Below are 1,153,433 nucleotides of genomic sequence, written 5' to 3' on the forward strand. Positions count from 1 at the left end.
TAAATATCTTGATATATCTCGAGAACTACGCATCTGATCAAAAAATATCATAGAACATGAAAAGTAGGAAACTTAATTCTCTACAAAAAAGGTCTCTTAACATTTTGCCATAGCTCGCTTCGTTTCCGAGATATTTGCAGATTTATCTCAAGGGAAGGGGCCTGACGGACATATTTCGAGATATTTCTTCTTCTTGTTGTTCTTCTTCTGCACAGCTTAGCTGGAAGTGGCATTTGCAGCTCGCAATAGTGCAGAGTTATCTCAAAGAAAGGGGCCACGGTGTTTCTGTATCTCTATTATGTTAGTGCGGCTTCGGAACTTTTAAATATCTTGATATATCTCGAGAACTACGCGTCTGATCAAAAAATATCATAGAACATAAAAAGTAGGAAACTTAATTCCCTACAAAAACGGTCTCTTAACATTTTGCCATAGCTCGCTTCCTTTCCGAGATATTTGCAGATATATCTCAAGGGAAGGGGCCTGACGGACATATTTCGAGATATTTCTTCTTCTTGTTGTTCTTCTTCTGCACAGCTAAGCTGGAAGTGGCATTTGCGGCTCGCACTAGTGCACAGTTATCTCAAAGAAAGGGGCCACGGTGTTTCTGTATCTCTATTATGTTGGTGCGGATTCGGAACTTTTAAATATCTTGATATATCTCGAGAACTACGCATCTGATCAAAAAATATCATAGAACGTAAATTGTAGGAAACATTATTCTCTACAAAAAAGGTCTCTTAACATTTTGCCATAGCTCGCTTCGTTTCCGAGATATTTGCAGATTCATCTCAAGGAAGGGGTCTGACGGACATATTTCGAGATATTTCTTCTTCTTGTTGTTCTTCTTCTGCACAGCTAAGCTCGAAGTGGCATTTGCAGCTCGCAATAGTGCAGAGTTATCTCAAAGAAAGAGGCCACGGTGTTTCTGTACCTCTATTATGTTGGTGCAGCTTCGGAACTTTTAAATATCTTGATATATCTCGAGAACTACGCATCTGCTCAAAAAATATCATCGAACATAAAAAGTAGGAAACTTAATTCTCTACAAAAAAGGTCTCTTAACATTTTGCCATAGCTCGCTTCGTTTCCGAGATATTTGCAGATTTATCTCAAGGGAAGGGTCCTGATGGACATATTTCGAGATATTTCTTCTTCTTGTTGTTCTTCTTCTGCACAGCTAAACTGGAAGTGGCATTTCCAGCTCGCAATCGTGCAGAGTTATCTCAAAGAAAGGGGCCACGGTGTTTCTGTATCTCTATTATGTTGGTGCGGCTTCGGAACTTTTAAATATCTTGATCTATCTCGAGAACTACGCATCTGATCAAAAAATATCATAGAACATGAAAAGTAGGAAACTTAATTCTCTACAAAAAAGGTCTCTTAACATTTTGCCATAGCTCGCTTCGTTTCCGAGATATTTGCAGATTCAGCTCAAAGGAACGGGCCTGACGGACATATTTCGAGATACTTCTTCTTCTTGTTGTTCTTCTTCTGCACAGCTAAGCTGGAAGTGGCATTTGCAGCTCGCAATAGTGCAGAGTTATCTCAAAGAAAGGGGCCACGGTGTTTCTGTATCTCTATTATGTTGGTGCGGCTTCGGAACTTTTAAATATCTTGATATATCTCGAGAACTACGCATCTGATCAAAAAATATCATAGAACATAAAAAGTAGGAAACTTAATTCTCTACAAAAAAGGTCTCTTAACATTTTGCCATAGCTCGCTTCGTTTCCGAGATATATGCACATATATCTCAAGGGAAGGGGCCTAACGGACATATTTCGAGATATTTCTTCTTCTTGTTGTTCTTCTTCTGCACAGCTAAACTGGAAGTGGCATTTCCAGCTCGCAATAGTGCAGAGTTATCTCAAAGAGAGGGGCCACGGTGTTTCTGTATATCTATTATGTTGGTGCGGCTTCGGAACTTTTAAATATCTCGATATATCTCGAAAACTACGCTTCTGATCAAAAAATATCATAGAACATAAATTGTAGGAAACATAATTCTCTACAAAAAAGGTCTCTTAACATTTTGCCATAGCTCGCTTCGTTTCCGAGATATTTGCAGATTCATCTCAAGGGAAGGGGCCTGACGGACATATTTCGAGATATTTCTTCTTCTTGTTGTTCTTCTTCTGCACAGCTAAGCTGGAAGTGGCATTTGCGGCTCGCACTAGTGCAGAGTTATCTCAAAGAAAGGGGCCACGGTGTTTCTGTATCTCTATTATGCTGGTGCGGCTTCGGAACTTTTAAATATCTTGATATATCTCGAGAACTACGCTTCTGATCAAAAAATATCATAGAACGTAAATTGTAGGAAACATTATTCTCTACAAAAAAGGTCTCTTAACATTTTGCCATAGCTCGCTTCGTTTCCGAGATATTTGCAGATTCAACTCAAAGGAACTGGCCTGACGGACATATTTCGAGATATTTCTTCTTCTTGTTGTTCTTCCTCTGCAAAGCTAAGCTGGAAGTGGCATTTGCAGCTCTCAATAGTGCAGTGTTATCTCAAAGAAAGGGGCCACGGTGTTTCTGTATCTCTATTATGTTGGTGCGGCTTCGGAACTTTTAAATATCTTGATATATCTCGAGAACTACGCATCTGCTCAAAAAATATCATCGAACATAAAAAGTAGGAAACTTAATTCTCTACAAAAAAGGTCTCTTAACATTTTGCCATAGCTCGCTTCGTTTCCGAGATATTTGCAGATTTATCTCAAGGGAAGGGTCCTGATGGACATATTTCGAGATATTTCTTCTTCTTGTTGTTCTTCTTCTGCACAGCTAAACTGGAAGTGGCATTTCCAGCTCGCAATCGTGCAGAGTTATCTCAAAGAAAGGGGCCACGGTGTTTCTGTATCTCTATTATGTTGGTGCGGCTTCGGAACTTTTAAATATCTTGATCTATCTCGAGAACTACGCATCTGATCAAAAAATATCATAGAACATGAAAAGTAGGAAACTTAATTCTCTACAAAAAAGGTCTCTTAACATTTTGCCATAGCTCGCTTCGTTTCCGAGATATTTGCAGATTCAGCTCAAAGGAACGGGCCTGACGGACATATTTCGAGATACTTCTTCTTCTTGTTGTTCTTCTTCTGCACAGCTAAGCTGGAAGTGGCATTTGCAGCTCGCAATAGTGCAGAGTTATCTCAAAGAAAGGGGCCACGGTGTTTCTGTATCTCTATTATGTTGGTGCGGCTTCGGAACTTTTAAATATCTTGATATATCTCGAGAACTACGCATCTGATCAAAAAATATCATAGAACATAAAAAGTAGGAAACTTAATTCTCTACAAAAAAGGTCTCTTAACATTTTGCCATAGCTCGCTTCGTTTCCGAGATATTTGCACATTTATCTCAAGGGAAGGGGCCTAACGGACATATTTCGAGATATTTCTTCTTCTTGTTGTTCTTCTTCTGCACAGCTAAACTGGAAGTGGCATTTCCAGCTCGCAATAGTGCAGAGTTATCTCAAAGAGAGGGGCCACGGTGTTTCTGTATATCGATTATGTTGGTGCGGCTTCGGAACTTTTAAATATCTCGATATATCTCGAAAACTACGCTTCTGATCAAAAAATATCTTAGAACATAAATTGTAGGAAACATAATTCTCTACAAAAAAGGTCTCTTAACATTTTGCCATAGCTCGCTTCGTTTCCGAGATATTTGCAGATTCATCTCAAGGGAAGGGGCCTGACGGACATATTTCGAGATATTTCTTCTTCTTGTTGTTCTTCTTCTGCACAGCTAAGCTGGAAGTGGCATTTGCGGCTCGCACTAGTGCAGAGTTATCTCAAAGAAAGGGGCCACGGTGTTTCTGTATCTCTATTATGCTGGTGCGGCTTCGGAACTTTTAAATATCTTGATATATCTCGAGAACTACGCTTCTGATCAAAAAATATCATAGAACGTAAATTGTAGGAAACATTATTCTCTACAAAAAAGGTCTCTTAACATTTTGCCATAGCTCGCTTCGTTTCCGAGATATTTGCAGATTCAACTCAAAGGAACTGGCCTGACGGACATATTTCGAGATATTTCTTCTTCTTGTTGTTCTTCCTCTGCAAAGCTAAGCTGGAAGTGGCATTTGCAGCTCGCAATAGTGCAGTGTTATCTCAAAGAAGGGGGCCACGGTGTTTCTGTATCTCTATTATGTTGGTGCGGCTTCGGAACTTTTAAATATCTTGATATATCTCGAGAACTACGCATCTGATCAAAAAATATCATAGAACATAAAAAGTAGGAAACTTAATTCTCTACAAAAAAGGTCTCCTAACATTTTGCCATAGCTCGCTTCGTTTCCGAGATATTTGCATATTTATCTCAAGGGAAGGGGCCTGACGGACATATTTCGAGATATTTCTTCTTCTTGTTGTTCTTCTTCTGCACAGCTAAGCGGGAAGTGGCATTTGCGGCTCGCCCTAGTGCAGAGTTATCTCAAAGAAAGGGGCCACGGTGTTTCTGTATCTCTATTATGTTGGTGCGGCTTCGGAACTTTTAAATATCTCGATATATCTCGAAAACTACGCTTCTGATCAAAAAATATCATAGAACATAAAAAGTAGGAAACTTAATTCTCTACAAAGAAGGTCTCTTAACATTTTGCCATAGCTCGCTTGGTTTCCGAGATATTTGCAGATTTATCTCAAGGGAAGGGGCCTGACGGACATATTTCGAGATATTTCTTCTTCTTGTTGTTCTTCTTCTGCACAGCTAAGCTGGAAGTGGCATTTACAGCTCGCAATAGTGCAGAGTTATCTCAAAGAAAGGGGCCACGGTGTTTCTGTATCTCTATTATGTTGGTGCGGCTTCGGAACTTTTAAATATCTTGATATATCTCGAGAACTACGCATCTGATCAAAAAATATCATAGAACATAAATAGTAGGAAACTTAATTTCCTACAAAAAAGATCTCTTACTATTTTGCCATAGCTCGCATTTCCGAGATATTTGTAGATTTAGCTCAAGGGAAGGGGCCTGACGGACATATTTCGAGATATTTCTTCTTCTTGTTGTTCTTCTTCTGCACAGCTAAGCTGGAAGTGGCATTTGCAGCTCGCAATAGTGCAGAGTTTTCTCAAAGAAAGGGGCCACGGTGTTTCTGTATCTCTATTATGTTGGTGCGGCTTCGGAACTTTTAAATATCTCGATATATCTCGAGAACTACGCATCTGATCAAAAAATATCATAGAACATAAAAAGTAGGAAACTTAATTCTCTACAAATAAGGTCTCTTAACATTTTGCCATAGCTCGCTTCGTTTCCGAGATATTTGCAGATTTATCTCAAGGGAAGGGGCCTGACGGACATATTTCGAGATATTTCTTCTTCTTGTTGTTCTTCTTCTGCACAGCTAAGCTGGAAGTGGCATTTGCAGCTCGCAATAGTGCAGAGTTATCTCAAAGAAAGGGGCCACGTGTTTCCGTATCTCTATTATGTTGGTGCGGCTTCGGAACTTTTAAATATCTCGATATATCTCGAAAACTACGCTTCTGATCAAAAAATACCATAGAACATAGCTTGTAGGAAACATAATTCTCTACAAAAAAGGTCTCTTAACATTTTGCCATAGCTCGCTTCGTTTCCGAGATAGTTGCAGATTTATCTCAAGGGAAGGGGCCTGACGGACATATTTCGAGATATTTCTTCTTCTTGTTGTTCTCCTTCTGCACAGCTAAGCTGGAAGAGGCATTTGCAGCTCGCAATAGTGCAGAGTTATCTCAAAGAAAGGGGCCACGGTGTTTCTGTATCTCTATTATGTTGGTGCGGCTTCGGAACTTTTAAATATCTCGATATATCTCGAGAACTACGCATCTGATCAAAAAATATCATAGAACATAAAAAGTAGGAAACTTAATTCTCTACAAATAAGGTCTCTTAACATTTTGCCATAGCTCGCTTCGTTTCCGAGATATTTGCAGATTTATCTCAAGGGAAGGGGCCTGACGGACATATTTCGAGATATTTCTTCTTCTTGTTGTTCTTCTTCTGCACAGCTAAGCTGGAAGTGGCATTTGCAGCTCGCAATAGTGCAGAGTTATCGCAAAGAAAGGGGCCACGGTGTTTCTGTATCTCTATTATGTTTGTGCGGCTTCGGAACTTTTAAATATCTTGATATATCTCGAGAACTACGCATCTGATCAAAAAATATCATAGAACATAAAAAGTAGGAAACCTAATTTTCTACAAAAAAGGTCTCTTAACATTTTGCCGTAGCTCGCTTCGTTTCCGAGATATTTGCAGATTTATCTCAAGGGAAGGGGCCTGACGGACATATTTCGAAATATTTCTTATTCTTGTTGTTCTTCTTCTGCACAGCTAAGCTGGAAGTGGCATTTGCAGCTCGCAATAGTGCAGAGTTATCTCAAAGAAAGGGGCCACGGTGTTTCTGTACCTCTATTACGTTGGTGCAGCTTCGGAGCTTTTAAATATCTTGATATATCTCGAGAACTACGCATCTGATCAAAAAATATCATAGAACATAAATTGTAGGAAACATAATTCTCTACAAAAGAGGTCTCTTAACATTTTGCCATAGCTCGCTTCGTTTCCGAGATATTTGCAGATTTATCTCAAGGGAAGGGGCCTGACGGACATATTTCGAGATATTTCTTCTTCTTGTTGTTCTTCTTCTGCACAGCTAAACTGGAAGTGGCATTTCCAGCTCGCAATAGTGCAGAGTTATCTCAAAGAAAGGGGCCACGGTGTTTCTGTATCTCTATTATGTTGGTGCGGCTTCGGAACTTTTAAATATCTTGATATATCTCGAGAACTACGCATCTGATCAAAAAATATCATAGAACATAAAAAGTAGGAAACTTAATTCTCTACGAAAAAGGTCTCTTAACATTTTGCCATAGCTCGCTTCGTTTCCGAGATATTTGCAGATTTATCTCAAGGGAAGGGGCCTGACGGACATATTTCGAGATATTTCTTCTTCTTGTTGTTCTTCTTCTGCACAGCTAAGCTGGAAGTGGCATTTGCAGCTCGCAATAGTGCAGAGTTATCTCAAAGAAAGGGGCCACGGTGTTTCTGTATCTCTATTATGTTGGTGCGGCTTCGGAACTTTTAAATATCTTGATATATCTCGAGAACTACGCATCTGATCAAAAAATATCATAGAACATAAAAAGTAGGAAACTTAATTCTCTACAAAAAAGGTCTCTTAACATTTTGCCATAGCTCGCTTCGTTTCCGAGATATTTGCAGATATATCTCAAGGGAAGGGGCCTGACGGACATATTTCGAGATATTTCTTCTTCTTGTTGTTCTTCTTCTGCACAGCTAAGCTGGAAGTGGCATTTGCAGCTCGCAATAGTGCAGAGTTATCTCAAAGAAAGGGGCCACGGTGTTTCTGTATCTCTATTATGGTGGTGCGGCTTCGGAACTTTTAAATATCTTGATATATCTCGAGAACTACGCATCTGATCAAAAATATCATACAACATAAAAAGTAGGAAACTTAATTCTCTACAAAAAAGGTCTCTTAACATTTTGCCATACCTCGCTTCGTTTCCGAGATATTTGCAGATTTATCTCAAGGGAAGGGGCCTGACGGACATATTTCGAGATATTTCTTCTTCTTGTTGTTCTTCTTCTGCACAGCTAAGCTGGAAGTGGCATTTACAGCTCGCAATAGTGCAGAGTTATCTCAAAGAAAGGGGCAAGGGTGTTTCTGTATCTCTATTATGTTGGTGCAGCTTCGGAGCTTTTAAATATCTTGATATATCTCGAGAACTACGCATCTGATCAAAAAATATCATAGAACATAAAAAGTAGGAAACTTAATTCTCTACAAATAAGGTCTCTTAACATTTTGCCATACCTCGCTTCGTTTCCGAGATATTTGCAGATTTATCTCAAGGGAAGGGGCCTGACCGACATATTTCGAGATATTTCTTATTCTTGTTGTTCTTCTTCTGCACAGCTAAGCTGGAAGTGGCATTTGCAGCTCGCAATAGTGCAGAGTTATCTCAAAGAAAGGGGCCACGGTGTTTCTGTACCTCTATTACGTTGGTGCAGCTTCGGAGCTTTTAAATATCTTGATATATCTCGAGAACTACGCATCTGATCAAAAAATATCATAGAACATAAATTGTAGGAAACATAATTCTCTACAAAAGAGGTCTCTTAACATTTTGCCATAGCTCGCTTCGTTTCCGAGATATTTGCAGATTTATCTCAAGGGAAGGGGCCTGACGGACATATTTCGAGATATTTCTTCTTCTTGTTGTTCTTCTTCTGCACAGCTAAACTGGAAGTGGCATTTCCAGCTCGCAATAGTGCAGAGTTATCTCAAAGAAAGGGGCCACGGTGTTTCTGTATCTCTATTATGTTGGTGCGGCTTCGGAACTTTTAAATATCTTGATATATCTCGAGAACTACGCATCTGATCAAAAAATATCATAGAACATAAAAAGTAGGAAACTTAATTCTCTACGAAAAAGGTCTCTTAACATTTTGCCATAGCTCGCTTCGTTTCCGAGATATTTGCAGATTTATCTCAAGGGAAGGGGCCTGACGGACATATTTCGAGATATTTCTTCTTCTTGTTGTTCTTCTTCTGCACAGCTAAGCTGGAAGTGGCATTTGCAGCTCGCAATAGTGCAGAGTTATCTCAAAGAAAGGGGCCACGGTGTTTCTGTATCTCTATTATGTTGGTGCGGCTTCGGAACTTTTAAATATCTTGATATATCTCGAGAACTACGCATCTGATCAAAAAATATCATAGAACATAAAAAGTAGGAAACTTAATTCTCTACAAAAAAGGTCTCTTAACATTTTGCCATAGCTCGCTTCGTTTCCGAGATATTTGCAGATATATCTCAAGGGAAGGGGCCTGACGGACATATTTCGAGATATTTCTTCTTCTTGTTGTTCTTCTTCTGCACAGCTAAGCTGGAAGTGGCATTTGCAGCTCGCAATAGTGCAGAGTTATCTCAAAGAAAGGGGCCACGGTGTTTCTGTATCTCTATTATGGTGGTGCGGCTTCGGAACTTTTAAATATCTTGATATATCTCGAGAACTACGCATCTGATCAAAAATATCATACAACATAAAAAGTAGGAAACTTAATTCTCTACAAAAAAGGTCTCTTAACATTTTGCCATACCTCGCTTCGTTTCCGAGATATTTGCAGATTTATCTCAAGGGAAGGGGCCTGACGGACATATTTCGAGATATTTCTTCTTCTTGTTGTTCTTCTTCTGCACAGCTAAGCTGGAAGTGGCATTTACAGCTCGCAATAGTGCAGAGTTATCTCAAAGAAAGGGGCAAGGGTGTTTCTGTATCTCTATTATGTTGGTGCAGCTTCGGAGCTTTTAAATATCTTGATATATCTCGAGAACTACGCATCTGATCAAAAAATATCATAGAACATAAAAAGTAGGAAACTTAATTCTCTACAAATAAGGTCTCTTAACATTTTGCCATACCTCGCTTCGTTTCCGAGATATTTGCAGATTTATCTCAAGGGAAGGGGCCTGACCGACATATTTCGAGATATTTCTTCTTCTTGTTGTTCTTCTTCTGCACAGCTAAGCTGGAAGTGGCATTTGCAGCTCGCAATAGTGCAGAGTTATCGCAAAGAAAGGGGCCACGGTGTTTCTGTATCTCTATTATGTTTGTGCGGCTTCGGAACTTTTAAATATCTTGATATATCTCGAGAACTACGCATCTGATCAAAAAATATCATAGAACATAAAAAGTAGGAAACCTAATTTTCTACAAAAAAGGTCTCTTAACATTTTGCCGTAGCTCGCTTCGTTTCCGAGATATTTGCAGATTTATCTCAAGGGAAGGGGCCTGACGGACATATTTCGAGATATTTCTTCTTCTTGTTGTTCTTCTTCTGCACAGCTAAGCTGGAAGTGGCATTTGCAGCTCGCAATAGTGCAGAGTTATCTCAAAGAAAGGGGCCACGGTGTTTCTGTATCTCTATTATGTTGGTGCGGCTTCGGAACTTTTAAATATCTTGATATATCTCGAAAACTACGCATCTGATCAAAAAATATCATACAACATAAAAAGTAGGAAACTTAATTCTCTACAGAAAAGGTCTCTTAACATTTTGCCATAGCTCGCTTCGTTTCCGAGATATTTGCAGATTTATCTCAACGGAAGGGTCCTGATGGACATATTTCGAGATATTTCTTCTTCTTGTTGTTCTTCTTCTGCACAGCTAAACTGGAAGTGGCATTTCCAGCTCGCAATCGTGCAGAGTTATCTCAAAGAAAGGGGCCACGGTGTTTCTGTATCTCTATTATGTTGGTGCGGCTTCGGAACTTTTAAATATCTCGATATATCTCGAAAACTACGCTTCTGATCAAAAAATATCATAGAACATAAATTGTAGGAAACATAATTCTCTACAAAAAACGTCTCTTAACATTTTGCCATAGCTCGCTTCGTTTCCGAGATATTTGCAGATTCAGCTCAAAGGAACGGGCCTGACGGACATATTTCGAGATACTTCTTCTTCTTGTTGTTCTTCTTCTGCACAGCTAAGCTGGAAGTGGCATTTGCGGCTCGCACTAGTGCAGAGTTATCTCAAAGAAAGGGGCCACGGTGTTTCTGTATCTCTATTATGTTGGTGCGGCTTCGGAACTTTTAAATATCTCGATATATCTCGAAAACTACGCTTCTGATCAAAAAATATCATAGAACATAAATTGTAGGAAACATAATTCTCTACAAAAAAGGTCTCTTAACATTTTGCCATAGCTCACTTCGTTTCCGAGATATTTGCAGATATATCTCAAGGGAAGGGGCCTGACTGACATATTTCGAGATATTTCTTCTTCTTGTTGTTCTTCTTCTGCACAGCTAAGCTGGAAGTGGCATTTACAGCTCGCAATAGTGCAGAGTTATCTCAAAGAAAGGGGCCACGGTGTTTCTGTATCTCTATTATGTTGGTGCGGCTTCGGAACTTTTAAATATCTTGATATATCTCGAGAACTACGCATCTGATCAAAAAATATCATAGAACATGAAAAGTAGGAAACTTAATTCTCTACAAAAAAGGTCTCTTAACATTTTGCAATAGCTCCCTTCGTTTCCGAGATATTTGCAGATTTATCTCAAGGGAAGGGGCCTGACGGACATATTTCGAGATACTTCTTCTTCTTGTTGTTCTTCTTCTGCACAGCTAAGCTGGAAGTGGCATTTGCGGCTCGCACTAGTGCAGAGTTATCTCAAAGAAAGGGGCCACGGTGTTTCTGTATCTCTATTATGTTGGTGCGGCTTCGGAACTTTTAAATATCTCGATATATCTCGAAAACTACGCTTCTGATCAAAAAATATCATATAACATAAATTGTAGGAAACATAATTCTCTACAAAAAAGGTCTCTTAACATTTTGCCATAGCTCACTTCGTTTCCGAGATATTTGCAGATATATCTCAAGGGAAGGGGCCTGACGGACATATTTCGAGATATTTCTTCTTCTTGTTGTTCTTCTTCTGCACAGCTAAGCTGGAAGTGGCATTTACAGCTCGCAATAGTGCAGAGTTATCTCAAAGAAAGGGGCCACGGTGTTTCTGTATCTCTATTATGTTGGTGCGGCTTCGGAACTTTTAAATATCTTGATATATCTCGAGAACTACGCATCTGATCAAAAAATATCATAGAACATGAAAAGTAGGAAACTTAATTCTCTCCAAAAAGGTCTCTTAACATTTTGCCATAGCTCGCTTCGTTTCCGAGATATTTGCAGATTCAGCTCAAAGGAACGGGCCTGACGGACATATTTCGAGATACTTCTTCTTCTTGTTGTTCTTCTTCTGCACAGCTAAGCTGGAAGTGGCATTTGCGGCTCGCACTAGTGCAGAGTTATCTCAAAGAAAGGGGCCACGGTGTTTCTGTATCTCTATTATGTTGGTGCGGCTTCGGAACTTTTAAATATCTCGATATATCTCGAAAACTACGCTTCTGATCAAAAAATATCAAAGAACATAAATTGTAGGAAACATAATTCTCTACAAAAAAGGTCTCTTAACATTTTGCCATAGCTCACTTCGTTTCCGAGATATTTGCAGATATATCTCAAGGGAAGGGGCCTGACGGACATATTTCGAGATATTTCTTCTTCTTGTTGTTCTTCTTCTGCACAGCTAAGCTGGAAGTGGCATTTACAGCTCGCAATAGTGCAGAGTTATCTCAAAGAAAGGGGCCACGGTGTTTCTGTATCTCTATTATGTTGGTGCGGCTTCGGAACTTTTAAATATCTTGATATATCTCGAGAACTACGCATCTGATCAAAAAATATCATAGAACATGAAAAGTAGGAAACTTAATTCTCTACAAAAAAGGTCTCTTAACATTTTGCCATAGCTCCCTTCGTTTCCGAGATATTTGCAGATTTATCTCAAGGGAAGGGGCCTGACGGACATATTTCGAGATACTTCTTCTTCTTGTTGTTCTTCTTCTGCACAGCTAAGCTGGAAGTGGCATTTGCGGCTCGCACTAGTGCAGAGTTATCTCAAAGAAAGGGGCCACGGTGTTTCTGTATCTCTATTATGTTGGTGCGGCTTCGGAACTTTTAAATATCTCGATATATCTCGAAAACTACGCTTCTGATCAAAAAATATCATAGAACATAAATTGTAGGAAACATAATTCTCTACAAAAAAGGTCTCTTAACATTTTGCCATAGCTCACTTCGTTTCCGAGATATTTGCAGATATATCTCAAGGGAAGGGGCCTGACGGACATATTTCGAGATATTTCTTCTTCTTGTTGTTCTTCTTCTGCACAGCTAAGCTGGAAGTGGCATTTGCAGCTCGCAATAGTGCAGAGTTATCTCAAAGAAAGGGGCCACGGTGTTTCTGTATCTCTATTATGTTGGTGCGGCTTCGGAACTTTTAAATATCTCGATATATCTCGAAAACTACGCATCTGATCAAAAAATATCATCGAACATAAAAAGTAGGAAACTTAATTCTCTACAAAAAAGGTCTCTTAACATTTTGCCATAGCTCGCTTCGTTTCCGAGATATTTGCAGATTCAACTCAAAGGAACTGGCCTGACGGACATATTTCGAGATATTTCTTCTTCTTGTTGTTCTTCCTCTGCACAGCTAAGCTGGAAGTGGCATTTGCAGCTCGCAATAGTGCAGTGTTATCTCAAAGAAAGGGGCCACGGTGTTTCTGTATCTCTATTATGTTGGTGCGGCTTCGGAACTTTTAAATATCTTGATATATCTCGAAAACTACGCATCTGATCAAAAAATATCATACAACATAAAAAGTAGGAAACTTAATTCTCTACAGAAAAGGTCTCTTAACATTTTGCCATAGCTCGCTTCGTTTCCGAGATATTTGCAGATTTATCTCAACGGAAGGGTCCTGATGGACATATTTCGAGATATTTCTTCTTCTTGTTGTTCTTCTTCTGCACAGCTAAACTGGAAGTGGCATTTCCAGCTCGCAATCGTGCAGAGTTATCTCAAAGAAAGGGGCCACGGTGTTTCTGTATCTCTATTATGTTGGTGCGGCTTCGGAACTTTTAAATATCTCGATATATCTCGAAAACTACGCTTCTGATCAAAAAATATCATAGAACATAAATTGTAGGAAACATAATTCTCTACAAAAAACGTCTCTTAACATTTTGCCATAGCTCGCTTCGTTTCCGAGATATTTGCAGATTCAGCTCAAAGGAACGGGCCTGACGGACATATTTCGAGATACTTCTTCTTCTTGTTGTTCTTCTTCTGCACAGCTAAGCTGGAAGTGGCATTTGCGGCTCGCACTAGTGCAGAGTTATCTCAAAGAAAGGGGCCACGGTGTTTCTGTATCTCTATTATGTTGGTGCGGCTTCGGAACTTTTAAATATCTCGATATATCTCGAAAACTACGCTTCTGATCAAAAAATATCATAGAACATAAATTGTAGGAAACATAATTCTCTACAAAAAAGGTCTCTTAACATTTTGCCATAGCTCACTTCGTTTCCGAGATATTTGCAGATATATCTCAAGGGAAGGGGCCTGACTGACATATTTCGAGATATTTCTTCTTCTTGTTGTTCTTCTTCTGCACAGCTAAGCTGGAAGTGGCATTTACAGCTCGCAATAGTGCAGAGTTATCTCAAAGAAAGGGGCCACGGTGTTTCTGTATCTCTATTATGTTGGTGCGGCTTCGGAACTTTTAAATATCTTGATATATCTCGAGAACTACGCATCTGATCAAAAAATATCATAGAACATGAAAAGTAGGAAACTTAATTCTCTACAAAAAAGGTCTCTTAACATTTTGCAATAGCTCCCTTCGTTTCCGAGATATTTGCAGATTTATCTCAAGGGAAGGGGCCTGACGGACATATTTCGAGATACTTCTTCTTCTTGTTGTTCTTCTTCTGCACAGCTAAGCTGGAAGTGGCATTTGCGGCTCGCACTAGTGCAGAGTTATCTCAAAGAAAGGGGCCACGGTGTTTCTGTATCTCTATTATGTTGGTGCGGCTTCGGAACTTTTAAATATCTCGATATATCTCGAAAACTACGCTTCTGATCAAAAAATATCATATAACATAAATTGTAGGAAACATAATTCTCTACAAAAAAGGTCTCTTAACATTTTGCCATAGCTCACTTCGTTTCCGAGATATTTGCAGATATATCTCAAGGGAAGGGGCCTGACGGACATATTTCGAGATATTTCTTCTTCTTGTTGTTCTTCTTCTGCACAGCTAAGCTGGAAGTGGCATTTACAGCTCGCAATAGTGCAGAGTTATCTCAAAGAAAGGGGCCACGGTGTTTCTGTATCTCTATTATGTTGGTGCGGCTTCGGAACTTTTAAATATCTTGATATATCTCGAGAACTACGCATCTGATCAAAAAATATCATAGAACATGAAAAGTAGGAAACTTAATTCTCTCCAAAAAGGTCTCTTAACATTTTGCCATAGCTCGCTTCGTTTCCGAGATATTTGCAGATTCAGCTCAAAGGAACGGGCCTGACGGACATATTTCGAGATACTTCTTCTTCTTGTTGTTCTTCTTCTGCACAGCTAAGCTGGAAGTGGCATTTGCGGCTCGCACTAGTGCAGAGTTATCTCAAAGAAAGGGGCCACGGTGTTTCTGTATCTCTATTATGTTGGTGCGGCTTCGGAACTTTTAAATATCTCGATATATCTCGAAAACTACGCTTCTGATCAAAAAATATCAAAGAACATAAATTGTAGGAAACATAATTCTCTACAAAAAAGGTCTCTTAACATTTTGCCATAGCTCACTTCGTTTCCGAGATATTTGCAGATATATCTCAAGGGAAGGGGCCTGACGGACATATTTCGAGATATTTCTTCTTCTTGTTGTTCTTCTTCTGCACAGCTAAGCTGGAAGTGGCATTTACAGCTCGCAATAGTGCAGAGTTATCTCAAAGAAAGGGGCCACGGTGTTTCTGTATCTCTATTATGTTGGTGCGGCTTCGGAACTTTTAAATATCTTGATATATCTCGAGAACTACGCATCTGATCAAAAAATATCATAGAACATGAAAAGTAGGAAACTTAATTCTCTACAAAAAAGGTCTCTTAACATTTTGCCATAGCTCCCTTCGTTTCCGAGATATTTGCAGATTTATCTCAAGGGAAGGGGCCTGACGGACATATTTCGAGATACTTCTTCTTCTTGTTGTTCTTCTTCTGCACAGCTAAGCTGGAAGTGGCATTTGCGGCTCGCACTAGTGCAGAGTTATCTCAAAGAAAGGGGCCACGGTGTTTCTGTATCTCTATTATGTTGGTGCGGCTTCGGAACTTTTAAATATCTCGATATATCTCGAAAACTACGCTTCTGATCAAAAAATATCATAGAACATAAATTGTAGGAAACATAATTCTCTACAAAAAAGGTCTCTTAACATTTTGCCATAGCTCACTTCGTTTCCGAGATATTTGCAGATATATCTCAAGGGAAGGGGCCTGACGGACATATTTCGAGATATTTCTTCTTCTTGTTGTTCTTCTTCTGCACAGCTAAGCTGGAAGTGGCATTTGCAGCTCGCAATAGTGCAGAGTTATCTCAAAGAAAGGGGCCACGGTGTTTCTGTATCTCTATTATGTTGGTGCTGCTTCGGAACTTTTAAATATCTCGATATATCTCGAGAACTACGCATCTGATCAAAAAATATCATAGAACATAAAAAGTAGGAAACTTAATTCTCTACAAATAAGGTCTCTTAACATTTTGCCATAGCTCGCTTCGTTTCCGAGATATTTGCATATTTATCTCAAGGGAAGGGGCCTGACGGACATATTTCGAGATATTTCTTCTTCTTGTTGTTCTTCTTCTGCACAGCTAAGCTGGAAGTGGTATTTGCGGCTCGCACTAGTGCAGAGTTATCTCAAAGAAAGGGGCCACGGTGTTTCTGTATCTCTATTATGTTGGTGCGGCTTCGGAACTTTTAAATATCTTGATATATCTCGAGAACTACGCATCTGATCAAAAAATATCATCGAACATAAAAAGTAGGAAACTTAATTCTCTACAAAAAAGGTCTCTTAACATTTTGCCATAGCTCGCTTCGTTTCCGAGATATTTGCAGATTCAACTCAAAGGAACTGGCCTGACGGACATATTTCGAGATATTTCTTCTTCTTGTTGTTCTTCCTCTGCACAGCTAAGCTGGAAGTGGCATTTGCAGCTCGCAATAGTGCAGTGTTATCTCAAAGAAAGGGGCCACGGTGTTTCTGTATCTCTATTATGTTGGTGCGGCTTCGGAACTTTTAAATATCTTGATATATCTCGAGAACTACGCATCTGATCAAAAAATATCATAGAACATAAAAAGTAGCAAACTTAATTCTCTACAAAAAAGGTCTCTTAACATTTTGCGATAGCTCGCTTCGTTTCCGAGATATTTGCATATTTATCTCAAGGGAAGGGGCCTGACGGACATATTTCGAGATATTTCTTCTTCTTGTTGTTCTTCTTCTGCACAGCTAAGCGGGAAGTGGCATTTGCGGCTCGCACTAGTGCAGAGTTATCTCAAAGAAAGGGGCCACGGTGTTTCTGTATCTCTAATATGTTGGTGCGGCTTCGGAACTTTTAAATATCTCGATATATCTCGAAAACTACGCTTCTGATCAAAAAATATCATAGAACATAAAAAGTAGGAAACTTAATTCTCTACAAAGAAGGTCTCTCAACATTTTGCCATAGCTCGCTTGGTTTCCGAGATATTTGCAGATTTATCTCAAGGGAAGGGGCCTGACGGACATATTTCGAGATATTTCTTCTTCTTGTTGTTCTTCTTCTGCACAGCTAAGCTGGAAGTGGCATTTACAGCTCGCAATAGTGCAGAGTTATCTCAAAGAAAGGGGCCACGGTGTTTCTGTATCTCTATTATGTTGGTGCGGCTTCGGAACTTTTAAATATCTTGATATATCTCGAGAACTACGCATCTGATCAAAAAATATCATAGAACATAAATAGTAGGAAACTTAATTTCCTACAAAAAAGATCTCTTACTATTTTGCCATAGCTCGCATTGTTTCCGAGATATTTGCAGATTTAGCTCAAGGGAAGGGGCCTGACGGACATATTTCGAGATATTTCTTCTTCTTGTTGTTCTTCTTCTGCACAGCTAAGCTGGAAGTGGCATTTGCAGCTCGCAATAGTGCAGAGTTATCTCAAAGAAAGGGGCCACGGTGTTTCTGTATCTCTATTATGTTGGTGCGGCTTCGGAACTTTTAAATATCTCGATATATCTCGAGAACTACGCATCTGATCAAAAAATATCATAGAACATAAAAAGTAGGAAACTTAATTCTCTACAAATAAGGTCTCTTAACATTTTGCCATAGCTCGCTTCGTTTCCGAGATATTTGCAGATTTATCTCAAGGGAAGGGGCCTGACGGACATATTTCGAGATATTTCTTCTTCTTGTTGTTCTTCTTCTGCACAGCTAAGCTGGAAGTGGCATTTGCAGCTCGCAATAGTGCAGAGTTATCGCAAAGAAAGGGGCCACGGTGTTTCTGTATCTCTATTATGTTTGTGCGGCTTCGGAACTTTTAAATATCTTGATATATCTCGAGAACTACGCATCTGATCAAAAAATATCATAGAACATAAAAAGTAGGAAACCTAATTTTCTACAAAAAAGGTCTCTTAACATTTTGCCGTAGCTCGCTTCCTTTCCGAGATATTTGCAGATTTATCTCAAGGGAAGGGGCCTGACAGACATATTTCGAAATATTTCTTATTCTTGTTGTTCTTCTTCTGCACAGCTAAACTGGAAGTGGCATTTCCAGCTCGCAATCGTGCAGAGTTATCTCCAAGAAAGGGGCCACGGTGTTTCTGTATCTATATTATGTTGGTGCGGCTTCGGAACTTTTAAATATCTTGATATATCTCGAGAACTGCGCATCTGATCAAAAAATATCATAGAACATAAAAAGTAGGAAACTTAATTCTCTACAAAAAAGGTCTCTTAACATTTTGCCATAGCTCTCTTCGTTTCCGAGATATTTGCAGATTTATCTCAAGGGAAGGGTCCTGACGGACATATTTCGAGATATTTCTTCTTCTTGTTGTTCTTCTTCTGCACAGCTAAACTGGAAGTGGCATTTCCAGCTCGCAATAGTGCAGAGTTATCCCAAAGAAAGGGGCCACGGTGTTTCTGTATCTCTATTATGTTGGTGCGGCTTCGCAACTTTTAAATATCTCGATATATCTCGAAAACTACGCTTCTGATCAAAACATATCATAGAACATAAATTGTAGGAAACATAATTCTCTACAAAAAAGGTCTCTTAACATTTTGCCATAGCTTGCTTCGTTTCCGAGATATTTGCAGATATATCTCAAGGGAAGGGGCCTGACGGACATATTTCGAGATATTTCTTCTTCTTGTTGTTCTTCTTCTGCACAGCTAAGCTGGAAGTGGCATTTACAGCTCGCAGTAGTGCAGAGTTATCTCAAAGAAAGGGGCCACAGTGTTTCTGTATCTCTATTATGTTGGTGCGGCTTCGGAACTTTTAAATATCTCGATATATCTCGAGAACTACGCATCTGATCAAAAAATATCATAGAACATAAAAAGTAGGAAACTTAATTCTCTACAAATAAGGTCTCTTAACATTTTGCCATAGCTCGCTTCGTTTCCGAGATATTTGCAGATTTATCTCAAGGGAAGGGGCCTGACGGACATATTTCGAGATATTTCTTCTTCTTGTTGTTCTTCTTCTGCACAGCTAAGCTGGAAGTGGCATTTGCAGCTCGCAATAGTGCAGAGTTATCGCAAAGAAAGGGGCCACGGTGTTTCTGTATCTCTATTATGTTTGTGCGGCTTCGGAACTTTTAAATATCTTGATATATCTCGAGAACTACGCATCTGATCAAAAAATATCATAGAACATAAAAAGTAGGAAACCTAATTTTCTACAAAAAAGGTCTCTTAACATTTTGCCGTAGCTCGCTTCGTTTCCGAGATATTTGCAGATTTATCTCAAGGGAAGGGGCCTGACGGACATATTTCGAAATATTTCTTATTCTTGTTGTTCTTCTTCTGCACAGCTAAGCTGGAAGTCGCATTTGCAGCTCGCAATAGTGCAGAGTTATCTCAAAGAAAGGGGCCACGGTGTTTCTGTACCTCTATTATGTTGGTGCAGCTTCGGGGCTTTTAAATATCTTGATATATCTCGAGAACTACGCATCTGATCAAAAAATATCATAGAACATAAATTGTAGGAAACATAATTCTCTACAAAAGAGGTCTCTTAACATTTTGCCATAGCTCGCTTCGTCTCCGAGATATTTGCAGATTTATCTCAAGGGAAGGGGCCTGACGGACATATTTCGAGATATTTCTTCTTCTTGTTGTTCTTCTTCTGCACAGCTAAACTGGAAGTGGCATTTCCAGCTAGCAATAGTGCAGAGTTATCTCAAAGAAAGGGGCCACGGTGTTTCTGTATCTCTATTATGTTGGTGCGGCTTCGGAACTTTTAAATATCTTGATATATCTCGAGAACTACGCATCTGATCAAAAAATATCATAGAACATAAAAAGTAGGAAACTTAATTCTCTACAAAAAAGGTCTCTTAACATTTTGCCATAGCTCGCTTCGTTTCCGAGATATTTGCAGATTTATCTCAAGGGAAGGGGCCTGACGGACATATTTCGAAATATTTCTTATTCTTGTTGTTCTTCTTCTGCACAGCTAAGCTGGAAGTGGCATTTGCAGCTCGCAATAGTGCAGAGTTATCTCAAAGAAAGGGGCCACGGTGTTTCTGTACCTCTATTATGTTGGTGCAGCTTCGGAGCTTTTAAATATCTTGATATATCTCGAGAACTACGCATCTGATCAAAAAATTTCATAGAACATAAATTGTAGGAAACATAATTCTCTACAAAAGAGGTCTCTTAACATTTTGCCATAGCTCGCTTCGTTTCCGAGATATTTGCAGATTTATTTCAAATGAAGGGGCCTGACGGACATATTTCGAGATATTTCCTCTTCTTGTTGTTCTTCTTCTGCACAGCTAAGCTGTAAGTGGCATTTACAGCTCGCAATAGTGCAGAGTTATCTCAAAGAAAGGGGCCACGGTGTTTCTGTATCTCTATTATGTTGGTTGCGGCTTCGGAACTTTTAAATATCTTGATATATCTCGAGAACTACGCTTCTGATCAAAAAATATCATAGAACATAAAAAGTAGGAAACTTAATTCTCTACAAAAAAGGTCTCTTAACATTTTGCCATAGCTTGCTTCGTTTCCGAGATATTTGCAGATTTATCTCAAGGGAAGGGGCCTGACGGACATATTTCGAGATATTTCTTCTTCTTGTTGTTCTTCTTCTGCACAGCTCAGCTGGAAGTGGCATTTACAGCTCGCAATAGTGGAAAGTTATCTCAAAGAAAGGGGCCACGGTGTTTCTGTATCTCTATTATGTTGGTGCGGCTTCGGAACTTTTAAATATCTTGATATATCTCGAGAACTGCGCATGTGATCAAAAAATATCATAGAACATAATAAGTAGGAAACTTAATTCTCTACAAAAAAGGTCTCTTAACGTTTTGCCGTAGCTCGCTTCGTTTCCGAGATATTAGCAGATTTATCTCAAGGGAAGGGTCCTGACGGACATATTTCGAGATATTTCTTCTTCTTGTTGTTCTTATTCTGCACAGCTAAACTGGAAGTGGCATTTCCAGCTCGCAATAGTGCAGAGTTACCCCAAAGAAAGGGGCCACGGTGTTTCTGTATCTCTATTATGTTGGTGCGGCTTCGCAACTTTTAAATATCTCGATATATCTCGAAAACTACACTTCTGATCAAAAAATATCATAGAACATAAAAAGTAGGAAACTCAATTCTCTACAAATAAGGTCTCTTAACATTTTGCCATGGCTCTCTTCGTTTCCGAGATATTTGCAGATTTATCTCAAGGGAAGGGGCCTGACGGACATATTTCGAGATATTTCTTCTTCTTGTTGTTCTTCTTCTGCACAGCTGAGCTGGAAGTGGCATTTGCAGCTCGCAATAGTGCAGAGTTATCTCAAAGAAAGTGGCCACGGTGTTTCTGTATCTCTATTATGTTGCTGCGGCTTCGGAACTTTTAAATATCTTGATATATCTCGAGAACTGCGCATCTGATCAAAAAATATCATAGAACATAAATTGTAGGAAACATAATTCTCTACAAAAAAGGTCTCTTAACGTTTTGCCGTAGCTCGCTTCGTTTCCGAGATATTTGCAGATTTATCTCAAGGGAAGGGTCCTGACGGACATATTTCGAGATATTTCTTCTTCTTGTTGTTCTTCTTCTGCACAGCTAAACTGGAAGTGGCATTTCCAGCTCGCAATAGTGCAGAGTTATACCAAAGAAAGGGGCCACGGTGTTTCTGTATCTCTATTATGTTGGTGCGGCTTCGGAACTTTTAAATATCTTGATATATCTCGAAAACTACGCTTCTGATCAAAAAATATCATAGAACATAAATTGTAGGAAACATAATTCTCTACAAAGAAGGTCTCTTAACATTTTGCCATAGCTCGCTTCGTTTCCGAGATATTTGCAGATATATCTCAAGGGGAGGGGCCTGACGGACATATTTCGAGATATTTCTTCTTCTTGTTGTTCTTCTTCTGCACAGCTCAGCTGGAAGTGGCATTTACAGCTCGCAATAGTGGAAATTTATCTCAAAGAAAGGGGCCACGGTGTTTCTGTATCTCTATTATGTTGGTGCGGCTTCGGAACTTTTAAATATCTTGATATATCTCGAGAACTACGCATCTGATCAAAAAATATCATAGAACATAAAAAGTAGGAAACTTAATTCTCTACAAAAAAGGTCTCTTAACATTTTGCCATAGCTCGCTTCGTTTCCGAGATATTTGCAGATTTATCTCAAGGGAAGGGGCCTTACGGACATATTTCGAGATATTTGTTCTTCTTTTTGTTCTTCTTCTGCACAGCTAAGCTGGAAGTGGCCTTTGCAGCTCGCAATAGTGCAGAGTTATCTCGAAGAAAGGGGCCACGGTGTTTCTGTACCTCTATTATGTTGGTGCAGCTTCGAAGCTTTTAAATATCTTGATATATCTCGAGAACTACGCATCTGATCAAAAAATATCATAGAACATAAAAAGTAGGAAACTTAATTCTCTACAAATAAGGTCTCTTAACATTTTGCCATGGCTCTCTTCGTTTCCGAGATATTTGCAGATTTATCTCAAGGGAAGGGGCCTGACGGACATATTTCGAGATATTTCTTCTTCTTGTTGTTCTTCTTCTGCACAGCTAAACTGGAAGTGGCATTTCCAGCTCGCAATAGTGCAGAGTTATCCCAAAGAAAGGGGCCACGGTGTTTCTGTATCTCTATTATGTTGGTGCGGCTTCGGAACTTTTAAATATCTTGATATATCTCGAGAACTACGCATCTGATCAAAAAATATCATAGAACATAAAAAGTAGGAAACTTAATTCTCTACAAAAAAGGTCTGTTAACATTTTGCCATAGCTCGCTTCGTTTCCGAGATATTAGCAGATTTATCTCAAGGGAAGGGTCCTGACGGACATATTTCGAGATATTTCTTCTTCTTGTTGTTCTTATTCTGCACAGCTAAACTGGAAGTGGCATTTCCAGCTCGCAATAGTGCAGAGTTATCCCAAAGAAAGGGGCCACGGTGTTTCTGTATCTCTATTATGTTGGTGCGGCTTCGCAACTTTTAAATATCTCGATATATCTCGAAAACTACACTTCTGATCAAAAAATATGATAGAACATAAAAAGTAGGAAACTTAATTCTCTACAAATAAGGTCTCTTAACATTTTGCCATGGCTCTCTTCGTTTCCGAGATATTTGCAGATTTATCTCAAGGGAAGGGGCCTGACGGACATATTTCGAGATATTTCTTCTTCTTGTTGTTCTTCTTCTGCACAGCTGAGCTGGAAGTGGCATTTGCAGCTCGCAATAGTGCAGAGTTATCTCAAAGAAAGTGGCCACGGTGTTTCTGTATCTCTATTATGTTGCTGCGGCTTCGGAACTTTTAAATATCTTGATATATCTCGAGAACTGCGCATCTGATCAAAAAATATCATAGAACATAAATTGTAGGAAACATAATTCTCTACAAAAAAGGTCTCTTAACGTTTTGCCGTAGCTCGCTTCGTTTCCGAGATATTTGCAGATTTATCTCAAGGGAAGGGTCCTGACGGACATATTTCGAGATATTTCTTCTTCTTGTTGTTCTTCTTCTGCACAGCTAAACTGGAAGTGGCATTTCCAGCTCGCAATAGTGCAGAGTTATACCAAAGAAAGGGGCCACGGTGTTTCTGTATCTCTATTATGTTGGTGCGGCTTCGGAACTTTTAAATATCTTGATATATCTCGAAAACTACGCTTCTGATCAAAAAATATCATAGAACATAAATTGTAGGAAACATAATTCTCTACAAAAAAGGTCTCTTAACATTTTGCCATAGCTCGCTTCGTTTCCGAGATATTTGCAGATATATCTCAAGGGGAGGGGCCTGACGGACATATTTCGAGATATTTCTTCTTCTTGTTGTTCTTCTTCTGCACAGCTCAGCTGGAAGTGGCATTTACAGCTCGCAATAGTGGAAATTTATCTCAAAGAAAGGGGCCACGGTGTTTCTGTATCTCTATTATGTTGGTGCGGCTTCGGAACTTTTAAATATCTTGATATATCTCGAGAACTACGCATCTGATCAAAAAATATCATAGAACATAAAAAGTAGGAAACTTAATTCTCTACAAAAAAGGTCTCTTAACATTTTGCCATAGCTCGCTTCGTTTCCGAGATATTTGCAGATTTATCTCAAGGGAAGGGGCCTTACGGACATATTTCGAGATATTTGTTCTTCTTTTTGTTCTTCTTCTGCACAGCTAAGCTGGAAGTGGCCTTTGCAGCTCGCAATAGTGCAGAGTTATCTCGAAGAAAGGGGCCACGGTGTTTCTGTACCTCTATTATGTTGGTGCAGCTTCGAAGCTTTTAAATATCTTGATATATCTCGAGAACTACGCATCTGATCAAAAAATATCATAGAACATAAAAAGTAGGAAACTTAATTCTCTACAAATAAGGTCTCTTAACATTTTGCCATGGCTCTCTTCGTTTCCGAGATATTTGCAGATTTATCTCAAGGGAAGGGGCCTGACGGACATATTTCGAGATATTTCTTCTTCTTGTTGTTCTTCTTCTGCACAGCTGAGCTGGAAGTGGCATTTGCAGCTCGCAATAGTGCAGAGTTATCTCAAAGAAAGTGGCCACGGTGTTTCTGTATCTCTATTATGTTGCTGCGGCTTCGGAACTTTTAAATATCTTGATATATCTCGAGAACTGCGCATCTGATCAAAAAATATCATAGAACATAAATTGTAGGAAACATAATTCTCTACAAAAAAGGTCTCTTAACGTTTTGCCGTAGCTCGCTTGGTTTCCGAGATATTTGCAGATTTATCTCAAGGGAAGGGTCCTGACGGACATATTTCGAGATATTTCTTCTTCTTGTTGTTCTTCTTCTGCACAGCTAAACTGGAAGTGGCATTTCCAGCTCGCAATAGTGCAGAGTTATCCCAAAGAAAGGGGCCACGGTGTTTCTGTATCTCTATTATGTTGGTGCGGCTTCGGAACTTTTAAATATCTTGATATATCTCGAGAACTACGCATCTGATCAAAAAATATCATAGAACATAAAAAGTAGGAAACTTAATTCTCTACAAAAAAGGTCTGTTAACATTTTGCCATAGCTCGCTTCGTTTCCGAGATATTAGCAGATTTATCTCAAGGGAAGGGTCCTGACGGACATATTTCGAGATATTTCTTCTTCTTGTTGTTCTTATTCTGCACAGCTAAACTGGAAGTGGCATTTCCAGCTCGCAATAGTGCAGAGTTATCCCAAAGAAAGGGGCCACGGTGTTTCTGTATCTCTATTATGTTGGTGCGGCTTCGCAACTTTTAAATATCTCGATATATCTCGAAAACTACACTTCTGATCAAAAAATATGATAGAACATAAAAAGTAGGAAACTTAATTCTCTACAAATAAGGTCTCTTAACATTTTGCCATGGCTCTCTTCGTTTCCGAGATATTTGCAGATTTATCTCAAGGGAAGGGGCCTGACGGACATATTTCGAGATATTTCTTCTTCTTGTTGTTCTTCTTCTGCACAGCTGAGCTGGAAGTGGCATTTGCAGCTCGCAATAGTGCAGAGTTATCTCAAAGAAAGTGGCCACGGTGTTTCTGTATCTCTATTATGTTGCTGCGGCTTCGGAACTTTTAAATATCTTGATATATCTCGAGAACTGCGCATCTGATCAAAAAATATCATAGAACATAAATTGTAGGAAACATAATTCTCTACAAAAAAGGTCTCTTAACGTTTTGCCGTAGCTCGCTTCGTTTCCGAGAGATTTGCAGATTTATCTCAAGGAAAGGTCCTGACGGACATATTTCGAGATATTTCTTCTTCTTGTTGTTCTTCTTCTGCACAGCTAAACTGGAAGTGGCATTTCCAGCTCGCAATAGTGCAGAGTTATCCCAAAGAAAGGGGCCACGGTGTTTCTGTATCTCTATTATGTTGGTGCGGCTTCGGAACTTTTAAATATCTTGATATATCTCGAAAACTACGCTTCTGATCAAAAAATATCATAGATCATAAATTGTAGGAAACATAATTCTCTACAAAAAAGGTCTCTTAACATTTTGCCATAGCTCGCTTCGTTTCCGAGATATTTGCAGATATATCTCAAGGGAAGGGGCCTGACGGACATATTTCGAGATATTTCTTCTTCTTGTTGTTCTTCTTCTGCACAGCTCAGCTGGAAGTGGCATTTACAGCTCGCAATAGTGGAAAGTTATCTCAAAGAAAGGGGCCACGGTGTTTCTGTATCTCTATTATGTTGGTGCGGCTTCGGAACTTTTAAATATCTTGATATATCTCGAGAACTGCGCATGTGATCAAAAAATATCATAGAACATAATAAGTAGGAAACTTAATTCTCTACAAAAAAGGTCTGTTAACATTTTGCCATAGCTCTCTTCGTTTCCGAGATATTTGCAGATTTATCTCAAGGGAAGGGGCCTGACGGACATATTTCGAGATATTTCTTCTTCTTGTTGTTCTTCTTCTGCACAGCTAAGCTGGAAGTGGCATTTGCAGCTCGCAATAGTGCAGAGTTATCTCAAAGAAAGGGGCCACGGTGTTTCTGTATCTCTATTATGTTGGTGCGGCTTCGGAACTTTTAAATATCTTGATATATCTCGAAAACTACGCTTCTGATCAAAAAATATCATAGAACATAAATTGTAGGAAACATAATTCTCTACAAAAAAGGTCTCTTAACATTTTGCCATAGCTCGCTTCGTTTCCGAGATATTTGCAGATATATCTCAAGGGAAGGGGCCTGACGGACATATTTCGAGATATTTCTTCTTCTTGTTGTTCTTCTTCTGCACAGCTCAGCTGGAAGTGGCATTTACAGCTTGCAATAGTGGAAAGTTATCTCAAAGAAAGGGGCCACCGTGTTTCTGTATCTCTATTATGTTGGTGCGGCTTCGGAACTTTTAAATATCTTGATATATCTCGAGAACTGCGCATGTGATCAAAAAATATCATAGAACATAATAAGTAGGAAACTTAATTCTCTACAAAAAAGGTCTCTTAACATTTTGCCATAGCTCTCTTCGTTTCCGAGATATTTGCAGATTTATCTCAAGGGAAGGGGCCTGACGGACATATTTCGAGATATTTCTTCTTCTTGTTGTTCTTCTTCTGCACAGCTAAGCTGGAAGTGGCATTTGCAGCTCGCAATAGTGCAGAGTTATCTCAAAGAAAGGGGCCACGGTGTTTCTGTATCTCTATTATGTTGCTGCGGCTTCGGAACTTTTAAATATCTCGATATATCTCGAGAACTACGCATCTGATCAAAAAATATCATAGAACATAAAAAGTAGGAAACTTAATTCTCTACAAATAAGGTCTCTTAACATTTTGCCATAGCTCGCTTCGTTTCCGAGATATTTGCAGACTTATCTCAAGGGAAGGGGCCTGACGGACATATTTCGAGATATTTCTTCTTCTTGTTGTTCTTCTTCTGCACAGCTCAGCTGGAAGTGGCATTTACAGCTCGCAATAGTGGAAAGTTATCTCAAAGAAAGGGGCCACGGTGTTTTTGTATCTCTATTATGTTGGTGCGGCTTCGGAACTTTTAAATATCTTGATATATCACGAGAACTGCGCATCTGATCAAAAAATATCATAGAACATAAAAAGTAGGAAACTTAATTCTCTACAAAAAAGGTCTCTTAACATTTTGCCATAGCTCTCTTCGTTTCCGAGATATTTGCAGATTTATCTCAAGGGAAGGGGCCTGACGGACATATTTCGAGATATTTCTTCTTCTTGTTGTTCTTCTTCTGCACAGCTGAGCTGGAAGTGGCATTTGCAGCTCGCAATAGTCCAGAGTTATCTCAAAGAAAGGGGCCACGGTGTTTCTGTATCTCTATTATGTTGCTGCGGCTTCGGAACTTTTAAATATCTTGATATATCTCGAGAACTACGCATCTGATCAAAAAATATTATAGAACATAAAAAGTAGGAAACTTAATTCTCTACAAAAAAGGTCTCTTAACATTTTGCCATAGCTCGCTTCGTTTCCGAGATATTTGCAGATTTATCTCAAGGGAAGGGGCCTGACGGACATATTTCGAGATATTTCTTCTTCTTGTTGTTCTTCTTCTGCACAGCTAAGCTGGAAGTGGCATTTACAGCTCGCAATAGTGCAGAGTTATCTCAAAGAAAGGGGCCACGGTGTTTCTGTACCTCTATTATGTTCGTGCAGCTTCGAAGCTTTTAAATATCTTGATATATCTCGAGAACTACGCATCTGATCAAAAATTATCATAGAACATAAATTGTAGGAAACATAATTCTCTACAAAAAAGGTCTCTTAACGTTTTGCCATAGCTCGCTTCGTTTCCGAGATATTTGCAGATTTATCTCAAGGGAAGGGTCCTGACGGACATATTTCGAGATATTTCTTCTTCTTGTTGTTCTTGTTCTGCACAGCTAAACTGGAAGTGGCATCTCCAGCTCGCAATAGTCCAGAGTTATCTCAAAGAAAGGGGCCACGGTGTTTCTGTATCTCTATTATGTTGCTGCGGCTTCGGAACTTTTAAATATGTTGATATATCTCGAGAACTGCGCATCTGATCAAAAAATATCATAGAACACAAAAAGTAGGAAACATAATTCTCTACAAAAAAGGTCTCTTAACATTTTGCCATAGCTCGCTTCGTTTCCGAGATATTTGCAGATTTATCTCAAGGGAAGGGGCCTGACGGACATATTTCGATATTTCTTCTTCTTGTTGTTCTTCTTCTGCACAGCTGAGCTGGAAGTGGCATTTGCAGCTCGCAATAGTCCAGAGTTATCTCAAAGAAAGGGGCCACGGTGTTTCTGTATCTCTATTATGTTGCTGCGGCTTCGGAACTTTTAAATATCTTGATATATCTCGAGAACTACGCATCTGATCAAAAAATATTATAGAACATAAAAAGTAGGGAACTTAATTCTCTACAAAAAAGGTCTCTTAACATTTTGCCATAGCTCGCTTCGTTTCCGAGATATTTGCAGATTTATCTCAAGGGAAGGGGCCTGACGGACATATTTCGAGATATTTCTTCTTCTTGTTGTTCTTCTTCTGCACAGCTAAGCTGGAAGTGGCATTTACAGCTCGCAATAGTGCAGAGTTATCTCAAAGAAAGGGGCCACGGTGTTTCTGTACCTCTATTATGTTCGTGCAGCTTCGAAGCTTTTAAATATCTTGATATATCTCGAGAACTACGCATCTGATCAAAAATTATCATAGAACATAAATTGTAGGAAACATAATTCTCTACAAAAAAGGTCTCTTAACGTTTTGCCATAGCTCGCTTCGTTTCCGAGATATTTGCAGATTTATCTCAAGGGAAGGGTCCTGACGGACATATTTCGACATATTTCTTCTTCTTGTTGTTCTTGTTCTGCATAGCTAAACTGGAAGTGGCATCTCCAGCTCGCAATAGTCCAGAGTTATCTCAAAGAAAGGGGCCACGGTGTTTCTGTATCTCTATTATGTTGCTGCGGCTTCGGAACTTTTAAATATGTTGATATATCTCGAGAACTGCGCATCTGATCAAAAAATATCATAGAACATAAAAAGTAGGAAACTTAATTCTCTACAAAAAAGGTCTCTTAACATTTTGCCATAGCTCGCTTCGTTTCCGAGATATTTGCAGATTTATCTCAAGGGAAGGGGCCTGACGGACATATTTCGAGATATTTCTTCTTCTTGTTGTTCTTCCTCTGCACAGCTAAGCTGGAAGTGGCATTTGCAGCTCGCAATAGTGCAGAGTTATCTCAAAGAATGGGGCCACGGTGTTTCTGTATCTCTATTATGTTGGTGCGGCTTCGGAACTTTTAAATATCTTGATATATCTCGAGAACTACGCATCTGATCAAAAAATATCATACAACATAAAAAGTAGGGAACTTAATTCTCTACAAAAAAGGTCTCTTAACATTTTGCCATAGCTCGCTTCGTTTCCGAGATATTTGCAGATTTATCTCAAGGGAAGGGGCCTGACGGACATATTTCGAGATATTTCTTCTTCTTGTTGTTCTTCTTCTGCACAGCTAAGCTGGAAGTGGCATTTACAGCTCGCAATAGTGCAGAGTTATCTCAAAGAAAGGGGCCACGGTGTTTCTGTACCTCTATTATGTTCGTGCAGCTTCGAAGCTTTTAAATATCTTGATATATCTCGAGAACTACGCATCTGATCAAAAATTATCATAGAACATAAATTGTAGGAAACATAATTCTCTACAAAAAAGGTCTCTTAACGTTTTGCCATAGCTCGCTTCGTTTCCGAGATATTTGCAGATTTATCTCAAGGGAAGGGTCCTGACGGACATATTTCGAGATATTTCTTCTTCTTGTTGTTCTTGTTCTGCACAGCTAAACTGGAAGTGGCATCTCCAGCTCGCAATAGTCCAGAGTTATCTCAAAGAAAGGGGCCACGGTGTTTCTGTATCTCTATTATGTTGCTGCGGCTTCGGAACTTTTAAATATGTTGATATATCTCGAGAACTGCGCATCTGATCAAAAAATATCATAGAACACAAAAAGTAGGAAACATAATTCTCTACAAAAAAGGTCTCTTAACATTTTGCCATAGCTCGCTTCGTTTCCGAGATATTTGCAGATTTATCTCAAGGGAAGGGGCCTGACGGACATATTTCGATATTTCTTCTTCTTGTTGTTCTTCTTCTGCACAGCTGAGCTGGAAGTGGCATTTGCAGCTCGCAATAGTCCAGAGTTATCTCAAAGAAAGGGGCCACGGTGTTTCTGTATCTCTATTATGTTGCTGCGGCTTCGGAACTTTTAAATATCTTGATATATCTCGAGAACTACGCATCTGATCAAAAAATATTATAGAACATAAAAAGTAGGGAACTTAATTCTCTACAAAAAAGGTCTCTTAACATTTTGCCATAGCTCGCTTCGTTTCCGAGATATTTGCAGATTTATCTCAAGGGAAGGGGCCTGACGGACATATTTCGAGATATTTCTTCTTCTTGTTGTTCTTCTTCTGCACAGCTAAGCTGGAAGTGGCATTTACAGCTCGCAATAGTGCAGAGTTATCTCAAAGAAAGGGGCCACGGTGTTTCTGTACCTCTATTATGTTCGTGCAGCTTCGAAGCTTTTAAATATCTTGATATATCTCGAGAACTACGCATCTGATCAAAAATTATCATAGAACATAAATTGTAGGAAACATAATTCTCTACAAAAAAGGTCTCTTAACGTTTTGCCATAGCTCGCTTCGTTTCCGAGATATTTGCAGATTTATCTCAAGGGAAGGGTCCTGACGGACATATTTCGACATATTTCTTCTTCTTGTTGTTCTTGTTCTGCATAGCTAAACTGGAAGTGGCATCTCCAGCTCGCAATAGTCCAGAGTTATCTCAAAGAAAGGGGCCACGGTGTTTCTGTATCTCTATTATGTTGCTGCGGCTTCGGAACTTTTAAATATGTTGATATATCTCGAGAACTGCGCATCTGATCAAAAAATATCATAGAACATAAAAAGTAGGAAACTTAATTCTCTACAAAAAAGGTCTCTTAACATTTTGCCATAGCTCGCTTCGTTTCCGAGATATTTGCAGATTTATCTCAAGGGAAGGGGCCTGACGGACATATTTCGAGATATTTCTTCTTCTTGTTGTTCTTCCTCTGCACAGCTAAGCTGGAAGTGGCATTTGCAGCTCGCAATAGTGCAGAGTTATCTCAAAGAATGGGGCCACGGTGTTTCTGTATCTCTATTATGTTGGTGCGGCTTCGGAACTTTTAAATATCTTGATATATCTCGAGAACTACGCATCTGATCAAAAAATATCATACAACATAAAAAGTAGGGAACTTAATTCTCTACAAAAAAGGTCTCTTAACATTTTGCCATAGCTCGCTTCGTTTCCGAGATATTTGCAGATTTATCTCAAGGGAAGGGGCCTGACGGACATATTTCGAGATATTTCTTCTTCTTGTTGTTCTTCTTCTGCACAGCTAAGCTGGAAGTGGCATTTACAGCTCGCAATAGTGCAGAGTTATCTCAAAGAAAGGGGCCACGGTGTTTCTGTACCTCTATTATGTTCGTGCAGCTTCGAAGCTTTTAAATATCTTGATATATCTCGAGAACTACGCATCTGATCAAAAATTATCATAGAACATAAATTGTAGGAAACATAATTCTCTACAAAAAAGGTCTCTTAACGTTTTGCCATAGCTCGCTTCGTTTCCGAGATATTTGCAGATTTATCTCAAGGGAAGGGTCCTGACGGACATATTTCGACATATTTCTTCTTCTTGTTGTTCTTGTTCTGCATAGCTAAACTGGAAGTGGCAGCTCCAGCTCGCAATAGTCCAGAGTTATCTCAAAGAAAGGGGCCACGGTGTTTCTGTATCTCTATTATGTTGCTGCGGCTTCGGAACTTTTAAATATGTTGATATATCTCGAGAACTGCGCATCTGATCAAAAAATATCATAGAACATAAAAAGTAGGAAACTTAATTCTCTACAAAAAAGGTCTCTTAACATTTTGCCATAGCTCGCGTCGTTTCCGAGATATTTGCAGATTTATCTCAAGGGAAGGGGCCTGACGGACATATTTCGAGATATTTCTTCTTCTTGTTGTTCTTCCTCTGCACAGCTAAGCTGGAAGTGGCATTTGCAGCTCGCAATAGTGCAGAGTTATCTCAAAGAATGGGGCCACGGTGTTTCTGTATCTCTATTATGTTGGTGCGGCTTCGGAACTTTTAAATATCTTGATATATCTCGAGAACTACGCATCTGATCAAAAAATATCATACAACATAAAAAGTAGGAAACTTAATTCTCTACAAAAAAGGTCTCTTAACATTTTGCCATAGCTCGCTTCGTTTCCGAGATATTTGCAGATTTATCTCAAGGGAAGGGGCCTGACGGACATATTTCGAGATATTTCTTCTTCTTGTTGTTCTTCCTCTGCACAGCTAAGCTGGAAGTGGCATTTGCAGCTCGCAATAGTGCAGAGTTATCTCAAAGAAAGGGGCCACGGTGTTTCTGTATCTCTATTATGTTGGTGCGGCTTCGGAACTTTTAAATATCTTGATATATCTCGAGAACAACGCATCTGATCAAAAAATATTATAGAACATAAAAAGTAGGAAACTTAATTCTCTACAAAAAAGGTCTCTTAACATTTTGTCATAGCTCGCTTCGTTTCCGAGATATTTGCAGATTTATCTCAAGGGAAGGGGCCTGACGGACATATTTCGAGATATTTCTTCTTCTTGTTGTTCTTCTTCTGCACAGCTAAGCTGGAAGTGGCATTTACAGCTCGCAATAGTGCAGAGTTATCTCAAAGAAAGGGGCCACGGTGTTTCTGTACCTCTATTATGTTCGTGCAGCTTTGAAGCTTTTAAATATCTTGATATATCTCGAGAACTACGCATCTGATCAAAAATTATCATAGAACATAAATTGTAGGAAACATAATTCTCTACAAAAAAGGTCTCTTAACGTTTTGCCATAGCTCGCTTCGTTTCCGAGATATTTGCAGATTTATCTCAAGGGAAGGGTCCTGACGGACATATTTCGAGATATTTCTTCTTCTTGTTGTTCTTGTTCTGCATAGCTAAACTGGAAGTGGCATCTCCAGCTCGCAATAGTCCAGAGTTATCTCAAAGAAAGGGGCCACGGTGTTTCTGTATCTCTATTATGTTGCTGCGGCTTCGGAACTTTTAAATATGTTGATATATCTCGAGAACTGCGCATCTGATCAAAAAATATCATAGAACATAAAAAGTAGGAAACTTAATTCTCTACAAAAAAGGTCTCTTAACATTTTGCCATAGCTCGCTTCGTTTCCGAGATATTTGCAGATTTATCTCAAGGGAAGGGGCCTGACGGACATATTTCGAGATATTTCTTCTTCTTGTTGTTCTTCCTCTGCACAGCTAAGCTGGAAGTGGCATTTGCAGCTCGCAATAGTGCAGAGTTATCTCAAAGAATGGGGCCACGGTGTTTCTGTATCTCTATTATGTTGGTGCGGCTTCGGAACTTTTAAATATCTTGATATATCTCGAGAACTACGCATCTGATCAAAAAATATCATACAACATAAAAAGTAGGAAACTTAATTCTCTACAAAAAAGGTCTCTTACCATTTTGCCATAGCTCGCTTCGTTTCCGAGATATTTGCAGATTTATCTCAAGGGAAGGGGCCTGACGGACATATTTCGAGATATTTCTTCTTCTTGTTGTTCTTCCTCTGCACAGCTAAGCTGGAAGTGGCATTTGCAGCTCGCAATAGTGCAGAGTTATCTCAAAGAAAGGGGCCACGGTGTTTCTGTATCTCTATTATGTTGGTGCGGCTTCGGAACTTTTAAATATCTTGATATATCTCGAGAACAACGCATCTGATCAAAAAATATTATAGAACATAAAAAGTAGGAAACTTAATTCTCTACAAAAAAGGTCTCTTAACATTTTGTCATAGCTCGCTTCGTTTCCGAGATATTTGCAGATTTATCTCAAGGGAAGGGGCCTGACGGACATATTTCGAGATATTTCTTCTTCTTGTTGTTCTTCTTCTGCACAGCTAAGCTGGAAGTGGCATTTACAGCTCGCAATAGTGCAAAGTTATCTCAAAGAAAGGGGCCACGGTGTTTCTGTATCTCTATTATGTTGGTGCGGCCTCGGAACTTTTAAATATCTTGATATATCTCGAGAACTGCGCATCTGATCAAAAAATATCATAGAACATAAAAAGTAGGAAACTTAATTCTCTACAAAAAAGGTCTCTTAACATTTTGCCATAGCTCTCTTCGTTTCCGAGATATTTGCAGATTTATCTCAAGGGAAGGGGCCTGACGGACATATTTCGAGATATTTCTTCTTCTTGTTGTTCTTCTTCTGCACAGCGAAGCTGGAAGTGGCATTTGCAGCTCGCAATAGTGCAGAGTTATCTCAAAGAAAGGGGCCACGGTGTTTCTGTACCTCTATTATGTTGGTGCGGCTTCCGAACTTTTAAATATCTTGATATATCTGGAGAACTACGCATCTGATCAAAAAATATCATAGAACATAAAAAGTAGGAAACTTAATTCTCTACAAAAAAGGTCTCTTAACATTTTGCCATAGCTCTCTTCGTTTCCGAGATATTTGCAGATTTATCTCAAGGGAAGGGGCCTGACGGACATATTTCGAGATATTTCTTCTTCTTGTTGTTCTTCTTCTGCACAGCTAAGCTGGAAGTGGCATTTGCAGCTCGCAATAGTGCAGAGTTATCTCAAAGAAAGGGGCCACGGTGTTTCTGTATCTCTATTATGTTGGTGCGGCTTCGGAACTTTTAAATATCTCGATATATCTCGAAAACTACGCTTCTGATCAAAAAATATCATAGAACATAAATTGTAGGAAACATAATTCTCTACAAAAAAGGTCTCTTAAGATTTTGCCATAGCTCGCTTCGTTTCCGAGATATTTGCAGATATATCTCAAGGGAAGGGGCCTGACGGACATATTTCGAGATATTTCTTCTTCTTGTTGTTCTTCTTCTGCACAGCTAAGCTGGAAGTGGCATTTGCAGCTCGCAATAGTGCAGAGTTATCTCAAAGAAAGGGGCCACGGTGTTTCTGTACCTCTATTATGTTGGTGCGGCTTCGGAACTTTTAAATATCTTGATATATCTCGAGCACTGCGCATCTGATCAAAAAATATCATAGAACATAAAAAGTAGGAAACTTAATTCTCTACAAAAAAGGTCTCTTAACATTTTGCCATAGCTCGCTTCGTTTCCGAGATATTTGCAGATTTATCTCAAGGGAAGGGGCCTGACGGACATATTTCGAGATATTTCTTCTTCTTGTTGTTCTTCTTCTGCACAGCTAAACTGGAAGTGGCATTTCCAGCTCGCAATAGTGCAGAGTTATCTCAAAGAAAGGAGCCACGGTGTTTCTGTATCTCTATTCTGTTGGTGCGGCTTCGGAACTTTTAAATATCTTGATATATCTCGAGAACTACGCATCTGATCCAAAAATATCATAGAACATAAAAAGTAGGAAACTTAATTCTCCACAAAAAAGGTCTCTTAACATTTTGCCATAGCTCGCTTCGTTTCCGAGATATTTGCAGATTTATCTCAAGGGAAGGGGCATGACGGACATATTTCGAGATATTTCTTCTTCTTGTTGTTCTTCTTCTGCACAGCTAAGCTGGAAGTGGCATTTGCGGCTCGCACTAGTGCAGAGTTATCTCAAAGAAAGGGGCCACGGTGTTTCCGTATCTCTATTATGTTGGTGCGGCTTCGGAACTTTTAAATATCTCGATATATCTCGAAAACTACGCTTCTGATCAAAAAATATCATAGAACATAAATTGTAGGAAACATAATTCTCTACAAAAAAGGTCTCTTAAGATTTTGCCATAGCTCGCTTCGTTTCCGAGATATTTGCAGATATATCTCAAGGGAAGGGGCCTGACGGACATATTTCGAGATATTTCTTCTTCTTGTTGTTCTTCTTCTGCACAGCGAAGCTGGAAGTGGCATTTGCAGCTCGCAATAGTGCAGAGTTGTCTCAAAGACAGGGGCCACGGTGTTTCTGCACCTCTATTATGTTGGTGCGGCTTCCGAACTTTTAAATATCTTGATATATCTGGAGAACTACGCATCTGATCAAAAAATATCATAGAACATAAAAAGTAGGAAACTTAATTCTCTACAAAAAAGGTCTCTTAACATTTTGCCATAGCTCTCTTCGTTTCCGAGATATTTGCAGGTTTATCTCAAGGGAAGGGGCCTGACGGACATATTTCGAGATATTTCTTCTTCTTGTTGTTCTTCTTCTGCACAGCTAAGCTGGAAGTGGCATTTGCAGCTCGCAATAGTGCAGAGTTATCTCAAAGAAAGGGGCCACGGTGTTTCTGTATCTCTATTATGTTGGTGCGGCTTCGGAACTTTTAAATATCTTGATATATCTCGAGAACTGCGCATCTGATCAAAAAATATCATAGAACATAAAAAGTAGGAAACTTAATTCTCTACAAAAAAGGTCTCTTAACATTTTGCCATAGCTCGCTTCGTTTCCGAGATATTTGCAGATTTATCTCAAGGGAAGGGGCCTGACGGACATATTTCGCGATATTTCTTCTTCTTGTTGTTCTTCTTCTGCACAGCTAAACTGGAAGTGGCATTTCCAGCTCGCAATAGTGCAGAGTTATCTCAAAGAAAGGAGCCACGGTGTTTCTGTATCTCTATTCTGTTGGTGCGGCTTCGGAACTTTTAAGTATCTTGATATATCTCGAGAACTACGCATCTGATCAAAAAATATCATAGAACATAAAAAGTAGGAAACTTAATTTTCTACAAAAAAGGTCTCTTAACATTTTGCCATAGCTCGCTTCGTTTCCGAGATATTTGCAGATTTATCTCAAGGGAAGGGGCCTGACGGACATATTTCGAGATATTTCTTCTTCTTGTTGTTCTTCTTCTGCACAGCTAAGCTGGAAGTGGCATTTGCGGCTCGCACTAGTGCAGCGTTATCTCAAAGAAAGGGGCCACGGTGTTTCTGTATCTCTATTATGTTGGTGCGGCTTCGGAACTTTTAAATATCTTGACATATCTCGAGCACTACGCATCTGATCAAAAAATATCATAGAACATAAAAAGTAGGAAACTTAATTCTCTACAAAAAAGGTCTCTTACCATTTTGCCATAGCTCGCTTCGTTTCCGAGATATTTGCAGATTTATCTCAAGGGAAGGGGCATGACGGACATATTTCGAGATATTTCTTCTTCTTGTTGTTCTTCTTCTGCACAGCTAAGCTGGAAGTGGCATTTGCGGCTCGCACTAGTGCAGAGTTATCTCAAAGAAAGGGGCCACGGTGTTTCTGTATCTCTATTATGTTGGTGCGGCCTCGGAACTTTTAAATATCTTGATATATCTCGAGAACTGCGCATCTGATCAAAAAATATCATAGAACATAAAAAGTAGGAAACTTAATTCTCTACAAAAAAGGTCTCTTAACATTTTGCCATAGCTCTCTTCGTTTCCGAGATATTTGCAGATTTATCTCAAGGGAAGGGGCCTGACGGACATATTTCGAGATATTTCTTCTTCTTGTTGTTCTTCTTCTGCACAGCGAAGCTGGAAGTGGCATTTGCAGCTCGCAATAGTGCAGAGTTATCTCAAAGAAAGGGGCCACGGTGTTTCTGCACCTCTATTATGTTGGTGCGGCTTCCGAACTTTTAAATATCTTGATATATCTGGAGAACTACGCATCTGATCAAAAAATATCATAGAACATAAAAAGTAGGAAACTTAATTCTCTACAAAAAAGGTCTCTTAACATTTTGCCATAGCTCTCTTCGTTTCCGAGATATTTGCAGGTTTATCTCAAGGGAAGGGGCCTGACGGACATATTTCGAGATATTTCTTCTTCTTGTTGTTCTTCTTCTGCACAGCTAAGCTGGAAGTGGCATTTGCAGCTCGCAATAGTGCAGAGTTATCTCAAAGAAAGGGGCCACGGTGTTTCTGTATCTCTATTATGTTGGTGCGGCTTCGGAACTTTTAAATATCTTGATATATCTCGAGAACTGCGCATCTGATCAAAAAATATCATAGAACGTAAAAAGTAGGAAACTTAATTCTCTACAAAAAAGGTCTCTTAACATTTTGCCATAGCTCGCTTCGTTTCCGAGATATTTGCAGATTTATCTCAAGGGAAGGGGCCTGACGGACATATTTCGCGATATTTCTTCTTCTTGTTGTTCTTCTTCTGCACAGCTAAACTGGAAGTGGCATTTCCAGCTCGCAATAGTGCAGAGTTATCTCAAAGAAAGGAGCCACGGTGTTTCTGTATCCCTATTCTGTTGGTGCGGCTTCGGAACTTTTAAGTATCTTGATATATCTCGAGAACTACGCATCTGATCAAAAAATATCATAGAACATAAAAAGTAGGAAACTTAATTTTCTACAAAAAAGGTCTCTTAACATTTTGCCATAGCTCGCTTCGTTTCCGAGATATTTGCAGATTTATCTCAAGGGAAGGGGCCTGACGGACATATTTCGAGATATTTCTTCTTCTTGTTGTTCTTCTTCTGCACAGCTAAGCTGGAAGTGGCATTTGCGGCTCGCACTAGTGCAGCGTTATCTCAAAGAAAGGGGCCACGGTGTTTCTGTATCTCTATTATGTTGGTGCGGCTTCGGAACTTTTAAATATCTTGACATATCTCGAGCACTACGCATCTGATCAAAAAATATCATAGAACATAAAAAGTAGGAAACTTAATTCTCTACAAAAAAGGTCTCTTACCATTTTGCCATAGCTCGCTTCGTTTCCGAGATATTTGCAGATTTATCTCAAGGGAAGGGGCATGACGGACATATTTCGAGATATTTCTTCTTCTTGTTGTTCTTCTTCTGCACAGCTAAGCTGGAAGTGGCATTTGCGGCTCGCACTAGTGCAAAGTTATCTCAAAGAAAGGGGCCACGGTGTTTCTGTATCTCTATTATGTTGGTGCGGCTTCGGAACTTTTAAATATCTCGATATATCTCGAAAACTACGCTTCTGATCAAAAAATATCATAGAACATAAATTGTAGGAAACATAATTCTCTACAAAAAAGGTCTCTTAAGATTTTGCCATAGCTCGCTTCGTTTCCGAGATATTTGCAGATATATCTCAAGGGAAGGGGCCTAACGGACATATTTCGAGATATTTCTTCTTCTTGTTGTTCTTCTTCTGCACAGCTAAACTGGAAGTGGCATTTCCAGCTCGCAATAGTGCAGAGTTATCTCAAAGAAAGGAGCCACGGTGTTTCTGTATCTCTATTCTGTTGGTGCGGCTTCGGAACTTTTAAATATCTTGATATATCTCGAGAACTACGCATCTGATCAAAAAATATCATAGAACTTTAAAGTAGGAAACTTAATTCTCTACAAAAAAGGTCTCTTAACATTTTGCCATAGCTCGCTTCGTTTCCGAGATATTTGCAGATTTATCTCAAGGGAAGGGGCCTGACGGACATATTTCGAGATATTTCTTCTTCTTGTTCTTCTTCTTCTGCACAGCTAAGCTGGAAGTGGCATTTGCGGCTCGCACTAGTGCAGCGTTATCTCAAAGAAAGGGGCCACGGTGTTTCTGTATCTCTATTATGTTGGTGCGGCTTCGGAACTTTTAAGTATCTTGATATATCTCGAGAACTACGCATCTGATCAAAAAATATCATAGAACATAAAAAGTAGGAAACTTAATTCTCTACAAAAAAGGTCTCTTAACATTTTGCCATAGCTCGCTTCGTTTCCGAGATATTTGCAGATTTATCTCAAGGGAAGGGGCCTGACGGACATATTTCGCGATATTTCTTCTTCTTGTTGTTCTTCTTCTGCACAGCTAAACTGGAAGTGGCATTTCCAGCTCGCAATAGTGCAGAGTTATCTCAAAGAAAGGAGCCACGGTGTTTCTGTATCTCTATTCTGTTGGTGCGGCTTCGGAACTTTTAAGTATCTTGATATATCTCGAGAACTACGCATCTGATCAAAAAATATCATAGAACATAAAAAGTAGGAAACTTAATTCTCTACAAAAAAGGTCTCTTAACATTTTGCCATAGCTCGCTTCGTTTCCGAGATATTTGCAGATTTATCTCAAGGGAAGGGGCCTGACGGACATATTTCGAGATATTTCTTCTTCTTGTTGTTCTTCTTCTGCACAGCTAAGCTGGAAGTGGCATTTGCGGCTCGCACTAGTGCAGCGTTATCTCAAAGAAAGGGGCCACGGTGTTTCTGTATCTCTATTATGTTGGTGCGGCTTCGGAACTTTTAAATATCTTGACATATCTCGAGCACTACGCATCTGATCAAAAAATATCATAGAACATAAAAAGTAGGAAACTTAATTCTCTACAAAAAAGGTCTCTTACCATTTTGCCATAGCTCGCTTCGTTTCCGAGATATTTGCAGATTTATCTCAAGGGAAGGGGCATGACGGACATATTTCGAGATATTTCTTCTTCTTGTTGTTCTTCTTCTGCACAGCTAAGCTGGAAGTGGCATTTGCGGCTCGCACTAGTGCAGAGTTATCTCAAAGAAAGGGGCCACGGTGTTTCTGTATCTCTATTATGTTGGTGCGGCTTCGGAACTTTTAAATATCTCGATATATCTCGAAAACTACGCTTCTGATCAAAAAATATCATAGAACATAAATTGTAGGAAACATAATTCTCTACAAAAAAGGTCTCTTAAGATTTTGCCATAGCTCGCTTCGTTTCCGAGATATTTGCAGATATATCTCAAGGGAAGGGGCCTAACGGACATATTTCGGGATATTTCTTCTTCTTGTTGTTCTTCTTCTGCACAGCTAAACTGGAAGTGGCATTTCCAGCTCGCAATAGTGCAGAGTTATCTCAAAGAAAGGAGCCACGGTGTTTCTGTATCTCTATTCTGTTGGTGCGGCTTCGGAACTTTTAAATATCTTGATATATCTCGAGAACTACGCATCTGATCAAAAAATATCATAGAACTTTAAAGTAGGAAACTTAATTCTCTACAAAAAAGGTCTCTTAACATTTTGCCATAGCTCGCTTCGTTTCCGAGATATTTGCAGATTTATCTCAAGGAAGGGGCCTGACGGACATATTTCGAGATATTTCTTCATCTTGTTCTTCTTCTTCTGCACAGCTAAGCTGGAAGTGGCATTTGCGGCTCGCACTAGTGCAGCGTTATCTCAAAGAAAGGGGCCACGGTGTTTCTGTATCTCTATTATGTTGGTGCGGCTTCGGAACTTTTAAATATCTTGATATATCTCGAGAACTACGCATCTGATCAAAAAATATCATAGAACATAAAAAGTAGGAAACTTAATTCTCTACAAAAAAGGTCTCTTAACATTTTGCCATAGCTCGCTTCGTTTCCGAGATATTTGCAGATTTATCTCAAGGGAAGGGGCCTGACGGACATATTTCGCGATATTTCTTCTTCTTGTTGTTCTTCTTCTGCACAGCTAAACTGGAAGTGGCATTTCCAGCTCGCAATAGTGCAGAGTTATCTCAAAGAAAGGAGCCACGGTGTTTCTGTATCTCTATTCTGTTGGTGCGGCTTCGGAACTTTTAAGTATCTTGATATATCTCGAGAACTACGCATCTGATCAAAAAATATCATAGAACATAAAAAGTAGGAAACTTAATTCTCTACAAAAAAGGTCTCTTAACATTTTGCCATAGCTCGCTTCGTTTCCGAGATATTTGCAGATTTATCTCAAGGGAAGGGGCCTGACGGACATATTTCGAGATATTTCTTCTTCTTGTTGTTCTTCTTCTGCACAGCTAAGCTGGAAGTGGCATTTGCGGCTCGCACTAGTGCAGCGTTATCTCAAAGAAAGGGGCCACGGTGTTTCTGTATCTCTATTATGTTGGTGCGGCTTCGGAACTTTTAAATATCTTGACATATCTCGAGCACTACGCATCTGATCAAAAAATATCATAGAACATAAAAAGTAGGAAACTTAATTCTCTACAAAAAAGGTCTCTTACCATTTTGCCATAGCTCGCTTCGTTTCCGAGATATTTGCAGATTTATCTCAAGGGAAGGGGCATGACGGACATATTTCGAGATATTTCTTCTTCTTGTTGTTCTTCTTCTGCACAGCTAAGCTGGAAGTGGCATTTGCGGCTCGCACTAGTGCAGAGTTATCTCAAAGAAAGGGGCCACGGTGTTTCTGTATCTCTATTATGTTGGTGCGGCTTCGGAACTTTTAAATATCTCGATATATCTCGAAAACTACGCTTCTGATCAAAAAATATCATAGAACATAAATTGTAGGAAACATAATTCTCTACAAAAAAGGTCTCTTAAGATTTTGCCATAGCTCGCTTCGTTTCCGAGATATTTGCAGATATATCTCAAGGGAAGGGGCCTAACGGACATATTTCGAGATATTTCTTCTTCTTGTTGTTCTTCTTCTGCACAGCTAAACTGGAAGTGGCATTTCCAGCTCGCAATAGTGCAGAGTTATCTCAAAGAAAGGAGCCACGGTGTTTCTGTATCTCTATTCTGTTGGTGCGGCTTCGGAACTTTTAAATATCTTGATATATCTCGAGAACTACGCATCTGATCAAAAAATATCATAGAACTTTAAAGTAGGAAACTTAATTCTCTACAAAAAAGGTCTCTTAACATTTTGCCATAGCTCGCTTCGTTTCCGAGATATTTGCAGATTTATCTCAAGGAAGGGGCCTGACGGACATATTTCGAGATATTTCTTCATCTTGTTCTTCTTCTTCTGCACAGCTAAGCTGGAAGTGGCATTTGCGGCTCGCACTAGTGCAGCGTTATCTCAAAGAAAGGGGCCACGGTGTTTCTGTATCTCTATTATGTTGGTGCGGCTTCGGAACTTTTAAATATCTTGATATATCTCGAGAACTACGCATCTGATCAAAAAATATCATAGAACATAAAAAGTAGGAAACTTAATTCTCTACAAAAAAGGTCTCTTAACATTTTGCCATAGCTCGCTTCGTTTCCGAGATATTTGCAGATTTATCTCAAGGGAAGGGGCATGACGGACATATTTCGAGATATTTCTTCTTCTTGTTGTTCTTCTTCTGCACAGCTAAGCTGGAAGTGGTATTTGCGGCTCGCACTAGTGCAGAGTTATCTCAAAGAAAGGGGCCACGGTGTTTCTGTATCTATATTATGTTGGTGCGGCTTCGGAACTTTTAAATATCTCGATATATCTCGAAAACTACGCTTCTGATCAAAAAATATCATAGAACATAAATTGTAGGAAACATAATTCTCTACAAAAAAGGTCTCTTAACATTTTGCCATAGCTCTCTTCGTTTCCGAGATATTTGCAGGTTTATCTCAAGGGAAGGGGCCTGACGGACATATTTCGAGATATTTCTTCTTCTTGTTGTTCTTCTTCTGCACAGCTAAGCTGGAAGTGGCATTTGCAGCTCGCAATAGTGCAGAGTTATCTCAAAGAAAGGGGCCACGGTGTTTCTGTATCTCTATTATGTTGGTGCGGCTTCGGAACTTTTAAATATCTTGATATATCTCGAGAACTGCGCATCTGATCAAAAAATATCATAGAACATAAAAAGTAGGAAACTTAATTCTCTACAAAAAAGGTCTCTTAACATTTTGCCATAGCTCGCTTCGTTTCCGAGATATTTGCAGATTTATCTCAAGGGAAGGGGCCTGACGGACATATTTCGCGATATTTCTTCTTCTTGTTGTTCTTCTTCTGCACAGCTAAACTGGAAGTGGCATTTCCAGCTCGCAATAGTGCAGAGTTATCTCAAAGAAAGGAGCCACGGTGTTTCTGTATCTCTATTCTGTTGGTGCGGCTTCGGAACTTTTAAGTATCTTGATATATCTCGAGAACTACGCATCTGATCAAAAAATATCATAGAACATAAAAAGTAGGAAACTTAATTCTCTACAAAAAAGGTCTCTTAACATTTTGCCATAGCTCGCTTCGTTTCCGAGATATTTGCAGATTTATCTCAAGGGAAGGGGCCTGACGGACATATTTCGAGATATTTCTTCTTCTTGTTGTTCTTCTTCTGCACAGCTAAGCTGGAAGTGGCATTTGCGGCTCGCACTAGTGCAGCGTTATCTCAAAGAAAGGGGCCACGGTGTTTCTGTATCTCTATTATGTTGGTGCGGCTTCGGAACTTTTAAATATCTTGACATATCTCGAGCACTACGCATCTGATCAAAAAATATCATAGAACATAAAAAGTAGGAAACTTAATTCTCTACAAAAAAGGTCTCTTAACATTTTGCCATAGCTCGCTTCGTTTCCGAGATATTTGCAGATTTATCTCAAGGGAAGGGGCATGACGGACATATTTCGAGATATTTCTTCTTCTTGTTGTTCTTCTTCTGCACAGCTAAGCTGGAAGTGGCATTTGCGGCTCGCACTAGTGCAGAGTTATCTCAAAGAAAGGGGCCACGGTGTTTCTGTATCTCTATTATGTTGGTGCGGCTTCGGAACTTTTAAATATCTCGATATATCTCGAAAACTACGCTTCTGATCAAAAAATATCATAGAACATAAATTGTAGGAAACATAATTCTCTACAAAAAAGGTCTCTTAAGATTTTGCCATAGCTCGCTTCGTTTCCGAGATATTTGCAGATATATCTCAAGGGAAGGGGCCTAACGGACATATTTCGAGATATTTCTTCTTCTTGTTGTTCTTCTTCTGCACAGCTAAACTGGAAGTGGCATTTCCAGCTCGCAATAGTGCAGAGTTATCTCAAAGAAAGGAGCCACGGTGTTTCTGTATCTCTATTCTGTTGGTGCGGCTTCGGAACTTTTAAATATCTTGATATATCTCGAGAACTACGCATCTGATCAAAAAATATCATAGAACTTTAAAGTAGGAAACTTAATTCTCTACAAAAAAGGTCTCTTAACATTTTGCCATAGCTCGCTTCGTTTCCGAGATATTTGCAGATTTATCTCAAGGGAAGGGGCCTGACGGACATATTTCGAGATATTTCTTCTTCTTGTTCTTCTTCTTCTGCACAGCTAAGCTGGAAGTGGCATTTGCGGCTCGCACTAGTGCAGCGTTATCTCAAAGAAAGGGGCCACGGTGTTTCTGTATCTCTATTATGTTGGTGCGGCTTCGGAACTTTTAAGTATCTTGATATATCTCGAGAACTACGCATCTGATCAAAAAATATCATAGAACATAAAAAGTAGGAAACTTAATTCTCTACAAAAAAGGTCTCTTAACATTTTGCCATAGCTCGCTTCGTTTCCGAGATATTTGCAGATTTATCTCAAGGGAAGGGGCCTGACGGACATATTTCGAGATATTTCTTCTTCTTGTTGTTCTTCTTCTGCACAGCTAAGCTGGAAGTGGCATTTGCGGCTCGCACTAGTGCAGCGTTATCTCAAAGAAAGGGGCCACGGTGTTTCTGTATCTCTATTATGTTGGTGCGGCTTCGGAACTTTTAAATATCTTGACATATCTCGAGCACTACGCATCTGATCAAAAAATATCATAGAACATAAAAAGTAGGAAACTTAATTCTCTACAAAAAAGGTCTCTTAACATTTTGCCATAGCTCGCTTCGTTTCCGAGATATTTGCAGATTTATCTCAAGGGAAGGGGCATGACGGACATATTTCGAGATATTTCTTCTTCTTGTTGTTCTTCTTCTGCACAGCTAAGCTGGAAGTGGCATTTGCGGCTCGCACTAGTGCAGAGTTATCTCAAAGAAAGGGGCCACGGTGTTTCTGTATCTCTATTATGTTGGTGCGGCTTCGGAACTTTTAAATATCTCGATATATCTCGAAAACTACGCTTCTGATCAAAAAATATCATAGAACATAAATTGTAGGAAACATAATTCTCTACAAAAAAGGTCTCTTAAGATTTTGCCATAGCTCGCTTCGTTTCCGAGATATTTGCAGATATATCTCAAGGGAAGGGGCCTAACGGACATATTTCGAGATATTTCTTCTTCTTGTTGTTCTTCTTCTGCACAGCTAAACTGGAAGTGGCATTTCCAGCTCGCAATAGTGCAGAGTTATCTCAAAGAAAGGAGCCACGGTGTTTCTGTATCTCTATTCTGTTGGTGCGGCTTCGGAACTTTTAAATATCTTGATATATCTCGAGAACTACGCATCTGATCAAAAAATATCATAGAACTTTAAAGTAGGAAACTTAATTCTCTACAAAAAAGGTCTCTTAACATTTTGCCATAGCTCGCTTCGTTTCCGAGATATTTGCAGATTTATCTCAAGGGAAGGGGCCTGACGGACATATTTCGAGATATTTCTTCTTCTTGTTCTTCTTCTTCTGCACAGCTAAGCTGGAAGTGGCATTTGCGGCTCGCACTAGTGCAGCGTTATCTCAAAGAAAGGGGCCACGGTGTTTCTGTATCTCTATTATGTTGGTGCGGCTTCGGAACTTTTAAATATCTTGATATATCTCGAGAACTACGCATCTGATCAAAAAATATCATAGAACATAAAAAGTAGGAAACTTAATTCTCTACAAAAAAGGTCTCTTAACATTTTGCCATAGCTCGCTTCGTTTCCGAGATATTTGCAGATTTATCTCAAGGGAAGGGGCATGACGGACATATTTCGAGATATTTCTTCTTCTTGTTGTTCTTCTTCTGCACAGCTAAGCTGGAAGTGGTATTTGCGGCTCGCACTAGTGCAGAGTTATCTCAAAGAAAGGGGCCACGGTGTTTCTGTATCTCTATTATGTTGGTGCGGCTTCGGAACTTTTAAATATCTCGATATATCTCGAAAACTACGCTTCTGATCAAAAAATATCATAGAACATAAATTGTAGGAAACATAATTCTCTACAAAAAAGGTCTCTTAACATTTTGCCATAGCTCGCTTCGTTTCCGAGATATTTGCAGATATATCTCAAGGGAAGGGGCCTGACGGACATATTTCGAGATATTTCTTCTTCTTGTTGTTCTTCTTCTGCACAGCTAAGCTGGAAGTGGCATTTACAGCTCGCAATAGTGCAAAGTTATCTCAAAGAAAGGGGCCACGGTGTTTCTGTATCTCTATTATGTTGGTGCGGCCTCGGAACTTTTAAATATCTTGATATATCTCGAGAACTGCGCATCTGATCAAAAAATATCATAGAACATAAAAAGTAGGAAACTTAATTCTCTACAAAAAAGGTCTCTTAACATTTTGCCATAGCTCTCTTCGTTTCCGAGATATTTGCAGATTTATCTCAAGGGAAGGGGCCTGACGGACATATTTCGAGATATTTCTTCTTCTTGTTGTTCTTCTTCTGCACAGCGAAGCTGGAAGTGGCATTTGCAGCTCGCAATAGTGCAGAGTTATCTCAAAGAAAGGGGCCACGGTGTTTCTGTACCTCTATTATGTTGGTGCGGCTTCCGAACTTTTAAATATCTTGATATATCTGGAGGACTACGCATCTGATCAAAAAATATCATAGAACATAAAAAGTAGGAAACTTAATTCTCTACAAAAAAGGTCTCTTAACATTTTGCCATAGCTCTCTTCGTTTCCGAGATATTTGCAGATTTATCTCAAGGGAAGGGGCCTGACGGACATATTTCGAGATATTTCTTCTTCTTGTTGTTCTTCTTCTGCACAGCTAAGCTGGAAGTGGCATTTGCAGCTCGCAATAGTGCAGAGTTATCTCAAAGAAAGGGGCCACGGTGTTTCTGTATCTCTATTATGTTGGTGCGGCTTCGGAACTTTTAAATATCTTGATATATCTCGAGAACTGCACATCTGATCAAAAAATATCATAGAACATAAAAAGTAGGAAACTTAATTCTCTACAAAAAAGGTCTCTTAACATTTTGCCATAGCTCGCTTCGTTTCCGAGATATTTGCAGATTTATCTCAAGGGAAGGGGCCTGACGGACATATTTCGAGATATTTCTTCTTCTTGTTGTTCTTCTTCTGCACAGCTAAACTGGAAGTGGCATTTCCAGCTCGCAATAGTGCAGAGTTATCTCAAAGAAAGGAGCCACGGTGTTTCTATATCTCTATTCTGTTGGTGCGGCTTCGGAACTTTTAATTATCTTGATATATCTCGAGAACTACGCATCTGATCAAAAAATATCATAGAACATAAAAAGTAGGAAACTTAATTCTCTACAAAAAAGGTCTCTTAACATTTTGCCATAGCTCGCTTCGTTTCCGAGATATTTGCAGATTTATCTCAAGGGAAGGGGCCTGACGGACATATTTCGAGATATTTCTTCTTCTTGTTGTTCTTCTTCTGCACAGCTAAGCTGGAAATGGCATTTGCGGCTCGCACTAGTGCAGCGTTATCTCAAAGAAAGGGGCCACGGTGTTTCTGTATCTCTATTATGTTGGTGCGGCTTCGGAACTTTTAAATATCTTGATATATCTCGAGAACTACGCATCTGATCAAAAAATATCGTAGAACATAAAAAGTAGGAAACTTAATTCTCTACAAAAAAGGTCTCTTAACATTTTGCCATAGCTCGCTTCGTTTCCGAGATATTTGCAGATTTATCTCAAGGGAAGGGGCATGACGGACATATATCGAGATATTTCTTCTTCTTGTTGTTCTTCTTCTGCACAGCTAAGCTGGAAGTGGCATTTGCGGCTCGCACTAGTGCAGAGTTATCTCAAAGAAAGGGGCCACGGTGTTTCTGTATCTCTATTATGTTGGTGCGGCTTCGGAACTTTTAAATATCTCGATATATCTCGAAAACTACGCTTCTGATCAAAAAATATCATAGAACATAAATTGTAGGAAACATAATTCTCTACAAAAAAGGTCTCTTAACATTTTGCCATAGCTCGCTCCGTTTCCGAGATATTTGCAGATATATCTCAAGGGAAGGGGCCTGACGGACATATTTCGAGATATTTCTTCTTCTTGTTGTTCTTCTTCTGCACAGCTAAGCTGGAAGTGGCATTTGCGGCTCGCACTAGTGCAGCGTTATCTCAAAGAAAGGGGCCACGGTGTTTCTGTATCTCTATTATGTTGGTGCGGCTTCGGAACTTTTAAATATCTTGATATATCTCGAGAACTACGCATCTGATCAAAAAATATCATAGAACATAAAAAGTAGGAAACTTAATTCTCTACAAAAAAGGTCTCTTAACATTTTGCCATAGCTCGCTTCGTTTCCGAGATATTTGCAGATTTATCTCAAGGGAAGGGGCATGACGGACATATTTCGAGATATTTCTTCTTCTTGTTGTTCTTCTTCTGCACAGCTAAGCTGGAAGTGGCATTTGCGGCTCGCACTAGTGCAGAGTTATCTCAAAGAAAGGGGCCACGGTGTTTCTGTATCTCTATTATGTTGGTGCGGCTTCGGAACTTTTAAATATCTTGATATATCTCGAGCACTGCGCATCTGATCAAAAAATATCATAGAACATAAAAAGTAGGAAACTTAATTCTCTACAAAAAAGGTCTCTTAACATTTTGCCATAGCTCGCTTCGTTTCCGAGATATTTGCAGATTTATCTCAAGGGAAGGGGCCTGACGGACATATTTCGAGATATTTCTTCTTCTTGTTGTTCTTCTTCTGCACAGCTAAACTGGAAGTGGCATTTCCAGCTCGCAATAGTGCAGAGTTATCTCAAAGAAAGGAGCCACGGTGTTTCTGTATCTCTATTCTGTTGGTGCGGCTTCGGAACTTTTAAATATCTTGATATATCTCGAGAACTACGCATCTGATCAAAAAATATCATAGAACATAAAAAGTAGGAAACTTACTTCTCTACAAAAAAGGTCTCTTAACATTTTGCCATAGCTCGCTTCGTTTCCGAGATATTTGCAGATTTATCTCAAGGGAAGGGGCATGACGGACATATTTCGAGATATTTCTTCTTCTTGTTGTTCTTCTTCTGCACATCTAAGCTGGAAGTGGCATTTACAGCTCGCAATAGTGCAAAGTTATCTCAAAGAAAGGGGCCACGGTGTTTCTGTATCTCTATTATGTTGGTGCGGCCTCGGAACTTTTAAATATCTTGATATATCTCGAGAACTGCGCATCTGATCAATAAATATCATAGAACATAAAAAGTAGGAAACTTAATTCTCTACGAAAAAGGTCTCTTAACATTTTGCCATAGCTCTCTTCGTTTCCGAGATATTTGCAGATTTATCTCAAGGGAAGGGGCCTGACGGACATATTTCGAGATATTTCTTCTTCTTGTTGTTCTTCTTCTGCACAGCGAAGCTGGAAGTGGTATTTGCAGCTCGCAATAGTGCAGAGTTATCTCAAAGAAAGGGGCCACGGTGTTTCTGTACCTCTATTATGTTGGTGCGGCTTCCGAACTTTTAAATATCTTGATATATCTGGAGAACTACGCATCTGATCAAAAAATATCATAGAACATAAAAAGTAGGAAACTTAATTCTCCACAAAAAAGGTCTCTTAACATTTTGCCATAGCTCTCTTCGTTTCCGAGATATTTGCAGATTTATCTCAAGGGAAGGGGCCTGACGGACATATTTCGAGATATTTCTTCTTCTTGTTGTTCTTCTTCTGCACAGCTAAGCTGGAAGTGGCATTTGCAGCTCGCAATAGTGCAGAGTTATCTCAAAGAAAGGGGCCACGGTGTTTCTGTATCTCTATTCTGTTGGTGCGGCTTCGGAACTTTTAAATATCTTGATATATCTCGAGAACTACGCATCTGATCAAAAAATATCATAGAACATAAAAAGTAGGAAACTTAATTCTCTACAAAAAAGGTCTCTTAACATTTTGCCATAGCTCGCTTCGTTTCCGAGATATTTGCAGATTTATCTCAAGGGAAGGGGCATGACGGACATATTTCGAGATATTTCTTCTTCTTGTTGTTCTTCTTCTGCACAGCTAAGCAGGAAGTGGCATTTGAGGCTCGCACTAGTGCAGAGTTATCTCAAAGAAACGAGCCACGGTGTTTCTGTATCTCTATTATGTTGGTGCGGCTTCGGAACTTTTAAATATCTCGATATATCTCGACATCTACGCTTCTGATCAAAAAATATCATAGAACATAAATTGTAGGAAACATAATTCTCTACAAAAAAGGTCTCTTAAGATTTTGCCATAGCTCGCTTCGTTTCCGAGATATTTGCAGATATATCTCAAGGGAAGGGGCCTGACGGACATATTTCGAGATATTTCTTCTTCTTGTTGTTCTTCTTCTGCACAGCTAAGCTGGAAGTGGCATTTACAGCTCGCAATAGTGCAAAGTTATCTCAAAGAAAGGGGCCACGGTGTTTCTGTATCTCTATTATGTTGGTGCGGCCTCGGAACTTTTAAATATCTTGATATATCTCGAGAACTGCGCATCTGATCAAAAAATATCATAGAACATAAAAAGTAGGAAACTTAATTCTCTACAAAAAAGGTCTCTTAACATTTTGCCATAGCTCTCTTCGTTTCCGAGATATTTGCAGATTTATCTCAAGGGAAGGGGCCTGACGGACATATTTCGAGATATTTCTTCTTCTTGTTGTTCTTCTTCTGCACAGCGAAGCTGGAAGTGGCATTTGCAGCTCGCAATAGTGCAGAGTTATCTCAAAGAAAGGGGCCACGGTGTTTCTGCACCTCTATTATGTTGGTGCGGCTTCCGAACTTTTAAATATCTTGATATATCTGGAGAACTACGCATCTGATCAAAAAATATCATAGAACATAAAAAGTAGGAAACTTAATTCTCTACAAAAAAGGTCTCTTAACATTTTGCCATAGCTCTCTTCGTTTCCGAGATATTTGCAGATTTATCTCAAGGGAAGGGGCCTGACGGACATATTTCGAGATATTTCTTCTTCTTGTTGTTCTTCTTCTGCACAGCTAAGCTGGAAGTGGCATTTCCAGCTCGCAATAGTGCAGAGTTATCTCAAAGAAAGGAGCCACGGTGTTTCTGTATCTCTATTCTGTTGGTGCGGCTTCGGAACTTTTAAATATCTTGATATATCTCGAGAACTACGCATCTGATCAAAAAATATCATAGAACATAAAAAGTAGGAAACTTAATTCTCTACAAAAAAGGTCTCTTAACATTTTGCCATAGCTCGCTTCGTTTCCGAGATATTTGCAGATTTATCTCAAGGGAAGGGGCATGACGGACATATTTCGAGATATTTCTTCTTCTTGTTGTTCTTCTTCTGCACAGCGAAGCTGGAAGTGGTATTTGCAGCTCGCAATAGTGCAGAGTTATCTCAAAGAAAGGGGCCACGGTGTTTCTGTACCTCTATTATGTTGGTGCGGCTTCGGAACTTTTAAATATCTTGATATATCTGGAGAACTACGCATCTGATCAAAAAATATCATAGAACATAAAAAGTAGGAAACTTAATTCTCCACAAAAAAGGTCTCTTAACATTTTGCCATAGCTCTCTTCGTTTCCGAGATATTTGCAGATATATCTCAAGGGAAGGGGCCTGACGGACATATTTCGAGATATTTCTTCTTCTTGTTGTTCTTCTTCTGCACAGCTAAGCTGGAAGTGGCATTTGCAGCTCGCAATAGTGCAGAGTTATCTCAAAGAAAGGGGCCACGGTGTTTCTGTACCTCTATTATGTTGGTGCGGCTTCGGAACTTTTAAATATCTTGATATATCTGGAGAACTACGCATCTGATCAAAAAATATCATAGAACATAAAAAGTAGGAAACTTAATTCTCTACAAAAAAGGTCTCTTAACATTTTGCCATAGCTCGCTTCGTTTCCGAGATATTTGCAGATTTATCTCAAGGGAAGGGGCATGACGGACATATTTCGAGATATTTCTTCTTCTTGTTGTTCTTCTTCTGCACAGCTAAGCTGGAAGTGGCATTTGCGGCTCGCACTAGTGCAGAGTTATCTCAAAGAAAGGGGCCACGGTGTTTCTGTATCTCTATTATGTTGGTGCGGCTTCGGAACTTTTACATATCTCGATATATCTCGAAAACTACGCTTCTGATCAAAAAATATCATAGAACATAAATTGTAGGAAACATAATTCTCTACAAAAAAGGTCTCTTAAGATTTTGCCATAGCTCGCTTCGTTTCCGAGATATTTGCAGATATATCTCAAGGGAAGGGGCCTGACGGACATATTTCGAGATATTTCTTCTTCTTGTTGTTCTTCTTCTGCACAGCTAAGCTGGAAGTGGCATTTACAGCTCGCAATAGTGCAAAGTTATCTCAAAGAAAGGGGCCACGGTGTTTCTGTATCTCTATTATGTTGGTGCGGCCTCGGAACTTTTAAATATCTTGATATATCTCGAGAACTGCGCATCTGATCAAAAAATATCATAGAACATAAAAAGTAGGAAACTTAATTCTCTACAAAAAAGGTCTCTTAACATTTTGCCATAGCTCTCTTCGTTTCCGAGATATTTGCAGATTTATCTCAAGGGAAGGGGCCTGACGGACATATTTCGAGATATTTCTTCTTCTTGTTGTTCTTCTTCTGCACAGCGAAGCTGGAAGTGGCATTTGCAGCTCGCAATAGTGCAGAGTTATCTCAAAGAAAGGGGCCACGGTGTTTCTGCACCTCTATTATGTTGGTGCGGCTTCCGAACTTTTAAATATCTTGATATATCTGGAGAACTACGCATCTGATAAAAAAATATCATAGAACATAAAAAGTAGGAAACTTAATTCTCTACAAAAAAGGTCTCTTAACATTTTGCCATAGCTCTCTTCGTTTCCGAGATATTTGCAGATTTATCTCAAGGGAAGGGGCCTGACGGACATATTTCGAGATATTTCTTCTTCTTGTTGTTCTTCTTCTGCACAGCTAAGCTGGAAGTGGCATTTGCAGCTCGCAATAGTGCAGAGTTATCTCAAAGAAAGGGGCCACGGTGTTTCTGTATCTCTATTATGTTGGTGCGGCTTCGGAACTTTTAAATATCTCGATATATCTCGAAAACTACGCTTCTGATCAAAAAATATCATAGAACATAAACTGTAGGAAACATAATTCTCTACAAAAAAGGTCTCTTAACATTTTGCCATAGCTCGCTTCGTTTCCGAGATATTTGCAGATTTATCTCAAGGGAAGGGGCCTGACGGACATATTTCGAGATATTTCTTCTTCTTGTTGTTCTTCTTCTGCACAGCTAAGCTGGAAGTGGCATTTGCAGCTCGCAATAGTGCAGAGTTATCTCAAAGAAAGGGGCCACGGTGTTTCTGTATCTCTATTATGTTGGTGCGGCTTCGGAACTTTTAAATATCTTGATATATCTCGAGAACTGCGCATCTGATCAAAAAATATCATAGAACATAAAAAGTAGGAAACTTAATTCTCTACAAAAAAGGTCTCTTAACATTTTGCCATAGCTCGCTTCGTTTCCGAGATATTTGCAGATTTATCTCAAGGGAAGGGGCCTGACGGACATATTTCGAGATATTTCTTCTTCTTGTTGTTCTTCTTCTGCACAGCGAAGCTGGAAGTGGCATTTGCAGCTCGCAATAGTGCAGAGTTATCTCAAAGAAAGGGGCCACGGTGTTTCTGTACCTCTATTATGTTGGTGCGGCTTCCGAACTTTTAAATATCTTGATATATCTGGAGAACTACGCATCTGATCAAAATATATCATAGAACATAAAAAGTAGGAAACTTAATTCTCTACAAAAAAGGTCTCTTAACATTTTGCCATAGCTCTCTTCGTTTCCGAGATATTTGCAGATATATCTCAAGGGAAGGGGCCTGACGGACATATTTCGAGATATTTCTTCTTCTTGTTGTTCTTCCTCTGCACAGCTAAGCTGGAAGTGGCATTTGCAGCTCGCAATAGTGCAGAGTTATCTCAAAGAAAGGGGCCACGGTGTTTCTGTACCTCTATTATGTTGGTGCGGCTTCGGAACTTTTAAATATCTTGATATATCTCGAGAACTGCGCATCTGATCAAAAAATATCATAGAACATAAAAAGTAGGAAACTTAATTCTCTACAAAAAAGGTCTCTTAACATTTTGCCATAGCTCGCTTCGTTTCCGAGATATTTGCAGATTTATCTCAAGGGAAGGGGCCTGACGGACATATTTCGAGATATTTCTTCTTCTTGTTGTTCTTCTTCTGCACAGCTAAACTGGAAGTGGCATTTGCGGCTCGCACTAGTGCAGAGTTATCTCAAAGAAAGGGGCCACGGTGTTTCTGTATCTCTATTATGTTGGTGCGGCCTCGGAACTTTTAAATATCTTGATATATCTCGAGAACTGCGCATCTGATCAAAAAATATCATAGAACATAAAAAGTAGGAAACTTAATTCTCTACAAAAAAGGTCTCTTAACATTTTGCCATAGCTCTCTTCGTTTCCGAGATATTTGCAGATTTATCTCAAGGGAAGGGGCCTGACGGACATATTTCGAGATATTTCTTCTTCTTGTTGTTCTTCTTCTGCACAGCGAAGCTGGAAGTGGCATTTGCAGCTCGCAATAGCGCAGAGTTATCTCAAAGAAAGGGGCCACGGTGTTTCTGTACCTCTATTATGTTGGTGCGGCTTCGGAACTTTTAAATATCTCGATATATCTCGAAAACTACGCTTCTGATCAAAAAATATCATAGAACATAAATTGTAGGAAACATAATTCTCTACAAAAAAGGTCTCTTAAGATTTTGCCATAGCTCGCTTCGTTTCCGAGATATTTGCAGATATATCTCAAGGGAAGGGGCCTGACGGACATATTTCGAGATATTTCTTCTTCTTGTTGTTCTTCTTCTGCACAGCTAAGCTGGAAGTGGCATTTGCGGCTCGCACTAGTGCAGCGTTATCTCAAAGAAAGGGGCCACGGTGTTTCTGTATCTCTATTATGTTGGTGCGGCTTCGGAACTTTTAAATATCTTGATATATCTCGAGAACTGCGCATCTGATCAAAAAATATCATAGAACATAAAAAGTAGGAAACTTAATTCTCTATAAAAAAGGAATCTTAACATTTTGCCATAGCTCTCTTCGTTTCCGAGATATTTGCAGATTTATCTCAAGGGAAGGGGCCTGACGGACATATTTCGAGATATTTCTTCTTCTTGTTGTTCTTCTTCTGCACAGCGAAGCTGGAAGTGGCATTTGCAGCTCGCAATAGTGCAGAGTTATCTCAAAGAAAGGGGCCACGGTGTTTCTGTACCTCTATTATGTTGGTGCGGCTTCCGAACTTTTAAATATCTTGATATATCTGGAGAACTACGCATCTGATCAAAAAATATCATAGAACATAAAAAGTAGGAAACTTAATTCTCTACAAAAAAGGTCTCTTGACATTTTGCCATAGCTCTCTTCGTTTCCGAGATATTTGCAGATTTATCTCAAGGGAAGGGGCCTGACGGACATATTTCGAGATATTTCTTCTTCTTGTTGTTCTTCTTCTGCACAGCTAAGCTGGAAGTGGCATTTGCAGCTGGCAATAGTGCAGAGTTATCTCAAAGAAAGGGGCCACGGTGTTTCTGTATCTCTATTCTGTTGGTGCGGCTTCGGAACTTTTAAATATCTTGATATATCTCGAGAACTACGCATCTGATCAAAAAATATCATAGAACATAAAAAGTAGGAAACTTGATTCGCTACAAAAAAGGTCTCTTAACATTTTGCCATAGCTCGCTTCGTTTCCGAGATATTTGCAGATTTATCTCAAGGGAAGGGGCATGACGGACATATTTCGAGATATTTCTTCTTCTTGTTGTTCTCCTTCTGCACAGCTAAACTGGAAGTGGCATTTCCAGCTCGCAATAGTGCAGAGTTATCTCAAAGAAAGGAGCCACGGTGTTTCTGTATCTCTATTCTGTTGGTGCGGCTTCGGAACTTTTAAATATCTTGATATATCTCGAGAACTACGCATCTGATCAAAAAATATCATAGAACATAAAAAGTAGGAAACTTAATTCTCTACAAAAAAGGTCTCTTAACATTTTGCCATAGCTCGCTTCGTTTCCGAGATATTTGCAGATTTATCTCAAGGGAAGGGGCCTGACGGACATATTTCGAGATATTTCTTCTTCTTGTTGTTCTTCTTCTGCACAGCTAAGCTGGAAGTGGCATTTGCGGCTCGCACTAGTGCAGCGTTATCTCAAAGAAAGGGGCCACGGTGTTTCTGTATCTCTATTATGTTGGTGCGGCTTCGGAACTTTTAAATATCTTGATATATCTCGAGAACTACGCATCTGATCAAAAAATATCATAGAACATAAAAAGTAGGAAACTTAATTCTCTACAAAAAAGGTCTCTTAACATTTTGCCATAGCTCGCTTCGTTTCCGAGATATTTGCAGATTTATCTCAAGGGAAGGGGCATGACGGACATATTTCGAGATATTTCTTCTTCTTGTTGTTCTTCTTCTGCACAGCTAAGCTGGAAGTGGCATTTGCGGCTCGCACTAGTGCAGAGTTATCTCAAAGAAAGGGGCCACGGTGTTTCTGTATCTCTATTATGTTGGTGCGGCTTCGGAACTTTTAAATATCTTGATATATCTCGAGAACTGCGCATCTGATCAAAAAATATCATAGAACATAAAAAGTAGGAAACTTAATTCTCTACAAAAAAGGTCTCTTAACATTTTGCCATAGCTCTCTTCGTTTCCGAGATATTTGCAGATTTATCTCAAGGGAAGGGGCCTGACGGACATATTTCGAGATATTTCTTCTTCTTGTTGTTCTTCTTCTGCACAGCGAAGCTGGAAGTGGCATTTGCAGCTCGCAATAGTGCAGAGTTATCTCAAAGAAAGGGGCCACGGTGTTTCTGTACCTCTATTATGTTGGTGCGGCTTCCGAACTTTTAAATATCTTGATATATCTGGAGAACTACGCATCTGATCAAAAAATATCATAGAACATAAAAAGTAGGAAACTTAATTCTCTACAAAAAAGGTCTCTTAACATTTTGCCATAGCTCTCTTCGTTTCCGAGATATTTGCAGATATATCTCAAGGGAAGGGGCCTGACGGACATATTTCGAGATATTTCTTCTTCTTGTTGTTCTTCCTCTGCACAGCTAAGCTGGAAGTGGCATTTGCAGCTCGCAATAGTGCAGAGTTATCTCAAAGAAAGGGGCCACGGTGTTTCTGTACCTCTATTATGTTGGTGCGGCTTCGGAACTTTTAAATATCTTGATATATCTCGAGAACTGCGCATCTGATCAAAAAATATCATAGAACATAAAAAGTAGGAAACTTAATTCTCTACAGAAAAGGTCTCTTAACATTTTGCCATAGCTCTCTTCGTTTCCGAGATATTTGCAGATTTATCTCAAGGGAAGGGGCCTGACGGACATATTTCGAGATATTTCTTCTTCTTGTTGTTCTTCTTCTGCACAGCTAAACTGGAAGTGGCATTTCCAGCTCGCAATAGTGCAGAGTTATCTCAAAGAAAGGAGCCACGGTGTTTCTGTATCTCTATTCTGTTGGTGCGGCCTCGGAACTTTTAAATATCTTGATATATCTGGAGAACTACGCATCTGATCAAAAAATATCATAGAACATTAAAAGTAGGAAACTTAATTCTCTACAAAAAAGGTCTCTTAACATTTTGCCATAGCTCGCTTCGTTTCCGAGATATTTGCAGATTCATCTCAAGGGAAGGGGCCTGACGGACATATTTCGAGATATTTCTTCTTCTTGTTGTTCTTCTTCTGCACAGCTAAGCTGGAAGTGGCATTTGCGGCTCGCACTAGTGCAGCGTTATCTCAAAGAAAGGGGCCACGGTGTTTCTGTATCTCTATTATGTTGGTGCGGCTTCGGAACTTTTAAATATCTTGATATATCTCGAGAACTACGCATCTGATCAAAAAATATCATAGAACATAAAAAGTAGGAAACTTAATTCTCTACAAAAAAGGTCTCTTAACATTTTGCCATAGCTCGCTTCGTTTCCGAGATATTTGCAGATTTATCTCAAGGGAAGGGGCATGACGGACATATTTCGAGATATTTCTTCTTCTTGTTGTTCTTCTTCTGCACAGCTAAGCTGGAAGTGGCATTTGCGGCTCGCACTAGTGCAGAGTTATCTCAAAGAAAGGGGCCACGGTGTTTCTGTATCTCTATTATGTTGGTGCGGCTTCGGAACTTTTACATATCTCGATATATCTCGAAAACTACGCTTCTGATCAAAAAATATCATAGAACATAAATTGTAGGAAACATAATTCTCTACAAAAAAGGTCTCTTAAGATTTTGCCATAGCTCGCTTCGTTTCCGAGATATTTGCAGATATATCTCAAGGGAAGGGGCCTGACGGACATATTTCGAGATATTTCTTCTTCTTGTTGTTCTTCTTCTGCACAGCTAAGCTGGAAGTGGCATTTACAGCTCGCAATAGTGCAAAGTTATCTCAAGGAAAGGGGCCACGGTGTTTCTGTATCTCTATTATGTTGGTGCGGCCTCGGAACTTTTAAATATCTTGATATATCTCGAGAACTGCGCATCTGATCAAAAAATATCATAGAACATAAAAAGTAGGAAACTTAATTCTCTACAAAAAAGGTCTCTTAACATTTTGCCATAGCTCTCTTCGTTTCCGAGATATTTGCAGATTTATCTCAAGGGAAGGGGCCTGACGGACATATTTCGAGATATTTCTTCTTCTTGTTGTTCTTCTTCTGCACAGCGAAGCTGGAAGTGGCATTTGCAGCTCGCAATAGTGCAGAGTTATCTCAAAGAAAGGGGCCACCGTGTTTCTGCACCTCTATTATGTTGGTGCGGCTTCCGAACTTTTAAATATCTTGATATATCTGGAGAACTACGCATCTGATCAAAAAATATCATAGAACATAAAAAGTAGGAAACTTAATTCTCTACAAAAAAGGTCTCTTAACATTTTGCCATAGCTCTCTTCGTTTCCGAGATATTTGCAGATTTATCTCAAGGGAAGGGGCCTGACGGACATATTTCGAGATATTTCTTCTTCTTGTTGTTCTTCTTCTGCACAGCTAAGCTGGAAGTGGCATTTGCAGCTCGCAATAGTGCAGAGTTATCTCAAAGAAAGGGGCCACGGTGTTTCTGTATCTCTATTATGTTGGTGCGGCTTCGGAACTTTTAAATATCTTGATATATCTCGAGAACTGCGCATCTGATCAAAAAATATCATAGAACATAAAAAGTAGGAAACTTAATTCTCTACAAAAAAGGTCTCTTAACATTTTGCCATAGCTCGCTTCGTTTCCGAGATATTTGCAGATTTATCTCAAGGGAAGGGGCCTGACGGACATATTTCGAGATATTTCTTCTTCTTGTTGTTCTTCTTCTGCACAGCGAAGCTGGAAGTGGCATTTGCAGCTCGCAATAGTGCAGAGTTATCTCAAAGAAAGGGGCCACGGTGTTTCTGTACCTCTATTATGTTGGTGCGGCTTCCGAACTTTTAAATATCTTGATATATCTGGAGAACTACGCATCTGATCAAAAAATATCATAGAACATAAAAAGTAGGAAACTTAATTCTCTACAAAAAAGGTCTCTTAACATTTTGCCATAGCTCTCTTCGTTTCCGAGATATTTGCAGATATATCTCAAGGGAAGGGGCCTGACGGACATATTTCGAGATATTTCTTCTTCTTGTTGTTCTTCCTCTGCACAGCTAAGCTGGAAGTGGCATTTGCAGCTCGCAATAGTGCAGAGTTATCTCAAAGAAAGGGGCCACGGTGTTTCTGTACCTCTATTATGTTGGTGCGGCTTCGGAACTTTTAAATATCTTGATATATCTCGAGAACTGCGCATCTGATCAAAAAATATCATAGAACATAAAAAGTAGGAAACTTAATTCTCTACAAAAAAGGTCTCTTAACATTTTGCCATAGCTCGCTTCGTTTCCGAGATATTTGCAGATTTATCTCAAGGGAAGGGGCCTGACGGACATATTTCGAGATATTTCTTCTTCTTGTTGTTCTTCTTCTGCACAGCTAAACTGGAAGTGGCATTTGCGGCTCGCACTAGTGCAGAGTTATCTCAAAGAAAGGGGCCACGGTGTTTCTGTATCTCTATTATGTTGGTGCGGCTTCGGAACTTTTAAATATCTCGATATATCTCGAAAACTACGCTTCTGATCAAAAAATATCATAGAACATAAATTGTAGGAAACATAATTCTCTACAAAAAAGGTCTCTTAATATTTTGCCATAGCTCGCTTCGTTTCCGAGATATTTGCAGATATATCTCAAGGGAAGGGGCCTGACGGACATATTTCGAGATATTTCTTCTTCTTGTTGTTCTTCTTCTGCACAGCTAAGCTGGAAGTGGCATTTACAGCTCGCAATAGTGCAAAGTTATCTCAAAGAAAGGGGCCACGGTGTTTCTGTATCTCTATTATGTTGGTGCGGCCTCGGAACTTTTAAATATCTTGATATATCTCGAGAACTGCGCATCTGATCAAAAAATATCATAGAACATAAAAAGTAGGAAACTTAATTCTCTACAAAAAAGGTCTCTTAACATTTTGCCATAGCTCTCTTCGTTTCCGAGATATTTGCAGATTTATCTCAAGGGAAGGGGCCTGACGGACATATTTCGAGATATTTCTTCTTCTTGTTGTTCTTCTTCTGCACAGCGAAGCTGGAAGTGGCATTTGCAGCTCGCAATAGTGCAGAGTTATCTCAAAGAAAGGGGCCACGGTGTTTCTGTACCTCTATTATGTTGGTGCGGCTTCGGAACTTTTAAATATCTCGATATATCTCGAAAACTACGCTTCTGATCAAAAAATATCATAGAACATAAATTGTAGGAAACATAATTCTCTACAAAAAAGGTCTCTTAAGATTTTGCCATAGCTCGCTTCGTTTCCGAGATATTTGCAGATATATCTCAAGGGAAGGGGCCTGACGGACATATTTCGAGATATTTCTTCTTCTTGTTGTTCTTCTTCTGCACAGCTAAGCTGGAAGTGGCATTTGCGGCTCGCACTAGTGCAGCGTTATCTCAAAGAAAGGGGCCACGGTGTTTCTGTATCTCTATTATGTTGGTGCGGCTTCGGAACTTTTAAATATCTTGATATATCTCGAGAACTGCGCATCTGATCAAAAAATATCATAGAACATAAAAAGTAGGAAACTTAATTCTCTACAAAAAAGGAATCTTAACATTTTGCCATAGCTCTCTTCGTTTCCGAGATATTTGCAGATTTATCTCAAGGGAAGGGGCCTGACGGACATATTTCGAGATATTTCTTCTTCTTGTTGTTCTTCTTCTGCACAGCGAAGCTGGAAGTGGCATTTGCAGCTCGCAATAGTGCAGAGTTATCTCAAAGAAAGGGGCCACGGTGTTTCTGTACCTCTATTATGTTGGTGCGGCTTCCGAACTTTTAAATATCTTGATATATCTGGAGAACTACGCATCTGATCAAAAAATATCATAGAACATAAAAAGTAGGAAACTTAATTCTCTACAAAAAAGGTCTCTTGACATTTTGCCATAGCTCTCTTCGTTTCCGAGATATTTGCAGATTTATCTCAAGGGAAGGGGCCTGACGGACATATTTCGAGATATTTCTTCTTCTTGTTGTTCTTCTTCTGCACAGCTAAGCTGGAAGTGGCATTTGCAGCTCGCAATAGTGCAGAGTTATCTCAAAGAAAGGGGCCACGGTGTTTCTGTATCTCTATTCTGTTGGTGCGGCTTCGGAACTTTTAAATATCTTGATATATCTCGAGAACTACGCATCTGATCAAAAAATATCATAGAACATAAAAAGTAGGAAACTTGATTCGCTACAAAAAAGGTCTCTTAACATTTTGCCATAGCTCGCTTCGTTTCCGAGATATTTGCAGATTTATCTCAAGGGAAGGGGCATGACGGACATATTTCGAGATATTTCTTCTTCTTGTTGTTCTCCTTCTGCACAGCTAAACTGGAAGTGGCATTTCCAGCTCGCAATAGTGCAGAGTTATCTCAAAGAAAGGAGCCACGGTGTTTCTGTATCTCTATTCTGTTGGTGCGGCTTCGGAACTTTTAAATATCTTGATATATCTCGAGAACTACGCATCTGATCAAAAAATATCATAGAACATAAAAAGTAGGAAACTTAATTCTCTACAAAAAAGGTCTCTTAACATTTTGCCATAGCTCGCTTCGTTTCCGAGATATTTGCAGATTTATCTCAAGGGAAGGGGCCTGACGGACATATTTCGAGATATTTCTTCTTCTTGTTGTTCTTCTTCTGCACAGCTAAGCTGGAAGTGGCATTTGCGGCTCGCACTAGTGCAGCGTTATCTCAAAGAAAGGGGCCACGGTGTTTCTGTATCTCTATTATGTTGGTGCGGCTTCGGAACTTTTAAATATCTTGATATATCTCGAGAACTACGCATCTGATCAAAAAATATCATAGAACATAAAAAGTAGGAAACTTAATTCTCTACAAAAAAGGTCTCTTAACATTTTGCCATAGCTCGCTTCGTTTCCGAGATATTTGCAGATTTATCTCAAGGGAAGGGGCATGACGGACATATTTCGAGATATTTCTTCTTCTTGTTGTTCTTCTTCTGCACAGCTAAGCTGGAAGTGGCATTTGCGGCTCGCACTAGTGCAGAGTTATCTCAAAGAAAGGGGCCACGGTGTTTCTGTATCTCTATTATGTTGGTGCGGCTTCGGAACTTTTAAATATCTTGATATATCTCGAGAACTGCGCATCTGATCAAAAAATATCATAGAACGTAAAATGTAGGAAACTTAATTCTCTACAAAAAAGCTCTCTTAACATTTTGCCATAGCTCTCTTCGTTTCCGAGATATTTGCAGATTTATCTCAAGGGAAGGGGCCTGACGGACATATTTCGAGATATTTCTTCTTCTTGTTGTTCTTCTTCTGCACAGCGAAGCTGGAAGTGGCATTTGCAGCTCGCAATAGTGCAGAGTTATCTCAAAGAAAGGGGCCACGGTGTTTCTGTACCTCTATTATGTTGGTGCGGCTTCCGAACTTTTAAATATCTTGATATATCTGGAGAACTACGCATCTGATCAAAAAATATCATAGAACATAAAAAGTAGGAAACTTAATTCTCTACAAAAAAGGTCTCTTAACATTTTGCCATAGCTCTCTTCGTTTCCGAGATATTTGCAGATATATCTCAAGGGAAGGGGCCTGACGGACATATTTCGAGATATTTCTTCTTCTTGTTGTTCTTCCTCTGCACAGCTAAGCTGGAAGTGGCATTTGCAGCTCGCAATAGTGCAGAGTTATCTCAAAGAAAGGGGCCACGGTGTTTCTGTACCTCTATTATGTTGGTGCGGCTTCGGAACTTTTAAATATCTTGATATATCTCGAGAACTGCGCATCTGATCAAAAAATATCATAGAACATAAAAAGTAGGAAACTTAATTCTCTACAAAAAAGGTCTCTTAACATTTTGCCATAGCTCTCTTCGTTTCCGAGATATTTGCAGATTTATCTCAAGGGAAGGGGCCTGACGGACATATTTCGAGATATTTCTTCTTCTTGTTGTTCTTCTTCTGCACAGCTAAACTGGAAGTGGCATTTCCAGCTCGCAATAGTGCAGAGTTATCTCAAAGAAAGGAGCCACGGTGTTTCTGTATCTCTATTCTGTTGGTGCGGCCTCGGAACTTTTAAATATCTTGATATATCTGGAGAACTACGCATCTGATCAAAAAATATCATAGAACATTAAAAGTAGGAAACTTAATTCTATACAAAAAAGGTCTCTTAACATTTTGCCATAGCTCTCTTCGTTTCCGAGATATTTGCAGATTTATCTCAAGGGAAGGGGCCTGACGGACATATTTCGAGATATTTCTTCTTCTTGTTGTTCTTCTTCTGCACAGCTAAGCTGGAAGTGGCATTTGCAGCTCGCAATAGTGCAGAGTTATCTCAAAGAAAGGGGCCACGGTGTTTCTGTATCTCTATTCTGTTGGTGCGGCTTCGGAACTTTTAAATATCTTGATATATCTCGAGAACTACGCATCTGATCAAAAAATATCATAGAACATAAAAAGTAGGAAACTTAATTCGCTACAAAAAAGGTCTCTTAACATTTTGCCATAGCTCGCTTCGTTTCCGAGATATTTGCAGATTTATCTCAAGGGAAGGGGCATGACGGACATATTTCGAGATATTTCTTCTTCTTGTTGTTCTTCTTCTGCACAGCTAAGCTGGAAGTGGCATTTGCGGCTCGCACTAGTGCAGAGTTATCACAAAGAAAGGGGCCACGGTGTTTCTGTATCTCTATTATGTTGGTGCGGCTTCGGAACTTTTAAATATCTCGATATATCTCGAAAACTACGCTTCTGATCAAAAAATATCATAGAACATAAATTGTAGGAAACATAATTCTCTACAAAAAAGGTCTCTTAAGATTTTGCCATAGCTCGCTTCGTTTCCGAGATATTTGCAGATATATCTCAAGGGAAGGGGCCTGACGGACATATTTCGAGATATTTCTTCTTCTTGTTGTTCTTCTTCTGCACAGCTAAGCTGGAAGTGGCATTTGCGGCTCGCACTAGTGCAGCGTTATCTCAAAGAAAGGGGCCACGGTGTTTCTGTATCTCTATTATGTTGGTGCGGCTTCGGAACTTTTAAATATCTTGATATATCTCGAGAACTGCGCATCTGATCAAAAAATATCATAGAACATAAAAAGTAGGAAACTTAATTCTCTACAAAAAAGGAATCTTAACATTTTGCCATAGCTCTCTTCGTTTCCGAGATATTTGCAGATTTATCTCAAGGGAAGGGGCCTGACGGACATATTTCGAGATATTTCTTCTTCTTGTTGTTCTTCTTCTGCACAGCGAAGCTGGAAGTGGCATTTGCAGCTCGCAATAGTGCAGAGTTATCTCAAAGAAAGGGGCCACGGTGTTTCTGTACCTCTATTATGTTGGTGCGGCTTCCGAACTTTTAAATATCTTGATATATCTGGAGAACTACGCATCTGATCAAAAAATATCATAGAACATAAAAAGTAGGAAACTTAATTCTCTACAAAAAAGGTCTCTTGACATTTTGCCATAGCTCTCTTCGTTTCCGAGATATTTGCAGATTTATCTCAAGGGAAGGGGCCTGACGGACATATTTCGAGATATTTCTTCTTCTTGTTGTTCTTCTTCTGCACAGCTAAGCTGGAAGTGGCATTTGCAGCTCGCAATAGTGCAGAGTTATCTCAAAGAAAGGGGCCACGGTGTTTCTGTATCTCTATTCTGTTGGTGCGGCTTCGGAACTTTTAAATATCTTGATATATCTCGAGAACTACGCATCTGATCAAAAAATATCATAGAACATAAAAAGTAGGAAACTTGATTCGCTACAAAAAAGGTCTCTTAACATTTTGCCATAGCTCGCTTCGTTTCCGAGATATTTGCAGATTTATCTCAAGGGAAGGGGCATGACGGACATATTTCGAGATATTTCTTCTTCTTGTTGTTCTCCTTCTGCACAGCTAAACTGGAAGTGGCATTTCCAGCTCGCAATAGTGCAGAGTTATCTCAAAGAAAGGAGCCACGGTGTTTCTGTATCTCTATTCTGTTGGTGCGGCTTCGGAACTTTTAAATATCTTGATATATCTCGAGAACTACGCATCTGATCAAAAAATATCATAGAACATAAAAAGTAGGAAACTTAATTCTCTACAAAAAAGGTCTCTTAACATTTTGCCATAGCTCGCTTCGTTTCCGAGATATTTGCAGATTTATCTCAAGGGAAGGGGCCTGACGGACATATTTCGAGATATTTCTTCTTCTTGTTGTTCTTCTTCTGCACAGCTAAGCTGGAAGTGGCATTTGCGGCTCGCACTAGTGCAGCGTTATCTCAAAGAAAGGGGCCACGGTGTTTCTGTATCTCTATTATGTTGGTGCGGCTTCGGAACTTTTAAATATCTTGATATATCTCGAGAACTACGCATCTGATCAAAAAATATCATAGAACATAAAAAGTAGGAAACTTAATTCTCTACAAAAAAGGTCTCTTAACATTTTGCCATAGCTCGCTTCGTTTCCGAGATATTTGCAGATTTATCTCAAGGGAAGGGGCATGACGGACATATTTCGAGATATTTCTTCTTCTTGTTGTTCTTCTTCTGCACAGCTAAGCTGGAAGTGGCATTTGCGGCTCGCACTAGTGCAGAGTTATCTCAAAGAAAGGGGCCACGGTGTTTCTGTATCTCTATTATGTTGGTGCGGCTTCGGAACTTTTAAATATCTTGATATATCTCGAGAACTGCGCATCTGATCAAAAAATATCATAGAACGTAAAATGTAGGAAACTTAATTCTCTACAAAAAAGCTCTCTTAACATTTTGCCATAGCTCTCTTCGTTTCCGAGATATTTGCAGATTTATCTCAAGGGAAGGGGCCTGACGGACATATTTCGAGATATTTCTTCTTCTTGTTGTTCTTCTTCTGCACAGCGAAGCTGGAAGTGGCATTTGCAGCTCGCAATAGTGCAGAGTTATCTCAAAGAAAGGGGCCACGGTGTTTCTGTACCTCTATTATGTTGGTGCGGCTTCCGAACTTTTAAATATCTTGATATATCTGGAGAACTACGCATCTGATCAAAAAATATCATAGAACATAAAAAGTAGGAAACTTAATTCTCTACAAAAAAGGTCTCTTAACATTTTGCCATAGCTCTCTTCGTTTCCGAGATATTTGCAGATATATCTCAAGGGAAGGGGCCTGACGGACATATTTCGAGATATTTCTTCTTCTTGTTGTTCTTCCTCTGCACAGCTAAGCTGGAAGTGGCATTTGCAGCTCGCAATAGTGCAGAGTTATCTCAAAGAAAGGGGCCACGGTGTTTCTGTACCTCTATTATGTTGGTGCGGCTTCGGAACTTTTAAATATCTTGATATATCTCGAGAACTGCGCATCTGATCAAAAAATATCATAGAACATAAAAAGTAGGAAACTTAATTCTCTACAAAAAAGGTCTCTTAACATTTTGCCATAGCTCTCTTCGTTTCCGAGATATTTGCAGATTTATCTCAAGGGAAGGGGCCTGACGGACATATTTCGAGATATTTCTTCTTCTTGTTGTTCTTCTTCTGCACAGCTAAACTGGAAGTGGCATTTCCAGCTCGCAATAGTGCAGAGTTATCTCAAAGAAAGGAGCCACGGTGTTTCTGTATCTCTATTCTGTTGGTGCGGCCTCGGAACTTTTAAATATCTTGATATATCTGGAGAACTACGCATCTGATCAAAAAATATCATAGAACATTAAAAGTAGGAAACTTAATTCTATACAAAAAAGGTCTCTTAACATTTTGCCATAGCTCTCTTCGTTTCCGAGATATTTGCAGATTTATCTCAAGGGAAGGGGCCTGACGGACATATTTCGAGATATTTCTTCTTCTTGTTGTTCTTCTTCTGCACAGCTAAGCTGGAAGTGGCATTTGCAGCTCGCAATAGTGCAGAGTTATCTCAAAGAAAGGGGCCACGGTGTTTCTGTATCTCTATTCTGTTGGTGCGGCTTCGGAACTTTTAAATATCTTGATATATCTCGAGAACTACGCATCTGATCAAAAAATATCATAGAACATAAAAAGTAGGAAACTTAATTCGCTACAAAAAAGGTCTCTTAACATTTTGCCATAGCTCGCTTCGTTTCCGAGATATTTGCAGATTTATCTCAAGGGAAGGGGCATGACGGACATATTTCGAGATATTTCTTCTTCTTGTTGTTCTTCTTCTGCACAGCTAAGCTGGAAGTGGCATTTGCGGCTCGCACTAGTGCAGAGTTATCACAAAGAAAGGGGCCACGGTGTTTCTGTATCTCTATTATGTTGGTGCGGCTTCGGAACTTTTAAATATCTCGATATATCTCGAAAACTACGCTTCTGATCAAAAAATATCATAGAACATAAATTGTAGGAAACATAATTCTCTACAAAAAAGGTCTCTTAACATTTTGCCATAGCTCGCTTCGTTTCCGAGATATTTGCAGATATATCTCAAGGGAAGGGGCCTGACGGACATATTTCGAGATATTTCTTCTTCTTGTTGTTCTTCTTCTGCACAGCTAAGCTGGAAGTGGCATTTGCGGCTCGCACTAGTGCAGCGTTATCTCAAAGAAAGGGGCCACGGTGTTTCTGTATCTCTATTATGTTGGTGCGGCTTCGGAACTTTTAAATATCTTGATATATCTCGAGAACTGCGCATCTGATCAAAAAATATCATAGAACATAAAAAGTAGGAAACTTAATTCTCTACAAAAAAGGTCTCTTAACATTTTGCCATAGCTCTCTTCGTTTCCGAGATATTTGCAGATTTATCTCTAGGGAAGGGGCCTGACGGACATATTTCGAGATATTTCTTCTTCTTGTTGTTCTTCTTCTGCACAGCGAAGCTGGAAGTGGCATTTGCAGCTCGCAATAGTGCAGAGTTATCTCAAAGAAAGGGGCCACGGTGTTTCTGTACCTCTATTATGTTGGTGCGGCTTCCGAACTTTTAAATATCTTGATATATCTGGAGAACTACGCATCTGATCAAAAAATATCATAGAACATAAAAAGTAGGAAACTTAATTCTCAACAAAAAAGGTCTCTTAACATTTTGCCATAGCTCTCTTCGTTTCCGAGATATTTGCAGATATATCTCAAGGGAAGGGGCCTGACGGACATATTTCGAGATATTTCTTCTTCTTGTTGTTCTTCTTCTGCACAGCTAAGCTGGAAGTGGCATTTGCAGCTCGCAATAGTGCAGAGTTATCTCAAAGAAAGGGGCCACGGTGTTTCTGTACCTCTATTATGTTGGTGCGGCTTCGGAACTTTTAAATATCTTGATATATCTCGAGAACTGCGCATCTGATCAAAAAATATCATAGAACATAAAAAGTAGGAAACTTAATTCTCTACAAAAAAGGTCTCTTAACATTTTGCCATAGCTCTCTTCGTTTCCGAGATATTTGCAGATTTATCTCAAGGGAAGGGGCCTGACGGACATATTTCGAGATATTTCTTCTTCTTGTTGTTCTTCTTCTGCACAGCGAAGCTGGAAGTGGCATTTGCAGCTCGCAATAGTGCAGAGTTATCTCAAAGAAAGGGGCCACGGTGTTTCTGTACCTCTATTATGTTGGTGCGGCTTCCGAACTTTTAAATATCTTGATATATCTGGAGAACTACGCATCTGATCAAAAAATATCATAGAACATAAAAAGTAGGAAACTTAATTCTCTACAAAAAAGGTCTCTTAACATTTTGCCATAGCTCTCTTCGTTTCCGAGATATTTGCAGATTTATCTCAAGGGAAGGGGCCTGACGGACATATTTCGAGATATTTCTTCTTCTTGTTGTTCTTCTTCTGCACAGCTAAGCTGGAAGTGGCATTTGCAGCTCGCAATAGTGCAGAGTTATCTCAAAGAAAGGGGCCACGGTGTTTCTGTATCCCTATTCTGTTGGTGCGGCTTCGGAACTTTTAAATATCTTGATATATCTCGAGAACTACGCATCTGATCAAAAAATATCATAGAACATAAAAAGTAGGAAACTTAATTCTCTACAAAAAAGGTCTCTTAACATTTTGCCATAGCTCGCTTCGTTTCCGAGATATTTGCAGATTTATCTCAAGGGAAGGGGCCTGACGGACATATTTCGAGATATTTCTTCTTCTTGTTGTTCTTCTTCTGCACAGCTAAGCTGGAAGTGGCATTTGCGGCTCGCACTAGTGCAGCGTTATCTCAAAGAAAGGGGCCACGGTGTTTCTGTATCTCTATTATGTTGGTGCGGCTTCGGAACTTTTAAATATCTTGATATATCTCGAGAACTACGCATCTGATCAAAAAATATCATAGAACATAAAAAGTAGGAAACTTAATTCTCTACAAAAAAGGTCTCTTAACATTTTGCCATAGCTCGCTTCGTTTCCGAGATATTTGCAGATTTATCTCAAGGGAAGGGGCATGACGGACATATTTCGAGATATTTCTTCTTCTTGTTGTTCTTCTTCTGCACAGCTAAGCTGGAAGTGGCATTTGCGGCTCGCACTAGTGCAGAGTTATCTCAAAGAAAGGGGCCACGGTGTTTCTGTATCTCTATTATGTTGGTGCGGCTTCGGAACTTTTAAATATCTCGATATATCTCGAAAACTACGCTTCTGATCAAAAAATATCATAGAACATAAATTGTAGGAAACATAATTCTCTACAAAAAAGGTCTCTTAACATTTTGCCATAGCTCGCTTCGTTTCCGAGATATTTGCAGATATATCTCAAGGGAAGGGGCCTGACGGACATATTTCGAGATATTTCTTCTTCTTGTTGTTCTTCTTCTGCACAGCTAAGCTGGAAGTGGCATTTACAGCTCGCAATAGTGCAAAGTTATCTCAAAGAAAGGGGCCACGGTGTTTCTGTATCTCTATTATGTTGGTGCGGCCTCGGAACTTTTAAATATCTTGATATATCTCGAGAACTACGCATCTGATCAAAAAATATCATAGAACATAAAAAGTAGGAAACTTAATTCTCTACAAAAAAGGTCTCTTAACATTTTGCCATAGCTCTCTTCGTTTCCGAGATATTTGCAGATTTATCTCAAGGGAAGGGGCCTGACGGACATATTTCGAGATATTTCTTCTTCTTGTTGTTCTTCTTCTGCACAGCTAAGCTGGAAGTGGCATTTGCAGCTCGCAATAGTGCAGAGTTATCTCAAAGAAAGGGGCCACGGTGTTTCTGTATCTCTATTCTGTTGGTGCGGCTTCGGAACTTTTAAATATCTTGATATATCTCGAGAACTACGCATCTGATCAAAAAATATCATAGAACATAAAAAGTAGGAAACTTAATTCGCTACAAAAAAGGTCTCTTAACATTTTGCCATAGCTCGCTTCGTTTCCGAGATATTTGCAGATTTATCTCAAGGGAAGGGGCATGACGGACATATTTCGAGATATTTCTTCTTCTTGTTGTTCTTCTTCTGCACAGCTAAGCTGGAAGTGGCATTTGCGGCTCGCACTAGTGCAGAGTTATCACAAAGAAAGGGGCCACGGTGTTTCTGTATCTCTATTATGTTGGTGCGGCTTCGGAACTTTTAAATATCTCGATATATCTCGAAAACTACGCTTCTGATCAAAAAATATCATAGAACATAAATTGTAGGAAACATAATTCTCTACAAAAAAGGTCTCTTAACATTTTGCCATAGCTCGCTTCGTTTCCGAGATATTTGCAGATATATCTCAAGGGAAGGGGCCTGACGGACATATTTCGAGATATTTCTTCTTCTTGTTGTTCTTCTTCTGCACAGCTAAGCTGGAAGTGGCATTTGCGGCTCGCACTAGTGCAGCGTTATCTCAAAGAAAGGGGCCACGGTGTTTCTGTATCTCTATTATGTTGGTGCGGCTTCGGAACTTTTAAATATCTTGATATATCTCGAGAACTGCGCATCTGATCAAAAAATATCATAGAACATAAAAAGTAGGAAACTTAATTCTCTACAAAAAAGGTCTCTTAACATTTTGCCATAGCTCTCTTCGTTTCCGAGATATTTGCAGATTTATCTCAAGGGAAGGGGCCTGACGGACATATTTCGAGATATTTCTTCTTCTTGTTGTTCTTCTTCTGCACAGCGAAGCTGGAAGTGGCATTTGCAGCTCGCAATAGTGCAGAGTTATCTCAAAGAAAGGGGCCACGGTGTTTCTGTACCTCTATTATGTTGGTGCGGCTTCCGAACTTTTAAATATCTTGATATATCTGGAGAACTACGCATCTGATCAAAAAATATCATAGAACATAAAAAGTAGGAAACTTAATTCTCTACAAAAAAGGTCTCTTAACATTTTGCCATAGCTCTCTTCGTTTCCGAGATATTTGCAGATTTATCTCAAGGGAAGGGGCCTGACGGACATATTTCGAGATATTTCTTCTTCTTGTTGTTCTTCTTCTGCACAGCTAAGCTGGAAGTGGCATTTGCAGCTCGCAATAGTGCAGAGTTATCTCAAAGAAAGGGGCCACGGTGTTTCTGTATCCCTATTCTGTTGGTGCGGCTTCGGAACTTTTAAATATCTTGATATATCTCGAGAACTACGCATCTGATCAAAAAATATCATAGAACATAAAAAGTAGGAAACTTAATTCTCTACAAAAAAGGTCTCTTAACATTTTGCCATAGCTCGCTTCGTTTCCGAGATATTTGCAGATTTATCTCAAGGGAAGGGGCCTGACGGACATATTTCGAGATATTTCTTCTTCTTGTTGTTCTTCTTCTGCACAGCTAAGCTGGAAGTGGCATTTGCGGCTCGCACTAGTGCAGCGTTATCTCAAAGAAAGGGGCCACGGTGTTTCTGTATCTCTATTATGTTGGTGCGGCTTCGGAACTTTTAAATATCTTGATATATCTCGAGAACTACGCATCTGATCAAAAAATATCATAGAACATAAAAAGTAGGAAACTTAATTCTCTACAAAAAAGGTCTCTTAACATTTTGCCATAGCTCGCTTCGTTTCCGAGATATTTGCAGATTTATCTCAAGGGAAGGGGCATGACGGACATATTTCGAGATATTTCTTCTTCTTGTTGTTCTTCTTCTGCACAGCTAAGCTGGAAGTGGCATTTGCGGCTCGCACTAGTGCAGAGTTATCTCAAAGAAAGGGGCCACGGTGTTTCTGTATCTCTATTATGTTGGTGCGGCTTCGGAACTTTTAAATATCTCGATATATCTCGAAAACTACGCTTCTGATCAAAAAATATCATAGAACATAAATTGTAGGAAACATAATTCTCTACAAAAAAGGTCTCTTAACATTTTGCCATAGCTCGCTTCGTTTCCGAGATATTTGCAGATATATCTCAAGGGAAGGGGCCTGACGGACATATTTCGAGATATTTCTTCTTCTTGTTGTTCTTCTTCTGCACAGCTAAGCTGGAAGTGGCATTTACAGCTCGCAATAGTGCAAAGTTATCTCAAAGAAAGGGGCCACGGTGTTTCTGTATCTCTATTATGTTGGTGCGGCCTCGGAACTTTTAAATATCTTGATATATCTCGAGAACTACGCATCTGATCAAAAAATATCATAGAACATAAAAAGTAGGAAACTTAATTCTCTACAAAAAAGGTCTCTTAAGATTTTGCCATAGCTCTCTTCGTTTCCGAGATATTTGCAGATTTATCTCAAGGGAAGGGGCCTGACGGACATATTTCGAGATATTTCTTCTTCTTGTTGTTCTTCTTCTGCACAGCTAAGCTGGAAGTGGCATTTGCGGCTCGCACTAGTGCAGAGTTATCTCAAAGAAAGGGGCCACGGTGTTTCTGTATCTCTATTATGTTGGTGCGGCTTCGGAACTTTTAAATATCTCGATATATCTCGAAAACTACGCTTCTGATCAAAAAATATCATAGAACATAAATTGTAGGAAACATAATTCTCTACAAAAAAGGTCTCTTAACATTTTGCCATAGCTCGCTTCGTTTCCGAGATATTTGCAGATATATCTCAAGGGAAGGGGCCTGACGGACATATTTCGAGATATTTCTTCTTCTTGTTGTTCTTCTTCTGCACAGCTAAGCTGGAAGTGGCATTTACAGCTCGCAATAGTGCAAAGTTATCTCAAAGAAAGGGGCCACGGTGTTTCTGTATCTCTATTATGTTGGTGCGGCCTCGGAACTTTTAAATATCTTGATATATCTCGAGAACTGCGCATCTGATCTAAAAATATCATAGAACATAAAAAGTAGGAAACTTAATTCTCTACAAAAAAGGTCTCTTAACATTTTGCCATAGCTCTCTTCGTTTCCGAGATATTTGCAGATTTATCTCAAGGGAAGGGGCCTGACGGACATATTTCGAGATATTTCTTCTTCTTGTTGTTCTTCTTCTGCACAGCTAAGCTGGAAGTGGCATTTGCAGCTCGCAATAGTGCAGAGTTATCTCAAAGAAAGGGGCCACGGTGTTTCTGTATCTCTATTATGTTGGTGCGGCTTCGGAACTTTTAAATATCTTGATATATCTCGAGAACTGCGCATCTGATCAAAAAATATCATAGAACATAAAAAGTAGGAAACTTAATTCTCTACAAAAAAGGTCTCTTAACATTTTGCCATAGCTCGCTTCGTTTCCGAGATATTTGCAGATTTATCTCAAGGGAAGGGGCCTGACGGACATACTTCGAGATATTTCTTCTTCTTGTTGTTCTTCTTCTGCACAGCTAAACTGGAAGTGGCATTTCCAGCTCGAATAGTGCAGAGTTATCTCAAAGAAAGGAGCCACGGTGTTTCTGTATCTCTATTCTGTTGGTGCGGCTTCGGAACTTTTAAATATCTTGATATATCTCGAGAACTACGCATCTGATCAAAAAATATCATAGAACATAAAAAGTAGGAAACTTAATTCTCTACAAAAAAGGTCTCTTAACATTTTGCCATAGCTCGCTTCGTTTCCGAGATATTTGCAGATTTATCTCAAGGGAAGGGGCCTGACGGACATATTTCGAGATATTTCTTCTTCTTGTTGTTCTTCTTCTGCACAGCTAAGCTGGAAGTGGCATTTACAGCTCGCAATAGTGCAAAGTTATCTCAAAGAAAGGGGCCACGGTGTTTCTGTATCTCTATTATGTTGGTGCGGCCTCGGAACTTTTAAATATCTTGATATATCTCGAGAACTACGCATCTGATCAAAAAATATCATAGAACATAAAAAGTAGGAAACTTAATTCTCTACAAAAAAGGTCTCTTAACATTTTGCCATAGCTCTCTTCGTTTCCGAGATATTTGCAGATTTATCTCAAGGGAAGGGGCCTGACGGACATATTTCGAGATATTTCTTCTTCTTGTTGTTCTTCTTCTGCACAGCTAAGCTGGAAGTGGCATTTGCGGCTCGCACTAGTGCAGCGTTATCTCAAAGAAAGGGGCCACGGTGTTTCTGTATCCCTATTCTGTTGGTGCGGCTTCGGAACTTTTAAATATCTTGATATATCTCGAGAACTACGCATCTGATCAAAAAATATCATAGAACATAAAAAGTAGGAAACTTAATTCTCTACAAAAAAGGTCTCTTAACATTTTGCCATAGCTCGCTTCGTTTCCGAGATATTTGCAGATTTATCTCAAGGGAAGGGGCCTGACGGACATATTTCGAGATATTTCTTCTTCTTGTTGTTCTTCTTCTGCACAGCTAAGCTGGAAGTGGCATTTGCGGCTCGCACTAGTGCAGCGTTATCTCAAAGAAAGGGGCCACGGTGTTTCTGTATCTCTATTATGTTGGTGCGGCTTCGGAACTTTTAAATATCTTGATATATCTCGAGAACTACGCATCTGATCAAAAAATATCATAGAACATAAAAAGTAGGAAACTTAATTCTCTACAAAAAAGGTCTCTTAACATTTTGCCATAGCTCGCTTCGTTTCCGAGATATTTGCAGATTTATCTCAAGGGAAGGGGCATGACGGACATATTTCGAGATATTTCTTCTTCTTGTTGTTCTTCTTCTGCACAGCTAAGCTGGAAGTGGCATTTGCGGCTCGCACTAGTGCAGAGTTATCTCAAAGAAAGGGGCCACGGTGTTTCTGTATCTCTATTATGTTGGTGCGGCTTCGGAACTTTTAAATATCTCGATATATCTCGAAAACTACGCTTCTGATCAAAAAATATCATAGAACATAAATTGTAGGAAACATAATTCTCTACAAAAAAGGTCTCTTAACATTTTGCCATAGCTCGCTTCGTTTCCGAGATATTTGCAGATATATCTCAAGGGAAGGGGCCTGACGGACATATTTCGAGATATTTCTTCTTCTTGTTGTTCTTCTTCTGCACAGCTAAGCTGGAAGTGGCATTTACAGCTCGCAATAGTGCAAAGTTATCTCAAAGAAAGGGGCCACGGTGTTTCTGTATCTCTATTATGTTGGTGCGGCCTCGGAACTTTTAAATATCTTGATATATCTCGAGAACTGCGCATCTGATCTAAAAATATCATAGAACATAAAAAGTAGGAAACTTAATTCTCTACAAAAAAGGTCTCTTAACATTTTGCCATAGCTCTCTTCGTTTCCGAGATATTTGCAGATTTATCTCAAGGGAAGGGGCCTGGCGGACATATTTCGAGATATTTCTTCTTCTTGTTGTTCTTCTTCTGCACAGCGAAGCTGGAAGTGGCATTTGCAGCTCGCAATAGTGCAGAGTTATCTCAAAGAAAGGGGCCACGGTGTTTCTGTACCTCTATTATGTTGGTGCGGCTTCCGAACTTTTCAATATCTTCATATATCTGGAGAACTACGCATCTGATCAAAAAATATCATACAACATAAAAAGTAGGAAACTTAATTCTCTACAAAAAAGGTCTCTTAACATTTTGCCATAGCTCTCTTCGTTTCCGAGATATTTGCAGATTTATCTCAAGGGAAGGGGCCTGACGGACATATTTCGAGATATTTCTTCTTCTTGTTGTTCTTCTTCTGCACAGCTAAGCTGGAAGTGGCATTTGCAGCTCGCAATAGTGCAGAGTTATCTCAAAGAAAGGGGCCACGGTGTTTCTGTATCTCTATTATGTTGGTGCGGCTTCGGAACTTTTAAATATCTTGATATATCTCGAGAACTGCGCATCTGATCAAAAAATATCATAGAACATAAAAAGTAGGAAACTTAATTCTCTACAAAAAAGGTCTCTTAACATTTTGCCATAGCTCGCTTCGTTTCCGAGATATTTGCAGATTTATCTCAAGGGAAGGGGCCTGACGGACATACTTCGAGATATTTCTTCTTCTTGTTGTTCTTCTTCTGCACAGCTAAACTGGAAGTGGCATTTCCAGCTCGAATAGTGCAGAGTTATCTCAAAGAAAGGAGCCACGGTGTTTCTGTATCTCTATTCTGTTGGTGCGGCTTCGGAACTTTTAAATATCTTGATATATCTCGAGAACTACGCATCTGATCAAAAAATATCATAGAACATAAAAAGTAGGAAACTTAATTCTCTACAAAAAAGGTCTCTTAACATTTTGCCATAGCTCGCTTCGTTTCCGAGATATTTGCAGATTTATCTCAAGGGAAGGGGCCTGACGGACATATTTCGAGATATTTCTTCTTCTTGTTGTTCTTCTTCTGCACAGCTAAGCTGGAAGTGGCATTTACAGCTCGCAATAGTGCAAAGTTATCTCAAAGAAAGGGGCCACGGTGTTTCTGTATCTCTATTATGTTGGTGCGGCCTCGGAACTTTTAAATATCTTGATATATCTCGAGAACTACGCATCTGATCAAAAAATATCATAGAACATAAAAAGTAGGAAACTTAATTCTCTACAAAAAAGGTCTCTTAACATTTTGCCATAGCTCTCTTCGTTTCCGAGATATTTGCAGATTTATCTCAAGGGAAGGGGCCTGACGGACATATTTCGAGATATTTCTTCTTCTTGTTGTTCTTCTTCTGCACAGCTAAGCTGGAAGTGGCATTTGCGGCTCGCACTAGTGCAGCGTTATCTCAAAGAAAGGGGCCACGGTGTTTCTGTATCTCTATTATGTTGGTGCGGCTTCGGAACTTTTAAATATCTTGATATATCTCGAGAACTACGCATCTGATCAAAAAATATCATAGAACATAAAAAGTAGGAAACTTAATTCTCTACAAAAAAGGTCTCTTAACATTTTGCCATAGCTCGCTTCGTTTCCGAGATATTTGCAGATTTATCTCAAGGGAAGGGGCATGACGGACATATTTCGAGATATTTCTTCTTCTTGTTGTTCTTCTTCTGCACAGCTAAGCTGGAAGTGGCATTTGCGGCTCGCACTAGTGCAGAGTTATCTCAAAGAAAGGGGCCACGGTGTTTCTGTATCTCTATTATGTTGGTGCGGCTTCGGAACTTTTAAATATCTTGATATATCTCGAGAACTGCGCATCTGATCAAAAAATATCATAGAACATAAAAAGTAGGAAACTTAATTCTCTACAAAAAAGGTCTCTTAACATTTTGCCATAGCTCTCTTCGTTTCCGAGATATTTGCAGATTTATCTCAAGGGAAGGGGCCTGACGGACATATTTCGAGATATTTCTTCTTCTTGTTGTTCTTCTTCTGCACAGCGAGGCTGGAAGTGGCATTTGCAGCTCGCAATAGTGCAGAGTTATCTCAAAGAAAGGGGCCACGGTGTTTCTGTACCTCTATTATGTTGGTGCGGCTTCCGAACTTTTAAATATCTTGATATATCTGGAGAACTACGCATCTGATCAAAAAATATCATAGAACATAAAAAGTAGGAAACTTAATTCTCTACAAAAAAGGTCTCTTAACATTTTGCCATAGCTTTCTTCGTTTCCGAGATATTTGCAGATATATCTCAAGGGAAGGGGCCTGACGGACATATTTCGAGATATTTCTTCTTCTTGTTGTTCTTCTTCTGCACAGCTAAGCTGGAAGTGGCATTTGCAGCTCGCAATAGTGCAGAGTTATCTCAAAGAAAGGGGCCACGGTGTTTCTGTACCTCTATTATGTTGGTGCGGCTTCGGAACTTTTAAATATCTTGATATATCTCGAGAACTGCGCATCTGATCAAAAAATATCATAGAACATAAAAAGTAGGAAACTTAATTCTCTACAAAAAAGGTCTCTTAACATTTTGCCATAGCTCGCTTCGTTTCCGAGATATTTGCAGATTTATCTCAAGGGAAGGGGCCTGACGGACATATTTCGAGATATTTCTTCTTCTTGTTGTTCTTCTTCTGCACAGCTAAACTGGAAGTGGCATTTCCAGCTCGCACTAGTGCAGAGTTATCTCAAAGAAAGGGGCCACGGTGTTTCTGTATCTCTATTATGTTGGTGCGGCTTCGGAACTTTTAAATATCTCGATATATCTCGAAAACTACGCTTCTGATCAAAAAATATCATGGAACATAAAAAGTAGGAAACTTAATTCTCTACAAAAAAGGTCTCTTAACATTTTGCCATAGCTCGCTTCGTTTCCGAGATATTTGCAGATTTATCTCAAGGGAAGGGGCCTGACGGACATATTTCGAGATATTTCTTCTTCTTGTTGTTCTTCTTCTGCACAGCTAAGCTGGAAATGGCATTTGCGGCTCGCACTAGTGCAGCGTTATCTCAAAGAAAGGGGCCACGGTGTTTCTGTATCTCTATTATGTTGGTGCGGCTTCGGAACTTTTAAATATCTTGATATATCTCGAGAACTACGCATCTGATCAAAAAATATCATAGAACATAAAAAGTAGGAAACTTAATTCTCTACAAAAAAGGTCTCTTAACATTTTGCCATAGCTCGCTTCGTTTCCGAGATATTTGCAGATTTATCTCAAGGGAAGGGGCATGACGGACATATTTCGAGATATTTCTTCTTCTTGTTGTTCTTCTTCTGCACAGCTAAGCTGGAAGTGGCATTTGCGGCTCGCACTAGTGCAGAGTTATCTCAAAGAAAGGGGCCACGGTGTTTCTGTATCTCTATTATGTTGGTGCGGCTTCGGAACTTTTAAATATCTCGATATATCTCGAAAACTACGCTTCTGATCAAAAAATATCATAGAACATAAATTGTAGGAAACATAATTCTCTACAAAAAAGGTCTCTTAACATTTTGCCATAGCTCGCTTCGTTTCCGAGATATTTGCAGATATATCTCAAGGGAAGGGGCCTGACGGACATATTTCGAGATATTTCTTCTTCTTGTTGTTCTTCTTCTGCACAGCTAAGCTGGAAGTGGCATTTGCGGCTCGCACTAGTGCAGCGTTATCTCAAAGAAAGGGGCCACGGTGTTTCTGTATCTCTATTATGTTGGTGCGGCTTCGGAACTTTTAAATATCTTGATATATCTCGAGAACTACGCATCTGATGAAAAAATATCATAGAACATAAAAAGTAGGAAACTTAATTCTCTACAAAAAAGGTCTCTTAACATTTTGCCATAGCTCGCTTCGTTTCCGAGATATTTGCAGATTTATCTCAAGGGAAGGGGCATGACGGACATATTTCGAGATATTTCTTCTTCTTGTTGTTCTTCTTCTGCACAGCTAAGCTGGAAGTGGCATTTGCGGCTCGCACTAGTGCAGAGTTATCTCAAAGAAAGGGGCCACGGTGTTTCTGTATCTCTATTATGTTGGTGCGGCTTCGGAACTTTTAAATATCTTGATATATCTCGAGCACTGCGCATCTGATCAAAAAATATCATAGAACATAAAAAGTAGGAAACTTAATTCTCTACAAAAAAGGTCTCTTAACATTTTGCCATAGCTCGCTTCGTTTCCGAGATATTTGCAGATTTATCTCAAGGGAAGGGGCCTGACGGACATATTTCGAGATATTTCTTCTTCTTGTTGTTCTTCTTCTGCACAGCTAAACTGGAAGTGGCATTTCCAGCTCGCAATAGTGCAGAGTTATCTCAAAGAAAGGAGCCACGGTGTTTCTGTATCTCTATTCTGTTGGTGCGGCTTCGGAACTTTTAAATATCTTGATATATCTCGAGAACTACGCATCTGATCAAAAAATATCATAGAACATAAAAAGTAGGAAACTTACTTCTCTACAAAAAAGGTCTCTTAACATTTTGCCATAGCTCGCTTCGTTTCCGAGATATTTGCAGATTTATCTCAAGGGAAGGGGCATGACGGACATATTTCGAGATATTTCTTCTTCTTGTTGTTCTTCTTCTGCACAGCTAAGCTGGAAGTGGCATTTGCGGCTCGCACTAGTGCAGAGTTATCTCAAAGAAAGGGGCCACGGTGTTTCTGTATCTCTATTATGTTGGTGCGGCTTCGGAACTTTTAAATATCTCGATATATCTCGAAAACTACGCTTCTGATCAAAAAATATCATAGAACATAAAAAGTAGGAAACATAATTCTCTACAAAAAAGGTCTCTTAACATTTTGCCATAGCTCTCTTCGTTTCCGAGATATTTGCAGGTTTATCTCAAGGGAAGGGGCCTAACGGACATATTTCGAGATATTTCTTCTTCTTGTTGTTCTTCTTCTGCACAGCTAAACTGGAAGTGGCATTTCCAGCTCGCAATAGTGCAGAGTTATCTCAACGAAAGGAGCCACGGTGTTTCTGTATCTCTATTCTGTTGGTGCGGCTTCGGAACTTTTAAATATCTTGATATATCTCGAGAACTACGCATCTGATCAAAAAATATCATAGATCATAAAAAGTAGGAAACTTAATTCTCTACATAAAAGGTCTCTTAACATTTTGCCATAGCTCTCTTCGTTTACGAGATATTTGCAGATTTATCTCAAGGGAAGGGGCCTGACGGACATATTTCGAGATATTTCTTCTTCTTGTTGTTCTTCTTCTGCACAGCTAAACTGGAAGTGGCATTTCCAGCTCGCAATAGTGCAGAGTTATCTCAAAGAAAGGGGCCACGGTGTTTCTGTATCTCTATTATGTTGGTGCGGCTTCGGAACTTTTAAATATCTTGATATATCTCGAGAACTACGCATCTGATCAAAAAACATTATAGAACATAAAAAGTAGGAAACCTAATTCTCTACAAAAAAGGTCTCCTAACATTTTGCCATAGCTCGCTTCGTTTCCGAGATATTTGCAGATTTATCTCAAGGGAAGGGGCCTGACGGACATATTTCGAGATATTTCTTCTTCTTGTTGTTCTTCTTCTGCACAGCTAAACTGGAAGTGGCATTTCCAGCTCGCAATAGTGCAGAGTTATTTCAAAGAAAGGAGCCACGGTATTTCTGTATCTCTATTATGTTGGTGCGGCTTCGGAACTTTTAAATATCTTGATATATCTCGAGAACTACGCATCTGATCAAAAAATATCGTAGAACATAAAAAGTAGGAAACTTAATTCTCTACACATAAAGTCTCTTAACATTTTGCCATAGCTCGCTTCGTTTCCGAGATATTTGCAGATTTATCTCAAGGGAAGTGGCCTGACGGACATATTTCGAGATATTTCTTCTTCTTGTTGTTCTTCTTCTGCACAGCTAAGCTGGAAGTGGCATTTGCAGCTCGCAATAGTGCAGAGTTATCTCAAAGAAAGGGGCCACGGTGTTTCTGTATCTCTATTATGTTGGTGCGGCTTCGGAACTTTTAAATATCTTGATATATCTCGAGAACTGCGACTCTGATCAAAAAATATCATAGAACATAAAAAGTAGGAAACATAATTCTCTACAAAAAAGGTCTCTTAACATTTTGCCATAGCTCGCTTCGTTTCCGAGATATTTGCAGATTTATCTCAAGGGAAGGGGCCTAACGGACATATTTCGAGATATTTCTTCTTCTTGTTGTTCTTCTTCTGCACAGCTAAACTGGAAGTGGCATTTCCAGCTCGCAATAGTGCAGAGTTATCTCAAAGAAAGGGGCCACGGTGTTTCTGTATCTCTATTATGTTGGTGCGGCTTCGGAACTTTTAAATATCTTGATATATCTCGAGAACTACGCATCTGATCAAAAAATATCATAGAACATAAAAAGTAGGAAACTTAATTCTCTACAAAAAAGGTCTCTTAACATTTTGCCATAGCTCTCTTCGTTTCCGAGATATTTGCAGGTTTATCTCAAGGGAAGGGGCCTAACGGACATATTTCGAGATATTTCTTCTTCTTGTTGTTCTTCTTCTGCACAGCTAAACTGGAAGTGGCATTTCCAGCTCGCAATAGTGCAGAGTTATCTCAAAGGAAGGAGCCACGGTGTTTCTGTATCTCTATTCTGTTGGTGCGGCTTCGGAACTTTTAAATATCTTGATATATCTCGAGAACTACGCATCTGATCAAAAAATATCATAGAACATAAAAAGTAGGAAACTTAATTCTCTACAAAAAAGGTCTCTTAACATTTTGCCATAGCTCGCTTCGTTTCCGAGATATTTGCAGATTTATCTCAAGGGAAGGGGCCTGACGGACATATTTCGAGATATTTCTTCTTCTTGTTGTTCTTCTTCTGCACAGCTAAGCTGGAAGTGGCATTTGTGGCTCGCACTAGTGCAGCGTTATCTCAAAGGAAGGGGCCACGGTGTTTCTGTATCTCTATTATGTTGGTGCGGCTTCGGAACTTTTAAATATCTTGATATATCTCGAGAACTACGCATCTGATCAAAAAATATCATAGAACATAAAAAGTAGGAAACTTAATTCTCTACAAAAAAGGTCTCTTAACATTTTGCCATAGCTCGCTTCGTTTCCGAGATATTTGCAGATTTATCTCAAGGGAAGGGGCCTGACGGACATATTTCGAGATATTTCTTCTTCTTGTTGTTCTTCTTCTGCACAGCGAAGCTGGAAGTGGCATTTGCAGCTCGCAATAGTGCAGAGTTATCTCAAAGAAAGGGGCCACGGTGTTTCTGTACCTCTATTATGTTGGTGCGGCTTCCGAACTTTTAAATATCTTGATATATCTCGAGAACTACGCATCTGATCAAAAAATATCATAGAACATAAAAAGTAGCAAACTTAATTCTCTACAAAAAAGGTCTCTTAACATTTTGCCATAGCTCGCTTCGTTTCCGAGATATTTGCAGATTTATCTCAAGGGAAGGGGCATGACGGACATATTTCGAGATATTTCTTCTTCTTGTTGTTCTTCTTCTGCACAGCTAAGCTGGAAGTGGCATTTGCGGCTCGCACTAGTGCAGAGTTATCTCAAAGAAAGGGGCCACGGTGTTTCTGTATCTCTATTATGTTGGTGCGGCTTGGGAACTTTTAAATATCTCGATATATCTCGAAAACTACGCTTCTGATCAAAAAATATCATAGAACATAAATTGTAGGAAACATAATTCTCTACAAAAAAGGTCTCTTAACATTTTGCCATAGCTCGCTTCGTTTCCGAGATATTTGCAGATATATCTCAAGGGAAGGGGCCTGACGGACATATTTCGAGATATTTCTTCTTCTTGTTGTTCTTCTTCTGCACAGCTAAGCTGGAAGTGGCATTTACAGCTCGCAATAGTGCAAAGTTATCTCAAAGAAAGGGGCCACGGTGTTTCTGTATCTCTATTATGTTGGTGCGGCTTCGGAACTTTTAAATATCTTGATATATCTCGAGAACTGCGCATCTGATCAAAAAATATCATAGAACATAAAAAGTAGGAAACTTAATTCTCTACAAAAATGGTCTCTTAACATTTTGCCATAGCTCTCTTCGTTTCCGAGATATTTGCAGATTTATCTCAAGGGAAGGGGCCTGACGGACATATTTCGAGATATTTCTTCTTCTTGTTGTTCTTCTTCTGCACAGCTAAGCTGGAAGTGGCATTTGCAGCTCGCAATAGTGCAGAGTTATCTCAAAGAAAGGGGCCACGGTGTTTCTGTACCTCTATTATGTTGGTGCGGCTTCCGAACTTTTAAATATCTTGATATATCTGGAGAACTACGCATCTGATCAAAAAATATCATAGAACATAAAAAGTAGGAAACTTAATTGTCTACAAAAAAGGTCTCTTAACATTTTGCCATAGCTCTCTTCGTTTCCGAGATATTTGCAGATTTATCTCAACGGAAGGGGCCTGACGGACATATTTCGGGATATTTCTTCTTCTTGTTGTTCTTCTTCTGCACAGCTAAACTGGAAGTGGCATTTCCAGCTCGCAATAGTGCAGAGTTATCTCAAAGAGAGGGGCCACGGTGTTTCTGTATCTCTATTATGTTGGTGCGGCTTCGGAACTTTTAAATATCTTGATATATCTCGAGAACTACGCATCTGATCAAAAAATATCATAGAACATAAAAAGTAGGAAACTTAATTCTCTACAAAAAAGGTCTCTTAACATTTTGCCATAGCTCTCTTCGTTTCCGAGATATTTGCAGATTTATCTCAAGGGAAGGGGCCTGACGGACATATTTCGAGATATTTCTTCTTCTTGTTGTTCTTCTTCTGCACAGCTAAACTGGAAGTGGCATTTCCAGCTCGCAATAGTGCAGAGTTATCTCAAAGAAAGGGGCCACGGTGTTTCTGTATCTCTATTATGTTGGTGCGGCTTCGGAACTTTTAAATATCTTGATATATCTCGAGAACTACGCATCTGATCAAAAAATATCATAGAACATAAAAAGTAGGAAACTTAATTCTCTACAAAAACGGTCTCTTAACATTTTGCCATAGCTCGCTTCGTTTCCGAGATATTTGCAGATATATCTCAAGGGAAGGGGCCTGACGGACATATTTCGAGATATTTCTTCTTCTTGTTGTTCTTCTTCTGCACAGCTAAGCTGGAAGTGGCATTTGCAGCTCGCAATAGTGCAGAGTTATCTCAAAGAAAGGGGCCACGGTGTTTCTGTATCTCTATTATGTTGGTGCGGCTTCGGAACTTTTAAATATCTTGGTATATCTCGAGAACTACGCATCTGATCAAAAAATATCATAGAACATAAAAAGTAGGAAACTTAATTCTCTACAAAAAACGTCTCTTAACATTTTGCCATAGCTCGCTTCGTTTCCGAGATATTTGCAGATATATCCCAAGGGAAGGGGCCTGACGGACATATTTCGAGATATTTCTTCTTCTTGTTGTTCTTCTTCTGCACAGCTAAGCTGGAAGTGGCATTTGCAGGTCGCAATAGTGCAGAGTTATCTCAAAGAAAGGGGCCACGGTGTTTCTGTATCTCTATTATGTTGGTGCGGCTTCGGAACTTTTAAATATCTCGATATATCTCCAAAACTACGCTTCTGATCAAAAAATATCATAGAACGTAAATTGTAGGAAACATTATTCTCTACAAAAAAGGTCTCTTAACATTTTGCCATAGCTCGCTTCGTTTCCGAGATATTTGCAGATTTATCTCAAGGGAAGGGTCCTGATGGACATATTTCGAGATATTTCTTCTTCTTGTTGTTCTTCTTCTGCACAGCTAAGCTGGAAGTGGCATTTGCAGCTCGCAATCGTGCAGAGTTATCTCGAAGAATGGGGCCACGGTGTTTCTGTATCTCTATTACGTTGGTGCGGCTTCGGAACTTTTAAATATCTTGATATATCTCGAGAACTACGCCTCTGATCGAAAAATATCATAGAACATAAAAAGTAGGAAACTTAATTCTCTACAAAAAAGGTCTCTCAACATTTTGCCATTGCTCGCTTCGTTTCCGAGATATTTGCAGATTTATCTCAAGGGAAGGGGCCTAACGGACATATTTCGAGATATTTCTTCTTCTTGTTGTTCTTCTTCTGCACAGCTAAACTGGAAGTGGCATTTCCAGCTCGCAATAGTGCAGAGTTATCTCAAAGAAAGGAGCCACGGTGTTTCTGTATCTCTATTCTGTTGGTGCGGCTTCGGAACTTTTAAATATCTTGATATATCTCGAGAACTACGCATCTGATCAAAAAATATCATAGAACATAAAAAGTAGGAAACTTAATTCTCTACAAAAAAGGTCTCTTAACATTTTGCCATAGCTCTCTTCGTTTCCGAGATATTTGCAGATTTATCTCAAGGGAAGGGGCCTGACGGACATATTTCGAGATATTTCTTCTTCTTGTTGTTCTTCTTCTGCACAGCTAAGCTGGAAGTGGCATTTGCAGCTCGCAATAGTGCAGAGTTATCTCAAAGAAAGGGGACACGGTGTTTCTGTATCTCTATTATGTTGGTGCGGCTTCGGAACTTTTAAATATCTTGATATATCTCGAGAACTACGCATCTGATCAAAAAATATCATAGAACATAAATTGTAGGAAGCATAATTCTCTACAAAAAACGTCTCTTAACATTTTGCCATAGCTCGCTTCGTTTCCGAGATATTTGCAGATTCAGCTCAAAGGAACGGGCCTGACGGACATATTTCGAGATACTTCTTCTTCTTGTTGTTCTTCTTCTGCACAGCTAAGCTGGAAGTGGCATTTGCGGCTCGCACTAGTGCAGAGTTATCTCAAAGAAAGGGGCCACGGTGTTTCTGTATCTCTATTATGTTGGTGCGGCTTCGGAACTTTTAAATATCTCGATATATCTCGAAAACTACGCTTCTGACCAAAAAATATCATAGAACATAAATTGTAGGAAACATAATTCGCTACAAAAAAGGTCTCTTAACATTTTGCCATAGCTCTCTTCGTTTCCGAGATATTTGCAGATTTATCTCAAGGGAAGGGGCCTGATGGACATATTTCGAGATATTTCTTCTTCTTGTTGTTCTTCTTCTGCACAGCTAAGCTGGAAGTGGCATTTGCAGCTCGCAATAGTGCAGAGTTATCTCAAAGAAAGGGGCCACGGTGTTTCTGTATCTCTATTCTGTTGGTGCGGCTTCGGAACTTTTAAATATCTTGATATATCTCGAGAACTACGCATCTGATCAAAAAATATCATAGAACATAAAAAGTAGGAAACTTAATTCTCTACAAAAAAGGTCTCTTAACATTTTGCCATAGCTCTCTTCGTTTCCGAGATATTTGCAGATTTATCTCAAGGGAAGGGGCCTGACGGACATATTTCGAGATATTTCTTCTTCTTGTTGTTCTTCTTCTGCACAGCTAAGCTGGAAGTGGCATTTGCAGCTCGCAATAGTGCAGAGTTATCTCAAAGAAAGGGGACACGGTGTTTCTGTATCTCTATTATGTTGGTGCGGCTCCGGAACTTTTAAATATCTTGATATATCTCGAGAACTACGCATCTGATCAAAAAATATCATAGAACATAAATTGTAGGAAGCATAATTCTCTACAAAAAACGTCTCTTAACATTTTGCCATAGCTCGCTTCGTTTCCGAGATATTTGCAGATTCAGCTCAAAGGAACGGGCCTGACGGACATATTTCGAGATACTTCTTCTTCTTGTTGTTCTTCTTCTGCACAGCTAAGCTGGAAGTGGCATTTGCGGCTCGCACTAGTGCAGAGTTATCTCAAAGAAAGGGGCCACGGTGTTTCTGTATCTCTATTATGTTGGTGCGGCTTCGGAACTTTTAAATATCTCGATATATCTCGAAAACTACGCTTCTGACCAAAAAATATCATAGAACATAAATTGTAGGAAACATAATTCGCTACAAAAAAGGTCTCTTAACATTTTGCCATAGCTCTCTTCGTTTCCGAGATATTTGCAGATTTATCTCAAGGGAAGGGGCCTGATGGACATATTTCGAGATATTTCTTCTTCTTGTTGTTCTTCTTCTGCACAGCTAAGCTGGAAGTGGCATTTGCAGCTCGCAATAGTGCAGAGTTATCTCAAAGAAAGGGGCCACGGTGTTTCTGTATCTCTATTATGTTGGTGCGGCTTCGGAACTTTTAAATATCTTGATATATCTCGAGAACTACGCATCTGATCAAAAAATATCATAGAACATAAAAAGTAGGAAACTTAATTCTCTACAAAAAAGGTCTCTTAAGATTTTGCCATAGCTCGCTTCGTTTCCGAGATATTTTCAGGTTTATCTCAAGGGAAGGGGCCTAACGGACATATTTCGAGATATTTCTTCTTCTTGTTGTTCTTCTTCTGCACAGCTAAGCTGGAAGTGGCATTTGCAGCTCGCAATAGTGCAGAGTTATCTCAAAGAAAGGGGCCACGGTGTTTCTGTATCTCTATTATGTTGGTGCGGCTTCGGAACTTTTAAATATCTCGATATATCTCGAAAACTACGCTTCTGATCAAAAAATATCATAGAACATAAATTGTAGGAAACATAATTCTCTACAAAAAACCTCTCTTAACATTTTGCCATAGCTCGCTTCGTTTCCGAGATATTTGCAGATTCAACTCAAAGGAACTGGCCTGACGGACATATATCGAGATATTTCTTCTTCTTGTTGTTCTTCCTCTGCACAGCTAAGCTGGAAGTGGCATTTGCAGCTCGCAATAGTGCAGAGTTATCTCAAAGAAAGGGGCCACGGTGTTTCTGTATCTCTATTATGTTGGTGCGGCTTCGGAACTTTTAAATATCTTGATATATCTCGAGAACTACGCATCTGATCAAAAAATATCATAGGACATAAAAAGTAGGAAACTTAATTCTCTACAAAAAAGGTCTCTTAACATTTTGCCATAGCTCGCATCGTTTCCGAGATATTTGCATATTTATCTCAAGGGAAGGGGCCTGACGGACATATTTCGAGATATTTCTTCTTCTTGTTGTTCTTCTTCTGCACAGCTAAGCTGGAAGTGGCATTTGCGGCTCGCACTAGTGCAGAGTTATCTCAAAGAAAGGGGCCACGGTGTTTCTGTATCTCTATTATGTTGGTGCGGCTTCGGAACTTTTAAATATCTTGATATATCTCGAGAACTACGCATCTGATCAAAAAATATCATAGGACATAAAAAGTAGGAAACTTAATTCTCTACAAAAAAGGTCTCTTAACATTTTGCCATAGCTCGCTTCGTTTCCGAGATATTTGGAGATTCATCTCAAGGGAAGGGGTCTGACGGACATATTTCGAGATATTTCTTCTTCTTGTTGTTCTTCTTCTGCACAGCTAAGCTCAAAGTGGCATTTGCAGCTCGCAATAGTGCAGAGTTATCTCAAAGAAAGAGGCCACGGTGTTTCTGTACCTCTATTATGTTGGTGCAGCTTCGGAACTTTTAAATATCTTGATATATCTCGAGAACTACGCATCTGATCAAAAAATATCATCGAACATAAAAAGTAGGAAACTTAATTCTCTACAAAAAAGGTCTCTTAACATTTTGCCATAGCTCGCTTCGTTTCCGAGATATTTGCAGATTTATCTCAAGGGAAGGGTCCTGATGGACATATTTCGAGATATTTCTTCTTCTTGTGGTTCTTCTTCTGCACAGCTAAACTGGAAGTGGCATTTCCAGCTCGCAATCGTGCAGAGTTATCTCAAAGAAAGGGGCCACGGTGTTTCTGTATCTCTATTATGTTGGTGCGGCTTCGGAACTTTTAAATATCTCGATATATCTCGAAAACTACGCTTCTGATCAAAAAATATCATACAACATAAATTGTAGGAAGCATAATTCTCTACAAAAAACGTCTCTTAACATTTTGCCATAGCTCGCTTCGTTTCCGAGATATTTGCAGATTCAGCTCAAAGGAACGGGCCTGACGGACATATTTCGAGATACATCTTCTTCTTGTTGTTCTTCTTCTGCACAGCTAAGCTGGAAGTGGCATTTTCGGCTCGCACTAGTGCAGAGTTATCTCAAAGAAAGGGGCCACGGTGTTTCTGTATCTCTATTATGTTGATGCGGCTTCGGAACTTTTAAATATCTCGATATATCTCGAAAACTACGCTTGTGATCAAAAAATATCATAGAACATAAATTGTAGGAAACATAATTCTCTACAAAAAAGGTCTCTTAACATTTTGCCATAGCTCACTTCGTTTCCGAGATATTTGCAGATATATCTCAAGGGAAGGGGCCTGACGGACATATTTCGAGATATTTCTTCTTCTTGTTGTTCTTCTTCTGCACAGCTAAGCTGGAAGTGGCATTTGCAGCTCGCAATAGTGCAGAGTTATCCCAAAGAAAGGGGCCACGGTGTTTCTGTATCTCTATTATGTTGGTGCGGCTTCGGAACTTTTAAATATCTCGATATATCTCGAAAACTACGCTTCTGATCAAAAAATATCATAGAACATAAATTGCAGGAAACATAATTCTCTACAAAAAAGGTCTCTTAACATTTTGCCATAACTCGCTTCGTTTCCGAGATATTTGCAGATTTATCTCAAGGGAAGGGTCCTGATGGACATATTTCGAGATATTCCTTCTTCTTGTTGTTCTTCTTCTGCACAGCTAACCTGGAAGTGGCATTTCCAGCTCGCAATCGTGCAGAGTTATCTCAAAGAAAGGGGCCACGGTGTTTCTGTATCTCTATTATGTTGGTGCGGCTTCGGAACTTTTAAATATCTCGATATATCTCGAAAACTACGCTTCTGATCAAAAAATATCATAGAACATAAATTGTAGGAAACATAATTCTCTACGAAAAACGTCTCTTAACATTTTGCCATAGCTCGCTTCGTTTCCGAGATATTTGCAGATTCAGCTCAAAGGAACTGGCCTGACGGACATATTTCGAGATATTTTTTCTTCTTGTTGTTCTTCCTCTGCACAGCTAAGCTGGAAGTGGCATCTGCAGCTCGCAATAGTGCAGAGTTATCTCAAAGAAAGGGGCCACGGTGTTTCTGTATCTCTATTATGTTGGTGCGGCTTCGGAACTTTTAAATATCTCGATATATCTCGAAAACTACGCTTCTGATCAAAAAATATCATAGAACATAAAAAGTAGGAAACTTAATTCTCTACAAAAAAGGTCTCTTAACATTTTGCCATAGCTCGCTTCGTTTCCGAGATATTTGCAGATATATCTCAAGGGAAGGGGCCTGACGGACATATTTCGAGATATTTCTTCTTCTTGTTGTTCTTCTTCTGCACAGCTAAGCTGGAAGTGGCATTTACAGCTCGCAATAGTGCAGAGTTATCTCAAAGAAAGGGGCCACGGTGTTTCTGTATCTCTATTATGTTGGTGCGGCTTCGGAACTTTTAAATATCTCGATATATCTCGAGAACTACGCATCTGATCAAAAAATATCATCGAACATAAAAAGTAGGAAACTTAATTCTCTACAAAAAAGGTCTCTTAACATTTTGCCATAGCTCGCTTCGTTTCCGAGATATTTGCAGATTTATCTCAAGGGAAGTGGCCTGACGGACATATTTCGAGATATTTCTTCTTCTTGTTGTTCTTCTTCTGCACAGCTAAGCTGGAAGTGGCATTTGCAGCTCGCAATAGTGCAGAGTTATCCCAAAGAAAGGGGCCACGGTGTTTCTGTATCTCTATTATGTTGGTGCGGCTTCGGAACTTTTAAATATCTCGATATATCTCGAAAACTACGCTTCTGATCAAAAAATATCATAGAACATAAATTGTAGGAAACATAATTCTCTACAAAAAAGGTCTCTTAACATTTTGCCATAGCTCGCTTCGTTTCCGAGATATTTGCAGATTTATCTCAAGGGAAGGGTCCTGATGGACATATTTCGAGATATTTCTTCTTCTTGTTGTTCTTCTTCTGCACAGCTAAACTGGAAGTGGCATTTCCAGCTCGCAATCGTGCAGAGTTATCTCAAAGAAAGGGACCACGGTGTTTCTGTATCTCTATTATGTTGGTGCGGCTTCGGAACTTTTAAATATCTTGATATATCTCGAGAACTACGCCTCTGATCGAAAAATATCATAGTACATAAAAAGTAGGAAACTTAATTCTCTACAAAAAAGGTCTCTTAACATTTTGCCATAGCTCGCTTCGTTTCCGAGATATTTGCCGATTTATCTCAAGGGAAGGGGCCTGACGGACATATTTCGAGATATTTCTTCTTCTTGTTGTTCTTCTTCTGCACAGCTAAGCTGGAAGTGGCATTTGCAGCGCGCAAGAGTGCAGAGTTATCTCAAAGAAAGGGGCCACGGTGTTTCTGTATCTCTATTATGTTGGTGCGGCTTCAGAACTTTTAAATATCTTGATATATCTCGAGAACTACGCATCTGATCAAAAAATATCATACTACATAAAAAGTAGGAAACTTAATTCTCTACAAGAAAGGTCTCTAAACATTTTGCCATAGCTCGCTTCGTTTCCGAGATATTTGCAGATTTATCTCAAGGGAAGGGGCGTGACGGACATATTTCGAGATATTTCTTCTTCTTGTTGTTCTTCTTCTGCACAGCTAAGCTGGAAGTGGCATTTGCAGCTCGCAATAGTGCAGAGTTATCTCAAAGAGAGGGGCCACGGTGTTTCTGTATCTCTATTATGTTGGTGCGGCTTCGGAACTTTTAAATATCTTGATATATCTCGAGAACTACGCATCTGATCAAAAAATATCATAGAGCATAAATTGTAGGAAACATAATTCTCTACAAAAAACTTCTCTTAACATTTTGCCATAGCTCGCTTCGTTTCCGACATATTTGCAGATTCAGCTCAAAGGAACGGGCCTGACGGACATATTTCGAGATACTTCTTCTTCTTGTTGTTCTTCCTCTGCACAGCTAAGCTGGAAGTGGCATTTGCAGCTCGCAATAGTGCAGAGTTATCTCAAAGAAAGGGGCCACGGTGTTTCTGTATCTCTATTATGTTGGTGCGGCTTCGGAACTTTTAAATATCTTGATATATCTCGAGAACTACGCATCTGATCAAAAAATATCATAGAACATAAAAAGTAGGAAACTTAATTCTCTACAAAAAAGGTCTCTTAACATTTTGCCATATCTCGCTTCGTTTCCGAGATATTTGCAGATTTATCTCAAGGGAAGGGGCCTGACGGACATATTTCGAGATATTTCTTCTTCTTGTTGTTCTTCTTCTGCACAGCTAAGCTGGAAGTGGCATTTGCAGCTCGCACTAGTGCAGAGTTATCTCAAAGAAAGGGGCCACGGTGTTTCTGTATCTCTATTATGTTGGTGCGGCTTCGGAACTTTTAAATATCTTGATATATCTCGAGAACTACGCATCTGATCAAAAAATATCATAGGACATAAAAAGTAGGAAACTTAATTCTCTACAAAAAAGGTCTCTTAACATTTTGCCATAGCTCGCTTCGTTTCCGAGATATTTGCATATTTATCTCAAGGGAAGGGGCCTGACGGACATATTTCGAGATATTTCTTCTTCTTGTTGTTCTTCTTCTGCACAGCTAAGCTGGAAGTGGCATTTGCGGCTCGCACTAGTGCAGAGTTATCTCAAAGAAAGGGGCCACGGTGTTTCTGTATCTCTAATATGTTGGTGCGGCTTCGGAACTTTTAAATATCTTGATATATCTCGAGAACTACGCTTCTGATCAAAAAATATCATAGAACGTAAATTGTAGGAAACATTATTCTCTACAAAAAAGGTCTCTTAACATTTTGCCATAGCTCGCTTCGTTTCCGAGATATTTGGAGATTCATCTCAAGGGAAGGGGTCTGACGGACATATTTCGAGATATTTCTTCTTCTTGTTGTTCTTCTTCTGCACAGCTAAGCTCAAAGTGGCATTTGCAGCTCGCAATAGTGCAGAGTTATCTCAAAGAAAGAGGCCACGGTGTTTCTGTACCTCTATTATGTTGGTGCAGCTTCGGAACTTTTAAATATCTTGATATATCTCGAGAACTACGCATCTGATCAAAAAATATCATCGAACATAAAAAGTAGGAAACTTAATTCTCTACAAAAAAGGTCTCTTAACATTTTGCCATAGCTCGCTTCGTTTCCGAGATATTTGCAGATTTATCTCAAGGGAAGGGTCCTGATGGACATATTTCGAGATATTTCTTCTTCTTGTTGTTCTTCTTCTGCACAGCTAAACTGGAAGTGGCATTTCCAGCTCGCAATCGTGCAGAGTTATCTCAAAGAAAGGGGCCACGGTGTTTCTGTATCTCTATTATGTTGGTGCGGCTTCGGAACTTTTAAATATCTCGATATATCTCGAAAACTACGCTTCTGATCAAAAAATATCATACAACATAAATTGTAGGAAGCATAATTCTCTACAAAAAACGTCTCTTAACATTTTGCCATAGCTCGCTTCGTTTCCGAGATATTTGCAGATTCAGCTCAAAGGAACGGGCCTGACGGACATATTTCGAGATACATCTTCTTCTTGTTGTTCTTCTTCTGCACAGCTAACCTGGAAGTGGCATTTCCAGCTCGCAATCGTGCAGAGTTATCTCAAAGAAAGGGGCCACGGTGTTTCTGTATCTCTATTATGTTGGTGCGGCTTCGGAACTTTTAAATATCTCGATATATCTCGAAAACTACGCTTCTGATCAAAAAATATCATAGAACATAAATTGTAGGAAACATAATTCTCTACGAAAAACGTCTCTTAACATTTTGCCATAGCTCGCTTCGTTTCCGAGATATTTGCAGATTCAGCTCAAAGGAACTGGCCTGACGGACATATTTCGAGATATTTTTTCTTCTTGTTGTTCTTCTTCTGCACAGCTAAGCTGGAAGTGGCATTTGCAGCTCGCAATAGTGCAGAGTTACCCCAAAGAAAGGGGCCACGGTGTTTCTGTATCTCTATTATGTTGGTGCGGCTTCGGAACTTTTAAATATCTCGATATATCTCGAGAACTACGCATCTGATCAAAAAATATCATAGGACATAAAAAGTAGGAAACTTAATTCTCTACAAAAAAGGTCTCTTAACATTTTGCCATAGCTCGCTTCGTTTCCGAGATATTTGCAGATTTATCTCAAGGGAAGGGTCCTGATGGACATATTTCGAGATATTTCTTCTTCTTGTTGTTCTTCTTCTGCACAGCTAAGCTGGAAGTGGCATTTGCGGCTCGCACTAGTGCAGAGTTATCTCAAAGAAAGGGGCCACGGTGTTTCTGTATCTCTATTATGTTGGTGCGGCTTCGGAACTTTTAAATATCTTGATATATCTCGAGAACTACGCATCTGATCAAAAAATATCATAGGACATAAAAAGTAGGAAACTTAATTCTCTACAAAAAAGGTCTCTTAACATTTTGCCATAGCTCGCTTCGTTTCCGAGATATTTGGAGATTCATCTCAAGGGAAGGGGTCTGACGGACATATTTCGAGATATTTCTTCTTCTTGTTGTTCTTCTTCTGCACAGCTAAGCTCAAAGTGGCATTTGCAGCTCGCAATAGTGCAGAGTTATCTCAAAGAAAGAGGCCACGGTGTTTCTGTACCTCTATTATGTTGGTGCAGCTTCGGAACTTTTAAATATCTTGATATATCTCGAGAACTACGCATCTGATCAAAAAATATCATCGAACATAAAAAGTAGGAAACTTAATTCTCTACAAAAAAGGTCTCTTAACATTTTGCCATAGCTCGCTTCGTTTCCGAGATATTTGCAGATTTATCTCAAGGGAAGGGTCCTGATGGACATATTTCGAGATATTTCTTCTTCTTGTTGTTCTTCTTCTGCACAGCTAAACTGGAAGTGGCATTTCCAGCTCGCAATCGTGCAGAGTTATCTCAAAGAAAGGGGCCACGGTGTTTCTGTATCTCTATTATGTTGGTGCGGCTTCGGAACTTTTAAATATCTCGATATATCTCGAAAACTACGCTTCTGATCAAAAAATATCATACAACATAAATTGTAGGAAGCATAATTCTCTACAAAAAACGTCTCTTAACATTTTGCCATAGCTCGCTTCGTTTCCGAGATATTTGCAGATTCAGCTCAAAGGAACGGGCCTGACGGACATATTTCGAGATACATCTTCTTCTTGTTGTTCTTCTTCTGCACAGCTAAGCTGGAAGTGGCATTTTCGGCTCGCACTAGTGCAGAGTTATCTCAAAGAAAGGGGCCACGGTGTTTCTGTATCTCTATTATGTTGATGCGGCTTCGGAACTTTTAAATATCTCGATATATCTCGAAAACTACGCTTGTGATCAAAAAATATCATAGAACATAAATTGTAGGAAACATAATTCTCTACAAAAAAGGTCTCTTAACATTTTGCCATAGCTCACTTCGTTTCCGAGATATTTGCAGATATATCTCAAGGGAAGGGGCCTGACGGACATATTTCGAGATATTTCTTCTTCTTGTTGTTCTTCTTCTGCACAGCTAAGCTGGAAGTGGCATTTGCAGCTCGCAATAGTGCAGAGTTATCCCAAAGAAAGGGGCCACGGTGTTTCTGTATCTCTATTATGTTGGTGCGGCTTCGGAACTTTTAAATATCTCGATATATCTCGAAAACTACGCTTCTGATCAAAAAATATCATAGAACATAAATTGCAGGAAACATAATTCTCTACAAAAAAGGTCTCTCAACATTTTGCCATAACTCGCTTCGTTTCCGAGATATTTGCAGATTTATCTCAAGGGAAGGGTCCTGATGGACATATTTCGAGATATTCCTTCTTCTTGTTGTTCTTCTTCTGCACAGCTAACCTGGAAGTGGCATTTCCAGCTCGCAATCGTGCAGAGTTATCTCAAAGAAAGGGGCCACGGTGTTTCTGTATCTCTATTATGTTGGTGCGGCTTCGGAACTTTTAAATATCTCGATATATCTCGAAAACTACGCTTCTGATCAAAAAATATCATAGAACATAAATTGTAGGAAACATAATTCTCTACGAAAAACGTCTCTTAACATTTTGCCATAGCTCGCTTCGTTTCCGAGATATTTGCAGATTCAGCTCAAAGGAACTGGCCTGACGGACATATTTCGAGATATTTTTTCTTCTTGTTGTTCTTCCTCTGCACAGCTAAGCTGGAAGTGGCATCTGCAGCTCGCAATAGTGCAGAGTTATCTCAAAGAAAGGGGCCACGGTGTTTCTGTATCTCTATTATGTTGGTGCGGCTTCGGAACTTTTAAATATCTCGATATATCTCGAAAACTACGCTTCTGATCAAAAAATATCATAGAACATAAATTGTAGGAAACATAATTCTCTACAAAAAAGGTCTCTTAACATTTTGCCATAGCTCGCTTCGTTTCCGAGATATTTGCAGATATATCTCAAGGGAAGGGGCCTGACGGACATATTTCGAGATATTTCTTCTTCTTGTTGTTCTTCTTCTGCACAGCTAAGCTGGAAGTGGCATTTACAGCTCGCAATAGTGCAGAGTTATCTCAAAGAAAGGGGCCACGGTGTTTCTGTATCTCTATTATGTTGGTGCGGCTTCGGAACTTTTAAATATCTCGATATATCTCGAGAACTACGCATCTGATCAAAAAATATCATCGAACATAAAAAGTAGGAAACTTAATTCTCTACAAAAAAGGTCTCTTAACATTTTGCCATAGCTCGCTTCGTTTCCGAGATATTTGCAGATTTATCTCAAGGGAAGTGGCCTGACGGACATATTTCGAGATATTTCTTCTTCTTGTTGTTCTTCTTCTGCACAGCTAAGCTGGAAGTGGCATTTGCAGCTCGCAATAGTGCAGAGTTATCCCAAAGAAAGGGGCCACGGTGTTTCTGTATCTCTATTATGTTGGTGCGGCTTCGGAACTTTTAAATATCTCGATATATCTCGAAAACTACGCTTCTGATCAAAAAATATCATAGAACATAAATTGTAGGAAACATAATTCTCTACAAAAAAGGTCTCTTAACATTTTGCCATAGCTCGCTTCGTTTCCGAGATATTTGCAGATTTATCTCAAGGGAAGGGTCCTGATGGACATATTTCGAGATATTTCTTCTTCTTGTTGTTCTTCTTCTGCACAGCTAAACTGGAAGTGGCATTTCCAGCTCGCAATCGTGCAGAGTTATCTCAAAGAAAGGGACCACGGTGTTTCTGTATCTCTATTATGTTGGTGCGGCTTCGGAACTTTTAAATATCTTGATATATCTCGAGAACTACGCCTCTGATCGAAAAATATCATAGTACATAAAAAGTAGGAAACTTAATTCTCTACAAAAAAGGTCTCTTAACATTTTGCCATAGCTCGCTTCGTTTCCGAGATATTTGCAGATTTATCTCAAGGGAAGGGGCCTGACGGACATATTTCGAGATATTTCTTCTTCTTGTTGTTCTTCTTCTGCACAGCTAAGCTGGAAGTGGCATTTGCAGCGCGCAAGAGTGCAGAGTTATCTCAAAGAAAGGGGCCACGGTGTTTCTGTATCTCTATTATGTTGGTGCGGCTTCAGAACTTTTAAATATCTTGATATATCTCGAGAACTACGCATCTGATCAAAAAATATCATACTACATAAAAAGTAGGAAACTTAATTCTCTACAAGAAAGGTCTCTAAACATTTTGCCATAGCTCGCTTCGTTTCCGAGATATTTGCAGATTTATCTCAAGGGAAGGGGCGTGACGGACATATTTCGAGATATTTCTTCTTCTTGTTGTTCTTCTTCTGCACAGCTAAGCTGGAAGTGGCATTTGCAGCTCGCAATAGTGCAGAGTTATCTCAAAGAGAGGGGCCACGGTGTTTCTGTATCTCTATTATGTTGGTGCGGCTTCGGAACTTTTAAATATCTTGATATATCTCGAGAACTACGCATCTGATCAAAAAATATCATAGAGCATAAATTGTAGGAAACATAATTCTCTACAAAAAACTTCTCTTAACATTTTGCCATAGCTCGCTTCGTTTCCGACATATTTGCAGATTCAGCTCAAAGGAACGGGCCTGACGGACATATTTCGAGATACTTCTTCTTCTTGTTGTTCTTCCTCTGCACAGCTAAGCTGGAAGTGGCATTTGCAGCTCGCAATAGTGCAGAGTTATCTCAAAGAAAGGGGCCACGGTGTTTCTGTATCTCTATTATGTTGGTGCGGCTTCGGAACTTTTAAATATCTTGATATATCTCGAGAACTACGCATCTGATCAAAAAATATCATAGAACATAAAAAGTAGGAAACTTAATTCTCTACAAAAAAGGTCTCTTAACATTTTGCCATATCTCGCTTCGTTTCCGAGATATTTGCAGATTTATCTCAAGGGAAGGGGCCTGACGGACATATTTCGAGATATTTCTTCTTCTTGTTGTTCTTCTTCTGCACAGCTAAGCTGGAAGTGGCATTTGCAGCTCGCACTAGTGCAGAGTTATCTCAAAGAAAGGGGCCACGGTGTTTCTGTATCTCTATTATGTTGGTGCGGCTTCGGAACTTTTAAATATCTCGATATATCTCGAAAACTACGCTTCTCATCAAAAAATATCATAGAACATAAATTGTAGGAAACATAATTCTCTACAAAAAAGGTCTCTTAACATTTTGCCATAGCTCGCTTCGTTTCCGAGATATTTGCAGATTTATCTCAAGGGAAGGGGCCTGACGGACACATTTCGAGATATTTCTTCTTCTTGTTGTTCTTCCTCTGCACAGCTAAGCTGGAAGTGGCATTTGCAGCTCGCAATAGTGCAGAGTTATCTCAAAGAAAGGGGCCACGGTGTTTCTGTATCTCTATTATGTTGGTGCGGCTTCGGAACTTTTAAATATCTTGATATATCTCGAGAACTACGCATCTGATCAAAAAATATCATAGGACATAAAAAGTAGGAAACTTAATTCTCTACAAAAAAGGTCTCTTAACATTTTGCCATAGCTCGCATCGTTTCCGAGATATTTGCATATTTATCTCAAGGGAAGGGGCCTGACGGACATATTTCGAGATATTTCTTCTTCTAGTTGTTCTTCTTCTGCACAGCTAAGCTGGAAGTGGCATTTGCGGCTCGCACTAGTGCAGAGTTATCTCAAAGAAAGGGGCCACGGTGTTTCTGTATCTCTATTATGTTGGTGCGGCTTCGGAACTTTTAAATATCTTGATATATCTCGAGAACTACGCATCTGATCAAAAAATATCATAGGACATAAAAAGTAGGAAACTTAATTCTCTACAAAAAAGGTCTCTTAACATTTTGCCATAGCTCGCTTCGTTTCCGAGATATTTGCATATTTATCTCAAGGGAAGGGGCCTGACGGACATATTTCGAGATATTTCTTCTTCTTGTTGTTCTTCTTCTGCACAGCTAAGCTGGAAGTGGCATTTGCGGCTCGCACTAGTGCAGAGTTATCTCAAAGAAAGGGGCCACGGTGTTTCTGTATCTCTAATATGTTGGTGCGGCTTCGGAACTTTTAAATATCTTGATATATCTCGAGAACTACGCTTCTGATCAAAAAATATCATAGAACGTAAATTGTAGGAAACATTATTCTCTACAAAAAAGGTCTCTTAACATTTTGCCATAGCTCGCTTCGTTTCCGAGATATTTGGAGATTCATCTCAAGGGAAGGGGTCTGACGGACATATTTCGAGATATTTCTTCTTCTTGTTGTTCTTCTTCTGCACAGCTAAGCTCAAAGTGGCATTTGCAGCTCGCAATAGTGCAGAGTTATCTCAAAGAAAGAGGCCACGGTGTTTCTGTACCTCTATTATGTTGGTGCAGCTTCGGAACTTTTAAATATCTTGATATATCTCGAGAACTACGCATCTGATCAAAAAATATCATCGAACATAAAAAGTAGGAAACTTAATTCTCTACAAAAAAGGTCTCTTAACATTTTGCCATAGCTCGCTTCGTTTCCGAGATATTTGCAGATTTATCTCAAGGGAAGGGTCCTGATGGACATATTTCGAGATATTTCTTCTTCTTGTTGTTCTTCTTCTGCACAGCTAAACTGGAAGTGGCATTTCCAGCTCGCAATCGTGCAGAGTTATCTCAAAGAAAGGGGCCACGGTGTTTCTGTATCTCTATTATGTTGGTGCGGCTTCGGAACTTTTAAATATCTCGATATATCTCGAAAACTACGCTTCTGATCAAAAAATATCATACAACATAAATTGTAGGAAGCATAATTCTCTACAAAAAACGTCTCTTAACATTTTGCCATAGCTCGCTTCGTTTCCGAGATATTTGCAGATTCAGCTCAAAGGAACGGGCCTGACGGACATATTTCGAGATACATCTTCTTCTTGTTGTTCTTCTTCTGCACAGCTAACCTGGAAGTGGCATTTCCAGCTCGCAATCGTGCAGAGTTATCTCAAAGAAAGGGGCCACGGTGTTTCTGTATCTCTATTATGTTGGTGCGGCTTCGGAACTTTTAAATATCTCGATATATCTCGAAAACTACGCTTCTGATCAAAAAATATCATAGAACATAAATTGTAGGAAACATAATTCTCTACGAAAAACGTCTCTTAACATTTTGCCATAGCTCGCTTCGTTTCCGAGATATTTGCAGATTCAGCTCAAAGGAACTGGCCTGACGGACATATTTCGAGATATTTTTTCTTCTTGTTGTTCTTCTTCTGCACAGCTAAGCTGGAAGTGGCATTTGCAGCTCGCAATAGTGCAGAGTTATCCCAAAGAAAGGGGCCACGGTGTTTCTGTATCTCTATTATGTTGGTGCGGCTTCGGAACTTTTAAATATCTCGATATATCTCGAAAACTACGCTTCTGATCAAAAAATATCATAGAACATAAATTGTAGGAAACATAATTCTCTACAAAAAAGGTCTCTTAACATTTTGCCATAGCTCGCTTCGTTTCCGAGATATTTGCAGATTTATCTCAAGGGAAGGGTCCTGATGGACATATTTCGAGATATTTCTTCTTCTTGTTGTTCTTCTTCTGCACAGCTAAACTGGAAGTGGCATTTCCAGCTCGCAATCGTGCAGAGTTATCTCAAAGAAAGGGACCACGGTGTTTCTGTATCTCTATTATGTTGGTGCGGCTTCGGAACTTTTAAATATCTTGATATATCTCGAGAACTACGCCTCTGATCGAAAAATATCATAGTACATAAAAAGTAGGAAACTTAATTCTCTACAAAAAAGGTCTCTTAACATTTTGCCATAGCTCGCTTCGTTTCCGAGATATTTGCAGATTTATCTCAAGGGAAGGGGCCTGACGGACATATTTCGAGATATTTCTTCTTCTTGTTGTTCTTCTTCTGCACAGCTAAGCTGGAAGTGGCATTTGCAGCGCGCAAGAGTGCAGAGTTATCTCAAAGAAAGGGGCCACGGTGTTTCTGTATCTCTTATTATGTTGGTGCGGCTTCAGAACTTTTAAATATCTTGATATATCTCGAGAACTACGCATCTGGTCAAAAAATATCATACTACATAAAAAGTAGGAAACTTAATTCTCTACAAGAAAGGTCTCTAAACATTTTGCCATAGCTCGCTTCGTTTCCGAGATATTTGCAGATTTATCTCAAGGGAAGGGGCGTGACGGACATATTTCGAGATATTTCTTCTTCTTGTTGTTCTTCTTCTGCACAGCTAAGCTGGAAGTGGCATTTGCAGCTCGCAATAGTGCAGAGTTATCTCAAAGAGAGGGGCCACGGTGTTTCTGTATCTCTATTATGTTGGTGCGGCTTCGGAACTTTTAAATATCTTGATATATCTCGAGAACTACGCATCTGATCAAAAAATATCATAGAGCATAAATTGTAGGAAACATAATTCTCTACAAAAAACGTCTCTTAACATTTTGCCATAGCTCGCTTCGTTTCCGAGATATTTGCAGATTCAGCTCAAAGGAACGGGCCTGACGGACATATTTCGAGATACTTCTTCTTCTTGTTGTTCTTCCTCTGCACAGCTAAGCTGGAAGTGGCATTTGCAGCTCGCAATAGTGCAGAGTTATCTCAAAGAAAGGGGCCACGGTGTTTCTGTATCTCTATTATGTTGGTGCGGCTTCGGAACTTTTAAATATCTTGATATATCTCGAGAACTACGCATCTGATCAAAAAATATCATAGAACATAAAAAGTAGGAAACTTAATTCTCTACAAAAAAGGTCTCTTAGCATTTTGCCATAGCTCGCTTCGTTTCCGAGATATTTGCAGATTTATCTCAAGGGAAGGGGCCTGACGGACATATTTCGAGATATTTCTTCTTCTTGTTGTTCTTCTTCTGCACAGCTAAGCTGGAAGTGGCATTTGCAGCTCGCACTAGTGCAGAGTTATTTCAAAGAAAGGGGCCACGGTGTTTCTGTATCTCTATTATGTTGGTGCGGCTTCGGAACTTTTAAATATCTCGATATATCTCGAAAACTACGCTTCTGATCAAAAAATATCATAGAACATAAATTGTAGGAAACATAATTCTCTACAAAAAAGGTCTCTTAATATTTTGCCATAGCTCGCTTCGTTTCCGAGATATTTGCAGATTTATCTCAAGGGAAGGGGCCTGACGGACACATTTCGAGATATTTCTTCTTCTTGTTGTTCTTCTTCTGCACAGCTAAGCTGGAAGTGGCATTTGCGGCTCGCAATAGTGCAGAGTTATCTCAAAGAGAGGGGCCACGGTGTTTCTGTATCTCTATTATGTTGGTGCGGCTTCGGAACTTTTAAATATCTTGATATATCTCGAGATCTACGCATCTGATCGAAAAATATCATAGAACATAAAAAGTAGGAAACTTAATTCTCTACAAAAAAGGTCTCTTAACGTTTTGCCATAGCTCGCTTCGTTTCCGAGATATTTGCAGATTTATCTCAAGGGAAGGGGCCTGACGGACATATTTCGAGATATTTCTTCTTCTTGTTGTTCTTCTTCTGCACAGCTAAGCTGGAAGTGGCATTTGCAGCTCGCAATAGTGCAGAGTTATCTCAAGGAAAGGGGCCACGGTGTTTCTGTATCTCTATTATGTTGGTGCGGCTTCGGAATTTTTAAATATCTCGATATATCTCGAAAACTACGCTTCTGATCAAAAAATATCATAGAACATAAATTGTAGTAAACATAATTCTCTACAAAAAAGGTCTCTTAACATTTTGCCATAGCTCGCTTCGTTTCCGAGATATTTGCAGATTTATCTCAAGGGAAGGGGCCTGACGGACATATTTCGAGATATTTCTTCTTCTTGTTGTTCTTCTTCTGCACAGCTAAACTGGAAGTGGCATTTCCAGCTCGCAATAGTGCAGAGTTATCTCAAAGAAAGGGGCCACGGTGTTTCTGTATCTCTATTATGTTGGTGCGGCTTCGGAACTTTTAAATATCTTGATATATCTCGAGAACTACGCATCTGATTAAAAAATATCATAGAACATAAAAAGTAGGAAACTTAATTCTCTACAAAAAAGGTCTCTTAACATTTTGCCATAGCTCGCTTCGTTTCCGAGATATTTGCAGATTTATCTCAAGGGAAGGGGCCTGACGGACATATTTCGAGATATTTCTTCTTCTTGTTGTTCTTCTTCTGCACAGCTAAGCTGGAAGTGGCATTTGCAGCTCGCAATAGTGCAGAGTTATCTCAAAGAAAGGGGCCACGGTGTTTCTGTATCTCTATTATGGTGGTGCGGCTTCGGAACTTTTAAATATCTTGATATATCTCGAGAACTACGCATCTGATCAAAAAATATCATAGAACATAAAAAGTAGGAAACTTAATTCTCTACAAAAAAGGTCTCTTAACATTTTGCCATAGCTCGCTTCGTTTCCGAGATATTTGCAGATTTATCTCAAGGGAAGGGGCCTGACGGACATATTTCGAGATATTTCTTCTTCTTGTTGTTCTTCTCCTGCACAGCTAAGCTGGAAGTGGCATTTGCAGCTCGCAATAGTGAAGAGTTATCTCAAAGAATGGGGCCACGGTGTTTCTGTATCTCTATTATGTTGGTGCGGCTTCGGAACTTTTAAATATCTTGATATATCTCGAGATCTACGCATCTGATCAAGAAATATCATAGAACATAAAAAGTAGGAAACTTAATTCTCTACAAAAAAGGTCTCTTAACATTTTGCCATAGCTCGCTTCGTTTCCGAGATATTTGCAGATTTATCTCAAGGGAAGGGTCCTGATGGACATATTTCGAGATATTTCTTCTTCTTGTTGTTCTTCTTCTGCACAGCTAAACTGGAAGTGGCATTTCCAGCTCGCAATCGTGCAGAGTTATCTCAAAGAAAGGGGCCACGGTGTTTCTGTATCTCTATTATGTTGGTGCGGCTTCGGAACTTTTAAATATCTCGATATATCTCGAAAACTACGCTTCTGATCAAAAAATATCATACAACATAAATTGTAGGAAGCATAATTGTCTACAAAAAACGTCTCTTAACATTTTGCCATAGCTCGCTTCGTTTCCGAGATATTTGCAGATTCAGCTCAAAGGAACGGGCCTGACGGACATATTTCGAGATACATCTTCTTCTTGTTGTTCTTCTTCTGCACAGCTAAGCTGGAAGTGGCATTTGCGGCTCGCACTAGTGCAGAGTTATCTCAAAGAAAGGGGCCACGGTGTTTCTGTATCTCTATTATGTTGATGCGGCTTCGGAACTTTTAAATATCTCGATATATCTCGAAAACTACGCTTGTGATCAAAAAATATGATAGAACAGAAATTGTAGGAAACATAATTCTCTACAAAAAAGGTCTCTTAACATTTTGCCATAGCTCACTTCGTTTCCGAGATATTTGCAGATATATCTCAAGGGAAGGGGCCTGACGGACATATTTCGAGATATTTCTTCTTCTTGTTGTTCTTCTTCTGCACAGCTAAGCTGGAAGTGGCATTTGCAGCTCGCAATAGTGCAGAGTTATCCCAAAGAAAGGGGCCACGGTGTTTCTGTATCTCTATTATGTTGGTGCGGCTTCGGAACTTTTAAATATCTCGATATATCTCGAAAACTACGCTTCTGATCAAAAAATATCATAGAACATAAATTGCAGGAAACATAATTCTCTACAAAAAAGGTCTCTTAACATTTTGCCATAACTCGCTTCGTTTCCGAGATATTTGCAGATTTATCTCAAGGGAAGGGTCCTGATGGACATATTTCGAGATATTTCTTCTTCTTGTTGTTCTTCTTCTGCACAGCTAACCTGGAAGTGGCATTTCCAGCTCGCAATCGTGCAGAGTTATCTCAAAGAAAGGGGCCACGGTGTTTCTGTATCTCTATTATGTTGGTGCGGCTTCGGAACTTTTAAATATCTCGATATATCTCGAAAACTACGCTTCTGATCAAAAAATATCATAGAACATAAATTGTAGGAAACATAATTCTCTACGAAAAACGTCTCTTAACATTTTGCCATAGCTCGCTTCGTTTCCGAGATATTTGCAGATTCAGCTCAAAGGAACTGGCCTGACGGACATATTTCGAGATATTTTTTCTTCTTGTTGTTCTTCCTCTGCACAGCTAAGCTGGAAGTGGCATCTGCAGCTCGCAATAGTGCAGAGTTATCTCAAAGAAAGGGGCCACGGTGTTTCTGTATCTCTATTATGTTGGTGCGGCTTCGGAACTATTAAATATCTCGATATATCTCGAAAACTACGCTTCTGATCAAAAAATATCATAGAACATAAATTGTAGGAAACATAATTCTCTACAAAAAAGGTCTCTTAACATTTTGCCATAGCTCGCTTCGTTTCCGAGATATTTGCAGATATATCTCAAGGGAAGGGGCCTGACGGACATATTTCGAGATATTTCTTCTTCTTGTTGTTCTTCTTCTGCACAGCTAAGCTGGAAGTGGCATTTACAGCTCGCAATAGTGCAGAGTTATCTCAAAGAAAGGGGCCACGGTGTTTCTGTATCTCTATTATGTTGGTGCGGCTTCGGAACTTTTAAATATCTTGATATATCTCGAGAACTACGCATCTGATCAAAAAATATCATAGAACATAAATTGTAGGAAACATAATTCTCTACAAAAAACGTCTCTTAACATTTTGCCATAGCTCGCTTCGTTTCCGAGATATTTGCAGATTCAGCTCAAAGGAACGGGCCTGACGGACATATTTCGAGATACTTCTTCTTCTTGTTGTTCTTCCTCTGCACAGCTAAGCTGGAAGTGGCATTTGCAGCTCGCAATAGTGCAGAGTTATCTCAAAGAAAGGGGCCACGGTGTTTCTGTATCTCTATTATGTTGGTGCGGCTTCGGAACTTTTAAATATCTTGATATATCTCGAGAACTACGCATCTGATCAAAAAATATCATAGAACATAAAAAGTAGGAAACTTAATTCTCTACAAAAAAGGTCTCTTAGCATTTTGCCATAGCTCGCTTCGTTTCCGAGATATTTGCAGATTTATCTCAAGGGAAGGGGCCTGACGGACATATTTCGAGATATTTCTTCTTCTTGTTGTTCTTCTTCTGCACAGCTAAGCTGGAAGTGGCATTTGCAGCTCGCACTAGTGCAGAGTTATTTCAAAGAAAGGGGCCACGGTGTTTCTGTATCTCTATTATGTTGGTGCGGCTTCGGAACTTTTAAATATCTCGATATATCTCGAAAACTACGCTTCTGATCAAAAAATATCATAGAACATAAATTGTAGGAAACATAATTCTCTACAAAAAAGGTCTCTTAATATTTTGCCATAGCTCGCTTCGTTTCCGAGATATTTGCAGATTTATCTCAAGGGAAGGGGCCTGACGGACACATTTCGAGATATTTCTTCTTCTTGTTGTTCTTCTTCTGCACAGCTAAGCTGGAAGTGGCATTTGCGGCTCGCACTAGTGCAGAGTTATCTCAAAGAAAGGGGCCACGGTGTTTCTGTATCTCTATTATGTCGGTGCGGCTTCGGAACTTTTAAATATCTCGATATATCTCGAAAACTACGCTTCTGATCAAAAAATATCATAGAACATAAATTGTAGGAAACATAATTCTCTACAAAAAAGGTCTCTTAACATTTTGCCATAGCTCGCTTCGTTTCCGTGATATTTGCAGATTTATCTCAAGGGAAGGGTCCTGACGGACATATTTCGAGATATTTTTTCTTCTTGTTGTTCTTCTTCTGCACAGCTAAGCTGGAAGTGGCATTTGCAGCTCGCAATAGTGCAGAGTTATCCCAAAGAAAGGGGCCACGGTGTTTCTGTATCTCTATTATGTTGGTGCGGCTTCGGAACTTTTAAATATCTCGATATATCTCGAAAACTACGCTTCTGATCAAAAAATATCATAGAACATAAATTGTAGGAAACATAATTCTCTACAAAAAAGGTCTCTTAACATTTTGCCATAGCTCGCTTCGTTTCCGAGATATTTGCAGATTTATCTCAAGGGAAGGGTCCTGATGGACATATTTCGAGATATTTCTTCTTCTTGTTGTTCTTCTTCTGCACAGCTAAACTGGAAGTGGCATTTCCAGCTCGCAATCGTGCAGAGTTATCTCAAAGAAAGGGACCACGGTGTTTCTGTATCTCTATTATGTTGGTGCGGCTTCGGAACTTTTAAATATCTTGATATATCTCGAGAACTACGCCTCTGATCGAAAAATATCATAGTACATAAAAAGTAGGAAACTTAATTCTCAACAAAAAAGGTCTCTTAACATTTTGCCATAGCTCGCTTCGTTTCCGAGATATTTGCAGATTTATCTCAAGGGAAGGGGCCTGACGGACATATTTCGAGATATTTCTTCTTCTTGTTGTTCTTCTTCTGCACAGCTAAGCTGGAAGTGGCATTTGCAGCGCGCAAGAGTGCAGAGTTATCTCAAAGAAAGGGGCCACGGTGTTTCTGTATCTCTATTATGTTGGTGCGGCTTCAGAACTTTTAAATATCTTGATATATCTCGAGAACTACGCATCTGATCAAAAAATATCATACTACATAAAAAGTAGGAAACTTAATTCTCTACAAGAAAGGTCTCTAAACATTTTGCCATAGCTCGCTTCGTTTCCGAGATATTTGCAGATTTATCTCAAGGGAAGGGGCGTGACGGACATATTTCGAGATATTTCTTCTTCTTGTTGTTCTTCTTCTGCACAGCTAAGCTGGAAGTGGCATTTGCAGCTCGCAATAGTGCAGAGTTATCTCAAAGAGAGGGGCCACGGTGTTTCTGTATCTCTATTATGTTGGTGCGGCTTCGGAACTTTTAAATATCTTGATATATCTCGAGAACTACGCATCTGATCAAAAAATATCATAGAGCATAAATTGTAGGAAACATAATTCTCTACAAAAAACGTCTCTTAACATTTTGCCATAGCTCGCTTCGTTTCCGAGATATTTGCAGATTCAGCTCAAAGGAACGGGCCTGACGGACATATTTCGAGATACTTCTTCTTCTTGTTGTTCTTCCTCTGCACAGCTAAGCTGGAAGTGGCATTTGCAGCTCGCAATAGTGCAGAGTTATCTCAAAGAAAGGGGCCACGGTGTTTCTGTATCTCTATTATGTTGGTGCGGCTTCGGAACTTTTAAATATCTTGATATATCTCGAGAACTACGCATCTGATCAAAAAATATCATAGAACATAAAAAGTAGGAAACTTAATTCTCTACAAAAAAGGTCTCTTAGCATTTTGCCATAGCTCGCTTCGTTTCCGAGATATTTGCAGATTTATCTCAAGGGAAGGGGCCTGACGGACATATTTCGAGATATTTCTTCTTCTTGTTGTTCTTCTTCTGCACAGCTAAGCTGGAAGTGGCATTTGCAGCTCGCACTAGTGCAGAGTTATTTCAAAGAAAGGGGCCACGGTGTTTCTGTATCTCTATTATGTTGGTGCGGCTTCGGAACTTTTAAATATCTCGATATATCTCGAAAACTACGCTTCTGATCAAAAAATATCATAGAACATAAATTGTAGGAAACATAATTCTCTACAAAAAAGGTCTCTTAATATTTTGCCATAGCTCGCTTCGTTTCCGAGATATTTGCAGATTTATCTCAAGGGAAGGGGCCTGACGGACACATTTCGAGATATTTCTTCTTCTTGTTGTTCTTCTTCTGCACAGCTAAGCTGGAAGTGGCATTTGCGGCTCGCAATAGTGCAGAGTTATCTCAAAGAGAGGGGCCACGGTGTTTCTGTATCTCTATTATGTTGGTGCGGCTTCGGAACTTTTAAATATCTTGATATATCTCGAGATCTACGCATCTGATCGAAAAATATCATAGAACATAAAAAGTAGGAAACTTAATTCTCTACAAAAAAGGTCTCTTAACGTTTTGCCATAGCTCGCTTCGTTTCCGAGATATTTGCAGATTTATCTCAAGGGAAGGGGCCTGACGGACATATTTCGAGATATTTCTTCTTCTTGTTGTTCTTCTTCTGCACAGCTAAGCTGGAAGTGGCATTTGCAGCTCGCAATAGTGCAGAGTTATCTCAAAGAAAGGGGCCACGGTGTTTCTGTATCTCTATTATGTTGGTGCGGCTTCGGAATTTTTAAATATCTCGATATATCTCGAAAACTACGCTTCTGATCAAAAAATATCATAGAACATAAATTGTAGTAAACATAATTCTCTACAAAAAAGGTCTCTTAACATTTTGCCATAGCTCGCTTCGTTTCCGAGATATTTGCAGATTTATCTCAAGGGAAGGGGCCTGACGGACATATTTCGAGATATTTCTTCTTCTTGTTGTTCTTCTTCTGCACAGCTAAACTGGAAGTGGCATTTCCAGCTCGCAATAGTGCAGAGTTATCTCAAAGAAAGGGGCCACGGTGTTTCTGTATCTCTATTATGTTGGTGCGGCTTCGGAACTTTTAAATATCTTGATATATCTCGAGAACTACGCATCTGATTAAAAAATATCATAGAACATAAAAAGTAGGAAACTTAATTCTCTACAAAAAAAGGTCTCTTAACATTTTGCCATAGCTCGCTTCGTTTCCGAGATATTTGCAGATTTATCTCAAGGGAAGGGGCCTGACGGACATATTTCGAGATATTTCTTCTTCTTGTTGTTCTTCTTCTGCACAGCTAAGCTGGAAGTGGCATTTGCAGCTCGCAATAGTGCAGAGTTATCTCAAAGAAAGGGGCCACGGTGTTTCTGTATCTCTATTATGGTGGTGCGGCTTCGGAACTTTTAAATATCTTGATATATCTCGAGAACTACGCATCTGATCAAAAAATATCATAGAACATAAAAAGTAGGAAACTTAATTCTCTACAAAAAAGGTCTCTTAACATTTTGCCATAGCTCGCTTCGTTTCCGAGATATTTGCAGATTTATCTCAAGGGAAGGGGCCTGACGGACATATTTCGAGATATTTCTTCTTCTTGTTGTTCTTCTCCTGCACAGCTAAGATGGAAGTGGCATTTGCAGCTCGCAATAGTGAAGAGTTATCTCAAAGAATGGGGCCACGGTGTTTCTGTATCTCTATTATGTTGGTGCGGCTTCGGAACTTTTAAATATCTTGATATATCTCGAGATCTACGCATCTGATCAAGAAATATCATAGAACATAAAAAGTAGGAAACTTAATTCTCTACAAAAAAGGTCTCTTAACATTTTGCCATAGCTCGCTTCGTTTCCGAGATATTTGCAGATTTATCTCAAGGGAAGGGTCCTGATGGACATATTTCGAGATATTTCTTCTTCTTGTTGTTCTTCTTCTGCACAGCTAAACTGGAAGTGGCATTTCCAGCTCGCAATCGTGCAGAGTTATCTCAAAGAAAGGGGCCACGGTGTTTCTGTATCTCTATTATGTTGGTGCGGCTTCGGAACTTTTAAATATCTCGATATATCTCGAAAACTACGCTTCTGATCAAAAAATATCATACAACATAAATTGTAGGAAGCATAATTGTCTACAAAAAACGTCTCTTAACATTTTGCCATAGCTCGCTTCGTTTCCGAGATATTTGCAGATTCAGCTCAAAGGAACGGGCCTGACGGACATATTTCGAGATACATCTTCTTCTTGTTGTTCTTCTTCTGCACAGCTAAGCTGGAAGTGGCATTTGCGGCTCGCACTAGTGCAGAGTTATCTCAAAGAAAGGGGCCACGGTGTTTCTGTATCTCTATTATGTTGGTGCGGCTTCGGAACTTTTAAATATCTCGATATATCTCGAAAACTACGCTTCTGATCAAAAAATATCATAGAACATAAATTGCAGGAAACATAATTCTCTACAAAAAAGGTCTCTTAACATTTTGCCATAACTCGCTTCGTTTCCGAGATATTTGCAGATTTATCTCAAGGGAAGGGTCCTGATGGACATATTTCGAGATATTTCTTCTTCTTGTTGTTCTTCTTCTGCACAGCTAACCTGGAAGTGGCATTTCCAGCTCGCAATCGTGCAGAGTTATCTCAAAGAAAGGGGCCACGGTGTTTCTGTATCTCTATTATGTTGGTGCGGCTTCGGAACTTTTAAATATCTCGATATATCTCGAAAACTACGGTTCTGATCAAAAAATATCATAGAACATAAATTGTAGGAAACATAATTCTCTACGAAAAACGTCTCTTAACATTTTGCCATAGCTCGCTTCGTTTCCGAGATATTTGCAGATTCAGCTCAAAGGAACTGGCCTGACGGACATATTTCGAGATATTTTTTCTTCTTGTTGTTCTTCCTCTGCACAGCTAAGCTGGAAGTGGCATCTGCAGCTCGCAATAGTGCAGAGTTATCTCAAAGAAAGGGGCCACGGTGTTTCTGTATCTCTATTATGTTGGTGCGGCTTCGGAACTTTTAAATATCTCGATATATCTCGAAAACTACGCTTCTGATCAAAAAATATCATAGAACATAAATTGTAGGAAACATAATTCTCTACAAAAAAGGTCTCTTAACATTTTGCCATAGCTCGCTTCGTTTCCGAGATATTTGCAGATATATCTCAAGGGAAGGGGCCTGACGGACATATTTCGAGATATTTCTTCTTCTTGTTGTTCTTCTTCTGCACAGCTAAGCTGGAAGTGGCATTTACAGCTCGCAATAGTGCAGAGTTATCTCAAAGAAAGGGGCCACGGTGTTTCTGTATCTCTATTATGTTGGTGCGGCTTCGGAACTTTTAAATATCTTGATATATCTCGAGAACTACGCATCTGATCAAAAAATATCATAGAACATAAATTGTAGGAAACATAATTCTCTACAAAAAACGTCTCTTAAGATTTTGCCATAGCTCGCTTCGTTTCCGAGATATTTGCAGATTCAGCTCAAAGGAACGGGCCTGACGGACATATTTCGAGATACTTCTTCTTCTTGTTGTTCTTCCTCTGCACAGCTAAGCTGGAAGTGGCATTTGCAGCTCGCAATAGTGCAGAGTTATCTCAAAGAAAGGGGCCACGGTGTTTCTGTATCTCTATTATGTTGGTGCGGCTTCGGAACTTTTAAATATCTTGATATATCTCGAGAACTACGCATCTGATCAAAAAATATCATAGAACATAAAAAGTAGGAAACTTAATTCTCTACAAAAAAGGTCTCTTAGCATTTTGCCATAGCTCGCTTCGTTTCCGAGATATTTGCAGATTTATCTCAAGGGAAGGGGCCTGACGGACATATTTCGAGATATTTCTTCTTCTTGTTGTTCTTCTTCTGCACAGCTAAGCTGGAAGTGGCATTTGCAGCTCGCACTAGTGCAGAGTTATTTCAAAGAAAGGGGCCACGGTGTTTCTGTATCTCTATTATGTTGGTGCGGCTTCGGAACTTTTAAATATCTCGATATATCTCGAAAACTACGCTTCTGATCAAAAAATATCATAGAACATAAATTGTAGGAAACATAATTCTCTACAAAAAAGGTCTCTTAATATTTTGCCATAGCTCGCTTCGTTTCCGAGATATTTGCAGATTTATCTCAAGGGAAGGGGCCTGACGGACACATTTCGAGATATTTCTTCTTCTTGTTGTTCTTCTTCTGCACAGCTAAGCTGGAAGTGGCATTTGCGGCTCGCACTAGTGCAGAGTTATCTCAAAGAAAGGGGCCACGGTGTTTCTGTATCTCTATTATGTCGGTGCGGCTTCGGAACTTTTAAATATCTCGATATATCTCGAAAACTACGCTTCTGATCAAAAAATATCATAGAACATAAATTGTAGGAAACATAATTCTCTACAAAAAAGGTCTCTTAACATTTTGCCATAGCTCGCTTCGTTTCCGTGATATTTGCAGATTTATCTCAAGGGAAGGGTCCTGACGGACATATTTCGAGATATTTCTTCTTCTTGTTGTTCTTCTTCTGCACAGCTAAGCTGGAAGTGGCATTTCCAGCTCGCAATAGTGCAGAGTTATCTCAAAGAGAGGGGCCACGGTGTTTCTGTATCTCTATTATGTTGGTGCGGCTTCGGAACTTTTAAATATCTTGATATATCTCGAGATCTACGCATCTGATCGAAAAATATCATAGAACATAAAAAGTAGGAAACTTAATTCTCTACAAAAAAGGTCTCTTAACGTTTTGCCATAGCTCGCTTCGTTTCCGAGATATTTGCAGATTTATCTCAAGGGAAGGGGCCTGACGGACATATTTCGAGATATTTCTTCTTCTTGTTGTTCTTCTTCTGCACAGCTAAGCTGGAAGTGGCATTTGCAGCTCGCAATAGTGCAGAGTTATCTCAAAGAAAGGGGCCACGGTGTTTCTGTATCTCTATTATGTTGGTGCGGCTTCGGAATTTTTAAATATCTCGATATATCTCGAAAACTACGCTTCTGATCAAAAAATATCATAGAACATAAATTGTAGTAAACATAATTCTCTACAAAAAAGGTCTCTTAACATTTTGCCATAGCTCGCTTCGTTTCCGAGATATTTGCAGATTTATCTCAAGGGAAGGGGCCTGACGGACATATTTCGAGATATTTCTTCTTCTTGTTGTTCTTCTTCTGCACAGCTAAACTGGAAGTGGCATTTCCAGCTCGCAATAGTGCAGAGTTATCTCAAAGAAAGGGGCCACGGTGTTTCTGTATCTCTATTATGTTGGTGCGGCTTCGGAACTTTTAAATATCTTGATATATCTCGAGAACTACGCATCTGATTAAAAAATATCATAGAACATAAAAAGTAGGAAACTTAATTCTCTACAAAAAAGGTCTCTTAACATTTTGCCATAGCTCGCTTCGTTTCCGAGATATTTGCAGATTTATCTCAAGCGAAGGGGCCTGACGGACATATTTCGAGATATTTCTTCTTCTTGTTGTTCTTCTTCTGCACAGCTAAGCTGCAAGTGGCATTTGCAGCTCGCAATAGTGCAGAGTTATCTCAAAGAAAGGGGCCACGGTGTTTCTGTATCTCTATTATGGTGGTGCGGCTTCGGAACTTTTAAATATCTTGATATATCTCGAGAACTACGCATCTGATCAAAAAATATCATAGAACATAAAAAGTAGGAAACTTAATTCTCTACAAAAAAGGTCTCTTAACATTTTGCCATAGCTCGCTTCGTTTCCGAGATATTTGCAGATTTATCTCAAGGGAAGGGGCCTGACGGACATATTTCGAGATATTTCTTCTTCTTGTTGTTCTTCTCCTGCACAGCTAAGCTGGAAGTGGCATTTGCAGCTCGCAATAGTGAAGAGTTATCTCAAAGAATGGGGCCACGGTGTTTCTGTATCTCTATTATGTTGGTGCGGCTTCGGAACTTTTAAATATCTTGATATATCTCGAGATCTACGCATCTGATCAAGAAATATCATAGAACATAAAAAGTAGGAAACTTAATTCTCTACAAAAAAGGTCTCTTAACATTTTGCCATAGCTCGCTTCGTTTCCGAGATATTTGCAGATTTATCTCAAGGGAAGGGTCCTGATGGACATATTTCGAGATATTTCTTCTTCTTGTTGTTCTTCTTCTGCACAGCTAAACTGGAAGTGGCATTTGCAGCTCGCAATAGTGCAGAGTTATCCCAAAGAAAGGGGCCACGGTGTTTCTGTATCTCTATTATGTTGGTGCGGCTTCGGAACTTTTAAATATCTCGATATATCTCGAAAACTACGCTTCTGATCAAAAAATATCATAGAACATAAATTGCAGGAAACATAATTCTCTACAAAAAAGGTCTCTTAACATTTTGCCATAACTCGCTTCGTTTCCGAGATATTTGCAGATTTATCTCAAGGGAAGGGTCCTGATGGACATATTTCGAGATATTTCTTCTTCTTGTTGTTCTTCTTCTGCACAGCTAACCTGGAAGTGGCATTTCCAGCTCGCAATCGTGCAGAGTTATCTCAAAGAAAGGGGCCACGGTGTTTCTGTATCTCTATTATGTTGGTGCGGCTTCGGAACTTTTAAATATCTCGATACATCTCGAAAACTACGCTTCTGATCAAAAAATATCATAGAACATAAATTGTAGGAAACATAATTCTCTACGAAAAACGTCTCTTAACATTTTGCCATAGCTCGCTTCGTTTCCGAGATATTTGCAGATTCAGCTCAAAGGAACTGGCCTGACGGACATATTTCGAGATATTTTTTCTTCTTGTTGTTCTTCCTCTGCACAGCTAAGCTGGAAGTGGCATCTGCAGCTCGCAATAGTGCAGAGTTATCTCAAAGAAAGGGGCCACGGTGTTTCTGTATCTCTATTATGTTGGTGCGGCTTCGGAACTTTTAAATATCTCGATATATCTCGAAAACTACGCTTCTGATCAAAAAATATCATAGAACATAAATTGTAGGAAACATAATTCTCTACAAAAAAGGTCTCTTAACATTTTGCCATAGCTCGCTTCGTTTCCGAGATATTTGCAGATATATCTCAAGGGAAGGGGCCTGACGGACATATTTCGAGATATTTCTTCTTCTTGTTGTTCTTCTTCTGCACAGCTAAGCTGGAAGTGGCATTTACAGCTCGCAATAGTGCAGAGTTATCTCAAAGAAAGGGGCCACGGTGTTTCTGTATCTCTATTATGTTGGTGCGGCTTCCGAACTTTTAAATATCTCGATATATCTCGAGAACTACGCATCTGATCAAAAAATATCATCGAACATAAAAAGTAGGAAACTTAATTCTCTACAAAAAAGGTCTCTTAACATTTTGCCATAGCTCGCTTCGTTTCCGAGATATTTGCAGATTTATCTCAAGGGAAGTGGCCTGACGGACATATTTCGAGATATTTCTTCTTCTTGTTGTTCTTCTTCTGCACAGCTAAGCTGGAAGTGGCATTTGCAGCTCGCAATAGTGCAGAGTTATCCCAAAGAAAGGGGCCACGGTGTTTCTGTATCTCTATTATGTTGGTGCGGCTTCGGAACTTTTAAATATCTCGATATATCTCGAAAACTACGCTTCTGATCGAAAAATATCATAGAACATAAATTGTAGGAAACATAATTCTCTACAAAAAAGGTCTCTTAACATTTTGCCATAGCTCGCTTCGTTTCCGAGATATTTGCAGATTTATCTCAAGGGAAGGGTCCTGATGGACATATTTCGAGATATTTCTTCTTCTTGTTGTTCTTCTTCTGCACAGCTAAACTGGAAGTGGCATTTCCAGCTCGCAATCGTGCAGAGTTATCTCAAAGAAAGGGACCACGGTGTTTCTGTATCTCTATTATGTTGGTGCGGCTTCGGAACTTTTAAATATCTTGATATATCTCGAGAACTACGCCTCTGATCGAAAAATATCATAGTACATAAAAAGTAGGAAACTTAATTCTCTACAAAAAAGGTCTCTTAACATTTTGCCATAGCTCGCTTCGTTTCCGAGATATTTGCAGATTTATCTCAAGGGAAGGGGCCTGACGGACATATTTCGAGATATTTCTTCTTCTTGTTGTTCTTCTTCTGCACAGCTAAGCTGGAAGTGGCATTTGCAGCGCGCAAGAGTGCAGAGTTATCTCAAAGAAAGGGGCCACGGTGTTTCTGTATCTCTATTATGTTGGTGCGGCTTCAGAACTTTTAAATATCTTGATATATCTCGAGAACTACGCATCTGATCAAAAAATATCATACTACATAAAAAGTAGGAAACTTAATTCTCTACAAGAAAGGTCTCTAAACATTTTGCCATAGCTCGCTTCGTTTCCGAGATATTTGCAGATTTATCTCAAGGGAAGGGGCCTGACGGACATATTTCGAGATATTTCTTCTTCTTGTTGTTCTTCTCCTGCACAGCTAAGCTGGAAGTGGCATTTGCAGCTCGCAATAGTGAAGAGTTATCTCAAAGAATGGGGCCACGGTGTTTCTGTATCTCTATTATGTTGGTGCGGCTTCGGAACTTTTAAATATCTTGATATATCTCGAGATCTACGCATCTGATCAAGAAATATCATAGAACATAAAAAGTAGGAAACTTAATTCTCTACAAAAAAGGTCTCTTAACATTTTGCCATAGCTCGCTTCGTTTCCGAGATATTTGCAGATTTATCTCAAGGGAAGGGGCCTGACGGACATATTTCGAGATATTTCTTCTTCTTGTTGTTCTTCTTCTGCACAGCTAAGCTGGAAGTGGCATTTGCAGCTCGCAATAGTGCAGAGTTATCTCAAAGAAAGGGGCCACGGTGTTTCTGTATCTCTATTATGTTGGTGCGGCTTCGGAACTTTTAAATATCTTGATATATCTCGAGAACTACGCATCTGATCAAAAAATATCATAGAACATAAAAAGTAGGAAACTTAATTCTCTACAAAAAAGGTCTCTTAACATTTTGCCATAGCTCTCTTCGTTTCCGAGATATTTGCAGATTTATCTCAAGGGAAGGGGCCTGACGGACATATTTCGAGATATTTCTTCTTCTTGTTGTTCTTCTCCTGCACAGCTAAGCTGGAAGTGGCATTTGCAGCTCGCAATAGTGAAGAGTTATCTCAAAGAATGGGGCCACGGTGTTTCTGTATCTCTATTATGTTGGTGCGGCTTCGGAACTTTTAAATATCTCGATATATCTCGAAAACTACGCTTCTGATCAAAAAATATCATAGAACATAAATTGTAGTAAACATAATTCTCTACAAAAAAGGTCTCTTAACATTTTGCCATAGCTCGCTTCGTTTCCGAGATATTTGCAGATTTATCTCAAGGGAAGGGGCCTGACGGACATATTTCGAGATATTTCTTCTTCTTGTTGTTCTTCTTCTGCACAGCTAAACTGGAAGTGGCATTTCCAGCTCGCAATAGTGCAGAGTTATCTCAAAGAAAGGGGCCACGGTGTTTCTGTATCTCTATTATGTTGGTGCGGCTTCGGAACTTTTAAATATCTTGATATATCTCGAGAACTACGCATCTGATCAAAAAATATCATAGAACATAAAAAGTAGGAAACTTAATTCTCTACAAAAAAGGTCTCTTAACATTTTGCCATAGCTCGCTTCGTTTCCGAGATATTTGCAGATTTATCTCAAGGGAAGGGGCCTGACGGACATATTTCGAGATATTTCTTCTTCTTGTTGTTCTTCTTCTGCACAGCTAAACTGGAAGTGGCATTTCCAGCTCGCAATAGTGCAGAGTTATCTCAAAGAAAGGGGCCACGGTGTTTCTGTATCTCTATTATGTTGGTGCGGCTTCGGAACTTTTAAATATCTTGATATATCTCGAGAACTACGCATCTGATCAAAAAATATCATAGAACATAAAAAGTAGGAAACTTAATTCTCTACAAAAAAGGTCTCTTAACATTTTGCCATAGCTCGCTTCGTTTCCGAGATATTTGCAGATTTATCTCAAGGGAAGGGGCCTGACGGACATATTTCGAGATATTTCTTCTTCTTGTTGTTCTTCTTCTGCACAGCTAAGCTGGAAGTGGCATTTGCAGCTCGCAATAGTGCAGAGTTATCTCAAAGAAAGGGGCCACGGTGTTTCTGTATCTCTATTATGGTGGTGCGGCTTCGGAACTTTTAAATATCTTGATATATCTCGAGAACTACGCATCTGATCAAAAAATATCATAGAACATAAAAAGTAGGAAACTTAATTCTCTACAAAAAAGGTCTCTTAACATTTTGCCATAGCTCGCTTCGTTTCCGAGATATTTGCAGATTTATCTCAAGGGAAGGGGCCTGACGGACATATTTCGAGATATTTCTTCTTCTTGTTGTTCTTCTCCTGCACAGCTAAGCTGGAAGTGACATTTGCAGCTCGCAATAGTGAAGAGTTATCTCAAAGAATGGGGCCACGGTGTTTCTGTATCTCTATTATGTTGGTGCGGCGTCGGAACTTTTAAATATCTTGATATATCTCGAGATCTACGCATCTGATCAAAAAATATCATAGAACATAAAAAGTAGGAAACTTAATTCTCTACAAAAAAGGTCTCTTAACATTTTGCCATAGCTCGCTTCGTTTCCGAGATATTTGCAGATTTATGTCAAGGGAAGCGGCCTGACGGACATATTTCGAGATATTTCTTCTTCTTGTTGTTCTTCTTCTGCACAGCGAAGCTGGAAGTGGCATTTGCAGCTCGCAAGAGTGCAGAGTTATCTCAAAGAAAGGGGCCACGGTGTTTCTGTATCTCTATTATGTTGGTGCGGCTTCGGAATTTTTAAATATCTCGATATATCTCGAAAACTACGCTTCTGATCAAAAAATATCATATAACATAAATTGTAGCAAACATAATTCTCTACAAAAAAGGTCTCTCAACATTTTGCCATAGCTCGCTTCGTTTCCGAGATATTTGCAGATTTATCTCAAGGGAAGGGGCCTGACGGACATATTTCGAGATATTTCTTCTTCTTGTTGTTCTTCTTCTGCACAGCTAAACTGGAAGTGGCATTTCCAGCTCGCAATAGTGCAGAGTTATCTCAAAGAAAGGGGCCACGGTGTTTCTGTATCTCTATTATGTTGGTGCGGCTTCGGAACTTTTAAATATCTTGATATATCTCGAGAACTACGCATCTGATCAAAGAATATCATAGAACATAAAAAGTAGGAAACTTAATTCTCTACAAAAAAGGTCTCTTAACATTTTGCCATAGCTCGCTTCGTTTCCGAGATATTTGCAGATTTATCTCAAGGGAAGGGGCCTGACGGACATATTTCGAGATATTTCTTCTTCTTGTTGTTCTTCTTCTGCACAGCTAAGCAGGAAGTGGCATTTACAGCTCGCAATAGTGCAGAGTTATCTCAAAGAAAGGGGCCACGGTGTTTCTGTATCTCTATTATGTTGGTGCGGCTTCGGAACTGTTAAATATCTTGATATATCTCGAGAACTACGCACCTGATCGAAAAATATCATAGAACATAAAGAGTAGGAAACTTAATTCTCTACAAAAAAGGTCTCTTAACATTTTGCCATAGCTCGCTTCGTTTCCGAGATATTTGCAGATTTATCTCAAGGGAAGGGGCCTGACGGACATATTTCGAGATATTTCTTCTTCTTGTTGTTCTTCTTCTGCACAGCTAAGCTGGAAGTGGCATTTGCAGCTCGCAATAGTGCAGAGTTATCTCAAAGAAAGGGCCCACGGTGTTTCCGTATCTCTATTATGTTGGTGCGGCTTCGGAATTTTTAAATATCTCGATGTATCTCGAAAACTACGCTTCTGATCAAAAAATATCATAGAACATAAATAGTAGGAAACTTAATTTCCTACAAAAAAGATCTCTTACTATTATGCCATAGCTCGCATTGTTTCCGAGCTATTTGCAGATTTAGCTCAAGGGAAGGGGCCTGACGGACATATTTCGAGATATTTCTTCTTCTTGTTGTTCTTCTTCTGCACAGCTAAGCTGGAAGTGGCATTTGCAGCTCGCAATAGTGCAGAGTTATCTCAAAGAAAGGGGCCACGGTGTTTCTGTATCTCTATTATGTTGGTGCGGCTTCGGAACTTTTAAATATCTTGATATATCTCGAAAACTACGCATCTGATCAAAAAATATCATACAACATAAAAAGTAGGAAACTTAATCCTCTACAAAAAAGGTCTCTTAACATTTTGCCATAGCTCTCTTCGTTTCCGAGATATTTGCAGATTTATCTCAAGGGAAGGGACCTGACGGACATATTTCGAGATATTTCTTCTTCTTGTTGTTCTTCTTCTGCACAGCTAAGCTGGAAGTGGCATTTGCAGCTCGCAATAGTGCAGAGTTATCTCAAAGAAAGGGGCCACGGTGTTTCTGTATCTCTATTATGTTGGTGCGGCTTCGGAACTTTTAAATATCTTGATATATCTCGAGAACTACGCATCTGATCAAAAAATATCATAGAACATAAAAAGTAGGAAACTTAATTCTCTACAAAAAAGGTCTCTTAACATTTTGCCATAGCTCGCTTCTTTTCCGAGATATTTGCAGATTTATCTCAAGGGAAGGGGCCTGACGGACATATTTCGAGATATTTCTTCTTCTTGTTGTTCTCCTTCTGCACAGCTAAGCTGGAAGTGGCATTTGCAGCTCGCAATAGTGCAGAGTTATCTCAAAGAAAGGGGCCACGGTGTTTCTGTATCTCTATTATGGTGGTGCGGCTTCGGAACTTTTAAATATCTTGATATATCTCGAGAACTACGCATCTGATCAAAAAATATCATAGAACATAAAAAGTAGGAAACTTAATTCTCTACAAAAAAGGTCTCTTAACATTTTGCCATAGCTCGCTTCGTTTCCGAGATATTTGCAGATTTATCTCAAGGGAAGGGGCCTGACGGACATATTTCGACATATTTCTTCTTCTTGTTGTTCTTCTTCTGCACAGCTAAGCTGGAAGTGGCATTTACAGCTCGCAATAGTGCAGAGTTATCTCAAAGAAAGGGGCCACGGTGTTTCTGTATCTCTATTATGTTGGTGCGGCTTCGGAACTTTTAAATATCTTGATATATCTCGAGAACTACGCATCTGATCAAAAAATATCATAGAACATAAATAGTAGGAAACTTAATTTCCTACAAAAAAGATCTCTTACTATTTTGCCATAGCTCGCATTGTTTCCGAGCTATTTGCAGATTTAGCTCAAGGGAAGGGGCCTGACGGACATATTTCGAGATATTTCTTCTTCTTGTTGTTCTTCTTCTGCACAGCTAAGCTGGAAGTGGCATTTGCAGCTCGCAATAGTGCAGAGTTACCTCAAAGAAAGGGGCCACGGTGTTTCTGTATCTCTATTATGTTGGTGCGGCTTCGGAACTTTTAAATATCTTGATATATCTCGAAAACTACGCATCTGATCAAAAAATATCATACAACATAAAAAGTAGGAAACTTAATCCTCTACAAAAAAGGTCGCTTAACATTTTGCCATAGCTCGCTTCGTTTCCGAGATATCTGCAGATTTATCTCAAGGGAAGGGGCCTAACGGACATATTTCGAGATATTTCTTCTTCTTGTTGTTCTTCTTCTGCACAGCTAAGCTGGAAGTGGCATTTGCAGCTCGCAATAGTGCAGAGTTATCTCAAAGAAAGGGGCCACGGTGTTTCTGTATCTCTATTATGTTGGTGCGGCTTCGGAACTTTTAAATATCTTGATATATCTCGAAAACTACGCTTCTGATCAAAAAATATCATAGAACATAACTTGTAGGAAACATAATTCTCTACAAAAAAGGTCTCTTAACGTTTTGCCATAGCTCGCTTCGTTTCCGAGATAGTTGCAGATTTATCTCAAGGGAAGGGGCCTGACGGACATATTTCGAGATATTTCTTCTTCTTGTTGTTCTTCTTCTGCACAGCTAAGCTGGAAGTGGCATTTGCAGCTCGCAATAGTGCAGAGTTATCTCAAAGAAAGGGGCCACGGTGTTTCTGTATCTCTATTATGTTGGTGCGGCTTCGGAACTTTTAAATATCTCGATATATCTCGAGAACTACGCATCTGATCAAAAAATATCATAGAACATAAAAAGTAGGAAACTTAATTCTCTACAAATAAGGTCTCTTAACATTTTGCCATAGCTCGCTTCGTTTCCGAGATATTTGCAGATTTATCTCAAGGGAAAGGGCCTGACGGACATATTTCGAGATATTTCTTCTTCTTGTTGTTCTTCTTCTGCACAGCTAAGCTGGAAGTGGCATTTGCAGCTCGCAATAGTGGAAAGTTATCCCAAAGAAAGGGGCCACGGTGTTTCTGTATCTCTATTATGTTGGTGCGGCTTCGGAACTTTTAAATATCTTGATATATCTCGAAAACTACGCTTCTGATCAAAAAATATCATAGAACATAAATTGTAGGAAACATAATTCTCTACAAAAAAGGTCTCTTAACATTTTGCCATAGCTCGCTTCGTTTCCGAGATATTTGCAGATTTATCTCAAGGGAAGGGGCCTAACGGACATATTTCGAGATATTTCTTCTTCTTGTTGTTCTTCTTCTGCACAGCTAAACTGGAAGTGGCATGTTCAGCTCGCAATAGTGCAGAGTTATCTCAAAGAAAGGGGCCACGGTGTTTCTGTATCTCTATTATGTTGGTGCGGCTTCGGAACTTTTAAATATCTTGATATATCTCGAAAACTACGCATCTGATCAAAAAATATCATACAACATAAAAAGTAGGAAACTTAATCCTCTACAAAAAAGGTCTCTTAACATTTTGCCATAGCTCGCTTCGTTTCCGAGATATTTGCAGATTTATCTCAAGGGAAGGGACCTGACGGACATATTTCGAGATATTTCTTCTTCTTGTTGTTCTTCTTCTGCACAGCTAAGCTGGAAGTGGCATTTGCAGCTCGCAATAGTGCAGAGTTATCTCAAAGAAAGGGGCCACGGTGTTTCTGTGTCTCTATTATGTTGGTGCGGCTTCGGAACTTTTAAATATCTTGATATATCTCGAGAACTACGCATCTGATCAAAAAATATCATAGAACATAAAAAGTAGGAAACTTAATTCTCTACAAAAAAGGTCTCTTAACATTTTGCCATAGCTCGCTTCGTTTCCGAGATATTTGCAGATTTATCTCAAGGGAAGGGGCCTGACGGACATATTTCGAGATATTTCTTCTTCTTGTTGTTCTCCTTCTGCACAGCTAAGCTGGAAGTGGCATTTGCAGCTCGCAATAGTGCAGAGTTATCTCAAAGAAAGGGGCCACGGTGTTTCTGTATCTCTATTATGGTGGTGCGGCTTCGGAACTTTTAAATATCTTGATATCTCTCGAGAACTACGCATCTGATCAAAAAATATCATAGAACATAAAAAGTAGGAAACTTAATTCTCTACAAAAAAGGTCTCTTAACATTTTGCCATAGCTCGCTTCGTTTCCGAGATATTTGCAGATTTATCTCAAGGGAAGGGACCTGACGGACATATTTCGAGATATTTCTTCTTCTTGTTGTTCTTCTTCTGCACAGCTAAGCTGGAAGTGGCATTTGCAGCTCGCAATAGTGCAGAGTTATCTCAAAGAAAGGGGCCACGGTGTTTCTGTATCTCTATTATGTTGGTGCGGCTTCGGAACTTTTAAATATCTTGATATATCTCGAGAACTACGCATCTGATCAAAAAATATCATAGAACATAAAAAGTAGGAAACTTAATTCTCTACAAAAAAGGTCTCTTAACATTTTGCCATAGCTCGCTTCGTTTCCGAGATATTTGCAGATTTATCTCAAGGGAAGGGGCCTGACGGACATATTTCGAGATATTTCTTCTTCTTGTTGTTCTCCTTCTGCACAGCTAAGCTGGAAGTGGCATTTGCAGCTCGCAATAGTGCAGAGTTATCTCAAAGAAAGGGGCCACGGTGTTTCTGTATCTCTATTATGGTGGTGCGGCTTCGGAACTTTTAAATATCTTGATATCTCTCGAGAACTACGCATCTGATCAAAAAATATCATAGAACATAAAAAGTAGGAAACTTAATTCTCTACAAAAAAGGTCTCTTAACATTTTGCCATAGCTCGCTTCGTTTCCGAGATATTTGCAGATTTATCTCAAGGGAAGGGGCCTGACGGACATATTTCGACATATTTCTTCTTCTTGTTGTTCTTCTTCTGCACAGCTAAGCTGGAAGTGGCATTTACAGCTCGCAATAGTGCAGAGTTATCTCAAAGAAAGGGGCCACGGTGTTTCTGTATCTCTATTATGTTGGTGCGGCTTCGGAACTTTTAAATATCTTGATATATCTCGAGAACTACGCATCTGATCAAAAAATATCATAGAACATAAATAGTAGGAAACTTAATTTCCTACAAAAAAGATCTCTTACTATTTTGCCATAGCTCGCATTGTTTCCGAGCTATTTGCAGATTTAGCTCAAGGGAAGGGGCCTGACGGACATATTTCGAGATATTTCTTCTTCTTGTTGTTCTTCTTCTGCACAGCTAAGCTGGAAGTGGCATTTGCAGCTCGCAATAGTGCAGAGTTATCTCAAAGAAAGGGGCCACGGTGTTTCTGTATCTCTATTATGTTGGTGCGGCTTCGGAACTTTTAAATATCTTGATATATCTCGAAAACTACGCATCTGATCAAAAAATATCATACAACATAAAAAGTAGGAAACTTAATCCTCTACAAAAAAGGTCGCTTAACATTTTGCCATAGCTCGCTTCGTTTCCGAGATATCTGCAGATTTATCTCAAGGGAAGGGGCCTAACGGACATATTTCGAGATATTTCTTCTTCTTGTTGTTCTTCTTCTGCACAGCTAAGCTGGAAGTGGCATTTGCAGCTCGCAATAGTGCAGAGTTATCTCAAAGAAAGGGGCCACGGTGTTTCTGTATCTCTATTATGTTGGTGCGGCTTCGGAACTTTTAAATATCTTGATATATCTCGAAAACTACGCTTCTGATCAAAAAATATCATAGAACATAACTTGTAGGAAACATAATTCTCTACAAAAAAGGTCTCTTAACGTTTTGCCATAGCTCGCTTCGTTTCCGAGATAGTTGCAGATTTATCTCAAGGGAAGGGGCCTGACGGACATATTTCGAGATATTTCTTCTTCTTGTTGTTCTTCTTCTGCACAGCTAAGCTGGAAGTGGCATTTGCAGCTCGCAATAGTGCAGAGTTATCTCAAAGAAAGGGGCCACGGTGTTTCTGTATCTCTATTATGTTGGTGCGGCTTCGGAACTTTTAAATATCTCGATATATCTCGAGAACTACGCATCTGATCAAAAAATATCATAGAACATAAAAAGTAGGAAACTTAATTCTCTACAAATAAGGTCTCTTAACATTTTGCCATAGCTCGCTTCGTTTCCGAGATATTTGCAGATTTATCTCAAGGGAAGGGGCCTGACGGACATATTTCGAGATATTTCTTCTTCTTGTTGTTCTTCTTCTGCACAGCTAAGCTGGAAGTGGCATTTGCAGCTCGCAATAGTGGAAAGTTATCCCAAAGAAAGGGGCCACGGTGTTTCTGTATCTCTATTATGTTGGTGCGGCTTCGGAACTTTTAAATATCTTGATATATCTCGAAAACTACGCTTCTGATCAAAAAATATCATAGAACATAAATTGTAGGAAACATAATTCTCTACAAAAAAGGTCTCTTAACATTTTGCCATAGCTCGCTTCGTTTCCGAGATATTTGCAGATTTATCTCAAGGGAAGGGGCCTAACGGACATATTTCGAGATATTTCTTCTTCTTGTTGTTCTTCTTCTGCACAGCTAAACTGGAAGTGGCATGTTCAGCTCGCAATAGTGCAGAGTTATCTCAAAGAAAGGGGCCACGGTGTTTCTGTATCTCTATTATGTTGGTGCGGCTTCGGAACTTTTAAATATCTTGATATATCTCGAAAACTACGCATCTGATCAAAAAATATCATACAACATAAAAAGTAGGAAACTTAATCCTCTACAAAAAAGGTCTCTTAACATTTTGCCATAGCTCGCTTCGTTTCCGAGATATTTGCAGATTTATCTCAAGGGAAGGGACCTGACGGACATATTTCGAGATATTTCTTCTTCTTGTTGTTCTTCTTCTGCACAGCTAAGCTGGAAGTGGCATTTGCAGCTCGCAATAGTGCAGAGTTATCTCAAAGAAAGGGGCCACGGTGTTTCTGTGTCTCTATTATGTTGGTGCGGCTTCGGAACTTTTAAATATCTTGATATATCTCGAGAACTACGCATCTGATCAAAAAATATCATAGAACATAAAAAGTAGGAAACTTAATTCTCTACAAAAAAGGTCTCTTAACATTTTGCCATAGCTCGCTTCGTTTCCGAGATATTTGCAGATTTATCTCAAGGGAAGGGGCCTGACGGACATATTTCGAGATATTTCTTCTTCTTGTTGTTCTCCTTCTGCACAGCTAAGCTGGAAGTGGCATTTGCAGCTCGCAATAGTGCAGAGTTATCTCAAAGAAAGGGGCCACGGTGTTTCTGTATCTCTATTATGGTGGTGCGGCTTCGGAACTTTTAAATATCTTGATATCTCTCGAGAACTACGCATCTGATCAAAAAATATCATAGAACATAAAAAGTAGGAAACTTAATTCTCTACAAAAAAGGTCTCTTAACATTTTGCCATAGCTCGCTTCGTTTCCGAGATATTTGCAGATTTATCTCAAGGGAAGGGACCTGACGGACATATTTCGAGATATTTCTTCTTCTTGTTGTTCTTCTTCTGCACAGCTAAGCTGGAAGTGGCATTTGCAGCTCGCAATAGTGCAGAGTTATCTCAAAGAAAGGGGCCACGGTGTTTCTGTATCTCTATTATGTTGGTGCGGCTTCGGAACTTTTAAATATCTTGATATATCTCGAGAACTACGCATCTGATCAAAAAATATCATAGAACATAAAAAGTAGGAAACTTAATTCTCTACAAAAAAGGTCTCTTAACATTTTGCCATAGCTCGCTTCGTTTCCGAGATATTTGCAGATTTATCTCAAGGGAAGGGGCCTGACGGACATATTTCGAGATATTTCTTCTTCTTGTTGTTCTCCTTCTGCACAGCTAAGCTGGAAGTGGCATTTGCAGCTCGCAATAGTGCAGAGTTATCTCAAAGAAAGGGGCCACGGTGTTTCTGTATCTCTATTATGGTGGTGCGGCTTCGGAACTTTTAAATATCTTGATATCTCTCGAGAACTACGCATCTGATCAAAAAATATCATAGAACATAAAAAGTAGGAAACTTAATTCTCTACAAAAAAGGTCTCTTAACATTTTGCCATAGCTCGCTTCGTTTCCGAGATATTTGCAGATTTATCTCAAGGGAAGGGGCCTGACGGACATATTTCGACATATTTCTTCTTCTTGTTGTTCTTCTTCTGCACAGCTAAGCTGGAAGTGGCATTTACAGCTCGCAATAGTGCAGAGTTATCTCAAAGAAAGGGGCCACGGTGTTTCTGTATCTCTATTATGTTGGTGCGGCTTCGGAACTTTTAAATATCTTGATATATCTCGAGAACTACGCATCTGATCAAAAAATATCATAGAACATAAATAGTAGGAAACTTAATTTCCTACAAAAAAGATCTCTTACTATTTTGCCATAGCTCGCATTGTTTCCGAGCTATTTGCAGATTTAGCTCAAGGGAAGGGGCCTGACGGACATATTTCGAGATATTTCTTCTTCTTGTTGTTCTTCTTCTGCACAGCTAAGCTGGAAGTGGCATTTGCAGCTCGCAATAGTGCAGAGTTATCTCAAAGAAAGGGGCCACGGTGTTTCTGTATCTCTATTATGTTGGTGCGGCTTCGGAACTTTTAAATATCTTGATATATCTCGAAAACTACGCATCTGATCAAAAAATATCATACAACATAAAAAGTAGGAAACTTAATCCTCTACAAAAAAGGTCGCTTAACATTTTGCCATAGCTCGCTTCGTTTCCGAGATATTTGCAGATTTATCTCAAGGGAAGGGGCCTAACGGACATATTTCGAGATATTTCTTCTTCTTGTTGTTCTTCTTCTGCACAGCTAAGCTGGAAGTGGCATTTGCAGCTCGCAATAGTGCAGAGTTATCTCAAAGAAAGGGGCCACGGTGTTTCTGTATCTCTATTATGTTGGTGCGGCTTCGGAACTTTTAAATATCTTGATATATCTCGAAAACTACGCTTCTGATCAAGAAATATCATAGAACATAACTTGTAGGAAACATAATTCTCTACAAAAAAGGTCTCTTAACATTTTGCCATAGCTCGCTTCGTTTCCGAGATATTTGCAGATTTATGTCAAGGGAAGGGGCCTGACGGACATATTTCGAGATATTTCTTCTTCTTGTTGTTCTTCCTCTGCACAGCTAAGCTGGAAGTGGCATTTGCAGCTCGCAATAGTGCAGAGTTATCTCAAAGAAAGGGGCCACGTTGTTTCTGTATCTCTATTATGTTGGTGCGGCTTCGGAACTTTTAAATATCTTGATATATCTCGAGAACTACGCATCTGATAAAAAAATATCATACAACATAAAAAGTAGGAAACTTAATTCTCTACAAAAAAGGTCTCTTAACATTTTGCCATAGCTCGCTTCGTTTCCGAGATATTTGCAGATTTATCTCAAGGGAAGGGGCCTGACGGACATATTTCGAGATATTTCTTCTTCTTGTTGTTCTTCTTCTGCACAGCTAAGCTGGAAGTGGCATTTGCAGCTCGCAATAGTGCAGAGTTATCTCAAAGAAAGGGGCCACGGTGTTTCTGTATCTCTATTATGGTGGTGCGGCTTCGGAACTTTTAAATATCTTGATATATCTCGAGAACTACGCATCTGATCAAAAAATATCATAGAACATAAAAAGTAGGAAACTTAATTCTCTACAAAAAAGGTCTCTTAACATTTTGCCATAGCTCGCTTCGTTTCCGAGATATTTGCAGATTTATCTCAAGGGAAGGGGCCTGACGGACATATTTCGAGATATTTCTTCTTCTTGTTGTTCTTCCTCTGCACAGCTAAGCTGGAAGTGGCATTTGCAGCTCGCAATAGTGCAGAGTTATCTCAAAGAAAGGGGCCACGGTGTTTCTGTATCTCTATTATGTTGGTGCGGCTTCGGAACTTTTAAATATCTTGATATATCTCGAGAACTACGCATCTGATCAAAAAATATCATAGAACGTAAATTGTAGGAAACATAATTCTCTACAAGAAAGGTCTCTTAATATTTTGCCATAGCTCGCTTCGTTTCCGAGATATTTGCAGATATATCTCAAGGGAAGGGGCCTGACGGACATATTTCGAGATATTTCTTCTTCTTGTTGTTCTTCGTCTGCACAGCTAAGCTGGAAGTGGCATTTACAGCTCGCAATAGTGCAGAGTTATCTCAAAGAAAGGGGCCACGGTGTTTCTGTATCTCTATTATGTTGGTGCGGCTTCGGAACTTTTAAATATCTTGATATATCTCGAGAACTGCGCATCTGATCAAAAAATATCATGGAACATAAAAAGTAGGAAACTTAATTCTCTACAAAAAAGGTCTCTTAACATTTTGCCATAGCTCGCTTCGTTTCCGAGATATTTGCAGATTTATCTCAAGGGAAGGGGCCTAACGGACATATTTCGAGATATTTCTTCTTCTTGTTGTTCTTCTTCTGCACAGCTAAACTGGAAGTGGCATGTCCAGCTCGCAATAGTGCAGAGTTATCTCAAAGAAAGGGGCCACGGTGTTTCTGTATCTCTATTATGTTGGTGCGGCTTCGGAACTTTTAAATATCTTGATATATCTCGAGAACTGCGCATCTGATCAAAAAATATCATAGAACATAAAAAGTAGGAAACTTAATTCTCTACAAAAAAGGTCTCTTAACATTTTGCCATAGCTCGCTTCGTTTCCGAGATATTTGCAGATTTATCTCAAGGGAAGGGGCCTGACGGACATATTTCGAGATATTTCTTCTTCTTATTGTTCTTCTTCTGCACAGCTAAACTGGAAGTGGCATTTCCAGCTCGCAATAGTGCAGAGTTGTCTCAAAGAAAGGGGCCACGGTGTTTCTGTATCTCTATTATGTTGGTGCGGCTTCGGAACTTTTAAATATCTTGATATATCTCGAGAACTACGCATCTGATCAAAAAATATCATAGAACATAAAAAGTAGGAAACTTAATTCTCTACAAAAAAGGTCTCTTAACATTTTGCCATAGCTCGCTTCGTTTCCGAGATATTTGCAGATATATCTCAAGGGAAGGGGCCTGACGGACATATTTCGAGATATTTCTTCTTCTTGTTGTTCTTCTTCTGCACAGCTAAGCTGGAAGTGGCATTTACAGCTCGCAATAGTGCAAAGTTATCTCAAAGAAAGGGGCCACGGTGTTTCTGTATCTCTATTATGTTGGTGCGGCTTCGGAACTTTTAAATATCTTGATATATCTCGAGAACTGCGCATCTGATCAAAAAATATCATAGAACATAAAAAGTAGGAAACTTAATTCTCAACAAAAAAGGTCTCTCAACATTTTGCCATAGCTCTCTTCGTTTCCGAGATATTTGCAGATTTATCTCAAGGGAAGGGGCCTGACGGACATATTTCGAGATATTTCTTCTTCTTGTTGTTCTTCTTCTGCACAGCTAAGCTGGAAGTGGCATTTGCAGCTCGCAATAGTGCAGAGTTATCTCAAAGAAAGGGGCCACGGTGTTTCTGTATCTCTATTATGTTGGTGCGGCTTCCGAACTTTTAAATATCTTGATATATCTGGAGAACTACGCATCTGATCAAAAAATATCATGAAACATAAAAAGTAGGAAACTTAATTCTCTACAAAAAAGGTCTCTTAACATTTTGCCATAGCTCTCTTCGTTTCCGAGATATTTGCAGATTTATCTCAAGGGAAGGGGCCTGACGGACATATTTCGAGATATTTCTTCTTCTTGTTGTTCTTCTTCTGCACAGCTAAACTGGAAGTGGCATTTCCAGCTCGCAATAGTGCAGAGTTATCTCAAAGAAAGGGGCCACGGTGTTTCTGTACCTCTATTATGTTGGTGCAGCTTCGAAGCTTTTAAATATCTTGATATATCTCGAGAACTACGCATCTGATCAAAAAATATCATAGAACATAAAAAGTTGGAAACTTAATTCTCTACAAATAAGGTCTCAACATTTTGCCATAGCTCGCTTCGTTTCCGAGATATTTGCAGATTTATCTCAAGGGAAGGGGCCTGACGGACATATTTCGAGATATTTCTTCTTCTTGTTGTTCTTCTTCTGCACAGCTAAACTGGAAGTGGCATTTCCAGCTCGCAATAGTGGAGAGTTATCTCAAAGGAAGGGGCCACGATGTTTCTGTATCTCTATTATGTTGGTGCGTCTTCGGAACTTTTAAATATCTTGATATATCTCGAGAACTACGCATCTGATCAAAAAATATTATAGAACATAAAAAGTAGGAAACTTAATTCTCCACAAAAAAGGTCTCTTAACATTTTGCCATAGCTCGCTTCGTTTCCGAGATATTTGCAGATTTATCTCAAGGGAAGGGGCCTGACGGACATATTTCGAGATATTTCTTCTTCTTGTTGTTCTTCTTCTGCACAGCTAAACTGGAAGTGGCATTTCCAGCTCGCAATAGTGCAGAGTTATCTCAAAGAAAGGAGCCACGGTGTTTCTGTATCTCTATTATGTTGGTGCGGCTTCGGAACTTTTAAATATCTTGATATATCTCGAGAACTACGCATCTGATCAAAAAATATCATAGAACATAAAAAGTAGGAAACTTAATTCTCTACAAAAAAGGTCTCTTAACATTTTGCCATAGCTCGCTTCGTTTCCGAGATATTTGCAGATTTATCTCAAGGGAAGGGGCCTGACGGACATATTTCGAGATATTTCTTCTTCTTGTTGTTCTTCTTCTGCACAGCTAAGCTGGAAGTGGCATTTGCGGCTCGCACTAGTGCAGAGTTATCTCAAAGAAAGGGGCCACGGTGTTTCTGTATCTCTATTATGTTGGTGCGGCTTCGGAACTTTTAAATATCTCGATATATCTCGAAAACTACGCCTCTGATCAAAAAATATCATAGAACGTAAATTGTAGGAAACATAATTCTCTACAAGAAAGGTCTCTTAATATTTTGCCATAGCTCGCTTCGTTTCCGAGATATTTGCAGATATATCTCAAGGGAAGGGGCCTGACGGACATATTTCGAGATATTTCTTCTTCTTGTTGTTCTTCTTCTGCACAGCTAAACTGGAAGTGGCATGTCCAGCTCGCAATAGTGCAGAGTTATCTCAAAGAAAGGGGCCACGGTGTTTCTGTATCTCTATTATGTTGGTGCGGCTTCGGAACTTTTAAATATCTTGATATATCTCGAGAACTGCGCATCTGATCAAAAAATATCATAGAACATAAAAAGTAGGAAACTTAATTCTCTACAAAAAAGGTCTCTTAACATTTTGCCATAGCTCGCTTCGTTTCCGAGATATTTGCAGATTTATCTCAAGGGAAGGGGCCTGACGGACATATTTCGAGATATTTCTTCTTCTTATTGTTCTTCTTCTGCACAGCTAAACTGGAAGTGGCATTTCCAGCTCGCAATAGTGCAGAGTTATCTCAAAGAAAGGGGCCACGGTGTTTCTGTATCTCTATTATGTTGGTGCGGCTTCGGAACTTTTAAATATCTTGATATATCTCGAGAACTACGCATCTGATCAAAAAATATCATAGAACATAAAAAGTAGGAAACTTAATTCTCTACAAAAAAGGTCTCTCAACATTTTGCCATAGCTCGCTTCGTTTCCGAGATATTTGCAGATATATCTCAAGGGAAGGGGCCTGACGGACATATTTCGAGATATTTCTTCTTCTTGTTGTTCTTCTTCTGCACAGCTAAGCTGGAAGTGGCATTTACAGCTCGCAATAGTGCAAAGTTATCTCAAAGAAAGGGGCCACGGTGTTTCTGTATCTCTATTATGTTGGTGCGGCTTCGGAACTTTTAAATATCTTGATATATCTCGAGAACTGCGCATCTGATCAAAAAATATCATAGAACATAAAAAGTAGGAAACTTAATTCTCAACAAAAAAGGTCTCTTAACATTTTGCCATAGCTCTCTTCGTTTCCGAGATATTTGCAGATTTATCTCAAGGGAAGGGGCCTGACGGACATATTTCGAGATATTTCTTCTTCTTGTTGTTCTTCTTCTGCACAGCTAAGCTGGAAGTGGCATTTGCAGCTCGCAATAGTGCAGAGTTATCTCAAAGAAAGGGGCCACGGTGTTTCTGTATCTCTATTATGTTGGTGCGGCTTCCGAACTTTTAAATATCTTGATATATCTGGAGAACTACGCATCTGATCAAAAAATATCATAAAACATAAAAAGTAGGAAACTTAATTCTCTACAAAAAAGGTCTCTTAACATTTTGCCATAGCTCTCTTCGTTTCGGAGATATTTGCAGATTTATCTCAAGGGAAGGGGCCTGACGGACATATTTCGAGATATTTCTTCTTCTTGTTGTTCTTCTTCTGCACAGCTAAACTGGAAGTGGCATTTCCAGCTCGCAATAGTGGAGAGTTATCTCAAAGGAAGGGGCCACGATGTTTCTGTATCTCTATTATGTTGGTGCGTCTTCGGAACTTTTAAATATCTTGATATATCTCGAGAACTACGCATCTGATCAAAAAATATTATAGAACATAAAAAGTAGGAAACTTAATTCTCCACAAAAAAGGTCTCTTAACATTTTGCCATAGCTCGCTTCGTTTCCGAGATATTTGCAGATTTATCTCAAGGGAAGGGGCCTGACGGACATATTTCGAGATATTTCTTCTTCTTGTTGTTCTTCTTCTGCACAGCTAAACTGGAAGTGGCATTTCCAGCTCGCAATAGTGCAGAGTTATCTCAAAGAAAGGAGCCACGGTGTTTCTGTATCTCTATTATGTTGGTGCGGCTTCGGAACTTTTAAATATCTTGATATATCTCGAGAACTACGCATCTGATCAAAAAATATCGTAGAACATAAAAAGTAGGAAACTTAATTCTCTACAAATAAAGTCTCTTAACATTTTGCCATAGCTCGCTTCGTTTCCGAGATATTTGCAGATTTATCTTAAGGGAAGGGGCCTGACGGACATATTTCGAGATATTTCTTCTTCTTGTTGTTCTTCTTCTGCACAGCTAAGCTGGAAGTGGCATTTGCGGCTCGCACTAGTGCAGCGTTATCTCAAAGAAAGGGGCCACGGTGTTTCTGAATCTCTATTATGTTGGTGCGGCTTCGGAACTTTTAAATATCTTGATATATCTCGAGAACTACGCATCTGATCAAAAAATATCATAGAACATAAAAAGTAGGAAACTTAATTCTCTACAAAAAAGGTCTCTTAACATTTTGCCATAGCTCGCTTCGTTTCCGAGATATTTGCAGATTTATCTCAAGGGAAGGGGCCTGACGGACATATTTCGAGATATTTCTTCTTCTTGTTGTTCTTCTTCTGCACAGCTAAACTGGAAGTGGCATTTCCAGCTCGCAATAGTGCAGAGTTATCTCAAAGAAAGGAGCCACGGTGTTTCTGTATCTCTATTCTGTTGGTGCGGCTTCGGAACTTTTAAATATCTTGATATATCTCGAGAACTACGCATCTGATCAAAAAATATCATAGAACATAAAAAGTAGGAAACTTAATTCTCTACAAAAAAGGTCTCTTAACATTTTGCCATAGCTCGCTTCGTTTCCGAGATATTTGCAGATTTATCTCAAAGGGAAGGGGCCTGACGGACATATTTCGAGATATTTCTTCTTCTTGTTGTTCTTCTTCTGCACAGCTAAGCTGGAAGTGGCATTTGCAGCTCGCAATAGTGCAGAGTTATCTCAAAGAAAGGGGCCACGGTGTTTCTGTATCTCTATTATGTTGGTGCGGCTTCGCAACTTTTAAATATCTCGATATATCTCGAAAACTTCGCTTCTGATCAAAAAATATCATAGAACATAAATTGTAGGAAACATAATTCTCTACAAAAGAGGTCTCTTAACATTTTGCCATAGCTCGCTTCGTTTCCGAGATATTTGCAGATTTATCTCAAGGGAAGGGGCCTGACGGACATATTTCGAGATATTTCTTCTTCTTGTTGTTCTTCTTCTACACAGCTAAGCTGGAAGTGGCATTTGCAGCTCGCAATAGTGCAGAGTTATCTCAAAGAAAGGGGCCACGGTGTTTCTGTACCTCTATTATGTTCGTGCAGCTTCGAAGCTTTTAAATATCTTGATATATCTCGAGAACTACGCATCTGATCAAAAAATATCATAGAACATAAAAAGTAGGAAACTTAATTCTCTACAAAAAAGGTCTCTTAACATTTTGCCATAGCTCGCTTCGTTTCCGAGATATTTGCAGATTTATCTCAAAGGGAAGGGGCCTGACGGACATATTTCGAGATATTTCTTCTTCTTGTTGTTCTTCTTCTGCACAGCTAAGCTGGAAGTGGCATTTGCAGCTCGCAATAGTGCAGAGTTATCTCAAAGAAAGGGGCCACGGTGTTTCTGTATCTCTATTATGTTGGTGCGGCTTCGGAACTTTTAAATATCTTGAGATATCTCGAGAACTACGCATCTGATCAAAAAATATCATAGAACATAAAAAGTAGGAAACTTAATTCTCTACAAAAAAGGTCTCTTAACATTTTGCCATAGCTCGCTTCGTTTCCGAGATATTTGCAGATTTATCTCAAGGGAAGGGGCCTTACGGACATATTTAGAGATATTTCTTCTTCTTGTTGTTCTTCTTCTGCACAGCTAAGCTGGAAGTGGCATTTGCGGCTCGCACTAGTGCAGCGTTATCTCAAAGAAAGGGGCCACGGTGTTTCTGTATCTCTATTATGTTGGTGCGGCTTCGGAACTTTTAAATATCTTGAGATATCTCGAGAACTACGCATCTGATCAAAAAATATCATAGAACATAAAAAGTAGGAAACTTAATTCTCTACAAAAAAGGTCTCTTAACATTTTGCCATAGCTCGCTTCGTTTCCGAGATATTTGCAGATTTATCTCAAGGGAAGGGGCCTTACGGACATATTTAGAGATATTTCTTCTTCTTGTTGTTCTTCTTCTGCACAGCTAAGCTGGAAGTGGCATTTGCGGCTCGCACTAGTGCAGCGTTATCTCAAAGAAAGGGGCCACGGTGTTTCTGTATCTCTATTATGTTGGTGCGGCTTCGGAACTTTTAAATATCTTGATATATCTCGAGAACTACGCATCTGATCAAAAAATATCATAGAGCATAAAAAGTAGGAAACTTAATTCTCTACAAAAAACGTCTCTTAACATTTTGCCATAGCTCGCTTCGTTTCCGAGATATTTGCAGATTTATCTCAAGGGAAGGGGCCTGACGGACATATTTCGAGATATTTCTTCTTCTTGTTGTTCTTCTTCTGCACAGCTAAACTGGAAGTGGCATTTCCAGCTCGCAATAGTGCAGAGTTATCTCAAAGAAAGGAGCCACGGTGTTTCTGTATCTCTATTCTGTTGGTGCGGCTTCGGAACTTTTAAATATCTTGATATATCTCGAGAACTACGCATCTGATCAAAAAATATCATAGAACATAAAAAGTAGGAAACTTAATTCTCTACAAAAAAGGTCTCTTAACATTTTGCCATAGCTGGCTTCGTTTCCGAGATATTTGCAGATTTATCTCAAGGGAAGGGGCCTGACGGACATATTTCGAAATATTTCTTCTTCTTGTTGTTCTTCTTCTGCACAGCTAAGCTGGAAGTGGCATTTCCAGCTCGCAATAGTGCAGAGTTATCTCAAAGAAAGGGGCCACGGTGTTTCTGTACCTCTATTATGTTCGTGCAGCTTCGAAGCTTTTAAATATCTTGATATATCTCGAGAACTACGCATCTGATCAAAAATATCATACAACATAAATTGTAGGAAACATAATTCTCTACAAAAAAGGTCTCTTAACATTTTGCCATAGCTCGCTTCGTTTCCGAGATATTTGCAGATTTATCTCAAGCGAAGGGGCCTGACGGACATATTTCGAGATATTTCTTCTTCTTGTTGTTCTTCTTCTGCACAGCTAAGCTGGAAGTGGCATTTGCAGCTCGCAATAGTGCAGAGTTATCTCAAAGAAAGGGGCCACGGTGTTTCTGTACCTCTATTATGTTGGTGCAGCTTCGAAGCTTTTAAATATCTTGATATATCTCGAGAACTACGCATCTGATCAAAAAATATCATAGAACATAAAAAGTAGGAAACTTAATTCTCTACAAATAAGGTCTCTTAACATTTTGCCATAGCTCGCTTCGTTTCCGAGATATTTGCAGATTTATCTCAAGGGAAGGGGCCTGACGGACATATTTCGAAATATTTCTTCTTCTTGTTGTTCTTCTTCTGCACAGCTAACCTGGAAGTGGCATTTGCAGCCCGCAATAGTGCAGAGTTATCTCAAAGAAAGGGGCCACGGTGTTTCTGTACCTCTATTATGTTCGTGCAGCTTCGAAGCTTTTAAATATCTTGATATATCTCGAGAACTACGCATCTGATCAAAAAATATCATAGAACATAAATTGTAGGGAACATAATTCTCTACAAAAAAGGTCTCTTAACGTTTTGCCATAGCTCGCGTCGTTTCCGAGATATTTGCAGAATTATCTCAAGGGAAGGGGCCTGACGGACATATTTCGAGATATTTCTTCTTCTTGTCGTTCTTCTTCTGCACAGCTAAGCTGGAAGTGGCATTTGCAGCTCGCAATAGTGCAGAGTTATCTCAAAGAAAGGGGCCACGGTGTTTCTGTATCTCTATTATGTTGGTGCGGCTCCGGAACTTTTAAATATCTTGATATATCTCGAGAACTGCGCATCTGATCAAAAAATATCATAGAACATAAAAAGTAGCAAACTTAATTCTCTACAAAAAAGGTCTCTTAACATTTTGCCATAGCTCGCTTCGTTTCCGAGATATTTGCAGATTTATCTCAAGGGAAGGGGCCTGACGGACATATTTCGAGATATTTCTTCTTCTTGTTGTTCTTCTTCTGCACAGCTAAGCTGGAAGTGGCATTTGCGGCTCGCACTAGTGCAGAGTTATCTCAAAGAAAGGGGCCACGGTGTTTCTGTATCTCTATTATGTTGGTGCGGCTTCGGAACTTTTAAATATCTCGATATATCTCGAAAACTACGCTTCTGATCAAAAAATATCATAGAACATAAATTGTAGGAAACATAATTCTCTACAAAAAAGGTCTCTTAGTATTTTGCCATAGCTCGCTTCGTTTCCGAGATATTTGCAGATATATCTCAAGGGAAGGGGCCTGAGGGACATATTTCGAGATATTTCTTCTTCTTGTTGTTCTCCTTCTGCACAGCTAAGCTGGAAGTGGCATTTACAGCTCGCAATAGTGCAGAGTTATCTCAAAGAAAGGGGCCACGGTGTTTCTGTATCTCTATTATGTTGGTGCGGCTTCGGAACTTTTAAATATCTTGATATATCTCGAGAACTGCGCATCTGATCAAAAAATATCATAGAACGTAAAAAGTAGGAAACTTAATTCTCTACAAAAAAGGTCTCTTAACATTTTGCCATAGCTCGCTTCGTTTCCGAGATATTTGCAGATTTATCTCAAGGGAAGGGGCCTAACGGACATATTTCGAGATATTTCTTCTTCTTGTTGTTCTTCTTCTGCACAGCTAAACTGGAAGTGGCATTTCCAGCTCGCAATAGTGCAGAGTTATCTCAAAGAAAGGGGCCACGGTGTTTCTGTACCTCTATTATGTTCGTGCAGCTTCGAAGCTTTTAAATATCTTGATATATCTCGAGAACTACGCATCTGATCAAAAATATCATACAACATAAATTGTAGGAAACATAATTCTCTACAAAAAAGGTCTCTTAACATTTTGCCATAGCTCGCTTCGTTTCCGAGATATTTGCAGATTTATCTCAAGCGAAGGGGCCTGACGGACATATTTCGAGATATTTCTTCTTCTTGTTGTTCTTCTTCTGCACAGCTAAGCTGGAAGTGGCATTTGCAGCTCGCAATAGTGCAGAGTTATCTCAAAGAAAGGGGCCACGGTGTTTCTGTACCTCTATTATGTTGGTGCAGCTTCGAAGCTTTTAAATATCTTGATATATCTCGAGAACTACGCATCTGATCAAAAAATATCATAGAACATAAAAAGTAGGAAACTTAATTCTCTACAAATAAGGTCTCTTAACATTTTGCCATAGCTCGCTTCGTTTCCGAGATATTTGCAGATTTATCTCAAGGGAAGGGGCCTGACGGACATATTTCGAAATATTTCTTCTTCTTGTTGTTCTTCTTCTGCACAGCTAACCTGGAAGTGGCATTTGCAGCCCGCAATAGTGCAGAGTTATCTCAAAGAAAGGGGCCACGGTGTTTCTGTACCTCTATTATGTTCGTGCAGCTTCGAAGCTTTTAAATATCTTGATATATCTCGAGAACTACGCATCTGATCAAAAAATATCATAGAACATAAATTGTAGGGAACATAATTCTCTACAAAAAAGGTCTCTTAACGTTTTGCCATAGCTCGCGTCGTTTCCGAGATATTTGCAGAATTATCTCAAGGGAAGGGGCCTGACGGACATATTTCGAGATATTTCTTCTTCTTGTCGTTCTTCTTCTGCACAGCTAAGCTGGAAGTGGCATTTGCAGCTCGCAATAGTGCAGAGTTATCTCAAAGAAAGGGGCCACGGTGTTTCTGTATCTCTATTATGTTGGTGCGGCTCCGGAACTTTTAAATATCTTGATATATCTCGAGAACTGCGCATCTGATCAAAAAATATCATAGAACATAAAAAGTAGCAAACTTAATTCTCTACAAAAAAGGTCTCTTAACATTTTGCCATAGCTCGCTTCGTTTCCGAGATATTTGCAGATTTATCTCAAGGGAAGGGGCCTGACGGACATATTTCGAGATATTTCTTCTTCTTGTTGTTCTTCTTCTGCACAGCTAAGCTGGAAGTGGCATTTGCGGCTCGCACTAGTGCAGAGTTATCTCAAAGAAAGGGGCCACGGTGTTTCTGTATCTCTATTATGTTGGTGCGGCTTCGGAACTTTTAAATATCTCGATATATCTCGAAAACTACGCTTCTGATCAAAAAATATCATAGAACATAAATTGTAGGAAACATAATTCTCTACAAAAAAGGTCTCTTAGTATTTTGCCATAGCTCGCTTCGTTTCCGAGATATTTGCAGATATATCTCAAGGGAAGGGGCCTGAGGGACATATTTCGAGATATTTCTTCTTCTTGTTGTTCTTCTTCTGCACAGCTAAGCTGGAAGTGGCATTTACAGCTCGCAATAGTGCAGAGTTATCTCAAAGAAAGGGGCCACGGTGTTTCTGTATCTCTATTATGTTGGTGCGGCTTCGGAACTTTTAAATATCTTGATATATCTCGAGAACTGCGCATCTGATCAAAAAATATCATAGAACGTAAAAAGTAGGAAACTTAATTCTCTACAAAAAAGGTCTCTTAACATTTTGCCATAGCTCGCTTCGTTTCCGAGATATTTGCAGATTTATCTCAAGGGAAGGGGCCTAACGGACATATTTCGAGATATTTCTTCTTCTTGTTGTTCTTCTTCTGCACAGCTAAACTGGAAGTGGCATTTCCAGCTCGCAATAGTGCAGAGTTATCTCAAAGAAAGGAGCCACGGTGTTTCTGTATCTCTATTCTGTTGGTGCGGCTTCGGAACTTTTAAATATCTTGATATATCTCGAGAACTACGCATCTGATCAAAAAATATCATAGAACATAAAAAGTAGGAAACTTAATTCTATACAAAAAAGGTCTCTTAACATTTTGCCATAGCTCGCTTCGTTTCCGAGGTATTTGCAGATTTATCTCAAGGGAAGGGGCCTGACGGACATATTTCGAGATATTTCTTCTTCTTGTTGTTCTTCTTCTGCACAGCTAAGCTGGAAGTGGCATTTGCAGCTCGCAATAGTGCAGAGTTATCTCAAAGAAAGGGGCCACGGTGTTTCTGTATCTCTATTATGTTGGTGCGGCTCCGGAACTTTTAAATATCTTGATATATCTCGAGAACTGCGCATCTGATAAAAAAATATCATAGAACATAAAAAGTAGCAAACTTAATTCTCTACAAAAAGGGTCTCTTAACATTTTGCCATAGCTCGCTTCGTTTCCGAGATATTTGCAGATTTATCTCAAGGGAAGGGGCCTAACGGACATATTTCGAGATATTTCTTCTTCTTGTTGTTCTTCTTCTGCACAGCTAAACTGGAAGTGGCATTTCCAGCTCGCAATAGTGCAGAGTTATCTCAAAGAAAGGGGCCACGGTGTTTCTGTATCTCTATTATGTTGGTGCGGCTTCGGAACTTTTAAATATCTTGATATATCTCGAGAACTGCGCATCTGATCAAAAAATATCATAGAACGTAAAAAGTAGGAAACTTAATTCTCTACAAAAAAGGTCTCTTAACATTTTGCCATAGCTCGCTTCGTTTCCGAGATATTTGCAGATTTATCTCAAGGGAAGGGGCCTAACGGACATATTTCGAGATATTTCTTCTTCTTGTTGTTCTTCTTCTGCACAGCTAAACTGGAAGTGGCATTTCCAGCTCGCAATAGTGCAGAGTTATCTCAAAGAAAGGAGCCACGGTGTTTCTGTATCTCTATTCTGTTGGTGCGGCTTCGGAACTTTTAAATATCTTGATATATCTCGAGAACTACGCATCTGATCAAAAAATATCATAGAACATAAAAAGTAGGAAACTTAATTCTATACAAAAAAGGTCTCTTAACATTTTGCCATAGCTCGCTTCGTTTCCGAGGTATTTGCAGATTTATCTCAAGGGAAGGGGCCTGACGGACATATTTCGAGATATTTCTTCTTCTTGTTGTTCTTCTTCTGCACAGCTAAACTGGAAGTGGCATTTCCAGCTCGCAATAGTGCAGAGTTATCTCAAAGAAAGGGGCCACGGTGTTTCTGTATCTCTATTATGTTGGTGCGGCTTCGGAACTTTTAAATATCTTGATATATCTCGAGAACTACGCATCTGATCAAAAAACATTATAGAACATAAAAAGTAGGAAACTTAATTCTCTACAAAAAAGGTCTCTTAACATTTTGCCATAGCTCGCTTCGTTTCCGAGATATTTGCAGATTTATCTCAAGGGAAGGGGCCTGACGGACATATTTCGAGATATTTCTTCTTCTTGTTGTTCTTCTTCTGCACAGCTAAACTGGAAGTGGCATTTCCAGCTCGCAATAGTGCAGAGTTATCTCAAAGAAAGGAGCCACGGTGTTTCTGTATCTCTATTATGTTGGTGCGGCTTCGGAACTTTTAAATATCTTGATATATCTCGAGAACTACGCATCTGATCAAAAAATATCGTAGAACATAAAAAGTAGGAAACTTAATTCTCTACAAATAAAGTCTCTTAACATTTTGCCATAGCTCGCTTCGTTTCCGAGATATTTGCAGAATTATCTCAAGGGAAGGGGCCTGACGGACATATTTCGAGATATTTCTTCTTCTTGTTGTTCTTCTTCTGCACAGCTAAGCTGGAAGTGGCATTTGCAGCTCGCAATAGTGCAGAGTTATCTCAAAGAAAGGGGCCACGGTGTTTCTGTATCTCTATTATGTTGGTGCGGCTCCGGAACTTTTAAATATCTTGATATATCTCGAGAACTGCGCATCTGATCAAAAAATATCATAGAACATAAAAAGTAGCAAACTTAATTCTCTACAAAAAAGGTCTCTTAACATTTTGCCATAGCTCGCTTCGTTTCCGAGATATTTGCAGATTTATCTCAAGGGAAGGGGCCTAACGGACATATTTCGAGATATTTCTTCTTCTTGTTGTTCTTCTTCTGCACAGCTAAACTGGAAGTGGCATTTCCAGCTCGCAATAGTGCAGAGTTATCTCAAAGAAAGGGGCCACGGTGTTTCTGTATCTCTATTATGTTGGTGCGGCTTCGGAACTTTTAAATATCTTGATATATCTCGAGAACTACGCATCTGATCAAAAAATATCATAGAACATAAAAAGTAGGAAACTTAATTCTCTACAAAAAAGGTCTCTTAACATTTTGCCATAGCTCTCTTCGTTTCCGAGATATTTGCAGATTTATCTCAAGGGAAGGGGCCTGACGGACATATTTCGAGATATTTCTTCTTCTTGTTGTTCTTCTTCTGCACAGCTAAGCTGGAAGTGGCATTTGCAGCTCGCAATAGTGCAGAGTTATCTCAAAGAAAGGGGCCACGGTGTTTCTGTATCTCTATTATGTTGGTGCGGCTTCGGAACTTTTAAATATCTTGATATATCTCGAGAACTGCGCATCTGATCAAAAAATATCATAGAACATAAAAAGTAGGAAACTTAATTCTCTACAAAAAAGGTCTCTTAACATTTTGCCATAGCTCGCTTCGTTTCCGAGATATTTGCAGATTTATCTCAAGGGAAGGGGCCTGACGGACATATTTCGAGATATTTCTTCTTCTTGTTGTTCTTCTTCTGCACAGCTAAGCTGGAAGTGGCATTTGCAGCTCGCAATAGTGCAGAGTTATCTCAAAGAAAGGGGCCACTGTGTTTCTGTATCTCTATTATGTTGGTGCGGCTTCGGAAGTTTTAAATATCTTGATATATCTCGAGAACTGCGCATCTGATCAAAAAATATCATACAACATAAAAAGTAGGAAACTTAATTCTCTACAAAAAAGGTCTCTTAACATTTTGCCATAGCTCGCTTCGTTTCCGAGATGTTTGCAGATTTATCTCAAGGGAAGGGGCCTGACGGACATATTTCGAGATATTTCTTCTTCTTGTTGTTCTTCTTCTGCACAGCTAAACTGGAAGTGGCATTTCCAGCTCGCAATAGTGCAGAGTTATCTCAAAGAAAGGAGCCACGGTGTTTCTGTATCTCTATTATGTTGGTGCGGCTTCGGAACTTTTAAATATCTTGATATATCTCGAGAACTACGCATCTGATCAAAAAATATCGTAGAACATAAAAAGTAGGAAACTTAATTCTCTACAAATAAAGTCTCTTAACATTTTGCCATAGCTCTCTTCGTTTCCGAGATATTTGCAGATTTATCTCAAGGGAAGGGGCCTGACGGACATATTTCGAGATATTTCTTCTTCTTGTTGTTCTTCTTCTGCACAGCTAAGCTGGAAGTGGCATTTGCAGCTCGCAATAGTGCAGAGTTATCTCAAAGAAAGGGGCCACGGTGTTTCTGTATCTCTATTATGTTGGTGCGGCTTCGGAACTTTTAAATATCTTGATATATCTCGAGAACTGCGCATCTGATCAAAAAATATCATAGAACATAAAAAGTAGGAAACTTAATTCTCTACAAAAAAGGTCTCTTAACATTTTGCCATAGCTCGCTTCGTTTCCGAGATATTTGCAGATTTATCTCAAGGGAAGGGGCCTGACGGACATATTTCGAGATATTTCTTCTTCTTGTTGTTCTTCTTCTGCACAGCTAAACTGGAAGTGGCATTTCCAGCTCGCAATAGTGCAGAGTTATCTCAAAGAAAGGAGCCACGGTGTTTCTGTATCTCTATTATGTTGGTGCGGCTTCGGAACTTTTAAATATCTTGATATATCTCGAGAACTACGCATCTGATCAAAAAATATCGTAGAACATAAAAAGTAGGAAACTTAATTCTCTACAAATAAAGTCTCCTAACATTTTGCCATAGCTCGCTTCGTTTGCGAGATATTTGCAGATTTATCTCAAGGGAAGGGGCCTGACGGACATATTTCGAGATATTTCTTCTTCTTGTTGTTCTTCTTCTGCACAGCTAAACTGGAAGTGGCATTTCCAGCTCGCAATAGTGCAGAGTTATCTCAAAGAAAGGAGCTACGGTGTTTCTGTATCTCTATTATGTTGGTGCGGCTTCGGAACTTTTAAATATCTTGATATATCTCGAGAACTACGCATCCGATCAAAAAATATCGTAGAACATAAAAAGTAGGAAACTTAATTCTCTACAAATAAAGTCTCTTAACATTTTGCCATAGCTCGCTTCGTTTCCGAGATATTTGCAGAATTATCTCAAGGGAAGGGGCCTGACGGACATATTTCGAGATATTTCTTCTTCTTGTTGTTCTTCTTCTGCACAGCTAAGCTGGAAGTGGCATTTGCAGCTCGCAATAGTGCAGAGTTATCTCAAAGAAAGGGGCCACGGTGTTTCTGTATCTCTATTATGTTGGTGCGGCTTCGGAACTTTTAAATATCTTGATATATCTCGAGAACTACGCATCTGATCAAAAAATATCGTAGAACATAAAAAGTAGGAAACTTAATTCTCTACAAATAAAGTCTCTTAACATTTTGCCATAGCTCGCTTCGTTTCCGAGATATTTGCAGAATTATCTCAAGGGAAGGGGCCTGACGGACATATTTCGAGATATTTCTTCTTCTTGTTGTTCTTCTTCTGCACAGCTAAGCTGGAAGTGGCATTTGCAGCTCGCAATAGTGCAGAGTTATCTCAAAGAAAGGGGCCACGGTGTTTCTGTATCTCTATTATGTTGGTGCGGCTTCGGAACTTTTAAATATCTTGATATATCTCGAGAACTACGCATCTGATCAAAAAATATCATGGAACATAAAAAGTAGGAAACTTAATTCTCTACAAAAAAGGTCTCTTAACATTTTGCCATAGCTCGCTTCGTTTCCGAGATATTTGCAGGTTTATCTCAAGGGAAGGGGCCTAACGGACATATTTCGAGATATTTCTTCTTCTTGTTGTTCTTCTTCTGCACAGCTAAACTGGAAGTGGCATTTCCAGCTCGCAATAGTGCAGAGTTATCTCAAAGAAAGGAGCCACGGTGTTTCTGTATCTCTATTCTGTTGGTGCGGCTTCGGAACTTTTAAATATCTTGATATATCTCGAGAACTACGCATCTGATCAAAAAATATCATAGAACATAAAAAGTAGGAAACTTAATTCTATACAAAAAAGGTCTCTCAACATTTTGCCATAGCTCGCTTCGTTTCCGAGATATTTGCAGATTTATCTCAAGGGAAGGGGCCTGACGGACATATTTCGAGATATTTCTTCTTCTTGTTGTTCTTCTTCTGCACAGCTAAACTGGAAGTGGCATTTCCAGCTCGCAATAATGCAGAGTTATCTCAAAGAAAGGAGCCACGGTGTTTCTGTATCTCTATTATGTTGGTGCGGCTTCGGAACTTTTAAATATCTTGATATATCTCGAGAACTACGCATCTGATCAAAAAATATCGTAGAACATAAAAAGTAGGAAACTTAATTCTCTACAAATAAAGTCTCTTAACATTTTGCCATAGCTCGCTTCGTTTCCGAGATATTTGCAGAATTATCTCAAGTGAAGGAGCCTGACGGACATATTTCGAGATATTTCTTCTTCTTGTTGTTCTTCTTCTGCACAGCTAAGCTGGAAGTGGCATTTGCAGCTCGCAATAGTGCAGAGTTATCTCAAAGAAAGGGGCCACGGTGTTTCTGTATCTCTATTATGTTGGTGCGGCTTCGGAACTTTTAAATATCTTGATATATCTCGAGAACTGCGCATCTGATCAAAAAATATCATAGAACATAAAAAGTAGGAAACTTAATTCTCTACAAAAAAGGTCTCTTAACATTTTGCCATAGCTCGCTTCGTTTCCGAGATATTTGCAGATTTATCTCAAGGGAAGGGGCCTAACGGACATATTTCGAGATATTTCTTCCTCTTGTTGTTCTTCTTCTGCACAGCTAACCTGGAAGTGGCATTTCCAGCTCGCAATAGTGCAGAGTTATCTCAAAGAAAGGGGCCACGGTGTTTCTGTATCTCTAATATGTTGGTGCGGCTTCGGAACTATTAAATATCTCGATATATCTCGAAAACTACGCTTCTGATCAAAAAATATCATAGAACATAAATTGTAGGAAACATAATTCTCTACAAAAAAGGTGTCTTAGAATTTTGCCATAGCTCGCTTCGTTTCCGAGATATTTGCAGATTTATCTCAAGGGAAGGGGCCTGACGGACATATTTCGAGATATTTCTTCTTCTTGTTGTTCTTCTTCTGCACAGCTAAGCTGGAAGTGGCATTTGCAGCTCGCAATAGTGCAGAGTTATCTCAAAGAAAGGGGCCACTGTGTTTCTGTATCTCTATTATGTTGGTGCGGCTTCGGAACTTTTAAATATCTTGATATATCTCGAGAACTGCGCATCTGGTCAAAAAATATCATAGAACATAAAAAGTAGGAAACTTAATTCTCTACAAAAAAGGTCTCTTAACATTTTGCCATAGCTCGCTTCGTTTCCGAGATATTTGCAGGTTTATCTCAAGGGAAGGGGCCTAACGGACATATTTCGAGATATTTCTTCTTCTTGTTGTTCTTCTTCTGCACAGCTAAACTGGAAGTGGCATTTCCAGCTCGCAATAGTGCAGAGTTATCTCAAAGAAAGGAGCCACGGTGTTTCTGTATCTCTATTCTGTTGGTGCGGCTTCGGAACTTTTAAATATCTTGATATATCTCGAGAACTACGCATCTGATCAAAAAATATCATAGAACATAAAAAGTAGGAAACTTAATTCTATACAAAAAAGGTCTCTTAACATTTTGCCATAGCTCGCTTCGTTTCCGAGATATTTGCAGATTTATCTCAAGGGAAGGGGCCTGACGGACATATTTCGAGATATTTCTTCTTCTTGTTGTTCTTCTTCTGCACAGCTAAGCTGGAAGTGGCATTTGCGGCTCGCACTAGTGCAGCGTTATCTCAAAGAAAGGGGCCATGGTGTTTCTGTATCTCTATTATGTTGGTGCGGCTTCGGAACTTTTAAATATCTTGATATATCTCGAGAACTACGCATCTGATCAAAAAATATCATGGAACATAAAAAGTAGGAAACTTAATTCTCTACAAAAAAGGTCTCTTAACATTTTGCCATAGCTCGCTTCGTTTCCGAGATATTTGCAGATTTATCTTAAGGGAAGGGGCCTGACGGACATATTTCGAGATATTTCTTCTTCTTGTTGTTCTTCTTCTGCACAGCTAAGCTGGAAGTGGGATTTACAGCTCGCAATAGTGCAGAGTTATCTCAAAGAAAGGGGCCACGGTGTTTCTGTATCTCTATTATGTTGGTGCGGCTTCGGAACTTTTAAATATCTTGATATATCTCGAGAACTGCGCATCTGATCAAAAAATATCATAGAACATGAAAAGTAGGAAACTTAATTCTCTACAAAAAAGGTCTCTTAACACTTTGCCATAGCTCGCTTCGTTTCCGAGATATTTGCAGATTTATCTCAAGGGAAGGGGCCTGACGGACATATTTCGAGGTATTTCTTCTTCTTGTTGTTCTTCTTCTGCACAGCTAAACTGGAAGTGGCATTTCCAGCTCGCAATAGTGCAGAGTTATCTCAAAGAAAGGAGCCACGGTGTTTCTGTATCTCTATTATGTTGGTGCGGCTTCGGAACTTTTAAATATCTTGATATATCTCGAGAACTACGCATCTGATCAAAAAATATCGTAGAACACAAAAAGTAGGAAACTTAATTCTCTACAAATAAAGTCTCCTAACATTTTGCCATAGCTCGCTTCGTTTCCGAGATATTTGCAGATTTATCTCAAGGGAAGGGGCCTGACGGACATATTTCGAGATATTTCTTCTTCTTGTTGTTCTTCTTCTGCACAGCTAAACTGGAAGTGGCATTTCCAGCTCGCAATAGTGCAGAGTTATCTCAAAGAAAGGGGCCACGGTGTTTCTGTATCTCTATTATGTTGGTGCGGCTTCGGAACTTTTAAATATCTTGATATATCTCGAGAACTACGCATCTGATCAAAAAACATTATAGAAAATAAAAAGTAGGAAACTTAATTCTCTACAAAAAAGGTCTCTTAACATTTTGCCATAGCTCGCTTCGTTTCCGAGATATTTGCAGATTTATCTCAAGGGAAGGGGCCTGACGGACATATTTCGAGATATTTCTTCTTCTTGTTGTTCTTCTTCTGCACAGCTAAGCTGGAAGTGGCATTTGCAGCTCGCAATAGTGCAGAGTTATCTCAAAAAAAGGGGCCACGGTGTTTCTGTATCTCTATTATGTTGGTGCGGCTTCGGAACTTTTAAATATCTTGATATATCTCGAGAACTACGCATCTGATCAAAAAATATCATAGAACATAAAAAGTAGGAAACTTAATTCTATACAAAAAAGGTCTCTCAACATTTTGCCATAGCTCGCTTCGTTTCCGAGATATTTGCAGATTTATCTCAAGGGAAGGGGCCTGACGGACATATTTCGAGATATTTCTTCTTCTTGTTGTTCTTCTTCTGCACAGCTAAACTGGAAGTGGCATTTCCAGCTCGCAATAGTGCAGAGTTATCTCAAAGAAAGGGGCCACGGTGTTTCTGTATCTCTATTATGTTGGTGCGGCTTCGGAACTTTTAAATATCTTGATATATCTCGAGAACTACGCATCTGATCAAAAAACATTATAGAACATAAAAAGTAGGAAACTTAATTCTCTACAAAAAAGGTCTCTTAACATTTTGCCATAGCTCGCTTCGTTTCCGAGATATTTGCAGATTTATCTCAAGGGAAGGGGCCTGACGGACATATTTCGAGATATTTCTTCTTCTTGTTGTTCTTCTTCTGCACAGCTAAGCTGGAAGTGGCATTTGCAGCTCGCAATAGTGCAGAGTTATCTCAAAAAAAGGGGCCACGGTGTTTCTGTATCTCTATTATGTTGGTGCGGCTTCGGAACTTTTAAATATCTTGATATATCTCGAGAACTACGCATCTGATCAAAAAATATCATAGAACATAAAAAGTAGGAAACTTAATTCTATACAAAAAAGGTCTCTCAACATTTTGCCATAGCTCGCTTCGTTTCCGAGATATTTGCAGATTTATCTCAAGGGAAGGGGCCTGACGGACATATTTCGAGATATTTCTTCTTCTTGTTGTTCTTCTTCTGCACAGCTAAACTGGAAGTGGCATTTCCAGCTCGCAATAGTGCAGAGTTATCTCAAAGAAAGGAGCCACGGTGTTTCTGTATCTCTATTATGTTGGTGCGGCTTCGGAACTTTTAAATATCTTGATATATCTCGAGAACTACGCATCTGATCAAAAAATATCGTAGAACATAAAAAGTAGGAAACTTAATTCTCTACAAATAAAGTCTCTTAACATTTTGCCATAGCTCGCTTCGTTTCCGAGATATTTGCAGAATTATCTCAAGTGAAGGAGCCTGACGGACATATTTCGAGATATTTCTTCTTCTTGTTGTTCTTCTTCTGCACAGCTAAGCTGGAAGTGGCATTTGCAGCTCGCAATAGTGCAGAGTTATCTCAAAGAAAGGGGCCACGGTGTTTCTGTATCTCTATTATGTTGGTGCGGCTTCGGAACTTTTAAATATCTTGATATATCTCGAGAACTGCGCATCTGATCAAAAAATATCATAGAACATAAAAAGTAGGAAACTTAATTCTCTACAAAAAAGGTCTCTTAACATTTTGCCATAGCTCGCTTCGTTTCCGAGATATTTGCAGATTTATCTCAAGGGAAGGGGCCTAACGGACATATTTCGAGATATTTCTTCCTCTTGTTGTTCTTCTTCTGCACAGCTAAACTGGAAGTGGCATTTCCAGCTCGCAATAGTGCAGAGTTATCTCAAAGAAAGGGGCCACGGTGTTTCTGTATCTCTAATATGTTGGTGCGGCTTCGGAACTATTAAATATCTCGATATATCTCGAAAACTACGCTTCTGATCAAAAAATATCATAGAACATAAATTGTAGGAAACATAATTCTCTACAAAAAAGGTGTCTTAGAATTTTGCCATAGCTCGCTTCGTTTCCGAGATATTTGCAGATTTATCTCAAGGGAAGGGGCCTGACGGACATATTTCGAGATATTTCTTCTTCTTGTTGTTCTTCTTCTGCACAGCTAAGCTGGAAGTGGCATTTGCAGCTCGCAATAGTGCAGAGTTATCTCAAAGAAAGGGGCCACTGTGTTTCTGTATCTCTATTATGTTGGTGCGGCTTCGGAACTTTTAAATATCTTGATATATCTCGAGAACTGCGCATCTGGTCAAAAAATATCATAGAACATAAAAAGTAGGAAACTTAATTCTCTACAAAAAAGGTCTCTTAACATTTTGCCATAGCTCGCTTCGTTTCCGAGATATTTGCAGGTTTATCTCAAGGGAAGGGGCCTAACGGACATATTTCGAGATATTTCTTCTTCTTGTTGTTCTTCTTCTGCACAGCTAAACTGGAAGTGGCATTTCCAGCTCGCAATAGTGCAGAGTTATCTCAAAGAAAGGAGCCACGGTGTTTCTGTATCTCTATTCTGTTGGTGCGGCTTCGGAACTTTTAAATATCTTGATATATCTCGAGAACTACGCATCTGATCAAAAAATATCATAGAACATAAAAAGTAGGAAACTTAATTCTATACAAAAAAGGTCTCTTAACATTTTGCCATAGCTCGCTTCGTTTCCGAGATATTTGCAGATTTATCTCAAGGGAAGGGGCCTGACGGACATATTTCGAGATATTTCTTCTTCTTGTTGTTCTTCTTCTGCACAGCTAAGCTGGAAGTGGCATTTGCGGCTCGCACTAGTGCAGCGTTATCTCAAAGAAAGGGGCCATGGTGTTTCTGTATCTCTATTATGTTGGTGCGGCTTCGGAACTTTTAAATATCTTGATATATCTCGAGAACTACGCATCTGATCAAAAAATATCATGGAACATAAAAAGTAGGAAACTTAATTCTCTACAAAAAAGGTCTCTTAACATTTTGCCATAGCTCGCTTCGTTTCCGAGATATTTGCAGATTTATCTTAAGGGAAGGGGCCTGACGGACATATTTCGAGATATTTCTTCTTCTTGTTGTTCTTCTTCTGCACAGCTAAGCTGGAAGTGGGATTTACAGCTCGCAATAGTGCAGAGTTATCTCAAAGAAAGGGGCCACGGTGTTTCTGTATCTCTATTATGTTGGTGCGGCTTCGGAACTTTTAAATATCTTGATATATCTCGAGAACTACGCATCTGATCAAAAAATATCATAGAACATAAAAAGTAGGAAACTTAATTCTCTACAAAAAAGGTCTCTTAACATTTTGCCATAGCTCGCTTCGTTTCCGAGATATTTGCAGGTTTATCTCAAGGGAAGGGGCCTAACGGACATATTTCGAGATATTTCTTCTTCTTGTTGTTCTTCTTCTGCACAGCTAAGCTGGAAGTGGCATTTGCAGCTCGCAATAGTGCAGAGTGATCTCAAAGAAAGGGGCCACGGTGTTTCTGTATCTCTATTATGTTGGTGCGGCTTCGGAACTTTTAAATATCTTGATATATCTCGAGAACTACGCATCTGATCAAAAAATATCATAGAACATAAAAAGTAGGAAACTTAATTCTCTACAAAAAAGGTCTCTTAACATTTTGCCATAGCTCGCTTCGTTTCCGAGATATTTGCAGATTTATCTCAAGGGAAGGGGCCTGACGGACATATTTCGAGATATTTCTTCTTCTTGTTGTTCTTCTTCTGCACAGCTAAACTGGAAGTGGCATTTCCAGCTCGCAATAGTGCAGAGTTATCTCAAAGAAAGGGGCCACGGTGTTTCTGTATCTCTATTATGTTGGTGCGGCTTCGGAACTTTTAAATATCTTGATATATCTCGAGAACTGCGCATCTGATCAAAAAATATCATAGAACATGAAAAGTAGGAAACTTAATTCTCTACAAAAAAGGTCTCTTAACACTTTGCCATAGCTCGCTTCGTTTCCGAGATATTTGCAGATTTATCTCAAGGGAAGGGGCCTGACGGACATATTTCGAGGTATTTCTTCTTCTTGTTGTTCTTCTTCTGCACAGCTAAACTGGAAGTGGCATTTCCAGCTCGCAATAGTGCAGAGTTATCTCAAAGAAAGGAGCCACGGTGTTTCTGTATCTCTATTATGTTGGTGCGGCTTCGGAACTTTTAAATATCTTGATATATCTCGAGAACTACGCATCTGATCAAAAAATATCGTAGAACACAAAAAGTAGGAAACTTAATTCTCTACAAATAAAGTCTCCTAACATTTTGCCATAGCTCGCTTCGTTTCCGAGATATTTGCAGATTTATCTCAAGGGAAGGGGCCTGACGGACATATTTCGAGATATTTCTTCTTCTTGTTGTTCTTCTTCTGCACAGCTAAACTGGAAGTGGCATTTCCAGCTCGCAATAGTGCAGAGTTATCTCAAAGAAAGGGGCCACGGTGTTTCTGTATCTCTATTATGTTGGTGCGGCTTCGGAACTTTTAAATATCTTGATATATCTCGAGAACTACGCATCTGATCAAAAAACATTATAGAACATAAAAAGTAGGAAACTTAATTCTCTACAAAAAAGGTCTCTTAACATTTTGCCATAGCTCGCTTCGTTTCCGAGATATTTGCAGATTTATCTCAAGGGAAGGGGCCTGACGGACATATTTCGAGATATTTCTTCTTCTTGTTGTTCTTCTTCTGCACAGCTAAGCTGGAAGTGGCATTTGCAGCTCGCAATAGTGCAGAGTTATCTCAAAAAAAGGGGCCACGGTGTTTCTGTATCTCTATTATGTTGGTGCGGCTTCGGAACTTTTAAATATCTTGATATATCTCGAGAACTACGCATCTGATCAAAAAATATCATAGAACATAAAAAGTAGGAAACTTAATTCTCTACAAAAAAGGTCTCTTAACATTTTGCCATAGCTCGCTTCGTTTCCGAGATATTTGCAGGTTTATCTCAAGGGAAGGGGCCTGACGGACATATTTCGAGATATTTCTTCTTCTTGTTGTTCTTCTTCTGCACCGCTAAACTGGAAGTGGCATTTCCAGCTCGCAATAGTGCAGAGTTATCTCAAAGAAAGGGGCCACGGTGTTTCTGTATCTCTATTATGTTGGTGCGGCTTCGGAACTTTTAAATATCTTGATATATCTCGAGAACTACGCATCTGATCAAAAAACATTATAGAACATAAAAAGTAGGAAACTTAATTCTCTACAAAAAAGGTCTCTTAACATTTTGCCATAGCTCGCTTCGTTTCCGAGATATTTGCAGATTTATCTCAAGGGAAGGGGCCTGACGGACATATTTCGAGATATTTCTTCTTCTTGTTGTTCTTCTTCTGCACAGCTAAGCTGGAAGTGGCATTTACAGCTCGCAATAGTGCAGAGTTATCTCAAAGAAAGGGGCCACGGTGTTTCTGTATCTCTATTATGTTGGTGCGGCTTCGGAACTTTTAAATATCTTGATATATCTCGAGAACTACGCATCTGATCAAAAAATATCATAGAACATAAAAAGTAGGAAACTTAATTCTCTACAAAAAAGGTCTCTTAACATTTTGCCATAGCTCGCTTCGTTTCCGAGATATTTGCAGATTTATCTCAAGGGAAGGGGCCTAACGGACATATTTCGAGATATTTCTTCTTCTTGTTGTTCTTCTTCTGCACAGCTAAACTGGAAGTGGCATTTGCAGCTCGCAATAGTGCAGAGTTATCTCAAAGAAAGGGGCCACGGTGTTTCTGTATCTCTATTATGTTGGTGCGGCTTCGGAACTTTTAAATATCTTGATATATCTCGAGAACTACGCATCTGATCAAAAAATATCATAGAACATAAAAAGTAGGAAACTTAATTCTCTACAAAAAAGGTCTCTTAACATTTTGCCATAGCTCGCTTCGTTTCCGAGATATTTGCAGATTTATCTCAAGGGATGGGGCATGACGGACATATTTCGAGATACTTCTTCTTCTTGTTGTTCTTCTTCTGCACAGCTAAGCTGGAAGTGGCATTTGCAGCTCGCAATAGTGCAGAGTTATCTCAAAGAAAGGGGCCACTGTGTTTCTGTATCTCTATTATGTTGGTGCGGCTTCGGAACTTTTAAATATCTTGATATATCTCGAGAACTGCGCATCTGGTCAAAAAATATCATAGAACATAAAAAGTAGGAAACTTAATTCTCTACAAAAAAGGTCTCTCAACATTTTGCCATAGCTCGCTTCGTTTCCGAGATATTTGCAGGTTTATCTCAAGGGAAGGGGCCTAACGGACATATTTCGAGATATTTCTTCTTCTTGTTGTTCTTCTTCTGCACAGCTAAACTGGAAGTGGCATTTCCAGCTCGCAATAGTGCAGAGTTATCTCAAAGAAAGGAGCCACGGTGTTTCTGTATCTCTATTCTGTTGGTGCGGCTTCGGAACTTTTAAATATCTTGATATATCTCGAGAACTACGCATCTGATCAAAAAATATCGTAGAACATAAAAAGTAGGAAACTTAATTCTCTACAAATAAAGTCTCTTAACATTTTGCCATAGCTCGCTTCGTTTCCGAGATATTTGCAGATTTATCTCAAGGGAAGGGGCCTGACGGACATATTTCGAGATATTTCTTCTTCTTGTTGTTCTTCTTCTGCACAGCTAAGCTGGAAGTGGCATTTGCAGCTCGCAATAGTGCAGAGTTATCTCAAAGAAAGGGGCCACGGTGTTTCTGTATCTCTATTATGTTGGTGCGGCTTCGGAACTTTTAAATATCTTGATATATCTCGAGAACTGCGCATCTGATCAAAAAATATCATAGAACATAAAAAGTAGGAAACTTAATTCTCTACAAAAAAGGTCTCTTAACATTTTGCCATAGCTCGCTTCGTTTCCGAGATATTTGCAGATATATCTCAAGGGAAGGGGCCTGACGGACATATTTCGAGATATTTCTTCTTCTTGTTGTTCTTCTTCTGCACAGCTAAGCTGGAAGTGGCATTTACAGCTCGCAATAGTGCAAAGTTATCTCAAAGAAAGGGGCCACGGTGTTTCTGTATCTCTATTATGTTGGTGCGGCTTCGGAACTTTTAAATATCTTGATATATCTCGAGAACTACGCATCTGATCAAAAAATATCGTAGAACATAAAAAGTAGGAAACTTAATTCTCTACAAATAAAGTCTCTTAACATTTTGCCATAGCTCGCTTCGTTTCCGAGATATTTGCAGATTTATCTCAAGGGAAGGGGCCTGACGGACATATTTCGAGATATTTCTTCTTCTTGTTGTTCTTCTTCTGCACAGCTAAGCTGGAAGTGGCATTTGCAGCTCGCAATAGTGCAGAGTTATCTCAAAGAAAGGGGCCACGGTGTTTCTGTATCTCTATTATGTTGGTGCGGCTTCGGAACTTTTAAATATCTTGATATATCTCGAGAACTGCGCATCTGATCAAAAAATGTCATAGAACATAAAAAGTAGGAAACTTAATTCTCTACAAAAAAGGTCTCTTAACATTTTGCCATAGCTCGCTTCGTTTCCGAGATATTTGCAGATATATCTCAAGGGAAGGGGCCTGACGGACATATTTCGAGATATTTCTTCTTCTTGTTGTTCTTCTTCTGCACAGCTAAGCTGGAAGTGGCATTTACAGCTCGCAATAGTGCAAAGTTATCTCAAAGAAAGGGGCCACGGTGTTTCTGTATCTCTATTATGTTGGTGCGGCTTCGGAACTTTTAAATATCTTGATATATCTCGAGAACTACGCATCTGATCAAAAAATATCGTAGAACATAAAAAGTAGGAAACTTAATTCTCTACAAATAAAGTCTCTTAACATTTTGCCATAGCTCGCTTCGTTTCCGAGATATTTGCAGATTTATCTCAAGGGAAGGGGCCTGACGGACATATTTCGAGATATTTCTTCTTCTTGTTGTTCTTCTTCTGCACAGCTAAGCTGGAAGTGGCATTTGCAGCTCGCAATAGTGCAGAGTTATCTCAAAGAAAGGGGCCACGGTGTTTCTGTATCTCTATTATGTTGGTGCGGCTTCGGAACTTTTAAATATCTTGATATATCTCGAGAACTGCGCATCTGATCAAAAAATATCATAGAACATAAAAAGTAGGAAACTTAATTCTCTACAAAAAAGGTCTCTTAACATTTTGCCATAGCTCGCTTCGTTTCCGAGATATTTGCAGATTTATCTCAAGGGAAGGGGCCTAACGGACATATTTCGAGATATTTCTTCTTCTTGTTGTTCTTCTTCTGCACAGCTAAACTGGAAGTGGCATTTCCAGCTCGCAATCGTGCAGTGTTATCTCAAAGAAAGGGGCCACGGTGTTTCTGTATCTCTATTACGTTGGTGCGGCTTCGGAACTTTTAAATATCTTGATATATCTCGAGAACTACGCCTCTGATCGAAAAATATCATAGAACATAAAAAGTAGGAAACTTAATTCTCTACAAAAAAGGTCTCTTAACATTTTGCCATAGCTCGCTTCGTTTCCGAGATATTTGCAGATTTATCTCAAGGGAAGGGGCCTGACGGACATATTTCGAGATATTTCTTCTTCTTGTTGTTCTTCTTCTGCACAGCTAAGCTGGAAGTGGCATTTACAGCTCGCAATAGTGCAGAGTTATCTCAAAGAAAGGGGCCACGGTGTTTCTGTATCTCTATTATGTTGGTGCGGCTTCGGAACTTTTAAATATCTTGATATATCTCGAGAACTACGCATCTGATCAAAAAATATCATAGAACATAAAAAGTAGGAAACTTAATTCTCTACAAAAAAGGTCTCTTAACATTTTGCCATAGCTCGCTTCGTTTCCGAGATATTTGCAGATTTATCTCAAGGGAAGGGGCCTAACGGACATATTTCGAGATATTTCTTCTTCTTGTTGTTCTTCTTCTGCACAGCTAAACTGGAAGTGGCATTTGCAGCTCGCAATAGTGCAGAGTTATCTCAAAGAAAGGGGCCACGGTGTTTCTGTATCTCTATTATGTTGGTGCGGCTTCGGAACTTTTAAATATCTTGATATATCTCGAGAACTACGCATCTGATCAAAAAATATCATAGAACATAAAAAGTAGGAAACTTAATTCTCTACAAAAAAGGTCTCTTAACATTTTGCCATAGCTCGCTTCGTTTCCGAGATATTTGCAGATTTATCTCAAGGGATGGGGCATGACGGACATATTTCGAGATACTTCTTCTTCTTGTTGTTCTTCTTCTGCACAGCTAAGCTGGAAGTGGCATTTGCAGCTCGCAATAGTGCAGAGTTATCTCAAAGAAAGGGGCCACTGTGTTTCTGTATCTCTATTATGTTGGTGCGGCTTCGGAACTTTTAAATATCTTGATATATCTCGAGAACTGCGCATCTGGTCAAAAAATATCATAGAACATAAAAAGTAGGAAACTTAATTCTCTACAAAAAAGGTCTCTCAACATTTTGCCATAGCTCGCTTCGTTTCCGAGATATTTGCAGGTTTATCTCAAGGGAAGGGGCCTAACGGACATATTTCGAGATATTTCTTCTTCTTGTTGTTCTTCTTCTGCACAGCTAAACTGGAAGTGGCATTTCCAGCTCGCAATAGTGCAGAGTTATCTCAAAGAAAGGAGCCACGGTGTTTCTGTATCTCTATTCTGTTGGTGCGGCTTCGGAACTTTTAAATATCTTGATATATCTCGAGAACTACGCATCTGATCAAAAAATATCGTAGAACATAAAAAGTAGGAAACTTAATTCTCTACAAATAAAGTCTCTTAACATTTTGCCATAGCTCGCTTCGTTTCCGAGATATTTGCAGATTTATCTCAAGGGAAGGGGCCTGACGGACATATTTCGAGATATTTCTTCTTCTTGTTGTTCTTCTTCTGCACAGCTAAGCTGGAAGTGGCATTTGCAGCTCGCAATAGTGCAGAGTTATCTCAAAGAAAGGGGCCACGGTGTTTCTGTATCTCTATTATGTTGGTGCGGCTTCGGAACTTTTAAATATCTTGATATATCTCGAGAACTGCGCATCTGATCAAAAAATATCATAGAACATAAAAAGTAGGAAACTTAATTCTCTACAAAAAAGGTCTCTTAACATTTTGCCATAGCTCGCTTCGTTTCCGAGATATTTGCAGATATATCTCAAGGGAAGGGGCCTGACGGACATATTTCGAGATATTTCTTCTTCTTGTTGTTCTTCTTCTGCACAGCTAAGCTGGAAGTGGCATTTACAGCTCGCAATAGTGCAAAGTTATCTCAAAGAAAGGGGCCACGGTGTTTCTGTATCTCTATTATGTTGGTGCGGCTTCGGAACTTTTAAATATCTTGATATATCTCGAGAACTACGCATCTGATCAAAAAATATCGTAGAACATAAAAAGTAGGAAACTTAATTCTCTACAAATAAAGTCTCTTAACATTTTGCCATAGCTCGCTTCGTTTCCGAGATATTTGCAGATTTATCTCAAGGGAAGGGGCCTGACGGACATATTTCGAGATATTTCTTCTTCTTGTTGTTCTTCTTCTGCACAGCTAAGCTGGAAGTGGCATTTGCAGCTCGCAATAGTGCAGAGTTATCTCAAAGAAAGGGGCCACGGTGTTTCTGTATCTCTATTATGTTGGTGCGGCTTCGGAACTTTTAAATATCTTGATATATCTCGAGAACTGCGCATCTGATCAAAAAATGTCATAGAACATAAAAAGTAGGAAACTTAATTCTCTACAAAAAAGGTCTCTTAACATTTTGCCATAGCTCGCTTCGTTTCCGAGATATTTGCAGATATATCTCAAGGGAAGGGGCCTGACGGACATATTTCGAGATATTTCTTCTTCTTGTTGTTCTTCTTCTGCACAGCTAAGCTGGAAGTGGCATTTACAGCTCGCAATAGTGCAAAGTTATCTCAAAGAAAGGGGCCACGGTGTTTCTGTATCTCTATTATGTTGGTGCGGCTTCGGAACTTTTAAATATCTTGATATATCTCGAGAACTACGCATCTGATCAAAAAATATCGTAGAACATAAAAAGTAGGAAACTTAATTCTCTACAAATAAAGTCTCTTAACATTTTGCCATAGCTCGCTTCGTTTCCGAGATATTTGCAGATTTATCTCAAGGGAAGGGGCCTGACGGACATATTTCGAGATATTTCTTCTTCTTGTTGTTCTTCTTCTGCACAGCTAAGCTGGAAGTGGCATTTGCAGCTCGCAATAGTGCAGAGTTATCTCAAAGAAAGGGGCCACGGTGTTTCTGTATCTCTATTATGTTGGTGCGGCTTCGGAACTTTTAAATATCTTGATATATCTCGAGAACTGCGCATCTGATCAAAAAATATCATAGAACATAAAAAGTAGGAAACTTAATTCTCTACAAAAAAGGTCTCTTAACATTTTGCCATAGCTCGCTTCGTTTCCGAGATATTTGCAGATTTATCTCAAGGGAAGGGGCCTAACGGACATATTTCGAGATATTTCTTCTTCTTGTTGTTCTTCTTCTGCACAGCTAAACTGGAAGTGGCATTTCCAGCTCGCAATCGTGCAGTGTTATCTCAAAGAAAGGGGCCACGGTGTTTCTGTATCTCTATTACGTTGGTGCGGCTTCGGAACTTTTAAATATCTTGATATATCTCGAGAACTACGCCTCTGATCGAAAAATATCATAGAACATAAAAAGTAGGAAACTTAATTCTCTACAAAAAAGGTCTCTTAACATTTTGCCATAGCTCGCTTCGTTTCCGAGATATTTGCAGATTTATCTCAAGGGAAGGGGCCTGACGGACATATTTCGAGATATTTCTTCTTCTTGTTGTTCTTCTTCTGCACAGCTAAGCTGGAAGTGGCATTTGCGGCTCGCACTAGTGCAGCGTTATCTCAAAGAAAGGGGCCACGGTGTTTCTGTATCTCTATTATGTTGGTGCGGCTTCGGATCTTTTAAATATCTTGATATATCTCGAGAACTACGCATCTGATCCAAAAATATTATAGAACATAAAAAGTAGGAAACTTAATTCTCTACAAAAAAGGTCTCTTAACATTTTGCCATAGCTCGCTTCGTTTCCGAGATATTTGCAGATTTATCTCAAGGGAAGGGGCATGACGGACATATTTCGAGATATTTCTTCTTCTTGTTGTTCTTCTTCTGCACAGCTAAGCTGGAAGTGGCATTTGCGGCTCGCACTAGTGCAGAGTTATCTCAAAGAAAGGGGCCACGGTGTTTCTGTATCTCTATTATGTTGGTGCGGCTTCGGAACTTTTAAATATCTCGATATATCTCGAAAACTACGCTTCTGATCAAAAAATATCATAGAACATAAATTGTAGGAAACATAATTCTCTACAAAAAAGGTCTCTTAACATTTTGCCATAGCTCGCTTCGTTTCCGAGATATTTGCAGATATATCTCAAGGGAAGGGGCCTGACGGACATATTTCGAGATATTTCTTCTTCTTGTTGTTCTTCTTCTGCACAGCTAAGCTGGAAGTGGCATTTACAGCTCGCAATAGTGCAAAGTTATCTCAAAGAAAGGGGCCACGGTGTTTCTGTATCTCTATTATGTTGGTGCGGCTTCGGAACTTTTAAATATCTTGATATATCTCGAGAACTGCGCATCTGATCAAAAAATATCATAGAACATAAAAAGTAGGAAACTTAATTCTCTACAAAAAAGGTCTCTTAACATTTTGCCATAGCTCTCTTCGTTTCCGAGATATTTGCAGATTTATCTCAAGGGAAGGGGCCTGACGGACATATTTCGAGATATTTCTTCTTCTTGTTGTTCTTCTTCTGCACAGCTAAGCTGGAAGTGGCGTTTGCAGCTCGCAATAGTGCAGAGTTATCTCAAAGAAAGGGGCCACGGTGTTTCTGTACCTCTATTATGTTGGTGCGGCTTCCGAACTTTTAAATATCTTGATATATCTGGAGAACTACGCATCTGATCAAAAAATATCATAGAACATAAAAAGTAGGAAACTTAATTCTCTACAAAAAAGGTCTCTTAACATTTTGCCATAGCTCTCTTCGTTTCCGAGATATTTGCAGATTTATCTCAAGGGAAGGGGCCTGACGGACATATTTCGAGATATTTCTTCTTCTTGTTGTTCTTCTTCTGCACAGCTAAGCTGGAAGTGGCATTTGCAGCTCGCAATAGTGCAGAGTTATCTCAAAGAGAGGGGCCACGGTGTTTCTGTATCTCTATTATGTTGGTGCGGCTTCGGAACGTTTAAATATCTTGATATATCTCGAGAACTACGCCTCTGATCGAAAAATATCATAGAACATAAAAAGTAGGAAACTTAATTCTCTACAAAAAAGGTCTCTTAACATTTTGCCATAGCTCGCTTCGTTTCCGAGATATTTGCAGATTTATCTCAAGGGAAGGGGCCTGACGGACATATTTCGAGATATTTCTTCTTCTTGTTGTTCTTCTTCTGCACAGCTAAGCTGGAAGTGGCATTTGCGGCTCGCACTAGTGCAGCGTTATCTCAAAGAAAGGGGCCACGGTGTTTCTGTATCTCTATTATGTTGGTGCGGCTTCGGATCTTTTAAATATCTTGATATATTTCGAGAACTACGCATCTGATCGAAAAATATCATAGAACATAAAAAGTAGGAAACTTAATTCTCTACAAAAAAGGTCTCTTAACATTTTGCCATAGCTCGCTTCGTTTCCGAGATATTTGCAGATTTATCTCAAGGGAAGGGGCCTGACGGACATATTTCGAGATATTTCTTCTTCTTGTTGTTCTTCTTCTGCACAGCTAAGCTGGAAGTGGCATTTGCAGCTCGCAATAGAGCAGAGTTATCTCAAAGAGAGGAGCCACGGTGTTTCTGTATCTCTATTATGTTGGTGCGGCTTCGGAACTTTTAAATATCTTGATATATCTCGAGAACTACGCATCTGATCAAAAAATATCATACTACATAAAAAGTAGGAAACTTAATTCTCTACAAGGGAGGTCTCTAAACATTTTGCCATAGCTCGCTTCGTTTCCGAGATATTTGCAGATTTATCTCAAGGGAAGGGGCCTGACGGACATATTTCGAGATATTTCTTCTTCTTGTTGTTCTTCTTCTGCACAGCTAAGCTGGAAGTGGCATTTGCGGCTCGCACTAGTGCAGCGTTATCTCAAAGAAAGGGGCCACGGTGTTTCTGTATCTCTATTATGTTGGTGCGGCTTCGGATCTTTTAAATATCTTGATATATCTCGAGAACTACGCATCTGATCAAAAAATATTATAGAACATAAAAAGTAGCAAACTTAATTCTCTACAAAAAAGGTCTCTTAACATTTTGCCATAGCTCGCTTCGTTTCCGAGATATTTGCAGATTTATCTCAAGGGAAGGGGCATGACGGACATATTTCGAGATATTTCTTCTTCTTGTTGTTCTTCTTCTGCACAGCTAAGCTGGAAGTGGCATTTGCGGCTCGCACTAGTGCAGAGTTATCTCAAAGAAAGGGGCCACGGTGTTTCTGTATCTCTATTATGTTGGTGCGGCTTCGGAACTTTTAAATATCTTGATATATCTCGAGAACTGCGCATCTGATCAAAAAATATCATAGAACATAAAAAGTAGGAAACTTAATTCTCTACAAAAAAGGTCTCTTAACATTTTGCCATAGCTCGCTTCGTTTCCGAGATATTTGCAGATTCAGCTCAAAGGAACTGCCCTGACGGACATATTTCGAGATATTTCTTCTTCTTGTTGTTCTTCCTCTGCACAGCTAAGCTGGAAGTGGCATTTGCAGCTCGCAATAGTGCAGAGTTATCTCAAAGAAAGGGGCCACGGTGTTTCTGTATCTCTATTATGTTGGTGCGGCTTCCGAACTTTTAAATATCTTGATATATCTGGAGAACTACGCATCTGATCAAAAAATATCATAGAACATAAAAAGTAGGAAACTTAATTCTCTACAAAAAAGGTCTCTTAACATTTTGCCATAGCTCTCTTCGTTTCCGAGATATTTGCAGATTTATCTCAAGGGAAGGGGCCTGACGGACATATTTCGAGATATTTCTTCTTCTTGTTGTTCTTCTTCTGCACAGCTAAGCTGGAAGTGGCATTTGCAGCTCGCAATAGTGCAGAGTTATCTCAAAGAGAGGGGCCACGGTGTTTCTGTATCTCTATTATGTTGGTGCGGCTTCGGAACTTTTAAATATCTTGATATATCTCGAGAACTACGCATCTGATCAAAAAATATCATAGAACATAAAAAGTAGGAAACTTAATTCTCTACAAAAAGGGTCTCTTAACATTTTGCCATAGCTCGCTTCGTTTCCGAGATATTTGCAGATTTATCTCAAGGGAAGGGGCCTGACGGACATATTTCGAGATATTTCTTCTTCTTGTTGTTCTTCTTCTGCACAGCTAAGCTGGAAGTGGCATTTGCGGCTCGCACTAGTGCACAGTTATCTCAAAGAAAGGGGCCACGGTGTTTCTGTATCTCTATTATGTTGGTGCGGCTTCGGAACTTTTAAATATCTCGATATATCTCGAAAACTACGCTTCTGATCAAAAAATATCATAGAACATAAATTGTAGGAAACATAATTCTCTACAAAAAACGTCTCTTAACATTTTGCCATAGCTCGCTTCGTTTCCGAGATATTTGCAGATACATCCCAAGGGAAGGGGCCTGACGGACATATTTAGAGATATTTCTTCTTCTTGTTGTTCTTCTTCTGCACAGCTAAGCTGGAAGTGGCATTTGCAGGTCGCAATAGTGCAGAGTTATCTCAAAGAAAGGGGCCACGGTGTTTCTGTATCTCTATTACGTTCGTGCGGCTTCGGAACGTTTAAATATCTTGATATATCTCGAGAACTACGCCTCTGATCGAAAAATATCATAGAACATAAAAAGTAGGAAACTTAATTCTCTACAAAAAAGGTCTCTTAACATTTTGCCATAGCTCGCTTCGTTTCCGAGATATTTGCAGATTTATCTCAAGGGAAGGGGCCTGACGGACATATTTCGAGATATTTCTTCTTCTTGTTGTTCTTCTTCTGCACAGCTAAGCTGGAAGTGGCATTTGCAGCTCGCAATAGAGCAGAGTTATCTCAAAGAGAGGAGCCACGGTGTTTCTGTATCTCTATTATGTTGGTGCGGCTTCGGAACTTACAATATCTTGATATATCTCGAGAACTACGCATCTGATCAAAAAATATCATACTACATAAAAAGTAGGAAACTTAATTCTCTACAAGAGAGGTCTCTAAACATTTTGCCATAGCTCGCTTCGTTTCCGAGATATTTGCAGATTTATCTCAAGGGAAGGGGCCTGACGGACATATTTCGAGATATTTCTTCTTCTTGTTGTTCTTCTTCTGCACAGCTAAGCTGGAAGTGGCATTTGCGGCTCGCACTAGTGCAGCGTTATCTCAAAGAAAGGGGCCACGGTGTTTCTGTATCTCTATTATGTTGGTGCGGCTTCGGATCTTTTAAATATCTTGATATATCTCGAGAACTACGCATCTGATCAAAAAATATTATAGAACATAAAAAGTAGGAAACTTAATTCTCTACAAAAAAGGTCTCTTAACATTTTGCCATAGCTCGCTTCGTTTCCGAGATATTTGCAGATTTATCTCAAGGGAAGGGGCATGACGGACATATTTCGAGATATTTCTTCTTCTTGTTGTTCTTCTTCTGCACAGCTAAGCTGGAAGTGGCATTTGCGGCTCGCACTAGTGCAGAGTTATCTCAAAGAAAGGGGCCACGGTGTTTCTGTATCTCTATTATGTTGGTGCGGCTTCGGAACTTTTAAATATCTTGATATATCTCGAGAACTGCGCATCTGATCAAAAAATATCATACAACATAAAAAGTAGGAAACTTAATTCTCTACAAAAAAGGTCTCTTAACATTTTGCCATAGCTCTCTTCGTTTCCGAGATATTTGCAGATTTATCTCAAGGGAAGGGGCCTGACGGACATATTTCGAGATATTTCTTCTTCTTGTTGTTCTTCTTCTGCACAGCTAAGCTGGAAGTGGCATTTGCAGCTCGCAATAGTGCAGAGTTATCTCAAAGAGAGGGGCCACGGTGTTTCTGTATCTCTATTATGTTGGTGCGGCTTCGGAACTTTTAAATATCTTGATATATCTCGAGAACTACGCATCTGATCAAAAAATATCATACTACATAAAAAGTAGGAAACTTAATTCTCTACAAGAGAGGTCTCTAAACATTTTGCCATAGCTCGCTTCGTTTCCGAGATATTTGCAGATTTATCTCAAGGGAAGGGGCATGACGGACATATTTCGAGATATTTCTTCTTCTTGTTGTTCTTCTTCTGCACAGCTAAGCTGGAAGTGGCATTTGCGGCTCGCACTAGTGCAGAGTTATCTCAAAGAAAGGGGCCACGGTGTTTCTGTATCTCTATTATGTTGGTGCGGCTTCGGAACTTTTAAATATCTCGATACATCTCGAAAACTACGCTTCTGATCAAAAAATATCATAGAACATAAATTGTAGGAAACATAATTCTCTACAAAAAAGGTCTCTTAACATTTTGCCATAGCTCGCTTCGTTTCCGAGATATTTGCAGATTTATCTCAAGGGAAGGGGCATGACGGACATATTTCGAGATATTTCTTCTTCTTGTTGTTCTTCTTCTGCACAGCTAAGCTGGAAGTGGCATTTGCGGCTCGCACTAGTGCAGAGTTATCTCAAAGAAAGGGGCCACGGTGTTTCTGTATCTCTATTATGTTGGTGCGGCTTCGGAACTTTTAAATATCTTGATATATCTCGAGAACTGCGCATCTGATCAAAAAATATCATAGAACATAAAAAGTAGGAAACTTAATTCTCTACAAAAAAGGTCTCTTAACATTTTGCCATAGCTCTCTTCGTTTCCGAGATATTTGCAGATTTATCTCAAGGGAAGGGGCCTGACGGACATATTTCGAGATATTTCTTCTTCTTGTTGTTCTTCTTCTGCACAGCTAAGCTGGAAGTGGCATTTGCAGCTCGCAATAGTGCAGAGTTATCTCAAAGAGAGGGGCCACGGTGTTTCTGTATCTCTATTATGTTGGTGCGGCTTCGGAACTTTTAAATATCTTGATATATCTCGAGAACTACGCATCTGATCAAAAAATATCATACTACATAAAAAGTAGGAAACTTAATTCTCTACAAGAGAGGTCTCTAAACATTTTGCCATAGCTCGCTTCGTTTCCGAGATATTTGCAGATTTATCTCAAGGGAAGGGGCCTGACGGACATATTTCGAGATATTTCTTCTTCTTGTTGTTCTTCTTCTGCACAGCTAAACTGGAAGTGGCATTTACAGCTCGCAATAGTGCAGAGTTATCTCAAAGAAAGGGGCCACGGTGTTTCTGTATCTCTATTATGTTGGTGCGGCTTCGGAACTTTTAAATATCTTGATATATCTCCAGAACTACGCATCTGATCAAAAAATATCATACTACATAAAAAGTAGGAAACTTAATTCTCTACACAGAGAGGTCTCTAAACATTTTGCCATAGCTCGCATCGTTTCCGAGATATTTGCAGATTTAGCTCAAGGGAAGGGGCCTGACGGACATATTTCGAGATATTTCTTCTTCTTGTTGTTCTTCTCCTGCACAGCTAAGCTGGAAGTGGCATTTGCAGCTCGCAATAGTGCAGAGTTATTTCAAAGGAAGGGGCCACGGTGTTTCTGGATCTCTATTATGTTGGTGCGGCTTCGGAACTTTTAAATATCTTGATATATCTCGAAAACTACGCATCTGATCAAAAAATATCATAGAACCTAAATTGTAGGAAACGTAATTCTCTACAAAAAAGGTCTGTTATCATTTTGCCATAGCTCGCTTCGTTTCCGAGATATTTGCAGATTTATCTCAAGGGAAGGGGCCTGACGGACATATTTCGAGATATTTCTTCTTCCTGTTGTTCTTCTTCTGCACAGCTAAAGTGGAAGTTACATTTGCAGCTCGGAATAGTGCAGAGTTATCTCAAAGAAAGAGGCCACGGTGTTTATGTATCTTTATTATGTTGGTGCGGCTTCGGAACCTTTAAATATCTCGATATATCTCCAGAACTACGCATCTGATCAAATAATATCGTAGAACATAAAAGGTAGGAAACTTAATTCTCTACAAATAAGGTCTCTTAACATTTTGCCATAGCTCGCTTCGTTTCCGAGATATTTGCAGATTTATCTCAAGGGAAGGGGCCTGACGGACATATTTCGAGATATTTCTTCTTCTTGTTGTTCTTCTTCTGCACACCTAAAGTGGAAGTTACATTTGCAGCTCGGAATAGTGCAGAGTTATCTCAAAGAAAGAGGCCACGGTGTTTATGTATCTTTATTATGTTGGTGCGGCTTCGGAACCTTTAAATATCTCGATATATCTCGAAAACTACGCATCTGATCAAAAAATATCATAGAACATAAATAGTAGGAAACTTAATTTCCTACAAAAAAGATCTCTTAATATTTTGCCATAGCTCGCATTGTTTCCGAGATATTTGCAGATTTAGCTCAAGGGAAGGGGCCTGACGGACTTAATCCGAGATATTTCTTGTTCTTGTTGTGCTTCTTCTGCACAGCTAAGCTCGAACTGACATTTGCAGCTCGCAATAGTGCAGAGTTATCTCACAGAAAGGGGCCACGGTGTTTCCGTATCTCTATTATGTTGGTGCGTCTTCGGAACTTTTAAAGATCTTGATATATCTCGAAAACTACGCATCTGATCAAAAAATATCATAGAACCTAAATTGTAGGAAACGTAATTCTCTACAAAAAAGGTCTCTTATCATTTTGCCATAGCTCGCATCGTTTCCGAGATATTTGCAGATCTAATTCAAGGGAAGGGGCCTGACGGACATATTTCGAGATATTTCTTCTTCCTGTTGTTCTTCTTCTGCACAGCTAAAGTGGAAGTTACATTTGCAGCTCGGAATAGTGCAGAGTTATCTCAAAGAAAGAGGCCACGGTGTTTATGTATCTTTATTATGTTGGTGCGGCTTCGGAACCTTTAAATATCTCGATATATCTCGAAAACTACGCATCTGATCAAAAAATATCATAGAACATAAATAGTAGGAAACTTAATTTCCTACAAAAAGGGTCTCTCAACGTTTTGCCATAGCTCGCATCGTTTCCGAGATATTTGCAGATCTAATTCAAGGGAAGGGGCCTGACGGACATATTTCGAGATATTTCTTCTTCTTGTTGTTCTTCTTCTGCACAGCTAAACTGGAAGTGGCATTTCCAGCTCGCAATAGCGCAGAGTTATCTCAAAGAAAGGGGCCACGGTGTTTCTGTATCTCTATAATGTTGGTGCGGCTTCGGATCTTTTAAATATCTCGATATATCTCGAAAACTACGCTTCTGATCAAAAAATATCAATGAACATAAATTGTAGGACACATAATTCTCTACAAAAAAGGTCTCTTAACATTTTGCCATAGTTCGTTTCGTTTCGGAGATATTTGCAGATATATCTCAAGGGAAGGGGCCTGACGGACATATTTCGAGATATTTCTTCTTCTTGTTGTTCTTCTTCTGCACAGCTAAACTGGAAGTGGCATTTCCAGCTCGCAATAGTGCAGAGTTATCTCAAAGAAAGGGGCCACGGTGTTTCTGTATCTCTATTATGTTGGTGCGGCTTCGGAACTTTTAAATATCTTGATATATCTCCAGAACTACGCATCTGATCAAATAATATCGTAGGACATAAAAAGTAGGAAACTTAATTCTCTACAAATAAGGTCTCTTAACATTTTGCCATAGCTCGCTTCGTTTCCGAGATATTTGCAGATTTATCTCAAGGGAAGGGGCCTGACGGACATATTTCGAGATATTTCTTCTTCTTGTTGTTCTTCTTCTGCACAGCTAAGCTGAAAGTGGCATTTCCAGCTCGGAATAGTGCAGAGTTATCTCAAAGAAAGCGGCCACGGTGTTTCTGTATCTCTATTATGTTGGTGCGGCTTCGGAACTTTTAAATATCTCGTTATATCTCGAAAACTACGCTTCTGATCAAAAAATATCATAGAACATAAATTGTAGGAAACATAATTCTCTACAAAAAACGTCTCTTAAGATTTTGCCATAGCTCGCTTCGTTTCCGAGATATTTGCAGATTCAGCTCAAAGGAACTGCCCTGACGGACATATTTCGAGATATTTCTTCTTCTTGTTGTTCTTCCTCTGCACAGCTAAGCTGGAAGTGGCATTTGCAGCTCGCAATAGTGCAGAGTTATCTCAAAGAAAGGGGCCACGGTGTTTCTGTATCTCTATTATGTTGGTGCGGCTTCGGAACTTTAAAATATCTTGATATATCTCGAGAACTACGCATCTGATCAAATAATATCATAGAACATAAAAAGTAGGAAACTTAATTCTCTACAAATAAGGTCTCTTAACATTTTGCCATAGCTCGCTTCGTTTCCGAGATATTTGCAGATTTATCTCATGGGAAGGGGCCTGACGGACATATTTCGAGATATTTCTTCTTCTTGTTGTTCTTCTTCTGCACAGCTAAGCAGGAGGTGGCATTTGCAGCTCGCAATAGTGCAGAGTTATCTCAAAGAAAGGGGCCACGGTGTTTCTGTATCTCTATTATGTTGGTGCGGCTTCGGAACTTTTAAATATCTCGATATATCTCGAAAACTACGCTTCTGATCAAAAAATATCATAGAACATAAATTGTAGGAAACATAATTGTCTACAAAAAAGGTCTCTTAACGTTTTGCCATAGCTCGCTTCGTTTCCGAGATATTTGCAGATTTATCTCAAGGGAAGGGTCCTGACGGACATATTTCGAGATATTTCTTCTTCTTGTTGTTCTTCTTCTGCACAGCTAAACTGGAAGTGGCATTTCCGGCCCGCACTAGTGCAGAGTTATCTCAAAGGAAGGGGCCACGGTGTTTCTGTATCTCTATTATGTTGGTGCGGCTTCGGAACTTTTAAATATCTTGATATATCTCGAGAACTACGCATCTGATCAAAAAATATCATAGATCATAAAAAGTAGGAAACTTAATTCTCTACAAAAAAGGTCTCTTAACATTTTGCCATAGCTCGCTTCGTTTCCGAGATATTTGCAGATATATCTCAAGGGAAGGGGCCTGACGGACATATTTCGAGATATTTCTTCTTCTTGTTGTTCTTCTGCACAGCTAAGCTGGAAGTGGCATTTGCAGCTCGCAATAGTGCAGAGTTATCTCAAAGAAAGGGGCCACGGTGTTTCTGTATCTCTATTATGTTGGTGCGGCTTCGGAACTTTTAAATATCTTTATATATCTCGAGAACTACGCATCTGATCAAAAAATATCATAGAACATAAAAAGTAGGAAACTTAATTCTCTACAAAAAAGGTCTCTTAACATTTTGCCATAGCTCGCTTCGTTTCCGAGATATATGCAGATTTATCTCAAGGGAAGGGTCCTGACGGACATATTTCGAGATATTTCTTCTTCTTGTTGTTCTTCTTCTGCACAGCTAAACTGGAAGTGGCATTTCCGGCCCGCACTAGTGCAAAGTTATCTCAAAGAAAGGGGCCACGGTGTTTCTGTATCTCTATTATGTTGGTGCGGCTTCGGAACTTTTAAATATCTCGATATATCTCGAAAACTACGCTTCTGATCAAAAAATATCGTAGAACGTAAATTGTAGGAAACATAATTCTCTACAAAAAACGTCTCTTAACGTTTTGCCATAGCTCGCTTCGTTTCCGAGATATTTGCAGATTTATCTCAAGGGAAGGGGCCTGACGGACATATTTCGAGATATTTCTTCTTCTTGTTGTTCTTCTTCTGCACAGCTAAGCTGGAAGTGGCATTTGCGGCTCGCACTAGTGCAGAGTTATCTCAAAGGAAGGGGCCACGGTGTTTCTGTATCTCTATTATGTTGGTGCGGCTTCGGAACTTTTAAATATCTTGATATATCTCGAGAACTACGCATCTGATCAAAAAATATCATAGATCATAAAAAGTAGGAAACTTAATTCTCTACAAAAAAGGTCTCTTAGCATTTTGCCATAGCTCGCTTCGTTTCCGAGATATTTGCAGATATATCTCAAGGGAAGGGGCATGACGGACATATTTCGAGATATTTCTTCTTCTTGTTGTTCTTCTGCACAGCTAAGCTGGAAGTGGCATTTGCAGCTCGCAATAGTGCAGAGTTATCTCAAAGAAAGGGGCCACGGTGTTTCTGTATCTCTATTATGTTGGTGCGGCTTCGGAACTTTTAAATATCTTGATATATCTCGAGAACTACGCATCTGATCAAAAAATATCATAGAACATAAAAAGTAGGAAACTTAATTCTCTACAAAAAAGGTCTCTTAACATTTTGTCATAGCTCGCTTCGTTTCCGAGATATATGCAGATTTATCTCAAGGGAAGGGGCCTGACGGACATATTTCGAGATATTTCTTCTTCTTGTTGTTCTTCTTCTGCACAGCTAAGCTGGAAGTGGCATTTGCAGCTCGCAATAGTGCAGAGTTATCTCAAAGAAAGGGGCCACGGTGTTTCTGTATCTCTATTATGTTGGTGCGGCTTCGGAACTTTTAAATATCTTGATATATCTCGAGAACTACGCATCTCATCAAAAAATATCATAGATCATAAAAAGTAGGAAACTTAATTCTCTACAAAAAAGGTCTCTTAACATTTTGCCATAGCTCGCTTCGTTTCCGAGATATATGCAGATTTATCTCAAAGGAACTGCCCTGACGGACATATTTCGAGATATTTCTTCTTCTTGTTGTTCTTCCTCTGCACAGCTAAGCTGGAAGTGGCATTTGCAGCTCGCAATAGTGCAGAGTTATCTCAAAGAAAGGGGCCACGGTGTTTCTGTATCTCTATTATGTTGGTGCGGCTTCGGAACATTTAAATATCTCGATATATCTCGAAAACCACGCTTCTGATCAAAAAATATCGTAGATCATAAAAAGTAGGAAACTTAATTCTCTGCAAAAAAGGTCTCTTAACATTTTGCCATAGCTCGCTTCGTTTCCGAGATATTTGCAGATATATCTCAAGGGAAGGGGCCTGACGGACATATTTCGAGATATTTCTTCTTCTTGTTGTTCTTCTGCACAGCTAAGCTGGAAGTGGCATTTGCAGCTCGCAATAGTGCAGAGTTATCTCAAAGAAAGGGGCCACGGTGTTTCTGTATCTCTATTATGTTGGTGCGGCTTCGGAACTTTTAAATATCTTGATATATCTCGAGAACTACGCATCTGATCAAAAAATATCATAGATCATAAAAAGTAGGAAACTTAATTCTCTACAAAAAAGGTCTCTTAGCATTTTGCCATAGCTCGCTTCGTTTCCGAGATATTTGCAGATATATCTCAAGGGAAGGGGCATGACGGACATATTTCGAGATATTTCTTCTTCTTGTTGTTCTTCTGCACAGCTAAGCTGGAAGTGGCATTTGCAGCTCGCAATAGTGCAGAGTTATCTCAAAGAAAGGGGCCACGGTGTTTCTGTATCTCTATTATGTTGGTGCGGCTTCGGAACTTTTAAATATCTTGATATATCTCGAGAACTACGCATCTGATCAAAAAATATCATAGAACATAAAAAGTAGGAAACTTAATTCTCTACAAAAAAGGTCTCTTAACATTTTGTCATAGCTCGCTTCGTTTCCGAGATATATGCAGATTTATCTCAAGGGAAGGGGCCTGACGGACATATTTCGAGATATTTCTTCTTCTTGTTGTTCTTCTTCTGCACAGCTAAGCTGGAAGTGGCATTTGCAGCTCGCAATAGTGCAGAGTTATCTCAAAGAAAGGGGCCACGGTGTTTCTGTATCTCTATTATGTTGGTGCGGCTTCGGAACTTTTAAATATCTTGATATATCTCGAGAACTACGCATCTCATCAAAAAATATCATAGATCATAAAAAGTAGGAAACTTAATTCTCTACAAAAAAGGTCTCTTAACATTTTGCCATAGCTCGCTTCGTTTCCGAGATATATGCAGATTTATCTCAAAGGAACTGCCCTGACGGACATATTTCGAGATATTTCTTCTTCTTGTTGTTCTTCCTCTGCACAGCTAAGCTGGAAGTGGCATTTGCAGCTCGCAATAGTGCAGAGTTATCTCAAAGAAAGGGGCCACGGTGTTTCTGTATCTCTATTATGTTGGTGCGGCTTCGGAACATTTAAATATCTCGATATATCTCGAAAACCACGCTTCTGATCAAAAAATATCGTAGATCATAAAAAGTAGGAAACTTAATTCTCTGCAAAAAAGGTCTCTTAACATTTTGCCATAGCTCGCTTCGTTTCCGAGATATTTGCAGATATATCTCAAGGGAAGGGGCCTGACGGACATATTTCGAGATATTTCTTCTTCTTGTTGTTCTTCTGCACAGCTAAGCTGGAAGTGGCATTTGCAGCTCGCAATAGTGCAGAGTTATCTCAAAGAAAGGGGCCACGGTGTTTCTGTATCTCTATTATGTTGGTGCGGCTTCGGAACTTTTAAATATCTTGATATATCTCGAGAACTACGCATCTGATCAAAAAATATCATAGATCATAAAAAGTAGGAAACTTAATTCTCTACAAAAAAGGTCTCTTAGCATTTTGCCATAGCTCGCTTCGTTTCCGAGATATTTGCAGATATATCTCAAGGGAAGGGGCATGACGGACATATTTCGAGATATTTCTTCTTCTTGTTGTTCTTCTGCACAGCTAAGCTGGAAGTGGCATTTGCAGCTCGCAATAGTGCAGAGTTATCTCAAAGAAAGGGGCCACGGTGTTTCTGTATCTCTATTATGTTGGTGCGGCTTCGGAACTTTTAAATATCTTGATATATCTCGAGAACTACGCATCTGATCAAAAAATATCATAGAACATAAAAAGTAGGAAACTTAATTCTCTACAAAAAAGGTCTCTTAACATTTTGTCATAGCTCGCTTCGTTTCCGAGATATATGCAGATTTATCTCAAGGGAAGGGGCCTGACGGACATATTTCGAGATATTTCTTCTTCTTGTTGTTCTTCTTCTGCACAGCTAAGCTGGAAGTGGCATTTGCAGCTCGCAATAGTGCAGAGTTATCTCAAAGAAAGGGGCCACGGTGTTTCTGTATCTCTATTATGTTGGTGCGGCTTCGGAACTTTTAAATATCTTGATATATCTCGAGAACTACGCATCTCATCAAAAAATATCATAGATCATAAAAAGTAGGAAACTTAATTCTCTACAAAAAAGGTCTCTTAACATTTTGCCATAGCTCGCTTCGTTTCCGAGATATATGCAGATTTATCTCAAAGGAACTGCCCTGACGGACATATTTCGAGATATTTCTTCTTCTTGTTGTTCTTCCTCTGCACAGCTAAGCTGGAAGTGGCATTTGCAGCTCGCAATAGTGCAGAGTTATCTCAAAGAAAGGGGCCACGGTGTTTCTGTATCTCTATTATGTTGGTGCGGCTTCGGAACATTTAAATATCTCGATATATCTCGAAAACCACGCTTCTGATCAAAAAATATCGTAGATCATAAAAAGTAGGAAACTTAATTCTCTGCAAAAAAGGTCTCTTAACATTTTGCCATAGCTCGCTTCGTTTCCGAGATATTTGCAGATATATCTCAAGGGAAGGGGCCTGACGGACATATTTCGAGATATTTCTTCTTCTTGTTGTTCTTCTGCACAGCTAAGCTGGAAGTGGCATTTGCAGCTCGCAATAGTGCAGAGTTATCTCAAAGAAAGGGGCCACGGTGTTTCTGTATCTCTATTATGTTGGTGCGGATTCGGAACTATTAAATATCTTGATATATCTCGAGAACTACGCATCTGATCAAAAAATATCATAGAACATAAAAAGTAGGAAACTTAATTCTCTACAAAAAAGGTCTCTTAACATTTTGCCATAGCTCGCTTCGTTTCCGAGATATTTGCAGATTTATCTCAAGGGAAGGGGCCTGACGGACATATTTCGAGATATTTCTTCTTCTTGTTGTTCTTCTTCTGCACAGCTAAGCTGGAAAGGGCATTTGCAGCTCGTAATAGTGCAGAGTTATCTCAAAGAAAGGGGCCACGGTGTTTCTGTATCTCTATTATGTTGGTGCGGCTTCGGAACTTCTAAATATCTTGATATATCTCGAGAACTACGCATCTGATCATAAAATATCATAGAACATAAAAAGTAGGAAACTTAATTCTCTACAAAATAGGTCTCTTAACATTTTGCCATAGCTCGCTTCGTTTCCGAGATATTTGCAGATTTATCTCAAGGGAAGGGGCCTGACGGACATATTTCGAGATATTTCTTCTTCTTGTTGTTCTTCTTCTGCACAGCTAAGCTGGAAGTGGCATTTGCAGCTCGCAATAGTGCAGAGTTATCTCAAAGACGGGGGCCACGGTGTTTCTGTATCTCTATTATGTTGGTGCGGCTTCGGAACTTTTAAATATCTTGATATATCTCGAGAACTACGCATCTGATCAAAAAATATCATAGAACATAAAAAGTAGGAAACTTAATTCTCTATAGAAACGGTCTCTTAACATTTTGCCATAGCCCGCTTCATTTCCGAGATATTTGCAGATTTATCTCAAGGGAAGGGGCCTAACGGACATATTTCGAGATATTTCTTCTTCTTGTTGTTCTTCTTCTGCACAGCTAAGCTGGAAGCGGCATTTGCGGCTCGCACTAGTGCAGAGTTATCTCAAAGAAAGGGGCCACGGTGTTTCTGTATCTCTATTATGTTGGTGCGGCTTCGGAACTTTTAAATATCTCGATATATCTCGAAAACTACACTTCTGATCAAAAAATATCATAGAACATAAATTGTAGGAAACATAATTCTCTACAAAAAAGGTCTCTTAACATTTTGCCATAGCTCGTTTCGTTTCCGAGATATTTGCAGATATATCTCAAGGGAAGGGGCCTGACGGACATATTTCGAGATATTTCTTCTTCTGGTTGTTCTTCTTCTGCACAGCTAAGCTGGAAGTGGCATTTGCGGCTCGCACTAGTGCAGAGTTATCTCAAAGAAAGGGGCCACGGTGTTTCTGTATCTCTATTATGTTGGTGCGGCTTCGGAACTTTTAAATATCTCCATATATCTCGAAAACTACGCTTCTGATAAAAAAATATCATAGAACATAAATTGTAGGAAACATAATTCTCTACAAAAAACGTCTCTTAACACTTTGCCATAGCTCGCTTCGTTTCCGAGATATTTGCAGATTTATCTCAAGGGAAGGGGCCTGACGGACATATTTCGAGATATTTCTTCTTCTTGTTGTTCTTCTTCTGCACAGCTAAGCTGGAAAGGGCATTTGTAGCTCGTAATAGTGCAGAGTTATCTCAAAGAAAGGGGCCACGGTGTTTCTGTATCTTTATTATGTTGGTGCGGCTTCGGAACTTTTAAATATCTTGATATATCTCGAGAACTACGCATCTGATCATAAAATATCATAGAACATAAAAAGTAGGAAACTTAATTCTCTACAAAATAGGTCTCTTAACATTTTGCCATAGCTCGCTTCGTTTCCGAGATATTTGCAGACTTATCTCAAGGGAAGGGGCCTGACGGACATATTTCGAGATATTTCTTCTTCTTGTTGTTCTTCTTCTGCACAGCTAAGCTGGAAGTGGCATTTGCAGCTCGCAATAGTGCAGAGTTATCTCAAAGAAAGGGGCCACGGTGTTTCTGTATCTCTATTATGTTGGTGCGGCTTCGGAACTTTCAAATATCTTAATATATCTCGAGAACTACGTGTCTGATCAAAAAATATCATAGAACATAACTTGTAGGAAAGATAATTCTCTACAAAAAAGGTCTCTTAACATTTTGCCAGAGCTCGCTTCGTTTCCGAGATATTTGCAGATTTATCTCGAGGGAAGGGGCCTGACGGACATATTTCGAGATATTTCTTCTGCTTGTTGTTCTTCTTCTGCACAGTTAAGCTGGAAGCGGCATTTGCGGCTCGCACTAGTGCAGAGTTATCTCAAAGAAAGGGGCCACGGTGTTTCTGTATCTCTATTATGTTGGTGCGGCTTCGGAACTTTTAAATATCTCGATATATCTCGAAAACTACGCTTCTGATCAAAAAATATCATAGAACATAAATTGTAGGAAACATAATTCTCTACAAAAAAGGTCTCTTAACATTTTGCCATAGCTCGTTTCGTTTCCGAGATATTTGCAGATATATCTCAAGGGAAGGGGCCTGACGGACATATTTCGAGATATTTCTTCTTCTTGTTGTTCTTCTTCTGCACAGCTAAGCTGGAAGTGGCATTTGCGGCTCGCACTAGTGCAGAGTTATCTCAAAGAAAGGGGCCACGGTGTTTCTGTATCTCTATTATGTTGGTGCGGCTTCGGAACTTTTAAATATCTCCATATATCTCGAAAACTACGCTTCTGATCAAAAAATATCATAGAACATAAATTGTAGGAAACATAATTCTCTACAAAAAACGTCTCTTAACATTTTGCCATAGCTCGCTTCGTTTCCGAGATATTTGCAGATTCATCTCAAAGGAACGGGCCTGACGGACATATTTCGAGATATTTCTTCTTCTTGTTGTTCTTCTTCTGCACAGCTAAACTGGAAGTGGCATTTCCAGCTCGCAATAGTGCAGAGTTATCTCAAAGAAAGGGGCCACGGTGTTTCTGTATCTCTACTATGTTGGTGCGGCTTTGGAACTTTTAAATATCTTGATATATCTCGAGAACTACGCATCTGATCAAAAAATATCATAGAACATAAATAGTAGGAAACTTAATTCTCTACAAAAAAGGTCTCTCAACATTTTGCCATAGCTCGCTTCGTTTCCGAGATATTTGCACATTTATCTCAAGGGAAGGCGCCTAACGGACATATTTCGAGATATTTCTTCTTCTTGTTGTTCTTCTTCTGCACAGCTAAGCTGGAAGTGGCATTTGCGGCTCGCACTAGTGCAGAGTTATCTCAAAGAAAGGGGCCACGGTGTTTCTGTATCTCTATTATGTTGGTGCAGCTTCGGTACTTTTAAATATCTTGATATATCTCGAGATCTACGCATCTGATCAAAAAATATCATAGAACATAAAAAGTAGGAAACTTAATTCTCTACAAAAAAGGTCTCTTAACATTTTGCCATAGCTCGCTTCGTTTCCGAGATATTTGCAGATTTATCTCAAGGGAAGGGGCCTGACGGACATATTTCGAGATATTTCTTCTTCTTGTTGTTCTTCTTCTGCACAGCTAAGCTGGAAGTGGCATTTGCAGCTCGCAATAGTGCAGAGTTATCTCAAAGAAAGGGGCCACGGTGTTTCTGTATCTCTATTATGTTGGTGCGGCTTCGGAACTTTTAAATATCTTGATATATCTCGAGAACTACGCATCTGATCAAAAAATATCATACAACATAAAAAGTAGGAAACTTAATTCTCTACAAAAAAGGTCTCTTAACATTTTGCCATAGCTCGCTTCGTTTCCGAGATATTTGCAGATTCAGCTCAAAGGAACGGGCCTGACGGACATATTTCGAGATATTTCTTCTTCTTGTTGTTCTTCTTCTGCACAGCTAAACTGGAAGTGGCATTTCCAGCTCGCAATAGTGCAGAGTTATCTCAAAGAAAGGGGCCACGGTGTTTCTGTATCTCTACTATGTTGGTGCGGCTTCGGAACTTTTAAATATCTTGATATATCTCGAGAACTACTCATCTGATCAAAAAATATCATAGACCATAAAAAGTAGGAAACTTAATTCTCTACAAAAAAGGTCTCTTAACATTTTGCCATAGCTCGCTTCATTTCCGAGATATTTGCAGATTTATCTCAAGGGAAGGGGCCTAACGGACATACTTCGAGATATTTCTTCTTCTTGTTGTTCTTCTTCTGCACAGCTAAGCTGGAAGTGGCATTTGCGGCTCGCACTAGTGCAGAGTTATCTCAAAGAAAGGGGCCACGGTGTTTCTGTATCTCTATTATGTTGGTGCAGCTTCGGAACTTTTAAATATCTTGATATATCTCGAGAACTACGCATCTGATCAAAAAATATCATGGAACATAAAAAGTAGAAAACTTAATTCTCTACAAAAAAGGTCTCTTAACATTTTGCCATAGCTCGCTTCGTTTCCGAGATATTTGCAGATTTATCTCAAGGGAAGGGGCCTGACGGACATATTTCGAGATATTTCTTCTTCTTGTTGTTCTTCTTCTGCACACCTAAACTGGAAGTGGCATTTCCAGCTCGCAATAGTGCAGAGTTATCTCAAAGAAAGGGGCCACGGTGTTTCTGTATCTCTATTATGTTGGTGCGGCTTCGGAACTTTTAAATATCTCGATATATCTCGAGAACTACGCATCTGATCAAAAAATATCATAGAACATAAAAAGTAGGAAACTTAATTCTCTACAAAAAAGGTCTCTTAACATTTTGCCATAGCTCGCTTCGTTTCCGAGATATTTGCAGATTTATCTCAAGGGAAGGGGCCTGACCGACATATTTCGAGATATTTCTTCTTCTCGTTGTTCTTCTTCTGCACAGCTAAGCTGGAAGTGGCATTTACAGCGCGCAATAGTGCAGAGCTATCTCAAAGAAAGGGGCCACGGTGTTTCTGTATCTCTATTATGTTGGTGCGGCTTCGGAACTTTTAAATATCTCGATATATCTCGAAAACTACGCTTCTGATCAAAAAATATCATAGAACGTAAATTGTAGGAAACATAATTCTCTACAAAAAAGGTCTCTTAACATTTTGCCATAGCTCGCTTCGTTTCCGAGATATTTGCAGATTTATCTCAAGGGAAGGGGCCTGACGGACATATTTCGAGATAATTCTTCTTCTTGTTGTTCTTCTTCTGCACAGCTAAGCTGGAAGTGGCATTTGCAGCTCGCACTAGTGCAGAGTTATCTCAAAGAAAGGGGCCACGGTGTTTCTGTATCTCAATTATGTTGGTGCGGCTTCGGAACTTTTAAATATCTCGATATATCTCGAAAACTACGCTTCTGATCAAAAAATATCATAGAACATAAATTGTAGGAAACATAATTCTCTACAAAAAAGGTCTCTTAACATTTTGCCATAGCTCGTTTCGTTTCCGAGATATTTGCAGATATATCTCAAGGGAAGGGGCCTGACGGACATATTTCGAGATATTTCTTCTTCTGGTTGTTCTTCTTCTGCACAGCTAAGCTGGAAGTGGCATTTGCGGCTCGCACTAGTGCAGAGTTATCTCAAAGAAAGGGGCCACGGTGTTTCTGTATCTCTATTATGTTGGTGCGGCTTCGGAACTTTTAAATATCTCCATATATCTCGAAAACTACGCTTCTGATCAAAAAATATCATAGAACATAAATTGTAGGAAACATAATTCTCTACAAAAAACGTCTCTTAACACTTTGCCATAGCTCGCTTCGTTTCCGAGATATTTGCAGATTTATCTCAAGGGAAGGGGCCTGACGGACATATTTCGAGATATTTCTTCTTCTTGTTGTTCTTCTTCTGCACAGCTAAGCTGGAAAGGGCATTTGTAGCTCGTAATAGTGCAGAGTTATCTCAAAGAAAGGGGCCACGGTGTTTCTGTATCTTTATTATGTTGGTGCGGCTTCGGAACTTTTAAATATCTTGATATATCTCGAGAACTACGCATCTGATCATAAAATATCATAGAACATAAAAAGTAGGAAACTTCATTCTCTACAAAATAGGTCTCTTAACATTTTGCCATAGCTCGCTTCGTTTCCGAGATATTTGCAGATTTATCTCAAGGGAAGGGGCCTGACGGACATATTTCGAGATATTTCTTCTTCTTGTTGTTCTTCTTCTGCACAGCTAAGCTGGAAGTGGCATTTGCAGCTCGCAATAGTGCAGAGTTATCTCAAAGAAAGGGGCCACGGTGTTTCTGTATCTCTATTATGTTGGTGCGGCTTCGGAACTTTCAAATATCTTAATATATCTCGAGAACTACGTGTCTGATCAAAAAATATCATAGAACATAACTTGTAGGAAAGATAATTCTCTACAAAAAAGGTCTCTTAACATTTTGCCAGAGCTCGCTTCGTTTCCGAGATATTTGCAGATTTATCTCGAGGGAAGGGGCCTGACGGACATATTTCGAGATATTTCTTCTTCTTGTTGTTCTTCTTCTGCACAGTTAAGCTGGAAGCGGCATTTGCGGCTCGCACTAGTGCAGAGTTATCTCAAAGAAAGGGGCCACGGTGTTTCTGTATCTCTATTATGTTGGTGCGGCTTCGGAACTTTTAAATATCTCGATATATCTCGAAAACTACGCTTCTGATCAAAAAATATCATAGAACATAAATTGTAGGAAACATAATTCTCTACAAAAAAGGTCTCTTAACATTTTGCCATAGCTCGTTTCGTTTCCGAGATATTTGCAGATATATCTCAAGGGAAGGGGCCTGACGGACATATTTCGAGATATTTCTTCTTCTTGTTGTTCTTCTTCTGCACAGCTAAGCTGGAAGTGGCATTTGCGGCTCGCACTAGTGCAGAGTTATCTCAAAGAAAGGGGCCACGGTGTTTCTGTATCTCTATTATGTTGGTGCGGCTTCGGAACTTTTAAATATCTCCATATATCTCGAAAACTACGCTTCTGATCAAAAAATATCATAGAACATAAATTGTAGGAAACATAATTCTCTACAAAAAACGTCTCTTAACATTTTGCCATAGCTCGCTTCGTTTCCGAGATATTTGCAGATTCAGCTCAAAGGAACGGGCCTGACGGACATATTTCGAGATATTTCTTCTTCTTGTTGTTCTTCTTCTGCACAGCTAAACTGCAAGTGGCATTTCCAGCTCGCAATAGTGCAGAGTTATCTCAAAGAAAGGGGCCACGGTGTTTCTGTATCTCTACTATGTTGGTGCGGCTTCGGAACTTTTAAATATCTTGATATATCTCGAGAACTACGCATCTGATCAAAAAATATCATAGAACATAAATAGTAGGAAACTTAATTCTCTACAAAAAAGGTCTCTCAACATTTTGCCATAGCTCGCTTCGTTTCCGAGATATTTGCACATTTATCTCAAGGGAAGGCGCCTAACGGACATATTTCGAGATATTTCTTCTTCTTGTTGTTCTTCTTCTGCACAGCTAAGCTGGAAGTGGCATTTGCGGCTCGCACTAGTGCAGAGTTATCTCAAAGAAAGGGGCCACGGTGTTTCTGTATCTCTATTATGTTGGTGCAGCTTCGGTACTTTTAAATATCTTGATATATCTCGAGATCTACGCATCTGATCAAAAAATATCATAGAACATAAAAAGTAGGAAACTTAATTCTCTACAAAAAAGGTCTCTTAACATTTTGCCATAGCTCGCTTCGTTTCCGAGATATTTGCAGATTTATCTCAAGGGAAGGGGCCTGACGGACATATTTCGAGATATTTCTTCTTCTTGTTGTTCTTCTTCTGCACAGCTAAGCTGGAAGTGGCATTTGCAGCTCGCAATAGTGCAGAGTTATCTCAAAGAAAGGGGCCACGGTGTTTCTGTATCTCTATTATGTTGGTGCGGCTTTGGAACTGTTAAATATCTTGATATATCTCGAGAACTACGCATCTGATCAAAAAATATCATAGAACATAAAAAGTAGGAAAATTAATTCGCTACACAAAAGGTCTCTTTACATTTTGCCATAGCTCACTTCGTTTCCGAGATATATGCAGATTTATCTCAAGGGAAGGGGCCTGACGGACATATTTCGAGATATTTCTTCTTCTTGTTGTTCTTCTTCTGCACAGCTAAGCTGGAAGTGGCATTTGCAGCTCGCAATAGTGCAGAGTTATCTCAAAGAAAGGGGCCACGGTGTTTCTGTATCTCTATTATGTTGGTGCGGCTTCGGAACTTTTAAATATCTTGATATATCTCGAGAACTACGCATCTGATCAAAAAATATCATAGAACCTAAAAAGTAGGAAACTTAATTCTCTACAAAAAAAGGTCTCTTAACATTTTGCCATAGCTCGCTTCGTTTCCGAGATATGTGCAGATTTATCTCAAGGGAAGGGGCCTGACGGACATATTTAGAGATATTTCTTCTTCTTGTTGATCTTCTTCTGCACAGCTAAGCTGGAAGTGGCATTTACAGCTCGCAATAGTGCAGAGTTATCTCAAGGAAAGGGGCCACGGTGATTCTGTATCTCTATTATGTTGGTGCGGCTTCGGAACTTTTAAATATCATGATATATCTCGAGAAGTACGCATCTGATCAAAAAATATCATAGAACATAAAAAGTAGGAAACTTAATTCTCTACAAAAAAGGTTTCTTAACATTTTGCCATAGCTCGCTTCGTTTCCGAGATATTTGCAGATTTATCTCAAGGGAAGGGGCCTGACGGACATATTTCGAGATATTTCTTCTTCTTGTTGTTCTTCTTCTGCACAGTTAAACTGGAAGTGGCATTTCCAGCTCGCAATAGTGCAGAGTTATCTCAAGGAAAGGGGCCACGGTGTTCTGTATCTCTATTATGTTGGTGCGGCTTCGGAACTTTTAAATATCTTGATATATCTCGAGAACTACGCATCTGATCAAAAAATATCATAGAACATAAAAAGTAGGAAACTTAATTCTCTACAAATAAAGTCTCTTAACATTTTGCCATAGCTCGCTTCGTTTCCGAGATATTTGCAGATTTATCTCAAGGGAAGGGGCCTGACGGACATATTTCGAGATATTTCTTCTTCTTGTTGTTCTTCTTCTGCACAGCTAAGCTGGAAGTGGCATTTGCAGCTCGCAATAGTGCAGAGTTATCTCAAAGAAAGGGGCCACGGTGTTTCTGTATCTCTATTATGTTGGTGCGGCTTTGGAACTTTTAAATATCTTGATATATCTCGAGAACTACGCATCTGATCAAAAAATATCATAGAACATAAAAAGTAGGAAAATTAATTCGCTACACAAAAGGTCTCTTTACATTTTGCCATAGCTCACTTCGTTTCCGAGATATATGCAGATTTATCTCAAGGGAAGGGGCCTGACGGACATATTTCGAGATATTTCTTCTTCTTGTTGTTCTTCTTCTGCACAGCTAAGCTGGAAGTGGCATTTGTAGCTCGCAATAGTGCAGAGTTATCTCAAAGAAAGAGGCCACGGTGTTTCTGTACCTCTATTATATTGGTGCAGCTTCGGAACTTTTAAATATCTCGATATATCTCGAGAACTACGCATCTGATCAAAAAATATCATAGAACATAAAAAGTAGGAAACTTAATTCTCTACAAAAAAGGTCTCTTAACCTTTTGCCATAGCTCGCTTCGTTTCCGAGATATATGCAGATTTAGCTCAAGGGAAGGGCCCTGACGGACATATTTCGAGATATTTCTTCTTCTTGTTGTTCTTCTTCTGCACAGCTAAGCTGGAAGTGGCATTTGCAGCTCGCAATAGTGCAGAGTTATCTCAAAGAAAGGGGCCACGGTGTTTCTGTATCTCTATTATGTTGGTGCGGCTTCGGAACTTTTAAATATCTTGATATATCTCGAGAACTACGCATCTGATCAAAAAATATCATAGAACATAAAAAGTAGGAAACTTAATTCTCTACACAAAAGGTCTCTTTACATTTTGCCATAGCTCACTTCGTTTCCGAGATATATGCAGATTTATCTCAAGGGAAGGGGCCTGACGGACATATTTCGAGATATTTCTTCTTCTTGTTGTTCTTCTTCTGCACAGCTAAGCTGGAAGTGGCATTTGTAGCTCGCAATAGTGCAGAGTTATCTCAAAGAAAGAGGCCACGGTGTTTCTGTACCTCTATTATATTGGTGCAGCTTCGGAACTTTTAAATATCTTGATATATCTCGAGAACTACGCATCTGATCAAAAAATATCATAGAACATAAGAAGTAGAAAACTTAATTCTCTACAAAAAAGGTCTCTTAACATTTTGCCATAGCTCGCTTCGTTTCCGAGATATATGCAGATTTATCTCAAGGGAAGGGGCCTGACGGACATATTTCGAGATATTTCTTCTTCTTGTTGTTCTTCTTCTGCACAGCTAAGCTGGAAGTGGCATTTGCAGCTCGCAATAGTGCAGAGTTATCTCAAAGAAAGGGGCCACGGTGTTTCTGTATCTCTATTATGTTGGTGCGGCTTCGGAACTTTTAAATATCTCGATATGTCTCGAAAACTACGCTTCTGATCAAAAAATGTCATAGAACGTAACTCGTAGGAAACATAATTCTCTACAAAAAAGGTCTCTTAACATTTTGCCATAGCTCGCTTCGTTTCCGAGATATGTGCAGATTTATCTCAAGGGAAGGGGCCTGACGGACATATTTCGAGATATTTCTTCTTCTTGTTGTTCTTCTTCTGCACAGCTAAACTGGAAGTGGCATTTCCAGCTCGCAATAGTGCAGAGTTATCTCGCAGAAAGGGGCCACGCTGTTTCCGTATCTCTATTATGTTGGTGCGTCTTCGGAACTTTTAAATATCTTGATATATCTCGAAAACTACGCATCTGATCAAAAAATATCATAGAACCTAAATTGTAGGAAACGTAATTCTCTACAAAAAAGGTCTCTTATCATTTTGCCATAAATCGCATCGTTTCCGAGATATTTGCAGATCTAATTCAAGGGAAGGGGCCTGACGGACATATTTCGAGATATTTCTTCTTCCTGTTGTTCTTCTTCTGCACAGCTAAAGTGGAAGTTACATTTGCAGCTCGGAATAGTGCAGAGTTATCTCAAAGAAAGAGGCCACGGTGTTTATGTATCTTTATTATGTTGGTGCGGCTTCGGAACCTTTAAATATCTCGATATATCTCCAGAACTACGCATCTGATCAAATAATATCGTAGAACATAAAAGGTAGGAAACTTAATTCTCTACAAATAAGGTCTCTTAACATTTTGCCATAGCTCGCTTCGTTTCCGAGATATTTGCAGATTTATCCCAAGGGAAGGGGCCTGACGGACATATTTCGAGATATTTCTTCTTCTTGTTGTTCTTCTTCTGCACAGCTAAGCTGGAAGTGGCATTTCCAGCTCGCAATAGTGCAGAGTTATCTCAAAGAAAGGGGCCACGGTGTTTCTGTATCTCTATTATGTTGGTGCGGCTTCGGAACTTTTAAATATCTCGTTATATCTCGAAAACTACGCATCTGATCAAATAATATCATAGAACATAAAAAGTAGGAAACTTAATTCTCTACAAAAAAGGTCTCTTAACATTTTGCCATAGCTCGCTTCGTTTCTGACATATTTGCAGATATATCTCAAGGGAAGGGGCCTGACGGACATATTTCCAGATATTTCTTCTTCTTGTTGTTCTTCTTCTGCACAGCTAAAGTGGAAGTTACATTTGCAGCTCGGAATAGTGCAGAGTTGTCTCAAAGAAAGAGGCCACGGTGTTTATGTATCTTTATTATGTTGGTGCGGCTTCGGAACCTTTAAATATCTCGATATATCTCGAAAACTACGCATCTGATCAAAAAATATCATAGAACATAAATAGTAGGAAACTTAATTTCCTACAAAAAAGATCTCTTAATATTTTGCCATAGCTCGCATTGTTTCCGAGATATTTGCAGATTTAGCTCAAGGGAAGGGGCCTGACGGACTTAATCCGAGATATTTCTTGTTCTTGTTGTGCTTCTTCTGCACAGCTAAGCTCGAACTGACATTTGCAGCTCGCAATAGTGCAGAGTTATCTCACAGAAAGGGGCCACGGTGTTTCCGTATCTCTATTATGTTGGTGCGTCTTCGGAACTTTTAAATATCTTGATATATCTCGAAAACTACGCATCTGATCAAAAAATATCATAGAACATAAATTGTAGGAGCCATAATTCTCTACAAAAAAGGTCTCTTAACATTTTGCCATAGTTCGTTTCGTTTCCGAGATATTTGCAGATATATCTCAAGGGAAGGGGCCTGACGGACATATTTCGAGATATTTCTTCTTCTTGTTGTTCTTCTTCTGCACAGCTAAACTGGAAGTGGCATTTCCAGCTCGCAATAGCGCAGAGTTATCTCAAAGAAAGGGGCCACGGTGTTTCTGTATCTCTATTATGTTGGTGCGGCTTCGGAACTTTTAAATATCTCGATATATCTCGAAAACTACGCTTCTGATCAAAAAATATCATAGAACATAAATTGTAGGAAACATAATTCTCTATAAAAAACGTCTCTTAACATTTTGCCATAGCTCGCTTCGTTTCCGAGATATTTGCAGATTCAGCTCAAAGGAACTGGCCCGACGGACATATTTCGAGATATTTCTTCTTCTTGTTGTTCTTCCTCTGCACAGCTATGCTGGAAGTGGCATTTGCAGCTCGCAATAGTGCAGAGTTATCTCAAAGAAAGGGGCCACGGTGTTTCTGTATCTCTATTATGTTGGTGCGGCTTCGGAACTTTTAAATATCTTGATATATCTCGAGAACTACGCATCTGATCAAAAAATATCATAGAACATAAAAAGTAGGAAACTTAATTCTCTACAAAAAAGGTCTCTTAACATTTCGCCATAGCTCGCTTCGTTTCCGAGATATTTGCAGATTTATCTCAAGGGAAGGGGCCTGACGGACATATTTCGAGATATTTCTTCTTCTTGTTGTTCTTCTTCTGCACAGCTAAGCTGGAAGTGGCATTTACAGCTCGCAATCGTGCAGAGTTATCTCAAAGAAAGGGGCCACGGTGTTTCTGTATCTCTATTATGTTGGTGCGGCTTCGGAACTTTTAAATATCTCGATATGTCTCGAAAACTACGCTTCTGATCAAAAAATGTCATAGAACGTAACTCGTAGGAAACATAATTCTCTACAAAAAAGGTCTCTTAACATTTTGCCATAGCTCGCTTCGTTTCCGAGATATGTGCAGATTTATCTCAAGGGAAGGGGCCTGACGGACATATTTCGAGATATTTCTTCTTCTTGTTGTTCTTCTTCTGCACAGCTAAACTGGAAGTGGCACTTCCAGCTCGCAATAGTGCAGAGTTATCTCGCAGAAAGGGGCCACGCTGTTTCCGTATCTCTATTATGTTGGTGCGTCTTCGGAACTTTTAAATATCTTGATATATCTCGAAAACTACGCATCTGATCAAAAAATATCATAGAACCTAAATTGTAGGAAACGTAATTCTCTACAAAAAAGGTCTCTTATCATTTTGCCATAAATCGCATCGTTTCCGAGATATTTGCAGATCTAATTCAAGGGAAGGGGCCTGACGGACATATTTCGAGATATTTCTTCTTCCTGTTGTTCTTCTTCTGCACAGCTAAAGTGGAAGTTACATTTGCAGCTCGGAATAGTGCAGAGTTATCTCAAAGAAAGAGGCCACGGTGTTTATGTATCTTTATTATGTTGGTGCGGCTTCGGAACCTTTAAATATCTCGATATATCTCCAGAACTACGCATCTGATCAAATAATATCGTAGAACATAAAAGGTAGGAAACTTAATTCTCTACAAATAAGGTCTCTTAACATTTTGCCATAGCTCGCTTCGTTTCCGAGATATTTGCAGATTTATCTCAAGGGAAGGGGCCTGACGGACATATTTCGAGATATTTCTTCTTCTTGTTGTTCTTCTTCTGCACAGCTAAGCTGGAAGTGGCATTTCCAGCTCGCAATAGTGCAGAGTTATCTCAAAGAAAGGGGCCACGGTGTTTCTGTATCTCTATTATGTTGGTGCGGCTTCGGAACTTTTAAATATCTCGTTATATCTCGAAAACTACGCATCTGATCAAATAATATCATAGAACATAAAAAGTAGGAAACTTAATTCTCTACAAAAAAGGTCTCTTAACATTTTGCCATAGCTCGCTTCGTTTCTGACATATTTGCAGATATATCTCAAGGGAAGGGGCCTGACGGACATATTTCCAGATATTTCTTCTTCTTGTTGTTCTTCTTCTGCACAGCTAAAGTGGAAGTTACATTTGCAGCTCGGAATAGTGCAGAGTTGTCTCAAAGAAAGAGGCCACGGTGTTTATGTATCTTTATTATGTTGGTGCGGCTTCGGAACCTTTAAATATCTCGATATATCTCGAAAACTACGCATCTGATCAAAAAATATCATAGAACATAAATAGTAGGAAACTTAATTTCCTACAAAAAAGATCTCTTAATATTTTGCCATAGCTCGCATTGTTTCCGAGATATTTGCAGATTTAGCTCAAGGGAAGGGGCCTGACGGACTTAATCCGAGATATTTCTTGTTCTTGTTGTGCTTCTTCTGCACAGCTAAGCTCGAACTGACATTTGCAGCTCGCAATAGTGCAGAGTTATCTCACAGAAAGGGGCCACGGTGTTTCCGTATCTCTATTATGTTGGTGCGTCTTCGGAACTTTTAAATATCTTGATATATCTCGAAAACTACGCATCTGATCAAAAAATATCATAGAACATAAATTGTAGGAGCCATAATTCTCTACAAAAAAGGTCTCTTAACATTTTGCCATAGTTCGTTTCGTTTCCGAGATATTTGCAGATATATCTCAAGGGAAGGGGCCTGACGGACATATTTCGAGATATTTCTTCTTCTTGTTGTTCTTCTTCTGCACAGCTAAACTGGAAGTGGCATTTCCAGCTCGCAATAGCGCAGAGTTATCTCAAAGAAAGGGGCCACGGTGTTTCTGTATCTCTATTATGTTGGTGCGGCTTCGGAACTTTTAAATATCTCGATATATCTCGAAAACTACGCTTCTGATCAAAAAATATCATAGAACATAAATTGTAGGAAACATAATTCTCTATAAAAAACGTCTCTTAACATTTTGCCATAGCTCGCTTCGTTTCCGAGATATTTGCAGATTCAGCTCAAAGGAACTGGCCCGACGGACATATTTCGAGATATTTCTTCTTCTTGTTGTTCTTCCTCTGCACAGCTATGCTGGAAGTGGCATTTGCAGCTCGCAATAGTGCAGAGTTATCTCAAAGAAAGGGGCCACGGTGTTTCTGTATCTCTATTATGTTGGTGCGGCTTCGGAACTTTTAAATATCTTGATATATCTCGAGAACTACGCATCTGATCAAAAAATATCATAGAACATAAAAAGTAGGAAACTTAATTCTCTACAAAAAAGGTCTCTTAACATTTCGCCATAGCTCGCTTCGTTTCCGAGATATTTGCAGATTTATCTCAAGGGAAGGGGCCTGACGGACATATTTCGAGATATTTCTTCTTCTTGTTGTTCTTCTTCTGCACAGCTAAGCTGGAAGTGGCATTTACAGCTCGCAATCGTGCAGAGTTATCTCAAAGAAAGGGGCCACGGTGTTTCTGTATCTCTATTATGTTGGTGCGGCTTCGGAACTTTTAAATATCTCGATATGTCTCGAAAACTACGCTTCTGATCAAAAAATGTCATAGAACGTAACTCGTAGGAAACATAATTCTCTACAAAAAAGGTCTCTTAACATTTTGCCATAGCTCGCTTCGTTTCCGAGATATGTGCAGATTTATCTCAAGGGAAGGGGCCTGACGGACATATTTCGAGATATTTCTTCTTCTTGTTGTTCTTCTTCTGCACAGCTAAACTGGAAGTGGCACTTCCAGCTCGCAATAGTGCAGAGTTATCTCGCAGAAAGGGGCCACGCTGTTTCCGTATCTCTATTATGTTGGTGCGTCTTCGGAACTTTTAAATATCTTGATATATCTCGAAAACTACGCATCTGATCAAAAAATATCATAGAACCTAAATTGTAGGAAACGTAATTCTCTACAAAAAAGGTCTCTTATCATTTTGCCATAAATCGCATCGTTTCCGAGATATTTGCAGATCTAATTCAAGGGAAGGGGCCTGACGGACATATTTCGAGATATTTCTTCTTCCTGTTGTTCTTCTTCTGCACAGCTAAAGTGGAAGTTACATTTGCAGCTCGGAATAGTGCAGAGTTATCTCAAAGAAAGAGGCCACGGTGTTTATGTATCTTTATTATGTTGGTGCGGCTTCGGAACCTTTAAATATCTCGATATATCTCCAGAACTACGCATCTGATCAAATAATATCGTAGAACATAAAAGGTAGGAAACTTAATTCTCTACAAATAAGGTCTCTTAACATTTTGCCATAGCTCGCTTCGTTTCCGAGATATTTGCAGATTTATCTCAAGGGAAGGGGCCTGACGGACATATTTCGAGATATTTCTTCTTCTTGTTGTTCTTCTTCTGCACAGCTAAGCTGGAAGTGGCATTTCCAGCTCGCAATAGTGCAGAGTTATCTCAAAGAAAGGGGCCACGGTGTTTCTGTATCTCTATTATGTTGGTGCGGCTTCGGAACTTTTAAATATCTCGTTATATCTCGAAAACTACGCATCTGATCAAATAATATCATAGAACATAAAAAGTAGGAAACTTAATTCTCTACAAAAAAGGTCTCTTAACATTTTGCCATAGCTCGCTTCGTTTCTGACATATTTGCAGATATATCTCAAGGGAAGGGGCCTGACGGACATATTTCCAGATATTTCTTCTTCTTGTTGTTCTTCTTCTGCACAGCTAAAGTGGAAGTTACATTTGCAGCTCGGAATAGTGCAGAGTTGTCTCAAAGAAAGAGGCCACGGTGTTTATGTATCTTTATTATGTTGGTGCGGCTTCGGAACCTTTAAATATCTCGATATATCTCGAAAACTACGCATCTGATCAAAAAATATCATAGAACATAAATAGTAGGAAACTTAATTTCCTACAAAAAAGATCTCTTAATATTTTGCCATAGCTCGCATTGTTTCCGAGATATTTGCAGATTTAGCTCAAGGGAAGGGGCCTGACGGACTTAATCCGAGATATTTCTTGTTCTTGTTGTGCTTCTTCTGCACAGCTAAGCTCGAACTGACATTTGCAGCTCGCAATAGTGCAGAGTTATCTCACAGAAAGGGGCCACGGTGTTTCCGTATCTCTATTATGTTGGTGCGTCTTCGGAACTTTTAAATATCTTGATATATCTCGAAAACTACGCATCTGATCAAAAAATATCATAGAACATAAATTGTAGGAGCCATAATTCTCTACAAAAAAGGTCTCTTAACATTTTGCCATAGTTCGTTTCGTTTCCGAGATATTTGCAGATATATCTCAAGGGAAGGGGCCTGACGGACATATTTCGAGATATTTCTTCTTCTTGTTGTTCTTCTTCTGCACAGCTAAACTGGAAGTGGCATTTCCAGCTCGCAATAGCGCAGAGTTATCTCAAAGAAAGGGGCCACGGTGTTTCTGTATCTCTATTATGTTGGTGCGGCTTCGGAACTTTTAAATATCTCGATATATCTCGAAAACTACGCTTCTGATCAAAAAATATCATAGAACATAAATTGTAGGAAACATAATTCTCTATAAAAAACGTCTCTTAACATTTTGCCATAGCTCGCTTCGTTTCCGAGATATTTGCAGATTCAGCTCAAAGGAACTGGCCCGACGGACATATTTCGAGATATTTCTTCTTCTTGTTGTTCTTCCTCTGCACAGCTATGCTGGAAGTGGCATTTGCAGCTCGCAATAGTGCAGAGTTATCTCAAAGAAAGGGGCCACGGTGTTTCTGTATCTCTATTATGTTGGTGCGGCTTCGGAACTTTTAAATATCTTGATATATCTCGAGAACTACGCATCTGATCAAAAAATATCATAGAACATAAAAAGTAGGAAACTTAATTCTCTACAAAAAAGGTCTCTTAACATTTCGCCATAGCTCGCTTCGTTTCCGAGATATTTGCAGATTTATCTCAAGGGAAGGGGCCTGACGGACATATTTCGAGATATTTCTTCTTCTTGTTGTCCTTCTTCTGCACAGCTAAGCTGGAAGTGGCATTTACAGCTCGCAATCGTGCAGAGTTATCTCAAAGAAAGGGGCCACGGTGTTTCTGTATCTCTATTATGTTGGTGCGGCTTCGGAACTTTTAAATATCTTGATATATCTCGAGAACTACGCATCTGATCAAAAAATATCATAGAACATGAAAAGTAGGAAACTTAATTCTCTACAAAAAAGGTCTCTTAACATTTCGCCATAGCTCGCTTCGTTTCCGAGATATTTGCAGATTTATCTGAAGGGAAGGGGCCTGACGGACATATTTCGAGATATTTCTTCTTCTTGTTGTTCTTCTTCTGCACAGCTAAGCTGGAAGTGGCATTTGCGGCTCGCACTAGTGCAGAGTTATCTCAAAGAAAGGGGCCACGGTGTTTCTGTATCCCTATTATGTTGGTGCGGCTTCGGAACTTTTAAATACCTCGATATATCTCGAAAACTACGCTTCTGATCAAAAAATATCATAGAACATAAATTGTAGGAAATATAATTCTCTACAAAAAACGTCTCTTAACATTTTGCCATAGCTCGCTTCGTTTCCGAGATATTTGCAGATTCAGCTCAAAGGAACTGGCCTGACGGACATATTTCGAGATATTTCTTCTTCTTGTTGTTCTTCCTCTGCACAGCTAAGCTGGAAGTGGCATTTGCAGCTCGCAATAGTGCAGAGTTATCTCAAAGAAAGGGGCCACGGTGTTTCTGTATCTCTATTATGTTGGTGCGGCTTCGGAACTTTTAAATATCTTGATATATCTCGAGAACTACGCATCTGATCAAAAAATATCATACAACATAAAAAGTAGGAAACTTAATTCTCTACAAAAAAGGTCTCTTAAGATTTTGCCATAGCTCGCTTCGTTTCCGAGATATTTGCAGATTTATCTCAAGGGAAGGGGCCTGACGGACATATTTCGAGATATTTCTTCTTCTTGTTGTTCTTCTTCTGCACAGCTAAGCTGGAAGTGGCATTTGCGGCTCGCACTAGTGCAGAGTTATCTCAAAGAAAGGGGCCACGGTGTTTCTGTATCCCTATTATGTTGGTGCGGCTTCGGAACTTTTAAATATCTCGATATATCTCGAAAACTACGCTTCTGATCAAAAAATATCATAGAACATAAATTGTAGGAAACATAATTCTCTACAAAAAACGTCTCTTAACATTTTGCCATAGTTCGCTTCGTTTCCGAGATATTTGCAGATATATCTCAAGGGAAGGGGCCTGACGGACATATTTCGAGATATTTCTTCTTCTTGTTGTTCTTCTTCTGCACAGCTAAACTGGAAGTGGCATTTCCAGCTCGCAATAGCGCAGAGTTATCTCAAAGAAAGGGGCCACGGTGTTTCTGTATCTCTATTATGTTGGTGCGGCTTCGGAACTTTTAAATATCTCGATATATCTCGAAAACTACGCTTCTGATCAAAAAATATCATAGAACATAAATTGTAGGAAACATAATTCTCTATAAAAAACGTCTCTTAACATTTTGCCATAGCTCGCTTCGTTTCCGAGATATTTGCAGATTCAGCTCAAAGGAACTGGCCCGACGGACATATTTCGAGATATTTCTTCTTCTTGTTGTTCTTCCTCTGCACAGCTATGCTGGAAGTGGCATTTGCAGCTCGCAATAGTGCAGAGTTATCTCAATGAAAGGGGCCACGGTGTTTCTGTATCTCTATTATGTTGGTGCGGCTTCGGAACTTTTAAATATCTTGATATATCTCGAGAACTACGCATCTGATCAAAAAATATCATAGAACATAAAAAGTAGGAAACTTAATTCTCTACAAAAAAGGTCTCTTAACATTTCGCCATAGCTCGCTTCGTTTCCGAGATATTTGCAGATTTATCTCAAGGGAAGGGGCCTGACGGACATATTTCGAGATATTTCTTCTTCTTGTTGTCCTTCTTCTGCACAGCTAAGCTGGAAGTGGCATTTACAGCTCGCACTAGTGCAGAGTTATCTCAAAGAAAGGGGCCACGGTGTTTCTGTATCCCTATTATGTTGGTGCGGCTTCGGAACTTTTAAATATCTCGATATATCTCGAAAACTACGCTTCTGATCAAAAAATATCATAGAACATAAATTGTAGGAAACATAATTCTCTACAAAAAACGTCTCTTAACATTTTGCCATAGTTCGCTTCGTTTCCGAGATATTTGCAGATTCAGCTCAAAGGAACTGGCCTGACGGACATATTTCGAGATATTTCTTCTTCTTGTTGTTCTTCCTCTGCACAGCTAAGCTGGAAGTGGCATTTGCAGCTCGCAATAGTGCAAAGTTATCTCAAAGAAAGGGGCCACGGTGTTTCTGTATCTCTATTATGTTGGTGCGGCTTCGGAACTTTTAAATATCTTGATATATCTCGAGATCTACGCATCTCATCAAAAAATATCATAGAACATAAAAAGTAGGAAACTTAATTCTCTACAAAAAAGGTCTCTTAACATTTTGCCATAGCTCGCTTCGTTTCCGAGATATTTGCAGATTTATCTCAAGGGAAGGGGCCTGACGGACATATTTCTAGATATTTCTTCTTCTTGTTGTTCTTCTTCTGCACAGCTAAGCTGGAAGTGGCATTTGCGGCTCGCACTAGTGCAGAGTTATCTCAAAGAAAGGGGCCACGGTGTTTCTGTATCCCTATTATGTTGGTGCGGCTTCGGAACTTTTAAATATCTCGATATATCTCGAAAACTACGCTTCTGATCAAAAAATATCATAGAACATAAATTGTAGGAAACATAATTCTCTACAAAAAACGTCTCCAAAGATTTTGCCATAGCTCGCTTCGTTTCCGAGATATTTGCAGATTCAGCTCAAAGGAACTGGCCTGACGGACATATTTCGAGATATTTCTTCTTCTTGTTGTTCTTCCTCTGCACAGCTAAGCTGGAAGTAGCATTTGCAGCTCGCAATAGTGCAGAGTTATCTCAAAGAAAGGGGCCACGGTGTTTCTGTATCTCTATTATGTTGGTGCGGCTTCGGAACTTTTAAATATCTTGATATATCTCGAGAACAACGCATCTGATCAAAAAATATCATAGAACATAAAAAGTAGGAAACTTAATTCTCTACAAAAAAGGTCTCTTAACATTTCGCCATAGCTCGCTTCGTTTCCGAGATATTTGCAGATTTATCTCAAGGGAAGGGGCCTGACGGACATATTTCGAGATATTTCTTCTTCTTGTTGTTCTTCTTCTGCACAGCTAAGCTGGAAGTGGCATTTACAGCTCGCAATCGTGCAGAGTTATCTCAAAGAAAGGGGCCACGGTGTTTCTGTATCTCTTATTATGTTGGTGCGGCTTCGGAACTTTTAAATATCTTGATATATCTCGAGAACTACGCATCTGATCAAAAAATATCATAGAACATAAAAAGTAGGAAACTTAATTCTCTACAAAAAAGGTCTCTTAACATTTCGCCATAGCTCGCTTCGTTTCCGAGATATTTGCAGATTTATCTGAAGGGAAGGGGCCTGACGGACATATTTCGAGATATTTCTTCTTCTTGTTGTTCTTCTTCTGCACAGCTAAGCTGGAAGTGGCATTTGCGGCTCGCACTAGTGCAGAGTTATCTCAAAGAAAGGGGCCACGGTGTTTCTGTATCCCTATTATGTTGGTGCGGCTTCGGAACTTTTAAATATCTCGATATATCTCGAAAACTACGCTTCTGATCAAAAAATATCATAGAACATAAATTGTAGGAAACATAATTCTCTATAAAAAACGTCTCTTAACATTTTGCCATAGCTCGCTTCGTTTCCGAGATATTTGCAGATTCAGCTCAAAGGAACTGGCCTGACGGACATATTTCGAGATATTTCTTCTTCTTGTTGTTCTTCCTCTGCACAGCTAAGCTGGAAGTGGCATTTGCAGCTCGCAATAGTGCAGAGTTATCTCAAAGAAAGGGGCCACGGTGTTTCTGTATCTCTATTATGTTGGTGCGGCTTCGGAACTTTTAAATATCTTGATATATCTCGAGAACTACGCATCTGATCAAAAAATATCATAGAACATAAAAAGTAGGAAACTTAATTCTCTACAAAAAAGGTCTCTTAACATTTTGCCATAGCTCGCTTGGTTTCCGAGATATTTGCAGATTTATCTCAAGGGAAGGGGCCTGACGGACATATTTCGAGATATTTCTTCTTCTTTTTGTTCTTCCTCTGCACAGCTAAGCTGGAAGTGGCATTTGCGGCTCGCACTAGTGCAGAGTTATCTCAAAGAAAGGGGCCACGGTGTTTCTGTATCCCTATTATGTTGGTGCGGCTTCGGAACTTTTAAATATCTCGATATATCTCGAAAACTACGCTTCTGATCAAAAAATATCATAGAATATAAATTGCAGGAAACATAATTCTCTACAAAAAACGTCTCTTAACATTTTGCCATAGCTCGCTTCGTTTCCGAGATATTTGCAGATTCAGCTCAAAGGAACTGGCCTGACGGACATATTTCGAGATATTTCTTCTTCTTGTTGTTCTTCCTCTGCACAGCTAAGCTGGAAGTGGCATTTGCAGCTCGCAATAGTGCAGAGTTATCTCATAGAAAGGGGCCACGGTGTTTCTGTATCTCTATTATGTTGGTGCGGCTTCGGAACTTTTAAATATCTTAATATATCTCGAGAACTACGCATCTGATCAAAAAATATCATAGAAGATAAAAAGTAGGAAACTTAATTCTCTACAAAAAAGGTCTCTTAACATTTTGCCATAGCTCGCTTCGTTTTCGAGATATTTGCAGATTTATCTCAAGGGAAGGGGCCTGACGGACATATTTCGAGATATTTCTTCTTCTTGTTCTTCTTCTTCTGCACAGCTAAGCTGGAAGTGGCATTTGCGGCTCGCACTAGTGCAGAGTTATCTCAAAGAAAGGGGCCACCGTGTTTCTGTATCTCTATTATGTTGGTGCGGTTTCGGAACTTTTAAATATCTTGATATATCTCGAGAACTACGCATCTGATCAAAAAATATCATAGAACATAAAAAGTAGGAAACTTAATTCTCTGCAAATAAGGTCTCTTAACATTTTGCCATAGCTCGCTTCGTTTCCGAGATATTTGCAGATTTATCTCAAGGGAAGGGGCCTGACGGACATATTTCGAGATATTTCTTCTTCTTGTTGTCCTTCTTCTGCACAGCTAAGCTGGAAGTGGCATTTACAGCTCGCAATCGTGCAGAGTTATCTCAAAGAAAGGGGCCACGGTGTTTCTGTATCTCTATTATGTTGGTGCGGCTTCGGAACTTTTAAATATCTTGATATATCTCGAGAACTACGCATCTGATCAAAAAATATCATACAACATAAAAAGTAGGAAACTTAATTCCCTACAAAAAAGGTCTCTTAACATTTTGCCATAGCTCGCTTCGTTTCCGAGATATTTGCAGATTTATCTCAAGGGAAGGGGCCTGACGGACATATTTCGAGATATTTCTTCTTCTTGTTGTTCTTCTTCTGCACAGCTAAGCTGGAAGTGGCATTTGCGGCTGGCACTAGTGCAGAGTTATCTCAACGAAAGGGGCCACGGTGTTTCTGTATCTCTATTATGTTGGCGCGGCTTCGGAACTTTTAAATATCTCGATGTATCTCGAAAACTACGCTTCTGATCAAAAAATATCATACAACATAAATTGTAGGAAGCATAATTCTCTACAAAAAAGGTCTCTTAACATTTTGCCATAGCTCGCTTCGTTTCCGAGATATTTGCAGATATATCTCAAGGGAAGGGGCCTGACGGACATATTTCGAGATATTTCTTCTTCTTGTTGTTCTTCTTCTGCACAGCTAAGCTGGAAGTGGCATTTGCGGCTCGCACTAGTGCAGAGTTATCTCAAAGAAAGGGGCCACGGTGTTTCTGTATCCCTATTATGTTGGTGCGGCTTCGGAACTTTTAAATATCTCGATATATCTCGAAAACTACGCTTGTGATCAAAAAATATCATAGAACATAAATTGTAGGAAACATAATTCTCTATAAAAAACGTCTCTTAACATTTTGCCATAGCTCGCTTCGTTTCCGAGATATTTGCAGATTCAGCTCAAAGGAACTGGCCTGACGGACATATTTCGAGATATTTCTTCTTCTTGTTGTTCTTCTTCTGCACAGCTAAGCTGGAAGTGGCATTTACAGCTCGCAATAGTGCAGAGTTATCTCAAAGAAAGGGGCCACGGTGTTTCTGTATCTCTATTATGTTGGTGCGGCTTCGGAACTTTTAAATATCTTAATATATCTCGAGAACTACGCATCTGATCAAAAAATATCATAGAAGATAAAAAGTAGGAAACTTAATTCTCTACAAAAAAGGTCTCTTAACATTTCGCCATAGCTCGCTTCGTTTCCGAGATATTTGCAGATTTATCTCAAGGGAAGGGGCCTGACGGACATATTTCGAGATATTTCTTCTTCTTGTTGTTCTTCTTCTGCACAGCTAAGCTGGAACTGGCATTTGCGGCTCGCACTAGTGCAGAGTTATCTCAAAGAAAGGGGCCACGGTGTTTCTGTATCTCTATTATGTTGGTGCGGCTTCGGAACTTTTAAATATCTCGATGTATCTCGAAAACTACGCTTCTGATCAAAAAATATCATAGAACATAAATTGTAGGAAGCATAATTCTCTACAAAAAAGGTCTCTTAACATTTTGCCATAGCTCGCTTCGTTTCCGAGATATTTGCAGATATATCTCAAGGGAAGGGGCCTGACGGACATATTTCGAGATATTTCTTCTTCTTGTTGTTCTTCTTCTGCACAGCTAAGCTGGAAGTGGCATTTGCGGCTCGCACTAGTGCAGAGTTATCTCAAAGAAAGGGGCCACGGTGTTTCTGTATCCCTATTATGTTGGTGCGGCTTCGGAACTTTTAAATATCTCGATATATCTCGAAAACTACGCTTGTGATCAAAAAATATCATAGAACATAAATTGTAGGAAACATAATTCTCTATAAAAAACGTCTCTTAACATTTTGCCATAGCTCGCTTCGTTTCCGAGATATTTGCAGATTCAGCTCAAAGGAACTGGCCTGACGGACATATTTCGAGATATTTCTTCTTCTTGTTGTTCTTCCTCTGCACAGCTATGCTGGAAGTGGCATTTGCAGCTCGCAATAGTGCAGAGTTATCTCAAAGAAAGGGGCCACGGTGTTTCTGTATCTCTATTATGTTGGTGCGGCTTCGGAACTTTTAAATATCTTGATATATCTCGAGAACTACGCATCTGATCAAAAAATATCATGGAACATAAAGAGTAGGAAACTTAATTCTCTACAAAAAAGGTCTCTTAACATTTCGCCATAGCTCGCTTCGTTTCCGAGATATTTGCAGATTTATCTCAAGGGAAGGGGCCTGACGGACATATTTCGAGATATTTCTTCTTCTTGTTGTCCTTCTTCTGCACAGCTAAGCTGGAAGTGGCATTTGCGGCTCGCACTAGTGCAGAGTTATCTCAAAGAAAGGGGCCACGGTGTTTCTGTATCCCTATTATGTTGGTGCGGCTTCGGAACTTTTAAATATCTCGATATATCTCGAAAACTACGCTTCTGATCAAAAAATATCATAGAACATAAATTGTAGGAAACATAATTCTCTATAAAAAACGTCTCTTAACATTTTGCCATAGCTCGCTTCGTTTCCGAGATATTTGCAGATTCAGCTCAAAGGAACTGGCCTGACGGACATATTTCGAGATATTTCTTCTTCTTGTTGTTCTTCCTCTGCACAGCTAAGCTGGAAGTGGCATTTGCAGCTCGCAATAGTGCAGAGTTATCTCAAAGAAAGGGGCCACGGTGTTTCTGTATCTCTATTATGTTGGTGCGGCTTCGGAACTTTTAAATATCTTGATATATCTCGAGAACTACGCATCTGATCAAAAGATATCATAGAACATAAAAAGTAGGAAACTTAATTCTCTACATAAAAGGTCTCTTAACATTTCGCCATAGCTCGCTTCGTTTCCGAGATATTTGCAGATTTATCTCAAGGGAAGGGGCCTGACGGACATATTTCGAGATATTTCTTCTTCTTGTTGTTCTTCTTCTGCACAGCTAAGCTGGAACTGGCATTTGCGGCTCGCACTAGTGCAGAGTTATCTCAAAGAAAGGGGCCACGGTGTTTCTGTATCTCTATTATGTTGGTGCGGCTTCGGAACTTTTAAATATCTCGATGTATCTCGAAAACTACGCTTCTGATCAAAAAATATCATACAACATAAATTGTAGGAAGCATAATTCTCTACAAAAAAGGTCTCTTAACATTTTGCCATAGCTCGCTTCGTTTCCGAGATATTTGCAGATATATCTCAAGGGAAGGGGCCTGACGGACATATTTCGAGATATTTCTTCTTCTTGTTGTTCTTCTTCTGCACAGCTAAGCTGGAAGTGGCATTTGCGGCTCGCACTAGTGCAGAGTTATCTCAAAGAAAGGGGCCACGGTGTTTCTGTATCCCTATTATGTTGGTGCGGCTTCGGAACTTTTAAATATCTCGATATATCTCGAAAACTACGCTTCTGATCAAAAAATATCATAGAACATAAATTGTAGGAAACATAATTCTCTATAAAAAACGTCTCTTAACATTTTGCCATAGCTCGCTTCGTTTTCGAGATATTTGCAGATTCAGCTCAAAGGAACTGGCCTGACGGACATATTTCGAGATATTTCTTCTTCTTGTTGTTCTTCCTCTGCACAGCTATGCTGGAAGTGGCATTTGCAGCTCGCAATAGTGCAGAGTTATCTCAAAGAAAGGGGCCACGGTGTTTCTGTATCTCTATTATGTTGGTGCGGCTTCGGAACTTTTAAATATCTTGATATATCTCGAGAACTACGCATCTGATCAAAAGATATCATAGAACATAAAAAGTAGGAAACTTAATTCTCTACATAAAAGGTCTCTTAACATTTCGCCATAGCTCGCTTCGTTTCCGAGATATTTGCAGATTTATCTCAAGGGAAGGGGCCTGACGGACATATTTCGAGATATTTCTTCTTCTTGTTGTCCTTCTTCTGCACAGCTAAGCTGGAAGTGGCATTTACAGCTCGCAATCGTGCAGAGTTATCTCAAAGAAAGGGGCCACGGTGTTTCTGTATCCCTATTATGTTGGTGCGGCTTCGGAACTTTTAAATACCTCGATATATCTCGAAAACTACGCTTCTGATCAAAAAATATCATAGAACATAAATTGTAGGAAACATAATTCTCTACAAAAAACGTCTCTCAACATTTTGCCATAGCTCGCTTCGTTTCCGAGATATTTGCAGATTCAGCTCAAAGGAACTGGCCTGACGGACATATTTCGAGATATTTCTTCTTCTTGTTGTTCTTCCTCTGCACAGCTAAGCTGGAAGTGGCATTTGCAGCTCGCAATAGTGCAGAGTTATCTCAAAGAAAGGGGCCACGGTGTTTCTGTATCTCTATTATGTTGGTGCGGCTTCGGAACTTTTAAATATCTTGATATATCTCGAGAACTACGCATCTGATCAAAAAATATCATACAACATAAAAAGTAGGAAACTTAATTCTCTACAAAAAAGGTCTCTTAACATTTTGCCATAGCTCGCTTCGTTTCCGAGATATTTGCAGATTTATCTCAAGGGAAGGGGCCTGACGGACATATTTCGAAATATTTCTTCTTCCTGTTGTTCTTCTTCTGCACAGCTAAGCTGGAACTGGCATTTGCGGCTCGCACTAGTGCAGAGTTATCTCAAAGAAAGGGGCCACGGTGTTTCTGTATCTCTATTATGTTGGCGCGGCTTCGGAACTTTTAAATATCTCGATGTATCTCGAAAACTACGCTTCTGATCAAAAAATATCATACAACATAAATTGTAGGAAGCATAATTCTCTACAAAAAAGGTCTCTTAACATTTTGCCATAGCTCGCTTCGTTTCCGAGATATTTGCAGATATATCTCAAGGGAAGGGGCCTGACGGACATATTTCGAGATATTTCTTCTTCTTGTTGTTCTTCTTCTGCACAGCTAAGCTGGAAGTGGCATTTGCGGCTCGCACTAGTGCAGAGTTATCTCAAAGAAAGGGGCCACGGTGTTTCTGTATCCCTATTATGTTGGTGCGGCTTCGGAACTTTTAAATATCTCGATATATCTCGAAAACTACGCTTGTGATCAAAAAATATCATAGAACATAAATTGTAGGAAACATAATTCTCTATAAAAAACGTCTCTTAACATTTTGCCATAGCTCGCTTCGTTTCCGAGATATTTGCAGATTCAGCTCAAAGGAACTGGCCTGACGGACATATTTCGAGATATTTCTTCTTCTTGTTGTTCTTCCTCTGCACAGCTATGCTGGAAGTGGCATTTGCAGCTCGCAATAGTGCAGAGTTATCTCAAAGAAAGGGGCCACGGTGTTTCTGTATCTCTATTATGTTGGTGCGGCTTCGGAACTTTTAAATATCTTGATATATCTCGAGAACTACGCATCTGATCAAAAAATATCATAGAACATAAAAAGTAGGAAACTTAATTCTCTACAAAAAAGGTCTCTTAACATTTCGCCATAGCTCGCTTCGTTTCCGAGATATTTGCAGATTTATCTCAAGGGAAGGGGCCTGACGGACATATTTCGAGATATTTCTTCTTCTTGTTGTCCTTCTTCTGCACAGCTAAGCTGGAAGTGGCATTTGCAGCTCGCAATCGTGCAGAGTTATCTCAAAGAAAGGGGCCACGGTGTTTCTGTATCTCTATTATGTTGGTGCGGCTTCGGAACTTTTAAATATCTTGATATATCTCGAGAACTACGCATCTGCTCAAAAAATATCATAGAACATAAAAAGTAGGAAACTTAATTCTCTACAAAAAAGGTCTCTTAACATTTCGCCATAGCTGGCTTCGTTTCCGAGATATTTGCAGATTTATCTCAAGGGAAGGGGCCTGACGGACATATTTCGAGATATTTCTTCTTCTTGTTGTTCTTCCTCTGCACAGCTAAGCTGGAAGTGGCATTTGCAGCTCGCAATAGTGCAGAGTTATCTCAAAGAAAGGGGCCACGGTGTTTCTGTATCTCTATTATGTTGGAGCGGCTTCGGAACTTTTAAATATCTTGATATATCTCGAGAACTGCGCATCTGATCAAAAAATATCATAGAACATAAAAAGTAGGAAACTTAATTCTCTACAAAAAAGGTCTCTTAACATTTTGCCATAGCTCGCTTCGTTTCCGAGATATTTGCAGATATATCTCAAGGGAAGGGGCCTGACGGACATATTTCGAGATATTTCTTCTTCTTGTTGTTCTTCTTCTGCACAGCTAAGCTGGAAGTGGCATTTACAGCTCGCAATAGTGCAGAGTTATCTCAAAGAAAGGGGCCACGGTGTTTCTGTATCTCTATTATGTTGGTGCGGCTTCGGAACTTTTAAATATCTTAATATATCTCGAGAACTACGCATCTGATCAAAAAATATCATAGAAGATAAAAAGTAGGAAACTTAATTCTCTACAAAAAAGGTCTCTTAACATTTCGCCATAGCTCGCTTCGTTTCCGAGATATTTGCAGATTTATCTCAAGGGAAGGGGCCTGACGGACATATTTCGAGATATTTCTTCTTCTTGTTGTTCTTCTTCTGCACAGCTAAGCTGGAACTGGCATTTGCGGCTCGCACTAGTGCAGAGTTATCTCAAAGAAAGGGGCCACGGTGTTTCTGTATCTCTATTATGTTGGTGCGGCTTCGGAACTTTTAAATATCTCGATGTATCTCGAAAACTACGCTTCTGATCAAAAAATATCATAGAACATAAATTGTAGGAAGCATAATTCTCTACAAAAAAGGTCTCTTAACATTTTGCCATAGCTCGCTTCGTTTCCGAGATATTTGCAGATATATCTCAAGGGAAGGGGCCTGACGGACATATTTCGAGATATTTCTTCTTCTTGTTGTTCTTCTTCTGCACAGCTAAGCTGGAAGTGGCATTTGCGGCTCGCACTAGTGCAGAGTTATCTCAAAGAAAGGGGCCACGGTGTTTCTGTATCCCTATTATGTTGGTGCGGCTTCGGAACTTTTAAATATCTCGATATATCTCGAAAACTACGCTTGTGATCAAAAAATATCATAGAACATAAATTGTAGGAAACATAATTCTCTATAAAAAACGTCTCTTAACATTTTGCCATAGCTCGCTTCGTTTCCGAGATATTTGCAGATTCAGCTCAAAGGAACTGGCCTGACGGACATATTTCGAGATATTTCTTCTTCTTGTTGTTCTTCCTCTGCACAGCTATGCTGGAAGTGGCATTTGCAGCTCGCAATAGTGCAGAGTTATCTCAAAGAAAGGGGCCACGGTGTTTCTGTATCTCTATTATGTTGGTGCGGCTTCGGAACTTTTAAATATCTTGATATATCTCGAGAACTACGCATCTGATCAAAAAATATCATGGAACATAAAAAGTAGGAAACTTAATTCTCTACAAAAAAGGTCTCTTAACATTTCGCCATAGCTCGCTTCGTTTCCGAGATATTTGCAGATTTATCTCAAGGGAAGGGGCCTGACGGACATATTTCGAGATATTTCTTCTTCTTGTTGTCCTTCTTCTGCACAGCTAAGCTGGAAGTGGCATTTGCGGCTCGCACTAGTGCAGAGTTATCTCAAAGAAAGGGGCCACGGTGTTTCTGTATCCCTATTATGTTGGTGCGGCTTCGGAACTTTTAAATATCTCGATATATCTCGAAAACTACGCTTCTGATCAAAAAATATCATAGAACATAAATTGTAGGAAACATAATTCTCTATAAAAAACGTCTCTTAACATTTTGCCATAGCTCGCTTCGTTTCCGAGATATTTGCAGATTCAGCTCAAAGGAACTGGCCTGACGGACATATTTCGAGATATTTCTTCTTCTTGTTGTTCTTCCTCTGCACAGCTAAGCTGGAAGTGGCATTTGCAGCTCGCAATAGTGCAGAGTTATCTCAAAGAAAGGGGCCACGGTGTTTCTGTATCTCTATTATGTTGGTGCGGCTTCGGAACTTTTAAATATCTTGATATATCTCGAGAACTACGCATCTGATCAAAAAATATCATAGAACATAAAAAGTAGGAAACTTAATTCTCTACAAAAAAGGTCTCTTAACATTTTGCCATAGCTCGCTTCGTTTCCGAGATATTTGCAGATATATCTCAAGGGAAGGGGCCTGACGGACATATTTCGAGATATTTCTTCTTCTTGTTGTTCTTCTTCTGCACAGCTAAGCTGGAAGTGGCATTTACAGCTCGCAATAGTGCAGAGTTATCTCAAAGAAAGGGGCCACGGTGTTTCTGTATCTCTATTATATTGGTGCGGCTTCGGAACTTTTAAATATCTCGATGTATCTCGAAAACTACGCTTCTGATCAAAAAATATCATAGAACATAAATTGTAGGAAGCATAATTCTCTACAAAAAAGGTCTCTTAACATTTTGCCATAGCTCGCTTCGTTTCCGAGATATTTGCAGATATATCTCAAGGGAAGGGGCCTGACCGACATATTTCGAGATATTTCTTCTTCTTGTTGTTCTTCTTCTGCACAGCTAAGCTGGAAGTGGCATTTGCGGCTCGCACTAGTGCAGAGTTATCTCAAAGAAAGGGGCCACGGTGTTTCTGTATCCCTATTATGTTGGTGCGGCTTCGGAACTTTTAAATATCTCGATATATCTCGAAAACTACGCTTCTGATCAAAAAATATCATAGAACATAAATTGTAGGAAACATAATTCTCTATAAAAAACGTCTGTTAACATTTTGCCATAGCTCGCTTCGTTTCCGAGATATTTGCAGATTCAGCTCAAAGGAACTGGCCTGACGGACATATTTCGAGATATTTCTTCTTCTTGTTGTTCTTCCTCTGCACAGCTAAGCTGGAAGTGGCATTTGCAGCTCGCAATAGTGCAGAGTTATCTCAAAGAAAGGGGCCACGGTGTTTCTGTATCTCTATTATGTTGGTGCGGCTTCGGAACTTTTAAATATCTTGATATATCTCGAGAACTGCGCATCTGATCAAAAAATATCATAGAACATAAAAAGTAGGAAACTTAATTCTCTACAAAAAAAGGTCTCTTAACATTTTGCCATAGCTCGCTTCGTTTCCGAGATATTTGCAGATATATCTCAAGGGAAGGGGCCTGACGGACATATTTCGAGATATTTCTTCTTCTTGTTGTTCTTCTTCTGCACAGCTAAGCTGGAAGTGGCATTTACAGCTCGCAATAGTGCAGAGTTATCTCAAAGAAAGGGGCCACGGTGTTTCTGTATCTCTATTATGTTGGTGCGGCTTCGGAACTTTTAAATATCTTAATATATCTCGAGAACTACGCATCTGATCAAAAAATATCATAGAAGATAAAAAGTAGGAAACTTAATTCTCTACAAAAAAGGTCTCTTAACATTTTGCCATAGCTCGCTTCGTTCCCGAGATATTTGCAGATTTATCTCAAGGGAAGGGGCCTGACGGACATATTTCGAGATATTTCTTCTTCTTGTTGTCCTTCTTCTGCACAGCTAAGCTGGAAGTGGCATTTACAGCTGGCAATCGTGCAGAGTTATCTCAAAGAGAGGGGCCACGGTGTTTCTGTATCTCTATTATGTTGGTGCGGCTTCGGAACTTTTAAATATCTTGATATATCTCGAGAACTACGCATCTGATCAAAAAATATCATAGAAGATAAAAAGTAGGAAATTTAATTCTCTACAAGAAAGGTCTCTTAACATTTCGCCATAGCTCGCTTCGTTTCCGAGATATTTGCAGATTTATCTCAAGGGAAGGGGCCTGACGGACATATTTCGAGATATTTCTTCTTCTTGTTGTTCTTCTTCTGCACAGCTAAGCTGGAACTGGCATTTGCGGCTCGCACTAGTGCAGAGTTATCTCAAAGAAAGGGGCCACGGTGTTTCTGTATCTCTATTATGTTGGTGCGGCTTCGGAACTTTTAAATATCTCGATGTATCTCGAAAACTACGCTTCTGATCAAAAAATATCATAGAACATAAATTGTAGGAAGCATAATTCTCTACAAAAAAGGTCTCTTAACATTTTGCCATAGCTCGCTTCGTTTCCGAGATATTTGCAGATATATCTCAAGGGAAGGGGCCTGACCGACATATTTCGAGATATTTCTTCTTCTTGTTGTTCTTCTTCTGCACAGCTAAGCTGGAAGTGGCATTTGCGGCTCGCACTAGTGCAGAGTTATCTCAAAGAAAGGGGCCACGGTGTTTCTGTATCCCTATTATGTTGGTGCGGCTTCGGAACTTTTAAATATCTCGATATATCTCGAAAACTACGCTTCTGATCAAAAAATATCATAGAACATAAATTGTAGGAAACATAATTCTCTATAAAAAACGTCTCTTAACATTTTGCCATAGCTCGCTTCGTTTCCGAGATATTTGCAGATTCAGCTCAAAGGAACTGGCCTGACGGACATATTTCGAGATATTTCTTCTTCTTGTTGTTCTTCCTCTGCACAGCTAAGCTGGAAGTGGCATTTGCAGCTCGCAATAGTGCAGAGTTATCTCAAAGAAAGGGGCCACGGTGTTTCTGTATCTCTATTATGTTGGTGCGGCTTCGGAACTTTTAAATATCTTGATATATCTCGAGAACTACGCATCTGATCAAAAAATATCATAGAACATAAAAAGTAGGAAACTTAATTCTCTACAAAAAAGGTCTCTTAACATTTTGCCATAGCTCGCTTCGTTTCCGAGATATTTGCAGATATATCTCAAGGGAAGGGGCCTGACGGACATATTTCGAGATATTTCTTCCTCTTGTTGTTCTTCTTCTGCACAGCTAAGCTGGAAGTGGCATTTACAGCTCGCAATAGTGCAGAGTTATCTCAAAGAAAGGGGCCACGGTGTTTCTGTATCTCTATTATGTTGGTGCGGCTTCGGAACTTTTAAATATCTTAATATATCTCGAGAACTACGCATCTGATCAAAAAATATCATAGAAGATAAAAAGTAGGAAACTTAATTCTCTACAAAAAAGGTCTCTTAACATTTTGCCATAGCTCGCTTCGTTTCCGAGATATTTGCAGATTTATCTCAAGGGAAGGGGCCTGACGGACATATTTCGAGATATTTCTTCTTCTTGTTGTTCTTCTTCTGCACAGCTAAGCTGGAACTGGCATTTGCGGCTCGCACTAGTGCAGAGTTATCTCAAAGAAAGGGGCCACGGTGTTTCTGTATCTCTATTATGTTGGTGCGGCTTCGGAACTTTTAAATATCTCGATGTATCTCGAAAACTACGCTTCTGATCAAAAAATATCATAGAACATAAATTGTAGGAAGCATAATTCTCTACAAAAAAGGTCTCTTAACATTTTGCCATAGCTCGCTTCGTTTCCGAGATATTTGCAGATATATCTCAAGGGAAGGGGCCTGACCGACATATTTCGAGATATTTCTTCTTCTTGTTGTTCTTCTTCTGCACAGCTAAGCTGGAAGTGGCATTTGCGGCTCGCACTAGTGCAGAGTTATCTCAAAGAAAGGGGCCACGGTGTTTCTGTATCCCTATTATGTTGGTGCGGCTTCGGAACTTTTAAATATCTCGATATATCTCGAAAACTACGCTTCTGATCAAAAAATATCATAGAACATAAATTGTAGGAAACATAATTCTCTATAAAAAACGTCTCTTAACATTTTGCCATAGCTCGCTTCGTTTCCGAGATATTTGCAGATTCAGCTCAAAGGAACTGGCCTGACGGACATATTTCGAGATATTTCTTCTTCTTGTTGTTCTTCCTCTGCACAGCTAAGCTGGAAGTGGCATTTGCAGCTCGCAATAGTGCAGAGTTATCTCAAAGAAAGGGGCCACGGTGTTTCTGTATCTCTATTATGTTGGTGCGGCTTCGGAACTTTTAAATATCTTGATATATCTCGAGAACTACGCATCTGATCAAAAAATATCATAGAACATAAAAAGTAGGAAACTTAATTCTCTACAAAAAAGGTCTCTTAACATTTTGCCATAGCTCGCTTCGTTTCCGAGATATTTGCAGATATATCTCAAGGGAAGGGGCCTGACGGACATATTTCGAGATATTTCTTCTTCTTGTTGTTCTTCTTCTGCACAGCTAAGCTGGAAGTGGCATTTACAGCTCGCAATAGTGCAGAGTTATCTCAAAGAAAGGGGCCACGGTGTTTCTGTATCTCTATTATGTTGGTGCGGCTTCGGAACTTTTAAATATCTTAATATATCTCGAGAACTACGCATCTGATCAAAAAATATCATAGAAGATAAAAAGTAGGAAACTTAATTCTCTACAAAAAAGGTCTCTTAACATTTTGCCATAGCTCGCTTCGTTTCCGAGATATTTGCAGATTTATCTCAAGGGAAGGGGCCTGACGGACATATTTCGAGATATTTCTTCTTCTTGTTGTTCTTCTTCTGCACAGCTAAGCTGGAAGTGGCATTTGCGACTCGCACTAGTGCAGAGTTATCTCAAAGAATGGGGCCACCGTGTTTCTGTATCTCTATTATGTTGGTGCGGTTTCGGAACTTTTAAATATCTTGATATATCTCGAGAACTACGCATCTGATCAAAAAATATCATAGAACATAAAAAGTAGGAAACTTAATTCTCTGCAAATAAGGTCTCTTAACATTTTGCCATAGCTCGCTTCGTTTCCGAGATATATGCAGATTCAGCTCAAAGGAACTGGCCTGACGGACATATTTCGAGATAGTTCTTCTTCTTGTTGTTCTTCCTCTGCACAGCTAAGCTGGAAGTGGCATTTGCAGCTCGCAATAGTGCAGAGTTATCTGAAAGAAAGGGGCCACGGTGTTTCTGTATCTCTATTATGTTGGTGCGGCTTCGGAACTTTTAAATATCTTGATATATCTCGAGAACTACGCATCTGATCAAAAAATATCATACAACATAAAAAGTAGGAAACTTAATTCTCTACAAAAAAGGTCTCTTAACATTTTGCCATAGCTCGCTTCGTTTCCGAGATATTTGCAGATTTATCTCAAGGGAAGGGGCCTGACGGACATATTTCGAGATATTTCTTCTTCTTGTTGTTCTTCTTCTGCACAGCTAAGCTGGAACTGGCATTTGCGGCTCGCACTAGTGCAGAGTTATCTCAAAGAAAGGGGCCACGGTGTTTCTGTATCTCTATTATGTTGGTGCGGCTTCGGAACTTTTAAATATCTCGATGTATCTCGAAAACTACGCTTCTGATCAAAAAATATCATAGAACATAAATTGTAGGAAGCATAATTCTCTACAAAAAAGGTCTCTTAACATTTTGCCATAGCTCGCTTCGTTTCCGAGATATTTGCAGATATATCTCAAGGGAAGGGGCCTGACCGACATATTTCGAGATATTTCTTCTTCTTGTTGTTCTTCTTCTGCACAGCTAAGCTGGAAGTGGCATTTGCGGCTCGCACTAGTGCAGAGTTATCTCAAAGAAAGGGGCTACGGTGTTTCTGTATCCCTATTATGTTGGTGCGGCTTCGGAACTTTTAAATATCTCGATATATCTCGAAAACTACGCTTCTGATCAAAAAATATCATAGAACATAAATTGTAGGAAACATAATTCTCTATAAAAAACGTCTCTTAACATTTTGCCATAGCTCGCTTCGTTTCCGAGATATTTGCAGATTCAGCTCAAAGGAACTGGCCTGACGGACATATTTCGAGATATTTCTTCTTCTTGTTGTTCTTCCTCTGCACAGCTAAGCTGGAAGTGGCATTTGCAGCTCGCAATAGTGCAGAGTTATCTCAAAGAAAGGGGCCACGGTGTTTCTGTATCTCTATTATGTTGGTGCGGCTTCGGAGCTTTTAAATATCTTGATATATCTCGAGAACTACGCATCTGATCAAAAAATATCATAGAACATAAAAAGTAGGAAACTTAATTCTCTACAAAAAAGGTCTCTTAACATTTCGCCATAGCTCGCTTCGTTTCCGAGATATTTGCAGATTTATCTCAAGGGAAGGGGCCTGACGGACATATTTCGAGATATTTCTTCTTCTTGTTGTCCTTCTTCTGCACAGCTAAGCTGGAAGTGGCATTTACAGCTCGCAATCGTGCAGAGTTATCTCAAAGAAAGGGGCCACGGTGTTTCTGTATCTCTATTATGTTGGTGCGGCTTCGGAACTTTTAAATATCTTGATATATCTCGAGAACTGCGCATCTGATCAAAAAATATCATAGAACATAAAAAGTAGGAAACTTAATTCTCTACAAAAAAGGTCTCTTAACATTTCGCCATGGCTCGCTTCGTTTCCGAGATATTTGCAGATTTATCTCAAGGGAAGGGGCCTGACGGACATATTTCGAGATATTTCTTCTTCTTGTTGTTCTTCTTCTGCACAGCTAAGCTGGAAGTGGCATTTGCGGCTCGCACTAGTGCAGAGTTATCTCAAAGAAAGGGGCCACGGTGTTTCTGTATCCCTATTATGTTGGTGCGGCTTCGGAACTTTTAAATATCTCGATATATCTCGAAAACTACGCTTCTGATCAAAAAATATCATAGAACATAAATTGTAGGAAACATAATTCTCTATAAAAAACATCTCTTAATATTTTGCCATAGCTCGCTTCGTTTCCGAGATATTTGCAGATTCAGCTCAAAGGAACTGGCCTGACGGACATATTTCGAGATATTTCTTCTTCTTGTTGTTCTTCCTCTGCACAGCTAAGCTGGAAGTGGCATTTGCAGCTCGCAATAGTGCAGAGTTATCACAAAGAAAGGGGCCACGGTGTTTCTGTATCTCTATTATGTTGGTGCGGCTTCGGAACTTTTAAATATCTTGATATATCTCGAGAACTACGCATCTGATCAAAAAATATCATAGAACATAAAAAGTAGGAAACTTAATTCTCTACAAAAAAGGTCTCTTAACATTTTGCCATAGCTCGCTTCGTTTCCGAGATATTTGCAGATATATCTCAAGGGAAGGGGCCTGACGGACATATTTCGAGATATTTCTTCTTCTTGTTGTTCTTCTTCTGCACAGCTAAGCTGGAAGTGGCATTTACAGCTCGCAGTAGTGCAGAGTTATCTCAAAGAAAGGGGCCACGGTGTTTCTGTATCTCTATTATGTTGGTGCGGCTTCGGAACTTTTAAATATCTTAATATATCTCGAAAACTACGCATCTGATCAAAAAATATCATAGAAGATAAAAAGTAGGAAACTTAATTCTCTACAAAAAAGGTCTCTTAACATTTTGCCATAGCTCGCTTCGATTCCGAGATATTTGCAGATTTATCTCAAGGGAAGGGGCCTGACGGACATATTTCGAGATATTTCTTCTTCTTGTTGTTCTTCTTCTGCACAGCTAAGCTGGAAGTGGCATTTACAGCTCGCACTAGTGCAGAGTTATCTCAAAGAAAGGGGCCACGGTGTTTCTGTATCCCTATTATGTTGGTGCGGCTTCGGAACTTTTAAATATCTCGATATATCTCGAAAACTACGCTTCTGATCAAAAAATATCATAGAACCTAAATTGTAGGAAACTTAATTCTCTACAAAAAAGGTCTCTTAACATTTTGCCATAGCTCTCTTCGTTTCCGAGATATTTGCAGATTTATCTCAAGGGAAGGGGCCTGACGGACATATTTCGAGATATTTCTTCTTCTTGTTGTTCTTCTGCACAGCTAAGCTGGAAGTGGCATTTGGAGCTCGCAATAGTGCATAGTTATCTGAAAGAAAGGGGCCACGGTGTTTCTGTATCTCTATTATGTTGGTGCGGCTTCGGAACTTTTAAATATCTTGATATATCTCGAGAACTACGCATCTAATCAAAAAATATCATAGAACATAAAAAGTAGGAAACTTAATTCTCTACAAAAAAGGTTTCTTAACATTTTGCCATAGCTCTCTTCGTTTCCGAGATATTTGCAGATTTATCTCAAGGGAAGGGGCCTGACGGACATATTTCGAGATATTTCTTCTTCTTGTTGTTCTTCTTCTGCACAGCTAAACTGGAAGTGGCATTTCCAGCTCGCAGTAGTGCAGAGTTATCTCAAAGAGAGGGGCCACGGTGTTTCTGTATCTCTATTATGTTAGTGCGGCTTCGGAACTTTTAAATATCTCGATATATCTCGAAAACTACGCTTCTGATCAAAAAATATCATAGAACATAAATTGTAGGAAACATAATTTTCTACAAAAAAGGTCTCTTAACATTTTGCCATAGCTCGCTTCGTTTCCGAGATATTTGCAGATATATCTCAAGGGAAGGGGCCTGACGGACATATTTCGAGATATTTCTTCTTCTTGTTGTTCTTCTTCTGCACAGCTAAGCTGGAAGTGGCATTTGCAGCTCGCAATAGTGCAGAGTTATCTCAAAGAAAGGGGCCACGGTGTTTCTGTATCTCTATTATGTTGGTGCGGCTTCGGAACTTTTAAATATCTTGATATATCTCGAGAACTACGCATCTGATCAAAAAATATCATAGAACATAAAACGTAGGAAACTTAATTCTCTACAAAAAAGGTCTCTCAACATTTTGCCATAGCTCGCTTCGTTTCCGAGATATTTGCAGATATATCTCAAGGGAAGGGGCCTGACGGACATATTTCGAGATATGTCTTCTTCTTGTTGTTCTTCTTCTGCACAGCTAAGCTGGAAGTGGCATTTACAGCTCGCAATAGTGCATAGTTATCTCAAAGAGAGGGGCCACGGTGTTTCTGTATCTCTATTATGTTGGTGCGGCTTCGGAACTTTTAAATATCTTGATATATCTCGAGAACTACGCATCTGATCAAAAAATATCATAGAACATAAAAAGTAGGAAACTTAATTCTCTACAAAAAAGGTCTCCTAACATTTTGCCATAGCTCGCTTCGTTTCCGAGATATTTGCAGATTTATCTCAAGGGAAGGGGCCTGACGGACATATTTCGAGATATTTCTTCTTCTTGTTGTTCTTCTTCTGCACAGCTAAACTGGAAATGGCATTTCCAGCTCGCAATAGTGCAGAGTTATCTCAAAGAGAGGGGCCACGGTGTTTCTGTATCTCTATTATGTTGGTGCGGCTTCGGAACTTTTAAATATCTCGATATATCTCGAAAACTACGCTTCTCACCAAAAAATATCATAGAACATAAATTGTACGAAGCATAATTCTCTACAAAAAAGGTCTCTTAACATTTTGCCATAGCTCGCTTCGTTTCCGACATATTTGCAGATATATCTCAAGGGAAGGGGCCTGACGGACATATTTCGAGATATTTCTTCTTCTTGTTGTTCTTCTTCTGCACAGCTAAGCTGGAAGTGGCATTTACAGCTCGCAATACTGCAGAGTTATCTCAAAGAAAGGGGCCACGGTGTTTCTGTATCCCTATTATGTTGGTGCGGCTTCGGAACTTTTAAATATCTCGATACATCTCGAAAACTACGCTTCTGATCAAAAAATATCATAGAACATAGATTGTAGGAAACATAATTCTCTACAAAAAAGGTCTCTTAACATTTTGCCATAGCTCGCTTCGTTTCCGAGATATTTGCAGATATATCTCAAGGGAAGGGGCCTGACGGACATATTTCGAGATATGTCTTCTTCTTGTTGTTCTTCTTCTGCACAGCTAAGCTGGAAGTGGCATTTACAGCTCGCAATAGTGCAGAGTTATCTCAAAGAAAGGGGCCACGGTGTTTCTGTATCTCTATTATGTTGGTGCGGCTTCGGAACTTTTAAATATCTTGATATATCTCGAGAACTACGCATCTGATCAAAAAATATCATAGAACATAAAACGTAGGAAACTTAATTCTCTACAAAAAAGGTCTCTCAACATTTTGCCATAGCTCGCTTCGTTTCCGAGATATTTGCAGATATATCTCAAGGGAAGGGGCCTGACGGACACATTTCGAGATATGTCTTCTTCTTGTTGTTCTTCTTCTGCACAGCTAAGCTGGAAGTGGCATTTACAGCTCGCAATAGTGCATAGTTATCTCAAAGAGAGGGGCCACGGTGTTTCTGTATCTCTATTATGTTGGTGCGGCTTCGGAACTTTTAAATATCTTGATATATCTCGAGAACTACGCATCTGATCAAAAAATATCATAGAACATAAAAAGTAGGAAACTTAATTCTCTACAAAAAAGGTTTCCTAACATTTTGCCATAGCTCGCTTCGTTTCCGAGATATTTGCAGATTTATCTCAAGGGAAGGGGCCTGACGGACATATTTCGAGATATTTCTTCTTCTTGTTGTTCTTCTTCTGCACAGCTAAACTGGAAGTGGCATTTCCAGCTCGCAATAGTGCAGAGTTATCTCAAAGAGAGGGGCCACGGTGTTTCTGTATCTCTATTATGTTGGTGCGGCTTCGGAACTTTTAAATACCTCGATATATCTCGAAAACTACGCTTCTCACCAAAAAATATCATAGAACATAAATTGTACGAAACATAATTCTCTACAAAAAAGGTCTCTTAACATTTTGCCATAGCTCGCTTCGTTTCCGAGATATTTGCAGATATATCTCAAGGGAAGGGGCCTGACGGACATATTTCGAGATATTTCTTCTTCTTGTTGTTCTTCTTCTGCACAGCTAAGCTGGAAGTGGCATTTACAGCTCGCAATAGTGCAGAGTTATCTCAAAGAAAGGGGCCACGGTGTTTCTGTATCTCTATTATGTTGGTGCGGCTTCGGAACTTTTAAATATCTTGATATATCTCGAGAACTACGCATCTGATCAAAAAATATCATAGAACATAAAAAGTAGGAAACTTAATTCTCTACAAAGAAGGTCTCTTAACATTTTGCCATAGCTCGCTTCGTTTCCGAGATATTTGCAGATATATCTCAAGGGAAGGGGCCTGACGGACATATTTCGAGATATTTCTTCTTCTTGTTGTTCTTCTTCTGCACAGCTAAGCTGGAAGTGGCATTTGCGGCTCGCACTAGTGCAGAGTTATCTCAAAGAAAGGGGCCACGGTGTTTCTGTATCCCTATTATGTTGGTGCGGCTTCGGAACTTTTAAATATCTCGATGTATCTCGAAAACTACGCTTCTGATCAAAAAATATCATAGAACATAAATTGTAGGAAGCATAATTCTCTACAAAAAAGGTCTCTTAACATTTTGCCATAGCTCGCTTCGTTTCCGAGATATTTGCAGATATATCTCAAGGGAAGGGGCCTGACCGACATATTTCGAGATATTTCTTCTTCTTGTTGTTCTTCTTCTGCACAGCTAAGCTGGAAGTGGCATTTGCGGCTCGCACTAGTGCAGAGTTATCTCAAAGAAAGGGGCCACGGTGTTTCTGTATCCCTATTATGTTGGTGCGGCTTCGGAACTTTTAAATATCTCGATATATCTCGAAAACTACGCTTCTGATCAAAAAATATCATAGAACATAAATTGTAGGAAACATAATTCTCTATAAAAAACGTCTCTTAACATTTTGCCATAGCTCGCTTCGTTTCCGAGATATTTGCAGATTCAGCTCAAAGGAACTGGCCTGACGGACATATTTCGAGATATTTCTTCTTCTTGTTGTTCTTCCTCTGCACAGCTAAGCTGGAAGTGGCATTTGCAGCTCGCAATAGTGCAGAGTTATCTCAAAGAAAGGGGCCACGGTGTTTCTGTATCTCTATTATGTTGGTGCGGCTTCGGAACTTTTAAATATCTTGATATATCTCGAGAACTACGCATCTGATCAAAAAATATCATAGAACATAAAAAGTAGGAAACTTAATTCTCTACAAAAAAGGTCTCTTAACATTTTGCCATAGCTCGCTTCGTTTCCGAGATATTTGCAGATATATCTCAAGGGAAGGGGCCTGACGGACATATTTCGAGATATTTCTTCTTCTTGTTGTTCTTCTTCTGCACAGCTAAGCTGGAAGTGGCATTTACAGCTCGCAATAGTGCAGAGTTATCTCAAAGAAAGGGGCCACGGTGTTTCTGTATCTCTATTATGTTGGTGCGGCTTCGGAACTTTTAAATATCTTAATATATCTCGAGAACTACGCATCTGATCAAAAAATATCATAGAAGATAAAAAGTAGGAAACTTAATTCTCTACAAAAAAGGTCTCTTAACATTTTGCCATAGCTCGCTTCGTTTCCGAGATATTTGCAGATTTATCTCAAGGGAAGGGGCCTGACGGACATATTTCGAGATATTTCTTCTTCTTGTTGTTCTTCTTCTGCACAGCTAAGCTGGAAGTGGCATTTGCGGCTCGCACTAGTGCAGAGTTATCTCAAAGAATGGGGCCACCGTGTTTCTGTATCTCTATTATGTTGGTGCGGTTTCGGAACTTTTAAATATCTTGATATATCTCGAGAACTACGCATCTGATCAAAAAATATCATAGAACATAAAAAGTAGGAAACTTAATTCTCTGCAAATAAGGTCTCTTAACATTTTGCCATAGCTCGCTTCGTTTCCGAGATATATGCAGATTCAGCTCAAAGGAACTGGCCTGACGGACATATTTCGAGATAGTTCTTCTTCTTGTTGTTCTTCCTCTGCACAGCTAAGCTGGAAGTGGCATTTGCAGCTCGCAATAGTGCAGAGTTATCTGAAAGAAAGGGGCCACGGTGTTTCTGTATCTCTATTATGTTGGTGCGGCTTCGGAACTTTTAAATATCTTGATATATCTCGAGAACTACGCATCTGATCAAAAAATATCATACAACATAAAAAGTAGGAAACTTAATTCTCTACAAAAAAGGTCTCTTAACATTTTGCCATAGCTCGCTTCGTTTCCGAGATATTTGCAGATTTATCTCAAGGGAAGGGGCCTGACGGACATATTTCGAGATATTTCTTCTTCTTGTTGTTCTTCTTCTGCACAGCTAAGCTGGAACTGGCATTTGCGGCTCGCACTAGTGCAGAGTTATCTCAAAGAAAGGGGCCACGGTGTTTCTGTATCTCTATTATGTTGGTGCGGCTTCGGAACTTTTAAATATCTCGATGTATCTCGAAAACTACGCTTCTGATCAAAAAATATCATAGAACATAAATTGTAGGAAGCATAATTCTCTACAAAAAAGGTCTCTTAACATTTTGCCATAGCTCGCTTCGTTTCCGAGATATTTGCAGATATATCTCAAGGGAAGGGGCCTGACCGACATATTTCGAGATATTTCTTCTTCTTGTTGTTCTTCTTCTGCACAGCTAAGCTGGAAGTGGCATTTGCGGCTCGCACTAGTGCAGAGTTATCTCAAAGAAAGGGGCTACGGTGTTTCTGTATCCCTATTATGTTGGTGCGGCTTCGGAACTTTTAAATATCTCGATATATCTCGAAAACTACGCTTCTGATCAAAAAATATCATAGAACATAAATTGTAGGAAACATAATTCTCTATAAAAAACGTCTCTTAACATTTTGCCATAGCTCGCTTCGTTTCCGAGATATTTGCAGATTCATCTCAAAGGAACTGGCCTGACGGACATATTTCGAGATATTTCTTCTTCTTGTTGTTCTTCCTCTGCACAGCTAAGCTGGAAGTGGCATTTGCAGCTCGCAATAGTGCAGAGTTATCTCAAAGAAAGGGGCCACGGTGTTTCTGTATCTCTATTATGTTGGTGCGGCTTCGGAGCTTTTAAATATCTTGATATATCTCGAGAACTACGCATCTGATCAAAAAATATCATAGAACATAAAAAGTAGGAAACTTAATTCTCTACAAAAAAGGTCTCTTAACATTTCGCCATAGCTCGCTTCGTTTCCGAGATATTTGCAGATTTATCTCAAGGGAAGGGGCCTGACGGACATATTTCGAGATATTTCTTCTTCTTGTTGTCCTTCTTCTGCACAGCTAAGCTGGAAGTGGCATTTACAGCTCGCAATCGTGCAGAGTTATCTCAAAGAAAGGGGCCACGGTGTTTCTGTATCTCTATTATGTTGGTGCGGCTTCGGAACTTTTAAATATCTTGATATATCTCGAGAACTGCGCATCTGATCAAAAAATATCATAGAACATAAAAAGTAGGAAACTTAATTCTCTACAAAAAAGGTCTCTTAACATTTCGCCATGGCTCGCTTCGTTTCCGAGATATTTGCAGATTTATCTCAAGGGAAGGGGCCTGACGGACATATTTCGAGATATTTCTTCTTCTTGTTGTTCTTCTTCTGCACAGCTAAGCTGGAAGTGGCATTTGCGGCTCGCACTAGTGCAGAGTTATCTCAAAGAAAGGGGCCACGGTGTTTCTGTATCCCTATTATGTTGGTGCGGCTTCGGAACTTTTAAATATCTCGATATATCTCGAAAACTACGCTTCTGATCAAAAAATATCATAGAACATAAATTGTAGGAAACATAATTCTCTATAAAAAACATCTCTTAATATTTTGCCATAGCTCGCTTCGTTTCCGAGATATTTGCAGATTCAGCTCAAAGGAACTGGCCTGACGGACATATTTCGAGATATTTCTTCTTCTTGTTGTTCTTCCTCTGCACAGCTAAGCTGGAAGTGGCATTTGCAGCTCGCAATAGTGCAGAGTTATCACAAAGAAAGGGGCCACGGTGTTTCTGTATCTCTATTATGTTGGTGCGGCTTCGGAACTTTTAAATATCTTGATATATCTCGAGAACTACGCATCTGATCAAAAAATATCATAGAACATAAAAAGTAGGAAACTTAATTCTCTACAAAAAAGGTCTCTTAACATTTTGCCATAGCTCGCTTCGTTTCCGAGATATTTGCAGATATATCTCAAGGGAAGGGGCCTGACGGACATATTTCGAGATATTTCTTCTTCTTGTTGTTCTTCTTCTGCACAGCTAAGCTGGAAGTGGCATTTACAGCTCGCAGTAGTGCAGAGTTATCTCAAAGAAAGGGGCCACGGTGTTTCTGTATCTCTATTATGTTGGTGCGGCTTCGGAACTTTTAAATATCTTAATATATCTCGAAAACTACGCATCTGATCAAAAAATATCATAGAAGATAAAAAGTAGGAAACTTAATTCTCTACAAAAAAGGTCTCTTAACATTTTGCCATAGCTCGCTTCGATTCCGAGATATTTGCAGATATATCTCAAGGGAAGGGGCCTGACGGACATATTTCGAGATATTTCTTCTTCTTGTTGTTCTTCTTCTGCACAGCTAAGCTGGAAGTGGCATTTACAGCTCGCACTAGTGCAGAGTTATCTCAAAGAAAGGGGCCACGGTGTTTCTGTATCCCTATTATGTTGGTGCGGCTTCGGAACTTTTAAATATCTCGATATATCTCGAAAACTACGCTTCTGATCAAAAAATATCATAGAACCTAAATTGTAGGAAACTTAATTCTCTACAAAAAAGGTCTCTTAACATTTTGCCATAGCTCTCTTCGTTTCCGAGATATTTGCAGATTTATCTCAAGGGAAGGGGCCTGACGGACATATTTCGAGATATTTCTTCTTCTTGTTGTTCTTCTGCACAGCTAAGCTGGAAGTGGCATTTGGAGCTCGCAATAGTGCATAGTTATCTGAAAGAAAGGGGCCACGGTGTTTCTGTATCTCTATTATGTTGGTGCGGCTTCGGAACTTTTAAATATCTTGATATATCTCGAGAACTACGCATCTAATCAAAAAATATCATAGAACATAAAAAGTAGGAAACTTAATTCTCTACAAAAAAGGTCTCTTAACATTTTGCCATAGCTCTCTTCGTTTCCGAGATATTTGCAGATTTATCTCAAGGGAAGGGGCCTGACGGACATATTTCGAGATATTTCTTCTTCTTGTTGTTCTTCTTCTGCACAGCTAAACTGGAAGTGGCATTTCCAGCTCGCAGTAGTGCAGAGTTATCTCAAAGAGAGGGGCCACGGTGTTTCTGTATCTCTATTATGTTAGTGCGGCTTCGGAACTTTTAAATATCTCGATATATCTCGAAAACTACGCTTCTGATCAAAAAATATCATAGAACATAAATTGTAGGAAACATAATTTTCTACAAAAAAGGTCTCTTAACATTTTGCCATAGCTCGCTTCGTTTCCGAGATATTTGCAGATATATCTCAAGGGAAGGGGCCTGACGGACATATTTCGAGATATTTCTTCTTCTTGTTGTTCTTCTTCTGCACAGCTAAGCTGGAAGTGGCATTTACAGCTCGCAATAGTGCAGAGTTATCTCAAAGAACGGGGCCACGGTGTTTCTGTATCTCTATTATGTTGGTGCGGCTTCGGAACTTTTAAATATCTTGATATATCTCGAGAACTACGCATCAGATCAAAAAATATTATAGAACATAAAAAGTAGGAAACTTAATTCTCTACAAAAAAGGTCTCTTAACATTTTGCCATAGCTCTCTTCGTTTCCGAGATATTTGCAGATTTATCTCAAGGGAAGGGGCCTGACGGACATATTTCGAGATATTTCTTCTTCTTGATGTTCTTCTTCTGCACAGCTAAGCTGGAAGTGGCATTTGCAGCTCGCAATAGTGCAGAGTTATCTCAAAGAAAGGGGCCACGGTGTTTCTGTATCTCTATTATGTTGGTGCGGCTTCGGAACTTTTAAATATCTTGATATATCTCGAGAACTACGCATCTGATCAAAAAATATCATAGAACATAAAACGTAGGAAACTTAATTCTCTACAAAAAAGGTCTCTCAACATTTTGCCATAGCTCGCTTCGTTTCCGAGATATTTGCAGATATATCTCAAGGGAAGGGGCCTGACGGACATATTTCGAGATATGTCTTCTTCTTGTTGTTCTTCTTCTGCACAGCTAAGCTGGAAGTGGCATTTACAGCTCGCAATAGTGCATAGTTATCTCAAAGAGAGGGGCCACGGTGTTTCTGTATCTCTATTATGTTGGTGCGGCTTCGGAACTTTTAAATATCTTGATATATCTCGAGAACTACGCATCTGATCAAAAAATATCATAGAACATAAAAAGTAGGAAACTTAATTCTCTACAAAAAAGGTCTCCTAACATTTTGCCATAGCTCGCTTCGTTTCCGAGATATTTGCAGATTTATCTCAAGGGAAGGGGCCTGACGGACATATTTCGAGATATTTCTTCTTCTTGTTGTTCTTCTTCTGCACAGCTAAACTGGAAATGGCATTTCCAGCTCGCAATAGTGCAGAGTTATCTCAAAGAGAGGGGCCACGGTGTTTCTGTATCTCTATTATGTTGGTGCGGCTTCGGAACTTTTAAATATCTCGATATATCTCGAAAACTACGCTTCTCACCAAAAAATATCATAGAACATAAATTGTACGAAGCATAATTCTCTACAAAAAAGGTCTCTTAACATTTTGCCATAGCTCGCTTCGTTTCCGACATATTTGCAGATATATCTCAAGGGAAGGGGCCTGACGGACATATTTCGAGATATTTCTTCTTCTTGTTGTTCTTCTTCTGCACAGCTAAGCTGGAAGTGGCATTTACAGCTCGCAATACTGCAGAGTTATCTCAAAGAAAGGGGCCACGGTGTTTCTGTATCCCTATTATGTTGGTGCGGCTTCGGAACTTTTAAATATCTCGATACATCTCGAAAACTACGCTTCTGATCAAAAAATATCATAGAACATAGATTGTAGGAAACATAATTCTCTACAAAAAAGGTCTCTTAACATTTTGCCATAGCTCGCTTCGTTCCCGAGATATTTGCAGATATATCTCAAGGGAAGGGGCCTGACGGACATATTTCGAGATATGTCTTCTTCTTGTTGTTCTTCTTCTGCACAGCTAAGCTGGAAGTGGCATTTACAGCTCGCAATAGTGCAGAGTTATCTCAAAGAAAGGGGCCACGGTGTTTCTGTATCTCTATTATGTTGGTGCGGCTTCGGAACTTTTAAATATCTTGATATATCTCGAGAACTACGCATCTGATCAAAAAATATCATAGAACATAAAACGTAGGAAACTTAATTCTCTACAAAAAAGGTCTCTCAACATTTTGCCATAGCTCGCTTCGTTTCCGAGATATTTGCAGATATATCTCAAGGGAAGGGGCCTGACGGACACATTTCGAGATATGTCTTCTTCTTGTTGTTCTTCTTCTGCACAGCTAAGCTGGAAGTGGCATTTACAGCTCGCAATAGTGCATAGTTATCTCAAAGAGAGGGGCCACGGTGTTTCTGTATCTCTATTATGTTGGTGCGGCTTCGGAACTTTTAAATATCTTGATATATCTCGAGAACTACGCATCTGATCAAAAAATATCATAGAACATAAAAAGTAGGAAACTTAATTCTCTACAAAAAAGGTTTCCTAACATTTTGCCATAGCTCGCTTCGTTTCCGAGATATTTGCAGATTTATCTCAAGGGAAGGGGCCTGACGGACATATTTCGAGATATTTCTTCTTCTTGTTGTTCTTCTTCTGCACAGCTAAACTGGAAGTGGCATTTCCAGCTCGCAATAGTGCAGAGTTATCTCAAAGAGAGGGGCCACGGTGTTTCTGTATCTCTATTATGTTGGTGCGGCTTCGGAACTTTTAAATACCTCGATATATCTCGAAAACTACGCTTCTCACCAAAAAATATCATAGAACATAAATTGTACGAAACATAATTCTCTACAAAAAAGGTCTCTTAACATTTTGCCATAGCTCGCTTCGTTTCCGAGATATTTGCAGATATATCTCAAGGGAAGGGGCCTGACGGACATATTTCGAGATATTTCTTCTTCTTGTTGTTCTTCTTCTGCACAGCTAAGCTGGAAGTGGCATTTACAGCTCGCAATAGTGCAGAGTTATCTCAAAGAAAGGGGCCACGGTGTTTCTGTATCTCTATTATGTTGGTGCGGCTTCGGAACTTTTAAATATCTTGATATATCTCGAGAACTACGCATCTGATCAAAAAATATCATAGAACATAAAAAGTAGGAAACTTAATTCTCTACAAAGAAGGTCTCTTAACATTTTGCCATAGCTCGCTTCGTTTCCGAGATATTTGCAGATATATCTCAAGGGAAGGGGCCTGACGGACATATTTCGAGATATTTCTTCTTCTTGTTGTTCTTCTTCTGCACAGCTAAGCTGGAAGTGGCATTTGCGGCTCGCACTAGTGCAGAGTTATCTCAAAGAAAGGGGCCACGGTGTTTCTGTATCCCTATTATGTTGGTGCGGCTTCGGAACTTTTAAATATCTTGATATATCTCGAGAACTACGCATCTGATCAAAAAATATCATAGAACATAAAAAGTAGGAAACATAATTCTCTACAAAAAACGTCTCTTAACATTTTGCCATAGCTCGCTTCGTTTCCGAGATATTTGCAGATTTATCTCAAGGGAAGGGGCCTGACGGACATATTTCGAGATATTTCTTCTTCTTGTTGTTCTTCTTCTGCACAGCTAAGCTGGAAGTGGCATTTGCGGCTCGCACTAGTGCAGAGTTATCTCAACGAAAGGGGCCACGGTGTTTCTGTATCTCTATTATGTTGGTGCGGCTTCGGAACTTTTAAATATCTCGATATATCTCGAAAACTACGCTTCTGATTAAAAAATATCATAGAACATAAATTGTAGGAAACATAATTCTCTACAAAAAAGGTCTCTTAACATTTTGCCATAGCTCGCTTCGTTTCCGAGATATTTGCAGATTTATCTCAAGGGAAGGGGCCTGACGGACATATTTCGAGATATTTCTTCTTCTTGTTGTTCTTCTTCTGCACAGCTAAGCTGGAAGTGGCATTTGCGGCTCGCAATAGTGCAGAGTTATCTCAAAGAAAGGGGCCACGGTGTTTCTGTATCTCTATTATGTTGGTGCGGCTTCGGAACTTTTAAATATCTTGATATATCTCGAGAACTACGCATCAGATCAAAAAATATCATAGAACATAGAAAGTAGGAAACTTAATTCTCTACAAAAAAGGTCTCTTAACATTTTGCCATAGCTCTCTTCGTTTCCGAGATATTTGCAGATTTATCTCAAGGGAAGGGGCCTGACGGACATATTTCGAGATATTTCTTCTTCTTGATGTTCTTCTTCTGCACAGCTAAGCTGGAAGTGGCATTTGCAGGTCGCAATAGTGCAGAGTTATCTCAAAGAAAGGGGCCACGGTGTTTCTGTATCTCTATTATGTTGGTGCGGCTTCGGAACTTTTAAATATCTTGATATATCTCGAGAACTACGCATCTGATCAAAAAATATCATAGAACATAAAACGTAGGAAACTTAATTCTCTACAAAAAAGGTCTCTCAACATTTTGCCATAGCTCGCTTCGTTTCCGAGATATTTGCAGATTTATCTCAAGGGAAGGGGCCTGACGGACATATTTCGAGATATTTCTTCTTCTTGTTGTTCTTCTTCTGCACAGCTAAGCTGGAAGTGGCATTTGCGGCTCGCAATAGTGCAGAGTTATCTCAAAGAAAGGGGCCACGGTGTTTCTGTATCTCTATTATGTTGGTGCGGCTTCGGAACTTTTAAATATCTTGATATATCTCGAGAACTACGCATCAGATCAAAAAATATCATAGAACACAAAAAGTAGGAAACTTAATTCTCCACAAAAAAGGTCTCTTAACATTTTGCCATAGCTCTCTTCGCTTCCGAGGTATTTGCAGATTTATCTCAAGGGATGGGGCCTGACGGACATATTTCGAGATATGTCTTCTTCTTGATGTTCTTCTTCTGCACAGCTATGCTGGAAGTGGCATTTGCAGCTCGCAATAGTGCAGAGTTATCTCAAAGAAAGGGGCCACGGTGTTTCTGTATCTCTATTATGTTGGTGCGGCTTCGGAACTTTTAAATATCTTGATATATGTCGAGAACTACGCATCTGATCAAAAAATATCATAGAACATAAAACGTAGGAAACTTAATTCTCTACAAAAAAGGTCTCTCAACATTTTGCCATAGCTCGCTTCGTTTCCGAGATATTTGCAGATTTATCTCAAGGGAAGGGGCCTGACGGACATATTTCGAGATATTTCTTCTTCTTGTTGTTCTTCTTCTGCACAGCTAAGCTGGAAGTGGCATTTGCGGCTCGCACTAGTGCAGAGTTATCTCAAAGAAAGGGGCCACGGTGTTTCTGTATCTCTATTATGTTGGTGCGGCTTTGGAACTTTTAAATATCTCGATATATCTCGAAAACTACGCTTCTCACCAAAAAATATCATAGAACATAAATTGTACGAAACATAATTCTCTACAAAAAACGTCTCTTAACATTTTGCCATAGCTCGCTTCGTTTCCGAGATATTTGCAGATATATCTGATGGGAAGGGGCCTGACGGACATATTTCGAGATATTTCTTCTTCTTGTTGTTCTTCTTCTGCACAGCTAAGCTGGAAGTGGCATTTACAGCTCGCAATAGTGCAGAGTTATCTCAAAGAAAGGGGCCACGGTGTTTCTGTATCTCTATTATGTTGGTGCGGCTTCGGAACTTTTAAATATCTTGATATATCTCGAGAACTACGCATCTGATCAAAAAATATCATAGAACATAAAAAGTAGGAAACTTTATTCTCTACAAAAAGGTCTCTTAACATTTTGCCATAGCTCGCTTCGTTTCCGAGATATTTGCAGATATATCTCAAGGGAAGGGGCCTGACGGACATATTTCGAGATATTTCTTCTTCTTGTTGTTCTTCTTCTGCACAGCTAAGCTGGAAGTGGCATTTGCGGCTCGCACTAGTGCAGAGTTATCTCAAAGAAAGGGGCCACGGTGTTTCTGTATCCCTATTATGTTGGTGCGGCTTCGGAACTTTTAAATATCTTGATATATCTCGAGAACTACGCATCTGATCAAAAAATATCATAGAACATAAAAAGTAGGAAACGTAATTCTCTACAAAAAAGGTCTCTTAACAATTGGCCATAGCTCGCTTCGTTTCCGAGATATTTGCAGATTTATCTCAAGGGAAGGGGCCTGGCGGACATATTTCGAGATATTTCTTCTTCTTGTTGTTCTTCTTCTGCACAGCTAAGCTGGAAGTGGCATTTGCGGCTCGCACTAGTGCAGAGTTATCTCAAAGAAAGGGGCCACGGTGTTTCTGTATCCCTATTATGTTGGTGCGGCTTCGGAACTTTTAAATATCTCAATATATCTCGAAAACTACGCTTCTGATCAAAAAATATCATAGAACATAAATTGTAGGAAACATAATTCTCTACAAAAAACGTCTCTTAACATTTTGCCGTAGCTCGCTTCGTTTCCGAGATATTTGCAGATATATCTCAAGGGAAGGGGCCTGACGGACATATTTCGAGATATTTCTTCTTCTTGTTGTTCTTCTTCTGCACAGCTAAGCTGGAAGTGGCATTTACAGCTCGCAATAGTGCAGAGTTATCTCAAAGAAAGGGGCCACGGTGTTTCTGTATCTCTATTATGTTGGTGCGGCTTCGGAACTTTTAAATATCTTGATATATCTCGAGAACTACGCATCAGATCAAAAAATATGATAGAACATAAAAAGTAGGAAACTTAATTCTCTACAAAAAAGGTGTCTTAACATTTTGCCATAGCTCTCTTCGTTTCCGAGATATTTGCAGATTTATCTCAAGGGAAGGGGCCTGACGGACATATTTCGAGATATTTCTTCTTCTTGTTGTTCTTCTTCTGCACAGCTAAGCTGTAAGTGGCATTTACAGCTCGCAATACTGCCGAGTTATCTCAAAGAAAGGGGCCACGGTGTTTCTGTATCCCTATTATGTTGGTGCGGCTTCGGAACTTTTAAATATCTCGATATATCTCGAAAACTACGCTTCTGATCAAAAAATATCATAGAACATAAATTGTAGGAAACATAATTCTCTACAAAAAAGGTCTCTTAACATTTTGTCATAGCTCGCTTCGTTTCCGAGATATTTGCAGATATATCTCAAGGGAAGGGGCCTGACGGACATATTTCGAGATATTTCTTCTTCTTGTTGTTCTTCTTCTGCACAGCTAAACTGGAAGTGGCATTTCCAGCTCGCAATAGTGCAGAGTTATCTCAAAGAGAGGGGCCACGGTGTTTCTGTATCTCTATTATGTTGGTGCGGCTTCGGATCTTTTAAATATCTTGATATATCTCGAGAACTACGCATCTGATCAAAAAATATCATAGAAGATAAAAAGTAGGAAACTTAATTCTCTAAAAAAAAGGTCTCTTAACATTTTGCCATAGCTCGCTTCGTTTCCGAGATATTTGCAGATTCAGCTCAAAGGAACTGGCCTGACGGACATATTTCGAGATATTTCTTCTTCTTGTTGTCCTTCCTCTGCACAGCTAAGCTGGAAGTGGCATTTGCGGCTCGCACTAGTGCAGAGTTATCTCAAAGAAAGGGGCCACGGTGTTTCTGTATCCCTATTATGTTGGTGCGGCTTCGGAACTTTTAAATATCTCGATATATCTCGAAAACTACGCTTCTGATCAAAAAATATCATAGAACATAAATTGTAGGAAACTTAATTCTCTACAAAAAAGGTCTCTTAACATTTTGCCATAGCTCGCTTCGTTTCCGAGATATTTGCAGATTTATCTCAAGGGAAGGGGCCTGACGGACATATTTCGAGATATTTCTTCTTCTTGTTGTTCTTCTTCTGCACAGCTAAGCTGGAAGTGGCATTTACAGCTCGCAATAGTGCAGAGTTATCTCAAAGAAAGGGGCCACGGTGTTTCTGTATCTCTATTATGTTGGTGCGGCTTCGGAACTTTTAAATATCTTGATATATCTCGAGAACTACGCATCTGATCAAAAAATATCATACTACATAAAAAGTAGGAAACTTAATTCTCTACAAGAAAGGTCTCTAAACATTTTGCCATAGCTCGCTTCGTTTCCGAGATATTTGCAGATTTATCTCAAGGGAAGGGGCCTGACGGACATATTTCGAGATATTTCTTCTTCTTGTTGTTCTTCTTCTGCACAGCTAAGCTGGAAGTGGCATTTGCAGCTCGCAATAGTGCAGAGTTATCTCAAAGAGAGGGGCCACGGTGTTTCTGTATCTCTATTATGTTGGTGCGGCTTCGGAACTTTTAAGTATCTTGATCTATCTCGAGAACTACGCATCTGACCAAAAAATATCATAGAAGATGAAAAGTAGGAAACTTAATTCTCTACAAAAAAGGTCTCTTAACATTTCGCCATAGCTCGCTTCGTTTCCGAGATATTTGCAGATTTATCTCAAGGGAAGGGGCCTGTCGGACATATTTCGAGATATTTCTTCTTCTTGTTGCTCTTCTTCTGCACAGCTAAGCTGGAAGTGGCATTTGCGACTCGCACTAGTGCAGAGTTATCTCAAAGAAAGGGGCCACGGTGTTTCTGTATCTCTATTATGTTGGTGCGGCTTCGGAACTTTTAAATATCTCGATATATCTCGAAAACTACGCTTCTGATCAAAAAATATCATAGAACATAAATTGTAGGAAACGTAATTCTCTACAAAAAACGTCTCTTAACATTTTGCCATAGCTCGCTTCGTTTCCGAGATATTTGCAGATTTATCTCAAGGGAAGTGGCCTGACGGACATATTTCGAGATATTTCTTCTTCTTGTTGTTCTTCTTCTGCACAGCTAAGCTGGAAGTGGCATTTGCGGCTCGCACTAGTGCAGAGTTATCTCAGAGAAAGGGGCCACGGTGTTTCTGTATCCCTATTATGTTGGTGCGGCTTCGGAACTTTTAAATATCTCGATATATCTCGAAAACTACGCTTCTGATCAAAAAATATCATAGAACATAAATTGTAGGAAACATAATTCTCTACAAAAAACGTCTCTTAACATTTTGCCATAGCTCGCTTCGTTTCCGAGATATTTGCAGATTTATCTCAAGGGAAGGGGCCTGACGGACATATTTCGAGATATTTCTTCTTCTTGTTGTTCTTCTTCTGCACAGCTAAGCTGGAAGTGGCATTTGCAGCGCGCAATAGTGCAGAGTTATCTCAAAGAAAGGGGCCACGGTGTTTCTGTATCTCTATTATGTTGGTGCGGCTTCGGAACTTTTAAATATCTTGATATATCTCGAGAACTACGCATCTGATCAAAAAATATCATACTACATAAAAAGTAGGAAACTTAATTCTCTACAAGAAAGGTCTCTAAAGATTTTGCCATAGCTCGCTTCGTTTCCGAGATATTTGCAGATTTATCTCAAGGGAAGGGGCCTGACGGACATATTTCGAGATATTTCTTCTTCTTGTTGTTCTTCTTCTGCACAGCTAACCTGGAAGTGGCATTTGCAGCTCGCAATAGTGCAGAGTTATCTCAAAGAGAGGGGCCACGGTGTTTCTGTATCTCTATTATGTTGGTGCGGCTTCGGAACTTTTAAGTATCTTGATCTATCTCGAGAACTACGCATCTGATCAAAAAATATCATAGAAGATAAAAAGTAGGAAACTTAATTCTCTACAAAAAAGGTCTTAACATTTCGCCATAGCTCGCTTCGTTTCCGAGATATTTGCAGATTTATCTCAAGGGAAGGGGCCTGTCGGACATATTTCGAGATATTTCTTCTTCTTGTTGCTCTTCTTCTGCACAGCTAAGCTGGAAGTGGCATTTGCGGCTCGCACTAGTGCAGAGTTATCTCAAAGAAAGGGGCCACGGTGTTTCTGTATCTCTATTATGTTGGTGCGGCTTCGGAACTTTTAAATATCTCGATATATCTCGAAAACTACGCTTCTGATCAAAAAATATCATAGAACATAAATTGTAGGAAACATAATTCTCTACAAAAAACGTCTCTTAACATTTTGCCATAGCTCGCTTCGTTTCCGAGATATTTGCAGATTTATCTCAAGGGAAGTGGCCTGACGGACATATTTCGAGATATTTCTTCTTCTTGTTGTTCTTCTTCTGCACAGCTAAGCTGGAAGTGGCATTTGCGGCTCGCACTAGTGCAGAGTTATCTCAAAGAAAGGGGCCACGGTGTTTCTGTATCCCTATTATGTTGGTGCGGCTTCGGAACTTTTAAATATCTCGATATATCTCGAAAACTACGCTTCTGATCAAAAAATATCATAGAACATAAATTGTAGGAAACATAATTCTCTACAAAAAACGTCTCTTAACATTTTGCCATAGCTCGCTTCGTTTCCGAGATATTTGCAGATTCAGCTCAAAGGAACTGGCCTGACGGACATATTTCGAGATATTTCTTCTTCTTGTTGTTCTTCCTCTGCACAGCTAAGCTGGAAGTGGCATTTGCAGCTCGCAATAGTGCAGAGTTATCTCAAAGAAAGGGGCCACGGTGTTTCTGTATCTCTATTATGTTGGTGCGGCTTCGGAACTTTTAAATATCTTGATATATCTCGAGAACTACGCATCTGATCAAAAAATATCATAGAACATAAAAAGTAGGAAACTTAATTCTCTACAAAAAAGGTCTCTTAACATTTTGCCATAGCTCGCTTCGTCTCCGAGATATTTGCAGATTTATCTCAAGGGAAGGGGCCTGACGGACATATTTCGAGATATTTCTTCTTCTTGTTGTTCTTCTTCTGCACAGCTAAGCTGGAAGTGGCATTTGCAGCGCGCAATAGTGCAGAGTTATCTCAAAGAAAGGGGCCACGGTGTTTCTGTATCTCTATTATGTTGGTGCGGCTTCGGAACTTTTAAATATCTTGATATATCTCGAGAACTACGCATCTGATCAAAAAATATCATACTACATAAAAAGTAGGAAACTTAATTCTCTACAAAAAACGTCTCTTAACATTTTGCCATAGCTCGCTTCGTTTCCGCGATATTTGCAGATTCAGCTCAAAGGAACTGGCCTGACGGACATATTTCGAGATATTTCTTCTTCTTGTTGTTCTTCCTCTGCACAGCTAAGCTGGAAGTGGCATTTGCAGCTCGCAATAGTGCAGAGTTATCTCAAAGAAAGGGGCCACGGTGTTTCTGTATCTCTATTACGTTGGTGCGGCTTCGGAACTTTTAAATATCTTGATATATCTCGAGAACTACGCATCTGATCAAAAAATATCATACTACATAAAAAGTAGGAAACTTAATTCTCTACAAGAAAGGTCTCTAAAGATTTTGCCATAGCTCGCTTCGTTTCCGAGATATTTGCAGATTTATCTCAAGGGAAGGGGCCTGACGGACATATTTCGAGATATTTCTTCTTCTTGTTGTTCTTCTTCTGCACAGCTAACCTGGAAGTGGCATTTGCAGCTCGCAATAGTGCAGAGTTATCTCAAAGAGAGGGGCCACGGTGTTTCTGTATCTCTATTATGTTGGTGCGGCTTCGGAACTTTTAAGTATCTTGATCTATCTCGAGAACTACGCATCTGATCAAAAAATATCATAGAAGATAAAAAGTAGGAAACTTAATTCTCTACAAAAAAGGTCTCTTAACATTTCGCCATAGCTCGCTTCGTTTCCGAGATATTTGCAGATTTATCTCAAGGGAAGGGGCCTGTCGGACATATTTCGAGATATTTCTTCTTCTTGTTGCTCTTCTTCTGCACAGCTAAGCTGGAAGTGGCATTTGCGGCTCGCACTAGTGCAGAGTTATCTCAAAGAAAGGGGCCACGGTGTTTCTGTATCTCTATTATGTTGGTGCGGCTTCGGAACTTTTAAATATCTCGATATATCTCGAAAACTACGCTTCTGATCAAAAAATATCATAGAACATAAATTGTAGGAAATATAATTCTCTACAAAAAACGTCTCTTAACATTTTGCCATAGCTCGCTTCGTTTCCGAGATATTTGCAGATTTATCTCAAGGGAAGGGGCCTGACGGACATATTTCGAGATATTTCTTCTTCTTGTTGCTCTTCTTCTGCACAGCTAAGCTGGAAGTGGCATTTGCGGCTCGCACTAGTGCAGAGTTATCTCAAAGAAAGGGGCCACGGTGTTTCTGTATCTCTATTATGTTGGTGCGGCTTCGGAACTTTTAAATATCTTGATATATCTCGAGAACTACGCATCTGATCAAAAAATATCATAGAACATAAAAAGTAGGAAACCTAATTCTCTACAAAAAAGGTCTCTTAACATTTTGCCATAGCTCGCTTCGTTTCCGAGATATTTGCAGATTTATCTCAAGGGAAGGGGCCTGACGGACATATTTCGAGATATTTCTTATTCTTGTTGTTCTTCTTCTGCACAGCTAAGATGGAAGTGGCATTTGCGGGTCGCACTAGTGCAGAGTTATCTCAAAGAAAGGGGCCACGGTGTTTCTGTATCCCTATTATGTTGGTGCGGCTTCGGAACTTTTAAATATCTCGATATATCTCGAAAACTACGCTTCTGATCAAAAAATATCATAGAACATAAATTGTAGGAAACATAATTCTCTACAAAAAACGTCTCTTAACATTTTGCCATAGCTCGCTTCGTTTCCGAGATATTTGCAGATTCAGCTCAAAGGAACTGGCCTGACGGACATATTTCGAGATATTTCTTCTTCTTGTTGTTCTTCCTCTGCACAGCTAAGCTGAAAGTGGCATTTGCAGCTCGCAATAGTGCAGAGTTATCTCAAAGAAAGGGGCCACGGTGTTTCTGTATCTCTATTATGTTGGTGCGGCTTCGGAACTTTTAAATATCTTGATATATCTCGAGAACTGCGCATCTGATCAAAAAATATCATAGAACATAAAAAGTAGGAAACTTAATTCTCTACAAAAAAGGTCTCTTAACATTTTGCCATAGCTCGCTTCGTTTCCGAGATATTTGCAGATTTATCTCAAGGGAAGGGGCCTGACGGACATATTTCGAGATATTTCTTCTTCTTGTTGTTCTTCTTCTGCACAGCTAAGCTGGAAGTGGCATTTGCGGCTCGCACTAGTGCAGAGTTATCTCAAAGAAAGGGGCCACGGTGTTTCTGTATCTCTATTATGTTGGTGCGGCTTCGGAACTTTTAAATATCTCGATATATCTCGAAAACTACGCTTCTGATCAAAAAATATCATAGAACATAAATTGTAGGAAACATAATTCTCTACAAAAAAGGTCTCTTAACATTTTGCCATAGCTCGCTTCGTTTCCGAGATATTTGCAGATATATCTCAAGGGAAGGGGCCTGACGGACATATTTCGAGATATTTCTTCTTCTTGTTGTTCTTCTTCTGCACAGCTAAGCTGGAAGTGGCATTTGCAGCTCGCAATAGTGCAGAGTTATCTCAAAGAAAGGGGCCACGGTGTTTCTGTATCTCTATTATGTTGGTGCGGCTTCGGAACTTTTAAATATCTTGATATATCTCGAGAACTGCGCATCTGATCAAAAAATATCATAGAACATAAATTGTAGGAAACATAATTCTCTATAAAAAACGTCTCTTAACATTTTGCCATAGCTCGCTTCGTTTCCGAGATATTTGCAGATTTATCTCAAGGGAAGGGGCCTGACGGACATATTTCGAGATATTTCTTCTTCTTGTTGTTCTTCTTCTGCACAGCTGAGCTGGAAGTGGCATTTGCGGCTCGCAATAGTGCAGAGTTATCTCAAAGAAAGGGGCCACGGTGTTTCTGTATCTCTATTATGTTGGTGCGGCTTCGGAGCTTTTAAATATCTCGATATATCTCGAAAACTACGCTTCTGATCAAAAAATATCATAGAACATAAATTGTAGGAAACATAATTCTCTACAAAAAAGGTCTCTTAACATTTTGCCATAGCTCGCTTCGTTTCCGAGATATTTGCAGATTTATCTCAAGGGAAGGGGCCTGACGGACATGTTTCGAGATATTTCTTCTTCTTGTTGTTCTTCTTCTGCACAGCTAAGCTGGAAGTGGCATTTGCAGCGCGCAATAGTGCAGAGTTATCTCAAAGAAAGGGGCCACGGTGTTTCTGTATCTCTATTATGTTGGTGCGGCTTCGGAACTTTTAAATATCTTGATATATCTCGAGAACTACGCATCTGATCAAAAAATATCATACTACATAAAAAGTAGGAAACTTAATTCTCTACAAAAAACGTCTCTTAACATTTTGCCATAGCTCGCTTCGTTTCCGAGATATTTGCAGATTTATCTCAAGGGAAGTGGCCTGTCGGACATATTTCGAGATATTTCTTCTTCTTGTTGTTCTTCTTCTGCACAGCTAAGCTGGAAGTGGCATTTGCGGCTCGCACTAGTGCAGAGTTATCTCAGAGAAAGGGGCCACGGTGTTTCTGTATCCCTATTATGTTGGTGCGGCTTCGGAACTTTTAAATATCTCGATATATCTCGAAAACTACGCATCTGATCAAAAACTATCATAGAACATAAATTGTAGGAAACATAATTCTCTACAAAAAAGGTCTCTTAACATTTTGCCATAGCTCGCTTCGTTTCCGAGATATTTGCAGATATATCTCAAGGGAAGGGGCCTGACGGACATATTTCGAGATATTTCTTCTTCTTGTTGTTCTTCTTCTGCGCAGCTAAGCTGGAAGTGGCATTTGCAGCTCGCAATAGTGCAGAGATATCTCAAAGAAAGGGGCCACGGTGTTTCTGTATCTCTATTATGTTGGTGCGGCTTCGGAACTTTTAAATATCTTGATATATCTCGAGAACTACGCTTCTGAACAAAAAATATCATAGAACATAAATTGTAGGAAACAAAATTCTCTACAAAAAAGGTCTCTTAACATTTTGCCATAGCTCGCTTCGTTTCCGAGATATTTGCAGATATATCTCAAGGGAAGGGGCCTGACGGACATATTTCGAGATATTTCTTCTTCTTGTTGTTCTTCTTCTGCACAGCTTAACTGGAAGTGGCATTTACAGCTCGCAATAGTGCAGAGTTATCTCAAAGAAAGGGGCCACGGTGTTTCTGTATCTCTATTATGTTGGTGCGGCTTCGGAACTTTTAAATATCTTGATATATCTCGAGAACTACGCATCTGATCAAAAAATATCATAGAACATAAAAAGTAGGAAACCTAATTCTCTACAAAAAAGGTCTCTTAACATTTTGCCATAGCTCGCTTCGTTTCCGAGATATTTGCAGATATATCTCAAGGGAAGGGGCCTGACGGACATATTTCGAGATATTTCTTCTTCTTGTTGTTCTTCTTCTGCACAGCTTAACTGGAAGTGGCATTTACAGCTCGCAATAGTGCAGAGTTATCTCAAAGAAAGGGGCCACGGTGTTTCTGTATCTCTATTATGTTGGTGCGGCTTCGGAACTTTTAAATATCTTGATATATCTCGAGAACTACGCATCTGATCAAAAAATATCATAGAACATAAAAAGTAGGAAACCTAATTCTCTACAAAAAAGGTCTCTTAACATTTTGCCATAGCTCTCTTCGTTTCCGAGATATTTGCAGATTTATCTCAAGGGAAGGGGCCTGACGGACATATTTCGAGATATTTCTTCTTCTTGTTGTTGTTCTTCTGCACAGCTAAGCTGAAAGTGGCATTTGCAGCTCACAATAGTGCAGAGTTATCTCAAAGAAAGGGGCCACGGTGTTTCTGTATCTCTATTCTGTTGGTGCGGCTTCGGAACTTTTAAATATCTTGATATATCTCGAGAACTACGCATCTGATCAAAAAATATCATAGAACATAAAAAGTAGGAAACTTAATTCTCTACAAAAAAGGTCGCTTAACATTTTGCCATAGCTCGCTTCGTTTCCGAGATATTTGCATATTTATCTCAAGGGAAGGGGCCTGACGGACATATTTCGGGATATTTCTTCTTCTTGTTGTTCTTCTTCTGCACAGCTAAGCTGGAAGTGGCATTTGCGGCTCGCGCTAGTGCAGAGTTATCTCAAAGAACGGGGCCTCGGTGTTTCTGTATCCCTATTATGTTGGTGCGGCTTCGGAACTTTTAAGTATCTTGATCTATCTCGAGAACTACGCATCTGACCAAAAAATATCATAGAAGATAAAAAGTAGGAAACTTAATTCTCTACAAAAAACGTCTCTTAACATTTTGCCATAGCTCGCTTCGTTTCCGAGATATTTGCAGATTTATCTCAAGGGAAGTGGCCTGTCGGACATATTTCGAGATATTTCTTCTTCTTGTTGTTCTTCTTCTGCACAGCTAAGCTGGAAGTGGCATTTGCGGCTCGCACTAGTGCAGAGTTATCTCAGAGAAAGGGGCCACGGTGTTTCTGTATCCCTATTATGTTGGTGCGGCTTCGGAACTTTTAAATATCTCGATATATCTCGAAAACTACGCATCTGATCAAAAACTATCATAGAACATAAATTGTAGGAAACATAATTCTCTACAAAAAAGGTCTCTTAACATTTTGCCATAGCTCGCTTCGTTTCCGAGATATTTGCAGATATATCTCAAGGGAAGGGGCCTGACGGACATATTTCGAGATATTTCTTCTTCTTGTTGTTCTTCTTCTGCGCAGCTAAGCTGGAAGTGGCATTTGCAGCTCGCAATAGTGCAGAGATATCTCAAAGAAAGGGGCCACGGTGTTTCTGTATCTCTATTATGTTGGTGCGGCTTCGGAACTTTTAAATATCTTGATATATCTCGAGAACTACGCTTCTGAACAAAAAATATCATAGAACATAAATTGTAGGAAACAAAATTCTCTACAAAAAAGGTCTCTTAACATTTTGCCATAGCTCGCTTCGTTTCCGAGATATTTGCAGATATATCTCAAGGGAAGGGGCCTGACGGACATATTTCGAGATATTTCTTCTTCTTGTTGTTCTTCTTCTGCACAGCTTAACTGGAAGTGGCATTTACAGCTCGCAATAGTGCAGAGTTATCTCAAAGAAAGGGGCCACGGTGTTTCTGTATCTCTATTATGTTGGTGCGGCTTCGGAACTTTTAAATATCTTGATATATCTCGAGAACTACGCATCAGATCAAAAAATATCATAGAACATAAAAAGTAGGAAACCTAATTCTCTACAAAAACGGGTCTCTTAACATTTTGCCATAGCTCTCTTCGTTTCCGAGATATTTGCAGATTTATCTCAAGGGAAGGGGCCTGACGGACATATTTCGAGATATTTCTTCTTCTTGTTGTTGTTCTTCTGCACAGCTAAGCTGAAAGTGGCATTTGCAGCTCACAATAGTGCAGAGTTATCTCAAAGAAAGGGGCCACGGTGTTTCTGTATCTCTATTCTGTTGGTGCGGCTTCGGAACTTTTAAATATCTTGATATATCTCGAGAACTACGCATCTGATCAAAAAATATCATAGAACATAAAAAGTAGGAAACTTAATTCTCTACAAAAAAGGTCGCTTAACATTTTGCCATAGCTCGCTTCGTTTCCGAGATATTTGCATATTTATCTCAAGGGAAGGGGCCTGACGGACATATTTCGGGATATTTCTTCTTCTTGTTGTTCTTCTTCTGCACAGGTAAGCTGGAAGTGGCATTTGCGGCTCGCGCTAGTGCAGAGTTATCTCAAAGAACGGGGCCTCGGTGTTTCTGTATCCCTATTATGTTGGTGCGGCTTCGGAACTTTTAAATATCTCGATATATCTCGAAAACTACGCTTCTGATCAAAAACTATCATAGAACATAAATTGTAGGAAACATAATTCTCTACAAAAAAGGTCTCTTAACATTTTGCCATAGCTCGCTTCGTTTCCGAGATATTTGCAGATATATCTCAAGGGAAGGGGCCTGACGGACATATTTCGAGATATTTCTTCTTCTTGTTGTTCTTCTTCTGCGCAGCTAAGCTGGAAGTGGCATTTGCAGCTCGCAATAGTGCAGAGATATCTCAAAGAAAGGGGCCACGGTGTTTCTGTATCTCTATTATGTTGGTGCGGCTTCGGAACTTTTAAATATCTTGATATATCTCGAGAACTACGCTTCTGAACAAAAAATATCATAGAACATAAATTGTAGGAAACAAAATTCTCTACAAAAAAGGTCTCTTAACATTTTGCCATAGCTCGCTTCGTTTCCGAGATATTTGCAGATATATCTCAAGGGAAGGGGCCTGACGGACATATTTCGAGATATTTCTTCTTCTTGTTGTTCTTCTTCTGCACAGCTAAGCTGGAAGTGGCATTTGCGGCTCGCACTAGTGCAGAGTTATCTCAAAGAAAGGGGCCACGGTGTTTCTGTATCTCTATTATGTTGGTGCGGTTTCGGAACTTTTAAATATCTCGATACATCTCGAAAACTACGCTTCTGATCAAAAAATATCATAGAACCTAAATTGTAGGAAACATAATTCTCTACAAAAAAGTTCTCTTAACATTTTGCCATAGCTCGCTTCGTTTCCGAGATATTTGCAGATATATCTCAAGGGAAGGGGCCTGACGGACATATTTCGAGATATTTCTTCTTCTTGTTATTCTTCTTCTGCACAGCTAAGCTGGAAGTGGCATTTACAGCTCGCAATAGTGCAGAGTTATCTCAAAGAAAGGGGCCACGGTGTTTCTGTATCTCTATTATGTTGGTGCGGCTTCGGAACTTTTAAATATCTTGATATATCTCGAGAACTACGCATCTGATCAAAAACTATCATAGAACATAAAAAGTAGGAAACTTAATTCTCTACAAAAAAGGTCTCTTAACATTTTGCCATAGCTCGCTTCGTTTCCGAGATATTTGCAGATTTATCTCAAGGGAAGGGGCCTGACGGACATATTTCGAGATATTTCTTCTTCTTGTTGTTCTTCTTCTGCACAGCTAAGCTGGAAGTGGCATTTGCGGCTCGCACTAGTGCAGAGTTATCTCAAAGAAAGGGGCCACGGTGTTTCTGTATCTCTATTATGTTGGTGCGGCTTCGGAACTTTTAAATATCTCGATATATCTCGAAAACTACGCCTCTGATCAAAAAATATCATAGAACATAAATTGTAGGAAACATAATTCTCTACAAAAAAGGTCTCTTAACATTTTGCCATAGCTCGCTTCGTTTCCGAGATATTTGCAGATATATCTCAAGGGAAGGGGCCTGACGGACATATTTCGATATATTTCTTCTTCTTGTTGTTCTTCTTCTGCACAGCTAAGCTGGAAGTGGCATTTGCGGCTCGCACTAGTGCAGAGTTATCTCAAAGAAAGGGGCCACGGTGTTTCTGTATCTCTATTATGTTGATGCGGCTTCGGAACTTTTAAATATCTCGATACATCTCGAAAACTACGCTTCTGATCAAAAAATATCATAGAAACTAAATTGTAGGAAACATAATTCTCTACAACAAAGGTCTCTTAACATTTTGCCATAGCTCGCTTCGTTTCCGAGATATTTGCAGATATATCTCAAGGGAAGGGGCCTGACGGACATATTTCGAGATATTTCTTCTTCTTGTTATTCTTCTTCTGCACAGCTAAGCTGGAAGTGGCATTTGCGGCTCGCACTAGTGCAGAGTTATCTCAAAGAAAGGGGCCACGGTGTTTCTGTATCTCTATTATGTTGGTGCGGCTTCGGAACTTTTAAATATCTCGATATATCTCGAAAACTACGCTTCTGATCAAAAAATATCATAGAACATAAATTGTAGGAAACATAATTCTCTACAAAAAAGGTCTCTCAACATTTTGCCATAGCTCGCTTCGTTTCCGAGATATTTGCAGATTTATCTCAAGGGAAGGGGCCTGACGGACATATTTCGAGATATTTCTTCTTCTTGTTGTTCTTCTTCTGCACAGCTAAGCTGGAAGTGGCATTTGCGGCTCGCACTAGTGCAGAGTTATCTCAAAGAAAGGGGCCACGGTGTTTCTGTATCTCTATTATGTTGGTGCGGCTTCGGAACTTTTAAATATCTCGATACATCTCGAAAACTACGCTTCTGATCAAAAAATATCATAGAACCTAAATTGTAGGAAACATAATTCTCTACAAAAAAGGTCTCTTAACATTTTGCCATAGCTCGCTTCGTTTCCGAGATATTTGCAGATATATCTCAAGGGAAGGGGCCTGACGGACATATTTCGAGATATTTCTTCTTCTTGTTATTCTACTTCTGCACAGCTAAGCTGGAAGAGGCATTTACAGCTCGCAATAGTGCAGAGTTATCTCAAAGAAAGGGGCCACGGTGTTTCTGTATCTCTATTATGTTGGTGCGGCTTCGGAACTTTTAAATATCTCGATATATCTCGAAAACTACGCTTCGGATCAAAAAATATCGTAGAACATAAATTGTAGGAAACATAATTCTCTACAAAAAAGGTCTCTTAACATTTTGCCATAGCTCGCTTCGTTTCCGAGATATTTGCAGATATATCTCAAGGGAAGGGGCCTGACGGACATATTTCGAGATATTTCTTCTTCTTGTTGTTCTTCTTCTGCACAGCTAAGCTGGAAGTGGCATTTGCGGCTCCCACTAGTGCAGAGTTATCTCAAAGAAAGGGGCCACGGTGTTTCTGTATCCCTATTATGTTGGTGCGGCTTCGGAACTTTTAAATATCTCGATATATCTCGAAAACTACGCTTCTCATCAAAAAATATCATAGAACATAAATTGTAGGAAACTTAATTCTCTACAAAAAAGGTCTCTTAACATTTTGCCATAGCTCTCTTCGTTTCCGAGATATTTGCAGATTTATCCCAAGGGAAGGGGCCTGACGGACATATTTCGAGATATTTCTTCTTCTTGTTGTTCTTCTTCTGCACAGCTAAGCTGGAAGTGGCATTTGCAGCTCGCAATAGTGCAGAGTTATCTCAAAGAAAGGGGCCACGGTGTTTCTGTATCTCTATTATGTTGGTGCGGCTTCGGAACTTTTAAATATCTTGATATATCTCGAGAACTGCGCATCTGATCAAAAAATATCATAGAACATAAAAAGTAGGAAACTTAATTCTCTACAAAAAAAGTCTCTTAACATTTTGCCATAGCTCGCTTCGTTTCCGAGATATTTGCAGATTTATCTCAAGGGAAGGGGCCTGACGGACATATTTCGAGATATTTCTTCTTCTTGTTGTTCTTCTTCTGCACAGCTAAGCTGGAAGTGGCATTTGTGGCTCGCACTAGTGCAGAGTTATCTCAAAGAAAGGGGCCACGGTGTTTCTGTATCTCTATTATGTTGGTGCGGCTTCGGAACTTTTAAATATCTCGATATATCTCGAAAACTACGCTTCTGATCAAAAAATATCATAGAACATAAATTGTAGGAAACATAATTCTCTACAAAAAAGGTCTCTTAACATTTTGCCATAGCTCGCTTCGTTTCCGAGATATTTGCAGATATATCTCAAGGGAAGGGGCCTGACGGACATATTTCGAGATATTTCTTCTTCTTGTTGTTCTTCTTCTGCACAGCTAAGCTGGAAGTGGCATTTGCGGCTCGCACTAGTGCAGAGTTATCTCAAAGAAAGGGGCCACGGTGTTTCTGTATCCCTATTATGTTGGTGCGGCTTCGGAACTTTTAAATATCTCGATATATCTCGAAAACTACGCTTCTGATCAAAAAATATCATAGAACATAAATTGTAGGAAACATAATTCTCTACAAAAAAGGTCTCTTAACATTTTGCCATAGCTCGCTTCGTTTCCGAGATATTTGCAGATATATCTCAAGGGAAGGGGCCTGACGGACATATTTCGATATATTTCTTCTTCTTGTTGTTCTTCTTCTGCACAGCTAAGCTGGAAGTGGCATTTGCGGCTCGCACTAGTGCAGAGTAATCTCAATGAAAGGGGCCACGGTGTTTCTGTATCTCTATTATGTTGGTGCGGCTTCGGAACTTTTAAATATCTCGATACATCTCGAAAACTACGCTTCTGATCAAAAAATATCATAGAACCTAAATTGTAGGAAACATAATTCTCTACAAAAAAGGTCTCTTAACATTTTGCCATAGCTCGCTTCGTTTCCGAGATATTTGCAGATATATCTCAAGGGAAGGGGCCTGACGGACATATTTCGAGATATTTCTTCTTCTTGTTACTCTTCTTCTGCACAGCTAAGCTGGAAGTGGCATTTACAGCTCGCAATAGTGCAGAGTTATCTCAAAGAAAGGGGCCACGGTGTTTCTGTATCTCTATTATGTTGGTGCGGCTTCGGAACTTTTAAATATCTTGATATATCTCGAGAACTACGCATCTGATCAAAAAATATCATAGAACATAAAAAGTAGGAAACTTAATTCTCTACAAAAAAGGTCTCTTAACATTTTGCCATAGCTCGCTTCGTTTCCGAGATATTTGCAGATTTATCTCAAGGGAAGGGGCCTGACGGACATATTTCGAGATATTTCTTCTTCTTGTTGTTCTTCTTCTGCACAGCTAAGCTGGAAGTGGCATTTGCGGCTCGCACTAGTGCAGAGTTATCTCAAAGAAAGGGGCCACGGTGTTTCTGTATCCCTATTATGTTGGTGCGGCTTCGGAACTTTTAAATATCTCCATATATCTCGAAAACTACGCTTCTCATCAAAAAATATCATAGAACATAAATTGTAGGAAACTTAATTCTCTACAAAAAAGGTCTCTTAACATTTTGCCATAGCTCTCTTCGTTTCCGAGATATTTGCAGATTTATCCCAAGGGAAGGGGCCTGACGGACATATTTCGAGATATTTCTTCTTCTTGTTGTTCTTCTTCTGCACAGCTAAGCTGGAAGTGGCATTTGCAGCTCGCAATAGTGCAGAGTTATCTCAAAGAAAGGGGCCACGGTGTTTCTGTATCTCTATTATGTTGGTGCGGCTTCGGAACTTTTAAATATCTTGATATATCTCGAGAACTGCGCATCTGATCAAAAAATATCATAGAACATAAAAAGTAGGAAACTTAATTCTCTACAAAAAAAGTCTCTTAACATTTTGCCATAGCTCGCTTCGTTTCCGAGATATTTGCAGATTTATCTCAAGGGAAGGGGCCTGACGGACATATTTCGAGATATTTCTTCTTCTTGTTGTTCTTCTTCTGCACAGCTAAGCTGGAAGTGGCATTTGCGGCTCGCACTAGTGCAGAGTTATCTCAAAGAAAGGGGCCACGGTGTTTCTGTATCTCTATTATGTTGGTGCGGCTTCGGAACTTTTAAATATCTCGATATATCTCGAAAACTACGCTTCTGATCAAAAAATATCATAGAACATAAATTGTAGGAAACATAATTCTCTACAAAAAAGGTCTCTTAACATTTTGCCATAGCTCGCTTCGTTTCCGAGATATTTGCAGATATATCTCAAGGGAAGGGGCCTGACGGACATATTTCGAGATATTTCTTCTTCTTGTTGTTCTTCTTCTGCACAGCTAAGCTGGAAGTGGCATTTGCGGCTCGCACTAGTGCAGAGTTATCTCAAAGAAAGGGGCCACGGTGTTTCTGTATCTCTATTATGTTGGTGCGGCTTCGGAACTTTTAAATATCTTGATATATCTCGAGAACTACGCATCTGATCAAAAAATATCATAGAACATAAAAAGTAGGAAACTTAATTCTCTACAAAAAAGGTCTCTTAACATTTTGCCATAGCTCGCTTCGTTTCCGAGATATTTGCAGATTTATCTCAAGGGAAGGGGCCTGACGGACATATTTCGAGATATTTCTTCTTCTTGTTGTTCTTCTTCTGCACAGCTAAGCTGGAAGTGGCATTTGCGGCTCGCACTAGTGCAGAGTTATCTCAAAGAAAGGGGCCACGGTGTTTCTGTATCCCTATTATGTTGGTGCGGCTTCGGAACTTTTAAATATCTCGATATATCTCGAAAACTACGCTTCTCATCAAAAAATATCATAGAACATAAATTGTAGGAAACTTAATTCTCTACAAAAAAGGTCTCTTAACATTTTGCCATAGCTCTCTTCGTTTCCGAGATATTTGCAGATTTATCCCAAGGGAAGGGGCCTGACGGACATATTTCGAGATATTTCTTCTTCTTGTTGTTCTTCTTCTGCACAGCTAAGCTGGAAGTGGCATTTGCAGCTCGCAATAGTGCAGAGTTATCTCAAAGAAAGGGGCCACGGTGTTTCTGTATCTCTATTATGTTGGTGCGGCTTCGGAACTTTTAAATATCTTGATATATCTCGAGAACTGCGCATCTGATCAAAAAATATCATAGAACATAAAAAGTAGGAAACTTAATTCTCTACAAAAAAAGTCTCTTAACATTTTGCCATAGCTCGCTTCGTTTCCGAGATATTTGCAGATTTATCTCAAGGGAAGGGGCCTGACGGACATATTTCGAGATATTTCTTCTTCTTGTTGTTCTTCTTCTGCACAGCTAAGCTGGAAGTGGCATTTGCGGCTCGCACTAGTGCAGAGTTATCTCAAAGAAAGGGGCCACGGTGTTTCTGTATCTCTATTATGTTGGTGCGGCTTCGGAACTTTTAAATATCTCGATATATCTCGAAAACTACGCTTCTGATCAAAAAATATCATAGAACATAAATTGTAGGAAACATAATTCTCTACAAAAAAGGTCTCTTAACATTTTGCCATAGCTCGCTTCGTTTCCGAGATATTTGCAGATATATCTCAAGGGAAGGGGCCTGACGGACATATTTCGATATATTTCTTCTTCTTGTTGTTCTTCTTCTGCACAGCTAAGCTGGAAGTGGCATTTGCGGCTCGCACTAGTGCAGAGTTATCTCAAAGAAAGGGGCCACGGTGTTTCTGTATCTCTATTATGTTGGTGCGGCTTCGGAACTTTTAAATATCTCGATACATCTCGAAAACTACGCTTCTGATCAAAAAATATCATAGAACCTAAATTGTAGGAAACATAATTCTCTACAAAAAAGGTCTCTTAATATTTTGCCATAGCTCGCTTCGTTTCCGAGATATTTGCAGATATATCTCAAGGGAAGGGGCCTGACGGACATATTTCGAGATATTTCTTCTTCTTGTTATTCTTCTTCTGCACAGCTAAGCTGGAAGTGGCATTTACAGCTCGCAATAGTGCAGAGTTATCTCAAAGAAAGGGGCCACGGTGTTTCTGTATCTCTATTATGTTGGTGCGGCTTCGGAACTTTTAAATATCTCGATATATCTCGAAAACTACGCTTCTGATCAAAAAATATCATAGAACATAAATTGTAGGAAACATAATTCTCTACAAAAAAGGTCTCTTAACATTTTGCCATAGCTCGCTTCGTTTCCGAGATATTTGCAGATATATCTCAAGGGAAGGGGCCTGACGGACATATTTCGATATATTTCTTCTTCTTGTTGTTCTTCTTCTGCACAGCTAAGCTGGAAGTGGCATTTGCGGCTCGCACTAGTGCAGAGTTATCTCAAAGAAAGGGGCCACGGTGTTTCTGTATCTCTATTATGTTGGTGCGGCTTCGGAACTTTTAAATATCTCGATACATCTCGAAAACTACGCTTCTGATCAAAAAATATCATAGAACCTAAATTGTAGGAAACATAATTCTCTACAAAAAAGGTCTCTTAACATTTTGCCATAGCTCGCTTCGTTTCCGAGATATTTGCAGATATATCTCAAGGGAAGGGGCCTGACGGACATATTTCGAGATATTTCTTCTTCTTGTTATTCTTCTTCTGCACAGCTAAGCTGGAAGTGGCATTTACAGCTCGCAATAGTGCAGAGTTATCTCAAAGAAAGGGGCCACGGTGTTTCTGTATCTCTATTATGTTGGTGCGGCTTCGGAACTTTTAAATATCTTGATATATCTCGAGAACTACGCATCTGATCAAAAAATATCATAGAACATAAAAAGTAGGAAACTTAATTCTCTACAAAAAAGGTCTCTTAACATTTTGCCATAGCTCGCTTCGTTTCCGAGATATTTGCAGATTTATCTCAAGGGAAGGGGCCTGACGGACATATTTCGAGATATTTCTCCTTCTTGTTGTTCTTCTTCTGCACAGCTAAGCTGGAAGTGGCATTTGCGGCTCGCACTAGTGCAGAGTTATCTCAAAGAAAGGGGCCACGGTGTTTCTGTATCCCTATTATGTTGGTGCGGCTTCGGAACTTTTAAATATCTCGATATATCTCGAAAACTACGCTTCTCATCAAAAAATATCATAGAACATAAATTGTAGGAAACTTAATTCTCTACAAAAAAGGTCTCTTAACATTTTGCCATAGCTCTCTTCGTTTCCGAGATATTTGCAGATTTATCCCAAGGGAAGGGGCCTGACGGACATATTTCGAGATATTTCTTCTTCTTGTTGTTCTTCTTCTGCACAGCTAAGCTGGAAGTGGCATTTGCAGCTCGCAATAGTGCAGAGTTATCTCAAAGAAAGGGGCCACGGTGTTTCTGTATCTCTATTATGTTGGTGCGGCTTCGGAACTTTTAAATATCTTGATATATCTCGAGAACTGCGCATCTGATCAAAAAATATCATAGAACATAAAAAGTAGGAAACTTAATTCTCTACAAAAAAGGTCTCTTAACATTTTGCCATAGCTCGCTTCGTTTCCGAGATATTTGCAGATTTATCTCAAGGGAAGGGGCCTGACGGACATATTTCGAGATATTTCTTCTTCTTGTTGTTCTTCTTCTGCACAGCTAAGCTGGAAGTGGCATTTGCGGCTCGCACTAGTGCAGAGTTATCTCAAAGAAAGGGGCCACGGTGTTTCTGTATCTCTATTATGTTGGTGCGGCTTCGGAACTTTTAAATATCTCGATATATCTCGAAAACTACGCTTCTGATCAAAAAATATCATAGAACATAAATTGTAGGAAACATAATTCTCTACAAAAAAGGTCTCTTAACATTTTGCCATAGCTCGCTTCGTTTCCGAGATATTTGCAGATATATCTCAAGGGAAGGGGCCTGACGGACATATTTCGAGATATTTCTTCTTCTTGTTGTTCTTCTTCTGCACAGCTAAGCTGGAAGTGGCATTTGCGGCTCGCACTAGTGCAGAGTTATCTCAAAGAAAGGGGCCACGGTGTTTCTGTATCCCTATTATGTTGGTGCGGCTTCGGAACTTTTAAATATCTCGATATATCTCGAAAACTACGCTTCTGATCAAAAAATATCATAGAACATAAATTGTAGGAAACATAATTCTCTACAAAAAAGGTCTCTTAACATTTTGCCATAGCTCGCTTCGTTTCCGAGATATTTGCAGATATATCTCAAGGGAAGGGGCCTGACGGACATATTTCGATATATTTCTTCTTCTTGTTGTTCTTCTTCTGCACAGCTAAGCTGGAAGTGGCATTTACAGCTCGCAATAGTGCAGAGTTATCTCAAAGAAAGGGGCCACGGTGTTTCTGTATCTCTATTATGTTGGTGCGGCTTCGGAACTTTTAAATATCTTGATATATCTCGAGAACTACGCATCTGATCAAAAAATATCATAGAACATAAAAAGTAGGAAACTTAATTCTCTACAAAAAAGGTCTCTTAACATTTTGCCATAGCTCGCTTCGTTTCCGAGATATTTGCAGATTTATCTCAAGGGAAGGGGCCTGACGGACATATTTCGAGATATTTCTTCTTCTTGTTGTTCTTCTTCTGCACAGCTAAGCTGGAAGTGGCATTTGCGGCTCGCACTAGTGCAGAGTTATCTCAAAGAAAGGGGCCACGGTGTTTCTGTATCTCTATTATGTTGGTGCGGCTTCGGAACTTTTAAATATCTCGATATATCTCGAAAACTACGCCTCTGATCAAAAAATATCATAGAACATAAATTGTAGGAAACATAATTTTCTACAAAAAAGGTCTCTTAACATTTTGCCATAGCTCGCTTCGTTTCCGAGATATTTGCAGATATATCTCAAGGGAAGGGGCCTGACGGACATATTTCGATATATTTCTTCTTCTTGTTGTTCTTCTTCTGCACAGCTAAGCTGGAAGTGGCATTTGCGGCTCGCACTAGTGCAGAGTTATCTCAAAGAAAGGGGCCACGGTGTTTCTGTATCTCTATTATGTTGGTGCGGCTTCGGAACTTTTAAATATCTCGATACATCTCGAAAACTACGCTTCTGATCAAAAAATATCATAGAACCTAAATTGTAGGAAACATAATTCTCTACAACAAAGGTCTCTTAACATTTTGCCATAGCTCGCTTCGTTTCCGAGATATTTGCAGATATATCTCAAGGGAAGGGGCCTGACGGACATATTTCGAGATATTTCTTCTTCTTGTTGTTCTTCCTCTGCACAGCTAAGCTGGAAGTGGCATTTGCAGCTCGCAATAGTGCAGAGTTATCTCAAAGAAAGGGGCCACGGTGTTTCTGTATCTCTATTATGTTGGTGCGGCTTCGGAACTTTTAAATATCTTGATATATCTCGAGAACTACGCATCTGATCAAAAAATATCATAGAACATAAAAAGTAGGAAACTTAATTCTCTACAAAAAAGGTCTCTTAACATTTTGCCATAGCTCGCTTCGTTTCCGAGATATTTGCAGATATATCTCAAGGGAAGGGGCCTGACGGACATATTTCGAGATATTTCTTCTTCTTGTTGTTCTTCTTCTGCACAGCTAAGCTGGAAGTGGCATTTGCGGCTCGCACTAGTGCAGAGTTATCTCAAAGAAAGGGGCCACGGTGTTTCTGTATCCCTATTATGTTGGTGCGGCTTCGGAATTTTTAAATATCTCGATATATCTCGAGAACTACGCTTCTGATCAAAAAATATCATAGAACATAAATTGTAGGAAACGTAATTCTCTATAAAAAACGTCTCTTAACATTTTGCCATAGCTCGCTTCGTTTCCGAGATATTTGCAGATTCAGCTCAAAGGAACTGGCCTGACGGACATATTTCGAGATATTTCTTCTTCTTGTTGTTCTTCCTCTGCACAGCTAAGCTGGAAGTGGCATTTGCAGCTCGCAATAGTGCAGAGTTATCTCAAAGAAAGGGGCCACGGTGTTTCTGTATCTCTATTATGTTGGTGCGGCTTCGGAACTTTTAAATATCTTGATATATCTCGAGAACTACGCATCTGATCAAAAAATATCATAGAACATAAAAAGTAGGAAACTTAATTCTCTACAAAAAAGGTCTCTTAACATTTTGCCATAGCTCGCTTCGTTTCCGAGATATGTGCAGATTTATCTCAAGGGAAGGGGCCTGACGGACATATTTCGAGATATTTCTTCTTCTTGTTGTTCTTCTTCTGCACAGCTAAGCTGGAAGTGGCATTTGCGGCTCGCACTAGTGCAGAGTTATCTCAAAAAAAGGGGCCACGGTGTTTCGGTATCCCTATTATGTTGGTGCGGCTTCGGAACTTTTAAATATCTCGATATATCTCGAAAACTACGCTTCTGATCAGAAAATATCATAGAACATAAATTGTAGGAAACATAATTCTCTACAAAAAAGGTCTCTTAACATTTTGCCATAGCTCGCTTCGTTTCCGAGATATTTGCAGATATATCTCAAGGGAAGGGGCCTGACGGACATATTTCGAGATATTTCTTCTTCTTGTTATTCTTCTTCTGCACAGCTAAGCTGGAAGTGGCATTTACAGCTCGCAATAGTGCAGAGTTATCTCAAAGAAAGGGGCCACGGTGTTTCTGTATCTCTATTATGTTGGTGCGGCTTCGGAACTTTTAAATATCTTGATATATCTCGAGAACTACGCATCTGATCAAAAAATATCATAGAACATAAAAAGTAGGAAACTTAATTCTCTACAAAAAAGGTCTCTTAACATTTTGCCATAGCTCGCTTCGTTTCCGAGATATTTGCAGATTTATCTCAAGGGAAGGGGCCTGACGGTCATATTTCGAGATAGTTCTTCTTCTTGTTGTTCTTCTTCTGCACAGCTAAGCTGGAAGTGGCATTTGCGGCTCGCACTAGTGCAGAGTTATCTCAAAGAAACGGGCCACGGTGTTTCTGTATCTCTATTATGTTGGTGCGGCTTCGGAACTTTTAAATATCTCGATATATCTCGAAAACTACGCCTCTGATCAAAAAATATCATAGAACATAAATTGTAGGAAACATAATTCTCTACAAAAAAGGTCTCTTAACATTTTGCCATAGCTCGCTTCGTTTCCGAGATATTTGCAGATATATCTCAAGGGAAGGGGCCTGACGGACATATTTCGATATATTTCTTCTTCTCGTTGTTCTTCTTCTGCACAGCTAAGCTGGAAGTGGCATTTGCGGCTCGCACTAGTGCAGAGTTATCTCAAAGAAAGGGGCCACGGTGTTTCTGTATCTCTATTATGTTGTTGCGGCTTCGGAACTTTTAAATATCTCGATACATCTCGAAAACTACGCTTCTGATCAAAAAATATCATAGAACCTAAATTGTAGGAAACATAATTCTCTACAACAAAGGTCTCTTAACATTTTGCCATAGCTCGCTTCGTTTCCGAGATATTTGCAGATATATCTCAAGGGAAGGGGCCTGACGGACATATTTCGAGATATTTCTTCTTCTTGTTATTCTTCTTCTGCACAGCTAAGCTGGAAGTGGCATTTGCGGCTCGCACTAGTGCAGAGTTATCTCAATGAAAGGGGCCACGGTGTTTCTGTATCTCTATTATGTTGGTGCGGCTTCGGAACTTTTAAATATCTCGATATATCTCGGAAACTACGCTTCTGATCAAAAAATATCATAGAACATAAATTGTAGGAAACATAATTCTCTACAAAAAAGGTCTCTTAACATTTTGCCATAGCTCGCTTCGTTTCCGAGAGATTTGCAGATTTATCTCAAGGGAAGGGGCCTGACAGACATATTTCGAGATATTTCTTCTTCTTGTTGTTCTTCTTCTGCACAGCTAAGCTGGAAGTGGCATTTGCGGCTCGCACTAGTGCAGAGTTATCTCAAAGAAAGGGGCCACGGTGTTTCTGTATCTCTATTATGTTGGTGCGGCTTCGGAACTTTTAAATATCTCGATATATCTCGAAAACTACGCTTCTGATCAAAAAATATCATAGAACATAAATTGTAGGAAACATAATTCTCTATAAAAAACGTCTCTTAACATTTTGCCATAGCTCGCTTCGTTTCCGAGATATTTGCAGATTCAGCTCAAAGGAACTGGCCTGACGGACATATTTCGAGATATTTCTTCTTCTTGTTGTTCTTCTTCTGCACAGCTAAGCTGGAAGTGGCATTTGCGGCTCGCACTAGTGCAGAGTTATCTCAAAGAAAGGGGCCACGGTGTTTCTGTATCTCTATTATGTTGGTGCGGCTTCGGAACTTTTAAATATCTTGATATATCTCGAGAACTACGCATCTGATCAAAAAATATCATAGAACATAAAAAGTAGGAAACTTAATTCTCTACAAAAAAGGTCTCTTAACATTTTGCCATAGCTCGCTTCGTTTCCGAGATATGTGCAGATTTATCTCAAGGGAAGGGGCCTGACGGACATATTTCGAGATATTTCTTCTTCTTGTTGTTCTTCTTCTGCACAGCTAAGCTGGAAGTGGCATTTGCGGCTCGCACTAGTGCAGAGTTATCTCAAAGAAACGGGCCACGGTGTTTCTGTATCTCTATTATGTTGGTGCGGCTTCGGAACTTTTAAATATCTCGATATATCTCGGAAACTACGCTTCTGATCAAAAAATATCATAGAACATAAATTGTAGGAAACATAATTCTCTACAAAAAAGGTCTCTTAACATTTTGCCATAGCTCGCTTCGTTTCCGAGATATTTGCAGATTTATCTCAAGGGAAGGGGCCTGACAGACATATTTCGAGATATTTCTTCTTCTTGTTGTTCTTCTTCTGCACAGCTAAGCTGGAAGTGGCATTTGCGGCTCGCACTAGTGCAGAGTTATCTCAAAGAAAGGGGCCACGGTGTTTCTGTATCTCTATTATGTTGGTGCGGCTTCGGAACTTTTAAATATCTCGATATATCTCGAAAACTACGCTTCTGATCAAAAAATATCATAGAACATAAATTGTAGGAAACATAATTCTCTATAAAAAACGTCTCTTAACATTTTGCCATAGCTCGCTTCGTTTCCGAGATATTTGCAGATTCAGCTCAAAGGAACTGGCCTGACGGACATATTTCGAGATATTTCTTCTTCTTGTTGTTCTTCCTCTGCACAGCTAAGCTGGAAGTGGCATTTGCAGCTCGCAATAGTGCAGAGTTATCTCAAAGAAAGGGGCCACGGTGTTTCTGTATCTCTATTATGTTGGTGCGGGTTCGGAACTTTTAAATATCTTGATATATCTCGAGAACTACGCATCTGATCAAAAAATATCATAGAACATAAAAAGTAGGAAACTTAATTCTCTACAAAAAAGGTCTCTTAACATTTTGCCATAGCTCGCTTCGTTTCCGAGATATTTGCAGATTTATCTCAAGGGAAGGGGCCTGACGGACATATTTCGAGATATTTCTTCTTCTTGTTGTTCTTCTTCTGCACAGCTAAGCTGGAAGTGGCATTTGCGGCTCGCACTAGTGCAGAGTTATCTCAAAGAAAGGGGCCACGGTGTTTCTGTATCTCTATTATGTTGGTGCGCCTTCGGAACTTTTAAATATCTTGATATATCTCGAGAACTACGCATCTGATCAAAAAATATCATAGAACATAAAAAGTAGGAAACTTAATTCTCTACAAAAAAGGTCTCTTAACATTTTGCCATAGCTCGCTTCGTTTCCGAGATATTTGCAGATTTATCTCAAGGGAAGGGGCCTGACGGACATATTTCGAGATATTTCTTCTTCTTGTTGTTCTTCTTCTGCACAGCTAAGCTGGAAGTGGCATTTGCGGCTCGCACTAGTGCAGAGTTATCTCAAAGAAAGGGGCCACGGTGTTTCTGTATCCCTATTATGTTGGTGCGGCTTCGGAATTTTTAAATATCTCGATATATCTCGAGAACTACGCTTCTGATCAAAAAATATCATAGAACATAAATTGTAGGAAACGTAATTCTCTACAAAAAACGTCTCTTAACATTTTGCCATAGCTCGCTTCGTTTCCGAGATATTTGCAGATTCAGCTCAAAGGAACTGGCCTGACGGACATATTTCGAGATATTTCTTCTTCTTGTTGTTCTTCCTCTGCACAGCTAAGCTGGAAGTGGCATTTGCAGCTCGCAATAGTGCAGAGTTATCTCAAAGAAAGGGGCCACGGTGTTTCTGTATCTCTATTATGTTGGTGCGGCTTCGGAACTTTTAAATATCTTGATATATCTCGAGAACTACGCATCTGATCAAAAAATATCATAGAACATAAAAAGTAGGAAACTTAATTCTCTACAAAAAAGGTCTCTTAACATTTTGCCATAGCTCGCTTCGTTTCCGAGATATGTGCAGATTTATCTCAAGGGAAGGGGCCTGACGGACATATTTCGAGATATTTCTTCTTCTTGTTGTTCTTCTTCTGCACAGCTAAGCTGGAAGTGGCATTTGCGGCTCGCACTAGTGCAGAGTTATCTCAAAGAAAGGGGCCACGGTGTTTCTGTATCCCTATTATGTTGGTGCGGCTTCGGAACTTTTAAATATCTCGATATATCTCGAAAACTACGCTTCTGATCAAAAAATATCATAGAACATAAATTGTAGGAAACATAATTCTCTATAAAAAAGGTCTCTTAACATTTTGCAATAGCTCGCTCCGTTTCCGAGATATTTGCAGATTCAGCTCAAAGGAACTGGCCTGACGGACATATTTCGAGATATTTCTTCTTCTTGTTGTTCTTCCTCTGCACAGCTAAGCTGGAAGTGGCATTTGCAGCTCGCAATAGTGCAGAGTTATCTCAAAGAAAGGGGCCACGGTGTTTCTGTATCTCTATTATGTTGGTGCGGGTTCGGAACTTTTAAATATCTTGATATATCTCGAGAACTACGCATCTGATCAAAAAATATCATAGAACATAAAAAGTAGGAAACTTAATTCTCTACAAAAAAGGTCTGTTATCATTTTGCCATAGCTCGCTTCGTTTCCGAGATATTTGCAGATTTATCTCAAGGGAAGGGGCCTGACGGACATATTTCGAGATATTTCTTCTTCTTGTTGTTCTTCTTCTGCACAGCTAAGCTGGAAGTGGCATTTGCGGCTCGCACTAGTGCAGAGTTATCTCAAAGAAAGGGGCCACGGTGTTTCTGTATCTCTATTATGTTGGTGCGGCTTCGGAACTTTTAAATATCTCGATACATCTCGAAAACTACGCTTCTGATCAAAAAATATCATAGAACCTAAATTGTACGAAACATAATTCTCTACAAAAAAGGTCTCTTAACATTTTGCCATAGCTCGCTTCGTTTCCGAGATATTTGCAGATATATCTCAAGGGAAGGGGCCTGACGGACATATTTCGAGATATTTCTTCTTCTTGTTATTCTTCTTCTGCACAGCTAAGCTGGAAGTGGCATTTACAGCTCGCAATAGTGCAGAGTTATCTCAAAGAAAGGGGCCACGGTGTTTCTGTATCTCTATTATGTTGGTGCGGCTTCGGAACTTTTAAATATCTTGATATATCTCGAGAACTACGCATCTGATCAAAAAATATCATAGAACATAAAAAGTGGGAAACTTAATTCCCTACAAAAAAGGTCTCTTAACATTTTGCCATAGCTCGCTTCGTTTCCGAGATATTTGCAGATTTATCTCAAGGGAAGGGGCCTGGCGGACATATTTCGAGATATTTCTTCTTCTTGTTGTTCTTCTTCTGCACAGCTAAGCTGGAAGTGGCATTTGCGGCTCGCACTAGTGCAGAGTTATCTCAAAGAAAGGGGCCACGGTGTTTCTGTATCCCTATTATGTTGGTGCGGCTTCGGAACTTTTAAATATCTCGATATATCTCGAAAACTACGCTTCTCATCAAAAAATATCATAGAACATAAATTGTAGGAAACATAATTCTCTATAAAAAACGTCTCTTAACATTTTGCCATAGCTCGCTTCGTTTCCGAGATATTTGCAGATTCAGCTCAAAGGAACTGGCCTGACGGACATATTTCGAGATATTTCTTCTTCTTGTTGTTCTTCCTCTGCACAGCTAAGCTGGAAGTGGCATTCGCAGCTCGCAATAGTGCAGAGTTATCTCAAAGAAAGGGGCCACGGTGTTTCTGTATCTCTATTATGTTGGTGCGGGTTCGGAACTTTTAAATATCTTGATATATCTCGAGAACTACGCATCTGATCAAAAAATATCATAGAACATAAAAAGTAGGAAACTTAATTCTCTACAAAAAAGGTCTCTTAACATTTTGCCATAGCTCGCTTCGTTTCCGAGATATTTGCAGATTTATCTCAAGGGAAGGGGCCTGACGGACATATTTCGAGATATTTCTTCTTCTTGTTGTTCTTCTTCTGCACAGCTAAGCTGGAAGTGGCATTTGCGGCTCGCACTAGTGCAGAGTTATCTCAAAGAAAGGGGCCACGGTGTTTCTGTATCTCTATTATGTTGGTGCGGCTTCGGAACTTTTAAATATCTCGATATATCTCGAAAACTACGCTTCTGATCAAAAAATATCATAGAACATAAATTGTAGGAAACATAATTCTCTACAAAAAAGGTCTCTTAACATTTTGCCATAGCTCGCTTCGTTTCCGAGATATTTGCAGATATATCTCAAGGGAAGGGGCCTGACGGACATATTTCGAGATATTTCTTCTTCTTGTTGTTCTTCTTCTGCACAGCTAAGCTGGAAGTGGCATTTGCGGCTCGCACTAGTGCAGAGTTATCTCAAAGAAAGGGACCACGGTGTTTCTGTATCCCTATTATGTTGGTGCGGCTTCGGAACTTTTAAATATCTCGATATATCTCGAAAACTACGCTTCTGATCAAAAAATATCATAGAACCTAAATTGTAGGAAACATAATTCTCTACAAAAAAGGTCTCTTAACATTTTGCCATAGCTCGCTTCGTTTCCGAGATATTTGCAGATATATCGCAAGGGAAGGGGCCTGACGGACATATTTCGAGATATTTCTTCTTCTTGTTATTCTTCTTCTGCACAGCTAAGCTGGAAGTGGCATTTACAGCTCGCAATAGTGCAGAGTTATCTCAAAGAAAGGGGCCACGGTGTTTCTGTATCTCTATTATGTTGGTGCGGCTACGGAACTTTTAAATATCTTGATATATCTCGAGAACTACGCATCTGATCAAAAAATATCATAGAACATAAAAAGTAGGAAACTTAATTCTCTACAAAAAAGGTCTCTTAACATTTTGCCATAGCTCGCTTCGTTTCCGAGATATTTGCAGATTTATCTCAAGGGAAGGGGCCTGACGGACATATTTCGAGATATTTCTTCTTCTTGTTGTTCTTCTTCTGCACAGCTAAGCTGGAAGTGGCATTTGCGGCTCGCACTAGTGCAGAGTTATCTCAAAGAAAGGGGCCACGGTGTTTCTGTATCTCTATTATGTTGGTGCGGCTTCGGAACTTTTAAATATCTCGATATATCTCGAAAACTACGCTTCTGATCAAAAAATATCATAGAACATAAATTGTAGGAAACATAATTCTCTACAAAAAAGGTCTCTTAACATTTTGCCATAGCTCGCTTCGTTTCCGAGATATTTGCAGATATATCTCAAGGGAAGGGGCCTGACGGACATATTTCGAGATATTTCTTCTTCTTGTTGTTCTTCTTCTGCACAGCTAAGCTGGAAGTGGCATTTGCGGCTCGCACTAGTGTAGAGTTATCTCAAAGAAAGGGACCACGGTGTTTCTGTATCCCTATTATGTTGGTGCGGCTTCGGAACTTTTAAATATCTCGATATATCTCGAAAACTACGCTTCTGATCAAAAAATATCATAGAACCTAAATTGTAGGAAACATAATTCTCTACAAAAAAGGTCCCTTAACATTTTGCCATAGCTCGCTTCGTTTCCGAGATATTTGCAGATATATCTCAAGGGAAGGGGCCTGACGGACATATTTCGAGATATTTCTTCTTCTTGTTGTTCTTCTTCTGCACAGCTAAGCTGGAAGTGGCATTTGCGGCTCGCACTAGTGCAGAGTTATCTCAAAGAAAGGGACCACGGTGTTTCTGTATCCCTATTATGTTGGTGCGGCTTCGGAACTTTTAAATATCTCGATATATCTCGAAAACTACGCTTCTGATCAAAAAATATCATAGAACCTAAATTGTAGGAAACATAATTCTCTACAAAAAAGGTCTCTTAACATTTTGCCATAGCTCGCTTCGTTTCCGAGATATTTGCAGATATATCTCAAGGGAAGGGGCCTGACGGACATATTTCGAGATATTTCTTCTTCTTGTTATTCTTCTTCTGCACAGCTAAGCTGGAAGTGGCATTTGCGGCTCGCACTAGTGCAGAGTTATCTCAAAGAAAGGGGCCACGGTGTTTCTGTATCTCTATTATGTTGGTGCGGCTTCGGAACTTTTAAATATCTCGATATATCTCGAAAACTACGCTTCTGATCAAAAAATATCATAGAACTTGAATTGTAGGAAACATAATTCTCTACAAAAAAGGTCTCTTAACATTTTGCCATAGCTCGCTTCGTTTCCGAGATATTTGCAGATATATCTCAAGGGAAGGGGCCTGACGGACATATTTCGAGATATTTCTTCTTCTAGTTGTTCTTCTTCTGCACAGCTAAGCTGGAAGTGGCATTTGCGGCTCGCACTAGTGCAGAGTTATCTCAAAGAAAGGGACCACGGTGTTTCTGTATCCCTATTATGTTGGTGCGGCTTCGGAACTTTTAAATATCTCGATATATCTCGAAAACTACGCTTCTGATCAAAAAATATCATAGAACCTAAATTGTAGGAAACATAATTCTCTACAAAAAAGGTCTCTTAACATTTTGCCATAGCTCGCTTCGTTTCCGAGATATTTGCAGATATATCTCAAGGGAAGGGGCCTGACGGACATATTTCGAGATATTTCTTCTTCTTGTTATTCTTCTTCTGCACAGCTAAGCTGGAAGTGGCATTTACAGCTCGCAATAGTGCAGAGTTATCTCAAAGAAAGGGGCCACGGTGTTTCTGTATCTCTATTATGTTGGTGCGGCTTCGGAACTTTTAAATATCTTGATATATCTCGAGAACTACGCATCTGATCAAAAAATATCATAGAACATAAAAAGTAGGAAACTTAATTCTCTACAAAAAAGGTCTCTTAACATTTTGCCATAGCTCGCTTCGTTTCCGAGATATGTGCAGATTTATCTCAAGGGAAGGGGCCTGACGGACATATTTCGAGATATTTCTTCTTCTTGTTGTTCTTCTTCTGCACAGCTAAGCTGGAAGTGGCATTTGCGGCTCGCACTAGTGCAGAGTTATCTCAAAAAAAGGGGCCACGGTGTTTCTGTATCCCTATTATGTTGGTGCGGCTTCGGAACTTTTAAATATCTCGATATATCTCGAAAACTACGCTTCTGATCAAAAAATATCATAGAACATAAATTGTAGGAAACATAATTCTCTACAAAAAAGGTCTCTTAACATTTTGCCATAGCTCGCTTCGTTTCCGAGATATTTGCAGATATATCTCAAGGGAAGGGGCCTGACGGACATATTTCGAGATATTTCTTCTTCTTGTTGTTCTTCTTCTGCACAGCTAAGCTGGAAGTGGCATTTGCGGCTCGCACTAGTGCAGAGTTATCTCAAAGAAAGGGGCCACGGTGTTTCTGTATCCCTATTATGTTGGTGCGGCTTCGGAACTTTTAAATATCTCGATATATCTCGAAAACTACGCTTCTGATCAAAAAATATCATAGAACATAAATTGTAGGAAACATAATTCTCTATAAAAAAGGTCTCTTAACATTTTGCAATAGCTCGCTCCGTTTCCGAGATATTTGCAGATTCAGCTCAAAGGAACTGGCCTGACGGACATATTTCGAGATATTTCTTCTTCTTGTTGTTCTTCTTCTGCACAGCTAAGCTGGAAGTGGCATTTGCGGCTCGCACTAGTGCAGAGTTATCTCAAAGAAAGGGGCCACGGTGTTTCTGTATCTCTATTATGTTGGTGCGGCTTCGGAACTTTTAAATATCTCGATACATCTCGAAAACTACGCTTCTGATCAAAAAATATCATAGAACCTAAATTGTAGGAAACATAATTATCTACAAAAAAGGTCTCTTAACATTTTGCCATAGCTCGCTTCGTTTCCGAGATATTTGCAGATATATCTCAAGGGAAGGGGCCTGACGGACATATTTCGAGATATTTCTTCTTCTTGTTATTCTTCTTCTGCACAGCTAAGCTGGAAGTGGCATTTACAGCTCGCAATAGTGCAGAGTTATCTCAAAGAAAGGGGCCACGGTGTTTCTGTATCTCTATTATGTTGGTGCGGCTTCGGAACTTTTAAATATCTTGATATATCTCGAGAACTACGCATCTGATCAAAAAATATCATAGAAGATAAAAAGTAGGAAACTTAATTCTCTACAAAAAAGGTCTCTTAACATTTTGCCATAGCTCGCTTGGTTTCCGAGATATTTGCAGATTTATCTCAAGGGAAGGGGCCTGACGGACATATTTCGAGATATTTCTTCTTCTTGTTGTTCTTCTTCTGCACAGCTAAGCTGGAAGTGGCATTTGCGGCTCGCACTAGTGCAGAGTTATCTCAAAGAAAGGGACCACGGTGTTTCTGTATCCCTATTATGTTGGTGCGGCTTCGGAACTTTTAAATATCTCGATATATCTCGAGAACTACGCTTCTGATCAAAAAATATCATAGAACATAAAAAGTAGGAAACTTAATTCTCTACAAAAAAGGTCTCTGAACATTTTGCCATAGCTCGCTTCGTTTCCGAGATATTTGCAGATATATCTCAAGGGAAGGGGCCTGACGGACATATTTCGAGATATTTCTTCTTCTTGTTGTTCTTCTTCTGCACAGCTAAGCTGGAAGTGGCATTTGCGGCTCGCACTAGTGCAGAGTTATCTCAAAGAAAGGGGCCACGGTGTTTCTGTATCTCTATTATGTTGGTGCGGCTTCGGAACTTTTAAATATCTCGATATATCTCGAAAACTACGCTTCTGATCAAAAAATATCATAGAACATAAATTGTAGGAAACATAATTCTCTACAAAAAAGGTCTCTTAACATTTTGCCATAGCTCGCTTCGTTTCCGAGATATTTGCAGATATATCTCAAGGGAAGGGGCCTGACGGACATATTTCGAGATATTTCTTCTTCTTGTTGTTCTTCTTCTGCACAGCTAAGCTGGAAGTGGCATTTGCGGCTCGCACTAGTGCAGAGTTATCTCAAAGAAAGGGACCACGGTGTTTCTGTATCCCTATTATGTTGGTGCGGCTTCGGAACTTTTAAATATCTCGATATATCTCGAAAACTACGCTTCTGATCAAAAAATATCATAGAACCTAAATTGTAGGAAACATAATTCTCTACAAAAAAGGTCTCTTAACATTTTGCCATAGCTCGCTTCGTTTCCGAGATATTTGCAGATATATCTCAAGGGAAGGGGCCTGACGGACATATTTCGAGATATTTCTTCTTCTTGTTGTTCTTCTTCTGCACAGCTAAGCTGGAAGTGGCATTTGCGGCTCGCACTAGTGCAGAGTTATCTCAAAGAAAGGGGCCACGGTGTTTCTGTATCTCTATTATGTTGGTGCGGCTTCGGAACTTTTAAATATCTCGATATATCTCGAAAACTACGCTTCTGATCAAAAAATATCATAGAACATAAATTGTAGGAAACATAATTCTCTACAAAAAAGGTCTCTTAACATTTTGCCATAGCTCGCTTCGTTTCCGAGATATTTGCAGATATATCTCAAGGGAAGGGGCCTGACGGACATATTTCGAGATATTTCTTCCTCTTGTTGTTCTTCTTCTGCACAGCTAAGCTGGAAGTGGCATTTGCGGCTCGCACTAGTGCAGAGTTATCTCAAAGAAAGGGACCACGGTGTTTCTGTATCCCTATTATGTTGGTGCGGCTTCGGAACTTTTAAATATCTCGATATATCTCGAAAACTACGCTTCTGATCAAAAAATATCATAGAACATAAATTGTAGGAAACATAATTCTCTATAAAAAACGTCTCTTAACATTTTGCCATAGCTCGCTTCGTTTCCGAGACATTTGCAGATTCAGCTCAAAGGAACTGGCCTGACGGACATATTTCGAGATATTTCTTCTTCTTGTTGTTCTTCTTCTGCACAGCTAAGCTGGAAGTGGCAGTTGCGGCTCGCACTAGTGCAGAGTTATCTCAAAGAAAGGGGCCACGGTGTTTCTGTATCTCTATTATGTTGGTGCGGCTTCGGAACTTTTAAATATCTCGATATATCTCGAAAACTACGCTTCTGATCAAAAAATATCATAGAACATAAATTGTAGAAAACATAATTCTCTACAAAAAAGGTCTCTTAACATTTTGCCATAGCTCGCTTCGTTTCCGAGATATTTGCAGATATATCTCAAGGGAAGGGGCCTGACGGACATATTTCGAGATATTTCTTCTTCTTGTTGTTCTTCTTCTGCACAGCTAAGCTGGAAGTGGCATTTGCGGCTCGCACTAGTGCAGAGTTATCTCAAAGAAAGGGGCCACGGTGTTTCTGTATCTCTATTATGTTGGTGCGGCTTCGGAACTTTTAAATATCTCGATACATCTCGAAAACTACGCTTCTGATCAAAAAATATCATAGAACCTAAATTGTAGGAAACATAATTCTCTACAAAAAAGGTCTCTTAACATTTTGCCATAGCTCGCTTCGTTTCCGACATATTTGCAGATATATCTCAAGGGAAGGGGCCTGACGGACATATTTCGAGATATTTCTTCTTCTTGTTATTCTTCTTCTGCACAGCTAAGCTGGAAGTGGCATTTACAGCTCGCAATAGTGCAGAGTTATCTCAAAGAAAGGGGCCACGGTGTTTCTGTATCTCTATTATGTTGGTGCGGCTTCGGAACTTTTAAATATCTTGATATATCTCGAGAACTACGCATCTGATCAAAAAATATCATAGAACATAAAAAGTAGGAAACTTAATTCTCTACAAAAAAGGTCTCTTAACATTTTGCCATAGCTCGCTTCGTTTCCGAGATATTTGCAGATTTATCTCAAGGGAAGGGTCCTGACGGACATATTTCGAGATATTTCTTCTTCTTGTTGTTCTTCTTCTGCACAGCTAAGCTGGAAGTGGCATTTGCGGCTCGCACTAGTGCAGAGTTATCTCAAAGAAAGGGGCCACGGTGTTTCTGTATCCCTATTATGTTGGTGCGGCTTCGGAACTTTTAAATATCTCGATATATCTCGAGAACTACGCTTCTGATCAAAAAATATCATAGAACATAAAAAGTAGGAAACTTAATTCTCTACAAAGAAGGTCTCTCAACATTTTGCCATAGCTCGCTTCGTTTCCGAGATATTTGCAGATATATCTCAAGGGAAGGGGCCTGACGGACATATTTCGAGATATTTCTTCCTCTTGTTGTTCTTCTTCTGCACAGCTAAGCTGGAAGTGGCATTTGCGGCTCGCACTAGTGCAGAGTTATCTCAAAGAAAGGGACCACGGTGTTTCTGTATCCCTATTATGTTGGTGCGGCTTCGGAACTTTTAAATATCTCGATACATCTCGAAAACTACGCTTCTGATCAAAAAATATCATAGAATCTAAATTGTAGGAAACATAATTCTCTACAAAAAAGGTCTCTTAACATTTTGCCATAGCTCGCTTCGTTTCCGAGATATTTGCAGATATATCTCAAGGGAAGGGGCCTGACGGACATATTTCGAGATATTTCTTCTTCTTGTTATTCTTCTTCTGCACAGCTAAGCTGGAAGTGGCATTTACAGCTCGCAATAGTGCAGAGTTATCTCAAAGAAAGGGGCCACGAAGTTTCTGTATCTCTATTATGTTGGTGCGGCTTCGGAACTTTTAAATATCTTGATATATCTCGAGAACTACGCATCTGATCAAAAAATATCATAGAACATAAAAAGTAGGAAACTTAATTCTCTACAAAAAAGGTCTCTTAACATTTTGCCATAGCTCGCTTCGTTTCCGAGATATTTGCAGATTTATCTCTAGGGAAGGGGCCTGACGGACATATTTCGAGATATTTCTTCTTCTTGTTGTTCTTCTTCTGCACAGCTAAGCTGGAAGTGGCATTTGCGGCTCGCACTAGTGCAGAGTTATCTCAAAGAAAGGGGCCACGGTGTTTCTGTATCCCTATTATGTTGGTGCGGCTTCGGAACTTTTAAATATCTCGATATATCTCGAGAACTACGCTTCTGATCAAAAAATATCATAGAACATAAATTGTAGGAAACGTAATTCTCTACAAAAAACGTCTCTTAACATTTTGCCATAGCTCGCTTCGTTTCCGAGATATTTGCAGATTCAGCTCAAAGGAACTGGCCTGACGGACATATTTCGAGATATTTCTTCTTCTTGTTGTTCTTCCTCTGCACAGCTAAGCTGGAAGTGGCATTTGCAGCTCGCAATAGTGCAGAGTTATCTCAAAGAAAGGGGCCACGGTGTTTCTGTATCTCTATTATGTTGGTGCGGCTTCGGAACTTTTAAATATCTTGATATATCTCGAGAACTACGCATCTGATCAAAAAATATCATAGAACATAAAAAGTAGGAAACTTAATTCTCTACAAAAAAGGTCTCTTAACATTTTGCCATAGCTCGCTTCGTTTCCGAGATATGTGCAGATTTATCTCAAGGGAAGGGGCCTGACGGACATATTTCGAGATATTTCTTCTTCTTGTTGTTCTTCTTCTGCACAGCTAAGCTGGAAGTGGCATTTGCGGCTCGCACTAGTGCAGAGTTATCTCAAAGAAAGGGGCCACGGTGTTTCTGTATCCCTATTATGTTGGTGCGGCTTCGGAACTTTGAAATATCTCGATATATCTCGAAAACTACGCTTCTGATCAAAAAATATCATAGAACATAAAAAGTAGGAAACTTAATTCTCTACAAAAAAGGTCTCTTAACATTTTGCCATAGCTCGCTTCGTTTCCGAGATATTTGCAGATTTATCTCAAGGGAAGGGTCCTGACGGACATATTTCGAGATATTTCTTCTTCTTGTTGTTCTTCTTCTGCACAGCTAAGCTGGAAGTGGCATTTGCGGCTCGCACTAGTGCAGAGTTATCTCAAAGAAAGGGGCCACGGTGTTTCTGTATCCCTATTATGTTGGTGCGGCTTCGGAACTTTTAAATATCTCGATATATCTCGAGAACTACGCTTCTGATCAAAAAATATCATAGAACATAAATTGTAGGAAACGTAATTCTCTACAAAAAACGTCTCTTAACATTTTGCCATAGCTCGCTTCGTTTCCGAGATATTTGCAGATTCAGCTCAAAGGAACTGGCCTGACGGACATATTTCGAGATATTTCTTCTTCTTGTTGTTCTTCCTCTGCACAGCTAAGCTGGAAGTGGCATTTGCAGCTCGCAATAGTGCAGAGTTATCTCAAAGAAAGGGGCCACGGTGTTTCTGTATCTCTATTATGTTGGTGCGGCTTCGGAACTTTTAAATATCTTGATATATCTCGAGAACTACGCATCTGATCAAAAAATATCATAGAACATAAAAAGTAGGAAACTTAATTCTCTACAAAAAAGGTCTCTTAACATTTTGCCATAGCTCGCTTCGTTTCCGAGATATGTGCAGATTTATCTCAAGGGAAGGGGCCTGACGGACATATTTCGAGATATTTCTTCTTCTTGTTGTTCTTCTTCTGCACAGCTAAGCTGGAAGTGGCATTTGCGGCTCGCACTAGTGCAGAGTTATCTCAAAGAAAGGGGCCACGGTGTTTCTGTATCCCTATTATGTTGGTGCGGCTTCGGAACTTTGAAATATCTCGATATATCTCGAAAACTACGCTTCTGATCAAAAAATATCATAGAACATAAAAAGTAGGAAACTTAATTCTCTACAAAAAAGGTCTCTTAACATTTTGCCATAGCTCGCTTCGTTTCCGAGATATGTGCAGATTTATCTCAAGGGAAGGGGCCTGACGGACATATTTCGAGATATTTCTTCTTCTTGTTGTTCTTCTTCTGCACAGCTAAGCTGGAAGTGGCATTTGCGGCTCGCACTAGTGCAGAGTTATCTCAAAGAAAGGGGCCACGGTGTTTCTGTATCCCTATTATGTTGGTGCGGCTTCGGAACTTTGAAATATCTCGATATATCTCGAAAACTACGCTTCTGATCAAAAAATATCATAGAACATAAATTGTAGGAAACATAATTCTCTATAAAAAACGTCTCTTAACATTTTGCCATAGCTCGCTTCGTTTCCGAGATATTTGCAGATTCAGCTCAAAGGAACTGGCCTGACGGACATATTTCGAGATATTTCTTCTTCTTGTTGTTCTTCCTCTGCACAGCTAAGCTGGAAGTGGCATTTGCATCTCGCAATAGTGCAGAGTTATCTCAAAGAAAGGGGCACGGTGTTTCTGTATCTCTATTATGTTGGTGCGGGTACGGAACTTTTAAATATCTTGATATATCTCGAGAACTACGCATCTGATCAAAAAATATCATAGAACATAAAAAGTAGGAAACTTAATTCTCTACAAAAAAGGTCTCTTAACATTTTGCCATAGCTCGCTTCGTTTCCGAGATATGTGCAGATTTATCTCAAGGGAAGGGGCCTGACGGACATATTTCGAGATATTTCTTCTTCTTGTTGTTCTTCTTCTGCACAGCTAAGCTGGAAGTGGCATTTGCGGCTCGCACTAGTGCAGAGTTATCTCAAAGAAAGGGGCCACGGTGTTTCTGTATCCCTATTATGTTGGTGCGGCTTCGGAACTTTGAAATATCTCGATATATCTCGAAAACTACGCTTCTGATCAAAAAATATCATAGAACATAAATTGTAGGAAACATAATTCTCTATAAAAAACGTCTCTTAACATTTTGCCATAGCTCGCTTCGTTTCCGAGATATTTGCAGATTCAGCTCAAAGGAACTGGCCTGACGGACATATTTCGAGATATTTCTTCTTCTTGTTGTTCTTCCTCTGCACAGCTAAGCTGGAAGTGGCATTTGCAGCTCGCAATAGTGCAGAGTTATCTCAAAGAAAGGGGCCACGGTGTTTCTGTATCTCTATTATGTTGGTGCGGGTACGGAACTTTTAAATATCTTGATATATCTCGAGAACTACGCATCTGATGAAAAAATATCATAGAACATAAAAAGTAGGAAACTTAATTCTCTACAAAAAAGGTCTCTTAACATTTTGCCATAGCTCGCTTCGTTTCCGAGATATTTGCAGATTTATCTCAAGGGAAGGGGCCTGACGGACATATTTCGAGATATTTCTTCTTCTTGTTGTTCTTCTTCTGCACAGCTAAGCTGGAAGTGGCATTTGCGGCTCGCACGAGTGCAGAGTTATCTCAAAGAAAGGGGCCACGGTGTTTCTGTATCTCTATTATGTTGGTGCGGCTTCGGAACTTTTAAATATCTCGATATATCTCGAAAACTACGCTTCTGATCAAAAAATATCATAGAACATAAATTGTAGGAAACATAATTCTCTACAAAAAAGGTATCCTAACATTTTGCCATAGCTCGCTTCGTTTCCGAGATATTTGCAGATATATCTCAAGGGAAGGGGCCTGACGGACATATTTCAAGATATTTCTTCTTCTTGTTGTTCTTCTTCTGCACAGCTAAGCTGGAAGTGGCATTTACAGCTCGCAATAGTGCAGAGTTATCTCAAAGAAAGGGGCCACGGTGTTTCTGTATCCCTATTATGTTGATGCGGCTTCGGAACTTTTAAATATCTCGATATATCTCGAAAACTACGCTTCTGATCAAAAAATATCATAGAACATAAATTGTAGGAAACATAATTCTCTATAAAAAACGTCTCTTAACATTTTGCAAGAGCTCGCTTCGTTTCCGAGATATTTGCAGATTCATCTCAAAGGAACTGGCCTGACGGACATATTTCGAGATATTTCTTCTTCTTGTTGTTCTTCCTCTGCACAGCTAAGCTGGAAGTGGCATTTGCAGCTCGCAATAGTGCAGAGTTATCTCAAAGAAAGGGGCCACGGTGTTTCTGAATCTCTATTATGTTGGTGCGGGTTCGGAACTTTTAAATATCTTGATATATCTCGAGAACTACGCATCTCATCAAAAAATATCATAGAACATAAAAAGTAGGAAACTTAATTCTCTACAAAAAAGGTCTCTTAACATTTTGCCATAGCTCGCTTCGTTTCCGAGATATTTGCAGATTTATCTCAAGGGAAGGGGCCTGACGGACATATTTCGAGATATTTCTTCTTCTTGTTGTTCTTCTTCTGCACAGCTAAGCTGGAAGTGGCATTTGCGGCTCGCACGAGTGCAGAGTTACCTCAAAGAAAGGGGCCACGGTGTTTCTGTATCTCTATTATGTTGGTGCGGCTTCGGAACTTTTAAATATCTCGATATATCTCGAAAACTACGCTTCTGATCAAAAAATATCATAGAACATAAATTGTAGGAAACATAATTCTCTACAAAAAAGGTCTCCTAACATTTTGCCATAGCTCGCTTCGTTTCCGAGATATTTGCAGATATATCTCAAGGGAAGGGGCCTGACGGACATATTTCAAGATATTTCTTCTTCTTGTTATTCTTCTTCTGCACAGCTAAGCTGGAAGTGGCATTTACAGCTCGCAATAGTGCAGAGTTATCTCAAAGAAAGGGGCCACGGTGTTTCTGTATCTCTATTATGTTGGTGCGGCTTCGGAACTTTTAAATATCTTGATATATCTCGAGAACTACGCATCTGATCAAAAAATATCATAGAACATAAAAAGTAGGAAACTTAATTCTCTACAAAAAAGGTCTCTTAACATTTTGCCATAGCTCGCTTCGTTTCCGAGATATGTGCAGATTTATCTCAAGGGAAGGGGCCTGACGGACATATTTCGAGATATTTCTTCTTCTTGTTGTTCTTCTTCTGCACAGCTAAGCTGGAAGTGGCATTTGCGGCTCGCACTAGTGCAGAGTTATCTCAAAGAAAGGGGCCACGGTGTTTCTGTATCCCTATTATGTTGGTGCGGCTTCGGAACTTTGAAATATCTCGATATATCTCGAAAACTACGCTTCTGATCAAAAAATATCATAGAACATAAATTGTAGGAAACATAATTCTCTATAAAAAACGTCTCTTAACATTTTGCCATAGCTCGCTTTGTTTCCGAGATATTTGCAGATTCAGCTCAAAGGAACTGGCCTGACGGACATATTTCGAGATATTTCTTCTTCTTGTTGTTCTTCCTCTGCACAGCTAAGCTGGAAGTGGCATTTGCATCTCGCAATAGTGCAGAGTTATCTCAAAGAAAGGGGCACGGTGTTTCTGTATCTCTATTATGTTGGTGCGGGTACGGAACTTTTAAATATCTTGATATATCTCGAGAACTACGCATCTGATCAAAAAATATCATAGAACATAAAAAGTAGGAAACTTAATTCTCTACAAAAAAGGTCTCTTAACATTTTGCCATAGCTCGCTTCGTTTCCGAGATATGTGCAGATTTATCTCAAGGGAAGGGGCCTGACGGACATATTTCGAGATATTTCTTCTTCTTGTTGTTCTTCTTCTGCACAGCTAAGCTGGAAGTGGCATTTGCGGCTCGCACTAGTGCAGAGTTATCTCAAAGAAAGGGGCCACGGTGTTTCTGTATCCCTATTATGTTGGTGCGGCTTCGGAACTTTGAAATATCTCGATATATCTCGAAAACTACGCTTCTGATCAAAAAATATCATAGAACATAAATTGTAGGAAACATAATTCTCTATAAAAAACGTCTCTTAACATTTTGCCATAGCTCGCTTCGTTTCCGAGATATTTGCAGATTCAGCTCAAAGGAACTGGCCTGACGGACATATTTCGAGATATTTCTTCTTCTTGTTGTTCTTCCTCTGCACAGCTAAGCTGGAAGTGGCATTTGCAGCTCGCAATAGTGCAGAGTTATCTCAAAGAAAGGGGCCACGGTGTTTCTGTATCTCTATTATGTTGGTGCGGGTACGGAACTTTTAAATATCTTGATATATCTCGAGAACTACGCATCTGATGAAAAAATATCATAGAACATAAAAAGTAGGAAACTTAATTCTCTACAAAAAAGGTCTCTTAACATTTTGCCATAGCTCGCTTCGTTTCCGAGATATTTGCAGATTTATCTCAAGGGAAGGGGCCTGACGGACATATTTCGAGATATTTCTTCTTCTTGTTGTTCTTCTTCTGCACAGCTAAGCTGGAAGTGGCATTTGCGGCTCGCACGAGTGCAGAGTTATCTCAAAGAAAGGGGCCACGGTGTTTCTGTATCTCTATTATGTTGGTGCGGCTTCGGAACTTTTAAATATCTCGATATATCTCGAAAACTACGCTTCTGATCAAAAAATATCATAGAACATAAATTGTAGGAAACATAATTCTCTACAAAAAAGGTATCCTAACATTTTGCCATAGCTCGCTTCGTTTCCGAGATATTTGCAGATATATCTCAAGGGAAGGGGCCTGACGGACATATTTCAAGATATTTCTTCTTCTTGTTGTTCTTCTTCTGCACAGCTAAGCTGGAAGTGGCATTTACAGCTCGCAATAGTGCAGAGTTATCTCAAAGAAAGGGGCCACGGTGTTTCTGTATCCCTATTATGTTGATGCGGCTTCGGAACTTTTAAATATCTCGATATATCTCGAAAACTACGCTTCTGATCAAAAAATATCATAGAACATAAATTGTAGGAAACATAATTCTCTATAAAAAACGTCTCTTAACATTTTGCAAGAGCTCGCTTCGTTTCCGAGATATTTGCAGATTCATCTCAAAGGAACTGGCCTGACGGACATATTTCGAGATATTTCTTCTTCTTGTTGTTCTTCCTCTGCACAGCTAAGCTGGAAGTGGCATTTGCAGCTCGCAATAGTGCAGAGTTATCTCAAAGAAAGGGGCCACGGTGTTTCTGAATCTCTATTATGTTGGTGCGGGTTCGGAACTTTTAAATATCTTGATATATCTCGAGAACTACGCATCTCATCAAAAAATATCATAGAACATAAAAAGTAGGAAACTTAATTCTCTACAAAAAAGGTCTCTTAACATTTTGCCATAGCTCGCTTCGTTTCCGAGATATTTGCAGATTTATCTCAAGGGAAGGGGCCTGACGGACATATTTCGAGATATTTCTTCTTCTTGTTGTTCTTCTTCTGCACAGCTAAGCTGGAAGTGGCATTTGCGGCTCGCACGAGTGCAGAGTTACCTCAAAGAAAGGGGCCACGGTGTTTCTGTATCTCTATTATGTTGGTGCGGCTTCGGAACTTTTAAATATCTCGATATATCTCGAAAACTACGCTTCTGATCAAAAAATATCATAGAACATAAATTGTAGGAAACATAATTCTCTACAAAAAAGGTCTCCTAACATTTTGCCATAGCTCGCTTCGTTTCCGAGATATTTGCAGATATATCTCAAGGGAAGGGGCCTGACGGACATATTTCAAGATATTTCTTCTTCTTGTTGTTCTTCTTCTGCACAGCTAAGCTGGAAGTGGCATTTACAGCTCGCAATAGTGCAGAGTTATCTCAAAGAAAGGGGCCACGGTGTTTCTGTATCCCTATTATGTTGGTGCGGCTTCGGAACTTTTAAATATCTCGATATATCTCGAAAACTACGCTTCTGATCAAAAAATATCATAGAACATAAATTGTAGGAAACATAATTCTCTATAAAAAACGTCTCTTAACATTTTGCCAGAGCTCGCTTCGTTTCCGAGATATTTGCAGATTCATCTCAAAGGAACTGGCCTGACCGACATATTTCGAGATATTTCTTCTTCTTGTTGTTCTTCCTCTGCACAGCTAAGCTGGAAGTGGCATTTGCAGCTCGCAATAGTGCAGAGTTATCTCAAAGAAAGGGGCCACGGTGTTTCTGTATCTCTATTATGTTGGTGCGGGTTCGGAACTTTTAAATATCTTGATATATCTCGAGAACTACGCATCTCATCAAAAAATATCATAGAACATAAAAAGTAGGAAACTTAATTCTCTTCAAAAAAGGTCTCTTAACATTTTGCCATAGCTCGCTTCGTTTCCGAGATATTTGCAGATTTATCTCAAGGGAAGGGGCCTGACGGACATATTTCGAGATATTTCTTCTTCTTGTTGTTCTTCTTCTGCACAGCTAAGCTGGAAGTGGCATTTGCGGCTCGCACTAGTGCAGAGTTATCTCAAAGAAAGGGGCCACGGTGTTTCTGCATCTCTATTATGTTGATGCGGCTTCGGAACTTTTAAATATCTCGAAATATCTCGAAAACTACGCTTCTGATCAAAAAATATCATACAACATAAATTGTAGGAAACATAATTCTCTACAAAAAAGGTCTCTTAACATTTTGCCATAGCTCGCTTCGTTTCCGAGATATTTGCAGATATATCTCAAGGGAAGGGGCCTGACGGACATATTTCGAGATATTTCTTCTTCTTGTTGTTCTTCTTCTGCACAGCTAAGCTGGAAGTGGCATTTGCGGCTCGCACTAGTGCAGAGTTATCTCAAAGAAAGGGGCCACGGTGTTTCTGTATCTCTATTATGTTGGGGCGGCTTCGGAACTTTTAAATATCTCCATACATCTCGAAAACCACGCTTCTGATCAAAAAATATCATAGAACATAAATTGTAGGAAACATAATTCTCTATAAAAAACGTCTCTTAACATTTTGCCATAGCTCGCTTCGTTTCCGAGATATTTGCAGATTCAGCTCAAAGGAACTGGCCTGACGGACATATTTCGAGATATTTCTTCTTCTTGTTGTTCTTCCTCTGTACAGCTAAGCTGGAAGTGGCATTTGCCGCTCGCAATAGTGCAGAGTTATCTCAAAGAAAGGGGCCACGGTGTTTCTGTATCTCTATTATGTTGGTGCGGGTTCGGAACTTTTAAATATCTTGATATATCTCGAGAACTACGCATCTGATCAAAAAATATCATAGAACATAAAAAGTAGGAAACTTAATTCTCTACAAAAAAGGTCTCTTAACATTTTGCCATAGCTCGCTTCGTTTCCGAGATATTTGCAGATATATCTCAAGGGAAGGGGCCTGACGGACATATTTCGAGATATTTCTTCTTCTTGTTGTTCTTCTTCTGCACAGCTAAGCTGGAAGTGGCATTTGCGGCTCGCACTAGTGCAGAGTTATCTCAAAGAAAGGGACCACGGTGTTTCTGTATCCCTATTATGTTGGTGCGGCTTCGGAACTTTTAAATATCTCGATACATCTCGAAAACTACGCTTCTGATCAAAAAATATCATAGAACCTAAATTGTAGGAAACATAATTCTCTACAAAAAAGGTCTCTTAACATTTTGCCATAGCTCGCTTCGTTTCCGACATATTTGCAGATATATCTCAAGGGAAGGGGCCTGACGGACATATTTCGAGATATTTCTTCTTCTTGTTATTCTTCTTCTGCACAGCTAAGCTGGAAGTGGCATTTACAGCTCGCAATAGTGCAGAGTTATCTCAAAGAAAGGGGCCACGGTGTTTCTGTATCTCTATTATGTTGGTGCGGCTTCGGAACTTTTAAATATCTTGATATATCTCGAGAACTACGCATCTGATCAAAAAATATCATAGAACATAAAAAGTAGGAAACTTAATTCTCTACAAAAAAGGTCTCTTAACATTTTGCCATAGCTCGCTTCGTTTCCGAGATATTTGCAGATTTATCTCAAGGGAAGGGGCCTGACGGACATATTTCGAGATATTTCTTCTTCTTGTTGTTCTTCTTCTGCACAGCTAAGCTGGAAGTGGCATTTGCGGCTCGCACTAGTGCAGAGTTATCTCAAAGAAAGGGGCCACGGTGTTTCTGTATCCCTATTATGTTGGTGCGGCTTCGGAACTTTTAAATATCTCGATATATCTCGAGAACTACGCTTCTGATCAAAAAATATCATAGAACATAAATTGTAGGAAACGTAATTCTCTACAAAAAACGTCTCTTAACATTTTGCCATAGCTCGCTTCGTTTCCGAGATATTTGCAGATTCAGCTCAAAGGAACTGGCCTGACGGACATATTTCGAGATATTTCTTCTTCTTGTTGTTCTTCCTCTGCACAGCTAAGCTGGAAGTGGCATTTGCAGCTCGCAATAGTGCAGAGTTATCTCAAAGAAAGGGGCCACGGTGTTTCTGTATCTCTATTATGTTGGTGCGGCTTCGGAACTTTTAAATATCTTGATATATCTCGAGAACTACGCATCTGATCAAAAAATATCATAGAACATAAAAAGTAGGAAACTTAATTCTCTACAAAAAAGGTCTCTTAACATTTTGCCATAGCTCGCTTCGTTTCCGAGATATGTGCAGATTTATCTCAAGGGAAGGGGCCTGACGGACATATTTCGAGATATTTCTTCTTCTTGTTGTTCTTCTTCTGCACAGCTAAGCTGGAAGTGGCATTTGCGGCTCGCACTAGTGCAGAGTTATCTCAAAGAAAGGGGCCACGGTGTTTCTGTATCCCTATTATGTTGGTGCGGCTTCGGAACTTTGAAATATCTCGATATATCTCGAAAACTACGCTTCTGATCAAAAAATATCATAGAACATAAAAAGTAGGAAACTTAATTCTCTACAAAAAAGGTCTCTTAACATTTTGCCATAGCTCGCTTCGTTTCCGAGATATGTGCAGATTTATCTCAAGGGAAGGGGCCTGACGGACATATTTCGAGATATTTCTTCTTCTTGTTGTTCTTCTTCTGCACAGCTAAGCTGGAAGTGGCATTTGCGGCTCGCACTAGTGCAGAGTTATCTCAAAGAAAGGGGCCACGGTGTTTCTGTATCCCTATTATGTTGGTGCGGCTTCGGAACTTTGAAATATCTCGATATATCTCGAAAACTACGCTTCTGATCAAAAAATATCATAGAACATAAATTGTAGGAAACATAATTCTCTATAAAAAACGTCTCTTAACATTTTGCCATAGCTCGCTTCGTTTCCGAGATATTTGCAGATTCAGCTCAAAGGAACTGGCCTGACGGACATATTTCGAGATATTTCTTCTTCTTGTCGTTCTTCCTCTGCACAGCTAAGCTGGAAGTGGCATTTGCATCTCGCAATAGTGCAGAGTTATCTCAAAGAAAGGGGCACGGTGTTTCTGTATCTCTATTATGTTGGTGCGGGTACGGAACTTTTAAATATCTTGATATATCTCGAGAACTACGCATCTGATCAAAAAATATCATAGAACATAAAAAGTAGGAAACTTAATTCTCTACAAAAAAGGTCTCTTAACATTTTGCCATAGCTCGCTTCGTTTCCGAGATATGTGCAGATTTATCTCAAGGGAAGGGGCCTGACGGACATATTTCGAGATATTTCTTCTTCTTGTTGTTCTTCTTCTGCACAGCTAAGCTGGAAGTGGCATTTGCGGCTCGCACTAGTGCAGAGTTATCTCAAAGAAAGGGGCCACGGTGTTTCTGTATCCCTATTATGTTGGTGCGGCTTCGGAACTTTGAAATATCTCGATATATCTCGAAAACTACGCTTCTGATCAAAAAATATCATAGAACATAAATTGTAGGAAACATAATTCTCTATAAAAAACGTCTCTTAACATTTTGCCATAGCTCGCTTCGTTTCCGAGATATTTGCAGATATATCTCAAGGGAAGGGGCCTGACGGACATATTTCGAGATATTTCTTCTTCTTGTTGTTCTTCTTCTGCACAGCTAAGCTGGAAGTGGCATTTGCGGCTCGCACGAGTGCAGAGTTACCTCAAAGAAAGGGGCCACGGTGTTTCTGTATCTCTATTATGTTGGTGCGGCTTCGGAACTTTTAAATATCTCGATATATCTCGAAAACTACGCTTCTGATCAAAAAATATCATAGAACATAAATTGTAGGAAACATAATTCTCTACAAAAAAGGTCTCCTAACATTTTGCCATAGCTCGCTTCGTTTCCGAGATATTTGCAGATATATCTCAAGGGAAGGGGCCTGACGGACATATTTCAAGATATTTCTTCTTCTTGTTGTTCTTCTTCTGCACAGCTAAGCTGGAAGTGGCATTTACAGCTCGCAATAGTGCAGAGTTATCTCAAAGAAAGGGGCCACGGTGTTTCTGTATCCCTATTATGTTGGTGCGGCTTCGGAACTTTTAAATATCTCGATATATCTCGAAAACTACGCTTCTGATCAAAAAATATCATAGAACATAAATTGTAGGAAACATAATTCTCTATAAAAAACGTCTCTTAACATTTTGCGAGAGCTCGCTTCGTTTCCGAGATATTTGCAGATTCATCTCAAAGGAACTGGCCTGACCGACATATTTCGAGATATTTCTTCTTCTTGTTGTTCTTCCTCTGCACAGCTAAGCTGGAAGTGGCATTTGCAGCTCGCAATAGTGCAGAGTTATCTCAAAGAAAGGGGCCACGGTGTTTCTGTATCTCTATTATGTTGGTGCGGGTTCGGAACTTTTAAATATCTTGATATATCTCGAGAACTACGCATCTCATCAAAAAATATCATAGAACATAAAAAGTAGGAAACTTAATTCTCTTCAAAAAAGGTCTCTTAACATTTTGCCATAGCTCGCTTCGTTTCCGAGATATTTGCAGATTTATCTCAAGGGAAGGGGCCTGACGGACATATTTCGAGATATTTCTTCTTCTTGTTGTTCTTCTTCTGCACAGCTAAGCTGGAAGTGGCATTTGCGGCTCGCACTAGTGCAGAGTTATCTCAAAGAAAGGGGCCACGGTGTTTCTGCATCTCTATTATGTTGATGCGGCTTCGGAACTTTTAAATATCTCGAAATATCTCGAAAACTACGCTTCTGATCAAAAAATATCATACAACATAAATTGTAGGAAACATAATTCTCTACAAAAAAGGTCTCTTAACATTTTGCCATAGCTCGCTTCGTTTCCGAGATATTTGCAGATATATCTCAAGGGAAGGGGCCTGACGGACATATTTCGAGATATTTCTTCTTCTGCACAGCTAAGCTGGAAGTGGCATTTGCGGCTCGCACGAGTGCAGAGTTACCTCAAAGAAAGGGGCCACGGTGTTTCTGTATCTCTATTATGTTGGTGCGGCTTCGGAACTTTTAAATATCTCGATATATCTCGAAAACTACGCTTCTGATCAAAAAATATCATAGAACATAAATTGTAGGAAACATAATTCTCTACAAAAAAGGTCTCCTAACATTTTGCCATAGCTCGCTTCGTTTCCGAGATATTTGCAGATATATCTCAAGGGAAGGGGCCTGACGGACATATTTCAAGATATTTCTTCTTCTTGTTGTTCTTCTTCTGCACAGCTAAGCTGGAAGTGGCATTTACAGCTCGCAATAGTGCAGAGTTATCTCAAAGAAAGGGGCCACGGTGTTTCTGTATCCCTATTATGTTGGTGCGGCTTCGGAACTTTTAAATATCTCGATATATCTCGAAAACTACGCTTCTGATCAAAAAATATCATAGAACATAAATTGTAGGAAACATAATTCTCTATAAAAAACGTCTCTTAACATTTTGCCAGAGCTCGCTTCGTTTCCGAGATATTTGCAGATTCATCTCAAAGGAACTGGCCTGACCGACATATTTCGAGATATTTCTTCTTCTTGTTGTTCTTCCTCTGCACAGCTAAGCTGGAAGTGGCATTTGCAGCTCGCAATAGTGCAGAGTTATCTCAAAGAAAGGGGCCACGGTGTTTCTGTATCTCTATTATGTTGGTGCGGCTTCGGAACTTTTAAATATCTCGATACATCTCGAAAACTACGCTTCTGATCAAAAAATATCATAGAACATAAATTGTAGGAAACATAATTCTCTACAAAAAACGTCTCTTAACATTTTGCCATAGCTCGCTTCGTTTCCGAGATATTTGCAGATTCAGCTCAAAGGAACTGGCCTGACGGACATATTTCGAGATATTTCTTCTTCTTGTTGTTCTTCCTCTGCACAGCTAAGCTGGAAGTGGCATTTGCAGCTCGCAATAGTGCAGAGTTATCTCAAAGAAAGGGGCCACGGTGTTTCGGTATCTCTATTATGTTGGTGCGGGTTCGGAACTTTTAAATATCTTGATATATCTCGAGAACTACGCATCTGATCAAAAAATATCATAGAAGATAAAAAGTAGGAAACTTAATTCTCTACAAAAAAGGTCTCTTAACATTTTGCCATAGCTCGCTTCGTTTCCGAGATATTTGCAGATTCAGCTCAAAGGAACTGGCCTGACGGACATATTTCGAGATATTTCTTCTTCTTGTTGTTCTTCTTCTGCACAGCTAAGCTGGAAGTGGCATTTGCGGCTCGCACTAGTGCAGAGTTATCTCAAGGAAAGGGGCCACGGTGTTTCTGTATCTCTATTATGTTGGTGCGGCTTCGGAACTTTTAAATATCTCGATATATCTCGAAAACTACGCTTCTGATCAAAAAATATCATAGAACATAAATTGTAGGAAACAGAATTCTCTACAAAAAAGGTCTCTTAACATTTTGCCATAGCTCGCTTCGTTTCCGAGATATTTGCAGATATATCTCAAGGGAAGGGGCCTGACGGACATATTTCGAGATATTTCTTCTTCTTGTTGTTCTTCTTCTGCACAGCTAAGCTGGAAGTGGCATTTGCGGCTCGCACTAGTGCAGAGTTATCTCAAAGAAAGGGGCCACGGTGTTTCTGTATCTCTATTATGTTGGTGCGGCTTCGGAACTTTTAAATATCTCGATACATCTCGAAAACTACGCTTCTGATCAAAAAATATCATAGAACCTAAATTGTAGGAAACATAATTCTCTACAAAAAAGGTCTCTTAACATTTTGCCATAGCTCGCTTCGTTTCCGAGATATTTGCAGATATATCTGAAGGGAAGGGGCCTGACGGACATATTTCGAGATATTTCTTCTTCTTGTTATTCTTCTTCTGCACAGCTAAGCTGGAAGTGGCATTTACAGCTCGCAATAGTGCAGAGTTGTCTCAAAGAAAGGGGCCACGGTGTTTCTGTATCTCTATTATGTTGGTGCGGCTTCGGAACTTTTAAATATCTTGATATATCTCGAGAACTACGCATCTGATCAAAAAATATCATACAAGATAAAAAGTAGGAAACTTAATTCTCTACAAAAAAGGTCTCTTAACATTTTGCCATAGCTCGCTTCGTTTCCGAGATATTTGCAGATTTATCTCAAGGGAAGGGGCCTGACGGACATATTTCGAGATATTTCTTCTTCTTGTTGTTCTTCTTCTGCTCAGCTAAGCTGGAAGTGGCATTTGCGGCTCGCACTGGTGCAGAGTTATCTCAACGAAAGGGGCCACGGTGTTTCTGTATCTCTATTATGTTGGTGCGGCTTCGGAACTTTTAAATATCTCGATATATCTCGAAAACTACGCTTCTGATCAAAAAATATCATAGAACATAAAAAGTAGGAAACTTAATTCTCTACAAAAAAGGTCTCTTAACATTTTGCCATAGCTCGCTTCGTTTCCGAGATATTTGCAGATTTATCTCAAGGGAAGGGGCCTGACGGACATATTTCGAGATATTTCTTCTTCTTGTTGTTCTCCTTCTGCACAGCTAAGCTGGAAGTGGCATTTGCGGCTCGCACTAGTGCAGAGTTATCTCAAAGAAAGGGGCCACGGTGTTTCTGCATCTCTATTATGTTGGTGCGGCTTCGGAACTTTTAAATATCTCGATACATCTCGAAAACTACGCTTCTGATCAAAAAATATCATAGAACATAAATTGTAGGAAACATAATTCTCTACAAAAAACGTCTCTTAACATTTTGCCATAGCTCGCTTCGTTTCCGAGATATTTGCAGATTCAGCTCAAAGGAACTGGCCTGACGGACATATTTCGAGATATTTCTTCTTCTTGTTGTTCTTCCTCTGCACAGCTAAGCTGGAAGTGGCATTTGCAGCTCGCAATAGTGCAGAGTTATCTCAAAGAAAGGGGCCACGGTGTTTCTGTATCTCTATTATGTTGGTGCGGGTTCGGAACTTTTAAATATCTTGATATATCTCGAGAACTACGCATCTGATCAAAAAATATCATAGAAGATAAAAAGTAGGAAACTTAATTCTCTACAAAAAAGGTCTCTTAACATTTTGCCATAGCTCGCTTCGTTTCCGAGATATTTGCAGATTCAGCTCAAAGGAACTGGCCTGACGGACATATTTCGAGATATTTCTTCTTCTTGTTGTTCTTCTTCTGCACAGCTAAGCTGGAAGTGGCATTTGCGGCTCGCACTAGTGCAGAGTTATCTCAAGGAAAGGGGCCACGGTGTTTCTGTATCTCTATTATGTTGGTGCGGCTTCGGAACTTTTAAATATCTCGATATATCTCGAAAACTACGCTTCTGATCAAAAAATATCATAGAACATAAATTGTAGGAAACAGAATTCTCTACAAAAAAGGTCTCTTAACATTTTGCCATAGCTCGCTTCGTTTCCGAGATATTTGCAGATATATCTCAAGGGAAGGGGCCTGACGGACATATTTCGAGATATTTCTTCTTCTTGTTGTTCTTCTTCTGCACAGCTAAGCTGGAAGTGGCATTTGCGGCTCGCACTAGTGCAGAGTTATCTCAAAGAAAGGGGCCACGGTGTTTCTGTATCTCTATTATGTTGGTGCGGCTTCGGAACTTTTAAATATCTCGATACATCTCGAAAACTACGCTTCTGATCAAAAAATATCATAGAACCTAAATTGTAGGAAACATAATTCTCTACAAAAAAGGTCTCTTAACATTTTGCCATAGCTCGCTTCGTTTCCGAGATATTTGCAGATATATCTGAAGGGAAGGGGCCTGACGGACATATTTCGAGATATTTCTTCTTCTTGTTATTCTTCTTCTGCACAGCTAAGCTGGAAGTGGCATTTACAGCTCGCAATAGTGCAGAGTTGTCTCAAAGAAAGGGGCCACGGTGTTTCTGTATCTCTATTATGTTGGTGCGGCTTCGGAACTTTTAAATATCTCGATATATCTCGAGAACTACGCATCTGATCAAAAAACATTATAGAACATAAGAAGTAGGAAACTTAATTCTCTACAAAAAAGGTCTCTTAACATTTTGCCATAGCTCGCTTCGTTTCCGAGATATTTGCAGATTTATCTCAAGGGAAGGGGCCTGACGGACATATTTCGAGATATTTCTTCTTCTTGTTGTTCTCCTTCTGCACAGCTAAGCTGGAAGTGGCATTTGCGGCTCGCACTAGTGCAGAGTTATCTCAAAGAAAGGGGCCACGGTGTTTCTGTATCCCTATTATGTTGGTGCGGCTTTGGAACTTTTAAATATCTCGATATATCTCGAAAACTACGCTTCTGATCAAAAAATATCATAGAACATAAATTGTAGGAAACAGAATTCTCTACAAAAAAGGTCTCTTAACATTTTGCCATAGCTCGCTTCGTTTCCGAGATATTTGCAGATATATCTCAAGGGAAGGGGCCTGACGGACATATTTCGAGATATTTCTTCTTCTTGTTGTTCTTCTTCTGCACAGCTAAGCTGGAAGTGGCAGTTGCGGCTCGCACTAGTGCAGAGTTATCTCAAAGAAAGGGGCCACGGTGTTTCTGTATCTCTATTATGTTGGTGCGGCTTCGGAACTTTTAAATATCTCGATACATCTCGAAAACTACGCTTCTGATCAAAAAATATCATAGAACATAAATTGTAGGAAACATAATTCTCTACAAAAAACGTCTCTTAACATTTTGCCATAGCTCGCTTCGTTTCCGAGATATTTGAAGATTCACCTCAAAGGAACTGGCCTGACGGACATATTTCGAGATATTTCTTCTTCTTGTTGTTCTTCCTCTGCACAGCTAAGCTGGAAGTGGCATTTGCAGCTCGCAATAGTGCAGAGTTATCTCAAAGAAAGGGGCCACGGTGTTTCTGTATCTCTATTATGTTGGTGCGGCTTCGGAACTTTTAAATATCTCGATACATCTCGAAAACTATGCTTCTGATCAAAAAATATCATAGAACATAAATTGTAGGAAACATAATTCTCTACAAAAAACGTCTCTTAACATTTTGCCATAGCTCGCTTCGTTACCGAGATATTTGCAGATTCAGCTCAAAGGAACTGGCCTGACGGACATATTTCGAGATATTTCTTCTTCTTGTTGTTCTTCCTCTGCACAGCTAAGCTGGAAGTGGCATTTGCAGCTCGCAATAGTGCAGAGTTATCTCAAAGAAAGGGGCCACGGTGTTTCTGTATCCCTATTATGTTGGTGCGGCTTCGGAACTTTTAAATATCTTGATATATCTCGAGAACTACGCATCTGATCAAAAAATATCATAGAAAATAAAAAGTAGGTAACTTAATTCTCTACAAAAAAGGTCTCTTAACATTTTGCCATAGCTCGCTTCGTTTCCGAGATATTTGCAGATTTATCTCAAGGGAAGGGGCCTGACGGACATATTTCGAGATATTTCTTCTTCTTGTTGTTCTTCTTCTGCACAGCTACGCTGGAAGTGGCATTTGCGGCTCGCACTAGTACAGAGTTATCTCAAGGAAAGGGGCCACGGTGTTTCTGTATCTCTATTATGTTGGTGCGGCTTCGGAACTTTTAAATATCCCGATATATCTCGAAAACTACGCTTCTGATCAAAAAATATCATAGAACATAAATTGTAGGAAACAGAATTCTCTACAAAAAAGGTCTCTTAACATTTTGCCATAGCTCGCTTCGTTTCCGAGATATTTGCAGATATATCTCAAGGGAAGGGGCCTGACGGACATATTTCGAGATATTTCTTCTTCTTGTTGTTCTTCTTCTGCACAGCTAAGCTGGAAGTGGCATTTGCGGCTCGCACTAGTGCAGAGTTATCTCAAAGAAAGGGGCCACGGTGTTTCTGTATCTCTATTATGTTGGTGCGGCTTCGGGACTTTTAAATATCTCGATATATCTCGAAAACTACGCTTCTGATCAAAAAATATCATAGAACATAAATTGTAGGAAACATAATTCTCTACAAAAAAGGTCTCTTAACATTTTGCCATAGCTCGCTTCGTTTCCGAGATATTTGCAGATATATCTCAAGGGAAGGGGCCTGACGGACATATTTCGAGATATATCTTCTTCTTGTTGTTCTTCTTCTGCACAGCTAAGCTGGAAGTGGCATTTGCAGCTCGCAATAGTGCAGAGTTATCTCAAAGAAAGGGGCCACGGTGTTTCTGTATCTCTATTATGTTGGTGCGGCTTCGGAACTTTTAAATATCTTGATATATCTCGAGAACTACGCATCTGATCAAAAAATATCATAGAACATAAAAAGTAGGAAACTTAATTCTCTACAAAAAAGGTCTCTTAACATTTTGCCATAGCTCGCTTCGTTTCCGAGATATTTGCAGATTTATCTCAAGGGAAGGGGCCTGACGGACATATTTCGAGATATTTCTTCTTCTTGTTGTTCTTCTTCTGCACAGCTAAGCTGGAAGTGGCATTTGCGGCTCGCACTAGTGCAGAGTTATCTCAACGAAACGGGCCACGGTGTTTCTGTATCTCTATTATGTTGGTGCGGCTTCGGAACTTTTAAATATCTCGATATATCTTGAAAACTACGCTTCTGATCAAAAAATATCATAGAACATAAATTGTAGGAAACATAATTCTCTACAAAAAAGGTCTCTTAACATTTTGCCATAACTCGCTTCGTTTCCGAGATATTTGCAGATATATCTCAAGGGAAGGGGCCTGACGGACATATTTCGAGATATTTCTTCTTCTTGTTGTTCTTCTTCTGCACAGCTAAGCTGGAAGTGGCATTTGCAGCTCGCAATAGTGCAGAGTTATCTCAAAGAAAGGGGCCACGGTGTTTCTGTATCTCTATTATGTTGGTGCGGCTTCGGAACTTTTAAATATCTCGATATATCTCGAAAACTACGCTTCTGATCAAAAAATATCATAGAACATAAATTGTAGGAAACATAATTCTCTACAAAAAAGGTCTCTTAACATTTTGCCATAGCTCGCGTCGTTTCCGAGATATTTGCAGATATATCTCAAGGGTAGGGGCCTGACGGACATATTTCGAGATATTTCTTCTTCTTGTTGTTCTTCTTCTGCACAGCTAAGCTGGAAGTGGCATTTGCGGCTCGCACTAGTGCAGAGTTATCTCAAAGAAAGGGGCCACGGTGTTTCTGTATCTCTATTATGTTGGTGCGGCTTCGGAACTTTTAAATATCTTGATATATCTCGAGAACTACGCTTCTGATCAAAAAATATCATAGAACATAAATTGTAGGAAACATAATTCTCTACAAAAAACGTCTCTTAACATTTTGCCATAGCTCGCTTCGTTTCCGAGATATTTGCAGATTCAGCTCAAAGGAACTGGCCTGACGGACATATTTCGAGATATTTCTTCTTCTTGTTGTTCTTCCTCTGCACAGCTAAGCTGGAAGTGGCATTTGCAGCTCGCAATAGTGCAGAGTTATCTCAAAGAAAGGGGCCACGGTGTTTCTGTATCTCTATTATGTTGGTGCGGCTTCGGAACTTTTAAATATCTTGATATATCTCGAGAACTACGCATCTGATCAAAAAATATCATAGAACATAAAAAGTAGGAAACTTAATTCTCTACAAAAAAGGTCTCTTAACATTTTGCCATAGCTCGCTTCGTTTCCGAGATATTTGCAGATTTATCTCAAGGGAAGGGGCCTGACGGACATATTTCGAGATATTTCTTCTTCTTGTTGTTCTTCTTCTGCACAGCTAAGCTGGAAGTGGCATTTGCGGCTCGCACTAGTGCAGAGTTATCTCAACGAAACGGGCCACGGTGTTTCTGTATCTCTATTATGTTGGTGCGGCTTCGGAACTTTTAAATATCTCGATATATCTTGAAAACTACGCTTCTGATCAAAAAATATCATAGAACATAAATTGTAGGAAACATAATTCTCTACAAAAAAGGTCTCTTAACATTTTGCCATAACTCGCTTCGTTTCCGAGATATTTGCAGATATATCTCAAGGGAAGGGGCCTGACGGACATATTTCGAGATATTTCTTCTTCTTGTTGTTCTTCTTCTGCACAGCTAAGCTGGAAGTGGCATTTGCAGCTCGCAATAGTGCAGAGTTATCTCAAAGAAAGGGGCCACGGTGTTTCTGTATCTCTATTATGTTGGTGCGGCTTCGGAACTTTTAAATATCTCGATATATCTCGAAAACTACGCTTCTGATCAAAAAATATCATAGAACATAAATTGTAGGAAACATAATTCTCTACAAAAAAGGTCTCTTAACATTTTGCCATAGCTCGCGTCGTTTCCGAGATATTTGCAGATATATCTCAAGGGTAGGGGCCTGACGGACATATTTCGAGATATTTCTTCTTCTTGTTGTTCTTCTTCTGCACAGCTAAGCTGGAAGTGGCATTTGCGGCTCGCACTAGTGCAGAGTTATCTCAAAGAAAGGGGCCACGGTGTTTCTGTATCTCTATTATGTTGGTGCGGCTTCGGAACTTTTAAATATCTTGATATATCTCGAGAACTACGCTTCTGATCAAAAAATATCATAGAACATAAATTGTAGGAAACATAATTCTCTACAAAAAACGTCTCTTAACATTTTGCCATAGCTCGCTTCGTTTCCGAGATATTTGCAGATTCAGCTCAAAGGAACTGGCCTGACGGACATATTTCGAGATATTTCTTCTTCTTGTTGTTCTTCCTCTGCACAGCTAAGCTGGAAGTGGCATTTGCAGCTCGCAATAGTGCAGAGTTATCTCAAAGAAAGGGGCCACGGTGTTTCTGTATCTCTATTATGTTGGTGCGGCTTCGGAACTTTTAAATATCTTGATATATCTCGAGAACTACGCATCTGATCAAAAAATATCATAGAACATAAAAAGTAGGAAAGTTAATTCTCTACAAAAAAGGTCTCTTAACATTTTGCCATAGCTCGCTTCGTTTTCGAGATATTTGCAGATTTATCTCAAGGGAAGGGGCCTGACGGACATATTTCGAGATATTTCTTCTTCTTGTTGTTCTTCTTCTGCACAGCTAAGCTGGAAGTGGCATTTGCGGGTCGCACTAGTGCAGAGTTATCTCAACGAAACGGGCCACGGTGTTTCTGTATCTCTATTATGTTGGTGCGGCTTCGGAACTTTTAAATATCTCGATATATCTTGAAAACTACGCTTCTGATCAAAAAATATCATAGAACATAAATTGTAGGAAACATAATTCTCTACAAAAAAGGTCTCTTAACATTTTGCCATAACTCGCTTCGTTTCCGAGATATTTGCAGATATATCTCAAGGGAAGGGGCCTGACGGACATATTTCCAGATATTTCTTCTTCTTGTTGTTCTTCTTCTGCACAGCTAAGCTGGAAGTGGCATTTACAGCTCGCAATAGTGCAGAGTTATCTCAAAGAAAGGGGCCACGGTGTTTCTGTATCTCTATTATGTTGGTGCGGCTTCGGAACTTTTAAATATCTTGATATATCTCGAGAACTACGCATCAGATCAAAAAATATCATAGAACATAAAAAGTAGGAAACTTAATTCTCTACAAAAAAGGTCTCTTAACATTTTGCCATAGCTCTCTTCGTTTCCGAGATATTTGCAGATTTATCTCAAGGGAAGGGGCCTGACGGACATATTTCGAGATATTTCTTCTTCTTGTTGTTCTACTTCTGCACAGCTAAGCTGGAACTTGCATTTGCAGCTCGCAATAGTGCAGAGTTATCTCAAAGAAAGGGGCCACGGTGTTTCTGTATCTCTATTATGTTGGTGCGGCTTGGGAACTTTTAAATATCTTGATATATCTCGAGAACTTCGCATCTGATCAAAAAATATCATAGAACATAAAAAGTAGGAAACTTAATTCTCTACAAAAAAGGTCTCTCAACATTTTGCCATAGCTCGCTTCGTTTCCGAGATATTTGCAGATATATCTCAAGGGAAGGGGCCTGACGGACATATTTCGAGATATTTCTTCTTCTTGTTGTTCTTCTTCTGCACAGCTAAGCTGGAAGTGGCATTTGCGGCTCGCACTAGTGCAGAGTTATCTCAAAGAAAGGGGCCACGGTGTTTCTGTATCTCTATTATGTTGGTGCGGCTTCGGAACTTTTAAATATCTTGATATATCTCAAGAACTACGCATCTGATCAAAAAATATCATAGAACATAAAAAGTAGGAAACTTAATTCTCTACAAAAAAGGTCTCTTAACATTTTGCCATAGCTCGCTTCGTTTCCGAGATATGTGCAGATTTATCTCAAGGGAAGGGGCCTGACGGACATATTTCGAGATATTTCTGCTTCTTGTTGTTCTTCTTCTGCACAGCTAAGCTGCAAGTGGCATTTGCGGCTCGCACTACTGCAGAGTTATCTCAACGAAAGGGGCCACGGTGTTTCTGTATCTCTATTATGTTGGTGCGGCTTCGGAACTTTTAAATATCTCGATATATCTCGAAAACTACGCTTCTGATCAAAAAATATCATAGAACATAAATTGTAGGAAACATAATTCTCTACAAAAAAGGTCTCTTAACATTTTGCCACAGCTCGCTTCGTTTCCGAGATATTTGCAGATATATCTCAAGGGAAGGGGCCTGACGGACATATTTCGAGATATTTCTTCTTCTTGTTGTTCTTCTTCTGCACAGCTAAGCTGGAAGTGGCATTTACAGCTCGCAATAGTGCAGAGTTATCTCAAAGAAAGGGGCCACGGTGTTTCTGTATCTCTATTATATTGGTGCGGCTTCGGAACTTTTAAATATCTCGATATATCTCGAAAACTACGCTTCTGATCAAAAAATATCATAGAACATAAATTGTAGGAAACATAATTCTCTACAAAAAAGGTCTCTTAACACTTTGCCATAGCTCGCTTCGTTTCCGAGTTTGTTGCAGATATATCTCAAGGGAAGGGGCCTGACGGACATATTTCGAGATATTTCTTCTTCTTGTTGTTCTTCTTCTGCACAGCTAAGCTGGAAGTGGCATTTACAGCTCGCAATAGTGCAGAGTTATCTCAAAGAAAGGGGCCACGGTGTTTCTGTATCTCTATTATGTTGGTGCGGCTTCGGAACTTTTAAATATCTCGATATATCTCGAAAACTACGCTTCTGATCAAAAAATATCATAGAACATAAATTGTAGGAAACATAATTCCCTACAAAAAACGTCTCTTAACATTTTGCCATAGCTCGCCTCGTTTCCGAGATATTTGCGGATTCAGCTCAAAGGAACTGGCCTGACGGACATATTTCGAGATATTTCTTCTTCTTGTTGTTCTTCCTCTGCACAGCTAAGCTGGAAGTGGCATTTGCAGCTCGCAATAGTGCAGAGTTATCTCAAAGAAAGGGGCCACGGTGTTTCTGTATCTCTATTATGTTGGTGCGGCTTCGGAACTTTTAAATATCTTGATATATCTCGCGAACTACGGATCTGATCAAAAAATATCATAGAACATAAAAAGTAGGAAACTTAATTCTCTACAAAAAAGATCTCTTAACATTTTGCCATAGCTCGCTTCGTTTCCGAGATATTTGCAGATTTATCTCAAGGGAAGGGGCCTGACGGACATATTTCGAGATATTTCTTCTTCTTGTTGTTCTTCTTCTGCACAGCTAAGCTGGAAGTGGCATTTGCGGCTCGCACTAGTGCAGAGTTATCTCAAAGAAAGGGGCCACGGTGTTTCTGTATCTCTATTATGTTGGTGCGGCTTCGGAACTTTTAAATATCTCGATATATTTCGAAAACTACGCTTCTGATCAAAAAATATCATAGAACATAAATTGTAGGAAACATAATTCTCTACAAAAAAGGTCTCTTAACATTTTGCCATAGCTCGCTTCGTTTCCGAGATATTTGCAGATACATCTCAAGAGAAGGGGCCTGACGGACATATTTCGAGATATTTCTTCTTCTTGTTGTTCTTCTTCTGCACAGCTAAGCTGGAAGTGGCACTTACAGCTCGCAATAGTGCAGAGTTATCTCAAAGAAAGGGGCCACGGTGTTTCTGTATCTCTATTATGTTGGTGCGGCTTCGGAACTTTTAAATATCTTGATATATCTCGAGAACTACGCATCTGATCAAAAAATATCATAGAACATAAAAAGTAGGAAACTTAATTCTCTACAAAAAAGGTCTCTTAACATTTTGCCATAGCTCGCTTCGTTTCCGAGATATTTGCAGATTTATCTCAAGGGAAGGGGCCTGACGGACATATTTCGAGATATTTCTTCTTCTTGTTGTTCTTCTTCTGCACAGCTAAGCTGGAAGTGGCATTTGCGGCTCGAACTAGTGCAGAGTTATCTCAAAGAAAGGGGCCACGGTGTTTCTGTATCCCTATTATGTTGGTGCGGCTTCGGAACTTTTAAATATCTCGATATATCTCGAAAACTACGCTTCTGATCAAAAAATATCATAGAACATAAATTGTAGGAAACATAATTCTCTACAAAAAACGTCTCTTAACATTTTGCCATAGCTCGCTTCGTTTCCGAGATATTTGCAGATTCAGCTCAAAGGAACTGGCCTGACGGACATATTTCGAGATATTTCTTCTTCTTGTTGCTCTTCCTCTGCACAGCTAAGCTGGAAGTGGCATTTGCAGCTCGCAATAGTGCAGAGTTATCTCAAAGAAAGGGGCCACGGTGTTTCTGTATCTCTATTATGTTGGTGCGGCTTCGGAACTTTTAAATATCTCGATATATCTCGAAAACTACGCTTCTGATCAAAAAATATCATAAAAACATAAATTGTAGGAAACATAATTCTCTACAAAAAACGTCTCTTAACATTTTGCCATAGCTCGCTTCGTTTCCGAGATATTTGCAGATTCAGCTCAAAGGAACTGGCCTGACGGACATATTTCGAGATATTTCTTCTTCTTGTTGTTCTTCCTCTGCACAGCTAAGCTGGAAGTGGCATTTGCAGCTCGCACCAGTGCAGAGTTATCTCAAAGAAAGGGGCCACGGTGTTTCTGTATCTCTATTATGTTGATGCGGCTTCGGAACTTTTAAATATCTCGATATATCTCGAAAACTACGCTTCTGATCAAAAAATATCATAGAACATAAATTGTAGGAAACATAATTCTCTACAAAAAAGGTCTCCTAACACTTTGCCATAGCTCGCTTCGTTTCCGAGTTAGTTGCAGATATATCTCAAGGGAAGGGGCCTGACGGACATATTTCGAGATATTTCTTCTTCTTGTTGTTCTTCCTCTGCACAGCTAAGCTGGAAGTGGCATTTGCAGCTCGCACTAGTGCAGAGTTATCTCAAAGAAAGGGGCCACGGTGTTTCTGTATCTCTATTATGTTGGTGCGGCTTCGGAACTTTTAAATATCTCGATATATCTCGAAAACTACGCTTCTGATCAAAAAATATCATAGAACATAAATTGTAGGAAACATAATTCCCTACAAAAAACGTCTCTTAACATTTTGCCATAGCTCGCCTCGTTTCCGAGATATTTGCGGATTCAGCTCAAAGGAACTGGCCTGACGGACATATTTCGAGATATTTCTTCTTCTTGTTGTTCTTCCTCTGCACAGCTAAGCTGGAAGTGGCATTTGCAGCTCGCAATAGTGCAGAGTTATCTCAAAGAAAGGGGCCACGGTGTTTCTGTATCTCTATTATGTTGGTGCGGCTTCGGAACTTTTAAATATCTTGATATATCTCGCGAACTACGGATCTGATCAAAAAATATCATAGAACATAAAAAGTAGGAAACTTAATTCTCTACAAAAAAGGTCTCTTAACATTTTGCCATAGCTCGCTTCGTTTCCGAGATATTTGCAGATTTATCTCAAGGGAAGGGGCCTGACGGACATATTTCGAGATATTTCTTCTTCTTGTTGTTCCTCTTCTGCACAGCTAAGCTGGAAGTGGCATTTGCGGCTCGCACTAGTGCAGAGTTATCTCAAAGAAAGGGGCCACGGTGTTTCTGTATCCCTATTATGTTGGTGCGGCTTCGGAACTTTTAAATATCTCGATATATCTCGAGAACTACGCTTCTGATCAAAAAATATCATAGAACATAAATTGTAGGAAACATAATTCTCTACAAAAAACGTCTCTTAACATTTTGCCATAGCTCGCTTCGTTTCCGAGATATTTGCAGATTCAGCTCAAAAGAACTGGCCTGACGGACATATTTCGAGATATTTCTTCTTCTTGTTGCTCTTCCTCTGCACAGCTAAGCTGGAAGTGGCATTTGCAGCTCGCAATAGTGCAGAGTTATCTCAAAGAAAGGGGCCACGGTGTTTCTGTATCTCTATTATGTTGGTGCGGCTTCGGAACTTTTAAATATCTCGATATATCTCGAAAACTACGCTTCTGATCAAAAAATATCATAAAAACATAAATTGTAGGAAACATAATTCTCTACAAAAAACGTCTCTTAACATTTTGCCATAGCTCGCTTCGTTTCCGAGATATTTGCAGATTCAGCTCAAAGGAACTGGCCTGACGGACATATTTCGAGATATTTCTTCTTCTTGTTGTTCTTCCTCTGCACAGCTAAGCTGGAAGTGGCATTTGCAGCTCGCACTAGTGCAGAGTTATCTCAAAGAAAGGGGCCACGGTGTTTCTGTTTCTCTATTATGTTGGTGCGGCTTCGGAACTTTTAAATATCTCGATATATCTCGAAAACTACGCTTCTGATCAAAAAATATCATAGAACATAAATTGTAGGAAACATAATTCTCTACAAAAAAGGTCTCTTAACACTTTGCCATAGCTCGCTTCGTTTCCGAGTTAGTTGCAGATATATCTCAAGGGAAGGGGCCTGACGGACATATTTCGAGATATTTCTTCTTCTTGTTGTTCTTCTTCTGCACAGCTAAGCTGGAAGTGGCATTTACAGCTCGCAATAGTGCAGAGTTATCTCAAAGAAAGGGGCCACGGTGTTTCTGTATCTCTATTATGTTGGTGCGTCTTCGGAACTTTTAAATATCTCGATATATCTCGAAAACTACGCTTCTGATCAAAAAATATCATAGAACATAAATTGTAGGAAACATAATTCCCTACAAAAAACGTCTCTTAACATTTTGCCATAGCTCGCCTCGTTTCCGAGATATTTGCGGATTCAGCTCAAAGGAACTGGCCTGACGGACATATTTCGAGATATTTCTTCTTCTTGTTGTTCTTCCTCTGCACAGCTAAGCTGGAAGTGGCATTTGCAGCTCGCAATAGTGCAGAGTTATCACAAAGAAAGGGGCCACGGTGTTTCTGTATCTCTATTATGTTGGTGCGGCTTCGGAACTTTTAAATATCTTGATATATCTCGCGAACTACGGATCTGATCAAAAAATATCATAGAACATAAAAAGTAGGAAACTTAATTCTCTACAAAAAAGGTCTCTTAACATTTTGCCATAGCTCGCTTCGTTTCCGAGATATTTGCAGATTTATCTCAAGGGAAGGGGCCTGACGGACATATTTCGAGATATTTCTTCTTCTTGTTGTTCTTCTTCTGCACAGCTAAGCTGGAAGTGGCATTTGCGGCTCGCACTAGTGCAGAGTTATCTCAAAGAAAGGGGCCAGGGTGTTTCTGTATCTCTATTATGTTGGTGCGGCTTCGGAACTTTTAAATATCTCGATATATTTCGAAAACTACGCTTCTGATCAAAAAATATCATAGAACATAAATTGTAGGAAACTTAATTCTCTACAAAAAAGGTCTCTTAACATTTTGCCATAGCTCTCTTCGTTTCCGAGATATTTGCAGATTTATCTCAAGGGAAGGGGCCTGACGGACATATTTCGAGATATTTCTTCTTCTTGTTGTTCTTCTTCTGCACAACTAAGCTGGAAGTGGCATTTGCGGCTCGCACTAGTGCAGAGTTATCTCAAAGAAAGGGGCCACGGTGTTTCTGTATCCCTATTATGTTGGTGCGGCTTCGGAACTTTTAAATATCTCGATATATCTCGAGAACTACGCTTCTGATCAAAAAATATCATAGAACATAAAAAGTAGGAAACTTAATTCTCTACAAAAAAGGTCTCTCAACATTTTGCCATAGCTCGCTTCGTTTCCGAGATATTTGCAGATATATCTCAAGGGAAGGGGCCTGACGGACATATTTCGAGATATTTCTTCTTCTTGTTGTTCTTCTTCTGCACAGCTAAGCTGGAAGTGGCATTTGCGGCTCGCACTAGTGCAGAGTTATCTCAAAGAAAGGGGCCACGGTGTTTCTGTATCTCTATTATGTTGGTGCGGCTTCGGAACTTTTAAATATCTCGATATATCTCGAAAACTACGCTTCTGATCAAAAAATATCATAGAACATAAATTGTAGGAAACATAATTCTCTCCAAAAAAGGTCTCTTAACATTTTGCCATAGCTCGCTTCGTTTCCGAGATATTTGCAGATATATCTCAAGGGAAGGGGCCTGACGGACATATTTCGAGATATTTCTTCCTCTTGTTGTTCTTCTTCTGCACAGCTAAGCTGGAAGTGGCATTTGCGGCTCGCACTAGTGCAGAGTTATCTCAAAGAAAGGGACCACGGTGTTTCTGTATCCCTATTATGTTGGTGCGGCTTCGGAACTTTTAAATATCTCGATACATCTCGAAAACTACGCTTCTGATCAAAAAATATCATAGAACCTAAATTGTAGGAAACATAATTCTCTACAAAAAAGGTCTCTTAACATTTTGCCATAGCTCGCTTCGTTTCCGAGATATTTGCAGATATATCTCAAGGGAAGGGGCCTGACGGACATATTTCGAGATATTTCTTCTTCTTGTTATTCTTCTTCTGCACAGCTAAGCTGGAAGTGGCATTTACAGCTCGCAATAGTGCAGAGTTATCTCAAAGAAAGGGGCCACGAAGTTTCTGTATCTCTATTATGTTGGTGCGGCTTCGGAACTTATAAATATCTGGATATATCTCGAGAACTACGCATCTGATCAAAAAATATCATAGAACATAAAAAGTAGGAAACTTAATTCTCTACAAAAAAGGTCTCTCAACATTTTGCCATAGCTCGCTTCGTTTCCGAGATATTTGCAGATATATCTCAAGGGAAGGGGCCTGACGGACATATTTCGAGATATTTCTTCTTCTTGTTGTTCTTCTTCTGCACAGCTAAGCTGGAAGTGGCATTTGCGGCTCGCACTAGTGCAGAGTTATCTCAAAGAAAGGGGCCACGGTGTTTCTGTATCTCTATTATGTTGGTGCGGCTTCGGAACTTTTAAATATCTCGATATATCTCAAAAACTACGCTTCTGATCAAAAAATATCATAGAACATAAATTGTAGCAAACATAATTCTCTACAAAAAAGGTCTCTTAACATTTTGCCATAGCTCGCTTCGTTTCCGAGATATTTGCAGATATATCTCAAGGGAAGGGGCCTGACGGACATATTTCGAGATATTTCTTCCTCTTGTTGTTCTTCTTCTGCACAGCTAAGCTGGAAGTGGCATTTGCGGCTCGCACTAGTGCAGAGTTATCTCAAAGAAAGGGACCACGGTGTTTCTGTATCCCTATTATGTTGGTGCGGCTTCGGAACTTTTAAATATCTCGATACATCTCGAAAACTACGCTTCTGATCAAAAAATATCATAGAACCTAAATTGTAGGAAACATAATTCTCTACAAAAAAGGTCTCTTAACATTTTGCCATAGCTCGCTTCGTTTCCGAGATATTTGCAGATATATCTCAAGGGAAGGGGCCTGACGGACATATTTCGAGATATTTCTTCTTCTTGTTATTCTTCTTCTGCACAGCTAAGCTGGAAGTGGCATTTACAGCTCGCAATAGTGCAGAGTTATCTCAAAGAAAGGGGCCACGAAGTTTCTGTATCTCTATTATGTTGGTGCGGCTTCGGAACTTTTAAATATCTTGATATATCTCGAGAACTACGCATCTGATCAAAAAATATCAGAGAACATAAAAAGTAGGAAACTTAATTCTCTACAAAAAAGGTCTCTTAACATTTTGCCATAGCTCGCTTCGTTTCCGAGATATTTGCAGATTTATCTCAAGGGAAGGGGCCTGACGGACATATTTCGAGATATTTCTTCTTCTTGTTGTTCTTCTTCTGCACAGCTAAGCTGGAAGTGGCATTTGCGGCTCGCACTAGTGCAGAGTTATCTCAAAGAAAGGGGCCACGGTGTTTCTGTATCCCTATTATGTTGGTGCGGCTTCGGAACTTTTAAATATCTCGATATATCTCGAGAACTACGCTTCTGATCAAAAAATATCATAGAACATAAATTGTAGGAAACGTAATTCTCTACAAAAAACGTCTCTTAACATTTTGCCATAGCTCGCTTCGTTTCCGAGATATTTGCAGATTCAGCTCAAAGGAACTGGCCTGACGGACATATTTCGAGATATTTCTTCTTCTTGTTGTTCTTCCTCTGCACAGCTAAGCTGGAAGTGGCATTTGCAGCTCGCAATAGTGCAGAGTTATCTCAAAGAAAGGGGCCACGGTGTTTCTGTATCTCCATTATGTTGGTGCGGCTTCGGAACTTTTAAATATCTTGATATATCTCGAGAACTACGCATCTGATCAAAAAATATCATAGAACATAAAAAGTAGGAAACTTAATTCTCTACAAAAAAGGTCTCTTAACATTTTGCCATAGCTCGCTTCGTTTCCGAGATATGTGCAGATTTATCTCAAGGGAAGGGGCCTGACGGACATATTTCGAGATATTTCTTCTTCTTGTTGTTCTTCTTCTGCACAGCTAAGCTGGAAGTGGCATTTGCGGCTCGCACTAGTGCAGAGTTATCTCAAAGAAAGGGGCCACGGTGTTTCTGTATCCCTATTATGTTGGTGCGGCTTCGGAACTTTGAAATATCTCGATATATCTCGAAAACTACGCTTCTGATCAAAAAATATCATAGAACATAAATTGTAGGAAACATAATTCTCTATAAAAAACGTCTCTTAACATTTTGCCATAGCTCGCTTCGTTTCCGAGATATTTGCAGATTCAGCTCAAAGGAACTGGCCTGACGGACATATTTCGAGATATTTCTTCTTCTTGTTGTTCTTCCTCTGCACAGCTAAGCTGGAAGTGGCATTTGCAGCTCGCAATAGTGCAGAGTTATCTCAAAGAAAGGGGCCACGGTGTTTCTGTATCTCTATTATGTTGGTGCGGGTACGGAACTTTTAAATATCTTGATATATCTCGAGAACTACGCATCTGATCAAAAAATATCATAGAACATAAAAAGTAGGAAACTTAATTCTCTACAAAAAAGGTCTCTTAACATTTTGCCATAGCTCGCTTCGTTTCCGAGATATTTGCAGATTTATCTCAAGGGAAGGGGCCTGACGGACATATTTCAAGATATTTCTTCTTCTTGTTGTTCTTCTTCTGCACAGCTAAGCTGGAAGTGGCATTTACAGCTCGCAATAGTGCAGAGTTATCTCAAAGAAAGGGGCCACGGTGTTTCTGTATCCCTATTATGTTGGTGCGGCTTCGGAACTTTTAAATATCTCGATATATCTCGAAAACTACGCTTCTGATCAAAAAATATCATAGAACATAAATTGTAGGAAACATAATTCTCTATAAAAAACGTCTCTTAACATTTTGCCAGAGCTCGCTTCGTTTCCGAGATATTTGCAGATTCATCTCAAAGGAACTGGGCTGACGGACATATTTCGAGATATTTCTTCTTCTTGTTGTTCTTCCTCTGCACAGCTAAGCTGGAAGTGGCATTTGCAGCTCGCAATAGTGCAGAGTTATCTCAAAGAAAGGGGCCACGGTGTTTCTGTATCCCTATTATGTTGGTGCGGCTTCGGAACTTTGAAATATCTCGATATATCTCGAAAACTACGCTTCTGATCAAAAAATATCATAGAACATAAATTGTAGGAAACGTAATTCTCTACAAAAAACGTCTCTTAACATTTTGCCATAGCTCGCTTCGTTTCCGAGATATTTGCAGATTCAGCTCAAAGGAACTGGCCTGACGGACATATTTCGAGATATTTCTTCTTCTTGTTGTTCTTCCTCTGCACAGCTAAGCTGGAAGTGGCATTTGCAGCTCGCAATAGTGCAGAGTTATCTCAAAGAAAGGGGCCACGGTGTTTCTGTATCTCTATTATGTTGGTGCGGCTTCGGAACTTTTAAATATCTTGATATATCTCGAGAACTACGCATCTGATCAAAAAATATCATAGAACATAAAAAGTAGGAAACTTAATTCTCTACAAAAAAGGTCTCTTAACATTTTGCCATAGCTCGCTTCGTTTCCGAGATATGTGCAGATTTATCTCAAGGGAAGGGGCCTGACGGACATATTTCGAGATATTTCTTCTTCTTGTTGTTCTTCTTCTGCACAGCTAAGCTGGAAGTGGCATTTGCGGCTCGCACTAGTGCAGAGTTATCTCAAAGAAAGGGGCCACGGTGTTTCTGTATCCCTATTATGTTGGTGCGGCTTCGGAACTTTGAAATATCTCGATATATCTCGAAAACTACGCTTCTGATCAAAAAATATCATAGAACATAAATTGTAGGAAACATAATTCTCTATAAAAAACGTCTCTTAACATTTTGCCACAGCTCGCTTCGTTTCCGAGATATTTGCAGATTTATCTCAAGGGAAGGGGCCTGACGGACATATTTCGAGATATTTCTTCTTCTTGTTGTTCTTCTTCTGCACAACTAAGCTGGAAGTGGCATTTGCGGCTCGCACTAGTGCAGAGTTATCTCAAAGAAAGGGGCCACGGTGTTTCTGTATCCCTATTATGTTGGTGCGGCTTCGGAACTTTTAAATATCTCGATATATCTCGAGAACTACGCTTCTGATCAAAAAATATCATAGAACATAAATTGTAGGAAACGTAATTCTCTACAAAAAACGTCTCTTAACATTTTGCCATAGCTCGCTTCGTTTCCGAGATATTTGCAGATTCAGCTCAAAGGAACTGGCCTGACGGACATATTTCGAGATATTTCTTCTTCTTGTTGTTCTTCCTCTGCACAGCTAAGCTGGAAGTGGCATTTGCAGCTCGCAATAGTGCAGAGTTATCTCAAAGAAAGGGGCCACGGTGTTTCTGTATCTCTATTATGTTGGTGCGGCTTCGGAACTTTTAAATATCTTGATATATCTGGAGAACTACGCATCTGATCAAAAAATATCATAGAACATAAAAAGTAGGAAACTTAATTCTCTACAAAAAAGGTCTCTTAACATTTTGCCATAGCTCGCTTCGTTTCCGAGATATGTGCAGATTTATCTCAAGGGAAGGGGCCTGACGGACATATTTCGAGATATTTCTTCTTCTTGTTGTTCTTCTTCTGCACAGCTAAGCTGGAAGTGGCATTTGCGGCTCGCACTAGTGCAGAGTTATCTCAAAGAAAGGGGCCACGGTGTTTCTGTATCCCTATTATGTTGGTGCGGCTTCGGAACTTTGAAATATCTCGATATATCTCGAAAACTACGCTTCTGATCAAAAAATATCATAGAACATAAATTGTAGGAAACATAATTCTCTATAAAAAACGTCTCTTAACATTTTGCCATAGCTCGCTTCGTTTCCGAGATATTTGCAGATTCAGCTCAAAGGAACTGGCCTGACGGACATATTTCGAGATATTTCTTCTTCTTGTTGTTCTTCTTCTGCACAGCTAAGCTGGAAGTGGCATTTGCGGCTCGCACTAGTGCAGAGTTATCTCAAAGAAAGGGGCCACGGTGTTTCTGTATCTCTATTATGTTGGTGCGGCTTCGGAACTTTTAAATATCTCGATATATCTCGAAAACTACGCTTCTGATCAAAAAATATCATAGAACATAAATTGTAGGAAACATAATTCTCTCCAAAAAAGGTCTCTTAACATTTTGCCATAGCTCGCTTCGTTTCCGAGATATTTGCAGATATATCTCAAGGGAAGGGGCCTGACGGACATATTTCGAGATATTTCTTCCTCTTGTTGTTCTTCTTCTGCACAGCTAAGCTGGAAGTGGCATTTGCGGCTCGCACTAGTGCAGAGTTATCTCAAAGAAAGGGACCACGGTGTTTCTGTATCCCTATTATGTTGGTGCGGCTTCGGAACTTTTAAATATCTCGATACATCTCGAAAACTACGCTTCTGATCAAAAAATATCATAGAACCTAAATTGTAGGAAACATAATTCTCTACAAAAAATGTCTCTTAACATTTTGCCATAGCTCGCTTCGTTTCCGAGATATTTGCAGATATATCTCAAGGGAAGGGGCCTGACGGACATATTTCGAGATATTTCTTCTTCTTGTTATTCTTCTTCTGCACAGCTAAGCTGGAAGTGGCATTTACAGCTCGCAATAGTGCAGAGTTATCTCAAAGAAAGGGGCCACGAAGTTTCTGTATCTCTATTATGTTGGTGCGGCTTCGGAACTTTTAAATATCTTGATATATCTCGAGAACTACGCATCTGATCAAAAAATATCAGAGAACATAAAAAGTAGGAAACTTAATTCTCTACAAAAAAGGTCTCTTAACATTTTGCCATAGCTCGCTTCGTTTCCGAGATATTTGCAGATTTATCTCAAGGGAAGGGGCCTGACGGACATATTTCGAGATATTTCTTCTTCTTGTTGTTCTTCTTCTGCACAGCTAAGCTGGAAGTGGCATTTGCGGCTCGCACTAGTGCAGAGTTATCTCAAAGAAAGGGGCCACGGTGTTTCTGTATCCCTATTATGTTGGTGCGGCTTCGGAACTTTTAAATATCTCGATATATCTCGAGAACTACGCTTCTGATCAAAAAATATCATAGAACATAAATTGTAGGAAACGTAATTCTCTACAAAAAACGTCTCTTAACATTTTGCCATAGCTCGCTTCGTTTCCGAGATATTTGCAGATTCAGCTCAAAGGAACTGGCCTGACGGACATATTTCGAGATATTTCTTCTTCTTGTTGTTCTTCCTCTGCACAGCTAAGCTGGAAGTGGCATTTGCAGCTCGCAATAGTGCAGAGTTATCTCAAAGAAAGGGGCCACGGTGTTTCTGTATCTCTATTATGTTGGTGCGGCTTCGGAACTTTTAAATATCTTGATATATCTCGAGAACTACGCATCTGATCAAAAAATATCATAGAACATAAAAAGTAGGAAACTTAATTCTCTACAAAAAAGGTCTCTTAACATTTTGCCATAGCTCGCTTCGTTTCCGAGATATGTGCAGATTTATCTCAAGGGAAGGGGCCTGACGGACATATTTCGAGATATTTCTTCTTCTTGTTGTTCTTCTTCTGCACAGCTAAGCTGGAAGTGGCATTTGCGGCTCGCACTAGTGCAGAGTTATCTCAAAGAAAGGGGCCACGGTGTTTCTGTATCCCTATTATGTTGGTGCGGCTTCGGAACTTTGAAATATCTCGATATATCTCGAAAACTACGTTTCTGATCAAAAAATATCATAGAACATAAATTGTAGGAAACATAATTCTCTATAAAAAACGTCTCTTAACATTTTGCCATAGCTCGCTTCGTTTCCGAGATATTTGCAGATTCAGCTCAAAGGAACTGGCCTGACGGACATATTTCGAGATATTTCTTCTTCTTGTTGTTCTTCCTCTGCACAGCTAAGCTGGAAGTGGCATTTGCAGCTCGCAATAGTGCAGAGTTATCTCAAAGAAAGGGGCCACGGTGTTTCTGTATCTCTATTATGTTGGTGCGGGTACGGAACTTTTAAATATCTTGATATATCTCGAGAACTACGCATCTGATCAAAAAATATCATAGAACATAAAAAGTAGGAAACTTAATTCTCTACAAAAAAGGTCTCTTAACATTTTGCCATAGCTCGCTTCGTTTCCGAGATATTTGCAGATTTATCTCAAGGGAAGGGGCCTGACGGACATATTTCAAGATATTTCTTCTTCTTGTTGTTCTTCTTCTGCACAGCTAAGCTGGAAGTGGCATTTACAGCTCGCAATAGTGCAGAGTTATCTCAAAGAAAGGGGCCACGGTGTTTCTGTATCCCTATTATGTTGGTGCGGCTTCGGAACTTTTAAATATCTCGATATATCTCGAAAACTACGCTTCTGATCAAAAAATATCATAGAACATAAATTGTAGGAAACATAATTCTCTATAAAAAACGTCTCTTAACATTTTGCCAGAGCTCGCTTCGTTTCCGAGATATTTGCAGATTCATCTCAAAGGAACTGGCCTGACGGACATATTTCGAGATATTTCTTCTTCTTGTTGTTCTTCCTCTGCACAGCTAAGCTGGAAGTGGCATTTGCAGCTCGCAATAGTGCAGAGTTATCTCAAAGAAAGGGGCCACGGTGTTTCTGTATCTCTATTATGTTGGTGCGGCTTCGGAACTTTTAAATATCTTGATATATCTCGAGAACTACGCATCTGATCAAAAAACATCATAGAACATAAGAAGTAGGAAACTTAATTCTCTACAAAAAACGTCTCTTAACATTTTGCCATAGCTCGCTTCGTTTCGGAGATATTTGCAGATTCAGCTCAAAGGAACTGGCCTGACGGACATATTTCGAGATATTTCTTCTTCTTGTTATTCTTCCTCTGCACAGCTAAGCTGGAAGTGGCATTTGCAGCTCGCAATAGTGCAGAGTTATCTCAAAGAAAGGGGCCACGGTGTTTCTGTATCTCTATTATGTTGGTGCGGCTTCGGAACTTTTAAATATCTTGATATATCTCGAGAACTACGCATCTGATCAAAAAATATCATAGAACATAAAAGGTAGGAAACTTAATTCTCTACAAAAAAGGTCTCTTAACATTTTGCCACAGCTCGCTTCGTTTCCGAGATATGTGCAGATTTATCTCAAGGGAAGGGGCCTGACGGACATATTTCGAGATATTTCTTCTTCTTGTTGTTCTTCTTCTGCACAGCTAAGCTGGAAGTGGCATTTGCGGCTCGCACTGGTGCAGAGTTATCTCAACGAAAGGGGCCACGGTGTTTCTGTATCTCTATTATGTTGGTGCGGCTTCGGAACTTTTAAATATCTCGATATATCTCGAAAACTACGCTTCTGATCAAAAAATATCATAGAACATAAATTGTAGGAAACTTAATTCTCTACAAAAAAGGTCTCTTAACATTTTGCCATAGCTCGCTTCGTTTCCGAGATATTTGCAGATATATCTCAAGGGAAGGGGCCTGACGGACATATTTCGAGATATTTCTTCTTCTTGTTGTTCTTCTTCTGCACAGCTAAGCTGGAAGTGGCATTTGCGGCTCGCACTAGTGCAGAGTTATCTCAAAGAAAGGGGCCACGGTGTTTCTGTATCCCTATTATGTTGGTGCGGCTTCGGAACTTTGAAATATCTCGATATATCTCGAAAACTACGCTTCTGATCAAAAAATATCATAGAACATAAGTTGTAGGAAACGTAATTCTCTACAAAAAACGTCTCTTAACATTTTGCCATAGCTCGCTTCGTTTCCGAGATATTTGCAGATTCAGCTCAAAGGAACTGGCCTGACGGACATATTTCGAGATATTTCTTCTTCTTGTTGTTCTTCCTCTGCACAGCTAAGCTGGAAGTGGCATTTGCAGCTCGCAATAGTGCAGAGTTATCTCAAAGAAAGGGGCCACGGTGTTTCTGTATCTCTATTATGTTGGTGCGGCTTCGGAACTTTTAAATATCTTGATATATCTCGAGAACTACGCATCTGATCAAAAAATATCATAGAACATAAAAAGTAGGAAACTTAATTCTCTACAAAAAAGGTCTCTTAACATTTTGCCATAGCTCGCTTCGTTTCCGAGATATGTGCAGATTTATCTCAAGGGAAGGGGCCTGACGGACATATTTCGAGATATTTCTTCTTCTTGTTGTTCTTCTTCTGCACAGCTAAGCTGGAAGTGGCATTTGCGGCTCGCACTAGTGCAGAGTTATCTCAAAGAAAGGGGCCACGGTGTTTCTGTATCCCTATTATGTTGGTGCGGCTTCGGAACTTTGAAATATCTCGATATATCTCGAAAACTACGCTTCTGATCAAAAAATATCATAGAACATAAATTGTAGGAAACATAATTCTCTATAAAAAACGTCTCTTAACATTTTGCCATAGCTCGCTTCGTTTCCGAGATATTTGCAGATTCAGCTCAAAGGAACTGGCCTGACGGACATATTTCGAGATATTTCTTCTTCTTGTTGTTCTTCCTCTGCACAGCTAAGCTGGAAGTGGCATTTGCAGCTCGCAATAGTGCAGAGTTATCTCAAAGAAAGGGGCCACGGTGTTTCTGTATCTCTATTATGTTGGTGCGGGTACGGAACTTTTAAATATCTTGATATATCTCGAGAACTACGCATCTGATCAAAAAATATCATAGAACATAAAAAGTAGGAAACTTAATTCTCTACAAAAAAGGTCTCTTAACATTTTGCCATAGCTCGCTTCGTTTCCGAGATATGTGCAGATTTATCTCAAGGGAAGGGGCCTGACGGACATATTTCGAGATATTTCTTCTTCTTGTTGTTCTTCTTCTGCACAGCTAAGCTGGAAGTGGCATTTGCGGCTCGCACTAGTGCAGAGTTATCTCAAAGAAAGGGGCCACGGTGTTTCTGTATCCCTATTATGTTGGTGCGGCTTCGGAACTTTGAAATATCTCGATATATCTCGAAAACTACGCTTCTGATCAAAAAATATCATAGAACATAAATTGTAGGAAACATAATTCTCTATAAAAAACGTCTCTTAACATTTTGCCATAGCTCCCTTCGTTTCCGAGATATTTGCAGATTCAGCTCAAAGGAACTGGCCTGACGGACATATTTCGAGATATTTCTTCTTCTTGTTGTTCTTCCTCTGCACAGCTAAGCTGGAAGTGGCATTTGCAGCTCGCAATAGTGCAGAGTTATCTCAAAGAAAGGGGCCACGGTGTTTCTGTATCTCTATTATGTTGGTGCGGGTACGGAACTTTTAAATATCTTGATATATCTCGAGAACTACGCATCTGATCAAAAAATATCATAGAACATAAAAAGTAGGAAACTTAATTCTCTACAAAAAAGGTCTCTTAACATTTTGCCATAGCTCGCTTCGTTTCCGAGATATTTGCAGATTTATCTCAAGGGAAGGGGCCTGACGGACATATTTCAAGATATTTCTTCTTCTTGTTGTTCTTCTTCTGCACAGCTAAGCTGGAAGTGGCATTTACAGCTCGCAATAGTGCAGAGTTATCTCAGAGAAAGGGGCCACGGTGTTTCTGTATCCCTATTATGTTGGTGCGGCTTCGGAACTTTGAAATATCTCGATATATCTCGAAAACTACGCTTCTGATCAAAAAATATCATAGAACATAAATTGTAGGAAACATAATTCTCTATAAAAAACGTCTCTTAACATTTTGCCATAGCTCGCTTCGTTTCCGAGATATTTGCAGATTCAGCTCAAAGGAACTGGCCTGACGGACATATTTCGAGATATTTCTTCTTCTTGTTGTTCTTCCTCTGCACAGCTAAGCTGGAAGTGGCATTTGCAGCTCGCAATAGTGCAGAGTTATCTCAAAGAAAGGGGCCACGGTGTTTCTGTATCTCTATTATGTTGGTGCGGGTACGGAACTTTTAAATATCTTGATATATCTCGAGAACTACGCATCTGATCAAAAAATATCATAGAACATAAAAAGTAGGAAACTTAATTCTCTACAAAAAAGGTCTCTTAACATTTTGCCATAGCTCGCTTCGTTTCCGAGATATGTGCAGATTTATCTCAAGGGAAGGGGCCTGACGGACATATTTCGAGATATTTCTTCTTCTTGTTGTTCTTCTTCTGCACAGCTAAGCTGGAAGTGGCATTTGCGGCTCGCACTAGTGCAGAGTTATCTCAAAGAAAGGGGCCACGGTGTTTCTGTATCCCTATTATGTTGGTGCGGCTTCGGAACTTTGAAATATCTCGATATATCTCGAAAACTACGCTTCTGATCAAAAAATATCATAGAACATAAATTGTAGGAAACATAATTCTCTATAAAAAACGTCTCTTAACATTTTGCCATAGCTCGCTTCGTTTCCGAGATATTTGCAGATTCAGCTCAAAGGAACTGGCCTGACGGACATATTTCGAGATATTTCTTCTTCTTGTTGTTCTTCCTCTGCACAGCTAAGCTGGAAGTGGCATTTGCAGCTCGCAATAGTGCAGAGTTATCTCAAAGAAAGGGGCCACGGTGTTTCTGTATCTCTATTATGTTGGTGCGGGTACGGAACTTTTAAATATCTTGATATATCTCGAGAACTACGCATCTGATCAAAAAATATCATAGAACATAAAAAGTAGGAAACTTAATTCTCTACAAAAAAGGTCTCTTAACATTTTGCCATAGCTCGCTTCGTTTCCGAGATATGTGCAGATTTATCTCAAGGGAAGGGGCCTGACGGACATATTTCGAGATATTTCTTCTTCTTGTTGTTCTTCTTCTGCACAGCTAAGCTGGAAGTGGCATTTGCGGCTCGCACTAGTGCAGAGTTATCTCAAAGAAAGGGGCCACGGTGTTTCTGTATCCCTATTATGTTGGTGCGGCTTCGGAACTTTGAAATATCTCGATATATCTCGAAAACTACGCTTCTGATCAAAAAATATCATAGAACATAAATTGTAGGAAACATAATTCTCTATAAAAAACGTCTCTTAACATTTTGCCATAGCTCCCTTCGTTTCCGAGATATTTGCAGATTCAGCTCAAAGGAACTGGCCTGACGGACATATTTCGAGATATTTCTTCTTCTTGTTGTTCTTCCTCTGCACAGCTAAGCTGGAAGTGGCATTTGCAGCTCGCAATAGTGCAGAGTTATCTCAAAGAAAGGGGCCACGGTGTTTCTGTATCTCTATTATGTTGGTGCGGGTACGGAACTTTTAAATATCTTGATATATCTCGAGAACTACGCATCTGATCAAAAAATATCATAGAACATAAAAAGTAGGAAACTTAATTCTCTACAAAAAAGGTCTCTTAACATTTTGCCATAGCTCGCTTCGTTTCCGAGATATTTGCAGATTTATCTCAAGGGAAGGGGCCTGACGGACATATTTCAAGATATTTCTTCTTCTTGTTGTTCTTCTTCTGCACAGCTAAGCTGGAAGTGGCATTTACAGCTCGCAATAGTGCAGAGTTATCTCAGAGAAAGGGGCCACGGTGTTTCTGTATCCCTATTATGTTGGTGCGGCTTCGGAACTTTGAAATATCTCGATATATCTCGAAAACTACGCTTCTGATCAAAAAATATCATAGAACATAAATTGTAGGAAACATAATTCTCTATAAAAAACGTCTCTTAACATTTTGCCATAGCTCGCTTCGTTTCCGAGATATTTGCAGATTCAGCTCAAAGGAACTGGCCTGACGGACATATTTCGAGATATTTCTTCTTCTTGTTGTTCTTCCTCTGCACAGCTAAGCTGGAAGTGGCATTTGCAGCTCGCAATAGTGCAGAGTTATCTCAAAGAAAGGGGCCACGGTGTTTCTGTATCTCTATTATGTTGGTGCGGGTACGGAACTTTTAAATATCTTGATATATCTCGAGAACTACGCATCTGATCAAAAAATATCATAGAACATAAAAAGTAGGAAACTTAATTCTCTACAAAAAAGGTCTCTTAACATTTTGCCATAGCTCGCTTCGTTTCCGAGATATGTGCAGATTTATCTCAAGGGAAGGGGCCTGACGGACATATTTCGAGATATTTCTTCTTCTTGTTGTTCTTCTTCTGCACAGCTAAGCTGGAAGTGGCATTTGCGGCTCGCACTAGTGCAGAGTTATCTCAAAGAAAGGGGCCACGGTGTTTCTGTATCCCTATTATGTTGGTGCGGCTTCGGAACTTTGAAATATCTCGATATATCTCGAAAACTACGCTTCTGATCAAAAAATATCATAGAACATAAATTGTAGGAAACATAATTCTCTATAAAAAACGTCTCTTAACATTTTGCCATAGCTCCCTTCGTTTCCGAGATATTTGCAGATTCAGCTCAAAGGAACTGGCCTGACGGACATATTTCGAGATATTTCTTCTTCTTGTTGTTCTTCTTCTGCACAGCTAAGCTGGAAGTGGCATTTGCAGCTCGCAATAGTGCAGAGTTATCTCAAAGAAAGGGGCCACGGTGTTTCTGTATCTCTATTATGTTGGTGCGGGTACGGAACTTTTAAATATCTTGATATATCTCGAGAACTACGCATCTGATCAAAAAATATCATAGAACATAAAAAGTAGGAAACTTAATTCTCTACAAAAAAGGTCTCTTAACATTTTGCCATAGCTCGCTTCGTTTCCGAGATATTTGCAGATTTATCTCAAGGGAAGGGGCCTGACGGACATATTTCAAGATATTTCTTCTTCTTGTTGTTCTTCTTCTGCACAGCTAAGCTGGAAGTGGCATTTACAGCTCGCAATAGTGCAGAGTTATCTCAGAGAAAGGGGCCACGGTGTTTCTGTATCCCTATTATGTTGGTGCGGCTTCGGAACTTTTAAATATCTCGATATATCTCGAAAACTACGCTTCTGATCAAAAAATATCATAGAACATAAATTGTAGGAAACATAATTCTCTATAAAAAACGTCTCTTAACATTTTGCCAGAGCTCCCTTCGTTTCCGAGATATTTGCAGATTCAGCTCAAAGGAACTGGCCTGACGGACATATTTCGAGATATTTCTTCTTCTTGTTGTTCTTCCTCTGCACAGCTAAGCTGGAAGTGGCATTTGCAGCTCGCAATAGTGCAGAGTTATCTCAAAGAAAGGGGCCACGGTGTTTCTGTATCTCTATTATGTTGGTGCGGGTACGGAACTTTTAAATATCTTGATATATCTCGAGAACTACGCATCTGATCAAAAAATATCATAGAACATAAAAAGTAGGAAACTTAATTCTCTACAAAAAAGGTCTCTTAACATTTTGCCATAGCTCGCTTCGTTTCCGAGATATTTGCAGATTTATCTCAAGGGAAGGGGCCTGACGGACATATTTCAAGATATTTCTTCTTCTTGTTGTTCTTCTTCTGCACAGCTAAGCTGGAAGTGGCATTTACAGCTCGCAATAGTGCAGAGTTATCTCAGAGAAAGGGGCCACGGTGTTTCTGTATCCCTATTATGTTGGTGCGGCTTCGGAACTTTTAAATATCTCGATATATCTCGAAAACTACGCTTCTGATCAAAAAATATCATAGAACATAAATTGTAGGAAACATAATTCTCTATAAAAAACGTCTCTTAACATTTTGCCAGAGCTCGCTTCGTTTCCGAGATATTTGCAGATTCATCTCAAAGGAACTGGCCTGACGGACATATTTCGAGATATTTCTTCTTCTTGTTGTTCTTCCTCTGCACAGCTAAGCTGGAAGTGGCATTTGCAGCTCGCAATAGTGCAGAGTTATCTCAAAGAAAGGGGCCACGGTGTTTCTGTATCTCTATTATGTTGGTGCGGGTACGGAACTTTTAAATATCTTGATATATCTCGAGAACTACGCATCTGATCAAAAAATATCATAGAACATAAAAAGTAGGAAACTTAATTCTCTACAAAAAAGGTCTCTTAACATTTTGCCATAGCTCGCTTCGTTTCCGAGATATTTGCAGATTTATCTCAAGGGAAGGGGCCTGACGGACATATTTCAAGATATTTCTTCTTCTTGTTGTTCTTCTTCTGCACAGCTAAGCTGGAAGTGGCATTTACAGCTCGCAATAGTGCAGAGTTATCTCAGAGAAAGGGGCCACGGTGTTTCTGTATCCCTATTATGTTGGTGCGGCTTCGGAACTTTTAAATATCTCGATATATCTCGAAAACTACGCTTCTGATCAAAAAATATCATAGAACATAAATTGTAGGAAACATAATTCTCTATAAAAAACGTCTCTTAACATTTTGCCAGAGCTCGCTTCGTTTCCGAGATATTTGCAGATTCATCTCAAAGGAACTGGCCTGACGGACATATTTCGAGATATTTCTTCTTCTTGTTGTTCTTCCTCTGCACAGCTAAGCTGGAAGTGGCATTTGCAGCTCGCAATAGTGCAGAGTTATCTCAAAGAAAGGGGCCACGGTGTTTCTGTATCTCTATTATGTTGGTGCGGCTTCGGAACTTTTAAATATCTTGATATATCTCGAGAACTACGCATCTGATCAAAAAACATCATAGAACATAAGAAGTAGGAAACTTAATTCTCTACAAAAAAGGTCTCTTAACATTTTGCCATAGCTCGCTTCGTTTCGGAGATATTTGCAGATTCAGCTCAAAGGAACTGGCCTGACGGACATATTTCGAGATATTTCTTCTTCTTGTTATTCTTCCTCTGCACAGCTAAGCTGGAAGTGGCATTTGCAGCTCGCAATAGTGCAGAGTTATCTCAAAGAAAGGGGCCACGGTGTTTCTGTATCTCTATTATGTTGGTGCGGCTTCGGAACTTTTAAATATCTTGATATATCTCGAGAACTACGCATCTGATCAAAAAATATCATAGAACATAAAAAGTAGGAAACTTAATTCTCTACAAAAAAGGTCTCTTAACATTTTGCCACAGCTCGCTTCGTTTCCGAGATATGTGCAGATTTATCTCAAGGGAAGGGGCCTGACGGACATATTTCGAGATATTTCTTCTTCTTGTTGTTCTTCTTCTGCACAGCTAAGCTGGAAGTGGCATTTGCGGCTCGCACTGGTGCAGAGTTATCTCAACGAAAGGGGCCACGGTGTTTCTGTATCTCTATTATGTTGGTGCGGCTTCGGAACTTTTAAATATCTCGATATATCTCGAAAACTACGCTTCTGATCAAAAAATATCATAGAACATAAATTGTAGGAAACTTAATTCTCTACAAAAAAGGTCTCTTAACATTTTGCCATAGCTCGCTTCGTTTCCGAGATATTTGCAGATATATCTCAAGGGAAGGGGCCTGACGGACATATTTCGAGATATTTCTTCTTCTTGTTGTTCTTCTTCTGCACAGCTAAGCTGGAAGTGGCATTTGCGGCTCGCACTAGTGCAGAGTTATCTCAAAGAAAGGGGCCACGGTGTTTCTGTATCCCTATTATGTTGGTGCGGCTTCGGAACTTTTAAATATCTCGATATATCTCGAGAACTACGCTTCTGATCAAAAAATATCATAGAACATAAATTGTAGGAAACATAATTCTCTACAAAAAACGTCTCTTAACATTTTGCCATAGCTCGCTTCGTTTCCGAGATATTTGCAGATTCAGCTCAAAGGAACTGGCCTGACGGACATATTTCGAGATATTTCTTCTTCTTGTTGTTCTTCCTCTGCACAGCTAAGCTGGAAGTGGCATTTGCAGCTCGCAATAGTGCAGAGTTATCTCAAAGAAAGGGGCCACGGTGTTTCTGTATCTCTATTATGTTGGTGCGGGTTCGGAACTTTTAAATATCTTGATATATCTCGAGAACTACGCATCTGATCAAAAAATATCATAGAAGATAAAAAGTAGGAAACTTAATTCTCTACAAAAAAGGTCTCTTAACATTTTGCCATAGCTCGCTTCGTTTCCGAGATATTTGCAGATTCAGCTCAAAGGAACTGGCCTGACGGACATATTTCGAGATATTTCTTCTTCTTGTTGTTCTTCTTCTGCACAGCTAAGCTGGAAGTGGCATTTGCGGCTCGCACTAGTGCAGAGTTATCTCAAGGAAAGGGGCCACGGTGTTTCTGTATCTCTATTATGTTGGTGCGGCTTCGGAACTTTTAAATATCTCGATATATCTCGAAAACTACGCTTCTGATCAAAAAATATCATAGAACATAAATTGTAGGAAACATAATTCTCTATAAAAAACGTCTCTTAACATTTTGCCAGAGCTCCCTTCGTTTCCGAGATATTTGCAGATTCAGCTCAAAGGAACTGGCCTGACGGACATATTTCGAGATATTTCTTCTTCTTGTTGTTCATCCTCTGCACAGCTAAGCTGGAAGTGGCATTTGCAGCTCGCAATAGTGCAGAGTTATCTCAAAGAAAGGGGCCACGGTGTTTCTGTATCTCTATTATGTTGGTGCGGGTACGGAACTTTTAAATATCTTGATATATCTCGAGAACTACGCATCTGATCAAAAAATATCATAGAACATAAAAAGTAGGAAACTTAATTCTCTACAAAAAAGGTCTCTTAACATTTTGCCATAGCTCGCTTCGTTTCCGAGATATTTGCAGATTTATCTCAAGGGAAGGGGCCTGACGGACATATTTCAAGATATTTCTTCTTCTTGTTGTTCTTCTTCTGCACAGCTAAGCTGGAAGTGGCATTTACAGCTCGCAATAGTGCAGAGTTATCTCAGAGAAAGGGGCCACGGTGTTTCTGTATCCCTATTATGTTGGTGCGGCTTCGGAACTTTTAAATATCTCGATATATCTCGAAAACTACGCTTCTGATCAAAAAATATCATAGAACATAAATTGTAGGAAACATAATTCTCTATAAAAAACGTCTCTTAACATTTTGCCAGAGCTCGCTTCGTTTCCGAGATATGTGCAGATTCATCTCAAAGGAACTGGCCTGACGGACATATTTCGAGATATTTCTTCTTCTTGTTGTTCTTCTTCTGCACAGCTAAGCTGGAAGTGGCATTTGCGGCTCGCACTGGTGCAGAGTTATCTCAACGAAAGGGGCCACGGTGTTTCTGTATCTCTATTATGTTGGTGCGGCTTCGGAACTTTTAAATATCTCGATATATCTCGAAAACTACGCTTCTGATCAAAAAATATCATAGAACATAAATTGTAGGAAACTTAATTCTCTACAAAAAAGGTCTCTTAACATTTTGCCATAGCTCGCTTCGTTTCCGAGATATTTGCAGATATATCTCAAGGGAAGGGGCCTGACGGACATATTTCGAGATATTTCTTCTTCTTGTTGTTCTTCTTCTGCACAGCTAAGCTGGAAGTGGCATTTGCGGCTCGCACTAGTGCAGAGTTATCTCAAAGAAAGGGGCCACGGTGTTTCTGTATCCCTATTATGTTGGTGCGGCTTCGGAACTTTTAAATATCTCGATATATCTCGAGAACTACGCTTCTGATCAAAAAATATCATAGAACATAAATTGTAGGAAACATAATTCTCTACAAAAAACGTCTCTTAACATTTTGCCATAGCTCGCTTCGTTTCCGAGATATTTGCAGATTCAGCTCAAAGGAACTGGCCTGACGGACATATTTCGAGATATTTCTTCTTCTTGTTGTTCTTCCTCTGCACAGCTAAGCTGGAAGTGGCATTTGCAGCTCGCAATAGTGCAGAGTTATCTCAAAGAAAGGGGCCACGGTGTTTCTGTATCTCTATTATGTTGGTGCGGGTTCGGAACTTTTAAATATCTTGATATATCTCGAGAACTACGCATCTGATCAAAAAATATCATAGAAGATAAAAAGTAGGAAACTTAATTCTCTACAAAAAAGGTCTCTTAACATTTTGCCATAGCTCGCTTCGTTTCCGAGATATTTGCAGATTCAGCTCAAAGGAACTGGCCTGACGGACATATTTCGAGATATTTCTTCTTCTTGTTGTTCTTCTTCTGCACAGCTAAGCTGGAAGTGGCATTTGCGGCTCGCACTAGTGCAGAGTTATCTCAAGGAAAGGGGCCACGGTGTTTCTGTATCTCTATTATGTTGGTGCGGCTTCGGAACTTTTAAATATCTCGATATATCTCGAAAACTACGCTTCTGATCAAAAAATATCATAGAACATAAATTGTAGGAAACATAATTCTCTATAAAAAACGTCTCTTAACATTTTGCCAGAGCTCCCTTCGTTTCCGAGATATTTGCAGATTCAGCTCAAAGGAACTGGCCTGACGGACATATTTCGAGATATTTCTTCTTCTTGTTGTTCATCCTCTGCACAGCTAAGCTGGAAGTGGCATTTGCAGCTCGCAATAGTGCAGAGTTATCTCAAAGAAAGGGGCCACGGTGTTTCTGTATCTCTATTATGTTGGTGCGGGTACGGAACTTTTAAATATCTTGATATATCTCGAGAACTACGCATCTGATCAAAAAATATCATAGAACATAAAAAGTAGGAAACTTAATTCTCTACAAAAAAGGTCTCTTAACATTTTGCCATAGCTCGCTTCGTTTCCGAGATATTTGCAGATTTATCTCAAGGGAAGGGGCCTGACGGACATATTTCAAGATATTTCTTCTTCTTGTTGTTCTTCTTCTGCACAGCTAAGCTGGAAGTGGCATTTACAGCTCGCAATAGTGCAGAGTTATCTCAGAGAAAGGGGCCACGGTGTTTCTGTATCCCTATTATGTTGGTGCGGCTTCGGAACTTTTAAATATCTCGATATATCTCGAAAACTACGCTTCTGATCAAAAAATATCATAGAACATAAATTGTAGGAAACATAATTCTCTATAAAAAACGTCTCTTAACATTTTGCCAGAGCTCGCTTCGTTTCCGAGATATGTGCAGATTCATCTCAAAGGAACTGGCCTGACGGACATATTTCGAGATATTTCTTCTTCTTGTTGTTCTTCTTCTGCACAGCTAAGCTGGAAGTGGCATTTGCGGCTCGCACTGGTGCAGAGTTATCTCAACGAAAGGGGCCACGGTGTTTCTGTATCTCTATTATGTTGGTGCGGCTTCGGAACTTTTAAATATCTCGATATATCTCGAAAACTACGCTTCTGATCAAAAAATATCATAGAACATAAATTGTAGGAAACTTAATTCTCTACAAAAAAGGTCTCTTAACATTTTGCCATAGCTCGCTTCGTTTCCGAGATATTTGCAGATATATCTCAAGGGAAGGGGCCTGACGGACATATTTCGAGATATTTCTTCTTCTTGTTGTTCTTCTTCTGCACAGCTAAGCTGGAAGTGGCATTTGCGGCTCGCACTAGTGCAGAGTTATCTCAAAGAAAGGGGCCACGGTGTTTCTGTATCCCTATTATGTTGGTGCGGCTTCGGAACTTTTAAATATCTCGATATATCTCGAGAACTACGCTTCTGATCAAAAAATATCATAGAACATAAATTGTAGGAAACATAATTCTCTACAAAAAACGTCTCTTAACATTTTGCCATAGCTCGCTTCGTTTCCGAGATATTTGCAGATTCAGCTCAAAGGAACTGGCCTGACGGACATATTTCGAGATATTTCTTCTTCTTGTTGTTCTTCCTCTGCACAGCTAAGCTGGAAGTGGCATTTGCAGCTCGCAATAGTGCAGAGTTATCTCAAAGAAAGGGGCCACGGTGTTTCTGTATCTCTATTATGTTGGTGCGGGTTCGGAACTTTTAAATATCTTGATATATCTCGAGAACTACGCATCTGATCAAAAAATATCATAGAAGATAAAAAGTAGGAAACTTAATTCTCTACAAAAAAGGTGTCTTAACATTTTGCCATAGCTCGCTTCGTTTCCGAGATATTTGCAGATTCAGCTCAAAGGAACTGGCCTGACGGACATATTTCGAGATATTTCTTCTTCTTGTTGTTCTTCTTCTGCACAGCTAAGCTGGAAGTGGCATTTGCGGCTCGCACTAGTGCAGAGTTATCTCAAAGAAAGGGGCCACGGTGTTTCTGTATCTCTATTATGTTGGTGCGGCTTCGGAACTTTTAAATATCTCGATATATCTCGAAAACTACGCTTCTGATCAAAAAATATCATAGAACATAAATTGTAGGAAACAGAATTCTCTACAAAAAAGGTCTCTTAACATTTTGCCATAGCTCGCTTCGTTTCCGAGATATTTGCAGATTCACCTCAAAGGAACTGGCCTGACGGACATATTTCGAGATATTTCTTCTTCTTGTTGTTCTTCCTCTGCACAGCTAAGCTGGAAGTGGCATTTGCAGCTCGCAATAGTGCAGAGTTATCTCAAAGAAAGGGGCCACGGTGTTTCTGTATCTCTATTATGTTGGTGCGGCTTCGGAACTTTTAAATATCTCGATACATCTCGAAAACTACGCTTCTGATCAAAAAATATCATAGAACATAAATTGTAGGAAACATAATTCTCTACAAAAAACGTCTCTTAACATTTTGCCATAGCTCGCTTCGTTTCCGAGATATTTGCAGATTCAGCTCAAAGGAACTGGCCTGACGGACATATTTCGAGATATTTCTTCTTCTTGTTGTTCTTCCTCTGCACAGCTAAGCTGGAAGTGGCATTTGCAGCTCGCAATAGTGCAGAGTTATCTCAAAGAAAGGGGCCACGGTGTTTCTGTATCCCTATTATGTTGGTGCGGCTTCGGAACTTTTAAATATCTTGATATATCTCGAGAACTACGCATCTGATCAAAAAATATCATAGAAAATAAAAAGTAGGTAACTTAATTCTCTACAAAAAAGGTCTCTTAACATTTTGCCATAGCTCGCTTCATTTCCGAGATATGTGCAGATTTATCTCAAGGGAAGGGGCCTGACGGACATATTTCGAGATATTTCTTCTTCTTGTTGTTCTTCTTCTGCACAGCTACGCTGGAAGTGGCATTTGCGGCTCGCACTAGTACAGAGTTATCTCAACGAAAGGGGCCACGGTGTTTCTGTATCTCTATTATGTTGGTGCGGCTTCGGAACTTTTAAATATCTCGATATATCTCGAAAACTACGCCTCTGATCAACAAATATCATAGAACATAAATTGTAGGAAACAGAATTCTCTACAAAAAAGGTCTCTTAACATTTTGCCATAGCTCGCTTCGTTTCCGAGATATTTGCAGATTCACCTCAAAGGAACTGGCCTGACGGACATATTTCGAGATATTTCTTCTTCTTGTTGTTCTTCCTCTGCACAGCTAAGCTGGAAGTGGCATTTGCAGCTCGCAATAGTGCAGAGTTATCTCAAAGAAAGGGGCCACGGTGTTTCTGTATCTCTATTATGTTGGTGCGGCTTCGGAACTTTTAAATATCTCGATACATCTCGAAAACTACGCTTCTGATCAAAAAATATCATAGAACATAAATTGTAGGAAACATAATTCTCTACAAAAAACGTCTCTTAACATTTTGCCATAGCTCGCTTCGTTTCCGAGATATTTGCAGATTCAGCTCAAAGGAACTGGCCTGACGGACATATTTCGAGATATTTCTTCTTCTTGTTGTTCTTCTTCTGCACAGCTACGCTGGAAGTGGCATTTGCGGCTCGCACTAGTACAGATTTATCTCAACGAAAGGGGCCACGGTGTTTCTGTATCTCTATTATGTTGGTGCGGCTTCGGAACTTTTAAATATCTCGATACATCTCGAAAACTACGCTTCTGATCAAAAAATATCATAGAACCTAAATTGTAGGAAACATAATTCTCTACAAAAAAGGTCTCTTAACATTTTGCCATAGCTCGCTTCGTTTCCGAGATATTTGCAGATATATCTCAAGGGAAGGGGCCTGACGGACATATTTCGAGATATTTCTTCTTCTTGTTATTCTTCTTCTGCACAGCTAAGCTGGAAGTGGCATTTACAGCTCGCAATAGTGCAGAGTTATCTCAAAGAAAGGGGCCACGGTGTTTCTGTATCTCTATTATGTTGGTGCGGCTTCGGAACTTTTAAATATCTTGATATATCTCGAGAACTACGCATCTGATCAAAAAATATCATAGAAAATAAAAAGTAGGTAACTTAATTCTCTACAAAAAAGGTCTCTGAACATTTTGCCATAGCTCGCTTCATTTCCGAGATATGTGCAGATTTATCTCAAGGGAAGGGGCCTGACGGACATATTTCGAGATATTTCTTCTTCTTGTTGTTCTTCTTCTGCACAGCTACGCTGGAAGTGGCATTTGCGGCTCGCACTAGTACAGAGTTATCTCAACGAAAGGGGCCACGGTGTTTCTGTATCTCTATTATGTTGGTGCGGCTTCGGAACTTTTAAATATCTCGATATATCTCGAAAACTACGCTTCTGATCAAAAAATATCATAGAACATAAATTGTAGGAAACAGAATTCTCTACAAAAAAGGTCTCTTAACATTTTGCCATAGCTCGCTTCGTTTCCGAGATATTTGCAGATATATCTCAAGGGAAGGGGCCTGACGGACATATTTCGAGATATTTCTTCTTCTTGTTGTTCTTCTTCTGCACAGCTAAGCTGGAAGTGGCATTTGCGGCTCGCACTAGTGCAGAGTTATCTCAAAGAAAGGGGCCACGGTGTTTCTGTATCTCTATTATGTTGGTGCGGCTTCGGAACTTTTAAATATCTCGATACATCTCGAAAACTACGCTTCTGATCAAAAAATATCATAGAACATAAATTGTAGGAAACATAATTCTCTACAAAAAACGTCTCCTAACATTTTGCCATAGCTCGCTTCGTTTCCGAAATATTTGCAGATTCACCTCAAAGGAACTGGCCTGACGGACATATTTCGAGATATTTCTTCTTCTTGTTGTTCTTCCTCTGCACAGCTAAGCTGGAAGTGGCATTTGCAGCTCGCAATAGTGCAGAGTTATCTCAAAGAAAGGGTCACGGTGTTTCTGTATCTCTATTATGTTGGTGCGGCTTCGGAACTTTTAAATATCTCGATACATCTCGAAAACTACGCTTCTGATCAAAAAATATCATAGAACATAAATTGTAGGAAACATAATTCTCTACAAAAAACGTCTCTTAACATTTTGCCATAGCTCGCTTCGTTGCCGAGATATTTGCAGATTCAGCTCAAAGGAACTGGCCTGACGGACATATTTCGAGATATTTCTTCTTCTTGTTGTTCTTCCTCTGCACAGCTAAGCTGGAAGTGGCATTTGCAGCTCGCAATAGTGCAGAGTTATCTCAAAGAAAGGAGCCACGGTGTTTCTGTATCCCTATTATGTTGGTGCGGCTTCGGAACTTTTAAATATCTTGATATATCTCGAGAACTACGCATCTGATCAAAAAATATCATAGAAAATAAAAAGTAGGTAACTTAATTCTCTACAAAAAAGGTCTCTTAACATTTTGCCATAGCTCGCTTCATTTCCGAGATATGTGCAGATTTATCTCAAGGGAAGGGGCCTGACGGACATATTTCGAGATATTTCTTCTTCTTGTTGTTCTTCTTCTGCACAGCTACGCTGGAAGTGGCATTTGCGGCTCGCACTAGTACAGAGTTATCTCAACGAAAGGGGCCACGGTGTTTCTGTATCTCTATTATGTTGTTGCGGCTTCGGAACTTTTAAATATCTCGATACATCTCGAAAACTACGCTTCTGATCAAAAAATATCATAGAACCTAAATTGTAGGAAACATAATTCTCTACAAAAAAGGTCTCTTAACATTTTGCCATAGCTCGCTTCGTTTCCGAGATATTTGCAGATATATCTCAAGGGAAGGGGCCTGCCGGACATATTTCGAGATATTTCTTCTTCTTGTTATTCTTCTTCTGCACAGCTAAGCTGGAAGTGGCATTTACAGCTCGCAATAGTGCAGAGTTATCTCAAAGAAAGGAGCCACGGTGTTTCTGTATCTCTATTATGTTGGTGCGGCTTCGGAACTTTTAAATATCTTGATATATCTCGAGAACTACGCATCTGATCAAAAAATATCATACAAGATAAAAAGTAGGAAACTTAATTCTCTACAAAAAAGGTCTCTTAACATTTTGCCATAGCTCGCTTGGTTTCCGAGATATTTGCAGATTTATCTCAAGGGAAGGGGCCTGACGGACATATTTCGAGATATATCTTCCTCTTGTTGTTCTTCTTCTGCACAGCTAAGCTGGAAGTGGGATTTGCGGCTCGCACTAGTGCAGAGTTATCTCAAGGAAAGGGGCCACGGTGTTTCTTTATCTCTATTATGTTGGTGCGGCTTCGGAACTTTTAAATATCTCGATATATCTCGAAAACTACGCTTCTGATCAAAAAATATCATAGAACATAAATTGTAGGAAACAGAATTCTCTACAAAAAAGGTTTCTTAACATTTTGCCATAGCTCGCTTCGTTTCCGAGATATTTGCAGATATATCTCAAGGGAAGGGGCCTGACGGACATATTTCGAGATATTTCTTCTTCTTGTTGTTCTTCTTCTGCACAGCTAAGCTGGAAGTGGCATTTGCGGCTCGCACTAGTGCAGAGTTATCTCAAAGAAAGGGGCCACGGTGTTTCTGTATCTCTATTATGTTGGTGCGGCTTCGGAACTTTTAAATATCTCGATACATCTCGAGAACTACGCTTCTGATCAAAAAATATCATAGAACATAAATTGTAGGAAACATAATTCTCTACAAAAAACGTCTCTTAACATTTTGCCATAGCTCGCTTCGTTTCCGAAATATTTGCAGATTCACCTCAAAGGAACTGGCCTGACGGACATATTTCGAGATATTTCTTCTTCTTGTTGTTCTTCCTCTGCACAGCTAAGCTGGAAGTGGCATTTGCAGCTCGCAATAGTGCAGAGTTATCTCAAAGAAAGGGGCCACGGTGTTTCTGTATCTCTATTATGTTGGTGCGGCTTCGGAACTTTTAAATATCTCGATACATCTCGAAAACTACGCTTCTGATCAAAAAATATCATAGATCATAAATTGTAGGAAACATAATTCTCTACAAAAAACGTCTCTTAACATTTTGCCATAGCTCGCTTCGTTTCCGAGATATTTGCAGATTCAGCTCAAAGGAACTGGCCTGACGGACATATTTCGAGATATTTCTTCTTCTTGTTGTTCTTCCTCTGCACAGCTAAGCTGGAAGTGGCATTTGCAGCTCGCAATAGTGCAGAGTTATCTCAAAGAAAGGGGCCACGGTGTTTCTGTATCTCTATTATGTTGGTGCGGCTTCGGAACTTTTAAATATCTTGATATATCTCGAGAACTACGCATCTGATCAAAAAATATCATAGAACATAAAAAGTAGGAAACTTAATTCTCTACAAAAAAGGTCTCTTAAGATTTTGCCATAGCTCGCTTCGTTTCCGAGATATGTGCAGATTTATCTCAAGGGAAGGGGCCTGACGGACATATTTCGAGATATTTCTTCTTCTTGTTGTTCTTCTTCTGCACAGCTAAGCTGGAAGTGGCATTTGCGGCTCGCACTAGTGCAGAGTTATCTCAACGAAAGGGGCTACGGTGTTTCTGTATCTCTATTATGTTGGTGCGGCTTCGGAACTTTTAAATATCTCGATATATCTCGAAAACTACGCTTCTGATCAAAAAATATCATAGAACATAAATTGTAGGAAACATAATTCTCTACAAAAAAGGTCTCTTAACATTTTGCCATACCTCGCTTCGTTTCCGAGATATTTGCAGATATATCTCAAGGGAAGGGGCCTGACGGACATATTTCGAGATATTTCTTCTTCTTGTTGTTCTTCTTCTGCACAGCTAAGCTGGAAGTGGCATTTACCGCTCGCAATAGTGCAGAGTTATCGCAAAGAAAGGGGCCACGGTGTTTCTGTATCTCTATTATGTTGGTGCGGCTTCGGAACTTTTAAATATCTTGATATATCTCGAGAACTACGCATCTGATCAAAAAATATCATAGAACATAAAAAGTAGGAAACTTAATTCTCTACAAAAAACGTCTCTTGACATTTTGCCATAGCTCGCTTCGTTTCGGAGATATTTGCAAATTCAGCTCAAAGGAACTGGCCTGACGGACATATTTCGAGATATTTCTTCTTCTTGTTGTTCTTCCTCTGCACAGCTAAGCTGGAAGTGGCATTTGCGGCTCGCACTAGTGCAGAGTTATCTCAAGGAAAGGGGCCACGGTGTTTCTGTATCTCTATTATGTTGGTGCGGCTTCGGAACTTTTAAATATCTCGATATATCTCGAAAACTACGCTTCTGATCAAAAAATATCATAGAACATAAATTGTAGGAAACAGAATTCTCTACAAAAAAGGTCTCTTAACATTTTGCCATAGCTCGCTTCGTTTCCGAGATATTTGCAGATTCACCTCAAAGGAACTGGCCTGACGGACATATTTCGAGATATTTCTTCTTCTTGTTGTTCTTCCTCTGCACAGCTAAGCTGGAAGTGGCATTTGCAGCTCGCAATAGTGCAGAGTTATCTCAAAGAAAGGGGCCACGGTGTTTCTGTATCTCTATTATGTTGGTGCGGCTTCGGAACTTTTAAATATCTCGATACATCTCGAAAACTACGCTTCTGATCAAAAAATATCATAGAACATAAATTGTAGGAAACATAATTCTCTACAAAAAACGTCTCTTAACATTTTGCCATAGCTCGCTTCGTTTCCGAGATATTTGCAGATTCAGCTCAAAGGAACTGGCCTGACGGACATATTTCGAGATTTTTCTTCTTCTTCTTGTTCTTCCTCTGCACAGCTAAGCTGGAAGTGGCATTTGCAGATCGCAATAGTGCAGAGTTATCTCAAAGAAAGGGGCCACGGTGTTTCTGTATCCCTATTATGTTGGTGCGGCTTCGGAACTTTTAAATATCTTGATATATCTCGAGAACTACGCATCTGATCAAAAAATATCATAGAAAATAAAAAGTAGGTAACTTAATTCTCTACAAAAAAGGTCTCTTAACATTTTGCCATAGCTCGCTTCATTTCCGAGATATGTGCAGATTTATCTCAAGGGAAGGGGCCTGACGGACATATTTCGAGATATTTCTTCTTCTTGTTGTTCTTCTTCTGCACAGCTACGCTGGAAGTGGCATTTGCGGCTCGCACTAGTACAGAGTTATCTCAACGAAAGGGGCCACGGTGTTTCTGTATCTCTATTATGTTGGTGCGGCTTCGGAACTTTTAAATATCTCGATATATCTCGAAAACTACGCTTCTGATCAACAAATATCATAGAACATAAATTGTAGGAAACAGAATTCTCTACAAAAAAGGTCTCTTAACATTTTGCCATAGCTCGCTTCGTTTCCGAGATATTTGCAGATATATCTCAAGGGAAGGGGCCTGACGGACATATTTCGAGATATTTCTTCTTCTTGTTGTTCTTCTTCTGCACAGCTAAGCTGGAAGTGGCATTTGCGGCTCGCACTAGTGCAGAGTTATCTCAAAGAAAGGGGCCACGGTGTTTCTGTATCTCTATTATGTTGGTGCGGCTTCGGAACTTTTAAATATCTCGATACATCTCGAAAACTACGCTTCTGATCAAAAAATATCATAGAACATAAATTGTAGGAAAGATAATTCTCTACAAAAAACGTCTCTTAACATTTTGCCATAGCTCGCTTCGTTTCCGAGATATTTGCAGATTCACCTCAAAGGAACTGGCCTGACGGACATATTTCGAGATATTTCTTCTTCTTGTTGTTCTTCCTCTGCACAGCTAAGCTGGAAGTGGCATTTGCAGCTCGCAATAGTGCAGAGTTATCTCAAAGAAAGGGGCCACGGTGTTTCTGTATCTCTATTATGTTGGTGCGGCTTCGGAACTTTTAAATATCTCGATACATCTCGAAAACTACGCTTCTGATCAAAAAATATCATAGAACATAAATTGTAGGAAACATAATTCTCTACAAAAAACGTCTCTTAACATTTTGCCATAGCTCGCTTCGTTTCCGAGATATTTGCAGATTCAGCTCAAAGGAACTGGCCTGACGGACATATTTCGAGATATTTCTTCTTCTTGTTGTTCTTCCTCTGCACAGCTAAGCTGGAAGTGGCATTTGCAGCTCGCAATAGTGCAGAGTTATCTCAAAGAAAGGGGCCACGGTGTTTCTGTATCCCTATTATGTTGGTGCGGCTTCGGAACTTTTAAATATCTTGATATATCTCGAGAACTACGCATCTGATCAAAAAATATCATAGAAAATAAAAAGTAGGTAACTTAATTCTCTACAAAAAAGGTCTCTTAACATTTTGCCATAGCTCGCTTCATTTCCGAGATATGTGCAGATTTATCTCAAGGGAAGGGGCCTGACGGACATATTTCGAGATATTTCTTCTTCTTGTTGTTCTTCTTCTGCACAGCTACGCTGGAAGTGGCATTTGCGGCTCGCACTAGTACAGAGTTATCTCAACGAAAGGGGCCACGGTGTTTCTGTATCTCTATTATGTTGGTGCGGCTTCGGAACTTTTAAATATCTCGATATATCTCGAAAACTACGCTTCTGATCAAAAAATATCATAGAACTTAAATTGTAGGAAACAGAATTCTCTACAAAAAAGGTCTCTTAACATTTTGCCATAGCTCGCTTCGTTTCCGAGATATTTGCAGATATATCTCAAGGGAAGGGGCCTGACGGACATATTTCGAGATATTTCTTCTTCTTGTTGTTCTTCTTCTGCACAGCTAAGCTGGAAGTGGCATTTACAGCTCGCAATAGTGCAGAGTTATCTCAAAGAAAGGAGCCACGGTGTTTCTGTATCTCTATTATGTTGGTGCGGCTTCGGAACTTTTAAATATCTTGATATATCTCGAGAACTACGCATCTGATCAAAAAATATCATACAAGATAAAAAGTAGGAAACTTAATTCTCTACAAAAAAGGTCTCTTAACATTTTGCCATAGCTCGCTTCGTTTCCGAGATATTTGCAGATTTATCTCAAGGGAAGGGGCCTGACGGACATATTTCGAGATATTTCTTCTTCTTGTTGTTCTTCTTCTGCACAGCTAAGCTGGAAGTGGCATTTGCGGCTCGCACTAGTGCAGAGTTATCTCAAGGAAAGGGGCCACGGTGTTTCTGTATCTCTATTATGTTGGTGCGGCTTCGGAACTTTTAAATATCTCGATATATCTCGAAAACTACGCTTCTGATCAAAAAATATCATAGAACATAAATTGTAGGAAACAGAATTCTCTACAAAAAAGGTCTCTTAACATTTTGCCATAGCTCGCTTCGTTTCCGAGATATTTGCAGATATATCTCAAGGGAAGGGGCCTGACGGACATATTTCGAGATATTTCTTCTTCTTGTTGTTCTTCTTCTGCACAGCTAAGCTGGAAGTGGCATTTGCGGCTCGCACTAGTGCAGAGTTATCTCAAAGAAAGGGGCCACGGTGTTTCTGTATCTCTATTATGTTGGTGCGGCTTCGGAACTTTTAAATATCTCGATACATCTCGAAAACTACGCTTCTGATCAAAAAATATCATAGAACCTAAATTGTAGGAAACATAATTCTCTACAAAAAAGGTCTCTTAACATTTTGCCATAGCTCGCTTCGTTTCCGAGATATTTGCAGATATATCTCAAGGGAAGGGGCCTGACGGACATATTTCGAGATATTTCTTCTTCTTGTTATTCTTCTTCTGCACAGCTAAGCTGGAAGTGGCATTTACAGCTCGCAATAGTGCAGAGTTATCTCAAAGAAAGGGGCCACGGTGTTTCTGTATCTCTATTATGTTGGTGCGGCTTCGGAACTTTTAAATATCTTGATATATCTCGAGAACTACGCATCTGATCAAAAAGTATCATACAAGATAAAAAGTAGGAAACTTAATTCTCTACAAAAAAGGTCTCTTAACATTTTGCCATAGCTCGCTTCGTTTCCGAGATATTTGCAGATTTATCTCAAGGGAAGGGGCCTGATGGACATATTTCGAGATATTTCTTCTTCTTGTTGTTCTTCTTCTGCACAGCTAAGCTGGAAGTGGCATTTGCGGCTCGCTCTAGTGCAGAGTTATCTCAAAGAAAGGGGCCACGGTGTTTCTGTATCTCTATTATGTTGGTGCGGCTTCGGAACTTTTAAATATCTCGATACATCTCGAAAACTACGCTTCTGATCAAAAAATATCATAGAACATAAATTGTAGGAAACATAATTCTCTACAAAAAACGTCTCTTAACATTTTGCCATAGCTCGCTTCGTTTCCGAGATATTTGCAGATTCACCTCAAAGGAACTGGCCTGACGGACATATTTCGAGATATTTCTTCTTCTTGTTGTTCTTCCTCTGCACAGCTAAGCTGGAAGTGGCATTTGCAGCTCGCAATAGTGCAGAGTTATCTCAAAGAAAGGGGCCACGGTGTTTCTGTATCTCTATTATGTTGGTGCGGCTTCGGAACTTTTAAATATCTCGATACATCTCGAAAACTACGCTTCTGATCAAAAAATATCATAGAACTTAAATTGTAGGAAACAGAATTCTCTACAAAAAAGGTCTCTTAACATTTTGCCATAGCTCGCTTCGTTTCCGAGATATTTGCAGATATATCTCAAGGGAAGGGGCCTGACGGACATATTTCGAGATATTTCTTCTTCTTGTTGTTCTTCTTCTGCACAGCTAAGCTGGAAGTGGCATTTACAGCTCGCAATAGTGCAGAGTTATCTCAAAGAAAGGAGCCACGGTGTTTCTGTATCTCTATTATGTTGGTGCGGCTTCGGAACTTTTAAATATCTTGATATATCTCGAGAACTACGCATCTGATCAAAAAATATCATACAAGATAAAAAGTAGGAAACTTAATTCTCTACAAAAAAGGTCTCTTAACATTTTGCCATAGCTCGCTTCGTTTCCGAGATATTTGCAGATTTATCTCAAGGGAAGGGGCCTGACGGACATATTTCGAGATATTTCTTCTTCTTGTTGTTCTTCTTCTGCACAGCTAAGCTGGAAGTGGCATTTGCGGCTCGCACTAGTGCAGAGTTATCTCAAGGAAAGGGGCCACGGTGTTTCTGTATCTCTATTATGTTGGTGCGGCTTCGGAACTTTTAAATATCTCGATATATCTCGAAAACTACGCTTCTGATCAAAAAATATCATAGAACATAAATTGTAGGAAACAGAATTCTCTACAAAAAAGGTCTCTTAACATTTTGCCATAGCTCGCTTCGTTTCCGAGATATTTGCAGATATATCTCAAGGGAAGGGGCCTGACGGACATATTTCGAGATATTTCTTCTTCTTGTTGTTCTTCTTCTGCACAGCTAAGCTGGAAGTGGCATTTGCGGCTCGCACTAGTGCAGAGTTATCTCAAAGAAAGGGGCCACGGTGTTTCTGTATCTCTATTATGTTGGTGCGGCTTCGGAACTTTTAAATATCTCGATACATCTCGAAAACTACGCTTCTGATCAAAAAATATCATAGAACCTAAATTGTAGGAAACATAATTCTCTACAAAAAAGGTCTCTTAACATTTTGCCATTGCTCGCTTCGTTTCCGAGATATTTGCAGATATATCTCAAGGGAAGGGGCCTGACGGACATATTTCGAGATATTTCTTCTTCTTGTTATTCTTCTTCTGCACAGCTAAGCTGGAAGTGGCATTTACAGCTCGCAATAGTGCAGAGTTATCTCAAAGAAAGGGGCCACGGTGTTTCTGTATCTCTATTATGTTGGTGCGGCTTCGGAACTTTTAAATATCTTGATATATCTCGAGAACTACGCATCTGATCAAAAAGTATCATACAAGATAAAAAGTAGGAAACTTAATTCTCTACAAAAAAGGTCTCTTAACATTTTGCCATAGCTCGCTTCGTTTCCGAGATATTTGCAGATTTATCTCAAGGGAAGGGGCCTGACAGACATATTTCGAGATATTTCTTCTTCTTGTTGTTCTTCTTCTGCACAGCTAAGCTGGAAGTGGCATTTGCGGCTCGCTCTAGTGCAGAGTTATCTCAAAGAAAGGGGCCACGGTGTTTCTGTATCTCTATTATGTTGGTGCGGCTTCGGAACTTTTAAATATCTCGATACATCTCGAAAACTACGCTTCTGATCAAAAAATATCATAGAACATAAATTGTAGGAAACATAATTCTCTACAAAAAACGTCTCTTAACATTTTGCCATAGCTCGCTTCGTTTCCGAGATATTTGCAGATTCACCTCAAAGGAACTGGCCTGACGGACATATTTCGAGATATTTCTTCTTCTTGTTGTTCTTCCTCTGCACAGCTAAGCTGGAAGTGGCATTTGCAGCTCGCAATAGTGCAGAGTTATCTCAAAGAAAGGGGCCACGGTGTTTCTGTATCTCTATTATGTTGGTGCGGCTTCGGAACTTTTAAATATCTCGATACATCTCGAAAACTACGCTTCTGATCAAAAAATATCATAGAACATAAATTGTAGGAAACATAATTCTCTACAAAAAACGTCTCTAAACATTTTGCCATAGCTCGCTTCGTTTCCGAGATATTTGCAGATTCAGCTCAAAGGAACTGGCCTGACGGACATATTTCGAGATATTTCTTCTTCTTGTTGTTCTTCCTCTGCACAGCTAAGCTGGAAGTGGCATTTGCAGCTCGCAATAGTGCAGAGTTATCTCAAAGAAAGGGGCCACGGTGTTTCTGTATCCCTATTATGTTGGTGCGGCTTCGGAACTTTTAAATATCTTGATATATCTCGAGAACTACGCATCTGATCAAAAAATATCATAGAACATAAAAAGTAGGAAACTTAATTCTCTACAAAAAACGTCTCTTAACATTTTGCCATAGCTCGCTTCGTTTCGGAGATATTTGCAGATTCAGCTCAAAGGAACTGGCCTGACGGACATATTTCGAGATATTTCTTCTTCTTGTTGTTCTTCCTCTGCACAGCTAAGCTGGAAGTGGCATTTGCAGCTCGCAATAGTGCAGAGTTATCTCAAAGAAAGGGGCCACGGTGTTTCTGTATCTCTATTATGTTGGTGCGGCTTCGGAACTTTTAAATATCTTGATATATCTCGAGAACTACGCATCTGATCAAAAAATATCATAGAACATAAAAAGTAGGAAACTTAATTCTCTACAAAAAAGGTCTCTTAAGATTTTGCCATAGCTCGCTTCGTTTCCGAGATATTTGCAGATTCAGCTCAAAGGAACTGGCCTGACGGACATATTTCGAGATATTTCTTCTTCTTGTTGCTCTTCCTCTGCACAGCTAAGCTGGAAGTGGCATTTGCAGCTCGCAATAGTGCAGAGTTATCTCAAAGAAAGGGGCCACGGTGTTTCTGTATCTCTATTATGTTGGTGCGGCTTCGGAACTTTTAAATATCTCGATATATCTCGAAAACTACGCTTCTGATCAAAAAATATCATAAAAACATAAATTGTAGGAAACATAATTCTCTACAAAAAACGTCTCTTAACATTTTGCCATAGCTCGCTTCGTTTCCGAGATATTTGCAGATTCAGCTCAAAGGAACTGGCCTGACGGACATATTTGGAGATATTTCTTCTTCTTGTTGTTCTTCCTCTGCACAGCTAAGCTGGAAGTGGCATTTGCAGCTCGCACTAGTGCAGAGTTATCTCAAAGAAAGGGGCCACGGTGTTTCTGTATCTCTATTATGTTGGTGCGGCTTCGGAACTTTTAAATATCTCGATATATTTCGAAAACTACGCTTCTGATCAAAAAATATCATAGAACATAAATTGTAGGAAACATAATTCTCTACAAAAAAGGTCTCTTAACATTTTGCCATAGCTCGCTTCGTTTCCGAGATATTTGCAGATACATCTCAAGAGAAGGGGCCTGACGGACATATTTCGAGATATTTCTTCTTCTTGTTGTTCTTCTTCTGCACAGCTAAGCTGGAAGTGGCACTTACAGCTCGCAATAGTGCAGAGTTATCTCAAAGAAAGGGGCCACGGTGTTTCTGTATCTCTATTATGTTGGTGCGGCTTCGGAACTTTTAAATATCTTGATATATCTCGAGAACTACGCATCTGATCAAAAAATATCATAGAACATAAAAAGTAGGAAACTTAATTCTCTACAAAAAAGGTCTCTTAACATTTTGCCATAGCTCGCTTCGTTTCCGAGATATTTGCAGATTTATCTCAAGGGAAGGGGCCTGACGGACATATTTCGAGATATTTCTTCTTCTTGTTGTTCTTCTTCTGCACTGCTAAGCTGGAAGTGGCATTTGCGGCTCGAACTAGTGCAGAGTTATCTCAAAGAAAGGGGCCACGGTGTTTCTGTATCCCTATTATGTTGGTGCGGCTTCGGAACTTTTAAATATCTCGATATATCTCGAAAACTACGCTTCTGATCAAAAAATATCATAGAACGTAAATTGTAGGAAACATAATTCTCTACAAAAAACGTCTCTTAACATTTTGCCATAGCTCGCTTCGTTTCCGAGATATTTGCAGATTCAGCTCAAAGGAACTGGCCTGACGGACATATTTCGAGATATTTCTTCTTCTTGTTGCTCTTCCTCTGCACAGCTAAGCTGGAAGTGGCATTTGCAGCTCGCAATAGTGCAGAGTTATCTCAAAGAAAGGGGCCACGGTGTTTCTGTATCTCTATTATGTTGGTGCGGCTTCGGAACTTTTAAATATCTCGATATATCTCGAAAACTACGCTTCTGATCAAAAAATATCATAAAAACATAAATTGTAGGAAACATAATTCTCTACAAAAAACGTCTCTTAACATTTTGCCATAGCTCGCTTCGTTTCCGAGATATTTGCAGATTCAGCTCAAAGGAACTGGCCTGACGGACATATTTGGAGATATTTCTTCTTCTTGTTGTTCTTCCTCTGCACAGCTAAGCTGGAAGTGGCATTTGCAGCTCGCACTAGTGCAGAGTTATCTCAAAGAAAGGGGCCACGATGTTTCTGTATCTCTATTATGTTGGTGCGGCTTCGGAACTTTTAAATATCTCGATATATCTCGAAAACTACGCTTCTGATCAAAAAATATCATAGAACATAAATTGTAGGAAACATAATTCTCTACAAAAAAGGTCTCTTAACACTTTGCCATAGCTCGCTTCGTTTCCGAGTTAGTTGCAGATATATCTCAAGGGAAGGGGCCTGACGGACATATTTCGAGATATTTCTTCTTCTTGTTGTTCTTCTTCTGCACAGCTAAGCTGGAAGTGGCATTTACAGCTCGCAATAGTGCAGAGTTATCTCAAAGAAAGGGGCCACGGTGTTTCTGTATCTCTATTATGTTGGTGCGGCTTCGGAACTTTTAAATATCTCGATATATCTCGAAAACTACGCTTCTGATCAAAAAATATCATAGAACATAAATTGTAGGAAACATAATTCCCTACAAAAAACGTCTCTTAACATTTTGCCATAGCTCGCCTCGTTTCCGAGATATTTGCGGATTCAGCCCAAAGGAACTGGCCTGACGGACATATTTCGAGATATTTCTTCTTCTTGTTGTTCTTCCTCTGCACAGCTAAGCTGGAAGTGGCATTTGCAGCTCGCAATAGTGCAGAGTTATCTCAAAGAAAGGGGCCACGGTGTTTCTGTATCTCTATTATGTTGGTGCGGCTTCGGAACTTTTAAATATCTTGATATATCTCGCGAACTACGGATCTGATCAAAAAATATCATAGAACATAAAAAGTAGGAAACTTAATTCTCTACAAAAAAGGTCTCTTAACATTTTGCCATAGCTCGCTTCGTTTCCGAGATATTTGCAGATTTATCTCAAGGGAAGGGGCCTGACGGACATATTTCGAGATATTTCTTCTTCTTGTTGTTCTTCTTCTGCACAGCTAAGCTGGAAGTGGCATTTGCGGCTCGCACTAGTGCAGAGTTATCTCAAAGAAAGGGGCCACGGTGTTTCTGTATCTCTATTATGTTGGTGCGGCTTCGGAACTTTTAAATATCTCGATATATTTCGAAAACTACGCTTCTGATCAAAAAATATCATAGAACATAAATTGTAGGAAACATAATTCTCTACAAAAAAGGTCTCTTAACATTTTGCCATAGCTCGCTTCGTTTCCGAGATATTTGCAGATACATCTCAAGAGAAGGGGCCTGACGGACATATTTCGAGATATTTCTTCTTCTTGTTGTTCTTCTTCTGCACAGCTAAGCTGGAAGTGGCACTTACAGCTCGCAATAGTGCAGAGTTATCTCAAAGAAAGGGGCCACGGTGTTTCTGTATCTCTATTATGTTGGTGCGGCTTCGGAACTTTTAAATATCTTGATATATCTCGAGAACTACGCATCTGATCAAAAAATATCATAGAACATAAAAAGTAGGAAACTTAATTCTCTACAAAAAAGGTCTCTTAACACTTTGCCATAGCTCGCTTCGTTTCCGAGTTAGTTGCAGATATATCTCAAGGGAAGGGGCCTGACGGACATATTTCGAGATATTTCTTCTTCTTGTTGTTCTTCTTCTGCACAGCTAAGCTGGAAGTGGCATTTACAGCTCGCAATAGTGCAGAGTTATCTCAAAGAAAGGGGCCACGGTGTTTCTGTATCTCTATTATGTTGGTGCGGCTTCGGAACTTTTAAATATCTCGATATATCTCGAAAACTACGCTTCTGATCAAAAAATATCATAGAACATAAATTGTAGGAAACATAATTCCCTACAAAAAACGTCTCTTAAGATTTTGCCATAGCTCGCCTCGTTTCCGAGATATTTGCGGATTCAGCCCAAAGGAACTGGCCTGACGGACATATTTCGAGATATTTCTTCTTCTTGTTGTTCTTCCTCTGCACAGCTAAGCTGGAAGTGGCATTTGCAGCTCGCAATAGTGCAGAGTTATCTCAAAGAAAGGGGCCACGGTGTTTCTGTATCTCTATTATGTTGGTGCGGCTTCGGAACTTTTAAATATCTTGATATATCTCGCGAACTACGGATCTGATCAAAAAATATCATAGAACATAAAAAGTAGGAAACTTAATTCTCTACAAAAAAGGTCTCTTAACATTTTGCCATAGCTCGCTTCGTTTCCGAGATATTTGCAGATTTATCTCAAGGGAAGGGGCCTGACGGACATATTTCGAGATATTTCTTCTTCTTGTTGTTCTTCTTCTGCACAGCTAAGCTGGAAGTGGCATTTGCGGCTCGCACTAGTGCAGAGTTATCTCAAAGAAAGGGGCCACGGTGTTTCTGTATCTCTATTATGTTGGTGCGGCTTCGGAACTTTTAAATATCTCGATATATTTCGAAAACTACGCTTCTGATCAAAAAATATCATAGAACATAAATTGTAGGAAACATAATTCTCTACAAAAAAGGTCTCTTAACATTTTGCCATAGCTCGCTTCGTTTCCGAGATATTTGCAGATACATCTCAAGAGAAGGGGCCTGACGGACATATTTCGAGATATTTCTTCTTCTTGTTGTTCTTCTTCTGCACAGCTAAGCTGGAAGTGGCACTTACAGCTCGCAATAGTGCAGAGTTATCTCAAAGAAAGGGGCCACGGTGTTTCTGTATCTCTATTATGTTGGTGCGGCTTCGGAACTTTTAAATATCTTGATATATCTCGAGAACTACGCATCTGATCAAAAAATATCATAGAACATAAAAAGTAGGAAACTTAATTCTCTACAAAAAAGGTCTCTTAACATTTTGCCATAGCTCGCTTCGTTTCCGAGATATTTGCAGATTTATTTCAAGGGAAGGGGCCTGACGGACATATTTCGAGATATTTCTTCTTCTTGTTGTTCTTCTTCTGCACAGCTAAGCTGGAAGTGGCATTTGCGGCTCGAACTAGTGCAGAGTTATCTCAAAGAAAGGGGCCACGGTGTTTCTGTATCCCTATTATGTTGGTGCGGCTTCGGAACTTTTAAATATCTCGATATATCTCGAAAACTACGCTTCTGATCAAAAAATATCATAGAACGTAAATTGTAGGAAACATAATTCTCTACAAAAAACGTCTCTTAACATTTTGCCATAGCTCGCTTCGTTTCCGAGATATTTGCAGATTCAGCTCAAAGGAACTGGCCTGACGGACATATTTCGAGATATTTCTTCTTCTTGTTGCTCTTCCTCTGCACAGCTAAGCTGGAAGTGGCATTTGCAGCTCGCAATAGTGCAGAGTTATCTCAAAGAAAGGGGCCACGGTGTTTCTGTATCTCTATTATGTTGGTGCGGCTTCGGAACTTTTAAATATCTCGATATATCTCGAAAACTACGCTTCTGATCAAAAAATATCATAAAAACATAAATTGTAGGAAACATAATTCTCTACAAAAAACGTCTCTTAACATTTTGCCATAGCTCGCTTCGTTTCCGAGATATTTGCAGATTCAGCTCAAAGGAACTGGCCTGACGGACATATTTGGAGATATTTCTTCTTCTTGTTGTTCTTCCTCTGCACAGCTAAGCTGGAAGTGGCATTTGCAGCTCGCACTAGTGCAGAGTTATCTCAAAGAAAGGGGCCACGATGTTTCTGTATCTCTATTATGTTGGTGCGGCTTCGGAACTTTTAAATATCTCGATATATCTCGAAAACTACGCTTCTGATCAAAAAATATCATAGAACATAAATTGTAGGAAACATAATTCTCTACAAAAAAGGTCTCTTAACACTTTGCCATAGCTCGCTTCGTTTCCGAGTTAGTTGCAGATATATCTCAAGGGAAGGGGCCTGACGGACATATTTCGAGATATTTCTTCTTCTTGTTGTTCTTCTTCTGCACAGCTAAGCTGGAAGTGGCATTTACAGCTCGCAATAGTGCAGAGTTATCTCAAAGAAAGGGGCCACGGTGTTTCTGTATCTCTATTATGTTGGTGCGGCTTCGGAACTTTTAAATATCTCGATATATCTCGAAAACTACGCTTCTGATCAAAAAATATCATAGAACATAAATTGTAGGAAACATAATTCCCTACAAAAAACGTCTCTTAACATTTTGCCATAGCTCGCCTCGTTTCCGAGATATTTGCGGATTCAGCCCAAAGGAACTGGCCTGACGGACATATTTCGAGATATTTCTTCTTCTTGTTGTTCTTCCTCTGCACAGCTAAGCTGGAAGTGGCATTTGCAGCTCGCAATAGTGCAGAGTTATCTCAAAGAAAGGGGCCACGGTGTTTCTGTATCTCTATTATGTTGGTGCGGCTTCGGAACTTTTAAATATCTTGATATATCTCGCGAACTACGGATCTGATCAAAAAATATCATAGAACATAAAAAGTAGGAAACTTAATTCTCTACAAAAAAGGTCTCTTAACATTTTGCCATAGCTCGCTTCGTTTCCGAGATATTTGCAGATTTATCTCAAGGGAAGGGGCCTGACGGACATATTTCGAGATATTTCTTCTTCTTGTTGTTCTTCTTCTGCACAGCTAAGCTGGAAGTGGCATTTGCGGCTCGCACTAGTGCAGAGTTATCTCAAAGAAAGGGGCCACGGTGTTTCTGTATCTCTATTATGTTGGTGCGGCTTCGGAACTTTTAAATATCTCGATATATTTCGAAAACTACGCTTCTGATCAAAAAATATCATAGAACATAAATTGTAGGAAACATAATTCTCTACAAAAAAGGTCTCTTAACATTTTGCCATAGCTCGCTTCGTTTCCGAGATATTTGCAGATACATCTCAAGAGAAGGGGCCTGACGGACATATTTCGAGATATTTCTTCTTCTTGTTGTTCTTCTTCTGCACAGCTAAGCTGGAAGTGGCACTTACAGCTCGCAATAGTGCAGAGTTATCTCAAAGAAAGGGGCCACGGTGTTTCTGTATCTCTATTATGTTGGTGCGGCTCCGGAACTTTTAAATATCTTGATATATCTCGAGAACTACGCATCTGATCAAAAAATATCATAGAACATAAAAAGTAGGAAACTTAATTCTCTACAAAAAAGGTCTCTTAACATTTTGCCATAGCTCGCTTCGTTTCCGAGATATTTGCAGATTTATCTCAAGGGAAGGGGCCTGACGGACATATTTCGAGATATTTCTTCTTCTTGTTGTTCTTCTTCTGCACAGCTAAGCTGGAAGTGGCATTTGCGGCTCGCACTAGTGCAGAGTTATCTCAAAGAAAGGGGCCACGGTGTTTCTGTATCTCTATTATGTTGGTGCGGCTTCGGAACTTTTAAATATCTCGATATATTTCGAAAACTACGCTTCTGATCAAAAAATATCATAGAACATAAATTGTAGGAAACATAATTCTCTACAAAAAAGGTCTCTTAACATTTTGCCATAGCTCGCTTCGTTTCCGAGATATTTGCAGATACATCTCAAGAGAAGGGGCCTGACGGACATATTTCGAGATATTTCTTCTTCTTGTTGTTCTTCTTCTGCACAGCTAAGCTGGAAGTGGCACTTACAGCTCGCAATAGTGCAGAGTTATCTCAAAGAAAGGGGCCACGGTGTTTCTGTATCTCTATTATGTTGGTGCGGCTCCGGAACTTTTAAATATCTTGATATATCTCGAGAACTACGCATCTGATCAAAAAATATCATAGAACATAAAAAGTAGGAAACTTAATTCTCTACAAAAAAGGTCTCTTAACATTTTGCCATAGCTCGCTTCGTTTCCGAGATATTTGCAGATTTATCTCAAGGGAAGGGGCCTGACGGACATATTTCGAGATATTTCTTCTTCTTGTTGTTCTTCTTCTGCACAGCTAAGCTGGAAGTGGCATTTGCGGCTGGAACTAGTGCAGAGTTATCTCAAAGAAAGGGGCCACGGTGTTTCTGTATCCCTATTATGTTGGTGCGGCTTCGGAACTTTTAAATATCTCGATATATCTCGAAAACTACGCTTCTGATCAAAAAATATCATAAAAACATAAATTGTAGGAAACATAATTCTCTACAAAAAACGTCTCTTAACATTTTGCCATAGCTCGCTTCGTTTCCGAGATATTTGCAGATTCAGCTCAAAGGAACTGGCCTGACGGACATATTTCGAGATATTTCTTCTTCTTGTTGTTCTTCCTCTGCACAGCTAAGCTGGAAGTGGCATTTGCAGCTCGCACTAGTGCAGAGTTATCTCAAAGAAAGGGGCCACGGTGTTTCTGTATCTCTATTATGTTGGTGCGGCTTCGGAACTTTTAAATATCTCGATATATCTCGAAAACTACGCTTCTGATCAAAAAATATCATAGAACATAAATTGTAGGAAACATAATTCTCTACAAAAAAGGTCTCTTAACACTTTGCCATAGCTCGCTTCGTTTCCGAGTTAGTTGCAGATATATCTCAAGGGAAGGGGCCTGACGGACATATTTCGAGATATTTCTTCTTCTTGTTGTTCTTCTTCTGCACAGCTAAGCTGGAAGTGGCATTTACAGCTCGCAATAGTGCAGAGTTATCTCAAAGAAAGGGGCCACGGTGTTTCTGTATCTCTATTATGTTGGTGCGGCTTCGGAACTTTTAAATATCTCGATATATCTCGAAAACTACGCTTGTGATCAAAAAATATCATAGAATATAAATTGTAGGAAACATAATTCCCTACAAAAAACGTCTCTTAACATTTTGCCATAGCTCGCCTCGTTTCCGAGATATTTGCGGATTCAGCTCAAAGGAACTGGCCTGACGGACATATTTCGAGATATTTCTTCTTCTTGTTGTTCTTCCTCTGCACAGCTAAGCTGGAAGTGGCATTTGCAGCTCGCAATAGTGCAGAGTTATCTCAAAGAAAGGGGCCACGGTGTTTCTGTATCTCTATTATGTTGGTGCGGCTTCGGAACTTTTAAATATCTTGATATATCTCGCGAACTACGGATCTGATCAAAAAATATCATAGAACATAAAAAGTAGGAAACTTAATTCTCTACAAAAAAGGTCTCTTAACATTTTGCCATAGCTCGCTTCGTTTCCGAGATATTTGCAGATTTATCTCAAGGGAAGGGGCCTGACGGACATATTTCGAGATATTTCTTCTTCTTGTTGTTCTTCTTCTGCACAGCTAAGCTGGAAGTGGCATTTGCGGCTCGCACTAGTGCAGAGTTATCTCAAAGAAAGGGGCCACGGTGTTTCTGTATCTCTATTATGTTGGTGCGGCTTCGGAACTTTTAAATATCTCGATATATTTCGAAAACTACGCTTCTGATCAAAAAATATCATAGAACATAAATTGTAGGAAACATAATTCTCTACAAAAAAGGTCTCTTAACATTTTGCCATAGCTCGCTTCGTTTCCGAGATATTTGCAGATACATCTCAAGAGAAGGGGCCTGACGGACATATTTCGAGATATTTCTTCTTCTTGTTGTTCTTCTTCTGCACAGCTAAGCTGGAAGTGGCACTTACAGCTCGCAATAGTGCAGAGTTATCTCAAAGAAAGGGGCCACGGTGTTTCTGTATCTCTATTATGTTGGTGCGGCTTCGGAACTTTTAAATATCTCGATATATCTCGAAAACTACGCTTCTGATCAAAAAATATCATAGAACATAAATTGTAGGAAACATAATTCCCTACAAAAAACGTCTCTTAACATTTTGCCATAGCTCGCCTCGTTTCCGAGATATTTGCGGATTCAGCTCAAAGGAACTGGCCTGACGGACATATTTCGAGATATTTCTTCTTCTTGTTGTTCTTCCTCTGCACAGCTAAGCTGGAAGTGGCATTTGCAGCTCGCAATAGTGCAGAGTTATCTCAAAGAAAGGGGCCACGGTGTTTCTGTATCTCTATTATGTTGGTGCGGCTTCGGAACTTTTAAATATCTTGATATATCTCGCGAACTACGGATCTGATCAAAAAATATCATAGAACATAAAAAGTAGGAAACTTAATTCTCTACAAAAAAGGTCTCTTAACATTTTGCCATAGCTCGCTTCGTTTCCGAGATATTTGCAGATTTATCTCAAGGGAAGGGGCCTGACGGACATATTTCGAGATATTTCTTCTTCTTGTTGTTCTTCTTCTGCACAGCTAAGCTGGAAGTGGCATTTGCGGCTCGCACTAGTGCAGAGTTATCTCAAAGAAAGGGGCCACGGTGTTTCTGTATCTCTATTATGTTGGTGCGGCTTCGGAACTTTTAAATATCTCGATATATCTCGAAAACTACGCTTCTGATCAAAAAATATCATAGAACATAAATTTTTGGAAACATAATTCTCTATAAATAAAGTCTCTTAACATTTTGCCATAGCTCGCTTCGTTTCCGAGATATTTGCAGATTTATCTCAAGGGAAGGGGCCTGACGGACATGTTTCGAGATATTTCGTCTTCATGTTGTTCTTCTTCTGCACAGCTAAACTGGAAGTGGCATTTCCAGCTCGCAATAGTGCAGAGTTATCTCAAAGAAAGGGGCCACGGTGTTTCTGTATCTCTATTATGTTGGTGCGGCTTCGGAACTTTTAAATATCTTGATATATCTCGAGAACTACGCATCTGATCAAAAAATATCATAGAACATAAAAAGTAGGAAACTTAATTCTCTACAAAAAAGGTCTCTTAACACTTTGCCATAGCTCGCTTCGTTTCCGAGATATTTGCAGATTTATCTCAAGGGAAGGGGCCTGACGGACATATTTCGAGATATTTCTTCTTCTTGTTGTTCTTCTTCTGCACAGCTAAGCTGGAAGTGGCATTTGCGGCTCGCACTAGTGCAGAGTTATCTCAAAGAAAGGGGCCACGGTGTTTCTGTATCTCTATTATGTTGGTGCGGCTTCGGAACTTTTAAATATCTCGATATATTTCGAAAACTACGCTTCTGATCAAAAAATATCATAGAACATAAATTGTAGGAAACATAATTCTCTACAAAAAAGGTCTCTTAACATTTTGCCATAGCTCGCTTCGTTTCCGAGATATTTGCAGATACATCTCAAGAGAAGGGGCCTGACGGACATATTTCGAGATATTTCTTCTTCTTGTTGTTCTTCTTCTGCACAGCTAAGCTGGAAGTGGCACTTACAGCTCGCAATAGTGCAGAGTTATCTCAAAGAAAGGGGCCACGGTGTTTCTGTATCTCTATTATGTTGGTGCGGCTCCGGAACTTTTAAATATCTTGATATATCTCGAGAACTACGCATCTGATCAAAAAATATCATAGAACATAAAAAGTAGGAAACTTAATTCTCTACAAAAAAGGTCTCTTAACATTTTGCCACAGCTCGCTTCGTTTCCGAGATATTTGCAGATTTATCTCAAGGGAAGGGGCCTGACGGACATATTTCGAGATATTTCTTCTTCTTGTTGTTCTTCTTCTGCACAGCTAAGCTGGAAGTGGCATTTGCGGCTCGCACTAGTGCAGAGTTATCTCAAAGAAAGGGGCCACGGTGTTTCTGTATCTCTATTATGTTGGTGCGGCTTCGGAACTTTTAAATATCTCGATATATTTCGAAAACTACGCTTCTGATCAAAAAATATCATAGAACATAAATTGTAGGAAACATAATTCTCTACAAAAAAGGTCTCTTAACATTTTGCCATAGCTCGCTTCGTTTCCGAGATATTTGCAGATACATCTCAAGAGAAGGGGCCTGACGGACATATTTCGAGATATTTCTTCTTCTTGTTGTTCTTCTTCTGCACAGCTAAGCTGGAAGTGGCACTTACAGCTCGCAATAGTGCAGAGTTATCTCAAAGAAAGGGGCCACGGTGTTTCTGTATCTCTATTATGTTGGTGCGGCTCCGGAACTTTTAAATATCTTGATATATCTCGAGAACTACGCATCTGATCAAAAAATATCATAGAACATAAAAAGTAGGAAACTTAATTCTCTACAAAAAAGGTCTCTTAACATTTTGCCATAGCTCGCTTCGTTTCCGAGATATTTGCAGATTTATCTCAAGGGAAGGGGCCTGACGGACATATTTCGAGATATTTCTTCTTCTTGTTGTTCTTCTTCTGCACAGCTAAGCTGGAAGTGGCATTTGCGGCTGGAACTAGTGCAGAGTTATCTCAAAGAAAGGGGCCACGGTGTTTCTGTATCCCTATTATGTTGGTGCGGCTTCGGAACTTTTAAATATCTCGATATATCTCGAAAACTACGCTTCTGATCAAAAAATATCATAAAAACATAAATTGTAGGAAACATAATTCTCTACAAAAAACGTCTCTTAACATTTTGCCATAGCTCGCTTCGTTTCCGAGATATTTGCAGATTCAGCTCAAAGGAACTGGCCTGACGGACATATTTCGAGATATTTCTTCTTCTTGTTGTTCTTCCTCTGCACAGCTAAGCTGGAAGTGGCATTTGCAGCTCGCACTAGTGCAGAGTTATCTCAAAGAAAGGGGCCACGGTGTTTCTGTATCTCTATTATGTTGGTGCGGCTTCGGAACTTTTAAATATCTCGATATATCTCGAAAACTACGCTTCTGATCAAAAAATATCATAGAACATAAATTGTAGGAAACATAATTCTCTACAAAAAAGGTCTCTTAACACTTTGCCATAGCTCGCTTCGTTTCCGAGTTAGTTGCAGATATATCTCAAGGGAAGGGGCCTGACGGACATATTTCGAGATATTTCTTCTTCTTGTTGTTCTTCTTCTGCACAGCTAAGCTGGAAGTGGCATTTACAGCTCGCAATAGTGCAGAGTTATCTCAAAGAAAGGGGCCACGGTGTTTCTGTATCTCTATTATGTTGGTGCGGCTTCGGAACTTTTAAATATCTCGATATATCTCGAAAACTACGCTTGTGATCAAAAAATATCATAGAATATAAATTGTAGGAAACATAATTCCCTACAAAAAACGTCTCTTAACATTTTGCCATAGCTCGCCTCGTTTCCGAGATATTTGCGGATTCAGCTCAAAGGAACTGGCCTGACGGACATATTTCGAGATATTTCTTCTTCTTGTTGTTCTTCCTCTGCACAGCTAAGCTGGAAGTGGCATTTGCAGCTCGCAATAGTGCAGAGTTATCTCAAAGAAAGGGGCCACGGTGTTTCTGTATCTCTATTATGTTGGTGCGGCTTCGGAACTTTTAAATATCTTGATATATCTCGCGAACTACGGATCTGATCAAAAAATATCATAGAACATAAAAAGTAGGAAACTTAATTCTCTACAAAAAAGGTCTCTTAACATTTTGCCATAGCTCGCTTCGTTTCCGAGATATTTGCAGATTTATCTCAAGGGAAGGGGCCTGACGGACATATTTCGAGATATTTCTTCTTCTTGTTGTTCTTCTTCTGCACAGCTAAGCTGGAAGTGGCATTTGCGGCTCGCACTAGTGCAGAGTTATCTCAAAGAAAGGGGCCACGGTGTTTCTGTATCTCTATTATGTTGGTGCGGCTTCGGAACTTTTAAATATCTCGATATATTTCGAAAACTACGCTTCTGATCAAAAAATATCATAGAACATAAATTGTAGGAAACATAATTCTCTACAAAAAAGGTCTCTTAACATTTTGCCATAGCTCGCTTCGTTTCCGAGATATTTGCAGATACATCTCAAGAGAAGGGGCCTGACGGACATATTTCGAGATATTTCTTCTTCTTGTTGTTCTTCTTCTGCACAGCTAAGCTGGAAGTGGCACTTACAGCTCGCAATAGTGCAGAGTTATCTCAAAGAAAGGGGCCACGGTGTTTCTGTATCTCTATTATGTTGGTGCGGCTTCGGAACTTTTAAATATCTCGATATATCTCGAAAACTACGCTTCTGATCAAAAAATATCATAGAACATAAATTGTAGGAAACATAATTCCCTACAAAAAACGTCTCTTAACATTTTGCCATAGCTCGCCTCGTTTCCGAGATATTTGCGGATTCAGCTCAAAGGAACTGGCCTGACGGACATATTTCGAGATATTTCTTCTTCTTGTTGTTCTTCCTCTGCACAGCTAAGCTGGAAGTGGCATTTGCAGCTCGCAATAGTGCAGAGTTATCTCAAAGAAAGGGGCCACGGTGTTTCTGTATCTCTATTATGTTGGTGCGGCTTCGGAACTTTTAAATATCTTGATATATCTCGCGAACTACGGATCTGATCAAAAAATATCATAGAACATCAAAAGTAGGAAACTTAATTCTCTACAAAAAAGGTCTCTTAACATTTTGCCATAGCTCGCTTCGTTTCCGAGATATTTGCAGATTTATCTCAAGGGAAGGGGCCTGACGGACATATTTCGAGATATTTCTTCTTCTTGTTGTTCTTCTTCTGCACAGCTAAGCTGGAAGTGGCATTTGCGGCTCGCACTAGTGCAGAGTTATCTCAAAGAAAGGGGCCACGGTGTTTCTGTATCTCTATTATGTTGGTGCGGCTTCGGAACTTTTAAATATCTCGATATATTTCGAAAACTACGCTTCTGATCAAAAAATATCATAGAACATAAATTGTAGGAAACATAATTCTCTACAAAAAAGGTCTCTTAACATTTTGCCATAGCTCGCTTCGTTTCCGAGATATTTGCAGATACATCTCAAGAGAAGGGGCCTGACGGACATATTTCGAGATATTTCTTCTTCTTGTTGTTCTTCTTCTGCACAGCTAAGCTGGAAGTGGCACTTACAGCTCGCAATAGTGCAGAGTTATCTCAAAGAAAGGGGCCACGGTGTTTCTGTATCTCTATTATGTTGGTGCGGCTCCGGAACTTTTAAATATCTTGATATATCTCGAGAACTACGCATCTGATCAAAAAATATCATAGAACATAAAAAGTAGGAAACTTAATTCTCTACAAAAAAGGTCTCTTAACATTTTGCCATAGCTCGCTTCGTTTCCGAGATATTTGCAGATTTATCTCAAGGGAAGGGGCCTGACGGACATATTTCGAGATATTTCTTCTTCTTGTTGTTCTTCTTCTGCACAGCTAAGCTGGAAGTGGCATTTGCGGCTGGAACTAGTGCAGAGTTATCTCAAAGAAAGGGGCCACGGTGTTTCTGTATCCCTATTATGTTGGTGCGGCTTCGGAACTTTTAAATATCTCGATATATCTCGAAAACTACGCTTCTGATCAAAAAATATCATAAAAACATAAATTGTAGGAAACATAATTCTCTACAAAAAACGTCTCTTAACATTTTGCCATAGCTCGCTTCGTTTCCGAGATATTTGCAGATTCAGCTCAAAGGAACTGGCCTGACGGACATATTTCGAGATATTTCTTCTTCTTGTTGTTCTTCCTCTGCACAGCTAAGCTGGAAGTGGCATTTGCAGCTCGCACTAGTGCAGAGTTATCTCAAAGAAAGGGGCCACGGTGTTTCTGTATCCCTATTATGTTGGTGCGGCTTCGGAACTTTTAAATATCTCGATATATCTCGAAAACTACGCTTCTGATCAAAAAATATCATAGAACATAAATTGTAGGAAACATAATTCTCTACAAAAAAGGTCTCTTAACACTTTGCCATAGCTCGCTTCGTTTCCGAGTTAGTTGCAGATATATCTCAAGGGAAGGGGCCTGACGGACATATTTCGAGATATTTCTTCTTCTTGTTGTTCTTCTTCTGCACAGCTAAGCTGGAAGTGGCATTTACAGCTCGCAATAGTGCAGAGTTATCTCAAAGAAAGGGGCCACGGTGTTTCTGTATCTCTATTATGTTGGTGCGGCTTCGGAACTTTTAAATATCTCGATATATCTCGAAAACTACGATTGTGATCAAAAAATATCATAGAATATAAATTGTAGGAAACATAATTCCCTACAAAAAACGTCTCTTAACATTTTGCCATAGCTCGCCTCGTTTCCGAGATATTTGCGGATTCAGCTCAAAGGAACTGGCCTGACGGACATATTTCGAGATATTTCTTCTTCTTGTTGTTCTTCCTCTGCACAGCTAAGCTGGAAGTGGCATTTGCAGCTCGCAATAGTGCAGAGTTATCTCAAAGAAAGGGGCCACGGTGTTTCTGTATCTCTATTATGTTGGTGCGGCTTCGGAACTTTTAAATATCTTGATATATCTCGCGAACTACGGATCTGATCAAAAAATATCATAGAACATAAAAAGTAGGAAACTTAATTCTCTACAAAAAAGGTCTCTTAACATTTTGCCATAGCTCGCTTCGTTTCCGAGATATTTGCAGATTTATCTCAAGGGAAGGGGCCTGACGGACATATTTCGAGATATTTCTTCTTCTTGTTGTTCTTCTTCTGCACAGCTAAGCTGGAAGTGGCATTTGCGGCTCGCACTAGTGCAGAGTTATCTCAAAGAAAGGGGCCACGGTGTTTCTGTATCTCTATTATGTTGGTGCGGCTTCGGAACTTTTAAATATCTCGATATATTTCGAAAACTACGCTTCTGATCAAAAAATATCATAGAACATAAATTGTAGGAAACATAATTCTCTACAAAAAAGGTCTCTTAACATTTTGCCATAGCTCGCTTCGTTTCCGAGATATTTGCAGATACATCTCAAGAGAAGGGGCCTGACGGACATATTTCGAGATATTTCTTCTTCTTGTTGTTCTTCTTCTGCACAGCTAAGCTGGAAGTGGCACTTACAGCTCGCAATAGTGCAGAGTTATCTCAAAGAAAGGGGCCACGGTGTTTCTGTATCTCTATTATGTTGGTGCGGCTTCGGAACTTTTAAATATCTTGATATATCTCGAGAACTACGCATCTGATCAACAAATATCATACAACATAAAAAGTAGGAAACTTAATTCTCTACAAAAAAGGTCTCTTAACATTTTGCCATAGCTCGCTTCGTTTCCGAGATATTTGCAGATTTATCTCAAGGGAAGGGGCCTGACGGACATATTTCGAGATATTTCTTCTTCTTGTTGTTCTTCTTCTGCACAGCTAAGCTGGAAGTGGCATTTGCGGCTAGAACTAGTGCAGAGTTATCTCAAAGAAAGGGGCCACGGTGTTTCTGTATCCCTATTATGTTGGTGCGGCTTCGGAACTTTTAAATATCTCGATATATCTCGAAAACTACGCTTCTGATCAAAAAATATCATAGAACATAAATTGTAGGAAACATAATTCTCTACAAAAAACGTCTCCTAACATTTTGCCATAGCTCGCTTCGTTTCCGAGATATTTGCAGATTCAGCTCAAAGGAACTGGCCTGACGGACATATTTCGAGATATTTCTTCTTCTTGTTGTTCTTCCTCTGCACAGCTAAGCTGGAAGTGGCATTTGCAGCTCGCAATAGTGCAGAGTTATCTCAAAGAAAGGGGCCACGGTGTTTCTGTATCTCTATTATGTTGGTGCGGCTTCGGAACTTTTAAATATCTTGATATATCTCGAGAACTACGCATCTGATCAAAAAATATCATAGAACATAAAAAGTCGGAAACTTAATTCTCTACAAAAAAGTTCTCTTAACATTTTGCCATAGCTCGCTTCGTTTCCGAGATATTTGCAGATTTATCTCAAGGGAAGGGGCCTGACGGACATATTTCGAGATATTTCTTCTTCTTGTTGTTCTTCTTCTGCACAGCTAAGCTGGAAGTGGCATTCGCAGCCCGCAATAGTGCAGAGTTATCTCAAAGAAAGGGGCCACGGTGTTTCTGTATCTCTATTATGTTGGTGTGGCTTCGGAACTTTTAAATATCTTGATATATCTCGAGAACTACGCATCTGATCAAAAAATATCATAGAACATAAAAAGTAGCAAACTTAATTCTCTACAAAAAAGGTCTCTTAACATTTTGCCATAGCTCGCTTCATTTCCGAGATATTTGCAGATATATCTCAAGGGAAGGGGCCTGACGGACATATTTCGAGATATTTCTTCTTCTTGTTGTTCTTCTTCTGCACAGCTAAGCTGGAAGTGGCATTTGCGGCTCGCACTAGTGCAGAGTTATCTCAAAGAAAGGGGCCACGGTGTTTCTGTATCTCTATTATGTTGGTGCGGCTTCGGAACTTTTAAATATCTTGATATATCTCGAGAACTACGCATCAGATCAAAAAATATCATAGAACATAAAAAATAGGAAACTTAATTCTCTACAAAAAAGGTCTCTTAACATTTTGCCATAGCTCTCTTCGTTTCCGAGATATTTGCAGATTTATCTCAAGGGAAGGGGCCTGACGGACATATTTCGAGATATTTCTTCTTCTTGTTGTTCTTCTTCTGCACAGCTAAGCTGGAAGTGGCATTTGCGGCTCGCACTAGTGCAGAGTTATCTCAAAGAAAGGGGCCACGGTGTTTCTGTATCTCTATTATGTTGGTGCGGCTTCGGAACTTTTAAATATCTTGATATATCTCAAGAACTACGCATCTGATCAAAAAATATCATAGAACATAAAAAGTAGGAAACTTAATTCTCTACAAAAAAGGTCTCTTAACATTTTGCCATAGCTCGCTTCGTTTCCGAGATATGTGCAGATTTATCTCAAGGGAAGGGGCCTGACGGACATATTTCGAGATATTTCTGCTTCTTGTTGTTCTTCTTCTGCACTGCTAAGCTGGAAGTGGCATTTGCGGCTCGCAATACTGCAGAGTTATCTCAACGAAAGGGGCCACGGTGTTTCTGTATCTCTATTATGTTGGTGCGGCTTCGGAACTTTTAAATATCTCGATATATCTCGAAAACTACGCTTCTGATCAAAAAATAGCATAGAACATAAATTGTAGGAAACATAATTCTCTACAAAAAAGGTCTCTTAACATTTTGCCATAGCTCGCTTCGTTTCCGAGATATTTGCAGATATATCTCAAGGGAAGGGGCCTGACGGACATATTTCGAGATATTTCTTCTTCTTGTTGTTCTTCTTCTGCACAGCTAAGCTGGAAGTGGCATTTACAGCTCGCAATAGTGCAGAGTTATCTCAAAGAAAGGGGCCACGGTGTTTCTGTATCTCTATTATGTTGGTGCGGCTTCGGAACTTTTAAATATCTTGATATATCTCGAGAACTACGCATCTGATCAAAAAATATCATAGAACATAAAAAGTATGAAACTTAATTGTCTACAAGAAGGGTCTCTTAACATTTTGCCATAGCTCGCTTGGTTTCCGAGATATTTGCAGATTTATCTCAAGGGAAGGGGCCTGACGGACATATTTCGAGATATTTCTTCTTCTTGTTGTTCTTCTTCTGCACAGCTAAGCTGGAAGTGGCATTTGCGGCTCGCACTAGTGCAGAGTTATCTCAAAGAAAGGGGCCACGGTGTTTCTGTATCCCTATTATGTTGGTGCGGCTTCGGAACTTTTAAATATCTCGATATATCTCGAAAACTACGCTTCTGATCAAAAAATATCATAGAACATAAATTGTAGGAAACATAATTCTCTACAAAAAACGTCTCTTAACATTTTGCCATAGCTCGCTTCGTTTCCGAGATATTTGCAGATTCAGCTCAAAGGAACTGGCCTGACGGACATATTTCGAGATATTTCTTCTTCTTGTTGCTCTTCCTCTGCACAGCTAAGCTGGAAGTGGCATTTGCAGCTCGCAATAGTGCAGAGTTATCTCAAAGAAAGGGGCCACGGTGTTTCTGTATCTCTATTATGTTGGTGCGGCTTCGGAACTTTTAAATATCTCGATATATCTCGAAAACTACGCTTCTGATCAAAAAATATCATAAAAACATAAATTGTAGGAAACATAATTCTCTACAAAAAACGTCTCTTAACATTTTGCCATAGCTCGCTTCGTTTCCGAGATATTTGCAGATTCAGCTCAAAGGAACTGGCCTGACGGACATATTTCGAGATATTTCTTCTTCTTGTTGTTCTTCCTCTGCACAGCTAAGCTGGAAGTGGCATTTGCAGCTCGCACTAGTGCAGAGTTATCTCAAAGAAAGGGGCCACGGTGTTTCTGTATCTCTATTATGTTGGTGCGGCTTCGGAACTTTTAAATATCTCGATATATCTCGAAAACTACGCTTCTGATCAAAAAATATCATAGAACATAAATTGTAGGAAACATAATTCTCTACAAAAAACGTCTCCTAACATTTTGCCATAGCTCTCTTCGTTTCCGAGATATTTGCAGATTCAGCTCAAAGGAACTGGCCTGACGGACATATTTCGAGATATTTCTTCTTCTTGTTGTTCTTCCTCTGCACAGCTAAGCTGGAAGTGGCATTTGCAGCTCGCAATAGTGCAGAGTTATCTCAAAGAAAGGGGCCACGGTGTTTCTGTATCTCTATTATGTTGGTGCGGCTTCGGAACTTTTAAATATCTTGATATATCTCGAGAACTACGCATCTGATCAAAAAATATCATAGAACATAAAAAGTCGGAAACTTAATTCTCTACAAAAAAGGTCTCTTAACATTTTGCCATAGCTCGCTTCGTTTCCGAGATATTTGCAGATTTATCTCAAGGGAAGGGGCCTGACGGACATATTTCGAGATATTTCTTCTTCTTGTTGTTCTTCTTCTGCACAGCTAAGCTGGAAGTGGCATTTGCGGCTCGCACTAGTGCAGAGTTATCTCAACGAAAGGGGCCACGGTGTTTCTGTATCTCTATTATGTTGGTGCGGCTTCGGAACTTTTAAATATCTCGATATATCTCGAAAACTACGCTTCTGATCAAAAAATATCATAGAACATAAATTGTAGGAAACATAATTCTCTACAAAAAAGGTCTCTTAACATTTTGCCATAGCTCGCTTCGTTTCCGAGATATTTGCAGATATATCTCAAGGGAAGGGGCCTGACGGACATATTTCGAGATATTTCTTCTTCTTGTTGTTCTTTTTCTGCACAGCTAAGCTGGAAGTGGCATTTGCAGCTCGCAATAGTGCAGAGTTATCTCAAAGAAAGGGGCCACGGTGTTTCTGTATCTCTATTATGTTGGTGCGGCTTCGAAACTTTTAAATATCTCGATATATCTCGAAAACTACGCTTCCGATCAAAAAATATCATAGAACATAAATTGTAGGAAACATAATTCTCTATAAAAAACGTCTCTTAACATTTTGCCGTAGCTCGCTTCGTTTCCGAGATATTTGCAGATTCAGCTCAAAGGAACTGGCCTGACGGACATATTTCGAGATATTTCTTCTTCTTGTTGTTCTTCTTCTGCGCAGCTAAGCTGGAAGTGGCATTTGCAGCTCGCAATAGTGCAGAGTTATCTCAAAGAAAGGGGCCACGGTGTTTCTGTATCTCTATTATGTTGGTGCGGCTTCGGAACTTTTAAATATCTCGATATATCTCGAAAACTACGCATCTGATCAAAAAATATCATAGAACATAAAAAGTAGGAAACTTAATTCTCTACAAAAAAGGTCTCTTAACATTTTGCCATAGCTCGCTTCGTTTCCGAGATATTTGCAGATTTATCTCAAGGGAAGGGGCCTGACGGACATATTTCGAGATATTTCTTCTTCTTGTTGTTCTTCTTCTGCACAGCTAAGCTGGAAGTGGCATTTGCGGCTCGCACTAGTGCAGAGTTATCTCAAAGAAAGGGGCCACGGTGTTTCTGTATCCCTATTATGTTGGTGCGGCTTCGGAACTTTTAAATATTTCGATATATCTCGAAAACTACGCTTCTGATCAAAAAATATCATAGAACGTAAATTGTAGGAAACATAATTCTCTACAAAAAAGGTCTCTTAACATTTTGCCATAGCTCGCTTCGTTTCCGAGATATTTGCAGATTTATCTCAAGGGAAGGGGCCTGACGGACATATTTCGAGATATTTCTTCTTCTTGTTGTTCTTCTTCTGCGCAGCTAAGCTGGAAGTGGCATTTGCAGCTCGCAATAGTGCAGAGATATCTCAAAGAAACGGGCCACGGTGTTTCTGTATCTCTTTTATGTTGGTGCGGCTTCGGAACTTTTAAATATCTTGATATATCTCGAGAACTACGCATCTGATCAAAAAATATCATAGAACATAAAAAGTAGGAAACTTAATTCTCTACAAAGAAGGTCTCTTAACATTTTGCCATAGCTCTCTTCGTTTCCGAGATATTTGCAGATTTATCTCAAGGGAAGGGGCCTGACGGACATATTTCGAGATATTTCTTCTTCTTGTTGTTCTTCTTCTGCACAGCTAAGCTGGAAGTGGCAGTTGCAGCTCGCAATAGTGCAGAGTTATCTCAAAGAAAGGGGCCACGGTGTTTCTGTATCTCTATTATGTTGGTGCGGCTTCGGAACTTTTAAATATCTCGATATATCTCGAAAACTACGCATCTGATCAAAAAATATCATAGAACATAAAAAGTAGGAAACTTAATTCTCTACAAAGAAGGTCTCTTAACATTTTGCCATAGCTCTCTTCGTTTCCGAGATATTTGCAGATTTATCTCAAGGGAAGGGGCCTGACGGACATATTTCGAGATATTTCTTCTTCTTGTTGTTCTTCTTCTGCACAGCTAAGCTGGAAGTGGCATTTGCAGCTCGCAATAGTGCAGAGTTATCTCAAAGAAAGGGGCCACGGTGTTTCTGTATCTCTATTATGTTGGTGCGGCTTCGGAACTTTTAAATATCTCGATATATCTCGAAAACTACGCTTCTGATCAAAAAATATCATAGAACGTAAATTGTAGGAAACATAATTCTCTACAAAAAAGGTCTCTTAACATTTTGCCATAGCTCGCTTCGTTTCCGAGATATTTGCAGATTTATCTCAAGGGAAGGGGCCTGACGGACATATTTCGAGATATTTCTTCTTCTTGTTGTTCTTCTTCTGCGCAGCTAAGCTGGAAGTGGCATTTCCAGCTCGCAATAGTGCAGAGTTATCCCAAAGAAAGGGGCCACGGTGTTTCTGTATCTCTATTATGTTGGTGCGGCTTCGGAACTTTTAAATATCTTGATATATCTCGAGAACTACGCCTCTGATCGAAAAATATCATAGAACATAAAAAGTTGGAAACTTAATTGTCTACAGAACAGGTCTCTTAACATTTTGCCATAGCTCGCTTCGTTTCCGAGATATTTGCAGATTTATCTCAAGGGAAGGGGACTGACGGACATATTTCGAGATATTTCTTCTTCTTGTTGTTCTTCTTCTGCACAGCTAAGCTGGAAGTGGCATTTGCGGCTCGCTCTAGTGCAGAGTTATCTCAAAGAAAAGGGCCACGGTGTTTCTGTATCTCTATTATGTTGGTGCAGCTTCGGAACTTTTAAATATCTTGATCTATCTCGAGAACTACGCATCTGATCAAAAAATATCATAGAACATAAAAAGTAGCAAACATAATTCTCTACAAAAAAGGTCTCTTAAGATTTTGCCATAGCTCGTTTCGTTTCCGAGATATTTGCAGATATATCTCAAGGGAAGGGGCCTGACGGACATATTTCGAGATATTTCTTCTTCTTGTTGTTCTTCTTCTGCACAGCTAAACTGGAAGTGGCATTTCCAGCTCGCAATAGTGCAGAGGTATCTCAAAGAATGGGGCCACGGTGTTTCTGTATCTCTATTATGTTGGTGCGGCTTCGGAACTTTTAAATATCTTGATATATCTCGAGAACTACGCATCTGATCGAAAAATATCATAGAACATAAAAAGAAGGAAACTTAATTCTCTACAAAAAAGGTCTCTTAACATTTTGCCATAGCTCGCTTCGTTTCCGAGATATTTGCAGATTTATCTCAAGAGAAGGGGCCTGACGGACATATTTCGAGATATTTCTTCTTCTTGTTGTTCTTCTTCTGCACAGCTAAGCTGGAAGTGGCATTTGCAGGTCGCAATAGTGCAGAGTTATCTCAAAGAAAGGGCCCACGGTGTTTCTGTATCTCTATTATGTTGGTGCGGCTTCGGAACTTTTAAATATCTCGATATATCTCGAAAACTACGCTTCTGATCAAAAAATATCATAGAACATAAAAAGTAGGAAACTTAATTCTCTACAAAAAAGGTCTCTTAACATTTTGCCATAGCTTGCTTCGTTTTCGAGATATTTGCAGATTTATCTCAAGGGAAGGGGACTGACGGACATATTTCGAGATATTTCTTCTTCTTGTTGTTCTTCTTCTGCACAGCTAAACTGGAAGTGGCATTTCCAGCTCGCAATAGTGCAGAGTTATCTGAAAGAAAGGGGCCACGGTGTTTCTGTATCTCTATTATGTTGGTGCGGCTTCGGAACTTTTAAATATCTTGATATATCTCGAGAACTACGCTTCTGATCAAAAAATATCATAGAACAGAAATTGTAGGAAACATAATTCTCTACAAAAAAGGTCTCTTAAGATTTTGCCATAGCTCGTTTCGTTTCCGAAATATTTGCAGATATATCTCAAGGGAAGGGGCCTGACGGACATATTTCGAGATATTTCTTCTTCTTGTTGTTCTTCTTCTGCACAGCTAAACTGGAAGTGGCATTTCCAGCTCGCAATAGTGCAGAGTTATCTCAAAGAAAGAGGCCACGGTGCTTCTGTACCTCTATTATGTTGGTGCAGCTTCGGAACTTTTAAATATCTTGATCTATCTCGAGAACTACGCATCTGATCAAAAAATATCATAGAACATAAAAAGTAGGAAACATAATTCTCTACAAAAAAGGTCTCTTAAGATTTTGCCATAGCTCGTTTGGTTTCCGAGATATTTGCAGATATATCTCAAGGGAAGGGGCCTGACGGACATATTTCGAGATATTTCTTCTTCTTGTTGTTCTTCTTCTGCACAGCTAAACTGGAAGTGGCATTTCCAGCTCGCAATAGTGCAGAGGTATCTCAAAGAATGGGGCCACGGTGTTTCTGTATCTCTATTATGTTGGTGCGGCTTCGGAACTTTTAAATATCTTGATATATCTCGAGAACTACGCATCTGATCAAAAAATATCATAGAACATAAAAAGTAGAAAACTTAATTCTCTACAAAAAAGGTCTCTCAACATTTTGCCATAGCTCGCTTCGTTTCCGAGATATATGCAGATTTATCTCAAGGGAAGGGGCCTGACGGACATATTTCGAGATATTTCTTCTTCTTGTTGTTCTTCTTCTGCACAGCTAAACTGGAAGTGGCATTTCCAGCTCGCAATAGTGCAGAGTTATCTGAAAGAAAGGGGCCACGGTGTTTCTGTATCTCTATTATGTTGGTGCGGCTTCGGAACTTTTAAATATCTTGATATATCTCGAGAACTACGCTTCTGATCAAAAAATATCATAGAACATAAATTGTAGGAAACATAATTCTCTACAAAAAAGGTCTCTTAACATTTTGCCATAGCTCGCTTCGTTTCCGAGATATTTGCAGATTTATCTCAAGGGAAGGGGCCTGACGGACATATTTCGAGATATTTCTTCTTCTTGTTGTTCTTCTTCTGCACAGCTAAGCTGGAAGTGGCATTTGCAGGTCGCAATAGTGCAGAGTTACCTCAAAGAAAGGGGCCACGGTGTTTCTGTATCTCTATTATGTTGGTGCCGCTTCGGAACTTTTAAATATCTGGATATATCTCGAGAACTACGCATCTGATCAAAAAATATCATAGAACATAAATTGTAGGAAACATAAGTCTCTACAAAAAAGGTCTCTTAAGATTTTGCCATAGCTCGTTTCGTTTCCGAGATATTTGCAGATATATCTCAAGGGAAGGGGCCTGACGGACATATTTCGAGATATTTCTTCTTCTTGTTGTTCTTCTTCTGCAGAGCTATGCTGGAAGTGGCATTTGCAGCTCGCAATAGTGCAGAGTTATCTCAAAGAAAGGGGCCACGGTGTTTCTGTATCTCTATTATGTTGGTGCGGCTTCGGAACTTTTAAATATCTTGATATATCTCGAGAACTACGCATCTGATCAAAAAATATCATAGAACATAAAAAGTAGCAAACTTAATTCTCCACAAAAAAGGTCTCTTAACATTTTGCCATAGCTCGCTTCGTTTCCGAGATATTTTCAGATTTATCTCAAGTGAAGGGGCCTGACGGACACGTTTCGAGATATTTCTTCTTCTTGTTGTTCTTCTTCTGCACAGCTAAGCTGGAGGTGGCATTTCCAGCTCGCAATAGTGCAGAGTTATCTCAAAGAAAGGGGCCACGGTGTTTCTGTATCTCTATTATGTTGGTGCGGCTTCGGAACTTTTAAATATCTCGATATATCTCGAAAACTACGCTTCTGATCAAAAAATATCATAGAACATAAATTGTAGGAAACATAATTGTCTACAAAAAAGGTCTCTTAACATTTTGCGATAGCTCGCTTCGTTTCTGAGATAGTTGCAGATACATCTCAAGGGAAGGGGCCTGACGGACATATTTCGAGATATTTCTTCTTCTTGTTGTTCTTCTTCTGCAGAGCTATGCTGGAAGTGTCATTTGCAGCTCGCAATAGTGCAGAGTTATCTCAAAGAAAGGGGCCACGGTGTTTCTGTATCTCTATTATGTTGGTGCGGCTTCGGAACTTTTAAATATCTTGATATATCTCGAGAACTACGCATCTGATCAAAAAATATCATACAACATAAATAGTAGGAAACTTAATTCTCTACAAAAAAGGTCTCTCAACATTTTGCCATAGCTCGCTTCGTTTCCGAGATATTTGCACATTTATCTCAAGGGAAGGGGCCTAACGGACATATTTCGAGATATTTCTTCTTCTTGTCGTTCTTCTTTTGCACAGCTAAGCTGGAAGTGGCATTTGCGGCTCGCACTAGTGCAGAGTTATCTCAAAGAAAGGGGCCACGGTGTTTCTGTATCTCTATTATGTTGGTGCAGCTTCGGAACTTTTAAATATCTTGATATATCGCGAGAACTACGCATCTGATCAAAAAATATCCTGGAACATAAAAAGTAGAAAACTTAATTCTCTACAAAAAAGGTCTCTCAACATTTTGCCATAGCTCGCTTCGTTTCCGAGATATTTGCAGATTTATCTCAAGGGAAGGGGCCTGACGGACATGTTTCGAGATATTTCTTCTTCTTGTTGTTCTTCCTCTGCACAGCTAAACTGGAAGTGGCATTTCCAGCTCGCAATAGTGCAGAGTTATCTCAAAGAAAGGGGCCACGGTGTTTCTGTATCACTATTATGTTGGTGCGGCTTCGGAACTTTTAATTATCTTGATATATCTCGAGAACTACGCATCTGATCAAAAAATATCATACAACATAAAAAGTAGGAAACTTAATTCTCTACAAAAAAGGTCTCTTAACACTTTGCCATAGCTCGCTTCGTTTCCGAGATATTTGCAGATTTATCTCAAGGGAAGGGGCCTGACGGACATATTTCGAGATATTTCTTCTTCTTGTTGTTCTTCTTCTGCACAGCGAAGCTGGAAGTGGCATTTGCAGCTCGCAATAGTGCAGAGTTATCTCAAAGAAAGGGGCCACGGTGTTTCTGTATCTCTATTATGTTGGTGCGGCTTCGGAACTTTTAAATATCTTGATATATCTCGAGAACTACGCATCTGATCGAAAAATATCATACAACATAAATAGTAGGAAACTTAATTCTCTACAAAAAAGGTCTCTCAACATTTTGCCATAGCTCGCTTCGTTTCCGAGATATTTGCACATTTATCTCAAGGGAAGGGGCCTAACGGACATATTTCGAGATATTTCTTCTTCTTGTTGTTCTTCTTTTGCACAGCTAAGCTGGAAGTGGCATTTGCGGCTCGCACTAGTGCAGAGTTATCTCAAAGAAAGGGGCCACGGTGTTTCGGTATCTCTATTATGTTGGTGCAGCTTCGGAACTTTTAAATATCTTGATATATCTCGAGAACTACGCATCTGATCAAAAAATATCCTGGAACATAAAAAGTAGAAAACTTAATTCTCTACAAAAAAGGTCTCTCAACATTTTGCCATAGCTCGCTTCGTTTCCGAGATATATGCAGATTTATCTCAAGGGAAGGGGCCTGACGGACATATTTCGAGATATTTCTTCTTCTTGTTGTTCTTCTTCTGCACAGCTAAACTGGAAGTGGCATTTCCAGCTCGCAATAGTGCAGAGTTATCTGAAAGAAAGGGGCCACGGTGTTTCTGTATCTCTATTATGTTGGTGCGGCTTCGGAACTTTTAAATATCTTGATATATCTCGAGAACTACGCTTCTGATCAAAAAATATCATAGAACATAAATTGTAGGAAACATAATTCTCTACAAAAAAGGTCTCTCAACATTTTGCCATAGCTCGCTTCGTTTCCGAGATATTTGCAGATTCACCTCAAAGGAACTGGCCTGACGGACATATTTCGAGATATTTCTTCTTCTTGTTGTTCTTCCTCTGCACAGCTAAGCTGGAAGTGGCATTTGCAGCTCGCAATACTGCAGAGTTATCTCAAAGAAAGGGGCCACTGTGTTTCTGTATCTCTATTATGTTGGTGCGGCTTCGGAACTTTTAAATATCTTGATATATCTCGAGAACTACGCATCTGATCAAAAAATATCATAGAACATAAAAAGTAGCAAACTTAATTCTCCACAAAAAAGGTCTCTTAACATTTTGCCATAGCTCGCTTCGTTTCCGAGATATTTTCAGATTTATCTCAAGTGAAGGGGCCTGACGGACACGTTTCGAGATATTTCTTCTTCTTGTTGTTCTTCTTCTGCACAGCTAAGCTGGAGGTGGCATTTCCAGCTCGCAATAGTGCAGAGTTATCTCAAAGAAAGGGGCCACGGTGTTTCTGTATCTCTATTATGTTGGTGCGGCTTCGGAACTTTTAAATATCTCGATATATCTCGAAAACTACGCTTCTGATCAAAAAATATCATAGAACATAAATTGTAGGAAACATAATTGTCTACAAAAAAGGTCTCTTAACATTTTGCGATAGCTCGCTTCGTTTCTGAGATAGTTGCAGATACATCTCAAGGGAAGGGGCCTGACGGACATATTTCGAGATATTTCTTCTTCTTGTTGTTCTTCTTCTGCAGAGCTATGCTGGAAGTGTCATTTGCAGCTCGCAATAGTGCAGAGTTATCTCAAAGAAAGGGGCCACGGTGTTTCTGTATCTCTATTATGTTGGTGCGGCTTCGGAACTTTTAAATATCTTGATATATCTCGAGAACTACGCATCTGATCAAAAAATATCATACAACATAAATAGTAGGAAACTTAATTCTCTACAAAAAAGGTCTCTCAACATTTTGCCATAGCTCGCTTCGTTTCCGAGATATTTGCACATTTATCTCAAGGGAAGGGGCCTAACGGACATATTTCGAGATATTTCTTCTTCTTGTTGTTCTTCTTTTGCACAGCTAAGCTGGAAGTGGCATTTGCGGCTCGCACTAGTGCAGAGTTATCTCAAAGAAAGGGGCCACGGTGTTTCTGTATCTCTATTATGTTGGTGCAGCTTCGGAACTTTTAAATATCTTGATATATCGCGAGAACTACGCATCTGATCAAAAAATATCCTGGAACATAAAAAGTAGAAAACTTAATTCTCTACAAAAAAGGTCTCTCAACATTTTGCCATAGCTCGCTTCGTTTCCGAGATATTTGCAGATTTATCTCAAGGGAAGGGGCCTGACGGACATGTTTCGAGATATTTCTTCTTCTTGTTGTTCTTCCTCTGCACAGCTAAACTGGAAGTGGCATTTCCAGCTCGCAATAGTGCAGAGTTATCTCAAAGAAAGGGGCCACGGTGTTTCTGTATCACTATTATGTTGGTGCGGCTTCGGAACTTTTAATTATCTTGATATATCTCGAGAACTACGCATCTGATCAAAAAATATCATAGAACATAAAAAGTAGGAAACTTAATTCTCTACAAAAAAGGTCTCTTAACATTGTGCCATAGCTCGCTTCGTTTCCGAGATATTTGCAGATTTATCTCAAGGGAAGGGGCCTGACGGACATATTTCGAGATATTTCTTCTTCTTGTTGTTCTTCTTCTGCACAGCGAAGCTGGAAGTGGCATTTGCAGCTCGCAATAGTGCAGAGTTATCTCAAAGAAAGGGGCCACGGTGTTTCTGTATCTCTATTATGTTGGTGCGGCTTCGGAACTTTTAAATATCTTGATATATCTCGAGAACTACGCATCTGATCAAAAAATATCATACAACATAAATAGTAGGAAACTTAATTCTCTACAAAAAAGGTCTCTCAACATTTTGCCATAGCTCGCTTCGTTTCCGAGATATTTGCACATTTATCTCAAGGGAAGGGGCCTAACGGACATATTTCGAGATATTTCTTCTTCTTGTTGTTCTTCTTTTGCACAGCTAAGCTGGAAGTGGCATTTGCGGCTCGCACTAGTGCAGAGTTATCTCAAAGAAAGGGGCCACGGTGTTTCGGTATCTCTATTATGTTGGTGCAGCTTCGGAACTTTTAAATATCTTGATATATCTCGAGAACTACGCATCTGATCAAAAAATATCCTGGAACATAAAAAGTAGAAAACTTAATTCTCTACAAAAAAGGTCTCTCAACATTTTGCCATAGCTCGCTTCGTTTCCGAGATATATGCAGATTTATCTCAAGGGAAGGGGCCTGACGGACATATTTCGAGATATTTCTTCTTCTTGTTGTTCTTCTTCTGCACAGCTAAACTGGAAGTGGCATTTCCAGCTCGCAATAGTGCAGTGTTATCTGAAAGAAAGGGGCGACGGTGTTTCTGTATCTCTATTATGTTGGTGCGGCTTCGGAACTTTTAAATATCTTGATATATCTCGAGAACTACGCTTCTGATCAAAAAATATCATAGAACATAAATTGTAGGAAACATAATTCTCTACAAAAAAGGTCTCTGAACATTTTGCCATAGCTCGCTTCGTTTCCGAGATATTTGCAGATTTATCTCAAGGGAAGGGGCCTGACGGACATATTTCGAGATATTTCTTCTTCTTGTTGTTCTTCTTCTGCACAGCTAAGCTGGAAGTGGCATTTGCGGCTCGCACTAGTGCAGAGTTATCTCAAAGAAAGGGGCCACGGTGTTTCTGTATCTCTATTATGTTGGTGCGGCTTCGGAACTTTTAAATATCTCGATATATCTCGAAAACTACGCTTCTGATCAAAAAATATCATAGAACATAAATTTTAGGAAACATAATTCTCTACAAATAAAGTCTCTTAACATTTTGCCATAGCTCGCTTCGTTTCCGAGATATTTGCAGATTTATCTCAAGGGAAGGGGCCTGACGGACATGTTTCGAGATATTTCTTCTTCTTGTTGTTCTTGCTCTGCACAGCTAAGCTGGAAGTGGCATTTCCAGCTCGCAATAGTGCAGAGTTATCTCAAAGAAAGGGGCCACGGTGTTTCTGTATCTCTATTATGTTGGTGCGGCTTCGGAACTTTTAAATATCTTGATATATCTCGAGAACTACGCATCTGATCAAAAAATATCATACAACATAAATAGTAGGAAACTTAATTCTCTACAAAAAAGGTCTCTCAACATTTTGCCATAGCTCGCTTCGTTTCCGAGATATTTGCACATTTATCTCAAGGGAAGGGGCCTAACGGACATATTTCGAGATATTTCTTCTTCTTGTTGTTCTTCTTCTGCACAGCTAAGCTGGAAGTGGCATTTGCGGCTCGCACTAGTGCAGAGTTATCTCAAAGAAAGGGGCCACGGTGTTTCTGAATCTCTGTTATGTTGGTGCGGCTTCGGAACTTTTAAATATCTCGATATATCTCGAAAACTACGCTTCTGATCAAAAAATATCATAGAACATAAATTGTAGGAAACATAATTCTCTACAAAAAACGTCTCTCAACATTTTGCCATAGCTCGCTTCGTTTCCGAGATATTTGCAGATTTATCTCAAGGGAAGGGGCCTGACGGACATATTTCGAGATATTTCTTCTTCTTGTTGTTCTTCTTCTGCACAGCGAAGCTGGAAGTGGCATTTGCAGCTCGCAATAGTGCAGAGTTATCTCAAAGAAAGGGGCCACGGTGTTTCTGTATCTCTATTATGTTGGTGCGGCTTCGGAACTTTTAAATATCTTGATATATCTCGAGAACTACGCATCTGATCAAAAAATATCATAGAACATAAAAAGTAGCAAACTTAATTCTCCACAAAAAAGGTCTCTTAACATTTTACCATAGCTCGCTTCGTTTCCGAGATATTTGCAGATTTATCTCAAGGGAAGGGGCCTGACGGACATGTTTCGAGATATTTCTTCTTTTTGTTGTTCTTCTTCTGCACAGCTAAACCGGAAGTGGCATTTCCAGCTCGCAATAGGGCAGAGTTATCTCAAAGAAAGGGGCCACGGTGTTTCTGTATCTCTATTATGTTGGTGCGGCTTCGGAACTTTTAAATATCTCGATATATCTCGAAAACTACGCTTCTGATCAAAAGATATCATAGAACATAAATTTTAGGAAACATAATTCTCTACAAATAAAGTCTCTTAACATTTTGCCATAGCTCGCTTGGTTTCCGAGATATTTGCAGATTTATCTCAAGGGAAGGGGCCTGACGGACATGTTTCGAGATATTTCTTCTTCTTGTTGTTCTTCCTCTGCACAGCTAAACTGGAAGTGGCATTTCCAGCTCGCAATAGTGCAGAGTTATCTCAAAGAAAGGGGCCACGGTGTTTCTGTATCACTATTATGCTGGTGCGGCTTCGGAACTTTTAATTATCTTGATATATCTCGAGAACTACGCATCTGATCAAAAAATATCATACAACATAAAAAGTAGGAAACTTAATTCTCTACAAAAAAGGTCTCTTAACACTTTGCCATAGCTCGCTTCGTTTCCGAGATTTTTGCAGATTTATCTCAAGGGAAGGGGCCTGACGGACATATTTCGAGATATTTCTTCTTCTTGTTGTTCTTCTTCTGCACAGCGAAGCTGGAAGTGGCATTTGCAGCTCGCAATAGTGCAGAGTTATCTCAAAGAAAGGGGCCACGGTGTTTCTGTATCTCTATTATGTTGGTGCGGCTTCGGAACTTTTAAATATCTTGATATATCTCGAGAACTACGCATCTGATCAAAAAATATCATACAACATAAATAGTAGGAAACTTAATTCTCTACAAAAAAGGTCTCTCAACATTTTGCCATAGCTCGCTTCGTTTTCGAGATATTTGCACATTTATCTCAAGGGAAGGGGCCTAACGGACATATTTCGAGATATTTCTTCTTCTTGTTGTTCTTCTTTTGCACAGCTAAGCTGGAAGTGGCATTTGCGGCTCGCACTAGTGCAGAGTTATCTCAAAGAAAGGGGCCACGGTGTTTCTGTATCTCTATTATGTTGGTGCAGCTTCGGAACTTTTAAATATCTTGATATATCTCGAGAACTACGCATCTGATCAAAAAATATCCTGGAACATAAAAAGTGGAAAACCTAATTCTCTACAAAAAAGGTCTCTCAACATTTTGCCATAGCTCGCTTCGTTTCCGAGATATATGCAGATTTATCTCAAGGGAAGGGGCCTGACGGACATATTTCGAGATATTTCTTCTTCTTGTTGTTCTTCTTCTGCACAGCTAAACTGGAAGTGGCATTTGCGGCTCGCACTAGTGCAGAGTTATCTCAAAGAAAGGGGCCACGGTGTTTCTGTATCTCTATTATGTTGGTGCGGCTTCGGAACTTTTAAATATCTCGATATATCTCGAAAACTACGCTTCTGATCAAAAAATATCATAGAACATAAATTTTAGGAAACATAATTCTCTACAAATAAAGTCTCTTAACATTTTGCCATAGCTCGCTTCGTTTCCGAGATATTTGCAGATTTATCTCAAGGGAAGGGGCCTGACGGACATGTTTCGAGATATTTCTTCTTCTTGTTGTTCTCCCTCTGCACAGCTAAGCTGGAAGTGGCATTTCCAGCTCGCAATAGTGCAGAGTTATCTCAAAGAAAGGGGCCACGGTGTTTCTGTATCTCTATTATGTTGGTGCGGCTTCGGAACTTTTAAATATCTTGATATATCTCGAGAACTACGCATCTGAACAAAAAATATCCTGGAACATAAAAAGTAGAAAACTTAATTCTCTACAAAAAAGGTCTCTTAACATTTTGCCATAGCTCGCTTCGTTTCCGAGATATTTGCAGATTTATCTCAAGGGAAGGGGTCTGACGGACATATTTCGAGATATTTCTTCTTCTTGTTGTTCTTCTTCTGCACAGCTAAACTGGAAGTGGCATTTCCAGCTCGCAATAGTGCAGAGTTATCTCAAAGAAAGGGGCCACGGTGTTTCTGTATCTCTATTATGTTGGTGCGGCTTCGGAACTTTTAAATATCTCGATATATCTCGAAAACTACGCTTCTGATCAAAAAATATCGTAGAACATAAACTGTAGGAAACATAATTCTCTACAAATAAAGTGTCTTAACATTTTGCCATAGCTCGCTTCGTTTCCGAGATATTTGCAGATTTATCTCAAGGGAAGGGGCCTGACGGACATATTTCGAGATATTTCTTCTTCTTGTTGTTCTTCTTCTGCACAGCTATGCTGGAAGTGACATTTGCAGCTCGCAATAGGGCAGAGTTATCTCAAAGAAAGGGGCCACGGTGTTTCTGTATCTCTATTATGTTGGTGCGGCTTCGGAACTTTTAAATATCTCGATATATCTCGAAAACTACGCTTCTGATCAAAAAATATCATAGAACATAAATTTTAGGAAACATAATTCTCTACAAATAAAGTCTCTTAACATTTTGCCATAGCTCGCTTCGTTTCCGAGATATTTGCAGATTTATCTCAAGGGAAGGGACCTGACGGACATGTTTCGAGATATTTCTTCTTCTTGTTGTTCTTCCTCTGCACAGCTAAACTGGAAGTGGCATTTCCAGCTCGCAATAGTGCAGAGTTATCTCAAAGAAAGGGGCCACGGTGTTTCTGTATCACTATTATGTTGGTGCGGCTTCGGAACTTTTAATTATCTTGATATATCTCGAGAACTACGCATCTGATCAAAAAATATCATACAACATAAAAAGTAGGAAACTTAATTCTCTACAAAAAAGGTCTCTTAACACTTTGCCATAGCTCGCTTCGTTTCCGAGATATTTGCAGATTTATCTCAAGGGAAGGGGCCTGACGGACATATTTCGAGATATTTCTTCTTCTTGTTGTTCTTCTTCTGCACAGCGAAGCTGGAAGTGGCATTTGCAGCTCGCAATAGTGCAGAGTTATCTCAAAGAAAGGGGCCACGGTGTTTCTGTATCTCTATTATGTTGGTGCGGCTTCGGAACTTTTAAATATCTTGATATATCTCGAGAACTACGCATCTGAACAAAAAATATCCTGGAACATAAAAAGTAGAAAACTTAATTCTCTACAAAAAAGGTCTCTTAACATTTTGCCATAGCTCGCTTCGTTTCCGAGATATTTGCAGATTTATCTCAAGGGAAGGGGTCTGACGGACATATTTCGAGATATTTCTTCTTCTTGTTGTTCTTCTTCTGCACAGCTAAACTGGAAGTGGCATTTCCAGCTCGCAATAGTGCAGAGTTATCTCAAAGAAAGGGGCCACGGTGTTTCTGTATCTCTATTATGTTGGTGCGGCTTCGGAACTTTTAAATATCTCGATATATCTCGAAAACTACGCTTCTGATCAAAAAATATCGTAGAACATAAACTGTAGGAAACATAATTCTCTACAAATAAAGTGTCTTAACATTTTGCCATAGCTCGCTTCGTTTCCGAGATATTTGCAGATTTATCTCAAGGGAAGGGGCCTGACGGACATATTTCGAGATATTTCTTCTTCTTGTTGTTCTTCTTCTGCACAGCTATGCTGGAAGTGACATTTGCAGCTCGCAATAGGGCAGAGTTATCTCAAAGAAAGGGGCCACGGTGTTTCTGTATCTCTATTATGTTGGTGCGGCTTCGGAACTTTTAAATATCTCGATATATCTCGAAAACTACGCTTCTGATCAAAAAATATCATAGAACATAAATTTTAGGAAACATAATTCTCTACAAATAAAGTCTCTTAACATTTTGCCATAGCTCGCTTCGTTTCCGAGATATTTGCAGATTTATCTCAAGGGAAGGGACCTGACGGACATGTTTCGAGATATTTCTTCTTCTTGTTGTTCTTCCTCTGCACAGCTAAACTGGAAGTGGCATTTCCAGCTCGCAATAGTGCAGAGTTATCTCAAAGAAAGGGGCCACGGTGTTTCTGTATCACTATTATGTTGGTGCGGCTTCGGAACTTTTAATTATCTTGATATATCTCGAGAACTACGCATCTGATCAAAAAATATCATACAACATAAAAAGTAGGAAACTTAATTCTCTACAAAAAAGGTCTCTTAACACTTTGCCATAGCTCGCTTCGTTTCCGAGATATTTGCAGATTTATCTCAAGGGAAGGGGCCTGACGGACATATTTCGAGATATTTCTTCTTCTTGTTGTTCTTCTTCTGCACAGCGAAGCTGGAAGTGGCATTTGCAGCTCGCAATAGTGCAGAGTTATCTCAAAGAAAGGGGCCACGGTGTTTCTGTATCTCTATTATGTTGGTGCGGCTTCGGAACTTTTAAATATCTTGATATATCTCGAGAACTACGCATCTGATCAAAAAATATCATACAACATAAATAGTAGGAAACTTAATTCTCTACAAAAAAGGTCTCTCAACATTTTGCCATAGCTCGCTTCGTTTCCGAGATATTTGCACATTTATCTCAAGGGAAGGGGCCTAACGGACATATTTCGAGATATTTCTTCTTCTTGTTGTTCTTCTTTTGCACAGCTAAGCTGGAAGTGGCATTTGCGGCTCGCACTAGTGCAGAGTTATCTCAAAGAAAGGGGCCACGGTGTTTCGGTATCTCTATTATGTTGGTGCAGCTTCGGAACTTTTAAATATCTTGATATATCTCGAGAACTACGCATCTGATCAAAAAATATCCTGGAACATAAAAAGTAGAAAACTTAATTCTCTACAAAAAAGGTCTCTCAACATTTTGCCATAGCTCGCTTCGTTTCCGAGATATATGCAGATTTATCTCAAGGGAAGGGGCCTGACGGACATATTTCGAGATATTTCTTCTTCTTGTTGTTCTTCTTCTGCACAGCTAAACTGGAAGTGGCATTTCCAGCTCGCAATAGTGCAGTGTTATCTGAAAGAAAGGGGCCACGGTGTTTCTGTATCTCTATTATGTTGGTGCGGCTTCGGAACTTTTAAATATCTTGATATATCTCGAGAACTACGCTTCTGATCAAAAAATATCATAGAACATAAATTGTAGGAAACATAATTCTCTACAAAAAAGGTCTCTGAACATTTTGCCATAGCTCGCTTCGTTTCCGAGATATTTGCAGATTTATCTCAAGGGAAGGGGCCTGACGGACATATTTCGAGATATTTCTTCTTCTTGTTGTTCTTCTTCTGCACAGCTAAGCTGGAAGTGGCATTCGCGGCTCGCACTAGTGCAGAGTTATCTCAAAGAAAGGGGCCACGGTGTTTCTGTATCTCTATTATGTTGGTGCGGCTTCGGAACTTTTAAATATCTCGATATATCTCGAAAACTACGCTTCTGATCAAAAAATATCATAGAACATAAATTTTAGGAAACATAATTCTCTACAAATAAAGTCTCTTAACATTTTGCCATAGCTCGCTTCGTTTCCGAGATATTTGCAGATTTATCTCAAGGGAAGGGGCCTGACGGACATGTTTCGAGATATTTCTTCTTCTTGTTGTTCTTGCTCTGCACAGCTAAGCTGGAAGTGGCATTTCCAGCTCGCAATAGTGCAGAGTTATCTCAAAGAAAGGGGCCACGGTGTTTCTGTATCTCTATTATGTTGGTGCGGCTTCGGAACTTTTAAATATCTTGATATATCTCGAGAACTACGCATCTGATCAAAAAATATCATACAACATAAATAGTAGGAAACTTAATTCTCTACAAAAAAGGTCTCTCAACATTTTGCCATAGCTCGCTTCGTTTCCGAGATATTTGCACATTTATCTCAAGGGAAGGGGCCTAACGGACATATTTCGAGATATTTCTTCTTCTTGTTGTTCTTCTTCTGCACAGCTAAGCTGGAAGTGGCATTTGCGGCTCGCACTAGTGCAGAGTTATCTCAAAGAAAGGGGCCACGGTGTTTCTGAATCTCTGTTATGTTGGTGCGGCTTCGGAACTTTTAAATATCTCGATATATCTCGAAAACTACGCTTCTGATCAAAAAATATCATAGAACATAAATTGTAGGAAACATAATTCTCTACAAAAAACGTCTCTCAACATTTTGCCATAGCTCGCTTCGTTTCCGAGATATTTGCAGATTTATCTCAAGGGAAGGGGCCTGACGGACATATTTCGAGATATTTCTTCTTCTTGTTGTTCTTCTTCTGCACAGCGAAGCTGGAAGTGGCATTTGCAGCTCGCAATAGTGCAGAGTTATCTCAAAGAAAGGGGCCACGGTGTTTCTGTATCTCTATTATGTTGGTGCGGCTTCGGAACTTTTAAATATCTTGATATATCTCGAGAACTACGTATCTGATCAAAAAATATCATAGAACATAAAAAGTAGCAAACTTAATTCTCCACAAAAAAGGTCTCTTAACATTTTGCCATAGCTCGCTTCGTTTCCGAGATATTTGCAGATTTATCTCAAGGGAAGGGGCCTGACGGACATGTTTCGAGATATTTCTTCTTTTTGTTGTTCTTCTTCTGCACAGCTAAACCGGAAGTGGCATTTCCAGCTCGCAATAGGGCAGAGTTATCTCAAAGAAAGGGGCCACGGTGTTTCTGTATCTCTATTATGTTGGTGCGGCTTCGGAACTTTTAAATATCTCGATATATCTCGAAAACTACGCTTCTGATCAAAAGATATCATAGAACATAAATTTTAGGAAACATAATTCTCTACAAATAAAGTCTCTTAACATTTTGCCATAGCTCGCTTGGTTTCCGAGATATTTGCAGATTTATCTCAAGGGAAGGGGCCTGACGGACATGTTTCGAGATATTTCTTCTTCTTGTTGTTCTTCCTCTGCACAGCTAAACTGGAAGTGGCATTTCCAGCTCGCAATAGTGCAGAGTTATCTCAAAGAAAGGGGCCACGGTGTTTCTGTATCACTATTATGCTGGTGCGGCTTCGGAACTTTTAATTATCTTGATATATCTCGAGAACTACGCATCTGATCAAAAAATATCATACAACATAAAAAGTAGGAAACTTAATTCTCTACAAAAAAGGTCTCTTAACACTTTGCCATAGCTCGCTTCGTTTCCGAGATTTTTGCAGATTTATCTCAAGGGAAGGGGCCTGACGGACATATTTCGAGATATTTCTTCTTCTTGTTGTTCTTCTTCTGCACAGCGAAGCTGGAAGTGGCATTTGCAGCTCGCAATAGTGCAGAGTTATCTCAAAGAAAGGGGCCACGGTGTTTCTGTATCTCTATTATGTTGGTGCGGCTTCGGAACTTTTAAATATCTTGATATATCTCGAGAACTACGCATCTGATCAAAAAATATCATACAACATAAATAGTAGGAAACTTAATTCTCTACAAAAAAGGTCTCTCAACATTTTGCCATAGCTCGCTTCGTTTTCGAGATATTTGCACATTTATCTCAAGGGAAGGGGCCTAACGGACATATTTCGAGATATTTCTTCTTCTTGTTGTTCTTCTTTTGCACAGCTAAGCTGGAAGTGGCATTTGCGGCTCGCACTAGTGCAGAGTTATCTCAAAGAAAGGGGCCACGGTGTTTCTGTATCTCTATTATGTTGGTGCAGCTTCGGAACTTTTAAATATCTTGATATATCTCGAGAACTACGCATCTGATCAAAAAATATCCTGGAACATAAAAAGTGGAAAACCTAATTCTCTACAAAAAAGGTCTCTCAACATTTTGCCATAGCTCGCTTCGTTTCCGAGATATATGCAGATTTATCTCAAGGGAAGGGGCCTGACGGACATATTTCGAGATATTTCTTCTTCTTGTTGTTCTTCTTCTGCACAGCTAAACTGGAAGTGGCATTTGCGGCTCGCACTAGTGCAGAGTTATCTCAAAGAAAGGGGCCACGGTGTTTCTGTATCTCTATTATGTTGGTGCGGCTTCGGAACTTTTAAATATCTCGATATATCTCGAAAACTACGCTTCTGATCAAAAAATATCATAGAACATAAATTTTAGGAAACATAATTCTCTACAAATAAAGTCTCTTAACATTTTGCCATAGCTCGCTTCGTTTCCGAGATATTTGCAGATTTATCTCAAGGGAAGGGGCCTGACGGACATGTTTCGAGATATTTCTTCTTCTTGTTGTTCTTCCTCTGCACAGCTAAGCTGGAAGTGGCATTTCCAGCTCGCAATAGTGCAGAGTTATCTCAAAGAAAGGGGCCACGGTGTTTCTGTATCTCTATTATGTTGGTGCGGCTTCGGAACTTTTAAATATCTCGATATATCTCGAAAACTACGCTTCTGATCAAAAAATATCATAGAACATAAATTGTAGGAAACATAATTCTCTACAAAAAACGTCTCTTAACATTTTGCCATAGCTCGCTTCGTTTCCGAGATATTTGCAGATTTATCTCAAGGGAAGGGGCCTGACGGACATATTTCGAGATATTTCTTCTTCTTGTTGTTCTTCTTCTGCAGAGCTATGCTGGAAGTGGCATTTGCAGCTCGCAATAGTGCAGAGTTATGTCAAAGAAAGGGGCCACGGTGTTTCTGTATCTCTATTATGTTGGTGCGGCTTCGGAACTTTTAAATATCTTGATATATCTCGAGAACTACGCATCTGATCAGAAAATATCATAGAACATAAAAAGTAGCAAACTTAATTCTCCACAAAAAAGGTCTCTTAATATTTTGCCATAGCTCGCTTCGTTTCCGAGATATTTTCAGATTTATCTCAAGGGAAGGGGCCTGACGGACACGTTTCGAGATATTTCTTCTTCTTGTTGTTCTTCTTCTGCACAGCTAAGCTGGAAGTGGCATTTCCAGCTCGCAATAGTGCAGAGTTATCTCAAAGAAAGGGGCCACGGTGTTTCTGTATCTCTATTATGTTGGTGCGGCTTCGGAACTTTTAAATATCTCGATATATCTCGAAAACTACGCTTCTGATCAAAAAATATCATAGAACATAAATTGTAGGAAACATAATTGTCTACAAAAAAGGTCTCTTAACATTTTGCGATAGCTCGCTTCGTTTCCGAGATATTTGCAGATACATCTCAAGGGAAGGGGCCTGACGGACATATTTCGAGATATTTCTTCTTCTTGTTGTTCTTCTTCTGCACAGCTAAGCTGGAAGTGGCATTTGCAGCTCGGAATAGTGCAGAGTTATCTCAAAGAAAGGGGCCACGGTGTTTCTGTATCTCTATTATGTTGGTGCGGCTTCGGAACTTTTAAATATCTCGATATATCTCGAAAACTACGCTTCTGATCAAAAAATATCATAGAACATAAATTTTTGGAAACATAATTCTCTATAAATAAAGTCTCTTAACATTTTGCCATAGCTCGCTTCGTTTCCGAGATATTTGCAGATTTATCTCAAGGGAAGGGGCCTGACGGACATGTTTCGAGATATTTCGTCTTCATGTTGTTCTTCTTCTGCACAGCTAAACTGGAAGTGGCATTTCCAGCTCGCAATAGTGCAGAGTTATCTCAAAGAAAGGGGCCACGGTGTTTCTGTATCTCTATTATGTTGGTGCGGCTTCGGAACTTTTAAATATCTTGATATATCTCGAGAACTACGCATCTGATCAAAAAATATCATAGAACATAAAAAGTAGGAAACTTAATTCTCTACAAAAAAGGTCTCTTAACACTTTGCCATAGCTCGCTTCGTTTCCGAGATATTTGCAGATTTATCTCAAGGGAAGGGGCCTGACGGACATATTTCGAGATATTTCTTCTTCTTGTTGTTCTTCTTCTGCACAGCGAAGCTGGGAGTGGGATTTGCAGCTCGCAATAGTGCAGAGTTATCTCAAAGAAAGGGGCCACGGTGTTTCTGTATCTCTATTATGTTGGTGCGGCTTCGGAACTTTTAAATATCTTGATATATCTCGAGAACTACGCATCTGATCAAAAAATATCATAGAAGATAAATAGTAGGAAACTTAATTCTCTACAAAAAAGGTCTCTCAACATTTTGCCATAGCTCGCTTCGTTTCCGAGATATTTGCACATTTATCTCAAGGGAAGGGGCCTGACGGACATATTTCGAGATATTTCTTCTTCTTGTTGTTCTTCTTCTGCACAGCTAAACTGGAAGTGGCATTTGCGGCCCGCACTAGTGCAGAGTTATCTCAAAGAAAGGGGCCACGGTGTTTCTGTATCTCTATTATGTTGGTGCGGCTTCGGAACTTTTAAATATCTCGATATATCACGAAAACTACGCTTCTGATCAAAAAATATCATAGAACATAAATTTTAGGAAACATAATTCTCTACAAATAAAGTCTCTTAACATTTTGCCATAGCTCGCTTCGTTTCCGAGATATTTGCAGATTTATCTCAAGGGAAGGGGCCTGACGGACATGTTTCGAGATATTTCTTCTTCTTGTTGTTCTTCCGCTGCACAGCTAAGCTGGAAGTGGCATTTCCAGCTCGCAATAGTGCAGAGTTATCTCAAAGAAAGGGGCCACGGTGTTTCTGTATCTCTATTATGTTGGTGCGGCTTCGGAACTTTTAAATATCTCGATATATCTCGAGAACTACGCTTCTGATCAAAAAATATCATAGAACATAAATTGTAGGAAACATAATTCTCTACAAAAAACGTCTCTTAACATTTTGCCATAGCTCGCTTCGGTTCCGAGATATTTGCAGATTTATCTCAAGGGAAGGGGCCTGACGGACATATTTCGAGATATTTCTTCTTCTTGTTGTTCTTCTTCTGCAGAGCTATGCTGGAAGTGGCATTTGCAGCTCGCAATAGTGCAGAGTTATGTCAAAGAAAGGGGCCACGGTGTTTCTGTATCTCTATTATGTTGGTGCGGCTTCGGAACTTTTAAATATCTTGATATATCTCGAGAACTCCGCATCTGATCAGAAAATATCATAGAACATAAAAAGTAGCAAACTTAATTCTCCACAAAAAAGGTCTCTTAACATTTTGCCATAGCTCGCTTCGTTTCCGAGATATTTTCAGATTTATCTCAAGGGAAGGGGCCTGACGGACACGTTTCGAGATATTTCTTCTTCTTGTTGTTCTTCTTCTGCACAGCTAAGCTGGAAGTGGCATTTCCAGCTCGCAATAGTGCAGAGTTATCTCAAAGAAAGGGGCCACGGTGTTTCTGTATCTCTATTATGTTGGTGCGGCTTCGGAACTTTTAAATATCTCGATATATCTCGAAAACTACGCTTCTGATCAAAAAATATCATAGAACATAAATTGTAGGAAACATAATTGTCTACAAAAAAGGTCTCTTAACATTTTGCGATAGCTCGCTTCGTTTCCGAGATATTTGCAGATACATCTCAAGGGAAGGGGCCTGACGGACATATTTCGAGATATTTCTTCTTCTTGTTGTTCTTCTTCTGCACAGCTAAGCTGGAAGTGGCATTTGCAGCTCGGAATAGTGCAGAGTTATCTCAAAGGAAGGGGCCACGGTGTTTCTGTATCTCTATTATGTTGGTGCGGCTTCGGAACTTTTAAATATCTCGATATATCTCGAAAACTACGCTTCTGATCAAAAAATATCATAGAACATAAATTTTAGGAAATATAATTCTCTACAAATAAAGTCTCTTAACATTTTGCCATAGCTCGCTTCGTTTCCGAGATATTTGCAGATTTATCTCAAGGGAAGGGGCCTGACGGACATGTTTCGAGATATTTCGTCTTCTTGTTGTTCTTCTTCTGCACAGCTAAACTGGAAGTGGCATTTCCAGCTCGCAATAGTGCAGAGTTATCTCAAAGAAAGGGGCCACGGTGTTTCTGTATCTCTATTATGTTGGTGCGGCTTCGGAACTTTTAAATATCTTGATATATCTCGAGAACTACGCATCTGATCAAAAAATATCATAGAACATAAAAAGTAGGAAACTTAATTCTCTACAAAAAAGGTCTCTTAACACTTTGCCATAGCTCGCTTCGTTTCCGAGATATTTGCAGATTTATCTCAAGGGAAGGGGCCTGACGTACATATTTCGAGATATTTCTTCTTCTTGTTGTTCTTCTTCTGCACAGCGAAGCTGGGAGTGGGATTTGCAGCTCGCAATAGTGCAGAGTTATCTCAAAGAAAGGGGCCACGGTGTTTCTGTATCTCTATTATGTTGGTGCGGCTTCGGAACTTTTAAATATCTTGATATATCTCGAGAACTACGCATCTGATCAAAAAATATCATAGAAGATAAATAGTAGGAAACTTAATTCTCTACAAAAAAGGTCTCTCAACATTTTGCCATAGCTCGCTTCGTTTCCGAGATATTTGCACATTTATCTCAAGGGAAGGGGCCTAACGGACATATTTCGAGATATTTCTTCTTCTTGTTGTTCTTCTTCTGCACAGCTAAGCTGGAAGTGGCATTTGCGGCTCGCACTAGTGCAGAGTTATCTCAAAGAAAGGGGCCACGGTGTTTCTGTATCTCTATTATGTTGGTGCAGCTTCGGAACTTTTAAATATCTTGATATATCTCGAGAACTACGCATCTGATCAAAAAATATCATAGAACATAGATAGTAGGAAACTTAATTCTCTACAAAAAAGGTCTCTCAACATTTTGCCATAGCTCGCTTCGTTTCCGAGATATTTGCACATTTATCTCAAGGGAAGGGGCCTAACGGACATATTTCGAGATATTTCTTCTTCTTGTTGTTCTTCTTCTGCACAGCTAAGCTGGAAGTGGCATTTGCGGCTCGCACTAGTGCAGAGTTATCTCAAAGAAAGGGGCCACGGTGTTTCTGTATCTCTATTATGTTGGTGCGGCTTCGGAACTTTTAAATATCTCGATATATCTCGAAAACTACGCTTCTGATCAAAAGATATCATAGAACATAAATTTTAGGAAACATAATTCTCTACAAATAAAGTCTCTTAACATTTTGCCATAGCTCGCTTGGTTTCCGAGATATTTGCAGATTTATCTCAAGGGAAGGGGCCTGACGGACATGTTTCGAGATATTTCTTCTTCTTGTTGTTCTTCCTCTGCACAGCTAAACTGGAAGTGGCATTTCCAGCTCGCAATAGTGCAGAGTTATCTCAAAGAAAGGGGCCACGGTGTTTCTGTATCACTATTATGCTGGTGCGGCTTCGGAACTTTTAATTATCTTGATATATCTCGAGAACTACGCATCTGATCAAAAAATATCATACAACATAAAAAGTAGGAAACTTAATTCTCTACAAAAAAGGTCTCTTAACACTTTGCCATAGCTCGCTTCGTTTCCGAGATTTTTGCAGATTTATCTCAAGGGAAGGGGCCTGACGGACATATTTCGAGATATTTCTTCTTCTTGTTGTTCTTCTTCTGCACAGCGAAGCTGGAAGTGGCATTTGCAGCTCGCAATAGTGCAGAGTTATCTCAAAGAAAGGGGCCACGGTGTTTCTGTATCTCTATTATGTTGGTGCGGCTTCGGAACTTTTAAATATCTTGATATATCTCGAGAACTACGCATCTGATCAAAAAATATCATACAACATAAATAGTAGGAAACTTAATTCTCTACAAAAAAGGTCTCTCAACATTTTGCCATAGCTCGCTTCGTTTTCGAGATATTTGCACATTTATCTCAAGGGAAGGGGCCTAACGGACATATTTCGAGATATTTCTTCTTCTTGTTGTTCTTCTTTTGCACAGCTAAGCTGGACGTGGCATTTGCGGCTCGCACTAGTGCAGAGTTATCTCAAAGAAAGGGGCCACGGTGTTTCTGTATCTCTATTATGTTGGTGCAGCTTCGGAACTTTTAAATATCTTGATATATCTCGAGAACTACGCATCTGATCAAAAAATATCCTGGAACATAAAAAGTGGAAAACCTAATTCTCTACAAAAAAGGTCTCTCAACATTTTGCCATAGCTCGCTTCGTTTCCGAGATATATGCAGATTTATCTCAAGGGAAGGGGCCTGACGGACATATTTCGAGATATTTCTTCTTCTTGTTGTTCTTCTTCTGCACAGCTAAACTGGAAGTGGCATTTGCGGCTCGCACTAGTGCAGAGTTATCTCAAAGAAAGGGGCCACGGTGTTTCTGTATCTCTATTATGTTGGTGCGGCTTCGGAACTTTTAAATATCTCGATATATCTCGAAAACTACGCTTCTGATCAAAAAATATCATAGAACATAAATTTTAGGAAACATAATTCTCTACAAATAAAGTCTCTTAACATTTTGCCATAGCTCGCTTCGTTTCCGAGATATTTGCAGATTTATCTCAAGGGAAGGGGCCTGACGGACATGTTTCGAGATATTTCTTCTTCTTGTTGTTCTTCCTCTGCACAGCTAAGCTGGAAGTGGCATTTCCAGCTCGCAATAGTGCAGAGTTATCTCAAAGAAAGGGGCCACGGTGTTTCTGTATCTCTATTATGTTGGTGCGGCTTCGGAACTTTTAAATATCTCGATATATCTCGAAAACTACGCTTCTGATCAAAAAATATCATAGAACATAAATTGTAGGAAACATAATTCTCTACAAAAAACGTCTCTTAACATTTTGCCATAGCTCGCTTCGTTTCCGAGATATTTGCAGATTTATCTCAAGGGAAGGGGCCTGACGGACATATTTCGAGATATTTCTTCTTCTTGTTGTTCTTCTTCTGCAGAGCTATGCTGGAAGTGGCATTTGCAGCTCGCAATAGTGCAGAGTTATGTCAAAGAAAGGGGCCACGGTGTTTCTGTATCTCTATTATGTTGGTGCGGCTTCGGAACTTTTAAATATCTTGATATATCTCGAGAACTACGCATCTGATCAGAAAATATCATAGAACATAAAAAGTAGCAAACTTAATTCTCCACAAAAAAGGTCTCTTAATATTTTGCCATAGCTCGCTTCGTTTCCGAGATATTTTCAGATTTATCTCAAGGGAAGGGGCCTGACGGACACGTTTCGAGATATTTCTTCTTCTTGTTGTTCTTCTTCTGCACAGCTAAGCTGGAAGTGGCATTTCCAGCTCGCAATAGTGCAGAGTTATCTCAAAGAAAGGGGCCACGGTGTTTCTGTATCTCTATTATGTTGGTGCGGCTTCGGAACTTTTAAATATCTCGATATATCTCGAAAACTACGCTTCTGATCAAAAAATATCATAGAACATAAATTGTAGGAAACATAATTGTCTACAAAAAAGGTCTCTTAACATTTTGCGATAGCTCGCTTCGTTTCCGAGATATTTGCAGATACATCTCAAGGGAAGGGGCCTGACGGACATATTTCGAGATATTTCTTCTTCTTGTTGTTCTTCTTCTGCACAGCTAAGCTGGAAGTGGCATTTGCAGCTCGGAATAGTGCAGAGTTATCTCAAAGAAAGGGGCCACGGTGTTTCTGTATCTCTATTATGTTGGTGCGGCTTCGGAACTTTTAAATATCTCGATATATCTCGAAAACTACGCTTCTGATCAAAAAATATCATAGAACATAAATTTTTGGAAACATAATTCTCTATAAATAAAGTCTCTTAACATTTTGCCATAGCTCGCTTCGTTTCCGAGATATTTGCAGATTTATCTCAAGGGAAGGGGCCTGACGGACATGTTTCGAGATATTTCGTCTTCATGTTGTTCTTCTTCTGCACAGCTAAACTGGAAGTGGCATTTCCAGCTCGCAATAGTGCAGAGTTATCTCAAAGAAAGGGGCCACGGTGTTTCTGTATCTCTATTATGTTGGTGCGGCTTCGGAACTTTTAAATATCTTGATATATCTCGAGAACTACGCATCTGATCAAAAAATATCATAGAACATAAAAAGTAGGAAACTTAATTCTCTACAAAAAAGGTCTCTTAACACTTTGCCATAGCTCGCTTCGTTTCCGAGATATTTGCAGATTTATCTCAAGGGAAGGGGCCTGACGGACATATTTCGAGATATTTCTTCTTCTTGTTGTTCTTCTTCTGCACAGCGAAGCTGGGAGTGGGATTTGCAGCTCGCAATAGTGCAGAGTTATCTCAAAGAAAGGGGCCACGGTGTTTCTGTATCTCTATTATGTTGGTGCGGCTTCGGAACTTTTAAATATCTTGATATATCTCGAGAACTACGCATCTGATCATAAAATATCATAGAAGATAAATAGTAGGAAACTTAATTCTCTACAAAAAAGGTCTCTCAACATTTTGCCATAGCTCGCTTCGTTTCCGAGATATTTGCACATTTATCTCAAGGGAAGGGGCCTGACGGACATATTTCGAGATATTTCTTCTTCTTGTTGTTCTTCTTCTGCACAGCTAAACTGGAAGTGGCATTTGCGGCTCGCACTAGTGCAGAGTTATCTCAAAGAAAGGGGCCACGGTGTTTCTGTATCTCTATTATGTTGGTGCGGCTTCGGAACTTTTAAATATCTCGATATATCACGAAAACTACGCTTCTGATCAAAAAATATCATAGAACATAAATTTTAGGAAACATAATTCTCTACAAATAAAGTCTCTTAACATTTTGCCATAGCTCGCTTCGTTTCCGAGATATTTGCAGATTTATCTCAAGGGAAGGGGCCTGACGGACATGTTTCGAGATATTTCTTCTTCTTGTTGTTCTTCCGCTGCACAGCTAAGCTGGAAGTGGCATTTCCAGCTCGCAATAGTGCAGAGTTATCTCAAAGAAAGGGGCCACGGTGTTTCTGTATCTCTATTATGTTGGTGCGGCTTCGGAACTTTTAAATATCTCGATATATCTCGAGAACTACGCTTCTGATCAAAAAATATCATAGAACATAAATTGTAGGAAACATAATTCTCTACAAAAAACGTCTCTTAACATTTTGCCATAGCTCGCTTCGGTTCCGAGATATTTGCAGATTTATCTCAAGGGAAGGGGCCTGACGGACATATTTCGAGATATTTCTTCTTCTTGTTGTTCTTCTTCTGCAGAGCTATGCTGGAAGTGGCATTTGCAGCTCGCAATAGTGCAGAGTTATGTCAAAGAAAGGGGCCACGGTGTTTCTGTATCTCTATTATGTTGGTGCGGCTTCGGAACTTTTAAATATCTTGATATATCTCGAGAACTCCGCATCTGATCAGAAAATATCATAGAACATAAAAAGTAGCAAACTTAATTCTCCACAAAAAAGGTCTCTTAACATTTTGCCATAGCTCGCTTCGTTTCCGAGATATTTTCAGATTTATCTCAAGGGAAGGGGCCTGACGGACACGTTTCGAGATATTTCTTCTTCTTGTTGTTCTTCTTCTGCACAGCTAAGCTGGAAGTGGCATTTCCAGCTCGCAATAGTGCAGAGTTATCTCAAAGAAAGGGGCCACGGTGTTTCTGTATCTCTATTATGTTGGTGCGGCTTCGGAACTTTTAAATATCTCGATATATCTCGAGAACTACGCTTCTGATCAAAAAATATCATAGAACATAAATTGTAGGAAACATAATTCTCTACAAAAAACGTCTCTTAACATTTTGCCATAGCTCGCTTCGGTTCCGAGATATTTGCAGATTTATCTCAAGGGAAGGGGCCTGACGGACATATTTCGAGATATTTCTTCTTCTTGTTGTTCTTCTTCTGCAGAGCTATGCTGGAAGTGGCATTTGCAGCTCGCAATAGTGCAGAGTTATGTCAAAGAAAGGGGCCACGGTGTTTCTGTATCTCTATTATGTTGGTGCGGCTTCGGAACTTTTAAATATCTTGATATATCTCGAGAACTCCGCATCTGATCAGAAAATATCATAGAACATAAAAAGTAGCAAACTTAATTCTCCACAAAAAAGGTCTCTTAACATTTTGCCATAGCTCGCTTCGTTTCCGAGATATTTTCAGATTTATCTCAAGGGAAGGGGCCTGACGGACACGTTTCGAGATATTTCTTCTTTTTGTTGTTCTTCTTCTGCACAGCTAAGCTGGAAGTGGCATTTCCAGCTCGCAATAGTGCAGAGTTATCTCAAAGAAAGGGGCCACGGTGTTTCTGTATCTCTATTATGTTGGTGCGGCTTCGGAACTTTTAAATATCTCGATATATCTCGAAAACTACGCTTCTGATCAAAAAATATCATAGAACATAAATTGTAGGAAACATAATTGTCTACAAAAAAGGTCTCTTAACATTTTGCGATAGCTCGCTTCGTTTCCGAGATATTTGCAGATACATCTCAAGGGAAGGGGCCTGACGGACATATTTCGAGATATTTCTTCTTCTTGTTGTTCTTCTTCTGCACAGCTAAGCTGGAAGTGGCAATTGCAGCTCGGAATAGTGCAGAGTTATCTCAAAGAAAGGGGCCACGGTGTTTCTGTATCTCTATTATGTTGGTGCGGCTTCGGAACTTTTAAATATCTCGATATATCTCGAAAACTACGCTTCTGATCAAAAAATATCATAGAACATAAATTTTAGGAAATATAATTCTCTACAAATAAAGTCTCTTAACATTTTGCCATAGCTCGCTTCGTTTCCGAGATATTTGCAGATTTATCTCAAGGGAAGGGGCCTGACGGACATGTTTCGAGATATTTCGTCTTCTTGTTGTTCTTCTTCTGCACAGCTAAACTGGAAGTGGCATTTCCAGCTCGCAATAGTGCAGAGTTATCTCAAAGAAAGGGGCCACGGTGTTTCTGTATCTCTATTATGTTGGTGCGGCTTCGGAACTTTTAAATATCTTGATATATCTCGAGAACTACGCATCTGATCAAAAAATATCATAGAACATAAAAAGTAGGAAACTTAATTCTCTACAAAAAAGGTCTCTTAACACTTTGCCATAGCTCGCTTCGTTTCCGAGATATTTGCAGATTTATCTCAAGGGAAGGGGCCTGACGTACATATTTCGAGATATTTCTTCTTCTTGTTGTTCTTCTTCTGCACAGCGAAGCTGGGAGTGGGATTTGCAGCTCGCAATAGTGCAGAGTTATCTCAAAGAAAGGGGCCACGGTGTTTCTGTATCTCTATTATGTTGGTGCGGCTTCGGAACTTTTAAATATCTTGATATATCTCGAGAACTACGCATCTGATCAAAAAATATCATAGAAGATAAATAGTAGGAAACTTAATTCTCTACAAAAAAGGTCTCTCAACATTTTGCCATAGCTCGCTTCGTTTCCGAGATATTTGCACATTTATCTCAAGGGAAGGGGCCTAACGGACATATTTCGAGATATTTCTTCTTCTTGTTGTTCTTCTTCTGCACAGCTAAGCTGGAAGTGGCATTTGCGGCTCGCACTAGTGCAGAGTTATCTCAAAGAAAGGGGCCACGGTGTTTCTGTATCTCTATTATGTTGGTGCAGCTTCGGAACTTTTAAATATCTTGATATATCTCGAGAACTACGCATCTGATCAAAAAATATCATAGAACATAGATAGTAGGAAACTTAATTCTCTACAAAAAAGGTCTCTCAACATTTTGCCATAGCTCGCTTCGTTTCCGAGATATTTGCACATTTATCTCAAGGGAAGGGGCCTAACGGACATATTTCGAGATATTTCTTCTTCTTGTTGTTCTTCTTCTGCACAGCTAAGCTGGAAGTGGCATTTGCGGCTCGCACTAGTGCAGAGTTATCTCAAAGAAAGGGGCCACGGTGTTTCTGTATCTCTATTATGTTGGTGCGGCTTCGGAACTTTTAAATATCTCGATATATCTCGAAAACTACGCTTCTGATCAAAAAATATCATAGAACGTAAATTGTAGGAAACATAATTCTCTACAAAAAAGTTCTCTTAACATTTTGCCATAGCTCGCTTCGTTTCCGAGATATTTGCACATTTATCTCAAGGGAAGGGGCCTAACGGACATATTTCGAGATATTTCTTCTTCTTGTTGTTCTTCTTCTGCACAGCTAAGCTGGAAGTGGCATTTGCGGCTCGCACTAGTGCAGAGTTATCTCAAAGAAAGGGGCCACGGTGTTTCTGTATCTCTATTATGTTGGTGCGGCTTCGGAACTTTTAAATATCTCGATATATCTCGAAAACTACGCTTCTGATCAAAAAATATCATAGAACGTAAATTGTAGGAAACATAATTCTCTACAAAAAAGTTCTCTTAACATTTTGCCATAGCTCGCATCGTTTCCGAGATATTTGCAGATTTATCTCAAAGGAAGGGGTCTGACGGACATATTTCGAGATATTTCTTCTTCTTGTTGTTCTTCTTCTGCACAGCTAAACTGGAAGTGGCATTTCCAGCTCGCAATAGTGCAGAGTTATCTCAAAGAAAGGGGCCACGGTGTTTCTGTATCTCTATTATGTTGGTGCGGCTTCGGAACTTTTAAATATCTTGATATATCTCGGGAACTACGCATCTGATCAAAAAATATCATAGAACATAAAAAGTAGGAAACTTAATTCTCTACAAAAAAGGTCTCTTAACATTTTGCCATAGCTCTCTTCGTTTCCGAGATATTTGCAGATTTATCTCAAGGGAAGGGGCCTGACCGACATATTTCGAGATATTTCTTCTTCTTGTTGTTCTTCTTCTGCACAGCTAAGCTGGAAGTGGCATTTGCGGCTCGCACTAGTGCAGAGTTATCTCAAAGAAAGGGGCCACGGTGTTTCTGTATCTCTATTATGTTGGTGCGGCTTCGGAACTTTTAAATATCTCGATATATCTCGAGAACTACGCATCTGATCAAAAAATATCATAGAACATAAAAAGTAGAAAACTTAATTCTCTACAAAAAAGGTCTCTCAACATTTTGCCATAGCTCGCTTCGTTTCCGAGATATATGCAGATTTATCTCAAGGGAAGGGGCCTGACGGACATATTTCGAGATATTTCTTCTTCTTGTTGTTCTTCTTCTGCACAGCTATGCTGGAAGTGGCATTTCCAGCTCGCAACAGTGCAGAGTTATCTGAAAGAAAGGGGCCACGGTGTTTCTGTATCTCTATTATGTTGGTGCGGCTTCGGAACTTTTAAATATCTTGATATATCTCGAGAACTACGCATCTGATCAAAAAATATCATAGAACATAAAAAGTAGCAAACTTAATTCTCCACAAAAAAGGTCTCTTAACATTTTGCCATAGCTCGCTTCGTTTCCGAGATATTTGCAGATTTATCTCAAGGGAAGGGGCCTGACGGACATGTTTCGAGATATTTCTTCTTTTTGTTGTTCCTCTTCTGCACAGCTAAACTGGAAGTGGCATTTCCAGCTCGCAATAGTGCAGAGTTATCTCAAAGAAAGGGGCCACGGTGTTTCTGTATCTCTATTATGTTGGTGCGGCTTCGGAACTTTTAAATATCTCGATATATCTCGAAAACTACGCTTCTGATCAAAAAATATCATAGAACATAAATTTTAGGAAATATAATTCTCTACAAATAAAGTCTCTTAACATTTTGCCATAGCTCGCTTCGTTTCCGAGATATTTGCAGATTTATCTCAAGGGAAGGGGCCTGACGGACATGTTTCGAGATATTTCGTCTTCTTGTTGTTCTTCTTCTGCACAGCTAAACTGGAAGTGGCATTTCCAGCTCGCAATAGTGCAGAGTTATCTCAAAGAAAGGGGCCACGGTGTTTCTGTATCTCTATTATGTTGGTGCGGCTTCGGAACTTTTAAATATCTTGATATATCTCGAGAACTACGCATCTGATCAAAAAATATCATAGAACATAAAAAGTAGGAAACTTAATTCTCTACAAAAAAGGTCTCTTAACACTTTGCCATAGCTCGCTTCGTTTCCGAGATATTTGCAGATTTATCTCAAGGGAAGGGGCCTGACGTACATATTTCGAGATATTTCTTCTTCTTGTTGTTCTTCTTCTGCACAGCGAAGCTGGGAGTGGGATTTGCAGCTCGCAATAGTGCAGAGTTATCTCAAAGAAAGGGGCCACGGTGTTTCTGTATCTCTATTATGTTGGTGCGGCTTCGGAACTTTTAAATATCTTGATATATCTCGAGAACTACGCATCTGATCAAAAAATATCATAGAAGATAAATAGTAGGAAACTTAATTCTCTACAAAAAAGGTCTCTCAACATTTTGCCATAGCTCGCTTCGTTTCCGAGATATTTGCACATTTATCTCAAGGGAAGGGGCCTAACGGACATATTTCGAGATATTTCTTCTTCTTGTTGTTCTTCTTCTGCACAGCTAAGCTGGAAGTGGCATTTGCGGCTCGCACTAGTGCAGAGTTATCTCAAAGAAAGGGGCCACGGTGTTTCTGTATCTCTATTATGTTGGTGCAGCTTCGGAACTTTTAAATATCTTGATATATCTCGAGAACTACGCATCTGATCAAAAAATATCATAGAACATAGATAGTAGGAAACTTAATTCTCTACAAAAAAGGTCTCTCAACATTTTGCCATAGCTCGCTTCGTTTCCGAGATATTTGCACATTTATCTCAAGGGAAGGGGCCTAACGGACATATTTCGAGATATTTCTTCTTCTTGTTGTTCTTCTTCTGCACAGCTAAGCTGGAAGTGGCATTTGCGGCTCGCACTAGTGCAGAGTTATCTCAAAGAAAGGGGCCACGGTGTTTCTGTATCTCTATTATGTTGGTGCGGCTTCGGAACTTTTAAATATCTCGATATATCTCGAAAACTACGCTTCTGATCAAAAAATATCATAGAACGTAAATTGTAGGAAACATAATTCTCTACAAAAAAGTTCTCTTAACATTTTGCCATAGCTCGCTTCGTTTCCGAGATATTTGCACATTTATCTCAAGGGAAGGGGCCTAACGGACATATTTCGAGATATTTCTTCTTCTTGTTGTTCTTCTTCTGCACAGCTAAGCTGGAAGTGGCATTTGCGGCTCGCACTAGTGCAGAGTTATCTCAAAGAAAGGGGCCACGGTGTTTCTGTATCTCTATTATGTTGGTGCGGCTTCGGAACTTTTAAATATCTCGATATATCTCGAAAACTACGCTTCTGATCAAAAAATATCATAGAACGTAAATTGTAGGAAACATAATTCTCTACAAAAAAGTTCTCTTAACATTTTGCCATAGCTCGCATCGTTTCCGAGATATTTGCAGATTTATCTCAAAGGAAGGGGTCTGACGGACATATTTCGAGATATTTCTTCTTCTTGTTGTTCTTCTTCTGCACAGCTAAACTGGAAGTGGCATTTCCAGCTCGCAATAGTGCAGAGTTATCTCAAAGAAAGGGGCCACGGTGTTTCTGTATCTCTATTATGTTGGTGCGGCTTCGGAACTTTTAAATATCTTGATATATCTCGGGAACTACGCATCTGATCAAAAAATATCATAGAACATAAAAAGTAGGAAACTTAATTCTCTACAAAAAAGGTCTCTTAACATTTTGCCATAGCTCTCTTCGTTTCCGAGATATTTGCAGATTTATCTCAAGGGAAGGGGCCTGACCGACATATTTCGAGATATTTCTTCTTCTTGTTGTTCTTCTTCTGCACAGCTAAGCTGGAAGTGGCATTTGCGGCTCGCACTAGTGCAGAGTTATCTCAAAGAAAGGGGCCACGGTGTTTCTGTATCTCTATTATGTTGGTGCGGCTTCGGAACTTTTAAATATCTCGATATATCTCGAGAACTACGCATCTGATCAAAAAATATCATAGAACATAAAAAGTAGAAAACTTAATTCTCTACAAAAAAGGTCTCTCAACATTTTGCCATAGCTCGCTTCGTTTCCGAGATATATGCAGATTTATCTCAAGGGAAGGGGCCTGACGGACATATTTCGAGATATTTCTTCTTCTTGTTGTTCTTCTTCTGCACAGCTATGCTGGAAGTGGCATTTCCAGCTCGCAACAGTGCAGAGTTATCTGAAAGAAAGGGGCCACGGTGTTTCTGTATCTCTATTATGTTGGTGCGGCTTCGGAACTTTTAAATATCTTGATATATCTCGAGAACTACGCATCTGATCAAAAAATATCATAGAACATAAAAAGTAGCAAACTTAATTCTCCACAAAAAAGGTCTCTTAACATTTTGCCATAGCTCGCTTCGTTTCCGAGATATTTGCAGATTTATCTCAAGGGAAGGGGCCTGACGGACATGTTTCGAGATATTTCTTCTTTTTGTTGTTCCTCTTCTGCACAGCTAAACTGGAAGTGGCATTTCCAGCTCGCAATAGTGCAGAGTTATCTCAAAGAAAGGGGCCACGGTGTTTCTGTATCTCTATTATGTTGGTGCGGCTTCGGAACTTTTAAATATCTCGATATATCTCGAAAACTACGCTTCTGATCAAAAAATATCATAGAACATAAATTTTAGGAAACATAATTCTCTACAAATAAAGTCTCTTAACATTTTGCCATAGCTCGCTTCGTTTCCGAGATATTTGCAGATTTATCTCAAGGGAAGGGGCCTGACGGACATGTTTCGAGATATTTCGTCTTCTTGTTGTTCTTCTTCTGCACAGCTAAACTGGAAGCGGCATTTCCAGCTCGCAATAGTGCAGAGTTATCTCAAAGAAAGGGGCCACGGTGTTTCTGTATCTCTATTATGTTGGTGCGGCTTCGGAACTTTTAAATATCTTGATATATCTCGAGAACTACGCATCTGATCAAAAAATATCATAGAACATAAAAAGTAGGAAACTTAATTCACTACAAAAAAGGTCTCTTAACACTTTGCCATAGCTTGCTTCGTTTCCGAGATATTTGCAGATTTATCTCAAGGGAAGGGGCCTAACGGTCATATTTCGAGATATTTCTTCTTCTTGTTGTTCTTCTTCTGCACAGCTAAGCTGGAAGTGGCATTTGCGGCTCGCACTAGTGCAGAGTTATCTCAAAGAAAGGGGCCACGGTGTTTCTGTATCTCTATTATGTTGGTGCGGCTTCGGAACTTTTAAATATCTCGATATATCTCGAAAACTACGCTTCTGATCAAAAAATATCATAGAACGTAAATTGTAGGAAACATAATTCTCTACAAAAAAGTTCTCTTAACATTTTGCCATAGCTCGCTTCGTTTCCGAGATATTTGCAGATTTATCTCAAGGGAAGGGGTCTGACGGACATATTTCGAGATATTTCTTCTTCTTGTTGTTCTTCTTCTGCACAGCTAAGCTGGAAGTGGCATTTGCGGCTCGCACTAGTGCAGAGTTATCTCAAAGAAAGGGGCCACGGTGTTTCTGAATCTCTATTATGTTGGTGCGGCTTCGGAACTTTTAAATATCTCGATATATCTCGAAAACTACGCTTCTGATCAAAAAATATCATAGAACATAAATTGTAGGAAACATAATTCTCTACAAAAAACGTCTCCCAACATTTTGCCATAGCTCGCTTCGTTTCCGAGATATTTGCAGATTTATCTTAAGGGAAGGGGCCTGACGGACATATTTCGAGATATTTCTTCTTCTTGTTGTTCTTCTTCTGCACAGCTATGCTGGAAGTGGCATTTGCAGCTCGCAATAGTGCAGAGTTATCTCAAAGAAAGGGGCCACGGTGTTTCTGTATCTCTATTATGTTGGTGCGGCTTCGGAACTTTTAAATATCTTGATATATCTCGAGAACTACGCATCTGATCAAAAAATATCATAGAACATAAAAAGTAGCAAACTTAATTCTCCACAAAAAAGGTCTCTTAACATTTTGCCATAGCTCGCTTCGTTTCCGAGATATTTGCAGATTTATCTCAAGGGAAGGGGCCTGACGGACATGTTTCGAGATATTTCTTCTTTTTGTTGTTCCTCTTCTGCACAGCTAAACTGGAAGTGGCATTTCCAGCTCGCAATAGTGCAGAGTTATCTCAAAGAAAGGGGCCACGGTGTTTCTGTATCTCTATTATGTTGGTGCGGCTTCGGAACTTTTAAATATCTCGATATATCTCGAAAACTACGCTTCTGATCAAAAAATATCATAGAACATAAATTTTAGGAAACATAATTCTCTACAAATAAAGTCTCTTAACATTTTGCCATAGCTCGCTTCGTTTCCGAGATATTTGCAGATTTATCTCAAGGGAAGGGGCCTGACGGGCATGTTTCGAGATATTTCGTCTTCTTGTTGTTCTTCTTCTGCACAGCTAAACTGGAAGTGGCATTTCCAGCTCGCAATAGTGCAGAGTTATCTCAAAGAAAGGGGCCACGGTGTTTCTGTATCTCTATTATGTTGGTGCGGCTTCGGAACTTTTAAATATCTTGATATATCTCGAGAACTACGCATCTGATCAAAAAATATCATAGAACATAAAAAGTAGGAAACTTAATTCTCTACAAAAAAGTCTCTTAACACTTTGCCATAGCTCGCTTCGTTTCCGAGATATTTGCAGATTTATCTCAAGGGAAGGGGCCTGACGGACATATTTCGAGATATTTCTTCTTCTTGTTGTTCTTCTTCTGCACAGCGAAGCTGGGAGTGGCATTTGCAGCTCGCAATAGTGCAGAGTTATCTCAAAGAAAGGGGCCACGGTGTTTCTGTATCTCTATTATGTTGGTGCGGCTTCGGAACTTTTAAATATCTTGATATATCTCGAGAACTACGCATCTGATCAAAAAATATCATAGAAGATAAATAGTAGGAAACTTAATTCTCTACAAAAAAGGTCTCTCAACATTTTGCCATAGCTCGCTTCGTTTCCGAGATATTTGCACATTTATCTCAAGGGAAGGGGCCTAACGGACATATTTCGAGATATTTCTTCTTCTTGTTGTTCTTCTTCTGCACAGCTAAGCTGGAAGTGGCATTTGCGGCTCGCACTAGTGCAGAGTTATCTCAAAGAAAGGGGCCACGGTGTTTCTGTATCTCTATTATGTTGGTGCGGCTTCGGAACTTTTAAATATCTCGATATATCTCGAAAACTACGCTTCTGATCAAAAAATATCATAGAACGTAAATTGTAGGAAACATAATTCTCTACAAAAAAGTTCTCTTAACATTTTGCCATAGCTCGCTTCGTTTCCGAGATATTTGCAGATTTATCTCAAGGGAAGGGGTCTGACGGACATATTTCGAGATATTTCTTCTTCTTGTTGTTCTTCTTCTGCACAGCTAAGCTGGAAGTGGCATTTGCGGCTCGCACTAGTGCAGAGTTATCTCAAAGAAAGGGGCCACGGTGTTTCTGAATCTCTATTATGTTGGTGCGGCTTCGGAACTTTTAAATATCTCGATATATCTCGAAAACTACGCTTCTGATCAAAAAATATCATTGAACATAAATTGTAGGAAACATAATTCTCTACAAAAAACGTCTCCCAACATTTTGCCATAGCTCGCTTCGTTTCCGAGATATTTGCAGATTTATCTTAAGGGAAGGGGCCTGACGGACATATTTCGAGATATTTCTTCTTCTTGTTGTTCTTCTTCTGCACAGCTATGCTGGAAGTGGCATTTGCAGCTCGCAATAGTGCAGAGTTATCTCAAAGAAAGGGGCCACGGTGTTTCTGTATCTCTATTATGTTGGTGCGGCTTCGGAACTTTTAAATATCTTGATATATCTCGAGAACTACGCATCTGATCAAAAAATATCATAGAACATAAAAAGTAGCAAACTTAATTCTCCACAAAAAAGGTCTCTCAACATTTTGCCATAGCTCGCTTCGTTTCCGAGATATTTGCAGATTTATCTCAAGGGAAGGGGCCTGACGGACATGTTTCGAGATATTTCTTCTTTTTGTTGTTCCTCTTCTGCACAGCTAAACTGGAAGTGGCATTTCCAGCTCGCAATAGTGCAGAGTTATCTCAAAGAAAGGGGCCACGGTGTTTCTGTATCTCTATTATGTTGGTGCGGCTTCGGAACTTTTAAATATCTCGATATATCTCGAAAACTACGCTTCTGATCAAAAAATATCATAGAACATAAATTGTAGGAAACATAATTCTCTACAAAAAACGTCTCCCAACATTTTGCCATAGCTCGCTTCGTTTCCGAGATATTTGCAGATTTATCTTAAGGGAAGGGGCCTGACGGACATATTTCGAGATATTTCTTCTTCTTGTTGTCCTTCTTCTGCACAGCTATGCTGGAAGTGGCATTTGCAGCTCGCAATAGTGCAGAGTTATCTCAAAGAAAGGGGCCACGGTGTTTCTGTATCTCTATTATGTTGGTGCGGCTTCGGAACTTTTAAATATCTTGATATATCTCGAGAACTACGCATCTGATCAAAAAATATCATAGAACATAAAAAGTAGCAAACTTAATTCTCCACAAAAAAGGTCTCTTAACATTTTGCCATAGCTCGCTTCGTTTCCGAGATATTTGCAGATTTATCTCAAGGGAAGGGGCCTGACGGACATATTTCGAGATATTTCTTCTTCTTGTTGTTCTTCTTCTGCACAGCGAAGCTGGGAGTGGCATTTGCAGCTCGCAATAGTGCAGAGTTATCTCAAAGAAAGGGGCCACGGTGTTTCTGTATCTCTATTATGTTGGTGCGGCTTCGGAACTTTTAAATATCTTGATATATCTCGAGAACTACGCATCTGATCAAAAAATATCATAGAAGATAAATAGTAGGAAACTTAATTCTCTACAAAAAAGGTCTCTCAACATTTTGCCATTGCTCGCTTCGTTTCCGAGATATTTGCACATTTATCTCAAGGGAAGGGGCCTAACGGACATATTTCGAGATATTTCTTCTTCTTGTTGTTCTTCTTCTGCACAGCTAAACTGGAAGTGGCATTTCCAGCTCGCAATAGTGCAGAGTTATCTGAAAGAAAGGGGCCACGGTGTTTCTGTATCTCTATTATGTTTGTGCGGCTTCGGAACTTTTAAATATCTTGATATATCTCGAGAACTACGCTTCTGATCAAAAAATATCATAGAACATAAATTGTAGGAAACATAATTCTCTACAAAAAAGGTCTCTTAAGATTTTGCCATAGCTCGGTTCGTTTCCGAGATATTTGCAGATATATCTCAAGGGAAGGGGCCTGACGGACATATTTCGAGATATTTCTTCTTCTTGTTGTTCTTCTTCTGCACAGCTAAACTGGAAGTGGCATTTGCAGCTCGCAATAGTGCAGAGTTATCTCAAAGAAAGGGGCCACGGTGTTTCTGTATCTCTATTATGTTGGTGCGGCTTCGGAGCTTTTAAATATCTCGATATATCTCGAAAACTACGCTTCTGATCAAAAAATATCATAGAACATAAATTGTAGGAAACATAATTCTCTACAAAAAAGGTCTCTTAACGTTTTGCCATAGCTCGCTTCGTTTCCGAGATATTTGCAGATTTATCTCAAGGGAAGGGTCCTGACGGACATATTTCGAGATATTTCCTCTTCTTGTTGTTCTTCTTCTGCACAGCTAAGCTGGAAGTGGCATTTGCAGCTCGCAATAGTGCAGAGTTATCTCAAAGAATGGAGCCACGGTGTTTCTCTATCTCTATTATGTTGGTGCGGCTTCGGAACTTTTAAATATCTTGATATATCTCGAGAACTACGCTTCTGATCAAAAAATATCATAGAACATAAATTGTAGAAAACATAATTCTCTACAAAAACCGTCTCTTAACATTTTGCCATAGCTCGCTTCGTTTCCGAGATATTTGCAGATTCAGCTCAAAGGAACTGGCCTGACGGACATATTTCGAGATATTTCTTCTTCTTGTTGTTCTTCCTCTGCACAGCTAAGCTGGAAGTGGCATTTGCAGCTCGCAATAGTGCAGAGTTATCTCAAAGAAAGGGGCCACGGTGTTTCTGTATCTCTATTATGTTGGTGCGGCTTCGGAACTTTTAAATATCTCGATATATCTCGAAAACTACGCTTCTGATCAAAAAATATCATAGAACATAAATTGTAGGAAACATAATTCTCTACAAAAAAGGTCTCTTAACGTTTTGCCATAGCTCGCTTCGTTTCCGAGATATTTGCAGATTTATCTCAAGGGAAGGGTCCTGACGGACATATTTCGAGATATTTATTCTTCTTGTTGTTCTTCTTCTGCACAGCTAAGCTGGAAGTGGCATTTGCAGCTCGCAATAGTGCAAAGTTATCTCAAAGAATGGAGCCACGGTGTTTCTGTATCTCTATTATGTTGGTGCGGCTTCGGAACTTTTAAATATCTTGATATATCTCGAGAACTACGCTTCTGATCAAAAAATATCATAGAACATAAATTGTAGGAAACATAATTCTCTACAAAAAAGGTCTCTTAACATTTTGCCATAGCTCGCTTCGTTTCCGAGATATTTGCAGATATATCTCAAGGGAAGGGACCTGACGGACATATTTCGAGATATTTCTTCTTCTTGTTGTTCTTCCTCTGCACAGCTAAGCTGGAAGTGGCATTTGCAGCTCGCAATAGTGCAGAGTTATCTCAAAGAAAGGGGCCACGGTGTTTCTGTATCTCTATTATGTTGGTGCGGCTTCGGAACTTTTAAATATCTTGATATACCTCGAGAACTACGCTTCTGATCAAAAAATTTCATAGAACATAAATTGTAGGAACCATAATTCTCTACAAAAGAGGTCTCTTAACATTTTGCCATAGCTCGCTTCGTTTCCGAGATATTTGCAGATTTATCTCAAGGGAAGGGGCCTGACGGACATTTTTCGAGATATTTCTTCTTCTTGTTGTTCTTCTTCTGCACAGCTAAGCTGGAAGTGGCATTTGCAGCTCGCAATAGTGCAGAGTTATCTCAAAGAAAGGGGCCACGGTGTTTCTGTACCTCTATTATGTTGGTGCGGCTTCGGAACTTTTAAATATCTCGATATATCTCGAGAACTACGCATCTGATCAAAAAATATCATAGAACATAAAAAGTAGGAAACTTAATTCTCTACAAATAAGGTCTCTTAACATTTTGCCATAGCTCGCTTCGTTTCCGAGATATTTGCAGATTTATCTGAAGGGAAGGGGCCTAACGGACATATTTCGAGATATTTCTTCTTCTTGTTGTTCTTCTTCTGCACAGCTAAACTGGAAGTGGCATTTCCAGCTCGCAATAGTGCAGAGTTATCTCAAAGAAAGGGGCCACGGTGTTTCTGTATCTCTATTATGTTGGTGCGGCTTCGGAACTTTTAAATATCTTGATATATCACGAGAACTACGCATCTGATCAAAAAATATTATAGAACATAAAAAGTAGGAAACTTAATTCTCAACAAATAAAGTCTCTCAACATTTTGCCATAGCTCGCTTCGTTTCCGAGATATTTGCAGGTTTATCTCAAGGGAAGGGGCCTAACGGACATATTTCGAGATATTTCTTCTTCTTGTTGTTCTTCTTCTGCACAGGTAAGCTGGAAGTGGCATTTGCGGCTCGCACTAGTGCAGAGTTATCTCAAAGCAAGGGGCCACGGTGTTTCTGTATCTCTATTATGTTGGTGCGGCTTCGGAACTTTTAAATATCTCGATATATCTCGAAAACTACGCTTCTGATCAAAAAATATCATAGAACATAAATTGTAGGAAACATAATTCTCTACAAAAAAGGTCTCTTAGCATTTTGCCATAGCTCGCTTCGTTTCCGAGATATTTGCAGATTTATCTGAAGGGAAAGGGCCTGACGGACATATTTCGAGATATTTCTTCTTCTTGTTGTTCTTCTTCTGCACAGCTAAGCTGGAAGTGGCATTTGCAGCTCGCAATAGTGCAGAGTTATCTCAAAGAAAGGGGCCACTGTGTTTCTGTATCTCTATTATGTTGGTGCGGCTTCGGAACTTTTAAATATCTTGATATATCTCGAGAACTGCGCATCTGATCAAAAAATATCATAGAACATAAAAAGTAGGAAACTTAATTCTCTACAAAAAAGGTCTCTTAACATTTTGCCATAGCTCGCTTCGTTTCCGAGATATTTGCAGATTTATCTGAAGGGAAGGGGCCTAACGGACATATTTCGAGATATTTCTTCTTCTTGTTGTTCTTCTTCTGCACAGCTAAACTGGAAGTGGCATTTCCAGCTCGCAATAGTGCAGAGTTATCTCAAAGAAAGGGGCCACGGTGTTTCTGTATCTCTATTATGTTGGTGCGGCTTCGGAACTTTTAAATATCTTGATATATCTCGAGAACTACGCATCTGATCAAAAAATATTATAGAACATAAAAAGTAGGAAACTTAATTCTCAACAAATAAAGTCTCTCAACATTTTGCCATATCTCGCTTCGTTTCCGAGATATTTGCAGGTTTATCTCAAGGGAAGGGGCCTAACGGACATATTTCGAGATATTTCTTCTTCTTGTTGTTCTTCTTCTGCACAGCTAAACTGGAAGTGGCTATTCCAGCTCGCAATAGTGCAGAGTTATCTCAAAGAAAGGGGCCACGATGTTTCTGTATCTCTATTATGTTGGTGCGGCTTCGGAACTTTTAAATATCTTGATATATCTCGAGAACTACGCATCTGATCAAAAAATATTATAGAACATAAAAAGTAGGAAACTTAATTCTCTACAAAAAAGGTCTCTTAACATTTTGCCATAGCTCGCTTCGTTTCCGAGATATTTGCAGATTTATCTCAAGGGAAGGGGCCTGACGGACATATTTCGAGATATTTCCTCTTCTTGTTGTTCTTCTTCTGCACAGCTAAGCTGGAAGTGGCATTTGCGGCTCGCACTAGTGCAGCGTCATCTCAAAGAAAGGGGCCACGGTGTTTCTGTATCTCTATTATGTTGGTGCGGCTTCGGAACTTTTAAATATCTTGATATATCTCGAGAACTACGCATCTGATCAAAAAATATCATAGAACATAAAAAGTAGGAAACTTAATTCTCTACAAAAAAGGTCTCTTAACATTTTGCCATAGCTCGCTTCCTTTCCGAGATATTTGCAGATTTATCTCAAGGGAAGGGGCCTGACGGACATATTTCGTGATATTTCTTCTTCTTGTTGTTCTTCTTCTGCACAGCTAAGCTGGAAGTGGCATTTGCGGCTCGCACTAGTGCAGCGTCATCTCAAAGAAAGGGGCCACGGTGTTTCTGTATCTCTATTATGTTGGTGCGGCTTCGGAACTTTTAAATATCTTGATATATCTCGAGAACTACGCATCTGATCAAAAAATATCATAGAACATAAAAAGTAGGAAACTTAATTCTCTACAAAAAAGGTCTCTTAACATTTTGCCATAGCTCGCTTCCTTTCCGAGATATTTGCAGATTTATCTCAAGGGAAGGGGCCTGACGGACATATTTCGAGATATTTCTTCTTCTTGTTGTTCTTCTTCTGCACAGCTAAGCTGGAAGTGGCATTTGCGGCTCGCACTAGTGCAGAGTTATCTCAAAGAAAGGGGCCACGGTGTTTCTGTATCTCTATTATGTTGGTGCGGCTTCGGAACTTTTAAATATCTCGATATATCCCGAAAACTACGCTTCTGATCAAAAAATATCATAGAACATAAATTGTAGGAAACATAATTCTCTACAAGAAAGGTCTCTTAACATTTTGCCATAGCTCGCTTCGTTTCCGAGATATTTGCAGATATATCTCAAGGGAAGGGGCCTGACGGACATATTTCGAGATATTTCTTCTTCTTGTTGTTGTTCTTCTGCACAGCTAAACTGGAAGTGGCATTTCCAGCTCGCAATCGTGCAGAGTTATCTCAAAGAAAGGGGCCACGGTGTTTCTGTATCTCTATTATGTTGGTGCGGCTTCGGAACTTTTAAATATCTTGATATATCTCGAGAACTACGCATCTGATCAAAAAATATCATAGAACATAAAAAGTAGGAAACTTAATTCTCTACAAAAAAGGTCTCTTAACATTTTGCCATAGCTCGCTTCGTTTCCGAGATATTTGCAGATTTATCTCAAGGGAAGGGGCCTGACGGACATATTTCGAGATCTTTCTTCTTCTTGTTGTTCTTCTTCTGCACAGCTAAGCTGGAAGTGGCATTTGCGGCTCGCACTAGTGCAGAGTTATCTCAAAGAAAGGGGCCACGGTGTTTCTGTATCTCTATTATGTTGGTGCGGCTTCGGAACTTTTAAATATCTTGATATATCTCGAGAACTACGCATCTGATCAAAAAATATCATAGAACATAAAAAGTAGGAAACTTAATTCTCTACAAAAAAGGTCTCTTAACATTTTGCCATAGCTCGCTTCGTTTCCGAGATATTTGCAGATTTATCTCAAGGGAAGGGGCCTGACGGACATATTTCGAGATATTTCTTCTTCTTGTTGTTCTTCTTCTGCACAGCTAAGCTGGAAGTGGCATTTGCGGCTCGCACTAGTGCAGAGTTATCTCAAAGAAAGGGGCCACGGTGTTTCTGTATCTCTATTATGTTGGTGCGGCTTCGGAACTTTTAAATATCTTGATATATCTCGAGAACTACGCATCTGATCAAAAAATATCATAGAACATAAATTGTAGCAAACATAATTCTCTACAAAAAAGGTCTCTTAACATTTTGCCATAGCTCGCTTCGTTTCCGAGATATTTGCAGATTTTTCTCAAGGGAAGGGTCCTGATGGACATATTTCGAGATATTTCTTCTTCTTGTTGTTCTTCTTCTGCACAGCTAAACTGGAAGTGGCATTTCCAGCTCGCAATCGTGCAGAGTTATCTCAAAGAAAGGGGCCACGGTGTTTCTGTATCTCTATTATGTTGGTGCGGCTTCGGAACTTTTAAATATCCTGATATATCTCGAGAACTACGCATCTGATCAAAAAATATCATAGAACATAAAAAGTAGGAAACTTAATTCTCTACAAAAAAGGTCTCTTAACATTTTGCCATAGCTCTCTTCGTTTCCGAGATATTTGCAGATTTATCTCAAGGGAACGGGCCTGACGGACATATTTCGAGATATTTCTTCTTCTTGTTGTTCTTCTTCTGCACAGCTAAGCTGGAAGTGGCATTTGCGGCTCGCACTAGTGCAGAGTTATCTCAAAGAAAGGGGCCACGGTGTTTCTGTATCTCTATTATGTTGGTGCGGCTTCGGAACTTTTAAATATCTCGATATATCTCGAAAACTACCCTTGTGATCAAAAAATATCATACAACATAAATTGTAGGAAACATAATTCTCTACAGAAAAGGTCTCTTAACATTTTGCCATAGCTCGCTTCGTTTCCGAGATATTTGCAGATATATCTCAAGGGAAGGGGCCTGACGGACATATTTCGAGATATTTCTTCTTCTTGTTGTACTTCTTCTGCACAGCTAAGCTGGAAGTGGCATTTACAGCTCGCAATAGTGCAAAGTTATCTCAAAGAAAGGGGCCACGGTGTTTCTGTATCTCTATTATGTTGGTGCGGCTTCGGAACTTTTAAATATCTTGATATATCTCGAGAACTACGCATCTGATCAAAAAATATCATAGAACATAAAAAGTAGGAAACTTAATTCTCTACAAAAAAGGTCTCTTAACATTTTGCCATAGCTCGCTTCGTTTCCGAGATATTTGCAGATTTATCTCAAGGGAAGGGGCCTGACGGACATATTTCGAGATCTTTCTTCTTCTTGTTGTTCTTCTTCTGCACAGCTAAGCTGGAAGTGGCATTTGCGGCTCGCACTAGTGCAGAGTTATCTCAAAGAAAGGGGCCACGGTGTTTCTGTATCTCTATTATGTTGGTGCGGCTTCGGAACTTTTAAATATCTTGATATATCTCGAGAACTACGCATCTGATCAAAAAATATCATAGAACATAAAAAGTAGGAAACTTAATTCTCTACAAAAAAGGTCTCTTAACATTTTGCCATAGCTCGCTTCGTTTCCGAGATATTTGCAGATTTATCTCAAGGGAAGGGGCCTGACGGACATATTTCGAGATATTTCTTCTTCTTGTTGTTCTTCTTCTGCACAGCTAAGCTGGAAGTGGCATTTGCGGCTCGCACTAGTGCAGAGTTATCTCAAAGAAAGGGGCCACGGTGTTTCTGTATCTCTATTATGTTGGTGCGGCTTCGGAACTTTTAAATATCTTGATATATCTCGAGAACTACGCATCTGATCAAAAAATATCATAGAACATAAAAAGTAGGAAACTTAATTCTCTACAAAAAAGGTCTGTTAACATTTTGCCATAGCTCGCTTCGTTTCCGAGATATTTGCAGCTTTATCTCAAGGGAAGGGGCCTGACGGACATATTTCGAGATATTTCTTCTTCTTGTTGTTCTTCTTCTGCACAGCTAAGCTGGAAGTGGCATTTGCGGCTCGCACTAGTGCAGAGTTATCTCAAAGAAAGGGGCCACGGTGTTTCTGTATCTCTATTATGTTGGTGCGGCTTCGGAACTTTTAAATATCTCGATATATCTCGAAAACTACGCTTCTGATCAAAAAATATCATAGAACATAAATTGTAGGAAACATAATTCTCTACAAAAAAGGTCTCTTAGCATTTTGCCATAGCTCGCTTCGTTTCCGAGATATTTGCAGATTTATCTCAAGGGAAGGGGCCTGACGGACATATTTCGAGATATTTCTTCTTCTTGTTGTTCTTCTTCTGCACAGCTAAGCTGGAAGTGGCATTTGCGGCTCGCACTAGTGCAGCGTTATCTCAAAGAAGGGGGCCACGGTGTTTCTGTATCTCTATTATGTTGGTGCGGCTTCGGAACTTTTAAATATCTTGATATATCTCGAGAACTACGCATCTGATCAAAAAATATCATAGAACATAAAAAGTAGGAAACTTAATTCTCTACAAAAAAGGTCTCTTAACATTTTGCCATAGCTCGCTTCGTTTCCGAGATATTTGCAGATTTATCTCAAGGGAAGGGGCCTGACGGACATATTTCGAGATATTTCTTCTTCTTGTTGTTCTTCTTCTGCACAGCTAAGCTGGAAGTGGCATTTGCGGCTCGCACTAGTGCACAGTTATCTCAAAGAAAGGGGCCACGGTGTTTCTGTATCTCTATTATGTTGGTGCGGCTTCGGAACTTTTAAGTATCTCGATATATCTCGAAAACTACGCTTGTGATCAAAAAATATCATAGAACATAAATTGTAGGAAACATAATTCTCTACAAAAAAGGTCTCTTAACATTTTGCCATAGCTCGCTTCGTTTCCGAGATATTTGCAGATTTATCTCAAGGGAAGGGGCCTGACGGACATATTTCGAGATATTTCTTCTTCTTGTTGTTCTTCTTCTGCACAGCTAAGCTGGAAGTGGCATTTGCGGCTCGCACTAGTGCAGCGTCATCTCAAAGAAAGGGGCCACGGTGTTTCTGTATCTCTATTATGTTGGTGCGGCTTCGGAACTTTTAAATATCTTGATATATCTCGAGAACTACGCATCTGATCAAAAAATATCATAGAACATAAAAAGTAGGAAACTTAATTCTCTACAAAAAAGGTCTCTTAAGATTTTGCCATAGCTCGCTTCCTTTCCGAGATATTTGCAGATATATCTCAAGGGAAGGGGCCTGACGGACATATTTCGTGATATTTCTTCTTCTTGTTGTTCTTCTTCTGCACAGCTAAGCTGGAAGTGGCATTTGCGGCTCGCACTAGTGCAGCGTCATCTCAAAGAAAGGGGCCACGGTGTTTCTGTATCTCTATTATGTTGGTGCGGCTTCGGAACTTTTAAATATCTTGATATATCTCGAGAACTACGCATCTGATCAAAAAATATCATAGAACATAAAAAGTAGGAAACTTAATTCTCTACAAAAAAGGTCTCTTAACATTTTGCCATAGCTCGCTTCCTTTCCGAGATATTTGCAGATTTATCTCAAGGGAAGGGGCCTGACGGACATATTTCGAGATATTTCTTCTTCTTGTTGTTCTTCTTCTGCACAGCTAAGCTGGAAGTGGCATTTGCGGCTCGCACTAGTGCAGAGTTATCTCAAAGAAAGGGGCCACGGTGTTTCTGTATCTCTATTATGTTGGTGCGGCTTCGGAACTTTTAAATATCTCGATATATCTCGAAAACTACGCTTCTGATCAAAAAATATCATACAACATAAAAAGTAGGAAACTTAATTCTCTACAAAAAAGGTCTCTTAACATTTTGCCATAGCTCGCTTCGTTTCCGAGATATTTGCAGATTTATCTGAAGGGAAGGGGCCTAACGGACATATTTCGAGATATTTCTTCTTCTTGTTGTTCTTCTTCTGCACAGCTAAACTGGAAGTGGCATTTCCAGCTCGCAATAGTGCAGAGTTATCTCAAAGAAAGGGGCCACGGTGTTTCTGTATCTCTATTATGTTGGTGCGGCTTCGGAACACTTAAATATCTTGATATATCTCGAGAACTACGCATCTGATCAAAAAATATTATAGAACATAAAAAGTAGGAAACTTAATTCTCAACAAATAAAGTCTCTCAACATTTTGCCATAGCTCGCTTCGTTTCCGAGATATTTGCAGGTTTATTTCAAGGGAAGGGGCCTAACGGACATATTTCGAGATATTTCTTCTTCTTGTTGTTCTTCTTCTGCACAGCTAAACTGGAAGTGGCATTTCCAGCTCGCAATAGTGCAGAGTTATCTCAAAGAAAGGAGCCACGGTGTTTCTGTATCTCTATTCTGTTGGTGCGGCTTCGGAACTTTTAAATATCTTGATATATCTCGAGAACTACGCATCTGATCAAAAAATATCATAGAACATAAAAAGTAGGAAACTTAATTCTCTACAAAAAAGGTCTCTTAACATTTTGCCATAGCTCGCTTCGTTTCCGAGATATTTGCAGATATATCTCAAGGGAAGGGGCCTGACGGACATATTTCGAGATATTTCTTCTTCTTGTTGTACTTCTTCTGCACAGCTAAGCTGGAAGTGGCATTTGCAGCTCGTAATAGTGCAGAGTTATCTCAAAGAAAGGGGCCACGGTGTTTCTGTATCTCTATTATGTTGGTGCGGCTTCGGAACTTTTAAATATCTTGATATATCTCGAGAACTACGCATCTGATCAAAAAATATCATAGAACATAAAAAGTAGGAAACTTAATTCTCTACAAAAAGGTCTCTTAACATTTTGCCATAGCTCGCTTCGTTTCCGAGATATTTGCAGATATATCTCAAGGGAATGGGCCTGACGGACATATTTCGAGATATTTCTTCTTCTTGTTGTACTTCTTCTGCACAGCTAAGCTGGAAGTGGCATTTACAGCTCGCAATAGTGCAAAGTTATCTCAAAGAAAGGGGCGACGGTGTTTCTGTATCTCTATTATGTTGGTGCGGCTTCGGAACTTTTAAATATCTCGATATATCTCGAAAACTACGCTTCTGATCAAAAAATATCATAGAACATAAATTGTAGGAAACATAATTCTCTACAAAAAAGGTCTCTTAGCATTTTGCCATAGCTCGCTTCGTTTCCGAGATATTTGCAGATTTATCTGAAGGGAAAGGGCCTGACGGACATATTTCGAGATATTTCTTCTTCTTGTTGTTCTTCTTCTGCACAGCTAAGCTGGAAGTGGCATTTGCAGCTCGCAATAGTGCAGAGTTATCTCAAAGAAAGGGGCCACTGTGTTTCTGTATCTCTATTATGTTGGTGCGGCTTCGGAACTTTTAAATATCTTGATATATCTCGAGAGCTACGCATCTGATCAAAAAATATCATAGAACATAAAAAGTAGGAAACTTAATTCTCTACAAAAAAGGTCTCTTAACATTTTGCCATAGCTCTCTTCGTTTCCGAGATATTTGCAGATTTATCTCAAGGGAAGGGGCCTGACGGACATATTTCGAGATATTTCTTCTTCTTGTTGTTCTTCTTCTGCACAGCTAAGCTGGAAGTGGAATTTGCAGCTCGCAATAGTGCAGAGTTATCTCAAAGAAAGGGGCCACGGTGTTTCTGTATCTCTATTATGTTGGTGCGGCTTCGGAACTTTTAAATATCTTGATATATCTCGAGAACTACGCATCTGATCAAAAAATATCATAGAACATAAAAAGTAGGAAACTTAATTCTCTACAAAAAAGGTCTCTTAACATTTTGCCATAGCTCGCTTCGTTTCCGAGATATTTGCAGATATATCTCAAGGGAAGGGGCCTGACGGACATATTTCGAGATATTTCTTCTTCTTGTTGTTCTTCTTCTGCACAGCTAAGCTGGAAGTGGCATTTGCAGCTCGCAATAGTGCAGAGATATCTCAAAGAAAGGGGCCACGGTGTTTCTGTATCTCTATTATGTTGGTGCGGCTTCGGAACTTTTAAATATCTTGATATATCTCGAGAACTACGCGTCTGATCAAAAAATATCATAGAACATAAAAAGTAGGAAACTTAATTCTCTACAAAAAAGGTCTCTTAACATTTTGCCATAGCTCGCTTCGTTTCCGAGATATTTGCAGATTTATCTCAAGGGAAGGGGCATGACGGACATATTTCGAGATATTTCTTCTTCTTGTTGTTCTTCTTCTGCACAGCTAAGCTGGAAGTGGCATTTGTGGCTCGCACTAGTGCAGAGTTATCTCAAAGAAAGGGGCCACGGTGTTTCTGTATCTCTATTATGTTGGTGCGGCTTCGGAACTTTTAAATATCTCGATATATCTCGAATACTACGCTTCTGATCAAAAAATATCATAGAACATAAATTGTAGGAAACATAATTCTCTACAAATAAGGTCTCTTAACATTTTGCCATAGCTCGCTTCGTTTCCGAGATATTTGCAGATTTATCTCAAGGGAAGGGGCCTGACGGACATATTTCGAGATATTTCTTCTTCTTGTTGTTCTTCTTCTGCACAGCTAAGCTGGAAGTGGCATTTGCAGCTCGCCATAGTGCAGAGATATCTCAAAGAAAGGGGCCACGGTGTTTCTGTATCTCTATTATGTTGGTGCGGCTTCGGAACTTTTAAATATCTTGATATATCTCGAGAACTACGCGTCTGATCAAAAAATATCATAGAACATAAAAAGTAGGAAACATAATTCTCTACAAAAAAGGTCTCTTAACATTTTGCCATAGCTCTCTCCGTTTCCGAGATATTTGCAGATTTATCTCAAGGGAAGGGGCCTGACGGACATATTTCGAGATATTTCTTATTCTTGTTGTTCTTCTTCTGCACAGCTAAGCTGGAAGTGGCATTTGCAGCTCGCAATAGTGCAGAGATATCTCAAAGAAAGGGGCCACGGTGTTTCTGTATCTCTATTATGTTGGTGCGGCTTCGGAACTTTTAAATATCTTGATATATCTCGAGAACTACGCGTTTGATCAAAAAATATCATAGAACATAAAAAGTAGGAAACATAATTCTCTACAAAAAAGGTCTCTTAACATTTTGCCATAGCTCGCTTCGTTTCCGAGATATTTGCAGATTTATCTCAAGGCAAGGGGCCTGACGGACATATTTCGAGATATTTCTTCTTCTTGTTGTTCTTCTTCTGCACAGCTAAGCTGGAAGTGGCATTTGCGGCTCGCATTAGTGCAGAGTTATCTCAAAGAAAGGGGCCACGGTGTTTCTGTATCTCTATTATGTTGGTGCGGCTTCGGAACTTTTAAATATCTTGATATATCTCGAGAACTACGCATCTGATCAAAAAATATCATAGAACAAAAAAAGTAGGAAACTTAATTCTCTACAAAAAAGGTCTCTTAACATTTTGCCATAGCTCGCTTCGTTTCCGAGATATTTGCAGGTTTATCTCAAGGGAAGGGGCCTAACGGACATATTTCGAGATATTTCTTCTTCTTGTTGTTCTTCTTCTGCACAGCTAAACTGGAAGTGGCATTTCCAGCTCGCAATAGTGCAGAGTTATCTCAAAGAAAGGAGCCACGGTGTTTCTGTATCTCTATTCTGTTGGTGCGGCTTCGGAACTTTTAAATATCTTGATATATCTCGAGAACTACGCATCAGATCAAAAAATATCATAGAACATAAAAAGTAGGAAACTTAATTCTCTACAAAAAAGGTCTCTTAACATTTTGCCATAGCTCGCTTCGTTTCCGAGATATTTGCAGATTTATCTGAAGGGAAAGGGCCTGACGGACATATTTCGAGATATTTCTTCTTCTTGTTGTTCTTCTTCTGCACAGCTAAGCTGGAAGTGGCATTTGCGGCTCGCACTAATGCAGAGTTATCTCAAAGAAAGGGGCCACGGTGTTTCGGTATCTCTATTATGTTGGTGCGGCTTCGGAACTTTTAAATATCTCGATATATCTCGAAAACTACGCTTGTGATCAAAAAATATCATAGAACGTAGATTGTAGGAAACATAATTCTCTACAAAAAAGGTCTCTTAACATTTTGCCATAGCTCGCTTCGTTTCCGAGATATTTGCAGATATATCTCAAGGGAAGGGGCCTGACGGACATATTTCGAGATATTTCTTCTTCTTGTTGTTCTTCTTCTGCACAGCTAAGCTGGAAGTGGCATTTGCGGCTCGCACTAGTGCAGAGTTATCTCAAAGAAAGGGGCCACGGTGTTTCTGTATCTCTATTATGTTGGTGCGGCTTCGGAACTTTTAAATATCTCGATATATCTCGGAAACTACGCTTCTGATCAAAAAATATCATAGAACATAAATTGTAGGAAACTTAATTCTCTACAAAAAAGGTCTCTTAACATTTTGCCATAGCTCGCTTCGTTTCCGAGATATTTGCAGATTTATCTCAAGGGAAGGGGCCTGACGGACATATTTCGAGATATTTCTTCTTCTTGTTGTTCTTCTTCTGCACAGCTAAGCTGGAAGTGGCATTTGCGGCTCGCACTAGTGCAGAGTTATCTCAAAGAAAGGGGCCACGGTGTTTCTGTATCTCTATTATGTTGGTGCGGCTTCGGAACTTTTAAATATCTTGATATATCTCGAGAACTACGCGTTTGATCAAAAAATATCATAGAACATAAAAAGTAGGAAACATAATTCTCTACAAAAAAGGTCTCTTAACATTTTGCCATAGCTCGCTTCGTTTCCGAGATATTTGCAGATTTATCTCAAGGCAAGGGGCCTGACGGACATATTTCGAGATATTTCTTCTTCTTGTTGTTCTTCTTCTGCACAGCTAAGCTGGAAGTGGCATTTGCGGCTCGCACTAGTGCAGAGTTATCTCAAAGAAAGGGGCCACGGTGTTTCTGTATCTCTATTATGTTGGTGCGGCTTCGGAACTTTTAAATATCTTGATATATCTCGAGAACTACGCATCTGATCAAAAAATATCATAGAACATAAAAAGTAGGAAACTTAATTCTCTACAAAAAAGGTCTCTTAACATTTTGCCATAGCTCGCTTCGTTTCCGAGATATTTGCAGGTTTATCTCAAGGGAAGGGGCCTAACGGACATATTTCGAGATATTTCTTCTTCTTGTTGTTCTTCTTCTGCACAGCTAAACTGGAAGTGGCATTTCCAGCTCGCAATAGTGCAGAGTTATCTCAAAGAAAGGAGCCACGGTGTTTCTGTATCTCTATTCTGTTGGTGCGGCTTCGGAACTTTTAAATATCTTGATATATCTCGAGAACTACGCATCAGATCAAAAAATATCATAGAACATAAAAAGTAGGAAACTTAATTCTCTACAAAAAAGGTCTCTTAACATTTTGCCATAGCTCGCTTCGTTTCCGAGATATTTGCAGATTTATCTGAAGGGAAAGGGCCTGACGGACATATTTCGAGATATTTCTTCTTCTTGTTGTTCTTCTTCTGCACAGCTAAGCTGGAAGTGGCATTTGCGGCTCGCACTAATGCAGAGTTATCTCAAAGAAAGGGGCCACGGTGTTTCGGTATCTCTATTATGTTGGTGCGGCTTCGGAACTTTTAAATATCTCGATATATCTCGAAAACTACGCTTGTGATCAAAAAATATCATAGAACGTAAATTGTAGGAAACATAATTCTCTACAAAAAAGGTCTCTTAACATTTTGCCATAGCTCGCTTCGTTTCCGAGATATTTGCAGATATATCTCAAGGGAAGGGGCCTGACGGACATATTTCGAGATATTTCTTCTTCTTGTTGTTCTTCTTCTGCACAGCTAAGCTGGAAGTGGCATTTGCGGCTCGCACTAGTGCAGAGTTATCTCAAAGAAAGGGGCCACGGTGTTTCTGTATCTCTATTATGTTGGTGCGGCTTCGGAACTTTTAAATATCTCGATATATCTCGGAAACTACGCTTCTGATCAAAAAATATCATAGAACATAAATTGTAGGAAACATAATTCTCTACAAAAAAGGTCTCTTAGCATTTTGCCATAGCTCGCTTCGTTTCCGAGATATTTGCAGATTTATCTGAAGGGAAAGGGCCTGACGGACATATTTCGAGATATTTCTTCTTCTTGTTGTTCTTCTTCTGCACAGCTAAGCTGGAAGTGGCATTTGCAGCTCGTAATAGTGCAGAGTTATCTCAAAGAAAGGGGCCACGGTGTTTCTGTATCTCTATTATGTTGGTGCGGCTTCGGAACTTTTAAATATCTTGATATATCTCGAGAACTACGCTTCTGATCAAAAAATATCATAGAACATAAATTGTAGGAAACTTAATTCTCTACAAAGAAGGTCTCTTAACATTTTGCCATAGCTCGCTTCGTTTCCGAGATATTTGCAGATATATCTCAAGGGAAGGGGCCTGACGGACATATTTCGAGATATTTCTTCTTCTTGTTGTACTTCTTCTGCACAGCTAAGCTGAAAGTGGCATTTACAGCTCGCAATAGTGCAAAGTTATCTCAAAGAAAGGGGCGACGGTGTTTCTGTATCTCTATTATGTTGGTGCGGCTTCGGAACTTTTAAATATCTTGATATATCTCGAGAACTACGAATCTGATCAAAAAATATCATAGAACCTAAAAAGTAGGAAACTTAATTCTCTACAAAAAAGGTCTCTTAACATTTTGCCATAGCTCGCTTCGTTTCCGAGATATTTGCAGATTTATCTCAAGGGAAGGGGCCTGACGGACATATTTCGAGATATTTCTTCTTCTTGTTGTTCTTCTTCTGCACAGCTAAGCTGGAAGTGGCATTTGCGGCTCGCACTAGTGCAGAGTTATCTCAAAGAAAGGGGCCACGGTGTTTCTGTATCTCTATTATGTTGGTGCGGCTTCGGAACTTTTAAATATCTTGATATATCTCGAGAACTACGAATCTGATCAAAAAATATCATAGAACATAAAAAGTAGGAAACTTAATTCTCTACAAAAAAGGTCTGTTAACATTTTGCCATAGCTCGCTTCGTTTCCGAGATATTTGCAGATTTATCTCAAGGGAAGGGGCCTGACGGACATATTTCGAGATATTTCTTCTTCTTGTTGTTCTTCTTCTGCACAGCTAAGCTGGAAGTGGCATTTGCGGCTCGCACTAATGCAGAGTTATCTCAAAGAAAGGGGCCACGGTGTTTCGGTATCTCTATTATGTTGGTGCGGCTTCGGAACTTTTAAATATCTCGATATATCTCGAAAACTACGCTTGTGATCAAAAAATATCATAGAACGTAGATTGTAGGAAACATAATTCTCTACAAAAAAGGTCTCTTAACATTTTGCCATAGCTCGCTTCGTTTCCGAGATATTTGCAGATATATCTCAAGGGAAGGGGCCTGACGGACATATTTCGAGATATTTCTTCTTCTTGTTGTTCTTCTTCTGCACAGCTAAGCTGGAAGTGGCATTTGCGGCTCGCACTAGTGCAGAGTTATCTCAAAGAAAGGGGCCACGGTGTTTCTGTATCTCTATTATGTTGGTGCGGCTTCGGAACTTTTAAATATCTCGATATATCTCGGAAACTACGCTTCTGATCAAAAAATATCATAGAACATAAATTGTAGGAAACTTAATTCTCTACAAAAAAGGTCTCTTAACATTTTGCCATAGCTCGCTTCGTTTCCGAGATATTTGCAGATTTATCTCAAGGGAAGGGGCCTGACGGACATATTTCGAGATATTTCTTCTTCTTGTTGTTCTTCTTCTGCACAGCTAAGCTGGAAGTGGCATTTGCGGCTCGCACTAGTGCAGAGTTATCTCAAAGAAAGGGGCCACGGTGTTTCTGTATCTCTATTATGTTGGTGCGGCTTCGGAACTTTTAAATATCTTGATATATCTCGAGAACTACGCGTTTGATCAAAAAATATCATAGAACATAAAAAGTAGGAAACATAATTCTCTACAAAAAAGGTCTCTTAACATTTTGCCATAGCTCGCTTCGTTTCCGAGATATTTGCAGATTTATCTCAAGGCAAGGGGCCTGACGGACATATTTCGAGATATTTCTTCTTCTTGTTGTTCTTCTTCTGCACAGCTAAGCTGGAAGTGGCATTTGCGGCTCGCACTAGTGCAGAGTTATCTCAAAGAAAGGGGCCACGGTGTTTCTGTATCTCTATTATGTTGGTGCGGCTTCGGAACTTTTAAATATCTTGATATATCTCGAGAACTACGCATCTGATCAAAAAATATCATAGAACATAAAAAGTAGGAAACTTAATTCTCTACAAAAAAGGTCTCTTAACATTTTGCCATAGCTCGCTTCGTTTCCGAGATATTTGCAGGTTTATCTCAAGGGAAGGGGCCTAACGGACATATTTCGAGATATTTCTTCTTCTTGTTGTTCTTCTTCTGCACAGCTAAACTGGAAGTGGCATTTCCAGCTCGCAATAGTGCAGAGTTATCTCAAAGAAAGGAGCCACGGTGTTTCTGTATCTCTATTCTGTTGGTGCGGCTTCGGAACTTTTAAATATCTTGATATATCTCGAGAACTACGCATCAGATCAAAAAATATCATAGAACATAAAAAGTAGGAAACTTAATTCTCTACAAAAAAGGTCTCTTAACATTTTGCCATAGCTCGCTTCGTTTCCGAGATATTTGCAGATTTATCTGAAGGGAAAGGGCCTGACGGACATATTTCGAGATATTTCTTCTTCTTGTTGTTCTTCTTCTGCACAGCTAAGCTGGAAGTGGCATTTGCGGCTCGCACTAATGCAGAGTTATCTCAAAGAAAGGGGCCACGGTGTTTCGGTATCTCTATTATGTTGGTGCGGCTTCGGAACTTTTAAATATCTCGATATATCTCGAAAACTACGCTTGTGATCAAAAAATATCATAGAACGTAAATTGTAGGAAACATAATTCTCTACAAAAAAGGTCTCTTAACATTTTGCCATAGCTCGCTTCGTTTCCGAGATATTTGCAGATATATCTCAAGGGAAGGGGCCTGACGGACATATTTCGAGATATTTCTTCTTCTTGTTGTTCTTCTTCTGCACAGCTAAGCTGGAAGTGGCATTTGCGGCTCGCACTAGTGCAGAGTTATCTCAAAGAAAGGGGCCACGGTGTTTCTGTATCTCTATTATGTTGGTGCGGCTTCGGAACTTTTAAATATCTCGATATATCTCGGAAACTACGCTTCTGATCAAAAAATATCATAGAACATAAATTGTAGGAAACATAATTCTCTACAAAAAAGGTCTCTTAGCATTTTGCCATAGCTCGCTTCGTTTCCGAGATATTTGCAGATTTATCTGAAGGGAAAGGGCCTGACGGACATATTTCGAGATATTTCTTCTTCTTGTTGTTCTTCTTCTGCACAGCTAAGCTGGAAGTGGCATTTGCAGCTCGTAATAGTGCAGAGTTATCTCAAAGAAAGGGGCCACGGTGTTTCTGTATCTCTATTATGTTGGTGCGGCTTCGGAACTTTTAAATATCTTGATATATCTCGAGAACTACGCTTCTGATCAAAAAATATCATAGAACATAAATTGTAGGAAACTTAATTCTCTACAAAGAAGGTCTCTTAACATTTTGCCATAGCTCGCTTCGTTTCCGAGATATTTGCAGATATATCTCAAGGGAAGGGGCCTGACGGACATATTTCGAGATATTTCTTCTTCTTGTTGTACTTCTTCTGCACAGCTAAGCTGAAAGTGGCATTTACAGCTCGCAATAGTGCAAAGTTATCTCAAAGAAAGGGGCGACGGTGTTTCTGTATCTCTATTATGTTGGTGCGGCTTCGGAACTTTTAAATATCTTGATATATCTCGAGAACTACGAATCTGATCAAAAAATATCATAGAACCTAAAAAGTAGGAAACTTAATTCTCTACAAAAAAGGTCTCTTAACATTTTGCCATAGCTCGCTTCGTTTCCGAGATATTTGCAGATTTATCTCAAGGGAAGGGGCCTGACGGACATATTTCGAGATATTTCTTCTTCTTGTTGTTCTTCTTCTGCACAGCTAAGCTGGAAGTGGCATTTGCGGCTCGCACTAGTGCAGAGTTATCTCAAAGAAAGGGGCCACGGTGTTTCTGTATCTCTATTATGTTGGTGCGGCTTCGGAACTTTTAAATATCTTGATATATCTCGAGAACTACGAATCTGATCAAAAAATATCATAGAACATAAAAAGTAGGAAACTTAATTCTCTACAAAAAAGGTCTGTTAACATTTTGCCATAGCTCGCTTCGTTTCCGAGATATTTGCAGATTTATCTCAAGGGAAGGGGCCTGACGGACATATTTCGAGATATTTCTTCTTCTTGTTGTTCTTCTTCTGCACAGTAAGCTGGAAGTGGCATTTGCAGCTCGCAATAGTGCAGAGTTATCTCAAAGAAAGGGGCCACGTTGTTTCTGTATATCTATTATGTTGGTGCGGCTTCGGAACTTTTAAATATCTCGATATATCTCGAAAACTACGCTTGTGATCAAAAAATATCATAGAACGTAAATTGTAGGAAACATAATTCTCTACAAAAAAGGTCTCTTAACATTTTGCCATAGCTCGCTTCGTTTCCGAGATATTTGCAGATATATCTCAAGGGAAGGGGCCTGACGGACATATTTCGAGATATTTCTTCTTCTTGTTGTACTTCTTCTGCACAGCTAAGCTGAAAGTGGCATTTACAGCTCGCAATAGTGCAAAGTTATCTCAAAGAAAGGGGCGACGGTGTTTCTGTATCTCTATTATGTTGGTGCGGCTTCGGAACTTTTAAATATCTTGATATATCTCGAGAACTACGCATCTGATCAAAAAATATCATAGAACCTAAAAAGTAGGAAACTTAATTCTCTACAAAAAAGGTCTCTTAACATTTTGCCATAGCTCGCTTGGTTTCCGAGATATTTGCAGATTTATCTCAAGGGAAGGGGCCTGACGGACATATTTCGAGATATTTCTTCTTCTTGTTGTTCTTCTTCTGCACAGCTAAGCTGGAAGTGGCATTTGCGGCTCGCACTAGTGCAGAGTTATCTCAAAGAAAGGGGCCACGGTGTTTCTGTATCTCTATTATGTTGGTGCGGCTTCGGAACTTTTAAATATCTCGATATATCTCGAAAATTACGCTTCTGATCAAAAAATATCATAGAACATAAATTGTAGGAAACATAATTCTCTACAAAACAGGTCTCTTAGCATTTTGCCATAGCTCGCTTTGTTTCCGAGATATTTGCAGATTTATCTGAAGGGAAAGGGCCTGACGGACATATTTCGAGATATTTCTTCTTCTTGTTGTTCTTCTTCTGCACAGCTAACCTGGAAGTGGCATTTGCAGCTCGCAATAGTGCAGAGTTATCTCAAAGAAAGGGGCCACTGTGTTTCTGTATCTCTATTATGTTGGTGCGGCTTCGGAACTTTTAAATATCTTGATATATCTCGAGAACTGCGCATCTGGTCAAAAAATATCATAGAACATAAAAAGTAGGAAACTTAATTCTCTACAAAAAAGGTCTCTTAACATTTTGCCATAGCTCTCTTCGTTTCCGAGATATTTGCAGATTTATCTGAAGGGAAGGGGCCTAACGGACATATTTCGAGATATTTCTTCTTCTTGTTGTTCTTCTTCTGCACAGCTAAACTGGAAGTGGCATTTCCAGCTCGCAATAGTGCAGAGTTATCTCAAAGAAAGGAGCCACGGTGTTTCTGTATCTCTATTATGTTGGTGCGGCTTCGGAACTTTTAAATATCTTGATATATCTCGAGAACTACGCATCTGATCAAAAAATATCGTAGAACATAAAAAGTAGGAAACTTAATTCTCTACAAATAAAGTCTCTTAACATTTTGCCATAGCTCGCTTCGTTTCCGAGATATTTGCAGATTTATCTCAAGGGAAGGGGCCTGACGGACATATTTCGAGATATTTCTTCTTCTTGTTGTTCTTCTTCTGCACAGTAAGCTGGAAGTGGCATTTGCAGCTCGCAATAGTGCAGAGTTATCTCAAAGAAAGGGGCCACGTTGTTTCTGTATATCTATTATGTTGGTGCGGCTTCGGAACTTTTAAATATCTCGATATATCTCGAAAACTACGCTTGTGATCAAAAAATATCATAGAACGTAAATTGTAGGAAACATAATTCTCTACAAAAAAGGTCTCTTAACATTTTGCCATAGCTCGCTTCGTTTCCGAGATATTTGCAGATATATCTCAAGGGAAGGGGCCTGACGGACATATTTCGAGATATTTCTTCTTCTTGTTGTACTTCTTCTGCACAGCTAAGCTGAAAGTGGCATTTACAGCTCGCAATAGTGCAAAGTTATCTCAAAGAAAGGGGCGACGGTGTTTCTGTATCTCTATTATGTTGGTGCGGCTTCGGAACTTTTAAATATCTTGATATATCTCGAGAACTACGCATCTGATCAAAAAATATCATAGAACCTAAAAAGTAGGAAACTTAATTCTCTACAAAAAAGGTCTCTTAACATTTTGCCATAGCTCGCTTGGTTTCCGAGATATTTGCAGATTTATCTCAAGGGAAGGGGCCTGACGGACATATTTCGAGATATTTCTTCTTCTTGTTGTTCTTCTTCTGCACAGCTAAGCTGGAAGTGGCATTTGCGGCTCGCACTAGTGCAGAGTTATCTCAAAGAAAGGGGCCACGGTGTTTCTGTATCTCTATTATGTTGGTGCGGCTTCGGAACTTTTAAATATCTCGATATATCTCGAAAATTACGCTTCTGATCAAAAAATATCATAGAACATAAATTGTAGGAAACATAATTCTCTACAAAACAGGTCTCTTAGCATTTTGCCATAGCTCGCTTTGTTTCCGAGATATTTGCAGATTTATCTGAAGGGAAAGGGCCTGACGGACATATTTCGAGATATTTCTTCTTCTTGTTGTTCTTCTTCTGCACAGCTAACCTGGAAGTGGCATTTGCAGCTCGCAATAGTGCAGAGTTATCTCAAAGAAAGGGGCCACTGTGTTTCTGTATCTCTATTATGTTGGTGCGGCTTCGGAACTTTTAAATATCTTGATATATCTCGAGAACTGCGCATCTGGTCAAAAAATATCATAGAACATAAAAAGTAGGAAACTTAATTCTCTACAAAAAAGGTCTCTTAACATTTTGCCATAGCTCTCTTCGTTTCCGAGATATTTGCAGATTTATCTGAAGGGAAGGGGCCTAACGGACATATTTCGAGATATTTCTTCTTCTTGTTGTTCTTCTTCTGCACAGCTAAACTGGAAGTGGCATTTCCAGCTCGCAATAGTGCAGAGTTATCTCAAAGAAAGGAGCCACGGTGTTTCTGTATCTCTATTATGTTGGTGCGGCTTCGGAACTTTTAAATATCTTGATATATCTCGAGAACTACGCATCTGATCAAAAAATATCGTAGAACATAAAAAGTAGGAAACTTAATTCTCTACAAATAAAGTCTCTTAACATTTTGCCATAGCTCGCTTCGTTTCCGAGATATTTGCAGATTTATCTCAAGGGAAGGGGCCTGACGGACATATTTCGAGATTGTTCTTCTTCTTGTTGTTCTTCTTCTGCACAGCTAAGCTGGAAGTGGCATTTGCAGCTCGCAATAGTGCAGAGTTATCTCAAAGAAAGGGGCCACGGTGTTTCTGTATCTCTATTATGTTGGTGCGGCTTCGGAACTTTTAAATATCTTGATATATCTCGAGAACTACGCATCTGATCAAAAAATATCATAGAACATAAATTGTAGGAAACATAATTCTCTACAAAAAAGGTCTCTTAACATTTTGCCATCGCTCGCTTCGTTTCCGAGATATTTGCAGATATATCTCAAGGGAAGGGGCCTGACGGACATATTTCGAGATATTTCTTCTTCTTGTTGTTCTTCTTCTGCACAGCTAAGCTGGAAGTGGCATTTGCAGCTCGCAATAGAGCAGAGTTATCTCAAAGAAAGGGGCCACGGTGTTTCTGTATCTCTATTATGTTGGTGCGGCTTCGGAACTTTTAAATATCTTGATATATCTCGAGAACTGCGCATCTGATCAAAAAATATCATAGAACATAAAAAGTAGGAAACTTAATTCTCTACAAAAAAGGTCTCTTAACATTTTGCCATAGCTCGCTTCGTTTCCGAGATATTTGCAGATGTATCTCAAGGGAAGGGGCCTGACGGACATATTTCGAGATATTTCTTCTTCTTGTTGTTCATCTTCTGCACAGCTAAGCTGGAAGTGGCATTTGCAGCTCGCAATAGTGCAGAGTTATCTCAAAGAAAGGGGCCACGGTGTTTCTGTATCTCTATTATGTTGGTGCGGCTTCGGAACTTTTAAATATCTTGATATATCTCGAGAACTACGCATCTGATCAAAAAATATCATAGAACATAAAAAGTAGGAAACTTAATTCTCTACAAAAAAGGTCTCTTAACATTTTGCCATAGCTCGCTTCGTTTCCGAGATATTTGCAGGTTTATCTCAAGGGAAGGGGCCTAACGGACATATTTCGAGATATTTCTTCTTCTTGTTGTTCTTCTTCTGCACAGCTAAGCTGGAAGTCGCATTTGCGGCTCGCACTAGTGCAGAGTTATCTCAAAGAAAGGGGCCACGGTGTTTCTGTATCTCTATTATGTTGGTGCGGCTTCGGAACTTTTAAATATCTTGATATATCTCGAGAACTACGCATTTGATCAAAAAATATCATAGAACATAAAAAGTAGGAAACTTAATTCTCTACAAAAAAGGTCTCTTAACATTTTGCCATAGCTCGCTTCGTTTCCGAGATATTTGCAGGTTTATCTCAAGGGAAGGGGCCTAACGGACATATTTCGAGATATTTCTTCTTCTTGTTGTTCTTCTTCTGCACAGCTAAGCTGGAAGTGGCATTTGCGGCTCGCACTAGTGCAGAGTTATCTCAAAGAAAGGGGCCACGGTGTTTCTGTATCTCTATTATGTTGGTGCGGCTTCGGAACTTTTAAATATCTCGATATATCTCGAAAACTACGCTTCTGATCAAAAAATATCATAGAACATAAATTGTAGGAAACATAATTCTCTACAAAAAAGGTCTCTTAGCATTTTGCCATAGCTCGCTTCGTTTCCGAGATATTTGCAGATTTATCTGAAGGGAAAGGGCCTGACGGACATATTTCGAGATATTTCTTCTTCTTGTTGTTCTTCTTCTGCACAGCTAACCTGGAAGTGGCATTTGCAGCTCGCAATAGTGCAGAGTTATCTCAAAGAAAGGGGCCACTGTGTTTCTGTATCTCTATTATGTTGGTGCGGCTTCGGAACTTTTAAATATCTTGATATATCTCGAGAACTGCGCATCTGATCAAAAAATATCATAGAACATAAAAAGTAGGAAACTTAATTCTCTACAAAAAAGGTCTCAACATTTTGCCATAGCTCTCTTCGTTTCCGAGATATTTGCAGATTTATCTGAAGGGAAGGGGCGTAACGGACATATTTCGAGATATTTCTTCTTCTTGTTGTTCTTCTTCTGCACAGCTAAACTGGAAGTGGCATTTCCAGCTCGCAATAGTGCAGAGTTATCTCAAAGAAAGGAGCCACGGTGTTTCTGTATCTCTATTATGTTGGTGCGGCTTCGGAACTTTTAAATATCTCGATATATCTCGAAAACTACGCTTCTGATCAAAAAATATCATAGAACATAAATTGTAGGAAACATAATTCTCTACAAAAAAGGTCTCTTAGCATTTTGCCATAGCTCGCTTCGTTTCCGAGATATTTGCAGATTTATTTCAAGGGAAGGGGCCTGACGGACATATTTCGAGATATTTCTTCTTCTTGTTGTTCTTCTTCTGCACAGCTAAGCTGGAAGTGGCATTTGCGGCTCGCACTAGTGCAGCGTTATCTCAAAGAAGGGGGCCACGGTGTTTCTGTATCTCTATTATGTTGGTGCGGCTTCGGAACTTTTAAATATCTTGATATATCTCGAGAACTACGCATCTGATCAAAAAATATCATAGAACATAAAAAGTAGGAAACTTAATTCTCTACAAAAAAGGTCTCTTAACATTGTGCCATAGCTCGCTTCGTTTCCGAGATATTTGCAGATTTATCTCAAGGGAAGGGGCCTGACGGACATATTTCGAGATATTTCTTCTTCTTGTTGTTCTTCTTCTGCACAGCTAAGCTGGAAGTGGCATTTTCGCTCGCACTAATGCAGAGTTATCTCAAAGAAAGGGGCCACGGTGTTTCTGTATCTCTATTATGTTGGTGCGGCTTCGGAACTTTTAAATATCTTGATATATCTCGAGAACTACGCATCTGATCAAAAAATATCATAGAACATAAATTGTAGGAAACATAATTCTCTACAAAAAAGGTCTCTTAACATTTTGCCATCGCTCGCTTCGTTTCCGAGATATTTGCAGATATATCTCAAGGGAAGGGGCCTGACGGACATATTTCGAGATATTTCTTCTTCTTGTTGTTCTTCTTCTGCACAGCTAAGCTGGAAGTGGCATTTGCAGCTCGCAATAGTGCAGAGTTATCTCAAAGAAAGGGGCCACGGTGTTTCTGTATCTCTATTATGTTGGTGCGGCTTCGGAACTTTTAAATATCTTGATATATCTCGAGAACTGCGCATCTGATCAAAAAATATCATAGAACATAAAAAGTAGGAAACTTAATTCTCTACAAAAAAGGTCTCTTAACATTTTGCCATAGCTCGCTTCGTTTCCGAGATATTTGCAGATGTATCTCAAGGGAAGGGGCCTGACGGACATATTTCGAGATATTTCTTCTTCTTGTTGTTCATCTTCTGCACAGCTAAGCTGGAAGTGGCATTTGCAGCTCGCAATAGTGCAGAGTTATCTCAAAGAAAGGGGCCACGGTGTTTCTGTATCTCTATTATGTTGGTGCGGCTTCGGAACTTTTAAATATCTTGATATATCTCGAGAACTACGCATCTGATCAAAAAATATCATAGAACATAAAAAGTAGGAAACTTAATTCTCTACAAAAAAGGTCTCTTAACATTTTGCCATAGCTCGCTTCGTTTCCGAGATATTTGCAGGTTTATCTCAAGGGAAGGGGCCTGACGGACATATTTCGAGATATTTCTTCTTCTTGTTGTTCTTCTTCTGCACAGCTAAGCTGGAAGTGGCATTTTCGCTCGCACTAATGCAGAGTTATCTCAAAGAAAGGGGCCACGGTGTTTCTGTATCTCTATTATGTTGGTGCGGCTTCGGAACTTTTAAATATCTTGATATATCTCGAGAACTACGCATCTGATCAAAAAATATCATAGAACATAAATTGTAGGAAACATAATTCTCTACAAAAAAGGTCTCTTAACATTTTGCCATCGCTCGCTTCGTTTCCGAGATATTTGCAGATATATCTCAAGGGAAGGGGCCTGACGGACATATTTCGAGATATTTCTTCTTCTTGTTGTTCTTCTTCTGCACAGCTAAGCTGGAAGTGGCATTTGCAGCTCGCAATAGTGCAGAGTTATCTCAAAGAAAGGGGCCACGGTGTTTCTGTATCTCTATTATGTTGGTGCGGCTTCGGAACTTTTAAATATCTTGATATATCTCGAGAACTGCGCATCTGATCAAAAAATATCATAGAACATAAAAAGTAGGAAACTTAATTCTCTACAAAAAAGGTCTCTTAACATTTTGCCATAGCTCGCTTCGTTTCCGAGATATTTGCAGATGTATCTCAAGGGAAGGGGCCTGACGGACATATTTCGAGATATTTCTTCTTCTTGTTGTTCATCTTCTGCACAGCTAAGCTGGAAGTGGCATTTGCAGCTCGCAATAGTGCAGAGTTATCTCAAAGAAAGGGGCCACGGTGTTTCTGTATCTCTATTATGTTGGTGCGGCTTCGGAACTTTTAAATATCTTGATATATCTCGAGAACTACGCATCTGATCAAAAAATATCATAGAACATAAAAAGTAGGAAACTTAATTCTCTACAAAAAAGGTCTCTTAACATTTTGCCATAGCTCGCTTCGTTTCCGAGATATTTGCAGGTTTATCTCAAGGGAAGGGGCCTAACGGACATATTTCGAGATATTTCTTCTTCTTGTTGTTCTTCTTCTGCACAGCTAAGCTGGAAGTCGCATTTGCGGCTCGCACTAGTGCAGAGTTATCTCAAAGAAAGGGGCCACGGTGTTTCTGTATCTCTATTATGTTGGTGCGGCTTCGGAACTTTTAAATATCTTGATATATCTCGAGAACTACGCATTTGATCAAAAAATATCATAGAACATAAAAAGTAGGAAACTTAATTCTCTACAAAAAAGGTCTCTTAACATTTTGCCATAGCTCGCTTCGTTTCCGAGATATTTGCAGATTTATCTGAAGGGAAAGGGCCTGACGGACATATTTCGAGATATTTCTTCTTCTTGTTGTTCTTCTTCTGCACAGCTAACCTGGAAGTGGCATTTGCAGCTCGCAATAGTGCAGAGTTATCTCAAAGAAAGGGGCCACTGTGTTTCTGTATCTCTATTATGTTGGTGCGGCTTCGGAACTTTTAAATATCTTGATATATCTCGAGAACTGCGCATCTGATCAAAAAATATCATAGAACATAAAAAGTAGGAAACTTAATTCTCTACAAAAAAGGTCTCTTAACATTTTGCCATAGCTCTCTTCGTTTCCGAGATATTTGCAGATTTATCTGAAGGGAAGGGGCGTAACGGACATATTTCGAGATATTTCTTCTTCTTGTTGTTCTTCTTCTGCACAGCTAAACTGGAAGTGGCATTTCCAGCTCGCAATAGTGCAGAGTTATCTCAAAGAAAGGAGCCACGGTGTTTCTGTATCTCTATTATGTTGGTGCGGCTTCGGAACTTTTAAATATCTCGATATATCTCGAAAACTACGCTTCTGATCAAAAAATATCATAGAACATAAATTGTAGGAAACATAATTCTCTACAAAAAAGGTCTCTTAGCATTTTGCCATAGCTCGCTTCGTTTCCGAGATATTTGCAGATTTATTTCAAGGGAAGGGGCCTGACGGACATATTTCGAGATATTTCTTCTTCTTGTTGTTCTTCTTCTGCACAGCTAAGCTGGAAGTGGCATTTGCGGCTCGCACTAGTGCAGCGTTATCTCAAAGAAGGGGGCCACGGTGTTTCTGTATCTCTATTATGTTGGTGCGGCTTCGGAACTTTTAAATATCTTGATATATCTCGAGAACTACGCATCTGATCAAAAAATATCATAGACCATAAAAAGTAGGGAACTTAATTCTCTACAAAAAAGGTCTCTTAACATTGTGCCATAGCTCGCTTCGTTTCCGAGATATTTGCAGATTTATCTCAAGGGAAGGGGCCTGACGGACATATTTCGAGATATTTCTTCTTCTTGTTGTTCTTCTTCTGCACAGCTAAGCTGGAAGTGGCATTTTCGCTCGCACTAATGCAGAGTTATCTCAAAGAAAGGGGCCACGGTGTTTCTGTATCTCTATTATGTTGGTGCGGCTTCGGAACTTTTAAATATCTTGATATATCTCGAGAACTACGAATCTGATCAAAAAATATCATAGAACATAAAAAGTAGGAAACTTAATTCTCTACAAAAAAGGTCTGTTAACATTTTGCCATAGCTCGCTTCGTTTCCGAGATATTTGCAGATTTATCTCAAGGGAAGGGGCCTGACGGACATATTTCGAGATATTTCTTCTTCTTGTTGCTCTTCTTCTGCACAGCTAAGCTGGAAGTGGCATTTGCGGCTCGCACTAGTGCAGAGTTATCTCAAAGAAAGGGGCCACGGTGTTTCTGTATCTCTATTATGTTGGTGCGGCTTCGGAACTTTTAAATATCTCGATATATCTCGAAAACTACGCTTCTGATCAAAAAATATCATAGAACATAAATTGTAGGAAACATAATTCTCTACAAAAAAGGTCTCTTAGCATTTTGCCATAGCTCGCTTCGTTTCCGAGATATTTGCAGATTTATCTGAAGGGAAAGGGCCTGACGGACATATTTCGAGATATTTCTTCTTCTTGTTGTTCTTCTTCTGCACAGCTAAGCTGGAAGTGGCATTTGCAGCTCGTAATAGTGCAGAGTTATCTCAAAGAAAGGGGCCACGGTGTTTCTGTATCTCTATTATGTTGGTGCGGCTTCGGAACTTTTAAATATCTTGATATATCTCGAGAACTACGCATCTGATCAAAAAATATCATAGAACATAAAAAGTAGGAAACTTAATTCTCTACAAAAAAGGTCTCTAAACATTTTGCCATAGCTCGCTTCGTTTCCGAGATATTTGCAGGTTTATCTCAAGGGAAGGGGCCTAACGGACATATTTCGAGATATTTCTTCTTCTTGTTGTTCTTCTTCTGCACAGCTAAACTGGAAGTGGCATTTCCAGCTCGCAATAGTGCAGAGTTATCTCAAAGAAAGGAGCCACGGTGTTTCTGTATCTCTATTCTGTTGGTGCGGCTTCGGAACTTTTAAATATCTTGATATATCTCGAGAACTACGCATCTGATCAAAAAATATCATAGAACATAAAAAGTAGGAAACTTAATTCTCTACAAAAAAGGTCTCTTAACATTTTGCCATAGCTCTCTTCGTTTCCGAGATATTTGCAGATTTATCTCAAGGGAAGGGGCCTGACGGACATATTTCGAGATATTTCTTCTTCTTGTTGTTCTTCTTCTGCACAGCTAAGCTGGAAGTGGCATTTGCGGCTCGCACTAATGCAGAGTTATCTCAAAGAAAGGGGCCACGGTGTTTCTGTATCTCTATTATGTTGGTGCGGCTTCGGAACTTTTAAATATCTCGATATATCTCGAAAACTACACTTGTGATCAAAAAATATCATAGAACATAAATTGTAGGAAACATAATTCTCTACAAAAAAGGTCTCTTAACATTTTGCCATAGCTCGCTTCGTTTCCGAGATATTTGCAGATATATCTCAAGGGAAGGGGCCTGACGGACATATTTCGAGATATTTCTTCTTCTTGTTGTACTTCTTCTGCACAGCTAAGCTGGAAGTGGCATTTACAGCTCGCAATAGTGCAAGGTTATCTCAAAGAAAGGGGCGACGGTGTTTCTGTATCTCTATTATGTTGGTGCGGCTTCGGAACTTTTAAATATCTTGATAGATCTCGAGAACTACGCATCTGATCAAAAAATATCATAAAACCTAAAAAGTAGGAAACTTAATTCTCTACAAAAAAGGTCTCTTAACATTTTGCCATAGCTCGCTTCGTTTCCGAGATATTTGCAGATTTATCTCAAGGGAAGGGGCCTGACGGACATATTTCGAGATATTTCTTCTTCTTGTTGTTCTTCTTCTGCACAGCTAAGCTGGAAGTGGCATTTGCGGCTCGCACTAGTGCAGAGTTATCTCAAAGAAAGGGGCCACGGTGTTTCTGTATCTCTATTATGTTGGTGCGGCTTCGGAACTTTTAAATATCTTGATATATCTCGAGAACTACGAATCTGATCAAAAAATATCATAGAACATAAAAAGTAGGAAACTTAATTCTCTACAAAAAAGGTCTGTTAACATTTTGCCATAGCTCGCTTCGTTTCCGAGATATTTGCAGATTTATCTCAAGGGAAGGGGCCTGACGGACATATTTCGAGATATTTCTTCTTCTTGTTGCTCTTCTTCTGCACAGCTAAGCTGGAAGTGGCATTTGCGGCTCGCACTAGTGCAGAGTTATCTCAAAGAAAGGGGCCACGGTGTTTCTGTATCTCTATTATGTTGGTGCGGCTTCGGAACTTTTAAATATCTCGATATATCTCGAAAACTACGCTTCTGATCAAAAAATATCATAGAACATAGATTGTAGGAAACATAATTCTCTACAAAAAAGGTCTCTTAGCATTTTGCCATAGCTCGCTTCGTTTCCGAGATATTTGCAGATTTATCTGAAGGGAAAGGGCCTGACGGACATATTTCGAGATATTTCTTCTTCTTGTTGTTCTTCTTCTGCACAGCTAAGCTGGAAGTGGCATTTGCGGCTCGCACTAGTGCAGAGTTATCTCAAAGAAAGGGGCCACGGTGTTTCTGTATCTCTATTATGTTGGTGCGGCTTCGGAACTTTTAAATATCTCGATATATCTCGAAAACTACGCTTCTGATCAAAAAATATCATAGAACATAAATTGTAGGAAACATAATTCTCTACAAAAAAGGTCTCTTAGCATTTTGCCATAGCTCGCTTCGTTTCCGAGATATTTGCAGATTTATCTGAAGGGAAAGGGCCTGACGGACATATTTCGAGATATTTCTTCTTCTTGTTGTTCTTCTTCTGCACAGCTAAGCTGGAAGTGGCATTTGCAGCTCGTAATAGTGCAGAGTTATCTCAAAGAAAGGGGCCACGGTGTTTCTGTATCTCTATTATGTTGGTGCGGCTTCGGAACTTTTAAATATCTTGATATATCTCGAGAACTACGCATCTGATCAAAAAATATCATAGAAGATAAAAAGTAGGAAACTTAATTCTCTACAAAAAAGGTCTCTTAACATTTTGCCATAGCTCGCTTCGTTTCCGAGATATTTGCAGGTTTATCTCAAGGGAAGGGGCCTAACGGACATATTTCGAGATATTTCTTCTTCTTGTTGTTCTTCTTCTGCACAGCTAAACTGGAAGTGGCATTTCCAGCTCGCAATAGTGCAGAGTTATCTCAAAGAAAGGAGCCACGGTGTTTCTGTATCTCTATTCTGTTGGTGCGGCTTCGGAACTTTTAAATATCTCGATATATCTCGAAAACTACGCTTCTGATCAAAAAATATCATAGAACATAAATTGTAGGAAACATAATTCTCTACAAAAAAGGTCTCTTAGCATTTTGCCATAGCTCGCTTCGTTTCCGAGATATTTGCAGATTTATCTGAAGGGAAAGGGCCTGACGGACATATTTCGAGATATTTCTTCTTCTTGTTGTTCTTCTTCTGCACAGCTAACCTGGAAGTGGCATTTGCAGCTCGCAATAGTGCAGAGTTATCTCAAAGAAAGGGGCCACTGTGTTTCTGTATCTCTATTATGTTGGTGCGGCATCGGAACTTTTAAATATCTTGATATATCTCGAGAACTGCGCATCTGATCAAAAAATATCATAGAACATAAAAAGTAGGAAACTTAATTCTCTACAAATAAAGTCTCTTAACATTTTGCCATAGCTCGCTTCGTTTCCGAGATATTTGCAGATTTATCTCAAGGGAAGGGGCCTGACGGACATATTTCGAGATATTTCTTCTTCTTGTTGTTCTTCTTCTGCACAGTAAGCTGGAAGTGGCATTTGCAGCTCGCAATAGTGCAGAGTTATCTCAAAGAAAGGAGCCACGGTGTTTCTGTATCTCTATTATGTTGGTGCGGCTTCGGAACTTTTAAATATCTTGATATATCTCGAGAACTACGCATCTGATCAAAAAATATCGTAGAACATAAAAAGTAGGAAACTTAATTCTCTACAAATAAAGTCTCTTAACATTTTGCCATAGCTCGCTTCGTTTCCGAGATATTTGCAGATTTATCTCAAGGGAAGGGGCCTGACGGACATATTTCGAGATATTTCTTCTTCTTGTTGTTCTTCTTCTGCACAGTAAGCTGGAAGTGGCATTTGCAGCTCGCAATAGTGCAGAGTTATCTCAAAGAAAGGGGCCACGGTGTTTCTGTATCTCTATTATGTTGGTGCGGCTTCGGAACTTTTAAATATCTTGATATATCTCGAGAACTGCGCATCTGATCAAAAAATATCATAGAACATAAAAAGTAGGAAACTTAATTCTCTACAAAAAAGGTCTCTTAACATTTTGCCATAGCTCTCTTAGTTTCCGAGATATTTGCAGATTTATCTCAAGGGAAGGGGCCTGACGGACATATTTCGAGATATTTCTTCTTCTTGTTGTTCTTCTTCTGCACAGCTAAGCTGGAAGTGGCATTTGCAGCTCGCAATAGTGCAGAGTTATCTCAAAGAAAGGGGCCACGGTGTTTCTGTATCTCTATTATGTTGGTGCGGCTTCGGAACTTTTAAATATCTTGATATATCTCGAGAACTACGCATCTGATCAAAAAATATCATAGAACATAAAAAGTAGGAAACTTAATTCTCTACAAAAAAGGTCTCTTAACATTTTGCCATAGCTCGCTTCGTTTCCGAGATATTTGCAGGTTTATCTCAAGGGAAGGGGCCTAACGGACATATTTCGAGATATTTCTTCTTCTTGTCGTTCTCCTTCTGCACAGCTAAGCTGGAAGTGGCATTTGCGGCTCGCACTAGTGCAGAGTTATCTCAAAGAAAGGGGCCACGGTGTTTCTGTATCTCTATTATGTTGGTGCGGCTTCGGAACTTTTAAATATCTTGATATATCTCGAGAACTGCGCATCTGATCAAAAAATATCATAGAACATAAAAAGTAGGAAACTTAATTCTCTACAAAAAAGGTCTCTTAACATTTTGCCATAGCTCTCTTAGTTTCCGAGATATTTGCAGATTTATCTCAAGGGAAGGGGCCTGACGGACATATTTCGAGATATTTCTTCTTCTTGTTGTTCTTCTTCTGCACAGCTAAGCTGGAAGTGGCATTTGCAGCTCGCAATAGTGCAGAGTTATCTCAAAGAAAGGGGCCACGGTGTTTCTGTATCTCTATTATGTTGGTGCGGCTTCGGAACTTTTAAATATCTTGATATATCTCGAGAACTACGCATCTGATCAAAAAATATCATAGAACATAAAAAGTAGGAAACTTAATTCTCTACAAAAAAGGTCTCTTAACATTTTGCCATAGCTCGCTTCGTTTCCGAGATATTTGCAGGTTTATCTCAAGGGAAGGGGCCTAACGGACATATTTCGAGATATTTCTTCTTCTTGTCGTTCTCCTTCTGCACAGCTAAGCTGGAAGTGGCATTTGCGGCTCGCACTAGTGCAGAGTTATCTCAAAGAAAGGGGCCACGGTGTTTCTGTATCTCTATTATGTTGGTGCGGCTTCGGAACTTTTAAATATCTTGATATATCTCGAGAACTGCGCATCTGATCAAAAAATATCATAGAACATAAAAAGTAGGAAACTTAATTCTCTACAAAAAAGGTCTCTTAACATTTTGCCATAGCTCTCTTAGTTTCCGAGATATTTGCAGATTTATCTCAAGGGAAGGGGCCTGACGGACATATTTCGAGATATTTCTTCTTCTTGTTGTTCTTCTTCTGCACAGCTAAGCTGGAAGTGGCATTTGCAGCTCGCAATAGTGCAGAGTTATCTCAAAGAAAGGGGCCACGGTGTTTCTGTATCTCTATTATGTTGGTGCGGCTTCGGAACTTTTAAATATCTTGATATATCTCGAGAACTACGCATCTGATCAAAAAATATCATAGAACATAAAAAGTAGGAAACTTAATTCTCTACAAAAAAGGTCTCTTAACATTTTGCCATAGCTCGCTTCGTTTCCGAGATATTTGCAGGTTTATCTCAAGGGAAGGGGCCTAACGGACATATTTCGAGATATTTCTTCTTCTTGTCGTTCTCCTTCTGCACAGCTAAGCTGGAAGTGGCATTTGCGGCTCGCACTAGTGCAGAGTTATCTCAAAGAAAGGGGCCACGGTGTTTCTGTATCTCTATTATGTTGGTGCGGCTTCGGAACTTTTAAATATCTCGATATATCTCGAAAACTACGCTTCTGATCAAAAAATATCACAGAACATAAATTGTAGGAAACATAATTCTCTACAAAAAAGGTCTCTTAACATTTTGCCATAGCTCGCTTCGTTTCCGAGATATTTGCAGATATATCTCAAGGGAAGGGGCCTGACGGACATATTTCGAGATATTTCTTCTTCTTGTTGTTCTTCTTCTGCACAGCTAACCTGGAAGTGGCATTTGCAGCTCGCAATAGTGCAGAGTTATCTCAAAGAAAGGGGCCACGGTGTTTCTGTATCTCCATTATGTTGGTGCGGCTTCGGAACTTTTAAATATCTTGATATATCTCGAGAACTACGCATCTGATCAAAAAATATCATAGAACATAAAAAGTGGGAAACTTAATTCTCTACAAAAAAGGTGTCTTAACATTTTGCCATAGCTCGCTTCGTTTCCGAGATATTTGCAGATTTATCTCAAGGGAAGGGGCCTGACGGACATATTTCGAGATATTTCTTCTTCTTGTTGTTCTTCTTCTGCACAGCTAAGCTGGAAGTGGCATTTGCAGCTGGCAATAGTGCAGAGTTATCTCAAAGAAAGGGGCCACGGTGTTTCTGTATCTCTATTATGTTGGTGCGGCTTCGGAACTTTTAAATATCTTGATATATCTCGAGAACTACGCATCTGATCAAAAAATATCATAGAACATAAAAAGTAGGAAACTTAATTCTCTACAAAAAAGGTCTCTTAACATTTTGCCATAGCTCGCTTCGTTTCCGAGATATTTGCAGGTTTATCTCAAGCGAAGGGGCCTAACGGACATATTTCGAGATATTTCTTCTTCTTGTTGTTCTTCTTCTGCACAGCTAAGCTGGAAGTGGCATTTGCGGCTCGCACTAGTGCAGAGTGATCTCAAAGAAAGGGGCCACGGTGTTTCTGTATCTCTATTATGTTGGTGCGGCTTCGGAACTTTTAAATATCTCGATATATCTCGAAAACTACGCTTCTGATCAAAAAATATCATAGAACATAAATTGTAGGAAACATAATTCTCTACAAAAAAGGTCTCTTAACATTTTGCCATAGCTCGCTTCGTTTCCGAGATATTTGCAGATATATCTCAAGGGAAGGGGCCTGACGGACATATTTCGAGATATTTCTTCTTCTTGTTGTTCTTCTTCTGCACAGCTAACCTGGAAGTGGCATTTGCAGCTCGCAATAGTGCAGAGTTATCTCAAAGAAAGGGGCCACGGTGTTTCTGTATCTCCATTATGTTGGTGCGGCTTCGGAACTTTTAAATATCTTGATATATCTCGAGAACTACGCATCTGATCAAAAAATATCATAGAACATAAAAAGTGGGAAACTTAATTCTCTACAAAAAAGGTGTCTTAACATTTTGCCATAGCTCGCTTCGTTTCCGAGATATTTGCAGATTTATCTCAAGGGAAGGGGCCTGACGGACATATTTCGAGATATTTCTTCTTCTTGTTGTTCTTCTTCTGCACAGCTAAGCTGGAAGTGGCATTTGCGGCTCGCACTAGTGCAGAGTTATCTCAAAGAAAGGGGCCACGGTGTTTCTGTATCTCTATTATGTTGGTGCGCCATCGGAACTTTTATATATCTTGATATATCTCGAGAACTGCGCATCGGATCAAAAAATATCATAGAACATAAAAAGTAGGAAACTTAATTCTCTACAAAAAAGGTCTCTTAACATTTTGCCATAGCTCTCTTCGTTTCCGAGATATTTGCAGATTTATCTCAAGGGAAGGGGCCTGACGGACATATTTCGAGATATTTCTTCTTCTTGTTGTTCTTCTTCTGCACAGCTAAGCTGGAAGTGGCATTTGCAGCTCGCAATAGTGCAGAGTTATCTCAAAGAAAGGGGCCACGGTGTTTCTGTATCTCTATTATGTTGGTGCGGCTTCGGAACTTTTAAATATCTTGATATATCTGGAGAACTACGCATCTGATCAAAAAATATCATAGAACATAAAAAGTAGGAAACTTAATTCTCTACAAAAAAGGTCTCTTAACATTTTGCCATAGCTCTCTTCGTTTCCGAGATATTTGCAGATTTATCTCAAGGGAAGGGGCCTGACGGACATATTTCGAGATATTTCTTCTTCTTGTTGTTCTTCTTCTGCACAGCTAAGCTGGAAGTGGCATTTGCAGCTGGCAATAGTGCAGAGTTATCTCAAAGAAAGGGGCCACGGTGTTTCTGTATCTCTATTATGTTGGTGCGGCTTCGGAACTTTTAAATATCTTGATATATCTCGAGAACTACGCATCTGATCAAAAAATATCATAGAACATAAAAAGTAGGAAACTTAATTCTCTACAAAAAAGGTCTCTTAACATTTTGCCATAGCTCGCTTCGTTTCCGAGATATTTGCAGGTTTATCTCAAGCGAAGGGGCCTAACGGACATATTTCGAGATATTTCTTCTTCTTGTTGTTCTTCTTCTGCACAGCTAAGCTGGAAGTGGCATTTGCGGCTCGCACTAGTGCAGAGTGATCTCAAAGAAAGGGGCCACGGTGTTTCTGTATCTCTATTATGTTGGTGCGGCTTCGGAACTTTTAAATATCTCGATATATCTCGAAAACTACGCTTCTGATCAAAAAATATCATAGAACATAAATTGTAGGAAACATAATTCTCTACAAAAAAGGTCTCTTACCATTTTGCCATAGCTCGCTTCGTTTCCGAGATATTTGCAGATATATCTCAAGGGAAGGGGCCTGACGGACATATTTCGAGATATTTCTTCTTCTTGTTGTTCTTCTTCTGCACAGCTAACCTGGAAGTGGCATTTGCAGCTCGCAATAGTGCAGAGTTATCTCAAAGAAAGGGGCCACGGTGTTTCTGTATCTCCATTATGTTGGTGCGGCTTCGGAACTTTTAAATATCTTGATATATCTCGAGAACTACGCATCTGATCAAAAAATATCATAGAACATAAAAAGTGGGAAACTTAATTCTCTACAGAAAAGGTCTCTTAACATTTTGCCATAGCTCGCTTCGTTTCCGAGATATTTGCAGATTTATCTCAAGGGAAGGGGCCTGACGGACATATTTCGAGATATTTCTTCTTCTTGTTGTTCTTCTTCTGCACAGCTAAGCTGGAAGTGGCATTTGCAGCTCGCAATAGTGCAGAGTTATCTCAAAGAAGGGGGCCACGGTGTTTCTGTATCTCTATTATGTTGGTGCGGCTTCGGAACTTTTAAATATCTTGATATATCTCGAGAACTACGCATCTGATCAAAAAATATCATAGAACATAAAAAGTAGGAAACTTAATTCTCTACAGAAAAGGTCTCTTAACATTTTGCCATAGCTCTCTTCGTTTCCGAGATATTTGCAGATTTATCTCAAGGGAAGGGGCCTGACGGACATATTTCGAGATATTTCTTATTCTTGTTGTTCTTCTTCTGCACAGCTAAGCTGGAAGTGGCATTTGCAGCTCGCAATAGTGCAGAGTTATCTCAAAGAAAGGGGCCACGGTGTTTCTGTATCTCTATTATGTTGGTGCGGCTTCGGAACTTTTAAATATCTTGATATATCTCGAGAACTACGCATCTGATCAAAAAATATCATAGAACATAAAAAGTAGGAAACTTAATTGTCTACAAAAAAGGTCTCTTAACATTTTGCCATAGCTCGCTTCGTTTCCGAGATATTTGCAGATTTATCTCAAGGGAAGGGGCATGACGGACATATTTCGAGATATTTCTTCTTCTTGTTGTTCTTCTTCTGCACAACTAAGCTGGAAGTGGCATTTGCGGCTCGCACTAGTGCAGAGTTATCTCAAAGAAAGGGGCCACGGTGTTTCTGTATCTCTATTATGTTGGTGCGGCTTCGGAACTTTTAAATATCTCGATATATCTCGAAAACTACGCTTCTGATCAAAAAATATCATAGAACATAAATTGTAGGAAACATAATTCTCTACAAAAAAGGTCTCTTAACATTTTGCCATAGCTCGCTTCGTTTCCGAGATATTTGCAGATATATCTCAAGGGAAGGGGCCTGACGGACATATTTCGAGATATTTCTTCTTCTTGTTGTTCTTCTTCTGCACAGCTAAACTGAAAGTGGCATTTACAGCTCGCAATAGTGCAAAGTTATCTCAAAGAAAGGGGCCACGGTGTTTCTGTATCTCTATTATGTTGGTGCGGCTTCGGAACTTTTAAATATCTCGATATATCTCGAAAACTACGCTTCTGATCAAAAAATATCATAGAACATAAATTGTAGGAAACTTAATTCTCTACAAAAAAGGTCTCTTAACATTTTGCCATAGCTCGCTTCGTTTCCGAGATATTTGCAGATTTATCTCAAGGGAAGGGGCCTGACGGACATATTTCGAGATATTTCTTCTTCTTGTTGTTCTTCTTCTGCACAGCTAAGCTGGAAGTGGCATTTGCGGCTCGCACTAGTGCAGAGTTATCTCAAAGAAAGGGGCCACGGTGTTTCTGTATCTCTATTATGTTGGTGCGGCTTCGGAACTTTTAAATATCTTGATATATCTGGAGAACTACGCATCTGATCAAAAAATATCATAGAACATAAAAAGTAGGAAACTTAATTCTCTACAAAAAAGGTCTCTTAGCATTTTGCCATAGCTCTCTTCGTTTCCGAGATATTTGCAGATTTATCTCAAGGGAAGGGGCCTGACGGACATATTTCGAGATATTTCTTCTTCTTGTTGTTCTTCTTCTGCACAGCTAAGCTGGAAGTGGCATTTGCAGCTCGCAATAGTGCAGAGTTATCTCAAAGAAAGGGGCCACGGTGTTTCTGTATCTCTATTATGTTGGTGCGGCTTCGGAACTTTTAAATATCTCGATATATCTCGAAAACTACGCTTCTGATCAAAAAATATCATAGAACATAAAAAGTCGGAAACTTAATTCTCTACAAAAAAGGTCTCTTAACATTTTGCCATAGCTCGCTTCGTTTCCGAGATATTTGCAGGTTTATCTCAAGGGAAGGGGCCTAACGGACATATTTTGAGATATTTCTTCTTCTTGTTGTTCTTCTTCTGCACAGCTAAACTGGAAGTGGCATTTCCAGCTCGCAATAGTGCAGAGTTATCTCAAAGAAAGGAGCCACGGTGTTTCTGTATCTCTATTCTGTTGGTGCGGCTTCGGAACTTTTAAATATCTTGATATATCTCGAGAACTACGCATCTGATCAAAAAATATCATAGAACATAAAAAGTAGGAAACTTTATTCTCTACAAAAAAGGTCTCTTAACATTTTGCCATAGCTCGCTTCGTTTCCGAGATATTTGCAGATTTATCTCAAGGGAAGGGGCATGACGGACATATTTCGAGATATTTCTTCTTCTTGTTGTTCTTCTTCTGCACAGCTAAGCTGGAAGTGGCATTTGCGGCTCGCACTAGTGCAGAGTTATCTCAAAGAAAGGGGCCACGGTGTTTCTGTATCTCTATTATGTTGGTGCGGCTTCGGAACTTTTAAATATCTCGATATATCTCGAAAACTACGCTTCTGATCAAAAAATATCATAGAACATAAATTGTAGGAAACATAATTCTCTACAAAAAAGGTCTCTTAACATTTTGCCATAGCTCGCTTCGTTTCCGAGATATTTGCAGATATATCTCAAGGGAAGGGGCCTGACGGACATATTTCGAGATATTTCTTCTTCTTGTTGTTCTTCTTCTGCACAGCTAAGCTGAAAGTGGCATTTACAGCTCGCAATAGTGCAAAGTTATCTCAAAGAAAGGGGCCACGGTGTTTCTGTATCTCTATTATGTTGGTGCGGCTTCGGAACTTTTAAATATCTCGATATATCTCGAAAACTACGCTTCTGATCAAAAAATATCATAGAACATAAAAAGTAGGAAACTTAATTCTCTACAAAAACGGTCTCTTAACATTTTGCCATAGCTCGCTTCGTTTCCGAGATATTTGCAGATTTATCTCAAGGGAAGGGGCCTGACGGACATATTTCGAGATATTTCTTCTTCTTGTTGTTCTTCTTCTGCACAGCTAAGCTGGAAGTGGCATTTGCGGCTCGCACTAGTGCACAGTTATCTCAAAGAAAGGGGCCACGGTGTTTCTGTATCTCTATTATGTTGGTGCGGCTTCGGAACTTTTAAATATCTCGATATATCTCGAAAACTACGCTTCTGATCAAAAAATATCATACAACATAAATTGTAGGAAACATAATTCTCTACAAAAAAGGTCTCTTAACATTTTGCCATAGCTCGCTTCGTTTCCGAGATATTTGCAGATATATCTCAAGGGAAGGGGCCTGACGGACATATTTCGAGATATTTCTTCTTCTTGTTGTTCTTCTTCTGCACAGCTAAGCTGAAAGTGGCATTTACAGCTCGCAATAGTGCAAAGTTATCTCAAAGAAAGGGGCCACGGTGTTTCTGTATCTCTATTATGTTGGTGCGGCTTCGGAACTTTTAAATATCTCGATATATCTCGAAAACTACGCTTCTGATCAAAAAATATCATAGAACATAAATTGTAGGAAACTTAATTCTGTACAAAAAAGGTCTCTTAACATTTTGCCATAGCTCGCTTCGTTTCCAAGATATTTGCAGATTTATCTCAAGGGAAGGGGCCCGACGGACATATTTCGAGATATTTCTTCTTCTTGTTGTTCTTCTTCTGCACAGCTAAACTGGAAGTGGCATTTCCAGCTCGCAATAGTGCAGAGTTATCTCAAAGAAAGGAGCCACGGTGTTTCTGTATCTCTATTCTGTTGGTGCGGCTTCGGAACTTTTAAATATCTTGATATATCTCGAGAACTACGCATCTGATCAAAAAATATCATAGAACGTAAAAAGTAGGAAACTTAATTCTCTACAAAAAAGGTCTCTTAACATTTTGCCATAGCTCGCTTCGTTTCCGAGATATTTGCAGATTTATCTCAAGGGAAGGGGCCTGACGGACATATTTCGAGATATTTCTTCTTCTTGTTGTTCTTCTTCTGCACAGCTAAGCTGGAAGTGGCATTTGCGGCTCGCACTAGTGCAGAGTTATCTCAAAGAAAGGGGCCACGGTGTTTCTGTATCTCTATTATGTTGGTGCGGCTTCGGAACTTTTAAATATCTTGATATATCTCGAGAACTACGCATCTGATCAAAAAATATCATAGAACATAAAAAGTAGGAAACTTAATTCTCTACAGAAAAGGTCTCTTAACATTTTGCCATAGCTCTCTTCGTTTCCGAGATATTTGCAGATTTATCTCAAGGGAAGGGGCCTGACGGACATATTTCGAGATATTTCTTCTTCTTGTTGTTCTTCTTCTGCACAGCTAAGCTGGAAGTGGCATTTGCGGCTCGCACTAGTGCAGCGTTATCTCAAAGAAAGGGGCCACGGTGTTTCTGTATCTCTATTATGTTGGTGCGGCTTCGGAACTTTTAAATATCTTGATATATCTCGAGAACTACGCATCTGATCAAAAAATATCATAGAACATAAAAAGTAGGAAACTTAATTCTCTACAAAAAATGTCTCTTAACATTTTGCCATAGCTCGCTTCGTTTCCGAGATATTTGCAGATTTATCTCAAGGGAAGGGGCCTGACGGACATATTTCGAGATATTTCTTCTTCTTGTTGTTCTTGTTCTGCACAGCTAAGCTGGAAGTGGCATTTGCGGCTCGCACTAGTGCACAGTTATCTCAAAGAAAGGGGCCACGGTGTTTCTGTATCTCTATTATGTTGGTGCGGCTTCGGAACTTTTAAATATCTCGATATATCTCGAAAACTACGCTTCTGATCAAAAAATATCATAGAACATAAATTGTAGGAAACATAATTCTCTACAAATAAGGTCTCTTAACATTTTGCCATAGCTCGCTTCGTTTCCAAGATATTTGCAGATTTATCTCAAGGGAAGGGGCCTGACGGACATATTTCGAGATATTTCTTCTTCTTGTTGTTCTTCTTCTGCACAGCTAAGCTGGAAGTGGCATTTGCAGCTCGCAATAGTGCAGAGATATCTCAAAGAAAGGGGCCACGGTGTTTCTGTATCTCTATTATGTTGGTGCGGCTTCGGAACTTTTAAATATCTTGATATATCTCGAGAACTACGCGTCTGATCAAAAAATATCATAGAACATAAAAAGTAGGAAACGTAATTCTCTACAAAAAAGGTCTCTTAACATTTTGCCATAGCTCGCTTCGTTTCCGAGATATTTGCAGGTTTATCTCAAGGGGAGGGGCCTAACGGACATATTTCGAGATATTTCTTCTTCTTGTTGTTCTTCTTCTGCACAGCTAAACTGGAAGTGGCATTTCCAGCTCGCAATAGTGCAGAGTTATCTCAAAGAAAGGAGCCACGGTGTTTCTGTATCTCTATTCTGTTGGTGCGGCTTCGGAACTTTTAAATATCTTGATATATCTCGAGAACTACGCATCTGATCACAAAATATCATAGAACATAAAAAGTAGGAAACTTAATTCTCTACAAAAAAGGTCTCTTAACATTTTGCCATAGCTCGCTTCGTTTCCGAGATATTTGCAGATTTATCTCAAGGGCAGGGGCCTGACGGACATATTTCGAGATATTTCTTCTTCTTGTTGTTCTTCTTCTGCACAGCTAAGCTGGAAGTGGCATTTGCAGCTCGCAATAGTGCAGAGATATCTCAAAGAAAGGGGCCACGGTGTTTCTGTATCTCTATTATGTAGGTGCGGCTTCGGAACTTTTAAATATCTTGATATATCTCGAAAACTACGCGTCTGATCAAAAAATATCATAGAACATAAAAAGTAGGAAACATAATTCTCTACAAAAAAGGTCTCTTAACATTTTGCCATAGCTCGCTTCGTTTCCGAGATATTTGCAGATTTATCTCAAGGGAAGGGGCATGACGGACATATTTCGAGATATTTCTTCTTCTTGTTGTTCTTCTTCTGCACAGCTAAGCTGGAAGTGGCATTTGCGGCTCGCACTAGTGCAGCGTTATCTCAAAGAAAGGGGCCACGGTGTTTCTGTATCTCTATTATGTTGGTGCGGCTTCGGAACTTTTAAATATCTTGATATATCTCGAGAACTACGCATCTGATCAAAAAATATCATAGAACATAAAAAGTAGGAAACTTAATTCTCTACAAAAAATGTCTCTTAACATTTTGCCATAGCTCGCTTCGTTTCCGAGATATTTGCAGATTTATCTCAAGGGAAGGGGCCTGACGGACATATTTCGAGATATTTCTTCTTCTTGTTGTTCTTCTTCTGCACAGCTAAGCTGGAAGTGGCATTTGCGGCTCGCACTAGTGCAGAGTTATCTCAAAGAAAGGGGCCACGGTGTTTCTGTATCTCTATTATGTTGGTGCGGCTTCGGAACTTTTAAATATCTTGATATATCTCGAGAACTACGCATCTGATCAAAAAATATCATAGAACATAAAAAGTAGGAAACTTAATTCTCTACAAAAAATGTCTCTTAACATTTTGCCATAGCTCGCTTCGTTTCCGAGATATTTGCAGATTTATCTCAAGGGAAGGGGCCTGACGGACATATTTCGAGATATTTCTTCTTCTTGTTGTTCTTGTTCTGCACAGCTAAGCTGGAAGTGGCATTTGCGGCTCGCACTAGTGCACAGTTATCTCAAAGAAAGGGGCCACGGTGTTTCTGTATCTCTATTATGTTGGTGCGGCTTCGGAACTTTTAAATATCTCGATATATCTCGAAAACTACGCTTCTGATCAAAAAATATCATAGAACATACATTATAGGAAACATAATTCTCTACAAATAAGGTCTCTTAACATTTTGCCATAGCTCGCTTCGTTTCCAAGATATTTGCAGATTTATCTCAAGGGAAGGGGCCTGACGGACATATTTCGAGATATTTCTTCTTCTTGTTGTTCTTCTTCTGCACAGCTAAGCTGGAAGTGGCATTTGCAGCTCGCAATAGTGCAGAGATATCTCAAAGAAAGGGGCCACGGTGTTTCTGTATCTCTATTATGTTGGTGCGGCTTCGGAACTTTTAAATATCTTGATATATCTCGAGAACTACGCGTCTGATCAAAAAATATCATAGAACATAAAAAGTAGGAAACGTAATTCTCTACAAAAAAGGTCTCTTAACATTTTGCCATAGCTCGCTTCGTTTCCGAGATATTTGCAGGTTTATCTCAAGGGGAGGGGCCTAACGGACATATTTCGAGATATTTCTTCTTCTTGTTGTTCTTCTTCTGCACAGCTAAACTGGAAGTGGCATTTCCAGCTCGCAATAGTGCAGAGTTATCTCAAAGAAAGGAGCCACGGTGTTTCTGTATCTCTATTCTGTTGGTGCGGCTTCGGAACTTTTAAATATCTTGATATATCTCGAGAACTACGCATCTGATCACAAAATATCATAGAACATAAAAAGTAGGAAACTTAATTCTCTACAAAAAAGGTCTCTTAACATTTTGCCATAGCTCGCTTCGTTTCCGAGATATTTGCAGATTTATCTCAAGGGCAGGGGCCTGACGGACATATTTCGAGATATTTCTTCTTCTTGTTGTTCTTCTTCTGCACAGCTAAGCTGGAAGTGGCATTTGCAGCTCGCAATAGTGCAGAGATATCTCAAAGAAAGGGGCCACGGTGTTTCTGTATCTCTATTATGTAGGTGCGGCTTCGGAACTTTTAAATATCTTGATATATCTCGAAAACTACGCGTCTGATCAAAAAATATCATAGAACATAAAAAGTAGGAAACATAATTCTCTACAAAAAAGGTCTCTTAACATTTTGCCATAGCTCGCTTCGTTTCCGAGATATTTGCAGATTTATCTCAAGGGAAGGGGCATGACGGACATATTTCGAGATATTTCTTCTTCTTGTTGTTCTTCTTCTGCACAGCTAAGCTGGAAGTGGCATTTGCGGCTCGCACTAGTGCAGCGTTATCTCAAAGAAAGGGGCCACGGTGTTTCTGTATCTCTATTATGTTGGTGCGGCTTCGGAACTTTTAAATATCTTGATATATCTCGAGAACTACGCATCTGATCAAAAAATATCATAGAACATAAAAAGTAGGAAACTTAATTCTCTACAAAAAATGTCTCTTAACATTTTGCCATAGCTCGCTTCGTTTCCGAGATATTTGCAGATTTATCTCAAGGGAAGGGGCCTGACGGACATATTTCGAGATATTTCTTCTTCTTGTTGTTCTTCTTCTGCACAGCTAAGCTGGAAGTGGCATTTGCGGCTCGCACTAGTGCAGAGTTATCTCAAAGAAAGGGGCCACGGTGTTTCTGTATCTCTATTATGTTGGTGCGGCTTCGGAACTTTTAAATATCTTGATATATCTCGAGAACTACGCATCTGATCAAAAAATATCATAGAACATAAAAAGTAGGAAACTTAATTCTCTACAAAAAATGTCTCTTAACATTTTGCCATAGCTCGCTTCGTTTCCGAGATATTTGCAGATTTATCTCAAGGGAAGGGGCCTGACGGACATATTTCGAGATATTTCTTCTTCTTGTTGTTCTTGTTCTGCACAGCTAAGCTGGAAGTGGCATTTGCGGCTCGCACTAGTGCACAGTTATCTCAAAGAAAGGGGCCACGGTGTTTCTGTATCTCTATTATGTTGGTGCGGCTTCGGAACTTTTAAATATCTCGATATATCTCGAAAACTACGCTTCTGATCAAAAAATATCATAGAACATAAATTGTAGGAAACATAATTCTCTACAAATAAGGTCTCTTAACACTTTGCCATAGCTCGCTTCGTTTCCAAGATATTTGCAGATTTATCTCAAGGGAAGGGGCCTGACGGACATATTTCGAGATATTTCTTCTTCTTGTTGTTCTTCTTCTGCACAGCTAAGCTGGAAGTGGCATTTGCAGCTCGCAATAGTGCAGAGATATCTCAAAGAAAGGGGCCACGGTGTTTCTGTATCTCTATTATGTTGGTGCGGCTTCGGAACTTTTAAATATCTTGATATATCTCGAGAACTACGCGTCTGATCAAAAAATATCATAGAACATAAAAAGTAGGAAACGTAATTCTCTACAAAAAAGGTCTCTTAACATTTTGCCATAGCTCGCTTCGTTTCCAAGATATTTGCAGATTTATCTCAAGGGAAGGGGCCTGACGGACATATTTCGAGATATTTCTTCTTCTTGTTGTTCTTCTTCTGCACAGCTAAGCTGGAAGTGGCATTTGCAGCTCGCAATAGTGCAGAGATATCTCAAAGAAAGGGGCCACGGTGTTTCTGTATCTCTATTATGTAGGTGCGGCTTCGGAACTTTTAAATATCTTGATATATCTCGAGAACTACGCGTCTGATCAAAAAATATCATAGAACATAAAAAGTAGGAAACATAATTCTCTACAAAAAAGGTCTCTTAACATTTTGCCATAGCTCGCTTCGTTTCCGAGATATTTGCAGATTTATCTCAAGGGAAGGGGCATGACGGACATATTTCGAGATATTTCTTCTTCTTGTTGTTCTTCTTCTGCACAGCTAAGCTGGAAGTGGCATTTGCGGCTCGCACTAGTGCAGCGTTATCTCAAAGAAAGGGGCCACGGTGTTTCTGTATCTCTATTATGTTGGTGCGGCTTCGGAACTTTTAAATATCTTGATATATCTCGAGAACTACGCATCTGATCAAAAAATATCATAGAACATAAAAAGTAGGAAACTTAATTCTCTACAAAAAATGTCTCTTAACATTTTGCCATAGCTCGCTTCGTTTCCGACATATTTGCAGATTTATCTCAAGGGAAGGGGCCTGACGGACATATTTCGAGATATTTCTTCTTCTTGTTGTTCTTGTTCTGCACAGCTAAGCTGGAAGTGGCATTTGCGGCTCGCACTAGTGCACAGTTATCTCAAAGAAAGGGGCCACGGTGTTTCTGTATCTCTATTATGTTGGTGCGGCTTCGGAACTTTTAAATATCTCGATATATCTCGAAAACTACGCTTCTGATCAAAAAATATCATAGAACATAAATTGTAGGAAACATAATTCTCTACAAATAAGGTCTCTTAACATTTTGCCATAGCTCGCTTCGTTTCCAAGATATTTGCAGATTTATCTCAAGGGAAGGGGCCTGACGGACATATTTCGAGATATTTCTTCTTCTTGTTGTTCTTCTTCTGCACAGCTAAGCTGGAAGTGGCATTTGCAGCTCGCAATAGTGCAGAGATATCTCAAAGAAAGGGGCCACGGTGTTTCTGTATCTCTATTATGTTGGTGCGGCTTCGGAACTTTTAAATATCTTGATATATCTCGAGAACTACGCGTCTGATCAAAAAATATCATAGAACATAAAAAGTAGGAAACGTAATTCTCTACAAAAAAGGTCTCTTAACATTTTGCCATAGCTCGCTTCGTTTCCGAGATATTTGCAGGTTTATCTCAAGGGGAGGGGCCTAACGGACATATTTCGAGATATTTCTTCTTCTTGTTGTTCTTCTTCTGCACAGCTAAACTGGAAGTGGCATTTCCAGCTCGCAATAGTGCAGAGTTATCTCAAAGAAAGGAGCCACGGTGTTTCTGTATCTCTATTCTGTTGGTGCGGCTTCGGAACTTTTAAATATCTTGATATATCTCGAGAACTACGCATCTGATCACAAAATATCATAGAACATAAAAAGTAGGAAACTTAATTCTCTACAAAAAAGGTCTCTTAACATTTTGCCATAGCTCGCTTCGTTTCCGAGATATTTGCAGATTTATCTCAAGGGAAGGGGCCTGACGGACATATTTCGAGATATTTCTTCTTCTTGTTGTTCTTCTTCTGCACAGCTAAGCTGGAAGTGGCATTTGCAGCTCGCAATAGTGCAGAGATATCTCAAAGAAAGGGGCCACGGTGTTTCTGTATCTCTATTATGTAGGTGCGGCTTCGGAACTTTTAAATATCTTGATATATCTCGAGAACTACGCGTCTGATCAAAAAATATCATAGAACATAAAAAGTAGGAAACATAATTCTCTACAAAAAAGGTCTCTTAACATTTTGCCATAGCTCGCTTCGTTTCCGAGATATTTGCAGATTTATCTCAAGGGAAGGGGCATGACGGACATATTTCGAGATATTTCTTCTTCTTGTTGTTCTTCTTCTGCACAGCTAAGCTGGAAGTGGCATTTGCGGCTCGCACTAGTGCAGCGTTATCTCAAAGAAAGGGGCCACGGTGTTTCTGTATCTCTATTATGTTGGTGCGGCTTCGGAACTTTTAAATATCTTGATATATCTCGAGAACTACGCATCTGATCAAAAAATATCATAGAACATAAAAAGTAGGAAACTTAATTCTCTACAAAAAATGTCTCTTAACATTTTGCCATAGCTCGCTTCGTTTCCGAGATATTTGCAGATTTATCTCAAGGGAAGGGGCCTGACGGACATATTTCGAGATATTTCTTCTTCTTGTTGTTCTTCTTCTGCACAGCTAAGCTGGAAGTGGCATTTGCGGCTCGCACTAGTGCAGAGTTATCTCAAAGAAAGGGGCCACGGTGTTTCTGTATCTCTATTATGTTGGTGCGGCTTCGGAACTTTTAAATATCTTGATATATCTCGAGAACTACGCATCTGATCAAAAAATATCATAGAACATAAAAAGTAGGAAACTTAATTCTCTACAAAAAAGGTCTCTTAACATTTTGCCATAGCTCGCTTCGTTTCCGAGATATTTGCAGGTTTATCTCAAGGGGAGGGGCCTAACGGACATATTTCGAGATATTTCTTCTTCTTGTTGTTCTTCTTCTGCACAGCTAAGCTGGAAGTGGCATTTGTAGGTCGCAATGGTGCAGAGTTATCTCAAAGAAAGGGGCCACGGTGTTTCTGTATCTCTATTATGTTGGTGCGGCTTCGGATCTTTTAAATATCTCGATATATCTCGAAAACTACGCTTCTGATCAAAAAATATCATAGAGCCTAAATTGTGGGAAACTTAATTCTATACAAAAAAGGTCTCTTAACATTTTGCCATAGCTCGCTTCGTTTCCGAGATATTTGCAGATTTATCTCAAGGGAAGGGGCATGACGGACATATTTCGAGATATTTCTTCTTCTTGTTGTTCTTCTTCTGCACAGCTAAGCTGGAAGTGGCATTTGCGGCTCGCACTAGTGCAGAGTTATCTCAAAGAAAGGGGCCACGGTGTTTCTGTATCTCTATTATGTTGGTGCGGCTTCGGAACATTTAAATATCTCGATATATCTCGAAAACTACGCTTCTGATCAAAAAATATCATAGAACATAAATTGTAGGAAACATAATTCTCTACAAAAAAGGTCTCTTAACATTTTGCCATAGCTCGCTTCGTTTCCGAGATATTTGCAGATATATCTCAAGGGAAGGGGCCTGACGGACATATTTCGAGATATTTCTTCTTCTTGTTGTTCTTCTTCTGCACAGCTAAGCTGAAAGTGGCATTTACAGCTCGCAATAGTGCAAAGTTATCTCAAAGAAAGGGGCCACGGTGTTTCTGTATCTCTATTATGTTGGTGCGGCTTCGGAACTTTTAAATATCTTGATATATCTCGAGAACTACGCATCTGATCAAAAAATATCATAGAATATAAATTGTAGGAAACTTAATTCTCTACAAAAAAGGTCTCTTAACATTTTGCCATAGCTCGCTTCATTTCCGAGATATTTGCAGATATATCCCAAGGGAAGGGGCCTGACGGACATATTTCGAGATATTTCTTCTTCTTGTTGTTCTTCTTCTGCACAGCTAAGCTGGAAGTGGCATTTGTAGGTCGCAATGGTGCAGAGTTATCTCAAAGAAAGGGGCCACGGTGTTTCTGTATCTCTATTATGTTGGTGCGGCTTCGGATCTTTTAAATATCTCGATATATCTCGAAAACTACGCTTCTGATCAAAAAATATCATAGAGCCTAAATTGTGGGAAACTTAATTCTATACAAAAAAGGTCTCTTAACATTTTGCCATAGCTCGCTTCGTTTCCGAGATATTTGCAGATTTATCTCAAGGGAAGGGGTCTGACGGACATATTTCGAGATATTTCTTCTTCTTGTTGTTCTTCTTCTGCACAGCTAAGCTGGAAGTGGCATTTGCAGCTCGCAATAGTGCAGAGTTATCTCAAAGAAAGGGGCCACGGTGTTTCTGTATCTCTATTATGTTGGTGCGGCTTCGGAACTTTTAAATATCTTGATATATCTCGAGAACTACGCATCCGATCAAAAAATATCATAGAACATAAAAAGTAGGAAACATAATTCTCTACAAAAAAGGTCTCTTAACATTTTGCTATAGCTCGCTTCGTTTCCGAGATATTTGCAGATTTATCTCAAGGGAAGGGGCCTAACGGACATATTTCGAGATATTTCTTCTTCTTGTTGTTCTTCTTCTGCACAGCTAAACTGGAAGTGGCATTTCCAGCTCGCAATAGTGCAGAGTTATCTCAAAGAGAGGGGCCACGGTGTTTCTGTATCTCTATTATGTTGGTGCGGCTTCGGAACTTTTAAATATCTTGATATATCTCGAGAACTACGCATCTGATCAAAAAATATCATAGAACATAAAAAGTAGGAAACTTAATTCTCTACAAAAAATGTCTCTTAACATTTTGCCATAGCTCGCTTCGTTTCCGAGATATTTGCAGATTTATCTCAAGGGAAGGGGCCTGACGGACATATTTCGAGATATTTCTTCTTCTTGTTGTTCTTCTTCTGCACAGCTAAGCTGGAAGTGGCATTTGCGGCTCGCACTAGTGCAGAGTTATCTCAAAGAAAGGGGCCACGGTGTTTCTGTATCTCTATTATGTTGGTGCGGCTTCGGAACTTTTAAATATCTTGATATATCTCGAGAACTACGCATCTGATCAAAAAATATCATAGAACATAAAAAGTAGGAAACTTAATTCTCTACAAAAAAGGTCTCTTAACATTTTGCCATAGCTCGCTTCGTTTCCGAGATATTTGCAGGTTTATCTCAAGGGGAGGGGCCTAACGGACATATTTCGAGATATTTCTTCTTCTTGTTGTTCTTCTTCTGCACAGCTAAACTGGAAGTGGCATTTCCAGCTCGCAATAGTGCAGAGTTATCTCAAAGAAAGGAGCCACGGTGTTTCTGTATCTCTATTCTGTTGGTGCGGCTTCGGAACTTTTAAATATCTTGATATATCTCGAGAACTACGCATCTGATCACAAAATATCATAGAACATAAAAAGTAGGAAACTTAATTCTCTACAAAAAAGGTCTCTTAACATTTTGCCATAGCTCGCATCGTTTCCGAGATATTTGCAGATTTATCTCAAGGGAAGGGGCATGACGGACATATTTCGAGATATTTCTTCTTCTTGTTGTTCTTCTTCTGCACAGCTAAGCTGGAAGTGGCATTTGCGGCTCGCACTAGTGCAGAGTTATCTCAAAGAAAGGGGCCACGGTGTTTCTGTATCTCTATTATGTTGGTGCGGCTTCGGAACTTTTAAATATCTTGATATATCTCGAGAACTACGCATCTGATCAAAAAATATCATAGAACATAAAAAGTAGGAAACTTAATTCTCTACAGAAAAGGTCTCTTAACATTTTGCCATAGCTCGCTTCGTTTCCGAGATATTTGCAGGTTTATCTCAAGGGGAGGGGCCTAACGGACATATTTCGAGATATTTCTTCTTCTTGTTGTTCTTCTTCTGCACAGCTAAACTGGAAGTGGCATTTCCAGCTCGCAATAGTGCAGAGTTATCTCAAAGAAAGGAGCCACGGTGTTTCTGTATCTCTATTCTGTTGGTGCGGCTTCGGAACTTTTAAATATCTTGATATATCTCGAGAACTACGCATCTGATCACAAAATATCATAGAACATAAAAAGTAGGAAACTTAATTCTCTACAAAAAAGGTCTCTTAACATTTTGCCATAGCTCGCTTCGTTTCCGAGATATTTGCAGATTTATCTCAAGGGAAGGGGCATGACGGACATATTTCGAGATATTTCTTCTTCTTGTTGTTCTTCTTCTGCACAGCTAAGCTGGAAGTGGCATTTGCGGCTCGCACTAGTGCAGAGTTATCTCAAAGAAAGGGGCCACGGTGTTTCTGTATCTCTATTATGTTGGTGCGGCTTCGGAACTTTTAAATATCTTGATATATCTCGAGAACTACGCATCTGATCAAAAAATATCATAGAACATAAATTGTAGGAAACTTAATTCTCTACAAAAAAGGTCTCTTAACATTTTGCCATAGCTCGCTTCATTTCCGAGATATTTGCAGATATATCCCAAGGGAAGGGGCCTGACGGACATATTTCGAGATATTTCTTCTTCTTGTTGTTCTTCTTCTGCACAGCTAAGCTGGAAGTGGCATTTGTAGGTCGCAATGGTGCAGAGTTATCTCAAAGAAAGGGGCCACGGTGTTTCTGTATCTCTATTATGTTGGTGCGGCTTCGGATCTTTTAAATATCTCGATATATCTCGAAAACTACGCTTCTGATCAAAAAATATCATAGAGCCTAAATTGTGGGAAACTTAATTCTATACAAAAAAGGTCTCTTAACATTTTGCCATAGCTCGCTTCGTTTCCGAGATATTTGCAGATTTATCTCAAGGGAACGGGGCCTGACGGACATATTTCGAGATATTTCTTCTTCTTGTTGTTCTTCTTCTGCACAGCTAAGCTGGAAGGGGCATTTGCGGCTCGCACTAGTGCAGCGTTATCTCAAAGAAAGGGGCCACGGTGTTTCTGTATCTCTATTATGTTGGTGCGGCTTCGGAACTTTTAAATATCTTGATATATCTCGAGAACTACGCATCTGATCAAAAAATATCATAGAACATAAAAAGTAGGAAACTTAATTCTCTACAAAAAGGGTCTCTTAACATTTTGCCATAGCTCGCTTCGTTTCCGAGATATTTGCAGGTTTATCTCAAGGGGAGGGGCCTAACGGACATATTTCGAGATATTTCTTCTTCTTGTTGTTCTTCTTCTGCACAGCTAAACTGGAAGTGGCATTTCCAGCTCGCAATAGTGCAGAGTTATCTCAAAGAAAGGAGCCACGGTGTTTCTGTATCTCTATTCTGTTGGTGCGGCTTCGGAACTTTTAAATATCTTGATATATCTCGAGAACTACGCATCTGATCACAAAATATCATAGAACATAAAAAGTAGGAAACTTAATTCTCTACAAAAAAGGTCTCTTAACATTTTGCCATAGCTCGCTTCGTTTCCGAGATATTTGCAGATTTATCTCAAGGGAAGGGGCATGACGGACATATTTCGAGATATTTCTTCTTCTTGTTGTTCTTCTTCTGCACAGCTAAGCTGGAAGTGGCATTTGCGGCTCGCACTAGTGCAGAGTTATCTCAAAGAAAGGGGCCACGGTGTTTCTGTATCTCTATTATGTTGGTGCGGCTTCGGAACTTTTAAATATCTTGATATATCTCGAGAACTACGCATCTGATCAAAAAATATCATAGAACATAAATTGTAGGAAACTTAATTCTCTACAAAAAAGGTCTCTTAACATTTTGCCATAGCTCGCTTCATTTCCGAGATATTTGCAGATATATCCCAAGGGAAGGGGCCTGACGGACATATTTCGAGATATTTCTTCTTCTTGTTGTTCTTCTTCTGCACAGCTAAGCTGGAAGTGGCATTTGTAGGTCGCAATGGTGCAGAGTTATCTCAAAGAAAGGGGCCACGGTGTTTCTGTATCTCTATTATGTTGGTGCGGCTTCGGATCTTTTAAATATCTCGATATATCTCGAAAACTACGCTTCTGATCAAAAAATATCATAGAGCCTAAATTGTGGGAAACTTAATTCTATACAAAAAAGGTCTCTTAACATTTTGCCATAGCTCGCTTCGTTTCCGAGATATTTGCAGATTTATCTCAAGGGAACGGGGCCTGACGGACATATTTCCAGATATTTCTTCTTCTTGTTGTTCTTCTTCTGCACAGCTAAGCTGGAAGGGGCATTTGCGGCTCGCACTAGTGCAGCGTTATCTCAAAGAAAGGGGCCACGGTGTTTCTGTATCTCTATTATGTTGGTGCGGCTTCGGAACTTTTAAATATCTTGATATATCTCGAGAACTACGCATCTGATCAAAAAATATCATAGAACATAAAAAGTAGGAAACTTAATTCTCTACAAAAAGGGTCTCTTAACATTTTGCCATAGCTCGCTTCGTTTCCGAGATATTTGCAGATTTATCTCAAGGGAAGGGGCATGACGGACATATTTCGAGATATTTCTTCTTCTTGTTGTTCTTCTTCTGCACAGCTAAGCTGGAAGTGGCATTTGCGGCTCGCACTAGTGCAGAGTTATCTCAAAGAAAGGGGCCACGGTGTTTCTGTATCTCTATTATGTTGGTGCGGCTTCGGAACATTTAAATATCTCGATATATCTCGAAAACTACGCTTCTGATCAAAAAATATCATAGAACATAAATTGTAGGAAACATAATTCTCTACAAAAAAGGTCTCTTAACATTTTGCCATAGCTCGCTTCGTTTCCGAGATATTTGCAGATATATCTCAAGGGAAGGGGCCTGACGGACATATTTCGAGATATTTCTTCTTCTTGTTGTTCTTCTTCTGCACAGCTAAGCTGAAAGTGGCATTTACAGCTCGCAATAGTGCAAAGTTATCTCAAAGAAAGGGGCCACGGTGTTTCTGTATCTCTATTATGTTGGTGCGGCTTCGGAACTTTTAAATATCTTGATATATCTCGAGAACTACGCATCTGATCAAAAAATATCATAGAATATAAATTGTAGGAAACTTAATTCTCTACAAAAAAGGTCTCTTAACATTTTGCCATAGCTCGCTTCGTCTCCGAGATATTTGCAGATTTATCTCAAGGGAAGGGGCCTGACGGACATATTTCGAGATATTCCTTCTTCTTGTTGTTCTTCTTCTGCACAGCTAAGGTGGAAGTGGCATTTGCGGCTCGCACTAGTGCAGAGTTATCTCAAAGAAAGGGGCCACGGTGTTTCTGTATCCCTATTATGTTGGTGCGGCTTCGGAACTTTTAAATATCTCGATATATCTCGAAAACTACGCTTCTGATCAAAAAATATCATAGACCATAAATTGTAGGAAACATAATTCTCTACAAAAAACGTCTCTTAACATTTTGCCATAGCTCGCTTCGTTTCCGAGATATTTGCAGATTTATCTCAAGGGAAGGGGCCTGACGGACATATTTCGAGATATTTCTTCTTCTTGTTGTTCTTCTTCTGCACAGCTAAACTGGAAGTGGCATTTCCAGCTCGCAATAGTGCAGAGTTATCTCAAAGAGAGGGGCCACGGTGTTTCTGTATCTCTATTATGTTGGTGCGGCTTCGGAACTTTTAAATATCTTGATATATCTCGAGAACTACGGATCTGATCAAAAAATATCATAGAACATAAAAAGTAGGAAACTTAATTCTCTACAAAAAAGGTCTCTCAACATTTTGCCATAGCTCGCTTCGTTTCCGAGATATTTGCAGATTTATCTCAAGGGAAGGGGCCTGACGGACATATTTCGAGATATTTCTTCTTCTTGTCGTTCTTCTTCTGCACAGCTAAGCTGGAAGTGGCATTTGCGGCTCGCACTAGTGCAGAGTTATCTCAAAGAAAGGGGCCACGGTGTTTCTGTATCCCTATTATGTTGGTGCGGCTTCGGAACTTTTAAATATCTCGATATATCTCGAAAACTACGCTTCTGATCAAAAAATATCATAGAACATAAATTGTAGGAAACATAATTCTCTACAAAAAACGTCTCTTAACATTTTGCCATAGCTCGCTTCGTTTCCGAGATATTTGCAGATTTATCTCAAGGGAAGGGGCCTGACGGACATATTTCGAGATATTTCTTCTTCTTGTTGTTCTTCTTCTGCACAGCTAAGCTGGAAGTGGCATTTGCGGCTCGCACTAGTGCAGAGTTATCTCAACGAAAGGGGCCACGGTGTTTCTGTATCCCTATTATGTTGGTGCGGCTTCGGAACTTTTAAGTATCTCGATATATCTCGAAAACTACGCTTCTGATCAAAAAATATCATAGAACATAAATTGTAGGAAACATAATTCTCTACAAAAAACGTCTCTTAACATTTTGCCATAGCTCGCTTCGTTTCCGAGATATTTGCAGATTTATCTCAAGGGAAGGGGCCTGACGGACATATTTCGAGATATTTCTTCTTCTTGTTGTTCTTCTTCTGCACAGCTAAGCTGGAAGTGGCATTTGCGGCTCGCACTAGTGCAGAGTTATCTCAACGAAAGGGGCCACGGTGTTTCTGTATCTCTATTATGTTGGTGCGGCTTCGGAACTTTTAAGTATCTCGATATATCTCGAAAACTACGCTTCTGATCAGAAAATATCATAGAACATAAATTGTAGGAAACATAATTCTCTACAAAAAAGGTCTCCTAACATTTTGCCATAGCTCGCTTCGTTTCCGAGATATTTGCAGATATATCTCAAGGGAAGGGGCCTGACGGACATATTTCGAGATATTTCTTCTTCTTGTTGTTCTTCTTCTCTACAGCTAAACTGGAAGTGGCATTTCCAGCTCGCAATAGTGCAGAGTTATCTCAAAGAGAGGGGCCACGGTGTTTCTGTATCTCTATTATGTTGGTGCGGCTTCGGAACTTTTAAATATCTTGATATATCTCGAGAACTACGCATCTGATCAAAAAATATCATAGAACATAAAAAGTAGGAAACTTAATTCTCTACAAAAAAGGTCTCTCAACATTTTGCCATAGCTCGCTTCGTTTCCGAGATATTTGCAGATTTATCTCAAGGGAAGGGGCCTGACGGACATATTTCGAGATATTTCTTCTTCTTGTTGTTCTTCTTCTGCACGGCTAAGCTGGAAGTGGCATTTGCGGCTCGCACTAGTGCAGAGTTATCTCAAAGAAAGGGGCCACGGTGTTTCTGTATCTCTATTATGTTGGTGCGGCTTTGGAACTTTTAAATATCTCGATATATCTCGAAAACTACGCTTCTGATCAAAAAATATCATAGAACATAAATTGTAGGAAACATAATTCTCTACAAAAAAGGTCTCTTAACATTTTGCCATAGCTCGCTTCGTTTCCGAGATATTTGCAGATATATCTCAAGGGAAGGGGCCTGACGGACATATTTCGAGATATTTCTTCTTCTTGTTGTTCTTCTCCTGCACAGCTAAGCTGGAAGTGGCATTTACAGCTCGCAATACTGCAGAGTTATCTCAAAGAAAGGGGCCACGGTGTTTCTGTATCTCTATTATGTTGGTGCGGCTTCGGAACTTTTAAATATCTTGATATATCTCGAGAACTACGCATCTGATCAAAAAATATCATAGAACATAAAAAGTAGGAAACTTAATTCTCTACAAAAAAGGTCTCTTAACATTTTGCCATATCTCGCTTCGTTTCCGAGATATTTGCAGATTTATCTCAAGGGAAGGGGCCTGACGGACATATTTCGAGATATTTCTTCTTCTTGTTGTTCTTCTTCTGCACAGCTAAGCTGGAAGTGGCATTTGCGGCTCGCACTAGTGCAGAGTTATCTCAAAGAAAGGGGCCACGGTGTTTCTGTATCCCTATTATGTTGGTGCGGCTTCGGAACTTTTAAATATCTCGATATATCTCGAAAACTACGCTTCTGATCAAAAAATATCATAGAACATAAATTGTAGGAAACATAATTCTCTACAAACAACGTCTCTTAACATTTTGCCATAGCTCGCTTCGTTTCCGAGATATTTGCAGATTTATCTAAAGGGAAGGGGCCTGACGGACATATTTCGAGATATTTCTTCTTCTTGTTGTTCTTCTTCTGCACAGCTAAGCTGGAAGTGGCATTTGCGGCTCGCACTAGTGCAGAGTTATCTCAAAGAAAGGGGCCACGGTGTTTCTGTATCTCTATTATGTTGGTGCGGCTTTGGAACTTTTAAATATCTCGATATATCTCGAAAACTACGCTTCTGCTCAAAAAATATCATAGAACATAAAAAGTAGGAAACTTAATTCTCTACAAAAAAGGTCTCTTAACATTTTGCCATAGCTCGCTTCGTTTCCGAGATATTTGCAGATTTATCTCAAGGGAAGGGGCCTGACGGACATATTTCGAGATATTTCTTCTTCTTGTTGTTCTTCTTCTGCACAGCTAAGCTGGAAGTGGCATTTGCGGCTCGCACTAGTGCAGAGTTATCTCAAAGAAAGGGGCCACGGTGTTTCTGTATCTCTATTATGTTGGTGCGGCTTTGGAACTTTTAAATATCTCGATATATCTCGAAAACTACGCTCCTGATCAAAAAATATCATAGAACATAAATTGTAGGAAACATAATTCTCTACAAAAAAGGTCTCTTAACATTTTGCCATAGCTCGCTTCGTTTCCGAGATATTTGCAGATATATCTCAAGGGAAGGGGCCTGACGGACATATTTCGAGATATGTCTTCTTCTTGTTGTTCTTCTTCTGCACAGCTAAACTGGAAGTGGCATTTCCAGCTCGCAATAGTGCAGAGTTATCTCAAAGAGAGGGGCCACGGTGTTTCTGTATCTCTATTATGTTGGTGCGGCTTCGGAACTTTTAAATATCTTGATATATCTCGAGAACTACGCATCTGATCAAAAAATATCATAGAACATAAAAAGTAGGAAACTTAATTCTCTACAAAAAAGGTCTCTTAACATTTTGCCATAGCTCGCTTCGTTTCCGAGATATTTGCAGATTTATCTCAAGGGAAGGGGCCTGACGGACATATTTCGAGATATTTCTTCTTCTTGTTGTACTTCTTCTGCACAGCTAAGCTGGAAGTGGCATTTGCGGCTCGCACTAGTGCAGAGTTATCTCAAAGAAAGGGGCCACGGTGTTTCTGTATCCCTATTATGTTGGTGCGGCTTCGGAACTTTTAAATATCTTGATATATCTCGAGAGCTACGCGTCTGATCAAAAAATATCATAGAACATAAAAAGTAGGAAACATAATTCTCTACAAAAAAGGTCTCTTAACATTTTGCCATAGCTCGCTTCGTTTCCGAGATATTTGCAGATTTATCTCAAGGGAAGTGGCCTGACGGACATATTTCGAGATATTTCTTCTTCTTGTTGTTCTTCTGCTGCACAGCTAAGCTGGAAGTGGCATTTGCAGCTCGCAATAGTGCAGAGTTATCTCAAAGAAAGGGGCCACGGTGTTTCTGTATCTCTATTATGTTGGTGCGGCTTCGGAACTTTTAAATATCTCGATATATCTCGACAACTACGCTTCTGATCAAAAAATATCATAGAACATAAATTGTAGGAAACATAATTCTCTACAAAAAAGGTCTCTTAACATTTTGCCATAGCTCGCTTGGTTTCCGAGATATTTGCAGATGTATCTCAAGGGAAGGGGCCTAACGGACATATTTCGAGATATTTCTTCTTCTTGTTGTTCTTCTTCTGCACAGCTAAACTGGAAGTGGCATTTCCAGCTCGCAATAGTGCAGAGTTATCTCAAAGAGAGGGGCCACGGTGTTTCTGTATCTCTATTATGTTGGTGCGGCTTCGGAACTTTTAAATATCTTGATGTATCTCGAGAACTACGCATCTGATCAGAAAATATCATAGAAGGTAAAAAGTAGGAAACTTAATTCTCTACAAAAAAGGTCCCTTAACATTTTGCCATAGCTCGCTTCGTTTCCGAGATATTTGCAGATTCAGCTCAAAGGAACTGGCCTGACGGACATATTTCGAGATATTTCTTCTTCTTGTTGTTCTTCCTCTGCACAGCTAAGCTGAAAGTGGCATTTACAGCTCGCAATAGTGCAAAGTTATCTCAAAGAAAGGGGCCACGGTGTTTCTGTATCTCTATTATGTTGGTGCGGCTTCGGAACTTTTAAATATCTCGATATATCTCGAAAACTACGCTTCTGATCAAAAAATATCATAGAACATAAATTGTAGGAAACTTAATTCTGTACAAAAAAGGTCTCTTAACATTTTGCCATAGCTCGCTTCGTTTCCAAGATATTTGCAGATTTATCTCAAGGGAAGGGGCCTGACGGACATATTTCGAGATATTTCTTCTTCTTGTTGTTCTTCTTCTGCACAGCTAAGCTGGAAGTGGCATTTGCAGCTCGCAATAGTGCAGAGATATCTCAAAGAAAGGGGCCACGGTGTTTCTGTATCTCTATTATGTAGGTGCGGCTTCGGAACTTTTAAATATCTTGATATATCTCGAGAACTACGCGTCTGATCAAAAAATATCATAGAACATAAAAAGTAGGAAACATAATTCTCTACAAAAAAGGTCTCTTAACATTTTGCCATAGCTCGCTTCGTTTCCGAGATATTTGCAGATTTATCTCAAGGGAAGGGGCATGACGGACATATTTCGAGATATTTCTTCTTCTTGTTGTTCTTCTTCTGCACAGCTAAGCTGGAAGTGGCATTTGCGGCTCGCACTAGTGCAGCGTTATCTCAAAGAAAGGGGCCACGGTGTTTCTGTATCTCTATTATGTTGGTGCGGCTTCGGAACTTTTAAATATCTTGATATATCTCGAGAACTACGCATCTGATCAAAAAATATCATAGAACATAAAAAGTAGGAAACTTAATTCTCTACAAAAAATGTCTCTTAACATTTTGCCATAGCTCGCTTCGTTTCCGAGATATTTGCAGATTTATCTCAAGGGAAGGGGCCTGACGGACATATTTCGAGATATTTCTTCTTCTTGTTGTTCTTCTTCTGCACAGCTAAGCTGGAAGTGGCATTTGCGGCTCGCACTAGTGCACAGTTATCTCAAAGAAAGGGGCCACGGTGTTTCTGTATCTCTATTATGTTGGTGCGGCTTCGGAACTTTTAAATATCTCGATATATCTCGAAAACTACGCTTCTGATCAAAAAATATCATAGAACATAAATTGTAGGAAACATAATTCTCTACAAATAAGGTCTCTTAACATTTTGCCATAGCTCGCTTCGTTTCCAAGATATTTGCAGATTTATCTCAAGGGAAGGGGCCTGACGGACATATTTCGAGATATTTCTTCTTCTTGTTGTTCTTCTTCTGCACAGCTAAGCTGGAAGTGGCATTTGCAGCTCGCAATAGTGCAGAGATATCTCAAAGAAAGGGGCCACGGTGTTTCTGTATCTCTATTATGTTGGTGCGGCTTCGGAACTTTTAAATATCTTGATATATCTCGAGAACTACGCGTCTGATCAAAAAATATCATAGAACATAAAAAGTAGGAAACATAATTCTCTACAAAAAAGGTCTCTTAACATTTTGCCATAGCTCGCTTCGTTTCCGAGATATTTGCAGATTTATCTCAAGGCAAGGGGCCTGACGGACATATTTCGAGATATTTCTTCTTCTTGTTGTTCTTCTTCTGCACAGCTAAGCTGGAAGTGGCATTTGCGGCTCGCACTAGTGCACAGTTATCTCAAAGAAAGGGGCCACGGTGTTTCTGTATCTCTATTATGTTGGTGCGGCTTCGGAACTTTTAAATATCTTGATATATCTCGAGAACTACGCATCTGATCAAAAAATATCATAGAACATAAAAAGTAGGAAACTTAATTCTCTACAAAAAAGGTCTCTTAACATTTTGCCATAGCTCGCTTCGTTTCCGAGATATTTGCAGGTTTATCTCAAGGGGAGGGGCCTAACGGACATATTTCGAGATATTTCTTCTTCTTGTTGTTCTTCTTCTGCACAGCTAAACTGGAAGTGGCATTTCCAGCTCGCAATAGTGCAGAGTTATCTCAAAGAAAGGAGCCACGGTGTTTCTGTATCTCTATTCTGTTGGTGCGGCTTCGGAACTTTTAAATATCTTGATATATCTCGAGAACTACGCATCTGATCACAAAATATCATAGAACATAAAAAGTAGGAAACTTAATTCTCTACAAAAAAGGTCTCTTAACATTTTGCCATAGCTCGCTTCGTTTCCGAGATATTTGCAGATTTATCTCAAGGGAAGGGGCATGACGGACATATTTCGAGATATTTCTTCCTCTTGTTGTTCTTCTTCTGCACAGCTAAGCTGGAAGTGGCATTTGCGGCTCGCACTAGTGCAGAGTTATCTCAAAGAAAGGGGCCACGGTGTTTCTGTATCTCTATTATGTTGGTGCGGCTTCGGAACTTTTAAATATCTCGATATATCTCGAAAACTACGCTTCTGATCAAAAAATATCATACAACATAAATTGTAGGAAACATAATTCTCTACAAAAAAGGTCTCTTAACATTTTGCCATAGCTCGCTTCGTTTCCGAGATATTTGCAGATATATCTCAAGGGAAGGGGCCTGACGGACATATTTCGAGATATTTCTTCTTCTTGTTGTTCTTCTTCTGCACAGCTAAGCTGGAAGTGGCATTTGCAGCTCGCAATAGTGCAGAGATATCTCAAAGAAAGGGGCCACGGTGTTTCTGTATCTCTATTATGTAGGTGCGGCTTCGGAACTTTTAAATATCTTGATATATCTCGAGAACTACGCGTCTGATCAAAAAATATCATAGAACATAAAAAGTAGGAAACATAATTCTCTACAAAAAAGGTCTCTTAACATTTTGCCATAGCTCGCTTCGTTTCCGAGATATTTGCAGATTTATCTCAAGGGAAGGGGCATGACGGACATATTTCGAGATATTTCTTCTTCTTGTTGTTCTTCTTCTGCACAGCTAAGCTGGAAGTGGCATTTGCGGCTCGCACTAGTGCAGCGTTATCTCAAAGAAAGGGGCCACGGTGTTTCTGTATCTCTATTATGTTGGTGCGGCTTCGGAACTTTTAAATATCTTGATATATCTCGAGAACTACGCATCTGATCAAAAAATATCATAGAACATAAAAAGTAGGAAACTTAATTCTCTACAAAAAAGGTCTCTCAACATTTTGCCATAGCTCGCTTCGTTTCCGAGATATTTGCAGATTTATCTCAAGGGAAGGGGCCTGACGGACATATTTCGAGATATTTCTTCTTCTTGTTGTTCTTCTTCTGCACAGCTAAGCTGGAAGTGGCATTTGCAGCTCGCAATAGTGCAGAGATATCTCAAAGAAAGGGGCCACGGTGTTTCTGTATCTCTATTATGTAGGTGCGGCTTCGGAACTTTTAAATATCTTGATATATCTCGAGAACTACGCGTCTGATCAAAAAATATCATAGAACATAAAAAGTAGGAAACATAATTCTCTACAAAAAAGGTCTCTTAACATTTTGCCATAGCTCGCTTCGTTTCCGAGATATTTGCAGATTTATCTCAAGGGAAGGGGCATGACGGACATATTTCGAGATATTTCTTCTTCTTGTTGTTCTTCTTCTGCACAGCTAAGCTGGAAGTGGCATTTGCGGCTCGCACTAGTGCAGCGTTATCTCAAAGAAAGGGGCCACGGTGTTTCTGTATCTCTATTATGTTGGTGCGGCTTCGGAACTTTTAAATATCTTGATATATCTCGAGAACTACGCATCTGATCAAAAAATATCATAGAACATAAAAAGTAGGAAACTTAATTCTCTACAAAAAATGTCTCTTAACATTTTGCCATAGCTCGCTTCGTTTCCGAGATATTTGCAGATTTATCTCAAGGGAAGGGGCCTGACGGACATATTTCGAGATATTTCTTCTTCTTGTTGTTCTTCTTCTGCACAGCTAAGCTGGAAGTGGCATTTGCGGCTCGCACTAGTGCAGAGTTATCTCAAAGAAAGGGGCCACGGTGTTTCTGTATCTCTATTATGTTGGTGCGGCTTCGGAACTTTTAAATATCTCGATATATCTCGAAAACTACGCTTCTGATCAAAAAATATCATAGAACATAAATTGTAGGAAACATAATTCTCTACAAATAAGGTCTCTTAACATTTTGCCATAGCTCGCTTCGTTTCCAAGATATTTGCAGATTTATCTCAAGGGAAGGGGCCTGACGGACATATTTCGAGATATTTCTTCTTCTTGTTGTTCTTCTTCTGCACAGCTAAGCTGGAAGTGGCATTTGCAGCTCGCAATAGTGCAGAGATATCTCAAAGAAAGGGGCCACGGTGTTTCTGTATCTCTATTATGTTGGTGCGGCTTCGGAACTTTTAAATATCTTGATATATCTCGAGAACTACGCGTCTGATCAAAAAATATCATAGAACATAAAAAGTAGGAAACATAATTCTCTACAAAAAAGGTCTCTTAACATTTTGCCATAGCTCGCTTCGTTTCCGAGATATTTGCAGATTTATCTCAAGGCAAGGGGCCTGACGGACATATTTCGAGATATTTCTTCTTCTTGTTGTTCTTCTTCTGCACAGCTAAGCTGGAAGTGGCATTTGCGGCTCGCACTAGTGCACAGTTATCTCAAAGAAAGGGGCCACGGTGTTTCTGTATCTCTATTATGTTGGTGCGGCTTCGGAACTTTTAAATATCTTGATATATCTCGAGAACTACGCATCTGATCAAAAAATATCATAGAACATAAAAAGTAGGAAACTTAATTCTCTACAAAAAAGGTCTCTTAACATTTTGCCATAGCTCGCTTCGTTTCCGAGATATTTGCAGGTTTATCTCAAGGGGAGGGGCCTAACGGACATATTTCGAGATATTTCTTCTTCTTGTTGTTCTTCTTCTGCACAGCTAAACTGGAAGTGGCATTTCCAGCTCGCAATAGTGCAGAGTTATCTCAAAGAAAGGAGCCACGGTGTTTCTGTATCTCTATTCTGTTGGTGCGGCTTCGGAACTTTTAAATATCTTGATATATCTCGAGAACTACGCATCTGATCACAAAATATCATAGAACATAAAAAGTAGGAAACTTAATTCTCTACAAAAAAGGTCTCTTAACATTTTGCCATAGCTCGCTTCGTTTCCGAGATATTTGCAGATTTATCTCAAGGGAAGGGGCATGACGGACATATTTCGAGATATTTCTTCCTCTTGTTGTTCTTCTTCTGCACAGCTAAGCTGGAAGTGGCATTTGCGGCTCGCACTAGTGCAGAGTTATCTCAAAGAAAGGGGCCACGGTGTTTCTGTATCTCTATTATGTTGGTGCGGCTTCGGAACTTTTAAATATCTCGATATATCTCGAAAACTACGCTTCTGATCAAAAAATATCATACAACATAAATTGTAGGAAACATAATTCTCTACAAAAAAGGTCTCTTAACATTTTGCCATAGCTCGCTTCGTTTCCGAGATATTTGCAGATATATCTCAAGGGAAGGGGCCTGACGGACATATTTCGAGATATTTCTTCTTCTTGTTGTTCTTCTTCTGCACAGCTAAGCTGGAAGTGGCATTTGCAGCTCGCAATAGTGCAGAGATATCTCAAAGAAAGGGGCCACGGTGTTTCTGTATCTCTATTATGTAGGTGCGGCTTCGGAACTTTTAAATATCTTGATATATCTCGAGAACTACGCGTCTGATCAAAAAATATCATAGAACATAAAAAGTAGGAAACATAATTCTCTACAAAAAAGGTCTCTTAACATTTTGCCATAGCTCGCTTCGTTTCCGAGATATTTGCAGATGTATCTCAAGGGAAGGGGCCTAACGGACATATTTCGAGATATTTCTTCTTCTTGTTGTTCTTCTTCTGCACAGCTAAACTGGAAGTGGCATTTCCAGCTCGCAATAGTGCAGAGTTATCTCAAAGAGAGGGGCCACGGTGTTTCTGTATCTCTATTATGTTGGTGCGGCTTCGGAACTTTTAAATATCTTGATGTATCTCGAGAACTACGCATCTGATCAGAAAATATCATAGAAGGTAAAAAGTAGGAAACTTAATTCTCTACAAAAAAGGTCCCTTAACATTTTGCCATAGCTCGCTTCGTTTCCGAGATATTTGCAGATTCAGCTCAAAGGAACTGGCCTGACGGACATATTTCGAGATATTTCTTCTTCTTGTTGTTCTTCCTCTGCACAGCTAAGCTGAAAGTGGCATTTACAGCTCGCAATAGTGCAAAGTTATCTCAAAGAAAGGGGCCACGGTGTTTCTGTATCTCTATTCTGTTGGTGCGGCTTCGGAACTTTTAAATATCTTGATATATCTCGAGAACTACGCATCTGATCAAAAAATATCATAGAACGTAAAAAGTAGGAAACTTAATTCTCTACAAAAAAGCTCTCTTAACATTTTGCCATAGCTCGCTTCGTTTCCGAGATATTTGCAGGTTTATCTCAAGGGGAGGGGCCTAGCGGACATATTTCGAGATATTTCTTCTTCTTGTTGTTCTTCTTCTGCACAGCTAAACTGGAAGTGGCATTTCCAGCTCGCAATAGTGCAGAGTTATCTCAAAGAAAGGAGCCACGGTGTTTCTGTATCTCTATTCTGTTGGTGCGGCTTCGGAACTTTTAAATATCTTGATATATCTCGAGAACTACGCATCTGATCACAAAATATCATAGAACATAAAAAGTAGGAAACTTAATTCTCTACAAAAAAGGTCTCTTAACATTTTGCCATAGCTCGCTTCGTTTCCGAGATATTTGCAGATTTATCTCAAGGGAAGGGGCATGACGGACATATTTCGAGATATTTCTTCCTCTTGTTGTTCTTCTTCTGCACAGCTAAGCTGGAAGTGGCATTTGCGGCTCGCACTAGTGCACAGTTATCTCAAAGAAAGGGGCCACGGTGTTTCTGTATCTCTATTATGTTGGTGCGGCTTCGGAACTTTTAAATATCTTGATATATCTCGAGAACTACGCATCTGATCAAAAAATATCATAGAACATAAAAAGTAGGAAACTTAATTCTCTACAAAAAAGGTCTCTTAACATTTTGCCATAGCTCGCTTCGTTTCCGAGATATTTGCAGGTTTATCTCAAGGGGAGGGGCCTAACGGACATATTTCGAGATATTTCTTCTTCTTGTTGTTCTTCTTCTGCACAGCTAAACTGGAAGTGGCATTTCCAGCTCGCAATAGTGCAGAGTTATCTCAAAGAAAGGAGCCACGGTGTTTCTGTATCTCTATTCTGTTGGTGCGGCTTCGGAACTTTTAAATATCTTGATATATCTCGAGAACTACGCATCTGATCACAAAATATCATAGAACATAAAAAGTAGGAAACTTAATTCTCTACAAAAAAGGTCTCTTAACATTTTGCCATAGCTCGCTTCGTTTCCGAGATATTTGCAGATTTATCTCAAGGGAAGGGGCATGACGGACATATTTCGAGATATTTCTTCCTCTTGTTGTTCTTCTTCTGCACAGCTAAGCTGGAAGTGGCATTTGCGGCTCGCACTAGTGCAGAGTTATCTCAAAGAAAGGGGCCACGGTGTTTCTGTATCTCTATTATGTTGGTGCGGCTTCGGAACTTTTAAATATCTCGATATATCTCGAAAACTACGCTTCTGATCAAAAAATATCATACAACATAAATTGTAGGAAACATAATTCTCTACAAAAAAGGTCTCTTAACATTTTGCCATAGCTCGCTTCGTTTCCGAGATATTTGCAGATATATCTCAAGGGAAGGGGCCTGACGGACATATTTCGAGATATTTCTTCTTCTTGTTGTTCTTCTTCTGCACAGCTAAGCTGGAAGTGGCATTTGCAGCTCGCAATAGTGCAGAGATATCTCAAAGAAAGGGGCCACGGTGTTTCTGTATCTCTATTATGTAGGTGCGGCTTCGGAACTTTTAAATATCTTGATATATCTCGAGAACTACGCGTCTGATCAAAAAATATCATAGAACATAAAAAGTAGGAAACATAATTCTCTACAAAAAAGGTCTCTTAACATTTTGCCATAGCTCGCTTCGTTTCCGAGATATTTGCAGATGTATCTCAAGGGAAGGGGCCTAACGGACATATTTCGAGATATTTCTTCTTCTTGTTGTTCTTCTTCTGCACAGCTAAACTGGAAGTGGCATTTCCAGCTCGCAATAGTGCAGAGTTATCTCAAAGAGAGGGGCCACGGTGTTTCTGTATCTCTATTATGTTGGTGCGGCTTCGGAACTTTTAAATATCTTGATGTATCTCGAGAACTACGCATCTGATCAGAAAATATCATAGAAGGTAAAAAGTAGGAAACTTAATTCTCTACAAAAAAGGTCCCTTAACATTTTGCCATAGCTCGCTTCGTTTCCGAGATATTTGCAGATTCAGCTCAAAGGAACTGGCCTGACGGACATATTTCGAGATATTTCTTCTTCTTGTTGTTCTTCCTCTGCACAGCTAAGCTGAAAGTGGCATTTACAGCTCGCAATAGTGCAAAGTTATCTCAAAGAAAGGGGCCACGGTGTTTCTGTATCTCTATTCTGTTGGTGCGGCTTCGGAACTTTTAAATATCTTGATATATCTCGAGAACTACGCATCTGATCAAAAAATATCATAGAACGTAAAAAGTAGGAAACTTAATTCTCTACAAAAAAGCTCTCTTAACATTTTGCCATAGCTCGCTTCGTTTCCGAGATATTTGCAGGTTTATCTCAAGGGGAGGGGCCTAGCGGACATATTTCGAGATATTTCTTCTTCTTGTTGTTCTTCTTCTGCACAGCTAAACTGGAAGTGGCATTTCCAGCTCGCAATAGTGCAGAGTTATCTCAAAGAAAGGAGCCACGGTGTTTCTGTATCTCTATTCTGTTGGTGCGGCTTCGGAACTTTTAAATATCTTGATATATCTCGAGAACTACGCATCTGATCACAAAATATCATAGAACATAAAAAGTAGGAAACTTAATTCTCTACAAAAAAGGTCTCTTAACATTTTGCCATAGCTCGCTTCGTTTCCGAGATATTTGCAGATTTATCTCAAGGGAAGGGGCATGACGGACATATTTCGAGATATTTCTTCTTCTTGTTGTTCTTCTTCTGCACAGCTAAGCTGAAAGTGGCATTTACAGCTCGCAATAGTGCAAAGTTATCTCAAAGAAAGGGGCCACGGTGTTTCTGTATCTCTATTATGTTGGTGCGGCTTCGGAACTTTTAAATATCTCGATATATCTCGAAAACTACGCTTCTGATCAAAAAATATCATAGAACATAAATTGTAGGAAACTTAATTCTCTACAAAAAAGGTCTCTTAACATTTTGCCATAGCTCTCTTCGTTTCCGAGATATTTGCAGATTTATCTCAAGGGAAGGGGCCTGACGGACATATTTCGAGATATTTCTTCTTCTTGTTGTTCTTCTTCTGCACAGCTAAGCTGGAAGTGGCATTTGCGGCTCGCACTAGTGCAGAGTTATCTCAAAGAAAGGGGCCACGGTGTTTCTGTATCTCTATTATGTTGGTGCGGCTTCGGAACTTTTAAATATCTTGATATATCTCGAGAACTACGCATCTGATCAAAAAATATCATAGAACATAAAAAGTAGGAAACTTAATTCTCTACAAAAAAGGTCTCCTAACATTTTGCCATAGCTCGCTTCGTTTCCGAGATATTTGCAGATTTATCTCAAGGGAAGGGGCCTGACGGACATATTTCGAGATATTTCTTCTTCTTGTTGTTCTTCTTCTGCACAGCTAAACTGGAAGTGGCATTTCCAGCTCGCAATAGTGCAGAGTTATCTCAAAGAGAGGGGCCACGGTGTTTCTGTATCTCTATTATGTTGGTGCGGCTTCGGAACTTTTAAATATCTTGATATATCTCGAGAACTACGCATCTGATCAAAAAATATCATAGAACATAAAAAGTAGGAAACTTAATTCTCTACAAAAAAGGTCTCTCAACATTTTGCCATAGCTCGCTTCGTTTCCGAGATATTTGCAGATTTATCTCAAGGGAAGGGGCCTGACGGACATATTTCGAGATATTCCTTCTTCTTGTTGTTCTTCTTCTGCACAGCTAAGGTGGAAGTGGCATTTGCGGCTCGCACTAGTGCAGAGTTATCTCAAAGAAAGGGGCCACGGTGTTTCTGTATCCCTATTATGTTGGTGCGGCTTCGGAACTTTTAAATATCTCGATATATCTCGAAAACTACGCTTCTGATCAAAAAATATCATAGAACATAAATTGTAGGAAACATAATTTTCTACAAAAAACGTCTCTTAACATTTTGCCATAGCTCGCTTCGTTTCCGAGATATTTGCAGATTTATCTCAAGGGAAGGGGCCTGACGGACATATTTCGAGATATTTCTTCTTCTTGTTGTTCTTCTTCTGCACAGCTAAACTGGAAGTGGCATTTCCAGCTCGCAATAGTGCAGAGTTATCTCAAAGAGAGGGGCCACGGTGTTTCTGTATCTCTATTATGTTGGTGCGGCTTCGGAACTTTTAAATATCTTGATATATCTCGAGAACTACGCATCTGATCAAAAAATATCATAGAACATAAAAAGTAGGAAACTTAATTCTCTACAAAAAAGGTCTCTCAACATTTTGCCATAGCTCGCTTCGTTTCCGAGATATTTGCGGATTTATCTCAAGGGAAGGGGCCTGACGGACATATTTCGAGATATTTCTTCTTCTTGTTGTTCTTCTTCTGCACAGCTAAGCTGGAAGTGGCATTTGCGGCTCGCACTAGTGCAGAGTTATCTCAAAGAAAGGGGCCACGGTGTTTCTGTATCCCTATTATGTTGGTGCGGCTTCGGAACTTTTAAATATCTCGATATATCTCGAAAACTACGCTTCTGATCAAAAAATATCATAGAACATAAATTGTAGGAAACATAATTCTCTACAAAAAACGTCTCTTAACATTTTGCCATAGCTCGCTTCGTTTCCGAGATATTTGCAGATTTATCTCAAGGGAAGGGGCCTGACGGACATATTTCGAGATATTTCTTCTTCTTGTTGTTCTTCTTCTGCACAGCTAAGCTGGAAGTGGCATTTGCGGCTCGCACTAGTGCAGAGTTATCTCAACGAAAGGGGCCACGGTGTTTCTGTATCTCTATTATGTTGGTGCGGCTTCGGAACTTTTAAATATCTCGATATATCTCGAAAACTACGCTTCTGATCAAAAAATATCATAGAACATAAATTGTAGGAAACATAATTCTCTACAAAAAAGGTCTCCTAACATTTTGCCATAGCTCGCTTCGTTTCCGAGATATTTGCAGATATATCTCAAGGGAAGGGGCCTGACGGACATATTTCGAGATATTTCTTCTTCTTGTTGTTCTTCTTCTGCACAGCTAAACTGGAAGTGGCATTTCCAGCTCGCAATAGTGCAGAGTTATCTCAAAGAGAGGGGCCACGGTGTTTCTGTATCTCTATTATGTTGGTGCGGCTTCGGAACTTTTAAATATCTTGATATATCTCGAGAACTACGCATCTGATCAAAAAATATCATAGAACATAAAAAGTAGGAAACTTAATTCTCTACAAAAAAGGTCTCTCAACATTTTGCCATAGCTCGCTTCGTTTCCGAGATATTTGCAGATTTATCTCAAGGGAAGGGGCCTGACGGACATATTTCGAGATATTTCTTCTTCTTGTTGTTCTTCTTCTGCACAGCTAAGCTGGAAGTGGCATTTGCGGCTCGCACTAGTGCAGAGTTATCTCAAAGAAAGGGGCCACGGTGTTTCTGTATCTCTATTATGTTGGTGCGGCTTTGGAACTTTTAAATATCTCGATATATCTCGAAAACTACGCTTCTGATCAAAAAATATCATAGAACATAAATTGTAGGAAACATAATTCTCTACAAAAAAGGTCTCTTAACATTTTGCCATAGCTCGCTTCGTTTCCGAGATATTTGCAGATATATCTCAAGGGAAGGGGCCTGACGGACATATTTCGAGATATTTCTTCTTCTTGTTGTTCTTCTCCTGCACAGCTAAGCTGGAAGTGGCATTTACAGCTCGCAATACTGCAGAGTTATCTCAAAGAAAGGGGCCACGGTGTTTCTGTATCTCTATTATGTTGGTGCGGCTTCGGAACTTTTAAATATCTTGATATATCTCGAGAACTACGCATCTGATCAAAAAATATCATAGAACATAAAAAGTAGGAAACTTAATTCTCTACAAAAAAGGTCTCTTAACATTTTGCCATAGCTCGCTTCGTTTCCGAGATATTTGCAGATTTATCTCAAGGGAAGGGGCCTGACGGACATATTTCGAGATATTTCTTCTTCTTGTTGTTCTTCTTCTGCACAGCTAAGCTGGAAGTGGCATTTGCGGCTCGCACTAGTGCAGAGTTATCTCAAAGAAAGGGGCCACGGTGTTTCTGTATCCCTATTATGTTGGTGCGGCTTCGGAACTTTTAAATATCTCGATATATCTCGAAAACTACGCTTCTGATCAAAAAATATCATAGAACATAAATTGTAGGAAACATAATTCTCTACAAACAACGTCTCTTAACATTTTGCCATAGCTCGCTTCGTTTCCGAGATATTTGCAGATTTATCTCAAGGGAAGGGGCCTGACGGACATATTTCGAGATATTTCTTCTTCTTGTTGTTCTTCTTCTGCACAGCTAAGCTGGAAGTGGCATTTGCGGCTCGCACTAGTGCAGAGTTATCTCAAAGAAAGGGGCCACGGTGTTTCTGTATCTCTATTATGTTGGTGCGGCTTTGGAACTTTTAAATATCTCGATATATCTGGAAAACTACGCTTCTGATCAAAAAATATCATAGAACATAAATTGTAGGAAACTTAATTCCCTACAAAAAAGGTCTCTTAACATTTTGCCATAGCTCGCTTCGTTTCCGAGATATTTGCAGATATATCTCAAGGGAAGGGGCCTGACGGACATATTTCGAGATATTTCTTCTTCTTGTTGTTCTTCTCCTGCACAGCTAAGCTGGAAGTGGCATTTACAGCTCGCAATACTGCAGAGTTATCTCAAAGAAAGGGGCCACGGTGTTTCTGTATCTCTATTATGTTGGTGCGGCTTCGGAACTTTTAAATATCTTGATATATTTCGAGAACTACGCATCTGATCAAAAAATATCATAGAACATAAAAAGTAGGAAACTTAATTCTCTACAAAAAAGGTCTCTTAACATTTTGCCATAGCTCGCTTCGTTTCCGAGATATTTGCAGATTTATCTCAAGGGAAGGGGCCTGACGGACATATTTCGAGATATTTCTTCTTCTTGTTCGACTTCTTCTGCACAGCTAAGCTGGAAGTGGCATTTGCGGCTCGCACTAGTGCAGAGTTATCTCAAAGAAAGGGGCCACGGTGTTTCTGTATCCCTATTATGTTGGTGCGGCTTCGGAACTTTTAAATATCTTGATATATCTCGAGAGCTACGCGTCTGATCAAAAAATATCATAGAACATAAAAAGTAGGAAACATAATTCTCTACAAAAAAGGTCTCTTAACATTTTGCCATAGCTCGCTTCGTTTCCGAGATATTTGCAGATTTATCTCAAGGGATGTGGCCTGACGGACATATTTCGAGATATTTCTTCTTCTTGTTGTTCTTCTGCTGCACAGCTAAGCTGGAAGTGGCATTTGCGGCTCGCACTAGTGCAGAGTGATCTCAAAGAAAGGGGCGACGGTGTTTCTGTATCTCTATTATGTTGGTGCGGCTTCGGAACTTTTAAATATCTTGATATATCTCGAGAACTACGCATCTGATCAGAAAATATCATAGAAGATAAAAAGTAGGAAACTTAATTCTCTACAAAAAAGGTCTCTTAACATTTTACCATAGCTCGCTTGGTTTCCGAGATATTTGCAGATTTATCTCAAGGGAAGGGGCCTAACGGACATATTTCGAGATATTTCTTCTTCTTGTTGTTCTTCTTCTGCACAGCTAAACTGGAAGTGGCATTTCCAGCTCGCAATAGTGCAGAGTTATCTCAAAGAGAGGGGCCACGGTGTTTCTGTATCTCTATTATGTTGGTGCGGCTTCGGAACTTTTAAATATCTTGATATATCTCGAGAGCTACGCGTCTGATCAAAAAATATCATAGAACATAAAAAGTAGGAAACTTAATTCTCTACAAAAAAGGTCTCTTAACATTTTGCCATAGCTCGCTTCGTTTCCGAGATATTTGCAGATTTATCTCAAGGGAAGGGGCCTGACGGACATATTTCGAGATATTTCTTCTTCTTGTTGTACTTCTTCTGCTCAGCTAAGCTGGAAGTGGCATTTGCGGCTCGCACTAGTGCAGAGTTATCTCAAAGAAAGGGGCCACGGTGTTTCTGTATCCCTATTATGTTGGTGCGGCTTCGGAACTTTTAAATATCTTGATATATCTCGAGAGCTACGCGTCTGATCAAAAAATATCATAGAACATAAAAAGGAGGAAACATAATTCTCTACAAAAAAGGTCTCTTAACATTTTGCCATAGCTCGCTTCGTTTCCGAGATATTTGCAGATTTATCTCAAGGGAAGTGGCCTGACGGACATATTTCGAGATATTTCTTCTTCTTGTTGTTCTTCTGCTGCACAGCTAAGCTGGAAGTGGCATTTGCGGCTCGCACTAGTGCAGAGTTATCTCAAAGAAAGGGGCCACGGTGTTTCTGTATCTCTATTATGTTGGTGCGGCTTCGGAACTTTTAAATATCTTGATATATCTCGAGAACTACGCATCTGATCAGAAAATATCATAGAAGATAAAAAGTAGGAAACTTAATTCTCTACAAAAAAGGTCTCTTAACATTTTACCATAGCTCGCTTCGTTTCCGAGATATTTGCAGATTCAGCTCAAAGGAACTGGCCTGACGGACATATTTCGAGATATTTCTTCTTCTTGTTGTTCTTCCTCTGCACAGCTAAGCTGGAAGTGGCATTTGCAGCTCGCAATAGTGCAGAGTTATCTCAAAGAAAGGGGCCACGGTGTTTCTGTATCTCTATTATGTTGGTGCGGCTTCGGAACTTTTAAATATCTCGATATATCTCGAAAACTACGCTTCTGATCAAAAAATATCATGGAACATAAATTGTAGGAAACATAATTCTCTACAAAAAAGGTCTCTTAACATTTTGCCATAGCTCGCTTGGTTTCCGAGATATTTGCAGATTTATCTCAAGGGAAGGGGCCTAACGGACATATTTCGAGATATTTCTTCTTCTTGTTGTTCTTCTTCTGCACAGCTAAACTGGAAGTGGCATTTCCAGCTCGCAATAGTGCAGAGTTATCTCAAAGAGAGGGGCCACGGTGTTTCTGTATCTCTATTATGTTGGTGCGGCTTCGGAACTTTTAAATATCTTGATATATCTCGAGAGCTACGCGTCTGATCAAAAAATATCGTAGAACATAAAAAGTAGGAAACATAATTCTCTACAAAAAAGGTCTCTTAACATTTTGCCATAGCTCGCTTCGTTTCCGAGATATTTGCAGATTTATCTCAAGGGAAGTGGCCTGACGGACATATTTCGAGATATTTCTTCTTCTTGTTGTTCTTCTGCTGCACAGCTAAGCTGGAAGTGGCATTGGCGGCTCGCACTAGTGCAGAGTTATCTCAAAGAAAGGGGCCACGGTGTTTCTGTATCTCTATTATGTTGGTGCGGCTTCGGAACTTTTAAATATCTTGATATATCTCGAGAACTACGCATCTGATCAAAAAATATCATAGAACATAAAAAGTAGGAAACTTAATTCTCTACAAAAAAGGTCTCTTAACATTTTGCCATAGCTCGCTTCGTTTCCGAGATATTTGCAGATTTATCTCAAGGGAAGGGGCCTAACGGACATATTTCGAGATATTTCTTCTTCTTGTTGTTCTTCTTCTGCACAGCTAAACTGGAAGTGGCATTTCCAGCTCGCAATAGTGCAGAGTTATCTCAAAGAGAGGGGCCACGGTGTTTCTGTATCTCTATTATGTTGGTGCGGCTTCGGAACTTTTAAATATCTTGATATATCTCGAGAACTACGCTTCTGATCAAAAAATATCATAGAACATAAAAAGTAGGAAACTTAATTCTCTACAAAAAAGGTCTCTTAACATTTTGCCATAGCTCGCTTCGTTTCCGAGATATTTGCAGATTTATCTCAAGGGAAGGGGCCTGACGGACATATTTCGAGATATTTCTTCTTCTTGTTGTACTTCTTCTGCACAGCTAAGCTGGAAGTGGCATTTGCGGCTCGCACTAGTGCAGAGTTATCTCAAAGAAAGGGGCCACGGTGTTTCTGTATCCCTATTATGTTGGTGCGGCTTCGGAACTTTTAAATATCTTGATATATCTCGAGAGCTACGCGTCTGATCAAAAAATATCATAGAACATAAAAAGTAGGAAACATAATTCTCTACAAAAAAGGTCTCTTAACATTTTGCCATAGCTCGCTTCGTTTCCGAGATATTTGCAGATTTATCTCAAGGGAAGTGGCCTGACGGACATATTTCGAGATATTTCTTCTTCTTGTTGTTCTTCTGCTGCACAGCTAAGCTGGAAGTGGCATTTGCGGCTCGCACTAGTGCAGAGTTATCTCAAAGAAAGGGGCCACGGTGTTTCTGTATCTCTATTATGTTGGTGCGGCTTCGGAACTTTTACATATCTTGATATATCTCGAGAACTACGCATCTGATCAGAAAATATCATAGAAGATAAAAAGTAGGAAACTTAATTCTCTACAAAAAAGGTCTCTTAACATTTTACCATAGCTCGCTTCGTTTCCGAGATATTTGCAGATTCAGCTCAAAGGAACTGGCCTGACGGACATATTTCGAGATATTTCTTCTTCTTGTTGTTCTTCCTCTGCACAGCTAAGCTGGAAGTGGCATTTGCAGCTCGCAATAGTGCAGAGTTATCTCAAAGAAAGGGGCCACGGTGTTTCTGTATCTCTATTATGTTGGTGCGGCTTCGGAACTTTTAAATATCTCGATATATCTCGAAAACTACGCTTCTGATCAAAAAATATCATGGAACATAAATTGTAGGAAACATAATTCTCTACAAAAAAGGTCTCTTAACATTTTGCCATAGCTCGCTTGGTTTCCGAGATATTTGCAGATTTATCTCAAGGGAAGGGGCCTAACGGACATATTTCGAGATATTTCTTCTTCTTGTTGTTCTTCTTCTGCACAGCTAAACTGGAAGTGGCATTTCCAGCTCGCAATAGTGCAGAGTTATCTCAAAGAGAGGGGCCACGGTGTTTCTGTATCTCTATTATGTTGGTGCGGCTTCGGAACTTTTAAATATCTTGATATATCTCGAGAGCTACGCGTCTGATCAAAAAATATCATAGAACATAAAAAGTAGGAAACATAATTCTCTACAAAAAAGGTCTCTTAACATTTTGCCATAGCTCGCTTCGTTTCCGAGATATTTGCAGATATATCTCAAGGGAAGTGGCCTGACGGACATATTTCGAGATATTTCTTCTTCTTGTTGTTCTTCTGCTGCACAGCTAAGCTGGAAGTGGCATTTGCGGCTCGCACTAGTGCAGAGTTATCTCAAAGAAAGGGGCCACGGTGTTTCTGTATCTCTATTATGTTGGTGCGGCTTCGGAACTTTTAAATATCTTGATATATCTCGAGAACTACGCATCTGATCAGAAAATATCATAGAAGGTAAAAAGTAGGAAACTTAATTCTCTACAAAAAAGGTCCCTTAACATTTTGCCATAGCTCGCTTCGTTTCCGAGATATTTGCAGATTCAGCTCAAAGGAACTGGCCTGACGGACATATTTCGAGATATTTCTTCTTCTTGTTGTTCTTCCTCTGCACAGCTAAGCTGGAAGTGGCATTTGCAGCTCGCAATAGTGCAGAGTTATCTCAAAGAAAGGGGCCACGGTGTTTCTGTATCTCTATTATGTTGGTGCGGCTTCGGAACTTTTAAATATCTCGATATATCTCGAAAACTACGCTTCTGATCAAAAAATATCATAGAACATAAATTGTAGGAAACATAATTCTCTACAAAAAAGGTCTCTTAACATTTTGCCATAGCTCGCTTCGTTTCCGAGATATTTGCAGATTTATCTCAAGGGAAGGGGCCTAACGGACATATTTCGAGATATTTCTTCTTCTTGTTGTTCTTCTTCTGCACAGCTAAACTGGAAGTGGCATTTCCAGCTCGCAATAGTGGAGAGTTATCTCAAAGAGAGGGGCCACGGTGTTTCTGTATCTCTATTATGTTGGTGCGGCTTCGGAACTTTTAAATATCTTGATATATCTCGAGAGCTACGCGTCTGATCAAAAAATATCATAGAACATAAAAAGTAGGAAACATAATTCTCTACAAAAAAGGTCTCTTAACATTTTGCCATAGCTCGCTTCGTTTCCGAGATATTTGCAGATTTATCTCAAGGGAAGTGGCCTGACGGACATATTTCGAGATATTTCTTCTTCTTGTTGTTCTTCTTCTGCACAGCCAAGCTGGAAGTGGCATTTGCGGCTCGCACTAGTGCAGAGTTATCTCAAAGAAAGGGGCCACGGTGTTTCTGTATCTCTATTATGTTGGTGCGGCTTCGGAACTTTTAAATATCTTGATATATCTCGAGAACTACGCATCTGATCAGAAAATATCATAGAAGATAAAAAGTAGGAAACTTAATTCTCTACAAAAAACGTCTCTTAACATTTTGCCATAGCTCGCTTCGTTTCCGAGATATTTGCAGATTTATCTCAAGGGAAGGGGCCTAACGGACATATTTCGAGATATTTCTTCTTCTTGTTGTTCTTCTTCTGCACAGCTAAACTGGAAGTGGCATTTCCAGCTCGCAATAGTACAGAGTTATCTCAAAGAAAGGGGCCACGGTGTTTCTGTATCTCTATTATGTTGGTGCGGCTTCGGAACTTTTAAATATCTTGATATATCTCGAGAACTACGCGTCTGATCAAAAAATATCATAGAACATAAAAAGTAGGAAACATAATTCTCTACAAAAAAGGTCTCTTAACATTTTGCCATAGCTCGCTTCGTTTCCGAGATATTTGCAGATTTATCTCAAGGGAAGGGGCCTGACGGACATATTTCGAGATATTTCTTCTTCTTGTTGTACTTCTTCTGCACAGCTAAGCTGGAAGTGGCATTTGCGGCTCGCACTAGTGCAGAGTTATCTCAAAGAAAGGGGCCACGGTGTTTCTGTATCCCTATTATGTTGGTGCGGCTTCGGAACTTTTAAATATCTTGATATATCTCGAGAGCTACGCGTCTGATCAAAAAATATCATAGAACATAAAAAGTAGGAAACATAATTCTCTACAAAAAAGGTCTCTTAACATTTTGCCATAGCTCGCTTCGTTTCCGAGATATTTGCAGATTTATCTCAAGGGAAGTGGCCTGACGGACATATTTCGAGATATTTCTTCTTCTTGTTGTTCTTCTGCTGCACAGCTAAGCTGGAAGTGGCATTTGCGGCTCGCACTAGTGCAGAGTTATCTCAAAGAAAGGGGCCACGGTGTTTCTGTATCTCTATTATGTTGGTGCGGCTTCGGAACTTTTAAATATCTTGATATATCTCGAGAACTACGCATCTGATCAAAAAATATCATAGAACATAAAAAGTAGGAAACTTAATTCTCTACAAAAAAGGTCTCTTAACATTTTGCCATAGCTCGCTTCGTTTCCGAGATATTTGCAGATTTATCTCAAGGGAAGGGGCCTGACGGACATATTTCGAGATATTTCTTCTTCTTGTTGTTCTTCTTCTGCACAGCTAAGCTGGAAGTGGCATTTGCGGCTCGCACTAGTGCAGAGTTATCTCAAAGAAAGGGGCCACGGTGTTTCTGTATCTCTATTATGTTGGTGCTGCTTCGGAACTTTTAAATATCTCGATATATCTCGAAAACTACGCTTCTGATCAAAAAATATCATAGAACATAAATTGTAGGAAACATAATTCTCTACAAAAAACGTCTCTTAACATTTTGCCATAGCTCGCTTCGTTTCCGAGATATTTGCAGATTTATCTCAAGGGAAGGGGCCTAACGGACATATTTCGAGATATTTCTTCTTCTTGTTGTTCTTCTTCTGCACAGCTAAACTGGAAGTGGCATTTCCAGCTCGCAATAGTACAGAGTTATCTCAAAGAAAGGGGCCACGGTGTTTCTGTATCTCTATTATGTTGGTGCGGCTTCGGAACTTTTAAATATCTTGATATATCTCGAGAACTACGCATCTGATCAAAAAATATCATAGAACATAAAAAGTAGGAAACTTAATTCTCTACAAAAAAGGTCTCTTAACATTTTGCCATAGCTCGCTTCGTTTCCGAGATATTTGCAGATTTATCTCAAGGGAAGGGGCCTGACGGACATATTTCGAGATATTTCTTCTTCTTGTTGTACTTCTTCTGCACAGCTAAGCTGGAAGTGGCATTTGCGGCTCGCACTAGTGCAGAGTTATCTCAAAGAAAGGGGCCACGGTGTTTCTGTATCCCTATTATGTTGGTGCGGCTTCGGAACTTTTAAATATCTTGATACATCTCGAGAGCTACGCGTCTGATCAAAAAATATCATAGAACATAAAAAGTAGGAAACATAATTCTCTACAAAAAAGGTCTCTTAACATTTTGCCATAGCTCGCTTGGTTTCCGAGATATTTGCAGATTTATCTCAAGGGAAGTGGCCTGACGGACATATTTCGAGATATTTCTTCTTCTTGTTGTTCTTCTGCTGCACAGCTAAGCTGGAAGTGGCATTTGCGGCTCGCACTAGTGCAGAGTGATCTCAAAGAAAGGGGCCACGGTGTTTCTGTATCTCTATTATGTTGGTGCGGCTTCGGAACTTTTAAATATCTTGATATATCTCGAGAACTACGCATCTGATCAGAAAATATCATAGAAGATAAAAAGTAGGAAACTTAATTCTCTACAAAAAAGGTCTCTTAACATTTTACCATAGCTCGCTTCGTTTCCGAGATATTTGCAGATTCAGCTCAAAGGTACTGGCCTGACGGACATATTTCGAGATATTTCTTCTTCTTGTTGTTCTTCCTCTGCACAGCTGAGCTGGAAGTGGCATTTGCAGCTCGCAATAGTGCAGAGTTATCTCGAAGAAAGGGGCCACGGTGTTTCTGTATCTCTATTATGGTGGTGCGGCTTCGGAACTTTAAAATATCTTTATATATCTCGAGAACTACGCATCTGATTAAAAAATATCATAGAACGTAAAAAGTAGGAAACTTAATTCTCTACAAATAAAGTCGCTTAACATTTTGCCATAGCTCGCTTCGTTTCCACGATATTTGCAGATTTATCTCAAGGGAAGGGGCCTGACGGACATATTTCGAGATATTTCTTCTTCTTGTTGTACTTCTTCTGCACAGCTAAGCTGGAAGTGGCATTTGCGGCTCGCACTAGTGCAGAGTTATCTCAAAGAAAGGGGCCACGGTGTTTCTGTATCCCTATTATGTTGGTGCGGCTTCGGAACTTTTAAATATCTTGATATATCTCGAGAGCTACGCGTCTGATCAAAAAATATCATAGAACATAAAAAGTAGGAAACATAATTCTCTACAAAAAAGGTCTCTTAACATTTTGCCATAGCTCGCTTTGTTTCCGAGATATTTGCAGATTTATCTCAAGGGAAGTGGCCTGACAGACATATTTCGAGATATTTCTTCTTCTTGTTGTTCTTCTGCTGCACAGCTAAGCTGGAAGTGGCATTTGCGGCTCGCACTAGTGCAGAGTTATCTCAAAGAAAGGGGCCACGGTGTTTCTGTATCTCTATTATGTTGGTGCGGCTTCGGAACTTTTAAATATCTTGATATATCTCGAGAACTACGCATCTGATCAGAAAATATCATAGAAGATAAAAAGTAGGAAACTTAATTCTCTACAAAAAAGGTCTCTTAACATTTTACCATAGCTCGCTTCGTTTCCAAGATATTTGCAGATTCAGCTCAAAGGAACTGGCCTGACGGACATATTTCGAGATATTTCTTCTTCTTGTTGTTCTTCCTCTGCACAGCTAAGCTGGAAGTGGCATTTGCAGCTCGCAATAGTGCAGAGTTATCTCAAAGAAAGGGGCCACGGTGTTTCTGTATCTCTATTATGTTGGTGCGGCTTCGGAACTTTTAAATATCTCGATATATCTCGAAAACTACGCTTCTGATCAAAAAATATCATGGAACATAAATTGTAGGAAACATAATTCTCTACAAAAAAGGTCTCTTAACATTTTGCCATAGCTCGCTTGGTTTCCGAGATATTTGCAGATTTATCTCAAGGGAAGGGGCCTAACGGACATATTTCGAGATATTTCTTCTTCTTGTTGTTCTTCTTCTGCACAGCTAAACTGGAAGTGGCATTTCCAGCTCGCAATAGTGCAGAGTTATCTCAAAGAGAGGGGCCACGGTGTTTCTGTATCTCTATTATGTTGGTGCGGCTTCGGAACTTTTAAATATCGTGATATATCTCGAGAGCTACGCGTCTGATCAAAAAATATCATAGAACATAAAAAGTAGGAAACATAATTCTCTACAAAAAAGGTCTCTTAACATTTTGCCATAGCTCGCTTCGTTTCCGAGATATTTGCAGATATATCTCAAGGGAAGTGGCCTGACGGACATATTTCGAGATATTTCTTCTTCTTGTTGTTCTTCTGCTGCACAGCTAAGCTGGAAGTGGCATTTGCGGCTCGCACTAGTGCAGAGTTATCTCAAAGAAAGGGGCCACGGTGTTTCTGTATCTCTATTATGTTGGTGCGGCTTCGGAACTTTTAAATATCTTGATATATCTCGAGAACTACGCATCTGATCAGAAAATATCATAGAAGGTAAAAAGTAGGGAACTTAATTCTCTACAAAAAAGGTCCCTTAACATTTTGCCATAGCTCGCTTCGTTTCCGAGATATTTGCAGATTCAGCTCAAAGGAACTGGCCTGACGGACATATTTCGAGATATTTCTTCTTCTTGTTGTTCTTCCTCTGCACAGCTAAGCTGGAAGTGGCAGTTGCAGCTCGCAATAGTGCAGAGTTATCTCAAAGAAAGGGGCCACGGTGTTTCTGTATCTCTATTATGTTGGTGCGGCTTCGGAACTTTTAAATATCTCGATATATCTCGAAAACTACGCTTCTGATCAAAAAATATCATAGAACATAAATTGTAGGAAACATAATTCTCTACAAAAAAGGTCTCTTAACATTTTGCCATAGCTCGCTTCGTTTCCGAGATATTTGCAGATTTATCTCAAGGGAAGGGGCCTAACGGACATATTCCGAGATATTTCTTCTTCTTGTTGTTCTTCTTCTGCACAGCTAAGCTGGAAGTGGCATTTGCAGATCGCAATAGTGCAGAGTTATCTCAAAGAAAGGGGCCACGGTGTTTCTGTATCTCTATTATGTTGGTGCGGCTTCGGAACTTTTAAATATCTCGATATATCTCGAAAACTACGCTTCTGATCAAAAAATATCAGAGAATGTAAATTGTAGGAAACATAATTCTCTACAAAAAAGGTCTCTTAACATTTTGCCGTACCTCGCTTCGTTTCCGAGATATTTGCAGATTTATCTCAAGGGAAGGGGCCTGACGGACATATTTCGAAATATTTCTTATTCTTGTTGTCCTTCTTCTGCACAGCTAAGCTGGAAGTGGCATTTGCAGCTCGCAATAGTGCAGAGTTATCTCAAAGAAAGGGGCCACGGTGTTTCTGTACCTCTATTATGTTGGTGCAGCTTCGGAGCTTTTAAATATCTTGATATATCTCGAGAACAGCGCATCTGATCAAAAAATATCATAGAACATAAAAAGTAGGAAACTTAATTCTCTACAAAAAAGGTCTTTTAACGTTTTGCAATAGCTCGCTTCGTTTCCGAGATATTTGCAGATTTATCTCAAGGGAAGGGGCCTGACGGACATATTTCGAGATATTTCTTCTTCTTGTTGTTCTTCTTCTGCACAGCTAAGCTGGAAGTGGCATTTGCAGCTCGCAATAGTGCAGAGTTATCGCAAAGAAAGGGGCCACGGTGTTTCTGTATCTCTATTATGTTGGTGCGGCTTCGGAACTTTTAAATATCTTGATATATCTCGAGAACTACGCATCTGATCAAAAAATATCATAGAACATAAAAAGTAGGAAACCTAATTTTCTACAAAAAAGGTCTCTTAACATTTTGCCGTAGCTCGCTTCGTTTCCGAGATATTTGCAGATTTATCTCAAGGGAAGGGGCCTGACGGACATATTTCGAGATATTTCTTCTTCTTGTTGTTCTTCTTCTGCACAGCTAAGCTGGAAGTGGCATTTGCAGCGCGCAATAGTGCAGAGTTATCTCAAAGAAACGGGCCACGGTGTTTCTGTATCTCTATTACGTTGGTGCGGCTTCGGAACTTTTAAATATCTTGATATATCTCGAGAACTACGCATCTGATCAAAAAATATCATAGAACATAAAAAGTAGGAAACTTAATTCTCTACAAAAAAGGTCTCTTTACATTTTCCCATAACTGGCATCGTTTCCGAGATATTTGCAGATTTATCTCAAGGGAAGGGGCCTGACGGACATATTTCGAGATATTTCTTCTTCTTGTTGTTCTTCTTCTGCACAGCTAAGCTGGAAGTGGCATTTGCAGCTCGCAATAGTGCAGAGTTATCGCAAAGAAAGGGGCCACGGTGTTTCTGTATCTCTATTATGTTGGTGCGGCTTCGGAACTTTTAAATATCTTGATATATCTCGAGAACTACGCATCTGATCAAAAAATATCATAGAACATAAAAAGTAGGAAACTTAATGCTCTACAAAAAAGGTCTCTTAACATTTTGCCATAGCTCGCTTCGTTTCCGAGATATTTGCAGATATATCTCAAGGGAAGGGGCCTGACGGACATATTTCGAGATATTTCTTCTTCTTGTTGTTCTTCTTCTGCACAGCTATGCTGGAAGTGGCATTTGCTGCGCGCAATAGTGCAGAGTTATCTCAAAGAAAGGGGCCACGGTGTTTCTGTATCTCTATTATGTTGGTGCGGCTTCGGAACTTTTAAATATCTTGATATATCTCGAGAACTACGCATCTGATCAAAAAATATCATAGAACATGAAAAGTAGGAAACCTAATTTTCTACAAAAAAGGTCTCTTAATATTTTGCCGTAGCTCGCTTCGTTTCCGAGATATTTGCAGATTTATCTCAAGGGAAGGGGCCTGACGGACATATTTCGAGATATTTCTTCTTCTTGTTGTTCTTCTTCTGCACAGCTAAGCTGGAAGTGGCATTTGCAGCTCGCAATAGTGCAGAGTTATCTCAAAGAAAGGGGCCACGGTGTTTCTGTATCTCTATTATGTTGGTGCGGCTTCGGAACGTTTAAATATCTTGATATATCTCGAGAACTACGCATCTGATCAAAAAATATCATAGAACATGAAAAGTAGGAAACCTAATTTTCTACAAAAAAGGTCTCTTAACATTTTGCCGTAGCTCGCTTCGTTTCCGAGATATTTGCAGATTTATCTCAAGGGAAGGGGCCTGACGGACATATTTCCAGATATTTCTTCTTCTTGTTGTTCTTCTTCTGCACAGCTAAGCTGGAAGTGGCATTTGCAGCTCGCAATAGTGCAGAGTTATCTCAAAGAAAGGGGCCACGGTGTTTCTGTATCTCTATTATGTTGGTGCGGCTTCGGAACTTTTAAATATCTTGATATATCTCGAGAACTACGCATCCGATCAAAAAATATCATAGAACATAAAAAGTAGGAAACTTAATTCTCTACAAAAAAGGTCTCTTAACATTTTGCCATAGCTCGCTTCGTTTCCGAGATATTTGCAGATTTATCTCAAGGGAAGGGGCCTGACGGACATATTTCGAGACATTTCTTCTTCTTGTTGTTCTTCTTCTGCACAGCTAAGCTGGAAGTGGCATTTGCAGGTCGCAATAGTGCAGAGTTATCTCAAAGAAAGGGGCCACGGTGTTTCTGTATCTCTATTATGTTGGTGCGGCTTCGGAACTTTTAAATATCTCGATATATCTCGAAAACTACGCTTCTGATCAAAAAATATCAGAGAACGTAAATTGTAGGAAACATAATTCTCTACAAAAAAGGTCTCTTAACATTTTGCCATAGCTCGCTTCGTTTCCGAGATATTTGCAGATTTATCTCAAGGGAAGGGGCCTGACGGACATATTTCGAGATATTTCTTCTTCTTGTTGTTCTTCTTCTGCACAGCTAAGCTGGAAGTGGCATTTGCAGCTCGCAATAGTGCAGAGTTATCTCAAAGAAAGGGGCCACGGTGTTTCTGTATCTCTATTATGTTGGTGCGGCTTCGGAACTTTTAAATATCTTGATATATCTCGAGAACTACGCATCTGATCAAAAAATATCGTAGAACATAAAAAGTAGGAAACTTAATTCTCTACAAATAAGGTCTCTATACATTTTGGCATAGCTCGCTTGGTTTCCGAGATATTTGCAGATTTATCTCAAGGGAAGGGGCCTGACGGACATATTTCGAGATATTCCTTCTTCTTGTTGTTCTTCTTCTGCACAGCTAAGCTGGAAGTGGCATTTGCAGCTCGCAATAGTGCAGAGTTACCTCAAAGAAAGGGGCCACGGTGTTTCTGTATCTCTATTATGTTGGTGCCGCTTCGGAACTTTTAAATATCAGGATATATCTCGAGAACTACGCATCTGATCAGAAAATATCATAGAAGATAAAAAGTAGGAAACTTAATTCTCTACAAAAAAGGTCTCTTAACATTTTACCATAGCTCGCTTCGTTTCCGAGATATTTGCAGATTCAGCTCAAAGGAACTGGCCTGACGGACATATTTCGAGATATTTCTTCTTCTTGTTGTTCTTCCTCTGCACAGCTAAGCTGGAAGTGGCATTTGCAGCTCGCAATAGTGCAGAGTTATCTCAAAGAAAGGGGCCACGGTGTTTCTGTATCTCTATTATGTTGGTGCGGCTTCGGAACTTTTAAATATCTCGATATATCTCGAAAACTACGCTTCTGATCAAAAAATATCATGGAACATAAATTGTAGGAAACATAATTCTCTACAAAAAAGGTCTCTTAACATTTTGCCATAGCTCGCTTGGTTTCCGAGATATTTGCAGATTTATCTCAAGGGAAGGGGCCTAACGGACATATTTCGAGATATTTCTTCTTCTTGTTGTTCTTCTTCTGCACAGCTAAACTGGAAGTGGCATTTCCAGCTCGCAATAGTGCAGAGTTATCTCAAAGAGAGGGGCCACGGTGTTTCTGTATCTCTATTATGTTGGTGCGGCTTCGGAACTTTTAAATATCGTGATATATCTCGAGAGCTACGCGTCTGATCAAAAAATATCATAGAACATAAAAAGTAGGAAACATAATTCTCTACAAAAAAGGTCTCTTAACATTTTGCCATAGCTCGCTTCGTTTCCGAGATATTTGCAGATATATCTCAAGGGAAGTGGCCTGACGGACATATTTCGAGATATTTCTTCTTCTTGTTGTTCTTCTGCTGCACAGCTAAGCTGGAAGTGGCATTTGCGGCTCGCACTAGTGCAGAGTTATCTCAAAGAAAGGGGCCACGGTGTTTCTGTATCTCTATTATGTTGGTGCGGCTTCGGAACTTTTAAATATCTTGATATATCTCGAGAACTACGCATCTGATCAGAAAATATCATAGAAGGTAAAAAGTAGGGAACTTAATTCTCTACAAAAAAGGTCCCTTCACATTTTGCCATAGCTCGCTTCGTTTCCGAGATATTTGCAGATTCAGCTCAAAGGAACTGGCCTGACGGACATATTTCGAGATATTTCTTCTTCTTGTTGTTCTTCCTCTGCACAGCTAAGCTGGAAGTGGCAGTTGCAGCTCGCAATAGTGCAGAGTTATCTCAAAGAAAGGGGCCACGGTGTTTCTGTATCTCTATTATGTTGGTGCGGCTTCGGAACTTTTAAATATCTCGATATATCTCGAAAACTACGCTTCTGATCAAAAAATATCATAGAACATAAATTGTAGGAAACATAATTCTCTACAAAAAAGGTCTCTTAACATTTTGCCATAGCTCGCTTCGTTTCCGAGATATTTGCAGATTTATCTCAAGGGAAGGGGCCTAACGGACATATTCCGAGATATTTCTTCTTCTTGTTGTTCTTCTTCTGCACAGCTAAGCTGGAAGTGGCATTTGCAGATCGCAATAGTGCAGAGTTATCTCAAAGAAAGGGGCCACGGTGTTTCTGTATCTCTATTATGTTGGTGCGGCTTCGGAACTTTTAAATATCTCGATATATCTCGAAAACTACGCTTCTGATCAAAAAATATCAGAGAGTGTAAATTGTAGGAAACATAATTCTCTACAAAAAAGGTCTCTTAACATTTTGCCGTAGCTCGCTTCGTTTCCGAGATATTTGCAGATTTATCTCAAGGGAAGGGGCCTGACGGACATATTTCGAAATATTTCTTATTCTTGTTGTCCTTCTTCTGCACAGCTAAGCTGGAAGTGGCATTTGCAGCTCGCAATAGTGCAGAGTTATCTCAAAGAAAGGGGCCACGGTGTTTCTGTACCTCTATTATGTTGGTGCAGCTTCGGAGCTTTTAAATATCTTGATATATCTCGAGAACAGCGCATCTGATCAAAAAATATCATAGAACATAAAAAGTAGGAAACTTAATTCTCTACAAAAAAGGTCTTTTAACGTTTTGCAATAGCTCGCTTCGTTTCCGAGATATTTGCAGATTTATCTCAAGGGAAGGGGCCTGACGGACATATTTCGAGATATTTCTTCTTCTTGTTGTTCTTCTTCTGCACAGCTAAGCTGGAAGTGGCATTTGCAGCTCGCAATAGTGCAGAGTTATCGCAAAGAAAGGGGCCACGGTGTTTCTGTATCTCTATTATGTTGGTGCGGCTTCGGAACTTTTAAATATCTTGATATATCTCGAGAACTACGCATCTGATCAAAAAATATCATAGAACATAAAAAGTAGGAAACCTAATTTTCTACAAAAAAGGTCTCTTAACATTTTGCCGTAGCTCGCTTCGTTTCCGAGATATTTGCAGATTTATCTCAAGGGAAGGGGCCTGACGGACATATTTCGAGATATTTCTTCTTCTTGTTGTTCTTCTTCTGCACAGCTAAGCTGGAAGTGGCATTTGCAGCGCGCAATAGTGCAGAGTTATCTCAAAGAAACGGGCCACGGTGTTTCTGTATCTCTATTACGTTGGTGCGGCTTCGGAACTTTTAAATATCTTGATATATCTCGAGAACTACGCATCTGATCAAAAAATATCATAGAACATAAAAAGTAGGAAACTTAATTCTCTACAAAAAAGGTCTCTTTACATTTTCCCATAACTGGCATCGTTTCCGAGATATTTGCAGATTTATCTCAAGGGAAGGGGCCTGACGGACATATTTCGAGATATTTCTTCTTCTTGTTGTTCTTCTTCTGCACAGCTAAGCTGGAAGTGGCATTTGCAGCTCGCAATAGTGCAGAGTTATCGCAAAGAAAGGGGCCACGGTGTTTCTGTATCTCTATTATGTTGGTGCGGCTTCGGAACTTTTAAATATCTTGATATATCTCGAGAACTACGCATCTGATCAAAAAATATCATAGAACATAAAAAGTAGGAAACTTAATGCTCTACAAAAAAGGTCTCTTAACATTTTGCCATAGCTCGCTTCGTTTCCGAGATATTTGCAGATATATCTCAAGGGAAGGGGCCTGACGGACATATTTCGAGATATTTCTTCTTCTTGTTGTTCTTCTTCTGCACAGCTATGCTGGAAGTGGCATTTGCTGCGCGCAATAGTGCAGAGTTATCTCAAAGAAAGGGGCCACGGTGTTTCTGTATCTCTATTATGTTGGTGCGGCTTCGGAACTTTTAAATATCTTGATATATCTCGAGAACTACGCATCTGATCAAAAAATATCATAGAACATGAAAAGTAGGAAACCTAATTTTCTACAAAAAAGGTCTCTTAATATTTTGCCGTAGCTCGCTTCGTTTCCGAGATATTTGCAGATTTATCTCAAGGGAAGGGGCCTGACGGACATATTTCGAGATATTTCTTCTTCTTGTTGTTCTTCTTCTGCACAGCTAAGCTGGAAGTGGCATTTGCAGCTCGCAATAGTGCAGAGTTATCTCAAAGAAAGGGGCCACGGTGTTTCTGTATCTCTATTATGTTGGTGCGGCTTCGGAACGTTTAAATATCTTGATATATCTCGAGAACTACGCATCTGATCAAAAAATATCATAGAACATGAAAAGTAGGAAACCTAATTTTCTACAAAAAAGGTCTCTTAACATTTTGCCGTAGCTCGCTTCGTTTCCGAGATATTTGCAGATTTATCTCAAGGGAAGGGGCCTGACGGACATATTTCCAGATATTTCTTCTTCTTGTTGTTCTTCTTCTGCACAGCTAAGCTGGAAGTGGCATTTGCAGCTCGCAATAGTGCAGAGTTATCTCAAAGAAAGGGGCCACGGTGTTTCTGTATCTCTATTATGTTGGTGCGGCTTCGGAACTTTTAAATATCTTGATATATCTCGAGAACTACGCATCCGATCAAAAAATATCATAGAACATAAAAAGTAGGAAACTTAATTCTCTACAAAAAAGGTCTCTTAACATTTTGCCATAGCTCGCTTCGTTTCCGAGATATTTGCAGATTTATCTCAAGGGAAGGGGCCTGACGGACATATTTCGAGACATTTCTTCTTCTTGTTGTTCTTCTTCTGCACAGCTAAGCTGGAAGTGGCATTTGCAGGTCGCAATAGTGCAGAGTTATCTCAAAGAAAGGGGCCACGGTGTTTCTGTATCTCTATTATGTTGGTGCGGCTTCGGAACTTTTAAATATCTCGATATATCTCGAAAACTACGCTTCTGATCAAAAAATATCAGAGAACGTAAATTGTAGGAAACATAATTCTCTACAAAAAAGGTCTCTTAACATTTTGCCATAGCTCGCTTCGTTTCCGAGATATTTGCAGATTTATCTCAAGGGAAGGGGCCTGACGGACATATTTCGAGATATTTCTTCTTCTTGTTGTTCTTCTTCTGCACAGCTAAGCTGGAAGTGGCATTTGCAGCTCGCAATAGTGCAGAGTTATCTCAAAGAAAGGGGCCACGGTGTTTCTGTATCTCTATTATGTTGGTGCGGCTTCGGAACTTTTAAATATCTTGATATATCTCGAGAACTACGCATCTGATCAAAAAATATCGTAGAACATAAAAAGTAGGAAACTTAATTCTCTACAAATAAGGTCTCTATACATTTTGGCATAGCTCGCTTGGTTTCCGAGATATTTGCAGATTTATCTCAAGGGAAGGGGCCTGACGGACATATTTCGAGATATTCCTTCTTCTTGTTGTTCTTCTTCTGCACAGCTAAGCTGGAAGTGGCATTTGCAGCTCGCAATAGTGCAGAGTTACCTCAAAGAAAGGGGCCACGGTGTTTCTGTATCTCTATTATGTTGGTGCCGCTTCGGAACTTTTAAATATCAGGATATATCTCGAGAACTACGCATCTGATCAAAAAATATCATAGAACCTAAAAAGTAGGAAACTTAATTCTCTACAAAAATGGTCTCTTAACATTTTGCCATAGCTCGCTTCGTTTCCGAGATATTTGCAGATTTATCTCAAGGGAAGGGGCCTGACGGACATATTTCGAGATATTTCTTCTTCTTGTTGTTCTTCTTCTGCACAGGTAAGCTGGAAGTGGCATTTGCAGCTCGCAGTAGTGCAGAGTTATCTCAAAGAAAGGGGCCACGGTGTTTCTGTATCTCTATTATGTTGGTGCCGCTTCGGAAGTTTTAAATATCTTGATATATCTCGAGAACTACGCATCTGATCAGAAAATATCATAGAACATAAAAAGTAGGAAACTTAATTCTCTACAAAAAAGGTCTCTTAATATTTTGCCATAGCTCGCTTCGTTTCCGAGATATTTGCAGATTTATCTCAAGGGAAGGGGCCTGACGGACATATTTCGAGATATTTCTTCTTCTTGTTGTTCTTCTTCTGCACAGCTATGCTGGAAGTGGCATTTGCTGCGCGCAATAGTGCAGAGTTATCTCAAACAAAGGGGCCACGGTGTTTCTGTATCTCTATTATGTTGGTGCGGCTTCGGAACTTTTAAATATCTTGATATATCTCGAGAACTACGCATCTGATCAAAAAATATCATAGAACATGAAAAGTAGGAAACCTAATTTTCTACAAAAAAGGTCTCTTAACATTTTGCCGTAGCTCGCTTCGTTTCCGAGATATTTGCAGATTTATCTCAAGGGAAGGGGCCTGACGGACATATTTCGAGATATTTCTTCTTCTTGTTGTTCTTCTTCTGCACAGCTAAGCTGGAAGTGGCATTTGCAGCTCGCAATAGTGCAGAGTTATCTCAAAGAAAGGGGCCACGGTGTTTCTGTATCTCTATTATGTTGGTGCGGCTTCGGAACTTTTAAATATCTTGATATATCTCGAGAACTACGCATCCGATCAAAAAATATCATAGAACATAAAAAGTAGGAAACTTAATTCTCTACAAAAAAGGTCTCTTAACATTTTGCCATAGCTCGCTTCGTTTCCGAGATATTTGCAGATTTATCTCAAGGGAAGGGGCCTGACGGACATATTTCGAGATATTTCTTCTTCTTGTTGTTCTTCTTCTGCACAGCTAAGCTGGAAGTGACATTTGCGGCTCGCACTAGTGCACAGTTATCTCAAAGAAAGGGGCCACGGTGTTTCTGTATCTCTATTATGTTGGTGCGGCTTCGGAACTTTTAAGTATCTCGATATATCTCGAAAACTACGCTTCTGATCAAAAAATATCATAGAACATAAATTGTAGGAAACATAATTCTCTACAAAAAACGTCTCTTAACATTTTGCCATAGCTCGCTTCGTTTCCGAGATATTTGCAGATTCAGCTCAAAGGAACTGGCCTGACGGACATATTTCGAGATATTTCTTCTTCTTGTTGTTCTTCCTCTGCACAGCTAAGCTGGAAGTGGCATTTGCAGCTCGCAATAGTGCAGAGTTATCTCAAAGAAAGGGGCCACGGTGTTTCTGTATCTCTATTATGTTGGTGGGGCTTCGGAACTTTTAAATATCTTGATATATCTCGAGAACTACGCATCTGATCAAAAAATATCATAGAACATAAAAAGTAGGAAACTTAATTCTCTACAAAAAAGGTCTCTTAACATTTTGCCATAGCTCGCTTCGTTTCCGAGATATTTGCAGATTTATCTCAAGGGAAGGGGCCTGACGGACATATTTCGAGATATTTCTTCTTCTTGTTGTTCTTCTTCTGCACAGCTAAGCTGGAAGTGGCATTTGCGGCTCGCACTAGTGCAGAGTTATCTCAAAGAAAGGGGCCACGGTGTTTCTGTATCTCTATTATGTTGGTGCGGCTTCGGAACTTTTAAATATCTCGATATATCTCGAAAACTACGCTTCTGATCAAAAAATATCATAGAACATAAATTGTAGCAAACATAATTCTCTACAAAAAAGGTCTCTTAACATTTTGCCATAGCTCGCTTCGTTTCCGAGATATTTGCAGATATATCTCAAGGGAAGGGGCCTGACGGGCATATTTCGAGATATTTCTTCTTCTTGTTGTTCTTCTTCTGCACAGCTAAGCTGGAAGTGGCATTTACAGCTCGCAATAGTGCAGAGTTATCTCAAAGAAAGGGGCCACGGTGTTTCTGTATCTCTATTATGTTGGTGCGGCTTCGGAACTTCTAATATCTTGATATATCTCGAGAACTACGCATCCGATCAAAAAATATCATAGAACATGAAAAGTAGGAAACTTAATTCTCTACAAAAAAGGTCTCTTAACATTTTGCCATACCTCTCTTCGTTTCCGAGATATTTGCAGATATATCTCAAGGGAAGGGGCCTGACGGACATATTTCGAGATATTTCTTCTTCTTGTTGTTCTTCTTCTGCACAGTTAAGCTGGAAGTGGCATTTGCGGCTCGCACTAGTGCAGAGTTATCTCAAAGAAAGGGGCCACGGTGTTTCTGTATCTCTATTATGTTGGTGCGTCTTCGGAACTTTTAAATATCTCGATATATCTCGAAAACTACGCTTCTGATCAAAAAATATCATAGAACATAAATTGTAGGAAACATAATTCTCTACAAAAAACGTCTCTTAACATTTTGCCATAGCTCGTTTCGTTTCCGAGATATTTGCAGATTCAGCTCAAAGGAACTGGCCTGACGGACATATTTCGAGATATTTCTTCTTCTTGTTGTTCTTTTTCTGCACAGCTAAGCTGGAAGTGGTATTTACAGCTCGCAATAGTGCAGAGTTATCTCAAAGAAAGGGGCCACGGTGTTTCTGTATCTCTATTACGTTGGTGCGGCTCCGGAACTTTTAAATATCTTGATATATCTCGAGAACTACGCATCTGATCAAAAAATATCATAGAACATGAAAAGTAGGAAACTTAATTCTCTACAAAAAAGGTCTCTTAACATTTTGCCGTAGCTCTCTTCGTTTCCGAGATATTTGCAGATATATCTCAAGGGAAGGGGCCTGACGGACATATTTCGAGATATTTCTTCTTCTTGTTGTTCTTCTTCTGCACAGCTAAGCTGGAAGTGGCATTTGCAGCTCGCAATAGTGCAGAGTTATCTCAAAGAAAGGGGCCACGGTGTTTCTGTATCTCTATTATGTTGGTGCGGCTTCGGAACTTTTAAATATCTTGATATATCTCGAGAACTACGCATCTGATCAAAAAATATCATAGAACATAAAAAGTAGGAAACTTAATTCTCTACAAAAATGGTCGCTTAACATTTTGCCATAGCTCGCTTCGTTTCCGAGATATTTGCAGATTTATCTCAAGGGAAGGGGCCTGACGGACATATTTCGAGATATTTCTTCTTCTTGTTGTTCTTCTTCTGCACAGCTAAGCTGGAAGTGGCATTTGCAGCTCGCAATAGTGCAGAGTTATCTCAAAGAAAGGGGCCACGGTGTTTCTGTATCTCTATTATGTTGGTGCGGCTTCGGAACTTTTAAATATCTTGATATATCTCGAGAACTACGCATCTGATCAAAAAATATCGTAGAACATAAAAAGTAGGAAACTTAATTCTCTACAAATAAGGTCTCTATACATTTTGCCATAGCTCGCTTGGTTTCCGAGATATTTGCAGATTTATCTCAAGGGAAGGGGCCTGACGGACATATTTCGAGATATTCCTTCTTCTTGTTGTTCTTCTTCTGCACAGCTAAGCTGGAAGTGGCATTTGCAGCTCGCAATAGTGCAGAGTTACCTCAAAGAAAGGGGCCACGGTGTTTCTGTATCTCTATTATGTTGGTGCCGCTTCGGAACTTTTAAATATCAGGATATATCTCGAGAACTACGCATCTGATCAAAGAATATCATAGAACATAAAAAGTAGGAAACTTAATTCTCTACAAAAATGGTCTCTTAACATTTTGCCATAGCTCGCTTCGTTTCCGAGATATTTGCAGATTTATCTCAAGGGAAGGGGCCTGACGGACATATTTCGAGATATTTCTTCTTCTTCTTGTTCTTCTTCTGCACAGCTAAGCTGGAAGTGGCATTTGCAGCTCGCAGTAGTGCAGAGTTATCTCAAAGAAAGGGGCCACGGTGTTTCTGTATCTCTATTATGTTGGTGCGGCTTCGGAACTTTTAAATATCTTGATATATCTCGAGAACTACGCATCTGATCAGAAAATATCATAGAACATAAAAAGTAGGAAACTTAATTCTCTACAAAAAAGGTCTCTTAACATTTTGCCATAGCTCGCTTCGTTTCCGAGATATTTGCAGATTTATCTCAAGGGAAGGGGCCTGACGGACATATTTCGAGATATTTCTTCTTCTTGTTGTTCTTCTTCTGCACAGCTAAGCTGGAAGTGGCATTTGCAGCGCGCAATAGTGCAGAGTTATCTCAAAGAAAGGGGCCACGGTGTTTCTGTATCTCTATTATGTTGGTGCGGCTTCGGAACTTTTAAATATCTTGATATATCTCGAGAACTACGCATCTGATCAGAAAATATCATAGAACATAAAAAGTAGGAAACTTAATTCTCTACAAAAAAGGTCTCTTAACATTTTGCCATAGCTCGCTTCGTTTCCGAGATATTTGCAGATTTATCTCAAGGGAAGGGGCCTGACGGACATATTTCGAGATATTTCTTCTTCTTGTTGTTCTTCTTCTGCACAGCTAAGCTGGAAGTGGCATTTGCAGCTCGCAATAGTGCAGAGTTACCTCAAAGAAAGGGGCCACGGTGTTTCTGTATCTCTATTATGTTGGTGCCGCTTCGGAACTTTTAAGTATCAGGATATATCTCGAGAACTACGCATCTGATCAAAAAATATCATAGAACATAAAAAGTAGGTATCCTAATTTTCTACAAAAAAGGTCTCTTAACATTTTGCCGTAGCTCGCTTCGTTTCCGAGATATTTGCAGATTTATCTCAAGGGAAGGGGCCTGACGGACATATTTCGAGATATTTCTTCTTCTTGTTGTTCTTCTTTTGCACAGCTAAGCTGGAAGTGGCATTTGCAGCTCGCAATAGTGCAGAGTTACCTCAAAGAAAGGGGCCACGGTGTTTCTGTATCTCTATTATGTTGGTGCCGCTTCGGAACTTTTAAATATCAGGATATATCTCGAGAACTACGCATCTGATCAAAAAATATCATAGAACATAAAAAGTAGGAATCCTAATTTTCTACAAAAAAGGTCTCTTAACATTTTGCCGTAGCTCGCTTCGTTTCCGAGATATTTGCAGATTTATCTCAAGGGAAGGGGCCTGACGGACATATTTCCAGATATTTCTTCTTCTTGTTGTTCTTCTTCTGCGCAGCTAAGCTGGAAGTGGCATTTGCAGCTCGCAATAGTGCAGAGTTATCTCAAAGAAAGGGGCCACGGTGTTTCTGTATCTCTATTATGTTGGTGCGGCTTCGGAACTTTTAAATATCTTGATATATCTCGAGAACTACGCATCCGATCAAAAAATATCATAGAACATAAAAAGTAGGAAACTTAATTCTCTACAAAAAAGGTCTCTTAACATTTTGCCATAGCTCGCTTCGTTTCCGAGATATTTGCAGATTTATCTCAAGGGAAGGGGCCTGACGGACATATTTCGAGATATTTCTTCTTCTTGTTGTTCTTCTTCTGCACAGCTAAGCTGGAAGTGGCATTTGCAGCTCGCAATAGTGCAGAGTTACCTCAAAGAAAGGGGCCACGGTGTTTCTGTATCTCTATTATGTTGGTGCCGCTTCGGAACTTTTAAGTATCAGGATATATCTCGAGAACTACGCATCTGATCAAAAAATATCATAGAACATAAAAAGTAGGTATCCTAATTTTCTACAAAAAAGGTCTCTTAACATTTTGCCGTAGCTCGCTTCGTTTCCGAGATATTTGCAGATTTATCTCAAGGGAAGGGGCCTGACGGACATATTTCGAGATATTTCTTCTTCTTGTTGTTCTTCTTCTGCACAGCTAAGCTGGAAGTGGCATTTGCAGCTCGCAATAGTGCAGAGTTACCTCAAAGAAAGGGGCCACGGTGTTTCTGTATCTCTATTATGTTGGTGCCGCTTCGGAACTTTTAAATATCAGGATATATCTCGAGAACTACGCATCCGATCAAAAAATATCATAGAACATAAAAAGTAGGAAACATAATTCTCTACAAAAAAGGTCTCTTAACATTTTGCCGTAGCTCGCTTCGTTTCCGAGATATTTGCAGATTTATCTCAAGGGAAGGGGCCTGACGGACATATTTCCAGATATTTCTTCTTCTTGTTGTTCTTCTTCTGCACAGCTAAGCTGGAAGTGGCATTTGCAGCTCGCAATAGTGCAGAGTTATCTCAAAGAAAGCGGCCACGGCGTTTCTGTATCTCTATTATGTTGGTGCGGCTTCGGAACTTTTAAATATCTTGATATATCTCGAGAACTACGCATCTGATCGAAAAATATCATAGAACATAAAAAGTAGGAAACTTAATTCTCTACAAAAGAGGTCTCTTAACATTTTGCCATAGCTCGCTTCGTTTCCGAGATATTTGCAGATTTATCTCAAGGGAAGGGGCCTGACGGACATATTTCGAGATATTTCTTCTTTTTGTTGTTCTTCTTCTGCACAGCTAAGCTGGAAGTGGCATTTGCAGCTCGCAATAGTGCAGAGTTATCTCAAAGAAAGGGGCCACGGTGTTTCTGTATCTCTATTATGTTGGTGCGGCTTCGGAACTTTCAAATATCTTGATATATCTCGAGAACTACGCATCTGATCAAAAAATATCATAGAACATAAAAAGTAGGAATCCTAATTTTCTACAAAAAAGGTCTCTTAACATTTTGCCGTAGCTCGCTTTGTTTCCGAGATATTTGCAGATTTATCTCAAGGGAAGGGGCCTGACGGACATATTTCGAGATATTTCTTCTTTTTGTTGTTCTTCTTCTGCACAGCTAAGCTGGAAGTGGCATTTGCAGCTCGCAATAGTGCAGAGTTATCTCAAAGAAAGGGGCCACGGTGTTTCTGTACCTCTATTATGTTGGTGCGGCTTCGGAACTTTTAAATATCTTGATATATCTCGAGAACTACGCATCCGATCAAAAAATATCATAGAACATAAAAAGTAGGAAACTTAATTCTCTACAAAAAAGGTCTCTTAACATTTTGCCGTAGCTCGCTTCGTTTCCGAGATATTTGCAGATTTATCTCAAGGGAAGGGGCCTGACGGACATATTTCCAGATATTTCTTCTTCTTGTTGTTCTTCTTCTGCACAGCTAAGCTGGAAGCGGCATTTGCGGCTCGCACTAGTGCAGAGTTATCTCAAAGAAAGGGGCCACGGTGTTTCTGTATCTCTATTATGTTGGTGCGGCTTCGGATCTTTTAAATATCTTGATATATCTCGAGAACTACGCATCTGATCAAAAAATATCATAGAACATAACAAGTAGGAAACTTAATTCTCTACAAAAGAGGCCTCTTAACATTTTGCCATAGCTCGCTTCGTTTCCGAGATATTTGCAGATTTATCTCAAGGGAAGGGGCCTGACGGACATATTTCGAGATATTTCTTCTTTTTGTTGTTCTTCTTCTGCACAGCTAAGCTGGAAGTGGCATTTACAGCTCGCAATAGTGCAGAGTTATCTCAAAGAGAGGGGCCACGGTGTTTCTGTATCTCTATTATGTTGGTGCGGCTTCGGAACTTTTAAATATCTTGATATATCTCGAGAACTACGCATCTGATCAAAAAATATCATAGAACATAAAAAGTAGGAAACTTAATTCTCTACAAAAAAGGTCTCTTAACATTTTGCCATAGCTCTCTTCGTTTCCGAGATATTTGCAGATTTATCTCAAGGGAAGGGGCTTGACGGACATATTTCGAGATACTTCTTCTTCTTGTTGTTCTTCTTCTGCACAGCTAAGCTGGAAGTGGCATTTGCAGCTCGCAATAGTACAGAGTTATCTCAAAGAAAGGGGCCACGGTGTTTCTGTATCTCTATTATGTTGGTGCGGTTTCGGAACTTTTAAATATCTTGATATATCTCGAGAACTACGCATCTGATTAAAAAATATCATAGATCATAAAAAGTAGGAAACATAATTCTGTACAAAAAAGGTCTCTTAACATTTTGCCATAGCTCGCTTCGTTTCCGAGATATTTGCAGATTTATCTCAAGGGAAGGGGCCTGACGGACATATTTCGAGATATTTCTTCTTCTTGTTGTTCTTCTTCTGCACAGCTAAGCTGGAAGTGACATTTGCGGCTCGCACTAGTGCACAGTTATCTCAAAGAAAGGGGCCACGGTGTTTCTGTATCTCTATTATGTTGGTGCGGCTTCGGAACTTTTAAGTATCTCGATATATCTCGAAAACTACGCTTCTGATCAAAAAATATCATAGAACATAAATTGTAGGAAACATAATTCTCTACAAAAAACGTCTCTTAACATTTTGCCATAGCTCGCTTCGTTTCCGAGATATTTGCAGATTCAGCTCAAAGGAACTGGCCTGACGGACATATTTCGAGATATTTCTTCTTCTTGTTGTTCTTCCTCTGCACAGCTAAGCTGGAAGTGGCATTTGCAGCTCGCAATAGTGCAGAGTTATCTCAAAGAAAGGGGCCACGGTGTTTCTGTATCTCTATTATGTTGGTGGGGCTTCGGAACTTTTAAATATCTTGATATATCTCGAGAACTACGCATCTGATCAAAAAATATCATAGAACATAAAAAGTAGGAAACTTAATTCTCTACAAAAAAGGTCTCTTAACATTTTGCCATAGCTCGCTTCGTTTCCGAGATATTTGCAGATTTATCTCAAGGGAAGGGGCCTGACGGACATATTTCGAGATATTTCTTCTTCTTGTTGTTCTTCTTCTGCACAGCTAAGCTGGAAGTGGCATTTGCGGCTCGCACTAGTGCAGAGTTATCTCAAAGAAAGGGGCCACGGTGTTTCTGTATCTCTATTATGTTGGTGCGGCTTCGGAACTTTTAAATATCTCGATATATCTCGAAAACTACGCTTCTGATCAAAAAATATCATAGAACATAAATTGTAGCAAACATAATTCTCTACAAAAAAGGTCTCTTAACATTTTGCCATAGCTCGCTTCGTTTCCGAGATATTTGCAGATATATCTCAAGGGAAGGGGCCTGACGGGCATATTTCGAGATATTTCTTCTTCTTGTTGTTCTTCTTCTGCACAGCTAAGCTGGAAGTGGCATTTACAGCTCGCAATAGTGCAGAGTTATCTCAAAGAAAGGGGCCACGGTGTTTCTGTATCTCTATTATGTTGGTGCGGCTTCGGAACTTCTAATATCTTGATATATCTCGAGAACTACGCATCCGATCAAAAAATATCATAGAACATGAAAAGTAGGAAACTTAATTCTCTACAAAAAAGGTCTCTTAACATTTTGCCATACCTCTCTTCGTTTCCGAGATATTTGCAGATATATCTCAAGGGAAGGGGCCTGACGGACATATTTCGAGATATTTCTTCTTCTTGTTGTTCTTCTTCTGCACAGTTAAGCTGGAAGTGGCATTTGCGGCTCGCACTAGTGCAGAGTTATCTCAAAGAAAGGGGCCACGGTGTTTCTGTATCTCTATTATGTTGGTGCGTCTTCGGAACTTTTAAATATCTCGATATATCTCGAAAACTACGCTTCTGATCAAAAAATATCATAGAAGATAAATTGTAGGAAACATAATTCTCTACAAAAAACGTCTCTTAACATTTTGCCATAGCTCGTTTCGTTTCCGAGATATTTGCAGATTCAGCTCAAAGGAACTGGCCTGACGGACATATTTCGAGATATTTCTTCTTCTTGTTGTTCTTCCTCTGCACAGCTAAGCTGGAAGTGGCATTTGCAGCTCGCAATAGTGCAGAGTTATCTCAAAGAAAGGGGCCACGGTGTTTCTGTATCTCTATTATGTTGGTGCGGCTTCGGAACTTTTACATATCTCGATATATCTCGAAAACTACGCTTCTGATCAAAAAATATCATAGAACATAAATTGTAGGAAACATAATTCTCTACAAAAAAGGTCTCTTAACATTTTGCCATAGCTCATTTCGTTTCCGAGATATTTGCAGATTTATCTCAAGGGAAGGGTCCTGATGGACATATTTCGAGATATTTCTTCTTCTTGTTGTTCTTTTTCTGCACAGCTAAGCTGGAAGTGGTATTTACAGCTCGCAATAGTGCAGAGTTATCTCAAAGAAAGGGGCCACGGTGTTTCTGTATCTCTATTACGTTGGTGCGGCTCCGGAACTTTTAAATATCTTGATATATCTCGAGAACTACGCATCTGATCAAAAAATATCATAGAACATGAAAAGTAGGAAACTTAATTCTCTACAAAAAAGGTCTCTTAACATTTTGCCGTAGCTCTCTTCGTTTCCGAGATATTTGCAGATATATCTCAAGGGAAGGGGCCTGACGGACATATTTCGAGATATTTCTTCTTCTTGTTGTTCTTCTTCTGCACAGCTAAGCTGGAAGTGGCATTTGCAGCTCGCAATAGTGCAGAGTTATCTCAAAGAAAGGGGCCACGGTGTTTCTGTATCTCTATTATGTTGGTGCGGCTTCGGAACTTTTAAATATCTTGATATATCTCGAGAACTACGCATCTGATCAAAAAATATCATAGAACATAAAAAGTAGGAAACTTAATTCTCTACAAAAATGGTCGCTTAACATTTTGCCATAGCTCGCTTCGTTTCCGAGATATTTGCATATTTATCTCAAGGGAAGGGGCCTGACGGACATATTTCGAGATGTTTCTTCTTCTTGTTGTTCTTCTTCTGCACAGCTAAGCTGGAAGTGGCATTTGCGGCTCGCACTAGTGCAGAGTTATCTCAAAGAAAGGGGCCACGGTGTTTCTGTATCTCTATTATGTTGGTGCGGCTTCGGAACTTTTAAATATCTTGATATATCTCGAGAACTACGCATCCGATCAAAAAATATCATAGAACATGAAAAGTAGGAAACTTAATTCTCTACAAAAAAGGTCTCTTAACATTTTGCCATAGCTCTCTTCGTTTCCGAGATATTTGCAGATATATCTCAAGGGAAGGGACCTGACGGACATATTTCGAGATATTTCTTCTTCTTGTTGTTCTTCTTCTGCACAGCTAAGCTGGAAGTGGCATTTGCGGCTCGCACTAGTGCAGAGTTATCTCAAAGAAAGGGGCCACGGTGTTTCTGTATCTCTATTATGTTGGTGCGTCTTCGGAACTTTTAAATATCTCGATATATCTCGAAAACTACGCTTCTGATCAAAAAATATCATAGAACATAAATTGCAGGAAACATAATTCTCTACAAAAAACGTCTCTTAACATTTTGCCATTGCTCGTTTCGTTTCCGAGATATTTGCAGATTTATCTCAAGGGAAGTGGCCTGACGGACATATTTCGAGATATTTCTTCTTCTTGTTGTTCTTCTTCTGCACAGCTAAGCTGGAAGTGGCATTTGCAGCTCGCAAGAGTGCAGAGTTATCCCAAAGAAAGGGGCCACGGTGTTTCTGTATCTCTATTATGTTGGTGCGGCTTCGGAACTTTTACATATCTCGATATATCTCGAAAACTACGCTTCTGATCAAAAAATATCATAGAACATAAATTGTAGGAAACATAATTCTCTACAAAAAAGGTTTCTTAACATTTTGCCATAGCTCATTTCGTTTCCGAGATATTTGCAGATTTATCTCAAGGGAAGGGTCCTGATGGACATATTTCGAGATATTTCTTCTTCTTGTTGTTCTTCCTCTGCACAGCTAAGCTGGAAGTGGCATTTGCAGCTCGCAATAGTGCAGAGTTATCTCAAAGAAAGGGGCCACGGTGTTTCTGTATCTCTATTATGTTGGTGCGGCTTCGGAACTTTTAAATATCTTGATATATCTCGAGAACTACGCATCTGATCAAAAAATATCATAGAACATAAAAAGTAGGAAACTTAATTCTCTACAAAAAAGGTCTCTTAACATTTTGCCATAGCTCGCTTCGTTTCCGAGATATTTGCATATTTATCTCAAGGGGAGGGGCCTGACGGACATATTTCGAGATATTTCTTCTTCTTGTTGTTCTTCTTCTGCACAGCTAAGCTGGAAGTGGCATTTACAGCTCGCAATAGTACAGAGTTATCTCAAAGAAAGGGGCCACGGTGTTTCTGTATCTCTATTATGTTGGTGCTGCTTCGGAACTTTTAAATATCTTGATATATCTCGAGAACTACGCATCTGATCAAAAAATATCATCGAACATGAAAACTAGGAAACTTAATTCTCTACAAAAAAGGTCTCTTAACATTTTGCCATAGCTCTCTTCGTTTCCGAGATATTTGCAGATATATCTCAAGAGAAGGGGCCTGACGGACATATTTCGAGATATTTCTTCTTCTTGTTGTTCTTCTTCTGCACAGCTAAGCTGGAAGTGGCATTTGCGGCTCGCACTAGTGCAGAGTTATCTCAAAGAAAGGGGCCACGGTGTTTCTGTATCTCTATTATGTTGGTGCGTCTTCGGAACTTTTAAATATCTCGATATATCTCGAAAACTACGCTTCTGATCAAAAAATATCATAGAACATAAATTGTAGGAAACATAATTCTCTACAAAAAACGTCTCTTAACATTTTGCCATAGCTCGCTTCGTTTCCGAGATATTTGCAGATTCAGCTCAAAGGAACTGGCCTGACGGACACATTTCGAGATATTTCTTCTTCTTGTTGTTCTTCTTCTGCACAGCTAAGCTGGAAGTGGCATTTGCGGCTCGCACTAGTGCACAGTTATCTCAAAGAAAGGGGCCACGGTGTTTCTGTATCTCTATTATGTTGGTGCGTCTTCGGAACTTTTAAATATCTCGATATATCTCGAAAACTACGCTTCTGATCAAAAAATATCATAGAACATAAATTGTAGGAAACATAATTCTCTACAAAAAACGTCTCTTAACATTTTGCCATAGCTCGCTTCTTTTCCGAGATATTTGCAGATTCAGCTCAAAGGAACTGGCCTGACGGACATATTTCGAGATATTTCTTCTTCTTGTTGTTCTTCTTCTGCACAGCTAAGCTGGAAGTGGCATTTACAGCTCGCAATAGTGCAGAGTTATCTCAAAGAAAGGGGCCACGGTGTTTCTGTATCTCTATTATGTTGGTGCGGCTTCGGAACTTTTAAATATCTTGATATATCTCGAGAACTACGCATCTGATCAAAAAATATCATAGAACATAAAAAGTAGGAAACTTAATTCTCTACAAAAAAGGTCTCTTAACATTTTGCCATAGCTCTCTTCGTTTCCGAGATATTTGCAGATTTATCTCAAGGGAAGGGGCCTGACGGACATATTTCGAGATATTTCTTCTTCTTGTTGTTCTTCTTCTGCACAGCTAAGCTGGAAGTGGCATTTGCGGCTCGCACTAGTGCAGAGTTATCTCAAAGAAAGGGGCCACGGTGTTTCTGTATCTCTATTATGTTGGTGCGGCTTCGGAACTTTTAAATATCTCGATATATCTCGAAAACTACGCTTCTGATCAAAAAATATCATAGAACATAAATTGTAGGAAAGATAATTCTCTACAAAAAACGTCTCTTAACATTTTGCCATAGCTCGCTTCGTTTCCGAGATATTTGCAGATTCAGCTCAAAGGAACGGGCCTGACGGACATATTTCGAGATACTTCTTCTTCTTGTTGTTCTTCCTCTGCACAGCTAAGCTGGAAGTGGCATTTGCAGCTCGCAATAGTGCAGAGTTATCTCAAAGAAAGGGGCCACGGTGTTTCTGTATCTCTATTATGTTGGTGCGGCTTCGGAACTTTTAAATATCTTGATATATCTCGAGAACTACGCATCTGATTAAAAAATATCATAGAACGTAAAAAGTAGGAAACTTAATTCTCTACAAAAAAGGTCTCTTAACATTTTGCCATAGCTCGCTTCGTTTCCGAGATATTTGCAGATTTATCTCAAGGGAAGGGGCCTGACGGACATATTTCGAGATATTTCTTCTTCTTGTTGTTCTTCTTCTGCACAGCTACGCTGGAAGTGGCATTTACAGCTCGCAATTGTGCAAAGTTATCTCAAAGAAAGGGGCCACGGTGTTTCTGTATCTCTATTATGTTGGTGCGGCTTCGGAACTTTTAAATATCTTGATATATCTCGAGAACTACGCATCTGATCAAAAAATATCATAGAACATGAAAAGTAGGAAACTTAATTCTCTACAAAAAAGGTCTCTTAACATTTTGCCATAGCTCTCTTCGTTTCCGAGATATTTGCAGATATATCTCAAGGGAAGGGGCCTGACGGACATATTTCGAGATATTTCTTCTTCTTGTTGTTCTTCTTCTGCACAGCTAAGCTGGGAGTGGCATTTGCGGCTCGCACTAGTGCAGAGTTATCTCAAAGAAAGGGGCCACGGTGTTTCTGTATCTCTATTATGTTGGTGCGTCTTCGGAACTTTTAAATATCTCGATATATCTCGAAAACTACGCTTCTGATCAAAAAATATCATAGAACATAAATTGTAGGAAACATAATTCTCTACAAAAAACGTCTCTTAACATTTTGCCATAGCTCGTTTCGTTTCCTAGATATTTGCAGATTCAGCTCAAAGGAACTGGCCTGACGGACATATTTCGAGATATTTCTTCTTCTTGTTGTTCTTCCTCTGCACAGCTAAGCTGGAAGTGGCAATTGCAGCTCGCAATAGTGCAGAGTTATCTCAAAGAAAGGGGCCACGGCGTTTCTGTATCTCTATTATGTTGGTGCGGCTTCGGAACTTTTAAATATCTTGATATATCTCGAGAACTACGCATCTGATCAAAAAATATCATAGAACATAAAAAGTAGGAAACTTAATTCTCTACAAAAAAGGTCTCTTAACATTTTGCCATAGCTCGCTTCGTTTCCGAGATATTTGCAGATTTATCTCAAGGGAAGGGGCCTGACGGACATATTTCGAGATATTTCTTCTTCTTGTTGTTCTTCTTCTGCACAGCTAAGCTGGAAGTGGCATTTGCGGCTCGCACTAGTGCAGAGTTATCTCAAAGAAAGGGGCCACGGTGTTTCTGTATCTCTATTATGTTGGTGCGGCTTCGGAACTTTTAAATATCTTGATATATCTCGAGAACTACGCATCTGATCAAAAAATATCATAGAACATAAAAAGTAGGAAACTTAATTCTCTACAAAAAAGGTCTCTTAACATTTTGCCATAGCTCGCTTGGTTTCCGAGATATTTGCAGATTTATCTCAAGGGAAGGGGCCTGACGGACATATTTCGAGATATTTCTTCTTCTTGTTGTTCTTCTTCTGCACAGCTAAGCTGGAAGTGGCATTTGCGGCTCGCACTAGTGCAGAGTTATCTCAAAGAAAGGGGCCACGGTGTTTCTGTATCTCTATTATGTTGGTGCGGCTTCGGAACTTTTAAATATCTCGATATATCTCGAAAACTACGCTTCTGATCAAAAAATATCATAGAACATAAATTGTAGGAAAGATAATTCTCTACAAAAAACGTCTCTTAACATTTTGCCATAGCTCGCTTCGTTTCCGAGATATTTGCAGATTCAGGTCAAAGGAACGGGCCTGACGGACATATTTCGAGATATTTCTTCTTCTTGTTGTCCTTCTTCTGCACAGCTAAACTGGAAGTGGCATTTCCAGCTCGCAATAGTGCAGAGTTATCTCAAAGAGAGGGGCCACGGTGTTTCTTTATCTCTGTTATGTTGGTGCGGCTTCGGAACTTTTAAATATCTTGATATATCTCGAGAACTACGCATCTGATCAAAAAATATCATAGAAGATAAAAAGTAGGAAACTTAATTCTCTACAAAAAAGGTCTCTTAACATTTTGCCATAGCTCGCTTCGTTTCCGAGATATTTGCAGATTTATCTCAAGGAAAGGGGCCTGACGGACATATTTCGAGATATTTCTTCTTCTTGTTGTTCTTCTTCTGCACAGCTAAGCTGGAAGTGGCATTTGCGGCTCGCACTAGTGCAGAGTTATCTCAAAGAAAGAGGCCACGGTGTTTCTGTATCCCTATTATGTTGGTGCGGCTTCGGAACTTTTAAATATCTCGATATATCTCGAAAACTACGCTTCGGATCAAAAAATATCATAGAACATAAATAGTAGGAAACATAATTCTCTACAAAAAACGTCTCTTAACATTTTGCCATAGCTCGCTTCGTTTCCGAGATATGTGCAGATTTATCTCAAGGGAAGGGGCCTGACGGACATATTTCGAGATATTTCTTCTTCTTGTTGTTCTTCTTCTGCACAGCTAAGCTGGAAGTGGCATTTGCGGCTCGCACTAGTGCAGAGTTATCTCAACGAAAGGGGCCACGGTGTTTCTGTATCTCTATTATGTTGGTGCGGCTTCGGAACTTTTAAATATCTCGATATATCTCGAAAACTACGCTTCTGATCAAAAAATATCATAGAACATAAATTGTAGGAAAGATAATTCTCTACAAAAAACGTCTCTTAACATTTTGCCATAGCTCGCTTCGTTTCCGAGATATTTGCAGATTCAGCTCAAAGGAACGGGCCTGACGGACATATTTCGAGATATTTCTTCTTCTTGTTGTCCTTCTTCTGCACAGCTAAACTGGAAGTGGCATTTCAAGCTCGCAATAGTGCAGAGTTATCTCAAAGAGAGGGGCCACGGTGTTTCTGTATCTCTGTTATGTTGGTGCGGCTTCGGAACTTTTAAATATCTTGATATATCTCGAGAACTACGCATCTGATCAAAAAATATCATAGAAGATAAAAAGTAGGAAACTTAATTCTCTACAAAAAAGGTCTCTTAACATTTTGCCATAGCTCGCTTCGTTTCCGAGATATTTGCAGATTTATCTCAAGGAAAGGGGCCTGACGGACATATTTCGAGATATTTCTTCTTCTTGTTGTTCTTCTTCTGCACAGCTAAGCTGGAAGTGGCATTTGCGGCTCGCACTAGTGCAGAGTTATCTCAAAGAATGAGGCCACGGTGTTTCTGTATCCCTATTATGTTGGTGCGGCTTCGGAACTTTTAAATATCTCGATATATCTCGAAAACTACGCTTCGGATCAAAAAATATCATAGAACATAAATAGTAGGAAACATAATTCTCTACAAAAAACGTCTCTTAACATTTTGCCATAGCTCGCTTGGTTTCCGAGATATTTGCAGATTTATCTCAAGGGAAGGGGCCTGACGGACATATTTCGAGATATTTCTTCTTCTTGTTGTTCTTCTTCTGCACAGCTAAGCTGGAAGTGGCATTTGCGGCTCGCACTAGTGCAGAGTTATCGCAAAGAAAGGGGCCACGGTGTTTCTGTATCTCTATTATGTTGGTGCGGCTTCGGAACTTTTAAATATCTCGATGTATCTCGAAAACTACGCTTCTGATCAAAAAATATCATAGAACATAAATTGTAGGAAACATAATTCTCTATAAAAAACGTCTCTTAACATTTTGCCATAGCTCGCTTCGTTTCCGAGATATTTGCAGATTCATCTCAAAGGAACTGGCCTGACGGACATATTTCGAGATATTTCTTCTTCTTGTTGTTCTTCCTCTGCACAGCTAAGCTGGAAGTGGCAATTGCAGCTCGCAATAGTGCAGAGTTATCTCAAAGAAAGGGGCCACGGCGTTTCTGTATCTCTATTATGTTGGTGCGGCTTCGGAACTTTTAAATATCTTGATATATCTCGAGAACTACGCATCTGATCAAAAAATATCATAGAACATAAAAAGTAGGAAACTTAATTCTCTACAAAAAAGGTCTCTTAACATTTTGCCATAGCTCGCTTCGTTTCCGAGATATTTGCAGATTTATCTCAAGGGAAGGGGCCTGACGGACATATTTCGAGATATTTCTTCTTCTTGTTGTTCTTCTTCTGCACAGCTAAGCTGGAAGTGGCATTTGCGGCTCGCACTAGTGCAGAGTTATCTCAAAGAAAGGGGCCACGGTGTTTCTGTATCTCTATTATGTTGGTGCGGCTTCGGAACTTTTAAATATCTTGATATATCTCGAGAACTACGCATCTGATCAAAAAATATCATAGAACATAAAAAGTAGGAAACTTAATTCTCTACAAAAAAGGTCTCTTAACATTTTGCCATAGCTCGCTTGGTTTCCGAGATATTTGCAGATTTATCTCAAGGGAAGGGGCCTGACGGACATATTTCGAGATATTTCTTCTTCTTGTTGTTCTTCTTCTGCACAGCTAAGCTGGAAGTGGCATTTGCGGCTCGCACTAGTGCAGAGTTATCTCAAAGAAAGGGGCCACGGTGTTTCTGTATCTCTATTATGTTGGTGCGGCTTCGGAACTTTTAAATATCTCGATATATCTCGAAAACTACGCTTCTGATCAAAAAATATCATAGAACATAAATTGTAGGAAAGATAATTCTCTACAAAAAACGTCTCTTAACATTTTGCCATAGCTCGCTTCGTTTCCGAGATATTTGCAGATTCAGCTCAAAGGAACGGGCCTGACGGACATATTTCGAGATATTTCTTCTTCTTGTTGTCCTTCTTCTGCACAGCTAAACTGGAAGTGGCATTTCCAGCTCGCAATAGTGCAGAGTTATCTCAAAGAGAGGGGCCACGGTGTTTCTTTATCTCTGTTATGTTGGTGCGGCTTCGGAACTTTTAAATATCTCGATATATCTCGAAAACTACGCTTCGGATCAAAAAATATCATAGAACATAAATAGTAGGAAACATAATTCTCTACAAAAAACGTCTCTTAACATTTTGCCATAGCTCGCTTCGTTTCCGAGATATGTGCAGATTTATCTCAAGGGAAGGGGCCTGACGGACATATTTCGAGATATTTCTTCTTCTTGTTGTTCTTCTTCTGCACAGCTAAGCTGGAAGTGGCATTTGCGGCTCGCACTAGTGCAGAGTTATCTCAACGAAAGGGGCCACGGTGTTTCTGTATCTCTATTATGTTGGTGCGGCTTCGGAACTTTTAAATATCTCGATATATCTCGAAAACTACGCTTCTGATCATAAAATATCATAGAACATAAATTGTAGGAAACATAATTCTCTACAAAAAAGGTCTCTCAACATTTTGCCATAGCTCTCTTCGTTTCCGAGATATTTGCAGATTTATCTCAAGGGAAGGGGCCTGACGGACATATTTCGAGATATTTCTTCTTCTTGTTGTTCTTCTTCTGCACAGCTAAGCTGGAAGTGGCATTTGCGGCTCGCACTAGTGCAGAGTTATCTCAAAGAAAGGGGCCACGGTGTTTCTGTATCTCGATTATGTTGGTGCGGCTTCGGAACTTTTAAATATCTCGATGTATCTCGAAAACTACGCTTCTGATCAAAAAATATCATAGAACATAAATTGTAGGAAACATAATTCTCTATAAAAAACGTCTCTTAACATTTTGCCATAGCTCGCTTCGTTTCCGAGATATTTGCAGATTCATCTCAAAGGAACTGGCCTGACGGACATATTTCGAGATATTTCTTCTTCTTGTTGTTCTTCCTCTGCACAGCTAAGCTGGAAGTGGCAATTGCAGCTCGCAATAGTGCAGAGTTATCTCAAAGAAAGGGGCCACGGCGTTTCTGTATCTCTATTATGTTGGTGCGGCTTCGGAACTTTTAAATATCTTGATATATCTCGAGAACTACGCATCTGATCAAAAAATATCATAGAACATAAAAAGTAGGAAACTTAATTCTCTACAAAAAAGGTCTCTTAACATTTTGCCATAGCTCGCTTCGTTTCCGAGATATTTGCAGATTTATCTCAAGGAAAGGGGCCTGACGGACATATTTCGAGATATTTCTTCTTCTTGTTGTTCTTCTTCTGCACAGCTAAGCTGGAAGTGGCATTTGCGGCTCGCACTAGTGCAGAGTTATCTCAAAGAAAGAGGCCACGGTGTTTCTGTATCCCTATTATGTTGGTGCGGCTTCGGAACTTTTAAATATCTCGATATATCTCGAAAACTACGCTTCGGATCAAAAAATATCATAGAACATAAATAGTAGGAAACATAATTCTCTACAAAAAACGTCTCTTAACATTTTGCCATAGCTCGCTTCGTTTCCGAGATATGTGCAGATTTATCTCAAGGGAAGGGGCCTGACGGACATATTTCGAGATATTTCTTCTTCTTGTTGTTCTTCTTCTGCACAGCTAAGCTGGAAGTGGCATTTGCGGCTCGCACTAGTGCAGAGTTATCTCAACGAAAGGGGCCACGGTGTTTCTGTATCTCTATTATGTTGGTGCGGCTTCGGAACTTTTAAATATCTCGATATATCTCGAAAACTACGCTTCTGATCATAAAATATCATAGAACATAAATTGTAGGAAACATAATTCTCTACAAAAAAGGTCTCTCAACATTTTGCCATAGCTCTCTTCGTTTCCGAGATATTTGCAGATTTATCTCAAGGGAAGGGGCCTGACGGACATATTTCGAGATATTTCTTCTTCTTGTTGTTCTTCTTCTGCACAGCTAAGCTGGAAGTGGCATTTGCGGCTCGCACTAGTGCAGAGTTATCTCAAAGAAAGGGGCCACGGTGTTTCTGTATCTCGATTATGTTGGTGCGGCTTCGGAACTTTTAAATATCTCGATGTATCTCGAAAACTACGCTTCTGATCAAAAAATATCATAGAACATAAATTGTAGGAAACATAATTCTCTATAAAAAACGTCTCTTAACATTTTGCCATAGCTCGCTTCGTTTCCGAGATATTTGCAGATTCATCTCAAAGGAACTGGCCTGACGGACATATTTCGAGATATTTCTTCTTCTTGTTGTTCTTCCTCTGCACAGCTAAGCTGGAAGTGGCAATTGCAGCTCGCAATAGTGCAGAGTTATCTCAAAGAAAGGGGCCACGGCGTTTCTGTATCTCTATTATGTTGGTGCGGCTTCGGAACTTTTAAATATCTTGATATATCTCGAGAACTACGCATCTGATCAAAAAATATCATAGAACATAAAAAGTAGGAAACTTAATTCTCTACAAAAAAGGTCTCTTAACATTTTGCCATAGCTCGCTTCGTTTCCGAGATATTTGCAGATTTATCTCAAGGGAAGGGGCCTGACGGACATATTTCGAGATATTTCTTCTTCTTGTTGTTCTTCTTCTGCACAGCTAAGCTGGAAGTGGCATTTGCGGCTCGCACTAGTGCAGAGTTATCTCAAAGAAAGGGGCCACGGTGTTTCTGTATCTCTATTATGTTGGTGCGGCTTCGGAACTTTTAAATATCTTGATATATCTCGAGAACTACGCATCTGATCAAAAAATATCATAGAACATAAAAAGTAGGAAACTTAATTCTCTACAAAAAAGGTCTCTTAACATTTTGCCATAGCTCGCTTGGTTTCCGAGATATTTGCAGATTTATCTCAAGGGAAGGGGCCTGACGGACATATTTCGAGATATTTCTTCTTCTTGTTGTTCTTCTTCTGCACAGCTAAGCTGGAAGTGGCATTTGCGGCTCGCACTAGTGCAGAGTTATCTCAAAGAAAGGGGCCACGGTGTTTCTGTATCTCTATTATGTTGGTGCGGCTTCGGAACTTTTAAATATCTCGATATATCTCGAAAACTACGCTTCTGATCAAAAAATATCATAGAACATAAATTGTAGGAAAGATAATTCTCTACAAAAAACGTCTCTTAACATTTTGCCATAGCTCGCTTCGTTTCCGAGATATTTGCAGATTCAGCTCAAAGGAACGGGCCTGACGGACATATTTCGAGATATTTCTTCTTCTTGTTGTCCTTCTTCTGCACAGCTAAACTGGAAGTGGCATTTCAAGCTCGCAATAGTGCAGAGTTATCTCAAAGAGAGGGGCCACGGTGTTTCTGTATCTCTGTTATGTTGGTGCGGCTTCGGAACTTTTAAATATCTTGATATATCTCGAGAACTACGCATCTGATCAAAAAATATCATAGAAGATAAAAAGTAGGAAACTTAATTCTCTACAAAAAAGGTCTCTTAACATTTTGCCATAGCTCGCTTCGTTTCCGAGATATTTGCAGATTTATCTCAAGGAAAGGGGCCTGACGGACATATTTCGAGATATTTCTTCTTCTTGTTGTTCTTCTTCTGCACAGCTAAGCTGGAAGTGGCATTTGCGGCTCGCACTAGTGCAGAGTTATCTCAAAGAAAGAGGCCACGGTGTTTCTGTATCCCTATTATGTTGGTGCGGCTTCGGAACTTTTAAATATCTCGATATATCTCGAAAACTACGCTTCGGATCAAAAAATATCATAGAACATAAATAGTAGGAAACATAATTCTCTACAAAAAACGTCTCTTAACATTTTGCCATAGCTCGCTTCGTTTCCGAGATATGTGCAGATTTATCTCAAGGGAAGGGGCCTGACGGACATATTTCGAGATATTTCTTCTTCTTGTTGTTCTTCTTCTGCACAGCTAAGCTGGAAGTGGCATTTGCGGCTCGCACTAGTGCAGAGTTATCTCAACGAAAGGGGCCACGGTGTTTCTGTATCTCTATTATGTTGGTGCGGCTTCGGAACTTTTAAATATCTCGATATATCTCGAAAACTACGCTTCTGATCATAAAATATCATAGAACATAAATTGTAGGAAACATAATTCTCTACAAAAAAGGTCTCTCAACATTTTGCCATAGCTCGCTTCGTTTCCGAGATATTTGCAGATATATCTCAAGGGAAGGGGCCTGACGGACATATTTCGAGATATTTCTTCTTCTTGTTGTTCTTCTTCTGCACAGCTAAGCTGGAAGTGGCATTTACAGCTCGCAATAGTGCAGAGTTATCTCAAAGAAAGGGGCCACGGTGTTTCTGTATCTCTATTATGTTGGTGCGGCTTCGGAACTTTTAAATATCTTGATATATCTCGAGAACTACGCATCTGATCAAAAAATATCATAGAACATAAGAAGTAGGAAACTTAATTCTCTACAAAAAAGGTCTCTTAACATTTTGCCATAGCTCTCTTCGTTTCCGAGATATTTGCAGATTTATCTCAAGGGAAGGGGCCTGACGGACATATTTCGAGATATTTCTTCTTCTTGTTGTTCTTCCTCTGCACAGCTAAGCTGGAAGTGGCAATTGCAGCTCGCAATAGTGCAGAGTTATCTCAAAGAAAGGGGCCACGGCGTTTCTGTATCTCTATTATGTTGGTGCGGCTTCGGAACTTTTAAATATCTTGATATATCTCGAGAACTACGCATCTGATCAAAAAATATCATAGAACATAAAAAGTAGGAAACTTAATTCTCTACAAAAAAGGTCTCTTAACATTTTGCCATAGCTCTCTTCGTTTCCGAGATATTTGCAGATTTATCTCAAGGGAAGGGGCCTGACGGACATATTTCGAGATATTTCTTCTTCTTGTTGTTCTTCTTCTGCACAGCTAAGCTGGAAGTGGCATTTGCGGCTCGCACTAGTGCAGAGTTATCTCAAAGAAAGGGGCCACGGTGTTTCTGTATCTCGATTATGTTGGTGCGGCTTCGGAACTTTTAAATATCTCGATGTATCTCGAAAACTACGCTTCTGATCAAAAAATATCATAGAACATAAATTGTAGGAAACATAATTCTCTATAAAAAACGTCTCTTAACATTTTGCCATAGCTCGCTTCGTTTCCGAGATATTTGCAGATTCATCTCAAAGGAACTGGCCTGACGGACATATTTCGAGATATTTCTTCTTCTTGTTGTTCTTCCTCTGCACAGCTAAGCTGGAAGTGGCAATTGCAGCTCGCAATAGTGCAGAGTTATCTCAAAGAAAGGGGCCACGGCGTTTCTGTATCTCTATTATGTTGGTGCGGCTTCGGAACTTTTAAATATCTTGATATATCTCGAGAACTACGCATCTGATCAAAAAATATCATAGAACATAAAAAGTAGGAAACTTAATTCTCTACAAAAAAGGTCTCTTAACATTTTGCCATAGCTCGCTTCGTTTCCGAGATATTTGCAGATTTATCTCAAGGGAAGGGGCCTGACGGACATATTTCGAGATATTTCTTCTTCTTGTTGTTCTTCTTCTGCACAGCTAAGCTGGAAGTGGCTTTGCGGCTCGCACTAGTGCAGAGTTATCTCAAAGAAAGGGGCCACGGTGTTTCTGTATCTCTATTATGTTGGTGCGGCTTCGGAACTTTTAAATATCTCGATGTATCTCGAAAACTACGCTTCTGATCAAAAAATATCATAGAACATAAATTGTAGGAAAGATAATTCTCTACAAAAAACGTCTCTTAACATTTTGCCATAGCTCGCTTCGTTTCCGAGATATTTGCAGATTCAGCTCAAAGGAACGGGCCTGACGGACATATTTCGAGATATTTCTTCTTCTTGTTGTCCTTCTTCTGCACAGCTAAACTGGAAGTGGCATTTCCAGCTCGCAATAGTGCAGAGTTATCTCAAAGAGAGGGGCCACGGTGTTTCTGTATCTCTGTTATGTTGGTGCGGCTTCGGAACTTTTAAATATCTTGATATATCTCGAGAACTACGCATCTGATCAAAAAATATCATAGAAGATAAAAAGTAGGAAACTTAATTCTCTACAAAAAAGGTCTCTTAACATTTTGCCATAGCTCGCTTCGTTTCCGAGATATTTGCAGATTTATCTCAAGGAAAGGGGCCTGACGGACATATTTCGAGATATTTCTTCTTCTTGTTGTTCTTCTTCTGCACAGCTAAGCTGGAAGTGGCATTTGCGGCTCGCACTAGTGCAGAGTTATCTCAAAGAAAGAGGCCACGGTGTTTCTGTATCCCTATTATGTTGGTGCGGCTTCGGAACTTTTAAATATCTCGATATATCTCGAAAACTACGCTTCGGATCAAAAAATATCATAGAACATAAATAGTAGGAAACATAATTCTCTACAAAAAACGTCTCTTAACATTTTGCCATAGCTCGCTTCGTTTCCGAGATATGTGCAGATTTATCTCAAGGGAAGGGGCCTGACGGACATATTTCGAGATATTTCTTCTTCTTGTTGTTCTTCTTCTGCACAGCTAAGCTGGAAGTGGCATTTGCGGCTCGCACTAGTGCAGAGTTATCTCAACGAAAGGGGCCACGGTGTTTCTGTATCTCTATTATGTTGGTGCGGCTTCGGAACTTTTAAATATCTCGATATATCTCGAAAACTACGCTTCTGATCATAAAATATCATAGAACATAAATTGTAGGAAACATAATTCTCTACAAAAAAGGTCTCTCAACATTTTGCCATAGCTCGCTTCGTTTCCGAGATATTTGCAGATATATCTCAAGGGAAGGGGCCTGACGGACATATTTCGAGATATTTCTTCTTCTTGTTGTTCTTCTTCTGCACAGCTAAGCTGGAAGTGGCATTTACAGCTCGCAATAGTGCAGAGTTATCTCAAAGAAAGGGGCCACGGTGTTTCTGTATCTCTATTATGTTGGTGCGGCTTCGGAACTTTTAAATATCTTGATATATCTCGAGAACTACGCATCTGATCAAAAAATATCATAGAACATAAGAAGTAGGAAACTTAATTCTCTACAAAAAAGGTCTCTTAACATTTTGCCATAGCTCTCTTCGTTTCCGAGATATTTGCAGATTTATCTCAAGGGAAGGGGCCTGACGGACATATTTCGAGATATTTCTTCTTCTTGTTGTTCTTCTTCTGCACAGCTAAGCTGGAAGTGGCATTTGCGGCTCGCACTAGTGCAGAGTTATCTCAAAGAAAGGGGCCACGGTGTTTCTGTATCTCGATTATGTTGGTGCGGCTTCGGAACTTTTAAATATCTCGATGTATCTCGAAAACTACGCTTCTGATCAAAAAATATCATAGAACATAAATTGTAGGAAACATAATTCTCTATAAAAAACGTCTCTTAACATTTTGCCATAGCTCGCTTCGTTTCCGAGATATTTGCAGATTCATCTCAAAGGAACTGGCCTGACGGACATATTTCGAGATATTTCTTCTTCTTGTTGTTCTTCCTCTGCACAGCTAAGCTGGAAGTGGCAATTGCAGCTCGCAATAGTGCAGAGTTATCTCAAAGAAAGGGGCCACGGCGTTTCTGTATCTCTATTATGTTGGTGCGGCTTCGGAACTTTTAAATATCTTGATATATCTCGAGAACTACGCATCTGATCAAAAAATATCATAGAACATAAAAAGTAGGAAACTTAATTCTCTACAAAAAAGGTCTCTTAACATTTTGCCATAGCTCGCTTCGTTTCCGAGATATTTGCAGATTTATCTCAAGGGAAGGGGCCTGACGGACATATTTCGAGATATTTCTTCTTCTTGTTGTTCTTCTTCTGCACAGCTAAGCTGGAAGTGGCTTTGCGGCTCGCACTAGTGCAGAGTTATCTCAAAGAAAGGGGCCACGGTGTTTCTGTATCTCTATTATGTTGGTGCGGCTTCGGAACTTTTAAATATCTCGATGTATCTCGAAAACTACGCTTCTGATCAAAAAATATCATACAACATAAATTGTAGGAAACATAATTCTCTACAAAAAAGGTCTCTTAACATTTTGCCATAGCTCGCTTCGTTTCCGAGATATTTGCAGATATATCTCAAGGGAAGGGGCCTGACGGACATATTTCGAGATATTTCTTCTTCTTGTTGTTCTTCTTCTGCACAGCTAAGCTGGAAGTGGCATTTACAGCTCGCAATAGTGCAGAGTTATCTCAAAGAAAGGGGCCACGGTGTTTCTGTATCTCTATTATGTTGGTGCGGCTTCGGAACTTTTAAATATCTTGATATATCTCGAGAACTACGCATCAGATCAAAAAATATCATAGAACATGAAAAGTAGGAAACTTAATTCTCTACAAAAAAGGTCTCTTAACATTTTGCCATAGCTCTCTTCGTTTCCGAGATATTTGCAGATTTATCTCAAGGGAAGGGGCCTGACGGACATATTTCGAGATATTTCTTCTTCTTGTTGTTCTTCTTCTGCACAGCTAAGCTGGAAGTGGCATTTGCAGCTCGCAATAGTGCAGAGTTATCTCAAAGAAAGGGGCCACGGTGTTTCTGTATCTCTATTATGTTGGTGCGGCTTCGGAACTTTTAAATATCTTGATATATCTCGAGAACTACGCGTCTGATCAAAAAATATGATAGAACATAAAAAGTAGGAAACTTAATTCTCTACAAAAACGGTCTCTTAACATTTTGCCATAGCTCGCTTCGTTTCCGAGATATTTGCAGATTCAGCTCAAAGGAACTGGCCTGACGGACATATTTCGAGATATTTCTTCTTCTTGTTGTTCTTCCTCTGCACAGCTACGCTGGAAGTGGCATTTGCAGCTCGCAATAGTGCAGAGTTATCTCAAAGAAAGGGGCCACGGTGTTTCTGTATCCCTATTATGTTGGTGCGGCTTCGGAACTTTTAAATATCTCGATATATCTCGAAAACTACGCTTCTGATCGAAAAATATCATAGAACATAAATTGTAGGAAACATAATTCTCTACAAAAAAGGTCTCTTAACATTTTGTCATAGCTCGCTTCGTTTCCGAAATATTTGCAGATTTATCTCAAGGGAAGGGGCCTAACGGACATATTTCGAGATATTTCTTCTTCTTGTTGTTCTTCTTCTGCACAGCTAAACTGGAAGTGGCATTTCCAGATCGCAATAGTGCAGAGTTATCTCAAAGAAAGGAGCCACGGTGTTTCTGTATCTCTATTATGTTGGTGCGGCTTCGGAACTTTTAAATATCTTGATATATCTCGAGAACTACGCATCTGATCAAAAAATATCATTGAACATAAAAAGTAGGAAACTTAATTCTCTACAAAAAAGGTCTCTTAACATTTTGCCATAGCTCGCTTCGTTTCCGAAATATTTGCAGATTTATCTCAAGGGAAGGGGCCTGACGGACATATTTCGAGATATTTCTTCTTCTTGTTGTTCTTCTTCTGCACAGCTAAGCTGGAAGTGGCATTTGCAGCTCGCAATAGTGCAGAGTTATCTCAAAGAAAGGGGCCACGGTGTTTCTGTATCTCTATTATGTTGGTGCGGCTTCGGAACTTTTAAATATCTTGATATATCTCGAGAACTACGCGTCTGATCAAAAAATATCATAGAACATAAAAAGTAGGAAACATAATTCTCTACAAAAAAGGTCTCTTAACATTTTGCCATAGCTCGCTTCGTTTCCGAGATATCTGCAGATTTATCTCAAGGGAAGGGGCCTGACGGACATATTTCGAGATATTTCTTCTTCTTGTTGTTCTTCTTCTGCACAGCTAAGCTGGAAGTGGCATTTGCAGCTCGCAATAGTGCAGAGTTATCTCAAAGAAAGGGGCCACGGTGTTTCTGTATCTCTATTATGTTGGTGCGGCTTCGGAACTTTTAAATATCTTGATATATCTCGAGATCTACGCATCTGATCAAAAAATATCATAGAACACAAAAAGTAGGAAACTTAATTCTCTACAAAAAAGGTCTCTTAACATTTTGCCATAGCTCGCTTCGTTTCCGAGATATTTGCAGATTTATCTCAAGGGAAGGGGCTTGACGGACATATTTCGAGATATTTCTTCTTCTTGTTGTTCTTCTTCTGCACAGCTAAGCTGGAAGTGGCATTTGCGGCTCGCACTAGTGCAGAGTTATCTCAAAGAAAGGGGCCACGGTGTTTCTGTATCTCTATTATGTTGGTGCGGTTTCGGAACTTTTAAATATCTTGATATATCTCGAGAACTACGCTTCTGATCAAAAAATATCATAGAACATAAATTGTAGGAAACATAATTCTCTACGAAAAACGTCTCTTAACATTTTGCCATAGCTCGCTTCGTTTCCGAGATATTTGCCGATTCAGCTCAAAGGAACTGGCCTGACGGACATATTTCGAGATATTTCTTCTTCTTGTTGTTCTTCCTCTGCACAGCTAAGCTGGAAGTGGCATTTGCAGCTCGCAATAGTGCAGAGTTATCTCAAAGAAAGGGGCCACGGTGTTTCTGTATCCCTATTATGTTGGTGCGGCTTCTGAACTTTTAAATATCTCGATATATCTCGAAAACTACGCTTCTGACCAAAAAATATCATAGAACATAAATTTTAGGAAACATAATTCTCTACAAAAAACGTCTCTTAACATTTTGCCATAGCTCGCTTCGTTTCCGAGATATTTGCAGATTCAGCTCAAAGGAACTGGCCTGACGGACATATTTCGAGATATTTCTTCTTCTTGTTGTTCTTCCTCTGCACAGCTAAGCTGGAAGTGGCATTTGCGGCTCGCACTAGTGCAGAGTTATCTCAAAGAAAGGGGCCACGGTGTTTCTGTATCCCTATTATGTTGGTGCGGCTTCGGAACTTTTAAATATCTCGATATATCTCGAAAACTACGCTTCTGATCAAAAAATATCATAGAACATAGTTTGTAGGAAACATAATTCTCTACAAAAAACGTCTCTTAACATTTTGCCATAGCTCGCTTCGTTTCCGAGATATTTGCAGATTTATCTCAAGGGAAGGGGCCTGACGGACATATTTCGAGATATTTCTTCTTCTTGTTGTTCTTCTTCTGCACAGCTAAGCTGGAAGTGGCATTTGCAGCTCGCAATAGTGCAGAGTTATCTCAAAGAGAGGGGCCACGGTGTTTCTGTATCTCTATTATGTTGGTGCGGCTTCGGAACTTTTAAGTATCTTGATCTATCTCGAGAACTACGCATCTGACCAAAAAATATCATAGAAGATGAAAAGTAGGAAACTCAATTCTCTACAAAAAAGGTCTCTTAACATTTCGCCATAGCTCGCTTCGTTTCCGAGATATTTGCAGATTTATCTCAAGGGAAGGGGCCTGTCGGACATATTTCGAGATATTTCTTCTTCTTGTTGCTCTTCTTCTGCACAGCTAAGCTGGAAGTGGCATTTGCGACTCGCACTAGTGCAGAGTTATCTCAAAGAAAGGGGCCACGGTGTTTCTGTATCTCTATTATGTTGGTGCGGCTTCGGAACTTTTAAATATCTCGATATATCTCGAAAACTACGCTTCTGATCAAAAAATATCATAGAACATAAATTGTAGGAAACGTAATTCTCTACAAAAAACGTCTCTTAACATTTTGCCATAGCTCGCTTCGTTTCCGAGATATTTGCAGATTTATCTCAAGGGAAGTGGCCTGACGGACATATTTCGAGATATTTCTTCTTCTTGTTGTTCTTCTTCTGCACAGCTAAGCTGGAAGTGGCATTTGCGGCTCGCACTAGTGCAGAGTTATCTCAGAGAAAGGGGCCACGGTGTTTCTGTATCCCTATTATGTTGGTGCGGCTTCGGAACTTTTAAATATCTCGATATATCTCGAAAACTACGCTTCTGATCAAAAAATATCATAGAACATAAATTGTAGGAAACATAATTCTCTACAAAAAACGTCTCTTAACATTTTGCCATAGCTCGCTTCGTTTCCGAGATATTTGCAGATTTATCTCAAGGGAAGGGGCCTGACGGACATATTTCGAGATATTTCTTCTTCTTGTTGTTCTTCTTCTGCACAGCTAAGCTGGAAGTGGCATTTGCAGCGCGCAATAGTGCAGAGTTATCTCAAAGAAAGGGGCCACGGTGTTTCTGTATCTCTATTATGTTGGTGCGGCTTCGGAACTTTTAAATATCTTGATATATCTCGAGAACTACGCATCTGATCAAAAAATATCATACTACATAAAAAGTAGGAAACTTAATTCTCTACAAGAAAGGTCTCTAAAGATTTTGCCATAGCTCGCTTCGTTTCCGAGATATTTGCAGATTTATCTCAAGGGAAGGGGCCTGACGGACATATTTCGAGATATTTCTTCTTCTTGTTGTTCTTCTTCTGCACAGCTAACCTGGAAGTGGCATTTGCAGCTCGCAATAGTGCAGAGTTATCTCAAAGAGAGGGGCCACGGTGTTTCTGTATCTCTATTATGTTGGTGCGGTTTCGGAACTTTTAAATATCTTGATATATCTCGAGAACTACGCTTCTGATCAAAAAATATCATAGAACATAAATTGTAGGAAACTTAATTCTCTACAAAAAAGGTCTCTTAACATTTCGCCATAGCTCGCTTCGTTTCCGAGATATTTGCAGATTTATCTCAAGGGAAGGGGCCTGTCGGACATATTTCGAGATATTTCTTCTTCTTGTTGCTCTTCTTCTGCACAGCTAAGCTGGAAGTGGCATTTGCGGCTCGCACTAGTGCAGAGTTATCTCAAAGAAAGGGGCCACGGTGTTTCTGTATCTCTATTATGTTGGTGCGGCTTCGGAACTTTTAAATATCTCGATATATCTCGAAAACTACGCTTCTGATCAAAAAATATCATAGAACATAAATTGTAGGAAACATAATTCTCTACAAAAAACGTCTCTTAACATTTTGCCATAGCTCGCTTCGTTTCCGAGATATTTGCAGATTTATCTCAAGGGAAGTGGCCTGACGGACATATTTCGAGATATTTCTTCTTCTTGTTGTTCTTCTTCTGCACAGCTAAGCTGGAAGTGGCATTTGCGGCTCGCACTAGTGCAGAGTTATCTCAAAGAAAGGGGCCACGGTGTTTCTGTATCCCTATTATGTTGGTGCGGCTTCGGAACTTTTAAATATCTCGATATATCTCGAAAACTACGCTTCTGATCAAAAAATATCATAGAACATAAATTGTAGGAAACATAATTCTCTACAAAAAACGTCTCTTAACATTTTGCCATAGCTCGCTTCGTTTCCGAGATATTTGCAGATTCAGCTCAAAGGAACTGGCCTGACGGACATATTTCGAGATATTTCTTCTTCTTGTTGTTCTTCCTCTGCACAGCTAAGCTGGAAGTGGCATTTGCAGCTCGCAATAGTGCAGAGTTATCTCAAAGAAAGGGGCCACGGTGTTTCTGTATCTCTATTATGTTGGTGCGGCTTCGGAACTTTTAAATATCTTGATATATCTCGAGAACTACGCATCTGATCAAAAAATATCATAGAACATAAAAAGTAGGAAACTTAATTCTCTACAAAAAAGGTCTCTTAACATTTTGCCATAGCTCGCTTCGTCTCCGAGATATTTGCAGATTTATCTCAAGGGAAGGGGCCTGACGGACATATTTCGAGATATTTCTTCTTCTTGTTGTTCTTCTTCTGCACAGCTAAGCTGGAAGTGGCATTTGCAGCGCGCAATAGTGCAGAGTTATCTCAAAGAAAGGGGCCACGGTGTTTCTGTATCTCTATTATGTTGGTGCGGCTTCGGAACTTTTAAATATCTTGATATATCTCGAGAACTACGCATCTGATCAAAAAATATCATACTACATAAAAAGTAGGAAACTTAATTCTCTACAAAAAACGTCTCTTAACATTTTGCCATAGCTCGCTTCGTTTCCGCGATATTTGCAGATTCAGCTCAAAGGAACTGGCCTGACGGACATATTTCGAGATATTTCTTCTTCTTGTTGTTCTTCCTCTGCACAGCTAAGCTGGAAGTGGCATTTGCAGCTCGCAATAGTGCAGAGTTATCTCAAAGAAAGGGGCCACGGTGTTTCTGTATCTCTATTATGTTGGTGCGGCTTCGGAACTTTTAAATATCTTGATATATCTCGAGAACTACGCATCTGATCAAAAAATATCATACTACATAAAAAGTAGGAAACTTAATTCTCTACAAGAAAGGTCTCTAAAGATTTTGCCATAGCTCGCTTCGTTTCCGAGATATTTGCAGATTTATCTCAAGGGAAGGGGCCTGACGGACATATTTCGAGATATTTCTTCTTCTTGTTGTTCTTCTTCTGCACAGCTAACCTGGAAGTGGCATTTGCAGCTCGCAATAGTGCAGAGTTATCTCAAAGAGAGGGGCCACGGTGTTTCTGTATCTCTATTATGTTGGTGCGGCTTCGGAACTTTTAAGTATCTTGATCTATCTCGAGAACTACGCATCTGATCAAAAAATATCATAGAAGATAAAAAGTAGGAAACTTAATTCTCTACAAAAAAGGTCTCTTAACATTTCGCCATAGCTCGCTTCGTTTCCGAGATATTTGCAGATTTATCTCAAGGGAAGGGGCCTGTCGGACATATTTCGAGATATTTCTTCTTCTTGTTGCTCTTCTTCTGCACAGCTAAGCTGGAAGTGGCATTTGCGGCTCGCACTAGTGCAGAGTTATCTCAAAGAAAGGGGCCACGGTGTTTCTGTATCTCTATTATGTTGGTGCGGCTTCGGAACTTTTAAATATCTCGATATATCTCGAAAACTACGCTTCTGATCAAAAAATATCATAGAACATAAATTGTAGGAAATATAATTCTCTACAAAAAACGTCTCTTAACATTTTGCCATAGCTCGCTTCGTTTCCGAGATATTTGCAGATTTATCTCAAGGGAAGGGGCCTGACGGACATATTTCGAGATATTTCTTCTTCTTGTTGCTCTTCTTCTGCACAGCTAAGCTGGAAGTGGCATTTGCGGCTCGCACTAGTGCAGAGTTATCTCAAAGAAAGGGGCCACGGTGTTTCTGTATCTCTATTATGTTGGTGCGGCTTCGGAACTTTTAAATATCTTGATATATCTCGAGAACTACGCATCTGATCAAAAAATATCATAGAACATAAAAAGTAGGAAACCTAATTCTCTACAAAAAAGGTCTCTTAACATTTTGCCATAGCTCGCTTCGTTTCCGAGATATTTGCAGATTTATCTCAAGGGAAGGGGCCTGACGGACATATTTCGAGATATTTCTTATTCTTGTTGTTCTTCTTCTGCACAGCTAAGATGGAAGTGGCATTTGCGGGTCGCACTAGTGCAGAGTTATCTCAAAGAAAGGGGCCACGGTGTTTCTGTATCCCTATTATGTTGGTGCGGCTTCGGAACTTTTAAATATCTCGATATATCTCGAAAACTACGCTTCTGATCAAAAAATATCATAGAACATAAATTGTAGGAAACATAATTCTCTACAAAAAACGTCTCTTAACATTTTGCCATAGCTCGCTTCGTTTCCGAGATATTTGCAGATTCAGCTCAAAGGAACTGGCCTGACGGACATATTTCGAGATATTTCTTCTTCTTGTTGTTCTTCCTCTGCACAGCTAAGCTGAAAGTGGCATTTGCAGCTCGCAATAGTGCAGAGTTATCTCAAAGAAAGGGGCCACGGTGTTTCTGTATCTCTATTATGTTGGTGCGGCTTCGGAACTTTTAAATATCTTGATATATGTCGAGAACTACGCATCTGATCAGAAAATATCATAGAAGATAAAAAGTAGGAAACTTAATTCTCTACAAAAAAGGTCTCTTAACATTTTGCCATAGCTCGCTTCGTTTCCGAGATATTTGCAGATTTATCTCAAAGGAACTGGCCTCACGGACATATTTCGAGATATTTCTTCTTCTTGTTGTTCTTCCTCTGCACAGCTAAGCTGAAAGTGGCATTTGCAGCTCGCAATAGTGCAGAGTTATCTCAAAGAAAGGGGCCACGGTGTTTCTGTATCTCTATTATGTTGGTGCGGCTTCGGAACTTTTAAATATCTTGATATATGTCGAGAACTACGCATCTGATCAGAAAATATCATAGAAGATAAAAAGTAGGAAACTTAATTCTCTACAAAAAAGGTCTCTTAACATTTTGCAATAGCTCGCTTCGTTTCCGAGATATTTGCAGATTTATCTCAAGGGAAGGTGCCTGACGGACATATTTCGAGATATTTCTTCTTCTTGTTGTTCTTGTTCTGCACAGCTAAGCTGGAAGTGGCATTTGCGGCTCGCACTAGTGCAGAGTTATCTCAAAGAAAGGGGCCACGGTGTTTCTGTATCTCTATTATGTTGGTGGGGCTTCGGAACTTTTAAATATCTCGATATATCTCGAAAACTACGCTTCTGATCAAAAAATATCATAGAACATAAATTGTAGGAAACATAATTCTCTACAAAAAACGTCTCTTAACATTTTGCCATAGCTCGCTTCGTTTCCGAGATATTTGCAGATTCAGCTCAAAGGAACTGGCCTGACGGACATATTTCGAGATATTCCTTCTTCTTGTTGTTCTTCCTCTGCACAGCTAAGCTGGAAGTGGCATTTGCAGCTCGCAATAGTGCAGAGTTATCTCAAAGAAAGGGGCCACGGTGTTTCTGTATCTCTATTATGTTGGTGCGGCTTCGGAACTTTTAAATATCTTGGTATATCTCGAGAACTACGCATCTGATCAAAAAATATCATAGAACATAAATTGTAGGAAACATAATTCTCTACAAAAAAGGTCTCTTAACATTTTGCCATAGCTCGCTTCGTTTCCGAGATATTTGCAGATATATCTCAAGGGAAGGGGCCTGACGGACATATTTCGAGATATTTCTTCTTCTTGTTGTTCTTCTTCTGCACAGCTTAACTGGAAGTGGCATTTACAGCTCGCAATAGTGCAGAGTTATCTCAAAGAAAGGGGCCACGGTGTTTCTGTATCTCTATTATGTTGGTGCGGCTTCGGAACTTTTAAATATCTTGATATATCTCGAGAACTACGCATCTGATCAAAAAATATCATAGAACATAAAAAGTAGGAAACCTAATTCTCTACACAAAAGGTCTCTTAACATTTTGCCATAGCTCTCTTCGTTTCCGAGATATTTGCAGATTTATCTCAAGGGAAGGGGCCTGACGGACATATTTCGAGATATTTCTTCTTCTTGTTGTTGTTCTTCTGCACAGCTAAGCTGAAAGTGGCATTTGCAGCTCACAATAGTGCAGAGTTATCTCAAAGATAGGGGCCACGGTGTTTCTGTATCTCTATTCTGTTGGTGCGGCTTCGGAACTTTTAAATATCTTGATATATCTCGAGAACTACGCATCTGATCAAAAAATATCATAGAACATAAAAAGTAGGAAACTTAATTCTCTACAAAAAAGGTCGCTTAACATTTTGCCATAGCTCGCTTCGTTTCCGAGATATTTGCATATTTATCTCAAGGGAAGGGGCCTGACGGACATATTTCGAGATATTTCTTCTTCTTGTTGTTCTTCTTCTGCACAGCTAAGCTGGAAGTGGCATTTGCGGCTCGCGCTAGTGCAGAGTTATCTCAAAGAACGGGGCCTCGGTGTTTCTGTATCCCTATTATGTTGGTGCGGCTTCGGAACTTTTAAGTATCTTGATCTATCTCGAGAACTACGCATCTGACCAAAAAATATCATAGAAGATAAAAAGTAGGAAACTTAATTCTCTACAAAAAAGGTCTCTTAACATTTTGCCATAGCTCGCTTCGTTTCCGAAATATTTGCAGATTTATCTCAAGGGAAGGGGCCTGACGGACATATTTCGAGATATTTCTTCTTCTTGTTGTTCTTCTTCTGCACAGCTAAGCTGGAAGTGGCATTTGCAGCTCGCAATAGTGCAGAGTTATCTCAAAGAAAGGGGCCACGGTGTTTCTGTATCTCTATTATGTTGGTGCGGCTTCGGAACTTTTAAATATCTTGATATATCTCGAGAACTACGCGTCTGATCAAAAAATATCATAGAACATAAAAAGTAGGAAACATAATTCTCTACAAAAAAGGTCTCTTAACATTTTGCCATAGCTCGCTTCGTTTCCGAGATATCTGCAGATTTATCTCAAGGGAAGGGGCCTGACGGACATATTTCGAGATATTTCTTCTTCTTGTTGTTCTTCTTCTGCACAGCTAAGCTGGAAGTGGCATTTGCAGCTCGCAATAGTGCAGAGTTATCTCAAAGAAAGGGGCCACGGTGTTTCTGTATCTCTATTATGTTGGTGCGGCTTCGGAACTTTTAAATATCTTGATATATCTCGAGATCTACGCATCTGATCAAAAAATATCATAGAACACAAAAAGTAGGAAACTTAATTCTCTACAAAAAAGGTCTCTTAACATTTTGCCATAGCTCGCTTCGTTTCCGAGATATTTGCAGATTTATCTCAAGGGAAGGGGCTTGACGGACATATTTCGAGATATTTCTTCTTCTTGTTGTTCTTCTTCTGCACAGCTAAGCTGGAAGTGGCATTTGCGGCTCGCACTAGTGCAGAGTTATCTCAAAGAAAGGGGCCACGGTGTTTCTGTATCTCTATTATGTTGGTGCGGTTTCGGAACTTTTAAATATCTTGATATATCTCGAGAACTACGCTTCTGATCAAAAAATATCATAGAACATAAATTGTAGGAAACATAATTCTCTACGAAAAACGTCTCTTAACATTTTGCCATAGCTCGCTTCGTTTCCGAGATATTTGCCGATTCAGCTCAAAGGAACTGGCCTGACGGACATATTTCGAGATATTTCTTCTTCTTGTTGTCCTTCCTCTGCACAGCTAAGCTGGAAGTGGCATTTGCAGCTCGCAATAGTGCAGAGTTATCTCAAAGAAAGGGGCCACGGTGTTTCTGTATCCCTATTATGTTGGTGCGGCTTCTGAACTTTTAAATATCTCGATATATCTCGAAAACTACGCTTCTGACCAAAAAATATCATAGAACATAAATTTTAGGAAACATAATTCTCTACAAAAAACGTCTCTTAACATTTTGCCATAGCTCGCTTCGTTTCCGAGATATTTGCAGATTCAGCTCAAAGGAACTGGCCTGACGGACATATTTCGAGATATTTCTTCTTCTTGTTGTTCTTCCTCTGCACAGCTAAGCTGGAAGTGGCATTTGCGGCTCGCACTAGTGCAGAGTTATCTCAAAGAAAGGGGCCACGGTGTTTCTGTATCCCTATTATGTTGGTGCGGCTTCGGAACTTTTAAATATCTCGATATATCTCGAAAACTACGCTTCTGATCAAAAAATATCATAGAACATAGTTTGTAGGAAACATAATTCTCTACAAAAAACGTCTCTTAACATTTTGCCATAGCTCGCTTCGTTTCCGAGATATTTGCAGATTCAGCTCAAAGGAACTGGCCTGACGGACATATTTCGAGATATTCCTTCTTCTTGTTGTTCTTCCTCTGCACAGCTAAGCTGGAAGTGGCATTTGCAGCTCGCAATAGTGCAGAGTTATCTCAAAGAAAGGGGCCACGGTGTTTCTGTATCTCTATTATGTTGGTGCGGCTTCGGAACTTTTAAATATCTTGGTATATCTCGAGAACTACGCATCTGATCAAAAAATATCATAGAACATAAATTGTAGGAAACATAATTCTCTACAAAAAAGGTCTCTTAACATTTTGCCATAGCTCGCTTCGTTTCCGAGATATTTGCAGATATATCTCAAGGGAAGGGGCCTGACGGACATATTTCGAGATATTTCTTCTTCTTGTTGTTCTTCTTCTGCACAGCTTAACTGGAAGTGGCATTTACAGCTCGCAATAGTGCAGAGTTATCTCAAAGAAAGGGGCCACGGTGTTTCTGTATCTCTATTATGTTGGTGCGGCTTCGGAACTTTTAAATATCTTGATATATCTCGAGAACTACGCATCTGATCAAAAAATATCATAGAACATAAAAAGTAGGAAACCTAATTCTCTACACAAAAGGTCTCTTAACATTTTGCCATAGCTCTCTTCGTTTCCGAGATATTTGCAGATTTATCTCAAGGGAAGGGGCCTGACGGACATATTTCGAGATATTTCTTCTTCTTGTTGTTGTTCTTCTGCACAGCTAAGCTGAAAGTGGCATTTGCAGCTCACAATAGTGCAGAGTTATCTCAAAGATAGGGGCCACGGTGTTTCTGTATCTCTATTCTGTTGGTGCGGCTTCGGAACTTTTAAATATCTTGATATATCTCGAGAACTACGCATCTGATCAAAAAATATCATAGAACATAAAAAGTAGGAAACTTAATTCTCTACAAAAAAGGTCGCTTAACATTTTGCCATAGCTCGCTTCGTTTCCGAGATATTTGCATATTTATCTCAAGGGAAGGGGCCTGACGGACATATTTCGAGATATTTCTTCTTCTTGTTGTTCTTCTTCTGCACAGCTAAGCTGGAAGTGGCATTTGCGGCTCGCGCTAGTGCAGAGTTATCTCAAAGAACGGGGCCTCGGTGTTTCTGTATCCCTATTATGTTGGTGCGGCTTCGGAACTTTTAAGTATCTTGATCTATCTCGAGAACTACGCATCTGACCAAAAAATATCATAGAAGATAAAAAGTAGGAAACTTAATTCTCTACAAAAAAGGTCTCTTAACATTTTGCCATAGCTCGCTTCGTTTCCGAAATATTTGCAGATTTATCTCAAGGGAAGGGGCCTGACGGACATATTTCGAGATATTTCTTCTTCTTGTTGTTCTTCTTCTGCACAGCTAAGCTGGAAGTGGCATTTGCAGCTCGCAATAGTGCAGAGTTATCTCAAAGAAAGGGGCCACGGTGTTTCTGTATCTCTATTATGTTGGTGCGGCTTCGGAACTTTTAAATATCTTGATATATCTCGAGAACTACGCGTCTGATCAAAAAATATCATAGAACATAAAAAGTAGGAAACATAATTCTCTACAAAAAAGGTCTCTTAACATTTTGCCATAGCTCGCTTCGTTTCCGAGATATCTGCAGATTTATCTCAAGGGAAGGGGCCTGACGGACATATTTCGAGATATTTCTTCTTCTTGTTGTTCTTCTTCTGCACAGCTAAGCTGGAAGTGGCATTTGCAGCTCGCAATAGTGCAGAGTTATCTCAAAGAAAGGGGCCACGGTGTTTCTGTATCTCTATTATGTTGGTGCGGCTTCGGAACTTTTAAATATCTTGATATATCTCGAGATCTACGCATCTGATCAAAAAATATCATAGAACACAAAAAGTAGGAAACTTAATTCTCTACAAAAAAGGTCTCTTAACATTTTGCCATAGCTCGCTTCGTTTCCGAGATATTTGCAGATTTATCTCAAGGGAAGGGGCTTGACGGACATATTTCGAGATATTTCTTCTTCTTGTTGTTCTTCTTCTGCACAGCTAAGCTGGAAGTGGCATTTGCGGCTCGCACTAGTGCAGAGTTATCTCAAAGAAAGGGGCCACGGTGTTTCTGTATCTCTATTATGTTGGTGCGGTTTCGGAACTTTTAAATATCTTGATATATCTCGAGAACTACGCTTCTGATCAAAAAATATCATAGAACATAAATTGTAGGAAACATAATTCTCTACGAAAAACGTCTCTTAACATTTTGCCATAGCTCGCTTCGTTTCCGAGATATTTGCCGATTCAGCTCAAAGGAACTGGCCTGACGGACATATTTCGAGATATTTCTTCTTCTTGTTGTCCTTCCTCTGCACAGCTAAGCTGGAAGTGGCATTTGCAGCTCGCAATAGTGCAGAGTTATCTCAAAGAAAGGGGCCACGGTGTTTCTGTATCCCTATTATGTTGGTGCGGCTTCTGAACTTTTAAATATCTCGATATATCTCGAAAACTACGCTTCTGACCAAAAAATATCATAGAACATAAATTTTAGGAAACATAATTCTCTACAAAAAACGTCTCTTAACATTTTGCCATAGCTCGCTTCGTTTCCGAGATATTTGCAGATTCAGCTCAAAGGAACTGGCCTGACGGACATATTTCGAGATATTTCTTCTTCTTGTTGTTCTTCCTCTGCACAGCTAAGCTGGAAGTGGCATTTGCGGCTCGCACTAGTGCAGAGTTATCTCAAAGAAAGGGGCCACGGTGTTTCTGTATCCCTATTATGTTGGTGCGGCTTCGGAACTTTTAAATATCTCGATATATCTCGAAAACTACGCTTCTGATCAAAAAATATCATAGAACATAGTTTGTAGGAAACATAATTCTCTACAAAAAACGTCTCTTAACATTTTGCCATAGCTCGCTTCGTTTCCGAGATATTTGCCGATTCAGCTCAAAGGAACTGGCCTGACGGACATATTTCGAGATATTTCTTCTTCTTGTTGTTCTTCCTCTGCACAGCTAAGCTGGAAGTGGCATTTGCAGCTCGCAATAGTGCAGAGTTATCTCAAAGAAAGGGGCCACGGTGTTTCTGTATCTCTATTATGTTGGTGCGGCTTCGAAACTTTTAAATATCTTGATATATCTCGAGAACTACGCATCTGATCAAAAAATATCATAGAACATAAAAAGTAGGAAACTTAATTCTCTACAAAAAAGGTCTCTTAACATTTTGCCATAGCTCGCTTCGTTTCCGAGATATTTGCAGATTTATCTCAAGGGAAGGGGCCTGACGGACATATTTCGAGATATTTCTTCTTCTTGTTGTTCTTCTTCTGCACAGCTAAGCTGGAAGTGGCATTTGCAGCTCGCAATAGTGCAGAGTTATCTCAAAGAGAGGGGCCACGGTGTTTCTGTATCTCTATTATGTTGGTGCGGCTTCGGAACTTTTAAGTATCTTGATCTATCTCGAGAACTACGCATCTGACCAAAAAATATCATAGAAGATGAAAAGTAGGAAACTTAATTCTCTACAAAAAAGGTCTCTTAACATTTCGCCATAGCTCGCTTCGTTTCCGAGATATTTGCAGATTTATCTCAAGGGAAGGGGCCTGTCGGACATATTTCGAGATATTTCTTCTTCTTGTTGCTCTTCTTCTGCACAGCTAAGCTGGAAGTGGCATTTGCGACTCGCACTAGTGCAGAGTTATCTCAAAGAAAGGGGCCACGGTGTTTCTGTATCTCTATTATGTTGGTGCGGCTTCGGAACTTTTAAATATCTCGATATATCTCGAAAACTACGCTTCTGATCAAAAAATATCATAGAACATAAATTGTAGGAAACGTAATTCTCTACAAAAAACGTCTCTTAACATTTTGCCATAGCTCGCTTCGTTTCCGAGATATTTGCAGATTTATCTCAAGGGAAGTGGCCTGACGGACATATTTCGAGATATTTCTTCTTCTTGTTGTTCTTCTTCTGCACAGCTAAGCTGGAAGTGGCATTTGCGGCTCGCACTAGTGCAGAGTTATCTCAGAGAAAGGGGCCACGGTGTTTCTGTATCCCTATTATGTTGGTGCGGCTTCGGAACTTTTAAATATCTCGATATATCTCGAAAACTACGCTTCTGATCAAAAAATATCATAGAACATAAATTGTAGGAAACATAATTCTCTACAAAAAACGTCTCTTAACATTTTGCCATAGCTCGCTTCGTTTCCGAGATATTTGCAGATTTATCTCAAGGGAAGGGGCCTGACGGACATATTTCGAGATATTTCTTCTTCTTGTTGTTCTTCTTCTGCACAGCTAAGCTGGAAGTGGCATTTGCAGCGCGCAATAGTGCAGAGTTATCTCAAAGAAAGGGGCCACGGTGTTTCTGTATCTCTATTATGTTGGTGCGGCTTCGGAACTTTTAAATATCTTGATATATCTCGAGAACTACGCATCTGATCAAAAAATATCATACTACATAAAAAGTAGGAAACTTAATTCTCTACAAGAAAGGTCTCTAAAGATTTTGCCATAGCTCGCTTCGTTTCCGAGATATTTGCAGATTTATCTCAAGGGAAGGGGCCTGACGGACATATTTCGAGATATTTCTTCTTCTTGTTGTTCTTCTTCTGCACAGCTAACCTGGAAGTGGCATTTGCAGCTCGCAATAGTGCAGAGTTATCTCAAAGAGAGGGGCCACGGTGTTTCTGTATCTCTATTATGTTGGTGCGGCTTCGGAACTTTTAAGTATCTTGATCTATCTCGAGAACTACGCATCTGATCAAAAAATATCATAGAAGATAAAAAGTAGGAAACTTAATTCTCTACAAAAAAGGTCTCTTAACATTTCGCCATAGCTCGCTTCGTTTCCGAGATATTTGCAGATTTATCTCAAGGGAAGGGGCCTGTCGGACATATTTCGAGATATTTCTTCTTCTTGTTGCTCTTCTTCTGCACAGCTAAGCTGGAAGTGGCATTTGCGGCTCGCACTAGTGCAGAGTTATCTCAAAGAAAGGGGCCACGGTGTTTCTGTATCTCTATGATGTTGGTGCGGCTTCGGAACTTTTAAATATCTCGATATATCTCGAAAACTACGCTTCTGATCAAAAAATATCATAGAACATAAATTGTAGGAAACATAATTCTCTACAAAAAACGTCTCTTAACATTTTGCCATAGCTCGCTTCGTTTCCGAGATATTTGCAGATTTATCTCAAGGGAAGTGGCCTGACGGACATATTTCGAGATATTTCTTCTTCTTGTTGTTCTTCTTCTGCACAGCTAAGCTGGAAGTGGCATTTGCGGCTCGCACTAGTGCAGAGTTATCTCAAAGAAAGGGGCCACGGTGTTTCTGTATCCCTATTATGTTGGTGCGGCTTCGGAACTTTTAAATATCTCGATATATCTCGAAAACTACGCTTCTGATCAAAAAATATCATAGAACATAAATTGTAGGAAACATAATTCTCTACAAAAAACGTCTCTTAACATTTTGCCATAGCTCGCTTCGTTTCCGAGATATTTGCAGATTCAGCTCAAAGGAACTGGCCTGACGGACATATTTCGAGATATTTCTTCTTCTTGTTGTTCTTCCTCTGCACAGCTAAGCTGGAAGTGGCATTTGCAGCTCGCAATAGTGCAGAGTTATCTCAAAGAAAGGGGCCACGGTGTTTCTGTATCTCTATTATGTTGGTGCGGCTTCGGAACTTTTAAATATCTTGATATATCTCGAGAACTACGCATCTGATCAAAAAATATCATAGAACATAAAAAGTAGGAAACTTAATTCTCTACAAAAAAGGTCTCTTAACATTTTGCCATAGCTCGCTTCGTCTCCGAGATATTTGCAGATTTATCTCAAGGGAAGGGGCCTGACGGACATATTTCGAGATATTTCTTCTTCTTGTTGTTCTTCTTCTGCACAGCTAAGCTGGAAGTGGCATTTGCAGCGCGCAATAGTGCAGAGTTATCTCAAAGAAAGGGGCCACGGTGTTTCTGTATCTCTATTATGTTGGTGCGGCTTCGGAACTTTTAAATATCTTGATATATCTCGAGAACTACGCATCTGATCAAAAAATATCATACTACATAAAAAGTAGGAAACTTAATTCTCTACAAAAAACGTCTCTTAACATTTTGCCATAGCTCGCTTCGTTTCCGCGATATTTGCAGATTCAGCTCAAAGGAACTGGCCTGACGGACATATTTCGAGATATTTCTTCTTCTTGTTGTTCTTCCTCTGCACAGCTAAGCTGGAAGTGGCATTTGCAGCTCGCAATAGTGCAGAGTTATCTCAAAGAAAGGGGCCACGGTGTTTCTGTATCTCTATTATGTTGGTGCGGCTTCGGAACTTTTAAATATCTTGATATATCTCGAGAACTACGCATCTGATCAAAAAATATCATACTACATAAAAAGTAGGAAACTTAATTCTCTACAAGAAAGGTCTCTAAAGATTTTGCCATAGCTCGCTTCGTTTCCGAGATATTTGCAGATTTATCTCAAGGGAAGGGGCCTGACGGACATATTTCGAGATATTTCTTCTTCTTGTTGTTCTTCTTCTGCACAGCTAACCTGGAAGTGGCATTTGCAGCTCGCAATAGTGCAGAGTTATCTCAAAGAGAGGGGCCACGGTGTTTCTGTATCTCTATTATGTTGGTGCGGCTTCGGAACTTTTAAGTATCTTGATCTATCTCGAGAACTACGCATCTGATCAAAAAATATCATAGAAGATAAAAAGTAGGAAACTTAATTCTCTACAAAAAAGGTCTCTTAACATTTCGCCATAGCTCGCTTCGTTTCCGAGATATTTGCAGATTTATCTCAAGGGAAGGGGCCTGTCGGACATATTTCGAGATATTTCTTCTTCTTGTTGCTCTTCTTCTGCACAGCTAAGCTGGAAGTGGCATTTGCGGCTCGCACTAGTGCAGAGTTATCTCAAAGAAAGGGGCCACGGTGTTTCTGTATCTCTATTATGTTGGTGCGGCTTCGGAACTTTTAAATATCTCGATATATCTCGAAAACTACGCTTCTGATCAAAAAATATCGTAGAACATAAATTGTAGGAAACATAATTCTCTACAAAAAACGTCTCTTAACATTTTGCCATAGCTCGCTTCGTTTCCGAGATATTTGCAGATTCAGCTCAAAGGAACTGGCCTGACGGACATATTTCGAGATATTTCTTCTTCTTGTTGTTCTTCCTCTGCACAGCTAAGCTGAAAGTGGCATTTGCAGCTCGCAATAGTGCAGAGTTATCTCAAAGAAAGGGGCCACGGTGTTTCTGTATCTCTATTATGTTGGTGCGGCTTCGGAACTTTTAAATATCTTGATATATGTCGAGAACTACGCATCTGATCAGAAAATATCATAGAAGATAAAAAGTAGGAAACTTAATTCTCTACAAAAAAGGTCTCTTAACATTTTGCCATAGCTCGCTTCGTTTCCGAGATATTTGCAGATTTATCTCAAAGGAACTGGCCTGACGGACATATTTCGAGATATTTCTTCTTCTTGTTGTTCTTCCTCTGCACAGCTAAGCTGAAAGTGGCATTTGCAGCTCGCAATAGTGCAGAGTTATCTCAAAGAAAGGGGCCACGGTGTTTCTGTATCTCTATTATGTTGGTGCGGCTTCGGAACTTTTAAATATCTTGATATATGTCGAGAACTACGCATCTGATCAGAAAATATCATAGAAGATAAAAAGTAGGAAACTTAATTCTCTACAAAAAAGGTCTCTTAACATTTTGCAATAGCTCGCTTCGTTTCCGAGATATTTGCAGATTTATCTCAAGGGAAGGTGCCTGACGGACATATTTCGAGATATTTCTTCTTCTTGTTGTTCTTGTTCTGCACAGCTAAGCTGGAAGTGGCATTTGCGGCTCGCACTAGTGCAGAGTTATCTCAAAGAAAGGGGCCACGGTGTTTCTGTATCTCTATTATGTTGGTGGGGCTTCGGAACTTTTAAATATCTCGATATATCTCGAAAACTACGCTTCTGATCAAAAAATATCATAGAACATAAATTGTAGGAAACATAATTCTCTACAAAAAACGTCTCTTAACATTTTGCCATAGCTCGCTTCGTTTCCGAGATATTTGCAGATTCAGCTCAAAGGAACTGGCCTGACGGACATATTTCGAGATATTCCTTCTTCTTGTTGTTCTTCCTCTGCACAGCTAAGCTGGAAGTGGCATTTGCAGCTCGCAATAGTGCAGAGTTATCTCAAAGAAAGGGGCCACGGTGTTTCTGTATCTCTATTATGTTGGTGCGGCTTCGGAACTTTTAAATATCTTGGTATATCTCGAGAACTACGCATCTGATCAAAAAATATCATAGAACATAAATTGTAGGAAACATAATTCTCTACAAAAAAGGTCTCTTAACATTTTGCCATAGCTCGCTTCGTTTCCGAGATATTTGCAGATATATCTCAAGGGAAGGGGCCTGACGGACATATTTCGAGATATTTCTTCTTCTTGTTGTTCTTCTTCTGCACAGCTTAACTGGAAGTGGCATTTACAGCTCGCAATAGTGCAGAGTTATCTCAAAGAAAGGGGCCACGGTGTTTCTGTATCTCTATTATGTTGGTGCGGCTTCGGAACTTTTAAATATCTTGATATATCTCGAGAACTACGCATCTGATCAAAAAATATCATAGAACATAAAAAGTAGGAAACCTAATTCTCTACAAAAAAGGTCTCTTAACATTTTGCCATAGCTCTCTTCGTTTCCGAGATATTTGCAGATTTATCTCAAGGGAAGGGGCCTGACGGACATATTTCGAGATATTTCTTCTTCTTGTTGTTGTTCTTCTGCACAGCTAAGCTGAAAGTGGCATTTGCAGCTCACAATAGTGCAGAGTTATCTCAAAGATAGGGGCCACGGTGTTTCTGTATCTCTATTCTGTTGGTGCGGCTTCGGAACTTTTAAATATCTTGATATATCTCGAGAACTACGCATCTGATCAAAAAATATCATAGAACATAAAAAGTAGGAAACTTAATTCTCTACAAAAAAGGTCGCTTAACATTTTGCCATAGCTCGCTTCGTTTCCGAGATATTTGCATATTTATCTCAAGGGAAGGGGCCTGACGGACATATTTCGAGATATTTCTTCTTCTTGTTGTTCTTCTTCTGCACAGCTAAGCTGGAAGTGGCATTTGCAGCTCGCAATAGTGCAGAGTTATCTCAAAGAGAGGGGCCACGGTGTTTCTGTATCTCTATTATGTTGGTGCGGCTTCGGAACTTTTAAGTATCTTGATCTATCTCGAGAACTACGCATCTGACCAAAAAATATCATAGAAGATGAAAAGTAGGAAACTTAATTCTCTACAAAAAAGGTCTCTTAACATTTCGCCATAGCTCGCTTCGTTTCCGAGATATTTGCAGATTTATCTCAAGGGAAGGGGCCTGTCGGACATATTTCGAGATATTTCTTCTTCTTGTTGCTCTTCTTCTGCACAGCTAAGCTGGAAGTGGCATTTGCGACTCGCACTAGTGCAGAGTTATCTCAAAGAAAGGGGCCACGGTGTTTCTGTATCTCTATTATGTTGGTGCGGCTTCGGAACTTTTAAATATCTCGATATATCTCGAAAACTACGCTTCTGATCAAAAAATATCATAGAACATAAATTGTAGGAAACGTAATTCTCTACAAAAAACGTCTCTTAACATTTTGCCATAGCTCGCTTCGTTTCCGAGATATTTGCAGATTTATCTCAAGGGAAGTGGCCTGACGGACATATTTCGAGATATTTCTTCTTCTTGTTGTTCTTCTTCTGCACAGCTAAGCTGGAAGTGGCATTTGCGGCTCGCACTAGTGCAGAGTTATCTCAGAGAAAGGGGCCACGGTGTTTCTGTATCCCTATTATGTTGGTGCGGCTTCGGAACTTTTAAATATCTCGATATATCTCGAAAACTACGCTTCTGATCAAAAAATATCATAGAACATAAATTGTAGGAAACATAATTCTCTACAAAAAACGTCTCTTAACATTTTGCCATAGCTCGCTTCGTTTCCGAGATATTTGCAGATTTATCTCAAGGGAAGGGGCCTGACGGACATATTTCGAGATATTTCTTCTTCTTGTTGTTCTTCTTCTGCACAGCTAAGCTGGAAGTGGCATTTGCAGCGCGCAATAGTGCAGAGTTATCTCAAAGAAAGGGGCCACGGTGTTTCTGTATCTCTATTATGTTGGTGCGGCTTCGGAACTTTTAAATATCTTGATATATCTCGAGAACTACGCATCTGATCAAAAAATATCATACTACATAAAAAGTAGGAAACTTAATTCTCTACAAGAAAGGTCTCTAAAGATTTTGCCATAGCTCGCTTCGTTTCCGAGATATTTGCAGATTTATCTCAAGGGAAGGGGCCTGACGGACATATTTCGAGATATTTCTTCTTCTTGTTGTTCTTCTTCTGCACAGCTAACCTGGAAGTGGCATTTGCAGCTCGCAATAGTGCAGAGTTATCTCAAAGAGAGGGGCCACGGTGTTTCTGTATCTCTATTATGTTGGTGCGGCTTCGGAACTTTTAAGTATCTTGATCTATCTCGAGAACTACGCATCTGATCAAAAAATATCATAGAAGATAAAAAGTAGGAAACTTAATTCTCTACAAAAAAGGTCTCTTAACATTTCGCCATAGCTCGCTTCGTTTCCGAGATATTTGCAGATTTATCTCAAGGGAAGGGGCCTGTCGGACATATTTCGAGATATTTCTTCTTCTTGTTGCTCTTCTTCTGCACAGCTAAGCTGGAAGTGGCATTTGCGGCTCGCACTAGTGCAGAGTTATCTCAAAGAAAGGGGCCACGGTGTTTCTGTATCTCTATGATGTTGGTGCGGCTTCGGAACTTTTAAATATCTCGATATATCTCGAAAACTACGCTTCTGATCAAAAAATATCATAGAACATAAATTGTAGGAAACATAATTCTCTACAAAAAACGTCTCTTAACATTTTGCCATAGCTCGCTTCGTTTCCGAGATATTTGCAGATTTATCTCAAGGGAAGTGGCCTGACGGACATATTTCGAGATATTTCTTCTTCTTGTTGTTCTTCTTCTGCACAGCTAAGCTGGAAGTGGCATTTGCGGCTCGCACTAGTGCAGAGTTATCTCAAAGAAAGGGGCCACGGTGTTTCTGTATCCCTATTATGTTGGTGCGGCTTCGGAACTTTTAAATATCTCGATATATCTCGAAAACTACGCTTCTGATCAAAAAATATCATAGAACATAAATTGTAGGAAACATAATTCTCTACAAAAAACGTCTCTTAACATTTTGCCATAGCTCGCTTCGTTTCCGAGATATTTGCAGATTCAGCTCAAAGGAACTGGCCTGACGGACATATTTCGAGATATTTCTTCTTCTTGTTGTTCTTCCTCTGCACAGCTAAGCTGGAAGTGGCATTTGCAGCTCGCAATAGTGCAGAGTTATCTCAAAGAAAGGGGCCACGGTGTTTCTGTATCTCTATTATGTTGGTGCGGCTTCGGAACTTTTAAATATCTTGATATATCTCGAGAACTACGCATCTGATCAAAAAATATCATAGAACATAAAAAGTAGGAAACTTAATTCTCTACAAAAAAGGTCTCTTAACATTTTGCCATAGCTCGCTTCGTCTCCGAGATATTTGCAGATTTATCTCAAGGGAAGGGGCCTGACGGACATATTTCGAGATATTTCTTCTTCTTGTTGTTCTTCTTCTGCACAGCTAAGCTGGAAGTGGCATTTGCAGCGCGCAATAGTGCAGAGTTATCTCAAAGAAAGGGGCCACGGTGTTTCTGTATCTCTATTATGTTGGTGCGGCTTCGGAACTTTTAAATATCTTGATATATCTCGAGAACTACGCATCTGATCAAAAAATATCATACTACATAAAAAGTAGGAAACTTAATTCTCTACAAAAAACGTCTCTTAACATTTTGCCATAGCTCGCTTCGTTTCCGCGATATTTGCAGATTCAGCTCAAAGGAACTGGCCTGACGGACATATTTCGAGATATTTCTTCTTCTTGTTGTTCTTCCTCTGCACAGCTAAGCTGGAAGTGGCATTTGCAGCTCGCAATAGTGCAGAGTTATCTCAAAGAAAGGGGCCACGGTGTTTCTGTATCTCTATTATGTTGGTGCGGCTTCGGAACTTTTAAATATCTTGATATATCTCGAGAACTACGCATCTGATCAAAAAATATCATACTACATAAAAAGTAGGAAACTTAATTCTCTACAAGAAAGGTCTCTAAAGATTTTGCCATAGCTCGCTTCGTTTCCGAGATATTTGCAGATTTATCTCAAGGGAAGGGGCCTGACGGACATATTTCGAGATATTTCTTCTTCTTGTTGTTCTTCTTCTGCACAGCTAACCTGGAAGTGGCATTTGCAGCTCGCAATAGTGCAGAGTTATCTCAAAGAGAGGGGCCACGGTGTTTCTGTATCTCTATTATGTTGGTGCGGCTTCGGAACTTTTAAGTATCTTGATCTATCTCGAGAACTACGCATCTGATCAAAAAATATCATAGAAGATAAAAAGTAGGAAACTTAATTCTCTACAAAAAAGGTCTCTTAACATTTCGCCATAGCTCGCTTCGTTTCCGAGATATTTGCAGATTTATCTCAAGGGAAGGGGCCTGTCGGACATATTTCGAGATATTTCTTCTTCTTGTTGCTCTTCTTCTGCACAGCTAAGCTGGAAGTGGCATTTGCGGCTCGCACTAGTGCAGAGTTATCTCAAAGAAAGGGGCCACGGTGTTTCTGTATCTCTATTATGTTGGTGCGGCTTCGGAACTTTTAAATATCTCGATATATCTCGAAAACTACGCTTCTGATCAAAAAATATCGTAGAACATAAATTGTAGGAAACATAATTCTCTACAAAAAACGTCTCTTAACATTTTGCCATAGCTCGCTTCGTTTCCGAGATATTTGCAGATTCAGCTCAAAGGAACTGGCCTGACGGACATATTTCGAGATATTTCTTCTTCTTGTTGTTCTTCCTCTGCACAGCTAAGCTGAAAGTGGCATTTGCAGCTCGCAATAGTGCAGAGTTATCTCAAAGAAAGGGGCCACGGTGTTTCTGTATCTCTATTATGTTGGTGCGGCTTCGGAACTTTTAAATATCTTGATATATGTCGAGAACTACGCATCTGATCAGAAAATATCATAGAAGATAAAAAGTAGGAAACTTAATTCTCTACAAAAAAGGTCTCTTAACATTTTGCCATAGCTCGCTTCGTTTCCGAGATATTTGCAGATTTATCTCAAAGGAACTGGCCTGACGGACATATTTCGAGATATTTCTTCTTCTTGTTGTTCTTCCTCTGCACAGCTAAGCTGAAAGTGGCATTTGCAGCTCGCAATAGTGCAGAGTTATCTCAAAGAAAGGGGCCACGGTGTTTCTGTATCTCTATTATGTTGGTGCGGCTTCGGAACTTTTAAATATCTTGATATATGTCGAGAACTACGCATCTGATCAGAAAATATCATAGAAGATAAAAAGTAGGAAACTTAATTCTCTACAAAAAAGGTCTCTTAACATTTTGCAATAGCTCGCTTCGTTTCCGAGATATTTGCAGATTTATCTCAAGGGAAGGTGCCTGACGGACATATTTCGAGATATTTCTTCTTCTTGTTGTTCTTGTTCTGCACAGCTAAGCTGGAAGTGGCATTTGCGGCTCGCACTAGTGCAGAGTTATCTCAAAGAAAGGGGCCACGGTGTTTCTGTATCTCTATTATGTTGGTGGGGCTTCGGAACTTTTAAATATCTCGATATATCTCGAAAACTACGCTTCTGATCAAAAAATATCATAGAACATAAATTGTAGGAAACATAATTCTCTACAAAAAACGTCTCTTAACATTTTGCCATAGCTCGCTTCGTTTCCGAGATATTTGCAGATTCAGCTCAAAGGAACTGGCCTGACGGACATATTTCGAGATATTCCTTCTTCTTGTTGTTCTTCCTCTGCACAGCTAAGCTGGAAGTGGCATTTGCAGCTCGCAATAGTGCAGAGTTATCTCAAAGAAAGGGGCCACGGTGTTTCTGTATCTCTATTATGTTGGTGCGGCTTCGGAACTTTTAAATATCTTGGTATATCTCGAGAACTACGCATCTGATCAAAAAATATCATAGAACATAAATTGTAGGAAACATAATTCTCTACAAAAAAGGTCTCTTAACATTTTGCCATAGCTCGCTTCGTTTCCGAGATATTTGCAGATATATCTCAAGGGAAGGGGCCTGACGGACATATTTCGAGATATTTCTTCTTCTTGTTGTTCTTCTTCTGCACAGCTTAACTGGAAGTGGCATTTACAGCTCGCAATAGTGCAGAGTTATCTCAAAGAAAGGGGCCACGGTGTTTCTGTATCTCTATTATGTTGGTGCGGCTTCGGAACTTTTAAATATCTTGATATATCTCGAGAACTACGCATCTGATCAAAAAATATCATAGAACATAAAAAGTAGGAAACCTAATTCTCTACAAAAAAGGTCTCTTAACATTTTGCCATAGCTCTCTTCGTTTCCGAGATATTTGCAGATTTATCTCAAGGGAAGGGGCCTGACGGACATATTTCGAGATATTTCTTCTTCTTGTTGTTGTTCTTCTGCACAGCTAAGCTGAAAGTGGCATTTGCAGCTCACAATAGTGCAGAGTTATCTCAAAGATAGGGGCCACGGTGTTTCTGTATCTCTATTCTGTTGGTGCGGCTTCGGAACTTTTAAATATCTTGATATATCTCGAGAACTACGCATCTGATCAAAAAATATCATAGAACATAAAAAGTAGGAAACTTAATTCTCTACAAAAAAGGTCGCTTAACATTTTGCCATAGCTCGCTTCGTTTCCGAGATATTTGCATATTTATCTCAAGGGAAGGGGCCTGACGGACATATTTCGAGATATTTCTTCTTCTTGTTGTTCTTCTTCTGCACAGCTAAGCTGGAAGTGGCATTTGCGGCTCGCGCTAGTGCAGAGTTATCTCAAAGAACGGGGCCTCGGTGTTTCTGTATCCCTATTATGTTGGTGCGGCTTCGGAACTTTTAAGTATCTTGATCTATCTCGAGAACTACGCATCTGACCAAAAAATATCATAGAAGATAAAAAGTAGGAAACTTAATTCTCTACAAAAAAGGTCTCTTAACATTTCGCCATAGCTCGCTTCGTTTCCGAGATATTTGCAGATTTATCTCAAGGGAAGGGGCCTGTCGGACATATTTCGAGATATTTCTTCTTCTTGTTGCTCTTCTTCTGCACAGCTAAGCTGGAAGTGGCATTTGCGGCTCGCACTAGTGCAGAGTTATCTCAAAGAAAGGGGCCACGGTGTTTCTGTATCTCTATTATGTTGGTGCGGCTTCGGAACTTTTAAATATCTCGATATATCTCGAAAACTACGCTTCTGATCAAAAAATATCATAGAACATAAAAAGTAGGAAACTTAATTCTCTACAAAAAGGGTTTCTTAACATTTTGCCATAGCTCGCTTCGTTTCCGAGATATTTGCAGATTTATCTCAAGGGAAGGGGCCTGACGGACATATTTCGAGATATTTCTTCTTCTTGTTGTTCTTCCTCTGCACAGCTAAGCTGGAAGTGGCATTTGCGGCTCGCACTAGTGCAGAGTTATCTCAAAGAAAGGGGCCACGGTGTTTCTGTATCTCTATTATGTTGGTGCGGCTTCGGAACTTTTAAACATCTCGATATATCTCGAAAACTACGCTTCGGATCAAAAAATATCGTAGAACATAAATTGTAGGAAACATAATTCTCTACAAAAAAGGTCTCTTAACATTTTGCCATAGCTCGCTTCGTTTCCGAGATATTTGCAGATATATCTCAAGGGAAGGGGCCTGACGGACATATTTCGAGATATTTCTTCTTCTTGTTGTTCTTCTTCTGCACAGCTAAGCTGGAAGTGGCATTTGCGGCTCGCACTAGTGCAGAGTTATCTCAAAGAAAGGGGCCACGGTGTTTCTGTATCTCTATTATGTTGGTGCGGCTTCGGAACTTTTAAATATCTTGATATATCTCGAGAACTACGCATCTGATCAAAAAATATCATAGAACATAAAAAGTAGGAAACTTAATTCTCCACAAAAAAGGTCTCTTAACATTTTGCCATAGCTCGCTTCGTTTCCGAGATATTTGCAGATTTATCTCAAGGGAAGGGGCCTGACGGACATATTTCGAGATATTTCTTCTTCTTGTTGTTCTTCATCTGCACAGCTAAGCTGGAAGTGGCATTTGCGGCTCGCACTAGTGCAGAGTTATCTCAAAGAAAGGGGCCACGGTGTTTCTGTATCTCTATTATGTTGGTGCGGCTTCGGAACTTTTAAATATCTCGATATATCTCGAAAACTACGCTTCTGATCAAAAAATATCATAGAACATAAATTGTAGGAAACATAATTCTCTACAAAAAAGGTCTCTTAACATTTTGCCATAGCTCGCTTCGTTTCCGAGATATTTGCAGATATATCTCAAGGGAAGGGGCCTGACGGACATATTTCGAGATATTTCTTCTTCTTGTTGTTCTTCTTCTGCACAGCTAAGCTGGAAGTGGCATTTGCGGCTCGCACTAGTGCAGAGTTATCTCAAAGAAAGGGGCCACGGTGTTTCTGTATCCCTATTATGTTGGTGCGGCTTCGGAACTTTTAAATATCTCGATATATCTCGAAAACTACGCTTCTCATCAAAAAATATCATAGAACATAAATTGTAGGAAACTTAATTCTCTACAAAAAAGGTCTCTTAACATTTTGCCATAGCTCTCTTCGTTTCCGAGATATTTGCAGATTTATCCCAAGGGAAGGGGCCTGACGGACATATTTCGAGATATTTCTTCTTCTTGTTGTTCTTCTTCTGCACAGCTAAGCTGGAAGTGGCATTTGCAGCTCGCAATAGTGCAGAGTTATCTCAAAGAAAGGGGCCACGGTGTTTCTGTATCTCTATTATGTTGGTGCGGCTTCGGAACTTTTAAATATCTTGATATATCTCGAGAACTGCGCATCTGATCAAAAAATATCATAGAACATAAAAAGTAGGAAACTTAATTCTCTACAAAAAAGGTCTCTTAACATTTTGCCATAGCTCGCTTCGTTTCCGAGATATTTGCAGATTTATCTCAAGGGAAGGGGCCTGACGGACATATTTCGAGATATTTCTTCTTCTTGTTGTTCTTCTTCTGCACAGCTAAGCTGGAAGTGGCATTTGCGGCTCGCACTAGTGCAGAGTTATCTCAAAGAAAGGGGCCACGGTGTTTCTGTATCTCTATTATGTTGGTGCGGCTTCGGAACTTTTAAATATCTCGATATATCTCGAAAACTACGCTTCTGATCAAAAAATATCATAGAACATAAATTGTAGGAAACATAATTCTCTACAAAAAAGGTCTCTTAACATTTTGCCATAGCTCGCTTCGTTTCCGAGATATTTGCAGATATATCTCAAGGGAAGGGGCCTGACGGACATATTTCGAGATATTTCTTCTTCTTGTTGTTCTTCTTCTGCACAGCTAAGCTGGAAGTGGCATTTGCGGCTCGCACTAGTGCAGAGTTATCTCAAAGAAAGGGGCCACGGTGTTTCTGTATCCCTATTATGTTGGTGCGGCATCGGAACTTTTAAATATCTCGATATATCTCGAAAACTACGCTTCTGATCAAAAAATATCATAGAACATAAATTGTAGGAAACATAATTCTCTATAAAAAACGTCTCTTAACATTTTGCCATAGCTCGCTTCGTTTCCGAGATATTTGCAGATTTATCTCAAGGGAAGGGGCCTGACGGACATATTTCGAGATATTTCTTCTTCTTGTTGTTCTTCTTCTGCACAGCTGAGCTGGAAGTGGCATTTGCGGCTCGCAATAGTGCAGAGTTATCTCAAAGAAAGGGGCCACGGTGTTTCTGTATCTCTATTATGTTGGTGCGGCTTCGGAGCTTTTAAATATCTCGATATATCTCGAAAACTACGCTTCTGATCAAAAAATATCATAGAACATAAATTGTAGGAAACATAATTCTCTACAAAAAGGTCTCTTAACATTTTGCCATAGCTCGCTTCGTTTCCGAGATATTTGCAGATTTATCTCAAGGGAAGGGGCCTGACGGACATGTTTCGAGATATTTCTTCTTCTTGTTGTTCTTCTTCTGCACAGCTAAGCTGGAAGTGGCATTTGCAGCGCGCAATAGTGCAGAGTTATCTCAAAGAAAGGGGCCACGGTGTTTCTGTATCTCTATTATGTTGGTGCGGCTTCGGAACTTTTAAATATCTTGATATATCTCGAGAACTACGCATCTGATCAAAAAATATCATACTACATAAAAAGTAGGAAACTTAATTCTCTACAAGAAAGGTCTCTAAACATTTTGCCATAGCTCGCTTCGTTTCCGAGATATTTGCAGATTTATCTCAAGGGAAGGGGCCTGACGGACATATTTCGAGATATTACTTCTTCTTGTTGTTCTTCTTCTGCACAGCTAAGCTGGAAGTGGCATTTGCAGCTCGCAATAGTGCAGAGTTATCTCAAAGAGAGGGGCCACGGTGTTTCTGTATCTCTATTATGTTGGTGCGGCTTCGGAACTTTTAAGTATCTTGATCTATCTCGAGAACTACGCATCTGACCAAAAAATATCATAGAAGATAAAAAGTAGGAAACTTAATTCTCTACAAAAAACGTCTCTTAACATTTCGCCATAGCTCGCTTCGTTTCCGAGATATTTGCAGATTTATCTCAAGGGAAGGGGCCTGTCGGACATATTTCGAGATATTTCTTCTTCTTGTTGCTCTTCTTCTGCACAGCTAAGCTGGAAGTGGCATTTGCGGCTCGCACTAGTGCAGAGTTATCTCAAAGAAAGGGGCCACGGTGTTTCTGTATCTCTATTATGTTGGTGCGGCTTCGGAACTTTTAAATATCTCGATATATCTCGAAAACTACGCTTCTGATCAAAAAATATCATAGAACATAAATTGTAGGAAACATAATTCTCTACAAAAAACGTCTCTTAACATTTTGCCATAGCTCGCTTCGTTTCCGAGATATTTGCAGATTTATCTCAAGGGAAGTGGCCTGACGGACATATTTCGAGATATTTCTTCTTCTTGTTGTTCTTCTTCTGCACAGCTAAGCTGGAAGTGGCATTTGCGGCTCGCACTAGTGCAGAGTTATCTCAAAGAAAGGGGCCACGGTGTTTCTGTATCCCTATTATGTTGGTGCGGCTTCGGAACTTTTAAATATCTCGATATATCTCGAAAACTACGCTTCTGATCAAAAAATATCATAGAACATAAATTGTAGGAAACATAATTCTCTACAAAAAAGGTCTCTTAACATTTTGCCATAGCTCGCTTCGTTTCCGAGATATTTGCAGATTTATCTCAAGGGAAGGGGCCTGACGGACATATTTCGAGATATTTCTTCTTCTTGTTGCTCTTCTTCTGCACAGCTAAGCTGGAAGTGGCATTTGCGGCTCGCACTAGTGCAGAGTTATCTCAAAGAAAGGGGCCACGGTGTTTCTGTATCTCTATTATGTTGGTGCGGCTTCGGAACTTTTAAATATCTCGATATATCTCGAAAACTACGCTTCTGATCAAAAAATATCATAGAACATAAATTGTAGGAAACATAATTCTCTACAAAAAACGTCTCTTAACATTTTGCCATAGCTCGCTTCGTTTCCGAGATATTTGCAGATTTATCTCAAGGGAAGTGGCCTGACGGACATATTTCGAGATATTTCTTCTTCTTGTTGTTCTTCTTCTGCACAGCTAAGCTGGAAGTGGCATTTGCGGCTCGCACTAGTGCAGAGTTATCTCAAAGAAAGGGGCCACGGTGTTTCTGTATCCCTATTATGTTGGTGCGGCTTCGGAACTTTTAAATATCTCGATATATCTCGAAAACTACGCTTCTGATCAAAAAATATCATAGAACATAAATTGTAGGAAACATAATTCTCTACAAAAAACGTCTCTTAACATTTTGCCATAGCTCGCTTCGTTTCCGAGATATTTGCAGATTCAGCTCAAAGGAACTGGCCTGACGGACATATTTCGAGATATTTCTTCTTCTTGTTGTTCTTCCTCTGCACAGCTAAGCTGGAAGTGGCATTTGCAGCTCGCAATAGTGCAGAGTTATCTCAAAGAAAGGGGCCACGGTGTTTCTGTATCTCTATTATGTTGGTGCGGCTTCGGAACTTTTAAATATCTTGATATATCTCGAGAACTACGCATCTGATTAAAAAATATCATAGAACATAAAAAGTAGGAAACTTAATTCTCTACAAAAAAGGTCTCTTAACATTTTGCCATAGCTCGCTTCGTCTCCGAGATATTTGCAGATTTATCTCAAGGGAAGGGGCCTGACGGACATATTTCGAGATATTTCTTCTTCTTGTTGTTCTTCTTCTGCACAGCTAAGCTGGAAGTGGCATTTGCAGCGCGCAATAGTGCAGAGTTATCTCAAAGAAAGGGGCCACGGTGTTTCTGTATCTCTATTATGTTGGTGCGGCTTCGGAACTTTTAAATATCTTGATATATCTCGAGAACTACGCATCTGATCAAAAAATATCATACTACATAAAAAGTAGGAAACTTAATTCTCTACAAGAAAGGTCTCTAAACATTTTGCCATAGCTCGCTTCGTTTCCGAGATATTTGCAGATTTATCTCAAGGGAAGGGGCCTGACGGACATATTTCGAGATATTTCTTCTTCTTGTTGTTCTTCTTCTGCGCAGCTAAGCTGGAAGTGGCATTTGCAGCTCGCAATAGTGCAGAGATATCTCAAAGAAAGGGGCCACGGTGTTTCTGTATCTCTATTATGTTGGTGCGGCTTCGGAACTTTTAAATATCTTGATATATCTCGAGAACTACGCTTCTGAACAAAAAATATCATAGAACATAAATTGTAGGAAACAAAATTCTCTACAAAAAAGGTCTCTTAACATTTTGCAATAGCTCGCTTCGTTTCCGAGATATTTGCAGATTTATCTCAAGGGAAGGTGCCTGACGGACATATTTCGAGATATTTCTTCTTCTTGTTGTTCTTGTTCTGCACAGCTAAGCTGGAAGTGGCATTTGCGGCTCGCACTAGTGCAGAGTTATCTCAAAGAAAGGGGCCACGGTGTTTCTGTATCTCTATTATGTTGGTGGGGCTTCGGAACTTTTAAATATCTCGATATATCTCGAAAACTACGCTTCTGATCAAAAAATATCATAGAACATAAATTGTAGGAAACATAATTCTCTACAAAAAACGTCTCTTAACATTTTGCCATAGCTCGCTTCGTTTCCGAGATATTTGCAGATTCAGCTCAAAGGAACTGGCCTGACGGACATATTTCGAGATATTCCTTCTTCTTGTTGTTCTTCCTCTGCACAGCTAAGCTGGAAGTGGCATTTGCAGCTCGCAATAGTGCAGAGTTATCTCAAAGAAAGGGGCCACGGTGTTTCTGTATCTCTATTATGTTGGTGCGGCTTCGGAACTTTTAAATATCTTGGTATATCTCGAGAACTACGCATCTGATCAAAAAATATCATAGAACATAAATTGTAGGAAACATAATTCTCTACAAAAAAGGTCTCTTAACATTTTGCCATAGCTCGCTTCGTTTCCGAGATATTTGCAGATATATCTCAAGGGAAGGGGCCTGACGGACATATTTCGAGATATTTCTTCTTCTTGTTGTTCTTCTTCTGCGCAGCTAAGCTGGAAGTGGCATTTGCAGCTCGCAATAGTGCAGAGATATCTCAAAGAAAGGGGCCACGGTGTTTCTGTATCTCTATTATGTTGGTGCGGCTTCGGAACTTTTAAATATCTTGATATATCTCGAGAACTACGCTTCTCAACAAAAAATATCATAGAACATAAATTGTAGGAAACAAAATTCTCTACAAAAAAGGTCTCTTAACATTTTGCCATAGCTCGCTTCGTTTCCGAGATATTTGCAGATATATCTCAAGGGAAGGGGCCTGACGGACATATTTCGAGATATTTCTTCTTCTTGTTGTTCTTCTTCTGCACAGCTTAACTGGAAGTGGCATTTACAGCTCGCAATAGTGCAGAGTTATCTCAAAGAAAGGGGCCACGGTGTTTCTGTATCTCTATTATGTTGGTGCGGCTTCGGAACTTTTAAATATCTTGATATATCTCGAGAACTACGCATCTGATTAAAAAATATCATAGAACATAAAAAGTAGGAAACTTAATTCTCTACAAAAAAGGTCTCTTAACATTTTGCCATAGCTCGCTTCGTCTCCGAGATATTTGCAGATTTATCTCAAGGGAAGGGGCCTGACGGACATATTTCGAGATATTTCTTCTTCTTGTTGTTCTTCTTCTGCACAGCTAAGCTGGAAGTGGCATTTGCAGCGCGCAATAGTGCAGAGTTATCTCAAAGAAAGGGGCCACGGTGTTTCTGTATCTCTATTATGTTGGTGCGGCTTCGGAACTTTTAAATATCTTGATATATCTCGAGAACTACGCATCTGATCAAAAAATATCATACTACATAAAAAGTAGAAAACTTAATTCTCTACAAGAAAGGTCTCTAAACATTTTGCCATAGCTCGCTTCGTTTCCGAGATATTTGCAGATTTATCTCAAGGGAAGGGGCCTGACGGACATATTTCGAGATATTTCTTCTTCTTGTTGTTCTTCTTCTGCGCAGCTAAGCTGGAAGTGGCATTTGCAGCTCGCAATAGTGCAGAGATATCTCAAAGAAAGGGGCCACGGTGTTTCTGTATCTCTATTATGTTGGTGCGGCTTCGGAACTTTTAAATATCTTGATATATCTCGAGAACTACGCTTCTGAACAAAAAATATCATAGAACATAGATTGTAGGAAACAAAATTCTCTACAAAAAAGGTCTCTTAACATTTTGCAATAGCTCGCTTCGTTTCCGAGATATTTGCAGATTTATCTCAAGGGAAGGTGCCTGACGGACATATTTCGAGATATTTCTTCTTCTTGTTGTTCTTGTTCTGCACAGCTAAGCTGGAAGTGGCATTTGCGGCTCGCACTAGTGCAGAGTTATCTCAAAGAAAGGGGCCACGGTGTTTCTGTATCTCTATTATGTTGGTGGGGCTTCGGAACTTTTAAATATCTCGATATATCTCGAAAACTACGCTTCTGATCAAAAAATATCATAGAACATAAATTGTAGGAAACATAATTCTCTACAAAAAACGTCTCTTAACATTTTGCCATAGCTCGCTTCGTTTCCGAGATATTTGCAGATTCAGCTCAAAGGAACTGGCCTGACGGACATATTTCGAGATATTCCTTCTTCTTGTTGTTCTTCCTCTGCACAGCTAAGCTGGAAGTGGCATTTGCAGCTCGCAATAGTGCAGAGTTATCTCAAAGAAAGGGGCCACGGTGTTTCTGTATCTCTATTATGTTGGTGCGGCTTCGGAACTTTTAAATATCTTGGTATATCTCGAGAACTACGCATCTGATCAAAAAATATCATAGAACATAAATTGTAGGAAACATAATTCTCTACAAAAAAGGTCTCTTAACATTTTGCCATAGCTCGCTTCGTTTCCGAGATATTTGCAGATATATCTCAAGGGAAGGGGCCTGACGGACATATTTCGAGATATTTCTTCTTCTTGTTGTTCTTCTTCTGCGCAGCTAAGCTGGAAGTGGCATTTGCAGCTCGCAATAGTGCAGAGATATCTCAAAGAAAGGGGCCACGGTGTTTCTGTATCTCTATTATGTTGGTGCGGCTTCGGAACTTTTAAATATCTTGATATATCTCGAGAACTACGCTTCTCAACAAAAAATATCATAGAACATAAATTGTAGGAAACAAAATTCTCTACAAAAAAGGTCTCTTAACATTTTGCCATAGCTCGCTTCGTTTCCGAGATATTTGCAGATATATCTCAAGGGAAGGGGCCTGACGGACATATTTCGAGATATTTCTTCTTCTTGTTGTTCTTCTTCTGCACAGCTTAACTGGAAGTGGCATTTACAGCTCGCAATAGTGCAGAGTTATCTCAAAGAAAGGGGCCACGGTGTTTCTGTATCTCTATTATGTTGGTGCGGCTTCGGAACTTTTAAATATCTTGATATATCTCGAGAACTACGCATCTGATCAAAAAATATCATAGAACATAAAAAGTAGGAAACCTAATTCTCTACAAAAAAGGTCTCTTAACATTTTGCCATAGCTCTCTTCGTTTCCGAGATATTTGCAGATTTATCTCAAGGGAAGGGGCCTGACGGACATATTTCGAGATATTTCTTCTTCTTGTTGTTGTTCTTCTGCACAGCTAAGCTGAAAGTGGCATTTGCAGCTCACAATAGTGCAGAGTTATCTCAAAGAAAGGGGCCACGGTGTTTCTGTATCTCTATTCTGTTGGTGCGGCTTCGGAACTTTTAAATATCTTGATATATCTCGAGAACTACGCATCTGATCAAAAAATATCATAGAACATAAAAAGTAGGAAACTTAATTCTCTACAAAAAAGGTCGCTTAACATTTTGCCATAGCTCGCTTCGTTTCCGAGATATTTGCATATTTATCTCAAGGGAAGGGGCCTGACGGACATATTTCGGGATATTTCTTCTTCTTGTTGTTCTTCTTCTGCACAGCTAAGCTGGAAGTGGCATTTGCGGCTCGCGCTAGTGCAGAGTTATCTCAAAGAACGGGGCCTCGGTGTTTCTGTATCCCTATTATGTTGGTGCGGCTTCGGAACTTTTAAGTATCTTGATCTATCTCGAGAACTACGCATCTGACCAAAAAATATCATAGAAGATAAAAAGTAGGAAACTTAATTCTCTACAAAAAACGTCTCTTAACATTTTGCCATAGCTCGCTTCGTTTCCGAGATATTTGCAGATTTATCTCAAGGGAAGTGGCCTGTCGGACATATTTCGAGATATTTCTTCTTCTTGTTGTTCTTCTTCTGCACAGCTAAGCTGGAAGTGGCATTTGCGGCTCGCACTAGTGCAGAGTTATCTCAGAGAAAGGGGCCACGGTGTTTCTGTATCCCTATTATGTTGGTGCGGCTTCGGAACTTTTAAATATCTCGATATATCTCGAAAACTACGCATCTGATCAAAAACTATCATAGAACATAAATTGTAGGAAACATAATTCTCTACAAAAAAGGTCTCTTAACATTTTGCCATAGCTCGCTTCGTTTCCGAGATATTTGCAGATATATCTCAAGGGAAGGGGCCTGACGGACATATTTCGAGATATTTCTTCTTCTTGTTGTTCTTCTTCTGCGCAGCTAAGCTGGAAGTGGCATTTGCAGCTCGCAATAGTGCAGAGATATCTCAAAGAAAGGGGCCACGGTGTTTCTGTATCTCTATTATGTTGGTGCGGCTTCGGAACTTTTAAATATCTTGATATATCTCGAGAACTACGCTTCTGAACAAAAAATATCATAGAACATAAATTGTAGGAAACAAAATTCTCTACAAAAAAGGTCTCTTAACATTTTGCCATAGCTCGCTTCGTTTCCGAGATATTTGCAGATATATCTCAAGGGAAGGGGCCTGACGGACATATTTCGAGATATTTCTTCTTCTTGTTGTTCTTCTTCTGCACAGCTTAACTGGAAGTGGCATTTACAGCTCGCAATAGTGCAGAGTTATCTCAAAGAAAGGGGCCACGGTGTTTCTGTATCTCTATTATGTTGGTGCGGCTTCGGAACTTTTAAATATCTTGATATATCTCGAGAACTACGCATCAGATCAAAAAATATCATAGAACATAAAAAGTAGGAAACCTAATTCTCTACAAAAAAGGTCTCTTAACATTTTGCCATAGCTCTCTTCGTTTCCGAGATATTTGCAGATTTATCTCAAGGGAAGGGGCCTGACGGACATATTTCGAGATATTTCTTCTTCTTGTTGTTGTTCTTCTGCACAGCTAAGCTGAAAGTGGCATTTGCAGCTCACAATAGTGCAGAGTTATCTCAAAGAAAGGGGCCACGGTGTTTCTGTATCTCTATTCTGTTGGTGCGGCTTCGGAACTTTTAAATATCTTGATATATCTCGAGAACTACGCATCTGATCAAAAAATATCATAGAACATAAAAAGTAGGAAACTTAATTCTCTACAAAAAAGGTCGCTTAACATTTTGCCATAGCTCGCTTCGTTTCCGAGATATTTGCATATTTATCTCAAGGGAAGGGGCCTGACGGACATATTTCGGGATATTTCTTCTTCTTGTTGTTCTTCTTCTGCACAGGTAAGCTGGAAGTGGCATTTGCGGCTCGCGCTAGTGCAGAGTTATCTCAAAGAACGGGGCCTCGGTGTTTCTGTATCCCTATTATGTTGGTGCGGCTTCGGAACTTTTAAATATCTCGATATATCTCGAAAACTACGCTTCTGATCAAAAACTATCATAGAACATAAATTGTAGGAAACATAATTCTCTACAAAAAAGGTCTCTTAACATTTTGCCATAGCTCGCTTCGTTTCCGAGATATTTGCAGATATATCTCAAGGGAAGGGGCCTGACGGACATATTTCGAGATATTTCTTCTTCTTGTTGTTCTTCTTCTGCGCAGCTAAGCTGGAAGTGGCATTTGCAGCTCGCAATAGTGCAGAGATATCTCAAAGAAAGGGGCCACGGTGTTTCTGTATCTCTATTATGTTGGTGCGGCTTCGGAACTTTTAAATATCTTGATATATCTCGAGAACTACGCTTCTGAACAAAAAATATCATAGAACATAAATTGTAGGAAACAAAATTCTCTACAAAAAAGGTCTCTTAACATTTTGCCATAGCTCGCTTCGTTTCCGAGATATTTGCAGATATATCTCAAGGGAAGGGGCCTGACGGACATATTTCGAGATATTTCTTCTTCTTGTTGTTCTTCTTCTGCACAGCTTAACTGGAAGTGGCATTTACAGCTCGCAATAGTGCAGAGTTATCTCAAAGAAAGGGGCCACGGTGTTTCTGTATCTCTATTATGTTGGTGCGGCTTCGGAACTTTTAAATATCTTGATATATCTCGAGAACTACGCATCTGATCAAAAAATATCATAGAACATAAAAAGTAGGAAACCTAATTCTCTACAAAAAAGGTCTCTTAACATTTTGCCATAGCTCTCTTCGTTTCCGAGATATTTGCAGATTTATCTCAAGGGAAGGGGCCTGACGGACATATTTCGAGATATTTCTTCTTCTTGTTGTTGTTCTTCTGCACAGCTAAGCTGAAAGTGGCATTTGCAGCTCACAATAGTGCAGAGTTATCTCAAAGAAAGGGGCCACGGTGTTTCTGTATCTCTATTCTGTTGGTGCGGCTTCGGAACTTTTAAATATCTTGATATATCTCGAGAACTACGCATCTGATCAAAAAATATCATAGAACATAAAAAGTAGGAAACTTAATTCTCTATAAAAAAGGTCTCTTAACATTTTGCCATAGCTCGCTTCGTTTCCGAGATATTTGCAGATTTATCTCAAGGGAAGGGGCCTGACGGACATATTTCGAGATATTTCTTCTTCTTGTTGTTCTTCTTCTGCACAGCTAAGCTGGAAGTGGCATTTGCGGCTCGCACTAGTGCAGAGTTATCTCAAAGAAAGGGGCCACGGTGTTTCTGTATCTCTATTATGTTGGTGCGGCTTCGGAACTTTTAAATATCTCGATATATCTCGAAAACTACGCTTCTGATCAAAAAATATCATAGAACATAAATTGTAGGAAACATAATTCTCTACAAAAAAGGTCTCTTAACATTTTGCCATAGCTCGCTTCGTTTCCGAGATATTTGCAGATATATCTCAAGGGAAGGGGCCTGACGGACATATTTCGAGATATTTCTTCTTCTTGTTGTTCTTCTTCTGCACAGCTAAGCTGGAAGTGGCATTTGCGGCTCGCACTAGTGCAGAGTTATCTCAAAGAAAGGGGCCACGGTGTTTCTGTATCCCTATTATGTTGGTGCGGCTTCGGAACTTTTAAATATCTCGATATATCTCGAAAACTACGCCTCTGATCAAAAAATATCATAGAACATAAATTGTAGGAAACATAATTCTCTACAAAAAAGGTCTCTTAACATTTTGCCATAGCTCGCTTCGTTTCCGAGATATTTGCAGATATATCTCAAGGGAAGGGGCCTGACGGACATATTTCGAGATATTTCTTCTTCTTGTTGTTCTTCTTCTGCACAGCTAAGCTGGAAGTGGCATTTGCGGCTCGCACTAGTGCAGAGTTATCTCAAAGAAAGGGGCCACGGTGTTTCTGTATCTCTATTATGTTGGTGCGGCTTCGGAACTTTTAAATATCTCGATATATCTCGAAAACTACGCTTCTGATCAAAAAATATCATAGAACATAAATTGTAGGAAACATAATTCTCTACAAAAAAGGTCTCTTAACATTTTGCCATAGCTCGCTTCGTTTCCGAGATATTTGCAGATATATCTCAAGGGAAGGGGCCTGACGGACATATTTCGAGATATTTCTTCTTCTTGTTGTTCTTCTTCTGCACAGCTAAGCTGGAAGTGGCATTTGCGGCTCGCACTAGTGCAGAGTTATCTCAAAGAAAGGGGCCACGGTGTTTCTGTATCCCTATTATGTTGGTGCGGCTTCGGAACTTTTAAATATCTCGATATATCTCGAAAACTACGCCTCTGATCAAAAAATATCATAGAACATAAATTGTAGGAAACATAATTCTCTACAAAAAAGGTCTCTTAACATTTTGCCATAGCTCGCTTCGTTTCCGAGATATTTGCAGATATATCTCAAGGGAAGGGGCCTGACGGACATATTTCGATATATTTCTTCTTCTTGTTGTTCTTCTTCTGCACAGCTAAGCTGGAAGTGGCATTTGCGGCTCGCACTAGTGCAGAGTTATCTCAAAGAAAGGGGCCACGGTGTTTCTGTATCTCTATTATGTTGGTGCGGTTTCGGAACTTTTAAATATCTCGATACATCTCGAAAACTACGCTTCTGATCAAAAAATATCATAGAACCTAAATTGTAGGAAACATAATTCTCTACAAAAAAGTTCTCTTAACATTTTGCCATAGCTCGCTTCGTTTCCGAGATATTTGCAGATATATCTCAAGGGAAGGGGCCTGACGGACATATTTCGAGATATTTCTTCTTCTTGTTATTCTTCTTCTGCACAGCTAAGCTGGAAGTGGCATTTACAGCTCGCAATAGTGCAGAGTTATCTCAAAGAAAGGGGCCACGGTGTTTCTGTATCTCTATTATGTTGGTGCGGCTTCGGAACTTTTAAATATCTTGATATATCTCGAGAACTACGCATCTGATCAAAAACTATCATAGAACATAAAAAGTAGGAAACTTAATTCTCTACAAAAAAGGTCTCTTAACATTTTGCCATAGCTCGCTTCGTTTCCGAGATATTTGCAGATTTATCTCAAGGGAAGGGGCCTGACGGACATATTTCGAGATATTTCTTCTTCTTGTTGTTCTTCTTCTGCACAGCTAAGCTGGAAGTGGCATTTGCGGCTCGCACTAGTGCAGAGTTATCTCAAAGAAAGGGGCCACGGTGTTTCTGTATCTCTATTATGTTGGTGCGGCTTCGGAACTTTTAAATATCTCGATATATCTCGAAAACTACGCCTCTGATCAAAAAATATCATAGAACATAAATTGTAGGAAACATAATTCTCTACAAAAAAGGTCTCTTAACATTTTGCCATAGCTCGCTTCGTTTCCGAGATATTTGCAGATATATCTCAAGGGAAGGGGCCTGACGGACATATTTCGATATATTTCTTCTTCTTGTTGTTCTTCTTCTGCACAGCTAAGCTGGAAGTGGCATTTGCGGCTCGCACTAGTGCAGAGTTATCTCAAAGAAAGGGGCCACGGTGTTTCTGTATCTCTATTATGTTGATGCGGCTTCGGAACTTTTAAATATCTCGATACATCTCGAAAACTACGCTTCTGATCAAAAAATATCATAGAACCTAAATTGTAGGAAACATAATTCTCTACAACAAAGGTCTCTTAACATTTTGCCATAGCTCGCTTCGTTTCCGAGATATTTGCAGATATATCTCAAGGGAAGGGGCCTGACGGACATATTTCGAGATATTTCTTCTTCTTGTTATTCTTCTTCTGCACAGCTAAGCTGGAAGTGGCATTTGCGGCTCGCACTAGTGCAGAGTTATCTCAAAGAAAGGGGCCACGGTGTTTCTGTATCTCTATTATGTTGGTGCGGCTTCGGAACTTTTAAATATCTCGATATATCTCGAAAACTACGCTTCTGATCAAAAAATATCATAGAACATAAATTGTAGGAAACATAATTCTCTACAAAAAAGGTCTCTCAACATTTTGCCATAGCTCGCTTCGTTTCCGAGATATTTGCAGATTTATCTCAAGGGAAGGGGCCTGACGGACATATTTCGAGATATTTCTTCTTCTTGTTGTTCTTCTTCTGCACAGCTAAGCTGGAAGTGGCATTTGCGGCTCGCACTAGTGCAGAGTTATCTCAAAGAAAGGGGCCACGGTGTTTCTGTATCTCTATTATGTTGGTGCGGCTTCGGAACTTTTAAATATCTCGATATATCTCGAAAACTACGCTTCTGATCAAAAAATATCATAGAACATAAATTGTAGGAAACATAATTCTCTACAAAAAAGGTCTCTTAACATTTTGCCATAGCTCGCTTCGTTTCCGAGATATTTGCAGATATATCTCAAGGGAAGGGGCCTGACGGACATATTTCGAGATATTTCTTCTTCTTGTTGTTCTTCTTCTGCACAGCTAAGCTGGAAGTGGCATTTGCGGCTCGCACTAGTGCAGAGTTATCTCAAAGAAAGGGGCCACGGTGTTTCTGTATCCCTATTATGTTGGTGCGGCTTCGGAACTTTTAAATATCTCGATATATCTCGAAAACTACGCTTCTGATCAAAAAATATCATAGAACATAAATTGTAGGAAACATAATTCTCTACAAAAAAGGTCTCTTAACATTTTGCCATAGCTCGCTTCGTTTCCGAGATATTTGCAGATATATCTCAAGGGAAGGGGCCTGACGGACATATTTCGATATATTTCTTCTTCTTGTTGTTCTTCTTCTGCACAGCTAAGCTGGAAGTGGCATTTGCGGCTCGCACTAGTGCAGAGTAATCTCAAAGAAAGGGGCCACGGTGTTTCTGTATCTCTATTATGTTGGTGCGGCTTCGGAACTTTTAAATATCTCGATACATCTCGAAAACTACGCTTCTGATCAAAAAATATCATAGAACCTAAATTGTAGGAAACATAATTCTCTACAAAAAAGGTCTCTTAACATTTTGCCATAGCTCGCTTCGTTTCCGAGATATTTGCAGATATATCTCAAGGGAAGGGGCCTGACGGACATATTTCGAGATATTTCTTCTTCTTGTTATTCTTCTTCTGCACAGCTAAGCTGGAAGTGGCATTTACAGCTCGCAATAGTGCAGAGTTATCTCAAAGAAAGGGGCCACGGTGTTTCTGTATCTCTATTATGTTGGTGCGGCTTCGGAACTTTTAAATATCTTGATATATCTCGAGAACTACGCATCTGATCAAAAAATATCATAGAACATAAAAAGTAGGAAACTTAATTCTCTACAAAAAAGGTCTCTTAACATTTTGCCATAGCTCGCTTCGTTTCCGAGATATTTGCAGATTTATCTCAAGGGAAGGGGCCTGACGGACATATTTCGAGATATTTCTTCTTCTTGTTGTTCTTCTTCTGCACAGCTAAGCTGGAAGTGGCATTTGCGGCTCGCACTAGTGCAGAGTTATCTCAAAGAAAGGGGCCACGGTGTTTCTGTATCCCTATTATGTTGGTGCGGCTTCGGAACTTTTAAATATCTCCATATATCTCGAAAACTACGCTTCTCATCAAAAAATATCATAGAACATAAATTGTAGGAAACTTAATTCTCTACAAAAAAGGTCTCTTAACATTTTGCCATAGCTCTCTTCGTTTCCGAGATATTTGCAGATTTATCCCAAGGGAAGGGGCCTGACGGACATATTTCGAGATATTTCTTCTTCTTGTTGTTCTTCTTCTGCACAGCTAAGCTGGAAGTGGCATTTGCAGCTCGCAATAGTGCAGAGTTATCTCAAAGAAAGGGGCCACGGTGTTTCTGTATCTCTATTATGTTGGTGCGGCTTCGGATCTTTTAAATATCTTGATATATCTCGAGAACTGCGCATCTGATCAAAAAATATCATAGAACATAAAAAGTAGGAAACTTAATTCTCTACAAAAAAAGTCTCTTAACATTTTGCCATAGCTCGCTTCGTTTCCGAGATATTTGCAGATTTATCTCAAGGGAAGGGGCCTGACGGACATATTTCGAGATATTTCTTCTTCTTGTTGTTCTTCTTCTGCACAGCTAAGCTGGAAGTGGCATTTGCGGCTCGCACTAGTGCAGAGTTATCTCAAAGAAAGGGGCCACGGTGTTTCTGTATCTCTATTATGTTGGTGCGGCTTCGGAACTTTTAAATATCTCGATATATCTCGAAAACTACGCTTCTGATCAAAAAATATCATAGAACATAAATTGTAGGAAACATAATTCTCTACAAAAAAGGTCTCTTAACATTTTGCCATAGCTCGCTTCGTTTCCGAGATATTTGCAGATATATCTCAAGGGAAGGGGCCTGACGGACATATTTCGAGATATTTCTTCTTCTTGTTGTTCTTCTTCTGCACAGCTAAGCTGGAAGTGGCATTTGCGGCTCGCACTAGTGCAGAGTTATCTCAAAGAAAGGGGCCACGGTGTTTCTGTATCTCTATTATGTTGGTGCGGCTTCGGAACTTTTAAATATCTTGATATATCTCGAGAACTACGCATCTGATCAAAAAATATCATAGAACATAAAAAGTAGGAAACTTAATTCTCTACAAAAAAGGTCTCTTAACATTTTGCCATAGCTCGCTTCGTTTCCGAGATATTTGCAGATTTATCTCAAGGGAAGGGGCCTGACGGACATATTTCGAGATATTTCTTCTTCTTGTTGTTCTTCTTCTGCACAGCTAAGCTGGAAGTGGCATTTGCGGCTCGCACTAGTGCAGAGTTATCTCAAAGAAAGGGGCCACGGTGTTTCTGTATCCCTATTATGTTGGTGCGGCTTCGGAACTTTTAAATATCTCGATATATCTCGAAAACTACGCTTCTCATCAAAAAATATCATAGAACATAAATTGTAGGAAACTTAATTCTCTACAAAAAAGGTCTCTTAACATTTTGCCATAGCTCTCTTCGTTTCCGAGATATTTGCAGATTTATCCCAAGGGAAGGGGCCTGACGGACATATTTCGAGATATTTCTTCTTCTTGTTGTTCTTCTTCTGCACAGCTAAGCTGGAAGTGGCATTTGCAGCTCGCAATAGTGCAGAGTTATCTCAAAGAAAGGGGCCACGGTGTTTCTGTATCTCTATTATGTTGGTGCGGCTTCGGAACTTTTAAATATCTCGATATATCTCGAAAACTACGCTTCTGATCAAAAAATATCATAGAACATAAATTGTAGGAAACATAATTCTCTACAAAAAAGGTCTCTTAACATTTTGCCATAGCTCGCTTCGTTTCCGAGATATTTGCAGATATATCTCAAGGGAAGGGGCCTGACGGACATATTTCGAGATATTTCTTCTTCTTGTTGTTCTTCTTCTGCACAGCTAAGCTGGAAGTGGCATTTGCGGCTCGCACTAGTGCAGAGTTATCTCAAAGAAAGGGGCCACGGTGTTTCTGTATCCCTATTATGTTGGTGCGGCTTCGGAACTTTTAAATATCTCGATATATCTCGAAAACTACGCTTCTGATCAAAAAATATCATAGAACATAAATTGTAGGAAACATAATTCTCTACAAAAAAGGTCTCTTAACATTTTGCCATAGCTCGCTTCGTTTCCGAGATATTTGCAGATATATCTCAAGGGAAGGGGCCTGACGGACATATTTCGATATATTTCTTCTTCTTGTTGTTCTTCTTCTGCACAGCTAAGCTGGAAGTGGCATTTGCGGCTCGCACTAGTGCAGAGTTATCTCAAAGAAAGGGGCCACGGTGTTTCTGTATCTCTATTATGTTGGTGCGGCTTCGGAACTTTTAAATATCTCGATACATCTCGAAAACTACGCTTCTGATCAAAAAATATCATAGAACCTAAATTGTAGGAAACATAATTCTCTACAAAAAAGGTCTCTTAACATTTTGCCATAGCTCGCTTCGTTTCCGAGATATTTGCAGATATATCTCAAGGGAAGGGGCCTGACGGACATATTTCGAGATATTTCTTCTTCTTGTTATTCTTCTTCTGCACAGCTAAGCTGGAAGTGGCATTTACAGCTCGCAATAGTGCAGAGTTATCTCAAAGAAAGGGGCCACGGTGTTTCTGTATCTCTATTATGTTGGTGCGGCTTCGGAACTTTTAAATATCTTGATATATCTCGAGAACTACGCATCTGATCAAAAAATATCATAGAACATAAAAAGTAGGAAACTTAATTCTCTACAAAAAAGGTCTCTTAACATTTTGCCATAGCTCGCTTCGTTTCCGAGATATTTGCAGATTTATCTCAAGGGAAGGGGCCTGACGGACATATTTCGAGATATTTCTCCTTCTTGTTGTTCTTCTTCTGCACAGCTAAGCTGGAAGTGGCATTTGCGGCTCGCACTAGTGCAGAGTTATCTCAAAGAAAGGGGCCACGGTGTTTCTGTATCCCTATTATGTTGGTGCGGCTTCGGAACTTTTAAATATCTCGATATATCTCGAAAACTACGCTTCTCATCAAAAAATATCATAGAACATAAATTGTAGGAAACTTAATTCTCTACAAAAAAGGTCTCTTAACATTTTGCCATAGCTCTCTTCGTTTCCGAGATATTTGCAGATTTATCCCAAGGGAAGGGGCCTGACGGACATATTTCGAGATATTTCTTCTTCTTGTTGTTCTTCTTCTGCACAGCTAAGCTGGAAGTGGCATTTGCAGCTCGCAATAGTGCAGAGTTATCTCAAAGAAAGGGGCCACGGTGTTTCTGTATCTCTATTATGTTGGTGCGGCTTCGGAACTTTTAAATATCTTGATATATCTCGAGAACTGCGCATCTGATCAAAAAATATCATAGAACATAAAAAGTAGGAAACTTAATTCTCTACAAAAAAGGTCTCTTAACATTTTGCCATAGCTCGCTTCGTTTCCGAGATATTTGCAGATTTATCTCAAGGGAAGGGGCCTGACGGACATATTTCGAGATATTTCTTCTTCTTGTTGTTCTTCTTCTGCACAGCTAAGCTGGAAGTGGCATTTGCGGCTCGCACTAGTGCAGAGTTATCTCAAAGAAAGGGGCCACGGTGTTTCTGTATCTCTATTATGTTGGTGCGGCTTCGGAACTTTTAAATATCTCGATATATCTCGAAAACTACGCTTCTGATCAAAAAATATCATAGAACATAAATTGTAGGAAACATAATTCTCTACAAAAAAGGTCTCTTAACATTTTGCCATAGCTCGCTTCGTTTCCGAGATATTTGCAGATATATCTCAAGGGAAGGGGCCTGACGGACATATTTCGAGATATTTCTTCTTCTTGTTGTTCTTCTTCTGCACAGCTAAGCTGGAAGTGGCATTTGCGGCTCGCACTAGTGCAGAGTTATCTCAAAGAAAGGGGCCACGGTGTTTCTGTATCCCTATTATGTTGGTGCGGCTTCGGAACTTTTAAATATCTCGATATATCTCGAAAACTACGCTTCTGATCAAAAAATATCATAGAACATAAATTGTAGGAAACATAATTCTCTACAAAAAAGGTCTCTTAACATTTTGCCATAGCTCGCTTCGTTTCCGAGATATTTGCAGATATATTTCAAGGGAAGGGGCCTGACGGACATATTTCGATATATTTCTTCTTCTTGTTGTTCTTCTTCTGCACAGCTAAGCTGGAAGTGGCATTTACAGCTCGCAATAGTGCAGAGTTATCTCAAAGAAAGGGGCCACGGTGTTTCTGTATCTCTATTATGTTGGTGCGGCTTCGGAACTTTTAAATATCTTGATATATCTCGAGAACTACGCATCTGATCAAAAAATATCATAGAACATAAAAAGTAGGAAACTTAATTCTCTACAAAAAAGGTCTCTTAACATTTTGCCATAGCTCGCTTCGTTTCCGAGATATTTGCAGATTTATCTCAAGGGAAGGGGCCTGACGGACATATTTCGAGATATTTCTTCTTCTTGTTGTTCTTCTTCTGCACAGCTAAGCTGGAAGTGGCATTTGCGGCTCGCACTAGTGCAGAGTTATCTCAAAGAAAGGGGCCACGGTGTTTCTGTATCTCTATTATGTTGGTGCGGCTTCGGAACTTTTAAATATCTCGATATATCTCGAAAACTACGCCTCTGATCAAAAAATATCATAGAACATAAATTGTAGGAAACATAATTCTCTACAAAAAAGGTCTCTTAACATTTTGCCATAGCTCGCTTCGTTTCCGAGATATTTGCAGATATATCTCAAGGGAAGGGGCCTGACGGACATATTTCGATATATTTCTTCTTCTTGTTGTTCTTCTTCTGCACAGCTAAGCTGGAAGTGGCATTTGCGGCTCGCACTAGTGCAGAGTTATCTCAAAGAAAGGGGCCACGGTGTTTCTGTATCTCTATTATGTTGGTGCGGCTTCGGAACTTTTAAATATCTCGATACATCTCGAAAACTACGCTTCTGATCAAAAAATATCATAGAACCTAAATTGTAGGAAACATAATTCTCTACAACAAAGGTCTCTTAACATTTTGCCATAGCTCGCTTCGTTTCCGAGATATTTGCAGATATATCTCAAGGGAAGGGGCCTGACGGACATATTTCGAGATATTTCTTCTTCTTGTTGTTCTTCCTCTGCACAGCTAAGCTGGAAGTGGCATTTGCAGCTCGCAATAGTGCAGAGTTATCTCAAAGAAAGGGGCCACGGTGTTTCTGTATCTCTATTATGTTGGTGCGGCTTCGGAACTTTTAAATATCTTGATATATCTCGAGAACTACGCATCTGATCAAAAAATATCATAGAACATAAAAAGTAGGAAACTTAATTCTCTACAAAAAAGGTCTCTTAACATTTTGCCATAGCTCGCTTCGTTTCCGAGATATTTGCAGATATATCTCAAGGGAAGGGGCCTGACGGACATATTTCGAGATATTTCTTCTTCTTGTTGTTCTTCTTCTGCACAGCTAAGCTGGAAGTGGCATTTGCGGCTCGCACTAGTGCAGAGTTATCTCAAAGAAAGGGGCCACGGTGTTTCTGTATCCCTATTATGTTGGTGCGGCTTCGGAATTTTTAAATATCTCGATATATCTCGAGAACTACGCTTCTGATCAAAAAATATCATAGAACATAAATTGTAGGAAACGTAATTCTCTATAAAAAACGTCTCTTAACATTTTGCCATAGCTCGCTTCGTTTCCGAGATATTTGCAGATTCAGCTCAAAGGAACTGGCCTGACGGACATATTTCGAGATATTTCTTCTTCTTGTTGTTCTTCCTCTGCACAGCTAAGCTGGAAGTGGCATTTGCAGCTCGCAATAGTGCAGAGTTATCTCAAAGAAAGGGGCCACGGTGTTTCTGTATCTCTATTATGTTGGTGCGGCTTCGGAACTTTTAAATATCTTGATATATCTCGAGAACTACGCATCTGATCAAAAAATATCATAGAACATAAAAAGTAGGAAACTTAATTCTCTACAAAAAAGGTCTCTTAACATTTTGCCATAGCTCGCTTCGTTTCCGAGATATGTGCAGATTTATCTCAAGGGAAGGGGCCTGACGGACATATTTCGAGATATTTCTTCTTCTTGTTGTTCTTCTTCTGCACAGCTAAGCTGGAAGTGGCATTTGCGGCTCGCACTAGTGCAGAGTTATCTCAAAAAAAGGGGCCACGGTGTTTCGGTATCCCTATTATGTTGGTGCGGCTTCGGAACTTTTAAATATCTCGATATATCTCGAAAACTACGCTTCTGATCAGAAAATATCATAGAACATAAATTGTAGGAAACATAATTCTCTACAAAAAAGGTCTCTTAACATTTTGCCATAGCTCGCTTCGTTTCCGAGATATTTGCAGATATATCTCAAGGGAAGGGGCCTGACGGACATATTTCGAGATATTTCTTCTTCTTGTTATTCTTCTTCTGCACAGCTAAGCTGGAAGTGGCATTTACAGCTCGCAATAGTGCAGAGTTATCTCAAAGAAAGGGGCCACGGTGTTTCTGTATCTCTATTATGTTGGTGCGGCTTCGGAACTTTTAAATATCTTGATATATCTCGAGAACTACGCATCTGATCAAAAAATATCATAGAACATAAAAAGTAGGAAACTTAATTCTCTACAAAAAAGGTCTCTTAACATTTTGCCATAGCTCGCTTCGTTTCCGAGATATTTGCAGATTTATCTCAAGGGAAGGGGCCTGACGGTCATATTTCGAGATAGTTCTTCTTCTTGTTGTTCTTCTTCTGCACAGCTAAGCTGGAAGTGGCATTTGCGGCTCGCACTAGTGCAGAGTTATCTCAAAGAAACGGGCCACGGTGTTTCTGTATCTCTATTATGTTGGTGCGGCTTCGGAACTTTTAAATATCTCGATATATCTCGAAAACTACGCCTCTGATCAAAAAATATCATAGAACATAAATTGTAGGAAACATAATTCTCTACAAAAAAGGTCTCTTAACATTTTGCCATAGCTCGCTTCGTTTCCGAGATATTTGCAGATATATCTCAAGGGAAGGGGCCTGACGGACATATTTCGATATATTTCTTCTTCTCGTTGTTCTTCTTCTGCACAGCTAAGCTGGAAGTGGCATTTGCGGCTCGCACTAGTGCAGAGTTATCTCAAAGAAAGGGGCCACGGTGTTTCTGTATCTCTATTATGTTGTTGCGGCTTCGGAACTTTTAAATATCTCGATACATCTCGAAAACTACGCTTCTGATCAAAAAATATCATAGAACCTAAATTGTAGGAAACATAATTCTCTACAACAAAGGTCTCTTAACATTTTGCCATAGCTCGCTTCGTTTCCGAGATATTTGCAGATATATCTCAAGGGAAGGGGCCTGACGGACATATTTCGAGATATTTCTTCTTCTTGTTATTCTTCTTCTGCACAGCTAAGCTGGAAGTGGCATTTGCGGCTCGCACTAGTGCAGAGTTATCTCAAAGAAAGGGGCCACGGTGTTTCTGTATCTCTATTATGTTGGTGCGGCTTCGGAACTTTTAAATATCTCGATATATCTCGGAAACTACGCTTCTGATCAAAAAATATCATAGAGCATAAATTGTAGGAAACATAATTCTCTACAAAAAAGGTCTCTTAACATTTTGCCATAGCTCGCTTCGTTTCCGAGAGATTTGCAGATTTATCTCAAGGGAAGGGGCCTGACAGACATATTTCGAGATATTTCTTCTTCTTGTTGTTCTTCTTCTGCACAGCTAAGCTGGAAGTGGCATTTGCGGCTCGCACTAGTGCAGAGTTATCTCAAAGAAAGGGGCCACGGTGTTTCTGTATCTCTATTATGTTGGTGCGGCTTCGGAACTTTTAAATATCTCGATATATCTCGAAAACTACGCTTCTGATCAAAAAATATCATAGAACATAAATTGTAGGAAACATAATTCTCTATAAAAAACGTCTCTTAACATTTTGCCATAGCTCGCTTCGTTTCCGAGATATTTGCAGATTCAGCTCAAAGGAACTGGCCTGACGGACATATTTCGAGATATTTCTTCTTCTTGTTGTTCTTCTTCTGCACAGCTAAGCTGGAAGTGGCATTTGCGGCTCGCACTAGTGCAGAGTTATCTCAAAGAAAGGGGCCACGGTGTTTCTGTATCTCTATTATGTTGGTGCGGCTTCGGAACTTTTAAATATCTTGATATATCTCGAGAACTACGCATCTGATCAAAAAATATCATAGAACATAAAAAGTAGGAAACTTAATTCTCTACAAAAAAGGTCTCTTAACATTTTGCCATAGCTCGCTTCGTTTCCGAGATATGTGCAGATTTATCTCAAGGGAAGGGGCCTGACGGACATATTTCGAGATATTTCTTCTTCTTGTTGTTCTTCTTCTGCACAGCTAAGCTGGAAGTGGCATTTGCGGCTCGCACTAGTGCAGAGTTATCTCAAAGAAACGGGCCACGGTGTTTCTGTATCTCTATTATGTTGGTGCGGCTTCGGAACTTTTAAATATCTCGATACATCTCGAAAACTACGCTTCTGATCAAAAAATATCATAGAACCTAAATTGTAGGAAACATAATTCTCTACAACAAAGGTCTCTTAACATTTTGCCATAGCTCGCTTCGTTTCCGAGATATTTGCAGATATATCTCAAGGGAAGGGGCCTGACGGACATATTTCGAGATATTTCTTCTTCTTGTTATTCTTCTTCTGCACAGCTAAGCTGGAAGTGGCATTTCCGGCTCGCACTAGTGCAGAGTTATCTCAAAGAAAGGGGCCACGGTGTTTCTGTATCTCTATTATGTTGGTGCGGCTTCGGAACTTTTAAATATCTCGATATATCTCGGAAACTACGCTTCTGATCAAAAAATATCATAGAACATAAATTGTAGGAAACATAATTCTCTACAAAAAAGGTCTCTTAACATTTTGCCATAGCTCGCTTCGTTTCCGAGATATTTGCAGATTTATCTCAAGGGAAGGGGCCTGACAGACATATTTCGAGATATTTCTTCTTCTTGTTGTTCTTCTTCTGCACAGCTAAGCTGGAAGTGGCATTTGCGGCTCGCACTAGTGCAGAGTTATCTCAAAGAAAGGGGCCACGGTGTTTCTGTATCTCTATTATGTTGGTGCGGCTTCGGAACTTTTAAATATCTCGATATATCTCGAAAACTACGCTTCTGATCAAAAAATATCATAGAACATAAATTGTAGGAAACATAATTCTCTATAAAAAACGTCTCTTAACATTTTGCCATAGCTCGCTTCGTTTCCGAGATATTTGCAGATTCAGCTCAAAGGAACTGGCCTGACGGACATATTTCGAGATATTTCTTCTTCTTGTTGTTCTTCCTCTGCACAGCTAAGCTGGAAGTGGCATTTGCAGCTCGCAATAGTGCAGAGTTATCTCAAAGAAAGGGGCCACGGTGTTTCTGTATCTCTATTATGTTGGTGCGGGTTCGGAACTTTTAAATATCTTGATATATCTCGAGAACTACGCATCTGATCAAAAAATATCATAGAACATAAAAAGTAGGAAACTTAATTCTCTACAAAAAAGGTCTCTTAACATTTTGCCATAGCTCGCTTCGTTTCCGAGATATTTGCAGATTTATCTCAAGGGAAGGGGCCTGACGGACATATTTCGAGATATTTCTTCTTCTTGTTGTTCTTCTTCTGCACAGCTAAGCTGGAAGTGGCATTTGCGGCTCGCACTAGTGCAGAGTTATCTCAAAGAAAGGGGCCACGGTGTTTCTGTATCTCTATTATGTTGGTGCGCCTTCGGAACTTTTAAATATCTTGATATATCTCGAGAACTACGCATGTGATCAAAAAATATCATAGAACATAAAAAGTAGGAAACTTAATTCTCTACAAAAAAGGTCTCTTAACATTTTGCCATAGCTCGCTTCGTTTCCGAGATATTTGCAGATTTATCTCAAGGGAAGGGGCCTGACGGACATATTTCGAGATATTTCTTCTTCTTGTTGTTCTTCTTCTGCACAGCTAAGCTGGAAGTGGCATTTGCGGCTCGCACTAGTGCAGAGTTATCTCAAAGAAAGGGGCCACGGTGTTTCTGTATCCCTATTATGTTGGTGCGGCTTCGGAATTTTTAAATATCTCGATATATCTCGAGAACTACGCTTCTGATCAAAAAATATCATAGAACATAAATTGTAGGAAACGTAATTCTCTACAAAAAACGTCTCTTAACATTTTGCCATAGCTCGCTTCGTTTCCGAGATATTTGCAGATTCAGCTCAAAGGAACTGGCCTGACGGACATATTTCGAGATATTTCTTCTTCTTGTTGTTCTTCCTCTGCACAGCTAAGCTGGAAGTGGCATTTGCAGCTCGCAATAGTGCAGAGTTATCTCAAAGAAAGGGGCCACGGTGTTTCTGTATCTCTATTATGTTGGTGCGGCTTCGGAACTTTTAAATATCTTGATATATCTCGAGAACTACGCATCTGATCAAAAAATATCATAGAACATAAAAAGTAGGAAACTTAATTCTCTACAAAAAAGGTCTCTTAACATTTTGCCATAGCTCGCTTCGTTTCCGAGATATGTGCAGATTTATCTCAAGGGAAGGGGCCTGACGGACATATTTCGAGATATTTCTTCTTCTTGTTGTTCTTCTTCTGCACAGCTAAGCTGGAAGTGGCATTTGCGGCTCGCACTAGTGCAGAGTTATCTCAAAGAAAGGGGCCACGGTGTTTCTGTATCCCTATTATGTTGGTGCGGCTTCGGAACTTTTAAATATCTCGATATATCTCGAAAACTACGCTTCTGATCAAAAAATATCATAGAACATAAATTGTAGGAAACATAATTCTCTATAAAAAAGGTCTCTTAACATTTTGCAATAGCTCGCTCCGTTTCCGAGATATTTGCAGATTCAGCTCAAAGGAACTGGCCTGACGGACATATTTCGAGATATTTCTTCTTCTTGTTGTTCTTCCTCTGCACAGCTAAGCTGGAAGTGGCATTTGCAGCTCGCAATAGTGCAGAGTTATCTCAAAGAAAGGGGCCACGGTGTTTCTGTATCTCTATTATGTTGGTGCGGGTTCGGAACTTTTAAATATCTTGATATATCTCGAGAACTACGCATCTGATCAAAAAATATCATAGAACATAAAAAGTAGGAAACTTAATTCTCTACAAAAAAGGTCTCTTATCATTTTGCCATAGCTCGCTTCGTTTCCGAGATATTTGCAGATTTATCTCAAGGGAAGGGGCCTGACGGACATATTTCGAGATATTTCTTCTTCTTGTTGTTCTTCTTCTGCACAGCTAAGCTGGAAGTGGCATTTGCGGCTCGCACTAGTGCAGAGTTATCTCAAAGAAAGGGGCCACGGTGTTTCTGTATCTCTATTATGTTGGTGCGGCTTCGGAACTTTTAAATATCTCGATACATCTCGAAAACTACGCTTCTGATCAAAAAATATCATAGAACCTAAATTGTACGAAACATAATTCTCTACAAAAAAGGTCTCTTAACATTTTGCCATAGCTCGCTTCGTTTCCGAGATATTTGCAGATATATCTCAAGGGAAGGGGCCTGACGGACATATTTCGAGATATTTCTTCTTCTTGTTATTCTTCTTCTGCACAGCTAAGCTGGAAGTGGCATTTACAGCTCGCAATAGTGCAGAGTTATCTCAAAGAAAGGGGCCACGGTGTTTCTGTATCTCTATTATGTTGGTGCGGCTTCGGAACTTTTAAATATCTTGATATATCTCGAGAACTACGCATCTGATCAAAAAATATCATAGAACATAAAAAGTGGGAAACTTAATTCCCTACAAAAAAGGTCTCTTAACATTTTGCCATAGCTCGCTTCGTTTCCGAGATATTTGCAGATTTATCTCAAGGGAAGGGGCCTGGCGGACATATTTCGAGATATTTCTTCTTCTTGTTGTTCTTCTTCTGCACAGCTAAGCTGGAAGTGGCATTTGCGGCTCGCACTAGTGCAGAGTTATCTCAAAGAAAGGGGCCACGGTGTTTCTGTATCCCTATTATGTTGGTGCGGCTTCGGAACTTTTAAATATCTCGATATATCTCGAAAACTACGCTTCTCATCAAAAAATATCATAGAACATAAATTGTAGGAAACATAATTCTCTATAAAAAACGTCTCTTAACATTTTGCCATAGCTCGCTTCGTTTCCGAGATATTTGCAGATTCAGCTCAAAGGAACTGGCCTGACGGACATATTTCGAGATATTTCTTCTTCTTGTTGTTCTTCCTCTGCACAGCTAAGCTGGAAGTGGCATTTGCAGCTCGCAATAGTGCAGAGTTATCTCAAAGAAAGGGGCCACGGTGTTTCTGTATCTCTATTATGTTGGTGCGGGTTCGGAACTTTTAAATATCTTGATATATCTCGAGAACTACGCATCTGATCAAAAAATATCATAGAACATAAAAAGTAGGAAACTTAATTCTCTACAAAAAAGGTCTCTTAACATTTTGCCATAGCTCGCTTCGTTTCCGAGATATTTGCAGATTTATCTCAAGGGAAGGGGCCTGACGGACATATTTCGAGATATTTCTTCTTCTTGTTGTTCTTCTTCTGCACAGCTAAGCTGGAAGTGGCATTTGCGGCTCGCACTAGTGCAGAGTTATCTCAAAGAAAGGGGCCACGGTGTTTCTGTATCTCTATTATGTTGGTGCGGCTTCGGAACTTTTAAATATCTCGATATATCTCGAAAACTACGCTTCTGATCAAAAAATATCATAGAACATAAATTGTAGGAAACATAATTCTCTACAAAAAAGGTCTCTTAACATTTTGCCATAGCTCGCTTCGTTTCCGAGATATTTGCAGATATATCTCAAGGGAAGGGGCCTGACGGACATATTTCGAGATATTTCTTCTTCTTGTTGTTCTTCTTCTGCACAGCTAAGCTGGAAGTGGCATTTGCGGCTCGCACTAGTGCAGAGTTATCTCAAAGAAAGGGACCACGGTGTTTCTGTATCCCTATTATGTTGGTGCGGCTTCGGAACTTTTAAATATCTCGATATATCTCGAAAACTACGCTTCTGATCAAAAAATATCATAGAACCTAAATTGTAGGAAACATAATTCTCTACAAAAAAGGTCTCTTAACATTTTGCCATAGCTCGCTTCGTTTCCGAGATATTTGCAGATATATCGCAAGGGAAGGGGCCTGACGGACATATTTCGAGATATTTCTTCTTCTTGTTATTCTTCTTCTGCACAGCTAAGCTGGAAGTGGCATTTACAGCTCGCAATAGTGCAGAGTTATCTCAAAGAAAGGGGCCACGGTGTTTCTGTATCTCTATTATGTTGGTGCGGCTACGGAACTTTTAAATATCTTGATATATCTCGAGAACTACGCATCTGATCAAAAAATATCATAGAACATAAAAAGTAGGAAACTTAATTCTCTACAAAAAAGGTCTCTTAACATTTTGCCATAGCTCGCTTCGTTTCCGAGATATTTGCAGATTTATCTCAAGGGAAGGGGCCTGACGGACATATTTCGAGATATTTCTTCTTCTTGTTGTTCTTCTTCTGCACAGCTAAGCTGGAAGTGGCATTTGCGGCTCGCACTAGTGCAGAGTTATCTCAAAGAAAGGGGCCACGGTGTTTCTGTATCTCTATTATGTTGGTGCGGCTTCGGAACTTTTAAATATCTCGATATATCTCGAAAACTACGCTTCTGATCAAAAAATATCATAGAACATAAATTGTAGGAAACATAATTCTCTACAAAAAAGGTCTCTTAACATTTTGCCATAGCTCGCTTCGTTTCCGAGATATTTGCAGATATATCTCAAGGGAAGGGGCCTGACGGACATATTTCGAGATATTTCTTCTTCTTGTTGTTCTTCTTCTGCACAGCTAAGCTGGAAGTGGCATTTGCGGCTCGCACTAGTGCAGAGTTATCTCAAAGAAAGGGACCACGGTGTTTCTGTATCCCTATTATGTTGGTGCGGCTTCCGAACTTTTAAATATCTCGATATATCTCGAAAACTACGCTTCTGATCAAAAAATATCATAGAACCTAAATTGTAGGAAACATAATTCTCTACAAAAAAGGTCTCTTAACATTTTGCCATAGCTCGCTTCGTTTCCGAGATATTTGCAGATATATCTCAAGGGAAGGGGCCTGACGGACATATTTCGAGATATTTCTTCTTCTTGTTATTCTTCTTCTGCACAGCTAAGCTGGAAGTGGCATTTACAGCTCGCAATAGTGCAGAGTTATCTCAAAGAAAGGGGCCACGGTGGTTCTGTATCTCTATTATGTTGGTGCGGCTTCGGAACTTTTAAATATCTTGATATATCTCGAGAACTACGCATCTGATCAAAAAATATCATAGAGCATAAAAAGTAGGAAACTTAATTCTCTACAAAAAAGGTCTCTTAACATTTTGCCATAGCTCGCTTCATTTCCGAGATATTTGCAGATTTATCTCAAGGGAAGGGGCCTGACGGACATATTTCGAGATATTTCTTCTTCTTGTTGTTCTTCTTCTGCACAGCTAAGCTGGAAGTGGCGTTTGCGGCTCGCACTAGTGCAGAGTTATCTCAAAGAAAGGGGCCACGGTGTTTCTGTATCCCTATTATGTTGGTGCGGCTACGGAACTTTTAAATATCTCGATATATCTCGAGAACTACGCTTCTGATCAAAAAATATCATAGAACATAAAAAGTAGGAAACTTAATTCTCTACAAAAAAGGTCTCTCAACATTTTGCCATAGCTCGCTTCGTTTCCGAGATATTTGCAGATATATCTCAAGGGAAGGGGCCTGACGGACATATTTCGAGATATTTCTTCTTCTTGTTGTTCTTCTTCTGCACAGCTAAGCTGGAAGTGGCATTTGCGGCTCGCACTAGTGCAGAGTTATCTCAAAGAAAGGGGCCACGGTGTTTCTGTATCTCTATTATGTTGGTGCGGCTTCGGAACTTTTAAATATCTCGATATATCTCGAAAACTACGCTTCTGATCAAAAAATATCATAGAACTTGAATTGTAGGAAACATAATTCTCTACAAAAAAGGTCTCTTAACATTTTGCCATAGCTCGCTTCGTTTCCGAGATATTTGCAGATATATCTCAAGGGAAGGGGCCTGACGGACATATTTCGAGATATTTCTTCTTCTTGTTGTTCTTCTTCTGCACAGCTAAGCTGGAAGTGGCATTTGCGGCTCGCACTAGTGCAGAGTTATCTCAAAGAAAGGGGCCACGGTGTTTCTGTATCCCTATTATGTTGGTGCGGCTTCGGAACTTTTAAATATCTCGATATATCTCGAAAACTACGCTTCTGATCAAAAAATATCATAGAACATAAATTGTAGGAAACATAATTCTCTATAAAAAAGGTCTCTTAACATTTTGCAATAGCTCGCTCCGTTTCCGAGATATTTGCAGATTCAGCTCAAAGGAACTGGCCTGACGGACATATTTCGAGATATTTCTTCTTCTTGTTGTTCTTCCTCTGCACAGCTAAGCTGGAAGTGGCATTTGCAGCTCGCAATAGTGCAGAGTTATCTCAAAGAAAGGGGCCACGGTGTTTCTGTATCTCTATTATGTTGGTGCGGCTTCGGAACTTTTAAATATCTCGATATATCTCGAAAACTACGCTTCTGATCAAAAAATATCATAGAACTTGAATTGTAGGAAACATAATTCTCTACAAAAAAGGTCTCTTAACATTTTGCCATAGCTCGCTTCGTTTCCGAGATATTTGCAGATATATCTCAAGGGAAGGGGCCTGACGGACATATTTCGAGATATTTCTTCTTCTTGTTGTTCTTCTTCTGCACAGCTAAGCTGGAAGTGGCATTTGCGGCTCGCACTAGTGCAGAGTTATCTCAAAGAAAGGGACCACGGTGTTTCTGTATCCCTATTATGTTGGTGCGGCTTCGGAACTTTTAAATATCTTGATATATCTCGAGAACTACGCATCTGATCAAAAAATATCATAGAACATAAAAAGTAGGAAACTTAATTCTCTACAAAAAAGGTCTCTTAACATTTTGCCATAGCTCGCTTCGTTTCCGAGATATGTGCAGATTTATCTCAAGGGAAGGGGCCTGACGGACATATTTCGAGATATTTCTTCTTCTTGTTATTCTTCTTCTGCACAGCTAAGCTGGAAGTGGCATTTACAGCTCGCAATAGTGCAGAGTTATCTCAAAGAAAGGGGCCACGGTGTTTCTGTATCTCTATTATGTTGGTGCGGCTTCGGAACTTTTAAATATCTTGATATATCTCGAGAACTACGCATCTGATCAAAAAATATCATAGAACATAAAAAGTAGGAAACTTAATTCTCTACAAAAAAGGTCTCTTAACATTTTGCCATAGCTCGCTTCGTTTCCGAGATATGTGCAGATTTATCTCAAGGGAAGGGGCCTGACGGACATATTTCGAGATATTTCTTCTTCTTGTTGTTCTTCTTCTGCACAGCTAAGCTGGAAGTGGCATTTGCGGCTCGCACTAGTGCAGAGTTATCTCAAAAAAAGGGGCCACGGTGTTTCTGTATCCCTATTATGTTGGTGCGGCTTCGGAACTTTTAAATATCTCGATATATCTCGAAAACTACGCTTCTGATCAAAAAATATCATAGAACATAAATTGTAGGAAACATAATTCTCTACAAAAAAGGTCTCTTAACATTTTGCCATAGCTCGCTTCGTTTCCGAGATATTTGCAGATATATCTCAAGGGAAGGGGCCTGACGGACATATTTCGAGATATTTCTTCTTCTTGTTGTTCTTCTTCTGCACAGCTAAGCTGGAAGTGGCATTTGCGGCTCGCACTAGTGCAGAGTTATCTCAAAGAAAGGGGCCACGGTGTTTCTGTATCCCTATTATGTTGGTGCGGCTTCGGAACTTTTAAATATCTCGATATATCTCGAAAACTACGCTTCTGATCAAAAAATATCATAGAACATAAATTGTAGGAAACATAATTCTCTATAAAAAAGGTCTCTTAACATTTTGCAATAGCTCGCTCCGTTTCCGAGATATTTGCAGATTCAGCTCAAAGGAACTGGCCTGACGGACATATTTCGAGATATTTCTTCTTCTTGTTGTTCTTCCTCTGCACAGCTAAGCTGGAAGTGGCATTTGCAGCTCGCAATAGTGCAGAGTTATCTCAAAGAAAGGGGCCACGGTGTTTCTGTATCTCTATTATGTTGGTGCGGGTTCGGAACTTTTAAATATCTTGATATATCTCGAGAACTACGCATCTGATCAAAAAATATCATACAACATAAAAAGTAGGAAACTTAATTCTCTACAAAAAAGGTCTCTTATCATTTTGCCATAGCTCGCTTCGTTTCCGAGATATTTGCAGATTTATCTCAAGGGAAGGGGCCTGACGGACATATTTCGAGATATTTCATCTTCTTGTTGTTCTTCTTCTGCACAGCTAAGCTGGAAGTGGCATTTGCGGCTCGCACTAGTGCAGAGTTATCTCAAAGAAAGGGGCCACGGTGTTTCTGTATCTCTATTATGTTGGTGCGGCTTCGGAACTTTTAAATATCTCGATACATCTCGAAAACTACGCTTCTGATCAAAAAATATCATAGAACCTAAATTGTACGAAACATAATTCTCTACAAAAAAGGTCTCTTAACATTTTGCCATAGCTCGCTTCGTTTCCGAGATATTTGCAGATATATCTCAAGGGAAGGGGCCTGACGGACATATTTCGAGATATTTCTTCTTCTTGTTATTCTTCTTCTGCACAGCTAAGCTGGAAGTGGCATTTACAGCTCGCAATAGTGCAGAGTTATCTCAAAGAAAGGGGCCACGGTGTTTCTGTATCTCTATTATGTTGGTGCGGCTTCGGAACTTTTAAATATCTTGATATATCTCGAGAACTACGCATCTGATCAAAAAATATCATAGAACATAAAAAGTGGGAAACTTAATTCCCTACAAATAGGTCTCTTAACATTTTGCCATAGCTCGCTTCGTTTCCGAGATATTTGCAGATTTATCTCAAGGGAAGGGGCCTGGCGGACATATTTCGAGATATTTCTTCTTCTTGTTGTTCTTCTTCTGCACAGCTAAGCTGGAAGTGGCATTTGCGGCTCGCACTAGTGCAGAGTTATCTCAAAGAAAGGGGCCACGGTGTTTCTGTATCCCTATTATGTTGGTGCGGCTTCGGAACTTTTAAATATCTCGATATATCTCGAAAACTACGCTTCTGATCAAAAAATATCATAGAACATAAATTGTAGGAAACATAATTCTCTATAAAAAAGGTCTCTTAACATTTTGCAATAGCTCGCTCCGTTTCCGAGATATTTGCAGATTCAGCTCAAAGGAACTGGCCTGACGGACATATTTCGAGATATTTCTTCTTCTTGTTGTTCTTCCTCTGCACAGCTAAGCTGGAAGTGGCATTTGCAGCTCGCAATAGTGCAGAGTTATCTCAAAGAAAGGGGCCACGGTGTTTCTGTATCTCTATTATGTTGGTGCGGCTTCGGAACTTTTAAATATCTCGATATATCTCGAAAACTACGCTTCTGATCAAAAAATATCATAGAACTTGAATTGTAGGAAACATAATTCTCTACAAAAAAGGTCTCTTAACATTTTGCCATAGCTCGCTTCGTTTCCGAGATATTTGCAGATATATCTCAAGGGAAGGGGCCTGACGGACATATTTCGAGATATTTCTTCTTCTTGTTGTTCTTCTTCTGCACAGCTAAGCTGGAAGTGGCATTTGCGGCTCGCACTAGTGCAGAGTTATCTCAAAGAAAGGGACCACGGTGTTTCTGTATCCCTATTATGTTGGTGCGGCTTCGGAACTTTTAAATATCTTGATATATCTCGAGAACTACGCATCTGATCAAAAAATATCATAGAACATAAAAAGTAGGAAACTTAATTCTCTACAAAAAAGGTCTCTTAACATTTTGCCATAGCTCGCTTCGTTTCCGAGATATGTGCAGATTTAGCTCAAGGGAAGGGGCCTGACGGACATATTTCGAGATATTTCTTCTTCTTGTTATTCTTCTTCTGCACAGCTAAGCTGGAAGTGGCATTTACAGCTCGCAATAGTGCAGAGTTATCTCAAAGAAAGGGGCCACGGTGTTTCTGTATCTCTATTATGTTGGTGCGGCTTCGGAACTTTTAAATATCTTGATATATCTCGAGAACTACGCATCTGATCAAAAAATATCATAGAACATAAAAAGTAGGAAACTTAATTCTCTACAAAAAAGGTCTCTTAACATTTTGCCATAGCTCGCTTCGTTTCCGAGATATGTGCAGATTTATCTCAAGGGAAGGGGCCTGACGGACATATTTCGAGATATTTCTTCTTCTTGTTGTTCTTCTTCTGCACAGCTAAGCTGGAAGTGGCATTTGCGGCTCGCACTAGTGCAGAGTTATCTCAAAAAAAGGGGCCACGGTGTTTCTGTATCCCTATTATGTTGGTGCGGCTTCGGAACTTTTAAATATCTCGATATATCTCGAAAACTACGCTTCTGATCAAAAAATATCATAGAACATAAATTGTAGGAAACATAATTCTCTACAAAAAAGGTCTCTTAACATTTTGCCATAGCTCGCTTCGTTTCCGAGATATTTGCAGATATATCTCAAGGGAAGGGGCCTGACGGACATATTTCGAGATATTTCTTCTTCTTGTTGTTCTTCTTCTGCACAGCTAAGCTGGAAGTGGCATTTGCGGCTCGCACTAGTGCAGAGTTATCTCAAAGAAAGGGGCCACGGTGTTTCTGTATCCCTATTATGTTGGTGCGGCTTCGGAACTTTTAAATATCTCGATATATCTCGAAAACTACGCTTCTGATCAAAAAATATCATAGAACATAAATTGTAGGAAACATAATTCTCTATAAAAAAGGTCTCTTAACATTTTGCAATAGCTCGCTCCGTTTCCGAGATATTTGCAGATTCAGCTCAAAGGAACTGGCCTGACGGACATATTTCGAGATATTTCTTCTTCTTGTTGTTCTTCCTCTGCACAGCTAAGCTGGAAGTGGCATTTGCAGCTCGCAATAGTGCAGAGTTATCTCAAAGAAAGGGGCCACGGTGTTTCTGTATCTCTATTATGTTGGTGCGGGTTCGGAACTTTTAAATATCTTGATATATCTCGAGAACTACGCATCTGATCAAAAAATATCATACAACATAAAAAGTAGGAAACTTAATTCTCTACAAAAAAGGTCTCTTATCATTTTGCCATAGCTCGCTTCGTTTCCGAGATATTTGCAGATTTATCTCAAGGGAAGGGGCCTGACGGACATATTTCGAGATATTTCTTCTTCTTGTTGTTCTTCTTCTGCACAGCTAAGCTGGAAGTGGCATTTGCGGCTCGCACTAGTGCAGAGTTATCTCAAAGAAAGGGGCCACGGTGTTTCTGTATCTCTATTATGTTGGTGCGGCTTCGGAACTTTTAAATATCTCGATACATCTCGAAAACTACGCTTCTGATCAAAAAATATCATAGAACCTAAATTGTACGAAACATAATTCTCTACAAAAAAGGTCTCTTAACATTTTGCCATAGCTCGCTTCGTTTCCGAGATATTTGCAGATATATCTCAAGGGAAGGGGCCTGACGGACATATTTCGAGATATTTCTTCTTCTTGTTATTCTTCTTCTGCACAGCTAAGCTGGAAGTGGCATTTACAGCTCGCAATAGTGCAGAGTTATCTCAAAGAAAGGGGCCACGGTGTTTCTGTATCTCTATTATGTTGGTGCGGCTTCGGAACTTTTAAATATCTTGATATATCTCGAGAACTACGCATCTGATCAAAAAATATCATAGAACATAAAAAGTGGGAAACTTAATTCCCTACAAAAAAGGTCTCTTAACATTTTGCCATAGCTCGCTTCGTTTCCGAGATATTTGCAGATTTATCTCAAGGGAAGGGGCCTGGCGGACATATTTCGAGATATTTCTTCTTCTTGTTGTTCTTCTTCTGCACAGCTAAGCTGGAAGTGGCATTTGCGGCTCGCACTAGTGCAGAGTTATCTCAAAGAAAGGGGCCACGGTGTTTCTGTATCCCTATTATGTTGGTGCGGCTTCGGAACTTTTAAATATCTCGATATATCTCGAAAACTACGCTTCTGATCAAAAAATATCATAGAACATAAATTGTAGGAAACATAATTCTCTATAAAAAACGTCTCTTAACATTTTGCCATAGCTCGCTTCGTTTCCGAGATATTTGCAGATTCAGCTCAAAGGAACTGGCCTGACGGACATATTTCGAGATATTTCTTCTTCTTGTTGTTCTTCCTCTGCACAGCTAAGCTGGAACTGGCATTTGCAGCTCGCAATAGTGCAGAGTTATCTCAAAGAAAGGGGCCACGGTGTTTCTGTATCTCTATTATGTTGGTGCGGGTTCGGAACTTTTAAATATCTTGATATATCTCGAGAACTACGCATCTGATCAAAAAATATCATAGAACATAAAAAGTAGGAAACTTAATTCTCTACAAAAAAGGTCTCTTAACATTTTGCCATAGCTCGCTTCGTTTCCGAGATATTTGCAGATTTATCTCAAGGGAAGGGGCCTGACGGACATATTTCGAGATATTTCTTCTTCTTGTTGTTCTTCTTCTGCACAGCTAAGCTGGAAGTGGCATTTGCGGCTCGCACTAGTGCAGAGTTATCTCAAAGAAAGGGGCCACGGTGTTTCTGTATCCCTATTATGTTGGTGCGGCTTCGGAACTTTTAAATATCTCGATATATCTCGAGAACTACGCTTCTGATCAAAAAATATCATAGAACATAAAAAGTAGGAAACTTAATTCTCTACAAAAAAGGTCTCTCAACATTTTGCCATAGCTCGCTTCGTTTCCGAGATATTTGCAGATATATCTCAAGGGAAGGGGCCTGACGGACATATTTCGAGATATTTCTTCTTCTTGTTGTTCTTCTTCTGCACAGCTAAGCTGGAAGTGGCATTTGCGGCTCGCACTAGTGCAGAGTTATCTCAAAGAAAGGGGCCACGGTGTTTCTGTATCTCTATTATGTTGGTGCGGCTTCGGAACTTTTAAATATCTCGATATATCTCGAAAACTACGCTTCTGATCAAAAAATATCATAGAACTTGAATTGTAGGAAACATAATTCTCTACAAAAAAGGTCTCTTAACATTTTGCCATAGCTCGCTTCGTTTCCGAGATATTTGCAGATATATCTCAAGGGAAGGGGCCTGACGGACATATTTCGAGATATTTCTTCTTCTTGTTGTTCTTCTTCTGCACAGCTAAGCTGGAAGTGGCATTTGCGGCTCGCACTAGTGCAGAGTTATCTCAAAGAAAGGGACCACGGTGTTTCTGTATCCCTATTATGTTGGTGCGGCTTCGGAACTTTTAAATATCTCGATATATCTCGAAAACTACGCTTCTGATCAAAAAATATCATAGAACCTAAATTGTAGGAAACATAATTCTCTATAAAAAAGGTCTCTTAACATTTTGCCATAGCTCGCTTCGTTTCCGAGATATTTGCAGATATATCTCAAGGGAAGGGGCCTGACGGACATATTTCGAGATATTTCTTCTTCTTGTTATTCTTCTTCTGCACAGCTAAGCTGGAAGTGGCATTTACAGCTCGCAATAGTGCAGAGTTATCTCAAAGAAAGGGGCCACGGTGTTTCTGTATCTCTATTATGTTGGTGCGGCTTCGGAACTTTTAAATATCTTGATATATCTCGAGAACTACGCATCTGATCAAAAAATATCATAGAACATAAAAAGTAGGAAACTTAATTCTCTACAAAAAAGGTCTCTTAACATTTTGCCATAGCTCGCTTCGTTTCCGAGATATGTGCAGATTTATCTCAACGGAAGGGGCCTGACGGACATATTTCGAGATATTTCTTCTTCTTGTTGTTCTTCTTCTGCACAGCTAAGCTGGAAGTGGCATTTGCGGCTCGCACTAGTGCAGAGTTATCTCAAAAAAAGGGGCCACGGTGTTTCTGTATCCCTATTATGTTGGTGCGGCTTCGGAACTTTTAAATATCTCGATATATCTCGAAAACTACGCTTCTGATCAAAAAATATCATAGAACATAAATTGTAGGAAACATAATTCTCTACAAAAAAGGTCTCTTAACATTTTGCCATAGCTCGCTTCGTTTCCGAGATATTTGCAGATATATCTCAAGGGAAGGGGCCTGACGGACATATTTCGAGATATTTCTTCTTCTTGTTGTTCTTCTTCTGCACAGCTAAGCTGGAAGTGGCATTTGCGGCTCGCACTAGTGCAGAGTTATCTCAAAGAAAGGGACCACGGTGTTTCTGTATCCCTATTATGTTGGTGCGGCTTCGGAACTTTTAAATATCTCGATATATCTCGAAAACTACGCTTCTGATCAAAAAATATCATAGAACATAAATTGTAGGAAACATAATTCTCTATAAAAAAAGTCTCTTAACATTTTGCCATAGCTCGCTTCGTTTCCGAGATATTTGCAGATTCAGCTCAAAGGAACTGGCCTGACGGACATATTTCGAGATATTTCTTCTTCTTGTTGTTCTTCCTCTGCACAGCTAAGCTGGAAGTGGCATTTGCAGCTCGCAATAGTGCAGAGTTATCTCAAAGAAAGGGGCCACGGTGTTTCTGTATCTCTATTATGTTGGTGCGGCTTCGGAACTTTTAAATATCTTGATATATCTCGAGAACTACGCATCTGATCAAAAAATATCATAGAAGATAAAAAGTAGGAAACTTAATTCTCTACAAAAAAGGTCTCTTAACATTTTGCCATAGCTCGCTTCGTTTCCGAGATATTTGCAGATTTATCTCAAGGAAAGGGGCCTGACGGACATATTTCGAGATATTTCTTCTTCTTGTTGTTCTTCTTCTGCACAGCTAAGCTGGAAGTGGCAGTTGCGGCTCGCACTAGTGCAGAGTTATCTCAAAGAAAGGGGCCACGGTGTTTCTGTATCTCTATTATGTTGGTGCGGCTTCGGAACTTTTAAATATCTCGATATATCTCGAAAACTACGCTTCTGATCAAAAAATATCATAGAACATAAATTGTAGAAAACATAATTCTCTACAAAAAAGGTCTCTTAAAATTTTGCCATAGCTCGCTTCGTTTCCGAGATATTTGCAGATATATCTCAAGGGAAGGGGCCTGACGGACATATTTCGAGATATTTCTTCTTCTTGTTGTTCTTCTTCTGCACAGCTAAGCTGGAAGTGGCATTTGCGGCTCGCACTAGTGCAGAGTTATCTCAAAGAAAGGGGCCACGGTGTTTCTGTATCTCTATTATGTTGGTGCGGCTTCGGAACTTTTAAATATCTTGATATATCTCGAGAACTACGCATCTGATCAAAAAATATCATAGAACATAAAAAGTAGGAAACTTAATTCTCTACAAAAAAGGTCTCTTAACATTTTGCCATAGCTCGCTTCGTTTCCGAGATATTTGCAGATTTATCTCAAGGGAAGGGGCCTGACGGACATATTTCGAGATATTTCTTCTTCTTGTTGTTCTTCTTCTGCACAGCTAAGCTGGAAGTGGCATTTGCGGCTCGCACTAGTGCAGAGTTATCTCAAAGAAAGGGGCCACGGTGTTTCTGTATCTCTATTATGTTGGTGCGGCTTCGGAACTTTTAAATATCTCGATATATCTCGAAAACTACGCTTCTGATCAAAAAATATCATAGAACATAAATTGTAGGAAACATAATTCTCTACAAAAAAGGTCTCTTAACATTTTGCCATAGCTCGCTTCGTTTCCGAGATATTTGCAGATATATCTCAAGGGAAGGGGCCTGACGGACATATTTCGAGATATTTCTTCTTCTTGTTGTTCTTCTTCTGCACAGCTAAGCTGGAAGTGGCATTTGCGGCTCGCACTAGTGCAGAGTTATCTCAAAGAAAGGGACCACGGTGTTTCTGTATCCCTATTATGTTGGTGCGGCTTCGGAACTTTTAAATATCTCGATATATCTCGAAAACTACGCTTCTGATCAAAAAATATCATAGAACCTAAATTGTAGGAAACATAATTCTCTACAAAAAAGGTCTCTTAACATTTTGCCATAGCTCGCTTCGTTTCCGAGATATTTGCAGATATATCTCAAGGGAAGGGGCCTGACGGACATATTTCGAGATATTTCTTCTTCTTGTTATTCTTCTTCTGCACAGCTAAGCTGGAAGTGGCATTTACAGCTCGCAATAGTGCAGAGTTATCTCAAAGAAAGGGGCCACGGTGTTTCTGTATCTCTATTATGTTGGTGCGGCTTCGGAACTTTTAAATATCTTGATATATCTCGAGAACTACGCATCTGATCAAAAAATATCATAGAACATAAAAAGTGGGAAACTTAATTCTCTACAAAAAAGGTCTCTTAACATTTTGCCATAGCTCGCTTCGTTTCCGAGATATTTGCAGATTTATCTCAAGGGAAGGGGCCTGACGGACATATTTCGAGATATTTCTTCTTCTTGTTGTTCTTCTTCTGCACAGCTAAGCTGGAAGTGGCATTTGCGGCTCGCACTAGTGCAGAGTTATCTCAAAGAAAGGGGCCACGGTGTTTCTGTATCCCTATTATGTTGGTGCGGCTTCGGAACTTTTAAATATCTCGATATATCTCGAGAACTACGCTTCTGATCAAAAAATATCATAGAACATAAAAAGTAGGAAACTTAATTCTCTACAAAAAAGGTCTCTCAACATTTTGCCATAGCTCGCTTCGTTTCCGAGATATTTGCAGATATATCTCAAGGGAAGGGGCCTGACGGACATATTTCGAGATATTTCTTCTTCTTGTTGTTCTTCTTCTGCACAGCTAAGCTGGAAGTGGCATTTGCGGCTCGCACTAGTGCAGAGTTATCTCAAAGAAAGGGGCCACGGTGTTTCTGTATCTCTATTATGTTGGTGCGGCTTCGGAACTTTTAAATATCTCGATATATCTCGAAAACTACGCTTCCGATCAAAAAATATCATAGAACTTGAATTGTAGGAAACATAATTCTCTACAAAAAAGGTCTCTTAACATTTTGCCATAGCTCGCTTCGCTTCCGAGATATTTGCAGATATATCTCAAGGGAAGGGGCCTGACGGACATATTTCGAGATATTTCTTCTTCTTGTTGTTCTTCTTCTGCACAGCTAAGCTGGAAGTGGCATTTGCGGCTCGCACTAGTGCAGAGTTATCTCAAAGAAAGGGACCACGGTGTTTCTGTATCCCTATTATGTTGGTGCGGCTTCGGAACTTTTAAATATCTCGATATATCTCGAAAACTACGCTGCTGATCAAAAAATATCATAGAACCTAAATTGTAGGAAACATAATTCTCTACAAAAAAGGTCTCTTAACATTTTGCCATAGCTCGCTTCGTTTCCGAGATATTTGCAGATATATCTCAAGGGAAGGGGCCTGACGGACATATTTCGAGATATTTCTTCTTCTTGTTATTCTTCTTCTGCACAGCTAAGCTGGAAGTGGCATTTACAGCTCGCAATAGTGCAGAGTTATCTCAAAGAAAGGGGCCACGGTGTTTCTGTATCTCTATTATGTTGGTGCGGCTTCGGAACTTTTAAATATCTCGATACATCTCGAAAACTACGCTTCTGATCAAAAAATATCATAGAACCTAAATTGTAGGAAACTTAATTCTCTACAAAAAAGGTCTCTTAACATTTTGCCATAGCTCGCTTCGTTTCCGACATATTTGCAGATATATCTCAAGGGAAGGGGCCTGACGGACATATTTCGAGATATTTCTTCTTCTTGTTATTCTTCTTCTGCACAGCTAAGCTGGAAGTGGCATTTACAGCTCGCAATAGTGCAGAGTTATCTCAAAGAAAGGGGCCACGGTGTTTCTGTATCTCTATTATGTTGGTGCGGCTTCGGAACTTTTAAATATCTCGATATATCTCGAAAACTACGCTTCTGATCAAAAAATATCATAGAACATAAATTGTAGGAAACATAATTCTCTATAAAAAACGTCTCTTAACATTTTGCCATAGCTCGCTTCGTTTCCGAGATATTTGCAGATTCAGCTCAAAGGAACTGGCCTGACGGACATATTTCGAGATATTTCTTCTTCTTGTTGTTCTTCCTCTGCACAGCTAAGCTGGAAGTGGCATTTGCAGCTCGCAATAGTGCAGAGTTATCTCAAAGAAAGGGGCCACGGTGTTTCTGTATCTCTATTATGTTGGTGCGGCTTCGGAACTTTTAAATATCTTGATATATCTCGAGAACTACGCATCTGATCAAAAAATATCATAGAAGATAAAAAGTAGGAAACTTAATTCTCTACAAAAAAGGTCTCTTAACATTTTGCCATAGCTCGCTTCGTTTCCGAGATATTTGCAGATTTATCTCAAGGGAAGGGGCCTGACGGACATATTTCGAGATATTTCTTCTTCTTGTTGTTCTTCTTCTGCACAGCTAAGCTGGAAGTGGCAGTTGCGGCTCGCACTAGTGCAGAGTTATCTCAAAGAAAGGGGCCACGGTGTTTCTGTATCTCTATTATGTTGGTGCGGCTTCGGAACTTTTAAATATCTCGATATATCTCGAAAACTACGCTTCTGATCAAAAAATATCATAGAACATAAATTGTAGAAAACATAATTCTCTACAAAAAAGGTCTCTTAACATTTTGCCATAGCTCGCTTCGTTTCCGAGATATTTGCAGATTTATCTCAAGGGAAGGGGCCTGACGGACATATTTCGAGATATTTCTTCTTCTTGTTGTTCTTCTTCTGCACAGCTAAGCTGGAAGTGGCATTTGCGGCTCGCACTAGTGCAGAGTTATCTCAAAGAAAGGGGCCACGGTGTTTCTGTATCTCTATTATGTTGGTGCGGCTTCGGAACTTTTAAATATCTCGATATATCTCGAAAACTACGCTTCTGATCAAAAAATATCATAGAACATAAATTGTAGGAAACATAATTCTCTACAAAAAAGGTCTCTTAACATTTTGCCATAGCTCGCTTCGTTTCCGAGATATTTGCAGATATATCTCAAGGGAAGGGGCCTGACGGACATATTTCGAGATATTTCTTCTTCTTGTTGTTCTTCTTCTGCACAGCTAAGCTGGAAGTGGCATTTGCGGCTCGCACTAGTGCAGAGTTATCTCAAAGAAAGGGACCACGGTGTTTCTGTATCCCTATTATGTTGGTGCGGCTTCGGAACTTTTAAATATCTCGATATATCTCGAAAACTACGCTTCTGATCAAAAAATATCATAGAACCTAAATTGTAGGAAACATAATTCTCTACAAAAAAGGTCTCTTAACATTTTGCCATAGCTCGCTTCGTTTCCGAGATATTTGCAGATTCAGCTCAAAGGAACTGGCCTGACGGACATATTTCGAGATATTTCTTCTTCTTGTTGTTCTTCCTCTGCACAGCTAAGCTGGAAGTGGCATTTGCAGCTCGCAATAGTGCAGAGTTATCTCAAAGAAAGGGGCCACGGTGTTTCTGTATCTCTATTATGTTGGTGCGGCTTCGGAACTTTTAAATATCTTGATATATCTCGAGAACTACGCATCTGATCAAAAAATATCATAGAAGATAAAAAGTAGGAAACTTAATTCTCTACAAAAAAGGTCTCTTAACATTTTGCCATAGCTCGCTTCGTTTCCGAGATATTTGCAGATTTATCTCAAGGGAAGGGGCCTGACGGACATATTTCGAGATATTTCTTCTTCTTGTTGTTCTTCTTCTGCACAGCTAAGCTGGAAGTGGCAGTTGCGGCTCGCACTAGTGCAGAGTTATCTCAAAGAAAGGGGCCACGGTGTTTCTGTATCTCTATTATGTTGGTGCGGCTTCGGAACTTTTAAATATCTCGATATATCTCGAAAACTACGCTTCTGATCAAAAAATATCATAGAACATAAATTGTAGAAAACATAATTCTCTACAAAAAAGGTCTCTTAAAATTTTGCCATAGCTCGCTTCGTTTCCGAGATATTTGCAGATATATCTCAAGGGAAGGGGCCTGACGGACATATTTCGAGATATTTCTTCTTCTTGTTGTTCTTCTTCTGCACAGCTAAGCTGGAAGTGGCATTTGCGGCTCGCACTAGTGCAGAGTTATCTCAAAGAAAGGGGCCACGGTGTTTCTGTATCTCTATTATGTTGGTGCGGCTTCGGAACTTTTAAATATCTCGATACATCTCGAAAACTACGCTTCTGATCAAAAAATATCATAGAACCTAAATTGTAGGAAACATAATTCTCTACAAAAAAGGTCTCTTAACATTTTGCCATAGCTCGCTTCGTTTCCGAGATATTTGCAGATATATCGCAAGGGAAGGGGCCTGACGGACATATTTCGAGATATTTCTTCTTCTTGTTATTCTTCTTCTGCACAGCTAAGCTGGAAGTGGCATTTACAGCTCGCAATAGTGCAGAGTTATCTCAAAGAAAGGGGCCACGGTGTTTCTGTATCTCTATTATGTTGGTGCGGCTTCGGAACTTTTAAATATCTTGATATATCTCGAGAACTACGCATCTGATCAAAAAATATCATAGAACATAAAAAGTAGGAAACTTAATTCTCTACAAAAAAGGTCTCTTAACATTTTACCATAGCTCGCTTCGTTTCCGAGATATTTGCAGATTTATCTCAAGGGAAGGGGCCTGACGGACATATTTCGAGATATTTCTTCTTCTTGTTGTTCTTCTTCTGCACAGCTAAGCTGGAAGTGGCATTTGCGGCTCGCACTAGTGCAGAGTTATCTCAAAGAAAGGGGCCACGGTGTTTCTGTATCTCTATTATGTTGGTGCGGCTTCGGAACTTTTAAATATCTCGATATATCTCGAAAACTACGCTTCTGATCAAAAAATATCATAGAACATAAATTGTAGGAAACATAATTCTCTACAAAAAAGGTCTCTTAACATTTTGCCATAGCTCGCTTCGTTTCCGAGATATTTGCAGATATATCTCAAGGGAAGGGGCCTGACGGACATATTTCGAGATATTTCTTCTTCTTGTTGTTCTTCTTCTGCACAGCTAAGCTGGAAGTGGCATTTGCGGCTCGCACTAGTGCAGAGTTATCTCAAAGAAAGGGACCACGGTGTTTCTGTATCCCTATTATGTTGGTGCGGCTTCGGAACTTTTAAATATCTCGATATATCTCGAAAACTACGCTTCTGATCAAAAAATATCATAGAACCTAAATTGTAGGAAACATAATTCTCTACAAAAAAGGTCTCTTAACATTTTGCCATAGCTCGCTTCGTTTCCGAGATATTTGCAGATATATCTCAAGGGAAGGGGCCTGACGGACATATTTCGAGATATTTCTTCTTCTTGTTGTTCTTCTTCTGCACAGCTAAGCTGGAAGTGGCATTTGCGGCTCGCACTAGTGCAGAGTTATCTCAAAGAAAGGGACCACGGTGTTTCTGTATCCCTATTATGTTGGTGCGGCTTCGGAACTTTTAAATATCTCGATATATCTCGAAAACTACGCTTCTGATCAAAAAATATCATAGAACCTAAATTGTAGGAAACATAATTCTCTACAAAAAAGGTCTCTTAACATTTTGCCATAGCTCGCTTCGTTTCCGAGATATTTGCAGATATATCTCAAGGGAAGGGGCCTGACGGACATATTTCGAGATATTTCTTCTTCTTGTTATTCTTCTTCTGCACAGCTAAGCTGGAAGTGGCATTTACAGCTCGCAATAGTGCAGAGTTATCTCAAAGAAAGGGGCCACGGTGTTTCTGTATCTCTATTATGTTGGTGCGGCTTCGGAACTTTTAAATATCTCGATACATCTCGAAAACTACGCTTCTGATCAAAAAATATCATAGAACCTAAATTGTAGGAAACTTAATTCTCTACAAAAAAGGTCTCTTAACATTTTGCCATAGCTCGCTTCGTTTCCGACATATTTGCAGATATATCTCAAGGGAAGGGGCCTGACGGACATATTTCGAGATATTTCTTCTTCTTGTTATTCTTCTTCTGCACAGCTAAGCTGGAAGTGGCATTTACAGCTCGCAATAGTGCAGAGTTATCTCAAAGAAAGGGGCCACGGTGTTTCTGTATCTCTATTATGTTGGTGCGGCTTCGGAACTTTTAAATATCTCGATATATCTCGAAAACTACGCTTCTGATCAAAAAATATCATAGAACATAAATTGTAGAAAACATAATTCTCTACAAAAAAGGTCTCTTAAAATTTTGCCATAGCTCGCATCGTTTCCGAGATATTTGCAGATATATCTCAAGGGAAGGGGCCTGACGGACATATTTCGAGATATTTCTTCTTCTTGTTGTTCTTCTTCTGCACAGCTAAGCTGGAAGTGGCATTTGCGGCTCGCACTAGTGCAGAGTTATCTCAAAGAAAGGGGCCACGGTGTTTCTGTATCTCTATTATGTTGGTGCGGCTTCGGAACTTTTAAATATCTCGATACATCTCGAAAACTACGCTTCTGATCAAAAAATATCATAGAACCTAAATTGTAGGAAACATAATTATCTACAAAAAAGGTCTCTTAACATTTTGCCATAGCTCGCTTCGTTTCCGAGATATTTGCAGATATATCTCAAGGGAAGGGGACTGACGGACATATTTCGAGATATTTCTTCTTCTTGTTATTCTTCTTCTGCACAGCTAAGCTGGAAGTGGCATTTACAGCTCGCAATAGTGCAGAGTTATCTCAAAGAAAGGGGCCACGGTGTTTCTGTATCTCTATTATGTTGGTGCGGCTTCGGAACTTTTAAATATCTTGATATATCTCGAGAACTACGCATCTGATCAAAAAATATCATAGAAGATAAAAAGTAGGAAACTTAATTCTCTACAAAAAAGGTCTCTTAACATTTTGCCATAGCTCGCTTGGTTTCCGAGATATTTGCAGATTTATCTCAAGGGAAGGGGCCTGACGGACATATTTCGAGATATTTCTTCTTCTTGTTGTTCTTCTTCTGCACAGCTAAGCTGGAAGTGGCATTTGCGGCTCGCACTAGTGCAGAGTTATCTCAAAGAAAGGGACCACGGTGTTTCTGTATCCCTATTATGTTGGTGCGGCTTCGGAACTTTTAAATATCTCGATATATCTCGAGAACTACGCTTCTGATCAAAAAATATCATAGAACATAAAAAGTAGGAAACTTAATTCTCTACAAAAAAGGTCTCTGAACATTTTGCCATAGCTCGCTTCGTTTCCGAGATATTTGCAGATATATCTCAAGGGAAGGGGCCTGACGGACATATTTCGAGATATTTCTTCTTCTTGTTGTTCTTCTTCTGCACAGCTAAGCTGGAAGTGGCATTTGCGGCTCGCACTAGTGCAGAGTTATCTCAAAGAAAGGGGCCACGGTGTTTCTGTATCTCTATTATGTTGGTGCGGCTTCGGAACTTTTAAATATCTCGATATATCTCGAAAACTACGCTTCTGATCAAAAAATATCATAGAACATAAATTGTAGGAAACATAATTCTCTACAAAAAAGGTCTCTTAACATTTTGCCATAGCTCGCTTCGTTTCCGAGATATTTGCAGATATATCTCAAGGGAAGGGGCCTGACGGACATATTTCGAGATATTTCTTCTTCTTGTTGTTCTTCTTCTGCACAGCTAAGCTGGAAGTGGCATTTGCGGCTCGCACTAGTGCAGAGTTATCTCAAAGGAAGGGACCACGGTGTTTCTGTATCCCTATTATGTTGGTGCGGCTTCGGAACTTTTAAATATCTCGATATATCTCGAAAACTACGCTTCTGATCAAAAAATATCATAGAACCTAAATTGTAGGAAACATAATTCTCTACAAAAAAGGTCTCTTAACATTTTGCCATAGCTCGCTTCGTTTCCGAGATATTTGCAGATATATCTCAAGGGAAGGGGCCTGACGGACATATTTCGAGATATTTCTTCTTCTTGTTATTCTTCTTCTGCACAGCTAAGCTGGAAGTGGCATTTACAGCTCGCAATAGTGCAGAGTTATCTCAAAGAAAGGGGCCACGGTGTTTCTGTATCTCTATTATGTTGGTGCGGCTTCGGAACTTTTAAATATCTTGATATATCTCGAGAACTACGCATCTGATCAAAAAATATCATAGAAGATAAAAAGTAGGAAACTTAATTCTCTACAAAAAAGGTCTCTTAACATTTTGCCATAGCTCGCTTGGTTTCCGAGATATTTGCAGATTTATCTCAAGGGAAGGGGCCTGACGGACATATTTCGAGATATTTCTTCTTCTTGTTGTTCTTCTTCTGCACAGCTAAGCTGGAAGTGGCATTTGCGGCTCGCACTAGTGCAGAGTTATCTCAAAGAAAGGGACCACGGTGTTTCTGTATCCCTATTATGTTGGTGCGGCTTCGGAACTTTTAAATATCTCGATATATCTCGAGAACTACGCTTCTGATCAAAAAATATCATAGAACATAAAAAGTAGGAAACTTAATTCTCTACAAAAAAGGTCTCTGAACATTTTGCCATAGCTCGCTTCGTTTCCGAGATATTTGCAGATATATCTCAAGGGAAGGGGCCTGACGGACATATTTCGAGATATTTCTTCTTCTTGTTGTTCTTCTTCTGCACAGCTAAGCTGGAAGTGGCATTTGCGGCTCGCACTAGTGCAGAGTTATCTCAAAGAAAGGGGCCACGGTGTTTCTGTATCTCTATTATGTTGGTGCGGCTTCGGAACTTTTAAATATCTCGATATATCTCGAAAACTACGCTTCTGATCAAAAAATATCATAGAACATAAATTGTAGGAAACATAATTCTCTACAAAAAAGGTCTCTTAACATTTTGCCATAGCTCGCTTCGTTTCCGAGATATTTGCAGATATATCTCAAGGGAAGGGGCCTGACGGACATATTTCGAGATATTTCTTCTTCTTGTTGTTCTTCTTCTGCACAGCTAAGCTGGAAGTGGCATTTGCGGCTCGCACTAGTGCAGAGTTATCTCAAAGAAAGGGACCACGGTGTTTCTGTATCCCTATTATGTTGGTGCGGCTTCGGAACTTTTAAACATCTCGATATATCTCGAAAACTACGCTTCTGATCAAAAAATATCATAGAACCTAAATTGTAGGAAACATAATTCTCTACAAAAAAGGTCTCTTAACATTTTGCCATAGCTCGCTTCGTTTCCGAGATATTTGCAGATATATCTCAAGGGAAGGGGCCTGACGGACATATTTCGAGATATTTCTTCTTCTTGTTATTCTTCTTCTGCACAGCTAAGCTGGAAGTGGCATTTACAGCTCGCAATAGTGCAGAGTTATCTCAAAGAAAGGGGCCACGGTGTTTCTGTATCTCTATTATGTTGGTGCGGCTTCGGAACTTTTAAATATCTTGATATATCTCGAGAACTACGCATCTGATCAAAAAATATCATAGAACATAAAAAGTAGGAAACTTAATTCTCTACAAAAAAGGTCTCTTAACATTTTGCCATAGCTCGCTTCGTTTCCGAGATATTTGCAGATTTATCTCAAGGGAAGGGGCCTGACGGACATATTTCGAGATATTTCTTCTTCTTGTTGTTCTTCTTCTGCACAGCTAAGCTGGAAGTGGCATTTGCGGCTCGCACTAGTGCAGAGTTATCTCAAAGAAAGGGGCCACGGTGTTTCTGTATCCCTATTATGTTGGTGCGGCTTCGGAACTTTTAAATATCTCGATATATCTCGAGAACTACGCTTCTGATCAAAAAATATCATAGAACATAAAAAGTAGGAAACTTAATTCTCTACAAAAAAGGTCTCTCAACATTTTGCCATAGCTCGCTTCGTTTCCGAGATATTTGCAGATATATCTCAAGGGAAGGGGCCTGACGGACATATTTCGAGATATTTCTTCTTCTTGTTGTTCTTCTTCTGCACAGCTAAGCTGGAAGTGGCATTTGCGGCTCGCACTAGTGCAGAGTTATCTCAAAGAAAGGGGCCACGGTGTTTCTGTATCTCTATTATGTTGGTGCGGCTTCGGAACTTTTAAATATCTCGATATATCTCGAAAACTACGCTTCTGATCAAAAAATATCATAGAACATAAATTGTAGGAAACATAATTCTCTACAAAAAAGGTCTCTTAACATTTTGCCATAGCTCGCTTCGTTTCCGAGATATTTGCAGATATATCTCAAGGGAAGGGGCCTGACGGACATATTTCGAGATATTTCTTCCTCTTGTTGTTCTTCTTCTGCACAGCTAAGCTGGAAGTGGCATTTGCGGCTCGCACTAGTGCAGAGTTATCTCAAAGAAAGGGACCACGGTGTTTCTGTATCCCTATTATGTTGGTGCGGCTTCGGAACTTTTAAATATCTCGATATATCTCGAAAACTACGCTTCTGATCAAAAAATATCATAGAACATAAATTGTAGGAAACATAATTCTCTATAAAAAACGTCTCTTAACATTTTGCCATAGCTCGCTTCGTTTCCGAGACATTTGCAGATTCAGCTCAAAGGAACTGGCCTGACGGACATATTTCGAGATATTTCTTCTTCTTGTTGTTCTTCTTCTGCACAGCTAAGCTGGAAGTGGCAGTTGCGGCTCGCACTAGTGCAGAGTTATCTCAAAGAAAGGGGCCACGGTGTTTCTGTATCTCTATTATGTTGGTGCGGCTTCGGAACTTTTAAATATCTCGATATATCTCGAAAACTACGCTTCTGATCAAAAAATATCATAGAACATAAATTGTAGAAAACATAATTCTCTACAAAAAAGGTCTCTTAACATTTTGCCATAGCTCGCTTCGTTTCCGAGATATTTGCAGATATATCTCAAGGGAAGGGGCCTGACGGACATATTTCGAGATATTTCTTCTTCTTGTTGTTCTTCTTCTGCACAGCTAAGCTGGAAGTGGCATTTGCGGCTCGCACTAGTGCAGAGTTATCTCAAAGAAAGGGGCCACGGTGTTTCTGTATCTCTATTATGTTGGTGCGGCTTCGGAACTTTTAAATATCTCGATACATCTCGAAAACTACGCTTCTGATCAAAAAATATCATAGAACCTAAATTGTAGGAAACATAATTCTCTACAAAAAAGGTCTCTTAACATTTTGCCATAGCTCGCTTCGTTTCCGACATATTTGCAGATATATCTCAAGGGAAGGGGCCTGACGGACATATTTCGAGATATTTCTTCTTCTTGTTATTCTTCTTCTGCACAGCTAAGCTGGAAGTGGCATTTACAGCTCGCAATAGTGCAGAGTTATCTCAAAGAAAGGGGCCACGGTGTTTCTGTATCTCTATTATGTTGGTGCGGCTTCGGAACTTTTAAATATCTTGATATATCTCGAGAACTACGCATCTGATCAAAAAATATAATAGAACATAAAAAGTAGGAAACTTAATTCTCTACAAAAAAGGTCTCTTAACATTTTGCCATAGCTCGCTTCGTTTCCGAGATATTTGCAGATTTATCTCAAGGGAAGGGTCCTGACGGACATATTTCGAGATATTTCTTCTTCTTGTTGTTCTTCTTCTGCACAGCTAAGCTGGAAGTGGCATTTGCGGCTCGCACTAGTGCAGAGTTATCTCAAAGAAAGGGGCCACGGTGTTTCTGTATCCCTATTATGTTGGTGCGGCTTCGGAACTTTTAAATATCTCGATATATCTCGAGAACTACGCTTCTGATCAAAAAATATCATAGAACATAAAAAGTAGGAAACTTAATTCTCTACAAAGAAGGTCTCTCAACATTTTGCCATAGCTCGCTTCGTTCCCGAGATATTTGCAGATATATCTCAAGGGAAGGGGCCTGACGGACATATTTCGAGATATTTCTTCCTCTTGTTGTTCTTCTTCTGCACAGCTAAGCTGGAAGTGGCATTTGCGGCTCGCACTAGTGCAGAGTTATCTCAAAGAAAGGGACCACGGTGTTTCTGTATCCCTATTATGTTGGTGCGGCTTCGGAACTTTTAAATATCTCGATACATCTCGAAAACTACGCTTCTGATCAAAAAATATCATAGAACCTAAATTGTAGGAAACATAATTCTCTACAAAAAAGGTCTCTTAACATTTTGCCATAGCTCGCTTCGTTTCCGAGATATTTGCAGATATATCTCAAGGGAAGGGGCCTGACGGACATATTTCGAGATATTTCTTCTTCTTGTTATTCTTCTTCTGCACAGCTAAGCTGGAAGTGGCATTTACAGCTCGCAATAGTGCAGAGTTATCTCAAAGAAAGGGGCCACGAAGTTTCTGTATCTCTATTATGTTGGTGCGGCTTCGGAACTTTTAAATATCTTGATATATCTCGAGAACTACGCATCTGATCAAAAAATATCATAGAACATAAAAAGTAGGAAACTTAATTCTCTACAAAAAAGGTCTCTTAACATTTTGCCATAGCTCGCTTCGTTTCCGAGATATTTGCAGATTTATCTCTAGGGAAGGGGCCTGACGGACATATTTCGAGATATTTCTTCTTCTTGTTGTTCTTCTTCTGCACAGCTAAGCTGGAAGTGGCATTTGCGGCTCGCACTAGTGCAGAGTTATCTCAAAGAAAGGGGCCACGGTGTTTCTGTATCCCTATTATGTTGGTGCGGCTTCGGAACTTTTAAATATCTCGATATATCTCGAGAACTACGCTTCTGATCAAAAAATATCATAGAACATAAATTGTAGGAAACGTAATTCTCTACAAAAAACGTCTCTTAACATTTTGCCATAGCTCGCTTCGTTTCCGAGATATTTGCAGATTCAGCTCAAAGGAACTGGCCTGACGGACATATTTCGAGATATTTCTTCTTCTTGTTGTTCTTCCTCTGCACAGCTAAGCTGGAAGTGGCATTTGCAGCTCGCAATAGTGCAGAGTTATCTCAAAGAAAGGGGCCACGGTGTTTCTGTATCTCTATTATGTTGGTGCGGCTTCGGAACTTTTAAATATCTTGATATATCTCGAGAACTACGCATCTGATCAAAAAATATCATAGAACATAAAAAGTAGGAAACTTAATTCTCTACAAAAAAGGTCTCTTAACATTTTGCCATAGCTCGCTTCGTTTCCGAGATATGTGCAGATTTATCTCAAGGGAAGGGGCCTGACGGACATATTTCGAGATATTTCTTCTTCTTGTTGTTCTTCTTCTGCACAGCTAAGCTGGAAGTGGCATTTGCGGCTCGCACTAGTGCAGAGTTATCTCAAAGAAAGGGGCCACGGTGTTTCTGTATCCCTATTATGTTGGTGCGGCTTCGGAACTTTGAAATATCTCGATATATCTCGAAAACTACGCTTCTGATCAAAAAATATCATAGAACATAAAAAGTAGGAAACTTAATTCTCTACAAAAAAGGTCTCTTAACATTTTGCCATAGCTCGCTTCGTTTCCGAGATATTTGCAGATTTATCTCAAGGGAAGGGTCCTGACGGACATATTTCGAGATATTTCTTCTTCTTGTTGTTCTTCTTCTGCACAGCTAAGCTGGAAGTGGCATTTGCGGCTCGCACTAGTGCAGAGTTATCTCAAAGAAAGGGGCCACGGTGTTTCTGTATCCCTATTATGTTGGTGCGGCTTCGGAACTTTTAAATATCTCGATATATCTCGAGAACTACGCTTCTGATCAAAAAATATCATAGAACATAAATTGTAGGAAACGTAATTCTCTACAAAAAACGTCTCTTAACATTTTGCCATAGCTCGCTTCGTTTCCGAGATATTTGCAGATTCAGCTCAAAGGAACTGGCCTGACGGACATATTTCGAGATATTTCTTCTTCTTGTTGTTCTTCCTCTGCACAGCTAAGCTGGAAGTGGCATTTGCAGCTCGCAATAGTGCAGAGTTATCTCAAAGAAAGGGGCCACGGTGTTTCTGTATCTCTATTATGTTGGTGCGGCTTCGGAACTTTTAAATATCTTGATATATCTCGAGAACTACGCATCTGATCAAAAAATATCATAGAACATAAAAAGTAGGAAACTTAATTCTCTACAAAAAAGGTCTCTTAACATTTTGCCATAGCTCGCTTCGTTTCCGAGATATGTGCAGATTTATCTCAAGGGAAGGGGCCTGACGGACATATTTCGAGATATTTCTTCTTCTTGTTGTTCTTCTTCTGCACAGCTAAGCTGGAAGTGGCATTTGCGGCTCGCACTAGTGCAGAGTTATCTCAAAGAAAGGGGCCACGGTGTTTCTGTATCCCTATTATGTTGGTGCGGCTTCGGAACTTTGAAATATCTCGATATATCTCGAAAACTACGCTTCTGATCAAAAAATATCATAGAACATAAATTGTAGGAAACATAATTCTCTATAAAAAACGTCTCTTAACATTTTGCCATAGCTCGCTTCGTTTCCGAGATATTTGCAGATTCAGCTCAAAGGAACTGGCCTGACGGACATATTTCGAGATATTTCTTCTTCTTGTTGTTCTTCCTCTGCACAGCTAAGCTGGAAGTGGCATTTGCATCTCGCAATAGTGCAGAGTTATCTCAAAGAAAGGGGCACGGTGTTTCTGTATCTCTATTATGTTGGTGCGGGTACGGAACTTTTAAATATCTTGATATATCTCGAGAACTACGCATCTGATCAAAAAATATCATAGAACATAAAAAGTAGGAAACTTAATTCTCTACAAAAAAGGTCTCTTAACATTTTGCCATAGCTCGCTTCGTTTCCGAGATATGTGCAGATTTATCTCAAGGGAAGGGGCCTGACGGACATATTTCGAGATATTTCTTCTTCTTGTTGTTCTTCTTCTGCACAGCTAAGCTGGAAGTGGCATTTGCGGCTCGCACTAGTGCAGAGTTATCTCAAAGAAAGGGGCCACGGTGTTTCTGTATCCCTATTATGTTGGTGCGGCTTCGGAACTTTGAAATATCTCGATATATCTCGAAAACTACGCTTCTGATCAAAAAATATCATAGAACATAAATTGTAGGAAACATAATTCTCTATAAAAAACGTCTCTTAACATTTTGCCATAGCTCGCTTCGTTTCCGAGATATTTGCAGATTCAGCTCAAAGGAACTGGCCTGACGGACATATTTCGAGATATTTCTTCTTCTTGTTGTTCTTCCTCTGCACAGCTAAGCTGGAAGTGGCATTTGCAGCTCGCAATAGTGCAGAGTTATCTCAAAGAAAGGGGCCACGGTGTTTCTGTATCTCTATTATGTTGGTGCGGGTACGGAACTTTTAAATATCTTGATATATCTCGAGAACTACGCATCTGATGAAAAAATATCATAGAACATAAAAAGTAGGAAACTTAATTCTCTACAAAAAAGGTCTCTTAACATTTTGCCATAGCTCGCTTCGTTTCCGAGATATTTGCAGATTTATCTCAAGGGAAGGGGCCTGACGGACATATTTCGAGATATTTCTTCTTCTTGTTGTTCTTCTTCTGCACAGCTAAGCTGGAAGTGGCATTTGCGGCTCGCACGAGTGCAGAGTTATCTCAAAGAAAGGGGCCACGGTGTTTCTGTATCTCTATTATGTTGGTGCGGCTTCGGAACTTTTAAATATCTCGATATATCTCGAAAACTACGCTTCTGATCAAAAAATATCATAGAACATAAATTGTAGGAAACATAATTCTCTACAAAAAAGGTATCCTAACATTTTGCCATAGCTCGCTTCGTTTCCGAGATATTTGCAGATATATCTCAAGGGAAGGGGCCTGACGGACATATTTCAAGATATTTCTTCTTCTTGTTGTTCTTCTTCTGCACAGCTAAGCTGGAAGTGGCATTTACAGCTCGCAATAGTGCAGAGTTATCTCAAAGAAAGGGGCCACGGTGTTTCTGTATCCCTATTATGTTGATGCGGCTTCGGAACTTTTAAATATCTCGATATATCTCGAAAACTACGCTTCTGATCAAAAAATATCATAGAACATAAATTGTAGGAAACATAATTCTCTATAAAAAACGTCTCTTAACATTTTGCAAGAGCTCGCTTCGTTTCCGAGATATTTGCAGATTCATCTCAAAGGAACTGGCCTGACGGACATATTTCGAGATATTTCTTCTTCTTGTTGTTCTTCCTCTGCACAGCTAAGCTGGAAGTGGCATTTGCAGCTCGCAATAGTGCAGAGTTATCTCAAAGAAAGGGGCCACGGTGTTTCTGAATCTCTATTATGTTGGTGCGGGTTCGGAACTTTTAAATATCTTGATATATCTCGAGAACTACGCATCTCATCAAAAAATATCATAGAACATAAAAAGTAGGAAACTTAATTCTCTACAAAAAAGGTCTCTTAACATTTTGCCATAGCTCGCTTCGTTTCCGAGATATTTGCAGATTTATCTCAAGGGAAGGGGCCTGACGGACATATTTCGAGATATTTCTTCTTCTTGTTGTTCTTCTTCTGCACAGCTAAGCTGGAAGTGGCATTTGCGGCTCGCACGAGTGCAGAGTTACCTCAAAGAAAGGGGCCACGGTGTTTCTGTATCTCTATTATGTTGGTGCGGCTTCGGAACTTTTAAATATCTCGATATATCTCGAAAACTACGCTTCTGATCAAAAAATATCATAGAACATAAATTGTAGGAAACATAATTCTCTACAAAAAAGGTCTCCTAACATTTTGCCATAGCTCGCTTCGTTTCCGAGATATTTGCAGATATATCTCAAGGGAAGGGGCCTGACGGACATATTTCAAGATATTTCTTCTTCTTGTTGTTCTTCTTCTGCACAGCTAAGCTGGAAGTGGCATTTACAGCTCGCAATAGTGCAGAGTTATCTCAAAGAAAGGGGCCACGGTGTTTCTGTATCCCTATTATGTTGGTGCGGCTTCGGAACTTTTAAATATCTCGATATATCTCGAAAACTACGCTTCTGATCAAAAAATATCATAGAACATAAATTGTAGGAAACATAATTCTCTATAAAAAACGTCTCTTAACATTTTGCCAGAGCTCGCTTCGTTTCCGAGATATTTGCAGATTCATCTCAAAGGAACTGGCCTGACCGACATATTTCGAGATATTTCTTCTTCTTGTTGTTCTTCCTCTGCACAGCTAAGCTGGAAGTGGCATTTGCAGCTCGCAATAGTGCAGAGTTATCTCAAAGAAAGGGGCCACGGTGTTTCTGTATCTCTATTATGTTGGTGCGGGTTCGGAACTTTTAAATATCTTGATATATCTCGAGAACTACGCATCTCATCAAAAAATATCATAGAACATAAAAAGTAGGAAACTTAATTCGCTTCAAAAAAGGTCTCTTAACATTTTGCCATAGCTCGCTTCGTTTCCGAGATATTTGCAGATTTATCTCAAGGGAAGGGGCCTGACGGACATATTTCGAGATATTTCTTCTTCTTGTTGTTCTTCTTCTGCACAGCTAAGCTGGAAGTGGCATTTGCGGCTCGCACTAGTGCAGAGTTATCTCAAAGAAAGGGGCCACGGTGTTTCTGCATCTCTATTATGTTGATGCGGCTTCGGAACTTTTAAATATCTCGAAATATCTCGAAAACTACGCTTCTGATCAAAAAATATCATACAACATAAATTGTAGGAAACATAATTCTCTACAAAAAAGGTCTCTTAACATTTTGCCATAGCTCGCTTCGTTTCCGAGATATTTGCAGATATATCTCAAGGGAAGGGGCCTGACGGACATATTTCGAGATATTTCTTCTTCTTGTTGTTCTTCTTCTGCACAGCTAAGCTGGAAGTGGCATTTGCGGCTCGCACTAGTGCAGAGTTATCTCAAAGAAAGGGGCCACGGTGTTTCTGTATCTCTATTATGTTGGGGCGGCTTCGGAACTTTTAAATATCTCCATACATCTCGAAAACCACGCTTCTGATCAAAAAATATCATAGAACATAAATTGTAGGAAACATAATTCTCTATAAAAAACGTCTCTTAACATTTTGCCATAGCTCGCTTCGTTTCCGAGATATTTGCAGATTCAGCTCAAAGGAACTGGCCTGACGGACATATTTCGAGATATTTCTTCTTCTTGTTGTTCTTCCTCTGTACAGCTAAGCTGGAAGTGGCATTTGCCGCTCGCAATAGTGCAGAGTTATCTCAAAGAAAGGGGCCACGGTGTTTCTGTATCTCTATTATGTTGGTGCGGGTTCGGAACTTTTAAATATCTTGATATATCTCGAGAACTACGCATCTGATCAAAAAATATCATAGAACATAAAAAGTAGGAAACTTAATTCTCTACAAAAAAGGTCTCTTAACATTTTGCCATAGCTCGCTTCGTTTCCGAGATATTTGCAGATATATCTCAAGGGAAGGGGCCTGACGGACATATTTCGAGATATTTCTTCTTCTTGTTGTTCTTCTTCTGCACAGCTAAGCTGGAAGTGGCATTTGCGGCTCGCACTAGTGCAGAGTTATCTCAAAGAAAGGGACCACGGTGTTTCTGTATCCCTATTATGTTGGTGCGGCTTCGGAACTTTTAAATATCTCGATACATCTCGAAAACTACGCTTCTGATCAAAAAATATCATAGAACCTAAATTGTAGGAAACATAATTCTCTACAAAAAAGGTCTCTTAACATTTTGCCATAGCTCGCTTCGTTTCCGACATATTTGCAGATATATCTCAAGGGAAGGGGCCTGACGGACATATTTCGAGATATTTCTTCTTCTTGTTATTCTTCTTCTGCACAGCTAAGCTGGAAGTGGCATTTACAGCTCGCAATAGTGCAGAGTTATCTCAAAGAAAGGGGCCACGGTGTTTCTGTATCTCTATTATGTTGGTGCGGCTTCGGAACTTTTAAATATCTTGATATATCTCGAGAACTACGCATCTGATCAAAAAATATCATAGAACATAAAAAGTAGGAAACTTAATTCTCTACAAAAAAGGTCTCTTAACATTTTGCCATAGCTCGCTTCGTTTCCGAGATATTTGCAGATTTATCTCAAGGGAAGGGGCCTGACGGACATATTTCGAGATATTTCTTCTTCTTGTTGTTCTTCTTCTGCACAGCTAAGCTGGAAGTGGCATTTGCGGCTCGCACTAGTGCAGAGTTATCTCAAAGAAAGGGGCCACGGTGTTTCTGTATCCCTATTATGTTGGTGCGGCTTCGGAACTTTTAAATATCTCGATATATCTCGAGAACTACGCTTCTGATCAAAAAATATCATAGAACATAAATTGTAGGAAACGTAATTCTCTACAAAAAACGTCTCTTAACATTTTGCCATAGCTCGCTTCGTTTCCGAGATATTTGCAGATTCAGCTCAAAGGAACTGGCCTGACGGACATATTTCGAGATATTTCTTCTTCTTGTTGTTCTTCCTCTGCACAGCTAAGCTGGAAGTGGCATTTGCAGCTCGCAATAGTGCAGAGTTATCTCAAAGAAAGGGGCCACGGTGTTTCTGTATCTCTATTATGTTGGTGCGGCTTCGGAACTTTTAAATATCTTGATATATCTCGAGAACTACGCATCTGATCAAAAAATATCATAGAACATAAAAAGTAGGAAACTTAATTCTCTACAAAAAAGGTCTCTTAACATTTTGCCATAGCTCGCTTCGTTTCCGAGATATGTGCAGATTTATCTCAAGGGAAGGGGCCTGACGGACATATTTCGAGATATTTCTTCTTCTTGTTGTTCTTCTTCTGCACAGCTAAGCTGGAAGTGGCATTTGCGGCTCGCACTAGTGCAGAGTTATCTCAAAGAAAGGGGCCACGGTGTTTCTGTATCCCTATTATGTTGGTGCGGCTTCGGAACTTTGAAATATCTCGATATATCTCGAAAACTACGCTTCTGATCAAAAAATATCATAGAACATAAAAAGTAGGAAACTTAATTCTCTACAAAAAAGGTCTCTTAACATTTTGCCATAGCTCGCTTCGTTTCCGAGATATGTGCAGATTTATCTCAAGGGAAGGGGCCTGACGGACATATTTCGAGATATTTCTTCTTCTTGTTGTTCTTCTTCTGCACAGCTAAGCTGGAAGTGGCATTTGCGGCTCGCACTAGTGCAGAGTTATCTCAAAGAAAGGGGCCACGGTGTTTCTGTATCCCTATTATGTTGGTGCGGCTTCGGAACTTTGAAATATCTCGATATATCTCGAAAACTACGCTTCTGATCAAAAAATATCATAGAACATAAATTGTAGGAAACATAATTCTCTATAAAAAACGTCTCTTAACATTTTGCAAGAGCTCGCTTCGTTTCCGAGATATTTGCAGATTCATCTCAAAGGAACTGGCCTGACGGACATATTTCGAGATATTTCTTCTTCTTGTTGTTCTTCCTCTGCACAGCTAAGCTGGAAGTGGCATTTGCAGCTCGCAATAGTGCAGAGTTATCTCAAAGAAAGGGGCCACGGTGTTTCTGAATCTCTATTATGTTGGTGCGGGTTCGGAACTTTTAAATATCTTGATATATCTCGAGAACTACGCATCTCATCAAAAAATATCATAGAACATAAAAAGTAGGAAACTTAATTCTCTACAAAAAAGGTCTCTTAACATTTTGCCATAGCTCGCTTCGTTTCCGAGATATTTGCAGATTTATCTCAAGGGAAGGGGCCTGACGGACATATTTCGAGATATTTCTTCTTCTTGTTGTTCTTCTTCTGCACAGCTAAGCTGGAAGTGGCATTTGCGGCTCGCACGAGTGCAGAGTTACCTCAAAGAAAGGGGCCACGGTGTTTCTGTATCTCTATTATGTTGGTGCGGCTTCGGAACTTTTAAATATCTCGATATATCTCGAAAACTACGCTTCTGATCAAAAAATATCATAGAACATAAATTGTAGGAAACATAATTCTCTACAAAAAAGGTCTCCTAACATTTTGCCATAGCTCGCTTCGTTTCCGAGATATTTGCAGATATATCTCAAGGGAAGGGGCCTGACGGACATATTTCAAGATATTTCTTCTTCTTGTTGTTCTTCTTCTGCACAGCTAAGCTGGAAGTGGCATTTACAGCTCGCAATAGTGCAGAGTTATCTCAAAGAAAGGGGCCACGGTGTTTCTGTATCCCTATTATGTTGGTGCGGCTTCGGAACTTTTAAATATCTCGATATATCTCGAAAACTACGCTTCTGATCAAAAAATATCATAGAACATAAATTGTAGGAAACATAATTCTCTATAAAAAACGTCTCTTAACATTTTGCCAGAGCTCGCTTCGTTTCCGAGATATTTGCAGATTCATCTCAAAGGAACTGGCCTGACCGACATATTTCGAGATATTTCTTCTTCTTGTTGTTCTTCCTCTGCACAGCTAAGCTGGAAGTGGCATTTGCAGCTCGCAATAGTGCAGAGTTATCTCAAAGAAAGGGGCCACGGTGTTTCTGTATCTCTATTATGTTGGTGCGGGTTCGGAACTTTTAAATATCTTGATATATCTCGAGAACTACGCATCTCATCAAAAAATATCATAGAACATAAAAAGTAGGAAACTTAATTCTCTTCAAAAAAGGTCTCTTAACATTTTGCCATAGCTCGCTTCGTTTCCGAGATATTTGCAGATTTATCTCAAGGGAAGGGGCCTGACGGACATATTTCGAGATATTTCTTCTTCTTGTTGTTCTTCTTCTGCACAGCTAAGCTGGAAGTGGCATTTGCGGCTCGCACTAGTGCAGAGTTATCTCAAAGAAAGGGGCCACGGTGTTTCTGCATCTCTATTATGTTGATGCGGCTTCGGAACTTTTAAATATCTCGAAATATCTCGAAAACTACGCTTCTGATCAAAAAATATCATACAACATAAATTGTAGGAAACATAATTCTCTACAAAAAAGGTCTCTTAACATTTTGCCATAGCTCGCTTCGTTTCCGAGATATTTGCAGATATATCTCAAGGGAAGGGGCCTGACGGACATATTTCGAGATATTTCTTCTTCTTGTTGTTCTTCTTCTGCACAGCTAAGCTGGAAGTGGCATTTGCGGCTCGCACTAGTGCAGAGTTATCTCAAAGAAAGGGGCCACGGTGTTTCTGTATCTCTATTATGTTGGGGCGGCTTCGGAACTTTTAAATATCTCCATACATCTCGAAAACCACGCTTCTGATCAAAAAATATCATAGAACATAAATTGTAGGAAACATAATTCTCTATAAAAAACGTCTCTTAACATTTTGCCATAGCTCGCTTCGTTTCCGAGATATTTGCAGATTCAGCTCAAAGGAACTGGCCTGACGGACATATTTCGAGATATTTCTTCTTCTTGTTGTTCTTCCTCTGTACAGCTAAGCTGGAAGTGGCATTTGCGGCTCGCACTAGTGCAGAGTTATCTCAAAGAAAGGGGCCACGGTGTTTCTGTATCCCTATTATGTTGGTGCGGCTTCGGAACTTTGAAATATCTCGATATATCTCGAAAACTACGCTTCTGATCAAAAAATATCATAGAACATAAAAAGTAGGAAACTTAATTCTCTACAAAAAAGGTCTCTTAACATTTTGCCATAGCTCGCTTCGTTTCCGAGATATGTGCAGATTTATCTCAAGGGAAGGGGCCTGACGGACATATTTCGAGATATTTCTTCTTCTTGTTGTTCTTCTTCTGCACAGCTAAGCTGGAAGTGGCATTTGCGGCTCGCACTAGTGCAGAGTTATCTCAAAGAAAGGGGCCACGGTGTTTCTGTATCCCTATTATGTTGGTGCGGCTTCGGAACTTTGAAATATCTCGATATATCTCGAAAACTACGCTTCTGATCAAAAAATATCATAGAACATAAATTGTAGGAAACATAATTCTCTATAAAAAACGTCTCTTAACATTTTGCCATAGCTCGCTTCGTTTCCGAGATATTTGCAGATTCAGCTCAAAGGAACTGGCCTGACGGACATATTTCGAGATATTTCTTCTTCTTGTTGTTCTTCCTCTGCACAGCTAAGCTGGAAGTGGCATTTGCATCTCGCAATAGTGCAGAGTTATCTCAAAGAAAGGGGCACGGTGTTTCTGTATCTCTATTATGTTGGTGCGGGTACGGAACTTTTAAATATCTTGATATATCTCGAGAACTACGCATCTGATCAAAAAATATCATAGAACATAAAAAGTAGGAAACTGAATTCTCTACAAAAAAGGTCTCTTAACATTTTGCCATAGCTCGCTTCGTTTCCGAGATATGTGCAGATTTATCTCAAGGGAAGGGGCCTGACGGACATATTTCCAGATATTTCTTCTTCTTGTTGTTCTTCTTCTGCACAGCTAAGCTGGAAGTGGCATTTGCGGCTCGCACTAGTGCAGAGTTATCTCAAAGAAAGGGGCCACGGTGTTTCTGTATCCCTATTATGTTGGTGCGGCTTCGGAACTTTGAAATATCTCGATATATCTCGAAAACTACGCTTCTGATCAAAAAATATCATAGAACATAAATTGTAGGAAACATAATTCTCTATAAAAAACGTCTCTTAATATTTTGCCATAGCTCGCTTCGTTTCCGAGATATTTGCAGATATATCTCAAGGGAAGGGGCCTGACGGACATATTTCGAGATATTTCTTCTTCTTGTTGTTCTTCTTCTGCACAGCTAAGCTGGAAGTGGCATTTGCGGCTCGCACGAGTGCAGAGTTACCTCAAAGAAAGGGGCCACGGTGTTTCTGTATCTCTATTATGTTGGTGCGGCTTCGGAACTTTTAAATATCTCGATATATCTCGAAAACTACGCTTCTGATCAAAAAATATCATAGAACATAAATTGTAGGAAACATAATTCTCTACAAAAAAGGTCTCCTAACATTTTGCCATAGCTCGCTTCGTTTCCGAGATATTTGCAGATATATCTCAAGGGAAGGGGCCTGACGGACATATTTCAAGATATTTCTTCTTCTTGTTGTTCTTCTTCTGCACAGCTAAGCTGGAAGTGGCATTTACAGCTCGCAATAGTGCAGAGTTATCTCAAAGAAAGGGGCCACGGTGTTTCTGTATCCCTATTATGTTGGTGCGGCTTCGGAACTTTTAAATATCTCGATATATCTCGAAAACTACGCTTCTGATCAAAAAATATCATAGAACATAAATTGTAGGAAACATAATTCTCTATAAAAAACGTCTCTTAACATTTTGCCAGAGCTCGCTTCGTTTCCGAGATATTTGCAGATTCATCTCAAAGGAACTGGCCTGACCGACATATTTCGAGATATTTCTTCTTCTTGTTGTTCTTCCTCTGCACAGCTAAGCTGGAAGTGGCATTTGCAGCTCGCAATAGTGCAGAGTTATCTCAAAGAAAGGGGCCACGGTGTTTCTGTATCTCTATTATGTTGGTGCGGGTTCGGAACTTTTAAATATCTTGATATATCTCGAGAACTACGCATCTCATCAAAAAATATCATAGAACATAAAAAGTAGGAAACTTAATTCTCTTCAAAAAAGGTCTCTTAACATTTTGCCATAGCTCGCTTCGTTTCCGAGATATTTGCAGATTTATCTCAAGGGAAGGGGCCTGACGGACATATTTCGAGATATTTCTTCTTCTTGTTGTTCTTCTTCTGCACAGCTAAGCTGGAAGTGGCATTTGCGGCTCGCACTAGTGCAGAGTTATCTCAAAGAAAGGGGCCACGGTGTTTCTGCATCTCTATTATGTTGATGCGGCTTCGGAACTTTTAAATATCTCGAAATATCTCGAAAACTACGCTTCTGATCAAAAAATATCATACAACATAAATTGTAGGAAACATAATTCTCTACAAAAAAGGTCTCTTAACATTTTGCCATAGCTCGCTTCGTTTCCGAGATATTTGCAGATATATCTCAAGGGAAGGGGCCTGACGGACATATTTCGAGATATTTCTTCTTCTGCACAGCTAAGCTGGAAGTGGCATTTGCGGCTCGCACGAGTGCAGAGTTACCTCAAAGAAAGGGGCCACGGTGTTTCTGTATCTCTATTATGTTGGTGCGGCTTCGGAACTTTTAAATATCTCGATATATCTCGAAAACTACGCTTGTGATCAAAAAATATCATAGAACATAAATTGTAGGAAACATAATTCTCTACAAAAAAGGTCTCCTAACATTTTGCCATAGCTCGCTTCGTTTCCGAGATATTTGCAGATATATCTCAAGGGAAGGGGCCTGACGGACATATTTCAAGATATTTCTTCTTCTTGTTGTTCTTCTTCTGCACAGCTAAGCTGGAAGTGGCATTTACAGCTCGCAATAGTGCAGAGTTATCTCAAAGAAAGGGGCCACGGTGTTTCTGTATCCCTATTATGTTGGTGCGGCTTCGGAACTTTTAAATATCTCGATATATCTCGAAAACTACGCTTCTGATCAAAAAATATCATAGAACATAAATTGTAGGAAACATAATTCTCTATAAAAAACGTCTCTTAACATTTTGCCAGAGCTCGCTTCGTTTCCGAGATATTTGCAGATTCATCTCAAAGGAACTGGCCTGACCGACATATTTCGAGATATTTCTTCTTCTTGTTGTTCTTCCTCTGCACAGCTAAGCTGGAAGTGGCATTTGCAGCTCGCAATAGTGCAGAGTTATCTCAAAGAAAGGGGCCACGGTGTTTCTGTATCTCTATTATGTTGGTGCGGGTTCGGAACTTTTAAATATCTTGATATATCTCGAGAACTACGCATCTCATCAAAAAATATCATAGAACATAAAAAGTAGGAAACTGAATTCTCTTCAAAAAAGGTCTCTTAACATTTTGCCATAGCTCGCTTCGTTTCCGAGATATTTGCAGATTTATCTCAAGGGAAGGGGCCTGACGGACATATTTCGAGATATTTCTTCTTCTTGTTGTTCTTCTTCTGCACAGCTAAGCTGGAAGTGGCATTTGCGGCTCGCACTAGTGCAGAGTTATCTCAAAGAAAGGGGCCACGGTGTTTCTGCATCTCTATTATGTTGATGCGGCTTCGGAACTTTTAAATATCTCGAAATATCTCGAAAACTACGCTTCTGATCAAAAAATATCATACAACATAAATTGTAGGAAACATAATTCTCTACAAAAAAGGTCTCTTAACATTTTGCCATAGCTCGCTTCGTTTCCGAGATATTTGCAGATATATCTCAAGGGAAGGGGCCTGACGGACATATTTCGAGATATTTCTTCTTCTTGTTGTTCTTCTTCTGCACAGCTAAGCTGGAAGTGGCATTTGCGGCTCGCACTAGTGCAGAGTTATCTCAAAGAAAGGGGCCACGGTGTTTCTGTATCTCTATTATGTTGGTGCGGCTTCGGAACTTTTAAATATCTCGATACATCTCGAAAACCACGCTTCTGATCAAAAAATATCATAGAACATAAATTGTAGGAAACATAATTCTCTATAAAAAACGTCTCTTAACATTTTGCCATAGCTCGCTTCGTTTCCGAGATATTTGCAGATTCAGCTCAAAGGAACTGGCCTGACGGACATATTTCGAGATATTTCTTCTTCTTGTTGTTCTTCCTCTGTACAGCTAAGCTGGAAGTGGCATTTGCCGCTCGCAATAGTGCAGAGTTATCTCAAAGAAAGGGGCCACGGTGTTTCTGTATCTCTATTATGTTGGTGCGGGTTCGGAACTTTTAAATATCTTTATATATCTCGAGAACTACGCATCTGATCAAAAAATATCATAGAACATAAAAAGTAGGAAACTTAATTCTCTACAGAAAAGGTCTCTTAACATTTTGCCATAGCTCGCTTCGTTTCCGAGATATTTGCAGGTTTATCTCAAGGGAAGGGGCCTGACGGACATATTTCGAGATATTTCTTCTTCTTGTTGTTCTTCTTCTGCACAGCTAAGCTGGAAGTGGCATTTGCGGCTCGCACTAGTGCAGAGTTATCTCAAAGAAAGGGGCCACGGTGTTTCTGTATCTCTATTATGTTGGTGCGGCTTCGGAACTTTTAAATATCTCGATACATCTCGAAAACTACGCTTCTGATCAAAGAATATCATAGAACCTAAATTGTAGGAAACATAATTCTCTACAAAAAAGGTCTCTTAACATTTTGCCATAGCTCCCATCGTTTCCGAGATATTTGCAGATATATCTCAAGGGAAGGGGCCTGACGGACATATTTCGAGATATTTCTTCTTCTTGTTATTCTTCTTCTGCACAGCTAAGCTGGAAGTGGCATTTACAGCTCGCAATAGTGCAGAGTTATCTCAAAGAAAGGGGCCACGGTGTTTCTGTATCTCTATTATGTTGGTGCGGCTTCGGAACTTTTAAATATCTTGATATATCTCGAGAACTACGCATCTGATCAAAAAATATCATACAAGATAAAAAGTAGGAAACTTAATTCTCTACAAAAAAGGTCTCTTAACATTTTGCCATAGCTCGCTTCGTTTCCGAGATATTTGCAGATTTATCTCAAGGGAAGGGGCCTGACGGACATATTTCGAGATATTTCTTCTTCTTGTTGTTCTTCTTCTGCACAGCTAAGCTGGAAGTGGCATTTGCGGCTCGCTCTAGTGCAGAGTTATCTCAAAGAAAGGGGCCACGGTGTTTCTGTATCTCTATTATGTTGGTGCGGCTTCGGAACTTTTAAATATCTCGATACATCTCGAAAACTACGCTTCTGATCAAAAAATATCATAGAACATAAATTGTAGGAAACATAATTCTCTACAAAAAACGTCTCTTAACATTTTGCCATAGCTCGCTTCGTTTCCGAGATATTTGCAGATTCACCTCAAAGGAACTGGCCTGACGGACATATTTCGAGATATTTCTTCTTCTTGTTGTTCTTCCTCTGCACAGCTAAGCTGGAAGTGGCATTTGCAGCTCGCAATAGTGCAGAGTTATCTCAAAGAAAGGGGCCACGGTGTTTCTGTATCTCTATTATGTTGGTGCGGCTTCGGAACTTTTAAATATCTCGATACATCTCGAAAACTACGCTTCTGATCAAAAAATATCATAGAACATAAATTGTAGGAAACATAATTCTCTACAAAAAACGTCTCTTAACATTTTGCCATAGCTCGCTTCGTTTCCGAGATATTTGCAGATTCAGCTCAAAGGAACTGGCCTGACGGACATATTTCGAGATATTTCTTCTTCTTGTTGTTCTTCCTCTGCACAGCTAAGCTGGAAGTGGCATTTGCAGCTCGCAATAGTGCAGAGTTATCTCAAAGAAAGGGGCCACGGTGTTTCGGTATCTCTATTATGTTGGTGCGGGTTCGGAACTTTTAAATATCTTGATATATCTCGAGAACTACGCATCTGATCAAAAAATATCATAGAAGATAAAAAGTAGGAAACTTAATTCTCTACAAAAAAGGTCTCTTAACATTTTGCCATAGCTCGCTTCGTTTCCGAGATATTTGCAGATTCAGCTCAAAGGAACTGGCCTGACGGACATATTTCGAGATATTTCTTCTTCTTGTTGTTCTTCTTCTGCACAGCTAAGCTGGAAGTGGCATTTGCGGCTCGCACTAGTGCAGAGTTATCTCAAGGAAAGGGGCCACGGTGTTTCTGTATCTCTATTATGTTGGTGCGGCTTCGGAACTTTTAAATATCTCGATATATCTCGAAAACTACGCTTCTGATCAAAAAATATCATAGAACATAAATTGTAGGAAACAGAATTCTCTACAAAAAAGGTCTCTTAACATTTTGCCATAGCTCGCTTCGTTTCCGAGATATTTGCAGATATATCTCAAGGGAAGGGGCCTGACGGACATATTTCGAGATATTTCTTCTTCTTGTTGTTCTTCTTCTGCACAGCTAAGCTGGAAGTGGCATTTGCGGCTCGCACTAGTGCAGAGTTATCTCAAAGAAAGGGGCCACGGTGTTTCTGTATCTCTATTATGTTGGTGCGGCTTCGGAACTTTTAAATATCTTGATATATCTCGAGAACTACGCATCTGATCAAAAAATATCATACAAGATAAAAAGTAGGAAACTTAATTCTCTACAAAAAAGGTCTCTTAACATTTTGCCATAGCTCGCTTCGTTTCCGAGATATTTGCAGATTTATCTCAAGGGAAGGGGCCTGACGGACATATTTCGAGATATTTCTTCTTCTTGTTGTTCTTCTTCTGCTCAGCTAAGCTGGAAGTGGCATTTGCGGCTCGCACTGGTGCAGAGTTATCTCAACGAAAGGGGCCACGGTGTTTCTGTATCTCTATTATGTTGGTGCGGCTTCGGAACTTTTAAATATCTCGATATATCTCGAAAACTACGCTTCTGATCAAAAAATATCATAGAACATAAAAAGTAGGAAACTTAATTCTCTACAAAAAAGGTCTCTTAACATTTTGCCATAGCTCGCTTCGTTTCCGAGATATTTGCAGATTTATCTCAAGGGAAGGGGCCTGACGGACATATTTCGAGATATTTCTTCTTCTTGTTGTTCTCCTTCTGCACAGCTAAGCTGGAAGTGGCATTTGCGGCTCGCACTAGTGCAGAGTTATCTCAAAGAAAGGGGCCACGGTGTTTCTGCATCTCTATTATGTTGGTGCGGCTTCGGAACTTTTAAATATCTCGATACATCTCGAAAACTACGCTTCTGATCAAAAAATATCATAGAACATAAATTGTAGGAAACATAATTCTCTACAAAAAACGTCTCTTAACATTTTGCCATAGCTCGCTTCGTTTCCGAGATATTTGCAGATTCAGCTCAAAGGAACTGGCCTGACGGACATATTTCGAGATATTTCTTCTTCTTGTTGTTCTTCCTCTGCACAGCTAAGCTGGAAGTGGCATTTGCAGCTCGCAATAGTGCAGAGTTATCTCAAAGAAAGGGGCCACGGTGTTTCTGTATCTCTATTATGTTGGTGCGGGTTCGGAACTTTTAAATATCTTGATATATCTCGAGAACTACGCATCTGATCAAAAAATATCATAGAAGATAAAAAGTAGGAAACTTAATTCTCTACAAAAAAGGTCTCTTAACATTTTGCCATAGCTCGCTTCGTTTCCGAGATATTTGCAGATTCAGCTCAAAGGAACTGGCCTGACGGACATATTTCGAGATATTTCTTCTTCTTGTTGTTCTTCTTCTGCACAGCTAAGCTGGAAGTGGCATTTGCGGCTCGCACTAGTGCAGAGTTATCTCAAGGAAAGGGGCCACGGTGTTTCTGTATCTCTATTATGTTGGTGCGGCTTCGGAACTTTTAAATATCTCGATATATCTCGAAAACTACGCTTCTGATCAAAAAATATCATAGAACATAAATTGTAGGAAACAGAATTCTCTACAAAAAAGGTCTCTTAACATTTTGCCATAGCTCGCTTCGTTTCCGAGATATTTGCAGATATATCTCAAGGGAAGGGGCCTGACGGACATATTTCGAGATATTTCTTCTTCTTGTTGTTCTTCTTCTGCACAGCTAAGCTGGAAGTGGCATTTGCGGCTCGCACTAGTGCAGAGTTATCTCAAAGAAAGGGGCCACGGTGTTTCTGTATCTCTATTATGTTGGTGCGGCTTCGGAACTTTTAAATATCTCGATACATCTCGAAAACTACGCTTCTGATCAAAAAATATCATAGAACCTAAATTGTAGGAAACATAATTCTCTACAAAAAAGGTCTCTTAACATTTTGCCATAGCTCGCTTCGTTTCCGAGATATTTGCAGATATATCTGAAGGGAAGGGGCCTGACGGACATATTTCGAGATATTTCTTCTTCTTGTTATTCTTCTTCTGCACAGCTAAGCTGGAAGTGGCATTTACAGCTCGCAATAGTGCAGAGTTGTCTCAAAGAAAGGGGCCACGGTGTTTCTGTATCTCTATTATGTTGGTGCGGCTTCGGAACTTTTAAATATCTTGATATATCTCGAGAACTACGCATCTGATCAAAAAATATCATACAAGATAAAAAGTAGGAAACTTAATTCTCTACAAAAAAGGTCTCTTAACATTTTGCCATAGCTCGCTTCGTTTCCGAGATATTTGCAGATTTATCTCAAGGGAAGGGGCCTGACGGACATATTTCGAGATATTTCTTCTTCTTGTTGTTCTTCTTCTGCTCAGCTAAGCTGGAAGTGGCATTTGCGGCTCGCACTGGTGCAGAGTTATCTCAACGAAAGGGGCCACGGTGTTTCTGTATCTCTATTATGTTGGTGCGGCTTCGGAACTTTTAAATATCTCGATATATCTCGAAAACTACGCTTCTGATCAAAAAATATCATAGAACATAAAAAGTAGGAAACTTAATTCTCTACAAAAAAGGTCTCTTAACATTTTGCCATAGCTCGCTTCGTTTCCGAGATATTTGCAGATTTATCTCAAGGGAAGGGGCCTGACGGACATATTTCGAGATATTTCTTCTTCTTGTTGTTCTCCTTCTGCACAGCTAAGCTGGAAGTGGCATTTGCGGCTCGCACTAGTGCAGAGTTATCTCAAAGAATGGGGCCACGGTGTTTCTGCATCTCTATTATTTTGGTGCGGCTTCGGAACTTTTAAATATCTCGATACATCTCGAAAACTACGCTTCTGATCAAAAAATATCATAGAATATAAATTGTAGGAAACATAATTCTCTACAAAAAACGTCTCTTAACATTTTGCCATAGCTCGCTTCGTTTCCGAGATATTTGCAGATTCAGCTCAAAGGAACTGGCCTGACGGACATATTTCGAGATATTTCTTCTTCTTGTTGTTCTTCCTCTGCACAGCTAAGCTGGAAGTGGCATTTGCAGCTCGCAATAGTGCAGAGTTATCTCAAAGAAAGGGGCCACGGTGTTTCTGTATCTCTATTATGTTGGTGCGGGTTCGGAACTTTTAAATATCTTGATATATCTCGAGAACTACGCATCTGATCAAAAAATATCATAGAAGATAAAAAGTAGGAAACTTAATTCTCTACAAAAAAGGTCTCTTAACATTTTGCCATAGCTCGCTTCGTTTCCGAGATATTTGCAGATTCAGCTCAAAGCAACTGGCCTGACGGACATATTTCGAGATATTTCTTCTTCTTGTTGTTCTTCTTCTGCACAGCTAAGCTCGAAGTGGCATTTGCGGCTCGCACTAGTGCAGAGTTATCTCAAGGAAAGGGGCCACGGTGTTTCTGTATCTCTATTATGTTGGTGCGGCTTCGGAACTTTTAAATATCTCGATATATCTCGAAAACTACGCTTCTGATCAAAAAATATCATAGAACATAAATTGTAGGAAACAGAATTCTCTACAAAAAAGGTCTCTTAACATTTTGCCATAGCTCGCTTCGTTTCCGAGATATTTGCAGATATATCTCAAGGGAAGGGGCCTGACGGACATATTTCGAGATATTTCTTCTTCTTGTTGTTCTTCTTCTGCACAGCTAAGCTGGAAGTGGCATTTGCGGCTCGCACTAGTGCAGAGTTATCTCAAAGAAAGGGGCCACGGTGTTTCTGTATCTCTATTATGTTGGTGCGGCTTCGGAACTTTTAAATATCTCGATACATCTCGAAAACTACGCTTCTGATCAAAAAATATCATAGAACCTAAATTGTAGGAAACATAATTCTCTACAAAAAAGGTCTCTTAACATTTTGCCATAGCTCGCTTCGTTTCCGAGATATTTGCAGATATATCTGAAGGGAAGGGGCCTGACGGACATATTTCGAGATATTTCTTCTTCTTGTTATTCTTCTTCTGCACAGCTAAGCTGGAAGTGGCATTTACAGCTCGCAATAGTGCAGAGTTGTCTCAAAGAAAGGGGCCACGGTGTTTCTGTATCTCTATTATGTTGGTGCGGCTTCGGAACTTTTAAATATCTTGATATATCTCGAGAACTACGCATCTGATCAAAAAATATCATACAAGATAAAAAGTAGGAAACTTAATTCTCTACAAAAAAGGTCTCTTAACATTTTGCCATAGCTCGCTTCGTTTCCGAGATATTTGCAGATTTATCTCAAGGGAAGGGGCCTGACGGACATATTTCGAGATATTTCTTCTTCTTGTTGTTCTTCTTCTGCTCAGCTAAGCTGGAAGTGGCATTTGCGGCTCGCACTGGTGCAGAGTTATCTCAACGAAAGGGGCCACGGTGTTTCTGTATCTCTATTATGTTGGTGCGGCTTCGGAACTTTTAAATATCTCGATATATCTCGAAAACTACGCTTCTGATCAAAAAATATCATAGAACGTAAAAAGTAGGAAACTTAATTCTCTACAAAAAAGGTCTCTTAACATTTTGCCATAGCTCGCTTCGTTTCCGAGATATTTGCAGATTTATCTCAAGGGAAGGGGCCTGACGGACATATTTCGAGATATTTCTTCTTCTTGTTGTTCTCCTTCTGCACAGCTAAGCTGGAAGTGGCATTTGCGGCTCGCAATAGTGCAGAGTTATCTCAAAGAAAGGGGCCACGGTGTTTCTGTATCTCTATTATGTTGGTGCAGGTTCGGAACTTTTAAATATCTTGATATATCTCGAGAACTACGCATCTGATCAAAAAATATCATAGAAGATAAAAAGTAGGAAACTTAATTCTCTACAAAAAAGGTCTCTTAACATTTTGCCATAGCTCGCTTCGTTTCCGAGATATTTGCAGATTCAGCTCAAAGGAACTGGCCTGACGGACATATTTCGAGATATTTCTTCTTCTTGTTGTTCTTCTTCTGCACAGCTAAGCTGGAAGTGGCATTTGCGGCTCGCACTAGTGCAGAGTTATCTCAAAGAAAGGGGCCACGGTGTTTCTGCATCTCTATTATGTTGGTGCGGCTTCGGAACTTTTAAATATCTCGATACATCTCGAAAACTACGCTTCTGATCAAAAAATATCAGAGAACCTAAATTGTAGGAAACATAGTTCTCTACAAAAAAGGTCTCTTAACATTTTGCCATAGCTCGCTTCGTTTCCGAGATATTTGCAGATATATCTCAAGGGAAGGGGCCTGACGGACATATTTCGAGATATTTCTTCTTCTTGTTATTCTTCTTCTGCACAGCTAAGCTGGAAGTGGCATTTACAGCTCGCAATAGTGCAGAGTTATCTCAAAGAAAGGGGCCACGGTGTTTCTGTATCTCTATTATGTTGGTGCGGCTTCGGAACTTTTAAATATCTCGATATATCTCGAGAACTACGCATCTGATCAAAAAACATTATAGAACATAAGAAGTAGGAAACTTAATTCTCTACAAAAAAGGTCTCTTAACATTTTGCCATAGCTCGCTTCGTTTCCGAGATATTTGCAGATTTATCTCAAGGGAAGGGGCCTGACGGACATATTTCGAGATATTTCTTCTTCTTGTTGTTCTCCTTCTGCACAGCTAAGCTGGAAGTGGCATTTGCGGCTCGCACTAGTGCAGAGTTATCTCAAAGAAAGGGGCCACGGTGTTTCTGTATCCCTATTATGTTGGTGCGGCTTTGGAACTTTTAAATATCTCGATATATCTCGAAAACTACGCTTCTGATCAAAAAATATCATAGAACATAAATTGTAGGAAACAGAATTCTCTACAAAAAAGGTCTCTTAACATTTTGCCATAGCTCGCTTCGTTTCCGAGATATTTGCAGATATATCTCAAGGGAAGGGGCCTGACGGACATATTTCGAGATATTTCTTCTTCTTGTTGTTCTTCTTCTGCACAGCTAAGCTGGAAGTGGCAGTTGCGGCTCGCACTAGTGCAGAGTTATCTCAAAGAAAGGGGCCACGGTGTTTCTGTATCTCTATTATGTTGGTGCGGCTTCGGAACTTTTAAATATCTCGATACATCTCGAAAACTACGCTTCTGATCAAAAAATATCATAGAACATAAATTGTAGGAAACATAATTCTCTACAAAAAACGTCTCTTAACATTTTGCCATAGCTCGCTTCGTTTCCGAGATATTTGAAGATTCACCTCAAAGGAACTGGCCTGACGGACATATTTCGAGATATTTCTTCTTCTTGTTGTTCTTCCTCTGCACAGCTAAGCTGGAAGTGGCATTTGCAGCTCGCAATAGTGCAGAGTTATCTCAAAGAAAGGGGCCACGGTGTTTCTGTATCTCTATTATGTTGGTGCGGCTTCGGAACTTTTAAATATCTCGATACATCTCGAAAACTATGCTTCTGATCAAAAAATATCATAGAACATAAATTGTAGGAAACATAATTCTCTACAAAAAACGTCTCTTAACATTTTGCCATAGCTCGCTTCGTTACCGAGATATTTGCAGATTCAGCTCAAAGGAACTGGCCTGACGGACATATTTCGAGATATTTCTTCTTCTTGTTGTTCTTCCTCTGCACAGCTAAGCTGGAAGTGGCATTTGCAGCTCGCAATAGTGCAGAGTTATCTCAAAGAAAGGGGCCACGGTGTTTCTGTATCCCTATTATGTTGGTGCGGCTTCGGAACTTTTAAATATCTTGATATATCTCGAGAACTACGCATCTGATCAAAAAATATCATAGAAAATAAAAAGTAGGTAACTTAATTCTCTACAAAAAAGGTCTCTTAACATTTTGCCATAGCTCGCTTCGTTTCCGAGATATTTGCAGATTTATCTCAAGGGAAGGGGCCTGACGGACATATTTCGAGATATTTCTTCTTCTTGTTGTTCTTCTTCTGCACAGCTACGCTGGAAGTGGCATTTGCGGCTCGCACTAGTACAGAGTTATCTCAAGGAAAGGGGCCACGGTGTTTCTGTATCTCTATTATGTTGGTGCGGCTTCGGAACTTTTAAATATCTCGATATATCTCGAAAACTACGCTTCTGATCAAAAAATATCATAGAACATAAATTGTAGGAAACAGAATTCTCTACAAAAAAGGTCTCTTAACATTTTGCCATAGCTCGCTTCGTTTCCGAGATATTTGCAGATATATCTCAAGGGAAGGGGCCTGACGGACATATTTCGAGATATTTCTTCTTCTTGTTGTTCTTCTTCTGCACAGCTAAGCTGGAAGTGGCATTTGCGGCTCGCACTAGTGCAGAGTTATCTCAAAGAAAGGGGCCACGGTGTTTCTGTATCTCTATTATGTTGGTGCGGCTTCGGGACTTTTAAATATCTCGATATATCTCGAAAACTACGCTTCTGATCAAAAAATATCATAGAACATAAATTGTAGGAAACATAATTCTCTACAAAAAAGGTCTCTTAACATTTTGCCATAGCTCGCTTCGTTTCCGAGATATTTGCAGATATATCTCAAGGGAAGGGGCCTGACGGACATATTTCGAGATATATCTTCTTCTTGTTGTTCTTCTTCTGCACAGCTAAGCTGGAAGTGGCATTTGCAGCTCGCAATAGTGCAGAGTTATCTCAAAGAAAGGGGCCACGGTGTTTCTGTATCTCTATTATGTTGGTGCGGCTTCGGAACTTTTAAATATCTTGATATATCTCGAGAACTACGCATCTGATCAAAAAATATCATAGAACATAAAAAGTAGGAAACTTAATTCTCTACAAAAAAGGTCTCTTAACATTTTGCCATAGCTCGCTTCGTTTCCGAGATATTTGCAGATTTATCTCAAGGGAAGGGGCCTGACGGACATATTTCGAGATATTTCTTCTTCTTGTTGTTCTTCTTCTGCACAGCTAAGCTGGAAGTGGCATTTGCGGCTCGCACTAGTGCAGAGTTATCTCAACGAAACGGGCCACGGTGTTTCTGTATCTCTATTATGTTGGTGCGGCTTCGGAACTTTTAAATATCTCGATATATCTTGAAAACTACGCTTCTGATCAAAAAATATCATAGAACATAAATTGTAGGAAACATAATTCTCTACAAAAAAGGTCTCTTAACATTTTGCCATAACTCGCTTCGTTTCCGAGATATTTGCAGATATATCTCAAGGGAAGGGGCCTGACGGACATATTTCGAGATATTTCTTCTTCTTGTTGTTCTTCTTCTGCACAGCTAAGCTGGAAGTGGCATTTGCAGCTCGCAATAGTGCAGAGTTATCTCAAAGAAAGGGGCCACGGTGTTTCTGTATCTCTATTATGTTGGTGCGGCTTCGGAACTTTTAAATATCTCGATATATCTCGAAAACTACGCTTCTGATCAAAAAATATCACAGAACATAAATTGTAGGAAACATAATTCTCTACAAAAAAGGTCTCTTAACATTTTGCCATAGCTCGCGTCGTTTCCGAGATATTTGCAGATATATCTCAAGGGTAGGGGCCTGACGGACATATTTCGAGATATTTCTTCTTCTTGTTGTTCTTCTTCTGCACAGCTAAGCTGGAAGTGGCATTTGCGGCTCGCACTAGTGCAGAGTTATCTCAAAGAAAGGGGCCACGGTGTTTCTGTATCTCTATTATGTTGGTGCGGCTTCGGAACTTTTAAATATCTTGATATATCTCGAGAACTACGCTTCTGATCAAAAAATATCATAGAACATAAATTGTAGGAAACATAATTCTCTACAAAAAACGTCTCTTAACATTTTGCCATAGCTCGCTTCGTTTCCGAGATATTTGCAGATTCAGCTCAAAGGAACTGGCCTGACGGACATATTTCGAGATATTTCTTCTTCTTGTTGTTCTTCCTCTGCACAGCTAAGCTGGAAGTGGCATTTGCAGCTCGCAATAGTGCAGAGTTATCTCAAAGAAAGGGGCCACGGTGTTTCTGTATCTCTATTATGTTGGTGCGGCTTCGGAACTTTTAAATATCTTGATATATCTCGAGAACTACGCATCTGATCAAAAAATATCATAGAACATAAGAAGTAGGAAACTTAATTCTCTACAAAAAAGGTCTCTTAACATTTTGCCATAGCTCGCTTCGTTTCCGAGATATTTGCAGATTTATCTCAAGGGAAGGGGCCTGACGGACATATTTCGAGATATTTCTTCTTCTTGTTGTTCTTCTTCTGCACAGCTAAGCTGGAAGTGGCATTTGCGGCTCGCACTAGTGCAGAGTTATCTCAACGAAACGGGCCACGGTGTTTCTGTATCTCTATTATGTTGGTGCGGCTTCGGAACTTTTAAATATCTCGATATATCTTGAAAACTACGCTTCTGATCAAAAAATATCATAGAACATAAATTGTAGGAAACATAATTCTCTACAAAAAAGGTCTCTTAACATTTTGCCATAACTCGCTTCGTTTCCGAGATATTTGCAGATATATCTCAAGGGAAGGGGCCTGACGGACATATTTCGAGATATTTCTTCTTCTTGTTGTTCTTCTTCTGCACAGCTAAGCTGGAAGTGGCATTTGCAGCTCGCAATAGTGCAGAGTTATCTCAAAGAAAGGGGCCACGGTGTTTCTGTATCTCTATTATGTTGGTGCGGCTTCGGAACTTTTAAATATCTCGATATATCTCGAAAACTACGCTTCTGATCAAAAAATATCATAGAACATAAATTGTAGGAAACATAATTCTCTACAAAAAAGGTCTCTTAACATTTTGCCATAGCTCGCGTCGTTTCCGAGATATTTGCAGATATATCTCAAGGGTAGGGGCCTGACGGACATATTTCGAGATATTTCTTCTTCTTGTTGTTCTTCTTCTGCACAGCTAAGCTGGAAGTGGCATTTGCGGCTCGCACTAGTGCAGAGTTATCTCAAAGAAAGGGGCCACGGTGTTTCTGTATCTCTATTATGTTGGTGCGGCTTCGGAACTTTTAAATATCTTGATATATCTCGAGAACTACGCTTCTGATCAAAAAATATCATAGAACATAAATTGTAGGAAACATAATTCTCTACAAAAAACGTCTCTTAACATTTTGCCATAGCTCGCTTCGTTTCCGAGATATTTGCAGATTCAGCTCAAAGGAACTGGCCTGACGGACATATTTCGAGATATTTCTTCTTCTTGTTGTTCTTCCTCTGCACAGCTAAGCTGGAAGTGGCATTTGCAGCTCGCAATAGTGCAGAGTTATCTCAAAGAAAGGGGCCACGGTGTTTCTGTATCTCTATTATGTTGGTGCGGCTTCGGAACTTTTAAATATCTTGATATATCTCGAGAACTACGCATCTGATCAAAAAATATCATAGAACATAAAAAGTAGGAAAGTTAATTCTCTACAAAAAAGGTCTCTTAACATTTTGCCATAGCTCGCTTCGTTTTCGAGATATTTGCAGATTTATCTCAAGGGAAGGGGCCTGACGGACATATTTCGAGATATTTCTTCTTCTTGTTGTTCTTCTTCTGCACAGCTAAGCTGGAAGTGGCATTTGCGGGTCGCACTAGTGCAGAGTTATCTCAACGAAACGGGCCACGGTGTTTCTGTATCTCTATTATGTTGGTGCGGCTTCGGAACTTTTAAATATCTCGATATATCTTGAAAACTACGCTTCTGATCAAAAAATATCATAGAACATAAATTGTAGGAAACATAATTCTCTACAAAAAAGGTCTCTTAACATTTTGCCATAACTCGCTTCGTTTCCGAGATATTTGCAGATATATCTCAAGGGAAGGGGCCTGACGGACATATTTCCAGATATTTCTTCTTCTTGTTGTTCTTCTTCTGCACAGCTAAGCTGGAAGTGGCATTTACAGCTCGCAATAGTGCAGAGTTATCTCAAAGAAAGGGGCCACGGTGTTTCTGTATCTCTATTATGTTGGTGCGGCTTCGGAACTTTTAAATATCTTGATATATCTCGAGAACTACGCATCAGATCAAAAAATATCATAGAACATAAAAAGTAGGAAACTTAATTCTCTACAAAAAAGGTCTCTTAACATTTTGCCATAGCTCTCTTCGTTTCCGAGATATTTGCAGATTTATCTCAAGGGAAGGGGCCTGACGGACATATTTCGAGATATTTCTTCTTCTTGTTGTTCTACTTCTGCACAGCTAAGCTGGAACTTGCATTTGCAGCTCGCAATAGTGCAGAGTTATCTCAAAGAAAGGGGCCACGGTGTTTCTGTATCTCTATTATGTTGGTGCGGCTTGGGAACTTTTAAATATCTTGATATATCTCGAGAACTTCGCATCTGATCAAAAAATATCATAGAACATAAAAAGTAGGAAACTTAATTCTCTACAAAAAAGGTCTCTCAACATTTTGCCATAGCTCGCTTCGTTTCCGAGATATTTGCAGATATATCTCAAGGGAAGGGGCCTGACGGACATATTTCGAGATATTTCTTCTTCTTGTTGTTCTTCTTCTGCACAGCTAAGCTGGAAGTGGCATTTGCGGCTCGCACTAGTGCAGAGTTATCTCAAAGAAAGGGGCCACGGTGTTTCTGTATCTCTATTATGTTGGTGCGGCTTCGGAACTTTTAAATATCTTGATATATCTCAAGAACTACGCATCTGATCAAAAAATATCATAGAACATAAAAAGTAGGAAACTTAATTCTCTACAAAAAAGGTCTCTTAACATTTTGCCATAGCTCGCTTCGTTTCCGAGATATGTGCAGATTTATCTCAAGGGAAGGGGCCTGACGGACATATTTCGAGATATTTCTGCTTCTTGTTGTTCTTCTTCTGCACAGCTAAGCTGCAAGTGGCATTTGCGGCTCGCACTACTGCAGAGTTATCTCAACGAAAGGGGCCACGGTGTTTCTGTATCTCTATTATGTTGGTGCGGCTTCGGAACTTTTAAATATCTCGATATATCTCGAAAACTACGCTTCTGATCAAAAAATATCATAGAACATAAATTGTAGGAAACATAATTCTCTACAAAAAAGGTCTCTTAACATTTTGCCACAGCTCGCTTCGTTTCCGAGATATTTGCAGATATATCTCAAGGGAAGGGGCCTGACGGACATATTTCGAGATATTTCTTCTTCTTGTTGTTCTTCTTCTGCACAGCTAAGCTGGAAGTGGCATTTACAGCTCGCAATAGTGCAGAGTTATCTCAAAGAAAGGGGCCACGGTGTTTCTGTATCTCTATTATGTTGGTGCGGCTTCGGAACTTTTAAATATCTCGATATATCTCGAAAACTACGCTTCTGATCAAAAAATATCATAGAACATAAATTGTAGGAAACATAATTCTCTACAAAAAAGGTCTCTTAACACTTTGCCATAGCTCGCTTCGTTTCCGAGTTTGTTGCAGATATATCTCAAGGGAAGGGGCCTGACGGACATATTTCGAGATATTTCTTCTTCTTGTTGTTCTTCTTCTGCACAGCTAAGCTGGAAGTGGCATTTACAGCTCGCAATAGTGCAGAGTTATCTCAAAGAAAGGGGCCACGGTGTTTCTGTATCTCTATTATGTTGGTGCGGCTTCGGAACTTTTAAATATCTCGATATATCTCGAAAACTACGCTTCTGATCAAAAAATATCATAGAACATAAATTGTAGGAAACATAATTCCCTACAAAAAACGTCTCTTAACATTTTGCCATAGCTCGCCTCGTTTCCGAGATATTTGCGGATTCAGCTCAAAGGAACTGGCCTGACGGACATATTTCGAGATATTTCTTCTTCTTGTTGTTCTTCCTCTGCACAGCTAAGCTGGAAGTGGCATTTGCAGCTCGCAATAGTGCAGAGTTATCTCAAAGAAAGGGGCCACGGTGTTTCTGTATCTCTATTATGTTGGTGCGGCTTCGGAACTTTTAAATATCTTGATATATCTCGCGAACTACGGATCTGATCAAAAAATATCATAGAACATAAAAAGTAGGAAACTTAATTCTCTACAAAAAAGGTCTCTTAACATTTTGCCATAGCTCGCTTCGTTTCCGAGATATTTGCAGATTTATCTCAAGGGAAGGGGCCTGACGGACATATTTCGAGATATTTCTTCTTCTTGTTGTTCTTCTTCTGCACAGCTAAGCTGGAAGTGGCATTTGCGGCTCGCACTAGTGCACAGTTATCTCAAAGAAAGGGGCCACGGTGTTTCTGTATCTCTATTATGTTGGTGCGGCTTCGGAACTTTTAAATATCTCGATATATTTCGAAAACTACGCTTCTGATCAAAAAATATCATAGAACATAAATTGTAGGAAACATAATTCTCTACAAAAAAGGTCTCTTAACATTTTGCCATAGCTCGCTTCGTTTCCGAGATATTTGCAGATACATCTCAAGAGAAGGGGCCTGACGGACATATTTCGAGATATTTCTTCTTCTTGTTGTTCTTCTTCTGCACAGCTAAGCTGGAAGTGGCACTTACAGCTCGCAATAGTGCAGAGTTATCTCAAAGAAAGGGGCCACGGTGTTTCTGTATCTCTATTATGTTGGTGCGGCTTCGGAACTTTTAAATATCTTGATATATCTCGAGAACTACGCATCTGATCAAAAAATATCATAGAACATAAAAAGTAGGAAACTTAATTCTCTACAAAAAAGGTCTCTTAACATTTTGCCATAGCTCGCTTCGTTTCCGAGATATTTGCAGATTTATCTCAAGGGAAGGGGCCTGACGGACATATTTCGAGATATTTCTTCTTCTTGTTGTTCTTCTTCTGCACAGCTAAGCTGGAAGTGGCATTTGCGGCTCGAACTAGTGCAGAGTTATCTCAAAGAAAGGGGCCACGGTGTTTCTGTATCCCTATTATGTTGGTGCGGCTTCGGAACTTTTAAATATCTCGATATATCTCGAAAACTACGCTTCTGATCAAAAAATATCATAGAACATAAATTGTAGGAAACATAATTCTCTACAAAAAACGTCTCTTAACATTTTGCCATAGCTCGCTTCGTTTCCGAGATATTTGCAGATTCAGCTCAAAGGAACTGGCCTGACGGACATATTTCGAGATATTTCTTCTTCTTGTTGCTCTTCCTCTGCACAGCTAAGCTGGAAGTGGCATTTGCAGCTCGCAATAGTGCAGAGTTATCTCAAAGAAAGGGGCCACGGTGTTTCTGTATCTCTATTATGTTGGTGCGGCTTCGGAACTTTTAAATATCTCGATATATCTCGAAAACTACGCTTCTGATCAAAAAATATCATAAAAACATAAATTGTAGGAAACATAATTCTCTACAAAAAACGTCTCTTAACATTTTGCCATAGCTCGCTTCGTTTCCGAGATATTTGCAGATTCAGCTCAAAGGAACTGGCCTGACGGACATATTTCGAGATATTTCTTCTTCTTGTTGTTCTTCCTCTGCACAGCTAAGCTGGAAGTGGCATTTGCAGCTCGCACCAGTGCAGAGTTATCTCAAAGAAAGGGGCCACGGTGTTTCTGTATCTCTATTATGTTGGTGCGGCTTCGGAACTTTTAAATATCTCGATATATCTCGAAAACTACGCTTCTGATCAAAAAATATCATAGAACATAAATTGTAGGAAACATAATTCTCTACAAAAAAGGTCTCCTAACACTTTGCCATAGCTCGCTTCGTTTCCGAGTTAGTTGCAGATATATCTCAAGGGAAGGGGCCTGACGGACATATTTCGAGATATTTCTTCTTCTTGTTGTTCTTCCTCTGCACAGCTAAGCTGGAAGTGGCATTTGCAGCTCGCACTAGTGCAGAGTTATCTCAAAGAAAGGGGCCACGGTGTTTCTGTATCTCTATTATGTTGGTGCGGCTTCGGAACTTTTAAATATCTCGATATATCTCGAAAACTACGCTTCTGATCAAAAAATATCATAGAACATAAATTGTAGGAAACATAATTCCCTACAAAAAACGTCTCTTAACATTTTGCCATAGCTCGCCTCGTTTCCGAGATATTTGCGGATTCAGCTCAAAGGAACTGGCCTGACGGACATATTTCGAGATATTTCTTCTTCTTGTTGTTCTTCCTCTGCACAGCTAAGCTGGAAGTGGCATTTGCAGCTCGCAATAGTGCAGAGTTATCTCAAAGAAAGGGGCCACGGTGTTTCTGTATCTCTATTATGTTGGTGCGGCTTCGGAACTTTTAAATATCTTGATATATCTCGCGAACTACGGATCTGATCAAAAAATATCATAGAACATAAAAAGTAGGAAACTTAATTCTCTACAAAAAAGGTCTCTTAACATTTTGCCATAGCTCGCTTCGTTTCCGAGATATTTGCAGATTTATCTCAAGGGAAGGGGCCTGACGGACATATTTCGAGATATTTCTTCTTCTTGTTGTTCCTCTTCTGCACAGCTAAGCTGGAAGTGGCATTTGCGGCTCGCACTAGTGCAGAGTTATCTCAAAGAAAGGGGCCACGGTGTTTCTGTATCCCTATTATGTTGGTGCGGCTTCGGAACTTTTAAATATCTCGATATATCTCGAGAACTACGCTTCTGATCAAAAAATATCATAGAACATAAATTGTAGGAAACATAATTCTCTACAAAAAACGTCTCTTAACATTTTGCCATAGCTCGCTTCGTTTCCGAGATATTTGCAGATTCAGCTCAAAAGAACTGGCCTGACGGACATATTTCGAGATATTTCTTCTTCTTGTTGCTCTTCCTCTGCACAGCTAAGCTGGAAGTGGCATTTGCAGCTCGCAATAGTGCAGAGTTATCTCAAAGAAAGGGGCCACGGTGTTTCTGTATCTCTATTATGTTGGTGCGGCTTCGGAACTTTTAAATATCTCGATATATCTCGAAAACTACGCTTCTGATCAAAAAATATCATAAAAACATAAATTGTAGGAAACATAATTCTCTACAAAAAACGTCTCTTAACATTTTGCCATAGCTCGCTTCGTTTCCGAGATATTTGCAGATTCAGCTCAAAGGAACTGGCCTGACGGACATATTTCGAGATATTTCTTCTTCTTGTTGTTCTTCCTCTGCACAGCTAAGCTGGAAGTGGCATTTGCAGCTCGCACTAGTGCAGAGTTATCTCAAAGAAAGGGGCCACGGTGTTTCTGTTTCTCTATTATGTTGGTGCGGCTTCGGAACTTTTAAATATCTCGATATATCTCGAAAACTACGCTTCTGATCAAAAAATATCATAGAACATAAATTGTAGGAAACATAATTCTCTACAAAAAAGGTCTCTTAACACTTTGCCATAGCTCGCTTCGTTTCCGAGTTAGTTGCAGATATATCTCAAGGGAAGGGGCCTGACGGACATATTTCGAGATATTTCTTCTTCTTGTTGTTCTTCTTCTGCACAGCTAAGCTGGAAGTGGCATTTACAGCTCGCAATAGTGCAGAGTTATCTCAAAGAAAGGGGCCACGGTGTTTCTGTATCTCTATTATGTTGGTGCGTCTTCGGAACTTTTAAATATCTCGATATATCTCGAAAACTACGCTTCTGATCAAAAAATATCATAGAACATAAATTGTAGGAAACATAATTCCCTACAAAAAACGTCTCTTAACATTTTGCCATAGCTCGCCTCGTTTCCGAGATATTTGCGGATTCAGCTCAAAGGAACTGGCCTGACGGACATATTTCGAGATATTTCTTCTTCTTGTTGTTCTTCCTCTGCACAGCTAAGCTGGAAGTGGCATTTGCAGCTCGCAATAGTGCAGAATTATCACAAAGAAAGGGGCCACGGTGTTTCTGTATCTCTATTATGTTGGTGCGGCTTCGGAACTTTTAAATATCTTGATATATCTCGCGAACTACGGATCTGATCAAAAAATATCATAGAACATAAAAAGTAGGAAACTTAATTCTCTACAAAAAAGGTCTCTTAACATTTTGCCATAGCTCGCTTCGTTTCCGAGATATTTGCAGATTTATCTCAAGGGAAGGGGCCTGACGGACATATTTCGAGATATTTCTTCTTCTTGTTGTTCTTCTTCTGCACAGCTAAGCTGGAAGTGGCATTTGCGGCTCGCACTAGTGCAGAGTTATCTCAAAGAAAGGGGCCAGGGTGTTTCTGTATCTCTATTATGTTGGTGCGGCTTCGGAACTTTTAAATATCTCGATATATTTCGAAAACTACGCTTCTGATCAAAAAATATCATAGAACATAAATTGTAGGAAACTTAATTCTCTACAAAAAAGGTCTCTTAACATTTTGCCATAGCTCTCTTCGTTTCCGAGATATTTGCAGATTTATCTCAAGGGAAGGGGCCTGACGGACATATTTCGAGATATTTCTTCTTCTTGTTGTTCTTCTTCAGCACAACTAAGCTGGAAGTGGCATTTGCGGCTCGCACTAGTGCAGAGTTATCTCAAAGAAAGGGGCCACGGTGTTTCTGTATCCCTATTATGTTGGTGCGGCTTCGGAACTTTTAAATATCTCGATATATCTCGAGAACTACGCTTCTGATCAAAAAATATCATAGAACATAAAAAGTAGGAAACTTAATTCTCTACAAAAAAGGTCTCTCAACATTTTGCCATAGCTCGCTTCGTCTCCGAGATATTTGCAGATATATCTCAAGGGAAGGGGCCTGACGGACATATTTCGAGATATTTCTTCTTCTTGTTGTTCTTCTTCTGCACAGCTAAGCTGGAAGTGGCATTTGCGGCTCGCACTAGTGCAGAGTTATCTCAAAGAAAGGGGCCACGGTGTTTCTGTATCTCTATTATGTTGGTGCGGCTTCGGAACTTTTAAATATCTCGATATATCTCGAAAACTACGCTTCTGATCAAAAAATATCATAGAACATAAATTGTAGGAAACATAATTCTCTCCAAAAAAGGTCTCTTAACATTTTGCCATAGCTCGCTTCGTTTCCGAGATATTTGCAGATATATCTCAAGGGAAGGGGCCTGACGGACATATTTCGAGATATTTCTTCCTCTTGTTGTTCTTCTTCTGCACAGCTAAGCTGGAAGTGGCATTTGCGGCTCGCACTAGTGCAGAGTTATCTCAAAGAAAGGGACCACGGTGTTTCTGTATCCCTATTATGTTGGTGCGGCTTCGGAACTTTTAAATATCTCGATACATCTCGAAAACTACGCTTCTGATCAAAAAATATCATAGAACCTAAATTGTAGGAAACATAATTCTCTACAAAAAAGGGCTCTTAACATTTTGCCATAGCTCGCTTCGTTTCCGAGATATTTGCAGATATATCTCAAGGGAAGGGGCCTGACGGACATATTTCGAGATATTTCTTCTTCTTGTTATTCTTCTTCTGCACAGCTAAGCTGGAAGTGGCATTTACAGCTCGCAATAGTGCAGAGTTATCTCAAAGAAAGGGGCCACGAAGTTTCTGTATCTCTATTATGTTGGTGCGGCTTCGGAACTTATAAATATCTGGATATATCTCGAGAACTACGCATCTGATCAAAAAATATCATAGAACATAAAAAGTAGGAAACTTAATTCTCTACAAAAAAGGTCTCTCAACATTTTGCCATAGCTCGCTTCGTTTCCGAGATATTTGCAGATATATCTCAAGGGAAGGGGCCTGACGGACATATTTCGAGATATTTCTTCCTCTTGTTGTTCTTCTTCTGCACAGCTAAGCTGGAAGTGGCATTTGCGGCTCGCACTAGTGCAGAGTTATCTCAAAGAAAGGGACCACGGTGTTTCTGTATCCCTATTATGTTGGTGCGGCTTCGGAACTTTTAAATATCTCGATACATCTCGAAAACTACGCTTCTGATCAAAAAATATCATAGAACCTAAATTGTAGGAAACATAATTCTCTACAAAAAAGGTCTCTTAACATTTTGCCATAGCTCGCTTCGTTTCCGAGATATTTGCAGATATATCTCAAGGGAAGGGGCCTGACGGACATATTTCGAGATATTTCTTCTTCTTGTTATTCTTCTTCTGCACAGCTAAGCTGGAAGTGGCATTTACAGCTCGCAATAGTGCAGAGTTATCTCAAAGAAAGGGGCCACGGTGTTTCTGTATCTCTATTATGTTGGTGCGGGTACGGAACTTTTAAATATCTTGATATATCTCGAGAACTACGCATCTGATCAAAAAATATCATAGAACATAAAAAGTAGGAAACTTAATTCTCTACAAAAAAGGTCTCTTAACATTTTGCCATAGCTCGCTTCGTTTCCGAGATATTTGCAGATTTATCTCAAGGGAAGGGGCCTGACGGACATATTTCAAGATATTTCTTCTTCTTGTTGTTCTTCTTCTGCACAGCTAAGCTGGAAGTGGCATTTACAGCTCGCAATAGTGCAGAGTTATCTCAAAGAAAGGGGCCACGGTGTTTCTGTATCCCTATTATGTTGGTGCGGCTTCGGAACTTTTAAATATCTCGATATATCTCGAAAACTACGCTTCTGATCAAAAAATATCATAGAACATAAATTGTAGGAAACATAATTCTCTATAAAAAACGTCTCTTAACATTTTGCCAGAGCTCGCTTCGTTTCCGAGATATTTGCAGATTCATCTCAAAGGAACTGGCCTGACGGACATATTTCGAGATATTTCTTCTTCTTGTTGTTCTTCCTCTGCACAGCTAAGCTGGAAGTGGCATTTGCAGCTCGCAATAGTGCAGAGTTATCTCAAAGAAAGGGGCCACGGTGTTTCTGTATCCCTATTATGTTGGTGCGGCTTCGGAACTTTGAAATATCTCGATATATCTCGAAAACTACGCTTCTGATCAAAAAATATCATAGAACATAAATTGTAGGAAACGTAATTCTCTACAAAAAACGTCTCTTAACATTTTGCCATAGCTCGCTTCGTTTCCGAGATATTTGCAGATTCAGCTCAAAGGAACTGGCCTGACGGACATATTTCGAGATATTTCTTCTTCTTGTTGTTCTTCCTCTGCACAGCTAAGCTGGAAGTGGCATTTGCAGCTCGCAATAGTGCAGAGTTATCTCAAAGAAAGGGGCCACGGTGTTTCTGTATCTCTATTATGTTGGTGCGGCTTCGGAACTTTTAAATATCTTGATATATCTCGAGAACTACGCATCTGATCAAAAAATATCATAGAACATAAAAAGTAGGAAACTTAATTCTCTACAAAAAAGGTCTCTCAACATTTTGCCATAGCTCGCTTCGTTTCCGAGATATTTGCAGATATATCTCAAGGGAAGGGGCCTGACGGACATATTTCGAGATATTTCTTCCTCTTGTTGTTCTTCTTCTGCACAGCTAAGCTGGAAGTGGCATTTGCGGCTCGCACTAGTGCAGAGTTATCTCAAAGAAAGGGACCACGGTGTTTCTGTATCCCTATTATGTTGGTGCGGCTTCGGAACTTTTAAATATCTCGATACATCTCGAAAACTACGCTTCTGATCAAAAAATATCATAGAACCTAAATTGTAGGAAACATAATTCTCTACAAAAAAGGTCTCTTAACATTTTGCCATAGCTCGCTTCGTTTCCGAGATATTTGCAGATATATCTCAAGGGAAGGGGCCTGACGGACATATTTCGAGATATTTCTTCTTCTTGTTATTCTTCTTCTGCACAGCTAAGCTGGAAGTGGCATTTACAGCTCGCAATAGTGCAGAGTTATCTCAAAGAAAGGGGCCACGGTGTTTCTGTATCTCTATTATGTTGGTGCGGGTACGGAACTTTTAAATATCTTGATATATCTCGAGAACTACGCATCTGATCAAAAAATATCATAGAACATAAAAAGTAGGAAACTTAATTCTCTACAAAAAAGGTCTCTTAACATTTTGCCATAGCTCGCTTCGTTTCCGAGATATTTGCAGATTTATCTCAAGGGAAGGGGCCTGACGGACATATTTCAAGATATTTCTTCTTCTTGTTGTTCTTCTTCTGCACAGCTAAGCTGGAAGTGGCATTTACAGCTCGCAATAGTGCAGAGTTATCTCAAAGAAAGGGGCCACGGTGTTTCTGTATCCCTATTATGTTGGTGCGGCTTCGGAACTTTTAAATATCTCGATATATCTCGAAAACTACGCTTCTGATCAAAAAATATCATAGAACATAAATTGTAGGAAACATAATTCTCTATAAAAAACGTCTCTTAACATTTTGCCAGAGCTCGCTTCGTTTCCGAGATATTTGCAGATTCATCTCAAAGGAACTGGCCTGACGGACATATTTCGAGATATTTCTTCTTCTTGTTGTTCTTCCTCTGCACAGCTAAGCTGGAAGTGGCATTTGCAGCTCGCAATAGTGCAGAGTTATCTCAAAGAAAGGGGCCACGGTGTTTCTGTATCCCTATTATGTTGGTGCGGCTTCGGAACTTTGAAATATCTCGATATATCTCGAAAACTACGCTTCTGATCAAAAAATATCATAGAACATAAATTGTAGGAAACGTAATTCTCTACAAAAAACGTCTCTTAACATTTTGCCATAGCTCGCTTCGTTTCCGAGATATTTGCAGATTCAGCTCAAAGGAACTGGCCTGACGGACATATTTCGAGATATTTCTTCTTCTTGTTGTTCTTCCTCTGCACAGCTAAGCTGGAAGTGGCATTTGCAGCTCGCAATAGTGCAGAGTTATCTCAAAGAAAGGGGCCACGGTGTTTCTGTATCTCTATTATGTTGGTGCGGCTTCGGAACTTTTAAATATCTTGATATATCTCGAGAACTACGCATCTGATCAAAAAATATCATAGAACATAAAAAGTAGGAAACTTAATTCTCTACAAAAAAGGTCTCTTAACATTTTGCCATAGCTCGCTTCGTTTCCGAGATATGTGCAGATTTATCTCAAGGGAAGGGGCCTGACGGACATATTTCGAGATATTTCTTCTTCTTGTTGTTCTTCTTCTGCACAGCTAAGCTGGAAGTGGCATTTGCGGCTCGCACTAGTGCAGAGTTATCTCAAAGAAAGGGGCCACGGTGTTTCTGTATCCCTATTATGTTGGTGCGGCTTCGGAACTTTGAAATATCTCGATATATCTCGAAAACTACGCTTCTGATCAAAAAATATCATAGAACATAAATTGTAGGAAACATAATTCTCTATAAAAAACGTCTCTTAACATTTTGCCATAGCTCGCTTCGTTTCCGAGATATTTGCAGATTTATCTCAAGGGAAGGGGCCTGACGGACATATTTCGAGATATTTCTTCTTCTTGTTGTTCTTCTTCTGCACAACTAAGCTGGAAGTGGCATTTGCGGCTCGCACTAGTGCAGAGTTATCTCAAAGAAAGGGGCCACGGTGTTTCTGTATCCCTATTATGTTGGTGCGGCTTCGGAACTTTTAAATATCTCGATATATCTCGAGAACTACGCTTCTGATCAAAAAATATCATAGAACATAAATTGTAGGAAACGTAATTCTCTACAAAAAACGTCTCTTAACATTTTGCCATAGCTCGCTTCGTTTCCGAGATATTTGCAGATTCAGCTCAAAGGAACTGGCCTGACGGACATATTTCGAGATATTTCTTCTTCTTGTTGTTCTTCCTCTGCACAGCTAAGCTGGAAGTGGCATTTGCAGCTCGCAATAGTGCAGAGTTATCTCAAAGAAAGGGGCCACGGTGTTTCTGTATCTCTATTATGTTGGTGCGGCTTCGGAACTTTTAAATATCTTGATATATCTCGAGAACTACGCATCTGATCAAAAAATATCATAGAACATAAAAAGTAGGGAACTTAATTCTCTACAAAAAAGGTCTCTAACATTTTGCCATAGCTCGCTTCGTTTCCGAGATATGTGCAGATTTATCTCAAGGGAAGGGGCCTGACGGACATATTTCGAGATATTTCTTCTTCTTGTTGTTCTTCTTCTGCACAGCTAAGCTGGAAGTGGCATTTGCGGCTCGCACTAGTGCAGAGTTATCTCAAAGAAAGGGGCCACGGTGTTTCTGTATCCCTATTATGTTGGTGCGGCTTCGGAACTTTGAAATATCTCGATATATCTCGAAAACTACGCTTCTGATCAAAAAATATCATAGAACATAAATTGTAGGAAACATAATTCTCTATAAAAAACATCTCTTAACATTTTGCCATAGCTCGCTTCGTTTCCGAGATATTTGCAGATTCAGCTCAAAGGAACTGGCCTGACGGACATATTTCGAGATATTTCTTCTTCTTGTTGTTCTTCCTCTGCACAGCTAAGCTGGAAGTGGCATTTGCAGCTCGCAATAGTGCAGAGTTATCTCAAAGAAAGGGGCCACGGTGTTTCTGTATCTCTATTATGTTGGTGCGGGTACGGAACTTTTAAATATCTTGATATATCTCGAGAACTACGCATCTGATCAAAAAATATCATAGAACATAAAAAGTAGGAAACTTAATTCTCTACAAAAAAGGTCTCTTAACATTTTGCCATAGCTCGCTTCGTTTCCGAGATATTTGCAGATTTATCTCAAGGGAAGGGGCCTGACGGACATATTTCAAGATATTTCTTCTTCTTGTTGTTCTTCTTCTGCACAGCTAAGCTGGAAGTGGCATTTACAGCTCGCAATAGTGCAGAGTTATCTCAAAGAAAGGGGCCACGGTGTTTCTGTATCCCTATTATGTTGGTGCGGCTTCGGAACTTTTAAATATCTCGATATATCTCGAAAACTACGCTTCTGATCAAAAAATATCATAGAACATAAATTGTAGGAAACATAATTCTCTATAAAAAACGTCTCTTAACATTTTGCCAGAGCTCGCTTCGTTTCCGAGATATTTGCAGATTCATCTCAAAGGAACTGGCCTGACGGACATATTTCGAGATATTTCTTCTTCTTGTTGTTCTTCCTCTGCACAGCTAAGCTGGAAGTGGCATTTGCAGCTCGCAATAGTGCAGAGTTATCTCAAAGAAAGGGGCCACGGTGTTTCTGTATCCCTATTATGTTGGTGCGGCTTCGGAACTTTGAAATATCTCGATATATCTCGAAAACTACGCTTCTGATCAAAAAATATCATAGAACATAAATTGTAGGAAACGTAATTCTCTACAAAAAACGTCTCTTAACATTTTGCCATAGCTCGCTTCGTTTCCGAGATATTTGCAGATTCAGCTCAAAGGAACTGGCCTGACGGACATATTTCGAGATATTTCTTCTTCTTGTTGTTCTTCCTCTGCACAGCTAAGCTGGAAGTGGCATTTGCAGCTCGCAATAGTGCAGAGTTATCTCAAAGAAAGGGGCCACGGTGTTTCTGTATCTCTATTATGTTGGTGCGGCTTCGGAACTTTTAAATATCTTGATATATCTCGAGAACTACGCATCTGATCAAAAAATATCATAGAACATAAAAAGTAGGAAACTTAATTCTCTACAAAAAAGGTCTCTTAACATTTTGCCATAGCTCGCTTCGTTTCCGAGATATGTGCAGATTTATCTCAAGGGAAGGGGCCTGACGGACATATTTCGAGATATTTCTTCTTCTTGTTGTTCTTCTTCTGCACAGCTAAGCTGGAAGTGGCATTTGCGGCTCGCACTAGTGCAGAGTTATCTCAAAGAAAGGGGCCACGGTGTTTCTGTATCCCTATTATGTTGGTGCGGCTTCGGAACTTTGAAATATCTCGATATATCTCGAAAACTACGCTTCTGATCAAAAAATATCATAGAACATAAATTGTAGGAAACATAATTCTCTATAAAAAACGTCTCTTAACATTTTGCCATAGCTCGCTTCGTTTCCGAGATATTTGCAGATTTATCTCAAGGGAAGGGGCCTGACGGACATATTTCGAGATATTTCTTCTTCTTGTTGTTCTTCTTCTGCACAACTAAGCTGGAAGTGGCATTTGCGGCTCGCACTAGTGCAGAGTTATCTCAAAGAAAGGGGCCACGGTGTTTCTGTATCCCTATTATGTTGGTGCGGCTTCGGAACTTTTAAATATCTCGATATATCTCGAGAACTACGCTTCTGATCAAAAAATATCATAGAACATAAATTGTAGGAAACGTAATTCTCTACAAAAAACGTCTCTTAACATTTTGCCATAGCTCGCTTCGTTTCCGAGATATTTGCAGATTCAGCTCAAAGGAACTGGCCTGACGGACATATTTCGAGATATTTCTTCTTCTTGTTGTTCTTCCTCTGCACAGCTAAGCTGGAAGTGGCATTTGCAGCTCGCAATAGTGCAGAGTTATCTCAAAGAAAGGGGCCACGGTGTTTCTGTATCTCTATTATGTTGGTGCGGCTTCGGAACTTTTAAATATCTTGATATATCTCGAGAACTACGCATCTGATCAAAAAATATCATAGAACATAAAAAGTAGGGAACTTAATTCTCTACAAAAAAGGTCTCTAACATTTTGCCATAGCTCGCTTCGTTTCCGAGATATGTGCAGATTTATCTCAAGGGAAGGGGCCTGACGGACATATTTCGAGATATTTCTTCTTCTTGTTGTTCTTCTTCTGCACAGCTAAGCTGGAAGTGGCATTTGCGGCTCGCACTAGTGCAGAGTTATCTCAAAGAAAGGGGCCACGGTGTTTCTGTATCCCTATTATGTTGGTGCGGCTTCGGAACTTTGAAATATCTCGATATATCTCGAAAACTACGCTTCTGATCAAAAAATATCATAGAACATAAATTGTAGGAAACATAATTCTCTATAAAAAACGTCTCTTAACATTTTGCCATAGCTCGCTTCGTTTCCGAGATATTTGCAGATTCAGCTCAAAGGAACTGGCCTGACGGACATATTTCGAGATATTTCTTCTTCTTGTTGTTCTTCCTCTGCACAGCTAAGCTGGAAGTGGCATTTGCAGCTCGCAATAGTGCAGAGTTATCTCAAAGAAAGGGGCCACGGTGTTTCTGTATCTCTATTATGTTGGTGCGGGTACGGAACTTTTAAATATCTTGATATATCTCGAGAACTACGCATCTGATCAAAAAATATCATAGAACATAAAAAGTAGGAAACTTAATTCTCTACAAAAAAGGTCTCTTAACATTTTGCCATAGCTCGCTTCGTTTCCGAGATATTTGCAGATTTATCTCAAGGGAAGGGGCCTGACGGACATATTTCAAGATATTTCTTCTTCTTGTTGTTCTTCTTCTGCACAGCTAAGCTGGAAGTGGCATTTACAGCTCGCAATAGTGCAGAGTTATCTCAAAGAAAGGGGCCACGGTGTTTCTGTATCCCTATTATGTTGGTGCGGCTTCGGAACTTTTAAATATCTCGATATATCTCGAAAACTACGCTTCTGATCAAAAAATATCATAGAACATAAATTGTAGGAAACATAATTCTCTATAAAAAACGTCTCTTAACATTTTGCCAGAGCTCGCTTCGTTTCCGAGATATTTGCAGATTCATCTCAAAGGAACTGGCCTGACGGACATATTTCGAGATATTTCTTCTTCTTGTTGTTCTTCCTCTGCACAGCTAAGCTGGAAGTGGCATTTGCAGCTCGCAATAGTGCAGAGTTATCTCAAAGAAAGGGGCCACGGTGTTTCTGTATCCCTATTATGTTGGTGCGGCTTCGGAACTTTGAAATATCTCGATATATCTCGAAAACTACGCTTCTGATCAAAAAATATCATAGAACATAAATTGTAGGAAACGTAATTCTCTACAAAAAACGTCTCTTAACATTTTGCCATAGCTCGCTTCGTTTCCGAGATATTTGCAGATTCAGCTCAAAGGAACTGGCCTGACGGACATATTTCGAGATATTTCTTCTTCTTGTTGTTCTTCCTCTGCACAGCTAAGCTGGAAGTGGCATTTGCAGCTCGCAATAGTGCAGAGTTATCTCAAAGAAAGGGGCCACGGTGTTTCTGTATCTCTATTATGTTGGTGCGGCTTCGGAACTTTTAAATATCTTGATATATCTCGAGAACTACGCATCTGATCAAAAAATATCATAGAACATAAAAAGTAGGAAACTTAATTCTCTACAAAAAAGGTCTCTTAACATTTTGCCATAGCTCGCTTCGTTTCCGAGATATGTGCAGATTTATCTCAAGGGAAGGGGCCTGACGGACATATTTCGAGATATTTCTTCTTCTTGTTGTTCTTCTTCTGCACAGCTAAGCTGGAAGTGGCATTTGCGGCTCGCACTAGTGCAGAGTTATCTCAAAGAAAGGGGCCACGGTGTTTCTGTATCCCTATTATGTTGGTGCGGCTTCGGAACTTTGAAATATCTCGATATATCTCGAAAACTACGCTTCTGATCAAAAAATATCATAGAACATAAATTGTAGGAAACATAATTCTCTATAAAAAACGTCTCTTAACATTTTGCCATAGCTCGCTTCGTTTCCGAGATATTTGCAGATTTATCTCAAGGGAAGGGGCCTGACGGACATATTTCGAGATATTTCTTCTTCTTGTTGTTCTTCTTCTGCACAACTAAGCTGGAAGTGGCATTTGCGGCTCGCACTAGTGCAGAGTTATCTCAAAGAAAGGGGCCACGGTGTTTCTGTATCCCTATTGTGTTGGTGCGGCTTCGGAACTTTTAAATATCTCGATATATCTCGAGAACTACGCTTCTGATCAAAAAATATCATAGAACATAAATTGTAGGAAACGTAATTCTCTACAAAAAACGTCTCTTAACATTTTGCCATAGCTCGCTTCGTTTCCGAGATATTTGCAGATTCAGCTCAAAGGAACTGGCCTGACGGACATATTTCGAGATATTTCTTCTTCTTGTTGTTCTTCCTCTGCACAGCTAAGCTGGAAGTGGCATTTGCAGCTCGCAATAGTGCAGAGTTATCTCAAAGAAAGGGGCCACGGTGTTTCTGTATCTCTATTATGTTGGTGCGGCTTCGGAACTTTTAAATATCTTGATATATCTCGAGAACTACGCATCTGATCAAAAAATATCATAGAACATAAAAAGTAGGGAACTTAATTCTCTACAAAAAAGGTCTCTAACATTTTGCCATAGCTCGCTTCGTTTCCGAGATATGTGCAGATTTATCTCAAGGGAAGGGGCCTGACGGACATATTTCGAGATATTTCTTCTTCTTGTTGTTCTTCTTCTGCACAGCTAAGCTGGAAGTGGCATTTGCGGCTCGCACTAGTGCAGAGTTATCTCAAAGAAAGGGGCCACGGTGTTTCTGTATCCCTATTATGTTGGTGCGGCTTCGGAACTTTGAAATATCTCGATATATCTCGAAAACTACGCTTCTGATCAAAAAATATCATAGAACATAAATTGTAGGAAACATAATTCTCTATAAAAAACGTCTCTTAACATTTTGCCATAGCTCGCTTCGTTTCCGAGATATTTGCAGATTCAGCTCAAAGGAACTGGCCTGACGGACATATTTCGAGATATTTCTTCTTCTTGTTGTTCTTCCTCTGCACAGCTAAGCTGGAAGTGGCATTTGCAGCTCGCAATAGTGCAGAGTTATCTCAAAGAAAGGGGCCACGGTGTTTCTGTATCTCTATTATGTTGGTGCGGGTACGGAACTTTTAAATATCTTGATATATCTCGAGAACTACGCATCTGATCAAAAAATATCATAGAACATAAAAAGTAGGAAACTTAATTCTCTACAAAAAAGGTCTCTTAACATTTTGCCATAGCTCGCTTCGTTTCCGAGATATTTGCAGATTTATCTCAAGGGAAGGGGCCTGACGGACATATTTCAAGATATTTCTTCTTCTTGTTGTTCTTCTTCTGCACAGCTAAGCTGGAAGTGGCATTTACAGCTCGCAATAGTGCAGAGTTATCTCAAAGAAAGGGGCCACGGTGTTTCTGTATCCCTATTATGTTGGTGCGGCTTCGGAACTTTTAAATATCTCGATATATCTCGAAAACTACGCTTCTGATCAAAAAATATCATAGAACATAAATTGTAGGAAACATAATTCTCTATAAAAAACGTCTCTTAACATTTTGCCAGAGCTCGCTTCGTTTCCGAGATATTTGCAGATTCATCTCAAAGGAACTGGCCTGACGGACATATTTCGAGATATTTCTTCTTCTTGTTGTTCTTCCTCTGCACAGCTAAGCTGGAAGTGGCATTTGCAGCTCGCAATAGTGCAGAGTTATCTCAAAGAAAGGGGCCACGGTGTTTCTGTATCCCTATTATGTTGGTGCGGCTTCGGAACTTTGAAATATCTCGATATATCTCGAAAACTACGCTTCTGATCAAAAAATATCATAGAACATAAATTGTAGGAAACGTAATTCTCTACAAAAAACGTCTCTTAACATTTTGCCATAGCTCGCTTCGTTTCCGAGATATTTGCAGATTCAGCTCAAAGGAACTGGCCTGACGGACATATTTCGAGATATTTCTTCTTCTTGTTGTTCTTCCTCTGCACAGCTAAGCTGGAAGTGGCATTTGCAGCTCGCAATAGTGCAGAGTTATCTCAAAGAAAGGGGCCACGGTGTTTCTGTATCTCTATTATGTTGGTGCGGCTTCGGAACTTTTAAATATCTTGATATATCTCGAGAACTACGCATCTGATCAAAAAATATCATAGAACATAAAAAGTAGGAAACTTAATTCTCTACAAAAAAGGTCTCTTAACATTTTGCCATAGCTCGCTTCGTTTCCGAGATATGTGCAGATTTATCTCAAGGGAAGGGGCCTGACGGACATATTTCGAGATATTTCTTCTTCTTGTTGTTCTTCTTCTGCACAGCTAAGCTGGAAGTGGCATTTGCGGCTCGCACTAGTGCAGAGTTATCTCAAAGAAAGGGGCCACGGTGTTTCTGTATCCCTATTATGTTGGTGCGGCTTCGGAACTTTGAAATATCTCGATATATCTCGAAAACTACGCTTCTGATCAAAAAATATCATAGAACATAAATTGTAGGAAACATAATTCTCTATAAAAAACGTCTCTTAACATTTTGCCATAGCTCGCTTCGTTTCCGAGATATTTGCAGATTTATCTCAAGGGAAGGGGCCTGACGGACATATTTCGAGATATTTCTTCTTCTTGTTGTTCTTCTTCTGCACAACTAAGCTGGAAGTGGCATTTGCGGCTCGCACTAGTGCAGAGTTATCTCAAAGAAAGGGGCCACGGTGTTTCTGTATCCCTATTATGTTGGTGCGGCTTCGGAACTTTTAAATATCTCGATATATCTCGAGAACTACGCTTCTGATCAAAAAATATCATAGAACATAAAAAGTAGGAAACTTAATTCTCTACAAAAAAGGTCTCTCAACATTTTGCCATAGCTCGCTTCGTTTCCGAGATATTTGCAGATATATCTCAAGGGAAGGGGCCTGACGGACATATTTCGAGATATTTCTTCTTCTTGTTGTTCTTCTTCTGCACAGCTAAGCTGGAAGTGGCATTTGCGGCTCGCACTAGTGCAGAGTTATCTCAAAGAAAGGGGCCACGGTGTTTCTGTATCTCTATTATGTTGGTGCGGCTTCGGAACTTTTAAATATCTCGATATATCTCGAAAACTACGCTTCTGATCAAAAAATATCATAGAACATAAATTGTAGGAAACATAATTCTCTCCAAAAAAGGTCTCTTAACATTTTGCCATAGCTCGCTTCGTTTCCGAGATATTTGCAGATATATCTCAAGGGAAGGGGCCTGACGGACATATTTCGAGATATTTCTTCCTCTTGTTGTTCTTCTTCTGCACAGCTAAGCTGGAAGTGGCATTTGCGGCTCGCACTAGTGCAGAGTTATCTCAAAGAAAGGGACCACGGTGTTTCTGTATCCCTATTATGTTGGTGCGGCTTCGGAACTTTTAAATATCTCGATACATCTCGAAAACTACGCTTCTGATCAAAAAATATCATAGAACCTAAATTGTAGGAAACATAATTCTCTACAAAAAATGTCTCTTAACATTTTGCCATAGCTCGCTTCGTTTCCGAGATATTTGCAGATATATCTCAAGGGAAGGGGCCTGACGGACATATTTCGAGATATTTCTTCTTCTTGTTATTCTTCTTCTGCACAGCTAAGCTGGAAGTGGCATTTACAGCTCGCAATAGTGCAGAGTTATCTCAAAGAAAGGGGCCACGAAGTTTCTGTATCTCTATTATGTTGGTGCGGCTTCGGAACTTTTAAATATCTTGATATATCTCGAGAACTACGCATCTGATCAAAAAATATCAGAGAACATAAAAAGTAGGAAACTTAATTCTCTACAAAAAAGGTCTCTTAACATTTTGCCATAGCTCGCTTCGTTTCCGAGATATTTGCAGATTTATCTCAAGGGAAGGGGCCTGACGGACATATTTCGAGATATTTCTTCTTCTTGTTGTTCTTCTTCTGCACAGCTAAGCTGGAAGTGGCATTTGCGGCTCGCACTAGTGCAGAGTTATCTCAAAGAAAGGGGCCACGGTGTTTCTGTATCCCTATTATGTTGGTGCGGCTTCGGAACTTTTAAATATCTCGATATATCTCGAGAACTACGCTTCTGATCAAAAAATATCATAGAACATAAATTGTAGGAAACGTAATTCTCTACAAAAAACGTCTCTTAACATTTTGCCATAGCTCGCTTCGTTTCCGAGATATTTGCAGATTCAGCTCAAAGGAACTGGCCTGACGGACATATTTCGAGATATTTCTTCTTCTTGTTGTTCTTCCTCTGCACAGCTAAGCTGGAAGTGGCATTTGCAGCTCGCAATAGTGCAGAGTTATCTCAAAGAAAGGGGCCACGGTGTTTCTGTATCTCTATTATGTTGGTGCGGCTTCGGAACTTTTAAATATCTTGATATATCTCGAGAACTACGCATCTGATCAAAAAATATCATAGAACATAAAAAGTAGGAAACTTAATTCTCTACAAAAAAGGTCTCTTAACATTTTGCCATAGCTCGCTTCGTTTCCGAGATATGTGCAGATTTATCTCAAGGGAAGGGGCCTGACGGACATATTTCGAGATATTTCTTCTTCTTGTTGTTCTTCTTCTGCACAGCTAAGCTGGAAGTGGCATTTGCGGCTCGCACTAGTGCAGAGTTATCTCAAAGAAAGGGGCCACGGTGTTTCTGTATCCCTATTATGTTGGTGCGGCTTCGGAACTTTGAAATATCTCGATATATCTCGAAAACTACGCTTCTGATCAAAAAATATCATAGAACATAAATTGTAGGAAACATAATTCTCTATAAAAAACGTCTCTTAACATTTTGCCATAGCTCGCTTCGTTTCCGAGATATTTGCAGATTCAGCTCAAAGGAACTGGCCTGACGGACATATTTCGAGATATTTCTTCTTCTTGTTGTTCTTCCTCTGCACAGCTAAGCTGGAAGTGGCATTTGCAGCTCGCAATAGTGCAGAGTTATCTCAAAGAAAGGGGCCACGGTGTTTCTGTATCTCTATTATGTTGGTGCGGGTACGGAACTTTTAAATATCTTGATATATCTCGAGAACTACGCATCTGATCAAAAAATATCATAGAACATAAAAAGTAGGAAACTTAATTCTCTACAAAAAAGGTCTCTTAACATTTTGCCATAGCTCGCTTCGTTTCCGAGATATTTGCAGATTTATCTCAAGGGAAGGGGCCTGACGGACATATTTCAAGATATTTCTTCTTCTTGTTGTTCTTCTTCTGCACAGCTAAGCTGGAAGTGGCATTTACAGCTCGCAATAGTGCAGAGTTATCTCAAAGAAAGGGGCCACGGTGTTTCTGTATCCCTATTATGTTGGTGCGGCTTCGGAACTTTTAAATATCTCGATATATCTCGAAAACTACGCTTCTGATCAAAAAATATCATAGAACATAAATTGTAGGAAACATAATTCTCTATAAAAAACGTCTCTTAACATTTTGCCAGAGCTCGCTTCGTTTCCGAGATATTTGCAGATTCATCTCAAAGGAACTGGCCTGACGGACATATTTCGAGATATTTCTTCTTCTTGTTGTTCTTCCTCTGCACAGCTAAGCTGGAAGTGGCATTTGCAGCTCGCAATAGTGCAGAGTTATCTCAAAGAAAGGGGCCACGGTGTTTCTGTATCCCTATTATGTTGGTGCGGCTTCGGAACTTTGAAATATCTCGATATATCTCGAAAACTACGCTTCTGATCAAAAAATATCATAGAACATAAATTGTAGGAAACGTAATTCTCTACAAAAAACGTCTCTTAACATTTTGCCATAGCTCGCTTCGTTTCCGAGATATTTGCAGATTCAGCTCAAAGGAACTGGCCTGACGGACATATTTCGAGATATTTCTTCTTCTTGTTGTTCTTCCTCTGCACAGCTAAGCTGGAAGTGGCATTTGCAGCTCGCAATAGTGCAGAGTTATCTCAAAGAAAGGGGCCACGGTGTTTCTGTATCTCTATTATGTTGGTGCGGCTTCGGAACTTTTAAATATCTTGATATATCTCGAGAACTACGCATCTGATCAAAAAATATCATAGAACATAAAAAGTAGCAAACTTAATTCTCTACAAAAAAGGTCTCTTAACATTTTGCCATAGCTCGCTTCGTTTCCGAGATATGTGCAGATTTATCTCAAGGGAAGGGGCCTGACGGACATATTTCGAGATATTTCTTCTTCTTGTTGTTCTTCTTCTGCACAGCTAAGCTGGAAGTGGCATTTGCGGCTCGCACTAGTGCAGAGTTATCTCAAAGAAAGGGGCCACGGTGTTTCTGTATCCCTATTATGTTGGTGCGGCTTCGGAACTTTGAAATATCTCGATATATCTCGAAAACTACGCTTCTGATCAAAAAATATCATAGAACATAAATTGTAGGAAACATAATTCTCTATAAAAAACGTCTCTTAACATTTTGCCATAGCTCGCTTCGTTTCCGAGATATTTGCAGATTCAGCTCAAAGGAACTGGCCTGACGGACATATTTCGAGATATTTCTTCTTCTTGTTGTTCTTCCTCTGCACAGCTAAGCTGGAAGTGGCATTTGCAGCTCGCAATAGTGCAGAGTTATCTCAAAGAAAGGGGCCACGGTGTTTCTGTATCTCTATTATGTTGGTGCGGGTACGGAACTTTTAAATATCTTGATATATCTCGAGAACTACGCATCTGATCAAAAAATATCATAGAACATAAAAAGTAGGAAACTTAATTCTCTACAAAAAAGGTCTCTTAACATTTTGCCATAGCTCGCTTCGTTTCCGAGATATTTGCAGATTTATCTCAAGGGAAGGGGCCTGACGGACATATTTCAAGATATTTCTTCTTCTTGTTGTTCTTCTTCTGCACAGCTAAGCTGGAAGTGGCATTTGCGGCTCGCAATAGTGCAGAGTTATCTCAGAGAAAGGGGCCACGGTGTTTCTGTATCCCTATTATGTTGGTGCGGCTTCGGAACTTTTAAATATCTCGATATATCTCGAAAACTACGCTTCTGATCAAAAAATATCATAGAACATAAATTGTAGGAAACATAATTCTCTATAAAAAACGTCTCTTAACATTTTGCCAGAGCTCGCTTCGTTTCCGAGATATTTGCAGATTCATCTCAAAGGAACTGGCCTGACGGACATATTTCGAGATATTTCTTCTTCTTGTTGTTCTTCCTCTGCACAGCTAAGCTGGAAGTGGCATTTGCAGCTCGCAATAGTGCAGAGTTATCTCAAAGAAAGGGGCCACGGTGTTTCTGTATCTCTATTATGTTGGTGCGGGTACGGAACTTTTAAATATCTTGATATATCTCGAGAACTACGCATCTGATCAAAAAATATCATAGAACATAAAAAGTAGGAAACTTAATTCTCTACAAAAAAGGTCTCTTAACATTTTGCCATAGCTCGCTTCGTTTCCGAGATATTTGCAGATTTATCTCAAGGGAAGGGGCCTGACGGACATATTTCAAGATATTTCTTCTTCTTGTTGTTCTTCTTCTGCACAGCTAAGCTGGAAGTGGCATTTACAGCTCGCAATAGTGCAGAGTTATCTCAGAGAAAGGGGCCACGGTGTTTCTGTATCCCTATTATGTTGGTGCGGCTTCGGAACTTTTAAATATCTCGATATATCTCGAAAACTACGCTTCTGATCAAAAAATATCATAGAACATAAATTGTAGGAAACATAATTCTCTATAAAAAACGTCTCTTAACATTTTGCCAGAGCTCGCTTCGTTTCCGAGATATTTGCAGATTCATCTCAAAGGAACTGGCCTGATGGACATATTTCGAGATATTTCTTCTTCTTGTTGTTCTTCCTCTGCACAGCTAAGCTGGAAGTGGCATTTGCAGCTCGCAATAGTGCAGAGTTATCTCAAAGAAAGGGGCCACGGTGTTTCTGTATCTCTATTATGTTGGTGCGGCTTCGGAACTTTTAAATATCTTGATATATCTCGAGAACTACGCATCTGATCAAAAAACATCATAGAACATAAGAAGTAGGAAACTTAATTCTCTACAAAAAAGGTCTCTTAACATTTTGCCATAGCTCGCTTCGTTTCGGAGATATTTGCAGATTCAGCTCAAAGGAACTGGCCTGACGGACATATTTCGAGATATTTCTTCTTCTTGTTATTCTTCCTCTGCACAGCTAAGCTGGAAGTGGCATTTGCAGCTCGCAATAGTGCAGAGTTATCTCAAAGAAAGGGGCCACGGTGTTTCTGTATCTCTATTATGTTGGTGCGGCTTCGGAACTTTTAAATATCTTGATATATCTCGAGAACTACGCATCTGATCAAAAAATATCATAGAACATAAAAGGTAGGAAACTTAATTCTCTACAAAAAAGGTCTCTTAACATTTTGCCACAGCTCGCTTCGTTTCCGAGATATGTGCAGATTTATCTCAAGGGAAGGGGCCTGACGGACATATTTCGAGATATTTCTTCTTCTTGTTGTTCTTCTTCTGCACAGCTAAGCTGGAAGTGGCATTTGCGGCTCGCACTGGTGCAGAGTTATCTCAACGAAAGGGGCCACGGTGTTTCTGTATCTCTATTATGTTGGTGCGGCTTCGGAACTTTTAAATATCTCGATATATCTCGAAAACTACGCTTCTGATCAAAAAATATCATAGAACATAAATTGTAGGAAACTTAATTCTCTACAAAAAAGGTCTCTTAACATTTTGCCATAGCTCGCTTCGTTTCCGAGATATTTGCAGATATATCTCAAGGGAAGGGGCCTGACGGACATATTTCGAGATATTTCTTCTTCTTGTTGTTCTTCTTCTGCACAGCTAAGCTGGAAGTGGCATTTGCGGCTCGCACTAGTGCAGAGTTATCTCAAAGAAAGGGGCCACGGTGTTTCTGTATCCCTATTATGTTGGTGCGGCTTCGGAACTTTGAAATATCTCGATATATCTCGAAAACTACGCTTCTGATCAAAAAATATCATAGAACATAAGTTGTAGGAAACGTAATTCTCTACAAAAAACGTCTCTTAACATTTTGCCATAGCTCGCTTCGTTTCCGAGATATTTGCAGATTCAGCTCAAAGGAACTGGCCTGACGGACATATTTCGAGATATTTCTTCTTCTTGTTGTTCTTCCTCTGCACAGCTAAGCTGGAAGTGGCATTTGCAGCTCGCAATAGTGCAGAGTTATCTCAAAGAAAGGGGCCACGGTGTTTCTGTATCTCTATTATGTTGGTGCGGCTTCGGAACTTTTAAATATCTTGATATATCTCGAGAACTACGCATCTGATCAAAAAATATCATAGAACATAAAAAGTAGGAAACTTAATTCTCTACAAAAAAGGTCTCTTAACATTTTGCCATAGCTCGCTTCGTTTCCGAGATATGTGCAGATTTATCTCAAGGGAAGGGGCCTGACGGACATATTTCGAGATATTTCTTCTTCTTGTTGTTCTTCTTCTGCACAGCTAAGCTGGAAGTGGCATTTGCGGCTCGCACTAGTGCAGAGTTATCTCAAAGAAAGGGGCCACGGTGTTTCTGTATCCCTATTATGTTGGTGCGGCTTCGGAACTTTGAAATATCTCGATATATCTCGAAAACTACGCTTCTGATCAAAAAATATCATAGAACATAAATTGTAGGAAACATAATTCTCTATAAAAAACGTCTCTTAACATTTTGCCATAGCTCGCTTCGTTTCCGAGATATTTGCAGATTCAGCTCAAAGGAACTGGCCTGACGGACATATTTCGAGATATTTCTTCTTCTTGTTGTTCTTCCTCTGCACAGCTAAGCTGGAAGTGGCATTTGCAGCTCGCAATAGTGCAGAGTTATCTCAAAGAAAGGGGCCACGGTGTTTCTGTATCTCTATTATGTTGGTGCGGGTACGGAACTTTTAAATATCTTGATATATCTCGAGAACTACGCATCTGATCAAAAAATATCATAGAACATAAAAAGTAGGAAACTTAATTCTCTACAAAAAAGGTCTCTTAACATTTTGCCATAGCTCGCTTCGTTTCCGAGATATGTGCAGATTTATCTCAAGGGAAGGGGCCTGACGGACATATTTCGAGATATTTCTTCTTCTTGTTGTTCTTCTTCTGCACAGCTAAGCTGGAAGTGGCATTTGCGGCTCGCACTAGTGCAGAGTTATCTCAAAGAAAGGGGCCACGGTGTTTCTGTATCCCTATTATGTTGGTGCGGCTTCGGAACTTTGAAATATCTCGATATATCTCGAAAACTACGCTTCTGATCAAAAAATATCATAGAACATAAATTGTAGGAAACATAATTCTCTATAAAAAACGTCTCTTAACATTTTGCCATAGCTCGCTTCGTTTCCGAGATATTTGCAGATTCAGCTCAAAGGAACTGGCCTGACGGACATATTTCGAGATATTTCTTCTTCTTGTTGTTCTTCCTCTGCACAGCTAAGCTGGAAGTGGCATTTGCAGCTCGCAATAGTGCAGAGTTATCTCAAAGAAAGGGGCCACGGTGTTTCTGTATCTCTATTATGTTGGTGCGGGTATGGAACTTTTAAATATCTTGATATATCTCGAGAACTACGCATCTGATCAAAAAATATCATAGAACATAAAAAGTAGGAAACTTAATTCTCTACAAAAAAGGTCTCTTAACATTTTGCCATAGCTCGCTTCGTTTCCGAGATATGTGTAGATTTATCTCAAGGGAAGGGGCCTGACGGACATATTTCGAGATATTTCTTCTTCTTGTTGTTCTTCTTCTGCACAGCTAAGCTGGAAGTGGCATTTGCGGCTCGCACTAGTGCAGAGTTATCTCAAAGAAAGGGGCCACGGTGTTTCTGTATCCCTATTATGTTGGTGCGGCTTCGGAACTTTGAAATATCTCGATATATCTCGAAAACTACGCTTCTGATCAAAAAATATCATAGAACATAAATTGTAGGAAACATAATTCTCTATAAAAAACGTCTCTTAACATTTTGCCATAGCTCCCTTCGTTTCCGAGATATTTGCAGATTCAGCTCAAAGGAACTGGCCTGACGGACATATTTCGAGATATTTCTTCTTCTTGTTGTTCTTCCTCTGCACAGCTAAGCTGGAAGTGGCATTTGCAGCTCGCAATAGTGCAGAGTTATCTCAAAGAAAGGGGCCACGGTGTTTCTGTATCTCTATTATGTTGGTGCGGGTACGGAACTTTTAAATATCTTGATATATCTCGAGAACTACGCATCTGATCAAAAAATATCATAGAACATAAAAAGTAGGAAACTTAATTCTCTACAAAAAAGGTCTCTTAACATTTTGCCATAGCTCGCTTCGTTTCCGAGATATTTGCAGATTTATCTCAAGGGAAGGGGCCTGACGGACATATTTCAAGATATTTCTTCTTCTTGTTGTTCTTCTTCTGCACAGCTAAGCTGGAAGTGGCATTTACAGCTCGCAATAGTGCAGAGTTATCTCAGAGAAAGGGGCCACGGTGTTTCTGTATCCCTATTATGTTGGTGCGGCTTCGGAACTTTGAAATATCTCGATATATCTCGAAAACTACGCTTCTGATCAAAAAATATCATAGAACATAAATTGTAGGAAACATAATTCTCTATAAAAAACGTCTCTTAACATTTTGCCATAGCTCGCTTCGTTTCCGAGATATTTGCAGATTCAGCTCAAAGGAACTGGCCTGACGGACATATTTCGAGATATTTCTTCTTCTTGTTGTTCTTCCTCTGCACAGCTAAGCTGGAAGTGGCATTTGCAGCTCGCAATAGTGCAGAGTTATCTCAAAGAAAGGGGCCACGGTGTTTCTGTATCTCTATTATGTTGGTGCGGGTACGGAACTTTTAAATATCTTGATATATCTCGAGAACTACGCATCTGATCAAAAAATATCATAGAACATAAAAAGTAGGAAACTTAATTCTCTACAAAAAAGGTCTCTTAACATTTTGCCATAGCTCGCTTCGTTTCCGAGATATGTGCAGATTTATCTCAAGGGAAGGGGCCTGACGGACATATTTCGAGATATTTCTTCTTCTTGTTGTTCTTCTTCTGCACAGCTAAGCTGGAAGTGGCATTTGCGGCTCGCACTAGTGCAGAGTTATCTCAAAGAAAGGGGCCACGGTGTTTCTGTATCCCTATTATGTTGGTGCGGCTTCGGAACTTTGAAATATCTCGATATATCTCGAAAACTACGCTTCTGATCAAAAAATATCATAGAACATAAATTGTAGGAAACATAATTCTCTATAAAAAACGTCTCTTAACATTTTGCCATAGCTCCCTTCGTTTCCGAGATATTTGCAGATTCAGCTCAAAGGAACTGGCCTGACGGACATATTTCGAGATATTTCTTCTTCTTGTTGTTCTTCCTCTGCACAGCTAAGCTGGAAGTGGCATTTGCAGCTCGCAATAGTGCAGAGTTATCTCAAAGAAAGGGGCCACGGTGTTTCTGTATCTCTATTATGTTGGTGCGGGTACGGAACTTTTAAATATCTTGATATATCTCGAGAACTACGCATCTGATCAAAAAATATCATAGAACATAAAAAGTAGGAAACTTAATTCTCTACAAAAAAGGTCTCTTAACATTTTGCCATAGCTCGCTTCGTTTCCGAGATATTTGCAGATTTATCTCAAGGGAAGGGGCCTGACGGACATATTTCAAGATATTTCTTCTTCTTGTTGTTCTTCTTCTGCACAGCTAAGCTGGAAGTGGCATTTACAGCTCGCAATAGTGCAGAGTTATCTCAGAGAAAGGGGCCACGGTGTTTCTGTATCCCTATTATGTTGGTGCGGCTTCGGAACTTTTAAATATCTCGATATATCTCGAAAACTACGCTTCTGATCAAAAAATATCATAGAACATAAATTGTAGGAAACATAATTCTCTATAAAAAACGTCTCTTAACATTTTGCCAGAGCTCCCTTCGTTTCCGAGATATTTGCAGATTCAGCTCAAAGGAACTGGCCTGACGGACATATTTCGAGATATTTCTTCTTCTTGTTGTTCTTCCTCTGCACAGCTAAGCTGGAAGTGGCATTTGCAGCTCGCAATAGTGCAGAGTTATCTCAAAGAAAGGGGCCACGGTGTTTCTGTATCTCTATTATGTTGGTGCGGGTACGGAACTTTTAAATATCTTGATATATCTCGAGAACTACGCATCTGATCAAAAAATATCATAGAACATAAAAAGTAGGAAACTTAATTCTCTACAAAAAAGGTCTCTTAACATTTTGCCATAGCTCGCTTCGTTTCCGAGATATTTGCAGATTTATCTCAAGGGAAGGGGCCTGACGGACATATTTCAAGATATTTCTTCTTCTTGTTGTTCTTCTTCTGCACAGCTAAGCTGGAAGTGGCATTTACAGCTCGCAATAGTGCAGAGTTATCTCAGAGAAAGGGGCCACGGTGTTTCTGTATCCCTATTATGTTGGTGCGGCTTCGGAACTTTTAAATATCTCGATATATCTCGAAAACTACGCTTCTGATCAAAAAATATCATAGAACATAAATTGTAGGAAACATAATTCTCTATAAAAAACGTCTCTTAACATTTTGCCAGAGCTCGCTTCGTTTCCGAGATATTTGCAGATTCATCTCAAAGGAACTGGCCTGACGGACATATTTCGAGATATTTCTTCTTCTTGTTGTTCTTCCTCTGCACAGCTAAGCTGGAAGTGGCATTTGCAGCTCGCAATAGTGCAGAGTTATCTCAAAGAAAGGGGCCACGGTGTTTCTGTATCTCTATTATGTTGGTGCGGGTACGGAACTTTTAAATATCTTGATATATCTCGAGAACTACGCATCTGATCAAAAAATATCATAGAACATAAAAAGTAGGAAACTTAATTCTCTACAAAAAAGGTCTCTTAACATTTTGCCATAGCTCGCTTCGTTTCCGAGATATTTGCAGATTTATCTCAAGGGAAGGGGCCTGACGGACATATTTCAAGATATTTCTTCTTCTTGTTGTTCTTCTTCTGCACAGCTAAGCTGGAAGTGGCATTTACAGCTCGCAATAGTGCAGAGTTATCTCAGAGAAAGGGGCCACGGTGTTTCTGTATCCCTATTATGTTGGTGCGGCTTCGGAACTTTTAAATATCTCGATATATCTCGAAAACTACGCTTCTGATCAAAAAATATCATAGAACATAAATTGTAGGAAACATAATTCTCTATAAAAAACGTCTCTTAACATTTTGCCAGAGCTCGCTTCGTTTCCGAGATATTTGCAGATTCATCTCAAAGGAACTGGCCTGACGGACATATTTCGAGATATTTCTTCTTCTTGTTGTTCTTCCTCTGCACAGCTAAGCTGGAAGTGGCATTTGCAGCTCGCAATAGTGCAGAGTTATCTCAAAGAAAGGGGCCACGGTGTTTCTGTATCTCTATTATGTTGGTGCGGCTTCGGAACTTTTAAATATCTTGATATATCTCGAGAACTACGCATCTGATCAAAAAACATCATAGAACATAAGAAGTAGGAAACTTAATTCTCTACAAAAAAGGTCTCTTAACATTTTGCCATAGCTCGCTTCGTTTCGGAGATATTTGCAGATTCAGCTCAAAGGAACTGGCCTGACGGACATATTTCGAGATATTTCTTCTTCTTGTTATTCTTCCTCTGCACAGCTAAGCTGGAAGTGGCATTTGCAGCTCGCAATAGTGCAGAGTTATCTCAAAGAAAGGGGCCACGGTGTTTCTGTATCTCTATTATGTTGGTGCGGCTTCGGAACTTTTAAATATCTTGATATATCTCGAGAACTACGCATCTGATCAAAAAATATCATAGAACATAAAAAGTAGGAAACTTAATTCTCTACAAAAAAGGTCTCTTAACATTTTGCCACAGCTCGCTTCGTTTCCGAGATATGTGCAGATTTATCTCAAGGGAAGGGGCCTGACGGACATATTTCGAGATATTTCTTCTTCTTGTTGTTCTTCTTCTGCACAGCTAAGCTGGAAGTGGCATTTGCGGCTCGCACTGGTGCAGAGTTATCTCAACGAAAGGGGCCACGGTGTTTCTGTATCTCTATTATGTTGGTGCGGCTTCGGAACTTTTAAATATCTCGATATATCTCGAAAACTACGCTTCTGATCAAAAAATATCATAGAACATAAATTGTAGGAAACTTAATTCTCTACAAAAAAGGTCTCTTAACATTTTGCCATAGCTCGCTTCGTTTCCGAGATATTTGCAGATATATCTCAAGGGAAGGGGCCTGACGGACATATTTCGAGATATTTCTTCTTCTTGTTGTTCTTCTTCTGCACAGCTAAGCTGGAAGTGGCATTTGCGGCTCGCACTAGTGCAGAGTTATCTCAAAGAAAGGGGCCACGGTGTTTCTGTATCCCTATTATGTTGGTGCGGCTTCGGAACTTTTAAATATCTCGATATATCTCGAGAACTACGCTTCTGATCAAAAAATATCATAGAACATAAATTGTAGGAAACATAATTCTCTACAAAAAACGTCTCTTAACATTTTGCCATAGCTCGCTTCGTTTCCGAGATATTTGCAGATTCAGCTCAAAGGAACTGGCCTGACGGACATATTTCGAGATATTTCTTCTTCTTGTTGTTCTTCCTCTGCACAGCTAAGCTGGAAGTGGCATTTGCAGCTCGCAATAGTGCAGAGTTATCTCAAAGAAAGGGGCCACGGTGTTTCTGTATCTCTATTATGTTGGTGCGGGTTCGGAACTTTTAAATATCTTGATATATCTCGAGAACTACGCATCTGATCAAAAAATATCATAGAAGATAAAAAGTAGGAAACTTAATTCTCTACAAAAAAGGTCTCTTAACATTTTGCCATAGCTCGCTTCGTTTCCGAGATATTTGCAGATTCATCTCAAAGGAACTGGCCTGACGGACATATTTCGAGATATTTCTTCTTCTTGTTGTTCTTCCTCTGCACAGCTAAGCTGGAAGTGGCATTTGCAGCTCGCAATAGTGCAGAGTTATCTCAAAGAAAGGGGCCACGGTGTTTCTGTATCTCTATTATGTTGGTGCGGCTTCGGAACTTTTAAATATCTTGATATATCTCGAGAACTACGCATCTGATCAAAAAACATCATAGAACATAAGAAGTAGGAAACTTAATTCTCTACAAAAAAGGTCTCTTAACATTTTGCCATAGCTCGCTTCGTTTCGGAGATATTTGCAGATTCAGCTCAAAGGAACTGGCCTGACGGACATATTTCGAGATATTTCTTCTTCTTGTTATTCTTCCTCTGCACAGCTAAGCTGGAAGTGGCATTTGCAGCTCGCAATAGTGCAGAGTTATCTCAAAGAAAGGGGCCACGGTGTTTCTGTATCTCTATTATGTTGGTGCGGCTTCGGAACTTTTAAATATCTTGATATATCTCGAGAACTACGCATCTGATCAAAAAATATCATAGAACATAAAAAGTAGGAAACTTAATTCTCTACAAAAAAGGTCTCTTAACATTTTGCCACAGCTCGCTTCGTTTCCGAGATATGTGCAGATTTATCTCAAGGGAAGGGGCCTGACGGACATATTTCGAGATATTTCTTCTTCTTGTTGTTCTTCTTCTGCACAGCTAAGCTGGAAGTGGCATTTGCGGCTCGCACTGGTGCAGAGTTATCTCAACGAAAGGGGCCACGGTGTTTCTGTATCTCTATTATGTTGGTGCGGCTTCGGAACTTTTAAATATCTCGATATATCTCGAAAACTACGCTTCTGATCAAAAAATATCATAGAACATAAATTGTAGGAAACTTAATTCTCTACAAAAAAGGTCTCTTAACATTTTGCCATAGCTCGCTTCGTTTCCGAGATATTTGCAGATATATCTCAAGGGAAGGGGCCTGACGGACATATTTCGAGATATTTCTTCTTCTTGTTGTTCTTCTTCTGCACAGCTAAGCTGGAAGTGGCATTTGCGGCTCGCACTAGTGCAGAGTTATCTCAAAGAAAGGGGCCACGGTGTTTCTGTATCCCTATTATGTTGGTGCGGCTTCGGAACTTTTAAATATCTCGATATATCTCGAGAACTACGCTTCTGATCAAAAAATATCATAGAACATAAATTGTAGGAAACATAATTCTCTACAAAAAACGTCTCTTAACATTTTGCCATAGCTCGCTTCGTTTCCGAGATATTTGCAGATTCAGCTCAAAGGAACTGGCCTGACGGACATATTTCGAGATATTTCTTCTTCTTGTTGTTCTTCCTCTGCACAGCTAAGCTGGAAGTGGCATTTGCAGCTCGCAATAGTGCAGAGTTATCCCAAAGAAAGGGGCCACGGTGTTTCTGTATCTCTATTATGTTGGTGCGGGTTCGGAACTTTTAAATATCTTGATATATCTCGAGAACTACGCATCTGATCAAAAAATATCATAGAAGATAAAAAGTAGGAAACTTAATTCTCTACAAAAAAGGTCTCTTAACATTTTGCCATAGCTCGCTTCGTTTCCGAGATATTTGCAGATTCAGCTCAAAGGAACTGGCCTGACGGACATATTTCGAGATATTTCTTCTTCTTGTTGTTCTTCTTCTGCACAGCTAAGCTGGAAGTGGCATTTGCGGCTCGCACTAGTGCAGAGTTATCTCAAGGAAAGGGGCCACGGTGTTTCTGTATCTCTATTATGTTGGTGCGGCTTCGGAACTTTTAAATATCTCGATATATCTCGAAAACTACGCTTCTGATCAAAAAATATCATAGAACATAAATTGTAGGAAACATAATTCTCTATAAAAAACGTCTCTTAACATTTTGCCAGAGCTCCCTTCGTTTCCGAGATATTTGCAGATTCAGCTCAAAGGAACTGGCCTGACGGACATATTTCGAGATATTTCTTCTTCTTGTTGTTCTTCCTCTGCACAGCTAAGCTGGAAGTGGCATTTGCAGCTCGCAATAGTGCAGAGTTATCTCAAAGAAAGGGGCCACGGTGTTTCTGTATCTCTATTATGTTGGTGCGGGTACGGAACTTTTAAATATCTTGATATATCTCGAGAACTACGCATCTGATCAAAAAATATCATAGAACATAAAAAGTAGGAAACTTAATTCTCTACAAAAAAGGTCTCTTAACATTTTGCCATAGCTCGCTTCGTTTCCGAGATATTTGCAGATTTATCTCAAGGGAAGGGGCCTGACGGACATATTTCAAGATATTTCTTCTTCTTGTTGTTCTTCTTCTGCACAGCTAAGCTGGAAGTGGCATTTACAGCTCGCAATAGTGCAGAGTTATCTCAGAGAAAGGGGCCACGGTGTTTCTGTATCCCTATTATGTTGGTGCGGCTTCGGAACTTTTAAATATCTCGATATATCTCGAAAACTACGCTTCTGATCAAAAAATATCATAGAACATAAATTGTAGGAAACATAATTCTCTATAAAAAACGTCTCTTAACATTTTGCCAGAGCTAGCTTCGTTTCCGAGATATGTGCAGATTCATCTCAAAGGAACTGGCCTGACGGACATATTTCGAGATATTTCTTCTTCTTGTTGTTCTTCTTCTGCACAGCTAAGCTGGAAGTGGCATTTGCGGCTCGCACTGGTGCAGAGTTATCTCAACGAAAGGGGCCACGGTGTTTCTGTATCTCTATTATGTTGGTGCGGCTTCGGAACTTTTAAATATCTCGATATATCTCGAAAACTACGCTTCTGATCAAAAAATATCATAGAACATAAATTGTAGGAAACTTAATTCTCTACAAAAAAGGTCTCTTAACATTTTGCCATAGCTCGCTTCGTTTCCGAGATATTTGCAGATATATCTCAGGGGAAGGGGCCTGACGGACATATTTCGAGATATTTCTTCTTCTTGTTGTTCTTCTTCTGCACAGCTAAGCTGGAAGTGGCATTTGCGGCTCGCACTAGTGCAGAGTTATCTCAAAGAAAGGGGCCACGGTGTTTCTGTATCCCTATTATGTTGGTGCGGCTTCGGAACTTTTAAATATCTCGATATATCTCGAGAACTACGCTTCTGATCAAAAAATATCATAGAACATAAATTGTAGGAAACATAATTCTCTACAAAAAACGTCTCTTAACATTTTGCCATAGCTCGCTTCGTTTCCGAGATATTTGCAGATTCAGCTCAAAGGAACTGGCCTGACGGACATATTTCGAGATATTTCTTCTTCTTGTTGTTCTTCCTCTGCACAGCTAAGCTGGAAGTGGCATTTGCAGCTCGCAATAGTGCAGAGTTATCTCAAAGAAAGGGGCCACGGTGTTTCTGTATCTCTATTATGTTGGTGCGGGTTCGGAACTTTTAAATATCTTGATATATCTCGAGAACTACGCATCTGATCAAAAAATATCATAGAAGATAAAAAGTAGGAAACTTAATTCTCTACAAAAAAGGTCTCTTAACATTTTGCCATAGCTCGCTTCGTTTCCGAGATATTTGCAGATTCAGCTCAAAGGAACTGGCCTGACGGACATATTTCGAGATATTTCTTCTTCTTGTTGTTCTTCTTCTGCACAGCTAAGCTGGAAGTGGCATTTGCGGCTCGCACTAGTGCAGAGTTATCTCAAGGAAAGGGGCCACGGTGTTTCTGTATCTCTATTATGTTGGTGCGGCTTCGGAACTTTTAAATATCTCGATATATCTCGAAAACTACGCTTCTGATCAAAAAATATCATAGAACATAAATTGTAGGAAACAGAATTCTCTACAAAAAAGGTCTCTTAACATTTTGCCATAGCTCGCTTCGTTTCCGAGATATTTGCAGATTCACCTCAAAGGAACTGGCCTGACGGACATATTTCGAGATATTTCTTCTTCTTGTTGTTCTTCCTCTGCACAGCTAAGCTGGAAGTGGCATTTGCAGCTCGCAATAGTGCAGAGTTATCTCAAAGAAAGGGGCCACGGTGTTTCTGTATCTCTATTATGTTGGTGCGGCTTCGGAACTTTTAAATATCTCGATACATCTCGAAAACTACGCTTCTGATCAAAAAATATCATAGAACATAAATTGTAGGAAACATAATTCTCTACAAAAAACGTCTCTTAACATTTTGCCATAGCTCGCTTCGTTTCCGAGATATTTGCAGATTCAGCTCAAAGGAACTGGCCTGACGGACATATTTCGAGATATTTCTTCTTCTTGTTGTTCTTCCTCTGCACAGCTAAGCTGGAAGTGGCATTTGCAGCTCGCAATAGTGCAGAGTTATCTCAAAGAAAGGGGCCACGGTGTTTCTGTATCCCTATTATGTTGGTGCGGCTTCGGAACTTTTAAATATCTTGATATATCTCGAGAACTACGCATCTGATCAAAAAATATCATAGAAAATAAAAAGTAGGTAACTTAATTCTCTACAAAAAAGGTCTCTTAACATTTTGCCATAGCTCGCTTCATTTCCGAGATATGTGCAGATTTATCTCAAGGGAAGGGGCCTGACGGACATATTTCGAGATATTTCTTCTTCTTGTTGTTCTTCTTCTGCACAGCTACGCTGGAAGTGGCATTTGCGGCTCGCACTAGTACAGAGTTATCTCAACGAAAGGGGCCACGGTGTTTCTGTATCTCTATTATGTTGGTGCGGCTTCGGAACTTTTAAATATCTCGATATATCTCGAAAACTACGCCTCTGATCAACAAATATCATAGAACATAAATTGTAGGAAACATAATTCTCTACAAAAAACGTCTCTTAACATTTTGCCATAGCTCGCTTCGTTTCCGAGATATTTGCAGATTCAGCTCAAAGGAACTGGCCTGACGGACATATTTCGAGATATTTCTTCTTCTTGTTGTTCTTCTTCTGCCCAGCTACGCTGGAAGTGGCATTTGCGGCTCGCACTAGTACAGAGTTATCTCAACGAAAGGGGCCACGGTGTTTCTGTATCTCTATTATGTTGGTGCGGCTTCGGAACTTTTAAATATCTCGATACATCTCGAAAACTACGCTTCTGATCAAAAAATATCATAGAACCTAAATTGTAGGAAACATAATTCTCTACAAAAAAGGTCTCTTAACATTTTGCCATAGCTCGCTTCGTTTCCGAGATATTTGCAGATATATCTCAAGGGAAGGGGCCTGACGGACATATTTCGAGATATTTCTTCTTCTTGTTATTCTTCTTCTGCACAGCTAAGCTGGAAGTGGCATTTACAGCTCGCAATAGTGCAGAGTTATCTCAAAGAAAGGGGCCACGGTGTTTCTGTATCTCTATTATGTTGGTGCGGCTTCGGAACTTTTAAATATCTTGATATATCTCGAGAACTACGCATCTGATCAAAAAATATCATAGAAAATAAAAAGTAGGTAACTTAATTCTCTACAAAAAAGGTCTCTGAACATTTTGCCATAGCTCGCTTCATTTCCGAGATATGTGCAGATTTATCTCAAGGGAAGGGGCCTGACGGACATATTTCGAGATATTTCTTCTTCTTGTTGTTCTTCTTCTGCACAGCTAAGCTGGAAGTGGCATTTGCGGCTCGCACTAGTGCAGAGTTATCTCAAAGAAAGGGGCCACGGTGTTTCTGTATCTCTATTATGTTGGTGCGGCTTCGGAACTTTTAAATATCTCGATACATCTCGAAAACTACGCTTCTGATCAAAAAATATCATAGAACATAAATTGTAGGAAACAGAATTCTCTACAAAAAAGGTCTCTTAACATTTTGCCATAGCTCGCTTCGTTTCCGAGATATTTGCAGATATATCTCAAGGGAAGGGGCCTGACGGACATATTTCGAGATATTTCTTCTTCTTGTTGTTCTTCTTCTGCACAGCTAAGCTGGAAGTGGCATTTGCGGCTCGCACTAGTGCAGAGTTATCTCAAAGAAAGGGGCCACGGTGTTTCTGTATCTCTATTATGTTGGTGCGGCTTCGGAACTTTTAAATATCTCGATACATCTCGAAAACTACGCTTCTGATCAAAAAATATCATAGAACATAAATTGTAGGAAACATAATTCTCTACAAAAAACGTCTCCTAACATTTTGCCATAGCTCGCTTCGTTTCCGAAATATTTGCAGATTCACCTCAAAGGAACTGGCCTGACGGACATATTTCGAGATATTTCTTCTTCTTGTTGTTCTTCCTCTGCACAGCTAAGCTGGAAGTGGCATTTGCAGCTCGCAATAGTGCAGAGTTATCTCAAAGAAAGGGTCACGGTGTTTCTGTATCTCTATTATGTTGGTGCGGCTTCGGAACTTTTAAATATCTCGATACATCTCGAAAACTACGCTTCTGATCAAAAAATATCATAGAACATAAATTGTAGGAAACATAATTCTCTACAAAAAACGTCTCTTAACATTTTGCCATAGCTCGCTTCGTTTCCGAGATATTTGCAGATTCAGCTCAAAGGAACTGGCCTGACGGACATATTTCGAGATATTTCTTCTTCTTGTTGTTCTTCCTCTGCACAGCTAAGCTGGAAGTGGCATTTGCAGCTCGCAATAGTGCAGAGTTATCTCAAAGAAAGGAGCCACGGTGTTTCTGTATCCCTATTATGTTGGTGCGGCTTCGGAACTTTTAAATATCTTGATATATCTCGAGAACTACGCATCTGATCAAAAAATATCATAGAAAATAAAAAGTAGGTAACTTAATTCTCTACAAAAAAGGTCTCTTAACATTTTGCCATAGCTCGCTTCATTTCCGAGATATGTGCAGATTTATCTCAAGGGAAGGGGCCTGACGGACATATTTCGAGATATTTCTTCTTCTTGTTGTTCTTCTTCTGCACAGCTACGCTGGAAGTGGCATTTGCGGCTCGCACTAGTACAGAGTTATCTCAACGAAAGGGGCCACGGTGTTTCTGTATCTCTATTATGTTGTTGCGGCTTCGGAACTTTTAAATATCTCGATACATCTCGAAAACTACGCTTCTGATCAAAAAATATCATAGAACCTAAATTGTAGGAAACATAATTCTCTACAAAAAAGGTCTCTTAACATTTTGCCATAGCTCGCTTCATTTCCGAGATATGTGCAGATTTATCTCAAGGGAAGGGGCCTGACGGACATATTTCGAGATATTTCTTCTTCTTGTTGTTCTTCTTCTGCACAGCTACGCTGGAAGTGGCATTTGCGGCTCGCACTAGTACAGAGTTATCTCAACGAAAGGGGCCACGGTGTTTCTGTATCTCTATTATGTTGTTGCGGCTTCGGAACTTTTAAATATCTCGATACATCTCGAAAACTACGCTTCTGATCAAAAAATATCATAGAACCTAAATTGTAGGAAACATAATTCTCTACAAAAAAGGTCTCTTAACATTTTGCCATAGCTCGCTTCGTTTCCGAGATATTTGCAGATATATCTCAAGGGAAGGGGCCTGCCGGACATATTTCGAGATATTTCTTCTTCTTGTTATTCTTCTTCTGCACAGCTAAGCTGGAAGTGGCATTTACAGCTCGCAATAGTGCAGAGTTATCTCAAAGAAAGGAGCCACGGTGTTTCTGTATCTCTATTATGTTGGTGCGGCTTCGGAACTTTTAAATATCTTGATATATCTCGAGAACTACGCATCTGATCAAAAAATATCATACAAGATAAAAAGTAGGAAACTTAATTCTCTACAAAAAAGGTCTCTTAACATTTTGCCATAGCTCGCTTGGTTTCCGAGATATTTGCAGATTTATCTCAAGGGAAGGGGCCTGACGGACATATTTCGAGATATATCTTCCTCTTGTTGTTCTTCTTCTGCACAGCTAAGCTGGAAGTGGCATTTGCGGCTCGCACTAGTGCAGAGTTATCTCAAGGAAAGGGGCCACGGTGTTTCTTTATCTCTATTATGTTGGTGCGGCTTCGGAACTTTTAAATATCTCGATATATCTCGAAAACTACGCTTCTGATCAAAAAATATCATAGAACATAAATTGTAGGAAACAGAATTCTCTACAAAAAAGGTTTCTTAACATTTTGCCATAGCTCGCTTCGTTTCCGAGATATTTGCAGATATATCTCAAGGGAAGGGGCCTGACGGACATATTTCGAGATATTTCTTCTTCTTGTTGTTCTTCTTCTGCACAGCTAAGCTGGAAGTGGCATTTGCGGCTCGCACTAGTGCAGAGTTATCTCAAAGAAAGGGGCCACGGTGTTTCTGTATCTCTATTATGTTGGTGCGGCTTCGGAACTTTTAAATATCTCGATACATCTCGAAAACTACGCTTCTGATCAAAAAATATCATAGAACATAAATTGTAGGAAACATAATTCTCTACAAAAAACGTCTCTTAACATTTTGCCATAGCTCGCTTCGTTTCCGAAATATTTGCAGATTCACCTCAAAGGAACTGGCCTGACGGACATATTTCGAGATATTTCTTCTTCTTGTTGTTCTTCCTCTGCACAGCTAAGCTGGAAGTGGCATTTGCAGCTCGCAATAGTGCAGAGTTATCTCAAAGAAAGGGGCCACGGTGTTTCTGTATCTCTATTATGTTGGTGCGGCTTCGGAACTTTTAAATATCTCGATACATCTCGAAAACTACGCTTCTGATCAAAAAATATCATAGAACATAAATTGTAGGAAACATAATTCTCTACAAAAAACGTCTCTTAACATTTTGCCATAGCTCGCTTCGTTTCCGAGATATTTGCAGATTCAGCTCAAAGGAACTGGCCTGACGGACATATTTCGAGATATTTCTTCTTCTTGTTGTTCTTCCTCTGCACAGCTAAGCTGGAAGTGGCATTTGCAGCTCGCAATAGTGCAGAGTTATCTCAAAGAAAGGGGCCACGGTGTTTCTGTATCTCTATTATGTTGGTGCGGCTTCGGAACTTTTAAATATCTTGATATATCTCGAGAACTACGCATCTGATCAAAAAATATCATAGAACATAAAAAGTAGGAAACTTAATTCTCTACAAAAAAGGTCTCTCAAGATTTTGCCATAGCTCGCTTCGTTTCCGAGATATGTGCAGATTTATCTCAAGGGAAGGGGCCTGACGGACATATTTCGAGATATTTCTTCTTCTTGTTGTTCTTCTTCTGCACAGCTAAGCTGGAAGTGGCATTTGCAGCTCGCAATAGTGCAGAGTTATCTCAAAGAAAGGGGCCACGGTGTTTCTGTATCTCTATTATGTTGGTGCGGCTTCGGAACTTTTAAATATCTCGATACATCTCGAAAACTACGCTTCTGATCAAAAAATATCATAGAACATAAATTGTAGGAAACATAATTCTCTACAAAAAACGTCTCTTAACATTTTGCCATAGCTCGCTTCGTTTCCGAGATATTTGCAGATTCAGCTCAAAGGAACTGGCCTGACGGACATATTTCGAGATATTTCTTCTTCTTGTTGTTCTTCCTCTGCACAGCTAAGCTGGAAGTGGCATTTGCAGCTCGCAATAGTGCAGAGTTATCTCAAAGAAAGGGGCCACGGTGTTTCTGTATCTCTATTATGTTGGTGCGGCTTCGGAACTTTTAAATATCTTGATATATCTCGAGAACTACGCATCTGATCAAAAAATATCATAGAACATAAAAAGTAGGAAACTTAATTCTCTACAAAAAAGGTCTCTCAAGATTTTGCCATAGCTCGCTTCGTTTCCGAGATATGTGCAGATTTATCTCAAGGGAAGGGGCCTGACGGACATATTTCGAGATATTTCTTCTTCTTGTTGTTCTTCTTCTGCACAGCTAAGCTGGAAGTGGCATTTGCGGCTCGCACTAGTGCAGAGTTATCTCAACGAAAGGGGCTACGGTGTTTCTGTATCTCTATTATGTTGGTGCGGCTTCGGAACTTTTAAATATCTCGATATATCTCGAAAACTACGCTTCTGATCAAAAAATATCATAGAAAATAAAAAGTAGGTAACTTAATTCTCTACAAAAAAGGTCTCTTAACATTTTGCCATAGCTCGCTTCATTTCCGAGATATGTGCAGATTTATCTCAAGGGAAGGGGCCTGACGGACATATTTCGAGATATTTCTTCTTCTTGTTGTTCTTCTTCTGCACAGCTACGCTGGAAGTGGCATTTGCGGCTCGCACTAGTACAGAGTTATCTCAACGAAAGGGGCCACGGTGTTTCTGTATCTCTATTATGTTGGTGCGGCTTCGGAACTTTTAAATATCTCGATATATCTCGAAAACTACGCTTCTGATCAACAAATATCATAGAACATAGATTGTAGGAAACAGAATTCTCTACAAAAAAGGTCTCTTAACATTTTGCCATAGCTCGCTTCGTTTCCGAGATATTTGCAGATATATCTCAAGGGAAGGGGCCTGACGGACATATTTCGAGATATTTCTTCTTCTTGTTGTTCTTCTTCTGCACAGCTAAGCTGGAAGTGGCATTTGCGGCTCGCACTAGTGCAGAGTTATCTCAAAGAAAGGGGCCACGGTGTTTCTGTATCTCTATTATGTTGGTGCGGCTTCGGAACTTTTAAATATCTCGATACATCTCGAAAACTACGCTTCTGATCAAAAAATATCATAGAACATAAATTGTAGGAAAGATAATTCTCTACAAAAAACGTCTCTTAACATTTTGCCATAGCTCGCTTCGTTTCCGAGATATTTGCAGATTCACCTCAAAGGAACTGGCCTGACGGACATATTTCGAGATATTTCTTCTTCTTGTTGTTCTTCCTCTGCACAGCTAAGCTGGAAGTGGCATTTGCAGCTCGCAATAGTGCAGAGTTATCTCAAAGAAAGGGGCCACGGTGTTTCTGTATCTCTATTATGTTGGTGCGGCTTCGGAACTTTTAAATATCTCGATACATCTCGAAAACTACGCTTCTGATCAAAAAATATCATAGAACATAAATTGTAGGAAACATAATTCTCTACAAAAAACGTCTCTTAACATTTTGCCATAGCTCGCTTCGTTTCCGAGATATTTGCAGATTCAGCTCAAAGGAACTGGCCTGACGGACATATTTCGAGATATTTCTTCTTCTTGTTGTTCTTCCTCTGCACAGCTAAGCTGGAAGTGGCATTTGCAGCTCGCAACAGTGCAGAGTTATCTCAAAGAAAGGGGCCACGGTGTTTCTGTATCCCTATTATGTTGGTGCGGCTTCGGAACTTTTAAATATCTTGATATATCTCGAGAACTACGCATCTGATCAAAAAATATCATAGAAAATAAAAAGTAGGTAACTTAATTCTCTACAAAAAAGGTCTCTTAATATTTTGCCATAGCTCGCTTCATTTCCGAGATATGTGCAGATTTATCTCAAGGGAAGGGGCCTGACGGACATATTTCGAGATATTTCTTCTTCTTGTTGTTCTTCTTCTGCACAGCTACGCTGGAAGTGGCATTTGCGGCTCGCACTAGTACAGAGTTATCTCAACGAAAGGGGCCACGGTGTTTCTGTATCTCTATTATGTTGGTGCGGCTTCGGAACTTTTAAATATCTCGATATATCTCGAAAACTACGCTTCTGATCAAAAAATATCATAGAACTTAAATTGTAGGAAACAGAATTCTCTACAAAAAAGGTCTCTTAACATTTTGCCATAGCTCGCTTCGTTTCCGAGATATTTGCAGATATATCTCAAGGGAAGGGGCCTGACGGACATATTTCGAGATATTTCTTCTTCTTGTTGTTCTTCTTCTGCACAGCTAAGCTGGAAGTGGCATTTACAGCTCGCAATAGTGCAGAGTTATCTCAAAGAAAGGAGCCACGGTGTTTCTGTATCTCTATTATGTTGGTGCGGCTTCGGAACTTTTAAATATCTTGATATATCTCGAGAACTACGCATCTGATCAAAAAATATCATACAAGATAAAAAGTAGGAAACTTAATTCTCTACAAAAAAGGTCTCTTAACATTTTGCCATAGCTCGCTTCGTTTCCGAGATATTTGCAGATTTATCTCAAGGGAAGGGGCCTGACGGACATATTTCGAGATATTTCTTCTTCTTGTTGTTCTTCTTCTGCACAGCTAAGCTGGAAGTGGCATTTGCGGCTCGCACTAGTGCAGAGTTATCTCAAGGAAAGGGGCCACGGTGTTTCTGTATCTCTATTATGTTGGTGCGGCTTCGGAACTTTTAAATATCTCGATATATCTCGAAAACTACGCTTCTGATCAAAAAATATCATAGAACATAAATTGTAGGAAACAGAATTCTCTACAAAAAAGGTCTCTTAACATTTTGCCATAGCTCGCTTCGTTTCCGAGATATTTGCAGATATATCTCAAGGGAAGGGGCCTGACGGACATATTTCGAGATATTTCTTCTTCTTGTTGTTCTTCTTCTGCACAGCTAAGCTGGAAGTGGCATTTGCGGCTCGCACTAGTGCAGAGTTATCTCAAAGAAAGGGGCCACGGTGTTTCTGTATCTCTATTATGTTGGTGCGGCTTCGGAACTTTTAAATATCTCGATACATCTCGAAAACTACGCTTCTGATCAAAAAATATCATAGAACCTAAATTGTAGGAAACATAATTCTCTACAAAAAAGGTCTCTTAACATTTTGCCATAGCTCGCTTCGTTTCCGAGATATTTGCAGATATATCTCAAGGGAAGGGGCCTGACGGACATATTTCGAGATATTTCTTCTTCTTGTTATTCTTCTTCTGCACAGCTAAGCTGGAAGTGGCATTTACAGCTCGCAATAGTGCAGAGTTATCTCAAAGAAAGGGGCCACGGTGTTTCTGTATCTCTATTATGTTGGTGCGGCTTCGGAACTTTTAAATATCTTGATATATCTCGAGAACTACGCATCTGATCAAAAAGTATCATACAAGATAAAAAGTAGGAAACTTAATTCTCTACAAAAAAGGTCTCTTAACATTTTGCCATAGCTCGCTTCGTTTCCGAGATATTTGCAGATTTATCTCAAGGGAAGGGGCCTGACGGACATATTTCGAGATATTTCTTCTTCTTGTTGTTCTTCTTCTGCACAGCTAAGCTGGAAGTGGCATTTGCGGCTCGCTCTAGTGCAGAGTTATCTCAAAGAAAGGGGCCACGGTGTTTCTGTATCTCTATTATGTTGGTGCGGCTTCGGAACTTTTAAATATCTCGATACATCTCGAAAACTACGCTTCTGATCAAAAAATATCATAGAACATAAATTGTAGGAAACATAATTCTCTACAAAAAACGTCTCTTAACATTTTGCCATAGCTCGCTTCGTTTCCGAGATATTTGCCGATTCACCTCAAAGGAACTGGCCTGACGGACATATTTCGAGATATTTCTTCTTCTTGTTGTTCTTCCTCTGCACAGCTAAGCTGGAAGTGGCATTTGCAGCTCGCAATAGTGCAGAGTTATCTCAAAGAAAGGGGCCACGGTGTTTCTGTATCTCTATTATGTTGGTGCGGCTTCGGAACTTTTAAATATCTCGATACATCTCGAAAACTACGCTTCTGATCAAAAAATATCATAGAACTTAAATTGTAGGAAACAGAATTCTCTACAAAAAAGGTCTCTTAACATTTTGCCATAGCTCGCTTCGTTTCCGAGATATTTGCAGATATATCTCAAGGGAAGGGGCCTGACGGACATATTTCGAGATATTTCTTCTTCTTGTTGTTCTTCTTCTGCACAGCTAAGCTGGAAGTGGCATTTACAGCTCGCAATAGTGCAGAGTTATCTCAAAGAAAGGAGCCACGGTGTTTCTGTATCTCTATTATGTTGGTGCGGCTTCGGAACTTTTAAATATCTTGATATATCTCGAGAACTACGCATCTGATCAAAAAATATCATACAAGATAAAAAGTAGGAAACTTAATTCTCTACAAAAAAGGTCTCTTAACATTTTGCCATAGCTCGCTTCGTTTCCGAGATATTTGCAGATTTATCTCAAGGGAAGGGGCCTGACGGACATATTTCGAGATATTTCTTCTTCTTGTTGTTCTTCTTCTGCACAGCTAAGCTGGAAGTGGCATTTGCGGCTCGCACTAGTGCAGAGTTATCTCAAGGAAAGGGGCCACGGTGTTTCTGTATCTCTATTATGTTGGTGCGGCTTCGGAACTTTTAAATATCTCGATATATCTCGAAAACTACGCTTCTGATCAAAAAATATCATAGAACATAAATTGTAGGAAACAGAATTCTCTACAAAAAAGGTCTCTTAACATTTTGCCATAGCTCGCTTCGTTTCCGAGATATTTGCAGATATATCTCAAGGGAAGGGGCCTGACGGACATATTTCGAGATATTTCTTCTTCTTGTTGTTCTTCTTCTGCACAGCTAAGCTGGAAGTGGCATTTGCGGCTCGCACTAGTGCAGAGTTATCTCAAAGAAAGGGGCCACGGTGTTTCTGTATCTCTATTATGTTGGTGCGGCTTCGGAACTTTTAAATATCTCGATACATCTCGAAAACTACGCTTCTGATCAAAAAATATCATACAACCTAAATTGTAGGAAACATAATTCTCTACAAAAAAGGTCTCTTAACATTTTGCCATAGCTCGCTTCGTTTCCGAGATATTTGCAGATATATCTCAAGGGAAGGGGCCTGACGGACATATTTCGAGATATTTCTTCTTCTTGTTGTTCTTCTTCTGCACAGCTAAGCTGGAAGTGGCATTTGCGGCTCGAACTAGTGCAGAGTTATCTCAAAGAAAGGGGCCACGGTGTTTCTGTATCCCTATTATGTTGGTGCGGCTTCGGAACTTTTAAATATCTCGATATATCTCGAAAACTACGCTTCTGATCAAAAAATATCATAGAACGTAAATTGTAGGAAACATAATTCTCTACAAAAAACGTCTCTTAACATTTTGCCATAGCTCGCTTCGTTTCCGAGATATTTGCAGATTCAGCTCAAAGGAACTGGCCTGACGGACATATTTCGAGATATTTCTTCTTCTTGTTGCTCTTCCTCTGCACAGCTAAGCTGGAAGTGGCATTTGCAGCTCGCAATAGTGCAGAGTTATCTCAAAGAAAGGGGCCACGGTGTTTCTGTATCTCTATTATGTTGGTGCGGCTTCGGAACTTTTAAATATCTCGATATATCTCGAAAACTACGCTTCTGATCAAAAAATATCATAAAAACATAAATTGTAGGAAACATAATTCTCTACAAAAAACGTCTCTTAACATTTTGCCATAGCTCGCTTCGTTTCCGAGATATTTGCAGATTCAGCTCAAAGGAACTGGCCTGACGGACATATTTGGAGATATTTCTTCTTCTTGTTGTTCTTCCTCTGCACAGCTAAGCTGGAAGTGGCATTTGCAGCTCGCACTAGTGCAGAGTTATCTCAAAGAAAGGGGCCACGATGTTTCTGTATCTCTATTATGTTGGTGCGGCTTCGGAACTTTTAAATATCTCGATATATCTCGAAAACTACGCTTCTGATCAAAAAATATCATAGAACATAAATTGTAGGAAACATAATTCTCTACAAAAAAGGTCTCTTAACACTTTGCCATAGCTCGCTTCGTTTCCGAGTTAGTTGCAGATATATCTCAAGGGAAGGGGCCTGACGGACATATTTCGAGATATTTCTTCTTCTTGTTGTTCTTCTTCTGCACAGCTAAGCTGGAAGTGGCATTTACAGCTCGCAATAGTGCAGAGTTATCTCAAAGAAAGGGGCCACGGTGTTTCTGTATCTCTATTATGTTGGTGCGGCTTCGGAACTTTTAAATATCTCGATATATCTCGAAAACTACGCTTCTGATCAAAAAATATCATAGAACATAAATTGTAGGAAACATAATTCCCTACAAAAAACGTCTCTTAACATTTTGCCATAGCTCGCCTCGTTTCCGAGATATTTGCGGATTCAGCCCAAAGGAACTGGCCTGACGGACATATTTCGAGATATTTCTTCTTCTTGTTGTTCTTCCTCTGCACAGCTAAGCTGGAAGTGGCATTTGCAGCTCGCAATAGTGCAGAGTTATCTCAAAGAAAGGGGCCACGGTGTTTCTGTATCTCTATTATGTTGGTGCGGCTTCGGAACTTTTAAATATCTTGATATATCTCGCGAACTACGGATCTGATCAAAAAATATCATAGAACATAAAAAGTAGGAAACTTAATTCTCTACAAAAAAGGTCTCTTAACATTTTGCCATAGCTCGCTTCGTTTCCGAGATATTTGCAGATTTATCCCAAGGGAAGGGGCCTGACGGACATATTTCGAGATATTTCTTCTTCTTGTTGTTCTTCTTCTGCACAGCTAAGCTGGAAGTGGCATTTGCGGCTCGCACTAGTGCAGAGTTATCTCAAAGAAAGGGGCCACGGTGTTTCTGTATCTCTATTATGTTGGTGCGGCTTCGGAACTTTTAAATATCTCGATATATTTCGAAAACTACGCTTCTGATCAAAAAATATCATAGAACATAAATTGTAGGAAACATAATTCTCTACAAAAAAGGTCTCTTAACATTTTGCCATAGCTCGCTTCGTTTCCGAGATATTTGCAGATACATCTCAAGAGAAGGGGCCTGACGGACATATTTCGAGATATTTCTTCTTCTTGTTGTTCTTCTTCTGCACAGCTAAGCTGGAAGTGGCACTTACAGCTCGCAATAGTGCAGAGTTATCTCAAAGAAAGGGGCCACGGTGTTTCTGTATCTCTATTATGTTGGTGCGGCTCCGGAACTTTTAAATATCTTGATATATCTCGAGAACTACGCATCTGATCAAAAAATATCATAGAACATAAAAAGTAGGAAACTTAATTCTCTACAAAAAAGGTCTCTTAACATTTTGCCATAGCTCGCTTCGTTTCCGAGATATTTGCAGATTTATCTCAAGGGAAGGGGCCTGACGGACATATTTCGAGATATTTCTTCTTCTTGTTGTTCTTCTTCTGCACAGCTAAGCTGGAAGTGGCATTTGCGGCTGGAACTAGTGCAGAGTTATCTCAAAGAAAGGGGCCACGGTGTTTCTGTATCCCTATTATGTTGGTGCGGCTTCGGAACTTTTAAATATCTCGATATATCTCGAAAACTACGCTTCTGATCAAAAAATATCATAAAAACATAAATTGTAGGAAACATAATTCTCTACAAAAAACGTCTCTTAACATTTTGCCATAGCTCGCTTCGTTTCCGAGATATTTGCAGATTCAGCTCAAAGGAACTGGCCTGACGGACATATTTCGAGATATTTCTTCTTCTTGTTGTTCTTCCTCTGCACAGCTAAGCTGGAAGTGGCATTTGCAGCTCGCACTAGTGCAGAGTTATCTCAAAGAAAGGGGCCACGGTGTTTCTGTATCTCTATTATGTTGGTGCGGCTTCGGAACTTTTAAATATCTCGATATATCTCGAAAACTACGCTTCTGATCAAAAAATATCATAGAACATAAATTGTAGGAAACATAATTCTCTACAAAAAAGGTCTCTTAACACTTTGCCATAGCTCGCTTCGTTTCCGAGTTAGTTGCAGATATATCTCAAGGGAAGGGGCCTGACGGACATATTTCGAGATATTTCTTCTTCTTGTTGTTCTTCTTCTGCACAGCTAAGCTGGAAGTGGCATTTACAGCTCGCAATAGTGCAGAGTTATCTCAAAGAAAGGGGCCACGGTGTTTCTGTATCTCTATTATGTTGGTGCGGCTTCGGAACTTTTAAATATCTCGATATATCTCGAAAACTACGCTTGTGATCAAAAAATATCATAGAATATAAATTGTAGGAAACATAATTCCCTACAAAAAACGTCTCTTAACATTTTGCCATAGCTCGCCTCGTTTCCGAGATATTTGCGGATTCAGCTCAAAGGAACTGGCCTGACGGACATATTTCGAGATATTTCTTCTTCTTGTTGTTCTTCCTCTGCACAGCTAAGCTGGAAGTGGCATTTGCAGCTCGCAATAGTGCAGAGTTATCTCAAAGAAAGGGGCCACGGTGTTTCTGTATCTCTATTATGTTGGTGCGGCTTCGGAACTTTTAAATATCTTGATATATCTCGCGAACTACGGATCTGATCAAAAAATATCATAGAACATAAAAAGTAGGAAACTTAATTCTCTACAAAAAAGGTCTCTTAACATTTTGCCATAGCTCGCTTCGTTTCCGAGATATTTGCAGATTTATCTCAAGGGAAGGGGCCTGACGGACATATTTCGAGATATTTCTTCTTCTTGTTGTTCTTCTTCTGCACAGCTAAGCTGGAAGTGGCATTTGCGGCTCGCACTAGTGCAGAGTTATCTCAAAGAAAGGGGCCACGGTGTTTCTGTATCTCTATTATGTTGGTGCGGCTTCGGAACTTTTAAATATCTCGATATATTTCGAAAACTACGCTTCTGATCAAAAAATATCATAGAACATAAATTGTAGGAAACATAATTCTCTACAAAAAAGGTCTCTTAACATTTTGCCATAGCTCGCTTCGTTTCCGAGATATTTGCAGATACATCTCAAGAGAAGGGGCCTGACGGACATATTTCGAGATATTTCTTCTTCTTGTTGTTCTTCTTCTGCACAGCTAAGCTGGAAGTGGCACTTACAGCTCGCAATAGTGCAGAGTTATCTCAAAGAAAGGGGCCACGGTGTTTCTGTATCTCTATTATGTTGGTGCGGCTTCGGAACTTTTAAATATCTCGATATATCTCGAAAACTACGCTTCTGATCAAAAAATATCATAGAACATAAATTGTAGGAAACATAATTCCCTACAAAAAACGTCTCTTAACATTTTGCCATAGCTCGCCTCGTTTCCGAGATATTTGCGGATTCAGCTCAAAGGAACTGGCCTGACGGACATATTTCGAGATATTTCTTCTTCTTGTTGTTCTTCCTCTGCACAGCTAAGCTGGAAGTGGCATTTGCAGCTCGCAATAGTGCAGAGTTATCTCAAAGAAAGGGGCCACGGTGTTTCTGTATCTCTATTATGTTGGTGCGGCTTCGGAACTTTTAAATATCTTGATATATCTCGCGAACTACGGATCTGATCAAAAAATATCATAGAACATAAAAAGTAGGAAACTTAATTCTCTACAAAAAAGGTCTCTTAACATTTTGCCATAGCTCGCTTCGTTTCCGAGATATTTGCAGATTTATCTCAAGGGAAGGGGCCTGACGGACATATTTCGAGATATTTCTTCTTCTTGTTGTTCTTCTTCTGCACAGCTAAGCTGGAAGTGGCATTTGCGGCTCGCACTAGTGCAGAGTTATCTCAAAGAAAGGGGCCACGGTGTTTCTGTATCTCTATTATGTTGGTGCGGCTTCGGAACTTTTAAATATCTCGATATATTTCGAAAACTACGCTTCTGATCAAAAAATATCATAGAACATAAATTGTAGGAAACATAATTCTCTACAAAAAAGGTCTCTTAACATTTTGCCATAGCTCGCTTCGTTTCCGAGATATTTGCAGATACATCTCAAGAGAAGGGGCCTGACGGACATATTTCGAGATATTTCTTCTTCTTGTTGTTCTTCTTCTGCACAGCTAAGCTGGAAGTGGCACTTACAGCTCGCAATAGTGCAGAGTTATCTCAAAGAAAGGGGCCACGGTGTTTCTGTATCTCTATTATGTTGGTGCGGCTCCGGAACTTTTAAATATCTTGATATATCTCGAGAACTACGCATCTGATCAAAAAATATCATAGAACATAAAAAGTAGGAAACTTAATTCTCTACAAAAAAGGTCTCTTAACATTTTGCCATAGCTCGCTTCGTTTCCGAGATATTTGCAGATTTATCTCAAGGGAAGGGGCCTGACGGACATATTTCGAGATATTTCTTCTTCTGCACAGCTAAGCTGGAAGTGGCATTTGCGGCTGGAACTAGTGCAGAGTTGTCTCAAAGAAAGGGGCCACGGTGTTTCTGTATCCCTATTATGTTGGTGCGGCTTCGGAACTTTTAAATATCTCGATATATCTCGAAAACTACGCTTCTGATCAAAAAATATCATAAAAACATAAATTGTAGGAAACATAATTCTCTACAAAAAACGTCTCTTAACATTTTGCCATAGCTCGCTTCGTTTCCGAGATATTTGCAGATTCAGCTCAAAGGAACTGGCCTGACGGACATATTTCGAGATATTTCTTCTTCTTGTTGTTCTTCCTCTGCACAGCTAAGCTGGAAGTGGCATTTGCAGCTCGCACTAGTGCAGAGTTATCTCAAAGAAAGGGGCCACGGTGTTTCTGTATCCCTATTATGTTGGTGCGGCTTCGGAACTTTTAAATATCTCGATATATCTCGAAAACTACGCTTCTGATCAAAAAATATCATAAAAACATAAATTGTAGGAAACATAATTCTCTACAAAAAACGTCTCTTAACATTTTGCCATAGCTCGCTTCATTTCCGAGATATTTGCAGATTCAGCTCAAAGGAACTGGCCTGACGGACATATTTCGAGATATTTCTTCTTCTTGTTGTTCTTCCTCTGCACAGCTAAGCTGGAAGTGGCATTTGCAGCTCGCACTAGTGCAGAGTTATCTCAAAGAAAGGGGCCACGGTGTTTCTGTATCTCTATTATGTTGGTGCGGCTTCGGAACTTTTAAATATCTCGATATATCTCGAAAACTACGCTTCTGATCAAAAAATATCATAGAACATAAATTGTAGGAAACATAATTCTCTACAAAAAAGGTCTCTTAACACTTTGCCATAGCTCGCTTCGTTTCCGAGTTAGTTGCAGATATATCTCAAGGGAAGGGGCCTGACGGACATATTTCGAGATATTTCTTCTTCTTGTTGTTCTTCTTCTGCACAGCTAAGCTGGAAGTGGCATTTACAGCTCGCAATAGTGCAGAGTTATCTCAAAGAAAGGGGCCACGGTGTTTCTGTATCTCTATTATGTTGGTGCGGCTTCGGAACTTTTAAATATCTCGATATATCTCGAAAACTACGATTGTGATCAAAAAATATCATAGAATATAAATTGTAGGAAACATAATTCCCTACAAAAAACGTCTCTTAACATTTTGCCATAGCTCGCCTCGTTTCCGAGATATTTGCGGATTCAGCTCAAAGGAACTGGCCTGACGGACATATTTCGAGATATTTCTTCTTCTTGTTGTTCTTCCTCTGCACAGCTAAGCTGGAAGTGGCATTTGCAGCTCGCAATAGTGCAGAGTTATCTCAAAGAAAGGGGCCACGGTGTTTCTGTATCTCTATTATGTTGGTGCGGCTTCGGAACTTTTAAATATCTTGATATATCTCGCGAACTACGGATCTGATCAAAAAATATCATAGAACATAAAAAGTAGGAAACTTAATTCTCTACAAAAAAGGTCTCTTAACATTTTGCCATAGCTCGCTTCGTTTCCGAGATATTTGCAGATTTATCTCAAGGGAAGGGGCCTGACGGACATATTTCGAGATATTTCTTCTTCTTGTTGTTCTTCTTCTGCACAGCTAAGCTGGAAGTGGCATTTGCGGCTCGCACTAGTGCAGAGTTATCTCAAAGAAAGGGGCCACGGTGTTTCTGTATCTCTATTATGTTGGTGCGGCTTCGGAACTTTTAAATATCTCGATATATTTCGAAAACTACGCTTCTGATCAAAAAATATCATAGAACATAAATTGTAGGAAACATAATTCTCTACAAAAAAGGTCTCTTAACATTTTGCCATAGCTCGCTTCGTTTCCGAGATATTTGCAGATACATCTCAAGAGAAGGGGCCTGACGGACATATTTCGAGATATTTCTTCTTCTTGTTGTTCTTCTTCTGCACAGCTAAGCTGGAAGTGGCACTTACAGCTCGCAATAGTGCAGAGTTATCTCAAAGAAAGGGGCCACGGTGTTTCTGTATCTCTATTATGTTGGTGCGGCTTCGGAACTTTTAAATATCTTGATATATCTCGAGAACTACGCATCTGATCAACAAATATCATACAACATAAAAAGTAGGAAACTTAATTCTCTACAAAAAAGGTCTCTTAACATTTTGCCATAGCTCGCTTCGTTTCCGAGATATTTGCAGATTTATCTCAAGGGAAGGGGCCTGACGGACATATTTCGAGATATTTCTTCTTCTTGTTGTTCTTCTTCTGCACAGCTAAGCTGGAAGTGGCATTTGCGGCTAGAACTAGTGCAGAGTTATCTCAAAGAAAGGGGCCACGGTGTTTCTGTATCCCTATTATGTTGGTGCGGCTTCGGAACTTTTAAATATCTCGATATATCTCGAAAACTACGCTTCTGATCAAAAAATATCATAGAACATAAATTGTAGGAAACATAATTCTCTACAAAAAACGTCTCCTAACATTTTGCCATAGCTCGCTTCGTTTCCGAGATATTTGCAGATTCAGCTCAAAGGAACTGGCCTGACGGACATATTTCGAGATATTTCTTCTTCTTGTTGTTCTTCCTCTGCACAGCTAAGCTGGAAGTGGCATTTGCAGCTCGCAATAGTGCAGAGTTATCTCAAAGAAAGGGGCCACGGTGTTTCTGTATCTCTATTATGTTGGTGCGGCTTCGGAACTTTTAAATATCTTGATATATCTCGAGAACTACGCATCTGATCAAAAAATATCATAGAACATAAAAAGTCGGAAACTTAATTCTCTACAAAAAAGTTCTCTTAACATTTTGCCATAGCTCGCTTCGTTTCCGAGATATTTGCAGATTTATCTCAAGGGAAGGGGCCTGACGGACATATTTCGAGATATTTCTTCTTCTTGTTGTTCTTCTTCTGCACAGCTAAGCTGGAAGTGGCATTCGCAGCCCGCAATAGTGCAGAGTTATCTCAAAGAAAGGGGCCACGGTGTTTCTGTATCTCTATTATGTTGGTGTGGCTTCGGAACTTTTAAATATCTTGATATATCTCGAGAACTACGCATCTGATCAAAAAATATCATAGAACATAAAAAGTAGCAAACTTAATTCTCTACAAAAAAGGTCTCTTAACATTTTGCCATAGCTCGCTTCATTTCCGAGATATTTGCAGATATATCTCAAGGGAAGGGGCCTGACGGACATATTTCGAGATATTTCTTCTTCTTGTTGTTCTTCTTCTGCACAGCTAAGCTGGAAGTGGCATTTGCGGCTCGCACTAGTGCAGAGTTATCTCAAAGAAAGGGGCCACGGTGTTTCTGTATCTCTATTATGTTGGTGCGGCTTCGGAACTTTTAAATATCTTGATATATCTCGAGAACTACGCATCAGATCAAAAAATATCATAGAACATAAAAAATAGGAAACTTAATTCTCTACAAAAAAGGTCTCTTAACATTTTGCCATAGCTCTCTTCGTTTCCGAGATATTTGCAGATTTATCTCAAGGGAAGGGGCCTGACGGACATATTTCGAGATATTTCTTCTTCTTGTTGTTCTTCTTCTGCACAGCTAAGCTGGAAGTGGCATTTGCGGCTCGCACTAGTGCAGAGTTATCTCAAAGAAAGGGGCCACGGTGTTTCTGTATCTCTATTATGTTGGTGCGGCTTCGGAACTTTTAAATATCTTGATATATCTCAAGAACTACGCATCTGATCAAAAAATATCATAGAACATAAAAAGTAGGAAACTTAATTCTCTACAAAAAAGGTCTCTTAACATTTTGCCATAGCTCGCTTCGTTTCCGAGATATGTGCAGATTTATCTCAAGGGAAGGGGCCTGACGGACATATTTCGAGATATTTCTGCTTCTTGTTGTTCTTCTTCTGCACTGCTAAGCTGGAAGTGGCATTTGCGGCTCGCAATACTGCAGAGTTATCTCAACGAAAGGGGCCACGGTGTTTCTGTATCTCTATTATGTTGGTGCGGCTTCGGAACTTTTAAATATCTCGATATATCTCGAAAACTACGCTTCTGATCAAAAAATAGCATAGAACATAAATTGTAGGAAACATAATTCTCTACAGAAAAGGTCTCTTAACATTTTGCCATAGCTCGCTTCGTTTCCGAGATATTTGCAGATATATCTCAAGGGAAGGGGCCTGACGGACATATTTCGAGATATTTCTTCTTCTTGTTGTTCTTCTTCTGCACAGCTAAGCTGGAAGTGGCATTTACAGCTCGCAATAGTGCAGAGTTATCTCAAAGAAAGGGGCCACGGTGTTTCTGTATCTCTATTATGTTGGTGCGGCTTCGGAACTTTTAAATATCTTGATATATCTCGAGAACTACGCATCTGATCAAAAAATATCATAGAACATAAAAAGTATGAAACTTAATTGTCTACAAGAAGGGTCTCTTAACATTTTGCCATAGCTCGCTTGGTTTCCGAGATATTTGCAGATTTATCTCAAGGGAAGGGGCCTGACGGACATATTTCGAGATATTTCTTCTTCTTGTTGTTCTTCTTCTGCACAGCTAAGCTGGAAGTGGCATTTGCGGCTCGCACTAGTGCAGAGTTATCTCAAAGAAAGGGGCCACGGTGTTTCTGTATCCCTATTATGTTGGTGCGGCTTCGGAACTTTTAAATATCTCGATATATCTCGAAAACTACGCTTCTGATCAAAAAATATCATAGAACATAAATTGTAGGAAACATAATTCTCTACAAAAAACGTCTCTTAACATTTTGCCATAGCTCGCTTCGTTTCCGAGATATTTGCAGATTCAGCTCAATGGAACTGGCCTGACGGACATATTTCGAGATATTTCTTCTTCTTGTTGCTCTTCCTCTGCACAGCTAAGCTGGAAGTGGCATTTGCAGCTCGCAATAGTGCAGAGTTATCTCAAAGAAAGGGGCCACGGTGTTTCTGTATCTCTATTATGTTGGTGCGGCTTCGGAACTTTTAAATATCTCGATATATCTCGAAAACTACGCTTCTGATCAAAAAATATCATAAAAACATAAATTGTAGGAAACATAATTCTCTACAAAAAACGTCTCTTAACATTTTGCCATAGCTCGCTTCGTTTCCGAGATATTTGCAGATTCAGCTCAAAGGAACTGGCCTGACGGACATATTTCGAGATATTTCTTCTTCTTGTTGTTCTTCCTCTGCACAGCTAAGCTGGAAGTGGCATTTGCAGCTCGCACTAGTGCAGAGTTATCTCAAAGAAAGGGGCCACGGTGTTTCTGTATCTCTATTATGTTGGTGCGGCTTCGGAACTTTTAAATATCTCGATATATCTCGAAAACTACGCTTCTGATCAAAAAATATCATAGAACATAAATTGTAGGAAACATAATTCTCTACAAAAAACGTCTCCTAACATTTTGCCATAGCTCTCTTCGTTTCCGAGATATTTGCAGATTCAGCTCAAAGGAACTGGCCTGACGGACATATTTCGAGATATTTCTTCTTCTTGTTGTTCTTCCTCTGCACAGCTAAGCTGGAAGTGGCATTTGCAGCTCGCAATAGTGCAGAGTTATCTCAAAGAAAGGGGCCACGGTGTTTCTGTATCTCTATTATGTTGGTGCGGCTTCGGAACTTTTAAATATCTTGATATATCTCGAGAACTACGCATCTGATCAAAAAATATCATAGAACATAAAAAGTCGGAAACTTAATTCTCTACAAAAAAGGTCTCTTAACATTTTGCCATAGCTCGCTTCGTTTCCGAGATATTTGCAGATTTATCTCAAGGGAAGGGGCCTGACGGACATATTTCGAGATATTTCTTCTTCTTGTTGTTCTTCTTCTGCACAGCTAAGCTGGAAGTGGCATTTGCGGCTCGCACTAGTGCAGAGTTATCTCAACGAAAGGGGCCACGGTGTTTCTGTATCTCTATTATGTTGGTGCGGCTTCGGAACTTTTAAATATCTCGATATATCTCGAAAACTACGCTTCTGATCAAAAAATATCATAGAACATAAATTGTAGGAAACATAATTCTCTACAAAAAAGGTCTCTTAACATTTTGCCATAGCTCGCTTCGTTTCCGAGATATTTGCAGATATATCTCAAGGGAAGGGGCCTGACGGACATATTTCGAGATATTTCTTCTTCTTGTTGTTCTTTTTCTGCACAGCTAAGCTGGAAGTGGCATTTGCAGCTCGCAATAGTGCAGAGTTATCTCAAAGAAAGGGGCCACGGTGTTTCTGTATCTCTATTATGTTGGTGCGGCTTCGAAACTTTTAAATATCTCGATATATCTCGAAAACTACGCTTCCGATCAAAAAATATCATAGAACATAAATTGTAGGAAACATAATTCTCTATAAAAAACGTCTCTTAACATTTTGCCGTAGCTCGCTTCGTTTCCGAGATATTTGCAGATTCAGCTCAAAGGAACTGGCCTGACGGACATATTTCGAGATATTTCTTCTTCTTGTTGTTCTTCTTCTGCGCAGCTAAGCTGGAAGTGGCATTTGCAGCTCGCAATAGTGCAGAGTTATCTCAAAGAAAGGGGCCACGGTGTTTCTGTATCTCTATTATGTTGGTGCGGCTTCGGAACTTTTAAATATCTCGATATATCTCGAAAACTACGCATCTGATCAAAAAATATCATAGAACATAAAAAGTAGGAAACTTAATTCTCTACAAAAAAGGTCTCTTAACATTTTGCCATAGCTCGCTTCGTTTCCGAGATATTTGCAGATTTATCTCAAGGGAAGGGGCCTGACGGACATATTTCGAGATATTTCTTCTTCTTGTTGTTCTTCTTCTGCACAGCTAAGCTGGAAGTGGCATTTGCGGCTCGCACTAGTGCAGAGTTATCTCAAAGAAAGGGGCCACGGTGTTTCTGTATCCCTATTATGTTGGTGCGGCTTCGGAACTTTTAAATATTTCGATATATCTCGAAAACTACGCTTCTGATCAAAAAATATCATAGAACGTAAATTGTAGGAAACATAATTCTCTACAAAAAAGGTCTCTTAACATTTTGCCATAGCTCGCTTCGTTTCCGAGATATTTGCAGATTTATCTCAAGGGAAGGGGCCTGACGGACATATTTCGAGATATTTCTTCTTCTTGTTGTTCTTCTTCTGCGCAGCTAAGCTGGAAGTGGCATTTGCAGCTCGCAATAGTGCAGAGATATCTCAAAGAAACGGGCCACGGTGTTTCTGTATCTCTTTTATGTTGGTGCGGCTTCGGAACTTTTAAATATCTTGATATATCTCGAGAACTACGCATCTGATCAAAAAATATCATAGAACATAAAAAGTAGGAAACTTAATTCTCTACAAAGAAGGTCTCTTAACATTTTGCCATAGCTCTCTTCGTTTCCGAGATATTTGCAGATTTATCTCAAGGGAAGGGGCCTGACGGACATATTTCGAGATATTTCTTCTTCTTGTTGTTCTTCTTCTGCACAGCTAAGCTGGAAGTGGCAGTTGCAGCTCGCAATAGTGCAGAGTTATCTCAAAGAAAGGGGCCACGGTGTTTCTGTATCTCTATTATGTTGGTGCGGCTTCGGAACTTTTAAATATCTCGATATATCTCGAAAACTACGCATCTGATCAAAAAATATCATAGAACATAAAAAGTAGGAAACTTAATTCTCTACAAAGAAGGTCTCTTAACATTTTGCCATAGCTCTCTTCGTTTCCGAGATATTTGCAGATTTATCTCAAGGGAAGGGGCCTGACGGACATATTTCGAGATATTTCTTCTTCTTGTTGTTCTTCTTCTGCACAGCTAAGCTGGAAGTGGCATTTGCAGCTCGCAATAGTGCAGAGTTATCTCAAAGAAAGGGGCCACGGTGTTTCTGTATCTCTATTATGTTGGTGCGGCTTCGGAACTTTTAAATATCTCGATATATCTCGAAAACTACGCTTCTGATCAAAAAATATCATAGAACGTAAATTGTAGGAAACATAATTCTCTACAAAAAAGGTCTCTTAAGATTTTGCCATAGCTCGTTTCGTTTCCGAAATATTTGCAGATATATCTCAAGGGAAGGGGCCTGACGGACATATTTCGAGATATTTCTTCTTCTTGTTGTTCTTCTTCTGCACAGCTAAACTGGAAGTGGCATTTCCAGCTCGCAATAGTGCAGAGTTATCTCAAAGAATGGGGCCACGGTGTTTCTGTATCTCTATTATGTTGGTGCGGCTTCGGAACTTTTAAATATCTTGATATATCTCGAGAACTACGCATCTGATCAAAAAATATCATAGAACATAAAAAGTAGGTAACTTAATACTCTACAAAAAAGGTCTCCTAACATTTTGCCATAGCTCGCTTCGTTTCCGAGATATTTGCAGATTCAGCTCAAAGGAACTGGCCTGACGGACATATTTCGAGATATTTCTTCTTCTTGTTGTTCTTCCTCTGCACAGCTAAGCTGGAAGTGGCATTTGCAGCTCGCAATAGTGCAGAGTTATCTCAAAGAAAGAGGCCACGGTGCTTCTGTACCTCTATTATGTTGGTGCAGCTTCGGAACTTTTAAATATCTTGATCTATCTCGAGAACTACGCATCTGATCAAAAAATATCATAGAACATAAAAAGTAGGAAACATAATTCTCTACAAAAAAGGTCTCTTAAGATTTTGCCATAGCTCGTTTGGTTTCCGAGATATTTGCAGATATATCTCAAGGGAAGGGGCCTGACGGACATATTTCGAGATATTTCTTCTTCTTGTTGTTCTTCTTCTGCACAGCTAAACTGGAAGTGGCATTTCCAGCTCGCAATAGTGCAGAGGTATCTCAAAGAATGGGGCCACGGTGTTTCTGTATCTCTATTATGTTGGTGCGGCTTCGGAACTTTTAAATATCTTGATATATCTCGAGAACTACGCATCTGATCAAAAAATATCATAGAACATAAAAAGTAGAAAACTTAATTCTCTACAAAAAAGGTCTCTCAACATTTTGCCATAGCTCGCTTCGTTTCCGAGATATATGCAGATTTATCTCAAGGGAAGGGGCCTGACGGACATATTTCGAGATATTTCTTCTTCTTGTTGTTCTTCTTCTGCACAGCTAAACTGGAAGTGGCATTTCCAGCTCGCAATAGTGCAGAGTTATCTGAAAGAAAGGGGCCACGGTGTTTCTGTATCTCTATTATGTTGGTGCGGCTTCGGAACTTTTAAATATCTTGATATATCTCGAGAACTACGCTTCTGATCAAAAAATATCATAGAACATAAATTGTAGGAAACATAATTCTCTACAAAAAAGGTCTCTTAACATTTTGCCATAGCTCGCTTCGTTTCCGAGATATTTGCAGATTTATCTCAAGGGAAGGGGCCTGACGGACATATTTCGAGATATTTCTTCTTCTTGTTGTTCTTCTTCTGCACAGCTAAGCTGGAAGTGGCATTTGCAGGTCGCAATAGTGCAGAGTTACCTCAAAGAAAGGGGCCACGGTGTTTCTGTATCTCTATTATGTTGGTGCCGCTTCGGAACTTTTAAATATCTGGATATATCTCGAGAACTACGCATCTGATCAAAAAATATCATAGAACATAAAAAGTAGGAAACATAATTCTCTACAAAAAAGGTCTCTTAAGATTTTGCCATAGCTCGTTTGGTTTCCGAGATATTTGCAGATATATCTCAAGGGAAGGGGCCTGACGGACATATTTCGAGATATTTCTTCTTCTTGTTGTTCTTCTTCTGCACAGCTAAACTGGAAGTGGCATTTCCAGCTCGCAATAGTGCAGAGGTATCTCAAAGAATGGGGCCACGGTGTTTCTGTATCTCTATTATGTTGGTGCGGCTTCGGAACTTTTAAATATCTTGATATATCTCGAGAACTACGCATCTGATCAAAAAATATCATAGAACATAAAAAGTAGAAAACTTAATTCTCTACAAAAAAGGTCTCTCAACATTTTGCCATAGCTCGCTTCGTTTCCGAGATATATGCAGATTTATCTCAAGGGAAGGGGCCTGACGGACATATTTCGAGATATTTCTTCTTCTTGTTGTTCTTCTTCTGCACAGCTAAACTGGAAGTGGCATTTCCAGCTCGCAATAGTGCAGAGTTATCTGAAAGAAAGGGGCCACGGTGTTTCTGTATCTCTATTATGTTGGTGCGGCTTCGGAACTTTTAAATATCTTGATATATCTCGAGAACTACGCTTCTGATCAAAAAATATCATAGAACATAAATTGTAGGAAACATAATTCTCTACAAAAAAGGTCTCTTAACATTTTGCCATAGCTCGCTTCGTTTCCGAGATATTTGCAGATTTATCTCAAGGGAAGGGGCCTGACGGACATATTTCGAGATATTTCTTCTTCTTGTTGTTCTTCTTCTGCACAGCTAAGCTGGAAGTGGCATTTGCAGGTCGCAATAGTGCAGAGTTACCTCAAAGAAAGGGGCCACGGTGTTTCTGTATCTCTATTATGTTGGTGCCGCTTCGGAACTTTTAAATATCTGGATATATCTCGAGAACTACGCATCTGATCAAAAAATATCATAGAACATAAATTGTAGGAAACATAAGTCTCTACAAAAAAGGTCTCTTAAGATTTTGCCATAGCTCGTTTCGTTTCCGAGATATTTGCAGATATATCTCAAGGGAAGGGGCCTGACGGACATATTTCGAGATATTTCTTCTTCTTGTTGTTCTTCTTCTGCAGAGCTATGCTGGAAGTGGCATTTGCAGCTCGCAATAGTGCAGAGTTATCTCAAAGAAAGGGGCCACGGTGTTTCTGTATCTCTATTATGTTGGTGCGGCTTCGGAACTTTTAAATATCTTGATATATCTCGAGAACTACGCATCTGATCAAAAAATATCATAGAACATAAAAAGTAGCAAACTTAATTCTCCACAAAAAAGGTCTCTTAACATTTTGCCATAGCTCGCTTCGTTTCCGAGATATTTTCAGATTTATCTCAAGTGAAGGGGCCTGACGGACACGTTTCGAGATATTTCTTCTTCTTGTTGTTCTTCTTCTGCACAGCTAAGCTGGAGGTGGCATTTCCAGCTCGCAATAGTGCAGAGTTATCTCAAAGAAAGGGGCCACGGTGTTTCTGTATCTCTATTATGTTGGTGCGGCTTCGGAACTTTTAAATATCTCGATATATCTCGAAAACTACGCTTCTGATCAAAAAATATCATAGAACATAAATTGTAGGAAACATAATTGTCTACAAAAAAGGTCTCTTAACATTTTGCGATAGCTCGCTTCGTTTCCGAGATATTTGCAGATTTATCTCAAGGGAAGGGGCCTGACGGACATATTTCGAGATATTTCTTCTTCTTGTTGTTCTTCTTCTGCACAGCTAAGCTGGAAGTGGCATTTGCAGGTCGCAATAGTGCAGAGTTACCTCAAAGAAAGGGGCCACGGTGTTTCTGTATCTCTATTATGTTGGTGCCGCTTCGGAACTTTTAAATATCTGGATATATCTCGAGAACTACGCATCTGATCAAAAAATATCATAGAACATAAATTGTAGGAAACATAAGTCTCTACAAAAAAGGTCTCTTAAGATTTTGCCATAGCTCGTTTCGTTTCCGAGATATTTGCAGATATATCTCAAGGGAAGGGGCCTGACGGACATATTTCGAGATATTTCTTCTTCTTGTTGTTCTTCTTCTGCAGAGCTATGCTGGAAGTGGCATTTGCAGCTCGCAATAGTGCAGAGTTATCTCAAAGAAAGGGGCCACGGTGTTTCTGTATCTCTATTATGTTGGTGCGGCTTCGGAACTTTTAAATATCTTGATATATCTCGAGAACTACGCATCTGATCAAAAAATATCATAGAACATAAAAAGTAGCAAACTTAATTCTCCACAAAAAAGGTCTCTTAACATTTTGCCATAGCTCGCTTCGTTTCCGAGATATTTTCAGATTTATCTCAAGTGAAGGGGCCTGACGGACACGTTTCGAGATATTTCTTCTTCTTGTTGTTCTTCTTCTGCACAGCTAAGCTGGAGGTGGCATTTCCAGCTCGCAATAGTGCAGAGTTATCTCAAAGAAAGGGGCCACGGTGTTTCTGTATCTCTATTATGTTGGTGCGGCTTCGGAACTTTTAAATATCTCGATATATCTCGAAAACTACGCTTCTGATCAAAAAATATCATAGAACATAAATTGTAGGAAACATAATTGTCTACAAAAAAGGTCTCTTAACATTTTGCGATAGCTCGCTTCGTTTCTGAGATAGTTGCAGATACATCTCAAGGGAAGGGGCCTGACGGACATATTTCGAGATATTTCTTCTTCTTGTTGTTCTTCTTCTGCAGAGCTATGCTGGAAGTGTCATTTGCAGCTCGCAATAGTGCAGAGTTATCTCAAAGAAAGGGGCCACGGTGTTTCTGTATCTCTATTATGTTGGTGCGGCTTCGGAACTTTTAAATATCTTGATATATCTCGAGAACTACGCATCTGATCAAAAAATATCATACAACATAAATAGTAGGAAACTTAATTCTCTACAAAAAAGGTCTCTCAACATTTTGCCATAGCTCGCTTCGTTTCCGAGATATTTGCACATTTATCTCAAGGGAAGGGGCCTAACGGACATATTTCGAGATATTTCTTCTTCTTGTTGTTCTTCTTTTGCACAGCTAAGCTGGAAGTGGCATTTGCGGCTCGCACTAGTGCAGAGTTATCTCAAAGAAAGGGGCCACGGTGTTTCTGTATCTCTATTATGTTGGTGCAGCTTCGGAACTTTTAAATATCTTGATATATCGCGAGAACTACGCATCTGATCAAAAAATATCCTGGAACATAAAAAGTAGAAAACTTAATTCTCTACAAAAAAGGTCTCTCAACATTTTGCCATAGCTCGCTTCGTTTCCGAGATATTTGCAGATTTATCTCAAGGGAAGGGGCCTGACGGACATGTTTCGAGATATTTCTTCTTCTTGTTGTTCTTCCTCTGCACAGCTAAACTGGAAGTGGCATTTCCAGCTCGCAATAGTGCAGAGTTATCTCAAAGAAAGGGGCCACGGTGTTTCTGTATCACTATTATGTTGGTGCGGCTTCGGAACTTTTAATTATCTTGATATATCTCGAGAACTACGCATCTGATCAAAAAATATCATACAACATAAAAAGTAGGAAACTTAATTCTCTACAAAAAAGGTCTCTTAACACTTTGCCATAGCTCGCTTCGTTTCCGAGATATTTGCAGATTTATCTCAAGGGAAGGGGCCTGACGGACATATTTCGAGATATTTCTTCTTCTTGTTGTTCTTCTTCTGCACAGCGAAGCTGGAAGTGGCATTTGCAGCTCGCAATAGTGCAGAGTTATCTCAAAGAAAGGGGCCACGGTGTTTCTGTATCTCTATTATGTTGGTGCGGCTTCGGAACTTTTAAATATCTTGATATATCTCGAGAACTACGCATCTGATCAAAAAATATCATACAACATAAATAGTAGGAAACTTAATTCTCTACAAAAAAGGTCTCTCAACATTTTGCCATAGCTCGCTTCGTTTCCGAGATATTTGCACATTTATCTCAAGGGAAGGGGCCTAACGGACATATTTCGAGATATTTCTTCTTCTTGTTGTTCTTCTTTTGCACAGCTAAGCTGGAAGTGGCATTTGCGGCTCGCACTAGTGCAGAGTTATCTCAAAGAAAGGGGCCACGGTGTTTCGGTATCTCTATTATGTTGGTGCAGCTTCGGAACTTTTAAATATCTTGATATATCTCGAGAACTACGCATCTGATCAAAAAATATCCTGGAACATAAAAAGTAGAAAACTTAATTCTCTACAAAAAAGGTCTCTCAACATTTTGCCATAGCTCGCTTCGTTTCCGAGATATATGCAGATTTATCTCAAGGGAAGGGGCCTGACGGACATATTTCGAGATATTTCTTCTTCTTGTTGTTCTTCTTCTGCACAGCTAAACTGGAAGTGGCATTTCCAGCTCGCAATAGTGCAGAGTTATCTGAAAGAAAGGGGCCACGGTGTTTCTGTATCTCTATTATGTTGGTGCGGCTTCGGAACTTTTAAATATCTTGATATATCTCGAGAACTACGCTTCTGATCAAAAAATATCATAGAACATAAATTGTAGGAAACATAATTCTCTACAAAAAAGGTCTCTCAACATTTTGCCATAGCTCGCTTCGTTTCCGAGATATTTGCAGATTCACCTCAAAGGAACTGGCCTGACGGACATATTTCGAGATATTTCTTCTTCTTGTTGTTCTTCCTCTGCACAGCTAAGCTGGAAGTGGCATTTGCAGCTCGCAATACTCTAGAGTTATCTCAAAGAAAGGGGCCACTGTGTTTCTGTATCTCTATTATGTTGGTGCGGCTTCGGAACTTTTAAATATCTTGATATATCTCGAGAACTACGCATCTGATCAAAAAATATCATAGAAAATAAAAAGTAGGACACTTAATTCTCTACAAAAAAGGTCTCTTAACATTTTGCCATAGCTCGCTTCGTTTCCGAGATATTTGCAGATTTATCTCAAGGGAAGGGGCCTGACGGACATATTTCGAGATATTTCTTCTTCTTGTTGTTCTTCTTCTGCACAGCTAAGCTGGAAGTGGCATTTGCAGGTCGCAATAGTGCAGAGTTACCTCAAAGAAAGGGGCCACGGTGTTTCTGTATCTCTATTATGTTGGTGCCGCTTCGGAACTTTTAAATATCTGGATATATCTCGAGAACTACGCATCTGATCAAAAAATATCATAGAACATAAATTGTAGGAAACATAAGTCTCTACAAAAAAGGTCTCTTAAGATTTTGCCATAGCTCGTTTCGTTTCCGAGATATTTGCAGATATATCTCAAGGGAAGGGGCCTGACGGACATATTTCGAGATATTTCTTCTTCTTGTTGTTCTTCTTCTGCACAGCTAAGCTGGAAGTGGCATTTGCAGCTCGCAATAGTGCAGAGTTATCTCAAAGAAAGGGGCCACGGTGTTTCTGTATCTCTATTATGTTGGTGCGGCTTCGGAACTTTTAAATATCTTGATATATGTCGAGAACTACGCATCTGATCAAAAAATATCACAGAACATAAAAAGTAGGAAACTTAATTCTCTACAAAAAAGGTCCCTTAACATTTTGCCATAGCTCGCTTCGTTTCCGAGATATTTGCAGATCTATCTCTAGGGAAGGGGCCTGGCGGACATATTTCGAGATATTTCTTCTTCTTGTCGTTCTTCTTCTGCACAGCTAAGCTGGAAGTGGCATTTGCAGCTCGCAAAAGTGCAGAGTTATCTCAAAGAAAGAGGCCACGGTGTTTCTGTACCTCTATTATGTTGGTGCAGCTTCGGAACTTTTAAATATCTTGATATATCTCGAGAACTAAGGATCTGATCAAAAAATATCATAGAACATAAAAAGTAGAAAACTTAATTCTCTACAAAAAAGGTCTCTCAACATTTTGCCATAGCTCGCTTCGTTTCCGAGATATATGCAGATTTATCTCAAAGGAAGGGGCCTGACGGACATATTTCGAGATATTTCTTCTTCTTGTTGTTCTTCTTCTGCACAGCTAAACTGGAAGTGGCATTTCCAGCTCGCAATAGTGCAGAGTTATCTGAAAGAAAGGGGCCACGGTGTTTCTGTATCTCTATTATGTTGGTGCGGCTTCGGAACTTTTAAATATCTTGATATATCTCGAGAACTACGCTTCTGATCAAAAAATATCATAGAACAGAAATTGTAGGAAACATAATTCTCTACAAAAAAGGTCTCTCAACATTTTGCCATAGCTCGCTTCGTTTCCGAGATATTTGCAGATTTATCTCAAAGGAAGGGGCCTGACGGACATATTTCGAGATATTTCTTCTTCTTGTTGTTCTTCTTCTGCAGAGCTATGCTGGAAGTGGCATTTGCAGCTCGCAATAGTGCAGAGTTATCTCAAAGAAAGGGGCCACGGTGTTTCTGTATCTCTATTATGTTGGTGCGGCTTCGGAACTTTTAAATATCTTGATATATCTCGAGAACTACGCATCTGATCAAAAAATATCATAGAACATAAAAAGTAGCAAACTTAATTCTCCACAAAAAAGGTCTCTTAACATTTTGCCATAGCTCGCTTCGTTTCCGAGATATTTTCAGATCTATCTCAAGTGAAGGGGCCTGACGGACACGTTTCGAGATATTTCTTCTTCTTGTTGTTCTTCTTCTGCACAGCTAAGCTGGAGGTGGCATTTCCAGCTCGCAATAGTGCAGAGTTATCTCAAAGAAAGGGGCCACGGTGTTTCTGTATCTCTATTATGTTGGTGCGGCTTCGGAACTTTTAAATATCTCGATATATCTCGAAAACTACGCTTCTGATCAAAAAATATCATAGAACATAAATTGTAGGAAACATAATTGTCTACAAAAAAGGTCTCTTAACATTTTGCGATAGCTCGCTTCGTTTCTGAGATAGTTGCAGATACATCTCAAGGGAAGGGGCCTGACGGACATATTTCGAGATATTTCTTCTTCTTGTTGTTCTTCTTCTGCAGAGCTATGCTGGAAGTGTCATTTGCAGCTCGCAATAGTGCAGAGTTATCTCAAAGAAAGGGGCCACGGTGTTTCTGTATCTCTATTATGTTGGTGCGGCTTCGGAACTTTTAAATATCTTGATATATCTCGAGAACTACGCATCTGATCAAAAAATATCATACAACATAAATAGTAGGAAACTTAATTCTCTACAAAAAAGGTCTCTCAACATTTTGCCATAGCTCGCTTCGTTTCCGAGATATTTGCACATTTATCTCAAGGGAAGGGGCCTAACGGACATATTTCGAGATATTTCTTCTTCTTGTTGTTCTTCTTTTGCACAGCTAAGCTGGAAGTGGCATTTGCGGCTCGCACTAGTGCAGAGTTATCTCAAAGAAAGGGGCCACGGTGTTTCTGTATCTCTATTATGTTGGTGCAGCTTCGGAACTTTTAAATATCTTGATATATCGCGAGAACTACGCATCTGATCAAAAAATATCCTGGAACATAAAAAGTAGAAGACTTAATTCTCTACAAAAAAGGTCTCTCAACATTTTGCCATAGCTCGCTTCGTTTCCGAGATATTTGCAGATTTATCTCAAGGGAAGGGGCCTGACGGACATGTTTCGAGATATTTCTTCTTCTTGTTGTTCTTCCTCTGCACAGCTAAACTGGAAGTGGCATTTCCAGCTCGCAATAGTGCAGAGTTATCTCAAAGAAAGGGGCCACGGTGTTTCTGTATCACTATTATGTTGGTGCGGCTTCGGAACTTTTAATTATCTTGATATATCTCGAGAACTACGCATCTGATCAAAAAATATCATAGAACATAAAAAGTAGGAAACTTAATTCTCTACAAAAAAGGTCTCTTAACATTGTGCCATAGCTCGCTTCGTTTCCGAGATATTTGCAGATTTATCTCAAGGGAAGGGGCCTGACGGACATATTTCGAGATATTTCTTCTTCTTGTTGTTCTTCTTCTGCACAGCGAAGCTGGAAATGGCATTTGCAGCTCGCAATAGTGCAGAGTTATCTCAAAGAAAGGGGCCACGGTGTTTCTGTATCTCTATTATGTTGGTGCGGCTTCGGAACTTTTAAATATCTTGATATATCTCGAGAACTACGCATCTGATCAAAAAATATCATACAACATAAATAGTAGGAAACTTAATTCTCTACAAAAAAGGTCTCTCAACATTTTGCCATAGCTCGCTTCGTTTCCGAGATATTTGCACATTTATCTCAAGGGAAGGGGCCTAACGGACATATTTCGAGATATTTCTTCTTCTTGTTGTTCTTCTTTTGCACAGCTAAGCTGGAAGTGGCATTTGCGGCTCGCACTAGTGCAGAGTTATCTCAAAGAAAGGGGCCACGGTGTTTCGGTATCTCTATTATGTTGGTGCAGCTTCGGAACTTTTAAATATCTTGATATATCTCGAGAACTACGCATCTGATCAAAAAATATCATAGAACATAAAAAGTAGCAAACTTAATTCTCCACAAAAAAGGTCTCTTAACATTTTACCATAGCTCGCTTCGTTTCCGAGATATTTGCAGATTTATCTCAAGGGAAGGGGCCTGACGGACATGTTTCGAGATATTTCTTCTTTTTGTTGTTCTTCTTCTGCACAGCTAAACCGGAAGTGGCATTTCCAGCTCGCAATAGGGCAGAGTTATCTCAAAGAAAGGGGCCACGGTGTTTCTGTATCTCTATTATGTTGGTGCGGCTTCGGAACTTTTAAATATCTCGATATATCTCGAAAACTACGCTTCTGATCAAAAGATATCATAGAACATAAATTTTAGGAAACATAATTCTCTACAAATAAAGTCTCTTAACATTTTGCCATAGCTCGCTTGGTTTCCGAGATATTTGCAGATTTATCTCAAGGGAAGGGGCCTGACGGACATGTTTCGAGATATTTCTTCTTCTTGTTGTTCTTCCTCTGCACAGCTAAACTGGAAGTGGCATTTCCAGCTCGCAATAGTGCAGAGTTATCTCAAAGAAAGGGGCCACGGTGTTTCTGTATCACTATTATGCTGGTGCGGCTTCGGAACTTTTAATTATCTTGATATATCTCGAGAACTACGCATCTGATCAAAAAATATCATACAACATAAAAAGTAGGAAACTTAATTCTCTACAAAAAAGGTCTCTTAACACTTTGCCATAGCTCGCTTCGTTTCCGAGATTTTTGCAGATTTATCTCAAGGGAAGGGGCCTGACGGACATATTTCGAGATATTTCTTCTTCTTGTTGTTCTTCTTCTGCACAGCGAAGCTGGAAGTGGCATTTGCAGCTCGCAATAGTGCAGAGTTATCTCAAAGAAAGGGGCCACGGTGTTTCTGTATCTCTATTATGTTGGTGAGGCTTCGGAACTTTTAAATATCTTGATATATCTCGAGAACTACGCATCTGATCAAAAAATATCATACAACATAAATAGTAGGAAACTTAATTCTCTACAAAAAAGGTCTCTCAACATTTTGCCATAGCTCGCTTCGTTTTCGAGATATTTGCACATTTATCTCAAGGGAAGGGGCCTAACGGACATATTTCGAGATATTTCTTCTTCTTGTTGTTCTTCTTTTGCACAGCTAAGCTGGAAGTGGCATTTGCGGCTCGCACTAGTGCAGAGTTATCTCAAAGAAAGGGGCCACGGTGTTTCTGTATCTCTATTATGTTGGTGCAGCTTCGGAACTTTTAAATATCTTGATATATCTCGAGAACTACGCATCTGATCAAAAAATATCCTGGAACATAAAAAGTGGAAAACCTAATTCTCTACAAAAAAGGTCTCTCAACATTTTGCCATAGCTCGCTTCGTTTCCGAGATATATGCAGATTTATCTCAAGGGAAGGGGCCTGACGGACATATTTCGAGATATTTCTTCTTCTTGTTGTTCTTCTTCTGCACAGCTAAACTGGAAGTGGCATTTGCGGCTCGCACTAGTGCAGAGTTATCTCAAAGAAAGGGGCCACGGTGTTTCTGTATCTCTATTATGTTGGTGCGGCTTCGGAACTTTTAAATATCTCGATATATCTCGAAAACTACGCTTCTGATCAAAAAATATCATAGAACATAAATTTTAGGAAACATAATTCTCTACAAATAAAGTCTCTTAACATTTTGCCATAGCTCGCTTCGTTTCCGAGATATTTGCAGATTTATCTCAAGGGAAGGGGCCTGACGGACATGTTTCGAGATATTTCTTCTTCTTGTTGTTCTCCCTCTGCACAGCTAAGCTGGAAGTGGCATTTCCAGCTCGCAATAGTGCAGAGTTATCTCAAAGAAAGGGGCCACGGTGTTTCTGTATCTCTATTATGTTGGTGCGGCTTCGGAACTTTTAAATATCTTGATATATCTCGAGAACTACGCATCTGAACAAAAAATATCCTCGAACATAAAAAGTAGAAAACTTAATTCTCTACAAAAAAGGTCTCTTAACATTTTGCCATAGCTCGCTTCGTTTCCGAGATATTTGCAGATTTATCTCAAGGGAAGGGGTCTGACGGACATATTTCGAGATATTTCTTCTTCTTGTTGTTCTTCTTCTGCACAGCTAAACTGGAAGTGGCATTTCCAGCTCGCAATAGTGCAGAGTTATCTCAAAGAAAGGGGCCACGGTGTTTCTGTATCTCTATTATGTTGGTGCGGCTTCGGAACTTTTAAATATCTCGATATATCTCGAAAACTACGCTTCTGATCAAAAAATATCGTAGAACATAAACTGTAGGAAACATAATTCTCTACAAATAAAGTGTCTTAACATTTTGCCATAGCTCGCTTCGTTTCCGAGATATTTGCAGATTTATCTCAAGGGAAGGGGCCTGACGGACATATTTCGAGATATTTCTTCTTCTTGTTGTTCTTCTTCTGCACAGCTATGCTGGAAGTGACATTTGCAGCTCGCAATAGGGCAGAGTTATCTCAAAGAAAGGGGCCACGGTGTTTCTGTATCTCTATTATGTTGGTGCGGCTTCGGAACTTTTAAATATCTCGATATATCTCGAAAACTACGCTTCTGATCAAAAAATATCATAGAACATAAATTTTAGGAAACATAATTCTCTACAAATAAAGTCTCTTAACATTTTGCCATAGCTCGCTTCGTTTCCGAGATATTTGCAGATTTATCTCAAGGGAAGGGACCTGACGGACATGTTTCGAGATATTTCTTCTTCTTGTTGTTCTTCCTCTGCACAGCTAAACTGGAAGTGGCATTTCCAGCTCGCAATAGTGCAGAGTTATCTCAAAGAAAGGGGCCACGGTGTTTCTGTATCACTATTATGTTGGTGCGGCTTCGGAACTTTTAATTATCTTGATATATCTCGAGAACTACGCATCTGATCAAAAAATATCATACAACATAAAAAGTAGGAAACTTAATTCTCTACAAAAAAGGTCTCTTAACACTTTGCCATAGCTCGCTTCGTTTCCGAGATATTTGCAGATTTATCTCAAGGGAAGGGGCCTGACGGACATATTTCGAGATATTTCTTCTTCTTGTTGTTCTTCTTCTGCACAGCGAAGCTGGAAGTGGCATTTGCAGCTCGCAATAGTGCAGAGTTATCTCAAAGAAAGGGGCCACGGTGTTTCTGTATCTCTATTATGTTGGTGCGGCTTCGGAACTTTTAAATATCTTGATATATCTCGAGAACTACGCATCTGATCAAAAAATATCATACAACATAAATAGTAGGAAACTTAATTCTCTACAAAAAAGGTCTCTCAACATTTTGCCATAGCTCGCTTCGTTTCCGAGATATTTGCACATTTATCTCAAGGGAAGGGGCCTAACGGACATATTTCGAGATATTTCTTCTTCTTGTTGTTCTTCTTTTGCACAGCTAAGCTGGAAGTGGCATTTGCGGCTCGCACTAGTGCAGAGTTATCTCAAAGAAAGGGGCCACGGTGTTTCGGTATCTCTATTATGTTGGTGCAGCTTCGGAACTTTTAAATATCTTGATATATCTCGAGAACTACGCATCTGATCAAAAAATATCCTGGAACATAAAAAGTAGAAAACTTAATTCTCTACAAAAAAGGTCTCTCAACATTTTGCCATAGCTCGCTTCGTTTCCGAGATATATGCAGATTTATCTCAAGGGAAGGGGCCTGACGGACATATTTCGAGATATTTCTTCTTCTTGTTGTTCTTCTTCTGCACAGCTAAACTGGAAGTGGCATTTCCAGCTCGCAATAGTGCAGTGTTATCTGAAAGAAAGGGGCCACGGTGTTTCTGTATCTCTATTATGTTGGTGCGGCTTCGGAACTTTTAAATATCTTGATATATCTCGAGAACTACGCTTCTGATCAAAAAATATCATAGAACATAAATTGTAGGAAACATAATTCTCTACAAAAAAGGTCTCTGAACATTTTGCCATAGCTCGCTTCGTTTCCGAGATATTTGCAGATTTATCTCAAGGGAAGGGGCCTGACGGACATATTTCGAGATATTTCTTCTTCTTGTTGTTCTTCTTCTGCACAGCTAAGCTGGAAGTGGCATTTGCGGCTCGCACTAGTGCAGAGTTATCTCAAAGAAAGGGGCCACGGTGTTTCTGTATCTCTATTATGTTGGTGCGGCTTCGGAACTTTTAAATATCTCGATATATCTCGAAAACTACGCTTCTGATCAAAAAATATCATAGAACATAAATTTTAGGAAACATAATTCTCTACAAATAAAGTCTCTTAACATTTTGCCATAGCTCGCTTCGTTTCCGAGATATTTGCAGATTTATCTCAAGGGAAGGGGCCTGACGGACATGTTTCGAGATATTTCTTCTTCTTGTTGTTCTTGCTCTGCACAGCTAAGCTGGAAGTGGCATTTCCAGCTCGCAATAGTGCAGAGTTATCTCAAAGAAAGGGGCCACGGTGTTTCTGTATCTCTATTATGTTGGTGCGGCTTCGGAACTTTTAAATATCTTGATATATCTCGAGAACTACGCATCTGATCAAAAAATATCATACAACATAAATAGTAGGAAACTTAATTCTCTACAAAAAAGGTCTCTCAACATTTTGCCATAGCTCGCTTCGTTTCCGAGATATTTGCACATTTATCTCAAGGGAAGGGGCCTAACGGACATATTTCGAGATATTTCTTCTTCTTGTTGTTCTTCTTCTGCACAGCTAAGCTGGAAGTGGCATTTGCGGCTCGCACTAGTGCAGAGTTATCTCAAAGAAAGGGGCCACGGTGTTTCTGAATCTCTGTTATGTTGGTGCGGCTTCGGAACTTTTAAATATCTCGATATATCTCGAAAACTACGCTTCTGATCAAAAAATATCATAGAACATAAATTGTAGGAAACATAATTCTCTACAAAAAACGTCTCTCAACATTTTGCCATAGCTCGCTTCGTTTCCGAGATATTTGCAGATTTATCTCAAGGGAAGGGGCCTGACGGACATATTTCGAGATATTTCTTCTTCTTGTTGTTCTTCTTCTGCACAGCGAAGCTGGAAGTGGCATTTGCAGCTCGCAATAGTGCAGAGTTATCTCAAAGAAAGGGGCCACGGTGTTTCTGTATCTCTATTATGTTGGTGCAGCTTCGGAACTTTTAAATATCTTGATATATCTCGAGAACTACGCATCTGATCAAAAAATATCATACAACATAAAAAGTAGGAAACTTAATTCTCTACAAAAAAGGTCTCTTAACACTTTGCCATAGCTCGCTTCGTTTCCGAGATATTTGCAGATTTATCTCAAGGGAAGGGGCCTGACGGACATATTTCGAGATATTTCTTCTTCTTGTTGTTCTTCTTCTGCACAGCGAAGCTGGAAGTGGCATTTGCAGCTCGCAATAGTGCAGAGTTATCTCAAAGAAAGGGGCCACGGTGTTTCTGTATCTCTATTATGTTGGTGCGGCTTCGGAACTTTTAAATATCTTGATATATCTCGAGAACTACGCATCTGATCAAAAAATATCATACAACATAAATAGTAGGAAACTTAATTCTCTACAAAAAAGGTCTCTCAACATTTTGCCATAGCTCGCTTCGTTTCCGAGATATTTGCACATTTATCTCAAGGGAAGGGGCCTAACGGACATATTTCGAGATATTTCTTCTTCTTGTTGTTCTTCTTTTGCACAGCTAAGCTGGAAGTGGCATTTGCGGCTCGCACTAGTGCAGAGTTATCTCAAAGAAAGGGGCCACGGTGTTTCGGTATCTCTATTATGTTGGTGCAGCTTCGGAACTTTTAAATATCTTGATATATCTCGAGAACTACGCATCTGATCAAAAAATATCCTGGAACATAAAAAGTAGAAAACTTAATTCTCTACAAAAAAGGTCTCTCAACATTTTGCCATAGCTCGCTTCGTTTCCGAGATATATGCAGATTTATCTCAAGGGAAGGGGCCTGACGGACATATTTCGAGATATTTCTTCTTCTTGTTGTTCTTCTTCTGCACAGCTAAACTGGAAGTGGCATTTCCAGCTCGCAATAGTGCAGTGTTATCTGAAAGAAAGGGGCCACGGTGTTTCTGTATCTCTATTATGTTGGTGCGGCTTCGGAACTTTTAAATATCTTGATATATCTCGAGAACTACGCTTCTGATCAAAAAATATCATAGAACATAAATTGTAGGAAACATAATTCTCTACAAAAAAGGTCTCTGAACATTTTGCCATAGCTCGCTTCGTTTCCGAGATATTTGCAGATTTATCTCAAGGGAAGGGGCCTGACGGACATATTTCGAGATATTTCTTCTTCTTGTTGTTCTTCTTCTGCACAGCTAAGCTGGAAGTGGCATTTGCGGCTCGCACTAGTGCAGAGTTATCTCAAAGAAAGGGGCCACGGTGTTTCTGTATCTCTATTATGTTGGTGCGGCTTCGGAACTTTTAAATATCTCGATATATCTCGAAAACTACGCTTCTGATCAAAAAATATCATAGAACATAAATTTTAGGAAACATAATTCTCTACAAATAAAGTCTCTTAACATTTTGCCATAGCTCGCTTCGTTTCCGAGATATTTGCAGATTTATCTCAAGGGAAGGGGCCTGACGGACATGTTTCGAGATATTTCTTCTTCTTGTTGTTCTTGCTCTGCACAGCTAAGCTGGAAGTGGCATTTCCAGCTCGCAATAGTGCAGAGTTATCTCAAAGAAAGGGGCCACGGTGTTTCTGTATCTCTATTATGTTGGTGCGGCTTCGGAACTTTTAAATATCTTGATATATCTCGAGAACTACGCATCTGATCAAAAAATATCATACAACATAAATAGTAGGAAACTTAATTCTCTACAAAAAAGGTCTCTCAACATTTTGCCATAGCTCGCTTCGTTTCCGAGATATTTGCACATTTATCTCAAGGGAAGGGGCCTAACGGACATATTTCGAGATATTTCTTCTTCTTGTTGTTCTTCTTCTGCACAGCTAAGCTGGAAGTGGCATTTGCGGCTCGCACTAGTGCAGAGTTATCTCAAAGAAAGGGGCCACGGTGTTTCTGAATCTCTGTTATGTTGGTGCGGCTTCGGAACTTTTAAATATCTCGATATATCTCGAAAACTACGCTTCTGATCAAAAAATATCATAGAACATAAATTGTAGGAAACATAATTCTCTACAAAAAACGTCTCTCAACATTTTGCCATAGCTCGCTTCGTTTCCGAGATATTTGCAGATTTATCTCAAGGGAAGGGGCCTGACGGACATATTTCGAGATATTTCTTCTTCTTGTTGTTCTTCTTCTGCACAGCGAAGCTGGAAGTGGCATTTGCAGCTCGCAATAGTGCAGAGTTATCTCAAAGAAAGGGGCCACGGTGTTTCTGTATCTCTATTATGTTGGTGCAGCTTCGGAACTTTTAAATATCTTGATATATCTCGAGAACTACGCATCTGATCAAAAAATATCCTGGAACATAAAAAGTGGAAAACCTAATTCTCTACAAAAAAGGTCTCTCAACATTTTGCCATAGCTCGCTTCGTTTCCGAGATATATGCAGATTTATCTCAAGGGAAGGGGCCTGACGGACATATTTCGAGATATTTCTTCTTCTTGTTGTTCTTCTTCTGCACAGCTAAACTGGAAGTGGCATTTGCGGCTCGCACTAGTGCAGAGTTATCTCAAAGAAAGGGGCCACGGTGTTTCTGTATCTCTATTATGTTGGTGCGGCTTCGGAACTTTTAAATATCTCGATATATCTCGAAAACTACGCTTCTGATCAAAAAATATCATAGAACATAAATTTTAGGAAACATAATTCTCTACAAATAAAGTCTCTTAACATTTTGCCATAGCTCGCTTCGTTTCCGAGATATTTGCAGATTTATCTCAAGGGAAGGGGCCTGACGGACATGTTTCGAGATATTTCTTCTTCTTGTTGTTCTTCCTCTGCACAGCTAAGCTGGAAGTGGCATTTCCAGCTCGCAATAGTGCAGAGTTATCTCAAAGAAAGGGGCCACGGTGTTTCTGTATCTCTATTATGTTGGTGCGGCTTCGGAACTTTTAAATATCTCGATATATCTCGAAAACTACGCTTCTGATCAAAAAATATCATAGAACATAAATTGTAGGAAACATAATTCTCTACAAAAAACGTCTCTTAACATTTTGCCATAGCTCGCTTCGTTTCCGAGATATTTGCAGATTTATCTCAAGGGAAGGGGCCTGACGGACATATTTCGAGATATTTCTTCTTCTTGTTGTTCTTCTTCTGCAGAGCTATGCTGGAAGTGGCATTTGCAGCTCGCAATAGTGCAGAGTTATGTCAAAGAAAGGGGCCACGGTGTTTCTGTATCTCTATTATGTTGGTGCGGCTTCGGAACTTTTAAATATCTTGATATATCTCGAGAACTACGCATCTGATCAGAAAATATCATAGAACATAAAAAGTAGCAAACTTAATTCTCCACAAAAAAGGTCTCTTAATATTTTGCCATAGCTCGCTTCGTTTCCGAGATATTTTCAGATTTATCTCAAGGGAAGGGGCCTGACGGACACGTTTCGAGATATTTCTTCTTCTTGTTGTTCTTCTTCTGCACAGCTAAGCTGGAAGTGGCATTTCCAGCTCGCAATAGTGCAGAGTTATCTCAAAGAAAGGGGCCACGGTGTTTCTGTATCTCTATTATGTTGGTGCGGCTTCGGAACTTTTAAATATCTCGATATATCTCGAAAACTACGCTTCTGATCAAAAAATATCATAGAACATAAAAAGTAGGAAACTTAATTCTCTACAAAAAAGGTCTCTTAACACTTTGCCATAGCTCGCTTCGTTTCCGAGATATTTGCAGATTTATCTCAAGGGAAGGGGCCTGACGGACATATTTCGAGATATTTCTTCTTCTTGTTGTTCTTCTTCTGCACAGCGAAGCTGGGAGTGGGATTTGCAGCTCGCAATAGTGCAGAGTTATCTCAAAGAAAGGGGCCACGGTGTTTCTGTATCTCTATTATGTTGGTGCGGCTTCGGAACTTTTAAATATCTTGATATATCTCGAGAACTACGCATCTGATCAAAAAATATCATAGAAGATAAATAGTAGGAAACTTAATTCTCTACAAAAAAGGTCTCTCAACATTTTGCCATAGCTCGCTTCGTTTCCGAGATATTTGCACATTTATCTCAAGGGAAGGGGCCTGACGGACATATTTCGAGATATTTCTTCTTCTTGTTGTTCTTCTTCTGCACAGCTAAACTGGAAGTGGCATTTGCGGCTCGCACTAGTGCAGAGTTATCTCAAAGAAAGGGGCCACGGTGTTTCTGTATCTCTATTATGTTGGTGCGGCTTCGGAACTTTTAAATATCTCGATATATCACGAAAACTACGCTTCTGATCAAAAAATATCATAGAACATAAATTTCAGGAAACATAATTCTCTACAAATAAAGTCTCTTAACATTTTGCCATAGCTCGCTTCGTTTCCGAGATATTTGCAGATTTATCTCAAGGGAAGGGGCCTGACGGACATGTTTCGAGATATTTCTTCTTCTTGTTGTTCTTCCGCTGCACAGCTAAGCTGGAAGTGGCATTTCCAGCTCGCAATAGTGCAGAGTTATCTCAAAGAAAGGGGCCACGGTGTTTCTGTATCTCTATTATGTTGGTGCGGCTTCGGAACTTTTAAATATCTCGATATATCTCGAGAACTACGCTTCTGATCAAAAAATATCATAGAACATAAATTGTAGGAAACATAATTCTCTACAAAAAACGTCTCTTAACATTTTGCCATAGCTCGCTTCGGTTCCGAGATATTTGCAGATTTATCTCAAGGGAAGGGGCCTGACGGACATATTTCGAGATATTTCTTCTTCTTGTTGTTCTTCTTCTGCAGAGCTATGCTGGAAGTGGCATTTGCAGCTCGCAATAGTGCAGAGTTATGTCAAAGAAAGGGGCCACGGTGTTTCTGTATCTCTATTATGTTGGTGCGGCTTCGGAACTTTTAAATATCTTGATATATCTCGAGAACTCCGCATCTGATCAGAAAATATCATAGAACATAAAAAGTAGCAAACTTAATTCTCCACAAAAAAGGTCTCTTAACATTTTGCCATAGCTCGCTTCGTTTCCGAGATATTTTCAGATTTATCTCAAGGGAAGGGGCCTGACGGACACGTTTCGAGATATTTCTTCTTCTTGTTGTTCTTCTTCTGCACAGCTAAGCTGGAAGTGGCATTTCCAGCTCGCAATAGTGCAGAGTTATCTCAAAGAAAGGGGCCACGGTGTTTCTGTATCTCTATTATGTTGGTGCGGCTTCGGAACTTTTAAATATCTCGATATATCTCGAAAACTACGCTTCTGATCAAAAAATATCATAGAACATAAATTGTAGGAAACATAATTGTCTACAAAAAAGGTCTCTTAACATTTTGCGATAGCTCGCTTCGTTTCCGAGATATTTGCAGATACATCTCAAGGGAAGGGGCCTGACGGACATATTTCGAGATATTTCTTCTTCTTGTTGTTCTTCTTCTGCACAGCTAAGCTGGAAGTGGCATTTGCAGCTCGGAATAGTGCAGAGTTATCTCAAAGAAAGGGGCCACGGTGTTTCTGTATCTCTATTATGTTGGTGCGGCTTCGGAACTTTTAAATATCTCGATATATCTCGAAAACTACGCTTCTGATCAAAAAATATCATAGAACATAAATTTTAGGAAATATAATTCTCTACAAATAAAGTCTCTTAACATTTTGCCATAGCTCGCTTCGTTTCCGAGATATTTGCAGATTTATCTCAAGGGAAGGGGCCTGACGGACATGTTTCGAGATATTTCGTCTTCTTGTTGTTCTTCTTCTGCACAGCTAAACTGGAAGTGGCATTTCCAGCTCGCAATAGTGCAGAGTTATCTCAAAGAAAGGGGCCACGGTGTTTCTGTATCTCTATTATGTTGGTGCGGCTTCGGAACTTTTAAATATCTTGATATATCTCGAGAACTACGCATCTGATCAAAAAATATCATAGAACATAAAAAGTAGGAAACTTAATTCTCTACAAAAAAGGTCTCTTAACACTTTGCCATAGCTCGCTTCGTTTCCGAGATATTTGCAGATTTATCTCAAGGGAAGGGGCCTGACGTACATATTTCGAGATATTTCTTCTTCTTGTTGTTCTTCTTCTGCACAGCGAAGCTGGGAGTGGGATTTGCAGCTCGCAATAGTGCAGAGTTATCTCAAAGAAAGGGGCCACGGTGTTTCTGTATCTCTATTATGTTGGTGCGGCTTCGGAACTTTTAAATATCTTGATATATCTCGAGAACTACGCATCTGATCAAAAAATATCATAGAAGATAAATAGTAGGAAACTTAATTCTCTACAAAAAAGGTCTCTCAACATTTTGCCATAGCTCGCTTCGTTTCCGAGATATTTGCACATTTATCTCAAGGGAAGGGGCCTAACGGACATATTTCGAGATATTTCTTCTTCTTGTTGTTCTTCTTCTGCACAGCTAAGCTGGAAGTGGCATTTGCGGCTCGCACTAGTGCAGAGTTATCTCAAAGAAAGGGGCCACGGTGTTTCTGTATCTCTATTATGTTGGTGCAGCTTCGGAACTTTTAAATATCTTGATATATCTCGAGAACTACGCATCTGATCAAAAAATATCATAGAACATAGATAGTAGGAAACTTAATTCTCTACAAAAAAGGTCTCTCAACATTTTGCCATAGCTCGCTTCGTTTCCGAGATATTTGCACATTTATCTCAAGGGAAGGGGCCTAACGGACATATTTCGAGATATTTCTTCTTCTTGTTGTTCTTCTTCTGCACAGCTAAGCTGGAAGTGGCATTTGCGGCTCGCACTAGTGCAGAGTTATCTCAAAGAAAGGGGCCACGGTGTTTCTGTATCTCTATTATGTTGGTGCGGCTTCGGAACTTTTAAATATCTCGATATATCTCGAAAACTACGCTTCTGATCAAAAAATATCATAGAACGTAAATTGTAGGAAACATAATTCTCTACAAAAAAGTTCTCTTAACATTTTGCCATAGCTCGCTTCGTTTCCGAGATATTTGCACATTTATCTCAAGGGAAGGGGCCTAACGGACATATTTCGAGATATTTCTTCTTCTTGTTGTTCTTCTTCTGCACAGCTAAGCTGGAAGTGGCATTTGCGGCTCGCACTAGTGCAGAGTTATCTCAAAGAAAGGGGCCACGGTGTTTCTGTATCTCTATTATGTTGGTGCGGCTTCGGAACTTTTAAATATCTCGATATATCTCGAAAACTACGCTTCTGATCAAAAAATATCATAGAACGTAAATTGTAGGAAACATAATTCTCTACAAAAAAGTTCTCTTAACATTTTGCCATAGCTCGCATCGTTTCCGAGATATTTGCAGATTTATCTCAAAGGAAGGGGTCTGACGGACATATTTCGAGATATTTCTTCTTCTTGTTGTTCTTCTTCTGCACAGCTAAACTGGAAGTGGCATTTCCAGCTCGCAATAGTGCAGAGTTATCTCAAAGAAAGGGGCCACGGTGTTTCTGTATCTCTATTATGTTGGTGCGGCTTCGGAACTTTTAAATATCTTGATATATCTCGGGAACTACGCATCTGATCAAAAAATATCATAGAACATAAAAAGTAGGAAACTTAATTCTCTACAAAAAAGGTCTCTTAACATTTTGCCATAGCTCTCTTCGTTTCCGAGATATTTGCAGATTTATCTCAAGGGAAGGGGCCTGACCGACATATTTCGAGATATTTCTTCTTCTTGTTGTTCTTCTTCTGCACAGCTAAGCTGGAAGTGGCATTTGCGGCTCGCACTAGTGCAGAGTTATCTCAAAGAAAGGGGCCACGGTGTTTCTGTATCTCTATTATGTTGGTGCGGCTTCGGAACTTTTAAATATCTCGATATATCTCGAGAACTACGCATCTGATCAAAAAATATCATAGAACATAAAAAGTAGAAAACTTAATTCTCTACAAAAAAGGTCTCTCAACATTTTGCCATAGCTCGCTTCGTTTCCGAGATATATGCAGATTTATCTCAAGGGAAGGGGCCTGACGGACATATTTCGAGATATTTCTTCTTCTTGTTGTTCTTCTTCTGCACAGCTATGCTGGAAGTGGCATTTCCAGCTCGCAACAGTGCAGAGTTATCTGAAAGAAAGGGGCCACGGTGTTTCTGTATCTCTATTATGTTGGTGCGGCTTCGGAACTTTTAAATATCTTGATATATCTCGAGAACTACGCATCTGATCAAAAAATATCATAGAACATAAAAAGTAGCAAACTTAATTCTCCACAAAAAAGGTCTCTTAACATTTTGCCATAGCTCGCTTCGTTTCCGAGATATTTGCAGATTTATCTCAAGGGAAGGGGCCTGACGGACATGTTTCGAGATATTTCTTCTTTTTGTTGTTCCTCTTCTGCACAGCTAAACTGGAAGTGGCATTTCCAGCTCGCAATAGTGCAGAGTTATCTCAAAGAAAGGGGCCACGGTGTTTCTGTATCTCTATTATGTTGGTGCGGCTTCGGAACTTTTAAATATCTCGATATATCTCGAAAACTACGCTTCTGATCAAAAAATATCGTAGAACATAAATTTTAGGAAACATAATTCTCTACAAATAAAGTCTCTTAACATTTTGCCATAGCTCGCTTCGTTTCCGAGATATTTGCAGATTTATCTCAAGGGAAGGGGCCTGACGGACATGTTTCGAGATATTTCGTCTTCTTGTTGTTCTTCTTCTGCACAGCTAAACTGGAAGCGGCATTTCCAGCTCGCAATAGTGCAGAGTTATCTCAAAGAAAGGGGCCACGGTGTTTCTGTATCTCTATTATGTTGGTGCGGCTTCGGAACTTTTAAATATCTTGATATATCTCGAGAACTACGCATCTGATCAAAAAATATCATAGAACATAAAAAGTAGGAAACTTAATTCTCTACAAAAAAGGTCTCTCAACATTTTGCCATAGCTCGCTTCGTTTCCGAGATATTTGCACATTTATCTCAAGGGGAGGGGCCTAACGGACATATTTCGAGATATTTCTTCTTCTTGTTGTTCTTCTTCTGCACAGCTAAGCTGGAAGTGGCATTTGCGGCTCGCACTAGTGCAGAGTTATCTCAAAGAAAGGGGCCACGGTGTTTCTGTATCTCTATTATGTTGGTGCGGCTTCGGAACTTTTAAATATCTCGATATATCTCGAAAACTACGCTTCTGATCAAAAAATATCATAGAACGTAAATTGTAGGAAACATAATTCTCTACAAAAAAGTTCTCTTAACATTTTGCCATAGCTCGCTTCGTTTCCGAGATATTTGCACATTTATCTCAAGGGAAGGGGCCTAACGGACATATTTCGAGATATTTCTTCTTCTTGTTGTTCTTCTTCTGCACAGCTAAGCTGGAAGTGGCATTTGCGGCTCGCACTAGTGCAGAGTTATCTCAAAGAAAGGGGCCACGGTGTTTCTGTATCTCTATTATGTTGGTGCGGCTTCGGAACTTTTAAATATCTCGATATATCTCGAAAACTACGCTTCTGATCAAAAAATATCATAGAACGTAAATTGTAGGAAACATAATTCTCTACAAAAAAGTTCTCTTAACATTTTGCCATAGCTCGCTTCGTTTCCGAGATATTTGCAGATTTATCTCAAGGGAAGGGGTCTGACGGACATATTTCGAGATATTTCTTCTTCTTGTTGTTCTTCTTCTGCACAGCTAAGCTGGAAGTGGCATTTGCGGCTCGCACTAGTGCAGAGTTATCTCAAAGAAAGGGGCCACGGTGTTTCTGAATCTCTATTATGTTGGTGCGGCTTCGGAACTTTTAAATATCTCGATATATCTCGAAAACTACGCTTCTGATCAAAAAATATCATTGAACATAAATTGTAGGAAACATAATTCTCTACAAAAAACGTCTCCCAACATTTTGCCATAGCTCGCTTCGTTTCCGAGATATTTGCAGATTTATCTTAAGGGAAGGGGCCTGACGGACATATTTCGAGATATTTCTTCTTCTTGTTGTTCTTCTTCTGCACAGCTATGCTGGAAGTGGCATTTGCAGCTCGCAATAGTGCAGAGTTATCTCAAAGAAAGGGGCCACGGTGTTTCTGTATCTCTATTATGTTGGTGCGGCTTCGGAACTTTTAAATATCTTGATATATCTCGAGAACTACGCATCTGATCAAAAAATATCATAGAACATAAAAAGTAGCAAACTTAATTCTCCACAAAAAAGGTCTCTTAACATTTTGCCATAGCTCGCTTCGTTTCCGAGATATTTGCAGATTTATCTCAAGGGAAGGGGCCTGACGGACATGTTTCGAGATATTTCTTCTTTTTGTTGTTCCTCTTCTGCACAGCTAAACTGGAAGTGGCATTTCCAGCTCGCAATAGTGCAGAGTTATCTCAAAGAAAGGGGCCACGGTGTTTCTGTATCTCTATTATGTTGGTGCGGCTTCGGAACTTTTAAATATCTCGATATATCTCGAAAACTACGCTTCTGATCAAAAAATATCATAGAACATAAATTGTAGGAAACATAATTCTCTACAAAAAACGTCTCCCAACATTTTGCCATAGCTCGCTTCGTTTCCGAGATATTTGCAGATTTATCTTAAGGGAAGGGGCCTGACGGACATATTTCGAGATATTTCTTCTTCTTGTTGTCCTTCTTCTGCACAGCTATGCTGGAAGTGGCATTTGCAGCTCGCAATAGTGCAGAGTTATCTCAAAGAAAGGGGCCACGGTGTTTCTGTATCTCTATTATGTTGGTGCGGCTTCGGAACTTTTAAATATCTTGATATATCTCGAGAACTACGCATCTGATCAAAAAATATCATAGAACATAAAAAGTAGCAAACTTAATTCTCCACAAAAAAGGTCTCTTAACATTTTGCCATAGCTCGCTTCGTTTCCGAGATATTTGCAGATTTATCTCAAGGGAAGGGGCCTGACGGACATATTTCGAGATATTTCTTCTTCTTGTTGTTCTTCTTCTGCACAGCGAAGCTGGGAGTGGCATTTGCAGCTCGCAATAGTGCAGAGTTATCTCAAAGAAAGGGGCCACGGTGTATCTGTATCTCTATTATGTTGGTGCGGCTTCGGAACTTTTAAATATCTTGATATATCTCGAGAACTACGCATCTGATCAAAAAATATCATAGAAGATAAATAGTAGGAAACTTAATTCTCTACAAAAAAGGTCTCTCAACATTTTGCCATTGCTCGCTTCGTTTCCGAGATATTTGCACATTTATCTCAAGGGAAGGGGCCTAACGGACATATTTCGAGATATTTCTTCTTCTTGTTGTTCTTCTTCTGCACAGCTAAACTGGAAGTGGCATTTCCAGCTCGCAATAGTGCAGAGTTATCTGAAAGAAAGGGGCCACGGTGTTTCTGTATCTCTATTATGTTTGTGCGGCTTCGGAACTTTTAAATATCTTGATATATCTCGAGAACTACGCTTCTGATCAAAAAATATCATAGAACATAAATTGTAGGAAACATAATTCTCTACAAAAAAGGTCTCTTAAGATTTTGCCATAGCTCGGTTCGTTTCCGAGATATTTGCAGATATATCTCAAGGGAAGGGGCCTGACGGACATATTTCGAGATATTTCTTCTTCTTGTTGTTCTTCTTCTGCACAGCTAAACTGGAAGTGGCATTTGCAGCTCGCAATAGTGCAGAGTTATCTCAAAGAAAGGGGCCACGGTGTTTCTGTATCTCTATTATGTTGGTGCGGCTTCGGAGCTTTTAAATATCTCGATATATCTCGAAAACTACGCTTCTGATCAAAAAATATCATAGAACATAAATTGTAGGAAACATAATTCTCTACAAAAAAGGTATCTTAACATTTTGCCATAGCTCGCTTCGTTTCCGAGATATATGCAGATTTATCTCAAGGGAAGGGGCCTGACGGACATATTTCGAGATATTTCTTCTTCTTGTTGTTCTTCTTCTGCACAGCTAAGCTGGAAGTGGCATTTGCAGCTCGCAATAGTGCAGAGTTATCTCAAAGAAAGGGGCCACGGTGTTTCTGTATCTCTATTATGTTGGTGCGGCTTCGGAACTTTTAAATATCTCGATATATCTCGAAAACTACGCTTCTGATCAAAAAATATCATAGAACATAAATTGTAGGAAACATAATTCTCTACAAAAAAGGTCTCTTAACGTTTTGCCATAGCTCGCTTCGTTTCCGAGATATTTGCAGATTTATCTCAAGGGAAGGGTCCTGACGGACATATTTCGAGATATTTCTTCTTCTTGTTGTTCTTCTTCTGCACAGCTAAACTGGAAGTGGCATTTCCAGCTCGCAATAGTGCAGAGTTATCTGAAAGAAAGGGGCCACGGTGTTTCTGTATCTCTATTATGTTTGTGCGGCTTCGGAACTTTTAAATATCTTGATATATCTCGAGAACTACGCTTCTGATCAAAAAATATCATAGAACATAAATTGTAGGAAACATAATTCTCTACAAAAAAGGTCTCTTAAGATTTTGCCATAGCTCGTTTGGTTTCCGAGATATTTGCAGATATATCTCAAGGGAAGGGGCCTGACGGACATATTTCGAGATATTTCTTCTTCTTGTTGTTCTTCTTCTGCACAGCTAAACTGGAAGTGGCATTTCCAGCTCGCAATAGTGCAGAGTTATCTCAAAGAAAGGGGCCACGGTGTTTCTGTATCTCTATTATGTTGGTGCGGCTTCGGAACTTTTAAATATCTTGATATATCTCGAGAACTACGCATCTGATCAAAAAATATCATAGAACATAAAAAGTAGGAAACTTAATTCTCTACAAAAAAGGTCTCTTAACATTTTGCCATAGCTCGCTTCGTTTCCGAGATATGTACAGATTTATCTCAAGGGAAGGGGCCTGACGGACATATTTCGAGATATTTCTTCTTCTTGTTGTTCTTCTTCTGCACAGCTAAGCTGGAAGTGGCATTTGCAGCTCGCAATAGTGCAGAGTTATCTCAAAGAAAGGGGCCACGGTGTTTCTGTATCTCTATTATGTTGGTGCGGCTTCGGAGCTTTTAAATATCTCGATATATCTCGAAAACTACGCTTCTGATCAAAAAATATCATAGAACATAAATTGTAGGAAACATAATTCTCTACAAAAAAGGTATCTTAACATTTTGCCATAGCTCGCTTCGTTTCCGAGATATATGCAGATTTATCTCAAGGGAAGGGGCCTGACGGACATATTTCGAGATATTTCTTCTTCTTGTTGTTCTTCTTCTGCACAGCTAAGCTGGAAGTGGCATTTGCAGCTCGCAATAGTGCAGAGTTATCCCAAACAAAGGGGCCACGGTGTTTCTGTATCTCTATTATGTTGGTGCGGCTTCGGAACTTTTAAATATCTCGATATATCTCGAAAACTACGCTTCTGATCAAAAAATATCATAGAACATAAATTGTAGGAAACATAATTCTCTACAAAAAAGGTCTCTTAACGTTTTGCCATAGCTCGCTTCGTTTCCGAGATATTTGCAGATTTATCTCAAGGGAAGGGTCCTGACGGACATATTTCGAGATATTTCTTCTTCTTGTTGTTCTTCTTCTGCACAGCTAAGCTGGAAGTGGCATTTGCAGCTCGCAATAGTGCAGAGTTATCTCAAAGAAAGGGGCCAAGGTGTTTCTGTATCTCTATTATGTTGGTGCGGCTTCGGAGCTTTTAAATATCTCGATATATCTCGAAAACTACGCTTCTGATCAAAAAATATCATAGAACATAAATTGTAGCAAACATAATTCTCTACAAAAAAGGTATCTTAACATTTTGCCATAGCTCTCTTCGTTTCCGAGATATATGCAGATTTATCTCAAGGGAAGGGGCCTGACGGACATATTTCGAGATATTTCTTCTTCTTGTTGTTCTTCTTCTGCACAGCTAAGCTGGAAGTGGCATTTGCAGCTCGCAATAGTGCAGAGTTATCTCAAAGAAAGGGGCCACGGTGTTTCTGTATCTCTATTATGTTGGTGCGGCTTCGGAACTTTTAAATATCTCGATATATCTCGAAAACTACGCTTCTGATCAAAAAATATCATAGAACATAAATTGTAGGAAACATAATTCTCTACAAAAAAGGTCTCTTAACGTTTTGCCATAGCTCGCTTCGTTTCCGAGATATTTGCAGATTTATCTCAAGGGAAGGGTCCTGACGGACATATTTCGAGATATTTATTCTTCTTGTTGTTCTTCTTCTGCACAGCTAAGCTGGAAGTGGCATTTGCAGCTCGCAATAGTGCAAAGTTATCTCAAAGAATGGAGCCACGGTGTTTCTGTATCTCTATTATGTTGGTGCGGCTTCGGAACTTTTAAATATCTTGATATATCTCGAGAACTACGCTTCTGATCAAAAAATATCATAGAACATAAATTGTAGGAAACATAATTCTCTACAAAAAAGGTATCTTAACATTTTGCCATAGCTCGCTTCGTTTCCGAGATATATGCAGATTTATCTCAAGGGAAGGGGCCTGACGGACATATTTCGAGATATTTCTTCTTCTTGTTGTTCTTCTTCTGCACAGCTAAGCTGGAAGTGGCATTTGCAGCTCGCAATAGTGCAGAGTTATCCCAAACAAAGGGGCCACGGTGTTTCTGTATCTCTATTATGTTGGTGCGGCTTCGGAACTTCTAAATATCTTGATATATCTCGAAAACCACGCTTCTGATCAAAAAATATCATAGAACATAAATTGTAGGAAACATAATTCTCTACAAAAAAGGTCTCTTAACATTTTGCCATAGCTCGCTTCGTTTCCGAGATATTTGCAGATATATCTCAAGGGAAGGGACCTGACGGACATATTTCGAGATATTTCTTCTTCTTGTTGTTCTTCCTCTGCACAGCTAAGCTGGAAGTGGCATTTGCAGCTCGCAATAGTGCAGAGTTATCTCAAAGAAAGGGGCCACGGTGTTTCTGTATCTCTATTATGTTGGTGCGGCTTCGGAACTTTTAAATATCTTGATATACCTCGAGAACTACGCTTCTGATCAAAAAATTTCATAGAACATAAATTGTAGGAACCATAATTCTCTACAAAAGAGGTCTCTTAACATTTTGCCATAGCTCGCTTCGTTTCCGAGATATTTGCAGATTTATCTCAAGGGAAGGGGCCTGACGGACATTTTTCGAGATATTTCTTCTTCTTGTTGTTCTTCTTCTGCACAGCTAAGCTGGAAGTGGCATTTGCAGCTCGCAATAGTGCAGAGTTATCTCAAAGAAAGGGGCCACGGTGTTTCTGTACCTCTATTATGTTGGTGCGGCTTCGGAACTTTTAAATATCTCGATATATCTCGAGAACTACGCATCTGATCAAAAAATATCATAGAACATAAAAAGTAGGAAACTTAATTCTCTACAAATAAGGTCTCTTAACATTTTGCCATAGCTCGCTTCGTTTCCGAGATATTTGCAGATTTATCTGAAGGGAAGGGGCCTAACGGACATATTTCGAGATATTTCTTCTTCTTGTTGTTCTTCTTCTGCACAGCTAAACTGGAAGTGGCATTTCCAGCTCGCAATAGTGCAGAGTTATCTCAAAGAAAGGGGCCACGGTGTTTCTGTATCTCTATTATGTTGGTGCGGCTTCGGAACTTTTAAATATCTTGATATATCACGAGAACTACGCATCTGATCAAAAAATATTATAGAACATAAAAAGTAGGAAACTTAATTCTCAACAAATAAAGTCTCTCAACATTTTGCCATAGCTCGCTTCGTTTCCGAGATATTTGCAGGTTTATCTCAAGGGAAGGGGCCTAACGGACATATTTCGAGATATTTCTTCTTCTTGTTGTTCTTCTTCTGCACAGGTAAGCTGGAAGTGGCATTTGCGGCTCGCACTAGTGCAGAGTTATCTCAAAGAAAGGGGCCACGGTGTTTCTGTATCTCTATTATGTTGGTGCGGCTTCGGAACTTTTAAATATCTCGATATATCTCGAAAACTACGCTTCTGATCAAAAAATATCATAGAACATAAATTGTAGGAAACATAATTCTCTACAAAAAAGGTCTCTTAGCATTTTGCCATAGCTCGCTTCGTTTCCGAGATATTTGCAGATTTATCTGAAGGGAAAGGGCCTGACGGACATATTTCGAGATATTTCTTCTTCTTGTTGTTCTTCTTCTGCACAGCTAAGCTGGAAGTGGCATTTGCAGCTCGCAATAGTGCAGAGTTATCTCAAAGAAAGGGGCCACTGTGTTTCTGTATCTCTATTATGTTGGTGCGGCTTCGGAACTTTTAAATATCTTGATATATCTCGAGAACTGCGCATCTGATCAAAAAATATCATAGAACATAAAAAGTAGGAAACTTAATTCTCTACAAAAAAGGTCTCTTAACATTTTGCCATAGCTCGCTTCGTTTCCGAGATATTTGCAGATTTATCTGAAGGGAAGGGGCCTAACGGACATATTTCGAGATATTTCTTCTTCTTGTTGTTCTTCTTCTGCACAGCTAAACTGGAAGTGGCATTTCCAGCTCGCAATAGTGCAGAGTTATCTCAAAGAAAGGGGCCACGGTGTTTCTGTATCTCTATTATGTTGGTGCGGCTTCGGAACTTTTAAATATCTTGATATATCTCGAGAACTACGCATCTGATCAAAAAATATTATAGAACATAAAAAGTAGGAAACTTAATTCTCAACAAATAAAGTCTCTCAACATTTTGCCATATCTCGCTTCGTTTCCGAGATATTTGCAGGTTTATCTCAAGGGAAGGGGCCTAACGGACATATTTCGAGATATTTCTTCTTCTTGTTGTTCTTCTTCTGCACAGCTAAACTGGAAGTGGCTATTCCAGCTCGCAATAGTGCAGAGTTATCTCAAAGAAAGGGGCCACGATGTTTCTGTATCTCTATTATGTTGGTGCGGCTTCGGAACTTTTAAATATCTTGATATATCTCGAGAACTACGCATCTGATCAAAAAATATTATAGAACATAAAAAGTAGGAAACATAATTCTCTACAAAAAAGGTCTCTTAGCATTTTGCCATAGCTCGCTTCGTTTCCGAGATATTTGCAGATTTATCTGAAGGGAAAGGGCCTGACGGACATATTTCGAGATATTTCTTCTTCTTGTTGTTCTTCTTCTGCACAGCTAAGCTGGAAGTGGCATTTGCAGCTCGCAATAGTGCAGAGTTATCTCAAAGAAAGGGGCCACTGTGTTTCTGTATCTCTATTATGTTGGTGCGGCTTCGGAACTTTTAAATATCTTGATATATCTCGAGAACTGCGCATCTGATCAAAAAATATCATAGAACATAAAAAGTAGGAAACTTAATTCTCTACAAAAAAGGTCTCTTAACATTTTGCCATAGCTCGCTTCGTTTCCGAGATATTTGCAGATTTATCTGAAGGGAAGGGGCCTAACGGACATATTTCGAGATATTTCTTCTTCTTGTTGTTCTTCTTCTGCACAGCTAAACTGGAAGTGGCATTTCCAGCTCGCAATAGTGCAGAGTTATCTCAAAGAAAGGGGCCACGGTGTTTCTGTATCTCTATTATGTTGGTGCGGCTTCGGAACTTTTAAATATCTTGATATATCTCGAGAACTACGCATCTGATCAAAAAATATTATAGAACATAAAAAGTAGGAAACTTAATTCTCAACAAATAAAGTCTCTCAACATTTTGCCATATCTCGCTTCGTTTCCGAGATATTTGCAGGTTTATCTCAAGGGAAGGGGCCTAACGGACATATTTCGAGATATTTCTTCTTCTTGTTGTTCTTCTTCTGCACAGCTAAACTGGAAGTGGCTATTCCAGCTCGCAATAGTGCAGAGTTATCTCAAAGAAAGGGGCCACGATGTTTCTGTATCTCTATTATGTTGGTGCGGCTTCGGAACTTTTAAATATCTTGATATATCTCGAGAACAACGCATCTGATCAAAAAATATTATAGAACATAAAAAGTAGGAAACTTAATTCTCTACAAAAAAGGTCTCTTAACATTTTGCCATAGCTCGCTTCGTTTCCGAGATATTTGCAGATTTATCTCAAGGGAAGGGGCCTGACGGACATATTTCGAGATATTTCCTCTTCTTGTTGTTCTTCTTCTGCACAGCTAAGCTGGAAGTGGCATTTGCGGCTCGCACTAGTGCAGCGTCATCTCAAAGAAAGGGGCCACGGTGTTTCTGTATCTCTATTATGTTGGTGCGGCTTCGGAACTTTTAAATATCTTGATATATCTCGAGAACTACGCATCTGATCAAAAAATATCATAGAACATAAAAAGTAGGAAACTTAATTCTCTACAAAAAAGGTCTCTTAACATTTTGCCATAGCTCGCTTCCTTTCCGAGATATTTGCAGATTTATCTCAAGGGAAGGGGCCTGACGGACATATTTCGTGATATTTCTTCTTCTTGTTGTTCTTCTTCTGCACAGCTAAGCTGGAAGTGGCATTTGCGGCTCGCACTAGTGCAGCGTCATCTCAAAGAAAGGGGCCACGGTGTTTCTGTATCTCTATTATGTTGGTGCGGCTTCGGAACTTTTAAATATCTTGATATATCTCGAGAACTACGCATCTGATCAAAAAATATCATAGAACATAAAAAGTAGGAAACTTAATTCTCTACAAAAAAGGTCTCTTAACATTTTGCCATAGCTCGCTTCCTTTCCGAGATATTTGCAGATTTATCTCAAGGGAAGGGGCCTGACGGACATATTTCGAGATATTTCTTCTTCTTGTTGTTCTTCTTCTGCACAGCTAAGCTGGAAGTGGCATTTGCGGCTCGCACTAGTGCAGAGTTATCTCAAAGAAAGGGGCCACGGTGTTTCTGTATCTCTATTATGTTGGTGCGGCTTCGGAACTTTTAAATATCTCGATATATCTCGAAAACTACGCTTCTGATCAAAAAATATCATAGAACATAAATTGTAGGAAACATAATTCTCTACAAGAAAGGTCTCTTAACATTTTGCCATAGCTCGCTTCGTTTCCGAGATATTTGCAGATATATCTCAAGGGAAGGGGCCTGACGGACATATTTCGAGATATTTCTTCTTCTTGTTGTTGTTCTTCTGCACAGCTAAACTGGAAGTGGCATTTCCAGCTCGCAATCGTGCAGAGTTATCTCAAAGAAAGGGGCCACGGTGTTTCTGTATCTCTATTATGTTGGTGCGGCTTCGGAACTTTTAAATATCTTGATATATCTCGAGAACTACGCATCTGATCAAAAAATATCATAGAACATAAAAAGTAGGAAACTTAATTCTCTACAAAAAAGGTCTCTTAACATTTTGCCATAGCTCGCTTCGTTTCCGAGATATTTGCAGATATATCTCAAGGGAAGGGGCCTGACGGACATATTTCGAAATATTTCTTCTTCTTGTTGTTCTTCTTCTGCACAGCTTAGCTGGAAGTGGCATTTGCAGCTCGCAATAGTGCAGAGTTATCTCAAAGAAAGGGGCCACGGTGTTTCTCTATCTCTATTATGTTGGTGCGGCTTCGGAACTTTTAAATATCTTGATATATCTCGAGAACTACGCATCTGATCAAAAAATATCATAGAACATAAATTGTAGCAAACATAATTCTCTACAAAAAAGGTCTCTTAACATTTTGCCATAGCTCGCTTCGTTTCCGAGATATTTGCAGATTTTTCTCAAGGGAAGGGTCCTGATGGACATATTTCGAGATATTTCTTCTTCTTGTTGTTCTTCTTCTGCACAGCTAAACTGGAAGTGGCATTTCCAGCTCGCAATCGTGCAGAGTTATCTCAAAGAAAGGGGCCACGGTGTTTCTGTATCTCTATTATGTTGGTGCGGCTTCGGAACTTTTAAATATCCTGATATATCTCGAGAACTACGCATCTGATCAAAAAATATCATAGAACATAAAAAGTAGGAAACTTAATTCTCTACAAAAAAGGTCTCTTAACATTTTGCCATAGCTCGCTTCGTTTCCGAGATATTTGCAGATTTATCTCAAGGGAAGGGGCCTGACGGACATATTTCGAGATATTTCTTCTTCTTGTTGTTCTTCTTCTGCACAGCTAAGCTGGAAGTGGCATTTGCGGCTCGCGCTAGTGCAGCGTTATCTCAAAGAAGGGGGCCACGGTGTTTCTGTATCTCTATTATGTTGGTGCGGCTTCGGAACTTTTAAATATCTTGATATATCTCGAGAACTACGCATCTGATCAAAAAATATCATAGAACATAAAAAGTAGGAAACTTAATTCCCTACAAAAAAGGTCTCTTAACATTTTGCCATAGCTTTCTTCGTTTCCGAGATATTTGCAGATTTATCTCAAGGGAACGGGCCTGACGGACATATTTCGAGATATTTCTTCTTCTTGTTGTTCTTCTTCTGCACAGCTAAGCTGGAAGTGGCATTTGCGGCTCGCACTAGTGCAGAGTTATCTCAAAGAAAGGGGCCACGGTGTTTCTGTATCTCTATTATGTTGGTGCGGCTTCGGAACTTTTAAATATCTCGATATATCTCGAAAACTACCCTTGTGATCAAAAAATATCATACAACATAAATTGTAGGAAACATAATTCTCTACAAAAAAGGTCTCTTAACATTTTGCCATAGCTCGCTTCGTTTCCGAGATATTTGCAGATATATCTCAAGGGAAGGGGCCTGACGGACATATTTCGAGATATTTCTTCTTCTTGTTGTACTTCTTCTGCACAGCTAAGCTGGAAGTGGCATTTACAGCTCGCAATAGTGCAAAGTTATCTCAAAGAAAGGGGCCACGGTGTTTCTGTATCTCTATTATGTTGGTGCGGCTTCGGAACTTTTAAATATCTTGATATATCTCGAGAACTACGCATCTGATCAAAAAATATCATAGAACATAAAAAGTAGGAAACTTAATTCTCTACAAAAAAGGTCTCTTAACATTTTGCGATAGCTCGCTTCGTTTCCGAGATATTTGCAGATTTATCTCAAGGGAAGGGGCCTGACGGACATATTTCGAGATCTTTCTTCTTCTTGTTGTTCTTCTTCTGCACAGCTAAGCTGGAAGTGGCATTTGCGGCTCGCACTAGTGCAGAGTTATCTCAAAGAAAGGGGCCACGGTGTTTCTGTATCTCTATTATGTTGGTGCGGCTTCGGAACTTTTAAATATCTTGATATATCTCGAGAACTACGCATCTGATCAAAAAATATCATAGAACATAAAAAGTAGGAAACTTAATTCTCTACAAAAAAGGTCTCTTAACATTTTGCCATAGCTCGCTTCGTTTCCGAGATATTTGCAGATTTATCTCAAGGGAAGGGGCCTGACGGACATATTTCGAGATATTTCTTCTTCTTGTTGTTCTTCTTCTGCACAGCTAAGCTGGAAGTGGCATTTGCGGCTCGCACTAGTGCAGAGTTATCTCAAAGAAAGGGGCCACGGTGTTTCTGTATCTCTATTATGTTGGTGCGGCTTCGGAACTTTTAAATATCTTGATATATCTCGAGAACTACGCATCTGATCAAAAAATATCATAGAACATAAATTGTAGCAAACATAATTCTCTACAAAAAAGGTCTCTTAACATTTTGCCATAGCTCGCTTCGTTTCCGAGATATTTGCAGATTGTTCTCAAGGGAAGGGTCCTGATGGACATATTTCGAGATATTTCTTCTTCTTGTTGTTCTTCTTCTGCACAGCTAAACTGGAAGTGGCATTTCCAGCTCGCAATCGTGCAGAGTTATCTCAAAGAAAGGGGCCACGGTGTTTCTGTATCTCTATTATGTTGGTGCGGCTTCGGAACTTTTAAATATCCTGATATATCTCGAGAACTACGCATCTGATCAAAAAATATCATAGAACATAAAAAGTAGGAAACTTAATTCTCTACAAAAAAGGTCTCTTAACATTTTGCCATAGCTCGCTTCGTTTCCGAGATATTTGCAGATTTATCTCAAGGGAAGGGGCCTGACGGACATATTTCGAGATATTTCTTCTTCTTGTTGTTCTTCTTCTGCACAGCTAAGCTGGAAGTGGCATTTGCGGCTCGCGCTAGTGCAGCGTTATCTCAAAGAAGGGGGCCACGGTGTTTCTGTATCTCTATTATGTTGGTGCGGCTTCGGAACTTTTAAATATCTTGATATATCTCGAGAACTACGCATCTGATCAAAAAATATCATAGAACATAAAAAGTAGGAAACTTAATTCCCTACAAAAAAGGTCTCTTAACATTTTGCCATAGCTCTCTTCGTTTCCGAGATATTTGCAGATTTATCTCAAGGGAACGGGCCTGACGGACATATTTCGAGATATTTCTTCTTCTTGTTGTTCTTCTTCTGCACAGCTAAGCTGGAAGTGGCATTTGCGGCTCGCACTAGTGCAGAGTTATCTCAAAGAAAGGGGCCACGGTGTTTCTGTATCTCTATTATGTTGGTGCGGCTTCGGAACTTTTAAATATCTCGATATATCTCGAAAACTACCCTTGTGATCAAAAAATATCATACAACATAAATTGTAGGAAACATAATTCTCTACAAAAAAGGTCTCTTAACATTTTGCCATAGCTCGCTTCGTTTCCGAGATATTTGCAGATATATCTCAAGGGAAGGGGCCTGACGGACATATTTCGAGATATTTCTTCTTCTTGTTGTACTTCTTCTGCACAGCTAAGCTGGAAGTGGCATTTACAGCTCGCAATAGTGCAAAGTTATCTCAAAGAAAGGGGCCACGGTGTTTCTGTATCTCTATTATGTTGGTGCGGCTTCGGAACTTTTAAATATCTTGATATATCTCGAGAACTACGCATCTGATCAAAAAATATCATAGAACATAAAAAGTAGGAAACTTAATTCTCTACAAAAAAGGTCTCTTAACATTTTGCCATAGCTCGCTTCGTTTCCGAGATATTTGCAGATTTATCTCAAGGGAAGGGGCCTGACGGACATATTTCGAGATCTTTCTTCTTCTTGTTGTTCTTCTTCTGCACAGCTAAGCTGGAAGTGGCATTTGCGGCTCGCACTAGTGCAGAGTTATCTCAAAGAAAGGGGCCACGGTGTTTCTGTATCTCTATTATGTTGGTGCGGCTTCGGAACTTTTAAATATCTTGATATATCTCGAGAACTACGCATCTGATCAAAAAATATCATAGAACATAAAAAGTAGGAAACTTAATTCTCTACAAAAAAGGTCTCTTAACATTTTGCCATAGCTCGCTTCGTTTCCGAGATATTTGCAGATTTATCTCAAGGGAAGGGGCCTGACGGACATATTTCGAGATATTTCTTCTTCTTGTTGTTCTTCTTCTGCACAGCTAAGCTGGAAGTGGCATTTGCGGCTCGCACTAGTGCAGAGTTATCTCAAAGAAAGGGGCCACGGTGTTTCTGTATCTCTATTATGTTGGTGCGGCTTCGGAACTTTTAAATATCTTGATATATCTCGAGAACTACGCATCTGATCAAAAAATATCATAGAACATAAAAAGTAGGAAACTTAATTCTCTACAAAAAAGGTCTGTTAACATTTTGCCATAGCTCGCTTCGTTTCCGAGATATTTGCAGCTTTATCTCAAGGGAAGGGGCCTGACGGACATATTTCGAGATATTTCTTCTTCTTGTTGTTCTTCTTCTGCACAGCTAAGCTGGAAGTGGCATTTGCGGCTCGCACTAGTGCAGAGTTATCTCAAAGAAAGGGGCCACGGTGTTTCTGTATCTCTATTATGTTGGTGCGGCTTCGGAACTTTTAAATATCTCGATATATCTCGAAAACTACGCTTCTGATCAAAAAATATCATAGAACATAAATTGTAGGAAACATAATTCTCTACAAAAAAGGTCTCTTAGCATTTTGCCATAGCTCGCTTCGTTTCCGAGATATTTGCAGATTTATCTCAAGGGAAGGGGCCTGACGGACATATTTCGAGATATTTCTTCTTCTTGTTGTTCTTCTTCTGCACAGCTAAGCTGGAAGTGGCATTTGCGGCTCGCACTAGTGCAGCGTTATCTCAAAGAAGGGGGCCACGGTGTTTCTGTATCTCTATTATGTTGGTGCGGCTTCGGAACTTTTAAATATCTTGATATATCTCGAGAACTACGCATCTGATCAAAAAATATCATAGAACATAAAAAGTAGGAAACTTAATTCTCTACAAAAAAGGTCTCTTAACATTTTGCCATAGCTCGCTTCGTTTCCGAGATATTTGCAGATTTATCTCAAGGGAAGGGGCCTGACGGACATATTTCGAGATATTTCTTCTTCTTGTTGTTCTTCTTCTGCACAGCTAAGCTGGAAGTGGCATTTGCGGCTCGCACTAGTGCAGAGTTATCTCAAAGAAAGGGGCCACGGTGTTTCTGTATCTCTATTATGTTGGTGCGGCTTCGGAACTTTTAAATATCTTGATATATCTCGAGAACTACGCATCTGATCAAAAAATATCATAGAACATAAAAAGTAGGAAACTTAATTCTCTACAAAAAAGGTCTGTTAACATTTTGCCATAGCTCGCTTCGTTTCCGAGATATTTGCAGCTTTATCTCAAGGGAAGGGGCCTGACGGACATATTTCGAGATATTTCTTCTTCTTGTTGTTCTTCTTCTGCACAGCTAAGCTGGAAGTGGCATTTGCGGCTCGCACTAGTGCAGAGTTATCTCAAAGAAAGGGGCCACGGTGTTTCTGTATCTCTATTATGTTGGTGCGGCTTCGGAACTTTTAAATATCTTGATATATCTCGAGAACTACGCATCTGATCAAAAAATATCATAGAACATAAAAAGTAGGAAACTTAATTCTCTACAAAAAAGGTCTCTTAACATTTTGCCATAGCTCGCTTCCTTTCCGAGATATTTGCAGATTTATCTCAAGGGAAGGGGCCTGACGGACATATTTCGAGATATTTCTTCTTCTTGTTGTTCTTCTTCTGCACAGCTAAGCTGGAAGTGGCATTTGCGGCTCGCACTAGTGCAGAGTTATCTCAAAGAAAGGGGCCACGGTGTTTCTGTATCTCTATTATGTTGGTGCGGCTTCGGAACTTTTAAATATCTCGATATATCTCGAAAACTACGCTTCTGATCAAAAAATATCATACAACATAAAAAGTAGGAAACTTAATTCTCTACAAAAAAGGTCTCTTAACATTTTGCCATAGCTCGCTTCGTTTCCGAGATATTTGCAGATTTATCTGAAGGGAAGGGGCCTAACGGACATATTTCGAGATATTTCTTCTTCTTGTTGTTCTTCTTCTGCACAGCTAAACTGGAAGTGGCATTTCCAGCTCGCAATAGTGCAGAGTTATCTCAAAGAAAGGGGCCACGGTGTTTCTGTATCTCTATTATGTTGGTGCGGCTTCGGAACACTTAAATATCTTGATATATCTCGAGAACTACGCATCTGATCAAAAAATATTATAGAACATAAAAAGTAGGAAACTTAATTCTCAACAAATAAAGTCTCTCAACATTTTGCCATAGCTCGCTTCGTTTCCGAGATATTTGCAGGTTTATTTCAAGGGAAGGGGCATAACGGACATATTTCGAGATATTTCTTCTTCTTGTTGTTCTTCTTCTGCACAGCTAAACTGGAAGTGGCATTTCCAGCTCGCAATAGTGCAGAGTTATCTCAAAGAAAGGAGCCACGGTGTTTCTGTATCTCTATTCTGTTGGTGCGGCTTCGGAACTTTTAAATATCTTGATATATCTCGAGAACTACGCATCTGATCAAAAAATATCATAGAACATAAAAAGTAGGAAACTTAATTCTCTACAAAAAAGGTCTCTTAACATTTTGCCATAGCTCGCTTCGTTTCCGAGATATTTGCAGATATATCTCAAGGGAAGGGGCCTGACGGACATATTTCGAGATATTTCTTCTTCTTGTTGTACTTCTTCTGCACAGCTAAGCTGGAAGTGGCATTTGCAGCTCGTAATAGTGCAGAGTTATCTCAAAGAAAGGGGCCACGGTGTTTCTGTATCTCTATTATGTTGGTGCGGCTTCGGAACTTTTAAATATCTTGATATATCTCGAGAACTACGCATCTGATCAAAAAATATCATAGAACATAAAAAGTAGGAAACTTAATTCTCTACAAAAAGGTCTCTTAACATTTTGCCATAGCTCGCTTCGTTTCCGAGATATTTGCAGATATATCTCAAGGGAATGGGCCTGACGGACATATTTCGAGATATTTCTTCTTCTTGTTGTACTTCTTCTGCACAGCTAAGCTGGAAGTGGCATTTACAGCTCGCAATAGTGCAAAGTTATCTCAAAGAAAGGGGCGACGGTGTTTCTGTATCTCTATTATGTTGGTGCGGCTTCGGAACTTTTAAATATCTCGATATATCTCGAAAACTACGCTTCTGATCAAAAAATATCATAGAACATAAAAAGTAGGAAACTTAATTCTCTACAAAAAAGGTCTCTTAAGATTTTGCCATAGCTCGCTTCCTTTCCGAGATATTTGCAGATATATCTCAAGGGAAGGGGCCTGACGGACATATTTCGTGATATTTCTTCTTCTTGTTGTTCTTCTTCTGCACAGCTAAGCTGGAAGTGGCATTTGCGGCTCGCAGTAGTGCAGCGTCATCTCAAAGAAAGGGGCCACGGTGTTTCTGTATCTCTATTATGTTGGTGCGGCTTCGGAACTTTTAAATATCTTGATATATCTCGAGAACTACGCATCTGATCAAAAAATATCATAGAACATAAAAAGTAGGAAACTTAATTCTCTACAAAAAAGGTCTCTTAACATTTTGCCATAGCTCGCTTCCTTTCCGAGATATTTGCAGATTTATCTCAAGGGAAGGGGCCTGACGGACATATTTCGAGATATTTCTTCTTCTTGTTGTTCTTCTTCTGCACAGCTAAGCTGGAAGTGGCATTTGCGGCTCGCACTAGTGCAGAGTTATCTCAAAGAAAGGGGCCACGGTGTTTCTGTATCTCTATTATGTTGGTGCGGCTTCGGAACTTTTAAATATCTCGATATATCTCGAAAACTACGCTTCTGATCAAAAAATATCATACAACATAAAAAGTAGGAAACTTAATTCTCTACAAAAAAGGTCTCTTAACATTTTGCCATAGCTCGCTTCGTTTCCGAGATATTTGCAGATTTATCTGAAGGGAAGGGGCCTAACGGACATATTTCGAGATATTTCTTCTTCTTGTTGTTCTTCTTCTGCACAGCTAAACTGGAAGTGGCATTTCCAGCTCGCAATAGTGCAGAGTTATCTCAAAGAAAGGGGCCACGGTGTTTCTGTATCTCTATTATGTTGGTGCGGCTTCGGAACACTTAAATATCTTGATATATCTCGAGAACTACGCATCTGATCAAAAAATATTATAGAACATAAAAAGTAGGAAACTTAATTCTCAACAAATAAAGTCTCTCAACATTTTGCCATAGCTCGCTTCGTTTCCGAGATATTTGCAGGTTTATTTCAAGGGAAGGGGCCTAACGGACATATTTCGAGATATTTCTTCTTCTTGTTGTTCTTCTTCTGCACAGCTAAACTGGAAGTGGCATTTCCAGCTCGCAATAGTGCAGAGTTATCTCAAAGAAAGGAGCCACGGTGTTTCTGTATCTCTATTCTGTTGGTGCGGCTTCGGAACTTTTAAATATCTTGATATATCTCGAGAACTACGCATCTGATCAAAAAATATCATAGAACATAAAAAGTAGGAAACTTAATTCTCTACAAAAAAGGTCTCTTAACATTTTGCCATAGCTCGCTTCGTTTCCGAGATATTTGCAGATATATCTCAAGGGAAGGGGCCTGACGGACATATTTCGAGATATTTCTTCTTCTTGTTGTACTTCTTCTGCACAGCTAAGCTGGAAGTGGCATTTGCAGCTCGTAATAGTGCAGAGTTATCTCAAAGAAAGGGGCCACGGTGTTTCTGTATCTCTATTATGTTGGTGCGGCTTCGGAACTTTTAAATATCTTGATATATCTCGAGAACTACGCATCTGATCAAAAAATATCATAGAACATAAAAAGTAGGAAACTTAATTCTCTACAAAAAGGTCTCTTAACATTTTGCCATAGCTCGCTTCGTTTCCGAGATATTTGCAGATATATCTCAAGGGAATGGGCCTGACGGACATATTTCGAGATATTTCTTCTTCTTGTTGTACTTCTTCTGCACAGCTAAGCTGGAAGTGGCATTTACAGCTCGCAATAGTGCAAAGTTATCTCAAAGAAAGGGGCGACGGTGTTTCTGTATCTCTATTATGTTGGTGCGGCTTCGGAACTTTTAAATATCTCGATATATCTCGAAAACTACGCTTCTGATCAAAAAATATCATAGAACATAAATTGTAGGAAACATAATTCTCTACAAAAAAGGTCTCTTAGCATTTTGCCATAGCTCGCTTCGTTTCCGAGATATTTGCAGATTTATCTGAAGGGAAAGGGCCTGACGGACATATTTCGAGATATTTCTTCTTCTTGTTGTTCTTCTTCTGCACAGCTAAGCTGGAAGTGGCATTTGCAGCTCGCAATAGTGCAGAGTTATCTCAAAGAAAGGGGCCACTGTGTTTCTGTATCTCTATTATGTTGGTGCGGCTTCGGAACTTTTAAATATCTTGATATATCTCGAGAGCTACGCATCTGATCAAAAAATATCATAGAACATAAAAAGTAGGAAACTTAATTCTCTACAAAAAAGGTCTCTTAACATTTTGCCATAGCTCTCTTCGTTTCCGAGATATTTGCAGATTTATCTCAAGGGAAGGGGCCTGACGGACATATTTCGAAATATTTCTTCTTCTTGTTGTTCTTCTTCTGCACAGCTAAGCTGGAAGTGGAATTTGCAGCTCGCAATAGTGCAGAGTTATCTCAAAGAAAGGGGCCACGGTGTTTCTGTATCTCTATTATGTTGGTGCGGCTTCGGAACTTTTAAATATCTTGATATATCTCGAGAACTACGCATCTGATCAAAAAATATCATAGAACATAAAAAGTAGGAAACTTAATTCTCTACAAAAAAGGTCTCTTAACATTTTGCCATAGCTCGCTTCGTTTCCGAGATATTTGCAGATATATCTCAAGGGAAGGGGCCTGACGGACATATTTCGAGATATTTCTTCTTCTTGTTGTTCTTCTTCTGCACAGCTAAGCTGGAAGTGGCATTTGCAGCTCGCAATAGTGCAGAGATATCTCAAAGAAAGGGGCCACGGTGTTTCTGTATCTCTATTATGTTGGTGCGGCTTCGGAACTTTTAAATATCTTGATATATCTCGAGAACTACGCGTCTGATCAAAAAATATCATAGAACATAAAAAGTAGGAAACTTAATTCTCTACAAAAAAGGTCTCTTAACATTTTGCCATAGCTCGCTTCGTTTCCGAGATATTTGCAGATTTATCTCAAGGGAAGGGGCATGACGGACATATTTCGAGATATTTCTTCTTCTTGTTGTTCTTCTTCTGCACAGCTAAGCTGGAAGTGGCATTTGCGGCTCGCACTAGTGCAGAGTTATCTCAAAGAAAGGGGCCACGGTGTTTCTGTATCTCTATTATGTTGGTGCGGCTTCGGAACTTTTAAATATCTCGATATATCTCGAATACTACGCTTCTGATCAAAAAATATCATAGAACATAAATTGTAGGAAACATAATTCTCTACAAATAAGGTCTCTTAACATTTTGCCATAGCTCGCTTCGTTTCCGAGATATTTGCAGATTTATCTCAAGGGAAGGGGCCTGACGGACATATTTCGAGATATTTCTTCTTCTTGTTGTTCTTCTTCTGCACAGCTAAGCTGGAAGTGGCATTTGCAGCTCGCCATAGTGCAGAGATATCTCAAAGAAAGGGGCCACGGTGTTTCTGTATCTCTATTATGTTGGTGCGGCTTCGGAACTTTTAAATATCTTGATATATCTCGAGAACTACGCGTCTGATCAAAAAATATCATAGAACATAAAAAGTAGGAAACATAATTCTCTACAAAAAAGGTCTCTTAACATTTTGCCATAGCTCTCTCCGTTTCCGAGATATTTGCAGATTTATCTCAAGGGAAGGGGCCTGACGGACATATTTCGAGATATTTCTTATTCTTGTTGTTCTTCTTCTGCACAGCTAAGCTGGAAGTGGCATTTGCAGCTCGCAATAGTGCAGAGATATCTCAAAGAAAGGGGCCACGGTGTTTCTGTATCTCTATTATGTTGGTGCGGCTTCGGAACTTTTAAATATCTTGATATATCTCGAGAACTACGCGTTTGATCAAAAAATATCATAGAACATAAAAAGTAGGAAACATAATTCTCTACAAAAAAGGTCTCTTAACATTTTGCCATAGCTCGCTTCGTTTCCGAGATATTTGCAGATTTATCTCAAGGCAAGGGGCCTGACGGACATATTTCGAGATATTTCTTCTTCTTGTTGTTCTTCTTCTGCACAGCTAAGCTGGAAGTGGCATTTGCGGCTCGCACTAGTGCAGAGTTATCTCAAAGAAAGGGGCCACGGTGTTTCTGTATCTCTATTATGTTGGTGCGGCTTCGGAACTTTTAAATATCTTGATATATCTCGAGAACTACGCATCTGATCAAAAAATATCATAGAACAAAAAAAGTAGGAAACTTAATTCTCTACAAAAAAGGTCTCTTAACATTTTGCCATAGCTCGCTTCGTTTCCGAGATATTTGCAGGTTTATCTCAAGGGAAGGGGCCTAACGGACATATTTCGAGATATTTCTTCTTCTTGTTGTTCTTCTTCTGCACAGCTAAACTGGAAGTGGCATTTCCAGCTCGCAATAGTGCAGAGTTATCTCAAAGAAAGGAGCCACGGTGTTTCTGTATCTCTATTCTGTTGGTGCGGCTTCGGAACTTTTAAATATCTTGATATATCTCGAGAACTACGCATCAGATCAAAAAATATCATAGAACATAAAAAGTAGGAAACTTAATTCTCTACAAAAAAGGTCTCTTAACATTTTGCCATAGCTCGCTTCGTTTCCGAGATATTTGCAGATTTATCTGAAGGGAAAGGGCCTGACGGACATATTTCGAGATATTTCTTCTTCTTGTTGTTCTTCTTCTGCACAGCTAAGCTGGAAGTGGCATTTGCGGCTCGCACTAATGCAGAGTTATCTCAAAGAAAGGGGCCACGGTGTTTCGGTATCTCTATTATGTTGGTGCGGCTTCGGAACTTTTAAATATCTCGATATATCTCGAAAACTACGCTTGTGATCAAAAAATATCATAGAACGTAGATTGTAGGAAACATAATTCTCTACAAAAAAGGTCTCTTAACATTTTGCCATAGCTCGCTTCGTTTCCGAGATATTTGCAGATATATCTCAAGGGAAGGGGCCTGACGGACATATTTCGAGATATTTCTTCTTCTTGTTGTTCTTCTTCTGCACAGCTAAGCTGGAAGTGGCATTTGCGGCTCGCACTAGTGCAGAGTTATCTCAAAGAAAGGGGCCACGGTGTTTCTGTATCTCTATTATGTTGGTGCGGCTTCGGAACTTTTAAATATCTCGATATATCTCGGAAACTACGCTTCTGATCAAAAAATATCATAGAACATAAATTGTAGGAAACATAATTCTCTACAAATAAGGTCTCTTAGCATTTTGCCATAGCTCGCTTCGTTTCCGAGATATTTGCAGATTTATCTGAAGGGAAAGGGCCTGACGGACATATTTCGAGATATTTCTTCTTCTTGTTGTTCTTCTTCTGCACAGCTAAGCTGGAAGAGGCATTTGCAGCTCGTAATAGTGCAGAGTTATCTCAAAGAAAGGGGCCACGGTGTTTCTGTATCTCTATTATGTTGGTGCGGCTTCGGAACTTTTAAATATCTTGATATATCTCGAGAACTACGCTTCTGATCAAAAAATATCATAGAACATAAATTGTAGGAAACTTAATTCTCTACAAAGAAGGTCTCTTAACATTTTGCCATAGCTCGCTTCGTTTCCGAGATATTTGCAGATATATCTCAAGGGAAGGGGCCTGACGGACATATTTCGAGATATTTCTCCTTCTTGTTGTACTTCTTCTGCACAGCTAAGCTGAAAGTGGCATTTACAGCTCGCAATAGTGCAAAGTTATCTCAAAGAAAGGGGCGACGGTGTTTCTGTATCTCTATTATGTTGGTGCGGCTTCGGAACTTTTAAATATCTTGATATATCTCGAGAACTACGAATCTGATCAAAAAATATCATAGAACCTAAAAAGTAGGAAACTTAATTCTCTACAAAAAAGGTCTCTTAACATTTTGCCATAGCTCGCTTCGTTTCCGAGATATTTGCAGATTTATCTCAAGGGAAGGGGCCTGACGGACATATTTCGAGATATTTCTTCTTCTTGTTGTTCTTCTTCTGCACAGCTAAGCTGGAAGTGGCATTTGCGGCTCGCACTAGTGCAGAGTTATCTCAAAGAAAGGGGCCACGGTGTTTCTGTATCTCTATTATGTTGGTGCGGCTTCGGAACTTTTAAATATCTTGATATATCTCGAGAACTACGCGTTTGATCAAAAAATATCATAGAACATAAAAAGTAGGAAACATAATTCTCTACAAAAAAGGTCTCTTAACATTTTGCCATAGCTCGCTTCGTTTCCGAGATATTTGCAGATTTATCTCAAGGCAAGGGGCCTGACGGACATATTTCGAGATATTTCTTCTTCTTGTTGTTCTTCTTCTGCACAGCTAAGCTGGAAGTGGCATTTGCGGCTCGCACTAGTGCAGAGTTATCTCAAAGAAAGGGGCCACGGTGTTTCTGTATCTCTATTATGTTGGTGCGGCTTCGGAACTTTTAAATATCTTGATATATCTCGAGAACTACGCATCTGATCAAAAAATATCATAGAACATAAAAAGTAGGAAACTTAATTCTCTACAAAAAAGGTCTCTTAACATTTTGCCATAGCTCGCTTCGTTTCCGAGATATTTGCAGGTTTATCTCAAGGGAAGGGGCCTAACGGACATATTTCGAGATATTTCTTCTTCTTGTTGTTCTTCTTCTGCACAGCTAAACTGGAAGTGGCATTTCCAGCTCGCAATAGTGCAGAGTTATCTCAAAGAAAGGAGCCACGGTGTTTCTGTATCTCTATTCTGTTGGTGCGGCTTCGGAACTTTTAAATATCTTGATATATCTCGAGAACTACGCATCAGATCAAAAAATATCATAGAACATAAAAAGTAGGAAACTTAATTCTCTACAAAAAAGGTCTCTTAACATTTTGCCATAGCTCGCTTCGTTTCCGAGATATTTGCAGATTTATCTGAAGGGAAAGGGCCTGACGGACATATTTCGAGATATTTCTTCTTCTTGTTGTTCTTCTTCTGCACAGCTAAGCTGGAAGTGGCATTTGCGGCTCGCACTAATGCAGAGTTATCTCAAAGAAAGGGGCCACGGTGTTTCGGTATCTCTATTATGTTGGTGCGGCTTCGGAACTTTTAAATATCTCGATATATCTCGAAAACTACGCTTGTGATCAAAAAATATCATAGAACGTAAATTGTAGGAAACATAATTCTCTACAAAAAAGGTCTCTTAACATTTTGCCATAGCTCGCTTCGTTTCCGAGATATTTGCAGATATATCTCAAGGGAAGGGGCCTGACGGACATATTTCGAGATATTTCTTCTTCTTGTTGTTCTTCTTCTGCACAGCTAAGCTGGAAGTGGCATTTGCGGCTCGCACTAGTGCAGAGTTATCTCAAAGAAAGGGGCCACGGTGTTTCTGTATCTCTGTTATGTTGGTGCGGCTTCGGAACTTTTAAATATCTCGATATATCTCGGAAACTACGCTTCTGATCAAAAAATATCATAGAACATAAATTGTAGGAAACATAATTCTCTACAAAAAAGGTCTCTTAGCATTTTGCCATAGCTCGCTTCGTTTCCGAGATATTTGCAGATTTATCTGAAGGGAAAGGGCCTGACGGACATATTTCGAGATATTTCTTCTTCTTGTTGTTCTTCTTCTGCACAGCTAAGCTGGAAGTGGCATTTGCAGCTCGTAATAGTGCAGAGTTATCTCAAAGAAAGGGGCCACGGTGTTTCTGTATCTCTATTATGTTGGTGCGGCTTCGGAACTTTTAAATATCTTGATATATCTCGAGAACTACGCTTCTGATCAAAAAATATCATAGAACATAAATTGTAGGAAACTTAATTCTCTACAAAGAAGGTCTCTTAACATTTTGCCATAGCTCGCTTCGTTTCCGAGATATTTGCAGATATATCTCAAGGGAAGGGGCCTGACGGACATATTTCGAGATATTTCTTCTTCTTGTTGTACTTCTTCTGCACAGCTAAGCTGAAAGTGGCATTTACAGCTCGCAATAGTGCAAAGTTATCTCAAAGAAAGGGGCGACGGTGTTTCTGTATCTCTATTATGTTGGTGCGGCTTCGGAACTTTTAAATATCTTGATATATCTCGAGAACTACGAATCTGATCAAAAAATATCATAGAACCTAAAAAGTAGGAAACTTAATTCTCTACAAAAAAGGTCTCTTAACATTTTGCCATAGCTCGCTTCGTTTCCGAGATATTTGCAGATTTATCTCAAGGGAAGGGGCCTGACGGACATATTTCGAGATATTTCTTCTTCTTGTTGTTCTTCTTCTGCACAGCTAAGCTGGAAGTGGCATTTGCGGCTCGCACTAGTGCAGAGTTATCTCAAAGAAAGGGGCCACGGTGTTTCTGTATCTCTATTATGTTGGTGCGGCTTCGGAACTTTTAAATATCTTGATATATCTCGAGAACTACGAATCTGATCAAAAAATATCATAGAACATAAAAAGTAGGAAACTTAATTCTCTACAAAAAAGGTCTGTTAACATTTTGCCATAGCTCGCTTCGTTTCCGAGATATTTGCAGATTTATCTCAAGGGAAGGGGCCTGACGGACATATTTCGAGATATTTCTTCTTCTTGTTGTTCTTCTTCTGCACAGCTAAGCTGGAAGTGGCATTTGCGGCTCGCACTAGTGCAGAGTTATCTCAAAGAAAGGGGCCACGGTGTTTCTGTATCTCTATTATGTTGGTGCGGCTTCGGAACTTTTAAATATCTCGATATATCTCGAAAACTACGCTTCTGATCAAAAAATATCATAGAACATAAATTGTTGGAAACATAATTCTCTACAAAACAGGTCTCTTAGCATTTTGCCATAGCTCGCTTCGTTTCCGAGATATTTGCAGATTTATCTGAAGGGAAAGGGCCTGACGGACATATTTCGAGATATTTCTTCTTCTTGTTGTTCTTCTTCTGCACAGCTAACCTGGAAGTGGCATTTGCAGCTCGCAATAGTGCAGAGTTATCTCAAAGAAAGGGGCCACTGTGTTTCTGTATCTCTATTATGTTGGTGCGGCTTCGGAACTTTTAAATATCTTGATATATCTCGAGAACTGCGCATCTGATCAAAAAATATCATAGAACATAAAAAGTAGGAAACTTAATTCTCTACAAAAAAGGTCTCTTAACATTTTGCCATAGCTCTCTTCGTTTCCGAGATATTTGCAGATTTATCTGAAGGGAAGGGGCCTAACGGACATATTTCGAGATATTTCTTCTTCTTGTTGTTCTTCTTCTGCACAGCTAAACTGGAAGTGGCATTTCCAGCTCGCAATAGTGCAGAGTTATCTCAAAGAAAGGAGCCACGGTGTTTCTGTATCTCTATTATGTTGGTGCGGCTTCGGAACTTTTAAATATCTTGATATATCTCGAGAACTACGCATCTGATCAAAAAATATCGTAGAACATAAAAAGTAGGAAACTTAATTCTCTACAAATAAAGTCTCTTAACATTTTGCCATAGCTCGCTTCGTTTCCGAGATATTTGCAGATTTATCTCAAGGGAAGGGGCCTGACGGACATATTTCGAGATATTTCTTCTTCTTGTTGTTCTTCTTCTGCACAGTAAGCTGGAAGTGGCATTTGCAGCTCGCAATAGTGCAGAGTTATCTCAAAGAAAGGGGCCACGTTGTTTCTGTATATCTATTATGTTGGTGCGGCTTCGGAACTTTTAAATATCTCGATATATCTCGAAAACTACGCTTGTGATCAAAAAATATCATAGAACGTAAATTGTAGGAAACATAATTCTCTACAAAAAAGGTCTCTTAACATTTTGCCATAGCTCGCTTCGTTTCCGAGATATTTGCAGATATATCTCAAGGGAAGGGGCCTGACGGACATATTTCGAGATATTTCTTCTTCTTGTTGTACTTCTTCTGCACAGCTAAGCTGAAAGTGGCATTTACAGCTCGCAATAGTGCAAAGTTATCTCAAAGAAAGGGGCGACGGTGTTTCTGTATCTCTATTATGTTGGTGCGGCTTCGGAACTTTTAAATATCTTGATATATCTCGAGAACTACGCATCTGATCAAAAAATATCATAGAACCGAAAAAGTAGGAAACTTAATTCTCTACAAAAAAGGTCTCTTAACATTTTGCCATAGCTCGCTTGGTTTCCGAGATATTTGCAGATTTATCTCAAGGGAAGGGGCCTGACGGACATATTTCGAGATATTTCTTCTTCTTGTTGTTCTTCTTCTGCACAGCTAAGCTGGAAGTGGCATTTGCGGCTCGCACTAGTGCAGAGTTATCTCAAAGAAAGGGGCCACGGTGTTTCTGTATCTCTATTATGTTGGTGCGGCTTCGGAACTTTTAAATATCTCGATATATCTCGAAAATTACGCTTCTGATCAAAAAATATCATAGAACATAAATTGTAGGAAACATAATTCTCTACAAAACAGGTCTCTTAGCATTTTGCCATAGCTCGCTTTGTTTCCGAGATATTTGCAGATTTATCTGAAGGGAAAGGGCCTGACGGACATATTTCGAGATATTTCTTCTTCTTGTTGTTCTTCTTCTGCACAGCTAACCTGGAAGTGGCATTTGCAGCTCGCAATAGTGCAGAGTTATCTCAAAGAAAGGGGCCACTGTGTTTCTGTATCTCTATTATGTTGGTGCGGCTTCGGAACTTTTAAATATCTTGATATATCTCGAGAACTGCGCATCTGGTCAAAAAATATCATAGAACATAAAAAGTAGGAAACTTAATTCTCTACAAAAAAGGTCTCTTAACATTTTGCCATAGCTCTCTTCGTTTCCGAGATATTTGCAGATTTATCTGAAGGGAAGGGGCCTAACGGACATATTTCGAGATATTTCTTCTTCTTGTTGTTCTTCTTCTGCACAGCTAAACTGGAAGTGGCATTTCCAGCTCGCAATAGTGCAGAGTTATCTCAAAGAAAGGAGCCACGGTGTTTCTGTATCTCTATTATGTTGGTGCGGCTTCGGAACTTTTAAATATCTTGATATATCTCGAGAACTACGCATCTGATCAAAAAATATCGTAGAACATAAAAAGTAGGAAACTTAATTCTCTACAAATAAAGTCTCTTAACATTTTGCCATAGCTCGCTTCGTTTCCGAGATATTTGCAGATTTATCTCAAGGGAAGGGGCCTGACGGACATATTTCGAGATTGTTCTTCTTCTTGTTGTTCTTCTTCTGCACAGCTAAGCTGGAAGTGGCATTTGCAGCTCGCAATAGTGCAGAGTTATCTCAAAGAAAGGGGCCACGGTGTTTCTGTATCTCTATTATGTTGGTGCGGCTTCGGAACTTTTAAATATCTTGATATATCTCGAGAACTACGCATCTGATCAAAAAATATCATAGAACATAAATTGTAGGAAACCTAATTCTCTACAAAAAAGGTCTCTTAACATTTTGCCATCGCTCGCTTCGTTTCCGAGATATTTGCAGATATATCTCAAGGGAAGGGGCCTGACGGACATATTTCGAGATATTTCTTCTTCTTGTTGTTCTTCTTCTGCACAGCTAAGCTGGAAGTGGCATTTGCAGCTCGCAATAGTGCAGAGTTATCTCAAAGAAAGGGGCCACGGTGTTTCTGTATCTCTATTATGTTGGTGCGGCTTCGGAACTTTTAAATATCTTGATATATCTCGAGAACTGCGCATCTGATCAAAAAATATCATAGAACATAAAAAGTAGGAAACTTAATTCTCTACAAAAAAGGTCTCTTAACATTTTGCCATAGCTCGCTTCGTTTCCGAGATATTTGCAGATGTATCTCAAGGGAAGGGGCCTGACGGACATATTTCGAGATATTTCTTCTTCTTGTTGTTCATCTTCTGCACAGCTAAGCTGGAAGTGGCATTTGCAGCTCGCAATAGTGCAGAGTTATCTCAAAGAAAGGGGCCACGGTGTTTCTGTATCTCTATTATGTTGGTGCGGCTTCGGAACTTTTAAATATCTTGATATATCTCGAGAACTACGCATCTGATCAAAAAATATCATAGAACATAAAAAGTAGGAAACTTAATTCTCTACAAAAAAGGTCTCTTAACATTTTGCCATAGCTCGCTTCGTTTCCGAGATATTTGCAGGTTTATCTCAAGGGAAGGGGCCTAACGGACATATTTCGAGATATTTCTTCTTCTTGTTGTTCTTCTTCTGCACAGCTAAGCTGGAAGTCGCATTTGCGGCTCGCACTAGTGCAGAGTTATCTCAAAGAAAGGGGCCACGGTGTTTCTGTATCTCTATTATGTTGGTGCGGCTTCGGAACTTTTAAATATCTTGATATATCTCGAGAACTACGCATTTGATCAAAAAATATCATAGAACATAAAAAGTAGGAAACTTAATTCTCTACAAAAAAGGTCTCTTAACATTTTGCCATAGCTCGCTTCGTTTCCGAGATATTTGCAGGTTTATCTCAAGGGAAGGGGCCTAACGGACATATTTCGAGATATTTCTTCTTCTTGTTGTTCTTCTTCTGCACAGCTAAGCTGGAAGTGGCATTTGCGGCTCGCACTAGTGCAGAGTTATCTCAAAGAAAGGGGCCACGGTGTTTCTGTATCTCTATTATGTTGGTGCGGCTTCGGAACTTTTAAATATCTCGATATATCTCGAAAACTACGCTTCTGATCAAAAAATATCATAGAACATAAATTGTAGGAAACATAATTCTCTACAAAAAAGGTCTCTTAGCATTTTGCCATAGCTCGCTTCGTTTCCGAGATATTTGCAGATTTATCTGAAGGGAAAGGGCCTGACGGACATATTTCGAGATATTTCTTCTTCTTGTTGTTCTTCTTCTGCACAGCTAAACTGGAAGTGGCATTTACAGCTCGCAATAGTGCAGAGTTATCTCAAAGAAAGGGGCCACGGTGTTTCTGTATCTCTATTATGTTGGTGCGGCTTCGGAACTTTTAAATATCTTGATATATCTGGAGAACTACGCATCTGATCCAAAAATATCATAGAACATAAAAAGTGGGAAACTTAATTCTCTACAAAAAAGGTCTCTTAACATTTTGCCATAGCTCGCTTCGTTTCCGAGATATTTGCAGATTTATCTCAAGGGAAGGGGCCTGACGGACATATTTCGAGATATTTCTTCTTCTTGTTGTTCTTCTTCTGCACAGCTAAGCTGGAAGTGGCATTTGCGGCTCGCACTAGTGCAGAGTTATCTCAAAGAAGGGGGCCACGGTGTTTCTGTATCTCTATTATGTTGGTGCGGCTTCGGAACTTTTAAATATCTTGATATATCTCGAGAACTACGCATCTGATCAAAAAATATCATAGAACATAAAAAGTAGGAAACTTATTTCTCTACAGAAAAGGTCTCTTAACATTTTGCCATAGCTCTCTTCGTTTCCGAGATATTTGCAGATTTATCTCAAGGGAAGGGGCCTGACGGACATATTTCGAGATATTTCTTATTCTTGTTGTTCTTCTTCTGCACAGCTAAGCTCGAAGTGGCATTTGCAGCTCGCAATAGTGCAGAGTTATCTCAAAGAAAGGGGCCACGGTGTTTCTGTATCTCTATTATGTTGGTGCGGCTTCGGAACTTTTAAATATCTTGATATATCTCGAGAACTACGCATCTGATCAAAAAATATCATAGAACATAAAAAGTAGGAAACTTAATTCTCTACAAAAACGGTCTCTTAACATTTTGCCATAGCTCGCTTCGTTTCCGAGATATTTGCAGATTTATCTCAAGGGAAGGGGCCTGACGGACATATTTCGAGATATTTCTTCTTCTTGTTGTTCTTCTTCTGCACAGCTAAGCTGGAACTGGCATTTGCGGCTCGCACTAGTGCACAGTTATCTCAAAGAAAGGGGCCACGGTGTTTCTGTATCTCTATTATGTTGGTGCGGCTTCGGAACTTTTAAATATCTCGATATATCTCGAAAACTACGCTTCTGATCAAAAAATATCATAGAACATAAATTGTAGGAAACATAATTCTCTACAAATAAGGTCTCTTAACATTTTGCCATAGCTCGCTTCGTTTCCGAGATATTTGCAGATTTATCTCAAGGGAAGGGGCCTGACGGACATATTTCGAGATATTTCTTCATCTTGTTGTTCTTCTACTGCACAGCTAAGCTGGAAGTGGCATTTGCGGCTCGCACTAGTACACAGTTATCTCAAAGAAAGGGGCCACGGTGTTTCTGTATCTCTATTATGTTGGTGCGGCTTCGGAACTTTTAAATATCTCGATATATCTCGAAAACTACCCTTCTGATCAAAAAATATCATAGAACATAAATTGTAGGAAACATAATTCTCTACAAAAAACGTCTCTTAACATTTTGCCATAGCTCGCTTCGTTTCCGAGATATTTGCAGATTTATCTCAAGGGAAGGGGCCTGACGGACATATTTCGAGATATTTCTTCTTCTTGTTGTTCTTCTTCTGCACAGCTAAGCTGGAAGTGGCATTTGCGGCTCGCACTAGTACACAGTTATCTCAAAGAAAGGGGCCACGGTGTTTCTGTATCTCTATTATGTTGGTGCGGCTTCGGAACTTTTAAATATCTCGATATATCTCGAAAACTACCCTTCTGATCAAAAAATATCATAGAACATAAATTGTAGGAGACATAATTCTCTACAAAAAACGTCTCTTAACATTTTGCCATAGCTCGCTTCGTTTCCGAGATATTTGCAGATTTATCTCAAGGGAAGGGTCCTGATGGACATATTTCGAGATATTTCTTCTTCTTGTTGTTCTTCTTCTGCACAGCTAAACTGGAAGTGGCATTTCCAGCTCGCAATCGTGCAGAGTTATCTCAAAGAAAGGGGCCACGGTGTTTCTGTATCTCTATTATGTTGGTGCGGCTTCGGAACTTTTAAATATCTTGATATATCTCGAGAACTACGCCTCTGATCGAAAAATATCATAGAACATAAAAAGTAGGAAACTTAATTCTCTACAAAAAAGGTCTCTTAACATTTTGCCATAGCTCGCTCCGTTTCCGAGATATTTGCAGATTTATCTCAAGGGAAGGGGCCTGACGGACATATTTCGAGATATTTCTTCTTCTTGTTGTTCTTCTTCTGCACAGCTAAGCTGGAAGTGGCATTTGCAGCTCGCAATAGTGCAGAGTTATCTCAAAGAGAGGGGCCACGGTGTTTCTGTATCTCTATTATGTTGGTGCGGCTTCGGAACTTTTAAATATCTTGATATATCTCGAGAACTACGCATCTGATCAAAAAATATCATACTACATGAAAAGTAGGAAACTTAATTCTCTACAAGAGAGGTCTCTAAACATTTTGCCATAGCTCGCTTCGTTTCCGAGATATTTGCAGATTTATCTCAAGGGAAGGGGCCTGACGGACATATTTCGAGATATTTCTTCTTCTTGTTGTTCTTCTTCTGCACAGCTAAGCTGGAAGTGGCATTTGCGGCTCGCACTAGTGCAGAGTTATCTCAAAGAAAGGGGCCACGGTGTTTCTGTATCTCTATTATGTTGGTGCGGCTTCGGAACTTTTAAATATCTCGATATATCTCGAAAACTACGCTTCTGATCAAAAAATATCATAGAACATAAATTGTACGAAACATAATTCTCTACAAAAAAGGTCTCTTAACATTTTGCCATAGCTCGCTTCGTTTCCGAGATATTTGCAGATATATCTCAAGGGAAGGGGCCTGACGGACATATTTCGAGATATTTCTTCTTCTTGTTGTTCTTCTTCTGCACAGCTAAACTGGAAGTGGCATTTACAGCTCGCAATAGTGCAGAGTTATCTCAAAGAAAGGGGCCACGGTGTTTCTGTATCTCTATTATGTTGGTGCGGCTTCGGAACTTTTAAATATCTTGATATATCTCGAGAACTACGCATCTGATCAAAAAATATCATAGAACATAAAAAGTAGGAAACTTAACTCTCTACAAAAAAGGTCTCTTAACATTTTGCCATAGCTCGCTTCGTTTCCGAGATATTTGCAGATTTATCTCAAGGGACAGGGCCTAACGGACATATTTCGAGATATTTCTTCTTCTTGTTGTTCTTCTTCTGCACAGCTAAACTGGAAGTGGCATTTCCAGCTCGCAATAGTGCAGAGTTATCTCAAAGAGAGGGGCCACGGTGTTTCTGTATCTCTATTATGTTGGTGCGGCTTCGGAACTTTTAAATATCTTGATATATCTCGAGAACTACGCATCTGATCAAAGAATATCATAGAACATGAAAAGTAGGAAACTTAATTCTCTACAAAAAAGGTCTCTTAACATTTTGCCATAGCTCTCTTCGTTTCCGAGATATTTGCAGATTTATCTCAAGGGAAGGGGCCTAACGGACATATTTCGAGATATTTCCTCTTCTTGTTGTTCTTCTTCTGCACAGCTAAACTGGAAGTGGCATTTCAGCTCGCAATAGTGCAGAGTTATCTCAAAGAGAGGGGCCACGGTGTTTCTGTATCTCTATTATGTTGGTGCGGCTTCGCAACTTTTAAATATCTTGATATATCTCGAGAACTACGCATCTGATCAAAAAATATCATAGAAGATAAAAAGTAGGAAACTTAATTCTCTACAAAAAAGGTCTCTTAACATTTTGCCATAGGTCGCTTCGTTTCCGAGATATTTGCAGATTTATCTCAAGGGAAGGGGCCTGACGGACATATTTCGAGATATTTCTTCTTCTTGTTGTTCTTCTTCTGCACAGCTAAGCTGGAAGTGGCATTTGCGGCTCGCACTAGTGCAGAGTTATCTCAAAGAAAGGGGCCACGGTGTTTCTGTATCTCTATTATGTTGGTGCGGCTTCGGAACTTTTAAATATCTCGATATATCTCGAAAACTACGCTTCTGATCAAAAAATATCATAGAACATAAATTGTAGGAAACATAATTCTCTACAAAAAAGGTCTCTTAACATTTTGCCATAGGTCACTTCGTTTCCGAGATATTTGCAGATATATCTCAAGGGAAGGGGCCTGACGGACATATTTCGAGATATTTCTTCTTCTTGTTGTTCTTCTTCTGCACAGCTAAGCTGGAAGTGGCATTTACAGCTCGCAATAGTGCAGAGTTATATCAAAGAAAGGGGCCACGGTGTTTCTGTATCTCTATTATGTTGGTGCGGCTTCGGAACTTTTAAATATCTTGATATATCTCGAGAACTACGCATCTGATCAAAAAATATCATAGAACATGAAAAGTAGGAAACTTAATTCTCTACAAAAAAGGTCTCTTAACATTTTGCCATAGCTCGCTTCGTTTCCGAGATATTTGCAGATATATCTCAAGGGAAGGGGCCTGACGGACATATTTCGAGATATTTCTTCTTCTTGTTGTTCTTCTTCTGCACAGCTAAGCTGGAAGTGGCATTTGCGGCTCGCACTAGTGCAGAGTTATCTCAAAGAAAGGGGCCACGGTGTTTCTGTATCCCTATTATGTTGGTGCGGCTTCGGAACTTTTAAATATCTCGATATATCTCGAAAACTACGCTTCTGATCAAAAAATATCATAGAACCTAAATTGTAGGAAACATAATTCTCTACAAAAAAGGTCTCTTAACATTTTGCCATAGCTCGCTTCGTTTCCGAGATATTTGCAGATATATCTCAAGGGAAGGGGCCTGACGGACATATTTCGAGATATTTCTTCTTCTTGTTGTTCTTATTCTGCACAGCTAAGCTGGAAGTGGCATTTACAGCTCGCAATAGTGCAGAGTTATCTCAAAGAAAGGGGCCACGGTGTTTCTGTGTCTCTATTATGTTGGTGCGGCTTCGGAACTTTTAAATATCTTGATATATCTCGAGAACTACGCATCTGATCAAAAAATATCATAGAACATAAAAAGTAGGAAACTTAATTCTCTACAAAAAAGGTCTCTTAACATTTTGCCATAGCTCTCTTCGTTTCCGAGATATTTGCAGATTTATCTCAAGGGAAGGGGCCTGACGGACATATTTCGAGATATTTCTTCTTCTTGTTGTTCTTCTTCTGCAAAGCTAAGCTGGAAGTGGCATTTACAGCTCGCAATAGTGCAGAGTCATATCAAAGAAAGGGGCCACGGTGTTTCTGTATCTCTATTATGTTGGTGCGGCTTCGGAACTTTTAAATATCTTGATATATCTCGAGAACTACGCATCTGATCAAAAAATATCATAGAACATGAAAAGTAGGAAACTTAATTCTCTACAAAAAAGGTCTCTTAACATTTTGCCATAGCTCTCTTCGTTTCCGAGATATTTGCAGATTTATCTCAAGGGAAGGGGCCTGACGGACATATTTCGAGATATTTCTTCTTCTTGTTGTTCTTCTTCTGCACAGCTAAGCTGGAAGTGGCATTTGCAGCTCGCAATAGTGCAGAGTTATCTCAAAGAAAGGGGCCACGGTGTTTCTGTATCTCTATTATGTTGGTGCGGCTTCGGAACTTTTAAATATATATATCTCTTATATATATATATCTCGAGAACTACGCCTCTGATCGAAAAATATCATAGAACATAAAAAGTAGGAAACTTAATTCTCTACAAAAAAGTGTCTCTTAACATTTTTCCATAGCTCGCTTCGTTTCCGAGATATTTGCAGATGTATCTCAAGGGAAGGGGCCTGACGGACATATTTCGAGATATTTCTTCTTCTTGTTGTTCTTCTTCTGCACAGCTAAGCTGGAAGTGGCATTTGCAGCGCGCAATAGTGCAGAGTTATCTCAAAGAAAGGGGCCACGGTGTTTCTGTATCTCTATTATGTTGGTGCGGCTTCGGAACTTTTAAATATCTTGATATATCTCGAGAACTACGCATCTGATCAAAAAATATCATAGAACATAAAAAGCGGGAAACTTAATTCTCTACAAAAAAGGTCTCTTAACATTTTGCCATAGCTCGCTTCGTTTCCGAGATATTTGCAGATTTATCTCAAGGGAAGGGGCCTAACGGACATATTTCGAGATATTTCTTCTTCTTGTTGTTCTTCTTCTGCACAGCTAAACTGGAAGTGGCATTTCCAGCTCGCAATAGTGCAGAGTTATCTCAAAGAGAGGGGCCACGGTGTTTCTGTATCTCTATTATGTTGGTGCGGCTTCGGAACTTTTAAATATCTCGATATATCTCGAAAACTACGCTTCTGATCAAAAAATATCATAGAACATAAATTGTAGGAAACATAATTCTCTACAAAAAAGATCTCTTAACATTTTGCCATAGCTCGCTTCGTTTCCGAGATATTTGCAGATATATCTCAAGGGAAGGGGCCTGACGGACATATTTCGAGATATTTCTTCTTCTTGTTGTTCTTCTTCTGCACAGCTAAACTGGAAGTGGCATTTACAGCTCGCAATAGTGCAGAGTTATCGCAAAGAAAGGGGCCACGGTGTTTCTGTATCTCTATGATGTTGGTGCGGCTTCGGAACTTTTAAATATCTTGATATTTCTCGAGAACTACGCATCTGATCAAAAAATATCATACTACATAAAAAGTAGGAAACTTAATTCTCTACAAGAGAGGTCTCTAAACATTTTGCCATAGCTCGCTTCGTTTCCGAGATATTTGCAGATTTATCTCAAGGGAAGGGGCCTGTCGGACATATTTCGAGATATTTCTTCTTCTTGTTGTTCTTCTTCTGCACAGCTAAGCTGGAAGTGGCATTTGCGGCTCGCACTAGTGCAGAGTTATCTCAAAGAAAGGGGCCACGGTGTTTCTGTATCTCTATTATGTTGGTGCGGCTTCGGAACTTTTAAATATCTCGATATATCTCGAAAACTACGCTTCTGATCAAAAAATATCATAGAACATAAATTGTAGGAAACATAATTCTCTACAAAAATGGTCTCTTGACATTTTGCCATAGCTCGCTTCGTTTCCGAGATATTTGCAGATATATCTCAAGGGAAGGGGCCTGACGGACATATTTCGAGATATTTCTTCTTCTTGTTGTTCTTCTTCTGCACAGCTAAACTGGAAGTGGCATTTACAGCTCGCAATAGTGCAGAGTTATCGCAAAGAAAGGGGCCACGGTGTTTCTGTATCTCTATGATGTTGGTGCGGCTTCGGAACTTTTAAATATCTTGATATATCTCGAGAACTACGCATCTGATCAAAAAATATCATACTACATAAAAAGTAGGAAACTTAATTCTCTACAAGAGAGGTCTCTAAACATTTTACCATAGCTCGCTTCGTTTCCGAGATATTTGCAGATTTATCTCAAGGGAAGGGGCTTGACGGACATATTTCGAGATATTTCTTCTTCTTGTTGTTCTTCTTCTGCACAGCTAAGCTGGAAGTGGCATTTGCAGCTCGCAATAGTGCAGAGTTATCTCAAAGAGAGGGGCCACGGTGTTTCTGTATCTCTATTATGTTGGTGCGGCTTCGGAACTCTTACATATCTTGATATATCCCGAGAACTACGCATCTGATCAAAAAATATCATAGAAGATAAAAAGTAGGAAACTTAATTCTCTACAAAAAAGGTCTCTTAACATTTCGCCATAGCTCGCTTCGTTTCCGAGATATTTGCAGATTTATCTCAAGGGAAGGGGCCTGACGGACATATTTCGAGATATCTCTTCTTCTTGTTGTTCTTCTTCTGCACAGCTAAGCTGGAAGTGGCATTTGCGGCTCGCACTAGTGCAGAGTTATCTCAAAGAAAGGGGCCACGGTGTTTCTGTATCTCTATTATGTTGGTGCGGCTTCGAAACTTTTAAATATCTCGATATATCTCGAAAGCTACGCTTCTGATCAAAAAATATCATAGAACATAAATTGTAGGAAACATAATTCTCTACAAAAAAGGTCTCTTAACATTTTGCCATAGGTCACTTCGTTTCCGAGATATTTGCAGATATATCTCAAGGGAAGGGGCCTGACGGACATATTTCGAGATATTTCTTCTTCTTGTTGTTCTTCTTCTGCACAGCTAAACTGGAAGTGGCATTTCCAGCTCGCAATAGTGCAGAGTTATCTCAAAGAGAGGGGCCACGGTGTTTCTGTATCTCTATTATGTTGGTGCGGCTTCGGAACTTTTAAATATCTTGATATATCTCGAGAACGACGCATCTGATCAAAAAATATCATAGAAGATAAAAAGTAGGAAACTTAATTCTCTACAAAAAAGGTCTCTTAACATTCTGCCATAGCTCGCTTCGTTTCCGAGATATTTGCAGATTTATCTCAAGGGAAGGGGCCTGACGGACATATTTCGAGATATCTCTTCTTCTTGTTGTTCTTCTTCTGCACAGCTAAGCTGGAAGTGGCATTTGCGGCTCGCACTAGTGCAGAGTTATCTCAAAGAAAGGGGCCACGGTGTTTCTGTATCTCTATTATGTTGGTGCGGCTTCGGAACTTTTAAATATCTCGATATATCTCGAATACTCCGCTTCTGATCAAAAAATATCATAGAACATAAATTGTAGGAAACATAATTCTCTACAAAAAAGGTCTCTTAACATTTTGCCATAGGTCACTTCGTTTCCGAGATACTTGCAGATATATCTCAAGGGAAGGGGCCTGACGGACATATTTCGAGATATTTCTTCTTCTTGTTGTTCTTCTTCTGCACAGCTAAGCTGGAAGTGGCATTTGCAGCTCGCAATAGTGCAGAGTTATCTCAAAGAAAGGGGCCACGGTGTTTCTGTATCTCTATTATGTTGGTGCTGCTTCGGAACTTTTAAATATCTTTATATATCTCGAGAACTACGCCTCTGATCGAAAAATATCATAGAACATAAAAAGTAGGAAACTTAATTCTCTACGAAAAAGGTCTCTTAACATTTTGCCATAGCTCGCTTCGTTTCCGAGATATTCGCAGATTTATCTCAAGGGAAGGGGCCTGACGGACATATTTCGAGATATTTCTTCTTCTTGTTGTTCTTCTTCTGCACAGCTAAGCTGGAAGTGGCATTTGCAGCTCGCAATAGTGCAGAGTTATCTCAAACTGAGGGGCCACGGTGTTTCTGTATCTCTATTATGTTGGTGCGGCTTCGGAACTTTTAAATATCTTGATATATCTCGAGAACTACGCATCTGATCAAAAAATATCATACTACATAAAAAGTAGGGAACTTAATTCTCTACAAGAGAGGTCTCTAAACATTTTGCCATAGCTCGCTTCGTTTCCGAGATATTTGCAGATCTATCTCAAGGGAAGGGGCCTGACGGACATATTTCGAGATATTTCTTCTTCTTGTTGTTCTTCTTCTGCACAGCTAAGCTGGAAGTGGCATTTGCGGCTCGCACTAGTGCAGAGTTATCTCAAAGAAAGGGGCCACGGTGTTTCTGTATCCCTATTATGTTGGTGCGGCTTCGGAACTTTTAAATATCTCGATATATCTCGAAAACCACGCTTCTGATCAAAAAATATCATAGAACCTAAATTGTAGGAAACATAATTCTCTACAAAAAACGTCTCTTAACATTTTGCCATAGCTCGCTTCGTTTCCGAGATATTTGCAGATTCAGCTCAAAGGAACTGGCCTGACGGACATATTTCGAGATATTTCTTCTTCTTGTTGTTCTTCTTCTGCACAGCTAAGCTGGAAGTGGCATTTACAGCTCGCAATAGTGCAGCGTTATCTCAAAGAAAGGGGCAACGGTGTTTCTGTATCTCTATTATGTTGGTGCGGCTTCGGAACTCTTAAATATCTTGATATATCTCGAGAACTACGCATCTGATCAAAAAATATCATAGAACGTAAAAAGTAGGAAACTTAATTCTCTACAAAAAAGCTCTCTTAACATTTTGCCATAGCTCGCTTCGTTTCCGAGATATTTGCAGATTTATCTCAAGGGAAGGGGCCTGACGGACATATTTCGAGATATTTCTTCTTCTTGTTGTTCTTCTTCTGCACAGCTAAGCTGGAAGTGGCATTTGCGGCTCGCACTAGTGCAGAGTTATCTCAAAGAAAGGGGCCACGGTGTTTCTGTATCTCTATTATGTTGGTGCGGCTTCGGAACTTTTAAATATCTCGATGTATCTCGAAAACTACACTTCTGATCAAAAAATATCATAGAACATAAATTGTAGGAAACATAATTCTCTACAAAAAAGGTCTCTTAACGTTTTGCCATAACTCGCTTCGTTTCCGAGATATTTGCAGATTTATCTCAAGGGAAGGGGCCTAACGGACATATTTCGAGATATTTCTTCTTCTTGTTGTTCTTCTTCTGCACAGCTAAGCTGGAAGTGGCATTTCAGCTCGCAATAGTGCAGAGTTATCTCAAAGAGAGGGGCCACGGTGTTTCTGTATCTCTATTATGTTGGTGCGGCTTCGGAACTTTTAAATATCTTGATATATCTCGAGAACTACGCATCTGATCAAAAAATATCATAGAACATAAAAAGTAGGAAACTTAATTCTCTACAAAAAAGGTCTCTCAACATTTTGCCATTGCTCGCTTCGTTTCCGAGATATTTGCAGATTTATCTCAAGGGAAGGGGCCTAACGGACATATTTCGAGATATTTCTTCTTCTTGTTGTTCTTCTTCTGCACAGCTAAACTGGAAGTGGCATTTCAGCTCGCAATAGTGCAGAGTTATCTCAAAGAGAGGGGCCACGGTGTTTCTGTATCTCTATTATGTTGGTGCGGTTTCGGAACTTTTAAATATCTTGATATATCTCGAGAACTACGCATCTGATCAAAAAATATCATAGAAGATAAAAAGTAGGAAACTTAATTCTCTACAAAAAAGGTCTCTTAACATTTTGCCATAGCTCGCTTCGTTTCCGCGATATTTGCAGATTTATCTCAAGGGAAGGGGCCTGACGGACATATTTCGAGATATCTCTTCTTCTTGTTGTTCTTCTTCTGCACAGCTAAGCTGGAAGTGGCATTTGCGGCTCGCACTAGTGCAGAGTTATCTCAAAGAAAGGGGCCACGGTGTTTCTGTATCTCTATTATGTTGGTGCGGCTTCGGAACTTTTAAATATCTCGATATATCTCGAAAACTACGCTTCTGATCAAAAAATATCATAGCACATAAAAAGTAGGAAACTTAATTCTCTACAAAAAAGGTCTCTTAACATTTTGCCATAGCTCGCTTCGTTTCCGAGATATTTGCATATTTATCTCAAGGGAAGGGGCCTGACGGACATATTTCGAGATATTTCTTCTTCTTGTTGTTCTTCTTCTGCACAGCTAAACTGGAAGTGCCATTTCAGCTCGCAATAGTGCAGAGTTATCTCAAAGAGAGGGGCCACGGTGTTTCTGTATCTCTATTATGTTGGTGCGGTTTCGGAACTTTTAAATATCTTGATATATCTCGAGAACTACGCATCTGATCAAAAAATATCATAGAAGATAAAAAGTAGGAAACTTAATTCTCTACAAAAAAGGTCTCTTAACATTTTGCCATAGCTCGCTTCGTTTCCGCGATATTTGCAGATTTATCTCAAGGGAAGGGGCCTGACGGACATATTTCGAGATATCTCTTCTTCTTGTTGTTCTTCTTCTGCACAGCTAAGCTGGAAGTGGCATTTGCGGCTCGCACTAGTGCAGAGTTATCTCAAAGAAAGGGGCCACGGTGTTTCTGTATCTCTATTATGTTGGTGCGGCTTCGGAACTTTTAAATATCTCGATATATCTCGAAAACTACGCTTCTGATCAAAAAATATCATAGCACATAAAAAGTAGGAAACTTAATTCTCTACAAAAAAGGTCTCTTAACATTTTGCCATAGCTCGCTTCGTTTCCGAGATATTTGCATATTTATCTCAAGGGAAGGGGCCTGACGGACATATTTCGAGATATTTCTTCTTCTTGTTGTTCTTCTTCTGCACAGCTAAACTGGAAGTGCCATTTCAGCTCGCAATAGTGCAGAGTTATCTCAAAGAGAGGGGCCACGGTGTTTCTGTATCTCTATTATGTTGGTGCGGTTTCGGAACTTTTAAATATCTTGATATATCTCGAGAACTACGCATCTGATCAAAAAATATCATAGAAGATAAAAAGTAGGAAACTTAATTCTCTACAAAAAAGGTCTCTTAACATTTTGCCATAGCTCGCTTCGTTTCCGCGATATTTGCAGATTTATCTCAAGGGAAGGGGCCTGACGGACATATTTCGAGATATCTCTTCTTCTTGTTGTTCTTCTTCTGCACAGCTAAGCTGGAAGTGGCATTTGCGGCTCGCACTAGTGCAGAGTTATCTCAAAGAAAGGGGCCACGGTGTTTCTGTATCTCTATTATGTTGGTGCGGCTTCGGAACTTTTAAATATCTCGATATATCTCGAAAACTACGCTTCTGATCAAAAAATATCATAGCACATAAAAAGTAGGAAACTTAATTCTCTACAAAAAAGGTCTCTTAACATTTTGCCATAGCTCGCTTCGTTTCCGAGATATTTGCATATTTATCTCAAGGGAAGGGGCCTGACGGACATATTTCGAGATATTTCTTCTTCTTGTTGTTCTTCTTCTGCACAGCTAAGGTGGAAGTGGCATTTGCGGCTCGCACTAGTGCAGAGTTATCTCAAAGAAAGGGGCCACGGTGTTTCTGTATCTCTATTATGTTGGTGCGTCTTCGGAACTTTTAAATATCTCGATATATCTCGAAAAGTACGCTTCTGATCAAAAAATATCATAGAACATAAATTGTAGGAAACATAATTCTCTACAAAAAACGACTCTTAACATTTTGCCATAGCTCGCTTCGTTTCCGAGATATTTGCAGATTCAGCTCAAAGGAACTGGCCTGACGGACATATTTCGAGATATTTCTTCTTCTTGTTGTTCTTCCTCTGCACAGCTAAACTGGAAGTGGCATTTGCAGCTCGCAATAGTGCAGAGTTATCTCAAAGAAAGGGGCCACGGTGTTTCTGTATCTCTATTATGTTGGTGCGGCTTCGGAACTTTTAAATATCTTTATATATCTCGAGAACTACGCCTCTGATCGAAAAATATCATAGAACATAAAAAGTAGGAAACTTAATTCTCTACAAAAAAGGTCTCTTAACATTTTGCCATAGCTCGCTTCGTTTCCGAGATATTCGCAGATTTATCTCAGGGGAAGGGGCCTGACGGACATATTTCGAGATATTTCTTCTTCTTGTTGTTGTTACGTCCCTAGTTATAACCCATTTTCGTCTTTCGCCATTTCAAGGAGGTCTCGCTTTGGAATCCGCGTAACATCAGCGTTTTTTCGCTTAGCGACGCCCGCGATACGAAATCGGGGAACTCGCGGAATGCGATGGCGAAAACTCTTTGCTTGCAGGTTTTCGCAAGCAAAGAGCGTGACCTACTCCCCTTTTGGGAGTATAAGTTATCGCCACAACGCAGGTACGCCAGTTCCGTGATAGCGTAAAGCAGAGACGAAGTTCTGTCCGTTCGCGACCCGCAGTAGATCCGCGAGTAAGGCTAAACTCGAAACCAGGAAGATCATCGACGAAGTGCTCGGCCGACGGTTCAACACGAGTGTATCGCCGTGGTCTGAGATAACAGACCCATAATTGGACCAAATCCAGGAGTGCACCCGTGTGCTGTGCAGGACCACCACCAACTGCTTGTATCTCCAAGGTCGAGTCGTAGCCACGCGTCGCGAGTCTAGTGTATCGTCCGAACCGCGAAGCAAGCGAAAACCGAGACCCTCAGTGTGAATGACCATCGAGTGAATACGAGAACGAACGAGCGACGAACAACACCCGAAGTCGGCGAAGGGTATGTGACAACAGAACCAGAATAGATATATATCTATTGAAGACCCATACATGTCTATCTTTAATAATTGAACACTCCATCCTGTACTCCTACACTACCTGCAAGGAAGGTCAAGGTACGCTTTAGCGTTTTGATCGGCAGAACCCAGAACATAGTAATAGTAGAATAACCACCTATAAGGTGGGACGTAACAATTTGGTGTCAGAAGTGGGATACCGTTAAACATACGGATTCACGTAATTTAAACAAATATCGAAATTCATTCATTTCCGTGGCTTAACGCGCCGTAACTTGACCACACCCTTGCTACTTTAACGCTCGCCCCCTTATAACCGTCACCATGCCTCTCGTTCACGACACGATTCCCTCTCGCAACCCACCACCGCCTCCTACGTCCTCGCCGTCCGTAAGAGACACACGGAGCCTCGGACAATCCGGGACATCCCATTATGATTCATGGTTCATCGCCGAAAGGGAGGAGAAAAAGGTGGATCGCGTTTTAGAAAAAATCCCTGATTTCGACCCTGAGAAGGTTTCGTTCGAAGATTTTCTGACCGCAATTCATAAAGTAAAGTCACGAGTCCCGTCCGGCCTAGAGACCAGATTTCTCGAAGGTCTTATGGATAAATTAGTTCAACACGTTAGAATTTATGTAGAGCATCAGAACTGCACAAGCGTCGTCGACCTCTTAAAGTTGCTTCGAAAGAGATACGCTCCTAACAAGACCTATAAGGAACTCTGCTTAGAACTCGGGAACCTCCCGATGAGGGACGACGAAACGGTCCTAGAATATACGCATCGTTTCTCGAAGCTACTTTATCAGGCATCCGCCAGCGGTCGCGACGAAAAGGGCGTCGAATTCGACCCCGAAAAATTCGACATCTTAGCGGGGCGAGCCTTCATCCGAGGCTTGCCATCAAAACTATCGCAGGCCGTAATGACTGCCCGGAAAACCACACTCACCGACATCATGGACGAGGCACTCTTGATAGACAAAAACGACGCGAAAATGAAAAAATCAGCCCCTCCGACTAAACCACCGGTCAACCCTTTGCCAGCAACCCCTCCTTCACCATACGACTACAATCGCACCTGGTCGGAGTGGCGGGAACCGCCACAACAGGTGCAACCGGAATATCCTAGCCACCCATACGGTTCTTGCTACACGAATTCGGTCCAGCCCGCGGCCCCTCCGGTAAATACGTGTCAATCTCGGTACACAGCTCCACCGTGCGGGGCCGGATGCCCACACGGTTGCGCGCCATACATGCCCCCGCAGCCTTCTTGGTTCTGCGGGTGTGGCCACGCTCAAAGGGCGCCACCTCAAGGCCCACGCTATCATAACCACTATCAAGCACACGGAACTCAATATTCAGGCCAAACGAATTATTCAAATAATTATTCACGCGGTCCAAATCGGCGCCAAGGACCTCGCCGACCGCCAGGAAATAGCTATCCTGAACGTGGGCGCGATCCTCCGCCAAGACTAGATAACAGGCCGTCGCACAATAACACTCCAGACAGAGAAAATTTAAACTTCAGTCGCGCCCGTTCACCCGCGGACAATCGAGCGGGCGCAGCTTTTACGCCTCGCCGCGATCCCCAACGGCCACAAGCGAGTCCCCAGGACTCTTACAGGCTCCTTCGCCGCGAATCCGGATCCGCTCAAAGGAACTGAACAAAGGCAACGGAGAATTTATTATAGACACCGGCTCGATGTTGAACTTGATTAAGTCAAACGCGCTACGGACCGACGCGCCGATCATTAAATGCGAGAGCGTCAGCGTAAAAGGACTGCAAGGATACATCATCGCTGCCGGCATTATGAGCATTAAAATAAACGGAAGCCAAACTCTCTTTTACGTCGTCGACAACCCGGATTTCCCTGACGGAGTAATAGGCCTCTTAGGTAGCCCGTACCTCCTGCAAGAAGAAAGCGAAATTTCCTTTCACCATAGAACCCTAGTAACGAGCAAACGACCGATTCATCCAATCGGATTCTCGAACTCACGGGAGATAAAAGAAACGCTGACCTCTTGCCAACGCGACCAGGAAGCACCACGAGCGCTCCTCGGTAAACAGGAATGTACAAGAGTTGCGTCAGCCGATTACACAAACGATACCGACGAAGACGCGCACCGCGCCGTCGAAGAGCTGACCCAACAAAATTCTCGGGAATCGGGTGAAGAAACGCGCAACGCGACCGACATTATTGACCTACCTAGGCCGCTGACTCCGCTGTCAGACGAACAGCTGGAATTTCAAGGCGAAGATCTAGGAGACTATGTCGTCACGCAACTAACCGACGCCGAGAGAATCCAAAACATTAATAAAGCACTAAAATTAGATCATTTAGAAGATAAACCGCGACGCATGGTCGAAAGTATCGTAGCACGTTACGCGGATAGATTTTTTATTCCCGGCGATCCTCTGGGAGATACAAAGGCAATCGTTCACAATATCCCTGTGGATGACAAGACTCCGGTATTTACACGACAGTATCCCTTTAGCGTCGACCAGGAAAAGGAAATATCGAAACAAATACAGAACTTAGAGGATTTAGGGGTAATAGTTCCCTCGAACTCCCCGTACAACTCGCCCCTCTGGCTCGTTCCGAAAAAACCGGACTCGAAAGGAAATGTGCGTTGGAGAATGGTCGTAGACTTCCGTAAATTAAACGCGAAAACAATCGACGACCGTTTCCCGATTCCCCGCATATCGGATATTTTCGACCGGTTAGGAGGTGCAAAATACTTCGCTGTTTTCGACTTGGCAAATGGATTTCACCAGATACGCATGGCCCCGGAGGACCAGGAGAAAACGGCATTCTCGACTCCGGATGGACACTACGAATATGCGCGCATGCCGTTCGGTTTGAAAAATGCACCCGCTACTTTTCAAAGGCTTATGCAACTCGTTTTGAAGGGACTAATTGGTAAAATCCTATACGTATACATCGACGATATAGTAGTTTACGGACGCACGTTGGAGGAAATGGAAACACGACTCGAAACTCTGTTCCAACGCCTTCGCGATAATAACCTCACTCTGCAACCGGATAAGGCGGAATTTCTAAAGAAAGAGGTGACCTATTTGGGCCACATCATCTCGTCCGAAGGAATAAGACCAAACCCGGAGAAAATTCGAGCAGTAGAAAGTTTTCCGACTCCGACCACGCGAAAAACACTGAAACAATTTTTAGGTTTGGTAAACTACTATAGGCGATTTATCCCAGATCTGTCACAACAGGCCAAACCTCTGACAGAACTAACCAGTCCCAAGAAACCCTTCACATGGACCGAAGCTCATCAGAAAAGTTTTGAGGCATTACGACAGACACTGTGTAAAGAACCGGTTTTGCGCTATCCGAATTTCGACGAGTCCTTCATTATCACCACCGACGCATCGGACATCGCTGTCGGCGCTGTCCTAAGTCAGGGCAAAATAGGCGAAGATCCACCTATTGCCTACGCGTCGCTAGCCCTCACGCCGGCTCAACAAAATTATTCGACCACGGAGAAAGAATGCTTTGCAATCATCTTTGCCGTAAAACATTTCAGAACGTACATATATGGCAGAAAGTTCACGCTAGTAACAGACCATCGTCCTCTACAATGGCTATTCTCGGTCAAAGACCCAGTATCACGCCTAGCCCGCTGGAGAATACTCCTAGAGGACTATAATTATGAGATCATATACAAACCAGGCCGAGTAAACGCAAACGCAGATGCCTTGTCAAGAAACCCGGTACCATTTGCACTACCAATAATACCCTCAGATCAGATCACCAACACAGAAGAACCCATCGCAAACCGGGTAAGATCACGTCGGGCGGCCCAATCTAGGCCAAATTACGAGGAACCACCATCCATGATCCTGGACGAAACACAATCGATAGGAAATATAGAACCAGAAAAGATCGAGCCCAATGCAAACTCCACCATGATGGATGACAACGTCACCACGGAGCAAGAGCACGAGGCACTGGCAACTAGTACCCCAAAACCAAGAAAACGCGTATCTTAGGGATCACCTCTCTCCACCCAGGAACCTATACAGCCATCCGAAGATCAAGCTGAACCAGAACAGAAACCATCCTCACACGACCTCTCGCAAACAACTACCGTCGAACAACCGACGCGCATCTCCTGGGACTTGCCATCCCCAGCGGAATTATTAGACATACCGCAATCGACCATTAGGACTCCCAAATTTACTCGCGAATGGAAAGACATTGACAATATTTACGCGCCATATCCACAGGTCACCATCGGCCCAACACAGGCTAAAGTCATCCAATGCAGAATAGCCATTTCTAAAGCTCCACTCACCGAGGGCCCTGGTAATATCGCACATTTTATCCCTGCAGATAAAATTCTCACCAGCCCCAACTGTAGAACACTAAAAGCCCTAAGTATGCTCTCGGAAACAAATCTGCTCACGGAAAACCTAACCGAAGGACGCGTAATCGTTACGCAAGCAGAAGAAAGGCGAATTTTTAGCATCGTAGGCGCTAAATACTTCTTCCAGACTATCGAACAACACCAGATGTCGTATTTACTGCATGCTCTAAAACTAGCAGCAAAAATAGAAGGAGTAGATAATCTCCGCATCCCAACGAGCGGAGAAACGATGCACAAAGTGGACGCTCAAACGCTACAACAACAATTGTCCGAAACCTTTCACGACGAACCAATCACCGTGACGATATGTACAGGTGAAATACAAACACCGCCAGAGGACCACCGAGAAGATATCATCCGCCACTATCACGAAAGTTTAATAGGGGGTCACAAAGGAGTAACTAAAACATATCGACGGATACGGAACCTTTTCGACTGGCCTAGAATGCATCGAGATGTGGAAGACTATATTCGGTCCTGTAAAAGCTGCCAAGAGCAAAAATTAGTACGGATCAAAACACGAGAACCAATGCTCATTACGGATACGCCAGCCAGACCTTTTGATAAAGTAGCACTAGACACTGTCGGCCCTCTTCCATTCACGCCAAGTGGAAATAGACACATTCTCACGCTTCAATGCCAACTCTCAAAATTTTGCATGGCCATTCCATTACCGGACATCCGAGCTGAAACCGTAGCAGACGCCTTCTCGCGTTACTTCATCGCAATGTTCGGCGCGCCACGGGCAATCCTCACGGATCGCGGCACGTCGTTTATTAATCAAGTTCTTAAAGGAATAGCCAAAACATTTAATGTCGAACACGTCACCACCTCTGGTTACAGGCCCCAAACAAACGGTTCCCTTGAGCGTAGTCACCACGTACTCATCGAATATCTAAAACATTTTATAGAAAACAAGCATGACTGGGATATTCTTCTTCCTTTCGCAACGTACTCGTATAACACCTCAACACACGAGGCGACAAATTTCACGCCCTACGAAGTAGTTTTCGGCCAGCTAGCAAGAGATCCTTTCACTCCCATGACTCGCGAAGAACTCCTGACCTATCCAGCATACATTCAAAATTTAGTACAACGATTAGAAGAAATCCGTCAAATAGCTAGGAAAAATCTGGAACAAAGCAAAGAACGCTCAAAATTACAGTACGATAGAAAAATTAAAGAAGTCGAATTCTCTCCCAATGATCAAGTTTACGTGTTAAAAGAACCACGTCTTAGTAAATTTGACCCTCATTATATCGGCCCATTCAAAATCTGTGAAATAACAGAAAATAACAACGCAATTCTCACGGACGAACAGGGAAGAAAATTCGCAAAACACCTTAATAAACTAAAACTTGCACATTCGAGAAATTTTGAAAACAAACACGATACCACCTGGAAACCTCCCCCTTTCGACCCCACCTGAGTAAAAGGTATTTATTTTAGGAAATCCTGTATCCAACTAACAGTTGACCTATGCCCATAAAATACTAGATAGGTCAACCGAACCAACATGGGCCCCTGGTACCTGCTACTAAACATCGCCTCGATCCAGTTCGTGACTGCAAACCATATGGAAGGTGACTACTCCGTTACACGTCTAAGGAACAACCCCGGACTATACCCCGAAAAACTAGCCCCTATCCGCACGTTCCGGACAACGTGGAGACTAGTCACAGCCCTGGACGTAACGGAAATCCTAACCAGCCGCCCAGACACCATCTTCGCAGTAAACCGCATGAAGATCATGTGCAAAAGCCAAAACATTACATCATGCCCCGCGGACACCCTGAAAGAAGAATTAGATAGAAAACTCGCGGAGGCAGTACGTTACGAAAATTTATTAGCACACGCGCTCGGAAAGAATGCGGTTAGAGTAAGACGAGCCCCTCTCGGATTCATCGGCTCGATCAGCAAAACTTTGTTCGGAACACTCGACGAAACCGACGCCGAATATTATAACCGCGAAATCGATAAAATTTATAACGACCAAAAACAAATAACTTCTCTAATTCACAATCAGACTCACGTAATTAAATCCGAATTCCGAAAAGCCTACGATACGCTGAACACTCTTTCTAAATCGGCAACCACAATGAATGCTAGAATCGAACACATGCTCTCTAAAACATCAGAAATTGGTAAAAGAGAAGACCAATTAGAATTAGAACTAGCTATGTCCTCCTGGGGAACCCGATTGACCCGTCAAACGGACGAATACGTACTAATGCTATCCACCCTGACTGACGCCGTAATGTTCGCAAAATTGGGAATCCTACATCCAATGATCCTATCACCGGACCAACTAATCACAGCATGCCAAACCATCCAAACTTCTACAAATCTGGAATTCCCGCTCTCAATGGAAGAGTTGAGATCGGAGCAACTTCAGGGCACGACAACAATGAGTGCCGTATACGCAAAAGGAAGAGTAATCATCACGATAGACTTTCCTCTCCTAGAACCCAATTCCTACGAACTATACCACCTATATCCCTGTCCTTCTTTCCAACAACTTAATGCAAATACTTCCACCCCTCTGATGATCCAACCACAAACAGACTTCCTTGCAATAGACCAAACTACTACTACCTTTTTCTCCCCTGACAAAACCTACCTCAAAACCTGCAAAAACCCTAATGGAAGACTCCTCTGTGAAACCACGCTCCCGCTCCAAAACTATGAGCAAAGTCATATCTGTGAAATTGACCTCATCTTGCGTCCGGAACACCTACAGTGGAAGCAATGCAATGTGAAAGCGGCTCCAGCAAACAACATCCAAATTACGAAGCTGGAAGCTCCCAATACCTGGCTATTGTCGATCCAACACAAAGAAGCAATCCAAATCAAATGCAATAAAAGATCGGCCGGTTACGAACAAATACAGGGTGCAGGAATAATACAGCTGCAAAGCCACTGCGAGGCAACCATCGATCACACCAGAATCATGGCATCCGGAATAAAAACCCAGAAATACAACTACACATTCAAACCAAGTTTCGGCCTCAATATATCGAACCTCATCCCAGATTTAACCCCACACCATATTCAAATCCTGACAAAACTCCAAGAAAATCAACCAAAATTCACACCTATCAATATAGACAGACAACCTCTTAACCTTGCAAGAAATAGACAATCAAGCGCAGGATATAGCACAACACCACCGGGCTCTAACCCACACGGCCTACGTCACCTACGGTTCATTATCAGCCATAAGCGTTGTTATTGCAATAATAACAGCGGTAATAGGATACCGATACTACAGAAAACAAACCAGGATCGACAACCAACCCAGACGCCGCCAATTCACGCCGGAAGACATCGAAATGCAGAGCCGACCGACCGTCACCCCAACGTCGTGGCCCTCAGATCTGCAAATAGCAGACTCACCAGAAACGCAACAACAAGATGGAACAACAAATCCCACCTTCAAGACCAAAACAATCCTTTTTTACTAACAATGAGGATTGGAACGAACAAAAGGACAAATAAAAGAAAATAAAGACAAACTCAGATGATTAGACACATATATTTTTAACTAAATTACAAGTCGCCGAAAAGGGGTGCGATGTTTAACATGCGGTCCTCATCCCAGTCCCATAAATCAAAAAGGTACTGGCGGTATTCTTTTCGCCATCGCTGGACCGCCTTCCGGTACCGGATATTAATTTGGCCCGGATAGATCTCGTACGTCCCATCTGTCCGCTACAACAAAACACCAAGATCTATTGAAAAAAAAAAAAAAAAAAAAAAAAAAAAAAAAGGGGGGGGGGAGAGAGAGAGAGAGAGAGGAAACATAATAAGACTGCAAACCACTTACCCAGGTACGGAACAACTCCCGCATGGACGGAAACAAATCAATGCAAGCATACATTTCGGCAGTAAAGTAATTTTTCAAATACTGACACCGCTCGACCGACCAGTATATATACCACTAAGTCCCCACCGGGTTTGCCGGGAGCATAGCAACGATTAGAGCCACATCGACAATTTTTCAATAGCCACCATGGAATGTCTAATTCAGCGTATCCGTAGACACCACACTCCAAAATCAATCCTTTTATGGTCACGTAGATTTTTTTCACTCGGCACCAATTTCAAAATTATCGACTGTCTAGCATGGGGGGGAGTGTGCCCCGTGGCCACTACAAAAAAAAAAAAAAAAAAAAAAAAAAAAAAAAAAATTTTACACTTTACAAAACTGTACATATCTGCGACACTTCATACACATATTTTCTTTTCTTTATATTTTCAACAGCTGCGCATCGTTGTAGTATCTTCGGCACCTTTTTCTTTGTATTTTGAACAGCTACCTTTTATTGTACAGATTTTCACCATTATTTATACTCTGTGAATGCATGATTGAGCGTATGAGGGTGGCGAACGACGTAAACACCTTACACAAGATGCACTCTCGAGAGCATTTTGTGTCTAGCGTGGGGGGTGTTACGTCCCTAGTTATAACCCATTTTCGTCTTTCGCCATTTCACGGAGGTCTCGCTTTGGAATCCGCGTAACATCAGCGTTTTTTCGCTTAGCGACGCCCGCGATACGAAATCGGGGAACTCGCGGAATGCGATGGCGAAAACTCTTTGCTTGCAGGTTTTCGCAAGCAAAGAGCGTGACCTACTCCCCTTTTGGGAGTATAAGTTATCGCCACAACGCAGGTACGCCAGTTCCGTGATAGCGTAAAGCAGAGACGAAGTTCTGTCCGTTCGCGACCCGCAGTAGATCCGCGAGTAAGGCTAAACTCGAAACCAGGAAGATCATCGACGAAGTGCTCGGCCGACGGTTCAACACGAGTGTATCGCCGTGGTCTGAGATAACAGACCCATAATTGGACCAAATCCAGGAGTGCACCCGTGTGCTGTGCAGGACCACCACCAACTGCTTGTATCTCCAAGGTCGAGTCGTAGCCACGCGTCGCGAGTCTAGTGTATCGTCCGAACCGCGAAGCAAGCGAAAACCGAGACCCTCAGTGTGAATGACCATCGAGTGAATACGAGAACGAACGAGCGACGAACAACACCCGAAATCGGCGAAGGGTATGTAACAACAGAACCAGAATAGATATATATCTATTGAAGACCCATACATGTCTATCTTTAATAATTGAACACTCCATCCTGTACTCCTACACTACCTGCAAGGAAGGTCAAGGTACGCTTTAGCGTTTTGATCGGCAGAACCCAGAACATAGTAATAGTAGAATAACCACCTATAAGGTGGGACGTAACATTGTTCTTCCTCTGCACAGCTAAGCTGGAAGTGGCATTTGCAGCTCGCAATAGTGCAGAGTTATCTCAAAGAAAGGGGCCACGGTGTTTCTGTATCTCTATTATGTTGGTGCGGCTTCGGAACTTTTAAATATCTTGATATATCTCGAGAACTACGCATCTGATCACAAAATATCATAGCACATAAAAAGTAGGAAACTTAATTCTCTACAAAAAAGGTCTCTTAACATTTTGCCATAGCTCGCTTCGTTTCCGAGATATTTGCATATTTATCTCAAGGGAAGGGGCCTGACGGACATATTTCGAGATATTTCTTCTTCTTGTTGTTCTTCTTCTGCACAGCTAAGGTGGAAGTGGCATTTGCGGCTCGCACTAGTGCAGAGTTATCTCAAAGAAAGGGGCCACGGTGTTTCTGTATCTCTATTATGTTGGTGCGGCTTCGGAACTTTTAAGTATCTCGATATATCTCGAAAACTACGCTTCTGATCAAAAAATATCATAGAACATAAAAAGTAGGAAACATAATTCTCTACAAAAACGGTCTCTTAATATTTTGCCATAGCTCGCTTCGTTTCCGAGATATTTGCAGATATATCTCAAGGGAAGGGGCCTGACGGACATATTTCGAGATATTTCTTCTTCTTGTTGTTCTTCTTCTGCACAGCTAAGCTGGAAGTGGCATTTACAGCTCGCAATAGTGCAGAGTTATCTCAAAGAAAGGGGCCACGGTGTTTCTGTATCTCTATTATGTTGGTGCGGCTTCGGAACTTTTAAATATCTTGATATATCTCGAGAACTACGCATCTGATCAAAAAATATCATAGAACATGAAAAGTAGGAAACTTAATTCTCTACAAAAAAGGTCTCTTAACATTTTGCCATAGCTCTCTTCGTTTCCGAGATATTTGCAGATTTATCTCAAGGGAAGGGGCCTGACGGACATATTTCGAGATATTTCTTCTTCTTGTTGTTCTTCTTCTGCACAGCTAAGCTGGAAGTGGCATTTGCAGCTCGCAATAGTGCAGAGTTATCTCAAAGAAAGGGGCCACGGTGTTTCTGTATCTCTATTATGTTGGTGCGGCTTCGGAACTTTTAAGTATCTCGATATATCTCGAAAACTACGCTTCCGATCAAAAAATATCATAGAACATAAAAAGTAGGAAACATAATTCTCTACAAAAACGGTCTCTTAATATTTTGCCATAGCTCGCTTCGTTTCCGAGATATTTGCAGATATATCTCAAGGGAAGGGGCCTGACGGACATATTTCGAGATATTTCTTCTTCTTGTTGTTCTTCTTCTGCACAGCTAAGCTGGAAGTGGCATTTACAGCTCGCAATAGTGCGGAGTTATCTCAAAGAAAGGGGCCACGGTGTTTCTGTATCTCTATTATGTTGGTGCGGCTTCGGAACTTTTAAATATCTTGATATATCTCGAGAACTACGCATCTGATCAAAAAATATCATAGAACATGAAAAGTAGGAAACTTAATTCTCTACAAAAAAGGTCTCTTAACATTTTGCCATAGCTCTCTTCGTTTCCGAGATATTTGCAGATTTATCTCAATGGAAGGGGCCTGACGGACATATTTCGAGATATTTCTTCTTCTTGTTGTTCTTCTTCTGCACAGCTAAGCTGGAAGTGGCATTTGCAGCTCGCAATAGTGCAGAGTTATCTCAAAGAAAGGGGCCACGGTGTTTCTGTATCTCTATTATGTTGGTGCGGCTTCGGAACTTTTAAGTATCTCGATATATCTCGAAAACTACGCTTCTGATCAAAAAATATCATAGAACATAAATTGTAGGAAACATAATTCTCTACAAAAAACGTCTCTTAACATTTTGCCATAGCTCGCTTCGTTTCCGAGATATTTGCAGATTCAGCTCAAAGGAACTGGCCTGACGGACATATTTCGAGATATTTCTTCTTCTTGTTGTTCTTCCTCTGCACAGCTAAGCTGGAAGTGGCATTTGCAGCTCGCAATAGTGCAGAGTTATCTCAAAGAAAGGGGCCACGGTGTTTCTGTATCTCTATTATGATGGTGCGGCTTCGGAACTTTTAAATATCTTGATATATCTCGAGAACTACGCATCTGATAAAAAATATCATACAACATAAATAGTAGGAAACTTAATTCTCTACAAAAAAGGTTTCTTAACATTTTGCCATAGCTCGCTTCGTTTCCGAGATATTTGCAGATTTATCTCAAGGGAAGGGTCCTGATGGACATATTTCGAGATAATTCTTCTTCTTGTTGTTCTTCTTCTGCACAGCTAAACTGGAAGTGGCATTTCCAGCTCGCAATCGTGCAGAGTTATCTCAAAGAAAGGGGCCACGGTGTTTCTGTATCTCTATTATGTTGGTGCGGCTTCGGAACTTTTAAATATCTTGATATATCTCGAGAACTACGCTTCTGATCGAAAAATATCATAGAACATAAAAAGTAGGAAACTTAATTATCTACAAAAAAGGTCTCTTAACATTTTGCCATAGCTCGCTTCGTTTCCGAGATATTTGCAGATTTATCTCAAGGGAAGGGGCCTGACGGACATATTTCGAGATATTTCTTCTTCTTGTTGTTCTTCTTCTGCACAGCTAAGCTGGAAGTGGCATTTGCAGCGCGCAATAGTGCAGAGTTATCTCAAAGAAAGGGGCCACGGTGTTTCTGTATCTCTATTATGTTGGTGCGGCTTCGGAACTTTTAAATATCTTGATATATCTCGAGAACTACGCATCTGATCAAAAAATATCATACTACATAAAAAGTAGGAAACTTAATTCTCTACAAGAAAGGTCTCTAAACATTTTGCCATAGCTCGCTTCGTTTCCGAGATATTTGAAGATTTATCTCAAGGGAAGGGGCCTGACGGACATATTTCGAGATATTTCTTCTTCTTGTTGTTCTTCTTCTGCACAGCTAAGCTGGAAGTGGCATTTGCAGCTCGCAATAGTGCAGAGTTATCTCAAAGAGAGGGGCGACGGTGTTTCTGTATCTCTATTATGTTGGTGCGGCTTCGGAACTTTTAAGTATCTTGATCTATCTCGAGAACTACGCATCTGATCAAAAAATATCATAGAAGATAAAAAGTAGGAAACTTAATTCTCTACAAAAAAGGTCTCTTAACATTTCGCCATAGCTCGCTTCGTTTCCGAGATATTTGCAGATTTATCTCAAGGGAAGGGGCCTGTCGGACATATTTCGAGATATTTCTTCTTCTTGTTGTTCTTCTTCTGCACAGCTAAGCTGGAAGTGGCATTTGCGGCTCGCACTAGTGCAGAGTTATCTCAAAGAAAGGGGCCACGGTGTTTCTGTATCTCTATTATGTTGGTGCGGCTTCGGAACTTTTAAATATCTCGATATATCTCGAGAACTACGCCTCTGATCGAAAAATATCATAGAACATAAAAAGTAGGAAACTTAATTATCTACAAAAAAGGTCTCTTAACATTTTGCCATAGCTCGCTTCGTTTCCGAGATATTTGCAGATTCAGCTCAAAGGAACTGGCCTGACGGACATATTTCGAGATATTTCTTCTTCTTGTTGTTCTTCCTCTGCACAGCTAAACTGGAAGTGGCAGTTGCAGCTCGCAATAGTGCAGAGTTATCTCAAAGAAAGGGGCCACGGTGTTTCTGTATCTCTATTATGATGGTGCGGCTTCGGAACTTTTAAATATCTTGATATATCGCGAGAACTACGCATCTGATCAAAAAATATCATAGAACATAAAAAGTAGGAAACTTAATTCTCTACAAAAAAGGTCTCTTAACATTTTGCCATAGCTCTCTTCGTTTCCGAGATATTTGCAGATTTATCTCAAGGGAAGGGGCCTGACGGACATATTTCGAGATATTTCTTCTTCTTGTTGTTCTTCTTCTGCACAGCTAAGCTGGAAGTGGCATTTGCAGCTCGCAATAGTGCAGAGTTATCTCAAAGAAAGGGGCCACGGTGTTTCTGTATCTCTATTATGTTGGTGCGGCTCGGAACTTTTAAATATCTTGATATATCTCGAGAACTACGCATCTGATCAAAAAATATCATAGAATATAAAAAGTAGGAAACTTAATTCTCTACAAAAAAGGTCTCTTAACATTTTGCCATAGCTCGCTTCGTTTCCGAGATATTTGCAGATTTATCTCAAGGGAAGGGGCCTAACGGACATATTTCGAGATATTTCTTCTTCTTGTTGTTCTTCTTCTGCACAGCTAAGCTGGAAGTAGCATTTGCGGCTCGCACTAGTGCAGAGTTATCTCAAAGAAAGGGGCCACGGTGTTTCTGTATCCCTATTATGTTGGTGCGGCTTCGGAACTTTTAAATATCTCGATATATCTCGAAAACTACGCTTCTGATCAAAAAATATCACAGAACATAAATTGTAGGAAACATAATTGTCTACAAAAAACGTCTCTTAACATTTTGCCATAGCTCGCTTCGTTTCCGAGATATTTGCAGATTCAGCTCAAAGGAACTGGCCTGACGGACATATTTCGAGATATTTCTTCTTCTTGTTGTTCTTCCTCTGCACAGCTAAGCTGGAAGTGGCATTTGCAGCTCGCAATAGTGCAGAGTTATCTCAAAGAACGGGGCCACGGTGTTTCTGTATCCCTATTATGTTGGTGCGGCTTCGGAACTTTTAAATATCTCGATATATCTCGAAAACTACGCTTCTGATCAAAAAATATCATAGAACATGAATTGTAGGAAGCATAATTCTCTACAAAAAAGGTCTCTTAACATTTTGCCATAGCTCGCTTCGTTTCCGAGATATTTGCAGATATATCTCAAGGGAAGGGGCCTGACGGACATATTTCGAGATATTTCTTCTTCTTGTTGTTCTTCTTCTGCACAGCTAAGCTGGAAGTGGCATTTACAGCTCGCAATAGTGCAGAGTTATCTCAAAGAAAGGGGCCACGGTGTTTCTGTATCTCTATTATGTTGGTGCGGCTTCGGAACTTTTAAATATCTTGATATATCTCGAGAACTACGCCTCTGATCGAAAAATATCATAGAACATAAAAAGTAGGAAACTTAATTCTCTACAAAAAAGGTCTCTTAACATTTTGCCATAGCTCGCTTCGTTTCCGAGATATTTGCAGATTTATCTCAAGGGAAGGGGCCTGACGGACATATTTCGAGATATTTCTTCTTCTTGTTGTTCTTCTTCTGCCCAGCTAAGCTGGAAGTGGCATTTGCAGCGCGCAATAGTGCAGAGTTATCTCAAAGAAAGGGGCCACGGTGTTTCCGTATCTCTATTATGTTGGTGCGGCTTCGGAACTTTTAAATATCTTGATATATCTCGAGAACTACGCATCTGATCAAAAAATATCATACTACATAAAAGGTAGGAAACTTAATTCTCTACAAGAAAGGTCTCTAAACATTTTGCCATAGCTCGCTTCGTTTCCGAGATATTTGCAGATTTATCTCAAGGGAAGGGGCCTGACGGACATATTTCGAGATATTTCTTCTTCTTGTTGTTCTTCTTCTGCACAGCTAAGCTGGAAGTGGCATTTACAGCTCGCAATAGTGCAGAGTTATCTCAAAGAAAGGGGCCACGGTGTTTCTGTATCTCTATTATGTTGGTGCGGCTTCGGAACTTTTAAATATCTTGATATATCTCGAGAACTACGCATCTGATCAAAAAATATCATAGAACATAAAAAGTAGGAAACATAATTCTCTACAGAAAACGTCTCTTAACATTTTGCCATAGCTTGCTTCGTTTCCGAGATATTTGCAGATTCAGCTCAAAGGAACTGGCATGACGGACATATTTCGAGATATTTCTTCTTCTTGTTGTTCTTCCTCTGCACAGCTAAGCTGGAAGTGGCATTTGCAGCTCGCAATAGTGCAGAGTTATCTCAAAGAAAGGGGCCACGGTGTTTCTGTATCTCTATTATGTTGGTGCGGCTTCGGAACTTTTAAATATCTTGATATATCTCGAGAACTACGCCTCTGATCGAAAAATATCATAGAACATAAAAAGTAGGAAACTTAATTCTCTACAAAAAAGGTCTCTTAACATTTTGCCATAGCTCGCTTCGTTTCCGAGATATTTGCAGATTTATCTCAAGGGAAGGGGCCTGACGGACATATTTCGAGATATTTCTTCTTCTTGTTGTTCTTCTTCTGCACAGCTAAGCTGGAAGTGGCATTTGCGGCTCGCACTAGTGCAGAGTTATCTCAACGAAAGGGGCCACGGTGTTTCTGTATCTCTATTATGTTGGTGCGGCTTCGGAACTTTTAAATATCTTGATATATCTCGGGAACTACGCATCTGATCAAAAAACATCATAGAACATAAAAAGTAGGAAACTTAATTCTCTACAAAAAAGGTCTCTTAACATTTTGCCATAGCTCGCTTCGTTTCCGAGATATTTGCAGATTTATCTCAAGGGAAGGGGCCTGACGGACATATTTCGAGATATTTCTTCTTCTTGTTGTTCTTCTTCTGCACAGCTAAGCTGGAAGTGGCATTTGCAGCTCGCACTAGTGCAGAGTTATCTCAAAGAAAGGGGCCACGGTGTTTCTGTATATCTATTATGTTGGTGCGGCTTCGGAACTTTTAAATATCTCGATATATCTCGAAAACTACGCTTCTGATCAAAAAATATCGTAGAACGTAAATTGTAGGAAACATAATTCTCTACAAAAAAGGTCTCTTAACATTTTGCCATAGCTCGCTTCGTTTCCGAGATATTTGCAGATATATCTCAAGGGAAGGGGCCTGACGGACATATTTCGAGATATTTCTTCTTCTTGTTGTTCTTCTTCTGCACAGCTAAGCTGGATGGGCATTTACAGCTCGCAATAGTGCAGAGTTATCTCAAAGAAAGGGGCCACGGTGTTTCTGTATCTCTATTATGTTGGTGCGGCTCGGAACTTTTAAATATCTTGATATATCTCGAGAACTACGCATCTGATCAAAAAATATCGTAGAACATAAAAAGTAGGAAACTTAATTCTCTACAAAAAAGGTCTGTTAACATTTTGCCATAGCTCGCTTCGTTTCCGAGATATTTGCAGATTCAGCTCAAAGGAACTGGCATGACGGACACATTTCGAGATATTTCTTCTTCTTGTTGTTCTTCCTCTGCACAGCTAAGCTGGAAGTGGCATTTGCAGCTCGCAATAGTGCAGAGTTATCTCAAAGAAAGAGGCCACGGTGTTTCTGTACCTCTATTATGTTGGTGCAGCTTCGGAACTTTTAAATATCTTGATATATCTCGAGAACTACGCATCTGATCAAAAAATATCATCGAACATAAAAAGTAGGAAACTTAATTCTCTACAAAAAAGGTCTCTTAACATTTTGCCATAGCTCGCTTCGTTTCCGAGATATTTGCAGATTTATCTCAAGGGAAGTGGCCTGACGGACATATTGCGAGATATTTCTTCTTCTTGTTGTTCTTCCTCTGCACAGCTAAGCTGGAAGTGGCATTTGCAGCTCGCAATAGTGCAGAGTTATCTCAAAGAAAGGGGCCACGGTGTTTCTGTATCTCTATTATGTTGGTGCGGCTTCGGAACTTTTAAATATCTTGATATATCTCGAGAACTACGCATCTGATCAAAAAATATCATAGAACATAAAAAGTAGGAAACTTAATTCTCTACAAAAAAGGTCTCTTAACATTTTGCCATAGCTCGCTTCGTTTCCGAGATATTTGCAGATTTATCTCAAGGGAAGGGGCCTGACGGACATATTTCGAGATATTTCTTCTTCTTGTTGTTCTTCTTCTGCACAGCTAAGCTGGAAGTGGCATTTGCGGCTCGCACTAGTGCAGAGTTATCTCAACGAAAGGGGCCACGGTGTTTCTGTATCTCTATTATGTTGGTGCGGCTTCGGAACTTTTAAATATCTTGATATATCTCGAGAACTACGCATCTGATCAAAAAATATCATAGAACATAAAAAGTAGGAAACATAATTCTCTACAGAAAACGTCTCTTAACATTTTGCCATAGCTTGCTTCGTTTCCGAGATATTTGCAGATTCAGCTCAAAGGAACTGGCATGACGGACATATTTCGAGATATTTCTTCTTCTTGTTGTTCTTCCTCTGCACAGCTAAGCTGGAAGTGGCATTTGCAGCTCGCAATAGTGCAGAGTTATCTCAAAGAAAGGGGCCACGGTGTTTCTGTATCTCTATTATGTTGGTGCGGCTTCGGAACTTTTAAATATCTTGATATATCTCGGGAACTACGCATCTGATCAAAAAACATCATAGAACATAAAAAGTAGGAAACTTAATTCTCTACAAAAAAGGTCTCTTAACATTTTGCCATAGCTCGCTTCGTTTCCGAGATATTTGCAGATTTATCTCAAGGGAAGGGGCCTGACGGACATATTTCGAGATATTTCTTCTTCTTGTTGTTCTTCTTCTGCACAGCTAAGCTGGAAGTGGCATTTGCGGCTCGCACTAGTGCAGAGTTATCTCAACGAAAGGGGCCACGGTGTTTCTGTATCTCTATTATGTTGGTGCGGCTTCGGAACTTTTAAATATCTTGATATATCTCGGGAACTACGCATCTGATCAAAAAACATCATAGAACATAAAAAGTAGGAAACTTAATTCTCTACAAAAAAGGTCTCTTAACATTTTGCCATAGCTCGCTTCGTTTCCGAGATATTTGCAGATTTATCTCAAGGGAAGGGGCCTGACGGACATATTTCGAGATATTTCTTCTTCTTGTTGTTCTTCTTCTGCACAGCTAAGCTGGAAGTGGCATTTGCGGCTCGCACTAGTGCAGAGTTATCTCAACGAAAGGGGCCACGGTGTTTCTGTATCTCTATTATGTTGGTGCGGCTTCGGAACTTTTAAATATCTCGATATATCTCGAAAACTACGCTTCTGATCAAAAAATATCATAGAACATAAATTGTAGGAAGCATAATTCTCTACAAAAAAGGTCTCTTAACATTTTGCCATAGCTCGCTTCGTTTCCGAGATATTTGCAGATTTATCTCAAGGGAAGGGGCCTGACGGACATATTTCCAGATATTTCTTCTTCTTGTTGTTCTTCTTCTGCACAGCTAAGCTGGAAGTGGCATTTGCAGCTCGCACTAGTGCAGAGTTATCTCAAAGAAAGGGGCCACGGTGTTTCTGTATATCTATTATGTTGGTGCGGCTTCGGAACTTTTAAATATCTCGATATATCTCGAAAACTACGCTTCTGATCAAAAAATATCGTAGAACGTAAATTGTAGGAAACATAATTCTCTACAAAAAAGGTCTCTTAACATTTTGCCATAGCTCGCTTCGTTTCCGAGATATTTGCAGATATATCTCAAGGGAAGGGGCCTGACGGACATATTTCGAGATATTTCTTCTTCTTGTTGTTCTTCTTCTGCACAGCTAAGCTGGATGGGCATTTACAGCTCGCAATAGTGCAGAGTTATCTCAAAGAAAGGGGCCACGGTGTTTCTGTATCTCTATTATGTTGGTGCGGCTCGGAACTTTTAAATATCTTGATATATCTCGAGAACTACGCATCTGATCAAAAAATATCATAGAACATAAAAAGTAGGAAACTTAATTCTCTACAAAAAAGGTCTGTTAACATTTTGCCATAGCTCGCTTCGTTTCCGAGATATTTGCAGATTCAGCTCAAAGGAACTGGCATGACGGACACATTTCGAGATATTTCTTCTTCTTGTTGTTCTTCCTCTGCACAGCTAAGCTGGAAGTGGCATTTGCAGCTCGCAATAGTGCAGAGTTATCTCAAAGAAAGAGGCCACGGTGTTTCTGTACCTCTATTATGTTGGTGCAGCTTCGGAACTTTTAAATATCTTGATATATCTCGAGAACTACGCATCTGATCAAAAAATATCATCGAACATAAAAAGTAGGAAACTTAATTCTCTACAAAAAAGGTCTCTTAACATTTTGCCATAGCTCGCTTCGTTTCCGAGATATTTGCAGATTTATCTCAAGGGAAGTGGCCTGACGGACATATTGCGAGATATTTCTTCTTCTTGTTGTTCTTCCTCTGCACAGCTAAGCTGGAAGTGGCATTTGCAGCTCGCAATAGTGCAGAGTTATCTCAAAGAAAGGGGCCACGGTGTTTCTGTATCTCTATTATGTTGGTGCGGCTTCGGAACTTTTAAATATCTTGATATATCTCGAGAACTACGCATCTGATCAAAAAATATCATAGAACATAAAAAGTAGGAAACTTAATTCTCTACAAAAAAGGTCTCTTAACATTTTGCCATAGCTCGCTTCGTTTCCGAGATATTTGCAGATTTATCTCAAGGGAAGGGGCCTGACGGACATATTTCCAGATATTTCTTCTTCTTGTTGTTCTTCTTCTGCACAGCTAAGCTGGAAGTGGCATTTGCGGCTCGCACTAGTGCAGAGTTATCTCAACGAAAGGGGCCACGGTGTTTCTGTATCTCTATTATGTTGGTGCGGCTTCGGAACTTTTAAATATCTCGATATATCTCGAAAACTACGCTTCTGATCAAAAAATATCATAGAACATAAAAAGTAGGAAACTTAATTCTCTACAAAAAAGGTCTCTTAACATTTTGCCATAGCTCGCTTCGTTTCCGAGATATTTGCAGATTTATCTCAAGGGAAGGGGCCTGACGGACATATTTCGAGATATTTCTTCTTCTTGTTGTTCTTCTTCTGCACAGCTAAGCTGGAAGTGGCATTTGCGGCTCGCACTAGTGCAGAGTTATCTCAAAGAAAGGGGCCACGGTGTTTCTGTATCTCTATTATGTTGGTGCGGCTTCGGAACTTTTAAATATCGTGATATATCTCGAGAGCTACGCATCTGATCAAAAAATATCATAGAACATAAAAAGTAGGAAACTTAATTCGCTACAAAAAAGGTCTCTTAACATTTTGCCATAGCTCGCTTCGTTTCCGAGATATTTGCAGATTTATCTCAAGGGAAGGGTCCTGATGGACATATTTCGAGATATTTCTTCTTCTTGTTGTTCTTCTTCTGCACAGCTAAACTGGAAGTGGCATTTCCAGCTCGCAATCGTGCAGAGTTATCTCAAAGAAAGGGGCCACGGTGTTTCTGTATCTCTATTATGTTGGTGCGGCTTCGGAACTTTTAAATATCTTGATATATCTCGAGAACTACGCCTCTGATCGAAAAATATCATAGAACATAAAAAGTAGGAAACTTAATTATCTACAAAAAAGGCCTCTTAACATTTTGCCATAGCTCGCTTCGTTTCCGAGATATTTGCAGATTTATGTCAAGGGAAGGGGCCTGACGGACATATTTCGAGATATTTCTTCTTCTTGTTGTTCTTCTTCTGCACAGCTAAGCTGGAAGTGGCATTTGCAGCGCGCAATAGTGCAGAGTTATCTCAAAGAAAGGGGCCACGGTGTTTCTGTATCTCTATTATGTTGGTGCGGCTTCGGAACTTTTAAATATCTTGATATATCTCGAGAACTACGCCTCTGATCGAAAAATATCATAGAACATAAAAAGTAGGAAACTTAATTATCTACAAAAAAGGCCTCTTAACATTTTGCCATAGCTCGCTTCGTTTCCGAGATATTTGCAGATTTATCTCAAGGGAAGGGGCCTGACGGACATATTTCGAGATATTTCTTCTTCTTGTTGTTCTTCTTCTGCACAGCTAAGCTGGAAGTGGCATTTGCAGCGCGCAATAGTGCAGAGTTATCTCAAAGAAAGGGGCCACGGTGTTTCTGTATCTCTATTATGTTGGTGCGGCTTCGGAACTTTTAAATATCTCGATATATCTCGAAAACTACGCTTCTGATCAAAAAATATCATAGAACGTAAATTGTAGGAAATATTATTCTCTACAAAAAAGGTCTCTTAACATTTTGCCATAGCTCGCTTCGTTTCCGAGATATTTGCAGATACAGCTCAAAGGAACTGGCCTGACGGACATATTTCGAGATATTTCTTCTTCTTGTTGTTCTTCCTCTGCGCAGCTAAGCGGGAAGTGGCATTTGCAGCTCGCAATAGTGCAGAGTTATCTCAAAGAAAGGGGCCACGGTGTTTCTGTATCTCTATTATGTTGGTGCGGCTTCGGAACTTTTAAATATCGTGATATATCTCGAGAACTACGCATCTGATCAAAAAATATCATAGAACATAAAAAGTAGGAAACTTAATTCGCTACAAAAAAGGTCTCTTAACATTTTGCCATAGCTCGCTTCGTTTCCGAGATATTTGCATATTTATCTCAAGGGAAGGGGCCTGACGGACATATTTCGAGATATTTCTTCTTCTTGTTGTTCTTCTTCTGCACAGCTAAGCTGGAAGTGGCATTTGCGGCTCGCACTAGTGCAGAGTTATCTCAAAGAAAGGGGCCACGGTGTTTCTGTATCTCTATTATGTTGGTGCGGCTTCGGAACTTTTAAATATCTCGATATATCTCGAAAACTACGCTTCTGATCAAAAAATATCATAGAACGTAAATTGTAGGAAATATTATTCTCTACAAAAAAGGTCTCTTAACATTTTGCCATAGCTCGCTTCGTTTCCGAGATATTTGCAGATTTATCTCAAGGGAAGGGTCCTGATGGACATATTTCGAGATATTTCTTCTTCTTGTTGTTCTCCTTCTGCACAGCTAAACTGGAAGTGGCATTTCCAGCTCGCAATCGTGCAGAGTTATCTCAAAGAAAGGGGCCACGGTGTTTCTGTATCTCTATTATGTTGGTGCGGCTTCGGAACTTTTAAATATCTTGATATATCTCGAGAACTACGCCTCTGATCGAAAAATATCATAGAACATAAAAAATAGGAAACTTAATTATCTACAAAAAAGGCCTCTTAACATTTTGCCATAGCTCGCTTCGTTTCCGAGATATTTGCAGATTTATCTCAAGGGAAGGGGCCTGACGGACATACTTCGAGATATTTCTTCTTCTTGTTGTTCTTCTTCTGCACAGCTAAGCTGGAAGTGGCATTTGCAGCGCGCAATAGTGCAGAGTTATCTCAAAGAAAGGGGCCACGGTGTTTCTGTATCTCTATTATGTTGGTGCGGCTTCGGAACTTTTAAATATCTCGATATATCTCGAAAACTACGCTTCTGATCAAAAAATATCATAGAACGTAAATTGTAGGAAATATTATTCTCTACAAAAAAGGTCTCTTAACATTTTGCCATAGCTCGCTTCGTTTCCGAGATATTTGCAGATACAGCTCAAAGGAACTGGCCTGACGGACATATTTCGAGATATTTCTTCTTCTTGTTGTTCTTCCTCTGCGCAGCTAAGAGGGAAGTGGCATTTGCAGCTCGCAATAGTGCAGAGTTATCTCAAAGAAAGGGGCCACGGTGTTTCTGTATCTCTATTATGTTGGTGCGGCTTCGGAACTTTTAAATATCGTGATATATCTCGAGAACTACGCATCTGATCAAAAAATATCATAGAACATAAAAAGTAGGAAACTTAATTCGCTACAAAAAAGGTCTCTTATCATTTTGCCATAGCTCGCTTCGTTTCCGAGATATTTGCATATTTATCTCAAGGGAAGGGGCCTGACGGACATATTTCGAGATATTTCTTCTTCTTGTTGTTCTTCTTCTGCACAGCTAAGCTGGAAGTGGCATTTGCGGCTCGCACTAGTGCAGAGTTATCTCAAAGAAAGGGGCCACGGTGTTTCTGTATCTGTATTATGTTGGTGCGGCTTCGGAACTTTTAAATATCTCGATATATCTCGAAAACTACGCTTCTGATCAAAAAATATCATAGAACGTAAATTGTAGGAAATATTATTCTCTACAAAAAAGGTCTCTTAACATTTTGCCATAGCTCGCTTCGTTTCCGAGATATTTGCAGATTCATCTCAAGGGAAGGGGTCTGACGGACATATTTCGAGATATTTCTTCTTCTTGTTGTTCTTCTTCTGCACAGCTAAGCTGGAAGTGGCATTTGCAGCTCGCAATAGTGCAGAGTTATCTCAAAGAAAGGGGCCACGGTGTTTCTGTATCTCTATTATGTTGGTGCGGCTACGGAACTTTTAAATATCTTGATATATCTCGAGAACTACGCATCTGCTCAAAAAATATCATAGAACATAAAAAGTAGGAAACTTAATTCTCTACAAAAAACGTCTCTCAACATTTTGCCATAGCTCGCTTCGTTTCCGAGATATTTGCAGATTCAGCTCAAAGGATCTGGCCTGACGGACATATTTCGAGATATTTCTTCTTCTTGTTGTTCTTCCTCTGCACAGCTAAGCTGGAAGTGGCATTTGCTGCTCGCAATAGTGCAGAGTTATCTCAAAGAAAGGGGCCACGGTGTTTCTGTATCTCTATTATGTTGGTGCGGCTTCGGAACTTTTAAATATCTTGATATATCTCGAGAACTACGCATCTGATCAAAAAATATCATAGAACATAAAAAGTAGGAAACTTAATTCTCTACAAAAAAGGTCTCTTAACATTTTGCCATAGCTCGCTTCGTTTCCGAGATATTTGCAGATTTATCTCAAGGGAAGGGGCCTCTCGGACATATTTCGAGATATTTCTTCTTCTTGTTGTTCTTCTTCTGCACACCTAAGCTGGAAGTGGCATTTGCGGCTCGCACTAGTGCAGAGTTATCTCAACGAAAGGGGCCACGGTGTTTCTGTATCTCTATTATGTTGGTGCGGCTTCGGAACTTTTAAATATCTCGATATATCTCGAAAACTACGCTTCTGATCAAAAAATATCATAGAACATAAATTGTAGGAAACATAATTCTCTACAAAAAACGTCTGTTAACATTTTGCCATAGCTCGCTTCGTTTCCGAGATATTTGCAGATTCAGCTCAAAGGAACTGGCCTGACGGACATATTTCGAGATATTTCTTCTTCTTGTTATTCTTCTTCTGCACAGCTAAGCTGGAAGTGGCATTTGCGGCTCGCACTAGTGCAGAGTTATCTCAACGAAAGGGGCCACGGTGTTTCTGTATCTCTATTATGTTGATGCGGCTTCGGAACTTTTAAATATCTCGATATATCTCGAAAACTACGCTTCTGATCAAAAAATATCATACAACAGAAATTGTAGAGAGCATAATTCTCTACAAAAAAGGTCTCTTAACATTTTGCCATAGCTCGCTTCGTTTCCGAGATATTTGCAGATATATCTCAAGGGAAGGGGCCTGACGGACATATTTCGAGATATTTCTTCTTCTTGTTGTTCTTCTTCTGCACAGCTAAGCTGGAAGTGGCATTTGCGGCTCGCACTAGTGCAGAGTTATCTCAAAGAAAGGGGCCGCGGTGTTTCTGTATCTCTATTATGTTGGTGCGGCTTCGGAACTTTTAAATATCTTGATATATCTCGAGAACCACGCATCTGATCAAAAAATATCATAGAACATAAAAAGTAGGAAACTTAATTCTCTACAAAAAAGGTCTCTTAACATTTTGCCATAGCTCGCTTCGTTTCCGAGATATTTGCAGATTTATCTCAAGGGAAGGGGCCTGACGGACATATTTCGAGATATTTCTTCTTCTTGTTGTTCTTCTTCTGCACAGCTAAGCTGGAAGTGGCATTTGCGGCTCGCACTAGTGCAGAGTTATCTCAACGAAAGGGGCCACGGTGTTTCTGTATCTCTATTATGTTGGTGCGGCTTCGGAACTTTTAAATATCTCGATATATCTCGAAAACTACGCTTCTGATCAAAAAATATCATAGAACATAAATTGTAGGAAACATAATTCTCTACAAAAAACGTCTGTTAACATTTTGCCATAGCTCGCTTCGTTTCCGAGATATTTGCAGATTCAGCTCAAAGGAACTGGCCTGACGGACATATTTCGAGATATTTCTTCTTCTTGTTGTTCTTCTTCTGCACAGCTAAGCTGGAAGTGGCATTTGCGGCTCGCACTAGTGCAGAGTTATCTCAACGAAAGGGGCCACGGTGTTTCTGTATCTCTATTATGTTGGTGCGGTTTCGGAACTTTTAAATATCTCGATATATCTCGAAAACTACGCTTCTGATCAAAAAATATCATAGAACATAAATTGTAGGAAACATAATTCTCTACAAAAAACGTCTCTTAACATTTTGCCATAGCTCGCTTCGTTTCCGAGATATTTGCAGATTCAGCTCAAAGGAACTGGCCTGCCGGACATATTTCGAGATATTTCTTCTTCTTGTTGTTCTTCCTCTGCACAGCTAAGCTGGAAGTGGCATTTGCAGCTCGCAATAGTGCAGAGTTATCTCAAAGAAAGGGGCCACGGTGTTTCTGTATCTCTATTATGTTGGTGCGGTTTCGGAACTTTTAAATATCTCGATATATCTCGAAAACTACGCTTCTGATCAAAAAATATCATAGAACATAAATTGTAGGAAACATAATTCTCTACAAAAAACGTCTCTTAACATTTTGCCATAGCTCGCTTCGTTTCCGAGATATTTGCAGATTCAGCTCAAAGGAACTGGCCTGCCGGACATATTTCGAGATATTTCTTCTTCTTGTTGTTCTTCCTCTGCACAGCTAAGCTGGAAGTGGCATTTGCAGCTCGCAATAGTGCAGAGTTATCTCAAAGAAAGGGGCCACGGTGTTTCTGTATCTCTATTATGTTGGTGCGGCTTCGGAACTTTTAAATATCTCGATATATCTCGAAAACTACGCTTCTGATCAAAAAAGATCATAGAACATAAATTGTAGGAAACATAATTCTCTACAAAAAACGTCTCTCAACATTTTGCCATAGCTCGCTTCGTTTCCGAGATATTTGCAGATTCAGCTCAAAGGAACTGGCCTGACGGACATATTTCGAGATATTTCTTCTTCTTGTTGTTCTTCCTCTGCACAGCTAAGCTGGAAGTGGCATTTGCAGCTCGCAATAGTGCAGAGTTATCTCAAAGAAAGGGGCCACGGTGTTTCTGTATCTCTATTATGTTGGTGCGGCTTCGGAACTTTTAAATATCTTGATATATCTCGAGAACTACGCATCTGATCAAAAAATATCATAGAACATAAAAAGTAGGAAACTTAATTCTCTACAAAAAAGGTCTCTTAACATTTTGCCATAGCTCGCTTCGTTTCCGAGATATTTGCAGATTTATCTCAAGGGAAGGGGCCTGACGGACATATTTCGAGATATTTCTTCTTCTTGTTGTTCTTCTTCTGCACAGCTAAGCTGGAAGTGGCATTTGCGGCTCGCACTAGTGCAGAGTTATCTCAACGAAAGGGGCCACGGTGTTTCTGTATCTCTATTATGTTGGTGCGGCTTCGGAACTTTTAAATATCTCGATATATCTCGAAACCTACGCTTCTGATCAAAAAATATCATAGAACATAAATTGTAGGAAACATAATTCTCTACAAAAAACGTCTCTTAACATTTTGCCATAGCTCGCTTCGTTTCCGAGATATTTGCAGATTTATCTCAAGGGAAGGGGCCTGACGGACATATTTCGAGATATTTCTTCTTCTTGTTGTTCTTCTTCTGCACAGCTAAGCTGGAAGTGGCATTTGCGGCTCGCACTAGTGCAGAGTTATCTCAACGAAAGGGGCCACGGTGTTTCTGTATCTCTATTATGTTGGTGCGGCTTCGGAACTTTTAAATATCTCGATATATCTCGAAAACTACGCTTCTGATCAAAAAATATCATAGAACATAAAAAGTAGGAAACTTAATTCTCTACAAAAAAGGTCTCTTAACATTTTGCCATAGCTCGCTTCGTTTCCGAGATATTTGCAGATTCAGCTCAAAGGATCTGGCCTGACGGACATATTTTGAGATATTTCTTCTTCTTGTTGTTCTTCCTCTGCACAGCTAAGCTGGAAGTGGCATTTGCAGCTCGCAATAGTGCAGAGTTATCTCAAAGAAAGGGGCCACGGTGTTTCTGTATCTCTATTATGTTGGTGCGGCTTCGGAACTTTTAAATATCTTGATATATCTCGAGAACTACGCATCTGATCAAAAAATATCATAGAACATAAAAAGTAGGAAACTTAATTCCCTACAAAAAAGGTCTCTTAACATTTTGCCATAGCTCGCTTCGTTTCCGAGATATTTGCAGATTTATCTCAAGGGAAGGGGCCTGACGGACATATTTCGAGATATTTCTTCTTCTTGTTGTTCTTCTTCTGCACAGCTAAGCTGGAAGTGGCATTTGCGGCTCGCACTAGTGCAGAGTTATCTCAACGAAAGGGGCCACGGTGTTTCTGTATCTCTATTATGTTGGTGCGGCTTCGGAACTTTTAAATATCTCGATATATCTCGAAAACTACGCTTCTGATCAAAAAATATCATACAACATAAATTGTAGAAAGCATAATTCTCTACAAAAAAGGTCTCTTAACATTTTGCCATAGCTCGCTTCGTTTCCGAGATATTTGCAGATATATCTCAAGGGAAGGGGCCTGACGGACATATTTCGAGATATTTCTTCTTCTTGTTGTTCTTCTTCTGCACAGCTAAGCTGGAAGTGGCATTTGCGGCTCGCACTAGTGCAGAGTTATCTCAAAGAAAGGGGCCACGGTGTTTCTGTATCTCTATTATGTTGGTGCGGCTTCGGAACTTTTAAATATCTTGATATATCTCGAGAACTACGCATCTGATCAAAAAATATCATAGAACATAAAAAGTAGGAAACTTAATTCTCTACAAAAAAGGTCTCTTAACATTTTGCCATAGCTCGCTTCGTTTCCGAGATATTTGCAGATTTATCTCAAGGCAAGGGGCCTGACGGACATATTTCGAGATATTTCTTCTTCTTGTTGTTCTTCTTCTGCACAGCTAAGCTGGAAGTGGCATTTGCGGCTCGCACTAGTGCAGAGTTATCGCAAGGAAAGGGGCCACGGTGTTTCTGTATCTCTATTATGTTGGTGCGGCTTCGGAACTTTTAAATATCTCGATATATCTCGAAAACTACGCTTCTGATCAAAAAAGATCATAGAACATAAATTGTAGGAAACATATTTCTCTACAAAAAAGGTCTCTTAACATTTTGCCATAGCTCGCTTCGTTTCCGAGATATTTGCAGATATATCTCAAGGGAAGGGGCCTGACGGACATATTTCGAGATATTTCTTCTTCTTGTTGTTCTTCTTCTGCACAGCTAAGCTGGAAGTGGCATTTACAGCTCGCAATAGTGCAGAGTTATCTCAAAGAAAGGGGCCACGGTGTTTCTGTATCTCTATTATGTTGGTGCGGCTTCGGAACTTTTAAATATCTTGATATATCTCGAGAACTACGCATCTGATCAAAAAATATCATAGAACATAAAAAGTAGGAAACTTAATTCTCTACAAAAAAGGTCTCTTAACATTTTGCCATAGCTCGCTTCGTTTCCGAGATATTTGCAGATTCAGCTCAAAGGATCTGGCCTGACGGACATATTTTGAGATATTTCTTCTTCTTGTTGTTCTTCCTCTGCACAGCTAAGCTGGAAGTGGCATTTGCAGCTCGCAATAGTGCAGAGTTATCTCAAAGAAAGGGGCCACGGTGTTTCTGTATCTCTATTATGTTGGTGCGGCTTCGGAACTTTTAAATATCTTGATATATCTCGAGAACTACGCATCTGATCAAAAAATATCATAGAACATAAAAAGTAGGAAACTTAATTCCCTACAAAAAAGGTCTCTTAACATTTTGCCATAGCTCGCTTCGTTTCCGAGATATTTGCAGATTTATCTCAAGGGAAGGGGCCTGACGGACATATTTCGAGATATTTCTTCTTCTTGTTGTTCTTCTTCTGCACAGCTAAGCTGGAAGTGGCATTTGCGGCTCGCACTAGTGCAGAGTTATCTCAACGAAAGGGGCCACGGTGTTTCTGTATCTCTATTATGTTGGTGCGGCTTCGGAACTTTTAAATATCTCGATATATCTCGAAAACTACGCTTCTGATCAAAAAATATCATACAACATAAATTGTAGAAAGCATAATTCTCTACAAAAAAGGTCTCTTAACATTTTGCCATAGCTCGCTTCGTTTCCGAGATATTTGCAGATATATCTCAAGGGAAGGGGCCTGACGGACATATTTCGAGATATTTCTTCTTCTTGTTGTTCTTCTTCTGCACAGCTAAGCTGGAAGTGGCATTTGCGGCTCGCACTAGTGCAGAGTTATCTCAAAGAAAGGGGCCACGGTGTTTCTGTATCTCTATTATGTTGGTGCGGCTTCGGAACTTTTAAATATCTTGATATATCTCGAGAACTACGCATCTGATCAAAAAATATCATAGAACATAAAAAGTAGGAAACTTAATTCTCTACAAAAAAGGTCTCTTAACATTTTGCCATAGCTCGCTTCGTTTCCGAGATATTTGCAGATTTATCTCAAGGCAAGGGGCCTGACGGACATATTTCGAGATATTTCTTCTTCTTGTTGTTCTTCTTCTGCACAGCTAAGCTGGAAGTGGCATTTGCGGCTCGCACTAGTGCAGAGTTATCGCAAGGAAAGGGGCCACGGTGTTTCTGTATCTCTATTATGTTGGTGCGGCTTCGGAACTTTTAAATATCTCGATATATCTCGAAAACTACGCTTCTGATCAAAAAAGATCATAGAACATAAATTGTAGGAAACATATTTCTCTACAAAAAAGGTCTCTTAACATTTTGCCATAGCTCGCTTCGTTTCCGAGATATTTGCAGATATATCTCAAGGGAAGGGGCCTGACGGACATATTTCGAGATATTTCTTCTTCTTGTTGTTCTTCTTCTGCACAGCTAAGCTGGAAGTGGCATTTACAGCTCGCAATAGTGCAGAGTTATCTCAAAGAAAGGGGCCACGGTGTTTCTGTATCTCTATTATGTTGGTGCGGCTTCGGAACTTTTAAATATCTTGATATATCTCGAGAACTACGCATCTGATCAAAAAATATCATAGAACATAAAAAGTAGGAAACTTAATTCTCTACAAAAAAGGTCTCTTAACATTTTGCCATAGCTCGCTTCGTTTCCGAGATATTTGCAGATTCAGCTCAAAGGATCTGGCCTGACGGACATATTTTGAGATATTTCTTCTTCTTGTTGTTCTTCCTCTGCACAGCTAAGCTGGAAGTGGCATTTGCAGCTCGCAATAGTGCAGAGTTATCTCAAAGAAAGGGGCCACGGTGTTTCTGTATCTCTATTATGTTGGTGCGGCTTCGGAACTTTTAAATATCTTGATATATCTCGAGAACTACGCATCTGATCAAAAAATATCATAGAACATAAAAAGTAGGAAACTTAATTCCCTACAAAAAAGGTCTCTTAACATTTTGCCATAGCTCGCTTCGTTTCCGAGATATTTGCAGATTTATCTCAAGGGAAGGGGCCTGACGGACATATTTCGAGATATTTCTTCTTCTTGTTGTTCTTCTTCTGCACAGCTAAGCTGGAAGTGGCATTTGCGGCTCGCACTAGTGCAGAGTTATCTCAACGAAAGGGGCCACGGTGTTTCTGTATCTCTATTATGTTGGTGCGGCTTCGGAACTTTTAAATATCTCGATATATCTCGAAAACTACGCTTCTGATCAAAAAATATCATACAACATAAATTGTAGAAAGCATAATTCTCTACAAAAAAGGTCTCTTAACATTTTGCCATAGCTCGCTTCGTTTCCGAGATATTTGCAGATATATCTCAAGGGAAGGGGCCTGACGGACATATTTCGAGATATTTCTTCTTCTTGTTGTTCTTCTTCTGCACAGCTAAGCTGGAAGTGGCATTTGCGGCTCGCACTAGTGCAGAGTTATCTCAAAGAAAGGGGCCACGGTGTTTCTGTATCTCTATTATGTTGGTGCGGCTTCGGAACTTTTAAATATCTTGATATATCTCGAGAACTACGCATCTGATCAAAAAATATCATAGAACATAAAAAGTAGGAAACTTAATTCTCTACAAAAAAGGTCTCTTAACATTTTGCCATAGCTCGCTTCGTTTCCGAGATATTTGCAGATTTATCTCAAGGCAAGGGGCCTGACGGACATATTTCGAGATATTTCTTCTTCTTGTTGTTCTTCTTCTGCACAGCTAAGCTGGAAGTGGCATTTGCGGCTCGCACTAGTGCAGAGTTATCGCAAGGAAAGGGGCCACGGTGTTTCTGTATCTCTATTATGTTGGTGCGGCTTCGGAACTTTTAAATATCTCGATATATCTCGAAAACTACGCTTCTGATCAAAAAAGATCATAGAACATAAATTGTAGGAAACATATTTCTCTACAAAAAAGGTCTCTTAACATTTTGCCATAGCTCGCTTCGTTTCCGAGATATTTGCAGATATATCTCAAGGGAAGGGGCCTGACGGACATATTTCGAGATATTTCTTCTTCTTGTTGTTCTTCTTCTGCACAGCTAAGCTGGAAGTGGCATTTACAGCTCGCAATAGTGCAGAGTTATCTCAAAGAAAGGGGCCACGGTGTTTCTGTATCTCTATTATGTTGGTGCGGCTTCGGAACTTTTAAATATCTTGATATATCTCGAGAACTACGCATCTGATCAAAAAATATCATAGAACATAAAAAGTAGGAAACTTAATTCTCTACAAAAAACGTCTCTCAACATTTTGCCATAGCTCGCTTCGTTTCCGAGATATTTGCAGATTCAGCTCAAAGGAACTGGCCTGACGGACATATTTCGAGATATTTCTTCTTCTTGTTGTTCTTCCTCTGCACAGCTAAGCTGGAAGTGGCATTTGCAGCTCGCAATAGTGCAGAGTTATCTCAAAGAAAGGGGCCACGGTGTTTCTGTATCTCTATTATGTTGGTGCGGCTTCGGAACTTTTAAATATCTTGATATATCTCGAGAACTACGCATCTGATCAAAAAATATCATAGAACATAAAAAGTAGGAAACTTAATTCTCTACAAAAAAGGTCTCTTAACATTTTGCCATAGCTCGCTTCGTTTCCGAGATATTTGCAGATTTATCTCAAGGGAAGGGGCCTGACGGACATATTTCGAGATATTTCTTCTTCTTGTTGTTCTTCTTCTGCACAGCTAAGCTGGAAGTGGCATTTGCGGCTCGCACTAGTGCAGAGTTATCTCAACGAAAGGGGCCACGGTGTTTCTGTATCTCTATTATGTTGGTGCGGCTTCGGAACTTTTAAATATCTCGATATATCTCGAAAACTACGCTTCTGATCAAAAAATATCATAGAACATAAATTGTAGGAAACATAATTCTCTACAAAAAACGTCTGTTAACATTTTGCCATAGCTCGCTTCGTTTCCGAGATATTTGCAGATTCAGCTCAAAGGAACTGGCCTGACGGACATATTTCGAGATATTTCTTCTTCTTGTTGTTCTTCTTCTGCACAGCTAAGCTGGAAGTGGCATTTGCGGCTCGCACTAGTGCAGAGTTATCTCAACGAAAGGGGCCACGGTGTTTCTGTATCTCTATTATGTTGGTGCGGTTTCGGAACTTTTAAATATCTCGATATATCTCGAAAACTACGCTTCTGATCAAAAAATATCATAGAACATAAATTGTAGGAAACATAATTCTCTACAAAAAACGTCTCTTAACATTTTGCCATAGCTCGCTTCGTTTCCGAGATATTTGCAGATTCAGCTCAAAGGAACTGGCCTGCCGGACATATTTCGAGATATTTCTTCTTCTTGTTGTTCTTCCTCTGCACAGCTAAGCTGGAAGTGGCATTTGCAGCTCGCAATAGTGCAGAGTTATCTCAAAGAAAGGGGCCACGGTGTTTCTGTATCTCTATTATGTTGGTGCGGTTTCGGAACTTTTAAATATCTCGATATATCTCGAAAACTACGCTTCTGATCAAAAAATATCATACAACATAAATTGTAGGAAACATAATTCTCTACAAAAAACGTCTCTTAACATTTTGCCATAGCTCGCTTCGTTTCCGAGATATTTGCAGATTCAGCTCAAAGGAACTGGCCTGCCGGACATATTTCGAGATATTTCTTCTTCTTGTTGTTCTTCCTCTGCACAGCTAAGCTGGAAGTGGCATTTGCAGCTCGCAATAGTGCAGAGTTATCTCAAAGAAAGGGGCCACGGTGTTTCTGTATCTCTATTATGTTGGTGCGGCTTCGGAACTTTTAAATATCTCGATATATCTCGAAAACTACGCTTCTGATCAAAAAAGATCATAGAACATAAATTGTAGGAAACATAATTCTCTACAAAAAACGTCTCTCAACATTTTGCCATAGCTCGCTTCGTTTCCGAGATATTTGCAGATTCAGCTCAAAGGAACTGGCCTGACGGACATATTTCGAGATATTTCTTCTTCTTGTTCTTCTTCCTCTGCACAGCTAAGCTGGAAGTGGCATTTGCAGCTCGCGATAGTGCAGAGTTATCTCAAAGAAAGGGGCCACGGTGTTTCTGTATCTCTATTATGTTGGTGCGGCTTCGGAACTTTTAAATATCTTGATATATCTCGAGAACTACGCATCTGATCAAAAAATATCATAGAACATAAAAAGTAGGAAACTTAATTCTCTACAAAAAAGGTCTCTTAACATTTTGCCATAGCTCGCTTCGTTTCCGAGATATTTGCAGATTTATCTCAAGGGAAGGGGCCTGACGGACATATTTCGAGATATTTCTTCTTCTTGTTGTTCTTCTTCTGCACAGCTAAGCTGGAAGTGGCATTTGCGGCTCGCACTAGTGCAGAGTTATCTCAACGAAAGGGGCCACGGTGTTTCTGTATCTCTATTATGTTGGTGCGGCTTCGGAACTTTTAAATATCTCGATATATCTCGAAAACTACGCTTCTGATCAAAAAATATCATAGAACATAAATTGTAGGAAACATAATTCTCTACAAAAAACGTCTCTTAACATTTTGCCATAGCTCGCTTCGTTTCCGAGATATTTGCAGATTTATCTCAAGGGAAGGGGCCTGACGGACATATTTCGAGATATTTCTCCTTCTTGTTGTTCTTCTTCTGCACAGCTAAGCTGGAAGTGGCATTTGCGGCTCGCACTAGTGCAGAGTTATCTCAACGAAAGGGGCCACGGTGTTTCTGTATCTCTATTATGTTGGTGCGGCTTCGGAACTTTTAAATATCTCGATATATCTCGAAAACTACGCTTCTGATCAAAAAATATCATAGAACATAAAAAGTAGGAAACTTAATTCTCTACAAAAAAGGTCTCTTAACATTTTGCCATAGCTCGCTTCGTTTCCGAGATATTTGCAGATTCAGCTCAAAGGATCTGGCCTGACGGACATATTTTGAGATATTTCTTCTTCTTGTTGTTCTTCCTCTGCACAGCTAAGCTGGAAGTGGCATTTGCAGCTCGCAATAGTGCAGAGTTATCTCAAAGAAAGGGGCCACGGTGTTTCTGTATCTCTATTATGTTGGTGCGGCTTCGGAACTTTTAAATATCTTGATATATCTCGAGAACTACGCATCTGATCAAAAAATATCATAGAACATAAAAAGTAGGAAACTTAATTCTCTACAAAAAAGGTCTCTTAACATTTTGCCATAGCTCGCTTCGTTTCCGAGATATTTGCAGATTTATCTCAAGGGAAGGGGCCTGACGGACATATTTCGAGATATTTCTTCTTCTTGTTGTTCTTCTTCTGCACAGCTAAGCTGGAAGTGGCATTTGCGGCTCGCACTAGTGCAGAGTTATCTCAACGAAAGGGGCCACGGTGTTTCTGTATCTCTATTATGTTGGTGCGGCTTCGGAACTTTTAAATATCTCGATATATCTCGAAAACTACGCTTCTGATCAAAAAATATCATACAACATAAATTGTAGAAAGCATAATTCTCTACAAAAAAGGTCTCTTAACATTTTGCCATAGCTCGCTTCGTTTCCGAGATATTTGCAGATATATCTCAAGGGAAGGGGCCTGACGGACATATTTCGAGATATTTCTTCTTCTTGTTGTTCTTCTTCTGCACAGCTAAGCTGGAAGTGGCATTTGCGGCTCGCACTAGTGCAGAGTTATCTCAAAGAAAGGGGCCACGGTGTTTCTGTATCTCTATTATGTTGGTGCGGCTTCGGAACTTTTAAATATCTTGATATATCTCGAGAACTACGCATCTGATCAAAAAATATCATAGAACATAAAAAGTAGGAAACTTAATTCTCTACAAAAAAGGTCTCTTAACATTTTGCCATAGCTCGCTTCGTTTCCGAGATATTTGCAGATTTATCTCAAGGCAAGGGGCCTGACGGACATATTTCGAGATATTTCTTCTTCTTGTTGTTCTTCTTCTGCACAGCTAAGCTGGAAGTGGCATTTGCGGCTCGCACCAGTGCAGAGTTATCTCAAAGAAAGGGGCCACGGTGTTTCTGTATCTCTATTATGTTGGTGCGGCTTCGGAACTTTTAAATATCTCGATATATCTCGAAAACTACGCTTCTGATCAAAAAAGATCATAGAACATAAATTGTAGGAAACATATTTCTCTACAAAAAAGGTCTCTTAACATTTTGCCATAGCTCGCTTCGTTTCCGAGATATTTGCAGATATATCTCAAGGGAAGGGGCCTGACGGACATATTTCGAGATATTTCTTCTTCTTGTTGTTCTTCTTCTGCACAGCTAAGCTGGAAGTGGCATTTACAGCTCGCAATAGTGCAGAGTTATCTCAAAGAAAGGGGCCACGGTGTTTCTGTATCTCTATTATGTTGGTGCGGCTTCGGAACTTTTAAATATCTTGATATATCTCGAGAACTACGCATCTGATCAAAAAATATCATAGAACATAAAAAGTAGGAAACTTAATTCTCTACAAAAAACGTCTCTCAACATTTTGCCATAGCTCGCTTCGTTTCCGAGATATTTGCAGATTCAGCTCAAAGGAACTGGCCTGACGGACATATTTCGAGATATTTCTTCTTCTTGTTGTTCTTCCTCTGCACAGCTAAGCTGGAAGTGGCATTTGCAGCTCGCAATAGTGCAGAGTTATCTCAAAGAAAGGGGCCACGGTGTTTCTGTATCTCTATTATGTTGGTGCGGCTTCGGAACTTTTAAATATCTTGATATATCTCGAGAACTACGCATCTGATCAAAAAATATCATACAACATTAAAAGTAGGAAACTTAATTCTCTACAAAAAAGGTCTCTTAACATTTTGCCATAGCTCGCTTCGTTTCCGAGATATTTGCAGATTTATCTCAAGGGAAGGGGCCTGACGGACATATTTCGAGATATTTCTTCTTCTTGTTGTTCTTCTTCTGCACAGCTAAGCTGGAAGTGGCATTTGCGGCTCGCACTAGTGCAGAGTTATCTCAACGAAAGGGGCCACGGTGTTTCTGTATCTCTATTATGTTGGTGCGGCTTCGGAACTTTTAAATATCTCGATATATCTCGAAAAGTACGCTTCTGATCAAAAAATATCATAGAACATAAATTGTAGGAAACATAATTCTCTACAAAAAACGTCTCTTAACATTTTGCCATAGCTCGCTTCGTTTCCGAGATATTTGCAGATTCAGCTCAAAGGAACTGGCCTGACGGACATATTTCGAGATATTTCTTCTTCTTGTTGTTCTTCCTCTGCACAGCTAAGCTGGAAGTGGCATTTGCAGCTCGCAATAGTGCAGAGTTATCTCAAAGAAAGGGGCCACGGTGTTTCTGTATCTCTATTATGTTGGTGCGGCTTCGGAACTTTTAAATGTCTTGATATATCTCGAGAACTACGCATCTGATCAAAAAATATCATAGAACATAAAAAGTAGGAAACTTAATTCTCTACAAAAAAGGTCTCTTAACATTTTGCCATAGCTCGCTTCGTTTCCGAGATATTTGCAGATTTATCTCAAGGGAAGGGGCCTGACGGACATATTTCGAGATATTTCTTCTTCTTGTTGTTCTTCTTCTGCACAGCTAAGCTGGAAGTGGCATTTGCGGCTCGCACTAGTGCAGAGTTATCTCAACGAAAGGGGCCACGGTGTTTCTGTATCTCTATTATGTTGATGCGGCTTCGGAACTTTTAAATATCTCGATATATCTCGAAAACTACGCTTCTGATCAAAAAATATCATACAACATAAATTGTAGAAAGCATAATTCGCTACAAAAAAGGTCTCTTAACATTTTGCCATAGCTCGCTTCGTTTCCGAGATATTTGCAGATATATCTCAAGGGAAGGGGCCTGACGGACATATTTCGAGATATTTCTTCTTCTTGTTGTTCTTCTTCTGCACAGCTAAGCTGGAAGTGGCATTTGCGGCTCGCACTAGTGCAGAGTTATCTCAACGAAAGGGGCCACGGTGTTTCTGTATCTCTATTATGTTGGTGCGGCTTCGGAACTTTTAAATATCTCGATATATCTCGAAAACTACGCTTCTGATCAAAAAATATCATAGAACATAAATTGTAGGAAACATAATTCTCTACAAAAAACGTCTGTTAACATTTTGCCATAGCTCGCTTCGTTTCCGAGATATTTGCAGATTCAGCTCAAAGGAACTGGCCTGACGGACATATTTCGAGATATTTCTTCTTCTTGTTGTTCTTCTTCTGCACAGCTAAGCTGGAAGTGGCATTTGCGGCTCGCACTAGTGCAGAGTTATCTCAACGAAAGGGGCCACGGTGTTTCTGTATCTCTATTATGTTGGTGCGGCTTCGGAACTTTTAAATATCTCGATATATCTCGAAAACTACGCTTCTGATCAAAAAATATCATACAACATAAATTGTAGAAAGCATAATTCTCTACAAAAAAGGTCTCTTAACATTTTGCCATAGCTCGCTTCGTTTCCGAGATATTTGCAGATTCAGCTCAAAGGAACTGGCCTGACGGACATATTTCGAGATATTTCTTCTTCTTGTTGTTCTTCTTCTGCACAGCTAAGCTGGAAGTGGCATTTGCGGCTCGCACTAGTGCAGAGTTATCTCAACGAAAGGGGCCACGGTGTTTCTGTATCTCTATTATGTTGGTGCGGCTTCGGAACTTTTAAATATCTCGATATATCTCGAAAACTACGCTTCTGATCAAAAAATATCATACAACATAAATTGTAGAAAGCATAATTCTCTACAAAAAAGGTCTCTTAACATTTTGCCATAGCTCGCTTCCTTTCCGAGATATTTGCAGATATATCTCAAGGGAAGGGGCCTGACGGACATATTTCGAGATATTTCTTCTTCTTGTTGTTCTTCTTCTGCACAGCTAAGCTGGAAGTGGCATTTACAGCTCGCAATAGTGCAGAGTTATCTCAAAGAAAGGGGCCACGGTGTTTCTGTATCTCTATTATGTTGGTGCGGCTTCGGAACTTTTAAATATCTTGATATATCTCGAGAACTACGCCTCTGATCGAAAAATATCATAGAACATAAAAAGTAGGAAACTGAATTCTCTACAAAAAAGGTCTCTTAACATTTTGCCATAGCTCGCTTCGTTTCCGAGATATTTGCAGATTTATCTCAAGGGAAGGGGCCTGACGGACATATTTCGAGATATTTCTTCTTCTTGTTGTTCTTCTTCTGCCCAGCTAAGCCGGAAGTGGCATTTGCAGCGCGCAATAGTGCAGAGTTATCTCAAAGAAAGGGGCCACGGTGTTTCTGTATCTCTATTATGTTGGTGCGGCTTCGGAACTTTTAAATATCTTGATATATCTCGACAAACTACGCATCTGATCAAAAAATATCATAGAACACAAAAAGTAGGAAACTTAATTCTCTACAAAAAAGGTCTCTTAACATTTTGCCATAGCTCGCTTCGTTTCCGAGATATTTGCAGATTTATCTCAAGGGAAGGGGCCTGACGGACATATTTCGAGATATTTCTTCTTCTTGTTGTTCTTCTTCTGCACAGCTAAGCTGGAAGTGGCTTTTGCAGCTCGCACTAGTGCAGAGTTATCTCAAAGAAAGGGGCCACGGTGTTTCTGTATCTCTATTATGTTGGTGCGGCTTCGGAACTTTTAAATATCTCGATATATCTCGAAAACTACGCTTCTGATCAAAAAATATCATACAACATAAATTGTAGAAAGCATAATTCTCTACAAAAAAGGTCTCTTAACATTTTGCCATAGCTCGCTTCGTTTCCGAGATATTTGCAGATATATCTCAAGGGAAGGGGCCTGACGGACATATTTCGAGATATTTCTTCTTCTTGTTGTTCTTCTTCTGCACAGCTAAGCTGGAAGTGGCATTTGCGGCTCGCACTAGTGCAGAGTTATCTCAAAGAAAGGGGCCACGGTGTTTCTGTATCTCTATTTTGTTGGTGCGGCTTCGGAACTTTTAAATATCTCGATATATCTCGAAAACTACGCTTCTGATCAAAAAATATCATAGAACATAAATTGTAGGAAACATAATTCTCTACAAAAAAGGTCTCTTAAGATTTTGCCATAGCTCGCTTCGTTTCCGAGATATGTGCAGATTTATCTCAAGGGAAGGGGCCTGACGGACATATTTCGAGATATTTCTTCTTCTTGTTGTTCTTCTTCTGCACAGCTAAGCTGGAAGTGGCATTTGCGGCTCGCACCAGTGCAGAGTTATCTCAACGAAAGGGGCCACGGTGTTTCTGTATCTCTATTATGTTGGTGCGGCTTCGGAACTTTTAAATATCTCGATATATCTCGAAAACTACGCTTCTGATCAAAAAATATCATAGAACATAAATTGTAGGAAACATAATTCTCTACAAAAAACGTCTCTTAACATTTTGCCATAGCTCGCTTCGTTTCCGAGATATTTGCAGATTCAGCTCAAAGGAACTGGCCTGACGGACATATTTCGAGATATTTCTTCTTCTTGTTGTTCTTCTTCTGCACAGCTAAGCTGGAAGTGGCATTTACAGCTCGCAATAGTGCAGAGTTATCTCAAAGAAAGGGGCCACGGTGTTTCTGTATTTCTATTATGTTGGTGCGGCTTCGGAACTTTTAAATATCTTGATATATCTCGAGAACTACGCCTCTGATCGAAAAATATCATAGAACATAAAAAGTAGGAAACTGAATTCTCTACAAAAAAGGTCTCTTAACATTTTGCCATAGCTCGCTTCGTTTCCGAGATATTTGCAGATTTATCTCAAGGGAAGGGGCCTGACGGACATATTTCGAGATATTTCTTCTTCTTGTTGTTCTTCTTCTGCCCAGCTAAGCCGGAAGTGGCATTTGCAGCGCGCAATAGTGCAGAGTTATCTCAAAGAAAGGGGCCACGGTGTTTCTGTATCTCTATTATGTTGGTGCGGCTTCGGAACTTTTAAATATCTTGATATATCTCGAAAAGTACGCTTCTGATCAAAAAATATCATAGAACATAAATTGTAGGAAACATAATTCTCTACAAAAAACGTCTCTTAACATTTTGCCATAGCTCGCTTCGTTTCCGAGATATTTGCAGATTCAGCTCAAAGGAACTGGCCTGACGGACATATTTCGAGATATTTCTTCTTCTTGTTGTTCTTCCTCTGCACAGCTAAGCTGGAAGTGGCATTTGCAGCTCGCAATAGTGCAGAGTTATCTCAAAGAAAGGGGCCACGGTGTTTCTGTATCTCTATTATGTTGGTGCGGCTTCGGAACTTTTAAATGTCTTGATATATCTCGAGAACTACGCATCTGATCAAAAAATATCATAGAACATAAAAAGTAGGAAACTTAATTCTCTACAAAAAAGGTCTCTTAACATTTTGCCATAGCTCGCTTCGTTTCCGAGATATTTGCAGATTTATCTCAAGGGAAGGGGCCTGACGGACATATTTCGAGATATTTCTTCTTCTTGTTGTTCTTCTTCTGCACAGCTAAGCTGGAAGTGGCATTTGCGGCTCGCACTAGTGCAGAGTTATCTCAACGAAAGGGGCCACGGTGTTTCTGTATCTCTATTATGTTGGTGCGGCTTCGGAACTTTTAAATATCTCGATATATCTCGAAAACTACGCTTCTGATCAAAAAAGATCATAGAACATAAATTGTAGGAAACATATTTCTCTACAAAAAAGGTCTCTTAACATTTTGCCATAGCTAGCTTCGTTTCCGAGATATTTGCAGATATATCCCAAGGGAAGGGGCCTGACGGACATATTTCGAGATATTTCTTCTTCTTGTTGTTCTTCTTCTGCACAGCTAAGCTGGAAGTGGCATTTACAGCTCGCAATAGTGCAGAGTTATCTCAAAGAAAGGGGCCACGGTGTTTGTGTATCTCTATTATGTTGGTGCGGCTTCGGAACTTTTAAATATCTTGATATATCTCGAGAACTACGCATCTGATCAAAAAATATCATAGAACATAAATTGTAGGAAACATAATTCTCTACAAAAAACGTCTCTTAACATTTTGCCATAGCTCGCTTCGTTTCCGAGATATTTGCAGATTCAGCTCAAAGGAACTGGCCTGACGGACATATTTCGAGATATTTCTTCTTCTTGTTGTTCTTCCTCTGCACAGCTAAGCTGGAAGTGGCATTTGCAGCTCGCAATAGTGCAGAGTTATCTCAAAGAAAGGGGCCACGGTGTTTCTGTATCTCTATTATGTTGGTGCGGCTTCGGAACTTTTAAATGTCTTGATATATCTCGAGAACTACGCATCTGATCAAAAAATATCATAGAACATAAAAAGTAGGAAACTTAATTCTCTACAAAAAAGGTCTCTTAACATTTTGCCATAGCTCGCTTCGTTTCCGAGATATTTGCAGATTTATCTCAAGGGAAGGGGCCTGACGGACATATTTCGAGATATTTCTTCTTCTTGTTGTTCTTCTTCTGCACAGCTAAGCTGGAAGTGGCATTTGCGGCTCGCACTAGTGCAGAGTTATCTCAACGAAAGGGGCCACGGTGTTTCTGTATCTCTATTATGTTGATGCGGCTTCGGAACTTTTAAATATCTCGATATATCTCGAAAACTACGCTTCTGATCAAAAAATATCATACAACATAAATTGTAGAAAGCATAATTCGCTACAAAAAAGGTCTCTTAACATTTTGCCATAGCTCGCTTCGTTTCCGAGATATTTGCAGATATATCTCAAGGGAAGGGGCCTGACGGACATATTTCGAGATATTTCTTCTTCTTGTTGTTCTTCTTCTGCACAGCTAAGCTGGAAGTGGCATTTGCGGCTCGCACTAGTGCAGGGTTATCTCAAAGAAAGGGGCCGCGGTGTTTCTGTATCTCTATTATGTTGGTGCGGCTTCGGAACTTTTAAATATCTTGATATATCTCGAGAACTACGCATCTGATCAAAAAATATCATAGAACATAAAAAGTAGGAAACTTAATTTTCTACAAAAAAGGTCTCTTAACATTTTGCCATAGCTCGCTTCGTTTCCGAGATATTTGCAGATTTATCTCAAGGGAAGGGGCCTGACGGACATATTTCGAGATATTTCTTCTTCTTGTTGTTCTTCTTCTGCCCAGCTAAGCCGGAAGTGGCATTTGCAGCGCGCAATAGTGCAGAGTTATCTCAAAGAAAGGGGCCACGGTGTTTCTGTATCTCTATTATGTTGGTGCGGCTTCGGAACTTTTAAATATCTTGATATATCTCGACAAACTACGCATCTGATCAAAAAATATCATAGAACACAAAAAGTAGGAAACTTAATTCTCTACAAAAAAGGTCTCTTAACATTTTGCCATAGCTCGCTTCGTTTCCGAGATATTTGCAGATTTATCTCAAGGGAAGGGGCCTGACGGACATATTTCGAGATATTTCTTCTTCTTGTTGTTCTTCTTCTGCACAGCTAAGCTGGAAGTGGCTTTTGCAGCTCGCACTAGTGCAGAGTTATCTCAAAGAAAGGGGCCACGGTGTTTCTGTATCTCTATTATGTTGGTGCGGCTTCGGAACTTTTAAATATCTCGATATATCTCGAAAACTACGCTTCTGATCAAAAAATATCATACAACATAAATTGTAGAAAGCATAATTCTCTACAAAAAAGGTCTCTTAACATTTTGCCATAGCTCGCTTCGTTTCCGAGATATTTGCAGATATATCTCAAGGGAAGGGGCCTGACGGACATATTTCGAGATATTTCTTCTTCTTGTTGTTCTTCTTCTGCACAGCTAAGCTGGAAGTGGCATTTGCGGCTCGCACTAGTGCAGAGTTATCTCAAAGAAAGGGGCCACGGTGTTTCTGTATCTCTATTTTGTTGGTGCGGCTTCGGAACTTTTAAATATCTCGATATATCTCGAAAACTACGCTTCTGATCAAAAAATATCATAGAACATAAATTGTAGGAAACATAATTCTCTACAAAAAAGGTCTCTTAAGATTTTGCCATAGCTCGCTTCGTTTCCGAGATATGTGCAGATTTATCTCAAGGGAAGGGGCCTGACGGACATATTTCGAGATATTTCTTCTTCTTGTTGTTCTTCTTCTGCACAGCTAAGCTGGAAGTGGCATTTGCGGCTCGCACCAGTGCAGAGTTATCTCAACGAAAGGGGCCACGGTGTTTCTGTATCTCTATTATGTTGGTGCGGCTTCGGAACTTTTAAATATCTCGATATATCTCGAAAACTACGCTTCTGATCAAAAAATATCATAGAACATAAATTGTAGGAAACATAATTCTCTACAAAAAACGTCTCTTAACATTTTGCCATAGCTCGCTTCGTTTCCGAGATATTTGCAGATTCAGCTCAAAGGAACTGGCCTGACGGACATATTTCGAGATATTTCTTCTTCTTGTTGTTCTTCTTCTGCACAGCTAAGCTGGAAGTGGCATTTACAGCTCGCAATAGTGCAGAGTTATCTCAAAGAAAGGGGCCACGGTGTTTCTGTATTTCTATTATGTTGGTGCGGCTTCGGAACTTTTAAATATCTTGATATATCTCGAGAACTACGCCTCTGATCGAAAAATATCATAGAACATAAAAAGTAGGAAACTGAATTCTCTACAAAAAAGGTCTCTTAACATTTTGCCATAGCTCGCTTCGTTTCCGAGATATTTGCAGATTTATCTCAAGGGAAGGGGCCTGACGGACATATTTCGAGATATTTCTTCTTCTTGTTGTTCTTCTTCTGCCCAGCTAAGCCGGAAGTGGCATTTGCAGCGCGCAATAGTGCAGAGTTATCTCAAAGAAAGGGGCCACGGTGTTTCTGTATCTCTATTATGTTGGTGCGGCTTCGGAACTTTTAAATATCTTGATATATCTCGACAAACTACGCATCTGATCAAAAAATATCATAGAACATAAAAAGTAGGAAACTTAATTCTCTACAAAAAAGGTCTCTTAACATTTTGCCATAGCTCGCTTCGTTTCCGAGATATTTGCAGATTTATCTCAAGGGAAGGGGCCTGACGGACATATTTCGAGATATTTCTTCTTCTTGTTGTTCTTCTTCTGCACAGCTAAGCTGGAAGTGGCATTTGCAGCTCGCACTAGTGCAGAGTTATCTCAAAGAAAGGGGCCACGGTGTTTCTGTATCTCTATTATGTTGGTGCGGCTTCGGAACTTTTAAATATCTCGATATATCTCGAAAACTACGCTTCTGATCAAAAAATATCATACAACATAAAAAGTAGGAAACTTAATTCTCTACAAAAAAGGTCTCTTAACATTTTGCCATAGCTCGCTTCGTTTCCGAGATATTTGCAGATTTATCTCAAGGGAAGGGGCCTGACGGAAATATTTCGAGATATTTCTTCTTCTTGTTGTTCTTCTTCTGCACAGCTAAGCTGGAAGTGGCATTTGCGGCTCGCACTAGTGCAGAGTTATCTCAAAGAAAGGGGCCACGGTGTTTCTGTATTTCTATTATGTTGGTGCGGCTTCGGAACTTTTAAATATCTCGATATATCTCGAAAACTACGCTTCTGATCAAAAAATATCATAGAACATAAATTGTAGGAAACATAATTCTCTACAAAAAAGGTCTCTTAACATTTTGCCATAGCTCGCTTCCTTTCCGAGATATTTGCAGATATATCTCAAGGGAAGGGGCCTGACGGACATATTTCGAGATATTTCTTCTTCTTGTTGTTCTTCTTCTGCACAGCTAAGCTGGAAGTGGCATTTACAGCTCGCAATAGTGCAGAGTTATCTCAAAGAAAGGGGCCACGGTGTTTCTGTATCTCTATTATGTTGGTGCGGCTTCGGAACTTTTAAATATCTTGATATATCTCGAGAACTACGCCTCTGATCGAAAAATATCATAGAACATAAAAAGTAGGAAACTGAATTCTCTACAAAAAAGGTCTCTTACCATTTTGCCATAGCTCGCTTCGTTTCCGAGATATTTGCAGATTTATCTCAAGGGAAGGGGCCTGACGGACATATTTCGAGATATTTCTTCTTCTTGTTGTTCTTCTTCTGCCCAGCTAAGCCGGAAGTGGCATTTGCAGCGCGCAATAGTGCAGAGTTATCTCAAAGAAAGGGGCCACGGTGTTTCTGTATCTCTATTATGTTGGTGCGGCTTCGGAACATTTAAATATCTTGATATATCTCGACAAACTACGCATCTGATCAAAAAATATCATAGAACATAAAAAGTAGGAAACTTAATTCTCTACAAAAAAGGTCTCTTAACATTTTGCCATAGCTCGCTTCGTTTCCGAGATATTTGCAGATTTATCTCAAGGGAAGGGGCCTGACGGACATATTTCGAGATATTTCTTCTTCTTGTTGTTCTTCTTCTGCACAGCTAAGCTGGAAGTGGCATTTGCAGCTCGCACTAGTGCAGAGTTATCTCAAAGAAAGGGGCCACGGTGTTTCTGTATCTCTATTATGTTGGTGCGGCTTCGGAACTTTTAAATATCTCGATATATCTCGAAAACTACGCTTCTGATCAAAAAATATCATACAACATAAAAAGTAGGAAACTTAATTCTCTACAAAAAAGGTCTCTTAACATTTTGCCATAGCTCGCTTCGTTTCCGAGATATTTGCAGATTTATCTCAAGGGAAGGGGCCTGACGGAAATATTTCGAGATATTTCTTCTTCTTGTTGTTCTTCTTCTGCACAGCTAAGCTGGAAGTGGCATTTGCGGCTCGCACTAGTGCAGAGTTATCTCAAAGAAAGGGGCCACGGTGTTTCTGTATTTCTATTATGTTGGTGCGGCTTCGGAACTTTTAAATATCTCGATATATCTCGAAAACTACGCTTCTGATCAAAAAATATCATAGAACATAAATTGTAGGAAACATAATTCTCTACAAAAAAGGTCTCTTAACATTTTGCCATAGCTCGCTTCCTTTCCGAGATATTTGCAGATATATCTCAAGGGAAGGGGCCTGACGGACATATTTCGAGATATTTCTTCTTCTTGTTGTTCTTCTTCTGCACAGCTAAGCTGGAAGTGGCATTTACAGCTCGCAATAGTGCAGAGTTATCTCAAAGAAAGGGGCCACGGTGTTTCTGTATCTCTATTATGTTGGTGCGGCTTCGGAACTTTTAAATATCTTGATATATCTCGAGAACTACGCCTCTGATCGAAAAATATCATAGAACATAAAAAGTAGGAAACTGAATTCTCTACAAAAAAGGTCTCTTAACATTTTGCCATAGCTCGCTTCGTTTCCGAGATATTTGCAGATTTATCTCAAGGGAAGGGGCCTGACGGACATATTTCGAGATATTTCTTCTTCTTGTTGTTCTTCTTCTGCCCAGCTAAGCCGGAAGTGGCATTTGCAGCGCGCAATAGTGCAGAGTTATCTCAAAGAAAGGGGCCACGGTGTTTCTGTATCTCTATTATGTTGGTGCGGCTTCGGAACTTTTAAATATCTTGATATATCTCGAGAACTACCCATCTGATCAAAAAATATCATAGAAGATAAAAAGTAGGAACCTTAATTCCCTACAAAAAATGTCTCTTAACATTTTGCCATAGCTCGATTCGTTTCCGAGATATTTGCAGATTTATCTCAAGGGAAGGGGCCTGACGGACATATTTCGAGATATTTCTTCTTCTTGTTGTTCTTCTTCTGCACAGCTAAGCTGGAAGTGGCATTTGCAGCTCGCAATAGTGCACAGTTATCTCAAAGAAAGGGGCCACGGTGTTTCTGTATCTCTATTATGTTGGTGCGGCTTCGGAACTTTTAAATATCTTGATATATCTCGACAAACTACGCATCTGATCAAAAAATATCATAGAACATAAAAAGTAGGAAACTTAATTCTCTACAAAAAAGGTCTCTTAACATTTTGCCATAGCTCGCTTCGTTTCCGAGATATTTGCAGATTTATCTCAAGGGAAGGGGCCTAACGGACATATTTCGAGATATTTCTTCTTCTTGTTGTTCTTCTTCTGCACAGCTAAACTGGAAGTGGCATTTCCAGCTCGCATTAGTGCAGAGTTATCTCAACGAGAGGGGCCACGGTGTTTCTGTATCTCTATTATGTTGGTGCGGCTTCGGAAGTTTTAAATATCTTGATATATCTCGAGAACTACCCATCTGATCAAAAAATATCATAGAAGATAAAAAGTAGGAAACTTAATTCCCTACAAAAAAGGTCTCTTAACATTTTGCCATAGCTCGATTCGTTTCCGAGATATTTGCAGATTTATCTCAAGGGAAGGGGCCTGACGGACATATTTCGAGATATTTCTTCTTCTTGTTGTTCTTCTTCTGCACAGCTAAGCTGGAAGTGGCATTTGCAGCTCGCAATAGTGCAGAGTTATCTCAAAGAAAGGGGCCACGGTGTTTCTGTATCTCTATTATGTTGGTGCGGCTTCGGAACTTTTAAATATCTTGATATATCTCGACAAACTACGCATCTGATCAAAAAATATCATAGAACATAAAAAGTAGGAAACTTAATTCTCTACAAAAAAGGTCTCTTAACATTTTGCCATAGCTCGCTTCGTTTCCGAGATATTTGCAGATTTATCTCAAGGGAAGGGGCCTGACGGACATATTTCGAGATATTTCTTCTTCTTGTTGTTCTTCTTCTGCACAGCTAAGCTGGAAGTGGCATTTGCAGCTCGCACTAGTGCAGAGTTATCTCAAAGAAAGGGGCCACGGTGTTTCTGTATCTCTATTATGTTGGTGCGGCTTCGGAACTTTTAAATATCTCGATATATCTCGAAAACTACGCCTCTGATCAAAAAATATCATAGAACATAAAAAGTAGGAAACTTAATTCTCTACAAAAAAGGTCTCTTAACATTTTGCCATAGCTCGCTTCGTTTCCGAGATATTTGCAGATTTATCTCAAGGGAAGGGGCCTAACGGACATATTTCGAGATATTTCTTCTTCTTGTTGTTCTTCCTCTGCACAGCTAAGCTGGAAGTGGCATTTGCAGCTCGCAATAGTGCAGAGTTATCTCAAAGAAAGGGGCCACGGTGTTTCTGTATCTCTATTATGTTGGTGCGGCTTCGGAACTTTTTAATATCTCGATATATCTCGAAAAGTACGCTTCTGATCAAAAAATATCATAGAACATAAATTGTAGGAACCTTAATTCCCAACAAAAAATGTCTCTTAACATTTTGCCATAGCTCGATTCGTTTCCGAGATATTTGCAGATTTATCTCAAGGGAAGGGGCCTGACGGACATATTTCGAGATATTTCTTCTTCTTGTTGTTCTTCTTCTGCACAGCTAAGCTGGAAGTGGCATTTGCAGCTCGCAATAGTGCAGAGTTATCTCAAAGAAAGGGGCCACGGTGTTTCTGTATCTCTATTATGTTGGTGCGGCTTCGGAACTTTTAAATATCTTGATATATCTCGACAAACTACGCATCTGATCAAAAAATATCATGGAACATAAAAAGTAGGAAACTTAATTCTCTACAAAAAAGGTCTCTTAACATTTTGCCATAGCTCGCTTCGTTTCCGAGATATTTGCAGATTTATCTCAAGGGAAGGGGCCTGACGGACATATTTCGAGATATTTCTTCTTCTTGTTGTTCTTCTTCTGCACAGCTAAGCTGGAAGTGGCATTTGCGACTCGCACTAGTGCAGAGTTATCTCAACGAAAGGGGCCACGGTGTTTCTGTATCTCTATTATGTTGGTGCGGCTTCGGAACTTTTAAATATCTCGATATATCTCGAAAACTACGCTTCTGATCAAAAAATATCATAGAACATAAAAAGTAGGAAACTTAATTCTCTACAAAAAAGGTCTCTTAACATTTTGCCATAGCTCGCTTCGTTTCCGAGATATTTGCAGATTTATCTCAAGGGAAGGGGCCTAACGGACATATTTCGAGATATTTCTTCTTCTTGTTGTTCTTCTTCTGCACAGCTAAACTGGAAGTGGCATTTCCAGCTCGCATTAGTGCAGAGTTATCTCAACGAGAGGGGCCACGGTGTTTCTGTATCTCTATTATGTTGGTGCGGCTTCGGAACTTTTAAATATCTTGATATATCTCGAGAACTACCCATCTGATCAAAAAATATCATAGAAGATAAAAAGTAGGAAACTTAATTCCCTACAAAAAAGGTCTCTTAACATTTTGCCATAGCTCGATTCGTTTCCGAGATATTTGCAGATTTATCTCAAGGGAAGGGGCCTGACGGACATATTTCGAGATATTTCTTCTTCTTGTTGTTCTTCTTCTGCACAGCTAAGCTGGAAGTGGCATTTGCAGCTCGCAATAGTGCAGAGTTATCTCAAAGAAAGGGGCCACGGTGTTTCTGTATCTCTATTATGTTGGTGCGGCTTCGGAACTTTTAAATATCTTGATATATCTCGACAAACTACGCATCTGATCAAAAAATATCATAGAACATAAAAAGTAGGAAACTTAATTCTCTACAGAAAAGGTCTCTTAACATTTTGCCATAGCTCGCTTCGTTTCCGAGATATTTGCAGATTTATCTCAAGGGAAGGGGCCTGACGGACATATTTCGAGATATTTCTTCTTCTTGTTGTTCTTCTTCTGCACAGCTAAGCTGGAAGTGGCATTTGCGGCTCGCACTAGTGCAGAGTTATCTCAACGAAAGGGGCCACGGTGTTTCTGTATCTCTATTATGTTGGTGCGGCTTCGGAACTTTTAAATATCTCGATATATCTCGAGAACTACCCATCTGATCAAAAAATATCATAGAAGATAAAAAGTAGGAACCTTAATTCCCTACAAAAAATGTCTCTTAACATTTTGCCATAGCTCGATTCGTTTCCGAGATATTTGCAGATTTATCTCAAGGGAAGGGGCCTGACGGACATATTTCGAGATATTTCTTCTTCTTGTTGTTCTTCTTCTGCACAGCTAAGCTGGAAGTGGCATTTGCAGCTCGCAATAGTGCAGAGTTATCTCAAAGAAAGGGGCCACGGTGTTTCTGTATCTCTATTATGTTGGTGCGGCTTCGGAACTTTTAAATATCTTGATATATCTCGACAAACTACGCATCTGATCAAAAAATATCATACAACATAAAAAGTAGGAAACTTAATTCTCTACAAAAAAGGTCTCTTAACATTTTGCCATAGCTCGCTTCGTTTCCGAGATATTTGCAGATTTATCTCAAGGGAAGGGGCCTGACGGACATATTTCGAGATATTTCTTCTTCTTGTTGTTCTTCTTCTGCACAGCTAAGCTGGAAGTGGCATTTGCAGCTCGCAATAGTGCAGAGATATCTCAAAGAAAGGGGCCACGGTGTTTCTGTATCTCTATTATGTTGGTGCGGCTTCGGAACTTTTAAATATCTTGATATATCTCGAGAACTACGCATCTGATCAAAAAATATCATAGAACATAAAAAGTAAGAAACTTAATTCTCTACAAAAGAGGTCTCTTAACATTTTGCCATAGCTCGCTTCGTTTCCGAGATATTTGCAGATATATCTCAAGGGAAGGGGCCTGACGGACATATTTCGAGATATTTCTTCTTCTTGTTGTTCTTCTTCTGCACAGCTAAGCTGGAAGTGGCATTTACAGCTCGCAATAGTGCAGAGTTATCTCAAAGAAAGGGGCCACGGTGTTTCTGTATCTCTATTATGTTGGTGCGGCTTCGGAACTTTTAAATATCTTGATATATCTCGAGAACTACGCATCTGATCAAAAAATATCATACAACATAAAAAGTAGGAAACTTATTCTCTACAAAAAAGGTCTCTTAACATTTTGCCATAGCTCGCTTCGTTTCCGAGATATTTGCAGATATATCTCAAGGGAAGGGGCCTGACGGACATATTTCGAGATATTTCTTCTTCTTGTTGTTCTTCTTCTGCACAGCTAAGCTGGAAGTGGGATTTGCAGCGCGCAATAGTGCAGAGTTATCTCAAAGAAAGGGGCCACGGTGTTTCTGTATCTCTATTATGTTGGTGCGGCTTCGGAACTTTTAAATATCTTGATATATCTCGAGAACTACGCATCTGATCAAGAAATATCATAAAACATAAAAAGTAGAAAACTTAATTCTCTACAAAAAAGGTCTCTTAACATTTTCCCATAGCTGGCATCGTTTCCGAGATATTTGCAGATTTATCTCAAGGGAAGGGGCCTGACGGACATATTTCGAGATATTTCTTCTTCTTGTTGTTCTTCCTCTGCACAGCTAAGCTGGAAGTGGCATTTGCAGCTCGCAATAGTGCAGAGTTATCTCAAAGAAAGGGGCCACGGTGTTTCTGTATCTCTATTATGTTGGTGCGGCTTCGGAACTTTTTAATATCTCGATATATCTCGAAAACTACGCTTCTGATCAAAAAATATCATAGAACATAAATTGTAGGAACCTTAATTCCCAACAAAAAATGTCTCTTAACATTTTGCCATAGCTCGATTCGTTTCCGAGATATTTGCAGATTTATCTCAAGGGAAGGGGCCTGACGGACATATTTCGAGATATTTCTTCTTCTTGTTGTTCTTCTTCTGCACAGCTAAGCTGGAAGTGGCATTTGCAGCTCGCAATAGTGCAGAGTTATCTCAAAGAAAGGGGCCACGGTGTTTCTGTATCTCTATTATGTTGGTGCGGCTTCGGAACTTTTAAATATCTTGATATATCTCGACAAACTACGCATCTGATCAAAAAATATCATGGAACATAAAAAGTAGGAAACTTAATTCTCTACAAAAAAGGTCTCTTAACATTTTGCCATAGCTCGCTTCGTTTCCGAGATATTTGCAGATTTATCTCAAGGGAAGGGGCCTGACGGACATATTTCGAGATATTTCTTCTTCTTGTTGTTCTTCTTCTGCACAGCTAAGCTGGAAGTGGCATTTGCGGCTCGCACTAGTGCAGAGTTATCTCAACGAAAGGGGCCACGGTGTTTCTGTATCTCTATTATGTTGGTGCGGCTTCGGAACTTTTAAATATCTCGATATATCTCGAAAACTACGCTTCTGATCAAAAAATATCATAGAACATAAAAAGTAGGAAACTTAATTCTCTACAAAAAAGGTCTCTTAACATTTTGCCATAGCTCGCTTCGTTTCCGAGATATTTGCAGATTTATCTCAAGGGAAGGGGCCTAACGGACATATTTCGAGATATTTCTTCTTCTTGTTGTTCTTCTTCTGCACAGCTAAACTGGAAGTGGCATTTCCAGCTCGCATTAGTGCAGAGTTATCTCAACGAGAGGGGCCACGGTGTTTCTGTATCTCTATTATGTTGGTGCGGCTTCGGAACTTTTAAATATCTTGATATATCTCGAGAACTACCCATCTGATCAAAAAATATCATAGAAGATAAAAAGTAGGAAACTTAATTCCCTACAAAAAAGGTCTCTTAACATTTTGCCATAGCTCGATTCGTTTCCGAGATATTTGCAGATTTATCTCAAGGGAAGGGGCCTGACGGACATATTTCGAGATATTTCTTCTTCTTGTTGTTCTTCTTCTGCACAGCTAAGCTGGAAGTGGCATTTGCAGCTCGCAATAGTGCAGAGTTATCTCAAAGAAAGGGGCCACGGTGTTTCTGTATCTCTATTATGTTGGTGCGGCTTCGGAACTTTTAAATATCTTGATATATCTCGACAAACTACGCATCTGATCAAAAAATATCATAGAACATAAAAAGTAGGAAACTTAATTCTCTACAGAAAAGGTCTCTTAACATTTTGCCATAGCTCGCTTCGTTTCCGAGATATTTGCAGATTTATCTCAAGGGAAGGGGCCTGACGGACATATTTCGAGATATTTCTTCTTCTTGTTGTTCTTCTTCTGCACAGCTAAGCTGGAAGTGGCATTTGCGGCTCGCACTAGTGCAGAGTTATCTCAACGAAAGGGGCCACGGTGTTTCTGTATCTCTATTATGTTGGTGCGGCTTCGGAACTTTTAAATATCTCGATATATCTCGAGAACTACCCATCTGATCAAAAAATATCATAGAAGATAAAAAGTAGGAACCTTAATTCCCTACAAAAAATGTCTCTTAACATTTTGCCATAGCTCGATTCGTTTCCGAGATATTTGCAGATTTATCTCAAGGGAAGGGGCCTGTCGGACATATTTCGAGATATTTCTTCTTCTTGTTGTTCTTCTTCTGCACAGCTAAGCTGGAAGTGGCATTTGCAGCTCGCAATAGTGCAGAGTTATCTCAAAGAAGGGGGGCCACGGTGTTTCTGTATCTCTATTATGTTGGTGCGGCTTCGGAACTTTTAAATATCTTGATATATCTCGACAAACTACGCATCTGATCAAAAAATATCATACAACATAAAAAGTAGGAAACTTAATTCTCTACAAAAAAGGTCTCTTAACATTTTGCCATAGCTCGCTTCGTTTCCGAGATATTTGCAGATTTATCTCAAGGGAAGGGGCCTGACGGACATATTTCGAGATATTTCTTCTTCTTGTTGTTCTTCTTCTGCACAGCTAAGCTGGAAGTGGCATTTGCAGCTCGCAATAGTGCAGAGATATCTCAAAGAAAGGGGCCACGGTGTTTCTGTATCTCTATTATGTTGGTGCGGCTTCGGAACTTTTAAATATCTTGATATATCTCGAGAACTACCCATCTGATCAAAAAATATCATAGAAGATAAAAAGTAGGAAACTTAATTCCCTACAAAAAAGGTCTCTTAACATTTTGCCATAGCTCGATTCGTTTCCGAGATATTTGCAGATTTATCTCAAGGGAAGGGGCCTGACGGACATATTTCGAGATATTTCTTCTTCTTGTTGTTCTTCTTCTGCACAGCTAAGCTGGAAGTGGCATTTGCAGCTCGCAATAGTGCAGAGTTATCTCAAAGAAAGGGGCCACGGTGTTTCTGTATCTCTATTATGTTGGTGCGGCTTCGGAACTTTTAAATATCTTGATATATCTCGACAAACTACGCATCTGATCAAAAAATATCATAGAACATAAAAAGTAGGAAACTTAATTCTCTACAGAAAAGGTCTCTTAACATTTTGCCATAGCTCGCTTCGTTTCCGAGATATTTGCAGATTTATCTCAAGGGAAGGGGCCTGACGGACATATTTCGAGATATTTCTTCTTCTTGTTGTTCTTCTTCTGCACAGCTAAGCTGGAAGTGGCATTTGCGGCTCGCACTAGTGCAGAGTTATCTCAACGAAAGGGGCCACGGTGTTTCTGTATCTCTATTATGTTGGTGCGGCTTCGGAACTTTTAAATATCTCGATATATCTCGAGAACTACCCATCTGATCAAAAAATATCATAGAAGATAAAAAGTAGGAACCTTAATTCCCTACAAAAAATGTCTCTTAACATTTTGCCATAGCTCGATTCGTTTCCGAGATATTTGCAGATTTATCTCAAGGGAAGGGGCCTGACGGACATATTTCGAGATATTTCTTCTTCTTGTTGTTCTTCTTCTGCACAGCTAAGCTGGAAGTGGCATTTGCAGCTCGCAATAGTGCAGAGTTATCTCAAAGAAAGGGGCCACGGTGTTTCTGTATCTCTATTATGTTGGTGCGGCTTCGGAACTTTTAAATATCTTGATATATCTCGACAAACTACGCATCTGATCAAAAAATATCATACAACATAAAAAGTAGGAAACTTAATTCTCTACAAAAAAGGTCTCTTAACATTTTGCCATAGCTCGCTTCGTTTCCGAGATATTTGCAGATTTATCTCAAGGGAAGGGGCCTGACGGACATATTTCGAGATATTTCTTCTTCTTGTTGTTCTTCTTCTGCACAGCTAAGCTGGAAGTGGCATTTGCAGCTCGCAATAGTGCAGAGATATCTCAAAGAAAGGGGCCACGGTGTTTCTGTATCTCTATTATGTTGGTGCGGCTTCGGAACTTTTAAATATCTTGATATATCTCGAGAACTACGCATCTGATCAAAAAATATCATAGAACATAAAAAGTAAGAAACTTAATTCTCTACAAAAGAGGTCTCTTAACATTTTGCCATAGCTCGCTTCGTTTCCGAGATATTTGCAGATATATCTCAAGGGAAGGGGCCTGACGGACATATTTCGAGATATTTCTTCTTCTTGTTGTTCTTCTTCTGCACAGCTAAGCTGGAAGTGGCATTTACAGCTCGCAATAGTGCAGAGTTATCTCAAAGAAAGGGGCCACGGTGTTTCTGTATCTCTATTATGTTGGTGCGGCTTCGGAACTTTTAAATATCTTGATATATCTCGAGAACTACGCATCTGATCAAAAAATATCATACAACATAAAAAGTAGGAAACTTATTCTCTACAAAAAAGGTCTCTTAACATTTTGCCATAGCTCGCTTCGTTTCCGAGATATTTGCAGATATATCTCAAGGGAAGGGGCCTGACGGACATATTTCGAGATATTTCTTCTTCTTGTTGTTCTTCTTCTGCACAGCTAAGCTGGAAGTGGGATTTGCAGCGCGCAATAGTGCAGAGTTATCTCAAAGAAAGGGGCCACGGTGTTTCTGTATCTCTATTATGTTGGTGCGGCTTCGGAACTTTTAAATATCTTGATATATCTCGAGAACTACGCATCTGATCAAGAAATATCATAAAACATAAAAAGTAGAAAACTTAATTCTCTACAAAAAAGGTCTCTTAACATTTTCCCATAGCTGGCATCGTTTCCGAGATATTTGCAGATTTATCTCAAGGGAAGGGGCCTGACGGACATATTTCGAGATATTTCTTCTTCTTGTTGTTCTTCTTCTGCACAGCTAAGCTGGAAGTGGCATTTACAGCTCGCAATAGTGCAGAGTTATCTCAAAGAAAGGGGCCACGGTGTTTCTGTATCTCTATTATGTTGGTGCGGCTTCGGAACTTTTAAATATCTTGATATATCTCGAGAACTACGCATCTGATCAAAAAATATCATAGAACATAAAAAGTAGGAAACTTATTCTCTACAAAAAAGGTCTCTTAACATTTTGCCATAGCTCGCTTCGTTTCCGAGATATTTGCAGATTTATCTCAAGGGAAGGGGCCTGACGGACATATTTCGAGATATTTCTTCTTCTTGTTGTTCTTCTTCTGCACAGCTAAGCTGGAAGTGGCATTTGCAGCGCGCAATAGTGCAGAGTTATCTCAAAGAAAGGGGCCACGGTGTTTCTGTATCTCTATTATGTTGGTGCGGCTTCGGAACTTTTAAATATCTCGATATATCTCGAAAACTACGCTTCTGATCAAAAAATATCGGAGAACGTAAATTGTAGGAAACATAATTCTCTACAAAAAAGGTCTCTTAACATTTTGCCATAGCTCGCTTCGTTTCCGAGATATTTGCAGATTTATCTCAAGGGAAGGGGCCTGACGGACATATTTCGAGATATTTCTTCGTCTTGTTGTTCTTCTTCTACACAGCTAAGCTGGAAGTGGCATTTGCAGCTCGCAATAGTGCAGAGTTATCTCAAAGAAAGGGGCCACGGTGTTTCTGTATCTCTAGTATGTTGGTGCGGCTTCGGAACGTTTAAATATCTTGATATATCTCGAGAACTACGCATCTGATCAAAAAATATCATAGAACATAAAAAGTAGGAAACCTAATTTTCTACAAAAAAGGTCTCTTAACATTTTGCCGTAGCTCGCTTCGTTTCCGAGATATTTGCAGATTTATCTCAAGGGAAGGGGCCTGACGGACATATTTCGAGATATTTCTTCTTCTTGTTGTTCTTCTTCTGCACAGCTAAACTGGAAGTGGCATTTCCAGCTCGCAATCGTGCACAGTTATCTCAAAGAGAGGGGCCACGGTGTTTCTGTATCTCTATTATGTTGGTGCGGCTTCGGAACTTTTAAATATCTTGATATATCTCGAGAACTACGCATCTGATCAAAAAATATCATAGAACATAAAAAGTAGGAAACCTAATTTTCTACAAAAAAGGTCTCTTAACATTTTGCCATAGCTCGCTTCGTTTCCGAGATATTTGCAGATTTATCTCAAGGGAAGGGGCCTGACGGACATATTTCGAGATATTTCTTCTTCTTGTTGTTCTTCTTCTGCACAGCTAAGCTGGAAGTGGCATTTGTAGCTCGCAATAGTGCAGAGTTACCTCAAAGAAAGGGGCCACGGTGTTTCTGTATCTCTATTATGTTGGTGCCGCTTCGGAACTTTTAAATATCAGGATATATCTCGAGAACTACGCATCTGATCAAAAAATATCATAGAACATAAAAAGTAGGAATCCTAATTTTCTACAAAAAAGGTCTCTTAACATTTTGCCGTAGCTCGCTTCGTTTCCGAGATATTTTCAGATTTATCTCAAGGGGAGGGGCCTGACGGACATATTTCCAGATATTTCTTCTTCTTGTTGTTCTTCTTCTGCACAGCTAAGCTGGAAGTGGCATTTGCAGCTCGCAATAGTGCAGAGTTACCTCAAAGAAAGGGGCCACGGTGTTTCTGTATCTCTATTATGTTGGTGCGGCTTCGGAACTTTTAAATATCTTGATATATCTCGAGAACTACGCATCTGATCAAAAAATATCATAGAACATAAAAAGTAGCAAACTTAATTCTCTACAAAAAAGGTCTCTCAACATTTTGCCATAGCTCGCTTCGTTTCCGAGATATTTGCAGATTTATCTCAAGGGAAGGGGCCTGACGGACATATTTCGAGATATTTCTTCTTCTTGTTGTTCTTCTTCTGCACAGCTAAGCTGGAAGTGGCATTTGCAGCTCGCAATAGTGCAGAGATATCTCAAAGAAAGGGGCCACGGTGTTTCTGTATCTCTATTATGTTGGTGCGGCTTCGGAACTTTTAAATATCTTGATATATCTCGAGAACTACGCATCTGATCAAGAAATATCATAGAACATAAAAAGTAGGAATCCTAATTTTCTACAAAAAAGGTCTCTTAACATTTTGCCGTAGCTCGCTTTGTTTCCGAGATATTTGCAGATTTATCTCAAGGGAAGGGGCCTGACGGACATATTTCGAGATATTTCTTCTTTTTGTTGTTCTTCTTCTGCACAGCTAAGCTGGAAGTGGGATTTGCAGCTCGCAATACTGCAGAGTTATCTCAAAGAAAGGGGCCACGGTGTTTCTGTATCTCTATTATGTTGGTGCGGCTTCGGAACTTTTAAATATCTTGATATATCTCGAGAACTACGCATCCGATCAAAAAATATCATAGAACATAAAAAGTAGGAAACTTAATTCTCTACAAAAAAGGTCTCTTAACATTTTGCCATAGCTCGCTTCGTTTCCGAGATATTTGCAGATTTATCTCGAGGGAAGGGGCCTGACGGCCATATTTCGGGATATTTCTTCTTCTTGTTGTTCTTCTTCTGCACAGCTAAGCTGGAAGTGGCATTTGCAGCGCGCAATAGTGTAGAGTTATCTCAAAGAAAGGGGCCACGGTGTTTCTGTATCTCTATTATGTTGGTGCGGCTTCGGAACTTTTAAATATCTTGATATATCTCGAGAACTACGCATCTGATCAAAAAATATCATAGAACATAAAAAGTAGGAATCCTAATTTTCTACAAAAAAGGTCTCTTAACATTTTGCCGTAGCTCGCTTTGTTTCCGAGATATTTGCAGATTTATCTCAAGGGAAGGGGCCTGACGGACATATTTCGAGATATTTCTTCTTTTTGTTGTTCTTCTTCTGCACAGCTAAGCTGGAAGTGGGATTTGCAGCTCGCAATACTGCAGAGTTATCTCAAAGAAAGGGGCCACGGTGTTTCTGTATCTCTATTATGTTGGTGCGGCTTCGGAACTTTTAAATATCTTGATATATCTCGAGAACTACGCATCCGATCAAAAAATATCATAGAACATAAAAAGTAGGAAACTTAATTCTCTACAAAAAAGGTCTCTCAACATTTTGCCATAGCTCGCTTCGTTTCCGAGATATTTGCAGATTTATCTCGAGGGAAGGGGCCTGACGGCCATATTTCGGGATATTTCTTCTTCTTGTTGTTCTTCTTCTGCACAGCTAAGCTGGAAGTGGCATTTGCAGCGCGCAATAGTGTAGAGTTATCTCAAAGAAAGGGGCCACGGTGTTTCTGTATCTCTATTATGTTGGTGCGGCTTCGGAACTTTTAAATATCTTGATATATCTCGAGAACTACGCATCTGATCAAAAAATATCATAGAACATAAAAAGTAGGAATCCTAAATTTCTACAAAAAAGGTCTCTTAACATTTTGCCGTAGCTCGCTTTGTTTCCGAGATATTTGCAGATTTATCTCAAGGGAAGGGGCCTGACGGACATATTTCGAGATATTTCTTCTTTTTGTTGTTCTTCTTCTGCACAGCTAAGCTGTAAGTGGCATTTGCAGCTCGCAATAGTGCAGAGTTATCTCAAAGAAAGGGGCCACGGTGTTTCTGTATCTCTATTATGTTGGTGCGGCTTCGGAACTTTTAAATATCTTGATATATCTCGAGAACTACGCATCCGATCAAAAAATATCATAGAACATAAAAAGTAGGAAACTTAATTCTCTACAAAAAAGGTCTCTTAACATTTTGCCATAGCTCGCTTCGTTTCCGAGATATTTGCAGATTTATCTCGAGGGAAGGTGCCTGACGGACATATTTCGAGATATTTCTTCTTCTTGTTGTTCTTCTTCTGCACAGCTAAGCTGGAAGCGGCATTTGCGGCTCGCACTAGTGCAGAGTTATCTCAAAGAAAGGGGCCACGGTGTTTCTGTATCTCTATTATGTTGGTGCGGCTTCGGATCTTTTAAATATCTCGATATATCTCGAAAACTACGCTTCTGATCAAAAAATATCATACAACATAAATTATAGGAAACATAATTCTCTACAAGAAAGGTGTCTTAACATTTTGCCGTAGCTCGCTTCGTTTCCGAGATATTTGCAGATTTATCTCAAGGGAAGGGGCCTGACGGACATATTTCCAGATATTTCTTCTTCTTGTTGTTCTTCTTCTGCACAGCTAAGCTGGAAGTGGCATTTGCAGCTCGCAATAGTGCAGAGTTATCTCAAAGAAAGGGGCCACGGTGTTTCTGTATCTCTATTATGTTGGTGCGGCTTCGGAACTTTTAAATATCTTGATATATCTCGAGAACTACGCATCTGATCGAAAAATATCATAGGACATAAAAAGTAGGAAACTTAATTCTCTACAAAAGAGGTCTCTTAACATTTTGCCATAGCTCGCTTCGTTTCCGAGATATTTGCAGATTTATCTCAAGGGAAGGGGCCTGACGGACATATTTCGAGATACTTCTTCTTTTTGTTGTTCTTCTTCTCCACAGCTAAGCTGGAAGTGGCATTTGCAGCTCGCAATAGTGCAGAGTTATCTCAAAGAAAGGGGCCACGGTGTTTCTGTATCTCTATTATGTTGGTGCGGCTCCGGAACTTTTAAATATCTTGATATATCTCGAGAACTACGCATCCGATCAAAAAATATCATAGAACATAAAAAGTAGGAAACTTAATTTTCTACAAAAAAGGTCTCTTAACATTTTGCCATAGCTCGCTTCGTTTCCGAGATATTTGCAGATTTATCTCGAGGGAAGGGGCCTGACGGACATATTTCGAGATATTTCTTCTTTTTGTTGTTCTTCTTCTGCACAGCTAAGCTGGAAGTGGCATTTGCAGCTCGCAATAGTGCACAGTTATCTCAAAGAAAGGGGCCACGGTGTTTCTGTATCTGTATTATGTTGGTGCGGCTTCGGAACTTTTAAATATCCTGATATATCTCGAGAACTGCGCATCTGATCAAAAAATATCATAGAACATAAAAAGTAGGAAACTTAATTCTCTACAAAAAAGGTCTCTTAACATTTTGCCATAGCTCGCTTCGTTTCCGAGATATTTGCAGATTTATCTCAAGGGAAGGGGCCTAACGGACATATTTCGAGATACTTCTTCTTCTTGTTGTTCTTCTTCTGCACAGCTAAACTGGAAGTGGCATTTCCAGCTCGCAATAGTGCAGAGTTATCTCAAAGAAAGGAGCCACGGTGTTTCTGTATCTCTATTATGTTGGTGCGGCTTCGGAACTTTTAAATATCTTGATATATCTCGAGAACTACGCATCTGATCAAAAAATATCATAGAACATAAATTGTAGGAAACATAATTCTCTACAAAAAAGGTCTCTTAACATTTTGCCATAGCTCGCTTCGTTTCCGAGATATTTGCAGATATATCTCAAGGGCAGGGGCCTGACGGACATATTTCGAGATATTTCTTCTTCTTGTTGTTCTTCTTCTGCACAGCTAAGCTGGAAGTGGCATTTACAGCTCGCAATAGTGCAGAGTTATCTCAAAGGAAGGGGCCACGGTGTTTCTGTATCTCTATTATGTTGGTGCGGCTTCGGAACTTTTAAATATCTTGATATATCTCGAGAACTACGCATCTGATCAAAAAATATCATAGAACATAAAAAGTAGGAAACTTAATTCTCTACAAAAAAGGTCTCTTAACATTTTGCCATAGCTCTCTTCGTTTCCGAGATATTTGCAGATTTATCTCAAGGGAAGGGGCCTAACGGACATATTTCGAGATATTTCTTCTTCTTGTTGTTCTTCTTCTGCACAGCTAAGCTGGAAGTGGCATTTGCGGCTCGCACTAGTGCAGAGTTATCTCAAAGAAAGGGGCCACGGTGTTTCTGTATCTCTATTATGTTGGTGCGGTTTCGGAACTTTTAAATATCTTGATATATCTCGAGAACTACGCATCTGATCAAAAAATATCATAGAACATAAAAAGTAGGAAACATAATTCTGTACAAAAAAGGTCTCTTAACATTTTGCCATAGCTCGCTTCGTTTCCGTGATATTTGCAGATTTATCTCAAGGGAAGGGGCCTGACGGACATATTTCGAGATATTTCTTCTTCTTGTTGTTCTTCTTCTGCACAGCTAAGCTGGAAGTGGCATTTGCGGCTCGCACTAGTGCACAGTTATCTCAAAGAAAGGGGCCACGGTGTTTCTGTATCTCTATTATGTTGGTGCGGCTTCGGAACTTTTAAGTATCTCGATATATCTCGAAAACTACGCTTCTGATCAAAAAATATCATAGAACATAAATTGTAGGAAACATAATTCTCTACAAAAAACGTCTCTAAACATTTTGCCATAGCTCGCTTCGTTTCCGAGATATTTGCAGATTCAGCTCAAAGGAACTGGCCTGACGGACATATTTCGAGATATTTCTTCTTCTTGTTGTTCTTCTTCTGCACAGCTAAGCTGGAAGTGGCATTTACAGCTCGCAATAGTGCAGAGTTATCTCAAAGGAAGGGGCCACGGTGTTTCTGTATCTCTATTATGTTGGTGCGGCTTCGGAACTTTTAAATATCTTGATATATCTCGAGAACTACGCATCTGATCAACAAATATCATAGAACATAAAAAGTAGGAAACTTAATTCTCTACAAAAAAGGTCTCTTAACATTTTGCCATAGCTCGCTTCGTTTCCGAGATATTTGCAGATTTATCTCAAGGGAAGGGGCCTAACGGACATATTTCGAGATATTTCTTCTTCTTGTTGTTCTTCTTCTGCACAGCTAAGCTTGAAGTGGCATTTGCGGCACGCACTAGTGCAGAGTTATCTCAAAGAAAGGGGCCACGGTGTTTCTGTATCTCTATTATGTTGGTGCGGTTTCGGAACTTTTAAATATCTTGATATATCTCGAGAACTACGCATCTGATCAAAAAATATCATAGAACATAAAAAGTAGGAAACTTAATTCTCTACAAATAAGGTCTCTTAACATTTTGCCATAGCTCGCTTCGTTTCCGAGATATTTGCAGATTTATCTCAAGGGAAGGGGGCCTCACGGACATATTTCGAGATATTTCTTCTTCTTGTTGTTCTTCTTCTGCACAGCTAAGCTGGAAGTGGCATTTGCAGCTCGCAATAGTGCAGAGATATCTCAAAGAAAGGGGCCACGGTGTTTCTGTATCTCTATTATGTTGGTGCGGCTTCGGAACTTTTAAATATCTTGATATATCTCGAGAACTACGCGTCTGATCAAAAAATATCATAGAACATAAAAAGTAGGAAACATAATTCTGTACAAAAAAGGTCTCTTAACATTTTGCCATAGCTCGCTTCGTTTCCGAGATATTTGCAGATTCAGCTCAAAGGAACTGGCCTGACGGACATATTTCGAGATATTTCTTCTTCTTGTTGTTCTTCCTCTGCACAGCTAAGCTGGAAGTGGCATTTGCAGCTCGCAATAGTGCACAGTTATCTCAAAGAAAGGGGCCACGGTGTTTCTGTATCTGTATTATGTTGGTGCGGCTTCGGAACTTTTAAATATCCTGATATATCTCGAGAACTGCGCATCTGATCAAAAAATATCATAGAACATAAAAAGTAGGAAACTTAATTCTCTACAAAAAAGGTCTCTTAACATTTTGCCATAGCTCGCTTCGTTTCCGAGATATTTGCAGATTTATCTCGAGGGAAGGGGCCTGACGGACATATTTCGAGATATTTCTTCTTCTTGTTGTTCTTCTTCTGCACAGCTAAGCTGGAAGCGGCATTTGCGGCTCGCACTAGTGCAGAGTTATCTCAAAGAAAGGGGCCACGGTGTTTCTGTATCTCTATTATGTTGGTGCGGCTTCGGAACTTTTAAATATCTTGATATATCTCGAGAACTACGCATCTGATCAAAAAATATCATAGAACATAAATTGTAGGAAACATAATTCTCTACAAAAAAGGTCTCTTAACATTTTGCCATAGCTCGCTTCGTTTCCGAGATATTTGCAGATATATCTCAAGGGCAGGGGCCTGACGGACATATTTCGAGATATTTCTTCTTCTTGTTGTTCTTCTTCTGCACAGCTAAGCTGGAAGTGGCATTTACAGCTCGCAATAGTGCAGAGTTATCTCAAAGGAAGGGGCCACGGTGTTTCTGTATCTCTATTATGTTGGTGCGGCTTCGGAACTTTTAAATATCTTGATATATCTCGAGAACTACGCATCTGATCAAAAAATATCATAGAACATAAAAAGTAGGAAACTTAATTCTCTACAAAAAAGGTCTCTTAACATTTTGCCATAGCTCTCTTCGTTTCCGAGATATTTGCAGATTTATCTCAAGGGAAGGGGCCTAACGGACATATTTCGAGATATTTCTTCTTCTTGTTGTTCTTCTTCTGCACAGCTAAGCTGGAAGTGGCATTTGCGGCTCGCACTAGTGCAGAGTTATCTCAAAGAAAGGGGCCACGGTGTTTCTGTATCTCTATTATGTTGGTGCGGTTTCGGAACTTTTAAATATCTTGATATATCTCGAGAACTACGCATCTGATCAAAAAATATCATAGAACATAAAAAGTAGGAAACATAATTCTGTACAAAAAAGGTCTCTTAACATTTTGCCATAGCTCGCTTCGTTTCCGTGATATTTGCAGATTTATCTCAAGGGAAGGGGCCTGACGGACATATTTCGAGATATTTCTTCTTCTTGTTGTTCTTCTTCTGCACAGCTAAGCTGGAAGTGGCATTTGCGGCTCGCACTAGTGCACAGTTATCTCAAAGAAAGGGGCCACGGTGTTTCTGTATCTCTATTATGTTGGTGCGGCTTCGGAACTTTTAAGTATCTCGATATATCTCGAAAACTACGCTTCTGATCAAAAAATATCATAGAACATAAATTGTAGGAAACATAATTCTCTACAAAAAACGTCTCTAAACATTTTGCCATAGCTCGCTTCGTTTCCGAGATATTTGCAGATTCAGCTCAAAGGAACTGGCCTGACGGACATATTTCGAGATATTTCTTCTTCTTGTTGTTCTTCTTCTGCACAGCTAAGCTGGAAGTGGCATTTACAGCTCGCAATAGTGCAGAGTTATCTCAAAGGAAGGGGCCACGGTGTTTCTGTATCTCTATTATGTTGGTGCGGCTTCGGAACTTTTAAATATCTTGATATATCTCGAGAACTACGCATCTGATCAACAAATATCATAGAACATAAAAAGTAGGAAACTTAATTCTCTACAAAAAAGGTCTCTTAACATTTTGCCATAGCTCGCTTCGTTTCCGAGATATTTGCAGATTTATCTCAAGGGAAGGGGCCTAACGGACATATTTCGAGATATTTCTTCTTCTTGTTGTTCTTCTTCTGCACAGCTAAGCTTGAAGTGGCATTTGCGGCACGCACTAGTGCAGAGTTATCTCAAAGAAAGGGGCCACGGTGTTTCTGTATCTCTATTATGTTGGTGCGGTTTCGGAACTTTTAAATATCTTGATATATCTCGAGAACTACGCATCTGATCAAAAAATATCATAGAACATAAAAAGTAGGAAACTTAATTCTCTACAAATAAGGTCTCTTAACATTTTGCCATAGCTCGCTTCGTTTCCGAGATATTTGCAGATTTATCTCAAGGGAAGGGGGCCTCACGGACATATTTCGAGATATTTCTTCTTCTTGTTGTTCTTCTTCTGCACAGCTAAGCTGGAAGTGGCATTTGCAGCTCGCAATAGTGCAGAGTTATCTCAAAGAAAGGGGCCACGGTGTTTCTGTATCTCTATTATGTTGGTGCGGCTTCGGAACTTTTAAATATCTTGATATATCTCGAGAACTACGCATCCGATCAAAAAATATCATAGAACATAAAAAGTAGGAAACTTAATTCTCTACAAAAAAGGTCTCTTAACATTTTGCCATAGCTCGCTTCGTTTCCGAGATATTTGCAGATTTATCTCGAGGGAAGGTGCCTGACGGACATATTTCGAGATATTTCTTCTTCTTGTTGTTCTTCTTCTGCACAGCTAAGCTGGAAGCGGCATTTGCGGCTCGCACTAGTGCAGAGTTATCTCAAAGAAAGGGGCCACGGTGTTTCTGTATCTCTATTATGTTGGTGCGGCTTCGGATCTTTTAAATATCTCGATATATCTCGAAAACTACGCTTCTGATCAAAAAATATCATACAACATAAATTATAGGAAACATAATTCTCTACAAGAAAGGTGTCTTAACATTTTGCCGTAGCTCGCTTCGTTTCCGAGATATTTGCAGATTTATCTCAAGGGAAGGGGCCTGACGGACATATTTCCAGATATTTCTTCTTCTTGTTGTTCTTCTTCTGCACAGCTAAGCTGGAAGTGGCATTTGCAGCTCGCAATAGTGCAGAGTTATCTCAAAGAAAGGGGCCACGGTGTTTCTGTATCTCTATTATGTTGGTGCGGCTTCGGAACTTTTAAATATCTTGATATATCTCGAGAACTACGCATCTGATCGAAAAATATCATAGGACATAAAAAGTAGGAAACTTAATTCTCTACAAAAGAGGTCTCTTAACATTTTGCCATAGCTCGCTTCGTTTCCGAGATATTTGCAGATTTATCTCAAGGGAAGGGGCCTGACGGACATATTTCGAGATACTTCTTCTTTTTGTTGTTCTTCTTCTCCACAGCTAAGCTGGAAGTGGCATTTGCAGCTCGCAATAGTGCAGAGTTATCTCAAAGAAAGGGGCCACGGTGTTTCTGTATCTCTATTATGTTGGTGCGGCTCCGGAACTTTTAAATATCTTGATATATCTCGAGAACTACGCATCCGATCAAAAAATATCATAGAACATAAAAAGTAGGAAACTTAATTTTCTACAAAAAAGGTCTCTTAACATTTTGCCATAGCTCGCTTCGTTTCCGAGATATTTGCAGATTTATCTCGAGGGAAGGGGCCTGACGGACATATTTCGAGATATTTCTTCTTTTTGTTGTTCTTCTTCTGCACAGCTAAGCTGGAAGTGGCATTTGCAGCTCGCAATAGTGCACAGTTATCTCAAAGAAAGGGGCCACGGTGTTTCTGTATCTGTATTATGTTGGTGCGGCTTCGGAACTTTTAAATATCCTGATATATCTCGAGAACTGCGCATCTGATCAAAAAATATCATAGAACATAAAAAGTAGGAAACTTAATTCTCTACAAAAAAGGTCTCTTAACATTTTGCCATAGCTCGCTTCGTTTCCGAGATATTTGCAGATTTATCTCAAGGGAAGGGGCCTAACGGACATATTTCGAGATACTTCTTCTTCTTGTTGTTCTTCTTCTGCACAGCTAAACTGGAAGTGGCATTTCCAGCTCGCAATAGTGCAGAGTTATCTCAAAGAAAGGAGCCACGGTGTTTCTGTATCTCTATTATGTTGGTGCGGCTTCGGAACTTTTAAATATCTTGATATATCTCGAGAACTACGCATCTGATCAAAAAATATCATAGAACATAAATTGTAGGAAACATAATTCTCTACAAAAAAGGTCTCTTAACATTTTGCCATAGCTCGCTTCGTTTCCGAGATATTTGCAGATATATCTCAAGGGCAGGGGCCTGACGGACATATTTCGAGATATTTCTTCTTCTTGTTGTTCTTCTTCTGCACAGCTAAGCTGGAAGTGGCATTTACAGCTCGCAATAGTGCAGAGTTATCTCAAAGGAAGGGGCCACGGTGTTTCTGTATCTCTATTATGTTGGTGCGGCTTCGGAACTTTTAAATATCTTGATATATCTCGAGAACTACGCATCTGATCAAAAAATATCATAGAACATAAAAAGTAGGAAACTTAATTCTCTACAAAAAAGGTCTCTTAACATTTTGCCATAGCTCTCTTCGTTTCCGAGATATTTGCAGATTTATCTCAAGGGAAGGGGCCTAACGGACATATTTCGAGATATTTCTTCTTCTTGTTGTTCTTCTTCTGCACAGCTAAGCTGGAAGTGGCATTTGCGGCTCGCACTAGTGCAGAGTTATCTCAAAGAAAGGGGCCACGGTGTTTCTGTATCTCTATTATGTTGGTGCGGTTTCGGAACTTTTAAATATCTTGATATATCTCGAGAACTACGCATCTGATCAAAAAATATCATAGAACATAAAAAGTAGGAAACATAATTCTGTACAAAAAAGGTCTCTTAACATTTTGCCATAGCTCGCTTCGTTTCCGTGATATTTGCAGATTTATCTCAAGGGAAGGGGCCTGACGGACATATTTCGAGATATTTCTTCTTCTTGTTGTTCTTCTTCTGCACAGCTAAGCTGGAAGTGGCATTTGCGGCTCGCACTAGTGCACAGTTATCTCAAAGAAAGGGGCCACGGTGTTTCTGTATCTCTATTATGTTGGTGCGGCTTCGGAACTTTTAAGTATCTCGATATATCTCGAAAACTACGCTTCTGATCAAAAAATATCATAGAACATAAATTGTAGGAAACATAATTCTCTACAAAAAACGTCTCTAAACATTTTGCCATAGCTCGCTTCGTTTCCGAGATATTTGCAGATTCAGCTCAAAGGAACTGGCCTGACGGACATATTTCGAGATATTTCTTCTTCTTGTTGTTCTTCTTCTGCACAGCTAAGCTGGAAGTGGCATTTACAGCTCGCAATAGTGCAGAGTTATCTCAAAGGAAGGGGCCACGGTGTTTCTGTATCTCTATTATGTTGGTGCGGCTTCGGAACTTTTAAATATCTTGATATATCTCGAGAACTACGCATCTGATCAACAAATATCATAGAACATAAAAAGTAGGAAACTTAATTCTCTACAAAAAAGGTCTCTTAACATTTTGCCATAGCTCGCTTCGTTTCCGAGATATTTGCAGATTTATCTCAAGGGAAGGGGCCTAACGGACATATTTCGAGATATTTCTTCTTCTTGTTGTTCTTCTTCTGCACAGCTAAGCTTGAAGTGGCATTTGCGGCACGCACTAGTGCAGAGTTATCTCAAAGAAAGGGGCCACGGTGTTTCTGTATCTCTATTATGTTGGTGCGGTTTCGGAACTTTTAAATATCTTGATATATCTCGAGAACTACGCATCTGATCAAAAAATATCATAGAACATAAAAAGTAGGAAACTTAATTCTCTACAAATAAGGTCTCTTAACATTTTGCCATAGCTCGCTTCGTTTCCGAGATATTTGCAGATTTATCTCAAGGGAAGGGGGCCTCACGGACATATTTCGAGATATTTCTTCTTCTTGTTGTTCTTCTTCTGCACAGCTAAGCTGGAAGTGGCATTTGCAGCTCGCAATAGTGCAGAGTTATCTCAAAGAAAGGGGCCACGGTGTTTCTGTATCTCTATTATGTTGGTGCGGCTTCGGAACTTTTAAATATCTTGATATATCTCGAGAACTACGCATCCGATCAAAAAATATCATAGAACATAAAAAGTAGGAAACTTAATTCTCTACAAAAAAGGTCTCTTAACATTTTGCCATAGCTCGCTTCGTTTCCGAGATATTTGCAGATTTATCTCGAGGGAAGGTGCCTGACGGACATATTTCGAGATATTTCTTCTTCTTGTTGTTCTTCTTCTGCACAGCTAAGCTGGAAGCGGCATTTGCGGCTCGCACTAGTGCAGAGTTATCTCAAAGAAAGGGGCCACGGTGTTTCTGTATCTCTATTATGTTGGTGCGGCTTCGGATCTTTTAAATATCTCGATATATCTCGAAAACTACGCTTCTGATCAAAAAATATCATACAACATAAATTATAGGAAACATAATTCTCTACAAGAAAGGTGTCTTAACATTTTGCCGTAGCTCGCTTCGTTTCCGAGATATTTGCAGATTTATCTCAAGGGAAGGGGCCTGACGGACATATTTCCAGATATTTCTTCTTCTTGTTGTTCTTCTTCTGCACAGCTAAGCTGGAAGTGGCATTTGCAGCTCGCAATAGTGCAGAGTTATCTCAAAGAAAGGGGCCACGGTGTTTCTGTATCTCTATTATGTTGGTGCGGCTTCGGAACTTTTAAATATCTTGATATATCTCGAGAACTACGCATCTGATCGAAAAATATCATAGGACATAAAAAGTAGGAAACTTAATTCTCTACAAAAGAGGTCTCTTAACATTTTGCCATAGCTCGCTTCGTTTCCGAGATATTTGCAGATTTATCTCAAGGGAAGGGGCCTGACGGACATATTTCGAGATACTTCTTCTTTTTGTTGTTCTTCTTCTCCACAGCTAAGCTGGAAGTGGCATTTGCAGCTCGCAATAGTGCAGAGTTATCTCAAAGAAAGGGGCCACGGTGTTTCTGTATCTCTATTATGTTGGTGCGGCTCCGGAACTTTTAAATATCTTGATATATCTCGAGAACTACGCATCCGATCAAAAAATATCATAGAACATAAAAAGTAGGAAACTTAATTTTCTACAAAAAAGGTCTCTTAACATTTTGCCATAGCTCGCTTCGTTTCCGAGATATTTGCAGATTTATCTCGAGGGAAGGGGCCTGACGGACATATTTCGAGATATTTCTTCTTTTTGTTGTTCTTCTTCTGCACAGCTAAGCTGGAAGTGGCATTTGCAGCTCGCAATAGTGCACAGTTATCTCAAAGAAAGGGGCCACGGTGTTTCTGTATCTGTATTATGTTGGTGCGGCTTCGGAACTTTTAAATATCCTGATATATCTCGAGAACTGCGCATCTGATCAAAAAATATCATAGAACATAAAAAGTAGGAAACTTAATTCTCTACAAAAAAGGTCTCTTAACATTTTGCCATAGCTCGCTTCGTTTCCGAGATATTTGCAGATTTATCTCAAGGGAAGGGGCCTAACGGACATATTTCGAGATACTTCTTCTTCTTGTTGTTCTTCTTCTGCACAGCTAAACTGGAAGTGGCATTTCCAGCTCGCAATAGTGCAGAGTTATCTCAAAGAAAGGAGCCACGGTGTTTCTGTATCTCTATTATGTTGGTGCGGCTTCGGAACTTTTAAATATCTTGATATATCTCGAGAACTACGCATCTGATCAAAAAATATCATAGAACATAAATTGTAGGAAACATAATTCTCTACAAAAAAGGTCTCTTAACATTTTGCCATAGCTCGCTTCGTTTCCGAGATATTTGCAGATATATCTCAAGGGCAGGGGCCTGACGGACATATTTCGAGATATTTCTTCTTCTTGTTGTTCTTCTTCTGCACAGCTAAGCTGGAAGTGGCATTTACAGCTCGCAATAGTGCAGAGTTATCTCAAAGGAAGGGGCCACGGTGTTTCTGTATCTCTATTATGTTGGTGCGGCTTCGGAACTTTTAAATATCTTGATATATCTCGAGAACTACGCATCTGATCAAAAAATATCATAGAACATAAAAAGTAGGAAACTTAATTCTCTACAAAAAAGGTCTCTTAACATTTTGCCATAGCTCTCTTCGTTTCCGAGATATTTGCAGATTTATCTCAAGGGAAGGGGCCTAACGGACATATTTCGAGATATTTCTTCTTCTTGTTGTTCTTCTTCTGCACAGCTAAGCTGGAAGTGGCATTTGCGGCTCGCACTAGTGCAGAGTTATCTCAAAGAAAGGGGCCACGGTGTTTCTGTATCTCTATTATGTTGGTGCGGTTTCGGAACTTTTAAATATCTTGATATATCTCGAGAACTACGCATCTGATCAAAAAATATCATAGAACATAAAAAGTAGGAAACATAATTCTGTACAAAAAAGGTCTCTTAACATTTTGCCATAGCTCGCTTCGTTTCCGTGATATTTGCAGATTTATCTCAAGGGAAGGGGCCTGACGGACATATTTCGAGATATTTCTTCTTCTTGTTGTTCTTCTTCTGCACAGCTAAGCTGGAAGTGGCATTTGCGGCTCGCACTAGTGCACAGTTATCTCAAAGAAAGGGGCCACGGTGTTTCTGTATCTCTATTATGTTGGTGCGGCTTCGGAACTTTTAAGTATCTCGATATATCTCGAAAACTACGCTTCTGATCAAAAAATATCATAGAACATAAATTGTAGGAAACATAATTCTCTACAAAAAACGTCTCTAAACATTTTGCCATAGCTCGCTTCGTTTCCGAGATATTTGCAGATTCAGCTCAAAGGAACTGGCCTGACGGACATATTTCGAGATATTTCTTCTTCTTGTTGTTCTTCTTCTGCACAGCTAAGCTGGAAGTGGCATTTACAGCTCGCAATAGTGCAGAGTTATCTCAAAGGAAGGGGCCACGGTGTTTCTGTATCTCTATTATGTTGGTGCGGCTTCGGAACTTTTAAATATCTTGATATATCTCGAGAACTACGCATCTGATCAACAAATATCATAGAACATAAAAAGTAGGAAACTTAATTCTCTACAAAAAAGGTCTCTTAACATTTTGCCATAGCTCGCTTCGTTTCCGAGATATTTGCAGATTTATCTCAAGGGAAGGGGCCTAACGGACATATTTCGAGATATTTCTTCTTCTTGTTGTTCTTCTTCTGCACAGCTAAGCTTGAAGTGGCATTTGCGGCACGCACTAGTGCAGAGTTATCTCAAAGAAAGGGGCCACGGTGTTTCTGTATCTCTATTATGTTGGTGCGGTTTCGGAACTTTTAAATATCTTGATATATCTCGAGAACTACGCATCTGATCAAAAAATATCATAGAACATAAAAAGTAGGAAACTTAATTCTCTACAAATAAGGTCTCTTAACATTTTGCCATAGCTCGCTTCGTTTCCGAGATATTTGCAGATTTATCTCAAGGGAAGGGGGCCTCACGGACATATTTCGAGATATTTCTTCTTCTTGTTGTTCTTCTTCTGCACAGCTAAGCTGGAAGTGGCATTTGCAGCTCGCAATAGTGCAGAGATATCTCAAAGAAAGGGGCCACGGTGTTTCTGTATCTCTATTATGTTGGTGCGGCTTCGGAACTTTTAAATATCTTGATATATCTCGAGAACTACGCGTCTGATCAAAAAATATCATAGAACATAAAAAGTAGGAAACATAATTCTGTACAAAAAAGGTCTCTTAACATTTTGCCATAGCTCGCTTCGTTTCCGAGATATTTGCAGATTCAGCTCAAAGGAACTGGCCTGACGGACATATTTCGAGATATTTCTTCTTCTTGTTGTTCTTCCTCTGCACAGCTAAGCTGGAAGTGGCATTTGCAGCTCGCAATAGTGCACAGTTATCTCAAAGAAAGGGGCCACGGTGTTTCTGTATCTGTATTATGTTGGTGCGGCTTCGGAACTTTTAAATATCCTGATATATCTCGAGAACTGCGCATCTGATCAAAAAATATCATAGAACATAAAAAGTAGGAAACTTAATTCTCTACAAAAAAGGTCTCTTAACATTTTGCCATAGCTCGCTTCGTTTCCGAGATATTTGCAGATTTATCTCGAGGGAAGGGGCCTGACGGACATATTTCGAGATATTTCTTCTTCTTGTTGTTCTTCTTCTGCACAGCTAAGCTGGAAGCGGCATTTGCGGCTCGCACTAGTGCAGAGTTATCTCAAAGAAAGGGGCCACGGTGTTTCTGTATCTCTATTATGTTGGTGCGGCTTCGGAACTTTTAAATATCTTGATATATCTCGAGAACTACGCATCTGATCAAAAAATATCATAGAACATAAATTGTAGGAAACATAATTCTCTACAAAAAAGGTCTCTTAACATTTTGCCATAGCTCGCTTCGTTTCCGAGATATTTGCAGATATATCTCAAGGGCAGGGGCCTGACGGACATATTTCGAGATATTTCTTCTTCTTGTTGTTCTTCTTCTGCACAGCTAAGCTGGAAGTGGCATTTACAGCTCGCAATAGTGCAGAGTTATCTCAAAGGAAGGGGCCACGGTGTTTCTGTATCTCTATTATGTTGGTGCGGCTTCGGAACTTTTAAATATCTTGATATATCTCGAGAACTACGCATCTGATCAAAAAATATCATAGAACATAAAAAGTAGGAAACTTAATTCTCTACAAAAAAGGTCTCTTAACATTTTGCCATAGCTCTCTTCGTTTCCGAGATATTTGCAGATTTATCTCAAGGGAAGGGGCCTAACGGACATATTTCGAGATATTTCTTCTTCTTGTTGTTCTTCTTCTGCACAGCTAAGCTGGAAGTGGCATTTGCGGCTCGCACTAGTGCAGAGTTATCTCAAAGAAAGGGGCCACGGTGTTTCTGTATCTCTATTATGTTGGTGCGGTTTCGGAACTTTTAAATATCTTGATATATCTCGAGAACTACGCATCTGATCAAAAAATATCATAGAACATAAAAAGTAGGAAACATAATTCTGTACAAAAAAGGTCTCTTAACATTTTGCCATAGCTCGCTTCGTTTCCGTGATATTTGCAGATTTATCTCAAGGGAAGGGGCCTGACGGACATATTTCGAGATATTTCTTCTTCTTGTTGTTCTTCTTCTGCACAGCTAAGCTGGAAGTGGCATATGCGGCTCGCACTAGTGCACAGTTATCTCAAAGAAAGGGGCCACGGTGTTTCTGTATCTCTATTATGTTGGTGCGGCTTCGGAACTTTTAAGTATCTCGATATATCTCGAAAACTACGCTTCTGATCAAAAAATATCATAGAACATAAATTGTAGGAAACATAATTCTCTACAAAAAACGTCTCTAAACATTTTGCCATAGCTCGCTTCGTTTCCGAGATATTTGCAGATTCAGCTCAAAGGAACTGGCCTGACGGACATATTTCGAGATATTTCTTCTTCTTGTTGTTCTTCTTCTGCACAGCTAAGCTGGAAGTGGCATTTACAGCTCGCAATAGTGCAGAGTTATCTCAAAGGAAGGGGCCACGGTGTTTCTGTATCTCTATTATGTTGGTGCGGCTTCGGAACTTTTAAATATCTTGATATATCTCGAGAACTACGCATCTGATCAACAAATATCATAGAACATAAAAAGTAGGAAACTTAATTCTCTACAAAAAAGGTCTCTTAACATTTTGCCATAGCTCGCTTCGTTTCCGAGATATTTGCAGATTTATCTCAAGGGAAGGGGCCTAACGGACATATTTCGAGATATTTCTTCTTCTTGTTGTTCTTCTTCTGCACAGCTAAGCTTGAAGTGGCATTTGCGGCACGCACTAGTGCAGAGTTATCTCAAAGAAAGGGGCCACGGTGTTTCTGTATCTCTATTATGTTGGTGCGGTTTCGGAACTTTTAAATATCTTGATATATCTCGAGAACTACGCATCTGATCAAAAAATATCATAGAACATAAAAAGTAGGAAACTTAATTCTCTACAAATAAGGTCTCTTAACATTTTGCCATAGCTCGCTTCGTTTCCGAGATATTTGCAGATTTATCTCAAGGGAAGGGGGCCTCACGGACATATTTCGAGATATTTCTTCTTCTTGTTGTTCTTCTTCTGCACAGCTAAGCTGGAAGTGGCATTTGCAGCTCGCAATAGTGCAGAGATATCTCAAAGAAAGGGGCCACGGTGTTTCTGTATCTCTATTATGTTGGTGCGGCTTCGGAACTTTTAAATATCTTGATATATCTCGAGAACTACGCGTCTGATCAAAAAATATCATAGAACATAAAAAGTAGGAAACATAATTCTGTACAAAAAAGGTCTCTTAACATTTTGCCATAGCTCGCTTCGTTTCCGAGATATTTGCAGATTCAGCTCAAAGGAACTGGCCTGACGGACATATTTCGAGATATTTCTTCTTCTTGTTGTTCTTCCTCTGCACAGCTAAGCTGGAAGTGGCATTTGCAGCTCGCAATAGTGCACAGTTATCTCAAAGAAAGGGGCCACGGTGTTTCTGTATCTGTATTATGTTGGTGCGGCTTCGGAACTTTTAAATATCCTGATATATCTCGAGAACTGCGCATCTGATCAAAAAATATCATAGAACATAAAAAGTAGGAAACTTAATTCTCTACAAAAAAGGTCTCTTAACATTTTGCCATAGCTCGCTTCGTTTCCGAGATATTTGCAGATTTATCTCGAGGGAAGGGGCCTGACGGACATATTTCGAGATATTTCTTCTTCTTGTTGTTCTTCTTCTGCACAGCTAAGCTGGAAGCGGCATTTGCGGCTCGCACTAGTGCAGAGTTATCTCAAAGAAAGGGGCCACGGTGTTTCTGTATCTCTATTATGTTGGTGCGGCTTCGGATCTTTTAAATATCTCGATATATCTCGAAAACTACGCTTCTGATCAAAAAATATCATACAACATAAATTATAGGAAACATAATTCTCTACCAGAAAGGTGTCTTAACATTTTGCCGTAGCTCGCTTCGTTTCCGAGATATTTGCAGATTTATCTCAAGGGAAGGGGCCTGACGGACATATTTCCAGATATTTCTTCTTCTTGTTGTTCTTCTTCTGCACAGCTAAGCTGGAAGTGGCATTTGCAGCTCGCAATAGTGCAGAGTTATCTCAAAGAAAGGGGCCACGGTGTTTCTGTATCTCTATTATGTTGGTGCGGCTTCGGAACTTTTAAATATCTTGATATATCTCGAGAACTACGCATCTGATCGAAAAATATCATAGGACATAAAAAGTAGGAAACTTAATTCTCTACAAAAGAGGTCTCTTAACATTTTGCCATAGCTCGCTTCGTTTCCGAGATATTTGCAGATTTATCTCAAGGGAAGGGGCCTGACGGACATATTTCGAGATACTTCTTCTTTTTGTTGTTCTTCTTCTCCACAGCTAAGCTGGAAGTGGCATTTGCAGCTCGCAATAGTGCAGAGTTATCTCAAAGAAAGGGGCCACGGTGTTTCTGTATCTCTATTATGTTGGTGCGGCTCCGGAACTTTTAAATATCTTGATATATCTCGAGAACTACGCATCCGATCAAAAAATATCATAGAGCATAAAAAGTAGGAAACTTAATTTTCTACAAAAAAGGTCTCTTAACATTTTGCCATAGCTCGCTTCGTTTCCGAGATATTTGCAGATTTATCTCGAGGGAAGGGGCCTGACGGACATATTTCGAGATATTTCTTCTTTTTGTTGTTCTTCTTCTGCACAGCTAAGCTGGAAGTGGCATTTGCAGCTCGCAATAGTGCAGAGTTATCTCAAAGAAAGGGGCCACGGTGTTTCTGTATCTCTATTATGTTGGTGCGGCTTCGGAACTTTTAAATATCTTGATATATCTCGAGAACTACGCATCCGATCAAAAAATATCATAGAACATAAAAAGTAGGAAACTTAATTCTCTACAAAAAAGGTCTCTTAACATTTTGCCATAGCTCGCTTCGTTTCCGAGATATTTGCAGATTTATCTCGAGGGAAGGGGCCTGACGGACATATTTCGAGATATTTCTTCTTCTTGTTGTTCTTCTTCTGCACAGCTAAGCTGGAAGAGGCATTTGCGGCTCGCACTAGTGCAGAGTTATCTCAAAGAAAGGGGCCACGGTGTTTCTGTATCTCTATTATGTTGGTGCGGCTTCGGATCTTTTAAATATCTCGATATATCTCGAACACTACGCTTCTGATCAAAAAATATCATACAACATAAATTGTAGGAAACATAATTCTCTACAAAAAAGGTCTCTTAACATTTTGCCGTAGCTCGCTTTGTTTCCGAGATATTTGCAGATTTATCTCAAGGGAAGGGGCCTGACGGACATATTTCCAGATATTTCTTCTTCTTGTTGTTCTTCTTCTGCACAGCTAAGCTGGAAGTGGCATTTGCAGCTCGCAATAGTGCAGAGATATCTCAAAGAAAGGGGCCACGGTGTTTCTGTATCTCTATTATGTTGGTGCGGCTTCGGAACTTTTAAATATCTTGATATATCTCGAGAACTACGCGTCTGATCAAAAAATATCATAGAAAATAAAAAGTAGGAAACATAATTCTGTACAAAAAAGGTCTCTTAACATTTTGCCATAGCTCGCTTCGTTTCCGAGATATTTGCAGATTCAGCTCAAAGGAACTGGCCTGACGGACATATTTCGAGATATTTCTTCTTCTTGTTGTTCTTCCTCTGCACAGCTAAGCTGGAAGTGGCATTTGCAGCTCGCAATAGTGCACAGTTATCTCAAAGAAAGGGGCCACGGTGTTTCTGTATCTGTATTATGTTGGTGCGGCTTCGGAACTTTTAAATATCCTGATATATCTCGAGAACTGCGCATCTGATCAAAAAATATCATAGAACATAAAAAGTAGGAAACTTAATTCTCTACAAAAAAGGTCTCTTAACATTTTGCCATAGCTCGCTTCGTTTCCGAGATATTTGCAGATTTATCTCAAGGGAAGGGGCCTAACGGACATATTTCGAGATACTTCTTCTTCTTGTTGTTCTTCTTCTGCACAGCTAAACTGGAAGTGGCATTTCCAGCTCGCAATAGTGCAGAGTTATCTCAAAGAAAGGAGCTACGGTGTTTCTGTATCTCTATTATGTTGGTGCGGCTTCGGAACTTTTAAATATCTTGATATATCTCGAGAAGTACGCATCTGATCAAAAAATATCATAGAACATAAATTGTAGGAAACATAATTCTCTACAAAAAAGGTCTCTTAACATTTTGCCATAGCTCGCTTCGTTTCCGAGATATTTGCAGATATATCTCAAGGGCAGGGGCCTGACGGACATATTTCGAGATATTTCTTCTTCTTGTTGTTCTTCTTCTGCACAGCTAAGCTGGAAGTGGCATTTACAGCTCGCAATAGTGCAGAGTTATCTCAAAGGAAGGGGCCACGGTGTTTCTGTATCTCTATTATGTTGGTGCGGCTTCGGAACTTTTAAATATCTTGATATATCTCGAGAACTACGCATCTGATCAAAAAATATCATAGAACATAAAAAGTAGGAAACTTAATTCTCTACAAAAAAGGTCTCTTAACATTTTGCCATAGCTCTCTTCGTTTCCGAGATATTTGCAGATTTATCTCAAGGGATGGGGCCTAACGGACATATTTCGAGATATTTCTTCTTCTTGTTGTTCTTCTTCTGCACAGCTAAGCTGGAAGTGGCATTTGCGGCTCGCACTAGTGCAGAGTTATCTCAAAGAAAGGGGCCACGGTGTTTCTGTATCTCTATTATGTTGGTGCGGTTTCGGAACTTTTAAATATCTTGATATATCTCGAGAACTACGCATCTGATCAAAAAATATCATAGAACATAAAAAGTAGGAAACATAATTCTGTACAAAAAAGGTCTCTTAACATTTTGCCATAGCTCGCTTCGTTTCCGTGATATTTGCAGATTTATCTCAAGGGAAGGGGCCTGACGGACATATTTCGAGATATTTCTTCTTCTTGTTGTTCTTCTTCTGCACAGCTAAGCTGGAAGTGGCATTTGCGGCTCGCACTAGTGCACAGTTATCTCAAAGAAAGGGGCCACGGTGTTTCTGTATCTCTATTATGTTGGTGCGGCTTCGGAACTTTTAAGTATCTCGATATATCTCGAAAACTACGCTTCTGATCAAAAAATATCATAGAACATAAATTGTAGGAAACATAATTCTCTACAAAAAACGTCTCTTAACATTTTGCCATAGCTCGCTTCGTTTCCGAGATATTTGCAGATTCAGCTCAAAGGAACTGGCCTGACGGACATATTTCGAGATATTTCTTCTTCTTGTTGTTCTTCTTCTGCACAGCTAAGCTGGAAGTGGCATTTACAGCTCGCAATAGTGCAGAGTTATCTCAAAGGAAGGGGCCACGGTGTTTCTGTATCTCTATTATGTTGGTGCGGCTTCGGAACTTTTAAATATCTTGATATATCTCGAGAACTACGCATCTGATCAAAAAATATCATAGAACATAAAAAGTAGGAAACTTAATTCTCTACAAAAAAGGTCTCTTAACATTTTGCCATAGCTCGCTTCGTTTCCGAGATATTTGCAGATTTATCTCAAGGGAAGGGGCCTAACGGACATATTTCGAGATATTTCTTCTTCTTGTTGTTCTTCTTCTGCACAGCTAAGCTTGAAGTGGCATTTGCGGCACGCACTAGTGCAGAGTTATCTCAAAGAAAGGGGCCACGGTGTTTCTGTATCTCTATTATGTTGGTGCGGTTTCGGAACTTTTAAATATCTTGATATATCTCGAGAACTACGCATCTGATCAAAAAATATCATAGAACATAAAAAGTAGGAAACTTAATTCTCTACAAGTAAGGTCTCTTAACATTTTGCCATAGCTCGCTTCGTTTCCGAGATATTTGCAGATTTATCTCAAGGGAAGGGGGCCTCACGGACATATTTCGAGATATTTCTTCTTCTTGTTGTTCTTCTTCTGCACAGCTAAGCTGGAAGTGGCATTTGCAGCTCGCAATAGTGCAGAGATATCTCAAAGAAAGGGGCCACGGTGTTTCTGTATCTCTATTATGTTTGTGCGGCTTCGGAACTTTTAAATATCTTGATATATCTCGAGAACTACGCGTCTGATCAAAAAATATCATAGAACATAAAAAGTAGGAAACATAATTCTGTACAAAAAAGGTCTCTTAACATTTTGCCATAGCTCGCTTCGTTTCCGAGATATTTGCAGATTCAACTCAAAGGAACTGGCCTGACGGACATATTTCGAGATATTTCTTCTTCTTGTTGTTCTTCCTCTGCACAGCTAAGCTGGAAGTGGCATTTGCAGCTCGCAATAGTGCACAGTTATCTCAAAGAAAGGGGCCACGGTGTTTCTGTATCTGTATTATGTTGGTGCGGCTTCGGAACTTTTAAATATCCTGATATATCTCGAGAACTGCGCATCTGATCAAAAAATATCATAGAACATAAAAAGTAGGAAACTTAATTCTCTACAAAAAAGGTCTCTTAACATTTTGCCATAGCTCGCTTCGTTTCCGAGATATTTGCAGATTTATCTCAAGGGAAGGGGCCTAACGGACATATTTCGAGATACTTCTTCTTCTTGTTGTTCTTCTTCTGCACAGCTAAACTGGAAGTGGCATTTCCAGCTCGCAATAGTGCAGAGTTATCTCAAAGAAAGGAGCCACGGTGTTTCTGTATCTCTATTATGTTGGTGCGGCTTCGGAACTTTTAAATATCTTGATATATCTCGAGAACTACGCATCTGATCAAAAAATATCATAGAACATAAATTGTGGGAAACATAATTCTCTACAAAAAGGTCTCTTAACATTTTGCCATAGCTCGCTTCGTTTCCGAGATATTTGCAGATATATCTCAAGGGCAGGGGCCTGACGGACATATTTCGAGATATTTCTTCTTCTTGTTGTTCTTCTTCTGCACAGCTAAGCTGGAAGTGGCATTTACAGCTCGCAATAGTGCAGAGTTATCTCAAAGGAAGGGGCCACGGTGTTTCTGTATCTCTATTATGTTGGTGCGGCTTCGGAACTTTTAAATATCTTGATATATCTCGAGAACTACGCATCTGATCAAAAAATATCATAGAACATAAAAAGTAGGAAACTTAATTCTCTACAAAAAAGGTCTCTTAACATTTTGCCATAGCTCTCTTCGTTTCCGAGATATTTGCAGATTTATCTCAAGGGAAGGGGCCTAACGGACATATTTCGAGATATTTCTTCTTGTTGTTGTTCTTCTTCTACACAGCTAAGCTGGAAGTGGCATTTGCGGCTCGCACTAGTGCAGAGTTATCTCAAAGAAAGGGGCCACGGTGTTTCTGTATCTCTATTATGTTGGTGCGGTTTCGGAACTTTTAAATATCTTGATATATCTCGAGAACTACGCATCTGATCAAAAAATATCATAGAACATAAATTGTAGGAAACATAATTCTCTACAAAAAACGTCTCTTAACATTTTGCCATAGCTCGCTTCGTTTCCGAGATATTTGCAGATTCAGCTCAAAGGAACTGGCCTGACGGACATATTTCGAGATATTTCTTCTTCTTGTTGTTCTTCTTCTGCACAGCTAAGCTGGAAGTGGCATTTACAGCTCGCAATAGTGCAGAGTTATCTCAAAGGAAGGGGCCACGGTGTTTCTGTATCTCTATTATGTTGGTGCGGCTTCGGAACTTTTAAATATCTTGATATATCTCGAGAACTACGCATCTGATCAAAAAATATCATAGAACATAAAAAGTAGGAAACTTAATTCTCTACAAAAAAGGTCTCTTAACATTTTGCCATAGCTCGCTTCGTTTCCGAGATATTTGCAGATTTATCTCAAGGGAAGGGGCCTAACGGACATATTTCGAGATATTTCTTCTTCTTGTTGTTCTTCTTCTGCACAGCTAAGCTTGAAGTGGCATTTGCGGCACGCACTAGTGCAGAGTTATCTCAAAGAAAGGGGCCACGGTGTTTCTGTATCTCTATTATGTTGGTGCGGTTTCGGAACTTTTAAATATCTTGATATATCTCGAGAACTACGCATCTGATCAAAAAATATCATAGAACATAAAAAGTAGGAAACTTAATTCTCTACAAATAAGGTCTCTTAACATTTTGCCATAGCTCGCTTCGTTTCCGAGATATTTGCAGATTTATCTCAAGGGAAGGGGGCCTCACGGACATATTTCGAGATATTTCTTCTTCTTGTTGTTCTTCTTCTGCACAGCTAAGCTGGAAGTGGCATTTGCAGCTCGCAATAGTGCAGAGATATCTCAAAGAAAGGGGCCACGGTGTTTCTGTATCTCTATTATGTTGGTGCGGCTTCGGAACTTTTAAATATCTTGATATATCTCGAGAACTACGCGTCTGATCAAAAAATATCATAGAACATAAAAAGTAGGAAACATAATTCTGTACAAAAAAGGTCTCTTAACATTTTGCCATAGCTCGCTTCGTTTCCGAGATATTTGCAGATTCAGCTCAAAGGAACTGGCCTGACGGACATATTTCGAGATATTTCTTCTTCTTGTTGTTCTTCCTCTGCACAGCTAAGCTGGAAGTGGCATTTGCAGCCCGCAATAGTGCAGAGTTATCTCAAAGAAAGGGGCCACGGTGTTTCTGTATCTCCATTATGTTGGTGGGGCTTCGGAACTTTTAAATATCTTGATATATCTCGAGAACTACGCATCTGATCAAAAAATATCATAGAACATAAAAAGTAGGAAACTTAATTCTCTACAAAAAAGGTCGCTTAACATTTTGCCATAGCTCGGTTCGTTTCCGAGATATTTGCATATTTATCTCAAGGGAAGGGGCCTGACGGACATATTTCGAGATATTTCTTCTTCTTGTTGTTCTTCTTCTGCACAGCTAAGCTGGAAGTGGCATTTGCAGCTCGCAATAGTGCAGAGATATCTCAAAGAAAGGGGCCACGGTGTTTCTGTATCTCTATTATGTTGGTGCGGCTTCGGAACTTTTAAATATCTTGATATATCTCGAGAACTACGCGTCTGATCAAAAAATATCATAGAACATAAAAAGTAGGAAACATAATTCTGTACAAAAAAGGTCTCTTAACATTTTGCCATAGCTCGCTTCGTTTCCGAGATATTTGCAGATTCAGCTCAAAGGAACTGGCCTGACGGACATATTTCGAGATATTTCTTCTTCTTGTTGTTCTTCCTCTGCACAGCTAAGCTGGAAGTGGCATTTGCAGCTCGCAATAGTGCAGAGTTATCTCAAAGAAAGGGGCCACGGTGTTTCTGTATCTCTATTATGTTGGTGCGGCTTCGGAACTTTTAAATATCTTGATATATCTCGAGAACTACGCATCCGATCAAAAAATATCATAGAACATAAAAAGTAGGAAACTTAATTCTCTACAAAAAAGGTCTCTTAACATTTTGCCATAACTCGCTTCGTTTCCGAGATATTTGCAGATTTATCTCGAGGGAAGGGGCCTGACGGACATATTTCGAGATATTTCTTCTTCTTGTTGTTCTTCTTCTGCACAGCTAAGCTGGAAGCGGCATTTGCGGCTCGCACTAGTGCAGAGTTATCTCAAAGAAAGGGGCCACGGTGTTTCTGTATCTCTATTATGTTGGTGCGGCTTCGGATCTTTTAAATATCTCGATATATCTCGAAAACTACGCTTCTGATCAAAAAATATCATACAACATAAATTGTAGGAAACATAATTCTCTACAAGAAAGGTGTCTTAACATTTTGCCGTAGCTCGCTTCGTTTCCGAGATATTTGCAGATTTATCTCAAGGGAAGGGGCCTGACGGACATATTTCCAGATATTTCTTCTTCTTGTTGTTCTTCTTCTGCACAGCTAAGCTGGAAGTGGCATTTGCAGCTCGCAATAGTGCAGAGTTATCTCAAAGAAAGGGGCCACGGTGTTTCTGTATCTCTATTATGTTGGTGCGGCTTCGGAACTTTTAAATATCTTGATATATCTCGAGAACTACGCATCTGATCGAAAAATATCATAGAACATAAAAAGTAGGAAACTTAATTCTCTACAAAAAAGGTCTCTTAACATTTTGCCATAGCTCGCTTCGTTTCCGAGATATTTGCAGATTTATCTCAAGGGAAGGGGCCTGACGGACATATTTCGAGATACTTCTTCTTTTTGTTGTTCTTCTTCTCCACAGCTAAGCTGGAAGTGGCATTTGCAGCTCGCAATAGTGCAGAGTTATCTCAAAGAAAGGGGCCACGGTGTTTCTGTATCTCTATTATGTTGGTGCGGCTTCGGAACTTTTAAATATCTTGATATATCTCGAGAACTACGCGTCTGATCAAAAAATATCATAGAAAATAAAAAGTAGGAAACATAATTCTGTACAAAAAAGGTCTCTTAACATTTTGCCATAGCTCGCTTCGTTTCCGAGATATTTGCAGATTCAGCTCAAAGGAACTGGCCTGACGGACATATTTCGAGATATTTCTTCTTCTTGTTGTTCTTCCTCTGCACAGCTAAGCTGGAAGTGGCATTTGCAGCTCGCAATAGTGCAGAGTTATCTCAAAGAAAGGGGCCACGGTGTTTCTGTATCTCTATTATGTTGGTGCGGCTTCGGAACTTTTAAATATCTTGATATATCTCGAGAACTACGCATCCGATCAAAAAATATCATAGAACATAAAAAGTAGGAAACTTAATTCTCTACAAAAAAGGTCTCTTAACATTTTGCCATAACTCGCTTCGTTTCCGAGATATTTGCAGATTTATCTCGAGGGAAGGGGCCTGACGGACATATTTCGAGATATTTCTTCTTCTTGTTGTTCTTCTTCTGCACAGCTAAGCTGGAAGCGGCATTTGCGGCTCGCACTAGTGCAGAGTTATCTCAAAGAAAGGGGCCACGGTGTTTCTGTATCTCTATTATGTTGGTGCGGCTTCGGAACTTTTAAATATCTTGATATATCTCGAGAACTACGCATCCGATCAAAAAATATCATAGAACATAAAAAGTAGGAAACTTAATTCTCTACAAAAAAGGTCTCTTAACATTTTGCCATAACTCGCTTCGTTTCCGAGATATTTGCAGATTTATCTCGAGGGAAGGGGCCTGACGGACATATTTCGAGATATTTCTTCTTCTTGTTGTTCTTCTTCTGCACAGCTAAGCTGGAAGCGGCATTTGCGGCTCGCACTAGTGCAGAGTTATCTCAAAGAAAGGGGCCACGGTGTTTCTGTATCTCTATTATGTTGGTGCGGCTTCGGATCTTTTAAATATCTCGATATATCTCGAAAACTACGCTTCTGATCAAAAAATATCATACAACATAAATTGTAGGAAACATAATTCTCTACAAGAAAGGTGTCTTAACATTTTGCCGTAGCTCGCTTCGTTTCCGAGATATTTGCAGATTTATCTCAAGGGAAGGGGCCTGACGGACATATTTCCAGATATTTCTTCTTCTTGTTGTTCTTCTTCTGCACAGCTAAGCTGGAAGTGGCATTTGCAGCTCGCAATAGTGCAGAGTTATCTCAAAGAAAGGGGCCACGGTGTTTCTGTATCTCTATTATGTTGGTGCGGCTTCGGAACTTTTAAATATCTTGATATATCTCGAGAACTACGCATCTGATCGAAAAATATCATAGAACATAAAAAGTAGGAAACTTAATTCTCTACAAAAGAGGTCTCTTAACATTTTGCCATAGCTCGCTTCGTTTCCGAGATATTTGCAGATTTATCTCAAGGGAAGGGGCCTGACGGACATATTTCGAGATACTTCTTCTTTTTGTTGTTCTTCTTCTCCACAGCTAAGCTGGAAGTGGCATTTGCAGCTCGCAATAGTGCAGAGTTATCTCAAAGAAAGGGGCCACGGTGTTTCTGTATCTCTATTATGTTGGTGCGGCTTCGGAACTTTTAAATATCTTGATATATCTCGAGAACTACGCGTCTGATCAAAAAATATCATAGAAAATAAAAAGTAGGAAACATAATTCTGTACAAAAAAGGTCTCTTAACATTTTGCCATAGCTCGCTTCGTTTCCGAGATATTTGCAGATTCAGCTCAAAGGAACTGGCCTGACGGACATATTTCGAGATATTTCTTCTTCTTGTTGTTCTTCTTCTGCACAGCTAAGCTGGAAGTGGCATTTGCAGCTCGCAATAGTGCAGAGTTATCTCAAAGAAAGGGGCCACGGTGTTTCTGTATCTCTATTATGTTGGTGCGGTTTCGGAACTTTTAAATATCTTGATATATCTCGAAAACTACGCTTCTGATCAAAAAATATCATAGAACATAAATTGTAGGAAACATAATTCTCTACAAAAAAGGTCTCTTAACATTTTGCCATAGCTCGCTTCGTTTCCGAGATATTTGCAGATTTATCTCAAGGGAAGGGGCCTGACGGACATATTTCGAGATATTTCTTCTTCTTGTTATTCTTCTTCTGCACAGCTAAGCTGGAAGTGGCATTTGCGGCTCGCACTAGTGCAGAGTTATCTCAACGAAAGGGGCCACGGTGCTTCTGTATCTCTATTATGTTGGTGCGGCTTCGGAACTTTTAAATATCTTAATATATCTCGAGAACTACGCGTCTGATCAAAAAATATCATAGAACATAAAAAGTAGGAAACATAATTCTGTACAAAAAAGGTCTCTTAACATTTTGCCATAGCTCGCTTCGTTTCCGAGATATTTGCAGATTCAGCTCAAATGAACTGGCCTGACGGACATATTTCGAGATATTTCTTCTTCTTGTTGTTCTTCTTCTGCACAGCTAAGCTGGAAGTGGCATTTGCAGCTCGCAATAGTGCAGAGTTATCTCAAAGAAAGGGGCCACGGTGTTTCTGTATGTATTATGTTGGTGCGGCTTCGGAACTTTTAAATATCTTGATATATCTCGAGAACTACGCATCTGATCAAAAAATATCATAGAACATAAAAAGTAGGAAACTTAATTCTCTACAAAAAAGGTCGCTTAACATTTTGCCATAGCTCGCTTCGTTTCCGAGATATTTGCATATTTATCTCAAGGGAAGGGGCCTGACGGACATATTTCGAGATGTTTCTTCTTCTTGTTGTTCTTCTTCTGCACAGCTAAGCTGGAAGTGGCATTTGCGGCTCGCACTAGTGCAGAGTTATCTCAAAGAAAGGGGCCACGGTGTTTCTGTATCTCTATTATGTTGGTGCGGCTTCGCAACTTTTAAATATCTTGATATATCTCGATAACTACGCCTCTGATCGAAAAATATCATAGAACATAAAAAGTAGGAAACTTAATTCTCTACAAAAAAAGTCTCTTAACATTTTGCCATAGCACGCTTTGTTTCCGAGATATTTGCAGATTTATCTCAAGGGAAGGGGCCTGACGGACATATTTCGAGATATTTCTTCTTCTTGTTGTTCTTCTTCTGCACAGCTAAGCTGGAAGTGGCATTTGCGGCTCGCACTAGTGCAGAGTTATCTCAACGAAAGGGGCCACGGTGTTTCTGTATCTCTATTATGTTGGTGCGGTTTCGGAACTTTTAAATATCTCGATATATCTCGAAAACTACGCTTCTGATCAAAAAATATCATAGAACATAAATTGTAGGAAACATAATTCTCTACAAAAAACGTCTCTTAACATTTTGCCATAGCTCGCTTCGTTTCCGAGATATTTGCAGATTCAGCTCAAAGGAACTGGCCTGCCGGACATATTTCGAGATATTTCTTCTTCTTGTTGTTCTTCCTCTGCACAGCTAAGCTGGAAGTGGCATTTGCAGCTCGCAATAGTGCAGAGTTATCTCAAAAAAAGGGGCCACGGTGTTTCTGTATCTCTATTATGTTGGTGCGGTTTCGGAACTTTTAAATATCTCGATATATCTCGAAAACTACGCTTCTGATCAAAAAATATCATACAACATAAATTGTAGGAAACATAATTCTCTACAAAAAACGTCTCTTAACATTTTGCCATAGCTCGCTTCGTTTCCGAGATATTTGCAGATTCAGCTCAAAGGAACTGGCCTGCCGGACATATTTCGAGATATTTCTTCTTCTTGTTGTTCTTCCTCTGCACAGCTAAGCTGGAAGTGGCATTTGCAGCTCGCAATAGTGCAGAGTTATCTCAAAGAAAGGGGCCACGGTGTTTCTGTATCTCTATTATGTTGGTGCGGCTTCGGAACTTTTAAATATCTCGATATATCTCGAAAACTACGCTTCTGATCAAAAAAGATCATAGAACATAAATTGTAGGAAACATAATTCTCTACAAAAAACGTCTCTCAACATTTTGCCATAGCTCGCTTCGTTTCCGAGATATTTGCAGATTCAGCTCAAAGGAACTGGCCTGACGGACATATTTCGAGATATTTCTTCTTCTTGTTGTTCTTCCTCTGCACAGCTAAGCTGGAAGTGGCATTTGCAGCTCGCGATAGTGCAGAGTTATCTCAAAGAAAGGGGCCACGGTGTTTCTGTATCTCTATTATGTTGGTGCGGCTTCGGAACTTTTAAATATCTTGATATATCTCGAGAACTACGCATCTGATCAAAAAATATCATAGAACATAAAAAGTAGGAAACTTAATTCTCTACAAAAAAGGTCTCTTAACATTTTGCCATAGCTCGCTTCGTTTCCGAGATATTTGCAGATTTATCTCAAGGGAAGGGGCCTGACGGACATATTTCGAGATATTTCTTCTTCTTGTTGTTCTTCTTCTGCACAGCTAAGCTGGAAGTGGCATTTGCGGCTCGCACTAGTGCAGAGTTATCTCAACGAAAGGGGCCACGGTGTTTCTGTATCTCTATTATGTTGGTGCGGCTTCGGAACTTTTAAATATCTCGATATATCTCGAAAACTACGCTTCTGATCAAAAAATATCATAGAACATAAATTGTAGGAAACATAATTCTCTACAAAAAACGTCTCTTAACATTTTGCCATAGCTCGCTTCGTTTCCGAGATATTTGCAGATTTATCTCAAGGGAAGGGGCCTGACGGACATATTTCGAGATATTTCTCCTTCTTGTTGTTCTTCTTCTGCACAGCTAAGCTGGAAGTGGCATTTGCGGCTCGCACTAGTGCAGAGTTATCTCAACGAAAGGGGCCACGGTGTTTCTGTATCTCTATTATGTTGGTGCGGCTTCGGAACTTTTAAATATCTCGATATATCTCGAAAACTACGCTTCTGATCAAAAAATATCATAGAACATAAAAAGTAGGAAACTTAATTCTCTACAAAAAAGGTCTCTTAACATTTTGCCATAGCTCGCTTCGTTTCCGAGATATTTGCAGATTTATCTCAAGGGAAGGGGCCTGACGGACATATTTCGAGATATTTCTTCTTCTTGTTGTTCTTCTTCTGCACAGTTGAGCTGGAAGTGGCATTTGCAGGTCGCAATAGTGCAGAGTTATCTCAAAGAAAGGGGCCACGGTGTTTCTGTATCTCTATTATGTTGGTGCGGCTTCGGAACTTTTAAATATTTCGATATATCTCGAAAACTACGCTTCTGATCAAAAAATATCATACAGCGTAAATTGTAGGAAACATTATTCTCTACAAAAAAGGTCTCTTAACATTTTGCCATAGCTCGCTTCGTTTCCGAGATATTTGCAGATTCATCTCAAGGGAAGGGGTCTGACGGACATATTTCGAGATATTTCTTCTTCTTGTTGTTCTTCCTCTGCACAGCTAAGCTGGAAGTGGCATTTGCGGCTCGCACTAGTGCAGAGTTATCTCAAAGAAAGGGGCCACCGTGTTTCTGTATCTCTATTATGTTGGTGCGGCTTCGGAACTTTTAAATATCTCGATATATCTCGAAAACTACGGTTCTGATCAAAAAATATCATAGAACATAAATTGTAGGAAACATAATTCTCTACAAAAAAGGTCTCTAAACATTTTGCCATAGCTCGCTTCGTTTCCGAGATATTTGCAGATTTATCTCAAGGGAAGGTGCCTGACGGACATATTTCGAGATATTTCTTCTTCTTGTTGTTCTTCTTCTGCACAGCTAAGCTGGAAGTGGCATTTGCAGCTCGCAATAGTGCAGAGTTATCTCAAAGAAAGGGGCCACCGTGTTTCTGTATCTCTATTATGTTGGTGCGGCTTCGGAGCTTTTAAATATCTCGATATATCTCGAAAACTACGCTTCTGATCAAAAAATATCATAGAACATAAATTGTAGGAAACATAATTCTCTACAAAAAAGGTCTCTTAACATTTTGCCATAGCTCGCTTCGTTTCCGAGATATTTGCAGATTTATCTCAAGGGAAGGGGCCTAACGGACATATTTCGAGATATTTCTTCTTCTTGTTGTTCTTCTTCTGCACAGCTAAACTGGAAGTGGCATTTCCAGCTCGCAATAGTGCAGAGTTATCTCAAAGAAAGGGGCCACGGTGTTTCTGTATCTCTATTATGTTGGTGCGGCTTCGGAACTTTTAAATATCTCGATATATCTCGAAAACTACGCTTCTGATCAAAAAATATCATAGAACATAAATTGTAGGAAACATAATTCTCTACAAAAAACGTCTCTTAACATTTTGCCATAGCTCGCTTCGTTTCCGAGATATTTGCAGATTCAGCTCAAAGGAACGGGCCTGACGGACATATTTCGAGATACTTCTTTTTCTTGTTGTTCTTCCTCTGCACAGCTAAGCTGGAAGTGGCATTTGCAGCTCGCAATAGTGCAGAGTTATCTCAAAGAAAGGGGCCACGGTGTTTCTGTATCTCTATTATGTTGGTGCGGCTTCGGAACTTTTAAATATCTCGATATATCTCGAAAACTACGCTTCTGATCAAAAAATATTATACAACATAAATTGTAGGAAACATAATTCTCTACAAAAAAGGTCTCTTAACATTTTGCCATAGCTCGCTTCGTTTCCGAGATATTTGCAGATTTATCTCAAGGGAAGGGGCCTGACGGACATATTTCGAGATATTTCTTCTTCTTGTTGTTCTTCTTCTGCACAGCTAAGCTGGAAGTGGCATTTGCAGCTCGCAATAGTGCAGAGTTATCTCAAAGAAAGGGGCCACGGTGTTTCTGTATCTCTATTATGTTGGTGCGGCTTCGGAACTTTTAAATATCTTGATATATCTCGAGAACTACGCATCTGATCAAAAAATATCGTAGAACATAAAAAGTAGGAAACTTAATTCTCTACAAATAAGGTCTCTTAACATTTTGCCATAGCTCGCTTGGTTTCCGAGATATTTGCAGATTTATCTCAAGGGAAGGGGCCTGAGGGACATATTTCGAGATATTTCTTCTTCTTGTTGTTCTTCTTCTGCACAGCTAAGCTGGAAGTGGCATTTGCAGCTCGCAATAGTGCAGAGTTACCTCAAAGAAAGGGGCCACGGTGTTTCTGTATCTCTATTATGTTGGTGCCGCTTCGGAACTTTTAAATATCTGGATATATCTCGAGAACTACGCATCTGATCAAAAAATATCATAGAACATAAAAAGTAGGAAACTTAATTCTCTACAAAAAAGGTCTCTTAACATTTTGCCATAGCTCGCTTCGTTTCCGAGATATTTGCAGATTTATCTCAAGGGAAGGGGCCTGACGGACATATTTCGAGATATTTCTTCTTCTTGTTGTTCTTCTTCTGCACAGCTAAGCTGGAAGTGGCATTTGCAGCTCGCAGTAGTGCAGAGTTATCTCAAAGAAAGGGGCCACGGTGTTTCTGTATCTCTATTATGTTGGTGCGGCTTCGGAACTTTTAAATATCTTGATATATCTCGAGAACTACGCATCTGATCAAAAAATATCATAGAACATAAAAAGTAGGAAACTTAATTCTCTACAAAAAAGGTCGCTTAACATTTTGCCATAGCTCGCTTCGTTTCCGAGATATTTGCATATTTATCTCAAGGGAAGGGGCCTGACGGACATATTTCGAGATGTTTCTTCTTCTTGTTGTTCTTCTTCTGCACAGCTAAGCTGGAAGTGGCATTTGCGGCTCGCACTAGTGCAGAGTTATCTCAAAGAAAGGGGCCACGGTGTTTCTGTATCTCTATTATGTTGGTGCGGCTTCGCAACTTTTAAATATCTTGATATATCTCGATAACTACGCCTCTGATCGAAAAATATCATAGAACATAAAAAGTAGGAAACTTAATTCTCTACAAAAAAAGTCTCTTAACATTTTGCCATAGCACGCTTTGTTTCCGAGATATTTGCAGATTTATCTCAAGGGAAGGGGCCTGACGGACATATTTCGAGATATTTCTTCTTCTTGTTGTTCTTCTTCTGCACAGCTAAGCTGGAAGTGGCATTTGCGGCTCGCACTAGTGCAGAGTTATCTCAACGAAAGGGGCCACGGTGTTTCTGTATCTCTATTATGTTGGTGCGGTTTCGGAACTTTTAAATATCTCGATATATCTCGAAAACTACGCTTCTGATCAAAAAATATCATAGAACATAAATTGTAGGAAACATAATTCTCTACAAAAAACGTCTCTTAACATTTTGCCATAGCTCGCTTCGTTTCCGAGATATTTGCAGATTCAGCTCAAAGGAACTGGCCTGCCGGACATATTTCGAGATATTTCTTCTTCTTGTTGTTCTTCCTCTGCACAGCTAAGCTGGAAGTGGCATTTGCAGCTCGCAATAGTGCAGAGTTATCTCAAAGAAAGGGGCCACGGTGTTTCTGTATCTCTATTATGTTGGTGCGGTTTCGGAACTTTTAAATATCTCGATATATCTCGAAAACTACGCTTCTGATCAAAAAATATCATACAACATAAATTGTAGGAAACATAATTCTCTACAAAAAACGTCTCTTAACATTTTGCCATAGCTCGCTTCGTTTCCGAGATATTTGCAGATTCAGCTCAAAGGAACTGGCCTGCCGGACATATTTCGAGATATTTCTTCTTCTTGTTGTTCTTCCTCTGCACAGCTAAGCTGGAAGTGGCATTTGCAGCTCGCAATAGTGCAGAGTTATCTCAAAGAAAGGGGCCACGGTGTTTCTGTATCTCTATTATGTTGGTGCGGCTTCGGAACTTTTAAATATCTCGATATATCTCGAAAACTACGCTTCTGATCAAAAAAGATCATAGAACATAAATTGTAGGAAACATAATTCTCTACAAAAAACGTCTCTCAACATTTTGCCATAGCTCGCTTCGTTTCCGAGATATTTGCAGATTCAGCTCAAAGGAACTGGCCTGACGGACATATTTCGAGATATTTCTTCTTCTTGTTGTTCTTCCTCTGCACAGCTAAGCTGGAAGTGGCATTTGCAGCTCGCGATAGTGCAGAGTTATCTCAAAGAAAGGGGCCACGGTGTTTCTGTATCTCTATTATGTTGGTGCGGCTTCGGAACTTTTAAATATCTTGATATATCTCGAGAACTACGCATCTGATCAAAAAATATCATAGAACATAAAAAGTAGGAAACTTAATTCTCTACAAAAAAGGTCTCTTAACATTTTGCCATAGCTCGCTTCGTTTCCGAGATATTTGCAGATTTATCTCAAGGGAAGGGGCCTGACGGACATATTTCGAGATATTTCTTCTTCTTGTTGTTCTTCTTCTGCACAGCTAAGCTGGAAGTGGCATTTGCGGCTCGCACTAGTGCAGAGTTATCTCAACGAAAGGGGCCACGGTGTTTCTGTATCTCTATTATGTTGGTGCGGCTTCGGAACTTTTAAATATCTCGATATATCTCGAAAACTACGCTTCTGATCAAAAAATATCATAGAACATAAATTGTAGGAAACATAATTCTCTACAAAAAACGTCTCTTAACATTTTGCCATAGCTCGCTTCGTTTCCGAGATATTTGCAGATTTATCTCAAGGGAAGGGGCCTGACGGACATATTTCGAGATATTTCTCCTTCTTGTTGTTCTTCTTCTGCACAGCTAAGCTGGAAGTGGCATTTGCGGCTCGCACTAGTGCAGAGTTATCTCAACGAAAGGGGCCACGGTGTTTCTGTATCTCTATTATGTTGGTGCGGCTTCGGAACTTTTAAATATCTCGATATATCTCGAAAACTACGCTTCTGATCAAAAAATATCATAGAACATAAAAAGTAGGAAACTTAATTCTCTACAAAAAAGGTCTCTTAACATTTTGCCATAGCTCGCTTCGTTTCCGAGATATTTGCAGATTTATCTCAAGGGAAGGGGCCTGACGGACATATTTCGAGATATTTCTTCTTCTTGTTGTTCTTCTTCTGCACAGTTGAGCTGGAAGTGGCATTTGCAGGTCGCAATAGTGCAGAGTTATCTCAAAGAAAGGGGCCACGGTGTTTCTGTATCTCTATTATGTTGGTGCGGCTTCGGAACTTTTAAATATTTCGATATATCTCGAAAACTACGCTTCTGATCAAAAAATATCATACAGCGTAAATTGTAGGAAACATTATTCTCTACAAAAAAGGTCTCTTAACATTTTGCCATAGCTCGCTTCGTTTCCGAGATATTTGCAGATTCATCTCAAGGGAAGGGGTCTGACGGACATATTTCGAGATATTTCTTCTTCTTGTTGTTCTTCCTCTGCACAGCTAAGCTGGAAGTGGCATTTGCGGCTCGCACTAGTGCAGAGTTATCTCAAAGAAAGGGGCCACCGTGTTTCTGTATCTCTATTATGTTGGTGCGGCTTCGGAACTTTTAAATATCTCGATATATCTCGAAAACTACGGTTCTGATCAAAAAATATCATAGAACATAAATTGTAGGAAACATAATTCTCTACAAAAAAGGTCTCTAAACATTTTGCCATAGCTCGCTTCGTTTCCGAGATATTTGCAGATTTATCTCAAGGGAAGGTGCCTGACGGACATATTTCGAGATATTTCTTCTTCTTGTTGTTCTTCTTCTGCACAGCTAAGCTGGAAGTGGCATTTGCAGCTCGCAATAGTGCAGAGTTATCTCAAAGAAAGGGGCCACCGTGTTTCTGTATCTCTATTATGTTGGTGCGGCTTCGGAGCTTTTAAATATCTCGATATATCTCGAAAACTACGCTTCTGATCAAAAAATATCATAGAACATAAATTGTAGGAAACATAATTCTCTACAAAAAAGGTCTCTTAACATTTTGCCATAGCTCGCTTCGTTTCCGAGATATTTGCAGATTTATCTCAAGGGAAGGGGCCTAACGGACATATTTCGAGATATTTCTTCTTCTTGTTGTTCTTCTTCTGCACAGCTAAACTGGAAGTGGCATTTCCAGCTCGCAATAGTGCAGAGTTATCTCAAAGAAAGGGGCCACGGTGTTTCTGTATCTCTATTATGTTGGTGCGGCTTCGGAACTTTTAAATATCTCGATATATCTCGAAAACTACGCTTCTGATCAAAAAATATCATAGAACATAAATTGTAGGAAACATAATTCTCTACAAAAAACGTCTCTTAACATTTTGCCATAGCTCGCTTCGTTTCCGAGATATTTGCAGATTCAGCTCAAAGGAACGGGCCTGACGGACATATTTCGAGATACTTCTTTTTCTTGTTGTTCTTCCTCTGCACAGCTAAGCTGGAAGTGGCATTTGCAGCTCGCAATAGTGCAGAGTTATCTCAAAGAAAGGGGCCACGGTGTTTCTGTATCTCTATTATGTTGGTGCGGCTTCGGAACTTTTAAATATCTCGATATATCTCGAAAACTACGCTTCTGATCAAAAAATATTATACAACATAAATTGTAGGAAACATAATTCTCTACAAAAAAGGTCTCTTAACATTTTGCCATAGCTCGCTTCGTTTCCGAGATATTTGCAGATTTATCTCAAGGGAAGGGGCCTGACGGACATATTTCGAGATATTTCTTCTTCTTGTTGTTCTTCTTCTGCACAGCTAAGCTGGAAGTGGCATTTGCAGCTCGCAATAGTGCAGAGTTATCTCAAAGAAAGGGGCCACGGTGTTTCTGTATCTCTATTATGTTGGTGCGGCTTCGGAACTTTTAAATATCTTGATATATCTCGAGAACTACGCATCTGATCAAAAAATATCGTAGAACATAAAAAGTAGGAAACTTAATTCTCTACAAATAAGGTCTCTTAACATTTTGCCATAGCTCGCTTGGTTTCCGAGATATTTGCAGATTTATCTCAAGGGAAGGGGCCTGAGGGACATATTTCGAGATATTTCTTCTTCTTGTTGTTCTTCTTCTGCACAGCTAAGCTGGAAGTGGCATTTGCAGCTCGCAATAGTGCAGAGTTACCTCAAAGAAAGGGGCCACGGTGTTTCTGTATCTCTATTATGTTGGTGCCGCTTCGGAACTTTTAAATATCTGGATATATCTCGAGAACTACGCATCTGATCAAAAAATATCATAGAACATAAAAAGTAGGAAACTTAATTCTCTACAAAAAAGGTCTCTTAACATTTTGCCATAGCTCGCTTCGTTTCCGAGATATTTGCAGATTTATCTCAAGGGAAGGGGCCTGACGGACATATTTCGAGATATTTCTTCTTCTTGTTGTTCTTCTTCTGCACAGCTAAGCTGGAAGTGGCATTTGCAGCTCGCAGTAGTGCAGAGTTATCTCAAAGAAAGGGGCCACGGTGTTTCTGTATCTCTATTATGTTGGTGCGGCTTCGGAACTTTTAAATATCTTGATATATCTCGAGAACTACGCATCTGATCAAGAAATATCGTAGAACATAAAAAGTAGGAAACTTAATTCTCTACAAATAAGGTCTCTTAACATTTTGCCATAGCTCGCTTGGTTTCCGAGATATTTGCAGATTTATCTCAAGGGAAGGGGCCTGACGGACATATTTCCAGATATTTCTTCTTCTTGTTGTTCTTCTTCTGCACGGCTAAGCTGGAACTGGCATTTGCAGCTCGCAATAGTGCAGAGTTATCTCAAAGAAAGGAGCCACGGTGTTTCTGTATCTCTATTATGTTTGTGCGGCTTCGGAACTTTTAAATATCTCGATATATATCGAAAACTACGCTTCTGATCAAAAAATATCATAGAACATAAATTGTAGGAAACATAATTCACTACAAAAAACGTCTCTTAACATTTTGCCATAGCTCGCTTCGTTTCCGAGATATTTGCAGATTCAGCTCAAAGGAACGGGCCTGACGGACATATTTCGCGATACTTCTTCTTCTTGTTGTTCTTCTTCTGCACAGCTAAGCTGGAAGTGGCATTTGCAGCTCGCAATAGTGCAGAGTTATCTCAAAGAAAGGGGCCACGGTGTTTCTGTATCTCTATTATGTTGGTGCGGCTTCGGAACTTTTAAATATCTTGATATATCTCGAGAACTACGCGTCTGATCAAAAAATATCATAGAACATAAAAAGTGGGAAACTTAATTCTCTACAAAAAGGGTCTCTTAACATTTTGCCGTAGCTCGCTTCGTTTCCGAGATATTTGCAGATTTATCTCAAGGGAAGGGGCCTGACGGACATATTTCGAGATATTTCTTCTTCTTGTTGTTCTTCTTCTGCACAGCTAAGCTGGAAGTGGCATTTGCGGCTCGCACTAGTGCATAGTTATCTCAAAGAAAGGGGCCACGGTGTTTCTGTATCTCTATTATGTTGGTGCGGCTTCGGAACTTTTAAATATCTTGATATATCTCGAGAACTACGCATCTGATCAAAAAATATCATAGAACATGAAAAGTAGGAAACTTAATTCTCTACAAAAAAGGTCTCTTAACATTTTGCCATAGCTCTCTTCGTTTCCGAGATATTTGCAGATTTATCTCGAGGGAAGGGGTCTGACGGACATATTTCGAGATATTTCTTCTTCTTGTTGTTCTTCTTCTGCACAGCTAAGCTGGAAGTGGCATTTGCAGCTCGCAATAGTGCAGAGTTATCTCAAAGAAAGGGGCCACGGTGTTTCTGTATCTCTATTATGTTGGTGCGGCTTCGGATCTTTTAAATATCTCGATATATCTCGAAAACTACGCATCTGATCAAAAAATATCATAGAACATAAATTGTAGGAAACATAATTGTCTACAGAAAAGGTCTCTTAACATTTTGCCATAGCTCGCTTCGTTTCCGAGATATTTGCAGATATATCTCAAGGGAAGGGGCCTGACGGACATATTTCGAGATATTTCTTCTCCTTTTTGTACTTCTTCTGCACAGCTAAGCTGGAAGTGGCATTTGCAGCTCGCAATAGTGCAGAGTTATCTCAAAGAAAGGGGCCACGGTGTTTCTGTATCTCTATTATGTTGGTGCGGCTTCGGAACTTTTAAATATCTTGATATATCTCGAGAACTACGCGTCTGATCAAAAAATATCATAGAACATAAAAAGTGGGAAACTTAATTCTCTACAAAAAGGGTCTCTTAACATTTTGCCATAGCTCGCTTCGTTTCCGAGATATTTGCAGATTTATCTCAAGGGAAGGGGCCTGACGGACATATTTCGAGATATTTCTTCTTCTTGTTGTTCTTCTTCTGCACAGCTAAGCTGGAAGTGGCATTTGCGGCTCGCACTAGTGCACAGTTATCTCAAAGAAAGGGGCCACGGTGTTTCTGTATCTCTATTATGTTGGTGCGGCTTCGGAACTTTTAAATATCTTGATATATCTCTAGAACTACGCATCTGATCAAAAAATATCATAGAAGATAAAAAGTAGGAAACTTAATTCTCTACAAAAAAGGTCTCTTAACATTTTCCCATAGCTGGCATCGTTTCCGAGATATTTGCAGATTTATCTCAAGGGAAGGGGCCTGACGGACATATTCCGAGATATTTCTTCTTCTTGTTGTTCCTCTTCTGCACAGCTAAGCTGGAAGTGGCATTTGCAGCTCGCAATAGTGCAGAGTTATCTCAAAGAAAGGGGCCACGGTGTTTCTGTATCTCTATTATGTTGGTGCGGCTTCGGAACTTTTAAATATCTTGATATATCTCGAGAACTACGCATCTGATCAAAAAATATCATAGAACATAAAAAGCAGGAAACTTAATTCTCTACAAAAAAGGTCTCTTAACATTTTGCCATAGCTCGCTTCGTTTCCGAGATATTTGCAGATTTATCTCAAGGGAAGGGGCCTGGCGGACATATTTCGAGATATTTCTTCTTCTTGTTGTACTTCTTCTGCACAGCTAAGCTGGAAGTGGCATTTGCAGCTCGCAATAGTGCAGAGTTATCTCAAAGAAAGGGGCCACGGTGTTTCTGTATCTCTATTATGTTGGTGCGGCTTCGGAACTTTTAAATATCTCGATATATCTCGAAAACTACGCTTCTGATCAAAAAATATTATAGAACATAAATTGTAGGAAACATAATTCTCTACAAAAAAGGTCTCTTAACATTTTGCCATAGCTCGCTTCGTTTCCGAGATATTTGCAGATTTATCTCAAGGGAAGGGGCCTGACGGACATATTTCGAGATATTTCTTCTTCTTGTTGTTCTTCTTCTGCACAGCTAAGCTGGAAGTGGCATTTGCAGCTCGCAATAGTGCAGAGTTATCTCAAACAAAGGGGCCACGGTGTTTCTGTATCTCTATTATGTTGGTGCGGCTTCGGAACTTTTAAATATCTTGATATATCTCGAGAACTACGCATCTGATCAAAAAATATCGTAGAACATAAAAAGTAGGAAACTTAATTCTCTACAAATAAGGTCTCTTAACATTTTGCCATAGCTCGCTTGGTTTCCGAGATATTTGCAGATTTATCTCAAGGGAAGGGGCCTGAGGGACATATTTCGAGATATTTCTTCTTCTTGTTGTTCTTCTTCTGAACAGCTAAGCTGGAAGTGGCATTTGCAGCTCGCAATAGTGCAGAGTTACCTCAAAGAAAGGGGCCACGGTGTTTCTGTATCTCTATTATGTTGGTGCCGCTTCGGAACTTTTAAATATCTGGATATATCTCGAGAACTACGCATCTGATCAAAAAATATCATAGAACATAAAAAGTAGGAAACTTAATTCTCTACAAAAAAGGTCTCTTAACATTTTGCCATAGCTCGCTTCGTTTCCGAGATATTTGCAGATTTATCTCAAGGGAAGGGGCCTGACGGACATATTTCGAGATATTTCTTCTTCTTGTTGTTCTTCTTCTGCACAGCTAAGCTGGAAGTGGCATTTGCAGCTCGCAGTAGTGCAGAGTTATCTCAAAGAAAGGGGCCACGGTGTTTCTGTATCTCTATTATGTTGGTGCGGCTTCGGAACTTTTAAATATCTTGATATATCTCGAGAACTACGCATCTGATCAAGAAATATCGTAGAACATAAAAAGTAGGAAACTTAATTCTCTACAAATAAGGTCTCTTAACATTTTGCCATAGCTCGCTTGGTTTCCGAGATATTTGCAGATTTATCTCAAGGGAAGGGGCCTGACGGACATATTTCCAGATATTTCTTCTTCTTGTTGTTCTTCTTCTGCACGGCTAAGCTGGAACTGGCATTTGCAGCTCGCAATAGTGCAGAGTTATCTCAAAGAAAGGAGCCACGGTGTTTCTGTATCTCTATTATGTTGGTGCGGCTTCGGAACTTTTAAATATCTTGATATATCTCGAGAACTACGCATCTGATCAAAAAATATCATAGAACATAAAAAGTAGGAAACCTAATTCTCTACAAAAAAGGTCTCCTAACATTTTGCCATAGCTCGCTTCGTTTCCGAGATATTTGCAGATTTATCTCAAGGGAAGGGGCCTAACGGACAAATTTCGAGATATTTCTTCTTCTTGTTGTTCTTCTTCTGCACAGCTAAACTGGAAGTGGCATTTCCAGCTCGCAATAGTGCAGAGTTATCTCAAAGAAAGGGGCCACGGTGTTTCTGTATCTCTATTATGTTGGTGGGGCTTCGGAACTTTTAAATATCTTGATATATCTCGAGAACTACGCATCTGATCAAAAAATATCATAGAACATAAAAAGTAGGACACTTAATTCTCTACAAAAAAGGTCGCTTAACATTTTGCCATAGCTCGCTTCGTTTCCGAGATATTTGCATATTTATCTCAAGGGAAGGGGCCTGACGGACATATTTCGAGATATTTCTTCTTCTTGTTGTTCTTCTTCTGCACAGCTAAGCTGGAAGTGGCATTTACAGCTCGCAATAGTGCAGAGTTATCTCAAAGAAAGGGGCCACGGTGTTTCTGTATCTCTATTATGTTGCTGCTGCTTCGGAACTTTTAAATATCTTGATATATCTCGAGAACTACGCATCTGATCAAAAAATATCATAGAACATGAAAAGTAGGAAACTTAATTCTCTACAAAAAAGGTCTCTTAACATTTTGCCATAGCTCTCTTCGTTTCCGAGATATTTGCAGATTTATCTCAAGGGAAGGGGCCTGACGGACATATTTCGAGATATTTCTTCTTCTTGTTGTTCTTCTTCTGCACAGCTAAGCTGGAAGCGGCATTTGCAGCTCGCAATAGTGCAGAGTTATCTCAGAGAAAGGGGCCACGGTGTTTCTGTATCTCTATTATGTTGGTGCGGCTTCGGAACTTTTAAATATCTTGATATATCTCGAGAACTACGCATCTGATCAAAAAATATCATAGAACATAAAAAGTAGGAAACTTAATTCTCTACAAAAAAGGTCTCTTAACATTTTGCCATAGCTCGCTTCGTTTCCGAGATATTTGCAGATTTATTTCAAGGGAAGGGTCCTGATGGACATATTTCGAGATATTTCTTCTTCTTGTTGTTCTTCTTCTGCACAGCTAAACTGGAAGTGGCATTTCCAGCTCGCAATTGTGCAGAGTTATCTCAAAGAAAGGGGCCACGGTGTTTCTGTATCTCTATTATGTTGGTGCGGCTTCGGAACTTTTAAATATCTTGATATATCTCGAGAACTACGCCTCTGATCGAAAAATATCATAGAACATAAAAAGTAGGAAACTTAATTCTCTCCAAAAAGGTCTCTTAACATTTTGCCATAGCTCGCTTCGTTTCCGAGATATTTGCAGATTTATCTCAAGGGAAGGGGCCTGACGGACATATTTCGAGATATTTCTTCTTCTTGTTGTTCTTCTTCTGCACAGCTAAGCTGGAAGTGGCATTTGCGGCTCGCACTAGTGCAGAGTTATCTCAAAGAAAGGAGCCACGGTGTTTCTGTATCTCTATTATGTTGGTGCGGCTTCGGAACTTTTAAATATCTCGATATATCTCGAAAACTACGCTTCTGATCAAAAAATATCATAGAACATAAATTGTAGGAAACATAATTCACTACTAAAAACGTCTCTTAACATTTTGCCATAGCTCGCTTCGTTTCCGAGATATTTGCAGATTCAGCTCAAAGGAACGGGCCTGACGGACATATTTCGAGATACTTCTTCTTCTTGTTGTTCTTCCTCTGCACAGCTAAGCTGGAAGTGGCATTTGCAGCTCGCAATAGTGCAGAGTTATCTCAAAGAAAGGGGCCACGGTGTTTCTGTATCTCAATTGTGTTGGTGCGGCTTCGGAACTTTTAAATATCTTGATATATCTCGAGAACTACGCATCTGATCAAAAAATATCATAGAACATAAAAAGTAGGAAACTTAATTCTCTACAAAAAAGGTCTCTTAACATTTTGCCATAGCTCGCTTCGTTCCCGAGATATTTGCAGATTTATCTCAAGGGAAGGGGCCTGACGGACATATTTCGAGATATTTCTTCTTCTTGTTGTTCTTCTTCTGCACAGCTAAGCTGGAAGTGGCATTTGCGGCTCGCACTAGTGCAGAGTTATCTCAAAGAAAGGGGCCACGGTGTTTCTGTATCTCTATTATCTTGGTGCGGCTTCGGAACTTTTAAATATCTCGATATATCTCGAAAACTACGCTTCTGACCAAAAAATATCATAGAACCTAAATTGTAGGAAACATAATTCTCTACAAAAAAGGTCTCTTAACATTTTGCCATAGCTCGCTTCGTTTCCGAGATATTTGCAGATATATCTCAAGGGAAGGGGCCTGACGGACATATTTCGAGATATTTCTTCTTCTTGTTGTTCTTCTTCTGCACAGCTAAGCTGGATGTGGCATTTGCAGCTCGCAATAGTGCAGAGTTATCTCAAAGAAAGGGGCCACGGTGTTTCTGTATCTCTATTATGTTGGTGCGGCTTCGGAACTTTTAAATATTTCGATATATCTCGAAAACTACGCTTCTGATCAAAAAATATCATAGAACGTAAATTGTAGGAAACATTATTCTCTACAAAAAAGGTCTCTTAACATTTTGCCATAGCTCGCTTGGTTTCCGAGATATTTGCAGATTTATCTCAAGGGAAGGGTCCTGATGGACATATTTCGAGATATTTCTTCTTCTTGTTGTTCTTCTTCTGCACAGCTAAACTGGAAGTGGCATTTCCAGCTCGCAATCGTGCAGAGTTATCTCAAAGAAAGGGGCCACGGTGTTTCTGTATCTCTATTATGTTGGTGCGGCTTCGGAACTTTTAAATATCTTGATATATCTCGAGAACTACGCATCTGATCAAAAAATATCATAGAAGATAAAAAGTAGGAAACTTAATTCTCTACAAAAAAGGTCTCTTAACATTTCGCCATAGCTCGCTTCGTTTCCGAGATATTTGCAGATTTATCTCAAGGGAAGGGGCCTGTCGGACATATTTCGAGATATTTCTTCTTCTTGTTGTTCTTCTTCTGCACAGCTAAGCTGGAAGTGGCATTTGCGGCTCGCACTAGTGCAGAGTTATCTCAAAGAAAGGGGCCACGGTGTTTCTGTATCTCTATTATGTTGGTGCGGCTTCGGAACTTTTAAATATCTCGATATATCTCGAAAACTACGCTTCTGATCAAAAAATATCATAGAACATAAATTGTAGGAAACATAATTCACTACAAAAAACGTCTCTTAACATTTTGCCATAGCTCGCTTCGTTTCCGAGATATTTGCAGATTCAGCTCAAAGGAACGGGCCTGACGGACATATTTCGAGATACTTCTTCTTCTTGTTGTTCTTCCTCTGCACAGCTAAGCTGGAAGTGGCATTTGCAGCTCGCAATAGTGCAGAGTTATCTCAAAGAAAGGGGCCACGGTGTTTCTGTATCTCTATTGTGTTGGTGCGGCTTCGGAACTTTTAAATATCTTGATATATCTCGAGAACTACGCATCTGATCAAAAAATATCATAGAACATAAAAAGTAGGAAACTTAATTCTCTACAAAAAAGGTCTCTTAACATTTTGCCATAGCTCGCTTCGTTCCCGAGATATTTGCAGATTTATCTCAAGGGAAGGGGCCTGACGGACATATTTCGAGATATTTCTTCTTCTTGTTGTTCTTCTTCTGCACAGCTAAGCTGGAAGTGGCGTTTGCGGCTCGCACTAGTGCAGAGTTATCTCAAAGAAAGGGGCCACGGTGTTTCTGTATCTCTATTATCTTGGTGCGGCTTCGGAACTTTTAAATATCTCGATATATCTCGAAAACTACGCTTCTGACCAAAAAATATCATAGAACCTAAATTGTAGGAAACATAATTCTCTACAAAAAAGGTCTCTTAACATTTTGCCATAGCTCGCTTCGTTTCCGAGATATTTGCAGATATATCTCAAGGGAAGGGGCCTGACGGACATATTTCGAGATATTTCTTCTTCTTGTTGTTCTTCTTCTGCACAGCTAAGCTGGAAGTGGCATTTGCAGCTCGCAATAGTGCAGAGTTATCTCAAAGAAAGGGGCCACGGTGTTTCTGTATCTCTATTATGTTGGTGCGGCTTCGGAACTTTTAAATATTTCGATATATCTCGAAAACTACGCTTCTGATCAAAAAATATCATAGAACGTAAATTGTAGGAAACATTATTCTCTACAAAAAAGGTCTCTTAACATTTTGCCATAGCTCGCTTCGTTTCCGAGATATTTGCAGATTTATCTCAAGGGAAGGGTCCTGATGGACATATTTCAAGATATTTCTTCTTCTTGTTGTTCTTCTTCTGCACAGCTAAACTGGAAGTGGCATTTCCAGCTCGCAATCGTGCAGAGTTATCTCAAAGAAAGGGGCCACGGTGTTTCTGTATCTCTATTATGTTGGTGCGGCTTCGGAACTTTTAAATATGTTGATATATCTCGAGAACTACGCATCTGATCAAAAAATATCATAGAAGATAAAAAGTAGGAAACTTAATTCTCTACAAAAAAGGTCTCTTAACATTTCGCCATAGCTCGCTTCGTTTCCGAGATATTTGCAGATTTATCTCAAGGGAAGGGGCCTGTCGGACATATTTCGAGATATTTCTTCTTCTTGTTGTTCTTCTTCTGCACAGCTAAGCTGGAAGTGGCATTTGCGGCTCGCACTAGTGCAGAGTTATCTCAAAGAAAGGGGCCACGGTGTTTCTGTATCTCTATTATGTTGGTGCGGCTTCGGAACTTTTAAATATCTCGATATATCTCGAAAACTACGCTTCTGATCAAAAAATATCATAGAGCATAAATTGTAGGAAACATAATTCTCTACAAAAAACGTCTCTTAACATTTTGCCATAGCTCGCTTCGTTTCCGAGATATTTGCAGATTTATCTCAAGGGAAGGGGCCTAACGGACATATTTCGAGATATTTCTTCTTCTTGTTGTTCTTCTTCTGCACAGCTAAACTGGAAGTGGCATTTCCAGCTCGGAATAGTGCAGAGTTATCTCAAAGAAAGGGGCCACGGTGTTTCTGTATCTCTATTATGTTGGTGCGGCTTCGGAACTTTTAAATATTTCGATATATCTCGAAAACTACGCTTCTGATCAAAAAATATCATAGAACGTAAATTGTAGGAAACATTATTCTCTACAAAAAAGGTCTCTTAACATTTTACCATAGCTCGCTTCGTTTCCGAGATATTTGCAGATTTATCTCAAGGGAAGGGTCCTGATGGACATATTTCGAGATATTTCTTCTTCTTGTTGTTCTTCTTCTGCACAGCTAAACTGGAAGTGGCATTTCCAGCTCGCACTAGTGCAGAGTTATCTCAAAGAAAGGGGCCACGGTGTTTCTGTATCTCTATTATGTTGGTGCGGCTTCGGAACTTTTAAATATCTCGATATATCTCGAAAACTACGCTTCTGATCAAAAAATATCATAGAACATAAAAAGTAGGAAACTTAATTCTCTACAAAAAAGGTCTCTTAACATTTTGCCATAGCTCGCTTCGTTCCCGAGATATTTGCAGATTTATCTCAAGGGAAGGGGCCTGACGGACATATTTCGAGATATTTCTTCTTCTTGTTGTTCTTCTTCTGCACAGCTGAGCTGGAAGTGGCATTTGCAGGTCGCAATAGTGCAGAGTTATCTCAAAGAAAGGGGCCACGGTGTTTCTGTATCTCTATTATGTTGGTGCGGCTTCGGAACTTTTAAATATCTCGATATATCTCGAAAACTACGCTTTTGATCAAAAAATGTCATAGAACGTAAATTGTAGGAAACATTATTCTCTACAAAAAAGGTCTCTTAACATTTTGCCATAGCTCGCTTCGTTTCCGAGATATTTGCAGATTTATCTCAAGGGAAGGGGCCTGACGGACATATTTCGAGATATTTCTTCTTCTTGTTATTCTTCTTCTGCACAGCTAAGCTGGAAGTGGCATTTGCGGCTCGCACTAGTGCAGAGTTATCTCAAAGAAAGGAGCCACGGTGTTTCTGTATCTCTATTATGTTGGTGCGGCTTCGGAACTTTTAAATATCTCGATATATCTCGAAAACTACGCTTCTGATCAAAAAATATCATAGAACATAAATTGTAGGAAACATAATTCACTACAAAAAACGTCTCTTAACATTTTGCCATAGCTCGCTTCGTTTCCGAGATATTTGCAGATTCAGCTCAAAGGAACGGGCCTGACGGACATATTTCGAGATACTTCTTCTTCTTGTTGTTCTTCCTCTGCATAGCTAAGCTGGAAGTGGCATTTGCAGCTCGCAATAGTGCAGAGTTATCTCAAAGAAAGGGGCCACGGTGTTTCTGTATCTCTATTGTGTTGGTGCGGCTTCGGAACTTTTAAATATCTTGATATATCTCGAGAACTACGCATCTGATCAAAAAATATCATAGAACATAAAAAGTAGGAAACTTAATTCTCTACAAAAAAGGTCTCTTAACATTTTGCCATAGCTCGCTTCGTTCCCGAGATATTTGCAGATTTATCTCAAGGGAAGGGGCCTGACGGACATATTTCGAGATATTTCTTCTTCTTGTTGTTCTTCTTCTGCACAGCTAAGCTGGAAGTGGCATTTGCGGCTCGCACTAGTGCAGAGTTATCTCAAAGAAAGGGGCCACGGTGTTTCTGTATCTCTATTATGTTGGTGCGGCTTCGGAACTTTTAAATATCTCGATATATCTCGAAAACTACGCTTCTGATCAAAAAATGTCATAGAACGTAAATTGTAGGAAACATTATTCTCTACAAAAAAGGTCTCTTAACATTTTGCCATAGCTCGCTTCGTTTCCGAGATATTTGCAGATTTATCTCGAGGGAAGGGGCCTGACGGACATATTTCGAGATATTTCTTCTTCTTGTTGTTCTTCTTCTGCACAGCTAAACTGGAAGTGGCATTTCCAGCTCGCAATCGTGCAGAGTTATCTCAAAGAAAGAGGCCACGGTGTTTCTGTATCTCTATTATGTTTGTGCGGCTTCGGAACTTTTTAATATCTTGATATATCTCGAGAACTACGCATCTGATCAAAAAATATCATAGAACATAAAAAGTAGGAAACATTATTCTCTACAAAAAAGGTCTCTTAACATTTTGCCATAGCTCGCTTCGTTTCCGAGATATTTGCAGATTTATCTCAAGGGAAGGGGCCTGACGGACATATTTCGAGATATTTCTTCTTCTTGTTGTTCTTCTTCTGCACAGCTGAGCTGGAAGTGGCATTTGCAGGTCGCAATAGTGCATAGTTATCTCAAAGAAAGGGGCCACGGTGTTTCTGTATCTCTATTATGTTGGTGCGGCTTCGGAACTTTTAAATATCCCGATATATCTCGAAAACTACGCTTCTGATCAAAAAATATCATAGAACGTAAATTGTAGGAAACATTATTCTCTACAAAAAAGGTCTCTTAACATTTTGCCATAGCTCGCTTCGTTTCCGAGATATTTGCAGATTTATCTCAAGGGAAGGGTCCTGATGGACATATTTCGAGATATTTCTTCTTCTTGTTGTTCTTCTTCTGCACAGCTAAACTGGAAGTGGCATTTCCAGCTCGCACTAGTGCAGAGTTATCTCAAAGAAAGGGGCCACGGTGTTTCTGTATCTCTATTATGTTGGTGCGGCTTCGGAACTTTTAAATATCTCGATATATCTCGAAAACTACGCTTCTGATCAAAAAATATCATAGAACATAAATTGTAGGAAACAGAATTCTCTACAAAAAAGGTCTCTTAACATTTTGCCATAGCTCGCTTGGTTTCCGAGATATTTGCAGATTTATCTCAAGGGAAGGGGCCTGACGGACATATTTCGAGATATTTCTTCTTCTTGTTGTTCTTCCTCTGCACAGCTAAGCTGGAAGTGGCATTTGCAGCGCGCAATAGTGCAGAGTTATCTCAAAGAAAGGGGCCACGGTGTTTCTGTATCTCTATTATGTTGGTGCGGCTTCGGAACTTTTAAATATCTTGATATATCTCGAGAACTACGCATCTGATCAAAAAATATCATACTACATAAAAAGTAGGAAACTTTATTCTCTACAAGAAAGGTCTCTAAACATTTTGCCATAGCTCGCTTCGTTTCCGAGATATTTGCAGATTTATCTCAAGGGAAGGGGCCTGACGGACATATTTCGAGATATTTCTTCTTCTTGTTGTCCTTCTTCTGCACAGCTAAGCTGGAAGTGGCATTTGCGGCTCGCACTAGTGCAGAGTTATCTCAAAGAAAGGGGCCACGGTGTTTCTGTATCTCTATTATGTTGGTGCGGCTTCGGAACTTTTAAATATCTTGATATATCTCGAGAACTACGCGTCTGATCAAAAAATATCATAGAACATAAAAAGTAGGAAACTTAATTCTCTACAAAAAAGGTCTCTTAACATTTTGCCATAGCTCGCTTCGTTTCCGAGATATTTGCATATTTATCTCAAGGGAAGGGGCCTGACGGACATATTTCGAGATATTTCTTCTTCTTGTTGTTCTTCTTCTGCACAGCTAAACTGGAAGTGGCATTTCCAGCTCGCAATAGTGCAGAGTTATCTCAAAGAAAGGGGCCACGGTGTTTCTGTATCTTTATTATGTTGGTGCGGCTTCGGAACTTTTAAATATCTTGATATATCTCGAGAACTACGCATCTCATCAAAAAATATCATAGAACATAAAAAGTAGGAAACTTAATTCTCTACAAAAAAGGTCTCTTAACATTTTGCCATAGCTCGCTTCGTTTCCGAGATATTTGCATATTTATCTCAAGGGAAGGGGCCTGACGGACATATTTCGAGATATTTCTTCTTCTTGTTGTTCTTCTTCTGCACAGCTAAGCTCGAAGTGGCATTTGCAGCTCGCAATAGTGCAGAGTTATCTCAAAGAAAGAGGCCACGGTGTTTCTGTATCTCTATTATGTTGGTGCGGCTTCGGAACTTTTAAATATCTTGATATATCTCGAGAACTACGCATCTGATCAAAAAATATCATAGAACATAAAAAGTAGGAAACTTAATTCTCTACAAAAAAGGTCTCTTAACATTTTGCCATAGCTCGCTTCGTTTCCGAGATATTTGCAGATTTATCTCAAGGGAAGGGGCCTGACGGACATATTTCGAGATATTTCTTCTTCTTGTTGTTCTTCTTCTGCACAGCTAAGCTGGAAGTGGCATTTGCGGCTCGCACTAGTGCAGAGTTATCTCAAAGGAAGGGGCCACGGTGTTTCTGTATCTCTATTATGTTGGTGCGGCTTCGGAACTTTTAAATATCTCGATATATCTCGAAAACTACGCTTCTGATCAAAAAATATCATAGAACATAAATTGTAGGAAACATAATTCTCTACAAAAAAGGTCTCTTAACATTTTGCCATAGCTCGCTTCGTTTCCGAGATATTTGCAGATTTATCTCAAGGGAAGGGGCCTGACGGACATATTTCGAGATATTTCTTCTTCTTGTTGTTCTTCTTCTGCACAGCTAAGATGGAAGTGGCATTTGCAGCGCGCAATAGTGCAGAGTTATCTCAAAGAAAGGGGCCACGGTGTGTCTGTATCTCTATTATGTTGGTGCGGCTTCGGAACTTTTAAATATCTTGATATATCTCGAGAACTACGCATCTGATCAAAAAATATCATACTACATAAAAAGTAGGAAACTTAGTTCTCTACAAAAAAGGTCTCTTTACATTTTCCCATAGCTCGCTTCGTTTCCGAGATATTTGCAGATTTATCTCAAGGGAAGGGGCCTGACGGACATATTTCGAGATATTTCTTCTTCTTGTTGTTCTTCTTCTGCACAGCTAAGCTGGAAGTGGCATTTGCAGCGCGCAATAGTGCAGAGTTATCTCAAAGAAAGGGGCCACGGTGTTTCTGTATCTCTATTATATTGGTGCGGCTTCGGAACTTTTAAATATCTTGATATATCTCGAGAACTACGCATCTGATCAAAAAATATCATACTACATAAAAAGTAGGAAACTTAATTCTCTACAAGAAAGGTCTCTAAACATTTTGCCATAGCTCGCTTCGTTTCCGAGATATTTGCAGATTTATCTCAAGGGAAGGGGCCTGACGGACATATTTCGAGATATTTCTTCTTCTTGTTGTTCTTCTTCTGCACAGCTGAGCTGGAAGTGGCATTTGCAGGTCGCAATAGTGCAGAGTTATCTCAAAGAAAGGGGCCACGGTGTTTCTGTATCTCTATTATGTTGGTGCGGCTTCGGAACTTTTAAATATCTCGATATATCTCGAAAACTACGCTTCTGATCAAAAAATATCATAGAACGTAAATTGTAGGAAACATTATTCTCTACAAAAAAGGTCTCTTAACATTTTGCCATAGCTCGCTTGGTTTCCGAGATATTTGCAGATTTATCTCAAGGGAAGGGGCCTGACGGACATATTTCGAGATATTTCTTCTTCTTGTTGTTCTTCTTCTGCACAGCTAAGCTGGAAGTGGCATTTGCGGCTCGCACTAGTGCAGAGTTATCTCAAAGAAAGGGGCCACGGTGTTTCTGTATCCCTATTATGTTGGTGCGGCTTCGGAACTTTTAAATATCTCGATATATCTCGAAAACTACGCTTCTGATCAAAAAATATCATAGAACGTAAACTGTAGGAAACATTATTCTCTACAAAAAAGGTCTCTTAACATTTTGCCATAGCTCGCTTGGTTTCCGAGATATTTGCAGATTTATCTCAAGGGAAGGGGCCTGACGGACATATTTCGAGATATTTCTTCTTCTTGTTGTTCTTCCTCTGCACAGCTAAGCTGGAAGTGGCATTTGCAGCGCGCAATAGTGCAGAGTTATCTCAAAGAAAGGGGCCACGGTGTTTCTGTATCTCTATTATGTTGGTGCGGCTTCTGAACTTTTAAATATCTTGATATATCTCGAGAACTACGCATCTGATCAAAAAATATCATACTACATAAAAAGTAGGAAACTTTATTCTCTACAAGAAAGGTCTCTAAACATTTTGCCATAGCTCGCTTCGTTTCCGAGATATTTGCAGATTTATCTCAAGGGAAGGGGCCTGACGGACATATTTCGAGATATTTCTTCTTCTTGTTGTCCTTCTTCTGCACAGCTAAGCTGGAAGTGGCATTTGCGGCTCGCACTAGTGCAGAGTTATCTCAAAGAAAGGGGCCACGGTGTTTCTGTATCTCTATTATGTTGGTGCGGCTTCGGAACTTTTAAATATCTTGATATATCTCGAGAACTACGCGTCTGATCAAAAAATATCATAGAACATAAAAAGTAGGAAACTTAATTCTCTACAAAAAAGGTCTCTTATCATTTTGCCATAGCTCGCTTCGTTTCCGAGATATTTGCAGATTTATCTCTAGGGAAGGGGCCTGACGGTCATATTTCGAGATATTTCTTCTTCTTGTTGTTCTTCTTCTGCACAGCTAAGCTGGAAGTGGCATTTGCGGCGCGCACTAGTGCAGAGTTATCTCAAAGAAAGGGGCCACGGTGTTTCTGTATCCCTATTATGTTGGTGCGGCTTCGGAACTTTTAAATATCTCGATATATCTCGAAAACTACGCTTCGGATCAAAAAATATCATAGAACATAAATTGTAGGAAACATAATTCTCTACAAAAAACGTCTCTTAACATTTTGCCATAGCTCGCTTCGTTTCCGAGATATTTGCAGATTCAGCTCAAAGGAACTGGCCTGACGGACATATTTCGAGATATTTCTTCTTCTTGTTGTTCTTCCTCTGCACAGCTAAGCTGGAAGTGGCATTTGCAGCTCGCAATAGTGCAGAGTTATCTCAAAGAAAGGGGCCGCGGTGTTTCTGTATCTCTATTATGTTGGTGCGGCTTCGGAACTTTTAAATATCTTGATATATCTCGAGAACTACGCATCTGATCAAAAAATATCATAGAACATAAAAAGTAGGAAACTTAATTCTCTACAAAAAAGGTCTCTTAACATTTTGCCATAGCTCGCTTCGTTTCCGAGATATTTGCAGATTTATCTCAAGGGAAGGGGCCTGACGGACATATTTCGAGATATTTCTTCTTCTTGTTGTTCTTCTTCTGCACAGCTAAGCTGGAAGTGGCATTTGCGGCTCGCACTAGTGCAGAGTTATCTCAAAGAAAAGGGTCACGGTGTTTCTGTATCTCTATTATGTTGGTGCGGCTTCGGAACTTTTAAATATCTCGATATATCTCGAAAACTACGCTTCTGATCAAAAAATATCATAGAACATAAATTGTAGGAAACATAATTCTCTACAAAAAAGGTCTCTTAACATTTTGCCATAGCTCTCTTCGTTTCCGAGATATTTGCAGATTTATCTCAAGGGAAGGGGCCTGACGGACATATTTCGAGATATTTCTTCTTCTTGTTGTTCTTCTTCTGCACAGCTAAGCTGGAAGTGGCATTTGCAGCTCGCAATAGTGCAGAGTTATCTCAAAGAAAGGGGCCACGGTGTTTCTGTATCTCTATTATGTTGGTGCGGCTTCGGAACTTTTAAATATCTTGATATATCTCGAGAACTACGCATCTGATCAAAAAATATCATAGAACATAGAAAGTAGGAAACTTAATTCTCTACAAAAAAGGTCTCTTAACATTTTGCCATAGCTCGCTTCGTTTCCGAGATATTTGCAGATTTATCTCAAGGGAAGGGCCTGACGGACATATTTCGAGATATTTCTTCTTCTTGTTGTTCTTCTTCTGCACAGCTAAGCTGGAAGTGGCATTTGCGGCTCGCACTAGTGCAGAGTTATCTCAAAGAAAGGGGTCACGGTGTTTCTGTATCTCTATTATGTTGGTGCGGCTTCGGAACTTTTAAATATCTCGATATATCTCGAAAACTACGCTTCTGATCAAAAAATATCATAGAACATAAATTGTAGGAAACTTAATTCTCTACAAAAAAGGTCTCTTAACATTTTGCCATAGCTCTCTTCGTTTCCGAGATATTTGCAGATTTATCTCAAGGGAAGGGGCCTGACGGACATATTTCGAGATATTTCTTCTTCTTGTTGTTCTTCCTCTGCACAGCTAAGCTGGAAGTGGCATTTGCGGCTCGCACTAGTGCAGAGTTATCTCAAAGGAAGGGGCCACGGCGTTTCTGTATCTCTATTATGTTGGTGCGGCTTCGGAACTTTTAAATATCTTGATATATCTCGAGAACTACGCATCTGATCAAAAAATATCATAGAACATAAATTGTAGGAAACATAATTCTCTATAAACAACGTCTCTTAACATTTTGCCATAGCTCGCTTCGTTTCCGAGATATTTGCAGATTCATCTCAAGGGAAGGGGTCTGACGGACATATTTCGAGGTATTTCTTCTTCTTGTTGTTCTTCTTCTGCACAGCTAAGCTCGAAGTGGCATTTGCAGCTCGCAATAGCGCAGAGTTATCTCAAAGAAAGGGGCCACGGTGTTTCTGTATCTCTATTATGTTGGTGCGGCTTCGGAACTTTTAAATATCTTGATATATCTCGAGAACTACGCATCTGCTCAAAAAATATCATAGAACATAAAAAGTAGGAAACTTAATTCTCTACAAAAAAGGTCTCTTAACATTTTGCCATAGCTCGCTTCGTTTCCGAGATATTTGCAGATTTATCTCAAGGGAAGGGGCCTGACGGACATATTTCGAGATATTTCTTCTTCTTGTTGTTCTTCTTCTGCACAGCTAAGCTGGAAGTGGCATTTGCGGCTCGCACTAGTGCAGAGTTATCTCAAAGAAAAGGGTCACGGTGTTTCTGTATCTCTATTATGTTGGTGCGGCTTCGGAACTTTTAAATATCTCGATATATCTCGAAAACTACGCATCTGATCAAAAAATATCATAGAACATAAAAAGTAGGAAACTTAATTCTCCACAAAAAAGGTCTCTTAACATTTTGCCATAGCTCGCTTCGTTTCCGAGATATTTGCAGATATATCTCAAGGGAAGGGGCCTGACGGACATATTTCGAGATATTTCTTCTTCTTGTTGTTCTTCTTCTGCACAGCTAAGCTGGAAGTGGCATTTGCGGCTCGCACTAGTGCAGAGTTATCTCAAAGAAAGGGGCCACGGTGTTTCTGTATCCCTATTATGTTGGTGCGGCTTCGGAACTTTTAAATATCTCGATATATCTCGAAAACTACGCTTCTGATCAAAAAATATCATAGAACATAAATTGTAGGAAACTTAATTCTCTACAAAAAAGGTCTCTTAACATTTTGCCATAGCTCTCTTCGTTTCCGAGATATTTGCAGATTTATCTCAAGGGAAGGGGCCTGACGGACATATTTCGAGATATTTCTTCTTCTTGTTGTTCTTCTTCTGCACAGCTAAGCTGGAAGTGGCATTTGCAGCTCGCAATAGTGCAGAGTTATCTCAAAGAAAGGGGCCACGGTGTTTCTGTATCTCTATTATGTTGGTGCGGCTTCGGAACTTTTAAATATCTTGATATATCTCGAGAACTACGCATCTGATCAAAAAATATCATAGAACATAAAAAGTAGAAAACATAATTCTCTACAAAAAAGGTCTCTTAACATTTTGCCATAGCTCGCTTCGTTTCCGAGATATTTGCAGATTTATCTCAAGGGAAGGGGCCTGACGGACATATTTCGAGATATTTCTTCTTCTTGTTGTTCTTCTTCTGCACAGCTAAGCTGGAAGTGGCATTTGCGGCTCGCACTAGTGCAGAGTTATCTCAAAGAAAGGGGCCACGGTGTTTCTGTATCTCTATTATGTTGGTGCGGCTTCGGAACTTTTAAATATCTCGATATATCTCGAAAACTACGCTTCTGATCAAAAAATATCATAGAACATAAATTGTAGGAAACATAATTCTCTACAAAAAAGGTCTCTTAACATTTTGCCATAGCTCTCTTCGTTTCCGAGATATTTGCAGATTTATCTCAAGGGAAGGGGCCTGACGGACATATTTCGAGATATTTCTTCTTCTTGTTGTTCTTCTTCTGCACAGCTAAGCTGGAAGTGGCATTTGCAGCTCGCAATAGTGCAGAGTTATCTCAAAGAAAGGGGCCACGGTGTTTCTGTATCTCTATTATGTTGGTGCGGCTTCGGAACTTTTAAATATCTTGATATATCTCGAGAACTACGCATCTGATCAAAAAATATCATAGAACATAGAAAGTAGGAAACTTAATTCTCTACAAAAAAGGTCTCTTAACATTTTGCCATAGCTCGCTTCGTTTCCGAGATATTTGCAGATTTATCTCAAGGGAAGGGGCCTGACGGACATATTTCGAGATATTTCTTCTTCTTGTTGTTCTTCTTCTGCACAGCTAAGCTGGAAGTGGCATCTGCGGCTCGCACTAGTGCAGAGTTATCTCAAAGAAAGGGGTCACGGTGTTTCTGTATCTCTATTATGTTGGTGCGGCTTCGGAACTTTTAAATATCTCGATATATCTCGAAAACTACGCTTCTGATCAAAAAATATCATAGAACATAAATTGTAGGAAACATAATTCTCTATAAACAACGTCTCTTAACATTTTGCCATAGCTCGCTTCGTTTCCGAAATATTTGCAGATTCATCTCAAGGGAAGGGGTCTGACGGACATATTTCGAGGTATTTCTTTTTCTTGTTGTTCTTCTTCTGCACAGCTAAGCTCGAAGTGGCATTTGCAGCTCGCAATAGCGCAGAGTTATCTCAAAGAAAGAGGCCACGGTGTTTCTGTACCTCTATTATGTTGGTGCAGCTTCGGAACTTTTAAATATCTTGATATATCTCGAGAACTACGCATCTCATCAAAAAATATCATCGAACATAAAAAGTTGGAAACTTAATTCTCTACAAAAAAGGTCTCTTAACGTTTTGCAATAGCTCGCTTCGTTTCCGAGATATTTGCAGATTTATCTCAAGGGAAGGGTCCTGACGGACATATTTCGAGATATTTCTTCTTCTTGTTGTTCTTCTTCTGCACAGCTAAACTGGAAGTGGCATTTCCAGCTCGCAATAGTGCAGAGTTATCCCAAAGAAAGGGGCCACGATGTTTCTGTATCTCTATTATGTTGGTGCGGCTTCGGAACTTTTAAATATCTCGATATATCTCGAAAACTACGCTTCTGATCAAAAAATATCATAGAACATAAATTGTAGGAAACATAATTCTCTACAAAAAAGGTCTCTTAACATTTTGCCATAGCTCGCTTCGTTTCCGAGATATTTGCAGATTTATCTCAAGGGAAGGGGCCTGACGGACATATTTCGAGATATTTCTTCTTCTTGTTGTTCTTCCTCTGCACAGCTAAGCTGGAAGTGGCATTTGCAGCGCGCAATAGTGCAGAGTTATCTCAAAGAAAGGGGCCACGGTGTTTCTGTATCTCTATTATGTTGGTGCGGCTTCGGAACTTTTAAATATCTTGATATATCTCGAGAACTACGCATCTGATCAAAAAATATCATACTACATAAAAAGTAGGAAACTTAATTCTCTACAAGAAAGGTCTCTAAACATTTTGCCATAGCTCGCTTCGTTTCCGAGATATTTGCAGATTTATCTCAAGGGAAGGGGCCTGACGGACATATTTCGAGATATTTCTTCTTCTTGTTGTCCTTCTTCTGCACAGCTAAGCTGGAAGTGGCATTTGCGGCTCGCACTAGTGCAGAGTTATCTCAAAGGAAGGGGCCACGGTGTTTCTGTATCTCTATTATGTTGGTGCGGCTTCGGAACTTTTAAATATCTTGATATATCTCGAGAACTACGCATCTGATCAAAAAATATCATAGAACATAAATTGTAGGAAACATAATTCTCTATAAACAACGTCTCTTAACATTTTGCCATAGCTCGCTTCGTTTCCGAGATATTTGCAGATTCATCTCAAGGGAAGGGGTCTGACGGACATATTTCGAGGTATTTCTTCTTCTTGTTGTTCTTCTTCTGCACAGCTAAGCTCGAAGTGGCATTTGCAGCTCGCAATAGCGCAGAGTTATCTCAAAGAAAGGGGCCACGGTGTTTCTGTATCTCTATTATGTTGGTGCGGCTTCGGAACTTTTAAATATCTTGATATATCTCGAGAACTACGCATCTGCTCAAAAAATATCATAGAACATAAAAAGTAGGAAACTTAATTCTCTACAAAAAAGGTCTCTTAACATTTTGCCATAGCTCGCTTCGTTTCCGAGATATTTGCAGATTTATCTCAAGGGAAGGGGCCTGACGGACATATTTCGAGATATTTCTTCTTCTTGTTGTTCTTCTTCTGCACAGCTAAGCTGGAAGTGGCATTTGCGGCTCGCACTAGTGCAGAGTTATCTCCAAGAAAAGGGTCACGGTGTTTCTGTATCTCTATTATGTTGGTGCGGCTTCGGAACTTTTAAATATCTCGATATATCTCGAAAACTACGCATCTGATCAAAAAATATCATAGAACATAAAAAGTAGGAAACTTAATTCTCTACAAAAAAGGTCTCTTAACATTTTGCCATAGCTCGCTTCGTTTCCGAGATATTTGCAGATATATCTCAAGGGAAGGGGCCTGACGGACATATTTCGAGATATTTCTTCTTCTTGTTGTTCTTCTTCTGCACAGCTAAGCTGGAAGTGGCATTTGCGGCTCGCACTAGTGCAGAGTTATCTCAAAGAAAGGGGCCACGGTGTTTCTGTATCCCTATTATGTTGGTGCGGCTTCGGAACTTTTAAATATCTCGATATATCTCGAAAACTACGCTTCTGATCAAAAAATATCATAGAACATAAATTGTAGGAAACTTAATTCTCTACAAAAAAGGTCTCTTAACATTTTGCCATAGCTCTCTTCGTTTCCGAGATATTTGCAGATTTATCTCAAGGGAAGGGGCCTGACGGACATATTTCGAGATATTTCTTCTTCTTGTTGTTCTTCTTCTGCACAGCTAAGCTGGAAGTGGCATTTGCAGCTCGCAATAGTGCAGAGTTATCTCAAAGAAAGGGGCCACGGTGTTTCTGTATCTCTATTATGTTGGTGCGGCTTCGGAACTTTTAAATATCTTGATATATCTCGAGAACTACGCATCTGATCAAAAAATATCATAGAACATAAAAAGTAGGAAACTTAATTCTCTACAAAAAAGGTCTCTTAACATTTTGCCATAGCTCGCTTCGTTTCCGAGATATTTGCAGATTTATCTCAAGGGAAGGGGCCTGACGGACATATTTCGAGATATTTCTTCTTCTTGTTGTTCTTCTTCTGCACAGCTAAGCTGGAAGTGGCATTTGCGGCTCGCACTAGTGCAGAGTTATCTCAAAGAAAAGGGTCACGGTGTTTCTGTATCTCTATTATGTTGGTGCGGCTTCGGAACTTTTAAATATCTCGATATATCTCGAAAACTACGCTTCTGATCAAAAAATATCATAGAACATAAATTGTAGGAAACATAATTCTCTACAAAAAAGGTCTCTTAACATTTTGCCATAGCTCGCTTCGTTTCCGAGATATTTGCAGATATATCTCAAGGGAAGGGGCCTGACGGACATATTTCGAGATATTTCTTCTTTTTGTTGTTCTTCTTCTGCACAGCTAAACTGGAAGTGGCATTTCCAGGTAGCAATAGTGCAGAGTTATCTCAAAGAAAGGAGCCACGGTGTTTCTGTATCTCTATTATGTTGGTGCGGCTTCGGAACTTTTAAATATCTTGATATATCTCGAGAACTACGCGTCTGATCAAAAAATATCATAGAACATAAAAAGTAGGAAACATAATTCTCTACAAAAAAGGTCTCTCAACATTTTGCCATAGCTCGCTTCGTTTCCGAGATATTTGCAGATTTATCTCAAGGGAAGGGGCCTGACGGACATATTTCGAGATATTTCTTCTTCTTGTTGTTCTTCTTCTGCACAGCTAAGCTGGAAGTGGCATTTGCGGCTCGCACTAGTGCAGAGTTATCTCAAAGAAAGGGGTCACGGTGTTTCTGTATCTCTATTATGTTGGTGCGGCTTCGGAACTTTTAAATATCTTGATATATCTCGAGAACTACGCATCTGATCAAAAAATATCATAGAACATAAAAAGCAGGAAACTTAATTCTCTACAAAAAAGGTCTCTTAACATTTTGCCATAGCTCGCTTCGTTTCCGAGATATTTGCAGATTTATCTCAAGGGAAGGGGCCTGGCGGACATATTTCGAGATATTTCTTCTTCTTGTTGTACTTCTTCTGCACAGCTAAGCTGGAAGTGGCATTTGCAGCTCGCAATAGTGCAGAGTTATCTCAAAGAAAGGGGCCACGGTGTTTCTGTATCTCTATTATGTTGGTGCGGCTTCGGAACTTTTAAATATCTCGATATATCTCGAAAACTACGCTTCTGATCAAAAAATATCATAGAACATAAATTGTAGGAAACATAATTCTCTATAAACAACGTCTCTTAACATTTTGCCATAGCTCGCTTCGTTTCCGAGATATTTGCAGATTCAGCTCAAAGGAACTGGCCTGACGGACATATTTCGAGATATTTCTTCTTCCTGTTGTTCTTCCTCTGCACAGCTAAGCTGGAAGTGGCATTTGCAGCTCGCAAAGGTCAGAGTTATCTCAAAGAAAGGGGCCACGGTGTTTCTGTATCTCTATTATGTTGGTGCGGGTTCGGAACTTTTAAATATCTTGATATATCTCGAGAACTACGCATCTGATCAAAAAATATCATAGAACATAAAAAGTAGGAAACTTAATTCTCTACAAAAAAGGTCTCTTAACATTTTGCCATAGCTCGCTTCGTTTCCGAGATATTTGCAGATTTATCTCAAGGGAAGGGGCCTGACGGACATATTTCGAGATATTTCTTCTTCTTGTTGTTCTTCTTCTGCACAGATAAGCTGGAAGTGGCATTTGCGGCTCGCACTAGTGCAGAGTTATCTCAAAGAAAGGGGCCACGGTGTTTCTCTATCTCTATTATGTTGGTGCGGCTTCGGAACTTTTAAATATCTTGATATATCTCGAGAACTACGCATCTGATCAAAAAATATCATAGAACATAAAAAGTAGGAACCTTAATTATCTACAAAAAAGGTCTCTTAACATTTTGCCATAGCTCGCTTCCTTTCCGAGATATTTGCAGATATATCTCAAGGGAAGGGGCCTGACGGACATATTTCGAGATATTTCTTCTTCTTGTTGTTCTTCTTCTGCACAGCTAAGCTGGAAGTTGCATTTGCGGCTCGCACTAGTGCAGAGTTATCTCAAAGAAAGGGGCCACGGTGTTTCTGTATCCCTATTATGTTGGTGCGGCTTCGGAACTTTTAAATATCTCGATATATCTCGAAAACTACGCTTCTGATCAAAAAATATCATAGAACATAAATTGTAGGAAACATAATTCTCTATAAACAACGTCTCTTAACATTTTGCCATAGCTCGCTTCGTTTCCGAGATATTTGCAGATTCAGCTCAAAGGAACTGGCCTGACGGACATATTTCGAGATATTTCTTCTTCTTGTTGTTCTTCCTCTGCACAGCTAAGCTGGAAGTGGCATTTGCAGCTCGCAAAGGTCAGAGTTATCTCAAAGAAAGGGGCCACGGTGTTTCTGTATCTCTATTATGTTGGTGCGGGTTCGGAACTTTTAAATATCTTGATATATCTCGAGAACTACGCATCTGATCAAAAAATATCATAGAACATAAAAAGTAGGAAACTTAATTCTCTACAAAAAAGGTCTCTTAACATTTTGCCATAGCTCGCTTCGTTTCCGAGATATTTGCAGATTTATCTCAAGGTAAGGGGCCTGACGGACATATTTCGAGATATTTCTTCTTCTTGTTGTTCTTCTTCTGCACAGCTAAGCTGGAAGTGGCATTTGCAGCTCGCAATAGGGCATAGCTATCTGAAAGAAAGGGGCCACGGTGTTTCTGTATCTCTATTATGTTGGTGCGGCTTCGGAACTTTTAAATATCTTGATATATCTCGAGAACTACGCATCTGATCAAAAAATATCATAGAACATAAAAAGTAGGAAACTTAATTCGCTACAAAAAAGGTCTCTTAACATTTTGCCATAGCTCGCTTCGTTTCCGAGATATTTGCAGATTTATCTCAAGGGAAGGGGCCTAACGGACATATTTCGTGATATTTCTTCTTCTTGTTGTTCTTCTTCTGCACAGCTAAGCTGGAAGTGGCATTTGCGGCTCGCACTAGTGCAGAGTTATCTCAAAGAAAGGGGCCACGGTGTTTCTGTATCTCTATTATGTTGGTGCGGCTTCGGAACTTTTAAATATCTCGATATATCTCGAAAACTACGCTTCTGATCAAAAACTATCATAGAACATAAATTGTAGGAAACATAATTCTCTACAAAAAAGGTCTCTTAACATTTTGCCATAGCTCGCTTCCTTTCCGAGATATTTGCAGATATATCTCAAGGGAAGGGGCCTGACGGACATATTTCGAGATATTTCTTCTTCTTGTTGTTCTTCTTCTGCACAGCTAAGCTGGAAGTGGCATTTGCGGCTCGCACTAGTGCAGAGTTATCTCAAAGAAAGGGGCCACGGTGTTTCTGTATCCCTATTATGTTGGTGCGGCTTCGGAACTTTTAAATATCTCGATATATCTCGAAAACTACGCTTCTGATCAAAAAATATCATAGAACATAAATTGTAGGAAACATAATTCTCTACAAAAAAGGTCTCTTAACATTTTGCCATAGCTCGCTTCCTTTCCGAGATATTTGCAGATATATCTCAAGGGAAGGGGCCTGACGGACATATTTCGAGATATTTCTTCTTCTTGTTGTTCTTCTTCTGCACAGCTAAGCTGGAAGTGGCATTTGCGGCTCGCACTAGTGCAGAGTTATCTCAAAGAAAGGGGCCACGGTGTTTCTGTATCCCTATTATGTTGGTGCGGCTTCGGAACTTTTAAATATCTCGATATATCTCGAAAACTACGCTTCTGATCAAAAAATATCATAGAACATAAATTGTAGGAAACTTAATTCTCTACAAAAAAGGTCTCTTAACATTTTGCCATAGCTCTCTTCGTTTCCGAGATATTTGCAGATTTATCTCAAGGGAAGGGGCCTGACGGACATATTTCGAGATATTTCTTCTTCTTGTTGTTCTTCTTCTGCACAGCTAAGCTGGAAGTGGCATTTGCAGCTCGCAATAATGCAGAGTTATCTCAAAGAAAGGGGCCACGGTGTTTCTGTATCTCTATTATGTTGGTGCGGCTTCGGAACTTTTAAATATCTTGATATATCTCGAGAACTACGCATCTGATCAGAAAATATCAGAGAAGATAAAAAGTAGGAAACTTAATTCTCTACACAAAAGGTCTCTTAACATTTTGCCATAGCTCGCTTCGTTTCCGAGATATTTGCAGATTTATCTCAAGGTAAGGGGCCTGACGGACATATTTCGAGATATTTCTTCTTCTTGTTGTTCTTCTTCTGCACAGCTAAGCTGGAAGTGGCATTTGCGGCTCGCACTAGTGCAGAGTTATCTCAAAGAAAAGGGTCACGGTGTTTCTGTATCTCTATTATGTTGGTGCGGCTTCGGAACTTTTAAATATCTCGATATATCTCGAAAACTACGCTTCTGATCAAAAAATATCATAGAACATAAATTGTAGGAAACATAATTCTCTACAAAAAAGGTCTCTTAACATTTTGCCATAGCTCGCTTCGTTTCCGAGATATTTGCAGATATATCTCAAGGGAAGGGGCCTGACGGACATATTTCGAGATATTTCTTCTTCTTGTTGTTCTTCTTCTGCACAGCTAAACTGGAAGTGGCATTTCCAGGTCGCAATAGTGCAGAGTTATCTCAAAGAAAGGAGCCACGGTGTTTCTGTATCTCTATTATGTTGGTGCGGCTTCGGAACTTTTAAATATCTTGATATATCTCGAGAACTACGCGTCTGATCAAAAAATATCATAGAACATAAAAAGTAGGAAACATAATTCTCTACAAAAAAGGTCTCTTAACATTTTGCCATAGCTCGCTTCGTTTCCGAGATATTTGCAGATTTATCTCAAGGGAAGGGGCCTGACGGACATATTTCGAGATATTTCTTCTTCTTGTTGTTCCTCTTCTGCACAGCTAAGCTGGAAGTGGCATTTGCAGCTCGCAATTGTGCAGAGTTATCTCAAAGAGAGGGGCCACGGTGTTTCTGTATCTCTATTATGTTGGTGCGGCTTCGGAACTTTTAAATATCTTGATATATCTCGAGAACTACGCTTCTGATCAAAAACTATCATAGAACATAAATTGTAGGAAACATAATTCTCTACAAAAAAGGTCTCTTAACATTTTGCCATAGCTCGCTTCCTTTCCGAGATATTTGCAGATATATCTCAAGGGAAGGGGCCTGACGGACATATTTCGAGATATTTCTTCTTCTTGTTGTTCTTCTTCTGCACAGCTAAGCTGGAAGTGGCATTTGCGGCTCGCACTAGTGCAGAGTTATCTCAAAGAAAGGGGCCACGGTGTTTCTGTATCCCTATTATGTTGGTGCGGCTTCGGAACTTTTAAATATCTCGATATATCTCGAAAACTACGCTTCTGATCAAAAAATATCATAGAACATAAATTGTAGGAAACATAATTCTCTACAAAAAAGGTCTCTTAACATTTTGCCATAGCTCGCTTCCTTTCCGAGATATTTGCAGATATATCTCAAGGGAAGGGGCCTGACGGACATATTTCGAGATATTTCTTCTTCTTGTTGTTCTTCTTCTGCACAGCTAAGCTGGAAGTGGCATTTGCGGCTCGCACTAGTGCAGAGTTATCTCAAAGAAAGGGGCCACGGTGTTTCTGTATCCCTATTATGTTGGTGCGGCTTCGGAACTTTTAAATATCTCGATATATCTCGAAAACTACGCTTCTGATCAAAAAATATCATAGAACATAAATTGTAGGAAACTTAATTCTCTACAAAAAAGGTCTCTTAACATTTTGCCATAGCTCTCTTCGTTTCCGAGATATTTGCAGATTTATCTCAAGGGAAGGGGCCTGACGGACATATTTCGAGATATTTCTTCTTCTTGTTGTTCTTCTTCTGCACAGCTAAGCTGGAAGTGGCATTTGCAGCTCGCAATAATGCAGAGTTATCTCAAAGAAAGGGGCCACGGTGTTTCTGTATCTCTATTATGTTGGTGCGGCTTCGGAACTTTTAAATATCTTGATATATCTCGAGAACTACGCATCTGATCAGAAAATATCAGAGAAGATAAAAAGTAGGAAACTTAATTCTCTACAAAAAAGGTCTCTTAACATTTTGCCATAGCTCGCTTCGTTTCCGAGATATTTGCAGATTTATCTCAAGGTAAGGGGCCTGACGGACATATTTCGAGATATTTCTTCTTCTTGTTGTTCTTCTTCTGCACAGCTAAGCTGGAAGTGGCATTTATAGCTCGCAATAGTGCAGAGTTATCTCAAAGAAAGGGGCCACGGTGTTTCTGTATCTCTATTATGTTGGTGCGGCTTCGGAACTTTTAAATATCTTGATATATCTCGAGAACTACGCATCTGATCAAAAAATATCATAGAACATAAAAAGTAGGAAACTTAATTCTCTACAAAAAAGGTCTCTTAACATTTTGCCATAGCTCGCTTCGTTTCCGAGATATTTGCAGATTTATCTCAAGGGAAGGGGCCTGACGGACATATTTCGAGATATTTCTTCTTCTTGTTGTTCTTCTTCTGCACAGCTAAGCTGGAAGTGGCATTTGCGGCTCGCACTAGTGCAGAGTTATCTCAAAGAAAAGGGTCACGGTGTTTCTGTATCTCTATTATGTTGGTGCGGCTTCGGAACTTTTAAATATCTCGATATATCTCGAAAACTACGCTTCTGATCAAAAAATATCATAGAACATAAATTGTAGGAAACATAATTCTCTACAAAAAAGGTCTCTTAACATTTTGCCATAGCTCGCTTCGTTTCCGAGATATTTGCAGATATATCTCAAGGGAAGGGGCCTGACGGACATATTTCGAGATATTTCTTCTTCTTGTTGTTCTTCTTCTGCACAGCTAAACTGGAAGTGGCATTTCCAGGTCGCAATAGTGCAGAGTTATCTCAAAGAAAGGAGCCACGGTGTTTCTGTATCTCTATTATGTTGGTGCGGCTTCGGAACTTTTAAATATCTTGATATATCTCGAGAACTACGCGTCTGATCAAAAAATATCATAGAACATAAAAAGTAGGAAACATAATTCTCTACAAAAAAGGTCTCTTAACATTTTGCCATAGCTCGCTTCGTTTCCGAGATATTTGCAGATTTATCTCAAGGGAAGGGGCCTGACGGACATATTTCGAGATATTTCTTCTTCTTGTTGTTCCTCTTCTGCACAGCTAAGCTGGAAGTGGCATTTGCAGCTGGCAATTGTGCAGAGTTATCTCAAAGAGAGGGGCCACGGTGTTTCTGTATCTCTATTATGTTGGTGCGGCTTCGGAACTTTTAAATATCTTGATATATCTCGAGAACTACGCATCTGATCAGAAAATATCATAGAAGATAAAAAGTAGGAAACTTAATTCTCTACAAAAATGGTCTCTTAACATTTTGCCATAGCTCGCTTCGTTTCCGAGATATTTGCAGATTTATCTCAAGGTAAGGGGCCTGACGGACATATTTCGAGATATTTCTTCTTCTTGTTGTTCTTCTTCTGCACAGCTAAGCTGGAAGTGGCATTTGCAGCTCGCAATAGTGCATAGCTATCTGAAAGAAAGGGGCCACGGTGTTTCTGTATCTCTATTATGTTGGTGCGGCTTCGGAACTTTTAAATATCTTGATATATCTCGAGAACTACGCATCTGATCAAAAAATATCATAGAACATAAAAAGTAGGAAACTTAATTCGCTACAAAAAAGGTCTCTAAACATTTTGCCATAGCTCGCTTCGTTTCCGAGATATTTGCAGATTTATCTCAAGGGAAGGGGCCTAACGGACATATTTCGTGATATTTCTTCTTCTTGTTGTTCTTCTTCTGCACAGCTAAGCTGGAAGTGGCATTTGCAGCTCGCAATAGTGCAGAGTTATCGCAAAGAAAGGGGCCACGGTGTTTCTGTATCTCTATTATGTTGGTGCGGCTTCGGAACTTTTAAATATCTCGATATATCTCGAAAACTACGCTTCTGATCAAAAAATATCATAGAACATAAATTGTAGGAAACATAATTCTCTACAAAAAAGGTCTCTTAACATTTTGCCATAGCTCGCTTCGTTTCCGAGATATTTGCAGATATATCTCAAGGGAAGGGGCCTGACGGACATATTTCGAGATATTTCTTCTTCTTGTTGTTCTTCTTCTGCACAGCTAAACTGGAAGTGGCATTTCCAGGTCGCAATAGTGCAGAGTTATCTCAAAGAAAGGAGCCACGGTGTTTCTGTATCTCTATTATGTTGGTGCGGCTTCGGAACTTTTAAATATCTTGATATATCTCGAGAACTACGCGTCTGATCAAAAAATATCATAGAACATAAAAAGTAGGAAACATAATTCTCTACAAAAAAGGTCTCTTAACATTTTGCCATAGCTCGCTTCGTTTCCGAGATATTTGCAGATTTATCTCAAGGGAAGGGGCCTGACGGACATATTTCGAGATATTTCTTCTTCTTGTTGTTCCTCTTCTGCACAGCTAAGCTGGAAGTGGCATTTGCAGCTCGCAATTGTGCAGAGTTATCTCAAAGAGAGGGGCCACGGTGTTTCTGTATCTCTATTATGTTGGTGCGGCTTCGGAACTTTTAAATATCTTGATATATCTCGAGAACTACGCATCTGATCAGAAAATATCATAGAAGATAAAAAGTAGGAAACTTAATTCTCTACAAAAATGGTCTCTTAACATTTTGCCATAGCTCGCTTCGTTTCCGAGATATTTGCAGATTTATCTCAAGGTAAGGGGCCTGACGGACATATTTCGAGATATTTCTTCTTCTTGTTGTTCTTCTTCTGCACAGCTAAGCTGGAAGTGGCATTTGCAGCTCGCAATAGTGCATAGCTATCTGAAAGAAAGGGGCCACGGTGTTTCTGTATCTCTATTATGTTGGTGCGGCTTCGGAACTTTTAAATATCCCGATATATCTCGAGAACTACGCATCTGATCAAAAAATATCATAGAACATAAAAAGTAGGAAACTTAATTCGCTACAAAAAAGGTCTCTAAACATTTTGCCATAGCTCGCTTCGTTTCCGAGATATTTGCAGATTTATCTCAAGGGAAGGGGCCTAACGGACATATTTCGTGATATTTCTTCTTCTTGTTGTTCTTCTTCTGCACAGCTAAGCTGGAAGTGGCATTTGCAGCTCGCAATAGTGCAGAGTTATCGCAAAGAAAGGGGCCACGGTGTTTCTGTATCTCTATTATGTTGGTGCGGCTTCGGAACTTTTAAATATCTTGATATATCTGGAGAACTACGCATCTGATCAAAAAATATCATAGAACATAAAAAGTAGGCAACTTAATTCTCTACAAAAAAGGTCTCTTATCATTTTGCCATAGCTCTCTTCGTTTCCGAGATATTTGCAGATTTATCTCAAGGGAAGGGGCCTGACGGACATATTTCGAGATATTTCTTCTTCTTGTTGTTCTTCTTCTGCACAGCTAAGCTGGAAGTGGCATTTGCAGCTCGCAAGGTGCAGAGTTATCTCAAAGAAAGGAGCCACGGTGTTTCTGTATCTCTATTATGTTGGTGCGGCTTCGGAACTTTTAAATATCTTGATATATCTCGAGAACTACGCGTCTGATCAAAAAATATCATAGAACATAAAAAGTAGGAAACTTAATTCTCTACAAAAAAGTCTGTTAACATTTTGCCATAGCTCGCTTCGTTTCCGAGATATTTGCAGATTTATCTCAAGGGAAGGGGCCTAACGGACATATTTCGAGATATTTCTTCTTCTTGTTGTTCTTCTTCTGCACAGCTAAACTGGAAGTGGCATTTCCAGCTCGCAATAGTGCAGAGTTATCTCAAAGAGAGGGGCCACGGTGTTTCTGTATCTCTATTATGTTGGTGCGGCTTCGGAACTTTTAAATATCTTGATATATCTCGAGAACTACGCCTCTGATCGAAAAATATCATAGAACATAAAAAGTAGGAAACTTAATTCTCTACAAAAAATGTCTCTTAACATTTTGCCATAGCTCGCTTCGTTTCCGAGATATTTGCAGATTTATCTCAAGGGAAGGGGCCGACGGACATATTTCGAGATATTTCTTCTTCTTGTTGTTCTTCTTCTGCACAGCTAAGCTGGAAGTGGCATTTGCAGCTCGCAATAGTGCAGAGTTATCTCAAAGAAAGGGGCCACGGTGTTTCTGTACCTCTATTATGTTGGTGCAGCTTCGGAGCTTTTAAATATCTTGATATATCTCGAGAACTACGCATCTGATCAAAAAATATCATAGAACATAAAAAGTAGGAAACTTAATTCTCTACAAAAAAGGTCTCTTAACGTTTTGCAATAGCTCGCTTCGTTTCCGAGATATTTGCAGATTTATCTCAAGGGAAGGGTCCTGACGGACATATTTCGAGATATTTCTTCTTCTTGTTGTTCTTCTTCTGCACAGCTAAGCTGGAAGTGGCATTTGCAGCTCGCAATTGTGCAGAGTTATCTCAAAGAGAGGGGCCACGGTGTTTCTGTATCTCTATTATGTTGGTGCGGCTTCGGAACTTTTAAATATCTTGTATATCTCGAGAACTACGCATCTGATCAGAACATATCATAGAAGATAAAAAGTAGGAAACTTAATTCTCTACAAAAAAGGTCTCTTAACATTTTGCCATAGCTCGCTTCGTTTCCGAGATATTTGCAGATTTATCTCAAGGTAAGGGGCCTGACGGACATATTTCGAGATATTTCTTCTTCTTGTTGTTCTTCTTCTGCACAGCTAAGCTGGAAGTGGCATTTGCAGCTCGCAATAGTGCATAGCTATCTGAAAGAAAGGGGCCACGGTGTTTCTGTATCTCTATTATGTTGGTGCGGCTTCGGAACTTTTAAATATCTTGATATATCTCGAGAACTACGCATCTGATCAAAAAATATCATAGAACATAAAAAGTAGGAAACTTAATTCGCTACAAAAAAGGTCTCTTAACATTTTGCCATAGCTCGCTTCGTTTCCGAGATATTTGCAGATTTATCTCAAGGGAAGGGGCCTAACGGACATATTTCGAGATATTTCTTCTTCTTGTTGTTCTTCTTCTGCACAGCTAAGCTGGAAGTGGCATTTGCAGCTCGCAATTGTGCAGAGTCATCTCAAAGAAAGGGGCCACGGTGTTTCTGTATCTCTATTATGTTGGTGCGGCTTCGGAACTTTTAAATATCTTGATATATCTCGAGAACTACGCATCTGATCAAAAAATATCATAGAACATAAAAAGTAGGCAACTTAATTCTCTACAAAAAAGGTCTCTTAACATTTTGCCATAGCTCGCTTCGTTTCCGAGATATTTGCAGATTTATCTCAAGGTAAGGGGCCTGACGGACATATTTCGAGATATTTCTTCTTCTTGTTGTTCTTCTTCTGCACAGCTAAGCTGGAAGTGGCATTTGCAGCTCGCAGTAGTGCATAGCTATCTGAAAGAAAGGGGCCACGGTGTTTCTGTATCTCTATTATGTTGATGCGGCTTCGGAACTTTTAAATATCTTGATATATCTCGAGAACTACGCATCTGATCAAAAAATATCATAGAACATAAAAAGTAGGAAACTTAATTCGCTACAAAAAAGGTCTCTTAACATTTTGCCATAGCTCGCTTCGTTTCCGAGATATTTGCAGATTTATCTCAAGGGAAGGGGCCTAACGGACATATTTCGTGATATTTCTTCTTCTTGTTGTTCTTCTTCTGCACAGCTAAGCTGGAAGTGGCATTTGCAGCTCGCAATAGTGCAGAGTTATCTCAAAGAAAGGGGCCACGGTGTTTCTGTATCTCTATTATGTTGGTGCGGCTTCGGAACTTTTAAATATCTTGATATATCTCGAGAACTACGCATCTGATCAAAAAATATCGTAGAACATAAAAAGTAGGAAACTTAATTCTCTACAAATAAGGTCTCTTAACATTTTGCCATAGCTCGCTTGGTTTCCGAGATATTTGCAGATTTATCTCAAGGGAAGGGGCCTGAGGGACATATTTCGAGATATTTCTTCTTCTTGCTGTTCTTCTTCTGCACAGCTAAGCTGGAAGTGGCATTTGCAGGTCGCAATAGTGCAGAGTTATCTCAAAGAAAGGGGCCACGGTGTTTCTGTATCTCTATTATGTTGGTGCGGCTTCGGAACTTTTAAATATCTCGATATATCTCGAAAACTACGCTTCTGATCAAAAAATATCAGAGAACGTAAATTGTAGGAAACATAATTCTCTACAAAACAGGTCTCTTAACATTTTGCCATAGCTCGCTTCGTTTCCGAGATATTTGCAGATTTATCTCAAGGGAAGGGGCCTGACGGACATATTTCGAGATATTTCTTCTTCTTGTTGTTCTTCTTCTGCACAGCTAAGCTGGAAGTGGCATTTGCAGGTCGCAATAGTGCAGAGTTATCTCAAAGAAAGGGGCCACGGTGTTTCTGTATCTCTATTATGTTGGTGCGGCTTCGGAACTTTTAAATATCTCGATATATCTCGAAAACTACGCTTCTGATCAAAAAATATCAGAGAACGTAAATTGTAGGAAACATAATTCTCTACAAAAAAGGTCTCTTAACATTTTGCCATAGCTCGCTTCGTTTCCGAGATATTTGCAGATTTATCTCAAGGGAAGGGGCCTGACGGACATATTTCGAGATATTTCTTGTTCTTGTTGTTCTTCTTCTGCACAGCTAAGCTGGAAGTGGCATTTGCAGCTCGCAATAGTGCAGAGTTATCTCAAAGAAAGGGGCCACGGTGTTTCTGTATCTCTATTATGTTGGTGCGGCTTCGGAACTTTTAAATATCTTGATATATCTCGAGAACTACGCATCTGATCAAAAAATATCATAGAACATAAAAAGTAGGAAACTTAATTCTCTACAAAAAAGATCTCTTAACATTTTGCCATAGCTCGCTTCGTTTCCGCGATATTTGCAGATTTATCTCAAGGGAAGGGGCCTGACGGACATATTTCGAGATATTTCTTCTTGTTGTTGTTCTTCTTCTGCACAGCTAAGCTGGAAGTGGCATTTGCAGCGCGCAATAGTGCAGAGTTATCTCAAAGAAAGGGGCCACGGTGTTTCTGTATCTCTATTATGTTAGTGCGGCTTCGGAACTTTTAAATATCTTGATATATCTCGAGAACTACGCATCTGTTCAAAAAATATCATAGAACATAAAAAGTAGGAATCCTAATTTTCTACAAAAAAGGTCTCTTAACATTTTGCCGTAGCTCGCTTCGTTTCCGAGATATTTGCAGATTTATCTCAAGGGACGGGGCCTGACGGACATATTTCCAGATATTTCTTCTTCTTGTTGTTCTTCTTCTGCACAGCTAAGCTGGAAGTGGCATCTGCAGCTCGCAATAGTGCAGAGTTATCTCAAAGAAAGGGGCCACGGTGTTTCTGTATCTCTATTATGTTGGTGCGGCTTCGGAACTTTTAAATATCTTGATATATCTCGAGAACTACGCATCTGATCAAAAAATATCATAGAACATAAAAAGTAGGAAACTTAATTCTCTACAAAAAAGGTCTCTTAACGTTTTGCAATAGCTCGCTTCGTTTCCGAGATATTTGCAGATCTATCTCAAGGGAAGGGTCCTGACGGACATATTTCGAGATATTTCTTCTTCTTGTTGTTCTTCTTCTGCACAGCTAAACTGGAAGTGGCATTTCCAACTCGCAATAGTGCAGAGTTATCCCAAAGAAAGGGGCCACGATGTTTCTGTATCTCTATTATGTTGGTGCGGCTTCGGAACTTTTAAATATCTCGATATATCTCGAAAACTACGCATCTGATCAAAAAATATCATAGAACATAAAAAGTAGGAAACTTAATTCTCTACAAAAAAGGTCTCTTAACATTTTCCCATAGCTGGCATCGTTTCCGAGATATTTGCAGATTTAGCTCAAGGGAAGGGGCCTGACGACATATTCCGAGATATTTCTTCTTCTTGTTGTTCCTCTTCTGCACAGCTAAGCTGGAAGTGGCATTTGCAGGTCGCAATAGTGCAGAGTTATCTCAAAGAAAGGGGCCACCGTGTTTCTGTATCTCTATTATGTTGGTGCGGCTTCGGAACTTTTAAATATCTCGATATATCTCGAAAACTACGCATCTGATCAAAAAATATCATAGAACATAAAAAGTAGGAAACTTAATTCTCTACAAAAAAGGTCTCTTAACATTTTCCCATAGCTGGCATCGTTTCCGAGATATTTTCAGATTTAGCTCAAGGGAAGGGGCCTGACGACATATTCCGAGATATTTCTTCTTCTTGTTGTTCCTCTTCTGCACAGCTAAGCTGGAAGTGGCATTTGCAGGTCGCAATAGTGCTGAGTTATCTCAAAGAAAGGGGCCACGGTGTTTCTGTATCTCTATTATGTTGGTGCGGCTTCGGAACTTTTAAATATCTCGATATATCTCGAAAACTACGCTTCTGATCAAAAAATATCAGAGAACGTAAATTGTAGGAAACATAATTCTCTACAAAAAAGGTCTCTTGACATTTTGCCATAGCTCGCTTCGTTTCCGAGATATTTGCAGATTTATCTCAAGGGAAGGGGCCTGACGGACATATTTCGAAATATTTCTTGTTCTTGTTGTTCTTCTTCTGCACAGCTAAGCTGGAAGTGGCATTTGCAGCTCGCAATAGTGCAGAGTTATCTCAAAGAAAGGGGCCACGGTGTTTCTGTATCTCTATTATGTTGGTGCGGCTTCGGAACTTTTAAATATCTTGATATATCTCGAGAACTACGCATCTGATCAAAAAATATCATAGAACATAAAAAGTAGGAAACTTAATTCTCTACAAAAAAGGTCTCTTAACATTTTGCCATAGCTCGCTTCGTTTCCGCGATATTTGCAGATTTATCTCAAGGGAAGGGGCCTGACGGACATATTTCGAGATATTTCTTCTTGTTGTTGTTCTTCTTCTGCACAGCTAAGCTGGAAGTGGCATTTGCAGCGCGCAATAGTGCAGAGTTATCTCAAAGAAAGGGGCCACGGTGTTTCTGTATCTCTATTATGTTGGTGCGGCTTCGGAGCTTTTAAATATCTTGATATATCTCGAGAACTACGCATCTGATCAAAAAATATCATAGAACATAAAAAGTAGGAAACTTAATTCTCTACAAAAAAGGTCTCTTAACATTTTGCCATAGCTCGCTTCGTTTCCGCGATATTTGCAGATTTATCTCAAGGGAAGGGGCCTGACGGACATATTTCGAGATATTTCTTCTTCTTGTTGTTCTTCTTCTGCACAGCTAAGCTGGAAGTGGCATTTGCGGCTCGCACTAGTGCAGAGTTATCTCAAAGAAAGGGGCCACGGTGTTTCTGTATCCCTATTATGTTGGTGCGGCTTCGGAACTTTTAAATATCTCGATATATCTCGAAAACTACGCATCTGATCAAAAAATATCATAGAACGTAAAAAGTAGGAAACTTAATTCTCTACAAAAAAGGTCTCTTAACATTTTCCCATAGCTGGCATCGTTTCCGAGATATTTGCAGATTTAGCTCAAGGGAAGGGGCCTGACGACATATTCCGAGATATTTCTTCTTCTTGTTGTTCCTCTTCTGCACAGCTAAGCTGGAAGTGGCATTTGCAGGTCGCAATAGTGCAGAGTTATCTCAAAGAAAGGGGCCACGGTGTTTCTGTATCTCTATTATGTTGGTGCGGCTTCGGAACTTTTAAATATCTCGATATATCTCGAAAACTACGCTTCTGATCAAAAAATATCAGAGAACGTAAATTGTAGGAAACATAATTCTCTACAAAAAAGGTCTCTTAACATTTTGCCATAGCTCGCTTCGTTTCCGAGATATTTGCAGATTTATCTCAAGGGAAGGGGCCTGACGGACATATTTCGAGATATTTCTTGTTCTTGTTGTTCTTCTTCTGCACAGCTAAGCTGGAAGTGGCATTTGCAGCTCGCAATAGTGCAGAGTTATCTCAAAGAAAGGGGCCACGGTGTTTCTGTATCTCTATTATGTTGGTGCGGCTTCGGAACTTTTAAATATCTTGATATATCTCGAGAACTACGCATCTGATCAAAAAATATCATAGAACATAAAAAGTAGGAAACTTAATTCTCTACAAAAAAGGTCTCTAAACATTTTGCCATAGCTCGCTTCGTTTCCGCGATATTTGCAGATTTATCTCAAGGGAAGGGGCCTGACGGACATATTTCGAGATATTTCTTCTTGTTGTTGTTCTTCTTCTGCACAGCTAAGCTGGAAGTGGCATTTGCAGCGCGCAATAGTGCAGAGTTATCTCAAAGAAAGGGGCCACGGTGTTTCTGTATCTCTATTATGTTAGTGCGGCTTCGGAACTTTTAAATATCTTGATATATCTCGAGAACTACGCATCTGTTCAAAAAATATCATAGAACATAAAAAGTAGGAATCCTAATTTTCTACAAAAAAGGTCTCTTAACATTTTGCCGTAGCTCGCTTCGTTTCCGAGATATTTGCAGATTTATCTCAAGGGACGGGGCCTGACGGACATATTTCCAGATATTTCTTCTTCTTGTTGTTCTTCTTCTGCACAGCTAAGCTGGAAGTGGCATCTGCAGCTCGCAATAGTGCAGAGTTATCTCAAAGAAAGGGGCCACGGTGTTTCTGTATCTCTATTATGTTGGTGCGGCTTCGGAACTTTTAAATATCTTGATATATCTCGAGAACTACGCATCTGATCAAAAAATATCATAGAACATAAAAAGTAGGAAACTTAATTCTCTACAAAAAAGGTCTCTTAACGTTTTGCAATAGCTCGCTTCGTTTCCGAGATATTTGCAGATATATCTCAAGGGAAGGGTCCTGACGGACATATTTCGAGATATTTCTTGTTCTTGTTGTTCTTCTTCTGCACAGCTAAACTGGAAGTGGCATTTCCAACTCGCAATAGTGCAGAGTTATCCCAAAGAAAGGGGCCACGATGTTTCTGTATCTCTATTATGTTGGTGCGGCTTCGGAACTTTTAAATATCTCGATATATCTCGAAAACTACGCATCTGATCAAAAAATATTATAGAACATAAAAAGTAGGAAACTTAATTCTCTACAAAAAAGGTCTCTTAACATTTTCCCATAGCTGGCATCGTTTCCGAGATATTTGCAGATTTAGCTCAAGGGAAGGGGCCTGACGACATATTCCGAGATATTTCTTCTTCTTGTTGTTCCTCTTCTGCACAGCTAAGCTGGAAGTGGCATTTGCAGGTCGCAATAGTGCAGAGTTATCTCAAAGAAAGGGGCCACCGTGTTTCTGTATCTCTATTATGTTGGTGCGGCTTCGGAACTTTTAAATATCTCGATATATCTCGAAAACTACGCATCTGATCAAAAAATATCATAGAACATAAAAAGTAGGAAACTTAAGTCTCTACAAAAAAGGTCTCTTAACATTTTCCCATAGCTGGCATCGTTTCCGAGATATTTGCAGATTTAGCTCAAGGGAAGGGGCCTGACGACATATTCCGAGATATTTCTTCTTCTTGTTGTTCCTCTTCTGCACAGCTAAGCTGGAAGTGGCATTTGCAGGTCGCAATAGTGCTGAGTTATCTCAAAGAAAGGGGCCACGGTGTTTCTGTATCTCTATTATGTTGGTGCGGCTTCGGAACTTTTAAATATCTCGATATATCTCGAAAACTACGCTTCTGATCAAAAAATATCAGAGAACGTAAATTGTAGGAAACATAATTCTCTACAAAAAAGGTCTCTTAACATTTTGCCATAGCTCGCTTCGTTTCCGAGATATTTGCAGATTTATCTCAAGGGAAGGGGCCTGACGGACATATTTCGAAATATTTCTTGTTCTTGTTGTTCTTCTTCTGCACAGCTAAGCTGGAAGTGGCATTTGCAGCTCGCAATAGTGCAGAGTTATCTCAAAGAAAGGGGCCACGGTGTTTCTGTATCTCTATTATGTTGGTGCGGCTTCGGAACTTTTAAATATCTTGATATATCTCGAGAACTACGCATCTGATCAAAAAATATCATAGAACATAAAAAGTAGGAAACTTAATTCTCTACAAAAAAGGTCTCTTAACATTTTGCCATAGCTCGCCTCGTTTCCGCGATATTTGCAGATTTATCTCAAGGGAAGGGGCCTGACGGACATATTTCGAGATATTTCTTCTTGTTGTTGTTCTTCTTCTGCACAGCTAAGCTGGAAGTGGCATTTGCAGCGCGCAATAGTGCAGAGTTATCTCAAAGAAAGGGGCCACGGTGTTTCTGTATCTCTATTATGTTAGTGCGGCTTCGGAACTTTTAAATATCTTGATATATCTCGAGAACTACGCATCTGTTCAAAAAATATCATAGAACATAAAAAGTAGGAATCCTAATTTTCTACAAAAAAGGTCTCTTAACATTTTGCCGTAGCTCGCTTCGTTTCCGAGATATTTGCAGATTTATCTCAAGGGAAGGGGCCTGACGAACATATTTCCAGATATTTCTTCTTCTTGTTGTTCTTCTTCTGCACAGCTAAGCTGGAAGTGGCATCTGCAGCTCACAATAGTGCAGAGTTATCTCAAAGAAAGGGGCCACGGTGTTTCTGTATCTCTATTATGTTGGTGCGGCTTCGGAACTTTTAAATATCTTGATATATCTCGAGAACTACGCATCTGATCAAAAAATATCATAGAACATAAAAAGTAGGAAACTTAATTCTCTACAAAAAAGGTCTCTTAACGTTTTGCAATAGCTCGCTTCGTTTCCGAGATATTTGCAGATCTATCTCAAGGGAAGGGTCCTGACGGACATATTTCGAGATATTTCTTCTTCTTGTTGTTCTTCTTCTGCACAGCTAAACTGGAAGTGGCATTTCCAACTCGCAATAGTGCAGAGTTATCCCAAAGAAAGGGGCCACGATGTTTCTGTATCTCTATTATGTTGGTGCGGCTTCGGAACTTTTAAATATTTCGATATATCTCGAAAACTACGCATCTGATCAAAAAATATCATAGAACGTAAAAAGTAGGAAACTTAATTCTCTACAAAAAAGGTCTCTTAACATTTTCCCATAGCTGGCATCGTTTCCGAGATATTTGCAGATTTAGCTCAAGGGAAGGGGCCTGACGACATATTCCGAGATATTTCTTCTTCTTGTTGTTCCTCTTCTGCACAGCTAAGCTGGAAGTGGCATTTGCAGGTCGCAATAGTGCAGAGTTATCTCAAAGAAAGGGGCCACCGTGTTTCTGTATCTCTATTATGTTGGTGCGGCTTCGGAACTTTTAAATATCTCGATATATCTCGAAAACTACGCTTCTGATCAAAAAATATCAGAGAACGTAAATTGTAGGAAACATAATTCTCTATAAAAAAGGCCTCTTAACATTTTGCCATAGCTCGCTTCGTTTCCGAGATATTTGCAGATTTATCTCAAGGGAAGGGGCCTGACGGACATATTTCGAGATATTTCTTGTTCTTGTTGTTCTTCTTCTGCACGGCTAAGCTGGAAGTGGCATTTGCAGCTCGCAATAGTGCAGAGTTATCTCAACGAAAGGGGCTACGGTGTTTCTGTATCTCTATTATGTTGGTGCGGCTTGGGAACTTTTAAATATCTTGATATATCTCGAGAACTACGCATCTGATCAAAAAATATCGTAGAACATAAAAAGTAGGAAACTTAATTCTCTACAAATAAGGTCTCTTAACATTTTGCCATAGCTCGCTTGGTTTCCGAGATATTTGCAGATTTATCTCAAGGGAAGGGGCCTGAGGGACATATTTCGAGATATTTCTTCTTCTTGTTGTTCTTCTTCTGCACAGCTAAGCTGGAAGTGGCATTTGCAGCGCGCAATAGTGCAGAGTTATCTCAAAGAAAGGGGCCACGGTGTTTCTGTATCTCTATTATGTTGGTGCGGCTTCGGAACTTTTAAATATCTTGATATATCTCGAGAACTACGCATCTGATCAAAAAATATCGTAGAGCATAAAAAGTAGGAAACCTAATTTTCTACAAAAAAGGTCGCTTAACATTTTGCCGTAGCTCGCTTCGTTTCCGAGATATTTGCAGATTTATCTCAAGGGACGGGGCCTGACGGACATATTTCCAGATATTTCTTCTTCTTGTTGTTCTTCTTCTGCACAGCTAAGCTGGAAGTGGCATCTGCAGCTCGCAATAGTGCAGAGTTATCTCAAAGAAAGGGGCCACGGTGTTTCTGTATCTCTATTATGTTGGTGCGGCTTCGGAACTTTTAAATATCTTGATATATCTCGAGAACTACGCATCTGATCAAAAAATATCATAGAACATAAAAAGTAGGAAACTTAATTCTCTACAAAAAAGGTCTCTTAACGTTTTGCAATAGCTCGCTTCGTTTCCGAGATATTTGCAGATATATCTCAAGGGAAGGGTCCTGACGGACATATTTCGAGATATTTCTTGTTCTTGTTGTTCTTCTTCTGCACAGCTAAACTGGAAGTGGCATTTCCAACTCGCAATAGTGCAGAGTTATCCCAAAGAAAGGGGCCACGATGTTTCTGTATCTCTATTATGTTGGTGCGGCTTCGGAACTTTTAAATATCTCGATATATCTCGAAAACTACGCATCTGATCAAAAAATATTATAGAACATAAAAAGTAGGAAACTTAATTCTCTACAAAAAAGGTCTCTTAACATTTTCCCATAGCTGGCATCGTTTCCGAGATATTTGCAGATTTAGCTCAAGGGAAGGGGCCTGACGACATATTCCGAGATATTTCTTCTTCTTGTTGTTCCTCTTCTGCACAGCTAAGCTGGAAGTGGCATTTGCAGGTCGCAATAGTGCAGAGTTATCTCAAAGAAAGGGGCCACCGTGTTTCTGTATCTCTATTATGTTGGTGCGGCTTCGGAACTTTTAAATATCTCGATATATCTCGAAAACTACGCATCTGATCAAAAAATATCATAGAACATAAAAAGTAGGAAACTTAAGTCTCTACACAAAAGGTCTCTTAACATTTTCCCATAGCTGGCATCGTTTCCGAGATATTTGCAGATTTAGCTCAAGGGAAGGGGCCTGACGACATATTCCGAGATATTTCTTCTTCTTGTTGTTCCTCTTCTGCACAGCTAAGCTGGAAGTGGCATTTGCAGGTCGCAATAGTGCTGAGTTATCTCAAAGAAAGGGGCCACGGTGTTTCTGTATCTCTATTATGTTGGTGCGGCTTCGGAACTTTTAAATATCTCGATATATCTCGAAAACTACGCTTCTGATCAAAAAATATCAGAGAACGTAAATTGTAGGAAACATAATTCTCTACAAAAAAGGTCTCTTAACATTTTGCCATAGCTCGCTTCGTTTCCGAGATATTTGCAGATTTATCTCAAGGGAAGGGGCCTGAGGGACATATTTCGAGATATTTCTTCTTCTTGTTGTTCTTCTCCTGCACAGCTAAGCTGGAAGTGGCATTTGCAGCTCGCAATAGTGCAGAGTTACCTCAAAGAAAGGGGCCACGGTGTTTCTGTATCTCTATTATGTTAGTGCGGCTTCGGAACTTTTAAATATCTTGATATATCTCGAGAACTACGCATCTGTTCAAAAAATATCATAGAACATAAAAAGTAGGAATCCTAATTTTCTACAAAAAAGGTCTCTTAACATTTTGCCATAGCTCGCTTCGTTTCCGAGATATTTACAGATTTATCTCAAGGGAAGGGGCCTGACGGACATATTTCCAGATATTTCTTCTTCTTGTTGTTCTTCTTCTGCACAGCTAAGCTGGAAGTGGCATCTGCAGCTCACAATAGTGCAGAGTTATCTCAAAGAAAGGGGCCACGGTGTTTCTGTATCTCTATTATGTTGGTGCGGCTTCGGAACTTTTAAATATCTTGATATATCTCGAGAACTACGCATCTGATCAAAAAATATCATAGAACATAAAAAGTAGGAAACTTAATTCTCTACAAAAAAGGTCTCTTAACGTTTTGCAATAGCTCGCTTCGTTTCCGAGATATTTGCAGATCTATCTCAAGGGAAGGGTCCTGACGGACATATTTCGAGATATTTCTTCTTCTTGTTGTTCTTCTTCTGCACAGCTAAACTGGAAGTGGCATTTCCAACTCGCAATAGTGCAGAGTTATCCCAAAGAAAGGGGCCACGATGTTTCTGTATCTCTATTATGTTGGTGCGGCTTCGGAACTTTTAAATATTTCGATATATCTCGAAAACTACGCATCTGATCAAAAAATATCATAGAACGTAAAAAGTAGGAAACTTAATTCTCTACAAAAAAGGTCTCTTAACATTTTCCCATAGCTGGCATCGTTTCCGAGATATTTGCAGATTTAGCTCAAGGGAAGGGGCCTGACGACATATTCCGAGATATTTCTTCTTCTTGTTGTTCCTCTTCTGCACAGCTAAGCTGGAAGTGGCATTTGCAGGTCGCAATAGTGCAGAGTTATCTCAAAGAAAGGGGCCACCGTGTTTCTGTATCTCTATTATGTTGGTGCGGCTTCGGAACTTTTAAATATCTCGATATATCTCGAAAACTACGCTTCTGATCAAAAAATATCAGAGAACGTAAATTGTAGGAAACATAATTCTCTATAAAAAAGGCCTCTTAACATTTTGCCATAGCTCGCTTCGTTTCCGAGATATTTGCAGATTTATCTCAAGGGAAGGGGCCTGACGGACATATTTCGAGATATTTCTTGTTCTTGTTGTTCTTCTTCTGCACGGCTAAGCTGGAAGTGGCATTTGCAGCTCGCAATAGTGCAGAGTTATCTCAACGAAAGGGGCTACGGTGTTTCTGTATCTCTATTATGTTGGTGCGGCTTGGGAACTTTTAAATATCTTGATATATCTCGAGAACTACGCATCTGATCAAAAAATATCGTAGAACATAAAAAGTAGGAAACTTAATTCTCTACAAATAAGGTCTCTTAACATTTTGCCATAGCTCGCTTGGTTTCCGAGATATTTGCAGATTTATCTCAAGGGAAGGGGCCTGAGGGACATATTTCGAGATATTTCTTCTTCTTGTTGTTCTTCTTCTGCACAGCTAAGCTGGAAGTGGCATTTGCAGCGCGCAATAGTGCAGAGTTATCTCAAAGAAAGGGGCCACGGTGTTTCTGTATCTCTATTATGTTGGTGCGGCTTCGGAACTTTTAAATATCTTGATATATCTCGAGAACTACGCATCTGATCAAAAAATATCGTAGAGCATAAAAAGTAGGAAACCTAATTTTCTACAAAAAAGGTCGCTTAACATTTTGCCGTAGCTCGCTTCGTTTCCGAGATATTTGCAGATTTATCTCAAGGGACGGGGCCTGACGGACATATTTCCAGATATTTCTTCTTCTTGTTGTTCTTCTTCTGCACAGCTAAGCTGGAAGTGGCATCTGCAGCTCGCAATAGTGCAGAGTTATCTCAAAGAAAGGGGCCACGGTGTTTCTGTATCTCTATTATGTTGGTGCGGCTTCGGAACTTTTAAATATCTTGATATATCTCGAGAACTACGCATCTGATCAAAAAATATCATAGAACATAAAAAGTAGGAAACTTAATTCTCTACAAAAAAGGTCTCTTAACGTTTTGCAATAGCTCGCTTCGTTTCCGAGATATTTGCAGATATATCTCAAGGGAAGGGTCCTGACGGACATATTTCGAGATATTTCTTGTTCTTGTTGTTCTTCTTCTGCACAGCTAAACTGGAAGTGGCATTTCCAACTCGCAATAGTGCAGAGTTATCCCAAAGAAAGGGGCCACGATGTTTCTGTATCTCTATTATGTTGGTGCGGCTTCGGAACTTTTAAATATCTCGATATATCTCGAAAACTACGCATCTGATCAAAAAATATTATAGAACATAAAAAGTAGGAAACTTAATTCTCTACAAAAAAGGTCTCTTAACATTTTCCCATAGCTGGCATCGTTTCCGAGATATTTGCAGATTTAGCTCAAGGGAAGGGGCCTGACGACATATTCCGAGATATTTCTTCTTCTTGTTGTTCCTCTTCTGCACAGCTAAGCTGGAAGTGGCATTTGCAGGTCGCAATAGTGCAGAGTTATCTCAAAGAAAGGGGCCACCGTGTTTCTGTATCTCTATTATGTTGGTGCGGCTTCGGAACTTTTAAATATCTCGATATATCTCGAAAACTACGCATCTGATCAAAAAATATCATAGAACATAAAAAGTAGGAAACTTAAGTCTCTACAAAAAAGGTCTCTTAACATTTTCCCATAGCTGGCATCGTTTCCGAGATATTTGCAGATTTAGCTCAAGGGAAGGGGCCTGACGACATATTCCGAGATATTTCTTCTTCTTGTTGTTCCTCTTCTGCACAGCTAAGCTGGAAGTGGCATTTGCAGGTCGCAATAGTGCTGAGTTATCTCAAAGAAAGGGGCCACGGTGTTTCTGTATCTCTATTATGTTGGTGCGGCTTCGGAACTTTTAAATATCTCGATATATCTCGAAAACTACGCTTCTGATCAAAAAATATCAGAGAACGTAAATTGTAGGAAACATAATTCTCTACAAAAAAGGTCTCTTAACATTTTGCCATAGCTCGCTTCGTTTCCGAGATATTTGCAGATTTATCTCAAGGGAAGGGGCCTGAGGGACATATTTCGAGATATTTCTTCTTCTTGTTGTTCTTCTCCTGCACAGCTAAGCTGGAAGTGGCATTTGCAGCTCGCAATAGTGCAGAGTTACCTCAAAGAAAGGGGCCACGGTGTTTCTGTATCTCTATTATGTTAGTGCGGCTTCGGAACTTTTAAATATCTTGATATATCTCGAGAACTACGCATCTGTTCAAAAAATATCATAGAACATAAAAAGTAGGAATCCTAATTTTCTACAAAAAAGGTCTCTTAACATTTTGCCATAGCTCGCTTCGTTTCCGAGATATTTACAGATTTATCTCAAGGGAAGGGGCCTGACGGACATATTTCCAGATATTTCTTCTTCTTGTTGTTCTTCTTCTGCACAGCTAAGCTGGAAGTGGCATCTGCAGCTCACAATAGTGCAGAGTTATCTCAAAGAAAGGGGCCACGGTGTTTCTGTATCTCTATTATGTTGGTGCGGCTTCGGAACTTTTAAATATCTTGATATATCTCGAGAACTACGCATCTGATCAAAAAATATCATAGAACATAAAAAGTAGGAAACTTAATTCTCTACAAAAAAGGTCTCTTAACGTTTTGCAATAGCTCGCTTCGTTTCCGAGATATTTGCAGATCTATCTCAAGGGAAGGGTCCTGACGGACATATTTCGAGATATTTCTTCTTCTTGTTGTTCTTCTTCTGCACAGCTAAGCTGGAAGTGGCATTTGCAGCGCGCAATAGTGCAGAGTTATCTCAAAGAATGGGGCCACGGTGTTTCTGTATCTCTATTATGTTGGTGCGGCTTCGGAACTTTTAAATATCTTGATATATCTCGAAAACTACGCTTCTGATCAAAAAATATCAGAGAACGTAAATTGTAGGAAACATAATTCTCTACAAAAAAGGTCTCTTAACATTTTGCCATAGCTCGCTTCGTTTCCGAGATATTTGCAGATTTATCTCAAGGGAAGGGGCCTGACGGACATATTTCGAGATATTTCTTCTTCTTGTTGTTCTTCTTCTGCACAGCTAAGCTGGAAGTGGCTTTTGCAGCTCGCAATAGTGCAGAGTTATCTCAAAGAAAGGGGCCACGGTGTTTCTGTATCTCTATTATGTTGGTGCGGCTTCGGAACTTTTAAATATCTTGATATATCTCGAGAACTACGCATCTGATCAAAAAATATCGTAGAACATAAAAAGTAGGAAACTTAATTCTCTACAAATAAGGTCTCTTAACATTTTGCCATAGCTCGCTTGGTTTCCGAGATATTTGCAGATTTATCTCAAGGGAAGGGGCCTGAGGGACATATTTCGAGATATTTCTTCTTCTTGTTGTTCTTCTCCTGCACAGCTAAGCTGGAAGTGGCATTTGCAGCTCGCAATAGTGCAGAGTTACCTCAAAGAAAGGGGCCACGGTGTTTCTGTATCTCTATTATGTTGGTGCCGCTTCGGAACTCTTAAATATCTGGATATATCTCGAGAACTACGCATCTGATCAAAAAATATCATAGAACATAAAAAGTAGGAAACTTAATTCTCTACAAAAAAGGTCTCTTAACATTTTGCCATAGCTCGCTTCGTTTCCGAGATATTTGCAGATTTATCTCAAGGGAAGGGGCCTGACGGACATATTTCGAGATATTTCTTCTTCTTGTTGTTCTTCTTCTGCACAGCTAAGCTGGAAGTGGCATTTGCAGCTCGCAGTAGTGCAGAGTTATCTCAAAGAAAGGGGCCACGGTGTTTCTGTATCTCTATTATGTTGGTGCGGCTTCGGAACTTTTAAATATCTTGATATATCTCGAGAACTACGCATCTGATCAAAAAATATCATAGATCATAAAAAGTAGGAAACTTAATTCTCTACAAAAAAGGTCTCTTAACATTTTGCCATAGCTCGCTTCGTTTCCGCGATATTTGCAGATTTATCTCAAGGGAAGGGGCCTGACGGACATATTTCGAGATATTTCTTCTTGTTGTTGTTCTTCTTCTGCACAGCTAAGCTGGAAGTGGCATTTGCAGCGCGCAATAGTGCAGAGTTATCTCAAAGAAAGGGGCCACGGTGTTTCTGTATCTCTATTATGTTAGTGCGGCTTCGGAACTTTTAAATATCTTGATATATCTCGAGAACTACGCATCTGTTCAAAAAATATCATAGAACATAAAAAGTAGGAATCCTAATTTTCTACAAAAAAGGTCTCTTAACATTTTGCCATAGCTCGCTTCGTTTCCGAGATATTTACAGATTTATCTCAAGGGAAGGGGCCTGACGGACATATTTCCAGATATTTCTTCTTCTTGTTGTTCTTCTTCTGCACAGCTAAGCTGGAAGTGGCATCTGCAGCTCACAATAGTGCAGAGTTATCTCAAAGAAAGGGGCCACGGTGTTTCTGTATCTCTATTATGTTGGTGCGGCTTCGGAACTTTTAAATATCTTGATATATCTCGAGAACTACGCATCTGATCAAAAAATATCATAGAACATAAAAAGTAGGAAACTTAATTCTCTACAAAAAAGGTCTCTTAACGTTTTGCAATAGCTCGCTTCGTTTCCGAGATATTTGCAGATCTATCTCAAGGGAAGGGTCCTGACGGACATATTTCGAGATATTTCTTCTTCTTGTTGTTCTTCTTCTGCACAGCTAAACTGGAAGTGGCATTTCCAACTCGCAATAGTGCAGAGTTATCCCAAAGAAAGGGGCCACGATGTTTCTGTATCTCTATTATGTTGGTGCGGCTTCGGAACTTTTAAATATCTCGATATATCTCGAAAACTACGCATCTGATCAAAAAATATCATAGAACGTAAAAAGTAGGAAACTTAATTCTCTACAAAAAAGGTCTCTTAACATTTTCCCATAGCTGGCATCGTTTCCGAGATATTTGCAGATTTAGCTCAAGGGAAGGGGCCTGACGACATATTCCGAGATATTTCTTCTTCTTGTTGTTCCTCTTCTGCACAGCTAAGCTGGAAGTGGCATTTGCAGGTCGCAATAGTGCAGAGTTATCTCAAAGAAAGGGGCCACCGTGTTTCTGTATCTCTATTATGTTGGTGCGGCTTCGGAACTTTTAAATATCTCGATATATCTCGAAAACTACGCTTCTGATCAAAAAATATCAGAGAACGTAAATTGTAGGAAACATAATTCTCTATAAAAAAGGTCTCTTAACATTTTGCCATAGCTCGCTTCGTTTCCGAGATATTTGCAGATTTATCTCAAGGGAAGGGGCCTGACGGACATATTTCGAGATATTTCTTGTTCTTGTTGTTCTTCTTCTGCACAGCTAAGCTGGAAGTGGCATTTGCAGCTCGCAATAGTGCAGAGTTATCTCAACGAAAGGGGCTACGGTGTTTCTGTATCTCTATTATGTTGGTGCGGCTTGGGAACTTTTAAATATCTTGATATATCTCGAGAACTACGCATCTGATCAAAAAATATCGCAGAACATAAAAAGTAGGAAACTTAATTCTCTACAAATAAGGTCTCTTAACATTTTGCCATAGCTCGCTTGGTTTCCGAGATATTTGCAGATTTATCTCAAGGGAAGGGGCCTGAGGGACATATTTCGAGATATTTCTTCTTCTTGTTGTTCTTCTTCTGCACAGCTAAGCTGGAAGTGGCATTTGCAGCGCGCAATAGTGCAGAGTTATCTCAAAGAAAGGGGCCACGGTGTTTCTGTATCTCTATTATGTTGGTGCGGCTTCGGAACTTTTAAATATCTTGATATATCTCGAGAACTACGCATCTGATCAAAAAATATCGTAGAGCATAAAAAGTAGGAAACCTAATTTTCTACAAAAAAGGTCGCTTAACATTTTGCCGTAGCTCGCTTCGTTTCCGAGATATTTGCAGATTTATCTCAAGGGAAGGGGCCTGACGGACATATTTCGAAATATTTCTTATGCTTGTTGTTCTTCTTCTGCACAGCTAAGCTGGAAGTGGCATTTGCAGCTCGCAATAGTGCAGAGTTATCTCAAAGAAAGGGGCCACGGTGTTTCTGTACCTCTATTATGTTGGTGCAGCTTCGGAGCTTTTAAATATCTTGATATATCTCGAGAACTACGCATCTGATCAAAAAATATCATAGAACATAAAAAGTAGGAAACTTAATTCTCTACAAAAAAGGTCTCTTAACGTTTTGCAATAGCTCGCTTCGTTTCCGAGATATTTGCAGATTTATCTCAAGGGAAGGGTCCTGACGGACATATTTCGAGATATTTCTTCTTCTTGTTGTTCTTCTTCTGCACAGCTAAACTGGAAGTGGCATTTCCAGCTCGCAATAGTGCAGAGTTATCCCAAAGAAAGGGGCCACGGTGTTTCCGTATCTCTATTATGTTGGTGCGGCTTCGGAACTTTTAAATATCTCGATATATCTCGAAAACTACGCTTCTGATCAAAAAATATCATAGAACATAAATTGTAGGAAACATAATTCTCTACAAAAAAGGTCTCCTAACATTTTGCCATAGCTCGCTTCGTTTCCGAGATATTTGCAGATTTATCTCAAGGGAAGGGTCCTGATGGACATATTTCGAGATATTTCTTCTTCTTGTTGTTCTTCTTCTGCACAGCTAAGCTGGAAGTGGCATTTGCAGCGCGCAATAGTGCAGAGTTATCTCAAAGAATGGGGCCACGGTGTTTCTGTATCTCTATTATGTTGGTGCGGCTTCGGAACTTTTAAATATCTTGATATATCTCGAAAACTACGCTTCTGATCAAAAAATATCAGAGAACGTAAATTGTAGGAAACATAATTCTCTACAAAAAAGGTCTCTTAACATTTTGCCATAGCTCGCTTCGTTTCCGAGATATTTGCAGATTTATCTCAAGGGAAGGGGCCTGACCGACATATTTCGAAATATTTCTTATTCTTGTTGTTCTTCTTCTGCACAGCTAAACTGGAAGTGGCATTTGCAGCTCGCAATAGTGCAGAGTTATCTCAAAGAAAGGGGCCACGGTGTTTCTGTATCTCTATTATGTTAGTGCGGCTTCGGAACTTTTAAATATCTTGATATATCTCGAGAACTACGCATCTGTTCAAAAAATATCATAGAACATAAAAAGTAGGAATCCTAATTTTCTACAAAAAAGGTCTCTTAACATTTTGCCATAGCTCGCTTCGTTTCCGAGATATTTACAGATTTATCTCAAGGGAAGGGGCCTGACGGACATATTTCGAGATATTTCTTCTTCTTGTTGTTCTTCTTCTGCACAGCTAAGCTGGAAGTGGCATTTGCAGCTCGCAATAGTGCAGAGTTATCGCAAAGAAAGGGGCCACGGTGTTTCTGTATCTCTATTATGTTGGTGCGGCTTCGGAACTTTTAAATATCTTGATATATCTCGAGAACTACGCATCTGATCAAAAAATATCATAGAACATAAAAAGTAGGAAACCTAATTTTCTACAAAAAAGGTCGCTTAACATTTTGCCGTAGCTCGCTTCGTTTCCGAGATATTTGCAGTTTTATCTCAAGGGAAGGGGCCTGACGGACATATTTCGAAATATTTCTTATTCTTGTTGTTCTTCTTCTGCACAGCTAAACTGGAAGTGGCATTTCCAGCTCGCAATCGTGCAGAGTTATCTCAAAGAGAGGGGCCACGGTGTTTCTGTATCTCTATTATGTTGGTGCGGCTTCGGAACTTTTAAATATCTTGATATATTTCGAGAACTACGCCTCTGATCGAAAAATATCATAGAACATAAAAAGTAGGAAACTTAATTCTCTACATAAAAGGTCTCTTAACATTTTGCCATAGCTCGCTTCGTTTCCGAGATATTTACAGATTTATCTCAAGGGAAGGGGCCTGACGGACATATTTCGAGATATTTCTTCTTCTTGTTGTTCTTCTTCTGCACAGCTAAGCTGGAAGTGGCATTTGCAGCTCGCAATAGTGCAGAGTTATCTCAAAGAAAGGGGCCACGGTGTTTCTGTATCTCTATTATGTTGGTGCGGCTTCGGAACTTTTAAATATCTTGATATATCTCGAGAACTACGCATCTGATCAAAAAATATCATAGAACATAAAAAGTAGGAAACTTAATTCTCTACAAAAAAGGTCTCTTAACATTTTCCCATAGCTGGCATCGTTTCCGAGATATTTGCAGATTTAGCTCAAGGGAAGGGGCCTGACGGACATATTCCGAGATATTTCTTCTTCTTGTTGTTCCTCTTCTGCACAGCTAAGCTGGAAGTGGCATTTGCAGGTCGCAATAGTGCAGAGTTATCTCAAAGAAAGGGGCCACGGTGTTTCTGTATCTCTATTATGTTGGTGCGGCTTCGGAACTTTTAAATATCTCGATATATCTCGAAAACTACGCTTCTGATCAAAAAATATCAGAGAACGTAAATTGTAGGAAACACAATTCTCTACAAAAAAGGTCTCTTAACATTTTGCCATAGCTCGCTTCGTTTCCGAGATATTTGCAGATTTATCTCAAGGGAAGGGGCCTGACGGACATATTTCGAGATATTTCTTCTTCTTGTTGTTCTTCTTCTGCACAGCTAAGCTGGAAGTGGCATTTGCAGCTCGCAATAGTGCAGAGTTATCTCAAAGAAAGGGGCCACGGTGTTTCTGTATCTCTATTATGTTGATGCGGCTTCGGAACTTTTAAATATCTTGATATATCTCGAGAACTACGCATCTGATCAAAAAATGTCATAGAACGTAAAAAGTAGGAAACTTAATTCTCTACAAAAAAGGTCTCTTAACATTTTCCCATAGCTGGCATCGTTTCCGAGATATTTGCAGATTTAGCTCAACCGAAGGGGCCTGACGGACATATTCCGAGATATTTCTTCTTCTTGTTGTTCCTCTTCTGCACAGCTAAGCTGGAAGTGGCATTTGCAGGTCGCAATAGTGCAGAGTTATCTCAAAGAAAGGGGCCACGGTGTTTCTGTATCTCTATTATGTTGGTGCGGCTTCGGAACTTTTAAATATCTCGATATATCTCGAAAACTACGCTTCTGATCAAAAAATATCAGAGAACGTAAATTGTAGGAAACATAATTCTCTACAAAAAAGGTCTCTTAACATTTTGCCATAGCTCGCTTCGTTTCCGAGATATTTGCAGATTTATCTCAAGGGAAGGGGCCTGACGGACATATTTCGAGATATTTCTTCTTCTTGTTGTTCTTCTTCTTCACAGCTAAGCTGGAAGTGGCATTTGCAGCTCGCAATAGTGCAGAGTTATCTCAAAGAAAGGGGCCACGGTGTTTCTGTATCTCTATTATGTTGGTGCGGCTTCGGAACTTTTAAATATCTTGATATATCTCGAGAACTACGCATCTGATCAAAAAATACCATAGAACATAAAAAGTAGGAAACTTAATCCTCTACAAATAAGGTCTCTTAACATTTTGCCATAGCTCTCTTCGTTTCCGAGATATTTGCAGATATATCTCAAGGGCAGGGGCCTGACGGACATATTTCGAGATATTTCTTCTTCTTGTTGTTCTTCTTCTGCACAGCTAAGCTGGAAGTGGCATTTGCAGCTCGCAATAGTGCAGAGTTATCTCAAAGAAAGGGGCCACGGTGTTTCTGTATCTCTATTATGTTGGTGCGGCTTCGGAACTTTTAAATATCTTGATATATCTCGAGAACTACGCATCTGATCAAAAAATGTCATAGAACGTAAAAAGTAGGAAACTTAATTCTCTACAAAAAAGGTCTCTTAACATTTTGCCATAGCTCTCTTCGTTTCCGAGATATTTCCAGATTTATCTCAAGGGAAGGGGCCTGACGGACATATTTCGAGATATTTCTTCTTCTTGTTGTTCTTCTTCTGCACAGCTAAGCTGGAAGTGGCATTTGCAGCTCGCAATAGTGCAGAGTTATCTCAAAGAAAGGGGCCACGGTGTTTCTGTATCTCTATTATGTTGGTGCGGCCTCGGAACTTTTAAATATCTTGACATATCTCGAGAACTACGCATCTGATCAAAAAATATCATAGAACATGAAAAGTAGGAAACTTAATTCTCTACAAAAAAGGTCTCTTCACATTTTGCCATAGCTCGCTTCGTTTCCGAGATATTTGCAGATTTATCTCAAGGGAAGGGGCCTAACGGACATATTTCGAGATATTTCTTCTTCTTGTTGTTCTTCTTCTGCACAGCTAAACTGGAAGTGGCATTTCCAGCTCGCAATAGTGCAGAGTCATCTCAAAGAAAGGGGCCACGGTGTTTCTGTATCTCTATTATGTTGGTGCGGCTTCGGAACTTTTAAATATCTCGATATATCTCGAAAACTACGCTTCTGATCAAAAAATATCATAGAACATGAAAAGTAGGAAACTTAATTCTCTACAAAAAAGGTCTCTTCACATTTTGCCATAGCTCGCTTCGTTTCCGAGATATTTGCAGATTTATCTCAAGGGAAGGGGCCTAACGGACATATTTCGAGATATTTCTTCTTCTTGTTGTTCTTCTTCTGCACAGCTAAACTGGAAGTGGCATTTCCAGCTCGCAATAGTGCAGAGTCATCTCAAAGAAAGGGGCCACGGTGTTTCTGTATCTCTATTATGTTGGTGCGGCTTCGGAACTTTTAAATATCTCGATATATCTCGAAAACTACGCTTCTGATCAAAAAATATCAGAGAACGTAAATTGTAGGAAACATAATTCTCTACAAAAAAGGTCTCTTAACATTTTGCCATAGCTCGCTTCGTTTCCGAGATATTTGCAGATTTATCTCAAGGGAAGGGACCTGACGGACATATTTCGAGATATTTCTTCTTCTTGTTGTTCTTCTTCTTCACAGCTAAGCTGGAAGTGGCATTTGCAGCTCGCAATAGTGCAGAGTTATCTCAAAGAAAGGGGCCACGGTGTTTCTGTATCTCTATTATGTTGGTGCGGCTTCGGAACTTTTAAATATCTTGATATATCTCGAGAACTACGCATCTGATCAAAAAATACCATAGAACATAAAAAGTAGGAAACTTAATTCTCTACAAATAAGGTCTCTTAACATTTTGCCATAGCTCGCTTCGTTTCCGAGATATTTGCAGATTTATCTCAAGGGAAGGGGCCTGACGGACATATTTCGAGAAATTTCTTCTTCTTGTTGTTCTTCTTCTGCACAGCTAAGCTGGAAGTGGCATTTGCAGCTCGCAATAGTGCAGAGTTATCTCAAAGAAAGGGGCCACGGTGTTTCTGTATCTCTATTATGTTGGTGCGGCTTCGGAACTTTTAATTATCTTGATATATCTCGAGAACTACGCATCTGATCAAAAAATATCATAGAACATAAAAAGTAGGAAACTTAATTCTCTACAAAAAAGGTCTCTTAACATTTTCCCATAGCTGGCATCGTTTCCGAGATATTTGCAGATTTAGCTCAAGGGAAGGGGCCTGACGGACATATTCCGAGATATTTCTTCTTCTTGTTGTTCCTCTTCTGCACAGCTAAGCTGGAAGTGGCATTTGCAGGTCGCAATAGTGCAGAGTTATCTCAAAGAAAGGGGCCACGGTGTTTCTGTATCTCTATTATGTTGGTGCGGCTTCGGAACTTTTAAATATCTTGATATATCTCGAGAACTACGCATCTGATCAAAAAATGTCATAGAACGTAAAAGGTAGGAAACTTAATTCTCTACAAAAAAGGTCTCTTAACATTTTGCCATAGCTCTCTTCGTTTCCGAGATATTTCCAGATTTATCTCAAGGGAAGGGGCCTGACGGACATATTTCGAGATATTTCTTCTTCTTGTTGTTCTTCTTCTGCACAGCTAAGCTGGAAGTGGCATTTGCAGCTCGCAATAGTGCAGAGTTATCTCAAAGAAAGGGGCCACGGTGTTTCTGTATCTCTATTATGTTGGTGCGGCTTCGGAACTTTTAAATATCTTGATATATCTCGAGAACTACGCATCTGATCAAAAAATATCATAGAACATGAAAAGTAGGAAACTTAATTCTCTACAAAAAAGGTCTCTTAACATTTTGCCATAGCTCGCTTCGTTTCCGAGATATTTGCAGATTTATCTCAAGGGAAGGGGCCTAACGGACATATTTCGAGATATTTCTTCTTCTTGTTGTTCTTCTTCTGCACAGCTAAACTGAAAGTGGCATTTCCAGCTGGCAATAGTGCAGAGTCATCTCAAAGAAAGGGGCCACGGTGTTTCTGTATCTCTATTATGTTGGTGCGGCTTCGGAACTTTTAAATATCTCGATATATCTCGAAAACTACGCTTCTGATCAAAAAATATCATAGAACATAAATTGTAGGAAACATAATTCTCGACAAAAAAGGTCTCTTAACATTTTGCCATAGCTCGCTTCGTTTCCGAGATATTTGCAGATATATCTCAAGGGAAGGGGCCTGACGGACATATTTCGAGATATTTCTTCTTCTTGTTGTTCTTCTTCTGCACAGCTAAGCTGGAAGTGGCATTTACAGCTCGCAATAGTGCAGAGTTATCTCAAAGAAAGGGGCCACGGTGTTTCTGTATCTCTATTATGTTGATGCGGCTTCGGAACTTTTAAATATCTTGATATATCTCGAGAACTACGCATCTGATCAAAAAATGTCATAGAACGTAAAAAGTAGGAAACTTAATTCTCTACAAAAAAGGTCTCTTAACATTTTGCCATAGCTCTCTTCGTTTCCGAGATATTTCCAGATTTATCTCAAGGGAAGGGGCCTGACGGACATATTTCGAGATATTTCTTCTTCTCGTTGTTCTTCTTCTGCACAGCTAAGCTGTAAGTGGCATTTGCTGCTCGCGCTAGTGCAGAGTTATCTCAAAGAAAGGGGCCACGGTGTTTCTGTATCTCTATTATGTTGGTGCGGCTTCGGAACTTTTAAATATCTTAATATATCTCGAGAACTACGCATCTGATCAAAAAATATCATAGAACATAAAAAGTAGGAAACTTAATTCTCTACAAAAAAGGTCTCTCAACATTTTGCCATAGCTCGCTTCGTTTCCGAGATATTTGCAGATTTATCTCAAGGGAAGGGGCCTGACGGACATATTTCGAGATACTTCTTCTTCTTGTTGTTCTTCTTCTGCACAGCTAAGCTGGAAGTGGCATTTGCAGCTCGCAATAGTGCAGAGTTATCTCAAAGAAAGGGGCCACGGTGTTTCTGTATCTCTATTATGTTGGTGCGGCTGCGGAACTTTTAAATATCTTGATATATCTCGAGAACTACGCATCTGATCAGAAAATGTCATAGAACGTAAAAAGTAGGAAACTTAATTCTCTACAAAAAAGGTCTCTTAACATTTTGCCATAGCTCTCTTCGTTTCCGAGATATTTCCAGATTTATCTCAAGGGAAGGGGCCTCACGGACATATTTCGAGATATTTCTTCTTTTTGTTGTTCTTCTTCTGCACAGCTAAACTGGAAGTGGAATTTCCAGCTCGCAATAGTGCAGAGTTATCTCAAAGAAAGGAGCCACGGTGTTTCTGTATCATTATTATGTTGGTGCGGCTTCGGAACTTTTAAATATCTTGATATATCTCGAGAACTACGCGTCTGATGAAAAAATATCATAGAACATAAAAAGTAGGAAACATAATTCTGTACAAAAAAGGTCTCTTAACATTTTGCCATAGCTCACTTCGTTTCCGAGATATTTGCAGATTTATCTCAAGGGAAGGGGCCTGACGGACATATTTCGAGATATTTCTTCTTCTCGTTGTTCTTCTTCTGCACAGCTAAGCTGTAAGTGGCATTTGCTGCTCGCGCTAGTGCAGAGTTATCTCAAAGAAAGGGGCCACGGTGTTTCTGTATCTCTATTATGTTGGTGCGGCTTCGGAACTTTTAAATATCTTAATATATCTCGAGAACTACGCATCTGATCAAAAAATATCATAGAACATAAAAAGTAGGAAACTTAATTCTCTACAAAAAAGGTCTCTCAACATTTTGCCATAGCTCGCTTCGTTTCCGAGATATTTGCAGATTTATCTCAAGGGAAGGGGCCTCACGGACATATTTCGAGATATTTCTTCTTCTTGTTGTTCTTCTTCTGCACAGCTAAGCTGGAAGTGGCATTTGCAGCTCGCAATAGTGCAGAGATATCTCAAAGAAAGGGGCCACGGTGTTTCTGTATCTCTATTATGTTGGTGCGGCTTCGGAACTTTTAAATATCTTGATATATCTCGAGAACTACGCGTCTGATCAAAAAATATCATAGAACATAAAAAGTAGGAAACATAATTCTGTACAAAAAAGGTCTCCTAACATTTTGCCATAGCTCGCTTCGTTTCCGAGATATTTGCAGATTTATCTCAAGGGAAGGGGCCTGCCGGACATATTTCGAGATATTTCTTCTTCTTGTTGTTCTTCTTCTGCACAGCTAAGCTGGAAGTGGCATTTGCGGCTCGCACTAGTGCACAGTTATCTCAAAGAAAGGGGCCACGGTGTTTCTGTATCTCTATTATGTTGGTGCGGCTTCGGAACTTTTAAGTATCTCGATATATCTCGAAAACTACGCTTCTGATCAAAAAATATTATAGAACATAAATTGTAGGAAACATAATTCTCTACAAAAAAGGTCTCTTAACATTTTGCCATAGCTCGCTTCGTTTCCGAGATATTTGCAGATTCAGCTCAAAGGAACTGGCCTGACGGACATATTTCGAGATATTTCTTCTTCTTGTTGTTCTTCCTCTGCACAGCTAAGCTGGAAGTGGCATTTGCAGCTCGCAATAGTGCAGAGTTATCTCAAAGAAAGGGGCCACGGTGTTTCTGTATCTCTATTATGTTGGTGCGGCTTCGGAACTTTTAAGTATCTCGATATATCTCGAAAACTACGCTTCTGATCAAAAAATATTATAGAACATAAATTGTAGGAAACATAATTCTCTACAAAAAAGGTCTCTTAACATTTTGCCATAGCTCGCTTAGTTTCCGAGATATTTGCAGATGTATCTCAAGGGAAGGGGCCTGACGGACATATTTCGAGATATTTCTTCTTCTCGTTGTTCTTCTTCTGCACAGCTAAGCTGGAAGTGGCATTTGCAGCTCGCAATAGTGCAGAGTTATCTCAAAGAAAGGGGCCACGGTGTTTCTGTATCTCTATTATGTTGGTGCGGCTTCGGAACTTTTAAAGATCTTGATATATCTCGAGAACTACGCATCTGATCAAAAAATATCATAGAACATAAAATGTAGGAAACTTAATTCTCTACAAAAAAGGTCTCTTAACATTTTGCCATAGCTCGCTTCGTTTCCGAGATATTTGCAGATTTATCTCAAGGGAAGGGGCCTGACGGACATATTTCGAGATATTTCTTCTTCTCGTTGTTCTTCTTCTGCACAGCTAAGCTGTAAGTGGCATTTGCGGCTCGCACTAGTGCAGAGTTATCTCAAAGAAAGGGGCGACGGTGTTTCTGTATCTCTATTATGTTGGTGCGGCTTCGGAACCTTTAAATATCTCGATATATCTCGAAAACTACGCTTCTGATCAAAAAATATCATAGAACATAAATTGTAGGAAACATAATTCTCTACAAAAAAGGTCTCTTAACATTTTGACATAGCTCGCTTCGTTTCCGAGATATTTGCAGATATATCTCAAGGGCAGGGGCCTGACGGACATATTTCGAGATACTTCTTCTTCTTGTTGTTCTTCTTCTGCACAGCTAAGCTGGAAGTGGCATTTGCAGCTCGCAATAGTGCAGAGTTATCTCAAAGAAAGGGGCCACGGTGTTTCTGTATCTCTATTATGTTGGTGCGGCTTCGGAACCTTTAAATATCTCGATATATCTCGAAAACTACGCTTCTGATCAAAAAATATCATAGAACATAAATTGTAGGAAACATAATTCTCTACAAAAAAGGTCTCTTAACATTTTGCCATAGCTCGCTTCGTTTCCGAGATATTTGCAGATTTATCTCAAGGGAAGGGGCCTGACGGACATATTTCGAGATATTTCTTCTTCTCGTTGTTCTTCTTCTGCACAGCTAAGCTGTAAGTGGCATTTGCGGCTCGCGCTAGTGCAGAGTTATCTCAAAGAAAGGGGCCACGGTGTTTCTGTATCTCTATTATGTTGGTGCGGCTTCGGAACTTTTAAATATCTTGCTATATCTCGAGAACTACGCGTCTGATCAAAAAATATCATAGAACGTAAAAAGTAGGAAACATAATTCTGTACAAAAAAGGTCTCTTAACATTTTGCCATAGCTCGCTTCGTTTCCGAGATATTTGCAGATTCAGCTCAAAGGAGCTGGCCTGACGGACATATTTCGAGATATCTCTTCTTCTTGTTGTTCTTCCTCTGCACAGCTAAGCTGGAAGTGGCATTTGCAGCTCGCAATAGTGCAGAGTTATCCCAAAGAAAGGAGCCACGGTGTTTCTGTATCTCTATTATGTTGGTGCGGCTTCGGAACTTTTAAATATCTTAATATATCTCGAGAACTACGCATCTGATCAAAAAATATCATAGAACATAAAATGTAGGAAACTTAATTCTCTACAAAAAAGGTCTCTTAACATTTTGCCATAGCTCGCTTAGTTTCCGAGATATTTGCAGATGTATCTCAAGGGAAGGGGCCTGACGGACATATTTCGAGATATTTCTTCTTCTCGTTGTTCTTCTTCTGCACAGCTAAGCTGTAAGTGGCATTTGCGGCTCGCGCTAGTGCAGAGTTATCTCAGAGAAAGGGGCCACGGTGTTTCTGTATCTCTATTATGTTGGTGCGGCTTCGGAACTTTTAAATATCTTGATATATCTCGAGAACTACGCATCTGATCAAAAAATATCATAGAACATAAAATGTAGGAAACTTAATTCTCTACAAAAAAGGTCTCTTAACATTTTGCCATAGCTCGCTTAGTTTCCGAGATATTTGCAGATGTATCTCAAGGGAAGGGGCCTGACGGACATATTTCGAGATGTTTCTTCTTCTCGTTGTTCTTCTTCTGCACAGCTAAGCTGTAAGTGGCATTTGCGGCTCGCGCTAGTGCAGAGTTATCTCAGAGAAAGGGGCCACGGTGTTTCTGTATCTCTATTATGTTGGTGCGGCTTCGGAACTTTTAAATATCTTGATATATCTCGAGAACTACGCATCTGATCAAAAAATATCATAGAACATAAAAAGTAGGAAACTTAATTCTCTACAAAAAAGATCTCTTAACATTTTGCCATAGCTCGCTTCGTTTCCGAGATATTTGCAGATTTATCTCAAGGGAAGGGGCCTCACGGACATATTTCGAGATATTTCTTCTTCTTGTTGTTCTTCTTCTGCACAGCTAAGCTGGAAGTGGCATTTGCAGCTCGCAATAGTACAGAGTTATCTCAAAGAAAGGGGCCACGGTGTTTCTGTATCTCTATTATGTTGGTGCGGCTTCGGAACTTTTAAATATCTTAATATATCTCGAGAACTACGCATCTGATCAAAAAATATCATAGAACATAAAATGTAGGAAACTTAATTCTCTACAAAAAAGGTCGCTTAACATTTTGCCATAGCTCGCTTCGTTTCCGAGATATTTGCAGATTTATCTCAAGGGAAGGGGCCTAACGGACATATTTCGAGATATTTCTTCTTCTTGTTGTTCTTCTTCTGCACAGCTAAGCTGGAAGTGGCATTTGCGGCTCGCACTAGTGCAGAGTTATCTCAAAGAAAGGGGCCACGGTGTTTCTGTATCTCTATTATGTTGGTGCGGCTACGGAACTTTTAAATATCTCGACATATCTCGAAAACTACGCTTCTGATCAAAAAATATCATAGAACATAAATTGTAGGAAACATATTTCTCTACAAAAAAGGTCTCTCAACATTTTGCCATAGCTCGCTTCGTTTCCGAGATATTTGCAGATATATCATAAGGACAGGGTCCTGACGGACATATTTCGAGATATTTCTTCTTCTTGTTGTTCTTCTTCTGCACAGCTAAGCTGGAAGTGGCATTTGCAGCTCGCAATAGTGCAGAGATATCTCAAAGAAAGGGGCCACGGTGTTTCTGTATCTCTATTATGTTGGTGCGGCTTCGGAACTTTTAAATATCTTGATATATCTCGAGAACTACGCGTCTGATCAAAAAATATCATAGAACGTAAAAAGTAGGAAACATAATTCTGTACAAAAAAGGTCTCTCAACATTTTGCCATAGCTCGCTTCGTTTCCGAGATATTTGCAGATATATCTCAAGGGAAGGGGCCTAACGGGCATATTTCGAGATATTTCTTCTTCTTGTTGTTCTTCTTCTGCACAGCTAAGCTGGAAGTGGCATTTACAGCTCGCAATAGTGCAGAGTTATCTCAAAGAAAGGGGCCACGGTGTTTCTGTATCTCTATTATGTTGGTGCGGCTTCGGAACTTTTAAATATCTTGATATATCTCGAGAACTACGCATCCGATCAAAAAATATCATAGAACATGAAAAGTAGGAAACTTAATTCTCTACAAAAAAGGTCTCTTAACATTTTGCCATAGCTCTCTTCGTTTCCGAGATATTTGCAGATATATCTCAAGGGAAGGGGCCTGACGGACATATTTCGAGATATTTCTTCTTCTTGTTGTTCTTCTTCTGCACAGCTAAGCTGGAAGTGGCATTTGCGGCTCGCACTAGTGCAGAGTTATCTCAAAGAAAGGGGCCACGGTGTTTCTGTATCTCTATTATGTTGGTGCGGCTTTGGAACTTTTAAATATCTTGATATATCTCGAGAACTACGCATCTGATCAAAAAATATCATAGAACATAAAAAGTAGGAAACTTAATTCTCTACAAAAAAGGTCTCTTAACATTTTGCCATAGCTCGCTTCGTTTCCGAGATATTTGCAGATTTATCTCAAGGGAAGGGGCCTGACGGACATATTTCGAGATATTTCTTCTTCTTGTTGTTCTTCTTCTGCACAGCTAAGCTGGAAGTGGCATTTGCAGCTCGCAAGAGTGCAGAGTTATCCCAAAGAAAGAGGCCACGGTGTTTCTGTATCTCTATTATGTTGGTGCGGCTTCGGAACTTTTACATATCTCGATATATCTCGAAAACTACGCTTCTGATCAAAAAATATCATAGAACATAAATTGTAGGAAACATAATTCTCTACAAAAAAGGTCTCTTAACATTTTGCATAGCTCATTTCGTTTCCCAGATATTTGCAGATTTATCTCAAGGGAAGGGTCCTGATGGACATATTTCGAGATATTTCTTCTTCTTGTTGTTCTTCTTCTGCACAGCTAAGCTGGAAGTGGCATTTACAGCTCGCAATAGTGCAGAGTTATCTCAAAGAAAGGGGCCACGGTGTTTCTGTATCTCTATTACGTTGGTGCGGCTTCGGAACTTTTAAATATCTTGATATATCTCGAGAACTACGCATCTGATCAAAAAATATCATAAAACATGAAAAGTAGGAAACTTAATTCTCTACAAAAAAGGTCTCTTAACATTTTGCCATAGCTCGCTTCGTTTCCGAGATATTTGCAGATATATCTCAAGGGCAGGGGCCTGACGGACATATTTCGAGATATTTCTTCTTCTTGTTGTTCTTCTTCTGCACAGCTAAGCTGGAAGTGGCATTTACAGCTCGCAATAGTGCAGAGTTATCTCAAAGAAAGGGGCCACGGTGTTTCTGTATCTCTATTATGTTGGTGCGGCTTCGGAACTTTTAAATATCTTAATATATCTCGAGAACTACGCATCTGATCAAAAAATATTATAGAACATAAAAAGTAGGAAACTTAATTCTCTACAAAAAAGGTCTCTTAACATTTTGCCATAGCTCGCTTCGTTTCCGAGATATTTGCAGATCTATCTCAAGGGAAGGGGCCTGACGGACATATTTCGAGATACTTCTTCTTCTTGTTGTTCTTCTTCTGCGCAGCTAAGCTGGAAGTGGCATTTGCAGCTCGCAATAGTACAGAGTTATCTCAAAGAAAGGGGCCACGCTGTTTCTGTATCTCTATTATGTTGGTGCGGCTTCGGAACTTTTAAATATCTTAATATATCTCGAGAACTACGCATCTGATCAAAAAATATCATAGAACATAAAATGTATGAAACTTAATTCTCTACAAAAAAGGTCTCTTAACATTTTGCCATAGCTCGCTTAGTTTCCGAGATATTTGCAGATTCAGCTCAAAGGAACTGGCCTGACGGACATATTTCGAGATATTTCTTCTTCTTGTTGTTCTTCTTCTGCACAGCTAAGCTGGAAGTGGCATTTCCAGCTCGCAATCGTGCAGAGTTATCTCAAAGAAAGGGGCCACGGTGTTTCTGTATCTCTATTATGTTGGTGCGGCTTCGGAACTTTTAAATATCTTGATATATCTCGAGAACGACGCCTCTGATCGAAAAATATCATAGAACATAAAAAGTAGGAAACTTAATTCTCTACAAAAAAGGTCTCTTAACATTTTGCCATAGCTCGCTTCGTTTCCGAGATATTTGCAGATTTATCTCAAGGGAAGCGGCCTGACGGACATATTTCGAGATATTTCTCCTTCTTGTTGTTCTTCTTCTGCACAGCTAAGCTGGAAGTGGCATTTGCAGCTCGCAATAGTGCAGAGTTATCCCAAAGAAAGGAGCCACGGTGTTTCTGTATCTCTATTATGTTGGTGCGGCTTCGGAACTTTTAAATATCTTGATATATCTCGAGAACTACGCATCTGATCAAAAAATATCATAGAACATAAAAAGTGGGAAACTTAATTCTCTACAAAAAAGGTCTCTTAACATTTTGCCATAGCTCGCTTCGTTTCCGAGATATTTGCAGATTTATCTCAAGGGAAGTGGCCTGACGGACATATTTCGAGATATTTCTTCTTCTTGTTGTTCTTCTTCTGCACAGCTAAGCTGGAAGTGGCATTTGCAGCTCGCAAGAGTGCAGAGTTATCCCAAAGAAAGAGGCCACGGTGTTTCTGTATCTCTATTATGTTGGTGCGGCTTCGGAACTTTTACATATCTCGATATATCTCGAAAACTACGCTTCTGATCAAAAAATATCATAGAACATAAATTGTAGGAAACATAATTCTCTACAAAAAAGGTCTCTTAACATTTTGCCATAGCTCATTTCGTTTCCCAGATATTTGCAGATTTATCTCAAGGGAAGGGTCCTGATGGACATATTTCGAGATATTTCTTCTTCTTGTTGTTCTTCTTCTGCACAGCTAAGCTGGAAGTGGCATTTACAGCTCGCAATAGTGCAGAGTTATCTCGAAGAAAGGGGCCACGGTGTTTCTGTATCTCTATTACGTTGGTGCGGCTTCGGAACTTTTAAATATCTTGATATATCTCGAGAACTACGCATCTGATCAAAAAATATCATAAAACATGAAAAGTAGGAAACTTAATTCTCTACAAAAAAGGTCTCTTAACATTTTGCCGTAGCTCTCTTCGTTTCCGAGATATTTGCAGATATATCTCAAGGGAAGGGGCCTGACGGACATATTTCGAGATATTTCTTCTTCTTGTTGTTCTTCTTCTGCACAGCTAAGCTGGAAGTGGCATTTGCAGCTCGCAATAGTGCAGAGTTATCTCAAAGAAAGGGGCCACGGTGTTTCTGTATCTCTATTATGTTGGTGCGGCTTCGGAACTTTTAAATATCTTGATATATCTCGAGAACTACGCATCTGATCAAAAAATATCATAGAACATAAAAAGTAGGAAACTTAATTCTCTACAAAAAAGGTCGCTTAACATTTTGCCATAGCTCGCTTCGTTTCCGAGATATTTGCATATTTATCTCAAGGGAAGGGGCCTGACGGACATATTTCGAGATATTTCTTCTTCTTGTTGTTCTTCTTCTGCACAGCTAAGCTGGAAGTGGCATTTACAGCTCGCAATAGTGCAGAGTTATCTCAAAGAAAGGGGCCACGGTGTTTCTGTATCTCTATTATGTTGGTGCTGCTTCGGAACTTTTAAATATCTTGATATATCTCGAGAACTACGCATCTGATCAAAAAATATCATAGAACATGAAAAGTAGGAAACTCAATTCTCTACAAAAAAGGTCTCTTAACATTTTGCCATAGCTCGCTTCGTTTCCGAGATATTTGCAGATTTATCTCAAGGGAAGGGGCCTGACGGACATATTTCGAGATATTTCTTCTTCTTGTTATTCTTCTTCTGCACAGCTATGCTGGAAGTGGCATTTGCGGCTCGCACTAGTGCAGAGTTATCTCAACGAAAGGGGCCACGGTGCTTCTGTATCTCTATTATGTTGGTACGGCTTCGGAACTTTTAAATATCTCGATATATCTCGAAAACTACGCTTCTGATCAAAAAATATCATAGAACGTAAATTGTAGGAAACATTATTCTCTACAAAAAAGGTCTCTTAAGATTTTGCCATAGCTCGCTTCGTTTCCGAGATATTTGCAGATTCATCTCAAGGGAAGGGGTCTGACGGACATATTTCGAGATATTTCTTCTTCTTGTTGTTCTTCTTCTGCACAGCTAAGCTCGAAGTGGCATTTGCAGCTCGCAATAGTGCAGAGTTATCTCAAAGAAAGAGGCCACGGTGTTTCTGTACCTCTATTATGTTGGTGCAGCTTCGGAACTTTTAAATATCTTGATATATCTCGAGAACTACGCATCTGATCAAAAAATATCATCGAACATAAAAAGTAGGAAACATAATTCTCTACAAAAAAGGTCTCTTAACATTTTGCCATAGCTCGCTTCGTTTCCGAGATATTTGCAGATTTATCTCAAGGGAAGGGGCCTGACGGACATATTTCGAGATATTTCTTCTTCTGCACAGCTAAGCTGGAAGTGGCATTTGCGGCTCGCACTAGTGCAGAGTTGTCTCAACGAAAGGGGCCACGGTGTTTCTGTATCTCTATTATGTTGGTGCGGCTTCGGAACTTTTAAATATCTCGATATATCTCGAAAACTACGCTTCTGATCAAAAAATATCATAGAACATAAATTGTAGGAAGCATAATTCTCTACAAAAAAGGTCTCTTAACATTTTGCCATAGCTCGCTTCGTTTCCGAGATATTTGCAGATATATCTCAAGGGAAGGGGCCTGACGGACATATTTCGAGATATTTCTTCTTCTTGTTGTTCTTCTTCTGCACAGCTAAGCTGGAAGTGGCATTTACAGCTCGCAATAGTGCAGAGTTATCTCAAAGAAGGGGGCCACGGTGTTTCTGTATCTCTATTATGTTGGTGCGGCTTCGGAACTTTTAAATATCTTGACATATCTCGAGAACTACGCATCTGATCAAAAAATATCATAGAACATGAAAAGTAGGAAACTTAATTCTCTACAAAAAAGGTCTCTTAACATTTTGCCATAGCTCTCTTCGTTTCCGAGATATTTGCAGATTTATCTCAAGGGAAGGGGCCTGACGGACATATTTCGAGATATTTCTTCTTCTTGTTGTTCCTCTTCTGCACAGCTAAGCTGGAAGTGGCATTTGCAGCTCGCAATAGTGCAGAGTTATCTCAAAGAAAGGGGCCACGGTGTTTCTGTATCTCTATTATGTTGGTGCGGCTTCGGAACTTTTAAATATCTTGATATATCTCGAGAAATACGAGTCTGATCAAAAAATATCATAGAACATAAAAAGTAGGAAACTTAATTCTCTACAAAAACGGTCTCTTAACATTTTGCCATAGCTCGCTTCGTTTCCGAGATATTTGCAGATATATCTCAAGGGAAGGGGCCTGACGGACATATTTCGAGATATTTCTTCTTCTTGTTGTTCTTCTTCTGCACAGCTAAGCTGGAAGTGGCATTTGCGGCTCGCACTAGTGCACAGTTATCTCAAAGAAAGGGGCCACGGTGTTTCTGTATCTCTATTATGTTGGTGCGGCTTCGGAACTTTTAAATATCTTGATATATCTCGAGAACTATGCATCTGATCAAAAAATATCATAGAACATAAAAAGTAGGAAACTTAATTCTCTACAAAAAAGGTCGCTTAACATTTTGCCATAGCTCGCTTCGTTTCCGAGATATTTGCATATTTATCTCAAGGGAAGGGGCCTGACGGACATATTTCGAGATATTTCTTCTTCTTGTTGTTCCTCTTCTGCACAGCTAAGCTGGAAGTGGCATTTGCAGCTCGCAATAGTGCAGAGTTATCTCAAAGAAAGGGGCCACGGTGTTTCTGTATCTCTATTATGTTGGTGCGGCTTCGGAACTTTTAAATATCTTGATATATCTCGAGAACTACGAGTCTGATCAAAAAATATCATAGAACATAAAAAGTAGGAAACTTAATTCTCTACAAAAACGGTCTCTTAACATTTTGCCATAGCTCGCTTCGTTTCCGAGATATTTGCAGATATATCTCAAGGGAAGGGGCCTGACGGACATATTTCGAGATATTTCTTCTTCTTGTTGTTCTTCTTCTGCACAGCTAAGCTGGAAGTGGCATTTGCGGCTCGCACTAGTGCAGAGTTATCTCAAAGAAAGGGGCCACGGTGTTTCTGTATCTCTATTATGTTGGTGCGGCTTCGGAACTTTTAAATATCTCGATATATCTCGAAAACTACGCTTCTGATCAAAAAATATCATAGAACATAAATTGTAGGAAAGATAATTCTCTACAAAAAACGTCTCTTAACATTTTGCCATAGCTCGCTTCGTTTCCGAGATATTTGCAGATTCAGCTCAAAGGAACGGGCCTGACGGACATATTTCGAGATACTTCTTCTTCTTGTTGTTCTTCCTCTGCACAGCTAAGCTGGAAGTGGCATTTGCAGCTCGCAATAGTGCAGAGTTATCTCAAAGAAAGGGGCCACGGTGTTTCTGTATCTCTATTATGTTGGTGCGGCTTCGGAACTTTTAAATATCTTGATATATCTCGAGAACTACGCATCTGGTCAAAAAATATCATAGAACATAAAAAGTAGGAAACTTAATTCTCTACAAAAAAGGTCTCTTAACATTTTGCCATAGCTCGCTTCGTTTCCGAGATATTTGCAGATTTATCTCAAGGGATGGGGCCTAACGGACATATTTCGAGATATTTCTTCTTCTTGTTGTCCTTCTTCTGCACAGCTAAACTGGAAGTGGCATTTGCAGCTCGCAATAGTGCAGAGTTATCTCAAAGAGAGGGGCCACGGTGTTTCTGTATCTCTATTATGTTGGTGCGGCTTCGGAACTTTTAAATATCTTGATATATCTCGAGAACTACGCGTCTGATCAAAAAATATCATAGAACATAAAAAGTAGGAAACTTAATTCTCTACAAAAAACGTCTCTTAACATTTTGCCATAGCTCGCTTCGTTTCCGAGATATTTGCAGATTCAGCTCAAAGGAACGGGCCTGACGGACATATTTCGAGATACTTCTTCTTCTTGTTGTTCTTCCTCTGCACAGCTAAGCTGGAAGTGGCATTTGCAGCTCGCAATAGTGCAGAGTTATCTCAAAGAAAGGGGCCACGGTGTTTCTGTATCTCTATTATGTTGGTGCGGCTTCGGAACTTTTAAATATCTTGATATATCTCGAGAACTACGCATCTGGTCAAAAAATATCATAGAACATAAAAAGTAGGAAACTTAATTCTCTACAAAAAAGGTCGCTTAACATTTTGCCATAGCTCGCTTCGTTTCCGAGATATTTGCATATTTATCTCAAGGGAAGGGGCCTGACGGACATATTTCGAGATATTTCTTCTTCTTGTTGTTCCTCTTCTGCACAGCTAAGCTGGAAGTGGCATTTGCAGCTCGCAATAGTGCAGAGTTATCTCAAAGAAAGGGGCCACGGTGTTTCTGTATCTCTATTATGTTGGTGCGGCTTCGGAACTTTTAAATATCTTGATATATCTCGAGAACTACGAGTCTGATCAAAAAATATCATAGAACATAAAAAGTAGGAAACTTAATTCTCTACAAAAACGGTCTCTTAACATTTTGCCATAGCTCGCTTCGTTTCCGAGATATTTGCAGATATATCTCAAGGGAAGGGGCCTGACGGACATATTTCGAGATATTTCTTCTTCTTGTTGTTCTTCTTCTGCACAGCTAAGCTGGAAGTGGCATTTGCGGCTCGCACTAGTGCAGAGTTATCTCAAAGAAAGGGGCCACGGTGTTTCTGTATCTCTATTATGTTGGTGCGGCTTCGGAACTTTTAAATATCTCGATATATCTCGAAAACTACGCTTCTGATCAAAAAATATCATAGAACATAAATTGTAGGAAAGATAATTCTCTACAAAAAACGTCTCTTAACATTTTGCCATAGCTCGCTTCGTTTCCGAGATATTTGCAGATTCAGCTCAAAGGAACGGGCCTGACGGACATATTTCGAGATACTTCTTCTTCTTGTTGTTCTTCCTCTGCACAGCTAAGCTGGAAGTGGCATTTGCAGCTCGCAATAGTGCAGAGTTATCTCAAAGAAAGGGGCCACGGTGTTTCTGTATCTCTATTATGTTGGTGCGGCTTCGGAACTTTTAAATATCTTGATATATCTCGAGAACTACGCATCTGGTCAAAAAATATCATAGAACATAAAAAGTAGGAAACTTAATTCTCTACAAAAAAGGTCTCTTAACATTTTGCCATAGCTCGCTTCGTTTCCGAGATATTTGCAGATTTATCTCAAGGGATGGGGCCTAACGGACATATTTCGAGATATTTCTTCTTCTTGTTGTCCTTCTTCTGCACAGCTAAACTGGAAGTGGCATTTGCAGCTCGCAATAGTGCAGAGTTATCTCAAAGAGAGGGGCCACGGTGTTTCTGTATCTCTATTATGTTGGTGCGGCTTCGGAACTTTTAAATATCTTGATATATCTCGAGAACTACGCGTCTGATCAAAAAATATCATAGAACATAAAAAGTAGGAAACTTAATTCTCTACAAAAAACGTCTCTTAACATTTTGCCATAGCTCGCTTCGTTTCCGAGATATTTGCAGATTCAGCTCAAAGGAACGGGCCTGACGGACATATTTCGAGATACTTCTTCTTCTTGTTGTTCTTCCTCTGCACAGCTAAGCTGGAAGTGGCATTTGCAGCTCGCAATAGTGCAGAGTTATCTCAAAGAAAGGGGCCACGGTGTTTCTGTATCTCTATTATGTTGGTGCGGCTTCGGAACTTTTAAATATCTTGATATATCTCGAGAACTACGCATCTGGTCAAAAAATATCATAGAACATAAAAAGTAGGAAACTTAATTCTCTACAAAAAAGGTCTCTTAACATTTTGCCATAGCTCGCTTCGTTTCCGAGATATTTGCAGATTTATCTCAAGGGAAGGGGCCTGACGGACATATTTCGAGATATTTCTTCTTCTTGTTGTTCTTCTTCTGCACAGCTAAGCTGGAAGTGGCATTTACAGCTCGCAATAGTGCAGAGTTATCTCAAAGAAAGGGGCCACGGTGTTTCTGTATCTCTATTATGTTGGTGCGGCTTCGGAACTTTTAAATATCTTGATATATCTCGAGAACTACGCATCTGATCAAAAAATATCATAGAACATAAAAAGTAGGAAACTTAATTCTCTACAAAAAAGGTCTCTTAACATTTTGCGATAGGTCGCTTCGTTTCCGAGATATTTGCAGATTTATCTCAAGGGATGGGGCCTAACGGACATATTTCGAGATATTTCTTCTTCTTGTTGTCCTTCTTCTGCACAGCTAAACTGGAAGTGGCATTTGCAGCTCGCAATAGTGCAGAGTTATCTCAAAGAGAGGGGCCACGGTGTTTCTGTATCTCTATTATGTTGGTGCGGCTTCGGAACTTTTAAATATCTTGATATATCTCGAGAACTACGCGTCTGATCAAAAAATATCATAGAACATAAAAAGTAGGAAACTTAATTCTCTACAAAAAAGGTCTCTTAACATTTTGCCATAGCTCGCTTCGTTTCCGAGATATTTGCAGATTTATCTCAAGGGAAGGGGCCTAACGGACATATTTCGAGATATTTCTTCTTCTTGTTGTTCTTCTTCTGCACAGCTAAACTGGAAGTGGCATTTCCAGCTCGCAATAGTGCAGAGTTATCTCAAAGAAAGGAGCCACGGTGTTTCTGTATCTCTATTATGTTGGTGCGGCTTCGGAACTTTTAAATATCTTGATATATCTCGAGAACTACGCATCTGATCAAAAAATATCATAGAACATAAAAAGTAGGAAACTTAATTCTCTACAAAAAAGGTCTCTTAACATTTTGCCATAGCTCGCTTCGTTTCCGAGATATTTGCAGATTTATCTCAAGGGAAGGGGCCTGACGGACATATTTCGAGATATTTCTTCTTCTTGTTGTTCTTCTTCTGCACAGCTAAGCTGGAAGTGGCATTTGCGGCTCGCACTAGTGCAGAGTTATCTCAAAGAAAGGGGCCACGGTGTTTCTGTATCTCTATTATGTTGGTGCGGCTTCGGAACTTTTAAATATCTTGATATATCTCGAGAACTACGCATCTGATCAAAAAATATCATAGAACATAAAAGTAGGAAACTTAATTCTCTACAAAAAAGGTCTCTTAACATTTTGCCATAGCTCGCTTCGTTTCCGAGATATTTGCAGATTCAGCTCAAAGGAACGGGCCTGACGGACATATTTCGAGATACTTCTTTTTCTTGTTGTTCTTCCTCTGCACAGCTAAGCTGGAAGTGGCATTTGCAGCTCGCAATAGTGCAGAGTTATCTCAAAGAAAGGGGCCACGGTGTTTCTGTATCTCTATTATGTTGGTGCGGCTTCGGAACTCTTAAATATCTTGATATATCTCGAGAACTACGCATCTGATCAAAAAATATCGTGGAACATAAAAAGTAGGAAACCTAATTCTCTACAAAAAAGGTCTCTTAACATTTTGCCATAGCTCGCTTCGTTTCCGAGATATTTGCAGATTTATCTCAGGGGAAGGGGCCTGACGGACATATTTCGAGATATTTCTTCTTCTTGTTGTTCTTCTTCTGCACAGCTAAGCTCGAAGTGGCATTTGCAGCTCGCAATAGTGCAGAGTTATCTCAAAGAAAGAGGCCACGGTGTTTCTGTACCTCTATTATGTTGGTGCAGCTTCGGAACTTTTAAATATCATGATATATCTCGAGAACTACGCATCTGATCAAAAAATATCATCGAACATAAAAAGTAGGAAACTTAATTCTCTACAAAAAAGGTCTCTTAACATTTTGCCATAGCTCTCTTCGTTTCCGAGATATTTGCAGATTCAGCTCAAAGGAACTGGCCTGACGGACATATTTCGAGATATTTCTTCTTCTTGTTGTTCTTCCTCTGCACAGCTAAGCTGGAAGTGGCATTTGCAGCTCGCAATAGTGCAGAGTTATCTTAAAGAAAGGGGCCACGGTGTTTCTGTATCTCTATTATGTAGGTGCGGCTTCGGAACTTTTAAATATCTTGATATATCTCGAGAACTACGCATCTGATCAAAAAATATCATAGAACACAAAAAGTAGGAAACTTAATTCTCTACAAAAAAGGTCTCTTAACATTTTGCCATAGCTCGCTTCGTTTCCGAGATATTTGCAGATTTATCTCAAGGGAAGGGGCCTGACGGACATATTTCGAGATATTTCTTCTTCTTGTTGTTCTTCTTCTGCACAGCTGAGCTGGAAGTGGCATTTGCAGGTCGCAATAGTGCAGAGTTATCTCAAAGAAAGGGGCCACGGTGTTTCTGTATCTCTATTATGTTGGTGCGGCTTCGGAACTTTTAAATATCTCGATATATCTCGAAAACTACGCTTCTGATCAAAAAATATCATAGAGCGTAAATTGTAGGAAACATTATTCTCTACAAAAAAGGTCTCTTAACATTTTGCCATAGCTCGCTTCGTTTCCGAGATATTTGCAGATTCATCTCAAGGGAAGGGGTCTGACGGACATATTTCGAGATATTTCTTCTTCTTGTTGTTCTTCTTCTGCACAGCTAAGCTCGAAGCGGCATTTGCAGCTCGCAATAGTGCAGAGTTATCTCAAAGAAAGAGGCCACGGTGTTTCTGTACCTCTATTATGTTGGTGCAGCTTCGGAACTTTTAAATATCTTGATATATCTCGAGAACTACGCATCTGATCAAAAAATATCATCGAACATAAAAAGTAGGAAACTTAATTCTCTACAAAAAAGGTCTCTTAACATTTTGCCATAGCTCGCTTCGTTTCCGAGATATTTGCAGATTCATCTCAAGGGAAGGGGTCTGACGGACATATTTCGAGATATTTCTTCTTCTTGTTGTTCTTCTTCTGCACAGTTAAGCTGGAAGTGGCATTTACAGCTCGCACTAGTGCAGAGTTATCTCAAAGAGAGGGGCCACGGTGTTTCTGTATCTCTATTATGTTGGTGCGGCTTCGGAACTTTTAAATATCTTGATATATCTCGAGAACTACGCATCTGATCAAAAAATATCATAGAATATAAAAAGTAGGAAACTTAATTCTCTACAAAAAAGGTCTCTTAACATTTTGCCATAGCTCGCTTCGTTTCCGAGATATTTGCATATTTATCTCAAGGGAAGGGGCCTGACGGACATATTTCGAGATATTTCTTCTTCTTGTTGTTCTTCTTCTGCACAGCTAAGCTGGAAGTGGCATTTGCGGCTCGCACTAGTGCAGAGTTATCTCAAAGAAAGGGGCCACGGTGTTTCTGTATCCCTATTATGTTGGTGCGGCTTCGGAACTTTTAAATATCTCGATATATCTCGAAAACTACGCTTCTGATCAAAAAATATCATAGAACATAAATTGTAGGAAACATAATTCTCTACAAAAAAGGTCTCTTAACATTTTGCCATAGCTCGCTGCGTTTCCGAGATATTTGCAGATATATCTCAAGGGAAGGGGCCTGACGGACATATTTCGAGATATTTCTTCTTCTTGTTGTTCTTCTTCTGCACAGCTAAGCTGGAAGTGGCATTTACAGCTCGCAATAGTGCAGAGTTATCTCAAAGAGAGGGGCCACGGTGTTTCTGTATCTCTATTATGTTGGTGCGGCTTCGGAACTTTTAAATATCTTGATATATCTCGAGAACTACGCATCTGATCAAAAAATATCATAGAATATAAAAAGTAGGAAACTTAATTCTCTACAAAAAAGGTCTCTTAACATTTTGCCATAGCTCGCTTCGTTTCCGAGATATTTGCATATTTATCTCAAGGGAAGGGGCCTGACGGACATATTTCGAGATATTTCTTCTTCTTGTTGTTCTTCTTCTGCACAGCTAAGCTGGAAGTGGCATTTGCGGCTCGCACTAGTGCAGAGTTATCTCAAAGAAAGGGGCCACGGTGTTTCTGTATCCCTATTATGTTGGTGCGGCTTCGGAACTTTTAAATATCTCGATATATCTCGAAAACTACGCTTCTGATCAAAAAATATCATAGAACATAAATTGTAGGAAACATAATTCTCTACAAAAAAGGTCTCTTAACATTTTGCCGTAGCTCGCTGCGTTTCCGAGATATTTGCAGATATATCTCAAGGGAAGGGGCCTGACGGACATATTTCGAGATATTTCTTCTTCTTGTTGTTCTTCTTCTGCACAGCTAAGCTGGAAGTGGCATTTGCAGCTCGCAATAGTGCAGAGTTATCTTAAAGAAAGGGGCCACGGTGTTTCTGTATCTCTATTATGTAGGTGCGGCTTCGGAACTTTTAAATATCTTGATATATCTCGAGAACTACGCATCTGATCAAAAAATGTCATAGAACATAAAAAGTAGGAAACTTAATTCTCTACAAAAAAGGTCTCTTAACATTTTGCCATAGCTCGCTTTGTTTCCGAGATATTTGCATATTTATCTCAAGGGACGGGGCCTGACGGACATATTTCGAGATATTTCTTCTTCTTGTTGTTCTTCTTCTGCACAGCTAAGCTGGAAGTGGCATTTGCGGCTCGCACTAGTGCAGAGTTATCTCAAAGAAAGGGGCCACCGTGTTTCTGTATCTCTATTATGTTGGTGCGGCTTCGGAACTTTTAAATATCTCGATATATCTCGAGAACTACGCATCTGATCAAAAAATATCATAGAACACAAAAAGTAGGAAACTTAATTCTCTACAAAAAAGGTCTCTTAACATTTTGCCATAGCTCGCTTCGTTTCCGAGATATTTGCAGATTTATCTCAAGGGAAGGGGCCTGACGGACATATTTCGAGATATTTCTTCTTCTTGTTGTTCTTCTTCTGCACAGCTGAGCTGGAAGTGGCATTTGCAGGTCGCAATAGTGCAGAGTTATCTCAAAGAAAGGGGCCACGGTGTTTCTGTATCTCTATTATGTTGGTGCGGCTTCGGAACTTTTAAATATCTCGATATATCTCGAAAACTACGCTTCTGATCAAAAAATATCATAGAACATAAATTGTAGGAAACATAATTCTCTACAAAAAAGGTCTCTTAACATTTTGCCATAGCTCGCTGCGTTTCCGAGATATTTGCAGATATATCTCAAGGGAAGGGGCCTGACGGACATATTTCGAGATATTTCTTCTTCTTGTTGTTCTTCTTCTGCACAGCTAAGCTGGAAGTGGCATTTACAGCTCGCAATAGTGCAGAGTTATCTCAAAGAGAGGGGCCACGGTGTTTCTGTATCTCTATTATGTTGGTGCGGCTTCGGAACTTTTAAATATCTTGATATATCTCGAGAACTACGCATCTGATCAAAAAATATCATAGAATATAAAAAGTAGGAAACTTAATTCTCTACAAAAAAGGTCTCTTAACATTTTGCCATAGCTCGCTTCGTTTCCGAGATATTTGCATATTTATCTCAAGGGAAGGGGCCTGACGGACATATTTCGAGATATTTCTTCTTCTTGTTGTTCTTCTTCTGCACAGCTAAGCTGGAAGTGGCATTTGCGGCTCGCACTAGTGCAGAGTTATCTCAAAGAAAGGGGCCACGGTGTTTCTGTATCCCTATTATGTTGGTGCGGCTTCGGAACTTTTAAATATCTCGATATATCTCGAAAACTACGCTTCTGATCAAAAAATATCATAGAACATAAATTGTAGGAAACATAATTCTCTACAAAAAAGGTCTCTTAACATTTTGCCATAGCTCGCTGCGTTTCCGAGATATTTGCAGATATATCTCAAGGGAAGGGGCCTGACGGACATATTTCGAGATATTTCTTCTTCTTGTTGTTCTTCTTCTGCACAGCTAATCTGGAAGTGGCATTTGCAGCTCGCAATAGTGCAGAGTTATCTTAAAGAAAGGGGCCACGGTGTTTCTGTATCTCTATTATGTAGGTGCGGCTTCGGAACTTTTAAATATCTTGATATATCTCGAGAACTACGCATCTGATCAAAAAATGTCATAGAACATAAAAAGTAGGAAACTTAATTCTCTACAAAAAAGGTCTCTTAACATTTTGCCATAGCTCGCTTTGTTTCCGAGATATTTGCATATTTATCTCAAGGGACGGGGCCTGACGGACATATTTCGAGATATTTCTTCTTCTTGTTGTTCTTCTTCTGCACAGCTAAGCTGGAAGTGGCATTTGCGGCTCGCACTAGTGCAGAGTTATCTCAAAGAAAGGGGCCACCGTGTTTCTGTATCTCTATTATGTTGGTGCGGCTTCGGAACTTTTAAATATCTCGATATATCTCGAGAACTACGCATCTGATCAAAAAATATCATAGAACACAAAAAGTAGGAAACTTAATTCTCTACAAAAAAGGTCTCTTAGCATTTTGCCATAGCTCGCTTCGTTTCCGAGATATTTGCAGATTTATCTCAAGGGAAGGGGCCTGACGGACATATTTCGAGATATTTCTTCTTCTTGTTGTTCTTCTTCTGCACAGCTGAGCTGGAAGTGGCATTTGCAGGTCGCAATAGTGCAGAGTTATCTCAAAGAAAGGGGCCACGGTGTTTCTGTATCTCTATTATGTTGGTGCGGCTTCGGAACTTTTAAATATCTCGATATATCTCGAAAACTACGCTTCTGATCAAAAAATATCATAGAGCGTAAGTTGTAGGAAACATTATTCTCTACAAAAAAGGTCTCTTAACATTTTGCCATAGCTCGCTTCGTTTCCGAGATATTTGCAGATTCATCTCAAGGGAAGGGGTCTGACGGACATATTTCGAGATATTTCTTCTTCTTGTTGTTCTTCTTCTGCACAGCTAAGCTCGAAGCGGCATTTGCAGCTCGCAATAGTGCAGAGTTATCTCAAAGAAAGGGGCCACGGTGTTTCTGTATCCCTATTATGTTGGTGCGGCTTCGGAACTTTTAAATATCTCGATATATCTCGAAAACTACGCTTCTGATCAAAAAATATCATAGAACATAAATTGTAGGAAACATAATTCTCTACAAAAAAGGTCTCTTAACATTTTGCCATAGCTCGCTGCGTTTCCGAGATATTTGCAGATATATCTCAAGGGAAGGGGCCTGACGGACATATTTCGAGATATTTCTTCTTCTTGTTGTTCTTCTTCTGCACAGCTAAGCTGGAAGTGGCATTTACAGCTCGCAATAGTGCAGAGTTATCTCAAAGAGAGGGGCCACGGTGTTTCTGTATCTCTATTATGTTGGTGCGGCTTCGGAACTTTTAAATATCTTGATATATCTCGAGAACTACGCATCTGATCAAAAAATATCATAGAAGATAAAAAGTAGGAAACTTAATTCTCTACAAAAAAGGTCTCTTAACATTTTGCCATAGCTCGCTTCGTTTCCGAGATATTTGCAGATTTATCTCAAGGGAAGGGGCCTGACGGACATATTTCGAGATATTTCTTCTTCTTGTTGTTCTTCTTCTGCACAGCTAAGCTGGAAGTGGCATTTACAGCTCGCAATAGTGCAGAGTTATCTCAAAGAAAGGGGCCACGGTGTTTCTGTATCTCTATTATGTTGGTGCGGCTTCGGAACTTTTAAATATCTTGATATATCTCGAGAACTACGCATCTGATCAAAAAATATCATAGAACATAAAAAGTAGGAAACTTAATTCTCTACAAAAAAGGTCTCTCAACATTTTGCCATAGCTCGCTTCGTTTCCGAGATATTTGCAGATTTATCTCAAGGGAAGGGGCCTGACGGACATATTTCGAGATATTTCTTCTTCTTGTTGTTCTTCTTCTGCACAGCTAAGCTGGAAGTGGCATTTGCGGCTCGCACTAGTGCAGAGTTATCTCAAAGAAAGGGGCCACGGTGTTTCTGTATCCCTATTATGTTGGTGCGGCTTCGGAACTTTTAAATATCTCGATATATCTCGAAAACTACGCTTCTGATCAAAAAATATCATAGAACATAAATTGTAGGAAACAGAATTCTCTACAAAAAAGGTCTCTTAACATTTTGCCATAGCTCGCTTCGTTTCCGAGATATTTGCAGATTTATCTCAAGGGAAGGGGCCTGACGGACATATTTCGAGATATTTCTTCTTCTTGTTGTTCTTCTTCTGCACAGCTAAGCTGGAAGTGGCATTTACAGCTCGCAATAGTGCAGAGTTATCTCAAAGAAAGGGGCCACGGTGTTTCTGTATCTCTATTATGTTGGTGCGGCTTCGGAACTTTTAAATATCTTGATATATCTCGAGAACTACGCATCTGATCAAAAAATATCATAGAAGATAAAAAGTAGGAAACTTAATTCTCTACAAAAAAGGTCCCTTAACATTTTGCCATAGCTCGCTTCGTTTCCGAGATATTTGCAGATTTATCTCAAGGGAAGGGGCCTGACGGACATATTTCGAGATATTTCTTCTTCTTGTTGTTCTTCTTCTGCACAGCTAAGCTGGAAGTGGCATTTACAGCTCGCAATAGTGCAGAGTTATCTCAAAGAAAGGGGCCACGGTGTTTCTGTATCTCTATTATGTTGGTGCGGCTTCGGAACTTTTAAATATCTTGATATATCTCGAGAACTACGCATCTGATCAAAAAATATCATAGAAGATAAAAAGTAGGAAACTTAATTCTCTACAAAAAAGGTCCCTTAACATTTTGCCATAGCTCGCTTCGTTTCCGAGATATTTGCAGATTTATCTCAAGGGAAGGGGCCTGACGGACATATTTCGAGATATTTCTTCTTCTTGTTGTTCTTCTTCTGCACAGCTAAGCTGGAAGTGGCATTTACAGCTCGCAATAGTGCAGAGTTATCTCAAAGAAAGGGGCCACGGTGTTTCTGTATCTCTATTATGTTGGTGCGGCTTCGGAACTTTTAAATATCTTGATATATCTCGAGAACTACGCATCTGATCAAAAAATATCATAGAACATAAATTGTAGGAAACATAATTCTCTACAAAAAAGGTCTCTTAACATTTTGCCATAGCTCGCTTCGTTTCCAAGATATTTGCAGATATATCTCAAGGGAAGGGGCCTGACGGACATATTTCGAGATATTTCTTCTTCTTGTTGTTCTTCTTCTGCACAGCTAAACTGGAAGTGGCATTTCCAGCTCGCAATAGTGCAGAGTTATCTCAAAGAGAGGGGCCACGGTGTTTCTGTATCTCTATTATGTTGGTGCGGCTTCGGAACTTTTAAATATCTTGATATATCTCGAGAACTACGCATCTGATCAAAAAATATCATACAAGATAAAAAGTAGGAAACTTAATTCTCTACAAAAAAGGTCTCTTAACATTTTGCCATAGCTCGCTTCGTTTCCGAGATATTTGCAGATTTATCTCAAGGGAAGGGGCCTGACGGACATATTTCGAGATATTTCTTCTTCTTGTTGTTCTTCTTCTGCACAGCTAAGCTGGAAGTGGCATTTGCAGCTCGCAATAGTGCAGAGTTATCTCAAAGAAAGGGGCCACGGTGTTTCTGTATCTCTATTATGTTGGTGCGGCTTCGGAACTTTTAAATATCTCGATATATCTCGAAAACTACGCTTCTGATCAAAAAATATCATAGAACATAAATTGTAGGAAACATAATTCTCTACAAAAAAGGTCTCCTAACATTTTGCCATAGCTCGCATCGTTTCCGAGATATTTGCAGATATATCTCAAGGGAAGTGGCCTGACGGACATATTTCGAGATATTTCTTCTTCTTGTTGTTCTTCTTCTGCACAGCTAAGCTGGAAGTGGCATTTGCGGATCGCACTAGTGCAGAGTTATCTCAAAGAAAGGGGCCACGGTGTTTCTGTATCTCTATTATGTTGGTGCGGCTTCGGAACTTTTAAATATCTTGATATATCACGAGAACTACGCATCTGATCCAAAAATATCATGGAACATAAAAAGTAGAAAACTTAATTCTCTACAGAAAAGGTCTCTTAACATTTTGCCATAGCTCGCTTCGTTTCCGAGATATTTGCAGATTTATCTCAAGGGAAGGGGCCTGACGGACATATTTCGAGATATTTCTTCTTCTTGTTGTTCTTCTTCTGCACAGCTAAGCTGGAAGTGGCATTTGCAGCTCGCAATAGTGCAGAGTTATCTCAAAGAAAGGGGCCACGGTGTTTCTGTATCTCTATTATGTTGGTGCGGCTTCGGAACTTTTAAATATCTTGATATATCTCGAGATCTACGCATCTGATCAAAAAATATCATAGAACATAAAAAGTAGGAAACTTAATTCTCTACAAAAAAGGTCTCTTAACATTTTGCCATAGCTCGCTTCGCTTCCGAGATACTTGCCGATTTATCTCAAGGGAAGGGGCCTGACGGACATATTTCGAGATATTTCTTCTTCTTGTTGTTCTTCTTCTGCACAGCTAAGCTGGAAGTGGCATTTGCAGCTCGCAATAGTGCAGAGTTATCTCAAAGAAAGGGGCCACGGTGTTTCTGTATCTCTATTATGTTGGTGCGTCTTCGGAACTTTTAAATATCTTGATATATCTCGAGAACTACGCGTCTGATCAAAAAATATCATAGAACCTAAAAAGTAGGAAACTTAATTCTCCACAAGAAAGGTCTCTTAACATTTTGCCATAGCTCGCTTCGTTTCCGAGACATTTGCAGATTTATCTCAAGGTAAGGGGCCTGACGGACATATTTCGAGATATTTCTTCTTCTTGTTGTTCTTCTTCTGCACAGCTAAGCTGGAAGTGGCATTTGCAGCTCGCAATAGTGCATAGTTATCTGAAAGAAAGGGGCCACGGTGTTTCTGTATCTCTATTATGTTGGTGCGGCTTCGGAACTTTTAAATATCTCGATATATCTCGAAAACTACGCTTCTGATCAAAAAATATCATACAACATAAATTGTAGGAAACATAATTCTCTACAAAAAAGGTCTCTTAACATTTTGCCATAGCTCGCTTCGTTTCCGAGATATTTGCAGATTTATCTCAAGGGAAGGGGCCTGACGGACATATTTCGAGATATTTCTTCTTCTTGTTGTTCTTCTTCTGCGCAGCTAAGCTGGAAGTGGCATTTGCAGCTCGCAATAGTGCAGAGATATCTCAAAGAAAGGGGCCACGGTGTTTCTGTATCTCTATTATGTTGGTGCGGCTTCGGAACTTTTAAATATCTTGATATATCTCGAGATCTACGCATCTGATCAAAAAATATCATAGAACATAAAAAGTAGGAAACTTAATTCTCTACAAAAAAGGTCTCTTAACATTTTGCCATAGCTCGCTTCGTTTCCGAGATACTTGCCGATTTATCTCAAGGGAAGGGGCCTGACGGACATATTTCGAGATATTTCTTCTTCTTGTTGTTCTTCTTCTGCACAGCTAAGCTGGAAGTGGCATTTGCAGCTCGCAATAGTGCAGAGTTATCTCAAAGAAAGGGGCCACGGTGTTTCTGTATCTCTATTATGTTGGTGCGGCTTCGGAACTTTTAAATATCTTGATATATCTCGAGAACTACGCGTCTGATCAAAAAATATCATAGAACCTAAAAAGTAGGAAACATAATTCTCTACAAAAAAGGTCTCTTAACATTTTGCCATAGCTCGCTTCGTTTCCGAGATATTTGCAGATTTATCTCAAGGGAAGGGGCCTGACGGACATATTTCGAGATATTTCTTCTTCTTGTTGTTCTTCTTCTGCGCAGCTAAGCTGGAAGTGGCATTTGCAGCTCACAATAGTGAGAGATATCTCAAAGAAAGGGGCCACGGTGTTTCTGTATCTCTATTATGTTGGTGCGGCTTCGGAACTTTTAAATATCTTGATATATCTCGAGAACTACGCGTCTGATCAAAAAATATCATAGAAGATAAAAAGTAGGAAACATAATTCTCTACAAAAAAGGTCTCTTAACATTTTGCCATAGCTCGCTTCGTTTCCGAGATATTTGCAGATTTATCTCAAGGGAAGGGGCCTGACGGACATATTTCGAGATATTTCTTCTTCTTGTTGTTCTTCTTCTGCACAGCTAAGCTGGAAGTGGCATTTACAGCTCGCAATAGTGCGGAGTTATCTCAAAGAAAGGGGCCACGGTGTTTCTGTATCTCTATTATGTTGGTGCGGCTTCGGAACTTTTAAATATCTTGATATATCTCGAGAACTACGCGTCTGATCAAAAAATATCATAGAACCTAAAAAGTAGGAAACATAATTCTCTACAAAAAAGGTCTCTTAACATTTTGCCATAGCTCGCTTTGTTTCCGAGATATTTGCAGATTTATCTCAAGGGAAGGGGCCTGACGGACATACTTCGAGATATTTCTTCTCCTTGTTGTTCTTCTTCTGCACAGCTAAGCTGGAAGTGGCATTTGCAGCTCGCAATAGTGCAGAGTTATCTCAAAGAAAGGGGCCACGGTGTTTCTGTATCTCTATTATGTTGGTGCGGCTTCGGAACTTTTAAATATCTTGATATATCTCGAGATCTACGCATCTGATCAAAAAATATCATAGAACATAAAAAGTAGGAAACTTAATTCTCTACAAAAAAGGTCTCTTAACATTTTGCCATAGCTCGCTTCGTTTCCGAGATACTTGCCGATTTATCTCAAGGGAAGGGGCCTGACGGACATATTTCGAGATATTTCTTCTTCTTGTTGTTCTTCTTCTGCACAGCTAAGCTGGAAGTGGCATTTGCAGCTCGCAATAGTGCAGAGTTATCTCAAAGAAAGGGGCCACGGTGTTTCTGTATCTCTATTATGTTGGTGCGGCTTCGGAACTTTTAAATATCTTGATATATCTCGAGATCTACGCATCTGATCAAAAAATATCATAGAACATAAAAAGTATGAAACTTAATTCTCTACAAAAAAGGTCTCTTAACATTTTGCGATAGCTCGCTTCGTTTCCGAGATACTTGCCGATTTATCTCAAGGGAAGGGGCCTGACGGACATATTTCGAGATATTTCTTCTTCTTGTTGTTCTTCTTCTGCACAGCTAAGCTGGAAGCGGCATTTGCGGCTCGCACTAGTGCAGAGTTATCTCAAAGAAAGGGGCCACGGTGTTTCTGTATCTCTATTATGTTGGTGCGGCTTCGGATCTTTTAAATATCTCGATATATCTCGAAAACTACGCTTCTGATCAAAAAATATCATAGAACATCAATTGTAGGAAACATAATTCTCTACAAAAAAGGTCTCTTAACATTTTGCCATAGCTCGTTTCGTTTCCGAGATATTTGCAGATATATCTCAAGGGAAGGGGCCTGACGGACATATTTCGAGATATTTCCTCTTCTTGTTGTTCTTCTTCTGCACAGCTAAACTGGAAGTGGCATTTCCAGCTCGCAATAGCGCAGAGTTATCTCAAAGAAAGGGGCCACGGTGTTTCTGTATCTCTATTATGTTGGTGCGGCTTCGGAACTTTTAAATATCTTGATATATCTCGAGAACTACGCATCTGATCAAAAAATATCATAGAACATAAAAAGTAGAAAACTTAATTCTCTACAAAAAAGGTCTCTTAACATTTTGCCATAGCTCGCTTCGTTTCCGAGATATTTGCAGATTTATCTCGAGGGAAGGGGCCTGACGGACATATTTCGAGATATTTCTTCTTCTTGTTGTTCTTCTTCTGCACAGCTAAGCTGGAAGCGGCATTTGCGGCTCGCACTAGTGCAGAGTTATCTCAAAGAAAGGGGCCACGGTGTTTCTGTATCTCTATTATGTTGGTGCGGCTTCGGAACTTTTAAATATCTTGATATATCTCGAGAACTACGCATCTGATCAAAAAATATCATAGAACATAAAAAGTAGCAAACTTAATTCTCTACAAAAAAGGTCTCCCAACATTTTGCCATAGCTCGCTTCGTTTCCGAGATATATGCAGATTTATCTCAAGGGAAGGGGCCTGACGGACATATTTCGAGATATTTCCTCTTCTTGTTGTTCTTCTTCTGCACAGCTAAACTGGAAGTGGCATTTCCAGCTCGCAATAGTGCAGAGTTATCTGAAAGAAAGGGGCCACGGTGTTTCTGTATCTCTATTATGTTGGTGCGGCTTCGGAACTTTTAAATATCTTGATATATCTCGAGAACTACGCTTCTGATCAAAAAATATCATAGAACATAAACTGTAGGAAACATAATTCTCTACAAAAAAGGTCTCTTAAGATTTTGCCATAGCTCGTTTCGTTTCCGAGATATTTGCAGATTTATCTCAAGGGAAGGGGCCTGACGGACATATTTCGAGATATTTCTTCTTCTTGTTGTTCTTCTTCTGCACAGCTAAGCTGGAAGTGGCATTTGCAGCTCGCAATAGTGCAGAGTTATCTCAAAGAAAGGGGCCACGGTGTTTCTGTATCTCTATTATGTTGGTGCGGCTTCGGAACTTTTAAATATCTTGATATATCTCGAGAACTACGCATCTGATCAAAAAATATCATAGAAGATAAAAAGTAGGAAACTTAATTCTCTACAAAAAAGGTCCCTTAACATTTTGCCATAGCTCGCTTCGTTTCCGAGATATTTGCAGATTTATCTCAAGGGAAGGGGCCTGACGGACATATTTCGAGATATTTCTTCTTCTTGTTGTTCTTCTTCTGCACAGCTAAGCTGGAAGTGGCATTTACAGCTCGCAATAGTGCAGAGTTATCTCAAAGAAAGGGGCCACGGTGTTTCTGTATCTCTATTATGTTGGTGCGGCTTCGGAACTTTTAAATATCTTGATATATCTCGAGAACTACGCATCTGATCAAAAAATATCATAGAACATAAATTGTAGGAAACATAATTCTCTACAAAAAAGGTCTCTTAACATTTTGCCATAGCTCGCTTCGTTTCCAAGATATTTGCAGATATATCTCAAGGGAAGGGGCCTGACGGACATATTTCGAGATATTTCTTCTTCTTGTTGTTCTTCTTCTGCACAGCTAAACTGGAAGTGGCATTTCCAGCTCGCAATAGTGCAGAGTTATCTCAAAGAGAGGGGCCACGGTGTTTCTGTATCTCTATTATGTTGGTGCGGCTTCGGAACTTTTAAATATCTTGATATATCTCGAGAACTACGCATCTGATCAAAAAATATCATACAAGATAAAAAGTAGGAAACTTAATTCTCTACAAAAAAGGTCTCTTAACATTTTGCCATAGCTCGCTTCGTTTCCGAGATATTTGCAGATTTATCTCAAGGGAAGGGGCCTGACGGACATATTTCGAGATATTTCTTCTTCTTGTTGTTCTTCTTCTGCACAGCTAAGCTGGAAGTGGCATTTGCAGCTCGCAATAGTGCAGAGTTATCTCAAAGAAAGGGGCCACGGTGTTTCTGTATCTCTATTATGTTGGTGCGGCTTCGGAACTTTTAAATATCTTGATATATCACGAGAACTACGCATCTGATCCAAAAATATCATGGAACATAAAAAGTAGAAAACTTAATTCTCTACAGAAAAGGTCTCTTAACATTTTGCCATAGCTCGCTTCGTTTCCGAGATATTTGCAGATTTATCTCAAGGGAAGGGGCCTGACGGACATATTTCGAGATATTTCTTCTTCTTGTTGTTCTTCTTCTGCACAGCTAAGCTGGAAGTGGCATTTGCAGCTCGCAATAGTGCAGAGTTATCTCAAAGAAAGGGGCCACGGTGTTTCTGTATCTCTATTATGTTGGTGCGGCTTCGGAACTTTTAAATATCTTGATATATCTCGAGATCTACGCATCTGATCAAAAAATATCATAGAACATAAAAAGTAGGAAACTTAATTCTCTACAAAAAAGGTCTCTTAACATTTTGCCATAGCTCGCTTCGCTTCCGAGATACTTGCCGATTTATCTCAAGGGAAGGGGCCTGACGGACATATTTCGAGATATTTCTTCTTCTTGTTGTTCTTCTTCTGCACAGCTAAGCTGGAAGTGGCATTTGCAGCTCGCAATAGTGCAGAGTTATCTCAAAGAAAGGGGCCACGGTGTTTCTGTATCTCTATTATGTTGGTGCGTCTTCGGAACTTTTAAATATCTTGATATATCTCGAGAACTACGCGTCTGATCAAAAAATATCATAGAACCTAAAAAGTAGGAAACTTAATTCTCCACAAGAAAGGTCTCTTAACATTTTGCCATAGCTCGCTTCGTTTCCGAGACATTTGCAGATTTATCTCAAGGTAAGGGGCCTGACGGACATATTTCGAGATATTTCTTCTTCTTGTTGTTCTTCTTCTGCACAGCTAAGCTGGAAGTGGCATTTGCAGCTCGCAATAGTGCATAGTTATCTGAAAGAAAGGGGCCACGGTGTTTCTCTATCTCTATTATGTTGGTGCGGCTTCGGAACTTTTAAATATCTTGATATATCTCGAGATCTACGCATCTGATCAAAAAATATCATAGAACATAAAAAGTAGGAAACTTAATTCTCTACAAAAAAGGTCTCTTAACATTTTGCCATAGCTCGCTTCGTTTCCGAGATACTTGCCGATTTATCTCAAGGGAAGGGGCCTGACGGACATATTTCGAGATATTTCTTCTTCTTGTTGTTCTTCTTCTGCACAGCTAAGCTGGAAGTGGCATTTGCAGCTCGCAATAGTGCAGAGTTATCTCAAAGAAAGGGGCCACGGTGTTTCTGTATCTCTATTATGTTGGTGCGGCTTCGGAACTTTTAAATATCTTGATATATCTCGAGAACTACGCGTCTGATCAAAAAATATCATAGAACCTAAAAAGTAGGAAACATAATTCTCTACAAAAAAGGTCTCTTAACATTTTGCCATAGCTCGCTTCGTTTCCGAGATATTTGCAGATTTATCTCAAGGGAAGGGGCCTGACGGACATATTTCGAGATATTTCTTCTTCTTGTTGTTCTTCTTCTGCGCAGCTAAGCTGGAAGTGGCATTTGCAGCTCACAATAGTGAGAGATATCTCAAAGAAAGGGGCCACGGTGTTTCTGTATCTCTATTATGTTGGTGCGGCTTCGGAACTTTTAAATATCTTGATATATCTCGAGAACTACGCGTCTGATCAAAAAATATCATAGAAGATAAAAAGTAGGAAACATAATTCTCTACAAAAAAGGTCTCTTAACATTTTGCCATAGCTCGCTTCGTTTCCGAGATATTTGCAGATTTATCTCAAGGGAAGGGGCCTGACGGACATATTTCGAGATATTTCTTCTTCTTGTTGTTCTTCTTCTGCACAGCTAAGCTGGAAGTGGCATTTACAGCTCGCAATAGTGCGGAGTTATCTCAAAGAAAGGGGCCACGGTGTTTCTGTATCTCTATTATGTTGGTGCGGCTTCGGAACTTTTAAATATCTTGATATATCTCGAGAACTACGCGTCTGATCAAAAAATATCATAGAACCTAAAAAGTAGGAAACATAATTCTCTACAAAAAAGGTCTCTTAACATTTTGCCATAGCTCGCTTTGTTTCCGAGATATTTGCAGATTTATCTCAAGGGAAGGGGCCTGACGGACATACTTCGAGATATTTCTTCTCCTTGTTGTTCTTCTTCTGCACAGCTAAGCTGGAAGTGGCATTTGCAGCTCGCAATAGTGCAGAGTTATCTCAAAGAAAGGGGCCACGGTGTTTCTGTATCTCTATTATGTTGGTGCGGCTTCGGAACTTTTAAATATCTTGATATATCTCGAGATCTACGCATCTGATCAAAAAATATCATAGAACATAAAAAGTAGGAAACTTAATTCTCTACAAAAAAGGTCTCTTAACATTTTGCCATAGCTCGCTTCGTTTCCGAGATACTTGCCGATTTATCTCAAGGGAAGGGGCCTGACGGACATATTTCGAGATATTTCTTCTTCTTGTTGTTCTTCTTCTGCACAGCTAAGCTGGAAGTGGCATTTGCAGCTCGCAATAGTGCAGAGTTATCTCAAAGAAAGGGGCCACGGTGTTTCTGTATCTCTATTATGTTGGTGCGGCTTCGGAACTTTTAAATATCTTGATATATCTCGAGATCTACGCATCTGATCAAAAAATATCATAGAACATAAAAAGTATGAAACTTAATTCTCTACAAAAAAGGTCTCTTAACATTTTGCGATAGCTCGCTTCGTTTCCGAGATACTTGCCGATTTATCTCAAGGGAAGGGGCCTGACGGACATATTTCGAGATATTTCTTCTTCTTGTTGTTCTTCTTCTGCACAGCTAAGCTGGAAGCGGCATTTGCGGCTCGCACTAGTGCAGAGTTATCTCAAAGAAAGGGGCCACGGTGTTTCTGTATCTCTATTATGTTGGTGCGGCTTCGGATCTTTTAAATATCTCGATATATCTCGAAAACTACGCTTCTGATCAAAAAATATCATAGAACATCAATTGTAGGAAACATAATTCTCTACAAAAAAGGTCTCTTAACATTTTGCCATAGCTCGTTTCGTTTCCGAGATATTTGCAGATATATCTCAAGGGAAGGGGCCTGACGGACATATTTCGAGATATTTCCTCTTCTTGTTGTTCTTCTTCTGCACAGCTAAACTGGAAGTGGCATTTCCAGCTCGCAATAGCGCAGAGTTATCTCAAAGAAAGGGGCCACGGTGTTTCTGTATCTCTATTATGTTGGTGCGGCTTCGGAACTTTTAAATATCTTGATATATCTCGAGAACTACGCATCTGATCAAAAAATATCATAGAACATAAAAAGTAGAAAACTTAATTCTCTACAAAAAAGGTCTCTTAACATTTTGCCATAGCTCGCTTCGTTTCCGAGATATTTGCAGATTTATCTCGAGGGAAGGGGCCTGACGGACATATTTCGAGATATTTCTTCTTCTTGTTGTTCTTCTTCTGCACAGCTAAGCTGGAAGCGGCATTTGCGGCTCGCACTAGTGCAGAGTTATCTCAAAGAAAGGGGCCACGGTGTTTCTGTATCTCTATTATGTTGGTGCGGCTTCGGAACTTTTAAATATCTTGATATATCTCGAGAACTACGCATCTGATCAAAAAATATCATAGAACATAAAAAGTAGCAAACTTAATTCTCTACAAAAAAGGTCTCCCAACATTTTGCCATAGCTCGCTTCGTTTCCGAGATATATGCAGATTTATCTCAAGGGAAGGGGCCTGACGGACATATTTCGAGATATTTCCTCTTCTTGTTGTTCTTCTTCTGCACAGCTAAACTGGAAGTGGCATTTCCAGCTCGCAATAGTGCAGAGTTATCTGAAAGAAAGGGGCCACGGTGTTTCTGTATCTCTATTATGTTGGTGCGGCTTCGGAACTTTTAAATATCTTGATATATCTCGAGAACTACGCTTCTGATCAAAAAATATCATAGAACATAAACTGTAGGAAACATAATTCTCTACAAAAAAGGTCTCTTAAGATTTTGCCATAGCTCGTTTCGTTTCCGAGATATTTGCAGATTTATCTCAAGGGAAGGGGCCTGACGGACATATTTCGAGATATTTCTTCTTCTTGTTGTTCTTCTTCTGCACAGCTAAGCTGGAAGTGGCATTTGCAGCTCGCAATAGTGCAGAGTTATCTCAAAGAAAGGGGCCACGGTGTTTCTGTATCTCTATTATGTTGGTGCGGCTTCGGAGCTTTTAAATATCTCGATATATCTCGAAAACTACGCTTCTGATCAAAAAATATCATAGAACATAAATTGTAGGAAACATAATTCTCTACAAAAAAGGTCTCTTAACATTTTGCCATAGCTCGCTTCGTTTTCGAGATATTTGCTGATTTATCTCAAGGGAAGGGGCCTGACGGACATATTTCGAGATATTTCTTCTTCTTGTTGGTCTTCTTCTGCACAGCTAAGCTGGAAGTGGCATTTGCAGCTCGCAATAGTGCAGAGTTATCTCAAAGAAAGGGGCCACGGTGTTTCTGTATCTCTATTATGTTGGTGCGGCTTCGGATCTTTTAAATATCTCGATATATCTCGAAAACTACGCTTCTGATCAAAAAATTTCATAGAACGTAAATTGTGGGAAACATAATTCTCTACAAAAAAGGTCTCTTAACATTTTGCCATAGCTCGCTTCGTTTCCGAGATATTTGCAGATTTATCTCAAGGGAAGGGGTCTGACGGACATATTTCGAGATATTTCTTCTTCTTGTCGTTCTTCTTCTGCACAGCTAAGCTGGAAGTGGCATTTGCAGCTCGCAATAGTGCAGAAGTATCTCAAAGAAAGGGGCCACGGTGTTTCTGTATCTCTATTATGTTGGTGCGGCTTCGGAACTTTTAAATATCTCGATATATCTCGAAAACTGCGCTTCTGATCAAAAAATATCATACAACATAAATTGTAGGAAACATAATTCTCTACAAAAAAGGTCTCTTAACATTTTGCCATAGCTCGCTTCGTTTCCGAGATATTTGCAGATTTATCTCAAGGGAAGGGTCCTGACGGACATATTTCGGGATATTTCTTCTTCTTGTTGTTCTTCTTCTGCACAGCTAAACTGGAAGTGGCATTTCCAGCTCGCAATAGTGCAGAGTTATCTCAAAGAAAGGGGCCACTATGTTTCTGTATCTCTATTATGTTGGTGCGGCTTCGGAACTTTTAAATATCTTGATATATCTCGAGAACTACGCATCTGATCGAAAAATATCATAGAACATAAAAAGAAGGAAACTTAATTCTCTACAAAAAAGGTCTCTTAACATTTTGCCATAGCTCGCTTCGTTTCCGAGATATTTGCAGATTTATCTCAAGGGAAGGGGCCTGACGGACATATTTCGAGATATTTCTTCTTCTTGTTGTTCTTCTTCTGCACAGCTAAGCTGGAAGTGGCATTTGCAGCTCGCAATAGTGCAGAGTTACCTCAAAGAAAGGGGCCACGGTGTTTCTGTATCTCTATTATGTTGGTGCGGCTTCGGAACTTTTAAATATCTTGATATATGTCGAGAACTACGCATCTGATCAAAAAATATCACAGAACATAAAAAGTAGGAAACTTAATTCTCTACAAAAAAGGTCTCTTAAGAGTTTGCCATAGCTCGCTTCGTTTCCGAGATATTTGCAGATTTATCTCAAGGGAAGGGGCCTGACGGACATATTTCGAGATATTTCTTCTTCTTGTTGTTCTTCTTCTGCACAGCTAAGCTGGAAGTGGCATTTGCAGCTCGCAATAGTGCAGAGTTACCTCAAAGAAAGGGGCCACGGTGTTTCTGTATCTCTATTATGTTGGTGCGGCTTCAGAACTTTTAAATATCTGGATATATCTCGAGACCTACGCATCTGATCAAAAAATATCATAGAACATAAAAAGTAGGAAACTTAATTCTTTACAAAAAAGGTCTCTTAACATTTTGCCATAGCTCGCTTCGTTTCCGAGATATTTGCAGATTTATCTCAAGGGAAGGGGCCTGACGGACATATTTCGAGATATTTCTTCTTCTTGTTGTTCTTCTTCTGCACAGCTAAGCTGGAAGTGGCATTTACAGCTCGCAATAGTGCAGAGTTATCTCAAAGAAAGGGGCCACGGTGTTTCTGTATCTCTATTATGTTGGTGCGGCTTCGGAACTTTTAAATATCTTGATATATCTCGAGATCTACGCATCTGATCAAAAAATATCATAGAACATAAAAAGTAGGAAACTTAATTCTCTACAAAAAAGGTCTCTTAACATTTTGCCATAGCTCGCTTCGTTTCCGAGATACTTGCCGATTTATCTCAAGGGAAGGGGCCTGACGGACATATTTCGAGATATTTCTTCTTCTTGTTGTTCTTCTTCTGCACAGCTAAGCTGGAAGTGGCATTTGCAGCTCGCAATAGTGCATAGTTATCTGAAAGAAAGGGGCCACGGTGTTTCTGTATCTCTATTATGTTGGTGCGGCTTCGGAACTTTTAAATATCTCGATATATCTCGAAAACTACGCTTCTGATCAAAAAATATCATACAACATAAATTGTAGGAAACATAATTCTCTACAAAAAAGTTCTCTTAACATTTTGCCATAGCTCGCATCGTTTCCGAGATATTTGCAGATATATCTCAAGGGAAGGGGCCTGACGGACATATTTCGAGATATTTCTTCTTCTTGTTGTTCTTCTTCTGCACAGCTAAGCTGGAAGTGGCATTTACAGCTCGCAATAGTGCAGAGTTATCTCAAAGAAAGGGGCCACGGTGTTTCTGTATCTCTATTATGTTGGTGCGGCTTCGGAACTTTTAAATATCTTGATATATCTCGAGAACTACGCATCTGATCAAAAAATATCATAGAACATAAAAAGTAGAAAACTTAACTCTCTACAAAAAAGGTCTCTTAACATTTTGCCATAGCTCGCTTCGTTTCCGAGACATTTGCAGATTTATCTCGAGGGAAGGGGCCTAACGGACATATTTCGAGATATTTCTTCTGCTTGTTGTTCTTCTTCTGCACAGCTAAGCTGGAAGCGGCATTTGCGGCTCGTACTAGAGCAGAGTTATCTCAAAGAAAGGGGCTACGGTGTTTCTGTATCTCTATTATGTTGGTGCGGCTTCGGATCTTTTAAATATCTCGATATATCTCGAAAACTACGCTTCTGATCAAAAAATATCATAGAACATAAATTGTAGGAAACATAATTCTCTACAAAAAAGGTCTCTTAACATTTTGCCATAGCTCGTTTCGTTTCCGAGATATTTGCAGATATATCTCAAGGGAAGGGGCCTGACGGACATATTTCGAGATATTTCCTCTTCTTGTTGTTCTTCTTCTGCACAGCTAAGCTGGAAGTGGCATTTGCAGCTCGCAATAGTGCAGATTTATCTCAAAGAAAGGGGCACGGTGTTTCTGTATCTCTATTATGTTGGTGCGGCTTCGGTACTTTTAAATATCTTGATATATCTCGAGAACTACGCATCCGATCAAAAAATATCATAGAACATTAAAAGTAGGAAACTTAATTCTCTACAAAAAAGGTCTCTTAACATTTTGCCATAGCTCGCTTCGTTTCCGAGATATTTGCAGATTTATCTCGAGGGAAGGGGCCTGACGGACATATTTCGAGATATTTCTTCTTCTTGTTGTTCTTCTTCTGCACAGCTAAGCTGGAAGCGGCATTTGCGGCTCGCACTAGTGCAGAGTTATCTCAAAGAAAGGGGCCACGGTGTTTCTGTATCTCTATTATGTTGGTGCGGCTTCGGATCTTTTAAATATCTCGATATATCTCGAAAACTACGCTTCTGATCAAAAAATATCATAGAACATCAATTGTAGGAAACATAATTCTCTACAAAAAAGGTCTCTTAACATTTTGCCATAGCTCGTTTCGTTTCCGAGATATTTGCAGATATATCTCAAGGGAAGGGGCCTGACGGACATATTTCGAGATATTTCCTCTTCTTGTTGTTCTTCTTCTGCACAGCTAAACTGGAAGTGGCATTTCCAGCTCGCAATAGCGCAGAGTTAGCTCAAAGAAAGGGGCCACGGTGTTTCTGTATCTCTATTATGTTGGTGCGGCTTCGGAACTTTTAAATATCTTGATATATCTCGAGAACTACGCATCTGATCAAAAAATATCATAGAACATAAAAAGTAGAAAACTTAATTCTCTACAAAAAAGGTCTCTTAACATTTTGCCATAGCTCGCTTCGTTTCCGAGATATTTGCAGATTTATCTCGAGGGAAGGGGCCTGACGGACATATTTCGAGATATTTCTTCTTCTTGTTGTTCTTCTTCTGCACAGCTAAGCTGGAAGCGGCATTTGCGGCTCGCACTAGTGCAGAGTTATCTCAAAGAAAGGGGCCACGGTGTTTCTGTATCTCTATTATGTTGGTGCGGCTTCGGATCTTTTAAATATCTCGATATATCTCGAAAACTACGCTTCTGATCAAAAAATATCATAGAACATAAATTGTAGGAAACATAATTCTCTACAAAAAAGGTCTCTTAACATTTTGCCATAGCTCGTTTCGTTTCCGAGATATTTGCAGATATATCTCAAGGGAAGGGGCCTGACGGACATATTTCGAGATATTTCCTCTTCCTGTTGTTCTTCTTCTGCACAGCTAAACTGGAAGTGGCATTTCCAGCTCGCAATAGCGCAGAGTTATCTCAAAGAAAGGGGCCACGGTGTTTCTGTATCTCTATTATGTTGGTGCGGCTTGGGAACTTTTAAATATCTTGATATATCTCGAGAACTACGCATCTGATCAAAAAATATCATAGAACATAAAAAGTAGAAAACTTAATTCTCTACAAAAAAGGTCTCTTAACATTTTGCCATAGCTCGCTTCGTTTCCGAGATATTTGCAGATTTATCTCAAGGGAAGGGGTCTGACGGACATATTTCGAGATATTTCTTCTTCTTGTTGTTCTTCTTCTGCACAGATAAACTGGAAGTGGCATTTCCAGCTCGCAATAGTGCAGAGTTATCTGAAAGAAAGGGGCCACGGTGTTCTGTATCTCTATTATGTTGGTGCGGCTTCGGGACTTTTAAATATCTTGATATATCTCGAAAACTACGCTTCTGATCAAAAAATATCATAGAACATAAATTGTAGGAAACATAATTCTCTACAAAAAAGGTCTCTTAACATTTTGCCATAGCTCGCTTCGCTTCCGAGATATATGCAGATTTATCTCAAGGGAAGGGGCCTGACGGACATATTTCGAGATATTTCTTCTTCTTGTTGTTCTTCTTCTGCACAGCTAAGCTGGAAGTGGCATTTGCAGCTCGCAATAGTGCAGAGTTATCTCAAAGAAAGGGGCCACGGTGTTTCTGTATCTCTATTATGTTGGTGCGGCTTCGGAACCTTTAAATATCTTGATATATCTCGAGAACTACGCATCTGATCAAATAATATCATAGAACATAAAAAGTAGGAAAGTTAATTCTCTACAAATAAGGTCTCTTAACATTTTGCCATAGCTCGCTTCGTTTCCGAGATATTTGCAGATCTATCTCAAGGGAAGGGGCCTGGCGGACATATTTCGAGATATTTCTTCTTCTTGTCGTTCTTCTTCTGCACAGCTAAGCTGGAAGTGGCATTTGCAGCTCGCAATAGTGCAGAGTTATCTCAAAGAAAGGGGCCACGGTGTTTCTGTATCTCTATTATGTTGGTGCGGCTTCGGAGCTTTTAAATATCTCGATATATCTCGAAAACTACGCTTCTGATCAAAAAATATCATAGAACATAAATTGTAGGAAACATAATTCTCTACAAAAAAGGTCTCTTAACATTTTGCCATAGCTCGCTTCGTTTTCGAGATATATGCAGATTTATCTCAAGGGAAGGGGCCTGACGGACATATTTCGACATATTTCTTCTTCTTGTTGTTCTTCTTCTGCACAGCTAAACTGGAAGTGGCATTTCCAGCTCGCAATAGTGCAGAGTTATCTCAAAGAAAGGGGCCACGGTGTTTCTGTATCTCTATTATGTTGGTGCGGCTTCGGAACTTTTAAATATCTTGATATATCTCGAGAACTACGCATCTGATCAAAAAATATCATAGAACATAAATTGTAGGAATCATAATTCTGTACAAAAAAGGTCTCTTAAGATTTTGCCATAGCTCGTTTCGTTTCCGAGATATTTGCAGATATATCTCAAGGGAAGGGGCCTGGCGGACATATTTCGAGATATTTCTTCTTCTTGTTGTTCTTCTTCTGCACAGCTAAGCTGGAAGTGGCATTTACAGCTCGCAATAGTGCAGAGTTATCTCAAAGAAAGGGGCCACGGTGTTTCTGTATCTCTATTATGTTGGTGCGGCTTCGGAACTTTTAAATATCTTGACATATGTCGAGAACTACGCATCTGATCAAAAAATATCACAGAACATAAAAAGTAGGAAACTTAATTCTCTACAAAAAAGGTCCCTTAACATTTTGCCATAGCTCGCTTCGTTTCCGAGATATTTGCAGATCTATCTCAAGGGAAGGGGCCTGGCGGACATATTTCGAGATATTTCTTCTTCTTGTCGTTCTTCTTCTGCACAGCTAAGCTGGAAGTGGCATTTGCGGCTGGCAATAGTTCAGAGTTATCTCAAAGAGAGGGGCCACGGTGTTTCTGTATCTCTATTATGTTGGTGCGGCTTCGGAACTTTTAAATATCTTGATATATCTCGAGAACTACGCATCTGATCAAAAACTATCATACTACATAAAAAGTAGGAAACTTAATTCTCTACAAGAAAGGTCTCTAAACATTTTGCCATAGCTCGCTTCGTTTCCGAGATATTTGCAGATTTATCTCAAGGGAAGGGGCCTGACGGACATATTTCGAGATATTTCTTCTTCTTGTTGTTCTTCTTCTGCACAGCTAAGCTGGAAGTGGCATTTGCGGCTCGCACTAGTGCAGAGTTATCTCAAAGAAAGGGGCCACGGTGTTTCTGTATCTCTTTTATGTTGGTGCGGCTTCGGAACTTTTAAATATCTTGATATATCTCGAGAACTACGCATCTGATCAAAAAATATCATAGAAGATAAATAGTAGGAAACCTAATTCTCTACAAAAAAGGTCTCTCAACATTTTGCCATAGCTCGCTTCGTTTCCGAGATATTTGCACATTTATCTCAAGGGAAGGGGCCCGACGGACATATTTCGAGATATTTCTTCTTCTTGTTGTTCTTCTTCTGCACAGCTAAGCTGGAAGTGGCATTTGCAGCTCGCAATAGTGCAGAGTTATCTCAAAGAGAGGGGCCACGGTGTTTCTGTATCTCTATTATGTTGGTGCAGGTTCGGAACTTTTAAATATCTTGATATATCTCGAGAACTACGCATCTGATCAAAAAATATCATGGAACATAAAAAGTAGAAAACTTAATTCTCTACAAAAAAGGTCTCTTAACATTTTGCCATAGCTCGCTTCGTTTCCGAGATATTTGCAGATTTATCTCAAGGGAAGGGGCCTGACGGACATATTTCGAGATATTTCTTCTTCTTGTTGTTCTTCTTCTGCACAGCTAAGCTTGAAGTGGCATTTGCGGCTCGCACTAGTGCAGAGTTATCTCAAAGAAAGGGGCCACGGTGTTTCTGTATCTCTATTATGTTGGTGCGGCTTCGGAACTTTTAAATATCTCGATATATCTCGAAAACTGCGCTTCTGATCAAAAAATATCATAGAAGGTAAATTGTAGGAAACATAATTCTCTACAAAAAAGGTCTCTTAACATTTTGCCATAGCTCGCTTCGTTTCCGAGATATTTGCAGATTTATCTCAAGGGAAGGGGCCTGACGGACATATTTCGAGATATTTCTTCTTCTTGTTGTTCTTCTTCTGCACAGCTAAGCTGGAAGTGGCATTTGCAGCGCGCAATAGTGCAGAGTTATCACAAAGAAAGAGGCCACGGTGTTTCTGTATCTTTATTATGTTGGTGCGGCTTCGGAACTGTTAAATATCTTGATATATCTCGAGAACTACGCATCTCATCAAAAAATATCATAGAAGATAAAAAGTAGGAAACTTAATTCTCTACAAAAAAGGTCTCTTAACATTTTCCCATAGCTGGCATTGTTTCCGAGATATTTGCAGATTTATCTCAAGGGAAGGGGCCTGACGGACATATTTCGAGATATTTCTTCTTCTTGTTGTTCTTCTTCTTCACAGCTAAGCTGGAAGTGGCATTTGCAGCTCGCAATAGTGCAGAGTTATCTCAAAGAAAGGGGCCACGGTGTTTCTGTATCTCTATTATGTTGGTGCGGCTTCGGAACTTTTAAATATCTCGATATATCTCGAAAACTACGCTTCTGATCAAAAAATATCATAGAACATAAATTGTAGGAAACATAATTCTCTACAAAAAAGGTTTCTTAACGTTTTGCCATAGCTCGCTTCGTTTCCGAGATATTTGCAGATTTATCTCAAGGGAAGGGGCCTGACGGACATATTTCGAGATATTTCTTCTTCTTGTTGTTCTTCTTCTGCACAGCTAAGCTGGAAGTGGCATTTGCAGCTCGCAATAGTGCAGAGTTATCTCAAAGAAAGGGGCCACGGTGTTTCTGTATCTGTATTATGTTGGTGCGGCTTCGCAACTTTTGAATATCTCGATATATCTCGAGAACTACGCATCTGATCAAAAAATATCATAGAACATAAAAAGTAGGAAACTTAATTCTCTACAAAAAAGGTCTCTTACCATTTTCCCATAGCTGGCATCGTTTCCGGGATATTTGCAGATTTATCTCAAGGGAAGTGGCCTAACGGACATATTTCGAGATATTTCTTCTTCTTGTTGTTCTTCTTCTTCACAGCTAAGCTGGAAGTGGCATTTGCAGCTCGCAATAGTGCAGAGTTATCTCACAGAAAGGGGCCACGGTGTTTCTGTATCTCTATTATGTTGGTGCGGCTTCGGAACTTTTAAATATCTCGATATATCTCGAAAACTACGCTTCTGATCAAAAAATATCATAGAACATAAATTGTAGGAAACATAATTCTCTACAAAAAAGGTTTCTTAACGTTTTGCCATAGCTCGCTTCGTTTCCGAGATATTTGCAGATTTATCTCAAGGGAAGGGGCCTGACGGACATATTTCGAGATATTTCTTCTTCTTGTTGTTCTTCTTCTGCACAGCTAAGCTGGAAGTGGCATTTGCAGGTCGCAATAGTGCAGAGTTATCTCAATAAAAGGGGCCACGGTGTTTCTGTACCTCTATTATGTTGGTGCAGCTTCGGAACTTTTAAATATCTTGATATATCTCGAGAACTACGCATCTGATCAAAAAATATCATAGAACATAAAAAGTAGGAAACTTAATTCTCTACAAAAAAGGTCTCTTACCATTTTCCCATAGCTGGCATCGTTTCCGGGATATTTGCAGATTTATCTCAAGGGAAGTGGCCTAACGGACATATTTCGAGATATTTCTTCTGCTTGTTATTCTTCTTCTGCACAGCTAAGCTGGAAGTGGCATTTGCTGCGCGCAATAGTGCAGAGTTATCTCAAAGAAAGGGGCCACGCTGTTTCTGTACCTCTATTATGTTGGTGCAGCTTCGGAGCTTTTAAATATCTTGATATATCTCGAGAACTACGCATCTGATCAAAAAATATCATAGAACATAAAAAGTAGGAAACTTAATTCTCTACAAAAAAGGTCTCTTAACATTTTGCCATAGCTCGCTTTGTTTCCGAGATATTTGCAGATTTATCTCAAGGGAAGGGGCCTGACGGACATATTTCGAGATATTTCTTCTTCTTGTTGTTCTTCTTCTGCACAGCTAAGCTGGAAGTGGCATTTGCAGCTCGCAATAGTGCAGAGTTATCTCAAAGAAAGGGGCCACGGTGTTTTTGTATCTCTATTATGTTGGTGCGGCTTCGGAACTTTTAAATATCTCGATATATCTCGAGAACTACGCATCTGATCAAAAAATATCATAGAACATAAAAAGTAGGAAACTTAATTCTCTACAAATAAGGTCTCTTAACATTTTGCCATAGCTCGCTTCGTTTCCGAGATATTTGCAGATTTATCTCAAGGGAAGGGGCCTGACGGACATATTTCGAGATATTTCTTCTGCTTGTTGTTCTTCTTCTGCACAGCTAAGCTGGAAGTGGCATTTGCAGCGCGCAATAGTGCAGAGTTATCTCAAAGAAAGAGGCCACGGTGTTTCTGTATCTCTATTATGTTGGTGCGGCTTCGGAACTGTTAAATATCGTGATATATCTCGAGAACTACGCATCTGATCAAAAAATATCATAGAACATAAAAAGCAGGAAACTTAATTCTCTACAAAAAAGGTCTCTTAACATTTTCCCATAGCTGGCATTGTTTCCGAGATATTTGCAGATTTATCTCAAGGGAAGGGGCCTGACGGACATATTTCGAGATATTTCTTCTTCTTGTTGTTCTTCTTCTGCACAGCTAAGCTGGAAGTGGCATTTGCTGCGCGCAATAGTGCAGAGTTATCTCAAAGAAAGAGGCCACGGTGTTTCTGTATCTCTATTATGTTGGTGCGGCTTCGGAACTGTTAAATATCTTGATATATCTCGAGAACTACGCATCTGATCAAAAAATATCATAGAACATAAAAAGCAGGAAACTTAATTCTCTACGAAAAAGGTCTCTTAACATTTTCCCATAGCTGGCATTGTTTCCGAGATATTTGCAGATTTATCTCAAGGGAAGGGGCCTGACGGACATATTTCGAGATATTTCTTCTTCTTGTTGTTCTTCTTCTGCACAGCTAAGCTGGAAGTGGCATTTGCAGCTCGCAATAGTGCAGAGTTATCTGAAAGAAAGAGGCCAAGGTGTTTCTGTACCTCTATTATGTTGGTGCAGCTTCGGAACTTTTAAATATCTCGATATATCTCTGGAACTACGCATCTGATCAAAAAATATCATAGAACATAAAAAGTAGGAAACTTAATTCTCTACAAAAAAGGTCTCTTAACATTTTCCCATAGCTGGCATCGTTTCCGAGATATTTGCAGATTTATCTCAAGGGAAGGGGCCTGACGGACATATCTCGAGATATTTCTTCTTCTTGTTGTTCTTCTTCTGCACAGCTAAGCTGGAAGTGGCATTTGCAGCGCGCAATAGTGCAGAGTTATCTCAAAGAAAGGGGCCACGGTGTTTCTGTACCTCTATTATGTTGGTGCAGCTTCGGAACTTTTAAATATCTTGATATATCTCGAGAACTACGCATCTGATCAAAAAATATCATAGAACGTAAAAAGTAGGAAACTTCATTCTCTACAAAAAAGGTCTCTTAACATTTTCCCATAGCTGGCATCGTTTCCGAGATATTTGCAGATTTATCTCAAGGGAAGGGGCCTGACGGACATATTTCGAGATATTTCTTCTTCTTGTTGTTCTTCTTCTGCACAGCTAAGCTGGAAGTGGCATTTGCAGTTCGCAATAGTGCAGAGTTATCTCAAAGAAAGGGGCCACGGTGTTTCTGTATCTCTAATATGTTGGTGCGGCTTCGGAACTTTTAAATATCTCGATATATCTCGAGAACTACGCATCTGATCAAAAAATATCATAGAACATAAAAAGTAGGAAACTTAATTCTCTACAAATAAGGTCTCTTAACATTTTGCCATAGCTCGCTTCGTTTCCGAGATATTTGCAGATTTATCTCAAGGGAAGTGGCCTAACGGACATATTTCGAGATATTTCTTCTTCTTGGTGTTCTTCTTCTTCACAGCTGAGCTGGAAGTGGCATTTGCAGCTCGCAATAGTGCAGAGTTATCTCAAAGAAAGGGGCCACGGTGTTTCTGTATCTCTATTATGTTGGTGCGGCTTCGGAACTTTTAAATATCTCGATATATCTGGAGAACTACGCTTCTGATCAAAAAATATCATAGAACATAAATTGTAAGAAACATAATTCTCTACAAAAAAGGTTTCTTAACGTTTTGCCATAGCTCGCTTCGTTTCCGAGATATTTGCAGATTTATCTCAAGGGAAGGGGCCTGACGGACATATTTCGAGATATTTCTTCTTCTTGTTGTTCTTCTTCTACACAGCTAAGCTGGAAGTGGCATTTGCAGCTCGCAATAGTGCAGAGTTATCTCAAAGAAAGGGGCCACGGTGTTTCTGTATCTCTATTATGTTGGTGCGGCTTCGGAACTTTTAAATATCTCGATATATCTCGAGAACTACGCTTCTGATCAAAAAATATCATAGAACATAAATTGTAAGAAACATAATTCTCTACAAAAAAGGTTTCTTAACGTTTTGCCATAGCTCGCTTCGTTTCCGAGATATTTGCAGATTTATCTCAAGGGAAGGGGCCTGACGGACATATTTCGAGATATTTCTTCTTCTTGTTGTTCTTCTTCTGCACAGCTAAGCTGGAAGTGGCATTTGCAGCTCGCAATAGTGCAGAGTTATCTCAAAGAAAGGGGCCACGGTGTTTCTGTATCTCTATTATGTTGGTGCGGCTTCGGAACTTTTAAATATCTCGATATATCTCGAGAACTACGCATCTGATCAAAAAATATCATACAACATGAAAAGTAGGAAACTTAATTCTCTACAAATAAGGTCTCTTAACATTTTGCCATAGCTCGCTTCGTTTCCGAGATATTTGCAGATTTATCTCAAGGGAAGGGGCCTGACGGACATATTTCGAGATATTTCTTCTTCTTGTTGTTCTTCTTCTGCACAGCTAAGCTGGAAGTGGCATTTGCAGCGCGCAATAGTGCAGAGTTATCACAAAGAAAGAGGCCACGGTGTTTCTGTATCTTTATTATGTTGGTGCGGCTTCGGAACTGTTAAATATCTTGATATATCTCGAGAACTACGCATCTCATCAAAAAATATCATAGAAGATAAAAAGTAGGAAACTTAATTCTCTACAAAAAAGGTCTCTTAACATTTTCCCATAGCTGGCATTGTTTCCGAGATATTTGCAGATTTATCTCAAGGGAAGGGGCCTGACGGACATATTTCGAGATATTTCTTCTTCTTGTTGTTCTTCTTCTTCACAGCTAAGCTGGAAGTGGCATTTGCAGCTCGCAATAGTGCAGAGTTATCTCAAAGAAAGGGGCCACGGTGTTTCTGTATCTCTATTATGTTGGTGCGGCTTCGGAACTTTTAAATATCTCGATATATCTCGAAAACTACGCTTCTGATCAAAAAATATCATAGAACATAAATTGTAGGAAACATAATTCTCTACAAAAAAGGTTTCTTAACGTTTTGCCATAGCTCGCTTCGTTTCCGAGATATTTGCAGATTTATCTCAAGGGAAGGGGCCTGACGGACATATTTCGAGATATTTCTTCTTCTTGTTGTTCTTCTTCTGCACAGCTAAGCTGGAAGTGGCATTTGCAGCTCGCAATAGTGCAGAGTTATCTCAAAGAAAGGGGCCACGGTGTTTCTGTATCTGTATTATGTTGGTGCGGCTTCGCAACTTTTGAATATCTCGATATATCTCGAGAACTACGCATCTGATCAAAAAATATCATAGAACATAAAAAGTAGGAAACTTAATTCTCTACAAAAAAGGTCTCTTACCATTTTCCCATAGCTGGCATCGTTTCCGGGATATTTGCAGATTTATCTCAAGGGAAGTGGCCTAACGGACATATTTCGAGATATTTCTTCTGCTTGTTATTCTTCTTCTGCACAGCTAAGCTGGAAGTGGCATTTGCTGCGCGCAATAGTGCAGAGTTATCTCAAAGAAAGGGGCCACGCTGTTTCTGTACCTCTATTATGTTGGTGCAGCTTCGGAGCTTTTAAATATCTTGATATATCTCGAGAACTACGCATCTGATCAAAAAATATCATAGAACATAAAAAGTAGGAAACTTAATTCTCTACAAAAAAGGTCTCTTAACATTTTGCCATAGCTCGCTTTGTTTCCGAGATATTTGCAGATTTATCTCAAGGGAAGGGGCCTGACGGACATATTTCGAGATATTTCTTCTTCTTGTTGTTCTTCTTCTGCACAGCTAAGCTGGAAGTGGCATTTGCAGCTCGCAATAGTGCAGAGTTATCTCAAAGAAAGGGGCCACGGTGTTTTTGTATCTCTATTATGTTGGTGCGGCTTCGGAACTTTTAAATATCTCGATATATCTCGAGAACTACGCATCTGATCAAAAAATATCATAGAACATAAAAAGTAGGAAACTTAATTCTCTACAAATAAGGTCTCTTAACATTTTGCCATAGCTCGCTTCGTTTCCGAGATATTTGCAGATTTATCTCAAGGGAAGGGGCCTGACGGACATATTTCGAGATATTTCTTCTTCTTGTTGTTCTTCTTCTGCACAGCTAAGCTGGAAGTGGCATTTGCAGCGCGCAATAGTGCAGAGTTATCTCAAAGAAAGAGGCCACGGTGTTTCTGTATCTCTATTATGTTGGTGCGGCGTCGGAACTTTTAAATATCTTGATATATCTCGAGAACTACGCATCTGATCAAATAATATCATAGAACATAAAAAGTAGGAAACTTAATTCTCTACAAATAAGGTCTCTTAACATTTTGCCATAGCTCGCTTCGTTTCCGAGATATTTGCAGATTTATCTCAAGGGAAGGGGCCTAACGGACATATTTCGAGATATTTCTTCTGCTTGTTGTTCTTCTTCTGCACAGATAAGCTGGAAGTGGCATTTGCTGCGCGCAATAGTGCAGAGTTATCTCAAAGAAAGAGGCCACGGTGTTTCTGTATCTCTATTATGTTGGTGCGGCTTCGTAACTGTTAAATATCTTGATATATCTCGAGAACTACGCATCTGATCAAAAAATATCATAGAAGATAAAAACTGGAAACTTAATTCTCTACAAATAAGGTCTCTTAACATTTTGCCATAGCTCGCTTCGTTTCCGAGATATTTGCAGATTTATCTCAAGGGAAGGGGCCTAACGGACATATTTCGAGATATTTCTTCTGCTTGTTGTTCTTCTTCTGCACAGCTAAGCTGGAAGTGGCATTTGCTGCGCGCAATAGTGCAGAGTTATCTCAAAGAAAGAGGCCACGGTGTTTCTGTATCTCTATTATGTTGGTGCGGCTTCGGAACTGTTAAATATCGTGATATATCTCGAGAACTACGCATCTGATCAAAAAATATCATAGAACATAAAAAGCAGGAAACTTAATTCTCTACAAAAAAGGTCTCTTAACATTTTCCCATAGCTGGCATTGTTTCCGAGATATTTGCAGATTTATCTCAAGGGAAGGGGCCTGACGGACATATTTCGAGATATTTCTTCTTCTTGTTGTTCTTCTTCTGCACAGCTAAGCTGGAAGTGGCATTTGCTGCGCGCAATAGTGCAGAGTTATCTCAAAGAAAGAGGCCACGGTGTTTCTGTATCTCTATTATGTTGGTGCGGCTTCGGAACTGTTAAATATCTTGATATATCTCGAGAACTACGCATCTGATCAAAAAATATCATAGAACATAAAAAGCAGGAAACTTAATTCTCTACGAAAAAGGTCTCTTAACATTTTCCCATAGCTGGCATTGTTTCCGAGATATTTGCAGATTTATCTCAAGGGAAGGGGCCTGACGGACATATTTCGAGATATTTCTTCTTCTTGTTGTTCTTCTTCTGCACAGCTAAGCTGGAAGTGGCATTTGCAGCTCGCAATAGTGCAGAGTTATCTCAAAGAAAGGGGCCACGGTGTTTCTGTATCTCTATTATGTTGGTGCGGCTTCGGAACTTTTAAATATCTCGATATATCTCGAAAACTACGCTTCTGATCAAAAAATATCATAGAACATAAATTGTAGGAAACATAATTCTCTACAAAAAAGGTTTCTTAACGTTTTGCCATAGCTCGCTTCGTTTCCGAGATATTTGCAGATTTATCTCAAGGGAAGGGGCCTGACGGACATATTTCGAGATATTTCTTCTTCTTGGTGTTCTTCTTCTGCACAGCTAAGCTGGAAGTGGCATTTGCAGGTCGCAATAGTGCAGAGTTATCTCAAAGAAAGGGGCCACGGTGTTTCTGTACCTCTATTATGTTGGTGCAGCTTCGGAACTTTTAAATATCTTGATATATCTCGAGAACTACGCATCTGATCAAAAAATATCATAGAACATAAAAAGTAGGAAACTTAATTCTCTACAAAAAAGGTCTCTTAACATTTTCCCATAGCTGGCATCGTTTCCGAGATATTTGCAGATTTATCTCGAGGGAAGGGGCCTGACGGACATATTTCGAGATATTTCTTCTTCTTGTTGTTCTTCTTCTGCACAGCTAAGCTGGAAGTGGCATTTGCAGGTCGCAATAGTGCAGAGTTATCTCAAAGAAAGGGGCCACGGTGTTTCTGTACCTCTATTATGTTGGTGCGGCTTCGGAACTGTTAAATATCTTGATATATCTCAAGAACTACGCATCTGATCAAAAAATATCATAGAACATAAAAAGCAGGAAACTTAATTCTCTACAAAAAAGGTCTCTTAACATTTTCCCATAGCTGGCATTGTTTCCGAGATATTTGCAGATTTATCTCAAGGGAAGGGGCCTGACGGACATATTTCGAGATATTTCTTCTCCTTGTTGTTCTTCTTCTGCACAGCTAAGCTGGAAGTGGCATTTGCAGGTCGCAATAGTGCAGAGTTATCTCAAAGAAAGGGGCCACGGTGTTTCTGTACCTCTATTATGTTGGTGCAGCTTCGGAACTTTTAAATATCTTGATATATCTCGAGAACTACGCATCTGATCAAAGAATATCATAGAACATAAAAAGTAGGAAACTTAATTCTCTACAAAAAAGGTCTCTTAACATTTTCCCATAGCTGGCATCGTTTCCGAGATATTTGCAGATTTAGCTCAAGGGAAGGGGCCTGACGGACATATTCCGAGATATTTCTTCTTCTTGTTGTTCTTCTTCTTCACTGCTAAGCTGGAAGTGGCATTTGCAGCTCGCAATAGTGCAGAGTTATCTCAAAGAAAGGGGCCACGGTGTTTCTGTATCTCTATTATGTTGGTGCGGCTTCGGAACTTTTAAATATCTCGATATATCTCGAGAACTACGCATCTGATCAAAAAATATCATAGAACATAAAAAGTAGGAAACTTAATTCTCTACAAATAAGGTCTCTTAACATTTTGCCATACCTCGCTTCGTTTCCGAGATATTTGCAGATTTATCTCAAGGGAAGGGGCCTGACGGACATATTTCGAGATATGTCTTCTTCTTGTTGTTCTTCTTCTGCACAGCTAAGCTGGAAGTGGCATTTGCAGCGCGCAATAGTGCAGAGTTATCTCAAAGAAAGGGGCCACGGTGTTTCTGTACCTCTATTATGTTGGTGCAGCTTCGGAACTTTTAAATATCTTGATATATCTCGAGAACTACGCATCTGATCAAAAAATATCATAGAACGTAAAAAGTAGGAAACTTAATTCTCTACAAAAAAGGTCTCTTAACATTTTCCCATAGCTGGCATCGTTTCCGAGATATTTGCAGATTTATCTCAAGGGAAGGGGCCTGACGGACATATTTCGAGATATTTCTTCTGCTTGTTGTTCTTCTTCTGCACAGCTAAGCTGGAAGTGGCATTTGCTGCACGCAATAGTGCAGAGTTATCTCAAAGAAAGAGGCCACGGTGTTTCTGTATCTCTATTATGTTGGTGCGGCTTCGGAACTGTTAAATATCTTGATATATCTCGAGAACTACGCATCTGATCAAAAAATATCATAGATCATAAAAAGCAGGAAACTTAATTCTCTACAAAAAAGGTCTCTTAACATTTTCCCATAGCTGGCATTGTTTCCGAGATATTTGCAGATTTATCTCAAGGGAAGGGGCCTGACGGACATATTTCGAGATATTTCTTCTTCTTGTTGTTCTTCTTCTGCACAGCTAAGCTGGAAGTGGCATTTGCAGCTCGCAATAGTGCAGAGTTATCTCAAAGAAAGGGGCCACGGTGTTTCTGTATCTCTATTATGTTGGTGCGGCTTCGGAACTTTTAAATGTCTCGATATATCTCGAAAACTACGCTTCTGATCAAAAAATATCATAGAACATAAATTGTAGGAAACATAATTCTCTACAAAAAAGGTTTCTTAACGTTTTGCCATAGCTCGCTTCGTTTCCGAGATATTTGCAGATTTATCTCAAGGGAAGGGGCCTGACGGACATATTTCGAGATATTTCTTCTTCTTGTTGTTCTTCTTCTGCACAGCTAAGCTGGAAGTGGCATTTGCAGCGCGCAATAGTGCAGAGTTATCTCAAAGAAAGGGGCCACGGTGTTTCTGTACCTCTATTATGTTGGTGCAGCTTCGGAACTTTTAAATATCTTGATATATCTCGAGAACTACGCATCTGATCAAAAAATATCATAGAACGTAAAAAGTAGGAAACTTAATTCTCTACAAAAAAGGTCTCTTAACATTTTCCCATAGCTGGCATCGTTTCCGAGATATTTGCAGATTTATCTCAAGGGAAGGGGCCTGACGGACATATTTCGAGATATTTCTTCTGCTTGTTGTTCTTCTTCTGCACAGCTAAGCTGGAAGTGGCATTTGCTGCACGCAATAGTGCAGAGTTATCTCAAAGAAAGAGGCCACGGTGTTTCTGTATCTCTATTATGTTGGTGCGGCTTCGGAACTGTGAAATATCTTGATATATCTCGAGAACTACGCATCTGATCAAAAAATATCATAGAACATAAAAAGCAGGAAACTTAATTCTCTACAAAAAAGGTCTCTTAACATTTTCCCATAGCTGGCATTGTTTCCGAGATATTTGCAGATTTATCTCAAGGGAAGGGGCCTGACGGACATATTTCGAGATATTTCTTCTTCTTGTTGTTCTTCTTCTGCACAGCTAAGCAGGAAGTGGTATTTGCAGCTCGCAATAGTGCAGAGTTATCTCAAAGAAAGGGGCCACGGTGTTTCTGTATCTCTATTATGTTGGTGCGGCTTCGGAACTTTTAAATATCTCGATATATCTCGAAAACTACGCTTCTGATCAAAAAATATCATAGAACATAAATTGTAGGAAACATAATTCTCTACAAAAAAGGTTTCTTAACGTTTTGCCATAGCTCGCTTCGTTTCCGAGATATTTGCAGATTTATCTCAAGGGAAGGGGCCTGACGGACATATTTCGAGATATTTCTTCTTCTTGGTGTTCTTCTTCTGCACAGCTAAGCTGGAAGTGGCATTTGCAGGTCGCAATAGTGCAGAGTTATCTCAAAGAAAGGGGCCACGGTGTTTCTGTACCTCTATTATGTTGGTGCAGCTTCGGAACTTTTAAATATCTTGATATATCTCGAGAACTACGCATCTGATCAAAAAATATCATAGAACATAAAAAGTAGGAAACTTAATTCTCTACAAAAAAGGTCTCTTAACATTTTCCCATAGCTGGCATCGTTTCCGAGATATTTGCAGATTTATCTCGAGGGAAGGGGCCTGACGGACATATTTCGAGATATTTCTTCTTCTTGTTGTTCTTCTTCTGCACAGCTAAGCTGGAAGTGGCATTTGCAGGTCGCAATAGTGCAGAGTTATCTCAAAGAAAGGGGCCACGGTGTTTCTGTACCTCTATTATGTTGGTGCGGCTTCGGAACTGTTAAATATCTTGATATATCTCAAGAACTACGCATCTGATCAAAAAATATCATAGAACATAAAAAGCAGGAAACTTAATTCTCTACAAAAAAGGTCTCTTAACATTTTCCCATAGCTGGCATTGTTTCCGAGATATTTGCAGATTTATCTCAAGGGAAGGGGCCTGACGGACATATTTCGAGATATTTCTTCTTCTTGTTGTTCTTCTTCTTCACTGCTAAGCTGGAAGTGGCATTTGCAGCTCGCAATAGTGCAGAGTTATCTCAAAGAAAGGGGCCACGGTGATTCTGTATCTCTATTATGTTGGTGCGGCTTCGGAACTTTTAAATATCTCGATATATCTCGAGAACTACGCATCTGATCAAAAAATATCATAGAACATAAAAAGTAGGAAACTTAATTCTCTACAAATAAGGTCTCTTAACATTTTGCCATAGCTCGCTTCGTTTCCGAGATATTTGCAGATTTATCTCAAGGGAAGGGGCCTGACGGACATATTTCGAGATATTTCTTCTTCTTGTTGTTCTTCTTCTGCACAGCTAAGCTGGAAGTGGCATTTGCAGCGCGCAATAGTGCAGAGTTATCTCAAAGAAAGGGGCCACGGTGTTTCTGTACCTCTATTATGTTGGTGCAGCTTCGGAACTTTTAAATATCTTGATATATCTCGAGAACTACGCATCTGATCAAAAAATATCATAGAACGTAAAAAGTAGGAAACTTAATTCTCTACAAAAAAGGTCTCTTAACATTTTCCCATAGCTGGCATCGTTTCCGAGATATTTGCAGATTTATCTCAAGGGAAGGGGCCTGACGGACATATTTCGAGATATTTCTTCTGCTTGTTGTTCTTCTTCTGCACAGCTAAGCTGGAAGTGGCATTTGCTGCACGCAATAGTACAGAGTTATCTCAAAGAAAGAGGCCACGGTGTTTCTGTATCTCTATTATGTTGGTGCGGCTTCGGAACTGTTAAATATCTTGATATATCTCGAGAACTACGCATCTGATCAAAAAATATCATAGAACATAAAAAGCAGGAAACTTAATTCTCTACAAAAAAGGTCTCTTAACATTTTCCCATAGCTGGCATTGTTTCCGAGATATTTGCAGATTTATCTCAAGGGAAGGGGCCTGACGGACATATTTCGAGATATTTCTTCTTCTTGTTGATCTTCTTCTGCACAGCTAAGCTGGAAGTGGCATTTGCAGGTCGCAATAGTGCAGAGTTATCTCAAAGAAAGGGGCCACGGTGTTTCTGTACCTCTATTATGTTGGTGCAGCTTCGGAACTTTTAAATATCTTGATATATCTCGAGAACTACGCATCTGATCAAAAAATATCATAGAACGTAAAAAGTAGGAAACTTAATTCTCTACAAAAAAGGTCTCTTAACATTTTCCCATAGCTGGCATCGTTTCCGAGATATTTGCAGATTTATCTCAAGGGAAGGGGCCTGACGGACATATTTCGAGATATTTCTTCTGCTTGTTGCTCTTCTTCTGCACAGCTAAGCTGGAAGTGGCATTTGCTGCGCGCAATAGTGCAGAGTTATCTCAAAGAAAGAGGCCACGGTGTTTCTGTATCTCTATTATGTTGGTGCGGCTTCGGAACTGTTAAATATCTTGATATATCTCGAGAACTACGCATCTGATCAAAAAATATCATAGAACATAAAAAGCAGGAAACTTAATTCTCTACAAAAAAGGTCTCTTAACATTTTCCCATAGCTGGCATTGTTTCCGAGATATTTGCAGATTTATCTCAAGGGAAGGGGCCTGACGGACATATTTCGAGATATTTCTCCTTCTTGTTGTTCTTCTTCTGCACAGCTAAGCTGGAAGTGGCATTTGCAGGTCGCAATAGTGCAGAGTTATCTCAAAGAAAGGGGCCACGGTGTTTCTGTACCCCTATTATGTTGGTGCAGCTTCGGAACTTTTAAATATCTTGATATATCTCGAGAACTACGCATCTGATCAAAAAATATCATATAACATAAAAAGTAGGAAACTTAATTCTCTACAAAAAAGGTCTCTTAACATTTTCCCATAGCTGGCATCGTTTCCGAGATATTTGCAGATTTAGCTCAAGGGAAGGGGCCTGACGGACATATTCCGAGATATTTCTTCTTCTTGTTGTTCTTCTTCACTGCTAAGCTGGAAGTGGCATTTGCAGCTCGCAATAGTGCAGAGTTATCTCAAAGAAAGGGGCCACGGTGTTTCTGTATCTCTATTATGTTGGTGCAGCTTCGGAACTTTTAAATATCTTGATATATCTCGAGAACTACGCATCTGATCAAAAAATATCATAGAACGTAAAAAGTAGGAAACTTAATTCTCTACAAAAAAGGTCTCTTAACATTTTCCCATAGCTGGCATCGTTTCCGAGATATTTGCAGATTTATCTCAAGGGAAGGGGCCTAACGGACATATTTCGAGATATTTCTTCTTCTTGTTGTTCTTCTTCTTCACAGCTAAGCTGGAAGTGGCATTTGCAGCTCGCAATAGTGCAGAGTTATCTCAAAGAAAGGGGCCACGGTGTTTCTGTATCTCTATTATGTTGGTGCGGCTTCGGAACTTTTAAATATCTCGATATATCTCGAAAACTACGCTTCTGATCGAAAAATATCATAGAACATAAATTGTAGGAAACATAATTCTCTACAAAAAACGTCTCTTAACATTTTGCCATAGCTCGCTTCGTTTCCGAGATATTTGCAGATTCAGCTCGAAGGAAGGGGCCTGACGGACATATTTCGAGATACTTCTTTTTCTTGTTGTTCTTCCTCTGCACAGCTAAGCTGGAAGTGGCATTTGCAGCTCGCAATAGTGCAGAGTTATCTCAAAGAAAGGGGCCACGGTGTTTCTGTATCTCTATTATGTTGGTGCGGCTTCGGAACTTTTAAATATCTTGATATATCTCGAGAACTACGCATCTGATCAAAAAATATCATAGAACACTAAAAGTAGGAAACTTAATTCTCTACAAAAAAGGTCTCTTAACATTTTGCCATAGCTCGCTTCGTTTCCGAGATATTTGCAGATTTATCTCAAGGGAAGGGGCCTGACGGACATATTTCGAGATATTTCTTCTTCTTGTTGTTCTTCTTCTGCACAGTTGAGCTGGAAGTGGCATTTGCAGGTCGCAATAGTGCAGAGTTATCTCAAAGAAAGGGGCCACGGTGTTTCTGTATCTCTATTATGTTGGTGCGGCTTCGGAACTTTTAAATATTTCGATATATCTCGAAAACTACGCTTCTGATCAAAAAATATCATACAGCGTAAATTGTAGGAAACATTATTCTCTACAAAAAAGGTCTCTTAACATTTTGCCATAGCTCGCTTCGTTTCCGAGATATTTGCAGATTCATCTCAAGGGAAGGGGTCTGACGGACATATTTCGAAATATTTCTTCTTCTTGTTGTTCTTCTTCTGCACAGCTAAGCTGGAAGTGGCATTTGCAGCTCGCAATAGTGCAGAGTTATCTCAAAGAGAGGGGCCACGGTGTTTCTGTATCTCTATTATGTTGGTGCGGCTTCGGAACTTTTAAATATCTTGATATATCTCGAGAACTACGCATCTGATCAAAAAATATCATAGAAGATAAAAAGTAGGAAACTTAATTCTCTACAAAAAAGGTCTCTTAACATTTTGCCATAGCTCGCTTCGTTTCCGAGATATTTGCATATTTATCTCAAGGGAAGGGGCCTGACGGACATATTTCGAGATATTTCTTCTTCTTGTTGTTCTTCTTCTGCACAGCTAAGCTGGAAGTGGCATTTGCGGCTCGCACTAGTGCAGAGTTATCTCAAAGAAAGGGGCCACGGTGTTTCTGTATCTCTATTATGTTGGTGCGGCTTCGGAACTTTTAAATATCTTGATATATCTCGAGAACTACGCATCTGATCAAAAAATATCATAGAACATAAAAAGTAGGACACTTAATTCTCTACAAAAAAGGTCTCTTAACATTTTGCCATAGCTCGCTTCGTTTCCGAGATATTTGCAGATTTATCTCAAGGGAAGGGGCCTGACGGACATATTTCGAGATATTTCTTCTTCTTGTTGTTCTTCTTCTGCACAGCTAAGCTGGAAGTGGCATTTGCGGCTCGCACTAGTGCAGAGTTATCTCAAAGAAAGGGGCCACGGTGTTTCTGTATCTCTATTATGTTGGTGCGGCTTCGGAACTTTTAAATATCTCGATATATCTCGAAAACTACGCTTCTGATCAAAAGATATCATAGAACATAAATTGTAGGAAACATAATTCTCTACAAAAAAGGTCTCTTAACATTTTGCCATAGCTCGCTTCGTTTCCGAGATATTTGCAGATATATCTCAAGGGAAGGGGCCTGATGGACATATTTCGAGATATTTCTTCTTCTTGTTGTTCTTCTTCTGCACAGCTAAGCTGGAAGTGGCATTTGCGGCTCGCACTAGTGCAGAGTTATCTCAAAGAAAGGGGCCACGGTGTTTCTGTATCTCTATTATGTTGGTGCGGTTCCGGAACTTTTAAATATCTTGATATATCTCGAGAACTACGCATCTGATCAAGAAATATCATAGAACATAAAAAGTAGGAAACATAATTCTCTACAAAAAACGTCTCTTAACATTTTGCCATAGCTCGCTTCGTTTCCGAGATATTTGCAGATTCAGCTCGAAGGAAGGGGCCTGACGGACATATTTCGAGATACTTCTTCTTCTTGTTGTGCTTCTTCTGCACAGCTAAACTGGAAGTGGCATTTCCAGCTCGCAATAGTGCAGACTTATCTCAAAGAAAGGGGCCACGGTGTTTCTGTATCTCTATTACGTTGGTGCGGCTTCGGAACTTTTAAATATCTTGATATATCTCGAGAACTACGCATCTGATCAAAAAATATCATAGAACATAAATAGTAGGAAACTTAATTCTCTACAGAAAAGGTCTCTCAACATTTTGCCATAGCTCTCTTCGTTTCCGAGATATTTGCAGATTTATCTCAAGGGAATGGGCCTGACGGACATATTTCGAGATATTTCTTATTCTTGTTGTACTTCTTCTCCACAGCTAAGCTGGAAGTGGCATTTGCGGCTCGCACTAGTGCAGAGTTATCTCAAAGAGAGGGGCCACGGTGTTTCTGTATCTCTATTATGTTGGTGCGGCTTCGGAACTTTTAAATATCTTGATATATCTCGAGAACTACGCATCTGATCAAAAAATATCATACTACATAAAAAGTAGGAAACTTAATTCTCTACAAGAGAGGTCTCTAAACATTTTGCCATAGCTCGCTTCGTTTCCGAGATATTTGCAGATTTATCTCAAGGGAAGGGGCCTGACGGACATATTTCGAGATATTTCTTCTTCTTGTTGTTCTTCTTCTGCACAGCTAAGCTGGAAGTGGCATTTGCAGCTCGCAATAGTGCAGAGTTATCTCAAAGAAAGGGGCCACGGTGTTTCTGTATCTCTATTATGTTGGTGCGGCTTCGGAACTTTTAAATATCTTGATATATCTCGAGAACTACGCATCTGATCAAAAAATATCATAGAACATAAAAAGTAGGAAACTTAATTCTCAACAAATAAGGTCTCTTAACATTTTGCCATAGCTCGCTTCGTTTCCGAGATATTTGCAGATTTATCTCAAGGGAAGGGGCCTGACGGACATTTTTCGAGATATTTCTTCCTCTTGTTGTTCTTCTTCTGCACAGCTAAGCTGGAAGTGGCATTTGCAGCTCGCAATAGTGCAGAGTTATCTCGAAGAAAGGGGCCACGGTGTTTCTGTATCTCTATTATGTTGGTGCGGCTTCGGAACTTTTAAATATCTTGATATATCTCGAGAACTACGCATCTGATCAAAAAATATCATAGAACATAAAAAGTAGGAAACTTAATTCTCTACAAAAAAGGTCTCTTAACATTTTGCCATAGCTCGCTTCGTTTCCGAGATATTTGCAGATTTATCTCAAGGGAAGGGGCCTGACGGACATATTTCGAGATATTTCTTCTTCTTGTTGTTCTTCTTCTGCACAGCTAAGCTGGAAGTGGCATTTGCGGCTCGCACTAGTGCAGAGTTATCTCAAAGAAAGGGGCCACGGTGTTTCTGTATCTCTATTATGTTGGTGCGGCTTCGGAACTTTTAAATATCTCGATATATCTCGAAAACTACGCTTCTGATCGAAAAATATCATAGAACATAAATTGTAGGAAACATAATTCTCTACAAAAAACGTCTCTTAACATTTTGCCATAGCTCGCTTCGTTTCCGAGATATTTGCAGATTCAGCGCGAAGGAAGGGGCCTGACGGACATATTTCGAGATATTTCTTCTTCTTGTTGTTCTTCTTCTGCACAGCTAAGCTGGAAGTGGCATTTGCAGCTCGCAATAGTGCAGAGTTATCTCAAAGAAAGGGGCCACGGTGTTTCTGTATCTCTATTATGTTGGTGCGGCTTCGGAACTTTTAAATATCTTGATATATCTCGAGAACTACGCATCTGATCAAAAAATGTCATAGAACATAAAAAGTAGGAAACTTAATTCTCTACAAAAAAGGTCTCTTAACATTTTGCCATAGCTCGCTTCGTTTCCGAGATATTTGCATATTTATCTCAAGGGAAGGGGCCTGACGGACATATTTCGAGATATTTCTTCTTCTTGTTGTTCTTCTTCTGCACAGCTAAACTGGAAGTGGCATTTCCAGCTCGCAATAGTGCAGAGTTATCTCAAAGAAAGGGGCCACGGTGTTTCTGTATCTCTATTATGTTGGTGCGGCTTCGGAACTTTTAAATATCTTGATATATCTCGAGAACTACGCATCTGATCAAAAAATATCATAGAACACAAAAAGTAGGAAACTTAATTCTCTACAAAAAAGGTCTCTTAACATTTTGCCATAGCTCGCTTCGTTTCCGAGATATTTGCAGATTTATCTCAAGGGAAGGGGCCTGACGGACATATTTCGAGATATTTCTTCTTCTTGTTGTTCTTCTTCTGCACAGCTAAGCTGGAAGTGGCATTTGCGGCTCGCACTAGTGCAGAGTTATCTCAAAGAAAGGGGCCACGGTGTTTCTGTATCTCTATTATGTTGGTGCGGCTTCGGAACTTTTAAATATCTCGATATATCTCGAAAACTACGCTTCTGATCAAAAGATATCATAGAACATAAATTGTAGGAAACATAATTCTCTACAAAAAAGGTCTCTTAACATTTTGCCATAGCTCGCTTCGTTTCCGAGATATTTGCAGATATATCTCAAGGGAAGGGGCCTGATGGACATATTTCGAGATATTTCTTCTTCTTGTTGTTCTTCTTCTGCACAGCTAAGCTGGAAGTGGCATTTGCGGCTCGCACTAGTGCAGAGTTATCTCAAAGAAAGGGGCCACGGTGTTTCTGTATCTCTATTATGTTGGTGCGGTTCCGGAACTTTTAAATATCTTGATATATCTCGAGAACTACGCATCTGATCAAGAAATATCATAGAACATAAAAAGTAGGAAACTTAATTCTCTACAAATAAGGTCTCTTAACATTTTGCCATAGCTCGCTTCGTTTCCGAGATATTTGCAGATTTATCTCAAGGGAAGGGGCCTGACGGACATATTTCGAGATATTTCTTCTTCTTGTTGTTCTTCTTCTGCACAGCTAAGCTGGAAGTGGCATTTGCAGCTCGCAATAGTGCAGAGATATCTCAAAGAAAGGGGCCACGGTGTTTCTGTATCTCTATTATGTTGGTGCGGCTTCGGAACTTTTAAATATCTTGATATATCTCGAGAACTACGCGTCTGATCAAAAAATATCATAGAACATAAAAAGTAGGAAACATAATTCTCTACAAAAAAGGTCTCTTAACATTTTGCCATAGCTCGCTTCGTTTCCGAGATATTTGCAGATTTATCTCAAGGCAAGGGGCCTGACGGACATATTTCGAGATATTTCTTCTTCTTGTTGTTCTTCTTCTGCACAGCTAAGCTGGAAGTGGCATTTGCGGCTCGCATTAGTGCAGAGTTATCTCAAAGAAAGGGGCCACGGTGTTTCTGTATCTCTATTATGTTGGTGCGGCTTCGGAACTTTTAAATATCTTGATATATCTCGAGAACTACGCATCTGATCAAAAAATATCATAGAACATAAATAGTAGGAAACTTAATTCTCTACAGAAAAGGTCTCTCAACATTTTGCCATAGCTCTCTTCGTTTCCGAGATATTTGCAGATTTATCTCAAGGGAATGGGCCTGACGGACATATTTCGAGATATTTCTTATTCTTGTTGTTCTTCTTCTCCACAGCTAAGCTGGAAGTGGCATTTGCGGCTCGCACTAGTGCAGAGTTATCTCGAAGAGAGGGGCCACGGTGTTTCTGTATCTCTATTATGTTGGTGCGGCTTCGGAACTTTTAAATATCTTGATATATCTCGAGAACTACGCATCTGATCAAAAAATATCATACTACATAAAAAGTAGGAAACTTAATTCTCTACAAGAGAGGTCTCTAAACATTTTGCCATAGCTCGCTTCGTTTCCGAGATATTTGCAGATTTATCTCAAGGGAAGGGGCCTGACGGACATATTTCGAGATATTTCTTCTTCTTGTTGTTCTTCTTCTGCACAGCTAAGCTGGAAGTGGCATTTGCAGCTCGCAATAGTGCAGAGTTATCTCAAAGAGAGGGGCCACGGTGTTTCTGTATCTCTATTATGTTGGTGCGGCTTCGGAACTTTTAAATATCTTGATATATCTCGAGAACTACGCATCTGATCAAAAAATATCATAGAAGATAAAAAGTAGGAAACTTAATTCTCTACAAAAAAGGTCTCTTAACATTTCGCCATAGCTCGCTTCGTTTCCGAGATATTTGCAGATTTATCTCAAGGGAAGGGGCCTAACGGACATATTTCGAGATATTTCTTCTTCTTGTTGTTCTTCTTCTGCACAGCTAAACTGGAAGTGGCATTTCCAGCTCGCAATAGTGCAGAGTTATCTCAAAGAGAGGGGCCACGGTGTTTCTGTATCTCTATTATGTTGGTGCGGCTTCGGAACTTTTAAATATCTTGATATATCTCGAGAACTACGCATCTGATCAAAAAATATCATAGAACATAAATAGTAGGAAACTTAATTCTCTACAAAAAAGGTCTCTCAACATTTTGCCATAGCTCTCTTCGTTTCCGAGATATTTGCAGATTTATCTCAAGGGAAGGGGCCTGACGGACATATTTCGAGATATTTCTTCTTCTTGTTGTTCTTCTTCTGCACAGCTAAGCTGGAAGTGGCATTTGCGGCTCGCACTAGTGCACAGTTATCTCAAAGAAAGGGGCCACGGTGTTTCTGTATCTCTATTATGTTGGTGCGGCTTCGGAACTTTTAAATATCTCGATATATCTCGAAAACTACGCTTCTGATCAAAAAATATCATAGAACATAAATTGTAGGAAACATAATTCTCTACAAGAAAGGTCTCTAAACATTTTGCCATAGCTCGCTTCGTTTCCGAGATATTTGCAGATTTATCTCCATGGAAGGGGCCTAACGGACATATTTCGAGATATTTCTTCTTCTTGTTGTTCTTCTTCTGCACAGCTAAACTGGAAGTGGCATTTCCAGCTCGCAATAGTGCAGAGTTATCTCAAAGAAAGGAGCCACGGTGTTTCTGTATCTCTATTATGTTGGTGCGGCTTCGGAACTTTTAAATATCTTGATATATCTCGAGAACTACGCATCTGATCAAAAAATATCATAGAACATAAAAAGTAGGAAACTTAATTCTCTACAAAAAAGGTCTCTTAACATTTTGCCATAGCTCGCTTCGTTTCCGAGATATTTGCAGATTTATCTCAAGGGAAGGGGCCTGACGGACATATTTCGAGATATTTCTTCTTCTTGTTGTTCTTCTTCTGCACAGCTAAGCTGGAAGTGGCATTTGCGGCTCGCACTAGTGCAGAGTTATCTCAAAGAAAGGGGCCACGGTGTTTCTGTATCTCTATTATGTTGGTGCGGCTTCGGAACTTTTAAATATCTCGATATATCTCGAAAACTACGCTTCTGATCGAAAAATATCATAGAACATAAATTGTAGGAAACATAATTCTCTACAAAAAACGTCTCTTAACATTTTGCCATAGCTCGCTTCGTTTCCGAGATATTTGCAGATTCAGCGCGAAGGAAGGGGCCTGACGGACATATTTCGAGATACTTCTTTTTCTTGTTGTTCTTCCTCTGCACAGCTAAGCTGGAAGTGGCATTTGCAGCTCGCAATAGTGCAGAGTTATCTCAAAGATAGGGGCCACGGTGTTTCTGTATATCTATTATGTTGGTGCGGCTTCGGAACTTTTAAATATCTCGATATATCTCGAAAACTACGCTTCTGATCGAAAAATATCATAGAACATAAATTGTAGGAAACATAATTCTCTACAAAAAACGTCTCTTAACATTTTGCCATAGCTCGCTTCGTTTCCGAGATATTTGCAGATTCAGCTCGAAGGAAGGGGCCTGACGGACATATTTCGAGATACTTCTTTTTCTTGTTGTTCTTCCTCTGCACAGCTAAGCTGGAAGTGGCATTTGCAGCTCGCAATAGTGCAGAGTTATCTCAAAGAAAGGGGCCACGGTGTTTCTGTATCTCTATTATGTTGGTGCGGCTTCGGAACTTTTAAATATCTTGATATATCTCGAGAACTACGCATCTGATCAAAAAATATCATAGAAGATAAAAAGTAGGAAACTTAATTCTCTACAAAAAAGGTCTCTTAACATTTCGCCATAGCTCGCTTCGTTTCCGAGATATTTGCAGATTTATCTCAAGGGAAGGGGCCTAACGGACATATTTCGAGATATTTCTTCTTCTTGTTGTTCTTCTTCTGCACAGCTAAACTGGAAGTGGCATTTCCAGCTCGCAATAGTGCAGAGTTATCTCAAAGAGAGGGGCCACGGTGTTTCTGTATCTCTATTATGTTGGTGCGGCTTCGGAACTTTTAAATATCTCGATATATCTCGAAAACTACGCTTCTGATCAAAAAATATCATAGAACATAAATTGTAGGAAACAGAATTCTCTACAAAAAAGGTCTCTTAGCATTTTGCCATAGCTCGCTTCGTTTCCGAGATATTTGCAGATATATCTCAAGGGAAGGGGCCTGACGGACATATTTCGAAATATTTCTTCTTCTTGTTGTTCTTCTTCTGCACAGCTAAGCTGGAAGTGGCATTTACAGCTCGCACTGGTGCAGAGTTATCTCAAAGAAAGGGGCCACGGTGTTTCTGTATCCCTATTATGTTGGTGCGGCTTCGGAACTTTTAAATATCTCGATATATCTCGAAAACTACGCTTCTGATCAAAAAATATCATAGAACATGAATGGTAGGAAACATAATTCTCTACAAAAAACGTCTCTTAACATTTTGCCATAGCTCGCTTCGTTTCCGAGATATTTGCAGATTCATCTCAAAGGAACTGGCCTGACGGACATATTTCGAGATATTTCTTCTTCTTGTTGTTCTTCCTCTGCACAGCTAAGCTGGAAGTGGCATTTGCAGCTCGCAATAGTGCAGAGTTATCTCAAAGAAAGGGGCCACGGTGTTTCTGTATCTCTATTATGTTGGTGCGGCTTCGGAACTTTTAAATATCTCGATATATCTCGAAAACTACGCTTCTGATCAAAAAATATCATAGAACATAAAAAGTAGGAAACTTAATTCTCTACAAAAAAGGTCTCTTAACATTTTGCCATAGCTCGCTTCGTTCCCGAGATATTTGCAGATTTATCTCAAGGGAAGGGGCCTGACGGACATATTTCGAGATATTTCTTCTTCTTGTTGTTCTTCTTCTGCACAGCTGAGCTGGAAGTGGCATTTGCAGGTCGCAATAGTGCAGAGTTATCTCAAAGAAAGGGGCCACGGTGTTTCTGTATCTCTATTATGTTGGTGCGGCTTCGGAACTTTTAAATATCTCGATATATCTCGAAAACTACGCTTCTGATCAAAAAATATCATAGAACATAAATTGTAGGAAACAGAATTCTCTACAAAAAAGGTCTCTTAGCATTTTGCCATAGCTCGCTTCGTTTCCGAGATATTTGCAGATATATCTCAAGGGAAGGGGCCTGACGGACATATTTCGAGATATTTCTTCTTCTTGTTGTTCTTCTTCTGCACAGCTAAGCTGGAAGTGGCATTTACAGCTCGCACTGGTGCAGAGTTATCTCAAAGAAAGGGGCCACGGTGTTTCTGTATCCCTATTATGTTGGTGCGGCTTCGGAACTTTTAAATATCTCGATATATCTCGAAAACTACGCTTCTGATCAAAAAATATCATAGAACATGAATGGTAGGAAACATAATTCTCTACAAAAAACGTCTCTTAACATTTTGCCATAGCTCGCTTCGTTTCCGAGATATTTGCAGATTCATCTCAAAGGAACTGGCCTGACGGACATATTTCGAGATATTTCTTCTTCTTGTTGTTCTTCCTCTGCACAGCTAAGCTGGAAGTGGCATTTGCAGCTCGCAATAGTGCAGAGTTATCTCAAAGAAAGGGGCCACGGTGTTTCTGTATCTCTATTATGTTGGTGCGGCTTCGGAACTTTTAAATATCTCGATATATCTCGAAAACTACGCTTCTGATCAAAAAATATCATAGAACATAAAAAGTAGGAAACTTAATTCTCTACAAAAAAGGTCTCTTAACATTTTGCCATAGCTCGCTTCGTTCCCGAGATATTTGCAGATTTATCTCAAGGGAAGGGGCCTGACGGACATATTTCGAGATATTTCTTCTTCTTGTTGTTCTTCTTCTGCACAGCTGAGCTGGAAGTGGCATTTGCAGGTCGCAATAGTGCAGAGTTATCTCAAAGAAAGGGGCCACGGTGTTTCTGTATCTCTATTATGTTGGTGCGGCTTCGGAACTTTTAAATATCTCGATATATCTCGAAAACTACGCTTCTGATCAAAAAATGTCATAGAACGTAAATTGTAGGAAACATTATTCTCTACAAAAAAGGTCTCTTAACATTTTGCCATAGCTCGCTTCGTTTCCGAGATATTTGCAGATTTATCTCAAGGGAAGGGGCCTGACGGACATATTTCGAGATATTTCTTCTTCTTGTTATTCTTCTTCTGCACAGCTAAGCTGGAAGTGGCATTTGCGGCTCGCACTAGTGCAGAGTTATCTCAAAGAAAGGAGCCACGGTGTTTCTGTATCTCTATTATGTTGGTGCGGCTTCGGAACTTTTAAATATCTCGATATATCTCGAAAACTACGCTTCTGATCAAAAAATATCATAGAACATAAATTGTAGGAAACATAATTCACTACAAAAAACGTCTCTTAACATTTTGCCATAGCTCGCTTCGTTTCCGAGATATTTGCAGATTCAGCTCAAAGGAACGAGCCTGACGGACATATTTCGAGATACTTCTTCTTCTTGTTGTTCTTCCTCTGCATAGCTAAGCTGGAAGTGGCATTTGCAGCTCGCAATAGTGCAGAGTTATCTCAAAGAAAGGGGCCACGGTGTTTCTGTATCTCTATTGTGTTGGTGCGGCTTCGGAACTTTTAAATATCTTGATATATCTCGAGAACTACGCATCTGATCAAAAAATATCATAGAACCTAAATTGTAGGAAACATAATTCTCTACAAAAAAGGTCTCTTAACATTTTGCCATAGCTCGCTTCGTTTCCGAGATATTTGCAGATATATCTCAAGGGAAGGGGCCTGACGGACATATTTCGAGATATTTCTTCTTCTTGTTGTTCTTCTTCTGCACAGCTAAGCTGGAAGTGGCATTTGCAGCTCGCAATAGTGCAGAGTTATCTCAAAGAAAGGGGCCACGGTGTTTCTGTATCTCTATTATGTTGGTGCGGCTTCGGAACTTTTAAATATTTCGATATATCTCGAAAACTACGCTTCTGATCAAAAAATATCATAGAACGTAAATTGTAGGAAACATTATTCTCTACAAAAAAGGTCTCTTAACATTTTGCCATAGCTCGCTTCGTTTCCGAGATATTTGCAGATTTATCTCAAGGGAAGGGTCCTGATGGACATATTTCGAGATATTTCTTCTTCTTGTTGTTCTTCTTCTGCACAGCTAAACTGGAAGTGGCATTTCCAGCTCGCAATCGTGCAGAGTTATCTCAAAGAAAGGGGCCACGGTGTTTCTGTATCTCTATTATGTTGGTGCGGCTTCGGAACTTTTAAATATGTTGATATATCTCGAGAACTACGCATCTGATCAAAAAATATCATAGAAGATAAAAAGTAGGAAACTTAATTCTCTACAAAAAAGGTCTCTTAACATTTCGCCATAGCTCGCTTCGTTTCCGAGATATTTGCAGATTTATCTCAAGGGAAGGGGCCTGTCGGACATATTTCGAGATATTTCTTCTTCTTGTTGTTCTTCTTCTGCACAGCTAAGCTGGAAGTGGCATTTGCGGCTCGCACTAGTGCAGAGTTATCTCAAAGAAAGGGGCCACGGTGTTTCTGTATCTCTATTATGTTGGTGCGGCTTCGGAACTTTTAAATATCTCGATATATCTCGAAAACTACGCTTCTGATCAAAAAATATCATAGAGCATAAATTGTAGGAAACATAATTCTCTACAAAAAACGTCTCTTAACATTTTGCCATAGCTCGCTTCGTTTCCGAGATATTTGCAGATTTATCTCAAGGGAAGGGGCCTAACGGACATATTTCGAGATATTTCTTCTTCTTGTTGTTCTTCTTCTGCACAGCTAAACTGGAAGTGGCATTTCCAGCTCGGAATAGTGCAGAGTTATCTCAAAGAAAGGGGCCACGGTGTTTCTGTATCTCTATTATGTTGGTGCGGCTTCGGAACTTTTAAATATTTCGATATATCTCGAAAACTACGCTTCTGATCAAAAAATATCATAGAACGTAAATTGTAGGAAACATTATTCTCTACAAAAAAGGTCTCTTAACATTTTGCCATAGCTCGCTTCGTTTCCGAGATATTTGCAGATTTATCTCAAGGGAAGGGGCCTGACGGACATATTTCGAGATATTTCTTCTTCTTGTTATTCTTCTTCTGCACAGCTAAGCTGGAAGTGGCATTTGCGGCTCGCACTAGTGCAGAGTTATCTCAAAGAAAGGAGCCACGGCGTTTCTGTATCTCTATTATGTTGGTGCGGCTTCGGAACTTTTAAATATCTCGATATATCTCGAAAACTACGCTTCTGATCAAAAAATATCATAGAACATAAATTGTAGGAAACATAATTCACTACAAAAAACGTCTCTTAACATTTTGCCATAGCTCGCTTCGTTTCCGAGATATTTGCAGATTCAGCTCAAAGGAACGGGCCTGACGGACATATTTCGAGATACTTCTTCTTCTTGTTGTTCTTCCTCTGCATAGCTAAGCTGGAAGTGGCATTTGCAGCTCGCAATAGTGCAGAGTTATCTCAAAGAAAGGGGCCACGGTGTTTCTGTATCTCTATTGTGTTGGTGCGGCTTCGGAACTTTTAAATATCTTGATATATCTCGAGAACTACGCATCTGATCAAAAAATATCATAGAACATAAAAAGTAGGAAACTTAATTCTCTATAAAAAAGGTCTCTTAACATTTTGCCATAGCTCGCTTCGTTCCCGAGATATTTGCAGATTTATCTCAAGGGAAGGGGCCTGACGGACATATTTCGAGATATTTCTTCTTCTTGTTGTTCTTCTTCTGCACAGCTAAGCTGGAAGTGGCATTTGCGGCTCGCACTAGTGCAGAGTTATCTCAAAGAAAGGGGCCACGGTGTTTCTGTATCTCTATTATGTTGGTGCGGCTTCGGAACTTTTAAATATCTCGATATATCTCGAAAACTACGCTTCTGATCAAAAAATGTCATAGAACGTAAATTGTAGGAAACATTATTCTCTACAAAAAAGGTCTCTTAACATTTTGCCATAGCTCGCTTCGTTTCCGAGATATTTGCAGATTTATCTCGAGGGAAGGGGCCTGACGGACATATTTCGAGATATTTCTTCTTCTTGTTGTTCTTCTTCTGCACAGCTAAACTGGAAGTGGCATTTCCAGCTCGCAATCGTGCAGAGTTATCTCAAAGAAAGAGGCCACGGTGTTTCTGTATCTCTATTATGTTGGTGCGGCTTCGGAACTTTTTAATATCTTGATATATCTCGAGAACTACGCATCTGATCAAAAAATATCATAGAACATAAAAAGTAGGAAACATTATTCTCTACAAAAAAGGTCTCTTAACATTTTGCCATAGCTCGCTTCGTTTCCGAGATATTTGCAGATTTATCTCAAGGGAAGGGGCCTGACGGACATATTTCGAGATATTTCTTCTTCTTGTTGTTCTTCTTCTGCACAGCTGAGCTGGAAGTGGCATTTGCAGGTCGCAATAGTGCATAGTTATCTCAAAGAAAGGGGCCACGGTGTTTCTGTATCTCTATTATGTTGGTGCGGCTTCGGAACTTTTAAATATCCCGATATATCTCGAAAACTACGCTTCTGATCAAAAAATATCATAGAACGTAAATTGTAGGAAACATTATTCTCTACAAAAAAGGTCTCTTAACATTTTGCCATAGCTCGCTTCGTTTCCGAGATATTTGCAGATTTATCTCAAGGGAAGGGTCCTGATGGACATATTTCGAGATATTTCTTCTTCTTGTTGTTCTTCTTCTGCACAGCTAAACTGGAAGTGGCATTTCCAGCTCGCACTAGTGCAGAGTTATCTCAAAGAAAGGGGCCACGGTGTTTCTGTATCTCTATTATGTTGGTGCGGCTTCGGAACTTTTAAATATCTCGATATATCTCGAAAACTACGCTTCTGATCAAAAAATATCATAGAACATAAATTGTAGGAAACAGAATTCTCTACAAAAAAGGTCTCTTAACATTTTGCCATAGCTCGCTTCGTTTCCGAGATATTTGCAGATATATCTCAAGGGAAGGGGCCTGACGGACATACTTCGAGATATTTCTTCTTCTTGTTGTTCTTCTTCTGCACAGCTAAGCTGGAAGTGGCATTTACAGCTCGCAATAGTGCAGAGTTATCTCAAAGAAAGGGGCCACGGTGTTTCTGTATCTCTATTATGTTGGTGCGGCTTCGGAACTTTTAAATATCTTGATATATCTCGAGAACTACGCATCTGATCAAAAAATATCATAGAAGATAAAAAGTAGGAAACTTAATTCTCTACAAAAAAGGTCTCTCAGCATTTTGCCATAGCTCGCTTCGTTTCCGAGATATTTGCAGATATATCTCAAGGGAAGGGGCCTGACGGACATATTTCGAGATATTTCTTCTTCTTGTTGTTCTTCTTCTGCACAGCTAAGCTGGAAGTGGCATTTGCGGCGCGCACTAGTGCAGAGTTATCTCAAAGAAAGGGGCCACGGTGTATCTGTATCTCTATTATGTTGGTGCGGCTTCGGAACTTTTAAATATCTTGATATATCTCGAGAACTACGCATCTGATCAAAAAATATCATAGAAGATAAAAAGTAGGAAACTTAATTCTCTACAAAAAAGGTCTCTCAGCATTTTGCCATAGCTCGCTTCGTTTCCGAGATATTTGCAGATATATCTCAAGGGAAGGGGCCTGACGGACATATTTCGAGATATTTCTTCTTCTTGTTGTTCTTCTTCTGCACAGCTAAGCTGGAAGTGGCATTTGCGGCGCGCACTAGTGCAGAGTTATCTCAAAGAAAGGGGCCACGGTGTTTCTGTATCTCTATTATGTTGGTGCGGCTTCGGAACTTTTAAATATCTTGATATATCTCGAGAACTACGCATCTGATCAAAAAATATCATAGAACATAAAAAGTAGGAAACTTAATTCTCTACAAAAAAGGTCTCTTAACATTTCGCCATAGCTCGCTTCGTTTCCGAGATATTTGCAGATTTATCTCAAGGGAAGGGGCCTGACGGACATATTTCGAGATATTTCTTCTTCTTGTTGTTCTTCTTCTGCACAGCTAAGCTGGAAGTGGCATTTGCGGCTCGCACTAGTGCAGAGTTATCTCAAAGAAAGGGGCCACGGTGTTTCTGTATCCCTATTATGTTGGTACGGCTTCGGAACTTTTAAATATCTCGATATATCTCGAAAACTACGCTTCTGATCAAAAAATATCATAGAACATAAATTGTAGGAAACATAATTCTCTACAAAAAACGTCTCTTAACATTTTGCCATAGCTCGCTTCGTTTCCGAGATATTTGCAGATTCAGCTCAAAGGAACTGGCCTGACGGACATATTTCGAGATATTTCTTCTTCTTGTTGTTCTTCCTCTGCACAGCTAAGCTGGAAGTGGCATTTGCAGCTCGCAATAGTGCAGAGTTATCTCAAAGAAAGGGGCCACGGTGTTTCTGTATCTCTATTATGTTGGTGCGGCTTCGGAACTTTTAAATATCTTGATATATCTCGAGATCTACGCATCTCATCAAAAAATATCATAGAACATAAAAAGTAGGAAACTTAATTCTCTACAAAAAAGGTCTCTTAACATTTTGCCTTAGCTCGCTTCGTTTCCGAGATATTTGCAGATTTATCTCAAGGGAAGGGGCCTGACGGGCATATTTCGAGATATTTCTTCTTCTTGTTGTTCTTCTTCTGCACAGCTAAGCTGGAAGTGGCATTTGCGGCTCGCACTAGTGCAGAGTTATCTCAAAGAAAGGGGCCACGGTGTTTCTGTATCTCTATTATGTTGGTGCGGCTTCGGAACTTTTAAATATCTCGATATATCTCGAAAACTACGCTTCTGATCAAAAAATATCATAGAACATAAATTGTAGGAAACAGAATTCTCTACAAAAAAGGTCTCTTAGCATTTTGCCATAGCTCGCTTCGTTTCCGAGATATTTGCAGATATATCTCAAGGGAAGGGGCCTGACGGACATATTTCGAGATATTTCTTCTTCTTGTTGTTCTTCTTCTGCACAGCTAAGCTGGAAGTGGCATTTGCGGCGCGCACTAGTGCAGAGTTATCTCAAAGAAAGGGGCCACGGTGTTTCTGTATCCCTATTATGTTGGTGCGGCTTCGGAACTTTTAAATATCTCGATATATCTCGAAAACTACGCTTCTGATCAAAAAATATCATAGAACATGAATGGTAGGAAACATAATTCTCTACAAAAAACGTCTCTTAACATTTTGCCATAGCTCGCTTCGTTTCCGAGATATTTGCAGATTCATCTCAAAGGAACTGGCCTGACGGACATATTTCGAGATATTTCTTCTTCTTGTTGTTCTTCCTCTGCACAGCTAAGCTGGAAGTGGCATTTGCAGCTCGCAATAGTGCAGAGTTATCTCAAAGAAAGGGGCCACGGTGTTTCTGTATCTCTATTATGTTGGTGCGGCTTCGGAACTTTTAAATATCTTGATATATCTCGAGAACTACGCATCTGATCAAAAAATATCATAGAAGATAAAAAGTAGGAAACTTAATTCTCTACCAAAAAGGTCTCTTAACATTTTGCCATAGCTCGCTTGGTGTCCGAGATATTTGCAGATTTATCTCAAGGGAAGGGGCCTGACGGACATATTTCGAGATATTTCTTCTTCTTGTTGTTGTTCTTCTGCACAGCTAAGCTGGAAGTGGCATTTGCGGCTCGCACTAGTGCAGAGTTATCTCAAAGAAAGGGGCCACGGTGTTTCTGTATCTCTATTATGTTGGTGCGGCTTCGGAACTTTTAAATATCTCGATATATCTCGAAAACTACGCTTCTGATCAAAAAATATCATAGAACATAAATTGTAGGAAACAGAATTCTCTACAAAAAAGGTCTCTTAGCATTTTGCCATAGCTCGCTTCGTTTCCGAGATATTTGCAGATATATCTCAAGGGAAGGGGCCTGACGGACATATTTCGAGATATTTCTTCTTCTTGTTGTTCTTCTTCTGCACAGCTAAGCTGGAAGTGGCATTTACAGCTCGCACTGGTGCAGAGTTATCTCAAAGAAAGGGGCCACGGTGTTTCTGTATCCCTATTATGTTGGTGCGGCTTCGGAACTTTTAAATATCTCGATATATCTCGAAAACTACGCTTCTGATCAAAAAATATCATAGAACATGAATGGTAGGAAACATAATTCTCTACAAAAAACGTCTCTTAACATTTTGCCATAGCTCGCTTCGTTTCCGAGATATTTGCAGATTCATCTCAAAGGAACTGGCCTGACGGACATATTTCGAGATATTTCTTCTTCTTGTTGTTCTTCCTCTGCACAGCTAAGCTGGAAGTGGCATTTGCAGCTCGCAATAGTGCAGAGTTATCTCAAAGAAAGGGGCCACGGTGTTTCTGTATCTCTATTATGTTGGTGCGGCTTCGGAACTTTTAAATATCTTGATATATCTCGAGAACTACGCATCTGATCAAAAAATATCATAGAACATAAAAAGTAGGAAACTTAATTCTCTACAAAAAAGGTCTCTTAACATTTTGCCATAGCTCGCTTCGTTTCCGAGATATTTGCAGATTTATCTCAAGGGAAGGGGCCTGATGGACATATTTCGAGATATTTCTTCTTCTTGTTGTTCTTCTTCTGCACAGCTAAGCTGGAAGTGGCATTTGCGGCTCGCACTAGTGCAGAGTTATCTCAAAGAAAGGGGCCACGGTGTTTCTGTATCTCTATTATGTTGGTGCGGCTTCGGAACTTTTAAATATCTCGATATATGTCGAAAACTACCCTTCTGATCAAAAAATATCATAGAACATAAATTGTAGGAAACAGAATTCTCTACAAAAAAGGTCTCTTAGCATTTTGCCATAGCTCGCTTCGTTTCCGAGATATTTGCAGATATATCTCAAGGGAAGGGGCCTGACGGACATATTTCGAGATATTTCTTCTTCTTGTTGTTCTTCTTCTGCACAGCTAAGCTGGAAGTGGCATTTACAGCTCGCACTAGTGCAGAGTTATCTCAAAGAAAGGGGCCACGGTGTTTCTGTATCTCTATTATGTTGGTGCGGCTTCGGAACTTTTAAATATCTCGATATATCTCGAAAACTACGCTTCTGATCAAAAAATATCATAGAACATAAATTGTAGGAAACAGAATTCTCTACAAAAAAGGTCTCTTAACATTTTGCCATAGCTCGCTTCGTTTCCGAGATATTTGCAGATATATCTCAAGGGAAGGGGCCTGACGGACATATTTCGAGATATTTCTTCTTCTTGTTGTTCTTCTTCTGCACAGCTAAGCTGGAAGTGGCATTTACAGCTCGCAATAGTGCAGAGTTATCTCAAAGAAAGGCGCCACGGTGTTTCTGTATCTCTATTATGTTGGTGCGGCTTCGGAACTTTTAAATATCTTGATATATCTCGAGAACTACGCATCTGATCAAAAAATATCATAGAAGATAAAAAGTAGGAAACTTAATTCTCTACAAAAAAGGTCTCTTAACATTTTGCCATAGCTCGCTTCGTTTCCGAGATATTTGCAGATTTATCTCAAGGGAAGGGGCCTGACGGGCATATTTCGAGATATTTCTTCTTCTTGTTGTTCTTCTTCTGCACAGCTAAGCTGGAAGTGGCATTTGCGGCTCGCACTAGTGCAGAGTTATCTCAAAGAAAGGGGCCACGGTGTTTCTGTATCTCTATTATGCTGGTGCGGCTTCGGAACTTTTAAATATCTCGATATATCTCGAAAACTACGCTTCTGATCCAAAAATATCATAGAACATAAAAAGTAGGAAACTTAATTCTCTACAAAAAAGGTCTCTTAACATTTCGCCATAGCTCGCTTCGTTTCCGAGATATTTGCAGATTTATCTCAAGGGAAGGGGCCTGACGGACATATTTCGAGATATTTCTTCTTCTTGTTGTTCTTCTTCTGCACAGCTAAGCTGGAAGTGGCATTTGCGGCTCGCACTAGTGCAGAGTTATCTCAAAGAAAGGGGCCACGGTGTTTCTGTATCCCTATTATGTTGGTGCGGCTTCGGAACTTTTAAATATCTCGATATATCTCGAAAACTACGCTTCTGATCAAAAAATATCATAGAACATAAATTGTAGGAAACATAATTCTCTACAAAAAACGTCTCTTAACATTTTGCCATAGCTCGCTTCGTTTCCGAGATATTTGCAGATTCAGCTCAAAGGAACTGGCCTGACGGACATATTTCGAGATAGTTCTTCTTCTTGTTGTTCTTCCTCTGCACAGCTAAGCTGGAAGTGGCATTTGCAGCTCGCAATAGTGCAGAGTTATCTCAAAGAAAGGGGCCACGGTGTTTCTGTATCTCTATTATGTTGGTGCGGCTTCGGAACTTTTAAATATCTTGATATATCTCGAGATCTACGCATCTCATCAAAAAATATCATAGAACATAAAAAGTAGGAAACTTAATTCTCTACAAAAAAGGTCTCTTAACATTTTGCCATAGCTCGCTTGGTTTCCGAGATATTTGCAGATTTATCTCAAGGGAAGGGGCCTGACGGGCATATTTCGAGATATTTCTTCTTCTTGTTGTTGTTCTTCTGCACAGCTAAGCTGGAAGTGGCATTTGCGGCTCGCACTAGTGCAGAGTTATCTCAAAGAAAGGGGCCACGGTGTTTCTGTATCTCTATTATGTTGGTGCGGCTTCGGAACTTTTAAATATCTCGATATATCTCGAAAACTACGCTTCTGATCAAAAAATATCATAGAACATAAATTGTAGGAAACAGAATTCTCTACAAAAAAGGTCTCTTAGCATTTTGCCATAGCTCGCTTCGTTTCCGAGATATTTGCAGATATATCTCAAGGGAAGGGGCCTGACGGACATATTTCGAGATATTTCTTCTTCTTGTTGTTCTTCTTCTGCACAGCTAAGCTGGAAGTGGCATTTACAGCTCGCACTAGTGCAGAGTTATCTCAAAGAAAGGGGCCACGGTGTTTCTGTATCTCTATTATGTTGGTGCGGCTTCGGAACTTTTAAATATCTCGATATATCTCGAAAACTACGCTTCTGATCAAAAAATATCATAGAACATAAATTGTAGGAAACAGAATTCTCTACAAAAAAGGTCTCTTAACATTTTGCCATAGCTCGCTTCGTTTCCGAGATATTTGCAGATATATCTCAAGGGAAGGGGCCTGACGGACATATTTCGAGATATTTCTTCTTCTTGTTGTTCTTCTTCTGCACAGCTAAGCTGGAAGTGGCATTTACAGCTCGCAATAGTGCAGAGTTATCTCAAAGAAAGGGGCCACGGTGTTTCTGTATCTCTATTATGTTGGTGCGGCTTCGGAACTTTTAAATATCTTGATATATCTCGAGAACTACGCATCTGATCAAAAAATATCATAGAACATAAAAAGTAGGAAACTTAATTCTCTACAAATAAGGTCTCTTAACATTTTGCCATAGCTCGCTTCGTTTCCGAGATATTTGCAGATTTATCTCAAGGGAAGGGGCCTGACGGACATTTTTCGAGATATTTCTTCTTCTTGTTGTTCTTCTTCTGCACAGCTAAGCTGGAAGTGGCATTTGCAGCTCGCAATAGTGCAGAGTTATCTCGAAGAAAGGGGCCACGGTGTTTCTGTATCTCTATTATGTTGGTGCGGCTTCGGAACTTTAAAATATCTTTATATATCTCGAGAACTACGCATCTGATTAAAAAATATCATAGAACGTAAAAAGTAGGAAACTTAATTCTCTACAAATAAAGTCGCTTAACATTTTGCCATAGCTCGCTTCGTTTCCGAGATATTTGCAGATTTATCTCAAGGGAAGGGGCCTGACGGACATATTTCGAGATATTTCTTCTTCTTGTTGTTCTTCTTCTGCACAGCTAAACTGGAAGTGGCATTTCCAGCTCGCAATAGTGCAGAGTTATCTCAAAGAAAGGGGCCACGGTGTTTCTGTATCTCTATTATGTTGGTGCGGCTTCGGAACTTTTAAATATCTTGATATATCTCGAGAACTACGCATCCGATCAAAAAATACCATAGAACATAAAAAGTAGGAAACTTAATTCTCTACAAAAAAGGTCTCTTAACATTTTGCCATAGCTCGCTTCGTTTCCGAGATATTTGCAGATTTATCTCAAGGGAAGGGGCCTGACGGACATATTTCGAGATATTTCTTCTTCTTGTTGTTCTTCTTCTGCACAGCTAAGCTGGAAGTGGCATTTGCAGCTCGCAATAGTGCAGAGTTATCTCGAAGAAAGGGGCCACGGTGTTTCTGTATCTCTATTATGTTGGTGCGGCTTCGGAACTTTTAAATATCTTGATATATCTCGAGAACTACGCATCTGATCAAAAAATATCATAGAACATAAAAAGTAGGAAACTTAATTCTCTACAAAAAAGGTCTCTTAACATTTTGCCATAGCTCGCTTCGTTTCCAAGATACTTGCAGATTTATCTCAAGGGAAGGGGCCTGACGGACATATTTCGAGATATTTCTTCTTCTTGTTGTTCTTCTTCTGCACAGCTAAACTGGAAGTGGCATTTCCAGCTCGCAGTAGTGCCGAGTTATCTCAAAGAAAGGGGCCACGGTGTTTCTGTATCTCTATTATGTTGGTGCGGCTTCGGAACTTTTAAATATCTTGATATATCTCGAGAACTACGCATCTGATCAAAAAATATCATAGAACATAAAAAGTAGAAAACTTAATTCTCTACAAAAAAGGTCTCTCAACATTTTGCCATAGCTCGCTTCGTTTCCGAGATATATGCAGATTTATCTCAAGGGAAGGGGCCTGACGGACATATTTCGAGATATTTCTTCTTCTTGTTGTTCTTCTTCTGCACAGCTAAACTGGAAGTGGCATTTCCAGCTCGCAATAGTGCAGAGTTATCTGAAAGAAAGGGGCCACGGTGTTTCTGTATCTCTATTATGTTGGTGCGGCTTCGGAACTTTTAAATATCTTGATATATCTCGAAAACTACGCTTCTGATCAAAAAATATCATAGAACATAAATTGTAGGAAACATAATTCTCTACAAAAAAGGTCTCTTAACATTTTGCCATAGCTCGCTTCGCTTCCGAGATATATGCAGATTTATCTCAAGGGAAGGGGCCTGACGGACATATTTCGAGATATTTCTTCTTCTTGTTGTTCTTCTTCTGCACAGCTAAGCTGGAAGTGGCGTTTGCAGCTCGCAATAGTGCAGAGTTATCTCAAAGAAAGGGGCCACGGTGTTTCTGTATCTCTATTATGTTGGTGCGGCTTCGGAACTTTTAAATATCTTGATATATCTCGAGAACTACGCATCTGATCAAATAATATCATAGAACATAAAAAGTAGGAAACTTAATTCTCCACAAATAAGGTCTCTTAACATTTTGCCATAGCTCGCTTCGTTTCCGAGATATTTGCAGATTTATCTCAAGGGAAGGGGCCTGACGGACATATTTCGAGATATTTCTTCTTCTTGTTGGTCTTCTTCTGCACAGCTAAGCTGGAAGTGGCATTTGCAGCTCGCAATAGTGCAGAGTTATCTCGAAGAAAGGGGCCACGGTGTTTCTGTATCTCTATTATGTTGGTGCGGCTTCGGATCTTTTAAATATCTCGATATATCTCGAAAACTACGCTTCTGATCAAAAAATATCATAGAACGTAAATTGTGGGAAACATAATTCTCTACAAAAAAGGTCTCTTAACATTTTGCCATAGCTCGCTTCGTTTCCGAGATATTTGCAGATTTATCTCAAGGGAAGGGGCCTGACGGACATTTTTCGAGATATTTCTTCCTCTTGTTGTTCTTCTTCTGCACAGCTAAGCTGGAAGTGGCATTTGCAGCTCGCAATAGTGCAGAGTTATCTCGAAGAAAGGGGCCACGGTGTTTCTGTATCTCTATTATGTTGGTGCGGCTTCGGAACTTTTAAATATCTTGATATATCTCGAGAACTACGCATCTGATCAAAAAATATCATAGAACATAAAAAGTAGGAAACTTAATTCTCTACAAAAAAGGTCTCTTAACATTTTGCCATAGCTCGCTTCGTTTCCAAGATACTTGCAGATTTATCTCAAGGGAAGGGGCCTGACGGACATATTTCGAGATATTTCTTCTTCTTGTTGTTCTTCTTCTGCACAGCTAAACTGGAAGTGCCATTTCCAGCTCGCAGTAGTGCCGAGTTATCTCAAAGAAAGGGGCCACGGTGTTTCTGTATCTCTATTATGTTGGTGCGGCTTCGGAACTTTTAAATATCTTGATATATCTCGAGAACTACGCATCTGATCAAAAAATATCATAGAACATAAAAAGTAGAAAACTTAATTCTCTACAAAAAAGGTCTCTCAACATTTTGCCATAGCTCGCTTCGTTTCCGAGATATATGCAGATTTATCTCAAGGGAAGGGGCCTGACGGACATATTTCGAGATATTTCTTCTTCTTGTTGTTCTTCTTCTGCACAGCTAAACTGGAAGTGGCATTTCCAGCTCGCAATAGTGCAGAGTTATCTGAAAGAAAGGGGCCACGGTGTTTCTGTATCTCTATTATGTTGGTGCGGCTTCGGAACTTTTAAATATCTTGATATATCTCGAAAACTACGCTTCTGATCAAAAAATATCATAGAACATAAATTGTAGGAAACATAATTCTCTACAAAAAAGGTCTCTTAACATTTTGCCATAGCTCGCTTCGCTTCCGAGATATATGCAGATTTATCTCAAGGGAAGGGGCCTGACGGACATATTTCGAGATATTTCTTCTTCTTGTTGTTCTTCTTCTGCACAGCTAAGCTGGAAGTGGCATTTGCAGCTCGCAATAGTGCAGAGTTATCTCGAAGAAAGGGGCCACGGTGTTTCTGTATCTCTATTATGTTGGTGCGGCTTCGGAACTTTTAAATATCTTGATATATCTCGAGAACTACGCATCTGATCAAAAAATATCATAGAACATAAAAAGTAGGAAACTTAATTCTCTACAAAAAAGGTCTCTTAACATTTTGCCATAGCTCGCTTCGTTTCCAAGATACTTGCAGATTTATCTCAAGGGAAGGGGCCTGACGGACATATTTCGAGATATTTCTTCTTCTTGTTGTTCTTCTTCTGCACAGCTAAACTGGAAGTGGCATTTCCAGCTCGCAGTAGTGCCGAGTTATCTCAAAGAAAGGGGCCACGGTGTTTCTGTATCTCTATTATGTTGGTGCGGCTTCGGAACTTTTAAATATCTTGATATATCTCGAGAACTACGCATCTGATCAAAAAATATCATAGAACATAAAAAGTAGAAAACTTAATTCTCTACAAAAAAGGTCTCTCAACATTTTGCCATAGCTCGCTTCGTTTCCGAGATATATGCAGATTTATCTCAAGGGAAGGGGCCTGACGGACATATTTCGAGATATTTCTTCTTCTTGTTGTTCTTCTTCTGCACAGCTAAACTGGAAGTGGCATTTCCAGCTCGCAATAGTGCAGAGTTATCTGAAAGAAAGGGGCCACGGTGTTTCTGTATCTCTATTATGTTGGTGCGGCTTCGGAACTTTTAAATATCTTGATATATCTCGAAAACTACGCTTCTGATCAAAAAATATCATAGAACATAAATTGTAGGAAACATAATTCTCTACAAAAAAGGTCTCTTAACATTTTGCCATAGCTCGCTTCGCTTCCGAGATATATGCAGATTTATCTCAAGGGAAGGGGCCTGACGGACATATTTCGAGATATTTCTTCTTCTTGTTGTTCTTCTTCTGCACAGCTAAGCTGGAAGTGGCGTTTGCAGCTCGCAATAGTGCAGAGTTATCTCAAAGAAAGGGGCCACGGTGTTTCTGTATCTCTATTATGTTGGTGCGGCTTCGGAACTTTTAAATATCTTGATATATCTCGAGAACTACGCATCTGATCAAATAATATCATAGAACATAAAAAGTAGGAAACTTAATTCTCCACAAATAAGGTCTCTTAACATTTTGCCATAGCTCGCTTCGTTTCCGAGATATTTGCAGATTTATCTCAAGGGAAGGGGCCTGACGGACATATTTCGAGATATTTCTTCTTCTTGTTGGTCTTCTTCTGCACAGCTAAGCTGGAAGTGGCATTTGCAGCTCGCAATAGTGCAGAGTTATCTCGAAGAAAGGGGCCACGGTGTTTCTGTATCTCTATTATGTTGGTGCGGCTTCGGATCTTTTAAATATCTCGATATATCTCGAAAACTACGCTTCTGATCAAAAAATATCATAGAACGTAAATTGTGGGAAACATAATTCTCTACAAAAAAGGTCTCTTAACATTTTGCCATAGCTCGCTTCGTTTCCGAGATATTTGCAGATTTATCTCAAGGGAAGGGGCCTGACGGACATTTTTCGAGATATTTCTTCCTCTTGTTGTTCTTCTTCTGCACAGCTAAGCTGGAAGTGGCATTTGCAGCTCGCAATAGTGCAGAGTTATCTCGAAGAAAGGGGCCACGGTGTTTCTGTATCTCTATTATGTTGGTGCGGCTTCGGAACTTTTAAATATCTTGATATATCTCGAGAACTACGCATCTGATCAAAAAATATCATAGAACATAAAAAGTAGGAAACTTAATTCTCTACAAAAAAGGTCTCTTAACATTTTGCCATAGCTCGCTTCGTTTCCAAGATACTTGCAGATTTATCTCAAGGGAAGGGGCCTGACGGACATATTTCGAGATATTTCTTCTTCTTGTTGTTCTTCTTCTGCACAGCTAAACTGGAAGTGCCATTTCCAGCTCGCAGTAGTGCCGAGTTATCTCAAAGAAAGGGGCCACGGTGTTTCTGTATCTCTATTATGTTGGTGCGGCTTCGGAACTTTTAAATATCTTGATATATCTCGAGAACTACGCATCTGATCAAAAAATATCATAGAACATAAAAAGTAGAAAACTTAATTCTCTACAAAAAAGGTCTCTCAACATTTTGCCATAGCTCGCTTCGTTTCCGAGATATATGCAGATTTATCTCAAGGGAAGGGGCCTGACGGACATATTTCGAGATATTTCTTCTTCTTGTTGTTCTTCTTCTGCACAGCTAAACTGGAAGTGGCATTTCCAGCTCGCAATAGTGCAGAGTTATCTGAAAGAAAGGGGCCACGGTGTTTCTGTATCTCTATTATGTTGGTGCGGCTTCGGAACTTTTAAATATCTTGATATATCTCGAAAACTACGCTTCTGATCAAAAAATATCATAGAACATAAATTGTAGGAAACATAATTCTCTACAAAAAAGGTCTCTTAACATTTTGCCATAGCTCGCTTCGCTTCCGAGATATATGCAGATTTATCTCAAGGGAAGGGGCCTGACGGACATATTTCGAGATATTTCTTCTTCTTGTTGTTCTTCTTCTGCACAGCTAAGCTGGAAGTGGCATTTGCAGCTCGCAATAGTGCAGAGTTATCTCAAAGAAAGGGGCCACGGTGTTTCTGTATCTCTATTATGTTGGTGCGGCTTCGGAACTTTTAAATATCTTGATATATCTCGAGAACTACGCATCTGGTCAAATAATATCATAGAACATAAAAAGTAGGAAACTTAATTCTCCACAAATAAGGTCTCTTAACATTTTGCCATAGCTCGCTTCGTTTCCGAGATATTTGCAGATTTATCTCAAGGGAAGGGGCCTGACGGACATATTTCGAGATATTTCTTCTTCTTGTTGGTCTTCTTCTGCACAGCTAAGCTGGAAGTGGCATTTGCAGCTCGCAATAGTGCAGAGTTATCTCGAAGAAAGGGGCCACGGTGTTTCTGTATCTCTATTATGTTGGTGCGGCTTCGGATCTTTTAAATATCTCGATATATCTCGAAAACTACGCTTCTGATCAAAAAATATCATAGAACGTAAATTGTGGGAAACATAATTCTCTACAAAAAAGGTCTCTTAACATTTTGCCATAGCTCGCTTCGTTTCCGAGATATTTGCAGATTTATCTCGAGGGAAGGGGCCTGACGGACATATTTCGAGATATTTCTTCTTCTTGTTGTTCTTCTTCTGCACAGCTAAGCTGGACGTGGCATTTACAGCTCGCAATAGTGCAGAGTTATCTCAAAGAAAGGGGCCACGGTGTTTCTGTATCTCTATTATGTTGGTGCGGCTTCGGAACTTTTAAATATCTTGATATATCTCGAGAACTACGCATCTGATCAAAAAATATCATAGAACGTAAAAAGTAGGAAACTTAATTCTCTACAAATAAAGTCGCTTAACATTTTGCCATAGCTCGCTTCGTTTCCGAGATATTTGCAGATTTATCTCAAGGGAAGGGGCCTGACGGACATATTTCGAGATATTTCTTCTTCTTGTTGTTCTTCTTCTGCACAGCTAAGCTGGAAGTGGCATTTGCAGCTCGCAATAGTGCAGAGTTATCTCAAAGAAAGGGGCCACGGTGTTTCTGTATCTCTATTATGTTGGTGCGGCTTCGGAACTTTTAAATATCTTGATATATCTCGAGAACTACGCATCTGATCAAAAAATATGATAGAACATAAAAAGTAGGAAACTTCATTCTCTACCAAAAAGGTCTCTTAACATTTTGCCATAGCTCGCTTCGTTTCCGAGATATATGCAGATTTATCTCAAGGGAAGGGGCCTGACGGACATATTTCGAGATATTTCTTCTTCTTGTTGTTCTTCTTCTGCACAGCTAAGCTGGAAGTGACATTTGCAGCTCGCAATAGTGCAGAGTTATCTCAAAGAAAGGGGCCACGGTGTTTCTGTATCTCTATTATGTTGGTGCGGCTTCGGAACTTTTAAATATCTTGATATATCTCGAGAACTACGCATCTGATCAAAAAATATCATAGAACATAAAAAGTAGGAAACTTCATTCTCTTCCAAAAAGGTCTCTTAAGATTTTGCCATAGCTCGCTTCGTTTCCGAGATATATGCAGATTTATCTCAAGGGAAGGGGCCTGACGGACATATTTCGGGATATTTCTTCTTCTTGTTGTTCTTCTTCTGCACAGCTAAACAGGAAGTGGCATTTCCAGCTCGCAATAGTGCAGAGTTATCTGAAAGAAAGGGGCCACGGTGTTTCTGTATCTCTATTATGTTGGTGCGGCTTCGGAACTTTTAAATATCTTGATATATCTCGAGAACTACGCATCTGATCAAATAATATCATACAACATAAAAAGTAGGAAACTTAATTCTCTACAAATAAGGTCTCTTAACATTTTGCCATAGCTCGCTTCGTTTCCGAGATATTTGCAGATTTATCTCAAGGGAAGGGGCCTGACGGACATATTTCGAGATATTTCTTCTTCTTGTTGGTCTTCTTCTGCACAGCTAAGCTGGAAGTGGCATTTGCAGCTCGCAATAGTGCAGAGTTATCTCGAAGAAAGGGGCCACGGTGTTTCTGTATCTCTATTATGTTGGTGCGGCTTCGGATCTTTTAAATATCTCGATATATCTCGAAAACTACGCTTCTGATCAAAAAATATCATAGAACGTAAATTGTGGGAAACATAATTCTCTACAAAAAAGATCTCTTAACATTTTGCCATAGCTCGCTTCGTTTCCGAGATATTTGCAGATTTATCTCAAGGGAAGGGGCCTGACGGACATATTTCGAGATATTTCTTCTTCTTGTTGTTCTTCTTCTGCACAGCTAAGCTGGAAGTGGCATTTGCAGCTCGCAGTAGTGCAGAGTTATCTCAAAGAAAGGGGCCACGGTGTTTCTGTATCTCTATTATGTTGGTGCGGCTTCGGAACTTTTAAATATCTTGATATATCTCGAGAACTACGCATCTGATCAAAAAATATCATAGAACATAAAAAGTAGGAAACTTCATTCTCTACCAAAAAGGTCTCTTAACATTTTGCCATAGCTCGCTTCGTTTCCGAGATATATGCAGATTTATCTCAAGGGAAGGGGCCTGACGGACATATTTCGAGATATTTCTTCTTCTTGTTGTCCTTCTTCTGCACAGCTAAGCTGGAAGTGGCATTTGCAGCTCGCAATAGTGCAGAGTTATCTCAAAGAAAGGGGCCACGGTGTTTCTGTATCTCTATTATGTTGGTGCGGCTTCGGAACTTTTAAATATCTTGATATATCTCGAGAACTACGCATCTGATCAAAAAATATCATAGAACATAAAAAGTAGGAAACTTCATTCTCTACCAAAAAGGTCTCTGAAGATTTTGCCATAGCTCGCTTCGTTTCCGAGATATATGCAGATTTATCTCAAGGGAAGGGGCCTGACGGACATATTTCGGGATATTTCTTCTTCTTGTTGTTCTTCTTCTGCACAGCTAAACAGGAAGTGGCATTTCCAGCTCGCAATAGTGCAGAGTTATCTGAAAGAAAGGGGCCACGGTGTTTCTGTATCTCTATTATGTTGGTGCGGCTTCGGAACTTTTAAATATCTTGATATATCTCGAGAACTACGCATCTGATCAAATAATATCATAGAACATAAAAAGTAGGAAACTTAATTCTCTACAAATAAGGTCTCTTAACATTTTGCCATAGCTCGCTTCGTTTCCGAGATATTTGCAGATTTATCTCAAGGGAAGGGGCCTGACGGACATATTTCGAGATATTTCTTCTTCTTGTTGGTCTTCTTCTGCACAGCTAAGCTGGAAGTGGCATTTGCAGCTCGCAATAGTGCAGAGTTATCTCGAAGAAAGGGGCCACGGTGTTTCTGTATCTCTATTATGTTGGTGCGGCTTCGGATCTTTTAAATATCTCGATATATCTCGAAAACTACGCTTCTGATCAAAAAATATCATAGAACGTAAATTGTGGGAAACATAATTCTCTACAAAAAAGGTCTCTTAACATTTTGCCATAGCTCGCTTCGTTTCCGAGATATTTGCAGATTTATCTCAAGGGAAGGGGTCTGACGGACATATTTCGAGATATTTCTTCTTCTTGTTGTTCTTCTTCTGCACAGCTAAGCTGGAAGTGGCATTTGCAGCTCGCAATAGTGCAGAGTTATCTCAAAGAAAGGGGCCACGGTGTTTCTGTATCTCTATTATGTTGGTGCGGCTTCGGAACTTTTAAATATCTTGATATATCTCGAGAACTACGCATCCGATCAAAAAATATCATAGAACATAAAAAGTAGGAAACTTAATTCTCTACAAAAAAGGTCTCTTATCATTTTGCCATAGCTCGCTTCGTTTCCGAGATATATGCAGATTTATCTCAAGGGAAGGGGCCTGACGGACATATTTCGAGATATTTCTTCTTCTTGTTGTTCTTCTTCTGCACAGCTAAGCTGGAAGTGGCATTTGCAGCTCGCAATAGTGCAGAGTTATCTCAAAGAAAGGGGCCACGGTGTTTCTGTATCTCTATTATGTTGGTGCGGCTTCGGAACTTTTAAATATCTTGATATATCTCGAGAACTACGCATCTGATCAAAAAATATCATAGAACATAAAAAGTAGGAAACTTCATTCTCTACCAAAAAGGTCTCTTAACATTTTGCCATAGCTCGCTTCGTTTCCGAGATATATGCAGATTTATCTCAAGGGAAGGGGCCTGACGGACATATTTCGAGATATTTCTTCTTCTTGTTGTTCTTCTTCTGCACAGCTAAGCTGGAAGTGGCATTTGCAGCTCGCAATAGTGCAGAGTTATCTCAAAGAAAGGGGCCACGGTGTTTCTGTATCTCTATTATGTTGGTGCGGCTTCGGAACTTTTAAATATCTTGATATATCTCGAGAACTACGCATCTGATCAAAAAATATCATAGAACATAAAAAGTAGGAAACTTCATTCTCTACCAAAAAGCTCTCTTAAGATTTTGCCATAGCTCGCTTCGTTTCCGAGATATATGCAGATTTATCTCAAGGGAAGGGGCCTGACGGACATATTTCGGGATATTTCTTCTTCTTGTTGTTCTTCTTCTGCACAGCTAAACAGGAAGTGGCATTTCCAGCTCGCAATAGTGCAGAGTTATCTGAAAGAAAGGGGCCACGGTGTTTCTGTATCTCTATTATGTTGGTGCGGCTTCGGAACTTTTAAATATCTTGATATATCTTGAGAACTACGCATCTGATCAAATAATATCATAGAACATAAAAAGTAGGAAACTTAATTCTCTACAAATAAGGTCTCTTAACATTTTGCCATAGCTCGCTTCGTTTCCGAGATATTTGCAGATTTATCTCAAGGGAAGGGGCCTGACGGACATATTTCCAGATATTTCTTCTTCTTGTTGTTCTTCTTCTGCACAGCTAAGCTGGAAGTGGCATTTGCGGCTCGCACTAGTGCAGAGTTATCTCAAAGAAAGGGGCCACGGTGTTTCTGTATCTCTATTATGTTGGTGCGGCTTCGGAACTTTTAAATATCTAGATATATATCGAAAACTACGCTTCTGATCAAAAAATATCATAGAACATAAATTGTAGGAAACATAATTCTCTACAAAAAAGGTCTCTTAACATTTTGCCATAGCTCGCTTCGTTTCCGAGATATTTGCAGATTCAACTCAAAGGAACTGGCCTGACGGACATATTTCGAGATATTTCTTCTTCTTGTTGTTCTTCCTCTGCACAGCTAAGCTGGAAGTGGCATTTGCAGCCCGCAATAGTGCAGAGTTATCTCGAAGAAAGGGGCCACGGTGTTTCTGTATCTCTAATATGTTGGTGCGGCTTCGGAACTTTAAAATATCTTTATATATCTCGAGAACTACGCATCTGATTAAAAAATATCATAGAACGTAAAAAGTAGGAAACTTAATTCTCTACAAATAAAGTCGCTTAACATTTTGCCATAGCTCGCTTCGTTTCCGAGATATTTGCAGATATATCTCAAGGGAAGGGGCCTGACGGACATATTTCGAGATATTTCTTCTTCTTGTTGTTCTTCCTCTGCACAGCTAAGCTGGAAGTGGCATTTGCGGCTCGCACTAGTGCACAGTTATCTCAAAGAAAGGGGCCACGGTGTTTCTGTATCTCTATTATGTTGGTGCGTCTTCGGAACTTTTAAATATCTCGATATATCTCGAAAACTACGCTTCTGATCAAAAAATATCATAGAGCATAAATTGTAGGAAACATAATTCTCTACAAAAAACGTCTCTTAACATTTTGCCATAGCTCGCTTCGTTTCCGAGATATTTGCAGATATATCTCAAGGGAAGGGGCCTGACGGACATATTTCGAGATATTTCTTCTTCTTGTTGTTCTTCTTCTGCACAGCTAAGCTGGAAGTGGCATTTGCAGCTCGCAATAGTGCAGAGTTATCTCAAAGAAAGGGGCCACGGTGTTTCTGTATCTCTATTATGTTGGTGCGGCTTCGGAACTTTTAAATATCTTGATATATCTCGAGAACTACGCATCTGATCGAAAAATATCATAGAACGTAAAAAGTAGGTAACTTAATTCTCTACAAAAAAGGTCTCTTAACATTTTGCCATAGCTCGCTTCGTTTCCGAGATATTTGCAGATTTATCTCAAGGGAAGGGGCCTGACGGACATATTTCGAGATATTTCTTCTTCTTGTTGTTCTTCTTCTGCACAGCTAAGCTGGAAGTGGCATTTGCAGCGCGCAATAGTGCAGAGTTATCTCAAAGAAAGGGGCCACGGTGTTTCTGTATCTCTATTATGTTGGTGCGACTTCGGAACTTTTAAATATCTTGATATATCTCGAGAACTACGCATCTGATCTAAAAATATCATACTACATAAAAAGTAGGAAACTTAATTCTCTACAAGAAAGGTCTCTGAACATTTTGCCATAGCTCGCTTCGTTTCCGAGATATTTGCAGATTTATCTCAAGGGAAGGGGCCTGACGGACGTATTTCGAGATATTTCTTCTTCTTGTTGTTCTTCCTCTGCACAGCTAAGCTGGAAGTGGCATTTGCAGCTCGCAATAGTGCAGAGCTATCTCAAAGAGAGGGGCCACGGTGTTTCTGTATCTCTATTATGTTGGTGCGGCTTCGGAACTTTTAAATATCTTGATATATCTCGAGAACTACGCATCTGATCAAAAAATATCATAGAAGATAAAAAGTAGGAAACTTAATTCTCTACAAAAAAGGTCTCTTAACATTTTGCCATAGCTCGCTTCGTTTCCGAGATATTTGCAGATTTATCTCAAGGGAAGGGGCCTGACGGACATATTTCGAGATATTTCTTCTTCTTGTTGTTCTTCTTCTGCACAGCTAAGCTGGAAGTGGCGTTTGCGGCTCGCACTAGTGCAGAGTTATCTCAAAGAAAGCGGCCACGGTGTTTCTGTATCTCTATTATGTTGGTGCGGCTTCGGAACTTTTAAATATCTCGATATATCTCGAAAACTACGCTTCTGATCAAAAAATATCATAGAACATAAATTGTAGGAAACATAATTCTCTACAAAAAACGTCTCTTAACATTTTGCCATAGCTCGCTTCGTTTCCGAGATATTTGCAGATTCAGCTCAAAGGAACTGGTCTGACGGACATATTTCGAGATATTTCTTCTTCTTGTTGTTCTTCTTCTGCACAGCTAAGCTGGAAGTGGCATTTGCGGCTCGCACTAGTGCAGAGTTATCTCAAAGAAAGGGGCCACGGTGTTTCTGTATCTCTATTATGTTGGTGCGGCTTCGGAACTTTTAAATATCTCGATGTATCTCGAAAACTACGCTTCTGATCAAAAAATATCATACAACGTAAATTGTAGGAAACATAATTCTCTACAAAAAAGGTCTCTTAACATTTTGCCATAGCTCGCTTCGTTTCCGAGATATTTGCAGATTTATCTCAAGGGAAGGGGCCTGACGGACATATTTCGAGATATTTCTTCTTCTTGTTGTTCTTCTTCTGCACAGCTAAGCTGGAAGTGGCATTTGCGGCTCGCACTAGTGCAGAGTTATCTCAAAGAAAGGGGCCACGGTGTTTCTGTATCCCTATTATGTTGGTGCGGCTTCGGAACTTTTAAATATCTCGATATATCTCGAAAACTACGCTTCTGATCAAAAAATATCATAGAACATAAATTGTAGGAAACATAATTCTCTATAAAAAACGTCTCTTAACATTTTGCCATAGCTCGCTTCGTTTCCGAGATATTTGCTGATATATCTCAAGGGAAGGGGCCTGACGGACATATTTCGAGATATTTCTTCTTCTTGTTGTTCTTCTTCTGCACAGCTAAGCTGGAAGTGGCATTTGCAGCTCGCAATAGTGCAGAGTTATCTCAAAGAAAGGGGCCACGGTGTTTCTGTATCTCTATTATGTTGGTGCGGCTTCGGAACTCTTAAATATCTTGATATATCTCGAGAACTACGCATCTGATCAAAAAATATCATAGAACATAAAAAGTAGGAAACTTAATTCTCTACAAAAGAGGTCTCTTAACATTTTGCCATAGCTCGCTTCGTTTCCGAGATATTTGCAGATTTATCTCACGTGAAGGGGCCTAACGGACACATTTCGAGATATTTCTTCTTCTTGTTGTTCTTCTTCTGCACAGCTAAACTGGAAGTGGCATTTCCAGCTCGCAATAGTGCAGAGTTATCTCAAAGAAAGGGGCCACGGTGTTTCTGTATCCCTATTATGTTGGTGCGGCTTCGGAACTTTTAAATATCTCGATATATCTCGAAAACTACGCTTCTGATCAAAAAATATCATAGAAGATAAAAAGTAGGAAACTTAATTCTCTACACAAAAGGTCTCTTGACATTTTGCCATAGCTCGCTTCGTTTCCGAGATATGTGCAGATTTATCTCAAGGGAAGGGGCCTGACGGACATATTTCGAGATATTTCTTCTTCTTGTTGTTCTTCTTCTGCACAGCTAAGCTGGAAGTGGCATTTGCGGCTCGCACTAGTGCAGAGTTATCTCAAAGAAAGGGGCCACGGTGTTTCTGTATCTCTATTATGTTGGTGCGGCTTCGGAACTTTTAAATATCTCGATATATCTCGAAAACTACGCTTCTGATCAAAAAATATCATAGAACATAAATTGTAGGAAACATAATTCTCTACAAAAAAGGTCTCTTAACATTTTGCCATAGCTCGCTTCGTTTCCGAGATATTTGCAGATTCAACTCAAAGGAACTGGCCTGACGGACATATTTCGAGATATTTCTTCTTCTTGTTGTTCTTCCTCTGCACAGCTAAGCTGGAAGTGGCATTTGCAGCTCGCAATAGTGCAGAGTTATCTCAAAGAAAGGGGCCACGGTGTTTCTGTATCTCCATTATGTTGGTGCGGCTTCGGAACTTTTAAATATCTTGATATATCTCGAGAACTACGCATCTGATCAAAAAATATCATAGAACATAAAAAGTAGGAAACTTAATTCTCTACAAAAAAGGTGTCTGAACATTTTGCCATACCTCGCTTCGTTTCCGAGATATTTGCATATTTATCTCAAGGGAAGGGGCCTGACGGACATATTTCGAGATATTTCTTCTTCTTGTTGTTCTTCTTCTGCACAGCTAAGCTGGAAGTGGCATTTGCGGCTCGCACTAGTGCAGAGTTATCTCAAAGAAAGGGGCCACGGTGTCTCTGTACCTCTATTATGTTGGTGCAGCTTCGGAGCTTTTAAATATCTTGATATATCTCGAGAACTACGCATCTGATCAAAAAATATCATAGAACATAAAAAGTAGGAAACTTAATTCTCTACAAAAAAGGTCTCTTAACGTTTTGCAATAGCTCGCTTCGTTTCCGAGATATTTGCAGATTTATCTCAAGGGAAGGGTCCTGACGGACATATTTCGAGATATTTCTTCTTCTTGTTGTTCTTCTTCTGCACAGCTAAACTGGAAGTGGCATTTCCAGCTCGCAATAGTGCAGAGTTATCCCAAAGAAAGGGGCCACGGTGTTTCTGTATCTCTATTATGTTGTTGCGGCTTCGGAACTTTTGAATATCTCGATATATCTCGAAAACTACGCTTCTGATCAAAAAATATCATAGAACATAAATTGTAGGAAACATAATTCTCTACAAAAAAGGTCTCTTAACATTTTGCCATAGCTCGCTTCGTTTCCGAGATATTTGCAGATTTATCTCAAGGGAAGGGTCCTGATGGACATATTTCCAGATACTTCTTCTTCTTGTTGTTCTTCTTCTGCACAGCTAAGCTGGAAGTGGCATTTGCCGCTCGCAATAGTGCAGAGTTATCTCAAAGAAAGGGGCCACGGTGTTTCTGTATCTCTATTATGTTGGTGCGGCTTCGGAACTTTCAAATATCTTGATATATCTCGAGAACTACGCATCTGATCAAAAAATATCATAGAACATAAAAAGTAGGAAACCTAACTTTCTACAAAAAAGGTCTCTTAACATTTTGCCGTAGCTCGCTTCGTTTCCGAGATATTTGCAGATTTATCTCAAGGGAAGGGGCCTGACGGACATATTTCGAGATATTTCTTCTTCTTGTTGTTCTTCTTCTGCACAGCTAAGCTGGAAGTGGCATTTGCGGCTTGCACTAGTGCAGAGTTATCTCAAAGAAAGGGGTCACGGTGTTTCTGTATCTCTATTATGTTGGTGCGGCTTCGGAACTTTTAAATATCTCGATATATCTCGAAAACTACGCTTCTGATCAAAAAATATCATAGAACGTAAATTGTAGGAAACATTATTCTCTACAAAAAAGGTCTCTTAACATTTTGCCATAGCTCGCTTCGTTTCCGAGATATTTGCAGATTCAGCTCAAAGGAACGGGCCTGACGGACATATTTCGAGATACTTCTTCTTCTTGTTGTTCTTCTTCTGCACAGCTAAGCTGGAAGTGGCATTTGCAGCTCGCACTAGTGCAGAGTTATCTGAAAGAAAGGGGCCACGGTGTTTCTGTATCTCTATTATGTTGGTGCGGCTTCGGAACTTTTAAATATCTCGATATATCTCGAGAACTACGCATCTGATCAAAAAATATCATAGAACATAAAAAGTAGGAAACTTAATTCTCTACAAAAAAGGTCTCTTAACATTTTGCCATAGCTCGCTTCGTTTCCGAGATATTTGCAGATTTATCTCAAGGGAAGGGGCCTGACGGACATATTTCGAGATATTTCTTCTTCTTGTTGTTCTTCTTCTGCACAGCTAAGCTGGAAGTGGCATTTGCGGCTTGCACTAGTGCAGAGTTATCTCAAAGAAAGGGGCCACGGTGTTTCTGTATCTCTATTATGTTGTTGCGGCTTCGGAACTTTTGAATATCTCGATATATCTCGAAAACTACGCTTCTGATCAAAAAATATCATAGAACATAAATTGTAGGAAACATAATTCTCTACAAAAAAGGTCTCTTAACATTTTGCCATAGCTCGCTTCGTTTCCGAGATATTTGCAGATTTATCTCAAGGGAAGGGTCCTGATGGACATATTTCGAGATATTTCTTCTTCTTGTTGTTCTTCTTCTGCACAGCTAAACTGAAGTGGCATTTCCAGCTCACAATCGTGCAGAGTTATCTCAAAGAAAGGGGCCACGGCGTTTCTGTATCTCTATTATGTTGGTGCGGCTTCGGAACTTTTAAATATCTTGATATATCTCGAGAACTACGCATCTGTTCAAAAAATATCATAGAACATAAAAAGTAGGAATCCTAATTTTCTACAAAAAAGGTCTCTTAACATTTTGCCGTAGCTCGCTTCGTTTCCGAGATATTTGCAGATTTATCTCAAGGGAAGGGGCCTGACGGACATATTTCCAGATACTTCTTCTTCTTGTTGTTCTTCTTCTGCACAGCTAAGCTGGAAGTGGCATTTGCCGCTCGCAATAGTGCAGAGTTATCTCAAAGAAAGGGGCCACGGTGTTTCTGCATCTCTATTATGTTGGTGCGGCTTCGGAACTTTCAAATATCTTGATATATCTCGAGAACTACGCATCTGATCAAAAAATATCATAGAACATAAAAAGTAGGAAACCTAACTTTCTACAAAAAAGGTCTCTTAACATTTTGCCGTAGCTCGCTTCGTTTCCGAGATATTTGCAGATGTATCTCAAGGGAAGGGGCCTGACGGACATATTTCGAGATATTTCTTCTTCTTGTTGTTCTTCTTCTGCACAGCTAAGCTGGAAGTGGCATTTGCGGCTTGCACTAGTGCAGAGTTATCTCAAAGAAAGGGGTCACGGTGTTTCTGTATCTCTATTATGTTGGTGCGGCTTCGGAACTTTTAAATATCTCGATATATCTCGAAAACTACGCTTCTGATCAAAAAATATCATAGAACGTAAATTGTAGGAAACATTATTCTCTACAAAAAAGGTCTCTTAACATTTTGCCATAGCTCGCTTCGTTTCCGAGATATTTGCAGATTCAGCTCAAAGGAACGGGCCTGACGGACATATTTCGAGATACTTCTTCTTCTTGTTGTTCTTCTTCTGCACAGCTAAGCTGGAAGTGGCATTTGCAGCTCGCACTAGTGCAGAGTTATCTGAAAGAAAGGGGCCACGGTGTTTCTGTATCTCTATTATGTTGGTGCGGCTTCGGAACTTTTAAATATCTCGATATATCTCGAGAACTACGCATCTGATCAAAAAATATCATAGAACATAAAAAGTAGGAAACTTAATTCTCTACAAAAAAGGTCTCTTAACATTTTGCCATAGCTCGCTTCGTTTCCGAGATATTTGCAGATTTATCTCAAGGGAAGGGGCCTGACGGACATATTTCGAGATATTTCTTCTTCTTGTTGTTCTTCTTCTGCACAGCTAAGCTGGAAGTGGCATTTGCGGCTTGCACTAGTGCAGAGTTATCTCAAAGAAAGGGGCCACGGTGTTTCTGTATCTCTATTATGTTGTTGCGGCTTCGGAACTTTTGAATATCTCGATATATCTCGAAAACTACGCTTCTGATCAAAAAATATCATAGAACATAAATTGTAGGAAACATAATTCTCTACAAAAAAGGTCTCTTAACATTTTGCCATAGCTCGCTTCGTTTCCGAGATATTTGCAGATTTATCTCAAGGGAAGGGTCCTGATGGACATATTTCGAGATATTTCTTCTTCTTGTTGTTCTTCTTCTGCACAGCTAAACTGAAGTGGCATTTCCAGCTCACAATCGTGCAGAGTTATCTCAAAGAAAGGGGCCACGGCGTTTCTGTATCTCTATTATGTTGGTGCGGCTTCGGAACTTTTAAATATCTTGATATATCTCGAGAACTACGCATCTGTTCAAAAAATATCATAGAACATAAAAAGTAGGAATCCTAATTTTCTACAAAAAAGGTCTCTTAACATTTTGCCGTAGCTCGCTTCGTTTCCGAGATATTTGCAGATTTATCTCAAGGGAAGGGGCCTGACGGACATATTTCCAGATACTTCTTCTTCTTGTTGTTCTTCTTCTGCACAGCTAAGCTGGAAGTGGCATTTGCCGCTCGCAATAGTGCAGAGTTATCTCAAAGAAAGGGGCCACGGTGTTTCTGTATCTCTATTATGTTGGTGCGGCTTCGGAACTTTCAAATATCTTGATATATCTCGAGAACTACGCATCTGATCAAAAAATATCATAGAACATAAAAAGTAGGAAACCTAACTTTCTACAAAAAAGGTCTCTTAACATTTTGCCGTAGCTCGCTTCGTTTCCGAGATATTTGCAGATTTATCTCAAGGGAAGGGGCCTGACGGACATATTTCGAGATATTTCTTCTTCTTGTTGTTCTTCTTCTGCACAGCTAAGCTGGAAGTGGCATTTGCGGCTTGCACTAGTGCAGAGTTATCTCAAAGAAAGGGGTCACGGTGTTTCTGTATCTCTATTATGTTGGTGCGGCTTCGGAACTTTTAAATATCTCGATATATCTCGAAAACTACGCTTCTGATCAAAAAATATCATAGAACGTAAATTGTAGGAAACATTATTCTCTACAAAAAAGGTCTCTTAACATTTTGCCATAGCTCGCTTCGTTTCCGAGATATTTGCAGATTCAGCTCAAAGGAACGGGCCTGACGGACATATTTCGAGATACTTCTTCTTCTTGTTGTTCTTCTTCTGCACAGCTAAGCTGGAAGTGGCATTTGCAGCTCGCACTAGTGCAGAGTTATCTGAAAGAAAGGGGCCACGGTGTTTCTGTATCTCTATTATGTTGGTGCGGCTTCGGAACTTTTAAATATCTCGATATATCCCGAAAACTACGCATCTGATCAAAAAATATCATAGAACATAAATTGTAGGAAACATAATTCTCTACAAAAAAGGTCTCTTAACATTTTGCCATAGCTCGCTTCGTTTCCGAGATATTTGCACATATATCTCAAGGGCAGGGGCCTGACAGACATATTTCGAGATATTTCTTCTTCTTGTTGTTCTTCTTCTGCACAGCTAAGCTGGAAGTGGCATTTACAGCTCGCAATAGTGCAGAGTTATCTCAAAGAAAGGGGCCACGGTGTTTCTGTATCTCTATTATGTTGGTGCGGCTTCGGAACTTTTAAATATCTTGATATATCTCGAGAACTACGCATCTGATCAAAAAATATCATAGAACATAAAAAGTAGGAAACTTAATTCCCTACAAAAAAGGTCTCTTAACATTTTGCCATAGCTCGCTTCGTTTCCGAGATATTTGCAGATTTATCTCAAGGGAAGGGGCCTAACGGACATATTTCGAGATATTTCTTCTTCTTGTTGTTCTTCTTCTGCATAGCTAAGCTGGAAGTGGCATTTGCGGCTCGCACTAGTGCAGAGTTATCTCAAAGAAAGGGGCCACGGTGTTTCTGTATCTCTATTATGTTGGTGCGGCTTCGGAACTTTTAAATATCTTGATATATCTCGAGAACTGCGCGTCTGATCAAAAAATATCATAGAACATAAAAAGTAGGAAACATAATTCTCTACAAAAACGGTCTCTTAACATTTTGCCATAGCTCGCTTCGTTTCCGAGATATTTGCAGATATATCTCAAGGGAAGGGGCCTGACGGACATATTTCGAGATATTTCTTCTTCTTGTTGTTCTTCTTCTGCACAGCTAAGCTGGAAGTGGCATTTGCGGCTCGCACTAGTGCACAGTTATCTCAAAGAAAGGGGCCACGGTGTTTCTGTATCTCTATTATGTTGGTGCGTCTTCGGAACTTTTAAATATCTCGATATATCTCGAAAACTACGCTTCTGATCAAAAAATATCATAGAACATAAATTGTAGGAAACATAATTCTCTACAAAAAACGTCTCTTAACATTTTGCCATAGCTCGCTTCGTTTCCGAGATATTTGCAGATTCAGCTCAAAGGAACTGGCCTGACGGACATATTTCGAGATATTTCTTCTTCTTGTTGTTCTTCCTCTGCACAGCTAAGCTGGAAGTGGCATTTGCAGCTCGCAATAGTGCAGAGTTATCTCAAAGAAAGGGGCCACGGTGTTTCTGTATCTCTATTATGTTGGTGCGGCTTCGGAACTTCTAAATATCTCGATATATCTCGAAAACTACGCTTCTGATCAAAAAATATCATAGAACATAAATTGTAGGAAACATAATTCTCTACAAAAAAGGTCTGTTAACATTTTGCCATAGCTCGCTTCGTTTCCGAGATATTTGCAGATATATCTCAAGGGAAGGGGCCTGACGGACATATTTCGAGATATTTCTTTTTCTTGTTGTTCTTCTTCTGCACAGCTAAGCTGGAAGTGGCATTTACAGCTCGCAATAGTGCAGAGTTATCTCAAAGAAAGGGGCCACGGTGTTTCTGTATCTCTATTATGTTGGTGCGGCTTCGGAACTTTTAAATATCTTGATATATCTCGAGAACTACGCATCTGATCAAAAAATATCATAGAACATGAAAAGTAGGAAACTTAATTCTCTACAAAAAAGGTCTCTTAACATTTTGCCATAGCTCGCTTCGTTTCCGAGATATTTGCAGATTTATCTCAAGGGAAGGGGCCTAACGGACATATTTCGAGATATTTCTTCTTCTTGTTGTTCTTCTTCTGCACAGCTAAACTGGAAGTGGCATTTCCAGCTCGCAATAGTGCAGAGTTATCTCAAAGAAAGGGGTCACGGTGTTTCTGTATCTCTATTATGTTGGTGCGGCTTCGGAACTTTTAAATATCTCGATATATCTCGAAAACTACGCTTCTGATCAAAAAATATCATAGAACGTAAATTGTAGGAAACATTATTCTCTACAAAAAAGGTCTCTTAACATTTTGCCATAGCTCGCTTCGTTTCCGAGATATTTGCAGATTCAGCTCAAAGGAACGGGCCTGACGGACATATTTCGAGATACTTCTTCTTCTTGTTGTTCTTCTTCTGCACAGCTAAGCTGGAAGTGGCATTTGTAGCTCGCACTAGTGCAGAGTTATCTCAATGAAAGGGGCCACGGTGTTTCTGTATCTCTATTATGTTGGTGCGGCTTCGGAACTTTTAAATATCTTGATATATCTCGAGAACTACGCATCTGATCAAAAAATATCATAGAACATAAAAAGTAGGAAACTTAATTCTCTACAAAAAACGTCTCTTAACATTTTGTCATAGCTCGCTTCGTTTCCGAGATATTTGCAGATTTATCTCAAGGGAAGGGGCCTGACGGACATATTTCGAGATATTTCTTCTTCTTGTTGTTCTTCTTCTGCACAGCTAAGCTGGAAGTGGCATTTGCAGCTCGCAGTAGTGCAGAGTTATCTCAAAGAAAGGGGCCACGGTGTTTCTGTATCTCTATTATGTTGGTGCGGCTTCGGAACTTTTAAATATCTCGATATATCTCGAAAACTACGCTTCTGATCAAAAAATATCATAGAACATAAATTGTAGGAAACATAATTCTCTACAAAAAAGGTCTCTTAACATTTTGCCATAGCTCGCTTCGTTTCCGAGATATTTGCAGATTTATCTCAAGGGAAGGGGCCTGACGGACATATTTCGAGATATTTCTTCTTCTTGTTGTTCTTCTTCTGCACAGCTAAGCTGGAAGTGGCATTTGCGGCTCGCACTAGTGCAGAGTTATCTCAAAGAAAGGGGCCACGGTGTTTCTGTATCTCTATTATGTTGGTGCGGCTTTGGAACTTTTAAATATCTCGATATATCTCGAAAACTACGCTTCTGATCAAAAAATATCATAGAACATAAATTGTAGGAAACATAATTCTCTACAAAAAACGTCTCTTAACATTTTGCCATAGCTCGCTTCGTTTCCGAGATATTTGCAGATTCAGCTCAAAGGAACGGGCCTGACGGACATATTTCGAGATACTTCTTCTTCTTGTTGTTCTTCCTCTGCACAGCTAAGCTGGAAGTGGCATTTGCAGCTCGCAATAGTGCAGAGTTATCTCAAAGAAAGGGGTCACGGTGTTTCTGTATCTCTATTATGTTGGTGCGGCTTCGGAACTTTTAAATATCTCGATATATCTCGAAAACTACGCTTCTGATCAAAAAATATCATAGAACATAAATTGTAGGAAACATAATTCTCTACAAAAAACGTCTCTTAACATTTTGCCATAGCTCGCTTCGTTTCCGAGATATTTGCAGATTCAGCTCAAAGGAACGGGCCTGACGGACATATTTCGAGATACTTCTTCTTCTTGTTGTTCTTCCTCTGCACAGCTAAGCTGGAAGTGGCATTTGCAGCTCGCAATAGTGCAGAGTTATCTCAAAGAAAGGGGCCACGGTGTTTCTGTATCTCTATTATGTTGGTGCGGTTTCGGAACTTTTAAATATCTTGATATATCTCGAGAACTACGCATCTGATCAAAAAATATCATAGAACATAAAAAGTAGGAAACTTAATTCTCTACAAAAAACGTCTCTTAACATTTTGCCATAGCTCGCTTCGTTTCCGAGATATTTGCAGATTTATCTCAAGGGAAGGGGCCTGACGGACATATTTCGAGATATTTCTTCTTCTTGTTGTTCTTCTTCTGCACAGCTAAGCTGGAAGTGGCATTTGCAGCTCGCACTAGTGCAGAGTTATCTCAAAGAAAGGGGCCACGGTGTTTCTGTATCTCTATTATGTTGGTGCGGCTTCGGAACTTTTAAATATCTTGATATATCTCGAGAACTACGCATCTGATCAAAAAATATCATAGAACATAAAAAGTAGGAAACTTAATTCTCTACAAAAAACGTCTCTTAACATTTTGCCATAGCTCGCTTCGTTTCCGAGATATTTGCAGATTTATCTCAAGGGAAGGGGCCTGACGGACATATTTCGAGATATTTCTTCTTCTTGTTGTTCTTCTTCTGCACAGCTAAGCTGGAAGTGGCATTTGCGGCTCGCACTAGTGCAGAGTTATCTCAAAGAAAGGGGCCACGGTGTTTCTGTATCTCTATTATGTTGGTGCGGCTTCGGAACTTTTAAATATCTCGATATATCTCGAAAACTACGCTTCTGATCAAAAAATATCATAGAACATAAATTGTAGGAAACATAATTCTCTACAAAAAACGTCTCTTAACATTTTGCCATAGCTCGCTTCGTTTCCGAGATATTTGCAGATTCAGCTCAAAGGAACGGGCCTGACGGACATATTTCGAGATACTTCTTCTTCTTGTTGTTCTTCCTCTGCACAGCTAAGCTGGAAGTGGCATTTGCAGCTCGCAATAGTGCAGAGTTATCTCAAAGAAAGGGGTCACGGTGTTTCTGTATCTCTATTATGTTGGTGCGGCTTCGGAACTTTTAAATATCTCGATATATCTCGAAAACTACGCTTCTGATCAAAAAATATCATAGAACATAAATTGTAGGAAACATAATTCTCTACAAAAAACGTCTCTTAACATTTTGCCATAGCTCGCTTCGTTTCCGAGATATTTGCAGATTCAGCTCAAAGGAACGGGCCTGACGGACATATTTCGAGATACTTCTTCTTCTTGTTGTTCTTCCTCTGCACAGCTAAGCTGGAAGTGGCATTTGCAGCTCGCAATAGTGCAGAGTTATCTCAAAGAAAGGGGCCACGGTGTTTCTGTATCTCTATTATGTTGGTGCGGTTTCGGAACTTTTAAATATCTTGATATATCTCGAGAACTACGCATCTGATCAAAAAATATCATAGAACATAAAAAGTAGGAAACTTAATTCTCTACAAAAAACGTCTCTTAACATTTTGCCATAGCTCGCTTCGTTTCCGAGATATTTGCAGATTTATCTCAAGGGAAGGGGCCTGACGGACATATTTCGAGATATTTCTTCTTCTTGTTGTTCTTCTTCTGCACAGCTAAGCTGGAAGTGGCATTTGCAGCTCGCACTAGTGCAGAGTTATCTCAAAGAAAGGGGCCACGGTGTTTCTGTATCTCTATTATGTTGGTGCGGCTTCGGAACTTTTAAATATCTTGATATATCTCGAGAACTACGCATCTGATCAAAAAATATCATAGAACATAAAAAGTAGGAAACTTAATTCTCTACAAAAAACGTCTCTTAACATTTTGCCATAGCTCGCTTCGTTTCCGAGATATTTGCAGATTTATCTCAAGGGAAGGGGCCTGACGGACATATTTCGAGATATTTCTTCTTCTTGTTGTTCTTCTTCTGCACAGCTAAGCTGGAAGTGGCATTTACAGCTCGCAATAGTGCAGAGTTATCTCAAAGAAAGGGGCCACGGTGTTTCTGTATCTCTATTATGTTGGTGCGGCTTCGGAACTTTTAAATATCTTGATATATCTCGAGAACTACGCGTCTGATCAAAAAATATCATAGAACATAAAAAGTAGGAAACATAATTCTCTACAAAAACGGTCTCTTAACATTTTGCCATAGCTCGCTTCGTTTCCGAGATATTTGCAGATATATCTCAAGGGAAGGGGCCTGACGGACATATTTCGAGATATTTCTTCTTCTTGTTGTTCTTCTTCTGCACAGCTAAGCTGGAAGTGGCATTTGCGGCTCGCACTAGTGCACAGTTATCTCAAAGAAAGGGGCCACGGTGTTTCTGTATCTCTATTATGTTGGTGCGTCTTCGGAACTTTTAAATATCTTGATATATCTCGAGAACTACGCATCTGATCAAAAAATATCATAGAGCATGAAAAGTAGGAAACTTAATTCTCTACAAAAAAGGACTCTTAACATTTTGCCATAGCTCGCTTCGTTTCCGAGATATTTGCAGATATATCTCAAGGGAAGGGGCCTGACGGACATATTTCGAGATATTTCTTCTTCTTGTTGTTCTTCTTCTGCACAGCTAAACTGGAAGTGGCATTTCCAGCTCGCAATAGTGCAGAGTTATCTCAAAGAAAGGGGCCATGGTGTTTCTGTATCTCTATTATGTTGGTGCGGCTTCGGAACTTTTAAATATCTTGATATATCTCGAGAACTACGCATCTGATCAAAAAATATCATAGAACATAAAAAGTAGGAAACTTAATTCTCTACAAAAAAGGTCTCTTAACATTTTGCCATAGCTCGCTTCGTTTCCGAGATATTTGCAGATTTATCTCAAGGGAAGGGGCCTGACGGACATATTTCGAGATATTTCTTCTTCTTGTTGTTCTTCTTCTGCACAGCTAAGCTGGAAGTGGCATCTGCAGCTCGCAATAGTGCAGAGTTATCTCAAAAAAAGGGGCCACGGTGTTTCTGTATCTCTATTATGTTGGTGCGGCTTCGGAACTTTTAAATATCTTGATATATCTCGAGAACTACGCATCTGATCAAAAAATATCATAGAACATAAAAAGTAGGAAACTTAATTCTCTACAAAAGAGGTCTCTTAACATTTTGCCATAGCTCGCTTCGTTTCCGAGATATTTGCAGATTTATCTCACGGGAAGGGGCCTAACGGACATATTTCGAGATATTTCTTCTTCTTGTTGTTCTTCTTCTGCACAGCTAAGCTGGAAGTGGCATTTGCAGCACGCAATAGTGCAGAGTTATCTCAAAGAAAGGGGCCACGGTGTTTCTGTATCTCTATTATGTTGGTGCGGCTTCGGAACTTTTAAATATCTTGATATATCTCGAGAACTACGCATCTGATCAAAAAATATCATAGAACATAAAAAGTAGGAAACTTAATTCTGTACAAAAAAGGTCTCTTAACATTTTGCCATAGCTCGCTTCGTTTCCGAGATATTTGCAGATTTATCTCAAGGGAAGGGGCCTGACGGACATATTTCGAGATATTTCTTCTTCTTGTTGTTCTTCTTCTGCACAGCTTAGCTGGAAGTGGCATTTGCGGCTCGCACTAGTGCAGAGTTATCTCAAAGAAAGGGGCCACGGTGTTTCTGTATCTCTATTATGTTGGTGCGGCTTCGGAATTTTTAAATATCTTGATATATCTCGAGAACTACGCATCTGATCAAAAAATATCATAGAACATAAAAAGTAGGAAACTTAATTCTGTACAAAAAAGGTCTCTTAACATTTTGCCATAGCTCGCTTCGTTTCCGAGATATTTGCAGATTTATCTCAAGGGAAGGGGCCTGACGGACATATTTCGAGATATTTCTTCTTCTTGTTGTTCTTCTTCTGCACAGCTAAGCTGGAAGTGGCATTTACAGCTCGCAATAGTGCAGAGTTATCTCAAAGAAAGGGGCCACGGTGTTTCTGTATCTCTATTATGTTGGTGCGGCTTCGGAACTTTTAAATATCTTGATATATCTCGAGAACTACGCGTCTGATCAAAAAATATCATAGAACATAAAAAGTAGGAAACATAATTCTCTACAAAAACGGTCTCTTAACATTTTGCCATAGCTCGCTTCGTTTCCGAGATATTTGCAGATATATCTCAAGGGAAGGGGCCTGACGGACATATTTCGAGATATTTCTTCTTCTTGTTGTTCTTCTTCTGCACAGCTAAGCTGGAAGTGGCATTTGCGGCTCGCACTAGTGCACAGTTATCTCAAAGAAAGGGGCCACGGTGTTTCTGTATCTCTATTATGTTGGTGCGTCTTCGGAACTTTTAAATATCTTGATATATCTCGAGAACTACGCATCTGATCAAAAAATATCATAGAGCATGAAAAGTAGGAAACTTAATTCTCTACAAAAAAGGACTCTTAACATTTTGCCATAGCTCGCTTCGTTTCCGAGATATTTGCAGATATATCTCAAGGGAAGGGGCCTGACGGACATATTTCGAGATATTTCTTCTTCTTGTTGTTCTTCTTCTGCACAGCTAAACTGGAAGTGGCATTTCCAGCTCGCAATAGTGCAGAGTTATCTCAAAGAAAGGGGCCATGGTGTTTCTGTATCTCTATTATGTTGGTGCGGCTTCGGAACTTTTAAATATCTTGATATATCTCGAGAACTACGCATCTGATCAAAAAATATCATAGAACATAAAAAGTAGGAAACTTAATTCTCTACAAAAAAGGTCTCTCAACATTTTGCCATAGCTCGCTTCGTTTCCGAGATATTTGCAGATTTATCTCAAGGGAAGGGGCCTGACGGACATATTTCGAGATATTTCTTCTTCTTGTTGTTCTTCTTCTGCACAGCTAAGCTGGAAGTGGCATTTGCAGCTCGCACTAGTGCAGAGTTATCTCAAAGAAAGGGGCCACGGTGTTTCTGTATCTCTATTATGTTGGTGCGGCTTCGGAACTTTTAAATATCTTGATATATCTCGAGAACTACGCATCTGATCAAAAAATATCATAGAACATAAAAAGTAGGAAACTTAATTCTCTACAAAAAACGTCTCTTAACATTTTGCCATAGCTCGCTTCGTTTCCGAGATATTTGCAGATTTATCTCAAGGGAAGGGGCCTGACGGACATATTTCGAGATATTTCTTCTTCTTGTTGTTCTTCTTCTGCACAGCTAAGCTGGAAGTGGCATTTGCAGCTCGCACTAGTGCAGAGTTATCTCAAAGAAAGGGGCCACGGTGTTTCTGTATCTCTATTATGTTGGTGCGGCTTCGGAACTTTTAAATATCTTGATATATCTCGAGAACTACGCATCTGATCAAAAAATATCATAGAACATAAAAAGTAGGAAACTTAATTCTCTACAAAAAACGTCTCTTAACATTTTGCCATAGCTCGCTTCGTTTCCGAGATATTTGCAGATTTATCTCAAGGGAAGGGGCCTGACGGACATATTTCGAGATATTTCTTCTTCTTGTTGTTCTTCTTCTGCACAGCTAAGCTGGAAGTGGCATTTACAGCTCGCAATAGTGCAGAGTTATCTCAAAGAAAGGGGCCACGGTGTTTCTGTATCTCTATTATGTTGGTGCGGCTTCGGAACTTTTAAATATCTTGATATATCTCGAGAACTACGCGTCTGATCAAAAAATATCATAGAACATAAAAAGTAGGAAACATAATTCTCTACAAAAACGGTCTCTTAACATTTTGCCATAGCTCGCTTCGTTTCCGAGATATTTGCAGATATATCTCAAGGGAAGGGGCCTGACGGACATATTTCGAGATATTTCTTCTTCTTGTTGTTCTTCTTCTGCACAGCTAAGCTGGAAGTGGCATTTGCGGCTCGCACTAGTGCACAGTTATCTCAAAGAAAGGGGCCACGGTGTTTCTGTATCTCTATTATGTTGGTGCGTCTTCGGAACTTTTAAATATCTTGATATATCTCGAGAACTACGCATCTGATCAAAAAATATCATAGAGCATGAAAAGTAGGAAACTTAATTCTCTACAAAAAAGGACTCTTAACATTTTGCCATAGCTCGCTTCGTTTCCGAGATATTTGCAGATATATCTCAAGGGAAGGGGCCTGACGGACATATTTCGAGATATTTCTTCTTCTTGTTGTTCTTCTTCTGCACAGCTAAACTGGAAGTGGCATTTCCAGCTCGCAATAGTGCAGAGTTATCTCAAAGAAAGGGGCCATGGTGTTTCTGTATCTCTATTATGTTGGTGCGGCTTCGGAACTTTTAAATATCTTGATATATCTCGAGAACTACGCATCTGATCAAAAAATATCATAGAACATAAAAAGTAGGAAACTTAATTCTCTACAAAAAAGGTCTCTTAACATTTTGCCATAGCTCGCTTCGTTTCCGAGATATTTGCAGATTTATCTCAAGGGAAGGGGCCTGACGGACATATTTCGAGATATTTCTTCTTCTTGTTGTTCTTCTTCTGCACAGCTAAGCTGGAAGTGGCATTTGCAGCTCGCAATAGTGCAGAGTTATCTCAAAAAAAGGGGCCACGGTGTTTCTGTATCTCTATTATGTTGGTGCGGCTTCGGAACTTTTAAATATCTTGATATATCTCGAGAACTACGCATCTGATCAAAAAATATCATAGAACATAAAAAGTAGGAAACTTAATTCTCTACAAAAGAGGTCTCTTAACATTTTGCCATAGCTCGCTTCGTTTCCGAGATATTTGCAGATTTATCTCACGGGAAGGGGCCTAACGGACATATTTCGAGATATTTCTTCTTCTTGTTGTTCTTCTTCTGCACAGCTAAGCTGGAAGTGGCATTTGCAGCACGCAATAGTGCAGAGTTATCTCAAAGAAAGGGGCCACGGTGTTTCTGTATCTCTATTATGTTGGTGCGGCTTCGGAACTTTTAAATATCTTGATATATCTCGAGAACTACGCATCTGATCAAAAAATATCATAGAACATAAAAAGTAGGAAACTTAATTCTGTACAAAAAAGGTCTCTTAACATTTTGCCATAGCTCGCTTCGTTTCCGAGATATTTGCAGATTTATCTCAAGGGAAGGGGCCTGACGGACATATTTCGAGATATTTCTTCTTCTTGTTGTTCTTCTTCTGCACAGCTTAGCTGGAAGTGGCATTTGCGGCTCGCACTAGTGCAGAGTTATCTCAAAGAAAGGGGCCACGGTGTTTCTGTATCTCTATTATGTTGGTGCGGCTTCGGAATTTTTAAATATCTTGATATATCTCGAGAACTACGCATCTGATCAAAAAATATCATAGAACATAAAAAGTAGGAAACTTAATTCTGTACAAAAAAGGTCTCTTAACATTTTGCCATAGCTCGCTTCGTTTCCGAGATATTTGCAGATTTATCTCAAGGGAAGGGGCCTGACGGACATATTTCGAGATATTTCTTCTTCTTGTTGTTCTTCTTCTGCACAGCTAAGCTGGAAGTGGCATTTACAGCTCGCAATAGTGCAGAGTTATCTCAAAGAAAGGGGCCACGGTGTTTCTGTATCTCTATTATGTTGGTGCGGCTTCGGAACTTTTAAATATCTTGATATATCTCGAGAACTACGCGTCTGATCAAAAAATATCATAGAACATAAAAAGTAGGAAACATAATTCTCTACAAAAACGGTCTCTTAACATTTTGCCATAGCTCGCTTCGTTTCCGAGATATTTGCAGATATATCTCAAGGGAAGGGGCCTGACGGACATATTTCGAGATATTTCTTCTTCTTGTTGTTCTTCTTCTGCACAGCTAAGCTGGAAGTGGCATTTGCGGCTCGCACTAGTGCACAGTTATCTCAAAGAAAGGGGCCACGGTGTTTCTGTATCTCTATTATGTTGGTGCGTCTTCGGAACTTTTAAATATCTTGATATATCTCGAGAACTACGCATCTGATCAAAAAATATCATAGAGCATGAAAAGTAGGAAACTTAATTCTCTACAAAAAAGGACTCTTAACATTTTGCCATAGCTCGCTTCGTTTCCGAGATATTTGCAGATATATCTCAAGGGAAGGGGCCTGACGGACATATTTCGAGATATTTCTTCTTCTTGTTGTTCTTCTTCTGCACAGCTAAACTGGAAGTGGCATTTCCAGCTCGCAATAGTGCAGAGTTATCTCACAGAAAGGGGCCATGGTGTTTCTGTATCTCTATTATGTTGGTGCGGCTTCGGAACTTTTAAATATCTTGATATATCTCGAGAACTACGCATCTGATCAAAAAATATCATAGAACATAAAAAGTAGGAAACTTAATTCTCTACAAAAAAGGTCTCTCAACATTTTGCCATAGCTCGCTTCGTTTCCGAGATATTTGCAGATTTATCTCAAGGGAAGGGGCCTGACGGACATATTTCGAGATATTTCTTCTTCTTGTTGTTCTTCTTCTGCACAGCTAAGCTGGAAGTGGCATTTGCAGCTCGCAATAGTGCAGAGTTATCTCAAAAAAAGGGGCCACGGTGTTTCTGTATCTCTATTATGTTGGTGCGGCTTCGGAACTTTTAAATATCTTGATATATCTCGAGAACTACGCATCTGATCAAAAAATATCATAGAACATAAAAAGTAGGAAACTTAATTCTCTACAAAAGAGGTCTCTTAACATTTTGCCATAGCTCGCTTCGTTTCCGAGATATTTGCAGATTTATCTCACGGGAAGGGGCCTAACGGACATATTTCGAGATATTTCTTCTTCTTGTTGTTCTTCTTCTGCACAGCTAAGCTGGAAGTGGCATTTGCAGCACGCAATAGTGCAGAGTTATCTCAAAGAAAGGGGCCACGGTGTTTCTGTATCTCTATTATGTTGGTGCGGCTTCGGAACTTTTAAATATCTTGATATATCTCGAGAACTACGTATCTGATCAAAAAATATCATAGAACATAAAAAGTAGGAAACTTAATTCTGTACAAAAAAGGTCTCTTAACATTTTGCCATAGCTCGCTTCGTTTCCGAGATATTTGCAGATTTATCTCAAGGGAAGGGGCCTGACGGACATATTTCGAGATATTTCTTCTTCTTGTTGTTCTTCTTCTGCACAGCTAAGCTGGAAGTGGCATTTGCAGCTCGCAATAGTGCAGAGTTATCTCAAAGAAAGGGGCCACGGTGTTTCTGTATCTCTATTATGTTGGTGCGGCTTCGGAACTTTTAAATATCTCGATATATCTCGAAAACTACGCTTCTGATCAAAAAATATCATAGAACATAAATTGTAGGAAACATAATTCTCTACAAAAAAGGTCTCTTAACATTTTGCCATAGCTCGCTTCGTTTCCGAGATATTTGCAGATTCATCTCAAGGGAAGGGGTCTGACGGACATATTTCGAGATATTTCTTCTTCTTGTTGTTCTTCTTCTGCACAGCTAAGCTGGAAGTGGCATTTGCCGCTCGCACTAGTGCAGAGTTATCTCAAAGAAAGGGGCCACGGTGTTTCTGTATCTCTATTATGTTGGTGCGGCTTCGGAACTTTTAAATATCTTGATATATCTCGAGAACTACGCATCTGATCAAAAAATATCATCGAACATGAAAAGTAGGAAACTTAATTCTCTACAAAAAAGGTCTCTTAACATTTTGCCATAGCTCGCTTCGTTTCCGAGATATTTGCATATTTATCTCAAGGGAAGGGGCCTGACGGACATATTTCGAGATATTTCTTCTTCTTGTTGTTCTTCTTCTGCACAGCTAAGCTGGAAGTGGCATTTGCGGCTCGCACTAGTGCAGAGTTATCTCAAAGAAAGGGGCCACGGTGTTTCTCTATCTCTATTATGTTGGTGCGGCTTCGGAACTTTTAAATATCTCGATATATCTCGAAAACTACGCTTCTGATCAAAAAATATCATAGAACATAAATTGTAGGAAACATAATTCTCTACAAAAAAGGTCTCTTAACATTTTGCCATAGCTCGCTTCGTTTCCGAGATATTTGCAGATTCATCTCAAGGGAAGGGGTCTGACGGACATATTTCGAGATATTTCTTCTTCTTGTTGTTCTTCTTCTGCACAGCTAAGCTCGAAGTGGCATTTGCAGCTCGCAATAGTGCAGAGTTATCTCAAAGAAAGAGGCCACGGTGTATCTGTACCTCTATTATGTTGGTGCAGCTTCGGAACTTTTAAATATCTTGATATATCTCGAGAACTACGCATCTGATCAAAAAATATCATCGAACATAAAAAGTAGGAAACTTAATTCTCTACAAAAAAGGTCTCTTAACATTTTGCCATAGCTCGCTTCGTTTCCGAGATATTTGCAGATTCAGCTCAAAGGAACTGGCCTGACGGACATATTTCGAGATATTTCTTCTTCTTGTTGTTCTTCCTCTGCACAGCTAAGCTGGAAGTGGCATTTGCAGCTCGCAATATTGCAGAGTTATCTCACAGAAAGGGGCCACGGTGTTTCTGTATCTCTATTATGTTGGTGCGGCTTCGGAACTTTTAAATATCTCGATATATCTCGAAAACTACGCTTCTGATCAAAAAATATCATAGAACATAAATTGTAGGAAACATAATTCTCTACAAAAAAGGTCTCTTAACATTTTGCCATAGCTCGCTTCGTTTCCGAGATATTTGCAGATTCATCTCAAGGGAAGGGGTCTGACGGACATATTTCGAGATATTTCTTCTTCTTGTTGTTCTTCTTCTGCACAGCTAAGCTCGAAGTGGCATTTGCAGCTCGCAATAGTGCAGAGTTATCTCAAAGAAAGAGGCCACGGTGTTTCTGTACCTCTATTATGTTGGTGCAGCTTCGGAACTTTTAAATATCTTGATATATCTCGAGAACTACGCATCTGATCAAAAAATATCATCGAACATAAAAAGTAGGAAACTTAATTCTCTACAAAAAAGGTCTCTTAACATTTTGCCATAGCTCGCTTCGTTTCCGAGATATTTGCAGATTCAGCTCAACGGAACTGGCCTGACGGACATATTTCGAGATATTTCTTCTTCTTGTTGTTCTTCCTCTGCACAGCTAAGCTGGAAGTGGCATTTGCGGCTCGCACTAGTGCAGAGTTATCTCAAAGAAAGGGGCCACGGTGTTTCTGTATCCCTATTATGTTGGTGCGGCTTCGGAACTTTTAAATATCTCGATATATCTCGAAAACTACGCTTCTGATCAAAAAATATCATAGAACATAAATTGTAGGAAACATAATTCTCTACAAAAAACGTCTCTTAACATTTTGCCATAGCTCGCTTCGTTTCCGAGATATTAGCAGATTCATCTCAAGGGAAGGGGCCTGACGGACATATTTCGAGATATTTCTTCTTCTTGTTGTTCTTCTTCTGCACAGCTAAGCTGGAAGTGGCATTTGCGGCTCGCACTAGTGCAGAGTTATCTCAAAGAAAGGGGCCACGGTGTTTCTGTATCTCTATTATGTTGGTGCGGCTTCGGAACTTTTAAATATCTAGATATATCTCGAAAACTACGCTTCTGATCAAAAAATATCATAGAACATAAATTGTAGGAAACATAATTCTCTACAAAAAAGGTCTCTTAACATTTTGCCATAGCTCGCTTCGTTTCCGAGATATTTGCAGATTCATCTCAAGGGAAGGGGTCTGACGGACATATTTCGAGATATTTCTTCTTCTTGTTGTTCTTCTTCTGCACAGCTAAGCTCGAAGTGGCATTTGCAGCTCGCAATAGTGCAGAGTTATCTCAAAGAAAGAGGCCACGGTGTATCTGTACCTCTATTATGTTGGTGCAGCTTCGGAACTTTTAAATATCTTGATATATCTCGAGAACTACGCATCTGATCAAAAAATATCATCGAACATAAAAAGTAGGAAACTTAATTCTCTACAAAAAAGGTCTCTTAACATTTTGCCATAGCTCGCTTCGTTTCCGAGATATTTGCAGATTCAGCTCAAAGGAACTGGCCTGACGGACATATTTCGAGATATTTCTTCTTCTTGTTGTTCTTCCTCTGCACAGCTAAGCTGGAAGTGGCATTTGCAGCTCGCAATATTGCAGAGTTATCTCACAGAAAGGGGCCACGGTGTTTCTGTATCTCTATTATGTTGGTGCGGCTTCGGAACTTTTAAATATCTCGATATATCTCGAAAACTACGCTTCTGATCAAAAAATATCATAGAACATAAATTGTAGGAAACATAATTCTCTACAAAAAAGGTCTCTTAACATTTTGCCATAGCTCGCTTCGTTTCCGAGATATTTGCAGATTCATCTCAAGGGAAGGGGTCTGACGGACATATTTCGAGATATTTCTTCTTCTTGTTGTTCTTCTTCTGCACAGCTAAGCTCGAAGTGGCATTTGCAGCTCGCAATAGTGCAGAGTTATCTCAAAGAAAGAGGCCACGGTGTTTCTGTACCTCTATTATGTTGGTGCAGCTTCGGAACTTTTAAATATCTTGATATATCTCGAGAACTACGCATCTGATCAAAAAATATCATCGAACATAAAAAGTAGGAAACTTAATTCTCTACAAAAAAGGTCTCTTAACATTTTGCCATAGCTCGCTTCGTTTCCGAGATATTTGCAGATTCAGCTCAAAGGAACTGGCCTGACGGACATATTTCGAGATATTTCTTCTTCTTGTTGTTCTTCCTCTGCACAGCTAAGCTGGAAGTGGCATTTGCAGCTCGCAATATTGCAGAGTTATCTCACAGAAAGGGGCCACGGTGTTTCTGTATCTCTATTATGTTGGTGCGGCTTCGGAACTTTTAAATATCTTGATATATCTCGAGAACTAAGCATCTGATCAAAAAATATCATAGAACATAAAAAGTAGGAAACTTAATTCTCTACAAAAAAGGTCTCTTAACATTTTGCCATAGCTCGCTTCGTTTCCGAGATATTTGCATATTTATCTCAAGGGAAGGGGCCTGACGGACATATTTCGAGATATTTCTTCTTCTTGTTGTTCTTCTTCTGCACAGCTAAGCTGGAAGTGGCATTTGCGGCTCGCACTAGTGCAGAGTTATCTCAAAGAAAGGGGCCACGGTGTTTCTGTATCTCTATTATGTTGGTGCGGCTTCGGAACTTTTAAATATCTTGATATATCTCGAGAACTACGCGTCTGATCAAAAAATGTCATAGAACATAAAAAGTAGGAAACTTAATTCTCTACAACAACGGTCTCTTAACATTTTGCCACAGCTCGCTTCGTTTCCGAGATATTTGCATATTTATCTCAAGGGAAGGGGCCTGACGGACATATTTCGAGATATTTCTTCTTCTTGTTGTTCTTCTTCTGCACAGCTAAGCTGGAAGTGGCATTTGCGGCTCGCACTAGTGCAGAGTTATCTCAAAGAAAGGGGCCACGGTGTTTCTGTATCTCTATTATGTTGGTGCGGCTTCGGAACTTTTAAATATCTTGATATATCTCGAGAACTACGCGTCTGATCAAAAAATGTCATAGAACATAAAAAGTAGGAAACTTAATTCTCCACAACAACGGTCTCTTAACATTTTGCCACAGCTCGCTTCGTTTCCGAGATATTTGCATATTTATCTCAAGGGAAGGGGCCTGACGGACATATTTCGAGATATTTCTTCTTCTTGTTGTTCTTCTTCTGCACAGCTAAGCTGGAAGTGGCATTTGCAGCTCGCACTAGTGCAGAGTTATCTCAAAGAAAGGGGCCACGGTGTTTCTGTATCTCTATTATGTTGGTGCGGCTTCGGAAATTTTAAATATCTCGATATATCTCGAAAACTACGCTTCTGATCAAAAAATATCATAGAACATAAATTGTAGAAAACATAATTCTCTACAAAAAAGGTCTCTTAACATTTTGCCATAGCTCGCTTCGTTTCCGAGATATTTGCAGATTCAGCTCAAAGGAACTGGCCTGACGGACATATTTCGAGATATTTCTTCTTCTTGTTGTTCTTCCTCTGCACAGCTAAGCTGGAAGTGGCATTTGCAGCTGGCAATAGTGCAGAGTTATCTCAAAGAAAGGGGCCACGGTGTTTCTGTATCTCTATTATGTTGGTGCGGCTTCGGAACTTTTAAATATCTTGATATATCTCGAGAACTACGCATCTGATCAAAAAATATCATAGAACATAAAAAGTAGGAAACTTAATTCTCTACAAAAAAGGTCTCTTAACATTTTGCCATAGCTCGCTTCGTTTCCGAGATATTTGCAGATTTATCTCAAGGGAAGGGGCCTGACGGACATATTTCGAGATATTTCTTCTTCTTGTTGTTCTTCTTCTGCACAGCTAAGCTGGAAGTGGCATTTGCAGCGCGCAATAGTGCAGAGTTATCTCAAAGAAAGGGGCCACGGTGTTTCTGCATCTCTATTATGTTGGTGCGGCTTCGGAGCTTTTAAATATCTTGATATATCTCGAGAACTACGCATCTGATCAAAAAATATCATAGAACATAAAAAGTAGGAAACCTAATTTTCTACAAAAAAGGTCTCTTAACATTTTGCGGTAGCTCGCTTCGTTTCCGAGATATTTGCAGACTTATCTCAAGGGAAGGGGCCTGACGGACATATTTCGAAATATTTCTTATTCTTGTTGTTCTTCTTCTGCACAGCTAAGCTGGAAGTGGCATTTGCAGCTCGCAATAGTGCAGAGTTATCTCAAAGAAAGGGGCCACGGTGTTTCTGTACCTCTATTATGTTGGTGCAGCTTCGGAGCTTTTAAATATCTTGATATATCTCGAGAACTACGCATCTGATCAAAACATATCATAGAACATAAAAAGTAGGAAACTTAATTCTCTACAAAAATGGTCTCTTAACATTTTGCCATAGCTCGCTTCGTTTCCGAGATATTAGCAGATTCATCTCAAGGGAAGGGGCCTGACGGACATATTTCGAGATATTTCTTCTTCTTGTTGTTCTTCTTCCGCACAGCTAAGCTGGAAGTGGCATTTGCGGCTCGCACTAGTGCAGAGTTATCTCAAAGAAAGGGGCCACGGTGTTTCTGTATCTCTATTATGTTGGTGCGGCTTCGGAACTTTTAAATATCTAGATATATCTCGAAAACTACGCTTCTGATCAAAAAATATCATAGAACATAAATTGTAGGAAACATAATTCTCTACAAAAAAGGTCTCTTAACATTTTGCCATAGCTCTCTTCGTTTCCGAGATATTTGCAGATTTATCTCAAGGGAAGGGGCCTGACGGACATATTTCGAGATATTTCTTCTTCTTGTTGTTCTTCTTCTGCACAGCTAAGCTGGAAGTGGCATTTGCAGCTCGCAATAGTGCAGAGTTATCTCAAAGAAAGGGGCCACGGTGTTTCTGTATCTCTATTATGTTGGTGCGGCTTCGGAACTTTTAAATATCTTGATATATCTCGAGAACTACGCGTCTGATCAAAAAATATCATAGAACATAAATTGTAGAAAACATAATTCTCTACAAAAAAGGTCTCTTAACATTTTGCCATAGCTCGCTTCGTTTCCGAGATATTTGCAGATTTATCTCAAGGGAAGGGGCCTGACGGACATATTTCGAGATATTTCTTCTTCTTGTTGTTCTTCTTCTGCACAGCTAAGCTGGAAGTGGCATTTGCGGCTCGCACTAGTGCAGAGTTATCTCAAAGAAAGGGGCCACGGTGTTTCTGTATCCCTATTATGTTGGTGCGGCTTCGGAACTTTTAAATATCTCGATATATCTCGAAAACTACGCTTCTGATCAAAAAATATCATAGAACATAAATTGTAGAAAACATAATTCTCTACAAGAAACGTCTCTTAACATTTTGCCATAGCTCGCTTCGTTTCCGAGATATTTGCAGATTCAGCTCAAAGGAACTGGCCTGACGGACATATTTCGAGATATTTCTTCTTCTTGTTGTTCTTCCTCTGCACAGCTAAGCTGGAAGTGGCATTTGCAGCTGGCAATAGTGCAGAGTTATCTCAAAGAAAGGGGCCACGGTGTTTCTGTATCTCTATTATGTTGGTGCGGCTTCGGAACTTTTAAATATCTTGATATATCTCGAGAACTACGCATCTGATCAAAAAATATCATAGAACATAAAAAGTAGGAAACTTAATTCTCTACAAAAAAGGTCTCTTAACATTTTGCCATAGCTCGCTTCGTTTCCGAGATATTTGCAGATTTATCTCAAGGGAAGGGGCCTGACGGACATATTTCGAGATATTTCTTCTTCTTGTTGTTCTTCTTCTGCACAGCTAAGCTGGAAGTGGCATTTGCAGCGCGCAATAGTGCAGAGTTATCTCAAAGAAAGGGGCCACGGTGTTTCTGTATCTCTATTATGTTGGTGCGGCTTCGGAGCTTTTAAATATCTTGATATATCTCGAGAACTACGCATCTGATCAAAAAATATCATAGAACATAAAAAGTAGGAAACCTAATTTTCTACAAAAAAGGTCTCTTAACATTTTGCGGTAGCTCGCTTCGTTTCCGAGATATTTGCAGACTTATCTCAAGGGAAGGGGCCTGACGGACATATTTCGAAATATTTCTTATTCTTGTTGTTCTTCTTCTGCACAGCTAAGCTGGAAGTGGCATTTGCAGCTCGCAATAGTGCAGAGTTATCTCAAAGAAAGGGGCCACGGTGTTTCTGTACCTCTATTATGTTGGTGCAGCTTCGGAGCTTTTAAATATCTTGATATATCTCGAGAACTACGCATCTGATCAAAACATATCATAGAACATAAAAAGTAGGAAACTTAATTCTCTACAAAAATGGTCTCTTAACATTTTGCCATAGCTCGCTTCGTTTCCGAGATATTAGCAGATTCATCTCAAGGGAAGGGGCCTGACGGACATATTTCGAGATATTTCTTCTTCTTGTTGTTCTTCTTCTGCACAGCTAAGCTGGAAGTGGCATTTGCGGCTCGCACTAGTGCAGAGTTATCTCAAAGAAAGGGGCCACGGTGTTTCTGTATCTCTATTATGTTGGTGCGGCTTCGGAACTTTTAAATATCTAGATATATCTCGAAAACTACGCTTCTGATCAAAAAATATCATAGAACATAAATTGTAGGAAACATAATTCTCTACAAAAAAGGTCTCTTAACATTTTGCCATAGCTCTCTTCGTTTCCGAGATATTTGCAGATTTATCTCAAGGGAAGGGGCCTGACGGACATATTTCGAGATATTTCTTCTTCTTGTTGTTCTTCTTCTGCACAGCTAAGCTGGAAGTGGCATTTGCAGCTCGCAATAGTGCAGAGTTATCTCAAAGAAAGGGGCCACGGTGTTTCTGTATCTCTATTATGTTGGTGCGGCTTCGGAACTTTTAAATATCTTGATATATCTCGAGAACTACGCGTCTGATCAAAAAATATCATAGAACATAAAAAGTAGGAAACTTAATTCTCTACCACAACGGTCTCTTAACATTTTGCCACAGCTCGCTTCGTTTCCGAGATATTTGCATATTTATCTCAAGGGAAGGGGCCTGACGGACATATTTCGAGATATTTCTTCTTCTTGTTGTTCTTCTTCTGCACAGCTAAGCTGGAAGTGGCATTTGCGGCTCGCACTAGTGCAGAGTTATCTCAAAGAAAGGGGCCACGGTGTTTCTGTATCTCTATTATGTTGGTGCAGCTTCGGAACTTTTAAATATCTTGATATATCTCGAGAACTACGCATCTGATCAAAAAATATCATCGAACATAAAAAGTAGGAAACTTAATTCTCTACAAAAAAGGTCTCTTAACATTTTGCCATAGCTCGCTTCGTTTCCGAGATATTTGCAGATTTATCTCAAGGGAAGTGGCCTGACGGACATATTTCGAGATATTTCTTCTTCTTGTTGTTCTTCCTCTGCACAGCTAAGCTGGAAGTGGCATTTGCCGCTCGCACTAGTGCAGAGTTATCTCAAAGAAAGGGGCCACGGTGTTTCTGTATCTCTATTATGTTGGTGCGGCTTCGGAACTTTTAAATATCTTGATATATCTCGAGAACTACGCATCTGATCAAAAAATATCATAGAACATAAAAAGTAGGAAACTTAATTCTCTACAAAAAAGGTCTCTTAACATTTTGCCATAGCTCGCTTCGTTTCCGAGATATTTGCATATTTATCTCAAGGGAAGGGGCCTGACGGACATATTTCGAGATATTTCTTCTTCTTGTTGTTCTTCTTCTGCACAGCTAAGCTGGAAGTGGCATTTGCGGCTCGCACTAGTGCAGAGTTATCTCAAAGAAAGGGGCCACGGTGTTTCTGTATCTCTATTATGTTGGTGCGGCTTCGGAAATTTTAAATATCTCGATATATCTCGAAAACTACGCTTCTGATCAAAAAATATCATAGAACATGAATTGTAGGAAACATAATTCTCTACAAAAAAGGTCTCTTAACATTTTGCCATAGCTCGCTTCGTTTCCGAGATATTTGCAGATTCATCTCAAGGGAAGGGGTCTGACGGACATATTTCGAGATATTTCTTCTTCTTGTTGTTCTTCTTCTGCACAGCTAAGCTCGAAGTGGCATTTGCAGCTCGCAATAGTGCAGAGTTATCTCAAAGAAAGAGGCCACGGTGTTTCTGTACCTCTATTATGTTGGTGCAGCTTCGGAACTTTTAAATATCTTGATATATCTCGAGAACTACGCATCTGATCAAAAAATATGATCGAACATAAAAAGTAGGAAACTTAATTCTCTACAAAAAAGGTCTCTTAACATTTTGCCATAGCTCGCTTCGTTTCCGAGATATTTGCAGATTCAGCTCAAAGGAACTGGCCTGACGGACATATTTCGAGATATTTCTTCTTCTTGTTGTTCTTCTTCTGCACAGCTAAGCTGGAAGTGGCATTTGCAGCTCGCAATAGTGCAGAGTTATCTCAAAGAAAGGGGCCACGGTGTTTCTGTATCTCTATTATGTTGGTGCGGCTTCGGAACTTTTAAATATCTTGATATATCTCGAGAACTAAGCATCTGATCAAAAAATATCATAGAACATAAAAAGTAGGAAACTTAATTCTCTACAAAAAAGGTCTCTTAACATTTTGCCATAGCTCGCTTCGTTTCCGAGATATTTGCATATTTATCTCAAGGGAAGGGGCCTGACGGACATATTTCGAGATATTTCTTCTTCTTGTTGTTCTTCTTCTGCACAGCTAAGCTGGAAGTGGCATTTGCGGCTCGCAATAGTGCAGAGTTATCTCAAAGAAAGAGGCCACGGTGTTTCTGTACCTCTATTATGTTGGTGCAGCTTCGGAACTTTTAAATATCTTGATATATCTCGAGAACTACGCTTCTGATCAAAAGATATCATAGAACATAAATTGTAGGAAACATAATTCTCTACAAAAAAGGTCTCTTAACATTTTGCCATAGCTCTCTTCGTTTCCGAGATATTTGCATATTTATCTCAAGGGAAGGGGCCTGACGGACATATTTCGAGATATTTCTTCTTCTTGTTGTTCTTCTTCTGCACAGCTAAGCTGGAAGTGGCATTTGCGGCTCGCACTAGTGCAGAGTTATCTCAAAGAAAGGGGCCACGGTGTTTCTGTATCTCTATTATGTTGGTGCGGCTTCGGAACTTTTAAATATCTCGATATATCTCGAAAACTACGCTTCTGATCAAAAAATATCATAGAACATAAATTGTAGGAAACATAATTCTCTACAAAAAAGGTCTCTTAACATTTTGCCATAGCTCTCTTCGTTTCCGAGATATTTGCAGATTTATCTCAAGGGAAGGGGCCTGACGGACATATTTCGAGATATTTCTTCTTCTTGTTGTTCTTCTTCTGCACAGCTAAGCTGGATGTGGCATTTGCAGCTCGCAATAGTGCAGAGTTATCTCAAAGAAAGGGGCCACGGTGTTTCTGTATCTCTATTATGTTGGTGCGGCTTCGGAACTGTTAAATATCTTGATATATCTCGAGAACTACGCGTCTGATCAAAAAATATCATAGAACATAGAAAGTAGGAAACTTAATTCTCTACAACAACGGTCTCTTAACATTTTGCCACAGCTCTCTTCGTTTCCGAGATATTTGCAGATTTATCTCAAGGGAAGGGGCCTGACGGTCATATTTCGAGATATTTCTTCTTCTTGTTGTTCTTCTTCTGCACAGCTAAGCTGGAAGTGGCATTTGCAGCTCGCAATAGTGCAGAGTTATCTCAAAGAAAGGGGCCACGGTGTTTCTGTATCTCTATTATGTTGGTGCGGCTTCGGAACTTTTAAATATCTTGATATATCTCGAGAACTACGCGTCTGATCAAAAAATGTCATAGAACATAAAAAGTAGGAAACTTAATTCTCTACAACAACGGTCTCTTAACATTTTGCCACAGCTCGCTTCGTTTCCGAGATATTTGCATATTTATCTCAAGGGAAGGGGCCTGACGGACATATTTCGAGATATTTCTTCTTCTTGTTGTTCTTCTTCTGCACAGCTAAGCTGGAAGTGGCATTTGCGGCTCGCACTAGTGCAGAGTTATCTCAAAGAAAGGGGCCACGGTGTTTCTGTATCTCTATTATGTTGGTGCGGCTTCGGAACTTTTAAATATCTTGATATATCTCGAGAACTACGCTTCTGATCAAAAAATATCATAGAACGTAAATTGTAGGAAACATTATTCTCTACCAAAAAGTCTCTTAACATTTTGCCATAACTCGCTTCGTTTCCGAGATATTTGCAGATTCATCTCAAGGGAAGGGGTCTGACGGACATATTTCGAGATATTTCTTCTTCTTGTTGTTCTTCTTCTGCACAGCTAAGCTCGAAGTGGCATTTGCAGCTCGCAGTAGTGCAGAGTTATCTCAAAGAAAGAGGCCACGGTGTTTCTGTACCTCTATTATGTTGGTGCAGCTTCGGAACTTTTAAATATCTTGATATATCTCGAGAACTACGCATCTGATCAAAAAATATCATCGAACATAAAAAGTAGGAAACTTAATTCTCTACAAAAAAGGTCTCTTAACATTTTGCCATAGCTCGCTTCGTTTCCGAGATATTTGCAGATTTATCTCAAGGGAAGGGTCCTGATGGACATATTTCGAGATATTTCTTCTTCTTGTTGTTCTTCTTCTGCACAGCTAAACTGGAAGTGGCATTTCCAGTTCGCAATCGTGCAGAGTTATCTCAAAGAAAGGGGCCACGGTGTTTCTGTATCTCTATTATGTTGGTGCGGCTTCGGAACTTTTAAATATCTTGATATATCTCGAGAACTGCGCATCTGATTAAAAAATATCATAGAACATAAAAAGTAGGAAACTTAATTCTCTACAAAAAAGGTCTCTTAACATTTTGCCACAGCTCGCTTCGTTTCCGAGATATTTGCAGATTTATCTCAAGGGAAGCGGCCTGACGGACATATTTCGAGATATTTCTTCTTCTTGTTGTTCTTCTTCTGCACAGCTAAGCTGGAAGTGGCATTTGCAGCTCGCACTAGTGCAGAGTTATCTCAAAGAAAGGGGCCACGGTGTTTCTGTATCTCTATTATGTTGGTGCGGCTTCGGAACTTTTAAATATCTCGATATATCTCGAAAACTACGCTTCTGATCAAAAAATATCATAGAACATAAATTGTAGAAAACATAATTCTCTACAAAAAAGGTCTCTTAACATTTTGCCATAGCTCGCTTCGTTTCCGAGATATTTGCAGATTTATCTCAAGGGAAGGGGCCTGACGGACATATTTCGAGATATTTCTTCTTCTTGTTGTTCTTCTTCTGCACAGCTAAGCTGGAAGTGGCATTTGCGGCTCGCACTAGTGCAGAGTTATCTCAAAGAAAGGGGCCACGGTGTTTCTGTATCCCTATTATGTTGGTGCGGCTTCGGAACTTTTAAATATCTCGATATATCTCGAAAACTACGCTTCTGATCAAAAAATATCATAGAACATAAATTGTAGGAAACATAATTCTCTACAAAAAACGTCTCTTAACATTTTGCCATAGCTCGCTTCGTTTCCGAGATATTTGCAGATTCAGCTCAAAGGAACTGGCCTGACGGACATATTTCGAGATATTTCTTCTTCTTGTTGTTCTTCCTCTGCACAGCTAAGCTGGAAGTGGCATTTGCAGCTGGCAATAGTGCAGAGTTATCTCAAAGAAAGGGGCCACGGTGTTTCTGTATCTCTATTATGTTGGTGCGGCTTCGGAACTTTTAAATATCTTGATATATCTCGAGAACTACGCATCTGATCAAAAAATATCATAGAACATAAAAAGTAGGAAACTTAATTCTCTACAAAAAAGGTCTCTTAACATTTTGCCATAGCTCGCTTCGTTTCCGAGATATTTGCAGATATATCTCAAGGGAAGGGGCCTGACGGACATATTTCGAGATATTTCTTCTTCTTGTTGTTCTTCTTCTGCACAGCTAAGCTGGAAGTGGCATTTACAGCTCGCAACAGTGCAGAGTTATCTCAAAGAAAGGGGCCACGGTGTTTCTGTATCTCTATTATGTTGGTGCGGCTTCGGAACTTTTAAATATCTTGATATATCTCGAGAACTACGCATCTGATCAAAAAATATCATAGAACGTAAAAAGTAGGAAACTTAATTCTCTACAAAAACGGTCTCTTAACATTTTGCCATAGCTCGCTTCGTTTCCGAGATATTTGCAGATATATTTCAAGGGAAGGGGCCTGACGGGCATATTTCGAGATATTTCTTCTTCTTGTTGTTCTTCTTCTGCACAGCTAAGCTGGAAGTGGCATTTGCGGCTCGCACTAGTGCACAGTTATCTCAAAGAAAGGGGCCACGGTGTTTCTGTATCTCTATTATGTTGGTGCGGCTTCGGAACTTTTAAATATCTCGATATATCTCGAAAACTACGCTTCTGATCAAAAAATATCATAGAACATAAATTGTAGAAAACATAATTCTCTACAAAAAAGGTCTCTTAACATTTTGCCATAGCTCGCTTCGTTTCCGAGATATTTGCATATTTATCTCAAGGGAAGGGGCCTGACGGACATATTTCGAGATATTTCTTCTTCTTGTTGTTCTTCTTCTGCACAGCTAAGCTGGAAGTGGCATTTGCGGCTCGCACTAGTGCAGAGTTATCTCAAAGAAAGGGGCCACGGTGTTTCTGTATCTCTATTATGTTGGTGCGGCTTCGGAAATTTTAAATATCTCGATATATCTCGAAAACTACGCTTCTGATCAAAAAATATCATAGAACATGAATTGTAGGAAACATAATTCTCTACAAAAAAGGTCTCTTAACATTTTGCCATAGCTCGCTTCGTTTCCGAGATATTTGCAGATTCATCTCAAGGGAAGGGGTCTGACGGACATATTTCGAGATATTTCTTCTTCTTGTTGTTCTTCTTCTGCACAGCTAAGCTCGAAGTGGCATTTGCAGCTCGCAATAGTGCAGAGTTATCTCAAAGAAAGAGGCCACGGTGTTTCTGTACCTCTATTATGTTGGTGCAGCTTCGGAACTTTTAAATATCTTGATATATCTCGAGAACTACGCATCTGATCAAAAAATATGATCGAACATAAAAAGTAGGAAACTTAATTCTCTACAAAAAAGGTCTCTTAACATTTTGCCATAGCTCGCTTCGTTTCCGAGATATTTGCAGATTCAGCTCAAAGGAACTGGCCTGACGGACATATTTCGAGATATTTCTTCTTCTTGTTGTTCTTCTTCTGCACAGCTAAGCTGGAAGTGGCATTTGCAGCTCGCAATAGTGCAGAGTTATCTCAAAGAAAGGGGCCACGGTGTTTCTGTATCTCTATTATGTTGGTGCGGCTTCGGAACTTTTAAATATCTTGATATATCTCGAGAACTAAGCATCTGATCAAAAAATATCATAGAACATAAAAAGTAGGAAACTTAATTCTCTACAAAAAAGGTCTCTTAACATTTTGCCATAGCTCGCTTCGTTTCCGAGATATTTGCATATTTATCTCAAGGGAAGGGGCCTGACGGACATATTTCGAGATATTTCTTCTTCTTGTTGTTCTTCTTCTGCACAGCTAAGCTGGAAGTGGCATTTGCGGCTCGCAATAGTGCAGAGTTATCTCAAAGAAAGAGGCCACGGTGTTTCTGTACCTCTATTATGTTGGTGCAGCTTCGGAACTTTTAAATATCTTGATATATCTCGAGAACTACGCTTCTGATCAAAAAATATCATAGAACATAAATTGTAGGAAACATAATTCTCTACAAAAAAGGTCTCTTAACATTTTGCCATAGCTCTCTTCGTTTCCGAGATATTTGCATATTTATCTCAAGGGAAGGGGCCTGACGGACATATTTCGAGATATTTCTTCTTCTTGTTGTTCTTCTTCTGCACAGCTAAGCTGGAAGTGGCATTTGCGGCTCGCACTAGTGCAGAGTTATCTCAAAGAAAGGGGCCACGGTGTTTCTGTATCTCTATTATGTTGGTGCGGCTTCGGAACTTTTAAATATCTCGATATATCTCGAAAACTACGCTTCTGATCAAAAAATATCATAGAACGTAAATTGTAGGAAACATTATTCTCTACAAAAAAGTCTCTTAACATTTTGCCATAACTCGCTTCGTTTCCGAGATATTTGCAGATTCATCTCAAGGGAAGGGGTCTGACGGACATATTTCGAGATATTTCTTCTTCTTGTTGTTCTTCTTCTGCACAGCTAAGCTCGAAGTGGCATTTGCAGCTCGCAGTAGTGCAGAGTTATCTCAAAGAAAGAGGCCACGGTGTTTCTGTACCTCTATTATGTTGGTGCAGCTTCGGAACTTTTAAATATCTTGATATATCTCGAGAACTACGCATCTGATCAAAAAATATCATCGAACATAAAAAGTAGGAAACTTAATTCTCTACAAAAAAGGTCTCTTAACATTTTGCCATAGCTCGCTTCGTTTCCGAGATATTTGCAGATTTATCTCAAGGGAAGGGTCCTGATGGACATATTTCGAGATATTTCTTCTTCTTGTTGTTCTTCTTCTGCACAGCTAAACTGGAAGTGGCATTTCCAGTTCGCAATCGTGCAGAGTTATCTCAAAGAAAGGGGCCACGGTGTTTCTGTATCTCTATTATGTTGGTGCGGCTTCGGAACTTTTAAATATCTTGATATATCTCGAGAACTGCGCATCTGATTAAAAAATATCATAGAACATAAAAAGTAGGAAACTTAATTCTCTACAAAAAAGGTCTCTTAACATTTTGCCACAGCTCGCTTCGTTTCCGAGATATTTGCAGATTTATCTCAAGGGAAGGGGCCTGACGGACATATTTCGAGATATTTCTTCTTCTTGTTGTTCTTCTTCTGCACAGCTAAGCTGGAAGTGGCATTTGCGGCTCGCACTAGTGCAGAGTTATCTCAAAGAAAGGGGCCACGGTGTTTCTGTATCCCTATTATGTTGGTGCGGCTTCGGAACTTTTAAATATCTCGATATATCTCGAAAACTACGCTTCTGATCAAAAAATATCATAGAACATAAATTGTAGGAAACATAATTCTCTACAAAAAACGTCTCTTAACATTTTGCCATAGCTCGCTTCGTTTCCGAGATATTTGCAGATTCAGCTCAAAGGAACTGGCCTGACGGACATATTTCGAGATATTTCTTCTTCTTGTTGTTCTTCCTCTGCACAGCTAAGCTGGAAGTGGCATTTGCAGCTGGCAATAGTGCAGAGTTATCTCAAAGAAAGGGGCCACGGTGTTTCTGTATCTCTATTATGTTGGTGCGGCTTCGGAACTTTTAAATATCTTGATATATCTCGAGAACTACGCATCTGATCAAAAAATATCATAGAACATAAAAAGTAGGAAACTTAATTCTCTACAAAAAAGGTCTCTTAACATTTTGCCATAGCTCGCTTCGTTTCCGAGATATTTGCAGATATATCTCAAGGGAAGGGGCCTGACGGACATATTTCGAGATATTTCTTCTTCTTGTTGTTCTTCTTCTGCACAGCTAAGCTGGAAGTGGCATTTACAGCTCGCAACAGTGCAGAGTTATCTCAAAGAAAGGGGCCACGGTGTTTCTGTATCTCTATTATGTTGGTGCGGCTTCGGAACTTTTAAATATCTTGATATATCTCGAGAACTACGCATCTGATCAAAAAATATCATAGAACGTAAAAAGTAGGAAACTTAATTCTCTACAAAAACGGTCTCTTAACATTTTGCCATAGCTCGCTTCGTTTCCGAGATATTTGCAGATATATTTCAAGGGAAGGGGCCTGACGGGCATATTTCGAGATATTTCTTCTTCTTGTTGTTCTTCTTCTGCACAGCTAAGCTGGAAGTGGCATTTGCGGCTCGCACTAGTGCACAGTTATCTCAAAGAAAGGGGCCACGGTGTTTCTGTATCTCTATTATGTTGGTGCGGCTTCGGAACTTTTAAATATCTCGATATATCTCGAAAACTACGCTTCTGATCAAAAAATATCATAGAACATAAATTGTAGAAAACATAATTCTCTACAAAAAAGGTCTCTTAACATTTTGCCATAGCTCGCTTCGTTTCCGAGATATTTGCAGATTTATCTCAAGGGAAGGGGCCTGACGGACATATTTCGAGATATTTCTTCTTCTTGTTGTTCTTCTTCTGCACAGCTAAGCTGGAAGTGGCATTTGCGGCTCGCACTAGTGCAGAGTTATCTCAAAGAAAGGGGCCACGGTGTTTCTGTATCCCTATTATGTTGGTGCGGCTTCGGAACTTTTAAATATCTCGATATATCTCGAAAACTACGCTTCTGATCAAAAAATATCATAGAACATAAATTGTAGGAAACATAATTCTCTACAAAAAACGTCTCTTAACATTTTGCAATAGCTCGCTTCGTTTCCGAGATATTTGCAGATTCAGCTCAAAGGAACTGGCCTGACGGACATATTTCGAAATATTTCTTCTTCTTGTTGTTCTTCCTCTGCACAGCTAAGCTGGAAGTGGCATTTGCAGCTGGCAATAGTGCAGAGTTATCTCAAAGAAAGGGGCCACGGTGTTTCTGTATCTCTATTATGTTGGTGCGGCTTCGGAACTTTTAAATATCTTGATATATCTCGAGAACTACGCATCTGATCAAAAAATATCATAGAACATAAAAAGTAGGAAACTTAATTCTCTACAAAAAAGGTCTCTTAACATTTTGCGGTAGCTCGCTTCGTTTCCGAGATATTAGCAGATTCATCTCAAGGGAAGGGGCCTGACGGACATATTTCGAGATATTTCTTCTTCTTGTTGTTCTTCTTCTGCACAGCTAAGCTGGAAGTGGCATTTGCTGCGCGCAATAGTGCAGAGTTATCTCAAAGAAAGGGGCCACGGTGTTTCTGTATCTCTATTATGTTGGTGCGGCTTCGGAACTTTTAAATATCTTGATATATCTCGAGAACTACGCGTCTGATCAAAAAATGTCATAGAACATAAAAAGTAGGAAACTTAATTCTCTACAACAACGGTCTCTTAACATTTTGCCACAGCTCGCTTCGTTTCCGAGATATTTGCATATTTATCTCAAGGGAAGGGGCCTGACGGACATATTTCGAGATATTTCTTCTTCTTGTTGTTCTTCTTCTGCACAGCTAAGCTGGAAGTGGCATTTGCGGCTCGCACTAGTGCAGAGTTATCTCAAAGAAAGGGGCCACGGTGTTTCTGTATCTCTATTATGTTGGTGCGGCTTCGGAACTTTTAAATATCTTGATATATCTCGAGAACTACGCTTCTGATCAAAAAATATCATAGAACGTAAATTGTAGGAAACATTATTCTCTACAAAAAAGTCTCTTAACATTTTGCCATAACTCGCTTCGTTTCCGAGATATTTGCAGATTCATCTCAAGGGAAGGGGTCTGACGGACATATTTCGAGATATTTCTTCTTCTTGTTGTTCTTCTTCTGCACAGCTAAGCTCGAAGTGGCATTTGCAGCTCGCAGTAGTGCAGAGTTATCTCAAAGAAAGAGGCCACGGTGTTTCTGTACCTCTATTATGTTGGTGCAGCTTCGGAACTTTTAAATATCTTGATATATCTCGAGAACTACGCATCTGATCAAAAAATATCATCGAACATAAAAAGTAGGAAACTTAATTCTCTACAAAAAAGGTCTCTTAACATTTTGCCATAGCTCGCTTCGTTTCCGAGATATTTGCAGATTTATCTCAAGGGAAGGGTCCTGATGGACATATTTCGAGATATTTCTTCTTCTTGTTGTTCTTCTTCTGCACAGCTAAACTGGAAGTGGCATTTCCAGTTCGCAATCGTGCAGAGTTATCTCAAAGAAAGGGGCCACGGTGTTTCTGTATCTCTATTATGTTGGTGCGGCTTCGGAACTTTTAAATATCTTGATATATCTCGAGAACTGCGCATCTGATTAAAAAATATCATAGAACATAAAAAGTAGGAAACTTAATTCTCTACAAAAAAGGTCTCTTAACATTTTGCCACAGCTCGCTTCGTTTCCGAGATATTTGCAGATTTATCTCAAGGGAAGCGGCCTGACGGACATATTTCGAGATATTTCTTCTTCTTGTTGTTCTTCTTCTGCACAGCTAAGCTGGAAGTGGCATTTCCAGTTCGCAATCGTGCAGAGTTATCTCAAAGAAAGGGGCCACGGTGTTTCTGTATCTCTATTATGTTGGTGCGGCTTCGGAACTTTTAAATATCTTGATATATCTCGAGAACTGCGCATCTGATTAAAAAATATCATAGAACATAAAAAGTAGGAAACTTAATTCTCTACAAAAAAGGTCTCTTAACATTTTGCCACAGCTCGCTTCGTTTCCGAGATATTTGCAGATTTATCTCAAGGGAAGCGGCCTGACGGACATATTTCGAGATATTTCTTCTTCTTGTTGTTCTTCTTCTGCACAGCTAAGCTGGAAGTGGCATTTGCAGCTCGCACTAGTGCAGAGTTATCTCAAAGAAAGGGGCCACGGTGTTTCTGTATCTCTATTATGTTGGTGCGGCTTCGGAACTTTTAAATATCTCGATATATCTCGAAAACTACGCTTCTGATCAAAAAATATCATAGAACATAAATTGTAGAAAACATAATTCTCTACAAAAAAGGTCTCTTAACATTTTGCCATAGCTCGCTTCGTTTCCGAGATATTTGCAGATTTATCTCAAGGGAAGGGGCCTGACGGACATATTTCGAGATATTTCTTCTTCTTGTTGTTCTTCTTCTGCACAGCTAAGCTGGAAGTGGCATTTGCGGCTCGCACTAGTGCAGAGTTATCTCAAAGAAAGGGGCCACGGTGTTTCTGTATCCCTATTATGTTGGTGCGGCTTCGGAACTTTTAAATATCTCGATATATCTCGAAAACTACGCTTCTGATCAAAAAATATCATAGAACATAAATTGTAGGAAACATAATTCTCTACAAAAAACGTCTCTTAACATTTTGCCATAGCTCGCTTCGTTTCCGAGATATTTGCAGATTCAGCTCAAAGGAACTGGCCTGACGGACATATTTCGAGATATTTCTTCTTCTTGTTGTTCCTCTTCTGCACAGCTAAGCTGGAAGTGGCATTTGCAGGTCGCAATAGTGCAGAGTTATCTCAAAGAAAGGGGCCACGGTGTTTCTGTATCTCTATTATGTTGGTGCGGCTTCGGAACTTTTAAATATCTTGATATATCTCGAGAACTACGCATCTGTTCAAAAAATATCATAGAACATAAAAAGTAGGAATCCTAATTTTCTACAAAAAAGGTCTCTTAACATTTTGCCGTAGCTCGCTTCGTTTCCGAGATATCTGCAGATTTATCTCAAGGGAAGGGGCCTGACGGACATATTTCCAGATATTTCTTCTTCTTGTTGTTCTTCTTCTGCACAGCTAAGCTGGAAGTGGCATTTGCAGCTCGCAATAGTGCAGAGTTATCTCAAAGAAAGGGGCCACGGTGTTTCTGTATCTCTATTATGTTGGTGCGGCTTCGGAACTTTTAAATATCTTGATATATCTCGAGAACTACGCATCTGATCGAAAAATATCATAGAACATAAAAAGTAGGAAACTTAATTCTCTACAAAAGAGGTCTCTTAACATTTTGCCACAGCTCGCTTCGTTTCCGAGATATTTGCAGATTTATCTCAAGGGAAGGGGCCTGACGGACATATTTCGAGATATTTCCTCTTTTTGTTGTTCTTCTTCTGCACAGCTAAGCTGGAAGTGGCATTTGCGGCTCGCACTAGTGCAGAGTTATCTCAACGAAAGGGGCCACGGTGCTTCTGTATCTCTATTATGTTGGTGCGGCTTCGGAACTTTTAAATATCTCGATATACCTCGAAAACTACGCTTCTGATCAAAAAATATCATAGAACATAAATTGTAGGAAGCATAATTCTCTACAAAAAAGGTCTCTTAACATTTTGCCATAGCTCGCTTCGTTTCCGAGATATTTGCAGATATATCTCAAGGGAAGGGGCCTGACGGACATATTTCGAGATATTTCTTCTTCTTGTTGTTCTTCTTCTGCACAGCTAAGCTGGAAGTGGCATTTGCGGCTCGCACTAGTGCAGAGTTATCTCAAAGAAAGGGGCCACGGTGTTTCTGTATCTCTATTATGTTGGTGCGTCTTCGGAACTTTTAAATATCTCGATATATCTCGAAAACTACGCTTCTGGTCAAAAAATATCATAGAACATAAATTGTAGGAAACATAATTCTCTACAAAAAACGTCTCTTAACATTTTGCCATAGCTCGCTTCGTTTCCGAGATATTTGCAGATTCAGCTCAAAGGAACTGGCCTGACGGACATATTTCGAGATATTTCTTCTTCTTGTTGTTCTTCCTCTGCACAGCTAGGCTGGAAGTGGCATTTGCAGCTCGCAATAGTGCAGAGTTATCTCAAAGAAAGGGGCCACGGTGTTTCTGTATCTCTATTATGTTGGTGCGGCTTCGGAACTTTTAAATATCTTGATATATCTCGAGAACTACGCATCTGATCAAAAAATATCATAGAACATAAAAAGTAGGAAACATAATTCTCTACAAAAAAGGTCTCTTAACATTTTGCCATAGCTCATTTCGTTTCCGAGATATTTGCAGATTTATCTCAAGGGAAGGGTCCTGATGGACATATTTCGAGATATTTCTTCTTCTTGTTGTTCTTCTTCTGCACAGCTAAGCTGGAAGTGGCATTTACAGCTCGCAATAGTGCAGAGTTATCTCAAAGAAAGGGGCCACGGTGTTTCTGTATCTCTATTACGTTGGTGCGGCTTCGGAACTTTTAAATATCTTGATATATCTCGAGAACTTCGCATCTGATCAAAAAATATCATAGAACATAAAAAGTAGGAAACTTAATTCTCTACAAAAAAGGTCGCTTAACATTTTGCCATAGCTCGCTTCGTTTCCGAGATATTTGCATATTTATCTCAAGGGAAGGGGCCTGACGGACATATTTCGAGATATTTCTTCTTCTTGTTGTTCTTCTTCTGCACAGCTAAGCTGGAAGTGGCATTTGCGGCTCGCACTAGTGCAGAGTTATCTCAAAGAAAGGGGCCACGGTGTTTCTGTATCTCTATTATGTTGGTGCGGCTTCGGAACTTTTAAATATCTCGATATATCTCGAAAACTACGCTTCTGATCAAAAAATATCATAGAACATAAATTGTAGCAAACATAATTCTCTACAAAAAAGGTCTCTTAACATTTTGCCATAGCTCGCTTCGTTTCCGAGATATTTGCAGATATATCTCAAGGGAAGGGGCCTGACGGGCATATTTCGAGATATTTCTTCTTCTTGTTTTTCTTCTTCTGCACAGCTAAGCTGGAAGTGGCATTTACAGCTCGCAATGGTGCAGAGTTATCTCAAAGAAAGGGGCCACGGTGTTTCTGTATCTCTATTATGTTGGTGCGGCTTCGGAACTTTTAAATATCTTGATATATCTCGAGAACTACGCATCCGATCAAAAAATATCATAGAACATGAAAAGTAGGAAACTTAACTCTCTACAAAAAAGGTCTCTTAACATTTTGCCATAGCTCTCTTCGTTTCCGAGATATTTGCAGATATATCTCAAGGGAAGGGGCCTGACGGACATATTTCGAGATATTTCTTCTTCTTGTTGTTCTTCTTCTGCACAGCTAAGCTGGAAGTGGCATTTGCGGCTCGCACTAGTGCAGAGTTATCTCAAAGAAAGGGGCCACGGTGTTTCTGTATCTCTATTATGTTGGTGCGTCTTCGGAACTTTTAAATATCTCGATATATCTCGAAAACTACGCTTCTGATCAAAAAATATCATAGAACATAAATTGTAGGAAACATAATTCTCTACAAAAAACGTCTCTTAACATTTTGCCATAGCTCGCTTCGTTTCCGAGATATTTGCAGATTCAGCTCAAAGGAACTGGCCTGACGGACATATTTCGAGATATTTCTTCTTCTTGTTGTTCTTCCTCTGCACAGCTAAGCTGGAAGTGGCATTTGCAGCTCGCAATAGTGCAGAGTTATCTCAAAGAAAGGGGCCACGGTGTTTCTGTATCTCTATTATGTTGGTGCGGCTTCGGAACTTTTAAATATCTTGATATATCTCGAGAACTACGCATCTGATCAAAAAATATCATAGAACATAAAAAGTAGGAAACTTAATTCTCTACAAAAAAGGTCTCTTAACATTTTGCCATAGCTCGCTTCGTTTCCGAGATATTTGCAGATTTATCTCAAGGGAAGGGGCCTGACGGACATATTTCGAGATATTTCTTCTTCTTGTTATTCTTCTTCTGCACAGCTAAGCTGGAAGTGGCATTTGCGGCTCGCACTAGTGCAGAGTTATCTCAACGAAAGGGGCCACGGTGCTTCTGTATCTCTATTATGTTGGTGCGGCTTCGGAACTTTTAAATATCTCGATATACCTCGAAAACTACGCTTCTGATCAAAAAATATCATAGAACATAAATTGTAGGAAGCATAATTCTCTACAAAAAAGGTCTCTTAACATTTTGCCATAGCTCGCTTCGTTTCCGAGATATTTGCAGATATATCTCAAGGGAAGGGGCCTGACGGACATATTTCGAGATATTTCTTCTTCTTGTTGTTCTTCTTCTGCACAGCTAAGCTGGAAGTGGCATTTGCGGCTCGCACTAGTGCAGAGTTATCTCAAAGAAAGGGGCCACGGTGTTTCTGTATCTCTATTATGTTGGTGCGTCTTCGGAACTTTTAAATATCTCGATATATCTCGAAAACTACGCTTCTGATCAAAAAATATCATAGAACATAAAAAGTAGGAAACTTAATTCTCTACAAATAAGGTCTCTCAACATTTTGCCATAGCTCGCTTCGTTTCCGAGATATTTGCAGATTTATCTCAAGGGAAGGGGCCTGACGGACATATTTCGAGATATTTCTTCTTCTTGTTGTTCTTCTTCTGCTCAGCTAAGCTGGAAGTGGCATTTGCAGCTCGCAATAGTGCAGAGATATCTCAAAGAAAGGGGCCACGCTGTTTCTGTATCTCTATTATGTTGGTGCGGCTTCGGAACTTTTAAATATCTTGATATATCTCGAGAGCTACGCGTCTGATCAAAAAATATCATAGAACATAAAAAGTAGGAAACATAATTCGCTACAAAAAAGGTCTCTCAACATTTTGCCATAGCTCGCTTCGTTTCCGAGATATTTGCAGATATATCTCAAGGGCAGGGGCCTGACGGACATATTTCGAGATATTTCTTCTTCTTGTTGTTCTTCTTCTGCACAGCTAAGCTGGAAGTGGTATTTACAGCCCGCAATAGTGCAGAGTTATCTCAAAGAAAGGGGCCACGGTGTTTCTGTATCTCTATTATGTTGGTGCGGCTTCCGAACTTTTAAATATCTTGATATATCTCGAGAACTACGCATCTGATCAAAAAATATCATAGAACATAAAAAGTAGGAAACTTAATTCTCTACAAAAAAGGTCTCTTAACATTTTGCCATAGCTCGCTTCGTTTCCGAGATATTTGCAGATTTATCACAAGGGAAGGGGCCTGACGGACATATTTCGAGATATTTCTTCTTCTTGTTGTTCTTCTTCTGCACAGCTAAGCTGGAAGTGGCATTTGCGGCTCGCATTATTGCAGAGTTATCTCAAAGAAAGGGGCCACGGTGTTTCTGTATCTCTATTATGTTGGTGCGGCTTCGGAACTTTTAAATATCTCGATATATCTCGAAAACTACGCTTCTGATCAAAAAATATCATAGAACATAAATCGTAGGAAACATAATTCGCTACAAAAAAGGTCTCTCAACATTTTGCCATAGCTCGCTTCGTTTCCGAGATATTTGCAGATATATCTCAAGGGCAGGGGCCTGACGGACATATTTCGAGATATTTCTTCTTCTTGTTGTTCTTCTTCTGCACAGCTAAACTGGAAGTAGCATTTCCAGCTCGCAATAGTGCAGAGTTATCTCAAAGAAAGGAGCCACCGTGTTTCTGTATCTCTATTATGTTGGTGCGGCTTCGGAACTTTTAAATATCTTGATATATCTCGAGAACTACGCATCTGATCAAAAAATATCATAGAACATAAAAAGTAGGAAACTTAATTCTCTACAAAAAAGGTCTCTTAACATTTTGCCATAGCTCGCTTCGTTTCCGAGATATTTGCAGATTTATCTCAAGGGAAGGGGCCTGACGGACATATTTCGAGATATTTCTTCTTCTTGTTATTCTTCTTCTGCACAGTTAAGCTGGAAGTGGCATTTGCGGCTCGCACTAGTGCAGAGTTATCTCAACGAAAGGGGCCACGGTGCTTCTGTATCTCTATTATGTTGGTGCGGCTTCGGAACTTTTAAATATCTCGATATACCTCGAAAACTACGCTTCTGATCAAAAAATATCATAGAACATAAATTGTAGGAAGCATAATTCTCTACAAAAAAGGTCTCTTAACATTTTGCCATAGCTCGCTTCGTTTCCGAGATATTTGCAGATATATCTCAAGGGAAGGGGCCTGACGGACATATTTCGAGATATTTCTTCTTCTTGTTGTTCTTCTTCTGCACAGCTGAGCTGGAAGTGGCATTTGCAGGTCGCAATAGTGCAGAGTTATCTCAAAGAAAGGGGCCACGGTGTTTCTGTATCTCTATTATGTTGGTGCGGCTTCGGAACTTTTAAATATCTTGATATATCTCGAAAACTACGCTTCTGATCAAAAAATATCATAGAACGTAAATTGTAGGAAACATTATTCTCTACAAAAAAGGTCTCTTAACATTTTGCCATAGCTCGCTTCGTTTCCGAGATATTCGCAGATTCATCTCAAGGGAAGGGGTCTGACGGACATATTTCGAGATATTTCTTCTTCTTGTTGTTCTTCTTCTGCACAGCTAAGCTCGAAGTGGCATTTGCAGCTCGCAATAGTGCAGAGTTATCTCAAAGAAAGAGGCCACGGTGTTTCTGTACCTCTATTATGTTGGTGCAGCTTCGGAACTTTTAAATATCTCGATATATCTCGAAAACTACGCTTCTGATCAAAAAATATCATAGATCATAAATTGTAGGAAGCATAATTCTCTACAAAAAAGGTCTCTTAACATTTTGCCATAGCTCGCTTCGTTTCCGAGATATTTGCAGATTTATCTCAAGGGAAGGGGCCTAACGGACATATTTCGAGTTATTTCTTCTTCTTGTTGTTCTTCCTCTGCACAGCTAAACTGGAAGTGGCATTTCCAGCTCGCAATAGTGCAGAGTTATCTCAAAGAAAGGGGCCACGGTGTTTCTGTATCTCTATTATGTTGGTGCGGCTTCGGAACTTTTAAATATCTTGATATATCTCGAGAACTACGCATCTGATCAAAAAATATCATAGAACATAAAAAGTAGGAAACTTAATTCTCTACAAAAAAGGTCTCTCAACATTTTGCCATAGCTCGCTTCGTTTCCGAGATATTTGCAGATTTATCTCAAGGGAAGGGGCCTAACGGACATATTTCGAGATATTTCTTCTTCTTGTTGTTCTTCTTCTGCACAGCTAAGCTGGAAGTGGCATTTGCGGCTCGCACTATTGCAGAGTTATCTCAAAGAAAGGGGCCACGGTGTTTCTGTATCTCTATTATGTTGGTGCGGCTTCGGAACTTTTAAATATCTTGATATATCTCGAGAACTACGCTTCTCATCAAAAAATATCATAGAACATAAAAAGTAGGAAACATAATTCTCTACAAAAAAGGTCTCTTAACATTTTGCCATAGCTCGCTTCGTTTCCGAGATATTTGCAGATTTATCTCAAGGGAAGGGGCCTGACGGACATATTTCGAGATATTTCTTCTTCTTGTTGTTCTTCTTCTGCACAGCTAAGCCGGAAGTGGCATTTGCGGCTCGCACTAGTGCAGAGTTATCTCAAAGAAAGGGGCCACGGTGTTTCTGTATCTCTATTATGTTGGTGCGGCTTCGGAACTTTTAAATATCTTGATATATCTCGAGAACTACGCATCTGATCAAAAAATATCATAGAACATAAAAAGTAGGAAACTTAATTCTCTACAAAAAAGGTCTCTTAACATTTTGCCATAGCTCGCTTTGTTTCCGAGATATTTGCAGATTTATCTCAAGGGAAGGGGCCTGACGGACATATTTCGAGATATTTCTTCTTCTTGTTGTTCTTCTCCTGCACAGCTAAGCTGGAAGTGGCATTTGCGGCTCGCACTAGTGCAGAGTTATCTCAATGAAAGGGGCCACGGTGTTTCTGTATCTGTATTATGTTGGTGCGGCTTCGGAACTTTTAAATATCTTGATATATCTCGAGAACTACGCATCTGATCAAAAAATATCATAGAACATAAAAAGTAGGAAACTTAATTCTCTACAAAAAAGGTCTCTTAACATTTTGCCATAGCTCGCTTCGTTTCCGAGATATTTGCAGATTTATCTCAAGGGAAGGGGCCTGACGGACATATTTCGAGATATTTCTTCTTCTTGTTGTTCTTCTTCTGCACAGCTAAGCTGGAAGTGGTATTTACAGCTCGCAATAGTGCAGAGTTATCTCAAAGAAAGGGGCCACGGTGTTTCTGTATCTCTATTATGTTGGTGCGGCTTCCGAACTTTTAAATATCTTGATATATCTCGAGAACTACGCATCTGATCAAAAAATATCATAGAACATAAAAAGTAGGAAACTTAATTCTCTACAAAAAAGGTCTCTTAACATTTTGCCATAGCTCGCTTCGTTTCCGAGATATTTGCAGATTTATCACAAGGGAAGGGGCCTGACGGACATATTTCGAGATATTTCTTCTTCTTGTTGTTCTTCTTCTGCACAGCTAAGCTGGAAGTGGCATTTGCGGCTCGCATTATTGCAGAGTTATCTCAAAGAAAGGGGCCACGGTGTTTCTGTATCTCTATTATGTTGGTGCGGCTTCGGAACTTTTAAATATCTCGATATATCTCGAAAACTACGCTTCTGATCAAAAAATATCATAGAACATAAATCGTAGGAAACATAATTCGCTACAAAAAAGGTCTCTCAACATTTTGCCATAGCTCGCTTCGTTTCCGAGATATTTGCAGATATATCTCAAGGGCAGGGGCCTGACGGACATATTTCGAGATATTTCTTCTTCTTGTTGTTCTTCTTCTGCACAGCTAAACTGGAAGTGGCATTTCCAGCTCGCAATAGTGCAGAGTTATCTCAAAGAAAGGGGCCACGGTGTTTCTGTATCTCTATTATGTTGGTGCGGCTTCGGAACTTTTAAATATCTTGATATATCTCGAGAACTACGCATCTGATCAAAAAATATCATAGAACATAAAAAGTAGGAAACTTAATTCTCTACAAAAAAGGTCTCTTAACATTTTGCCATACCTCGCTTCGTTTCCGAGATATTTGCAGATTTATCTCAAGGGAAGGGGCCTGACGGACATATTTCGAGATATTTCTTCTTCTTGTTGTTCTTCTTCTGCACAGCTAAGCTGGAAGTGGCATTTGCGGCTCGCACTAGTGCAGAGTTATCTCAAAGAAAGGGGCCACGGTGTTTCTGTATCTGTATTATGTTGGTGCGGCTTCGGAACTTTTAAATATCTTGATATATCTCGAGAACTACGCATCTGATCAAAAAATATCATAGAACATAAAAAGTAGGAAACTTAATTCTCTACAAGAAAGGTCTCTTAACATTTTGCCATAGCTCGCTTCGTTTCCGAGATATTTGCAGATTTATCTCAAGGGAAGGGGCCTGACGGACATATTTCGAGATATTTCTTCTTCTTGTTGTTCTTCTTCTGCACAGCTAAGCTGGAAGTGGCATTTGCGGCTCGCACTAGTGCAGAGTTATCTCAAAGAAAGGGGCCACGGTGTTTCTGTATCTGTATTATGTTGGTGCGGCTTCGGCACTTTTAAATATCTTGTTATATCTCGAGAACTACGCATCTGATCAAAAAATATCATATAAGATAAAAAGTAGGAAACTTAATTCTCTACAAAAAAGGTCTCTTAACATTTCGCCATAGCTCGCTTCGTTTCCGAGATATTTGCAGATTTATCTCAAGGGAAGGGGCCTGTCGGACATATTTCGAGATATTTCTTCTTCTTGTTGTTCTTCTTCTGCACAGCTAAGCTGGAAGTGGCATTTGCGGCTCGCAATAGTGCAGAGTTATCTCAAAGAAAGGGGCCACGGTGTTTCTGTATCTCTATTATGTTGGTGCGGCTTCGGAACTTTTAAATATCTTGATATATCTCGAGAACTACGCATCTGATCAAAAAATATCATAGAACATAAAAAGTAGGAAACTTAATTCTCTACAAAAAAGGTCTCTTAACATTTTGCCATAGCTCGCTTTGTTTCCGAGATATTTGCAGATTTATCTCAAGGGAAGGGGCCTGACGGACATATTTCGAGATATTTCTTCTTCTTGTTGTTCTTCTCCTGCACAGCTAAGCTGGAAGTGGCATTTGCGGCTCGCAGTAGTGCAGAGTTATCTCAAAGAAAGGGGCCACGGTGTTTCTGTATCTCTATTATGTTGGTGCGGCTTCGGAACTTTTAAATATCTTGATATATCTCGAGAACTACGCATCTGATCAAAAAATATCATAGAACATAAAAAGTAGGAAACTTAATTCTCTACAAAAAAGGTCTCTTAACATTTTGCCATAGCTCGCTTCGTTTCCGAGATATTTGCAGATTTATCTCAAGGAAAGGGGCCTGACGGACATATTTCGAGATATTTCTTCTTCTTGTTGTTCTTCTCCTGCACAGCTAAGCTGGAAGTGGCATTTGCGGCTCGCACTAGTGCAGAGTTATCTCAAAGAAAGGGGCCACGGTGTTTCTGTATCTGTATTATGTTGGTGCGGCTTCGGAACTTTTAAATATCTTGATATATCTCGAGAACTACGCATCTGATCAAAAAATATCATTGAACATAAAAAGTAGGAAACTTAATTCTCTACAAAAAAGGTCTCTTAGCATTTTGCCATAGCTCGCTTCGTTTCCGAGATATTTGCAGATTTATCTCAAGGGAAGGGGCCTGACGGACATATTTCGAAATATTTCTTCTTCTTGTTGTTCTTCTTCTGCACAGCTAAGCTGGAAGTGGCATTTGCGGCTCGCACTATTGCAGAGTTATCTCAAAGAAAGGGGCCACGGTGTTTCTGTATCTCTATTATGTTGGTGCGGCTTCGTAACTTTTAAATCTCTCGATATATCTCGAAAACTACGCTTCTGATCAAAAAATATCATAGAACATAAATTGTAGGAAACATAATTCTCTACAAAAAAGGTCTCTTAACATTTTGCCATAGCTCGCTTGGTTTCCGAGATATTTGCAGATATATCTCAAGGGCAGGGGCCTGACGGACATATTTCGAGATATTTCTTCTTCTTGTTGTTCTTCTTCTGCACAGCTAAGCTGGAAGTGGCATTTACAGCTCGCAATAGTGCAGAGTTATCTCAAAGAAAGGGGCCACGGTGTTTCTGTATCTCTATTATGTTGGTGCGGTTTCGGAACTTTTAAATATCTTGATATATCTCGAGAACTACGCATCTGATCAAAAAATATCATAGAACATAAAAAGTAGGAAACTTAATTCTCTACAAAAAAGGTCTCTTAGCATTTTGCCATAGCTCGCTTCGTTTCCGAGATATTTGCAGATTTATCTCAAGGGAAGGGGCCTGACGGACATATTTCGAAATATTTCTTCTTCTTGTTGTTCTTCTTCTGCACAGCTAAGCTGGAAGTGGCATTTGCGGCTCGCACTATTGCAGAGTTATCTCAAAGAAAGGGGCCACGGTGTTTCTGTATCTCTATTATGTTGGTGCGGCTTCGTAACTTTTAAATCTCTCGATATATCTCGAAAACTACGCTTCTGATCAAAAAATATCATAGAACATAAATTGTAGGAAACATAATTCTCTACAAAAAAGGTCTCTTAACATTTTGCCATAGCTCGCTTGGTTTCCGAGATATTTGCAGATATATCTCAAGGGCAGGGGCCTGACGGACATATTTCGAGATATTTCTTCTTCTTGTTGTTCTTCTTCTGCACAGCTAAGCTGGAAGTGGCATTTACAGCTCGCAATAGTGCAGAGTTATCTCAAAGAAAGGGGCCACGGTGTTTCTGTATCTCTATTATGTTGGTGCGGTTTCGGAACTTTTAAATATCTTGATATATCTCGAGAACAACGCATCTGATCAAAAAATATCATAGAACATAAAAAGTAGGAAACTTAATTCTCTACAAAAAAGGTCTCTTAACATTTTGCCATAGCTCGCTTCGTTTCCGAGATATTTGCAGATTCAGCTCAAAGGAACTGGCCTGACGGACATATTTCGAGATATTTCTTCTTCTTGTTGTTCTTCTTCTGCACAGCTAAGCTCGAAGTGGCATTTGCAGCTCGCAATAGTGCAGAGTTATCTCAAAGAAAGGGGCCACCGTGTTTCTGTATCTCTATTATGTTGGTGCGGCTTCGGAACTTTTAAATATCTCGATATATCTCGACAACTACGCTTCTGATCAAAAAATATCATAGAACATAAAAAGTAGGAAACGTAATTCTCTACAAAAAAGGTCTCTTAACATTTTGCCATAGCTCTCTTCGTTTCCGAGATATTTGCAGATTTATCTCAAGGGAAGGGGCCTGACGGACATATTTCGAGATATTTCTTCTTCTTGTTGTTCTTCTTCTGCACAGCTAAGCTCGAAGTGGCACTTGCGGCTCGCATTATTGCAGAGTTATCTCAAAGAAAGGGGCCACGGTGTTTCTGTATCTCTATTATGTTGGTGCGGCTTCGGAACTTTTAAATATCTCGATATATCTCGAAAACTACGCTTCTGATCAAAAAATATCATAGAACATAAATCGTAGGAAACATAATTCGCTACAAAAAAGGTCTCTCAACATTTTGCCATAGCTCGCTTCGTTTCCGAGATATTTGCAGATATATCTCAAGGGCAGGGGCCTGACGGACATATTTCGAGATATTTCTTCTTCTTGTTGTTCTTCTTCTGCACAGCTAAACTGGAAGTGGCATTTCCAGCTCGCAATAGTGCAGAGTTATCTCAAAGAAAGGGGCCACGGTGTTTCTGTATCTCTATTATGTTGGTGCGGCTTCGGAACTTTTAAATATCTTGATATATCTCGAGAACTACGCATCTGATCAAAAAATATCATAGAACATAAAAAGTAGGAAACTTAATTCTCTACAAAAAAGGTCTCTTAACATTTTGCCATACCTCGCTTCGTTTCCGAGATATTTGCAGATTTATCTCAAGGGAAGGGGCCTGACGGACATATTTCGAGATATTTCTTCTTCTTGTTGTTCTTCTTCTGCACAGCTAAGCTGGAAGTGGCATTTGCGGCTCGCACTAGTGCAGAGTTATCTCAAAGAAAGGGGCCACGGTGTTTCTGTATCTGTATTATGTTGGTGCGGCTTCGGAACTTTTAAATATCTTGATATATCTCGAGAACTACGCATCTGATCAAAAAATATCATAGAACATAAAAAGTAGGAAACTTAATTCTCTACAAGAAAGGTCTCTTAACATTTTGCCATAGCTCGCTTCGTTTCCGAGATATTTGCAGATTTATCTCAAGGGAAGGGGCCTGACGGACATATTTCGAGATATTTCTTCTTCTTGTTGTTCTTCTTCTGCACAGCTAAGCTGGAAGTGGCATTTGCGGCTCGCACTAGTGCAGAGTTATCTCAAAGAAAGGGGCCACGGTGTTTCTGTATCTGTATTATGTTGGTGCGGCTTCGGCACTTTTAAATATCTTGTTATATCTCGAGAACTACGCATCTGATCAAAAAATATCATATAAGATAAAAAGTAGGAAACTTAATTCTCTACAAAAAAGGTCTCTTAACATTTCGCCATAGCTCGCTTCGTTTCCGAGATATTTGCAGATTTATCTCAAGGGAAGGGGCCTGTCGGACATATTTCGAGATATTTCTTCTTCTTGTTGTTCTTCTTCTGCACAGCTAAGCTGGAAGTGGCATTTGCGGCTCGCAATAGTGCAGAGTTATCTCAAAGAAAGGGGCCACGGTGTTTCTGTATCTCTATTATGTTGGTGCGGCTTCGGAACTTTTAAATATCTTGATATATCTCGAGAACTACGCATCTGATCAAAAAATATCATAGAACATAAAAAGTAGGAAACTTAATTCTCTACAAAAAAGGTCTCTTAACATTTTGCCATAGCTCGCTTTGTTTCCGAGATATTTGCAGATTTATCTCAAGGGAAGGGGCCTGACGGACATATTTCGAGATATTTCTTCTTCTTGTTGTTCTTCTCCTGCACAGCTAAGCTGGAAGTGGCATTTGCGGCTCGCAGTAGTGCAGAGTTATCTCAAAGAAAGGGGCCACGGTGTTTCTGTATCTCTATTATGTTGGTGCGGCTTCGGAACTTTTAAATATCTTGATATATCTCGAGAACTACGCATCTGATCAAAAAATATCATAGAACATAAAAAGTAGGAAACTTAATTCTCTACAAAAAAGGTCTCTTAACATTTTGCCATAGCTCGCTTCGTTTCCGAGATATTTGCAGATTTATCTCAAGGAAAGGGGCCTGACGGACATATTTCGAGATATTTCTTCTTCTTGTTGTTCTTCTCCTGCACAGCTAAGCTGGAAGTGGCATTTGCGGCTCGCACTAGTGCAGAGTTATCTCAAAGAAAGGGGCCACGGTGTTTCTGTATCTGTATTATGTTGGTGCGGCTTCGGAACTTTTAAATATCTTGATATATCTCGAGAACTACGCATCTGATCAAAAAATATCATTGAACATAAAAAGTAGGAAACTTAATTCTCTACAAAAAAGGTCTCTTAGCATTTTGCCATAGCTCGCTTCGTTTCCGAGATATTTGCAGATTTATCTCAAGGGAAGGGGCCTGACGGACATATTTCGAAATATTTCTTCTTCTTGTTGTTCTTCTTCTGCACAGCTAAGCTGGAAGTGGCATTTGCGGCTCGCACTATTGCAGAGTTATCTCAAAGAAAGGGGCCACGGTGTTTCTGTATCTCTATTATGTTGGTGCGGCTTCGTAACTTTTAAATCTCTCGATATATCTCGAAAACTACGCTTCTGATCAAAAAATATCATAGAACATAAATTGTAGGAAACATAATTCTCTACAAAAAAGGTCTCTTAACATTTTGCCATAGCTCGCTTGGTTTCCGAGATATTTGCAGATATATCTCAAGGGCAGGGGCCTGACGGACATATTTCGAGATATTTCTTCTTCTTGTTGTTCTTCTTCTGCACAGCTAAGCTGGAAGTGGCATTTACAGCTCGCAATAGTGCAGAGTTATCTCAAAGAAAGGGGCCACGGTGTTTCTGTATCTCTATTATGTTGGTGCGGTTTCGGAACTTTTAAATATCTTGATATATCTCGAGAACTACGCATCTGATCAAAAAATATCATAGAACATAAAAAGTAGGAAACTTAATTCTCTACAAAAAAGGTCTCTTAGCATTTTGCCATAGCTCGCTTCGTTTCCGAGATATTTGCAGATTTATCTCAAGGGAAGGGGCCTGACGGACATATTTCGAAATATTTCTTCTTCTTGTTGTTCTTCTTCTGCACAGCTAAGCTGGAAGTGGCATTTGCGGCTCGCACTATTGCAGAGTTATCTCAAAGAAAGGGGCCACGGTGTTTCTGTATCTCTATTATGTTGGTGCGGCTTCGTAACTTTTAAATCTCTCGATATATCTCGAAAACTACGCTTCTGATCAAAAAATATCATAGAACATAAATTGTAGGAAACATAATTCTCTACAAAAAAGGTCTCTTAACATTTTGCCATAGCTCGCTTGGTTTCCGAGATATTTGCAGATATATCTCAAGGGCAGGGGCCTGACGGACATATTTCGAGATATTTCTTCTTCTTGTTGTTCTTCTTCTGCACAGCTAAGCTGGAAGTGGCATTTACAGCTCGCAATAGTGCAGAGTTATCTCAAAGAAAGGGGCCACGGTGTTTCTGTATCTCTATTATGTTGGTGCGGTTTCGGAACTTTTAAATATCTTGATATATCTCGAGAACAACGCATCTGATCAAAAAATATCATAGAACATAAAAAGTAGGAAACTTAATTCTCTACAAAAAAGGTCTCTTAACATTTTGCCATAGCTCGCTTCGTTTCCGAGATATTTGCAGATTCAGCTCAAAGGAACTGGCCTGACGGACATATTTCGAGATATTTCTTCTTCTTGTTGTTCTTCCTCTGCACAGCTAAGCTGGAAGTGGCATTTGCGGCTCGCACTAGTGCAGAGTTATCTCAAAGAAAGGGGCCACGGTGTTTCTGTATCTCTATTATGTTGGTGCGGCTTCGGAACTTTTAAATATCTCGATATATCTCGAAAACTACGCTTCTGATCAAAAAATATCATAGAGCGTAAATTGTAGGAAACATTATTTTCTACAAAAAAGGTCTCTTAACATTTTGCCATAGCTCGCTCCGTTTCCGAGATATTTGCAGATTCATCTCAAGGGAAGTGGCCTGACGGACATATTTCGAGATATTTCTTCTTCTTGTTGTTCTTCTTCTGCACAGCTAAGCTGGAAGTGGCATTTGCGGCTCGCACTAGTGCAGAGTTATCTCAAAGAAAGGGGCCACGGTGTTTCTGTATCTCTATTATGTTGGTGCGGCTTCGGAACTTTTAAATATCTTGATATATCTCGAGAACTACGCATCTGATCAAAAAATATCATAGAACATGAAAAGTAGGAAACTTAATTCTCTACAAAAAAGGTCTCTTAACATTTTGCCATAGCTCTCTTCGTTTCCGAGATATTTGCAGATTTATCTCAAGGGAAGGGGCCTGACGGACATATTTCGAGATATTTCTTCTTCTTGTTGTTCTTCTTCTGCACAGCTAAGCTCGAAGTGGCATTTGCAGCTCGCAATAGTGCAGAGTTATCTCAAAGAAAGGGGCCACCGTGTTTCTGTATCTCTATTATGTTGGTGCGGCTTCGGAACTTTTAAATATCTCGATATATCTCGACAACTACGCTTCTGATCAAAAAATATCATAGAACATAAAAAGTAGGAAACGTAATTCTCTACAAAAAAGGTCTCTTAACATTTTGCCATAGCTCTCTTCGTTTCCGAGATATTTGCAGATTTATCTCAAGGGAAGGGGCCTGACGGACATATTTCGAGATATTTCTTCTTCTTGTTGTTCTTCTTCTGCACAGCTAAGCTCGAAGTGGCATTTGCAGCTCGCAATAGTGCAGAGTTATCTCAAAGAAAGAGGCCACGGTGTTTCTGTACCTCTATTATGTTGGTGCAGCTTCGGAACTTTTAAATATCTTGATATATCTCGAGAACTACGCATCTGATCAAAAAATATCATCGAACATAAAAAGTAGGAAACTTAATTCTCTACAAAAAAGGTCTCTTAACATTTTGCCATAGTTCGCTTGGTTTCCGAGATATTTGCAGATTCAGCTCAAAGGAACTGGCCTGACGGACATATTTCGAGATATTTCTTCTTCTTGTTGTTCTTCTTCTGCACAGCTGAGCTGGAAGTGGCATTTGCAGGTCGCAATAGCGCAGAGTTATCTCAAAGAAAGGGGCCACGGTGTTTCTGTATCTCTATTATGTTGGTGCGGCTTCGGAACTTTTAAATATCTCGATATATCTCGAAAACTACGCTTCTGATCAAAAAATATCATAGAACATAAATTGTAGGAAACATAATTCTTTACAAAAAAGGTCTCTTCACATTTTGCCATAGCTCGCTTCGTTTCCGAGATATTTGCAGATTTATCTCAAGGGAAGGGGCCTGACGGACATATTTCGAGATATTTCTTCTTCTTGTTGTTCTTCTTCTGCACAGCTAAGCTGGAAGTGGCATTTGCGGCTCGCACTAGTGCAGAGTTATCTCAAAGAAAGGGGCCACGGTGTTTCTGTATCTCTATTATGTTGGTGCGGCTTCGGAACTTTTAAATATCTCGATATATCTCGAAAACTACGCCTCTGATCAAAAAATATCATACAACATAAATTGTAGGAAACATAATTCTCTACAAAAAACGTATCTTAACATTTTGCCATAGCTCGCTTCGTTTCCGAGATATTTGCAGATTCAGCTCAAAGGAACTGGCCTGACGGACATATTTCGAGATATTTCTTCTTCTTGTTGTTCTTCCTCTGCACAGCTAAGCTGGAAGTGGCATTTGCAGCTCGCAATAGTGCAGAGTTATCTCAAAGAAAGGGGCCACGGTGTTTCTGTATCTCTATTATGTTGGTGCGGCTTCGGAACTTTTAAATATCTTGATATATCTCGAGAACTACGCATCTGATCAAAAGATATCATAGAACATAAAAAGTAGGAAACTTAATTCTCTACAAAAAAGGTCTCTTAACATTTTGCCATAGCTCGCTTCGTTTCCGAGATATTTGCAGATTTATCTCAAGGGAAGGGGCCTGACGGACATATTTCAAGATATTTCTTCTTCTTGTTGTTCTTCTTCTGCACAGCTAAGCTGGAAGTGGCATTTGCGGCTCGCACTAGTGCAGAGTTATCTCAACGAAAGGGGCCACGGTGTTTCTGTATCTCTATTATGTTGGTGCGGCTTCGGAACTTTTAAATATCTCGATATATCTCGAAAACTACGCTTCTGATCAAAAAATATCATAGAACATAAATTGTAGGAAGCATAATTCTCTACAAAAAAGGTCTCTTAACATTTTGCCATAGCTCGCTTCGTTTCCGAGATATTTGCAGATATATCTCAAGGGAAGCGGCCTGACGGACATATTTCGAGATATTTCTTCTTCTTGTTGTTCTTCTTCTGCACAGCTAAGCTGGAAGTGGCATTTGCGGCTCGCACTAGTGCAGAGTTATCTCAAAGAAAGGGGCCACGGTGTTTCTGTATCTCTATTATGTTGGTGCGGCTTCGGAACTTTTAAATATCTCGATATATCTCGAAAACTACGCTTCTGATCATAAAATATCATAGAACCTAAATTGTAGGAAACATAATTCTCTACAAAAAAGGTCTCTTAACATTTTGCCATAGCTCGCTTCGTTTCCGAGATATTTGCAGATATATCTCAAGGGAAGGGGCCTGACGGACATATTTCGAGATATTTCTTCTTCTTGTTGTTCTTCTTCTGCACAGCTAAGCTGGAAGTGGCATTTGCAGCTCGCAATAGTGCAGAGTTATCTCAAAGAGAGGGGCCACGGTGTTTCTGTATCTGTATTATGTTGGTGCGGCTTCGGAACTTTTAAATATCTTGATATATCTCGAGAACTACGCATCTGATCAAAAAATATCATAGAAGATAAAAAGTAGGAAACTTAATTCTCTACAAAAAAGGTCTCCTAGCATTTTGCCATAGCTCGCTTCGTTTCCGAGATATTTGCATATTTATCTCAAGGGAAGGGGCCTGACGGACATATTTCGAGATATTTCTTCTTCTTGTTGTTCTTCTTCTGCACAGCTAAGCTGGAAGTGGCATTTGCGGCTCGCACTAGTGCAGAGTTATCTCAAAGAAAGGGGCCACGGTGTTTCTGTATCTCTATTATGTTGGTGCGGCTTCGGAACTTTTAAATATCTTGATATATCTCGAAAACTACGCATCTGATCAAAAAATATCATAGAACATAAAAAGTAGGAAACTTAATTCTCTACAAAAAAGGTCTCTTAACATTTTGCCATAGCTCGCTTCGTTTCCGAGATATTTGCAGATGTATCTCAAGGGAAGGGGCCTGACGGACATATTTCGAGATATTTCTTCTTCTTGTTGTTCTTCTTCTGCACAGCTAAGCTGGAAGTGGCATTTGCGGCTCGCACTAGTGCAGAGTTATCTCAAAGAAAGGGGCCACGGTGTTTCTGTATCTCTATTATGTTGGTGCGGCTTCGGAACTTTTAAATATCTCGATATATCTCGAAAACTACGCTTCTGATCAAAAAATATCATACAACATAAATTGTAGGAAACATAATTCTCTACAAAAAACGTATCTTAACATTTTGCCATAGCTCGCTTCGTTTCCGAGATATTTGCAGATTCAGCTCAAAGGAACGGGCCTGACGGACATATTTCGAGATACTTCTTCTTCTTGTTGTTCTTCCTCTGCACAGCTAAGCTGGAAGTGGCATTTGCGGCTCGCAATAGTGCAGAGTTATCTCAAAGAAAGGGACCACGGTGTTTCTGTATCTCTATTATGTTGGTGCGGCTTCGGAACTTTTAAATATCTTGATATATCTCGAGAACTACGCATCTGATCAAAAAATATCATAGAACATAAAAAGTAGGAAACATAATTCTCTACAAAAAAGGTCTCTTAACATTTTGCCATAGCTCGCTTCGTTTCCGAGATATTTGCAGATTTATCTCAAGGGAAGGGGCCTGACGGACATATTTCGAGATATTTCTTCTTCTTGTTGTTCTTCTTCTGTACAGCTAAGCTGGAAGTGGCATTTACAGCTCGCAATAGTGCAGAGTTATCTCAAAGAAAGGGGCCACGGTGTTTCTGTATCTCTATTATGTTGGTGCGGCTTCGGAACTTTTAAATATCTTGATATATCTCGAGAACTACGCATCTGATCAAAAAATATCATAGAACATGAAAAGTAGGAAACTTAATTCTCTACAAAAAAGGTCTCTTAACATTTTGCCATAGCTCGCTTCGTTTCCGAGATATTTGCAGATTTATCTGAAGGGGAGGGGCCTAACGGACATATTTCGAGATATTTCTTCTTCTTGTTGTTCTTCTTCTGCACAGCTAAACTGGAAGTGGCATTTCCAGCTCGCAATAGTGCAGAGTTATCTCAAAGAAAGGGGCCACGGTGTTTCTGTATCTCTATTATGTTGGTGCGGCTTCGGAACTTTTAAATATCTTGATATATCTCGAGAACTACGCATCTGATCAATAAATATCATAGAACATAAATTGTAGGAAACATAATTCTCTACAAAAAACGTCTCTTAACATTTTGCCATAGATCGCTTCGTTTCCGAGATATTTGCAGATTCACCTCAAAGGAACTGGCCTGACGGACATATTTCGAGATATTTCTTCTTCTTGTTGTTCTTCTTCTGCACAGCTAAACTGGAAGTGGCATTTCCAGCTCGCAATAGTGCAGAGTTATCTCAAAGAAAGGGGCCACGGTGTTTCTGTATCTCTATTATGTTGGTGCGGCTTCGGAACTTTTAAATATCTCGATATATCTCGAAAACTACGCTTCTGATCAAAAAATATCATAGAACGTAAATTGTAGGAAACATTATTCTCTACAAAAAAGGTCTCTTAACATTTTGCCATAGCTCGCTTCGTTTCCGAGATATTTGCAGATTTATCTCAAGGGAAGTGGCCTGACGGACATATTTCGAGATATTTCTTCGTCTTGTTGTTCTTGTTCTGCACAGCTAAGCTGGAAGTGGCATTTGCAGGTCGCAATAGCGCAGAGTTATCTCAAAGAAAGGGGCCACGGTGTTTCTGTATCTCTATTATGTTGGTGCGGCTTCGGAACTTTTAAATATCTCGATATATCTCGAAAACTACGCTTCTGATCAAAAAATATCATAGAACATAAATTGTAGGAAACATAATTCTTTACAAAAAAGGTCTCTTCACATTTTGCCATAGCTCGCTTCGTTTCCGAGATATTTGCAGATTTATCTCAAGGGAAGGGGCCTGACGGACATATTTCGAGATATTTCTTCTTCTTGTTGTTCTTCTTCTGCACAGCTAAGCTGGAAGTGGCATTTGCGGCTCGCACTAGTGCAGAGTTATCTCAAAGAAAGGGGCCACGGTGTTTCTGTATCTCTATTATGTTGGTGCGGCTTCGGAACTTTTAAATATCTCGATATATCTCGAAAACTACGCCTCTGATCAAAAAATATCATACAACATAAATTGTAGGAAACATAATTCTCTACAAAAAACGTATCTTAACATTTTGCCATAGCTCGCTTCGTTTCCGAGATATTTGCAGATATATCTCAAGGGAAGCGGCCTGACGGACATATTTCGAGATATTTCTTCTTCTTGTTGTTCTTCTTCTGCACAGCTAAGCTGGAAGTGGCATTTGCGGCTCGCACTAGTGCAGAGTTATCTCAAAGAAAGGGGCCACGGTGTTTCTGTATCTCTATTATGTTGGTGCGGCTTCGGAACTTTTAAATATCTCGATATATCTCGAAAACTACGCTTCTGATCATAAAATATCATAGAACCTAAATTGTAGGAAACATAATTCTCTACAAAAAAGGTCTCTTAACATTTTGCCATAGCTCGCTTCGTTTCCGAGATATTTGCAGATATATCTCAAGGGAAGGGGCCTGACGGACATATTTCGAGATATTTCTTCTTCTTGTTGTTCTTCTTCTGCACAGCTAAGCTGGAAGTGGCATTTGCAGCTCGCAATAGTGCAGAGTTATCTCAAAGAGAGGGGCCACGGTGTTTCTGTATCTCTATTATGTTGGTGCGGCTTCGGAACTTTTAAATATCTTGATATATCTCGAGAACTACGCATCTGATCAAAAAATATCATAGAAGATAAAAAGTAGGAAACTTAATTCTCTACAAAAAAGGTCTCCTAACATTTTGCCATAGCTCGCTTCGTTTCCGAGATATTTGCATATTTATCTCAAGGGAAGGGGCCTGACGGACATATTTCGAGATATTTCTTCTTCTTGTTGTTCTTCTTCTGCACAGCTAAGCTGGAAGTGGCATTTGCGGCTCGCACTAGTGCAGAGTTATCTCAAAGAAAGGGGCCACGGTGTTTCTGTATCTCTACTATGTTGGTGCGGCTTCGGAACTTTTAAATATCTCGATATATCTCGAAAACTACGCTTCTGATCGAAAAATATCATAGAACATAAATTGTAGGAAACATAATTCTTTACAAAAAAGTTCTCTTAACATTTTGCCATAGCTCGCTTCGTTTCCGAGATATTTGCAGATTTATCTCAAGGGAAGGGGCCTGACGGACATATTTCGAGATATTTCTTCTTCTTGTTGTTCTTCTTCTGCACAGCTAAGCTGGAAGTGGCATTTGCGGCTCGCACTAGTGCAGAGTTATCTCAAAGAAAGGGGCCACGGTGTTTCTGTATCTCTATTATGTTGGTGCGGCTTCGGAACTTTTAAATATCTCGATATATCTCGAAAACTACGCTTCTGATCAAAAAATATCATACAACATAAATTGTAGGAAACATAATTCTCTACAAAAAACGTATCTTAACATTTTGCCATAGCTCGCTTCGTTTCCGAGATATTTGCAGATTCAGCTCAAAGGAACGGGCCTGACGGACATATTTCGAGATACTTCTTCTTCTTGTTGTTCTTCCTCTGCACAGCTAAGCTGGAAGTGGCATTTGCGGCTCGCAATAGTGCAGAGTTATCTCAAAGAAAGGGACCACGGTGTTTCTGTATCTCTATTATGTTGGTGCGGCTTCGGAACTTTTAAATATCTTGATATATCTCGAGAACTACGCATCTGATCAAAAAATATCATAGAACATAAAAAGTAGGAAACATAATTCTCTACAAAAAAGGTCTCTTAACATTTTGCCATAGCTCGCTTCGTTTCCGAGATATTTGCAGATTTATCTCAAGGGAAGGGGCCTGACGGACATATTTCGAGATATTTCTTCTTCTTGTTGTTCTTCTTCTGTACAGCTAAGCTGGAAGTGGCATTTACAGCTCGCAATAGTGCAGAGTTATCTCAAAGAAAGGGGCCACGGTGTTTCTGTATCTCTATTATGTTGGTGCGGCTTCGGAACTTTTAAATATCTTGATATATCTCGAGAACTACGCATCTGATCAAAAAATATCATAGAACATGAAAAGTAGGAAACTTAATTCTCTACAAAAAAGGTCTCTTAACATTTTGCCATAGCTCGCTTCGTTTCCGAGATATTTGCAGATTTATCTGAAGGGGAGGGGCCTAACGGACATATTTCGAGATATTTCTTCTTCTTGTTGTTCTTCTTCTGCACAGCTAAACTGGAAGTGGCATTTGCGGCTCGCACTAGTGCAGAGTTATCTCAACGAAAGGGGCCACGGTGTTTCTGTATCTCTATTATGTTGGTACGGCTTCGGAACTTTTAAATATCTCGATATATCTCGAAAACTACGCTTCTGATCAAAAAATATCATAGAACATAAATTGTAGGAAGCATAATTCTCTACAAAAAAGGTCTCTTAACATTTTGCCATAGCTCGCTTCGTTTCCGAGATATTTGCAGATATATCTCAAGGGAAGCGGCCTGACGGACATATTTCGAGATATTTCTTCTTCTTGTTGTTCTTCTTCTGCACAGCTAAGCTGGAAGTGGCATTTGCGGCTCGCACTAGTGCAGAGTTATCTCAAAGAAAGGGGCCACGGTGTTTCTGTATCTCTATTATGTTGGTGCGGCTTCGGAACTTTTAAATATCTCGATATATCTCGAAAACTACGCTTCTGATCAAAAAATATCATAGAACCTAAATTGTAGGAAACATAATTCTCTACAAAAAAGGTCTCTTAACATTTTGCCATAGCTCGCTTCGTTTCCGAGATATTTGCAGATATATCTCAAGGGAAGGGGCCTGACGGACATATTTCGAGATATTTCTTCTTCTTGTTGTTCTTCTTCTGCACAGCTAAGCTGGAAGTGGCATTTGCAGCTCGCAATAGTGCAGAGTTATCTCAAAGAAAGAGGCCACGGTGTTTCTGTATCTCTATTATGTTGGTGCGGCTTCGGAACTTTTAAATATCTTGATATATCTCGAGAACTACGCATCTGATCAAAAAATATCATAGAAGATAAAAAGTAGGAAACTTAATTCTCTACAAAAAAGGTCTCCTAACATTTTGCCATAGCTCGCTTCGTTTCCGAGATATTTGCATATTTATCTCAAGGGAAGGGGCCTGACGGACATATTTCGAGATATTTCTTCTTCTTGTTGTTCTTCTTCTGCACAGCTAAGCTGGAAGTGGCATTTGCGGCTCGCACTAGTGCAGAGTTATCTCAAAGAAAGGGGCCACGGTGTTTCTGTATCTCTACTATGTTGGTGCGGCTTCGGAACTTTTAAATATCTCGATATATCTCGAAAACTACGCTTCTGATCGAAAAATATCATAGAACATAAATTGTAGGAAACATAATTCTTTACAAAAAAGTTCTCTTAACATTTTGCCATAGCTCGCTTCGTTTCCGAGATATTTGCAGATTTATCTCAAGGGAAGGGGCCTGACGGACATATTTCGAGATATTTCTTCTTCTTGTTGTTCTTCTTCTGCACAGCTAAGCTGGAAGTGGCATTTGCGGCTCGCACTAGTGCAGAGTTATCTCAAAGAAAGGGGCCACGGTGTTTCTGTATCTCTATTATGTTGGTGCGGCTTCGGAACTTTTAAATATCTCGATATATCTCGAAAACTACGCTTCTGATCAAAAAATATCATACAACATAAATTGTAGGAAACATAATTCTCTACAAAAAACGTATCTTAACATTTTGCCATAGCTCGCTTCGTTTCCGAGATATTTGCAGATTCAGCTCAAAGGAACGGGCCTGACGGACATATTTCGAGATACTTCTTCTTCTTGTTGTTCTTCCTCTGCACAGCTAAGCTGGAAGTGGCATTTGCGGCTCGCAATAGTGCAGAGTTATCTCAAAGAAAGGGACCACGGTGTTTCTGTATCTCTATTATGTTGGTGCGGCTTCGGAACTTTTAAATATCTTGATATATCTCGAGAACTACGCATCTGATCAAAAAATATCATAGAACATAAAAAGTAGGAAACATAATTCTCTACAAAAAAGGTCTCTTAACATTTTGCCATAGCTCGCTTCGTTTCCGAGATATTTGCAGATTTATCTCAAGGGAAGGGGCCTGACGGACATATTTCGAGATATTTCTTCTTCTTGTTGTTCTTCTTCTGTACAGCTAAGCTGGAAGTGGCATTTACAGCTCGCAATAGTGCAGAGTTATCTCAAAGAAAGGGGCCACGGTGTTTCTGTATCTCTATTATGTTGGTGCGGCTTCGGAACTTTTAAATATCTTGATATATCTCGAGAACTACGCATCTGATCAAAAAATATCATAGAACATGAAAAGTAGGAAACTTAATTCTCTACAAAAAAGGTCTCTTAACATTTTGCCATAGCTCGCTTCGTTTCCGAGATATTTGCAGATTTATCTGAAGGGGAGGGGCCTAACGGACATATTTCGAGATATTTCTTCTTCTTGTTGTTCTTCTTCTGCACAGCTAAACTGGAAGTGGCATTTGCGGCTCGCACTAGTGCAGAGTTATCTCAACGAAAGGGGCCACGGTGTTTCTGTATCTCTATTATGTTGGTGCGGCTTCGGAACTTTTAAATATCTCGATATATCTCGAAAACTACGCTTCTGATCAAAAAATATCATAGAACATAAATTGTAGGAAGCATAATTCTCTACAAAAAAGGTCTCTTAACATTTTGCCATAGCTCGCTTCGTTTCCGAGATATTTGCAGATATATCTCAAGGGAAGCGGCCTGACGGACATATTTCGAGATATTTCTTCTTCTTGTTGTTCTTCTTCTGCACAGCTAAGCTGGAAGTGGCATTTGCGGCTCGCACTAGTGCAGAGTTATCTCAAAGAAAGGGGCCACGGTGTTTCTGTATCTCTATTATGTTGGTGCGGCTTCGGAACTTTTAAATATCTCGATATATCTCGAAAACTACGCTTCTGATCAAAAAATATCATAGAACCTAAATTGTAGGAAACATAATTCTCTACAAAAAAGGTCTCTTAACATTTTGCCATAGCTCGCTTCGTTTCCGAGATATTTGCAGATATATCTCAAGGGAAGGGGCCTGACGGACATATTTCGAGATATTTCTTCTTCTTGTTGTTCTTCTTCTGCACAGCTAAGCTGGAAGTGGCATTTGCAGCTCGCAATAGTGCAGAGTTATCTCAAAGAAAGAGGCCACGGTGTTTCTGTATCTCTATTATGTTGGTGCGGCTTCGGAACTTTTAAATATCTTGATATATCTCGAGAACTACGCGTCTGATCAAAAAATATCATAGAACATAAAAAGTAGGAAACATAATTCTCTACAAAAACGGTCTCTTAACATTTTGCCATAGCTCGCTTCGTTTCCGAGATATTTGCAGATATATCTCAAGGGAAGGGGCCTGACGGACATATTTCGAGATATTTTTTCTTCTTGTTGTTCTTCTTCTGCACAGCTGAGCTGGAAGTGGCATTTGCAGGTCGCAATAGTGCAGAGTTATCTCAAAGAAAGGGGCCACGGTGTTTCTGTATCTCTATTATGTTGGTGCGGCTTCGGAACTTTTAAATATCTCGATATATCTCGAAAACTACGCCTCTGATCAAAAAATATCATAGAACATAAATTGTAGGAAACATAATTCTCTACAAAAAACGTCTCTTAACATTTTGCCATAGCTCGCTTCGTTTCCGAGATATTTGCAGATTCAGCTCAAAGGAACTGGCCTGACGGACATATTTCGAGATATTTCTTCTTCTTGTTGTTCTTCCTCTGCACAGCTAAGCTGGAAGTGGCATTTGCAGCTCGCAATAGTGCAGAGTTATCTCAAAGAAAGGGGCCACGGTGTTTCTGTATCTCTATTATGTTGGTGCGGCTTCGGAACTTTTAAATATCTTGATATATCTCGAGAGCTACGCATCTGATCAAAAAATATCATAGAACATGAAAAGTAGGAAACTTAATTCTCTACAAAAAAGGTCTCTTAACATTTTGCCATAGCTCGCTTCGTTTCCGAGATATTTGCAGATTCAGCTCAAAGGAACTGGCCTGACGGACATATTTCGAGATATTTCTTCTTCTTGTTGTTCTTCCTCTGCACAGCTAAGCTGGAAGTGGCATTTGCAGCTCGCAATAGTGCAGAGTTATCTTAAAGAAAGGGGCCACGGTGTTTCTGTATCTCTATTATGTTGGTGCGGCTTCGGAACTTTTAAATATCTTGATATATCTCGAGAACTACGCATCTGATCAAAAAATGTCATAGAACATAAAAAGTAGGAAACTTAATTCTCTACAAAAAAGGTCTCTTAACATTTTGCCATAGCTCGCTTCGTTTCCGAGATATTTGCATATTTATCTCAAGGGAAGGGGCCTGACGGACATATTTCGAGATATTTCTTCTTCTTGTTGTTCTTCTTCTGCACAGCTAAGCTGGAAGTGGCATTTGCGGCTCGCACTAGTGCAGAGTTATCTCAAAGAAAGGGGCCACGGTGATTCTGTATCTCTATTATGTTGGTGCGGCTTCGGAACTTTTAAATATCTCGATATATCTCGAAAACTACGCTTCTGATCAAAAAATATCATAGAACATACAAAGTAGGAAACTTAATTCTCTACAAAAAAGGTCTCTTAACATTTTGCCATAGCTCGCTTCGTTTCCGAGATATTTGCAGATTTATCTCAAGGGAAGGGGCCTAACGGACATATTTCGAGATATTTCTTCTTCTTGTTGTTCTTCTTCTGCACAGCTAAACTGGAAGTGGCATTTCCAGCTCGCAATAGTGCAGAGTTATCTCAAAGAAAGGGGCCACGGTGTTTCTGTATCTCTATTATGTTGGTGCGGTTTCGGAACTTTTAAATATCTTGATATATCTCGAGAACTACGCATCTGATCAAAAAATATCATAGAACATAAAAAGTAGGAAACTTAATTCTCTACAAAAAAGGTCTCTTAACATTTTGCCATAGCTCGCTTCGTTTCCGAGATATTTGCAGATTTATCTCAAGGGAAGGGGCCTGACGGACATATTTCGAGATACTTCTTCTTCTTGTTGTTCTTCTTCTGCACAGCTGAGCTGGAAGTGGCATTTGCAGGTCGCAATAGTGCAGAGTTATCTCAAAGAAAGGGGCCACGGTGTTTCTGTATCTCTATTATGTTGGTGCGGCTTCGGAACTTTTAAATATCTCGATATATCTCGAAAACTACGCTTCTGATCAAAAAATATCATAGAACGTAAATTGTAGGAAACATTATTCTCTACAAAAAAGGTCTCTTAACATTTTGCCATAGCTCGCTTCGTTTCCGAGATATTTGCAGATTCATCTCAAGGGAAGGGGTCTGACGGACATATTTCGAGATATTTCTTCTTCTTGTTGTTCTTCTTCTGCACAGCTAAGCTCGAAGCGGCATTTGCAGCTCGCTATAGTGCAGAGTTATCTCAAAGAAAGAGGCCACGGTGTTTCTGTACCTCTATTATGTTGGTGCAGCTTCGGAACTTTTAAATATCTTGATATATCTCGAGAACTACGCATCTGATCAAAAAATATCATAGAAGATAAAAAGTAGGAAACTTAATTCTCTACAAAAAAGGTTTCCTAACATTTTGCCATAGCTCGCTTCGTTTCCGAGATATTTGCATATTTATCTCAAGGGAAGGGGCCTGACGGACATATTTCGAGATATTTCTTCTTCTTGTTGTTCTTCTTCTGCACAGCTAAGCTGGAAGTGGCATTTGCGACTCGCACTAGTGCAGAGTTATCTCAAAGAAAGGGGCCACGGTGTTTCTGTATCTCTATTATGTTGGTGCGGCTTCGGAACTTTTAAATATCTCGATATATCTCGAAAACTACGCTTCTGATCAAAAAATATCATAGAACATAAAAAGTAGGAAACTTAATTCTCTACAAAAAAGGTCTCTTAACATTTTGCCATAGCTCGCTTCGTTTCCGAGATATTTGCAGATTTATCTCAAGGGAAGGGGCCTAACGGACATATTTCGACATATTTCTTCTTCTTGTTGTTCTTCTTCTGCACAGCTAAACTGGAAGTGGCATTTCCAGCTCGCAATGGTGCAGAGTTATCTCAAAGAAAGGGGCCACGGTGTTTCTGTATCTCTATTATGTTGGTGCGGCTTCGGAACTTTTAAATATCTTGATATATCTCGAGAACTACGCATCTGATCAAAAAATATCATAGAAGATAAAAAGTAGGAAACTTAATTCTCTACAAAAAAGGTTTCCTAACATTTTGCCATAGCTCGCTTCGTTTCCGAGATATTTGCATATTTATCTCAAGGGAAGGGGCCTGACGGACATATTTCGAGATATTTCTTCTTCTTGTTGTTCTTCTTCTGCACAGCTAAGCTGGAAGTGGCATTTGCGGCTCGCACTAGTGCAGAGTTATCTCAAAGAAACGGGCCACGGTGTTTCTGTATCTCTATTATGTTGGTGCGGCTTCGGAACTTTTAAATATCTCGATATATCTCGAAAACTACGCTTCTGATCAAAAAATATCATAGAACATAAAAAGTAGGAAACTTAATTCTCTACAAAAAAGGTCTCTTAACATTTTGCCATAGCTCGCTTCGTTTCCGAGATATTTGCAGATTTATCTCAAGGGAAGGGGCCTAACGGACATATTTCGAGATATTTCTTCTTCTTGTTGTTCTTCTTCTGCACAGCTAAACTGGAAGTGGCATTTCCAGCTCGCAATAGTGCAGAGTTATCTCAAAGAAAGGGGCCACGGTGTTTCTGTATCTCTATTATGTTGGTGCGGCTTCGGAACTTTTAAATATCTTGATATATCACGAGAACTACGCATCTGATCAAAAAATGTCATAGAACATAAAAAGTAGGAAACTTAATTCTCTACAAAAAAGGTCTCTTAACATTTTGCCATAGCTCGCTTCGTTTCCGAGATATTTGCATATTTATCTCAAGGGAAGGAGCCTGACGGACATATTTCGAGATATTTCTTCTTCTTGTTGTTCTTCTTCTGCACAGCTAAGCTGGAAGTGGCATTTGCGGCTCGCACTAGTGCAGAGTTATCTCAAAGAAAGGGGCCACGGTGTTTCTGTATCTCTATTATGTTGGTGCGGCTTCGGAACTTTTAAATATCTCGATATATCTCGAAAACTACGCTTCTGATCAAAAAATATCATAGAACATAAAAAGTAGGAAACTTAATTCTCTACAAAAAAGGTCTCTTAACATTTTGCCATAGCTCGCTTCGTTTCCGAGATATTTGCAGATTTATCTCAAGGGAAGGGGCCTAACGGACATATTTCGAGATATTTCTTCTTCTGCACAGCTAAACTGGAAGTGGCATTTCCAGCTCGCAATAGTGCAGAGTTATCTCAAAGAAAGGGGCCACGGTGTTTCTGTATCTCTATTATGTTGGTGCGGCTTCGGAACTTTTAAATATCTTGATATATCTCGAGAACTACGCATCTGATCAAAAAATATCATAGAACATAAAAAGTAGGAAACTTAATTCTCTACAAAAAAGGTCTCTTAACATTTTGCCATAGCTCGCTTCGTTTCCGAGATATTTGCAGATTTATCTCAAGGGAAGGGGCCTGACGGACATATTTCGAGATATTTCTTCTTCTTGTTGCTCTTCTTCTGCACAGCTGAGCTGGAAGTGGCATTTGCAGGTCGCAATAGTGCAGAGTTATCTCAAAGAAAGGGGCCACGGTGTTTCTGTATCTCTATTATGTTGGTGCGGCTTCGGAACTTTTAAATATCTCGATATATCTCGAAAACTACGCTTCTGATCAAAAAATATCATAGAACGTAAATTGTAGGAAACATTATTCTCTACAAAGAAGGTCTCTTAACATTTTGCCATAGCTCGCTTCGTTTCCGAGATATTTGCAGATTCATCTCAAGGGAAGGGGTCTGACGGACATATTTCGAGATATTTCTTCTTCTTGTTGTTCTTCTTCTGCACAGCTAAGCTCGAAGCGGCATTTGCAGCTCGCAATAGTGCAGAGTTATCTCAAAGAAAGAGGCCACGGTGTTTCTGTACCTCTATTATGTTGGTGCAGCTTCGGAACTTTTAAATATCTTGATATATCTCGAGAACTACGCATCTGATGAAAAAATATCATAGAACATAAAAAGTAGGAAACTTAATTCTCTACAAAAAAGGTCTCTTAACATTTTGCCATAGCTCGCTTCGTTTCCGAGATATTTGCATATTTATCTCAAGGGAAGGGGCCTGACGGACATATTTCGAGATATTTCTTCTTCTTGTTGTTCTTCTTCTGCACAGCTAAGCTGGAAGTGGCATTTACAGCTCGCAATAGTGCATAGTTATCTGAAAGAAAGGGGCCACGGTGTTTCTGTATCTCTATTATGTTGGTGCGGCTTCGGAACTTTTAAATATCTTGATATATCTCGAGAACTACGCATCTGATCAAAAAATATCATAGAACATAAAAAGTAGGAAACTTAATTCTCTACAAAAAAGGTCTCTTAACATTTTGCCATAGCTCGCTTCGTTTCCGAGATATTTGCAGATTTATCTCAAGGGAAGGGGCCTGACGGACATATTTCGAGATATTTCTTCTTCTTGTTGTTCTTCTTCTGCACAGCTAAGCTGGAAGTGGCATTTGCAGGTCGCACTAGTGCAGAGTTATCTCAAAGAAAGGGGCCACGGTGTTTCTGTATCTCTATTATGTTGGTGCGGCTTCGGAACTTTTAAATATCTCGATATATCTCGAAAACTACGCTTCTGATCAAAAAATATCATAGAACATAAAAAGTAGGAAACTTAATTCTCTACAAAAAAGGTCTCTTAACATTTTGCCATAGCTCGTTTCGTTTCCGAGATATTTGCAGATTTATCTCAAGGGAAGGGGCCTGACGGACATATGTCGAGATATTTCTTCTTCTTGTTGTTCTTCTTCTGCACAGCTAAGCTGGAAGTGGCATTTACAGCTCGCAATAGTGCAGAGTTATCTCAAAGAAAGGGGCCACGGTGTTTCTGTATCTTTATTATGTTGGTGTGGCTTCGGAACTTTTAAATATCTTGATATATCTCGAGAACTACGCATCTGATCAAAAAATATCATAGAACATAAATTGTAGGAAACATAATTCTCTACAAAAAAGGTCTCTTAACATTTTGCCATAGCTCGCTTCGTTTCCGAGATATTTGCAGATTTATCTCAAGGGAAGGGGCCTGACGGACATATTTCGAGATATTTCTTCCTCTTGTTGTTCTTCTTCTGCACAGCTAAGCTGGAAGTGGCATTTGCGGCTCGCACTAGTGCAGAGTTATCTCAAAGAAAGGGGCCACGGTGTTTCTGTATCCCTATTATGTTGGTGCGGCTTCGGAACTTTTAAATATCTCGATATATCTCGAAAACTACGCTTCTGATCAAAAAATATCATAGAACATAAATTGTAGGAAACATAATTCTCTACAAAAAACGTCTCTTAACATTTTGCCATAGATCGCTTCGTTTCCGAGATATTTGCAGATTCAGCTCAAAGGAACTGGCCTGACGGACATATTTCGAGATATTTCTTCTTCTTGTTGTTCTTCCTCTGCACAGCTAAGCTGGAAGTGGCATTTGCAGCTCGCAATAGTGCAGAGTTATCTCAAAGAAAGGGGCCACGGTGTTTCTGTATCTCTATTATGTTGGTGCGGCTTCGGAACTTTTAAATATCTTGATATATCTCGAGAACTACGCATCTGATCAAAAAATATCATAGAACATAAAAAGTAGGAAACTTAATTCTCTACAAAAAAGGTCTCTTAACATTTTGCCATAGCTCGCTTCGTTTCCGAGATATTTGCATATTTATCTCAAGGGAAGGAGCCTGACGGACATATTTCGAGATATTTCTTCTTCTTGTTGTTCTTCTTCTGCACAGCTAAGCTGGAAGTGGCATTTGCGGCTCGCACTAGTGCAGAGTTATCTCAAAGAAAGGGGCCACGGTGTTTCTGTATCTCTATTATGTTGGTGCGGCTTCGGAACTTTTAAATATCTCGATATATCTCGAAAACTACGCTTCTGATCAAAAAATATCATAGAACGTAAATTGTAGGAAACATTATTCTCTACAAAAAAGGTCTCTTAACATTTTGCCATAGCTCGCTTCGTTTCCGAGATATTTGCAGATTCATCTCAAGGGAAGGGGTCTGACGGACATATTTCGAGATATTTCTTCTTCTTGTTGTTCTTCTTCTGCACAGCTAAGCTCGAAGCGGCATTTGCAGCTCGCAATAGTGCAGAGTTATCTCAAAGAAAGAGGCCACGGTGTTTCTGTACCTCTATTATGTTGGTGCAGCTTCGGAACTTTTAAATATCTTGATATATCTCGAGAACTACGCATCTGATGAAAAAATATCATAGAACATAAAAAGTAGGAAACTTAATTCTCTACAAAAAAGGTCTCTTAACATTTTGCCATAGCTCGCTTCGTTTCCGAGATATTTGCAGATTTATCTCAAGGGAAGGGGCCTGACGGACATATTTCGAGATATTTCTTCTTCTTGTTGTTCTTCTTCTGCACAGCTAAGCTGGAAGTGGCATTTGCAGGTCGCACTAGTGCAGAGTTATCTCAAAGAAAGGGGCCACGGTGTTTCTGTATCTCTATTATGTTGGTGCGGCTTCGGAACTTTTAAATATCTCGATATATCTCGAAAACTACGCTTCTGATCAAAAAATATCATAGAACATAAAAAGTAGGAAACTTAATTCTCTACAAAAAAGGTCTCTTAACATTTTGCCATAGCTCGTTTCGTTTCCGAGATATTTGCAGATTTATCTCAAGGGAAGGGGCCTGACGGACATATTTCGAGATATTTCTTCTTCTTGTTGTTCTTCTTCTGCACAGCTAAGCTGGAAGTGGCATTTACAGCTCGCAATAGTGCAGTGTTATCTCAAAGAAAGGGGCCACGGTGTTTCTGTATCTCTATTATGTTGGTGTGGCTTCGGAACTTTTAAATATCTTGATATATCTCGAGAACTACGCATCTGATCAAAAAATATCATAGAACATAAATTGTAGGAAACATAATTCTCTACAAAAAAGGTCTCTTAACATTTTGCCATAGCTCGCTTCGTTTCCGAGATATTTGCAGATTTATCTCAAGGGAAGGGGCCTGACGGACATATTTCGAGATATTTCTTCCTCTTGTTGTTCTTCTTCTGCACAGCTAAGCTGGAAGTGGCATTTGCGGCTCGCACTAGTGCAGAGTTATCTCAAAGAAAGGGGCCACGGTGTTTCTGTATCCCTATTATGTTGGTGCGGCTTCGGAACTTTTAAATATCTCGATATATCTCGAAAACTACGCTTCTGATCAAAAAATATCATAGAACATAAATTGTAGGAAACATAATTCTCTACAAAAAACATCTCTTAACATTTTGCCATAGATCGCTTCGTTTCCGAGATATTTGCAGATTCAGCTCAAAGGAACTGGCCTGACGGACATATTTCGAGATATTTCTTCTTCTTGTTGTTCTTCCTCTGCACAGCTAAGCTGGAAGTGGCATTTGCAGCTCGCAATAGTGCAGAGTTATCTCAAAGAAAGGGGCCACGGTGTTTCTGTATCTCTATTATGTTGGTGCGGCTTCGGAACTTTTAAATATCTTGATATATCTCGAGAACTACGCATCTGATCAAAAAATATCATAGAACATAAAAAGTAGGAAACTTAATTCTCTACAAAAAAGGTCTCTTAACATTTTGCCATAGCTCGCTTCGTTTCCGAGACATTTGCAGATTTATCTCAAGGGAAGGGGCCTGACGGACATATTTCGAGATATTTCTTCTTCTTGTTGTTCTTCCTCTGCACAGCTAAGCTGGAAGTGGCATTTGCAGCTCGCAATAGTGCAGAGTTATCTTAAAGAAAGGGGCCACGGTGTTTCTGTATCTCTATTATGTTGGTGCGGCTTCGGAACTTTTAAATATCTTGATATATCTCGAGAACTACGCATCTGATCAAAAAATGTCATAGAACATAAAAAGTAGGAAACTTAATTCTCTACAAAAAAGGTCTCTTAACATTTTGCCATAGCTCGCTTCGTTTCCGAGATATTTGCATATTTATCTCAAGGAAAGGAGCCTGACGGACATATTTCGAGATATTTCTTCTTCTTGTTGTTCTTCTTCTGCACAGCTAAGCTGGAAGTGGCATTTGCGGCTCGCACTAGTGCAGAGTTATCTCAAAGAAAGGGGCCACGGTGTTTCTGTATCTCTATTATGTTGGTGCGGCTTCGGAACTTTTAAATATCTCGATATATCTCGAAAACTACGCTTCTGATCAAAAAATATCATAGAACATAAAAAGTAGGAAACTTAATTCTCTACAAAAAAGGTCTCTTAACATTTTGCCATAGCTCGCTTCGTTTCCGAGATATTTGCAGATTTATCTCAAGGGAAGGGGCCTAACGGACATATTTCGAGATATTTCTTCTTCTTGTTGTTCTTCTTCTGCACAGCTAAACTGGAAGTGGCATTTCCAGCTCGCAATAGTGCAGAGTTATCTCAAAGAAAGGGGCCACGGTGTTTCTGTATCTCTATTATGTTGGTGCGGTTTCGGAACTTTTAAATATCTTGATATATCTCGAGAACTACGCATCTGATCAAAAAATATCCTAGAACATAAAAAGTAGGAAACTTAATTCTCTACAAAAAAGGTCTCTTAACATTTTGCCATAGCTCGCTTCGTTTCCGAGATATTTGCATATTTATCTCAAGGAAAGGAGCCTGACGGACATATTTCGAGATATTTCTTCTTCTTGTTGTTCTTCTTCTGCACAGCTAAGCTGGAAGTGGCATTTGCGGCTCGCACTAGTGCAGAGTTATCTCAAAGAAAGGGGCCACGGTGTTTCTGTATCTCTATTATGTTGGTGCGGCTTCGGAACTTTTAAATATCTCGATATATCTCGAAAACTACGCTTCTGATCAAAAAATATCATAGAACATAAAAAGTAGGAAACTTAATTCTCTACAAAAAAGGTCTCTTAACATTTTGCCATAGCTCGCTTCGTTTCCGAGATATTTGCAGATTTATCTCAAGGGAAGGGGCCTAACGGACATATTTCGAGATATTTCTTCTTCTTGTTGTTCTTCTTCTGCACAGCTAAACTGGAAGTGGCATTTCCAGCTCGCAATAGTGCAGAGTTATCTCAAAGAAAGGGGCCACGGTGTTTCTGTATCTCTATTATGTTGGTGCGGTTTCGGAACTTTTAAATATCTTGATATATCTCGAGAACTACGCATCTGATCAAAAAATATCCTAGAACATAAAAAGTAGGAAACTTAATTCTCTACAAAAAAGGTCTCTTAACATTTTGCCATAGCTCGCTTCGTTTCCGAGATATTTGCATATTTATCTCAAGGAAAGGAGCCTGACGGACATATTTCGAGATATTTCTTCTTCTTGTTGTTCTTCTTCTGCACAGCTAAGCTGGAAGTGGCATTTGCGGCTCGCACTAGTGCAGAGTTATCTCAAAGAAAGGGGCCACGGTGTTTCTGTATCTCTATTATGTTGGTGCGGCTTCGGAACTTTTAAATATCTCGATATATCTCGAAAACTACGCTTCTGATCAAAAAATATCATAGAACATAAAAAGTAGGAAACTTAATTCTCTACAAAAAAGGTCTCTTAACATTTTGCCATAGCTCGCTTCGTTTCCGAGATATTTGCAGATTTATCTCAAGGGAAGGGGCCTAACGGACATATTTCGAGATATTTCTTCTTCTTGTTGTTCTTCTTCTGCACAGCTAAACTGGAAGTGGCATTTCCAGCTCGCAATAGTGCAGAGTTATCTCAAAGAAAGGGGCCACGGTGTTTCTGTATCTCTATTATGTTGGTGCGGTTTCGGAACTTTTAAATATCTTGATATATCTCGAGAACTACGCATCTGATCAAAAAATATCCTAGAACATAAAAAGTAGGAAACTTAATTCTCTACAAAAAAGGTCTCTTAACATTTTGCCATAGCTCGCTTCGTTTCCGAGATATTTGCAGATTTATCTCAAGGGAAGGGGCCTGACGGACATATTTCGAGATATTTCTTCTTCTTGTTGCTCTTCTTCTGCACAGCTGAGCTGGAAGTGGCATTTGCAGGTCGCAATAGTGCAGAGTTATCTCAAAGAAAGGGGCCACGGTGTTTCTGTATCTCTATTATGTTGGTGCGGCTTCGGAACTTTTAAATATCTCGATATATCTCGAAAACTACGCTTCTGATCAAAAAATATCATAGAACGTAAATTGTAGGAAACATTATTCTCTACAAAAAAGGTCTCTTAACATTTTGCCATAGCTCGCTTCGTTTCCGAGATATTTGCAGATTCATCTCAAGGGAAGGGGTCTGACGGACATATTTCGAGATATTTCTTCTTCTTGTTGTTCTTCTTCTGCACAGCTAAGCTGGAAGTGGCATTTACAGCTCGCAATAGTGCAGAGTTATCTCAAAGAAAGGGGCCACGGTGTTTCTGTATCTCTATTATGTTGGTGCGGCTTCGGAACTTTTAAATATCTTGATATATCTCGAGAACTACGCATCTGATCAAAAAATATCATAGAACATAAATTGTAGGAAACATAATTCTCTACAAAAAAGGTCTCTTAACATTTTGCCATAGCTCGCTTCGTTTCCGAGATATTTGCAGATTTATCTCAAGGGAAGGGGCCTGACGGACATATTTCGAGATATTTCTTCCTCTTGTTGTTCTTCTTCTGCACAGCTAAGCTCGAAGTGGCATTTGCGGCTCGCACTAGTGCAGAGTTATCTCAAAGAAAGGGGCCACGGTGTTTCTGTATCCCTATTATGTTGGTGCGGCTTCGGAACTTTTAAATATCTCGATATATCTCGAAAACTACGCTTCTGATCAAAAAATATCATAGAACATAAATTGTAGGAAACATAATTCTCTACAAAAAACGTCTCTTAACATTTTGCCATAGATCGCTTCGTTTCCGAGATATTTGCAGATTCAGCTCAAAGGAACTGGCCTGACGGACATATTTCGAGATATTTCTTCTTCTTGTTGTTCTTCCTCTGCACAGCTAAGCTGGAAGTGGCATTTGCAGCTCGCAATAGTGCAGAGTTATCTCAAAGAAAGGGGCCACGGTGTTTCTGTATCTCTATTATGTTGGTGCGGCTTCGGAACTTTTAAATATCTTGATATATCTCGAGAACTACGCATCTGATCAAAAAATATCATAGAACATAAAAAGTAGGAAACTTAATTCTCTACAAAAAAGGTCTCTTAACATTTTGCCATAGCTCGCTTCGTTTCCGAGACATTTGCAGATTTATCTCAAGGGAAGGGGCCTGACGGACATATTTCGAGATATTTCTTCTTCTTGTTGTTCTTCTTCTGCACAGCTAAGCTGGAAGTTGCATTTGCGGCTCGCACTAGTGCACAGTTATCTCAAAGAAAGGGGCCACGGTGTTTCTGTATCTCTATTATGTTGGTGCGTCTTCGGAACTTTTAAATATCTCGATATATCTCGAAAACTACGCTTCTGATAAAAAAATATCATAGAACATAAATTGTAGGAAACATAATTCTCTACAAAAAACGTCTCTTAACATTTTGCCATAGCTCGCTTCGTTTCCGAGATATTTGCAGATTCAGCTCAAAGGAACTGGCCTGACGGACATATTTCGAGATATTTCTTCTTCTTGTTGTTCTTCCTCTGCACAGCTAAGCTGGAAGTGGCATTTGCAGCTCGCAATAGTGCAGAGTTATCTCAAAGAAAGGGGCCACGGTGTTTCTGTATCTCTATTATGTTGGTGCGGCTTCGGAACTTTTAAATATCTTGATATATCTCGAGAACTACGCATCTGATCAAAAAATGTCATAGAACATAAAAAGTAGGAAACTTAATTCTCTACAAAAAAGGTCTCTTAACATTTTGCCATAGCTCGCTTCGTTTCCGAGATATTTGCATATTTATCTCAAGGGAAGGGGCCTGACGGACATATTTCGAGATATTTCTTCTTCTTGTTGTTCTTCTTCTGCACAGCTAAGCTGGAAGTGGCATTTGCGGCTCGCACTAGTGCAGAGTTATCTCAAAGAAAGGGGCCACGGTGTTTCTGTATCTCTATTATGTTGGTGCGGCTTCGGAACTTTTAAATATCTCGATATATCTCGAAAACTACGCTTCTGATCAAAAAATATCATAGAACATAAAAAGTAGGAAACTTAATTCTCTACAAAAAAGGTCTCTTAAGATTTTGCCATAGCTCGCTTCGTTTCCGAGATATTTGCAGATTTATCTCAAGGGAAGGGGCCTAACGGACATATTTCGAGATATTTCTTCTTCTTGTTGTTCTTCTTCTGCACAGCTAAACTGGATGTGGCATTTCCAGCTCGAAATAGTGCAGAGTTATCTCAAAGAAAGGGGCCACGGTGTTTCTGTATCTCTATTATGTTGGTGCGGTTTCGGAACTTTTAAATATCTTGATATATCTCGAGAACTACGCATCTGATCAAAAAATATCATAGAACATAAAAAGTAGGAAACTTAATTCTCTACAAAAAAGGTCTCTTAACATTTTGCCATAGCTCGTTTCGTTTCCGAGATATTTGCAGATTTATCTCAAGGGAAGGGGCCTGACGGACATATTTCGAGATATTTCTTCTTCTTGTTGTTCTTCTTCTGCACAGCTAAGCTGGAAGTGGCATTTACAGCTCGCAATAGTGCAGAGTTATCTCAAAGAAAGGGGCCACGGTGTTTCTGTATCCCTATTATGTTGGTGCGGCTTCGGAACTTTTAAATATCTCGATATATCTCGAAAACTACGCTTCTGATCAAAAAATAGCATAGAACATAAATTGTAGGAAACATAATTCTCTACAAAAAATGTCTCTTAACATTTTGCCATAGATCGCTTCGTTTCCGAGATATTTGCAGATTCAGCTCAAAGGAACTGGCCTGACGGACATATTTCGAGATATTTCTTCTTCTTGTTGTTCTTCCTCTGCACAGCTAAGCTGGAAGTGGCATTTGCAGCTCGCAATAGTGCAGAGTTATCTCAAAGAAAGGGGCCACGGTGTTTCTGTATCTCTATTATGTTGGTGCGGCATCGGAACTTTTAAATATCTTGATATATCTCGAGAACTACGGATCTGATCAAAAAATATCATAGAACATAAAAAGTAGGAAACTTAATTCGCTACAAAAAAGGTCTCTTAACATTTTGCCATAGCTCGCTTCGTTTCCGAGATATTTGCAGATTTATCTCAAGGGAAGGGGCCTAACGGACATATTTCGTGATATTTCTTCTTCTTGTTGTTCTTCTTCTGCACAGCTAAGCTGGAAGTGGCATTTGCAGCTCGCAATAGTGCAGAGTTATCTCAAAGAAAGGGGCCACGGTGTTTCTGTATCTCTATTATGTTGGTGCGGCTTCTTAACTTTTAAATATCTTGATATATCTCGAGAACTACGCATCTGATCAAAAAATATCATAGAACATAAAAAGTAGGAAACTCAATTCTCTACAAAAAAGGTCTCTTAACATTTTGCAATAGCTCGCTTCGTTTCCGAGATATTTGCAGATCTATCTCAAAGAAAGGGGCCACGGTGTTTCTGTATCTCTATTATGTTGGTGCGGCTTCGGAACTTTTAAATATCTTGGTATATCTCGAGAACTACGCATCTGATCAAAAAATATCATAGAACATAAATTGTAGGAAACATAATTCTCTACAAAAAAGGTCTCTTAACATTTTGCCATAGCTCGCTTCGTTTCCGAGATATTTGCAGATATATCTCAAGGGAAGGGGCCTGACGGACATATTTCGAGATATTTCTTCTTCTTGTTGTTCTTCTTCTGCGCAGCTAAGCTGGAAGTGGCATTTGCAGCTCGCAATAGTGCAGAGATATCTCAAAGAAAGGGGCCACGGTGTTTCTGTATCTCTATTATGTTGGTGCGGCTTCGGAACTTTTAAATATCTTGATATATCTCGAGAACTACGCGTCTGATCAAAAAATATCATAGAACATACAAAGTAGGAAACTTAATTCTCTACAAAAAAGGTCTCTTAAGATTTTGCCATAGCTCGCTTCGTTTCCGAGATATTTGCAGATTTATCTCAAGGGAAGGGGCCTAACGGACATATTTCGAGATATTTCTTCTTCTTGTTGTTCTTCTTCTGCACAGCTAAACTGGAAGTGGCATTTCCAGCTCGAAATAGTGCAGAGTTATCTCAAAGAAAGGGGCCACGGTGTTTCTGTATCTCTATTATGTTGGTGCGGTTTCGGAACTTTTAAATATCTTGATATATCTCGAGAACTACGCATCTGATCAAAAAATATCATAGAACATAAAAAGTAGGAAACTTAATTCTCTACAAAAAAGGTCTCTTAACATTTTGCCATAGCTCGTTTCGTTTCCGAGATATTTGCAGATTTATCTCAAGGGAAGGGGCCTGACGGACATATTTCGAGATATTTCTTCTTCTTGTTGTTCTTCTTCTGCACAGCTAAGCTGGAAGTGGCATTTACAGCTCGCAATAGTGCAGAGTTATCTCAAAGAAAGGGGCCACGGTGTTTCTGTATCTCTATTATGTTGGTGCGGCTTCGGAACTTTTAAATATCTTGATATATCTCGAGAACTACGCGTCTGATCAAAAAATATCATAGAACATACAAAGTAGGAAACTTAATTCTCTACAAAAAAGGTCTCTTAAGATTTTGCCATAGCTCGCTTCGTTTCCGAGATATTTGCAGATTTATCTCAAGGGAAGGGGCCTAACGGACATATTTCGAGATATTTCTTCTTCTTGTTGTTCTTCTTCTGCACAGCTAAACTGGAAGTGGCATTTCCAGCTCGAAATAGTGCAGAGTTATCTCAAAGAAAGGGGCCACGGTGTTTCTGTATCTCTATTATGTTGGTGCGGCTTCTTAACTTTTAAATATCTTGATATATCTCGAGAACTACGCATCTGATCAAAAAATATCATAGAACATAAAAAGTAGGAAACCTAATTTTCTACAAAAAAGGTCTCTTAACATTTTGCCGTAGCTCGCTTCGTTTCCGAGATATTTGCAGATTTATCTCAAGGGAAGGGGCCTGACGGACATATTTCTTATTCTTGTTGTTCTTCTTCTGCACAGCTAAGCTGGAAGTGGCATTTGCAGCTCGCAGTAGTGCAGAGTTATCTCAAAGAAAGGGGCCACTGTGTTTCTGTATCTCTATTATGTTGGTGCGGCTTCGGAACTTTTAAATATCTTGATATATCTCGAGAACTACGCATCTGATCAAAAAATATCGTAGAACATAAAAAGTAGGAAACTTAATTCTCTACAAATAAGGTCTCTTAACATCTTGCCATAGCTCGCTTGGTTTCCGAGATATTTGCAGATTTATCTCAAGGGAAGGGGCCTGACGGACATATTTCCAGATATTTCTTCTTCTTGTTGTTCTTCTTCTGCACAGCTAAGCTGGAAGTGGCATTTGCAGCTCGCAATAGTGCAGAGTTATCTCAAAGAAAGGGGCCACGGTGTTTCTGTATCTCTATTATGTTGGTGCGGCTTCGGAACTTTTAAATATCTTGATATATCTCGAGAACTACGCATCTGATCAAAAAATATCGTAGAACATAAAAAGTAGGAAACTTAATTCTCTACAAATAAGGTCTCTTAACATATTGCCATAGCTCGCTTCGTTTCCGAGATATTTGCAGATTTATCTCAAGGGAAGGGTCCCGATGGACATATTTCGAGATATTTCTTCTTCTTCTGCACAGCTAAACTGGAAGTGGCATTTCCAGCTCGCAATCGTGCAGAGTTATCTCAAAGAAAGGGGCCACGGTGTTTCTGTATCTCTATTATGTTGGTGCGGCTTCGGAACTTTTAAATATCTTGATATATCTCGAGAACTACGCATCTGAACAAAAAATATCGTAGAACATAAAAAGTAGGAAACTTAATTCTCTACAAATAAGGTCTCTTAACATCTTGCCATAGCTCGCTTGGTTTCCGAGATATTTGCAGATTTATCTCAAGGGAAGGGGCCTGACGGACATATTTCCAGATATTTCTTCTTCTTGTTGTTCTTCTTCTGCACAGCTAAGCTGGAAGTGGCATTTGCAGCTCGCAATAGTGCAGAGTTATCTCAAAGAAAGGGGCCACGGTGTTTCTGTACCTCTATTATGTTGGTGCAGCTTCGGAGCTTTTAAATATCTTGATATATCTCGAGAACTACGCATCTGATCAAAAAATATCATAGAACATAAAAAGTAGGAAACTTAATTCTCTACAAAAAAGGTCTCTTAACATTTTGCCATAGCTCGCTTCGTTTCCGAGATATTTGCAGATTTATCTCAAGGGAAAGGGCCTGACGGAAATATTTCGAGATATTTCTTCTTCTTGTTGTTCTTCTTCTGCACAGCTAAGCTGGAAGTGGCATTTGCAGCGCGCAATAGTGCAGAGTTATCTCAAAGAAAGGGGCCACGGTGTTTCTGTATCTCTATTATGTTGGTGCGGCTTCGGAACTTTTAAATATCTTGATATATCTCGAAAACTACGCTTCTGATCAAAAAATATCAGAGAACGTAAATTGTAGGAAACATAATTCTCTACAAAAAAGGTCTCTTAACATTTTGCCATAGCTCGCTTCGTTTCCGAGATATTTGCAGATTTATCTCAAGGGAAGGGGCCTGACGGACATATTTCGAGATATTTCTTCTTCTTGTTGTTCTTCTTCTGCACAGCTAAGCTGGAAGTGGCATTTGCAGCTCGCAATAGTGCAGAGTTATCTCAAAGAAATGGGCCACGGTGTTTCTGTATCTCTATTATGTTGGTGCGGCTTCGGAACTTTTAAATATCTTGATATATCTCGAGAACTACGCATCTGATCAAAAAATATCGTAGAACATAAAAAGTAGGAAACTTAATTCTCTACAAAAAAGGTCTCTTAACATTTTGCCATAGCTCGCTTGGTTTCCGAGATATTTGCAGATTTATCTCAAGGGAAGGGGCCTGACGGACATATTTCGAGATATTTCTTCTTCTTGTTGTTCTTCTTCTGCACAGCTAAGCTGGAAGTGGCATTTGCGGCTCGTACTAGTGCAGAGTTATCTCAAAGAAAGGAGCCACGGTGTTTCTGTATCTCTACTATGTTGGTGCGGCTTCGGAACTTTTAAATATCTCGATATATCTCGAAAACTACGCTTCTGATAAAAAAATATCATAGAACATAAATTGTAGGAAACATAATTCACTACAAAAAACGTCTCTTAACATTTTGCCATAGCTCGCTTCGTTTCCGAGATATTTGCAGATTCAGCTCAAAGGAACGGGCCTGACGGACATATTTCGATATACTTCTTCTTCTTGTTCTTCTTCCTCTGCACAGCTAAGATGGAAGTGGCATTTGCAGCTCGCAATAGTGCAGAGTTATCTCAAAGAAAGGGGCCACGGTGTTTCTGTATCTCTATTATGTTGGTGCGGCTTCGGAACTTTTAAATATCTTGATATATCTCGAGAACTACGCATCTGATCAAAAAATATCATAGAACATAAAAAGTAGGAAACCTAATTTTCTACAAAAAAGGTCTCTTAACATTTTGCCGTAGCCCGCTTCGTTTCCGAGATATTTGCAGATTTATCTCAAGGGAAGGGGCCTGACGGACATATTTCGAAATATTTCTTATTCTTGTTGTTCTTCTTCTGCACAGCTAAGCTGGAAGTGGCATTTGCAGCTCGCAATAGTGCAGAGTTATCTCAAAGAAAGGGGCCACGGTGTTTCTGTATCTCTATTATGTTGGTGCGGCTTCGGAACTTTTAAATATCTTGATATATCTCTAGAACTACGCATCTGATCAAAAAATATCATAGAAGATAAAAAGTAGGAAACTTAATTCTCTACAAAAAAGGTCTCTTAACATTTTACCATAGCTCGCTTCGTTTCCGAGATATTTGCAGATTTATCTCAAGGGAAGGGGCCTGACGGACATATTTCGAGATATTTCTTCTTCTTGTTGTTCTTCTTCTGCACAGCTAAACTGGATGTGGCATTTCCAGCTCGCAATCGTGCAGAGTTATCTCAAAGAGAGGGGCCACGGTGTTTCTGTATCTCTATTATGTTGGTGCGGCTTCGGAACTTTTAAATATCTTGATATATCTCGAGAACTACGCCTCTCATCGAAAAATATCATAGAACATAAAAAGTAGGAAACTTAATTCTCTACAAAAAAGGTCTCTTAACATTTTGCCATAGCTCGCTTCGTTTCCGAGATATTTGCAGATTTATCTCGAGGGAAGGGGCCTGACGGACATATTTCGAGATATTTCTTCTTCTTGTTGTTCTTCTTCTGCACAGCTAAGCTGGAAGTGGCATTTGCAGCGCGCAATAGTGCAGAGTTATCTCAAAGAAAGGGGCCACGGTGTTTCTGTATCTCTATTATGTTGGTGCGGCTTCGGAACTTTTAAATATCTTGATATATCTCGAGAACTACGCATCTGATCAAAAAATATCATAGAACATAAAAAGTAGGAAACCTAATTTTCTACAAAAAAAGGCCTCTTAACATTTTGCCGTAGCCCGCTTCGTTTCCGAGATATTTGCAGATTTATCTCAAGGGAAGGGGCCTGACGGTCATATTTCGAAATATTTCTTATTCTTGTTGTTCTTCTTCTGCACAGCTAAGCTGGAAGTGGCATTTGCAGCTCGCAATAGTGCAGAGTTATCTCAAATAAAGGGGCCACGGTGTTTCTGTATCTCTATTATGTTGGTGCGGCTTCGGAACTTTTATATATCTTGATATATCTCTAGAACTACGCATCTGATCAAAAAATATCATAGACGATAAAAAGTAGGAAACTTAATTCTCTACAAAAAAGGTCTCTTAACATTTTGCCATAGCTCGCTTCGTTTCCGAGATATTTGCAGACTTATCTCAAGGGAAGGGGCCTGACGGACATATTTCGAGATATTTCTTCTTCTTGTTGTTCTTCTTCTGCACAGCTAAGCTGGAAGTGGCATTTGCGGCTCGTACTAGTGCAGAGTTATCTCAAAGAAAGGAGCCACGGTGTTTCTGTATCTCTACTATGTTGGTGCGGCTTCGGAACTTTTAAATATCTCGATATATCTCGAAAACTACGCTTCTGATAAAAAAATATCATAGAACATAAATTGTAGGAAACATAATTCACTACAAAAAACGTCTCTTAACATTTTGCCATAGCTCGCTTCGTTTCCGAGATATTTGCAGATTTATCTCAAAGGAACGGACCTGACGGACATATTTCGAGATATTTCTTCTTCTTGTTGTTCTTCTTCTGCACAGCTAAGCTGGAAGTGGCATTTGCAGCTCGCAATAGTGCAGAGTTATCTCAAAGAAAGGGGCCACGGTGTTTCTGTATCTCTATTATGTTGGTGCGGCTTCGGAACTTTTAAATATCTTGATATATCTCGAGAACTACGCATCTGATCAAAAAATATCGTAGAACATAAAAAGTAGGAAACTTAATTCTCTACAAATAAGGTCTCTTAACATTTTGCCATAGCTCGCTTGGTTTCCGAGATATTTGCAGATTTATCTCAAGGGAAGGGGCCTGAGGGACATATTTCGAGATGTTTCTTCTTCTTGTTGTTCTTCTTCTGCACAGCTAAGCTGGAAGTGGCATTTGCAGCTCGCAATAGTGCAGAGTTACCTCAAAGAAAGGGGCCACGGTGTTTCTGTATCTCTATTATGTTGGTGCCGCTTCGGAACTTTTAAATATCTGGATATATCTCGAGAACTACGCATCTGATCAAAAAATATCATAGAACATAAAAAGTAGGAAACTTAATTCTCTACAAAAAAGGTCTCTTAACATTTTGCCATAGCTCGCTTGGTTTCCGAGATATTTGCAGATTTATCTCAAGGGAAGGGGCCTGACGGACATATTTCCAGATATTTCTTCTTCTTGTTGTTCTTCTTCTGCACAGCTAAGCTGGAAGTGGCATTTGCAGCTCGCAATAGTGCAGAGTTATCTCAAAGAAAGGGGCCACGGTGTTTCTGTATCTCTATTATGTTGGTGCGGCTTCGGAACTTTTAAATATCTTGATATATCTCGAGAACTACGCATCTGATCAAAAAATATCGTAGAACATAAAAAGTAGGAAACTTAATTCTCTACAAATAAGGTCTCTTAACATTTTGCCATAGCTCGCTTCGTTTCCGAGATATTTGCAGATTTATCTCAAGGGAAGGGTCCCGATGGACATATTTCGAGATATTTCTTCTTCTTCTGCACAGCTAAACTGGAAGTGGCATTTCCAGCTCGCAATCGTGCAGAGTTATCTCAAAGAAAGGGGCCACGGTGTTTCTGTATCTCTATTATGTTGGTGCGGCTTCGGAACTTTTAAATATCTTGATATATCTCGAGAACTACGCATCTGATCAAAAAATATCGTAGAACATAAAAAGTAGGAAACTTAATTCTCTACAAATAAGGTCTCTTAACATCTTGCCATAGCTCGCTTGGTTTCCGAGATATTTGCAGATTTATCTCAAGGGAAGGGGCCTGACGGACATATTTCCAGATATTTCTTCTTCTTGTTGTTCTTCTTCTGCACAGCTAAGTTGGAAGTGGCATTTGCAGCTCGCAATAGTGCAGAGTTATCTCAAAGAAAGGGGCCACGGTGTTTCTGTACCTCTATTATGTTGGTGCAGCTTCGGAGCTTTTAAATATCTTGATATATCTCGAGAACTACGCATCTGATCAAAAAATATCATAGAACATAAAAAGTAGGAAACTTAATTCTCTACAAAAAAGGTCTCTTAACATTTTGCCATAGCTCGCTTCGTTTCCGAGATATTTGCAGATTTATCTCAAGGGAAAGGGCCTGACGGAAATATTTCGAGATATTTCTTCTTCTTGTTGTTCTTCTTCTGCACAGCTAAGCTGGAAGTGGCATTTGCAGCGCGCAATAGTGCAGAGTTATCTCAAAGAAAGGGGCCACGGTGTTTCTGTATCTCTATTATGTTGGTGCGGCTTCGGAACTTTTAAATATCTTGATATATCTCGAAAACTACGCTTCTGATCAAAAAATATCAGAGAACGTAAATTGTAGGAAACATAATTCTCTACAAAAAAGGTCTCTTAACATTTTGCCATAGCTCGCTTCGTTTCCGAGATATTTGCAGATTTATCTCAAGGGAAGGGGCCTGACGGACATATTTCGATATACTTCTTCTTCTTGTTCTTCTTCCTCTGCACAGCTAAGCTGGAAGTGGCATTTGCAGCTCGCAATAGTGCAGAGTTATCTCAAAGAAAGGGGCCACGGTGTTTCTGTATCTCTATTATGTTGGTGCGGCTTCGGAACTTTTAAATATCTTGATATATCTCGAGAACTACGCATCTGATCAAAAAATATCATAGAACATAAAAAGTAGGAAACCTAATTTTCTACAAAAAAGGTCTCTTAACATTTTGCCGTAGCCCGCTTCGTTTCCGAGATATTTGCAGATTTATCTCAAGGGAAGGGGCCTGACGGTCATATTTCGAAATATTTCTTATTCTTGTTGTTCTTCTTCTGCACAGCTAAGCTGGAAGTGGCATTTGCAGCTCGCAATAGTGCAGAGTTATCTCAAATAAAGGGGCCACGGTGTTTCTGTATCTCTATTATGTTGGTGCGGCTTCGGAACTTTTAAATATCTTGATATATCTCTAGAACTACGCATCTGATCAAAAAATATCATAGAAGATAAAAAGTAGGAAACTTAATTCTCTACAAAAAAGGTCTCTTAACATTTTGCCATAGCTCGCTTCGTTTCCGAGATATTTGCAGACTTATCTCAAGGGAAGGGGCCTGACGGACATATTTCGAGATATTTCTTCTTCTTGTTGTTCTTCTTCTGCACAGCTAAGCTGGAAGTGGCATTTGCGGCTCGTACTAGTGCAGAGTTATCTCAAAGAAAGGAGCCACGGTGTTTCTGTATCTCTACTATGTTGGTGCGGCTTCGGAACTTTTAAATATCTCGATATATCTCGAAAACTACGCTTCTGATAAAAAAATATCATAGAACATAAATTGTAGGAAACATAATTCACTACAAAAAACGTCTCTTAACATTTTGCCATAGCTCGCTTCGTTTCCGAGATATTTGCAGATTTATCTCAAAGGAACGGACCTGACGGACATATTTCGAGATATTTCTTCTTCTTGTTGTTCTTCTTCTGCACAGCTAAGCTGGAAGTGGCATTTGCAGCTCGCAATAGTGCAGAGTTATCTCAAAGAAAGGGGCCACGGTGTTTCTGTATCTCTATTATGTTGGTGCGGCTTCGGAACTTTTAAATATCTTGATATATCTCGAGAACTACGCATCTGATCAAAAAATATCGTAGAACATAAAAAGTAGGAAACTTAATTCTCTACAAATAAGGTCTCTTAACATTTTGCCATAGCTCGCTTGGTTTCCGAGATATTTGCAGATTTATCTCAAGGGAAGGGGCCTGAGGGACATATTTCGAGATGTTTCTTCTTCTTGTTGTTCTTCTTCTGCACAGCTAAGCTGGAAGTGGCATTTGCAGCTCGCAATAGTGCAGAGTTACCTCAAAGAAAGGGGCCACGGTGTTTCTGTATCTCTATTATGTTGGTGCCGCTTCGGAACTTTTAAATATCTGGATATATCTCGAGAACTACGCATCTGATCAAAAAATATCATAGAACATAAAAAGTAGGAAACTTAATTCTCTACAAAAAAGGTCTCTTAACATTTTGCCATAGCTCGCTTGGTTTCCGAGATATTTGCAGATTTATCTCAAGGGAAGGGGCCTGACGGACATATTTCCAGATATTTCTTCTTCTTGTTGTTCTTCTTCTGCACAGCTAAGCTGGAAGTGGCATTTGCAGCTCGCAATAGTGCAGAGTTATCTCAAAGAAAGGGGCCACGGTGTTTCTGTATCTCTATTATGTTGGTGCGGCTTCGGAACTTTTAAATATCTTGATATATCTCGAGAACTACGCATCTGATCAAAAAATATCGTAGAACATAAAAAGTAGGAAACTTAATTCTCTACAAATAAGGTCTCTTAACATTTTGCCATAGCTCGCTTCGTTTCCGAGATATTTGCAGATTTATCTCAAGGGAAGGGTCCCGATGGACATATTTCGAGATATTTCTTCTTCTTCTGCACAGCTAAACTGGAAGTGGCATTTCCAGCTCGCAATCGTGCAGAGTTATCTCAAAGAAAGGGGCCACGGTGTTTCTGTATCTCTATTATGTTGGTGCGGCTTCGGAACTTTTAAATATCTTGATATATCTCGAGAACTACGCATCTGATCAAAAAATATCGTAGAACATAAAAAGTAGGAAACTTAATTCTCTACAAATAAGGTCTCTTAACATCTTGCCATAGCTCGCTTGGTTTCCGAGATATTTGCAGATTTATCTAAAGGGAAGGGGCCTGACGGACATATTTCCAGATATTTCTTCTTCTTGTTGTTCTTCTTCTGCACAGCTAAGCTGGAAGTGGCATTTGCAGCTCGCAATAGTGCAGAGTTATCTCAAAGAAAGGGGCCACGGTGTTTCTGTACCTCTATTATGTTGGTGCAGCTTCGGAGCTTTTAAATATCTTGATATATCTCGAGAACTACGCATCTGATCAAAAAATATCATAGAACATAAAAAGTAGGAAACTTAATTCTCTACAAAAAAGGTCTCTTAACATTTTGCCATAGCTCGCTTCGTTTCCGAGATATTTGCAGATTTATCTCAAGGGAAAGGGCCTGACGGAAATATTTCGAGATATTTCTTCTTCTTGTTGTTCTTCTTCTGCACAGCTAAGCTGGAAGTGGCATTTGCAGCGCGCAATAGTGCAGAGTTATCTCAAAGAAAGGGGCCACGGTGTTTCTGTATCTCTATTATGTTGGTGCTGCTTCGGAACTTTTAAATATCTTGATATATCTCGAAAACTACGCTTCTGATCAAAAAATATCAGAGAACGTAAATTGTAGGAAACATAATTCTCTACAAAAAAGGTCTCTTAACATTTTGCCATAGCTCGCTTCGTTTCCGAGATATTTGCAGATTTATCTCAAGGGAAGGGGCCTGACGGACATATTTCGAGATATTTCTTCTTCTTGTTGTTCTTCTTCTGCACAGCTAAGCTGGAAGTGGCATTTGCAGCTCGCAATAGTGCAGAGTTATCTCAAAGAAATGGGCCACGGTGTTTCTGTATCTCTATTATGTTGGTGCGGCTTCGGAACTTTTAAATATCTTGATATATCTCTAGAACTACGCATCTGATCAAAAAATATCATAGAAGATAAAAAGTAGGAAACTTAATTCTCTACAAAAAAGGTCTCTTAACATTTTGCCATAGCTCGCTTCGTTTCCGAGATATTTGCAGACTTATCTCAAGGGAAGGGGCCTGACGGACATATTTCGAGATATTTCTTCTTCTTGTTGTTCTTCTTCTGCACAGCTAAACTGGAAGTGGCATTTCCAGCTCGCAATCGTGCAGAGTTATCTCAAAGAAAGGGGCCACGGTGTTTCTGTATCTCTATTATGTTGGTGCGGCTTCGGAACTTTTAAATATCTTGATATATCTCGAGAACTACGCATCTGATCAAAAAATATCATAGAACATAAAAAGTAGGAAACTTAATTCTCTACAAAAAAGGTCTCTTAACATTTTGCCATAGCTCGCTTCGTTTCCGAGATATTTGCAGATTTATCTCAAGGGAAGGGGCCTGACGGACATATTTCGAGATATTTCTTCTTCTTGTTGTTCTTCTTCTGCACAGCTAAGCTGGAAGTGGCATTTGCGGCTCGTACTAGTGCAGAGTTATCTCAAAGAAAGGAGCCACGGTGTTTCTGTATCTCTACTATGTTGGTGCGGCTTCGGAACTTTTAAATATCTCGATATATCTCGAAAACTACGCTTCTGATAAAAAAATATCATAGAACATAAATTGTAGGAAACATAATTCACTACAAAAAACGTCTCTTAACATTTTGCCATAGCTCGCTTCGTTTCCGAGATATTTGCAGATTCAGCTCAAAGGAACGGGCCTGACGGACATATTTCGATATACTTCTTCTTCTTGTTCTTCTTCCTCTGCACAGCTAAGCTGGAAGTGGCATTTGCAGCTCGCAATAGTGCAGAGTTATCTCAAAGAAAGGGGCCACGGTGTTTCTGTATCTCTATTATGTTGGTGCGGCTTCGGAACTTTTAAATATCTTGATATATCTCGAGAACTACGCATCTGATCAAAAAATATCATAGAACATAAAAAGTAGGAAACCTAATTTTCTACAAAAAAGGTCTCTTAACATTTTGCCGTAGCCCGCTTCGTTTCCGAGATATTTGCAGATTTATCTCAAGGGAAGGGGCCTGACGGACATATTTCGAAATATTTCTTATTCTTGTTGTTCTTCTTCTGCACAGCTAAGCTGGAAGTGGCATTTGCAGCTCGCAATAGTGCAGAGTTATCTCAAAGAAAGGGGCCACGGTGTTTCTGTATCTCTATTATGTTGGTGCGGCTTCGGAACTTTTAAATATCTTGATATATCTCTAGAACTACGCATCTGATCAAAAAATATCATAGAAGATAAAAAGTAGGAAACTTAATTCTCTACAAAAAAGGTCTCTTAACATTTTGCCATAGCTCGCTTCGTTTCCGAGATATTTGCAGATTTATCTCAAGGGAAGGGGCCTGACGGACATATTTCGAGATATTTCTTCTTCTTGTTGTTCTTCTTCTGCACAGCTAAACTGGAAGTGGCATTTCCAGCTCGCAATCGTGCAGAGTTATCTCAAAGAGAGGGGCCACGGTGTTTCTGTATCTCTATTATGTTGGTGCGGCTTCGGAACTTTTAAATATCTTGATATATCTCGAGAACTACGCCTCTGATCGAAAAATATCATAGAACATAAAAAGTAGGAAACTTAATTCTCTACAAAAAAGGTCTCTTAACATTTTGCCATAGCTCGCTTCGTTTCCGAGATATTTGCAGATTTATCTCGAGGGAAGGGGCCTGACGGACATATTTCGAGATATTTCTTCTTCTTGTTGTTCTTCTTCTGCACAGCTAAGCTGGAAGTGGCATTTGCAGCGCGCAATAGTGCAGAGTTATCTCAAAGAAAGGGGCCACGGTGTTTCTGTATCTCTATTATGTTGGTGCGGCTTCGGAACTTTTAAATATCTTGATATATCTCGAGAACTACGCATCTGATCAAAAAATATCATAGAACATGAAAAGTAGGAAAATTAATTCTCTACAAAAAAGGTCTCTTAACATTTTGCCATAGCTCGCTTCGTTTCCAAGATATTTCCAGATTTATCTCAAGGGAAGGGGCCTGACGGACATATTTCAAGATATTTCTTCTTCTTGTTGTTCTTCTTCTGCACAGCTAAGCTGGAAGTGGCATTTACAGCTCGCAATAGTGCAGAGTTATCTCAAAGAAAGGGGCCACGGTGTTTCTGTATCTCTATTATGTTGGTGCGGCTTCGGAACTTTTAAATATCTTGATATATCTCGAGAACTACGCATCTGATCAAAAAATGTCATAGAACGTAAAAAGTAGGAAACTTAATTCTCTACAAAAAAGGTCTCTTAACATTTTGCCATAGCTCGCTTCGTTTCCGAGATATTTGCAGATTTATCTCAAGGGAAAGGGCCTGACGGACATATTTCGAGATATTTCTTCTTCTTGTTGTTCTTCTTCTGCACAGCTAAGCTGGAAGTGGCATTTGCAGCGCGCAATAGTGCAGAGTTATCTCAAAGAAAGGGGCCACGGTGTTTCTGTATCTCTATTATGTTGGTGCGGCTTCGGAACTTTTAAATATCTTGATATATCTCGAAAACTACGCTTCTGATCAAAAAATATCAGAGAACGTAAATTGTAGGAAACATAATTCTCTACAAAAAAGGTCTCTTAACATTTTGCCATAGCTCGCTCCGTTTCCGAGATATTTGCAGATTTATCTCAAGGGAAGGGGCCTGACGGACATATTTCGAGATATTTCTTCTTCTTGTTGTTCTTCTTCTGCACAGCTAAGCTGGAAGTGGCATTTGCAGCGCGCAATAGTGCAGAGTTATCTCAAAGAAATGGGCCACGGTGTTTCTGTATCTCTATTATGTTGGTGCGGCTTCGGAACTTTTAAATATCTTGATATATCTCGAGAACTACGCATCTGATCAAAAAATATCGTAGAACATAAAAAGTAGGAAACTTAATTCTCTACAAATAAGGTCTCTTAACATTTTGCCATAGCTCGCTTGGTTTCCGAGATATTTGCAGATTTATCTCAAGGGAAGGGACCTGAGGGACATATTTCGAGATGTTTCTTCTTCTTGTTGTTCTTCTTCTGCACAGCTAAGCTGGAAGTGGCATTTGCAGCTCGCAATAGTGCAGAGTTACCTCAAAGAAAGGGGCCACGGTGTTTCTGTATCTCTATTATGTTGGTGCCGCTTCGGAACTTTTAAATATCTGGATATATCTCGAGAACTACGCATCTGATCAAAAAATATCATAGAACATAAAAAGTAGGAAACTTAATTCTCTACAAAAAAGGTCTCTTAACATTTTGCCATAGCTCGCTTGGTTTCCGAGATATTTGCAGATTTATCTCAAGGGAAGGGGCCTGACGGACATATTTCCAGATATTTCTTCTTCTTGTTGTTCTTCTTCTGCACAGCTAAGCTGGAAGTGGCATTTGCAGCTCGCAATAGTGCAGAGTTATCTCAAAGAAAGGGGCCACGGTGTTTCTGTATCTCTATTATGTTGGTGCGGCTTCGGAACTTTTAAATATCTTGATATATCTCGAGAACTACGCATCTGATCAAAAAATATCATAGAACATAAAAAGTAGGAAACCTAATTTTCTACAAAAAAGGTCTCTTAACATTTTGCCGTAGCTCGCTTCGTTTCCGAGATATTTGCAGATTTATCTCAAGGGAAGGGGCCTGACGGACATATTTCGAAATATTTCTTATTCTTGTTGTTCTTCTTCTGCACAGCTAAGCTGGAAGTGGCATTTGCAGCTCGCAATAGTGCAGAGTTATCTCAAAGAAAGGGGCCACGGTGTTTCTGTATCTCTATTATGTTGGTGCGGCTTCCGAACTTTTAAATATCTTGATATATCTCTAGAACTACGCATCTGATCAAAAAATATCATAGAAGATAAAAAGTAGGAAACTTAATTCTCTACAAAAAAGGTCTCTTAACATTTTGCCATAGCTCGCTTCGTTTCCGAGATATTTGCAGACTTATCTCAAGGGAAGGGGCCTGACGGACATATTTCGAGATATTTCTTCTTCTTGTTGTTCTTCTTCTGCACAGCTAAGCTGGAAGTGGCATTTGCAGCTCGCAATAGTGCAGAGTTATCTCAAAGAAAGGGGCCACGGTGTTTCTGTATCTCTATTATGTTGGTGCGGCTTCGGAACTTTTAAATATCTTGATATATCTCGAGAACTACGCATCTGATCAAAAAATATCATAGAACATAAAAAGTAGGAAACTTAATTCTCTACAAAAAAGGTCTCTTAACATTTTGCCATAGCTCGCTTCGTTTCCGAGATATTTGCAGATTTATCTCAAGGGAAGGGGCCTGACGGACATATTTCGAGATATTTCTTCTTCTTGTTGTTCTTCTTCTGCACAGCTAAGCTGGAAGTGGCATTTGCGGCTCGTACTAGTGCAGAGTTATCTCAAAGAAAGGAGCCACGGTGTTTCTGTATCTCTACTATGTTGGTGCGGCTTCGGAACTTTTAAATATCTCGATATATCTCGAAAACTACGCTTCTGATAAAAAAATATCATAGATCATAAATTGTAGGAAACATAATTCACTACAAAAAACGTCTCTTAACATTTTGCCATAGCTCGCTTCGTTTCCGAGATATTTGCAGATTCAGCTCAAAGGAACGGGCCTGACGGACATATTTCGATATACTTCTTCTTCTTGTTCTTCTTCCTCTGCACAGCTAAGCTGGAAGTGGCATTTGCAGCTCGCAATAGTGCAGAGTTATCTCAAAGAAAGGGGCCACGGTGTTTCTGTATCTCTATTATGTTGGTGCGGCTTCGGAACTTTTAAATATCTTGATATATCTCGAGAACTACGCATCTGATCAAAAAATATCATAGAACATAAAAAGTAGGAAACCTAATTTTCTACAAAAAAGGTCTCTTAACATTTTGCCGTAGCCCGCTTCGTTTCCGAGATATTTGCAGATTTATCTCAAGGGAAGGGGCCTGACGGACATATTTCGAAATATTTCTTATTCTTGTTGTTCTTCTTCTGCACAGCTAAGCTGGAAGTGGCATTTGCAGCTCGCAATAGTGCAGAGTTATCTCAAAGAAAGGGGCCACGGTGTTTCTGTATCTCTATTATGTTGGTGCGGCTTCGGAACTTTTAAATATCTTGATATATCTCTAGAACTACGCATCTGATCAAAAAATATCATAGAAGATAAAAAGTAGGAAACTTAATTCTCTACAAAAAAGGTCTCTTAACATTTTGCCATAGCTCGCTTCGTTTCCGAGATATTTGCAGATTTATCTCAAGGGAAGGGGCCTGACGGACATATTTCGAGATATTTCTTCTTCTTGTTGTTCTTCTTCTGCACAGCTAAACTGGAAGTGGCATTTCCAGCTCGCAATCGTGCAGAGTTATCTCAAAGAAAGGGGCCACGGTGTTTCTGTATCTCTATTATGTTGGTGCGGCTTCGGAACTTTTAAATATCTTGATATATCTCGAGAACTACGCATCTGATCAAAAAATATCATAGAACATGAAAAGTAGGAAACTTAATTCTCTACAAAAAACGTCTCTTAACATTTTGCCATAGCTCTCTTCGTTTCCGAGATATTTGCAGATTTATCTCAAGGGAAGGGGCCTGACGGACATATTTCGAGATATTTCTTCTTCTTGTTGTTCTTCTTCTGCACAGCTAAGCTGGAAGTGGCATTTGCAGCTCGCAATAGTGCAGAGTTATCTCAAAGAAAGGGGCCACGGTGTTTCTGTATCTCTATTATGTTGGTGCGGCTTCGGAACTTTTAAATATCTTGATATATCTCTAGAACTACGCATCTGATCAAAAAATATCATAGAAGATAAAAAGTAGGAAACTTAATTCTCTACAAAAAAGGTCTCTTAACATTTTGCCATAGCTCGCTTCGTTTCCGAGATATTTGCAGATTTATCTCAAGGGAAGGGGCCTGACGGACATATTTCGAGATATTTCTTCTTCTTGTTGTTCTTCTTCTGCACAGCTAAACTGGAAGTGGCATTTCCAGCTCGCAATAGTGCAGAGTTATCTCAAAGAAAGGGGCCACGGTGTTTCTGTATCTCTATTATGTTGGTGCGGCTTCGGAACTTTTAAATATCTCGATATATCTCGAAAACTACGCTTCTGATCAAAAAATATCATAGAACATAAATTGTAGGAAACATAATTCTCGACAAAAAAGGTCTCTTAACATTTTGCCGTAGCTCGCTTCGTTTCCGAGATATTTGCAGATATATCTCAAGGGAAGGGGCCTGACGGACATATTTCAAGATATTTCTTCTTCTTGTTGTTCTTCTTCTGCACAGCTAAGCTGGAAGTGGCATTTACAGCTCGCAATAGTGCAGAGTTATCTCAAAGAAAGGGGCCACGGTGTTTCTGTATCTCTATTATGTTGGTGCGGCTTCGGAACTTTTAAATATCTTGATATATCTCGAGAACTACGCATCTGATCAAAAAATGTCATAGAACGTAAAAAGTAGGAAACTTAATTCTCTACAAAAAAGGTCTCTTAACATTTTGCCATAGCTCTCTTCGTTTCCGAGATATTTCCAGATTTATCTCAAGGGAAGGGGCCTGACGGACATATTTCGAGATATTTCTTCTTCTTGTTGTTCTTCTTCTGCACAGCTAAGCTGGAAGTGGCATTTGCAGCTCGCAATAGTGCAGAGTTATCTCAAAGAAAGGGGCCACGGTGTTTCTGTATCTCTATTATGTTGGTGCGGCTTCGGAACTTTTAAATATCTCGATTTATCTCGAAAACTACGCTTCTGATCAAAAAATATCATAGAACATAAATTGTAGGAAACATAATTCTCGACAAAAAAGGTCTCTTAACATTTTGCCATAGCTCGCTTCGTTTCCGAGATATTTGCAGATATATCTCAAGGGAAGGGGCCTGACGGACATATTTCAAGATATTTCTTCTTCTTGTTGTTCTTCTTCTGCACAGCTAAGCTGGAAGTGGCATTTGCAGCTCGCAATAGTGCAGAGTTATCTCAAAGAAAGGGGCCACGGTGTTTCTGTATCTCTATTATGTTGGTGCGGCTTCGGAACTTTTAAATATCTTGATATATCTCGAGAACTACGCATCTGATCAAAAAATATCATAGAACATGAAAAGTAGGAAAATTAATTCTCTACAAAAAAGGTCTCTTAACATTTTGCCATAGCTCTCTTCGTTTCCGAGATATTTCCAGATTTATCTCAAGGGAAGGGGCCTGACGGACATATTTCGAGATATTTCTTCTTCTTGTTGTTCTTCTTCTGCACAGCTAAGCTGGAAGTGGCATTTGCAGCTCGCAATAGTGCAGAGTTATCTCAAAGAAAGGGGCCACGGTGTTTCTGTATCTCTATTATGTTGGTGCGGCTTAGGAACTTTTAAATATCTTGATATATCTCGAGAACTACGCATCTGATCAAAAAATATCATAGAGCATAAAAAGTAGGAAACCTAATTGTCTACAAAAAAGGTCTCTTAACATTTTGCCATAGCTCGCTTCGTTTCCGAGATATTTGCATATTTACCTCAAGGGAAGGGGCCTGACGGACATATTTCGAGATATTTCTTCTTCTTGTTGTTCTTCTTCTGCACAGCTGAGCTGGAAGTGGCATTTGCGGCTCGCAATAGTGCAGAGTTATCTCAAAGAAAGGGGCCACGGTGTTTCTGTATCTCTATTATGTTGGTGCGGCTTCGGAACTTTTAAATATCTCGATATATCTCGAAAACTACGCTTCTGATCAAAAAATATCATAGAACGTAAATTGTAGGAAATATTATTCTCTACAAAAAAGGTCTCTTAACGTTTTGCCATAGCTCGCTTCGTTTCCGAGATATTTGCAGATTCATCTCAAGGGAAGGGGTCTGACGGACATATTTCGAGATATTTCTTCTTCTTGTTGTTCTTCTTCTGCACAGCTAAGCTCGAAGTGGCATTTGCAGCTCGCAATAGTGCAGAGTTATCTCAAAGAAAGAGGCCACGGTGTTTCTGTACCTCTACTATGTTGGTGCAGCTTCGGAACTTTTAAATATCTTGATATATCTCGAGAACTACGCATCTGACCAAAAAATATCATAGAAGATAAAAAGTAGGAAACTTAATTCTCTACAAAAAACGTCTCTTAACATTTTGCCATAGCTCGCTTCGTTTCCGAGATATTTGCAGATTTATCTCAAGGGAAGTGGCCTGACGGACATATTTCGAGATATTTCTTCTTCTTGTTGTTCTTCTTCTGCACAGCTAAGCTGGAAGTGGCATTTGCGGCTCGCACTAGTGCAGAGTTATCTCAGAGAAAGGGGCCACGGTGTTTCTGTATCCCTATTATGTTGGTGCGGCTTCGGAACTTTTAAATATCTCGATATATCTCGAAAACTACGCTTCTGATCAAAAAATATCATAGAACATAAATTGTAGGAAACATAATTCTCTACAAAAAACGTCTCTTAACATTTTGCCATAGCTCGCTTCGTTTCCGAGATATTTGCAGATTCAGCTCAAAGGAACTGGCCTGACGGACATATTTCGAGATATTTCTTCTTCTTGTTGTTCTTCTTCTGCACAGCTAAGCTGGAAGTGGCATTTGCAGCTCGCAATAGTGCAGAGTTATCTCAAAGAAAGGGGCCACGGTGTTTCTGTATCTCTATTATGTTGGTGCGTCTTCTTAACTTTTAAATATCTTGATATATCTCGAGAACTACGCATCTGATCAAAAAATATCATAGAACATAAAAAGTAGGAAACTCAATTCTCTACAAAAAAGGTCTCTTAACATTTTGCAATAGCTCGCTTCGTTTCCGAGATATTTGCAGATTTATCTCAAGGGAAGGGGCCTGACGGACATATTTCGAGATATTTCTTCTTCTTGTTGTTCTTCTTCTGCACAGCTAAGCTGGAAGTGGCATTTGCAGCTCGCAATAGTGCAGAGTTATCTCAAAGAAAGGGGCCACGGTGTTTCTGTATCTCTATTATGTTGGTGCGGCTTCGGAACTTTTAAATATCTTGATATATCTCGAGAACTACGGATCTGATCAAAAAATATCATAGAACATAAAAAGTAGGAAACTTAATTCGCTACAAAAAAGGTCTCTTAACATTTTGCCATAGCTCGCTTCGTTTCCGAGATATTTGCAGATTTATCTCAAGGGAAGGGGCCTAACGGACATATTTCGTGATATTTCTTCTTCTTGTTGTTCTTCTTCTGCACAGCTAAGCTGGAAGTGGCATTTGCAGCTCGCAATAGTGCAGAGTTATCTCAAAGAAAGGGGCCACGGTGTTTCTGTATCTCTATTATGTTGGTGCGGCTTCTTAACTTTTAAATATCTTGATATATCTCGAGAACTACGCATCTGATCAAAAAATATCATAGAACATAAAAAGTAGGAAACTCAATTCTCTACAAAAAAGGTCTCTTAACATTTTGCAATAGCTCGCTTCGTTACCGAGATATTTGCAGAGATATCTCAAAGAAAGGGGCCACGGTGTTTCTGTATCTCTATTATGTTGGTGCGGCTTCGGAACTTTTAAATATCTTGGTATATCTCGAGAACTACGCATCTGATCAAAAAATATCATAGAACATAAATTGTAGGAAACATAATTGTCTACAAAAAAGGTCTCTTAACATTTTGCCATAGCTCGCTTCGTTTCCGAGATATTTGCAGATATATCTCAAGGGAAGGGGCCTGACGGACATATTTCGAGATATTTCTTCTTCTTGTTGTTCTTCTTCTGCGCAGCTAAGCTGGAAGTGGCATTTGCGGCTCGCACTGGTGCAGAGTTATCTCAACGAAAGGGGCCACGGTGTTTCTGTATCTCTATTATGTTGGTGCGGCTTCGGAACTTTTAAATATCTCGATATATCTCGAAAACTACGCTTCTGAACAAAAAATATCATAGAACATAAATTGTAGGAAATATAATTCTCTACAAAAAAGGTCTCTTAACATTTTGCCATAGCTCGCTTCGTTTCCGAGATATTTGCAGATATATCTCAAGGGAAGGGGCCTGACGGACATATTTCGAGATATTTCTTCTTCTTGTTGTTCTTCTTCTGCACAGCTTAACTGGAAGTGGCATTTACAGCTCGCAATAGTGCAGAGTTATCTCAAAGAAAGGGGCCACGGTGTTTCTGTATCTCTATTATGTTGGTGCGGCTTCGGAACTTTTAAATATCTCGATATATCTCGAAAACTACGCTTCTGATCAAAAAATATGATAGAACATAAATTGTAGGAAACATAATTCTCTACAAAAAAGGTCTCTTAACATTTTGCCATAGCTCGCTTCGTTTCCGAGATATTTGCAGATTTATCTCAAGGGAAGGGGCCTGACGGACATATTTCGAGATATTTCTTCTTCTTGTTGTTCTTCTTCTGCACAGCTAAGCTGAAAGTGGCATTTGCAGCTCGCAATAGTGCAGAGTTATCTCAAAGAAAGGGGCCACGGTGTTTCTGTATCTCTATTATGTTGGTGCGGCTTCGGAACTTTTAAATATCTTGATATATCTCGAGAACTACGCATCTGATCAGAAAATATCATAGAAGATAAAAAGTAGGAAACGTAATTCTCTACAAAAAAGGTCTCTTAACATTTTGCCATAGCTCGCTTCGTTTCCGAGATATTTGCAGATTTATCTCAAGGGAAGGGGCCTAACGGACATATTTCTTGATATTTCTTCTTCTTGTTGTTCTTCTTCTGCACAGCTAAACTGGAAGTGGCATTTCCAGCTCGCAATAGTGCAGAGTTATCTCAAAGAAAGGGGCCACGGTGTTTCTGTATCTCTATTATGTTGGTGCGGCTTCGGAACTTTTAAATATCTTGATATATCTCGAGAACTACGCATCTGATCAAAAAATATCATAGAACATAAATTGTAGGAAACATAATTGTCTACAAAAAAGGTCTCTGAACATTTTGCCATAGCTCGCTTCGTTTCCGAGATACTTGCCGATTTATCTCAAGGGAAGGGGCCTGACGGACATATTTCGAGATATTTCTTCTTCTTGTTGTTCTTCTTCTGCACAGCTAAGCTGGAAGTGGCATTTGCAGCTCGCAATTGTGCAGAGTTATCTCAAAGAGAGGGGCCACGGTGTTTCTGTATCTCTATTATGTTGGTGCGGCTTCGGAACTTTTAAATATCTTGATATATCTCGAGAACTACGAATCTGATCAGAAAATATCATAAAAGATAAAAAGTAGGAAACTTAATTCTCTACAAAAAAGGTCTCTTAACATTTTGCCATAGCTCGCTTCGTTTCCGAGATATTTGCAGATTTATCTCATGGTAAGGGGCCTGACGGACATATTTCGAGATATTTCTTCTTCTTGTTGTTCTTCTTCTGCACAGCTAAGCTGGAAGTGGCATTTGCAGCTCGCAATAGTGCATAGTTATCTGAAAGAAAGGGGCCACGGTGTTTCTGTATCTCTATTATGTTGGTGCGGCTTCGGAACTTTTAAATATCTCGATATATCTCGAAAACTACGCTTCTGATCAAAAAATATCATAGAACATAAATTGTAGGAAACATAATTCTCTACAAAAAAGGTCTCTTAACATTTTGCCATAGCTCGCTTCGTTTCCGAGATATTTGCAGATATATCTCAAGGGAAGGGGCCTGACGGACATATTTCGAGATATTTCTTCTTCTTGTTGTTCTTCTTCTGCACAGCTAAGCTGGAAGTGGCATTTACAGCTCGCAATAGTGCAGACTTATCTCAAAGAAAGGGGCCACGGTGTTTCTGTATCTCTATTATGTTGGTGCGGCTTCGGAACTTTTAAATATCTTGATATATCTCGAGAACTACGCATCTGATCAAAAAATATCATAGAAGATAAAAAGTAGGAAACTTAATTCTCTACAAAAAAGGTCTCTTAACATTTTCCCATAGCTGGCATCGTTTCCGAGATATTTGCAGATATATCTCAAGGGAAGGGGCCTGACGGACATATTCCGAGATATTTCTTCTTCTTGTTGTTCCTCTTCTGCACAGCTAAGCTGGAAGTGGCATTTGCAGCTCGCAATAGTGCAGAGTTATCTCAAAGAAAGAGGCCACGGTGTTTCTGCACCTCTATTATGTTGGTGCAGCTTCGGAACTTTTAAATATCTCGATATATCTCGAAAACTACGCTTCTGATCAAAAAATATCATAGAACATAAATTGTAGGAAACATAATTCTCTACAAAAAAGGTCTCTTAACATTTTGCCATAGCTCGCTTCGTTTCCGAGATATTTGCAGATTTATCTCAAGGGAAGGCGCCGACGGACATATTTCGAGATATTTCTTCTTCTTGTTGTTCTTCTTCTGCACAGCTAAGCTGGAAGTGGCATTTGCAGCGCGCAATAGTGCAGAGTTATCCCAAAGAAAGGGGCCACGGTGTTTCTGTATCTCTATTATGTTGGTGCGGCTTCGGTACTTTTAAATATCTCGATATATCTCGAGAACTACGCATCTGATCAAAAAATATCATAGAACATAAATTGTAAGAAACATAATTCTCTACAAAAAAGGTCTCTTAACATTTTGCCATAGCTCGCTTCGTTTCCGAGATATTTGCAGATTTATCTCAAGGTAAGGGGCCTGACGGACATATTTCGAGATATTTCTTCTTCTTGTTGTTCTTCTTCTGCACAGCTAAGCTGGAAGTGGCATTTGCAGCTCGCAATAGTGCATAGTTATCTGAAAGAAAGGGGCCACGGTGTTTCTGTATCTCTATTATGTTGGTGCGGCTTCGGAACTTTTAAATATCTCGATATATCTCGAAAACTACGCTTCTGATCAAAAAATATCATAGAACATAAATTGTAGGAAACATAATTCTCTACAAAAAAGGTCTCTTAACATTTTGCCATAGCTCGCTTTGTTTCCGAGATATTTGCAGATATATCTCAAGGGAAGGGGCCTGACGGACATATTTCGAGATATTTCTTCTTCTTGTTGTTCTTCTTCTGCACAGCTAAGCTGGAAGTGGCATTTGCAGCTCGCAATAGTGCAGAGTTATCGCAAAGAAAGGGGCCACGGTGTTTCTGTATCTCTATTATGTTGGTGCGGCTTCGGAACTTTTAAATATCTTGATATATCTCGAGAACTACGCATCTGATCAAAAAATATCATAGAACATAAATTGTAGGGAACATAATTCTCTACAAAAAAGGTCTCTTAACATTTTGCCATAGCTCGCTTCGTTTCCGAGATATTTGCAGATTTATCTCAAGGGAAGGGTCCTGATGGACATATTTCGAGATATTTCTTCTTCTTGTTGTTCTTCTTCTGCACAGCTAAACTGGAAGTGGCATTTCCAGCTCGCAATCGTGCAGAGTTATCTCAAAGAAAGGGGCCACGGTGTTTCTGTATCTCTATTATGTTGGTGCGGCTTCGGAACTTTTAAATATCTTGATATATCTCGAGAACTACGCCTCTGATCGAAAAATATCATAGAACATAAAAAGTAGGAAACTTAATTCTCTACAAAAAAGGTCTCTTAACATTTTGCCATAGCTCGCTTGGTTTCCGAGGTATTTGCAGATTTATCTCAAGGGAAGGGGCCTGACGGACATATTTCGAGATATTTCTTCTTCTTGTTGTTCTTCTTCTGCACAGCTAAGCTGGAAGTGGCATTTGCAGCTCGCAATAGTGCAGAGTTATCGCAAAGAAAGGGGCCACGGTGTTTCTGTATCTCTATTATGTTGGTGCGGCTTCGGAACTTTTAAATATCTTGATATATCTCGAGAACTACGCATCTGATAAAAAAATGTCCTAGAACATAAAAAGTAGGAAACCGAATTTTCTACAAAAAAGGTCTCTTAACATTTTGCCGTAGCTCGCTTCGTTTCCGAGATATTTGCAGATTTATCTCAAGGGAAGGGGCCTGACGGACATATTTCGAAATATTTCTTATTCTTGTTGTTCTTCTTCTGCACAGCTAAGCTGGAAGTGGCATTTGCAGCTCGCAATAGTGCAGAGTTATCTCAAAGAAAGGGGCCACGGTGTTTCTGTACCTCTATTATGTTGGTGCAGCTTCGGAGCTTTTAAATATCTTGATATATCTCGAGAACTACGCATCTGATCAAGAAATATCATACAACATAAAAAGTAGGAAACTTAATTCTCTACAAAAAAGGTCTCCTAACGTTTTGCAATAGCTCGCTTCGTTTCCGAGATATTTGCAGATTTATCTCAAGGGAAGGGTCCTGACGGACATATTTCGAGATATTTCTTCTTCTTGTTGTTCTTCTTCTGCACAGCTAAACTGGAAGTGGCATTTCCAGCTCGCAATAGTGCAGAGTTATCCCAAAGAAAGGGGCCACGGTGTTTCTGTATCTCTATTATGTTGGTGCGGCTTCGGAACTTTTAAATATCTCGATATATCTCGAAAACTACGCTTCTGATCAAAAAATATCAGAGAACGTAAATTGTAGGAAACATAATTCTCTACAAAAAAGGTCTCTTAAGATTTTGCCATAGCTCGCTTCGTTTCCGAGATAATTGCAGATTTATCTCAAGGGAAGGGGCCTGACGGACATATTTCGAGATATTTCTTCTTCTTGTTGTTCTTCTTCTGCACAGCTAAACTGGAAGTGGCATTTCCAGCTCGCAATAGTGCAGAGTTATCCCAAAGAAAGGGGCCACGGTGTTTCTGTATCTCTATTATGTTGGTGCGGCTTCGGAACTTTTAAATATCTCGATATATCTCGAGAACTACGCATCTGATCAAAAAATATCATACAACATAAATTGTAAGAAACATAATTCTCTACAAAAAAGGTCTCTTAACATTTTGCCATAGCTCGCTTCGTTTCCGAGATACTTGCCGATTTATCTCAAGGGAAGGGGCCTGACGGACATATTTCGAGATATTTCTTCTTCTTGTTGTTCTTCTTCTGCACAGCTAAGCTGGAAGTGGCATTTGCAGCTCGCAATTGTGCAGAGTTATCTCAAAGAGAGGGGCCACGGTGTTTCTGTATCTCTATTATGTTGGTGCGGCTTCGGAACTTTTAAATATCTTGATATATCTCGAGAACTACGAATCTGGTCAGAAAATATCATACAAGATAAAAAGTAGGAAACTTAATTCTCTACAAAAAAGGTCTCTTAACGTTTTGCAATAGCTCGCTTCGTTTCCGAGATATTTGCAGGTTTATCTCAAGGGAAGGGTCCTGACGGACATATTTCGAGATATTTCTTCTTCTTGTTGTTCTTCTTCTGCACAGCTAAACTGGAAGTGGCATTTCCAGCTCGCAATAGTGCAGAGTTATCCCAAAGAAAGGGGCCACGGTGTTTCTGTATCTCTATTATGTTGGTGCGGCTTCGGAACTTTTAAATATCTCGATATATCTCGAAAACTACGCTTCTGATCAAAAAATATCAGAGAACGTAAATTGTAGGAAACATAATTCTCTACAAAAAAGGTCTCTTAAGATTTTGCCATCGCTCGCTTCGTTTCCGAGATAATTGCAGATTTATCTCAAGGGAAGGGGCCTGACGGACATATTTCGAGATATTTCTTCTTCTTGTTGTTCTTCTTCTGCACAGCTAAGCTGGAAGTGGCATTTGCAGCTCGCAATAGTCCAGAGTTATCTCAAAGAAAGGGGCCACGGTGTTTCTGTATCTCTATTATGTTGGTGCGGCTTCGGAACTTTTAAATATCTTGATATATCTCGAGAACTACGCATCTGATCAAAAAATATCGTAGAACATAAAAAGTAGGAAACTTAATTCTCTACAAATAAGGTCTCTTAACATTTTGCCATAGCTCGCTTGGTTTCCGAGATATTTGCAGATTTATCTCAAGGGAAGGGGCCTGAGGGACATATTTCGAGATATTTCTTCTTCTTGTTGTTCTTCTTCTGCACAGCTAAGCTGGAAGTGGCATTTGCAGGTCGCAATAGTGCAGAGTTATCTCAAAGAAAGGGGCCACGGTGTTTCTGTATCTGTATTATGTTGGTGCGGCTTCGGAACTTTTAAATATCTCGATATATCTCGAAAACTACGCTTCTGATCAAAAAATATCAGAGAACCTAAATTGTAGGAAACATAATTCTCTACAAAAAAGGTCTCTTAACATTTTGCAATAGCTCGCTTCGTTTCCGAGATATTTGCAGATTTATCTCAAGGGAAGGGTCCTGACGGACATATTTCGAGATATTTCTTCTTCTTGTTGTTCTTCTTCTGCACAGCTAAACTGGAAGTGGCATTTCCAGCTCGCAATCGTGCAGAGTTATCTCAAAGAGAGGGGCCACGGTGTTTCTGTATCTCTATTATGTTGGTGCGGCTTCGGAACTTTTAAATATCTTGATATATCTCGAGAACTACGCCTCTGATCGAAAAATATCATAGAACATAAAAAGTAGGAAACTTAATTCTCTACAAAAAAGGTCTCTTAACATTTTGCCATAGCTCGCTTCGTTTCCGAGATATTTACAGATTTATCTCAAGGGAAGGGGCCTGACGGACATATTTCGAGATATTTCTTCTTCTTGTTGTTCTTCTTCTGCACAGCTAAGCTGGAAGTGGCATTTGCAGCTCGCAATAGTGCAGAGTTATCGCAAAGAAAGGGGCCACGGTGTTTCTGTATCTCTATTATGTTGGTGCGGCTTCGGAACTTTTAAATATCTTGATATATCTCGAGAACTACGCATCTGATCAAAAAATATCATAGAACATAAAAAGTAGGAAACCTAATTTTCTACAAAAAAGGTCTCTTAACATTTTGCCGTAGCTCGCTTCGTTTCCGAGATATTTGCAGATTTATCTCAAGGGAAGGGGCCTGACGGACATATTTCGAGATATTTCTTATTCTTGTTGTTCTTCTTCTGCACAGCTAAGCTGGAAGTGGCATTTGCAGCTCGCAGTAGTGCAGAGTTATCTCAAAGAAAGGGGCCACGGTGTTTCTGTATCTCTATTATGTTGGTGCGGCTTCGGAACTTTTAAATATCTTGCTATATCTCGAGAACTACGCATCTGATCAAAAAATATCATAGAACATAAAAAGTAGGAAACTTAATTCTCTACAAAAAAGGTCTCTTAACATTTTGCCATAGCTCGCTTCGTTTCCGAGATATTTGCAGATTTATCTCAAGGGAAGGGGCCTGACGGACATATTTCGAGATATTTCTTCTTCTTGTTGTTCTTCTTCTGCACAGCTAAGCTGGAAGTGGCATTTGCAGCGCGCAATAGTGCAGAGTTATCTCAAAGAAAGGGGCCACGGTGTTTCTGTATCGCTATTATGTTGGTGCGGCTTCGGAACTTTTAAATATCTTGACATATCTCGAGAACTACGCATCTGATCAAAAAATATCGTAGAACATAAAAAGTAGGAAACTTAATTCTCTACAAATAAGGTCTCTTAACATCTTGCCATAGCTCGCTTGGTTTCCGAGATATTTGCAGATTTATCTCAAGGGAAGGGGCCTGACGGACATATTTCCAGATATTCCTTCTTCTTGTTGTTCTTCTTCTGCACAGCTAAGCTGGAAGTGGCATTTGCAGCTCGCAATAGTGCAGAGTTATCTCAAAGAAAGGGGCCACGGTGTTTCTGTATCTGTATTATGTTGGTGCGGCTTCGGAACTTTTAAATATCTTGAAATATCTCGAGAACTACGCATCTGATCAAAAAATATCATAGAACATAAAAAGTAGGAAACCTAATTTTCTACAAAAAAGGTCGCTTAACATTTTGCCGTAGCTCGCTTCGTTTCCGAGATATTTGCAGATTTATCTCAAGGGAAGGGGCCTGACGGACATATTTCGAAATATTTCTTATTCTTGTTGTTCTTCTTCTGCACAGCTAAGCTGGAAGTGGCATTTGCAGCTCGCAATAGTGCAGAGTTATCTGAAAGAAAGGGGCCACGGTGTTTCTGTACCTCTATTACGTTGGTGCAGCTTCGGAGCTTTTAAATATCTTGATATATCCCGAGAACTACGCATCTGATCAAAAAATATCATAGAACATATAAAGTAGGAAACTTAATTCTCTACAAGAAAGGTCTCTTAACGTTTTGCAATAGCTCGCTTTGTTTCCGAGATATTTGCAGATTTATCTCAAGGGAAGGGTCCTGCCGGACATATTTCGAGATATTTCTTCTTCTTGTTGTTCTTCTTCTGCACAGCTAAACTGGAAGTGGCATTTCCAGCTCGCAATAGTGCAGAGTTATCCCAAAGAAAGGGGTCACGGTGTTTCCGTATCTCTATTATGTTGGTGCGGCTTCGGAACTTTTAAATATCTCGATATATCTCGAAAACTACGCTTCTGATCAAAAAATATCATAGAACATAAATTGTAGGAAACATAATTCTCTACAAAAAAGGTCTCCTAACATTTTGCCATAGCTCGCTTCGTTTTCGAGATATTTGCAGATTTATCTCAAGGGAAGGGTCCTGATGGACATATTTCGAGATATTTCTTCTTCTTGTTGTTCTTCTTCTGCACAGCTAAACTGGAAGTGGCATTTCCAGCTCGCAATCGTGCAGAGTTATCTCAAAGGAAGGGGCCACGGTGTTTCTGTATCTCTATTATGTTGGTGCGGCTTCGGAACTTTTAAATATCTTGATATATCTCGAGAACTACGCCTCTGATCGAAAAATATCATAGAACATAAAAAGTAGGAAACCTAATTTTCTACAAAAAAGGTCTCCTAACATTTTGCCGTAGCTCGCTTCGTTTCCGAGATATTTGCAGATTTATCTCAAGGGAAGGGGCCTGACGGACATATTTCGAAATATTTCTTATTCTTGTTGTTCTTCTTCTGCACAGCTAAGCTGGAAGTGGCATTTGCAGCTCGCAATAGTGCAGAGTTATCTCAAAGAAAGGGGCCACGGTGTTTCTGTACCTCTATTATGTTGGTGCAGCTTCGGAGCTTTTAAATATCTTGATATATCTCGAGAACTACGCATCTGATCAAAAAATATCATAGAACATAAAAAGTAGGAAACTTAATTCTCTACAAAAAAGGTCTCTTAACATTTTGCCATAGCTCGCTTCGTTTCCGAGATATTTGCAGATTTATCTCAAGGGAAAGGGCCTGACGGACATATTTCGAGATATTTCTTCTTCTTGTTGTTCTTCTTCTGCACAGCTAAGCTGGAAGTGGCATTTGCAGCGCGCAATAGTGCAGAGTTATCTCAAAGAAAGGGGCCACGGTGTTTCTGTATCTCTATTATGTTGGTGCGGCTTCGGAACTTTTAAATATCTTGATATATCTCGAGAACTACGCATCTGATCAAAAAATATCGTAGAACATAAAAAGTAGGAAACTTAATTCTGTACAAATAAGGTCTCTTAACATTTTGCCATAGCTCGCTTCGTTTCCGAGATATTTGCAGATTTATCTCAAGGGAAGGGTCCTGATGGACATATTTCGAGATATTTCTTCTTCTTGTTGTTCTTCTTCTGCACAGCTAAACTGGAAGTGGCATTTCCAGCTCGCAATCGTGCAGAGTTATCTCAAAGAAAGGGGCCACGGTGTTTCTGTATCTCTATTATGTTGGTGCGGCTTCGGAACTTTTAAATATCTTGATATATCTCGAGAACTACGCATCTGATCAAAAAATATCATAGAACGTAAAAAGTAGGAAACTTAATTCTCTACAAAAAAGGTCTCTTAACATTTTGCCATAGCTCGCTTCGTTTCCGAGATATTTGCAGATTTATCTCAAGGGAAGGGGCCTGACGGACATATTTCGAGATATTTCTTCTTCTTGTTGTTCTTCTTCTGCACAGCTAAGCTGGAAGTGGCATTTGCGGCTCGTACTAGTGCAGAGTTATCTCAAAGAAAGGAGCCACGGTGTTTCTGTATCTCTACTATGTTGGTGCGGCTTCGGAACTTTTAAATATCTCGATATATCTCGAAAACTACGCTTCTGATAAAAAAATATCATAGAACATAAATTGTAGGAAACATAATTCACTACAAAAAACGTCTCTTAACATTTTGCCATAGCTCGCTTCGTTTCCGAGATATTTGCAGATTCAGCTCAAAGGAACGGGCCTGATGGACATATTTCGAGATACTTCTTCTTCTTGTTGTTCTTCCTCTGCACAGCTAAGCTGGAAGTGGCATTTGCAGCTCGCAATAGTGCAGAGTTATCTCAAAGAAAGGGGCCACGGTGTTTCTGTATCTCTATTATGTTGGTGCGGCTTCGGAACTTTTAAATATCTTGATATATCTCGAGACCTACGCATCTGATCAAAAAATATCATAGAACATAAAAAGTAGGAAACCTAATTTTCTACAAAAGAGGTCTCTTAACATTTTGCCGTAGCCCGCTTCGTTTCCGAGATATTTGCAGATTTATCTCAAGGGAAGGGGCCTGACGGACATATTTCGAAATATTTCTTATTCTTGTTGTTCTTCTTCTGCACAGCTAAGCTGGAAGTGGCATTTGCAGCTCGCAATAGTGCAGAGTTATCTCAAAGAAAGGGGCCACGGTGTTTCTGTATCTCTATTATGTTGGTGCGGCTTCGGAACTTTTAAATATCTTGATATATCTCTAGAACTACGCATCTGATCAAAAAATATCATAGAAGATAAAAAGTAGGAAACTTAATTCTCTACAAAAAAGGTCTCTTAACATTTTGCCATAGCTCGCTTCGTTTCCGAGATATTTGCAGATTTATCTCAAGAGAAGGGGCCTGACGGACATATTTCGAGATATTTCTTCTTCTTGTTGTTCTTCTTCTGCACAGCTAAGCTGGAAGTGGCATTTGCAGCGCGCAATAGTGCAGAGTTATCTCAAAGAAAGGGGCCACGGTGTTTCTGTATCTCTATTATGTTGGTGCGGCTTCGGAACTTTTAAATATCTTGATATATCTCGAGAACTACGCATCTGATCAAAAAATATCATAGAACATGAAAAGTAGGAAACTTAATTCTCTACAAAAAAGGTCTCTTAACATTTTGCCATAGCTCTCTTCGTTTCCGAGATATTTGCAGATTTATCTCAAGGGAAGGGGCCTGACGGACATATTTCGAGATATTTCTTCTTCTTGTTGTTGTTCTTCTGCACAGCTAAGCTGGAAGTGGCATTTGCGGCTCGTACTAGTGCAGAGTTATCTCAAAGAAAGGAGCCACGGTGTTTCTGTATCTCTACTATGTTGGTGCGGCTTCGGAACTTTTAAATATATCGATATATCTCGAAAACTACGCTTCTGATAAAAAAATATCATAGAACATAAATTGTAGGAAACATAATTCACTACAAAAAACGTCTCTTAACATTTTGCCATAGCTCGCTTCGTTTCCGAGATATTTGCAGATTCAGCTCAAAGGAACGGGCCTGACGGACATATTTCGAGATACTTCTTCTTCTTGTTGTTCTTCCTCTGCACAGCTAAGCTGGAAGTGGCATTTGCAGCTCGCAATAGTGCAGAGTTATCTCAAAGAAAGGGGCCACGGTGTTTCTGTATCTCTATTATGTTGGTGCGGCTTCGGAACTTTTAAATATCTTGATATATCTCGAGACCTACGCATCTGATCAAAAAATATCATAGAACATAAAAAGTAGGAAACCTAATTTTCTACAAAAGAGGTCTCTTAACATTTTGCCGTAGCCCGCTTCGTTTCCGAGATATTTGCAGATTTATCTCAAGGGAAGGGGCCTGACGGACATATTTCGAAATATTTCTTATTCTTGTTGTTCTTCTTCTGCACAGCTAAGCTGGAAGTGGCATTTGCAGCTCGCAATAGTGCAGAGTTATCTCAAAGAAAGGGGCCACGGTGTTTCTGTATCTCTATTATGTTGGTGCGGCTTCGGAACTTTTAAATATCTTGATATATCTCTAGAACTACGCATCTGATCAAAAAATATCATAGAAGATAAAAAGTAGGAAACTTAATTCTCTACAAAAAAGGTCTCTTAACATTTTGCCATAGCTCGCTTCGTTTCCGAGATATTTGCAGATTTATCTCAAGGGAAGGGGCCTGACGGACATATTTCGAGATATTTCTTCTTCTTGTTGTTCTTCTTCTGCACAGCTAAGCTGGAAGTGGCATTTGCAGCGCGCAATAGTGCAGAGTTATCTCAAAGAAAGGGGCCACGGTGTTTCTGTATCTCTATTATGTTGGTGCGGCTTCGGAACTTTTAAATATCTTGATATATCTCGAGAACTACGCATCTGATCAAAAAATATCATAGAACATGAAAAGTAGGAAACTTAATTCTCTACAAAAAAGGTCTCTTAACATTTTGCCATAGCTCTCTTCGTTTCCGAGATATTTGCAGATTTATCTCAAGGGAAGGGGCCTGACGGACATATTTCGAGATATTTCTTCTTCTTGTTGTTCTTCTGCACAGCTAAGCTGGAAGTGGCATTTGCAGCTCGCAATAGTGCAGAGTTATCTCAAAGAAAGGGGCCACGGTGTTTCTGTATCTCTATTATGTTGGTGCGGCTTCGGAACTTTTAAATATCTTGATATATCTCGAGAACTACGCATCTGATCAAAAAATATCATAGAACATAAAAAGTAGGAAACTTAATTCTCTACAAAAAAGGTCTCTTAGCATTTTGCCATAGCTCGCTTCGTTTCCGAGATATTTGCAGATTTATCTCAAGGGAAGGGGCCTAACGGACATATTTCGAGATATTTCTTCTTCTTGTTGTTCTTCTTCTGCACAGCTAAACTGGAAGTGGCATTTCCAGCTCGCAATAGTGCAGAGTCATATCAAAGAAAGGGGCCACGGTGTTTCTGTATCTCTATTATGTTGGTGCGGCTTCGGAACTTTTAAATATCTCGATATATCTCGAAAACTACGCTTCTGATCAAAAAATATCATAGAACATAAATTGTAGGAAACATAATTCTCGACAAAAAAGGTCTCTTAACATTTTGCCATAGCCCGCTTCGTTTCCGAGATATTTGCAGATATATCTCAAGGGAAGGGGCCTGACGGACTTATTTCAAGATATTTCTTCTTCTTGTTGTTCTTCTTCTGCACAGCTAAGCTGGAAGTGGCATTTACAGCTCGCAATAGTGCAGAGTTATCTCAAAGAAAGGGGCCACGGTGTTTCTGTATCTCTATTATGTTGGTGCGGCTTCGGAACTTTTAAATATCTTGATATATCTCGAGAACTACGCATCTGATCAAAAAATGTCATAGAACGTAAAAAGTAGGAAACTTAATTCTCTACAAAAAAGGTCTCTTAACATTTTGCCATAGCTCTCTTCGTTTCCGAGATATTTCCAGATTTATCTCAAGGGAAGGGGCCTGACGGACATATTTCGAGATATTTCTTCTTCTTGTTGTTCTTCTTCTGCACAGCTAAGCTGGAAGTGGCATTTGCAGCTCGCAATAGTGCAGAGTTATCTCAAAGAAAGGGGCCACGGTGTTTCTGTATCTCTATTATGTTGGTGCGGCTTCGGAACTTTTAAATATCTCGATATATCTCGAAAACTACGCTTCTGACCAAAAAATATCATAGAACATAAATTGTAGGAAACATAATTCTCGACAAAAAAGGTCTCTTAACATTTTGCCATAGCTCGCTTCCTTTCCGAGATATTTGCAGATATATCTCAAGGGAAGGGGCCTAACGGACATATTTCGAGATATTTCTTCTTCTTGTTGTTCTTCTTCTGCACAGCTAAACTGGAAGTGGCATTTCCAGCTCGCAATAGTGCAGAGTCATCTCAAAGAAAGGGGCCACGGTGTTTCTGTATCTCTATTATGTTGGTGCGGCTTCGGAACTTTTAAATATCTTGATATATCTCGAGAACTACGCATCTGATCAAAAAATATCATAGAAGATAAAAAGTAGGAAACTTAATTCTCTACAAAAAAGGTCTCTTAACATTTTCCCATAGCTGGCATCGTTTCCGAGATATTTGCAGATATATCTCAAGGGAAGGGGCCTGACGGACATATTCCGAGATATTTCTTCTTCTTGTTGTTCCTCTTCTGCACAGCTAAGCTGGAAGTGGCATTTGCAGCTCGCAATAGTGCAGAGTTATCTCAAAGAAAGAGGCCACGGTGTTTCTGCACCTCTATTATGTTGGTGCAGCTTCGGAACTTTTAAATATCTCGATATATCTCGAAAACTACGCTTCTGATCAAAAAATATCATAGAACATAAATTGTAGGAAACATAATTCTCTACAAAAAAGGTCTCTTAACATTTTGCCATAGCTCGCTTCGTTTCCGAGATATTTGCAGATTTATCTCAAGGGAAGGGTCCTGATGGACATATTTCGAGATATTTCTTCTTCTTGTTGTTCTTCTTCTGCACAGCTAAACTGGAAGTGGCATTTCCAGCTCGCAATAGTGCAGAGTTATCTCAAAGAGAGGGGCCACGGTGTTTCTGTATCTCTATTATGTTGGTGCGGCTTCGGAACTTTTAAATATCTTGATATATCTCGAGAACTACGCATCTGATCAAAAAATATCATAGAACATAAATTGTAAGAAACATAATTCTCTACAAAAAAGGTCTCTTAACATTTTGCCATAGCTCGCTTCGTTTCCGAGATACTTGCCGATTTATCTCAAGGGAAGGGGCCTGACGGACATATTTCGAGATATTTCTTCTTCTTGTTGTTCTTCTTCTGCACAGCTAAGCTGGAAGTGGCATTTGCAGCTCGCAATAGTGCATAGTTATCTGAAAGAAAGGGGCCACGGTGTTTCTGTATCTCTATTATGTTGGTGCGGCTTCGGAACTTTTAAATATCTCGATATATCTCGAAAACTACGCTTCTGATCAAAAAATATCATAGAACATAAATTGTAGGAAACATAATTCTCTACAAAAAAGGTCTCTTAACATTTTGCCATAGCTCGCTTTGTTTCCGAGATATTTGCAGATATATCTCAAGGGAAGGGGCCTGACGGACATATTTCGAGATATTTCTTCTTCTTGTTGTTCTTCTTCTGCACAGCTAAGCTGGAAGTGGCATTTGCAGCTCGCAATAGTGCAGAGTTATCGCAAAGAAAGGGGCCACGGTGTTTCTGTATCTCTATTATGATGGTGCGGCTTCGGAACTTTTAAATATCTTGATATATCTCGAGAACTACGCCTCTGATCGAAAAATATCATAGAACATAAAAAGTAGGAAACTTAATTCTCTACAAAAAAGGTCTCTTAACATTTTGCCGTAGCTCGCTTCGTTTCCGAGATATTTGCAGATTTATCTCAAGGGAAGGGGCCTGACGGACATATTTCGAAATATTTCTTATTCTTGTTGTTCTTCTTCTGCACAGCTAAGCTGGAAGTGGCATTTGCAGCTCGCAATATTGCAGAGTTATCTCAAAGAAAGGGGCCACGGTGTTTCTGTACCTCTATTATGTTGGTGCGGCTTCGGAACTTTTAAATATCTTGATATATCTCGAGAGCTACGCCTCTGATCGAAAAATATCATAGAACATAAAAAGTAGGAAACTGAATTCTCTACAAAAAAGGTCTCTTAACATTTTGCCATAGCTCGCTTCGTTTCCGAGATATTTGCAGATTTATCTCAAGGGAAGGCGCCGACGGACATATTTCGAGATATTTCTTCTTCTTGTTGTTCTTCTTCTGCACAGCTAAGCTGGAAGTGGCATTTGCAGCTCGCAATAGTGCAGAGTTATCCCAAAGAAAGGGGCCACGGTGTTTCTGTATCTCTATTATGTTGGTGCGGCTTCGGAACTTTTAAATATCTTGATATATCTCGAGAACTACGAATCTGATCAGAAAATATCATAGAAGCTAAAAAGTAGGAAACTTAATTCTCTACAAAAAAGGTCTCTTAACATTTTCCCATAGCTGGCTTCGTTTCCGAGATATTTGCAGATTTATCTCATGGTAAGGGGCCTGACGGACATATTTCGAGATATTTCTTCTTCTTGTTGTTCTTCTTCTGCACAGCTAAGCTGGAAGTGGCATTTGCAGCTCGCAATAGTGCATAGTTATCTGAAAGAAAGGGGCCACGGTGTTTCTGTATCTCTATTATGTTGGTGCGGCTTCGGAACTTTTAAATATCTCGATATATCTCGAAAACTACGCTTCTGATCAAAAAATATCATAGAACATAAATTGTAGGAAACATAATTCTCTACAAAAAAGGTCTCTTCACATTTTGCCATAGCTCGCTTCGTTTCCGAGATATTTGCAGATATATCTCAAGGGAAGGGGCCTGACGGACATATTTCGAGATATTTCTTCTTCTTGTTGTTCTTCTTCTGCACAGCTAAGCTGGAAGTGGCATTTACAGCTCGCAATAGTGCAGAGTTATCTCAAAGAAAGGGGCCACGTTGTTTCTGTATCTCTATTATGTTGGTGCGGCTTCGTAACTTTTAAATATCTTGATATATCTCGAGAACTACGCATCTGATCAAAAAATATCATACAACATAAAAAGTAGGAAATTCAATTCTCTACAAAAAAGGTCTCTTAACATTTTGCAATAGCTCGCTTCGTTTCCGAGATATTTGCAGATTTATCTCAAGGGAAGGGGCCTGACGGACATATTTCGAGATATTTCTTCTTCTTGTTGTTCTTCTTCTGCACAGCGAAGCTGGAAGTGGCATTTGCGGCTCGCCCTAGTGCAGAGTTACCTCAAAGAAAGGGGCCACGGTGTTTCTGTATCTCTATTATGTTGGTGCGGCTTCGGAACTTTTAAATATCTCGATATATCTCGAAAACTACGCTTCTGATCAAAAAATATCATAGAACATAAATTGTAGGAAACATAATTCCCTACAAAGAACGTCTGTTAACATTTTGCCATAGCTCGCTTCGTTTCCGAGATATTTGCGGATTCAGCTCAAAGGAACTGGCCTGACGGACATATTTCGAGATATTTCTTCTTCTTGTTGTTCTTCCTCTGCACAGCTAAGCTGGAAGTGGCATTTGCAGCTCGCAATAGTGCAGAGTTATCTCAAAGAAAGGGGCCACGGTGTTAATGTATCTCTATTATGTTGGTGCAGCTTCGGAACTTTTAAATATCTTGATATATCTCGAGAACTACGCATCTGATCAAAAAATATCATAGAACATAAAACGTAGGAAACTTAATTCTCTACAAAAAAGGTCTCTTAACATTTTGCCATAGCTCGCTTCGTTTCCGAGATATTTGCAGATTTATCTCAAGGGAAGGGGCCTAACGGACATATTTCGAGATATTTCTTCTTCGTGTTGTTCTTCTTCTGCACAGCTAAACTGGAAGTGGCATTTCCAGGTCGCAATAGTGCAGAGTTATATCAAAGAAAGGAGCCACGGTGTTTCTGTATCTCTATTATGTTGGTGCGGCTTCGGAACTTTTAAATATCTTGATATATCTCGAGAACTACGCGTCTGATCAAAAAATATCATAGAACATAAAAAGTAGGAAACTGAATTCGCTACAAAAAAGGTCTCTTAACATTTTGCCATAGCTCGCTTCGTTTCCGAGATATTTGCAGATTTATCTCAAGGGAAGGGGCCTAACGGACATATTTCGTGATATTTCTTCTTCTTGTTGTCCTTCTTCTGCACAGCAAAGCTGGAAGTGGCATTTGCAGCTCGCAATAGTGCAGAGTTATCTCAAAGAAAGGGGCCACGGTGTTTCTGTATCTCTATTATGTTGGTGCGGCTTCGGAACTTTTAAATATCTCGATATATCTCGAGAACTACGAATCTGATCAGAAAATATCATAGAAGATAAAAAGTAGGAAACTTAATTCTCTACAAAAAAGGTCTCTTAACATTTTCCCATAGCTGGCTTCGTTTCCGAGATATTTGCAGATTTATCTCATGGTAAGGGGCCTGACGGACATATTTCGAGATATTTCTTCTTCTTGTTGTTCTTCTTCTGCACAGCTAAGCTGGAAGTGGCATTTGCAGCTCGCAATAGTGCATAGTTATCTGAAAGAAAGGGGCCACGGTGTTTCTGTATCTCTATTATGTTGGTGCGGCTTCGGAACTTTTAAATATCTCGATATATCTCGAAAACTACGCTTCTGATCAAAAAATATCATAGAACATAAATTGTAGGAAACATAATTCTCTACAAAAAAGGTCTCTTCACATTTTGCCATAGCTCGCTTCGTTTCCGAGATATTTGCAGATATATCTCAAGGGAAGGGGCCTGACGGACATATTTCGAGATATTTCTTCTTCTTGTTGTTCTTCTTCTGCACAGCTAAGCTGGAAGTGGCATTTACAGCTCGCAATAGTGCAGAGTTATCTCAAAGAAAGGGGCCACGTTGTTTCTGTATCTCTATTATGTTGGTGCGGCTTCGGAACTTTTAAATATCTCGATATATCTCGAGAACTACGCATCTGATCAAAAAATATCATACAACATAAAAAGTAGGAAATTCAATTCTCTACAAAAAAGGTCTCTTAACATTTTGCAATAGCTCGCTTCGTTTCCGAGATATTTGCAGATATATCTCAAGGGAAGGGGCCTGACGGACATATTTCGAGATATTTCTTCTTCTTGTTGTTCTTCTTCTGCACAGCGAAGCTGGAAGTGGCATTTGCGGCTCGCCCTAGTGCAGAGTTACCTCAAAGAAAGGGGCCACGGTGTTTCTGTATCTCTATTATGTTGGTGCGGCTTCGGAACTTTTAAATATCTCGATATATCTCGAAAACTACGCTTCTGATCAAAAAATATCATAGAACATAAATTGTAGGAAACATAATTCTCTACAAAAAACGTCTGTTAACATTTTGCCATAGCTCGCTTCGTTTCCGAGATATTTGCGGATTCAGCTCAAAGGAACTGGCCTGACGGACATATTTCGAGATATTTCTTCTTCTTGTTGTTCTTCCTCTGCACAGCTAAGCTGGAAGTGGCATTTGCAGCTCGCAATAGTGCAGAGTTATCTCAAAGAAAGGGGCCACGGTGTTAATGTATCTCTATTATGTTGGTGCAGCTTCGGAACTTTTAAATATCTTGATATATCTCGAGAACTACGCATCTGATCAAAAAATATCATAGAACATAAAACGTAGGAAACTTAATTCTCTACAAAAAAGGTCTCTTAACATTTTGCCATAGCTCGCTTCGTTTCCGAGATATTTGCAGATTTATCTCAAGGGAAGGGGCCTAACGGACATATTTCGAGATATTTCTTCTTCGTGTTGTTCTTCTTCTGCACAGCTAAACTGGAAGTGGCATTTCCAGGTCGCAATAGTGCAGAGTTATATCAAAGAAAGGAGCCACGGTGTTTCTGTATCTCTATTATGTTGGTGCGGCTTCGGAACTTTTAAATATCTTGATATATCTCGAGAACTACGCGTCTGATCAAAAAATATCATAGAACATAAAAAGTAGGAAACTTAATTCGCTACAAAAAAGGTCTCTTAACATTTTGCCATAGCTCGCTTCGTTCCCGAGATATTTGCAGATTTATCTCAAGGGAAGGGGCCTAACGGACATATTTCGTGATATTTCTTCTTCTTGTTGTCCTTCTTCTGCACAGCAAAGCTGGAAGTGGCATTTGCAGCTCGCAATAGTGCAGAGTTATCTCAAAGAAAGGGGCCACGGTGTTTCTGTATCTCTATTATGTTGGTGCGGCTTCGGAACTTTTAAATATCTCGATATATCTCGAAAACTACGCTTCTGATCAAAAAATATCATAGAACATAAATTGTAGGAAACCTAATTCTCTACAAAAAACGTCTGTTAACATTTTGCCATAGCTCGCTTCGTTTCCGAGATATTTGCGGATTCAGCTCAAAGGAACTGGCCTGACGGACATATTTCGAGATATTTCTTCTTCTTGTTGTTCTTCCTCTGCACAGCTAAGCTGGAAGTGGCATTTGCAGCTCGCAATAGTGCAGAGTTATCTCAAAGAAAGGGGCCACGGTGTTAATGTATCTCTATTATGTTGGTGCAGCTTCGGAACTTTTAAATATCTTGATATATCTCGAGAACTACGCATCTGATCAAAAAATATCATAGAACATAAAACGTAGGAAACTTAATTCTCTACAAAAAAGGTCTCTTAACATTTTGCCATAGCTCGCTTCGTTTCCGAGATATTTGCAGATTTATCTCAAGGGAAGGGGCCTAACGGACATATTTCGAGATATTTCTTCTTCGTGTTGTTCTTCTTCTGCACAGCTAAACTGGAAGTGGCATTTCCAGGTCGCAATAGTGCAGAGTTATATCAAAGAAAGGAGCCACGGTGTTTCTGTATCTCTATTATGTTGGTGCGGCTTCGGAACTTTTAAATATCTTGATATATCTCGAGAACTACGCGTCTGATCAAAAAATATCATAGAACATAAAAAGTAGGAAACTTAATTCGCTACAAAAAAGGTCTCTTAACATTTTGCCATAGCTCGCTTCGTTCCCGAGATATTTGCAGATTTATCTCAAGGGAAGGGGCCTAACGGACATATTTCGTGATATTTCTTCTTCTTGTTGTCCTTCTTCTGCACAGCAAAGCTGGAAGTGGCATTTGCAGCTCGCAATAGTGCAGAGTTATCTCAAAGAAAGGGGCCACGGTGTTTCTGTATCTCTATTATGTTGGTGCGGCTTCGGAACTTTTAAATATCTCGATATATCTCGAAAACTACGCTTCTGATCAAAAAATATCATAGAACATAAATTGTAGGAAACATAATTCTCTACAAAAAAGGTCTCTTCACATTTTGCCATAGCTCGCTTCGTTTCCGAGATATTTGCAGATATATCTCAAGGGAAGGGGCCTGACGGACATATTTCGAGATATTTCTTCTTCTTGTTGTTCTTCTTCTGCACAGCTAAGCTGGAAGTGGCATTTACAGCTCGCAATAGTGCAGAGTTATCTCAAAGAAAGGGGCCACGGTGTTTCTGTATCTCTATTATGTTGGTGCGGCTTCGGAACTTTTAAATATCTTGATATATCTCGAGAACTACGCATCTGATCAAAAAATATCATAGAAGATAAAAAGTAGGAAACTTAATTCTCTACAAAAAAGGTCTCTTAACATTTTCCCATAGCTGGCATCGTTTCCGAGATATTTGCAGATATATCTCAAGGTAAGGGGCCTGACGGACATATTTCGAGATATTTCTTCTTCTTGTTGTTCTTCTTCTGCACAGCTAAGCTGGAAGTGGCATTTGCAGCTCGCAATAGTGCATAGTTATCTGAAAGAAAGGGGCCACGGTGTTTCTGTATCTCTATTATGTTGGTGCGGCTTCGGAACTTTTAAATATCTCGATATATCTCGAAAACTACGCTTCTGATCAAAAAATATCATAGAACATAAATTGTAGGAAACATAATTCTCTACAAAAAAGGTCTCTTAACATTTTGCCATAGCTCGCTTTGTTTCCGAGATATTTGCAGATATATCTCAAGGGAAGGGGCCTGACGGACATATTTCGAGATATTTCTTCTTCTTGTTGTTCTTCTTCTGCACAGCTAAGCTGGAAGTGGCATTTGCAGCTCGCAATAGTGCAGAGTTATCTCAAAGAAAGGGGCCACGGTGTTTCTGTATCTCTATTATGTTGGTGCGGCTTCGGAACTTTTAAATATCTTGATATATCTCGAGAACTACGCATCTGATCAAAAAATATCATAGAACATAAATTGTAGGAAACATAATTGTCTACAAAAAAGGTCTCTTAACATTTTGCCATAGCTCGCTTCGTTTCCGAGATATTTGCCGATTTATCTCAAGGGAAGGGGCCTGACGGACATATTTCGAGATATTTCTTCTTCTTGTTGTTCTTCTTCTGCACAGCTAAGCTGGAAGTGGCATTTGCAGCTCGCAATTGTGCAGAGTTATCTCAAAGAGAGGGGCCACGGTGTTTCTGTATCTCTATTATGTTGGTGCGGCTTCGGAACTTTTAAATATCTTGATATATCTCGAGAACTACGAATCTGATCAGAAAATATCATAAAAGATAAAAAGTAGGAAACTTAATTCTCTACAAAAAAGGTCTCTTAACATTTTGCCATAGCTCGCTTCGTTTCCGAGATATTTGCAGATATATCTCAAGGGAAGGGGCCTGACGGACATATTTCGAGATATTTCTTCTTCTTGTTGTTCTTCTTCTGCACAGCTAAGCTGGAAGTGGCATTTACAGCTCGCAATAGTGCAGAGTTATCTCAAAGAAAGGGGCCACGGTGTTTCTGTATCTCTATTATGTTGGTGCGGCTTCGGAACTTTTAAATATCTTGATATATCTCGAGAACTACGCATCTGATCAAAAAATATCATAGAAGATAAAAAGTAGGAAACTTAATTGTCTACAAAAAAGGTCTCTTAACATTTTCCCATAGCTGGCATCGTTTCCGAGATATTTGCAGATATATCTCAAGGGAAGGGGCCTGACGGACATATTCCGAGATATTTCTTCTTCTTGTTGTTCCTCTTCTGCACAGCTAAGCTGGAAGTGGCATTTGCAGCTCGCAATAGTGCAGAGTTATCTCAAAGAAAGAGGCCACGGTGTTTCTGCACCTCTATTATGTTGGTGCAGCTTCGGAACTTTTAAATATCTCGATATATCTCGAAAACTACGCTTCTGATCAAAAAATATCATAGAACATAAATTGTAGGAAACATAATTCTCTACAAAAAAGGTCTCTTAACATTTTGCCATAGCTCGCTTCGTTTCCGAGATATTTGCAGATTTATCTCAAGGGAAGGGTCCTGATGGACATATTTCGAGATATTTCTTCTTCTTGTTGTTCTTCTTCTGCACAGCTAAACTGGAAGTGGCATTTCCAGCTCGCAATAGTGCAGAGTTATCTCAAAGAGAGGGGCCACGGTGTTTCTGTATCTCTATTATGTTGGTGCGGCTTCGGAACTTTTAAATATCTTGATATATCTCGAGAACTACGCATCTGATCAAAAAATATCATAGAACATAAATTGTAAGAAACATAATTCTCTACAAAAAAGGTCTCTTAACATTTTGCCATAGCTCGCTTCGTTTCCGAGATACTTGCCGATTTATCTCAAGGGAAGGGGCCTGACGGACATATTTCGAGATATTTCTTCTTCTTGTTGTTCTTCTTCTGCACAGCTAAGCTGGAAGTGGCATTTGCAGCTCGCAATTGTGCAGAGTTATCTCAAAGAGAGGGGCCACGGTGTTTCTGTATCTCTATTATGTTGGTGCGGCTTCGGAACTTTTAAATATCTTGATATATCTCGAGAACTACGAATCTGGTCAGAAAATATCATAGAAGATAAAAAGTAGGAAACTTAATTCTCTACAAAAAAGGTCTCTTAACATTTTGCCATAGCTCGCTTCGTTTCCGAGATATTTGCAGATTTATCTCAAGGTAAGGGGCCTGACGGACATATTTCGAGATATTTCTTCTTCTTGTTGTTCTTCTTCTGCACAGCTAAGCTGGAAGTGGCATTTGCAGCTCGCAATAGTGCATAGTTATCTGAAAGAAAGGGGCCACGGTGTTTCTGTATCTCTATTATGTTGGTGCGGCTTCGGAACTTTTAAATATCTCGATATATCTCGAAAACTACGCTTCAGATCAAAAAATATCATAGAACATAAATTGTAGGAAACATAATTCTCTACAAAAAAGGTCTCTTAACATTTTGCCATAACTCGCTTTGTTTCCGAGATATTTGCAGATATATCTCAAGGGAAGGGGCCTGACGGACATATTTCGAGATATTTCTTCTTCTTGTTGTTCTTCTTCTGCACAGCTAAGCTGGAAGTGGCATTTGCAGCTCGCAATAGTGCAGAGTTATCGCAAAGAAAGGGGCCACGGTGTTTCTGTATCTCTATTATGTTGGTGCGGCTTCGGAACTTTTAAATATCTTGATATATCTCGAGAACTACGCCTCTGATCGAAAAATATCATAGAACATAAAAAGTAGGAAACTTAATTCTCTACAAAAAAGGTCTCTTAACATTTTGCCGTAGCTCGCTTCGTTTCCGAGATATTTGCAGATTTATCTCAAGGGAAGGGGCCTGACGGACATATTTCGAAATATTTCTTATTCTTGTTGTTCTTCTTCTGCACAGCTAAGCTGGAAGTGGCATTTGCAGCTCGCAATAGTGCAGAGTTATCTCAAAGAAAGGGGCCACGGTGTTTCTGTACCTCTATTATGTTGGTGCGGCTTCGGAACTTTTAAATATCTTGATATATCTCGAGAACTACGCCTCTGATAGAAAAATATCATAGAACATAAAAAATAGGAAACTGAATTCTCTACAAAAAAGGTCTCTTAACATTTTGCCATAGCTCGCTTCGTTTCCGAGATATTTGCAGATTTATCTCAAGGGAAGGCGCCGACGGACATATTTCGAGATATTTCTTCTTCTTGTTGTTCTTCTTCTGCACAGCTAAGCTGGAAGTGGCATTTGCAGCTCGCAATAGTGCAGAGTTATCTCAAAGAAAGGGGCCACGGTGTTTCTGTACCTCTATTATGTTGGTGCAGCTTCGGAGCTTTTAAATATCTTGATATATCGCGAGAACTACGCATCTGATCAAAAAATATCATAGAACATAAAAAGTAGGAAACTTAATTCTCTACAAAAAAGGTCTCTTAACGTTTTGCAATAGCTCGCTTCGTTTCCGAGATATTTGCAGATTTATCTCAAGGGAAGGGTCCTGACGGACATATTTCGAGATATTTCTTCTTCTTGTTGTTCTTCTTCTGCACAGCTAAACTGGAAGTGGCATTTCCAGCTCGCAATAGTGCAGAGTTATCCCAAAGAAAGGGGCCACGGTGTTTCTGTATCTCTATTATGTTGGTGCGGCTTCGGAACTTTTAAATATCTCGATATATCTCGAGAACTACGCATCTGATCAAAAAATATCATAGAACATAAATTGTAAGAAACATAATTCTCTACAAAAAAGGTCTCTTAACATTTTGCCATAGCTCGCTTCGTTTCCGAGATACTTGCCGATTTATCTCAAGGGAAGGGGCCTGACGGACATATTTCGAGATATTTCTTCTTCTTGTTGTTCTTCTTCTGCACAGCTAAGCTGGAAGTGGCATTTGCAGCTCGCAATAGTGCAGAGTTATCTCAAAGAAAGGGGCCACGGTGTTTCTGTACCTCTATTATGTTGGTGCAGCTTCGGAGCTTTTAAATATCTTGATATATCGCGAGAACTACGCATCTGATCAAAAAATATCTGAGAACATAAAAAGTAGGAAACTTAATTCTCTACAAAAAAGGTCTCTTAACGTTTTGCAATAGCTCGCTTCGTTTCCGAGATATTTGCAGATTTATCTCAAGGGAAGGGTCCTGACGGACATATTTCGAGATATTTCTTCTTCTTGTTGTTCTTCTTCTGCACAGCTAAACTGGAAGTGGCATTTCCAGCTCGCAATAGTGCAGAGTTATCTCAAAGAGAGGGGCCACGGTGTTTCTGTATCTCTATTATGTTGGTGCGGCTTCGGAACTTTTAAATATCTCGATATATCTCGAAAACTACGCTTCTGATCAAAAAATATCATAGAACATAAATTGTAGGAAACATAATTCTCTACAAAAAAGGTCTCTTAACATTTTGCCATAACTCGCTTTGTTTCCGAGATATTTGCAGATATATCTCAAGGGAAGGGGCCTGACGGACATATTTCGAGATATTTCTTCTTCTTGTTGTTCTTCTTCTGCACAGCTAAGCTGGAAGTGGCATTTGCAGCTCGCAATAGTGCAGAGTTATCGCAAAGAAAGGGGCCACGGTGTTTCTGTATCTCTATTATGTTGGTGCGGCTTCGGAACTTTTAAATATCTTGATATATCTCGAGAACTACGCATCTGATCAAAAAATATCATAGAACATAAATTGTAGGGAACATAATTCTCTACAAAAAAGGTCTCTTAACATTTTGCCATAGCTCGCTTCGTTTCCGAGATATTTGCAGATTTATCTCAAGGGAAGGGTCCTGATGGACATATTTCGAGATATTTCTTCTTCTTGTTGTTCTTCTTCTGCACAGCTAAACTGGAAGTGGCATTTCCAGCTCGCAATCGTGCAGAGTTATCTCAAAGAAAGGGGCCACGGTGTTTCTGTATCTCTATTATGTTGGTGCGGCTTCGGAACTTTTAAATATCTTGATATATCTCGAGAACTACGCCTCTGATCGAAAAATATCATAGAACATAAAAAGTAGGAAACTTAATTCTCTACAAAAAAGGTCTCTTAACATTTTGCCATAGCTCGCTTGGTTTCCGAGGTATTTGCAGATTTATCTCAAGGGAAGGGGCCTGACGGACATATTTCGAGATATTTCTTCTTCTTGTTGTTCTTCTTCTGCACAGCTAAGCTGGAAGTGGCATTTGCAGCTCGCAATAGTGCAGAGTTATCGCAAAGAAACGGGCCACGGTGTTTCTGTATCTCTATTATGTTGGTGCGGCTTCGGAACTTTTAAATATCTTGATATATCTCGAGAACTACGCATCTGATCAAAAAATATCATAGAACATAAAACGTAGGAAACTTAATTCTCTACAAAAAAGGTCTCTTAACATTTTGCCATAGCTCGCTTCGTTTCCGAGATATTTGCAGATTTATCTCAAGGGAAGGGGCCTAACGGACATATTTCGAGATATTTCTTCTTCGTGTTGTTCTTCTTCTGCACAGCTAAACTGGAAGTGGCATTTCCAGGTCGCAATAGTGCAGAGTTATATCAAAGAAAGGAGCCACGGTGTTTCTGTATCTCTATTATGTTGGTGCGGCTTCGGAACTTTTAAATATCTTGATATATCTCGAGAACTACGCGTCTGATCAAAAAATATCATAGAACATAAAAAGTAGGAAACTTAATTCGCTACAAAAAAGGTCTCTTAACATTTTGCCATAGCTCGCTTCGTTCCCGAGATATTTGCAGATTTATCTCAAGGGAAGGGGCCTAACGGACATATTTCGTGATATTTCTTCTTCTTGTTGTCCTTCTTCTGCACAGCAAAGCTGGAAGTGGCATTTGCAGCTCGCAATAGTGCAGAGTTATCTCAAAGAAAGGGGCCACGGTGTTTCTGTATCTCTATTATGTTGGTGCGGCTTCGGAACTTTTAAATATCTCGATATATCTCGAAAACTACGCTTCTGATCAAAAAATATCATAGAACATAAATTGTAGGAAACATAATTCTCTACAAAAAAGGTCTCTTCACATTTTGCCATAGCTCGCTTCGTTTCCGAGATATTTGCAGATATATCTCAAGGGAAGGGGCCTGACGGACATATTTCGAGATATTTCTTCTTCTTGTTGTTCTTCTTCTGCACAGCTAAGCTGGAAGTGGCATTTACAGCTCGCAATAGTGCAGAGTTATCTCAAAGAAAGGGGCCACGGTGTTTCTGTATCTCTATTATGTTGGTGCGGCTTCGGAACTTTTAAATATCTTGATATATCTCGAGAACTACGCATCTGATCAAAAAATATCATAGAAGATAAAAAGTAGGAAACTTAATTCTCTACAAAAAAGGTCTCTTAACATTTTCCCATAGCTGGCATCGTTTCCGAGATATTTGCAGATATATCTCAAGGTAAGGGGCCTGACGGACATATTTCGAGATATTTCTTCTTCTTGTTGTTCTTCTTCTGCACAGCTAAGCTGGAAGTGGCATTTGCAGCTCGCAATAGTGCATAGTTATCTGAAAGAAAGGGGCCACGGTGTTTCTGTATCTCTATTATGTTGGTGCGGCTTCGGAACTTTTAAATATCTCGATATATCTCGAAAACTACGCTTCTGATCAAAAAATATCATAGAACATAAATTGTAGGAAACATAATTCTCTACAAAAAAGGTCTCTTAACATTTTGCCATAGCTCGCTTTGTTTCCGAGATATTTGCAGATATATCTCAAGGGAAGGGGCCTGACGGACATATTTCGAGATATTTCTTCTTCTTGTTGTTCTTCTTCTGCACAGCTAAGCTGGAAGTGGCATTTGCAGCTCGCAATAGTGCAGAGTTATCTCAAAGAAAGGGGCCACGGTGTTTCTGTATCTCTATTATGTTGGTGCGGCTTCGGAACTTTTAAATATCTTGATATATCTCGAGAACTACGCATCTGATCAAAAAATATCATAGAACATAAATTGTAGGAAACATAATTGTCTACAAAAAAGGTCTCTTAACATTTTGCCATAGCTCGCTTCGTTTCCGAGATATTTGCCGATTTATCTCAAGGGAAGGGGCCTGACGGACATATTTCGAGATATTTCTTCTTCTTGTTGTTCTTCTTCTGCACAGCTAAGCTGGAAGTGGCATTTGCAGCTCGCAATTGTGCAGAGTTATCTCAAAGAGAGGGGCCACGGTGTTTCTGTATCTCTATTATGTTGGTGCGGCTTCGGAACTTTTAAATATCTTGATATATCTCGAGAACTACGAATCTGATCAGAAAATATCATAAAAGATAAAAAGTAGGAAACTTAATTCTCTACAAAAAAGGTCTCTTAACATTTTGCCATAGCTCGCTTCGTTTCCGAGATATTTGCAGATATATCTCAAGGGAAGGGGCCTGACGGACATATTTCGAGATATTTCTTCTTCTTGTTGTTCTTCTTCTGCACAGCTAAGCTGGAAGTGGCATTTACAGCTCGCAATAGTGCAGAGTTATCTCAAAGAAAGGGGCCACGGTGTTTCTGTATCTCTATTATGTTGGTGCGGCTTCGGAACTTTTAAATATCTTGATATATCTCGAGAACTACGCATCTGATCAAAAAATATCATAGAAGATAAAAAGTAGGAAACTTAATTGTCTACAAAAAAGGTCTCTTAACATTTTCCCATAGCTGGCATCGTTTCCGAGATATTTGCAGATATATCTCAAGGGAAGGGGCCTGACGGACATATTCCGAGATATTTCTTCTTCTTGTTGTTCCTCTTCTGCACAGCTAAGCTGGAAGTGGCATTTGCAGCTCGCAATAGTGCAGAGTTATCTCAAAGAAAGAGGCCACGGTGTTTCTGCACCTCTATTATGTTGGTGCAGCTTCGGAACTTTTAAATATCTCGATATATCTCGAAAACTACGCTTCTGATCAAAAAATATCATAGAACATAAATTGTAGGAAACATAATTCTCTACAAAAAAGGTCTCTTAACATTTTGCCATAGCTCGCTTCGTTTCCGAGATATTTGCAGATTTATCTCAAGGGAAGGGTCCTGATGGACATATTTCGAGATATTTCTTCTTCTTGTTGTTCTTCTTCTGCACAGCTAAACTGGAAGTGGCATTTCCAGCTCGCAATAGTGCAGAGTTATCTCAAAGAGAGGGGCCACGGTGTTTCTGTATCTCTATTATGTTGGTGCGGCTTCGGAACTTTTAAATATCTTGATATATCTCGAGAACTACGCATCTGATCAAAAAATATCATAGAACATAAATTGTAAGAAACATAATTCTCTACATCAAGGTCTCTTAACATTTTGCCATAGCTCGCTTCGTTTCCGAGATACTTGCCGATTTATCTCAAGGGAAGGGGCCTGACGGACATATTTCGAGATATTTCTTCTTCTTGTTGTTCTTCTTCTGCACAGCTAAGCTGGAAGTGGCATTTGCAGCTCGCAATTGTGCAGAGTTATCTCAAAGAGAGGGGCCACGGTGTTTCTGTATCTCTATTATGTTGGTGCGGCTTCGGAACTTTTAAATATCTTGATATATCTCGAGAACTACGAATCTGGTCAGAAAATATCATAGAAGATAAAAAGTAGGAAACTTAATTCTCTACAAAAAAGGTCTCTTAACATTTTGCCATAGCTCGCTTCGTTTCCGAGATATTTGCAGATTTATCTCAAGGTAAGGGGCCTGACGGACATATTTCGAGATATTTCTTCTTCTTGTTGTTCTTCTTCTGCACAGCTAAGCTGGAAGTGGCATTTGCAGCTCGCAATAGTGCATAGTTATCTGAAAGAAAGGGGCCACGGTGTTTCTGTATCTCTATTATGTTGGTGCGGCTTCGGAACTTTTAAATATCTCGATATATCTCGAAAACTACGCTTCAGATCAAAAAATATCATAGAACATAAATTGTAGGAAACATAATTCTCTACAAAAAAGGTCTCTTAACATTTTGCCATAACTCGCTTTGTTTCCGAGATATTTGCAGATATATCTCAAGGGAAGGGGCCTGACGGACATATTTCGAGATATTTCTTCTTCTTGTTGTTCTTCTTCTGCACAGCTAAGCTGGAAGTGGCATTTGCAGCTCGCAATAGTGCAGAGTTATCGCAAAGAAAGGGGCCACGGTGTTTCTGTATCTCTATTATGTTGGTGCGGCTTCGGAACTTTTAAATATCTTGATATATCTCGAGAACTACGCCTCTGATCGAAAAATATCATAGAACATAAAAAGTAGGAAACTTAATTCTCTACAAAAAAGGTCTCTTAACATTTTGCCGTAGCTCGCTTCGTTTCCGAGATATTTGCAGATTTATCTCAAGGGAAGGGGCCTGACGGACATATTTCGAAATATTTCTTATTCTTGTTGTTCTTCTTCTGCACAGCTAAGGTGGAAGTGGCATTTGCAGCTCGCAATAGTGCAGAGTTATCTCAAAGAAAGGGGCCACGGTGTTTCTGTACCTCTATTATGTTGGTGCGGCTTCGGAACTTTTAAATATCTTGATATATCTCGAGAACTACGCCTCTGATCGAAAAATATCATAGAACATAAAAAATAGGAAACTGAATTCTCTACAAAAAAGGTCTCTTAACATTTTGCCATAGCTCGCTTCGTTTCCGAGATATTTGCAGATTTATCTCAAGGGAAGGCGCCGACGGACATATTTCGAGATATTTCTTCTTCTTGTTGTTCTTCTTCTGCACAGCTAAGCTGGAAGTGGCATTTGCAGCTCGCAATAGTGCAGAGTTATCTCAAAGAAAGGGGCCACGGTGTTTCTGTACCTCTATTATGTTGGTGCAGCTTCGGAGCTTTTAAATATCTTGATATATCGCGAGAACTACGCATCTGATCAAAAAATATCATAAAACATAAAAAGTAGGAAACTTAATTCTCTACAAAAAAGGTCTCTTAACGTTTTGCAATAGCTCGCTTCGTTTCCGAGATATTTGCAGATTTATCTCAAGGGAAGGGTCCTGACGGACATATTTCGAGATATTTCTTCTTCTTGTTGTTCTTCTTCTGCACAGCTAAACTGGAAGTGGCATTTCCAGCTCGCAATAGTGCAGAGTTATCCCAAAGAAAGGGGCCACGGTGTTTCTGTATCTCTATTATGTTGGTGCGGCTTCGGAACTTTTAAATATCTCGATATATCTCGAGAACTACGCATCTGATCAAAAAATATCATAGAACATAAATTGTAAGAAACATAATTCTCTACAAAAAAGGTCTCTTAACATTTTGCCATAGCTCGCTTCGTTTCCGAGATACTTGCCGATTTATCTCAAGGGAAGGGGCCTGACGGACATATTTCGAGATATTTCTTCTTCTTGTTGTTCTTCTTCTGCACAGCTAAGCTGGAAGTGGCATTTGCAGCTCGCAATAGTGCAGAGTTATCTCAAAGAAAGGGGCCACGGTGTTTCTGTACCTCTATTATGTTGGTGCAGCTTCGGAGCTTTTAAATATCTTGATATATCGCGAGAACTACGCATCTGATCAAAAAATATCTGAGAACATAAAAAGTAGGAAACTTAATTCTCTACAAAAAAGGTCTCTTAACGTTTTGCAATAGCTCGCTTCGTTTCCGAGATATTTGCAGATTTATCTCAAGGGAAGGGTCCTGACGGACATATTTCGAGATATTTCTTCTTCTTGTTGTTCTTCTTCTGCACAGCTAAACTGGAAGTGGCATTTCCAGCTCGCAATAGTGCAGAGTTATCTCAAAGAGAGGGGCCACGGTGTTTCTGTATCTCTATTATGTTGGTGCGGCTTCGGAACTTTTAAATATCTCGATATATCTCGAAAACTACGCTTCTGATCAAAAAATATCATAGAACATAAATTGTAGGAAACATAATTCTCTACAAAAAAGGTCTCTTAACATTTTGCCATAGCTCGCTTTGTTTCCGAGATATTTGCAGATATATCTCAAGGGAAGGGGCCTGACGGACATATTTCGAGATATTTCTTCTTCTTGTTGTTCTTCGTCTGCACAGCTAAGCTGGAAGTGGCATTTGCAGCTCGCAATAGTGCAGAGTTATCGCAAAGAAAGGGGCCACGGTGTTTCTGTATCTCTATTATGTTGGTGCGGCTTCGGAACTTTTAAATATCTTGATATATCTCGAGAACTACGCATCTGATCAAAAAATATCATAGAACATAAATTGTAGGGAACATAATTCTCTACAAAAAAGGTCTCTTAACATTTTGCCATAGCTCGCTTCGTTTCCGAGATATTTGCAGATTTATCTCAAGGGAAGGGTCCTGATGGACATATTTCGAGATATTTCTTCTTCTTGTTGTTCTTCTTCTGCACAGCTAAACTGGAAGTGGCATTTCCAGCTCGCAATCGTGCAGAGTTATCTCAAAGAAAGGGGCCACGGTGTTTCTGTATCTCTATTATGTTGGTGCGGCTTCGGAACTTTTAAATATCTTGATATATCTCGAGAACTACGCCTCTGATCGAAAAATATCATAGAACATAAAAAGTAGGAAACTTAATTCTCTACAAAAAAGGTCTCTTAACATTTTGCCATAGCTCGCTTGGTTTCCGAGGTATTTGCAGATTTATCTCAAGGGAAGGGGCCTGACGGACATATTTCGAGATACTTCTTCTTCTTGTTGTTCTTCTTCTGCACAGCTAAGCTGGAAGTGGCATTTGCAGCTCGCAATAGTGCAGAGTTATCGCAAAGAAACGGGCCACGGTGTTTCTGTATCTCTATTATGTTGGTGCGGCTTCGGAACTTTTAAATATCTTGATATATCTCAAGAACTACGCATCTGATCAAAAAATGTCCTAGAACATAAAAAGTAGGAAACCTAATTTTCTACAAAAAAGGTCTCTTAACATTTTGCCGTAGCTCGCTTCGTTTCCGAGATATTTGCAGATTTATCTCAAGGGAAGGGGCCTGACGGACATATTTCGAAATATTTCTTATTCTTGTTGTTCTTCTTCTGCACAGCTAAGCTGGAAGTGGCATTTGCAGCTCGCAATAGTGCAGAGTTATCTCAAAGAAAGGGGCCACGGTGTTTCTGTACCTCTATTATGTTGGTGCAGCTTCGGAGCTTTTAAATATCTTGATATATCTCGAGAACTACGCATCTGATCAAGAAATATCATACAACATAAAAAGTAGGAAACTTAATTCTCTACAAAAAAGGTCTCTTAACGTTTTGCAATAGCTCGCTTCGTTTCCGAGATATTTGCAGATTTATCTCAAGGGAAGGGTCCTGACGGACATATTTCGAGATATTTCTTCTTCTTGTTGTTCTTCTTCTGCACAGCTAAACTGGAAGTGGCATTTCCAGCTCGCAATAGTGCAGAGTTATCCCAAAGAAAGGGGCCACGGTGTTTCTGTATCTCTATTATGTTGGTGCGGCTTCGGAACTTTTAAATATCTCGATATATCTCGAAAACTACGCTTCTGATCAAAAAATATCAGAGAACGTAAATTGTAGGAAACATAATTCTCTACAAAAAAGGTCTCTTAAGATTTTGCCATAGCTCGCTTCGTTTCCGAGATAATTGCAGATATATCTCAAGGGAAGGGGCCTGACGGACATATTTCGAGATATTTCTTCTTCTTGTTGTTCTTCTTCTGCACAGCTAAGCTGGAAGTGGCATTTGCAGCTCGCAATAGTGCAGAGTTATCTCAAAGAAAGGGGCCACGGTGTTTCTGTATCTCTATTATGTTGGTGCGGCTTCGGAACTTTTAAATATCTCGATATATCTCGAAAACTACGCTTCTGATCAAAAAATATCATAGAACATAAATTGTAGGAAACATAATTCTCGACAAAAAAGGTCTCTTAACATTTTGCCATAGCTCGCTTCGTTTCCGAGATATTTGCAGATATATCTCAAGGGAAGGGGCCTAACGGACATATTTCGAGATATTTCTTCTTCTTGTTGTTCTTCTTCTGCACAGCTAAACTGGAAGTGGCATTTCCAGCTCGCAATAGTGCAGAGTCATCTCAAAGAAAGGGGCCACGGTGTTTCTGTATCTCTATTATGTTGGTGCGGCTTCGGAACTTTTAAATATCTCGATATATCTCGAAAACTACGCTTCTGATCAAAAAATATCATAGAACATAAATTGTAGGAAACATAATTCTCGACAAAAAAGGTCGCTTAACATTTTGCCATAGCTCGCTTCGTTTCCGAGATATTTGCAGATATATCTCAAGGGAAGGGGCCTGACGGACATATTTCAAGATATTTCTTCTTCTTGTTGTTCTTCTTCTGCACAGCTAAGCTGGAAGTGGCATTTACAGCTCGCAATAGTGCAGAGTTATCTCAAAGAAAGGGGCCACGGTGTTTCTGTATCTCTATTATGTTGGTGCGGCTTCGGAACCTTTAAATATCTTGATATATCTCGAGAACTACGCATCTGATCAAAAAATGTCATACAACGTAAAAAGTAGGAAACTTAATTCTCTACAAAAAAGGTCTCTTAACATTTTGCCATAGCTCTCTTCGTTTCCGAGATATTTCCAGATTTATCTCCAGGGAAGGGGCCTGACGGACATATTTCGAGATAATTCTTCTTCTTGTTGTTCTTCTTCTGCACAGCTAAGCTGGAAGTGGCATTTGCAGCTCGCAATAGTGCAGAGTTATCTCAAAGAAAGGGGCCACGGTGTTTCTGTATCTCTATTATGTTGGTGCGGCTTCGGAACTTTTAAATATCTCGATATATCTCGAAAACTACGCTTCTGATCAAAAAATATCATAGAACATAAATTGTAGGAAACATAATTCTCGACAAAAAAGGTCTCTTAACATTTTGCCATAGCTCGCTTCGTTTCCGAGATATTTGCAGATATATCTCAAGGGAAGGGGCCTGACGGACATATTTCGAGATATTTCTTCTTCTTGTTGTTCTTCTTCTGCACAGCTAAGCTGGAAGTGGCATTTGCAGCTCGCAATAGTGCAGAGTTATCTCAAAGAAAGGGGCCACGGTGTTTCTGTATCTCTATTATGTTGGTGCGGCTTCGGAACTTTTAAATATCTTGATATATCTCGAGAACTACGCATCTGATCAAAAAATATCATAGAACATGAAAAGTAGGAAAATTAATTCTCTACAAAAAAGGTCTCTTAACATTTTGCCATAGCTCGCTTCGTTTCCGAGATATTTGCAGATTTATCTCAAGGGAAGGGGCCTAACGGACATATTTCGAGATATTTCTTCTTCTTGTTGTTCTTCTTCTGCACAGCTAAACTGGAAGTGGCATTTCCAGCTCGCAATAGTGCAGAGTCATCTCAAAGAAAGGGGCCACGGGGTTTCTGTATCTCTATTATGTTGGTGCGGCTTCGGAACTTTTAAATATCTCGATATATCTCGAAAACTACGCTTCTGATCAAAAAATATCATAGAACATAAAAAGTAGGAAACTTAATTCTCTACAAAAAAGGTTTCTTAACATTTTGCCATAGCTCGCTTCGTTTCCGAGATATTTGCAGATTTATCTCAAGGGAAGGGGCCTAACGGACACATTTCGAGATATTTCTTCTTCTTGTTGTTCTTCTTCTGCACAGCTAAACTGGAAGTGGCATTTCCAGCTCGCAATAGTGCAGAGTTATCTCAAAGAAAGAGGCCACGGTGTTTCTGTACCTCTACTATGTTGGTGCAGCTTCGGAACTTTTAAATATCTTGATATATCTCGAGAACTACGCATCTGATCAAAAAATATCATCGAACATAAAAAGTAGGAAACTTCATTCTCTACAAAAAAGGTCTCTTAACATTTTGCCATAGCTCGCTTCGTTTCCGAGATATTTGCAGATTTATCTCAAGGGAAGTGGCCTGACGGACATATTTCGAGATATTTCTTCTTCTTGTTGTTCTTCTTCTGCACAGCTAAGCTGGAAGTGGCATTTGCAGCTCGCAATAGTGCAGAGTTATCCCAAAGAAAGGGGCCACGGTGTTTCTGTATCTCTATTATGTTGGTGCGGCTTCGGAACTTTTAAATATCTCGATATATCTCGAAAACTACGCTTCCGATCAAAAAATATCATACAACATAAATTGTAGGAAACCTAATTCTCTACAAAAAAGGTCTCTAAACATTTTGCCATAGCTCGCTTCGTTTCCGAGATATTTGCAGATTTATCTCAAGGGAAGGGGCCTGACGGACATATTTCGAGATATTTCTTCTTCTTGTTGTTCTTCTTCTGCACAGCTAAGCTGGAAGTGGCATTTGCAGCTCGCAATAGTGCAGAGTTATCTCAAAGAAAGGGGCCACGGTGTTTCTGTATCTCTATTATGTTGGTGCGGCTTCGGAACTTTTAAATATCTCGATATATCTCGAAAACTACGCTTCTGATCAAAAAATATCATAGAACATAAATTGTAGGAAACATAATTCTCGACAAAAAAGGTCTCTTAACATTTTGCCATAGCTCGCTTCGTTTCCGAGATATTTGCAGATATATCTCAAGGGAAGGGGCCTGACGGACATATTTCGAGATATTTCTTCTTCTTGTTGTTCTTCTTCTGCACAGCTAAGCTGGAAGTGGCATTTGCAGCTCGCAATAGTGCAGAGTTATCTCAAAGAAAGGGGCCACGGTGTTTCTGTATCTCTATTATGTTGGTGCGGCTTCGGAACTTTTAAATATCTTGATATATCTCGAGAACTACGCATCTGATCAAAAAATATCATAGAACATGAAAAGTAGGAAAATTAATTCTCTACAAAAAAGGTCTCTTAACATTTTGCCATAGCTCGCTTCGTTTCCGAGATATTTGCAGATTTATCTCAAGGGAAGGGGCCTAACGGACATATTTCGAGATATTTCTTCTTCTTGTTGTTCTTCTTCTGCACAGCTAAACTGGAAGTGGCATTTCCAGCTCGCAATAGTGCAGAGTCATCTCAAAGAAAGGGGCCACGGGGTTTCTGTATCTCTATTATGTTGGTGCGGCTTCGGAACTTTTAAATATCTCGATATATCTCGAAAACTACGCTTCTGATCAAAAAATATCATAGAACATAAAAAGTAGGAAACTTAATTCTCTACAAAAAAGGTTTCTTAACATTTTGCCATAGCTCGCTTCGTTTCCGAGATATTTGCAGATTTATCTCAAGGGAAGGGGCCTAACGGACACATTTCGAGATATTTCTTCTTCTTGTTGTTCTTCTTCTGCACAGCTAAACTGGAAGTGGCATTTCCAGCTCGCAATAGTGCAGAGTCATCTCAAAGAAAGGGGCCACGGTGTTTCTGTATCTCTATTATGTTGGTGCGGCTTCGGAACTTTTAAATATCTCGATATATCTCGAAAACTACGCTTCTGATCAAAAAATATCATAGAACGTAAATTGTAGGAAATGTTATTCTCTACAAAAAAGGTCTCTTAACGTTTTGCCATAGCTCGCTTCGTTTCCGAGATATTTGCAGATTCATCTCAAGGGAAGGGGTCTGACGGACATATTTCGAGATATTTCTTCTTCTTGTTGTTCTTCTTCTGCACAGCTAAGCTGGAAGTGGCATTTGCAGCTCGCAATAGTGCAGAGTTATCCCAAAGAAAGGGGCCACGGTGTTTCTGTATCTCTATTATGTTGGTGCGGCTTCGGAACTTTTAAATATCTCGATATATCTCGAAAACTACGCTTCCGATCAAAAAATATCATACAACATAAATTGTAGGAAACCTAATTCTCTACAAAAAAGGTCTCTAAACATTTTGCCATAGCTCGCTTCGTTTCCGAGATATTTGCAGATTTATCTCAAGGGAAGGGGCCTGACGGACATATTTCGAGATATTTCTTCTTCTTGTTGTTCTTCTTCTGCACAGCTAAGCTGGAAGTGGCATTTGCAGCTCGCAATAGTGCAGAGTTATCTCAAAGAGAGGGGCCACGGTGTTTCTGTATCTCTATTATGTTGGTGCGGCTTCGGAACTTTTAAGTATCTTGATCTATCTCGAGAACTACGCATCTGACCAAAAAATATCATAGAAGATAAGAAGTAGGAAACTTAATTCTCTACAAAAAAGGTCTCTTAACATTTCGCCATAGCTCGCTTCGTTTCCGAGATATTTGCAGATTTATCTCAAGGGAAGGGGCCTGTCGGACATATTTCGAGATATTTCTTCTTCTTGTTGCTCTTCTTCTGCACAGCTAAGCTGGAAGTGGCATTTGCGGCTCGCACTAGTGCAGAGTTATCTCAAAGAAAGGGGCCACGATGTTTCTGTATCTCTATTATGTTGGTGCGGCTTCGGAACTTTTAAATATCTCGATATATCTCGAAAACTACGCTTCTGATCAAAAAATATCATAGAACATAAATTGTAGGAAACATAATTCTCTACAAAAAACGTCTCTTAACATTTTGCCATAGCTCGCTTCGTTTCCGAGATATTTGCAGATTTATCTCAAGGGAAGTGGCCTGACGGACATATTTCGAGATATTTCTTCTTCTTGTTGTTCTTCTTCTGCACAGCTAAGCTGGAAGTGGCATTTGCGGCTCGCACTAGTGCAGAGTTATCTCAGAGAAAGGGGCCACGGTGTTTCTGTATCCCTATTTTGTTGGTGCGGCTTCGGAACTTTTAAATATCTCGATATATCTCGAAAACTACGCTTCTGATCAAAAAATATCATAGAACATAAATTGTAGGAAACATAATTCTCTACAAAAAACGTCTCTTAACATTTTGCCATAGCTCGCTTCGTTTCCGAGATATTTGCAGATTCAGCTCAAAGGAACTGGCCTGACGGACATATTTCGAGATATTTCTTCTTCTTGTTGTTCTTCTTCTGCACAGCTAAGCTGGAAGTGGCATTTGCAGCTAGCAATAGTGCAGAGTTATCTCAAAGAAAGGGGCCACGGTGTTTCTGTATCTCTATTATGTTGGTGCGGCTTCGGAACTTTTAAATATCTTGATATATCTCGAGAACTACGCATCTGATCAAAAAATATCATAGAGCCTAAAAAGTAGGAAACCTAATTCTCTACAAAAAAGGTCTCTTAACATTTTGCCATAGCCCGCTTCGTTTCCGAGATATTTGCAGATTTATCTCAAGGGAAGGGGCCTAACGGACATATTTCGTGATATTTCTTCTTCTTGTTGTTCTTCTTCTGCACAGCTAAGCTGGAAGTGGCATTTGCAGCTCGCAATAGTGCAGAGTTATCTCAAAGAAAGGGGCCACGGTGTTTCTGTATCTCTATTATGTTGGTGCGGCTTCTTAACTTTTAAATATCTTGATATATCTCGAGAACTACGCATCTGATCAAAAAATATCATAGAACATAAAAAGTAGGAAACTCAATTCTCTACAAAAAAGGTCTCTTAACATTTTGCAATAGCTCGCTTCGTTTCCGAGATATTTGCAGAGCTATCTCAAAGAAAGGGGCCACGGTGTTTCTGTATCTCTATTATGTTGGTGCGGCTTCGGAGCTTTTAAATATCTTGGTATATCTCGAGAACTACGCATCTGATCAAAAAATATCATAGAAAATAAATTGTAGGAAACATAATTCTCTACAAAAAAGGTCTCTTAACATTTTGCCATAGCTCGCTTCGTTTCCGAGATATTTGCAGATATATCTCAAGGGAAGGGGCCTGACGGACATATTTCGAGATATTTCTTCTTCTTGTTGTTCTTCTTCTGCGCAGCTAAGCTGGAAGTGGCATTTGCAGCTCGCAATAGTGCAGAGATACCTCAAAGAAAGGGGCCACGGTGTTTCTGTATCTCTATTATGTTGGTGCGGCTTCGGAACTTTTAAATATCTTGATATATCTCGAGAACTACGCGTCTGATCAAAAAATATCATAGAACATACAAAGTAGGAAACTTAATTCTCTACAAAAAAGGTCTCTTAACATTTTGCCATAGCTCGCTTCGTTTCCGAGATATTTGCAGATTTATCTCAAGGGAAGGGGCCTGACGGACATATTTCGAGATATTTCTTCTTCTTGTTGTTCTTCTTCTGCACAGCTAAGCTGGAAGTGGCATTTGCGGCTCGCACTAGTGCAGAGTTATCTCAACGAAAGGGGCCACGGTGTTTCTGTATCTCTATTATGTTGGTGCGGCTTCGGAACTTTTAAATATCTCGATATATCTCGAAAACTACGCTTCTGAACAAAAAATATCATAGAACATAAATTGTAGGAAACATAATTCTCTACAAAAAAGGTCTCTTAACATTTTGCCATAGCTCGCTTCGTTTCCGAGATATTTGCAGATATATCTCAAGGGAAGGGGCCTGACGGACATATTTCGAGATATTTCTTCTTCTTGTTGTTCTTCTTCTGCACAGCTAAGCTGAAAGTGGCATTTGCAGCTCGCAATAGTGCAGAGTTATCTCAAAGAAAGGGGCCACGGTGTTTCTGTATCTCTATTCTGTTGGTGCGGCTTCGGAACTTTTAAATATCTTGATATATCTCGAGAACTACGCATCTGATCAAAAAATATCATAGAACATAAAAAGTAGGAAACTTAATTCTCTACAAAAAAGGTCGCTTAACATTTTGCCATAGCTCGCTTCGTTTCCGAGATATTTGCATATTTACCTCAAGGGAAGGGGCCTGACGGACATATTTCGAGATATTTCTTCTTCTTGTTGTTCTTCTTCTGCACAGCTAAGCTGGAAGTGGCATTTGCGGCTCGCACTAGTGCAGAGTTATATCAAAGAACGGGGCCACGGTGTTTCTGTATCCCTATTATGTTGGTGCGGCTTCGGAACTTTTAAATATCTTGATATATCTCGAGAACTACGCTTCTGATCAAAAAATATCATAGAACATAAATTGTAGGAAACATAATTCTCTACAAAAAACGTCTCTTAACATTTTGCCATAGCTCGCTTCGTTTCCGAGATATTTGCAGATTCAGCTCGAAGGAACTGGCCTGACGGACATATTTCGAGATATTTCTTCTTCTTGTTGTTCTTCTTCTGCACAGCTAAGCTGGAAGTGGCATTTGCAGCTCGCAATAGTGCAGAGTTATCTCAAAGAAAGGGGCCACGGTGTTTCTGTATCTCTATTATGTTGGTGCGGCTTCGGAACTTTTAAATATCTTGATATATCTCGAGAACTACGCATCTGATCAAAAAATATCATAGAACATAAAAAGTAGGAAACTTAATTCGCTACAAAAAAGGTCTCTCAACATTTTGCCATAGCTCGCTTCGTTTCCGAGATATTTGCAGATTTATCTCAAGGGAAGGGGCCTAACGGACATATTTCGTGATATTTCTTCTTCTTGTTGTTCTTTTTCTGCACAGCTAAGCTGGAAGTGGCATTTGCAGCTCGCAATAGTGCAGAGTTATCTCAAAGAAAGGGGCCACGGTGTTTCTGTATCTCTATTATGTTGGTGCGGCTTCTTAACTTTTAAATATCTTGATATATCTCGAGAACTACGCATCTGATCAAAAAATGTCATAGAACGTAAAAAGTAGGAAACTTAATTCTCTACAAAAAAGGTCTCTTAACATTTTGCCATAGCTCTCTTCGTTTCCGAGATATTTCCAGATTTATCTCAAGGGAAGGGGCCTGACGGACATATTTCGAGATATTTCTTCTTCTTGTTGTTCTTCTTCTGCACAGCTAAGCTGGAAGTGGCATTTGCAGCTCGCAATAGTGCAGAGTTATCTCAAAGAAAGGGGCCACGGTGTTTCTGTATCTCTATTATGTTGGTGCGGCTTCGGAACTTTTAAATATCTCGATATATCTCGAAAACTATGCTTCTGATCAAAAAATATCATAGAACATAAATTGTAGGAAACATAATTCTCGACAAAAAAGGTCTCTTAACATTTTGCCATAGTTCGCTTCGTTTCCGAGATATTTGCAGATATATCTCAAGGGAAGGGGCCTGACGGACATATTTCGAGATATTTCTTCTTCTTGTTGTTCTTCTTCTGCACAGCTAAGCTGGAAGTGGCATTTGCAGCTCGCAATAGTGCAGAGTTATCTCAAAGAAAGGGGCCACGGTGTTTCTGTATCTCTATTATGTTGGTGCGGCTTCGGAACTTTTAAATATCTTGATATATCTCGAGAACTACGCATCTGATCAAAAAATATCATAGAACATGAAAAGTAGGAAAATTAATTCTCTACAAAAAAGGTCTCTTAACATTTTGCCATAGCTCGCTTCGTTTCCGAGATATTTGCAGATTTATCTCAAGGGAAGGGGCCTAACGGACATATTTCGAGATATTTCTTCTTCTTGTTGTTCTTCTTTTGCACAGCTAAACAGGAAGTGGCATTTCCAGCTCGCAATAGTGCAGAGTCATCTCAAAGAAAGGGGCCACGGTGTTTCTGTATCTCTATTATGTTGGTGCGGCTTCGGAACTTTTAAATATCTTAATATATCTCGAGAACTACGCATCTGATCAAAAAATATCATGGAACATGAAAACTAGGAAACTTAATTCTCTACAAAAAAGGTCTCTTAACATTTTGCCATAGCTCGCTTCGTTTCCGAGATATTTGCAGATTTATCTCGAGGGAAGGGGCCTAACGGACATATTTCGAGATATTTCTTCTTCTTGTTGTTCTTCTTCTGCACAGCTAAGCTGTAAGTGGCATTTGCGGCTCGCACTAGTGCAGAGTTATCTCAAAGAAAGGGGCCACGGTGTTTCTGTATCACTATTATGTTGGTGCGGCTTCGGAACTTTTAAATATCTCGATATATCTCGAAAACTACGCTTCTGATCAAAAAATATCATAGAACATAAAAAGTAGGAAACTTAATTCTCTACAAAAAAGGTCTCTTAACATTTTGCCATAGCTCGCTTCGTTTCCGAGATATTTCCAGATTTATCTCAAGGGAAGGGGCCTGACGGACATATTCCGAGATATTTCTTCTTCTTGTTGTTCTTCTTCTGCACAGCTAAGCTGGAAGTGGCATTTGCAGCTCGCAATAGTGCAGAGTTATCTCAAAGAAAGCGGCCACGGTGTTTCTGTATCTCTATTATGTTGGTGCGGCTTCGGAACTTTTAAATATCTTGATATATCTCGAGAACTACGCATCTGATCAAAAAATATCATAGAACATAAAAAGCAGGAAACTTAATTCTCTACAAAAAAGGTCTCTTAACATTTTGCCATAGCTCGCTTCGTTTCCGAGATATTTGCAGATTTATCTCAAGGGAAGGGGCCTGACGGACATATTTCGAGATATTTCTTCTTCTTGTTGTTCTTCTTCTGCACAGCTAAGCTGGAAGTGGCATTTGCAGCGCGCAATAGTGCAGAGTTATCTCAAAGAAAGGGGCCACGGTGTTTCTGTATCTCTATTATGTTGGTGCGGCTTCGGAACTTTTAAATATCTTGATATATCTCGAGAACTACGCATCTGATCAAAAAATATCATAGAACATGAAAAGTAGGAAACTTAATTCTCTACAAAAAAGGTCGCTTAACATTTTGCCATAGCTCTCTTCGTTTCCGAGATATTTGCAGATTTATCTCGAGGGAAGGGGTCTGACGGACATATTTCGAGATATTTCTTCTTCTTGTTGTTCTTCTTCTGCACAGCTAAGCTGGAAGTGGCATTTGCAGCTCGCAATAGTGCAGAGTTATCTCAAAGAAAGGGGCCACGGTGTTTCTGTATCTCTATTATGTTGGTGCGGCTTCGGAACTTTTAAATATCTTGATATATCTCGAGAACTACGCATCTGATCAAAAAATATCATAGAACATGAAAAGTAGGAAACTTAATTCTCTACAAAAAAGGTCTCTTAACATTTTGCCATAGCTCTCTTCGTTTCCGAGATATTTGCAGATTTATCTCAAGGGAAGGGGCCTGACGGACATATTTCGAGATATTTCTTCTTCTTGTTGTTCTTCTTCTGCACAGCTAAACTGGAAGTGGCATTTCCAGCTCGCAATAGTGCAGAGTCATCTCAAAGAAAGGGGCCACGGTGTTTCTGTATCTCTATTATGTTGGTGCGGCTTCGGAACTTTTAAATATCTCGATATATCTCGAAAACTACGCTTCTGATCAAAAAATATCATAGAACATAAATTGTAGGAAACATAATTCTCGACAAAAAAGGTCTCTTAACATTTTGCCATAGCTCGCTTCGTTTCCGAGATATTTGCAGATATATCTCAAGGGAAGGGGCCTGACGGACATATTTCAAGATATTTCTTCTTCTTGTTGTTCTTCTTCTGCTCAGCTAAGCTGGAAGTGGCATTTACAGCTCGCAATAGTGCAGAGTTATCTCAAAGAAAGGGGCCACGGTGTTTCTGTATCTCTATGATGTTGGTGCGGCTTCGGAACTTTTAAATATCTTGATATATCTCGAGAACTACGCATCTGATCAAAAAATGTCATAGAACGTAAAAAATAGGAAACTTAATTCTCTACAAAAAAGGTCTCTTAACATTTTGCCATAGCTCTCTTCGTTTCCGAGATATTTCCAGATTTATCTCAAGGGAAGGGGCCTGACGGACATATTTCGAGATATTTCTTCTTCTTGTTGTTCTTCTTCTGCACAGCTAAGCTGGAAGTGACATTTGCAGCTCGCAATAGTGCAGAGTTATCTCAAAGAAAGGGGCCACGGTGTTTCTGTATCTCTATTATGTTGGTGCGGCTTCGGAACTTTTAAATATCTTGATATATCTCGAGAACTACGCATCTGATTAAAAAATATCATAGAACATGAAAAGTAGGAAACTTAATTCTCTACAAAAAAGGTCTCTTAACATTTTGCCATAGCTCTCTTCGTTTCCGAGATATTTGCAGATTTATCTCAAGGGAAGGGGCCTGACGGACATATTTCGAGATATTTCTTCTTCTTGTTGTTCTTCTTCTGCACAGCTAAGCTGGAAGTGGCATTTGCAGCTCGCAATAGTGCAGAGTTATCTCAAAGAAAGGGGCCACGGTGTTTCTGTATCTCTATTATGTTGGTGCGGCTTCGGAACTTTTAAATATCTTGATATATCTCGAGAACTACGCATCTGATCAAAAAATATTATAGAACATAAAAAGTAGGAAACTTAATTCTCTAGAAAAAAGGTCTCTTAATATTTTGCCATAGCTCGCTTCGTTTCCGAGATATTTGCAGATTTATCTCAAGGGAAGGGGCCTAACGGACATATTTCGAGATATTTCTTCTTCTTGTTGTTCTTCTTCTGCACAGCTAAACTGGAAGTGGCATTTCCAGCTCGCAATAGTGCAGAGTCATCTCAAAGAAAGGGGCCACGGTGTTTCTGTATCTCTATTATGTTGGTGCGGCTTCGGAACTTTTAAATATCTCGATATATCTCGAAAACTACGCTTCTGATCAAAAAATATCATAGAACATAAATTGTAGGAAACATAATTCTCGACAAAAAAGGTCTCTTAACATTTTGCCATAGCTCGCTTCGTTTCCGAGATATTTGCAGATTTATCTCAAGGGAAGGGGCCTGACGGACATATTTCGAGATATTTCTTCTTCTTGTTGTTCTTCTTCTGCACAGCTAAGCTGGAAGTGGCATTTGCAGCGCGCAATAGTGCAGAGTTATCTCAAAGAAAGGGGCCACGGTGTTTCTGTATCTCTATTATGTTGGTGCGGCTTCGGAACTTTTAAATATCTTGATATATCTCGAGAACTACGCATCTGATCAAAAAATATCATAGAACATGAAAAGTAGGAAACTTAATTCTCTACAAAAAAGGTCTCTTAACATTTTGCCATAGCTCTCTTCGTTTCCGAGATATTTGCAGATTTATCTCAAGGGAAGGGGCCTGACGGACATATTTCGAGATATTTCTTCTTCTTGTTGTTCTTCTTCTGCACAGCTAAGCTGGAAGTGGCATTTGCAGCTCGCAATAGTGCAGAGTTATCTCAAAGAAAGGGGCCACGGTGTTTCTGTATCTCTATTATGTTGGTGCGGCTTCGGAACTTTTAAATATCTTGATATATCTCGAGAACTACGCATCTGATCAAAAAATATTATAGAACATAAAAAGTAGGAAACTTAATTCTCTAGAAAAAAGGTCTCTTAATATTTTGCCATAGCTCGCTTCGTTTCCGAGATATTTGCAGATTTATCTCAAGGGAAGGGGCCTAACGGACATATTTCGAGATATTTCTTCTTCTTGTTGTTCTTCTTCTGCACAGCTAAACTGGAAGTGGCATTTCCAGCTCGCAATAGTGCAGAGTCATCTCAAAGAAAGGGGCCACGGTGTTTCTGTATCTCTATTATGTTGGTGCGGCTTCGGAACTTTTAAATATCTCGATATATCTCGAAAACTACGCTTCTGATCAAAAAATATCATAGAACATAAATTGTAGGAAACATAATTCTCGACAAAAAAGGTCTCTTAACATTTTGCCATAGCTCGCTTCGTTTCCGAGATATTTGCAGATTTATCTCAAGGGAAGGGGCCTGACGGACATATTTCGAGATATTTCTTCTTCTTGTTGTTCTTCTTCTGCACAGCTAAGCTGGAAGTGGCATTTGCAGCGCGCAATAGTGCAGAGTTATCTCAAAGAAAGGGGCCACGGTGTTTCTGTATCTCTATTATGTTGGTGCGGCTTCGGAACTTTTAAATATCTTGATATATCTCGAGAACTACGCATCTGATCAAAAAATATCATAGAACATGAAAAGTAGGAAACTTAATTCTCTACAAAAAAGGTCTCTTAACATTTTGCCATAGCTCTCTTCGTTTCCGAGATATTTGCAGATTTATCTCAAGGGAAGGGGCCTGACGGACATATTTCGAGATATTTCTTCTTCTTGTTGTTCTTCTTCTGCACAGCTAAACTGGAAGTGGCATTTCCAGCTCGCAATAGTGCAGAGTCATCTCAAAGAAAGGGGCCACGGTGATTCTGTATCTCTATTATGTTGGTGCGGCTTCGGAACTTTTAAATATCTCGATATATCTCGAAAACTACGCTTCTGATCAAAAAATATCATAGAACATAAATTGTAGGAAACATAATTCTCGACAAAAAAGGTCTCTTAACATTTTGCCATAGCTCGCTTCGTTTCCGAGATATTTGCAGATATATCTCAAGGGAAGGGGCCTGACGGACATATTTCAAGATATTTCTTCTTCTTGTTGTTCTTCTTCTGCACAGCTAAGCTGGAAGTGGCATTTACAGCTCGCAATAGTGCAGAGTTATCTCAAAGAAAGGGGCCACGGTGTTTCTGTATCTCTATTATGTTGGTGCGGCTTCGGAACTTTTAAATATCTTGATATATCTCGAGAACTACGCATCTGATCAAAAAATATCATAGAACATAAAATGTAGGAAACTTAATTCTCTAGAAAAAAGGTCTGTTAATATTTTGCCATAGCTCGCTTCGTTTCCGAGATATTTGCAGATTCAGCTCAAAGGAACTGGCCTGACGGACATATTTCGAGATATTTCTTCTTCTTGTTGTTCTTCTTCTGCACAGCTAAACTGGAAGTGGCATTTCCAGCTCGCAATCGTGCAGAGTTATCTCAAAGAAAGGGGCCACGGTGTTTCTGTATCTCTATTATGTTGGTGCGGCTTCGGAACTTTTAAATATCTTGATATATCTCGAGAACTACGCCTCTGATCGAAAAATATCATAGAACATAAAAAGTAGGAAACTTAATTCTCTACAAAAAAGGTCTCTTAACATTTTGCCATAGCTCGCTTCGTTTCCGAGATATTTGCAGATTTATCTCAAGGGAAGGGGCCTGACGGACATATTTCGAGATATTTCTTCTTCTTGTTGTTCTTCTTCTGCACAGCTAAGCTGGAAGTGGCATTTGCGGCTCGCACTAGTGCAGAGTTATCTCAAAGAAAGGAGCCACGGTGTTTCTGTATCTCTATTATGTTGGTGCGGCTTCGGAACTTTTAAATATCTCGATATATCTCGAAAACTACGCTTCTGATCAAAAAATATCATAGAACATAAATTGTAGGAAACATAATTCACTACAAAAAACGTCTCTTAACATTTTGCCATAGCTCGCTTCGTTTCCGAGATATTTGCAGATTCAGCTCAAAGGAACGGGCCTGACGGACATATTTCGAGATACTTCTTCTTCTTGTTGTTCTTCCTCTGCACAGCTAAGCTGGAAGTGGCATTTGCAGCTCGCAATAGTGCAGAGTTATCTCAAAGAAAGGGGCCACGGTGTTTCTGTATCTCTATTATGTTGGTGCGGCTTCGGAACTTTTAAATATCTTGATATATCTCGAGAACTACGCATCTGATCAAAAAATATGATAGAACATAAATTGTAGGAAACATAATTCTCTACAAAAAAGGTATCTTAACATTTTGCCATAGCTCGCTTCGTTTCCGAGATATTTGCAGATATATCTCAACGGAAGGGGCCTGCCGGACATATTTCGAGATATTTCTTCTTCTTGTTGTTCTTCTTCTGCACAGCTAAGCTGGAAGTGGCATTTGCAGCTCGCAATAGTGCAGAGTTATCTCAAAGAAAGGGGCCACGGTGTTTCTGTATCTCTATTATGTTGGTGCGGCTTCGGAACTTTTAAATATCTTGATATATCTCGAGAACTACGCATCTGATCAAAAAATATCATAGAACATAAAAAGTAGGAAACTTAATTCTCTACAAAAAAGGTCTCTTAACATTTTGCCATAGCTCGCTTCGTTTCCGAGATATTTGCAGATTTATCTCAAGGGAAGGGTCCTGATGGACATATTTCGAGATATTTCTTCTTCTTGTTGTTCTTCTTCTGCACAGCTAAGCTGGAAGTGGCATTTGCGGCTCGCACTAGTGCAGAGTTATCTCAAAGAAAGGAGCCACGGTGTTTCTGTATCTCTATTATGTTGGTGCGGCTTCGGAACTTTTAAATATCTCGATATATCTCGAAAACTACGCTTCTGATCAAAAAATATCATAGAACATAAATTGTAGGAAACATAATTCACTACAAAAAACGTCTCTTAACATTTTGCCATAGCTCGCTTCGTTTCCGAGATATTTGCAGATTCAGCTCAAAGGAACGGGCCTGACGGACATATTTCGAGATACTTCTTCTTCTTGTTGTTCTTCCTCCGCACAGCTAAGCTGGAAGTGGCATTTGCAGCTCGCAATAGTGCAGAGTTATCTCCAAGAAAGGGGCCACGGTGTTTCTGTATCTCTATTATGTTGGTGCGGCTTCGGAACCTTTAAATATCTCGATATATCTCGAAAACTACGCTTCTGATCAAAAAATATCGTAGAACATAAATTGTAGGAAACATAATTCTCTACAAAAAAGGTCTCTTAACATTTTGCCATAGCTCGCTTCGTTTCCGAGATATTTGCAGATATATCTCAAGGGCAGGGGCCTGACGGACATATTTCGAGATATTTCTTCTTCTTGTTGTTCTTCTTCTGCACAGCTAAACTGGAAGTGGCATTTCCAGCTCGCAATCGTGCAGAGTTATATCAAAGAAAGGGGCCACGGTGTTTCTGTATCTCTATTATGTTGGTGCGGCTTCGGAACTTTTAAATATCTTGATATATCTCGAGAACTACGCCTCTGATCGAAAAATATCATAGAACATAAAAAGTAGGAAACTTAATTCTCTACAAAAAGGGTCTCTTAACATTTTGCCATAGCTCGCTTCGTTTCCGAGATATTTGCAGATTTATCTCAAGGGAAGGGGCCTGACGGACATATTTCGAGATATTTCTTCTTCTTGTTGTTCTTCTTCTGCACAGCTAAGCTGGAAGTGGCATTTGCGGCTCGCACTAGTGCAGAGTTATCTCAAAGAAAGGGGCCACGGTGTTTCTGTATCTCTATTATGTTGGTGCTGCTTCGGAACTTTTAAATATCTTGATATATCTCGAGAACTACGCATCTGATCAAAAAATATTATTGAACATGAAAAGTAGGAAACTTAATTCTCTACAAAAAAGGTCTCTTAACATTTTGCCATAGCTCTCTTCGTTTCCGAGATATTTGCAAATTTATCTCAAGGGAAGGGGCCTGACGGACATATTTCGAGATATTTCTTCTTCTTGTTGTTCTTCTTCTGCACAGCTAAGCTGGAAGTGGCATTTGCAGCTCGCAATAGTGTAGAGTTATCTCAAAGAAAGGGGCCACGGTGTTTGTGTATCTCTATTATGTTGGTGCGGCTTCGGAACTTTTAAATATCTGGATATATCTCGAGAACTACGCATCTGATCAAAAAATATCATAGAACATAAAAAGTAGGAAACTTAATTCTCTACAAAAAGGGTCTCTTAACATTTTGCCATAGCTCGCTTCGTTTCCGAGATATTTGCAGATTTATCTCAAGGGAAGGGGCCTGACGGACATATTTCGAGATATTTCTTCTTCTTGTTGTTCTTCTTCTGCACAGCTAAGCTGGAAGTGGCATTTGCAGCTCGCAATAGTGCAGAGTTATCTCAAAGAAAGGGGCCACGGTGTTTCTGTATCTCTATTATGTTGGTGCGGCTTCGGAACCTTTAAATATCTCGATATATCTCGAAAACTACGCTTCTGATCAAAAAATATCATAGAACATAAATTGTAGGAAACATAATTCTCTCCAAAAAAGGTCTCTTAACATTTTGCCATAGCTCGCTTCGTTTCCGAGATATTTGCAGATATATCTCAAGGGCAGGGGCCTGACGGACATATTTCGAGATATTTCTTCTTCTTGTTGTTCTTCTTCTGCACAGCTAAGCTGGAAGTGGCATTTACAGCTCGCAATAGTGCAGAGTTATCTCAAAGAAAGGGGCCACGGTGTTTCTGTATCTCTATTATGTTGGTGCGGCTTCGGAACTTTTAAATATCTTAATATATCTCGAGAACTACGCATCTGATCAAGAAATATCATAGAACATAAAAAGTAGGAAACTTAATTCTCTACAAAAAAGGTCTCTTAACATTTTGCCATAGCTCGCTTCGTTTCCGAGATATTTGCAGATTTATCTCAAGGGAAGGGGCCTGACGGACATATTTCGAGATACTTCTTCTTCTTGTTGTTCTTCTTCTGCACAGCTAAGCTGGAAGTGGCATTTGCAGCTCGCAATAGTGCAGAGTTATCTCAAAGAAAGGGGCCACGGTGTTTCTGTATCTCTATTATGTTGGTGCGGCTTCGGAACTTTTAAATATCTTGATATATCTCGAGAACTACGCATCTGATCAAAAAATATCATAGAACATAAAAAGTAGGAAACCTAATTTTCTACAAAAAAGGTCTCTTAACATTTTGCCATAGCTCGCTTCGTTTCCGAGATATTTGCAGATTTATCTCAAGGGAAGGCGCCTGACGGACATATTTCGAGATATTTCTTCTTCTTGTTGTTCTTCTTCTGCACAGCTAAGCTGTAAGTGGCACTTGCGGCTCGCACTAGTGCAGAGTTATCTCAAAGAAAGGGGCCACGGTGTTTCTGTATCCCTATTATGTTGGTGCGGCTTCGGAACTTTTAAATATCTCGATATATCTCGAAAACTACGCTTCTGATCAAAAAATATCGTAGAACATAAATTGTAGGAAACATAATTCTCTACAAAAAACGTCTCTTAACATTTTGCCATAGCTCGCTTCGTTTCCGAGATATTTGCAGATTCAGCTCAAAGGAAGTGGCCTGACGGACATATTTCGAGATATTTCTTCTTCTTGTTGTTCTTCTTCTGCACAGCTAAACTGGAAGTGGCATTTCCAGCTCGCAATCGTGCAGAGTTATCTCAAAGAAAGGGGCCACGGTGTTTCTGTATCTCTATTATGTTGGTGCGGCTTCGGAACTTTTAAATATCTTGATATATCTCGAGAACTACGCCTCTGATCGAAAAATATCATAGAACATAAAAAGTAGGAAACTTAATTCTCTACAAAAAAGGTCTCTTAACATTTTGCCATAGCTCGCTTCGTTTCCGAGATATTTGCAGATATATCTCAAGGGAAGGGGCCTGACGGACATATTTCGAGATATTTCTTCTTCCTGTTGTTCTTCTTCTGCACAGCTAAGCTGGAAGTGGCATTTGCGGCTCGCACTAGTGCAGACTTATCTCAAAGAAAGGAGCCACGGTGTTTCTGTATCTCTATTATGTTGGTGCGGCTTCGGAACTTTTAAATATCTTGATATATCTCGAGAACTACGCATCTGATCAAAAAATATCATAGAACATAAAAAGTAGGAAACTTAATTCTCTACAAAAACGGTCTCTTAACATTTTGCCATAGCTCGCTTCGTTTCCGAGATATTTGCAGATTTATCTCAAGGGAAGGGGCCTGACGGACATATTTCGAGATATTTCTTCTTCTTGTTGTTCTTCTTCTGCACAGCTAAGCTGGAAGTGGCATTTGCGGCTCGCACTAGTGCAGAGTTATCTCAAAGAAAGGGGCCACGGTGTTTCTGTATCTCTATTATGTTGGTGCGGCTTCGGAACTTTTAAATATCTCGATATATCTCGAAAACTACGCTTCTGATCAAAAAATATCATAGAACATAAATTGTAGGAAACATAATTCTCTACAAAAAACGTCTCTTAACATTTTGCCATAGCTCGCTTCGTTTCCGAGATATTTGCAGATTCAGCTCAAAGGAACGGGCCTGACGGACATATTTCGAGATACTTCTTCTTCTTGTTGTTCTTCCTCTGCACAGCTAAGCTGGAAGTGGCATTTGCAGCTCGCAATAGTGCAGAGTTATCTCAAAGAAAGGGGCCACGGTGTTTCTGTATCTCTATTATGTTGGTGCGGCTTCGGAACTTTTAAATATCTTGATATATCTCGAGAACTACGCATCTGATCAAAAAATATCATAGAACATAAAAAGTAGGAAACTTAATTCTCTACAAAAAAGGTCTCTTAACATTTTGCCATAGCTCGCTTCGTTTCCGAGATATTTGCAGATTTATCTCAAGGGAAGGGGCCTGACGGACATATTTCGAGATATTTCTTCTTCTTGTTGTTCTTCTTCTGCACAGCTGAGCTGGAAGTGGCATTTGCAGGTCGCAATAGTGCAGAGTTATCTCAAAGAAAGGGGCCACGGTGTTTCTGTATCTCTATTATGTTGGTGCGGCTTCGGAACTTTTAAATATCTCGATATATCTCGAAAACTACGCTTCTGATCAAAAAATATCATAGAACATAAATTGTAGGAAACATAATTCTCTACAAAAAACGTCTCTTAACATTTTGCCATAGCTCGCTTCGTTTCCGAGATATTTGCAGATTCAGCTCAAAGGAACTGGCCTGACGGACATATTTCGAGATATTTCTTCTTCTTGTTGTTCTTCCTCTGCACATCTAAGCTGGAAGTGGCATTTGCAGCTCGCAATAGTGCAGAGTTATCTCAAAGAAAGGGGCCACGGTGTTTCTGTATCTCTATTATGTTGGTGCGGCTTCGGAACTTTTAAATATCTTGATATATCTCGAGAACTACGCATCTGATCAAAAAATATCATAGAACATAAAAACTAGGAAACTTAATTCTCTACAAAAAAGGTCTCTTAACATTTTGCCATAGCTCGCTTCGTTTCCGAGATATTTGCAGATATATCTCAAGGGAAGGGGCCTGCCGGACATATTTCGAGATATTTCTTCTTCTTGTTGTTCTTCTTCTGCACAGCTAAGCTGGAAGTGGCATTTACAGCTCGCAATAGTGCAGAGTTATCTCAAAGAAAGGGGCCACGGTGTTTCTGTATCTCTATTATGTTGGTGCTGCTTCGGAACTTTTAAATATCTTGATATATCTCGAGAACTACGCATCTGATCAAAAAATATTATAGAACATGAAAAGTAGGAAACTTAATTCTCTACAAAAAAGGTCTCTTAACATTTTGCCATAGCTCTCTTCGTTTCCGAGATATTTGCAAATTTATCTCAAGGGAAGGGGCCTGACGGACATATTTCGAGATATTTCTTCTTCTTGTTGTTCTTCTTCTGCACAGCTAAGCTGGAAGTGGCATTTGCAGCTCGCAATAGTGCAGAGTTATCTCAAAGAAAGGGGCCACGGTGTTTGTGTATCTCTATTATGTTGGTGCGGCTTCGGAACTTTTAAATATCTGGATATATCTCGAGAACTACGAATCTGGTCAGAAAATATCATACAAGATAAAAAGTAGGAAACTTAATTCTCTACAAAAAAGGTCTCTTAACATTTTGCCATAGCTCGCTTCGTTTCCGAGATACTTGCCGATTTATCTCAAGGGAAGGGGCCTGACGGACATATTTCGAGATATTTCTTCTTCTTGTTGTTCTTCTTCTGCACAGCTAAGCTGGAAGTGGCATTTGCAGCTCGCAATTGTGCAGAGTTATCTCAAAGAGAGGGGCCACGGTGTTTCTGTATCTCTATTATGTTGGTGCGGCTTCGGAACTTTTAAATATCTTGATATATCTCGAGAACTACGAATCTGGTCAGAAAATATCATACAAGATAAAAAGTAGGAAACTTAATTCTCTACAAAAAAGGTCTCTTAACATTTTGCCATAGCTCGCTTCGTTTCCGAGATATTTGCAGATTTATCTCAAGGTAAGGGGCCTGACGGACATATTTCGAGATATTTCTTCTTCTTGTTGTTCTTCTTCTGCACAGCTAAGCTGGAAGTGGCATTTGCAGCTCGCAATAGTGCAGAGTTATCGCAAAGAAAGGGGCCACGGTGTTTCTGTATCTCTATTATGTTGGTGCGGCTTCGGAACTTTTAAATATCTTGATATATCTCGAGAACTACGCATCTGATCGAAAAATGTCCTAGAACATAAAAAGTAGGAAACCTAATTTTCTACAAAAAAGGTCTCTTAACATTTTGCCGTAGCTCGCTTCGTTTCCGAGATATTTGCAGATTTATCTCAAGGGAAGGGGCCTGACGGACATATTTCGAAATATTTCTTATTCTTGTTGTTCTTCTTCTGCACAGCTAAGCTGGAAGTGGCATTTGCAGCTCGCAATAGTGCAGAGTTATCTCAAAGAAAGGGGCCACGGTGTTTCTGTACCTCTATTATGTTGGTGCAGCTTCGGAGCTTTTAAATATCTTGATATATCTCGAGAACTACGCATCTGATCAAGAAATATCATACAACATAAAAAGTAGGAAACTTAATTCTCTACAAAAAAGGTCTCTTAACGTTTTGCAATGGCTCGCTTCGTTTCCGAGATATTTGCAGATTTATCTCAAGGGAAGGGTCCCGACGGACATATTTCGAGATATTTCTTCTTCTTGTTGTTCTTCTTCTGCACTGCTAAACTGGAAGTGGCATTTCCAGCTCGCAATCGTGCAGAGTTATCTCAAAGAGAGGGGCCACGGTGTTTCTGTATCTCTATTATGTTGGTGCGGCTTCGGAACTTTTAAATATCTTGATATATCTCGAGAACTACGCCTCTGATCGAAAAATATCATAGAACATAAAAAGTAGGAAACTTAATTCTCTACAAAAAAGGTCTCTTAACATTTTGCCATAGCTCGCTTCGTTTCCGAGATATTTGCAGATTTATCTCGAGGGAAGGGGCCTGACGGACATATTTCGAGATATTTCTTCTTCTTGTTGTTCTTCTTCTGCACAGCTAAGCTGGAAGTGGCATTTGCAGCGCGCAATAGTGCAGAGTTATCTCAAAGAAAGGGGCCACGGTGTTTCTGTATCTCTATTATGTTGGTGCGGCTTCGGAACTTTTAAATATCTTGATATATCTCGAGAACTACGCATCTGATCAAAAAATATGATACAACATGAAAAGTAGGAAACTTAATTCTCTACAAAAAAGGTCTCTTAACATTTTGCCATAGCTCTCTTCGTTTCCGAGATATTTGCAGATTTATCTCAAGGGAAGGGGCCTGACGGACATATTTCGAGATATTTCTTCTTCTTGTTGTTCTTCTTCTGCACAGCTAAGCTGGAAGTGGCATTTGCAGCTCGCAATAGTGCAGAGTTATCTCAAAGAAAGGGGCCACGGTGTTTCTGTATCTCTATTATGTTGGTGCGGCTTCGGAACTTTTAAATATCTTGATATATCTCGAGAACTACGCATCTGATCAAAAAATATCATAGAACATAAAAAGTAGGAAACTTAATTCTCTACAAAAAAGGTCTCTTAACATTTTGCCATAGCTCGCTTCGTTTCCGAGATATTTGCAGATATATCTCAAGGGAAGGGGCCTAACGGACATATTTCGAGATATTTCTTCTTCTTGTTGTTCTTCTTCTGCACAGCTAAACTGGAAGTGGCATTTCCAGCTCGCAATAGTGCAAAGTCATCTCAAAGAAAGGGGCCACGGTGTTTCTGTATCTCTATTATGTTGGTGCGGCTTCGGAACTTTTAAATATCTCGATATATCTCGAAAACTACGCCTCTGATCAAAAAATATCATAGAACATAAATTGTAGGAAACATAATTCTCGACAAAAAAGGTCTCTTAACATTTTGCCATAGCTCGCTTCGTTTCCGAGATATTTGCAGATATATCTCAAGGGAAGGGGCCTAACGGACATATTTCGAGATATTTCTTCTTCTTGTTGTTCTTCTTCTGCACAGCTAAACTGGAAGTGGCATTTCCAGCTCGCAATAGTGCAAAGTCATCTCAAAGAAAGGGGCCACGGTGTTTCTGTATCTCTATTATGTTGGTGCGGCTTCGGAACTTTTAAATATCTCGATATATCTCGAAAACTACGCTTCTGATCAAAAAATATCATAGAACATAAATTGTAGGAAACATAATTCTCGACAAAAAAGGTCTCTTAACATTTTGCCATAGCTCGCTTCGTTTCCGAGATATTTGCAGATATATCTCAAGGGAAGGGGCCTGACGGACATATTTCGAGATATTTCTTCTTCTTGTTGTTCTTCTTCTGCACAGCTAAGCTGGAAGTGGCATTTACAGCTCGCAATAGTGCAGAGTTATCTCAAAGAAAGGGACCACGGTGTTTCTGTATCTCTATTATGTTGGTGCGGCTTCGGAACTTTTAAATATCTTGATATATCTCGAGAACTACGCATCTGATCAAAAAATGTCATAGAACGTAAAAAGTAGGAAACTTAATTCTCTACAAAAAAGGTCTCTTAACATTTTGCCATAGCTCTCTTCGTTTCCGAGATATTTCCAGATTTATCTCAAGGGAAGGGGCCTGACGGACATATTTCGAGATATTTCTTCTTCTTGTTGTTCTTCTTCTGCACAGCTAAGCTGGAAGTGGCATTTGCAGCTCGCAATAGTGCAGAGTTATCTCAAAGAAAGGGGCCACGGTGTTTGTGTATCTCTATTATGTTGGTGCGGCTTCGGAACTTTTAAATATCTGGATATATCTCGAGAACTACGAATCTGGTCAGAAAATATCATACAAGATAAAAAGTAGGAAACTTAATTCTCTACAAAAAAGGTCTCTTAACATTTTGCCATAGCTCGCTTCGTTTCCGAGATACTTGCCGATTTATCTCAAGGGAAGGGGCCTGACGGACATATTTCGAGATATTTCTTCTTCTTGTTGTTCTTCTTCTGCACAGCTAAGCTGGAAGTGGCATTTGCAGCTCGCAATTGTGCAGAGTTATCTCAAAGAGAGGGGCCACGGTGTTTCTGTATCTCTATTATGTTGGTGCGGCTTCGGAACTTTTAAATATCTTGATATATCTCGAGAACTACGAATCTGGTCAGAAAATATCATACAAGATAAAAAGTAGGAAACTTAATTCTCTACAAAAAAGGTCTCTTAACATTTTGCCATAGCTCGCTTCGTTTCCGAGATATTTGCAGATTTATCTCAAGGTAAGGGGCCTGACGGACATATTTCGAGATATTTCTTCTTCTTGTTGTTCTTCTTCTGCACAGCTAAGCTGGAAGTGGCATTTGCAGCTCGCAATAGTGCAGAGTTATCGCAAAGAAAGGGGCCACGGTGTTTCTGTATCTCTATTATGTTGGTGCGGCTTCGGAACTTTTAAATATCTTGATATATCTCGAGAACTACGCATCTGATCGAAAAATGTCCTAGAACATAAAAAGTAGGAAACCTAATTTTCTACAAAAAAGGTCTCTTAACATTTTGCCGTAGCTCGCTTCGTTTCCGAGATATTTGCAGATTTATCTCAAGGGAAGGGGCCTGACGGACATATTTCGAAATATTTCTTATTCTTGTTGTTCTTCTTCTGCACAGCTAAGCTGGAAGTGGCATTTGCAGCTCGCAATAGTGCAGAGTTATCTCAAAGAAAGGGGCCACGGTGTTTCTGTACCTCTATTATGTTGGTGCAGCTTCGGAGCTTTTAAATATCTTGATATATCTCGAGAACTACGCATCTGATCAAGAAATATCATACAACATAAAAAGTAGGAAACTTAATTCTCTACAAAAAAGGTCTCTTAACGTTTTGCAATGGCTCGCTTCGTTTCCGAGATATTTGCAGATTTATCTCAAGGGAAGGGTCCCGACGGACATATTTCGAGATATTTCTTCTTCTTGTTGTTCTTCTTCTGCACTGCTAAACTGGAAGTGGCATTTCCAGCTCGCAATCGTGCAGAGTTATCTCAAAGAGAGGGGCCACGGTGTTTCTGTATCTCTATTATGTTGGTGCGGCTTCGGAACTTTTAAATATCTTGATATATCTCGAGAACTACGCCTCTGATCGAAAAATATCATAGAACATAAAAAGTAGGAAACTTAATTCTCTACAAAAAAGGTCTCTTAACATTTTGCCATAGCTCGCTTCGTTTCCGAGATATTTGCAGATTTATCTCGAGGGAAGGGGCCTGACGGACATATTTCGAGATATTTCTTCTTCTTGTTGTTCTTCTTCTGCACAGCTAAGCTGGAAGTGGCATTTGCAGCGCGCAATAGTGCAGAGTTATCTCAAAGAAAGGGGCCACGGTGTTTCTGTATCTCTATTATGTTGGTGCGGCTTCGGAACTTTTAAATATCTTGATATATCTCGAGAACTACGCATCTGATCAAAAAATATGATACAACATGAAAAGTAGGAAACTTAATTCTCTACAAAAAAGGTCTCTTAACATTTTGCCATAGCTCTCTTCGTTTCCGAGATATTTGCAGATTTATCTCAAGGGAAGGGGCCTGACGGACATATTTCGAGATATTTCTTCTTCTTGTTGTTCTTCTTCTGCACAGCTAAGCTGGAAGTGGCATTTGCAGCTCGCAATAGTGCAGAGTTATCTCAAAGAAAGGGGCCACGGTGTTTCTGTATCTCTATTATGTTGGTGCGGCTTCGGAACTTTTAAATATCTTGATATATCTCGAGAACTACGCATCTGATCAAAAAATATCATAGAACATAAAAAGTAGGAAACTTAATTCTCTACAAAAAAGGTCTCTTAACATTTTGCCATAGCTCGCTTCGTTTCCGAGATATTTGCAGATATATCTCAAGGGAAGGGGCCTAACGGACATATTTCGAGATATTTCTTCTTCTTGTTGTTCTTCTTCTGCACAGCTAAACTGGAAGTGGCATTTCCAGCTCGCAATAGTGCAAAGTCATCTCAAAGAAAGGGGCCACGGTGTTTCTGTATCTCTATTATGTTGGTGCGGCTTCGGAACTTTTAAATATCTCGATATATCTCGAAAACTACGCCTCTGATCAAAAAATATCATAGAACATAAATTGTAGGAAACATAATTCTCGACAAAAAAGGTCTCTTAACATTTTGCCATAGCTCGCTTCGTTTCCGAGATATTTGCAGATATATCTCAAGGGAAGGGGCCTAACGGACATATTTCGAGATATTTCTTCTTCTTGTTGTTCTTCTTCTGCACAGCTAAACTGGAAGTGGCATTTCCAGCTCGCAATAGTGCAAAGTCATCTCAAAGAAAGGGGCCACGGTGTTTCTGTATCTCTATTATGTTGGTGCGGCTTCGGAACTTTTAAATATCTCGATATATCTCGAAAACTACGCTTCTGATCAAAAAATATCATAGAACATAAATTGTAGGAAACATAATTCTCGACAAAAAAGGTCTCTTAACATTTTGCCATAGCTCGCTTCGTTTCCGAGATATTTGCAGATATATCTCAAGGGAAGGGGCCTGACGGACATATTTCGAGATATTTCTTCTTCTTGTTGTTCTTCTTCTGCACAGCTAAGCTGGAAGTGGCATTTACAGCTCGCAATAGTGCAGAGTTATCTCAAAGAAAGGGACCACGGTGTTTCTGTATCTCTATTATGTTGGTGCGGCTTCGGAACTTTTAAATATCTTGATATATCTCGAGAACTACGCATCTGATCAAAAAATGTCATAGAACGTAAAAAGTAGGAAACTTAATTCTCTACAAAAAAGGTCTCTTAACATTTTGCCATAGCTCGCTTCGTTTCCGAGATATTTCCAGATTTATCTCAAGGGAAGGGGCCTGACGGACATATTCCGAGATATTTCTTCTTCTTGTTGTTCTTCTTCTGCACAGCTAAGCTGGAAGTGGCATTTGCAGCTCGCAATAGTGCAGAGTTATCTCAAAGAAAGCGGCCACGGTGTTTCTGTATCTCTATTATGTTGGTGCGGCTTCGGAACTTTTAAATATCTTGATATATCTCGAGAACTACGCATCTGATCAAAAAATATCATAGAACATAAAAAGCAGGAAACTTAATTCTCTACAAAAAAGGTCTCTTAACATTTTGCCATAGCTCGCTTCGTTTCCGAGATATTTGCAGATTTATCTCAAGGGAAGGGGCCTGACGGACATATTTCGAGATATTTCTTCTTCTTGTTGTTCTTCTTCTGCACAGCTAAGCTGGAAGTGGCATTTGCAGCGCGCAATAGTGCAGAGTTATCTCAGAGAAAGGGGCCACGGTGTTTCTGTATCTCTATTATGTTGGTGCGGCTTCGGAACTTTTAAATATCTTGATATATCTCGAGAACTACGCATCTGATCAAAAAATATCATAGAACATGAAAAGTAGGAAACTTAATTCTCTACAAAAAAGGTCGCTTAACATTTTGCCATAGCTCTCTTCGTTTCCGAGATATTTGCAGATTTATCTCGAGGGAAGGGGTCTGACGGACATATTTCGAGATATTTCTTCTTCTTGTTGTTCTTCTTCTGCACAGCTAAGCTGGAAGTGGCATTTGCAGCTCGCAATAGTGCAGAGTTATCTCAAAGAAAGGGGCCACGGTGTTTCTGTATCTCTATTATGTTGGTGCGGCTTCGGAACTTTTAAATATCTTGATATATCTCGAGAACTACGCATCTGATCAAAAAATATCATAGAACATGAAAAGTAGGAAACTTAATTCTCTACAAAAAAGGTCTCTTAACATTTTGCCATAGCTCTCTTCGTTTCCGAGATATTTGCAGATTTATCTCAAGGGAAGGGGCCTGACGGACATATTTCGAGATATTTCTTCTTCTTGTTGTTCTTCTTCTGCACAGCTAAACTGGAAGTGGCATTTCCAGCTCGCAATAGTGCAGAGTCATCTCAAAGAAAGGGGCCACGGTGTTTCTGTATCTCTATTATGTTGGTGCGGCTTCGGAACTTTTAAATATCTCGATATATCTCGAAAACTACGCTTCTGATCAAAAAATATCATAGAACATAAATTGTAGGAAACATAATTCTCGACAAAAAAGGTCTCTTAACATTTTGCCATAGCTCGCTTCGTTTCCGAGATATTTGCAGATATATCTCAAGGGAAGGGGCCTGACGGACATATTTCAAGATATTTCTTCTTCTTGTTGTTCTTCTTCTGCTCAGCTAAGCTGGAAGTGGCATTTACAGCTCGCAATAGTGCAGAGTTATCTCAAAGAAAGGGGCCACGGTGTTTCTGTATCTCTATGATGTTGGTGCGGCTTCGGAACTTTTAAATATCTTGATATATCTCGAGAACTACGCATCTGATCAAAAAATGTCATAGAACGTAAAAAATAGGAAACTTAATTCTCTACAAAAAAGGTCTCTTAACATTTTGCCATAGCTCTCTTCGTTTCCGAGATATTTCCAGATTCATCTCAAGGGAAGGGGCCTGATGGACATATTTCGAGATATTTCTTCTTCTTGTTGTTCTTCTTCTGCACAGCTAAACTGGAAGTGGCATTTCCAGCTCGCAATCGTGCAGAGTTATCTCAAAGAAAGGGGCCACTGTGTTTCTGTATCTCTATTATGTTGGTGCGGCTTCGGAACTTTTAAATATCTTGATATATCTCGAGAACTACGCCTCTGATCGAAAAATATCATAGAACGTAAAAAGTAGGAAACTTAATTCTCTACAAAAAAGGTCTCTTAACATTTTGCCATAGCTCGCTTCGTTTCCGAGATATTTGCAGATTTATCTCAAGGGAAGGGGCCTGACGGACATATTTCGAGATATTTCTTCTTCTTGTTGTTCTTCTTCTGCACAGCTAAGCTGGAAGTGGCATTTGCGGCTCGCACTAGTGCAGAGTTATCTCAAAGAAAGGAGCCACGGTGTTTCTGTATCTCTATTATGTTGGTGCGGCTTCGGAACTTTTAAATATCTCGATATATCTCGAAAACTACGCTTCTGATCAAAAAATATCATAGAACATAAATTGTAGGAAACATAATTCACTACAAAAAACGTCTCTTAACATTTTGCCATAGCTCGCTTCGTTTCCGAGATATTTGCAGATTCAGCTCAAAGGAACGGGCCTGACGGACATATTTCGAGATACTTCTTCTTCTTGTTGTTCTTCCTCTGCACAGCTAAGCTGGAAGTGGCATTTGCAGCTCGCAATAGTGCAGAGTTATCTCAAAGAAAGGGGCCACGGTGTTTCTGTATCTCTATTATGTTGGTGCGGCTTCGGAACTTTTAAATATCTTGATATATCTCGAAAACTACGCATCTGATCAAAAAATATCATAGAACATAAAAAGTAGGAAACTTAATTCTCTACAAAAAAGGTCTCTTAACATTTTGCCATAGCTCGCTTCGTTTCCGAGATATTTGCAGATTTATCTCAAGGGAAGGGGCCTGACGGACATATTTCGAGATATTTCTTCTTCTTGTTGTTCTTCTTCTGCACAGCTAAGCTGGAAGTGGCATTTGCGGCTCGCACTAGTGCAGAGTTATCTCAAAGAAAGGGGCCACGGTGTTTCTGTATCTCTATTATGTTGGTGCGGCTTCGGAACTTTTAAATATCTTGATATATCTCGAAAACTACGCTTCTGATCAAAAAATATCATAGAACATAAAAAGTAGGAAACTTAATTCTCTACAAAAAAGGTCTCTTAACATTTTGCCATAGCTCGCTTCGTTTCCGAGATATTTGCAGATTTATCTCAAGGGAAGGGGCCTGACGGACATATTTCGAGATATTTCTTCTTCTTGTTGTTCTTCTTCTGCACAGCTAAGCTGGAAGTGGCATTTGCGGCTCGCACTAGTGCAGAGTTATCTCAAAGAAAGGGGCCACGGTGATTCTGTATCCCTATTATGTTGGTGCGGCTTCGGAACTTTTAAATATCTTGATATATCTCGAGAACTACGCATCTGATCAAAAAATATCATAGAACATAAAAAGTAGGAAACTTAATTCTCTACAAAAAAGGTCTCTTAACATTTTGCCATAGCTCGCTTCGTTTCCGAGATATTTGCAGATTTATCTCAAGGGAAGGGGCCTGACGGACATATTTCGAGATATTTCTTCTTCTTGTTGTTCTTCTTCTGCACAGCTAAGCTGGAAGTGGCATTTGCGGCTCGCACTAGTGCAGAGTTATCTCAAAGAAAGGGGCCACGGTGTTTCTGTATCTCTATTATGTTGGTGCGGCTTCGGAACTTTTAAATATCTCGATATATCTCGAAAACTACGCTTCTGATCAAAAAATATCATAGAACATAAATTGTAGGAAACATAATTCTCTACAAAAAAGGTCTCTTAACATTTTGCCATAGCTCGCTTCGTTTCCGAGATATTTGCAGATATATCTCAAGGGAAGGGGCCTGACGGACATATTTCGAGATATTTCTTCTTCTTGTTGTTCTTCTTCTGCACAGCTACGCTGGAAGTGGCATTTGCGGCTCGCACTAGTGCAGAGTTATCTCAAAGAAAGGGGCCACGGTGTTTCTGTATCCCTATTATGTTGGTGCGGCTTCGGAACTTTTAAATATCTTGATATATCTCGAGAACTACGCATCTGATCAAAAAATATCATAGAACATAAAAAGTAGGAAACTTAATTCTCTACAAAAAAGGTCTCTTAACATTTTGCCATAGCTCGCTTCGTTTCCGAGATATTTGCAGATTTATCTCAAGGGAAGGGGCCTGACGGACATATTTCGAGATATTTCTTCTTCTTGTTATTCTTCTTCTGCACAGCTAAGCTGGAAGTGGCATTTGCGGCTCGCACTAGTGCAGAGTTATCTCAAAGAAAGTGGCCACGGTGTTTCTGTATCTCTATTATGTTGGTGCGGCTTCGGAACTTTTAAATATCTCGATATATCTCGAAAACTACGCTTCTGATCAAAAAATATCATAGAACATAAATTGTAGGAAACATAATTCTCTACAAAAAAGGTCTCTTAACATTTTGCCATAGCTCGCTTCGTTTCCGAGATATTTGCAGATATATCTCAAGGGAAGGGGCCTGACGGACATATTTCGAGATATTTCTTCTTCTTGTTGTTCTTCTTCTGCACAGCTAAGCTGTAAGTGGCATTTACAGCTCGCACTAGTGCAGAGTTATCTCAAAGAAAGGGGCCACGGTGTTTCTGTATCCCTATTATGTTGGTGCGGCTTCGGAACTTTTAAATATCTTGATATATCTCGAGAACTACGCTTCTGATCAGAAAATATCATAGAAGATAAAAAGTAGGAAACTTAATTCTCTACAAAAAAGGTCTCTTAACATTTTGCAACAGCTCGCTTCGTTTCCGAGATATTTGCAGATTTATCTCAAGGGAAGGTGCCTGACGGACATATTTCGAGATATTTCTTCTTCTTGTTGTTCTTGTTCTGCACAGCTAAGCTGGAAGTGGCATTTGCGGCTCGCACTAGTGCAGAGTTATCTCAAAGAAAGGGGCCACGGTGTTTCTGTATCTCTATTATGTTGGTGCGGCTTCGGAACTTTTAAATATCTCGATATATCTCGAAAACTACGCTTCTGATCAAAAAATATCATAGAACATAAATTGTAGGAAACATAATTCTCTACAAAAAACGTCTCTTAACATTTTGCCATAGCTCGCTTCGTTTCCGAGATATTTGCAGATTCAGCTCAAAGGAACTGGCCTGACGGACATATTTCGAGATATTTCTTCTTCTTGTTGTTCTTCTTCTGCACAGCTAAGCTGGAAGTGGCATTTGCAGCTCGCAATAGTGCATAGTTATCTGAAAGAAAGGGGCCACGGTGTTTCTGTATCTCTATTATGTTGGTGCGGCTTCGGAACTTTTAAATATCTTGATATATCTCGAGAACTACGCATCTGATCAAAAAATATCATAGAACATAAAAAGTAGGAAACTCAATTCTCTACAAAAAAGGTCTCTTAACATTTTGCAACAGCTCGCTTCGTTTCCGAGATATTTGCAGATTTATCTCAAGGGAAGGTGCCTGACGGACATATTTCGAGATATTTCTTCTTCTTGTTGTTCTTGTTCTGCACAGCTAAGCTGGAAGTGGCATTTGCGGCTCGCACTAGTGCAGAGTTATCTCAAAGAAAGGGGCCACGGTGTTTCTGTATCTCTATTATGTTGGTGCGGCTTCGGAACTTTTAAATATCTCGATATATCTCGAAAACTACGCTTCTGATCAAAAAATATCATAGAACATAAATTGTAGGAAACATAATTCTCTACAAAAAACGTCTCTTAACATTTTGCCATAGCTCGCTTCGTTTCCGAGATATTTGCAGATTCAGCTCAAAGGAACTGGCCTGACGGACATATTTCGAGATATTCCTTCTTCTTGTTGTTCTTCCTCTGCACAGCTAAGCTGGAAGTGGCATTTGCAGCTCGCAATAGTGTAGAGTTATCTCAAAGAAAGGGGCCACGGTGTTTCTGTATCTCTATTATGTTGGT

Source organism: Osmia lignaria, unplaced genomic scaffold (genome assembly GCF_051020975.1).
Source record: "Osmia lignaria lignaria isolate PbOS001 unplaced genomic scaffold, iyOsmLign1 scaffold0001, whole genome shotgun sequence".
NCBI classification, from domain to species: Eukaryota; Metazoa; Arthropoda; class Insecta; order Hymenoptera; family Megachilidae; genus Osmia; species Osmia lignaria.